Source organism: Staurois parvus, unplaced genomic scaffold (genome assembly GCF_062004578.1).
Source record: "Staurois parvus isolate SC_StPar_1 unplaced genomic scaffold, SC_StPar_1.0 ptg000544l, whole genome shotgun sequence".
NCBI lineage: Eukaryota > Metazoa > Chordata > Amphibia > Anura > Ranidae > Staurois > Staurois parvus.
Genome location: NW_028318340.1, coordinates 9,086,122 through 10,239,554, shown reverse-complemented (window position 1 = coordinate 10,239,554; position 1,153,433 = coordinate 9,086,122). Strand labels below are relative to the sequence as shown.

General features: G+C 42.1%; 2 protein-coding genes and 2 long non-coding RNA genes across 6 annotated transcripts; 1 reads left to right on the top strand and 3 right to left on the bottom strand.

Annotated features, from left to right (window-relative positions):
* Positions 1–66,594: 66,594 nt before the first annotated feature.
* Positions 66,595–68,461, bottom strand: LOC149451265 (uncharacterized). The gene is made up of 3 exons (XR_016315122.1): positions 68,285–68,461; positions 67,793–67,963; positions 66,595–67,153 (listed from the first exon to the last, which is right to left on the bottom strand). It is a non-coding gene; the product is annotated as an uncharacterized LOC149451265 (long non-coding RNA).
* Positions 68,462–155,217: 86,756 nt separating this feature from the next.
* LOC149451264 (G protein-coupled receptor 20-like) lies at positions 155,218–157,763 on the bottom strand. The gene has a single exon (XM_089690805.1). It carries the CDS (start codon positions 157,330–157,332, stop codon positions 156,313–156,315), a length of 1,020 nt encoding a protein of 339 aa, XP_089546931.1. The 5' UTR covers positions 157,333–157,763; the 3' UTR covers positions 155,218–156,312.
* A 27,016-nt stretch (positions 157,764–184,779) lies between these two features.
* B3GLCT (beta 3-glucosyltransferase) lies at positions 184,780–708,269 on the top strand. Of its 3 annotated transcripts, XM_089690889.1 has the most exons (17): positions 184,826–184,917; positions 218,994–219,046; positions 325,506–325,561; positions 326,336–326,397; positions 385,397–385,436; positions 396,035–396,144; positions 460,344–460,420; positions 477,898–478,009; positions 480,258–480,394; positions 488,329–488,392; positions 540,673–540,804; positions 577,776–577,845; positions 595,730–595,843; positions 605,571–605,670; positions 658,258–658,377; positions 674,331–674,475; positions 700,727–708,269. In XM_089690889.1, exons 4-17 carry the CDS (start codon positions 326,338–326,340, stop codon positions 700,886–700,888), a joined length of 1,443 nt encoding a protein of 480 aa, XP_089547015.1. In that variant the 5' UTR covers positions 184,826–184,917; positions 218,994–219,046; positions 325,506–325,561; positions 326,336–326,337; the 3' UTR covers positions 700,889–708,269. The 3 variants fall into 3 exon arrangements, with proteins under 3 accessions (XP_089547014.1, XP_089547015.1, XP_089547016.1); XM_089690890.1 differs by lacking the exon at positions 218,994–219,046 and having other exon boundaries at positions 184,858–184,917; XM_089690888.1 differs by lacking the exons at positions 218,994–219,046; positions 326,336–326,397 and having other exon boundaries at positions 184,780–184,917.
* On the bottom strand, positions 664,071–664,553 carry LOC149451263 (uncharacterized). The gene is made up of 3 exons (XR_016315121.1): positions 664,493–664,553; positions 664,303–664,398; positions 664,071–664,197 (listed from the first exon to the last, which is right to left on the bottom strand). It is a non-coding gene; the product is annotated as an uncharacterized LOC149451263 (long non-coding RNA).
* Positions 708,270–1,153,433: the final 445,164 nt, after the last annotated feature.

Genomic DNA, 1,153,433 nt, shown 5'->3' with positions numbered 1-1,153,433 from the left:
CATTTTCAGAATTCGTTTCGTATATTTGGATTCATTTTGTATATTCGTCTGAATTGTTTCAGATTTTTGGAAGTTATTTTGGAAGATTCAAATAATTTATGTTATTTCGGTGACTCGGAACTTCGGTGCGACTTGTTTGCAACTTTGGTGTAACTTGCTTACGACTTCAACTTCAATGCAACTTGCTTGTAGCTTCGATGCAACTTACTTGAAAATTTGATGTTATGACGTTGGCTTTGATCAGTCATAACAATGCAGAGTGTGACGCATATTATTGAAATGACAAAACTCTCTGAAGTCACAAAAGAATGAAATTAATAAATACAAATGAAGTTGTTGTTTTCGTTTTACTTTATTTTGGATTCATTGAAATTTTTTGCTATTGTGATTTGGAGACTCGGATATATCCAATTCTACAAATAATGAAAATTGTGTCCGAATTTTGCACAGGTTTATCTATGAAAATTTACAAGTGTGGACAGCTTTAAGACTGATACACACAATGAGAATATCGAACTAATGACCTTCTGGAGTTTTTTTGCATGCTAGTCTCATATCAAAAACGAATAGGCTACTAGAGTTAAGAAAATTCTTGTACGACAGAATACAATTTCCCGCGATGATGTAATCTATTGTATTGTAATCTTTCATTTCTGAGCATGCATGGTCTTAGTCACTAGATTTTTTTTATGGGTGAATACTGTACTTGTTAAACTAAAATAATTTGTTCTGTTATTCTATGAGAAAAATTTTGTTCTTGTCCTTTTGGATAATTTCGCATGAGCTGTCGTGATCGGCTATCGAAAGTTGTGTACTAATGATTAGAATATCGCACAATTGCTCCAAAAGCAGTATTTTTTTGTCTGATTTTCTCATCGTGTGTACTAGTCATTAGCCTTGCAATCAGCAATGATGCATTGTTACACTATTAAACAAGAAGAGAAGGTAGAGGCCAGAGGATGTCATTAACCACATGCCGCCCAGCCACTGTAGAAATACGGTGGCAGGGCGGCACGGCTGGACAAAACCACGTTTTAAAACCTGTGTTTTCAAAACAGGTAGGGGGCGCGCGTGAGGCGCACCGCCGCCCTACCTGTCCCGCCGATCACGGCCACGGATGTCAGTCGCCGGGTCACAGCCGGTCGTTACCGGCTATGTCCCGGCGATTAGCGGCAATCACTGACAGAGAGCACAGCTGCAGTAGCTGTGCTTTCTGTCAGTTCCCTGACAGCTCCTGACATGCTGATCTGGACAGAAGAGTTTATCTGTCCGGATCAGTGTGTCTCCGTGCAGTACACACCCCCGCCCCCTAGTAAAACACTCCCCTCACACAGTTAACCCTTTCAGTGAATAATAAAGTTAACCTCTTCCTCTCCAGTGCCATTAGTACAGTGTCAGTGTTTTTTTTTGCACTGATCACTGTATTGGTGTCTCCGGGGATGTCAGTGACCCCAAGTCAGTTCCCCCCCAGTGTCAGAATGTCTGCCGTAGTCCCGCAGTCCAGCCATAAGTCACTGATCGCTGCCATAAGTCACTGATCGCTGCCAAAAGTTGCTGATCGTGGCCATTATTAGTATAAAAACAAATTTAAAATCCCAGTATCTTTCCCGTCATTTGTAAACGCTAATACTTTCACGTAAACCAATTAATTTACACGTATTGGGTTTTTTTTTAGTAAAGACATGTCGCAGAATGCATTTTGGCAGAAATTTATGACTAAATTTGATTTTTACATTTTTTTTTACTGGACATGTTTTATAGCAAAAAGTCCAAAATATTGTTTTTTTTCTCAAAATTGTCAGCCTTATTTTTTTATAGCGCAAAAAATAAAAAACGCACAGGCGATCAATTGCCACCTAAAGAAAGCTCAATTTGTGGGAAAAAAAGGAGGTAAAATTCATTTATGTACCGTATTGCATGACCGCGCAATTGTCCGTTAAACTAGCGCAGCGCTGTATAGCAAAAAAATGGCGTAAATTGCAGTATCTATACCATAGTTTATAGATGCTATAACTTCCACACAAAGCAATCAATATACACTTATTGGGATTTATTTTACCAAAAACATGTAGCAGAATACATTTTGGCCTAAATTTATAACCAACTTTGAGTTTACTATATATTTTTTATAGCTGAAAGTAAAAAATATAGTTTTTCTTCAAAATTTGTGGTCTTTTTTTGTTTATAACATGAAAAATAAAAAGCACACAGGTGATCAAATACCACCAAAAGAAAGCTCTATTTGTGTGAAAAAAAAGGACGTAAATTTCATTTAAGTGCAGCATTGCATGACCGTGCAATTATATGTTGAATTAGTGCAGCACCGAGTAGCAAAAAGAGGCCTGGTCATTAAGGGAGGTAAATCCTCAGGAGGGCAAGTGGTTAACATCTATGGACAGAAATTTGTCACAAAAATGCAGCAGTGAGCAGCTGTAGGATGAGATTACCTCTACATGTTTTCCCTTCAGGTAAATGCCCTAAAAGATAGGCAGAATAGCCAGTAAAAGAACAATATTCAATTTCTGTCAGGGATACCATATGGTCTCTATTCTCACCAGTCATTATGTTGGATATGTAGTCAAATTTTGCTTTAATTCGAACTATTAGAATACCAGCTAGATGTCATTCAAACAAGAAGAGGACCAGCACTTGATGGCTTGAACAGTGAGTATGTAGGGGATAGATGGAGCAGGGCCAGGGGCGGACTGACAACTCATGGGGCCCCCGGGCAATAGGGGATCATGGGGCCCCTGTGTACTTGCCCAAACTCAAAAAAGACTATGAAAAAGGTACCAGGGGCATCTCATGGGGCCCCTTACTGACCCCGGGCCCTCGGGCAGTGACCGAGTTTCCAAATGGTCAGTCCACCCCTGAGCAGGGCTAATACATTTTACCACAAAATAAAAAGCTGAAATTTTAAAATGAATAATGGTTTATTCTAACATTGAAAAGTGTCATCAGAAGTGCCTGAACAAAACGTAGGTGAACATCTAGGACAAACTCATAGCTATGAAACCTTAGGTACTCAGTTGGTATTTTGGCCCGCAATCCGCCAACACACTTTGCTCTGCTGATCATATTTAGTAATCAGGTATGAATACCACACTGCTGAAACTTCACAGTATTGGATCTTTATATTTGTTACGTCTTATTATATAGCGTAACTAAATAATTTCAGCTTACCTTTTTTAGATAATTAATTCTGGACTTTCCAGCAGGGAAAAATCCAAGGTATTTTTCTTTGTTTGTTAAGGTACTGGGCTGCTGAGTTTGCCATAATTAACTCTGTCTTACTATGCAGGTAGATCTTCATTATCAATTGTAACTAGATTTGAGCACTCTGTCCTAACAAAGGGTTAAAGGTGTAGAGGCTGGGCTTCTTGCATTATATTTTAATGAACACAGACCAGAGACAGGCTTACTCTAACACTGTTCAAAAAACCTTGCAGTCAGCCATGACACCTTCTCCTGCGGAACAGGAGAAGGTGCTCATGTGCACAGGGCTTAACAAAACATCTCTTTTAGTGGTGTTTGATGTTAGCCTATGTGTCCACGCATACATAGGTGCTTACAGGAAGAAAAAAATGCATCACCAGTGTGTTCAGGAGAGGAGATTTTGGACAGAAAAAAAGCTTTACAAGCATATATGCATCTAAATTTGCTTAAACATTAGATGCATTTAGTGCTTGAGCATTTATTCATTCCAGTGGTAAGAATAAATGTATATTCTGGTCAATGGAATTCATAAATGTTCAGATGCTTGATGTGCCTAAACATGTGTGCAATGCATGGCTTTAGGTATATTTAGTACGCTATTTTCTCCTGTCAGGAGTAAATGGCGTTCAGAGGAGAAATTCAAATGTCCACTGTGCATGAGGCCTAAAAGGTAAGAAATATTTTTAAACATTAAGCATGCTGTGTGATTGGGAACTCATTGCAAACATATAGTGTGTTTTCTCAAATGTGACTGCAAAGGTGGATATATTAAAGTTGTTGCCAACCCTTACATATACCTAGTGAAGTGACTGGCCTCAGGTGATGCACAGAGATGAAACAAACCCTCCTACATAAGTTGTACCTGTCTATCAGCAGTCTTCTCTACATCCGTTCAAAGTGATGAATTTATAAAGCTTGTAGAGCTGTCAGAAAAAATGAGGTGGAGAGCTGAAATTACAATCTACAGAGCTCATTTAGGAGAACTATGAGAGCCGATTAGAGGGAAGAGACACACACCCTCCACACAGCACACAGAAACAGAGCTGAGGCTGTCACTGTGCTGGAGGTCGCTCCCCTGTCACCATTTTTCTCTTGGTGTCAGAAAAACTTGTCAGAAGTGACTCATGCTGATAGCAGGGGAACAAAGCAGCAGTGAGAAATGACACTTAGGGGTTTATTTACTAAAGCTGGAGAGTCCAAAATTAGACTCCCTTCTGCATAGAAATCAATCAGCTTCTAACCTCAGCTTGTTCAATGAAGCTTTGGCAATGAAACCTGGAAGCTGATTGGTTTCTTTGCAGAAGGGAGTCTGATTTTGGACTCTCCAGCTTTAGTAAATAAACCCCTTAGTGTACATACTATAGAGGGATATGCTTTGTTCATAATTCATGTCTGAGGTTTATAACCACTTAAACTATAATAGTATTACTATAATGGCTCTACGTTTGAAAAAAGTGAGGCAGTCCTATTTCTGTGATGGGGCAAAGTTTCTATTTTTCTAGCCCTTAGGTATATTGATAAACTACAGACCCTTCACAATAAAAGTCATTGTTACACTTCTTGCACTGTTGAGTGCTAATAACTGCTACGTACAAAAGGATATAAGTGACTCATTATATATAGGTATATATAAATATTATATATACCTATATATACCTCTGATTTCTCTTAGTATATAGCTGGGGTATTGGACATACATTAATGCATTTGTTTCTGATTTATAAGCCAAGGCAGCATTTTCTTTTAGATTTAAAGCATGGCTTCATCCAAAATTCCAAGGCATTTGTGACTAACAGTTTCATTGTTGAAATTCTTTCCTTTTTTCATTGAAACCCAAAATGGGTCACACATGCTGTGAAAATACGGATATCAAGAATCCAAGCAAGAGGTTACCTTAGCAACAAATCCCATGTGACAACATTTGCTTTTCACCTCTGATTCTTTAATTTGTATTGTAATGTGGTTGCTGAAGGAACCAAATTATGAAAAATGAAGGCTAACATCTCAAGTTGAAAATTTTAAACAAACCAGCAACCAAATTTTAACATTATTAGTATGCATTAATTAAATTGTACACATAATGTACAGATCATGTTTAAGTGATTCCACAGGTTGTAATAATAAAAAAAAACAAACATGACATACTTACCTGTTCTTTGCAATGGTTTTGCACAGAGCAGCCTCGATCCTCTGCTTTTTGGGTCCTCCGCCAGTGCTCCTGGCTCCTCCCCCTGCTGAGTGTCCCCAATAGCAAGCCTCTTGCTATGGGGACACTCGAGCAAGCTCACTCCCAAGCTACTCTCCTGTGAATGGACATTGTCCATTCACACACAGAGCGTGGCTCAGCCACACACCCCTGCTCTCTCCTCATTGACTCACTGGCTGTGATTGACAGCAGCAAGAGCCAATGACACTGCTGTGTGAGCCAATGAGAGGAGAGAGACCAGAGAGAATGCACAGATGGGGCTCAAGTAAGTATAAGGGGGGCTGAGGGAGAATTGCACCCAGAAGGTTTTCTTTTTTGTTAAACTTCTGCCTTTAGAACCACTTTATATGTGTATGTGTTAAAAAGAAATGTGTACAATTTATATTTTTGTGTTGTGCATAGTAATGACATAAATTAATGTAAATAATCCCAATATGATACCTTAGAGGACAACTATACCCTCTTTGGGGGCATGGGTAGTATGACGTAGCAGTTATAGTTCTCATTTGTACTTTACTGTTTGATTTGGTATCTTTTATTTTGGGTTTTTAGTACAATTTCCATGAATACAGTACAAACAGGTAAAACTATAGGCAAAACAGGGCAGCCGTACAGTAAAGATTTCTACAGAATCTAGCAGCCTGCACATTCTGGGACATTCTTCATTACAGGCAAGTAATGTAACTAAAGCTCTAGAGATTAGAATGTTTATTATCTATATTTCAGCTTTATGTTTGTATTCTCAGGTTTCTAAGTGTGTTTCTTAACTGTGTCTTAATATACCATTCTGTATAGCAACATCTGGTCATAGGCTTATCAGTCTCTTGCTTGTCAAAAGACTTTTCATTAAAAGATTTGCATCTTCTGAAGGACTGGTTGGTGTATATTTTTGTGCACCTCAGCATCTAATTTTTCACAGAAGAACAACTGTTTAAGGTTTAGAATAGTTGGGGTATGTTTAAAGATCCATTATATCCTTAATGCACCTCCTAACAGTTGAAAGACAAACCTACAGTCATTCTAACCCCTAGCCATTTTGCTTTGAACATACTGTATGTAGTCAGTATGTATTAACAACTGAAGAGTAGGAGCACAGAGTCGTTGGGTAATGTCATCACTATGGTGTCTGTATGATATGGACGAATTAATATAAGTGTAGCGAGGTTCTGGGCTACAGCAATACGGAGCTTTGCCTCATTTCAGAGCTTCACTTTGGATATAAAGCAACTGCACTTGCAGTGCACTTGAAATGTACTTGCTGGTGCACTTGCGGTGCATTTGCTGTGCAAAGTATTTTTACCTTTATTAACCACTTGAGCTCCTGAGGATATACCCCCCTTAATGACCAGGCCTCTTTTTGCTGTTTGGCGCTGCACTAATTCAAATGATAATTGCGCGGTCATGCAATGCTGTACCCAAACGAAATTTACGTCCTTTTTTCACACAAATAGAGCTTTCTTTTGGTGGTATTTTATCACCTGTGCGCTTTTTATTTTTTGCGCTATAAACAAAAAAAACACAAAAATTTTGAAAAAAAAACAATATTTTCTACTTTCAGCTATAAAAAATATATCGTAAACTCAAAGTTAGTCATAAATTTAAGCCAAAATGTATTCTGCTACATGTTTTTGGTAAAAAAAAATCCCAATAAGTGTATATTGATAGCTTTGTGTGAAAGTTATAGCGTCTACAAACTATGGTATAGATACTGTAATTTATGCCTTTTTTTGCTATACAGCACTGCGCTAATTCAAATCTCTTCTTCTACTGAGATACTGATGTTGTGCTGCACCATTCTATGCTGGCCAGCTGGAGGAAAGCTAAAACCAAGCAAGCCTATAGAAGACTATGCAGAGCGCTGGGAGTTGTAGTTTTAGATGGAAGACATATAATGAGATGAATAGACTCGTAACACTACAGATCCTAATACCTGTAGGCTGAGTACAGTAGGAGGAGTGGAGAGATGATTTTTATTAAACTGCCCAGGAAAGTTCTTCCTTTTAACACTGAAGGAGTTAGAGAGAAAGCACCTCTGGATATTTGCCTGACAGCAGAATACTATACCATTGAAGATCGCAAAGCGTCAGATGCAGTGATGTAAATCACGCCGTCACTGGACTCTAGAGCAGTGAAGACGTGTTCTCTGGAATGACAAATCACACTTCTCTGTCTGGCAATCCGATGGATGTGTATGGGTTTGGCGGTTGCCAGTAGAACAGTACTTGCCTGACTGCATTGTGCCAAGTGTAAAGTTTGGTGGAGGGGGGATTATGGTGTGGGGTTGTTTTTCAGGGGTTGGGCTTGGCCCCTTAGTTCCGGTGAAGGGAGCTCTAAAGACGTCAGCATACCAAGACATTTTGGACAATTTCATGCTCCCAACTTTGTGGGAACAGTTTGGGTATGGCCCCTTCCTGTTCCAACATGACTGCGCACCAGTGCGCAAAGCAAGGTCCATAAAGACATGGATGAGCAACTATGGGGTGGAGGAACTTGACTGGCCTGCACAGAGTCCTGATCTGAACCCGATAGAATTAGAGAGGAGACTACGAGCCAAGCCTTGTTGTTCGACATCAGTGCCTGACCTCACAAATGCGCTTCTGGAAGAATGGTCAAACATTCCCATAGACACACTCCTAAATCTTGTGGACAGCCTTCCCAGAAGAGTTGAAGCTGTTATAGCTGCAAAGGGTGGGCCAGCTCAATATTGAAATAAAAACAAAGATGTAACTTGTGAGCCACTTACTGCTATTACAGGATCGCAACCATACAACACATCCTCTTTAAATGTGCAAATAATTCAAAAACATAAAAACAATATGTTTCGCTCCTTCTTTGAATATTAAATCAATACATATTTCCAATAAATATATGAAAAAATCAATATTAATAAACTAGTGAAAAACAGAAAATCATGTGAAATCAAAATGTCATCCCGTGCTCATTATACAAAAAATATATAATATAAAAAATATATAAAAATTATTCAGTCTTCAATGAAAAAAATATATGTGACTTTTCCCAGTGATTCAAATCAAATAAATAATTCCAGGTGACTTCCTTAGTGAGTATAAGATGTGCGCTCACCTCCAGATTAGCCTGTAACAGGCTAATAACGCTTTTTGTCCACTCAATGGGACTGATGTTTGTTGCACCAAATGAAGAGTGGTGGGTCCCTCTCAGGCTGCTTCCCGTCTCCTACTCCTGCTGGGATCTTACTCTTATACTGCTTATCTCCTGCTTTCCTTTCCTTGGCAGGTGCCCTCAGTGGAAAGAAAATTACCAAAAATAGTGCTTTATCTTTTTAAAAAGCAGTGCTTTATTAAGCACTTTAAGGTGCTTTAAGGTGAGTGCAACTGATACTTAAATAAAGCACTGCTTTTTAAAAAGATAAAGCACTATTTTAATGGGGTCTAATGATGGAGCCCAGCTTTTTGTTGCATAATGGGGATGGACACTGAGATTGTTCTCTTAGGTATGAAAAGTTATTGGGTCATATACAGTAATCTGATGTGCATTGGGCATTACAGATTTAAAGCTGATCCACTGCCAGCATGGCTGCTATCCTTCTGGCTGCCAACTGAAAATGTCTTATTAGCACATTAGATGATTAGTTATAATCCTTGTTTATGAGCTGAACATGATCCACTGGGTTTTCATGTCTTCTAGCCTATGCCAGGAGATTTTTTCCTGGGAATTTCTGTCCTTGTAAATGTTCCTAGTAAATGTTCAGCTGGAATGATAACTTTAATTCTCACTCTTATAGGACCTGTCACATCTTAGAAAATAAGGATCCTTATTCTGGTGTGTTAGGTTTGAACATTAAGCCTATTTCTTATTTTAGAACAACATTCTTGTTTACCATAGTTATAAACTTCATAGATGTTAGGACACTAATACTTTTTTAAATACATTTTAAACTTTTAATTTGGTCATTGCTTATTACAATGTTTATTATTGCTCACATGATTTAAAAAGCTCAAGCTGAACAGTAGAAAGATAATTTTTTAAAAATGTTATTCCAATTACATACTGTTTAAATAAATGTTTTCAATTCGGTCCTTCTGCATGAAAAAAAGAAGCAAAACTTAACGATAAAATGGAAAAATTTCTTTCCACTTGGCAACCCAGGACAAATTGCCTCCTCCCTTTAACAAACCACTTTCATAGGGTGGTAAGCGGGTCTGTTAACAAACCTAAACCTACCCCCTCAACCCTACATCTTACCACTCATTCTCGTTTATGACCCCCCCCCCCCTGCCACTGTTCTCCTTAATTGTAATAATGTGTTACTTTCTAAAACTTCCTCTTACAGGAAGAGCAGAGAGCCAACCTAAATACCACAAAATGGATTTAGGTTGGCTCTCTGCTGTTCCTCTGCTCTATCTGGCTACATTGGTGTGGGAACCCTGGAGTATGTTGGCTAGATGTGATCATCAGGATGTCATGGGCTTAATAAATGTGCCTTTTACAAGCTATTGAAATGTGAGTGGCCTGGATTCTGTTCGTTATTGTACAAGATTGATCTGGCAATATTACACTATGTGAGTTTTCTCTTTGATGATACGGTGAAGCAAACTTGGGAGCTACAGTGAGGACCTGTAAGAGGATTTTATCTTGGAGAGGCTATCATTGAGCTGATGGAAAGAGGGTATAGGATTCCCATAAGATCCTAAAGGCTTTTCATTCACCAAAATCTGGTGAGTGCATTTGATTTTGGTGTGCACGGGTGAAAGGTGGAAGGCTAGAAAAATTATTTGGAGTTCGTATTTTTCACCACAAGGGACTTTTTATGGTGTCCTTTTCTTGAAAGAAATTTTCTCTGACACAGATATGCACTTAATGATATGGGACATTTATATTTTGTGATTTATTAATAATTGATTTTAGGTCTATTTTTGCGCTGTTTATTCATATATTTTAAGTGATATTATAGGATGATTTTTTTGTGCTAAAATAAAAAAGATGTACTTGAGAGCAATGAGAGTGCACTGAGCAGTCCCTTACCTCTTCCTTGGCAGTCCCCCACTGGCGCCATACATTCTTCCGTTCTCCAGATGCCTCGCTTGCAAACTGGGTGCTTTGGAGGCACCCATATATGTGCACTCCTGAGCTAAGCTGCGTGTATAGAGACACAAAGTACCAGTAAGTCATGGCCTTACTCCCTTTTCACAGGAGTTTGAAAGTGGCAGGACGCTATGTCTCCCACTGCTTTCAGTGTCACCAGGAAATGAGAGGAGAGGTGCTGCAACTGCGACTGTACTGGAGCGGTAAGCGGAGCCAGATAAGTGTTTAAGGAAGGGGTAGGAGAGGGGAATAGGGGTAGAACAGATATTGGGGCATTTTTTACCTTAATGCAGGGAATGCATTATTAAGGTAAAATATGTTTTGATTTCAGAACTACTTTAAAGTGTCTACCTGTATTTACACTTGAAAAAACAATAAAAAGATAAATAAAACACTTTTCAAACATGCAAGTACCTAACTGTCTTTATAGTCTCCTATATTTCCCTGTATGTCAGCAATCAGATTTGCACATGTGACAATATCCTTCCAGAGCAAATCTTAGTAAAATAGAAAAGCAGCATAAAGCTGCTATGAGCACTGACCAGCTGGTAGGAGATAATTGCCGCCGGACCTCCGTGATCCGGCGGCGTAATGTCAAGGCGTGCAGGCTCCTCCAAGACACGTTTCGTACACATGTACGTCTTCATTAGGGTTATGCCATTGCAGCCTGACGTCCAACTAATGTATTTATAGCCGAAATGGTGGGACATAACGAGCGGGCTGCTCATGTGCGGACTACTCATGTGCGAACTAGCAGACTCCATTTTCCGTTGGTCCGGTTCATAGTGTAGGTCCGAAGCTGGTAAATGTGCATGTGCATGCGCCATTTTACCTTAGCCCGTACTGTACTAGACGAGGCAGGCAGCACATCTCTGTGGGTTGAAATGCCCACAAAACGTCACCACAGATATATATAAGTGAAAATATCCAATATATGATTAGGACATAGGAGAATATTGAAAAAACAAGGATATGGCAAGTAAACAATGAGGAAAAAAATGAGGAAAAAAAAGGAGAAAAAAAAAGGGGGGGGCTGCCTGTCACTGTCAGTATTGCGGGCACAAGGTAAAAACAAATACCAATACAATATGGACACATGCTATATAACCACAAATGAAGGTAAAATGACAATATAATTCGAATTCCATATGGGAAATTAAAAAATTCAAAAATTAATCATCATTATGGAAGCAAATGATGTAGCAAAAATAAAAAACAAATAGAATAGAATGTGATAAAATGAGGGATACACGTAGTATAAATTCACTCTGGAGACATAATAAAATGCATGAGGAATACTAAAAACGTAATAAAACCCACAAAATTGTTGTGATATAAAATAGAATCAGATGACAAAAAACACACCCAAATATTTAAAATGCACAATGTAGATAACTTAAAATAAATGCAATACCTAAAAAATGGGTAAAGGAATCCATAAAATACACCAAAAAACACAAATTGGATAAAAATGCATATAGAATCAAATAGGCAAGAAATCCACGTAGAATCACATAGGCAAAAACGTGTATAAAACCACTGCTAAGGTTAAATGAAAAATAAAAAGATCATATAACTAATTAAGAAGATGGGTTCCCAAGGCTGGTGGACATTTAAATATGTAAAAATGAAAAACAAAATTCAAGTATATAAAAGACCAGTTGTGGATGATTCCTAACTATTGTCAATAAAGCAGTTGGTGTTCACTTCTATATTGTGGCCAGCTGGGGTTAAGGTTTTCATATTATATATCCACTTTGTTTCAGTTTGTGCGACCAGTCTCCTTTTTTTGGATCCTCGCCAGTGATTTTCTACAATCTCTATGCCCATAAATTTCAAAGAGGAAGGATCTCTTCCATGATGATATCTGTAATGTTTGGATAATGAGTGTTCTCTGAATCTTCTCTTGATATTGTATATGTGCTCACAAAATCTGTCTCTTAGTCTTCTTGTGGTGTGGCCTATATGCTGCTTATGGCACGGGCACTCGAGCAAGTATACAGCAAGTATACAGCATAGCGACTATTATATCTCATAGGTTTTCCCTGTAGTAGTGGACTTAAATGACTCAATTTTCTTTAGGGGATTCTTGCTATGTTGGCATATAACACATTTTCTGCATGGATAGAAACCTTTCATGGAGTTGAAAAACACAGGTTTAAGAGGGGGATCTACTATATTAGGTGATATTTTATTTCTCAGGGTAGGTGCTCTCCGGAAGACTATCTCTGGTCTTTCCGGAAGGACAGTAGATAAAACAGGATCACCTTGTAGGATATTCCAATTTTTTAAGATAATTTTACAAATAGATTTATATTGTACTGAAAAGGACGTTATGAATGGGAAATATTTGTTCGTTTTCTGGGTATTCGAGGTGGATAGCATGGAGTCTCTATTGAGGCTGGCTACCCAATTCATCTCTGAGTCCAATTTAGCTTTGTCATAGCCTTTATCCACAAACCTTTATCTTAGTAACATAGCTTTTTTGTGATAAGCCTTTTTATTAGTACAATTCCTACGTACCCTCATAAATTGGCCCTTGGGAATGTTTGCTAGCCAAGAGGGATGGTGGCAGCTATCTGTAGAGATATAACTGTTTTCCTTAAAGAATGCCTCAGAAATAATATGTCCACCATCATTAATAAGTGTGACATCTAAAAAATTAATTTCTAGTACTATAAGTGAAAGAAAGTTTAATATTCAGGTTATTGTTATTGAGAGTCCCAAAAAAGTTAATCAAGGTATCTTCATTACCTTGCCACAAGAGGAGGACATCATCAATAGATCGCCTGGAAAAGATTAATTCTGGCCGCTCATGAGCATAAATCATGTCCTCCTCCCACCTGCCCATAAACAGGTTGGCCAAGCTGGGAGCGAACTTGGCTCCCACAGCAACCCCTTTGATCTGCAAATAATATGCCTTATTGAACCAGAAATAGTTCTTGTGCATAGCAAAATCCAGAAGTTCCAGAATAAAATTCTTCTGTGATTGAGAAATGTGATGTGCCTCATTTAGATAATATTCTACAGCCTGCATCCGGAGAGCACCTACCCTGACAAATAAAATATCACCTAATATAGTAGATCCCTCTCTTAAACCTGTGTTTTTCAACTCCATGAAAGGTTTCTATCCATGCAGAAAATGTGTTATATGCCAACATAGCAAGAATCCCCTAAAGAAAATTGAGTAATTTAAGTCCACTACTACAAGGAAAACCTATGAGATATCTACCTTTATCACATGCAATAGTCGCTATGCTGTATACTTGCTCGAGTGCCCGTGCCATAAGCAGTATATAGGCCACACCACAAGAAGACTAAGGGACAGATTTTGTGAGCACGTATACAATATCAAGAGAGGATTCAGAGAACACTCATTATCCAAACATTACAGATACCATCATGGAAGAGATCCTTTGAAGTTTATGGGCATAAAGTTATAGAAAATCACTGGCAAGGATCCAATAAAAGGAGACTGGTCACACAAACTGAAACAAAGTGGATATATAATATGAAAGCCTTAACCCCAGCTGGCCACAATATAGATGTGAACATCAACTGCTTTATCGACAATAGTTAGGAATCATCCACAACTGGTCTTTTATATACTTGAATTTAATTTTATTTTTACATATTTAAATGTCCACCACCCTCGGGAACCTGTGTTCTTAATTAGTTATATATTTGTTTACTGGCTATGTCCTAATTTTTTCAATATTCCTAATCATATATTGGATATTTTCACTTATATATATCTGTGGTGACGTTTTTTGGGCATTTCAACCCACGGAGATGTGCTGCCTGCCTCATCTGTACTGGGCTAAGGTAAAATGTCGCATGCAAGAGGTCTTGAGAACGCCCGATGGGAGGGGCGAAACGCGTTGCCCCAATTCCGGTCGATTCGCCATACGTCTGACGTCACTTCCGGTGAGTGGAGCGCACGCCGAGCGGTGCGTTCCAGCGGCCATTTTGTGGGATCTAGGCTGGTTCTCCGCTTTTCCTCTGCTCTATCTGGCTGCATTGGTGTGGGAATCTTCGATTATGTGGCTGGTTTTCATCATCAGGCTGTCATGGGCTTAATAAATGTGCCTTTTACAAGCTGTTGAAATGTGAGTGGCCTGGATTTTGTCTTTTGGTATAATACTGATTTGGCAATATTACACTATATAAGTTTTCTCTTTGATGATATGGTGGAGCAAACTAGGAAGCCACGGTGAGGACCTGAAAGAAGATCTAAACTTGGAGGGGCAGGCTATCATTGAGCTGATGAAAAGGGGGTTTAGGATTCCCCAAAAATCCTTAAAGGATTTTCACTCACCAAAATCTGGTGAGTGTATTTGATGTTGGTGTGCACGGGTGAGAGGTGGAAGGTTATAAACATCTTTGGAATCTTCAGTTTTCATCACAAGGGACTTTATGGGTTTTTTCCTGAAGATTTTTTGATATATATATGCACTATTTAATATGGGACATTTATATTGTGTGATTTACTAATATTTGTATTTAGGTCTATTTTGCGCTGTTTATCTATATATTTTACTGTTTGTGTTTTCACACATTTTTTGCACAGCAGCAATTTAGAAGGGTGATTCACTGATTTTGATTGGTGCAGGAATATTTTTCTTTTATAATATTTTTAATGGCTAATCATTTCTGAACTACCCTCTAAGGGGTGATTTCACTTTCTTGGTAAACTCTGCTTGCAAATTTGCTAAATGTAATTGTTAGAAATATATAGCCCTACAAACTTCTAAACACTGCCATCTACTGGTTGAAGAATATATCTCTGCTGAATACTGATGTAGTTGTTGCACAAAATACATGAACACTGTATTCCAACACCCCCACTCAACTACTTATATTAGTCCCATTACGGATCTCAGTTAAAGATATATCTTATTCTTGTAAGCGGTTTTGTCAAAACATCTGCAATCATGCTATTAGTTTCACAATACATAAGCGCAATTACATTTGTTCAACCAGCTAATGAATGTAATGATGTCTGACGTCAGTATGCTTTGTTCTTGCATTGATCTTCTCATTGGTGGCAATTTTGATACATCCTTGATTGTCCTCTGAAAAGATTGTAGGCTGGGACATTCCCTCTTCAAGATCTGCAAGTAATTGATGTAACCACACAGCTTCTTGACTGGCATAGGCAGCAGCAACGTATTCTACCTCTGTAGAAGACAAAGTTACTGAGATCTGCTTCTTGTTAGACCAAGATATAGGATTGATTCCTAATTTGAACAAGTAACTACTTATGGATTTGCGAGTGCTTAGGTCACCTGCCCGATCAGAGTCCACATATCCTGCAAGGTTCAAATCACCCACTGCAGACAGCTTCAGACTCAAGTCTTTCGTTTGTTTGAGATATTTCATGACTCTCTTGATTTGACGTTCAGTCTCCTGTCATGTATCACGTGTCTCAACCCTGATGTGGTTCACTCATGTGTCTACAAATAAGCGATATGGCAGCTGTGATGTCTGGATGTGTAGTTATTGCAAAATATAGCAATGCCTTACTTTTTGTCTGTACTGATTAGTAGGAAGAATATCCTCATCCCCTTCCATTGTTAGATATCCTGTGTCCATGGAAGTACTTGCTTCTTTGGCTTTAGTTATGCCAAACTGCTGAAGCACTGCCTCAATTTTAGATTCTGATTTAACAAGAAGCTGATATCTTCTTTACACTATACTTTAATTCCTAAGTAATATGTCACATCACCAAGATCTTTAGTCTCTAAATGCTGGTTAGGCACTGACATCAACTTTGCAAATGCCTCATTCTTTTTGTGATCAACAATCAAGTCATCCACATAGAGTAAAATATACATATATTCAAAATCGACACATTTTAATTATAGGCATGGGTCAGCTCTGCTTCGTATTAATCCTTCGTCTAGCAAGACTTTGTTTATTTTTAAATTCCATGCTCGAGCTGATTGCTTGAGTTTGTAAAGAGATTTCTGCACCTTGCATACAAGATGTTCTTCTCCATTTTTCACATATCCTTCTGGCTGTGTCATATATATTTCTTCTTCTATTTCACCATTAAGAAAGAAATGTTACTGGTTTTATTTTTATTTTCTGTCTTTAAAGCAGACTCTGCTATATAAGCACTGTCACTATTAATACTTTATGTTTCACGCTTATATTCACCCATAAGCTTGCATTTACCATATTCCAATGTCAGTTCATCATCTGGATGTCCATCAAGCGTTGTGACAATTGTTTCATAACTTTCTGGTAAACCACTGAGTAATAGTGCTGCGACATGAAAATCTTTTATTTCTTCTCATATACCTCTCAGGCGTTCAACCATTTCCAAGGTGTGTCTTACATAATCCTGAATATCCTGGCCTTTCATCAGCTTGGTTTGGTATAGCTTTCTAATCAAATATAGTTTATTGCTGAGGTTAGTTGTTTCATGCATCTTTTCTAATCCTTCCCACATTTCCTTAGCAGTTTTATACTTACATATATGTATGATTTGATCATCTTCTATGCTAAGAGAGATTGTGCTCTGAGCTTTCTGATCTTTCTCTATCCACTCATCCATCACGTTTATCACTTGACCTGTAAAAAAACCACCAGAGTCAAAACAGAGTAGCTGAAAGAATGTAAAAGACTTCAGGGAGCTAAGCTGCCTCAGTGACTCAGGGATTGCCCTGCCAAATCCAAGTTACCTGCAGAGAGTAGGGTGGATTATATTTCTAATAGATGTCCTAAAACATGTGATACATCAGTATCTGTTTGTTTCTGTTTTTGTGTAAAAAGGGTTTGACAACCCTCTCTCACCAACCCTTGTTCGCTGGTCTTAATGATGCAGTGACTCCTTTCAGCTTTATAACTCAAACTCCAGATAGACTGACCTGATGCACGAAGTATGATGAGGGACCAACAGGTCTGTACTGAGAGGTATAGACCATAAGTGATTTTTTGCAAGATCTGCCTTGACTCACTAAGAAGTCACTATAATAGGCTGGGGTCCTCACCTTAAATCACTGAGAAGCGTATACAGAAATATACTATGTAACTTCCTTCAAGAAAAGACCACTGGCCACACCTCATTGCAACGGTGCGTGAAGCTGGCAGCTTACCCTGGTATTTTTGCTGACTATTTAAGATCACTGCCATTCCTTTCTTCTGAGGTAGTGGTGGCCGAAAGTCTGACCACTAAGATGTAGAACTTTCTCAAAGCATTTCTTCTCATTGCTTTGCCCCTGCCCCCCCAGCCAACAAGCTTTGTGACAGTTGAAGTTTTCTTTCCACAGCAGTGTCATGTGATTATACAAAAAAGAAAAAGTGCCAAAAGACCAGGTGTATCCACCCACTGAAATTCATTTCCCCGACTCACCACTAATAGGGTGTGGATTCTTAAACCAAACGACATATTATTAAAGTATTTATATAGCGCTAAAAGGTTTGCTCAGCGCTATACATTATAGTGGGGGACAGTACATGAGACAATACAGTAACAAAACAAAACACGAGGGGGTCAAGGGCCCTGCTCTTTCAAGCTTACAATCTAGGATAAATAGATATTAGCAGCTGACAAAGGCAGACCTGCCACAAAAGCGGTATATAACGAATCCCATGCGGAGTAATAATTCACTATTGTAGTGGATGCAATTATTTTTATTAAGATCACATGGATCATGAAAAGGTTGACATTTATATCATGGTGAACACATTGTCAGTCATGAAAGTAAAATCAGAAAAAATAAAAACAAAAAACGTTCTGCATTTTCACTTACTGTAGCTGCATATATTGCAAAAAGAGCCAGATTAAAATTGGCAAAGACGGCTTCTGTATTCATTATGGAATGTCCATATATGAAATCGAGATATGTATATATCTTCAGTATTCTTAATCTGTATCTTCTATCTTTAGAGGTATCAAAGTAATTCCTCCCAATTCATCAAAGTGTGGTGATGGAAGCATGAATAGCAGAAATCCTGAAGAATAAATGTTCAATGAATACAAAGATCCTTGAATAATTGCTAAATGCCTGTCATGAACTTTCAGTTTCAAGATATATCCTATTAGTAAATCATATGGCCACTGATGGAGGAATGTAACATGATAAAATTATTTATTATCTTCTTAGCAGATCATCATCATCACTTGGATTGATAAAGTAGATTCACAGTGTATGGCCGATTTCAATCGGCCGATATTTCTTATATAAGGTATTTTCAGTGGATAGCAGTAGTTATGATTCTAAAATAAATAAACAAATGTTATAGCAACAAGTTCACATGAAAATCATGGGCACTTCCAAATGAAGGAAATAATTACCCTAGTAGAGACCATAATGTTTCCATTGATGAGATATATACAGTTGCAAGAAAAAGTATGTGAACCCCTTGGGATTACGTGGAGTTTTGCATGAATTGGGCATAAAATGTGCTCTGAACATCATCTAAGTCACAACAATAGAAGAACACAGTCTGCTGAACATAATACTACACAAACATTAGATGTTGCCATGGTTTAATTGCACATAACATGTAAACATTCACAGTGCAGGGAGGAAAAAGTATGTGAACCTTTGGACTTAATAACTGGTTGACCCTCCTTTGGCAGCAATAACCTCAACCAAACGTTTCCTGTAGTTGCAGATCAGACCTGCACAATGATCTGGAGTCATTTTGGACCACTCCTCTTCACAAAACTGTTTCAGTTTAGCAATATTCTTGGGATGTCTGGTGTGAATCGCTCTCTTAAGGTCATGCCACAGCATTTCAATCGGGTTGAGGTCAGGACTCTGACTGGGCCACTCCAGAAGGCGTATTCTGTGCTGTTGCAGCCATTGTTTTGTTGAATGACTTGTATGCTTTGGGTCATTGTCCTGTTGCATCACCCATCCTCTGCGGAGCTTCAGTTGGCGGACAGATGGTCGTACAATTTCCTGCAAAATGTCTTGATAAACTCTGGAATTCATTTTCCCATCAATGACAACAATCCGTCCAGGCCCTGAGGCAGCAAAGCAGCCCCAAACCATGATGCTCCCTCCGCCATGTTTCACAATGGGGATGAGGTTTTGATGTTGGTGTGCTGGGCCTTTTTTTCTCCACACATAGTGTTGTGTGTTCTTCCCAAACAACTCAATCTTGGCTTCATCTGTCCACAGTATATTTTGCCAGTAGTGCTGTGGAACATCCAGGTGCTCTTTTGCAAACTTCAAACGTGCTGCAATATTCTTTTTGGACAGCAATGGCTTCCTCCGTGGTGTCCTCCCATGTACTCCATTCTTGTTTAATGTTTTCCTTATTGTAGATGTGTCAACAAAAATGTTAGCATGTGCCAGAGATTTCTGTAGGTCTTTAGCTGACACTCTGGGATTCTTCTTTACCTCATGCAACATTCTGCGCTGTGCTCTTGCAGTCATTTTTACAGGACGACCACGCCTAGGGAGAGTAGCAACAGTGCTAAACTTTCTCCATTTGTAGACAGTCTGTCTTACTGTGAACACATGAACATCAAGGCTTTTGGAGATACTTTTGTAACCCTTTCCAGCTTCATGCAAGTCAACAATTCTTGATCGTAGGTCTTCTGAGAGCTCTTTTCTGCAAGGCACGGTTCACATCAGACAGTGCTTCTTGAAACCAGTAAACCCAAAACAGGTGTGTGTTTTTTAAGGGTAGGACAGCTGTCAGCAACACATCCAATATCATCACACTGATTGGAGTCAAGGTTGGCACACTCCTGGCTCCAATTAGCTCTGGGAGAAGTCATTAAGCTAGGGCCTCACATACTTTTTCCTCCCTGCACTGTGAATGTTTACATGTTATGTGCAATTAAACCATGGCAACATCTAATGTTTGTGTAGTATTATGTTCAGCAGACTGTGTTCTTCTATTGTTGTGACTTAGATGACGTTCAGAGCACATTTTATGCCCAATTCATGCAAAACTCCACGTAATCCCAAGGGGTTCACATACTTTTTCTTGCAACTGTATCTGTGTAAATCCTCTGTCGTGATTAGAGATGTGTTCTCCTTTATACCAAAAAATGTAGAACTATTGTAGAGATATCTTGATTGTGCACTAAGGCACTAAACATTCAAGTAACTTGACTAAAAAAGGGCTCCAAACATTTATTTTTTTATGTAAGAGCAAGGCGGTTCCTTTAACCACTTGCCTACCAGGCACTTATACCCCCTTCCTTACCAGGCCAATTTTCAGCTTTCAGCGCTGCCGCACTTTGATTGAGAATTGCGCGGTCATGCAACATTGTACCCATATGAAATTTTGATCATTTTTTTCTCACAAATAGAGCTTTCTTTTGGTGGTATTTAATCGCCACTGGGCGCTTTACTTTTTGCGCTATAAATTAAAAATGTGCAAAAAATTTGAAAAAAAAAAAGTTTATTTGTTTCTTTTATAAAATTTTTCAAACAGGTATTTTTTCTCCTTCACTGATTTGCGTTGATGAGGCGGCACTGATGGGCACTGATAGGCGGCACTGATGGGCACTGATAGGCAGCACTAAAGGGCACTGATAGGCAGTACTAATGAGGTGGCACGGATAGGCGGCACTGATAGACAGCACTAATTAGGGGTCACGGATAGGCGGCACTGATATGCAGCACTGATAGGCGGCACTGATAGGTGACACTGATGATGGGTACTGATAGACGGCACTGACTGGCATCACTTCTGGGCACTGACTGGCGGCACTGGCTGGCACAACCCCTGGGCACTGACTGGTGGCACTGACTGGCAGCACTGCTGGGCTGCACTGGTGGGTGGCACTGGTGGGCAGCACTGGTGGGTGGGCACAGGTGGGTGGCACTGGTGGGCACAGGTGGGTGGCACTGGTGGGCACAGGTGGGTGGGCACAGGTGGGTGGCACTGCTGGGCACATGTAGGTGGCACTTCTGGGCACAGGTAGGTGGCACTGCAGAGTGGCACAGGTGGGTGCACTGCTGGGCACAGGTGGGGGCACTGCTGGGCACAGGTGGGGGCACTGCTGGGAACGGGTCGGCGGAGCTAGTGGGCGCACTGCTGGGCGGAACTTGCGGGTGTCACTGCTGGGCACCGATCATCAGGGCACTGATCATCAGTGCCCTGATGATCGGTGCCGATCCCCGCTCTGACAACTGCCGGTTCTCGGCAGTACTTTCCTCACGATCTGACAGTGTGAGGAAAGTGCAGCCGAGAACCGGCACTTGCATTTCCCTGTGATCAGCGTGTCATTGGACACCGCTGATCACGTGGTAAAAGGCCGGTGGGATCGGCCTTTCACCACATCACGTGATCAGCTGTGTCCGTAGGACACAGCGATCACAGAGATCGCCGGGTGCGCGCCCCCTGGGGAGCGCAGGAGAGCGCGTTCTGGGAGGACGTCATATGACGTCCACTCAGAACTGGCCGGCCGCGGTGAAGCCGTCATTCGGCTATGCGCGGTCGGCAAGAGGTTAAGGGATTCTTAGCACTAGTCGTCCCGTTTTGCATATATTAATGCTTATGAGATAAAAAATCAGTATCCACCTGTAAAAGACCCAAAAATTTCTCTATATATAAGAGTGCTGGAATAACCAATTGAGGCTCAGAACATATAGATCCCATGTCACTTAAATACCAAGGTATAACTTAGCTGTATTCAAGGGTTACTTGCCATCGGTGGAAGTGAACTAATGCCACTTGAATTTGCAATGAACTCCCGGGAGTCATAAATACTTGTGGTTTTCCGTCTTGCCTCGTGTTTGTCCAAAATGGAGGCATATGGCTTGCCTCTTTCCCCTCATGGACATCGCAGCATGGAAGGACGCAGAGAGTGATGATGTCACTACATTGACGCGTTTCGTCCGCCAATCATCGCAGACTTCGTCAGAACTGGGAGGGGATAACTCTTCTCATTCCTTTTATATTGCAAAATTTGCATATTTCCATCATGTTGTCGCCCTCTTGTGTTGAAATGTCATGACTACATTGTTAGTCCAAATTTAATTATACAATAAATATGATTGCATTGAGCATTAAAGAATGGCCCATACATTAGATTGAGATTCAGATAGTATTATTAATTATTGAATTACATCAGATGGCAGTAATAAAATAACAAAATATTCACTTTTTAGCATTTTCAGAACGATTAATATTATTTATATGAAATACTATAGTTCATTTCATAATGAAATGATCATATAGGGATTTATTTCAGGAATATTTTAAAATTTAATTCAGTGTTTAAACCATGTGGTATTAAGGTTCCCAGTGTATAAATCCAAAATTTCTCCTTTTGTAGAAGGATTTTATCAAAATCTCCTCTTCTAGAAGGAATATTTAAAAGGAAAATATCTTTTACTTTTAAACCATCAGTTTTACCTTAGTGTACTTCCTTAAAATGTTGGGCTAAGGGATTTTCCCTTTCTTTATCATTTTGGTTTTTATATTCATTTTTAATATCCCTTATATATTCACTAATACGTATTTTTAATGGTCTTTAAAAATTCTAATATATAGATTACTCTACTGCTAGAGCAATTTATAAAATTCTTAAATTTCATAGGGTTTGGAATCATCTACATTGTGGAATTTGTTAGTTTTGTGTACATAGGGACAGATCTGGGAATGAACACAAGGATACATACCTGTGGTCTTACCCATTTTTGTTAACCAGTTTTCTTTTTGAATCTTTTTAAATTCTGATTGTACTAATATATTGTTCAGATTAGAAGTTCTTTTAACAACCATCTGTGGTTTATTACCCACAATTTATGCTATTCCTGGATTCATGGTTAGTAAGTGCCTGTCAGGAATGGAGATATTTTATTTATGTATTAATGTCATACATACCAGCCATCACATTTTTTTCTAACAAGACAAAAGAATAAATAAGTATAAACATAACCCATAAACGTAACCAAAAGTCCAAAGTGCCTGAGGAAAAAAACATATCATAAAGGAAAACGAGGTATGCCGTCTATGCGGCTCAAACCATAAAGTCCCATTCCTGGAACGAAAGGCACAGAGGAAAGAACAATAATAACTCATAGGCCTTTATGGCCAAGAACAAGGAGCAACAAACCCGCTGTCCCCATCATGCACATAATAGAACATTGCCTGATAGGACCCTAAACTTATAAAGGGGTCTATATGACCCAAAGGGCAATAGTAAATACATACAATTTCCATTTTCCTGCTGCAAATGGCCTCACGGCCCATACCTAACATAAATTGTGTATCAAATTATCAAACAATACAATACATACCCACTGAAAAAGACTAAGAAACATAGACTGGAGCGTCTGCAGCCTTCCTTTAAAATGGGATTTTCATCTCACAAAATCTAGGGGGGTGAATAAAGGAAGGAAATAGGGATAGACCCCACCACCCGAGATCAACAGGCAGCAGCCACAGGCTCGATGTTCCTCCACGCCTCCATCCAAGCCCTCTGCCGCCACCTGCCTTTCTCAAGGCCCCAAATCTTCCCAACCTCACCAAGGATGCCACGCACCACCTCCCAGACAGGGAGGACTTTCTGCCGAATAGAGACCTGACACCGTGCATTCCACGTGTAATAACGGATCACTACACTAACTAAGAATAAGGTGTCCAAATCAAAACCCCAGCAGCTGTCGAATGCCCCATACACCCACTCTGCACCCACCCACCTCTTTATATACTGCTACGTTGAAGGGGCACTGAAGCAAGAAGTGGTCCATACTTTCCACTTCACCCTGACATTCCGACCTCGGACAACCACGGTCATCCAGAGGACGGTACTTCAAGTTACCCCTTATGTAAAGCTTGCCATGGAAGACGAGCCAGGCCAGGTCCCTAAACTTCAAGGGAATCCGTTTTGAATTTAACAAATGTAAACCCTCCCTCATAGTATGGCCCGGGCAATCCTTCAAGGCCAACGGTGCATGGAAAACAGTCGCCACAATCCTCTCATCCAGGAGCCTCATGGGAGGGATCTGACCTCCTCCACCATCACATGCCACCGCCGGAGTAACTTTAGGCACGGGGCTACATAAACCGGGAGCTTACCGTGCTTGACCCGCAGGCTTCTCACTGGCCCGACACTCTCCCAACTGTTCGGAAAGGGTCTAAACCAGACCTGGAAAAGTCTTACCCATGCAGGTGGTCTCTCTGCCAGCATATTACCAAAGTTATGTTTTAAAAACATCAGAGAGAAAAAGACTACTGGGTTGACCATACCTAGGCCACCCTCCCACCTGCATGAGTAAGTCACATCCCGCCTGACAAGGTTCAGCCTGTTCCCCATATCATCTGGAAGAAACAGCTGTAAATCCTCATATATAGCGATTCTGGCAAGAGGCAGACAAAGCTGACATATAAAAATACTGGGATCAGAAAGGTCTAAATCAGGTCAATCCTTTCCCTCAAGGAGAGCCGCCACCCCTTCCAGCATCTCACTTTGACCTCGGCAACAGAGAGTTTGGTCTCCCAATTTGACTTGCTGTAATCAGCAGGGCCAAAATTGATACCTAAAATTTTCACATTCTGCTGAGGCACTGGGAAGGTGTCCGGAAGTGAGAAGCTCTCACCCTCCCTACCCATCCAGAGAACTTCACATTCGTCCTGGTTGACCTTGGAACCTGACGCCTTGGCATACTGATCCATCACTGAGACCATCTCCTGCGCCTCCTCCGGTCCAGAGATGAAAACAGAAACGTCATCAGCATAAGCCACGACCCTCAAAGGCGGATCCCCAGTAGCACCCACTGGCACGCCGGTCACCGCCCCCACCATCTGACCTCCTAACAAAAGGGTCGATGGCAAAGGGCTCAGCGGGCACCCCTGGCGCACCCCAGATCCAACTCCAAAGGACCACCCAACCCAGCCATTCACCAACACGAAGCTCCCAGCCTCTCTGTATAACGTCTTCAGCCAGCCAATGAACCCCCCCTCCAAACCGTACTGGTCCAGGAGATGCCAGAGGTACTTATGGTCAACCCGGTCAAAAGCCTTCGCCTGGTCCACAGCCAGCAAGAACTTTCCCCATCCTTCAGCTTTACACCGTTCCAGAGCCTCCCAGACAGCTAAAACCGCTGTGAAGGTACTCCTGCCCTGGACCAAGCAATGCTGCTGATGAGAAAGCAAACCGCCTGCCACTGACGACAAGCGCCAGAACAAGATCTTAGCCAGAACCTTTCTATCGACATTGAGAAGGCTAATGGGGCGCCAGTTCTCAATAGCCGAGGGATCCTTACCCTTTGACAGAAGAATCACAGCAGATTGTCTCATGGAAGAAGGGAGAGATCCCTCACTCAGACAGCAGTTGTAAACCTCCGCAAGACGAGGTGCCAAGCTGGACTTAAAGGTCTTAAAGAACTCTGCTGTCAAACCATCTGGCCCAGGAGTCTTTTTAATGGCCAGACTGTCAATGGCTTTGGCCACCTCTTCCGCAGTAATATCTTCCGTCAAACTTGTAGGTGTGGCATTACCTTCCAGACCTTGTGTAGATTCCAAAAAACTCTACATCCTTTTCCGGTCGAGGTGCTTCTCGCTTAGTAAGTCTGCATAAAAGGACCTAGAGACTTCTAGAATCCCTGACCTGGATTTAACCAAGCACCCTTTACCATCTCTCAAGGCAGAGACCGTCTTAATCGCAGCACCTTGTTTGCAGTTCTGAAAAGGGTCGGGCGAGTGGTACTTCCCGTAGTCCCTTTCTGTAACCAAAGAGGCACGCCGGTCAAACTGGTACTCCCTAAGGAGAAGCTTGACCTCCGAGATTGCCCCAGAATCCCCACCGCTAGAAACAAGGCGGTCGAGCTTCCTCCGTATCCGTTGGTAGGCAGTATACCTATTAAATAGCTTTTTGTTACCTATGGCCTTGAAAAACCTGAAGATCAGCACCTTAGTAAGCTCCCACCACTCCGACTTACTGTTGCAGAAATCCAACACGGTCTCCTGGGCCTGAAAGAACTCCTCGAAGGATTGTCTCACCTCCTCATCTTCCAGCAGAGCCGAATTCAATCTCCAGATGCCCTTCCCTCTCAGCGGCGTGTCTAAAGGATTCAAAGCCACAGTAAGCATAAAGTAGTCGGAGAACTCCACCACCCGACACTCAGGTGCCGAGAAGGCAGAGTCCTCCTTCAAAAAAAACCTGTCTATCCTACTCTGACTATTACCTCTCCTAAACGTGAAACCCGTGCTGTCTGGGCTGCGCTTAACCAAGGCATCCATCAGACCTGCTTCCCTGACAATAGCATTAAGAAAAACACTGTCATATCCCAGCCTGTCTTTGGAGCCCCTCCTATCCTTGGGCCTAGTTACAGTGTTAAAATCACCTCCAAAGACAACCAGCCGGGACGTAAAAAGGAAAGGCTTGATCCTTGTGAAGAGGCATTTCCTGTCCCACTTGGACTGCGGTCCTTAGATGTTGATTAGGCGCAGTTCCTGCTACCCCACAAGGACACCCAAGATCAAACATCGTCCAATCTCCACCTCAATGATCCACCGGCACGTTACCATACCAGTAAAAAGCACCGGAACTCCGCTGTTAGGCTCAGCTGCAAGAGACCAGTAGGAAGGCCCGCGCCTCCACTCCCGCTTGGCCAGATGGACATCAGCCAAGCTGGCCAACCTGGTCTCCTGCAAAAAGAAAACATCAGCATCAATATCACTGAGCAAAAATATGGCTGACTCTCTAGCACTTACAGATTTTAGGCTGGCAACATTAATGGTTGCCACCTTTATCGAAGCAGGAACTGCCATTAAGACAATTGAGAGTGGCGTTTCTTAACCATTTTCTTGACCTTTTTAGAAGGGTCTCCAGACCTCTTAAGAGACCCCCCTGCCTCCTCATCCTCCATGGGGGAGATAGGGTCCTCAGACTCCTCCTCCTCCCCAGACAGAGCCCCAAACATATTGCCAAGGGTCACATCCCCCACCTCCAAAGAGGAGACAGACCCTGCAGATGATAGGACCGGCTTACTATGCCCACCCACCACCGACCACCCCTCCTCTACCTGGGCACCACCCTGCACACCCTGAACAGGGACTTGGGACCCCTGAGGCCCCTTACTGACCTTTTCCTTCCTCCTTAAAGGGAGGAGGACCGGGGGAGCAGGCACCACCGACCCAGGTGTTGCACTCACCACCCCAGCCCCTCTAGCAGCCTCCACTAACTTCTTCCCCTTACCAGGAGGGGGACAGACCTAGCAGGCAAAACTACCGGGGTACTATCAGAAATGGACTCAGCAGGAGGGACTACCACAGCAGGATCCAAAGAAGCCACCCCCTCCCCCACCGGGGTCCCCACGGAAGCAGACTTGGCCCTCTCTGCTGCTACCTCTGCCTCCTCAGCATCTAACCGATCCAGCTCGGCTGCAATTTCTGCCACAGGGAGGTTTCGGAGTGCCTCCGGACACTGGATATAAGTGTGGCCTAGGACCCCACAGAGGTTGCACCTTACAACATTACGATCCTTCGCCAGGTGCCCAATCTCTTGGCAGAGGGAACACCTTGTTACGGGGCATGTGGCCGCAAAGTGCCCCTTTGCGTCACACCTGTGACAGACCCGAGGCTGGCCAGCATAAAAAACCACGATCCTGTCTCTACCCAAGAAAGCTGAAGAAGGAATGTGCTGCAGCACATTTCCCTCAACTCTTAGGCGGACTGTGGTTGTCCATCCTCTTGTTCAAATTCCCCTCTCGTCAACCACCTTACTGAGGGCCCCCATGACGTCCCCAAACCTCCCCAACCACACTACGATGTCAGATGGTGGGATGGACTCATTTCTCACGAGGATCGTGACTTTTTTGATTATATTTTGGCGGGAAATTAGTTTGGGGGACAATCCCACCCACCTGGGACTCCGGACATATATAGACTCGTATCTTTGCCAGAACAAGTCCAATTGTTCCGGCCTTATGAAGGAGACATCAAATTCCCCAGTCTTTACTGGGGCAATAAAGGCAAAAATGTCAGTGGGTTTAAAACCCATTTCTAGCACACGGTCAATCACCTCTCTCCTGCTCAAAGGAGGCCCCTCCCCTGACCACTCCAATTGGACCACATTACGCCTCACAGAAGAGGTCGGCAAGTTGCCAGCCCGAGCCGCTGCTGGCTGAAAGGATCCCTGCCCACCTCTTACTGCTGCTGAATAACTGATGGGTAAATTGGCCACAGGGGCGCCCGCCTCCCGGGGAACTGGGCCAGGAAGGACCAGACCTGGGGCGCTAGGACCCGGGGGAACAGGTCCAGATGAGACAGAGCCACCAGTAGGGGACCCCGAGGGTGCAGGACCCACAGAAACCTGAACCTGGGCAACCCGCCCATCCCCACCAGAACCAGACTGCGTAAAGACCTGAGCATGAGGACCGGGAAACACTGACCGCCCCTTCAGACTTGCAGACACCTGCACTGAAGCAGCCAAAGCCTCAGCAGGAGAGCCAGACACCACAGCATCTCCCTCCACAGTAACCCCCACCGCCTAGCAGGGCCGAAGGAACCAAAGCTCCTGCCCCCTGCTCTGCCGGGGGAGCTGTTACCACATGATCAACTACAGACTCCTTACCACTGACAGTGTCCTTAACCCCCGTACCGTGCACACTTCCGGGGTCTTGCACCACGTTCCCAACTAATGGTACTCCATCCCGCACTAAGACAGAGCTCCCCAGGGAGCTTGGGATCCGCTGCAGCTGGACAAAAATGGCTCGCTCCTTCAAGACCGGCTTAGCCGCCTTCCGCACAGTATCCACCTCCTCCTCACTTCCGGATTCTTCCGACGTAAACCGGAAGCTCCCGATCCTCACGTTCAGCTCCACTTCCGGAATGAAGTGCAGTTCTCCCGCCGCCTCCGCCTCCTCCACTCTCGATCCCCAATCCGCACAACGCTGCCCCGGGGGGAGGGAGCCTGAACCGCCCACCTCCTCGGCGTCCTCCATATCTGCCGGCGCCATTTTTTAACTCATTGCAGCGGGCTCAGCCAGTCCCTGCACCCGCTCTCCTTCCTTCACCGGCTCCTCCGACAACTCCTCCATGGATGAGGTATCCCCTACGGGACCTCTGGCCGCCGCCACGCACCTGCTCCTTGCTGCTCTGAAGTGGGTATCATTTACAAATTTTTCTTTCAGAATTCTGCCTTTCTTCTTCGAAGCAGCCACATATTTAGCTTGCTGAGAGACTTTCACCTCCAGAGCTTCCAAGCCCGGTTTCATGGATTGCCTTTTAGTGCTCCATACCCGGTCATAACTGGATCTCAACTTTTTTAGCTCCAGGGTTAGCTTGGCCAATTTGGCTTCCTCCTTCTCCACCTCCTTCACTCTGGCCACCACACGCCCCCGAAATTCTCCATAACCTTCCCCCGTCCTTGGGGCTGTTCCGAGGTCCTCTACAGTTGATGGATCAGGACCGGTACTAAGTCCCTCAGGGGGTCCTCCACCGGCAGGGCCAGGCCCAGGAACAGACAGCCTTCCTGGGCTGGCTGGGACACTCAAGCCCCCAGCTTTTCAGTCCTTCCTGGAGCTCAGCAGAGCACAGATCAGCACAACCTCTCCACACGCTGTCAGGAATGGACTCACCACAGGTGGTGCTGGGGCTCACCTGCCTTGTGGGCTGCAGTACCAGTGCTTGCCAGCGGGTGCTTTCAGCAGCCAGGATCTTACTCCTGCAATCAAGCCATCACCTGAGGCTGATTGCAGGAGGTGTATTTAATAAGGACCAGGCCTGCAATCAGCGCCTTGGTGTTTTCCCATGAGCCCCTGTATCTTGTTCCCTGTGCATCTGTTCCTGAGAGAAGTTACCTTGTTGCCGACCCTGCCAGATCCTGATTCCTGTTGACCGTCTCCTGCTCTGACTTCTGGCTTGCCCTGACTATTCTTCTGCCTACTCCTATGCTGTTTGACCTCCTGTTGCTGTACCTTGGCTCGTGACCCGTTTACTCTTTGCCTGCTGCTCTGTACTGATCTGCCTCCACCGTTACCGACCCAGCTTGTCTGACTACGCTACACTCCATACTGTCATCCATCCATCCCGCACGGATCCAGTCACTACTGTCCGAACCTGCCAGCCCCGTCACATCAGGCTATCCCCCGGTACATACCCTTGGCGGACCCCTCTACCACAGTTGGGCGCACTCAGGGGCCGCGACCTGGTCTCAGTCGTGCACCAAGTCCATCCCCACCATCAGGGGCTCTGATGAAAAGGCAGACTGGGGCTTAGACTCCGCGCCCTGGGGAATCCCATTCTGTGGGTCACTAGAGATCCTGCCGGGCGGTGCCTGACAGTACCTTACTGCCCGCCTGACCATTCCACCTTTCCAGCCCTGACTACACCTGTGTTCCTGCACATATTGATATTAGTGGAAGGTTGGTTTTGTTTACTGTGGGTTTTGTATATTTGGGTGGCTAATAATAAACTATATTATTATTACATCATTCCTGAAGCCTGCTACTTCCCTGTGTCAGTCCACACATTTCTGGTCATACCCGGATCCCTGACAGTGCCAATGTGAATCTAATACTTTTTTAACTTCTTTCCATTGTTGTCCATATTTTGTTATGAACCTTACAGGTTCATTTTGTTGTTTTTTATTATTCGATTTAGTATTAGTGTTGGTAATCAATTCCTTTCTAGCTTTACGTGGAGCCTTGTATTTTGCTTTTCTCAGGGTTCTATGTGAATAGCCCCTTTCTCTAAATCTCTGATAGAGTTGTGCCGCTTCTATTTGAAATTGGATTTCATCTGTACAGTTCCTTCTAATCCTAAGGAATTGACAAACTGTTTCAATGTTTCAGGGTGATGACTAGTTGCATGTAAGAGGGTATTAGCTGCTGTTTCTTTTCTAAATGTTTTTGTTATCACTGTATTCTCATGGATTTAGATAGATCAATTCAGAAAGGAGATTTCCTTATAATCAAAAGTATATGTTAGTTTAATATTTCTGTCATTTAGATTTAAACTAATAAGAAATTCTTGTAATTGTTCAACCTCTCCTCCCCAAACCATGAGTATATCAATGTATCTGAGCCATTGGGTGACGTGGGTCTTAAACATTGGTGATGTGTATACTAAATCCTCCTCCCATAGTCCCAGATGAAGACAGGCGTAAGCTGGGACCCAAGGGGCTCCCATAGATGTCCCACAAAGTTGTTGATAGAATGTACCCAAAAATTGGAAACAACTGTGTGTTAACAAAAATTCTAAAAAATCAAGAATCAGTTCACTCTGAGCCCCCATTTCTGGATATTGTACCTCCAAAAAATAAGCTACTGCTCTAAGTCCCCATTTATGGGGAATTGAGGTATATAAGGATTCCACATCTATACCAACCAATAAGCCCCCCTCTGGAATCTCAATATCTTCTATTCTAAATAGAACATCTCTTGTATCTTTAACATAAGCTTGCAGGCCGGTTACTAGACCCTTAATAAGATCGTCTATGAATTTACCAACTGTTTCTAAAGGGCCATTTACTGCTGATACTATAGGGCGACCCGGCGGTTGCAGTGGATTTTTATGTATTTTCAGAATTATATAGAAAGTGGGAATATTATATATATCAATATTAAGCATATCATATTCTTGTTGGGTCAACAGATTAGCTTCATAGGCCCAAATAATTTTTCTATTTAAGATATTTACAATTTTGGGGAAGGGATTTTCACACAATCGATGGTATGTATTTAGATCATTTAATTTCCTCTTAATTTCTTTTTCATAGTCTTCACTTTCCATAAGCACCACATTTCCTTCTTTGTCGCTTCTTTTAATCACTATCTCTTTGGCATTACGTAATTCATCAAGGGCTATTCTTTCCTCCTTAGTTAAATTGTCTGAGTTTTTTTTAAACCAGTCAATTTTCCGTAAGTCATTATGGACTAAATCCAAAAAGAGGCTAAGCCATTTGTTCTCATTAATATTAGGCATTCTTTTTGAGGATACTTTTAATCTAGTATATCTTTTCCATTTAGTAGAAACTATCCCTTCTTTTATTTCCTCCTCTGTCATCCCTTCTTCTAGGAGGCTTAATAAATCGTTAATTGCTTGTTTTACAGCCTCAGAATTTAGTCCAAATTGATTAGATCTATTTTCAGTAATATATGGGATCCTCAATAATATTTTCCTCAAAAATAAATTTAGGTCTTTATATACTTCAAAGAGTTCCATTCTATTAGCGGGGGAACAGGATAGACCCTTACGTAGTAGGCCATAATGTCTTTCCTCAAGATTGAATTTAGACAGATTTATTACCTTTAGATCTTCAGTATTTTCATGAATTGTAGGTTTTATATACAGATCTATTTCTTGTGGCTTCTTGTTCGATTTAAATTGGTAGCTTTGGGGGCATTTTGAATAGTTCTTTTGTCTTTTTGCGATTTCATATGTTTGTTCCCTAATTTTGGGGTCTCTATATTTTCCAGATTGTTTTTTTCTTTTTCTAAAAAACTTACTGCTTTCTTTGTATTATTTTCATCATCATCCTCACTAACCGAGGATCCTGGCCTAAGTTTACGTTATGGATATCATTTCTGTTTAGATCTACTTCTTCCACGTGAATTGGATAAATCAAAGATTTCATCCTTACCCTAATCTTTTTTATCTTCTTCATCCTTACCCTAATAACTCTTTTACATTTTTGTTGTTTAGTAAATTTCAGATCTTTTAAAATCTTTTCTATCTCCTTTTTAAAAATTCATTATGTTTATCAAATTCTGGATTATCCTTAAGAGGATCAAGGGATTCAGTACTAATTTCAATTTGTTTTGAGTGTTCATTTAGTTGAATTTTTTCTTCTTCAACTATTAAATGCATAACCTCAATACCCTGTTTAACACATTTATCTTTCCATTTTTCAAAAAATCTGGATGTATGGAGATGTTCAGCTGGAAATACTCTTTACCTTAATCCTCTAGGGATAATACCATTTTCAATGTAGGATTCTAATGATGTTATATCCCATTTTCTATTTAGATATTTAATTGTTCATTTCTTATGATTTTTACATTTATTTTTAATATAAATTAAATTGTCATCTGATGTCTGATTCATATCTTTTGAGAATGCCGATTTCATTTCTGCATCCATCTCATCACCTATCTGATAAGCCATCCCTAATGACTGTTATGTGTTCACCATGTAAATGCCTAAATATTTACACAAAATTATTGTGAGTAGTACCTTTGAAAAAAATGGCTGGACAAGTATTAATAACCTTTAAGATAGAGTTTATACAAAAAAGAAAAAGTGCCAAAAGAGCAGGTATATTCACCCATTGAAATTCATTTCAACGGCTCACCACTAATAGGTGTGGATTCTTAAACCAAATGACTTGTAAATATATATTAGCAGCTGACAAGGGCAGACCTGCCACAAAACGGTATATAACGAATCCCATGCGGAGTAATAATTCACTATTATAGTGGATGGAATTATTTTTATTAAGATCACATGGATCATGAAAAAGTAGACATTTATATCACGGTGAACACATTGTCAATCATGAAAGTAAAATTAAAAGTAAAAAATTATTTGGGCCTATGAAGCTAATCTGTTGACCAAACAAGAATATGATATGCTTAATATTGATATATATAATATTTTCACTTTCTATGTAATTCCGAAAATCCATAAAAATCCACTTCAACCCTATAGTATCAGCAGTAAATGGCCCTTTAGAAACAGTTGGTAAATTCATAGACGATCTTATTAAGGACCTAGTAATCAGCCTGCAATCTTTTGTTAAAGATACAAGAGATGTTCATTTAGGATAGAAGATATTGAGGTTCCATGTGGAATCCTTATATACCACTTTTGTGGCATGGGATTCGTTATATACCGCTTTTGTGGCAGGTCTGCCCTTGTCAGCTGCTAATATCTATTTAGGTGTCATGTGATTACATGTACCAAAACCGTATTTCCCATTCTCCTTTGTTTAGCAGCATCTCTTTCTTGCTAATCAATGATAACCAATGGGCAGGGTTATGAAGCCTCTATAGAGGCTGTGTTAATATTCACACTGGAACTTGTCCCACTGACCACCTTATAAACACATTTAAAAGCCTGTTTTGGCCTTGTTTCTTTAAAGAGGGTGCTTTACAGACCTAGAACTGTATACCTTATCATATCTAACTAGATACATAAGGGTTAAGATTCATGGCACCTCAATGTACAAGGACATTAAAGGATACTGAACTTGACCAAAACATGATCCTAAGAAACAACCTATTATATGTTCTTCATATACATAAAGAGCTCCTTCCTGCCGAGGTGTCAGTGAATCCCCTTCTATTCTTTACGTGGTTGGCATGGCACAAAATATGCACAAGCTGCATGCTTAATAGTCATGCATCTCTTTTCCTCCCCTTATGGAACAATTCTGGACTTCCCACCCTAAAACAGTGGCACCATGCAGATCTTTGTTTTATAAAATCCTTGGTGGATGTTAACAATAAGCAACCTCTCCCCTCCAATACAGCCCTAGAGAAATCTCCATAATTGTGTACCAACCCATTCCTTTTCCTAAAAGTTAAATCCTATGTTGTCTCTACTGTTAAGAAATTTTCTCATAAGGACTGGACAAATTAATGGGATACACTTTTAGGCTATCCAAACCCTAGTAAAAAAGCTATCTCCAGCTTATACAATTTTCTCCGGCAACCGCTGGACTATACCTCCACTACAGCTGGTCTTACCAAATGGACCAAGACTTCAGGTTGACACACTTTTAAAATCATTATGTTTTTCTTGGGGAATAATTAAAGCTACAATGTACCGTGAGATGATGCTTCGGTTTTTCCATCATTCTTATTTATCTCCACATCGCTCATATCTTATGGGCCTAAACTCCTCTTCCTGCTGCCTGAAATGTGGACAGTTAGATGCAGACTTATTCCATGCCTTCTGGGCGTGTCCCAAGATTAAACAATTCTGGAACACAGTTGTGCATTATGCTACCACACACTTAGTAAACTACTTACCTGTAACCCCTGAATGGGCACTCTTTGGCCTAATCAACATACAAGGTTTTAAAATCTCAAGAGGAAGTAAACAACTCTGAATTATCATATCCCTTGAAGCACGAAAAACAATTTTACATATGTGGATCTACCCAGACCCCCCCCACCGTTTCTTTGTTTATAGACAAACTCTCTTATGTTTTTCCCATGGAATGGGTGGAGGCCTTCTTGCATAAGGAGTCACGGGTCCAAAAATTCTTTGATATCTGGGAATCTTTCATTCAAACTGCCTAAATATACTCGAAAATCAGTAGTACAATGTTTTCAATATACACAATGGTTTCAAACCAGACTGTTAACCAATGACCCTCCAATTGATATCCTACCTTCCAATTAAAATTAAAATATATTTTATGCTTTAGCAGCTAAAGCCTCTCCTCGTTCCATCATCTGCTAGTTGTTAGACCAACCACCATTCATCTTTTTTTTGTTTCTTAATGTCCATCCTTTGACCCAGTACTGATACCTGGTTCTCATTCTATAATAACAAACTGTAAGTTTTCAATTTTGTATTGTCCTAGGCCAAATGTTGTGGCTCTTTGTTAACTGCATTGTTGCATCAAAAAAAAAAAAAGAGGGTACTTTATGCTAGCACTTGGCTATATGTAAACTCTGCAGATGCATAGGTCCTGGATGCAGCTGTGCCCTATTTTTTGTGCTGCTAAATGAATGCACATTTTCGTTGGTAGATGCAGCTGTGTGTATGGCTCCATATGTACAAAACTATATGATGTATACATCTAAATGCAGCGTTTATATGCCCACGTGAATGAGCCTAAAAATCACCTGTGTATCCATAGCCTAATGCATTTTTTTTAAAGCAAAGAGGAAGACTGTGCAAATGCTGGTTCTGAATGCAGCTTGTAACCAATCCCTTGGAAAGCATTACAAATCAATTGCAAATATAAACAAGAGGTAATTTTATTAGGGAGCTAATTAAGATCAATGTTTCAGAAAAACAGATCATGTATTATTATTATTACAGGAATTAAACCTCCAGTGTGAAGGAACGGAATGCTTAAATAGTAACTTTAATTGTGAATAAATGATCCCCTCTGGGTGATTAATGTAAAAGGATTGTAACAAACTTTGTAGCGGATTCCTACCTTTTTGTTGCTCTTCAAATATAGCTGTTTGTTTCAACATGTCCTTTGCAGAATCTGAATGGGAGGATCTGATTCATTATCATCACATGGTGCACTCTCAGTGTTCTAATGAGAAAAACTGCAGGGTCTGCATCTCTTTTGAAGTATTTAACATTGGGGGGTGCAGATGTCTCACCAAAACTGAAATTTCTTTTGCAGGGGCTGTATCTTGTCCAGAAAAGTTGGGTCTGGTAAAATCAGTTTGCCAATCACACAGGCAGAAAATGATATTTGTGGGGGCATTCTGTATATTTTACTGAAGCCGCAGTAGAAATGAGTTACCCTTTAAATACTGCTGAAATTGTGTATTGCCCATGTAGGAGAAAACAACAAGTTTACTTTATTACATCTGCCCCCCCCAACCCCCTTCCAAGCATCATGTGTTCACCCTTCCTCAGCTTCCCATACTGCTCTATCTGGGCTACTGGAGTGAGAAAAAGAATCCTCATGTTAGTTTCAAGTCACCCTAGTTGGACATTACAGAGGACTGGGGACCTCTCCTTACCCCCATGTGCGGCTCCAATCACCAACAACCAGCATTGTCACAAAAGAGAAATAGAAGCTAGTCACGTGTTCCTTATACCCAGAAGTATATCTTACCCTGAGTGTTAAATCAATGCATCTTCCCTTACCACATTTTTCAAATACCGTTGTCTAATTTGGAGATCCCTTTCAAGTGGATTTCTGGAATGGGAGCAAGGCAAATCGGAAGTGGACTGAAGGGACCAACCTAGCATGGAGAAGGACTGTCATTATGACTCAGCAGTGGAAATGTCATATTGGTGAGGTGTCATCATCATCTATGCTACTGCACACTTCTGCCAGTGACACTGTGAGAGTCAATTTATTTTGTGTGTGCCTGCCCATTCTAATTTCTTGTCCTCCCAACTCCTGTCCTTAAGCTACTTACTTACTATATCAAAAATAGTATTTCTACCTTAAATCACATTGCTAGTTGCATATTGTACTTGTTTGTAGTCTAAATACTGAAATTTACACTTAAAACTGTATTTTTTTAACTTTTGGAAATGCCAGGAAAAACTGTCTGTGCCAGTAAAATGCAGATGTCGAGTCAGTGAATTTCATACTGGTAGGTTGGCAACACTGCTACACAGTCAAAGGAATCAATATATATGGTCTTTAAAAATTACACAAAGGGTCCCCAAATGTGCATGTGCTATAATGCCCCATGGGCTGGCAATTATATCCCTCCTCCCCAGTGACTAAATCCCAAATAAACCAATAAGTAAATACAAGTTGCTCAAATGACTATAGTGCTAAAAATAGCACATACAGTATACAATGCCATGAAACTGTGTGAAACAATATATATATATATATATATATATATATATATATGTATATAAAAATGTAATGTTCCAAAAAAAGCACCTTGTATTTACTTATTGGTTTATTTGTGGGGACCCTTTGTGTAGTAGGGAGTTCATTCATTTATTTAATTAATTATTTAAAGTAGTTTTTGGGAGAGGCAGCGCAGCAATTTTTATGTTTGCACTCACACATTTTTTCACCAGTACACATTTGTGCTTTTGCAAGCAGTAGCCAGTCTAATTAATTAGTCCTCTGCACAGGTTATACTAACACAATATATGGAGTTTATTTACTAAGTCCCCAGGACAGCTGCCACCTTCCAGCATTCTCTGGACATAGTCCAGTGAGTGAGACAGTCCTTCTCTAGACCAGATCACTTGTGGTGAGGTCCTGCCATCAGCTTCTAACAAGGTCCATCCAGGCCCTCAGCCCTGACACTGCTGAAGCCTCTAAACAGCTGCATAGTCTAGTGGCTCTATGAAGGAAGCAGCAGCTTAGGCTCTGGAACCCTTCTGTAGAGTGAGAACCCAGCTCTCCAGTGCTTTAGACTATTTATCACCTTTCCAGCCTCCTTTTGGACACTCCTCTCCAGGGACTGGCTAGGGCATGATAAATATTCAGGTTGGTTATCTGCAACTCCCTCCCTAAGCTCTGGAAGCTTCTTCAACAGGCAGGGGGAAGCAATCAAACTGCCAGCCTACAAAACCCTGAACAGACCTGGTCAAACAATCTTTGCTCCCTTGATTACAGAAGGAGCCAAAAAGAAATGTACCCAGTATCATATGCTAAGAGGGTGCTACATCAACGAATGAGTGTTTTACCTTAATGCATTCCTTGCATTAAGATAAAAATCCTTTCATGATCAGCTCCCCCCAGCCCCTGACCCCACCAAGTATTTACCTGGCTCCACTTTCGATCCAGAACTGTGCCAGAGAGCGGCATCACTGCTCCCTCTCTCTCTCTTCTCACAGGACACAGAGGCAGCTCTCAATTAAAAGTGTGCTTAAAGGATAAGTTTACCTTTTTAGGGTGGAACATGTAACATGTTCCAGCATCTGCAGCCTCTCCCCCCTCTCCTCCGGCGCCAGCTGGAGGGTGATCTTTTCGCCACACGCGCTGTCACAATTTGAAAACATTGCTGTGTTGCTTCTGAGTTGGGAAGAAAACTAGTAGCAGGGACTGTCACCATTCTTAGTAAGAGATTGGCCTGTCTAGGGGTAGCCTAATTAATTCACCAGGACCATAATTCATTATGTTGTCTCTTGTTTCATTGGACTGTCCTTTGCAAAGTCATCTTTGGCAAGTAAAGCCCAGGGAAGATTTTTCGTGCTGTGATTATTTTCTCCCAGTGATCCAACCAAGTGTGACAGCAAATTAATATGAAACCCCTGCTTATAATACACTACGTGCCCAGTGAAAGCTAGACAAGATTATCCTATGTAACTTAAAGCATAAATGCCATCTCCAAAATATATATTCTGTTTTATTCCATTGAAACATGCTTAAAATTCAATTTTAAATAGAGCTGACCTTTCTGAATTATATTTAATTTATTGGAACACTGTCATCTCATAACAAAGCTGTCCTTTTGCGATGCTGCCATATAGTATCTCTCTGTGTTCTGTCTCAGCCTGAAATGGTCTATTACTTTAATTGCTGCTGTAAAATGCAATGTTCCTTTAGCATTTTACGCAAATAAGTTTATTTACATTCAACTGATTTTTTTAACCTTCTGTTTTACAAAATACACTGCACACAGTCCCACGCATTGGCAATTTTCTGTAAAACAACCTAATTGCAAAATTTAATAACTGGATCACGTTGGATAACTGGGGACATATGCATTTCTCATATCTGCATGACACCATTTTGTTATGTAGTGATTTACAGAACTCAAAGAACCACTCACTTCAATCTCTTCCACTGAGAATCTGAATAATTCAGTGTACCTCCCACACTCTTACTTACAGAAGCCAATTAAAAAAATTTAACAAAGTTGACCGTTTGAAAGGTTCTCTCACAAGTCCAAAATATTAGAAGATCCAGAAGCAGTGGTGTACCAAGGGTGAGGATACTTGCAAATGGTATGGAACGTGTACGCATACATGCACGTAAAAATTCTCCTAGCTTTTCTTCAGTTGTGGCGTACGTGCATATATGTGCATATGCGCATAAAATACTGTCCAGCAATGCAGATTTTTGCATTTTTCCAACTGATCTATAAGCAGCGCAAATTTGCATGCCTATGTGTACAGACCTATTAAAAACAATGGTCTGCATCAGGTGCCTGAACGCCTAAAAATGTGTTTTTTTTAGGCGTTTGCATGCAAGAGTCCTTAAGCAGGAGGTGTGCTTTAACCATGGTGCCAAAAAAAAAAGAGGTACATTGCAGGCACTGTCGAGAGGAGAGTAGAGCCAGCAAAGCCAGTGGCACAGCACATGGAGTCTCAATTCTTTCATATAAGAAGCTAATAACTCTAATTATCTATTTATTTTCACTGATCACCAATGTAATAGGGTCACCTGTGACATTGTAGGGCACGCTACGCTGACCACCACTGTTACAAGGGCACTATACTGACTATTGACATAAGGGGCGCTGCACTGATCATCAATTTAAAAAGACACTCCACTGGTCAACAAAATTACAGTGGCATTATGCCTACTGATAGTGTAGGAGGACATTACACTGATATCTATTGTAGCAGAGATACAGTTGTGTCCAAAATTATTCAACCCCCACTGAAATTGAGTGTTTTGGCCAGTTTGACATTGCTTTTGATCATTCAGTCATCTTGCTTACATTTACATTAAAGAGGCACTTGTAGGTCAGACAAATATAACATAACAGTTATAATGAAATAACCACAAATGTCTTTTCTGTGCTCACAGCATTATCAGTTTTATTCAACCCCCAAGTGACATTCAATCTTAGTACTTAGTACAGCATCCTTTTACAGTTATAACAGCTTTTAAACGTGAAGCATAGCTTGACACAAGTGTCTTGCAGCGATCTACGGGTATCTTCGCCCATTCTTCATGGGCAAAGGCCTCCAGTTCAGTCACATTCTTAGGCTTGCGCACTGCAACTGCTTTCTTTAAGTCCCACCAGAGGTTCTCAATCGGATTTAAGTCTGGTGACTGCGATGGCCACTCCAAAATGTTCCAGCCTTTCCTCTGCAACCATGCTCTAGTGGACTTGGAGGTATGCTTGGGATCATTGTCCTGTTGAAAGGTCCAACGTCTCCCAAGCCTCAGGTGTGTGACGGACTGCATCACGTTTCCATCCAATATCTCCTGGTACTGAAGAGAATTCATGGTACCTTGCACACGCTGAAGCTTCCCTGTACCTGCAGAAGCAAAACAGCCCCAAAGCATGATTGACCCTCCACCATGCTTCACAGTAGGCAAGGTGTTCTTTTCATCATAGGCCTTGTTCTTCCTCCTCCAAACATAGCGTTGATCCATGGGCCCAAACAGTTCTAATTTTGTTTCATCAGTCCACAGAACACTATCCCACAACTTTTGTGGTTTGTCCACATGGCTTTTGGCATACTGCAGTCGACTCTTCTTATTCTTTGGAGACAGCAAGGGGGTACGCCTGGGAGTTCTGGCACGGAGGCCTTCATTACGCAGTGTGCGTCTTATTGTCTGGGCTGAAACTTCTGTACCCACATCTGACAAATCTTTTCTCAGTTCCTCAGCAGTCACACGGGGACTTCTCTCCACTCTACGCTTCAGGTAGCGCACAGCAGTCGAAGTCAGCATCTTCTTTCTGCCACGACCAGGTAGCGTTTCAACAGTGCCCTTTGCCTTGAATTTGCGAATGATGCTTCCTAAGGTGTCTCTTGGTATGTTTAACATCTTTGCAATCTTCTTATAGCCATTGCCCTTCCTGTGAAGAGAAATCACCTCTTCTCTTGTCTTCCTGGACCATTCTCTTGCCTTCACCATGTTTGTAACCACACCAGTAAATGTCTAGAAGGAGCTGAGTATCACAGTCATTTTAAAGCTGCCTAATTGGTGCTTATTATGCTTGATTGCTGCTCGGTGACATCCACAGGTGTTTTCAATACCTGATGGAAAGCACCTGTATGAACCTCTGTTCTTCAGAGTGGTAGTCTTTAAGGGGTTGAATAATTGTGGCAATGAAGAAACCACATAAGAACCATTTACTACTGTATTACATAAACAATTGATGTCATTTTAGTTGCATTTGGGTAGTTACAACGTCCTTGTAGGATTTGATTCTGAATACAATTCCAAATGTACACTATAGTCCCTAAACCCCTTTACAGCATTGGGGGTTGAATAATTTTGGACACAACTGTACTACACTTACCTCCAATATAAGGGCATTGCACTGACTGCCAGTGTAGGATAGCACATCACTGAACTCCGATGTAATACTGTGTGTCATTACACTGACTGTAAGGTGGCACTCCACTGTCCATCAATATAATGGAGGGCACTACACTGACCAGCAATGTCACTGGAGCACTTCAATGACCAGTTGCATAAAGTGGCACTATAATGACCACTAATGAACAGGGGCACTTCACGACCACTAGTCTGACTTTCAGCATAAGGGCAAACTACAGTGACACTTTCGTAATGGGGCATGTCACTGACCACTAATATGAGAATACATTAAAATTTTCATGGGGTTTTTCAGGCCACCATTTGTTTAATTTCATGATTATCACTGCGGTTATAGAGGAGTAGAGGTATCAAAAGTATAGATGTTGGAAGTTATTTGCAAATACAAAGGCTGAGCTTAAAGTGGTTGTAAACCCTTAGGTATACCCAATTAAAGGACTAGCCTCCGTTGATACAGAGATGAAACAAATCCTACATAGGTTGTACCTGTTTATGTACAGCTGTCTGTCCCCTAAATCCATTCAAAGTGCACAATTTACACAGGATCTCTCAGCTCTGAAAACTAGGGGGCGAAGTTACAACAGTGAAGAGAATTCTGAGAGCTGGTTGGATGGAAGGGGCAGACCCCCATCACACAAAAACAGAGCTGAGGCTGTCACTCTGCTGAAGGTCCCTCCCCTGTCACCCTTTTTCTCTTGATGTCAGGAAAACTTGTCAGAAGTGACATAACAGAGGAACAAGGCGGCAGACAGAAATGACACTAAGTGCTCCGGATTGAGACAAACACACATTATAGAGGTATATGCTTGTTTCTATGTGCATTTTTCATGCCTGAGGTTTACAACCCCTTTAAAGTAGTTGAAAATCTTCATCCAGCGCTGTGCCCAAGAGCAGTGGTTCTCGCTACTCTTTCTCTCCTCACTTGGCATGGAGGTAGCAGCGGGAGCCATTGGTTCCTGCTGCTGTCAATCACAGCCAGTGAGCAGAGAGATTGGGGTGGGGCAGAGCCGTGCTGTGTGTGTCAATGGAGCCCGATATCTATGGGGGCACTCAGCAGGGAGGAGGAGCCAGGAGCACTGGAGGATCGAGGCTGCTCTGTGCAAAACCATTACACAGAGCATGTAAGTATGACAAGCGTTTACAATCACTTTAAAGTTGAATTTGAACTAAAGCCTAACTAGTCTTAAAATGCTCCCTCCCCCTCCTAACACCTATGTAGCATCCTCTAGTGTGCTACTAGAATAGTGTAGTGAATTGTAGGTAAAATCATTGTGTATAACTCATGGTAATTGTGTGAGTCTGTGTTACTAAACCCACAACAGTAAAATCAGTCTGTATATGCAGTAAAACATGCTTGTTATACTCCCTGTGGTACCTGAGGGGTTAATCCTCTGCATTGTTTAAAAATTCTATTTGATCCTGACTTCTCTGATCCTCCCCTTCTTTTAGTGTCTCCTTCTTATCTCCTGATAAGACATCATGTAGAGACAATCTGCACATGCTCGGTTTAGTGTGTATTGCTAGAGACATGTTTGTTTGTTTTTTTCTTGGGAGTGTGCATGTGATCACTGTCCAGACAAAGGTCAGGGGTTTTGCATCCTCCTAGAGCAGAAAGAAAACTCCTTCTACAAGCTTTAACCAGTGCTTTGCTGGACACTGATAGAAGTCACAAGACTGCTCTAACTGCTGATGAGAAAGGTATTTAGCACTTTATATTTGCTAAAATATTTGCATTTCCACGTAGTGTGTACTGTGGTAGACCAGATAGAGTGAATGTAGGGTCCTGGGTTTAGTAACACTTTAAGGTTGGATTTTTGCAGGTCAGCTGGATGATGGAATAGGTTGTGGCTCTGTCGCCTCCTCCTGCTTCTGAAGGATCATAGAACCTTCCAGAAGTTGGTGCACAGGGGTGGAGACCTAATCTGCATGTCCTTGGGAGTCCGACCAATCCCAGGTTAGGACGCCCTGATAGAGTGGTGGACTGGCCCATAAATATCGGAGAGTCAGGCTGACAAAGGAGTCGGGTGGAAGATGGAGTGCTGAGGAGACTGTCAGTGCCTGGGATGGGTTCCCTAGGTCTGGGGGGGGGGGGGGGGCAACCTCCAGGCTGGGTTTGCACTGCCTCATGAGGATACATTCAGCAGTAAGGCATTAATTGGATTGAGACGTAGAGCAGCAGGGAGCAAAGAGGACAAAGTGAGTACAGCAGCACTCGCTGGAATCTACAAAGGGAAAGACTGCCACATGTAGCAAGCTTTCTAAGGACAGTGCTGGGCTCAATCCTTTATCCCAGGAGATCTGAGAAGCCAGGAGGACTGGTAGTGTTTGCAGGCTGTGGAGCTGGCACCAGCTCTACAGGGGGAGAGAAGAAATCCTTGCATGTAGTTACAAGAAGTAAAGCTGATTTTTGAGGGGCTGCTAGTTCCTCACCCATAATGAGCTGTTGCTACTGATCCGCAATGACTGGCGGCTTTCAAGAAAAAAAACAGTCCAGGATCTGCCTTTGTACATAGGAAGAATGTTGTCCCCCTTCATTGATTCAAGCCAACTGGGCATCCCATAATCCATATTTCCTTATCCAAGTTGATTTCCCCTAATAAAACAACAAAACCAGGACCTCGGACTGGTTAATGTCTCTTGGATACAAGTCTGTGTGGTAAACACCTGTTGCTTGGCTGTGCAGAGAGAAGCTTAGGGGTTCCCACAACACAGTGGTCCTCGAGAGGGTAGAGCTACACCTACACTAACTAAACTGTGTATAAGGAATGTCTATGTTTACCTATTTTCAGCCCGTTTCAGTCAGGTCATGTGATCCTGTGTCAGCCATTGCTGATTTCAAGGGGATGGAGGGAGCAGCCAACAACAGCTGTGGAGACCGAGAGCAATGACGTCATCCATTGGTTCCTATAGTGCAGCCGATTGCAGTCACTCTCCTCCAGGGGAGCTGCATCATGTGACCGGACTGAAGTGGGCTTAAAACAGGAAAGTATATATATATATATATATATATATATATATATACAGTTGTGTTCAAAATAATAGCAGTGTGTTGAAAAAAGTGAATAAAGCTCAAAATCCTTCTAATAGCTTTTATTTCCATATACACAAATGCATTGGGAACACTACACATTCTATTCCAAATCAATACATGATATCAAATTTGTGTTGTTCCTCTAAAGAAATTGAAGAAAAGTGAATATTAGACTGTTCAGAAAATAGCAGTGTTTGTATTCTTCTTTACAAACTCAAACATTCACTATATAAACTGAAAAATGTTTGAAGATTTTGTTTTCCTTTGAATCACTTAATTAATATTTAGGTGTATAAGCACTGTTTCTGAGAACTGCTGTACATCTGTGTTGCATGGAGTCAACCAAGTTCTGGCACCTGTGAACAGGTATTCCAGCCCAGGATGATTGGACTACATTCCACAGTTCTTCTCTATTTTTGGTTTTGCCTCAGAAACTGCATTTTTGATGTCACCCCACAAGTTTTCTATTGGATTAAGATCCGGGGATTGGGCTGGCCACTCCATAACGTCAATCTTGTTGGTCTGGAACCAAGATGTTGCACGTTTACTGGTGTGTTTGGGGTCGTTGTCTTGTTGGAACACCCATTTCAAGGGCATTTCCTCTTCAGCATAAGGCAGCATGACCTCTTCAAGTATTCTGATGTATTCAAACTGATCCATGATCCCTGGTATGCGATAAATAGGCCCAACACCGTAGTATGAGAAACATCCCCATATCATGATGCTTGCGCAACCATGCTTCACTGTCTTCACAGTGTACTGTGGCTTGAATTCAGTGTTTGGGGGTCGTCTGACAAACTGTCTCCGGCCACTAGACCCAAAAAGAACAATCTTACTTTCATCAGTCCACAAAATGTTGCGCCATTTCTCTTTAGGCCAGTCAATGTGCTCTTTGGCAAATTGTAACCTCTTCAGCACATGTCTTTTTTTCAACAGTGGGACTTTGCGGGGGCTTCTTGCAGATAGCTTGGCCTCACATAGGCGTCTTCTAATTGTAACAGTACTCACGGGGAACTTTAGACCTTCTTTGATCTTCCTGGAGCTGATTGTTGGCTGAGTCCTTGCCATTTTGGCTATTTTTCTATCCATTCGAATGGTAGTTTTTTGCATTCTTCCACATCTTTCAGGTTTTGGTTGCCATTTTAAAGCATTTACGATCATTTTAGCTGAGCAGCCTAACATTTTCTGCACTTCTTTATATGTTTTCCCCTCTCCAATCAACTTTTTAATCAAGATACGCTCTTCTTCTGAACAATGTCTGGAACGACCCATTTTCCTCAGAATTTCAGAGAGAAATGCACTGTAACCAGCATATACAACGTTTGCTGCCTTCCTTCCTTAAATAAGGGCAATAATTGTCACCTGTTTTTCAAAGAATGATGACCTCACTAATAGAACTCCACACTGCTATTATTTTGAACATGCCCCTTTCAATTAGTGATTCAATTACACAGAATCAGCAGCATGCATGTCATGACTGTTGGGTCTGTTGGATTTCTATTACTCTACTACACCTGCTGGTAAATTATTTGCCATGTAGAAATATCATTTCTACCAAAAACAGTGATTGATCAGGTTAGTGATGTCTGACTGCTATTATTTTGAACACAACTGTATATCTGTTTTACACAGGTTAGACAGTATAGGTGTATGGAGGGGGGGCATTTTTAGAGCTAGTTAGGCTTTAGCTGCAATTCCACTTTAAAGTGTATCTACCCCAAACATTGAAAACAAAAAGGTAGTTGAATACATTACAATAATGTAATTTATATTTTTGTATTCTTTGCTTTCAAATAAATACTTGGTGATCAAACCAGTAAGTAGTAATCAAACACATTATTTTCAAGAATGACACCTGTTACACAATTCAACTACAAATACACATATTTTGAAGTTATACTACAAACATCTCTGGATGTAATAATCATTTTGATGTACCAAAGTATAAATCTATTTTTATGCATTTTTCACTTTATGTTTCGAACTAGGCTTGTGTTGATCCAATAGGAAGATACAGTGGAATTAAGTGGTCCAGTTTTTGAGACTTGTAGCACTACCCCCTTAAGGGTTGCTTAGTAATTTATGGGTTCCCTGTCGATCTGGACCTCTTGCTGAAAGCCCAACCTCTGCTGACACCACTGTGCTCTTGTAACCAAAATAAATCACAACTGCAAAATGAACTCACACACAAATTAGTATAAACCAGGGGCGAACTGACTATTTGGAAACTCGGGCACTGCCCGAGGGCCCGGGGTCAGTAGGGGGCCCCATGAGATGCCCCTGATACCTTTTTAATAGGCTTTTTTGAGTTTGGGCAAGGACACAGGGGCCCCATGATCCCCTATTGCCCGGGGGCCCCATGAGTTGTCAGTCCTCCCCTGGTATAAACCAATATGAAGTTTATATTGGAATTAAAGGTAACTTGGTTGAAACAAAAGAGAACAAAATTACACTGATATATGCAGCAAATATGATTAATCTTGGGGCAGGCTTGAACTAGTGAATAGCAACAATTGGCATAAGTGTCTATGGACAAGGATAATTCCTCTGCATATCATAGGCAAAATGAACAGTAGTAGGAATCCTGCTTTGTTGAAGAAGGGAAACTTATTGTTTCAGTTGGCACTGCTGGCCTGCAACTATATGTCCTGCGCAGGGGCGGACTGACCATTTGGAAACTCAGGCACTGTCCGAGGGCCCGGGGTCAGTAGGGGGCCCCATGAGATACCACTGGTACCTTTTTCATAGGCTTTTTTGAGTTTGGGCAAGGACATAGGGGCCCCATGATCCCCTATTGCCCGGGGGCCCCATGAGTTGTCAGTCCGCCCCTGGTCCTGCGGTTAGCTTGTTCGATAAACTGTAATGCAGATGTATCCCAACGATGGTGGCTAGGAGAACTAGGCCACAAAGTGGAGCAACAATATATAATGTTCACAACTATGTGTAGGTAGATAGCTGAGATGGCAAACTGTCAGTAGTCACTTGATTAGTGGATGCATGGGTCTCTCTCCACCGATCAAAGTAGTCCAGAAGATCGTAGTGGTCCATCTTTCTCTGCAGATGGGTCAGTCCACGGACTGTCTGGTTCAGACTCGGTGTCCTGTCTTGTCCCCTGCTGTCATATTGGTCTGCTGGGCAGTGTGGCAGACTGCGTGATCAGTAGGTTCTTTCCACTCTTCTTCTCTCTCCAACCCTGGCTCTGTGGCCTAGTTCAGCACTGCAGTCGTTAGCAAACCTTCAGTCTCTCCCTGCACTCTTGGCCAATCTCCCAGGCTTGGATATTTATATGCCTCCCGTTACCTTTCTTGGGAACTGTAGTCCCTGACTGCCCTGCTCACCAGTTGAGTCCTGCTGTTCAGCATACAAGTTCCAGAGAGCTGTTCTGTTCATGTGAGTGACCCTGAATGGCAGGCCACTGCCATCTAATGTCCATCTTAATGTATTGCAGGTAATAACATTACAGACTGATAGAAATTGTCTGCATTTTCAAACTAGCCCCACCTCCCCCCAGGGTTTAAGACTCATGGTTTGTTCAGCTAGATATCCAAGCTGGAATTTTTCATTTAACCCTGACCTATTTAAAAAAATAAAATTAGCACTTAAAGTAAATCTTTGGTCACATCATACACTTTACTTTCATTACATCAGCATTGTAACAGCAATACAAACAATTGTTATTATTGATAGAGATGAGCGAATCGAACTTGGCGAAGTGGAATTCGCTTCGAATATTAGGAAAAATTCGAATCGAAATTTTTCCAAAAATGGCGGCGACATGTGTGGCGACGGAGCGGGGATCTCTGGGAAGGCGCGCAGACAAGGCGCGCTGACCCATAATGCATTCATTCATGACATGTGATCGCATTAGCCAATCAGCAGCCAGCCAGCCAGCACTGTGTAATGGTGGAGCTATAAATTGCGGCCATCTTACAATTCTCCATTTGCCTCCGGTCATTCAAGAGAGACAGACCTCTCTGTATTAGGGACAGAGTTAGGGCCACAGATACTTTAGGGACACAGAATCGTTACTTAGGGACACAGAATCGTTACTCAGGGACACAGAATTGTTACTCAGGGACACAGAACTGTTACTCAGGGACACAGAATTGTTACTCAGGGACAGACACAGAATTGTTACTGAGGGACACAGAATTGTTACTTAGGGACACAGAATCGTTACTCAGGGACACAGAATTGTTACTCAGGGACACAGAACTGTTACTCAGGGACACAGAATTGTTACTCAGGGACAGACACAGAATTGTTACTGAGGGACACAGAATTGTTACTGAGGGACACAGAACTGTTACTCAGGGACACAGAACTGTTACTCAGGGACACAGAACTGTTACTCAGGGACAGACACAGAATTGTTACTGAGGGACACAGAATTGTTACTGAGGGACACAGAATTGTTACTGAGGGACACAGAATTGTTACTCAGGGACAGACACAGAATTGTTACTCAGGGACACAGAACTGTTACTCAGGGACACAGAACTGTTACTCAGGGACACAGAATTGTTACTCAGGGACAGACACAGAATTGTTACTGAGGGACACAGAATTGTTACTGAGGGACACAGAATTGTTACTCAGGGATGGACACAGAATTGTTACTGAGGGACACAGAATTGTTACTGAGGGACACAGAATTGTTACTCAGGGACACAGAATTGTTACTCAGGGACACAGAATTGTTACTCAGGGACACAGAACTGTTACTCAGGGACACAGAATTGTTACTCAGGGACACAGAACTGTTACTCAGGGACACAGAATTCTTACTGAGGGACACAGAATTGTTACTCAGGGACACAGAATTGTTACTCAGGGACACAGAATTGTTACTCAGGGACACAGAACTGTTACTCAGGGACACAGAATTGTTACTCAAAGACAGACACAGAATTGTTACTGAGGGACAAAGAATTGTTACTGAGGGACACAGAATTGTTACTGAGGGACACAGAATCGTTACTCAGGGACACAGAATTGTTACTCAGGGACACAGAACTGTTACTCAGGGACACAGAATTGTTACTCAGGGACAGACACAGAATTGTTACTGAGGGACACAGAATTGTTACTGAGGGACACAGAATTGTTACTGAGGGACACAGAATTGTTACTCAGGGACAAACACAGAATTTTTACTGAGGGAGACAGAATTGTTACTGAGGGACACAGAATTGTTACTCAGGGACACAGAATTGTTACTCAGGGACACAGAATTGTTACTCAGGGCCACAGAATTGTTACTCAGGGACAGACACAGAATTGTTACTGAGGGACACAGAATTGTTACTGAGGGACCTCAGGGACAGACCCAGAATTGTTACTGAGGGACACAGAATTGTTACTGAGGGACACAGAATTGTTACTGAGGGACACAGAATTGTTACTCAGGGACACAGAACTGTTACTCAGGGACACAGAATTGTTACTCAGGGACACAGAACTGTTACTCAGGGACACAGAATTGTTACTGAGAGACAGACACAGAATTGTTACTGAGGGACACAGAATTGTTACTGAGGGACACAGAATTGTTACTCAGGGACACAGAATTGTTACTCAGGGACACAGAATTGTTACTCAGGGACACAGAACTGTTACTCAGGGACACAGAATTGTTACTCAGGGACAGACACAGAATTGTTACTGAGGGACACAGAATTGTTACTCAGGGACAGACACAGAATTGTTACTGAGGGACACAGAATTGTTACTGAGGGACACAGAATTGTTACTCAGGGACACAGCATTGTTACTCAGGGACACAGAACTGTTACTCAGGGACACAGAACTGTTACTCAGGGACACAGAACTGTTACTCAGGGACACAGAATTGTTACTCAGGGACAGACACAGAATTGTTACTGAGGGACACAGAATTGTTACTGAGGGACACAGAATTGTTACTCAGGGACAGACACAGAATTGTTACTGAGGGACACAGAATTGTTACTGAGGGACACAGAATTGTTACTCAGGGACACAGAATTGTTACTCAGGGACACAGAATTGTTACTCAGGGACACAGAACTGTTACTCAGGGACACAGAATTGTTACTCAGGGACACAGAACTGTTACTCAGGGACACAGAATTGTTACTCAGGGACAGACACAGAATTGTTACTGAGGGACACAGAATTGTTACTGAGGGACACAGAATTGTTACTGAGGGACAGACCCAGAATTGTTACTGAGGGACACAGAATTGTTACTGAGGGACACAGAATTGTTACTCAGGGACACAGAATTGTTACTCAGGGACACAGAATTGTTACTCAGGGACACAAAATTGTTACTCAGGGACACAGAACTGTTACTCAGGGACACAGAATTGTTACTCAGGGACACAGAATCGTTACTCAGGGATACAGAATCGTTGAATTAAAGAGTATGTCAGACAACACGCAGAGGAGTGGCAGAGGAGGCAATGTTTCAGGAGCGAGCAGACGTGGCAGCAGAGGAAGGGGTCGAGGCAGCACTAGTCGCAGCCAGAGGCCAGTGCTCCCGGTGTCATCCAGCGGTCGTGTCTCCACCGACAACCCTGCCGTCATCGATTGGTTGGCTCGGTCGTCTTCCTCTTCCCAGGTCACCTCTGACACCTACAGCCAACGGTCGGTGGGTACGTCAGACACAACCGTTAGTTGGCATGGCCCGGGAGCAAGCCCACTGAAATCACGTGTCCTCTACCTGCCCCTGTCCTTTGGTGTTCCCTCACCAAGCGAAGTATCGCATGCTGTGTGCTCAGCCCCACTGTACAGTGAGGAAGAGTTAACAGAGGGCGGTCAGGAACGGGGGGAGACATCCGCCTCTTCAGCAGCCAGGCGAAGAAGTACTGGCGAGGAGAGTGGCTCGGTAGCCGGTCTAGAGACAGGTCTGTCTCTTGACCCACACGCAGCCGAGGGGGCTAGTAGTGAGGCGGAGACCCTAATTGATGATGATGAGGCTGATCGCACTTGGCAGCCTCGTCGTCATCAGGCTATTGCTTCCGCATCATCAGGAGAAGAGGGTGGCAGCTTGGCAGCGAGCAAAACAGTCGGTGGGTTGCCCAGGAGGCAGCAGGGTCGCAGCAGTGTCAGTGGAGGCAAACGGCCACGGAGTAGAGCACCAGCTCCACTGCAGCCTAACACCACGGCCAGTAGTGGTGCCGGTGTGCACGGAGGAAGTAGCAGTCAGCCAGTGAGGAGTAGCGGGGGCAAAGTTTCCTACTCGGCGGTGTGGCAATTTTTCGTCAAGCCGCCCGAGGAAGTAAACGTAGCCGTATGTCGACTATGTGGCCAGAAAGTCAAGCGTGGCCAGGGGGCCCATGTTGGGCCAGGTCCAGAGTGTGTCATGGGTCCCTGTACGGCCTCCCATTGCTGCTGTCTCCATCGCCACACTCTGCCATGTGCCACTTTCAGGTCTCCTCACACTGCTGGTGGGTTCCATTTTGTCATAGGGTGCTGGCAGATTACGGGCCTCCCATTGCTGCTGCCAGGTCCGTAATCTGCCATGGGCCCATGTACCGCCTTCTCATGCTGCTGCCAGGCTCGTAATCTGTCATGGGTCCCTGTACGGCCTCCCATTGCTGCTGTCTCCATCGCCACACTCTGCCATGTGCCACTTTCAGGTCTCCTCACACTGCTGGTGGGTTCCATTTTGTCATAGGGTGTTGGCAGATTACGGGCCTCCCATTGCTGCTGCCAGGCCCGTAATCTGCCATGGGCCCCTGTACCGCCTCCTCATGCTGCTGTCAGGCCCGTAATCTGTCATGGGTCCCTGTACGGCCTCCCATTGCTGCTGTCTCCATCGCCACACTCTGCCATGTGCCACTTTCAGGTCTCCTCACACTGCTGGTGGGTTCCATTTTGTCATAGGGTGCTGGCAGATTACGGGCCTCCCATTGCTGCTGCCAGGCCCGTAATCTGCCATGGGCCCCTGTACCGCCTCCTCATGCTGCTGCCAGGCCCATAATCTGTCATGGGTCCCTGTACGGCCACCCATTGCTGCTGTCTCCATCGCCACACTCTGCCATGTGCCACTTTCAGGTCTCCTCACACTGCTGGTGTGTTCCATTTTGTCATAGGGTGCTGGCAGATTACGGGCCTCCCATTGCTGCTGCCAGGCCCGTAATCTGCCATGGGCCCCCGTACCGCCTCCTCATGCTGCTGCCAGGTCCAGAGTCTCTCATGGGTCCCTGTACGGCCTCCCATTGCTGCTGTCTCCATCGCCACATTCTGCCATGTGCCACTTTCAGGTCTCCTCACACTGCTGGTGGGTTCCATTTTGTCATAGGGTGCTGGCAGATTACGGGCCTCCCATTGCTGCTGCCAGGCCCGTAATCTGCCATGGGCCCCCGTACCGCCTCCTCATGCTGCTGCCAGGTCCAGAGTGTCTCATGGGTCCCTGTACGGCCTCCCATTGCTGCTGTCTCCATCGCCACACTCTGCCATGTGCCACTTTCAGGTCTCCTCACACTGCTGGTGGGTTCCATTTTGTCATAGGGTGCTGGCAGATTACGGGCCTCCCATTGCTGCTGCCAGGCCCGTAATCTGCCATGGGCCCCCGTACCGCCTCCTCATGCTGCTGCCAGGTCCAGAGTGTCTCATGGGTCCCTGTACGGCCTCCCATTGCTGCTGTCTCCATCGCCACACTCTGCCATGTGCCACTTTCAGGTCTCCTCACACTGCTGGTGGGTTCCATTTTGTCATAGGGTGCTGGCAGATTACGGGCCTCCCATTGCTGCTGCCAGGCCCGTAATCTGCCATGGGCCCCCGTACCGCCTCCTCATGCTGCTGCCAGGTCCAGAGTGTCTCATGTTTCCCTGTACGGCCTCCCAGTGCTGCTGTCTCCATCGCCACACTCTGCCATGTGCCACTTTCAGGTCTCCTCACACTGCTGGTGGGTTCCATTTTGTCATAGGGTGCTGGCAGATTACGGGCCTCCCATTGCTGCTGCCAGGCCCGTAATCTGCCATGGGCCCCCGTACCGCCTCCTCATGCTGCTGCCAGGTCCAGAGTGTCTCATGGGTCCCTGTACGGCCTCCCATTGCTGCTGTCTCCATCGCCACACTCTGCCATGTGCCACTTTCAGGTCTCCTCACACTGCTGGTGGGTTCCATTTTGCCATAGGGTGCTGGCAGATTACGGGCCTCCCATTGCTGCTGCCAGGCCCGTAATCTGCCATGGGCCCCCGTACCGCCTCCTCATGCTGCTGCCAGGTCCAGAGTGTCTCATGGGTCCCTGTACGGCCTCCCATTGCTGCTGTCTCCATCGCCACGCTCTGCCATGTGCCACTTTCAGGTCTCCTCACACTGCTGGTGGGTTCCATTTTGTCATAGGGTGCTGGCAGATTACGGGCCTCCCATTGCTGCTGCCAGGCCCGTAATCTGCCATGGGCCCCCGTACCGCCTCCTCATGCTGCTGCCAGGTCCAGAGTGTCTCATGGGTCCCTGTACGGCCTCCCATTGCTGCTGTCTCCATCGCCACACTCTGCCATGTGCCACTTTCAGGTCTCCTCACACTGCTGTTGGGTTCCATTTTGTCATAGGGTGCTGGCAGATTACGGGCCTCCCATTGCTGCTGCCAGGCCCGTAATCTGCCATGGGCCCCCGTACCGCCTCTTCATGCTGCTGCCAGGTCCAGAGTCTCTCATGGGTCCCTGTACGGCCTCCCATTGCTGCTGTCTCCATCGCCACACTCTGCCACGTGCCACTTTCAGGTCTCCTCACACTGCTGGTGGGTTCCATTTTGTCATAGGGTGCTGGCAGATTACGGGCCTCCCATTGCTGCTGCCAGGCCCGTAATCTGCCATGGGCCCCCGTACCGCCTCCTCATGCTGCTGCCAGGTCCAGAGTGTCTCATGGGACCCTGTACGGCCTCCCATTGCGGCTGTCTCCATCGCCACACTCTGCCATGTGCCACTTTCAGGTCTCCTCACACTGCTGGTGGGTTCCATTTTGTCATAGGGTGCTGGCAGATTACGGGCCTCCCATTGCTGCTGCCAGGCCCGTAATCTGCCATGGGCCCCCGTACCGCCTCCTCATGCTGCTGCCAGGTCCAGAGTGTCTCATGGGTCCCTGTACGGCCTCCCATTGCTGCTGTCTCCATCGCCACACTCTGCCATGTGCCACTTTCAGGTCTCCTCACACTGCTGGTGGGTTCCATTTTGTCATAGGGTGCTGGCAGATTACGGGCCTCCCATTGCTGCTGCCAGGCCCGTAATCTGCCATGGGCCCCCGTACCGCCTCCTCATGCTGCTGCCAGGTCCAGAGTGTCTCATGTTTCCCTGTACGGCCTCCCAGTGCTGCTGTCTCCATCGCCACACTCTGCCATGTGCCACTTTCAGGTCTCCTCACACTGCTGGTGGGTTCCATTTTGTCATAGGGTGCTGGCAGATTACGGGCCTCCCATTGCTGCTGCCAGGCCCGTAATCTGCCATGGGCCCCCGTACCGCCTCCTCATGCTGCTGCCAGGTCCAGAGTGTCTCATGGGTCCCTGTACGGCCTCCCATTGCTGCTGTCTCCATCGCCACACTCTGCCATGTGCCACTTTCAGGTCTCCTCACACTGCTGGTGGGTTCCATTTTGCCATAGGGTGCTGGCAGATTACGGGCCTCCCATTGCTGCTGCCAGGCCCGTAATCTGCCATGGGCCCCCGTACCGCCTCTTCATGCTGCTGCCAGGTCCAGAGTCTCTCATGGGTCCCTGTACGGCCTCCCATTGCTGCTGTCTCCATCGCCACACTCTGCCACGTGCCACTTTCAGGTCTCCTCACACTGCTGGTGGGTTCCATTTTGTCATAGGGTGCTGGCAGATTACGGGCCTCCCATTGCTGCTGCCAGGCCCGTAATCTGCCATGGGCCCCCGTACCGACTCCTCATGCTGCTGCCAGGCCCGTAATCTGTCATGGGCCCCTGTATCGCCTCCTCATGCTGCTGCCAGGTCCAGAGTGTCTCATGGGTCCCTGTACGGCCTCCCATTGCTGCTGTCTCCATCGCCACACTCTGCCATGTGCCACTTTCAGGTCTCCTCACACTGCTGGTGGGTTCCATTTTGTCATAGGGTGCTGTATGGCCTCCCATTGCTGCTGCCTCCACCGCCACACTGTGGCTCCACACTCTGGTTTTGGCCCCGTGACTGCCCAAATGAGTGAAGTGTGCGGTGATTCTAAGATCGACGGCACTCATCTGCATGTCATACTGACTGACAGTATTATTTCTCTTCCCCAGCAGACTCCAAGGGCATTTAAATTAAAGGTACAGTGTTCTGCACTAATATAAAGGCTCTCTGAAGCCTAGAAACACCCTTTTTATAAGTTAAATTCGCAGCGAATATATTCGCATCGAATCGAATTTATTCCTCGAATTCGCCGAATCAGCCGAATCGAATTTTTGAATACTTCGCTCATCTCTAATTATTGACAATCCCGTATACACTTACTTGAAAAATCTTCTTTCATGTTGTGAGTGCTGCCTGTCTGCTGGTCTGATCATCTCTTTCCACAAGCTCCTGGATTCCCTGCATGCTATTCAGCTTCTCCTGCTGTCTATTTTCAATTTCTAAGGACCACATGTGGATTGGGCCTACTCGCTCTGACGGTGGAGACCATGAGCACACTTGCTAATGCCCAGGAGCAAGGGGGGGGGGCATGGTCATGTGAAAACCAGAATTAATGCGGCACCCCATACTTAAAAGCGAGCTGTCTAACATGCACGGATATAAATTAGACTTGAGACTTAACAGCTTAGCTTTAATTGCCACCTCACTCCTACTGACAACATGGAGGTCCCACTATGCACTGAGCATGGGCCTCTGCTTGTAGAACATGTTAACCCTTGACTCTCCCCAGTACCTCCAGCTAGGAACATAGGCTCTCTGTGCTGTGGGTTCAGTCCTGGGTCCTCTAGGGTCATTTACTGCTAGGGTTGGAGCCAGAACACCAACCTCCTTGCTAACCAGAGGACACCATCACCCATGCTTGGTACCACTCTCCCGCTGGCTGCTATAACATCACCAGTTCTGGCAATGGCTGGGTGGCCTTTTCTCCTTCCACTTCTCAGCATGGTTAGCCCCTCCATCTCCTCCTCTTCATCTCATAATGTGTTACAGGTAGGGTTGCCACATCATCCCTTTAAAACCAAACACATATCAATTACATAGGTTCTGGGGCTAATTTAATGCAGCTAAGGCACTAAGTGAGTTTAATTACCACCTTAATCAGCCACAGAACCTATGTAACCAATATGTGTTTGGTTTTAAAGGGATGAGGTGGCAACCCTAGTTACAGGCCCAGTTCTTTAGATATGTCATATACCTTAATGCACGCTTTTAATGAATTTCAGACCAGGCATTTAACAGGTAACAGAACTTTACTAAAGTTTATTTGCAAGTACAAGTTAATGCAATACAGTCTCTCCAGTTCTTCATAAACAGTCCTCGTACAACCTCACCCAGAATGCCCATTGCATACCTATCAGAAAATCAGTCCATTCAGCTCAGTCCGTTAGTGGTAGCCCTGGTTCACGCTGATGTTGACAGTTTCAAATCGCATTACAAGTTGCACCCTATTGTTGGCAATATAACCGTTCAAATAGGTGCAACTCTGATTGTTCAGTGCTGCACCGATTTGAGGAAAAGGTATCTGTACTATTTTTGCGATTTTGGGTGCTACTTGCATAGGCATCTATGCATGAAGTCGCACCTGAAATCGCACTGACATACAACTTTGAAATAGTACAACTTTAAGTGCAGTCGTACTATTTCAAAGTCGAATCCAGTGTGAACGAGGGTGTAGAGTCCTTTTTCCAGGGAGAATATTACAGGGTGACCCAATAGGGGGCCACATGTTCTGGAGGGACTACATAGTGCAGCAGACCTTTTTCCTCCATTCCCATGTAAGTGCTCCAGAACCGAAGCCAGACAACCAGGGCTAGTTCCCTCCCCTTATATTCATGGGCCCACAGCAATGGGCAGGTTCATGAACATCAGGGAAAGGTAAGAATTAACTTAACCCTTTCCTAGCTCTCTGGGCAGCCTGTACATTCACTACATACATTTAACATGGGAACCCAAAACAAGCAGACAGGGCTAAAAGCATTCACCTCCGCAACATCTCCAAAATAAATCCCTTCTTAACCAACGACACCACAAAGCTACTTACTTACTCCTAGTTATCTCTTGCCTTGACTATTGCAACTCCCTCCTCATTGGCTTACCTTTACATAGGCTATCCCCCCTTCATTCCATCATGAGTGCTGCTAACAGACTCATCCACCTTACCAACCGCTCAGTGTCTAGTACCCTTCTCTGCCAATCCCTCCATTGGCTACCACTCACTCAACAAATGAAATTCAAAATACTAACAATAACTTACATAGCTATCCGCAACTCAGCCCCCAGCTACATCACCAACCTGGTCTCAAAATATCAACCAAATACTACACTACTCCCAAAACCTCCTGCTCTCTAGCAACCTTGTCACCACCTCCCATGCTTGCCTCCAGGACTTCTCCAACTGTCTTCCATTTTGTCCTATTTTAGACAATCCCTGAAAACCCATCTCTTCAGAGAAGCCTATCCCGCCTCCACCTAACAACTGTATTTTCACTTTCTCCATTAGCTCATCCCCCACAGTTATCACCTTTTGTATCACTTGACCCTCCCTTTTAGACTGTAGGCTCTAACTACCAGGGCCCTCTGATTCCTCCTGTATTGAATTGTGTTGTAATTGTACTGTCTGCCCTCATGTTGTAAAGAGTTGCACAAACTGTTGGTGCTATGTAAATCCTGTATAATAATAATAATAATATTAATTCACATGTACCTTATAAGCACCTGCTTACATAAAAAATCCCATGGTACCTTGTCATCTGTCACAGAATTCAAGGAAGTAGATGTGTGGGGATCTTCACAAAGTAAAGTTCAAGACTGTTCAGATTAATAGAAGTAGGCTAAAAATAATTGAGATACAATGTGGAAATGAATATATGATTTTATATTTTGACCACAGATACAGTATGCTTTCGGAATAAGAACTCTTTATTGGAATAAGGATGGTGATGGTGGGCGTAGTAGCTGTTAGACTCAAATATACAGTACATTCATGATCTAAAGGCAATGCTGCCACAAAGGAGAAAATGGAGGGTATATGTCTTCCCTGCTGGCACACGCTACAAAATGGATTGCTCTTTCCAATCATGCTCTTTTGTTTTCTCTCCTCACTAAATGATATGGAATTGATGGAAGCGGCAGACAAATTACTGCTCATATAGTCACATAGACTAACATAATATAAAGTAATGCTGATTGCCCACTAGATGGTGCTTACACAGTGATCAATGCATAGAAATCCTGTAAGTAATATGGTGCAAAGGGCAGAGCACTGACCCCAGGGAATTCCACCCAGTGCCCTAGCAATGGAAGACAACAGAGTTACCCACTACCTACCATGCTGCTTACCTTTAGGATGGACAAGGAAACAGCATATTTGCAAACAATGAAGGAGATTTATTAAGCAGCAGAATTTGGTGCATTTCTAATGCAAATCTGGATTCATCTCATTTAGGAACTGAGCTAGGTTTGTGTCATAGGTTTTTCTGGGATTGTAAAAGACCCGGGGCACCTTTGGACACCCTAGGCAGGGTAATAAAACAGCTTAGTGAGCCATTCTGAACAGTGGGTGTCACCAAATTGCAATAGCAGTGGGAAGAGCTTAAAGCGGAGTTCCAGCTGAATTGAAAATAATAAAAGTCAGCAGCTACAAAAACTGTAGCTGCTGACTTTTAAAATAAAGACACTTACTTGTCCCTCGGTCCAGTGGTGTCCTCATCATGACTGGTGTCAGGAATGTATAACACGCAGAGTACAGGTGTCAGGAATGTGTAACAGAGTGTGGGGGTCAGGGGTGTGTCATACACAAAGTGGATAAGTCAGGAGTGTATAATAAACAGAGTTCAGGGGTCAGTAGTGTATACCACAGGAGTGCGAGGTTCAAGGATGTGTAAGGCACAGTGTGTATGGGTCAGTGGTACATAATGCAAAAGGTGCAGGGATTGGTGGTGCGTAATGAGTGCAGTGCTCAGGAGTCTGCAGTAGTCAAGGAATGCATAACACACAGAGCACAGGGGGTGTGTAATGTGCACAGTGCAGGGGTCATGAGTATGTAATGCATAGAGTGCATGGGTCAACTGTGCATCAAGCACAGAATTCAAGGGTCAGAAGTAACAAGAAGTAAGAAGTATTCTTCCCACAAGCAATGCTATCCCACACTTTCCTCCAAACCTTTCACACTTTCCTCCATCCTCCCACATTTTCACGTTTCCTCCATCCCCTAAAAAAATCCTGAGCTAAACTGCACGCTTACCACTCTCCCTCAAGCAAAAATCCCCCAAAGTAAAAATTCCATCTGGAAGCCAAAATTTTCCCCAAGCAAAAATGCAAAAATTCCCCCCATCAACCATAACAAATCAAATCTTCCCTCCCTAAATCCCCCCTCCCAACACAAATCTTCCTCCCCTCCAAATGTCTTTAGCAAAAATCTTCCCTCCTCCCACCCAAATTTCTTCTCCCAGAACAAGTCTGTATACCCCCAAAATCTTTCCTCCCACTATAAATTTTACCCTAAGCAATATGTCCCCCAATCCAATTCCCTCCATCCCTCCCTGAACTTACCAGACCTTAGATTCAATGTGAATAGCAAGGGGATTCCTCCCAGGCTCCCCTTGACTCTTGTCATGTGACACATGAGACCTGTGGACAAGCCTATGGCAGATTTGCTCAGTACTGAATTCTATTCCTAGAAGTAGGACTGGTAAGGAGAGCTCATCATGCTGACCGCTGCAGTGGTGGCATTCGTGGTGTTGATCGGGCACCCAGCAGGAGATGTTAGACATGTGCTCCAGGTACCCAGTCCATGGTTTGTGCATATTTGTGAACCCTGCACCTGAATGCTATATCTGAGACTGATTTTCAATATATATACACATGATTAGCAAAACAATAGATTCCAGCAATGGGATCCCAAAAATGGTATCTGGCAGCAAGGGAAGTCTTTTGCAGATGCACAATGGTGGCTTTAATTCCTAATGGCACCCACATGCATCTTGCTGATAAGGTAACAAGATACCATGTGTTTTGATGCAGCACAAATTTTAAAAGGGATCAGGCACATTATTTGCTTGTTTGTTGTGCTCAGGGTAGCCCATTGAAATAAATGGGTTGCCCTAAATACAGTGCGTGGGAACAAGCAATTGTGCGCACGCTACGTAGTACCTGCATAAGTGTGAATGGAGCCTTATGGCACGGCATAGCTCTCAGTGCAGGAAACTCTGTGTCATAAACTATCAACATTGAAAGTGAATATGGCATACATAATTAACAACTAGTCACAGGTGTGTTTTATATGGACACAATGCTACTTTCAAGCAGCAGTGGAGAAATTTATGAACCAAGCTGCATTCTCATATAAATCTGTCTCATTGCACCTGTTTCTCACTACCTGCTGTGTGTCAAGATTGATAAATCTGCCATTACAGGGGCTAATAAGCTAGCAACAACCAGGCTGTAATTATTAGGATTTTGTCCTGGTTTATGTCATGCTGAGGCACAGCTGCTAAATAAGAAGAATTGAAGGAATTACTGCAAACATGGCAGCATTTGGAATAAAAAAGGAGGTAAAACCTGAAAACGGTGCCTACAACAAGCGCAGAAAAGTGGATAAGGTTTATTTTTGAAGAGCTATAACTTTAAAAAGGAAGTGTGGCTTGTCACACTACTGTATGAATTATTCACAGCTTATGCCAGCTTCACACTGTTGCAACCTGCCATCTGCATGTAGGCAGCCCAGAAACACAGGGAAAGAAGTCTTTGACCCTTTCTTTTTCAAATTGCATCACACTGAGCCACAGCGCTGCGGTATCATGCAGTATGGCGTGTATGAAAACGCAGCACGGGTGCCGTTGTGTGAGAGTGCCATTAAATTGATGGCACTCCAGTGAGTCTTCTGAAGTGCACATCATTTCTCTGTAGGGTGGGAACATGCATGTTCCCCACTCAAACAGATGTGAACCTAGCCATAGAGAAAAACAACTGGAAAATCTAATTTTTAACTATTCAACTTACATTTGCTCCTGAGCAGCTTCTCATATTTGTTACCACAAAGTATTGTATGTTACAGAGCGCTAAGCCGGACCTTTTGCAACCTGTTGTCTTGTCTGCAGTTCCTTCAGTATCAGATTCTGGATGGTGAAGAGTAGGGACGAGCTTCACTCCTGTCGAAAAAAAGGCTCCAGCAGATGATGGTTGAGAGGTGGGGTCTTGTTCATACATGGTCAATGATGCCACCCGTCCTTTGTTTATATCAGCTGTCATCAGCCCGAGCTGTTATTCTGTCAGAGTGAAAGGTCAGAACAAGCTATGTGTCTGCGTTTTTTTTTATTCAGCAGGGAATGTAATTCATGTGGGTCTGCATCACTGGACAACGTGATAAATGATTGATGTGTACTGTGGGACGTTTTTTTTCATTAAATGACATGTCAAAAAATAAACACTATTTACACTTTACATTGTTTTCTTTCTGCAGGTGTACTACTCATTCACATGGGGGACAGTATCTGGGTACCCCTTTATTCCTAAAGGGGGCTTCCATATTCAGATAAGCCTTGTTGATCAACGCAGACCCACACAACCACCAGGCCAAGGTTGTGAGGAAGAGACATTTGTCATCAGCAACATAGGGCTATGGCGCTTTGCCAGGGGGACCCCCCCATGTTGATGGTATGTGGCCTGCTATGGCTCTGGAGAGGGGGTCACAATCTCATCTTGCTCCCTTTCCTGGCCAGGTAGGCTGTGTGATTGAATAAGGATCTGATGCAGAAGTTCCATCTTAGAATCCATACCAGACCCCTCACTTTGATAAGTGTCTGAAATAGACAAATATAATCCTGGCCACTCACAGAATTTCACGTTTGCTCTTTGTTCTAACTTGCTGTCCATGATGAAATAGCAGACATGGTAATGCACGTGGTCAGAGTAGCACCAGTTGCACAGCTCCCGATGTACACAGGATGCTGTCTTTTGGCACACTGACTGACTGAAGGTTGGTGCTCCCTGTGACTGGGCATGCAGTCTTGTGCTGCCATCTGTTGGCATGTTACAAAACTAGTTTCCAAACTTTTTGATACCACCTCGTACTGTTCCAATTTTGGAAATAAGACAATAAGCCACAGCTATGGGGCCAAAGTTTTAGCAAACCAGTAATGGGTCTTGATTTAGGTGCATCAGAAAGTCTGCGATTAGTCCCCTAACTTGAACACTTTTACACTATATGGCCAAAAACTACTAAGTTCAAGAATTTGCAGTGAATGATACTATTAATGCCCCAGCAAACAATATGAAGACAATTGTGCACTTCCTACCTCGTGGAAATAGTTTGGGGAAGACCCTTTTCTGTTTTAGCATGATTGTGGCCCTGTGCACAAAGGCAGCTTCATAAAGACATGGTTTGATGATTTTGGTGTGCAGAATCTTGAAGGGGCTGCACAGATCCCTGACCTCAGCCCTATTAGGCATCTTTGGGATAACATAGAATGTTAAACTCTTTACGGAAGTGTGGGGACTGTTATAGCCAAAGCATCAAAGCCATGCAGCCACTTGGGAGGACAATGGGTGGATGATACAAGGTGGGCTCAGAAGACTATCATAGGGCCATTAGGGCCATAGTAGTGCCCCCTTTGACTGCATTTGCAACTTGTTAAGAGCAGCGAAAATTGGCCTGCCCTTTTTTTATAGTCTCTGTGGATTGTCCCCCCCTTCCTCGTTTCCGGGGCCTCCATGGACTGGCTTGGCACTGAGGCTTAGTATGACCCTTGATTTTATTATGGCTGAAAACTATTCCAGACCTACACCCTTTGATAATCTTCTCACTGAGAGAAAACACTTTGGAACTTGGAAACATTTTTGAAGTATCAGTATGTACACCTATGGCGTTGCTTAACAGAAATAACACCTGAAATGAATCAAATGTATGTACAGTTGTGTTCAAAATAATAGCAGTCAGACATCACTAACCTGATCAATCACTGTTTTTGGTAGAATTGATATTTCTACATGGCAAATAATTTACTAGCAGGTGTAGTAGAGTAATAGAAATCCAACAGACCCAACAGTCATGACATGCATGCTGCTGATTCTGTGTAATTGAATCACTAATTGAAAGGGGCAGGTTCAAAATAATAGCAGTGTGGAGTTCAATTAGTGAGGTCATCATTCTTTGAAAAACAGGTGACAATTATTGCCCTTATTTAAGGAAGGAAGGCAGCAAACGTTGTATATGCTGGTTACAGTGCATTTCTCTCTGAAATTCTGAGGAAAATGGGTCGTTCCAGATATTGTTCAGAAGAACAGCGTACCTTGATTAAAAAGTTGATTGGAGAGGGGAAAACATATAAAGAAGTGCAGAAAATGATAGGCTGCTCAGCTAAAATGATCACAAATGCTTTAAAATGGCAACCAAAACCTGAAAGACGTGGAAGAAAGCGAAAAACGACCATTGGAATGGATAGAAGAATAGCCAAAATGGCAAGGACTCAGCCAACAATCAGCTCCAGGAAGATCAAAGAAGGTCTAAAGTTACCTGTGAGTACTGTTACAATTAGAAGACGCCTATGTGAAGCCAAGTTATCTGCAAGAAGCCCCCGCAAAGTCCCACTGGTGAAAAAAAGACGTGCTGAAGAGGTTACAATTTGCCAAAGAGCATATTGACTGGCCTAAAGAGAAATGGCGCAACATTTTTGTGGACTGATGAAAGTAAGATTGTTCTTTTTGGGTCTAGTGGCCGGAGACAGTTTGTCAGACGACCCCCAAACACTGAATTCAAGCCACAGTACACTGTGAAGACAGTGAAGCATAGTTGCGCAAGCATCATGATATGGGGATGTTTCTCATACTACGGTGTTGGGCCTATTTATCACATACCAGGGATCATGGATCCGTCTGAATACATCAGAATACTTGAAGATGTCATGCTGCCTTATGCTGAAGAGGAAATGCCCTTGAAATGGGTGTTCCAACAAGATAACGACCCCAAACACACCAGTGTAGTCCAATCATCCTTGGCTTAAATACCTGTTCACAGGTGCCAGAAGTTGGTTGACTCCATGCAACACAGATGTACAGCAGTTCTCAGAAACAGTGCTTAAACAAATAAATATTAATTAAGTGATTCAAAGGAAAGCAAAATCTTCAAACATTTTTCAGTTTATATAGTGAATGTTTGAGTTTGTAAAGAAGAATACAAACATTTTTTTGAACAGTCTAATATTCACTTTTCTTCAGTTTTTTTAGAGGAACAACACAAATTTGATCTATTTTTCTTCATGTTTTGATTTGGAATAGAATGTGTAGTGTTCCCAATGCATTTGTGTGTATGGAAATAAAAGCTATTAGAAAGATTTTGAGCTTTATTCACTTTTTTCAACACACTGCTATTATTTTGAACACAACTGTATATGGTTAACTGTCTTCAACCATCTGTGAAGAAGCTACAAGTTGCAATATGTGATTTTATCCTGCTATGTAATTAAAAGTTACATATTTTAGATTTGGCTTTAATTTGGTATACTTACATGGTGCCTATAAAGTCCTATTTTATACATGTTTTCTTGAAGCAAAAAATTTGTATTGGGGATGTGTCAGGTGATAAGCCAGAGAAGGTTGGCTCAAAGCCTTGGCTCAAGACCAATTATGTGACAGATTGTTGGTATCTATATAGCTGCTAAATTAAGGGGTCTAAAGCTTTTCTGTAAGCAGAAACATAAGGGGTTGTCAGAGAGCCCTGACCTCAGCCCTACCTTTGAGATGGCCTAGAATTCTGATTTTGAGGAAGGTCTTCTTGTCTAACATCAGTACCTGTCCTCGTTAAACTCTTTTGGCTGTACAGGCACTAATTTATAGCCAGGAAGGGGGGAGCTCCATATTAATGCCCACTGTTTTTGAATATGATGTCCAACATATGGGTGTAATAGGTGTCTGCAAACATTTGGTCATATAGTGTATTTCATAAACAGAAGGGGAAGAAATGTATAACTGGTAGAAGTTCTGCACACAGTGTGCTTTGTATTCCAGGACTGCTTCCTATATCCAGACTGACACTGCTGTCTCGAATTGTATGTGACAGTAACTGTACAATTACAGCTGAGCTATTACTCAAGCAGCTGTATTGATGGCAGATTCTGCAAGATAAAAACTCATTAACTATTTGATGGTGAAAATAAGACAGATCTTTAGTACAATTTTACTTTATTGCACCTTAAATAATATGAGTTATAATGTTCAATTAAGCATTTTAGCCCTGCATGGTGCCTAATGTGGCTTAGCACATGAGGCCCTGGAGCTGAAAACTGTTTTTCATTGTCAGTAATACATCCCTGGATGCTCTATACACATTCCACACAGACATTCCTGAGAAGATCCTGTGTATGGTAACACAATGTACCATATGTGGAAATTAGACTGCATACTTTAATCATTTCATTCATATTTCTGGTGATTAATCTCAGTAATTGTCAATTTGTTCTTCAGGATTAGACATTTATAGAGAATTATTGTTTTCAAGACAGGTGATAATGTTACATACAGAGTGAGATCCATCAACAAAACAGATAAACTGTAAGCAAAGGACAGATGAATGTTACACAGCAATAGTTTTTAATCCAGAGGGTTGCTGCAAGCAATGCACCTCATGTTGCCCCGCTGATTACCGAAACAGCCTATTCAGCAGTACTCAGATGCTATGTCAGAGAAGTTCAGGTCTCTCAATCTTGGTTAACTTCTGTATTGTGCTGTAAATGTGACATAAAAGATTGCCAATAAAGGACAGCATATTGTGCTCCATAATGTACACAATTTGTTTCTGCAAGGAGATTTATTACTTATCAATGTTTTGATACACAAGCTAGAGGCACAACTACAGGGGAGAAGAATGGTCATTTGTAGTACGGTCATAGACAGACCTAAACAGTGTACTGGGGAGCAACAGCTAGCAATTGTTACTGTCTGCTGCATACATAAACAGAAGACGTCAGCAATCTCTTCAGACTTCTTCCCTCCAGCTACTTGAGCATATTCCTTTTTAATGAACAAGTGAAATTTCTTGGTAGAAATCTTCACTATGCACTATTCTTAGCTGAGGAACCAACAGACTTGTCTGACTATTGCAACTGACTGTTCCAGCAATCGTGCTCTGATCAGGTTTTCACTTTTACATGCACAATCAGATGGCTATTGAGCTATTCCTCATGCAGAGCTTTAAGCTGGTAGCTGGCTATCTGTTGTGTTGGGTATGGTGGCTTAATTTGGGACGGTGGACTAGTGTCTGGAGGAAAACAGGGTATGGAACAATAAACAAAAGAAAATGGGTCTTGTTGTGAATTTAAAGCATGTTAAAGCCAAGAGTAAAATTGTGATATACTGCAGCTTACCAGTCCACAGATATGTTGGCTGCATTCCGTAGAAGCCACAGTAATACTGTCCAGGTCTTCCCCAAATACTTTGCCCCACAGCCAGGCATATAAGCTCATTCACATGTTTCTCCAATAACCAGTCTAGGGTGTTGTTTTTGTTGTTGTTTTTTTCTTGTTGTTTTGGAGGACCTGGATAGGGATGGGGAATTAAATGGGAAACTCCAGAAATAAGAACTATATACAGTTGAACACTATAAGTAATCTCTTGGATACGCTATGATGAAGTCCATGCTTGAAGCAAACAGTAGACTTCAGCTTTAAGGCAACAGTGGTAAAAAGTAGTAGTGAGCTTGAGTAAAGTCATTTGTAACACAAGGTTAAATGGACAATGATCTTCGGAACACCTGCCAGTGTCCCCTTTAGCCCAGACCTACATCTGACTTAATGTAGCACCAGAGAGGGGTTAAACAGCACAAACTCTCTAAGATCTCTAGGGATGTCTGTACTCACAAGGCTTAGGTGCAGCTGGTTGCCTTCCTCCGTGATAGTAGACCAGATCTTCAGTAGACAGCCCTTCAGTCAGCTTTAGTGGAACCCAGGTGTCAGCATTCATGCTCTCAGGTCGCCCATCTGAGGCCGCATGGCATTAATTGCCTGAGAAGGCAATGTGCCCTCTCCCAGGGTGGAACAATCACATACAGGAGAGACCCAGAGCTCAGTGTGCTCACTAAATATATAGTTACCCAGCATGCCTTCAGAGCCAGTCTCTCTGGAATAGGCTGGGGCTGCATCAATCATAACTGTTGTCTGCATAACTCCTCGCCTATCATCTAGAAATTTCTCAAGCTTTCTGGATGCAGAGGGAGCTATGAGGCTGGCATCAGCTGAGCAAACTGGGAAGACCTAACTAGCAGAAAATAGCATCACCGATTACAATGTGCAAGTTATACTTTTACCTAGCAAAGATTACATCCACACTGTCTACAGTGGGACAACTAAATTTACCTATCAAAATACAAACTAAATCTAACTCTCTACACCTAGCACCTATCTAGGAGGGTGCTACAACAGGATTACAGAACACCTTCCCCTCATGTCATCTTCATAACATGGGTGTTTTGTAGTCCACATAAAGAGCTGGGAACAATACTAATTATTATTATTATACAGGATTTATATAGTGCCAACAGTTTGCTCAGTGCTTTACAATATAACAGGCGACAATACAGTTCAATACAAGAGGGATTTGAGGGCCCTGCTCCTTGGAGCTTACAATCTAGGAGGGAGGGGCTAGTGGTACAAAAGGTAGTAACTGTGGGGATGGACTGGTTGGAAGAGTAGAAGATTCCAGTATTAGCTGAGGGCAGGATAGGCTTCCCTGAAGAGATAAGTTTTCATAGATCGCCTAAAAGTGAGCAGAGTAGGCGATAGTCTGATAAATTTGGGTAGAGAGTTCCAGAGGATGGGGGAAGCTCTGAAGAAGTCCTGGGGATGAGCATGGGAGGAGGAGACAAGGGAGCTAGAGAGTAGGAGGTCTTGCGAGGAGCGGAGAATGTGGTTTGGGTGATATTTAGAGACAAGATCGGTGATGAAATTTGGGGCAGAGTTATAAATTACTTTATACGTTATTGTGAGTGTTTTGAATTTTATCCGATGGGCAACGGGAAGCCAGTGGAGGGATTGGCAGAGAGAGGTGGCAGATACAGAACGGTTAGTAAGGTGGATGAGTCTGACAGCAGCATTCATGATAGACTGAAGAGGGGATAGCCTGTGATGAGGTAGGCCACTAAGGAGGGAGTTACAATAGTCAAGGCGAGATATAACAAGGCAGTGAATAAGTTGCTTAATGGTTTCCGAGGTTAGGAACGGTTGTATCTTGGAGATGTTGCGGAGGTGAAGTCTACACGATTTGGACAGTGATTGGATTTGGGGCTGAAACGACAGATGGGAGTCTAGGATTACACCTAGTACCTGGCATGAGGGGAGGGACTGATAATTGTGTTATTGATCTTGATGGAGAAGTCAGGGGAGGGGGCACGGGCTGGAGGGAATACTAAGATCTCAGTTTTGGAAAGATTGAGTTTGAGGACGTGGCGTGACATCCATGCCGATATGTCACTTAGTAGGTTAGTAATGCGAGTGGAGACTGAAGGGGTGAGGGGAGGGGTAGACAGATAGATTTGTGTGTCTTCAGCATAGAGATGGTACTTAAAGCCGTGGGAGTTTATCAAGTGACCAAGGGAGGAGGTGTAGATGGAGAAGAGAAGGGGTCCAAGGACAGAACCTTGAGGGACCCCTACAGAAAGAGGGAGTGAAGAGGAGGAGGCAGCGTAATAGGTAATACTGAAGGAGCGTTGCGTTAGGTAGGAGGAGAGCCAGGAAAGAGCAGAGACTCTGAGGCCAAGAGAGTGGAGTTTGAGGAGGAGGGGATGGTCAACGTATCAAAAGCCGCGGAGAGGTGAAGTAGTAAGAGTATGGAATAGTGGCCATTGGTTTTAGCTGTTAGTAGATCATTAGTGAGTTTTAGTAGGGCAGTTTCAGTGGAGTGTACAGAGCGAAAGCCAGACTATAAAGGGTCAAGAAGGTTGTTGTCAGTGAGGTGGGAGCTCAGGCGATTGTAGACTAAGTGTTCTAGGAGTTTAGAGGTAAATGGCAGCAGGGAGATGGGTCTTAAGTTGTTTATGTTGGTGGGGTCCAGGGAGTGCTTTATGGGAGTGATGTGCACATGCTTTAGAGGTTAGGGGAAGGCACCAGTGGAGAGGAAAAGATTGAAGATGTGAGTGAGGGAGCATAGGATGGAAGAAGAGGGTGACCGTAGTAGTTGTGAGGGGACAGGGTCCAGGGGGCAGGTAGTGAGACGGGCTTCTGAGAAAACCTTAGTGACCTCTTCGGTAGTAGCGATGTCAAAAGAGGAAAGTGTTGAGGGAGGTTTAGAATAAGGTATGCTAAGTGGCATGAATGTCTGTGCAGTGGCGATGCCCCTACCAATTGCATCAATCTTGTTTTTGAAATGATTTGCAATCTCGTGAGCAGTGAGTGAGGTACTGGGTGGAGGTGGAGAAAGTAGAGAGTTAAAAGTAGAGAAGATACGACGAGGACTGGATGAGAAGGTATTAATAAGAGTGACAAAGTAGGCTTGTTTGTCAGCATGAAGGGAGGAATTGTATGTTAAGAAAGCAGATTTATATTGGGTGAATGCTTGGTGGTATTTGGTTTTACGCCACAATCGCTCCAGCGTACGACTATGTAGTTTAAGATTTCTGGTGTGGTCAGTCTGCCAAGGTTGTAACGGTCGTGGCCTGATGCTTTGTGTTGTTAGAGCAAGCGAGTCTAATGTGGATGAAAGCGAACTGTTGTAGAAAGCAGTGGCCAGATCAGGGCAGGACAGGGGAGAGATTCTGTCATAGAGTTGGTCAGCTGCAGAGTGGAAAGGAGCAGGGTTCAAGTTGTGAAGGTTTCTGTGGGTAATTGTTTGCCGCTTGGAGGGATAGGTGTTTGAAGACCAGGAGACTGTGAAGGTGATGAGATTGAGATATGAGAGAGGAAAGGGGGTGTTTGTGAGGTTGTAGGGAGTGCAAAGATGGGAGAAAACAAGGTCTAATGTATTCCCATCAGAGTGAGTGGAGGACTGTATTAATTAATAACAGTCAGCAGAAGCAAAGAGCACAGGATGTAATGAACTTACATGATACCTGGCAGACGCAATAGGTATTTTTTGCACGTTATAGCTGTGAAGGTTGAGCATTGGCACATAATACTTTTAGTATGAAGGAGTAGAGATAATGTGCAAAACAAATTGTCAGAATCTGTTTAGTAGAGATTAAGAGAGAAATTTGGTGAGTGTCCTGATGTCATGTTACTTTCACAATGTGCCAAGCCTTGTAGATACGACCTGCTGCTACATTCAATGAATGGGGAAGTACCCTCCAAAGGACTGTATTCCTCTGATGTAGGAATTTTTATAAACTGAAGTTTTCCATCTTGCCCATTGCAGATCCTTTAAAATGATATTGCTATCACTTGAAGGGGGGGAAGTATTTGGTAGGCTCTCATGGAAATACTTAGTTTATGTTCTACAGAAATGGGGACTCCAGCAGGACTTCATTAACTGGTTCCCGTCCACTGATTGCCTGTAGACGGCGGACAGGAAGCAGTTCCGATGCAGGCTAACGTACCTGTACATCAGCCCACATCGGAGGCTCCTGCAGGGCTCACAGAGCGCACACCCAAGATCCCGGTGATTTGTGTGTCACCCAGACACAGCAGATCACATTACCCCTGTGTCCAGGTGATCACATGGTATTTTACCATGTGATTTCTGTCTCCAGACACAGCAATCACATAGCAAACAATACCAAGTGAAAATAAAAGATCGGTTCTCCCTGCACTCACTCTGAGAGCAGAGAAAAGTGATGCTGCAGCCTGCGAGTGTACTGCAGCTTGTCAGGCTGCATGTACACTCACAGACTGCAGTGCCAGCTACCCTAGTGTCCCTGATCACTGCCCTGTGTAATTATAATAAATAATACAGCCAGCATCTGTCACATGTCCTAGTACTCACAAAAACACTGCCATACACCATACCAATGTCCTCATCACTGCCATACCTAATACCAGTGCCACGATCACCACCATATGCCATACCAGTACCCTGGTCACCACTATATGCTATACCAGTGCCATGATCACTGCCATACACCATACTAGCACCCATATCATGGCCCGGATCACTGCTATACACCATAACAGTGTCCTGATTACAACCACACATCATACCAGCGCCCTGATATCCGCCATACACCATACTAGTGCCCTGGTCACCCCATATCTCATACAAGCATCCTGATCACTGCCATAGCCTATACTAGCATTCTGAGCACCCCATATGTCCTACCAGTGTCTGGATTACTGCCATACACTGTACCAATGTCCTGATCACTGCCATACCCCATGCCAGTGTCCTGATCAATGCTACAGTGAGGAACAAAAGTATTTGAACACCCTGCGATTTTGCAAGTTCTCCCACTTCATGAAATCATGAAGGGGTCTGAAATTCACATTGTAGGTGCATTCCCACTCTGAGAGACAGTATTTTAAAAAAAAATTCGGGAAATCACATTGTATGATTTTTAAAGAATTTATTTGTCTTGCACTGCTGAACATAAGTATTTGAACACCTAAGAAACAGCAAGAATTGTGGCTCTCAAAGACCTGTTACTGTGCCTTTAAAAAGTCCACCTCTACTCCACTCATTAATCTAACTTAGTAGCACCTGTCTGAGCTCTTAAAAGACACCTATCCACCCCACACTCAGTCAGACGCCAACTACTACCATGGGCAAGACCAAAGAGCTGTCAAAAGACACCAGAGACAAAATTGTGGACCTCCACAAGGCTGGAAAGGGCTATGGGGCAATTGCCAAGCAGCTTGGTGAAAAAAGATCAACTGTTGGAGCAATTGTTAGAAAATGGAAGAGGCTAAAGACGACTGTCAGTCTCCCTCGGACTGGGGCTCCATGCAAGATCTCACCTTGTGGGGTATCACTGATGATAAGAAAGGTGAGGAATCAGCCCAGAACTACAAGGGAGGAGCTGGTCAATGACATGAAGAGAGCTGGGACCACAGTTTCACAGGTCACTGTCGGCAGAACACTACGCCGTCATGGTTTCAAATCATGCATTGCACGGAAGGTTCCCCTGCTCAAGTCATCACATGTCCAGGCCCATCTGAAGTTTGCCAATGACCATCTGGATGATCCAGGGGAGGCATAGGAGAAAGTCATGTGGTCAGATGAGACCAAAGTAGAACTTTTTGGTCTAAACTTCACTGGTCGTGTTTGGAGGAAAAAGAAGGATGAGTTGCATCCCAAGAACAATATCCGTACTGGGAAGCATGGGGGTGGTAACATCATGCTTTGGGGGTGCTTTTCTGTGAAGGGGACAGGACGACTGCACTGTATTAAGGAGAGGATGAATGGGGCCATTTATTGTGAGATTTTGAGCAACAAACTCCTTCCCTTAGTCAGAGCATTGAAGATGGGTCGTGGCTGGGTCTTCCAACATGACAACGACCCAAAGCACACAGCCAGGATAACCAAGGAGTGGCTCTGTAAGAAGCATATCAAGGTTCTGGAGTGGCCTAGCCAGTCTCCAGACCTAAATCCAATAGAACATCTTTGTAGGGAGCTGAAACTCCGTGTTGCTCAGTGACAGCCCCGAAACCTGACAGATCTAGAGGAGATCTGTGTGGAGGAGTGGGCCAAAATCCCTGTTGCAGCGTGTGCAAACCTGGTCGAGAACTACAGGAAACGTTTGACCTCTGTAATTGCAAACAAAGGCTTCAGTACCAAATATTAACACTGATTTCCTCAGGTGTTCAAATACTTATGTTCAGGAGTGCAAGACAAATAAATTCTTTAAAAATCATACAATGTGATTTCCTGAATTTTTTTTTCATTCTGTCTCTCAGAGTGGGAATGTACCTACAATGTGAATTTCAGACCCCTCCATGATTTCAAAGTGGGAGAACTTGCAGGGTGTTCAAATACTTCTGTTCCTCACTGTATACCCTATACCAGCGTCCTGATCACCGCAATAACAGTGTCCTAATCACCAGCATACTTGATGCCAACGTCCTGACCATTGCCATACCTCATACCAACGTCCTGATCATTGCCATACATCATACCAGCGTCTGGCATTTTAGGGTCTCAACTGATAAATTTTCAGATATATATGCCATAATTTGTATACTCTAAAACAGGGGTCCTCAAACTTTTTAAACGGGGCCAGTTCACTGTCCCTCAGACCGTTGGAGGGCCGGACTATAGTTTAAAAAAAAAACTATGAATAAATGTGGACACAGTACAGGAGATGACCAGAGATTGCAGACATAGTACATGAGATGACCAGAGACTGCGGACATACAACGGCGGCAGGAATACTAGGCCAGCCGCTCCATAAGACTCACAGACATTTCCCCCCCAAGTGTGTCTTATGGAGCGAAATATACGGTAAATGCAGGACACCTTGTTGGGTCAGATCTGTGTACAATGTAAAGAGAGGGGGGGGGGGAGGGGAGAGAAAGAGGAGGGGGGATAGAGAGAGGGGGGAGGGGGAGAGAGAAAGAGGAGGGGGGGAGAGAGAGAGGAGGGGGGAGAGAGGAGGGGGAGGGGAGAGAGAGAGAGAGGAGGGGGAGAGAAAGAGAGAGGATAGGGGAGAGAGAGAGGAGGAGGGGAGAGAGAGGAGGGGGGAGAGAGAGAGGAGGGGGAGAGAAAGGAGGGGGGAGGGAGGGGGGGAAGAGAGAGAGAGAGGAGGGGGGGAGAGGGGGGAGTGAGAGAGGAGAGAGGGGGGAAAGAGAGAGGGAGATCGAAGGGAGGGGGGAAAGAGAGAGGGAGATCGATCATCTATTGCACTTATCTAGGGTCCGTGGCCGTGATACCCGACATGCAGCGATGGAGTCTCCTCTCTTGCTCCCCCTCTTCATGGTCAGCTCTAGGCTCTGTCCTCTGGCCGTGACAGTTGCATGCACTGATCAGAATAGATGGCCGGCTAGCTGCAGAGAGGTCAGGTGAGTGGTGCGGGTTCATAAGCCGAGCCCACCTTCCCCTGTTCTAGAATTGCTGATCGCGCCCTCCTGCCTCCCGTCCGAGCCTGCCCGGTGGGCCGGATAAATGTCCTTGGCAGGCCGCATGTGGCCCGCGGGCCGTAGTTTGGGGACCCCTGCTCTAAAATTTTCACACAGACTAAATAATATACACTGTTTTGGGCTATTTTTACCCAAAAATGTAGAAGAATACATTTTGGCCTACATTTATGAAGAAAGATTATTTATTTGCAAAATTCTATAACACAAAATAAGAGGAAAAAAGTATTTTTTTTTCAGAATTTTCGGTATTTTTTCATTTACATAGCAATAAATAAAATACCCAGTGGTGATCAAATACCACCAAAAAAGGCTCTATTTGTGTGAAAAAAAACTGATAAAAATGGAATTTGGGTACAGTGTCGCAATGCGCAGTACGCAATTGCCATTCTAAGTGCGACAGTGCTGAAAGCTGAAAATTGGCGTGGACAGAACAGAACTGCCCATCTCCCCAGTTCTCTTTATTTCGCAACTTGGACTTTGGCAATAGCAATCCAAATCAATCTTAAAGTATAAATAAAGGCAATATCTTTTTTTTTTGTTTTGGACAGAGTGGAGAAGGATTAGAACCCCTATCAGGTTTTTATTGCTGTCTGTGACCCCGTTAGGGAGATTCACCTCCTCTATTTGTCATGTTTACCGTTATCATTGAAAGTGAAAGTAAAACCCAAATTTGTTTCTAGAACAGGAGTATTGGGACACTAGTTCTAGTGACCCTGGTGACAAACAGGGATTCCCTCACTTTCTGTTTTGGCTATGAGAGAGGAAGTGAAGGGAAATCTCCTCAATGGGACACAGATGGCAAAAAAAAAAACCTGACAGAGGTTATAACCCTTCCTTGCTCTATCCAAAAAGGAGAAAAAAAAGTTTTCTTAGTTCTACTTTAATGTACTTTACCTTGAAAAAGCAGGTATGCACCACAAAGCATTATATTTTGCTTACAGCACCCTTATAAACTGATTTAATACCCTTTTGTCATTTGGTGATCTCTTGGGACTTTGGGTAAATTTAAGCAAATCAAAGGCCTTGACTGTTTCTTTTGCTCTCTGTACACTTTTTAGAGTTCAATCCAATGTCCAGTACACGTGGAAATCCAGACTCCCTCTTTTTAAGAATTAATAGTACCCCTTCCTATTGCTTACAATATGAAGTGAATTACCCAAGCCTTTTCATCGAACTCTTACGTCCCCTGGGCACCTAGCAATTTCTTCCGAATTCTTGAATAAGCACATTACATGCAGCAAAATTACTTATCTTCCAAAACTGCTGTATTACTCAAGGCTTCTACAAATATCTATTGTTCTGTCCTCACTTCAAGTTTCCCTGTGTGTAAAGTGACATGCAGCTAATCCCTCCTATTCTGCAATAAACCAGACTGAATGTAATCTTGTAGCTTTATTAACAAAACAGGGCTGAGTGAAAACGTTAAGAATAACAGATGAGAATTACATACAACCAATGTAAGTACATACAGAAAAAACAGTGAATAGTTAGGCCATAGATGGAGATAAGTGATTCTCACCGGCAATGCTGCCCTAGGGAATGCATAGAGATACAAGTCTCAGTCCAACATATGCTCTGATAGCTGGCTCCTTCTCTCCCAGTTTCTAATATGGAATCCGAGCTCCCAAGATGCATCTATCTTTTTTCTCTCAGAATTATGGGAATTTTTATTAACTCTTAACTCTTATCTAAACAGTCTTAGGGCTCATGTACAATGCAGCTGATAAACTCACATTTAGGGGCTGTTCAGCGTTTTTTTCAGCAGCCCCTGAACTCACCCTAATGTTTTCCTGTGTCCATGTACACATCTTCGTTTACAGTCGTTTACAGGCATTTGAGTTTACAGCCATTTTTTTTGAACGCAGAAAACTTGCGTACAGCAGTGGATTTTAACACCGTTTCAAACGCAAAATGCTTGTGAATGCGGCTAAATGCACCAAATCGCGCTTATAAGCGCTTGACATTTTTTTTTAACTCTTCCAATTCCTGATGCTGTCCAGAGCCTTTTTCATCATGAAAAATGCATGCAAAGCATTTTCAAGGTACTCAAATGGACAAAACACTGAACACTGAATGTTTTTACCAAGCTTGTCACACATTGTAATGACCAATTCACACCTCAGACCTCTCCCACCCTTAGAAACAAAAGATAGGTTAATGACCATTCACACTTCAAATTCCTTATGAAGACCCCCGCCAGGTGGCCTTAATGACTCACTCCACCAGATACCTTTCCCACCCTTCGAAACAAAATAAATATTAATGAGCAACTCACACCTAAGCTTATCTCAACACATACTGCTGTCTCTGCTTCTACACTCTGTATTTCACTGAAACAGTCTGAAATAGTTAATAATTTACCACTTTTCAGTGCATTCTGGGCATTTGGGAAGTTCTCCTATGCTTATCTTTAAAAAATGCTTCTAAACGCAAATCCGCAAAAATGCGCATAAACGAGTTATGCAAACTCGGCTAAACAGATGTTTTTTAACCTTCGTTTTCCAGCAGTCAGTTTTCATCATTCAGAAGTGTCTCATGTACATGGGGCCTTAAGTTTCTGTAAAACAGTAACTGTATTATCAGCTCCATCCAGTGGTCACTTTGATATCGCAGGCAGGGCAGGCATAATAAATTCTCCTGCTGGAGCTAGAACACCTATTCACAGCCACATCTGATATATCGAACAGTGCAAACTCTATGTGGGGGACACACAAGACTCAGAGTAGCTTCCCAAGCTTTTATAGACATGAACTTTCCGCTGGTTTGGGAGTACTAAAGTTATATAAATATTACATAGTTGCCCCAGATCTACTCCCAACAACCCTCCATGCTATTTCCTCTTATTTGAAACTCATGAACTCTTCACCAATGTCATCCTGCAATCAAACCCACCCACCACAACATTGCTCCTCCGTTTTTGACCCGATGCTATGCCAATCCCTAAAACAATGAACAAAAAGTACTATAACAGTTCTTAGTAAATTAAATGACTTGACAGGTATAATTTGAAAGTGCTTTAAATTGTATTTTGCTTGTAACATTCAATTTTGTAATGAAAACCACATACACTGTTAGAAATGTGTTTATTGGCGAACCCCATCTAACCCGCTCTTTCGGATTTTCTTGTCACAGCAATCAAAAGCAAATGTCAATTTGATCCCATGCATGACTGATTAGAAAACTGAACAAAGTTCTTAAGATGAAAAATTTTGAATAAAAATTCTACTGATGCATGGCAAATTTTAAGTGCGTCTCAATACATCATAGGTTCAAAAAGATAGTAAAACCTTGTGTGCTTCCTGATACACAGTGATTAATGGGGTAGTGTGGATGCTTTTGCTTGTCATAAATAGTTCATTACTAGCAGAAAAATCCACCATCCATTTTCCATCTTTCTGTAACTGCCTGACAATGAAATGTAGGAGAAAATGTAACTTACTGTGAACAGAGTGCTGAATAAATTAGGCACAGTGGGGCTGTGCTTAAGGGCAACAGAAGCTGGCAGCTCTCTCTCAGCACAACAGACATACAAATATATGTGTCATTTGTCATTGGCATAGTAAAAAAATAAAACTAAACATTTTAATTTATTTTAATGGAAGCAAGTTACTTTTCTGTGTTAAACATTGACCACAAACATGAAATGGCAGCTGGACTGTATGTTCACTTTGACACAATCCATGTTTGGGCAACAATAGCAAACAGAAAAAAAGCAAAGATGGCCAATCAATTTATTTCCCAAGAACAATTTGTCTGAAATCTCTGATCTCATGTAAAATGCTTATGAATGTAAAAATGTAAAATAGGCCTGACCAGTCCAAACTGAGCATATGATGTAATAAAATTATATGGGGAGGTTACCTTTAAGTGAAACTCACACTTCTATATGATCCTTTGATCCAGAATTATAGTTGCCTAATATATACAGTATGCAAGTGTCAGCTCCTAATCAAGCTCTTTCTTGCTCCTTCCCATTGGTACTTTAATGCAATGATTAGCATAACTGACTAATAATATTAATAAATAAATATATGAAAATTTCTTTCAGTGAAAGCAATACATTTCTTTAACTTTGTATTTAATTCTCTTCCTTTTAATTCTTTTCTTTTCAAAAAGGAATGCGTGAAATTGGAAATTTTTACCATAATTTCATTTGGTGAAAATTAAGAGATTTTGATGAAATTTCACCAATTTGGGGAAATGCATTTGAGTCAAAGCAGAAGCAAAATCAAAGAAATTTTTGGTGGCTTTTAAGTGTTCATTGAGCATTAACTGGCTCATTACAGCTACCAAACATTCCATCTTTCAAAAAACAATCACTGAAAAAACTTGACTCGAAATCTAAAATGCCAGTACACAAATATTCAAACACACAAAATAAAAACACAAATACAAAAATCACTTAATAATTTAAACAAAACTACCCTACAAACCCCCCTTTCAAAATATGGCAAACTAAATAGATAAAATTGTTTTTTAAAAGCAAATTTTACCTAAGTAGCATAAAACAGAAAGTTTGTGCTTTGCCCATATTTAGCTGAGAAACTGGTAATTTTGTGGCAAAATCAATTTCGCTGAAATTATTTCCCTTATCCCTAATGAGGATCTTTCTTTTTTACTTCATGGAACACGAGCAGAGCCCTCTGAATCCTCCTGTATTAATTTGTATTGTAATTGTTTTGTCTGCCCTTATGTTGTACAGTGCTGCGTAAACTGCTGGTGCTATATAAATCCTGTATAAAAATAATAACACCAGCCCAGTGTCCAAAGGAATGCAGGTTAGAATCAGTGTAGTGGGAACCTGTGCAGTCATGGCCTTCAAGCTACTGAGATTTATAGTGTGCCATAGTGTGAGTCATTAAATAGTCCTTGAAGGGCAGGTAGATTAACCACTTGAGTACCAGCTTGTAATAATCTTTCATTATCAGGCCATTTTTCAGTTTTCATTGTTGTGACAATTTGACTGAAAATTACACAGGAATGAAACACTGCACCCAAAATAATTATATATATATCTTTTTAGAAAGATAGAGCTTTCTTTTCATGATATTTAATAACCACTGGATTTTTATTTCTTACCAAATAATGGAAAAAAGGCCAAATGAAAAACCTATGTCCCTTACTTTCTGTTATAAAACATATGAAATGAAAATTGCAGGATAGTACAGCCCCCCCCTTCCCAAATGACCCCTTTTTGGAAAATAGACACCCCAAGGTGATTTAATTTGGTCACAATTTTTTCAAAATAAAGAAACGTGCTGGTATTGAGGTGGTTAAAACATAAAAGATTGGGAATGGTGCTTTATGTTTTAACCACCTCAAGACAAGGTCACAGAGGGAGGAGGAGGTATGTACGCATACAATGGATGGATGAAGATGAGTAGGTTAGTTTGAAGATGTGTAACACCCTGCTATAACTCAGATTGCAGCATGTTAAAAGAGACACAAAGTGGTAGTGTCCTACAACTCAGTGACACATACTCCTTGTGGAGTTTGTAGGCTGAACCGGAGGACCTTGCTGGGACACAGCAAATTATTTCCCAGAGGAGCTGGCAGGTGGGTGGAGGCAGACATATACAGAAGCCCAGGAACCCAGGGACAGGAAGTGAGTTAGAGGAGTTGGAAGGCTGATGTGAGGAGAGCACTGTGTGGAATGCCAGAGGACCGGACCAGGCCTCAGAGTGTGAGAGTGGGGAAAAAGGGAGGAATAACTGACCGCTGCCATCGCCAACGAGCCTAGTGAACTACCTTGTCGGACGGTGATCTGGAGGGCTGCTGTCAGGAAAAGACTCTGCAGGAGGGATCTAAGGATTACTGGGGACCCCCATCTACAGAGAGACCATTCAGGACCTGAATGATGCCTTAGATCGGGTAAGAGAGTTCCTTTCTCCAGCCAATTAAGTTGACACTGATGTTTTCTCAAATCAGCCATTCTCTATCTAGTTACTATCATTGTTCACAAGTTACACCTGTTGAGGCCCAGTTCACCTGGCCTATTATCAAACATCTTCAGCATAATCCAGTTATCAGAGCCTACTGCAGTGTCCTCCTTCTGCAGGCCAAGCCACACCACTGCTTCTCTTGCAATTGGCCCACATTTATCAGGGGGCACTTTTCATTATTGCCATTTGCTACTGTGGCCTAGAGAGGAATTAACCCTTACCAACATACAACCAGAGCTACAATGGAATGGTTTAGATCAAAGCATATTCATGTGTTAGAATGGCCCAGTCAAAGTCCAGACCTAAATTTATTTGAGAATCTGTGGCAAGACCTGAAAATTGCTATTTACAGACGCTTTTCATCCAATGTGACAGCTTGAGCTATTTTGCAAAGAAAAATGGACAAAAATGTCACTTTCTAGATGTGCAAAGCTGGTAGAGACATACCCAAAAAGACTTGCAGCTGTAATTGCAGCGAAAGGTGGTTCTACAAAGTATTAACTCAGGGGGGCTGAATACAAATGCTTAGTTAGATAGTTATTTGTAAAACATTTTGAAAGCCATTTATCATTTTCCTTCCACCTCACAATTATGTCCCACTTTATGGTGGTCTATCACATAAAATCCCAATAAAATACATTCACATTTTTGGTTATGTGAGATGGGGAAACAGCTCTCATTGTTTGAATACTGCTTGTGTGGAGTAAATTAAATGTTTTGACTGACATTCTGCAGTTTAGCCACAAGATGTCACTGTTTTTCTAACACAACCTCAGACTGCATAGAGATTTCTATATTCATGAAGAGGTGGAGTTTTCACACAGAGGAGAGAGAGCAACCATGTTCTGAAGAATGGTGAATGAGTGGGGCCAAGTGAGCTTAGAATCTGATGACATCCAGGTGTGAGAGCACCCCTCCGTAACCAGAGCTGCAGCTAAGTAAAGCTGATGAGATTGCTGCCAGGAAGCTGATGAGATTGCTGCCTGGAATGCTGATGAGAGCAGAGGAACTAAGCAACATATACGGCGAGACCGCATGTTTGTTGGAGAAACATTTGTTCTGGTCAGAGTCACCAACGGATGCAAAGCAGACCCGGGTCGGTAAGATCGTTCACGCACCTCATTTCAGTTTTGGCGCCTTGAGACTGAGTCCAAGCATATAGTTAGTTAGTTAGGATCTCTGTTTGTGTCAGGCCACAAGTGTTACTGATCATTAGAAGGATTCCACAACTTAAAGTGACATTTCACATTGGAGAGCTGATAAAATCCTACAAACTCAAGCCAGACTGGCATTTTGCTCAGAAGGAATACTCAGACACATGCTACAGGACCAGTTATGGGAGAGGGAATACTGTAGATTTGTGTAAGATTGTAAGCTGTTGTGCTGCACCGCAGGCTAGCCCATACCATATACCCATACACTGATTCCTGCTCTTTTATGGTAATAACGGGTAAGGTGTGGCAGCTTAGTTGTGCCCGCCAGTAGGTAAATTACTACTCTTTCTAACTTCATCATCAGAAGGCGCCGTGCTGTGCAGCACAAGGGTCTCAGCCTTTGGGCTGGGTGTATGTAAATTTATTGTATGTTCCCAGCATTTGTGGTTGTGTTTATTTGCCACATCTAAGTAAAATTCTGTTATGGCAAAAGCTGGTGTTGGGGTTGCTTTCCTCGTTCGTGACTTCACTGTATCCTGGGGAGCCCACCCCGATACATGGCCTACAGTTGTAACATGAGAAAATGTGAAAATTTCAAGGGGTATGAGTACTTTTTCAAGGCACTGTATGTGTACTAATAATGACTTTGTGTATTTTGTAGTGAAAACAGACCGAAAAATATCAACTATTGTGGGAATTGTAATAGGAGTCAGTCTGTCCTCCAGTATTGTATTGGGGGTCAGACTGACCTGGGGGGATTATACTGGAGGACAAATTGACCTGGGGAGATGATAATACTGTGGGACAGATTTACTTGGGATGAAGGATTATACTGGTGGACAGGCTGACCTGGAGGGGATTATAGGGGAAACAGATTGACCTAAGGGTAGGTAGAAGGTTTATACTGGGGCACAGATTGGCCTGGGGGAATTTTAGTGGGGGACAGTTTGAACTGGGGGAAAGATTATACTGTGGGACAGAATGACCTGTAGGGGATTATACTGGGGGACAGATTGTCTTGGGTGGAGGGGGAAGGATTATACTGGGAGACAGACTGACTGTAAGGGAATTACTGTGAGACGGTTGGCTAATAGAAATGCGCACAGAAATATCCACAGAATAGTGACCAGATGTGCGCATGCACACAGAAATGCGCAATCGTGCACAAGCACGTGCGCACGCGCACAGCGAATCTTGGCGCCAGACGGACTATTTAAAGGATGCCTCTGCCTGTGCTTAGTGCTGACTGGTCTTCAGCTGTTTCCCTGTGTCCTGCTGTGTTCCTGTATGATCCCCTTGTTGCTGACCCGGCTTGTTCCTGACCTGACTTCTGATGCATCTCCTGCCTTGATGCTCGTTCCTGACCCCGGCTCTGTTCCTGACTTCGGCTTGCTTATGATTCGATACCTCGTTGTCTGCCCGTTGATCACCCTGGCTATTCCTGTGATGTTGCTCTTGTCTCCGATCCCAGCTTCCTGCCCTGCTCAGGTGCACGCCTGGCTGTCTACTATACCAGTTCTGCACATCGCTACTGTTCCTGCACCGGTGGTTCGCCAGTCTCTTAAGGACTCCAGCTGCAAGTTCTTCAGGCAACACCTGCTGGCACTTTTGTTCCCCTGGTCCCTAGGCACCCTCTGTTCCACTTCCAGCGTGGTCAGAGCTAGTGACACAAGTGAGGCCGACCTCTTCATTTCATTCTCCTATCAGGTACGTGACACTGACATTGGGGGATTGGTTTGGGTGACAGGCTGACCTAAAGGGATTTTCCTGGGGGACAGATTGACCTTGAGGGAAGAATTGTACTTGGAGACAGACTGACCTGGGGGGATTATACTGGAAAACATATTGACATGGGGGGAGGATTATACTGGGGGCACATTGACCTGGGGAGGTGGACTATACTGGAGGACAGATTGTCCTTGTTTTATTTAATCATGTCCTTTAAGCCTCTCCCACCATTTATGCAATTTGGCCACACCCACAGTTCGTTGTTGACTGTGATGCACTAAGCACACTCATTTTTTTATCAAGCAATAGAGTCAATTTATGATCTTGCTCATGAGCCTACTAATTTCATAAAGCACCCTTGGGGGAACACTAGCCTGTTTACATTTCTGATTGCTGTGATTGGTTATGAAAGGGATCGCAAGATACAAACCTGCTTGGATTTGCTATATATACTGTGCCTGAGAACCAAGCCATTCATTGTTGACTCGGTTCACAGACATTAATGGGCGGAGTCCCAACCAAAGATAAAATAAGCGTCCACCACTTTGCCATTTTTAGACATACAGCAGTAGGTAAGTGGTTAAATATATAATTTTTTTACATTGAAAAAATTAAAATGATGTCTCCAGTGTTGGTACAAAGGATCAGTGGCTTGTCATGCAAGTTAAGCCCAGCTTTCCTCTAAGATTAATATTAATTTAAAATGCTGCACAGGTACTTACTGCTGAACTTCATGCTCCATATTTCCTTCACTGATTGTTAAAAAGTCAAACTTTAATTAGCATGTGATGATAAAGGGTAACTGAGCTTTTACTATAAAATCCTCTATACATCCCCCCTCCCTTCTCATCAAATAAGTGATTGTGTGATTGACCTCATAAGCAGAATTGACTCTGCCCAGGATAAGCAGTGTTTGCAGGCTGCTCAAAACTGTGGTCTGTGCAGTAGTGTACAAGCCCTGGGCATAAACATTTATAAGACCTCTTGCACACTGCAGCTTGAAAAAGCTCAATACAGCATTATTTACTGATCTAAAATGCATCCCATTGTTTACAATGTGTCTGCACACACAGGCGAGTACACAAGTGCTGTGTATTCTTGAGCTAAAAAAATTGAAAAATCTGTGTTCCTGGTCAGTATTTTGCGCCACTACTTACATACTGTATGAGCATAAATATTAATGGATTTTACATAGGAATGTATTGTACGTGTGAATGCACATACATGCAAATACACACATAAATACACAAGAATATGCGTGTAATGCCCTCCAGTGTTGATAGTTTTTTTGTGCATAGTTAGAGGCTTGCTAGAAGCCTGGGTGTGAGTTAGCAAGTTTACTTTAGGTTAGAGCTGGGGGCTCTAAATGTCAGTCCTCTAGCACCTACCCCCTGCTCTAGAGACTTTGATACATTTTCATAAGCCAGTGGGTGAGGGTGAGGATAAGCTAATCTGCATATTTATGGAAATCTGACCAATCCCAGGCAGGAGATTAGGCAGTGTGGTAGATGAACCCATAAATATGAGAGAGAGCCTGGCCAGCAAAGGGAGTTGGTGGAAGATGGAGTGAGGAAATGCTGCTGGTGTGGAGCCTGGGTAAGGACCCCAGAGGAGGGGGGGTCTACCTACAGGCAGGGAGCTGGAAAGAGTGACCTCCATTGTTCTACAGTTTGTTGGGGAAGAACAGCCTGTCAGCAAGGGAAGAAGCCAGCCCAGCATAAGGCCTGAAAGCAGCTTTGCCTTTTAAAGCTACAGGAACAGGACAGTGTGAGTACATCTACACAGCCTAGGCCTACAAGGGAGAGGGCAGTCAGGTGCCATACCCAACTAGTTCTTCCTGGGACATTATACTCATGTGTCTCAGAATCCCTTGCCCTGGAGTATTCTTCAAGTGCTTCTGAAAAGACTGTGTGCTGATCAAATTTTACTGCTTTTTGTTCAAAAGAAGTTTGTTCTCCAAGTTGTTTCAGTTACATTGGGCATCCTATATACCTCTAGACCCCATCTAAGTTGCTAACCCCTAATAAAACAAAAAACAGTCTGAAGGACTGTTTACTGACTTTGGACGCAAGATTGAAAATGCGTGTTGCCTGCCTGTGCAGAGTTCAGGGGGATCCAAAACTTAGTGGCTCCTACGGGGTATTGCTACACGAGCAAAACAAACGTCTGAAATTATGTCCACAAGTGCTGATGCTCTAACATCAGTACCATGTGCAAGAGGCTAACTGTGCGTTTCTCCAGCTTGATGCATGGCTGTGACAATATATTATTATACAGGATTTATATAGCGCCAACAGTTCGCGCAGTGCTTTACAAAAGGAAGGTAGACATTACAGTTACAATACAATTTGGTACAAGAGGAAACAGAGGGCCCTGCTAGATAGAGCTTACAATCTAGGAGGAAGTGTTGAGTGATACAAAAGGTAATAGATGTGGGGGATGTAACATGTTCCCAAAGGGGTGACGTACTTCCGGTTCCGGGTTCGGACGCCATCTTTGTACACCCATAGCACATGGGAAACTGCTTTTCTCTGTTGGAGGATATGTGAGTGCTATTTAACATTTAAAAATACATATATATATATATATATATATATATATATATAACTTTTAATAGTGTTTGGATGCGTTTTGGTCATTGCAATTTTTATGAATATATAATTTTTAGACAAACAATAATTTGTGAATAAGGGTTTAAAAATATGTTTTATGGCATTTAGTATATTTTATATTAAAGATTTGTGTATTTTATTGTGTATAACATGACATGTTTTATGATTGGATACTTATTCTGACATGCGTTTTTTGGATAGTATTTTATTCATTTATTTATTAATTCACATCAATTTTATCTTGTAACAATGTGGGTGCCACTATTATCATCAAGTTCACTATCAATGAGGTTTGTATGTGTTTATGTGGAGCTATTATCTATATAAATCTTCATATTTTCATTATGGGATCCCGCACATGCGCAGTGGTTGGTCTGCGGCGGTATTTGTAAAACCCAATTTAAACCAGTGGGTTTATTGCTTATTCGGTCCTGGGTGCTCCTCATGAAATAATTTTTTATTTGTGGATGCCTCTTCTGTACATTTAGGTTCCCTGGTGATTTAGTGACACTCACTTGTAACTCAAATATGGCGCCCGCGCATGTGAGATGCGATTGGTCTTTGACAAAATGGCGCTTGACACAGGGACATATCTCTAATGAAAAATGGCGCATCCGTACTGCGCATGCGCCATTTACGATATTTAATGGACGCTGTCAGAAACAGACGCTGAAGCTTTCCCCTTTGATGATGTGCGACTAGCACGAAACGCGTCAGGGAAGGAGCTACAGTGTCACTATCTCTCTGCCGTCGGCACAATGGAGGTCCCGGCGGCCATCTTTTAAATTCACCTCATGGTCAGTGTGTTTTTTTCCCTTTACCTGTATACTGTATGGAAATAAAATCCAAACCTTTTTGAAACGGTATCACGCTATTGGTCTCCTTTGTTTGTGGCCCTTGGTGAGTCACTCATCACCTATAGAGCCACCTAAAGGAGAGACCGTGGATTGTCAGCAATACAACAGGGGAAGGAATATCTGGCCTGACCTGACCTTTAAGAAATAATCGGTGGATTTGGAAAAGAGTTCATCTTTAAATGCGCAGTTAAACTGTGCATCTGGTGAGTGCACAGCTTTACCTTTTCACTATCACCGCGTGGAAGAAGCACCTTTTGAAGGAGAGGGATTGTCACTAAGACTGTTTTGCACTGCATGTCACTCTGTTTGTGACAGAATATTTGTGGTTTTTTATTAGTCACCTAATCATCACATATACCTTGGATGTTTTAGCATAATTACAGTTGTGATATAGCGCCGCATCTTTTATATTCATATATTTGCGAGGTTTCTGGTATACTTTTTTGATGCTTGGCTGCTTCATTTCATTCAGAGCGCTCACAACTTTCTCTTAAGCATGTGAGTGCTATTCGTTTTCTATTTTTAAGTGCATTAAAACAGTGTTGCACCATGGAGGTCTGTCTTTGTCTTGCATATACGCCCTGTGTTTGAGTCCATATTGTGAGGGAAGTGATCTGAGAGAGGATTCATTGCTTGGAGGAGGATCTTAATTGAGTCGGTGGTGGAGTATGAAAAACCTGGCAGAGATACTATATATTTAAAGCTTTGTGACCCGCAAGGGTCGAATGTGGAAGGTTAGGGGGCATTTTGGCTAAACCTAGGGGAGTCACATCAGAGTATCACGAAGAGCACAATTGCAGCATGGAGTGAAGTTATAACCACTGTGTATTGGACACTTTTATTATTTTGCACAGTGTGGCATCACAAGTTTTTTTGAATTGATTTTGAATTGTTTCCTTATATAATTGGATATATTTATCACTTTGCACAGTTAAAGTGTTATTAGTTGATTATCACAATTTACCACTAAGGGGCCTATAATTTGTGTGTGGGGATTTTTGCACTAGTTATCTTGTATAGATTGAGGAAAATTAAGTATTTGTGTATTTTGATTATTTTATAATAATTTTGGAAGGTGGTATTTCACACTTTATATAAGTTGAGCGCTTCATCACAATATATATAAGATGTGGGAGATGAGCTGATAGAGGAAATAAAAGCATATTTACTAGTTAGAAGCAGGATAGGCTTCTTTAAAGAGAAAGGCTTTCAGGGATCATCTAAAGGTGGATAGATTAGGAGATAGCCGGACAGATTGGGGTAGGCAGTTCCATAGGCTGGGAGAAGCTCGGGAGAACTCCTGAAGGCAATCATGGGAAGAGGTGACACGTGAACTAGAGAGCAGAAGGTCTTGGGAGGATCAATGAGAGTGGTTTGGTTGATATTTTGAGACCAGGTTGGTGATGTAGCTGGGGGCAGAGTTGTGGATAGCTTTGTAAGTTGTTGTTAGTATTTAGAATTTTATTCATTGGGCTTGTGGAAGCCACTGGAGGGATTGGCGGAGAGAGGTAGCAGACACTGAATGGTTGGTAAGGTGGATGAGCCTGGCAGCAGTATTCATGATGGACTAAAGGGGGGAAAGGCTATATAAAGGTAAGCCAATGAGGATGGAGTTGCAGTAGTCGAGGCGAAAGATAACCAGGGAGTGAATAAGGAGCTTTGTGGTATCATTGGTTAAAAAGGGGCGAATTCTGGAGATGTTGTGGAGAATGAGGCAGCCTGATTTGGACAGGGATTGGATGTAGGTCTGAAAGGATAGTTCAGAATCCAGGGTTACCCCTAGCACCCTGGCATGCAGGGATGGCTTGATAGTGGTTCTATTGATCCTGACCGAGAAATCAGGGGAAGAGGCACGTGGGGGAGGAAATATTATGAGCTCAGTTTTGGATAGATTGAGTTTTAGGAAGTGGTGTGACATCCAGACTGATATGTCTGTTAGTAAATCGGTGATACCTGAGGAAACTGGATGGGGTCAACTGAGGAATAGAGAGATAGATTTGTGTGTCGTCAGCATAGAAATGGTATTGGAAACCATGGGAAGCTATCAGCTGACCCAAGGAAGAAGTGTAGATAGAGAATAGGAGAGGTCCAAGGACAGAACCTTGGATGACCCCGAAAGTAAGAGGATTAGGAGAGGAGGAAGTAGAGTTTTAAGTGACACTGAAGGTGCGATGAGATAGGTAAGATTCGAACCAATGGAGAGTAGACACGAAGACCAAGTAAATAGAGTTTTTTTAAGAGCAGGGGGTGGTCAACTGTGTCAAAGGCAGCAGAGAGGTCCTAGAGTAAGAGTACGGAATAGTGACCATTAGTTTTAGTGGTTAGTAAGTCGTTTATGAGTTTTAGGAGTGCAGATTCTGTGGAGTGTTGTGGGTGAAATCTAGACTGAAGGGGATCGAGAACGTTATTCTCAATAAGGTGGCAGCTCAGCCGGTTGTAGACTAGACGTTCAAGGAGTTTGGAGGCAAAAGGGAGTAAGGAGATGTGTCTTAGGTCGCTGCTAAGATTGGTGGGGTCCAGTGAGGCCTTTTTAAGTATGGGGGTGACTAGAGTATGTTTTAGAGAGTTGGGGAAGATGCCAGTAGAAAGGGAGAGATTGAAGATATGGTTTAAAGAATGAAGGATAGAGCCAGAGTATAACCATAGTATTTGCGAGGGAACAGGGTCCAGGGAACAGGTGGTTAGGTGGGCTTTAGAAAAAAGTTGACCAACCTCCTCTATAGTAGTTGGGTTAAACAAGGGAAGTATAAATTGTGCAGGAGGACAAGGAGTGTAAGGTGAGGGCGATATCCGTACAGTTGAGATCTCGTCACGACTTGTAAATTGAATTTGAAGTAATTAGCAATCTCCTGGGGAGTGAGTGAATTAGTGGGTGGAGGTAAAGAAGGACGAAGTAGAGAGTTAAAGGTAGAAAAGAGTTGATGGGGATTGTGTGAGAGGGTGTTAATGAGAGTGGTAAAATAGGTCTGTTTGGCAGTGTGGAGACAAGAATTGTATTTTTGAAGGGCAGATTTATATTGGTCGAAGTCTTGCTGTGTCTTAGTATTACTCCATAAACACTCAAGAGCATGGCTACGTTTTTTGAGGCATCTGGTATTCTCTGTTTGCCAGAGCTGTAGCAGTCGGGGCCTAATTCTGTGTGTAGTGAGGGGGGCCAATGTGTCCAAGGTGGATGACAGTGAACTGTTGTAGACAGAAGAGGCCAGGTTGGGGCAGAACAGGGCTGAGATTTTGTCATAGAGACAATCTGTTACCGAAAAAAGAAGAGAAAGGTTAAGATAGTGAAGGTTTCTATGGGTAACTGGTAGTTGGAAGACAAGGAGGAGGAAGCCAAGGAGAGAGTGAAGCTAATAATGTAGTGATCAGAGAGAGGAAAAGGAAAGTTGGTGAGGTTCCAAAGAGTGCATAGGTAGGAAAATACAAGGTTGAGTAAGTTACCATTAGAGTGAGTAGAAGCATGTGTCTATTGTTTTGAGTCAAAAGCAGTGGTTAGGCTCAGAAGTTTAGAGGTAGCAGGAGTGTTAAGATTAACAGGGATGTTGAAATCACCAAGAATGATTGTGAGAATTTCAGAAGAGAGAAAGTAAGGCAGCCAGGTGGAAAAGTCATCAAGGAAGCTTGATATTGGTCCAGGAGTCCGATAGATCACACCAATTCTTAAAGAACCTGGAGAGAATAGATGAAAAGATTGAACTTCAAATGAGGAGAGGGACAGAGAGAGAGATGAATGAAGGACCTGAAAAGTGCTTTGAGGGGGATAGGAGGATTCCAACTCCACCTCCTTTCCATCCACTAGGCCTGGGAGAGTGAGTCCAGAGGAGACCACCATGGGAGAGGGAAGCAGGCGAAGGAAAGTCAGATTCATAAAGCAAGGTTTTCTTACTTGCAAGCATGTTAAAGGAGTTTGTGATAAAAAGGTCATGGGCAAAGGTGAGTTTGTTACAGAAAGAGCAGGCATTCCAGAGGGCACAGGAAAAGGGAAGGTTGGTTCTAGGAAGAAGAGGAATAGTAACTAGACTGTGTGGATTGCAGCTGCTGTTAGGGGGTATCGGGTGTGTTGATCAAAGGAAAAAAGATTGCGGCCCAGGATTTGGGGAAATGTCTCCAGATGTTAGGAGAAGCAGAAGGGTGAGAGAGGTAATATGGGAGTATGACTTATAAGGAGGGACAGGTTCCAGTGTCCTGGAGGTTTATTAGTATGTTGGTTCAAAATTAGTAGGAGTTGATAAGTACAGTAATAAGGTGAAGACAGGAGTGAGGGTGATATATATAAGCTGTGGGGTGGAGAAGAGGGGTGAAGTAGAGAGAGTTTGAAGAGAGAGGATACAACAGTGAGAAGGAGTAGGGAATGCATGTTAGAGTGGTGAGATGAAGAAGCAGACTAGATAAGAGCTGAAAGAGCTGGATGGGGAAACAGGTCACCTGTAGCCTGTTTAGTATTTGAAAGCTTCTCGCTTTGTGCATTCGCCAAAGTGCAATGCTCAATCCAAGATCAATACTTTAGCCAAGATGATAGTTGCCAATGCTGCCCCTGGCTGTGCCTCCCCTAAGGAAGGCCTAAATGTATACTGAGTTGGGTTGGGTGGGGGTATAGCCAATTAATCAATTAGGAATGCATAGCAGAGACACATGGCTAGCAGGGCAAACTTCTCACACCAAAGGAGGGCTACAAGAGACAACAAGAGAGCAGGAGGACAGAGTTGTAAAGATTAAGATCAGCTCATAAACTTGGGTTAGATAATAAGAGCAAAATAAACACCACAGTAATATGGACAGAGTTAAAGAATTTTGGAGCAGTAAGAAATACCAATAAGAACATTGATAGTTATTAATCATCTTCAGTTAGATGTGTATTTTAAAAGCAGTATAGATTACCACATATAAAATAAAAATAGGACTATCCTGTTCAACTTGCCAGCCTACCCCAGTCTAATAATGGCTATTGTCGGCAAGGAACAAGGATAAGTGAACTGGCTTTCTTTTCCCCCTCTTTGATAAGTTATAAACTATCAAAAACCATGTTCACTGTTTAAAAAGCCAGTTATAGACCTGGTGTCACGAACACTGATGGCGACCTCTAGTGGCCCACTGGCTGGAGTCCCCCAGGGCGCGGAGTCTAAGCCCAGGTCTGCTGGTTCACCAGAGCCCCTGATGGTGGGGATGGACTTGAAGCAGACCAGGACCAGGTCGCGACCCCTGAGTGACACCAACCGTGGTAAAGGCAAACGCCAATGGCGTGTAGCGAGTAGGAGCCAGATGTGAAGAGGTGTGGCGTGGTCAGGCAAGCCGGGTAGGTAACAGCGAGGCAGACGGTACAGATCGGTAGACAAAGAGTAATCGGGTCACAAGCTGGGTTCGGTAACAGGAGGTCAGACAAAGGGAGCAGGCAGAGGATGGTCAGGGCGAGCCAAAGGGCAGGGCAGGAGAAGACAGCGGTATCAGGTCCAGGCAGGGTCAGCAACAAGGCAATCAGCATACAGGAAGAGCAGGAACATAGGAACAGGGAGAAGACCATCAGGCAACTTGAGTCTGTGCAGGGCTGGTTTAAGTAGCCCGCCCGTCGCTGACAGGCGCGCCTGGGTCCTAGTGCCTGCTCCGCACCGTCATAGGTGACAGGCGTGCCTGGGTCCTAGTGCCTGCCTGCCTGCATGTCTTGTCGGACACCTACGCATGTGCAGACTCATGCGTCGTGGTGGTCCCTGACACCTGGGTAGGTGACCAGTTTTTTCTTTGTAGATTACCACATAGCATTGAAGGGTGAATTAGCATTCATACATGGCATGGGTGATAGTGCAGATGGATATTGCTCGCAGACATTTACATTGCATGGGCGATAGTGCAGATGGATATTGCTCGCAGGCATTTACCACATAGCAGTGCAGGGTGAATTAGCATTCATACATGGCATGGGCGATAGTACAGATGGATATTGCTTGCAAACATTTACCTGTGATGCGATAGAGAACAGTTATTTAGATGATGCAGAGCCGAAGTGCAATGTTCAATACTTAATTCAAGGTCAATACTTTAGCCAAGATGATAGTTGCCAATGCTAACCCTGGCTGTTCTGCCACTGGCTGATATATATTTGTTTAATCCGGCAGGGAACAATGGCATATAGTTGATGTTACTGTGCAAGTGTACAATGTTATTACGCAATCAGGTTTTGCATCCTGCTTTGCAGTGCTACATGGTGTAGTGCTTAACAACTCAGCAGTACTGACATCATTGTGCCAGGGAAACTGCAACGAAATGGCATCATTTATAACAGCCTAATGACACAAAACGATGAAGAGGTAGAGGCCCCTGCATTTCAGAATAAATGTAGCACTCCTCCTTGTGGGTGGATGACCCACTGAGTAGGGTGGAAGGCAAACATTTCCATTTCAGGGTCTAGTACTTGGTGTACAGTGGGATGAAAAATAATTTGGGTGCCGATTACTTTAGTCTTTTACCTTGACAATGGGTAGAAAACCCTTGTCTCCATCAACATGGAGCACACCTGCCCCAAAGCACCCCCCTCCCCCCACGTTGAGGAGATTTGGCATGGTATGTTTCAGGAGAGGGTGGTGCTCGCTTGTCCCCCCCTCTTTTATGACTTGCCAAGCTGTATACTTGGATAAGGGTCTAGTATGGATTTTTGGGGGGACCCCACACCATTTTATAGAAAAAAATTGGCCTGGGGTTCCCCGTAAAATCCATACCAGTCCCAAATGTTGAATGACCCTGGTATGGATGGGGGGAGAACCCCTATGCTGCGTTTTTCTGAAATTTTGTTTTGTTTACATTCAGCTTTCAGGGGGGAAACCCGCTGGCAGCTGATGAGTCATCAGTCATTAAGGACTCGATGGCCAGCTTGTCAGTCCGCTCCTTAGCAACCAGCTATCCTTCACACAGAATTTGGATCGGTGTGTCCAATTTGCGACCGCTAAAAATTTAAATCATTCTGAAAATCTGGAATTTCTTAAAAAATTACTAAACAAAATGAAACTAAATGAATCCCGAAACGAATCAACGAAACAAAATTATTAACAAATTATCTGAAACAAAACTAAACAGATTTTTCCATTATGCACATGTCTACTAGTGAGGATGCTAATTAACTTTTTATATTGTTTATTGAACCATGATTATTTCCCACTGTGAGGGAAAATTTGTTTGGTTGCATTTGTTGCATTTGTTGCAACACTGATGAATAAACATAGGCAGGAAACCTTTAATCACTTGCCCTCCAGAGGATTCCCCCTCCTTCCTGACCGGGCCATTTTTTTTGATACGGCGCTGCGTTACTTTAACTGACAATTGTGCTGTCATGCAACGCTGCACCCAAATGAAATTTACATATTTTTTTTCTGACAAATAGAGCTTTCTTTCGTGAGTTGATACCTGTGCGTTTTTTATTTTCTGCGCTATAAACAAAAAAAGACCTACAATTCTGAAAAAAACCCCAATATTTTTGACTTTTTGCTATAAAACATAATCCGTAAAAAAAAATGTAAAATATCAAATGTATTCATAAATTTAGGTAAAAATGTATTCTGCTACATGTCTTTGCTAACAAAAATTCCAATACATGTAAATTAGGCAGAGCAATACAAAGCAGCATGTAAGTGCTGACAGGGGAGAGATCTGTGTTGTTTACACACAGACTTCTCCCCTTTCACTGTTCCTCGGCGATCGCTGGGTGGTGGTGGGGAATCTCTATCTGGGACCCAGTGATCAACAGCTGTAGCCGCCAAAGGCACACCCGCGCCCCCTATCTGGAAATGCAAGATCACGTGTATATATACATGATTTTGCACAGCCTTGCCACCCTGTAGCAGTAGTTCTGCTATAGGGTGGTGGGGAACTGGTTAAACACATTTTGGCATCTGGATTACCTTTCTGCGCTCTCAGCTTGAAGCTGATATCATATATATATATATATATATATATATATATATATATATATACTTTTTTTTTTTTTGTCAGGACCTGGATCACTTGTATTTTTATGTTTTCTGTGTGCTGGAGTGTGGGTGGATTCTGTCTCACTGTAAACAATTCTCACTTAAAGCATACACAGTTTAGACCCAGTTTCCTGAGTGTAGTCATCCAGATCTGGCTTTTCCTGCTGCTGATTCCTTACATAACACTAGAGCCCACTAACAACCAGATCAGCTGCACTTAGGAACTGGGAGGTTATATGCTATGTAGAGCTAGCATTGAAGGATAAAGATCTTTGTTGCTGGATTTGGCAGGATTTCACTAGTGAAAGAAAACTGCTGCAGTATAATAAGGTAGCGCATACCTTGGTATAGTTGCTAGAAGATCACACAGATTTGGACACCTCTGCTGGTGATTCCTGACCAGGGGCGGACTGACCATTTGGAAACTTGGGTACTGCCCGAGGGCCCGGGGTCAGTAGGGGGCCCCATGAGATGCCCCTGGTACCTTTTTCATAGGCTTTTTTGAGTTTGGGCAAGGACACAGGGGCCCCATGATCCCCTATTGCCCGGGGGCCCCATGAGTTGTCAGTCCGCCCCTGTTCCTGACATAACAATGGAGCCCACTAACGACCATATGAGATGCATTTAGGAACTAGGATCTATTTGTTCTGTGTATTTGCCTTCTTTTAATGTTGGGATCATCTAGGGGAGGTCATTAGTCATGTGAAATTGTCATTATGGGATAAAGATTTTTGCCACCAGATTTTGTAGGATTACACTAGTGAAAAACTGTTGAAATGCATTCAGGTAGCGCATACCTTAGTCAATCAGGGCAGATTCTCATTTGCAGAAATACAACTTCTGGTCCAGGTTTGTTCTGAATGACCTTTGCCTGTTATATCTCATGGCCATGATAGTTTTACCCCTCCCTTTAACCACTTCTATGTACATAGGCCGGATGGGAGCAGTGCAGGAGCGGGTTGCTCATAAACGGCGCCCGCATTTACAGGCTGTGCACACTCCCTGGAACCACGATCTGGTGCCCGCTTTGTCCAGAGGACACAGCAGAACACCGATCGCTGTACGGGACCTCTGTGTGAGGTCCCGATCATGTGATCACTGATTGGCAAATCAGTGATCACATGAATAGTAGTAAGCAAGATGTCACTTCCTGACATCATCGCTTACTACTTGTGAAATCTGTGAATGATCACAGAGATCACATGGTACAGCCTTGTACCATGTGACAAGCTGTGACCAATCAGGTGGCAAGCCTACTTTGAGCACTACTCAGCTTGTTCTTGCTGTTAGATTGTATTACTGCTGTGCACATTTTAGTCAAGCAAGGGAAATGCAAACTGAACTTTGTTCAGCCCCTACTCAGCAGCTAGAGGCACCTGTTTCTGGGTGTTTGTAAGCACCCCCTGCTGACCTATGTTGTGATTGGACATAGCACAAGTTTGTCAGCAGGTTTCCACCCAAGATTTTGGCTCTATACCTGCTGATCAGCTGTTTCCAATCACAGCACAGAGTTCTGTGTTTACCAACACTCAGAACTCTGTAAATAGAACAGCTATATGGCTGTTTCTTCTCCCTGAACTCCACTCTACGTTCAGGGAGAAAAAAAACAGCACTCATTACACAGGCACACAGTTAACCCCTTGATGCTAACCCCTTCTCAGCCCTCCCCAGCCAGTGTCATTAGTACAGTGTACAGTATTATCATTGATAACTGCATTATTGCCACTAGCTACATCAGTGTCAGTTAGTGTTCCTCTCAGCAAGTGTCTGTTAGTGCCAGACTGCCCGCCACACTTTTACAGTCACACTTTAATTCACTGATCTCCTCCATTACCAATATAGCATCTATAGCTGCGTAAATTTCAGTATATGTACCATAGTTTGTAGACACTATAACTTTCACGCAAACCAATTAATACACACTTATTGGGATTTTGCTTTTAAACACAGATGCAGCAGAATACATTTTGGCCTAAATTTATGAAGACATTTGATTGTATTGGATATATTTTATACCATAAAGTAGAAAATATCTCTTTTTTTAATTTCTGTCTTTTTTTGTTTATATAATAAAAATTCAAAAAAACTGGTGGTGATCAAATACCACCAAAAGAAAGCTCTATTTGTGTTAAAATAAATTTCATTTGGGTACAGTGTTGTGTGTCCGAACAATTGCCAGTTAAAGTAGCACAGTGCTTAAAAGAAAAAAAATGCCCTTGTCATGAAGGGGGTAAAACCTTCTGGAGCTCAAGTGGTTAAGTGGAAGTGGAAATGTAAATATAATCACTGACTCAGTTGCCAGCATGCTATAATTTACTACAAAAGCATAGCTTCTTCAGTCAGCAGTTTTCAATCAGTACTGTCTGTCTTTCACAGCTGTCATCTGCAAGCATCAAGATCAAAACATATTGTCACAGCTGGTGAATGAAATGTGATTTGTACCACTTTCAATTATGCTTGACACATTCTCCATATTTCCTCCACTGTTACTGAACAATTTATATATTTATTTCTCTGTGACCTTTGTCTATTTTTTAAAAGCCTTATGTTTAGCCTATCAATTCGCTAGCAGCTAGTGACATGAAGGAAGGAATGAGATTTAAGTTGCAGAACTACTGCAATATCAGCCCACCTAGAGGAAAGTGGGTTTATCCGTGTCCAGCGCGGCTGTCCTATTGGCAAAAGGTGGCTCTGTGGTTTCGGACATTTTGGCAAGACGCCTTGGTAGTACTGAGTGAATAAGGGATGCTGTTTGTCTATGATCGCTTCCTAATTGAACAATCTTACATATGGCTTCACTTGGAAAGAGATAAGGTGACAGGAACAGAGGCAGTATCACACTCAGAGCTGCAGATGCTAACCGTTCAGGTTATATGGAAATAATGAGGTTTACTCTATCTTACCTTACCACTTTCCCAGCTATTATGGCATGCTGGGAAGGGCAGAGGGCAAGTGTTATGATGATCAAATCGGTCTATGATTTTAAGAAATATTACCTCCGACTCATGATTATGGAATCAGATGGGAAAATGGCTGAGAGTCTTTATGTAGGCCATTATGCCACGTAGAGATTTTCTGTTCTTTTTTTTTTTGTTTAAGAGACCCTATACTGGAGTAACTGTTGCACAGGTTTCAACTTGAATGGTAGGACAATCAGTCTTCGGCTCCTTCAAAGGACTTTTGACCCAGTTTGGGTTGTACAGCATGTTGCTAAGGAAACAGACAGTGGCAGGAGGCCAATCATGGTTGAAAGAGCTGGCGGTCCTATTTCCAGAATCCTACCCATCTTATCCTTGTCCAGGCTATCCCTTGTTCCTAAATAATTGGAGCATGCATATGCATATTTTGTTTATGTATTTTTAATTTTTTCCGATAAGACCCAAATTTATGCAAACACTTTGAAGGCAATTATTTCTGGATCAAATCTGGTCATACATGGTTAGATTTTCCTTTGAATGTGCATATGGAAATTCAGAAAAAATAATTTGTTTCAAATTCCATCTTGCCATCATTGAGCTGACTAAGCTGACTGTTAAAAATCCCTTAAAAATTAATCTAGAACTACATCTTGAATGGAATCCCAGACAAATTAAACAGGTTTCATTAAATTAAGTAAGATTTTTCCTAAGCAAAAGCCACATTCACAGTTAGATCCTCCTCTTCTCATGTCCCCTGCTGGTTCTGGTGGCTCCTCCCTCCTCACTGGCTGTGATTGACAACAAAGGAAGCCAATGCCTTGCTGCTGTGTCTCAACCAATGAGGAGAGAGAGAGACCCGGGAGAGCCAAGGTTCCCATGCACATCACTGGATGAAGAATCAGGCTCAGGTAAATATAAGTGGGGCTGCTGCACACTGAAGGTTTTTTACCTTCATAAATAGCATGCATAAAGGTAAAAAACCTTTGCCTTTTACAAGCACTTTAAGAATGTATTTCTAATTGATTGCTATAGGTTTTTAAACTGCTCTCTAGCTCCCTTGTCTCCTGCTCCCATGCTCGTCTCCAGGACTTCTCCAGAGACTCTCCCATCCTCTGGAACTCTTTTCCCCAATTTATCAGACTATCAACTACTCTGCTCACTTTTAGGCGATCTCTGAAAACCTATCTCTCTATCCACTGCATCCGGCTATTCTCTCCAATCTCTCTGATGATTGCAGTAATCTATCGGCCTCCTGGACCCGTGTCCCGCTTTCTCGACGACTTCTCCACCTGGCTACCCTTCTTTCTCTCCACTGAGCTACCCACCATCATCCTTGGAGACTTCAACATCCCTATCAACATCGATAACCCGGCTACATCTCAACTCCTCCACTTATCCTCTTCTTTTGCACTTGCACTTGTATACACCAGTCCACCACTCACTCCGACGGGAACACCCTAGACCGGGTGTCGGCAACCCGCGGCTCCAGAGCCGCATGCGGCTCTTTTTCACCTTGGCTGCGGCTCCGGAGCACACTGCCCACCAGGTGACAGGCAATAGGGCAGCAATGGGCAAACTACGGCCCGGCGGACCTTTTAATCCGGCCCGCGGAGCTAGGCTCCCGCTAGGCTCCTCTCACAGTCTGCCCTGAAGACCGGTGTAGCATGAAAATCTGTCTCCTATGAGGATCTGTCCCCCTCGACGTATCTGCGCATGTGCCGGAGATCGCCGATCGGCTGCTAATGCCTGAAACTGGCACATGCGCAGATACGTCCAGGGGGACAGATCCTCATAGGAGACAGATTTTCTTGCTACACCGGAACGGCGCGGGAACACGGCGAGAGGAACGCGCGGAGTAAAGGTAAGTGAATTGACACAGGGGGGACTTGGGGACTTAATATGGGGGATGAATTAATATGGGGGATGAATTACTATAGGGGGGATGAATTACTATATGGGGGATGAATTACTATGGGGGATGAATTACTATGGGGGATTAATTACTATATGGGGGATGAATTACTATATGGGGGATGAATTACTATATGGGGGATGAATTACTATATGGGGGATTAATTACTATGGGGGATGAATTACTATGGGGGATGAATTACTATATGGGGGATGAATTACTATATGGGGGATGAATTACTATGGGGGATGAATTACTATATGGGGGAGGAATTACTATGGGGGATGAATTACTATATGGGGGATTAATTACTATGGGGGATGAATTACTATATGGGGGATGAATTACTATGGGGGATGAATTACTATGGGGGATGAATTACTATATGGGGGATGAATTACTATGGGGGATGAATTACTATATGGGGGATTAATTACTATGGGGGATGAATTACTATGGGGGATGAATTACTATATGGGGGATGTATTTTCAGTTTTAAAAATGTGGCTCTCAAAATAAATTTCAATCGTGGTTTTGGCGAGATTTGGCTCAGTTGAAAAAAAAGGTTGCCCACCACTGACCTAAGGCTATGATTGTGATTATGACGATACACTGTGGCCCTGATTAACCCTTTGCTTACTGGGCCCTTAAACCCCCTTCATGACCAGAGTGCTTTTTGCAATATATGCAGTGTCGGATTTGTTTTAAATGTTGCAATGGTTTTGCGGCTCCCAGTCTTTTTTTCCCTCTCGGAAACGGGTCCAAGTGGCTCTTTATGTCTTAAAGGTTGCAGACCCCTGCCCTAGACCTTGTCTTCTCTAATCTCTGCACTCCCTACAACCTCACAAACACCCCCTTTCCTCTTTCACTGTCACTCCACTTCCTCAAACTAAATCTTTCCAAAACTGAGCTCCCAGTCTTCCCCCCAGCCCGCGCCCCCCCCCCACTTCTCCATGAAGACCAACAACACTACCATCAGTCCCACCCTGCAAGCCAGAGTACTAGGTGTTATCCTAGACTCCAATCTGTCCTTCCAGCCCCAGGTCCAATCGCTGACAAACTCATGTAGACTTCACCTCCGCAACATCTCCAAGATACGACCGTTCGTAACCTCCGAAACCACTGAGCAACTCATTCACTCCCTTATTATATCACACCTCGACTACTGTAACTCCCTCCTCATCGGCCTACCTCACCTCAGGCTATCCCCACTTCAGTCTATCTTGAATGCTGCGGCCAAACTCATCCACCTTACTAGCCATTCCGTATCTGCCACCCCCCTCTGCCAATCCCTCCACTGGCTTCCGATTGCCCAACGGATAAAATTCAAAACACTAACACTGACATATAAAGCCGTTCATAATACTGCCCCAAATTACATCACCGATCTTGTCTCCAAATATCACCCAAACTGTACTCTCCACTCCTCGCGAGACCTCCTACTCTCTAGCTCCCTTGTCTCCTCCTCCAATGCTCGTCTCCAGGACTTCTCCAGGGCTTCCCCCATCCATCCCTACCCCAATCCATCAGTCTATCACCTACTCTGCTCACCTTTAGGCGCACTCTGAAAACCTATCTCTTCAGGGACGCCTACCCCGCCTTCAGCTAATACTGAACTCCTCTACTCCTCCTACCACTCCATCCCCCACAGCTATTTCCTCCTGTACCACTATCCCCTCCCTCCTAGATTGTAAGCTCCAAGGAGCAGGGTCCTCGAACCCCTCTTGTATTGAATCGTATTGTTACTGTACTGTCTCCCACTATAATGTAAAGCGCTGAGCAAACTGTTGGCGCTATATAAATCCTGTTTATTAATAATAATAATAATAATTAATTAAAAAAACAAATTAAATACTCAAAACCCTCTGGGTCTGCTTTCCAATCAGAGAGGGATCTTCCCTTAGAATTGGTATAATTTACATACCCCCAGGACAGACAGAAGATTATGCTAACTTCTTGATTGACAAGTTAAATCAAATGGTAATGAAGGGGGAGGTTTTCATTATGGGGAGGTTTCAACATACCTGACATTAACTGGAATTCTCAAACTGCTATTACAAGCAGGAGCAGGGACATAATGGAAGCACTGAATGGGCTTTCTCTAAAATAGTAAAAAGTCCAACCCGAGGGTAACATATTCTTGACCTAGTACTGACAAATGGGATCGACTATCTAATGTTGAGGTGGGAGAAAATTTGAGTTCTAATGATCACCAATGTCTTTGGTTTGATATTAAAATAGGATCTGAATGGGCGTATATGGTGGAACTGCTTTGGGGACTTGGACTCAGAGAAAGGATGCAGGGGTGGATCTTGGCCCATTATCGGGATCCTCAAGCCTGTGTAAAGGTGAATGGCATTCTCTCTGACCGACTCTTTATTAACAATGGAACTAGACCAGGGTGTCTATTATCCCAATTGTTGTTCGCCCTAGTACTAGAACCTCTCCTCAGGCGTGTCTGAAGCCATGCAGACATTTTGGGGATTAGTATTGGCTCCACAGAGCATAAAGTCTCAGTTTATGCTGATGACCTTCTTTTTTACCTCTCAAACCCTAATATTTCTCTCCCGGTCCTTATTACGGAATTGCACCGATTCGGTCTACTGCTGAATTTTAAAATAAATTATAGTAAGCCTGAACTTCTTCCAGTTCACGTTCCCCCTCCACTAGCCGAATCCCTACAACAGTCCTTTCTTTTTGTGTGGCGGAAAGATTCCTTGCCATACCTTGGAACCCACATTTCTTAAATACATCTTATAATTAAGACCCACAGATCTTAATTATGGCTCCTTATTGACAGGTGTTTTGAAGGAGCTGGAGCAATGGAGCATTCATCCCATGACTTGGTGTGGGAGGGTGAATGCTCTCAAAATGACGATTCTTCCAAGGATTAAATATACTCTATATGCAGTGCCCATTATCCTTCCCCAGACCTTCTATAAACGCCTATGTAGAGCCTTCTTGACTTTTATTTGGCATGATAAATAACCCAGACTGGCTTATAATATTATATGCCGACATAAATTGGAAGGTGGAGTTGTCCTTCCAGATGTTTCCCTGTATTACAAGGCAATGGCTCTTGTACGTACCGTATATTAAATTGGGTTCATGATACCTATACCAAACTGTGGGAATCCTTAGAGAAGTTGATGGCGGGTAGGAACCTGGTGGGTGCCCCTTTTATTCCATCCACATTTAGGGGACTTTCTGACTGGACTTCCCCACTGACTCGGACCACCCTGATGGTTTGGGATATACTCAATAAGACTGGACAATATGCCCCTCTGACTTCTCCCTTAGCACCTTTGGGGGGATATCCCTGGTTTTAACCGGGGGAGGCCCGTAGGTTCTTTTGCTCCTGGGGAATGGATGGTAAAATGGCCCCATTTAGGAAGCTTTTACCCCTTTCAGTTTCAGAATTCACATAATGGAACCTTCCCTCTTGCAAATTGGAGGTGTCGCCAAATAACCGACTTTCAATCGAAACTGGAGCCTAACCTGCGTCCTAGTGGTACCCTTACACCGTTTGAATCCCTGTACAAATGACTCCCTGACTCCAGACATTTGCTCTCTCGCATGTATAAAATTGTACTGAGCACCCAATCAGGATCTGTTCCCTATTATATTAGGGAATCGGAGAGGGAACTTGGACTGGACTTTACTCCTCCCCAGCTTTAATGGCTTTTCAAACTGACGCACTGCTCTTCCATTACCTCCCATATCCAAGAGTCCTCCTACAAATTCCTAACCAGATAGTACAAAACACCTTCCCGCCTAGCACAGATGTTTCCTCATACTCATACTGATGACCGCTGTTGGAGGGGATGTGCCCAATGTGGCACATACCTTCACATCTGGTGGTTCTGTCCTAAGATTAAAGTTTTCTGGGATGCCATCACACCCTGGATAAAGAAAACATCCCTTAGGCCAATTGATGGCTCCCCTTTCAAATTTCATGGGATCCCATCCTCTATGAAGACTTATAATCGAAGTGTAACTCCACACTTGCTGAATGTGGTGAAATCCCTAATCCCTAAATTCTGGAAACAAACCACATATCCTACTCTCTCTGATTGGAAATGGAAGGTGGATGCCATTATGGAAGTGGAACTTTGAGTGCATATGGTTAGGAATCAACAGGAAAAATGTAGAGATATATGGATGGGTTGGCAATACAATTCTACAGACATCCCAGATGCTTAAATACATTCCTTCATATCCCATGATACTCTATTAGCCCGTTGTGACACAGATAGGCATTCTGTTTAGCCCCTACATTTTTGAGGTTTTGTTGCCCAGGTGTTTGCCAGTATGGACTCCCCCCCCCCATTTGTTCCCTTGGTATTTCCTTTTCTCTCCTTTTATGCCGTTTTTAATGTGTAACTCAGGCTGCGGGATTACCCTGACAATGTGTGGAATCTTCCATGCCCGACTAATGGTTGCCTTGATACATGTTGTTGCATTTGAGACAATTTGTCCCTTTGTGTGACGTATTTGATACGTATGTCTCATGCTGTGCATGGTACACTTGCTGATTGTACCTGATACTGTATTGCAAAACCTTTACTTTTTATTTTTTATTTTTTTCCTCCTATTGTTTAAAAACCTTAATAAAGTTTGATTATACAAAAAGAAGAACTGAAAAATCATATACATAAACCACAGGTTTAGATTTCAAAAAGACACATTTCGCTGAAATGGATGAATTTCTAAAAAATGTATTGAAAGGTTGCAGTAAAACGATGAGTGGGCACTGTTAAAGTCTACCGTCCTGGAGGCAACTAGATTATATGTCAGGCAAGTTAATAAGAATAAACGTAAGAAAAAAACAAACTAAAACTCACTAAAGAGATAAGTAGAATAGTAAAGGAAAAAAAATCTGCATATAGGAGATGCAAAGTGTAGCTGACAGAGAAGAGTATAAGATTAGACAAAAGGAGGCCAAACACATTATCAGTGCTGCCAAAGCACAGAAAAAAGAGGAAATTGATAAATCTATTAAAGGAGATAAAACCTTTTCTAGGTACATTAATGATAGAAGGAAAAAATACGATGGGATCACCAAAATGAAAATTGGGCACAACACTTATGTTGAGGGAGATCTGGATGTAGCAAACCACTTAAACAATTACTTTTATTTAGTTTTCTCAGAAATAAATAATTCTAACAATAATAAGTTGGGTGTCAGGAAAATAGTGCAGCTAATGCTTATTCCTGTGCAGCTAATGCTAATTCCCGTGCAGCTAATGCTCATTCACATGTACCAGCACATGCTAATATCCAGTGTGCACTGACACATAGGCGATCCCGCATTGGCGCCAAGCTGCCTATTTAAAGGAGACTCTGCTGTGTACTAATCGCTGGATGTTCTTCAGCTTCCTGTGATCCGTGTTCATGCTTGTACTGACTGATCTTCCATTGCTGACCCGGCTTGCTGCTGACCTTGTTCTGTGGATTCCAGATTCTGACTTCGGCTTGCTTTAGACTACTCTCTGCCTGATCTCCGTGCTGACCTTTGCTTACCTCTGACAATTCCCTGCCTGATCTCTTGGTGCTGACCTTGGCTTGCTACAGGACCACACTCTGCTTGCTAACCTAGTACTGACCCCGGCCTGCCTCCTGCCCACGCTGCTGTCTCACGGTGTATGACCCAGGCTCACCTTGACTACATCCCTGACTGTGTCAATCACCTGCTATCAGGCTATCGGTGCCTGTGCTTTTTTGAGCCTTCTACCTCTGTCACCACTTCAGGGGTGTTTGGACCAGAGCCAGAAGGTAAGCCCTCTTGTCAACTCAGCCTTCAACCAAGGGATGTGACATTGGGAAATCATATTGGTCCTAGTAATGATGGTTCGTTTTTAGGAATTCTGGAGACAGAGGCAGCAGAGGAACTGGCTTGGTTAAAGATTAATATAGCAATGGGCCCTGATGGTATTCATCCCAGAGTTCTAAGAGAACTTTGAGGTATAGTTGCTGGACTATTACCTGATCTTTTTATTCAATCTCTTCTAACAGGAGAAGTTCCCCATGACTGTTGGACAGCTAATATTATACCTATCCACAAGAAGGGCAGCAAGGTAGAAGCTGGAAATTACAGACCAGTGAGTTTAACATCAGTTGTAGTCAAGTTAATGGAATCACTCCTGAAAAGAAGGATCATTGATCACTCAAAAACACACAACTTGCTGGATCCAAAGTGGCATGGTTTTACTGAGGGCAGATCATGTCAGACTAATCTGATTGGATCTGCCCCACTTTAACCCTACACCCCCTTCCTGCACATACTGCCCCTCTTTAATGCTACATCCCTTTTCCTGCACACATTCCCCCCTGTAACGCTACACCCCACTTCCTGCACACACTGCCCCCCTTCCTGCCCACACTGAGCCTTTTAAACCCTACACTCCCCTTCCTGTACACATTGCCCCCCTTCCTGCACATACTGCCCCCCTTCCTGCACACACTGTGCCCTTTACCCTACACCTCCCTTCCTGTACACACTGCCCCCCTTCCTGCACACGCTGCCCCCTTTAATGCTACATCCTCTTTCTTGCACACACTGCCCCCTTTTAATGCTATAACCCCCTTCCTGCACACATTGCCCCCCTACCTGTACACACTGCACCCCTTTAACCCTACACCCCCCTTCCTGCACACACTGCCCCCCTTCCTGCACACACTCCCCCCCTTTAAACCTACACCCCCTACTTGCACACTTAGCCCTCCTTTAACCTTTCACCCCCCCTTCCTGTACACACTGCCCCCTGGTAACCACATGTACTCCTTAATCCATTCATGCCTGGACATGGAAGTGGTTCTTCTAAGCACCTTGAGATACTTTGTGCTTGGGGAGCTTCGGGGTACCTGGGGATTCTGGAAGCTTCCATTTGTTGCCTCTTCATGTAAGCTCACCCTTTCAGAGACACCCAGTAGTGTTCTACAGGTGCGCTTCTGCATACCTACTGCAGGCCTTACAGCAATTAATCACCACATCAGCCAATGCCAACACAAGCTGGTTACAAGGAGATGTTTCCAACAGAAGTTAGAAAGAAGTAAGGTCCAGAAGCAGAAGACCTTTTTCAAAGCCTTACTGAACAAATGTTCAACTTCATATTTACTTACAATATTTTTATTGAGCTTTCAACAAGTATGAAAAATTACAAACAGATCTATATCAGATCAGATCTTAGGTCACAAATGACAAAGATAAAAAATACATAGAAATGACAACAGCAAATACAATTTCAGTGTACATTAGGGACCCCAGAGGTCTCTTTCCACAAACAAGAAAAGAGTCTACCATATATTGTGCAGGACCTCCTCAAATATATGTCTTATCATAAATGTATCACTCTCTTTGTTAGCTAGGGGGAGCTCTAGTTCAATTGTCAGCTAGGAGGGCTGGTTAGCAGCCTGGGTGTGATGGCTAACAGAGTCAAACTTGGGTCAGAGCTGAGAGGCTCTGCAGAACAGCCTTCTGGAATTTCCCCCTGTTCTAGAACTTTGGAGAAAGGTCTAGAAACAGTGCGCAGATTTGAGGAGTGGCTGGTCTGCACTCTTAAAGGTCCCTGGTCAATCCCCAACAGGGAGCTTGGCAATGGGCCAGAACAGCCTTTAAGAGTAACTGTGCCTGCTCATCTACAGGAGAGTGGTTGGAGGAGAGTGAGAAGAGAGGATGTGAGACTAGAGGCAGGAGCCTGTGAGAGGGCCAGGTGGAGAGGGACTCACTTACAGGCAGAGGACCACGGATTTGGACACATTAACCTGGAGACAGGAAACTGTACCAAAATTCTGCAACAATTTGAGAATGTTAGGCGGGTGGAAGGGCGAGGTCACAAAAAGAAGATCATCTGGGCCACAATGGAATCCATGAATATCTGGATGATTTCTAATAGCTATTGGCAAAGTTTCTATTACGACAGTATAGATTAATGGAGAGAGGGGACGACCTTGTTTGGTCGCTTTGTGTATTTAATTGGGTTCAGAGTAGTGGCCCTGTAATTGCACTTGGGCTGATGCATAAAGGGCATGTAGAATCCCCTAGAAGCAGGGGCCAAAGCCCCATCAAAAGATTTCTGGAGGTCAATTGACAACAAAAAGCCCTCCTGAGGGGCCCCACCATCCAATCGCAACCGCAAAAGAGATATATCAATTGCTCTCCGTATTGATCTGGCCCGTCTGACCGGAATAAACCCACATGATCTCTATGCACATAGAATCCTAGGGACAACAGGCTATTTGCGAGAATTTTGGTCAAAATTTTGAAATCATTATTGATGAGGGAAATTGGCCTATGATTGCTGATCTCACTGGGGGCATTACCCTGTTTAGGAATAACCAAAATTTATGCTAGATTAGAAGCTGTGTCCAGGCGATCACCATTCCAGAGAGAGTTAAAGAAGCATGTCAGATAGGGACAAAGTATTGTTGCAAAAGACTTGTAATAACAATGCAAAAATCTATCCGGCCCTGGGGTGGAGCCCTTCTTCATTTGTTTAATGATATCTAAAACTCACAATTCAGAAATAGTGTTTTCAAGCCTGGAGCAATGCAGCCCTGCCAGTTTGAGAAAGGGGATCCATCGCAAAAATTCAGCTAAATAAGATTGAGAAGTTGGGTTCTCGAATTTTAGGAAAGGAGAAGGAATGATAGTTCGAAGACAACCTGGCCGCTAACCAATCCTATCCTTTTGGGAGTAGACATGCACCCCAGTCTACTGTAGTTTTTTTCCAGTTCCATGGTCAGAGCCAAATTTTGTGCCAATTGTGCAGAATCTAGCGTAGCCTTGGACTCAATTGTGGGATTCTTTTTGTGACACTTACTCAGGAGCAGAAAACCTTTTTCCAGTTTATTGAAATCAACTCAACACTCTCATTAACGCAGGGAGGCTAGCTTGAGGAGTTTCCCCATCATGACCACTTTATGTGCAAACCACAATGTCACAAGGGAGATCTCACCAATGTCATTTGTAAAGAAGAATTTTTTAATCTCTTTCTCTAGAAGGGCACATTGGACAGAGTCGTTAAGTAGGGATTAACAAAAAGGTCCCGTAGGGCCAATGGGGTGCTTCATGACCAAAAGGACCATGGAGTGGTCAGGTAACACTGTGTCCCTAATAAGGGATTTGGACACAGCCGGAATGTCCAAGGTTGGGATGAAAATGTTATCTAGCTTGGCAATGGTCTGATGAGGGGAGAGATGTGTGTAGTCTCTCGCCGTTGGGTTAAGCTCCCTCCAAATGTCTACCAGCCCTTGGTTATGCAAAAGCTTTGCAAAACTCAGGCTTTGTGTAGGGGGGGTGGGCAATTGAGTCAGGATTTTCCACTCCCAGATTTGTTGAGGGACTTATCCAAAGTTAAATTGAAGTCTCCCCCCAACACAAGTATACCCTCTACCTGGGGGAGTAGTGTTTGTAACATGGAGGTAAGAAATTTTGGTTGCCCCAATTTGGAGCACAGTAAGAAATAAATGTATACATGTCCAGAGACCCCATCAACATGGGGACAATGTGCTTTGGGGGGGGGAGACCCTCCTGCCCCAAAGCACCCCACCCATGTTGAGGTGAGGGCATATGGCCTGGTATGGTTCAGGAGGGGGGAGGGCACTTGCTTGTCCCCACCCCTTTTCTTCTGAAATGCTGGGCTACATGTTCGGATAAGGGTCTGGTATCGAATTTGGGGGGTTTCCCACGCCATTTTGTTTTTAAAAAAGTTTTGGCGCCTTTTTTGCTAAATTTTTAATTGCTGCAATTCTTTTTTACATTGTCAGTGGGGAACCCCGGTGAGAGCCGAAACATTAACGCATGTTTTCACTACTAAAATACTGCATTACTTAATAAAATAATTAATGCAATATTTTAGTAGCGTTCTTTTAGTGAATGCCAATGTTTTTTTTTTAAATGTTGTGCGATATCTTACCTCATACTTGATGCGGTAAGATATCGCTTAGTGAATTGTACTTGGGGTTCGAAGTTTTGCACTTGAACTTTCATTAGGTTTGAATGTTCGACCACAAACCGAACAGGGTTTTTTTTTGGCCCATCACTATTTTAGATAAAGCAGCGTCAAGCTGCTCCTGAATATCTTGTATACGGGCCATATTCTGATTGGCTCTGAATGCTGTGAGATCCACTTTCTGCTCTGTGGCTTCCATTTGGCTTCCATTTGGTTGCCGTTGTGCTGTAAGTCTGCCTGTATTGCAGAAGTGAACTGAGAGGCAGTTTGGGCCAGGCTGCGTGACAGCATTTCAGAAAAGGCAGCCATGAGGGAATTTAAATCAGTATTGTTAGCAGAAAGCTGTGTAGGGCCTGGATCAAGCTGTACAGGGGAACCGGCAACATCTCCCATAGGCGACATCAGCACTGTGCCAAATATTTTCTCCAACAGGGATTCAGTGGAGGTTTGGGAAGGGTACTGGGGGTGGAGTTTGTACTCACAACCAGGTTTGGTGGTAAGCAAGCTGACTGAGTGGCCAAATACATGTCGGCAATAGACTCCTCTCCCACCATGCTTCTCCTTGCTGTGTTGCAGGCGCCATCTTGGGAAGCATGGGAAGCTCAGGTTCCAGGTCAAGCTGGCGAGATAAGTGTGCAGAACCTCAGGGAATATGGGTAATCCCCACCGACTACTCAATCCCAGAATGGAAATGGTGAACAGGGCGGTGAAAGCTAGCAGCTTTGGTAAAGCGAAATCAGCTGGAGCGGGACAGAGCTCCCGGACTAAGCCGCCATCTTAGGAGCCACCGCGCATGCACCCCCCTCAACTTCATATTTATATGATAGATTGAAAAAATGGTGAGTGATTGACCATCAGCATATTGCACCACATCCCCAATAAATTATACAAAAGAAAGTGGTTATAGGATTGTGGAGGTGCAAAACAATGGACCAACTGATTTTTAAATTTTTTTTTTACCAATTTATTGTATAAAATAATACATTGGTAAAAAATAAATTGGTAAAAAAACCTTTAAAAATCAGATGGTCCATTGTTACGCACATCCAAAATTTCATAACCACTTTCTTTTGTATAATTCATATTTATATGTTTACATATACTATATTGTCAAAAGTATTGGGACGCCCGCCTTTACACACACATGAACTTTAATAGCATCCCAGTCTTAGTCCGTAAGGTTCAATACTGAGTTGGCCCAGCCTTTGCAGCTATAACAGCTTTAACTTTTCTTGAACGGTCATCCACAAGTGTGTCTATGGGGGTGTTGAACATTCTTCCAGAAGCGCATTTGTGAGGTCAGGCACTGATGTTGGACGAGAAGGTCTTACTCGCAGTCTCCGCTCTAATTCATCCCAAAGGTGTTCTATTGGGTTGAAGTCAGGACTCTGTGTAGGCCAATCAAGTTCCTCCACCTCAAACTCGCTCATCCATGTTTTTACGGACCTTGCTTTGTGCACTGGTGTGCAGTCATGTTGGAACAGGAAGGGGCCATCCCCAAACTCTTCCCACAAAGTTGGGAGCTTGAAATCGGCCAAAATGTCGTGGTATGCTTACACCTTAAGCGTTCCCTTCACTGGAACTAAGGGGACAACCCCTGAAAAACAACCCCACACCATAATCCTCCCTCCACCAAACTTTACACTTGGCACAATACAGTTAGGCAAGTACTGTTCTCCTGGCAACCGCTAAACCCAGACATGTCCATCAGATTACCAGACAGAGAAGCCTGATTCGTCACTCCAGAGAATACGTCTCCACTGCGGCGGCGTGCTTTACAACACTGCATCTGATGCTTTGCATTGCTGATGGTGATGTAAGGCTTGGAACTACACCAGGCAAATCTGTGCCTTAACCTACATTTCTAAACAACTGGTGCAAAATAAGAGAAGAAAATAGAGTCAGATAAATGGTTAAATAGATAAAAAGACTGTAGTACTGCACATATATGCAAAACCACAAAGTGGAGACCACATGGGAGTAGAAGGGGTCAGGGGAGCCACATATGGCTCAAGTGAGGATGGAAGAACACCTTACCCTCCTTGATGATCATCTAGGTTGAGTGTGGAATGAACAAAGTCCAGTAAGGAAAGGGCATCTCTTACAAAAAAATCATGCCTTACCATTCCTGCCCCCCCCCCTTCTTAAATCTCTAACTGCCTAGCTGATTTTCTAGTTATGATCCTGGTCACTCTTTACAGCCCACCCGGATCTTTGACTGTATTTTCATTCTGTCTGAGCACCACTTGTCCTGACAGTTTGCAGTTTACATTTCGGTGTGCCTGTCAGTTTGCTATTTCACTTTGGTTATCTGCTTGCACAATAGCAGTCACAAGTATGGCAAACCTGAGAGCTGCCACTTGGGAGCATAATGCAACTATAACCCTTCTGGCTGGGTTCCCTGGTGAGAATCAGGCATTCCATAGGTTCTTTGTCATAAGGTCAGGGCTTTTTTTCATTGGGAACTTGGGGGAACACCATCCTGGCACCTACAGCACGGAATGTATTTAATAGCCAGGGGTGCTGGAGTGTGTTGCACTATTGTTGCTGGGGAAGTCTGTTTTTGCTGACTGTTGCTGTATGGGATCTAACGGAGAGAGGGTCTATTGTTGCTGGATGTTGGAGAGTCTATTGATGTTGACTGAAGAGAGATCTGTTGTTGCTGCTGGGGATCTAATGTTGCTAGGAAGGTATTTTGTTGTGGAAGTACATTGTTGCTTGGGGAGTCTATTGTTGTTGGCTGTGGGGGATCTATTTTACTGCTTTCCTGTTATCATTAACAAATTACTTAGCAACACAATAATACTCTGCTCTGTCTATTCTAAAATGAGCAGTACTGGGAAGATAGGGGTTGGAACCAAGGGACAGTGTTCAAAGGTTGGTAGGGGGGCAAAACAAGAAGTGTCTCTCAGAAGGGGGAGTTCCTCCACCTATTCTCTGAGAAAAAAAAGCTCTGCATAGGGGAGACAACATTATCCACTGGTAATAAAAAGGGTTTTCACAACTTGAAACATTGTTAGCGGTGGACATAGACAGCAAGGAGTTACGGTATATTGGAAAACATATGCAGAGTTCTTGATTTCATAGATCTGCCTTACTGTATCACATTTAGGGCAGAGATACAATGCTTTTATGCCAATCTTTCACAGCGTTATTTTTCAACACAGAGAACTGAAAAGAGCCGAACACATCATTTTGATAGTAATTAAACTGCTCAAAGATAATGGTGCCCCTGTAAAATCAATATAAACAAGCAGGCATGTGTCACACACCAATTATGTCTCTCGCAAGCAGCCTTTTCCACTGAATACTGAATAAGCATTGCCATGACATAAATATCAAGTATCATTGCTCTTGAAGGCGCTGTAAAAAAAACTTCTGTATGAACCACAGTGGACTGGATGAATAACTAGGCATTACTACATCGTCAATAGCAATGACAGTTTATTCACTTAGCTCCATATGTACCATATATTATGGTGGTAGAAATTTCTACTCCTGCTGGAACACAGGTAGATAAATAGGGTGAACTTTTCATGGAATATTTTTTTGTCTTTATTTATCTATTTTTTTACATCATTTGCCTAATGGTACAATGTTAAAACAAACAAAACAAATATATACCTTAAATATTGATTGCATTATAACACTTAACCACTCCTTTTAAAAATAAATAGAATAGAAAATATATTGGTTAAAGTGTATGTTACCCCAACATTTCATATTCCTGACGTGTATGTTGTACCATGTACTTGTGTTTAAATGTATCTAGTTCTCTTTGCATAGCGTCCTTTGGGTGAAAAACCTGGTAATCCTGTCAGTCCCTTTGCTTTCCCTTTTCAAAGTGACCCTGCTAGACATACAGTTGCAAGAAAAAGTATGTGAACCCCTTGGGATTACATGGAGTTTTGCATGAATTGGGCATAAAATGTGCTCTGAACGTCATCTAAGTCACAACAATAGAAGAACACAGTCTGCTGAACATAATACTACACAAACATTAGATGTTGCCATGGTTAATGTCGTTTTTGTGATAAACATAGTGCATGCTTAGTGCATGTGCAAGTATATTTTACTCCTCACCTTGTAAAACAGCCCATTCAGTTTTAAATAGAAGTGCATGGAAAAAAATTGTATATATTTGTAATGCCCTCTAGTGTAAGATATTTTTTGTGTGTGCATAGTTAGAGGCTTGCTAGAAGCCTGGGCATGAGTCAGCCTGGAAATGAGTCAGCTAGGTTACTTGAGGATAAGGCTCAAGGGCTCTACAGGTCAGTTCTCCCCCTGTTCTAGAAACTTGGAGAGGTTTCTAGAAGCCAGTGGACGGGGGTGAGGAGGGGCTGATCTATATACTTATGGGAATCTGGCCAATCTCCAGGTAGGAGGCCTGGTATGGTGACTAGATCAGCCCTTAAATATGAGAGCAGCTGCTCAGCAGGGGAGTGGGGTGAAAGATGGAGTGAGGAAGTGCTGCTAGTGTGGAACCTGGGAGGGGGGCCCCAGAGGAGGGAGGTCTGCCTACAGGCTGGAAGTTGGAAAGAAGGACCTCCAATGTCCCTCAGTCTACTGGAGAAAGACATCCTGTCAGCAGGGAAGGAGCCAGCCCAGAGTAAGTCCCGAAAGCAGCTTCAACCTTTCAAAGCTACAGGAACAGGAGCCAAAGTAGAGAGCGGATGGTCATGTGCAATACCCAACTAGTTCTCCCTGAGACTGCATTACTTGTGTGTCTCAGAATTATCATTCCAACAAAACCTACAATAGATAGTCATTATCCACATCAGACAGCAATCCTTTATAATCCTAACAGCTGTTCTCAGTAAAAAAAAATATTAAGTATATAAAAAAAATCCTCAATATACTTTCTCCAATATTTATTCCAATGGCTTTAGAATACCATTCCATATACTGTATTTAAAAGTAAACATAAACTGTTGTATTTCCCCCAGATCTAATGTGTGGTCTATAAATGGTTTCAATCTTTTAAAGGATAAGTTCCCCTTAAAAAAATAATAAATGCACATTTTTTGCAGGTAAAAAAAGTGCATTTTTTTACAATGCTCAAAAAAGTTAAAAGAACACTTTGAAAACACATCAGATCTCAATGGGGAAAAATCTCATGCTGGATATCTATACTGATACAGACTGGGTAATGTGTTAGGAATGTAAGAATGCTCCATCGTTTGATGGAAATGAAAATTATCAACCTACAGAGGACTGAATTCAAAGACACCATGAAAATCATCGTGAAAAAATGATGTAGCAGCCTAGTCCATTTTACTCAAAATGGTATTCAGTAGTTTGTGTGGCCCCCACATGCTTGTATGCATGCCTGACAACATCAGGGCATGCTCCTAACGACACAATGGATGGTGTACTGGGGTATTTCCTCCAAGATTTGGACCAGGGCATCACTGAGCTCCTGGACAGTCTGAGGTGCAACCTAGCAGCGTCGGATGGACCGAAACTTGATATCCCAGAGGTGTTCTATTGGATTTAGGTCAGGCAAGCATAGGGGCCATTCAATGGTATCAATTCCTTCATCCTCCAGGAACTGCCTGCATACTCTTGCCATATGAGGCCGGGCATTGTCGTGCACTAGGAGGAACCCAGGACTCACTGCACCAGTGTAGGGTCTGACAATGGGTCCAAGGATTTCATCCTGATAGCTAATGGCAGGCAGTGTGCCATTGTCTAGCCTATAGAGGTGTGTGCGTCCCTCCATGAATATGCCTCTCCAGACCATCACTGACCCACCACCAAAACGTTCATGCTGAATGATGTTACAGGCAGCATAACATTCTTCATGGCTTCTCCAGACCCTTTCACAATTGTCACATGTGCTCAGGGCGAACCTGCTCTCATCTGTGAAAAGCACAGGGCGCCAGTGGCGGACTTACCAATTCTGGTATTCAATGGCAAATGTCAATTGAGCCAGGTAGTGAGCACAGGGCCCACTAGAGGACGTCGGGCCCTCAGGCCACCCTCATAAAGTCTGTTTCTGATTGTTTGTTCAGAGACATTCACACCAGTGACCTGCTGGAGGTCATTTTGTAGGGCTCTGGCTGTGCTCATCCTGTTCCTCCTTGCACAAAGGAGTAGATACCGGTCCTGCTGATGGGTAAAGGACCTTCTACGGCCCTGTCCAGTCCCTGACCTAGAGTAATTGCCTGTTCCCTTGGAATCTCCTCTATGCTCTTAAGACTGTGCTGGAAGACACAGCAATCCTTCTGGCAATGGCACATATTGATGTGCCATCCTGGAGGAGTTGGACTGCCTGTGCAACCTCTGTAGGGTCCAGGAATCACCTCATGCTACCAGTAGTGACACTGACCCCACCCAAATGCAAAACTAGTGAAAAACAGTCAGAAAAGATGAGTAGGGAAAAAAATGTCAGTGGCCTCCACCTGTAAAACCATTCCTGTTTTGGAGGTCATCTCATTGTTGCCCATCTAGTAATTGTTGCCCATCTAGTGCACCTGTTGTTAATTTCATTAACACCAAAGCAGCTGAAACTGAGTAACAACCCCCTCTGCTACTTAACTGACCAGATCAATATCCCAGGAGTTTAATTGATTTGATGCTATACTCTGATTAATAAGTGTTCCTTTAATTTTTTTTGAGCAGTGTATTTATTTTTAGAAGCCTGTAAAGCATTGCACCCGTGATCAGCAGATTGAAGGTGCGGTGTTAGGCTCCTGCAGACTGTCAGTGTAGCTGTCTGCCTGTACCTCCGATACTGAATGGTAGGAAGATAAATGAACTACCTAGATTGCTCATCAGCACCTTGGTAGTTCATTGAGAACTACAAGCCATCAACCTTTATAGTTCATTAATTCACAGAATTCTGTGAATGAATGACGCAGCCATCAGTGGTGTATTTAGGTTTTGTGCTGCCCTAGGCAACACAAAAATTGTGCACCCCCCCCAATGAGAGAGCGAGAGAGTTCAATGAGTGTGTGTTTGTATATATGATTCTCTCTCTCTTCCCTCTCTCTTTCTCTCTTCCCTCTCTCCCCCCTCTCTCCCTCTCTTTCTCTATACTCTCTCTTCCCTCTCTCCCCTCTCTTTCTCTTCTCTCGCTCTCTTTCTCTCTCTTCCCTTATTCTCTCTCTCTTCCCTTTCTCTTCTCTCTCCCCTCTCTCTTCTCTCTCTTCCCTCTCTCTCTTCCCTCTCTCCCTCTTTCCCTCTATCTTCTCTCTCCTCTCTCTGTCTCTTTCCTCTCTCTTCTCTCTCTCTCTCTTCTCCCTCCCTCTCTCTCTTCTCTCTCTCTTTCCCCCCCTCTCTCTTCCCTCTCTCTTCTCTCTCTTCCCTCTCTCTTTCTCTCTGTCTCTTTTTCTCTCGCTCTCTTCCCTCTCTCTTCTCTCTCTTCCCTACTAGCACATATTTCCCCCATTTCTCCTAGCAAATACCACCACCCTTCCCAAAATCCACATTACACTTTCTAGAAAAAGTGGAGGGGAAAGAGCCAGAAGGAGGTGAGCTGCGTTGTGTTCTCTGGGCTCTCCCTCCTGTTGTCCATCCAGCACATGATACATGATCACTGAAAGATCGTATGGGACTGTATATACACACACAGTACGATAACCCCCCGCCCCCCCCCCCCCCACACACACACACCTCCTCCAAGGGCTGCTGATCTCTGGGCAGCAGGAAATGTGGGCAGGGGGTGGTAATCATACTGTGTGTGTGCAGTCACATATGATCTATCAGTGAAAGTATATCATGTGCTGGATGGATGACAGGGGGGAGAGCCCAGAGAACACAACACAGCTCACCTCCTCCTGGCTCTTTCCTCTTTACCACTTCTCCTCTCCCTGCTCCAGGCTTTCCATCGGTCCCAACTCTGAGTGCAGACGGGGAAGGAGCTCAGCGGAGAGCGGCAACTCAGGAACACCAGGGCACCCCCTCGATCTGGCCAGGTCTGTCTCTCCCTCCAGCATCAGAAAGTTGATGGGAGGGAGAGGGGGAGAAACCAGATTTCAGCTGCTGGAGGAAGAGATACACAGTGCATCCTTCTGCAACTGCTCTCCCCCACCTGCTCTCCGGGCCACCTAGAGGAGTACTGGTGGTACCCCTTTAAATGGTGCCCTTGCATGGCTCTGTCTGCCACTGCTCGCCAGGTCCTTTCTTTTGGGGGGGGGGCAGTGCAGCCTCCCTATAAATTGCCACCCTAGGCAAATGCCTTGTTTGAACTTATCCTTTAAAAATCTGTGAATAATGCAAAAGTTCCACACTTTCTCAATATACAGCAGTTGTTTATATGTTATTAATTCTGCCAATGTATGAGAGGCACCAGTAATACGGTGCCTCTTAAAATATCTTCAAGCTGTTAATAAGCATAAATGAATCCACTGCAAGGTATTGTGTACAGTTGACATGCTGTGCTCAGTCCATTCTGCTTCCAAATTTGAAAAGCTATATAATCTCTACTTTGTGGGAATGATGGATCCTTGATTGGCATATACCTTGATACATAGGTATTCCTTGGTTTTCTACAACTCTCTCCACACTACTATTGTATCCTTTTTCAAACTTAGAGGCAGATTACGTATTTTAGTATTTATTAAAGCCTAGAGATTCCATGGAGAGGCTTGCTCTATTTTTATATCTTGGTTAGAATACCTCGGCAACATTGTCAACCAATCCAAAGCATCTCTTATTTTATATTTAATTATAAAGTCTAATATTCAGAATACCAAGGCCACCTTTATTCTTCTGCAAATAAAGAGTAGATATTGAGTGGTCTCTTCCCACGCCATAAAAACCTAGTCATATTCTTCTCTAATAGACTCACATCTTTATGTTTAGGAAAAATCAGTAGTGTTTGCCTTAATAAGATGGCCTCTCTCAAAAAAAGAAAGCGGAAGGTCAGCCCGCGTCTCCAATTATTTTACTATCTTATTTAATAATGGTGGATAATTCAAAACATACAATGAAGATTGCAACTTGCCAATTGTTATCCCTAGATAAGTAATATATTACCTCACAACAACAAACAGAGTATATTGTGCCCGTTTTCGATGGCACATAGATGTAATTGGCACTATTTTGCTTTTATTAACCACTTACCGCCCGCTCGCATTGTATTGCGTATGGGCAGCAGCTACAGGCAGAGTGAAGTAGATTCACCCCACCTGCATTGTACTGTCGGAGCATGAGCGCAGCCCCCCGTTGACCCCCCCCCCCCCATTCACTGCAGAAGACGTTTGTCAGCAGGTCCCGGCCAATGATTTTTGGCCGGGACTCTGCTGATCTCTTGAAACAAATGAAGATGCAAAGCTGTGCCTGTATTTCCAAATACAGGCACAGGATCTAGCTTGATCTTCACTCCCTGAAAGCTTTCCATTCCAGGGAGAGAAGAAAGAGACATCCAATAATAGTTTAGCCTGAAGCTGGCCATCTCTGAAAGTGATTGATAAAAGATGAGACTTGACCATAATTGTAACAAATGATCACAAACCACCATCTGCAGTGCTTTTTCTTCCAATTTGTACATTGTTATTTTCCAATGTGTTTGTTGTGAAAGGACTGTTCCTTTTATTCTGGGGAAAAAAGCAGCAAGCGGAGCCATAGAGTATTTTCAATATAATTTTCGGTTATTACTGAAAATTTCACCTGAAAGTAACTTTCAGGTTACTGCATGATTGCTGTTCTGTGTTGCACTCTTGCTTATTTTTTTTTAGAAGATTTGAGTGACTTGGTGTCTAATGAGGGAAGTACACAGCACCTTGTGTAGAGGAGAGCTCAAAAAACCCCAGTGAAGATTATGCTATACTATAAGTATCCAGCACCAAATTTCATAGTACTCAACTGGGGCTGTAGTTACCATGGGCAGCATTGTGTCTGATAAATTGTAGCTAAATTTAGCAACAGTATTTAGAGTGTAATTCCAGACAACAATGTATTTTTTTTTTATAGAGCCCTCCCAGTTAGCTAAGGGGAGTTAGAGTCCTGATTGATAGAGAGGAGGGCTGAGTAGCAGCCTGTGTGTAATAGCCAGAAGGTCAAATTGTGGTCAGGAGCTGAGAAGCTCTGCAGGCCAGCCCCTCTGGAATTTCCCTCTGCTCTAAGGCTTTGGAGGAAGGCCTAGAGACAGTGGGTGGATCTGAGGAGTGGCTGGCTTGCACTCTTGAGGGATCCTAGCCAATCAGTTGGGGGAGATTTCAAGAGGAAGATAGTGAGGAAGATATGAGGATAAAGGCAGGAGGCTGCGAGGAGTTTCACTGACCCCCAGAGCAAGGACCACCTGTATGGCAGGGAAGGAACGACCCAGCTGATAGGACTGGTAGCAGCCACCAACCCACAAGCGGTACAGGAGAAAATCTGAGTGAGTACTCCTGCCCCCCCCGGGCAGATAGGGGAAGGAACACTCTGGTGGGAAAGCTGATTTGCTGTCTATTTGGGACTGTCCACTTTTAAAGTAACAGACACCAGATCCTCTGACCACCAGATTGTTGGGTAAAGAAGACAAGTTTATCTAGGGTCTGGGGTGGTACAATAACCTCCCTAGTGGTCTGATTATGTCAGTACTGTATTTCTCTGCTCAAAGTGGTACATTTTTTTGCATGGAAATTGTTTTTTTATGGTAGGCCTGTAATTCTTAGGAATAACTTACTGAAATCTATCTGAACAAGAGTCTAGTAAACATCCCGGGTATGATAAAATTTGAAACACAAAATCATAAATTGTAATATAATAAATAATCATAAAAAATGATATAATAATAATAAATTTAATTCAATAATATAATCAAACCAAAAACACTGAATTTTAAAATAGAGTGCCAAGTTCGCACATTGCTGAGCTCAGTCGCAGAATCTTTTTCAGTGTCTGATGATGAATTTCCCCACGAATCATTATCACTCTGTAAGATGGGGAAACAGCTCTCATTGTTTAACCACTGTTTGGATTATATCAAATGTTTTGACTGACATTCTGTGGTTTAGCCACAAGATGTCACTGTTTTTCTAACACAGCCTCAGACTGCATAGATACTTCTATATTCATGAAGGGGTGGGGTTTTCACACAGGAGTGGAGTGAACAGGAAGAGGAGACAGCAGCCATGCTTTGGAGAATGGGGCTGTGTGTGAGCTGAGAATTCGATGCCATCCAGGTGTGAGAACATCCCTCCGTAATCAGAAATGCAGCTAAGTGAAGCTGATGGTGTTCAAGACGCTGATCCTGTTCAGAGAAAGGAAGATTTCTGCCAGGAATGCCTATGAGATTGCTGCTTGTTGGAGAGACATTTGTTCTGTTCAGAGTCACCAGCGGATGCAAAGCAGACCCGGGTCGGTAAGATCGTGCACGCACCTCATTTCAGTGTTGGCGCCTTGAGACTGAGACAGGCCTATAGTTAGTTAGTTAGGGTCTCTGTTTGTGTCAGGCCACAAGTGTTGTTACTGATCATTGGAAGGACTCCACAACTTAAAGTGACATTTCACATTGGAGAGCTGATAAAATCCCACAAACTCAAGCCAGACTGGTGTTTTGCTCAGAAGGAATACTCAAGCACATGCTACAGGACCAGTTATGGGAAGGGGAATACTGTAGATTTGTGTAAGATTGTAAGCTATTGTGCTGCACCGCAGGCTAGCCCATACCATACACCCATACACTGATCCCTGCTCTTTTAGGGTAATAACAGGTAAGGTGTGGCAGCTTAGTTGTGCCCGCCAGTAGGTAAATTACTACACTTTCTACCTTCATCCATCAGAAGGCGCTGTGCTGTGCAGCACAAGGGTCTCAGCCTTTGGGCTGGGTGTATGTAAATTTATTGTATGTTTCCAGCATTTGTGGTTGTGTTTATTTGCCACATCTAAGTAAAATTCTGTTGTTGCAAAAGCTGGTGTCAGGGTTGCTTTCCTCGTTCGTGACTTCACTGTATCCTGGGGAGCCCACCCCAGTGCACGGCTTACAACTCAATTCTCCAAGTGGTTCTAATTTACTATTGCTGCTCTCTAGCTGGTCTAAAACCACTTTTGACCTAAAGTGATGCTTTTTGGACTTTTCACAGTTTCCAGGCAGAAAGAACAGTAGAAATGCAGGCAGGACACAGGAAAAAGCAGTAGGGACAAAATGTATGTGAAATGGTTTGATACAGTAATGTTATACTATGAGATTTTAGTGTATTGAGTGAATGTCACTTTTAACATTTTTGAATTTCCCGACGGTTCCGTCTCCTGTACGTCCCGGGAACGGATGCCGGCATCGGCCGGGGGACATTGCAGGAGCGAAGGCCAAGGTAAGTGCTGGAGGGATCCCAGAGGAACGCTGCAGGGTAATCCCGAGTGCAGCTCAGGGTTACCGCTTTTGGTACTAAAAGTTAACCCCGAGCTGCACTCGGGAATACCTCCAGGGGGGTTAAGGAGATGCTGGCTAGCCCTCCAGTAGAGACTATGCTGCAGAGAAGGCTTGTAAATAGTTCTAGGAAGTTGTCCTCAGTTCATCAGTTTTCTTGGGCATTCTGTACACCCTATCCCGGTTCAAATCCCCTAAATAAAACAACAAAACCAAAGCTCAAGGATTGATCTCTGACTCTGGATGCAAGCCTGTGTGAGGATGTGTGTTGCCAGTGCAGGACTATAGGGGACCCAGATCTTCTAAGATTCCCTAAGAGGGGTGGACTTGTACTTTTTATTTAAAAAGCACTTATACTTTGAAGCCTAAGTGCAGCCAAAATAAAAAACAGAAAAATCAGCACAAAGGACATAACTTAGCGTCAGTAGAATGTGTCCCCTGCGCTGATTCTCCTTTTATTAGGTGAATTTTTTGCAGTCCACGTCCCTACCCACATCCCTGCTGCCAAAATCCAAGGGGCTGTCACAGACTATCATCAAGGGGGCCTGACTATGCCCACTCCTTCTGCCCAGCTCCATCATTCATAGAAGCTGTAATACAAAACAATTTATTAACAGAGGATGGGTAGATGATTGATAGGTCTCCCCCTAATTCATAGAACCTGTTTCATTAATGCAGAGGCATCAGCACAGAGGGTCAAATCCTAATGACTATAAATCATGTCCCTTGTGCTGATTTTTCAGTATTTTATTTTGGCTGCACTTAGGCTTTAAGCCATTACAGTCAGTTTTCATCAAAGTTGAACAGCGAAGTGAAGGGAAAAAAATACTACTGATGTGCCGATGGGTATAAAAAAACTACTTTAAAATTTATATTGTTTTTAACAATTTTTTTGTGATTAGTCATGTAATTAATGGCAGGTGGATATGGTTTCTGTACTGGCTTCACTCATAATAAACAAAGCAGCGTTGTTTCTATTACTTCACAGTCTCTGATCTGAGATCTGCCCTATTAAAAAATTTATGCTATTTTGCTAAAAAGAAACTAGCAGGAATCCAAAGGAGCCGTCTTTTGTTTCACTTATTGAATGAAAGATCATTAATATTTATAACAACACTACAGCATATTTCCACTTTTGCAGTTAAAGTTGAGAAAACTGTACCATATGTTTGTTATGTGTTCCCTTTCACAGTAAATTTCTATAATATGTTTTTCTATAACATTTCTTACCTTTTAGATGTTTCATAGGACAAGGTGTTATGGCTAACTACAAGCATTTATGTATGAATTCAGTGTAGCTGCTGCAGTAGGAGACTTGTTCATCTGTGCTATTAGCATGGATGAAGGAATCTTTTAGATTTTTTTGTTCAGACCACAGGCTTAAAGCGGAGTTCCACCCAAATGGGGAAGTTCCGCTTTAAGCCTTTGTCCCCCGCTCCCCATTTAGGATTGGCACCTTTGGGGAGTGGGGGGGAGCGGGTACCCGAATTTGACAGGCCGAATTTGACAGCTCCCACTTCCACTGCGATTGCCTAGGCAATTGGAAGCTGAAGTTTTCCTCTCCCCCTCCCACCCCATAGTCTTCTGGGACACGTGACAGGTCCCAGAAGACTATGAGGCCATTCAGAAAGCGCAGCGCTTCTCACACATGTGCAGTGGGCACCCGGCTGTGAAGCCACAAGCTGTTACAGCCGGGTGCTCACACAGAAGATTCCGGCGCCAGGGAGAGAAGATGGCTGGTGAAACCAGTGGTGGTGAGGACACCGCTGGACTGAGGGACAGGTAAGTGACTGTATTTTAAAAGTCAGCAGCTACAGTTATTGTAGCTGCTGACTTTTTATTTTTCAGGTGGAACTCCGATTTATATCTGTTCAAATAGAAAGACTTAAGACAGGTTGAATCAAGTTTTCATTAACATACAATGCAGGAGCCTAGATCCTAAATCTTTAACCCAATGTTAGGAACCAAATCTAGCTTATGGCTGATAATGAGATCTGCTAGCACAATATACACATTGTTAATTATGACAAACACTGTTCTTCAGCCTCATCATCACTAAAGAGAAGGAGGATTTTTCAGTGCTGGAGTTTGCACAAAAATGCATATAAAAAGGTAAGCACCAATTTTGAAATATGTTTTTTTAAGTTATGCTATGTGTATGGGAACATGTAAGCAGCATAAAGTAGGTGTTATCCCAATTTGGCTGCAAATGTAAATATTCACTTTGGACTTTAAAATTTTATGGTGACCAGTGAAATTCTGGCCACCGATGTCCCCTGACAGCGTATATCCAAGGAGAGGAATTACATAAAATGACCTTTTTTTACCAGTTCAGTTTAACCAGAAAAAAAAGATTATATATCATTTTTAACCACTTGACCTCTGAAAGGTTTTATCCCCTTTATGACAAGGGCATTTGTAGCACTGTGCTACTTTAACTGGCAATTGCACGGTCATGCAACACCATACCCAAATGAAATGTATAGTTTTTTTCACACAAACAGAGCTTCATTTTGCTGGTATTTGATCACCACCGGGTGTTTAATTTTTTTGATTATATAAAAGAAAGAAAACTTTAAATTTTGAAAAAAAAAAATGTTCTACTTTTTTTATAAAACATATCCAATAAAAAAATGTAAAAAATCAAATCTCTTCATAAATTTAGGCCAAAATGTATTATGCTACATTTCTTTGGTAAAAAAAAAAATGAATTGCGTATATAAATTGGTTTGTGTGAAATTTATAGCGTCTACAAAATGACGGTATATATACTGGAGTTTACGCAGCTATGACAATATCCTGTAAAGGCGGTGATCAGTGACTTACAGTGGGACTGTGATAGTGGGGCAGGCAATCTGGTGCTAACAGACCTTGGCTGGGAGGTACACCAATTGACTGACTGACACTTATTTTTAAAAAAAAAACTGACACTGACATCAATAGTGACACTAATACAGTGATCAGATATAATACTGTACACTGTCATTGACACTGGCTAAGAAGGGGTTAACATCAACGGGAAATCAAGGGGTTAACTGTGTACATAACAAGTGTAATGTGTGTAATATGTGCTTGTTTTACTAAAAGATCTGGCTATTTTTTCTCCTTGCTCTATAGGGAAATTGCGCTGTTGCCAGTGATAAAACTGTATGTAATTAAGACCCACTCAGAGTTGACATGACAGGCCAGAGTTATCGGGGGGGGGGGGGGGCAAGGCATTGTGTGTTTAACTTTATTAGGCTACTTGCACATTAGTCATTTAGCTTGTGTGCATCCAATGGCAGTGTTTTGGGCCACCCTAGAGGCACGGGTACAGCACCCAGCCCTGTTGCCTGCATCCTGTTAAAGTCTATGACAGGGTGAAATAAGCTGCAATTGGATGGGACTGAACGCTGTACCAAGTGGTACTTACAGTTGGGGCCTTATTAATTCAGGTATGTTCTCCCAGAAAGTAGAATACCTGCATTTGGGCATATGTCCCTGAATGCATACAGTGTCACTGTCTCTGTTTTTTACCTTGACAAAGAGAGCCCCCATGCATAGTATAACCTTTTTGCTGATATGGGACTTTAGTAAATCCTGCTTCCATAACCACTTCTTAGTGTGCTGGTTTTCTCTTCATTGCTGCACTTCAAACATGTCTGCCTTTGTTCATCTCCATTACATGGGGGATTGATGAGACTAGTCGATTACATAATAAAGAAAAGATTGTGCTTTCTTTTACGCTCACAGTAAAAGTGGCCATAGATGATGCGATTGTCTTTGCTGCAACTATGGGTTGCAGCAAAGAAAATTGCTCGATTCCCCCATCAACATAGTCAGTGTTGATGGGGGAATCTCTCCCGCTGAGCTATTGTATTCTCCCCACAGGGGGGCAGGGCCATCCCCTCCAGGAGAAAGCAGTAATTATTGATAGTGGCTATGGCTATGACAATAATCACATGAAAAATAGGACAGGCTGGTTGTACCCAAGTTGTAAAACAATCGATTTGGGTACAATCAATCTGCCCATAGATGGTTCGAATCTTGGCTGGTCCCTACTGAACTGGCTGAGATTCGATCCATGTATGACCAGGTTAAGTGACAAGGACACTGCAAATCTGGCATGATTAACTGGTATATTCAGTACTTGCTGAAAATGTGTTAGCCTGGAAAATGAAAACTAATATAGCAGTTGCTTCTAAGGACAGGTAGACTGCAATATGTAAAATTTTTGTTTTGGGGTTTGGATACATTTTATTTAGCAGTTTTTTCAGTTTTCGGTATCTGTTGGCCATTACTGAGGTGTCTGCAGTGCACACCTGTCTCATTAGAAGTACCTAAATAGACTGTTCGATGTTCAGCCCATGCATGATCAACAGTAGGAATGATCTTGGACATGTTTGGATCCTAGTCTGAACCAAAGTGTGTAAGCCCACCAGGAGGTTGTCACCTTCATAGGGCCGATCATCTGCAGCCAGGGCGTTCCTTGTCCCGCAGCCTCACATACACAGAGGGTGTATATACTTGCAGCTGCAGAGCATGCCTCAGTCGCAGATGATTGGACCAGCACAGTGCCAGCTTTCTGGTAGACTTGCTCACCTGAATTCAGACTAGGATCTGAACATAGCCAAGTTCATCCATAAGCAACAGGTAGTCTGTCTGCCCATACGTGATTTCCAGTCTGTCTAACTTCTGTCTGACGGTTCATGCAATAGATTACTCCTGTGATCGCATATGTTACCCCCAACATTTCATATTCCTGATATGTGCCTGCTGTACCATGTACTTGTATGAAAAAGTATCCTGTTCTCTTTGTATTGCTTCCTTTGTGTGAAATCCCTGGTGTTCCTGCCAGCCCCACTGCTTTCCTATAAAAAAATGACCACACTAGGCAGTGGAGCACAGCGTGGTCAGTTTTCTCTCTGTGCTGAGAATTAATCCAATGATCAGACTCCTCCTGACATGCCTTTTTCCCTGCACAGCCATTCACTGGGAAGATTGGTAGGCTGTTGTTTCTCCTACGTGAGCTCTTATGCAGCTGAAAACAGAGCATTTTTGATCACTTATAAAAAGGCGAAATAAAGGTATTTATATATGTTTTTATGTATATACAAAATGTTTTGCCTTTCATTTCTATTTGAAACTGAATGGATTGTTTTACAAGGTGAGGTCTCACATACTGTACTCTATCTACCAGTCTGGGACCTGGACTTTGTTTGGGATTGGCTTGTCTGCATTAGATTTGATCATCAGCCTGGAGACTATGCTGCTGACTCCAGTTCTTTGACTGTCTATATGAGAACTTGAGCTGGCCATACACTAATTGAATTTTGAATGAACATTTGTACAATTCTATATACATTAGATGACTGAATAAATGTTGTTCAAAAGTACTTCAACATTTTGTTTGTTTTTAACATTCATATTTGGAACAAATTAACTTTTGTGAGTGAAAACAAACACGGTTAGTAATGCGTTCATTCGAGAAATTTTCCATCCGGCTTCTTCAAATTTTCTTGTCACTGTGGTAGAAAACAACAATTTGACCCAGAAATGACTGGAAAACCTGAATGAATTTTCTTAAAATTAAGAATTTTAAATGATATTCATTTAGTTTATGGGAAGCTTTACGCTGCTGTAGAATCTGTTCTATCTATAGGTGGGTTGTCACCACTGGTAACACTGTGGGTGCACCCAATTCCAATATGAATTTCATAGACGGTAACCCCTGTTTATGCATTTTTTCGGCACATAGTCATTCTGAATTGCTCAGGTTCGTGATAGGTTTTCTTTTTCTTCCACAAAAATAACCAGATAAAATTAAAAGGGATATCAGGCAGTGCCAGATCAGGATCTAACACAGCCCTGGCAAATATGTTATCCCACCTACAATTTGTGAGCATGGGCAACCTTTGCTATGGTTCAGTTTGATTTATATACTGGCCCCATAACCATAATCTTCAGTGCCAAGTGCAGAAATTGTAAGTTTTACTGTTTACACATTTACTGAAATGTGTCATTAACAAAAACTCACATCAACCAGTCAACTAATGCTTTTAGACAAACGCCACAATTTCCAGTCTGCTGGTCTTGGCCTGAAAAAAGTAAAGCCTTGTAACAGGACATCATGATTAACACATTCCTTGGACAGCTTAACCAACTGTCTCATTGGTAACAATTGGTTACACCAGCAGAAAATGGTTTGTACATGGCCATTTTCAACGGAACATTCTTAGATATCAAATTCCTTCAATAGGGTTAGAAGTAGAAGCTGAATGTAATCTACACAGGCTTAAATAATCAGTATGAATAATGTGAATACAAATCAATTTGCTCTGAAAGCAGTCAATGTGTAGAATATACAAGACCATGGCTGCACTGCCCATATGCTAGATGTCTAACAGAGCTTCAAATGGCTTTGATAACTGGCACCTGGTCCCATTCCATCTTCACAGAATTTCACTGTGACTAGTTATTTTATTCTGATTCATCAACCTAAACCACATCATGTGCATCACTGAAAATGTTGCTAAATGTCATCGATGTCTAAGTAGCTAAACTGTACACATAACATACACCCACAGGGTACTGATGTACCTCTCTACTTATGCTTGGCTAAGCAAGCGGGAAGGCAGCAGAAGGAGAGTTGGCAGAGGTCATTTGCATCACTAAATAAACATATGCTGAGAAAGAATCTCTATTATTATTGTCTAATGATATACATATGTTGTAGTTTTTTTCTACAATATGCTGTTTTCTAATCTTCAGTCTTCATGAAACATTACTCTGGAGATTTAGCAATAAAAATGGAGATATGTCTGTGCTCAAATCCAAATAGCTTACATACTGTATATATAACCATACCATTAGAAATCATGGGGCCCCAAATAGCCTACTTGACAGGGGCCCCAGGCTTTAATTTTTTAGCTCTATATGTTGGTTCTAGTGAGTGCTGCCTACCTCTACCCCACTATCAGAGACCCTGCATGTAAAATGTGATACAGTGCAAAGACCTGTACATAGTGATAGTACTGGTCACATGCGGGTAGGAGTAACATTGAGTGGTACACAGTATAAGAAAGTGCAGTGGCAGTGAGGGACAGTGAACGGTGTGCAGTGACAGTAGAGGGTATATAGTATGGCAGTTCTGGGCAGTAAGTAATGTGTAGTGTGAGTGCAGAGTACTACATAGAGAGTGTAATGCGCAGTATGCAGGCAAGGCAGTGAGACGTATTTTTCCTTCTGTTCTCACCTGGTGATCTGGCCAGTAATGCATCTCCTGTATTAGAGTGTCTCCACTCTGGATAAAGGAGCATGGGGCACCTATGGATAGCAGCACTGTCTTTGTGGGGAGGGGGGAGTGTTAGGCCCCATTCACAATTTGTTTATTGGGGCGTTCCCGCTCGCTTTCTTTTGGTGCTTTATTCATGCGTTTCCTTTCATCACACATATGGCGTCCCATTCAGGTTGAATGACCTGCCCTGCGTGCAACAAATGAAGCTCTGGCACCTTTCCGGGCGTGGAGTGTTGCATGTGTTTTCATTCCTATGACAAAACACGCATCTGCTGTGTTTGGATTATTAAAGTGGTTGTAAAGGCTCAAGGTTTTTTACCTTCATGTATTCTATACATGAAGGTAAAAAAACTTCTCTGTACAGCATCCCCCCCAGTCCCCCTAATACTCACTTAAGCCCCCTCTTGATCCAATGATGTGCACTGGAGTCTCGGCTGCCCTAGGACTCCCTCTGCTCATTGGCCGATGAGAAAAGGGGGCAGGGCCAAGCTGCAGTTCCGTGTGTGAATGGACACACGTAGCAATAACTGGGGAATGCACATGCTTGGGACCCCCATAGCAAGTTGCTTGCTGTGAGGGCACCTGACAGGAGGGAGGGGCCAGGAGCAGCAGCCGGGGACCCAAGAACAGGAGGATCTGAGCTGCTCTGTGCAAAACCACTGCACACAGCAGGTAAGCACACGCTTGTTTGTTATTAAGCAAACAAAAAAAAGCCTTTAGAATCACTTTAATGGCACCACAATTGCGATGCACTTTTGCAGAGTGTCTTTTTTGCATATTTCTGGAAAACGTGCAGCAAAAATGCATTTCCTGCACATTTTGTCTCACGTTCAGGCACCCAAAGTGTGAATGCAGGCCTCGAATGCAGGTGAATGCAGGTACTAGCAGATTTACATAAACTAACAAACTGAAGCCAAACTCCAGCTTACACTGCAGTTACACAAGCAGTAGTAAGCAACAGTCTCTTTTTCCTTTGGGATAAAGGTTTTACATAACTAAATAAAAGCTGATCATTGTAAGCACCCCTATCAGTGGTAAATGGTTTGGCACTATATGTCCATTAAAGAATGCCATAAGAAATTCATTATTTGGCATTTTGTACTGCAAAGTAGAGATTGGCCAGAGAGGGATCGCTTTTAGCCAATTTGAATATGTATTGCAATATATGTGAACCAAGAATTGTTTTAATGCAGAGATATGTTTGCTAGAGATATGTAAGAGTGTTTACCTGTGTGCAGAGGGTTAACTTTCACTTTGGAGATGAAGGCATAGCATGATGCATCTTTGGTACTCTGATGACCTGGAAGATTCTCAGAATAACCATTAGCAGCACATTATGCTTCTATTCCTCTATCACTTCCCACTTATTTTTTATCCGTGGACAGCTTCAGCAACAACAGATAATAACATTTAGCTAGCTGGCGCTTGAAAATAGTGTTTCTGTCTGTTTTGGCAGAGTGTTACAACAGAGATGAATATTGTTAAAACAGTTATTGTTGATACCCTTTGGAAATGGCAGGAAGCTTTCTCCATAACGTCTACAAGCACCTCTTATACAACTAACAAACTAACAAATTTGCAAGAGCTGGTAACAAGCTGTCATTGATACCTATCCAAGTTCACCTCTAAAGGATATGAATTGTATACAAAACACAAAGGAATTCAGCATAACATATTAAATCAATAACATAATGCAATGATTTGGCTAAAAACCTTACACAGGCTATGAAGAAATTACTGCAGGCCATGGCACTTGACAATCGCTCAACTCAGCACAGTGGCAAGAGCTTTTCATTTTCATCAGAAATCAGTTTATGCCACCGCTAGGTCCACATTTTCAGTTTTATTTGTGAGGTCTTACCATTGCTCATTTCAAATTGCTTAAGCCAGACTGGCTGTGTGCAGAAAACCTTATGTAATGAAGCAGTTTCACCTTTACAAAGGATTGAAGTCTGTAATACTCTCAATTGTGGCACAGTTGTAGGCAGGTATCTAAAATGTTATGAGATACCTGTATTACCTTGGTGGGGAAGCAACTAATCTGCTGATAAGTATGGACACCATAGCACAACCAAAGCCCTGTACAGTGTTTATAGAAGTTTAGAATGGAAATTTATACTGATTCCAAGTGTTGAACAGTATTTATTTCTATGGAAACTGCTGCAGAACTGTAAATATAATTGTTTATCTTCAGAAAAGAAATGTAATGGTGAACTGAGGAATGAAGCGTACAACTTCAGGTTAACCCTTTGGGTTATGAAGTGAGGAGCAGCCAGCTTGGGAGTAAGAACAGTGATGGAGGTTCCGTGAGTGGGGTGGCCTGACACATGGCATATCCTACCAACTGGGTCCTTTTATTAGGGCTCACTGTGGAACAGAACTCTCCCAGGGAATGGGCCTGGAACCACTGTGTGAAGCCTCGTAAAGTGAGAGCAGTGGTTCCAATTTTTGCCTTTGGGTTGAACATGGTCAAGGGAACAGTGTGAGAAAAGCTGGTGGAGAGACTTAGGGGTTTATTTGCTAAAGCTGGAGAGTACAAAATCAGACTCACTTTTGCATAGAAACCAATCAGCTTCCAGGTTTTATTGCCAAAGCTTAATTTAAGTTAGAAACATGGTCCTGTTCTGATTTGTGGCCCAGTTACAGTTTAAAAGTACCTCTTAATATTTGTTAGCACTCGCTGTATCTCCACCCCAGTGGGAAGCCCAGATTATGTGGTGGGGAGGTATAGTGAGCACTGAACCCTCGCACACTTTCTAGGATGGCTATTCTTTTACTATTACGAATGAAAAAACAGCACTGCAGGGCTGCATGATAGAGCTAACGGCTGCTACTAAACATACAGGGCTCCAGCAGCTTCATCACCCAGCCCAGTAGAATTGCTTTCTTCATTCATATTTGTGCTGTGGAATTATTTAATCTATTTGGTAAGCCTGTGTATGTTTACAAGCAGACACAGATAGACACACAGCCCTCAGCTTTAAATGTTATAATAAATGGTATGAATGGCAGCACTGGTCTCCAGAGTGGCCCCTTTTACCAGATACCATCATTGTCAATTTCATCTCCTTGCTTGTAGCCTTATTGGAAGGCGATGGGTAAACTGTCTGATCCTGCAGCTTAGCAATGGTAGGATGGATCTGATCATGGTCAAGTGCTATATGTACTTAGTCTCTTGGAGGGTTAAATAAAAGTTTTAAAAAAAATTTGATTGGACTTCTTTTTAAGCTGGCCATACATGTATCAGATTTCTCCTGAGGTGGGAGAAGTTTGTTCCATGATTGACCCTGTTGGCACCACCCAACTTGACAATTCAATGTTTGAATTGACTTTTGAGGATGCAGCTGGGTGGAAAATTTTCAGCCGAACAGCGACTGCATCCAATCAGATACAGACATTGTTCAGGCATTCAGACAGCCATGTGTGCTGTTTAGTGTGGATAGGGAAATCAAATCCTAATGTATATGGCCAGCATTACTGAAAAAGCCAGTGGTGTGACACTGGAACTCAGTGACAGCCTATGTACTCAGCTTTTCAGTCCCTAACAGTTTTCTATTCTGCCATGCACCTAGACCTCTTGGCCCCCAGTGGGCCTTCAAAAGACTAAGTTGGCCTTACCCTATGCTTTTTACTGAGCCCTAAGCTGCAAGCTTTAAGTTACTTAAAGCCATTATAAAGCCTACATATACCCAATGAAGCATCAGATGATACATGGATATGAAACAATTCCTCCTACATAGGTTGTACCTGTTTATCTGCTACTCTCTCTTCTCTATAACCATCCAAAACACATCTCTTACACAGGTTCTCTCAGCTACAGTATGAAAAGCAGGGGGCAGGAAACAAATCTCACACTTCACACTCAGTGAGGAGACGTCTGAGCCCTGATTATAAGGAGGGGACACACAGTACATGGGCACATGCACAACTGGGGCTGTCAATCACGGTCTGGGTTCTGGAGCTCTCCTCCCTTGTCACCAGTTATCTCTTGGAGTCAGGAAAAACTGTCAGAAGTGACTTGTATAGATAACAAGTTACAAAGATTAACTTAATATTATACTGCAATATAACCACTACTCGCATACAGTAGCACAAACACACTGTGCATGTGAGATAATAATAATTGGAAAGAGACACTTCTGCCATTACAGTTTTTATACACACAGAAGGACACTTGACTAATAGTCTTTGGTCATGGTTGGAATAAAATACAATAAGAGAATAAGAGCAGCACCACTTGCATAGGAAAATCATTCTGTCCAATTTCTCTCTGAGCTTTCAGGACACCTTCCTATATATCACAGTCCTCCTGTCCTCTGATTTTTTATTTATTGGTAGGAAGTGCCTGCCTGTAACCAACTAACACTGTGATAATTACCAACAGCTATTTACATATACATATACCAAAATAAAAGGGCAGCATCCTATATGGCAGGGGTCCCCAAACTGTGGCCCAAGGGCTGGTTGTAGCCATTTGCTAGCCTTTATCTGGCCCTTTGGGCACTATTCCTTCCAATAATATGAAGCAGTATTCTTCTCAACGATACCAACCACGGGGCACTATTTCTTCCACTGATAACTCTTATGTGGTACTATTCTTCCCATTAATATCAATGATGGGGCACTACTCTTCCTCCTCCTGACTACCATCCCTGAGGCCATGTTTATTCTCACTGATGCTGGGCCCGAAACATTTTATACCCCACTGGGCACACTCTGGCCCTCTGAAAGTCTGAAGGACCAGAAACCGGCCTTTTGTTTGGAAAGTTTGGAGACTCCTTCTATATGGTATTTAAAAAAGGCAATTGTTTACAATACATAGTGCTGTATTAAAATAAAGTCATCCGTTTAGGATTTAGATCTATGTTTTCTTTCCTAGAGCTTCAAATACAGAAGGCTCAGGACAAAAAGCATTAATGCTAGGATGAAAATATTTATTTCAGCCATGTGGCTGTATTTTTCAAATCTCATTGGAGCTGCAAATGAATATCTGTTTTAAAATAGCTATCTTTATCCTGGTGTGTTATCTTTCAGAATTGGGACCTTCAGGCAGAGGGTACAACTTTGTCAGCTCACACTATACATCGCCATCTGAATGAAAAGGGACGCTATGTAGGAGACACAGGAGGACCCCACTGCTGATACAGAAATATAAAAAAGCCAGATTGGAGTTTACCAAAACTCACCTGAGGAAGTCAAAATCCTTTTGGGGGAATGTTCTTTGGACAGACGAAACAAAATTACTGGCCAGCAATGAATCCAGATCTCATTCCCATAGAGCACCTGTAAAGAGATCTCAAAACAGCCATTGGGAAAAGGAACCCTTCCAATCTGAGAGACCTGATGCAGTTGTCGAAAGTAGAGTGGTCTAAAATTCCAGTAGAGAGGTGTAAGAAACAGTTACAGGTTACAGAAAGCGATTGATTTCAGTTATTTTTTCCAAGGGGTGTGCTACAAAATATCAAATTGAGGGTGCCAATAATTTTGTCTAGTCCATTTTTGGAGTTTTGCGTGTGTGTGTCAGATTTGGCTTTTTGTTTCTCCACTTTTTTGTGTCATACCACTACAAACAAAATAAATAAACATGAGAATACCTAAACATTTGTAATTGCTACAATTTTATGGCTGAAGTGATGCATTATCTGACAGTAATGCAGGGGTACCAGTATTTTTTGGCCATGACTGTAGGTATGAGAGATGTATTTTGCCTGCACAGGATGCATTATGTTACGTTTATGTAAATTAGGAAACAGAGAATGCAGGGAATGCTGCTCCCAATTAGATATTTGTGGGGGTGCATGTCCCTGAATGCACACGGTGTGCATTTGGGGACCTGCACCCACATGGATGTTGAATTGGGTGCAGCAGCTGTGTTTGTGTCCGTGTAGCCAATTTATCTCCATTTATATGAAGAGGACTGTCTGCACATGGATGCACAGAATACTTGTGCACCCTGTGAAGACAAAACACAGCCCTCACATTAATCAGTGTATCAAACCCCACACGTCTGTTTCTGTCAGTGATAACTCTTCTGTATAAAAAGGGGTAGGGGATGAAACATTTCCCGTAAAATACAAAATTACCTATGAAAGCAAGAAGAGCTTTTTAAAATGTTCTGCCTGGACAATAGGGAATTGGACAATGGGAATATATAAGGAGAGCAATTGTGTTAGGTGATTTATCCATATTCCAATTCTCGTTCTAATTTATTTTGGCCTATAAAAAAAAAAAAGTAGGCTGCCATTGATAATCTGTCTATGTCTACCTGTCTACACTTAGCTGTTCTGCTCAAGCTCAAACTTAGTGAAAATTTTAGTTTGAAATTTTGAAGGCACCAATACAGTGTGGGGTTTATTTGTTAAAGCTGTTCACTCAGAATCTCGTGCGCCTCTGGATGGTAGCCAATCAGCTTCTAACCTCAGCTTGTTCAGTTCAGCTTTAGCAATAAAACCTTTAAACTGATTGGTTTCTGTGCAGCAGTGCGCGAGATTCTGAGTGAACTAGCTTTAGTAAATAAACCCCTGACTGTATTGCTGCCTTAAAAATCCCAACCTAGACTTTTCACTTTGTATTAGTATTTCGGGATGTGGCACCTCTGAGTGGTCAGTCTAAATTCTTTACGAGCTCAAACTTAAGCTGACCATACACTGTTAGTTTTTATTTATTTATTTTTTTAACAGCTCGCAGGCTAAACAAAAAACCTACCAGATTCCTTAATCCGCACTAGAGAGTGGATTGACGAAGCTGCAGCTATTCTGACATCCCCAGCCGCTGTCAGAACAACATCTGCATCTGATTCAGACAATGCTTTATGTTATGACAATTAGAGACAGAATCTAAAGCCAGTTTATGCTGTGTTCTCTCAGAACATCCTCCATAATTTGTGACACCAGTGTAAAACCTAAAAAACTAATTTAAAATAAAACTGACCCAGAATCATTTTCCCTTTAAACAATACTTCCAGTTCAACCATATTTTCACATTTCTTGAAAACGTTACATTGTGGTGATTATATTGTTAAGAAGAGAAGAATTTCTATATGTGTAAAATTCATTTCACTAATTCAAATGTGCCTGCCTGTGGATAATGCATAGTTCATAGTCTGATTCCCTTTTGAACTCTAACCATTAAAATGCACAGACATCATCTGTCAGGAACAACGTTAGGTATATAGGTCACTTTAAATGATTACTACCATACTTTTATCATAATATTCCACTGTCCTGGATTTCACTACTTGTACATTTACCATTCACTGACGATTCTTTTTTTTTTTTCCTTTTTCAGTTCTCAGTTAGGTCGTCATGCTACCTCTAAGCTACAGAGTTCTTATGAATCTTTCAAAATCCTATTGAATCGTGTATTCCCAAAGCAGCCTTCCAGTGTTGAATTTCAAGAGATTTCTCGAAATGCCATTTTCTTGAGTGACATGTGCTGCTGAGAATCTGTAACAAAGTGACAAATGCACAGCAGTGTTCATAACTGTGCATTTATGATACATGCGGTTCAAAAGGAGCCACTGTTAAAGAATGCAGGATTCCATTATTGAGAAATCACTGATATATCTAGTTGTCCTTAACCACTTCACTGCTCATACCTGTTCACTCCCTGTTGACCAGAGCAATTTTTACAATTCTGCTATGGACCAGTTTATTTCACAATAACTTTGTCATTACTTAAAGTGGTAGTAAACCCATTTTGTATATTTTTACCTACAGGTAAGCTTATAATAAAGTTTACCTGTAGGTAAAATATCTTTTAAACGTGCACCATATAGGAGATATTCAAGTTTTTCTGCAGCCGGCGCATGCGCTCTGAAGGAACAGCATACCTGTGCCATTCCTTCAGAGCACTGTGCCGTTTCCCAAGACTCCTGTGCGCATGCACGGGAGTGACGTCATCGTGGCCCAGCCAGTCAGATGGCTGGAGCTCATGAACCCAGAAGGAAGACCAGGTAAAGCTGAAAGCCTCTACAGCAGTGACAGCAAGCCACTGGAGGGCTTCGTTTTAAGGTAAGTTTTAAATAATGTGTTAGTATGTGTCAAGGATCTGGGTATGACCAGAGATGTGTGGACTGACAGGGAACAGCAGGCTTCAGGAATGATGTAATAATAATATAATTTATTAAGAGCTGCACAAATATACAAAAACGCACAGTAAACAAAAACCAAACCTTCAACTAATATCAATATGTTCAGGAACACAGGCGTAGTCAGGACTGGAGAGGTGGAGTGCTCAGGCAGGCCAGGTCAGGAACAATCGGGCAGATATGGGACAGAGGGGCAGGCAAACGGACAGTCAAAAAGGAGAGCCGGGTCGGTGCAGGCAGTTCAGTCGTGGTCAGAATCAAGCAGGAGCGTCAAGCAGGTAGAAGCCAGGATACAGGTTCAGGACAACAAGGGCTCATGGGAAAACACCAAGGCACTGATTGCAGGCCTGGTACTGCTTAAATACACCTGCAATCAGCCTCAGGTGATGGCTTGACTGCAGGAGTGAGATTCTGGCTGCTGAAAAGCACTGGCTGGTGAGAACTGATACTGCAGCCCACACAGCAGGTGAGCCCAAGCTCCACCAGTGGTGAGTCCTTTCCTGACAGTATGTGGTGCATACTAGCACATTATGTATTTACCTTGCAGGGGATTTTTTTTTTTTAATGGACGCAGTTTCCTACCACTTTAAGATAACAACTTAATAAATATATTGTAAGGACAAACAAGGCTTTTTTTTCGTAATAACTGTCTTTCAACAACAATTTTTTTTTTGCAAGCCTTAGACAATGAAATGTAACATAACTAAACAAAACAGACTTTCTTTTTTTGACTAGTGTTAGTTTAAAAAGAAATAGTCCAGCCTATTTCCAGAAGACGTTTCTGATAAAACATGTAGGGCGCAGCTTGTACATATCGCTATTACGCACCAGTGCTAGTCAGAGTTGAGTTTTTTAATATACTTTCACTATGGGAGTATATTTTTTCCTTTGGCATCTATCTTCATAACCAGAGGTATGTTGCTTGTTCATGCACTGGGAGCTATTGAAGGAATATACAAGCAAAGCCTGTTTGACCATTTATAGTCTTATGGTCCCTTGCATCTGGTAAGAGGCCTCTGTTAAAGGTGTTACACTGTGGTGGAACTTTTTTCATGTTAGGGTGTATGCACCATTCACCTACGGATAGATGTGGTTCTTTATGGGTTATCATACTAAAGAGATGATTGCATCTGCAGATACAATTACCTCTTTAGTTATGATAACACATAGTTTTAATATTAATTGGAGAATGCAAAATCTGGTGCTGCTATCCATATTATCCATACCCATATTACCATGTCCTTAAACCACAAGCAAAGTAGTCAATAAATCAATTGTTTGTTATAAATACATAAAAAAGTAAAAATTAATAAACTATGCTCAGAAATGTCCCAAATTAATAGATAATTTCTGCTGTGCAAAAAATCTTCATAAAAGAGACTTGTGCAATTCCTTAGATCTACGAATGTGATCAACAGTAGAGGTATACATATCGGGCAATCAGGTGTATATACAACAAATCTGTGTTCTTGCTTCTGTGATTCCATACACTCTCAAATTCCCCCTGTGCAGTATGAGCTCATCAGATCTCAAGATGCTTTAAGTTAATAAATAGCCCAATTGCACTGGTTTATCAGATATCAGAAAATATTGCTCCCTTCCATCACATTCATCCAGAAGCAGGGGCAGACTGACAACTCATGGGGCCCCCGGGCAATAGGGTATCATGGGGGCCCCTGTGTCCTCGCTCACACTCAAACCACACCCAAAAAAGCCTATGAAAGGTACCAGGGGCATCTCATGGGGCCCCCTACTGACCCTGGGCCCTCAGGCAGTGCCCAAATTGTCAGTCCGCCCCTGTCCAGAAGCCTCCATACTATTATACTAAAAGCAGATAGCAGACAAATGCTTATTGCATAAATCTGTTTTATAAAATACACACAATTGCACTTAAAAAGAAATGTGATCAGCCCAATACTCAGGATCAATTGCATAGTCATATACAGGAGCATGAAATGATACCAGAGGGACTTCTTGCTCCATTGTGTAATACTTTAATAAATTTGGTGCACCCAATCCAGCAGAAAGTCTGTCGATATAATGAGACAGTTGCTATTCTCGGCCTTACAGCTATCCAGATGAATTTCGAAAGCTTGTGCTGTTCTATGCATAAAATGCGTCTTGGAACTGCAATAGGAAAGGTTTGCAAGTGGAACAATAATTTCAGTGATTAGGACATTTATTTTGCATGCATTCTGCTGAACTAGGGACTTTCTTCACAATTCAGACATAATTCAGAATTCCTTACCATCATTTAAGTGATATTAAAGGTTAATTTTTCTTCTAATAAACTAAAAATGATTATCTGACTACCAGCTCTGTGCAATGATATTGCACAGAGTAGTCCCTTACCTTCTTTTTAGCAGTCCCCAGCCAGTACTCTCCGTTCTTCCATCATCTGTGTTCCTCCTTATCAATGCATGGAGGCACCCCGCGTGCGTGCTCCTGAGCCAGGCTGTGTGCGTCCATAGACACACAGCACCAGTAAGCCACGCCCCCACTCCCAAAACAGGAGTTTGATTGACAGCAGCAGGAGCTTGTGAGATCAGGAAGAGAGAGGAGTGGTGCTGGAGCCGGGACAGCACTGGTGTGGTGAGTTTTTTTTACCTTATAATTTTGAATTTAGAACCACTTTAAGTTGTATTTGCCTGATATCTTTTTGGAAATCCTTTATGTTATAAGTGATCTTTGTATATATGTTTGCCCCCCACTGTCTCCAGTATGAATTCCCTCTCCCTGTTTTGGGTTATTCTTTTTGCGATAACAGTAGATGTACTGATGACAATTTTATTGGACCTCTAAACTCTCGAACAAGTAGGTTTAATTCTTGCAAAACACACAGAGTAAATTATGAACGTGCTATACAGACTCAAACAATTACTAATGCAAAGCATAAATTGAGCCATAGTAAAATTTTTAGGCATTTTTGCGGCTAGTTTAAGATATTATGTTATTTGTATACGCAATTTTAACGTGTGAGTTTTCTCACATTTAATTTTTTAAGGCTTAATAAAAATGTATATGTGGTTTTATGTGGTTGTTCAAATATAATTTTTTTAAGTTCAGGACCACTAAAGTCCCAGTTGAGGTTTCTGGTGTACAGCTAATGGGATACATATATTTCAACAGTCATATCTAAAGTGGAAATAAACTCCCAAAAGGAGTTAGTGGGTGTGGTCCCATTTCAGCAACAATGAAGGGGTCTAAAAGAGTATGGTCAAATAAAACCTTAGCCTTCTCTGCTATGAGTCAAGAGTAGGTAACATAATGAGGTTGATTTACTAAAACTGGAGAGTGCGCAATCTGGTGCAGTTGTGCATGGTAGCCATTCAGCTTCTAAAATCAGCTCATTCAATTAAGCTTTGACAAAAAAACCTGGAAGCTGTTTGGTTTCTAGATCTGCACCAGATTTTTAACTCTCAAGATTTAGTAAATCAACCCCAATGAGTGCAGGTAGGCAGTATGTAATGTACAGAGTGTAGGGGTCAGAAACAAGTAAATTTGCAGATTGCAGGGGTCAAGAGTGGATGACAGAGGTCATAACAGCCTCACCTCATTCACTAAGCTCTGGGGCAAATTTTCTTGCAAAGTGCAACTTCCATTGCAAAGTAAACCGCTTAGTTGCCTTTTGTAAATATACCCCACTGTATTCCTTGTTACAAATATGTACATATTTCCAAAGCTTCCCAGCTCTATTTAGTGGCCATAATACAGTACAAGTATTTTACTACTGCACATAATAAAACAACATTCATTTAGAAGAGAAAATAGCCTAAATAACATTTTTCCCCAATTCACGCAGATTGAATGTACAGGCAGATTTGCAGGATAAATTCCAAATTAGACCCTTGGTAATTTTTTGCTTACCTTGCAGCTCTGGGTTTCAATCCCACTTGAGGCATTACCTGTACAGAGTTAGCATGTTCTTTTTCCTTGGGTTTCCTTTCATTATACATAGACACTTACTAAAACTGGAGAGTGAAAAATCTGGTGCAGCTCTGCATAGAAACCAATCAGCTTTCAGGTTTTATTGCCAAAGCTTAATTGAGCAAGCTGAAGATAGAAGCTGATTGGCTATCATGCACAGCTACACCAGATTCTGAGGGCACCAGTTTAGTAAATCTCCCCCATTGTTTCCTCTCAAATTATGTAATAAGGACCAGTGCTGAAACACGGTTCTCTAGCACCCAAGGTGAAAATGCAAAAATAAGCCCCCTCCACCATCTGATGTTGATCAGATTGGTGTTTGAATATGAAAAGCTGCTAGAAGTACCATTTGTATTTAGAAAAGTGTTGCAGCAATGATACCTAAGGGTGGTTGATTGGTATCTGCACATATTTTAGGTCCAGCACCTCCTACGCATGCATGCTGTGATCAATATTCATTTCAAGTTTACATTTTCAGTTAGATGATTGTAGGCTCAAGAAAGCTTTCTCCTTAGGTAAACCTCCCACTGTGGGCTGTAGTGTCTGGGAGGGAGAGTGTGAGAGACACAGGAGGATTTCATTCAGTCAGGGAAAGCAAAGGACGTTTTTTGCCTACTTTATTAGATGTGTGCTTCTGATAATAACTGGGTTGATACTTCTTTAGACTGTAATACAACAGCCTTTAGTTGCCTTATAGCCTGGGTTCACATATGTGCAGGGCCAGTTTGCAACAGGATTTCAAGCCCCTTCCGGTGTGACTTCTTCCAGCAGTTCAGGTGCGAATTGTTAAAGTGCAAGACACTGGAGATCACACCTGAACTGGACTGAAAATCATACCTGACTCTTTTTGAAGTCGCAGTGCAGCCGGCCTGCATATTTGTGAACCAGCTCCATAAAAAAGCCTTTTGGTTCACATACACAAATGAATCGGATGCAGTTCAAAATGCATCCAATTCGCATATATGTGAACCGGGACTTAAGTGCAGATTAAAGGGCAAATCTGAATTGCATTTAAGCATTGAACAAAGTACATTATAACATAAAAATCATTAATACTATGAATTTGTGACTAAAGCCCAAAATAACTGTTTGGAGGATTAATTCATACTGGAGGTAGACCGAGCAGCCAGACCTTGCAGATTAAAACATGGGGGAGCAGGTTTGGCCCCAGCTTTGTCTCCCTGGAACAGGTACATCTTTTGCCAATGCATCTGCCTGGATTTGCTTGAAAAAAAATTAGGATATAAGCAATATATAATACTGGAAATAAACATTTTAGGGTGCCTGCTGCCGGACAGCAGTCTTAAGTAAGATTTTTGTACAGCATGAGTTCACTTTTAACTCGGTTAAGCAGAGGTTCACTTCAGTCCACTGCATGTTTACAGTAAAAAGGAAACAATATTGATTTAATGCAGTTATTCTCTGCTACTTCCCATGTCCAGGGTGTCGCTGCAGAATAATTTTTCATTTTTAATGTCCCGTGTTTCTGTGCTCCAGAATCTAAACTCTGGAGTTTGGATTTATATTAGATCTTTAATTAAATTTAAATTGCTTTGTGTGCAGTACTACTACAATATTGGATACTAAATTAGTGGCTCTACTCACTGCGAATATTAACAGCAGTCATTCAATATTCAAGAACTTACAGAACGTCATATATGTTTTATTAACTAATATATTATTAACGATACGCACGTAATGAAGAGTTTTATAGTTCCATTCTTTTGGTCTTTGAGGTGTTGTCAACTGTTCTTTTCAAAGTGATACATTAAATCATGCACTATGACAGCTATGTAAGAAAGGAAGAACAGAGGCTATTTCCATATTCTTTTTATAGAGCTTTGTTAAATCTTACCTTGAGATGCTGGCAACAACACCTACTGATAAAGATAAAACATAAAAATAAATTGCATTTCATTTTGTAAGTTTGCAGTCACTGACATATCAGTGAGCCTTCCAGCTAAACTGTGATGCATTCAGTTACACTTCAATAACATCTACAGAAACTTACAACACAAGCCAAGGTTTTTAACCACTTCCCGCCGGCTAAACGCATATATGCGGCTTCTTGGTGGGTGGGCTTTAAAGTCAAGCGGCCGCATTTATATGTCCCTGTGTAAACACTGCACTGTGCTGAGCTCTCTCTCCCAGCACAGTAACCGGGGGGGGGGGGGGACCAAAAAGCTCCCAATGCTTGCTTGCGATCGAGAGCTTTCCAATCATGTGACCACTGTGACTACCAATCACAGTGGTCACATGATCTGAATGCCCGCCTCTGCCACGTAGCACTTAGAACTTGCTAAAGGGCCGGAAGACAGCAGCAGAACTAAACCTCCAGAAATAATCACCTCCATTTTCCAGCGATGTGATGGTTACATCTCTCACCAAAAAAGAAAAAATAGTGAAGCGCTCAAAATAACAACTACCTATAGGACATGCATACTATGGTATAATGCAGTGGGTAACAAATAAAAGATCAATATAACAAATGTATAACCACTCAAGTGAAATGAATATATAATGCAATATTACCGTGCACGTGCTCCTAAAACATTGCAAATACAGTACATGCTATGTAACAGTCCGTAGTAGATATTTCGAACTTAGTGGCCAGTACACACGACACAGCAAACAACGTGAGGTGATCACAGTACCACACAATGTGCAATAATCCGTAAACGGCCAAAGTGGCTCTTCACCTCCTTAATATGACCCACAGGGCCAGCACACTGTGTGGGTAACCACAAATATTCAAAATGGATATCGTCAGGGCTGAACCACTTGAAAGAACGACCTCAGTACTTCTGGATCTTCTCCTATTTCAGGGACAGGGGCGGACTGACCATTGGGGAACTCGGGCACTGCCCGAGGGCCTGGGGTCAGTAGGGGGCCCAATGAGATGTTCCTGGTACCTTTCATAGGCTTTTTTGGGTGTGATTTGAGTGTGGGTGAGGACACAGGGGCCCCATGATCCCCCATTGCCCGGGGGCCCCAGGAGTTGTCAGTCCACCCCTGTTCAGGGATGCTCAAAAACACGTGCCCATTGCAGGATAATAATAAAAACAGAAAAAATCCTCCATAGTGTAATCCTGCTTTTATTATATATAAAAAACAAAGCCAAATGCCCACTCACAATAAGGAGTTATTGTGGAGCGAGTGGAGCCGCATGTTTACACTCAGCATCAGAACCATGAGTATACACCCATGATATGGGAATAAGGCTTTTGTGTTTTATTAAGAATGTGAGTGGGCATTTGGCTTTGTTTTTTATATATAATAAAAGCAGGATTACACTATGGAGGATTTTTTCTGTTTTTATTATTATCCTGCAATGGGCACCTGTTTTTGAGCATCCCTGAAATAGGAGAAGATCCAGAAGTACTGAGGTCGTTCTTTCAAGTGGTTCAGCCCTGACGATATCCATTTTGAATATTTGTGGTTACCCACACAGTGTGCTGGCCCTGTGGGTCATATTAAGGAGGTGAGGAGCCACTTTGGCCGTTTATGGATTTTTGCACATTGTGTGGTACTGTGATCACCTCACGTTGTTTGCTGTGTCGTGTGTACTGGCCACCAAGTTCGGAATATCTACTACGGACTGCTACATAGCATGTACTGTATTTGCAATGTTTAAGGAGCACGTGCACTGTAATATTGCATTATATATTCATTTCACTTGAGTGGTTATACATTTGTTATATTGATCTTTTATTTGTTACCCACTGCATTATACCATAGTATGCATGTCCTATAGGTAGTTGTTATTTTGAGCGCTTCACTATTTTTTCTTTTATGTACATACACCTTGTGTTAAGGCCAGTGTGAGCTGCTTAGGAATAGGACATCCATTTCAGCACAGGAGGTCTCATCTACAATACATCCCTCACCATCCGCTGTCATCTTCTCCTGGCTACTGCCGGGTGCTAAGCTTTTTGCCTCTTGATTGGCCTGTGGTGGCTTACCATCATCCCATGCATGCATATGGGAGTCAGTCATGATGTATAAAGAGCAGTTTTTGAATACTTAAGTTTAATTCCACTTTCAATAAAAAAACTTCAAGGACCAATTCATATTTTTCTGGGCCATTGTGGTATGTTGACATGAAGTTGTGTATTAGGGCAGCACAGTGGCTAAATGGTTAGCACATCTACCTGACAACACTATGGTCTTTAGTTCAAGTTCTAACCATAGGACCACCTGCATGGAGTTTGTATGTTCTCCCAGTGCCTGTATGGGTTTTCTCCAGGTATTCCAGTGTCCTCCAACACTCCAAAGACATGCTGGTATATTAATTGGATCCTGTCTAAATTGGCCCTAGTATGTGTATGTATAAATGTGAGTAAGGGACCTTAGATTGTAAGCTCCTTGAGGGTTAGGAACTGATGTGCATGTACAATATATATGTAAAGCACTGTGTAAATTGCTGCTGCTAAATAAGTACCTGTAATAAAAAAAATTGTATTAATGTGCGTTTCATTAAAGTGATTGTAAACCTTTTTTTTTAATAATAAACATGGTATACTTACATGCTCCGTGCAATGTTTTTGCATAGAGCAGCCCCAATTCTCCTCTTCTGGGGTCCACCGCTGGCACTCTTGGCTCCTCCTCTTTAGCGAGTGCCCTCATAGGATGCCAATACCAGAAATGTTACATGCAATAGGCAACTGTTTTATATAATTGGGCTGCATTACAGATATTTCACCATTTTACAATATTCAAGCCCTTATGGGACAAAGCACATGTAGAACTTTATCCCATCTTGCCAGGTGCCTAGTAATGCTAGATGTGTTGTCAAACAGGGTGCCCCCCTCTCCATGCACAACTGCTCTACACTGGAGCTAGCACTTACCTGAGGCGAATACTGGCATAAGAAATGCAGATGGGAGTTGAAGCTTAATTGCCTCAACTCTCTCTGTGCTTCTTTTGCTTATTTCTGACAAGTATTGGAAGCCGAAAAAGGTGCTCCCTGTCTGACATTGCCCCCACAGTACAGAGCTCCCCACAATACAGTGTCTTCCTCCACAGTACAGGGCCTCCCCAAAACAAGATACAGACCCTCTTCTTCCATAGTACAGACCTTTCCCCCCACAGTACAGAGAGCTCCCCAACATATTACAGAGCCCCCTATACACAGTACAGAGCCCCCTCCTACACAGTTCAAAGACCCCCACAGTATAGAGCCCCCAATACCAAATCCCTCCACACAGTACAGAGCTCCCCCTCATAGTAAAGAGTGATCCCACACAATACATAACCCCCCACACAGTACAGAGCTCTTCCCACAGTATAGAGCTCCCCCACAGTATAGAGATCCCCCACCTTACAGGGCTCCCCTAAACAGTACAGAGCCCCCACACAATACAGAGCCCCCCAGACACAGTACAGAGCCCCGTACACACAGTACAGAGCCACCTCCCACACAGTTCAGAGAACCCCACAGTACAGAACCCCCCAATACCGAATTCCTCCACACAGTATAAAGCTGCCCCTCATAGTGCAGACCACTCCCACATAATACAGAACCCCCCAAACAGTACAGAGCTCTCCCACCTTACAGAGCCTTCAAAATAGTACAGCGCCCCCACACAATACAGAGCCTCTCAGGCACAGCACAGAGCCCCTCTCTCCACAGTACAGAGCTTTCCTCCCACAGTACAGAGCGCTCCCATCACTTACCTGCCATGGAGAGAACCTCAAGAGGAGAAGCAAAGTTGCTCAAAGAGGGGCGCTGTCACTGTAAACACAGAAGCCGGTACAGGAAGTGAGTAGTGCAGAAAAATTCCTCTACCAGCTTCTATGTTTAAAGTTATCGGTTGGAGAGGAAAGGGCAGGCGAAGGTGGCAGAACAGAGTTTAGCCCTGGTTACAGGGCACCTAAGAAGGACTAAATGTACCATTCAGATATGAGTAAAAAAAAGTGATATTTCATCTTTAATTTAACATTTGTTAAAACGTGAACGCACAGCAGTACTGTGAATTGGTATTTAATAGAGATCCTGTTTATAATGCTGCAGGAGTTTATGGAACACATATTTCTGGTCCCCATTACATCATTTGTCTAATAAGATAGCAATGAACATTCACCCACTTGACTAGATTTGCTGTCCATAAGCATTTTACTTCATTTCTTTTCCTGTCATATGTGATATCATAGATAATGACTATAGATTTTCCCATATTGTGGTATTTACTACCTCTCTAGTTACTTTTTTGTTTTAGTAGTTCACTATTTATGCCAGACAAAACCAATATTCACCTGGCAAAGCAATCGATAGGGTCCAGTCCATGGAATCCCTAGCAGAGCAGATTTTCCATTATTCTGTCATCTCTGCAATCCATCTCTCTCTTGTCCTCTCTTTTTCTCTCTCCGCTCTGCTGTAAGCCTGCTGGTAGACACAGATGGGACTACTGCTACCCTATTTTGCCACACCACCAGGGAAGTATATCTGATGTATTCCAGCCAGAATACCACAGAGCCAGTATCAGTTATTCAAATCCTGGCTGTCCCAGCTGTTGCACAGTATGACTGCATTACAGAAAGGGCAAAAATCAACACTGAAAATAGCTGAATGGTATTAGGCATTAGTTTATTTTTATTTACAGATACTGAATATACAGTATATATAATGAATTTTATATCTCAAGTACATTGCTATACAATATTTGTTATGTGCTTTATTTTCATATATATATGGCATTTATATTCTCTGCTTAAAGCCACCTGCGAGATAATGATAAATCCCATTATAGTTTTCTGTTCATTTCAAGGAAGCATTAATTCACATTTCTAATTACTCGCTACATGAAGAGGTAAGCAGGTTATTAGACTTTGACTCATTTATGCTTTTCTTGCCACATTTCAAATATCACTATAGATTTTCCCATATTCCAGTATTTACCGCCTTTGCAATCACTGCTAGTTAATCGTTTTTTACTTGTCCTTGGCTGCTCAATTTATGTGCCATGTTGGTGTTTATAGATTATGCCTTTGACCTCAGTAAAGCAGTGTACAACTTACACGGATTCATCTAACCTGATCCCAGACCTCTCAAAAGAAAATAATGATGTTTGTTCCCCCAAAACATAGTTATGACCTCTCACTAGGGAAGAGTGTGTAGCTCTACCCCCAGAGGAGGTGCTGAATTGTTTTGTGATTTCTCTGCACACATGAAGATGGCACACCTTGCTTACCCAGCACTTACCAACACTCCTTGAGGTATTTCAAAAAATGTATAAGGCCAAGTGTAGCCTAAGAGGAGAGAGGATCAGCAAGTGTAGTTATACAAATAATCAATAAGAAAATAACATTACTCTGAGACATATAGTTATACACCTGCATTATTCTGAATAACAGTACTTAACAGAACTGAACTGTATTTACCTAGCAACAGTATCCAAAAACAGTCCTAGCTTACTATAGCAGTCCCAGTTATATCAATCCCAGTGATTGATGAAAAAAAAAAAAAGCAAACCATTGGCTGGCAAAGTTGGGGCCCTTCAAGAAAGCACATCCATTCTCAGCAGACAACAGATTAACTTTGCAACGTACAATGTTACTCTCTTGTCAAACCCAGGGCACCCTTAACTTGGGTGTCTGGATATGTGCTCTGATTCAGTTCAGGCCCGCTGGAATATTAGGAATCACTGTGATGTTTCTTTTTCAGTCGTGCTGAGACAGTCCCTCCACCCCTTCCTCATAAGCGGTAAGAACACTCTCCAGCACAGTCTGATGCCATCAGGTGTCTAAATCACACCCTATACCCTCCCAGGGAGAAGTTATTTTTTCTCTGTGATTCTCACCCAATTGTGATCAGCTATGGCAGGGTTCTGTTCATCCAGAAGCAGCTCAGTGTTTTCCCTACACATCTGCTTGGTTCAAGACCATCCTCTATCTTTCCTCACCAATCTCCTGCAGACACCTCTCCTTGCTCTGTGGAGAGGTGTCTGCAGGAGACAGTAACCTCTGTCTCTAGGATGATCCAGGCTCAGCCATGATGGCTGCTCCCTGCACTGGAGACACTCCACAAATGAGTGTTGCAAAGTGGTCTCCTGCTGCACTTCTGCATTCTTGAATATTCAGGAAAAGCAAATAAAAGAAAGTTTTAAATGCGAAATTGCTTTGCATTCAATGGAGGTGTGAATTTGCATGGTTACTTTAGAGCAGCGGTCTCCAAACTGCAGCCCGGGGGCCGGATGTGGCCCTTTGCTTGCTTTTTTTCCAGCCCATGAGCCAGTTTTCACCCCCCTGTCAGCAACAATGGAGCATAGTTCCTGCCCTTGACACCTACAATGGGGCATTATTTCTCTCACTTACACTAAGGATGGGGAATTATTCCTCTCACTGACACCAACAATGGGACACTATTCCTCCCCCTAATATCGAAAAGAGGACAATGTTTACTCCCACTGACACCAAGACATTTTCTACTCCCGCTGGCCACAGTTCGGCCTTCCTAAAGTTTGAAGAACAGTAAACTGACCCTTTGTTTAGAAAGTTTGAAGACCCCTGCTTTAGAGGGCTGCTAAGGAAGATATGTTCAGCTAAATGACCTACCTGTGAAGGCAGATACAGCTGTGGGGCACCTTTAGTGATGCATAACAATGGTAAAAAAAGGTACAGCTTGGGGAGGAGCCTTTTTAAACAGCTTTATGGGTGTCATGGAAAATACACAAATCCTTTTAATAAAAGTTTTGGGGATGCCTTAATGCTGTACATGGAGTTACAGAGCCACCAAGGTTTTAAGGTACAGTAACAATGTACTTTAACAGCATATACTAAATAACCTACCTGTGAAGCCAGATACAGCTGTGGGGCACCTTTAGTGATGCATGACAAGGTACAGTAACAGTGTACTTTGACAGAATATACTGCACGTGGCTTTGGTGAATTTTTTGCTTTGCAATTAGCTTTGCTAATTGTAGCAGCAAAACCAAATCTTTTTTTTTTAGTCATGTCAGTCAAAATATCAGTCTTTTTTATTGTGGTATTTTTAGCAGCAGAATCTGTGCTTTTATCAAGCAACACAAGGCAAGATTTTATTTATTTTCTGTGAGATAAAGGCTTTTTTTTTGTTGTTTCATGAAAGACAGACATGTTTGCAAGAAAGGGCCAGCAGGACTACACACAGAGTAGAAAACCAAAGGAAGGTGTCTCTCTAAAAATAAATTAGAGCTCAAGTAGGCCCAAATTCAGAGACACAAGCTGCAGGGGGGCCTGAAACCTGATTTGCCTTTTGGCAGTGCTGTCAAAATGTGGTGCCTCTGGCCACATTTTACCCACCCAAACCAAAGTGCTGCAGCCACTGGCCAGTTTCTTGTTTGGAGCATGGCTCCCTGTGCTTTGGGTCTTCTTGAATTAGGCCTGTTGCTGCCAAACTGGGTTGTTACTGTCTGATTTTTATTTACCTGTAGAGCTGTATTTTTTTTTGTTAGAAATCTCAGAATTGTGGGTTGTGTCTCCACATATAGGCCTATTTGTGCTGCCATCAAAATGCAGCTCCACTGGCCAATTTTTACCTACCCATTCCTGAGCACTGTGGCCCTAATTGATTTACATGCTGCATGTGCTTTTTGTCTCTGCATTAGGCCTGTTGTCACTGATGGTGCCAATTACCAATTTTTACCCACCCAAACCTAAGGGCTATAGCTCTATTTTTCTCTGAATAATTGAAGATATGAAGTTGGTGGAGTGGGGAGAATGTTGGGTGATGGTTTGAAGTGTTTTGGACGCACACTTTTCTTACTATTCTTTGTTTTGTTTTTTTTAATTCTCTAGCTTTTCAAATGATGCAGTGGGTTTGTATGGCTATGTCCATATTTATCATATTTAACTGATTTTTTAAGATAAAATGGGAAAACATCAGTAACTTTCATCTAATAAGTACAGGGTTATCTATTTCAATTACATTTTTCTCAAGCTGGTCATAGACTAGTAGAATCTCGTTTAAATTATTTTATTTTCATTTTTAGAACATTTATTCGATTTTCTAATCATTAGTGGGGTCAAATCAACCGTAGTGTCCAAAAAATGTACTCCAAAATCAAATGTTAAAATCCAACTTGAAGAACTTCCGAATGACATTTGTTGAGTCATCAAATGTACTAATGTGAATTTTCATATGAATGTTTGTTTGAAAATCTCCTAGTATATGGTCAGTTCAGGCTTCCTTCATTTAAATGCTAATAGAGTGTCCATGCCCATGGGATTTTTAGCAGACAGTCTAGGAAATGCATACTGGGAATATGGGTAGGAATGTAGGTAGGAAAGACATCGCATGAGCATCGTGTGCTTAGCAGAGCAGCGCTCGACTAAAAAGAGGAACTTTGGCTATGCTTGTAGTCTTTCGAGAGGGAGACTTATTATTACTGTTGTTAAATACTTTAAGCAGGGTGTAGGTATGTGTATGTGTGTTAGATTGCTACTTTTCCGGTACATATTACCCAATTTATACTCTGGACAACCTGGGAAGGAGAAAATGTGGTGTGTGCAGTACTAGGGTGAAAGTTGTTTTTGGATCAATTGCATTGAATATTGGACTTGGCATAAATATAGTCTAAGGCTACTTTCACACTGACACGAGGCAAAAACGCATATGCTTTTGCCATGCTTGCGGTGCATATTTTAAAGGACATGTGACCGACACTACAAATGCATCTTGGGTGCATTTTTGAGTCATTTTTGCCACATTTTCCATTGATTTCAATAGGGAAGGTGTGTTTTTGGTGTAGATTTTTAACTGAACAAACATGGTGCAAGCAAAAATTTTTTACTCCGCAATGAAAGCACAACACCCCATTGTGAAAACATACATACACATACATAGGGAAGCATTTTTCATTAGCTTTTCTTGTGCTTTTTTTTATACAAAAGTGCTTCAAAAACTCCTCAGTGAAAGGGCCCTAAGTCTACTCACAGTACATACTGCACACTGCTGCAGTCCTTGTAACAACAAAATACTCCACAACTACTGTGCCACAAGTGAGAGTTGCATAGACACAAATAAGCTTGAAGAATAAAACAGATAATGAGCAAAGAGCTAATACTTTCTCTGAGCCTCCATTAGAGAAGAACTTCGTTAAAATACTTGGAAATTAGTTGTAAAGAAAAACTTAGCAAACAGCAAGTATTGAGACTATAAACACTTTGGTCAGGAGTATGTAATATAAAATGGTATGCATTTTGTTATAAAGAACAAAATAATTAACGTGCAGTAGTCATTGGTACTGTATGTGTTGTAGAACCCCTTATACTGCTGGTCAGTGTGTAGGCAGGTGCAATCTGGCCTCCATCCAGTAGGTGACGCTGTGTCACTGTAGAGAGTGGAGTCTTAATTAGAAAATTGTTCTTTTTCAGACTTCATAGGTGTCATAGAGGTTGCAGTTGTTTGATTGGATGCTGCAGCCTTTGCTGACCTCTGGCAGACATCCTGGTGTGGGACACTATAAATTAGAGTGTCGGTGCCATTTAGACACATCTGGAGTGTGAGGTTAGGTTAGGAACCCCATTTGTCAGGGAGAGTTTTCAGTACAGGTAGAGGTTCCTGAATGAGTAGGTACACTTGTTCTCTACAGTCAATCTGATATCTGGATCTGAAATTGGGAAATCTCTTAATCTACATAGAGGGTTGCTACTTTATGGTGAAGGACAGTTCACCACCCCTCCAGAAGAAGCCCTCCTCTGGTAAAACAGGCTAAGCCTGGAACAATACTGCGCCATTACTGAATAAATTATAGCTGCAAATGAACCTGGAGACTTGAAAACTGTGAGGGCTTCTCTTTCACCTCCTGCCCAACACCAGTCTTAAAGGTGGAGAAAGCACGGAGTGGCATGAGTGGCATGGTAGCTGGATGACAGTATCTGCTCTGCATGGGGTTGGAACTAGGAACTGGAGAGCAGACCAAAGTCAGTAACAGCCAGGCAGCATGGAACTGAATTATCAGACAGGGCAAGTCCAGTAAGCAGGCCAAGGTCAGTAACATCTGGGCAGAAGCAGCACAGAATCAGGAAACAGGACAAGGTCAAAATAACCAGATGAGCAGAATTGAGGCAGGAAGCAGAGGTGAAGTCCAGGGAGAAGCCAGGTCATACATGGGTAGGCAAATGCAACTGAGCAGGTCTCAGGAATACACCAGAAGAAGTTGAAGATCTTTCAGCAGTTTCTGTCAATGACATATCAGTTTAAATAGGCCGCTGGGCGCCAAGTGTGTACACCACTTGCTACATGCATGTGTGCACATGGCAGGCCGTCACAGTACATCTTGTCCTTTTGCCTAGAAGTATGAGCAAAGCAATGCACACACTCATGAACATAGGTCAGTACTGGTTTCCTGATCCCTACAAAATCTTTGCCCTTGCTGAGTAATATAATGCTGCAGTACCGTGCCGTTGCCCAGTAATATACTGCTGTAACACTGTGTCATTGTTGAGTAGTATGATGCTGCACCACTGTGCCTTTGCTGAGTGCTACATTACAACTGTTTAAACATCCAACAGCTTGTTACTTGAATGACATTGCCTAGAACTACCGTAACTAGACATGTGCCAAAAGTTTTGTTTTGTTTCATTCGTTAATTGAACAATTTCATTTCATCATGATCGTTATGATGAATAGATACATTTTCTGGATGCATTTTGTATTTTTGGCATTCATTTCATATATTTGTTTGTAATTATTCAATATTTTCAAATCCGATTTGAATTTATTGTGAAGAATAGCTGGTTGTTAAGGAATGGGCGGCCACCACATCCTTAACTATCATGATTCATCTGCTGTCAGTGGGATTCCTGCTGACAGCAGAATGTAAACAAACAAGTGCCAGAATTAAAAAAAAGTAAAACAGTGTGGGCCCCCCCCAATCTATACAGGCCCTTTAGGCATACATTTTTGGGGGAAATCCTCGCCATAAACTGTGTTTGTGTTTTTATTTACTTTTGACACTTTATTTGGGGTGGGATCTGGGGGCTCCCTTGTTAAGGGGGTTTTCATATTCCGATACGCCCCCAGACCTCAAACTCCCCACAATAATCGCACAAGGTTGTGGGGAAGAGGCACTTGTTCCCTGAAAGGAATTGAATCTCGTTCCCTTCTGCACTGACTTCCGTCAGCCCCTGGCATTGACCAACAATTACCCACGGATCCGGAGTTCACCTGAGACACAAAGGAATGGCAGACAGACACAAAGTAGTATCTCAGAATGAACTGAATTTATTCTTCCGTGTTTAAACTTATATATGAAACTTAAAACAAAGCATAGAAATATAAGAACCAATCAATTGACAGGTATGCATTTAACCAATTAGAATATTACATACGTCACTCATGCCCAATCAGTTGGCATATATGTTAATTATTAGTATATACGTCAATGCTTGAACTTTCGGACACCTTCAGAAAGCAGACAGTTCCTTTTTTACCGTTGGCTTAAAATTATTAATACTCTTTCAACAGGATGTAGCTCACCGCAGACTTTCAGTCTTAGGCTAGTTAAGGGAAAAAGGGGAAGTTGCACCTGGACAAGAAAAAGAGGAACTTCTTAACTCCTGACAAAATACTGTTTAAAACAAGAAAGTCAATTCTTTTAAAATGGATGCTGATTCCTAAGATGGAAGGACTTTGGCTAAGAGAAACAAGATGGTGGAACATCAAACTTAGGGGCTAATCCCTTCAAACCCCCTCTTAGGTCACACACGTGACCTTACACCTTAGTCACAGGTTGGTACCTGGGGCCCTTAGTAGGTAATCAGGGTTCCCCATATACCAAACCAGGTTTCAAATAAACTGACCAGTGGATTTTCTACTCCTGAGCTTTCAGCTAATTCTTCAAACAACATTTGGAGGTTGTGAAGGGCTCTAATAATACTTCCATCAGAAACAGTGTTATGGGGAATAAAAGTACAACCGCAGGAGTTAAACATTTTACATACTTTCCCTTTATCAGCTAATAACATATCAAAACAGTATGGTTCTACCAAACTTTTGTTAACCATAGCCAATGTAGTTAACCCAATTTACATTCCCGCTAAACTGTACCCATATAATACAAATTCTGTAACAACATTACTATGTTCAAATCAGGCAAAATTTCCTGATACTGGTTTAGAGACTTAAAAGTAAATTATATAATCTGGTAACAGGGAATTTTCTTAACCAAATCAGTACATTCCTTCTCAGTGATATTATCTTTGTACACTCTAATTAGACAGAACATATTAGTTTCTTTTTCCTGAAAAAAGAAGGGAACCAGTCTCAATGCTTAATCTATCCTTTGATTGCATCATTACTCCTGTATTCTCCTAGCCCCCAGGGCGAGCTGCCTACGGCAGGGGCAGGGACTGTTAAAAGGAACTGGTGGCGGTTGTTCTCTGAAAATACTATTCCTAGCGGATTGGAAATGGCTAGTAACAAAACAATAAACAATGGGATCCATACAACTATTAAAACTACTCAAAGTTACTGTGACATGGTACACAATGAGGATGACATCCCGAGACACCTCACTGCGGACACAGAAAACCACTTGACTAACATGAATGGGAGTGAAACAGACTGTGAAGATGACCAGCACCATTATGAGGAGCTGTACCGCCTTCACCCGTCTCTCTCGGCTTTGGTTCATTTGTATTGACTTGGACAAAGTCCACATGATCCGCAGGGTGTAGAAAACAACAATCACCAAGGGAACAAAATACTCAAAACCTGTCAGCATAAGTAGCTGGAAAAAACAACAATGTTTGTGGTTAATCGTTGTGGTCAGTATGATGAAAGTTACAATTACAGCAAATATCCAAATCAAAACACAGATGCATTTGGCATAACTGGGATTTCTCCATCTGCATGAGGCTCTGGCTTGCACAATGGCCAGGTAGCGATCAACACAGATGCAGGTCAGGAAAAGAATACTACAGTACATATTCACAGAATACGTAAAACTGTGAACATAATAGCAGATATAACAGGTCTCTACATTACGGTAATACATAACAATTCGTGCTGGTAGAGAGAGACCCACTAAGAGGTCTGTCACTACCAAGTTAATGGTGTAAATAACAGAGGGTGTCCTTACTTTGGTCTGAAAACAGAACACATAAAGGGCCAAACTGTTCAGTATTATGCCCATCAAAAAAATAAAAGAGTTAATAATTAGCAACGCCACCCAAAGGCCATAGAACCTTTGATGCAAGGTTTCACCTGGGTTGGCTTGTTGAGGGATTTGGAATTGTTTGTCATTTGCTATAGATTCATTCATTTCAAGTTCTTTGGATGGGTTGAAGTTTCCAGGGCTGACGAAGCACTCCATGTAGTTCAGATCAATCTCTCAGGACTTCTCTGGCTGCTTCTTCTGTATCTGTGTCTTTGCCTTTGTCTTGCTTCTTAGGGGCTTGGTTCACCCTTTTTACACGGCTGGCATGGATCCAGGCCTTGGAATCCTCAGTCAGAACAGCGGTCCTAGTGACAGCGATCACGGAAACAAGTTGGTTCCTGTGAAAAAAAAGAAAAAAGTGCCAGCAACATTTCCTTCAACTTTGTCCAAAGTTTCAATAAACTTTCTCACATATTCTTCCTGAATCAATCCCAAATCCCCTCTTTCTACCATGAGTGGCTGTCTGGCCCAGGGAGTGGGAAAAAACCTATCCATTAAAACCTAAAAAGGGGGTAACCTGTCTTCTTAGAAGGAATCATCCTTATCTTTATACCTGAACTCTGAGGGACATTTCCACCTAGCGGCTAAACATATCCACAATTACCCAAAAAATATTCCTGTCCTTTTCCTACTTCTGGCATGTGTGTAAAATCTACCTGTGAGCGGATAAAAAATGTTAATGTCTTGTCTTGTGAGGATTGTTCCTAATGTATGTAATGCATCTAGACACATATGATTTTACCATAAAGGGGGGGGGCCAGGGATGAAAAAAAAATCCAGCAGTTCACATGTAACCTGCCATCCCCTGTGACCTATCCCATAATACTGTGAGCTGTGACCTACCCCATGATACTGTAAGATGAACAGAGGTGCACTAGCTTCTAGAATACATGGTCTCCCCTCTTGTAACACAAAGTCCAGTTAGTGGAACTTTGGTCACACTAACTACATTCCACTTAATATCTTTTAGAAGTAGCAGATGTACTGCAATATTTGATCTAACAGTGACATTTAAAATTGGAGCAGGATCTAAAGTGGGAGGAATATATTTTATTCTCAACTTGGGGTTTAACAACAGTATAACCTCATATTCACTAAATGGTGGTGTGTAAGGTGGTCTCATGTCCAAGAGTAAATGACATAGCCATTTGAATCACCATCACAAATAATAGCAAACTTCTGAGACACACAGGCATGCCTTGAACCTGTACCAGAACCATCTTTGAGAAAAAACAAAACAAAAGGGCGGAGTATACCTCCATGCTCCCCAAGCCAGGATTCCCGACATAGTTTTACAATTTTCCCTAGCATACAGATAAAACATTTGATCATATGCGGGCAGACCAAGACCAGGGGTTATTACCATAGCATGTTTCAAATACACAAAAACATTACACATTTCAATTAACCATTTCACAAGATCTGACATTTCTAAACCTGTGGTTTGTCTCAAAATACTGTCAAAGTAGGAACAGTCAGGTATCCATTGGCGGCAGCAACCAATCATATCAAGAAAGGTAAGCATGTCTTTCTTGGTCAATGGGCGGGGCAGACCCATAAGAGCCGCAGCTCTCTTTGTGACTGAATTTCCTATCACCTTTTGTGAGGACAAAACCAAGGTATTCAACAGTTTCTTAACACCATTATAACTTTGCTTAGACACTTTATGATCACATATAAGATACACACTCCACCTGGCTGGCTGTCCGCACTGAAACCAACTAAACCATGGCTAGGAGTTCATGGCTTGGGACCTGGAGGACTACAGTATAATCCTGGAGAAATTCATTCCAGATAAAACTTTTACTTCTAAAGTTAAAGGCAAAATTAGCCATGTCTCCTTAACAACAGGAATTTGCTAAAAAAAACAATTTGTCAAATCAATCACCGTAAAAAAAAACAACTCGGCATCAGGTGGGATGGAGGAAATGAGTATTGGTATGTCAGGTACTATTGGGACAATGAGAATTACAAGAACATTTATAGCACTCAGGTCCTGCACAAATCTGTAAGAACCGTCTGGCTTCTCAACTAGATTTATTGGGCTGTTGTATGGTGAAATCATCTTTCCAAGGATTCTTGCCTTGAAACAAATTCTCCACCACGGACACTATTCTTACCTCCTGTATTTTAAACAAAAGGGCCTTATCTATGAAACACAGTGTGGCCTTGTATTGGAATGCAGGAAATGAATCCCACATCCAAGGAACTGTCCGCTCAAACTTTATATTGTTTCAGCAGAGAGTGAGGGGTCATATTTCAATAAACACTGTCATAACAGGGACAGTTGGTATCCTGGCAGATTAAGCTACAATACCTCCTTTCCCAGAGTTTTAGATTAACACTAAGCTTTCCCAAGAGAACAAATCAACTGGACAATTGGGTATGATTTTGAATAAATGCTCTAGCAGCAAAACAAAAAAACTGAAAAAGGTGGTGCTTTAAAAATGTCGGTGGGTTTCCCACCTGTTCTTATAGAGAGTTTTCCACTTTTTCAGCGAATCCTCTCCACATACTGTTTCAAATGGTGAACTCGGGATGTCTGTTACATCCAGACTATCACTCTCCCTTAATACCAGGGAACCTGAACCAGAGGATTCTTCAAAAAATAAATCCTCCTCAGTAATTGGAGTGAGAACAATTCTCCCTGCGGCTTCATGTGTGGCAGAAGTCTGAACTACACTCTGAGAATCCTCGGGAGCTTGAACTGTAGAAGGCTGTGTGGCAGAAATCTGAACTGCACTAGGTATTTGGTGTGTCTGTGCAGATATTAATACTGGTGATGTAGGGGGTGCAGTTGTCTCCACTATAGGGAAATGGATCCACACTGCCCATTAATTCACTCCATTCTGCTAATCTATCTACCCAGGGATGAATTAAAGAATAACTTGTCCCACAGATACGGGCTACATAATCTATACACGATTCACCAACTTTTGGGAGAGGGGGCTTATTCCTACTTTGACTTCTCCCCATATCTTACACTTGAATATATCTGTATCACAAATCTGTCCTATAGGCTGTAATGACAATTTATCCTATAAAAATGCCTGGACCTAAGATACTTTCTCTAGTCTTTCTCTAGTGACTGATAAAAGTGAAGATTATAACCTGGGTGTACAATACTTTCTAATAATATTCTGCCAATCTTTTCTAGCTTACAACACAATTTAAACAAAACATTTACATAGGCACCCAACTCGGCGTTACCACGCAATCACCTCACCCAGATCATCAGCCAATAAGGATTATCTGTGTGGGGTGGGGCATGTCACACGGAAATTGACAATACCTTCAGTGACCACTGGCCCATACACTTACCAACTGGGCACTTGTGTCACACAAACAAATTATCTTATACTTCTATGCGATAGGAAGAAAAGCAAAGGTTTGCAGGTGAATTATTGGTCAACCCCGGGCTTTTCCTGGTTTCTTCTCAGAGAAACTCTTTTCCAATCTCTTCTTATAAGAAATTGTGCAGTTCCCAAAACTGCCTCTAGTCTTTTCCAAAAGACCTTTGTGCTCCCCACAGCACTTTTTTTGCGCCTGGCCACTGACGTCTTAAGACGCGAAGCCCAGTGCTTACCTTAGGGCATGAGATTTCAATCAGAGCTTTTCCGGCAAGAGACCACTTGGCAGAATGACAAAAAATCTTACTTACCCAAAAAGATGATTATCTCATCCCGGACACGAGCCCCCAATTGAAAGGAATTGAATCTCGTTCCCTTCTGCACTGACTTCCGTCAGCCCCTGGCATTGACCAACAATTACCCACGGATCCGGAGTTCACCTGAGACACAAAGGAATGGCAGACAGACACAAAGTAGTATCTCAGAATGAACTGAATTTATTCTTCCGTGTTTAAACTTATATATGAAACTTAAAACAAAGCATAGAAATATAAGAACCAATCAATTGACAGGTATGCATTTAACCAATTAGAATATTACATACGTCACTCATGCCCAATCAGTTGGCATATATGTTAATTATTAGTATATACGTCAATGCTTGAACTTTCGGACACCTTCAGAAAGCAGACAGTTCCTTTTTTACCGTTGGCTTAAAATTATTAATACTCTTTCAACAGGATGTAGCTCACCGCAGACTTTCAGTCTTAGGCTAGTTAAGGGAAAAAGGGGAAGTTGCACCTGGACAAGAAAAAGAGGAACTTCTTAACTCCTGACAAAATACCGTTTAAAACAAGAAAGTCAATTCTTTTAAAATGGATGCTGATTCCTAAGATGGAAGGACTTTGGCTAAGAGAAACAAGATGGTGGAACATCAAACTTAGGGGCTAATCCCTTCATTCCCCTCTCCCAAAGCACCTCCCCATGTTGAGGGCACATGACCTGGTATGGTTCAGGAAGGGGGGAGACGCTCACTCGTTCCCCCCCCCCCCCCTTTACTGGCCTGCATGCTCAGATGTGTTAGTATGGATTTTGGTGGTACGCCACAACATTTTTTTTTTTATATTGTCATGGGATTCCCTTTAAAAACTATACCAGACCCAAAGGGCAGTGAACGGTGTAAGTAGAGCAGTGTACATTGTCAGAAGGGCAGTGGACAATGTCAGTAGAACAGTGGATAGTGTTAGTAGAGCAGTGGACAGTAGGGCAAAGGTTGGTGTCAATAGGGCAAAGGTTGGTGTCAGTAGGGCAGTGGTTGGTGTCAGTAGGGCTGTGGCTGGTGTCAGTAGGGCAGTGGACTGTGTCAGTAGAGCAGTGGACCTTGTCAGTAGGGCAGTGGACAGTGTCAGTAGAGCAGTGCACAGTGTCAGTATAGCAGTGCACGGTGTCAGTAGAGCAGTGCACGGTGTAAGTAGGACAGTGGAAAGTGTCAGTAGGACAGAGGATGATGTCAGTAGAGCAGTGCACGGTGTCAGTAGGGCAGTGGATAGTGGCAGTACTTTTTTATTTTATTATTATTTATAATTGTATTATTTTTTTACAAAAGTATTTTTTATTTTTTAAAATTTTCTAGGAGCCCTGTTGAGGGACATTGGTGAAAAATCAGGGGTCTAAACAGACCTGCATCTGCAGCCTCAGGGGCATCCCCATGTCTTGGATTCCGTCACATAGATCAAGACAAAGCCACTGTGGGACAGCTGTCTAAAAAATTTAACTGTCCTTGCAAATCTAGGACACTTGGCAACTATGGGCACAGCTTTCCTCAGCTCTGAAATTTACTAACTGTTGAGAGAGGTGGAAAGCAGCAGGCAGAGATGCTGCTACGGTGTCGGTGAATGCAGCACTGGGGACTTGAGGCAACAGCCATTGACTCAGGGCATGCTACTGCATGTATCTGTTATTATTATCATTAGGACATTAGGTTGCTATTGGAGATATCATCATAATGTATATGAAAATGTTGAAAGTTGCTAAAGTGATCATATTTGCTGTGAATGTACTTTTATATTTATTTGTTGGAATATGAATATGTGGATATTTATTTGGACTTATTTTATATTATAAACTATATTAACAAACCCAAATAAATATGCTCTCATTACCAACAAATAAATATAAAAGTACATTCACAACAAATATGATCACTTTAGCAACTTTTAACATCTTCATACATACATCTCTAATAGCAACCAAACGTCCCAGTGACAATGATAATCATGGATATCTGCAACCTTCATTACTGCACTATCATTTACAAATGCTTAAATGCTGACAAGCAACCAAACTGAAGTTTTTCAATTCCATTTTAAAGTCAGACCTTTAGAGATGTCTGTGACCACACTGGAATCTTCTGCACTGTGTGCTTCAGACAGCAGCCATCCACTCAGCTTTTCCTTCCACAGCTGTTACCTCTTTCTGGCAGGGAAAGATACCCTGTCCCTCTCCCCAGCAGCTGTGTCTTCCGCGCAAAGCTCTTCTGAGGTAGGAAGAAGAGGAAAGGATTTGGCAGATGTTACAGCCTGTGCATCGAAGAGACAATCACTCTCAGGATGGAGCCTGAGTTGAAAACATCCAAGAACAAACAGCTAAAACAAAAATCGCCAACTATACACAGCAACCCCCTCCCAGCTCTCCCCTCCTCGCTCTCAGTGCTGCTCTGACAGGGATGTCACTGCTCCTGTCAGCAGCAGCACCCATCCCAACAACGTGGCGCCTGGGGCATATGGCCTCCCTGCCCCCCCCCCCCCCAGTTTTGATCCTGGAGGCACTGCATGTAGTTGATTTGTGGAATGAATAGCATGCAAAGGAAAGGCCTGAAGCACTGCATATAAAAGAGAGGCTTGAGGCACAGCATGCAATAGAGCAGGTAAAACAATAAAACAGCGCAAAACATGAAATGAATCAAAAATAATTATACACAAATCATAATAAATTCGGTGGTTATAAATAAATGTTCAAAACCACCAAATGAAATTTTTTTTTATAAAATTAGAGTCCAAATACAAAAAGTGATTAAACCAAAAACAAAGAATGTCCCCTTTAAACATGCAAATAGTGCTCCAAAAATGTTTTGGATAAGTGTAATGCAGAGAAAAGACTCCACTGATCCACATCTTCCTGTGAATACTGATGTATTCCACACTCACCAAAGATAAGAATAAATTGCACTTTATGGATACAATATTAGTATCCTCCAATTCTCATGGAAAATTTCCTCTCCATAGCCTCCTCCAGAGCCTCCTTACATCCAACTTCAAACAGGATTTCCCCTCATAACGATGTGTTATATAGGAAGATAAAGGAGAACCAAGACTTTTAATTGAATAAAATAGTGCTCAATCTACTCACATTATAACTTAAAATAAGTCGCCAATTGACAAAATCCTCCAAAACAGACTTCCCGGATATGACATCACACGCTCAACATAGGAACTGGAAGTACGTCTGACTGACGCGTTTCACCACTCCTCCAGGGCTTTACCAAAGACCTAGACCTCCGGTTCCTCATCACTTGTGGGAAGGTTGGATATTTCCCTATTTATCCCCGATTTAACATAAATAATCCTGATTGGTTAATTCTTAGGTGGGAGGCATGCCAGTGTAGTGGAACCGGAGGTCTAGGTCTTTGATATTTGTATTTGGACACTAATTTTATAAAACATTTTTTTCATTTTGGGGGTTTTGGACATTTATTTTATAACCACAGAATTTATTATGATTTGTGTATAATTATTTTTGATTCATTTCATGTTTTGCGCTGTTTTATTGTTTCACTGATTTCTTGATTTTTATCAATCTTTTTGATTCTTATCAAGGCACAGCAGCAATCACTTTCAAATTTTTCACATAGTTCTTGTGGCGCAGGTTGTTTTTGTTTTAGTTTAATAGAGCAGGTAGGTGGATTTTTTTGTGCATGGGCTTTAGGAGAGGCTTCTTTTGTGGACGACACCCATGCAAGCCATTCCTTTGCAGTGTACGATGTATTGTGTCATGGAAAACAATCAGCCCAGTTTGGCTTTCTAATTCTTTAGCTAACTGCAGTGAACACGCATGGCGATTTTCTTCAAACCTTTTCATCAGAAGACGCTCCTGTCGAGGTGTTAACTTCCATGGATGGCCTGGACGTCTCTGTGAGATGGTTTCAGCTCCATCTCTGTTAAATTTTTGTATCACTTTTGCTACAACCAACCTGTGAGAAAATTTCTAATCAGCATGATGAGTGTAATCTGACAATGGGAAATGTTCCCACTGTCAGGAATACAATAGCAAGGAAATCAAGTCATTTTCTTTCGTTCAACCCATAGGTTGAATTAAAGTAAATTATTTGTGGTTGATTTCCTTTATATTCATAGCAGCACAAATTATCATCGCACAATCCTGGAGGTTGGCTATTATCACACTCAATATGGTCAATGCTAAACTATCTTGGATCATGATAACAAAAAGACTTTCTGCACTTCTTAATGATAAAGGAAAGTTGTTCAAAAAGGTTTTGGGTCCATGAATCTCCTATCTCTTGGGAAATGTCTAGTGATATTGTTACCTTTATTAGAGAACAGATGATTTCTTGGTTTACTCCTTTTCTCATCTTTCCTTTTCTTCCTCTTCTGGAGGGGTTGCCTTCCACTCCATTGCGGCGTCCCATGTAGCACAGCGATAGTGATTTGAAATGGGGTGAGGTGATGGAGGGAATCCCCCTCCACATATATTCTTCTCATTTTTCCAACTTGGGCATGTATGTTCTGTTTCTGATTGACAACAGCACTCCATACATATTGACAGGGATCAATAAGGTCCCATTCACTTGTTATCACCTTGTTTGCCTGATGATTTATTACTCATTGGCACCAACATCTGAAGCCACATAGGCTCATTTCTATGTTATTGTCTGAAACCTAAGCTGGAAAATTTGATTGGCATTTGCCTTTCTTCCCTTTTCATATAGCCTATTCCCTTGTTCTTTTTTTTCCTATGTAAGGGAAACAATTATATTAATGTGTCAACCTCCCTATGTTTTGTATACCACCCTTTTATTGGAACAGAATAAAAACTATTGGAAAAGAAAATGATTTGTGTATGGCCAGCCTAAGGTTGGTAAGCAAGTCTCAAAGGGAGTAGTGATATTTCTTTCTCCTTCATAAAGAAAGATAGTATTGATTTATGTATGGTAAGAAGGATAAGACTAGCCTTTGTGTGCTGGAGTGTGTATCTCACCAGTGACATGGATTATAAGAGATAAGCAGTGTGCCCTGCAGGGTAGACCTAATTGGTCTCTCCTACTGCAAGTTAAAAAACAATTAAAGACTTTTGAAAATGTAAGAACTAATGCTAGCCATATACAGCTCATTGTTTTCTAGTTCACTAAAAAATTTTAATGGGAGATTTTTCCATATTTACATAAGACCTATCCTGTTTTACAAGCATTCTAAAGTATCACTAGAATTTACAGTCAAGCAATAGTGGTGCCTATAACAGTCAGCTTTTATTCATATGGTGTAAACCTTTATTCCAAGAAGAAAGAGAATGGCTGTTGAAAATGCTTGAATGCTCAGGCACACCGCTAATTAGGGCCTGCGCCGCCTGGATCAATGTATTTCTGCAGTGGGTACAGACATGCATTTCTGATAAGTAGTAAACAGGAAACATGTACAAATCAATGACTTGCTGACACTGTGCAAGTAATCACATAGGGAATGATTACCTATGGTCAGGGATGGATGTGTGCCCCTGGATGCAGGCAGTTCACATCCATGGGTGTACATTCATTCCTAATCACAGGTAATCATTGACATTGATTTGTACAGGTATTGGAAGGCGCAGTAAGACCTCCCTGCATAGCTGGCACTATGGCAGCAAGGCAGTAGAGGAAGGAGGAATGCACATTTTTCCTGGACCTCCACACATGCCATCAGGTGGGCTACTGTCCAATTGGACACTGCCACCAAGCTGACCCCTGCGGCCATCTTTAGTATGGGCAGTGCTTTTAAAAAGCACTGTCTCACTGCGTTGGCACTCATTCTGCGTGTGTCTAGTTTAGGGTCAGGAACCCACTTGATAGAGAGAGTGTGTCATCAGAGCTTCTACAAGGGAACCTTTCCACTTCCAGTTTCTACTGCCTCTGCCTTCCAGTCATCCCCCCGCAGCAGGTGTTGCCGGTCTCTGTGCATCGCTCTCTGCAAGTACTGTGAAACCTTCTGTGAGCATTGCTGCCAGTTCTAAGCCACTGCATAGACCATTGGTCTCCAAATTGCAGCACAGGGGGGCAGATGCAGCCTTTTGCTTGCCTTTATCTGGCCCTTGGGGCACTATTTCATCCACTGAATACCAACAATCAGGCATAATTCCCCCCATTTACACCAATGAAGGGAGCACAACGCTTTCCAATTACACCAGCGATGGGGCACAATTCCTCCCAATGACACCAATGATGGGGTCCAAAGGCATCAATGATGGGGCACAATTCCTCTGACTGACACCAAACAATAGGGCATAATTTTTTTCCCACTGACATTGGATTTTCTTTAGATTTACCTTCAATCAGGCATAATTCCCCCCATTTACACCAATAAAGGGAGCACAACGCTTTCCAATTACACCAGCGATGGGGCACAATTCCTCCCAATGACACCAATGATGGGGTCCAATGGCATCAATGATGGGGCACAATTCCTCTGACTGACACCAAACAATAGGGCATTATTTTTTTCCCACTGACATTGGGACCTTTTCTACTCCAACTGGCCTCAGTCCGGCCCTCCTAAAGTCTAAAGGACAGTTAACTTGCCCTTTGTTTGGAGACTCCTGGCATAGACTCTGTTACTGTGTGTTGGAACGTTTTTGGCAATACAATCATGGCAATTTCAACTGATGTATGTGCTGTGTCTTCCACCTGGGGTGCCTACCACCTGGGCCCCTACAGACTACGCAGGTTTCCTGTTTGCAGCTGAAGAAAAACACCTGACCGTACCTGCCACATAAATACGCTGATCTGTCAGGTACATGGATTTTAGCTAGAGGTGAACTTTAATTGTTTTTTCTCTAAGGCTGGCTATACATTATACAATTTTCTGTACAATTTCTTTACAATTTTCTTTAGATTTACCTCCAACTATATAATGCAAGGGCCTGCCTAATTGGATACAATCAACAGTGTTGTTTAGGTTTGACCTCATATTATATGCTGCTTGGTAAATTTAAAGGAAAACTGTGCAAGAAAATTGGCTGGAAGGGTGGAAATTGGACAGAAATTGGACAGAAAATTGTATAGTGTACATTATACAATTTTCTTGAGAATTTTACTTTAGATTTATCAAAAACCATATAATATGAGGTCAAACCTACTTTCAATTGTATCCAATTAGGCAGGCCCTTGCATTGCATAGTTGAAGGTAAATCTAAAGGAAATTGGGCAGAAATTAGACAGAAAATTGTATAGTATATGGCCAGGCTAATGCAGGCCATACATGGGTCGAATTGTGAAGAAATTTTCTTTAGAAAATCAAAAATTTTGTACGTTTTGTAAAATAATGGTGCCACCATTAATTTGAAATTTGACCAACCAAGTCTTCAATTTCACCTCATGCTGCTACAGAAAAGAATTTTCGTGGCCAAGAATTTTCTTTTCTTTCTAGGTCACAACTCATGTTTGTTTCTTTTTCGATTATATTTCTCGCACGATTCTCCCATCATTGATTTGAAGTTTGTTTTTCAAAAAATTTCCAACATGGCCGATCACTCAAATTCGATGGTCGCACGAAAGCCGGCCATTTTAAGACCCACTAATGATGCAAAATTCAAATGAAAATTCCTAGAAAAATTTTTCAAAAGAAAATTCTTTCAGAATCTGACCCATGTATGGCCGACTTAAGAGCCGGTTCACACCAAATGCAGTCCAGTGCATTTTTTTTCTGTATCAAAAATGCATGGAGAGTAGGTTATATGGGTTTCAATGGCAAAGTTCACACTAGTGCAGTCAGTTCTAGTGCATTCCTGTGCAAAAAAAAGGTAGAACATGGATAATTTTTCTGCACAGAACTACACTGGAATACAGCAAAGTGCATCAAAAATGCACCAGAATGCACATGAGCAGCTGAAAAAAATAAAAACACATAAAAAACACGCATGCAGAAATGCATCCGGACTGTGTTTCTGTGGTGTGAAGCAGTCCTTAAAGTCCACTTAAACAAATATGTCCATTTAAAGATACCCATACACATTAAAGTGGAGTTCCAATGAAAATGTAAAAAAATAAAAGTCAGCAGCTACAAAAACTGTAGTTGCTGACTTTTAAAAAACAACCACTCACCTGTCCCTCCATCCCGTAGTGTCCTCCCCGCAGCCCGTTTTACTGGCCGTCCTGTGTTCCCGATGCCAGCATCATCAGTGTGGGCACATGGCTGTGACAGTTTGCCCATTGCACATGCACGAGTAGCGCTGCGCTTTCTGAATGGTCCTGTAGTCTTTTGGGACCTATCGCGTGTCCCAGAAGACTATGGGGAAGGAGGGGGGAGAGGACAACTTCTGTATCCAATCGCTTAGGCGATTGCAGTGGAAGTGGGAGCAGGTACCTGTCAATTTCAGTACCCGCCCCCAAAAGGTGCCAATCCTTAATGGGGAGCGGCCCTTAAAGTGGAACTTCCCCTTTTGGGTGGAGCTTCGCTTTAAGGTTTCTTCCACTCAATTCTCTTAACTACACTAAACAATGTGGAATGAGAAATCTACTCTACCCCTTGTTGTATTCACACAGCTGCAGCACCTGCGGCTGTCAGAATACCTGAACTGCATTTGATTGGATGAAGTCACTGCTCAGCTAACAGTTTGGCTCCTTTGATTGCCAAACATTCGAGAATACACAATATATGGCTAGCTTAAGACAACCCTGCCTAAAGGGTGACAAAGCAGTTGTGCCATTTTACTGGTGGATGAATAGTGTTGTCACCCTATTATATCAAGTAGAAAAATTAGAGATCTGTGCACATGTTGTGACGATCGCGGCGTCAGACCCCTGACCTTCTCACCAAACTCGTGACCAAAGGACTAGCCGATCTAAAACCGCGATGTCACGTGCGTAACAATGCCACACCCAGCTGCACCCCGCATAACGATTTTCCAGCTAAGGGATCATCAATCGATGTACCGGCAGCCTGAATGCGCTTGTTACTGGGTCAGGTTAATTACACAATTAACCCTTCACACTGCCACCACCTCCTTTTTGTACAGAGAAAGAGGAAACTCGGCAATACCAGCAATAACACTATGATGATTGAGATAATTGTCTGCATAGCACTGTCACCACTGACAGGTTATACAGAGGGTTAAACAAACACAGTAGCGCTCTTTTAGAGGCAGGAATTTGTAAGTTGCAATAAAGAGCTATAGAAACAGTTCAACACTTTCAGAAGGAAAGATTTATTACTAAAAGGTCAAAAGGGTGCACTAAAAATATTTACAGAAAAAAGATGTAACCAATATATATATAAATACACAGAGAACAATAGCACAGCAAAGAGATAACAGAGAGAAGTTAGAGGGTTAAAGTACTTGCTAAAGTCCTGGGTTAGCAGATCAAGTTTCAGAGCAAAAGGGCACGGTCTCCCAAGGTGGTTCTGATGTTAAAAGGGAGAATTCTTCAACCTCCACTCTTAGGCCTGACAGCCTATTTTGTAGTTCCCAGCAGGGGGTGTCTCTGAAGCCAAGGACCAATGCCTCATTTTAGGGCGGGACTGTCTGGGCGGAGACCCAAACTAGAACCGAAATCTCTTGTAACTCATATTTTGGCTCATAACTTTTCCTATGCACAAGTGACATTCCACCCGCGGGTAGATTACTATGCAGACACATCTGAGGAACGGTTAGATATGAAACATGAAATACATACTCGAAGGGTTCCAGAGATGTAATTTTCTGCTTTCCTTGGTATTCCAGTCAGGGAGTCTTCTCGTGGCCAATCTGACGATATACCTAGTTTTTATGTAAGTCTCTCATATTCCAAGATATGAGACATAGGGGAAAATGTATTTTAAACATGTTATCTAGTCTCTACTCCTCTGGAATGTGTTTGAACTCAGGGCAAGATTTGGGTTATCTTTTTACGAGGTGCCAGTTTACTCAGCTTCCCAGCCCGCCCGACACCCAGCTCAAAACTATTTTATAGCTCCCTGCTCCCTGCTGTGCCCTGGCCAGCCTGTGACACTTCCAACACACACACACAACCAGATGTCACTGTGAGTCTCAGAGAAGAAGAGGGAGAATGAGGGGGAATATGTTTGTACAAGATGGTTGACCCTTTGCCAAGACAGAGGTTGGAGCCAAAATGGTTGAACCGCATTCCATCTCTGGGTGTATGCTTGCTACAAATGTTACTTACAGACTGTGATATATACTATACATATATATATTTTTTGGGCACCCCTAAGCTCTGCACAGCCAGGTAACAGGTATTTTTCACACAAACTTGAATCCAGGAGACAGTAACCAGCCTGCGAGCTTGGTTTTGTTATTTTATTAGGGGAAATAACTTGGATAGGGAAATAGGGATTTTGGGATTCCCAGTTTGACTTGAATCAATAAAAGGGGGGGTGGGGCAACTTCCTTGCTATGTACAAAGACAGTTCCTGGACTGTTATTTACCTTGAAAGCCGTCAGTCTTTGTGGAACAGTAGCAACAGCCCTTTATGGGTGAGGAACTAGCAGACCCTCAAAAATCAGTTTAGCTTCTTGTATCTACATGCAGAGATATCGCCTCGCCCCTGGAGAACTGCTCCCAGCACCGCTGCCTGCAGACACTACCAGCCCTCCTGGTTTCTCGGAAGACCTCCCAGGACAAAGGATTGAGACCAGCACTGTCCTTTGAAAGCTTGCTACATGTGGCAGTCTTTCCCCTTGTGGATCTCAGGACGTGCTGATATACTCACTGTCATTTGCTCCCACTGCTCCAGTTCTCGATCCCATTCATACTGCACTGCTGAATGTATCCTCCTGAGCCAGCCTGAGCCCAGCCTGGAGGCCGGCCGCCACAGACCTAGGGGACCCCTCCCAGGCACTGACAGTCTCTTCAGCACTCCATATTCCACCCGACTCCCCTTTCAACCTGACTCTGTCATATTTATGGACCAGTCCACCACTCTACCAGGGTCTCCAAACCTGGAATTGGCCAGACTCCCATAAACATGCAGATTAGGTCTCCACCCCTTCCTGCTTATCAACTTCTGGAAGGTTCTACGGTCCTCCAGAGTCAGGCAGGAAGCAATAGAGCCACATCCTGTTAAATCGTCCAGCTGACCTGCAATAACCCAACCTCAATCACAGACTCAAACAGTTACCATGTGTCATACACAATTTTACCTGCAATACACTACACTATTCTAGTAGCACACTAGAAGGTGCTACATACAGTGTATATATATATATATATATATATATATATATATATATATATATATATAAATTTCCTCATAGCTACAAGTATTTCACCAAAAAAATTTTTTTAAAGAAGTTTTGTCAGTTCTAGGATAGTGTGAATAGATAACTGTGGGGCAAGTTTCTGTTCTTTGATTGTAGTTTTTTTGAAGTTTTTTTTTTTTTTTTTTTTTTAGAAAAAAGGCTTCCCCTTTCAATTGTATATTCTGCCTTTGCTATAATCATGTCACGAACCTCAGGAAATGTAATATGGAGCCAAGTCTCAGTGCAATATACTTTTCCTTGGAGGGTAAAATACTGACTTCAAACTGTGCAGATTTCTATTGTGAGCCAAAAGCTATGAGCTGATTGATATGGATTCTGGAAAATCTAGAAATAAGCAGTTTAAGGGCCTGTGTTGGTGGACTTTTGTTTGCTTCAAACTGTTTTTGCATTCGCATACAAATCTATGAGAATATAAAATCCACTTGAAGAAGGTCAAATGCAAGTCAGAGAGTTTTCAGCTGCAGGTCAAAATTCACTTATTAGTGAATTCTGGATGATCTTAGAAGTGTCTCAAACTTAAACTGCTGCCACTGACACACGCCTATAGACCAGTACCGCGGGCCCTTACAACCCAAATCCAGGAAAATTAAAAAATGAAATGAATCCTTGCAGTGGGGTCCACCTTAGTCTAGGGGTGGAGGATTATAAAATACTAGGAAATACTTACCTTACTTCTCCATCCAGCAGGTTACTTCCATAAGGTTTCACGCACACTAGCGCTTTTTTAAGCTCAAACAACGCTGGATAAAAAGCACTGGTAATAGCGTTTGTTTGGTAGCGTTTAGAAATGTTTTATTAGCATTTTACTGTACATGTAGAAAAAACTGTTTTAGTACGTTAGACAAGGGGGCACTCTTTACGTCTAGAGGAAAAGAAATGTAATCTCCAAACATGGAAAGGTTTCTTCACAGTGAGAGCTGTGAAAATGTGGAATAGACTCCTTCAAGAGTTGGTTCTGGTCAGCTCAGTGGATTGCTTCAAAAAAGGCCTGGATTGTTTCTTAGATACACAGAATATAACTGGATACTAACATTTATAAGTAAAGTTGATCCAGGGAATATCCGATTGCCTCTCGGGGGATCAGGAAGAAATTTTTTTCCCCAGCAGGAGCAAATTGGATCATGCTTTGCTGGGTTTTTTTTTCCTTCCTCTGGATCAACTGTGGGTATAGGATCATAACTTTTTTTTTTTTCTATGGTTGAACTGGATGGACTTTTGTCTTTTATCAGCCAGACTAACTATGAAACTATGTATTGATGATCATTGCATGTACCAAAATGAAGTTAGAAGCTGATTGGCTGCTATGCATAGCTGCACTAGATTTTGCACTCTCCAGTTTTAGTAAATCAACCCCAAAGGCTTTGGTAGCAATTATGCATATTATATAGTGTTTTTTATTTAATGTGTTTTACCTAAAATGAGATTCACAGCATTCACTACTGCAATGCTGGCATCTGAAAAGTGTCCTTATTACTCACTGCGATGCCCAGGCAGGAACATAACACTATGGTAGCTTCTTCAAAGAGATCATTCTTAATTTCAAGTTAGAGCATTCAAATGTTTACCTTAATGATTTGAAATATGATTTACCTGAATCTATACATATATCAGCCTTCTGTTATTCCCTGGACAACAGCATTGACACTGGGAGAGGCAGCATTCAACCAATTGGAGCTCTATGTATGGATTTTCATACTACTATTGGTCAACAAATAATTTTATCGTCCAATCGCCTGCTGAGGACAGGGGGGTGACCAAACTATATTAATTGCAGGAGAGAAAAGTGCAGTTACTGTCCTGGCTATGCTGCTTGGAAGAAATGACTGGATTACAAGACTGGCTGAACACAACTGAACATCTTTTAGCAGATGAAACAGTTCATGTGTATGTGTTTCATTTGTGTTTAGCTGTTTGTCTGGAGTTTAGCTTTGACGCTGTTGACAATTTTGGCTTCAGTGAATAAAAACTGAAAGAAATTAAGTGCAATATCCACAGTTTATCAGAACCCTTTTTGTAGTAGTCTGAGTTCAGGGACGTGAATTTGTGATACAGAACTTTTTAATTTAGTGCTTCACACCTTGTACTGATTATCAAATAAGCCTGTTGACGGAATAAAAAGAAGTCATGAATTTCAATGTGCAACATAGGCATGAAATGATGGGAATAAACTTCTCTATTAGGTGAAGAGTAAATCAGAATTTTCTTTCATATTTATATAAAAGACATACAGTAGGTGCGCAGATCTGACAGGCAGAGGTGTGAAGGTCTTCTGCTTGAAAAGCAAGCACAGGGAAAACTGAACAACGCATCAACTTTTCTCTGAGTTCTGTCGGAAACAATGTACTTTCTGCTCTACTTGGCAATGTTCTAACTACAAGTCTTGGGCAGAGTTCAGTAAAACATGCATCTACTGGCTGTTCAAAGCCAAAAATGTACTTTTATAAATCTGTACACCCTCACAATATTTCCAGCTTTAAAACTGAATTACATATAAGGGCTACCTGCTTCTATTCTGGTTTAAATATTTGATTTTTTTGGAGACATACTAATAATTACCATAATTGGAGTCTACTTGAATTATCTGCAGAGTATAGCTGTATGGCCAGTTGGGAACGTTTGCAGATAAGTGCACTGAAGCTGCCCTCATCCACCACCATCTTGATAAGCATAGAGCTTGAATTTCTGCAGTCTATCCTTTTAGTCCTGGTTTGACTCATTCATCCTGGTACTGGCTGCCAGTTCTCTGGCCATATGCAAAATCTAACAGGTGTCAATGCAGGTGTTAGCCTCAGTTGTGTATTGGCTTAAAAAGCTCAGAAATCTTTCAGATGTTCAGGCTACCATCCAAGTTGTTCCGTGCCCTCCTCTCTATTGCATGCTCCTGATTTGCCAATTATATTGAATGTCAGGTGTACCATTTTCAAGTATAGCCGAATACAGGACTAATGGACTTCCAACATCAAAGTCACGGCAAATAAAATTCTATATTCATGGAACCTGTTCACTTTCATCTCGCTTTGGCTGTGCTACATGTTATGGAAATTTCAGAGACATGGCTCATAAAATTGACAGGCTGTTGGGACCTGACAATACACATACAAATTTGATCAGTGGCACAATGGCATGGGAATGGTATAATTGGCATAGACTCAGGTTGGTTCTATAGTTATGTACCATCTATAATACAGCAGGTGCAGCCAGATTCTTCAAAGTATAGCACCTGCTGAGAGTCTGCTTCTAGCAACATCAAAAGCAGATGAAACCTATGGAGCGCTTCCCACATGACCCCCTCCACCATGTAAAAGAGCATTATGAGACTATGAAAACTAGCTTAAAGCAAGTTGGAGCAGCTGCTCAACACGTTCATATTAGGATGAAAAAAAAGGAAGCATCTGACTGGTGACTAATCTCTTGCAACCTGTTGAAAACCTTCTAGTAGTTTAGGGTTGACATAATGCATATTAGGAATTACATATTCTTGAGCAAGTTAATTAGGAAGAAATGTTTTTTGGCATCCGAGTAATTCATAGAGAGCTCATCAGCTTTTTGCATTACCTTAAAAACTCAGAGCCTTTAGCGCTGAAGAAAAGGTACCTATATTCAAAATATGTCAGCCATTGGAAGTGTCCGCCTACTCTAGGATTGGCACAGTGGACCAGAGTGTGCAGGTCACTGTGGATATTGATGAGCTTGATATCTTGTGCTGTTTGTGAGGATTTCTTCAATAAAAATAGTTTTTAAGGTAATGTGCAAGACTGGTGTGTAGCAATCGTACGTACAGATATGGACGTGGACATCCAGTTTGCTTAAGATCCACCATCTTGTGTCATTCTCACTCCAAATCAGCCCCCCTCCCTTTTTGTTGAATGTCATGTGGTCTGTGTGTGAGCTGAGTTCAGGAGTGCACAGGGCACAGCTGGATACACTTCATGGTTGTAAACCCAATTAGCCTGTTCCAGGGTGTCTGACAGATTCTTGCTCTGGCCGGATCGTAAAGCTATAAACCCGTCAGTCACTGGACTTGAAAAACATTCCAAAATAGCAGTAAAACATACATCCCACTTGAAAACCACTTTGTCATACAATTTCATAACTCCTGACAGGAAACAGGTCCAATAAAACAAAGCATATATTCAGGTAGGACATTTTAATACAAGTCACCTGATACCTTACATCCCTAGATTACGTCTACCCGAGAGCAGAAAGCGATATCTCTTTAACCGTCGCAGGCAGATATGTCATATCTGGTGTCGTTCAGCAGATGATTCTGCATATTATTCTACCAGTGGATAGGATGTTATGTGTACCTATGGAAAGTTATTGACCATGATATAAACTGAGAGGGATTTGGGTCACAGCCGGGGTCTCCGCCTAAACCCCCTCTTCAAATGAGGCAATTGGCCCTTGGCTTCAGTAGACACCCCCTGCTGGGGGACTAGAAAACACACTGTCAGGCATGAGAGAGGTAAGATGAAGAGATTCTCCCTTTTAACATCAGGAACCAACGTTGGGAGAAACGGTACCCTTTTGTTTAGGACCCTTGAATCTGTATAAACCAAGAACTCTGGCAAGTATTCTACCTCTCTAAACTTCTTTCTGTTATCTCTCTGTTGTGTTATTGCTCTCTGTATTTATATAAATACAGGTGAAACTCAAAAAATTAGAATATTGTGCAAAAGTTCATTTATTTCAGTAATGCAACTTAAAAGGTGAAACTAATATATGAGATAGACTCATTACATGCAAAGCAAGATAGTTCAAGCCGTGATTTGTCATAATTGTGATGATTATGGCTTACAGCTCATGAAAACCCCAAATCCACAAACTCAGAAAATTAGAATATTGTGAAAAGGTGCAATATTCTAGGCTCAAAGTGTCCCACTCTAATCAGCTAATTAAGCCATAACACCTGCAAAGGGTTCCTTAGCCTTTAAATGGTCTCTCAGTCTGGTTTAGTAGGAATCACAATCATGGGAAAGACTGCTCACCTGACAGTTGTGCAGAAAACCATCATTGACACCCTCCATAAGGAGGGAAAGCCTCAAAAGGTAATTGCAAAAGAAGTTGGATGTTCCCAAAGTGCTGTATGAAAGCAATAGAAAGTTATGTGGAAGGGAAAAGTGTGGAAGAAAAAGGTGCACAAGCAGCAGGGATGACCGCAGCCTGGAGAGGATTGTCAGGAAAAGGCCATTCAAAAGTGTTGGGGACTTTCACAAGGAGTGGACTGAGGCTGGAGTCAGTGCATCAAGAGCATCCACACACAGACGGATCTTGTCAAGCCGCTCCTGAACAACAAACAACTTCAGAAGCGTCTTACCTGGGCTAAAGAAAAACAGACCTGGTCTGTTGCTCAGTGGTCCAAAGTCCTCTTTTCTGATGACAGCAACTTTTGCATCTCATTTGGAAACCGAGGACTCAGAGTATGGAGGAAGAATGGAGAGGCACACACTGCAAGATGCTTGAAGTCCAGTGTGACGTTTCCACAGTCTGTGTTGATTTGGGGAGCCATGTCATCTGCTGGTGTTGGTCCACTGTGCTTCATTAAGTCCAGGGTCAACGCAGCCGTCTACCAGGAGATTTTGGAGCACTTCATGCTCCCTTCTGCAGACAAGCTTTATACTGATGCTGACTTCATTTTCCAGCAGGACTTGGCACCTGCCCACACTGTCAAAAGCACCAAAACCTGGTTCAGTGACTGTGGGATTACTGTGCTTGATTGGCCAGCAAACTCGCCGGACCTGAACCCCATAGAGAATCTATGGGGCATTGCCTAGAGAAAGATGAGCTGAAGGCCGCTATTGAAGCATCCTGGTCTTCCATAACACCTCAGCAGTGCCACAGGCTGATAGCTTCCATGCCACGCCACATTGAGGCAGTAATTGCTGCAAAAGAGGCCCAAACCAAGTACTGAGTACATATGCATGCTTATACTTTTCAGAGGTCCGATATTGTTCTATGTACAATCCTTGTTTTATTGATTGCATGTAATTTTCTAATTTTCTGAGATTGTGGATTTGGGGTTTTCATGAGCTGTAAGCCATATTCATCACAATTATGACAAATCACAGCTTGAACTATCTTGCTTTGCATGTAATGAGTCTATGTCATATATTAGTTTCACCTTTTAAGTTGCATTACTGAAATAAATGAACTTTTGCACAATATTCTAATTTTTTGAGTTTCACCTGTATATTGGCTACATCCTTTTCTGTAAATATTTTTATTGCACCATTTTGACCTTTTTAGTAATAAATCCTATTTTCTGAAAAGTGTTGAACTGTTTATAAAGCTCTTTAATCCAAACTAAGAATCCCTGTCTCTGAAGAGCACTACTGTGTGTTTTAAACTTCTGCATACATCTGCCTGCGGTGACAGTGTGTATACAGACGCTTATTCAAACATCATAGTGTTACTGCTAAGATTTGTGAGTTTCCTCCTTCTCTGTACAAAAAGGTGGTGGTGGCAGTGTAAAGGGTTAATTGTGTAATTAACCTGACCCAGTAACAATCACTCTCAGGCTGCGGGCACATAGATTGTGGTCCAGTGAGCTGGAAAATCTTTGTGCAGGGTGCAGTTGAGCGTGGCACTGCTGCATTATGTAGTCCCACAAGATGTGGGAGTTTTGGAGAAATCTGCCAGATTTGGAGGACACCAGATATGGACTTGCACTTTTTTCAGGTATACCTGGGCAGTCACAACCATTTAACCAGTTCAGGCTGGAACTGCATTGCACGTGTATTTATATTGTCATGAATGTTTCAGTAAAGTTCCTTATCTGTAATAAGCCTGGTCTGAAGTTATTCTAAAGGTGTGCATGGTGGTTTCTGGCGTATGAAAGAACGGGGCCTGTAGAACACACATGGGGTACAGAAGAAAGGTTATTACAGAGAGTAACTCAACAGAAGGTGTGGAGGAAGTGAACAATTGCCACAGGTAACCAAGATCTGGTGGAAAGCAAATAGCAGCCTGGTACCTGGCATGGCAATGGGTCCTCCGGTAATGAGGGGGTTGGTGCTCTGGCTCCCTCCCTAGTGGTCTGTTCCACAGAAGTAACTGGAACCGAACCTGTGTAACTGAGACCTCATGTGCTTAGCTGTGTGGTGCGGGGGAGTAGAAGGAGTTAACTAAGTGCACGCAATGTGCACGGTGGGACCCTGTCCTGGGATTGAGGCGACTAAGGTACGCTGGACAGGTGGAGAGGGCACAGGTTCTGCAGCGTCCCTCCTAAAAGGCAAGGTATGTAGTAATATGGGACAGCAGGTTTCACTGGAGGACTCTGTAATGTTAAAGTTTTACTAACCCAGGACCCTGCATTCACTACATCTGGTCTCCCACAGTACACATAATATGGAAATAGAATTATTTTAGTAAATATAAACTGCTAAATATAAACCTGGCTCCAGGATTCTGACTCTGTCTCCTCAACTGCACTCTCCCATGGAGGCCTCCTCTGGACTCACTCGCCAAGACCCAGCGGACGAAAAAGGGGCAGAGTCGGACTTCTTCTTACCCCACAAAGCACATTCCAATTTCTTCCTGCCCCTCCATCTCTGTCCCTCTGTTCTTTTGTAGTGCACTTTTTTCTCCTGTTTGTCTGAGGATCGCTGTCATCTACCGGCCCCCTGGCCCAGTTCCACGCTTTCTCGATGACTTTTCAGCATGGCTACCATACTTTCTCTCCTCTGAGGTGCCTGCCATCATCCTCGGTGACTTTAACATCCCAGTCAATGTTCACACCCCTGCCACCTCTCAACTACTCAACCTAACTTCCTCTTTTAACCTAACCCAATGGTCACAATCCACCACCCACTCCAATGGCAACACCCTTGACCTTGTATTCACCCACCTATGCACTCCCTGTATCCTCTCTAACACCCCTTTTCCTCTCTCTGATCACAACTTTATCAGCTTCACACTCTCCCTGCCTCCTACCTCCCATGCCTCCAACCAGCAAACCGTTACCTGTAGAAACCTCCATCACCTCAGCCCTGACCTTCTCCACTCCGCTACTGAGTGCCTTTATGATGAAATTGCACCCCTGTCCTGCCCAGAGCTGGCCACATCTGCCTACAACAACTATCTATCACCCTCCCTGGGTGCTCTTGCTCCTCTTTCTACACGCAGAACTAGGCCTCGCCTGTCACAACCCTGGCAAACAGATGACACCAGAAGTCTCAAGAGATGCAGCCGCACTCTTGAGCGAGCATGGCGTAAAAATAAATCCCTGAAAAACTTTACCCTCTACAAATCAGCTCTTCTCAAATACAACTCCAGCCTCCAAGCTGCTAAGCAAACTTACTATAACACTCTCATCAAGACCCTCTCATCCAATCCTTGTCAACTCTTCTCTACCCTTAATTCCTTACTCCACCCCCCACTGCCTCCACCCACCAACTTACTTACTGCACAGGAGATTGCCAGTCACTTCAAGAAGAAGATCGACACAATTCGTGTTGAGATCTCCAGTGTCAAGCTTCCTCCTCTAACCAACATACCAGGCCCAACACCAAACTCTGCACTCTGCTCCTCCGACCCTGTTACCACCAAGGAAGTTACCGAACTCCTTTCCAAGGCCCACTTCACCACCTGCTCCCTGGATCCTGTCCTGGATCCTGTCCCCTCACGACTGTTGCAGCCTCCTTCCTGCTCTATCCTAAACTCTCTAACCCACATCTTCAACCTCTCACTCTCCATGGGCACCTTTCCCTCCCCACTCAAACATGCACTGGTTACCCCCATCCTCAAAAAACCCTCGCTGGACCCCACCTGTTTGAATAACTTAAGACCCATCTCCCTGCTCTGGTTTGCCTCCAAGCTTCTCAAGCGCCTTGTTCACAAGCATATGAGCTGCTACCTCACCGACAACAACCTTCTTGATCCCCGACAGTCTGGCTTCTGCCCACAACATTCCACAGAAACTGCCCTACTAAAACTCACTAATGACCTACTAATTGCTAAAACCAACGGCCATTACTCCATACTTATACTCCTTGACCTTTCCGTTGCCTTTGACACAGTCGACCACCCGCTCCTCCTCAGTAAACTCCACTCCATCAGCCTCCGTGACTCTGCTCTCTCCTGGTTCTCCACTTACCTTTCTCAGCGCACTTTCAGTGCCACATACAACTCCTCCTCCTCTGCTCTGCTTCCTCTTTCAGTTGGGGTACCTAAAGGTTCTGTTCTTGGGCCCCTCCTTTTCTCTCTCTACATCTCCTCCCTGGGCCAACTGATAACCTCCCATGGCTTCCAATACCACCTCTATGCTGATGACACCCAGACCTTGGTTATATCCCTCCTCGATTACTGCAACTCCCTCCTCACTGGTCTACCATTACACAGGCTATCCCCCCTTCAGTCTATTATGAATGCTGCTGCTAGACTCAAACACCTTACCAACCGATCAGCGACTGCTGCCCCTCTCTGCCAATCCCTCCACTGGCTTCCACTAAACCAACGTATAAAATTCAAAATACTAACCACAGCTTACAAAGCCATCCACAACACTGCCCCTAGCTACATCATCAACCTCATCCACAGATACCGCCCAAATTGCCCACTCCGCTCCTCCCATGATATCCTCCTCTGTAGCTCCCTCATCACCTCCTCACACGCTCGCCTCCAGGACTTCTTCAGAGCCTCTCCCATCCTCTGGAACTCCCTACCACAGCATGTCCGGTCAGCTCCCACCCTTTCTGCCTTTAGGCGATCTTTGAAAACTCACTTCTTCAGGGAAGCCTACCCCACCTCCACCTAAGAACTGTACTTGAATCACCTCTGCCAGATCATCCCCCGCAGCTATCACCTTTTGTATCACCTGCCCCTTCCTTTAGATTGTAAGCTCCATGAGCAGGGCCCTCCTATTCCTTCTGTACTGAAATGTATTGTAATTGTATTGTTTCCCTTATATTGTAAAGCGCTGTGCAAACTGTTGGTGCTATATAAATCCTGTATAATATTAATACAGTTTGTAAACAAATGTTCTGAGATCGAACACCCTGCGCCCCAGGATGCAAGGCAACTTAATGTGATTATTTTAAAGAGGTGAATCTTTTCTATACCCACTGTACATATATATATATATATATATATATAGTTACAGTAGACCAAGCTAGACTACTGTAACTATGTAATAATTGCCATACTTAAATTTAAAGGCATCATTCACCTATACCAAAAAACTACTATGTTGGCATAAGGCTTGGACGTCAGTGGTCAAATGCTCCTTCAATACAGACAACCTTGAGGCTGCCTATAAGGTTCTCCTGCAGTGGTACTGGGTACCTGCCAGGATTGCACATACTAACCCTGAATGTAGTGAGAGATGTTTCATGAATTGTGGCCAGCGAGGAGTTGTTTTGCACATTTGGCGGTCCTGTCCGCAACTGGTGGGGTTTTGGTCTAGGGTTTTTGGCCTGCTACAGACCCTTTTCCACCTGATGGTCCACGCCAAGTTGGCCTTACTGATTGTCTTATACCTGGTCTTTTTGCTTACCAACAGAAACTGACTTCCTATCTTTTTATTTCAGCCAAGTGGACCATTGCTCAGGCCTAGGGGACCCCATCTGTTGCTTTTCAAGGTGTGAAAGCCTGTATGACCTCTATGATGCTTAACAAGCAAATGTCCAGCATTCTAAAGAATTCACATCACAAATTTCCTAAAGTTTAGGAACCATGGACTTCTTATTCCTTCCTCTCACTTCACTTGGTCTATTCTGGCGGGTTGTGACTGCAGTCTGTAGCATTTACAGGTCTGTGGAGTTCTCCTACCTTACTCCCCATCCTTTCTTTTCTCCCTTTCCACTTTCCCTCATTTTCTTTTTTCTTTCTACATCTTCTTTTTGAGAGCCCGCTCACTCGAGGACAGCCTACACCCCTTGGGGGTCCTGTCCCAGGAGTGCGACATCCTTGCCATGGAAGTTTACTACACTTCACTCATTATTTGGGCCTTCCTATGGCTGTTATTATTTTGAAATGATTTTGAACGATGTTGTTCACCATGTTTCAGCTAGTTGTTTTGCATGTGTATGAACATCTGAGCCCCTATGTGGGCATGCTGTGTACCTGCTTGTTCTTTTATCTGAAAACAATAAATATTATTGAAACAGAAAAAAAACTACCTATGAAGGTAAGGGACATCTGTAGATAAAAACAACTGCTTTGACTGAAATTGAATACAGCCCTTGTTATAGGTATAGGCTATTTACATGCCTCATAAAGCTTGACTGGAAAACTCTCAAAACGTTGGTAAGGGAGATGAAGCTGATGTTCACCTGCACCATCACAGAAGTGATCTGTTTCTCTGATTCAAACCCCCTCACATGCACTTTCTGTCCCCTGATACAGACAAGTTCTGAGCTCAGCATTTGAGAGCTTGCTCCAGTGCTGGTGGACGGGTACAGTAAGGCCTCATGAACACTGGATGTTTTTGACACTGCTTTTAGAGGCGTCTGGTGTTTTTTTTCTGCCTCTAAATGCCCCTTCTTGTATGGCCATGTGTCCATGCACACATAGGTGTTCAGAGGAGTTTAGAGACAGGGGTGTTTAGAGGCAGAAAAAAACCTCCACTGCCCATGTGTCAAGTTGCAGTAGCGTTTTGGCAGAAAAAACGCTTGACTTTTGTAAATGTGCCTAAAACCATGTTAACGCTGCGTGCATTTAGTGCTTGAGTGTTAATTCATTTCAATAGCCAGAACAAATATTATTCAAGCTAATAAAATGAATCAATACCCACACACTTGATGTGCCTAAATGTGTTACATGTGTTTACAAGCATTTTTTGTGTCAAAACGCTACTGCCAGAAGGAGAAACTTCTAGGAGAGCTGGCCAAACATCTAGTGTGCGTAAGTCCTAACAGCTGGGCCTCTCTTAGCAACATTCTATGAGCAGTTTTTCAGTCAGGCTTCGTGAATGGCCTACACCTATAACAAGGGCATTATTTAACTTTAGCCAGAGCTGCACGACCTGTTTTTATCTACATATGTCCCTTATCCGCATAGGTAGTTGTGTGGTAAAGGTGAACTAAGGATGGCGATACATGGGTCGAAATTCGACCGTTTTTTCGTCCGAAAATCGGACGTAAGAATAATCGGCCGATTTTCGCTCTGTTGGTGGGTCAATGGCACCGGCCAATTCTTGTGGTTCCTCCCCTTTTCGGTGATTGGGCATGTTGGAAAATTCATGAAAAACGACCGATTTTTGACTCAATGATGGTCAAATCGTTTGATCGTTTTTCCGAAAAAGCATATGCGCATGAGCCATGACCTGGAAGGAACAGAAGTTTTGCGTGTTATATGGGGTGATCTTTATGACTTGGTTAGCCGATTTTCGAAATCATTGATAGCACCAAGCGAACGACTTTTTCATTTTTTTGGACGAAAAATCATTCGGAATTCAAGCCATGTATATGGCCTGCATAACCCTTTCAGCTTTCAAAACATTTTAGCTGTGCCTCTTTTTACGTTCTCTGTTCATATTTCAAGTTCAGTTCAATAAGATAAAAAAGTGAAACAAATCGGAAAAGGAGACATAGTAGCAACACACTCCATGCAGAAGTGCCTTCTCCCTCACTACACTTCCACACCACAAACTTTCCTCCCTTTTCCTCTATTCACTAGTACAGGTCTGGGCTGAGCCAATCAGAGAACCTCGCTCAGGGGCCAATTAGAATGGGCCAGGAAGTAGCCAATCGGCGGGCGTCTGTGATGAGGCCCGTCAGAGGTTGGCTGAGCCTGTCAGTGTAGTGGCAGATCGGTGTGCGAAGTGTGTAGTGAGGTGTCGGGATGCTGAATGTGGCTGAGCGCTCTCCTCCTGTGCAGTCCGGGCTGTGCTCCATAAACATGCCGGGCGGCATCCGCCTCCTCCTCCTCTGTGAGTACCACATGCCCCGTGTGTGTGTGAGAGAGAGAGCGAAAGTGAGCCACCACTTCTACCCGGGAACTTTCTGTGTCCTCCCGCCCAGGAAACTTTCCCCGATCACAGCCCGAGAGACCCCGGACTATACCGATCCGGGCTGTGCGAGGAGACCCGGGACTATACCCAGCCGGGCTGTGCGAGGAGACCCGGGACTATGCCGGGCTGTGCGAGGGGACCCCGGACTATACCGAGCCGGGCTGTGCGAGGGGACCCCGGACTATACCGTGCCGGGCTGTGCGAGGGGACCCCGGACTATACCGTGCCGGGCTGTGCGAGGGGACCCCGGACTATACCGTGCCGGGCTGTGCGAGGGGACCCCGGACTATACCGTGCCGGGCTGTGCGAGGGGACCCCGGACTATACCGTGCCGGGCTGTGCGAGGGGAGCCCGGAATGGGAGCTCACCTATGATCTGTGAGTGCCCGGGAGTGTCATCCCTTCATACACCGGACATCCTTCACCATCCTTTCCATGTCCCGGGCTATGTCCTCCCCGGGCTCCATCTTCTCCGGTCCACCCGGCTACCGGACTGTGTGTATGTAGAGCGCTGCTGGGCGACCTTCCTGTCCCCCCTCTGGATCTTCTCTCTCACTTTTTCTTCTCTCACGCTTTCATTCCTCTTCTCTCTGTTCTGTTTCTTCTCTCTCATATTTCTTTTTCTTCTCTCTTTTTTTCTTTTCTTCTCTCTCCTTTTTTCTTTTCCTTCTCTCTCCTTTTTTTTCTTTTCCTTCTCTCTCCTTTTTTCTTTTCCTTCTCTCTCCTTTTTTCTTTTCCTTCTCTCTCCTTTTCTTTTCCTTCTCTCTCCTTTTTTCTTTTCCTTCTCTCTCCTTTTTTCTTTTCCTTCTCTCTCCTTTTTTCTTTTTCTTCTCTCTCCTTTTTCCTTTTCTTCTCTCTCCTTTTTCTTTTTCTTCTCTCTCCTTTTTTCTTTTTCTTCTCTCTCCTTTTTTCTTTTTCTTCTCTCTCCTTTTTTCTTTTTCTTCTCTCTCCTTTTTTCTTTTTCTTCTCTCTCCTTTTTTCTTTTCCTTCTCTCTCCTTTTTTCTTTTTCTTCTCTCTCCTTTTTTCTTTTTCTTCTCTCTCCTTTTTTCTTTTTCTTCTCTCTCCTTTTTTCTTTTCCTTCTCTCTCCTTTTTTCTTTTTCTTCTCTCTCCTTTTTTCTTTTTCTTCTCTCTCCTTTTTTCTTTTTCTTCTCTCTCCTTTTTTCTTTTTCTTCTCTCTCCTTTTTTCTTTTTCTTCTCTCTCCTTTTTTCTTTTTCTTCTCTCTCCTTTTTTCTTTTTCTTCTCTCTCCTTTTTTCTTTTTTTTCCCTCTCCTCTTTTCTTTTTTTTCCCTCTCCTCTTTTCTTTTTTTTCCCTCTCCTCTTTTCTTTTTTTTCCCTCTCCTCTTTTCTTTTTTTTCCCTCTCCTCTTTTCTTTTTCTTCTCTCTCCTTTTTTCTTTTTCTTCTCTCTCCTTTTTTCTTTTCTTCTCCTTTTTTCTTTTTTTTCCCTCTCCTTTTTTCTTTTTCTTCTCTCTCCTTTTTTCTTTTTCTTCTCTCTCCTTTTTTCTTTTTCTTCTCTCTCCTTTTTTCTTTTTCTTCTCTCTCCTTTTTTCTTTTTCTTCTCTCTCCTTTTTTCTTTTTCTTCTCTCTCCTTTTTTCTTTTTCTTCTCTCCTTCCTTTTTTCTTTTTCTTCTCTCCTTCCTTTTTTCCTCTTCTTCTCTCCTCCCCTCCCTTTTTTATATGCTATTTTTCACCCTTTTTTTTCACGTTTGCGCCTCCCCTTCTTTTTCGCTCACACACTTGTTATTTGCTCGTGCCGTTTTTTGCTCATGCTTTTCTTTGGGTTTACTCCTCTTTTTCACTCTCTCCTAACTTCTGTTTTTTGCTCACTTGTCGCGCTTCTTCTTTTTTGCTTGTGCTTCTCTTCTTTCCTTCTCATTTGCTCATGCTGTTTCTCCTTCTTTGCTCGCGCTTCTCTCCTCTTCTTTGCTCGCGCTTCTCCTCTTTTTCTATTCTTTTTTCTTGAAAATCTTTTTTTATTTTAAACATTTAAATAGATACAGACGCCCTCGCAGGGTCAAAGCCCAACTATGTGTACATATAATAACAATGATTCAAAACAACCAATGGGGGAGAAACAAAAATAAGGGAAGAGGAGGGAGAGAGTGGGCACACATAATATTCAAGGCCTGATCATTTATAGACAATATAACAGGGCCATAACTTATAGAAGGGAACCCAGCTCATGACAGAAAAGACAAAGCACCTGGGTTACTATCCATCAATCAATTCCCCATATCCGCTACTGCAGTGGCGGTAGATACATCATCAAGCCAGAATGACCAAATTTTATAAAATTTGTGAGGGCATCCTCTGTTAGAATAGGTATTCTGATAAAGGGGTAAATTAGAATTCACCAGACTTTTCCAGTAGGTCATAGCAGGGGGAGACTGTTTCTTTCCAGTGTAGAGTGATCGTTTTGTGAGCATAAAACAGGACTATTAATAAAAGGTGCTCTGGGCTACAGCAGGAGACAGCGATTCTATCACCCCCAGTAAACAGAATTTCAGGTCAAGAAGAACTCTAATATGTTCTATTCTCTTTCGCGCTTCTTCTCTTCTCTGCTCGCGCTTCTTCTCTTCTCTGCTCGCGCTTCTTCTCTTCTCTGCTCGCGCTTCTTCTCTTCTCTGCTCGCGCTTCTTCTCTTGTTTACTCCTTCTCTTGTTTGCTCACGCTTCTTGTTCTCTTCTCTTGTTTGCTCATGCTTCTTCTCTTTGCTCATGCTATTTCTCCTCCTCTTTGCTCGCGCTGCTTCTTCTTCTCCTCCTTCTCCTTCTTTCTCTGTTTTTTGCTTGCTCTTCGCTCATGCTCCTGCTTGTTTTTCACCTGCGCTCTTCCTCACTCACGGACACACTCTTGCACCCCTCTCTCTCTCTGTCTAATTCTCATTCTCTTGTTTTCTTTGGAAGTTTTTTAATTTTGAGATTCTGTCAGGTCACATTGTTAGTTCTGGATGGAAAACGTTTGTGCTGCAGGGTGCACAGTTGTCACTGATTCTTGTTGGTCAGTATACATTATGGTGGTATGAATTGGGGCTTTTGTATGTGGTCCCAATATTATGGTGCTCTCCTCTGTACTGTGACCAGTAAGGCCTCATTCACACCATGTGCAGAGATGTGAGTTTTTCTGCACACGTTTTGCAAGGGCATAAAGAAAACAATTGTTTTCTATGTGCCCTGTTCACACTACAACACTGGTGTCATGCAGGTTTTTTTCTGCGCAGGAATCTGCGGTGTGTATAAAACTCTTTGAAAACTGATGTAAACTTTTGTCTCTGCAAGTGAAACCTGTTAGTTGTTTCCATCAGTTTTTCTACACATATGGTGTGAACAAGGGCTAAAGAATCTTATTTGCAGAATTCCAGATGGATTATTTTTGTTGGAGTCATATTCAGATTGTTTGGGGTGGGTGACAAGGCCCCCATATTTAAAGCGGTACTAAACCCATCGATTTAATGGTTTTGAAAAACAGATACATTCCTGCCTAACCGTTACATTTGCCTGTGCTCTCAACCAAACTGTCAAACCATCAAATTGCTGCTGTCCTAAATTGTGGCTGACGTGCCGCCACGTGGCAGTTGCAGATCCGAAGCCAAGATGGCAGCTTCATCAGCTGAAAAGAATTGGAGGGTTTAGTTTCAGTTTAACTGCCATAAAGTAGGATTGGTCTGATGTCAAAAGTGTTATACTAGACTCTTGCCAATGGTTCTAGTTGGTACCATTTTCTCCTGATGTCGTTGAAGGTTCTACATACTTGGTCTTTCAGTGCCTCTGTCGATGGCTTGAAATTTCCCAATTGGTTAATTTTGTGGCTCAAGGTATGTGTACCTGTTGGATTCATTAAGAGTGCAGTTTAATGTAAAGGAAGAGCTCTTGATTTGCATTGTGTATTTTCTTTGGAACATTGTGACTTTTTTGTTTTTCTTTTGGTTTATGGGTAGTATCCTTGCTGTTTTCTTCTGCCTATAATTGAAGGGTTGAACTCGGTGGAGGACCACACACAACTTGATTCAAACATTGCTTGTGACAGTACAGCAGGTCAAGGGCTATGTACTGTATGTCTTCCCTAAGGCTGGCCATACACTATACAATTTTCTTGAGAATTTTGCTTTAGAGTTACCAAAAAACATATAATATGAGGTCAAACCTAAACAACACTTTCAGTTGTATCCAATTGGGCAGGCCCTTGCACTACATAGTTGAAGGTAAATCTAAAGGAAATTGGACAGAAAATTGTATAGTGTATGGCCAGCCTAAGGCTAGGTTCACAAATGCATCTGTGCAGTTGAATGGGTTGCCTGAAATGCAGGGAAAAGATCTCTGCAGCATTTTATAAATCACAGCCCACAAGAAAACCACAAGTGCACTGCGTTTCCCAGTGTGGAAGCAATTTCCAGTGCTTGCTGCGTGCCATTAGGATTAAAGCGGTAGTAAACTCTGCATTGGGATATTTGCCTACAGGCAAGCTTATAATAAAGCTTACCTGTAGGTTAAATGAAAATCTCCGAAGCATGCACCGTTTAGGAGATATTCTCTTGCTTGGCAGTTGGTGACATTGGCATTTGGCACTGGCGCATGTGCTCTGAAGGAATGGCAAACCCATGCTGTTCTTTCAGAGCCTTGCCGTGGCTCTTGTGTGCATGTGCAGGAGTGACATCATCGCAGCTTGACCATTCAAGGGGCACCAGCCCGCAGACCCAGAAGGAAGACTGGGTGAAGATGGAAGCCTCTGTAGCGGTGAAGGCATGCCGCTGGTATGCTTTGTTTCAAGGTAAGTCTTTCATACTAACACATTATGCCTTTACAAGGAAAAAGTGTTTTTTTTTTTTCCGTTTCGTTTCAAAGTTTACTACTGCTTTAATGGCACCCGCACAGATCCAGTGTGTTTTCCTGTGCAGGTGGTTGGGGCTGCTGGAACAGGTGCCGACCCACAGCGGGAACCACCTGCACAGATGTGAACCTGACCTAAGGGGCTATAATGAGCAATTTGACCATTGAAAGTACATGGTATTACACACAGATATTTTCCAACTTGCTGGTTGTCCTAATTGTTCCCTTTTATGTGGGGAATGAAAAGCAAACTGATCATGCAATCACCTGCACATTCTGGCCAAGCCAAAAAGAAGAGTGCATTGATGAGTTCAAAAACATACACATTTCTGTTAGCCCTGGTTCACACTAGAGCGACTTTGAAGTCATGCTACTCAGCACGACCTTAAAGCCAACTATTCAGTGCAGTTTCACTGCGTTTTGATGACATTCTGTTCAACTTCATTTAACAGATGTCAATGCAAGTCGCAATGGAATTGCACAGAAATGGTGCAGGAACCTTTTTCAAAGTTGCACCGATTTGAACGGGTTTGTTGCTGTGTGCGACTTTGAACAAGACACGTCACACTGGTCTGAACCATTCTGTTATTCTCTGTGAAACCTGTAGATAGCTTGGTCATCTTGCTAATCCAGTGGCTTCAATTTTTTCCAGAACAAATACAGGGGTAGCTCTGACCTTTTTCTGCTGAATGATTATTTTGGGTCTGTGACTTGGAAAGTATTGAAGCCAGAAACTGCCAATATATTTGCATTTTAGATAAGGGTCAGCAATGACATCCTCCATATTCTCTCAATACAGTTTTTTGAACTACCTACTGACCGCCATAGTGTGCAGTTTAGCCTGTAAGTTGTTTATTCACCCTTTGGTAATGATATTGGCCACAGTGGAGTGTGGTTGAAAATTGCCTGAATAGTTAAGCATTCATAAATGTACGCCTTGGAGTGCTGGTGACAGACAACACACATTTGACCTATAAGATATCAGTAAATTGTTTTATTCTAAAATGCAATTATGCACTGAAAAAATGTGTTTGAAGAGAGCCTACTTCTTGCCTTGGGCTGATGAAAACCCATTTTCTTAGATGTTTCCCCATACTCTCATTGAGGTGAGATTGTCTTATATTATGGTCTGTGCACATGTATCCTCTGTTCTTCAGGCAGGCTTGCTGATTCTAGGAGGTGACATCCTCTAATGCTGACATTCCTACAAGACAATTCATCAGTATTGTTCATTAACATGCTGCATGCCATCGTGATTCTGTTAATGTGCCCTGCTATTTTCATCCATATAAGGATCTAGTCGTTGACTAGATGTATGATTTTACAGGGGCATCTAAATATGCTTGCAGTTATGCAAGTAGGGTTTAAAGCAACCCTGATGCTATGCAAATATTGCTCAGGGACAGGACAGGCCTGTAAAAGTAGACCCTCTCACTGCTTGTGACAATCTGATCCTGAGAGATAGTCCAATAGGAAACCACTTCCAAGTTTGTTGATCTCCTGGGTGCCCAGCAGTTCTCACTGGTTCTTCTGCTGATCTCTATATCATTACAGGACAGAGTAATGACATGGTGGTTAGCAGGAGGAACCAGTGAGAATTGTGGGGAATCCAGGGGAAGTTACATGGTAACGGTATAAGCAGAGTCAAAGGTATAGGTGTTGAATTTAAAGCAACTCTATGCTAAACCCTTTTCATGTGTTGTCTTCCAGGACAGCCCACAAGATGTTGAGCTCCTCCCATCAGGACAGGAAACACGTTAAACCCCCACAACTTAAAAGGTGGTCTTCCAGGCCTTCACTCCAGTTCTTAGTGTTTCCTCCAGATGGGGTGTTAACATGTTTCTTGGAACTCATATGGGAGCTTTGACCCAGAGGCTGTGTGCTCTATGGGCTCAGGGCAGATATACAGTTAGGTCCATATATATTTGGACACAGGCACAATTTTAGTTTCTTTCAGGTATTTACCAAAACTTATTCAAGCTATAGTTATAATGGATATGGGCTGAAAGTGCACACTCTCAGGTTTCATTTTGAGGGTATGTACATCCAAATTGGAGGAAGGGTTTAGGAATTACAGCTCTTAAGAGTAGCCACCCCCCCCCCCCTTTTTTTTTTTTTTTTTTTTTTCCAAGGGACCAAAAGTAATTGGACAATAGAATATAATCATAAATAAAATGTTTATTTTTAATATTTTGTTGAGAATCCTTTACTGGCAATGACTGCCTGAAGTGTAGAGCCCATGGACATTACCAAAGACTGAGTTTCCTCCTTTCTTATGCTTTGCCAGGCTCTAACTGTAGCTGTCTTCAGTTGTTCTTTGTTTGTGGGTTTTTCTGCCTTTAGTTTTGCCTTCAGCAAGTGAAATACATGCTCAATTAGGTTGAGATCAGGTGACTGACTCTGCCATGGAAGAACTTTCCACTTCTTTTCCTTCAAAAGCTTCAGGGTTGCTTTTGCAGTGTGCTTTGGATCATTGTCCATCTGTACTGTGAAGAGCTGTCCAATCAACTTTGCTGCATTTGGCTGAATCTGGGCTGACAGTATATGTCTAAACACTGCAGAATTCATCCGGCTGCTTCTGTCTTCTGTCACATCATCAATGAACACCAATGACCCAGTACCACTGGAAGCTATGCATGTCCATGTCATCACACTGTCTCCACCGTGTTTTACAGATGACGTTGTGTGCTTTGGATCATGAGCTTTTCCAAGCCTTCTCAACAATTTTTTTTTCCCGTCATTCTGGTACAGACTAATCTTAGTTTCATCCATCCATCCAAAGAATGGTTTTCCAGAACTGGTCTGGCTTTTTTAGATGTTTTTTGGCAAAGTCTATTCTGGCTTTTCTATTCTTCAGGCTTATGAATGGTTTACACCTTGTGGTGAACCCTCTGTATTTGCTCTCGTGAAGTCTTCTCTTGATAGACTTTGACAATGCCCACCTCCTGGAGAGTGTCCTTCACTTGTCTGGATGTTTTGAATGGGTTTTCCTTTACCATAGAGAGGATCCTGCGATCATCCACCACTGTTGTCTTCCATGGACATCCATGCCTTTTTATATTGCTGAGCTCACCAGTGTGTTCTTTCCTCAGAATGTACCAAACTGTTGATTTGGCCACTCCTAATGTTGCTGCTATCTCTCTGATGGATATGTTTCATTTTTGAATCCTTACAATTGCCTGTTTCACTTGCATGAACAGCTCCTTTAAACGCATAATGTAGGTTCACAGCAATAGATTCCAAATGCAAATACCACACTTAGAATCAACTCCAGACCTTTTACCTGCTTAATTGATGAAATAATGAAGGGGTAGCCCACACCTGGCCATGAAACAGCTTTTGATTAAATTGTCCAATTATTTTTGGTCCCTTGAAAAAGGGGGGGGTGGCTACTCTTAAGAGCTGTAATTCCTAATCCCTTCCTCCAACTAAACCTGATAGTGTGCTCTTTCAGCCCATATCCATTATATAACTATGGCCTGAATATGTTTTGGTAAATACCTGGAAAAAAAACTAAAATTATGCCTGTGTCCAAATATATATATATATATGGACATAACTGTATGTTGTGGTACCATCATCTTGTTCCCAGCATGATACTTACAGGCAGGGGTTGGCTGTGGGTCCCCTGTTTTAAGTGCCTGGGGAAGGCCAGGACTGCTGGTGCTGCACTCCCATTGCCGGATGTCCAAAAAGAGATGACGGAGGTTTGCCAGGCATCCTGACTTGTATGGGAAATGAAGCTGGCTGCTTCTTGTCTCGGGGTTGGATGGAGTGCTTGCACTTCACACTGATTAAACTCTTGATAAACCCATTTTGAATTAAAGATATTCCTACAAAAACTATAAATACTTGCCACTTCCGCTGCGCACGCAGCCCACTTTGATTTGTTTCACCCAAACTGGCTTAGTTATAAATCTAATCTATGGGTTAAATACTTCATAGTGGGTGATCTACAGGCAGGGACTGTCATCTTCGCTATGTAGAATAAAGTTGGTGATGTCTGGGATGTTGTCAGATTTCTGCTCAAATGTGTTGGTTCCCAGCTTCTTTAATTTAGGCAATCTGAAAAGGTCCTTTCCCCATCACTATGTTTGTATAGGAAGGGGGTAAAGGCATCTGTACAGGGATATATTATTATATTGATAAGGGTTCATGCAGCCAGGTGTTTTCCTCTATGTGAAAGGCACGTCAAACGAAGGTTCCCTTTACTTCAGTAGTGTAATCTAAGTAAATATTCTGCAAGGGTATATTTTTATTAGGCTTTCATATGGAAAAGTATATAATAAAGTGTATAAGTATGGTTATTGACTAATAGGCACATTACATTCAGCATTAAATACAAAATTTAATAAACCTGGGCTTGTTTATTAGGCCCAGTTGTACCCTCGCTGGCCATGAATAAGACCTGGAGGATACAAATGATTGGTTGTTAATGTAGTGCCTCTTGTGAAGTTGTACTATCGTATAGTAAAAAACCCAGAGTAATAAATCAGTACAGTTAGTGTTTCTAAACCCAGGAGCCTGCTTTTACGATATCTGGTCTCCCACAGTACACTATATGGACATGCAGTTATTTTAGTAAATATAAACTGCTAAATCCCCTAAATTCTGATCAGCAGTTAGAGCAGTCTTGCGACTTCTATCAGTGTCTTGCAGAGCACTGGTTACAGCTTGTAGGAGGAGTTTTCATTCTCCTGTAGGAGGATACAGGACCCTGACCTCTGTCTGGACACTGCTGATTGGCCCTGTGCAGATCACTTGCACTCTCCTAAGAAAAACAAAACCATTATTTAGCAATACGCACCAAACTGAGCATGTGCAGCTTGCCCCTCCGAGGCTCTGTTCTATCAGGAGATAAGAGGGAGACACTGTAAGAAGGGGAGGATCAGAGAAGACAGGATCACACATCCTTTTTACACAATGTGGAGGATTAATGCCTTAGATTCCACAGTGAGTATAACAAGCATGCTTTACTGCATATACAGACTGATTTTACTGTTGTGGGTTTAGCAACACTTTAACAAAATAGAGAGGATAAACATAGAAATACAACTTAGACCAGTGTTATTCCCAAGTAGTGGTTGGGACTTGCTTACTTTTTGGAAAAGGAATGAAGTAGCCATGTTGACAAATTGGAAAAGTTTTGTACGCTAACATTTGTTCCATTATCCATTAGTTGTTTAGGTCTTGTATGGTATCCAAGTAGGACGGAGCAATGTTAGTTCTCCATAATCTACCAATGTTTGTTTTGGCTGCAAGCAGTAAGTGTAGTATTCTTGTCCTGAAAGTGCTTGGGAATATATCTATGCCTATATGTAATATATGGCCAATTCCACCGGAATGGTTGTTTTCTGTCCTGCCAGCTTGGATACAAGTGTGGAAATTTTAATCAAGTAAGATTTTAAGGATTTTCAAGAACAAAACATATGGACCAGGGAGCCTATGAGGCTGCATTGGTTCTAACATAATTGGGGACTGGGTGTTGGGCTCATTTAGAAATGTGGTAGGTGTAAGGTACCAACGATTAATAATTCTCTGAAACTGATCTGTATTTGAGGCACAGTGATATGCTTTGAGTGAGGAACATATGGCTGTTAATTGTTAACCATTGGTTATCTGTGAATTTACAGCCCATGTTACATTCCCATTTAAAGAAGAACTCTGGAATAGGCAAAACATCACCCATTCGTACACCCCCTACACAAAACCATAAACAGTCAATATAATGTTGGAAATCCTTACCAATTAGGAGAAAAGTCTAATTGAATTTTTAATGACTTCATCTCATAATTCTAAAGATAACAGCATCTGCTCTGCCAAGGAGGAGGTGTAACAGCAGGGTTTACATCATATCCTCTCCTCTTTCTCTGGTTTACATCATATCCTCTCCTCTTTCTCTGGTTTACATCATATCCTCTCCTCTTTCTCTGGTTTACATCATATCCTCTCCTCTTTCTCTGGTTTACATCATATCCTCTCCTCTTTCTCTGGTTTACATCATATCCTCTCCTCTTTCTCTGCAGTAAAAGGAAACTACAGTTTCTATCAACCACAGGGAATTGTAGTGAATGTGGGTGGGTACACTAGGCCTGTTAAATGTGTCTGAGAGTCTGTCTGCCCACCACTGCAAGTGGGGCTGAATTACATCACTGCTTCCTGGAGAAAACTACAGAAGACGTGCGAAGACCAGTGGCTGGGGAAATAGGAGGCATAGCAGCCACTGGTCTTACAAACAGGTAACCAATTTACGGTTTGATTTGAAAATGAAGAGGCCATTTCAGAACAACTACTGAGTGAATCAGAAGATGTATGACATATTCAGTGAAGAAAGGAAATCAGCTGCAAGGAAATGTAAAGAAGTTTTTGCCCGGAGTTATTCTTTAAGTAGTTTTAGAGAATATTAACTGATTCATCAGAGCTTGGTAGAACATCAAAGTTTAGTTTAGTTTTCGTAATGTCATTTTAGGTTGGAATTATTAGTGCAGGTATGTAGGTTGTACGTCTGTTGTAGTAGGTGTATTACATGTATGTAGGTAAAGTATTCTTTTTGAAGTAGGTGGTACATTTGAGCTACAGATGGTGAAAGGTATGATAGTTTCATTAAAGTATAGTTGGTCTGTATTATAAATTCCTTTCTGAATCCAGTAATGTATATTTAGGTCAGGTATAAAGTGTTTATAGATATTTTTTTTTAATGGGGGTGGAGAATCTAATGGTAGAAGTGTCTCAATACTTTTTTTAAATGGCCTGGACAGGTTTGAAATGATTGGACCATAGTAATCTTTCAAACAAACTGTTTTCTGTAATTACACTTGTTTTCAGTTTTGTAACTAGTCAGCATATTTAAATAGAGAGACAGGGCCCTCGATCTCCTCATGTTTTGCATTGTATTGGTATTGTTCTGTCACATGTTCTGTCCCCCTTTGTAATGTACAGCGCTGAGCGAACCATTGGCGCTTTATAAATACTGTATAATAATATAATAATAGTTGCAGTTTGGTATCATCAGTGTGCTGCACTGAACGTGGACCAGGAAAAGCAAAGGACAGAGTTGCCTGAGGACATTGGAAAAAAAATGCTATAGACCAGCATATGAAAGGTAAAGGGTATAAAACTATACCCATGCAGCTTGGTGTTCTTGTGACTATGGTTGCAAATTCTATTGAGAAGTTCATGATTAATGGAAGTGTTGCCAACCTTCCTGGGTGTGGCTACAAGAGAAAAATCGACCTCAGAATGCAGAGAAGGACATTGCGTATGGTAGACATAGCCAAGGAAAACTTTCGAAGAGATACAAGCTAAACGCCAAGGTCAAGGTACGTCAGTGTCTGATCACATCATCCATCACTTTTTGAGCATCAAAGGAAAAACACCCAGGAGACTTCACCGTTAAGAAAAACATAAAAAGCCAATCTGGATTTTGCTAAATTGCATATTGACAAGCCACAATTCTTCTGGGAGAATGTCCTTTAGACAGATGAGACAAAACTGACGCTTTGTTGGCATTTCAGCTGTAAGTTTACAGACGGAAAATTTAATCTTTCAAAGAAAAGAATGCTGCACCTATTGTGACATATAGAGGAGGCTTGGGTATGTTTTGGGGTTGCTTTGCTGTGTTTGTCATAGGGTGCTTTGAAAAGTACTACCTGATATTAGAAAGCCGTGTCTCTGTCACAGGTCATGGGACCAGCAACAGGATAATACCCTTAAAAAACACAGCTAAAAGCACCCTAGAATGGCAAAGAACAAAACATTGAACTATTTTAAAATTGACTTCTGTGAGCCCTCATCTGAATCCTGTTAAAGATCAATGGAAAGAGCTGAAACAGGCAGTCTGGAGAAGGCATTTTTCAATTCTGGGAAAGCTGGAACAGTTTGCCGAAGAAGAGGGGACCAAACTACCTGTTGCCAGGTACAGAAGACTCATTGAGAGTTACAGAAATCACTTGTTTGCAGAGATTCTCTAAGTCCTCATGCACACTGTACAGTTTTACAGCTTCTGTTTTTGGCTCTGGGCGTTTTTTCTACAGCCAGTAAACTCCCCAGAATGTTATCCTATGTGTTCATGCACACATAGGCTTTAGCCAGTGTTTTTTGGCTGGAAAAACCCCCCAGAACTAGTGGGTTTTTAGAGTAGTTTTTAGCTGTAAAATTGTTCTAATGCTGGTAAACACGGTTAAACGCTGTAAACCGGTGTTTTTGGGGCATTTTTTTTTTTTTAGCAAAAATCGCGGCTAAACGCTAATGCTAAAAAATGCAGAAAAACTCGCCTTTTTAACTTGAGTTTATACCGCTATTCGTGTTTTTAAAACACCTAGTGTGCATGAGGACTAAGGGTTGTGCAACAAAATTTTACATTAACGGTCCTGTCTAGTCTATTCCTACCATTTTCATTTGATTATTTAAAATATTCTGTTGAATCAAAAATCTAAAGCAGTATCTAAATTTTCTTAGTGATTGTAAAAGCTGAAGGTTTTTTTATCTTCACGCATTCTATGTAAAAAAAAACCTTCGGTTTGCAGCTCCCCAGCCCCCCCCCCATACTTATAGTCTTATCTCGATCCAGCACTGTGCATGGGAGCAGTGGCTCTCTGGATCTCTCTCTCCTCATTGGCTGAGAGAAGTGGGAGCCATTGAATCCCACTGCTGTCAATCAGTCAGCGAGGGAGCTGGGGGCAGGGCTGAGTCGTGCTCTCTGTGTCTTATAGACTCACACAGCAGGGATTAGGAGCGAGCACACATTAGTGACCCAGAGCAAGCTGCATTCAGCAGGGGGCCGGAGCGTCGGTGAGGGAATGAGTAGAGGAGGTAAGACCTCTAGAGCCAGGTGAGTATGATATGTTTTGTTATTAAAAATAAACTGTGCCTTTTAGAATTACTTTAACCGCTAGCCTACAGGGCACTTATACCCCCTTCCTGCCCAGGCCAATTTCCAGCTCTCAGCGCTGTCACACTTTGAATGACAATTGCGCGGTCATGCAACACTGTACCCATATGACATTTTTATCATTTTTTTTGTGACAGAGCTTTATTTTGGTGGTATTTAATCACCTCTGGGTTTTTTAATTTTTTTTAAACAAAAAACCACTGAAAATTTTGAAAAAAAAAAGTTTTTTCTTAGTTTTTGTTATAAAATTTTGTAAATAAGTGATTTTTCTCCTTCGCTGATGTGCGCTAATGAGGCTGCACTGATGGGTACCGATAGGCTACACTGATAGATAGCACTGATGAGGAGGCACTGGGAGGCGGCACTGATGGGCAATGACAGGCGTCACTGATGGGCACTGACTGGCGGCACTGATGGGTGACACTGAAAGGAAGCTCAGATGGGCACTGATGTGTGGCATTGATGTGCACTGGTAGGCACTGATATGTAGCATTGATGTGGCACTGATGGGCACTGGCACGTGGCACTGTTCAGCACTGACAGCTGGCACTGATGGACACTGACAGGTGGCACTTCTGGGGCCACACTGATCATCAGGGCACACTGATCATCAGTGTCCTGATGATCAGTGTACATGTCCCCTCCGCGGAATGCTGATTACCGGCTCTCCTCTCGAGCTGTCAGCGTGACAGCTTGTGAGGAGAGAAATGCCGATAACCGGCATTTCCCTGTTAACGTGATCAGCTGTGATTGGACACAGCTGATCACATGACCGAGCTGACATCTTCGGCTCCTTCCGTGGATCGGTGATCTGCTGTGTCCGAGGGACACAGCACACCGCCGATCGCCGTGCTGCGTGCTCCCTGAGCCGCGCATGCACGGTGAGAATGGGAGGACGTCATATGACGTCTTCCCAGAACGAGAGAACCACCTTGCGCCTGTCATTGGACTATATGGCGGGCGGGAGGTGGTTAAATATGGAACATAAAATGATGGATACCAATTAAGTTTGTCACTATCAGTGTTCATTTGATCTTGCCAGAAATATTTTGAGCTGGCATGTTTCCCTCTTATCAGAAACATTGTTTCTTGCTTTTTCTAGTTAATACAGCCCCCTCTGCACCAAATATGATGGAGAAGAGGGGGATGTGTTTTTGGGTGACCACGCTACTCTATAGCTATGTAGGGTGAGGAGTGTTGTCACCTAGGAACAGTTACTGTCAAGATCACCTGTTAAAATAAGGAAATGAAAAAAAGAAAGTGAATGCAGCCACCACATCTAATGATTGGTAAGCTGCAATATGACATTTTTGTTCCTTGGTTTAGATGCACTTTAAAGAGACTGCCGCTAAAATCAAAGCATGAATAAAAGATGTCCCTGTAGGGAAGATAGTTAATACTTCCACTGCCTATGCCACCAAACACTGCTGTGAAAAAAATCATTGCCTTTAGAAACAAATACTTCTGAGTGTTGATCGCCTGTTTTCCCGCTGCTCTTGGTGGTTGTCCCCAGCATTATCTCTCCTGATAACCCCTCCCCCTGATTTTATGGAGATAGAGTGAACATTTCTTTGAGTGGGAGGGCTATTTTCTTTTTTTCTTCTCTGCGACCTTGCTCCCCACAGCTATTCTCACTTAGGCAAGAATGACATGTCTTGCTCCTTCAGCCTCCTGGGATGTCCATATCATAGGAGGTTAAGGGGGTTTGTTTGCTTCATGAGGCAGCTGTCTGAGGAGGACCAATATTATGGCACTGTAGAATGATGATGAATCCACTGTGCAGGTGAGTATGTGTTTTGAAGAAAACATAACAAGTGTGTGTGTGTGGGGTGGGGGGGTATAGGGGCGAAAAGCAGGGGGGATCCAAGTTATTCTTTAAACAACTGTTACCAATTATATGCTACACATAAAGAATAAATTGTTCTGCTCCTGTAAAAGTTTAATTCCCAAGATCAAAATATTGGTCTATTAACCTTAAATATTTTGGATGTTATTATTTTCTTTTAAATTGTTTGTTGTTTTTATCTCATGCGTTGAACCACTCCTCAGCTTAATCAGTTTACCAGCAAAGAACTTCTTAGAAGAACTATTAGTAAAATGTTCTTTCTTCTATATGCAATTGTTTTCCCTTTGTACAGTGTCTAGAATAAAAGGTTAATTTGCCAGCCCTTTATACTGTCTTTGAATCTACAGTACTTGGACTTTAATCCCAACTCTGGATTTAGCTCCTCCCCTTTGCCCCATATTGCCCCACCCTTTTGCAGTACCCCTCGTTTCATTAAAAACCCCAAAACTATTTTTTCAATTTTTTTTTTTTTTTTTTCCCCCAGATGTCTTTACTTAGGTTTGGTGCCACAGGTTTCCTTCACCTTCTTATTCCTCTTGTGGTTTTAGGATATCAAGCTCTGGTATCTTATAGAGCAGATGTGACCAGATATCTGTGTATCAGCATAGAGAACACCAGGCTCAAAACTAAGTGAAAAAACATGATTTATAAGGGAAACTGCCAAAGAAGTGGCAAGCAATCTAAACACAACAATCAATACAAACATTCAAGTACACCAAAAATTACAAAAACCCAGTGAATCTATGCAAAAGAGATCCTAACCAGTAGAAGCGAAACCAACAAAGGCAGACACGAGCACATCTTTGTGAACTAACTAAAGCTATGTTCAAACCGTGGAATAAATGGGACAAAGCAGGTTCAGGCTGAGGAACAAGGAATAGCATGTCAGAGGAAAGCCAGAACGTGGGCAGATGGTACACAGGGTAGGTCTTAGCAAACAGGATCAGGGTTAGGATTGGGGTCAAGGTTGTAGAGCACATGGGCACACAGGCAGTGCACCGAGGCACTGAAGAATGCTAGACTAAATACTCTCCAAACAACCAACATGAGGTGCATACTAATTCCAGGGCCCTGCTGACTGCTGGAAGACACCTGCTGGTGGACAGCAGAACTGTGCCTTTTTAGTCTGAAGACTACAGTGACACCAGTAAGTACTTGGTTCTTGACAGGTGGTGAGTGGATCCTAAATGCTGCAGAGCGTTCCAAAGCTTCTGTAATATGTTGTCATCCTGATGATTTCTAATAATCCTACATCATTTTGTGTTATCAGAAAACGGCAACATTGCTATTTCCCCTCAGATCATTCAAGTGTTACTAAACCCACAACATTAAAATCAGTCTGTATATGCAGTAAAGCATGCCTGTTATACTCACTGTGGAACCTAAAGGGTCAATCCTCTGCATTGTTTAAAAAAGCTGTTTGATCCTGTCTTCTCTGATCCTCCCCTCCTTCCGCAGTCCATGTGCTGATAGTACAGAACCCTAGGAGTCACATGCTCAGTTTGGTGTGTTTTTGCTAGTTTTTTTTTTTTTCCTGGGAGAGGGTGCATGTGATCAGCACAGGGCCTATCAGTACTGTCCAGACAGAGGGTCAGGGGTCATGCAGCCTCATAGGACAGTCAGAGAAGAATGAAAACTACAAGCTTGAACCAATGCTCGGTCAGACACTGATAGAAGTCACAGGACTGCTGTATACTGCTGATGAGAAAAGGTATTTAGCAGTTTATATTTACTAAAATAATTGCATTTTCGTGTTCTGTGTACTGTGGAAGAGTGAATGCAGGTTCCTAGGTTTAGTAACACTTTAAAACGTATCTATGCTCAAAATGTAAAATCATACAGTCATAGTCAAAAATATTGGCAACCCTGCATTTTCAGATAATATTTCACTTTGCCCTAAAAATTGTTGCAATTACAAATGTTTTAGTATTCTCAAGTTTATTTCTTTTGTTTGTATTGGTAAGGCACAAAAAGCCAAATCTGACACATTCCACACAAACCCCCAAAAATGGACTGGACAAAATGATTGGCACCCTCAATTTAATATTTGGTAGCATACCACTTGGAAAAAAATAACTGAAATCAATCGCTTCCTGTAACCATCAGTGAGTTTCTTACACCTCTCTACTGCAATTTTGGACCACTCTTCTTTCACCAACTGCTCCAGGTCTCTCAGATTGGAAGGGTTCAGTTTGCCAACTGCTGTTTTGAGATCTCTCCACAGGTGCTTTATGGGACTAAGATCTGGACTCATTGCTGGCCAGTTTAGTACTCTCCAACGCTTTGTCTGAAACCATTTCTGAGTGCTTTTTGACGTGTGATTTTGGGTTATTGACCTGCTGTAAGACCCATTACCTCTGATGGAGACCAAACTTTTTGACACTAGGCCTTACATTGTACCCCCAAATTTTTTGGTAGATTTCATAATGCCATGCACACTGTCAAGACATCCTGAAGCAGCAAAGCAACCTCAAAACATCAGTGAACCTCCACCAGGTTTGACTGTAGCGGCTGTATACTTTTTCTTTTAAAGGCCTCATTTCTTTTTCTGAAAAGAATAGAAAGTTGGGCTTTACCAAAAAGCTGTAATTTTGTTTCGTCTGTCCACAGCACATTCTTTCAAAAGGATTTTGGCTTCCTCAGGTGGGTTTTGGAAAACTCTTCCAATCTGGCTTCAAGTTTCTGTGTCAGCAGTGGGGTCCTCCTGGCTCTCCTACCATAGCGTCTTTTCATTCAGATGGCAACGTATAGTGCGAGCTGAGACCATTGTACCCTGTTCCTGAAGGTCAGATGGAATATATCTGAAAGTTGATTGAGATTCTTTATCCACCATTCGAACAATCCTACATTGAAATCTTTGACCAATTTTTCTTTCATCCACGTCCTGGGGAGATTAGGTACAGTGCCATGAGCTGTAATCTTCTTGACAATGTTGCACACAGTGGACACAGGAACATTAAGATCTCAGGAGATGGACTTGTAACCTTTTGAGATATTCCATGTTTTTCCACAATTTTTGTTCTCAAATTCTTTACTGCTCTTTCTCTTCTCCATGCGGCACACAGAGAAACACAACAGGTTGAGTAAATTTTTCACCATTTTAACTGGTTGCCGGTGTGATTTCTTTATTGTCCGCACCTGTTAATTGATACAGGTGAGGTAAATTACAAATTACAGGAGCATCACAAACTTGGAATGCAATTATTTCTTACAATTTTGAGAAGGTGCCAATCATTTTGTCCAGTCCATTTTTTGGATTTTTGGGTGGAATGTGTCAGATTTGGGTTTTTGTTTATTCACTTTTTTGTGTCATACCAATACAGACAAAAGAAATAGACATGAGAATGCCTAAACATTTGTAATTGCAACAATTTTCTGGGCGACGTGGTGCATTATCTGACAGAAATGTAGGGGTGCCAATATTTTTAGCTATGACTGTATATTAATTTCCACATTGTATTTCAGTTATTTGTAGCCTATTCCTATTATTAATTTAAATGATCTTGAAGTTTATAAAGTTACTATGTCCTGTGAGTAGGCACTGCTAAGTCACCCATTTCACAGAGCCTTTTTTTCTGAACTACAGAGTCACTGAGAGGAGGAGTTTCAGGAGGCAGTACAGGAATCACTGCTTGTAGGCAGCAAGGTACCATGGGGTATGTAGTCCTTAGAAATTTAAAATCAACCACAAAGGAGAAGCTGCAAGGAATCCAGGAAGTTGTGGAATAGGATAGCCAGCATATAGAACTCACACCATGGAAGGAATTTTTCACGTGAGCTCATATTGGATTGTCAAGAATAACTATTGTTTGTATGGCTATTACACTGCTGGTGGCATAAAATGAAAGTGTATGCAGTGACCACAGAACGCTTTTAACACATTGATTGAAAAGAACTGGGTGAAACACCTCTCCCCGTGGTTCACCACTGCGAATTTCAGTGTATTTTGAGCATATTCTTTTTACATCTTCCTTCTGCTTCTGTATTCTGATCAGTTCTTCATGTGTAATCGTCTATCCCTTATCCTTCCATCCTTGACTTCTCTACCAGGCTTTTATGAGAAACCGTATCAAATGCTTTAGCAAAATCCAAATATATTACATCAATAACATTTCTGAAATACAGATTTATGCTTATCTCCTCATAAAAACTGATGAATCTTAGACGTGACCTACCTTTCATAAACCCATGCTGATTCTTTGCTATTCTTCTCTGCTATATCATTTTGTATGTTCTGCCTCAGAATACTTTTAAATGATTTTCACACATTACAAGCTAGGCTTACTGGTCTACGGTTAGGCAGTTATAGGTTTTCAGCCTTTGTATGTAATAAAGTTAGAAAAAGTTGAGAAGTATGTGTAGGAGTTGCATGTTTTTTTCTTCCCCTTTTCTTCTTTTTTTAAATTTTTAAATTTTTTTACTACTCAGCAGACAGGTGCCCTTCTGCCTGTTATTTCTATGGAAAATGTAACCGGAGGCGCTTGTGTGCATATAGTGAGAAACCGCATAATTCCTGTGAGGCAGTTGCCGTGAGGGGGGATCATCAACAGGGTGCCATTTTGTCATTTGATATTAACTTAGGCATACGCAAGAGAAACACATATTCTATCTAGGAAATAGTGTGTGTGTGTGTGTTATGCAGAAATCTAAAGTGCAGCAGGGGAGAACTTGGGCATGGCTGAAACACTGCTTGGGAATTTAATGCAGAGGAGGCAGCTTTATTCAGCCCTTAACTGGGAGTTAGCAGCTCAAGATCAACAACCTTTTTCTAAGGCTAGGTTACATCTGTGTGGGTGGAGTGATTGCTGCTGTGGGGCTGCACATGTTCCTGCAACTGCCACCACTCGCACAGAAAAACAGATGTGTGTGGGTTTCATTAATTCTAATGGCATGCCGCATGCATTAGAAATCACTCCTCCACTCGGAATCACATTGCACTTGCGGTTCCTGTGTGTGCTGCGTTTTCTAAAATGCGGCAGGGACCTGTTCACTGCAGCCCATTCAAGTGAATAAGCTACCATGCCCATGCAAAATGGGGCTTGCAGAGCCACACAAGTGTGAACCTAGCCTTGGATAAGTAACTAAAAAAAAAAAGTATAGGTTTTTATTTTTTACTAATTGTCTTTAGCTAGTTGGATACAGCATCGATCCCCCGCTGGCTCTGAGGGTGAGAACTGAGCGATCAGACACCGATGTCTGCTCTATTTCCCCTAGCGCTCACTGTAGCATCAGGCTGTGGGGGAGCAGTAGCAGCTGGCTCAGGCTCTCGGTGCCTCACTGAGAGGCTGAGCCAGGTGCCGATCCAGACATCTGGGTGGATCCCAACTTTAAAGCCAGGATCTTTTCCCAGCCTGGACCGGTTGAGTGAAGTGAGTCGACAGTGGACTTTTGGAACTGAAGACGGGTCACAGGAGTACAGAACGAACTGCAATCCTGTGATCCACAGGAGTAGTACAGCCAAATGAGCTTTGGCTATACTTCTCCTTTTAAGTTAACCTAACTTCAGGCAAAAAAATATAAATAGTGCATTATCTGCTGTTAACCTTAACCCTCTGTCTTCCAAAACCTTTTCTTAAAGTATTACTAAACCCACAACAGTAAAATCAGTCTGTATATGCAGTAAAGCATGCTTGATATACTCATTGTGGAACCTAAGGGGTTAATCCTCTGCATTGTGTAAAAACGCTGTTTGATCCTGACTTCTCTGATCCTCCCCTTCTTCCAGTATCTCCCTCTTATCTCTCCGTAAGACATATCGTGTTGAGACACTATGCACATGCTCAGTTTGGTGTATATTGCTAGAAAGGGTTTTTTTTTCCCCTTGGAAGAGTGCATGTGATCAGCACAGGGCCAATCAGCACTGTCTAGACAGAGGTCAGGGGTTCTGCATGCTACAGCCTGAAAGAAAACTCCTCCTACAATCTTTAACCAGTTCTTTGCTGAACACTGATAGAAATCACAAGACTGCTCTAACTGCTGATGAGAAAAGGTATTTAGCAGTTTATATTTACTAAAATAATTGCACTTTCATGTTTTGTGTTCTGTGGGAGACCACATATAGTGAATGCAGGGTCCTGGATTTAGCCATCCCACAGTATACTGGATCAAAATCACGGTTTCCTGTATGAGTCAAGTTAATTTCCTTCCCTGGGGAGCAAGGATTTTCCCTGTTCATTATCTTCTTGGGTACTGGATCCCTTGGCACTCTAGAGAGTTTTCCTGCCTCTGGAGCCTAAGAGAGAGGACCAGGCTGCTGAAAATGTTGCCTTCTCCACTAGGAGGTGTCCACATGATGCAGGCAGTAATGTGGACACCTAAAGAATTACTCCCAGAAGTGAACTTAAGAAGAGAGGAGAGTCGTGCCAGAGGCGTCATGTGACTAGCAGTTAGTTGGAGGGGGATGTTCTTGGAATTGAATTGTAACAGCATTCTAAACTCTCCCTGTGAGGTATGACGTAGGACAGGTAGCATACACTTTAGCACAGTTGTTAGTTTCCATTTGGAACAGTGGAACATGACCCTGCTGGTAATTAATTAGCAGGGATCTGGTCCTGAATGCTAGAATCTACCATTTTACCCACCCATACTGATGATGATGATGATGTTGGTGGTGATTTTGAAGAAAACCCCTAAAGTCTGCCTATTTTTAGTAGACATACGTAGCCATTCTCTATCACAGTGGTTTCCAAACTGTGGCCCAAGAGCCAGTTGTGGCCTTTTTGCCTTTATCTGGTCCTTGGGGCACTATTCCACCAACTATCACCAGTGATGGAGCACCATTCCCTCTACTGACATCACCAATGGGCCATTATACTTCTCATTGATGTCAACAATGGATCACTATTCTTCTCACTGATATCAACAATGGGGCACTATTCATCCTATTAAAACTGATGATGGGGCACTGATGCCAGGGCTTTTCTATTCCCACCAGTTACAGTCTGGCTCCCCTAAAGTCTGAAGGACAGTAAATTGGCCCTTTGCTTACAAAGTTTGGAGACCCCTGCTCTATCATATCATCTACATTTTATACATGTTGTAAATTGTTTTACAGTATTGCATAAACAGATTATTGTACATTTTTGATTGAAATGGAAATGTACTGAAGAACTGGTTAAACTGGAAATTACTGCATATTTATGTATCTCCCTGACAAGTCTGTTTTAGCATTTGCACATGTGCTGTTTTCCTCTTATAAATAGGAGAAGAACAATGAAATGGAAGGTGCTGTTTGTAGGTCTTAATTTTATCTTAAAGGACTGTCGGGTACTTTGAGTATTTGGGTGAACATTTAAAACCATTTTCTAAAAGAAGAATGGGTGTCTATGACAAACAGGAGATCCATCTTAGATCTCACTAATTGTCCCTTCATCCCCTGACATAGTATATGATACCAAATATTGTATTTTGTGTTTATGTAGAGTGGGGAAAATAATTATTTGATCCCCTGCAGATTTTGTAAGTTTGCCCACTAACACAGAAATGAAGGGTCTACAATTTTTATCATATCAGGGATGTTGGATTCCTATCGCCCGGCTCCCGGGACATGTAGTTCCGGGCGCTGGGCAGGTAGTTTCTTTACACCTTTAGCCCTGCTGCGGGTCAAGTGAAGCAATCGTCGGCAGCCCCCTGCGGCGTGAGGTCTCCCGGGCTCCGATTGGCCATCTGCGGGCCCAGCTCGCCGTCTGCTCCCCTTCTTGTGCTGACCCGGAAGTGACGTTACAATGTCACTTCTGGGTCCCAGCTGAGAGATTTTAATGCAATCCCCGAGAAAGAATGTAATATGGTGCGATGTGCAGATGTGCACCACATTACATTCAGTGGAGCAAAGGGGAGACATCCAGGGTCTTTTAGACCTTGGATGTCTCAAAGAGCTTGTCACCCAAAATCATCACATAGGGGACTTTGTCCCCTATGTGATGAAAAAAAAGAATTTTTTTATTGTAAAATATTAAAGTTACACCCAAGCACATACCATTCCCCCCCCCCCAAAAAAAAAATAAATATTGAGACCCCCACATACGCATGTACAAACTTAAAAGCACACGCTGGGGCGCCTACGCTTTAAAACGTTGATTGCGATACACATGTTACATATTGCCACGCACACCAGGATGAGAGCAATAATTCTAGCACCAGACTTCCTCCATAACACTAAACTGGTGACCTATAAGGAGCTTTAAAAGTGTCGACCTATAGAAAATATTGGGTACTGTAGTTCGTTGCCATTTCACAATCGCGCACAAATTTAAAATTTGACAAGTTGGATATCTATTTACTCGATGCAACCTCATCTTTTATATTTTACAAAATAAGGCAATTTATTGCTTTTTTTTTTTTGTGCCCTAAAGTTAACTTGAATTTTTTTACTGAAAGTTTGCAGTAATATACAACATAAAAAATGGGAACTACCACTCTTTTATTCTCTTGGGTCTCTGCTTTCAGAAAATATATAATGTTTAGGGGTTTTCTGTAATCGTCAGGCCTAAAATTATTTTTTAAACGTGTGCAGAAAACGCAAAAATGGCTCTGGCAGTGAAAGGGATTAAGCAATAAATAATAGTGCAGCGCTAAATAAATACTAAATCAATATAAATAGGACTAATTCATAATTATAATTACTTTGTGAAACAAGTGTATCAATAATTAGTGCTCACAAATATAAATATTGACCCCAGCACTAGGGTCATATAAAGTGAATAACAAAATTCATGCATGTGTATTAAACACTCAGTGAATATGTGTGTGTGTGTGTGTGTGTGTGTGTGTGTGTGTGTATATGTATGTGTGTGTGTGTGTATATGTATGTGTGTGTGTGTGTATATGTGTGTGTGTGTGTGTATATGTATGTGTGTGTGTGTATATGTATGTATGTGTGTGTGTGTGTGTGTGTGTGTATATGTATGTGTGTGTGTGTGTATATGTATGTGTGTGTGTGTGTGTGTGTGTATGTGTGTGTGTGTGTGAGATAAACAGCGCAATGTTAAAAATATTACAAGTTTAGGTCGCCATAAAGCCTTTTTTTTTTTTTTTTTTTTTTTTTAAAAGCCCCAGACATTCCTAAAATCAGCTCCAATTTAAGTACGGTTTTAGTTACATTTTTTTTTTCTTATCTGGACAAGTAGATTGTCATGAGGGACAAGTAGATTAAGGCCCCAATTTTAGTCCCTGGACAAGTTTTTTTTTTTTTTTTTTTCAAAAATTTCCACACCCCTGCATATGTGTATTTTCAATGATAGAGACAGAATATCAACCAAAAATCCAGAAAAACACACGATTTAAATATTCTAAATTGAGTTGCAGTTCAGTGAGTAAAAGAAGTATTTGATCCACTACCAACCAACAAGATTTCTTGCTCCCACAGACTAGCTATATGCCTATGTGGTACACAGATTAGACCTGTCAATTTAAGAAGGTGCTCCTAATGACAAATCATTGTGTGTAAGACACCTACTTATTTTACTCACTGAACTGCAACACTCAATTTATAACATTTGTATCATGTGGTTTTTTTTTTTTCTGGATTTTTGGTTGATATTCTGTCTATCGTTTAGAATATACCTATCATAAAAATGATAGAATATCATGAACAGAATATTTCTGCCATTCAAACCTCACCACCATGATGGGCAAGACCAAAGAGCTGTCAAAGGACGTCAGGATTGTAGACCTGCGCAAGAAATGGAATGGGCTACAAGACCATCAGCAAGAAGTGAGAAGGACACAATTGCTAGAGCGATTATTCGTAAATGGAAGAAATACAAAATAACCATCAATCATCCCTGGTCTGGAGCTCCATGCAGATTTCGCCTCATGGGGTGAGGATGATCATGAGAAAAGTGAGGGATCAGCCCAGAACAACTACACGGAAGGAGTTTGTGAATGATCTCAAGGCAGTTGGAACCACAGTCCACAAACCATTGGTAACAGATTACGCCGCCATGGATTGAAATCCTGCAGTGCCCGCAAGGTCCCCCTCAGGAAGGCACATGTACAGGCCCATCTAATGTTTGCCAGTGGACATCCAAATGATTCAGAGAAGGATTGTGAGAAAGTGCTGTGGTTAGAAGAGACCAAAATTGAGCTCTTTGGCAATAACTCTACTCGTCGTGTTTGGAGGAAAAAAAAATCTGACTATGAATCTAGGAACACCATCCCTTCAGTCAAGCATGGAGGTGGAAACATTATCTTGAATGAGAATCTTCTTCCCTCAGCAATAACATTGAAAATGGGTCATGGATGAGTCTTCCAGCATGACAGTGACCAAAAACATACTGCCAAGGCAACAAAGGAGTGGCTCGTGAAGAAGCACATTAAAGTCATGGAGTGGCCTAGCCAGTCTTCAGACCTTACTCCTATAGGAAATTTATGGAGGGAGCTGAAACTTCAACTTGCCAGGCGACAGCTGAGAGACCTTAAGGATTTAGAGAAGATCTGTAAAGAATAGTGGACCAAAATCCCTCCTGAGATGTGTGAAACTTGGAAACCACTTACCTCTGAGCTTACCAACAAGGATTTCTCCACCAAGTACTAAGTCATGTTTTGCTTGGGGGATCGATTACTTATTTTACTCACTGAACTGCAACACTCAATTTATAACATTTGTATCATGTGGTTTTCTTTTTTCTGGATTTTTGGTTGATATTCTGTCTATCGTTTAGAATATACCTATGATAAAAATGATAGACCCTTCATTTCTTTGTAAGTGGGCAAACTTACAAAATCTGCAAGGGATCAAATAATTGTATGTGTGTGTGTGTGTGTGTGTGTATATATGTATGTGTGTGTATGTATATGTGTGTGTATATATATATATATATATATATATATATATATATATATATATATATACATACACACACACACTGCACCACCCCCTTATCAACTAATTTTTATATGTTGAGGTAGTTTGCTGTGGTAATTATACACCTTAAATAAATAAAAAATGGCCCCCCCGTGCTAAGATGTACTAGGAAAATCTGATAAATAGGAAATAACATCAGCTAAACACCTAATCCTATACCTGTAGGTCAATAATAAATAAATGAAAAAGTGGTGTAGCGCTCAATATCCTAAAACTATAATGCAAATACCATAAATACAAATAAGTAACACTGGGTGCTCAAAAAACCAAACTAGGTCAAAAGGACCTGATAAGTGACTTGCATAAAGTGAAACCAATCCCAATGACGGATCAATGAACAAGTGACCCTTAGTCCCCACAACTGGGACTCAAACCTAAGAACACGTGAATCCCTGTAGAGGGATAAAAACAAATAAAGTGCTCATAAAACACATATAAACTAAATAACTGAAATGTAACAAAATCCAATAAATGTGAACACAACTGAAGTGCTTCAGTCTTCTTAATCATGCAAAAATGTGACACACCGGTTGGGGCTCCTAAGAATGGCTGCAATGGCCACTAACCTCCACTCAGCGACCCCTAGGGGCCACAAAGCCTTGCGGATCCCTCCTGGATCCTTCTTGTATGGGTACTCCTGATGGTCTGATACCTGGACTGAAAAGGACCCTTAGATGTACCTTATCTTCACTAGAAACCCCTCTGGGTCAATGGATAGGCAGGTGGATACTTGCAAACAGCTCAATTCAAATGGCCCATACAACAGAAGAACAAATCCTCCATAGTGTAAAACCGCTTTATTGAATACAAAAATGGCTTGAAAACAAATGCACTCACATTTCAGCAGATGTAGATAGGCATTACCCATGTAATTCACGTCATGCAGAGGAAGGAAAGAGAGCGGCTGTAGGTGTGAAGTTCTGGTGCCTAGAGATTTAGAGCGAATTCTAGTAGCCTCCCAAACCCTCCTGTTATGGTGAAATGGCAGGTCGTTAAGATAGGCAAAGCTCCAACACTTCAGTTAGGTAGTTTTGAAGTCCCCAGCCCACATAGAACATTACTATAATGGGAAGCCTCGCTGGCCAACAGAAAAGTGCAGGAAGTAATAAGGGACAAAATTGTTCATAAAGCTTCATTCTGGGCAAAAACTAGCTTTCTAATACCCCTCCCTCACTGTGTCTCGTGCATCCAGAGTACTTCCTGCAAGAATGTACTTGAGCACTGTGCAGGGGAATTTGAAATGATCTGCTTTCTCAAATAGCAACACTTAAGTTGGCCATACATGAAATGAAATTCAGCCGGTTTGGCAGAAAAAAGCCAAATTTTTATAAATGTATGGGCAGGGAGGTTGTACACTGGTAAATCTACTGATCAGCTTGTGTATGCCTGCCCTGTTGGATTTTCCTCGCTCGATTAGCACCGCCAGGTGTACCGCGCAGCGCTGATCAGTGTATTTGATGTATTCTGATGGCAAAGAAGTCTATCTGCTGTCGGAATACAGTATCTCAGTGGGGAGTGTTCTCCCATCCACATAAAGTGTGTGGGAGAACACTCAGTTTTTTTTTTTATTAGTTTTTTTTTGTTTGTTTTTTTTCCATTCAACCCGCTGGCTGAATGGGGGAAAAAAAATGGAATCGTGTATGCCTTTGGTACAGTGACACCACCGGTGCCTACAGAAAAAGTCCAGAAGTGACTGCTTATGATTACAGACAGATTACTTTTTGACTTGTTTCCTTTATTATGTTTGGGTGTTTTTAGCTTTTAATTAGTAGTATTTTTTTTTTTTTTATATGGTGCCAGGCCTTCTTTAAAAGAGAAGTATGGTTTTCTGTAAAAAAAACAAAAACACTCTCCTAGGTGGATGCAGCCTTAACCTGATGTTGCATATCTCCCTTTCCGGCTCTGCAGTGAGAGCTGAGAGATCAAACACCGCTGATCACTCAGTTCTCCCCTCCACTCTGAGTAGAGAGCCGTGATTGTCAGTCACCACTCTCTGCTCTACCCCTCCAGTGCCCAATGAAGCACCCGGCTGTGGATGGGGTAAGAGAGGCTGTCTCAGGCGGATGGCTGAGAGGCTGAGCCGGGTGCCAGTCCAGGCTTCTAGGTGGATCCCAACCATATGGTTAGGATCTTTTCAGAGCCCGGACTGGCTTTGTGACATCAGCCGACAGTGGGCTGAAAACAGATCACAGGAGTACAGAACGAACTGCTCTTCTGTGATCCATAGGAGAATTATAGCCAAAAAAGCTTTGGCTATACTTCTCCTTTAATAGGGCAGCCATTTTTTCCTGTCTGGCTGTGAAAAAAATGACAGCTGAAAGCAACTTCAGTTTTCCATTCTGGATTTTTTTATTTCAAATTTTACCAATATTACTCTTGCTTAATCAGGTAATGTTTTCTGCCCTGCGTTGTTAAATATCTAAAAATGCTAACACGTTTCTGCTTTTGATACCACTAATTACTTTTGTCACCAATGGTTAGATTACATTATCCTCATTATATGAGCCCCAAATTGAAAATTTGGACAATTTTCTCTAGCTCACTTTTCAATAAAACCATTCTGTAATCTTCTCACCTTTTTATGTTATAAAGTGACTTCCATTTTCCTAAGGTCCTTGTGTGGCTACTATATTTTATTCTTCATAGGTATCCAGACAGCTTATCTGTGTGTAGTGGAAGATTTATGGGGTTCAGCAGTACTGTTGTATTTGCCAGATCAATAGTATTCTAATTGAATTTACTGTTCCTAGTGTGACGGTACACAGTGATGATGAAAAGGAATGTCAAGGCAAAATAAAAAAAAACACATGCAGTAGTACTTATTCACAATAGATTCACATTTCCCTGTGTTTTATCCCTTTAAAGACCCTGCAAGTACAGAAAAATACCCTATTCATCTGCCAGAAATACACTTGGCGGCATATGTTAATGCTTTGTAAACATGAAGACATGCCTTTTTATCTGTAACGCTAATTAATGAGACCCATATCGCTTTCAGTCAAATTCGCAGTGTTGTTTCAGATGTTTCTTTTTCTACTGAAACACTGATATTAGGCATCTATATTTTTAGACAGCTATAAATACTGAATTCCAATTTGAAATGGTGCAAGTTGTCAATCCTTCCATACTGACAGCTTGAGATTTTATTTTTTATTTTTTAACTGAGCATTCTACTTTTTCATGCATGTAAACATAAATTCTGAAGAAAAAGATCCTTGATCCAAAGCCTTGTTCTGCTACTTACATATTATGACTGGATTCAAATCTTGGAAGTTTTACATTCTGCCACCTATAACAGCCTCCACCCTGCGTATTCTGAAAGAGCTGCATCACAGCAAAGCCAAATATATTAAATGTATATTGAAAGCCTTTTAGCCAAAATTTGCAAAGTTAACTAATGTCACTAAGTCCTAAGCGTGAGAAAAATCAGTATTTTGACTTCTCTCTAGAACAAGAATAGATGGGAAGTGTTCAAATGGGGGCACATGTTGCAGTGACAACTGAGAGAAGAGTTTTCTCATTTATCATTTTGTCTACTAGACAATGTCTTTCCTACCTCCACTTCCGCCTTAATCGCGTGGTGCTGTTTGGGTTGATACAACTAAGGGCTGTCAGGAGCTGTCATTAAGAAAGCTCAAATATGCTCACCCTTCCCACCCTGCTGTGGCATTCATAGATGTTATTCTACAGCTTCTATGAATCACACAGGATCTCTGAATAGGTGATGGGGGGGGGGGGTAGCTTTAAACTAAGTGGAATTAGCACAAGGGATACATCATACTAAATGTAAGCTTTGTCCCTTGTGCTGATTTTTAGGTTTTGTTATTTAGACTAAACCAGGAATAGAAACAACTGTAAAACTTGGGATTTACTTTCACCTTCTCTTCTCTATGTTCCTTTTTGGGGTCTTTGTAACTAGAACAATAAAACATGGAAGAGGGTCTAACCCCTTCATGCTTTCCAAACTGGCAAGTTTTTTTTTTTTTTCTAGACTTCTACTTTAAAGTGTTCAAGAAGCAGAAATATTTTGGATAGAGTGGGAAAGGATTAGAACGTCTGTTTGTAAGCACATTATTTACTTGGGCATAGGTCATAACACCGCGTTGTTACATGTCAACCTACTCTGTTTGAGCAACTTGTATGACACTGTCAGCTCTCATACTCGGACTACATTTACTCATTGCACGGAATTTCTGCAACCTTAAGTTCCACATCTTATGGGTTGCCTCACTCTGTGGTGCCTATGAGACTGCTTCTGACCTATTCCACACTTTGCTTTTTTTTATCTAAACTCTCCTTTAAGGAGCATCAGCTATCTCACTTTTGAGTCTTTTTCTTCTGTAGAAGGTTTTATGACGCAGATGGTTCTGCCTTTTTTTTTTTTTTTTTTTTTTTTTGTTTCTTTTCGAATTTAGATGGTCCTGGTCTCCTGATCAGATGATGCATTTATTTGCAGTGCACATCTTTCACTCACAGAATCCTCCACTCAGTAAAGAGGAACAGTCAGTGGCATCGCTGCCCTGATGGAAGGGGGAATTTTTTGTCTCATATAGGCAGTCCTGGAGGCTCTGAAGTTATAGGACCCATCTGTCAGTTCATCTAGTAAAGCGACAGCCTTGGATTCCTACAAGCATAAGCATTCCACAAACCTTATTTTTTTAACGCCTCATTCTTTTATGATGTATACTAAGAAACTATCAGATAAGTTTTTGTTTTTTGTTCCCCCCCCCCCCCCCCTCTGTAAACAAGAGCACTTTTATCCCTGTTGAGATTGCCTTTCCTTTAAGGACCCATTGGACAGGAAGAAAGAACCACATATATAGATCTGTGTACTCCAATTATTGCATCGAACTAAGGGACCAGTAGGTACAGACCCTAAAGTACCTGTGTGATGTGTCTTTTGATTTTAGTCATCTGGTGTGATGCACTAGTGTGACAGCAGAAATACAAAGGGAGCTTTGGTTTAGGTGTTGGTTGGCTGGCTGAACAAGCCCATAGATAGGCCCTTCTTGCAGGACAGGCAGTTTAGTCCTATTTTTAGATGAGATCATCGAAAATGCCAAATATATGCCTTTCTAACCTTGCATGTCAGTAACCTGCAGCCATACAACAGGTCTTCTTTTTTAGCACACAAACATTGCTTTTGTGCCCAAAGAAGTTCCCATAAGTGATTTTCCAAAGCAAATGTCTTCAGTTCTAAATGGCAATCTGAGAATTCCTGGCCTGCAGATAAATCCACTTTCATATGAAGGTTTGTCTCCACATGCAGATGTCAAGATGGGTGGATGTCTTCTGGCCTTGGCAAACTTCTTGGCCTGGATGAATGGTGTTGTTTCAACAGCATTTCTATTCTGCTTCCTCAGAAAGGTCTAAAGGTTGAAAAACCTTTTTCTCCTCACTTTTTGCAGCCTGCCAATAGGTTGTTGTTTCCAGAGAGCCATTATTCTGCTTTCCACTTTGGATTCAAGGGGTTTTATTCCAATCTGTTCAGCTACCAAGAAGGGTTGAGTTTACCAAAGTCTGGACCTTAAGATCCTGAATGCATTTGCAAAACTCTACATGTTTTGCTTGAAATGGATCTATTTGGTGGTTACCTTTCTTCTTCAGCAGAAAGATGTTTAAACCTCTGCTGATATCGTATACACATCCCCACACATCAATAACTAGTTTTGGCTTTTGTTTTTATTTGGTCAGACTTCTGCTCCACTGTGTTTATTAAGGTGATTGCTCCTGTTTTGGCCCTTCTCTGTCTATGGGACATCTCTGTGGTCAAATATCTTAATTTTCTTTAAAAAAAAAAAACTTTTCAAGTCTCCGATGCTAACCTCAGGATTATCCTGCAGACTCTGGAGATATTTGTCTGGCTGCTGAATGTCAAATAAATCTAGAAACCCTATTCCATCCCTTTTACTGGAATATTTGGGCTTCTTTGTAGATGCCAATATAACCACTGGTCATCTGAAGTGTTGCGTCCCAAAATTGACATTAGAAAAAAAAGGATTTTACAGTAGGTAGCATGGATGTCCTCTGACGGGGAAGAAATTGTGAGCTTTTGGAACAGATCCCATACGCATTTAACTTTTGGTGAACCTTTCCTTTAATGCTTCACCCCTTGGAGTGCAGAGTGCCGTGTTAGACTGCTTTCACACTGGTTTGCCTCAAAAACACTTAAATAATGACTAGCATTTTTGGAACGTTTTTGATCATCCTGGACATTTGACTTACTTTTGCAGCTCAAATTGAGAAGATTTGCACGTATGAATTAACTAAAAAGTCTTAGGGCACAGGGTGACTAATGGACCCTGAGAATGCGGTTGGAATTACTAAAGATGGGACAGTAATATTTATCAGCCATATGAAGACTATTCCTGGTTGTTGATTCTGAACTAGACATGTGAATTGAAAGAGCTGATCACTCTGGCCTCACCTCTACTCCAGTGTAGGAGCTGGACCATCTGCTCTGTAGTGCCTTTATGTTTCGGTCACCCCCCTTTCCTGACCTGCCAGGCTGCATGCTTGAATAAGGGTCTGGTATGGGTTTTTTTTTTTTTTTGCATGGGGGTTCCCCTCAAAATCCATACCAGACACAAAGGGCTTGGTAAGGATGGAGAGGGGGAGCTCACGCCATTTTTTTTTAGTTCTTTAATTGCCGCCAATTCTTTCTTTGTTTGTTTATTTCTTTTGTATTGAATGTACTATAATACATATTCTTCTATTGTTATGTAAACCAAATACAAATGATTTGAAAAGAAAGGACAAGCTCACTAAAAGTGAATCTGTCCTTTTAATAGAATGTATATAGATCTTTTTGTAATCGTTGTAGATTTACCTAATTTATTTTTAGATTTGTGTTTTGATATTTGGAATAGGTGCATAATAAATAAAAAAAAAAAATAAATATATATATATATATATTTTAAGTCTGCCGCCATGCAAACATGTTCTCCTAAATAAATGAAACAATAGTGATTCATAGCTTATGTGCTTTTGTTATTGATCATATATTTGGCCACTTATATTTAAAAGAAATATAAGAACCAAATGTATGCTACCTTTTCAAAAGAGCGTAAGGTAAAGAAGCTTTTATGTGTCAGTTTTATTTAATGAAAGTGGTTCTTCATGTAAAAGTTTTTTTTTTTTTTTTTTTTTTAACCCTAAATATCCTCTTCATTAAAGTAAAAAAAAAAAACCCTTTCAATCGCCCCCCCCCTTAAACAAATACCAGAGTACTATGCAGTGCCAAATCTTCCTAGTGACTCACTCAGTCAACAATGGATCACTATAGCAGTGATCGTCTGCTTCTGGCTTCTCTAGATGCTGTTTTGTATACCTCATTTTGTTTGTGATGAGGTTGCAGGTAAGGCTTCCTTCTGTTCACTCTTCCATGTAGAACAAGCGTACAGGTGTGTGCAAGCAGTGCTGCACTGTGGACGGTGCAACACCACTCTCATGTCTACCAAACTTTATAGCAAGTCATTTAAACTTATATGACAGTTTGGCTTTGCCATTTTGACTGGTATATAGTAGTCTTCTCTTGGAAAGTTTTTTTTTTTTTTTTTTATCTTCCAGAACTTGCCATGACTGCCATAGTTTCCTTTAAAATGAGCCTGTGCCCAGACAAGGTAAGTAATTGAGCCCCACTGCAAGGGTAACTTTGACTTTTACCAGGATTTGAGTTCGGCTTTAAAAGCAGCTAGAGTGTTTAAGAATGACTTGTTTTAAAGCTCATTTACTTCTTGATATGTAAATAGTTTAATCTCCATGACCTGATATATATAAAAAGTGCACTTTAAAGTGACAATGCCACCTTCATTTTCACTTCCCCACTTGGTTGTGTAAAGGAACACATTGTTAAAGTGGACCTATCCCCTCTTTCACTAAATATCACTGCAGCATACAGCCTTGCTTTTACTTTTACAGTTTACCATTTTTCCACTTCTGGTTTCTTGAGGCACTGGTAATGAAACCAGAACCTCACAAATTCTTCCTGTGAAGTGCCTGTCTGATTCATTGGGCAATCCTTCCTTGTTTCTAGTGGACCTTGAACTCTTTGCTCCTCCCACAAACTTCCTATCTATACCATGCCTTTTGCACTTCCTGTTTGCCAGATTATTCTACTCTTGTCTCTCCTGCTACTGTCTTTATCTCCACTATCACTCATTACCAACCTTTCGCTTGTTCCTTGACTGCTTCTGCTTGATGCCAACCATCACTGGCATCAAGCTTCTGCTTGATGCCATCCATATGTTACCAACCTTTGACTTGTGTACGGAGAATCCTGAGCACCACGACCTGGTACTAAAATGGCAAAACCCATCTCCACCATTAGGAGCTCTGGTGAACCACACTTAGTGCTTACTCACCTCAGGTTAGATTATGTCATCCGCCAGGCTGACCTGCTTTTATACGTATCCTGCTGGTTGGTGGGAGTCTCTCTACTACAATAGCTACTGGCCTCTGAGCCTTTGAGCCAGGACCATTGCCTAAAGCAGAACTCCGGGCAGAGCATTTATTAGCTGGCAGTATTTGTGCTGTCTTACCTTAGTGCAATGTGCTACTTGTCTGCTAATCCAGGGTACATTATTAGAATCCTAGCTTGAATCCTTCTGACATCCATTTTGTAAGACCGGTGGCAACTGTGCTCTGTATTTCACTGGTCTTGTCTCTGCCCCGCTGTAGTTCTTTGCAGTGAGCAGAGATGTAATTACGTCCTTGCTCACTGTAGTGGGTGGACTCGGTAGTCTGAGACTCTTGGTCTGAGCCTCCCACTGTGCATAGCAAATACAGCCCTCAGCTTCAACACCACCCACCACCTCCACTCCAGTTTTCTGTACACTCTGCTTCTCAGTATAGCAGATACAGCTATCAGTGCCAACTCCGCCCCCCAGTTCACTGCACATGCTGACTCATTTCCTGCATTCCGCTTTGCATCATGGGGAATGTAGTCCACATTTCCTGCTCCAATGTGATGTAGAGCGAGAGAAAAAGTCCTCCCGGTACCAGGAGCAAGCACTTTTTTCCTAAGGAAATATGACATTACTAGGGCTAAAACTCATGGATTACAAGAAGAGTAAGGCACAATCATTTAAGCTATGTTAGCATTTCAAGAGAACTTAGGGAGGGGATCAGTAATCACAGCAATAGTTAGATCCTGGAGTTGTGCTTTAAGATAAATAACCCTCTGTATTAGGGCTCATGTACACTGCAGCTCCTAAACTGACGTTCAGGAGCTGTTTAGCTTTTTTTTCAGCAGCCCCTGAACTCTCAATGTTTTCCTATGTGTCCATGTACATATAGTCATTTTCAGGCAGTTGCCTTTAGTGATTTTTTTTTTTTTTTGAACGCACCAAACTTGCGTTCTGGAGTAGAATTTACCAGTGTTTCAAATGCTTGTAAACACGGTTAACCGCATTTATAAGTGTTTGCGTTTAGAAGTGTTTTTTAACTGTTCCATGTCCAGATGCTGTCCAGAGCCTTTTTTCATCATCATAAATGCATGCAAAGCATTTTCCATGTTTTCAAATGGACCTAGTACACCAGCGCAGTTAGTTCCAGGTTTCATGTGAAGGAAAAAATGGTAGAACGTGCTGCATTATGTTCATGATGGGATCCATAGTGAATACAACCAGAAAAGACAGGTCATCTCAACACATACTGCTCTCTCTGCTTCTGCTCTGTTCCTCTCAAAATGTCTGAAATAGTAAATTTTTACTATTTTGCAGTGCATTCTGGTCATTTGGGAACGTCTCCTGAGGTTATCTTTTAAAAACGCGCATAAAGGCGGTATGGAAATGTGGCTAAACTGATGTTTTTAACCTACATTTTCTAGCAGTCAGTTTCTATCGTTCAGAAGAGTTTTCCAAACGCCACGTGTACATGAGCCCTTAGACTTCCACCCCCCCTTGGACAAAATGATTGTTATAGGTGCCATAATGGTCCAATTGGCAATTTGGACTGCATGGATGCAAATACATTATCTTGATTGCCTGTACAAAAAACAACAGAACAGGCATTGAGGAACCAGCCTAAGGAAAGTTTGTTTTGTCTGTAACATACTTTGCAACATTTTAAAGTAATTGCTAGGAAACTGCTTTGGTTAATAAGTGCTGTTTGTGAATAGTTCGCTCTCTGCAAACAGAACACTATGTACTTAATATTGATTTATTAAGCTGTTTAAAGGAGGTTTTGCATTTGAAATGCTTTCTATTCATAAATAATGAACAAAGAAAACCTCAGAAAATATTAACATATGCAAACTAAATCTTAAAATGCAAAAATTCCTTTTTTTGTTCGATTTTAGTTACAGGGCTGTTTTTCAGTCAGTGGATCCTATGCACATACAGCCTTTGTCACCCAAAGCAGCTATCCCCTGGGCTAGGATCACCTTTCTTCACAGAACATTTTCTTGTTTTACTGGTCCTAATTTAGTATATTGTGACAAGGTGTAACTAGGCTTATGAAATGAGTGTAGTTGTGCTGATATAACAAAAAAAAAATCCGTAAGGCCTCATGCACACTGGATAATTTTACTGCCGCTTTTAGGGGCATCAGTTGTCTTTTTTTTTTTTTTTTCTTGCTTTCAAACGCCCCTCTGTTATCTTCTGTATCCATGCACACCTAGACTTTTAGCAACCTTTAGAGGTAGAGAAAAAATAAATACTGCCAGTGTGTCCAGGAGCAGCAGCATTTTGGTAGAAAAAAAAAACCACTTGATGCTTGTAAATGTGCCTAAATGTGTGTTTAACGCTAGGCACGTTTAGCTCTTGAGTTTTGATTATTTTCAATTGCCAGAGTAAATGTATTATTCTGGTCAATAAAATTAATTTATGACCAAGAGCTTGATGCCTGTAAATGCACCTAAACACTTGTAAAGGGAGCGTGGCCTGCATCGCATGCAGTAGGACGTGTGCTTGATTTTTCCATTGAAGTTCAAAAGCAACACACAAAATTCCTGGATGTCAAGAAATGTCTTCGGGCATTGGGCCTTCAATATACCATGCTATATCTGGCTAAACTTTGCGTGCTTGCGGGTGACACTTCTCACTTCTTTGATGGTCTTAATGCAGTTTTGCAGGGGTTGGATGGAGCGGAAGATCGCCTGGCAAATTCCACTGGAACTTGACCTTGGGGACCTGGTTGATCCTTAGTGCCTTAAACTCAGGTTAGCAGAACAGCGGGGTATTGCTCTCACATTTCCTCCCTTTTTGTATCTGTTTTTTTTTTTTTTTTCCCCGCTTAAGTTGGGGCTCCTCCTCTCTTATTCTTTCCTTACCTTTACCTTTCCTTTATCTGCTGTGTGCTTGTCCACAAGACATTATGTAAACCCCAACTTGTTTTTGGTCCGGATGGGACCTTTTGTCCTGCCAGTGTCTTCAGTTAATCTTATTATGGCTCTGTTGGCCTACATGCTGGTAATAATTTCAGTATTCTCCCTTGTTTTTTGTTTATGGTTCACCTTGGATGTCTGTGTTTAGTGGAATGCATATTGCTGGAGTGTCTGTTGGGGACACTGGACCAAGAACTGTTCCAACCAGGAGTGTATATTATGATATCTAGACTTTTTTACCTGGCTAGGAAGTTGATAGCAAGGTACTGGTTATCGTCGGCTCCTCCGACTAGTAAGCAATGGATAGATTATGTTAATTACTCCTGCGGGAAAAACCCACGTACCAACATTGCAATGCTTATCATAAGTTCCAGCAAGTATGGTGGGGTTGGCTGGATACACCTGGGCTTGCCCATCCTCAATTGATAGCGTACAAACTTTTGCAGGCGTGACATTTTTATATCAGGTCTACCTTGTCTGGCCAGGGGTCGGGAAGGCAGAAAGTCCGCAAACCAGTGCCCCTGAGTAGTCGCCTCAGGGGTGCCACTAGTAGCACCTGGGTGTGGGACCCCACTGTGTGAAAATGGCACATGGTCACTGTGTTTCCACTTTTGCACAGCGCCCTTAGGACCAGGCCTTTTGGCTAGGACCAGGGCAATTTTTGCTACAGGCCTCAGGGCCTGGTCTGTGCACAATTTGGCACGACCACTTTTTTATTTTTTTATTTAATTTATTGCACCTCCCACGTTTTGTCACTTTTTCTTTACTTATGTGTGTGTTTTTCTCACAGGATGGAGGGTGTGGGTCCTTGGGCCTGCCCTGAAGTCTAGGGGGAGGATGTGTGGCCTTTTGGTTCCTTCCTCCCCTGTCTCTAGGGGGTTTTCTCTTCGGGAGAGCCCCCTGACCAAGTACTGGGTGTCTGGCTTCGGCTGGACACAAGGAACAGTGGTCCACCAGGCCTTTTGGCCAGGAGGACCAAATGGGAACCTTGTCCCTGTCAGGAGCTTCGTGCCCTGGGGGATCAGGGTAGTGGTCCATCCCCTTCGGGGGGGAAGGACAAAGCACACCCCTAAGTGCACTTTTTCGTGTGGTGTTTTGCACTTGCACATTTTTTGTGAACACTTACGGGTTTTTCGTTATCTGCACGTTTGCGGACTTAAAAAAAAAAAAAAAAAAAAATTTTATATCAGGTGTGTGGCTCCACTCCTCCCCATAGGGGAGATCCTGTGCATCCCCCATTTTTTCTGATGAGATGTCTCAAGTGAATCACATGTTATTGATGTGGTTTTTTGTTTTTCCTATTGTTTGAAGGCATGTATTGGGCTTTGTTTCTTTCCCCCATTTATGTTTACATCTGAATGGGAAGGAATAAAAGGTAGAAAGGAAAAAGCAAGGTATTGTCAAGAAGGCTTTAGATCCTTGTGGTCTATGTTTTGTTTGATTTCTATTTCTGTTATTCTGTCCATTATGGGATCAGCATATCCACATTGTTCTATTTATGTGTAATACTGTTGATGCTGTAATGTCATTGTGGATTCTGTAAGTACTGTTCCATTTTCTTATGTTGACAATAAAAGTTGTTTGGCTTAAAAAAAAAAAAAAAAAAAACACTTGTAAAAGCGGTACACTTTTACAAGTGTCAGGCAGTTTTTCTGCAAAAATGCTGTTGCCAGGAGGAGAAGCTTGGAGAGTTTGCAAAACGACCTGTGTGCATGAGTCCTAATACAGATAAAAGCTGCCTCTCAGTCTCTGCAGCCTATGGGTACAGACCTACTGTCACTAATGGTAAATCTGTCCCTGGAAGGTTAATACTGAAAACTAGGGACATTTCAGGCACACATGTTGAAAGCTGAACTCTGGGCCAATTGCTAAGAAGTTGCTATGCATACAGTCTGTCTGCCTGTAAAAAGATTTGCAGTTCTGTGTTGTAATTAGGGATGCACATTGGTGTGGTCTGAACTTGGATATGAATCGAACCTGGAAGCAAGCTGTCAAATCGGCGTCCGATCAGCCATGGCAAAGGCATTCGCCATCCTGCAGCCATATGTAACAAAGGGGTGGGGATGCTGCTGACTTATTGCCTCTTATATGGTCACGTGGCCATATTTGGACAATGCTGTTCACAAGATATGGACATGTGGCCATATTAAGTAATTGAGGTTATGAGCAGCCCTGCCCCTTTGTTACTGGGCGAGGACAGTCCTGGTCATGGCCAGTTGGGTTCTGATTTGGCAGGAGTCTCAGTACTTCAGGGTTCAATCTGAACTTAAGATTTGACCAAACCCATGCTCATTTCTAAGGTTAGAGAACAAACCTTCAGCCTGCTAATCAAACAGTAAAGGAGCAGCTGTCACCCGTGCATGCACAGTTTAGGCAGAGTGCTGGGGCCCCCCTTCCTCCTATTCTCAGCAAGGCAGGGGCCTTGTGGGGTGGCCTCAGCCAAGTTTTCCCTAAATAATGGTTCCCCTTTTTCCTGGGGATGGGGGAGACAGACCCCTCTGATGGTCCTACGGGGCTCTCCAGGGGGTAGAGCCCGCTCCGCCGATCTGTTCAGAAGGGCCGCTACCCTGTGGGACAAAACCTACCTTCCTTCCGGCATATCGTCCTCTCCATAGAGGAACGAGGAGGCACGGGCCGGTGACGTCACATCCGCGTCATTTCCGGGTGGCGGGACCCACAATGTCACTTCCGGTGTTCGAACAGGAAGTGGACCGCCGCCATCTTGGATATGGGCGGCGGACCGCAAATTTGCCCCGTGCCACGGCCGCTCCGTCCACTAGCGGCCGTGAGGGGAGGTCGGTGTATCCGGACCAAAGGGAGGGGGCGGAGCCCCAGCACCCTTCAAAGACAGCCGCACCGAGGACGGGATGCGGCCAGAATGGAGGCAGATCTGTCCAAACTGGGGCAGGACAGCAGCAAAGTAGGAGCCTTTTGGCTGCCACTCGGCCCCCCCCTGCCCCTCATTTTCTTCCTGGTCTGGGGTCTCGGGGCTCAGGGTGGGCCCGAGGGGGTATGGGGTCCCTCTTCTCTCTCCAGCACCTCAGGGCTTTCGGGTGCCAGTGAGTGCAAGTTAAGGAAGTCCCCCAGGGCCCTCAGCTTACAGGAGGCCTACAATTTGTGTCTCCTTGTCCTTAGATGGGCCCACAGGAGGAGGATAGAGGGGGAAGAGAAACTCTCTGTGAGACAAAGAAAAAATGTGCTACGTGCAAGAAGAAACTCACTAGCGCTTGGAGAAAGCAGCTGTGCCAAGAGTGCATTGATAAGCTGATGAAGAGAGTCGTAATCCCTCTTCAAAGATTTTCTACAAAATATGACACAGGAGATGTCAAAAACCTTTCAAAACGTTAGGGAGCAGAGGCAGGAACCAGTCCTGGACAAGCCTCAACCCAGCACTTCAGGCATTTTCCCGCCGGAAAAGAAAAGGAAGGTCTCTTGAAGGTAATCTATGATACTCTGGATTTAGAAGAGGAGCAAGTGGATCTCTCTCTGCATGACCAGCTATATGCGGGGCTACAAAAGAGAAGCGGTCGCACGTTCCTGGTACATTCCACCCTATGGTCTACCATAAAAAGGGAATGGAAAGAGCTGGAAAGGAAAGCTTTCTTTCCTAAGAACCTTAAAAGGCGTTTTCCGTTTAAAGAGAAATATGGGTCCATGTGGGAATCCTGCCCAAAACCTGATGCCCCCCTTTCGAAGATCCCGAAATCCACGGATCTATCCTTCGAAGGCGGAGGTTCCCTAAAGGACCCAATGGGCCACAAGGCAGACACATTTCTCAAAAGAGCGTGGGAAGCATCTGCAGTAAACTTTAAACCAGCAATAGCAACAACCTGCGTTTCCAGAACCCTAGATGTATGGCTAGGGCAGCTCCGCTCTCACCTTGAACAAGGTACACCGGCAGAGGAAATCCTTAAATCCCCACTGGTCTTTGAAAAAGCAGTGGCCTTCATCACAGACGCATCGGCTGAGATTATCAAATATACAGCAAGAGCGACTGCGCTCATAAACTCAACCCAAAGAGCCATCTGGTTAAAATCCTGGCAGGGGGACGTCGCCTCCAAATCCAGGCTCTGTGGCCTGCCCTTCAATGGAAAACTCCTCTTTGGGCCAGAGCTAACTTCGGTCCTAGAGAGGTCGGCCGACAAAAAGAAAGGATTTCCAGTCCCCAGCAGGCAAACGGGATGGAAATTTGTTTTCCCCAACAGGAAGCATGCAACGAGAGGCCAGGTTTCATGGACAGAGGAAGGGCTGGGGCTCAAATAGAGGAAGGGAGAAGGGTGGCTTTCTCTAACCCCAATCAGGACAAGGCAAAAACTCAGTTCAAGTGACTGCCGGAGCCAGGTGGGAGGAAGACTGGGACACTTCAACACGCAATGGCTGCAGACTACCCAGAATGCATTCATCTTAGACACAATTCAAAACGGCTACAGGATAGAATTTTCACAACTCCCCCCTCAGAGGTTCTTTGTGACTCTGCTGCCAAGGGACGAGGGAAAGGCGGACGCAATAGTAAACCTTCTGGAAGAGATGCTCCAACAGAAAGTGGTCTGTCAGCTGGAGGAGGAAGAGATGGGAAGAGGGTTCTGCTCTCGTTTTTTTCTAAGAAGGAAGACCTCTGGATAATACAGAATGATACTCAACCTAAAGGTGAACAAATTCATAAAACGCAAAAAATTCCGCATGGAGATGATCTACACGACGAAAACTCCTTCCACCCGGGGCATTCATGGCATCAATAGACCTAAAGGATGCATACCTTCACATCCTGATAAGGGAAGAATCAAGGAAGTTCCTAAGGTTCGCGCTAAAGGGCAAGAACAGAATGATCTTGTTCCAATTCAATGCACCCCCTTTCGGTCTTCAGCACCAAGGATATTCACAAAGATCCTAGCGGAACCTCTGCAAGCCTTGAGGCTAGAAGGGATGAACATCATCCCCTACTTGGACGATTTACTCTTGTTCGCGGACATGGAAAGAGCTCTGAAATGCCAGATGGAGAATACAATTTCCTTCCTGGAAAACCTAGGGTGGCTAATAAATACGGAGAAATCGCAGTTGGTCCCTTTCAACAGAATCACATATTTGGGATACATTCTGGATTCCACAAATACCTGCTTATACCTGACTCCAGAAAAAGCACTCAAACTACAACAAGACATGAGGACCCTCCGGGGGCTGGCAACTTGCACAATCAGAAACGCCGTGAAGCTCATCGGCCACGTGACAGCCATACCGGGGGAACAATGGGCACAACTACACTGCAGAACGATACAGAACCATTTCCTTTCTCACTGGGATGGCAGCCAAGCATCCCTGGATTCCAGCATCCGCCTCACACACAAAGTGAGAGAGTCACTGGAGTGGTGGGTAACATCCACACGCTGAAAGAAGATGGAAACCATCCAATCCAACAAAAATCACCACAGACACAAGTATGTGGGGGTGGGAAGCACACATGGAGGGTTGCCTTACGCAGGGCAAGTGGGACCCGGAAACTGCAAAAAAGGCGTCAAACTTCAGGGAACTAATGGCAATTTTCAGAGCGCTTACGGCTTTTCAGGAGAAGATAGAAGGGAAAGAGATTCAGATCCTGTCCGACAACATGACGGCCGTCGCATACTTGCACAGGCAAGGAGGCACGAGGTCCCCGAAACTAATGGAACTGGCAGAAACCCTCCTGAGCTTGGCAGAAAGGAACCTAAAATCTATCACAGTGGTCCACCTGAAGGGAGACCTAAATCTTCTAGCGGACCAGTTGAGCCGAGAGGAAGTCAACCAGTCAGAATGGTGCCTCAGCCGCACAGCGTTCGCCCAAATATGCAGCAGATGGGGCACTCCCTCCATAGATCTCTTTGGCAGCAGAAGGAATGCAAAACTAGAAAAATACTTCTGCCTTCAAAAGGACCCTCAGAGCGTGGGGACAGATGCACTGGCCCAACAATGGGAGGGGGACCTCCTTTACACTTTCCCACCATTCAGACTACTACCAAGAGTGGTACAGACGATAGTCATCCCAGGCCAAAGTCATCATGATCACTCCGTTCTGGCCCAAAAGATCATGGTTCTCCTTCCTGAAGAAACTGAGCCTAACGGACCCGTGGATGATACCACCCATGCACGACCTACTTGTGCAAGGGGCAGTGGTACACCCACACCTGGAAAAGCTATCCCTGGCTTCTGAGCGGAGCAGGCTAGCTAAAAAGAGGTTTATCAGAAAGAGTAGTTGCCACCATCTTGGACAGGCGGAAAAAGTCTACAAATGCCATGTATGACAAAATCTGGAGGAAGTTTTCCTTCTGGAGAAGCAGGAACAGGTTGTCAGGAGGCCCTATCCTAAATACAATACTCAAATTCCTTCAAGCCGGAGCAGACAAGAACTTGGCTGCCAATACACTCAAAGTGCAAGTAGTTGCTCTGTCTAATTTTATGGAGCTGAAACTAGCAGAGGATCCCCTGGTGATCTCCAGACGCAGAGTCCCGCGCACGCAAAAATACCCTCTCTGGGACCTGGGCACAGTTCTAAAAAGTTTCCAACAGGAGCCCTTCGAACCCTTGGGGAAATGTTCTCTCAAGCACTTGACCCTCAAAACCACCCTCCTGATAGCCCTGGTCTCCACTCGAACTGCAAGCTCTTGTCAGTAATAGTCTTACTGCACAATCCTGTTGGACAGAATTATTCTCCATATGGACCCAGGATTCCTACCAAAGGTCGCGTCGCGTTTCCATAGATCACAAGAAATAGCAATACCATCCTTTTGCAGGAGCCTGATCAACACCAAAGAAGGAGACTACAACAAAATTGATGCCCAAGGAAGGGATACAATGCCTCAAAGGGCACCATCACAAAATGGATAAGTGAAACCATCTCAGAGGGATACAAAACTGCGTCACTGGCGCCTCCACCTGGCTTGAAAGTGCACTTGACCAGGGCCACCGCAGCTACGTGGGCAGAGAGCTGGCGCCTCCCCCGGACAGATCTGCAAGGCCACAACATGGTCCAGTTTCAGCACCTTCGCCAGGCACTACCGCTTGGACCCGATCAGCAACAAAGACCAGGCGTTTGGCAGGTAGGTTCTGCAAGCAACAGCCTCGCCCTAATGTACGTATTCCTATTCAATCCTCTCATGTGAAGCTGTCCTGGAAGATGACTAGGGAAAACGCAGTTATTTACCTGTTAACTGTATTTCCAGGAATCTTCCAGGACAGTGTAGTTCCCTCCCAATTACTGTATAGTAATATGCAGGCGTTCCGTCATTCACTGGACTGGGCATTTATTGTTCCTACTGTTATCTTTGTTTTATCCTAGGCCTTCACATCGGTTGATGTGGATGAAGAAATCTCTGGCAAAATTTATTTTTGTTTAATGTATACCGAAGCATATGCTCTTTTTTTTAACTGGATGAAAATTCTCATCCAACAGCACGGCACACACCTACTTATGTATATTCTGAGAGCAAGACCCTGTTGCTGTCAGAATAAACAAGTTGGTGCTGCAGCTGAATGGCATTCCTGCAAAGAAAACCACTATGGTGAACAATAAAACCATAAAATTGTAACAGTAGAACAATAACGTCAACGACAACAACAAAAAAAAAAAAATATTTTTTTTGGTATTTTTTAATTTTTTTTTTTTTTTTTGGACTTGTACTTTTTTGTTTATTTATTTTAAACTTGAGCTTAAACTAGATTGCCGGGTCTCTCAAAATGCGATAGCCAGTTTCCTGTCTACCTGACATCTTTTGAGACCCTGTTCTGTGCCGTGCTGTACCCTATACTAATACTCCATTCGCGTGTGGTAGCGACGGAAGCAGTCCTTGAGGCAGAGACCAGGTTGGCCAGGACAGGAGGGATACAAAAAGCTGGTGTCATGCCTAATTTCACGTCTGCTACAGACACATCTTTTTTTGGGTGTCCTTTGGGTTGGGGTACCAGGAATGGCATGGGAAAATGTGTCTCATGCAGCCGGCTAACTGCGTCTGGGTTTGGGCTACAGCACCTTCTGGATACAAAAGGGCCGTGATGATCTCTTCCTGGAAATTTAGGAGTGACCCACTTTGTCCTGTTGCTTTGTAAAGCACAAAAGCATTATTTAGAGCCAATTGAAATAAACTGACACTTTTTTTTTTTGTGCCAGCGTCTGGCTTTTCGGGAAACTAAGTACAGCTTAATCATCTGGTCATTAAAGTCCACTCCTCTTATGTTAAAGTTATAGTCATGGACACAGAGGGGCTTCTCAACAACACCAGTTGTCGTGGCACTTTGGATGGTCATGTGTGCGTGACTGGAAGACAGGACGAAAACATTATGGTTGCCCTTCCACTTCACTTTGAGCAATTCCTCATTTCTCAAGTAGGCTTTTTCCTCCTTTCTAAGGTGGGTATTTACAGGCTGTTTGGGGAAGCCCCGGCGATTGTCACATGGTGCCACATGTGCCAATTCCAAGATTGTACAAATGTCTAAATAGTGGCACGCTTGAATAAAAATTGTGTAAGTGTAAACTCAGGTACAGGAAGATCCCTGATAGGACAACCATCACTGGCCTAAATCAGATGATTGAGATCCCTTGGGGATCAAATCACTGCACCCCTGGGTCGGCAGGGGCGCATGTGCACCCCCTGGCTCGCGAAAACCACCGGAGCATGAATCGTGTGTGTATATATACGTGATTTTGTGCACCCGTGCTGCCCTGTAGCAGTATTTCTGCTATAGGGTGGTTGGGAAGCAGTTAAACTTACTTTAAGCATGTTTAAAGTGATCCAGTTACTGGGATTAATAATGTAAAATAAGTGTCTCTTGCAAAGAGGGGCCATATTTAAGGTGTATGTGTGTGTCTTTCATATGATGTTTGAGTCGTCTGTGTTCATATGGCGAGTCCCAGCACAACATAGATACTGCACTTCTCAAGGAGAGTTCATGGCTGCCTCTGTCTCCTGCTTCTTCTGTCGGTTTTCTTCCTCTTGACATTCTGTGTAAGACGCTGCAGAATTTAAATGTACCCGATTATTATGTTGTTTCATGAACTCTTATGCTTTCTGAGCAAAGACTGATTATACAATGAAAATGATTTCATGCTTAATTTGGTAAAGTATAGGGTATTCCAATAAAAGAAGTGTTTACTTACCAGAAAAAATCCTAAGCAGCTTCTTGCTACATGCAATTCCCCCCCCCCCCATATAAATTATATGGAAAACCCTGAGAAACAATTTTGTTTTTCTTTTTCTTTCCTGTAACTATACGCAAGAAGATTCAATTTTCTTCCAATCTCATAGAGTTCCTTAGCATGCATAACTTGATCTTGATTAATAGGCACTTTCCATTTCTGCAAGGCGCACATCAGGCTTATGAGGTATGAAAGAAAATGCATGACTGGGGTGATGAAAACAGCATAATCTTGTGTTTTTTTTTTTTTCTTTAATAGAAGTGGGAACCTTTTAGCCCAGCAGAAAATATGCTAGATGGGCTATTTGTGAAATTACATTAAAAAAAAAAGAGAAAAATTAAATTTCCTACTTTTAGTCTGGAAATAGCTTCAGGTGTAGGTTAGGGCTAATGTTTTTAGCTACAGTCAAAAGGACAAATGAGCAGGTTTTATATGAAGAGTTTGGACATGAGGCTTTTTGGAAACATTGGAAGGGATTGTTCTGTTATGTACTGAACCCACGTAAATTAATTTAAGAACTATAATGTTTTTCTACTGGCATAATTATGGCACATATAAAAAGCATGTTTAGCAGAAATTTACCTTTATACAATAATTAGGTCAGGCTGTGTTAACACCATGGTTTTTCAGTTGTGTAGAAAAGCTAATGATAGAACTTAGAGCAGTGGTTCTCAACCTTTCTAATGCTGCGACCCCTTAATACAGTTCCTCATGTTGTGGTGACCCCCAACCATAAAATTATTTTTGTTGCTACTTCATAACTGTAATTTTGCAGTGGAAGGAGTAGTGCCCCATCACTGATGTCAGTGGGATGAATAGTGCCCCATCGTTGGTATCAGTGGGAGGAATAGTGCCACATCACTGGTGTCAGTGGGAGGAATAGTGCCCCATCACTGGTGTCAGTGGGAGGAATAGTGCCCCATCACTGGTGTCAGTGGGAGGAATAGTGCCCCATCGCTGGTATCAGTGGGAGGAATAGTGCCCCATCGTTGGTGTCAGTGGGAGGAATAGTGCCCCATCGTTGGTGTCAGTGGGAGGAATAGTGCCCCATCGTTGGTATCAGTGGGAGGAATAGTGCCCCATCGTTGGTATCAGTGGGAGGAATAGTGCCCCATCATTGGTGTCAGTGGGAGGAATAGTGCCCCATCATTGGTGTCAGTGGGAGGAATAGTGCCCCATCATTGGTGTCAGTGGGAGGAATAGTGCCCCATCATTGGTGTCAGTGGGGGGAGGAATAGTGCCCCATCACTGGTGTCAGTGGGGGGAGGAATAGTGCCCCATCATTGGTGTCAGTGGGGGGAGGAATAGTGCCCCATCATTGGTGTCAGTGGGGGGAGGAATAGTGCCCCATCATTGATGTCAGTGTGGTGGAAGGGAGAATAGTGCCCCATCATTGGGGTCAGGGGGGGGGGGAAATAGTGTCCCATCGTTGGTGTCAGTGGGGGGGGAAATAGTGTCCCATCGTTGGTGTCAGTGGGGGGAGGAATAGTGCCCCATCGTTGGTGTCAGTGGGGGGAGGAATAGTGCCCCATCGTTGGTGTCAGTGGGGGGAGGAATAGTGCCCCATCGTTGGTGTCAGTGGGGGGAGGAATAGTGCCCCATCGTTGGTGTCAGTGGGGGGAGGAATAGTGCCCCATCGTTGGTATTAGTGACAGCCTGGGCTCGCTCTCACACTTACCTGTCAGCTGTCTTCCTTCTCTGGCCGCTCTCCTCTTCACTCGCTCCGGCAGCTCCCTCGATCTTCTTTGATGTACGCGTGCTGCCGCTCGGCTCCTCCTCTCCAAGCTCCACCTCCTCGCCGGTGATTGGCCGCCTCTGTGCCTCTCCTGAGCTACAGTTCCGGTGGCCAATCAGCGGCGAGGAGGCGGAGCTGCTGAGCGATCCCGGAGGTGTGGCCAGGTGACAGGAGCAGCGTATCATCCCGCCCACACATCGCCGGAGAGAGGAGCGGTGTCTCGGTTCCTAAGACCATCGGAAATATGTGTTTTCCGATGGTCTTAGGCGACCCCTGGGAAATGGTCGTTCGACCCCCAAAGGGGTCGCGACCCCCAGGTTGAGAACCGCTGACTTAGAGGGTTAATAGAATTCATTTTCTGTTTTAATTTGTTGTACAAAAAGACAAGAAATTTAAATAGTGAATAGGTAAAGAACAGTACACATTCACACTTCGCAGGACGTAAGTATTTTCATGTTTGCAAGCATCTGGCTACAGAGAGTATTTGCATGGCCTATTTATTTTGATGCCTACCCAAGAAGGGAATTATTTTGCTGAAAAGCACCAGTTTGTAGAATGTAAAGGTGGTCATACGTGTTTGAGGCTCTATCTGGTTGGGCTTCAACCAAATAGGCAGTTGCACTACATACTGTGTCTATTTGGCTATTCAAATTGAAATTTACTGTATGTATGATTAGTATATGGTTTATCGAGTAAGCCTAAAGTATACACTCACCAGCCTGTTCAATTGCTTGGTAATGCAAATTGCTAATCGGCCAATCACATGGCTGAAGCTCAGTACATTTAGGCATATAGACGTGGTGAAAACGACTTGCTGAAGTTCAATCTGAGCATCATAATGGGAATGAAAGGGGATTTAAGTGACTTTGAACATGGCATGGTTGTCGGTGCCAGATGGGCTGGTCTGAGCATTTCAAAAACTACTGATCTACTGGGATTTTCACTCTCAACCATCTCTAGGGATTACGGAGAATGGTCAGCAAAAGAGAAAATATCCAGTGAGCGCCAGTTGTGTGGACGAAAATGCTTTGTTGAGGTCAGAGGAGAATGAGCAGACTTGTTGCTGCAACATTCAGATGGTAGGGTCAGAATTTGTTGTAAACATGAAAGCATGGATCCATCCTGCCTTGTATCAACGTTTCAGGCCAGTGGTGGTGTAATGATGTAGCAATATTTTCTTGGCACTAGCAAGGTGCACCTAATAAAGTGGCTGGTGAGTGTATATTCTTTAACCTTGAAAATATACTTTTTCTGGAATTTTTATGTCCTTTGTGAATGAGAAGGAGACAGGAACCATTTCTAGAATCCTATTTGACTTTTCTCTCATGACATTTGGCTGACCCTTTTCCATATATTTAGATACTATATCTCATTCCTTTTGCTCTAAATAAGTGTTTAACTTTGTTTTTCAGTCATTGCAAGACTAAGTACACTGGGGGCGTGTCCAAGATGGCGACCTGAGCGGCCGCATAATTTAAAGCTCCGGCACCTCGATAATCTGTTGCCATCCGGGCAGCGGCGCGATTTTAGCAGGCATCGGAGTTCTCCCCGACCCTGCCCGTACCTCTAGGAGGGGAGCAGAGTAAATTTGGCCTCTCTCCGAGGCGGCTGCTGTACCCAGCCTGACGAGGCCATCCGCGGCCTACAACAATATCATCCGAAGCCATCTGTGCGACGGTGAGCCCTGGGTGGGCATCGGAGGCCCTTACAGTCCTGCCCACACCTGGCGGAGTGGATCGGAGTGGGTCTGTCCCCCTGTCAGCCGCGGCGGACGAGCTCAGCCTAGTGAGGCCTACCGCGGCCTACCGCGACACAGCCTGGCCCGGATCTGCAGTTCATCTATCTCCCCCGTGAGTACGGTTGGCGTGGGAAAGGGTGGCCAACACCCATCTGGCCACCTGTGGGTGCTCCGGTGGCGGTAGCTGGTGCCTGCGGCCCCGGAGGCCTGTGAGATTGTCACTGTGGCCTATATTGGGCCTGGGGGCCTGCAGTTACCTGGGAGTCAGGCATCTGGACCCCCTACACAATTGCATGCCGGGTCCTGGAACCCGGAAGATTCTGTGCCTCGTAGCCCCCTGTGCCTTATTTTACCCCATCACAGCTCTTGGGCCAGCGTTTGGTTCCTTAGTTCCTATTACATTTAAATACCACAGCTGATATCCATTCCTCACAGCCTCATGCTGAATTTCATTTTTACAATATGGAAACTATACTATATGGAAATTGATGCCTGATGGCATCTATGTAATTGCTTCTTTGCACTGGTACAGGGCGTCATAAGTCCCCTGGGGTCAGTACTATCCTTCATTATACAAAATTCAATTGATCACCCCCAGGAGTCTTCCTGCATGCTGTCTACCAAAAAGAAAAGTAGGGGTAAGGGCTCGTTCACACTTGACTGTTTTTCCAACTCTTGTCAAATGACCCTATAGCGTTTGACAAGCGTTGGTCCGGCGTTTGCGGAGCGTTAACGCCCCACAAACGCCTATAATGAAGTTTGAATGGTGTTAAAGCTTCGCAAACGCACCGCAACCGCACCACAAACGCCGGCCGGGCATTTGCGGAACAGCACCATAGACTTGAATAGGAGGCTTCAACTCCTGACTCGACCAGAGGCGTCCATTTTGCCACGACGCAGCGCGATGCTAACGCTACTATGTGAACAGCACCATGTGCTGCAATGTGCAGAATTTTCACAGGCGTTTGGGAAGCGGTAAAAATGCTTCCCAAACGCCGGTCTTCCGGTTGCAAACAAGGCTAGTGCGAACGTAGCCTAATGCTCAAAAATCCCTTACGACATATTTAATGAAAACGCAGGAGATTTGCAGCATGTCTCAAGATATCACAGAACGAGCATCTCCATCCGGTTCCACACAGGATACTGCAACCCATCCTTCAGCCCAGGACAGTGAGTACGCTCAGTAACTTACAAAGGGGGATTTGGAATCTTGCTTGGAAACTATGTACACCAAGTTGGCCGCTAAATTCCAATCAGTACTCCACAAGAGCACAAATGTCCCCTCTCAGGAAATAGCTGCGCTCCAGAACTGACCGTTTTAGAAACAAAACATGACGAGCTCAGCTTAGCTTATGGCGAGCTGTCTAGAGATCACGATCATATACAGACGGCCTTTGCGCAGCTACAGGCACAGGTTGAGGATCTCGACAATCGTAACTGCAGGAATAATCTACAAATTCGGGGAGTTCCAGAGACTGTGACTGACCTCGCTCAGGCCACAACCAAGCTTTTCAGATCCCTCCTCCCAGACCACGAAAACTGGGTCCTTTTGCTTGTAACCGCATCCATAGAGCTCTGCGTCCAAAACCTCCTAATGATAAACCACCTCGCGACATTGTCCTCTGTCCTCTGTATGAAAGATTTCCTGATTAAAGAAGATATACTCAGGGCTGCTCGTAATACTTCAACGATCACTTTGGAAGGTTCAGCTCTGCAAATATATCCAGATGTCTCCAGCTACGTTGGAGAAACTCAGAAAAATGAAAGATCACATCCATCCTTTTTTCAGCTCGTATCCGCTACAAGTGGGGATTTCCTTTTAAGCTGATAGTCCTACATAATGGGAGCACATACATAGCTACATCTCTCCCTAAAGGCTGATAAATTCTGGCTGTTAGGTCTGGCGGATGCTCCTTCACCTCGCCGCCCTCCTTCCACCCCTCGGGTATCTCCAATTTGGCATACTCCATCTCCACGAAGAGAAAGGCGGAGAGTCAGGCAAGAACCAGGATGAAGGGATTTTATTCATTTGTATGTTTCTCACTCTTTTTGGATGGGTTTTTGGACAGGGCTGTGATCTCCTTATATTTATATATGTCTATAAGATTTGATGTCCTTTTTATCTACAGTATATGGACGAGCAAAAGTTCAACAAGGGTCATTAGGACTTTACTTCAGGTCCGTAGGCTGGTGCTGTAGTGTTCTTGGACACTTGACCCCACCCTGCTGCCTGGCATGGCCGGACAAGTCACCACCCTGTTGCGTGGTGGCCGACCCGCCTCCCATGTTCTACGGTGGCAGAGTTTGGGCCCGATTGGCCTTTTGTCTTTCAGGAAGGGCAGATAGCCTACCTGATCCATGGTTGATTGCAATTTCTTTAATCATAGGGGCTCTTAAAGCTCCAACTCTATTGCTTTATGTTTCTCTGAAAATTTTGGTACATGATGTTGTTTATACACCAATTTGTGGACGTCTCGGCCCCCATATTGTGACTTGGATGCTCCATAAATTGATACTGGCGGATTTTATCTTATCTGATGTGGATCCGGATGTTCCACTGATTAGACAAACTTTATTTGAATCTTTTCAGATGAATACCTTAATGCTGATTGATATGGCATTTGTTTACCATGGTAATCCAGTGTATTTTACATAATGTCCAGGGTTTCAACTCACCACACAAGCGTAAAACTGCCTTCCTTCAGTATCAACGCCTAGGGGCAAAAATTATTTTACTACAAGAAACTCATTTTGCAGCCGCTAAACATCCAACATACTTTATTAGATCCTACAAACGGGTTCTACACTTTACATTCCACTAAAAGTAGAGGCGTGGCTATTTTTTTACACTCATTTCCCCTCGATATTCAACACATTTATCACGATCCTGAGAGCAGATTCATCATTATTAAAGGCACCCTATCAGGTCGTGAACTCATGATCGCTAATGTCTACATACCAAATTCGGCACAAGCATTCTTCTCCCACTTTTTCAAAATTCTTGATGGGTTTTTATCTCCTCATTCATTGGTGGGAGGGGACTTTAATTTGGTAGCTAATCCCCTTTTAGACCGAAGTTCATCCTCACCATCCTCCCAAGCCTTCCCAAAATCCCTTACCAAAAGGTTAGATACACTTCAGCCTCTTGGAGGGCACATAATGTAGGAGCCAGAGATTATTCATTTTACTCCCATCCGCATGACACTTATGCTAGATTAGATTATATCTATTGCTCCCCTATTTTACTAGCTAACTCGAGGAAAGCGTGCAATCACTTATGCCCCTGGTCGGATCATAATATTATTGCACTATCTATCACTTTCATAGGTTTAGCACCCACTCCTTACTCCTGGCGACTTAACGACTCTATGCTTACGGATACTAATTCTCGCCAAGAAATAGTCACCTCCATTCAAGAATACTTTCAGTCACACAACTCCCGATATCTCTCCAGCTATACTGTGGGTAGCTCATAAGGCAGTCCTGCGAGGCCGTCTCATCTCCATGGCTTCTTCTAGAAATAGAGAGCGGTGGAAACAAATTCAAAAACTTACCCAAGAATTGGAAGTACATTATAGAGCCCATATTGGCAATCCATCTCTCCTTAACAAAACTATGTTATCGCAAAAGCGCTTAGAATTGAATACTTTACTCTCTCAGAAAACTGAAAAAGCTCTGTGCTGGTCAAAGGCTTAATTTTTATTAAATAGTAACTCAGCCTCTACCATGTTCGCACATAAATTAAACCATTCTATACGCCAGTATCCGGCAGTATCTCCTCTCTTCCCCATGAAGTTCTGGGAATTTTTGAAAATTTTTATTCCACACTACTAGCTCTACCACAACCAACTTCCGCTTCTCCAAACGACTCTTGGCTTGATTTTATACCTCTCCCTGTTCTTACACCCTCTCAGATATCCTCTCTTAATGCCCCGTGCACTTTGGAGGAAATTGTGCGATTAGCGCACTTAAGACCTCCACAGCACCGGGCCCTGATGGGTTTACATCCAGTTACTATAAACATTTTGCCCCTACATTGGCTCCCTTTTTGTTGTACTTATTCAATGATGTTTTACAGGGAGGCAAGTTTCCTGAAGAGATGTTGGCTAACATGTCTCTATTACCTAAACCACTTAAAGACCATCATTTACCCCAAAACTATAGACCAATCTCGTAATGAACAATGACTTAAAAATATTCAGCCGAATTCTAGCAGATAGGTTAGCCCCTATTATCTCCTCTCTGGTCTCTCCGGACCAGTGGGGATTTATCCCAGATAGACTTATTACGGATAACATTCGTTTCACATTGAATGTTATTCAGGATGCCAATTTACATTCTATAGAGGTTTTGCTGCTAAGCCTGGATATTAACAAGGCCTTTTGATAGTGTCCTCTGGCCCTATTTGTTTTCCTTACTGCAGAAGATGGGCTTTAGTGCAGGTTTTCTGTCAGGGGTACAGGCTCTATACGACTCCCCCAAAACAAGGATTAGACTTCCAGGCTGCAACTCAGATTTTTTTACACTTGGCAGGGGCACCCGTCAGGGTTGTCCTCTTTCGCCCTTATTATTTGCGCTAGTGTTTGGAACCCTTGGCAATTGCAATAAGATCTCATTTGGACATTTCTGGTTACCCATTATTGGTTTCATATTTCAAAATATGTATGTATGCTGATGATGTTATGCTTTTCCTTAGTAAACTGTTAGTATCATTGCCTGACTTATGTACAGTGTTGAATGACTTTGCATCAGTATCAGGTCTTACGGTCAATTACACTAAATCAGTAGTTATGAATATCAATGTTCCTGATTCCCTGAATACATCTCTCCGCAATTCTTTTCCATTTTGTTGGGCCACAGATCGGATTCCATACCTCGGCATTAGCCTCACTCCCAGATACTCAAAATTATTTGACACTAATTATCCACCATGTGTGTCACGCCTCTCTACTCTGTTGAAGATCTGGCATGCATACCCTATCTCACTCTTGGGTAGAGTCATGGCGGTTAAAATGAATATCTTGCCTAAATTGCTTTACCTGTTTAGGGCACTCCCAATCCCTGTCTCGAAAACGTTTCTAGATCGCTTTCAGCGGATGATTTGGTGTAACAAACGTCTCGGTCTCCCTAATTTCTGGCTTTACTACCTGTCGGCCCGGTCTGCACAATTATCACAATGGGCAACTATTAACCACTTGCCCTCCTGAGGATTTACCCCCCTTAATGACCAGGCCTTTTTTTGCTACTCGGCGCTGCACTAATTCAGCTGATAATTGCACGGTCATGCAACGCTGCACCCAAACAAAATTTACGTCCTTTTTTTCACACAAATAGAGCTTTCTTTCGGTGGTATTTGATCACCTGTGTGCTTTTTATTTTTCACGCAATAAACAAAAAAAGACCAAAAATTTTGAAGAAAAACAATATTTTTTACTTTCAGCTATAAAAAATATATAGTAAACTCAAAATTAGTTATAAATGTAGGCCAAAATGTATTCTGCTACATGTTTTTGGTAAAATAAATCCCAATAAGTGTATATTGATTGCTTTTTGTGAATGTTATAGCGTCTACAAACTATGGTATAGATACTGCAATTTACGCAATTTTTTTTGCTATACGCGCTGCGCTAGTTTAATGGACAATTGTGCGGTCATGCAATAAGGTACATAAATGAAATTTATGTCCTTTTTTTCAGACAAATAGAGCTTTCTTTCCGTGGTATTTGATCGCCTGTGCGTTTTTTATTTTTTGCGTATAAAAAAAAAAGGCTGACAATTTTGAGAAAAAACACAATATTTTGTACTTTTTGCTATAAAACATGTCCAGTAAAAAAAATTTAAAAATCAAATTTCATCATAAATTTCGGCCAAAATGCATTCTGCGACATGTCTTTGCAAAAAAAAAAACCCCAATACGTGTAATTTAATTGATTTACGTGAAAGTTATAGCAATTACAAATGGCGGGAAAGATACTCGGATTTTTTTATACTAATAATGGCGATCAGTGACTTATGGTGGCGATCAGCGACTTATGGCAGGACTGTGGGACTGCGGCGGACATTCTGACACTGGGGGGGAACTGACCTGGGGTCACTGACATCCCCAGTGACACCAATACAGTGATCAGTGCAAAAAAAAAACACTGACACTGTACTAATGGCACTGGGGAGGAGGGGGTTAACTTTTTTTTGCACTGAAAGGGTTAACTGTGTGAGGGGAGTGTTTTACTAGGGGGCGGGGGTGTGTACTGATCGGGACAGAGAAACTCTTTTTCTCCTGGTCTGCTTGTCAGGAACTGTCAGGGAACTGACAGAGCAGAGCTACTGCAGCCCTGCTCTGTCACTGATTGCCGCAAATCGCCGGGACACAGCTGATAACAACCGGCTGTGACCCGGCGACTGACACCCGCAGCTGAGATCGGCGGTTAAGGTAGGGCAGGACAGTGGCGTGCCTTGCGCGTGCCCCCTACCTGTTTTGCAACAGCACATTTTAAAACGTGCTTTTGTCCAGCCGTGGCGCCCTGCCACCGTTTTTATACAGTGGCTGGGCGGCAAGTGGTTAATTCTCAGATCCCGTGGATCAGATTTGAATCTCAGTCTATACGTCCGTTCTATTTGCCAGGCATAGTGTGGTGTAAAATCCCCCCCGCTCGTTGTTGATCCATAATTCTCTATCGTTGCCCAATCATTGCTGTTCTGGTCTCGATATAGACTTAGATTAAACCTGGTCTCCTCAGTCTCTCCAGGTTCATTCTTTTTCATCTCCACAGGCGTTCCGTTGGTGGTACGATAGAGCCTTTATTAGGTTGTCGGACTTTCAACAAGGAAGCTCTTATATCACTTTTGAGATGCTACGTATACTTTTTGATATCCCACTTCGTGAATATCATCATCGACAAATCAGACATTTTTTTAGTTCACATTTTGGTCTTGTACCTTCATCCCCGATTTAATTTTTCAAACGTATCAGCCGTGACTCTCCTAGAGGTAGGGGTTTTATTTCAGATTTGTATCGTCAATTTTTGGTTCTTTTCCCACACCCCCTCCTTATAGACAAAAATGGGAAAGTGAAAGTGGTATCACCTTTTCAGATGAGGATTGGGACTCCATTGTGGATAATATCCATAAGAGCTCCAGATCTTTCTGTTCGTGAGATGGCCCTTAAGGTATTGACCAGATGGTATTATACCCATCCAGACTGCATGTTCTGTATCCAGATACTACTCACCTATGTTTTCGTGGCTGCAGCCTTGCCAGCACTCTGGTGCACACATTTTGGGACTGTCCGGGCCTCTCCTTGGTGTAGCGTAGGGTCTCGGAGGTAGCTTCTGTGTTGGCGGGTGTTCCGGTGCATCTGACAATGCAGTCCTGCCTACTGGGACCCCATATCCCGGGAGTTCAAACTGAGGTTATGAGACTAACCCACAGTATTTGTATATCCACCCTATGGGCTATTGCCCTCCACTGGAAATTTCCCACAGTACCATTGGCCTCTGTTCTGCATAGGGTTGATGCTGGCATGCTAATGGAAAGAATTCATTATACTTTACTGGACAGGATGCATCTATTCGATAGAAAATGGGAATTTTGGAGAACTCCTAGACCTCTACTACATGATTAAGTAATACCACTTTTTGGATTGATTTAGTTACTCTGCCGGTAATTGTATAATTCTACCTACCTTCCTACTTATCCTACTCATGTACTTAAACTCTTTTTTATTTCCTCTCTTTTCATTTATTCTATATAGTGTACTTTGTGAAATGTACATTTCACATGTGCCTTGTTTCTGTTTTATATGTTTGAAGCTGTAATGTTAATTTACAGTCTATTTCTTGAAAAATAAAATAGTTTGTAAACAAAAAAAGACTAAGTGCTCTTTCACACCAGGTGTGCTGAAACTTCACTGGGCACCCTTGTTGAGTACAAGACAAGGGCAAAACACTTTGTTTCCTATGGTGTTATCTTTCAGTGTTGTGTACTGAATAAAAAGCACTGTAGTATTGCTGTGTGAATAAAAGTTTCTGAAATAAAGTTTGCAAAAAAAATGTAAACAGTGCGGTGCACCAGAATCGGTGCATTTGTACTGTTCATGCCAGCATAAACCAGCACAGAAAGTTATTAGATTAGGTCTGGAAGGACCTCTAAAATCTTCAGAGTGAGAATTGAGCATAAATTGTTATAGAGATGCTAAAATATATCTGATTTAGGATATCTAAATTGTTCCACTTGAGGAAGGCAGTACTGGCCTCCTTAAATGTCCATGCTACTGTATAAGTGTATTGGAATGCTGTACTGCACTGTGGTATGTACGTTTCCAAATCAAGAATTGTGAATGGGCCCTAAAAAGGTTTTCCTTTTTAAATTTTTAAAAATCCAAACAGCCTATTCTTTAGACAACTGACAAATGGAATGTATACGTTCTTCAATATGTATATTCTGGGGTTGTTGTCGTTTTTTTTTTTTTTTTTTGTATTTTTACAAGTGTGTACATACTGAAATCCTTACACCTGATATTGTAATGATGCACATGCTTTTTTCTGACTTTTTTTTTTTTGGTGGTATTTTATCAGCACTGGGTTTTAATTTTTTATTCTATGAATGGAAAAAATCCAAACATTTTGAAAATAAAACCACAATATTTTCTACTTTGTTATAAAACAAATCCATTAAAAAAATTAAATTCATACAATTAGGCCAAAGTGGATTCTGCTGCATGTCTTTGTTAAACAAAAAATCCCAATAAGTGTAGATGTTATAACTTTTGTACAAACCAATTAGTATACAAACTATGGTGTATATATTGGAAATTATGCAGCTACAATGCTATATTTGGTTATGGCAGTGATCAGCGACTTTTAGTGGGACTGTGATAGTGTGATAGGCAATCTGGTGCTAGCTGACACTGGCTGGAGGTAAACTGACTGAGACTGACATCAATAGTGACACTAATACAGTGATCAGATGTATAACTGCACACTGTCACTGTACTAATGGCAATGGCTGCGAAGGGGTAAACATCTAAGGACAATCAAATGGGTTAACTGTGTGCCCAACAAGTATAATGTGTGTAATATCTGCTGTTTTTACTAACAGATCTGGCAGTTTTTTTTTTCTCCCTGCTTTGCAGGGAGGATAAACATCACTGCTCTGTGTACAGGACCCTGTGTTGTTTGTAAACACAGGACTCTGTGCTGTGATTGTACACAGCTGATCAGCAGGTCTAAGCCATAAATCATTGGCTGGGACCTGCTAACAAAATTACGTTGTGTCCAGCCAGTGTGGGTCAGGAGGGGGCGCCTGCAGGCTCGCTCCAGATCCGGAAGGAAGGTTGCAACGTTTATTTACATTGCTTAGCCCGTAGCTGCCACTCGGTCACGGTAATGCCGGCCATAGATGGTTTGAAAATCGGCCGAAAAAAAATCGGCTGATTTTCACACTGTTAGAGGGTTAATTGGTCGGCCAGTTTTTGGGTTTTTTGCAGTTTTTTTTTTTATCGGTCATGTTGGAAAATTCACGGCCGATTTTGACGATCGGCAGATTTTCCCAGCAATGATGGGCAAATCGGCTGATCGCTTTACCAATCAAAAATCCGCGCATGAGCCATGACCTGCAAGGGATAAAAGTTATGGGGTGAACTTTGATTTAGTCGGCCGATTTTTTTTTTTTTTTTTTTTTTTTTTTTTTTTGAAAAATCGGCCGATGTTCAACCCGTCTATGGCCTGCATAAGTCTACTATGACCAAGTGGAAAGTAGTTACATTTACTAGTTCACCCAACACTACCCTCTCCAGACTATGCTGCTGTCTTAGGGTGTCTCCCCTGTTCCTCCATGAATAAAGGAGCCACCCTAAAGATGGCTATACATTACACATTTTTTTTTAAAATTCAACTACCTTTAGATTTACCTTCAACTTTGTAGTGCAAGGGCCTTTTTGATTGCATATTATTGTATATGGTTTTGGTAGATCTGGGAAAGTTGTGCAAGAAAATTGTATAATGTATTGCCAGTCTAAGACCGGATATGTTTTACTGTCTGGATGTGAAACTAAAGCAAAAAAAAATAAAAAATAAAAATCTAAAGCAGCCATGCCATCTAAGGATTTGTAAGCTGCAATGTGTTCCTTTTTTTTAAATTTATTTTTTGTATTAACTTGGATATTCTTTAAGGTTAAAGGGGAAAGTAAGGGCAAATTCACACTAGAACGAACAGCTGCTGGTGTACTTTTAATTTTCTCTCAGCTGTCTGTTCCTGACTGCGGTAGGGGGCAGTGTGGTGTAGCATGATGTATTTTACCACAGCACACTGCAGCACAGCTTTGTCCTGTATTGCAGTGTGAATGGGACACAGAAAGCAATGCAGTACAACGCCTATCACCGTACTATATGTGTTTTCGCCCTAATGGCCAAAATAAGGCTAGGTTCACACCTATGCAGTTTGCGTTTCATCCGTTTCTGCATTGCATTTTGCGCTGCATTTTTTGCACCAAAGTTTTTGCAGCGTTTTTGATGTGTTTTTTTTTTTTTTTTTTTTTTCCTTTTTTGCTAGGCAGATTCAAAACACGGCAAAAATGCAGTACATGCTTTTCTGCAGCGTTTCCATTGAAGTCTATAGAACCAAAAATGCAACTTGAGATGTGAACATGTCACATAGGAAATCATGTTAAATGGACTGTAGTGCGTTCTCTGCAAAATGCTGCGGAAAATGCTTAGGTGTGAACGTAGGGTAAGGTCTCTTTCAGACAGGTGGCCGGGGTGGGGCATTATAAAAAGACAGTTGAGCTGTGGTTTTACTGCACCCAATGCCTCACATACAGTTATGATGTTGTGGCCGCAATCCATTGTGTTGAATGCTTGGTTCACAGTAGTATCAGTTCCATTAAAAGCTGCTGCTTGGCAACCCCCCCCCCCAAAATAACCCAAAAGCAGTATTCCACCCTGGATCGCTTTTCAGGTAATCAACAAGTGTGAACCAGACTTAAAAATCCTGCGTTTGTAATGATTCAGTGAGTAAAGTCGAGACTTGAATATTCTTAAAACTGCCTTCCCTATTTGATCCCATCCTGTTCTATCTTTGTAGGGAAATAAGGGGTAGAATTGTGGTTGCAACTGTTAAAGCAGAGGTGGGAGAGCTCTGACAAGTGGCAGTCAGAGTTTCAAGAGTGGCTGAAACATGTTAATAAGGGAATAGTAGATTGGCACAAATTGTTCAGTACAAATGGTAATATTCACATGTATTCATTAGAATCCACTTTCATTCTGTAAAAGGAGTTTGCAGTACTAAGGCATATATGGGCATTATAACTGTAATAAGCCTTTAAGAAGCTCTCCCCTTGTTAAGTGGTTTTGAGAATAATATGCCAAGGTGATTGGCAAGATTTCTAATTTGTGTATGTAAACAGATTTTTTTTATTTTTTATTTTTTTCTGCTGCTGCTTCTACAAGGTGAAAATTATCCATTTTCATACAGCCAGAGATGAAAATGTTTTCTCCATAATCATGAAAGCTTCTTTGGAAAATATCCTAGGAAAATGGGATAAATAACCGGCTGCACGTATGACATTAAAATCCAATTTACACAAAATCATTTTGAAAAGAACAAACATGGACAATGGTTCTGCTTCCATTTACTGTAATAATGAGATGAGCTTTCTGCATTAGCAAGTCTCGGAGGGAAAGTCGACACTCTAAACCCTAGAATGGCTGCTCTATCAATACATTTTTAGGTGGAGTTAGGAAGCACAGTAGCTTATGGCTAGAGTTGTTTGATCTATCATGATGTGTGAATGCACCTGAATTCTGCATGTTCTATCTCAACTGGCACATAGAAAAACATTCTCAAGCTCTAGGCACAGTTTAATCTTTTGGCACTGACTACCTCCTGGCCCTTTAAGGATTCTAAAAACTGGGAGTTGGAGGCTGGCCTTTGAGTCATGTAACCGCTGTGATTGACTGTTACAGCGGTCATATGATCAGAAAGCTCCCAATCACTGCTGGCTACTGTGCCGGGAGCAGGCAGGGAGCACACTCTTGGCATGGTAAGTTTTTTTTTTTTTTTTAAAAAGGCTGCTTATATGCGTGCATTCATGATTTCATTTTTAACTTCTTATGACATATATTATACTGTAGTTCTGTCTAGAGATATGACATCTATTCTGTTCGACGAACTCCTACTCTTCTTTTAGACGATCCCTGAAAACCCACCCCTTCAGAGAAGCCTATTCTGCCCCCACCTAACTGCAGTTTTATTTTCTCCTTCAGCTCACACCCCCCCCCCCCACAGCTATTTTCTTTTGTATTACTTGACCCTTTCTCCTAGATTGTAGGCTCTAACAAACAGGGCCCTCTGATTCCTTCTGTATTGAATTGTATTGTAACTATAATGTCTGCCCTATGTTGTAAAGCGCTGCACATACTGTTGGTGCTATATAAATCCTGAATAATAATAATCTGTTAGCGTTTTCCAAAACTAGTCTCAAAATGTGAAACCACCGCGTTATGCACGTCTCATTCCAGTACATCGAGTAGAATACTCCATTCACACATCTAAGGGGGTGTTGTAGGAACTGCCAGCTGGGAACTGGTGTCCACACAAGTCAAAGTATATATCACCAACGCACCATGGATTTCTAGAATAATGTCCAAAATGTAATAAAATGATCACATCACAGCAGTAAATTGCAACTTGCCTCCTGCTGTCATACCCTCAGCACTTCTCTCCCACATATGTCAACCTCAAAGATGCTTCTTTAGAATGGCTTGCTGTTTAAATATTAAGTCTGGCTGTATGTACAAAAGGTAAGTATGATGAGGGATGGGGAAGTAGAGGAAGGCAAGACATATTTAACTGTGTTACAACGAAGCTAGCATCCTTTTAGATGTCCATGCTGCGTGCTCATCCTTGCAGGGAAGTAGTGAACTAGGGGCCAGTGCCCAGTATTGTGCAGAGACTGCAAGGGGCCGATGCCCAGTATAGTGCATTGTCTGTTCGGGGCTGATGCCCAATACACTGTGTGCACAATTATTAGGCAAGTTGTATTTTTGACGAATAATTTCACTATTGAACAATTAGTGTTCTCTGTCAGTCCAAAATGTTAATAAACCTCAATATTTAAGAAAGTAAAAGTTAGGTTTTGACTTTCTTTGGAGAATATCTATTGTGTGCACAATTATTGGGCAATTATTAGTGTGCATAATTATTATGCAATTAAATGAAAAGCGAAAAATTTTCCCATGTCACTTGTTTATTTTCATCTGTTAAAGTGAAAATAATAAACAACTCATTTACAAATATACATTTCTGACATTAAAAAAAAATCAGTGACTAATATAGCCACCCTTCTTTTTAATAACTATCATAAACCTTCCATTCATGGAGTCTGTCAGTTTCTTGATCTGTTGACTCACCTTTTTGTGCAGCAGCAACCACAGCCTCTCAGACACTGTTCAGAGAGGCATACTGTTTTCCTTCACTGTAAATCTTCCATTTAATAAGGGCCCACAAGTTCTCAACAGGGTTTAGATCGTGTGAGGAAGGATACCATGTCATTATTTTTTCATCTTTAAGGCCTTTACTGGCTAGCTACGCAGTCGAGTACTTCAATGCATGCAATGGAGCATTGTCCTGCATAAATATCATGGTCTTCTTGAAAGATGCAAACTTTTTCTTGTACCACTGCTTGAAGAAAGTGTCTCTTAAAAACTTCTAGTAGGTATGGGGATTGATTTTGAGTCCATCTTCAACCCAGAAAGGTCCAGCTAGCTCAATAATACTAGCCCATACCAGTACCCTACCTCCACCTTGCTGGTCGAAAGTGGAGCTCTCTGCCTGTTACTGATCCAGCCATTGGTCCATCCATTGGGTCCGTCAAAAGTGCTCTCCTCTCATCAGTCCATAAAACGGTTTAAACATCTGTCTTTAGATATTTGTTGGTTCAGTCTTGACGTTTCAACGTATGTGTTTTGTTAAGTGGTGGTCAGGTTTCAGTCTAGCTTACCTTGGCCATGTCTCTGAGCACTGAATACTTTGTACTTCTGGGCACTCCAGGTAGGTTACAGTTCTGGAATATGACCGCACTGGAGGATAATGGGTTCCTGGTAGCTTCACGTTTGATCTTCTCAAATCTTTGGAATGTAATTTGCATCTTTTTCTCAACACGTTTCTTGCAATCCTGTTGACTATTTGCAATAAAGTGTTTGATGGTTCTGTGATCACGCCCCAATATCTTAATTTCAAGAGTGCTGCATCCCTCTGATGCCAAGTGAAATACTTACACCGCTTGCATTAAAAATATATATTTAATGATGTATTATTGATTACAGGGCTGCATCCATTTGTCTGTTTTATATCTCCCGGGAGTTTAACTTTGAATGCTTTCTTTGATATTATTTAATGGTTAGAGAGAACAATGTATGCCGATGACTTTGCTTGGCAGTAAAATAACTTTTAGCCTGGCAGGACCCTGGAGGATCCATGTACAGTTCTGAAAGTTCACTAAGGAAGGAAATAAAAGGTTGTACTTGCAATTTTACTAGATTAGACTGAAAATACTAAAGATGCTAGAATATGCACCTATTCTTTAGATATTACAATTTCAGCATATAAAGTATGATCAGATCCTATAAGCTTATAAAAGGTTTCAATAACGTGTTATTTATTTTTGTTATATATCCTGGCTTGCTTTTTTTCTTGTTGGACGTGTACATATTCAATAATGATGGAAAGCAGCTCGCAGATAGCAGTCTGGTATTCTACCACCTTGGTTATAAAAAAAAAAGTGCCAATTTAATTCCCCCTTTGCCTGAGGAAGGTGTTGGAAACAGAAATTGAGTTCTGACGGTTTTATGTTCCATGGTTGCTGATGAGATATTTACGATGTGCCTTTCTTGTAATGTGCTTGTGATTTGTTGCTATATAAATTATACATATTGTGAACATATTTGGTGTGACCTGATATATTCTGAACATTATCCATCAATAATTTTGGTGCTTTATTAAATTGTTTATGCTTAGAATATTTAATAACCAAAAAAAATAATTTTTCTTAGCGCAATTGGGAACCTTTTATTAAAATTCCTACAACACATGAATCAATACGGCACACGTCAGCTTTAGCAAATCAACCTATTTATTTTTTAATTCATTTTCTTGAACACAAAACCAAAACAGCAAAAAGCTCTCTCCCATACCATGAATCACGGGGTAGCCATGGAAGCTACAGTGTATAGATACAGTTGATATAGAAGAAACAAAACTGCAGAGTGTCCGCATGCAAGAAGGTTATGCAATAGATATTTATGTGGAAAATGTGTTTAACCACTAGCGTACAGGGCACTTATACCCCCTTCCTGCCCAGGCCAATTTCCAGCTTTCAGCGCTGTCGCACTTTGGATGACAATTGTGCGGTGATGCAACACTGTACCCATATGAAATTTTTATCATTTTTTTGTGACAGCTTTATTTTGTATAATACATACAAAGAATGTATAGACAGTGTGCATACCATTCTAGTTATATAGGAGCGTAACAGATGTAGCCATAGTACAAATTAAAAACAGCCTGTCATGATCACACCAACACCCCAAAGTGCAATGCCAAGCCTGCCAAGAAGGCGCCACACTGAGGTCGCCAATGTACAACGTCCTCGACCAAACTAAAAAATAAAAATGACAGAACCATTAATAACATGGAACTTCAAAATACTATGACGGCAATAACAAATCCACTCTGGGGTGCAAAATGATGCAGTGCACAAAAAGAAGATTCACAGGTTAAAATTACCCAATCCCAAATCTGTATAATCCCAGAGTTGATGAAGTCCGATCAAAATCCTCTAAAGATGTTGCGTGGCAAGGAGACATGACAGAGCAAGCAGTGTTTAAATAGTATGGTGCAGGCCGCATACGCAGGGGAAAGGGACCATTGCGATGGTCATCATGTTGAGTCGAGGTCGCGCGGCACCACCGCATGGGAGCTGAATGACTTCACACGTCGTCAATGGGGGACATGGAGCCTACAAAAACAGGCTCTCCACACACCGCCGCTGGAATTTTGGACCACTCTTCTTTCGCCAACTGCTCCGGGTCTCTCAGATTGGAAGGGTTCATTATCCCAACTGCTGTTTAGAGATTTCTCCACATGTGCTTAATGAGATTGAGATCTGGACTCATTGATGGCCAGTTCAGTACTCTGCAGTGCTTTGTCTGAAACCATTTCTGAGTGCTCTTTGATGTGTGCTTTGGGTCATTGTCCTGCAGTAAGACCCATGACCTCTAATGGAGACCCAACTTTCTGACACTGAGCCCTACATTGTACTCAATAATTTTTTGGTAGTCTTCAGATTTCATAATGCCATGCACACAGTCAAGACATCCAGTGCCTGAAGCAGCAAAGTAACCCCAAAACATTATCGAACCTCCACAGTAGGGACTGTATGCTTTTACTTAAAGGCCTCATTTCTTTTTCTGAAAACAGAATGATGGGCTTTACTGAAAAGCTTTCATTTTGTTTCTTATGTCCATAGCACATTCTCCCAAACGGATTTTGGCAAGCTCCAATCTTGCTTTTTTGTTTGTCAGCAGTGGGGTCTTCCTGGGTCTCTTACCATAGCATCCCTTTTCATTCAGATGGTAACGTGGAAGTTGATTGAGGTTCTTTATCCATAATTTGAGCAATTCAAGTTTTTCTCTTTCATCCACATAAAGGGAGATTAGCTACAGTGCCATGAGCTGTAAACATCTTGACAATGTTGCTCACAGTGGACAGAGGAACATTAAGATCTCTGGAGATGGACCTTGAGATTGCTCATGCTTTTCCACAATTTTTGTTCTCAAACCCTCAGACAATTCTTTGCTGCTCTTTCTCTTCTCCATGCGGCACACGGAGAAACACAACAGGTTGAGTAAATTTTTCACCATTTTTTAACTGGTTGCCGGCCTGATTTCTATACTGTCAGCATCTGTTAATTGATACAGGTGAGTTTAATTACAAACAGGAGCATCACAAACATGGAATGCAATTATTTCTTACAATTTTAAGAAGCTGCCAATAATTGGTCCGTTTTTGGGGTTTTGCGTGGAATGTCCTTTCCTCCTTTCTTCCACCCCTCCTCTCAGCTGAAGGATCATTCATGACATAGCGGCGTCCCACACAGAGAGAGTGCCAGCCTGTGCTGTGCACCTAGGTGGCCACCTAGTTTGCCTAGTGAAAGCACCGGCCTTGGGTGCAGTCTTTTTAGGGTGCAAGCAGGCCCTGAAGAGGCAACAAAATCACCTTTCAACCATCGGCTGAAAAGCAATACACTGCAGAGTACAGATAAGGGTTTCCATAAGTGTAAATGATCCCCTCCTGTGAACCCATGGTGTCAGTGTTCAAATTCCACCACCATGAACTCACAGAAGAATGGTGCAGAGAATAGGTGTTCTCTGCACCATTCAGAAAAATGCGCTGGATGCTCGCAAGTGCCAGTAATCCTAATAGCACTCCACACACACTGGAAATCGCTTGCACACTGTGAGCCACACTGCACTTGCAGGTCCTGTGCCTGCTGCAATTTCTAAAATGCTGTAGGGGCCCTTTCCCTGTGTTTCTGGAGGCATGACAGCCCATTCAGAGCTGATTATGTGTGAACCTAGCCTTAGATCTTCCCTCCCTTGCAAAAAGAAGAGGGCCAGGAGGACCTATGGCATCAAGGAGCCAGACCTAATAATGCTGGATTATTTTTTTTTTTTCTTTAAAGGCTGCAGGTGTGGATAGTGTGTGAGAATTCCATGCTTGTACTGTAGGTGGGCTTTTACACTGGGTTCATCTCTGGTCTGCCTTTAACGGGGCTAGACTAACACCTGATTGCGTATATGTCTACATCCCCTTGTTCGGGTATACTCTGTGTATTTCCATGTTCACAAGCAACTTTGCACACCGGCACATTGATTGCTGACTTGTACCATGAGTGCCTGTAACCACGGGGGGACTTGAGCTTTTAGTACAAATGTGTTCTTTACTTGCAACGGTGACACAGTAATTCATAATGGATACATCTGTAGCATATATTGTATTATATAGATAATATGTATTATACCTTGTAGATGTATTATACTGTTCAAGCTTCCAGGCAATTTTCTCCTGTCTGGCGTCCTTCATTAATAGGTGGCATGTAATTTGGTTTCCTGCAGAGTTTGCACCTGAGGGTCATTCACATTCTGAATATAGTGTCCCTATTCTTTTTCCATTCTCTGTGTCTATTCTCTCACTGAATAGCTTTAAAGATTGCTGCATTTTGATGTATAGCTTGACAATAAATTTCACCTGTTGAATGTATTTGAATAGCTTTTTCTGTTCTTACTTTATTGTGCACTCATCCAAGGGAATGCCATTAAATCTATCATAACAGAAAAAAAAGTGGGCTTCTTATGTAGACAGGGCAGTACAAGACTTTAAACAAAAATGTTTGTATGTGCTAAAGATATGTCGACTGGCCTGGTCTTGTTAAAGTAAATATATAAATATATATATATGAGGTTTTTGGCAAGCTGAACACCGCAGAAAAGCTACAGCACACATATTGCAAGTTTATGTTTAGGCATTGTTGCTTTACTTGAGTGTTATCCGTTCTGCAGCATTAACTGCTTTCAGGGTTTTGTGTAGATTACCAATAGCCCTGGCCAAAAATTTTGAGAATGACACAAGTATTAATTTTCACAAAGTCTGCTGCTTCAGTGTTTTTTTTTTAGATCTTTTTTTTGTCAGATGTTCCTAAGTGTCAAAGGCTTTTATTGACAATTACATTAGGTTTATGCAATATTTGCAGTTTTGACTCTTCTTTTGATGCTGTCAATCAACCTCAGGGCCACATCCAAACTGATGGCAGCCCATTCTCACATAATCAATGCTTGTAATTTAGCAGAATTTGTGGGTTTTTTTTTTTTGTTCTTGAGGATTGACCACAAGTTCTCAGTGGGGTTTGTGATGATTGCGGCGTCAGACCCCAGCCCTTCTCACCAAACTCGTGACCAAAGGACTAGCCAATCTAAAACTGCGCTGTCACATGTGTAACAATGCCACGCCCAGCTGCTCCCTGCACAAAGATTTTCCAGCTAATGGACCACAATCTGTGTACCTGCAGCCTGGGAGCGATTGATACTGGGTCAGGTTAATCACGCAATTAATCCTTCACACTGCCACCACCTCCTTTTTGTACAGCAAAAGAGGAAACTCGGCAATATCAGCAATAACACTATGATGTTTGAATAATCATTTGTATACACAATGTCACCGCAGACAGATGTATGCAGACGTTTTAAAACACACAGTAGCGCTCTTCAGAGGCAGGGATTCTTAGTTTGCATTAAAGAGCTTTAGAAACCGTTCAACACTTTCAGAAAGTAAGATTTATTACTAAAAGGGTGCAATAAAAATATTTACAGAAAAGATGTAGCCTATATATCACAAGTTGATATCAGGGCAATAACTTTCTCTAGATACATATAACATTCTATCCACAAGTAGATTAATATGCAGAATCATCTGCTGAACGTCTAGATATGAAATATGACATACCTGCTGGGATGGTTGAGGAGATATCATTTTCTGCTCTCCTGCAGCTGTCAGCTAGGGGGTGTATCAGGCGACTTGTATTAAAGTGAGCGGTCTGAATATATGCCTGGTTTTTATGCAAGTCTCTCATATTCCAAGATATGTAATCATAGGGGAAGGTGGGACTTGAATGTGTTTGTCTGCTTTATGGCTTATCTGGAATGTCTTTGAACTCAGTGAAGGACTTGGTTTATGGCTTTACGATCCTTCTCCATCAAGAGTCTCGCAGACATAGGGGTGCCAGGCTAATTGGGGTTTATAGCCATGAGCTCCCCTGCTGGGCCTTGATGCCTTTTTGAACTCAGCAACCAGGGACCACGTGTCACTCAACTGAGAGGGAGGGAAGATGAGGGAAGCTGATTTGGGAGTAGAAAATGATAGAAGATGGAGGCCTTTGCCAAAATGGAGGTTTGCATCCACCTCTGTGTGCATGATTGCTACAGGGTTAAGATCTGTGGAGTTTCCTAGCCATGGACCCAAAATTTCTAATATTTTGTTCCCCAATCCACGTAGTTATCACGTATGGCAGGGTGCCCCATCATGCTGGAAAAGGCATTGTTCATCACCAAACTGTTCTTAGATGGCTGGCAGAAGTTGATCGCGGAGGATGTTTTTGTATAATCATTCTTTATTGATGACTGTGTTCTTAGGCACAATTGTGAGTCCCTTGGATGAGAAGCAACCGCACAAATGAATGGTCTCAAAATGCATTACTGTTGGCATAACACAGGACTGATGGTAGTGCTCACCTTTTTGTCTCCAGACCGGTCCTCAGCAGTCCAATCCCTGCACCTTTTGCAGAATGTCTGTCCTTGATAAGTTTTCTGGAGAGAAGTGTCTTCTTTGCTGCCCTTCCATGGTTTAACAGAGGAAGAACAATCGTTTCAAGTGCCACCCTCCTTTTAAAGTATAAGTATCCAGTTTGTTATTCTAACTCAGTCAGCATGGCAGAGTGATCTCCAGCCTTGTCCTTGTCAACACTGACACCTGTGTTGAGGAGAAAATCACTGACATGTCAGCTGGTCCTTTTGTGGCAGGGCTGAAATGCAGTGGAAATGTTTTTTTTTTTTTTGGGATAAAGTTCAGGGCAAAGAGGGACTTTGCAATTAATTGCAATTCATCTGATCACTTCATAACATTCTGGAACATATGAAAATTAACATCATAAAAACTGAGGCAGCAGACTTTGTGAAAATTTGTGTCATTCTCAAAACATTTGGACGCGGCTGTATACGTTTTTCTTAAGCTACTTAAAGTGCATGTACAGGCAAATACAAAAAAGGAATAAGTGGAGTATAAAGTACTGCAAAGACGAATTCCAGGCTAAACCTAACTAGTCCTAAAAATGCTCCTTCCTCCCTTGTAACACCTATGCTGACTATCTTGTGTAAGAAAAATGTATAGACTTGTCTATGTTCAGCCTGCTCTAGTCTGGTCACAGTCTGCAATGAACTCTATATCTTCTTTTTTTTTTTTTTTTTTTTTTTCTTCTTCTATAAAAACGGAGTTTCATTGTAAAAGGAAGTATAAAACATTATAACAGGCACATAATACAAACATTTGACATGAACGTTATGGTACAGAACAAATGAATAGAAACAATATATTGCACAACATCCAATGTAGGAAGGGAGGAGAAAAACTATCTACACACAATAATCATGATAATCAGTCCAATATTGCCGCAATAGAAGCAGTGTGAGGAGAGAACCCGGGGTGAAATGAGCAGAAACCAGATATCCAGGGAAATAGAAAAAGGGAAAAGGGTGGGGGGAGGGGGGCAGGAGGGGAAATTATACTAAACCCAGGACCCTGCATTGACTATATCTGGTCTCCCACAGTACGTAGAACATGGAAATGCAATTATTGTAGCAAATATAGACTGCTAAGTACATTTTCTCATCAGCAGTGTTAAGCAGTCTTGTGACTATCAGTGTCAAGCTGAGCACTGGTTAAAGCTTGGAGGCATTATTCTGCTCTTACTGTTGTATGAGGCTGCATAACCCCTGACCTTCTCTCTGGACAGTGCTCATTGGCTCTGTATTGATCACATGTACCGTGCCAAAGAAAATAAACCGGCGATACACACTAAAGTGAGCATGTGCAGAGTGACTCCTAGAGCTCTGTACTATCATCAGATGAATTGAGGAAAGTAGAAGGGGAGAATCAGAGAAGACAGAATCAAACAGCCTTTTTACACAATGTGGAGGGATTAACCCCTTAGATTCCACAGTGAGTATAACAAGCATGCTTTACTGCATATACAGACTGATTTTACTGATGTGGGTTTAGTAACACTTTAACTCCACATGATTATGTCTTGTGGTGTGAGTGTAACACACAAGTAGAAAACTCCACATGATTCCACCTTGTGGTGTGAGTGTAACACAAAGTATGCAGTAAAATCCCCTGGACTCCACGTTGTAGTGTGTGTATGTGTGTGCATGTGTGTGTGTGTGTGTATGTGCTGTGTGTGTGTATGTGCTGTGTGTATGTGCTGTGTGTGTGTGTGTGTGTGTATGTGCTGTGTGTGTGGTGCTGTATACTGGGGCCATGTGCTTTACAGCCTCTGTCAATAGGCCAAGCCAAAATGAGGCTTGGGAGAAAGCAGGAGCTGCTGCACGTTCTGCAGATGGCTGGGGGGGGGGATGGGAGCGGTGCTAGGGGGGTTGTGTCGGGAAGGGGGACTGGAAAAGACCGGAGTGGTTTTACTTAAACCTCTGCTGGATATCTGTAACAGAGACTGACAACAGTTTCAGGTAGTGCCTGAGAGCTGCTGAATTCAGCTTAACAGGGAAACCGTTGTCGGTAAAGAACAAAATACAGCTGATTGCTGATTGTGTAGTTCTGATTAGTCTTTCTAAGCTAGACAATCTGCAAGTCTGAAACTGAATAATGTCAAAATTAAAGATATTTAACATAGTTATGAAGGGAAAATTTTCAATTTTGACTGGAATTCCACTTTTAAGGTCTCTCTAGATTAAAATTTTCATAGTGTGGATGAATTGGAACACCTGTTAGATTTTTACTGTTCTCCTCACTTTGTTTTGCTGACGGCATTTTACAAGAGAAGAAATGAAGGGAACTTTTCAGCAGTAGCACAGACAGAAATACAAATATTTTTCTTTACTAGATTAGGGGAAAGCTAGTTCCTGCTGCCTAGCATCCTCGGTTGTAAGATGCAGGTGGCTTTGTAGTATTCAGGGCCACTTGTAATAGCATACATGTCTGCTAAATTATGTATGCATGTAAATGTTACCACAAACTTTTTGTTGTGTACAGCATTACCACCAGTACGTTGCGGTGCTCATAGCGATCCCATGATAATATGTAAGAAAAGCTGTTTTGAATGGCTTCCATTCATCCATGACAGCTTGCTTGCTATTGTCATTCTATCTCATGGTTCCTGGGCCAATCACAGAACCCTAATCCATGTGATAGCTGTAGGCCAATCACAATAGTAAACAATGAGTCATGAATGAAAGCCATTCAGGCCCGTTGTGACAGTATGTAAAAAAAAAAAAAAAAAAAATGGCATAAAATGTATGTATTTATTTTTACTTATCTTATTTGTATACTAATAAAAAAAACAGTGGTGATCACATATCGCCAAATGAAATCTTTTTGTGTGAAAAAAATTTCATTTGGGTACAGTGTTTCATGACCGAGCAATCGCCAGTTAAAGTAGCACAGTGCTGAATAGCAAAAAAAGAAATGCCCTGGCCATTAAGGAGGGTAAAACCTTGTGGAGGTCAAGTGGTTACATTTTGTCCATAATCCAGACTATGGAGCTATACACAGTGCATTGGCCCATAGCATAATGTACAGCTGAATTCAAATCTGTGAAACAACGTACACATTATGGATCTGAACACAGTGTATTTTGCTCCCGTGTGTATGCGCTGTAAACCTCATCTTTTGTTTTGGTAAAATTTTGGATTTCCCATCACTTTCTCTATTGATGACAGCAGTCACCAAGACAAATAGAGTGGTGAATCTCCCCATCGAGGACCTTCTTAGGACTGTACATACGCTTAATACCCCTTTTAATAACTTGCATAACTCAGGTTGTCCAAGTTAATTTTGGGTATATCTTTAACAAAGCTGAGGTTTTCGTTTCAGGAATATGGTTTAATGGACTTCCTTAGCACTTTCTTCATTAACCAGTTCCGCGCTGCCCTATAGCAGAAATACTGCTACAGGGCAGCACGGGAGTGCAAATCACCAGCCATTTGCGGCCTCGGCTGTCAATCAGTGGATCCCGGCCAGAGATCACCGAGTATCTCCGACGGGGGAGAGACCTGTATAAACAATACAAATCTCTCCCATCAGCTCCTGCACGCTGCTTTTGTATGGCTCTACATAGCAGAGCCATACAAAGCAGTGTGCTTACAGTGAAGCACACCCACAGCCCCCATAGTGAAACAGCACACAGTTAACCCTTTGATCGCCCCAGATGTTAACCCCTTTGCTTTTTTACTGTTTTGTCTGCGTGTGCTTTACTGTGTAAGCATGCTGCTTTGTACTGCTCTGCTATGCAGAACAGTACAGAGCAGCATGCTGGTGCTGACGGGAGAGATTTGTATTTTTTTTACATACAGACCTCCTCTGTCAGTGTTCCTCGGCGATCACCGGGTGACTGTGGGGAATCTCTGTCCGCGACACGGTGATCGACTGCTGTAGCCACCTACCTGGAAATACAAAATCGTGTGCTTTTGTGCAGCCCTGCTGCCCTGTAGCAGTAGTTCTGCTATAGGGCCGTCAGGAAGCGGTTAAAGTATATCCTAAAGGAATTATTTTTTAGATTTGGATGGGTGAGGTATTTGTTTTTCAGTTTTGAGTAGTGAGGAGAACCATTATCATGCTTTTACTGCTGTCTGTGCTTCTGTTAGGGAGATTCGCTTTCTAATATTGTTTTTATGACTAATATCCCTGGTAATGAAAGTGAGGATAAATCCAAAATTTACCACCAGAACAGGAATAGAGGGGAAGATTCCAATGGGGTTCCTTGTTCCCATGATAACTTTCCAAAAGGGGATATTTCTTGAATTGAAAAGCTATCCTACTTCCTGTTATGTCTGAAGGACAGGAAGCAAAGGGAAATCTCTTTCCTAATCAGATGCAAATAGCAAAGAAAATCTGATAGTGGTTTTAAAAACAGTCTATTCAATCCAATATGGAAAAAACTTTTGTCTTTTAGATGCTTTAGGTGAGTCATGAAGCCCAATACATGTGCACTGCATCCACAAATAAAATGCTCTAATTAAATGCTGGGGAGGTTGGTTTTACCACCCTTTGGTAGCCCACCTTGCAATAACATGGGGGCCAGATGAAGTTGTACACATTCTGTGGCTATAATGCTTAAAAAAAATATACCCCTGTTGCATTAAATGCGGGCTACTGAGGCAAAATGCAACCCATTCAAGTGAATGGGGCCTCAACATAACCTTGAGTTAAACACTCATGTTTGCTGCACCGTATTCTCATTCAAGAACCCTGTTTGAATGTAAAAAACGAAAAAAAAAAACGTATTCAGGTAACTGCAGTATCTATCCACCCACTGTGGATCAATTTTCAGAGACCAATGCAAGTGTAACCAGCCCCAAATTATTAATTTAAAGTAAAACCTGAATATGCAATAAAAATGACAGATTTTCTGTAACAAATGATTTTTCAAACGCAATGTTTCAATGCTTCATTACCATAAAATACAATGTCTGGGAAAAAATGCTTTTTATTTTGAATATTTGGTAGAAGAAAAGATGGCAGTGATTATAGGATGGAGGTCTAGATGAAACATTTTTTGTGTTTCTTTTGGAACAGTGAATTACTAACAGAAATCAGACTGAACAAAATATACAGAATTAAAATGTGAAAGTCAATCTACTGTGCTGTCGTTGAATTGCCTTCTTCTTTATGTTAATATTTGGAGTTTATGGTTACGGGATGAGAGATGGCGCGCCGAAGGAATCTGCAAGGTTATTGCATTCAGGCAAATAATCCTAAGTGATATGCCATTCATTTTATTTGAACACTAAAAAGCTGCGCTATTGATAAAACTGAACTCCTAATAGACTGCTAGTCATAAAAACTCTGAGGATTAGTGAAGTGATATCAAACAGTGGAATGACTACATAAAATAGCATTTTATAAGGTTACTTTGGCTGAAATGCTGTGATTTTTTTTCTTTTTTTTGTAAAGGAGCTTTCATTAAGTACTGATGTTTGAGCCATTATTCTAAAGTTTACAAATACGCAGGGTCAGAATAAAGTCCAGTGAATTTAGGGATAAGGATAGTTAAGGATAACTTCACTAATTAACTTTTAGTACAGCTATCCTTTACCAGCCTGCCATCCTCCTAACCAACACCCCCACAAATGTTATGCTAGCCTGTTCCTGCTTTTGCATCTTTAATCTTGGCACATTAAAAACAGTATGGCTGCCATGGCAAAATGTCCCAGCTAGGCAGCCTCATCTCCTGCACACGCACAGGGAAAACATGTTATGCACACACATGCACTCAGTATATATTAGACTGGCACTTTCCAGGATAAGTGCCTGAGTGCTCCACACAAAACAATTAACGGAGAAGTGTAGCCAAAGCTCTTTTGACTATACTTCTATGGATCACAAGAGTGCAGATTGTTCTGCACTCCTGTGACCTGTTTTCAGCTGACAATGGGCTAAAGTCTGCTGTCGACTGACATTACAGAGCTGGTCTGATCCCTGAAAAGATCCTGACTATATGGTCAGGATCTTCCCAGATGCCTGGACTTGCACCTGGCTCAGCCTCTCGGCGATTTGCTGAGAGCTTGGACCAGCTGCTCTCGCCTTCTCCACAGCCCAGAGCTCCAGTGAGCGCTGGAGGGGTAGAGGAGAGAGTTGGAGACTGACAGTCATGCCTCTCTGCTCAGAGTGGAGGGGAGAACTGAGCAATAAATGGTGTTTGCTCGGTGCAGAGCTGGAGGTAGACAGATGCAGCGGATCGATGCTGTAACCACCTAGGTGGGTATAATTTGGTCAGTGCTGCTCATTGTGTGACATCATTTCACAGCCCTATGTGTGCTGAAGTTGAACTGGTACAACCTTATGCAGGAGGATTTGTGTGTCTGTGTATCATCTGAGGCTGGTCACCGCAGTGGGTATATGTATGGGGTTTACAATCACTTTAGCGCCCCTCCACCCCCACTGCAGTATCCTTTTATAAATCCCCTCATTTTATACAGCCCACACAGGGCTCTGAATTGCCATGACCTGCGCTTTACTCTTGGCTGTCGTGTTCACGTCTCTTCTACGCTCTACCTGTATACATCTGTTACTTTCTGATTATGCATCATTAGGAGAAGCGGAGAAAAGTAATGCAATAACATTAAAATTAATTATCCAGATCAGCAGCAGTGTCCTGGCAGCGTTCCTAATAACTTCATCAAGTGCTGCCTGTGACAGGGTGGTGGAGAAGTGTCAGTTACCACAACTGATTGATAATCTGGAGTTTTATATGATAAATGGGGACCCTTATTACAAAACTACTTCTGAAAATTTTAATTACAAAGAAGCTGATCCTTAAAGAATATGTAAACCCAACATTTTATATTCCTGATATGTGCCTGGTGTACCATGTACTTGTAGAAAAAAAGTATCCTATTCTCTTTGTATTGCTTCCTTTGCCTGAAATCCCTGGTGTTCCTGCTTTCCTATGAAAACCTAACCACACTAGGCATGAGAGCACAGCGTGGTCAGTTCTCTAGCTGTGCTGGGAACTCAGCCTGTTCTCCACTGATCTGACTCGCGCTGACCCCCCCTCCCCCTGCACAGCCATTCACTGGGAAGTTCAGTGTCCTGCTGTTTCTCCTCCCCAGCTCTTATACAGCCGAGAACAGAGGGTGTGTGAACACTTATTAAAAGAAAAAAAAGGGGGGGTTGGAATGTTTTTTTTATATCCATACACAAATATTTTGCCTTTCATTTCTATTTTAACCACTTAATCTCCGGAAAGTTTTACCCCCTTCATGACAGGCCATTTTTGCTATTCTGCACTGCTTTTCTTTAACTGGCAATTGTGCAGTCATGCAAAACTGTACGCAAATTAAATTTATATCATTTTTTATATAATTTTTTCACACAAATAGAGCTTTCTTTTGGTGGTATTTGATCACCACTGAGTTTTTTTTCATTTATTATATAAACTAGAAAAGACTGAAAATTTGAAAAAACATATTTTCTACTTTCTATTGTAGAACATATCCAATAGAAAAAAGAAGCACAAGCTCAAATGTGTTCTGCTACGTATCTTTGGTTAAAAAAAAAAAAAAAAAAAAAAGGTAAACTCCCATAAGTGTATATTAATAGGTTTGGGAAAGTTATAGCATCTACAAACTATGGGGATGTAGATTTGAAAATTGATCGATCCTGATGTACTGATTTTTGAAGTTGTAATTTTTTTTGCCACAATTTTTTGTAAAATGAAATTAAAATGTGGGTTTTTCACATTTTAATTTTTTTTTTTTTAACATTAGTTTTATTTGAGCTCTGCAGTCACTTTTGCAGCAGTTGTTTTCTTATTCCGGGTTATAATCCTGTGCAATGTCCTTTTTTTGTCTTTCGGTCAGTTGACCATGTCGACCTCGCTTATGGTTATCAGACGTCATTTTTCCGAAAACTGTATATGCCATCGTAACCTTTGATACTGTACCTCGCGACTCTGCATATAAATTGGCAACTTCAGTCACAGAGGCACCAGCTAAGCAGGCTCAAAAATTTTCCCTTTTTGAAGCTCAGTAAGCTCTTACACAACTCTTTATTACTAGCAGCGCATGCAGTGAATGACTAAAGTGAGGCTTCCCACCTGTTTGCTAGGTATCTCATCACACAACGGAAGCAAAAGAATGTTACATCACTATCACTATCAATGCGAAACGTCATCACTTTCACACCTGCAAATCATGTAGTGTTTCCATTTTTTTGCCTAACCCCTGTAAGTATGACATGTTTGTTATTTATTTTTTTAAATTACAACCTATAGAATCACTTTAATGTACATGTCGCATAAAGTGGGAGAATGGAGGTGAGACATTAATTTGCAGGATAATGAGTTGAAAGATTAATATAGAGGTCACAGAGCGAGACACTTCTTTACTTGCAGGTGCTGCTGCTGTGATTGTACGGTGTTCAGGACTTATACATTTATTAGTTCCTATTTCCCTTTGCAACAGGAAGGGGAGAGCTCAGAGATGTACACATACTGTTTACATCATGTGATCCCTGTAATTTCTATGATCAATCACTGTGATCAGGACACAGTGACACTCGGTTTTGTATGCAATGTCTGTGAATGGAGCTGTCCAAGAATGGCTCTGTTCACAGACGATAAGTATAGTGGCTACCAAATGGTGCTTTATTGCCCTTTATAAATGGTACTGGGTAAATAACTGTTCATCAGTACCTGTCATGGTAGTAAAATGGTTTCAAACAAAGCTGTAAAGTCATCATAGTGACCTTTGCTAAAAGTAAAAAAAAGACAGCCATGTGATAAAGGGTACTTGAGCAACCAATTGCCAAGCACTATCTCTACGTAGGAGGAGGGGGAGTAGGTCACATGATGATCTATACTTAAAAGTACCTGTTTTTGTTTTTTATTATAAGGCCTCGTGCATTTTCTCAGCTCCTCTGAATGCCTTTTCTTGTGGCAGGAGAAAAGCTGATTAAAATCCTGGTAAAGGCCACGTATTACACACACATTTATGCGCATGAACATTGTGCGCATGAACACTAATGCATTCTACTGGCCAGAATATTAATCTACACAGACCATTCGAGTGCTTCAATGTGCATTTGCCTAAACATGCATACACACTCTGCATTTCTATGCACGGTCTGTTTTCCTGCTCAAATGCTCCTCTCCTGAGCGTGATGGTTTTATTTTTTTCTGTCTGTAAATGCGCCTCTTCAAATACGTGTGTAAAGGCCTATGTGTGCATGGACACACAGGCTAACATAGAGGAGCAAGCACAGGTTCACACTCATCTAAAATTAAAATAATGTATTTTACTAGTAGTAGCCCACTGTACCTTAACCGTAATGGTTTTCCTGCAAATGACCAAGAAATAGTTTGCTTTGTAGTCACTCATTTATTGGATTTTTTCTGTACAGGAAGAGATAAAAGGAAAGAAGTTTCACAATCCGATTACTGGTGAATCATCACCAGACAGACTATAGCCTGAGCAGTGTGCTAACCATTCAAAAGCAGCCTTTCCATGTAGTACTGTCAGTGTCAGCAGGAAAAACACTTAAATGGAATTTTATAGTATCAACAGCTAAACTGAAACAGAGGAAGCGGTTATATTAACTCCTTGGCGCCGGTGGTATGCAAATATGCCTCCTCTCGGCGGCACATAAATATGGGGCCTCTCAGCTGATGGGCCTTGACGCTGGGAGCCCACATATTTGCATACCCTTTGTAACCAAACATGTGCCGAGCACGCGCCGTGTGCTTCCAGCACAGTTCCGAGCTCCTCATGGAAAGTACCCAATCGCTACTTGCAACCCAGAATATTGCACCTTGTTCCTTACTAAAGGCAAAATGCTTCTTTTTAGAACTATTGCCGCAATGTATCCTGTACTGTTGCCTGTCAGGGTGGTTATGCGGTAAAAACAATTAACAGTTATACTAGCAAAAGTCAGTCCACTTGCGATAGGCACATCATCCACTCCCTGTGTATGTCACTGTTGCTGAGCTCCTCGGTATGCTGCTGTCTAGATGACACTTCAGGCTCCCATTGCAGCTGCTCTAGCTGAGCGCACACACTCCCTTCTACCGCTGCCTTCTCCCCCCAAGTTATGCTGTGCACGGGGCCGACTCTGCTGACATCTGAGAGCCCCCCTCCGCCCATTCTGCAGGATTGGATACTTGTTAGCCTGGGATAAGTGTGATAGAAGATTGTTCTTGGTTAGAGGAGCTGCCATGGGAGTCTGAAGTGTCATCTCGACGGCGATATGCACAGGGAGTGGATGATGCGCCTATCACAAGTGGACTTCTGTGAGTGTAACTTTTAATTGTTTTTACCACATAACAAATGGTTGCTTCACTAGGAGCCTATGCACTCCCACTTTCCTTTTGTCTATGCTGGTTGTCATCCTTAACCAAATAGGGTGGCATGCCCAGGTACTTTTTTTCCTATTCGGTTGCAGCCAGGGATAAGTCATTAATTGCCTGTGAGTAAACCGGCAGCTGCCGTTGGTCTGAAGCCTGCATATACAGCTGAACCAGACCATACTGTTACTTTTGGGGGGAAGAGGGACAGAGACTCTCAGCCTTTTAAGGACATAGGAGGCAGGACAGACCAGGAGGTGGAATACAAGGAATAGCGGCCACCGGTCTTACAAAATGGAAGATGGGGAAATAACCCTGTACTTCAAAAAATGTACCTGTTATAGCTCAAACTACAGAGCCAACCTAAAAATGGACTTCATGTTTTAGGAAGGTAGGAAAGCCGCATTAAAGGTAAGTAAAAGAAGTTTAAGTCGTGAGTTCTGCTTTAAAATGGAATTTCGGGCTATATTTAACTAATCTTCAAGTATAACTAAAGGCAAAACTTTGAAAACAATAGAAGTATGAGCGCTGGGTAACAGTAGACCAGTTAGGTGCAGAAAAAGTAGGAGCATCCAGCATAGAAGTGAAACAACCTCAGATCCTCCAAGAAATGCCAGAAATAAAGGTACAAATGCGGCGCTCAATCATAGTTGCAACATATTGAAGATATCTCACAGTGTTAAAACTTCATTGATATAATATATACAGATTAATGTGACTGTTGTGACACAACAAGCAGTAATAAACCTTCCATGACTGCCGTAACCGTGGTGTTAAATGATATTAGCAGCAACACCGCTTATTAGGTATAGATAATGCGGAGTGAAGTGACTGTGGATATACAGTAAACAGAAAAGTAAAATACGTGACTATTAAAACTGGAAGCAATGAGCATCTTTGTGACTGTGGTGACACAAAGAATAGCAGATAACTTTTGTGACTGCTGTGGCTGGAAGCAATGAGCGTACTATGCACTAACCAGATGGCACAGATAAATGTGCGTTGGATGAACGGATGTGCGTTGGTGCCACAGTCGTCACGAAAGTTATCGGCTATTCTTTGTGTCACCACAGTCACATCATCTCATATGAACTATATCCTATAAGTTAATTGGTGCATAGTATGCTCATTGCTTCCAGTTTTAATAGTCACGTATTTTACTTTTCTGTTTACTGTATATCCAGTCACTTCACTCCGCATTATCTATACCTAATAAGCGGTGTTGCTGCTAATATCATTTAACACCACGGTTACGGCAGTCATGGAAGGTTTATTACTGCTTGTTGTGTCACAACAGTCACATTAATCTGTATATATTATATCAATGAAGTTTTAACACTGTGAGATATCTTCAATATGTTGCAACTATGATTGAGCGCCGCATTTGTACCTTTTTATTAAAGGCAAAACTTGTTTTAATCCTGGACAGAGTGAAAATGGATTAAAACCCTGTCAGCTTGTATTGCTGTCTTTGGCCCGTTTAACGAGATTCACCCTCTCTATTTGTCCTATTTACCATTATCATTGAAAGTTAAAGTAAAAGAAAATCCAAAATTGTGGGTTGTCCCCAGAAAAGTAATACGGGGAAATCTTCAAATAGGAATACTAGTTCTGGTGACTTGGGGGTCCCCAAAGAAATCCCTTTCCTCTCACTTCCTGTTTGACTATTGGACAGGAAGCGTAGACAAATCTCTGCAATGCGACACAGATTGCGAAGAAAAATCTGACGGGTTATAGCTTTCTCTTACTCTATCCAAATGGAAAAAAAATTGCCTATAGTTCTACGTTAAGAAATGCTCCCCATACTAGCACCTATTTTGACTAACCTGTGTAGGAAAGATGTGCATATTTATGTATTTTTAGGTTGCTCCAGCCCAGTCACATGATCTCCCTTGTGTCAGCCAGCGGCTGCTGCAGGGGAAAGGAGGAGCGTGCTAGACCGCGGATGGAGTGTCTGGGAGCAAAGATGTCACCCATAGGCTTCAAAGATATATCTGTTGTCAGCCTCACTCTCCCTTGCAGCCACCTCTGGCTGACACAATGCAGCCAGAACATGTGACCGGAGCACAGCAGCCTGAAAATAGGTAAGTATATGCAATTTTTTGCAACAGGTTAATCAACATGGGTGTTGGGAGGGGGAGGGAGCATTTTTAAATGCTAAGTTTACCTTTTACTAAAAAAAATTATAAATGCACATTTTTTTTTTTTTTGCAGCTTTTTTTTTTTTACGTTTTTACAGCTGCTGTTTTTGGTGTTTGATTTTTTTTTTCTACAGTCCATAATCTCTTTATTATGTTATCCTATGTGTCCATGCACACACAGGCTGTATTCAACATTTTTTTGACAGGAAAAGCCCCCCAAACTAGTGGGTTTCTAGAGGAGTTTTTTTAGCTGTAAAAACACTCTAATGCTGGAAAAACGTTGCAAACCTGCGTTTTTGGATGTTTTTTTGACCAAAAAAAAAAACATTTTTTGGTAAAAAATGCTGCTAATTTGCGGCTTAACGCTAATGCTAAAATGCTAAAAAAAAAGGTGACAAAATCACGTTTTTAATGTGACGTTACACAGCTAACCTTACCAGTGTCATCAAAATGTCAAGTGTGCATGAGGGCTAAAAGTGTTGCTCCTGTGTTCAGTAGATCGCAGGTGCAATTTCAGACTCCTGCACAGTGTCCCTATTAATCCCCGCCTGATGCTGGCTACTGGGAGGGTGTTAAATTCTATCATTCCGGTGCCTCAGTGTTGTGCCATGGGTTCTGTCCCTGTAACACGTCAGCTTGATCCTCATTGTACCTGCTCCTGTGTACCGTCTACCCATTCTGGCCTATTCCTGATCTGCTACTCTTTTGCTACTCAGACTGACCCTGCTCTGCATTCATTATTTACCCTGATGTTTGTACATAGCTTAGTTAGCTTAGGTAGTTGGCTTATGTTTACTTTAGTCGTTTTCAATTCCACTGGTTAGGTTTACTTTAGGTTAATTGGGATTTTGTATATTGGTGTATTTGGATGTTTGTATTGATTGTTGTGTTTATATTACTTGTCACTTGTGCTGTTTCCATAATAAATCACATTTATTTTCACTTAGTTTTGAGTCTGATATCTCTGTGCAGATCCATACATATGTTCACATCCACTGTACAGAATACCAGCGCTTGGTATCCTAACTGCTTAACTCCAAAACACATGTGCGTTGCAACACACAGCGTTCTATCTGTTGAAGCATTGAGCTGCAAAAAAATGCCTGCCCTATTTTCGCTTCTATTTCCATGCAGTTAAACCAATCAATTTTGAATGGCCTGTTTAGCACACTGCAAAGCGTGTCAATGCATTGCAGCACACAGTGTTCTGATGTGAATGGGCCCTAACTCACATAGCTATGGGGCATAACAAAGAGTGTTTGAAAACTTACCTTCTAGTGAGTAGAGACTGATGCAGCATTTCATTCCTTAATTCTTGGGAGAGTCCGTGGGGAGGGGCAAACCCAAACAACCACATTTGAATGGATGAAAGAAGAAGCACTGGTGTACAGCACAGAGCCAGTACATCAAAAAGAGTGTGGAGCATGGCAGCCAAAGCATCTGCTAATCACTCTGCCAGAGACCTAGCCATCAATATACTATACAGTGCCTTGAAAAAGTATTCATACCCCATAAAAATTTTCAACATTTTGTCATGTCACAACCAAAAATGTAAATGTATTTTATTGTGATTTTATGTGATAGACCAACACAAAGTGGCAGATAATTGTGAAGTGGAAGGAAAACGATAAATGCTTTTCAAACGTTTTTACAAGTAAATATCTTTAATTTGTGGCGTGCATTTGTATTCAGCCCCCTGAGTCAATACTTTGTAGGACCCCCTTTCGCTGCAATTACTGCTGCAAGTCTTTTTGGGTATGTCTCTACCAGCTTTGCACATCTAGAGAGTGACAATTTTACCCATTATTCTTTGCAAAATAGATCCAAACTCTGTCAGATTGGATGGAGAGTGTCTGTGAAAAGTTTCAAGTCTTGCCACAGATTCTCAATTGGATTTAGGTCTGGACTTTGACCGGACCATTCTAACACATGAATATGCTTTGATCTAAACCATTCCATTGTAGCTCTGGCTGTATGTTTAGGGTCATTGTCCTGCTGGAAGGTGAACCTCCTCCCCAGTTTGAAGTCTTTTGCAGACTCTAACAGGTTTTTTTCTAAGATTGCCCTGTATTTGGCTCCATTCATCTTCCCATCAACTCTGACAGACTTCCCTGTCCCTGCTGAAGAAAAGCATCCCCACAACATGATGCTGCCACCACGGTGAGGATGGTGTGATCAGGGTGAGGTGCAGCGTTCATTTTCTGCCACACATAGCGTTTTGCTTTTAGGCCAGAAAGTTAAATTTTGGTCTCAGCTGACCAGATCACCGTCTTCCACATGTTTGTTGTGTCCCCCGAATGGCTTCTCGCAAACTGCAAACGAGACTTCTTATGGCTTTCTTTCAACGATTACTTTCCTCTTGCCACTCTTCCATAACGGCCCGAGTGCAGGACTAATAGTTGTCCTGTGGACAGATCCTTCCACCTGAGCTGTGGATCTCTGCAGCTCCTCCAGAGTTACCATGGGCCTCTTGGCTACTTCTCTGATTAATGCCGGTCTTTCAGTTTAGGTGGACGGCCAGGCCTTGGTAGGTTTGCAGTTGTGCCATTCTCTTTCCATTTTTGGATGATGGCTTGAACAGTGCTCTGTGAGATGTTCACAGCTTGGGAAATTTTTTATATCCTAACCCTGCTTCAAACATTAATACAACTTTACCCCTGACCTGTCTGGTGTGTTACTTGGCTTTTATGATGCTGTTTGTTCACTAATGTTCTCTTACAAACCTCTGAGGGCTTCACAGAACAGCTGTATTTATACTGAGATTAAATTACACACAGGTGGACTCATTTACTATTTACTAATTAGATGACTTCTGAAGACGTCAAGTGACAAGTGACTTCTGAAGTGTGGCGTGCAATATAAATGCACGCCACACTTTTTTTAGATATTTATTTGTAAAAAAATTTGAAACCCATTTATCATTTTCCTTCCACTTCACAATTATGTGCCACTTTGTGTTGGTCTATCACATAAAATCCCAATAATATACATTTACGTTTTTGGTTGTGACATGACAAAATGTGGAAAATTTTAAGGGTTATGAATACTTTTCCAAGGCACTGTATAATCGCAAGTAAATCACTAAGAGTAAAGCATAGCAAGCAAAGTGCATACACAAGCCCATACAACACACTGCACCATGAATATTGCAAAGAGAGAGGGCTAGGATTTTGTTTTGCTGGCATGGACACTTTGGTGGAGATTGAAATATGTTACTACTATTGCAGTTTTCTTTGATACAATCTGTGAACCCATTTTTTGGAGAGAGGTGTCATGTGTGACCTGTCACAGGACGACGTAAGGAGGTATAAAATGGATTAAACTGTATGTCTGTGCAAAGTAAAGGAAAAAACTCATTCAATACATCTCTGCAATGCTCACTCATTTCCCCATGCTTTATTCTCTGTTGCTTCATGCATAGAAAAATACCTTTTGATCCTGCTGGAGATCCATTACATTGCTAACTTCTTGTTTTGAACTGACATCTCTAAAGAACTAAATTCCTAGCATCATCATTAGCTCTGCCTGAGGTCTCCTCTACTGGACTACAGTCTTTCTCCCCTTGGGTTATGGAGATAAGTAAAGGGGGAGATCTGTGGTCAGAAGTGAGGCATGGACAGGTGTTTTAATACTGTTGAGATTTGAGTGCAGCAGGAGTACTTGGTGTCGTCAGCTCAAACAGGAAGTTAGGAACTTGCTGGAATTCCAGCAGTATCAGTGAGAATTGTTTTTGTGCTAGCAGCATGTTTAAAAGGATAAAGCATCGGGAAATGGGCATGTATTGGTGAGATGTAATGATGTGGGTTTTTTTTTTGCATTTTTAATATAGAACAAAAGTTTGCTTTGTTTTAATTTAGTCAGAGACAGCAGATCAACAGCAGCAATTACAAGGTGAAAACAGCAGCCTATCTGATCTGTACAGGAGCTTCACAGATTAATTTGAACTAGGCAAAAAAAAAAATCCTCTCTCCACAGACACTCACTAATCCTAATTACACTCTGTAATTGCATAATTTTCTTGAAAGCAAATACAGGGTGCAGTTTTGTGAAGAAGAGAATATAAAAACCTTTCAGACTCAGATTCTCTTAGACTTCAGTCTATGATTTTCCTGTGAACACGAGTCTACAGTAATCATGGATGTATGGTTCTCCAGGAAAGGAAGTGGGGACATCCTTTTTATTTTTTTTTTTTATTTATTTATTTTTTTTAGACTAGGGAAGACTATTGACATTAGCAAGGGGGCGTTAGGTGGAGTGGACTCTGTCACAGTTATGGCAGTAGTACTGACTGCTGGGCTAGAAAAGAGCATTTAGGGCCCATTCACACTATACACCTTGGGTACAGTTCACACAATGCACACCAATGGGAGTGCGTTATATAGAGCATAATGTGCAGCCTCTGCTGAGCGAGTCCATAATGTTCTGGCTGTCTGGCTATGAACTGCATCAAAGAGAGAGATCTACATTATGCTATGGACAGCTGCTACACACCCAGGAAAGAACTTCAGAACCAAGAAAAAAATGTATCATTCTGACTTTCATGACTGGTATAGCATAGACCCAGAAAAACAGAATATCCCAAAATAGGTCCTGATGGATTTTGCCTGTGTTTTGTGTTTCTCATGTCATTCAAGGATAAGTATACCTTCAACTAAATTATACTGGATGTCAGTGTTTTTTTGACCTTTTCTTTCATTGGAAGGACTGGTTTCTAGATTAGATGGAATTCTTCAGTTAATTGAAATAACCAAATCATGTTTATTCTTGTCGGTGTTTGTGAGTCCAGGCTGGCATACAGCTAGATTGAGTTCAGTTTTGAGGAGCAGTAGTCTGGTAGGAAAGGAATTGTCGCTGGTGGCCTGTTTTCATTTTTGTTAGGCTAAATTTAGATTTGCGGCTAAATTGCCATTTGAAACACTTTTCTGAGACATTTGACAGGTGGTGAGGAGGCAATATGATGCCCCCTCGCTGTCTGTTTTAACCCCATAAATGCCACAACGTGGTGTTGAACGCACTATACAGCTTTTAAACGAAGGAATCCGCTCACTCCTGTGTTGCTGAGGGAAGCGCTCAACATCTGTTGCATCCTAGCAACTAGCCAGAATGAGAAATGCAGCCAAAATGTAAGTTTTTCTGCCAGGCTCTGGGGGTGCCACAAATGGCCTACAGGTATAGAAATTATATTATGCAATATTTTTCAAATTGCACAGTGTATTTTTTAACCTGCTGAGTCCCCTTGACCACATAGTCAAATTTATTCAAATGATGAGCTTAGCTTTAAAATAGTTTTTAACCATCCCAAACCCCCAAACTCATACCATGCACTGGCAGTGTTGACCGAAGATCCGCAACCGGTTAAAGTGAAACATACTTTTCACATTTTTACTTTAGATAACACCTCAGACATAAACTAACTTTAACAAAATAAAAGGTTAATTTTTAAGTGTTCTTAAAACAGGGTATATCTGTGCCTAAGACCCATGTTCCTGCAGCTGACACAAAGCATAGTTTAGAAATGTGTTGGTATGCATACTAAATAGGAAGATGGAGGGACTTCAGAGCTTTTGTTTTATGAATAAAAATAATATATTAAATCCTATTTAATTCGCCTGAAGCTGCGGTAAGTCTCATTCATACTCTTAACAATCTTTCTGCTGTTTTTCTAGGAATTCACAAGTTTAAAAATACAGAGGAGTGATGACAGTGAGGCCAATAAAAAAAAAAAAAAAAAAAAAAGGGGTGAAAGACGGATTTGTGAATGCATTCTCTGCGCTTGGATGGAGTTTATTGCAGATGAAGTAATATAGTACAGACGATGTAGAAAATGCATGCCTTATTGTGCATTGATTTGGCTTATTTAAAGCTTAAAGTCACACATAAATAGACAGTTGAAATACATATGGGAGCTATTTTAAATGCCAAAGTCCATCCAGAAAAAAAAAAAGTCCTTGCACAGCCCAGACAGACAACATAGCTGGATTGATGACCTGAAAATGCTGTAGCCCGTAAGAGAGATCTATTTGGTTTAAAGCAGAATTAACTAAAATACATTACCTGTGGGTACATTTCTAGTGCAAGTAACCTAGATTAATGTAAGAAGGTAAAATCTCCAGCTCTTGCTGAATCCAGTTTTTATTTTGCCAAAAAAACTGCTAAATCCAGTGGTGCCTATATAAGGGTGATGTGTGAATTTTGCATGTGTAAAAGGATACAATGGGTTACTCCCAAGCCCCTGTACATGTCACCCTCTGTAGATAATGAATGCTAAAGGCCTGACCGGCAATCATCCTATGCCCCAAATGCCAAAGGCATCCAAGAACAGAAAAAAAGCTGGCAGCACTCTATGGGGTTTATTAACTAAAACTGGAGAGTGCAAAAACTGGTGTAGCTGTGCATGGTAGCCAGTCAGCTTCTAACTTCAGATTGTTCAATTAAGCTTTGACAAAAAAGCTGGAAGCTTGTTGGTTTCTATGCAGAGCTACACCAGATGTTGCCCCCTCCAGTTTTTTGTAAATCAACCCCGCTGTGTTTTAAATGCTTTGAATTCTTCAGTTAATTAAAATACCCAAGTTCTGTGTAAAAATTATGATTTTTAACACTGGGAAATAGACTTTTTCAAAGTGAAAACAAATCTCAGGAAAGAGTTTTAAATTTATTACAATGAAAAAACAAATATCTAATTTCATAAGAATATACTACCCTTCATTATTGCACACCTAGGTCATCATTGGTGAAGCCAATTTTTTTTTTCTCCCCAAACTGTGGTTAGTAAAATGGAAATCACCTGTGTCTAAAGGGTTTCAAATAAGAGTAGTATAAATACACATTTATCTGAAGGCCCAACTTCTGGTTGGAGGGTATTATGGCATAAACTACACTATAAAGACAAAAGAACATTTTAAAATAGAAAAGGTAGAGTGGATACAAGAACATTTCCAAATCACTGAATATGCTTTGGAGCACAATCAAATCATTTCATAAATTGAATGAATATGGTATAGCTGTAATTCTTACAGGCTATTCACCAAAAACAAGTGACTGCCAAAAAATAAACTAGTGAGGAAGGCAACCGAGAAACCACTCTAAAGTTGTTACAAGCCTCAGTAATTCAGATTGAAGTGACTATGAATACAGCAGCTGCTGCCTGGGTGTTTTTCCAGTAACTGTTTTATAGGAGAGGGTCAAAAAGAAACTCCATAGAAAATGTTTTATGGGTATTAGCCTAATCGCCATCTTTGGCATAAGCCATATTCTGATGGCAAAAATCATCATAAGCACACCATACCCACCATAAAGCATGGGATTGGTTAGCATCATACTGTTTGTATGGTTCTCTAAAGCAGGCCCTGGAAGAAGTGTGATGGTAAAGTAAACACTGTAAAATACAGAAATATTCTTGATTAAAACCTGATGGAGTCTACATAATACCTGGGCTTTGAGAGTTGTCCAGCAAGACAAGGGGTCGAATGATGAATCCAAAACTACAAGAATGCCTTGATGTTAATCCTGGGAATTGTCTTTATCAGAGTCAAGATCTCAATCAAACAAAAAATGTCAGGCAAGATTTATTCAATGAAATACAAAAACAGCGAACAGTGTAACACCCATTATGTTTGCACCTTATGGTCAATTGCACATGGGCTTTCCAATCCGGTCCATTTGTCAGTTTTTTAGGGTGACCTGATCGGAAACTCTATGTGAGATTATGGTCAGGCAGATGTAAACGGACTCATGTCTGTGTACATCTTGCTACCTCCCAGTCTCTTCTGAAACTAAATGTGATGGATGAGAAGGTAGCCTTTTGTAAACGAAAACTTGTCTGTTTACATCCAGCAGCCCAAGAGTCACCACATTCTTTTAAAATTTGAGTCAAAATTCTGAAAATGTTTTAAAGGAAAGTGTTGACTGTGTTCAGTCTCCAGCCAGTTTGTTAGCTGGTAGGAGGAGGGTAGTGCCTTGCCATCCATCTTTGGCTATGAGGATGTGTTTTTCTTTTGATGCACACAGTGTAGGAGACCAAACTCTAGTCTCCGCATGCCAGGATGGCTACATAGGATCCTGCAAGAGAAAGGGGCCACCCTGAAATAGGAAACCTGGGTCAGTGGTCATGGCACCAGATTAAACTGGAACATAGGCAAGGCTTAAAAAATAAATACATTTAATCAGCGATTTTTTTATTTTTATTTTAACCTGTGGTTTACTACGGTTTTAAAAAAGGGTTTAATATCACTTTAATTAAAATCATTAAAATAAAGAGTAAATTTCTCCTAATCATTGTAAAAAAATCTGCTGCTTTTTAGGCTAGGTTCACACTGATGCGCTGCAAATCTGCTGCAATTTCACAGTGCGATTTGTGTTGACAGATTAATGTTATTTCTGAGGGGCTTTGGCATAGTTGAAAATCAAAAATCTGCACTAAACTTGCACAGGACCCTTCTTTTAACCAGATCAGAAACACACCGCATAGATGTGAATGGCTATCATAGCAAGCAATGTTTTTTTCAGATGACCTGTAAATCTATGCCTTGTGGATCGAATCTAATCCACATAGAACCGGAAGTGGAACTCCGTGTTTGAACTGGAACTCCGTGTTTGAAGCAATAAAACTTGAAAACTTTGTAGGGAGTGAATACTTTTTTGTAGACACTCAATCACCCCCATGTCCATGGGTTCCAGACTTCAGGCAGTCATTGCCAGGAAAGGATTCTCAACAAAATCTTAAAAATGAACATTTTATTTAGGATTATATTCCACTGTCTAATTTTGGTCCCTTGAAAAAGGGGGGGTGGCTACGCTTAAGAGCTGTCATTCCTAAACTCTTCCTCCAATTTAGATGTGTATATACCCTCAAATTAAACCTGAGAGTGTGCACTTTCAGCCCATATCCATTATATAACTATAGCTTGAATAAGTTTTGGTAAATACATGAAAAAAAACTAAAATTGTGCCTGTGTCCAAATATATATGGACCTAACTGTATGTAAACATTACTAAGGCTCAGTCAGCTTCTGTCTAGTACAGATTTCATCACAGCCCAAGCTGTGCAATTGCTGTGGCAGACTTTTTGAACGAAAAATGATTTCCTTCTTTAGGGACATTTTATATATTTAATATTAAGGGAGATACTAATATTTTTCTCCACAGGTTGCATTTACTTACAGCAGTTGTTTGTCAGCTGAAGCCATTCCTATTGCCCCTGGCAAGCGCTGAATGTCCTGGCTGTTGCTTAGGGGATTCCTCGAAGAGGGTTTACTGTCAGATCTCTTGCTTGTGGCACTGTCATCCCTGTGGATGCATTTATGGTCTCTAGCAGGAGAATCTGATGCATGTCTGACAGGATACTATAGTGTGTGAAATATTAAGATGTCCTTTTTTATTTTTTTTATGTTCTACAGATAAACATATTAATCTTCAAATCACTGGAAACTGAGTGAATGTGTGAATAAAAATTGTTTTGGCTATTGATTTGTCTAATTTATGCAGAATTGCAGCATTTACTAGCTGGATCAATACATTTGGGAATCGGTATGCCAGGCATTTTAAAAAGTATGAGAACTGCTATTTAGTCAAAAGTATTAGAAATGACAGTGGTTCACAAGAGGCATCTCTGATCTCTAATGCATGAAAATGGCTAAATACCTCCCTGACATCAGTAATAGTATTTTTTTTTTTTTTAAAGTATGCCAAATGCATCGTTTGTTGGGGTGGCCTGACCTTTGGTCAAAATGCACCACACCCGCCAGGGAAACTGCATGTGATTTGTACAGGAATCTCGCTGCTACTTCAGCTGAAATCACATGTGATTCCTTTGCGGTGCAGTTGGAGCTCATTCACTTTGTAGGGGCTCGAATTGTACCGCAGAGGTATGAGTTTCAGATATTGGAGCATTTCCATGAGTACTTGAGCACTGGAAAGGTATCCGTTTTAGGTATCAGAGCATTTGCATGAGTACTTGTGCAAATGCTTAGTAACAGCACCGATATTGGTAATGGTGCAACCCTATTTTTAATCCTTATACTATTTGCATTAGTTCCTGGATAGGAAGAGATATTAATTTTTAAAAGTTTTTTTTTTTTTTCCCCCATTTCACTTGCTTCCTGGTTTCTGGCCTAGACCAAAATTGTGTCATACCTCGCTGGAGTCATATATTTTTTTTTCTTTCATCTGTCAAAGGTTTGGTGATGAGTTTTTCCTGTTTCTTGGGGGCCCCCTCCAGTACCACCTGATCACACCTGATGATAGCTATGAGCTCGGGAAATGAGTGCAATAACCCAAAGTTCGTTGCAATCACTTCAACTTTATTGTGGAAACATCAGCGTATATATAAATCTGTAATCTCTGGGCAGATTTTTAATGACCAACTTTAATATCAACCAATCAAATACATGCATTTTATCTTTAGCCTTGCACCTTAGTTGTCACCAAACTTTGCGGAACTATCGTCTAGCCATATGGTTGTACTCAGACTTACTCAATGTTTTGGCCCAATGTCCGGACTATGGTTACTGTCTTACCGAAAGCTACTTCCTCAAAAAACTTGCAAACACAGTTATTTTCCTGTAAAGCATACATACACACTTTTCTCTTAGTGTGTACAAAAGTCATATTTTTTAAGCAAACATCTTGTATCAGAAAATGGAGTTGATTATGTTATATTATCCTTTCAGTCCCCTCTTTTATCACAAAGTGATAACACTCCTTGCTGACTTTCCTCTCCAGTTACCTCAACATCACGCATTTCTTCATAGTGTTGAAACAACATCTCTTCATTCTCCCTTTCTTTAGCTCTTGTTCTCATACACCTAATCGGTACAATAGATACCCCAGAAAAATTAATAAGAAAAATCATATCCCTTCACTACAATATGTGAGATTATATCTGGTACTATTGTCTATCTGGCATTGACCGTGAGAGGGTATGAGTTGTGTTTGGGTTTGCAGTTTCCCTTGTACCAAATATGACTCTGATAAACTGCTCCATGTTAATATAGTGCATATTCTATTTTTATATGGTTGTGATGAGGTACAACCCCCCACCCATCCTGAACTCCCAGGAGGGTTTTGAGCAACTGGTCCCTTTCTTTTATATAAACTCTCCATCACAAACCAAATTGGGACAATGATTATAATCACTAATGATAGGATAATAATCATATGTTTCCAGTCCTCATAGGGATCCAGTAGGATAGACATCAGATTCTTGGGTCTTGACTCCTTTAGTTGTCGGATCATCCTGATCGTATCCTTCATTTTGGGAAATCCTTTTGACTCTTGATGCATGGATCCAGGTACCTGATCCCTCAGTTAGAGATAGCTGTTTGGGTAATGGTCACAATCACCGTAGGTCCTCCAAACAGGGGCCTTGCCCTTGGATCCAATTTCGGGATCACCACCTGATCTCCCACCTCGAAGGGGTGCATCCTTTGGCCTGAAGGCAATGGGAAAAAATACAGAGACATCATCGCAATCACTATTCAATTTCTCACATAATGCCCTCACATACTCTGCCTGTATCACCTCTATATCACCCTTTTGCCATAAGGGGGGGCTGTTGCCTCGTCCATAGGGTGGGAAATGGTCTTCTTATCTCAAAGGGAGACAACCTGCTCGGTTTATGAGGAGTCATCCTTATTTCAGCTAATATAGCAGGTAATACAGCTAACCAGTTCTTCAAAATTCCCCCTATAGCCTTAGCTAACTTATCCGTAATGGTCCTGTTCATTCTTTCCACTACTCCTGAACTTTGAGGGTGATATGGAATGAGGAGCTTCCATTGGATACTCAATGGATCTGAAATACCTTGGATCACTGCTGCAGTGAAGGCTTGGCCTTGATCGCTCGCTATCACTAGGGGACAACTCCATCTGGGAATGATTTCCTTGCATAAAACCTTGATCACTGTATCAGCAGTTTCCTTCCTACATGAGAAAGCTTCTGGCTACCCTGAAAATATGTCCACCACCACCACCAACAACTTAGCGCCTTTTGATTTGGGAAGATGTGTAAAATCTATTTGTAAATGTGTGAATGGTGCTTCAGGGGGTGTCAAATGTTCATGTATCCTGTGTAGCCCATTCCCAGGATTATTCTGTAAACAAATGAGACATCTGCCCAAAATCTGTTGGACCAAATCATGTAGAAACCATACACAAAAATATTTGCACATTTCCTGCTCCACCAAATGTCTTCCTTTGTGACCTACTCCATGAACATTTTGAATGAACAATACAGCGACAGCTTGTGGTAGACCTACAATCCCCTCTTTTGACATAAGACCATTTTTGTCTTGTGTCAACCCTCTGCTGGCCCAAAATTCAGTTTCACTTTTAGAAGCCTGGTCCTGTAATGTGCTTAAAAGTTCATTTAACAGTAGGGACGGGGTAGACCACATTACCATAATTAAATCTGCCCGACTATGCAGTTGCCCTGCAGTTTTTGCAGCTGCATCTGCCATAGCATTTCCTTCTGTGACTGGGTCTTTGGCATTAGTATGGGCTCGTACCTTAATGACTGCTATCCTTCTCGGAAGTTGGAGTGCAGCCAACAAATCCTGAATCAGAAAATGATGGGATATTGACTTGCCATCCGTGGTAGTAAAACCGCGGCGTTGCCAGATTCGGCCAAAATCATGTACAACCCCAAAGGCATATTTGGAGTCAGTATAGATGTTGACATCTTGTCCATGATATAAAGTACATGCTCTTGTGAGAGCCACAACTTCAGCGGCTTGTGCACTGGGGTATGGGATGGATCCTGTCTCAATGATATTTGGTGGTTCCACAACAGCATATCCCGTGAGATACGTGTTGTCACTAGGGCATGTGCATGATCCATCCACAAAAACATTAGGAGCCCCTGGAATCGGGGTTTTCCTGCATGTCTGGCCTTGGAGAAGTGTCTGCCTGAATAACATCTATACAATTGTGTTTCTCACAGTAAGGTGGGATTTTGGATTTGTGGAGATTAAGACGAGAAGACAATAACAATGATGGTCCTGATGTGAAAGGGCTGTATTTTACTGAGAGGTTAGTTGTGGATGTTAACATTACCTCACACCCTGCCAAACGTTGTGCTGAGTGTTAATATTTTTTAGTAAATGTAGGACATGATGGGATGTGTGTAGAATCAAAGAGTGCCCCAAAACTATGGTAGATGCCATTTCCACAGCTAAGGCACATACAAAGCTTGGAGACACCCCGGCATGCCCTGGAACGGGATGGGCATTGTTTTGATGAATATTCTACCGGCCTCATGGCACCTCTGTGCTCTTGAGCTAGTACTGCCGCCATAGTTTTACATGCAGATTGACAATACAAATGAAAACATTTAGTATAATCAGGTAACCCTAATGCAGGAGATGAGATCAGTGCTGATTTAAAGTACTCAAATGCCTACACCATTGGTGGTGTCCAATTGACACAGTCTGGCTGATCTTTCAGTGTCACTTGACGTAGTACATTGTTATAAGAACAATCAGGAATCCACTGTCTGCAATAGTTTACCATACCAGGAAGGATTGCATTTGAACCTTAGTTTCTGGTTTTGGTTGTTGACATATTGCTGCCACTCTCCTTGGGCTCAGCCCCCTCTGATGATATAAATCCTAAGTATTCTACCTGAGGAACTACAAACTGTACCTTTTTCCTGGAAACCTTTTGTCCTTGATCAGCCAGAAACTGTGACAATGAATCAGCCCTACCCGCCTCTGCATTTACAGAACTAAGGCGTTAGTCATCCATATACAGGATGAGTACTGAACCATGGGGGGGTTCCCAGTCATTAAGCATAGATCTACTGGCCATGGTATATGCTGCTGGGGAGTCTACATAGCCTTGCAGAAGACGGGTCCAGGTTAGCCTCTCCTATAGAAAAAAAAAAGCAAACAATGCCTGTGTCTCCTGGTCAACTGGGACACTAAAAATACATTTGATAGATCAATTGCTGTAAAACATGTAGCGTTGGCTGGTATGGCATTCACCAGGATTGTTATGTCTGGGACTGCAGGTGCAATTGGAATAACCAAATCATTAATTCCCCTGAGATCTTGTACTAATCTCCACTCACCATTGGCTTTTTTTACCGGATTAATGGGAGAATTGTAGGGAGATACTACCGGTTTCAGTATTCCCCGCTGAATCAAACAATAGGTTTGATTCCGTCTATTTTGTCTTTGGACAGTGGGTATTGTTTATAATAAACATAATTTTTTTGTTTTAAGTGTGGCTCTATATGGTGTGCAATCAATGAGCCCTGCATCTGTTGCATTTTTAGCCCATAAATTTTCAGGAAGTGTACTTAAATCATGTTCTATAGCTGGGCAAAGTAAGAAAGGTGTGTCCAGTTGCATACCTTCCTCTGTGATAGACATTACAGCTTTAAGATCAGCTAACAAATCTCAGCCGAATAGGGACACTGGGCAATGCGGGAGTACATAAAATTTATGGTATCAGACCTGTCCATCCTTTGCCTGCACTGGGAGGGGAGGTGTAATGCAAGTGGGTGTCTCTTTTCCCTCTATTCCTATTGACTTTGTGTTACTCGAGAAAATATCCAGGGGGGTCCCATACTTCTTATGCCAACCATCATACAGCTGTCTAATTGCTAAACTAACATGGGGTAAGGCTCCATTCATCCATGATTGGATAAAAATAGATCCACTTTCTCCAGTGTTTAAATTCATTCCTCCATCTTCTAGCCATACCTTTTTTTAAACCTTTTTATAAACTCTGTGGCAGTTTCAGTAATATTTTGTCTACATGCTACAATTTGAGCAAATTATTTCCTCTGCTTGTAAAGCCTCATCAATTCACATTTACCTGCCTCCCACACTGCGTCCCACTGCTCCCTAGATCGCAGGGGATATCTATCCATACCCTGCTTTGAGGACCATGCCTTATGTCCCAACTCAATATTATCGTCATTGTTAAATATTGGACAATTATCCCATTCAAATTCATCTGTAATATCTCCCAATATATTTTCTACAATCTTGCAATCCTGCATCGTATAATTACTTCTTACACACGTCCTTTTTAACCAGGATACTGCTCTCCCCGGAGACTTCCTATGGCTGGCGCATCCTTGTACTATAGCATTCAATTCCTTTGCGTCTATTCTTCATCATTCTCTGTTTTTTCAATGTTGCGAAGTGCTGGATATAACGGGGCTATCTGTGGGGCAGTTGGTGTGACTGAGGTGACTTCACTATGTTTGTAGGGTGGTGGTGGCACAGGAATATTTGCTGCAGTTAAGGTTCTATACCTTGGTGCGTATGTCATCCAATTCTTACCTCCCCCAAACATATAATCCTTGTCCCACTCTGGGTCTCCCTTCCCCCAGATATCTACCTGTGGCTGTTTATGCAGACACATACCCTTTATCACATCCATACACATTGTATCATTCCCTCCTTCCTGGGGAAAACTCGCTCCTCCCAATCCTTCTGACCAGCCTGCTAAATTATCCACCCGTGGATTAACATAATAGTAGTCAAAAGGAGAGACTACCTACAAATTCTTTACAAGTCTCATTTGTAGGAACATTTAAATTTTTTAATTTCTGCTTCCTATTTTTTTCTTAACAATTTAATCAACTTCTGTGCTTTTTAGCGGCGGCACATGGCAGGGTTTTTCCTCCTTACCTAAGGAATTCCCCATAACAATAGCAGCAAATTAGTAAGACAATACAACTACAAATACTAGATAACAAAAACAAACACACAAAAAACAATAAGTGCTATGTCAGGTGTATCCGGTACTCTGTCCCGAGCCGAGAGTTCCTTTCTCTCGCTTCTAAACTCCACCCACCAATTTCCCTCTTAAGTTCAGAAATAATGACCTCGGTAAGAAAAGTATCCCCTTTTCTAAAAAAGAAAAAAAAAAAACTCACTTACCTTGGTGATTATCCCACTTCTGACACCAGTTCAAAGGTTTGGTGATGAGTTTTCCTGTTTCTCGGGGGGGCCCCTCCAGTACCACCTGATCACACCTGACGATGGCTGCGAGCTCGGGAAATTAGTGCAATCACACCGACGTTCGTTGCAAACAGTTAAACTTTATTGCAGAAACATCAGCGTATATATAAATCTGTAATCTCTGGGCAGATTTTTAATGACCAACTTTAATATCAACCAATCAAATACATGCATTTTATCTTTAGCCTTGCACCTTAGTTGTCACCAAACTTTCCGGAACTATCGTCTAACCATATGGTTGTACTCAGACTTACTCAATCTTTTGGCCCAATGCCTGGACTACTGTTACTGTCTTACTGAAAGTCACTTCCTCAAAAAACTTGCAAACACAGTTATTTTCTTGTAAAGCATACATACACACTTTTCTCTTAGTGTGTACAAAAGTCATATATTTTTTAAGCAAACATCTTGTATAACAAAATAGAGTTGATTATGTTATCATATTATCCTTTCAATCTGGAAGAGGGGAGGAGGGGTTTTCTCAACTAAGCACACCCTCTTGTCTGCATGCCTGAGATAAGGGCTGATGGATTCCTGGAAGTAAATGTTACCTGCATCATCTGCCCTTACTCAAGATTGCTGCAGCTGTAAATACTAGGGGGTGTTTTTCAAAGTGATTTCTCAGCAAAATAAAGCATGGAGACATGGATGGATGGGTGAGTTTGCTTTGAATATTAAAAATGAATTCAATAGTATTCATTTGTGGTGCCCAGATACAGTTAAGTGCCGCTTGATGTTTACTTTAGGAGTGGGTTGCATAGATGTTTGAACTGCGTTAAAAGGTCAGGAGTTGAAATATGTGTGAGGAAGTAGAACTGAGCCTCGGTGAGAAATAATTATAGCCTTGGAGAATGGGAGACTTTAGGATAAAACTCCACTTAGGGGAGAGTAGAGGCCAGGGCTGGCTGCTGAAAAATAATTTACAGCTTAGCCATGGACATTTTTTCTCCTTGAAAACCATTTTTTTTTTCTGAATTGTCTTTAACCACTTACCCACCGCCGTATAACAGATATACTGCTACACGATGGCACGGGTGTGCAAAGTCACGTATATATATACGTGATTTTGCATCTCCGGGTAGGGGGCACGCACGTGCCCTACCTGCGCCGCCATTCGCTACTGCGGGTGTAAATCACTGGGTCCCTGCTGGTAATTACCCGCCGGCGCCCCGTGATTACGTGCGATCAACGACGGAGGAGGGCTGCTTTGTTTACCAACAGTCCTCCTCCATGTCAGTTTGAGCACACTGCTCTGGATAGCTGAACAGAGCCATAGTTTGCTCCCAAGCAAGACACACAATAGAACAATAGGGTGCAATCACATGATCATATGCAAACGCAGCTATATACAGAAATAGACTTAACACTCTAAACAGTCCATTAGGTTAGCTAGCTGGGTGATCAAAACAAAACGTGACCTAGACAATGGTTGGATGAATTAGGATCTCACTAAAGAGCAGACGGTCCTGCTCCTTCAATTCCCATGTCTAGTTCAGAATCAACAACCAGGAATAATCTTCATATAGCTGATAAATATAACTGTCACATCGGAAGTAATTCCAACTGCATTCTCAGCGTCCATTAGTCACTCTGTGCCTCTAAGAGACACATGGTGACTTACACATAAGAGGGATATGGGGAGCTGAGACAGGGGTCTCCCCACCCCTCCAAAAGGGGGCTGTGTTCCATGGGCCCCCCACCCAAAGTGACTCCCGTCACAACCGCCATTTGTAAATGCTATAACTTTCACGTAAACCAATTAATTTTGTTTAATAGCAAATAGCATGTTTAATAGCAAAAAGTCCAAAATTTTTTTTTCTCAATATTTTCGGTCTCTTTTTGTTTGTAGCGCAAAAAATAAAAAATGCACAGGTGATCAAATACCACCGAAAGAAAGTTCAATTCGTGGGGAAAAAAAGGATGAAAATTTCATTTGGGTGCAGCGTTGCATGACAACGCAATTGTCAGTTAAAGTAACGCAGTGCCGTAATGCAAACTGCTTCTTTAACTGCTTCCTGACCGCCCTATAGCAGAAATACTGCTACAAGGCGGCATGGGTGCGCAAAATCACGTGTATATATACGTGATTCGCGCTCCCCGTGGTTTTCACGGCCCTCCCAGATAGCATCAGATTTGCCCATCAGTACACCAGTAATCACATTTAACCCCTTGATTGCCAGGAACACGCGCATACACAATAAACCTCCATTGCTAGTATAGTGTCTGAATGAATCAATATCTTTGATCAGATCAGCACTATACCAGCGTTCACATTAGTATAGCGTCCACAAAAACAGCGTTAGCAGCATCAGCCCCGGCACCTGCCAGTACCTGCGTTTAGCCCGTACGTTTAAACCCCCCCCCCCCCTTCTCCTCCAGCAAGTGCAGTGTCAGTAGGTCACTGACACTTGGTACATTGCACACAAAACCACAGCGTTCGCAGAATCAGGCCTGATCTCTGCTAGCACTTGCCGGTATATTTTGATGGCTCTCATATGCAGCAGAGTGCCAGTACTAGTGCCGCTCTACCTTTTGGTAAACTGGCGAGCACCAGTGGCCTAGTACATCCTGGTCTTTCACATACCAGCACTGCAGTATCACTTGGTGACGTGGTGAGTCCCATAAGTGTAGAACAAGCTGGTGCGGTGACGAGCACAAGTATTGTCCCACAACCACCAAGAATTTGTACACAGGCCCGTAGAGCCCCAAGTATCCTTCCGGATGTGTTTGCAAATTCTGATTGGCAGCCCACAAATTCTGCAGCACCCGTACCCCCCCCCCCCCATTCACTGCCCGACCCGGAATTCAGGTAGAAACAGTAAATTTAACTACCCCCCTTGATTTTTTTGGAGTGATTTTTCACGGAATATCTGTATACATTTATTGTGGATCAAAGCAATTTATATGCACAACAATTTATTGCCGCCAGCCCAGATTCAAACCTTGACAGGTTATTCGCATGGAAACCCATTACGATTTCCGAATTTACATTTTTTTGGGTTTAACCCTCACCATGGGCATTACTAAAAAAAAAAAAAAAAAAAAATGAATTCAGTCCCACATAAATCACCTTAATCAAAAATTTGCAGATGTCTATAGTCCCCTGCAAAAAATCTGTTTTGATGAGTCCCTCATTTAATTTTTCTGGCCGCCTTGCATTCAAACAATTTCTCCCCAGCAAGCGTGCCAGATATGGGGTCAAGATGTATAAGACCTGTTAGAGGACAACAGGCTATACATATAAGTTTCGGATTTATGAGGGAAAAGATAGTCATGTGGAGCCCCCCGGATGCCCAGACTACATGGGGAGCAGTGGCAAGATAGTTTGGGACTTGGTGTCATCCTTTTTCCATATGCGGTACCACTTATATGTGGACAATTTTTATTCAAGCGTGCCACTATTTAGACATTTGTTCAATCTTGGCATTGGGGCATGTGGCACCGTGTGACCTGTGTGCCCAACATTAGAAGTAGGTGGATGCAGGGTGGTATATTCGAATGGTGGGCATACCACACACTTTTTCTGGCAGAGATTTCTTCTCTTTCATCAAAATTTACCGGCAAGTTCTAGCAGAGATCAGGCCTGATTCTGAGAACACTGCGGTTTTGTGTGCAATGTGTCACCTACTGACACTGCACTTGCTGGGGGAGAAGGGGGGGTAAGCGTAGGTGCTAAACGCGGGTGCTGGCAGGTGCCGGGGCTGATCCCGCTAACGCTGTGTTTTTGGCGACACTATACTAATGTGAACGCTGGTATAATGCTGATCTGACCAAAGATATTGATCCTTCAGACACTATACTAGCAATGGAGATTTATTGTGTATGAGCGTGTTCCTGGCAATCAAGGTGTTAAATTTGATTACTGGTGTACTGATGGGCAAATCTGATGCTATCCGGAAGGTGCGTGAAAACCACGGGAGCGTGCATCACGTATATATACGTGATTTTGCGCACCCGTGCCGTCTTGTAGCAGATTTTCTGCTATAGGGCGGTCAGGAAGCAGTTACAGAAGCGGTTTGCATTTCGGCTGTGCATTACTTTAACAATTGTGCAGTCATGCAATGCTGTACTCAATGAAATTTACGTCCTTTTTTTTCCCTCACAAATTGAGCTGTCTTTCAGTGGTATTTGATTGTCTGTGCGGCTTTTATTTTTTGCGCTATAAAAAAAAATGGCCAACAATTTTGAGAAAAAAAACTATATTTTTGACTTTTTGCTATAAAACGTGTCCAGTAAAAAAAATTTAAATCAAATTTCATCATAAATTTAGACCAAAATGTATTCTGCTATGTCTTTGCTAAAAAAAAAAAAAAAAAAAATTCCAATATGTGTAAATGAACTGGTTTACATGAAAGTTAAAGCATTTACAAATGGTGGTATAGATACTGGAATTTATTTTTCTTTAATACTAATAATGGCGGCAATCAGCGACTTATGGCAGCAATCAGCGACTTATAGCGGGACTGCGGCGGACATTCTGACACTGTGGGAACTGATTTGGTGCCACTGATATCTCCAGTGCCACCAATACTGTGGCACTGAGGAGGAAGGGGTTAACATTTGGGGGCAATTAAAGGGTTAACTGTGATGGGAGTGTCTTACTAGGGGACGGGGGGGTGTGCTTCACTGTAAACACACTGATCAGGATAGCTGTGCTCAGCCATCTTGAGCAGTGTGCCCAAACTTGACAGGGAGGAGGGTTGCATTGTAAACAATGCAACCCTCCTCCCTGTTGGTTATAGATGGTAATCACTGGCCAAACCTGGTGACTCACAGCCGCGGCCGTGATCGGCGGTGCGGATAGGGCGGTTGCGTGCGCCCCCTACCTGGAAATGCAGGGTCAGTATATATACTGTACGTGATCCTGCGCACAGGGGCCGCCCTGCAGTAGTAAAAGTACTGTGGGTGGTCCCCAAGCAGTTAACCAAAAACATGTAGCAGAATGCATTTTGGCCTAAATTGATGATGAAATTTTAGTTTTTTTGGATATTTTTTATGACGGAAATGAGAAAATATTGTTTTTTTTTTTTGTTCCCCCCCCCCCCCCCAAATTTTCTGTTTATAATGCCAAAAATAAAAAGCGCACAGGTGATAAAATATCACCGAAAGAAAGCTCTATTTGTATGAAAAAAAGGACCTAAATTTCATTTATGTACTATATTGCATGACCGTGCAATTGTCAGTTAAACTAGCGCAGCGCTGTATAGCAAACAAAGGCGTAAGTTACAGTATCTATACCATAGTTTTTAGACGCTATAATTTTCACAAAAAGCAATCCATAACTTATTGGGATTTTTTTTTACCAAAGAAATGTAGCAGAATACATTTTGGCCTAAATTTATAACTAACGTTGAGTTTACTATATATTTTTTATAGCCGAAAGTAAAAAATATATTTTTTTCAAACTTTTCCATCTTTTTTTTGTTTATAGAGCAAAAAATAAAAGAGCACAGGTGATCAAACACCACCGAAAGAAAGCTCTATTTGTGTGAAAAAAGGACCTAATTTTCATTTGGGTACAGCATTGCATGTTCGCGCAATTATCAGTTGAAATAGTTCAGCGCCGAATAGCAAAAAGAGGCCTGGTCATTAAAGGGGGTAAATCCTCAGGACCGCAAGTGGTTAATTTTCTTTGTTTTGTTTGTAAAGCATAACATTCGCTTCTGTGTGTATTTTTTTTTTTCTTTTATTGATGCAGATCACCTTGTACAGTATTTAATCGGCTGTTACTTTAAAAAAAAAAGCAGGGTTAACTTGGTTGCTGTCACTCAGTAAATACTTAAAATAAATCATACTGTGTTTTTTTATATTGCTACCCAGAAAAGTGGGAATGTACAGAGAAATCATCTGCTGACATGTTAATTACGGTGCGGATGTGGAAATGCGCCTAGTACAAAATAAGGCATCCAAGTGATTGCATTTGCCATCAGGTGTGACAGGCAGCCGTGTTTATTAACCTTTTTGGTGACAGGGGTCATTACAGATTCCTCGCTGTTCCATGGTAGGCGTTCTCCATGGAGAAAATAATCATGTTTACATGTTTGCTGAAAACCCTTTAATAGAAAGCTGAGCTAAACAGCTAAACTCAGAGCTGTAATACATACATATATGGGTACTGCTTTGTCCTTCAAAAGGTTTTTAATTCTGTGCAACAAGTTCAGCCAGGCGTGAGACCCCCCCCACTGCAGCAGTACCTGGGCACACCCCCAGCATGTTGCTCTCTACTTGACATCTGCTGCTGCAGAGCCTGATTCTATCTAACCCTAGGTTCACATACTGTATGTGCAGGCTGGAAATACATGCATAAACATGCACGCGGGTGGGGGGTTGTGGCGAGGGAAAATACATCGGGTATTGTGTGCTACAGCACTATGCAGTTCCATATGACCACATTTTAAAAAAAGGGTTGAAGACTTCTTTCCTGTGTTTCTTGCAGGTACAACTTCCCAATCAAATGAATGGGGTGCTGTGCCTGCGCAAAAGCAAACATACAATCCGCAAAAGCGTGAACCTATTCTTAGGCTGGCCATACATTACATATTTTAATTAATTTAACCAGCAGGTTGAATGGGAAAAAAATTGCCAGTTCCCCCATCCACACACTCATTGCTGATGGGGGAATCCTTCCTGCAGCTCTATTGTGTTCTGCCAGTGGGGAACCTTCTCCACCAGCAGAATGCAATGAACAGTTTTGCTGGCTATAGCCAGCAAAAGTGATCGTTTTGGAAAAACCCCGACAGGCTGGATGTACGATCGATAGATTGACTTGTGTACAACCAGCTAGCATGTATGTATGGCCTGCTTTAGTGTTGTTCTTCTCTCCTAGTCTAAATTCTGCTGTGCAAGGTAACAGGAGAGAGTGATGACAAGAATTCAGATCTGGGGTTCAACTTTGAGGACTGTGGAAGCTGAGCTCAAAAAAGGTAAACAGAGGGCAAATGACTACTCATCAGAGCTATTCATAGCCCCGAAGAAGTCACTTGTTAGCGTGACGTAACTAGTAGGAATAGAGCGTGGTGATGTCATTACGTTTGGAAGGTAATCACCATCTTGGGACTCCTTGTATGTACACCTGATTGTGGGTTACACAGTACATGCCTGCTGGGTCTGTGACCCTTGTTTTTATGTGAGTAGCCATTTGGCTGTTTTTGAATTTTTTAAATAAATATCTAATTACTACACTATGGAAGTTCTATCTTTGACTCCTTTTTGAGTCATTTGAAGACTCCTTAAAGATGTGTTTGATCGTTTATATGATTTCGATGGGAGCTGTTCCTGTGTCCACTTAAAGGGAGAGATCCATCCAACCAGGGATCATCCGGGGATATTGATTGCTCTTTGACTACTTGAGGATTGAATTTTTGAGGTGAGTGCACACACTAGAAGGTGATGGATATAATTGGCACCATAAATATGAGCACACAACAACAAGTGGGAATATAAAAGTTGAAGAATTGAAAAATCTGGATTTTTATATTATATATTTTTGTGCTATAATAATTTTTTTTCACTTCTTGGGACTTTTTTTATTTATATCAATTGATACATGTCACGGTTTTATAATTGGTCACTTTGATTTTATATATTTGCTTTGGAATGTATTTCACCTTTAATTAAGGTATTAAGGATACACTAGGTTTATTAATATTCTTTCCCTTTAATATTATTTATATTATGATTTGATAATATGGTATTTTGGTATTTATAGCGCTACATCATTTGTTCAAAATCATTTTTTCAGCTCTTGCTTCGGGTGTTAGCAGCTACTTCATCCCTGGATATTTGGCAGCACAGGAGTCCACCCCCATTTAATTTATTCATCAGTATTGTATTTTGTCTCCCTGCAGCTGATCTTTTTCCCATTTCTGACTTGCCATGCCTTGTTCTTAGCTGGGTCTTTGTGTAGGGGCAGGGCTTTGCTACCTCACGCCTGAGCTGCCCTCTGATGACTGATAAATAATCATGCAGCAGAGAGGTGCAGACAGCACATATAAACAGAATGAAGTACATGCAGGTAGATCCTTGCACTGCAGGTCCTCAGGTATAATTTTCTCTTCTGCAAAGGTAACAGTGAGCAGCATAGGAGTGAGATCCCCAATTCTCCCTTCAAGTCATATGCTTGCAAATTAAAAGCACAGTGCCTCAGACGATCTGACATTGCAGATATACAGCCTTGAGGTTGATGGAACAGGAAGTGCTCTGCTGTTCTTCAGGGATAATCTAAGATAGGATGATAGAAAAGAATAATACTAGATGTTCCAAATTAAATAGCAAATCTTTACACTTTGTATTAGGCTGCATGTACACAAGCCTACCCTGACCGCCGGCTACCGGAACCGCGAAACCGTGGCAACCGCGGTACTGCCTTTTTGCGTTTAACCGCGGTCGGCTGTCTAAACGTTCTTATCCTGAACGCCATTCTTCTGCGTTCAGGAGAAGGGAGGTTTAACCTCACCAAATTTCGGCAGCTCCTAAACGCCTATGTGTACAAGGACACATAGGCTTTTAAGGAGTTGAGCTTAGGAGCTTTGGCAAAAAAATTCCAAAATCTCCTAAATTCGAGTTTAGGAGCTGCTCGTGTACATGAAGCCTAAGGGCTCATGTACACAGGGCATTAGAAAAACGTTTCTGAACGCTGGAAACGGACTGCTAGAAAATGTAGGTTAAAAAAATCAGTTTAGCCGTGTTTATGCACGTTTGCATTTAGAAGCGTTTTTAAAAGATAACCTCAGGAGACCCTCCCAGATACCCAGAATGCACTGAGAAATAGTAAATAAACTATTTCAGACATTTTGTGAGAAATAGAACAGAAGCAAAGAGAGCACTACTTACCTATGGGTGTTGCAACTGTAGCAAAAGTGGCTTGTGAAACATGCTTGGCACTGTGGGAGGAGCTACATAGTGCCGTAATGCCTCCGGATGCATTCTGGAGTGCACACTACGCTTCTTGTGCTTTTTTTTTTTGCTGTGTTCCAGTACTATTCTGTGCAGAAACAATGCAGCACGTTCTACCATTTTTTTTTCCTGCACGTGAAACCTGGAACTGACTGCACTGGTGTACTAGGTCAATTTGAATACACAGAAATGCTGTGCATGCATTTTTGATGAAGAAGAAAGGCACTGGACAGCATCTGGATATGGGCCAGCCCAAAAAGCATCTAAACGCAAACGCTCATAAACGCTGTTACAAGCGTTTGGCGTTTCAAACGCTGGTAAACTCCTGAACACAATTTTGTGCTTTCAAAAAATGCCTGTATCCTCAACTGCTTGTAAACTACTGTAAACAACTATGTGTACATGGACACATAGGAAAACATAAAGAGGAGTTCAGGGGCTGCTGAAAAAAAATGCAGAACTGCTCCTAAACTTCAGTTTTGCAGCTGCAGTGTACATGAGCCCTAAATGTATTAATCAGCTTTAAGCCCGAACTCTACCTTTCCCTTCAATTTAAATAGTTTGGACCAAGCTGGCCCAAACAAACTATTTCCTTTGCTAGGTGCTGTGGCTGTATAGTATTGTATAAAATGTGTGTAGCTTCAGCTACAATTTGGGCTCTACCATTCACAGGAAGTCTTGTATTTTTAACAAGGAATTCAAGGTGGTTGTCACTTCATCTGCCCCCCCTCTCCACCACAGCTTTCTAGAGGAATCTTTGTTTTCCTTGTCCCCCACACGACACTTTTTAATTCTTTGATTCTTTTTCTTTCAAAGGGTCTATTGGCTAGTCCCGTGACCTCACAGGTCCAACCTTTAATCTCTTGGCGATGTGCAGTCCTTACTGCTCAGTGCTCACTGAACTGTGGAGTAAGCTGACAATCTATTCGAAAAGGGCATCACAAACCCTTATATACTCCCCTTACCTGCACTTCCGTTCAGCTCCTTGCTCCTCTGTTGGGATCGGCTGTATCGATGTGGGGAGTGGTGACATCATTCCTGTGGTAATGTTAGGACACTGTTTGGGTCTAACAATTGGGTGCTAAGCCAGGGCACCATCACAGGGCAGCAGATCGCATGTTCCTCCATAGCTGAAAGATTTGGGGATTCTTGGCGACTGTGGGGAAGCAAGAAGCTGTAAGAGAGCATTAGTAGGAACAGAGACCAAAGACCTTGGTTTGCATGGGCAAGGTGACATTTTCTCTTCAGAAGAAAAATGCACAATAATATGAAGTACATTGTGTGCCTCCTTTCCCTGTCTTATCCTAACCCACAGATGCATGCTTAGGATATGGCTGTCCGCAGTGTAATTGCAGGTTGTGCTATGCCAATAGTAAAGCACAGAGAGGGGAAGCAGACACAACACTACCATTGGTCTATTATGACAGCCTTTCTGGTGTCGGTGACTGGCCAGACGTACAGTACAAGCTATGTTGTCCACAGGCAAGAAAGGGAAGTCTGCAAAAGAGACTTTACTTAAAGCAGTAGTAAGGTTAAAGGAGAAAAATAAACTTTCACCCTGCAAGGTAATGGCATATCAAAGACTTACTTTAAAATGAAGCCCTTCAGTGGCGTGCTGTCACTATTGACAGGGCTTCCATTCTCACGTGGTCTCTGGCCATTTGGCTGAGCCCACAATGGTGTCACTCCCCTGAATGTGCACAGGTGTCACGGGTGCAGCATAGAGCTTTGAAGGGACGGCATAACTATGCAGTCCATTCAGTGCGAATGCGCTGGTGATGTCACCGGCTGCAGAAACAGTAAATATCTCCTAAATGGTGCAGTTTAGGAGATATTCCTTGTTCCTACAGGTAAGCTTTATTATAGGCTTACCTGTGGGTACAACTGAGCAAGTAGTGTTTGCCATCGCTTTAAAGTGGACCCTCACCTTAAATTTTGTGTCATATTGCTCTGTCTCCTCCCTCTTCTCTACCTCTCATAATTGGATTTTGTTTTTGTTTTTTTTTAATGTAGACTCTTTTTGTGCTTCAAAGCAGCAATTCCGCATTTCTCGCCTAGGTAAGATATTTGTCACTTACCCCTTCCCGGATTCTGTGGATGTGCTGCGGGGCTTTGGGCCCTTCGTAACTGAAAGGTTGTCACTAGCCCCTGGCTATCTGTCTTGATCAGTCTGTTTGAAGGTATGGACGTCCAGAAGACTAACTTCACCTAAGTAATAGACAAGTGCACACAGTGATAGGTGAAATTAATCTACATTTTTTATTAGCGGGAAGAGGATTAATATAACAAAAAAGAAAGGTGGGGGGCACAAAGTATCTGGGGAAAAACTTAATTCTCAGTAATTGATTGGCTGAATACAAATACAAGCATTTACGTCAATCCTGAATAATGATGAGAAGCAAAATTTAACTTTCCCAGGAATAAGGAATGTGTCTATAATATTACAAAAAACTTTATCTGCTACATACGATAGAATCTGGCTATATACTTGTCAAGGCTGTGAACATGATCTTTCTCAGGCATTGTAATTAGTTATAAGTAACAAACAATTATTTTCTCATGGGACAGAAATATTTGACATTTAATTGTATCATAACAGAAACAGGTGCTTGTTAATAGAAAGAAATAGTTGGATACTTTCACCGTCTCTACCAAGGCTAAGCTAAGATAAGAGATAGAAGAATATTGTGAGTACATTTCTGTAACACATAACTGACATAGCATATTTTCATTAACTCATTCTGGTTATAATACAAAACAATTAATCAACATGGAATATAAAATGGAGTGGGAAAAAACAAAATGACAGACCTAAAAGACATACATTTCCCTTCAGTAACCAATACTAATATCTGTGTACATGTGCAAAGATGATGGTTATTGGGGTCTGAAATCTTTGCCACTTTTGCACATGTGCAGATGTACCCTAAGGGCTCTGCCAGGACCGGAAGGCTGAGCAGAGCCCTTCGACACCTCTGCCCAGCAGCGCTGGAGAGGAAGCAGAACCAATAAAGATGGGCTCCACTACAGAGATGCTCCTTTTTAACTGTACTGAAGATATAAATCACCGGAAAGGTGAAAGGATTGCCCTGGAATAAAGCCCTTCTCTAAGAACAGTTACCAAGCACAGTTATAATGGGCCTTTAAAATATTGCTGGAAATACTTTGGAAAGTTTGCAGGTCATGTTTATTGCTTGCTTAGTATGTTCTCTTTTGCTAAACACAGGCAGTTTTGCAGATGACTAAAGATTCTCCGTGGAACATTTTTTATGGTGCATTTCTTGGTGCATATAATCTCTGTGCTTGTGTGCAGTTTAATGTGCCGAATTCATAAAAATGATCATAAACAGTTGAACCCTTGTCCCAATGGTGACAGGGAAAAGCAGATTGTTTATTTCATTTGGGCACAGGGCCCAGCTCCATAACAGCTGGAGTTTCCAGGCCTCTTAAATAAAGCTGATCCAAGGATCGTTATACAGCAATTATAACTTATGTTGCTGAAAATGTTGCTTGGTCACACTTCTGATGGTTATGAAACATATTTATACACATCTAATGTATGCATCAGACCTAAGAGAAACCGCTGTTTAGGAAACTGACTCAGGAACAAGAAATTGTGATATACTGTATGTGAGAGACTTTTTAAATGATTACAAAATACAGGATTTTTATTATAATGTATTTTGCAAATCTGTAACTAGTGAAAAGTTAAACATGCAAAACCAATCACTAAATTTCATTTACGCTTTACCAAGTTAAAGTAATTTTACTATTCATTTTAATTTTCAATAGAGTTTTATTTAATTGTTGGAAATAATAAACTGCAATGTGATAGAGTTTCACATAGTGATGAAAATTACTTTTAAAAGCCAGTATACAATAAAGACTGTACATACAAGTGTGAATCTCCATTGTTATTGGATATAAAATGGTCCTGAACCTCCTGTGGGAAGTTATGCAGAAAGCTGAAGCTTACAGGAAAGTGCACAAGGCATTAAGAAATAAAGAGAAAGGGGGGGGCAACCCTGATCTAACCTATTAGGGCTGCTCCTTTCAAGTTTAAGAGATTTGCCACTGGTGGTGATATGTGGGTGGAGATGCTGACATACAAAAAGTTAGAGCTGAACCCAAGGGTTTGTGTTATTTTAAATTTGCAATTTTGGCCCAGCTGGCCCAAACTGTTTCCTTCATTTACCAGTTCCTCTCGAAGGCATTTTGTTCCATTTTTCTCGCACATATTAAAATCAGGATTGTTGGCTATAAAATTATTTTAAAAACCAAACATATATTTTCTGAAAGCAGAGACCCTGTAGATTAAAAATATGGTAATTGCAATTTTTATGTTGCACAATATTTGTGCAACTGTTCAAATCTGTATGTTTATCTAATCTATAAAAATGCACGAAAATGAATTTTAGTGCACACAAACACAATTTAATCAAAAATTTCACAAAATAAAAGATCAAGTAGTGTAAAATAAATACCAAATGTGTCAGACAAAACTGTGTGGACATCAAAGGGTGAAAAATTACAATATCTATAAAATGATCAGTAGGCAGTATTTTGAATGTCTTAACAGCTCATCAGTTTAAAGTAAACCATAAATAGACCTAAAATTATTCCTTTAAAGCCATTTGCTACAATATATGTGTGTGGCTCAATCACTGTTAACATACATGTATGCACCCTGTGCATGCTTTTGCAGGTGTTCGCAAGGCGACAGGGTTGCTTTTATTTTTATTTATTTTTTACTTTATCTTTTTTTAATCTTTATTTCTATCACAAGGAGGCTACAAAAGCCCTTGTGTGTGAGCATTGGGCAGGCGACAGGTCTTCTTTATGGAGACAACAAGGGTTTACTAGACCCCTAATGTCTTCCCAGCGTTCTGCTCCAGCTAACACAAGAGTGTGCTTGATCAGCTGTATACCTGGCTTCCTCTTATTAGCTGAGATGGAGATTGTCCCATCACTTGCCCTGCTCTCCACTTCAGCTAATCAGTTGAAGCTATCAATTTAATCTTAAAAATACAAGGCTCTGAATGGACAAGAAGCAATCGGCCCAACTCAATTTTTTTCCAGAAATGAAACAGGAGATCCCCATACAGCTGCTGGAGCAAACGCTGTATACTGTATGTTGCTGATGCTACATACAACTTCTACAGCGCTGACTGCCGAATGAAAGAAATGGTTTGTTTGGGCCAGCGGGACCAAAACTAACTATTTACCCCTTGATCTCCAGGAAGTTTTACCCCTTCATGACCAGGGCATTTTTTTCTATTCAGCACTGTGCTATTTTATCAGGCAAATGCTCGGTCATGCACACTGTACTCCAATTAAATGTATATCACTTTTTTCACACAAATGGAGCTATCTCTTGGTGATAGTAAATCATCACTTTTTTATTTTTTGCTATATAATTTAGAAAATACAGAAAATTTGGAAAAAAGCATTTTCCTTTGTTTCTGTTATAACATTTTGCAAACAAATATTTTTTCTACATAAATTTAGATCAAAATGTAGTTTGCTATATGTCTTTGGTAAACATAACTCAAATTAGTGTATACTTTTTATTCTGTGTGAAATTTATGGAATCTACAAACTATGGTATATATGTTAGGGATGTTCCAACACTGATACAGGTATCGGTGCTGATACCAAGTATTTTCATGAATACTCATACTCCCAATACTGAAACCGATACTTTTCGGTGCGATTTGCGTCAATACAAAATGTATGGACACAAATTGCACTGCAATTTGCATGCTATTTGAACAGGAATGCGGTGCAATTCCTGTCCAAATCGCATTCGGTTTCCCCACTGCTTCTGTGTGAACCCAAGCTTATCAATTGGGAAATCTCCTTGCACTGATCCCATGCTGTCATAGAAGGAAAAGCTGGGAATTTGAAATCCTCGCAGCCTTTTCTCCTCTCAGTATGGGCAAGAGGGCTTTTGATTGGTCAGCACTGTCACCATGCTGACCAGTCAGAAGCTGTCTAATCCGTACTGTCATTCCTGCAAGAAGAGGAGAGAGAGCCACTGGGATTTCTAATACCCAGACCTGTGAACCGGCTTTCTCTCCTTTACTTGCAGGGATGAGAGTACAGGCTAGACGGCTTCTTATTCGTTTCTGTAGCAGTACTGACCAATCAAAAGTATTGTAATCCTTGCGCTGAGAGGAGAGAAAGCTGCAGCAATTTCAAATCCCCAGCTTTTCCTTCTGTTACAGCCTTTGATCGGTACAGGGAGGGTTCCCACACTGCTCCTGGGTGAAATCAAGCTATGACAATCCTGGATTCACACAGCAGCGCTGGAGAAATGGCATGTGATTAGGACCGTGATGGCACTGCATTCCTGTTTAAATTGCATTCTATCCTTTGTGGTACAATTTGCATCCTTACATTTTGTATTAATGCAGATCGCACTACAAAGTATCAGTAATCGGTATCGGCAAGTACTTGACTGAACGTATTGGTACTCATACTCACCGATCTAAAAAGGTTATCCAAGTATCCCTAATATATATTGAAAATTTATTAATCCAAACTAATTTGTCTCATTACTTGAGGCACTAAAATGCCAGGACAGCACAAATACCCCCCAAATGACAGCTCTGTGGAAAGTAGACCGTTCAATTGGAAAATGAAGAAATTTATGAATTTTGTCTTTTTTTTTTTTTTTTATTTAAATGTTTTGTATGCTGGGGAGGCGGTGATCGGGGATACTGACAGTATGTAAAAAAAATTGTATTCAATTTTTTAAACTATTTTTTTTATTTTACTTTTTCTTTACATACTGTCATCAGAGTAGGTAAGTGTCACCCAAGGGAGGTGAGCAATGCACATGAGCATAGCAACCTACGGGTATGTTGTCATGCTTGGGGAACCTGCCCGCCAGCAGTAAATGTACTGTTGGAGGTTGGCAAGTGTTTAAAGTAACACAAAACCTGGAATTAGGCTTTATAAGATAAACAGAGAGGGAAACCTGGATTGATGTAGTAACTCTATAAAATTAAAAGCAAGTAATAAAGCATTTAAAAATAGAGAAGTCCAGAACAGAGAGAAAGGTGTGGGGGAGAGGATAGAAATGGGATGAGAGACACTGGAGCTCTCCATAGGGTCCCTTCAATAGTAAAAGCTGTTATAAGACAAAAAGGTGAGGCTGTCCATACAGCAGAAAGCTGTAGCATATATAGTTACATCAGGGGGTCACCACCCCCAAAAAAACAAAAATAGAAAAGACAAGAAAACACAATTTATCCAATAAAAGGAATAAACCAATCACAGTATGGAGTTACAACTTGTAACTTCATTGACACGTTTTGTGGTAGCAACTGCTTCTTCAGACTATTAAACTCAAGTGTGACAGATATTCATAACCTCTAAAACCAAAATAAGATATACCAAGATGTAATCACTTCCATCTAGGCTGTGGGGAGACGTTTGATGGGCAAAGATGGGAACGAAAGCACCAATCCTTCGAACTTTAAATGTGGCTCAAATCAATAGTCCAAAGGTGGGCGCCACCTGAACCAGACATATTGTAGTGCACCCCATCATAGGAGTGGAAAGGATACATCCAGTGAAATACAGCTGGAACAGTAATATGGGGAGGCAAAACCCAACATCCAAAAAAGACGAGTATTCTCAAAAAAAAAAAAAAACATAATATATATATACATATATATTTATTTTGAAATGGCCTCTCAGTTATAATATGGTACATATTATACTGATGCCTTACTGCGTATACTACCGCTCTGTTATTTTACGTGGCCTACCACTGTGTGGTTGAGTTGCTGTTTCCAGTTGCTTCCACTTTGTTATAATACCACTGACAGTTGACTGTAGAATATTTAGTAGCAAGGAATTTTCATGGATGGATTTATGGCACAGGTGGGAACCTATCACGGTACCATGCTTGAATTCACTGAGCTCCTGATAGATAGACATAGATATACATATATCTATCTGTCGGTCACCCTTGAAACCCCCCTTTTTTCTTGTGGCTTTTCTATTTTCAAAAGTAAAAGCCCTACAAGGATGGAAGGTTTTTTTTTAATTTTTAGCTTTCAATAAAATAACACCTGCTGAGTCTGTCATGGGGCTCCCTGTTCAGACATTTACTTTTATAGGGTGACAACACTCCCAATTGTGCACCTGTGTTATCACTCTCAAACTAGCTTCCAGTGGAGACTATGAGTCCAATGTCCCTGGTTGCCAGCAGATGATGGGTTTAGCTACAGTTACATTTCAAATGGACCTGTCCACATTTATTCAAAGTATGATCACTGTTTCTGGTAGCAGCTAATCACTTTGCACCTTTTATTTTTCTAACCCCAATGACAAAAGGAGAACTGGCTGTCACTGGCAAAACAAGCTTTGTCCTTTCAAGAACTATTGACTCCTGTGGACACAGTTTGAATTAGCTGCAAGCATGTTTATGTGTATATTGTTCAAGGAAATGTGTCACAAGCCAGAGGAATTCAAACTGAGCCCATGATGAGAAAACAAAAGTACATTTTAAACTGAATTTATAAGAACATCTGAATTTTCCTATAAATGTATTTTGGCTACCTCCTCCTCCTGAAGGCTAAACATCACATTCAGGCCAGGATCACACTCATGCATGCATGTTGTAGCAGTGCAATGACATTAATTTTAGGTTACACCCCCAACGCACAGACAAAATATATTTACGTGACACTTAGTTTACCATTTCACTTTGTGAATGTGTGTGTTGTGTGATTGCTAAAAATCCATTAAAGTGCCTTAAAAAAGTGTATGCGTTGCCCTTAAATGTGCGTCTGTTTTATGGATGTGCCTTTGAGGAATGAATTGTTTATATGTGTCAATGGGTATATACCTTCAGCTAGATACATTTTTGGAGCTTACCTTTCCTTGTGCATATTTGCAGCACATCAGAACAGATTGTGTATGTGACAAATTAGCTTTAAATAAGTATGGTATTCGTGTAAAAAAAAAAAAAAAAAAAAAAAAAAAGTTAGTTTATACTGCATCTGTTCCCTGCCGGCTCTGCTCTGAGAACTGAGCGATGAAACAATGCTTATCCCTCGTTTCTCCCCTCTGCTCTGGGACTGTCAGTCACCAGCTCTTTGCTCTGCTACTCCAGCACTCACTGAAGCACAAGGCTGGGGAGGGAGTTGCTGGCTCCATTTCCCAGTAGCTCATTGAGAGGCTGAGCCAACCACCTGTGGAGGCTTTTGGGTGGATCCCAATCATATGGTTAGAATCTTTTCAGAGCGTGGACCATCTCTGTGACATCAGCCGACCGTGAGCTAAAGCCCGCTGTCGGCTTAAAACAGGTCACAGGAGTGCAGAGCGAACTGGTAGTTCAGTGGTAGTTATGAGAAAATAAGGAACAAGATTGAAAATTTTTCTTGAGGGTACAAGCTTCTAACGGGATCAGGAAATTACATTCATACCAAAATCGAATGTTAAAAGCAAACAATATTTTGAAGTAATTTGGAATGATATTTGGTGTGTTTCTCTATTATCGAATGTACCAATTTAATTTTATTTTGTACGATTATTTGTACTAAAATCTACCAGTGTATGGCCAACTTTAGGTCTTTTAGCTTTGAATAACATGCATAGATTCTTGGCTACAGGAAAAATAATCACGCTTGTTTATTTCAGTGGGTTTGACGCCAACAGTTGTTTTTATAATCATTATGTTTAGTTTCATAAAAAAGAATAACGCAAAGTATTCCTGCATTTATCTCTGTCCTTATCTGCAACTGTCACACTTGAAAGTAACTATTCATAGAAAGACGTCAGCATTGTATAATCTGCAGAAGGTGGTTTATTTGAAATCTTAAAAGTAAAAATGTATAGAGCTGGAGAGTATGATAAAAGTAAAGAGAGTGGTAGCTACTGGAAGAATAAATAGAATAAAAAGAAATGGGTGGGGTTGCAAACAAATACAATGGCTGGTGAGTAGCTGCCTGCAACTCTGCCATTTTATTTACCTTCCATTTTTTATATGCTGTGCCTGTAATTACAGCTAAATTTTATGCAAACAGCTAAATAATTCGATTATAGAGGAAGCTAAATACAGCCGCCATTTGTGTTGGCGTCTTTTGTGTACTTTTACCAGATCTGTGCAGTTATCAGCATGAAACAACTCCACGCTATGGCTGTGTGCCCTTTGTAATATGGGGAGCTTGGGATCACCAACCAGCCAAAAGTAACAGTCTTTATTATTTGTTATGAAATCCGGAAAATAAGCAGCAATGCAGAATATAAAGAGTCCACAGTTCTCGCATTGTGGATGTTGTGCCAGTCCCACACCTGGGTAATGTTCCTGTCTGCTTTAGGGTACAAAACAAGCCACAGGAGCTCAGCAAACAGAATGTCAGTTGCCAGATAGTCCACGCTATCTCACAGCTGTGAACCTCACAAATAGGTGCTAATTCTTTCCTGCGACTTTTTAAATCTCCCTTGCAGGTGGGTCAAACCTGTAATCAGGGTTTGGAGGCTCTTTCCCAGCCTTATGCAGGCCATAGAGTGGTCGTTTATCGGCTGAATTTTCATCCGCACGAAAAACTGGCCGATATTCAATGCCGTCGGCCGTTTTTCGTGGATATTCTCGTTTCTTTTTATCGGTCAAGCTGGAAAATCCATGAAAAATGGTCGTTTTTCGTAGACATTGGTGGCAGCATTGGCAACGGCAACAACTGATTTTTTTGTTTATCGGCCGACAATTCAGACGATAAACGGCCCATCTATGGCCAGCCAAAGTCTCCAGATTCCAAATGAAGACTACCAATCCTGAGACAACTGCTACTCAGTCCCCTCCAAATGGCCTACCCTGGAGCCCCACATCCTACTCTTGCAAGCTAATACCTGAGTTTGTCTCACACAAAGTGGATTTATATAATTTATGATTATTAGAAAAGTTGTGCTTGGAATTGAGTTTTAAATGCATATAGTGTATGTGAACTGTGTTAGTTGTCAAATGATTTGTGATTCTCCTCAGCCAGTATTGTGGTCCATGGTCTGGATTGTTTGCTGCCAAAAAGCATAGCCACCTCCAAGACCTCCCTGCATACTGTACTGAATAATACAGCCTGTTCTAGCTAGGACCCTCTAATGCCAGTGATTGGACAGTAATGGTGAAGCAGCTTTACTGGTGTGAAAGAAATTTTAGGGCTTGTTCACACTATAGAAACAAAGTCCAGATGTGTTCAGATGCGTTTCTGCATGCACGGTTTTGGTGCATTCCGGTGTGTTTTTGATGCCTTCCGGTTCATTTTTCCCCCTCTTTTTCTTCACTTTTGAATAGGACATGTGTGTTCCAGTGCATTTTTGATGCAGTTTACCACGTTCCAGTACAGTTATGTGAAGGAAAAATGCAACCCGTTCTACTTTTTTTTTTCTGCATCTGGAACGCACTGGAGCTGCAAGCAGTGATGTGAACAATATGACATTGATGACCATAAAACCTACTTTCTGTGCATTTTGGATGCAGAAAAAAAGCAACTGAAACGCATGTAGTGTGAACTGTATCCCTAGGACACAGTGGATTACCGATCAACGGAAAGAGCCGAAGATGTCGGCTCGGTCATGTGATCAGCTGTGTCCAATCACAGCTGATCACATGTAAACAGGGAAATGCCGGTTATCAGCATTTCTCTCCTCACGAGCTGTCACTCTGACAAATCGTGAGGAGAAGAGAGCCAGTAATTGGCATTCCTCGGAGGGGACATGTACACTGATCATCAGGGCACTAATGATCTGTGTAGCCCCAGCAGTGCCAGCTGGCAGTGCTCATCCATGCCACCTGCCAGTGCCCATCAGTGCCACATTTTAGTGCACATCAATGCCACATATCAGTGCCCATCTGAGCTGCCTTTCAGTGTCACCCATCAGTGCCAGTCAGTACCATCTATCAATGCCAGTCAGTGCCACCTATCAGTGCTGCCAATCATTGCCGCCTATCAGTGTCCATCAGTGCCGCCTATCAGTGCCATATATGAGTGCTGCCTTTCAGTGCCCATCAGTGCAACCTATCAGTGCCCATCACTACAGCCTCATTAGCGCACATCAGTGAAGGAGAAAAATCACTTATTTACAAAATTTTATAACAAAAACTAAAATGGTTTTTTTGGTTTGTTTAAGAAAAAAAAAACCCAGAGGTGAATTCCACCAATATAAAGCTCTATCTGTCACAAAAAGGATAAAAAATTCATATGGGTACAGTGTTGCATGACCGTGCAATTGTCATTCAAAGTGTGATAGCGCTGAAAGCTGGAAATTGGCCTGGGCAGGAAGGGGGTATAAGTGCCCTGTAGGCTAGTGGTTAAAGTCCGTATATAGTAAGTGAACTTCTTTGATAAATAGATAGTAAGGTATATTATGTTTACTTTCTTGAAGTTTTTTTTTCTTCAGTTATTTCCTTTTTTCCATGCCTAGGCAAATTATGTCCTACATACAAGGAGTCTTCAAGAAGAGAGGAGGGGTTTTCTCAGCTAAGCACACCCTCCTGCTTGCATGCCTGAAGTAAGGACAGATGGATTCTAGGAAGTAAATGCTACAGGAGTCATCTGCCCTTACTGAAGATGGCCATAAATGCTAGGGGCTATTTTCAAAGTGATTTCGCAGAAAAATAAAGCATGAAGACATGGATAGGTGGGGGAGTTTGGTTTGAAATGGCAATTTTGGTTTGTGGTGCTCAGATGCAGTGCAGTTTTGGTTTTTAAAGATGAATTCCCAGCACCCTCCCCACTTTTCTGGTTTCTACTGCACCAAGAATCATCTACCTCCCACTTTTGCTGATGTACCTATGTGTACAACTCCTAATGCCTGGTAAACACTATCAGTTTTTTTTTTTCCTTCACCCTAGCAGGCTTAACGAAAACAAAAAAACCTGTGTGGGAGGAGCTTGCTGTACTAACTATGCAATGTTATAAAACCGATCTCCCCAGCTGAACTACTGTGTTCTGACAGGGGACACCCCCCTCGCCGGAACGCATCGGTCAGCGCTGGCCACTGATCGGATGGCGACCTAGTTTTCCAGCATGCCCATTTGACTGGCTATCCCTGGACTCCCTCTCCTCATTGGCTGAGACAGAAGCGGGAGCAATTGACTCCCACTACTGACAATCACAACAAGTGAGAAGAGAAAGGGGGCAGGGTCGAGCCATGGCTCTCTCTGTGAATGGACATACGGAGCAGCAGTTGAGAAGTGCGCATGCTCGGGTGCCCCCATAGCAAGCTGCTTTCTGTGTGGGCACCCGACAGGAGAGTGGGGCCAGGAGCGCCAGTACAGAACCCGAGGAAAGGAGCTGCTCTGTGCAAAATCACTGCACACAGCAGGTAAGTATACTATGTTTATGTAAAAAAAAAAAAGAAAAAAAAAACTTTTAGAATCACTTTCAGTTGTGGAGAAGCATCAACTGGGGTTCAAAAACATTCTGTAACTTTGGACATTCCCTGGAGTATTGTTAAATCCATTATTAAGAAATGGCTGCTAATGAAGCTGAAGGTGAACCGCGCAAATGGGCAAAACTGTTAATGGCACAAATATACAGTGCCTTGAAAAAATATTCATACCCCTTGAAATTTCCAACATTTTGTCATGTTACAACCAAAAACATAAATGTATTTTATTGGGATTTTATGTGATAGACTAACACAAAGTGGCACATAATTGTGAAGTGGAAGGGAAGTGATAAATGGTTTTCAATATTTTCTACAAATATCTGAAAAGTGTGGTGCATTTGTGTTCAGCCCCCCTGAGTCAATACTTTGTAGGACCACCTTTTGCTGCAATTACAGTTGCAAGTCTTTTTGGGTATGTCTCTACCAGCTTTGCACATCTAGAGAGTGAAATGTTTGCCCATTCTTTGCAAAATAGCTCAAGCTCTGTCAGATTGGATGGAGAGAGTCTGTAAACAGCAATTTTCAAGTCTTACTACAGATTCTCAATTGGATTTAGGTCTGGACTTTGACTGGGCCATTCTAACACATGAATATGCTTTGATCTAAACCATTCCATTGTAGCTCTGGCTGTGTGTTCAGGGTTGTTGTCCTGCTGGAAGCTGAACCTCCTCCCCAGTCTCAAGTCTTTGCAGACTCTAACAGGTTTTCTTCTGAGATTGCCCTGTATTTGGCTCTATCCATCTTCCCATCAACTCTGACCAGCTTCCCTGTCCCTGCTGAAGAAAAACATCTCCACAACATGATGCTGCCACCACCATGTTTTACAGTGGAGATGGTGTGTCCAGGATGATGTGCAGTGTTCATTTTCTGTCACACACAGCGTTCTGCTTTTAGGCCAAAAAAGTTCAATTTTGGTCTCATCTGACCAGATCACCTTCTTCCACGTTTGCTGTGTGCCCCACATGGCTTCTCACAAACTGTAAACAGGACTTCTTATGGCTTTCTTTCAACAATGGCTTTCTTCTTGCCGCTCTTCCATAAAGGCCAGATTTGTGGAGTGAACGACTAATAGTTGTCCTGTGGACAGATTCTCCCACCTGAGCTGTGGATCTCTGCAGCTCCTCCAGAGTTACCATGGGCCTCTTGGCTGCTTCTCTGATTAATGCTGTCCTTGCCCGGCCTATCAGTTTAGGTGGACGGCCATGTCTTGGTAGGTTTGTAGTTCTGCCATACTCTTTCCATTTTCGGATGATGGCTTCACAGAACAGCTGTATTTATACTGAGATTAAATTACACACAGGTAAACTCTATTTACTAATTAGGTGACTTCTGAAGGCAATAGATTCCACTATATTTTAGTTAGGGGTGTCAGAGTAAAGGTGGCTGAATACAAATGCATGCCACACTTTTCAGATATTTATTTGTAAAACATTTTGAAAACCATTTTATCATTTTCCTTCTACTTCCCAATTATGTGTTGGTCTATCACATAAAATCCCAATAAAATGCATTTGTTTTTGGTTGTAACATGACAAAATGTGGAAAATTTCAAGGAGTATGAATACGTTTTCAAGGCACTAACCCAGACACTGTCTTAAAGCTGAACTTGAAATGACTTTGCCACAAAACTGTGTGTGATTGGAAGCCCTTCTCACCATTGTAAAATCTGCCCATATCGCTTTTACTAAACAACTGATTGCTGGCTAAAAAAAGACACCAAGCTTATGGCTGCAGCTATGAGCTTGTTTTAACGATTTCAAGTCCAGGACATTGTAAAAATATCCCAAGAACATGATGTCCTTAAGTAACCCAATCCCCCAGGCACTTCCTATTATAAGGTGACAACGTTCTGTCTCTGTCTACCAGTTGTGCTCTTGTGTTGTCACCTTAACACACAGGCTTCTGATAGAGACTAAAAGTGTATGTTTCAGAACACACTACGAAGGCAAAATCAACTGTTGTTACCACCAGGAAACTCACTGTAAAGTGATTGTAAAGGCTGAAGGATTTTTACTATTTTCTATGCATTAAGGTAATAAACCTGTTTACAGCTTCCCCCAGAGCCACCCTAAACACACGCCTGAGTCTCCTCTAGATCCAGCGATGTGCATGGGAGCCACAGCTGTCCTGGGTCTCTTTCCTCATTGGCTGAGATACAGCAGCGGCTCCCGCTATTTTCATTGACAGCCAGTGAGTCATTGGAGGAGGGGGGGCAGGCTCGAGCCGTAGCTCTGTGTCTTATGGATGCATAAAGTAGGGCTTGGGAGCGAGCACACACCAATGCCTCCATAGCAAGCAGTGTGGTATTGGGGGCACTGGCCTAGAAGGAGGAGCCAAGAGAGCTGGTAGGGGACCCGAGAAGAAGAGGATTGGGGCAGCTCTGTGCAATGGTTTGAGGAAACGCGATAAGAAACCGCTCTGCCTTCCTCTCATAAACCCAAACGCTGCGCCGGTTCAGTTCATACACCTGTGCTAATGATCAAAGGAAAGTCTGGAAAGCTGCACTGAAACAAACATCTGCTTTATTATTCTTGAAACAGCATAAAAACGGCAAGTAACTAGCAGAAATTGGCTTCTCACAGATCTGACTCAAGCAAACCGGTATTGGTCTCTTTCCCCTGTCTTTTGAATACACCTTTATGAAGGTTTCTTAGTCTTCAAATAGTAAAATGAATGGCATGTAATAAAACGGGTTCTCACAGCGAACACAGTATTTGGCTTCCAGTCATTTTGATACAAGGATTTCTAGCTATTGACCTTTTGTGAATCTTCCCATTTTCATTGCATAATATTAAAGCTGAAGTCTTGTCTTCTTATATGGTAAAGTCTATCTACTTTTTTCCTATTACTGCCTGCTATTCCATTTAAGCTTTATAATCTGACAGCTGCAGCCATATATGTCCAGCCAGTAAACAAACCGAATATCTCTATACTTCCTAGATGTGAGTCCAGTATATCTCCTCTGTGCTGTTCTTGTTATTCCACCCAACTCTGTGCACCTTGTACCCCTCATTGCACAGAGCTTGTTTCCCTAAGCTTGTTTGACAGTCTTAAGGGTCATGCAAAAGTAAAGAAAATTTGTATTCAGTGGAATCTTGCTATGGTGCTGCAAGGTATGACATTGTATTAAACTGTTTTTCTTTGTCCTTTTTTTCTTTAGTTTCTTATAATAGATCAATACATTTTTAGTATCTTAATCTTGAAAGACTGATGTTATGCAATATTTTAATAAAGGCAATGCATGCTAATTATTTGGTGTTAGTTTACACCCTTCTGTAAGATGATGATTTTACACTTTTGGTGGACATGGGTAATGTGATCTGTTGTCATCTGCCCCTTACTTGGGCATTCTCAGTTCTGGAGGTCGGTCACCCCTGGTGAAATTACAACAGGACCCCAGATTAAACTAGCCAAAACAGATTTTGTCCTTAAAAGAGAAGTATGGGCTCCCCCCCCCCCCCATTATACTTACCTAGGTGGACGCAGCATCAGTCTCGGCCTGGTGTAAGTGTGAGAACTCGGCTCATCACATGATCGCTATGTTCTCACAGCCACTCTGAGAAGAGAGCGGTGACTGTCAGTCAGAGCTGCTTCTGACCTTTTTCTTGACCGTCACTTCAGAAAGTATTTTAGTGGAAAGCTTGGAGATCAGCATGGATGAAAGTATTATGTATATGGCTGCAGAGAAAACCTGAAGGTGGGAAGTAGAGTGTATGCGATCATTGGAGAGACATTTGTATATGTGGCTGCTGGAGGAGATGGGGCAATGAGAAGTGGTGTGTGTGTATATAGTCTCTAGGGAGCTGAATATGGAATAATGAGGAGTAGTGTATATAAACCCTCTGGGGGGGCTGAGTATAGAATTATATTAAGTAATCTTTATATGGCGTCCGGGAGGCTTGAGTATATAACAATAAGTGGTGTGTATATGGCCTGTTGGGTTTGAGTATATAACAATAAGTGGTGTGTATATGGCCTGTTGGGTTTGAGTATATAACAATAAGTGGTGTGTATATGGCCTGTTGGGTTTGAGTATATAATAATAAGTGATGTGTATATGGCCTGTTGGGTTTGAGTATGAAATAATGAGAAGTAGTGTGTGTATATAGCTTCTGGAGGGCTAAGTATTGGATAATATGAAGTAGTGTGTACATAGTCTGTGGAGTGTTGAGTATAGAATAAATAGTAGTAATGCAAATTAGGCCTTAGACTTGCTGGGAAAAAGTGGGGGTTGGCAGTAGAGTGTATGCCATCATTGGAGAGACTATTGTATTTGTGGCTGCTGGAGGGGATGGGGCAATGAGAAGTAGTGTGTGTGTATATGGCTTCTTGAGGTTGAGTATTGAATGATAAGAAGTAATGTGTGTATGGCCTCTGGATGGTTGAGTCTACAGAGTCTACAATAATCCCTCTGGGGGTTAAGTATACAGTAGTGGGAAGTAATGTGCATATGGCCTCTGGGAGGAAGATAATGGAGCAGTGTGTAGTGTTTTTTATATATAGGGCTCCTGGAGGTATGAGGATGGAATAATGAGATTTGGTCTCTGGAATAGAGAAGATGAAGTGTTTTACAACTTTTTGGAGTTGGTTCCTGGACTGTGGGAAGTTTCTTTTCAGCTAAGTGCTAAACAATGTTTTATTTTTAAAGCAGTGGATTCATAGAATTGTGGTATTCTTGATTATGTACATTCCACACACAATTTTCTAGTGCACAATTTAATTTTAAATGTAGACTAAATTGTTTCAGGTCAGTAAAAAAAGAAAAATCCATTTGGCGTTGGAAATGAGTGCACAGATTTTGTGTTTTTCTTTTCTAAATAATTTGGCCTCATTGGTGTGAAATGCTAATATTGTTTCTGGACAGTGTTTAGGTTTAAGTTAATGTGCTTTGTTTCTCTGACCATTCCACACAAAACATATGTAGGGAAGCTTAATATGACTTGATTTGTATTCTGTCTGCACTGCCTATACACATCCTGAACAATTTCTGAACGTGTGTATTTGTAAATAACTGACTACTGCCCCTCCAACTTCCTAGTTAATTATCGTTTCTGCGGAACAAAATGCAGATTTCGGTTTATGCAGCTGATAAAACATCTGTGTAGAAATTAAATTATTACTCAAAAGACTCATCAGCGAATCTGTGAGAGTAAATGGAAGCCTAGGGAAGTGGATGGAACAGGGAAATTTCTCCAGAGTTGTTTGTCCCCGTTCAGGGGAAATGTGAGAGCAATTCTTTATATATTTTTAGTTTTATATTAGTGAGGAGGCTGAGGGGTGAGGGGCTGTTCTTCTCTTAATATTATTACGGGGAAGGTGTTAACATTTTATTTATTTTTTTCAGTTCAACATTGCATTGCACATGTTTAAGTAAAAACTATATTTTTAGGAAGCCAACATTCACGGTCACTGTTGGCAACAATTTCCTGAAAGTTATCTTTAAAGCTGAAATCCATGAATTCAGCTCTTTTGTTAAAAAAAAAAAATGAAGGCACACTATGCGTTAAGTCTAGGGAGGTGCATGACACTTCCCGGGCTTATCTGCATTATTTATATCTGACAACTTTATAGTACTCCTGAAGACAGCTATCACTATAGTTCTGGGAGAGCAACACTGATTCCTTTGAGCTATGCATCTTGAATAGGAGAGTCTGTGCAGCTGCTATTCCCTACCCTCCCTTCCTCCACCCAATTATAGAAGCCATGGCATGTTCACAAAATACAAAGGCTTCTCTGAATTGGCAGCGGAGGGGAGGCTCTGTGTGCCTTTCTCCTCTCTCACATCCCCCACTGTATGGAGTGTAATTTCCAGCAGAGCAATAAACCTGTCAGATGTACAGTAAATATTAGAGATATGTCCAGGAGATGTCATGCAGCTCCTTAGACTTAACTATTTGAGTGCCCTCACTTTTTACAAAGTGGCTGAATTCCTGGAACTTTAAAATGACATTTACATTTACTTTTATTTCTATTTCATATTGTGGTTTTGTGTTTTATAGAATCTCCCCTTACTCCAGCTAGGCTACTTGCTTACTGGGTTCACCTTTCCATAAAAATAAAGGCACATTTGTTTTGTAGGTAAAGAAATTAGCGTTATTATTTATGTATATATATATATTTTAGAAGCCTGCAAAGCATTGCATCCACGATCTGAATTTCTGGTTAGTGGGCTCCACTGTCAATCACCGGGTCCCAGACTGTGATTACTTGCCGACACACGGGGTTTGCCAAGCATCTCCGACGGGGGGGGGGGGGGGGGGGACTGTTTGTTGTAAACAAAACAGTTCTCTCCCCTGTCAGCACCTGCAAACTGCTTTGCATGGTTGTGCATACAGTGAACCACAAACACAGCCCAGTATGTAAAACAGCACACAGTTAACCATTAGTACAGTGTCAGTGCTTCCCAGTGTGAGAATGCCAGCCAGTCCCGCTATAAGTAAAAAAAAAAAAAAAAAAATCCCAGTATATATACCGCCATTTGAAAACGCTATAACTTTCATGCAAACCAATTAATTTACACATATTGGGACTTTTTTTTTTTTTTTTTAGCAAAGACGTATAGCAGAATAAATTTTGGCCTAAATTTATGATGAAATTTGATTTTATAAATTTTTTTTTTACTGGACATGTTTAACCACTTCAAGTCCGGACACTTTTACCCACTTACTGTCCAGGCCAATTTTCAGTTTTCAGTGCTGTCACACTTTGACAATTGCACGGTCATGCAACACTGTACCCATATGAATTTTTTAGCATTTTTTTTTAGAGAGATAAAACTTTATTTTGGTGGTATTTATTCACCACTGGGATTTTTATTTTTTTTTGCTATATAAATGAAAAAGTCCAAACATTTAGAAAAAAAGTGTTTTTCTTATACAATTTAGAAAATAAATAATCTTTCTTCATAAATCTTGGCCAAAATGTATTCAGCTTTTTTTTAGTAAAAAAAAAAAAACCCAAATTAGTTTCTAACCAAAAAGTATATATTTTTTTACATTTTTTTAATATTTAATAATAATTATTATTTTTAACATCTTGGCACCCTAGGACAGGTATGTCCAAAGTCCGGCCCGCGGGCCATTTACGGCCCGGGGGTCGGTTTAATACGGCCCTCCAACAGCCCTCCCTGCTCTGTGTAATGTGGCCCTCCCTTCTATAGCAGACAGTCTTCTGCTTGAGAGCAGAGGGCAGTGCGCATGCCTGACTGCGGCGCGTTCTCCCTGGTCTGTGTAAATGCGGCTGTCGCACGGCCCTCCCTTCTGTGGCAGACAGTCTTCTGCTTGAGAGCAGTGCGCATGCGTGACTGCGCCGCGCTGGGAGCGACAGAGGGCGGTCAGGGCCGGGCTTCCAGCGCAAAGTGTGTTTCTCTTCCCCTCCTGGCTGCCGAGCAGAGATTTCAGCTCCAGCTACCTTTTTCACCCTTCACATTAGTGCAGGTAAGTTTTTTTTAAATTTATTTTCAATACATTGTGAAAACTCAGCTGTCAGTTGATCTTAATGTTATGAAATGAAAAGTATGTCGTTTGCAATTAACTTGGCATAAAATAATTTATTTGCATTTAATTGTAATGGTTCAAAGAATGTTCGGAAAAATGTTCGGCCCTCCACCATGTTCACTTCATCCAATCTGGCCCTCTTTGAAAAAAGTTTGGACACCCCTGCCCTAGGAGTACAGTGTCATCATAGTGACACTGCACTACTTGTGGGGGGTGATGATTTTTTTTTTTTATTATAACCCTCATAAAGGCTGTAAAAGCAATCATTTCTTCTTCTTTCTTCCATTCTTGCAGCCATTGAGAAATACTGTGAGAGCTGCTGTGAATAATAATAATAATAATGATGACGTTACTAACCTATAGTCGGTCAGGGAAGGGTGGGGCCTACGGATATCCTTCCATTGTCTCTCAGAAAAGGAAAGCTATAATAACCTACATTTTAATATTTTATTTTTATAAAGTTTAAAAAAAAACTGAAAAGGCCTTTTAAGAACTATATCCAATCCACCCACAGCATGATGACATTTTTACATATAGTAAACATGTCTGTTAATGATTCCAGTATCAAACATCATGACAGTACTCAGACAGTCTGAGAACTGATTCACACACATGCGGTGTGGATCCAAGCTCAGGTGTCACAGCTAATTGATACAGTAGTTCACAGGTTCACTTCAGGTTTACCTCAGGTTCAAGACCTGATTAGCTCAGGATCATATCTTGCTTATTTATTACAGGTACTTGTATAGCGCTGTCAATTTACGCAGCGCTTTTACATATATATTGTACATTCACGTTAGTTCCTTACCCTCAAGGGGCGTACAATCTAAGGTTCCCAACTCACATTCATACATACAGTGAAGGAAATAAGTATTTTATTCCCTGCTGATTTTGAACCTTAATGACTTGGAGAGGATCTGCCAAGAGGAGTGGGCCAAAATCCCTCCTGAAATGTGTGCAAACCTGGTGGCCAACTACAGGAAACATCTGACCTCTGTGATTGCCAACAAGGGATTTGCCACCAAGTACTAAGTCATGTTTTGTGAAGGGGATCAAATACTTATTTCCCTCATGAACATGCATATCAGTGCATCATTTGTTAGACATGCATTTCTTTTGAATTTTTTGTTGCTATTCTGTCTCTGTGTTACAATACACCTACCATTCGATTTTTAGACTGATTACTGTGAGTGGGCAAACATTCAAAATCAGCAGGGGATCAAATACTTATTTCCTTCACTGTACACATACTAGGGTCAATTTAGATAGGAGCCAATTCACCTACCAGCATGTCTTTGCAGTGTAGGAGTAAACCGGAGTAACCGGAGGAAACCCACGAAGGCACAGGGAGAACATGCAAACTCCAGGCAGGTGGTGCCGTGGCTGGGATTTGAACCAACGACCCTAGTACTGCCAGGCAGAAGTGCTAACCATTTAGCCACTGTGCTGCCTATATGTTCACATATGCACGGTTTAGAATTGGTTACTGTAGAAGTCAATAGCCTGTAATCCGCACCCGAACCAACCTGACCGCACTGCTCAGAAATCGGACATGACTCTCTTTAAAACTGCACTGAACCCGCACTGCCAGTGCACCAGACATATGTGAACAGGCACCATAGGAAGCAATGTTTTTTCTACATGTCATGCGGATTGGTTCAAACCACATCCAGTCCGCATATACAGTATCTCCCAGAAGTGAATACACCCCTCACATTTTTGTAAATATTTTATTCTATCTTTTCCTGTAACAACACTGAAGAAATGACACTTTGCTACAATGTGACGTAGTGAGTGTACAGCTTGTATAACAGTGTAAATTTGCTGCCCCTCAAAATAACTCAACACAGCCATTAATGTCTAAATGGCTGGCAACAAAAGTGAGTACACCCCTAAGTGAAAATGTCCAAATTGGGCCCAATTAGCCATTTTCCCTCCCTGGTGTCATGTGGCTCGTTAGTGTTACAAGGCCCCAGGTGTGAATGGGGAGCAGGTGTGTTAAATTTGGTGTTATCGCTCTCACTCTCTCATATTGGACACTGGAAGTTCAACATGGCACCTCAAGGCAAAGAACTCTCTGAGGATCTGAAAAAAAGAATTGTTGCTCTACATAAAGATGGCCTAGGCTATAAAAAGATTGCCAAGACCCTGAAACTGAGCTGCAGCACGGTGGCCAAGACCATACAGTGGTTTAGCAGGACAGGTTCCACTCAGAACAGGCCTTGCCATGGTCGACCAAAGAAGTTGAGTGCACATGCTTAGTGTCATATCCAGAGGTTGTTTTTGGGAAATAGACGTATGAGTGCTGCCAGCATTGCTGCAGAGGTTGAAGGGGTGGGGGGGTCAGCCTGTCCTGCCGCATACTGTATTAAATTGGTCTGCAGGCTGTCATCCCAGAAGGAAGCCTCTTCTAAAGATGATGCACAAGAAAGCCTATTGAAAAATGGTGCAGTGCTAAAACAATCGTAAGAATAAAAACAAATGCACAAAATTATAGGTAAATAAAATACACAAATGAAATAAACGCACATTAGATAATAGGTGCGTTTTGCGCATATAAACTATAAAATATATATATAAGCGCGTTATAGTCTGACACATGTATGAAGAAATAAAAGTGCAAATGTCTATAATAAACTCATAACTATAAAATGTGTTAGGATCATAAGTCATTAAAATCTTAGAAACAGATTTCCAGGTGATTCAGTAAAATCCCAGTGTGCATATACTCCTTAGGTGGGTGTGCCAATAAATAAAATGCGCACTCACCAGATGCGCTAATAAAAAGCGCATTGTATCATATGATGTCGATCAGTCACAATTTCTAACTTATCGATAAAGCAGTTTAAATCAATATCTACATTGTGTCCAACCGGGGTTAAAGTCCTTATATTAATGATCCATTTGGTCTCAGCTTGTGAGACCAATCTAGTCTTATTTGACCCTCTCCTGTGGTTTTCAATGATTTCTATACCCATGATCTTGAGTGTTGAGGGATCACGGTTATGGTGGTATTGATAATGTTTGGACAAAGAGTGCTCTTTGAAACCTTTTTTGATGTTATAAATGTGTTCCCTAGGGGCATTTTTAATAATAAAAAATCAGATATTTACTAGTTTTGTGGACATAAGGCAATTCTGCCATTTTAATGCCTGAATTGCCATATGAGTATAATTACTAGTCCTTTGCGCAGTACAATGCCGATATTCAGCTGTACATTCCTATCGCTTTAGACCAACACAAAATGGTGTCTGCGGTTTTGCGCATGCGCACTTGTTCCGGTCTTTGGCAAGATGGCGCCCAACGATTTCCGGCGCCTTTTTTCAAATTTTTTTGAGGATATAAATCGCACAGTTTAGACATTAGGCTGCACATAGGCATACCCCTTTTGACAATGTACGTTTAATACGAAACTTGTCGAGGAGCCCCTGCAAGCCGTTGACGTCAAGCCGTCAGATTACGGAGGTCCGGCGGCCACCCAATGATACCAGCTGGTCAGTTTGCTTTGTATGCAATTGTCATTTTATTGCTCCTGCTATATACTGCAGTTTTTTGTACCTTTTTTTTGGATTCATTCCTTATTTATTATTACTAATAAAGTACCATTGAAATACTATACTATGGGATTATCCCTAATTCTTGCTCTGCACTGAGCACCTTAATCCCCTAGTGATCCCCAGTGAACATCCCAGTGCCTGGAAGAGGCTGAACTATCTATATTGGCTATTATATCCTGTTACCTAAAGAAGGCCATCAACCCCCAGGCTATATCCCGGACTACCCCTAAGGGACCCATGACTGATCGACATTATATGATACAACGCGCTTTTTATTAGCGCATTTGGTGAGTGCGCATTTTATGTATTTATTGGCACACCCACCTAAGGAGTATATGCACACTGGGATTTTACTGAATCACCTGGAGATCTGTTTCTAAGATTTTAATGACTTTTATGATCCTATTGCATTTTATGATTATGGATTTATTATAGACATTTGTACTTTTATTTATTCATACATTTGTCAGACCATTACGCACTTATAACCACTATGCGAGTATTTTATATGAGAGAAATGCAGCTATTGTGCGTTTATTTCATTCATGTATTTTATGTACCTATAATTTTGTGCATTTGTTTTTATTCTTACTATTGTTTTAGCGCTGCACCATCATTTTTCAATAGATTGCATTGAAGGCATATGGTTTACCTTTTTAGTGTGTTTAGCCGCATCATGTTTTAGCGCTCGCTTTTTACGCTCTACTTTTTTAGCACAAGAAAGCCTGCAAACATTTTGAAGACAAGCAGACTAAGGACATGGATTACTGAAACCATTTCCTGTGTTCTGATGACACCAAGATAAACTGATTTGGTTCAGATGGTGTCAAGCGTGTGTGGCGACAACCAGGTGAGGAGTACAAAGACAAGTGTGTCTTACCTACAGTCAAGCATGGTGGTGGGAGTGTCATGGTCTGGGGCTGCATGAGTGCTGCCGGCACTGGAGAGCTACAGTTCATTGAGGGAACCATGAATACCAACATGTACTGTGACATACTGAAGCAAAGCATGATCCCCTTCCTTCGGAGACTGGGTGCAGGGCAGTATTCCAAAATGATAATGTCTCCAAACACACCTCCATATCCATTCTTACAGAAATCATTTTTTTTTTTTTTTTTTTTTTTAGTAAAGTCTTTATATTTAAGTACAGAAAGGAGAGCACAAAACTGTTGAATCATGCAAAATCAGAAAAGATGAGCTTTAACCAAATATGTAATATATTGCAGCTTACCAGTCGTTCGTTATGGTGGCTGCATCACTTCTCTTTTCTTTGGTTTCTTTTCCCCCTCTGTTTTCACTTGGTGATCTGCTCTCATTCATATGATACATTCTGCTGGAGAGCTTGTGCTTCTGAAAAACAGCAGAGTTGCTGGTTGTATCACCAGATGAAAATAGAAGCAACAACGCCTTAACAAGGAAACTAATACAGCCATCACATCTAAGAATTGGTGAGCTGTGATAAAAGAAATGTTTTCTTTTGGGATTAATACTGCTTTAGGATCTGAGTAAAGATTCAAATCAGTAATACATTACAGGTATATAACATATAATGCAATGCATTTTTATGAGAAGGCTATAAGGATATCCTGCCATAAGCCTGCCTAAGGACATAAAATGACAAGCTGTCCTAAGAGTACTGTATTATAAGAGGACAGCAAATCCCAAACTGTCTAAGAAGGTGTTAACAAACGTGCTATCACCCAAGTAGAGGTAAATCTTAGTAGAGCAAGTTCTCTTGTCCATGTATACCATGTGTTTTTAACAGACTCCATCCTAAGGAAAGGGGGCGTACTTGCAGTATGGAACTGTGTATATAGAAGAGAATGGAGCCTATAGAAATGTTTGTGTTTAACTCCTATAAGGCATCACACTGTCACACAAAGCGCCTAGTGTGCTAATTAGCTTTGTTTCTATCAGAAGATTGGTTTGTTTACCTTGAGAAGACAGCAATTATTTGTTGCAAATGGTTCTCATTCTAAGACTTGATATTACTATTCCTCTTGGGAATTCTAAAGAAACAGCAGAGTTTTGTGGATTCACGAGAATGCTATTAGATTGGAGATTGATATGCATATTGGCAGTTTTCTGTATTACATCTGTAGCAACCCATTGACTTCGGTTCTGCACAATATAAACATTAAGGGTATTGTATTTTAAAAAATGCTTTAAAACAATTGACTACTGGCTCTGTGATTCATGGACATTCTAAAGCAGGAGCTTTATAAATACCTCCATAGAAATTGGTGTTTAACTTTGAACAGATACAGTATGTTTTCTATATGTAATGATGCCTTTGGTGCTGTGTGTGGATTGGATATTGCTAATGCTTTTTAAGTGTTTTTATACTTTATCAACTAAGTATTATATTGCATATTACTGCAGCTGTCTGTTATGGCAGATTTGTTATTCTAAGTATAAAGCTATATCTTTATTTACATTATAATCTGTAGTAGTCACCAAAGGAGGATTTGGTTCATGTTTCTGTATATTATATAGTTGCAAAATATACACAGATTTTAAATTAACATGTGGTAATACTTGCTGTAAGCATATGTATGTGTGTATGTGTGTGTATATATGTATATGTATATGTATGTATATTTGTATGTGTGTGTGTATGTGTGTGTGTGTATATATATATATATATATATATATATATATATATGTATGTGTATGTATATGTGTATATATATGTGTATATGTGTATATATATGTATATATATATATGTACATATACATACACACAGTACTGTGCAGAAGTCTTAGGCAGGTGTGAAAACAATGTTGTAAATGAAGAATGCTTTCAGAAAAAGTATTAAAGTGTTACTAAACCAACAACAGTAAAATCAGTCTGTATATGCGGTAAAGCATGCTTGTTATACTCACTGTGAAATGTAAGGGGTTAATCCGTTGTGTAAAAAGGATGTTTAATCCTGTCTATTCTGATCCTCTCCTTCTTCCACATTCCCCATTTAATCTGATAGAACACAGCCTCGGGGACACTCTGCACATGCTCAGTTTGGTATGTACTGCTAGAATTTTTTTTTTTCTTGGGAGGGTGCATGTGAACAGCACAGGGTCAATCAGCACTGTCGGGGTTATACAATCTCATCGGTTAGTGAGAGGAGAATGTAAACTCCTCCTACAAGCTTTAACCAGTGCTCAGCTGGACACTGATAGAAGTCACAAGACTGCTCTAACTGCTGATGAGAAAAGGTATTTTGCAGTTTATATTTACTAAAATAATTGTATTTCAATGTTCTGTGTACTGTGGGAGACCAGATATAGTGAATGCAGGGTCCTGGGTTTAGTAGCACTTTAATAGATCTTTTTATCAATTATCAAAATGGAAAGTAAATGAATGAACAGAAGAACAGAATCAAATCAATATTTGCTGTGATCACCCTTTGCCTTAAAAACTGCATCAGTTCTTCAATTGTTCTAGGTATACTTCCACATGGTTTTTGAAGGAATTCAGCAGGTATGTTGTTCCAAACATCTTGGAGAACTAACCACAGATCTTCTGTGGATATAGGCTGCATCAGATCCTTCTGTCTCCTGATGTAAGTCCAGATATATTTAATGATGTTGAGATTAGGGCTCTGTGGAGGCCAAACCATCTGTTCCAGGACTCCTTGTTCTTATTTATGCTGAAGATAATTCTTGATAATATTGGCTGTATATTTGGGGTTGTTGCCCGGCTGCAGAATACATTTGGGGCCAGTCGCACTCCTCTCTGATGGTATGGCATGATGGATAAGTACCTGCCTGTATTTCTCAGCATTGAAGACATCATTGATCCTGACCAAATGTCCAACTCCATTTGCAGAAATGAAGCCCCAGACTTGCAAGGGACCTCCACCATGCTTCACTGTTGCCTGCAGACACTCATTATTGTACCTCTCTTCGTCCCTTCAGTGAACAAATTTGCCTCCTGCTACAGACAAATATTTAAAATTTTGACTCCTCAGTCCAGAGCACCTGCTTCCATTTTTCTGTACCCCAATTTCTTTTTTTTTTTCATGCACAGTTGAGTCGCTTAGCCTTGTTTCCATGTCCTATGCATGAAAACAGGAACTTGGATGCAGAAAACAGTCTGGTGTGAAGGAGCCCTAAATTATGTTCCAAGAGCAATTTTTCTCTATTGTGGGCTGTGTTTGTTATTGTGTTTTTTTTTTTTTGGTTTTTTTTGTTTTTTTTTATTATTTGGTTTTTTATCACTTCAACTGTTAGAGCACCAAACTCACAGGTAACAACCATCTCAAAGCTGCTGTAAACTGTGCTATGTAAGCATCCATTATGCTGTCCACGTTGCCTGAATTTGTCATTGTGGAACCACATATACTTTAGGCACAAAGATGTACTTTAATGCAGTGAGATCTGTATCATAAGTGTCATCTGCTACTGGCAGAGTATAGAAAATATCACACCTTCTGCTCCCAGGCAGTGAATAAGTACACTTTATTGCAGTAGAAAGTCTTCCTGATTAGCAGGAAGTATGTAATTCTCCAATTTACAAATCCATACAATCAGTAAAAGGCATTGTAGGCTCCCCTGGGTATGGAGGAAGGGCTTGCTTGTTCACACCAGCTGCTGCATTATACCTTGGTTGCGGGTAAGCTCTGTGAAGGGAGCAGTGCTGATGCGTCATAAATGACGTACTAATGATGCATCACTCTATTTTTTTCCCCCCCAGTTTATTATTTTAATACAGGATTTACATAGTGTCAACAGCTTGTACTGCACTTTATTGAAATGTCACAAAGTGACATTTCATTTATCTTTATTTATCGGGTTGCGATGCAGTGTACTGTGTTACAGCATGCTATGCTGGAAAAAAAAGTATAGCATATCCTGCCTGCTTCCTTTTTTTTTTTTCTTTTGACACATACCACTGCAGCACTTTGCATATGCATTATGCTCAGTGCATTGCCACAGTGGAAGTTCACTTCAAGCTGCTGGCAGTTGGCAAATATGTCTCCCACATAAGTAACAAATCTTTAGATTTTAGTTTACATTTTTTTTTTTTTTTGACTGTGGGAGTATGTAATGGGTGTATGTGGATAGAATTGGATTTATACCTCATTCATCTACTTGGCATTTGCATAAAGGCCATAAAGCTGTATTAAACATTTGCCCTGAAGGAAGGTGAATTGATGAACTTGAATTTTTTTTTTTTAAGCATAATTGCACAATGCAGCAAACTTACTAGTCCGGTCTAATTGCAGGCACTAATTATTGTGGGCTTATTGATCAGCAGGCTGGTACTATATAGTCTTTGATTTCAAGAAAATCTCAAGACTAATTAAAATGCAGGAGTTGTTTGAAAATGAGGAGTTGTTGATGTCACTAAATTTAATTGACAAGCATTAGTTTACCAATTTTTCTTGAACCAAAGAGATGCTAATATGCTAGTTTTCCGCTCTATGGTGCTCGGTATCTTCGCAAACATTAAGTTCAATCACTATTTACCATAAAACCATGATATATAGCAAGAAGAGTCAATGAACAGTCATATGGCTAAAAAAAAACAATCATTATGGTAAATGACACATGGCTTATAGCTTAGTTAACCAAGCCTTTTGTCTTGATGCCAGTCACTTTACTGCTTATGTTTACCAGTTGACAGGTTAAAAGGATCTGAGGTTGGAAAGCACCATTACTTGATGGGTTTTAAATCCAGCATTGTATAGTAGAAAAAAACTCCCAATTCAAGTTGTAGAAATAAATGTTTAGTCCGATTAGATGTTGTAATAACAACCTAAACAGGGTCCTCAAACCCCTCGTGTATCACATTGTATTGTTATCGTACTGTCGCATGTTCTGTCCCCCATTGTAATGTACAGCGCTGAGCGAACTGTTGGCGCTTTATAAATACTGTATAATAATAAAAATAATAGACATGGTCAAGGATGATTTTGTGATGAGGGATGTGTCAACATAGTTTTGAATCTAGGGCAGAAATTTAATATACATTATGACAAAAAGTTATTTTAAAGCAGAATTCCAGTCATATATTTTATTTTCCCATACAGTGGGGCTGTGCCAGCACTGTATGGTTTAATTGCTCGTTTTGTCCAGGAGCTCAGGGAAAAGAGCAGCGGGGACCGGTCTTGCGCTCAGAGGATCAGCCCATTAGGTAAGTATATCCCAGCTTTACGAACCCCTAGACATAAACGAGCATTTAACCCATGCAGTCCAGGCACAGACCCACTGCATGGGAAAATAATTTTTTTGCCCGGAATTTTTCTTGAGGTGTCACTTTAAAGTGGTTCTAAAAGCAGAAGGTTTTTTTTTATCTCAATGCATTTTATTCTGCATGCAACTCCCCCCTCCCAGTCCCCCTTTATACTTACATGAGCCTGATCTAAATCCTGCCATGTTCATGAGAACAGTTGCTCTTGTGGCACTCTCTATCCTCATTGGCTCAGAGACAGCAGTGGGAGCAATTGGATTCTGCTGCTGTCAGTCACAGTCAGTGATGTGTGTGAGGCTGAGCTGCTCTCCGTGTGCCTCTGAACATTCAGATTAGGCTCAGAAACGAGCACACACGAGTGCCTCCATAGCACGTGGCTTGCTATGGGGGCACTCAGCAGGGAGGAGGAGCCAGGGCCGCTGTGATGGTGGGGTCCTAGAAGAGGAGAATTGGGTCTGCTCTGTAAAACATTGCACAGAGCAGGTAAGAACTATAACATGTTTGTTTGTTGTTTTTAAAATTATAAATAATTATCCTTTACAATCACTTTAAGTATCATTACCTCTTGTTTAGATTTACTGATTGTGTCTCAGAATCAGACTCAACTCATTGTGCTGAGGGCTCGCTGTACCCCTTTGAAGTTATTCTGAATGAGAAAAGACAGTGGTCCACACCCTTAATAATATTTCAGATAACAAGATCTGTAGACTACATTTTGGGCATACTAGAATCGGAGGAGGTAGCGTAGGTCACTGGGGCAGCTATCCCAAGATCCCCATTTCTCTAGGGTTAGGAAGTTAATATTTCAATATTGGAAGTCAGCTGAACACTCCTCGGTGCAGGAATAGGTGCAGCATATAAATAATACATTAAGGAATGAACGCTTTATTTTTCAGCATAGAGGCTGCGGAAATAAAGTTAAAAACATTTGGTGTATGTGGCTTGATACTCATTTATCTGCTCCCTGAAAATTGGTCATTAACAGGCTTCTATCATTCAGATCACTGGCTTTCTATTTTGGCTTCCTGTGAAGATGTATACTTTGTCTTGTGACTATACTAAGGTGGGTCATCATTTATGCAATTTTCTTTCCTTCAGCTACTGGTTGAAGGAAAGAACATGACTCAATTTCACATCGACACAATCTGTGTTTCCCCCTACACTGTTGTATTCTGATAGTGGGAAGCTTCCCTACTGCCAGAATACAATGATCCCTGCTGGTGGCTATAGCTGATGGCAGTGATTGAATGAAAAAACCCAACAGGCCAAGTTTACTTTTGTTGATTGATCGACTTCAGTACAACCAGACTGCCCATACATGGTTTGAAATTTGTCCTGGTCTTGCTGAACCAGCTGAATTTTGATCCGTCTATGACTGGGTTACCACCATGCAATGTTGCCTTGAACTCTATGTTCGAATTGTGATAGACATACGCTTTATATTCTATTTACATGTTGCGTGGACGTTTTGTAATCAATATAGAAAGTTACAATGCACGATTAAAAAAAAGAACTGTAAAAAAAAATGGACATTTAAAGTTCACATTCCTGCAATTGTACCTGGCAGGTGAATGCAGCAGCACCACCAGAAAAGGCTATGATATTCTTTTTTACCTTGGGGGTCACTCTTTGGTTATTTCTGGATGCAGTTTATGTATTGTGATGTTTTTACATTTTATGTGAAATAGTACAGTCGTTTTTTGCAATAAAAAAAAAACAATTTCTTGTAGAGCTGCTGTTTGTTTGCCTCATTTTACATCAGAGTCTTTTCTGTTTAATAGGGCTTCTCGGGAACACTACCGCACTCAGCCCTAAAGAGAACACCCCACTGACTTTGGTAAGTAACTCTGCAAATATTTCACATTAGCTAAATCTACATGTAAAAACTCTCACATCACCTCCTTTGCACTCTACACAAAAAAAATAAAAAAAAAATAAAATATAAACATGGGTGCAGACTTTCATGGCTTTTCACTGCCTGAAGGGTTTTTCACATTATCTTGGGAACTGACAGCCTCTGCAACAGTGCTTATGTGCTGGAGTTTGCTATAGTTTGCACGCATCATAGAAAAACTATTATCCTCTATATCTGAAGCCAGTTCTTGCATGTTGCTGCAGAGCTGGCTCTCTCTCAGGAAGACCGCATTTTGCAGCCTTGGGTGGCTGTGGATGACTGTCTAAGCTATCAGCTGCAGGGAGATCACAGGAAATGCTGGCAACTTGTCCTTTGCCCTCTTCTTTCCCTTGTTTGGGGACAGCTTTCAAAATTTAGGTCCTCTTTAAACTATCTGTAGACATTAAATGCTTATCTAGTGTTACTGGTTTTAGTGTGGGACAGTGATTTGACACTTTGAGTACTGACACATTATGATTTACCATATTATGAGTAATTGCAACAGATAATCTTTGTACAATAGAATTGAAAAATAGTTAGCTATGTTATAGAATTCTGATCTCATTGCCTAAAATGGTGGTATTGATCCTTCTATACTTATACCCTTTTTATATGACAGAACATAAGCACCTTTATTGAACGCTGTATATGCTATAAAAGACTAGAAATTTAACCTGAAGACAAACTGTATTAAAAATTCTGCTGGGTGGGTCACAGGTATGACAGCTGCCAGACAACCTGATGCATCTGCTGAACATTCCTACAGAAACATCAACCAGGTACAGTGGGGAAAATGCAGTAAAGCTAATTTCTGGCTTTGTGGCCTGCGCCACATTCAAAATTCCTGCTGCATGTTTCAGTAGCTTTTAGTAGACGTGCGGCAAATGCGAGTAGTTCTTAAAGTGGAGCTCCACCCAAAAGGGAAGTTCCGCTTTAAAGATTGGACCCGCGCTCCCCATTAAGGATTGGCACCTTTGGGGAGGGGGGGGAGGCACGGGCACCCGAATTTGGCAGGTACCCGCTCCCACTTCTGCTGCGATCGCCTAGACCAGGGGTAGGCAACCTGAGAGCTGTAGGACTACAAGTTCCATCATGCCTCTGCAAGTCATAGCTGTAACTGTCAGTTTTGTAATCTTTGCAATGCCTCATGGGAAATGTAATTCCACAACAGCTAGAGAGCCACAGGTTGCCTACCCCTGGCCTAGGCGATTGGAAACAAAAGTTGTCCTTCTACCCTCCCTCCTGGAAGTCTTGTGGGACACGTGACAGGTCCCAGTAGACGACAGGGCCATTCAGGAAGTGCAGCGTAACTCGCGCATGCGCAGTGGGCACCCGGCTGTGAAGCTGAAACGGGCTGCGGCAGGGGCAACGCAGGATCGTTGGACAGGTGAGTGGCTGTTTTTTAAAAGTCAGCAACTACAGAGTGAGTGGAACTCCACTTTAATAGCGCTACTTTTACAAAGTGGTGATATAAATGCATCAAACTAACAAAAATAATAAACTTTACTTTGTAGATAACCAAACTGGAGGCAATTAAGACCACCTGGGAGGTGTACAGAGACTAGCAAAAGTGACCTTCTCTGTATGCTGTGCAGCAGGCAGCATGTTTGCCACCATTCTTTCCTGTAACCTGTGCATCTGTGGCTTGCTTAAGTCGTTTGTAGGACTGGCATGCCACAGTGCTGAAATTAGGGGGCTGATCTTTGCTCTCAGAAGTTTTTGCAGATGCTGGGCACCATTTGAGTAATGTCATCCACTCAAATTAGGGAAATCTGTTTTTGCTTGGCTTTTCTTTTTATATGCAGAGGACAAGATCTGTCTTTTATCACATTGCCTCTCCTTATGTTCTATAAAATCATTTTTTTTTTCATTTTCTCTGTATCGTTGGTATGATAAAGGGTGTACAAGCTTTGGGCATGCTAAGAAAAATCAACTTGCCTTGCTATAGAGAATTCACTGTTTATATTAGTATTATGTTAGCAATGATGTACTCCCTGTGGTCAAATAGCTGCAGAAATCAGATTGAAATTTCATCTACCAAACAAATAACTAGGGAGGAACAATGCAATGCTGTTCAGGCAGCATCCAGTTGTACTATTAAGGGATACCCTGCAGCAGTTCTTTGCTTGCTGAACATATACAGTAGGGTAAAATAGTCTCTGACTCAGGCAGATGCTTTAAAGGAGCTTTCTGGAGTAAACTACAATTTCTTCCTTGCTCCAGACCAGCGGGATTCAATGCATCTCCTCATGTTCCACCAGTGTAATTAGTGTTTCTGTTAGCGTGCTCGCTCTTTACTGTTTTATGATCTGGTTATAAGTACCAAGCTTACAGGTCAGATTAGTACCACATCAGGTGAGAATAGAAGTAGATAAAGCTTTTTACCAGCACATTGTCATTCTTTGGAGAAAATTATTTTTTGAAGATAGTCATCACACTGTATGCCAAGCCAAGATAAAATGAAAACAATTTTTAGCACATCCCTGGATTACATTGACTATGCCCTTAGTTTTATCCCTTTTAAAGGAGAAGTTTGGGGGTAGTTTAAAACATCTACAGCGCCTTGAAAAAGTATTCATGCCCCTTTTAAAATTTTCCACATTTTGTCATGTTACAATCAAAATGTAGATCTTTTTATGTGATCGACCAACACAGAGTGGCACATAATTGTGAAGTGGAATGAAAATGAGAAATGGTTTTCAAAATTTTTTACAAATATCTGAAAAGTGTGGCATGCATTTGTATTCAGCCCCCTTTACTGGGATACCTCTAACTAAAATCTAGTGGAACCAATTGCCTTCAGAAGTCACCTGATTAGTAAACTGAGTCCTTTAAAGTACAAACCAACTTTGACCACACAATACAATATATATCACCCAACCCTGGGTCTCCAAGACCCCTTCCTATCCAGGAAGTCCAAAATTAAGAATATTTCTCAGCGTCCAATCAGATCAACGTTCTCAATGTGTATCCTTAAGTGTCTTCACAATTCTTCAAGATTCTTTAAATTCTTAAGTGACATCCTCCTCTTTATTCCTCCAAAAAATATCACAGAGAGCTCACATAGTGCATAACCTAAGCCATACCATATAAATCCAACTAAAATACACTCACAAAAAGGTGCTCAGAGCATGCAAAAAATCCACCACGTGTCATTCCACATGTGATATCCGTAATTCCTACTCTACCCTCTGGGTATGAATAACTTGCTCAAATGTATTTCAAACTCCTGCGTTCTTGCTTCCAAATCCCTCCTTCTGAATAGTCGTTCCTTCCAAAATTCAAATTGTATATAGTGTAGTATTATTATTATACAGGATTTATACAGCGCCAACAGTTTGCTCAGCGCTTTCCAATATAAGGGGAGACAATACAGCAACAATACAAGAGGGTTAGGAGGGCCCTTCTCCTTGGATCTTATAATCTAAAATTATATCGTTCTTCTTGTTCCGTCACAATGCCAATGCATGGATGAAAAACATAAGAAGACACCATTGTGTAATATATAAAAAACCTAATTTATTAGATGAAAAAAGCGCTTGCATAGTTATGATGTACATAAGCATTGTTTCAAAAATTGTAGACCAGACCTCATCCAAAATGGCCACTGCGCAACTTCTGGTTGGCACCTGACGTCACTGACGCGTTTCATCATTACGACTTTGTCAAAGGATGCGTCTGTCAGACATGCGGCCAGCTTTATACTGTCATCCCACCCTCTCATAAGCCCAAATCGCCATCTTGGAATTGGGCTACAGCGCTGAATAGCCTAAGCCTCCTACATACCTCACTATACTTCTAAAATTAAATTAAATAAACTAAAATGAAAAAAGTCTGAAGGGTGAGCTTACAAAATAAAAATGATAAAATATTAAATATAAAATGAATAAATTAACATGCCTACTAACATCTAATGGTGAAATATATATATATTTCACCTGTGCTAAATATATCAAATCATCCTATACAATAGAATGGATTCCTAAATCCTCCTCCTCATCTATCTTAATACATGAATCCTCTGTTTCAATATAGAGTGAATATGGTAATATATCATCACTGCTCCCAGTAAATAACACCTAACATATGAACTAAATGATGGATGTTCCATTACACAATGAATTGGTCTTAATACCTATAATCCCAATATACTATAAGCCCTACTGGATGTATGGTACTAACCAGAAGGGGGAAATAACCTTGTATCTCAATAGGAGTATTAGTCATAAGCCTCCAAAATAATTATGTTATTGATGGAAGTGTCCCCCAATGGGTAATAAATGCTCTTACAACCTGCCATAGGGCCAACTCAAGTTTGTATAACTACAAGTTGGAAATTAAACAATTCAAGTCCAACTCCATATTTAGCCCTCTAGATTTCATAGTATCGATCTCGGTCCAAAAGGTTTAATTCTTGGAAATTTTGCTCGTTTTATTTAACCCCCTCCAATGATCCTCAATTTTACAACATTTTAACAGAGATGGGTCACAGTTATGAACATCCCTGAAATGCTTAGATAAACTGTGATCTTTCTTACCCTTCTTTATATTAGTCACGTTCCCTTAATCTAATGTATAGCTGTTGTGTAGTACGACCCACATACTGAAATTTGCATGGACATTCAAGCAAATATGTAACACAAGGGTTGGTGCATGTAATGAATTTTTTTATATTCTATTCTTTGCTTGTCATCTGAGATGTAAAATGATCTATACTCCTTGTTTTAATTCTTGTTGTCCTACAATTATTACATTTTCTGCAAGGGAAAAAAACCTTTTATGCAAACATTTTATGATTACTCATTCTAGGTACACACAATGCTCTTTACTAATTTGTTCAACAAGTTGGTTGCTTTCCTATAAATAAATGATGGTTTATTAGGGAGTAAGGGATCCAAACTGTTATCCCTTTTTATAATAGGCTAAAACTTCACCTCCATGTCTCTGAACTGACAACTGTAATTGGAAATAATTGCATATTCCAGTTTTTTATTCCCATTCCCTTATTGAATATATATTCCCATATTCACTGTATATTAAAACAAAGGATTCATATATTAAGATGGATAAGGAGGATGATTTAGGAATTCATTTTATTGTATAGGATGATTTGATATATTTAGCACAGATGAAATGTATATATTTCACCATTAGATGTCAGTAGGCATATTAATTTATTCATTTTATATTCAATATTTTATCATTTTTATTTTGTAAGCTCACCCTTCGGACTTTTTAAATTTTAGTAAATTTTAGAAGTATTTAATTGTTCTGAGGTGTGTAGGAATCTTAGGCTATTCAGCACTGTAGCCCAATTCCAAGATGGCGATTTGGGCTTATGAGAGGGCGAGATGGCAGTATAAAGCTGGCCGCATGTCTGACGGACGCAAAGTCGTAATGACGAAACACGCCAGGAAGTGATGTCAGACGCCAACCAGACGTTGCGTGGTGGCCATTTTGGATGAGGTCCGGTCTACACTTTTTGAAACAATGCTGATGTACATCATAACTATGTAAGTGCTTTTTTCATCTAATTATAAGGTTTTGATATATTACATGATGGTGTCTATTATGTTTTTGATCCATGCATTGGCATTGTGATGGAACAACAAGAACGATATCGATTGGGGAGCAGTTTATCTGTGGAATGCTATGTTTTCTTTACTATTTGGTAAGGTGCATGGTTTGAAAGGTGGTGGATTTCCCTATTGTCTCATGTATTGGTGGTTTCTGGTTTGATACCACAGGAGCACAGAGTGGCATAATATAATCTTATATTATAAGCTCCAAGAAGCAGGGCCCTCCTAATCCTTTTGTATTGAACTATATTGTTGCTGTACTGTCTCCCCTTATATTGGAAAGCGTTGAGCAAACCGTTGGCGCTATATAAATCCTGTATAATAATACTACGCTATATACAATTTGATTTTTGGAAGGAACGACTATTCAGAAGGAGGGATTTGGAAGCAAGAACGCAGGAGTTTGAAATACATTTGAGCAAGTTATTCATACCCAGAGGGTAAGAGTAGGAATTACGGTTATCACATGTGGAATGACACGTGGTGGATTTTTTTTGTGAGTGTATTTTAGTTGGATTTATATGGTATGGCATAGGTAATGCACTATGTGAGCTCTCTGATATTTTTTGGAGGATTAAAGAAGAGGAGGATGTCACTTTCTTAAGAATTCAAAGAATCTTGAAGAATTGTAAAGACACTTAAGGATACACATTGAGAACGTTGATTTGATTGGACGCTGAGACATATTCTTAGTAAACAGAGTCCACCTGTGTGTAATTTGTATATCAGTATAAATACAGCTGTTCTATAAAGCCCTCAGAGGTTTGTTAGAAAACATTAGTGAACAAACAGCATCGTGAAGGCCGAGGAACACACCAGACAGGTCAAGGATAATGTTGTGGAGAAGTTTAAAGCCGGGTTAGGTTATAAAAAACTATCCCAACATCTCATGGAGCACTGTTCAATCAATCATCTGAAATTGGAAAGAGTATGGCACAACTGCAAACCTACCAAAACATGGCCATCCACCTAAACTGACAAGCCGGGCAAGGAGAGTATTAATCAGATGCGGCCAAGAGGCCCATGGTAACTCTGGAGGAGCTGCAAAGATCCACAGCTCAGGTGGGAGAATCTGTCTACAGGACAACTATTAGTCGTGCACTCCACAAATCTGACCTTTTTGGAAGAGTGACAAGAAGAAAAAACATTGTTGAAAGAAAGTTTTAAGAAGTCTTCTTTGCAGTTTGCAAGAAGCCATGTGGGGGACACAGCAAACATGTGGAGTAAGGTACTCTGGTCAGATGAGACCAAAATTTCACTTTTTGGTCTAAATGCAAAATGCTATGTGTGGTGGAAAACTAACACTGCACATCATCCTGAACACACCATCCCCCCCATGAAACATGGTGGTGGCACCATCATGTTGTGGGGATGCTTTTCTTCAGCAGAGTCAGGAAAGCTGGTCAGAGTTGATGGGAAGATGGATGGAGCCAAATACAGGGCAATCTTAGAAGAAAACCTGTTAGAGTCTGCAAAAGACTTGAGACTGGGCTGGAGGTTCACCTTCTAGCAGGACAACGACCCGAAACATACAGCCAGAGCTACAATGGAATGGTTTAGATCAAAGCATATTCATGTGTGTTAGAATGGCTCGGCCTAAGTCTAGACCTAAATCCAATTGCGAATCTGTGGCAAGACTTGAAAATTTCTGTTCACAGATGCTCTCCATCCAATCTGAGTTTGAGCTATTTTGCAAAGAAGAATGGGCAAACATTTCACTCTCTCGATGTGCAAAGCTGATTGAGACACACCCAAAAAGACTTGCAGCTGTAATTGCTGTGAGAGGTGGTTCTACAAAGTATTGACTCGGGGGCTGAATACAAATGCACGCCACACTTTTCAAGATATTTATTTGTAAAACATTTTGAAAACCATTTATCATTTTCCTTCCACTTCACAATTATGTGCCACTTTGTGTTGGTCCATTACATAAAATCCCAATAAATTTAAATTTTTGGTTGTCACATGACAAAATGGGGAAAATTTAAGGGGTATGAATAATTTTTCAAGGCACTGTATAATCACTTTTACTGTATGCTGCAGCTGAGCCCGAGAACTGAGCAATAACATGATCGCTCAGTTCTCAGTCTGCTCAGCTCTCTGCTGTACTCCTCCAGCAGTCACTGATGGGGCAGGCACAGCTGGCTTAGAGTCTCAGCCACATGCTAGCTGTCAATCAGGAAGCTAAGTGGATCCCCACAATATGGTCAGAGTCCTTCCAGAGCCTGGAGCAGCTCTGTGACGTTAGCTCACAGTGGGATTTAGCCCAGCTGTCTGCTGATTCTGGGTCACAGGAGAGCAAAAGTAAGTGCACTCCTATGATCCAGAGAAGGATGACCTAAAAAGCTTTGGCCATACTTTTATTTTAAATGCACTGCAAGTACAGAAAATGATCTGTTGATGAGAAATATAATAAGCTCCTATCTTCTTTGTGACTAGACCGGAACCACATTGCCTCCCCATCAACAGATGACAGAGGCAGTCACAATCTTCACTGTTGCTTGATTTGTTGCCCCTTCAACAGGAGTAACAATCAGGCATTGTCAGTGTTGCCTGTTGAAGGGTACCCATGTTGTCGTACTTTTGTGTAGTGCATCTGTTGAATAATTTTTCAGAAGAAAGATGGTATGCCGAATTAAAGCGACAAATGTACCATCTAGAACAACGTAATGGAAACTTGCCTAGGAGGCAATCTGCACATGCTCTGTTTGCTGTGTATTGCTAGAGCATTTTTTTTGTGTTTGTTTTTTTGGAGGGGGGAGGTATTTAGCAGTACATATATATGCAGGGTCCTGGGTTTGGTAACAATTTTTTTTTTTTTGTAATTTTTATTGACTGCTGACATTTTTGTTTTTTAATTGTATATTATTTTTGAATCAATAGGGTTTTTTGCGATATGTTCTTTATTTAAAACCAATTTAATTCACTTTATAATAATTTAGAATTTTGTTTTTGTGAGTTGCATTGTTAACGGAACTAAAGGTTTACTTAGCCCCCTAATTAGAGCTTATTGATTTATTAATAGGGAGGAAGTTCATTGTTTAGTGTGATACCTACTAATGACTAACCTAAAGTATCCCCATGACTTCATTTCATAGTATAAGTCCTTGTAGTTTTTTCAAAATTTTGTTTTTTGTTCAGATAATGCCGGGACAACAAAACTCAGACACAAGTGAAGCTGTTATCCTTAATGCATTATGAAGTGCTCTTTAAAAAAAAAATCTATTGTAAGCTTTTCTCTAGCTGGCATCTTTTATACTTTTTCAATACCTCCTTATATTGGACAGATTTCCTTTAGCCCTGACGTAAAATTTGAAGGTTTCATCTACGTGATAAAGACAGCGAATCCTTTATATTCTTGGCCTTGACTAGCTTAAGGTACAGGCTTATTAATAATGGCCATCGAAGTGTCAGAGATTGTGACGCTGCTGTGAAAAGGCAGACATGGGAATTCTTCTGTGATGAAAGAGTATAAGGAAATTGATATGTAAGATCTGGATGGAGAGTGTACTGGCTGCACAGAGCATACTCCCTTCAAATATAAATCATTTCTTATTCATTGAAAGTTGTAATTTCTGTACGCCACGCATACTGTAATGATCACATTAAATGAAATCGTGAAAAGCTACTCATGACATTTAGTCTGTATTTATAAGAGGATAATAAAATGTGATCTATAAGCCTTGAAATGCTCAAAGGAAAAAAATTACCATTTTTTTTAAATCCAGTTATATTTGTAGTGCACCAGTCTGACCCACTCCCTTTTGTCTATAATCTGGTAACTACTTTTGCTAACCCGTTTGTAATGCAAGGAAGAAATTAGCATATGTTTGCTTAGTTACGGTGCATTTTTATTTTTCCTGCAGTAGCCTGGAAAGCATTGCACCCAAGATCAATGGATCAGGGGTGCAATGGTCAGGCTTCTGCAGCCAAGCCCTGCTGCTTTCAGCCCTTAGCTGCATACAGGCTGTTAGTTAGAAAGCTACAGGGCTTATGAATGAACTGCAAGGTCATTCATCAGTGCCTTCACAGTTCCTTCAGAACTACAACCGCTGTCAAAAAATATGGATATGATTTGTCCAGATTTTAGACACTGTTGATTGGGAACAGCCAACATCTTTTTGAAACATTTTGTGATGATTTACCTTCTTGAAGTTTTATAATCCTCTCCTTTGTTTCAACTGACATCTCTTGTGTTGGAGCCATGATTCATGTCAATCAGCTTGGTGCAACAGCTCACCAAGGTGTGCAAGCTCTCTTTTTTTTTTTTTTTTTTTTTTTTTAGCGCAGACTAATTAGCAGTTGCAATCTGATGCAGATGTTTATTTTAGAACTGTAAAGTACATGGTGATTCCATAATATTTTCCTTAGAAGACACCTTAGTGGATAAAATGGTGGGTGCTGCAATTTTTTATTTCACATAGTACTCGCGCAGCAATTTTTCAAACGCAAAGTTTTTTTTTTTTTTTTTAATTTAATTTTTTTTGCTTTTAATACACAAAAACACAATATATTTTTAAAAAATGGTAAAATATAAAATATGATGGTGTGCCGAGTAAACAGATGCCAAACATGACATACTTTAAAACTGCGCATGCCCCGTGCAAAGGCGACAAACTGCAAACATTCTTAATATCCATAGGCAACACTTTAAAAGCCTTTACAAGCTACCATTTTAGTTTTACAGAGGAGGTCTAGTGCAAGAACTACTGCCCTTGATCTGATGTTCGCGGCAATACCTTACATGTATGGTGCAACTGCTGTTTACATACTGGCATGGGGTCAATGCTCGCTCACGCAAATGTGCGTGCGGGGAGAGGCGAGAGTGCATTTTTTTTAAATTACTTTTAATACTATCACGGGTAATGCAAATATCCCCTATAACTTCAATGGGCATTGTCATTATATATATATATATATATATATATATATATATATATATATATATATATATATATATTTTTTTTTTTTTTTTGCAATCTGGCGTCTATCAGACTCTAGATATCTCCTCTGCCCTTACATTATCTAATCTCACCAAGATCGATGTGATCAGATGCTTTCCCAATTTACAAATGGCTCTGTTTATATCCTGCGAAACTGGTGAAGATATGCTCGTAGCTTCCGATTTCTTAGACTATAGAGATGATTAGCAGCATTCCGGTCTCCAATCAGCTCTATGTTCAGCTGGCAGAAACACCGACTGCATTCTCAGGTTCCCCCGATGGCAAGAGACTGAGAAGGCCATGGAAGGCAGTGGGGGAGGGGGGGGCATCTTCTCCCGCTGCTTGTAAAAGCAATCCTGCAGCTAATTAGCCACTAGGATTGAAAAAACGATACCAGGATGATGCTTGCAGCTTCAGGTATCATCCTGTTATAACCACTCAAAGTCCAGTATGTCGCTGGTCCTTGTTGGGTGTATATGCTATGGGTTTTTTTGTTTTTTTTTATGCAGCCTGTGGGCTGAATGGGAAAAAAAGAGAAGAAATCTTTGCCAGAAAAATTGTGTGGTATGCCCACCATTAGATTATACTGCCCTGCACCCTGCATCCACCCACTTCCAATGGTGGGCAATCATGAAAGATGCAAAAAAAAAAAAATTCTAAAATATATATGCCGAAGCATAGGGGCCATCCACCCACTGGCCATCCCAGGCCCCCATGCTTCGGCATATATCCTGTTTCTAACTGTGGATGAAAAATTTCATCCAACAGCGCTGCTCACACTGACTCATGCATATTCTGAGAGCAAGTTCCTGTTGCTGTCAGAATAAACAGATCAGTGCTGCAGCTGAATGGCATTCCTGCAGAGAAAAAACACAATGGTTAACAATAAAACAGTAACAGTAGAACAGTAACAACGACAACAACAAAAAAAACCTAAATATTTTTGGTTTTTAAATTTGTTTTATTTTTTTTTTGGATTTGTACTTTTCCTTTTTTTTTTTAAACTTTAAACTTTTTAAAATAGATTGTAGGGTCTCTCTAAATGCATAAGCCAGTTTCCTGACTACCTAACATATTACGAAACCCTGTGTAAATATGTGCCCTGAACTGTGCCATGCTGTACCCTATACTAATACTCCACTAGTGTGTGGTAGCGACGGAAGCAGTCCTTGAGACAGAGACCAGGCTGGACAGGAGGGACAAAAAAAGGTGGGTCTCACGCCTAATTCCATGTCTGCTACAGACACATCTTTTTTGGGGTGTCCTTTGGGTTGGGGTACCAGGAATGGCATCGGGAAAATGCAGCTGGCTAACTGCATCTGGGTTGATGGCTTGGGCCACAGCACTTTCAGAATACAAAAGAACCGTGATGATATCTTCTTGGAATTTTATCAAGGATCCACTTCGTCCAGTTGCTTTGTAAACCACAAAAGCATTGTATAGAGTCAATTGAAATAAACAGACACTGTTTTTGTATCAGCTCCTGACTTTTCGGGAAACTAAGTACGGCTTCATCATCTGGTCGTTGAAGTCCACCCCTCCCAACTTAAGGTTATAGTCGTGGAGAGGGGCTTCTCAATAACACCAGCTGCCGTGGCAATTTGGATGGTCATGTCTGCATGAATGGAAGACATGTCCTTCCACTTCACTGCGAGCAATTCCTCATTTCTCAAGCAGGCTTTTTCCCCCGTTCTAAGATGGGTATTTAAAAGCTGTTGGGGAAAACCCTGGCGATTAGGTCGCACGGAGCCACATGCGCCAAATCCAAGATTTTACAACTGTCTAAATAGTGAGCACACTTGAATAAACTATCCCAAACTATCTTGCCGCTGCTCCCCATGTAGTCTGGGCATCTGGGGGGCTCCACGTGACTATCTTTTCCTCCTAAATTTGAAATTTATGTGTATAGCATGTTGCCCTCTCACAGGTCTTTTATACATCTTGACCCCATATCTGGCACGCTTGCTGGGGAGAAATTGTTTGATTCCAAGGCGGTCAGAAAAATTAATGAGGGACTCATCAACACAGATGTTTTACTGGGGAGTATAGACATCTGCAAATTTTTGGCTAAGGTGATTTACGAGGGGCCGGTCAAATTCAGGGTCACCCCAAGGATGACAGAGTGTATTGTCATTGAAATGCATAAACCTCATTATACTCTCATATCTATGACTAGCCCTGGCAGCAGAGAGCACGAGCATATGGTGAATCAGGTCTGTGGACCAATACAACCGCAATTAATTTTTTTTTCTAGTAATGCCCATGTTGAGGGTTAGGCCACAAAAAACTTTAAATTTGCAAACGGTAATGGGTTTCCATGCAAATAGCCTGGAAAAGTTTTAATTTGGTTTGGCGGCGATAAACTGTGCATATAAATTTCTTTGATCCACAATCAATGCATACAGATCTTCTGTGAAAAAACAGCTCCAAAATATCAAGGGGAGTATTTAAATTTGCTGTTTCCACCTGAATTCCGGGTTGGGCAGTGACTGGGGGAAGTACGGGTGCTGCAGAATCTGTGGGCTGCCAATCGGGATTTTCAAGCACATCCGGAAGGATAATAGTGTGTGCGAATTCTTGGTGGTTACGGGACACTACTTTTGTTCGCCACCGCACCAACTTGTACTGCACTTATGGGACTCGCCATGTCACCAGGTGATACTGCAGTGCTGGTATGTGAAAGATCAAGATGTACTAGGCCGCTAGTGCTCGCCAGTTCACCAAAAGGTAGAGCAGCACTAGTACTGGCACTCTGCTGCATGACGGTCATCATGCGTTTGGAACATCTTAGCAACCTGGGAATGGGGTTGGGTACGCCTGATCTTAGCAGGGACCTCTTCTCCATCGTCTGAGCTATCTTTCAGGGTGCTGCTGCTGTCTACAGGTTCTCATTCTGAGGCTGATTGTGTTAGGGAGTCTTCCCCCTGGCTCTCACCTGACATGCTCAGAATCCTGTAGACCTCTTCACTAGAGTACCTTTCCTTGGACATTTTGGCCAGTAAATGTATAGGTACCTAGTGCAACTTACAGGAAATATAGCACTTGGCTGTTAGGGACTGCTTAAACCGCTACAAAAAAATTTATCTCAAGTGCTAACAGAGATCAGGCCTGATTCTGTGAACACTGAGGTTTTGTGTTCAATGTATCAAGTGACAGTGACCTTCTGACACTGCACTTGTGGGGGAGAAAGGGAGGGAGGGGGGGTACGCGTAGGGGCTAAACGCAGATGCTGGCAGGTGTCGAGGCTGATCCCACTAACGCTTTTTTGGGGATACTATGCTAATGTGAACACTGTTATAGTGCTGATCTGATCAAATATATTGATTTGTTTAGATCCTGTACTAGCAATGGAGGTTTGTTGTGTACGTGAGCATGTTCCTGACAATCAGGGGATTACTGGTGTACTGATGGGCAATCTGGCACTATCCGGGAGGGGCGCTAACTTATGATAACGCTATCTGAAGTTGCTGGCGACACTAATACAATGATCAGCAAGCAATCTCTACACTAATGACACTGGTGACAGGGCAGTGAAGGGGTTAACTGGGGGGGGCGATCAAGGGGTTAAATGTGTCCTAAAGTTTTCTAAACTGTAAAAGTGTTCTGCTTTTACCCACTGTGTGTTGATTCTTCTCTCTCTGGGACGGAAAGTACCCAGAGAGAAAAGACGTAGTAATTTCCTGTACCTGTGTAAGTTTAACACAGGTACAGGAAGATCCCTGATAAAACACGGATCGATCATCCGAAAACCGCGGGAGCGCAAATCACGTATATATGTGATTTTGCGCACCCGTGACGCGCTAAAGCAGTATTTCTACTATAGGGCGGCGTGGAAGCAGTTAAAGAGGAATTACACTGCACTTGAGCACAACACAGCAAAAGCACTTTTTAGGTGCTTCCCAACCACCCTATAGTAGATATACTGCTAAAGGGCAGCACGGGTGTGCAAAATCACATGGATACATACGCCATTCGCAGCCGTGGCTGTCAATCACTGGGTCCCGGCCGGTGATTGCCGAGCATCTTCAACAAGGAGCAGAACTCTAAACAATACAGTTTTCCACCCTGCACAGCCATCCAAAGCAGTGTGATTATAGTAGAACACACACAGAGCTTACAGTGAAACGGCACACAGCACGCAGTTAACCCTTTGATCGCCCAGATGTTAATCCCTTCCTGCCCAGTGCCTTTAGTACAGCGTCAGTTGTTTTTTTTTTTTTTTTTTTTTTTTCCTTTATCAAGCACTGATCACTGTATTGGTGTCACTGGGGATGTCAGTTCCCCCCAGTGTCAGAATGCCCGCCGCATTCCCGCTATAATTTGCTGATCGCCGACATTACTAGTAAAAAAAAAAAAAAAATTCCAGTATCTATACCGCTCTTTGTCAACACTATAATTTTCACGTAAACCTATTATTTTACACGGATTGGGATTTTGTTTAGCAAAGACATATAGCAGAATAAATTTTGTCCTAAATTTGACAATTTTATTTTTTATTTTTATTTTTTACTGGACTTGTTTTATAGCAAAAAGTCAAAAATATTATTTTCTCAAAATTGTCCTTTTTTTTTTTTTTTTTATACCACAAAAAATAAAAACCGCACAGGCGATCAAATATCACCAAAAGAAAGCTCAATCAAACTAAAAATGGAATACTCACACACATGTCAAATTCCTAGATACCACAGTATACATCAGGGATGATACGCTTCACACCTCAATATACAGGAAACCCACTGACACATGCAACTACCGCCACAGTTCTAGCTTCCACCCCCAACACACGAAATGTGCCATCATACACAGTCAGGCCATTAGATACCACTGAATATGTTCTGACCCAAGAGACAGAGATAAACATCTCGGGACACTAGCAGACGCCTTCCATAAGAAAGGTTACAAGGACAAAACTATCAACACCAGCATAAACACAGCCTTGAGAACCCGAAGAGAAAATCTACTTCAGTACAAAGAGAAAAAAACAAACTGTGTACCTCTAGTAACCACATACAACCCAGCACTAGAAGGAATAAGGAAAATAATCAGATTTACAACCCATCATAACAGAGAATGGAACTCTGAAAGAAATATTCCAGCAACCCCCAATACTGGCCTTGAGACAACTTCCCAACCTCAGAAATAAACTAATCAGTAGGAAACTTCCTTCTGATTATGAGGTCACAAATAATGGAAGCAAACCCTGCAATAAAAAAAGCTGCAAACTGTGCAACCAAATCAATGCATCAAAAAGTGTCACACTCAAAAGGGATCTTCAATATCTCCGGATCATACAGCTGCACCTCTAGTAATGTTGTGTACCTTATCCAGTGCAGAAAGTGTAGCAAAGGATCTTATGTTGGCAAAACAGGACAGAAGTTGCAAACAAGGATGAATTTGCATAGACATACCATCAAGGAACATAAAGAAGATGACTTTTGCACACCTGTGGGATACCATTTCGCACAACCAGACCACGTTATGGAAGACCTCAATGTTTTAGTTCTCAAAGGAAATTTCAAATCCATTCAGGAAAGAAAAACTTTTGAACTAAGAATGATAATTCTATTTGACACGAGATAAGGGCCTTAATATGGACATGGGATTCCTCAATCATTATCCAACATTTTTATGAATCTCTCTGTGAGTGTTGTCCCCCCGTCCCCCCCCGTCTTTGCTTTTGCTTTGCTGTGTCTTATCTCTAGGCTAACCCTAGGCTTGTGTTTCTTTCTGCGTTTTTTCTTTTTTTGTTTCTCATCCCCCACATCTCTAACATTCTGCCAAAACTTTGTAATAATAGTACTGCTTGGACCTTGAAGAAGGGGACATACCCCGAAAGCTTGTCCTCAAATTTTATGTTACTGCAAATAAAAAAAGTATCACGTCAGTACTGAATTGTTTCTGTCGCAAGTGCACTAATACAGCTACAATCACCTCAAGTAATATTCAAAGCAAACTCCCCCATTCATCCATGTCCCCATGCTTTTATTCTGCTGAGAAATCACTTAGAAAAACACGTACCAAGCATTTCTGGTCACAGTTATCTTGAGTAAGGGCAGATAATTCATGTAGCATTAACTTCCTGAAATCCAACTACCCATGGCTCAGGCATGAAGGCAGGTGGATGAGCTTAACTGAGAAAACCCCTCCTCCGCAGAAGACTCCTGTGATGTATGACATTTGCCTAGGCAAGAAACCAGGAAGTAGCTGAAGTAATGTAAAAAAAGGCCAAAACAAGTAAATATAATAGACCTTCCTATCTATTTACATTTGCTAGCAGTATAAGGATGAAAAATAGTCAATGTTGATTGAGAGAGTGAAGTTCCACTTTAAGCTTTTTGGGCATGTCTCATATAAACAGCTATTGAAAGGGCCACCCAATAACTTTTATGGGACTGAGACTGTGTTGGCCTCCCCTTACCCTCTGCCCTTTCCCTTACTTTCCTGGTCTTCTTGGAAGTCTAGGGTTATAGCAGTAAGCATCAGGATGGCGAGCAAGTAGACCTGAAGATGCATCTATTCTCAGATGTCCTCTGCAGAATGTGAACATGTAAGTTCGCAGCTCTGAGCACTAACGAGCTGTCGAAAGCAGACGAACAGCTAGATAAAGTGGTTCAAGCACAGTCTGCTCGACTGGCTGGAGCAGAGGGCAGGGGAGACATTATGGGTCTAATAGAGTACCTGTCAACATCAATGTGATATAATTTTGCAGTCCTGTTATCTTTATAGCCCCCTCTGATCGCAATAAAGTTAAGTGAAAAAATTTTTTTAATAAATTGAAACTAGTAACATGAAAATAAGATAGTGAAAGCACCCCTGTTGTCACACACACACACGCAGATAGAGTGTGTAGATATAGTAAATAAACAAGAATTCAGCAGCACATATGGAGTGCTTCCACGTACACCAGAATGAGACAAATAATTTTAGGTCCCTTGTTTATGGTTAACTCTAAACTAATGAGCTGTATTTTGTGGGTGCACCAAGTTATGAGGCTTAACATACAGTATTTTGGTATCTTTTTACATTACACAACTTTGTCTTTTTTTTGCCTCAAAAATGGGGGGTTATATTGTGTCATTATGTTTGTGTGCACTAAAAACTGTTTGTGTATTTTGCACTATAAATATAGGTTTCCTAATCAGTTGCCTGCTCCTTCTTGCCTTACTCACATTTACAGTATATTGGCTAGGGAAGCAGCCCAAGTTAGTACAAACAGGCTTCTCATACCTTTCCTGCCACCAATCAGATTTAAACCTGCTTTGTAAGTTTGAATGTACTGTTAAAGTGTTACTAAACCCACAAGAGTAAAATTAGTCTGTATGTGCAGTAAAGCATGCTTGGTATACTCACTGTGGAACCTAAGGGATTGATCCTCTGCATTGTGTAAAAAGGCAGTTTGATCCTGTCTTCTCTGCTCTCTCTTGTTCAAATGTCCACGGCTTATCTACTGATAAGACAGACTGATTCTGTAGCCATGCTGCACATGCTCAGTTTAGTGTGTGTATTGCTAGAGAGGTTTATTTTACCCTGTGAGAGGGTCTGTGTGTGCTGTAGATGCAGTGGATTATAGGGAACTCGGAGAAAGATAAATTGAGAGAACTAATTTCACCACATTTGAAGTATAGTGGGTAGCATTAATGTCTTGACAATTTTGGTTCTATTCTTTAAAATCGGAAAACTATACAAAAAAGTCATACAACCACAGTGGCTCTATCAGGGTACATGAGCTATAATAACCAGCAGTGCTGCAGGGAGGATGAGATGGATAAGTTGTCTCTCTTCAACACATCGAGCTTGACAAAGGCCAGCAGATTCATGAGCGGGGAAATACATATCTGATGTCCTGTAATTGTGGATAAGACGTGCCCTGTAGGGTTATAAAGATTAGCAAAGCCAGAGGAAATCAGTCACTGCTGAAGACTGACCTTTTCATGAGAACAGAAATATAAGGAACATAGATTATAAAGTAGTTTATAAGTATTTTTATACAGTAAGATTGGTAAATTCATAGTGTTGATTTCAGTTTTGCACCAGGAATGAGGTGACGTCTCCAGACTCGACAGTACTTCCACATAGCACATGTTTTTTTTGTAATAATATTGCTAAACCTTCCATTATATTAAGACTAGCTGCTGCATAGAAAGTAGAAGAGGTTATTGTATAAAATCAACTGTGGCTTAAGTCCACATGGCTTAAAGACATAGTATATGTTTCTGGACTCCAAGGGACAGAGGCTACAGGCTGCTTCTCTGTTTATGCTATGAAAAGAGTGTAGAGCGGTGTACCATGTTAGCCTTAAAAAAACAAAACGATGGAGCTAATGTACTGCCTTGTATAGCCTGGATCTAATGGATGCTTTGCTATGTAGTTTTCACTGTGTATGCTAATTCTTATGCATTTTTCAGTTAAAGAACATCTGACTACATTTTCTTAACAAGTAGTAAAAATATCAAGTCTGAAATTTGTAGATGAATGCACTATGGGGCTGTTTATTCTCAATGCTCACAGCAGAAGCACTGAAATCATTCAAGATGGTTCTCTCTGCAGCTCAGCTGCTCCTGATCACTTCCCTGAGCTCCCTCTCTGTCTGCATTAGAGATTGGAAGGCTGGATGGATGTCACATCACTGCTGCAACTGGTAAGCTAAGATGCCTAAGATGACAGTAGTGCTTCTGCAGTGAACTTTGAAAATTAATTACACCAAGCATGATTTTCATTTCTTGTAGAATGACTGCAATTGCAGCAAAAACTTTCAGGCCCCATTCACATCTAGCGATTTGGGATCTTGAACGGAATCGTCTTGATTCTGCCTGCGATTCCAAATCACACTGCAATGCTGGCAAAATGGAACTCTTGTGTTTGTGTGCTTGTCATCCAAAAAGGAGTAGGAGCTCTTTTGAGTGACAAGCTTTGTGCAAATTCGGTTTTCTGCGCAACAATCGTTGCAGCACAGCACCATGTTTTAGTTGCCATTAAAAATGAATGGCACACAAGCACACATGCTGCGATTTTGCCAGCAATGCAATGTGATTTGGAACTGCAGAGGTGTTGAGAGGAGAAGTTTCTGCAGGTGGAGTCAGTAAAGGAATCACACCTTGGCAGGCAACAAGGTACCATGGGATATGTAGTCTCTACAAATTGAAAGTAAACATCAAAGGAGAAGCTGCAAAAGCACGCAGGGAATCAAGGAAGTTGTGTAAAGAGATGGCCAGCAGACAGACGGCAATCATGACATGAAAATAGATTTTTCATGTAAGCCTATACTGGATTGTGAAATATAGCTATCATTTATATTACATTATTGGTCCATAACCTTCAATAAGTACAGGTAGCATCCTAGCAACTGGCAGATTAATATGTAGAATCATATTCCAAACGCACAGATACCAAACTAGCATATCCTGCCACTCCGGATAAAAAATATTGCTTTCTACCCTCTTGTAGGCGCTACATAGGGATGTAAGGTGTCATGTGACTCATTAAAATGACCTATCCGAATATATACTTCATATCAATGTGGCCAGTTCCTGCTGAAGTTTATGAATTTGTATGAAAAAGAACTCGTGGGATGTACATTTTATGGCACCCTCTGCTGTAATGCTTACAGGTCATGACCGACTGAGTTATGGTTTTACGACCAGAGGAAAGTGGTTGTCAAGCAGACAATCTGGAACCAGGCTAATTAGGAATTTCCAACCATGGAGCTTATTCAGCTGTGCCTATTCACTTTTGACCCCCCTTCACTACAGACTCACGTTCCATTCAGAAGGGACGGGGGGGGGATTATGAGAGTCATGAGATAAAATGGTAGACCTAACAAAATGGTTGCCAGTGTCCCTGTCCCTATGCGCACAATTGCCACAGGGCGTACGCCTGGTGATAGACAATTATAAAGCTTACGATGAAAGTCTCCAAACACTTGGGCTATCTGTTGAGGACAAAACGTGGGGTGCCATCCGTTTGAAACAAAAATTCAGGAGCGGGATTAGCCAACTGTGTTTTCAGTTTATTAACCAACATCCTGTGAGGTTTATTAGCGTGTTGATAAAACTTTTGTCTCATCCATAACATTTTCTTCGCTATAGAACTGGCCTCAAGTGTCTTAAGTTGATCTTTTAAGTTGTATCACTAAACGAAGTTTAGGTAGGGAGGGTGAATCGATAATTTTTTTTTTTTTTTCTGCTTCTGATAATCTATTCATAAGGTCAGTATTCTGATGGAGCAGGGATTTCTTAAAGCGTTTATTAGGGGTCATTTTATAATGGAAAGCTCACGTTTTATGAGCTTCCCACAAAGTTGAAGATGCTGACACAGATCCATTATTGAGTTAAAAAATTCACGCAATTCACGCTTTCGAAATAGAAGTGTTGACATTGCTTGACGTAAGAGTATGTCATTCAGGCGCCAATGGCGTGCATGAATTTGATCGATCTACAAATAGATCTAAAGCCAAATTAAGAATGATCTGACCAGGAGCTGGGGACAATATCGGAGCCTACTGACTAAGGGGGGCTGACAGCAAAAAATAATCTAATCTGGTGTAAATGTGATGCAGCGGGGAAAAGAACGAAACTGTTTAGCATTCGGGTGTTGTACTCTTCAAATATCAAACAGCTTATGTCCCCTGATCCACTGATGGAAAGATGTGGATTGTTTCACAACAAGTTTTGAGGGCAATTGGCCCCGAAGGGATCTCCTATCTTGTGTAGGTGATACAGCTAAATTAAAGTCTCCACCAATAATTGTGAAGGGGTGTGAAGAAGCTAAGAGTGGGGATATAGAATTGCTAAAGAACACTAATTGATTAGTATTAGGAGCGTATACATTAATAATTATAATGTAGACATCACCATATTGACATTGCAGTAGTATAAATCTCCCCTGTGTGTCTAGTACAGAGGACAATACCTGGATAGGGCAACCTTTCTTGATAAGAATAGCAACACCTGCTTTACCAGTGCCATCCATAACGGAGTATGTTATAGGAAAATACTTAAGAGCAAAGTTAAATGAGCTTCCCTTTTTGAAATGTGTTTCCTGGATAAGAATAATATCAGCTTTAGACTGACCGCATTCCCTAAGAGCTATCAACCTCTTCCTCATTGAATTTAAACCTTTAACATTACAGGAGTATAGTCATAAAGACATGTTGGTGTGTTTTGAACATGAAGCAATTGTATGCAGGGTGATATGACAAATAAACAATGCTGTTCTAACAAAGAATAACACAAAAAACAAGAACTAAGGAAGACACATCCAGTGCGTTCCAGAAAAACTAGCATACACAGAATAAACAAATCCAAAAAAGATTTGCAAACATAGTAAGATACCAAAGTATGGAGGAGGCCAGAGCAACCGATGCCACCCAGGCATCCACAGCAATAGCTGTAGATGTTTGGGGACGACATAGGGAGGGTGAAAACCGGGCTGTAGCTTCACTCCTCTCTTCCAAATTAAACCGCAAGTAACAGGGTAGCATCGGAGAAGATCTTGATAGGGTATCTGATTTATCCCAAAAAGAATATCAAAATTGATGGGCAAAACATGTCTACAGACATTTAGTCTTAGGTTGCAGCTGTGGTTTGCATGACATCATCAGGTATTAAAAGACAACCAGGAGGCCGTTGAGGAATCAGAAGGTGTGTCTTGTTCCTGGATCTTTCCGGGTTCCACATCTTGTTAGGAGTGTTGACCGCTCTTGGCTTAGGTAAGGGTAGTGCTAAAGCTTCATCCAGGAGTGGGGGCAGGCCCAAATTACGCAGAAACACCTCTCCTTGAAGATCTTTGATCATGTGTTGAGTGCCATCTTAGGTTCCGGTTAACCTGAACGGAAAGCCCCATCTGTATACAATACAATGTTTCTGAAGGTGGAGAGTAAGCGGACGAAGTATGTTAGACAGTGTGATAGGGGACAAATCACTATAAATTTGAAGTTTTTTCCCCTCTAAAGTCAACTGAGGCCATGTTATGCGTAGAATTCAGCAGAGATTCCTTATAGTAATGAAACCGGACAATGATGTCTCTTGGTCTCGCGGCCAGTGGAGATTTCGGGGCAAGAGAGCGGTAGGCCCTATCCATTCGCCAATCTATGTCCAGTTCTGCCGGTGCCATTGCAGTGAACAGACCCCGTAAATAATCTTGCAGATCAGCGTCACCCATTGATTCAGGAACGCCGCGTATACTGAGATTCTGTCTCCGCTGCCTATTCTCCAAATCTTCTTGTAGAGATTGCAACTGGGACATCTGTTGTTTCAAAATAGGATTATCTTCCTCCAGTACATGCACATACTGCACCAGATCATAAAATTTGGTTTCTAGGTGATCTGCACGTTCTTCTACCAATGCTATCTCCCCTCTGAGCTCCTGAGCTATTTTGAGCGGGACTTACTGCAAGAGCACAGCGCAGAATGCTGCATGAGGTAAAGAAGAATCCCAGAGTGTCAGCTAAAGACCTACAGAAATCTCTGGCACATGCTAACATTTTTTGTTGACACATCTACAATAAGGAAAACATTAAACAAGAATGGAGTACATGGGAGGACACCATGGAGGAAGCCATTGCTGTCCAAAAAGAATATTGCAGCACGTTTGAAGTTTGCAAAAGAGCACCAGGATGTTCCACAGCACTACTGGCAAAATATACTGTGGACATATGAAACCAAGATTGAGTTGTTTGGGAAGAACACACAACACTGTGTGTGGAGAAAAAAAGGCACAGCACACCAACATCAAAACCTCAACCCCACTGTAAAACATGGCGGAGGGAGCATCATAGTTTGGGGCTGCTTTGCTGACTCAGGGCCTGGACGGATTGTTGTCATTGATGGGAAAATGAATTCCAGAGTTTATCAAGACATTTTGCAGGAAAACTTACGACCATCAGTCTGCCAACTGAAGCTCCACAGAGGATGGGTGATGCAACAGGACAATGACCCAAAGCATACAAGTAATTCAACAAAACAATGGCTGCAACAGCACAGACTACGCCTTCTGGGGTGGCTCAGTCAGTCCTGACCTCAACTTAATTGAGATGCTGTGGCATGACCTTAAGAGAGCCATTCACACCAGACATCCCAAGAATATTGCTACACTGAAACAGTTTTGTGAAGAGGAGTGGTCCAAAATTACTCCAGATCGTTGTGCAGGTCTGATCTGCAACTACAGGAAACGTTTGGTTGAGGTTATTGCTGCCAAAGGAGGGTCAACCAGTTATTAAGTCCAAAGGTTCACATACTTTTTCCTCCCTGCACTGTGAATGTTTACATGTTATGTGCAATTAAACCATGGCAACATCTAATGTTTGTGTAGTATTATGTTCAGCAGACTGTGTTCTTCTATTGTTGTGACTTAGATGACGTTCAGAGCACATTTTATGCCCAATTCATGCTAAACTCCACGTAATCCCAAGGGGTTCACATACTTTTTCTTGCAACTGTATGTGGCATGTGGGGATCTGGCAATATGGGCAGATATTCATCTGGGACCTTTTTAACCGCTAAATGGATGCTGTTGGCCTTTATTACCACTCATGTTGACATGTGAGTTTGTGGAGAAAGTTTTCTTTTGGTTGTGTTACGTAATGATCATAATTACTTAACTAATGTGTATGCACATATGTATCTTCCAGCTAGGATACTGAACTTTTTTGTCTTCAACTCCTTTGGGGTCCTGAGGAAGTGAACAAGCGAAATGCGTCGACCTCTGGAGTATTTTGATGTCATGATATAGAATGCTGTGATATATTGGGCTGATTAGCCAAAATACTGTTTTTATGGTACATTTTTGGAAGATAGGTTTCAATAAACATGTTTTATATAACAATATGTTGTTGTCCACTTTCTGTACCAGTGTGAGGGACCGCCGAGCGGCACCACTAGCACTCCACCGGTCAGGCGTGCCCAGAGCGCGGAGTCTAAGCCCCAGGGTACTTGTTCACCAGGGCCCCTGATGGTGGGGATGGACTTGTAGTACCCCGGGACCAGGTCGCCACTACTGAGCACACCTGTCAGTGGTAGGGGTGTTCGCCAGGGGCTCCAACCAGGGAGAGCCAGATGTGAGGAGGTCGGGTGACCCCGATGGGATGGATGGATGGATGGATGGCTGAGCAAGTGCGAAGTCAGACAGGCCGAGTTGGTAACGTAGAGGACGGTAAGTTACAAGGGAGCAGGCAGAGAATCGTCGGGTCACACGCCAGGTCAGCAACAGTAGGTCAGATCTAATGAGGGGCATCCAGGGAGAGAGGTCAGGCAAAGCAAGGGTCTGGGCAGGAGAAATCAGCAGGTCAAGAACAATCCGGGTCAAATAACTTACAAGGCACAGGTTCAGAATCACAGGAAGCAGGTAAGATCAGAAGGCAACGAAATGACAGCTCAGGGACATTTAAATATCCCGCCCTGCGCTGCCATTGGTGCCCAGCGGGCGGCCGCGGCTTCTACTGCGCATGCGCGAACTCGAACGCCGCGGCTGGCCTGGACCTAGTGCCCGTGTCCCTGCACAGGGCGGAGCAGTGCGCCTGCGCCGGGACCATCGCGGCAGGGATCGAGGGGATCCCTGACAACCAGTAAAGTCCCATTTGGTTTTTATGGTTCTTTATATCACACCAGATGCAGTCCAGTGCATCAAAACTGCCCCAGAACATGGAGTGTGGTGTGAACTGTAAGCAAAAAAATATCCGGAATGCATCTGGAGTGCATTTTTGTGGTGTGAACTGGCCCTTAAAGCATCACCTCTGAATAATTTAGTGTACTGTTGTACTGTGATTTGACATCATTAGACAGTTGTACACAATTTTAAAGTGTGACATATTAGATATCTATCTACTTGGCAGGACATAATTTTTTATATTTTACAAACAATGGACATTAAATTGCGATTGTGTGCACTAAAATTAAACTAAATGTATTTTTCCGGAAAATTTGCATTTGACAAATGACCCCGCAAATGTGTGACCTAAAAAAGTACCGGTTTTAACTCTTTCACTGCCAGTCAATTTTTCCATTGTTTTTTTATTTTTACCTTACAGCTTTCAGAGTTTGTTTATGATGGCTACAGTGCGCTAAAAAAAACCCCTCTAAAAACCGCAAGCATGAAAAAAAAAGGCTAAATGCGATTACAAAACCTCTGAAAAACTCACGTTTTTAACGTGACTCTACACAGCTAACGTTACCAGCGTTATTAAAACGCCCAGTGTGTATAAAACTTAATATAGAAAAAAACCTGCTTGCCTGGCTCCCAGGCATGTGTATGTCCCAGGCATTCTGCGATAGGAATTGAACATCCCTGCCCTCTCATCCCACTGTCTGACTTATAGTAACACAGCCATGGCTTGCTCATATGTTTTCTGACTAAAATCCTTTTAGACCTAACCATTTAGGTGTTAATATTTTATGTGGTTGTCACCAGGACACAAGATACTGGAGACATATTTTGTGCAGCCAATTTACATTCAGGTCCATAAATATTGGGACATTGACACAATTCTAACATTTTTGACTGTATACACCACCACAATGGATTTGAAATGAAACAAGATGTGCTTTAACTGAAGACTGTCAGCTTTAATTTGAGGGTATTTACATCCAAATCAGGTGAACGGTGTAGGAATTACAACAGTTTGCATATGTGCCTCCCACTTGTTAAGGGACCAAAAGTAATAGGACAATTGGCTTCTCAGCTGTTCCATGGCCAGGTGTGTGTTATTTCCTCATTATCCCAATTACAATGAGCAGATAAAAGGTCCAGAGTTCATTTCAAGTGTGCTATTTGCATTTGGAATCTGTTGCTGTCAACTCTCAAGATGAGATCGAAAGAGCTGTCACTATCAGTGAAGCAAGCCATCATTGGGCTGAAAAAACAAAACAAACCCATCAGAGAGATAGCAAAAACATTTGGCGTGGCCAAAACAACTGGAACATCCTTAAAAAGAAGGAACGCACCGGTGAGCTCAGCAACACTAAAAGACCCGGAAGACCACAGAAAACAACTGTGGTGGATGACCGAAGAATTCTTTCCCTGGTGAAGAAAACACCCTTCACAACAGTTGGCCAGATCAAGAACACTCTCCAGGAGGTAGGTGTATGTGTGTCAAAGTCAACAATCAAGAGAAGACTTCACCAGAGTGAATAGAGGGTTCACCACAGGATGTAAACCATTGGTGAGCCTCAAAAACAGGAAGGCCAGATTAGAGTTTGCCAAACGACATCTAAAAAAGCCTTCACAGTTCTGGAACAACATCCTATGGACAGATGAGACCAAGATCAACTTGTAACAGAGTGATGGGAAGAGAAGCGTATGGAGAAGGAAAGGAACTGCTCATGATCCTAAGCATACCACCTCATCCGTGAAGCATGGTGGTGGTAGTGTCATGGCGTGGGCATGTATGGCTGCCAATGGAACTGGTTCTCTTGTATTTATTGATGATGTGACTGCTGACAAAAGCAGCAGGATGAATTCTGAAGTGTTTCGGGCAATATTATGTGCTCATATTCAGCCAAATGCTTCAGAACTCATTGGACGCCACTTCACAGTGCAGATGGACAATGACCCAAAGCATACTGCAAAAGCAACCAAAGAGTTTAAGGGAAAGAAGTGGAATGTTATGCAATGGCCAAGTCCATCACCTGACCTGAATCCGATTGAGCATGCATTTCACTTGCTGAAGACAAAACTGAAGGGAAAATGCCCCAAGAACAAGCAGGAACTGAAGACCATTGCAGTAGAGGCCTGGCAGAGCATCACCAGGGATGGAACCCAGCGTCTGGTGATGTCTGAGTTCCAGACTTCAGGCTGTAATTGACTGCAAAGGATTTGCAACCAAGTATTAAAAAGTGAGTTTGATTTATGATTATTATTCTGTCCCCTTACTTTTGGTCCCTTAACAAGTGGGAGGCACATATGCAAACTGTTGTAATTCCTACACCATTCACCTGATTTGGATGTAAATACCCTCAAATTAAAGCTGGCAGTCTGTAGTTAAAGCACATCTTGTTCGTTTCATTTCAAATCCTTTGTGGTGGTGTATAGAGCTAAAAATGTTAGAATTGTGTCGATGTCCCAATATTTATGGACCTGACCGTATATATTTAGCACTATTCACTTTACAGAAAATGAATTTTAAAGGATAAGTTCATCTTTCTACAAAAAATAATAAATGCACAAAATGTGCATTTATTATTTTTTTGTAGTGGTCAGCAGATCGCTGATGCCATGCTGGTCTCCCGCACACTATCAGTTTATCTGCTTGCTCGTACATCACTGTGTGGTAGTTCATTGAGAACTACAAGCTGACAGCCGCTAAGGCTGTCAGGTCTTGTCCATTCATTCACAGAACACTGTGAATGAATGACGTGGCCGTGTGGGTGGAGCCCTGCACAGCTGCACTGTTTTTAAAAAGTGACCGCTAGTACTGAAAACTTCTTCCTGTACTGTTGTCACAGGGAGGGGGAGGTTCAGGTGTCGGCTGCAGGATCGGGAATATGTTACATGTTCCACCCTAAAAATGGGTGGAACATGTAACATGTTCTTAACCACCTCCCGCCCGCCATATAGTAATATGACGGATGCAAGGTGGTCCTCTTGTTCTGGGAGGACCTCATATGACGTCCTCCCATTCTCACCGCGCATGCGCAGCTCCAGGAGCGCGCAGCACGGTGATCATCCCTCGGACACAGCGGATCACCGATCCACGGAAAGAGACGAAGATGTCGGCTCGGTCATGTGATCAGCTGTGTCCAATCACAGCTAATCACATGTAAACAGGTAAATGCCGGTTATCGGCATTTCTCTCCCCACGAGCTGTCACGCTGACAGCTCGTGAGGAGTGGAGAGCCGGTAATCGGTATTCCTCGGAGGGGACATATACACAGATCATCAGAGCACTGATGATCAGTGTGCCCTGATGATCTGTGTAGCCCCAGCAGCGCCACCTGTCAGTGTCAATTAGTGCCAGCTCTGTGCTCATCCATGCCACCTGCCAGTGCCCATCAGTGCCACATTTCAGTGCCCATCAATGCCACATCAGTGCCCATCTGAGCTGCCTTTCAGTGTCACCCATCAGTGCCAGTCAGTGCCACCTATACGTGTGCATCAGTGCCCATCAGTGCTGCCTATTAGTGCCGCCTAACAGTGTTGGTCAGTGCCATATATGAGTGCTGACTTTCAGTGCCCATCAGTGATGCCTTTTAATACCCATCAGTGCCACCTATCGGTGTCCATCAGTGCAGCCTATCAGTGCCCATCACTACAGCCTCATTAGTGCACATCAGTGAAGGAGAAAAATCACTTATTTACAAAATTTTATAACAAAAACTAAGAAAACATGTTTTTTTTCAAAATTTTCAGTGTTTTTTGATTTAAGAAAAAATAAAAAAACCCAGAGGCGATTAAGTACCACCAAAATAAAGCTTTATCTGTCACAAAAAAATGATAAAAATTTCATGAGTACAGTGTTGCATGACCGTGCAATTGTCATTCAAAGTGCATAGCGCTGGAAATTGGCCTTGGCAGGAAGGGGGTATAAGTGCCCTGTAGGCTAGTGGTTAAAGGTGAACTTATCCAGTTAGGTGTTTTTTTTTTTTGCAAACACATTTAGAAATACATTTTGTAAACCAACATATGGTTCTTCAGCAGTTGTAGAATTAAATGACCCAGCCAGAGTCTGTGCGTATGTTTGTGCGTATAGTAGGACCTGTAGTTTTATGAAAGCATAAGCACCAAATTGAAGGGATGGCTACTCTGTGACTATTACCAAATGTGCACAAACATAAGCCACTCACACGTAGAAGCTGCATGAAGCATCTTGATGATCGGGAATATTTCCCCAACATCTGAACAGTCTTACTGTATCTCAGCGCTCTGAAACATTGTGATTCTTTTTTCTGTTTAATTGGCTGCAAGGGTTTTCATAGAAGATGGACTTACAGTTCCATAACAACTAGATAACCCCATTTCACCTGTCTCCTTTTTTATTCAGCGTGTACAGTATGTGGTGATTTTATTTTTCTTTTGACAATAGTTGACTTTTTGTGCTTGAATTGTATTCTGTCCTTATAGTCAGTGGATAGCTCTCCTTCTCTTGGCTGTGACTAATGCAGCCCCGGCTGTTCTGTAGTTGATAAGTTACACTTTCATACATAATTTTGCAGCTAAATACTTAAGGGAATGTTTTGTGGTTTCATTTTCTGGGATTACATTTTGTAAATTACAATTTTAACTATAATGCTACACACCAAAGTGCTTTCCCTGGAATTAAGTAGGTGTGACCCCAAGTAAATACAATGTGGCCCCTTGAAGTTTAGTAACAATCTGTATATCGCAAGTGATGCTAGAATATGAAGTATCACTTGTTAACTGTCAGTTCATGGATGGTCCAAGTAATGTCTCTGGACTTGTGGTCAGCAATCTCTCCATAATGAAGTAATGGGTCAATCCTAGAGAGGACAATAGTTTATATTGTTTCGATGCCAGGTCTGTGCGGACCTACTGTTTGCTGTGCAGACCTGCGTTCCTGCTTCTGCTACAATCTCATTGTCACTTCAGTGACCATGAGCTTATAGCAAAACTATTCAGCAGTGTCTGCTGAACAAACAAGATAGCGCTGATCAGTGCCTACCAAGCCTGATCAGAGCTGTTCACCTCAAATGTAATCTCTCTCTAGTGTGTACATATTTCTCTGCTGCCTTGTTCCTCTGAAATCAGCAAGAGTTGCTTTTGACATGTTTTCATGACACCAAAAGAAAAATGGCGACAGGGGAGGGACCTCCTGCAGATTTGACAGCCTCAACTCTGTTCCTTTGAACTGTGTGGCTCCTCCCTCCATCAACTCTAAGTTCCCCTCACTGAGCTCTGCAGAGTGTAACTTTAGTTTTCCACACCCTTTTTTCTGAACTCTAACAAGCTGTATGCATTCAGCACTTTGAACTGATGTAGCGAAGAGAAGACTGCAGATAGATAGGTACAACTTACAGTGCCTTGAAAAAGTATTCATACCCCTTGATATTTTCTACATTTTGTCATGTTACAACCAAAAATGTATTTAATTGGGATTTTATGTGATAGACTAACACAAAGTGGCACATAATTATCTGAAAAGTGTGGCATGCATTTGTATTCTGCCCCCTTTACTCTGATACTCATAACTACAATCTAGGGGAACCAATTGCCTTCAGAAGTCACCTAATTAGTAAATAGTAAACTCTACCTGTGTGTAATTTAATCTCAGTATAAATACAGCTGCTCTGTGAATCCCTCAGGTTTGTTTGAGAACATTAGTGAACAAACAGCATCATGAAGGCTAAGGAACACACCAAACAGGTCGGGGATAAAGTTGTGGGTACGTTTAAAGCAGGGTTAGATTCTAAAAAAATATCCAAGCTTTGAACATCTCACAGAGCACTGTTAATCCATCATTTGAAAATGGAAAGAGAATGGCACAACTGCAAACCGATCAAGACATGACCGTCCACCTAAAATGACAAGCCGTGCAAGGAGAGCATTAATCAGAGAAGCAGCCAAGAGGCCCATGGTAATTCTAGCAGAGTTTGACAGCTCAGGATGGAGAATCTGTCCATAAGACAACTATTATTCGTTCACTCCATAAATCTGGCCTTTTTGGAAGAACGGCAAGAAGAAAGAAACGGCAAGATTGCTGAAAGAAAGCCATAAGAAGTCCTGTTTACAGTTTGTGAGAAACCATGCAGGGGACACCGCAAACATGTGGAAGAAGGTGATCTGGTCAAATTAGACCAAAATTTACCTTTATGGCCTAAAAGCAAAATGCTGTCTGTGGCAGAAAACTAACACTGCACATCATCCTGAACACACCATCCCCACCGTGAAACGTGATGGCAGCATCATGTTGTAGGGATGCTTTTCTTCAGCAGGGACAGGGAAGCTGGTCAGCGTTGATGGGAAGATGGATGGATCCAAATACAGGGCAATCTTAAAAGAAAACCTTTTAGAGTCTCCAAAATACATGAGACTGGGGAAGAGTTTCACCTTCTAGCAGGAGAACGACCCTAAATATACAGCCAGAGCTACAATGGTTTAGATCAAAGCATATTCATGTGTTAGAATGGCCCAGTCAAAGTCAAGACCTAAATCCAACTGAGAATTTGTGGCAAGACTTGAAAATTGCTGTTCACAGATGCTCTCCATCCAAGCTGACGGAGCTTGAGCTATTTTGCAAAAAAGAATGAGCTAAAAATTTCACTCCCTAGATGTGTAGAGCTGGTAGAGACATCCCCGAAAAGACTTGCAGCTGGAATTGCAGCGAAAGGTGGTCCTACAAAGTATTGACTCAGGAGGGCTGAATACAAATGTGCCACACTTTTCAGATATTTATTTAAGAAATTTTGAAAACCATTGATCATTTTCCTTTCACTTCACAATTTGTTGCCACTTTGTGTTGCTCTATCACATAAAATCCTAATAAAATACGTTTGTTTTTGGTTGTAACATGACAAAATGTGGAAAATTTCAAGGGGTATGAATGCTTTTTCAAGGCACTGTATGTGGGAGGATTTGTTTCATCTGTGTGTATCACCTGAGACCAGTCACTTCACTGGGTATATGTAGGCGTTTACAAGCCCTTTGTTTGCTTCTGGTGGCCGTTGACTTAACCCTTATGCCTACCCACTACCTAATATATGCAGCCTGGCTTCTTATAATGTATATCGAGATTAGGAAAAAATGATGGCATGCTAAGTGGAGACAGCTTTTCCAGGACAGAAAAGACAAACATTTTTCAAGATAACTACTTCAACGGTAAATATCTTAGGCCTGTTTCACATGGGCTTCAGCTTGTATAAGAGCAGTGTGACTACCAAGCTTTGACAGAGCATTTGTAGAGTTTTCAGCAAAAAAAAAAATAAAAAAGGCATCCAGGAGGCACTGTGACTTTGATATGAGTTTATACAAAGTGGTGAGATGCCCACTTTCTCAGTTTTGACTGCTCATGACAAACAAGGTTACATTCAAATTGTATTTCCCAGCAGGTTATCAGAAAAAAGCACACATACATGGAAGGAGCGCCAGACCTAGTCCAAATTCACATATTTCTATTGTGCTCAAAGACAGCCAACGCGTTTTGGGGGATCAAAGGAACTCCCCTTTCATCAGGGCTTCAGTTAAAAATGAGAACTTTGAATGGACTCAAAGTAAGGCTTTCCTGTGTGAATCTGTGCAGGGAAGCTGATTGCTGGATTAAAAGAATTACTGGCCAGTAGTATCTGCAAGAGCAATCAAGATAAATAAGCTTCAATCAATCAAATAAATAGGCTTATTTATCTTGATTGCTCTTGCAGATACTACTGGCCAGTAATTCTAATCCAGCAATTGGCTTCCCTGCACAGCTTCACAAAGGACAGCCTTACTTTGAGTTCATTCAAAGTTTTTATAACTGAAGTCCAGATGAAGGAGTTCCATTGAGCTCCAGAATGCTTTGGATGTCTTTTAGCGCAATAGCTATAAATGAATTTGGACTCTTCTCTTTTGGTCTGGTGCTCCTTCCATATATGCACATTTTTCTGCTAACCTCTGGTTTAGGCCTCTGTCAGTTCCATCACATACAGACCTGGACAGGCACTCTCAGGATGTCTCCTCTATCCGTTGCCTTAACAGCAATGATTTACCAGTCTCTCTCCTTTGTGAACACAACCCACCTGTTCCTAATCACACTCATATTTTATTCTACCTGTTCTGATCTCTCAAGCACCTTTTCCTTGGTAATAATGACAAATGCACAATATGGAAAACTATGCAAACATACACCACAGACCAATCAAATAACTCAGCATTACAATTTACGCAGTGTATAAAAACCTGAACCATAAAATATTGCACCAGATATGTCATTCCAAAATCTCAAGCGGATGCTGCAATGTATATATAGATACATATTCCGAATGCAGGGATAGTGGGTCTCTGGAGAACAGAATGAAGGATAACCTTTCAGCACACTGTAATCATTGCAAAGAAGAGCAGATCAATTTACAGTACCAAGCAATACCAATCATATGCCTAATTGGTAAATATAGATGGTTGTTTGTCAGGTGATTCTAACAAATTGGTGATGTATTTAAAGTACAGTTGTGTTCAAAATAATAGCAGTCAGACATCACTAACCTGATCAATCACTGTTTTTGGTAGAATCAAATTAATCAATTAATTGAATCACTAATTGAAAGGGGCATGTTCAAAATAATAGCAGTGTGGGGTTCTATTAGTGAGATCACTCTTTCTTTGAAAAACAGGTGGCAATTATTGCCCTTATTTAAAGAAGGAAGGCAGCAAATGTTGTACATGCTGGTTACAGTGCATTTCTCTCTGAAATTCTGAGGAAAATGGGTCGTTCCAGACATTGTTCAGAAGAAAAGCGTACCTTGATTAAAAAGTTGATTGATTTGATCCTGACTAGTCTCCCAGTTCCTGCTGCTGAAAACCATCCCCTCAGCATGATGCCACCACCAGACCAGAGAGTCTTGTTTCTCATGGTCTTAGTCCCTCAGGCAAACTCAAGGTGGGCTGCCTTTTACTGAGGAGTGGCTTCCATCTGGCCACTCTACCATACAGGCCTGATTAGTGGAGTGCTGCAGAGATGGTTGTTCTTCTGGAAGGTTCTCCTCTCTCCACAGAGAAATGCTGGAGTTCTTTTAGAGTGACCATCGGGTGCTTGGTTTCCTCCCTGGCTAAGGCCCTTCTCCCTCGATCACTCATTTTGGCCGGGCGGCCCGTTGTAGGATGTTTCCTGGTAGTTCTATATTACTTCCATTTACGGATGATGGAGGCCACTGTGCTCATTGGGACCTTCAATGCTGCAGAAATGTTTCTGTACCCTTCCCCAGATCTGTGCCTTCATACAATCCTGTCTTGGAGGTCTACGAACAATTCCTTGGACTTCATGGCTTGAATTGTGCTCTGATATGCACTGTTAACTGTGGGACCTTCTATAGACAGGTTTATGCCTTTCCTAATCAAGTCCAATCAACTGAACTTCCCACAGGTGGACTCCAATCAAGTTGTGGAAACATCTCAAGGATGATCAGTGGGAACAGGATGCACCAGAGCTCAATTTTGAGTGTCATGGCAAAGGATGTGAATACTTTTTTTTTTAGTTTTTCATTCTTAATAAATTGCAAAGAATTCAAAATCAACTTCTTTCACGTTGTCATTATGGGGAATTGCTTGTAGAATGTTGCTGAAACAATTAATTTAATCCATGTTGGAATAAGGCTGTAACATAACAAAATGTGGCAAAAGTTAAGCGCTGTGAATACTTTCTGGATGCACTGTAAACCTCTGCTTTACATTGTGTGCAGGGTACTATAAACTTTAAATATTGCTGCTCTTTAAAATGAATGTTGTCAGCTTATAACTATTCACTGAACTCCGTTAATGCCTACCTGAGGCAGTAACCTGTACTGTGTCACTTTCTTTCCATTTTATCACTCAGTATTGAAGCATTTGAAGTCAATAAAAATTTTATTATGCTTGATTGGAATGTTGCATGTGGCGGCTTGATAAAATGTTATCTGTAGGATCAATATAAAGAAATAATTCACATGTGAGATGTATGCTGTTAGAAAGTGTCCAAAAAGTTGCAAAAGTTTTATTTGTAAACCAAACCTTGCTTTTATTAAAATTATTACTAAAATAATGAAAAGAACAATGTTCAATGTGCAGGAACTATAGCAGCCAATTAGAATCCATCTTGTGCCAATTTGACTTGTTAAAGTTAGTTTGTGTAGTCTTCCCTCTGTGGGTTTCGTTGTTGTGCCCCTCTTGCATGTATTTTGTATATTCTTTTTATTAGAATTAGAGGGGCCATTTGTGGAGGATTTTGCAGCTTCCCTCCTCCCATGTTAGGCCCATTATGGCCCTTGGACTGGACCATTGGGTATCAAAATCACCCCTTGTATTCCATCTGTATACCTCTGACCTCTTTACTCGTACACTGAGTGGCACTTAACAGCCCAAGCTAAGCACCCCATGAAGGGTATTTTTGGAATGTCTCTGTTTCTTATGTTTGGATATTACGATGTGAAGTTGTATATACTACTGGCTTGTTTTGAGATATATATATATATATATATATATATATATATTTTTTTTTTTTTTGTATTGTTTTTTTCTGCTGCTACAGCTGTTTGCATCCCCTAAACAAGTCTTTTTCAACCAGGGTTCCCAGGTTGAAAACCCTGTGGCGTCTTCAGGTATCTTCAGGAGTGCCTTGGCAAAATGCCTAAAAATTGCCACAGGTTTTCATTGTGCACCATTACAATTTTCTAGTTGCTGACAACATAAAAAATCAATTATGTCATCCGTTATTAAGAAGGACATCAGGCCCCTGCACAGAATCATTGTTTGCCCCTCTCTGTCAGCACTGGGGTCACATTAGCTCAGTGAGATAGAGAAATTCAGGGAGAAGAGAAACCATGGAATACTAGCCAGTATCAGTGTGCATAGGTATATTTGCTTTGGAAGAATAAATCACCTGAGGCGTTAGGTGTTCCACATGTGCAGACGTTGCTGTATTTTGTAAAATGATTAGTTTAGTTTTTGCACCATATTTTGTAATGGGTGCCTCAAGATTGTGCAGAATTTTAAAGGGTGTCTTGACTGAAAAACACTGCTCTAAACCCCTAAAGAAGCTTTATGTGATATCTTTCACCTTACCTTTGGGTTCTTCGCTGGACTATTCATATGTATTGCTTTTGTCATTTATCACGATTTATAAAATGAGGGTGGAAGTGATGTTGGCAGGGGTAGCTGAGCTGTTTTACTCAATGCATGTTTGTAGGGGTAAAAACTTCAAGGGATTTTAGAATATTGTAATAAATGTTTTTTTTCTTTTATACAGAGTTTGTTTTGAGTTTTGCTTCTAAAGGGAGGTTTTCAGCATCGTTCAAATCCTCCTATTTTTCTCTTGGTTCTTGTTACACTTGCTTTTTGGGATGAGGAGATGAGTTAATCAACTGAACCCATTATTATTTATTTTTTCTTCATAAATTTTAATCAAAATTTATGCTGCTACATTTCTTTGGTAAAAATAACAAATCCGTGTATATTATTTGATCTGTGTAAACGTTAGTCTACAAGCTGTGGTACCAATCACAGAAAATTGATCACACCTGATGTCTTAGATTGTAAGCTCCAAGGAGCAGGGCCCCCCTAACCCTCTTGTATTGAACTGTATTGTTGCTGTATTGTCTCCCGTTATATTGTAAAGCGCTGAGCAAAGCGTTGGCACAATTCTTTGGAAAATGAAGAAATTAAATAAAAAAACATGTTTTTTCCCACAAAAATGTCATATATCAGCAAGTGTGCTATCGGGGAATCTTAGCTCAACGGTAGATGCGTTTTTAGTGAGTTCACGCCAGACAGGAACTAAACCTAAGGCCTGTTAGCCCACTTTTATTAAATAGTAACTGAAAAGTCCTTTCAACATAAGGTTTCCCATGCAGAGGGTTTCAACTTAACTCAAAACAATACACAATGAAAATGCCAAGCCACCTGGCTCTCTGGTTAGCAGTACCTCTGCTTGGTTTGATCTCCCAGACCACTGACTATTCAGGCTCACTCAGCCTAGGTGACAGCTCCTTGCTGTTCAGGCCCCACATGGCCTCTTGAGTTTTCCCTGTACCTCAGCTAGCTTTCTCTAGAGACCCATGGATTCCCTCCAGCCCCTTGGACTCACTGACCTCTGCAGCTTTCTCAGCCTCCCAGACCCTCTCTTGGTCTCTCAGACTCTCATAGCTAGCCAGACTTTCACAGTCCTTGGGCCCAGAATCCCCCTCACAAGGGTTGTAGTCTCCACCAGGGGCTTCCTGCTCTCCTGACAGGGCTCTGTCTTCAGGCTTGTAGCAATAGCAACTGCTATTCCACCTCCACCACTTTTGAGCTATGCTCCAATCTGCCTTATAATGTGTGTGCACCTGGACACACACACACACAAACTGCAGAACGTCTGGAAACCCTGGACACAAGACTGAAGCCTCCGTCCCACCCAATACCCTTTGGAGCTTTCAAGCTTACAGCCCCAAACCAGACTTACCAAATCCAGGGAAAGCTTAAAACACAGCTTTCTCTGCCCGCAAAACATCTGCTGGAGCCTCTCAAACTGACTGGGAGTCCTATGTCCTTCTCAAACCCATTTCCACAGTGACAGAGCCCCGCACTGTCACACAAGTTATTTTTCAAACATGGCATATTTGCAACTACATCCCAAAACACGTTCTGCTACTCCTCCCTGAGTATGGCGATACCACATGTATGAGACTTTGTCACAGCTTAACCACTAAGATGCCCAACAAAGAGAACTATAGGTGTTATCCACTTTAAGACCAGGCCACCTTCTGACACTTTTTTTGTTTATAGGTAAAAATCAGTATTTTGCTTGAACTTCGAACCCCCAATCATCTATTTTTTAGCAGAGGCCCTAGAGAATAAAATTGTAGATTTTGCAAATTTGTATGCCCCACTGTATTTGTGCAGTGGTTTTTCTAATGCAATTTTATACACGAACACAAAAATACATTTTAATATATTTTAATGCACACAAACCATATAATACCCAATTTTTTGGTAATATATAAAATATGGTGTTGTGTTGAGTAAATGGATACCAAACATGTCACGATTGCGCATGCTTGTGAAATGGTGCCAAATTTCGGTATTTAAAAATCTCCATAGGTGACGCTTTATAAGCCTTTACAGATTACCAGTTTAGAGTTAGGCTGGCCATACATTATACAATTATCTGCAGATTTTTGGTTTAGATTTACCAAAAACCATATAATAGGAGGACAAACCTAAACAACACTTTCAGTTGTATCCAATTAGGCAGGCCCTTGCACTACATAGTTGAAGGTAAATCTAAAGGAAATTGGGCAGAAAATCTGCAGATAATTGTATAATGTATGGCCAGCCTTAGAGTAGGTCTGGCGCTAGAATTATTGCTTTCACTCTGACGTTTGTGGCAATAACTCATATGTGTGGTGCTATCATCTTTTATGTATGCATACTGGACCAACTCATGCTTTTGCCTTTGCATGGGGGGGGGATGGGGGGCGCTTTAAACACTTAACCACTTGTCCTCCAGAGGATTTACCCCCTTTCCTGACCAGGCCATTTTTTGCTGTTCAGCACTGCGTTATTTCAACTGGTAATTGTGCGGTTGTGCAATGCTGTACCCAAACGAAATGTATATCCTTTTTTTCACACAAATGGATCTTTCTTTTGGTGGTATTTGTTCACCTCTGCAGTTTTTATTTTTTGCTCTATAAAAAAAAAAAGACTGCAAATTTTGAAAACCCAATATTTTTCACTTCATTTAGTCTAAAATGTATCCTGTTACATCTTTGTTAAAAAAAAAAAAAAAAATCTCAATACATGTATATTAATTGGTTTGTGTGAAAGTTCTAGCATCTACAAACCATGGCATATATATTGGAATAAAGTAGCCTTTACTTTCTGACTGCCTATCACATTTCTTGAGGTGCTAAAATGCCAGGGCAGTACAACCCCCCCCCCCCCCCCATGACCCCTTTTTGGAAAGTAGACACCCCAAGGATTTTGCAGAGAGGCAAAAACACAATATTTTGCCCAATTGTTTGAAAAAATCTAAAACTAAATAGATACCAAACATGACATGATTTAAAATTGGGCATGCCCGTGCAATGGCAACAAAGTACATATATTTTTATTATTGATAGGTGATGCTTTAAAAGCCTTTACAGGTCATCAATTTATATTTACTCAGGAGGTCTAGTGCTAGAATTATTGCCCTCCATCTGTCGTTCACGGCAATACCTCACATGCATGGTGCAACCGCTGTTTACATACTGGCACGGGGTCAACGCTTGCACACGCATTTTTTTTTGTTTTAGTTTATTTTGATTTTTTTAAATTATTTTTACACTGCCCCTTTCATTTTTTTTTTAAATTACTTTTAATGCTCTTACAGGGAATGCAAATATCCCCTATAACTTCAATGGGCATTGTCATATATTCTTTTTTGAGAAATCTGGGGTCTATCAGACTCTAGATATCTCCTCTGCCCTTACATTATCTTATCAAACAAAGTGTGATCAGATGCTTTCCCAATTTACAAATGGCGCTGTTTGTATCCTGCGAAACTGAAGTGATGAAATGTTCGTAGCTTCCGATTTCTTAGACTATAGAGATGATTGGCACCATTCTGATCTCTGATCAGCTCTATGGTCAGCCAACGGAACTGCCGGCTGCATTCTCAGGTTCCCCTATGGGACAGGAGAGCTCAAGAAAACTGTAGAAGGCAGCAGGAGGGAGGGATGTCCCTTCCCGCTGCTCGTAAAAACAATTCAGCAGCTAATTGGCCACTAGGATTGTTTTTTACATGAAAGCCGACCATCAGCTGAATAAAACGATACCAGGATGATGCCTGTAGCTGCAGGCATCATCCCGGTATAACCACTTAAAGTCCAGCGACGTACCAGTACATTTATCTGTATAAATGTACTGGTACGCATATCTGTAACAACAGAGAACACAGGCATACGATGAATTGGCTCTGTGGATCAACATGACCGCAATTCATTCTTTTCTGTAATGCCCATGTTGAGGGTTAGGCCCAGAAGAATTTTAAATTCAGAACCCATGATAGGTTTCCATGCGAATTGTCTGGCAAGAGCTGAATTTGGGTGGGCAGCCATGTATTGTTGTGCGTATAAATTGCCTTGGCCCACAATCGATACAAATCTTTCGTGAAAAACAGCTGAGGGGCTAAACACGAGTGCTGGCAGCGAATAGGGCTGATCTTGCTAACTCTGCGTTTTTGTGGACACTATACAAAGGAGGCACTAGTATAGTTCTGTTCGTGATCAATATATTGATCCGTACAAACACTAAACTAGTAATGGCGGTGATCAGCAACCTATAGCGTGAGTGCGATAGTGTGCGGGCAATCTAACGCTAACTGACCCTGGATGGAAGGGACGCTTAATGACCCCGACGGTATCTGATGTCGCTAGTGGTAGGGATACAGTGATCAGTGAAACATTTTATATACTGACACTGTACTAATGGCGCTGGCTTGATGACGGGGTGATCAAAGGGTTAATAGGGGCAATCAAAGGGTTAAATGTGCTAATCTAATGCATGCGTGTAAAATGTAGTGGTGCTCTTACTCGGTGCTGTGTTCTCTCTGCTCTCTCTGGACCGACGGGTGGGGGCAGTGGGGGGCGCAGATGCATGCACACCCCAAACTTGGGAGCGACTCATGATTACGTCACTTTGCCAAGAGCTGCTGCTCGCCCACAAAATGTGGGTAAGTGGTTGGCAAGTAGTACTCAATATGGTATTTTTTATTCATTTTTATTACTATTATTTTTTAATACTTTTTATCAGAATAGTACAAGTTACCATAGTAACGTTGTACTACTGTGTGTGTGTGTGTGTGTGTGTATGTATGTATGTATGTGGGGGGGGGGGGGGGGGGTGATCAGGGATTTTTTTTTTCAAATGTTGCTTTGCAGGAGAAATAAAGATCATTTCTCCTGCAATGCAAAGCTTGCTGTCAGAACCAAACTCATTCATGAACTGAGTTAAGTTTTGACAGCTCAGGATAGTGATCTGTGATTGGCTGGAGCTGGTCACATGGTACAGGGTGCTGTGATTGGCCCCATGTATCATGTGACAGCTGTGAACCAATCACAGCTCACTAGGAAGAGAAGCAGAGCTGTTATGAATGACATTGATTCATAACAGCTTTGCTTACATAGTGATCATGTGATTGCATAGCGATCACATGATCACCAGGCCCCGTTCGCCGGAATCGTCATTCCACTGTGTCCTCTGGACACAGCAGTCGCGGGAGACGCATGGCGCCCCCTTGTGTTAGTACAGCCAGTGCATTGCAGGCGGGAAGTGGTTAAATGTTATTTATTTGTGGGACACTGGTACACTGGCAGATGGATTTGTGCACTGGTATACTGTGTCAGATTAGACAGTAGTACACTGTGTCAGATGTTCCATGCACTGGTTCACTGGCACAAATGTTGATGTGACACTTGGACATGGACAGATGATGCTTGGTGTACTGTGTGGGGTAGACTGCCATCTGTGTGTTCTCTGTATAGTTGAACACTAAAATCATGAGCTGTCACAGGCTGCAGCATCCCCCCCCCCACTTTCCTCCCCACCACACTGAGCTCTCGCTGAGCTCAGAGACACGTGTCTCTGTTTAAACTGATTGGACACAGTCATCACATGATCGGGAAGGCCAGTCACAATGCCCATGTCCCGATCTATGATGTTCTGTGTCCGAGGGACACAGTCATCACAGGATCGCGCCTCTGCGCGGCCCACATTCTGAAGGATGTTCAGGAACATTCACTCAGAACAGGAAAGCTCCCACCCAGCCACTTATGTGCAGTGGCCGGGTGGGAAGTGGTTAATGTGATTCTAAAGTCTAGATTATTTTTTTTTAAATTAAAATAACAAATATGTCATACTTACCTGCTCTGTGTAATGGTTTTGCACAGAGTAACCCCAAACCTTCTCCTCTTGGGTTTCCCTCCAGCGCTTCTGACCCCTCCTCTTATCTGTGTGGCCCATAGCAAAGCGTTTGCTTTGGGGGTACACAATGCATTCCTGCTCCTGAGCTGTGAGTGTCTATGGAGCCACGCTCCATAGACAGTGTGGCTTGACCCAGCTCCCTGCTTCCTCCTCACAGCTTTTGATTGATAGTAGCCAATGGCAGTTCCTGCTGTTGGCCATGTTACTGTGAGAAGAGGAAGAAAGGGGAGAGAAGACTGCAGTCGGGAACAGCACTCATGTAATGCAGGCCATAGACGGGCCGTTTATCATCCGAATTTTCAGCCGATAAACGAAAACTCGGTCGGTGCTGTTGCTGATGCTGCCACCAATGCTCACGAAAGAATGGAACAAGAAACCAGTTTGACAGAGACAGGGCAGCACACCAAAAAAAGTGACAGCAATACAAATACATTGTTTTTATTTGGATACAAATAGATACATTTGTTGCAACCGCAAGACTTCTACTTTCTTCTTTCTTTCTTTCTTCTTTTTCCTCTTCTTTCTTTTTCTTAAACTTCCCCCCCAGGTCACGGCTCATGCGCAGATTTTTTTTTGTATCGGTAAAATGGTCGGCCGCTTTGCCCATCAATGCCGGGAAATTTGGCCACAAATTTTCCAACATGACCGATAAAAAAAACCTGTGTGAAAATTGGCCAATTTTTTTTTCGCCTGAAAAATCGGCCGATTTGCGACCCGTCTATGGCTGGCATTAGTGTTTAGAGAGGCTGGGGAGGGAAATAGTGGGGCGTTTTTACCTTAATGCAGGGAGTGTATTAAAATGGTTGTAAACCTCAGACATGAAATATGAACAAATCATACCCTCTATAGTGTGTACTTGTTTCAGTTAAGAGCATTACACCCTATTCCAAATTATTATGCAACTTCTGTTTGTGTCACAAAAATTAAATATTTTGTTTTTCAGTTTAACTCATGGATGGCATTGTGTGTCAGGGCTCCTTTGATCACTGAAAACAATCTCGGACACCTGTGATAATTAGATTGGCCGGTGAGCCCAATTTAAGAAAAAACTACTAAAGGAGGGTGTTCCACATTATTAAGCAGAGCACCATTTTCAAGCAATATGGGGAAGAAAAAGGATCTCTCTGCTGCCGAAAAGAGTGAAATAGTTCAATGCCTTGGACGAGGTATGAAATCATTAGATATTTCATGAAAACTTAAGCGTGATCATCCCACTATTAAGAGATTTGTGGCTGATTCAGAGTACAGACGGGTTCGTGCAGATAAAGGCACATTGGGGAAGATTTCTGCCAGATACATGCATCGGATCAAGAGAGCAGCTGCTAAAATACCATTACATAGCAGCAAACAGATATTTGAAGCTGCTGGTGCCTCTGGAGTCCCACAGACATCAAGGTGTAGAGTCCTCCAGAGTCTTGCAACTGTGCATAAACCTTCTATTCGGCCACCACTAACCAATGCTCACAAGCAGAAACGGCTGCATTGGGCAGAAAAAATACATGAAGACTAATTTTCAAACAGTCCTGTTCACTGATGAGTGCTGTGCAACCCTGGATGGTCCAGATGGATGGAGTAGTGGATGGTTGGTGGACGGCCACCCTGTTCCAACAAGGCTGTGATGTCAGCAAGGCGGTGGTGGAGTCATGTTTTGGGCCGGAATCATGGGAACGGAGCTGGTCAACCCCTTTTGGGTCCCCGAAGGTGTAAAGATGACCTCTGCAAAGTATGTGGAGTTTATGACTGACCACTTTCTTCCCTGGTACAGAAGGAAGAACTATGCTTTCCGTAATAAAATCATCCTCATGCATGACAATGCACCATCTCATGCTGCAAAGAATACCTCTGCATCAATGGCTGTTATGGGGATAAAAAGGAGAGAAAATCATGGTGTGGCCTCCATCCTCCCTGATCTCAATCCTATTGAGAACCTTTGGAGAATCATCAAGCAAAAGATCTATGAGGGTGGGAGGCAGTTTACATCCAAACAGCAGCTCTGAGAGGCTATTCTGACATCTTGCAAACAAATTCAAGCTGAAACTGTCCAAAAACTCACAAGTTCAATGGATGCAAGACTTGTGAAGCTGCTATGAAATAAGGGGTCCTATGTTACAATGTAACGTGACCTGTTAAAATGTTTAAAAAGTTAAAATGTTGTTAAAAGTTTGATTGAAATAGCTTTTGATTTCAGTAAATATGCTGCAAACACAACAAGTGACAATTTTCAGTTCTTTACAACCTATAAAGTGTTTTGAAACTTACTGTGCATAATAATTTGGAACAGTGCATTGTAAGTTTTTTATGTTTAAAAACAATACTGTTCTCATTAGGAGGTTTGTTCAATAAAATTTGAATTCTACTCTTAATAGTTGATAACATGAGAATTATGCTGATTGTTATTTTCATCAATTTCTATCATAATAATTAGAAAAATATAATTTGCATAATAATTTGGAACAGGGTGTAAGTGTCATTTCTGTCTGCTGCTTCATGCCTCTATCAGCATGAATCACTGAAAGTGGAATGTGTTGTCAAATCCCTGTATGCAATCTCTGGATTAGCCCTTAGGCCTGTTTTAGCCCCAGTTCACACTGAAGCTGAGTGGGATTCACAGCGATTCCTGTGTATTTCTCGCACTGCATCACAGTCGCACTGTTCATGCGAATGTCAGTGTTGTTAATGACACAACAAAAACAGTTTGCAAAATGCAGTGCAATCAGCTGAATCGGATCACACGGCTGGTGAACACCCATGCGATGCAATTCTCGTACACGCACCTTTTTCGTGTGGGTGCGGTGCTATTTGAGCCATACAAAATGAACAAGGTCGAATCACACTCCAAAGAATGGCATGTGATTTTCACAGGAATGCGGTGTGATTCCAGATCGAATCACATACGATTCCCCACACCACATCAGAGTGAACCTAGGCACAACCTTAGTGTTCCAAACACTGAAAGAATGGGCAAAAACATTGTGCTAAGGGGTTAGAGAATGAACAGGTGTCTACTCTAGGCTGAATTTGACTTGATGCTGATTAGTGCACTGGGATATTCCAGGCCTCTCAGGAAGGATATGTCTGTCAAACACGTCTCTCACCATATATGGTGAGAGAAAAAAGATCCTCCATAGTGTAGTATTGTAAGTATTCTCCTTTATTCAAAGTAATATAAAATGGCCACTCACTTTTTGGCCAGAGAAAACAGCCAGATTCTCATGCTTCGGTGTACTGCATGGGTAGGAGATTATCCGAGTGTACAAATGGTGTCCGACACAGGAAGTGCGTCACCGCGCACCGGAAGCTGCGTCACGGCGTACCTACACGTTATGTCACCGAACCTCGTGACTTCCTCGGGGTATCCTCGTAGGTACGCCGTGACGCAGCTTCCGTTGCGCGGCCAAAAAGTGAGTGGGAATTTTATATTGCTTTGAATAAAGGAGAATACGTATAATACTACACTATGGAGGATCTTTTTTTCTCACACCATATATGGTGAGAGACGTGTTTGACAGACATATCCTTCCTGAGAGGCCTGGAATATCCTATGGAATAGTTGGGAGAGGAACTACAGGTCAAACAATCACCTGCCAGGATTGGAGTAGGATCCAGTGGTAATCCTGAAAGTGAAGTGGCCCGTTGGGTCGCTTAAGGGAGGTGAGGAGGCAATTTAGCCATTGAGGATTAAAGTGTGCTGACACTTTCACCGATACCATCACTGCTGTCACGTTGCATGTATTTTGTGTTGTTTGAAGCACTTGTTGATGGACAATTATATTTGTTTGGAGTTTTAAGTGTGATCACATTTTGCCACTTGTCACATTCAGCATATCCCCTGATATAGGGGTCTTTTTGGTTTATGTTTAAAGTATATATATGAGTTATTGTCACCTATTATGTGTTTTATGTGTATATATGGCATCAAGTTAATACACTGGTTTTAGGGCACGAGGGTGACTATAGGTCACTTGTTTGTTTTGAGCACTTGATGCACGTTTTGTCTATTTAGGTTGGTCTATATATATTTATTATAATAAATATATATATATATATATATATATATATATATATATATATATATATATATATAATTTTTTTTTTTTTTGGAGGATTATTTTAGGTTGAGTGCTGCACTAGTTTTTGGAAATATTGTTTTTTTTCTACTTAATTGTCAATTTTGACCTTTTAGCCTCTTCCTGACCACCCTATAGTAGAAATACTGCTACAGGGCAGCAAGGGTGCGCAAAATCACACATATAGACGTGATTTTGCATTTCGGGGTAGGGGGCGCGTGTGCCCTACCCACACCACCATTTGCAGACGTGTCTGTCAAACACCGGGTCCCGGACGGTGATTGCCAAGCATCTCCGGCAGGGAGGAGAACTGTTTGCAAAGCAGTGTGCTTACAGTGAAGCACACGGACACAGTACATAGTAAAACAGCACACAGTTAACCCTTTAATCGCCCCTCATATTAACCCCTGCCATTAGTACAGTGTCAGTGCTTTTTTTAGCACTGATCACTGTATTGGTGTCACTGGGGATGTTAGTAACATCAAGTCAGTTCCCCCCAGTGTCAGAATGCCTTTGGACACAGCTGATCACATGGCTACGGAACGGGCCAATCATAGCTGCTTTTGCCATGTGACCAGCTGTGTCCAATCACAGCTGATCACCGGGTAAATAGGAAGTGCCGATTATCGACAGTCCCCACCTCACACTGACAGCGTGTGAGGAGAGCCGGTAAGCTGCATTTCACAGGGAGCCATCTACACTGATAATCTGTGCCCTGGTAATCAGTGTAGCCCCATCAGTGCGGCCAATAGTGCCCATCAGGTAATCAGTGCTGCCTATCAGTGCCACCTAACAATGCCCCTCAGTGACTCCTCATCAATGCCCATCAGTGCAGCCTGTCAGTGCCCATCAGTGAAGGAGAAAAATTACTTATTTACAAAACTTTATAACAGAAATGAAGAAACTTTTTTTTTTTTTCCCCAAAACATTTAGTCTTTTTTAATTTGTTTAGCAAAAAATAAAACCCCCAATGGTGATCATATACCACCAAAAGAAAGCTCTATTTGTCTAAAAAAATTAAAATTTAGTTTGTGTACAGTGTGTGCATGACCGCGTAATTGTTATTCAAAGTATGACAGCGCTTAATGCTGAAAATTGGTCTGGGCAGTAAGGGGGTTAAAGTGTCCGATAGGTAAGTGGTTAAGTATATATTGGAAACCCCCATAGCCCTTGCAGAGAATACAGTGAAGAAAAAAAACTGCAAGACCTATGCTGCATGAAATATATAGAAAACATAATTTGATACAACCTTTCTGCTGAGCTCTGCAACACCTGTTGAGCCTATTCACTGTGCACACAGCACACATATAGCACACTCCTTTTACCAACAAAATACGCTTTAAAGTGGAACTTTAGTGTCTACAGTGAAAATGGGCAAACAGGCAGGATATTTAATGCAGAAAAGACATGCTTTGTCTCTTCTGCTTTAAAGCTACTCACCTGCCTGTCCACACCTGTACAGTAAGCTGTGCAAGCATAGGTTACTGCACAAATTTGGCAATGTTGAATCCGAGGGAACTCCCATGCATGCGTGGGAGAGACATCATCTCCACCCAGCCAATGACAGTGGCTGGTGATTGAGACCTGGCAGCTGACCAACCAAAGATGTCAGTGGCTGACAGTGAGTTCCGTGTACAGTGCATCACTGGATTCTCAGTGAGTATAGTTCCGCTTTGATGATTGTGCCACAAGCAAGAGTACGTACAAGCCTCAGCATGCTCGTTTTTAAAATATGAAGTTTTTCCATTACATACGTCTTTTCTGCACACTACCTGCCTTAAAGAAGGGAAGCATATATAAGGTAATGTGAGTGCAGTGGTTAGGAGTATGTCCTATAAAGCCCATCATACAGCGTGCAATGGTCAGGAGTGTGAAATGTACAAATGCAGCTAGGTCCACATACTAGTAATTCTGTTGCTGGTAGTGGCTTACCAGTGTCAGAATCTCTAAGAAACTATTAAACTTACTCCCATAGCTTATTCCATTGCTGGCTGTATCAGTAAAAGGTGTGTGTTGCTGATCTTTCATTAGCTGTCAATATCTGTAGTATATTGCTGACGAGTGACCAATGTGCAGTAGCTGGAAAATCCCACCAGAAGCAGAATTTGCCCATTTCCCTTTATTGTGTGCAATTTTCTTAGTGAACCTGCTGAAAGCTTTGATGGCATTATACGAATATAAACTATTTGAACAGTTTAGAAACTTATTATCATTCAAGTGTGATTCCAGGCTGCCTCTTCAACCAATGCTCAGAGAATACCGTCACCTTCTAGAGATGACACTGACAGATGTCTGTCTGCTTCTCTGCACACACCGATCAATTTTGAAATGAAGCAAGTAATTTGCTCTAATGCATTCAATTTAAAGCCATGCATGGAATAGTAAATTGAACTTTGCTCTGCCATTTTTTTCTAGTGATACAGTCTAGCAGCTCAGGCAGGAATTTTGTATGTTTGTGTATTATTTAGGGGAATTGATTTACTGTGTTCATACCTATGTTTTTAAAATGCTTAAAGAACTACTCTTGCTCCATAATAAGAGCCAGTATGTATGTGTTATTTTTCTAGATGTCAACTGCTTTAGTGACTGCAATGCATATTTCAGATTTCTTCTTAGCAGCTGCGAGCAACTTCTAATAAGAGTTGGAAAGACCCTCAAACTATTATTATTATACATGATTTATGTAACGCCAACAGTTTGCTCCGCGCTTTACAATATAAACTAGACCAAGTATATTCCCTGTTGGACCTCTTTCTCAACATCTGCTATTTAAAGTACAAGGATAACTTTCCCAGATAAAAACATGGCTGACTCGTGTCAGTGCTTTTTTTTTTTATTTTTTTATAAAGCACTGATCACTGTACTGGTGTCACTGGGGATGCGAGTGACACCAAGTCAGTTCCCCCCAGTGTCAGAATTCCCGCCGCAGTCCTTCCATAAGTTGCTGATCGCCACCATAAGTCGTTCGTCATTCGGCGCCATTGTTCATAAAAAATTACCAAAGACATGTCACAGAATGCAGAATAATTTTTTTTACTGGACATGTTTAATAGCAAAAAGTCCAAAATATTGGTTTTTTTCCTCAATTGTCAATTTTTTTTTTTTTTTTTTACTACCTGGGGAGCAGTGGCAAGATAGTTTGGGACTTGGTGCCATCCTTTTTCTATATGGGGTACCACTTATACGTGGACAATTTTTATTCAAGCGTGCCACTATTTAGACATTTGTACAATCTTGGAATTGGTGCATGTGGCACCGTGTGACCTAATATGTGCCCACCATTAGAAGTAGGTGAATGCAGGGCGGTATGTTCTAATGGTGGGCATACTACACTTTTTTTTTTTTTCTGGCAGAGATTTCTTCTCTTTTTTTTCATTCAGCCCACAGGCTGTATAAAAAAACCCCAAAAAAACATAGCATATATACCCAACAAGGACTAGCGACATACTGGTACATCACTGGAATTTGAATGGTTATACCAGGTTGATGCCTACAGCTGCAGGCATCATCCTGGTATTGTTTTTTTAAGCTGGCAATCAGCTTCCATGTAAAAGCAATCCTAGTGGCTAATTAGCTGCAGGATTGCTTTTACAAGCAGCGGGAGACAATGCCCCCCCCTCCCCTACTGCCTTCCATGGCCTTCTCGGGCAGTCCCGTGTCATCAGGGGAACCTGAGAATGCAGCTGGTGTTTCTGCCAGCTGACCATAGAGCTGATTGAAGACCGGAATGGTGCCAATCATCTTTATAGTCTAAGAAATCGGAAGCTACGATCATTTTGTCATTTCAGTTTTGCTAGCTATAAACAGCGCCATTTGTAAATTGGGAAAGCATCTGATCACACTGATCTTGGTGAGATTAGATAATGTAGGGCAGAAGAGATATCTAGAGCCTGATAGACCCCATATTTCTCAAAAAAGAATATATGACAATGCCCATTTATAGGGGATATTTGAATTCCCTTTTATAGCATTAAAAGTGATTAAAAAATAAATAAAAATGAAAGGGACAGTGTAAAAATAATTAAAGAAATCGAAATAACTTAAATTTAAAAAAAAAGCTCCCTAGCCCCCCGTTGACCCTGTGGTGGTATGTAAACAGCGGTTGCACCTTGCATGTGAGATATTGCCATGAACGTCAGATCAAGGGTGGTAATTCTAGCACTAGACCTCCTCTGTAAATCTAAAATGGTAGCTTGTAAAGGTTTTTAAAGCGTTGCCTATGGATTTTAAAAATGTATGTAGTTTGTCGCCATTGCACAGGGCATGCACAGTTTTAAACCTTGTCATGTTTGGTATTTATTTACTTGGCATACCATCTTTTCTATTTTACCAAATGATTGGCCAGTATATTGTGTTTTTATGCATTAAAAGTAAAAAAAGTGTTTTTAAAAAAAAAAAAAAAAAAGCGTTTGAAAAATCACTGCGCTAGTACTATGTGACATAAAACATTGCAGCACCCACCATTTTATTCACTAGGGTGTCTGTATTAAAAAAATATATAATGTTTGGGAGTTCAAAGTGATTTCCTAGCAAAAAATACTGATTTTTTTTTTTTTTTTTCTTTCAAGTGAATGATGTGTGGCATAAACTTCTAATGCTGGGCATTAAATGCCCCCACCTCCGAAAACTATCCCTTTTTGGAAAGTAGACACCCCAAACTATTTGCAGAGAGGCATGTTGAGTCAACAATTTGAGTCAAGTATTCATTTTTTTTACTATATTTTTGGAAAATGACAAAACATTTTTTTTTCTTACACAAAATTGTAGCTTAAATGAAGATGTTCTCACATGCCATGGGTATATGTGGAATTACTCCCCAAAATACATTCTGCTGCTTCTCCCAAGTATGGGGGTACCACATGTGAGAGACTTTTTGGCAGTCTAGCCAAGTACAGGACCCCAAAATCCAATAAGCACCTTCAGGCTTTTAAAGGGTTTTATTTCCTCATGACACTTCCTGACTACCTATCACAGTTCTGGAAGCCCTGAAATGCCAGGATAGCACAACCCCCCCCCCCCCCCCCTCAAATGGCCCCTTTTTGGAGTATTTTGCAGATTTTGTTTGTTGCCAGACGTTTTTGGAAAATGAGGAAAGAAAACAAGAACATGTTTTTTCTTTTCTTTTTTATATTTCAAAACCTTGTGAGAAAAAATTAGAACTGCAAAATACTCACAATGCCTCTTTTTAAATTCCTTGGGGTGTCTACTTTCCAAAAAAGGGTCATTTAGGGGGATTTGGTGCTATCCTGGCATTTCAGAGCCTCCAAAACTGTGATGGGTAATGAGGATGTTACCTTCAGGCTTTCAAAGTGGTCATTGGATTTCAGGCTCCTGTATGTGGCTAGGCTCCCAAAAAGTCTCACACATGTGGTATCCCCATACTAGGTACGTAGCAGAATGTATTTTGGGGTGTAATTCCACATATACCTATGGCTTGTGTGAGAAATATTCAATTTACATGACAACTTTGTGGGTAAAAAAAAAAAAAAAAAGTTTTAGTCATTTTCTAAAATATGGAAAAAAATTAAAATTCCATGGACTCAATATGCCTCTCAGCAGATATCTTAGGGTGTCTACTTTCCAAAAAGGGGTCATTTGGGGGTGTTTGTACTATCCTGGTATTTTAGCACCTCAAGAAATGTGATGGGCAGTTACAAAGTAAAAGTAAATACCATTATCTATACCATAGTTTGTAGACGCTATAACTTTCACACAAAGCAATCAATATATACTTATTGGGATTTTGTTTACCAAAAACATGTAGCAGAATACATTTTGGCCTAAATTTATGACTAACTTTGTGTTTACTATATATTTTTTATAGTTGAAAATAAAAAATATTGTTTTTCTTCAAAGTTTTCGGTCTTTTTTTTGTGTTTATCGCGAAAAATAAAAAGTGCACAGGTGATCAAATACCACTGAAAGAAAAGAAAGCTCTATTTGTGTGGGAAAAAAAAGACATAAATTTTGTTTGTGTACAGCATTGCGTGACCGCACAATTATCAGTTGAAATAGTGCAGCGCTCTGTAGCAAAAAGAGGCCTGGTCATTCAGGGGGGTAAATCCTCAGGATGGCAAGTGGTTATGGTAAAAATCCTGTTTGAGATCCACACCAAGCCCCCCTCCCTCCATACTTACCTAAGTCCCATCGTGATCCAGCGATTGTGGAGGAGAGCAGCTGCTCTGCCCCTCCTCACATGGCAGATTGTTAGCAACGGGATCCACTGGCTCTTGCTGCTGTCAATCAAACTCTGTAATGAGGGAATGCAGACTGGATGCCCTCTGTCAATGGATGCAGGCAGCTAGGCTCAGGAGTGAGCCTGCATGAGTGCCCCCATAGTTATCAGCTACCTGTGGCGGCACTGGATAAAAAGGAGCCAGCAGCTCTGGAGTGTGACCCGAGAAAAGGATGATTAGAGCTGCTCTGTGCAAAACCATTGCACAGAGCGGATAAGTATACAATGTTTTTTTTAATAAAAAAATGAAGCTTTAGTATCACATTAAATACAAGCTTTAAGTAAGAAAATGAATTAAGTGGATCAACGTATTTGACTCTCAACACCAACTGGAACACAAACTGAGGTTTTTTAGAACTCTTCAAAATGTGGCCAAAATGGAAACGACAAATACAGAGTCTAAAGACAAAGATCACAGACCTGCCAAAAGGCTTTGGAATTTTATGGCTACTCAGACTGTTCTTTCTTTAAAACATCCACCAAAGTCAAGCAAAAACCTGGAACCATCATCCAGAGGGGAGAGTTAGGACACACAGAGTAATAAAATCATCCTGTATGTGGCTATAATGTCCAGAAAGCTCAGATGGATTTTTACTATCCATCATATATGAGACAGTGTATGTAGGGAGGTTAGGGGAGGGGCAGATGAACTGGGCCAGCACAGAGAGTAATTATATTCTCCCAGAAGAGGACAGGGCTGTGATGAGGGAAGGGAATTCTACTTTTCTAAAAAGAGTTAATTCCCTAGTATAATAGTAAAATTTATAGCAAATTCAGTGGCACATAGCAAGTAAAAAAAAAAAAACACATATGGAAATGAAATCACTTTGAGTACGGATTTAAAATACTTAATTTTTCTGTGCTTTTTTTTTTTAGCATTTTTTGTTGGTGACGGGAGTTAATTTACTAAAACTGGAGAGTGCAAAATCTGGTGCAGCTGTGCATGGTAGCCAATCAACTTCTAACTTCAGCTTTTTTAAATAAGCTTTGACAAAAAAACCTGGAAGCTGATTTGTTTCTATGTTCAAAATGCAGCAAGGCAGACGCTTGGCATTAAATCTGAAGATTAATGGAGATGCTGGAGTAGCGGTGTCTACTACAGTGACTTCCAGATTCTAGAGGCATCCCACAGGTATGGCATATGCATAGTTACATTGGTCCAAGCTGGGTCAGTGTAACTATGTAAAAATAGTCATACCTTAAATTCTTCTTTAAGGTTTGTTGTACTTATTATTTTTTTTTTTTCAGCGTCTTTTCATTACATCCTTGGAGTGTTCGTATTATCTATTTCTTGACGCCCTTGGCATTGGGGGGAAAGGAGCATGCATAATTCCCTATACCAGTTTGTGGGGGTAGTGGTGGAGGGGATCAGTGAAAAAGTGTGGAAGCTTCCGATGCCACCTGATAATAGCAAGTCTTTGTTGAAATGACTCAAGTTAAATAGGCTTACTGTACAACCTTACAAAGGTGGTTTGCTTTAAAACACAAATTGGCTTTTTTGTGCTGGAACAATCCAGGAATCTGGTCGCTGTGAAGAAGTTACTTTCTTCAAGGCCATAATAAATAATCCTTAATACGTTGCAGAAAGAAGAGAGGCTCCAGTGATAAGCACAGAGTTGAATTTAAATCAGAGATGTTTTTCACTTTGTAAAAGGAGGCTTATTTTACACCAAACAGCTTTATTCTTCCAGTGATGTGAGACGTGTTGGTTGTGATGGAAATGTGTGTAAAAAATAAAAAGAAAGCAACCAAAAGTTTACAATAATCTCTGATTAAAACAATATGCTTGGTCTGCTGTCCTGCGTTGTGCTATCCAGAATCTCAACACTTGTCCAGCTTCCGTTTTTCTTCGGGGGATAATGAAAGACCCATGAAGAGGTGTGAATGCAGAAGGCCTGAGTAGCCAATGAGATTTTTTTTTCATCATTTTAAGATCAGTGGATGACTGATTAGGCTTGTATGCTGTAGCTTATTGCACTTTCTGTAATACTCTTTGCTTCACTGAAGAACAAATCTAGGCAACAAGAAATGTCTGTCAGTGAAATGCTAATTTTATGCAAAAAACATTTTAATACTGCCAAAGTTAAATATTCTACCCTGTCTAATTTAAATTGGAATTCCAGTCAAAAAATGACTATATAAAAAAGAATTAAGAAAATTTAACCATGTCTGCTTATGCAACACTGTTCATCTTCAGCCCAGAGATTTCCACTGTAGTGCCACTGCATGTCCTCAGTCTAGCAGCCAGCATCATTCACCTCACTTCTCCTGAGCCCACGTTGGCCTAAACCCACTCCAACCTGTGACTGGACAGTGAAAGAAGAAGCAGCTCAGTGATGAGCTCATCTCTCTGTCATCCTGCTCTCTTTTCCTATCAGCATGCTTCTTGTCAGCGCATGAACTGATTAGCTCCGTGTGCTGCTTTTTTCTTTTACACTCCAGCTCTGTTGTACAGGGATTTCAAGAGTCTGATGCCAGGTTGAACTTCACCCATTTGTTCACTTGTTCAGTTCTTGGTCTTAGAAGTGGCGGAGAATAGATGCAGTAGAAGACCGATGCTACATCCACCCAGGTGAGTATGACTGTCCCCCCCTCCAAACATCTCTTTAAAAAAAATAAATTCAATGATTTATATTAACAGATCTATTTTTATTTCTTTTTTTGTATCTGCTTACAGTTCAACTTTAATCTTTTCCAGTATTATATGTTAAGTTAAATCTTTTGGCAGTGTATGAGAAGAATGGATTCAGACATAATAAAGTCATAGGATTTACATTTCATATGAAAAGAAAAGCCTTAAAGTGGAACTGCACTGCATCTGAGCACCACAAACCAAAAGTGCTATTTAAATCATTGTTAATATTTGAAGCAAACACGCCCATCCATCCATGTCTCCAAGCTTTATTTTGCTGAGAATTAACTTTGAAAAACATCCCCTGGATGGCAGTGGCCATCTTGAGTAAGGCCAGATGATTCATGTAGCATTTACTTCCTGGAACGTATCTGCCCTTAGCTCAGGCATTGGCTGAGCTGAGAACCCTCCCTTCCCTCCTGATGGCTCCTGGGATGTATGATTGAAGACTAATTGGTGCTGCGCTATCTCTAGGTGATAAATAAACTTCTTTGATGTAAATACCCCAGACAGTGTACAAACTTGTAAATAAATATATATAAACCAAAAATTGTTGAATAGAATGCACATGAAAACCTCTAAATTGTGGATAGTAGTGAATACCACCCAAACGTAAAAAGGTATAACCTAGGTACCCCACTAGAAATAAAATAGGTGACTATGGGTGAACAAAACACATAATTACAAAGTATATATATATATATATATATATATATATATATATATATAAAATCTTTTTGAATTGTGCCCCAAAAAATGTGGTAGGATCTTATTGAGGATCCTATAACTCAGTGATACAAATACAACACAAATAATATCCTGCAACTGATTAGTTGCTATAGGAAATGCTTCCAAAATGTAAGTGTTCACAGTGAACATAATAAAGGATAGGTGGAAGTGAAAAAATGAAATCTAAATAAATGAATAAACAGTAGAAACTGGTGTGGAAAAATAAAATAAACTGCAAAGTAATTTCTACAACACACATCTATTACTGAAATCCGCTGAAACTTACGGATTCAAGTGAGAATTGTGAAAAAAATGAATGTGAAATCCCAAAACAGTGACCCCTAAATCAGGGGTATGTGAAATAGGTGGTGTATAAATGACATAATAATATGAACACAATGGGTCATGAATATCATACAAAAGACCTGATGGCGACAAGTCCCATGAACTACATATACTCCAGCCAAAAACGTGAAGTCTAATACACCTAAAGACGGTGAAGGTGTCTGGTACTTCTTAAATAGTGGTGGTATTGTGAAGGTGAATACCCAATGTAATAAGATCCAACACTAGGCAAATTGCCCCCTCACCTCCATGAAGTGACCCTGCAGGACCAAAAAGCCTTTCTCATATATTATCGCATCAACCAGGAACCAGGATCCACTTCCACAGATATCAGGTCAGCAGATGGGTCAATCCCCCTCACTGGTGGATATCAGCACAGTAGGAACCCTCTCCAGAGTAGTAAGTATAGGAACAGCCAAAACTCATACAGTCGGAAGGAATGCAAAAGAAAATGCTCCCATAGTGTAATAATGTTATGAATTTAATAAAAGAAACAATCAAATGCCCACTCACATGTAATGAACATCATATAAGCTTAAACCACATGCTGTGGGTGTACTTGCATGGGTTTGTATTGGAGTCCCAAGATGGCGTCCACACAGGAAATTACGTCACCACGTCCTACGTGTTACATCACGCTAACACGTGACTTCCTCAGGGTCCTGAAGGCTCCTGGGATATGACATCATTTGCCTAGGCAAAGTAAATATGATGTACTTTTCTATTTACTAATGCTAGCAGCATAAGGAATACAAATTGTCAATGTTGATTGAGAGAGTGAAGTTCCACTTTAACTGCAGGTGAGTCTAATAGCTGAAAAGCCCCATCGCCTATTTCTGCACTCGGCATTGTACATTCTACATTTCGGCATTGTTGACCTCAAGCACCCCTGCATGATTGGGCTGCCATTCCTATCATGCAGAAATCAAGTACTATCTTTTTTGTAACCAAACACAATTAATAATGAGATTCTAAGCCAATCATAACTGATAATGAAGCATGGCTTTATGACATATACTGCATGATAAGATAATTACTACAAGTGTGTTCTTAACTTAAAGTGGTTGTAAAGCTCATACATGCAATATGAACAAAGCATATCCCTCCATAGCAGGGGTAGGCAACCTTTTAGAGATTGAGATCTACCTGGACAACACAGAGGAAATCAAAGGTCCCTGGCAAAGCGGGAAGGCGGGAAGCCCTTTTTAAAAAAAAAACAAAAAACTGTCAAGCCCCAATAAAAACACAGCATAGTATCCTGTTCTGACCCCCCCCCCCCCCCCAAAGTAGTGTCCTCCGCTTACCTGCTCACATTCACATCACCCCCCCCTATACAGTAGTGACTTCTTCCTCTGCATACCAGTGAACTGCCCCTTCATATAATAACCCCCCCCCCACTGTAGTGTCCTCTACCCCCCTCAATAGCATTGTCTTCTGCCCCCTTCACATCACTCCCCCACTTTAGTGTCCTGTGGCCCCCATAGCACTGTCCTCTACCACCTCTCCCCCCCCGTAGTGTCCTCTTTTGCCCTTTACAACCCCCCATGTAGTGCCCCCCCGTAGCAGTGTCCTGTGCACCCCTTCACATTACCCCATCACCCCCCCCCCCCAATTGCATTGTCTTCTTCCTTCTGTCCCCTTCACATCACATTCACCCCCACTGTAGTGTCCTGTGCCCCCCAAGCAGTGTCCTGTGCCCTCTGCCCCCCTTCACATCACCCCTTTCTGTAGTGGACCACCGCAGCGTGAGGAGGGCAGCAAGGCGTAGTGAACACTGAAGAGTGGAAGTGGATCTGGAAAAGTGAAAATGCATCCTAAAATTGCACCAGACCTGAGCGCAGAAGGTTGATTTCTGCTGTATGTCTTTGTATTCTGCGTGTTCAAGTAAGGCTCCAGTTCAGTCATGGTGCTGGAATCAAGGAACACACAGACCCATATGTTCTTGTCTCAAATTTAGGATAATTTTGAACACTGACATCTACAGGGATTTAGCTTTTAGGGTGAATAGCTACTCAGAATGAACCTAACACTGATGTTGTTTCATTCTAAGCCTTAATTAAAATGAACTAAAATAAATCTTAAATAACAATGCCCAAAAATAATTTTTTGCTAGTGAAATCCATGTCATACATGGGCAGAACACATTAGTTGAACAAGTAAGTGGTGAAATGTTTTCAAAAATTGGCCAATTGTGTTTAAATTACTGATTTTAGATATTTTTATTTTAGACACACTCAAGAGTGGTGTTAAATTGCAGTAATTTTGAATCTATGTGGCCAGCTACGCAAAATATGCTTTTAGAAGTCCACACAGTGACAAGGAACCAGTGTGGTCACATTTTTATATTTTCTTTTTTCATCAAAAGATAATTTTTTTGTTCTTTCAGCAGATTAGTTTCTTTGCTGCCCTCCACTGGAAAGCCTCAAGACTGCAGCTGTTGTACAGTATTTACTACTGTTATAAGCATTGTAATATTTTATTATGAGTTTTATCATTGCAGTATATTATTGCAGTTTTATTACTATAATCTATTGTGTTTTTATTTTCCTTTTTACGCTGTAGTAGTACATCTATAATCTCAATGTTCCCTTATTTAAAGACTGATGGATCAATCAAATCCTGTGTGTCATCTCAAATATATAAAAGAATATTAGACAACCATCTTTATTAAGTGATTCCCATACACCTTTTGTAACCAATTAAAGCTTCACATGTATTTTTTATTACTAACGCTGCTAATCGGCATAAGTATGAAAGCTATTGATGACTTGTAGTTGGTTCACATCAGATGCTTCCCAGTGAGTTAATTGCATCCAGAACACATGCAAAGTAAATTTAAATGTTTTGACTAACCCTAGTTTACACCAGTGCGTTCAGTCTAAGTGTTTAAAAACAAAATACAGCAGCATGTGTTTTTTTTCCCCACAGAACGTATCTAAATGCATGGAAACACATTAGAATGCACAAACACGCAAGTGTGTGGGAGATGATCTTTTAGATGTAGGAAAAAGAGAGAATTAACACACTGGAATGTATTGCAACTGCATTGTAAACATGTTAAAATGTGGGAAATGCACCTAGACTGCTGCAATTGTGGTGTCAACAAGCCTTTAAAGAGAGTGAACTCTGGATGCTGTGCCCAGATAATGCAGGAAGAGGACAAATAATTAGTCCCCAATATTGCCTGTGTTCTCCCTGCAGCTGATTCTTCCTAATTACTGGTCTAGCAGTCTTGTTCCTCGCATGGCATTGCTTCTTCATGTTAGAGGATCCAGTAACCGTAAGCATATCTGGTCTGACATTACCAAACTTTTTTGATGACATCTCAAAATTTGTTTTTCTTCACGTTTAAACCCAGTGACAATGATCACAATGACAAATATAGTAAAATTTCCCAGTGGGGACACAGACAACAGTAAAACCCGGACAGAGGTTCTAACCCTGCCACATTTTATTCATAAAGAAAATAATGGCTTTGGATGCACTTTAAATCTCATTTCCATGAATCAGCTTCTGAACATTGTGTACTTTACAGCTCTTTGTCACGCCATGATATTTTATGATGCTATAGAATTAAATAAGCATTAGTGTGAACATACCTTTTTTTTGCTTCTGAATCAATCTAATCTTCATGCACATTGTTCATTATTGCTATATATTGATTTACATAATGTGTTTTCTTTGTATTTTCTTACAGAAAAATGAAAAAGGTGGGCTGCATACTCAAACTCCATTAGGTAAGATATTCAGCATCTTAATCATTATTTTTGACACATGATGGGAAATGTAGAAATATTGCTTGTCTTCTGGTAATCATCTTCTGATTGGAGTGATATATGAAAAGTATACTGTAGGAATAATCTATCGGCTATACTGTGATAAAGATCTAAAATGTAAAACTTGTCTGATTTTTGTTATCTGTATAAACTGCTGCCAGTCGATGGGCATCAGTTCCCAAAACATTGAGTTTGTGTCACTTACCTGCCCTCTATTTGGAACAAATAGATGATTGCCTCATCTATGGTGGACTAGTTTAAAATACCACAGGCAATCTAAGACTGGCTGACTGTTGGTATTCCCCTCACCATGCGAGTGGTTGAGTAATGGGGTTCAGTAGAACCCCCCTTCTCTCAGTTCTAATCTCAGTGCTGGAGTAATGTTAGCAACATTAAAAATACTATGAAACAGTATAGGTTGGAAACACATTAGTTCTCCCTCGTGCTGGGTACCATCAGCATCAGGCACTGGTACTTTGGGAAGGGTTTCAAAATGGCAGGGGGCAAACACGCTCACAGTCTTCTTGACATGGTGACTCTAGTATGACTGGTTGCTGGGCTGGTTATATCCAGAGGGGGATGGGATATACTGTGTTTTTTTTATATAAATAACTTAAAATAAATCACACTCAAGCACTGAAATTTTGTAAAACAGTTTCAGCACCGGGGAGAGCTCCAGCTATTAAATGGGTTAAAAACTGTAGTGACCGCTTACCTTAAAAAGAGACATTAACCCTATTATGATACGAATGCGGGAATGATATAGTAGAAAAATGTCTTTGAATGTCATAACAGTGCTGCTTATTACATAGTTTAACATATTATGGCTGATGCCTTCTTGACAACATGGTCAGTTGGCACCAAAACAATGCCTAAGGCTACTTTCACACTGATCTGCCTCAAAAACACATGAGCGTTTTTACTGCGTTTATTTTTAAGGACACGTAACTTAAAACTGCACCAAAAACGCTTCTCAGAGGCGTTTTTCAGGTGTTTTCCATTGATTTCTTTTTTAATTTAGTTATTTTTATTCAGATTTTCATTTTTTTCTTTTCACAAGATAACAAAAGGAACACAGTATACAGGGTCCAGATACATAGGAACCAGGCAGACAAAAACAACAAATGAATGGCAGATCAACCGAATATCTAAATGGCATATTCTCTGCAAGACAAATATGCAGAGAAGAGCTTGTCATTCACAAGTGAGACTATAATATATATATATAATATATATATATATATATATATATATATGAGAGAGAGTTGTCAAGCCCAAAATTGGAGAGCTTGACTCCGTCCTGAAGTGACACATTTCGGTTCATATTCGCAGAAAGGAGACTACACATGGGTAGGGGTACATTTACAGAGAACAGATTCCCAAGGGTGAGAACAAAAATTCTGGATAATATTCCCTGAGGGATAGGGTCATGGGCCAACAACTCCTACTTCATTTGCCCTATAGGTGTAAGAGAAAGTCCCCCAGGGTGAGGGGGGTAATTTCCCACAGTGTTAGATGTAGGGTCTGAGACCTTCAAGCGGCCTAAGGTATTGGCCAGGTTGGATTTAGCATATCAGGTGGTGTAGCCATAAGTTGATTTATTTCCCCGTTGAGAGAACGTATGTTTGATAAAGGCCCTCCAACGTGTGAAAAACCGCTTGGTGGGCCCAAAATTTTGGACCAGGGTATCCAATTTTTCCAGGTATAAAAGTGATTTCAGATCTTTCTTGACAGAGGACAGGGTGGGGGTGTGAGGAGATATCCAGGCCCTTAGTAACACTGTTCGAGCAGATAGAAGACATAGATGGACCTAGGGGGGTAAGGTTTTGGGCTGATCTGTGCTATGTGGGGAGGTAGGCATGAGTGTCGGGGAACTAAAGAGACATAGCGGGTCATGCGGGATATGTATGCAAAATGGCCATATCTTTATCGGAATGAAGTTTGGCTTGTTCCAGTGCCATAATGACTTTGCTGATATGTAGAACCGCTGATCTACCTTTTCACAAACCCTGCCTAAGCTGGGTGCAAGAGGCCAGGGAGTATATTTGCCAGACTGGATGTGACTATTTTGGACAAGATCTTAGCATCCACATTAATGAGCGAGATAGGGCGGTACAAGCCAGGGAGAGTGGGGTCTTTGCCCTTTTTGGCCAGTAACTTTATAAATGCTGTGGAGCCCATAGGAAGGTAAGGACCACCCTGCCATATATTTTGTATACTTGCAAGAGGGTATAGTAAATATATTCATGGGATAGTTTATAGAATTCGGATGAGTAACCATCTGGGCCAGGGGCTTTACCGTTAGACAGATTAGTAATGATCGCCACGAGCTCTTCTGAAGAGATGGGTGCGTTCAGCGCATCGAGTTACGATTGGGAAAGACATGGTAAATGAATAGATCGCAGAAGCGATTCCACTTTATCCATATCAACCTGTCCCTCAGAGTACAGTTGTTGGTAGAAATTTGTTAATAAAGAGGATATTCTGTGTGGTGAGGTTGTCAGATTTCCTTAAGGGTCCTTAGGGGCCATAATATCGGTAGGAGCATAGGGGCCTCGACAAATGTTGGCCAGAAGTTTTCTGGCCTTGTTGTCATATTTATGAAAGTGTAAGGAGTGACAGGATGTTTTGATGCGTTCCCTTTATTCGACCCATAACTCAAAATATTTCTTAGCTTCCTGCCATTTCTTTTTAGTCACCGGGGATCTATTTAGGCCAAGGTCTAATTGGGCGTTACGAAGGAATGAGCTAGCCGAGCAAAACTGTTCCAAGGAGTGCCGTTAGTATTGGGAAACATATGATTTTACCCCGCAGGACCGCCTTAGCCGTTTCCCAAAATAAAATGGGATCAGTAGCATGTGATGCATTGGTGAGAGCATAGTCATTCCAAGCATTGAGTAACATATGACGAAAGTCTTCGTTGTCCGCGAGGTAGGAGGGGAATCTCGAGGGGGGTGGATTACCACTAGGTTGGAGATTGTCAAGCGTAACCACAACAGGGTTGTGGTCCAAAATGGCTATTTCCAAGATATCTGAGTTTCTCACCGTAGGTAAAAGGGATGAGGAGCAGAATACATATACAATACGGGACGTGGTGTCGTGTGGGGGTGAATAGTAGATGAATTCCCTATCTGATGGGTGAGAAAGACGCCATACGTCCGCCATGTGCAGATGGGAGATAGTGTACGCGAAGTGCGAGGAGGTGTGGATGCAACTGGAAATTATTTTGGGTCCTGAGGATCGTGAATTTCTGTCCTCAATGGGATGTATTAGACTGTTAAAGTCTCCTCCCATGAAATGGAGGCGTTCAAGAGTGCGTAGGGCCCATAGAGTAAGATCCTGGAAAAATGGAATACCTGGGGAGTTTACAGCATAGATATTAGTAATTGCTATGTCTTTAGATGCTATAGAGAGATGCGCAGTAAGTTTACATCCGTCTTAGTTTCAATCTATCGAGCACACTGTGTAGGATAGATGTTTATGAAAGAGAGGATGGCCACTCCCGCCCTGCAACTCGTGGCTGTAGAGCCAATAATCTCCCTTACCCAGAGTTTCTTGAGACGATGAAGATCAGCTTCTAAAAGGTGGGTATCTTGTAGAAGGGCAATGTCTGCTTTCAAGCGTTTTAAGTGACGTAGGATTTTCATTTGTTTACCTGGAGAGCGTAGGCCCTTGATGTTACAGGAGATGACATGCATGACTCCGTAGGGATCATGTGCGTGATATATCAAAGCAGAACTCTCCGGTAAAAGGACAAAAGGCAAAAAGGGAATGTGCTCACCAGAGATGAGAGAAAAAAAAAAAAATGGGGGAAACCCTCCTGAAAGTTACAGGCCTGGTCCCTTCCTCTATGCAGATAACAGATATAGTATACTAACCGGCTGTTAATTAGAGGCAGTATCACAATAGGCGAATGTATATATGAGCAGAGGCAAAACAAATTGAAATGAAAAACAATAACCTAGGAAACCCAAAAGTGTCTAAGGACTTCACTTTTTTTTCTGTGTGAGGTACACTCCACAAACAAAATGTCCAGCTTCCAGACCCCTGCGTGATAAAGGACTCACATTAGTGAGCCATATAGAGCGCCAAAGGGGATGTCAAATGGGATGTGGAAGGAGCACTCCGCCTTAGGATAAAGAAGCTGGGAGTGTGGGCTCGGGGAGGACAGCAACTTAATTTAAAACCAATGCAACAGGATATGAGAACAGACCGAGCCGCATTGGGAACTGAATAGAGTGCTCAGGCCCAGAACATACCTGAAAACCACAGGGATATACCGTCCCTGAGAAATGCATACAACATGACATGTACAGTGGGGCAAAACAAGTATTTAGTCAGCCACCAATTGTGCAAGTTCTCCCATTTAAAAAGATGAGAGAGGCCTGTAATTGGCCTCATAGGTAGACCTCAACTATGAGAGACAAAATGAGAAAACAAATCCAGACAATCACATTGGCTGATTTGGAAAGAATTTATTTGCAGATTATGGTGGAAAATAATTATTTGGTCACCTACAAACAAGCAAGATTTCTGGCTCTCACAGACCTGTACCTTCTTCTTTAAGAGGCTCCTCTGTCCTGCACTCATTACCTGTATCAATGGCACCTGTTTGAACTTGTTATCAGTATAAAAGACACCTGTCCACAACCTCAAACAGTCACATTCCAAACTCCACTATGGTGAAGACGAAAGAGCTGTCAAAGGACACCAGAAACAAAATTGTAGACCTGCACCAGGCTGGGAAGACTGAATCTGCAATAGGCAAGTAGCTTGGTGTGAACAAATCAACTGTGGGTGCAATAATTAGAAAATGGAAGACATACAAGACCACTGATAATCTCCCTCGATCTGGGGCTCCGTGCAAGATCTCACCCCGTGGGGTCAAAATGATCACAAGAACGGTGAGCAAAAATCCCAGGACCAGACGGGGGGACCTAGGGAATGACCTGCAGAGAGCTGGGACCAACGTAACAAAGGCTACCATCAGTAACACACTACGCTGCCAGGGACTCAGATCCTGCAGTGCCAGACGTGTCCCCCTGCTTAAGCCAGTACATGTCCGGGCCCGTCCGAAGTTTGCTAGAGAGCATTTGGATGATCCAGAAGAGGATTGGGAGAATGTCATATGGTCAGATGAAACCAAAATAGAACTGTTTGGTAGAAACACAACTCGTCGTGTTTGGAGGAGAGAATGCTGAGTTGCATCCAAAGAACACCATACCTACTGTGAAGCATGGGGGTGGTGTGAAGAATGGGGGTGGCAACATCATGCTTTGGGGCTGTTTCTCCGCAAAGGGACCAGGGCGACTGATCCATGTACAGGACAGAATGAATGGGGCCATGTATCGTGAGATTTTGAGTGCAAACCTCCTTCCATCAGCAAGGGCATTGAAGATGAAACGTGGCTGGGTCTTCCAACATGACAATGATTCCAAACATACCGCCCGGGCAACGAAGGAGTGGCTTCGTAAGAAGCATATCAAGGTCCTGGAGTGGCCTAGCCAGTCTCCAGATCTCAACCCCATAGAAAACCTTTGGAGGGAGTTGAAAGTCTGTGTTGCCCAGCGACAGCCCCAAAACATCACTGCTCTAGAGGAGATCTGCATGGAGGCATGGGCCAACATACCAGCAACAGTGTGTGCCAACCTTGTGAAGACTTACAGGAAACGTTTGACCTCTGTCATTGCCAACAAAGGATATATAACAAAGTATTGAGCTGAACTTTTGATATTGACCAAATACTTATTTTCCACCATAATTTGCAAATTCTTTCCAAATCAGCCAATGTGATTGTCTGGATTTTTTTTCTCATTTTGTCTCTCATAGTTGAGGTCTACCTATGATGCCAATTACAGGCCTCTCTCATCTTTTTAAGTGGGAGAACTTGCACAATTGGTGGCTGACTAAATACTTTTTTGCCCCACTGTATATTAACAAAAAGGAAAGAGAACATCAACAGAATGCACTTTAGCCACAGTAGTAGCCGGAGGATAACAAACCCTCCAAAGGATAAGCCAAACCCGTCTTGGGCTCGTCGGGTAGTAACTCTGTGTTTGGAGCTGACAGCATAGCGTACTCGTTTAGATGGGTGCTTCGCTGGGCTGCATAGATGTTTGGCCGAGATGCTACCCACAGGTGGGACGTCAATGGGAGGCTCGTCCATTGCATGATTAGAAGACAGGTCACTGGCTAGTATAGATTCCACGTATTGTTTAGCCGTCTCAGGAGAAGTAAACGATAGCTGGTCACTGTCAGGGGAGTGTAGACGTAGCACCGCTGGGTAGGCCAATGAAAATCGTAGATCATGCTGGTAAAGTAGGGAGCAGATTGAGGCAAAAGATTTGCTCAATTTCGACACTTTCACAGAATAGTCATCAAAAAGCAGTAATTTGTGGTTGTCCATGGTAAATGTCCCACCTTTACAGTAGTATTGCAAGATAAGGTGTTTATCGGCATAAATGAGGTACTTGGCAATTATCTATCTGGGCTTCAGCTGGTGGTCTGGGTCAGGGTTTTGTGGTGGTCCCACCTGATGAACCCTTTCCACAACACAGGGATAGTGTAGGCCTAAGGCCTCAGGAATGCGATGGCTGCAGAGCTCCTTCAGGGAGGATGGTTTATAGTTTTCTGGTAGACCAATGATACGCAGGTTGTTCCTGTGGGATCTGTTCTCCAAATCCTCTAATTTGTCAAGGATGGGTTGTGGTGCAGTATGGCACCCGGTGTAGTAAGGGTACTATTTACCTGATGTAGTTGCTTTTCTACGGATAAAATGCACCGTTCTGCTTCCTCCAGCCAATGAAACTGTTTATGAAATTCCTGTCACAGCGGTTCCATACCTTGTTGCGCTGCCTTGACAACTGCTTCAGTGATCAAACGGGTGAGTATGCTGGCTACAGCCTGAGCAATCTTTGTGTGTGAGAAAGCGCGGTCTTCCGCGTGCTGCAGAGATGGTGGAATAGGGATGTCCACATGATGGGTTTGTTGTATGGCGGCGGCCATCTTGCGAGTTGCCTCCAGCTCAGAGTCAGGATTCCGCCGGGGTCCCTGGGACAGAAGCGGTGCGCTACAAAAAGTGGTCCAGCCGGTCCCCTAGGGTGGGGGGTATGAGAACTGCCCAGGTGACCGGTGATCTGGCGTGGTATCAAAGTGCAAAGGGCGGCGGGGCTGGGAGCAGCGACAGGTCACTCCATTCTCACACGGTGCCAGAACTGGAAGTTTGTACCTTTACATTGATTTCAATGGGAAGACTCGTTTTTGAGGTGTTTTTTTTTAACTTCCCAAAATGCCCCAAAGATGTTGCAAGCAGGAATTTTTACACCGCAGTGCAGCGCCTCAGTGTGAAAACATACATAGATATACATACAGTGAAGGAAATAAGTATTTGATCCCCTACTGATTTTGAATGTTTGCCTTCTTACAAAGAAATGATCAGTCTAAAAATCGAATGGTAGGTGTATTGTAACTCTGAGACAGAATAGCACCAAAAAATTCAAAAGAAATGAATGTCTAACAAAATTATGCACGGATTTGCATGTACACGAGGAAAATAAGTATTTGATCCCCTTCACAAAACATGACTTAGTACTTGGAGGCAAATCCCTTGCTGGCAATCAGAGGTCAGACGTTTCCTGTAGTTGGCCACCAGGTTTGCACACATCTCAGGAGGGATTTTGGCCCACTCCTCTTGGCAGATCCTCTCCAAGTCATTGTTTGGTGGCTGACGTTTGGCAACTGGAACTTTCAGCTCCCTCCACAGATTTTCAATCGGATTAAGGTCTGGAGACTGGCTAGGCCACTCCAGGACCTTAATGTGCTTCTTCTTGAGCCACTCCTTTGTTGCCTTGGCCGTGTGTTTTGGGTCATTGTCATGCTGGAACACCCATCCATGACCCATTTTCAATGCCCTGGCTGAGGGAAGAAGGTTCTCACCCAAGATTTGACGGTAGATTGCCCCATCCATCATCCCTTTGATGCGGTGCAGTTGTCCTGTCCCCTTAGCAGAAAAACATCCCCAAAGCTGTTTCCACCACCATGTTTGACTGTTGGGATGGTGGTCTTGTGGTCATAGGCAGCATTCCTCCTCCTCCTCCAAACATGGCGAGTTGAGTTGATGCCAAAGAGCTCGATTTTGGTCTCATCTGACCTAAACATTTTTAGCCAGTCGTCCTCTGCATCATTCAGATGTTCAGTGGAAAACTTCAGATGGGCCTGGACATGTGTTTTCTTGAGCAGAGGGACTTTGCGGGCACTGCAGGATTTCAATCCTTGTCTGCGTAGTGTGTTACCAATTGTTTTCTTGGTGACTGTGGTCCCAGCTGCCTGGAGGTCATTGACAAGATACTCATGTGTAGTTCTGGGATGATTCCTCACTGTTCTCATGATCATTGACACTCCACGAGGTGAGATCTTACATGGTGCACCAGACCTAGGGAGACTGACAGTTGTTTTGTGTTTCTTCCATTTGCGAATGATTGCACCAACTGTTGTCACCTTCTCACCAAGCTGCTTGGCGATGGTTTGGTAGTTTGGTACAATCTTGTCCCTGACATCCTTGTACAGCTCTTTGGTCTTTGCCATGGTGGAGAGTTTGGAATCTGATTGTTTGATTGCTCCTGTGGACAGGTCTCTTTTATACAGGTAACAAAATGAGATTAGCAGCACTCCCTTTAAGAGACTGCTTCTAATCTCAGCTTGTTACCTGTGTGAAAGACACCTGGTAGCCAGAAATCCTGCTAAATGATAGGGAACCAAATATTTATTTCCCTAATGAACATGCAAATCAGTGCATCATTTGTTAGACATGCACTTCTTTTGAATTTTTTGTTGCTATTCTGTCTCTCAGTGTTACAATACACCTACCATTTGATTTTTAGACTGATCATTTTTTTGTGAGTGGGCAAACATTCAAAATCACCAGGGGATCAAATACTTTTTTCCTTCACTGTAGGGAAGCAGTTTTCTTGAGCTTTTCAGGTGCTTTTTTTAATGCAAAAAATAGCCTAACTCTCTCTGGGTTTAGCTAAAATTCCTAAATTACTGATCTCGTCGTGTCAAACAGTTTTTTGCCTTGCTATCAAATAAAGCTTTTATTGTGCGAAAAGTAAAAAAAAAAATAAGATTTAAATATTTAAGAAGGAACTCCTTCACAGTTAACTTTTAACTTTCTATTGAGGAACTCGCCACCTACAACGTCTTGCGATTTTAGGATAGAAAAGTAGAACTGGGTGTATGGGCTGTAACAGCAGATTCCACTAGGACTCATCCCCATTGAGGCCTGGTTCACACCAATGCTTTTTCTATGGCTTTTTGTGGAAAAGCACTAAAGTCCATTTAACATGGTTTCCTATGGGACACGTTCACATCTATGCTTTTTGAGCTGCTGCGTTTTTGGAAAGGGTCACAGACTTTTTTAAATGCAAAAATTGCGTTTTAGGTTCAACAGACAGATGGAGACGCTGCAGAAAACGCATTTAGTGCATGTAGTTTTTCACGTATTTTTGATTTTTAATCTGCCCAGCAACAAAAAAACATTCAAACGACGCTTGTGCAAAAATGCAAAACACACTGCAAAATCGACAAACACAAATGCCCAGTAACAAGTCGTCAAAAAAAACCCCGCAATACGCATCAAAAAACTTGTCAGAACGCACTGCAAAACAACTGCATTGGTGTATAAAAGGTCTGAAATGCATTGAAAACACATCGAAACCGCACACTTGTTGCGTTTTTTATGTGTTTTGCATTTTTAAAACTGCCACAAGTTGGCCCCAGAAAAATACAAAGCAAAATGCATCAAAATGTCAAAAACGTGTGTGCAAAAATGCAAAAAAAGACAAAACACATACTGCATTGGTGTAAAACAGGCCTGAAATGCATTGAAAATGCAGAAAAAACACATTAAATACGTGTTGTGTTTTTGATGCGTTTTGCATTTTTAACCTGTCCAGCAACAAGTTGGCCAGAAATTTTTTTTTAAAAAAACGCATCAAAAATGTGCCAAAAACATGTATGCAAAAAGCACTGCATAACAGACAAACCGCAAATTGCATTTGTGTAAACCAGGCCTGAAATGCACTGCAAACCCATCAAAAACCCACACGTCTTGCGTTTTGATGTGTTTTTTTTGTCACATGACCTATGAAAAACGCACCCTGAACGTGATAGAATTGTGGTGAAAGCACAGGCAAAACCACTCCTTTTCGGTGGCCATTATCGGCACTTTTTTTCCTATCTGCAAAACGACAAGAACAATACTGTTGAGATTTTAATTAGATAATGAATTGCTTATTTGCAATCATTTGTACCTAAATCAATCACAAATTTCTATGTGTGTACGGCCATCTTTAGCCATTACCTTGTTTTGCGTCTCTTTGGCTGGGAACTCTGTTATCCCTCTCTGAACAGTGAGGGCGATTTTTGGTGACTACTTTTTCACTTCAGATCACTAAATACATTTCATTAAGAAAACTAACGAAGCCTATTAAGTTTTTCTACTGGTAAGCAGTAGTAATTTCCCTGTTATTCCTAAATGATCTGACCTTTTTTTATTACAGAAATAGGAGAAATTGTCATTGTGATACAGAGTCAGAGTAATTCTTTCCACAAGAAGAAAGCCCTGAACCTACGAGAAAACATTCTAAAACAGGCAGCTGCACTCAGCAAGGTAGGTCATATTTAAATCCAGCTTCTATGAACTATCATTCTTGCAGGTATTCAACACTTTGGGTGGGTTGATTACCTGCCCCCCTCTCAACACACGGTGTAGTTTCTTCTCGTGACTTCCTGTAGTTGCATACAAGCCCATGAGAGAAACCACAGTGGGTGGTGAGGGAACCGGTATTATTATTATACAGGATTTATTATTATAGCAAGTATTGTACACATGTGGAAGTGTGGAGTAGCAGTAGTGGCCGGGGAGAGGCAACACAGAAGCATTTCAGTACACATGCTGCTGGAAAGCTAAGCATACTGCTTCTTTTACAGGGTGGGCATTTTGTTGACAGGGTCACAGGGTCACTTTAAGAATGGTTTGAAGGATATGATGATCACCTATACAAATGTATATACTGTAATTGATTTCATAAACCCCTGCACTTAGGCTGGCCTTACATTATACAATTTTCTTGTATACTTTTCCTTTAGATTTACCAAAAACATAACCTAAACACTTTAGATTTGTATGCAATCAGGCAGGTCCTTGCACTACATAGTTGAATTTAAATCTAAAGGAAATTGAATAAGAAAATTGTATAATGTATGGCCAGCCTTAATGTTGATTTCCCCCTACCTAGGCTTGCCAGCAATTCAGTGTGTTGTACAAACTAAGTAAATTGTATAATGTAATTACAGTAAGTGCAGTGCTACCCATCTATAATTATATAAAATCACTGTGTGTTAAATTTAAGTACCCAAAATACCAAATGCATATAGTCTATATGTCAAAAGTATTGGGACACCCCTCCAAATGAATGGATTCAGGTATACCAATCACCTCTATGGCCAGTTGTATAAAATCAAACATCTAGGCATGCAGTCTGCTTCTACAAACATTTGTGAAAGAATGGGTCGCTCTCAGGAGCTCAGTGAATTCAAGCGTGGTTCAATGACAGGCTGCCACCTGTGCAATAAGTCCATCCGTGAAATTTCCTTGCTACTAAATATTCCACGGTTAACTGTTAGCGGTATTATAACAAAGTGGAAGCAACTAGGAACAACAGCAACATAGCCACGAAGTGGTAGGCCACGTAAAATGACAGAGTGGGGTCAGAACATGCTGAAGAGCACAGTGCGCAGAAGTCGATAACTGTCTGCAGAATCAATAGCTAAAGAACTCCAAACTTTGTGTGGCCTTCAGATCAGCACAACAGTTTGTAGAGAGCTTTATGGAATGGGTTTTCATGGCCGAGCAGCTGAATCCAAGCCTTACGTCACCAAGTGCAATGCAAAGCGTGGGATGCAGTGGTGTAAAGCACGCTGTCACTGGACTCTAGAACAGTGTAGACAAGTTCTCTGGAGTGATGAATCATGCCTCTCTGGCAGTCCAATGGACATGTGTGGGTTTGGCAGTTGCCAGGAGAACGATACTTGCCTGACTGCATTGTGCCCAGTGTAAAGTTTGGTGGAGGGGGGGATTATGGTGTGGGGTTGTCTTTCAGGGGTTGGGCTTGGCCCCTTCGTTCCAGGGAAGGAAACTCCTTAAGGCGTCAGCATACCAAGACATTTTGGCCAATTTCATGCTTCCAACATTGTGGGAACAGTTTGGGGAGGGCCAATACCTGTTCCAACATGACTTTGCACCAGTGCACAAAGCAAGGTCCATGAAGACATGGATGAGCGAGTTTGAGTTGGAGGAATTTGACTGGCCTGCACCTCAACCCGATTAGAACACCTTTGGGATGAAATAAAGCGCAGACTGTGAGCCAGGCCTTCTCGTCCGACATCAGTGCCTGACCTCACAAATGCGCTTCTGGAAGAATGGTCATACATTCCCATAGACACATACCTAGGGATGCACCAAAATTTTGGCGGCCGAAAATACCCCTCTTGGCCTTATGCCGATATGAAAATAGGCTCCGAAAATAGCCCTGCCACCACCCGGTGGTTCTCTGGTTTACTTGAGAACCCATTCCAGCGATCCTAGCAGCTGGACATAGAGATCAGTGAAGGAAAGAAGGCCTCCACTCTCTATGCCCTTGAAGGACCGAAGTGACGTCATTACATCACTTCTGGTTTAGGCGCCATGTAAACAAGGCCTTTTTCTTTTTTTTTCTTTTTTTTTCATCTAATGCATTACATTGTAGAGGAGGGATGTGGGGTCTTGTTGACCCTAGATCTTTCCGTAAAGAAGACCTGTCACTGCTTTTTTCTATCACAAGGGATGTTTGTATTCCTTGTTATAGGAATAAAAGTAATATTTTTTTTTTTTAAAGGGAAAGTGTGTAAAAAAAAAAAAAAAAAAAAAAAAAAAAGGTAATCTAAAAAGAAAAAAACCTACCCTCGGTCTCGCACACAGTTTTGAACGCCCACATGTAAACGGTGTTCAGACCACACGTTGGGTATCACTGCAAACATCAGAGCACGAGCAATAATGCTAGCACTTGACCCTCCTAGTGCTATTCCATGAGCGTACTTTAATTTTAAAGCATGACATGTTGGGTATCTACTTGGCGTAGCATCATCTTTCATATTTTACAGAAAAGTTGGGGTATATAATAAAATTGATTTTGAAAAATGTTTACATTTTTAAAAACTGTTCATTTTGGTTCGGGTTTCGGTTTTTGGCCAAGTGCATCCCCTTGGTTTCGGCACCAGAATTTTCATTTCGGTGCACCTTGTGGACAGCCTTCCCAGAGGAGTTGAAGCTGTTATAACTTCAAAGGGTGGGCCAACTGAATACTGAACCTTGTGGACTAAGACTGGGATGCCATTAAAGTTCATGTGCATGTAAAGGCAGGTGTCCCAATACTTTTGGCATTATAGTTTGTATACATTCATATAAATTCATATACAAAAAAAAAAGTGCCAATGCTCTATTTTAATGTGCTGAATACATTACTACTGCAATGAGGATATAAAGTGCTGTTCGTGTCTCCTTATTCTAACATGGCATTCCAGAGATCAACCTTCCATAATATCCATTCACAACAGCCTGTAACATTGTCCCCAACACGTTGGGCAAAACACGTAGCCAGGGGCAGACTGACAACTCATGGGGGCCCCCAGGCAATAGGGGATCATAGGGCCTCCTGTGTCCTTGCCCAAACTCAAAAAAGCCTATGAAAAAGGTACCAGGGGCATCTCATGGGGCCCCCTACTGACCCCGGGCCCTCGGGCAGTGCCCGAGTTTCCAAATGGTCAGTCCGCCATTGGTTCTAGCTGTGCAATCTCCTTCACAATGTGTGTATGTTTCTGCTTATATAAAAAAAAAAAGCCTTTTTTTTTTGTAAGTCAAAACTTACCACTCAGGAGGACAGATAACTCGCAATGCAATTGCATGCAAAGTGATGTGAACCTATCCTTTGTGCAAAAAAAAAAAAAAAAATTGCTGTGTATCTTGCCAGCTTATAACTTCCTGAGTCCTCTGCCTGGGCTGCATTCTTAGTTAAATGTATTCCTAGTTATCTCTGAAGTCTACAGAACTCTGTTCAGTTATGTTATGGAGAAAGGGAAAGGGAATCTGTATCTCTGTCCTGTTTCTGTTGTCCTGATACAGTAGGATGAGTGAACTTTATCATTCTAGGTCCAAAACTGTCTTATTGGCTTAATCAAAAGGTAGAAATAAAGGGAAAGAAGTCTGGGTAAAGAGAGCAAATGGAGCCACCACATTTAAAGTGGTAGTAAACTCTCCCCCTAACTTTAGCTCATATGAATCCTCATTAAATACACTAATGATTGCTGCATTCAGATGGCTCCTTACTTGGTCTGTTTGCTTGCAATCCATCCCGTACTGTTTAACCACTTCCATACAGGGCACTTTTACCCCCTTCCTGCCCAGGCCATTTTTCAGGTTTCAGTGCTCACACTTTGAATGACAATTACGCGGTCATACAACACTGTACCCAAACGAAAATTTTATCACTTTCTTCACACAACTAGAGCTTTCTTTTGGTGGTATTTAATCACCACTGGGATTTTTATTTTTTGCTAAATTAACAAAAAAAGACCGAAACGTTTGAAAAAAACCCCACGTTTTTCTTTGTTTCTGTTTATAAAAGTTTGCAAATAAATAATTGTTCTTCATAAATTTAGGCCAAGATGTATTCTGCTGCATGTCTTTGGTGAAAATAACCCAAATTAGGATGTATTATTTAGTTTGTAGGAAAGTTTTATAGAGTTCACAAACTATGGTATAGATCTGAATATTGATCAATCCTGAAGTACTGACGGCCAATCTAATTTCTTGAGGTCCAAGAATGTCAGAACAGTACAGATATCCCCCAAATGACCCCTTTTTGCAAAGTAGACAGTCCAATGTACTTCATAAGAGGCATGGCGAGTTTTTTGAAGTTGTATTTTTTGTCATAATTTTTTGGAAAATTAAAAAAATTATTTTCACTATTTTTTTTTTTTACATACTGTCACCAGTGCAGTACAGCGTCATCATATAACTGGCATGGCGGTGATCAGGGACACTGACTGTTGTCAGTATGAAAAAAAAAATATATAATTTTTTTTATTTTTAATTTTTTATTACATTTTTTTTCTTTTTTTTAAGATTTTTTTTCATATTTCGCTATGACCAAAGTAGTACAATGTTACCATAGTAACATTGTACTACTTTGGGGAAGTGATCAGTATTTTTTTTTTTTACACAATTTGCTTATAGCAAAGAATTACTTTGCTATAAGCAAGCATTTACCTGAATGACATCGATTCATTCAGGGTTTTTTTTTTTTTTTTTTGGTGCTTAGCTGTGATTTGGCCACGGCTAATCACATGACACAGCTGGGCTGTGATTGGCCCAGCTTGTGCATGTGATCGCTGTGACCAATCACAGCTAGACACACTAGTATACAATGGATGGCATGAATGAAGCCATCCATTGTATACAACTGTCATGTGACCTGCTGTGATTGGTCACAGCAAGTCACATGGTACCGGCAACGGGGCTGGTACTCAGATCTGTCATTGGCCGTGTCCGAGGTACACGGCCAGTGACAGATCGCGCCGCTACGTGGCTCTGCAGGTGCGCAAACTGCGCATGCCCGGGAGGACGCCATATGGCGTCCACCCGGAACGCTGAGGGATTTTGCCGGCCGCCAAATGGCCATTGGCCGAGCGGCAAAAGGTTAATGCCGTCACTGGCGCATTCGTTTCTCTCTCCCCGATTCATGACACACTCTGTGCTGTCAGTCCATTGACGAGTATGCCATGACTGTCATATCTGCTCCCTGCGGCACTGTGCTAAAAAACCAACGTCATTGAGAACTTCCTGCTACACACCATGTGACCATGTCTTGTGAAGTCAAACAGTTCAGCTATGTTGGGAGAACTCGGTTGTTATAGTAACCACGGAACTAGATTGTGGCTTGGCTAACAAACCATTGTGCATGTGCAAGATTATAGCAAGGTTCTGCATGAAATGGCGTATTTTGAAAACAATACGTTAAGATGGCGCAGACTTATTGCGGGAGGCACAAATTGTAGAAAACCTAAAAAAAAAAAAAAGTAAACAGTGATTTGGGCTGAATTCTAATGCATAATGCTTTATCACTTAATATAATGACCTAGTTAAAGCGAAGCTCCACCCAAAAGGGGAAGTTCCGCTTTAAGAACTTCCCCCCATTAAGGATTGGCACCTTTGGGGGGCGTGGAGCGGGTATTCTAATTTGACAGGTACCCGCTCCCACTTCCGGTCCGATCGCCTAGGCGACCGGAAGCAGAAGGTGTCCTCCCTCCCTCTCTTCCTGTAGTCTTTTGGGGCACGTGACAGGTCCCAGAAGACTACAGGACCATTCATGAAGTGCAGCACTACTCGGGCATGCTCAATGGGTACCCGGCTGTGAAGCCGCAAGCTGTCACAGCTGGGTGCCCACACTGAAGATGGCGGCCAGTGAAATGGGCTGCGGGGGACAGGTAAGTGGATGTTTTTTAAAAGTTAGCAGCTATAGTTTTTGTAGCTGCTGACTTTTATTTTTTGACAGGGTGAGTGGAACTCCACTTTAAAAAGCGGTTTTGGAGAGGGAGAGTTTACTACCACTTTAGAGCGATACTAAAGGTAAATTTTTTTAACTTTTTTTGTTTAAGTAACATGTCTATCCTTACCTACTGTGTGCAGTTGTTTTGCACAGAGCAGCCTGGATCCTCCTTTCCTCAGATCCCCACCGCAGGCTCTCCTGGCTCCTCCTCTCTGGCAGGTGCTTGCTATGGGGGCTCCAGCTGCTCCATGTGTCCATTCACACATGGAGCCATGGCTTGACCCCACCTCCTCTCTCCTCATTGGCTGACTGCCTGTGATTGACTTGCTGTCTCAGGCAGTGAGCAGGCAGAGACTTGGGACAGCCGAGGCTGTCATTCACATCGCTGAATCTCGATGGGGCTCAGGTAAGTATTGAGGGGACTGGGGGCACTGCTGTACACAGAAGGTTTTTTTACCTTCATGCATAGAATGCATGAAGGCAAAAAACTGTGAGCCTTTACAACCACTTTAAGGACTGGTAAGCTGCAACATATTTTTTGGTGTGTTATAAGGTGCCCTTATAAACCATAAAAGTCTCAATGCAAAATAAGACTAATGCATGCAATATTTTAATTTAATAATTACTAATTTATCAATTATTTTAATTTAGTTCATATAGGCTTCATTTACACTTGTGATTGAGGACTGATAAAATCCCGTGGTTGAACTGTGTTTTTGCATGTTCTCAATCTTGAATAGTGTGCTCTGGCAAGTAGCTATTACCATCCTAGTCTTGACTATTAGGATTGGGCTGGACAGAGGGAGCAGGTTTTGTTGCCGGATGGCCTTGCCGCTCTGGGTTGTTGTTTTGCTGCAGGCTTGCCTTTTCCCCTAGGCATACCCGGGTGTCGGGAGGAGAAGTGATGCTGAGGAATATTATTCCGAGCATGAAAAGTGCTTGCAGCAGGCGTATAAACCAGGGAAGCAGCAGAGCACATGTAAAAGGTGTCCTACACTGTTGCTATCTTGACACACACCCTGAGCTGTGCTTTTACTGCCCCATAACTCCTGAGGCAGCAGCTTGGGGGTGTTTACATGCTGTTGCATCGATTACACCCCCTGTTGCACTTGGCTAGCAGTACCGCCTACCGTGTGTGACCCACTCAAGTGAAAGGGGCTGCACTGCAACCACTCACAACGTGCAGTTGCAACACGGTTGTCTGTTGTAATGAGGTTAAAACAGGCAGTGAGGAAGTGTTACAATGTCTCCTCACTACCTGTCCATTGTTGTCTGAAGAGCGATTCAAACCTGTTCTCACCACTATTGCTAAACTCAAACCTTGAAAATCTAAACTGATTGTAATTCCTATGCGCTCTCTCCTATGCTTTGACTTGCTGAACTGTTTTAGGTAGCAGGTGCTGTATACAACACCTACGCCTCTTTCCTGAATGTTTCCCGCACATTACCCTTTTAAACAAAGACATCATACCTACTTTACTCTAAAAAAAAAAAAAAATCACAATATTGATATACAAATATGTAAGCTGCCCACACACTATTGTCATTGCATCTTCTAGTAAGGTTAGGCTGAATTCCACTTGAATATATGAATTGAAAATATCTTGAAATAAAAAAGTAAAAAAAAACTGGTTTTGAGATGTTTTCATAATAAAACTGGTCACATATGTCACACATTCTCTTTTAGATTTACCAACATTCTGTTATAAGGGCCTTTTTTTTTAACAATACATCCTGTCACTCAGCTGGATAGATCCTGGCACAGCATTGTTGTCAGTAAATCTTTTAAGACCTTGTACAATTAGATTGTAAACTGTGACTAGCTTAACCATCTACGTATGAGTCAGTTTTTCTTAGAACAGTACTGAATGTTAGGAGTACTTTGAATATTATGCAAGCCCACACTGACTGTGTTGATGGGAGAATCCAGCTATTTTCTTTCCAGAAACCGTGGTTGCAGGAAAGAAAATCGCTCCATCTATGGCCGTCTTAAAATAGTTGATAGCATAATAAGATTGTATTGTGTCAAAATCACAAGATGTCTGGCTTCTATACATCTGAATATTAGACCCAGTACAAGGATTTAGCAAATAAAAGTTAAGAGTCAGAATGTTTTTTTTATCTGATCAGTGACTCTGAAAATATTCAATCCATTGTTCATAAATACTGGGCAGCTAAGTTTTTCCTGAGGTGAAGTCAGCAATGGAAGTCCCCAATCCATTGAAACAGTCATAAAACCAACCTTAAAGTGGTTCAAAGTTTAGAAGTAATTTTATGGTAATATATTCTCTGCATTATGGTAAAAATAAAAAGCTCACGATCCTTCCTGGCCCCCCTGCTTCTTAAACACTTACCTGTCTCGGCTGCAGCACCAATCCCATCACTTCCTGCTTGTACTGGAGACAATGAAGGTAGCAGGAGCCATAGGCTCTCGCTGCTGTCAGTCAAACTCCAGTGAGGAGGGAGCAGGGCCGTGGCTTACTGGAGCTGTCTTCAGACGTACATTGCCTGGCTCGTTAGTGCACATGCAGAGGTGCCTAACCTCAGTTCGCACCTGGCTTGCTAAGGAGGCACCCAGAGCAGGAAGAAGGTGACCGTGTTGGCGGGCTACTGCCAGAAGAGCAGGAGATGGTGCTTTCTGTACAATATGAAAAAAATAAAAGCTTGAGGCCCTGTTCACCCTGTGCGTTAAAAAAAAAAAAAAAAAAAAAAAAAAGCCATGAATGCTGCATATCTGATTAAAAAGCATATTATTTAGAGTTCAGTGGTAATGCACCTAAAATACATGAAAAACGCACCTAAAATGCAACACGCTTAAAATGTAATGCACAGATGTGAACAGGCCGTAAAGCCCAATTGAATTTTCAGGAATAAATATGCATTTAGATAGATGTACTAACATATGCCGGGTGTCCAACTATTCCTGTACAGTTCAGTACACCAGAGCTAAACCCAATGCTTTTAGTTACAGAAACGGTGTGACACATTCCCCCTATTATTTGCACTTTAAGTTTGTCTGAAGACGCTTGCATTCAGGAGTAGGGCTGTGCTCTTAGGTATCGGCACTAAGCAACATTTCTCTTTACTGAGAGAAAAATAAATTTCAACCCATACCAGACCTTTTGCATAAGAGGTACACCTTAAAAACTTCAACATACTTCCTAGGACATATCTTCTACAGCTTGCTTACCTTGACTGGCATGTTCAATATAGACATGTCCCCAGTCTGAAGAGGGCTGCATCCTTGAGGTGAACCTATGACCAAAGCGGATCATTAACCACTTGCCCTCCAGAGGATTTACCCCCCCTTAATGACCAGGCCTTTTTTTGCTATTTGACCCTGCACTATTTCAACTGATAGTTGCCCTACCCAAACAAAATTTATGTCCTATATTTCACAAAAATAGAGCTTTCTTTCAGTGTATTTGATCGCCTGTGTGCTTTTTATTTTTTGCGCTATAAACAAAAGAAGACAGAAAAATAAAAAAAAAACAATGTTTTTTTTACTTTTGGCTATAAAAAATATACAGTAAGCTCAAAGTTAGTAATAAATTTAGACCAAAATGTATTTTGCTACATATCTTTGGTAAAAAAAAAAATTCCAATACGTGTATATTGATTGGCTTGTGCGAAAGTTATAGCATCTACAAACTATGGTATAGATACTGCCATTTCCGCCATTTTGTGCTATACAGAGCTGCACTAATTTAACTGATAATTGCGCGGGAATGCAATGCTGTATATAAATGAAATGTATGTCCTTTTTTTTACACAATTAGAGCTTTCTTTTGGTGGTATTTTGACACCTGTGTACTTTTTTTTAATTTTTTGTGCTATAAACAAAAAAACCTGAAAATTTTGATAAAGAAAAAAACAATATTTTCTCATTTCTGTCATAAACAAAATATCCACAAAAACTCAAATTCCGTCATAAATTTAGGCCAAAATGTATTCTGCTACATGTTTTTGGTGAAAAAAATCCCAATAAGTGTATATTGATTGGTTTGTGTGAAATATATGGCGTCTACAAACTATGGTATGGATAATGGAATTTACACAGCTTTTACTTTCTGTCTACCTATCATATTTCTTGAGGTACTAAAATACCAGGACAGTACAAACACCCCCAAATTACTCCTTTTCGGAAAGTAGACACCCTAAGCTATCTGCTGAGAGGCATATTGAGTCCATGGAAGATATATTTTTTTACACAAGTTTTTGGAAGATGACAAAAACATTTTTTTTTTTTACACAAAGTTGTCACTTAAATTATATATTGCTCACACAAACCATGCGTATATGTGGAAATACACCCCAAATTACATTTTGCTACTTCTAACGAGTATGGGCATACCACATGTGTGAGACTGTTTGGGAGCCTAGCCACATACAGGAGCCTGAAATCCAATGACTACTTTAAAAGCCTGAAGGTGCATAACTTCCTCATTTCACTTCCTCACTACCTATCACAGTTTTGGATGCCCTGAAATGCCAGGATAGCACCAAACCCCCCAAAATGGCCCCTTTTTGGAAAGTAGACACACCAAGGAATTTAAAAAGAGGCATGGTGAGTATTTTGCAGCTTATTTTTTCTCACATGGTTTTCCAAAACTTTTGGCAACAAACGAGATCTGCAAAGTACTCACAATGCTTCTTATCAAATTCCTTGGGGTGTCTACTTTCCAAAAAAGGGTCATTTGGGGGGTTTGGTGCTATCTTGGCATTTCAGGGCCTTCGAAAATGTGATATGTAGCCAGGAAGTGTTATGAGGAAATAAAGCCCTTTAAAAGCCTGGAGGCGCTTATTAGATTTTGGGGTCCTGTACTTGGATATACTGTCAAAGTCTCTCACACGTAGAATCCCCATACTCAGGAGAAGTAGCAGAGTGTATGTTGGGGAGTAATATATATATATTAGTAAATGGGTCATGGGTTAGATTCCCGACCATGGCGCCTCCTGCATGGAGTTTGCATGTTCTCCCTGTGCTTGCGTGGGTTTCCTACGGGTGCTCCGGTTTCCTCCCACACTCCAAAGACATGCTGGTAGGTTAATTGGATTCTGTCTAAATTGGCCCTAATATGTGTATGTATGAACGTAAGTTAGGGACCTTAGATTGTACACCCCTTGAGGGTTAGGGACTGATGTGAATGGTCAATATATATGTGTAAAGCACTGTGTAAATTGACAGCGCTATATAAGTACCTGAAATAAACACACACTCACACTCTCTCTTTACAAGCTACCATTTTAGATTTACAGAGGAGTTCTAGTGCTAGAATTACTACCCTTGATCTGACGTTTGTGGCGATACCTCACATGCATGGTGCAACCACTGTTTACATAATGGCACGGGGTCAACTCTTGTGTGCATGGGGGGCGAGGGTACTTTTTATTTATTTTTAATTATTTGTACACTGTCTGTTTATTTATTTTTTTTTAATCACTTTTAATGCTATCACAGGGAATTCAAATATCCCCTATAACTTCAGTGGGCATTGTCGTCATATATTCTTTTTTGAGAAATCTGGGGTCTATCAGACTCTAGATATCTCCTCTGCCCTTACATTATCTAATCAAACCAAGATTGGTGTGATCAGATGCTTTTCCAATTTACAAATGTCGCTGTTCATATCCTGTGAAACTGAAGTGATGAAATGCTTGTAGCTTCTTATTTCTTAGACTGTAGAGATGATTGGCACCATTTTGGTCTCTAATCAGCTCTATGGTCAGCTGGCAGAAACACCGGCTGCATTCTCAGGTTCCCCCGATGGCACGGGACTGCCCGAGAAGGCCGTGGGGGAGGGGGGCATCATCTCCCGCTGCTTATAAAAGCAATCCTGATGCTAATTAGCCACTAGGATTGCTTTTACAAAAAAGCCGGCTTAAAAAAACAATACCAGGATGATGCCTGCAGCTGCAGGCATCATCCTGGTATAACCACTCAAAGTCCAGTGATGTACCAGTACGTCGTTGGTCTTTGGATGTATATGCTATGTTTTTTTTTTTTTTTTATGCTCACCATTAGAATACCTCCCTGCATCCACCCACTTCTAATGGTGGGCACACATGAAATGTGCCCAAAAATATTATAAAATATATATGTTGAAGCATATGGACCATCCACGCACTGGCTACCCCAGACCCCCATGCTTTGGCATATATGCTCTTTTTTAACTGCGGATGAAACATCTCATCCAACAGCGCTGCCCACACCTACTTATGTATATTCTGAGAGCAAGTTCCTGTTGCTGTCACAATAAACAGCTCGGTACTGCAGCTGAAAGCATTCCTGCAAAGAAAACCGCAAGCTTAACAATAAAACAGTAAAAGTGTAACAGCAGAACAGTAACGGCAACAACAAAAAAACTATAACTATTTTTGGTTTTTAAAAATTTTAATTTGTTTTGGAATTTTTACTTTTTTATTTATTTATTTTTTTAAACTTTAACTTTTTAAAACAGATTGTAGGGTCTCTCCAAATGCAATAGCCAGTTTCCTGACTACCTAACATCTTTCGAGACCCTGTGCAAATATGTGCCATGCTGTACCCTATACTAATACTCCACTAGTGTGTGGTAGCGACGGAAGCAGTCCTTGAGGCAGAGACCAGGTTGGCAGGACAGGAGGGACAAAAAAAGCAACTGCCACACTGAATTCCATGTCTGCTACAGAGACAACATCTTTTTTTGGGGTGTCCTTTGAGTTGGGGTACCAGGAATGGCATCGGGAAAATGCCTCTCATGCAGCCGGCTAACTGCATCTGTGTTGGGGGTTTGGGTCACAGAAACTTCTGGATACAAAAGTCTGTGATCTCTTCCTGGAATTTTAGGAAGGATCCACTTCGTCCAGTTGCTTCGTAAAGCACAAAAGCATTATATAGAGCCAATTGAAATAAACAGACACTTTTTTGTACCAACGTCTGGAATTGGCAGCTTGTGCATCTCGAATTGGCAGCTTGCGCATCTCTACCATCAGTGCTTAAAGATATATCTGGGTTTTACAGCAGTATATGCTCAAGCAAGAATGGGACAACATTTCTCTCCCAAAATTCCAGCAACTGGTCTCCTCCGTTTCCGGAGTGTTGTTAAAAAAAAAAAAAAAAAGTAAACATGGCCCTGTTCCAACTTCTTAGGAATTAGCGTTGTACCAGCTTTTTGTTGCCCTGCCCTAAGTTTTTTGAGATGTGTTGCTGCCATTAATATCAAAATTACCCTATTTCTTTTTCTTAACATGCTACATTTTCTCAGTTTAACCTCCCTAGCGGTCTGATTATGTCAGTATTCCTGTGCTCAAAGCGGTACATTTTTTTTGCATGGAAATATGTTCTTGTTTTATTGTAGGCCTGTAATTCTTAGGAATAATTCACTGAAATCCGTCCGAACAAGAGTCCAGTAAACATCCTGGGTATGATAAAATTTGAAACACAAAATCATAAATTATAATATAATAATCATAAAAAATAATACATTTATTTCAGTAATGTAATCAAACCAAAAACACAAATTTGAAATAGAGCACCAATTTCGTACATCACTGAGCAAAGTCACAAAATCGTTTTCAGTGTCTGACGAATTTCCCCACGAACCATTATCACTCAATTCTGCAAGTGATTCTGATTTTCTGTCGCTGTTTTCTAGCTGGTCTAAAATCGCTTTTGACCTAAAGGGATGCTTTTTGGATGCCATGGACGTTTCTCAGTTTCCAGGCAGAAAGAACAGAACAAATGCAGGCAGGGCACAGGACAAAGCAGTAGGGACAAAATGTATGTGAAATGGTTTGATACAGTAATGTTGTACTATTAGATTTTAGTGTATTGAGTGAATGTCACTTTTAAACGTTTTGAATTTCCCACCGGTTCCATCCCCCGTATGTCCCGACGCTTGCAGGGAACGGAACCCGGCCGGAGGAGATGGCCGGGGACACTGCAGGGGGGACATCGTGGGAGCGAAGGACAAGGTAAGTGCTAGAGGGAATCCCTGAACAATGCTGCAGGGTAATCCTGAGTGTAGCTCAGGGTTACCACTTTTGATACTTAAAGTTTACCCCGAGCTACACTTGGGAATACCGCTAGGGAGGTTAAACATTTGATATGTTTTGTATTGTGAATAAAATATGGGTTTATAATATTTGCAAATCATTGCATTTTTTTTTATGTAGATTTTGACACAGCATCCCAACTTTTATGCAATTGGAGTTGTAATTTCTAGTGGTGCATCGAAATGACAATTCTGCTGCTGAAACGGAAAACGAAAATTCAAAATGCACTTGGCCAAAAACCGAAACTGAAATGCACAGTTTTTAAAAATCAATATATATTTTTTGGAAAAAATACACTGATTAAAAAAAACAAAATATACCCCAATTTTTTTGTAAAATATGAAAGAGGATGTTATGTCGAGTAAATAGATACCCGACATGTCACGCTTTAAAATTGCGCACGCTCGTGGAATGGCATGAAACTGTGGTACTTAAAAAAAAAAAAATCTCCATGGGTGATGCTTTAAAAAATTCTACAGGTTAGCAGTGTAACGTTACAGAGGAGGTCTAGTGCTAGATTTAATGCTCTTGCTCTGATGTTCGTGGCAATACCTCACATGTGTGGTTTGAACACCGTTTACATATGTGGGCATGGCCCATATATGCGTTCACCACTACGTGCAAGCACGGGGGGGACAGGGGCACTTTAAACTTTTTTTTTTTTTAAATAATTTTTTTTTTTTGCACTGTCCCTTTTAAAAAAATTTTAATCACTTTTATTCTTATCACAAGGAATGTATGCTTCCCATGTGATCTAAATAATTAGTGACAGCTCCTCTTTATGGAGAGATATGTGGTCAATAAGACCCCACATCTTTCCTCTGCTATGTGAAAACATTGGACCAAAAAAAAGCATTGATTTAGTGCTTTAAAAAAAAAAAAATGTCCGGAACGGGAAGTGAACGGGAATTCTTTTTGGATACTAGGGATTGTTAGTACTATTACATTTTCCTGGGATGGCTTTGTATATCTGGACTTCTATATCACTGCTGTAACAATAATTTTAGTGCTGCCTATTTTGTATTTCATGTATGTATACATTTTATATTAGATACTTAATAAAAGTTTAGTTTTGAGCTAATATATATTTGGAATTTGTATAAAAATGAAGACCATAAATGCATTGTACAGTGGTTCCCTGTTGTTACTTTTCCTGTTTTGTCACTAGATGTCAGTGCTGAATTCCTGATGAGCTTTTTTCCTCTAAATAACAATTGTTAGTCCAGGATTGACAGCTTTTTGAGTTGCATTTGCCTTCTGACTCCTTCCTTTGAAGTCCTCAGCTGGTTTAGAGCCCATTTATACCAGATGCAGTGAGATGTTTAATGTATTCCCATTGCATAGACTATCCAAAATCCATGTTAGAGAAAAATTCAGTTGTCTGTCCTTTTCCATGCCAAAATGCATAACAGACCTAAGTTAAACGCATGTGAATGCACTTGCAGAAACAAATGAAAAACATACTTTCTTCTTTTTTTGGTGAATGGGCCACCTTCAAGATGTCCATTAAATGAGGCCCCAAATGTTCTGCTTTTAATAAAGGCTTTACTTATGCTTATGCCTTAAGAGTTCCCTTCCCTGGAACTAAGGGGCCAAGCTCAACCCCTGAAAAACAGTCCCACACCATAATCCCTCTCCACCAAACTTTACACTTGGCACAATGCAGTCACGCAAGTACCGTTCTCCTGGCAACCTCCAAACCCAGATACATCCATCAGATTTCCAGAGAGAAGAGCGATTCGTAACTCCAGAGAACATTTCTCCACTGCTCTAGAGTTCAGTGGCGGCGTGCTTTACACCACTGCATCTGACGCTTTGTATTTCATGTGGTGATATAAGGCTTGGATACAGTTGCTCGGCCAAGGAAACCCATTCCATGAAGCTCTCTATGCACTGTTGTGCTAATCTGAAGACCACACGAAGTTTGGAGGTCTTTAGCTATTGACTCTGCATGCGCTGATCCTGCTCTGTCAATTAACGTGGCCTACTACTTCGTAGCTGAGTTGCTGCTGTTCCCAGTTGCTTCCACTTTGTTATAATACCACTAACAGTTGACCGTAGAATATTTAAAAGCAAGGACATGTCACGGATGGGCTTATTGCACAGGTGGCAACCTATCACGGTGTCATGCTTGAATTCACGGAGTTCCTTAGAGCGACCCATTCTTTCACAAATGTTTGTAGAAGCAGTCTGCATGCCTAGGTGCTTGATTTTATACACCTGTGGCCATGGAGGAGATTGGAACACCTGAATCCAATGATTTGTCGGTGTCTCTCAATACTTTTGGCAATATAGTGTATGTAAATTGGCATTTGTGCTGGAAGGATGCATCATAGCGCTCTCCCAACATGGAGCCTGAGTTGTCACTGATAGCTTCTCATCTTGTATGAACGATAGGAAACTGGAAGGATTGGCTTCTGATCACATGATTGTAGTTATAACCTGTGATTGGCTATCACAGTGATTACTCTGTAATCCAAGTATTTTGGTTCTCCTTTTGAATGGAGAAAAATATACATTGTACACTTTGCTCTTAGCCAGCGAAGAAGAATGTAAACACAAAAAAAAGGCTGTAGAAAAGAAATGTATATAAACAAAAAATTAAAGTCAAAATAGCTAGATCAGGGCTTGATCTAGGAATGTGTCAGGGTCAAAGGTCAGGTCAGTGTGTTTAGATAGGAAAAAATAATGTATATACATGTGGCATCGCCACAAAATTCAATTTGTGTAGGAGTACGAGACATTATTATAAGGGATTTTTGGTGGGGATTATGGCAATGGCAAGATACTGTGTATATACAGCTGATAAAGAAAGTCAAGAAATAACCATTAGCATTTACAACCAAATTAAGGGCAATTTTTCTCTGAAAAAAAAGTATTTTTTTCCTGAATTAATATTTACAATATGTGCAGGTTTATGAGCAGAATTGCAAAACTGTGTCCATGGATTAGAACTTTGTATCTTTAGGTATTAAGGGGTTGAGTGTGGCCCTCAGTGCACATACAGTAATGTGATTTATTCCATTCAGTTTGATCCAGTGTTTTACCTTGTTGGAAATATCTGTGTTGGTCTAAATCTACTAGGTGTCACCTGCATTAACAGACCACACAAACACATTAAAATAGCCTTTCCTGTGAGACAAAAAAACCTAGGCGTAAAATGAAGTACCCTATAGCAGTCTAAATCTGCTTTACAGAAGTCCGATATGTACATGATAAAAATTTGATTAGCTAGTACAGTAGTGCACTTTTTGTGTTTTGTATGCTTTTACTGAATTATAAAGGATCTACATGAAAACCAATCCTTCTCCACATGATATGTCTGTGCCGTTCTGAATCAGGAACAAAAACATTTGTAAGGCCTTGTTCACAGCATGTGCAGTGACCTGCGATAAAGCAGATCTCCATCTCTAGTGAAGTTTAAATAGTTTGGCTGGTCTGGTTCAAATGACCTATTACTTTCATTAACCTCTTGCCGACCGTGCATAGCCGAATGACGGCTTCACCGCAGCCGGCCAGTTCTGGGTGGACGTCATATGACGTCCTCCCAGAACGCACTCTCCTGCGCGCCCCAGGGGGCGCGCACCCGTTGATCTCCGTGATCGCTGTGTCCTACGGACACAGCTGATCACGTGATGTGGTAAAAGGCCAATCACAGCTGCCTTTTACCACGTGATCAGTGGTGTCCAATGACACGCTGATCACAGGGAAATGCAAGTGCCGGTTGATCAGTGCCCTGATGATCGGTGCCCAGCAGTGACACCCGCAAGTTCCGCCCAGCAGTGCGCCCACTAGCTCCGCCCACCCGTGCCCAGCAGTGCCCCCACCTGTGCCCAGCAGGGCACCCACCTGTGCCACTCTGCAGTGCCACCTACCTATGCCCATAAGTGCCACCTACATGTGCCCAGCAGTGCCACCCACCTGTGCCCACCAGTGCCACCTACATGTGCCCAGCAGTGCCACCCACCTGTGCCCACCAGTGCCACCCACCTGTGCCCACCCACCAGTGCTGCCCACCAGTGCCACCCACCAGTGCAGCCCAGCAGTGCTGCCAGTCAGTGCCACCAGTCAGTGCCCAGCAGTGATGCCAGTCAGTGCCGTCTATCAGTACCCATAATCAGTGTCACCTATCAGTGCCGCCTATCAGTGCCGCCTATCCGTGACCCCTAATTAGTGCTGTCTATCAGTGCCGCCTATCCGTGCCACCTCATTAGTACTGCCTATCAGTGCCCTTTAGTGCTGCCTATCAGTGCCCATCAGTGCCGCCTATCAGTGCCCATCAGTGCTGCCTCATCAACGCACATCAGTGATGGAGAAAAAAATACCTGTTTGAAAAATTTTATAAAAGAAACAAATAAACTTTTTTTTTTTCAAATTTTTTGCACGTTTTTTATTTATAGCGCAAAAAGTAAAGTGCCCAGTGGTGATTAAATACCACCAAAAGAAAGCTCTATTTGTGAGAAAAAAATGATCAAAATTTCATATGGGTACAATGTTGCATGACCGCGCAATTGTCAATCAAAGTGCGGCAGCGCTGAAAGCTGAAAATTGGCCTGGTAAGGAAGGGGGTATAAGTGCCCGGTAGGCAAGTGGTTAAGACATGCAGCAGCTGGGAGTACTGTATAAACGTATGTAGCCTCAACTACCTACAGTATACAGTGCTGTGTTCCAGCAGTGGAATAGGAACTTCCCGTCCAACTCTCGGAACAAAATCAGGTCAGGCTACGCTGCTATCAGGACGTCATCCATCCACCGCTCTGCCTCAGCCAATCAGAGGAAGCTTCCAATTCATTCATACAAAGCTTCCCATGACTGGCTGAGCAGTGTCTGAACACAGCGCTGTATACTGTACGTCGCTGATACTACACAGAGGAGTATACTGTATACAACAGTTCCAGTTGCTGCATCTCTCAGTGAACGTAATAGTTTGTTTCCACCAGCTTGGTCCAAGAAACTATTAAAAGTCACTAAATGCTGAAGATCAGCTTTGATATGCACTGATCAACACAGGCTCAATGTCAGGGTATGCAGAAACTTTTATGTGTCTTGTTTACACTACAATGCTGTAGCTCGTGAAGGTTTGCTTAAAGATACAGACATGCTGCACCTCAACTCATGCCACCACATCTCACTGCACTACATCTCCTCTGCAGTGCATAGAGATGATTTAAAGTGGTTGTAAATGCTCAAGGTTTTTTACCTTTATGCATTCTATGCGTGAATTCAAAAAAAGACCTGTGCATAGCAGCCCCTCCAAAACCTACATGAGCCCCATCGTGATTAGTGACAGATTACGGTAGTGAGTTCCATAGCATGGGAGGAGGTGACAAGGGAGCTAGAGAGCAGGAGATCTTGGGAGGAACATAGAGAATGATTTGGTTGATATTTTGAGACCAGGTTAGTGATGTAGCTGGGGGCCAAGTTGTGGATGACTTTGTAAGTTATTGTTAATATTTCGAATTTAATTTGGTGAGTGGCAGCCAATGGAGGAATTGGCAGAGAGGGGTAGCAGACACTGAGCGGTTGGTAAGGTGGATGACTCTGGTGGCAGCATTCATGATGGACTGAAGGGGAAATGGCCTATGTAAAGGTAAGCCAGCGAGGAGGGAGTTGCAGTAGTCTAGGTGGGAGATGACAAGGGAGTGAGTTAGGAGCTCTGTGGTGTCATTAGTTAAGAAGGGAATTGTTTTTTTTAATTTTAACTACTTGCTGCCCATCTGCCAACAATGTGAGCTGCGGCTCTGGGCAAAGTGACATTATATTACATTGCTTTTTATTCAGAGATGTGCGTGAGCTATTTGGGGGCCTGTATGTAGCTAGGCTGATAAAATGTCTCTCACACGTGGTATCCCCGTAGTTGGGAGAGCACAATGTGTTTTGGGGTGTTATTCCACATATACCCATGGCATGTGAGAGCAATATATCATTTAACTGACAACTTTGTGTGTAAAAAAGAAAAAAAACCTGTCATTTTCCACAAATTTGTGACAAAAAAATGTTCCATGGACTCAACATGCCTCTTTGTACTGTCCTTGCATTTTAGCACTTCAAGAAATGTGACAAAGTAAAAGCTACATAAACGCTATAGCTTTCACACAAACCAATTATATTATGTATTGGATTTTTTTTTTTTACTAAAGACATGTAGCAGAAATAATTTTGGTCTAAATTTGGACATTTTGGACTAACTTTGAGTTTTCTATATTTTTTTTATAACTAAATGTAAAAAAATATTTTTTTAAAAAAGTTTTTGGTCTTTTTTCCTTTATATCACAAAAAATAAAAAACCCATTGGTGATCAAATACCACCAAAAGAAAGCTTTATCTGTGTGGGGGAAAAAAAGGACTTAAATGTCATTTGGGTACAGCATTGCATGACCACGCAATTACCAGTTGAAATATCGCAGTGCTGAATAGCAAAAAAAGGGCTTGGTCATTAAGGGGGGTAAATCTTCCAGAGGGCAGTGGTTATTTAAATTTTTTTGTTAACTGTCTGTTTCAGTTTTTGGCCAAGTGCATCCTGAATACACACACACACACGCAAACATACACACACACGAACACACACACACGAACACACACACGAACACACACACGAACACACGAACACACACACACGCACACACACACACACACACGAACACACACACACACACACACACACATGAACACACACACACACACACGAACACACACACACACGAACACACACACACGAACACACACACACGAACACACACACACACGAACACACACACGAACACACACACGAACACACACACACGAACACACACACGAACACACACACACACACACGAACACACACACACACACGAACACACACACACACACGAACACACACACACACACGAACACACACACACACACGAACACACACACACGAACACACACACACGAACACACACACACACGAACACACACACACACACGAACACACACACACACACGAACACACACACACACACGAACACACACACACACACGAACACACACACACACACGAACACACACACACACACGAACACACACACACACACGAACACACACACACACACGAACACACACACACGAACACACACACACACACGAACACACACACACACACGAACACACACACACACACGAACACACACACACACACGAACACACACACACACACGAACACACACACACACGAACACACACACACGAACACACACACACGAACACACACACACGAACACACACACGAACACACACACGAACACACACACGAACACACACACGAACACACACACGAACACACACACGAACACACACACGAACACACACACGAACACACACACGAACACACACACGAACACACACACACGAACACACACGAACACACACACACACGAACACACACACACACGAACGAAAACTAACATTTGCCTAGGAAATGTTTTATGACACATGGTTGTATTCCAAAAGAAACAGCCCTGCTTGCAATGCATCTTCACATTTGATGTTGCATTGCTGGAATCAGGCACTAAGAATGCAATTTAGCTGTCTGTAAAATATTGTGAAAAGAATCTTATTTGTAGAGAGTGAACAATTCATTTTTCTTTTTCAAGTGTTTATGAGGTACAGTGATGTGCAGCATTTGTGAGTCATACTCAAAATAACCAGCTGGTGGCAGCAGTGCACCAAACTCAGGAAAACTGGCCACTGACTTGGTAGAAGGAAGCAGAGAGAAGAACAAGTTACACTGCTAAGTGCATGGTCTTTTGATCTTTACATTTTGTGATGCTTTCTCCATGGCTATGGAAAAATTTGTAAGAGCAACCCATTAATGTGATGTCTTGCGTCAATCCTTTTAAAGTGTATATAAACTCTTACAATAAATGTCTCTTATTTACTTTCTTTTTGTTGGTTAAAGATACCATTTAAAATGTTTTAATTATATATGTTTGGCAAATGCAGGAAAAATAAAAGTTGTTCACCCAGGCAGAAATCTTGTGCACTGATAGCTACCTATACTCTCTGCCTCTGGACTGATATTATTTAGTACTGCTGCCTACTATCTCCATGGACTACAAAACACCTCCCCTCATTATGGAGAAGAGCAGGAGGTGTCAGACTGACCATAGATAATTTCTTTTTTTTCTGTTCGGCCAGCAGACAGAAAAAAAAAGAGCAGATCCATCCATTCATTTATACAGGTAGATGGAGGAATCCCTCCTGCTGGGACATTGTATTTTGGCAGCGGGACTGGCAGCTGCAGCCAGCCAGCCAGCTGCTCGAGAACATTTTCCAACAAGTCTGTTTGGCCGAATTTATTCTAACATTTGACTTCTGTTAAATAGGAACGGCTGCACTTAGATAAAAAATTCAGCCTGTGGCCAGCTTTAGTATGGTTGTCACCCTAGGACAGGAAGTGAATTAATGGCAGGATTACCAGATTGAAATAAAGGGAAAAATGTGTTAAATAGAAAACTAGTGCAACCACCACATCTAAGAACCGGTAAGCTGCAATACAATCAATGTTTGTTCTTGGGTTTATATACACTTAAAGTAAATAGTGGAGAAATAATATTTGCAAAATTATGTTAACAGTTATTTAAATAATTTATGTTACTAGCAGAGGCAGCTATGGTATCAGAGGTATGTAATCATTTAGATATAATGGAGTCTACTATTTCCTTACACTGCAGGACAATCCATTAAGAGAATAATTCACCTCTCCCATAGATATATTGAAAGTCTTGTATTTAGTGTAGATGGAATATGTTGCTTTGGATGTAACATGTGAGAACACTCAATACAATGACACCAGTGCAGTGATCAAAGAAAAAAAAAAGTGCCAGTTTACATATATGCGGTTTGAACCACATCTAATCCGCGTGACGTGATAAAACATTGCTTCCAATGTTGCTTTTTCACATATGTCTGATGCACTGGCGGTGCGGATTCAGTGTGGTTTGAAAGAGAGTCCAGCCTGTACGATTTCTGAGCAGTGCCTTCAGGTTCAGCTGCGTATTACAGGCTATTGACTTCTATGGGAGCCATTTCTAAACCACATATGTGTGAACAGGATAAACTCCTGAGCTAATCATATCTTGAGCCTGATGTAAACCTGAAATGAACTGCTGAACAACTACTGTGTCAGTTAGCTGTGAAACCTGAGCTTCAATCTGCACCACACATGTGTGAATCATCTCTGAAGGTATTTCAACTGATCTGAAGCCTTTTTTTTAACAGGCTGTGGGAAATATAGTGACTGCTATGTTGCTTTGATCTGCAGTCACTTGGGTTTGGTGCCAATACCTGTAAAATGGTGATATGTTATTCCCTCTTCCTCGCCCCCACACTTCTCAAGCAAAGGCTGAATTGAGTCTTGATTCCCAGACTTCTTACATCTGGTGGTGCGAAGCTGTGCCCCTTATTCAATCAGAGCAACTTTAGTGAAGCAGGGCCCTGCACATGAGGTGTGTTGAGAAAATTGACGACACAACTACACCCACTGCATATACACTGTACTACCACACTAGTGACACTAATCAAAAACACACTAGTTAGATATAATGCACTGTTTAGGGCCCATTCACCTTGCCTACAGTTCTATTTTTGTCTGTAGTGAGCTGTTTTGAGGGTGCAGTGTGATGCACATTTCAGAGCATCACATTATTTAATTTTTCGTTTTTTTTATTTTAACTTTTTTCAAAGTGCATAAAGTGAATCTTCACGCAAAGAAATGTTTGGGCTTAAAAACAAACAAACGTATACCCATTTAGGCGGATACGGCATGATATGAAGGCACAGCTGTCCCCTGGCACCTCTAAAACCAAGAACTGAGCAATCAAAGACTGCTGATCGCTCAGTTCTCAGTGAGCAGAGAGCCGGTGATTGTCAGTCACCAGCTCTTTGCTGTGTCCCTCCAGTGCTCAATGGAACACTGGGCTGTGGAGGGGGAGGAGCAGTTGGCTGAGACTCTCAGCAACGTGCTGAGAGGCTGAGCCAGCTGCCAATCCAGACTAATGGGTGGGACCTGAATACTTATTAAATTCATTGTAAAGCATGAAGGTTTTTCTATGCATAAAGTTAGAAAACCTTTAGTATACTCTTCCCCCCGCGCCCCCCCAATACTTTCCTGAGCCCAATGCCAATTCAGCGTTGTGCACTAGAGCGGCTGCTGTCCTGGCTCTCTGCTTCCTCATTGGCCCAGAGACAGCAGTGAAACTCTGTCCCACTCTGTGTCTTTTATGCAAGCAAGCACGAATGCCTCCACAGCAAGGGGCTATGCTGAAATGCAGTACCTACCTGTGAGCTGCAGTAAAATGCTATATGTTTGCATTTTACCACAGCTCACTGTACTGCATCTACGGGCTGTGTTGCAGCGTGAACAGGGCACATAGAAAATAATTGTGTTCTGTGTGCCGTAGCGATGACCTACATTTATGCAGTGCAGAAAAATGCCAGTCGCCACACTGTGTGAGAACGAGCTCTTACATTGTCTATATGTTTAGCTGCCATGCTAAATATGTGCCCGAATTAAAATAGTGCAAAGATACATAAAATTAATAAACCTCTCCACCACCTTGTTTAAACAATATACATAAAGTGCTAAACCGTGCTGCAGCTCAGTTTCAGGGTCTTGGCAATCTTCTTATAGCCTAGGCCATCTTTTTGTAGAGCAACAATTTCTTTTCAGATCCTCAGAGAGTTCTTTGCCATGAGGTGCTGTGTTGAACATCCAGTGACCAGTATGAGAGAGTGAGAGCGATAACAACAAATTTAACACACCTGCTCCCCATTCACACATGAGGCACCTAGGCCCAATTTGGACATTTTCACTTAGAGGTGTACTCACTTTTGTTGCCAGCGGTTTAGACATTAATGACTGTGTGTTGAGTTATTTTGAGGGGACAGCAAATTTACACTGTTATACAAGCTGTACACTCACTACTTTACATTGTAGCAAAGTGTCATTTCTTCAGTGTTGTCACATGAAAAGATAGATAATAAAACATTTACAAAAATGTAAGGGCTGTACTCACTTTTGTGAGATACTGTATATTGGTTATTGTGCAATTGGAAATTTTCATTTTTCCATGGCGGTGATACCTGGTGGAGAAGAGAAAGGAGTTCTATGATGGTTTTACACTTCAGAGATCTTAAGTGGAATTTCAAAAGCGAATCAAGCCAACCATGCGGGTGGGAGGCATATATTTCTGGTGAGTGAATACCCAGAAGGGAGTGTTTTCTCACAAGGAAACATGTTGGTGTTTTTTGGGATGTAAAGCAACAAGTTTATGGAGACAGTTGGAGCACTTAATTCTGCACTCAGTTGATATTATGGTGCCCTTACATTGCACAGCTTACAAATATTTACAGCATTCCCAAATGATACCTGTCTTGTCTTTAGAACTTCTGCTCTCCATATAATCTACTGAAATTTTTCCTGCTGTTTTAAATTGGGCTTAATGCTTAATAAAAGGATATATTATACTAATATACCTGTTCTGTGTTATTTTCTATGCAAATGAAAAAATGTTTCTAAATTGTGTCTAACACTTAAAGAACATATTATGCTAATAAGCTCATGCTGTTGAGTTTGTGTCTATTATGGTCTTGTGCCTCATCACATAATAAAACCATTTGTGCACATTTCAGCAATAAACTCTATGAAAGCATGCATAATATTGAAACATATAAACATCCAAATACTAAAAGTCCAATAAAAGACCGCTCCCAACTAGTACTCCGAGTACACTTGTGAAATAAAATTGCTGCCTTTGTGATAAACAGCAATCTGTCTTTATTTCACCTCTTATGAAACGGCCTGCTCATCAGAGTTTGTTTGACCCTTTATTAAATATGAGTGGTCAAAATGCGCTCTGCAGAATTTTAGATAATCCAATTCCACCTCAATTTACCTCAAGTAAATTTTATGCTTCTCTTTAGGTGGAAGACCATTTCCCAGTTCAGTCTGCTCAGGGCACCTCATATAAGTGTTTCACACAATTTAGAAAATAACTTTCTTATTTGCATAGAAAATAATAAACCCAAACACAGCACAGATCTATTAGTATAATGCATCTTTTTATTAATTGCTGAGACAGCATCAAGTCTGTGTCTTATGGACGCAAATAGCAGCGGCTCAGGAGCGAGCATGCAGCGGTGGCCTCAGGGCAAACAGCTTTTGCTGGGGGCACTGCTCGAGCTGGAGGATCCAGGAGCGCCGGCGGGGGACCTGAAAAGAGGAGGATCGAGGCAGCTGTGTGCAAAACTACTGCACAGAGTAGGTAAGCATGAAATATTTGTTATTTTATTTAAAGTCCTAAGTTATGAGCATTTCTGCAGTTCCTATAGAACTACAGGTGTTGGCACACTGTACGTACATTTTTCTCCAACTCTGTAGTACTGTAGAAGGCAGCTTTTCCAATACTTGCAGCAAAACACAGTTCTAAAAAGCCATACACTGTTAGTGCATTTGATTTCCTTTATTCCAGACCCTCCTGTTTTTCCTCAAATTAAAATTTCATAGTGCAGTACGATGTTGTAAGAAGCTTTATAAAAAAAAAAAAGGGGAGGAAGGTCAATAATGATGCTTCATAAGAATGCTTTCAAGCATAAGTTCACCTTTGGGAACATGTTACATGCTCCACCTAGTTACATGTTCCCACACAGTTTTTTTTAAAAAAAAAAAATTTCCAAAATTTTTTTGTCTGAAATGAAAAAATGCAAAACACACTGCAAACACTGCAAAAAATGGATCAAACACACACTGCATTGGTGTGAACCGAGCTTTAGGTCAACTACAAACTGTTCCTTTGCAGTAACACAATTTAAATACAGTTCGGTTCTACTTATTAAAGCTTAAGCTCACAGCCTTTTTTGCAACGTTAGCTATTAAATTTAAAATTATATATTTTTTTCTTAATTCATTGAGTAAGGAAACCCATATGACCCACCAGTTATTGTAGAAACCTAGAAAATGTATATGGTCTCACAAGCTCCTGGCCTTTTATTTTGTAGGTTTTTGGAAAGTTTTTTTTTTTGGGGGGGGGGGGGATGGAATTGCATTTCCCGGTGATCAGCGTGTCATTAGACACAGCTGATCACGTGATGTGGTAAAAGGCCAGTCACAGCGGCCTTTTACCACGTGATCAGCTGTGTCTAATGACACGCTGATCACCGGGAAATGCAATTGCCGGTTCTCGGCTGCACTTTCCTCACGCTGTCAGATTGTGAGGAAAGTACTGCCGAGAACCGGCAGTTGTCAGAGCAGGGATCGGCACCGATCATCAGGGCACTGATCAGTGCCCTGATGATCGGTGCCCAGCAGTGCCACCCACAAGTTTTGCCCACCTGTGCCCAGCAGTGCGCCCACTAGTTCCACCCACCTGTGCCCAGCAGTACACCCACCTGTGCCACCCAGCTGTGCCCACCAGTGCAGCCCAGCGGTTGTGCCAGCCAGTGCCCAGCAGTGCCGCCAGTCAGTGCCCAGCAGTGATGCCAGTCAGTGCCACCTATCAGTGCTATCAGTACCCATCATCAGTGCCGCCTACCCGTGACACCTCATTAGTGCTGCCTATCAGTGCCCATCAGTGCCGCCTATCAGTGCTGCCTCATCAACACACATCAGTGAAGGAGAAAAATTACTTGTTTGAAAAATTTTATAATAGAAACAAAGAAACGTTTTTTTTTTCAAATTTTGTGCACTTTTTTTGTTTATAGCGCAAAAAGTAAAGCGCCCAGCAGCGATTAAATACCACCAAAAGAAAGCTCTATTTGTGAGAAAAACATTATAAAAATGTCATATGGGTACAATCTTGCATGACCGCGCAATTGTCAATCAAAGTGCAACAGCGCTGAAAGCTGAAAATTGGCCTGGTAAAGAAGGGGGTATAAGTGCCCAGTAGGCAAGTGGTTAAATTATTCAATTAGTTCCAAGACCATTGTGACCTTGGTCCCCAGATAAGAAAGACAGTTTGCAGATTCAGCTGATGGTCTTTTTCCTGATATACACAGAAGGCTGTACTAAACTTGGCTTACTTTTGCAGTTAGTGTACACTGGGGTCAGCAGCCCATTGGTCGCGTTGCCGACCCGGTCTAAACTGCTCCTCCTCAGTGGTGTACTAATGGGGTGCGGTCAGAGTAAGAACTGAGCAGAGTGAGAAGTCTGGAGTAAGGAAGGTGAGAGCTGGGTGGACGGAGCAGGGGGGGGAGAGGACTGGGCTAGTGGAGCAAGCAAGGAGAGAGTTGGACGGAGATGGGAGGATACTCACTCTTGCATGGAGCTACCTCTCACTGAAGCAGCAAGTGTGGGCTCAGTGGGGTTGCTGCAGTTGCCAAAGGCTTTTTAGCACTGTGTAACACAAAAAAAATAACTGAGGCGGCTGCAGCAGCGTCAGAAAGAGAGGTAGCTCAGTGTGATAGGTGAGAATCCTTCCCTGCTCCACCTAGCTCTCTCCTCTGCTTTGGACGTCTCACTCTTAGCTGCTCCAACTGTGTACACTATGTATACAACAAATGTTATCTGGTGAGTGTAGGGAGGGGGTGGGTGTCTTCTGTTCTTGCAGTTTTGTGCCTTGGGAAATGAAGGGTGATGAGGGTGTATTATGTACTGAAGCATTTGAATTGGGGGGGGGGGGGGGTCTGTAGTGAGATGTCTGTACTGGGTGAGGGGCTCTGTGTTGGAAGTCTGGTTGGATTGTCCTGGGCAAGGGAGTCTGTACTGAGGCAATAGACTGGGAGGGTAGGATAAGGGATGTTAAGTGAGATCTCTTTTTTGAGGAATTTAAAAGGGTGAATCCATGGGTGTCATTCTGGTGGTACTTTGTAAAGTGGTATGTGCATTAGAACTTTTTCACACTAGTAGTAAAGGGACAGTAAAACCCCTTGGCTGAGCCGTAGTTTTACCACCTATCCGCTCCCCCATATTAGCTGCAGAGGCAGCGGCCAGGGGTGTACACCTGCTGTCACCACAGTGCTTTGGTTCAGGGCTGCAACAGGAAATATAGGTCCTTACTTTTTATTGTGGGCTTTCTAGTACATTTATTTGTCTATAAATAAATAAAAACGTGATCTTTGATTTCCTCCATGTTGTTCAGGTAGTTCTCCTCCTCCTAAAGGTTGCCTACCCCTGATGTACAAGGTATTCCATATATTGCCCATTCAGAGTGCAGTCTTTCCTTCTCAAAAGATTTGTCCACAGAAATGTATTGTTGAGCGGTATATAACTGTAGAACTATTTCGGACACGGGGGGGGGGGGGGGACTGGACAGATTTTATATAAACAGTCATAGATTGGGGAATTATATGGGAGGCTCTGACTATTGTCAGTGAATGCCAGGAATCTAAGGAATGCTTTTTAACCTCCTTGGAGGTATTCTCGAGTGTAGCTCGGTGTAAAGTTTCAGCACCACAAGCGGTAACCCCGAGCAACACTTGGGAATACCCTGCAGCTTTGCTCCGGGATCTCTTCTTCACTTACCTTGTCCTTCGCTCCCACGATGTCCCTCCTGCAGCCTCCCCGACAATGTCCTCCGGCCGATGCCAGCATCCGTCTTCTGGGTTCTGTTCCCTGTGACGTCAGGACGTACGAGGACGGAACAACGGGAAATTTAAAAATGTGAAAAAGTGACATTCACTAAATACACTAAAATCACATAGTAAAACATTACTGTATCAAAGCATTTCACATACATTTTGTCCTGTGCCTTGTCTGCATTTTTACTGTTCTTTCTGCCTGGAAACTGAGAAACGTCCTTGGCGTCCAAAAAGTGTCCCTTTAGGTCAAAAGCGGTTTTAGACCAGCTAGAGAACAGCGATAGTAAATTAGAACCACTTACAGAATTGAGTGATAATGATTCGTGGGGAAATTAGTCATCAGACACTGAAAACGATTTTGCGGCTTTGCTCAGTAATGTGCGAACTTGGCGCTATATTTCAAATTTCAGTGTTTTTGGTTTGATTATATTATTGAATTAAAATAATTATTTTTTATGATTATCTATTAAATTATAATTTATGATTTCGTGTTTAAAATGTTAACATACCCGGGATGTTTACTAGACTCTTGTTCAGAGAGATTTCAGTGAATTATTCCTAAAACTACAATAAAAAAAATACATATTTCCATGCAAAAAAATGTACCGTTTTGAGCACAGAAATATTGACATAATCAGACCGCTAGGGAGGCTACTATATTCTAGGCATCACAGTAGGGAAGGCAGAGATACCGTGAACAAAGACTATGAACCAGTATGAGAACATACTAGATTCTTGAACAAAATGCACAATTGACATTTATTTCTAAAGACATTTCTTTGTTGTTCAAGCATTCTACAATGTGTAGTGGGGTCGTTTGTTTTTTAATAAAAGTGTACACATTTTGATCAGAAGATCCAAAAGTATAATACAGCTGAAAGAAAATTGTAATTCTTAACTCCAGGCAAGCAGCTAAATACACAGGTACACAGAAGAAAATTGTTCTACCAGCCCAAGAATGTGTTTCTTCATCCAGATATGAGACTTCTCTGATAGAGGTAGGGGACCTAATTTATTTTTCTGATGCATATAAAGTGGAACTATACTTGCCTCCATTTCAGAGAAGCCATATCCAGGAGCTTCCTTGTTGGCCCCCTGACATCTGATGCTCTTCTGATGAGTTTGTCTTCAGCCATTTTCATTGCCTGGGCTGGAGATGACGTCATCCCCGCACATGTGTTCATTTCGGCAGATACCAAATTTGTACACTGAGCTGCGCATGCGCAGGTCAATGTACATTACAAACATGCAGGTATGAATTCTTTAATGCAGAAGAGACATAGTTGGGTTTATTTACTAAAACTGGAGAGTGCAAAATCAGGATCACTTCTGCATAGAAACAGCTTCCAGGTTTTATTGCCGAAGCTTAATTAACCAAGCTGAGGTTAGAAGCTGATTGGTTTCTGTGCAGAAGTGAGCCTGAGTCTGTACTAGCTTTAGTAAATAAACCCCCTGTATGTCTCTCCTGTATTAACCACTTCCTGTCCAGGGCAATTTTCAGCTTTCAGCGCTATCACACTTTGAATGACAATTGCGGGGTCATGTAACACTGTACCCATATTAATTTTTTACCATTTGTTTTGAGACAGATAAAGCTTTATTTTGGTGGTATTTATTCACTGCTGGGATTTTTATTTTTTTTTGCTATGTAAAAAAGTGTTTTTCTTATAAAATTTTGCAAATAAATAATATTTCATCATAAATCTTGGCCAAAATTTATTCCGTTATCTGTTTAGTAAAAATAAAAAATACGCCAAATTAGTTATAACCAAAATTTATAATTTTTAAACTTTTTTACACTTTTATTTTTTTATATTGGTGTTTTTTTTTTTTTTTTTTTACACATACCGTCACCCTAGCAGTACAGTGTCACCATGATGACACTGTACTACTTGTTGGGGGTGATGATTTTTTTTTTTACAGTGATTGCTTTTACACCCATTTAGGATGTAAAAGAGCAATCATTTCTCTATGTCTGCATTCTTGCAGCCATTGAGAAATACTGTGTGAGCTGTGATTGGTCAGAGCTTGTCACATGGTACAAGGCTGTTGTGAATAGCCTTGTACCATGTGACCTCTGTGATCATTCACAGATTTCACACGTAGTAAGCAATGAAGTCACAAATGACATCTTGCTTACTACTTTGCATGTGATCACTGATTGGTCAATCAGTGATCACATGATCAGGACCTCATACAGAGGTCCCGTCCGATGATCGGTGTTTCACTGTGTCCGGAGGACACAGCGGGCACCGGATCGCGGTGCTGTGCTCCCAGGGAGCGCGCACAACTAGAAATAGCGGGTGCAGTTTATGAACGGCAACCCGCCCCTGGAGTGGCACTGTCCTGCCGTTTAAAAGCAGCAGGCGGACGGCAAGGGGTTAAAAACCCTGTCTCTTTGCAAATTTTTATTTGTTGAGTAAAGTTCAACTTTAAGCACTTCAACCCCAGAAAGTTTATCTAACTTTCTGACCAGGCCATTTTTTGTTATTCGGCACTGCTTTATTTCAACTGGTAATTGTGCGGTCATAAAATGCTGTAACCAAACAAAATGTATGTGTTTTTTTTCCCCCACAAATAGAGCTTTCTTTTGGTGGTATTTGATCACCACTGGGGTTTTGTATTATTTGCGATATAAACTAAAGACTGAAGATTTAAAAAAAAACAAAAAAAAACGATGTTTTCTGATATCCAATCAACTCAAATTTAGTAAATTTAGGCCAAAATGTATTCTGCTACATGTCTTTGGTAAAAAATCCCAATAAGTGTATATCAATTGGTGAAAGTTATAGTGTCTACAAACTATGGTATATACACTGTTCAAAAACATTAAAGGAACACTTTGAAAACCCATCAGATCTCAATGAGGAAAAATATGCTGGATATCCACACTGATATGGGCTGAGTCATGGAATGTAAGAATACCCCATCATTTGATGGAAATGAAAATTATCAACCTACAGAGGAGTGACTTCAAAGACACCCTGAAAATCAAAGTGACAAAATTATGCAGTAGGCTAGTTTTGCTGAAATTTGTTTTTAAAACAATGTCGCTATATGGACATCCGTAACATGTATATACACTTCCTGTAGAATGAAGGAACTCGTATAAGATTACCGCATATCTACTATAGTGCCTGATATCACAAGAAGTGTATATATCTCATAGCCTGAGAAACAACTCCTCTCTTCCACCGAAGTAGAGGTGGCAGTGAGCAATGGAGATCTCCCCGTTGGGGCTATCACAATATTATGGGCCAAGATATATTGTCCTGATGTATATCACTAATGGCCATAAAGTTAAGGACAGTGGCAATAGGACTGACTATCTGTGCGGTTAAGAATTACCACTTCACAGTAAACCATAAATATCCACAGTTGAATTGCATTGTTCTGAAATAAGCCAGATATTGTAAGGTTCCCAGTCATGGGGTTGTCTGCAGGAATAGAATTACATGAAGTAACCCACTTATGGGAAATAAAACCAGTGAAAGTAAGGCCAGTTTAAATTCAGGGCTGAGAGGCTATATTGCTCGACCCCTATAGCAGTCCAATAGGGGGAACATCCGAGTGTGGTGTTGGAGACTTGTTTAGCTCAACCCATAAAGGCAGTTCATGAGGGGAGCCAAACCCAATATGTCAACATTGCATTATAAGCATGGCCACTCGGTATTGCTGTATGAAAATAATGGCACCTCATGCAATGGACATCCACATTGTGTGGGGATATGGTCTTACCACCCTGCAGACCTTTCCCTCCTCATATCCCTGGGAGATATCCGCAACTTGTGATTATTTTGTCTATTGCTGTCCAGCCTTTGTTACTCCACATGTTCCATCGCCATGATGTTTGTACTATCCTGGCATTTCAGGGCCTCAGATACTGTGATAGGTAGTCAGGTAGGGTACTGAGGAATTAATGCCCTTTAAAACCCTGCAGGTGCTTATTGAATATTAGGGTCCTGTATGTTACTAGGCAAAAAGTCTCTCACATGTGGTATTCCCATACTCGGGAGAAGTAGCAGAATGTGTTTTGGTGTATAATTCACACACATTTACCCATGGTATGTGTGATCAATATATCATTAAAGTGACAACTTTGTGTAAAAAAAAAAAAAAGTAATTTTCCAGAAATCTTCCAAACATTCAACATGCCTCTTAGCAAATATCTTGGGTGTCTACTTTCCAAAAAAGGGTCATTTGGGGGGTGGAGGGGGGGGTTTGTTAGAAATGTCCTGAGGTGAAAGAAGCATACCTATACCGGGAGGTCACCACCCTGAGTGAGAATATGCCAAGAAAGAGGGCGAAAAACAGAGAAATCTAGGGTGACCTATCGGTAAATGTATAGATAGTAAAAGACAATAATACAGTTTTAAATGTATAAAATTGCATCACAATTTGTATTCAAACAGAAAATAAATACAAATTATAGTAAAAAGATCATATTGTACAAATTACACTTGTTGACGAAAATTATGCATTTTGCGGTAGAAACCGTTTCTTCAGATTTTTACGCTCAAGTGTGACAAATATTCATAACATCTCTATAAACAGAAAATAAATATATGAGATCCACTTACATGCGTAGGTACATAACATGAATAATCAAATTCTCAACTGGCCCATAGGATGAGCAAAATGAACACACATCACTAAGAGAAAAGGGGAGGGAGAAAATAAACAAAACACAAAACTTACAAATTCGGTGTCAAGTCTCTCAGGATAATCTTAGTGTAATCAGATGCTTTAGCGGTAGAGGAGAGATCTAGAATCTAATAGACCCCAGATTTCTCAGAAAAGAGTATCTGTCACTGCCTATTGCTATCATAGGGGATATTTACATTCCCTGTGATAACAAAAAAGTGATAATTATTAAAAAAAAAAAAAAGTGTAAAAATAAAAGAAATAAAATAAATAACCCCCGTGCTATTGGTCCTGTGGTGGTATGTAAGCAGCTATTGCACCATGCATGTGAGGTATCACCGCGGACATCAAATCGAGGGCAGTAATTCTAGCACTAGGCCAACAGAGAGGGAGAAAAACGGGAATCTAGGGTGACCAGTGGTATATGTATAGATAGAAAAAGACAATAATACAGATTTAAATGTATAAAATTGCATCACAATTTTTATTCAAACAGAAAATAAAAACAAATTATAGCAAAAAAGATCATATTGTACAAATTACACTTGTTGGCGAAAATTCCGCGTTTCGCGGTAGCAGCTACTTTTTCAGACTTTTACTCTCAAGTGTGACAAATATTCATAACATCTCTATAAATAGAAATTGTATATATGAGATCCACTTACATGTATAGGTACATAACATGAATAATTAAATTCTCAATTGGGCCATAGGAGGAACAAAATGAACCCACAGCACTAAGCGAAAAGGGGAGGGAGAAAAACAAAAAGACAAAACCGTACCAAAACACTTAAAAAAATCATTGTCTAGACTTTTAGGATATAGTTACCTCCATCCAGACCAAGGGCAGGCATACAATAGAGACCGCAGATGGACAACCACAGGTACGGTATCATCAATTCTAAAACGCCAATATATGAATAATCTAAGAGCATGTAGACAAATAAAATCATTCAATAGATGCTAGGTATAGGTCAATTATACTTCCCAATCTGCATCATACTTACGCAAACCTAATAATGTCACTTAGACACTGTCAGGAAAGGCCTGCCCATAGTGCAGGCGAAGATCTTCTGCGCACAAATATGCGTATGCGCGAAGTTATTATGAACCAGGCAGATATGCGGGTGCTTGGGCATAGGTATGCACGCTCGCGCATCCAGGCGCACGCCTGTCACTAATGCTGGCACCAAAGGGACTATTTTAGCTGGCTGCAGTAAATGTCTCATTGCCGTTTGGCCTTATCCCTGCTTGAGTTCCCGGATTCCTGTGATTGACTCCTGATACCGAACCACCTTGTTCCTGACCTCCGTTTGACCGCTACCTGCCCTGACCTCGGGCTTGCCTTGGATTACCCTTCTGTCTCCGCTCCTGTCTGATTGATCTTCCGCTGCTGACCTGGTCTGTGACCCGACTACTCTTCCTCCTGCCGTTTATGCCTGATCTGCCTGACCGCTTCCGAACCCGGCTCATCTGACCCCGCATCCTCAAAACGCACCCCTCAGTGATCCACCCATCAATCCAGCACGGCTGCATTGTGTTCCTGCTCCCTGCCTTCAGCCTGCCCTGCAGCTCACCTACCTACCAGTTACTAATGGACTGATCACAGGCAGTCATACCCCTGCATCCGCTGTCCCACTATCAGCGGTCCTTGAGCCGGAGTTGTATGGGAGGCCTGCCTCTTCACGTCAGGCTCACTATTCAGGTACGTGACAGACACATAGAAAGTAGGAAGCATCCAAACAAGTTGTATTAAACAACCACATCTCCTCTCAAGGTGAAAATGAGGTGTATATCTCTGGCAGAATAGCAAAATAGGGAGGCAGGCTTCGATCGCAATAAGAGACAAGTATGTCTCATGCATAGCCTCTCTAATGGATATGAAATAAAACACATACATAGAACAATCAGTGCCATACTCCATAGTATTGACCTAGAGATCCAAAACATTATATCAAATATTATGCACATACCACCACAAATGTATAGTATCAAATGAAAAACCGAAGATGGAAGGAAAAGTATTCCAATTGGAATCCAATCTTTGTAGTCCCTGCGCCTCCTGAAGAACCGCCCCAAATTATTCAGCCCCACATTGCCCGCCACTACAATGTTTGGTGGCCATAACAGGGGGTGGGAAAAAGGGCAGTCCTTTCCTCCATGGAGAGCGTATCAACAGGTGGTGCCAATACCAATAGTTAAAACAATACATTTTGTCCAATAATTACCATATACCACACCATTATCAGCCAGCCATGTGGACCAAACAATACAATCAGGTATGGCCGCCAGACCAAAAATGACGTCATGATGTATGCACGCTATGGCACGCACACTCAAAAGCAGATATAACTGGGAGAAGCCTACACTAGGCAGAACTCCACCTAGGGGACAAACATAGGAAGGCAGTACATCTATATATTAGATAAAATACAATCCAGCCACCAAAGGCTCATGAGTCCAAGGGGGACATGGTTTAGATACAGGCAAGCAATCCTAAAAGGGACCCGACACAGAACAAAAGACAAACACCCATGTCTAGACAACGACAATAAAAAATGAAATATAAAGTACATATGTTAAATGTAAATAACATAAAATCGAAACAAGGCAAAAATAAATAAAACAAAACAAATACATCCAAAACAAAATAAACTAATTTTCTTGGAGTTGGTGTACATCATCTCGAATCCATAGAGCTCACAATCTTGACCGATATAACAACAGAAAACCTTTATCATACAATACACAATAGGTTAATTATGGGAGATACAGAAGTATTTAAAAAAAAAAACTGAAAAAAGTCAAGTACGGAAAAAGACATTAAGTCTGTCAAAAATAGAGCAGAGCTTATGGAATCATTTAATTCACGAAGGGCAGTGACATTTAATCACCTTGCCTCAATTTTCAGTATGCACTGGTCAAAATCCCCCCCCCCCTTATGTGGGGGTGCACTCAGGCCAAAGCAAAGAATTGTATTGATTCAATTTGGTAAGCGTGTCGTTCAGCACAATGTCACCCAATGGGACTTTCCAGGTTTCCTCCCTTGATAATTGCTATGTGATCTTTAATATGTTGCCAAATTTTTCTGCGTGTTTTGCCTGCGTAAAAGGCATTGCAGGCACATGTCAAGGGGTATGCTACTCCTATTGTATCACAATTTATAAAATGTTGCGATCAAAATTTAATACCTCTTGGTAATGTTTTATCCTGGCTTACCTGTATGTGCCTACAAAAGGCGCAGTTGCCGCACTTAAATGTTCCCCTGGGTCTTGTACCACATGAGTCTTAAGCCTTCATTCTGTCAAAATGACTTTGTACCAATGTATCTATCAGAGAGTCTGTTTTAAAGTCAAATGTGGTTGGTCATCTACAAATTGTTTAATAATTTGGTCATCTATCTACAGATGCCAGTGCTTCTGTAAGATGTCTCTAACTGCTTCACTCTGATTTGTTAAACTGTAAGGTCTAATTTTGACTTTTTCCTGTGAATGATCACCTTGGAAAAAAAAAGAAGTTCCCAAGGGCTTGCTTTGGCTCTATGGTATGCTCGTTTAAGGGATCTTTTGCTATATTCACATAAAAGAAACCTGTCTCGCATTAATTTTAGCTTGTACCTCAAAATCTGATTCGCTAGAACAATTTCTACACACACGTAAATATTGACCCACTGGAATTCCCCTGATTTACATGTCTTGGGTCAGCACGTAGCAGTGAGTTGCCCGCAGTATCTTTCCTCAAAAGATCAGTGGAGACCTTACCATCTGAATCTTTATAGATGGTTAGGTCTGAAAAGGGTAAAGATAAATTATGGAAATTCAAAGTAAATTGAAGATTCCAGTCATTGCTATCTAAACAGTTGACAAATTTAATAAATCTTGAGATCCTGTCCATAGTATCAACATGTCATAAATGTATCTTTTCCATAATGACACATATTTAAGATATTGTGACATCGCATCTGAACTATAGATCAGCTGTTCCCACACCCCCAGGTACAGGTTGGCATAAGAAGGGGCACATGTGGTCCCCATCGCCACTCCCTGCACCTGGAGGTAGTGGAAGTGATCAAAAATATAAGTATTGTGTGTCAAGATGGATTCCTAACAATTCCAAAATAAAGGTGTTGTATGGATAGTATTCCCTACTTGTTTCTCTTAGGTTCCTGTCATATGTATGCCCTTTTCATGTGGAATGCATGAATAGAGGCATTTGACTCTAGTAGATGCCAGTATGGTATGTTGGTCCACAACCAACTCATCTAGGATAGAAACAAATGTATTGTGTCCTTTAAATAGGATGGCAGACTTCGACCAGGGAAGCGGAGATGGTCATCCACAATTTGGCTTACCCTCGATGTCAAATTATTTACCCTGGATACAGTTGGGCGACCTGGGGGATCAATTAGTCTTTTATGTGTTTTCGGTAGCACATGTGATTTTCAAAAAGTCCTGGGTATCTTTAGTAATAATTGATTATGCATATGCCCTATCAATAATTTAAAAAAAAAAGAGCTTTGAAATTATGCACTAGAAATGGGTGAAATAGATCTATACAAAGACTTATTTTTTTAAAAATATGCACTAACTCATAAATACAATAAAATATGAAAATGATAACCAAAAGTCACTATTAATGTTACAATTGTATCAAACAGTGGTGCTTGAAAAGGTGCTTATTTATGCAATGTGCTCCTTTTCTCTCTCACTTTGATTTGTAATGAGCAGTGCACACTACAAATCCCAAAGTGCATAGCTCCTAGTCCACCTTGGGAATGAGCAAAATCTGGTGTTACATTTATACATATAGTCGATCATGGAGAAGGAACATAGCCATCCCCTAACAGGAAGTCAGATAACAGCAGCAAAAAAAGTAATACAGAGAGCTAGAGGAGTCTGAGAGCAACGGAAGGTGCTTTTTTGAATACATGCTTGAATAGGATTCTTTTAGTTGCACTTTACGTGCACACTATGGAATCTGCTATCCACAGCAAATATTTAGATAAAAGTACATGGTGAAGATGGTTACAAACATTCAATTTAGTTGGGAGACACTATGGAGCATAATGGTAGCAATGCAACTTGCTTTTAGTTGCATTACTTCTGCATTTCAGATCCATTTGAAATGTTTAAGAATCTGCAGTTATCCTTTATCTGTTCATATTTAGCCTTGAGCTACTTGGGTAATGGAATCTCTTCCTTTTTGGTAGTTTTTTTTTTTTGTTTGTTTTATAAACATTTTATTGAGGAAGAGTATTATAAATTTTCGTGATTGATCATTTGACAATCAAAGTACAGAAAGAGTCAAAAAGAAAGCACACTTGAGAGAAGCAAACAAACCCATTGATAAACATAAAGTAAGCCTGGGTCCAATGCGGACTTGATACAGTGCTCAATACAACCAGTGAAACTCAGCATATTGACCTCAGACACAGGAGGGTCCCCTTTATGTGTATCACTGTGTCAAGTAAAGGAGCCTGTTAGGACCCGCTCCAACTCCGTAAAGTGACACCAGGACACATGCAGACCAAGAAAAAAAGAGATAGAGAATGGGGAGAAAAAAAAAGGGGGGGGGGGGGAGATGAGTGGGGAGAGAGATATGAAGGGTGAGGAAGAAATCACAGGAACCTTCTCTTGGCCTCCACCCGCACCACGTATACCACTTAATTCCAGCCATCCCCATGTTCTTAAATCCGATTGAATCGAAAACAGAAGTTGCACCAAGATACCCAGACAACAGGCGCTACAACCCAGTTTATAGATGAGATCTGTATTCTGCTTTTTGAGAGGTTTTACTACAGGTTGCCTGTCATCACATTAGCAGAACATTGATGTAAAGAATAAATTCATCTAAACAAAATGTTAAAATGTGCATTCATTATTTTTTCTCTGAAGCCTGCAGATCTGAGTGATTGTGGGTGCAATGGCAGGCTCCTAAAGACACTTCTTGCAGATTTCCAGCTGAACCTCTGTGCAAGCCTTCTGCTTGAAACCTGTAGGAAGAGTCAGTGAACTATAAGAACACTCACTAGTGCCCTTGCAGTTTATTTAGAACCAAAAACTGTCTGCCATGGTGGTAGATGGGACTTGCAGTTCATTCATTCACCGGATGCGGTGACAGGTGCTGAGAATGTTATACATTACAATCTAAATATGGATATAATGTGTAATATGCTCCAAATGGTGAACTTGGCCTTTAAGTGCTGCAAGTAAAGTTTCTGCCAACAAGCAGTTAAATCTCTTGTTAGGAAAGATACATGGTCACCAATGTAGCCTTAGACTTTGCCATTTCTACTCCTCACTTCTACACCTTTAATTAGCCTTGAGTTCTGATTTTTTGGCATTACTGATATGCACATCCTTTTTTTTTCTTATTCTAGTATGTTTTTTGTTTGGCATATTTGAAAATAATTATAATGCATACAAAAGCTTTTTTTATGCTGCTTAAAATGATTGCTGTCATTCGCAAATCTTTGTAGCCAACTTTACAAAATTGCTTTCTCATCGACTGCTCATTTCTCTTTCTGTTGTTTCTGAAATGTTCTGTACTTTCATTTCTGATTAATTCCTAACACTTTTGTTTCACATTGACTCAAACACTTCATGCTTACAATTCGAATGCATTTTCTTCCGAGCTGTGTAGGTACATGCTGCCCCTTAAGAAGATAGGTAATATTGTTTGGAAGTTTTATGTAGTTTTCATAGAGCAGAGACTTGATGGTGATAACAGGTTGCTGGCACCAGGTTTTCCTGTTGACTTCATTCTTGCATGTGCTGAAATGATCTTACATGTTTCTGTAACTTTGGCAATGTTATCATCCATTTATAAATGTAACTATACAGTTTTAAATTAAATTTTAGTGTAAAACATAATCCTCAAAACTCCAAAATGTGAATATGAATAGCAAACTGATCGGCCTGGAGGACTACAAATAAGTGTCTTTGTAGCAAGCTTACTTTTATTTTCTGTTATCAGTTACATTTTCTGAGTTCCAGCTTAATCCTAAATTCCCTTAAAACTGTCCCTTCCCCCCTCCTAACGACTATGCTTACTAACCAGTATAAGATGTATATTCTTCTTTTCAGCCCGCATTGGTGCAATCATGTGATCTCCCCTGTGTTAGCCAATAGCCCTCCAAGGGAGAGGAGAGAGTGTTCTGACAACAGCTCGTAAAGTCTGAAGTGGTGAAGTCACCTATAGGCTTCAGTGGCCATTCTGTTGTCTGCACTCCCTCCTCTCCCCTGCAGCCACGTTGGCTTACACAAGTGAGCGGGATCACGTGAACAGCAGAATGAAAATAGATACCTTAGATTGTACACTCCTTGAGGGTTAGGGACTGATGTGAATGTACAAATATATATGTAAAGCGCTACGTATATTGGCAGCGCTATATAAGTATCTGTAATAAATAGTAAATAAATAAGATAGGTATATACATCATTCTTACACAGGTTAGTCAGCATAGGTTTTAGGAGTGCTGTGGGGAACAGTTTTAAGTGTAGTGATGGTTGAGCTGGAAGTGTGGCCGTGGCAGTACATTTAAGCTTAGTTAGTACTTGATGGGAATTCCACTTTAAGTTACTAGTGTGCTCTGAATTGTATCACAAAGATCCCAAAAAACTGAAGCTGTAGTTATAAATAAATGCACATTTTCTTATAGAATGTTAGAGTGGTTACTATAGGGAAGATACAAATTTAAAAAATCCTCTTGCGCTGCCAATAACCACCTTCTGTGTATGAGTTGCAGCAAGCACCTAGTGGTGTTCCCACCAATAAAAATATGATGCTGCATTAGCATCATATTTTTATTAAATATAAGGAAGATAAAATACTAATTATTTAAAAAGCTTTGACCTTTGTTTTTGTGCTTTATCCCCCTCTGAATATGTCACACTATAACAATGAGTAGACATTTTACTGATACTTAATGTATCCTGTACCCTGTTACAAGGATTTCTGGACATGCAAGGTGGTGAGTCATTGGGAGACTTCTTAATTCAAGTGTCATTATTAGAAGGTGAACTTGAAGGAAAACAGAGAGAGAGCTTTTTCCTTTTGCATCATAAAACTAAAATAATAGTCTACAAACTATTTATGTGAGGTTATAAACCCTCATCCATATCCTATAAACAGTTAATTTGTGTATGCTTTAATGAGCTCAAGCTAGTTGAAAGTGTTGGGAATCTTATAAAATGTTCTGTCCTTATAAAAGCAGCTTCTGTCCTATACAAGACATTAAGAGACAGGCTTCACAATTATTTTAATTGCTCTATTTAACTTAGTATCTTGTAAAAAGGATATTGAATTGCAGAAATTAATTTAGCTTCATTGAAACAACGTGGCCATGCTTTTTGGTGGTGTATATTCTGTGCATCTTTTCTTGTTCATAACTGAAAGAAGGCTCACCTACACACTTAAAGCAGAACTAAACTCTGTCAGTCAACACAAAACTATTTGTATTCCTTATGCTAGCATTAGTAAATTGGAATGTATATTATATTTACTTGTTTTAGCTTTCTTTTACATTCCTTCAGTTGCTTCCTGGTTTCTAGCCTATGAAATTGCATATTAAACAGGAAAGCAGACATCCTAACTTTCAAACATATAATATTAAATGGCCATACATGGGAAAAAAAATCAGGTGGAAATGTGCATATACCACTGCTGATCAGATCCAAAGTGCCCACATATTTAGGCCTTATGCACCTAGGAACATGAGTTTGTACAAGGTGAAATGCGGATGCATTTTCTCACTCTGGAGCCACAGGTGCTGCACACAGCTACCCATAGAAATCATTGTTTGTACATGGGTATACTTGGGTACTTGTGTAAACATGCACATGTATGCCCCAGCACACAGACAGCCAATGTCCAGAGTCGTAAGTCACACTCATATACTGTATGCATTTACTGGCATATACTGTACATGTGTGCAACCGCATACAGCCATTGATTTTTGTGGCTCTCTGTACTTACCATCTGTGGCTCCCTGGCAGGCGCCCAAATTTTACATTGTATGGTATCCATGGCTCCAGGCACTCCTGTGCATTACTCTTCTTTTTCTTTTTTTCTTTTTTTTTTTTGTTGGTGGGTGTACATGTAGCTACATAAGGAATGCTGGTTGCTTCGTAAGCCACCTACTTTAGAAACTCTTAATCATAGCTAGACATACTGTTTGACTAAGGTAAAGACAAAAAGTTGTTAGGGCTTGTATTTTTTAAAGTCAATGGGAATGCAAAAGCAGCATGAAGTAGGTTGATTTCAGGATGTCGAATGCACCTGCCAATGAACTGATTTCAGAAGGGTCTCAATTGCAAGAGAAATGCACTTGAAAGGAAGCCGCATTTGCTCATTGACACACGCCCAATGACAGAGACCCTTACTTAATTCAATATTTTCTAATACGAAAAGTCTTCTATTCCTCACCCAATCCACCCTGTACACTTTCATTAAGAGATCTGTTCTATGATTTATGTTACCAACACAATTGTTACAATGCTGCATTACAACATTCTCACAACATACAAAATATATGGTATGTAAATATAGGCTCATTAATTGAGACATTGTACTAAAAATGATATTATTAATATTTATGCAATTGTTCTTATTTTTATTCTTTTTTCTATAGCTAAATTCTTATATTTCTGTATTGATTTTTATTACCAATCCATTTTTTTTATTTCATTTTATGGTGGTTATACTCTTTAGAGTTTCTCAACCTTTTTTTTATACCTGTACCATTTGTTTTTGTTGTAGAACTTGCACATACCATAAGTATGAAGAACAGCTAGCCACAAAATGTGGTATTTAATGTCTAATTCTTAAGTCATCTAAAACCATTTTTGAGCCTTCTCTGCGAAATGGCGAACGTTCATATGACTTGAAGAATTTGTTTCCAAGATAATAATAATAAAAAAAAAAACCTCTTACTAAAATTGCCTATTAATTTTTAGCTGGAGTCAGTCTTCGTCTCTTGCTTACAGTGCATTTAAAGCTGTATGCCTGACTACCCTGTGTGCATGGGGACAATGCAGCTCTGCAATTTCACTGCACACTAAAAACAGTGTTGTCATTCTTTTGCAAGAAAATATAATGGATGTAGAACCAGCAGGTAAAAAAAAACAAAATACTGATCTGTTAATACTAGTGACAGACTGCATCATATACAGTATATTTTTTAAAACATTTCTCCCCATACTTGCACTTTAACCACTTGCCCTCCAGAGGATTTACCCCCCTTAATGACAAGGCCTCTTTTTGCTACTCCGCGCTGCACTAATTCAACTGATAATTGCGCGATCATGCAATGCTGTACCCAAACAAAATTTACATCCTTTTTTTTCACACATATAGAGCTTTTTTTGGTGGTATTTGATCACCTGTGTGCTTTTTATTTTTCGCGCTATAAACAAAAAAAGAAAAAATTTTGAACTTACTTTCGGCTATAAAAAATATATACAGTAGTAAACTCAAAGTTAGTTATAAATTTAGGCCAAAATATATTCTGCTACATGTTTTTGGTAAATAAATCAAAATAAGTGTATATTGATTGCTTTGTGTGAAAGTTATAGCATCTACAAACTGTAGTATAGATACTGCAATTTACGCCATTTTTTTGTTATACAGCGCTGCACTAGTTTGACAATTGCGCAGTCATACGATATGGTACATAAATGAAATTTGTCCTTTTTTTCACACAAATATAGCTTTCTTTTGGTGATATTTGATCACCTGTGCGCTTTTTATTTTTGCCGCTATAAACAAAGTTTTGAAAAAAATATTTTTTTTTTAAAAAAACTATATTTTCTTTTCTGTCATAAAAAAAATCCAAAAAACCCTAAAATTTTGTCATAAATTTATACCAAAATGTATTCTGATAAATGTTTTTGGTTAAAAAAATCCCAATAAGTGTATATTGATTGCTTTTGTGAAAGCTATAGCATCTACAAACTATGGTATAGATCAGGGTTGGGAAACTGTGGCCTTCCAGCTGTTGAACTACATGCAACTATCATGCCTCTGCCTTTGGGAGTCATGCATGTAACTGTCAGTTTTGCAATGCCTCATGGAACTTGTAGTTCTACAGCTGGAGGGCCACAGTTGCCCACCCCTGCTATAGATAATGGAATTTACACAGCTTTTACTTTCTGACTACCCATCACATCTCTTGAGGTGCTAAAATACCAGGATAGTACAAACACCCCCAAATGACCCCTTTTCGGAAAGTAGACACCCTAATCTATCTGCAGAGAGGCATATTGAGTCCATGGAAGATTTTTTTTTTTCACAAGTTTCTGGAAAATGACAAAAACATTTTTTTTTAAATGATATATTTCTCACGCATCCCATGGGTACATCCCAAAATACATTCTGCTACTTCTACTGAGTATGGGGATACCACATGTGTTAGACTTTTTGGGAGCCTAGCCTCATACAGAAGCCTGAAATCCAATGACCACTTTGAAAGCCTGAAGGTGCGTAACGTCCTCATTTCGCTTCCTCACTACCTATCACAGTTTCAGAGGCCCTGAAGTGCCAGGATAACACCAACCCCCCCCCCCCCCCCCAAATGGTGAGTATTTTGCAGATCTCATTTTTTCTCACAAGGTTTTGAAATATAACAAAAGAAAAGAAAAAATGTTTGTTTTTTTTCTTCACTTTCCAAAAACTTGTGGCAACAAAGGAGATCTGCAAAATACTCACCATGCTTCTTATCAAATTCCTTGGGGTGTCTACTTTCCAAAAAGGGGTCATTTGGGGGGGTTTGGTGCTATCCTGGCATTTCAGGGCCTCAGAAACTGGGATAGGTACTCATGAAGTGTACTGAGGAAATAAAGACCTTTAAAAGCCTGGAGGTGCTTATTGGATTTTGGGGTCCTATACTTGGCTAGACTGCCAAAATGTCTCTCTCATGTGGTACCCCCATTCTTGGGAGAAGTAGCAGAATATAGTTTGGGGAGTAATTCCACATATACCCATGGCATGTGTGAGCAATAAATCATTTAAATGACAATTCTGTGTTAAATTCCAAAAACCTGTGGTAAAAAAATAAATTCTTCTACTGATTCTACATGCCTCTCAGCAAATAGTGTGGGTGTCTACTTTCCAAAAAGGGGTTGTTTTGGGGGGTGGGCGCATTTTATGCTCCGCATTAGAAGTTTATGTCACACATTGCTCACTCTTCTAACCACCTGAAGACCAAGCCTTTTCTGACACTTTTTGTTCACATGGAAAAAAAATTTTTTTTTTGATAGGAAACTACTTTAAACCCCCAAACATTATATATAATTTAAAGTAAACTCCCTAGTGAATATAATGGTGGGTACTGCAATTTTATGTTACATAGTACTCGCGCAGCGATTTTTCAAACGCAATTTTAAAAAAAATACACTTTTTTTACTTTTAATGCACAAAAACACAATATATTTGGTAAAATATAAAAGATGATTATGCCGAGTAAATAGGTACCAAACATGACATGCTTTAAAACTGCGCATACCCCGTGCAATGGTGACAAACTGCATACGTTTTAATATCCATAGGCAACGTTTAAAAGCTGTTACAAGCTACCATTTTAGATTTGCAGAGGAGTTCTAGTGTTAGAATTACTGCCCTTGATCTGACATTAACGGCAATACCTCACATGCATGGTGCAACCACTGTTTACATACCGGCACAGGGTCAACACTCACTCACACAGGTATGCGGGGAGGGGGGGGGGGTGAGGGTGCTTTTTTTTAATTTTTAAAATTATTTTTACACTGTCCCTTTCATTTTTTTTTAATCACTTTTAATGCTATCACAGGGATGCAAATATCCCCTATAACTTCAATTGGCATTGTCATATATTCTTTTTTAAGAAATCTGGGGTCTATCAGACTTTAGATATCTCCTCTGCCCTTACATTATCTAGTCAAACCAAGATCAGTGTGATCAGATGCTTTCCCAATTTACAAATGGCACTGTTTATATCCTGCGAAACTGAAGTGACGAAAAGCTCGTAGCTTCCGATTTCTTAGTCTATATAGATGATTGGCACCATTCTGGTCTCCAATCAGCTCTATGGTCAGCTGGCAGAAACACCGGTTGCATTCTCAGGTTCCCCTGAGGGGGAGGGGGGTATCATCTCACGCTGCTCGTAAAAGCAATCCAGCAGCTAATTGGCCACTAGGATTGCTTTTATATGAAAGTCGATCGCTGGCTGAAAAAAATGATACCAGGCATAACCATTCAAAATCCAGTGATGTACCTGTACGTCGCTGGTCCTTGTTGGGTATATATGCTATGTTCTTTTTTTTTTTTTTTGTATACAGCCTGTAGGCTTAATGAAAAAAAGAGAAGAAATCTCTGCCAGAAAAAGTGTGTGGTATGCCCACCATTAGCATATATCGCCCTCCATCCACCCACTTCTAATGGTGGGCACACATTAGGTCGCACGGTGCCACATGCGCCAGTTCCAAGATTGTACAAATGTCTAAATAGTGTCAGGCTTGAATAAAAATTGTCCATGTATAAGTGGTACCCCATATGGAAAAGGGATGAAACCAAGTCCCAAACTATCTTTCCACTACTCCCCATGTAGTCTGGGCATCCGGGGGGCTCCATTGTAAATCTGAAACTTATACGTATAGCCTGTTGCCATCTTACAGGTCCTTTACATCTTGACCCCATGGGTTAGGCCCAAAAAAAATGTAAATTCAGAAATCGCAATGTGAATGGTCTGGCAAGGTTTGAATTTGGTTTGAATCCACAATCAATGCATATAGATCTTCCGTGAAAAACAGCTCCAAAAAATCAAGGGGAGTAGTTAAATTTGTAGTTTCTGCCTAAATTCTGGGTTGGGCAGTGAATGGGGGAAGTACAGGTGCTGCAGAATTTGTGGGCTACCAATCGAGATTTGCAAGCACATCCGGAAGGATACTAGGGGCTCTATGGGCCTGTGTGCAAATTCTTGGTAGTTGCTGGACACTACTTTTGCTCGCCACTGCACCAGCTTGTACTGCACTTATGGGACTTGCCAAATCACCAAGTGATACTGCAGTGTTGGTATGTGAAAGACCAGGATGAACTAGACCACTGGTGCACGTCAGTTCACCAAAAGGTAGCGTGGCAGTAGTACTGGCACTCTGCTGCACATGAGAGTCATCAAAATTTACCGGCAAGTGCTAACAGAGATCAGGCCTGATTCTGCGAACACTGCAGTTTTGTGTGCAATGTATCAAGTGACAGTGACCCACTAACACTGCGCTTGCTGGGGGAGAAGGGGGGGGGGGTAAGTATAGGGGCTAAACGCAGGTGTTGGCAGGTGCCGGGGCTGATCATGCTAACACTGTGTTTTTGGGGACGCTATACTAATGTGAACGCTGGTATAGTGCTGGTCTGATCAAAGATATTGATCCATTCAGTCACTATACTAGCAATGGAGGTTTATTGTGTATGAGCGTGTTCCTGGCAATCAAGGGGTTAAATGTGATGACTGGTGTACTGACGAGCAATCTGACGCTATCTGGGCGGGGTGTGAAAACCATGGGAGCGAATCACATATATATATGTGATTTTGCGCACCCATGCCGCCCTGTAGCAGTATTTCTGCTATAGGGCGATCAGGAAGTGGTTACAGAAGCGGTTTGTGTTACGGCGCTGCGTTACTTTAACTGACAATTGCGCGGTCATGCAACACTGCACCCCAATGAAATATATTTCTTTTTTTTCCCCACGAATTGAGCTTTATTTCGGCGGTTTTTGATCGCCTGTGCGGTTTAATTTTTTGCACTATAAAAAAGGAGGAACGACAATTTTGATAAAAAAAAACTATATTTTGGACTTTTTACTATAAAATGTCAAGTAAAAAAAATGTAAAAATCAAATTTAGTCATAAATTTAGGCCAATATGTATTCTGTGACATGTTTTTGCTAAAAAAATCCCAATACATGTAAATTAATTGGTTTACGTGAAAGTTATAGCGTCTACAAATTGCGGTATATATACTGGAATACATTTTTTCTTTATACTAATAATGGATGCGATCAGCGACTTATGGTGGCAATGAGTGACATATAGCAGCGATCAGCGACTTATGGCGGGACTGCTGCGGACATTCTGACACTGGGGGGGGGGGGGGGGGGGACTTCCCCAGTGACACCAATACAGTGATCGGTGCAAGAATAAACACTTGACTACAATAACACAGTGGAAATTGGGCAATTTTCTTTCCTTCAGCTTGTGGGCAAAGGAAGAAAATTGGTTAAAGGATCAGTTCACCTTTGGGAACATGTTACATGTTCCACCCGTTTTTTCCCACCGTGGCAGCCTCTACCCGATCCCTCCCTGTTTTAGCAGTGTGGGGAGAAATTCCCTGTGCAGGCTGTCACTTTTTAAAGACAACGCAGCCATGCGGGCCTCACCATTTATTCAGTGATTAGTGAATGAACTACAAATCCAGACATCCTTAGTGGTTGGCTTGTAGTTCTCAATTAACTACCACAGCTTCGTGGTAATTCATTGATTCTTCCTGTCAGTATATCTGGTTGCCTGTACATCTCATACAGGCAAGCAGATATACTGACAGATCTGTTGGAGACCTGCATGGCACCAGTGATCTGCTTTTCACTGGTGAAATGCTTTCCAGGCTCCTGCAACCAAAAATAGTAAATGCTCACTTTTTTTATTTTTTTTTACCTGCAGTAAATTGTGCATTTATTATTTTTGGTCAAAAGGTGAACTTATCTTTTAATCTATGGCCAGCCTTACTGATGAGCTCACCCAAGAGTTTATACTTTATTGTACCTATTTGACGCCAGTTTCGTTAGCAAGATATATTCCGTCTTATAACCCATTATGCTCTTAGTGTCAAGGTGCCTCTTTTTCCATTTGATGTGGTTCTGTGCATAGATATGGGCACACAGCATGCAAATATTAAACTTTTTGCATGATGTCATGGGTAACTCAGTAACTAGATCTTGGTCTATGGCTACATGTATCTGCTCCCATGAAGTATTGTTTACTGCCAAGAAGCTGAAGAATATGGTGTGGATCCAAGCTGGGGTTCCTATTTTACATTGACTGAAAGCAGAGATAATAAAACACCCCTTTTATAAGAAGCCTATATATGACCCCAGAGGTTGTCCCCTAAAATTGAGAAAATATTAGATATGTGGCAGGGAAAATCTTCTATTTGTTCATTAGATGCAGCATCTACTTGATCTTGATTAGTGTCAGGTATGTTTTTAATGCTGATGTACTCTGGCTGCAGTATCATATAGCCCTTCATGATCTGTTCTAAGGGTACTGCTATGTTCCAAATATCCCTTTATTTGAGTTGGCACACACTTTTGATGTAGGTTTTATAGTTTCTCAACCAATTGTACCTTGATTTAATAGGCTTTGTTATATTATTTAGCACTTATAAAAAAAGAAGCCAAAGTAAAAGTCCATGATCACAACTGAGTGGAGTGTAGCTATACATCTTATGCCATTAAGGAAATTATCCATACATATCTTCTGTCTTAGGGTGTCTCCATTCTGGATGGAGAAGCAATGGAGACACCCTTGGACAAGCAGCATTGTCATTTGGGGAAAGGGTAGGGTTAGATGGACTAGCAGATAGAGGTGGACTAATGAGTTAAAGCCGAACTCTAGCTAACACTTTTTGAGCAGTTACAGTAACAGTTTTTTCCTTTTGGGATAAAGGTTTTATAAAAATGGCCGTTGTAAAACCCCTGTCAGATAAGTGCAGAACCTCCATGTTTTTTTCTGCAGCAAGTTACAGACTTTCAATAAAGCTGCTCAGCAACTTTTAATTTTAACTGATACAGTGGATATAAAAAGTCTACACACCCCTGTTAAAATGTCAGTTTTCTGTGATGTAAAAAAAAGGAGACAAAGATAAATAATTTCAGAACTTTTTCCACCTTTAATGTGACTTATAAACTGTGCAACTCATTTGAAAAACAAACTGAAATCTTGTGGGGGGGGGGGTGTAAACATAAACAACTAAAATAATGCGGTGTGCACACCCTCCTTTAACTGGGGATGTATCTGTGTTCAGAATTAAGCAGTCACATTCAAAATCATGTTAAATAGAAGTCAGTACACACCTGCCATCATTTAAAGTGCCTCTGATTAACCCCAAATAAAGTTCAGCTGGTCTTTCCTGACATCTTCTTAGTCGCATCCTACAGCAAAAGCCATGGTCCGCAGAGAGCTTTCAGAGCATCAGAGGGTTCTCATTGTTAAAAGGTATCAGTCAGGAGAAGGATGCAAAAGAATTTCGAAGGCATTAGATATACCATGGAACACAGTGAAGACAGTCATCAAGTGGAGCAAATATGGCGCAACAGTGACATTACCAAGAACTGGGCGTCCCTTCAAAATTGATGAAAAGACAAGAAGAAAACTGGTCTGGGAGGCTGCCAAGAGGTGGTACATGTGACAACAATCTCCCGTATTCTTCATATGTCTGGGCTATGGGGTAGAGTGGCAAGATGGAAGCCATTTCTTAAGAAAAACATGCAATCCCGGATAAATTTAGCAAAAATACATCTGAAGTCTCCCAAAAGTATGTGGGAAAATGTGTTATGGTCTGATGAAATCAAGGTTGAACTTTTTGGCCATAATTCCAAAAGATATGTATCGCAAGAACAACACTTCACATCACCAAAAGAACACCATACCCACAGTGAAGCATGGTGGTGGCAGGATCATGCTTTGGGGCTGCTTTTCTTCAGCTGGAACTGGGGCCTTAGTCAAGGTAGAGGCAATGATGAATAGTTCTAAATACCAGTCAATATTGGCACAAAACCTTCAGGCTTCTGCTAGAAAGCTGAACATGAAGAGGAACTTCATCTTTCAGCATGACAACAACCTAAAGCATGCATCCAAATAAACAAAGTTATGGCTTCACCAGAAGATTAAAGTTTTGGAAGAGCCAGAGCCCAGACCTGAATCTTGAATTCCAAAACCTGAATTTTGGAAGAGTCCAGACTGAAAATCTTTGCGGTGATCTGAACAGGGCTGTGCACAGGAGATGCGCTCCCAATCTTGCCAATCTTGCCAAGTCAACATCTGCTGTGCTAATAGACTCATACCCAAAAATACTGAGCGCTGTAATAAAATCAAAAGGTGCTTCAACAAAGTATTAGTTTAAGGGTGTGCACACTTATGCAACCATATTATTTTAGTTTTTTATTTTTACTTCCCTCCACCTAAAAGATTTCAGTTTGTTGTTCAACTGAGTTGTGCAATTTATAGGTTACATTAAAGGTGGAAAAAGTTCTGAAATTATTTATTTTTGTCTCATTTTTTTACAGTAATAAAAGGAGGGGAGAAAAGGGGGGCCAATAAGGACAAACTGCAGCTTTAGAAAAATTGTCAAAAAGTTTATTACAATACAAAACTTGGCATAAAAGACCTTGGATGATGACACCAAGGTAAATGTAAAGTGAAAAACAAGCATACCACACCATCACCTAAAAGGAAAAAAAGTGAAGAAGCCCATGTGATAGAGTGGGCGAAACACATCACGTCACTTCCGGGGTGACGTCATGGCACGCCCCGCCTGATGGATCTAGCTTACGACACGAGTCAACCTGCATCCGCTCTCCACATCAAGGTGGATCAGCAGAGCATGGGCTCTGCTAACTGCAGCTGCACCCAGCTATTCAGCCGCCGACTGCTCACTACATGCCGATCTAGGCTAACAATGGCTGTCTTTGTTTGGGGCAGAGCATGATCACTTCGCCTGTCTGGCTGCTCAGCTACATGGATGCACGCTGCAGGTCTTATATCATCACCACCTTGTCAGTAAGCTATGTATATTGAACTGCTTTGAATTAGGTTTTCACATATATTGACCCTCTGGTGAATATGTCCTATATTGAGGAGATTCTAACCGTGTTATATTGTTGAGTTACAAATGCATGCTCAGGTTGATCAATCAATTATGTGATATCCTTTTCTTCAGAAAATCTGAGTGGCATGTTTGCCAACATTTTCCCAGTGATACTCTGTTTGTGATGAATCCACACTGTATCTACACTGGGTTTTCTACCATCAGAGCGATTTAGGGGCTATTTCACTACCATATATCAACAAGGTTTTGACTGGACCTCATTGAAAGTCATCATTCCTGTTTGTCTGTGTATATCTCAGCCTGTCAAATAGTGGGGGTGCGCCATTCATCACAATCTCACTGTGGACTGTATGTGCACCAACCCCTATGGCTATTGGACTTGGATATGTAGGAAGGATTTGTCTTAATATAGCTATACATCGATTTCCCTGTCATTGCCCATTGATTGCCTTTAATATTGCCTCATGTATTACCTGTATTGCTAATTTAGGATTACACCTGGCCAATTGAGGAACCATTTTTCTTTTTGGCACTGTTTTTTTTTATCTCTCTTTTTCCATGGGTCTGTCATGGTTATGTCAGGTCATAAGGATCCTAACTGTAATTGGGCCTTTTATTTTCATCTATTTTGGTTTAGACCTTTTTTGACATACCATGACTTCCTATTGCCTATAGTTCCTCCATTGACCTATATCTACATGTGTGCTATAATATCCTAGCTACAGGTTAATTTTCCATCTTTCACAGGGCTTTTCACTTGCATGACGTCACCCCTCATGACCATGCCATTCTCCACTTTTTTTTCCTTTTAGGTGATGGTGTGGTATGCTTGTTTTTCACTTTACATTTACCTTGGTGTCATCATCCAAGGTCTTTTATGCCAAGTTTTGTATTGTAATAAACTTTTTGACAATTTTTCTAAAGCCGCAGTTTGTCCTTATTGGCCCCCCCTTTTCTCCCCTCCTTTTATTCCTGAGTCCGTTTTAGGGGCCCCTAGGACACCACATATATATATACATATATATATATTCCTTTTGTGAGTCGGCTACCTCCAAAGGGAACTCTAAGTTATTATATGGTTATATTTATGCCCTTACCCTTATACTATATATTTTTTTTCTCCTTTTTTCAATTGACCTATTAATTTTGTGTCGTTTTTTATTGTGTCATGAGATTCCCAGTTATTTGTGTTTCTATTCATTTTTTTACAGCACAGAAATATGACATTTTAACAAGGGTGTGTAGACTTTTCCTATTCACTGTACACATAAAAAAGAGTAAATGTATCCAACTAAAGGAAAAGACCATGTTCAATATACTTTATTTTTTTGCATTGCCATATGTTACATTGCTGCACTAAACCCTCCTACAGTTTCAAGCAAGGAAGCTGCCATCTAGGTGTGTTTATCTGTTGCTGCCTTGGTGCTGCACATGTGACATTTGATGGCCTGACTGGGCAGTTAAGAGCCAACATGAGCACACTTGTATTTGTAGGCCCCTTTCACGCGGTGCAGACATCGTTTAGATTAGCAGATGATCTTTCCAGTTATCCCCTGCTTATCAGAGCAGAGAGGGCAATTGACAGGTCTGTGCCTGGTCAGTTTATGCAGAGCAGACATGGACCAAGTCCACTCTGCTCTGTAGGCAGCCACTGTCTACTGTCTGTTTACACCCAATTGCCCTCTAAGGCGATCCACTTAGATGGAGGGGGACAGATACCCTTCTGGTTTTTTTTGGTTTTTTTTTTACCAGACCAGAATGTAGGGTCTAAATAGTTCCGCCTGAAAAACTGACAGGTGGACCTATCATTCAAAGCATGCTTGAAATTCTTTTCTTTCTTACATTGCCCAGACAACACATTTCTTATTATGCTCCATTCCTCTTTGGCTAGGGCTGGGAACCTGTGATGTCTGATGTATATATTGTAGGCAGCTGACTCCTAACTGGTTGAGCTACCTTGCTCCACCTAACAATCTTAAAGTAGAACTATAGGCAAAACTTTTTTTAATGTTGTATACAATAAGGGAGGGCTATAACCTTTTTTTCCCATCTGGGTGATTTATCTTCACTTCCTGTCCCATAGCCAAACAGGTAGTGAGAGTAAATCCCTGTAAATTAAGGGAATCTATTGTGGTCACCAGAAATAGTGTCTGCATTGGAAGATTTGACCTCTTTTACTGTTCTGGGGGCATCCAAAAATGTGGTATTTTCATTTACTTTTGATAACTGTAAACCAGGGCTTGACAAATTTGTTTTGAATCTAGGAGCCAGCTAAAAAAGTTAGGAGCCAGGTAGGGGGGCAGCGAGACAAAAAGGGGAAGTGTCACAGGAGGGGGACAGCGGGACAAGAGGGGGCAGCGGGAAAAGAGGGAGGCAGGAGGGGGCAGCCGGAAAAGATGGAGGCAGAAGGGGGGCAGCGGGATAAGAGGGGAAGTGTCAGAGGGGGGCAGCAGGACAAGAGGGAACAGCAGGACAGAAAGGGAAAGTGTCATGGGAGGGGGGCAGCAGGACATGTGAGGGGCAGCGTCTCACACACCTTGGGAAGAACCAGTCCTTCCAGCTCTCATCTGTCCAGCAGCGGCTCCTCCAGATGGTGTCAGTGGAGAAGATCTGATGCCAGGAGAGTTAACTGACCTTGTATCCGACTAGTTGTTTTGGTCAGGGGATCGGCATCATACTGGCGGTGAGGCTGTCCTCTGTTGCGCAGGTGGCGGAACTTGGTAGCCCCCATTACTCCAGTCTGCATGCAGTGTTCCTATGGGGGCAGCCTAATGTTAGTGGCCACCGCCGTCGCATTGAAGGTGGCCTTAACGGATTTTGGCATGCGCGCTTTGGCCGGCCGCCTTCTGAGCACTCATCTATTGCCACATCAGTGGTGTGGATGGGGCAGTTGGTTCAAGGAGCCGCATCCTCTGTTCCATAAGCTCTCCAGAGAGGGTGGCTGTGGGGTGGGGGGCAGGCCTGCGGTGTCCTTCAGGGTGCCAGCTTTTGTGGGTCTGTGCGGAGAGTTCTTTGCCCGGGAAGCATGTGCTCTGTGGTCTGAGCGGGGTAGAGGAGCCTACTGGGCAGTGTGGGCTGGTGGGGGCCCAGGCGCCAGGATGCTGTTTCTGGTCACCATGGCAACCTGGTGCCTGGGATTTGCCAAGCGCTGCTGTAAACAGAACAATTGAGTGTGAATCTCCCTAATGGGGGCAGAGGTAGCAATAAAAAACGATCCAACCTGAATTGGGAGTTGCTCCCTGTCAAAACCAGGGGAGGAGGGGATAAAGTGGAACTTCCCCTTTAGGGTTTAGTTCGGCTTTAATTTTCTTCCTTCATTTTTCGAAAAGCATGTGTCAAGAAATGTGATCTTCAGAAGACTCACCTTGTCTTTAATTAAAAGAGAAGTATGAGGTTAGCAAAAAAATATATATATACTCACCTAGGTGGATGCAGCATCGGCTCAATGCTGCAACTGTCCCCTGTCACTGCTAAGACTGAGAACTGAGCGATCTAAGAGAACTGATCGCTCAGTTCTCCGTTTTCAGTGAGCAGAAAGCAGTGACTGTCAGTCACCAGCTCTCTGCATTGCCTACTCCATGGAGAACCGGGCTGTGGGGGTGGTGGGTGCGGTTGGCTCAGGCTCACAGTGACATGTTGAAGGTTTGAGCTAGCTGCTGGTCAGGCTTAGGGGGCCAATTCCAACAAAATGGTTGAGAATTTTCCAGAGCCTGGATGTGTTGTCAGCTGACTTTAAACTGCTGTTAGCTGAAAATGGGTCACATGAGTGCAGAACAAATTGTATTCCTGTGATCCATAGGAGAATTAGGGTGAAAAAAGCTTTGGCATACATCACTGTTAAATACATTGGAGGGTCTGCTTTGCAAAATTATGATCATTTTTTGGATGTTCTTTCCTTGCTTTACAGGGCGTCTTTAGAAGGTGCGTCTTGGATTTTGGGCAGCTCTATATGTCTAGATAGCAAAAAAAAAGTCCCACACGTGGGGTATCTGCATACTTGGGAGGAGTAGAAAAATGTGTTTTGCTCTGTATTCCATTATATAGTAAGAATAAAAATCCTGGTAGTGATTAAATACCACCTAATTAAAGTAGTGGTGCACCAAAATTAAAATTCTGGACCGAAACTGAAAATTTGGGATGCACTTGACTGAAAACTGAAATGAACAGTTTTTATTTTTTTATATATATATAATTGTATGAAATTCAACTTTTAAATTAATATCATGAATTTTAATGAACATGAATCTATAAAATACAATCCAGTTACTTAAAATAACTTTTATTGAAAGTAACACACAAAAACTGGACAGAAAATAAAATGAAATATATTAAAAAACTTAAATATGCTGTATAATATAAAAAAAATGGCCATTATCGGCACCTTTTTTTTCTATTGGTAAAACGTTGATAACTCAATTTTCAATGGACAATATATCGGTGCATCACTAAATGAAAGCTGTATCTGTCTCAATACAATTATGCAACCTTCATTTGGGTAAGGTGTTGCATAACCGAGTAATTGTCAGGCAAACTATCACAGTGCTGAAAATCACAAAATGGTCTGGACAGGAAAGGGGTTTAACATGTTGGTCATCAAGGTGCATGTGTTTTAAATGACAGTGATGTATTCACCACCAGAGAATGTTTAGTTAGCGTCCCGTTCACTGCTTGATAAATCTGCCCCTTGTAGGTGATGTCTTTCTTCTAATAGTACAGAAAAAAGTGTTTTTTACTTCATGTCATAGTGCTTTCTGCTCAAAATTCATGTAATGCTAATAGCCCATGTTATCTTTATTATTGAAAAAGTACAGGACATAAAATTATTAATTTTGGGTAAAAAATATGTATTTAAATTCAGAGTACATCTTGGTAAAGGAAACAAATAGGTTTATTTTTTCCATTTGCACCTTCTGTGCCTTTGCAGGCAGAATCTTGAAATGGGTATTTTTTTCTGCTGAAAGAAATGGCAAGTAGGAATTAAATAGCCATGAGCAGCATGATAGGTCAGTGTGACCTTACATAAACACCTCCAAATGAGATGTGTTATCAGTAAGTTAATGTTCCTTTTACTGATTTATGGTGCATGGACTTGTATTTTAAGCCTCTCTTAGTCCTCATATCTGCCCTAACAAGCATTACGTCTTACCATTTGCAATGCAACTTTCAGTTTTTATTTAATTAAAAAAAGTTTTCATGCAGTGTGCTTGGCTTACTATTAAACTTTTCTATAAACATAAGGTAAAAAGGTAAAATATGCACAGTGGTGTTTCGTCTGTTTTTACCAGCTAGCATAATGTTTCATGCAGCAGCATTGGGAAAGAGCATTGCACTACCACATTAAATTATTTTCATGTGTGGTTGTGTGTTTCTGACATCTTCCGAGGGTTACCAGACCACTATGGCTGAAATATTGTGTTTTTAGGGTAAACTCAAACTCCTTTTTTAGGTGTGGAAATTACAAATTTGTGTAATTTGAATAGTTCCAAATCCAACTCCCAGGGTCCATTTATGGTGCAGGTTAGCAGCCACTTTTAGGTGTGGGATCCACACATCCCAAGCATCCTTGGAGCAGCTTACCTCCTCCCCCTGGCCATGTATGGACAACTTTGCCAGGAGAAAGGAGAGGAGGAACATAATTTGCTGCATGGCCAGCCAAAATTTTCGCCCCACCCCTTGGATATGCAGCACAATATCAACTAAGGGATCATGTGAATCTGCTAAAATGAAAGGCATCCTGAAAGACCTGAAACAGCTGAAGTTTGTGAAACTTTTGCATTTCCTATTCAATTTTTATAGCAAGCTGAAACCTTTGTCAGAGGGTCTTCAGAACAAGGAACTTATGATTTGTCAGGTAAAAAACAAACTAGAACATGCAGTTAAAACTCTTCAGGATCTTTCTGATGGGAAAGGAAAAAAAGAACTTGAATTTCTTAGTAAGTTTACAGAAGATGGTTGTTCAGCTGCAGCTGACCAACCTTCAAGCTGGTGACAGAGAATTTCAGTCTTTACGCCAATCTGTATTGGCCAAAGCAGATATTTTATTTTGAGGCTTTCCTCATTCTCCTCAGATATTGTACAATATATTTAACAGCGTGTCTTGGCCAGAGCACACATACTCAACTTTGGATTGACTGAGTTGCACAGAATTGCAAAACATGTTTTTGATAATCAGTTTGAAGACAAAATTGACCTGTTAGAAGCAGAGTAGGCTGACCTAAAACTCTCCATTCAAAATGGACTCTTTTAATGAGACTGTGAAAAGATTGAATCAGCAGAAAGATTCAGCAACATACTCCCTCTGTTCAATTTCTGTGCTGTACTTCCACTAACAACCGCCTCATGTGAACGTGGCTTTAGCTACGAAAACAGAATAAAGACAGTCTTATCGTTCATTACTGACACTGGAGACTTTGGATGATCTTTTGATGATTGCCTTTAATGGACCACCACTAAAAGATCACAATCCAAACACTGCCATTGATAAGTGGTACTTTTCTTCAGAAAGGGAACATTACACAAGTCTTGGCCCTGCTGTAAAAACCATAGCAAATATTGATATGAAACTGGCTTACTACTGCCTTTTTGGCATCCAAAAAAAATCATTTTTGATGTTTTTTTTCTTAATCGAATAGAATGCAATCCACACACTGCCACTGAAGTGGTATTTTGCATCAGAAAAAGGGTATTGCACAAGTCTTGGTCCTGCTGTACAACGAAAACCATAGCAAATCTTGATGTGAAACTGGCTTCCTACTGCTTTTTGTCATCCAAAAAATGATTTTGTGGTGTGTTTTTTCTTCATGGAATAGATTGCAATGCACTCACAGCCATTGAAGTGGTATTTTTCATCAGAAAAAAGGGTATTACACAAGTCTTGGTCCTGCTGTACAATGAAAACCATTGCAAATCTTGATGTGAAACTGGCTTCCTACTGCTTTTTGGCATCCAAATAATCATTTTTTGGTGTGTTATTTCTTCATGGAATAGATTGCAATCCACACACAGCCATTGAAGTGGTATTACACAAAAAAAGGGTATTACACAAGTCTTGGTCCTGCTGTACAACACAAACCATGGCTGCTCTATGTTGAAATGTTTAACAATGTTATGCCATGTTTTTTGGCATCTAAATAAGCACTTTTTTGTTTTTTCTTAATGCACTACTTCTCTAAGCTATCTTTTAATGTGATGCTGGAGATAAAAAATGCAAAATGTTTACTATTATTTATTTTATGCAATGTTTTTTGGCCATCAAAGAGGCACTTTTTTCTTTTTTTTCTTAATGCCACACTTCTCTAAAGTCTCTGCTGGAGATAAAAAATGCAACATGTTTACAGTAACTATTCTATGTTTTTTGGCATCAAAATAAGCACTTTTTCTTATGCTATACTTCTGTAAGCTAAACTTCTTTTAAAAGAGACTTTAGTTACTAAAATCTCTTTTTAAAGATTCAGGAGATAAACCCAAACAATGCAAAATTTTCACTACAGGTTTAAAGCTGTAAAACTTGATATTTTGATTGCACCCTATTGCTATTAAACTATTGCTGTTATGTTTAAATTGACATAATAAAGATATGTTATAATTGCAGTTTTTTATATTGTGGACTCTTTATTCTAAAGAAAAATGTAATTTCATAAGCTTTAAGGGGGCGTGGTTGGGGGCGGGCTGGGATTGGGGGGCAGACCTAAGGCAAGGTTGGGTGGGGCAACTGGTGGAGAGTAAGGTTTGTGCCTGGCTAGTAGGTCTGGCTTTGAAATTTTAACCCCTGCTCACCTGAAGGCTGCATTCAAATGTGAACAGGGCCCTTGCGGGTCCCATTTCAGGTCCGCTCAAGTGTGAACAAGCCATTACTGGATTTTTTTCAGCTTCAGCCCAGGAAACTAGAATTTTCAGGAGATGTCTGCAATGGAATACTCAATGAAGATTTATTTGAAACTAAATATAATTACTTGTTCAAGATGAAATTTATTTGAAATATCAAAGAATAATTATGACAAATGTTAAAATTCATAAAGAACAACTGTAGCCTAAATTCTGTTGTTTTTGCTGAAATATAAATGGGATACAATTAGAGCTTAAATTTGTGATAATTACAGTTCGGCTGGGATAAAATTGAACTCTGAGAGTATTTAGTAGCAGAAGAGGATGGGTGTCGGGTATGTGGAGAGCCCACAAATATTTAATATAGATAAAATATTTGCTGGCTCATGGATTTGGCAGACTCCTTCAGGAATTAGAAGATTATTCTGGAACTTATTTGAATGGGAGGTGTTTTTTTTTTTTTCTTTCATTAAACACATTTTTATGTATTGTGATAAGTGCCATATATTGAGAAGCATTAAAGCTGAGCTTCAGGAAACTACTTAATACACACACATGAAATTGTGACAGACATTGGTATCAGACCATGGCATCTTCACTAACTGGTCAAGCTCACACCATGCTGTCACTAAGACGTGACCATGACATACTCAGCCTCACGGTGCACAAAGATTTTCCAGCTCACAGAACCACAATGTAAGTGCCAGCAGACTGAGAGATCTTCACTGGGTTTGGTTAACTATGCAATTAACCCATTAAGCCCTAAATCATCTGCCACCAGACATTTATTGTAAATCTCAAATGTTCACAATAACAATATGGCTTTTAATAAATGTCTGTAATACATTCCATCGCCACAGACAGGAATATTCCAGAGATTTTCAGTACAGTAGCAATATTCAAAGAAACAGGGCTTCTTTAAAGTGATTGTAAACCTATATATATATATATTTTTTTTAAATAAACGTGTTATACCTCCTATTCTTGGGTTCCCCGCCAGCACTCCTGTTTTTTTCCTCACGAGTGCCCACCATAACAATCCGCTTGCTATGGGGGCACTCGTGGAGGCTGCAAGAGGCTTATACCAAGTCAAATGAAGATACTTTTACTATTTTCAGTTTTGAAAATACTTTTAAGGATATGTTGGTGATTAAGCTCTTGTCTACCAAGGTAAACCCTCACCCCCCCCCCCCCCCCCCACTGCCGCCGCCGTTGCCTGCGGTGGTACCTGCACTCTCCCATTCCTCTGGGAAGCCCGGGACAATGGTAAAATTTCTTGGCATGGAGATTGGAAGGAGTTTGGGGAACATTTCCTGATACACTTTTGGACTAATGAACTCAGAAGTGATGGAGATTGCGTCACTTCTGGGTTCAGAGCTGTTACTCCCAGGGGAAGCTGCTAGTCGTGCACAATCTTTGCTTGATTGGCTGCAGTGGAAGCCAGGGATAACGTAGGGGTTCTAATAGACCCCTGATGTCTCTTCATAGAGGACCTATCACTTTCCCTTGTTATCACATATGAGTCGGTTTGCTTCCCCTTCCTTATGATATTAGTAAAATTAAATAAAAAAAAAAAGTAAAAAAAATATTATAAATAATAATAAAAAAGTAAAAGAAACCCCTTAAACACCCGATTGCAAGCACATGCATAGGGGGTGCACGTATATGTAAACATAAATTGTGCCACACAAGTGAAGTATCACTGCGAACATTGGAATGATAGCATTAATCTCAAGGTTTTAGGAAGAGCTTTCACAGCATCTCCTATGGACAAATTTTAGCACCCTAGGTGGTACCAAGCATAATGTAAGTAGGTTTGGGCATTCTCTACTTTGCTGCCAAATTCATACACATGAGTATTGTGTGATTAGCTTTCAAAATGTGACTGCTTGATTATTTCTATAACAAATCAGAAGTCATTGTAGTCTTCTTCATTGTCAGTTTTTAGAATGTGATTCTTTGTGCAAAGGATGATGGGAATTGTGAATGTAAACAGGGATCACATGTGTTATTATAATACCACTTCCAAAATTACAATTGAATTAATATCAAATCCCCTTATAGCATAATCTCCATCTTCACCCCTGAAGATGCAAATATAATAATGAATATGCCAAAAATAACCAATAAATAAATTCCACCTAGCCAAAAATATAAAAGTGAAAAATAAAGTCCAAAAGAAAGTCCAAAATTTTAATTCAAATTAGAGAAAAAAACACACAAATGTCCCTCCTGTGTGATACAGGTGATACAAAAAAAGTCCAAATTAATTGAGCTTCCCAACGGCTTCCACGACAAGTGTTACCTCAAAAGAAAAAGCAATAATACATAGTGCATTATCCTTTATATAATAATCTTATCAACAATATGTGAAATCACTCTTTTGTATATCACACAAGTGATCCTTTCAGTGAAAAATAAGTGAAAAACGTAAGTGAAACAAAACGTGTATGTGAATCATTCTTCAGTGCCCAAAATCAAGCAAAACCGTGTGCACTTCTAATTCAAGTAAGGAGTGAATACCCTTACTAATAATCAAAAACTATCGCGCCTTATTGCCATCCTGATAACAGCGATGAAAATATAGCCCTCCTGGAGAAATCCACAAGGATTACCACACTCCCACGATAACACCTGGGTCCATCAGCAATAGTATTCCATGTGCCTCCTCACACCGTACTCCATCAAGATGCCCATATATGAGGAATAAAATAGTGTAATACTGCCAAAACACCATAAAATTAGCTTTAATTGAAATGCTCACATTAACATAGCCTTTAAAACCGCCTTATATAAGTATTATTCACCTTTCTGCCATCCAGGAAACGTCCAGGATCTTTGCAGATGCTCTTTTCCACTTTACAAAATGGCCACTGCTTCACTTCCGGTTCCCGTGTGCGTCTGATGTCACTTCCCTTGACGCGTTTCGTCATCGGACTTAGTCATAAGGGACATATTTTTGGCTAGGTGGAATTTATTTATTGGTTATTTTTGGCATATTCATTATTATTATAGGGATCACATGTGGTTACATATAGCACACCTACATTTAGAATTTATTTCTATACTTATTGCAGGATGTTTATTCATGTCTGTTTGCTTGGAATATACCTGGTAGAGTTTGGATTACCATATGGAGCACTCGGGCTTCTAGGTTTCACAGTCCAGATCATGTGATAAACTTTCCTCATTCATGGCAGTAAAATGATCCTGAAAAAGAAGTGCTTAGAGTGGAATTTTCATGGCAGTGGATCAGTGCTGATTTTGAGTACATTATTTATAGACCTCTTTCATACAAAACTTTAATTTACATTTTTTTTCTCTTTAAGAAAGTTCCCCCTGTGATACTGCTGCATGAGACAGTAGAAAATGAAGGAGCATGGACTGTTCTTCCTGTCATTCCACAGTAAGTATCCAATTTAACTGCTGGTAACCATAAAATGAGTGTAATACTTTGTACTGTAAACATTGATGTACAATTATCTGTTGATTTATCAAATCAAAATTGAAACTTTCTCCATGTGGTGCAAAATAAAGCTTAGCATGCAGTCACTGTAGAAGTGAACCATTTCCAGTATTTACATCTTTTGATGAGCTGGCAGCTCCATTTTGCCTTAAAGTAGAACTACATCTAGACATAACAATAAGAAAATTAATAGCCCATTAAAAGATTAAAAACAAAAGACAGTTACTGCTATCAACCAATGAAGGACATAAGAATAAAGTAAATCATAGATGTGTGGTTTATATGCAGCTGCCTGTACACTGGCAAGCAGAGAAAGCATTGAATTCCAGCCCACTATAATCCTGCCCCTATCCATCCATTTTTTTTTTTTACTGGTGTCCTATGAAGGCGGGTACTTTCTCCTCAGCTGAGGAAAGCTTGTTTTATATTGTGTATTTTCTATTATTTTCTCTTCTTGATATTCTCAGTACATTTGTGAATGTATTCTCTTTACTTAATGACTTTAATTAAGCTACTTGAGCTGGTCTCTAGACAGCAACTCTCCAGATTAGCTAATCCTTGGTGCTGCCTTGTAGTTCCTACCCAGACTCTGCTGGGATGAAGATTGCAGGGCCTGTCTGTATTGTGATGTTCTGCACTGGGCTCTGCTTGTGGGATTTCTGTAGCTGGTTTGTTAGCCAAAGGTATTTCACAGCCTCTGGTCTGAACTAGTCTCTAAAGACGACTCTTTGAGTAAGCCCATAAACTGTGGCTATATCGGAACGTGAGCTTCAGACACTAAGCTCTATCTTTTGGTGCTTTCCAAACCTGTGGGTACTGTGTTTATTAATAACTGAGCAATCAAGTTTTTGAGCAGTACAAACTTTGGTGTACCCAGTATCTAATGTCTCTCTCTGATGCTGATTTTTTGATAAGTGGTATTTGCACTAAAACCTTTGCATGATGCACTTTCCAGACCTGTGGGTACTGTGTCAGCAGCAAAGTGGATTTTTTACAGCAGTGGTTGCAAACTTTACTGTCCCCTATGATGCAGATATTCTGGTAAGTGGGATCTCCACTATCAGCTCTGAATTGGGCCCTTTTCAGACCTTTGTCTTCTGGTCAGATCCTCACAGAGCACTACCTAAAATTTAGAAGAGTGGTACACTCTCCAGTGTAACCGAGCCTCTGATAATTGTTTTCTTGTGAAAATGTACCTAAGAAGATAATTAAGGCATTCTAGTATGACGCTGCTGCAGGACTGTGGACATTTTTGAAAAAAGAACTTGTCCAGGGACTAAATCGATGTCCCAATCTACTTGTCCATCTCGACAATCTACATGTCCTCATAAAAAAAACATACATTTTAACCAAAACTGTATTTAAATCTGCTTTAAGTAATGTCTGGGGTTTTTAAAAACAAAAGGGGTTTTATGGCAACTTAAACGTTTAATATTTTTAACATTTCGCTGTAAATCTCCTCCTCCCCTCCCTGCTTGTCTCCAGCACCGCTAGCAGGTAGGAGTAAGTCCTTGCAGTGTAATAAGCACCGATTGGGTCCTCGCTGGCTTCTAAACAAGTTTTGGGTAATTTTTAGAAATTTTGCCAAGGCACCTCTGAAGAAACCTCAAGTCACCCCAGCGTGCCAGGGCACCTTGGTTGAGAAAGGCTGGTCTAGGAAACTAACATTTCAGTAAAAAATACACTTAAGTTAATTCTAGGACACAAAAAGCAATAAATTATCCAATTTGTTTGTAAAATATAAAAGACGAGGTTGCAGCGAGTAAATAGATATCCAGCATGTCAAACCTTAAATTTGCGTGTGCTCCTGAAATGGCAACAAACTTTAGTACCCTACATTTTCTATAGGCGACACTTTTAAAGCCCCTTATAGGTCATCAGTATAGTGTGCGGAGGAGGTCTGGTGCTAGAATTATTGCACTCACTCTGGCATGTAACATGTGTATCGCAATCCACGTTCTCCTGTGTAGATGCCTGAGTATGTGCTTTTATGCTTGTGCATGCGAACATATGTGGGGGTGGGGGGCCTTGAAAAATGTGGGGGTGTTTTTTTTTTTTTTTTTTTTTAATCACATACGGGACAAAAAGTCCCCTATGTGATGAGTTTTGGAGACAGGCTCTCTTTTTTGAGAGATACAGGGTCTAAAAGACTCTGCATATCTCCCCAGTACTACACTGAATGTAATGCAGTGCACATTGCACCACATTACATTCTTTCCCGGCCTCAATGATCGGGAATCTGTCAAACAGGGAACCCGGAAGTGATGTCACATCACTTCTGGGTCAGGAGAAGGATGTGTCCGCTCTCCTTCCTCCCCTATACCACATCCCGCGGCACCCGCCGAACCAGTCTCAGGCCCGCAGATGGGCAAGCGGAGCCCTCGTCATATAGTGGGGGACAGGCTGACACTATGGGCTGTGTGGAAGCAATCCGGCAGCAATGCTGCTGCCCGATTGCTTCCACCTGACAGGTGAGCTTTGCTGCTTTCCCGCAGCAGGGCTAAGGGCAAAAAAAAAACCTACCTGCCCAGCTCCCGGAACTACATGTCGCGGGCATCGGGCAATAGGAATTGGACATCCCTGTGCTGGTACAGAATGCGAAGTGCTTCTGTTTGTCTCATCAATTTAGCACCATACATCTATGAACTATAGCCCATGCTGACCTCTATAGCTGCAGGTACTGTGGGGAAATTCATCCTCAATGATCAAACCATTCTTAAACGTCCATAGCCTGGCCACAGTTGCATTTTTCAGACCATATAATGTGCAACTAGCACATTGCCTCCCATTTGGGGCAGATTTTCCCCCTTACTTCCTGTGGGCAGAATTGAGTAGCTGTCACTACATTTAATGTTCAAAAATGAATTCATAAATGGAATAAATTGGGTTAATTTATCTCTGCCTACATGTTCGCTTTATAACATTGTGGAAATATACTACTTTGTGAAATGAATGAAAATTATTAACTTTTTTTAGATTTAGAATTTTGACCTTACTGACCTTCATCTTTGTTTAGACCTTTTGCAAGAATATTTTCAGAACAATCATTATAGTGATATATTTTTAGTTTATCCTGTTTTGTCATGGTCGAGAACAGTAACTGAGACGCAATCCATGACTTGTTCATTATATTCTTAAAGTTGGACTTTATGCACAGATTACATTAAATGGATCTGGCACAGAATCCAAAATCAGGGCCTACTAATTGGCTGTCACTAGATGTCTTCCCGGCTCCATGCTCCCATCAATTACTGTCAGAGCATTTTATGTCAATGACACTCTATTTTATAACCTGTATTTTTTTTTTTAACTTTTTAAAAGCAGCTATCAGGATCCAATCCTAATGCAGTAGAGAGAGATGTTCTATGAAGCATTTAATTTGTCGGGCAAGAATAAAGAAAAGAAATAGTTTGAAAAGTTTAAAAAGTGAGCTTAATGTAGTCAAGAAAAATAGGTCTAGACAGTGGGAGAGTATCAACTTGACAGCCATGGCTGCTGATGCTTTTGCTTCTGGCTTATTTGAAGGCGATGCTGAATGCAGTAACCAATATCACCCAGTTAACATATACATTCACTCATGGCATAACCATATAAATAACACTTTAATTTTCTGGTTCAACTGTGCAGCTTTCTTTGGCACTATCTTGCCTCAAAGTGGTGTTAAACCCAAAACCAAAAAAATTTTATACACTGCAGCTTACGAATCATTAGTTGTGAGGGTTGCATTAGTTTGATTTTTTTTTTTTTAGGCTTTTTTCCTTCTGTTTTTGCTTGGTGATCTGGCCAATAAAACACCTTAGATGTACTAGCAGATTTAAATACAGTAACAAATTGAAGATGAAATCCAGCTAAATCTTTATAATCCGTTACATAAAGAACAGCGGATCCTTTTAGGCACCCCTGCCAGTATTAAATGGTTTGTTTCATACCTTTACAAGAGAGCTTTATCTATTGAAAGTGCTTTTGTGGGCTGTTGTGGAAGGGAGTTTGTCTCTGTCTCCTAAGCGGCTTCGTAAGTGGCACTGTACATGTTTGGGATCGGGTCTGGTGATGACATCACCCATTGATTGTGGCAGCGGGGCACGCCAGGCAGGAGCAGGTATATACTGTAAGGGGGATGATTATTCCCTAGGCTTTGTAGATGCTTCATGGTGGTGGGCAGGTTCAGTACAAGTGGACATTTATGGGTAAGCTGCAACCATACTTTGCTGGATTTTTGACCAGGGATGTATGTCAATTACAAGATTTATAGCCTCTAACGTTTGACTTTTGCTCTAGGCCAGGGGTAGGCAACCTGCGGCTCTCCAGCTGTTGCAGGACTACAAGTTCCATCATGCCTCTTCAAGTCATAGCTGTAACTTTCAATTTTGCGATGTCTCATGGGAAATGTAGTTCCACAACAGCTAGAGAGCCGCAGGTTGCCTACCCCTGTTCTAGACAGTTTACCATTGTTTTTAGCACTTTTGCTGCAAGGTAATAGATGTGACTGACTTACTGTGAATGTATGGAGGGAATAGATGCTTTCTACTCTAAAGGTGAGATCTATGTAGCTGCTGTTGGAGTATCCCCTTGGCATTGGATGCTTATATCTATTGGTTGAATATTTATGGCCCTTTATATATCTTTATTTTCACCTCTGCAGAAATATATTAAGAGGTACCATTTACATCTGCCGCTGCCATGCGGCCCATATAAACACTGAGCACACTGGCTATATACAGTTGCAAGAAAAAGTATGTGAACCCCTTGGGATTACGTGGAGTTTTGCATGAATTGGGCATAAAATGTGCTCTGAACGTCATCTAAGCCACAACAATAGAAGAACACAGTCTGCTGAACATAATACTACACAAACATTAGATGTTGCCATGGTTTAATTGCACATAACATGTAAACATTCACAGTGCAGGGAGGAAAAAGTATGTGAGGCCCTAGCTTAAAGACTTCTCCCAGAGCTAATTGGAGCCAGGAGTGAGCCAACCTTGACTCTAATCAGTGTGATGATATTGGATGTGTTGCTGACAGCTGTCCTGCCCTTAAAAAACACACACCTGTTTTGGGTTTACTGGTTTCAAGAAGCACTGTCTGATGTGAACCAGGCCTCGCAGAAAAGAGCTCTCAGAAGACGTACGATCAAGAATTGTTGACTTGCATGAAGCTGGAAAGGGTTACAAAAGTATCTCCAAAAGCCTTGATGTTCATGTGTCCACGGTAAGACAGACTGTCTACAAATGGAGAAAGTTTAGCACTGTTGCTACTCTCCCTAGATGTGGTCGTCCTGTAAAAATGACTGCAGAATGCTGCATGAGGTAAAGAAGAATCCCAGAGTGTCAGCTAAAGACCTACAGAAATCTCTGGCACATGCTAACATTTTTGTTGACACATCTACAATAAGGAAAACATTAAACAAGAATGGAGTACATGGGAGGACACCACGGAGGAAGCCACTGCTGTCCAAAAAGAATATTGCAGCACGTTTGAAGTTTGCAAAAGAGCACCTGGATGTTCCACAGCACTACTGGCAAAATATACTGTGGACAGATGAAACCAAGATTGAGTTGTTTGGGAAGAACACACAACACTATGTGTGGAGAAAAAAAGGCACAGCACACCAACATCAAAACCTCATCCCCACTGTAAAACATGGCGGAGGGAGCATCATGGTTTGGGGCTGCTTTGCTGCCTCAGGGCCTGGACGGATTGTTGTCATTGATGGGAAAATGAATTCCAGAGTTTATCAAGACATTTTGCAGGAAAATGTACAACCATCTGTCCGCCAACTGAAGCTCCGCAGAGGATGGGTGATGCAACAGGACAATGACCCAAAGCATACAAGTAATTCAACAAAACAATGGCTGCAACAGCACAGAATACGCTTTCTGGAGTGGCCCAGTCAGAGTCCTGACCTCAACCCGATTGAAATGCTGTGGCATGACCTTAAGAGAGCGATTCACACTAGACATCCCAAGAATATTGCTACACTGAAACAGTTTTGTGAAGAGGAGTGGTCCAAAATTACTCCAGATCGTTGTGCAGGTCTGATCTGCAACTACAGGAAATGTTTGGTTGAGGTTATTGCTGCCAAAGGAGGGTCAACCAGTTATTAAGTCCAAAGGTTCACATACTTTTTCCTCCCTGCACTGTGAATATTTACATGTTATGTGCAATTAAACCATGGCAACATCTAATGTTTGTGTAGTATTATGTTCAGCAGACTGTGTTCTTCTATTGTTGTGACTTAGATGAAGTTCAGAGCACATTTTATGCCCAATTTATGCAAAACTCCACGTAATCCCAAGGGGTTCACATACTTTTTCTTGCAACTGTATTTGAGGTGAGATCTATAGGGCCTGTGCAAGCTTCTGATGATGATTTTATTTCATTAGATAAATTGATTTATCCATATATGTTTGCTTTGTAGACTTGCACATTGAATTATCTATTCTGGGAGAACAAACTAAGTTCCTTTATATTCTTGGCCAAACTACTCTGCCCACCGCCTGCTTGGGTACCCGGAGGAACCCAGTTGTTATGTGTATACATGTTGAATTGAGTTTGACAGGAGGATTGCCATTTTTTTTTTTTGAAATTGTGAATTTTTATTAAGGGCCAATGCCCCAATTTTTATTTTTTAAACAGAACACAGTTACAACAATAACACTTTATGTGTAAATGTTGCAAAGGCAGGAGTCTATCACTGACATAGGAAAAAAAAATCAGAAAAGATATGAACATGAGTGAACAGCATGTTAATCTGCACAATTCAAGAATATGAATCAACATAAACCTGCACATCATTAGACTACATTATTTGTCAAAGGCATTTTTCATTAAAAAGTGTCTGGACTATATAAGAGGGGGGGGGGGGGAGGAAGGAAGGAGGCTTACCAAAGGGAGAGTGGGCCTCAAATATAATGAAAATGACCTGAATTTTCAGCCACTAGAGCTATAAGATATTCAATTGCCCTAATTTCAGAGATCGCTCTTAAAAGGTGACATCTGTCAGAATATGTACTCCCAACCTTTTAGATTGTTTGGGGATACCTCTAAAGTGTAAGCCCAAAAGATAATGTAACTGGTCTAGGGGCAGGACAACATTAAGTACTTGTTCCAATACCGTTTGAACCATGACCAAATAACCCACACTCTGTGGACAAAAACAAAAAATGTTTGCCAGTGTACCTACTCCTCCCAAACATCTCCAGCGCTTATCAGACAGATTTGGGTTAATTGCATTGAGCACTACGGGTGTCTTATACCAGTGCATCAACACTTTATATAAGTTTTCTTTGTATACAACACAGCAAGAGGTCTTGGCAGCAGAATCCCATATCACCTGCCAACACTTCAAAGAAATTGAACATTGGAGTTCATCCTCCCATCTCCTCATATAACGGTGTGGCCTCTCAATCATAGATTCCTTATTGAGAAGCTGTTTATATAGAGAAGTGATAAGATGCTGCTGGGAGGGACCCTTAATAGCTATATCTCAAAGTCTGTAGAACGATCTAACGGTAAGGAGGAATTCAGGGAGCGGAAGAATTGCCGAAACTCCCGAAACTGCATGTAAGTGAACCTGGTCGATACAGGTATTTTGGATTTCCACGCCCTAATCTTCTCGAATGATTGAATTCTGCACGAAACAGGATTGACCAGATGGTGGAGTTGGAATATTCCATTAAATGCCCAAGGGTTTATTTGTGAGTAGGACAAACTATCTGGGAGCTCTGGATTATACAAAATGTTCAACATTGGAGAACACATGGACAGCAATTGCTGTGATTTCACAAAAGTTGACCAAATCTTGAGGGTAAATTTCATAGGCTCTAGCAGTGGAGGAATGGGAGAGAGAGGCAGTGTGTAATGAAGGGGGGCGTAGTAATGAACACGTGTGGATTGGGTTAGTATAACATAATTTAATCTCCGGCCATCTATTTTGAGGTTTCTAGGTGAACCATGATAGTGTTTGTTTTAAGATGAGTAGCTAAGTAATATTTAATAATATCTGGTACCCCCAGGCCGCCATTCGTTTTAGATGACAAAATAACTGCCCATGCTGTCCTGGGCTTTCTGGCATGCCAAATAAATCTAAGAAATGCTAGCTGTAAAGTTTGCATTTGGGCAAGGGGGATTGCGATTGGTAAAGTCTCAAAAAGGTAAAGTAGCTTTGGCAAAATTGACATCTTTAAGACATTTACTCTACCTAAGAAAGACATCTTATGAGAGTCCCATTGATTAGGAAGGGTATAGATTTCCCGAAATAACGGGGGGTAGATAGCGTCAAATAACTGGGCATTCGTTGGGGTAATATGGATACCAAGATATTTAATAGCCGACATGCACCAGCGAAATGGGTAATTTTGTTGGAGAAGCGAGAGGTCTTGGGATGGGATATTTAGGGGCATAACTTCTGTCTTTGAAGTGTTTATTTTATAACCAGAAAGATCACTGAAGGTTTATAAGAGTTTATACAAAGCAGGCAATGATAAGTGAGGTTTAGTTATAGTTAGGAGAATGTCATCTGCAAAAAGTGCGAGTTTGTATTCCTTCCCCGTCACAGTCACTCCTGCTATATCAGGGTGTGCCCTGATCGCCACAGCTAGTGGTTCAACACATAACACAAATAGGAGTGGGGACAGAGGGCAACCTTGTCTCGTTCCGTTTAGCATGGGAAAAGTATCAGATGTGTTGCGTAAGGGCGTTTGACCGGAGCAGTGGGCCACGAATACAGCGCTGTAATAGCACTGAAAAAAGGCCCTTGTATTCCCACATATCGTAGTAATTCAAACCTGTAAGGCCATCCCAACCAATCAAGCGCCTTCTGGGCATCTAAGCTTAACAATAGTGCCTGCGTTTGTGAGCCATGAAGCACAGCCACTAAATTGATTGTATGCCTTGTATTAACCCCTGCCTGTCTCACCAAGACAAATCGCACTTGATCGTTATGAGTAATTCTAGGAAGCAGAGGAGCCAAACGATTCGCTAAGATTTTTGTAAAAATGTTATAATCCGTGTTTAATAATGCTATGGGTCTGCAATTAGCTGGGGTTGTTAAATGTTTGCCTGATTTGGGAATAAGTGTGATATGTGAGCGTTGATATTGTGAATGGGGAATTTCACTGTTCAACAAAGAGGAATAAAATTCCAGTAAGGCAGGACTGACAGCTGCAATAAATTGTGTATAATATGTGTAAGAGAATCTGTCTGGTCCTGGTGCTTTGTGTGTCGGTAGCTCCTTAACAGCTGCACATAATTCCTCCATAGTGATGGGGGCATTTAAGACTAGTCTATCTTCCCTTTTCAATTTGGGGAGCTGGAGAGTTGAATAGAAAGCGTCAAAGGAATTCTTATGAAAAGGGGGATATGCGTCCGTTTGTAAGCAGTTATCATGGTTTCAATAAAAATCTCCAAACACTTGAGCTATTTATTGTGGGCAGAAAGTAGGGGTACCATCTGTCTTAAATAGAAATTCAGGAGCGGAAGGTGTCGAGTGAGCTTTCAGTTTATTAACTAACATCCTATAAGGTTTATTGCCATATTGATAAAACTTCTGTTTCATCCAGAGCAGTTGCTGTGTGACAGAGCTAGCCTCAAGTGTCTTTAAGTTGTATCACTAATCGACGCTTAGATACAGAGGGCACGTCTATAAGCTTTTTTTCCGTATGGGCTAAGTGGTTCATGAGATCTGCTTTCTGGTGGAGCCTAGATTTCTTAAGACGCAAGCTTTCCATTATAAAGCGACCTCTAATAAATGCTTTGTGGGCTTCCCACAATGTTGAGGAGGCTGACACAGAACCTGTATTAAGTTAAAAAAATTCACACAGTGCTTTCGAAATGGAAGCGTTGACTTCTGCATTTTGTAAGAGTGTATCATTTTAACGCCATTGGCAAGTGTGAGAGTATGGTCGATCTAAAAACAGATCTAAAGCCAAAAAAGAGTGGTCTGACCAAGAGCTGGGAAAAATATCAGAACTGACCGTCTGTTTAAGTAGAGGAGATGAGAGTAAGAAATAATCTAATCTGGTGTAAATATGATGTACCGGAGAAAAGAACGAAAACTGTCTGGCACTCAGATGTTGTATTCTCCAAATGTTAAACAGCCTATGTCCCTTAATCCATTGGCGGAAGCACGCAGATTGTTTCAAAACATGTTTTGAAGGCAATTGGCCCCGGAGGGATCTCTTATCACGCGTAGCTGACATAGATGAATTGAAGTCCCCGCCAATGATTGTGAAAAGATGTGATGAAACTAAAAGTGGAGAAATGGTTTCCATAAAGAATACCAATTAATTAGCGTTTGGAGCATACACATTAAGGATAGTAAGTTAGGTATCACCATATTGTCATTGGAGCAATATATATCTACCTTGGGAGTCTAATATCAAAGAAACCTCCTGAACAGCCTTTTTTAATGAGAATAGCAACACCTGCTCTACCTGTGCTGTCTAGAGCGGAGTATGCTATAGGAAAATATCTAAGGGCAAAGTTAAATGAGCTTCTCTTTTTGAAATGTGTTTCCTGGATAAAGATAACATCTACCTTGGACTGGCGGAATTCCCTAAGAGCTATTGACCTCTTCCTCACTGAATTTAAACCTTTAACATTGCAAGAGTATAATCGTAAAGACATGTTGGTGTGGTCTGAGTATTAAGCAAATTTATGCAGGGTTTTATGACAAAAACCATGCTGTTCCAACAGAAAATAACACAATAAACATTGGCTAAGGAAGACACATCCAGTGCGTCACAGCATATCTAACAAGCATAGAACAAACAAATCGAAAAAAGACTTGTAAGTATAGTACAAGGCCAAAACATGGAGAAGGCTTAAGCAGCCTAGGCCACCTAGGCATCCACAGCCGTAGCTGTAGATGGATGGGGACGACATTGGGAGGGTGAAGGTCAGGCGGTGACTTCACTTCTCTCCTCTATAATAATCAGCAATTGACAGGATATTATCTGAAAGAGACCTTGATGGGTTATCAGATTTATCCATGAGGGAATATCCAAATTGTTGGGCAGGACATGTCAATATGCATTAAGTCTTAGGTGGTTTCAGGTGTGTTGCATAATGTCATCAGGTGACAGAAGACAACCGAGGTGCAGGAGACCTTTGGGGGATCGGCAGGCATGTCTTGTTTTTGGATCTTGCTGGTGTCCACATCTTGTTAGGGGTAGTGGCTGATCTTGGCTTATGCAAAGGTAATTCTAGGCCTTCATCCGGGAGAGGAGGTAGGCCTAAATTACGTTAAAATGCCTCTCCTTCTTGAAGGTCTCTAATTGTGTGTTGAGTACCATCTTTGGCTACCGTCAATCTGAACGGAAAGCCCCATCTGTATAATATTACGGTGCTTCTTAAGGTGGAGAGTGAGTGAACGAAGTGTACGCCTCTTGGACAATGTGATAGGGTACAGATTTGAATTTTTTTTCCCTCTGAAATTAATGAAAGCGGCGTTACATAGTGGAACCAGACGATAATGTCTCTAGGTCTCGCGCCCAGTGGTGGCTTTGGAGTGAGAGAGTGATGGGCCCTGTCTCCGCTCCCTATTCTCCAAGTCTTCCTGTAACTGGGACATCTGTTGTTTTAAAACATGTTACCTTCTTCTAGCGCATGTACATATTGTACCAGATCATCAAATTTGGTTTCTAAATAATCAGTGCGTTCTTCCACCAGTGCTATCTCCCCTCTAAGTTCCTGCGCTATTTTCTCTACTTCTAACGATATAGTATGTGTCAGATTCTGCAAAAGATCGTGTAGCTTATCGTCCAGAATGTCTGCTGTAAGATATAGAACAGGGGAATGAGGAGAGGGAGCAGATTGATGCATTACCTCCGCTGTACAATCCGACCGATCATCCGGTTCCACCATCAGGGCTGCAGGATCACTCGAGGCTGGGGATGCAGCTCGCGACACATACCTATCCATATGGGTAGGCCGCAGCTGGTTAGCGAGTGATGGACGGAACTTCTGCCTCCCAATTTTGCCCATCGGGATCTACAGGTAGCACTGAATCGAAGGCTGAGGCTCCTCTGCTGGAAAAGCTGCTGATGGCTGCAGAGGAGCTAGAGGAGAGAGTGGTGAAACGGAGCTGGCCTAAAGCGTGTCCGCCATCTTCTGCCTCCGCACATGCACCCCTGGATTGCCATTGTTTAATGTTGATATAATATTGTTATAATATGATCCTCATTATAGCTATTGGCCTTTTTTGTACACTGCTCAAAAAAATTAAAGTAACACTTTTTAATCAGAGTATAGCATCAGGTCAATTAAACTCCTGGGATATTGATCTGCTCGGTTAAGTAGCAGAGGGGGTTGTTCATCAGTTTCAACTGCTTTGGTGTTAATGAAATTACCAACAGGTGCATTAGATGGGCAACAATGAGATGACACCCAAAACAGGAATGGTTTTACAGGTGAAGGCCACTGACATTTTTTCCCCTACTCATATTTTCTGACTGATTTTCACTAGTTTTGCATTTGCCCAAGTTCAGTGTCACTACTGGTAGTATGAGGCGATACCTGGACTCTACAGAGGTTGCACAGGCAGTCCAATTCCTCCAGGATGGCACATCAATACGTGCCACTACCAGAAGGTTTGCTGTGTCTCCCAGCACAGTCTCAAGAGCATGAAGGAGATTCCAGGAGACAGGCATAGTTACTCTAGGAGAGCTGGACAGGGCCGTAGAAGGTCCTTAACCCATCAGCAGGACCGGTATCTGCTCCTTTGTGCAAGGAGAAGCAGGATGAGCACTGCCCTACAAAATGACCTTCAGCAGGCCTCTGGTGTGAATGTCTCTGACCAAACAATCAGAAACATACTGCATGAGGGAGGCCTGATGTCCGCTAGTGGTCCCTTTGCTCACTGCCTGGCACCATAGTGCTCGATTGGCATTTGACATTGAACACTGGAATCGGCAGGTCCGCCACTGGCGCCCTGTGCTTTTCACAGATGAGAGCAGGTTCACCCTGAGCACATGTGACAGACGTGGAAGGGTCTGGAGAAGCAGTGGAGAACGTTATGCTGCCTGTAACATTGTTCAGCATGACCGTTTTAGCGGTGGGTCAGTGATGGTCTGGGGAGGCATATCCATGGAGGGACTTGCAGAACTCTATAGGCTAGGCAATGGCACCCTGACTGCCATTAGGTATCGGGATGAAATCCTTGGACCCATTTTCAGACCCTACTCTGCTGCAGTGGGTCCTGGGTTCCTCCTGGTTCACGACAATGCCTGGACTCATGTGGGGAGAGTATGCAGGCAGTTCCTAGAGGATGAAGGGAATGATACCATCGAATGGCCCCCATGCTCGCAAAACATGTTGAGAAGAACTGGCAAAATATATTTTTGTGTTCATACTACCTGTTGGGATAACCTATGAGCACCCTGATTATGACAATAGTAGTCCAGTCTTGAGAGAGTAATATACATGATATTTTGTGTATGAGAATTGTATGTTTTTATATCATTTTTGTAATTAAATGTATTGCTTCTAAATTTTATTGGTTGTAATTTTGTGGTGGTACCACATGAAAGTCCGTTCTGCCACACATTTATTTTTTCATCCACATAGTAATTGGGTCGTGGGTACCTATTATAATTAAATACCATCTTTAGCACTCTTTTGCATTATGGAGGCATTGAAGAAGGTGTAGTCTCTGGATCACCCCATACACCTAACTAGCAGAACTAGGCTTGCCCTGGCATGGTGGATCACAAGTTTAGCATTAGAAATGGTAAAAGCGTTCCTTTCCTTTCAGTCTGGGAAGGAATCCTCACCCCAGTACAGAGGATTTTGTTGTAGGAGGCACTCGGTCAATATTCTGGAATTTGGAGCACCTTGCTTCAATGCTGGACCTTCATCTAAAAGGTCACCTGACTAGTATTCAGTAAGACAATGCCACCTCAGTGGCTTATGTCAATCATCAGGGAGGCACCAGCAGTTTCCCAGTTTAAAGCAGGTCTGATTTTGGCTTGGCTGAACTTTACATTCCAGACCGTAGTGAACATCCCAGGCTTCGAAAACTGGCAGGCAGACTTCCTCGTTCATTAATGCCTGGACACAAGAGAATGTGTTTCAAGACTTCCTTTGTGAGTGGGGGATGCCAAATGTAGACCTGCTGGGTTCCAGGTTCAACAATAACTTTACAAAATTGTCTTCACATCCAGGGATTCTCTTCACAGTGCATACTTTGGTGGGATCAGTTCATCCTGATATGCTTTTCTGCTATTCTAAAGCTCCTTGCTTGCCTATTGTTCAGGACTGAGATAGAGGGCATGCTGGTGATTCACACAGAACTGGCTGAAGAGGACATGGTACCTGGACCTCATCAGATGCCTGGTAGACTTTCCATTGGTCCTCCCAGCTCATCTGGATATTCTAGCCCAAGGGTCAGTATGTCACCTTGTTTCTTGGTCATTAGATTTAATGGCTTGGCTGTTAAAGCCCTGGTCCTAAAGCACAGGGGTCTCTCTGATTTGGTCATCCATACACTTTTAAAAATTTGAAAATAAACTACTATTTCTACAAAGTCTAACATTGCAGTTGGAAAGTGTATTTCTCCCAGCTCAATACAAGAAAATTCAGTAACTTTTCAATTGGACAAATCCTGCCCTTTTTTTTTTACAGTCAAGGCTCAGATCTCAGCATTAATGGCAAGTGAGACCACTTGCCTCCCATTCCTTAGTGAAGGCCCTTATACAGGATGTCATTCACATTGTTCAACCTGTATGTTCCCAAAGATTATGTCCGCTGGGAGGAAGGTAAGTTTTTTTACTACATAGGCTGAACTGGAGGCGGGGGTGGGGGGTTACTAAATGTAAATCCAACAACAAAAATCTAATATATTGCAGCTCACCAGTTTGCATGTTGTAGCTGCATTGGTCCTCCAAGGAATGTAGCGTTCTTGTCACTGTCTGTGAGATGAACTGAAAGCAAAACCAGTTTAATTTATGGTTCCCATACCCTGCAGCATAGCAAGTGATGCCTGGACCTTAATAGGCCCAGCGTTGTGGGTAAGGTAAGATCAGATTTCCATGTTTATGGACTGTGGGTAGTGGCTGTAAACTACACTAGCTGCAGGGCATTGCACAGTTTATGGTTTAGTGTTCAGACATTTTTTGGTGTTGTTTTCTTTATTGTTTACTTTATTGTGGTAACCCCTGCCATTTTGTCTCTAATGGTTTTAAAATTTGGCAGTTTTTTCCTCCTATCTGGACCTAATCTTAGATTATGTATTTCTTCTTGCCTGTTCTGCCATGAACGCACATAGTACATTGCTGTATTCCCGTGGTCATCATTTACAGAGACCTCGATCAACACCTGGGGTATATCAGCTCCTTCTTTGGATACACAAAACCCCATCCATACCTCACTCATTAACTGTGAGTACCCCCACTGGGGATTGCCACACTAGCAATGGCAGATCACAGGTACAAGAGAGTTGGGACAAATAGTCTGAATAGCATGCGTTACACAGGCAGCCTACAGAAAACACAGAACACTCTTCAGAGTAATAGGTATTCCCTTGTCCCTGAGCAAAGTTCTATTATGACTCTGATTTCCTTTTCTAACTCTGTCTCTTAAAGGATAAGTTCACTTTTTGCAAAAAAATAATTAATGCACATTTTTATGCAGTTAAAAAAATGTGTGTATTATTTTTGTCTGCAGGAGCCTGTAAAGCATTGCACCAGCCAGCAGTAGTCTGCTGGTACCATGCAGGTCTCCTGTACATCTGTCTGTCTATATCTTCTTGCCCGTACGGGATGTACGAGCAAGCAGATATACTGACAGGAAGATTCAATTAAATTCCACAGCACTTCATGGTGCTGTGATAGTTCATGGAAAACTACAAGCTGACAGCCGCTAAGGCTGTCGAAACTTGTATTGCATTCACAGAACTCTGTGAATGAATGACGCGGCCGTGCTGTTTTCAAATCTCACAGATAGTACTGGGGAACTTCTCCCCGTACTTCGGTCAGAGGGACGGGGGAGCAGCAGGTGGCAGCTGCAGCATTGGGAACATGTTAAACCTTTCTCCCTAGCATGCTCCCAAAAGTGAAGTTATCTTTTAAGCATGTACCATGCAGCCTATCTGACAAAAGCAGATTTCTCTCCCACTAGATCTAAATTCTTTGGAAAACTTTCAGCACTTCACTTGAACCTTCAGTTTTCAGAGGCCAAATTTGCTACACGTCCTTTTTTTATTCTCTGACCCTATTCAGAAATCCGTAGCAGAATCTCTTTTACTTGAAGATATGTAGCAAAGTATTGAGGACATTGATTTTGTAGCAGAAGCAGTGGAGAATTTTCCTTTCCCTGAAGCTCATGAGGTACAAGCTATGGCTGTGCGCAAAATGCTTTCCTCTGTGGATGTGCTAATTGATGCGGCCCACACTGGTCTTTGCCTAATAGCACCTAACTCTTTACAGTCACAAACTAAGAGGCTGGTTAAGTGTAAAAGGACTATATTGTGTTGATGCTCCTGAGAATGCCATTCAACAAGTCTCAAGAATCTTATAATCCTATCTCTGGGCACATGCACAGGATTTAGTGGATAAAATCTTGGTCTGCTGAACCTGCTTGTAAGAGGTGCCTTTTACGCATGCCCTTTGGCGATGAACACCTATTTGAGGAATCCTCTGAATTCCTATAACCCATTGTCTGTGGATACCGGTCCTATAGTGTATTCCAAGGTAAAATACAGGTAAGTCAAAAGTCCTGTTAGGTTCTGTAAACTACTGATCCATTCACCCCCCCCCCCCCCCCCCGATGTAGAGGAGATGAGCAAAAGCACCCAATGGAAGTCTGCCTGTGTGGAAACTGTGCCTTCTTCCATTGATACAGTAAAGGAGTAAGTATACCTGCCAAGGGAAAGGAACTATGTTATTGTAGAATTACCAGGTAAGTAAAAGGATTAACCCTGAAAAAAAGAACTAATTCAGCCACCACATCTAAGGTCTGCTAAGCTGCAATATTGCTTTAAAAAAGTTGTAATTCCTCCTTCCAACCATAGTAAAAATAAAAAATGATTACAGTATAATCCAAAGTCAAGCAAGAACTTCTGCTTCAGACCTTAATATTCTTTTTATATGTTCAAATTAATATAGTCTGGTTTAATTCAATCACACGCAAAAGCTTCTCCTGTTCAGTCTTGCTCAGCTTTGTTTGTTTGGGCATTCTGGTATAAAGAGGAATTGTTATCATAGACTTACACGCCTGAGTTCTAATGGCAGATACAAACTAATAATCATTACTTGCTTTGAGCTGGTGTGTCATTAAAATGAGAGGCTTATAAATGTTCATCTGCTGTAGGTACTTACAAAACTTCATCAGCAATACTAGCATTTGTCTAAATGGTTTTCATTTAGTCTGCATTAGCAGTATTAGTACACAGTAACAATCAGTTCTTTATTTTAAAGTTTTGCAGATACCTATGGCAGGAATTCATCGTGGATATTCTTCTGTGAAGAGGACACCTCTGTGAAAGTTCAGAAGCTATTGGAAACACTGCAGAAATATGACAGGTCTAAGGTAGGACTTATACACACAGTTGGCAAGCCTCCTGACCCTAGTTTATATGGTGACCTGGGCCACATTTTAGTAGAGTACCCCCACCCAAGTGGAAAATATTCACTCTACTCATAAACCATTTTCTACAAAACTAATATCAAGGTACTGTAGATGTCTCTGTGAAAGGATTTAGCTATTGGGCTTCTTTAGTTTTATGTTCTTCACATTGTACCCAGTGTAAAAGAAGTCAGTGTTCAAAACACACCAGTAAAAAAGTAATGGTGTTGGATGGAAACAATTTACATCTGTGAAGAGCTGGGGGTATGCTTCACTTCTACAAATTAGAGCATGTACCAACACTCAATTAGAGTACAAATATAACAAGCCAAGAATAGTGCAAATAGCACCCCACAGATGTTATCCCCCCATAATGTGATGTAGTTTGCTGCTTTTGAAAAAAAATATGTAGACAAATTTACTACCTCTTCCTACATTCAATAAAATTAGAAATAGTTTTATCACACTACTATACTATCCCGCCTATTGACATCATGCGGTATTCTAGTCATATTTGGCAACATATATAATGTACAAGGTACAGCAATAAGACCACTAATGGTTTAAAAAAATAAACCACTTTTACCATACTTCATGTCTTATACACTAATTTCATAGAATAATGCATGATGTTAGTAGGTAGAATAATGTAGTAGTGTTACAAAGCAACATTGTCTAATTTTATGAATGTGGGAAAAGGTGATGGATTTGTCTAAGTAATTAATTTTTTAAAACAATATTAAACAGCGTCATTTAAACTATTTTCTGAGGGACCTGATCCATGGTACCTTTTACACTATTCTTGGCTTATTCTCTGTCAAAATTTTCTCTGGGGTTGCATAATAGATGATATATATGATGATTCTATAGCTTATGATATTTTCATACTTCTTTTGTTCAATATCTTTACTGTTGTCTTTCATTGAGGCTGTTACTACAGTCCAAAATGTGCACCTTTTGGTCTACGCTTTTTTAAAGTCATTCTGAAGGTTGTAATTTCAAAAAAAGCAACTTTTTATACTTACCTGTTATGAGCAATGGTTTTGCACAGAGCAGCCCTGATCCTCTTCTTTTTGGGTCCCCCGCTGGTGCTCCTGGCTCCTCCCCCTAGCCAAGTTCTTCCAATAGCAAGCCTCTTGCTCACTCCTAAGCCGCGCTCTTGTTAATGGACATTGTCCATTCATACACAAAGCATGGCTCAACCCTGGTCCCCACTCTCTCACTGGCTGTGATTGACAACAGCAGTAGCCAATGGCTTCAACTGCTGTGTGATCCAAGGAGGAGGCAGAGACACGGGAGAACCTAGGCTCTCTTGACCATCGCTGGTTCGAGACTGGGCTCAGGTAAGTATAAAAGTATAATGGAGGGAGGGGGGGGGGGTTGGCTGAGAGGGGAACTACACCTAGAAGGATTTTTACCTTAAAGGAGAAGGTCATCTTTTTTTCCCAGCTCCCCTACACACACCTTGCACATCTCCTTTAGATTTTCCAGAACTATGGAATAGGAGGACCCACCTATCCACCCATTCACTCTGTATCCAATCAGGCAGGCCCTTGCACTACATAGTTGATAGTAGATCTAAAGGAGATTGTACAATCAGATTGTATAGTGTATGGTGAGCTTTACGGAACCTAGAACACTATTTTCCTGTTTCAATACTACAGCTCTACCCACATAGGCTGTTATCTGATCACTCAACAAACTCAGCTAAATGAACAACCTGTGCAAGATAAAAGTTAAGGTAGAAAAATAAAAATTGATGCCTGTGTATTTAGTGAGGACAGTGATCAGTGATTAATTGCATTTCATTTAATAAACGTACACCTGGAAGTGGGTGGTAGGTAGGAGGGTAGATGATGCAGGGTGTGTGCTAATGAGGTCAGCTGGTCAATTCCTTCCTGCGTCATGACGTAAAGTCTTTGCAGGAAATAAGGAAGAAGTAATGGAGAAGCTTTTTTATACAGCCATCTGGACACTAAGGTAAGGGTGTGTTAGAATAAATGGAAAGATTTTGAATTTCTTCAAAAGAAGTACATTAGTGCTATATTGGTATAAAGGGGAGCTGGAATTTACGAATAAAAAAGGCAAACTTAGCTATTTATGCATAGAATTCATTAGGGTAAAACCTCTTCTGCCTTTAGAATCACTTTAACTTAGATTTTTGTTTGTTAAAATGTTAACCTTGCTCACGTTTTCCTATTTTTTCTTTTAGAACTACTTCTTGGGAAAAGCATTGTATGATGAGGAATCTACTATAATTCACCATTACGCATTTGCTGAAAACCCATCTGTCTTTAAATATCCAGATTTTGCTGCAGGCTGGGCTCTTAGTATGCCACTTGTTAAAAGGTAATAGGTGCTCTATGGTAGTGTAAACGTATCTGCCCCCCTTTCTTGTTGTGTTTCTTTTTTTTTTTTATATATATATGCTGTTATTACAATTTACAAAGGCAACTTTGAACGGTTTTAGTCCTAGCACATTAAACCAGAGTGATATGACCCCATTCACAAATTCAGCGTTTGTAGGGGTGTGAGTGTCCCCATTTTGAATTTGTTAAATATGACTAAACTTTGATTTAAAGCCTGTCATCTGGTATTGAAAGAGAAAAATTATGTAACCAACATTTCAAATATTGATATGAAGGTTTTCATGCATTGTGATGTATTTTTGAGGTGTGTTTATATTTGCAAATATTTTTAACGTGTTTATTGTATGCATTTTAAAGCACAGAGGGAACTTCCTGCGTTTTGAGTGATGTTGCTTGCATATAAAATGTAAAGTTCATACATATTGCGCCTTAGATGTGTACCAGTAATTCTTGTAGGAGATGCACTTGCATGAAACCACGGGTAAACTATAGCAAACAGATTTTTTTTTTTTTTCGTTTTGGACAGAAACCTTTATTTGTAACATTGTAGTTAAGGTGCAATTTTAGATGCTTAAAAGTATGCCTAAATTGCAAATGTGTCTACAGGTCATAGGGGATTTTGTCAATTGCTCTCAGCCCGTTTTATTAGCAGATACTATTCCCAAATTCTTGATTCCCCAATTATTGGCAATTTACAGCTTGGACAAGGTTCTTGGCAATGGGAATGTCTACAAAGTGGTTACAAAAAGGTATACTTAGTTCCAGATATAAAGCCTGCACTTTTTTTTATAGAGGTAAAAAGTCCAGCCTACACTTTAATTCTTGCCCTCCCTAACTCCTGAATAGACTTGAGCAGAGTTTTAGGCCAGATTACCTTGATTTTTTTTTATTAAACTGTACTAATGATAGCACAAAGGGGAGTTAGATATTCACAGTCACAATGGTAGATTTCTTTTCTTAAAGGGAATGTACTCTTTAGACATTAGGGCCCCAGCGTAGTGATGTTTTCATGCTACCTTTCAAGGGGTCCTCAGAAGCTGAAAACAGTTGGGAATCAGAAGACATGATAACATCTCACTTCAAGTTGCCAAATTATAGTAATATACCATGATCCCTGTTTCTTTGCTGCTAATCTCCTGCTCACTTCTTGATAGCTATACTTTTGGGCAACAGCTTCCCTGATACTGTAAAATGTTGGTATTGTAACTCTGGTTGCCATCTTGATGAAGCTGGTCAAGCTTTCCCTGCTTTCTCCTGCAAAAGTCAATCGCTACATTAGTGATTTATTGCTTGCCGATAACATCAAGTATTACCGTATTTTTCGCTCCATAAGACGCACTTTTTTCCCCCCAAAAAGGGGGGGGAAATGTCAGTGCGTCTTATGGAGCGAATATGGAGCGGCCGGTCCGGTATTTCCACTGCCACCGTGTCAGAATACCGGGCCGGCCGCTCAGCTCTACAGCAGGACCTTATAGAGATGACTGCTGACCTTTGGGGAGGGAGGGGGAGCGGGTACCTGAATTTGACAGGTACCCGCTCCCACTTCCGTGGAGTTGTTCTTTCATCTTACCCGTTCCTCTATCCAGTGGCGCGGTCTTCCCGGCTTCTGTAGTGTGGGCATGACAGCCGGGTGCCAAGTGCGCATGCGCAAGAAGCGGTGCTTTTTGTGAATGGTAAGGCGGCACCTGGGACACATGACAGATCCCAGAAGCCGCCGGACCAATCACAAAGCGCAAGTGCTTCTCGCTCATGCGCACTGGGCACCTGGCTGTCATGCCGAGCGCCATTACAGAAGCCGGGAAGACAGCGCGCGGCTGGATAGAGGAACAGGTAAGATGAAAGAACAACTACGCGGAAGTGGGAGCGGGTATCTGTCAAATTCAGGTACCCGCTCCCCCCCCCCCTCCCCAAAGGTCAGCAGTCATCCCCTGTACTGTCTGCAGTCTCTGGTCATCCCTGTGCTGTCCTCAGTCTCTGGTCATCCCTGTGCTGTCCGCAGTCTCTGGTCATCCCTGTGCTGTCCGCAGTCTCTGGTCATCCCTGTACTGTGTCCGCAGTCTCTGGTCATCCCCTGTACTATGTCCGCAGTCTCTGGTCATCTCCTGTACTATGTCCGCAGTCTCTGGTCATCTCCTGTACTATGTCCGCAGTCTCTGGTCATCTCCTGTACTGTGTCCGCAGTCTCTGGTCATCTCCTGTACTGTGTCCGCAGTCTCTGGTCATCTCCTGTACTGTGTCCGCAGTCTCTGGTCATCTCCTGTACTATGTCCGCAGTCTCTGGTCATCTCCTGTACTATGTCCGCAGTCTCTGGTCATCTCCTGTACTATGTCTGCAGTCCATTAGTTCAGAATTTTTTTTTCCTGTTTTCTGCCTCTAAAACCTAGGTGCGTCTTATGGTCAGGTGCGTCTTATGGAGCGAAAAATACGGTATATTGCTACTAAAAGTGATATGTTGCTCTGTGAGGGGGGAATGAGTTCAGTTCAGCCACTTGAATACACAGCTACTGTTAACCTAAATTGCGTTATTAGAGAAAACATTTAAAAGATTAGAAATTAAACACATTTGATAAAAACATGTATGAATTGTAGAATACATAGGCAACAAACGAACAACTAGAATCTTGAGGGGAGGGATCGGAAAAAATGCATATGGAGGACAAGAGTCTATGGGAGAATGGGATATAGAGGGGGGTGGGATAGTGGGAGTAATGGGGTCTAAACTAGACAGTAGAGAAATTGTATCACCAGTCCAAAGAAAAAAGTGGCATCAAATTATAAAGTTAAAAATATTATTAATAGAATATTAAATTATAATACAAATTTAAAAGATACATTCATAATTGTAAGATGTCTGACAAACATAATGGATAAACTATAACTTCTGTTGTTTGAGGAGCACTTTGACCTTGTGAGAATAAGAGAATCCTCTTTGGGCAGCTCATACCTGGGCTGCAAATATCGAGGGTACTTTCTACTTTTGGGGGGACAGAATTGGTAGACTAGATGGAGGGGTATGTATGTATGAGAGGTGTGATCCAAAAGTGAGTATGAGAGACAAAATCACAAACAAAAACTATGATAGAGCAGAGCAATGACTGGAGCTCCATAAGCGTGCAGAAATTAATCAAGTTACTTATGGGGGTATGTTATAGGCCCCCTAACGTAAAGAATGAGGACACATCTCTGCTACTTTCTCAGATTGAAATGGCTGGGAAGCAGGACAATTTTATTATTATAGGCGATTTAACGATTCTGATATGGATTGACCAAATGGACCTGCACAATCAACAAAGGCTTGCAGTTTCTTAAAGGGATTACAGAACAAAACAAATTCCCCCTTTTTGTGTTTCAAATATATCAGTAGTAAAAACCACTTGCCGACGGCCTGCCCACACTGTACTGTGGACGAGCAGCGGCTGTAGGCAAAGCGATGTCCTGGTACGTTGCCGTCTACTTCCTGGTTTAGGGCCCCCTGCCCAGCACCTGCTGTGACTGCATACCTGTCAGCAAGCCCTGGGCAATGATTCACAGCCAGGACCTGCTGATCGGCTATGTGCAATCACAGCCCAGAGCTGTTGTGTTGGTAAACAACACAGGGCTCTGAACCAAGAAAGCGATCTGTCAGTTTACACACACTGTACACACATTACACATAGTTACGCATATATTTAACCCATTGATTGCCCTAGAGCTTACGCCCTTGTTGTGCTTTTGATACCGGTAGTGGTAGTGATGAATGAACTATGAATTATGAATAAAATGGGCGGTGCCTAACTTCCGTATATGATTGTGACACAGTGCCTCCAATCGTTATGGCAAATTAATAATCATTTATTCAGACACCTTAATAAAATATACCACTACAATATAACTCTCCTGAGTCCTTTTAGCAATGTGATTTCTTACCAAATATACAAATTTCTCCAATTTGATTATTAAATAAAGATAATTTATATACAAGAAAATGTATATATATTTTTATACAAAACTAATTTACTAGCGATTTGTATTTCACACACACTATCAAAGGAATTAACCACAAAAAACTGCAATTCAGATCAAGCTTCAAATGTATACACTAACAAAGCGAAATAACAAATTTAGAAAAATATGCTATTTCAATATTCAGTGCAGTCTTCCTAACTTCTAATATAATAAATTTAAACACACTTCAAATGCATCCTTAAAGCAATATGTTTGTAACATTAATATAGAGAGAAAACATGGAAACACTATTTCCTGCAGACAGTCACAAACCGAAACAGAAGATTAGTATCCAGTCTCCCTATACACTATCGAATTTTGGTAAATCAGCAAGATCTATAGAAATATAGGAAAAGTTAGCAGTTTAAACCACCACGCACAGTACCAGAAATATACTTCAATGAAATCAGTTAGAAAGTAACAAGGATTTTGGTACCAATAAAAGTTTGTTATAATACTTTTGGTACAATCTCACCAACTCCCATGGATAGCATTCTGGAGGATTAGCAAGGAACATGTCTCTCTGGTGTGATAAGGTTTTCTTCAGTGTAAAAGCCAGCAGGTCTTGTTCTGTAGCAAGAAGGTCCTTTTTCAGCAGGCAAGTTTTTATTAAGGGAAGGTTTTTTTTAAAGCAAGCAAAAACTTTTCTGTTCTATTTTTCTCTGTTTAATACTGGTTGGGCCATTGTCTGTTAAGCCCACCCACAGTAAATTTTGACAGTCTTTCAGATTGGCCAAAAATATTTTATTTGTTTTAGCTGTTCTTTTACCTGGCCACTAGAGGTCAGTCGCATTTCATGAATGGTGAACTCACTTCCCCACAAGAGTCAACATATGTGACATACGTTTCATTAAATATATGTCATGATGAAGGAATAAATGAAATATCAAAGTGGTTTTCACAGATATCCTTCAATAAAGTGCTTGGTGCATTGGTTTAAAAGTTGTGAACCATCCTTATTAGATGAGAATTAAATCTCTGTGGTTATCGCTCATTATGAAGATTGCTGCTAGTAAGAAGCAAATTCCTGTAATTCATCATGGCACTTTATTAGATGATGCAAATGCGATACTTCAGTCCATCATGCAACATACCTCATGTCCTTTTGCAACCTGCTATGTGGAAATGTATTTTAGCAAACCTTTTCATTTTAATATGCTTCAAATTGTCCACCTCAGAATCCCCATCCATAGTGTACGTTATTAGAAACTGATGACTAATACTTGGTGTACTTGTGCAATTGATAACCCAATGTGATTATGTCCTTTGAGTGTCCTTTCCAACATTGTACTTAATAATATTTTCCAAGATGGCGACCGGAGCAGTCGCATGGACAAGAGCTCCGGTTGCCTACACTGGGCACTCACCCCTCCGTGCTCCCGCTCCTGCTCCCCTCCGTGCGCCGCACAGCCGTCCTCTGTGCTCCTGGAAGGGGGAGCGGCGCTGCCCTCACCGCGCAGCCTGGAGCTCCGTCCGATCCGGCGGGGCCTGCCGCGCGGCCTACAGCACCTGCAGCCACTGGGCCCTAATCGTCGATCTGAACAGCAGCAGGGGGCAGATACTGATAACCCCCTCCCCCCGACCCTCCAGCAGTCCACTTCAGTGCCTGTCCCAGCAGGGCCAGCCGCCGCCCACTCCTATCAACCCGCGGCCTACTCCTATCAAGCCGCGGCCTACTCCATCCAAGACCGCGGCCTGCAGCAGAAGATCCGGCCGTCCACCACTCTCCCACCGCCCCAACATTGACTGATGCAAGCAGTGAAGACCCTCCCAACTTCACCCGCACCTGGAGGGTGGAGTGGTGTCACCCAGACCCCCTCCGAGGCAATTACCGCACCCGGCCTGGCGAGGCCTACCGCGGCCTATCCCAGCACGCTCCTCCGGTAATCCACCGAGCAGTGAGCCTGCAAGCTAAAGGATCATCAAGACCCACCACGGCACGCTCCCCGCAACTGTGAGCCTGCAGTCCCCATCTCCTTCTCCTCCTGAACCCACAGACGAACCCGGCCTGCGAGACCCAACTCAGCCTTCCACGACGTGGCCTGACCCAGACCTGAGGCCCTTCTGTCCACCCCCAAAGCAGTTTTGGCGAACGACCCTGCCCCCGGTGAATGGCCCTGCCTCGGTGAGGCCTACCATCCCGGACCTCCTGAGCCCATCGGATGATCAACCCGCCCCTGACCTGAAGCCCATCTGACGACCCCCTCTCATAACCTTCCAATCTGGGACTTACACAAACTGGAATTTGCAACTTGACTACCCTCCGCCATAACTTACCGAACTGACCTCTACCCATCCTGATCCTAAGCACGAGAACTCCTGCTACAAGAAGCTACGTCAACGAGATACGCCACTGCACGCTAGACTATCTACAACCATGCTCCCCGAGAAACCTTTCACCTCCCTCATTTGTCCACCACTCCGTTTACCCTCCTAAAATGCCACCTGTACTCCTCCTCATACTCCTCTCCTCCGTTTCCAAAATCTCTTCCCTCTATCCCTCTACTCCTCCCAGACAACTATACATCGAACCCTCACTGCTTCCATCTCCCCACTATGGCTCTCACCACCACCTCCTGATACGCCACTCTCCCATTGACCCAAACGCCACCACCGGCAGACTCACACGCTCTTGTACATCCCGTTCCCATGCCATCTTTCTCACCCTTCTTCTCCTAACCGCGGGGGACATCTCCCCAAATCCTGGTCCCCCACCACCTCACTCACCCACTAGGTGCCCGCCTACTTCCACAAACTGGCACCCTTCTGTCACGGACGCATGATCGCCGCCACCAACATGCGACAATCTCACAACCTCGACCATCAATACGCCACGATCGGGGCGTCAGACCCCAGACCTTCTCACCAAACTCGTGACTGAAGGACTGGCCAATCCAGACCATGATGTGACATGCGTAACAATGCCACACTCAGCTGCGCCCTGCACAACGATTGTCCAGCTAATGGAACGCAATGGACGCACTGGCAGCCTGAATGCGCTTGTTACTGGGTTGGGTTAATTACGCAACTAACCCTTCACACTGCCACCACCCCTTTTTGTACAGAGAAAGGGGAAACCTCTTTATTGAATATACACTGTAATGGTTGAAAAGTCGCCTGTCCAATACGGTCACCGCAGGCCGATTGGGCAGAGGATTAAACAAGCACAGTAGCGTCTCTTCAAAAGGCAGGAATTCGTAAATTGCAATTAAGCGCTTTAGAAACAGTTTAACACTTTCAGAAAGAAAGATTTATTACTAAAAGAGTCAAACAGGTGCAATAAAATATTTACAGAAAAAAGATGTAACTAAGATATATATATATATATATATATATATATATATATATATATATATATATATACATACATATACACAAAGAATCATAGCACAGCAAGGAGATAACAGGGAGAAGTTAAAGGGCTAAGTTACTTGCCATTTAAGCCTTTGAGGTAAGTATCATATTATTGCTGCAATTACCCATCTAAATGTCCCTTTAGTCTCCATGATCCACTCAGATCTGTAAAATTAAAATTGCTAAATGGGTTAATATGTGAGCACCCATTCCTCCCACATTTATATTTAAAAATGGAAAATCAAATGGATTTCACCAAAACATAATTTATACTTGTTTCCTTTTATTATTAGAAATGAAATAACTCAATGTTTTGATGATCTTTTCTATATTTGATGTCATTATTTTAATTCAATATATTTAAAAGAAAGAATTTGCAATTAAACTTTACATTATTTAGTTTAAATGCCTTTTGGATTTGTTTCTGGCATGACTAGAATTAAAAATAAATGGGCCCCAACTCATAAAGTCACTTTAGATTAGTTTGCTTCATGCAGTCCATATTCCACAAATGTTATTGATGTGCTTTTTTTTAACATGTCACAATAAATCTTTTTTCATTTTGCATTTTCTAGGCTTGCTAAAATTCTTATTAAGGATCCACCAACGTCAGATTTCACAATAGACTTGAAGCACGAGGTGAGCTATTTTTCTTTACTAATAATAAGAAAGTTGTCCAAGGCTTTTTTCAGCCAGATTATGTCAGAACTGTGCCACCTACAGTGCTGGTCTTGTGTTTGACGCTCCCTACTGTCACTTAAAATGCAGAAGCTTGACTTCTGTGTTTATAAGTAACAACATACCACTCCTGGCAGCAGGCACAGAACCTGCTGTGTCCTGCACAGCAGATGCAGGGGTGGGAATGTACACAGCTGCACTATCCTGGCAGCAGCTCCTTCTGAAGTCCGCTCCCCCAGACTGCACTCTCCTGAAGTTCTAGCTGCTCCTCTGCAGCCCCTCTCTGGTACTGGAAGGTGGGATAGAGAGGGATTTAGGGGTGGGAGGAGCGTGCTCTATACTGGGGAAAGGGGGAGCTCTGTACTGGGAAAGTGTTTGTATGTGGGAGGGGTCATTTTTTATTTGTAAACTAGTCTGTATGACATGCCCTCCTGAACCCTGCACTCTGTATGTAGCATGTTCCTCAACTCTGCACTTAGCGTAGTCTTGGACTCTACATGCAGCACACCCCTGAACCCTACACTCTGTACATAGCTCACTCCTAAACCCTGCACTGTGTGTGTAACACACACCTGTTTTTATTTATAAGTGCACCTTTACGACCCTCCCACTATGCAATTTGGCCACACCCACTATTTGATACAGCACACAACGCGCCACATTGCCGTTTCCTGGGGTGGTGAGGGTGAATTTCTGCGCCTATTCTCTGAAGTTGTGTATACAGTATGTGGACACACTTAATATTCATTTGGTCTGGTGGGGTTTTTTTTCTGTTTATGCACTTTGTATGCTCTTAACTGATTGATAAACTGTATTAATATCATTATTTTTTAACGTATACTCCTCTTACAGCATTTTCCAGACATACTCATAATTTTAAAGGAGTACTGTACAAGCCCCCTAACCATACCACTAGGTGCAGGTCCAGTTTGAATACTTGAATACATAAAAGGAGGTTGACTGCACTCCAATAAATGGAAAATCCAGTGAAATTTAATTAAGAAAATCCATAGTACAAAACATCACGGCTCAAAGCAGCCAGGGAACACAGATGTTAATGCATGTTGTGTGAAACACATTAACATCTGTATTCCCTGCCTGCTTTGAGCTGTTATGTTTTGGATTTTTTGCATTAAATTTCACTGGGTTTTCCATCTGAGTGTGGTCAACCATCTTTTATGTATTTAAGCACTCACCTTGGCATTGTAATTAATCACAAGGTGCTTCACTAGTCCAGGGCCTTGGTCCATTTTTTGTTGTTCCAAGACCTTAAAGACCCCTTTTGCGTTCTGTATAAGGTAAGACAGTGTTTCCCTGTGTATTTACACTGGTTTCTTCTCTTTTACTAACACAAACTGCAATGCGTAGCGCATTGTGGTGTTCTACAGGCAGAATGTGGGTGTTATTCACTTTATTGTAGTAACCCCTGCCATTTTGTCTTTAACATTTCTCAACATCACGTCTCCTGGATGATGCTTTCCTTCTTATCTTAGAATGTTACTTCACTCTTGCCATGTACAAAGACACAGTCAAAGGAACATGGTCAATGCTTGGGTTATAGTGGCTCCTATATTCAGATATGCACAACCTCACCCATTCTGCACTCCATAGCCATGAGTATCCCACTGGGGACCCTTTCACTTCTCAGTGGCCTGCAGAAAACTTTAATCATCATTTAGAGTGATGGCTGTTGCCTTGTCACTGAACAATGTCCTGTTATGTCATTGCTCCCATTATCTAACTCTGGCTTCCTCTCAGTCATGCAACATGTGGCCTGGCAATGTGTCCTGACAAAAGCAGATTGCTACCATGTTTGATGCCTTTCCAAAGCTCTTGGCTCGTTTAGAAACTTTTGTTTCTAGATATTAAAACTTCATCTATCCCCCATTACTGGTCAGGATTCAGAAGCTGAACTTCCTTACCTTGAGGATTCTATAGAGGAAAGCATTGAAGCCCTGGTTTTGTGGCAGAAGCTGCAAAGGGTTTTCCCTCCCTTGCATTTCATGAGGTATAAGCTGCAACTTCACAATTGCTAACACATTTCACACTAAATTTGGACAACACTAATTGAGGCGGTGTGCACTAATCTTTGCCTAACAGTACCCGACTGCAAAAAAGACTTTCTCCAGAAACGCTCAGCTGATTGTGCACTTTGAGGTCTAGCTCACCCCTGAGAGGGCATACACTTAGCTTTTTGTCGAGTTTTCTTATGGAAATGAATTTCACAGCTAGTTGACACAGTAGTTCAGTGGTTCAGTAGTTCCAGTGGTTCAGGTCAGGGTTTTATCCTGTTCACATATGTGCAGTTTAGAAATGGTTCCCATACAAGTCAATAACCTGCAATCCACATCTGAACTGGACCGCACTGCTCAGAATCGGACAGCACTCTTTTTCAATCTGCACTGAATCCGAAACTGCCAGTGCACTGGAAGTATGTGAACAGGCACTATAGGAAGCAATGTTATTTCACATGTCATTAAGTTTGGATTCAAACCGCATCCAATCCGCATATATGTAAACTGTCACTTAAGAAGAAATTGGCTATTCCAGTAGTGGATTCTGCCTTCTCAGTTTTCCATAAACACCTTACTGAACCTATTGAGGATGTTACCTCTTTTAGGATTTTGAATTCTTGGGATTCTTAAAGGCGTTATTAACTCTTGCAGGCCCAGCCCTGTAGCCAGCTATTGTTGATATGTGCATTTGCCAGACTAATGCTTACTGTACATGACATATGAATACAAAACATGACCGTACCTTTTGAGGACCCAGATTTCTTGGAACAATTTCAGCTGATGCCATTGGCAGTGCTGTACTGTATTGAGGCTCTAAAACAGGGACGTCTCCAAACTTTACACTTTGAGGGCCACACTGTATTTTAAGCATTTGCGGGCCCAAAAAATTGATTTGTTTTATAAACTACTCCACAACAGCGGAATAGAATTTGACAGGCTGCTGGCAGCAGGACTAGATGGCACACCTAAAATCCAGAGCCTCATGCATGGAACCTTTACATTTGGTTGCCATCAGAGTCTCCCCATACATCTGTGTCCCCATAAGAGTCTCCTTGCAAACTGGTGTCCCATCATTGGTGCCCCCTCTTCATATTTGTGTCCCCATCCCATCAGAGCCTCCTGCTCATTTGTGTCCCTCTCAGAACTATGGAACAACCCTGGCCATCTTTCTCCCCTTCAGAGCTTAAAGCCCCCCCCCTCCTCCCGCTCATTTGTATCACCAGCAGTCCCCCCCACATTTGTGTCCAGCTTACATCAGTATCCACAACAGATATGCTGCACCTTCCGGATCCAACCCAGCTGTTACACAGGCACACTGTATACAAAAGTACATTGCTAAAGGACATCCATGCTAACAGTGGAGCTGGAGCCAAGAGGTGCAGCAGTTCTGCACCAAAGTACCTAATTGGTTGCCACTACACCAGTAGTCCTAGCAACCACTGAGGTGGTGGGTTGGACTGGTTTTGTTGGGTTGCAAGACTTGTGGTACATACTGCCAAGAGGGTGAGTATGCAGCTCAGGTCCTGCAACCCGACAAAGTTTGAGCAGAGACAAACCCTGCAGTGAGTCTGAGGACGCCAGCTGTGGACCTAAAAAAAGCTTCCTAGCAGGCAGAATGAAGGAGACCCCTGCTTTAGAACAGCCTTTCTCAACCAGGATGCCTTGAGGTTTCTTCAAGGGCGCCTTGGCAAAATGTCTAAAAAACTGCCCAAAGTTTGTATACAAGCCAGTGGGTGGAACAAACCTGCCTTTTAGTTACACAAAGTCACAGGTATTCATTGTGCACCACTACAACCTTCTAGCCGACAGCGTCCTGACAACCAATGACAACATCAGTTGATAAGGAGGATGTCAGCTGCTTGCACAGCATCCTAGTTTCACCCTCCCCTGCCCCCTCCATCAGTGCTGGGGTCACGTTAGCTCAGTGATGGAGAAAAACTGAGGGAGAAGAGAAACACTGGAATACTAGTCAGTACCAGTGTACAAAAGTGTATTTACTTTGGAAGAAATAGTCATTTCTAATGTTGGGTGTCCTACATGTGTGGATGTTGCTTCATTATATAAAACTATTAGAATAGTTTTTTTTACATTTTAGAATAGGGTGCCTCAAAACTGTCCATAATTTTAAAGGGTGCTTTTACCACAAAAAGATTGAGAAACACTGCTCTAGAAAATGTGATTCACCTAGTTTCTATATTGTCCTTTATGTCTGTGCATATGCACAGGGTTTTGTGGCTAAAAGCTTGATCTTTAAAAGAAAGCAAGCCACACACCACTGACCATGGCTTCATAATAGGTTATTGTACCACAAACCGTATAAGGCATGTTCGTGCTATAAGAACTGCCTGTGACGATCGCGGCGTCAGACCCCTGACCTTCTCACCAAACTCGTGACCAAAGGACTAGCCAATCTAAAACCGCGATGTCACGTGCGTAACAATGCCACACCCAGCTGCACCCTGCACAATGATTTTCCAGCTAATGGATCACCAATCAATGTACCGGTAGCCTGAATGCACTTGTTACTGGGTCAGGTTAATTACACAATTAACCCTTCACACTGCCACCACCTCCTTTTATACAGAGAAGGAGGAAACTCGCAATACCAGCAATAACACTATGATGGTTGAGATAACTGTCTGTATAGCACGGTCACCACAGACGGGTTATACAGAGGGTTAAACAAACACAGTAGCGCTCTTTTAGAGGCAGGAATTCGTAAATTGCATTAACGAGCTATAGAAACAGTTCAACACTTTCAGAAAGAAAGATGTATTACTAAAAGATCAAAAAGGTGCAATAAAAAAATATTTACAGAAATTTTTTATATATATATATATATATATATATATATATATATATATATATATATATATATATATATATACACAGAAAACAATAGCACAGCAAAAAGGTAACAGAAAGGAGGTTAAAGTACTTGCCAATCAGCCTTGGGTTTGCAGATCAAGTTTCAGAGCGAAAGGGCACGTCTCCCAATTTGGTTCTGATGTTAAACGGGAGAATTCTTCAACTTCTCTTAGGCCTGACAGCCCATTTTGTAGTCCCCCAGCAGGGGGTGTCTCTAAAGCCAAGGACCAATGCTTCATTTAGGGAGGAAAGGTCTGGGTGGAGCCTTAAACTAGAGCCAAAATCTCTCATAACTCATATTTTGCTCATAACTTTCCCTATACACAAGTGACATTCCACCCGCGGGTAGATTAGTATGCAGAACAGTTACATATGAAATACATATTTGAAGGGTTCAAGAGATATAATTATCTGCTGTCCTAGGTATTCCAGTCAGGGAGTGTGACCTATCAAACTGTTTGTCTTCTCGTGGCCAATCTGCAGATATACCTGGTTTTTATGTAAGTCTCATATTCCAAGGTATGACACATAGGGGAAAAATGGCTTTTAAAAACGTTATCTAGTCTCTACTCCTTCTGGAATGTGTTTGAACTGTGGGGGAAGGCTTGGGTTATCTTTTACAATATGCTAGATTACTCAGCTTCTTAGACAGCCAGGCACTTCAGCTTGGGAGGTTTTATAGCTCAGGGCTCCCTGCTGGGCCCTGGCCTGCCTGTGACACTTCCAACACACACACCGGCCAAATGTCACTGTGACTCTCAGAGAGGGAGGAGGAGAACATGGAGAATTCTTAACAAAATGGAGTATGCATCCTTCTCTGTGGGCACGATTGCTACACTGCCCCTCTCTGACATGTTTTTACCATAGTTGGTTTAGTTATCAATTCAAAGAGTAAGCCTACTGTGGTGAAATGCATCAGCAGGGGGAGGGGTTAGAATTTGAGTTTCAGATGTTTGGTTCTAATTGTTTATTTCAAAGGGGGAAAAATAAAGTTTACATATCTTCACCCTCCTCACTTGTCTTCCAGTCTTCTCGATACAGACCAAAAGAATAGAGATTTAATGACCACCTTGCACCAACTTATACCAGTTCCTTTAAAAGAACGGTTTTAAGGTTTCCGCAACCGTGTGATTGATTGTTTTGATTGTTTTTGTTGATTTATAGCAGTGTTATTTTACTCATTATGTAATTTTCTTTGAGACACAGAGGTGTTGCACAGCACTTTTTATTTTCTGTTTTAGCTCTTATACATATGAGGAGATTGAAATCAATACCTTTATTTAATATGGTCCACCTCTGGATCATAGATACATATTTTTTAATACAAACGCAAGTTATGCTATTTATTTTTCATCCATTTTAGTAATTTATAGTATTGGTCGAATCTGTGATGTATTTATATAGTGATGATATTTTGTATATAATGGTTTTTTGTTCTATTTTATTGTCACTGCAGTGCTGTGCTTGAGTAGTCCGCTTGAATATGGTGCTTATATATAGAGCTCCAAAAATACGGCACCTTTGGCTTTACATCTTCCCCTGCTGCTATCCCCACTGTGTTAATTATGGCACCAGAAGCATGGCACTGAGTCTGATGAGTCCATCAGTATATGGTGCCCATGCACAGGGCTCCAGAAATATGGCACCCATGATTTGCATATATTACTTCACTGTTCTGGGAGTGCTGTGACTAATTACGCCTTCACAAATATGGCGCCTGCTTACAGGGCTTCAGAAATAGGGCACCCTTCCTTTCTAGCTTATTTAACCAAGCAGACCTTCTAAGATGTCAACCCCTAAAACCAAGGGAGGATTCTCTGCAGCAAGAGATCTTTCAAAATCTGTAACCTTTCAAGCCTGGGGAAATCCCAAATGTGTAGCCAAGATCAGGGATCCTCTGACCTTCACAGTGGATGCTCTGGTAAATCTTTGGGCTCAATTCAAGCTTGTTTATGCCTCTCCTCTGATGAAGATCCTCTCTTGACTGCTGCACAAGATAGAGGAAGAAAAGGTTTTGGTGATTCTCATTGCACCAATTTGGCCCACAAGAACATGGCACACAAACATACTCAGACTTTTGGCAGGAGCGAGCCCTGATCCCTTCCAAACACACCAAGCCTATTGGTCCAAGTCCTCTTATTCCATTCCACTTCTCAGTCATTGGCGTTAATAAAAACCCAGGTCTTAAAGGATTTGGTATTTCTGACTCTTTTCTTTCCACCTTACAAATAACAAGAAATTCCAACTTCCGTAAGATGTACCATTGCACATGGAAGGCTTATTTTGGTTGGTGCCAGGACAGAAAGCAGAGTCCCAGAAAATATTCTATTCGTTGTATTTTGGACTTTCTTTAGTCTGGTTTTAACTGGCATCTGGACCGAACTACCCTCAAGGGACAGGTTTCTGCTTTATCCATTTTATTAAAACAATTTCTTCAGGAAGTTGATTATTAATCTTTTTCAATTCAACCTCCAGTGCCAGCTTGGAATCTCCGCTTGGTGCTTTTTTATACTTCAGAGATTTCCTTTTAAACCAATTAGAGATTTTCTACTGGAAAGCCTAATTTATTATTATGCTTTTCCTGATTGTCATTACACCTGCTAGGTGTGTTTCTGAATTGGCAGCTCTGCCCTGTAAAAAAAACGTTTTTTTTGTTTGTTTTTTGTTGCACAAGAACAAGGTGGTTTTTGAAGCCAAAACCTTCCTACCTATCTAAGATGGTCTCTTCTTTTCACCTCAGTGAGGACATTGTTCCCTTTGGCCTACCCCAAAACATGACAAGGAAATTGCCCTGCATTGCCTGGATGTGCTCAGGGCTGCCACAGCCTACCTGAGAGCCATGTCCTCTGATCACAAGACAGAATACCTACTTGTCCAGCCCGTGGACCATCATAGGGGCATTCTGCTTCCTGTTCCACCATTGCTAGGTAGTCCAGGCAACTCCTTTCTAGGGCATACACCCATTCCCCTAGTGCTGTCTAGGGCTTTTCAGCATTAAGCATCTGCTTCCCAAATTTGCAAGGCTGCCACCTTGTCCTTTGGTCACATATTTACAAAGTTCTACAGGGTGGATGTGCAGGCCTCACTTGATGCAGGGTTCTGCCGCATGTTGCTTCAAGCTGTCATCTGAGTGTTTTTTGTTTGGGTCATTAACCCTTGTCTCCTTTCAGACCTATAGGCAATTCTGTTTTGCTATGTTGTTTCTTAACTGCTTGCCGTCCAGCCACTGTAGAAAAACGGCCACAAGGTGGCACCGCTGGGCAAAATCACGTTTTAAAACGTCATTTTGCAAAACAGGTAGGGGGCGCGCATGAGCCCGCCCTACCCGTCCCGCCAATCGCGGCAGCAGGTGTCAATCACCGGGTCCTAGCCGGTCATTACCCGCCAGATTCCAGCGATTGCCGGCAAACAGTGACACAGAGCACAGCTGCAGTGTTTACACTGCAGCTCTGCTCCCTGTCAGCTCCTAACACACTGATCCTGAGAGGGGAGTTTCTCTCGGGATCAGCGTGCTCCTGTGAAGCACACACCCTTGCCCCCTAGAAAAACACTCCCCTCACACAGTTAAACCTTTCATTGCCTAAAAAAAGTTAACACATACCTAGCCAGTGCCATTAGTACAGTGTCAGTGTTTTTTTTTTTTTTGCACTGATCACTGTATTGGTGTCACTGGGGATGTCAGTGACCCCAAGTCAGTTCCCCCCCAGTGTCAAAATGTCTGCCGCAGTCCCGCCATAAGTTGCTGATCACCGCCATCATTAGTATAAAAAAAAAAATCCCAATATCTTTCCCGCCAATTGTAGATGCTATAACTTTCACGTAAACCAATTAATTTACACAGATTGGGATTTGTTTTAGCAAAGACATGTCGCGGAATACATTTTGGATGAAATTTTTTACTGGACATGTTTTATAGCAAAAAGTTCAAAATATTGTTTTTCTCAAAATTGTCAGCCTTTTTTTTATAGCGCAAAAAATTTTAAACGCACAGGCGATCAAATACTACCGAAAGAAAGCTCAATTGGTGGGAAAAAAAAGGATGTAAATTTAATTTGGGTGCAGTGTTGCATGACCGCGCATTTGTCAGTTAAAGTAACGCATCGACGTAGCACAAACCGTGTCTGTAACCGCTTCCTGGCCGCCCTATAGCAGAAATACTGCTACAGAGCGGCATGGGTGCGCAAAATCACACGTATATATGATTTGCGCTCCCGTGGTTTCCACGCCACTGCCAGAAAGTGTCAGATTGCCTGTCAGTACACCAGTCATCACATTTAACCTATTGATTGCCAGGAGCACGCTCATGCTCAATAAACCTCCATTGCTAGTATAGTGTCTGAACGGATCAATATCTTTGATCAGATCAGCACTATACAAGTGTTAACATTAGTATAGCGTCCCCAAAAACGCAGCATTAGTGGGATCAGCCCCGGCTTCTGCGTTTAGCCCCTACGCTTACCCCGCCATTCTCCCCCAGCAAGTGCAGTGTCAGTAGGTCACTGTCACTTGATACATTGCACACAAAACCGCAGTGTTCGCAGAATCAGGCCTGATCTCTGTTAGCACTTGCCGGTAAATTTTGATGACTCTCATATGCAGCAGAGTGCCAGTACTAGTGCCACACTACCTTTTGGTGAACTGGCGAGTACCAGCGGTCTAGTACATCTTGGTCTTTCACATACCTCCTTGATTTTTGTGGCTGTTTTTCCCGGAATATCTGTATGTGTTGAATGTGGATCAAAGCAATTTATAGCACAACAATTTATTGTTGCCAACCCAAATTGAAACCTTGCCAGATCAGTCGCATGGAAACTCATTACGGTTTCTGAATTAAAATTTTTTTGGGGCCTAACCCTCAACATGGGCATTACTAAAAGAAATGAATTGCGGTTGTATTGGTCCGCAGACCCGATTTATCATATGCCGTGTTCTCTGCTGCCATGGCCAGGCATAGATATGAGCGTATAATGTGTTTTATGCATTTCAACGACAATACATCTGTCATCCTTGGGGGGGTGACTGTGAATTTGACCGGCTCCACAAAATTCAGCCCCCCGCAAATCACCTTAACCAAAAATTTGCAGATGTCTATACTCCCCAGCAAAAAATCTGTGTTGATGAGTCCCTGATGAGTCTGCCTTGCATTCAAGCAATTTCTCCCCAGCAAGCGTGCCAACAGCGGACAACAGGCTATACGTATAAGTTTTGGATTTACGAGGGAAAAGATAGTCACGTGGAGCCACCCGGAATGCCCAGACTACATGGGGAGCAGTGGCAAAATAGTTTGGGACTTGGTGTCATCCTTTTTCCATATGGGGTACCACTTATACGTGGACAATTTTTATTCAAGCGTGCCACTATTTAGACATTTGTACAATCTTGGAACTGGCGCATGTGGAAACGTGTGACCTAATGTGTGCCCACCATTAAAAGTGGGTGGATGCAGGGCGGTGTATTCTAATGGTGGGCATACCACACACTTTTTCTGGCAGAGATTTCTTCTCTTTTTTTCATTCAGTCCACAGGCCGCATACAAAAAAAATAGAACATGGCATACACACCCAACAAGGACCAGCGATGTACTGGTACATCACTGGACTTTGGTTATACCAGGATGATGCCTACAGCTGCAGGCATCATCCTGGTATCGTTTTTTTCAGCCGTCGATCGGCTTTCATGTAAAAGCAATCCTAGTGGCTAATTAGCTGCAGGATTGCTTTTACAAGCAGCGGGATATGATGCCCCCCTCCCCCACTGCCTTCCATGGCCTTCTCGGGCAGTCCTGTGCCATCGTGGGAACCTGAGAATGCAGCCGGTGTTTCTGTCAGCTGACCACAGAGCTGATTGGAGACCAGAGTGGTGCCAATCATCTCTATAGTCTAAGAATTTGGAAGCTACGAGCATTTCATCACTTCAGTTTTGCAGGATATAAACAGCGCCATTTGTAAATTGGGAAAGCATCTGATCACACCGATTTTGGTTTGATTAGATAATGTAAGGGCAGAGGAGATATCTAGAGCATGACAGACCCCAGATTTTTCAAAAAGAATATATGACAATGCCCATTGAAGTTATAGGGGATATTTGCATTCCCTGTGATAGCATTAGAAGTGATAAAAAAAAGAAAAGAAAATTACAGTGTAAAAATAATAAAAAAAAATCAAAATAACTTAAAAAAAAAAAAAAATCGCCCCTCCCATGCACGCACACCTGTGTGCTCAAGCATTGACCCTGTGCCGGTATGTAAACAGCGGTTGCACCATACATGTGAGGTATTGCCGTGAACGTCAGATTAAAGGCAGTAATTCTAACACTAGACCTCCTCTGTAAATCTAAAATGCTAGCTTTTAAAGTGTTGCCTATGGATATTAAAAATGTATGCAGTTTGTCGCCATTGCATGGGGCATGTGCAGTTTTAAAGCATGTCATGTTTGGTATCTATTTACTTGGCATACCATTATCTTTTATATTATACCAAATAATTGGCCAATATATTGTGTTTCTCTGCATTAAAAGTAAATTGTTTTTTTTTTAAATCGCTTTTGAAAAATCGCTGCACGAGTACGATGTGCCATACAAAAATTGTAGTACCCACCATTTTATTCACTATGGTGTCTGCTTTAAAAAAAAATATAATGTTTGGGGGTTTAAATTAATTTCCTATCTAAAAATACAGATTTTTTTCATGTGAACAAAGTGTCAGAAAAGGCTTGATCTTCAGGTGGTTAGAAGAGTGAGCGATATGTGGCATAAACTTCTAATGCTGGGCATAAAATGTCCCCACCCCCCAAAACAACCCCTTTTTTGGAAAGTAGACACCCCAAACTATTGGCTGAGAGGCATGTTGAATCAATAGAATAATTCATTTTTTTACCACAAGTTTTTGGAAAATGACAAAAAAAAATTATTTTTTTTTTACACAAAATTGTCACTTAAATGATTTAGTGCTCACACATGCCATGGGTATATGTGGAATTACTCCCCAAAATACATTCTGCTACTTCTCCCAAGTATGGGGGTACCACATGTGAGAGATGTTTTAGCAGCCTAGCCAAGCACAGGACCCCAAAATCCATTAAGCACCTTCAGGCTTTTAAAGGACTTTATTTCGTCATTACACTTCCAGACTATCACAGTTTCAGAGGCCCTGAAATGCCAGGATAGATCCTAACCCCCCCAAATGACCCCTTTTTGGAAAGTAGACACCCAAAGGAATTTGATAAGAAGCATGGTAAGTATTTTGCAGATCTCATTTGTTGCCACAAGTTTTTGGAAAATGAAGCAAAAGAACAAAAACATATTTTTTCTAATAGTAAAAATATATAAAGTGCAGCGCTATAAATTATATAATCAAATGTCCCGTTTAGATAAGCAGCATGTAGTAATATATAACCAATAATATTTAACAGTCAGTATAGTGATAGGTGTTTCTCTTTAAATCCGTGGTGGTGTTCCAAGTGTTATGGAGAGATTATGCACTCACCAGATGCACAATGTAAATGTGCATTAAGAAAAATCAGCAGAAGCCTCCTTTAAGGGTCTGGTCTAGGATGGGGGAAATATCCTCCCTCAGGGTGGTTAATCTGGTCAGGAGCACACAGAGATAATCCATCCTCTAGGTGGATGGTAGTATCAGGAACACACAGGGTAGTATGGAGATCCAGCTGGCCAGAGGTCCCTTTAAGGGATGGATGGGTGCAGGTGCCTGGATACAGGATCTCCCTTCTATGGAATCTTTGGGATGGCTGGATCAAGCAGGCTCTATGAATGAATAACTCCTCAAGGGGGAGTGTAGAGAACACTCATAGTGTAGTCATTGAATACAATTTATTGTAGTATAACATGAATTTGCAAATTCCAAGAGTTAAAATAAGGATGTGTAGAGTTAAATATGCAGCAAAAGGTATTGCAGAGTATAGTAGCGTTGTGCATTGGACTGACCATCCAGAATGAAAGATGGCTGCCAGGCCTCCACGTGGCTCCTGTGGCGTGTCATCATGGCGTCTTCACCCCTGCTGACGCTTTTCTATTCTTTTTTAATATTTCAAAACCTTGTGAGAAAAAATGAGATCTGCAAAATACTCACCATGACTATTTTTAAATTCCTTGGGGTGTGTACTTTCCAGAAAGGGGTAATTCTGGGAGTTTGGTGCTATCCTGGCATGTCAGGGCCTTCGAAACTGTGATAGGTATTGAAGAAGTGAAATGAGGAAGTTACGCACTTTCAGGCTTTCAAAGTGGTCATTGGATTTCAGGCTCCTGTATGTGGCTAGGCTCCCAAAAAGTCTCACACATGGGGTATCCCCATACTCGGGAGAAGTAACAGAATGTATTTTACGGTGTAATTCCACATATACCCATGGCTTGTGCAAGAAATAAATCATTTAAATGACAACTTTGTGTAAAAAAAAAAAAAAAATGTTTTTGTCATTTTCCAGAAACCTGAGGAAAAAAAATAAATCTTCCATGGACTCAATATGCCTCTCAGCTTAGGGTGTCTACTTTCCAAAAAGGGGTCATTTGAGGGTGTTTGTACTATCCTGGTATTTTAGCACCTCAAGAAATGTGATGGGCAGTCAGAAAGTAAAAGCTGTGTAAATTCCATTATCTATACCATAGTTTGTAGATGCCATAACTTTCACACAAAGCAATAAAATTGGGATTTTTTTTAACCAAAAACATGTAGCAGAATACATTTTAGCCTACATTTATGACAACATTTTAGTTTTTTTGGATAATTTTTATGTCCGAAATGAGAAAATATTGTTTTAAAAAAAAAAAAAAAAAAGTTTTCTTCAACAAATGTTTTTGTTTATAGCGCCAAAATAAAAAGTGCACAGGTGATAAAATACCACCAAAAGAAAGCTCTATTTGTGTGAATAAAAGGACATACATTTCATTTATGTAACATATTGCATGACCGCGCAATTGTCCATTAAACTAGCACAGCACTGTATAGCAAAAAAAGGCGTAAATTGCAGTATCTATACCAGCAATGGGCAAACTACGGCCCGGCGGACCTTTTAATCCAGCCCGCGGAGCTAGGCTCCTCTCACAGTCCGCCCTGAAGACCGGTGTAGCATGAAAATCTGTCTCCTATGAGGATCTGTCCCCCTCGACGTATCTGCGCATGTGCCGGAGATCGCCGATCGGCTGCTAATGCCTGAAACTGGCACATGCGCAGATACGTCAAGGGGGACAGATCCTCATAGGAGACAGATTTTCATGCTACACCGGAACGGCGCGGGAACACGGCGAGAGGAACGTGCGGAGCAAAGGTAAGTGAATTGACACAGGGGGGACTTGGGGACTTAATATGGGGAATGAATTACTATGGGGAATGAATTACTATGGGGAATGAATTACTATGGGGGATGAATTACTATAGGGGGGATGAATTACTATAGGGGGGATGAATTACTATGGAGGATGAATTACTACAGTTGCAAGAAAAAGTATGTGAACCCCTTGGGATTACGTGGAGTTTTGCATGAATTGGGCATAAAATGTGCTCTGAACATCATCGAAGTCACAACAATAGAAGAACACAGTCTGCTGAACATAATACTACACAAACATTAGATGTTGCCATGGTTTAATTGCACATAACATGTAAACATTCACAGTGCAGGGAGGAAAAAGTATGTGAACCTTTGGACTTAATAACTGGTTGACCCTCCTTTGGCAGCAATAACCTCAACCAAACGTTTCCTGTAGTTGCAGATCAGACCTGCACAACAATCTGGAGTAATTTTGGACCACTCCTCTTCACAAAACTGTTTCAGTGTAGAAATATTCTTGGGATGTCTGGTGTGAATCGCTCTCTTAAGGTCATGCCACAGCATTTCAATCGGGTTGAGGTCAGGACTCTGACTGGGCCACTCCAGAAGGCGTATTCTGTGCTGTTGCAGCCATTGTTTTGTTGAATTACTTGTATGCTTTGGGTCATTGTCCTGTTGCATCACCCATCCTCTGCGGAGCTTCAGTTGGCGGACAGATGGTCGTACGTTTTCCTGCAAAATGTCTTGATAAACTCTGGAATTCATTTTCCCATCAATGACAACAATCCGTCCAGGCCCTGAGGCAGCAAAGCAGCCCCAAACCATGATGCTCCCTCCGCCATGTTTTACAGTGGGGATGAGGTTTTGATGTTGGTGTGCTGTGCCTTTTTTTCTCCACACATAGTGTTGTGTGTTCTTCCCAAACAACTCAATCTTGGTTTCATCTGTCCACAGTATATTTTTCCAGTAGTGCTGTGGAACATCCAGGTGCTCTTTTGCAAACTTCAAACGTGCTGCAATATTCTTTTTGGACAGCAATGGCTTCCTCCGTGGTGTCCTCCCATGTACTCCATTCTTGTTTAATGTTTTCCTTATTGTAGATGTGTCAACAAAAATGTTAGCATGTGCCAGAGATTTCTGTAGGTCTTTAGCTGACACTCTGGGATTCTTCTTTACCTCATGCAGCATTCTGCGCTGTGCTCTTGCAGTCATTTTTACAGGACGACCACGCCTAGGGAGAGTAGCAACAGTGCTAAACTTTCTCCATTTGTAGACAGTCTGTCTTATCGTGGACACATGAACATCAAGGCTTTTGGAGATACTTTTGTAACCCTTTCCAGCTTCATGCAAGTCAACAATTCTTGATCGTAGGTCTTCTGAGAGCTCTTTTCTGCGAGGCATGGTTCACATCAGACAGTGCTTCTTGAAACCAGTAAACCCAAAACAGGTGTGTGTTTTTTAAGGGCAGGACAGCTGTCAGCAACACATCCAATATCATCACACTGATTGGAGTCAAGGTTGTCTCACTCCTGGCTCCAATTAGCTCTGGGAGAAGTCATTAAGCTAGGGCCTCACATACTTTTTCCTCCCTGCACTGTGAATGTTTACATGTTATGTGCAATTAAACCATGGCAACATCTAATGTTTGTGTAGTATTATGTTCAGCAGACTGTGTTCTTCTATTGTTGTGACTTAGGTGATGTTCAGAGCACATTTTATGCCCAATTCATGCAAAACTCCACGTAATCCCAAGGGGTTCACATACTTTTTCTTGCAACTGTATATGGGGGATGAATTACTATGTGGGGGATGAATTACTATATGGGGGATGAATTACTATGGGGGATGAATTACTATATGGGGGATTAATTACTATGCTTACTATGGGGGAATATTACTATACTTACTATGGATAACACATACACATCATTCATCTACTCTTGGTCCGGCCCCGGGTCCAATATATGAACCCATTGCGGCCCTCAAGTCAAAAAGTTTGCCCACCCCTGATCTATACCATAGTTTGTAGACGCTATAACTTTCACACAAAGCAATCAATATACACTTATTCGAATTTTTTTTACCAAAAACATGTAGCAGAATACATTTTGGCCTAAATTTATAACTAACTTTGAGTTTACTATATATTTTTATAGCTGAAAGTAAAAAATATAGTTTTTCTTCAAAATTTGCGGTCTTTTTTTGTTTATAGCGTGAAAAATAAAAAGCGCACAGGTGATCAAATACCACCGAAAGAAAGCTCTATTTGTGTGAAAAAAAGGACGTAAATGTCCTTTGGGTGCAGCATTGCATGACCGCGCAATTATCAGTTGAATTAGTGAGGCGCTGAGTAGCAAAAAGAGGCCTGGTCATTAAGGGGGGTAAATCCTCAGGAGTGCAAGTAGATAATCCTCAGTTTATTACTTGGGTACATCTCATGGTTTAAGAATGCACATCTTGTACTACACAATTAAGATAATATAAATTTTGTCATGCCTGTAAATTCCTTATCTTGGAGTACAGTACAGGACACAGGCCCTCCTCTCTGTGTCTTTATCACTTCCTATTGCTTGCTAAAATCTGGAGTCTTCCTGCTTTTTTATGTATACAGTATAAATTGGTGTGTCATCATTTTTGTTACTAGATGAAGAAGCAAATGTATTCTTGCATTATCTTGTTTTTTAAGTATGTTACAGGTTTTGTGTTTATGCATGTTAGTAGTGATTTTAGTGTATTTTTTTTTCATTACAATTCAATTTTCGTTTATCTATCTGTGACCCTGTTAGGGAGATGAATATTCAGCTTCACCCTGCACACATAGCTCTACAGTTTGTAGAACGGTTGAAAGCAGCAGCCATTGATGTATTGGTGATATCCATGGAAACAAACAACAAAATGTTTAGGAAATTTAAAAGCCCCCATTATTAGGTAGCATATCATCTTACTAAAAAAAATTCTTTAAAAAAAAAAAAAGAAAAGCTGCCCACAATAGTGATAGGCCACTATGAATGTTTCGATGCTAGGAGATGCAGCAAGTTCTGACACTGCCTGATGCCTGTAAGAATGGCCCAGGAATCATAACAGGGTTTTAGAGTCTGCTGATTTTTTTTTTCTTTACAAAGTCATTGTAGAGTCTCTATAATGTCTCTGAAAGGATAGGTTTTTGACAGTAATTATACTGTATACTGTATAAATGAAATATGTTGGATTGTTTTTTAGAGCACTGGTTTCGTCATCATTGCCTGTTAGGAAGCTTTTCCCTTACTTCCTGCTACTACCCTTTTCCAAACTGTGAATATCAGGAATAAAGTTGACAATAACTAATTTATATTGATGTGTAAAGTGTTTAGGAATCCTTGCCCTAAACCCTCTGGTTATGCAGAGTGATACAACAGTAATCATCCATATTGGGTTAGTTGAGCAAAGGTCTAAAAAAACATACATATTCAACATGGATGTCTCTTATTGAACATCCTCTTAAGTTCAAATATTTGCCAATTAATTTTTTTGATTTTTTTTTTTTTTCTGTTGCTAAGTTTTGAAGAAATGGCAACTTACATGAGAACATCACAGGGATCTGATGCTGAGTTTTTCTAAAGCATACTCGACCTGCAGTTGTTATTGACTTAGACAATGTCAGACATTACCAGAAGGTATATTCTGCAATCTGGTTTTAAGCAAGCCCTTTTTGGAAAGTAGACACCCCAAACTATTTGCTGAGAGGCATGTTGAATCAATAGAAAAATTAATTTTTTACCACAAGTTTTTGGACAAAAAATTGTCACTTAAATAAATTATTGCTAACACATGCCATGGGTATATGTGGAATTACTCCCCAAAATACATTCTGCTACTTCTCCCAAGTATGGGGGTACCACATGTGAGAGACATTTTGGCACTCTAGCCAAATACAGGACCCCAAAATCCAATAAGCACCTTCAGGCTTTTAAAGGGCTTTATTTCCTCATTACACTTCCAGACTACCTATCACAGTTTCGGTGATCAAATACCACCAAAAGAAAGCTCTATTTGTGTGGAAAAAAGAGGAAATAAATTGAATTTATGTACCGTATTTTATGACCGCACAATTGTCAGTTAAACTAGTGCAGAGATGTATAGCAAAAAAAGGGCGTAAATTGCAGTATCTATACCGTATTTTCTATATCTTTTACACAAAGCAATCAATATAAATTTATTGGGATTTTTTTACCAAAAACATGTAGCAGAATACATTTTGGCCTAAATATTGTGACTAACTTTGAGTTTATTATTTATATTTTATTACCGAAAGTAAAAAATATTGTTTTTCTTAAAAATTTTCAGTCTTTTTTTGTTTATAGTGTAAAAAATAAAAAGCGCACAGGTGATTAAATACCACTGAAAGAATGAAAGAACGCACATTTCATTTGGGTACAGCATTGCATGACCGCACAATTATCAGTCGATTATCTGGTCATTAAGGGGGGTAAATCCTCTAACTGGCAAGTGGTTAAGATAGGAAGAATTTCGACTTGCCTGTAAATTCCATATTTTGGAGTACTGTACAGGACACAGGAAATCCCCCAAACTCTCTCACTCTGCGTTGCTTAGTACAACACTGAAGACTCATGGGACAGGGTTAAAGGGGAGGGGGTGCCCCAAGTGGGTGTTTACTCAAACATTTGCTAGTTTTGCCCAGTTACCTGAAGATACAAGCCTATAACCTATGATGTATGAATAAGTTATCTGTGTCCTGTTCTGTACTCCAAGATATTGAGTTAACAGCCAAGTCAAAATTCATCTTATCTTTATTGCTGTTATGTTCTTGGAAAAAAGTTGGTTAATAGTATTTACTGATGCAATAGGTCTTGGCTGGACTCCTTGTTAATTGAATTGTTTTGGCCTCACATTGATTTTCCTTGAGTTGTATTGAAGCATGAATGGTAGAAGAATATGGAGTCTTGCATGGAAAGTGACAGTTATTGCAACAGTAAAGAGCTATTTTAAAAAGAAAAGTATCCCAACAAATAGCTTTTATAAAAAGCTTGCTTGATTCACCTTTGAAAAACCAAAGGTCCTACTGAAATCTTTTCAGCAAAAGAGGAGAATTATGGTTAATAGCATCTGAATAGTGATCGTCTTCCCAGTCACCATCTCTACCCCTCCCGTTCTGCTGTTTAGGTCAGCCTTCACAGAGCTAGGCCATTGGTGAAGTGGGGAAGTTGAGAAGGGGAGAAAAAAGATGGATCCTAAATTTTGGGAAGTCACTATTTGCATACTAGATTGTACAATGTACAACACATTTTTTGTACATACATTTTTTTTTTTTTTTTGTTTCTTGTTTTTTTCTTTAGTTTGGATAGGATAAGGATGGGCTTAGATCCTTTTCAGTGTTTTTTTTTTTTTTTGCTGTCTATTTCTCTGCTGAAGATATTCCTCTGTAGGTTTTTCTTGGTGCCCAGTTTACCAGATACAGAAGGTAAATCTAAATTTTTACAGAATTAGATGTGGGGGTTAATCTTCCAGTGGAAACACCTGTTCCTGAAACAACTGTCTAGGAAGGAAATTTCCCTTACTTTGGGTATTTTCCTCTAACTTTCTGTTCTTGGATGTGCATACACTTTGAAGCTCTGGCATATATTTTATTCACATACAATGTAAATTAACCAACTAGTCCCCTTATACATCACTCATCTATGCATAATCATTGAATGAAAAAACTTTGCTTAACCACTTACCTTCCTGATGATTTACCCCCCTTCATGACCAGGCCATTTTTTGCGTTGCTGCCCTGCGTTACTTTAACTGACAATTGCGCGGTCATGCAACGCTGCACCCAATTGAAATTCATGTCCTTTTTTCCCATGAATTGAGTTTTCTTTCAGTGGTATGTGATCTCCTGTACGTTTTTAGTTTTTGCGCTATAAAAAAAAAGACCGACATTTTGAGAACAAAACAATATTTTGGACTTTTTGCTATTAACCTCCCTGGCGGTATGATTATTTCAGATTTTTGGTGCTGAAAGCGGTACCATTTTTTTGCATGGAAATATGTATTTTTTTAATTGTAGGCCTGTAATTTTTAGGAAAAACTCACTGAAATCTGTCCGAACAAGAGTCTAGTAAACATCCCGGGTATGATAAAGTTTGAAACACAAAATCATAAATTATAATTTAATAAATAATCATAAAAATAATATAAAAATAATAAAAAATTTAATTCAATAATATAATCAAACCAAAAACACTGAAATTTTAAATATAGCGCCAAGTTCGCACATCACTGAGCAAAGTCGCAGAATCGTTTTCAGTGTCTGATGACGAATTTCCCCACGAATCACTATCACTCAATTCTGCAAGTGGTTCTGATTTACTATCGCTGTTCTCTAGCCGGTCTAAAACCGCTTTTGACCTAAAGGGACACTTTTTGGATGCCATGGACATTTCTCAGTTTCCAGGCAGAAAGAACAGACAAAATGCAGGCAGGGCGCCGGACAAAGCACTCAGGACAAAATGTATGTGAAATTGGTTGAGACAGCAATGTTTTACTATGTAAAATGTAAAAAAAAAAATGACATTTTTTAAAATTTTTAAATTTCCCGCCGCCGCCGCCCGTACGTCCCGACGTCACAGGGACAGGACACAGAAGCCGGATGCCGGCATCGGCTGGAGGAGATGGCTGGGGATGCTGCAGGGGACACATCGCGGGAGCGCAGGGTAAGGTAAGTGAAGCACAAATGCCGGAGCAGTGCAGCAGGGTATTCCCGAGTGTAGCTCGGGGTTACCGCTCTTGGTACTGAAATGTTACCCCGAGCTACACTCGGGAATACCGCTAAGGAGGTTAAACAAGTCCAGTAAAAAAAAAAATCAAATGTCGTCATAAATTTAGGCTAAAATGTATTCTGTGACATGTATTTGCTAAAAAAAAATCCCAATACGTGTAAATTAATTGGTTTATGTGAAAGTTATTGTGTTTACAAATAGCGGTATAGATACTGGGATTTTTAATTTTTTTTTTATGCTAGTAATGGCAGCAATCAGCGACTTTTAGCGGGACTGCGGCAGACATTCTGACACTGGGGGGGAACAAACTTGGTGTCACTGACATCCCCAGTGACACCAATACAGTGATAAGTGCTAAAAAAAAAAGCACTGACACTGTGCTAATGACACTGGGCAGGTAGGGGTTAACATGCGAGGTGATCAAAGGGTTAACTATATGTAGGGAGTGTTTTACTAGGGGGCGTTTGCTTCACTGTAAGCAAACTGATTGTGCTTACACACCGAGCAGTGTGCCCGAGCTGACAGCGGCGGCCGCTAATGGAGGCGCGGGTAGGGCGCTCGCGTGCCCTCTACCCGGTAAAGCAACATCAAGTGTATATATATATGAGATTTTGCGCACCCGTGCCACCCTGTAGCAGTATTTCTGATATAGGGTGGTCGGGAAGCAGTTAAAGTGGAATTACACTTAAGTAGTAAAAACAGCAAGCAGGCAGCTCTTTATTGCGAAAGAGATATGCTATGTCTCTCCAGCAATAGCAAACATCTACCTGCTAGCAATCTGCTATTGAAAGTACAATGAGCTGTGCTTATGGGGGTCAATGTGCATTCTCGGCACCCCAGCTGTGTACCATTGTGGGGTTACCTCATTCACCCACCAGCCAATCAAGAGACTTAAAGCCTGGCACTTGGAATTAGCTGGGTAGAACATAACCGCAGCCAGCGAGGGATGTATCTGTGACATTGCTGGTAGGTGAAGGTGAGTATTTTTGTGTTTTAGCTCTGTGGTCTTGCAGCTCTGACTCCAACAATGGCTGGGAATTCCAGGAGCTGTGAGCTCATGCACTCCTTAATCTCCCCCGCAGTTGTTGCTCACTGACACATTTTACAGTATGTGCCTCCGTATTGCACTTAACGCCTTTCCTTGCAATGGGAATCCTGTTAAAGTAGAAGTAAACCACCACAAGGAAAATTCTCCTCCAGGAGCTTGTGTACATGCGCATATATATATATATATATATATATATATATATATATATAGTAAAAATGCTGACAGGCAGGAAGAATAATCTATGGCAGGCATTCAGAGTCTTTTGTCATAAAAAGCCAACCAATCGGCATTTTTTATGAGTTTACTTCTGCTTTAAAGTATACTTAAACTCTAACTGAAATACATTTTGGGGTCCATTTACAAAGCAGTGACAGCAGCTGCTTAAAGAAAAAAAAAATTATTTGCATTTACTGCACATAATTTATTGCACATTTCCTTTACAAATGTAATATGCGCTCCTCTGGCTTTAGCACTGTTAAAATAAATGAGAAAGCAAAAGAAAAATTGTGTAAAAGTTGTGTAACTCTTCTCCAAAAAGCAGAAAAGACAGTTTAATGTACCACAGGCTGTGGAGAACATTTTATTAATGGGCTGTAAAATGCAATCCACGTTGTGAAGCAATATACAGTGGCATGCAGATTAGGATTTCTGTTGTCTGTTATAAATGAGCTTCTTAGTTTGCTAAAGTAATGTGTTTCATAAACAACTGTTTTTTTTTATATAAACTAGTGTCTTTAGCATTTTTCCTCCTTTGTTGTGCTTAGTGTTACTGTTCTCCTGCAGCCTACAACAACCCCTTCCTGTCTACAGGATGGGGTTGACGCTCAACAGAACCGCACAAGAGCCTTCGGTATAATCTGCCAGGATTGGGTCCACCACCCCAGCAATTGGATTAAAGGCAGGTTCAGTAAACTTTCTGCATGAAATGCGTTTTTAAGCCAGCTATCAAATACAAGCAAGGGCAGAAGAAATATATATTAAATTTTTAGCTAGAAACGGCAAATTGAAGCTGCAGAAAGTAGTCATACTGTAACTCATGCAGACCCACTGTGCTATCTATTTCATCTGAATTTGAGAAAAATCCAATGCTTAAGCCTTTAGCTCTGCTTCCTATTAGTCATTTTACTGAATGAAATATCAAGACTACAAAACTGCAGTAAATAAATCATAATTTGCTGTATACCACTGACGTATTCTATTTACAGTCTCGGTCTGTACCTGTTGACATTGTTGTAATACTTGCTTAAAGTGTATCTAAAAGCATGAAGGTTTTTTTTTTTTTTTTACCTTAATGCAATCGCTACACTAAGGTAAAATACCTTCCATGATCAACTCCCCCCTAGCCCCACAAATACTTACCTGTTTCCGACTTTGATCCAGTGCTGCTTTCTCATCCATACTCAGAGACAACCGTGTGAGCCAGTGGCTCCTCCTGCTGTCAATCAGATCCTGTGAGCAGAAAGCAGGTAATGGGGCCGAGCCACAAGCCTAGCTTGGGAGCGTGCCTGCTCATCTGTCCCCTTAGCAAGCGGCTTGCTATGGGGAGATACAAAAGAGGCAGGGCAGACAGCTCCAGCAGACCTCAGAAGAGGAGGTCCAGGGCTGCTTCCACCTTAACCCACAAAACCAAAGGCTAATGCATGTTTTTAGGGAGAGCACAGTGGTTATCAAAGTGATTTGAGTTTTGCAAAATAAGTTGCATATAAAGTGGTTCTAAAGTCTAATTTGTTTTACCTTATAGCATTCCCCGCATTAAGGTAAACAATTCCCTGCTATCTTTTCTCCACCCCCCACCTCTCCATCCCTAAACACTTACTTGATTCTTCTCATAAGAGCATAGGCTGCTGCTACTGTCAGTCAAACTCCTATGAGAAGGCAGCGGAAGTGTGGCTTACCAGCACTGTGTGTGTCTATGAACATACACACCCCAGCTAGAAAGTGTGAACGCACAGGCACCCCCATAGCACTTCTCTTGATAAGGAAGCACTCAGAGGAAGGAGGAGCAGACAGCACCAGTATTAAACTTCCAAAGAGGAGGTAAGGGACCGTTCTGTGCAATATCATTGCGCATGACAGGTAAGTATAACCTTTTTTTAATTTTAAGAAATAAAAACATAACCTTTAATCAGCATAAGACTATATTACCTTAGATTGAGGTATGCACACCAGCCTATGCATGTTCAGACATTTTACATTTAATATGAATGACTCCATGCAGAAGAATGAAATAAAATGCAGTGTAGGTTAACACCCTATAAATACAGTGTGTGTATATATATATATATATATATATATATATATATATATATATATTACAGGCATGCTTTGACTGGATGGGATGGTGATATCACGATTTCTACCTCATCCAATCAGAGAACACCTTCATTGAAAAAATACAAGGCATTCTGTGAATGGCACAGGACCTGGAAGATTTTGGAAATCACCTCGGTGATTGTCACCTTTCACAACAATCTCTCAGGTCTGAGATATGCAAACTTATGGACCAATGCTATAAATATAGACTAGACTTTAGCTTTAACCACTTGCCCTCTAGAAGATTTACCCCCCTTCATGACCAGGCCATTTTTCATCTGGTAATTACGCGGTCGTTCCATGCTGCACCCAAACAAAATTTATGTCCTTTTTTCGCACAAACAGAGCTTTCTTTTGGTGGCATTTGATCACCTCTGCGGTTTTTGCTTTTTGCTCTATAAACAAAAAAAGACCGAAAATGTTTGAAAAAAAACAATATTTTTCACTTTTGGTTATAAAAAAATATCCAATAAACAAAGTTAGTCATAAATTTAGGACAAAATGCTACAAATAAAAATACCAATACATGTATATTACGGTAATTGGTTTGTGTGAAAGTTATAGCGTTTACAAACTATGATATATATATATTGGAATTTACACAGCTTTTACTTTCTGACTGCCTATCACATTTCTTGAGGTGCTAAAATAGCAGGGCAGTACAACCCCCCGCCCAAATGACTCCTTTTTGGAAAGTAGACACAACAAGGATTTTGCAGAGAGGCAAGTTAAGTCCCTGGAACAATTTTTTTCCACAAATTTTTTGAAAATGGCAATTTTTTTTTCTGTTACACAAAGTTATCACCTAAATTGACATATACAGTGGGGCAAAAAAGTATTTAGTCAGCCACCAATTGTGCAAGTTCTCCCACTTAAAAAGATGAGAGAGGCCTGTAATTGGCATCATAGGTAGACCTCAACTATGAGAGACAAAATGAGAAAAAAAATCCAGACAATCCCATTGGCTGATTTGGGAAGAATTTATTTGCAAATTATGGTGGAAAATAAGTATTTGGTCAATATCAAAAGTTCATCTCAATACTTTGTTATATATCCTTTGTTGGCAATGACAGAGGTCAAACATTTCCTGTAAGTCTTCACAAGGTTGGCACACACTGTTGCTGGTATGTTGGCCCATTCCTCCATGCAGATCTCCTCTAGAGCAGTGATGTTTTGGGGCTGTCGCTGGGCAACACGGACTTTCAACTCCCTCCAAAGGTTGTCTATGGGGTTTAGATCTGGAGACTGGCTAGGCCACTCCAGGACCTTGAAATGCTTCTTACGAAGCCATTCCTTCATTGCCTGGGTGATATGTTTGGGATCATTGTCATGTTGGAAGACCCAGCCACGTTTCATCTTCAATGCCCTTGCTGATGGAAGGAGGTTTGCACTCAAAATCTCACGATACATGGCCCCATTCATTCTGTCCTGTACATGGATCATTCGTCCTGGTCCCTTTGCGGAGAAACAGCCGCAAAGCATGATGTTGCCACCCCCATGCTTCAAAGTAGGTATGGTGTTCTTTGGATGCAACTCAGCATTCTCTCTCCTCCAAACACAACGAGTTGTGTTTCTACCAAACAGTTCTATTTTGGTTTCATCTGACCATATGACATTCTCCCAATCCTCTTCTGGATCATCCAAATACTCTCTAGCAAACTTCATATGGGCCCGGACATGTACTGGCTTAAGCAGGGGGACACGTCTGGCACTGCAGGATCTGAGTCCCTGGCGGCGTAGTGTGTTACTGATGATAGCCTTTGTTATGTTGGTCCCAGCTCTCTGCAGGTCATTCACTAGGTCCCCCCGTGTGGTCCTGGGATTTTTGCTCACCGTTCTTGTGATGATTTTGACCCCACGGGGTGAGATCTTGCGTGGAGCCCCAGATTGAGGGAGATTATCAGTGGTCTTATATGTCTTCCATTTTCTAATTATTTTTCCCACAGTTGATTTGTTCACACCAAGCTGCTTGCCTATCGCAGATTCAGTCTTCCCAGCCTGGTGCAGGTCTACAATTTTGTTTCTGGTGTCCTTCGACAGCTCTTTGGTCTTCATCATAGTGGAGTTTGGAGTGTGACTGTTTGAGGTTGTGGACAGGTGTCTTTTATACTGATAACAAGTTCAAACAGGTGCCATTGATACAGGTAATGAGTGCTGGACAGAGGAGCCTCTTAAAGAAGAAGGTACAGGTCTTTGAGAGCCAGAAATCTTGCTTGTTTGTAGGTGACCAAATACTTATTTTCCACCATAATTTGCAAATAAATTCTTTCCAAATCAGCCAATGTGATTGTCTGGATTTTTTTCCTCATTTTGTCTCTCATAGTTGAGGTCTACCTATGATGCCAATTACAGGCCTCTCTCATCTTTTTAAGTAGGAAAACTTGCACAATTGGTGACTGACTAAATACTTTTTTGCCCCACTGTAGCTAACGCATGCCATGGGTATATGTGGAATATCAACCCAAAACACATTATCCTACTTCTCCCGAGTATGGGGATACCACATGTGAGAGACTTTTTGGCAGCCTAGCTACATACAGGCCCCCAAAATCCAATGACCATTTCCAGGCTTTCAAAGGGCATATTTCCTCATATCAGTTCTCCACTAACTATCACAGTTTTGGAGGCTAGGATAGTACAAACTCCCCCCCCCCTCCCATCCCAAATTACCACTTTTTGGAAAGTAGACACCCCAAGAAATTTGATAAGAGGCATGGTGAGTATTTTACAGATATATTTGTCACAGGGTTTTGAAAAAGTAAAAAAAAATAAAATTTTGTTTTCTTTCTTCACTTTCCAAAAACGTGGCAGCATATGTGCAAAATACTCACCATGCCTCTTAGCAAATACCTTGGAGTGTCTATTTTCCAAAAAGGGGTCATTTGGAGGGGTTGCTTCTACTATCCTGGCATTTCTGGGCCATCATTAGAAGCTTATGCCACACATCACCCACTCCTGAAGACCAAGACTTTTCTGACACTTTTTGTTTACAGGAAAAAACAGTTTTGTCTTGTTTTTTATTGCTAGAAAATTACTTTGAACCCCCCAAACATTATATATATTTTTTTAAAGCAGAGACTCTAGAGAATAAAACAATGGGTGTTGAAATTTTGTACGTCTCACAGTATTTGCGCAGCGATTTTTCAAACGCAAATCTTTTGGGAAAAATATACTTTTTAGAATTTTAATGCACAAAAACACAATATACTGCCAAATTGTTTGATAGAGTATAAAAGATGTTACACCGAGTAAATAGATACCAAACATGACATGCTTTAAAACTGCACATGCCTGTTCAATGGCGACAAAGTACATACGTTTTTAATATCAATAGGCGATGCTTTAAAAGTCTTTACAGCGATACCTCACATGCATGGTGCAACTGCTGTTTACTGGCATGAAGTTAACACTTGCGCACACAGGTGCATGCGGGTACAGGGGGGGGGATAGCTAGGGTGTTTTTAGTTTTCTTTTTTTTTTTAAGTTGTATTGACTTTTAATCTTTTTACACTGTCCCTTTCATTTTTTTAATCACTTTTATTGCTATCACAGGGAATGTAAATATCCCCTGTGACTGCAATAGGCAGTGATAGGTATTCTTTGTTGAGAAATCTGGGGTCTATTAGACTCTAGATATCTCCTCTGCCCTTACATCATCTGATCTCACCAAGATTTGTGTGATCAGATACTTTTCCAATTTACATATGGCTCTGTTAAAGTCCATCGAAACGGAAATTATGAAATGCGCGTAGCTTCCAGTCTCTTATGATTGGCACCATTCTGGTCTCTGATCAGCTCTATAGTCAGCCAGCGGAACTGCCGGCTGCATTCTCGGATTTCCCTGTGGGACAGGAGAGCCCAAGAAAACTGAAAGGTGGATGTAGAAAACTGTGGAAGATGCCTTTAGCTGCAGGCATCATCCTGGTATAACCACTCAAAGTCCAGCGACGTACCAGTACATTGCTGGTCCATATTGGACATATATGTAACAGCAGAGAACACAGGCATATGATGAATCGGGTCTGTGGACCAATGTGACTGCAATTGATTATTTTTTGCAATGCCCATGTTGAGGGTTAGACCCAAAAATGTTTTAAATTCAAAAACCGTGATAGGTTTTAATGCGAATTGTCTGGCAAGAGCTGAATTTGGGTAGGCGGCAATGTGTTCTTGTGCGTATAAATTGCCTTGGCCCACAATCAATTGGTGCAGATCTTCTGTGAAAAACAGCGGAGGGGCTAAACGCTAGTGCTGACAGCGAACGGGGCTGATCCTGCTAACACTGCATTTTTGGGGACACAATACAAAGCAGGCACTAGAATAGTTCTGTTCATGATCATATTGATCTGTACAAACGCTATACTAGTAATGATGATCAGAGACCTATAGTGTGAATGCGATAGTGTGCGGGGAATCTAACGCTAGCTGACCCTGGCTGTGAGGGGCGCTAACTGACCCTGATGCTATCTGATGTCACTAGTGGCTGTAATACAGTGATCAGTGAAAAATTCTATATACTGACACTGTACTAATGGCACTGGTTGGGTGGCGGGGCGATCAGAGGGTTAATAGGGGCGATCAAAGGATTAAATGTGCTAACGTGTGCGTGTAAAATGTAGTGCTTTTACTCGGTGTGGTGTTCTCTCCCTGGACTGACTGGGGGGGGGGGGCACAGGCGCATTCACACCCCAAAATAGGACGCGACCTAAGATTATGTTGCATTGCCAAGAACTGCTTCTCACCTGCAAAATATGGGTAAGCAGTCCGCAAGTAGGTAAAAAAAAAAAACCCTTAAAAAAATTTTAAATAAAATTCTCAATATAGTGTTTATTTATTTTTTTTTATACTTTTATCAGAATAGTATAATTTTACCATAGTAACATTGTTTTTTTGTTTTTTTTACAATTTGCTTTGCAGGAGAAATAAAGATCATTTCTCCTGAAATGCTAAGCTTGCTGTCCTGAACCTAACTCATTCATGAACTGTCATGAATGAGTTAGGTTTTTGACAGCTCAAGATAGTGATCTGTGATTGGCTGGAGTTGGTCGCATGGTACAGGGTGCTGTGATTGGCCCCATGTATCATGTGACAGCTGTGGGCCAATCAGAGCTCGCTAGGAAGAGAAGCAGAGCTGTTATGAATGAGATTGATTCATAACAGCTTTGTTTACATTGTGACCATAACAATCATATGATCACCGGGGGCCCGTTCACCAGGATCTTCATTCCGCTGTGTCCACCGGACACAGCAGTCGTGGGGGGGGGGGACCAGAGCCAGTACAGCCAGAACTACATACGGGTATGCCGCTATGCCTGTAGCTACCGCCCAGCCACAGTACATTGCGGCAGGGTGGTCGGGAAGCGGTTAACCACTTGCCATTCTGAGGATTTACCCTCCTTTCTGACCAGGCCTCTTTTTGCTATTCAGTGCTGCACTATTTCAACTGATAATTGCGCATGTAATACTGTACCCAAAGGAAATCTACGTCCTTTTTTCACACAAATAGAGCTTTCTTTCGGTGGTATTTGATCACCTGTGCGCTTTTTTTTTTTGGCTCTATAAACAAAAAAATTAAAAAAACAAAATGTTTTTAAAAAAATTATATTTTCTCATTTCTTTCATAAAAAATATCCAAAAAACTAAAATTGAATCATAAATTTAGGACAAAATGTATTCTGCTACATGTTTTTGGTTAAAAAATCCCAGTAAGTGATAGATCATGAATTTACACAGCTTTTACTTTCTGACTGCCCATCACATTTCTTGAGGTGCTAAAATACCAGGATAGTACAAACATCCCCAAATGACCCCTTTTCAGAAAGTAGACACCCTAAACTATCTGCTGAGTGGCATATTAAGTGCATGGAAGATTTATTTTTTTCCACAAATTTTTGGAAAATGACAAAAACATTTTTTTTTTTTTTTTTTTTTACACAAAGTTGTCATTTTAAATTATATATTTCTCACACAAACCATGGGTATAAGTAGAATTACACCCCAAAATATATTCTGCTGCTTCTACCGAGTATGGGGATACCACATGTGTGAGACTTTTTGGGAGCCTAGCCACATACTGGAGCCTGAAATCCATTGACCCCTTTGAAAGCCTGAAGGTGCATAACTTCCTCATTTCACTTACTCACTACCTATCACAGTTTCAGAGGCCCTGAAAATGGCAGGATAGCACCAAACCCCCCAAATGACCCCTTTCTGGAAAGTACCCCCCAAGGAATTTAAAAAGAGGCATGGTGAGTATTTTGCAGATCTCATTTTTTCTCGCAAGGTTTTGAAATATAAAAAAAGAAAAGAAAAATGTTTTTGTTTTCTTTGTTTTCCAAAAACTTGTGGTAACAAACGAGATCTGCAGACCATGCTTCCTATCAAATTCCTTGGGGTGTCTACTTTCCAAAAAAGGGTCATTTGGGAGGTGGGGCGGTTGGTGCTATCCTGGCTTTTCAGGGCCTCCGAAACTGTGATAGGTAGTGAGGAAGTGTAATGAGGAAATAAAGCCCTTAAAAACATGAAGGTGCTTATTGGATTTTGGGATCCTGTACTTGGCTAGGCTGCCAAAAGGTCTCTCACATGTGGTACCCCCATACTCGGGGAGTAATTCCACATATACCCATGGCATGTGTGAACAATAAATCATTTACGTGACAATTTTGTGTAAAAAAACAAAAAACAAAACTTAAAAAAATAAATTCTTCTATTGACTCAACATGTCTCTCAGCAAATACAGTAGATTAGGGTGTCTGCTTTCCAAAAAGGTGTCGTTTTGGGGGTTGGGGCATTTTATGGCCAGCATTAGAAGTTTATGCCACACATCATTCACTCTTCTAACCACCTGAAGACCAAGCCTTTTCTGAAACTTTGTTCACATGAAAAAAAAATCAGTATTTTTTGTTAGGAAATTACTTTGAACTGCCAAACATTATATATTTTTTTAAAGCAGACACCCTAGTGAATAAAATGGTGGGTGCTGCAATGTTTTATGTCACATAGTACTAGCGCAGTGATTTTTCAAACGCACATTTTTTTTTTTAAAAACACTTTTTTTTACTTTTAATGCACAAAAACACAATATATTGGCCAATCATTTGGTAAAATATAAAAGATGATGGTATGCCAAGTAAATAAATACCAAACATGACATGCTTTAAAACTGCGCATGCCCCGTGCAATGGCGAGAAACTACATAAATGTTTAATATCCATAGGCAACGCTTTAAAAAACTTTACAAGCTACCATTTTAGATTTCCAGAGGAGGTCTAGTGCTAGAATTATCGCCCTTGATCTGACGCTCGCAGCAATATCTCACATGCATGGTGCAACCACTGTTTACATACCACCACAGGGTCAACGGGGGGCGAGGGTGCTAATTTTTTATTTAAGTTATTTTTATTTTTTTAATTATTTTTACACTGTCCCTTTCATTTTTATTTATTTTTTTTAATCACTTTTAATGCTATAACAGGGAATGGAAATATTCCCTATAACTTCAATGAGCATTGTCATATATTCTTTTTTGAGAAATCTGGGGTCTATCAGACTCTACATATCTCCTCTGCTTTACATTATCTGATCTCACCAAGATCAGTGTGATCAGATGCTTTCCCAATTTACAAATGGGCTGTTTATATCCTACGAAACTGAAGCGATGAAATGATCGTAGCTTCCAATTTCTTAGACTATAGAAATGATTGGCGCCATTCCAGTCTCCAATCAGCTCTATGGGCAGCTGGCAGAAACACCGGCTGCATTCTCAGGTTCCCCCAATGGCACAGGACTGCCCGAGAAGGCCGTGGAAGGCAGCGGGGGAGGGGGACATCTTCTCCCACTGCTTGCAAAAGCAATCTTGCAGCTAATTAGCCACTAGGATTGCTTTTACACGAAAGCCAATCGCTGGCTGAAAAAAACTATACCAGGATGGTGCCTGCAGCTTTTGCTATACACATTAATTTGTGTTCTATTGCTAGTCAAGTCCTACAAAGTTCCCTTGTGTGGTCGAAAAGAAACCGGGTGGGTCACGCAGTCTATAAGCCATTCAGGAAGCACCGTGTATTTATATCAATGAATTCAAGGTATTCTTGGATTGGCTGAGGTGGAGCTTGTGACATCATCTGCCTGATTCTTCACTTTAGCTGGGGACAGATCATGGCTTAGGCCCTGTTCGCACTGGTGTGCTTTTGTTGTGCCGAAAATCGCTAATCCTGACAATCCTTTTCTTTTACCATCCAGACCACATTAAAAATACAGAAACAAGTACTGTATGGGTTGTTTTGTTTTTTTTACAAGGTGAGGATTCACATATACAGGTGAAACTCGAAAAATTAGAATATCGTGCAAAAGTTAATTTATTTCAGTAATGCAACTTAAAAGGTGAAACTAATATATGAGATAGACTCATTACATGCAAAGCAAGATAGTTCAAGCCATGATTTGTCATAATTGTGATAATTATGGCTTACAGCTCATGAAAACCCCAAATCCACAATCTCAGAAAATTAGAATATTACATGCAATCAATAAAACAAGGATTGTACATAGAACAATATCGGACCTCTGAAAAGTATAAGCATGCATATGTACTCAGTACTTGGTTTGGGCCCCTTTTGCAGCAATTACTGCCTCAATGCAGCGTGGCATGGAAGCTATCAGCCTGTGGCACTGCTGAGGTGTTATGGAAGACCAGGATGCTTCAATAGCGGCCTTCAGCTCTTCTGCATTGTTCAGTCTCATGTCTTTCATCTTTCTCTTGGCAATGCCCCATAAATTCCCCATGGCTCCCCAAATCAGCACAGACTGTGGAAACTTCACACTGGACTTCAAGCATCTTGCAGTGTGTGCCTCTCCATTCTTTCTCCATACTCTGGGTCCTTGGTTTCCAAATGAGATGAAAAAGTTGCTCTCATCAGAAAAGAGGACTTTGGACCACTGAGCAACAGACCAGGTCTGTTTTTCTTTAGCACAGGCAAGACGCTTCTAAAGTTGTTTGTTGTTCAGGAGCGGCTTGACAAGAGGAATACGACATTTGAAGCCCATGTCCAGGATCCGTCTGTGTGTGGTGGCTCTTGATGCACTGACTCCAGCCTCAGTCCACTCCTTGTGAAAGTCCCCAACTCTTTTGAATGGCCTTTTCCTGACAATCCTCTCCAGGCTGCAGTCATCCCTGCTGCTTGTGCACCTTTGTCTTCCACACTTTTCCCTTCCACATAACTTTCTATTAATGTGCTTTGATACAGCACTTTGGGAACATCCAACTTCTTTTGCAATTTCCTTTTGAGGCTTTCTCACATTATGGAGGGTGTCAATGATGGTTTTCTGCACAACTGTCAGGCCAGCAGTCTTTCCCATGATTGTGATTCCTACTGAACCAGACTGAGAGACCATTTAAAGGCTCAGGAACTCTTTGCAGGTGTTATGGCTTAATTAGCTGATTAGAGTGGGACACTTTGAGCCGAGAATATTGCACCTTTTCACAATATTCTAATTTTCTGAGATTGTGGATTTGGGGTTTTCATGAGCTGTAAGCCATAATCATCACCATTATGACAAATCACGGCTTGAACTATCTTGCTTTGTATGTAATGAGTCTATCTCATATATTCGTTTCACCTTTTAAGTTGCATTACTGAAATAAATTAACTTTGCACGATATTCTAATTTTTTGAGTTTCACCTGTACTTTAAGCCAGGGCATAAAATTTCAAGTCCTGAGCTACTAGCCAGGCCTTAAGAGTTACTCGACATCAGTTGCCCCACCCAACCCCTACCCTGCTACACCCCTAATCCTGCCCCTAAACACGCCCCTGTAAATTATTTCATGAAATGACACTGTTAAATGTTACCCAGATTACATCAGGGTCCCCAGAGTCCCCCCACATTACATCAGGGCCTCCAATGTCCCCCTAACACTCCATCATACTTAGACCATGCACCGCGCATACGACCATAACCTCCCATAATCTTTCACTCGCAAAACCATAACTCTACAAAGCATATCCTACCTACTATCCAATCCAGCAATACCTCAAATGCCCCATACTCTACCACCCATAATAACCACATAATCCTGAACCTGACCAAACCACCCATAAATGTAGGTTTACATACAGACACATGTACATACACACATACACAAACAGACACCTTTATACACACACACACACCACACACAGACACGTGTACGGAAACATGTTCACACACGCACAGAGACACATATACAGACACACATACATGTACATACACACAGACACATGTACATATACAGAAATACACACACACAGACATGTACATACACACGTACATACACACCTGTACACGCACACAGACATGTACACACACACGCACACAGACATGTACACACACACACATGTACATACACGCAGACACATGTACATACACACAGTGACATGTACATACATACAAACACACACACACATACTGTCACGCGTTCACCCACACGCCACGCCCACAGTGACTAGCTAACTGAGGCGCGCACGTGCGGCCGTAACTTTGGGTAAGAGGGAATAAGGCGGACTTAACTGTGAATATATAAAACCGTATACAAGACCAGCCGTGATATACTTTCACAGCCCGCACTACCTCTTGGCCACTACCGAAGGGAGTCTCCACTCCAATCCAGATGGCTCACCACACACTGGCAGATACAAATCTTACATACAATCTGATGCACTAACTAGGGTTGAGGAGCAGCAATCACACACCCTTCTAGGATCCCTTCAGCTATCCTTCAAGCCAGAAGCCCTATGTTAATCACTCTTCCACTGTCCACACACCCCCACACCAGACACACCACAAACGGTAGCTTGCCACCACCCAACAGCTCTACTGGCCTGCTGGGACACCACACACACACAGATCTCTGTCTAGCAGACCTGTTATCTTTACAATCTGCATCCAATCTGCCAACACACAGTGCAATTGCATACAGACTGGCAATGAGCTTGACCGAGCATTTAAAGGCGCTAAAATACAATACAATCTAATCTCTCCGAAGATATGAGCCTGTGCTTAAATACCCAGAGTCACTTATTAATTTTAAGATTTAATATCCCGAAAGTGGACAGTGCATAAAATATATACAAAGTATAAAAAGTTACAAAATATACAAGAAGACACACATTGACTATTCCCTATAAAATAAAAGGGAATAAAGAACAGAAATAAAACTTTTACCAAGATTTATCCTGCGACTGGAGCAAGTCAGAGAGTCCATAATCCGTTAGTCGATTGAACCAGCTCCATACGAATTACAACGTCCAAATGTCAGGGTCCTCAATTTATGGGGATATGGACGTAGGCGGGACATTAGTCCTTGGCCAATCGACTCTGCGGGGTGTTACTGTACCTGCCCACAGGCTCTTCTGGGTGCTGAAATGCCCAAAGTCAATTGGACCAAGACTGGTTTGAATCACCAACTCGGGAATTGAATTTGCGACACTAGCGCATCAGTCCGATCGCGACAGTACCAATCACTGTTCCGCTATCGCACTCCAGCGCCACATAACCATTTCCTGCATTTTTCTGGCATTACACATAGGTCACAAATATAGTTTTTATATGCCGCTGTAGCCTACAGAGTGCCCCATCAGAAGGAAGTTTTTTCATCTCTCTGCAACTAATATTTTAGCTTTTATGAGGGATGAAACATACTCCTTGGATGTATGTATATACTTTTGGAGTTCTCTAGACAGATTGGATCCCCCCTGGTGTCATGAAGCCGAAATGTCTGCGTTTCTATTTTAAACTTCAGGAAGATGGCAAAGTCTGATTACATATAGGTGACAAAATCTTATTAGCACCCAGCTGCCACTTCCAGCCTGAGGAAGCTAGGTCCCTTCAGATGCTAATTGGTGACCATCTGTCTCTGAATCCCTTATTTCTTTAATGACAAGGAATTAACTAAATTTACGATTACATATTGCTACAGGTCACATTTCAGCTACTCAAATCTGTACATTTATGTCACACATACAAATACACACACATACACTCACACAGCCCTATAAAAATTTGCAGTATATCGTTACCTTCACTCATAGAGCCGGGTACTGCACTGTAGGGGGAGGCAGAGAGCACAGCACACACTCCTTCCTTTGCTTTCATTTTGCTCAACTATTGAGCAGTCTGATGTCTCCCAGTGAGAGTGAAAGATCCGGCCCTGAGTTCCGAGCCTGCTCAGCAAGACAGCCCTGGGGACACACTCGCCCCCACCATAATTTCCACTTGCTAATGCGAGCAGGCGTGTGGAAATTTCAAGCCCTGCTTTAAGCTGATGTTGGGCTCTTTACTGACACCTCGGGTAGTTTTCAAAAGCTTTTTTGCAATCTCTAAGGCTTCATGCATACTGGCAGCACCTAACCTTGTTTTTAGGGGCTTTTGGCATTTTTTTGCCAAAGCTCCTAAACTCAACTCCATTAAACCCTCCTAGATTGTAAGCTCCAAGGAGCAGGGCCCTCGAACTGCTCGTGTATCACGCTGTATTGTCATTCTACTGTCTCATGTATTGTCTCCCATTGCAATGTACAGCGCTGAGCGAACTATTGGCGCTATATAAATACTGTATAATAATAATAATAATGTTCATGCACACAAAGGCTTTTAGTTTAGACGCTGCTGCTTTTAGGTGAGGTTAAACCTCCCTCTCATGAAAGCTAAAGAATCTCGTTAAGGATAAGAATGTTTTGACCCCTGACTGCAGGAAGATGCAAAACGCGGCTAAAAGTGTGTATACGTGCTACCACACTTTTGCCGCGTGCTGCATTTTCCAGTTGTCAGGGTAGGCGCGGCTAGTGTACATGTAGCCTAAGTTAGTTTTCATGAGTTTTGCCCTAAGGAGAGCCTTCCATCTAGCTACTCTGCCATAAATACCAGCTCAGTGGAGGGCTTCAGTGATTGTTGTCGTGGAACTTTGTCCCATCTCCACACAGAGTCTCTGGAGGTCAGTCAGAATGACCATCAGGTTCTTGGTCAACTCTCTTACTAAGGCCCCTCTCCCCCAATTGCTCAGTTTTGCCAGGTGATCTTCTCTTGGAAGAGTCCTGGTTATACCAAACTTCTTCCATTTGAGAATGATGGAGGCTACTGTGCTCTTGGGAAAATTCAGTGCAGTAGAAGTAGCCTTTCCCAGATCTGTGCCTTGCAGTATTTGTGTCTCTGAGCGCTGCAAACCGTTCCTTTGACCTCATGGCCTTTGCTCAGATACAGTATACATTGTCAGCTGTGAGGCCTTTTAAAGAGAGGTGTGTGCCTTTTCAGATCATGTCCAATCAGTTTAATTTCACAGGTTGACAATCAAGGTGTAGAAACATGTCAGCAATGATGAAAAAAAATGGGAGGCACCTGAGCTAAATCTCAAGTGGTGTTGCAAAGGGCCTCAATACTTATGCCAATGTGATATTCAGACCCCCGATGTCTCTTATTTGAGATATAGAAAGGGACTGACACAATGGATCAGGGTTGGGGGGGGGGGGGGGGGGATTGGTGCTGCGGCAGAGTGTCACATTTGTGGTGAATAGCTCTGATCAGCTGCTTTTTAACCGCTAATCAGAGCTATCTGTTTCTAGCCAGCTGGCAGCAGTGCAATATGTTTGTATGCCATACGGACCTGTCAATAAGAGGGTTAAACTCTTAAAACCAGCTACATTATTGAGGGGACCAGCTTTATGACTCAGGCTGTGGCTAATTTCTAAAGAAAACAACTATAAGACATTGCATAGATTTTGTTCTGATGGACCTGGAATGTATTTATCTGATTTACTGATTACAAATGATTACTGAAAAAATACAGCAACCAAAAAGATTGCTTCCCCTATATATTCATTCATCTATCTACTGTATCTATCTGACTTTGCTCAGAGTTGTGCTTTAAAGACTTTGTATTTTAATCCTGTTATACACGTGGGGTTCTCCCTTAAAGTTTCCTTTCTTCAATTGTGTTCTCATGAAAAAATAGACAACATTCTCTATTTCTAGGCAAATCTATCTATCAGTAGACCTTTAGGAGAATATTATAATTATCAGAGCTGTGCGTCTGTATTCCTGAGCAGCCAAGTGTGACAGTTTGTCACACTTGCTAGGGGGAGGGGGCAGCTGATGCCTGGGCTGCCCCCTCCCCCTAGCTTACGGACGAGGTTGAGGGAGCCCTGGTCACATTATGGGTGGATGACGTGCCCCGCGCGTGCGCAGTGAGCGCCACGAGTATCGGCGGGTGACGTCATTGGCGCATGCGCACTGGCCCGTGGTGACGCGCGGTGGCTACTGCGCATGCGCGAGCGCTCTATTTAAAGCTGGCGTCCTGGGGCAGGATTTACCCCTTTGATAATGAGCTTGGAGCTCGAAACATGTTAGGGGATCCACCCAGCTGACGCCATTAACCACCAGGGATCCACTGACCACCAGGGATCCTTGAATAAGCTTGGAAAACACTTGAATATGTTTGGGAAATACTTGAAACTCTAAGTGTGAGTTTTATACTGATTTTAGTTGTTTTATCTAAATAAAGACGTGCTTCGCCATTAGTACCTTTTGCCTTTTGGCTCGTTATTTGCGAGCTGTGCAAGGTGGACCATCCCAGCAGAAGTACCACCAGGAGGCTGGACATCGTTGGACCCACCGGTGAACCAAATGTGACCCCCGAGTGTTTGCAGAGGCCCCCGAGTGTCTATCGTGGATGACCGGTTGCTGTCCTTATTGCTGTCCAGGCCTTTTCCAGTTGCTGATGGTATACCTGATGACATGCATACAACGCTCAGATTGTATGTTCCTGTGGTAAGCACATTATTGTACTAGATTCTTCGAACTTCTGAAGCTCCTGCTATTGGGGTACATCTCACATGTGTTCAATCTACAGGAATGTTTTCGCTGCGTTTATTTATCATACACCAGACTTTTATATTCAAGGGTTTGATATTATGTTCCAGCGACTATGCTGAGATTTTGTGTTTAACATTGCATTATTTATCTATGGCGCTGCATATTCCAACTATTTATATTACTTACTAGCTGTCTGACAGTACACCTGATCTCCATGATCTATGCTCAGTACATAGTCACTGTGCCCGGTAATTACCTGGGTTTAGGTCAAGGAAGGTGGTGACAATAGGTGAGATGTAGGCCACAGAGTGGGAAGTTGAGGGTCTCTTCATCATAAAATATCTCAAACTCAAAATAACAAAGAGACAATGCAGAGGATTCTGGGAAGACAGGACCATGACCCTGGTCAGTTATGCTGCTTTGTTTTCAGGGTGACAAAGATTAAGGTAGGATGATTATTACTGGGGGTGCAGAGATCAAGGGGGATGGTCATGGCTGGGTGTACAGAGAATACAAAATGGGGATGGTACCAGTAACAAGGGACACATTACCCCTTAACATGCCGTGAAGCGGGGGGATGGGAATCATCTGTCACGACTCTGGCAGTAGCTCTATAGATCCACAGCTTGGGGTTCCCCAGGGCGTGGGGCCTAAGCCCCAGTCTGCTTATTCACCAGGGCCCCTGATGGTGGGGATGGACTTGGAGCAGGCTGGAACCAGGTCGTGGCCCCCAGGTACACCCAGCTGAGGTAGAGGAGACCGCTAGCGGAAGCAGGGCACAATGTGACTATCACATACTGGATTTGTGAGCCTGAAGTGGAGAGAGAGCGTCCTCTTACAACTCCTGCTCGGAGCCCCTGAAAGTGGGAACGAGCGCAGAGCCAGGAGGGGCAGGAGTGCCATGTAGATCTTGCAATTGTCAGTATGTAGCTGGGAACCCAGGAGATTCGGACACAAGCTAGGTGTGGTTGCAGGAACGTAGGTGCAGCAGCAGACATGTGTGGCGGCGGTCAGGTTGTGGGTCTTGGGACCGAGCACCAGTGTGTGAATGCGGTGGTAGTCCGGATGTAGGTCAGATGCAGAGCCGTGGGTGCAGCGGTAGGTACGTATGGTTGCTGACGGGATGCAGGTCAGGTGCAGGCAGAATCATACAGCTGAGTCAGGCAGGCTGGGTCGGTAACAAGCGGGCAGATAAGTACAAAAGGAGCTGGCAGGAGAATAGTCAGGGATAGCCGGGGTCGGTGCAGGCAGAGTTCTTTCTTAAGCGGGTATACAGAATGCAGGTATCAGGATCAGAATCCAGAAATGTTTGCAGGAACGTATTTAGACCAGAAGGCAATGATTTGCATATGAAGCAGGTTTAATTAGCCCGCCAGACGTGATGTGTGCGCTACTGCGCATGCGCAAGCCTTCCGCACTACCGCGCATGCACGGCCGCACGGTTCCGCGCCTGCGCACTCGCACCGCTGCGACTCGAGGGGATCTGTCACCGTCACGCCGCTGCACGGCGACGGGATCCCTGACATCAGAGTGTTCTGGGAAATAACCGTTGCTCACCTGTTGAAAATTCTGTAATAGTTCCAGCACTTAAGGCACAGGCCTGGCAGGATGTGTCCAATAATATGGGCCTGTTACCAGAGAAAAGATAATTCACTCACACCATTGGGGTCATATTTCACCCATATGTTTCAGGGTAGTCAATGCTCTCACAGTCCCAACCTCCTCCTAGAACGCATCAAAACCCTATAACCACATTCCACCATATCTTTACACCAAATCTACAACTCTTTATTTTATTTATATATATATATATATATATATATATATATATATATATATACATATATACAGTCAGGTCCATAAATATTGGAACATCGACACAATTCTAACATTTTTGGCTCTATACACCACTACAATGGATTTGAAATGAAACGAACAAGATATGCTTTAACTGCAGACTGTCAGCTTTAATTTGAGGGTATTTACATCCAAATCAGGTGAACGGTGTAGGAATTACAACAGTTTGCATATGTGCCTCCCACTTGTTAAGGGACCAAAAGTAATGGGACAATTGGCTTCTCAGCTGTTCCATGGCCAGGTGTGTGTTATTCCCTCATTATCCCAATTACAACGAGCAGATAAAAGGTCCAGAGTTAATTTCAAATGTGCTATTTGCATTTGGAATCTGTTGCTGTCAACTCTCAAGATGAGATCCAAAGAGCTGTCACTATCAGTGAAGCAAGCCATCATTAGGCTGAAAAAACAAAACAAACCCATCAGAGAGATAGCAAAAACATTAGGCGTGGCCAAAACAACTGTTTGGAACTTTCTTAAAAAGAAGGAACGCACCGGTGAGCTCAGCAGCACCAAAAGACCCGGAAGACCATGGAAAACAACTGTGGTGGATGACCGAAGAATTCTTTCCCTGGTGAAGAAAACACCCTTCACAACAGTTGGCCAGATCAAGAACACTCTCCAGGAGGTAGGTGTATGTGTGTCAAAGTAAACAATCAAGAGAAGACTTCACCAGAGTGAATACAGAGGGTTCACCACATGATGTAAACCATTGGTGAGCCTCAAAAACAGGAAGGCCAGATTAGAGTTTGCCAAACGACATCTAAAAAAGCCTTCACAGTTCTGGAACAGCATCCTATGGACAGATGAGATCAAGATCAACTTGTACCAGAGTGATGGGAAGAGAAGAGTATGGAGAAGGAAAGGAACTGCTCATGATCCTAAGCATACCACCTCATCAGTGAAGCGTGGTGGTAGTGTCATGGCGTGGGCATGTATGGCTGCCAATGGAACTGGATCTCTTGTATTTATTGATGATGTGACTGCTGACAAAAGCAGCAGTATGAATTCTGAAGTGTTTCGGGCAATATTATCTGCTCATATTCAGCCAAATGCTTCAGAACTCATTGGATGGCGCTTCACAGTGCAGATGAACAATGACCCAAAGCATACTGCAAAAGCAACCAAAGAGTTTTTTAAGGGAAAGAAGTGGAATGTTATGCAATGGCCAAGTCAATCACCTGACCTGAATCCGATTGAGCATGCATTTCACTTGCTGAAGACAAAACTGAAGGGAAAATGCCCCAAGAACAAGCAGGAACTGAAGACAGTTGCAGTAGAGGCCTGGCAGAGCATCACCAGGGATGAAACCCAGCGTCTGGTGATGTCTATGCGTTCCAGACTTCAGGCTGTAATTGACTGCAAAGGATTTGCAACCAAGTATTAAAAAGTGAAAGTTTGATTTATGATTATTATTCTGTCCCATTACTTTTGGTCCCTAAACAAGTGGGAGGCACATATGCAAACTGTTGTAATTCCTACACCGTTCACCTGATTTGAATGTAAATACCCTTAAATTAAAGCTGACAGTCTGCAGTTAAAGCACATCTTGTTAATTTCATTACAAATCCATTGTGGTGGTGTATAGAGCCAAAAATGTTAGAATTGTGTCGATGTCCCAATATTTATGGACCTGACTGTATATAATCTTTGTCATGGCTTTTTTTCCTGTGCTGTGTATGATATGGGCAGAAGTAGATCCCGTGGTCTGTAACTCCTCAACCACTCTGGGCAGCTGGAGTCTTCTGAAAGTCTTTTCCATTTCTGGTCTGTTATAAATTGATTATTTTTGCCCAGGCTGGCTACAATACAGGATTCTGAAGATCCCTTAGAGGTACTATAAACAGTCCTCAATATAGTGACAAAGGTTGTGAAAATGTGAGGAAAGCTCCTATGCTGAAGGTTTTAGTCCTCACTAAACACATCCAGGACCTGAGGTATCTTCTGTCCCATGAGACTATATTATGGTCTACTCTACTGGGTTAGTAATTAAAGTAGATAGACCTGCAGCAATTAAGGTATGAACATGTTGCAAGCCTCATAGTACCATCCCAGTACTGATGTATAACAAGGCTTTTGGCACAAACCACTGTGGCATCTGAAGTTAAGAGAATGTGGGGGGTAGTAAACAAGGTCTCAGTACCTCCCTCCCTGGAAGCATACTATAATGTAGAAACCATGTAGTCATTTTGTTTGACAGGCTGGTCACCCCTTTGGCCAGAATAATATGATCAAATGCCTTTGGATCATGTTGAGAGCACTGGAGGGTGCTTGTGGAATTATTTTTTCATTCTATTACTCTTAATCCCAGATGATAATATAATACCTCCATTTCCCTATTAGTCTAGAGTATATGATGTACTCAGCAGGACCCTCATACCTCCTGTTCAATATTTGGTCAAAATGCAAGGTACAGCTTTGTGCCTGCAACAATGTGTATAGGAATGTTTTCTTTGCTTCAAAACAGGAGCAGCTCTTATCTAATGTTCTGTGAAGCACACAACACCTCCCAAACTTCGTGCCTGGTCTCACTTTAATCACTACACATTGACCATTGGAGTCTTAAGCAGGGTTTAAAACAGTGTCCAGACTCAGAGGATCCTGTGCCCCCAAATTCAACACCCTGTGCTAGCGCTAGAACCGCCAGCTGTCACTGACAGCCAGGGTCTATCATTAAGCCCAGGAGCTTAAGAGTTCAGTTCCTGGGATTCTGGTGCTTCTCCACATCACCCCATAGGAGGGTGCTGTAGAGGAAAATGTATTCACAATGCTTCTATGTTCACTTTGGAGGGGTGTACATATCTTTCTAAACCTAGGACTGGCATGGTGGTTGCAAGTGAATTGATTTAATCTCATTAACAGCTCTAAGTTTACTGTTTGTAAAGATCTTTAATATTAATCTCATGATCCCTTTGATGTGAGACTTTTCTACAGTTGCCAATAGCCGACACTACTACAGCAAAACACCAAGCGCTCTTTAATTTTGAAAAATGCATGCATTTTTCTTGTGTGTAAATATGACGTATTCTGAGCCCTCATTAACCCAGTCATGGCATATTGCCCAGCTATGATTATCCAGTCTAAATATGTTTTGGAATAAAAGAACGCAGATTATCTCATTAAGAAGTCTCCGGTTTAAAATAATGGCTGAGCTCTTGAGGTTTTTAAATATAGCAATTTCTTTATTATTAACAATTGTATCACAGATTCTGGGATGGATGTCATTGTGCAAATTAGCTGAACCTCCAAAGCAAATGCATATAATTATTTGGTGTCTACGCTTGTCCTTATTTAAGCTCATGGGAAGCAAATGCATGCCTCACCGTGTCCATTTCTATTGACATGGATGATGGGATGAGTAGGAGGAGTGGCCACGCACAGATCATTTTGCTTTATTTATTTTCCACCTGTGTTTTCCACGGTGGCGTGATGTGGGTGGAGGGTGGAGCCTACGTGCTGACGTTACACCACCGTGTCCGTGACTAGGAGCGGCGGCCATCTTGGTATGTGAATTCACCCATGTCTGTTTACCTTTCCACGTGGAATGTTTTACATCCATTTTAATAAAAGCACTACACTACATATTGCTTTCTGGGCTCCGTGTGGTGAGCTTTCTTCCTAGGATAAGTCATGTTGGCTAAAGATTCTAAGCATTTTATCTGAGTGATCAGCGATTACTGCTACCAGTAGCTTTCTGGATAAGTTCGTTTGGCTAAAGGTTCTAAGCATTTCATCTGAGTGATCAGCGATTACTGTTACTACACCAGTAGCTTTCTGGTGAGTGCATAGCAGTGGTGGAATGTTTCACTGGATCCTATTGCACCTGTTTGGAATTGAACACGTTGCTACTGTGTCTCGTAGTGCCACTTACACATTATTTGTTCACCTAATGGACTCTTCGTTTGTCACATTAACGTATACTTGATGGATTTTATTTGTTCATTGCTTCACTGAGTTATACGTTATTAATTGTGCATCTATGTCTCACTGAGAGATATTTTATTTAACTTGCACTGGTGTTTTATTTGATGTTGGTGATCTAATATTTATATCATATAAAAAAATGTTAGCGCTGCACTGTATACATATATACTATTGTGAGATTTGCTGTCACTATCTCTTGTGCCAGCTGCTTTGAAGTTTCCTCATAAGCGCTCGACATATACTTGTAGATATTGTTATCTGCATACCTGTTTAGGTCAATGACTTAGTATTGAGGCAGGGGGCTGATAGAAGGAAATATAAGACATGACAACCTGTTCTTTGTTTTGATTACAGTAGGTCCTGAGTGTCATCTTGTGGCCAAAAGTGCTTTTATGCCACAGTTGTACCCAGATAATGTGCCTTTTTTAGATGACAGTCTGAAATACCACATGTACATTTATGTGCACACAAAATTTGAACTATATGAAAACAAAATATCATGTTCATCAATATATCATTAGGTGTAATTTTTAAATGTAGCAAGTGTAAGTACCTGAATTTGACTTGGTATCTGACTCTGCAATCCCCTGTACAGCTGCTCTCAGCCTGCGTAAGCGAAGGCCAGTATTGAGAGCCAATTAGTTGTGATCACAATATTGTTTCTGATGTGATCACAATATTTTCCAGTCATGGCGATCACAGTTTGTTACTGTAACACGTGTTACAGTAACACACTTTCCTTTTGCTTGCAGTGCTCAACCTCACAAATCAAATCAGTCAACTAAAATGCCTTAATTTGAAAATATTTGGGACCCGTGGATTACATTTCAGAGCAATGAGGACTAGCTCTATATGCGGATCTGCAGGAGAGGTGGGGCGTACCTCTTCTCCCTTTTACTTCCCTTCCTTTCTTTCCTGCTTTCTCTTCTTTTTGTTTGGGGGGGGGGGTTGTTCCAAGTCTATTCTATACAAGAGTTTTGTAAAATGTTGTCGAAATTAGACACAGGTTTCCCTGTTACAAAGATTAAATTTTTTTCATGGAATAAATGGTCCACAATATTGAAACAAAGCCAAGAATGGGTATGTGCTCCTGTTTAGGAAACCTTTGTGTAACAATATGTAAAATGCAAGAGTATGTACAGTATGTCATATTTTGTATGTGAACCTTTGTTTTCAACAAACAATAAAAATTATTGGAAAAGAAAATCAGCCTAATTAAAATGAATGCAATAAGATTATGTTCTCAGGCCAGCCACCCAATCTAGTGGTCAGGGATGGGCAGGGAAGCCTAACTGCAGCAAGACAATAATTCACTGACAACTGTCAGTGCTAGGAATTACCTCTTCCAAAGTTAGCTGATATATAAATGCAGCATATAGACAACCTCACAGCAGAGGTTTTCTTTTCTTTTTTTTTCTCTTTTTTTTTTTTTTTCCTCCAGCAAAATGGAAACAATTGACTGTGTTCCTGGAAAAATTAATGATTTGTGAAAAGTGAAGGGGAACAATACCAGTAATTTTCAAAAACACCTATAAAGGTTCTGTTCAGAACACTTGTCATTTCTGTTCAGATTATGAATATTTTAGAATATTTTGAAAATGTTATGTTAAATTGAAACTCTTAGAGAACCAATAAAATATATATACGGTAATTGTTACCAACCTTCTTGTAATTCCCACATGTCTGCTAGTCAGTCAGATCACATTGCTGCTTCTTGGTTCAGCTTTGTGGGTCAGTTTTACTCCTCCTTAAAGCAGCTCACTGGCCAGGTGAGGTACTGGAGACAGAGAGGAAGGGAGTTACATTGAACCATAAATTGCAAGTGAAGAAAAATAATGTATGGAAAAGAAAAACACTGCAAGTAATTATTTAAAATACACGATTTCCCTGTGCTTTTGCCAGCTATTTTTAAGACATTGTCTCTTTGAGTGCTGCCATCACTATTGAGTAAGACCTATCTAACTGTATAAAATCCAAGCATTTTGTGTCACGATGATGTTGTGAAGTAGTGATTGACAGCTCAGCCTGTCACATCTAACTCTCTTTGGGCTTCTCTGCTAGCTCTGCCATGTTAACTACAAAATTAGTGGTGCATTTTCATTTTCTAATTTGTTCTGAACGGATGACATCCATAGCCTGTTTTTAATTCATGAGGCCCATAAGCTTGAAATTAAAATATTCAGAATGCCTTTCTCTAGTATTGTGGTTTCTAATAAATTATCTTTTCCATTTCTGTCATTTTTATTTTAAGCTAATACGGTTATGTAAACCGAAAAATCAACACAATGGCATCAGATAGATGCATGTAGTTTATCTTTATTTCTGGATTTAGGAGTCTTTAGTTTATATTCTAAATGTACCATCTTCAGTGGCTGCAATATTTTTCTCTGTAATTATCTTGGTTCTTGTTGACATTGTGACCTGTACTTATTTTCTCTCTCATTATCTCTTGATTAATGAGCTACTTTAGCAAGAACTTATGACATGGAGAATGAGTATAATTATGGTGTTTTATCCTGGTCATCATAACAAGAAATGGCTGCTGTCAGCTTACCATCCTACATTTTAGTCTAAAAAAAAGCTAGTATTTATATAGATTAATACTGTTTGAGTACATATCCATTCTATATTCCAAAATAGCCCTCATAATTTGCTTTCTTCGTCTTAAAGTGGGCATATACTTAAAATCAAAGGTTGACCGTATTTCTAAGCACAGTTTAATGTGACTAAGCAAATCCATAAAACAATATGTACTTTTAGCCTATTCTTGATTTTGACAGTGCCTAGTCAAACTACATTCCTCAGCTCTGGGGTCTCCAAACTTTGTAAACAAAGGGTTTATCAGACTATAGGAGGGCCATACTGTGGGCAGTGGGAGTAGAAAAGGTCCCAACGTCACTGGGAAAAATAATGCCCCATTGTTTGTTTCAGTTGGAGTAATTGTGCCCTATTATTGCTGCCATTGGAAGGAATTGTGCCCCATCATTGGTGTCATTTGGAGGAATTGTGCCCCCTTCATTGTGGAGGGAATTATGCCCCATTGTTGGTATCCGTGTATGAAATAGTGCCTTTGGGCCCTATTGTTGATGTCATTGGGAAGAAAGGTATCCCAATGTTGGTATCATTGGGAGGAATTGTGCCCCCTTCATTGGTGTCCGTGGGAGGATCTATGCCCCATTGTTGGCATCAGTGGATGAAATAGCGCCCAAAGGGCCCCATGTGCCCCCCGGGCTGCAGTTTGGAGACATCTGTTATATAGGGATGCACCAAAATTGGGCGAAATGTTTCAGGCAAAAACATCCCTGTTGGCTGATATGAAAAACAGCACTGATACAGGCGCCGAAAAAACCCCGCCCCTCGCCGCCAGCAGCTGCAGCTCTGAAGTTCTCAGCCTTACCTGAAAATAATCCAAGTGCTGGGCATAGAGATTAGTGAAGGAAGATGGCTTCCACTAATCTTTATGCCCTTGGAGGACTAGAGTGATGTCACTTCCAGTTCCGACCTTTTTTTTTTTTTTTTTTTAAAGCACTCAGTTATCAAAGATCAATGCTTTTTTTTTTTTTTTTTTTTGATCCAATGCTTTACATTGCAGAGGAGATATGTGGGGTCCTATTGACCCCATATCTCTCCATAAAGAGGACCTGTAACTAATTATTTCTATCACAAGGGATGCATGCATTCCTTGTGATAGGAATGAAAGGGATTACATTTTCTTTTAAAGGGACAGTGCAAAAAAACCCAAAAACCATTAAATAAATAATAAAAAAAAAATTAAAGTGCCCCTGTCCCCCCAGTGCTCGCACATGGTGAACGTATACGTAGGCCATGCCCACATATGTAAATGGTGTTCAGACCACACACGTGAAGTATCTCCACGAACATCAGAGCAAGAGCAGTAATTTTTACACTAGACCTCCTCTGTAATTTACACTGCTAACCTGTGAAAGTTTTTAAAGCATCACCCATGGAGATTTTTAAGTACCACAGTTTCACGCCATTCCACGAGTGGGCCCAATTTTAAAGCATGACATGTTGGGTATCTATTTGCTTGCCGTAACATTCTCTTTCATATTTTACAAAAAAATTAGGGTATATATGTTTTTTTTTTTTTTTTTAATCAGTGTATTTTTTTTTTTTTCAAAAACTATATATTAATTTTTAAAAACTGCTCATTTCGGTTTCAGTTTTTGGCCAAGTGCATTTTGAATTTTCGGTTTCGGCACCAGAATTTTAATTTCGGTGCACCACTATAGCTTCGTAGGAGTCCGTTAGGAGTTACCCCACCCATTCCTGCATTTTATTACTGGATTTTATTGATTGTGTCATCAAGGAGTGGCTACAGAATGCCTACTGTAAACACTATGTCACTCATAACGGACTTATCTCACACTGAAGGATAAGGTTGTATGAGTCTAGGTCTGCTTTAAAGTTCGGTTTCAGGAAAAGTAAAGTAAACCAAATAACTAAGCAAAAGTCTCTCTCAGCGTCTGTACAGTGAAATGTCCCTACTATCATGTGAAAATTTCTCCTTCTTATTCAGTGTTCAACCACACGTGATTCTTATTCCATCTTCTACTCGGTATCCTCAAAAGAAATGATATAAACACACATAGTTCATTATCCTCAGTATAAACACAACTATATTGAAAGCATTGCACTGACAAAATGTGTAGCAAATCCGTGCTTAGTCACTCTACCATGTGATCACTTCTGTATGCCTGTAATTCCTACCCTTACCCTCTGTATATATGTGTGTGTGTGTATATATATATATATATATATGCCTTATAGCAGTGGCCGCTACACAACTTCCGGTGTACGTGACGCGTTTGTCATTTCCGACTTTGTCAAAGGAAAAGTAGTACACTACATTATTGGAAGACTGGGAATAATGTGGATCGGGGAGGGGGGCTTTCCGCTCTATGGCTTTTGGCTGACGTAGTGCATGGTCTGTGAGGTGTGGAGTGATTTATCAAATGTCACTGGTGGTCACCATTGATTTAAGAGTGGAGCACGAGAGGACACATTTGAGTTATTGATGGTGTTACACTATATATAATTTTTTCCGGAGGGTATACCTCTTATGGAAGGGAGCACAGAAAAGAAGACGACGTGATTGGAAGAGCTCTATTGGTGGTACCTGCTATAAGGCATATATATTATATTATAATATATATATTACACATATACAGAGGGTAAGGGTAGGAATTGCAGGCGTATAGAAGTGACCACTTGGTGGAGTCACTAAGCACGGATTTGCTACACAATTTGTGAGTGCGATTCTTTCAATATAATTGTTTTTATACTGAGGATAATGCACTGTGTGTTTTATATAATTTCTTTTGAGGATACCAAGTAGAAGATGATATAAGAATCATGTGTGGTTGAACACTGAATAAGAAGGAGACATTTTTCACATGATAGTTGGGACATTTCACTGTACGGACGCTGAGAGAGACTTTTGCTTTGTTTTTGGACTCTCTGGGGGCAAAGTGATATCTTTTGTCCAGGGATATACACATATTGTGTTAGCTATAAGGTTACCGTTTGTTAAGATATTTTAAACCAGATAACTGCTAACATCAGCTGCAAAATACTACATGATTGCTGAAGTAAAATTTTCTAATCCAGTGCATGCTGTTTTGGGATGTAATCGTTGTGTCATGAAATTCTGTACACTTTTATTCTCACATTTCCAATGCATAGACAAGGTAATTTGCCTTTGCTTTGGTGCACACCAACATGCTGAATTGCTGTGCGATGGAAAAAAAAAATACTTTTTGTGAAGCTCAAGAGTGTTACAACACTGTAATACATTACAACTATCTGCCACACATAGAATCAAATAGTAGTTAAAAAAGGGAAAAAAGCAAGCACTGTAATGCATTTTAACAACACATTTCAGCTCACAGCATGAAGCACACCAGCATGGATGCATTATGCACACCTTAACGTGCACCTGCTGGTGTGAATGAGAACATATTGTTGTGAAAGGCCACAGTAGGTGCAGAGAGGGCAGTACCATTTTTGTTCACAATCGCAGTTTCAGCATCATTCAGAAGATAGAGGAACTGAACTATGGAAGCCATCTTCGTAGTAATACGTGGCTTAGCTTACTCCTCTCATAAGAAAGTGTTATGTGTGTTCATTCTGTATATGCAGCTATGTGCAAACCTTTAAAGTGGTTGTAAAGGCACAAGGTTTTTTCCCTTCATACATTCTATGCATGAAGGTAAAAACCTTCTGTGTGCTGCTCCCCCCACAGCCTCCCCTAATACTCACCTGAGCCCCCTCTCAATCCAGTGATGTGCATGAGAGCCAGTGAGCAAATAAAGAAAGTGGGGGGGGGGTGGGGCTGAGCCATGGCTATACGTGTCTTATGGGCACATAGAGCCGGGCTTGAGAGCAAGTACACACCACTACCCCCATAGCAAGCTGTTGCTAGTTACATTGCACGGAGACGATAAGAATAACATGTTTGTTATTTTTCTAAAAAAAAAAAACAAAAAAAAAACTGCCTAACCTTTAATACCACTTTGATTATACAAATACTCTGTAGAGATATACTGGTATGAGGCTACAGAAGAGAAGTACCTATTCACTGTCAAACACTATGAAGTCTTAAGGCAAAAGTTATATTTTCAGGGTATTTTTAGGCACAATTAACATTTCAAGTTGTCCCCTGTAACATAGCAATTACTGCATGCCCAAGCACAGGAAATTTGAAAATGATCACTTGTAGTGGGGATGCGCCTGCGCTGCTTAGCTGCTTGTTTAGTCTAGGGGAGAGGAACAGCAATTTGATGTTCCTGATCCTTTGTTCCCCTAGCAGATTGCTCTTTCCCATGTTCCAGCCGTAAACTGTCCCTTAGTGTCATCACATCCAATGCAGGGCTATGGACACTGCATTGATCTTGATGAGATCAGTACCTTGGACTGTTTGAGCATAGGGGAAAATACACTGCAAGGAAAGTTCTAACAGTACAGAGGATCAAGTAAGGTCTACTTTAACAAGTCCCCTGTACCTAAATGAACAATCAACTGCCTACACTGCAAGGGATGATTTTTACATTTCCCTGAGTTGGACTTTAAGTATATCTCCAACTACAGTCATATAAATAGTGAGGCATCAAGATGTAGAAAAGAAATGCTAGAATAAAGACATTTTATTTTTTTTAGCAATTAAGTTGTGTTCTTTGGGTTGAAATCCTTTTTTGACTGGCATTTACCTTTTACATCAATTTATACTTTTCACATGGAAAATGTAATTAACTGTCTCACAAACTAGCATTTTACGATGGAGATGTTTCAGTTCAAATATTGTGTCACATCTTTCATAGATTGCCTTGTACATATGGCAGAAACTTGATGGCCAGGAACTTACGACTGTTCCAGAGTTTTGCACAAAAAATCCTACTTCACCCAAAGCAACGGGATGTGCCACTTCATTTATCAATACTCTGCCTCTCTGTGTAAGTACAACTTTGTTTTTATTGATCTTATTTTATAAAGCTACTGGAAAATGAAACCATCTGTGTTACCCTTGACGACAGATCCATTTTTTTTGTAACCTACACTTGTAAAATGGCAGTTCATATTGCACTCACAATTTAAAGACTTCCATTTTTCTCAGTTTTCTAGCATGTTTTCATAATTTTTTCCATGTATTTTTTTTTTATTTAAAAATTTCATTATTAATTTTCAGATTAACAAGTTATACAAACAAACTCTTTAAAATAGATGAACACAGTATCAAAACATTAACATTAATCATTATATCTTTTCCCCCCTCCCAACCCCCCCCCCCCCCCCTATACTGATATACCACCCACCTCCCCCCATCCGTCCCTTCACAGCCTCTACTCTGCATTTTTCTATTCTTTCTAGAGATCCTAATCCAAAGAATAGAGCCATATTAATTCTATGTTAATCACCCATAAACTCTAGGATTAAATTTGACTTTTTAAATTCCTCCCATTTGTTCCATTTTGTATGAAAACTCTCCATCTTATCTTCATTCATATGGTAAAGTTCCTCCAATCTATATATTTGATCCACCCTGTCTACCCAATCCTTTATTTTTGGTGCCTCTTGTTCCTTCCAAAATTTGGGTATCAATCCCTTCACTGCATTCAGATATTACAATAAACCATATTTTTTATATTTTTTTAACTGAAAGCTTAGTACCATGAAAAAGGCAAATCTCTGGATCTTTTGTGATATTAAGCTCAGTAATTTTCTGAATCGGGCATACTATTTTCCCCCAATACTCTTGAATTTTAGGACACTCCCACCATATATGATACATTGTGCCTCTACCTCCACATCTACGCCAACATAAATGTGAATTGTCTCCATGTAATCTGTGTGCAACACTCGGTGTGATATACCATCTTGCCAAACATTTATAAATAATTTCTACCTCTTGCATATTTACATTTTCATGAATTAGACTACATATTCCTCTGCTTTTCCTCATCAATTATTACTCCTAAATCCCTTTCCCATTGCTCTATAAATTATGGTCTTATATCTGTGTTTATTTCAGTTAGAATCTTCTATATTTTAGAAATCCCATGTTTCCCATCTCCCCATGTATCTAATAAGTACTCAGAAGGGTTCAAATCCTCTCTTGTTCTCAATGGCTTCCCAATAAAAAGTTTCAATTGAAAATAACACCACTCATCCATTCTCATAAAAACCTCACACTTTTTTTTCAATTGCTTAAGTGAACCCATTTCCTCACCCACCATTATATCCCTTAATTGTACATCTTCCTTCTTTATCCACTTCCTCGTGATACCTTCTTTACCCGGAGGAAAAAAACTCTGTGGGCCCTAAAGGCATTAACAATGAATTAAATTCCCACTCCATTTGTTTGTGTAAAACATCCCAAACTCTTAAAACATTCAGTGTGAACAAACTTGTGCTATCTGCTAATCCTCGGTATTGTGGAGGTAACCATACAATTCTACTTAAATTAGTATAACTTAGTGTATTTTCTATTTTAACTCAGCTTTTCCCTTGTGTGTTATTCTCGCCAATATTACCGAATTATAATATCTTTTCAAGTCTGGTACTCCTAGTCTGCTTTTCTCTTTATTTCTACTTGAGTTTCATGTCTTATTCTAGGTTTTTTATTCCTCCAGGCAAATCTTGTTAACATTTTTTTAATTATTCTAAAGTATATGTCCGGTAGTTTGATTGGTATCATTTGAAATTTATATAGAATTTTTGGAACAATTACCATTTTTATCAAATTTATACGACCTGTCCATGACAGAGTTACCCTACCTAATTCCTTAATTCATCCTTAATCTCATTTAACAATGGGATATAATTTAATTTATATAAGTTCTTGGAGGATATAGTTAATTTTATACCTAGATATTTTCATTCTTTTTCTCTCCAAACAAAGGGAAATTCCTCCTGTAACATATTTTTCTCTCTATTTGGTAGATTTATATTTAAAATCTCTGTTTTAGTTGGATTAAGTTTTAAATTTGACATCTCCCCATATTCTTTCAATGATTTCATTAAATTTGGCAATGTTATCCTTGGGTTTCCTACATAGAACAGCATATCATCTGCATAAGCTGACACCTTATGCTCTGTATCTCCTATCCAAATTCCTTATATATCTATATTATTTCTTATTGTAGCCAAAAGAGATTCCAGTGATAAACATAACAGTGGAGACGGAGGGCATCCCTGTCTTTTTCCATTTTGCATCCCGAAATACTCTGATAATTCCCCATTAACCATGATTGTTGTGGAGGGTTGACTATATAATTTCCTTATTCATTCTCTCATTCTGGGTCCCATCCCCAATACTTCAAATGTATCCAACATATATCCCCAGTCTACTCTATCAAATGCCTTTTCAGCATCAATCAAGAGTACCACCTCAGAGGTTTTCTCTTTCCTACGGTTTGTATGAGGAAAAAAAGATCTAAATCCGTTATCTCTACCCTCTCTCCCTGGGACAAAGCCGACTTGGTCTGTGTCTCCATTCCGGCATTAGATATTTCAACCTATTTGCCAGAACTTTTGCATATAGTTTTTTTTCCCATGTATTGTAGGAATGTGTCCATGTTTTTTTGAACATGGCCAGATCTCATCTGTGATTGAAGAACAGCAACCCAAGAAGACAAATTAGTTGATGTTTCAAAGTGTCTTTATTTATCCTTGAGATGATATTAAAGCGGTAGTAAACTGGCAAAAAAAAAAATTGGGTCTTCTGCAGGTCTAAGCCATAATGTGCTAGTATGCACTGCATATTAGCACATTATGACTCACCTGCATACGGAGCCCTCCAGCGCAGTGTTCCCCTGGCGCCTTCATCTTCACGAAGTGTTCCCTTTTGGTTCGTGGTCTGAATGGCCATCACTTCCACACATGCATGTGGGAGCCCTGGCTGCGACACGACGCTTTGCATTCAACAACTGTGTGCTCTGAATACAGAGCGTCACTGCCCATGCACGGCTGATGTCATTGGCTATTGCTGATGTGAATATCTCCTAAACGGTGCATGTTTCAAAGGTATTCATTGTACCTACAGGTAAGCCTGACTATACGATTATCTGTAGATACAAGTTAATATAGGGTCTTTTACCATTATTTAATGGATTAACGTTTTGCCGCCCAGCCAATGGCCGTTTGGCAGCCGGCAAAATCCCTTGGCGTTCCGGGTGGACGCCATACGGCATCCTCCCGGGCATGCACAGTTTGCGCACCTGCAGAGCCACGCAGCTGCGCAATCTGTCACCGGCCGTGTGCCTCGGACACGGCCAATGACAGATCTGAGTACCGGACCCGTTGCCAATACCATGTGACCTGCTGTGACCAATCACAGCAGGTCACATGACAGTTGTATACAATGGATGGCTTCATTCATGCCATCTATTGTATACTAGTGAGCCTAGCTGTGAATGGTCACAGTGATCACATGCACAAGCTGGGCCAATCACAGCCCAGCTGTGTCATGTGATTAGCCATGGCCAAATCACAGCTAAGCACAAAAAAAAAAACCCTGAATGAATCGATGTCATTCAGGTAAATGCTTGCAAAGTAATTCTTTGCTATAAGCAAATTGTGTAAAAAAAAAAATACTGATCACTTCCCCAAAGTAGTACAATGTTACTATGGTAACATTGTACTACTTTGGTCATAGTGAAATATGAAAACAAAATCTTTAAAAAAAGGAAAAAAAATGTAATAAGTTAAAAATATAAAAAAAAATTTAAAAATATGATTTTTTTTTTCCTACTGTCACCAGTCAGTGTCCCTGATCACCACCATGCCAGTTATATGATGACGCTGTACTGCACTGATGACCGTATGTAAAAAAAAAATAGTGAAAATAATTTTTTTTAATTTCTCATTTTCCGAAAAATTATGACAAAAAAATTACAACTTCAAAAAACCCGCCATGCCTCTTATGAAGTACGTCGGACTGTCTACTTTGCAAAAAGGGGTCATTTGGAGGATATCTGTACTGTTATGACATTCTTGGACCTCAAGAAAGATTGGCTGTCAGTACTTCAGGATTGATCAATATTCAGATGTATACCATAGTTTGTGAACTCTCTAACTTTCCTACAAACTAAAAAATACATCATAATTTGGGTTATTTTCACCAAAGACATGTAGCAGAATACATCTTGGCCTAAATTTATGAAGAACAATTATTTATTTGCAAACTTTTACAACAGAAACAAAGAAAAACATGTTTTTTTTTTTTCAAAATTTTCGATCTTTTTTTGTTAATTTAGCAAAAAATAAAAACCCCAGTGTTGATTAAATACCACCAAAAGAAAGCTCTAGTTGTGTGAAGAAAATTATAAAATTTTAGTTTGGGTACAGTGTTGTATGATCCACGCAATTGTCATTCAAAGTGTGAGAGCACTGAAACCTGAAAAATGGTTTCGGCAGGAAGGGGGTAAAAGTGCCCTGTATGGAAGAGGTTAAGTTTCATTTATCAGCATGTAATGTGTTTCCTAAAATATGTTTGATTAAGACTTGTAGTGACCTGGTTTGAATGTCTTGTATGAACTCACTATGTTTGCGTGAGTTTACTTCAGGAGCTTTGTTTTCTATGCAAATCCTAAAAACATAGAAAACCAAATATAAGTTGTCGTTAGTCTATATAAGTTGTTATAAATGGGGAAATAAATCAGACGGTTTATTAGCTTGTACATTTAAACGAAAGCAATCCACTTCTTTTACATCAACATTAAAATTCAGAGGGGCACACTGGTGTACACTTCTAAAGGGATTCTAAAGGTTAATTTTTTTTTTTTTTGTAAAATAACAAACATGACCATACTCACCTACTGTGTGCAGTGGTTTTGCACAGAGCAACATGGGTCCTCCCCTTCTAGGGTCCCTCTCAGGCTCTCCTGGCTTCTCCTGTCTGTTGGGTGCCCCAATAGCAAGCTGCTCCATGTCCATTTATACACAGAGCCACAGCTTGGCCCCACCCCCTCTCTCTCCTCATTGGCTGACTGGCTGTGATTTACAGGAGCAGGAACCAGTGGCTCCCGCTTGCTGTCTCAGCCAATGAGAAGGCAGAGACATGGAACAGCCTAAGCTGTTATTCACATCTCTGGATCGCGTTGAAGCTCCAGTAAGTATTGAGGGGGCTGATGGAGCGTAGAAAGCATGAAGGTAAAAAAACCTTCAGCCTTTATAACCACTTTAAGGATGTAGCAGAAGTTTATAGGGACTTTTCAAAAATTATTCAATGTCACGAAAAATTCTAATAAAAATATAATAAATAACTTGCTTAATTGTGGATTAATATAGTCTTATTTATTGAAACAAAGAATCCATTAGCCATTTATTTGAACAAGATATCACTGAGGTGGGACTCTCCTGTGCCTTCTCTGTGATTGCAAAACGCAAGTGTCCAGGACCAGATTTGGTTGTCAATTCTTTTTATAAGGAATTTTAAGATGCTCTTTTTCCTTACTTATTTATGAATGTGAATTGTTTCTATGATTGGAATACTCCTTGACTTTGAAGTACTTGGCACATATATCTTTCTTATTCACAAACAAGGCTTGTGCCTTTACCGTCAAGATTTCACTTTTAAATGTAGATATAAAATTACCAAGGCTTTATGATTATACAGATATATATTTTTTTCCCAGTTAATAAACACAGGCCAGACTTGTTTTATCCTGGGAAGGAAGGCCAGAGTTAATGCAAGGAGGGTTCTTTTGATTATACAGTATGTGGATAAGGCCCCTGAGCCCAGTTTGGTTTTGGCTATATACAAAGAGAAAGGATTTTATTGGGTGGACTGGGGATTCCTTATGACAGCTTTGTCCTGTTATGATCTTGTACCAAGAATGCTCAGTATGATTAGTGAACTTTATTGTCAGTCATCAACAGAAGTTAGGATTAATAGCATACCTTTTGTCTCCTTTTACTTTGTAAAAAGGCACAAGACAGAGATGCCCCATTTCTCTGGTATTATTTATTTCATTGGAACCATTCCTGAACATGGTTACACTCAATTCTGATATACATGGCACATTTAACAACCTTCAGGAGTATAAGCTGGCAGCTTTTGCTGATGAAATTTTTTTTTTTTAATCGAACAGGCAACTATATCTATTGTCAAAAGAGCTGGATTCCTGTAGTGAACTTTTAGATTTCCGAATGAACATGGCTAAATCTGAAATATTGAGCTTCAACCTCTCCACCTATACCATATTTACCCTTTCAGTGGCAGCAAGATACATTTAGTATCTGTGTATATATTCAAAATGAATTATAGTCCATTTCTGAATGAGGTAGGCTGGAATGTACTATCCTGGAGGGCAGTTTCTGCTCCTGGGTGGGAAGAATAAACAATTTAAAAATGAATGTGCTTCCTAGAGTCCTTTTTCTTAATTAGATGTTACCCATAAAAATCCCCTTTCTTTCTTTTTAAAAAAATTAAAAAATTTCTAGAAATGTATCTGGAACTTTTAATTCCTAGAATTTCTCATTCAATTTCAATTAATCGATGCCTGACTTTAGACTATATTATATTGCTATACTATTGATGAGACTTAAAGACTGGACATTTGCAGATAAAATAAAAAAAAATAGGTTGCTCTGAAAATGCCTTAAGTGGAGTACAGCTTTCAAAACAATTTTGGACAGCTCCTTTCAGAGAGTTGTCACCTACTGCTTTGCACCTATTTTTTTGCTGTTGTGTAAATAGGACCTTCTCCATAAGTATTTTAAATAGACATATAATTCTCTGTTAATGCCCATTACTAGGCACAGAATGTTCTTTCCAGATTTCAATGATAGCCGCACTGTGGCTACATCATTTCTTTAATGGCCCCTTTTTAATATCTTTGGCAGACCTAAAGAAAAAAATCAGGTTTCTCTCCTGGTTGCTCATGGAGGTATCGTCAGGTAATATCATTTTTACACTCTCTTCTGCAGCCTGTCAGGGACATTGCTGACTCAAACCCAACAGAGGTGTTTTCCTTAGAATTTGATTATACTTTCTTTCAGATACATGGAGCTACCTTGAACTTAGAAACCCCTGCTTACTCAGCTTTTTTGGGTAGATGTAAAAATAAATTTGGCACTATGCTATATGAAGCACATAAATGTAAGATTTTAAAGTTATGCCCTGCCTTTTTCTATTAGTGCGAAATTTGAGGACTTGAACTGTAAACTGACTGCACAATGATATTTATCTTTGTGTCTGACTTCCATACCTCCAGCTTATTGATCAAAGTGCTGGAAAGGTTGATGCAGAAGTGACCGTCGCACATACTGTACATGGTGGCCATGTCCCATTACTTAAAGGATAAGTTCACCTTTTGGACAGAAATAATAAATGCACATTTTTTTGCATATAAAAAAAATGTGCATTTATTATTTGTGTCCAGAGCAGCCTGTAAAGCATTGCACTAGCGATCAGTAGATTGCTGATGCCATGCAGGTCTCCTGCAGACCTGTCAGAATATCTCAAAAGCAAACGGCGAGCGCTATAGAGACGGGAGCAGCTAGCACAAGAGATGGTGACAAAAATCTCAATAAACAAAATATATAAAATGTGCAGCGCATGAAAACATATAAAGTGCATAATGAAACAATCCAGTGACAAAAAATATATAAATTAACCACTTGCTCTCCTGAGGATTTACACACACCCCCAGGCCATTTTTTGCATTACGGCACTACGATACTTTAACTGACAATTGCGTGGTCATGCAACGCAGTACCGAAATGAAATGTACATCCTTTTTCCCACAAATTGAGCTTTCTTTTGGTGGTATTTGATCACCTGTACGGTGTTTATTTTTTGCGCTATCAAAAAAAAAAAACGAACATTTTGAGAAAAAAAACTATGTTTTTGACTTTTTCTATTAAACATGTCCAGTAAAAAAATTTAAAATTCAAATTTCATCATAAATTTAGGCCAAAATGTATTCTGCTACATGTCTTTACTTAAAAAAATTCCAATACATGTAAATTAATTGGTTTATGTGAAAGTTATAGTGTTTACAAATGGCGGTATAGATACTGGAGTGGTTTTTTTTTTTTGTTTTTTTTTTACTGCTAATGGTGGCGATCAGAGACTTATAGCAGGACTGCAGCGGACATTCTGATATTTGGGGAAACTGACTTAGTGTCACTGACATACCCAGTGCCACCAATACAGTGATCAGTGCTAAAAAAAAAAAAGCATTGACACTGTACTAATGGCACTGGGCAGGAAGGGGCGATCAAAGGGTTAACTGTATGCAGGGAGTGTTTTACTAGGGGCCGTGTCAGTGTGCTTTACACTAAGCATACTGCTTTGGATAGCTGTTCTGTGCACAGCCATCCAAAGCAGTGTGGCCGAGCTGACAGGAAGGAGAACTGTTAGTACACAAAACAGTCCTCCTCCCTGTCGGAGATGCTCGGTAATCACAGGGTGCCGGCGGGTAATCACCGTCTGGGACACGGTGATTGACAGCCATGGCTCACGTGCGCCCCCTACCCAGAAGTGCAAAATCACGTGTGTGTGTTTATATACGTGATTTTGTGCACCCGTGTCGGCCAGATTTCTACTATAGGGCGGTCAGGAAGTGGTTAAATATGAATGAATCTCAGTGTAACCAACAAAATGGTTAACAGTAGTCCTTCCAATGTAATTCTATGTTGGTGGTGTGATATAATTATCACGGCAAATAGTGTTCAGTCCCACACAGTGCTCTGAAATCCAATGTGCGATCAACCACCACTGTGCACTCACCAGAGAGCTACTTGTTTAGTAGCATGTCTGTCATGGGGTCTATACCATCCACTCTCCAGCGGCTCTACTAGTACAGTTCAGTCCTAAAGAAAGATATTGATCCAGCTGCACTGGATAAGATATATATAGAATATTTATTTAAGTAATGTTTTGTGTTGTTGCCAATTGAGGAAATGTCAGTAACTCCCATGTAGCAGGTAAGAGGTTAATTGTATTAACACTGGCATCTTTTGAGTATATTTAACTGAGCTGGTTATTCTGTAACTAGCTCCAAATGCTTCAAAAAATAAATAGCTCAGCAACTGAGCTAAAAATCATTGGAACCTGGTTAACAGACCTTTAACTGTCTGCGGGTCACCATTTTCCAGCAGCACAAATGTTAGTGGAGCGGTTTTGTAACTGCTACACAATCATATCAATAACATGACCCAAATCTTGTAAAGTATTTTTTCCAGTGTGGTGGCTTCTGTCACCCTGTCTTCTCTGTGCACCCCCCAGACACAGCATAGGTAATGTGAGTCCTGCATAAATGTATTAGTGTTTTGGTGCTATAAACAAAAATTGCTGAGCAAGTGCACAAAAAAAAGTTTTCTGTTAAAGTCTGCTTTGTTTCTGGCTTCTGTTCTTCAGTTCCAGCCATCCTGATCAGTAAATCTAAGCTCAATCCCTAAAATGTAATACAAACGTTTACACAATGGCATTTCAGATGTTTTCAATATTTTTAAAATCTGCAACGCTTATATTTCTCCTTAGTAATGAAGGTCAAAACATTGGCATGTATTAGTATCACTGTGCAAATCTTTGCAACTACTTAAAAGAGAAGTATGGACTTTAAAAAAAAAACAAAAGATTTCTACTAACCTAGGTGGATGAAGCACTGATTCGATGCTTTATCTGTTCCTCATTGGCTCTACAGTGAGAACTAAGCCATCTACGACCACTGATCGCTCAGTTCTCCTTGCTGCTCTTAGCAGTGCCTTGACTGTCAGTCTCTGACTTTCTGCTCCTCCAGTACTCACTGCATCATTGAGAGGCTGAGCCAGGGGCCAATCCAGGCAATCTGGATGGATCCTGACCATATGGTCGGGATCTGTCCTGAGCCTGGACTTACTGAGTGTTGTCAACCGACAGAGGGTTTTAGCCCACTGTCTGGTTAAAACCGGTCACAGAAGAGCAGAACGAACTGCACTCCTGTGATCTACTGGAGAAGTATAGCCAAAATAGCTTTGGCTATACTTCTCCTTTAATGTATCCAGGTGATTTACAGTATACCTTGTTTTTTTCTTTTCAGGATAAATCAGACATTTACTTGGTGGTAAATCTTAATGGGATATTTCCTGATTCTGTTTTATTATAATAAAACTGTAAATATAGTAAAAAAAAAAATGTAGCTGTATATATCTTAACTTTGCTAGGACCCACCACCAAAGAACAACCCTAAATAAATGTTTCCACTCAAGATGTTAACAGAGATACTGCATATCTGTGCAATATTATTTGTATGTACTGTACCTGTAGTAGGGTCCAGAAACAATAATGCATTTTGTTTTTCATGGATCACATAAACACAATTACTGTGATCATGTGATCTTAAGCTGGTCATCCTGGCTCCCAATATTGCTGAAGGCACATGATTGAGTGTGCTTCCAGCTCAAATACAGGTACAGGTCCTTGTTTATAAATTAGGGAACAGTGGTATTCCATTGGTGCTCCATGCTGTCACTCTGTCACATGAGTCCCTGGCTGTGACTGCAAGTGTCTGTGTTATCGCACATTGCACAGTCATTGTCTACCATTGTCTTCATCAGTAAACAAGTCCATGTCAATGATATGCAGCCAACACAGCAGTAGCTGAATATAGACAGGAAGTAGCAGAAAAGACCCCACATAAGATCAGCAGCACTAAGATGCAAAAAAGAAAAAAAATACCTCCACCATTCCCCTTCTCCACCAACTTTCCATTCAGTATAGCTTGACCCAGTGGCTCGTCCTCATAGCCAACACATGAAAATAATATATTGTTAAGCATAAAAACTTCTAATTTCAGAGTTTTAACTCACAATGTACAGGGCTTTATTAACTTATCAAAAGAGCCAAAGACTGTCAACAACACTCTGGGCATTAACATCCAATAGTTGTAGGAAACTTTTTTCTCTCTTTCCTTGGCTCTTACATAGTTTAATACTAAATATCCTACCTATTTTCTTATTTAAAAGAATGTCCTTCACAACCCAATGTGTCATTAAGAATAAAGAAGCGTCATATATTTTAATAGTAAAACTAATGAGCATGCAATCACATTAATATATTTTTGTGCTCCTAATACAGGACATATATTTAGATGCAATTTCCTAAGTTGGACGAATTTCAGAAATCTAGTTGAAGATTTCAAAAAGGTTGAAATTAAAGCTGCTAAAATAAATAAAACCATCTAAAGTATCTTTTCAGGACACTACTATAAAAAAAAATTATGTGGAAGTGTCAACTCCTCTCATCTGTAGTTTTTCTAATATTAGAAATGGCTAAACTCTACCTTTCCAGGAAACCATGGCCTTCATTTATGTTGTTATAAAGACAGAAAAGGACTTGGGTGATTGTGCAAATGATTTCCCTATTTCTCTAATAAATGCAGATCCAACAATTTGTTAGACATTCATTTCTTTTGAATTTTGTTGTTGCTATTCTGTCTCTGTGTTACACTACGCTTATCATTTGATTTTTAGACTGATCATTTCTTTGTGAGTGGGAAAACATTCAAATTCAGCAGGGGATCAAATACTTATTTCCTTCACTCTATATATATATATTTCAGGTATTTCTATAGCGCCGTCCATTTACGCAGCACTTTACATATATATTGTACATTCACATCAGTCCCTAACTCTCAAGGGACATACAATCTAAGGTCCCTAACTCACATTCATACATACACATACTAGGGCCAATTTAGACAGGAGCCAATTAACCTACCAGCATGTCTTTGGAGTGTGGGAGGAAACCGGAGTACCCAGAGGAAACCCACGCAGGCACAGGGAGAACATGCAAACTCCAGGCAGGAGGTGCCGTGGCTGAGATTCGAACCATTACATACAAAGCAAGATAGTTCAAGCTGTGATTTGTCATAACTGTGATAATTATGGCTTACAGCTCATGAAAACCCCAAATCCACAATATCAGAAAATTAGAATATTGTGAAAAGGTGCAATATTCTAGGCTCAAAGTGTCCCACTCTAATCAGCTAATTAAGCCATAACACCTGCAAAAAGGGTTCCTGAGCCTTTAAATGGTCTCTCAGACTGGTTGAGTAGGAATCACAATCATGGGAAAGACTGCTGACCTGACAGTTGTGCAGAAAACCATCACTGACACCCTCCATAAGGAGGGAAAGCCTCAAAAGGTAATTTCAAAAGAAGTTGGATGTTCCCAAAGTGCTGTATCAAAGCACATTAACAGAAAGTTGTGTGGAAGAAAAAGGTGCACAAGCAGCAGGGATGACCGCAGCCTGGAGAGGATTGTCAGGAAAAGGCCATTCAAAAGTGTTGGGGACTTTCACAAGGAGTGGACTGAGGCTGGAGTCAGTGCATCAAGAGCCACCACACACAGACGGATCCTGGACATGGGCTTCAAATGTCGTATTCCTCTTGTCTATCCGCTCCTGTACAACATACGTCAGAAGCGTCTTACCTGGGCTAAAGAAAAACAAACCTGGTCTGTTGCTCAGTGGTCCAAAGTCCTCTTTTCTGATGAGAGCAACCTTTGCATCTCATTTGGAAACCAAGGACCCAGAGTATGGAGGAAGAATGGAGAGGCACACACTGCAAGATGCTTGAAGTCCAGTGTGAAGTTTCCACAGTCTGTGTTGATTTGGGGAGCCATGTCATCTGCTGGTGTTGGTCCACTGTGCTTCATTAAGTCAAGGGTCAACGCAGCCGTCTACCAGGAGATTTTGGAGGACTTCATGCTTCCTTCTGCAGACGAGCTTTATGGGGATGCTGACTTCATTTTCCAGCAGGACTTGGCACCTGCCCACACTGCCAAACGCACCAAAACCTGGTTCAATGACTGTGGGATTACTGTGCTTGATTGGCCAGCAAACTCGCCTGACCTGAACCCAATAGAGAATCTATGGGGCATTGCCAAGAGAAAGATGAGAGACATGAGACCGAACAATGCAAAAGAGTTGAAGGCCGCTATTGAAGCATCCTGGTCTTCCATAACACCTCAGCAGCAGTGCCACAGGCACTTCTATGCCTCGCCGCATTGAGGCAGTAATTGCTGCAAAAGGAGACCAAACCTAGTACTGAGTACATATGCATGCTTATACTTTTCAGAGGTCCGAAAAGTATAAGCATGCATATGTTTTATTGATTGCATGTAATATTCTAATTTTCTGAGATTGTGGATTTGGGATTTTCATGAGCTGTAAGCCATAATCATCACAATTATGACAAATCATGGCTTGAACTATCATGCTTTGCATTTAATGAGTCTATCTCATATATTAGTTTCACCTTTTAAGTTGCATTACTGAATTAAATGAACTTTTGCACAATATTCTAATTTTTCGAGTTTCACCTGTGTGTGTATATATATGTATGTGTGTGTATATATATATATATATATATATATTATATATTACAGGTACTGCTTTTATGCATTTGCATTTGTTTTACACAGCTGGTGGAAATTTTTACAGTTTTACTGTTAGAATGTCTTCTTTAGATATTTGAGTTTGATTCGGAATAAAAACGATGTACCATTCTGTTGCAGTGCTGTGAGGTAACAGGTTTTATTCCATCTAATCAATAGACTATAGTCATGGGCCATGTGTTGCTGGGCCATGCAGTCTCAAGGCGTACTCACCAATGAATTTAAAGTCAGGAACAAAATAGTTTTATCGATCATTATGTTTAACTACCTGCCGACCGCAGATAGCCGAATGACGGCTGCACTGCGGCCGGCCAGTTCTGGGTGGACGTCATATGACGTCCTCCCAGAACGCGCTCTCGGCGCGCACCCGGCGATCTCCGTGATCGCTGTGTCCTACGGACACAGCTGATCACGTGATGTGGTAAAAGGCCAATCACGGCGGCCTTTTATCACGTGATCAGCGGTGTCCAATGACACGCTGATCAGAGGAAAATGCAAGTGCCGGTTCTCGGCTGCACTTTCCTCACGCTGTCAGATCGTGTGGAAAGTACTGCCGAGAATCGGCAGTTGTCAGAGTGGGGATCGGCACCGATCATCAGGGCACTGATGATCAGTGCCCTGATGATCGGTGCCCAGCAGTGCCACCCGCAAGCTCCGCCCACCTGTGCCCAGCAGTGCGCCCACTAGCTCCGCCCACCTGTGCCCAGCAGATCACCCACCTGTGCCCAGCAGTGCACCCACCTGTGCCACTCTGCAGTGTCACACACCTGTGCCCAGAAGTGCCACCCACCTGTGCCCACCCACCTGTGCCCACCCACCAGTGCTGCCAGTCAGTGCCACCAGTCAGTGCCCAGGGGTTGTGCCAGTCAGTGCCGCCAGTCAGTGCCCAGCAGTGATGCCAGTCAGTGCCGTCTATCAGTACCCATCATCAGTGTCACCTATCAGTGCCGCCTATCAGTGCTGCATATTAGTGCCGCCTATCCATGACACCTCATTAGTGCTGTCTATCAGAGCCGCCTATCCGTGCCACCTCATTAGTACTGCCTATCAGTGCCCTTTAGTGCTGCCTATCAGTGCCCATCAGTGCCGCCTATCAGTGCCCATCAGTGCTGCCTCATCAACGCACATCAGTCAAGGAGAAAAATTACCCGTTTGAAAATTTTTATAATAGAAACAAAGAAACTTTTTTTTTTTCAAATTTTTTGCACTTTTTGTATTTATAGCGCAAAAAGTAAAGCGCCCAGTGGCGATTAAATACCACCAAAAGAAAGCTCTATTTGTGAGAAAAAAATTATCAAAATTTCATATGGGTACAATGTTGCATGACCGCGCAATTGTCAATCAAAGTGCGGCAGTGCTGAAAGCTGAAAATTGGCCTGGTAAGGAAGGGGGTATAAGTGCCTGGTAGGCAAGTGGTTAAATGATGTGTGTGTTTTCATTCTGTCTTGTCTAAACTGCCATCTGTGTTTACCAATAAATAAACGTAACCTGCAAATTTAATTCATGGCAGCCAAAGTGGTAATTATCTGCTCACTGTACTGCCACTGATTTGCAAGTATTACACAAGGCTGTTTATGTATTTGTGTGTGCTATTCTGTCTTTGCCCCATTTTCTTTTAAAGTGACACTAAAGCTTTTTTTTTTTTGTCTTTACTTACCTGCTCTGTACAGTGATTTTGCACAGAGCAGCCCAAATCCTCTTCCTATTGGGCCCCCTCTGGTACTCCTGACTCCTCCTTCTCCAGCAGTGCCCCCAGGGAAAGCTGCTCGCCCTGGGGGCACCTCTGCATGCTCATCCCCAAACTGCTGCTCTATGCATCCATAAGACACATAGAGTCGCGCCCCCCCCCTCTTCATTGGCTCACTGGCTGTGATTGACAGCAGCTGTAGCCAGCGAGCTACCGTTGCTGTCTTGGCCAATGAGGAGGAGGAGTCCCCAGACAGCAGAGGCTGTTGAGAACACCCCTGGATCGGAGGCGGCTCCGATTAAGGTTTGGTGGGGGTTGGGGTGCCGCTGCACATAGGTTATTACCTTCATGAATACAATGCATGAAGGTAAAAAACCTTGATCCTTTACAACCACTTTGTTTATTATAACCACTACCATTAACCACTATAAAAAAACTATAAAGGCTTACATTTTTTTCTAAAAATAACAAACATGGTATACTTACATGCTGTGTGCAGTGGTTTTGAAAAGAGCATCCTGGATCCTCCTCTTCTTGGGTCCCCCGCAGGCTGTCCTAGTCCCTCCCTCCTGTCAGGTGCTCTCACAGCAAGCAGCTTGCTATGGGGGCTCCTGCTGCTCCTTGTGTCCATTTACACATGGAGCCACACCTTGGCCACACACCCCTCTCATTGGCTCGCTTGCTGCGATTGCCAGCAGCAGGAGCCAATGGCTCATGCTGCTGTTTCAGCCAATGAGGAGAACGAGTCCTGGGATTGCCGAGACTCCAGTGCACATCGCTGGATCGAGAAGGGGCTTAAGTGAGTATTAGAGCGGACTGGGGGGCTTCTGCACAGAGACTGTTTTCTACCTTCATGCATAGAATGCATAAAGGTAAAGAATATTGAGCCTTTACAACCACTTTAAATGTGTTTGTGTAAGTGTAGTAACAAGTGCATCTGCAACTTTTAAAATGTACCTTTTATACCTTTTAAGTTTTGGATGGAGTAGAGAGGGATTATAACACGTCAGGTTTTTAGTGCTGTCTATGTCCCTGTTAGGGAGATTCACCCTCTCTATTTGTTCCGGTGACTGTTCCCACCAAAAGTTAATGTAAAAAAAATTCCCAAATTTTGAGTGGACACCAGAACAGAAATAGAGGGGACACTAGTTCTAGTGACCCTACTGACAACCATGTGTTTCACTTTCTTTTGGAGCGATTTTCTTTTTACTTATTTTTTATTGAAAAAAGCAAAACAAACATACAACCAGTATACATAGAATTTATGTACAAAATGCAGATGACCATTGTACAAAGTAAAATAAGTGCAAAAGCATAAAATGCTCTATTTGCTGGTAGAGCTACCACATTTGAATCAGGTAGTGAAATTCAACAAAATCACATTAGTCCTAAGACATTATAACCAATGGGGACAGTTAGGAAAGGCCATGGACATATTAGCAAGTAAAGCTACAGTAAGTCACAAATCTGATTGGTAATGTACTGTGGGTTGAGAGATATAATCGCTTGCTTGTGGTCATCTGTAGATAAGTGAAAATAAGGAGAAATATGGAAAAAAAGGGCCCCCTAGTCTGACAGAGGGAGCTTACAATAAGCAATCAAGAAAGAAAAAAAGAGACAAAAGAGGAGGGGGTACATGGAAGGAAAGGGATGACGACAGAGGTAGGCTTGAAGTATCCGTGGGGCATGGACATTGGTGGACGGTTCCCAGGAGTTATCCTCAGGTCCATAACCCTTCCATTTGATGAGGAACTGGGTCTGTCCGCCCCTCTTCCTACAGTTCAAGATAGCCTCCACTTCCTATTCTTCATTTCCATCCACCAACAGTGGAGCAGGTGCCTCAGAATTCCGTTTGGGGAACCCACTTGGGAAGTTTGGTTTCAGTAAAGAACAATGAAATACTGGGTGGATCTTTAGGTTAGCTGGTAGTTCCAATTCAAATGCTACAGGGTTAACCCTTCTCTAGACAGAAAATGGTCCCAGGTATCTCGGACCCAGCTTTTTTGATGGACAATTTAATTTCAGATTAGCCATGGACAGCCAGACTTTATCCCCTTGTTTTAGTTTCAAGTTGCCCCTTCTTTTTCTATCAAAAAATTTTTTGTTACTCTCTTGGGCCTCAGAAATCATTTTTTGTAATATTTTGCCATTCCTCCTGAGGAACTCCATCCTTTCTTCTACTGCCGGGATAGCGGCCTCCACTGGTATTTCTGGAAGAAAGGAGGGGTGGTATCCATAATTAGAGTAAAAGGGGGATTGTTTGGTGGTGGAATGTATGGAGTTATTATATGCAAACTCCGCTAAAGGAAGGAGTGATGCCCAGTCATCCTGTGAGTACGAGGAGAAGCATCGGAGGTATTGCTCCAGCGTTTGATTTGTCCTCTCCGTTTGTCCATTTGTTTGAGGATGATAAGCAGAGGAGAAGCGAAACTCGATCTCTAATACCTCACACAGAGCCTTCCAAAATTTAGACGTAAATTGTACCCCTCGATCAGACACAATATTTAAGGGAACACCATGTAGCCTTACAATTTCCTTGATGAAAGCGGAAGCCGTTTCTGTAGCGGAAGGAGTCCCTTTCAAGGGAATGAAGTGGGCCATCTTGGACAAGCGGTCAACTACTACTAAAATAGTGGTGAATTCCTCAGATGGCGGGAGTTCCACAATAAAATCCATGGACATCATGCTCCAAAATTTTTCTGGTACAGGCAGGGATTCCAGCAGGCCCCAAGTCTTGGCTCTATCCAACTTATTCCTCAGACAGACTGTGCACGATTTTACATAGTCTTGGCAATCCTTTGCTGCGTTAGGCCACCAAAAAGAGCGAGAGACTAAATCAGATGTTTTGCGAATCCCAAAGTGACCTGCTAAGGGATGGTTGTGACATCTCTGGAGAATATGTGCTCGAAGTCCTTTGGGCACAAAGATCTGTCCCTTGTGGAAGTACAGGCCATCCTTAAATTGTAGATGCATATTTACAGGAGGTGGGATATTGTCCATGGCTTCTTTTATCTGAGTTACAAGATCCGTTTGCAGAAGTAGAAAGTTCTTGGCTGGCAAGATCGTATCGGGTTCTGACTGAACAACTGGGTCAGGAAACATGCGGAAGAGTGCATCAGGTTTACCATTCTTTGATCCTGGACGGTAGGTCAGATGGAAGATGAAGCGAGAAAATTAGTGCCCACCTAGCTTGTCATGGCCTGAGTCGTTTTGCAGTTCTCAGGTACTCTAGATTCTTGTGGTCAGTAAAGATGAGAATAGGATGGGCTGCTCCCTCTAGTAAATAGCGCCATTCTTCTAATGCTGCTTTGATGGCTAGTAATTCCCTGTCTCCCACATCATAATTTCTCCCAGAGATGTTAAATTTCCGGGAGAAGAAAGCGACAGGATGCAGAAAGGGATTTGGGCCCCTGCCTTTGTGACAAGATGGCTCCTACCGCGTTTTCTGAAGCATCAACTTCAAGGATGAAGGCTAGGGCAGGGTCAGGGTGTTTCAGGATGGGTGCAGTTGTGAACATGATCTTTAGCTGCTCATAGGCTGTTTGGGCCTCAGGAGTCCATTTGAAGGGCACATGTTGCCTGGTGAGCTGTGTCACTGGCGCTAGGATTCCAGAAAAGTCCTTGATAAACTTCCTATAAAAGTTTGCAAAGCCTATAAAGCACTGCACAGCTTTCCTATCTTCAGGGATGGGTCATTCCAAGACGGCGGACACCTTCTGAGGGTCCATGGAGATGCCTTCCGGAGTGATCACCAGCCCGAGGAATTTGATAGATTGTTTCTCGAACTCGCATTTTTCAGCTTTTGCATAGAGGTGGTGTTGGCGTAGTCTCTCCAGTGTCTTTTTTACATGGTCATGGAACAAGAAAAAAACAAGATATCATCCAGATACACGATTAGAAATATATCCAGGTAGTCCTGAAAAACATCATTTACCAGGTGTTGGAAGGTTGCTGGGGCGTTGCAGAAAACCAAAGGGCATTACCAGATACTCAAAGTGCCCGAATCTGGTTCGGAAGGCTGTCTTCCATTCATCTCCCTCCCAAATTATTACTAGATTATAAGCACCCCTCAGATCCAACTTTGAGAAAAAGCATGCTCCTCGCAATCTTTGGAACAACTCAGGGATCAGAGGAAGAGGATAACGGCTTTTGACCGTGATCTTGTTCAAGTCCCGATAATCCTATACAAGGTCTCAAAGTGCCATCCTTCTTCTCCATGAAGAATATGCCGGCTCCTGCTGGTGAAGTACATGGCCGAATAAACCCTTTTTCCAGGCTTTTATCTATATATCCCCGGAGGACCTTTAGTTCGAGTTCGGACAGAGGGTAAATCCTACCAAAAGGAATTTTGGCGCCAGGCAGGAGCTCAATTGGACAATCATAAGGATGATGTGGAGGAAGGGTGTTGGCACTCTTCTTATTGAACACATCCAGGTATTCGTGGTAAACCGTAGGGACAAGCTTCAGGGTTTCAGGGTCAGAATGAATACTGAGCAAAGGGGTTGTCCCACCTGTCTCTTTGAGGGTGCAGTGACTCTGACAATATTCAGAAGGGAAAGAGATCTCTCCGGTCAACCAATTGATGGTTGGATTATGTGCTTTTAACCAAGGCATACCGAGGATAATTGGAAAAATCGGGGAAAGTGATAATGTCCAGACATAGGAATTCTTGGTGTCCCGACCAAGAATAGCAAAATATTGGCAAGGTTTCTTGTGTTACCGGACCGGAAATAATACCAGACCTCTCCACCAGATGAACTGCAAGTCTCTGTGTTTTCATGCAGAGGGGAATCTGATTCTGAGTAGCAAAATGGGAATCCATGAAGCAGCTACAGGCACCTGAGTCAATGATGGCCGGGACCGTGATAGTCCTTTTGGCCAGTTGTAATTGCAGCTGGAAAGAGAGGTGCGTTCGGTCAGTTCCCTGAGCATGCATCATGTAGAAGCAGTTGGGCGAAGATTTGTGAGGTTTGATCGGGCAGGTAGCCACAAAATGTCCCACTTCACCACAGTAGAGGCAGAGATTGGACTTTTGCCGATGGAGACGTTCTGCTGCGGATAACTGTGGTCTCCAAAAGCTCTGTCTAGCTGGATTGGTAGGCGACTCAGACGGGACAACATTCCTAGCTGGCCCAACTTCAGGGCATAACAGAAGTTTCCCACTGGTCCTTTCATTTAACCTTTCCCGAATCCAACGATCGATATGGATCTTTAGGTCTATCAGAGTCTCCAGTCTTGTTGGTACCCCCATTCGGGCCAGCTCATCCTTGAGGGTGTCAGAAATACCAAGGTGGAACTGATTACAGAGAGCAGGCTCGTTCCACTGAGTATCAGAACTCCAGATACGGAAGTCAGTGACATAATCCTCCACAGGCCTTTGGCCTTGTTGTAGTTTACTGATCATAGCCTCCGCAGTTTGGCGCTGGAAGGGATCTGTGTAAACTTGCGCCATTGCTGAAAAGAATGAATCCACAGAGGTTAGGGCCGGTTCATGTTGTTCACGAAGATGGTATGCCCAGGACTGGGGTTCATTTCTAAGAAGGGTGATGACAAACCCTACTTTAGTACTTGGTGAGGAGAAGGTCCTGGGGAGCAGAGAGAAATATAACTCACAGGAGTTACGAAAAGTCCTGAACTTCCGGCGGTCTCCTGTAAAGAACTCAGGCATAGGTACCCGGGGTTCCGGTAGAACCAAGGTTTCAAGGAACATACTGATCTCGGTTTGAGTGGCTGTACCACAGGTTACTGTGTCAGAGAGGACATTAGAGTTGGTTCGCAGTTTGCTCTCCAGGTATTCGAAGTTTCTCTGCAGGTCATGTATTACGTTGGACAAGGAAGTCACAGTTTGGCGAATGTCCCCCAGTTGTGAGGCCTCCCTTTCAGACTCCATCATTGGCTGACTGGTACTGTCATGTACCTGATGGGAGACTGAATTGACGAGGTCGGCCTCACTTGTGTCACTAATCCTGAGCCTGCTGAGGTTGGAACAGAGGGTGTCTAAGGACCCGGGGGACAAGAGCGCCAGGGTTTTGCTTGTGGCTCTTGCAGATGATGACCTTGGTAAGCAGGATATCCACTGATTTGGATACTGTAGAAATAGACCAGGCAGGTACAGTGGATTGTCAGATGCACAGCAGAGCCAGGTTTGCAGCCAGGACACAGGACTGGAGCGGAGTCGTAGGATAGCCAGGGTCATAACAGTCGGGCAGCGCTGTACAGGATCAGGAGGAAAATGCCGAAGTCAGGAACCAGAGGGCAGAAGAGAACTCAGAGTCGGGTCAGGAACAAGCCGGGTCAGCACCAAAGGAATCGCACAGGAAACAAGCAGGACACTGGGGGAGCTGAAGATCAGTCAGCACTGAATCAGTACAGAGGTGCTCTTTAAATAGCCCGCCTAGCGCCGACAGGCATGCTTGGGTCCTAGTGCCTGCCCAGTGCAGTCATTGGTGACAGGCACGCCTGGGTTCTAGTGCCCACCTGCCTGTATGCCTTGTCAGGATCCTGCGCCTGTGCAGATTCATGCACTGCGGCGATCTTCTTGTTCCCTGATAGAGACATTGCAACCTCCATCCAGTCTATTAACTTTGAGGAGCAGAGGAGGAAGAAGAAACGGGAGTGTGCTTCTTTTCGAGTTTATTGGGCTGTATGTTTCTGTTGCTGCACACAGTGTAGGGAATCAGCACTCTAGTTCCTGAATGCAAAGGGTGGCTCCACAAGATACTGCAAGAGAAATGAGCTACTCTGCAACCAGAAAACTGGAACATCAGACATGGCACCAGCTTAAACAGGAATAGTAAGCAAGGATTAATAAATAGGAATGTTGCATAGGAATTGATTTAATAAGCTGTTGAATGTGCTTAAGAAAACTTAGAGTTTAATATCACTTTAAAGGGGTTCTAAAGACTGAAGGTTTTTTTTATCTAATGCATTCCCTGTATTAAGGTAAAAAAATCCTTTAAAGTGCAGTTTTCCCCCCAGCCCCCTCATACGTATCTGAGTTTGTTCTCTATTCAGTATGTGCACATAAGCAGAGGCTCTCCTGGCTCTCTCCCTCATTGGCTCAGAGACAGCAGCAGGAGACAGTGGTAATAGCAGGAAGTGAGGAGGGTGTGCAGGGCGGGGCCGAACCACACTCTGTGTATCATATGGAGCCGCTCAAGCTCCATGCTATGAGGGCACTCAGCAAGGGGGGAAGAACTCAAGCACACCAAGAAAAAGAGGATCAGGGCTGCTCTGTGGAAAAGCAATGCACAGAGTAGGTAAGTATGACATGTTTGTTATTTTAAAAAAATAAACTTTGAGCGTTCACAATCACTTTAAGTATCAAACAGCTGTCATTGTAGTTTTGCATATTTACATATTTATTTTAAAAACTTCCATTTATTAAAACCGAATCCAAACGTTTTTACATTGGTATTATTTTGCTACATTCACCCTAGCAGGAAACATCTTTGCTAAGAGCAGCCTTTCTCAACCATTTTACAACAGAAGAGCCCATGAAATAATTCTCAAGTTTCAGGAAACCCCTGCAAAAGATTATTGCATATATTACATTAAGATGATCAGTAAGTTCTAGATTTAACATTATATAACGAATTGAATAATGTGGTGTATTTTGCATTCATTAAACAATCTGTAGTGTCCCTTTACATTGGTGATCAATTAAAATGTGCTCCCTTAAATTGGTGGCCAGTGGAGACAAGTCTCCTATATTTGTGGTCCCTGGAGAAGTGCCCTTGCTACATTTATGGTAAGTGGAATATTGATCCTGGTGGGGATTGGCCGACAAAGCAATGAAACAGCACTATAGAGGTCAAATCTCCTTTTAACTTTAAACCATTGAAGTATCCTTTTTGGGTGGACAAGATGCACCTACATATTAGGCTTTACTTTCACATTATCCCACTTGTGAGTTCCACACTGGTTTAATGCACTGTGCTACCTAATCTATGCTCAGAATAGAGCAGTAAAGAAATGTCAATTTTCACAACTACCAAGCCTTTGGTAACCTCTTTAGGTCTGATGTACCTTATATATACATACTGGGGTAAATTTATTAAAACTGGTTCACTCAGAATCTGGTGCAGCCATGCATGGTAACCAATCAGCTTCTAAAGTCAGCTTGTTCAATTAAGCTTTAAAATAAAACCTGGAAGCTGACTGGCTACCATGCACGACTGCACCACATTTTGCATTCTCCAGTTTTAGTAAATAAACCCCACTGTGTGTTCATATGATCACTCTTTTGCACCAGAATCATTTCCTTCTTTTAACAGTTTGCGTTTGAGTAGGCAATATGGTTGTATTTTCTCTGAAAATGACATTCTTATTTCAACCTGTAGTTAAAAAAAAATCCCAGTGCAAGGAAAGAACCCCTAGTGACCAGTCAATTTTACAGGAAGCTCCTGCACAGAGGCAAAATGCAGGAATTATCTTATGCTGAATTACAGTGCAGGTCTGGAAGAAATAAATAAAGGACACCAAGACACATAATACATGTCTATTGTACTTAGACAATATTGGTTTAGCCAGAAGTTCAGGTATGGGTGAATCTATAAATAAGGGAGCTGCTGCTGGGGCATTCTTCAGGAATTGCTAGGTCGCTGGTTCCTTTAGCCAAATCTCTGACTCCTTAGAATTGTGCAGCCAGTGAACTCAGCACTGCTTATCACATAATTGTTCCAAGTCAGTTACTTGAAAAGCAGTGAAACTATAGGAGGAGGAGATTTCTGAAAAAAAATGTTTTAAACAGATTGACAAAGAGAGCCCACACATATGATATAACAGGTTCCCTCAAAAGGACTGAATTCCCTAAAATGGTTTAAATAAAAATGACATTGCATTTACGTAGTCATCGGGAACACGGAGAAGTTTGCATGTTGCTTAGGCAATAACCTGAAGGGTCTTCTGCGTTCATGCACAGAAGACATTAATTAGCTACTATTTTTGTAAATATGAAATTTTTTTTTTCATTGTCATTCAAGATTAAATAACATCTATGGTATATGAAAGCAGCTTTTTTTTGCTATTTTGTAATTAGAATTTTGATTTCTTTATTATGTTTCGCTACAGTGGATCCATAAAGCCCCAATTCTGCAACAATCACATTTGCTTATTACTAATTATTATTATTATTATTATTTAAAGAGTCAAATTAAACATTTCAGTAGCTTTTTCTCCACAAAAAAAGGCTGCATAATTTTTAAGGCTTGGTTAGGAAAGTTAATTTAGGTCTCTTTACTTGTTTATCTGTAGCTAAAAATATTGTAGCTATTGGAGGCAAGTTGCAGCATTTTAATAATTTTTTGAGAATACTAAATGCTTAAAAAACTTATTGGAATTATTAGACAACTCACAGATGCTTTTATTAGATTCAGATGTTCAAAATGTAAAGTACATTTCAGAAAACAAAAAAAAAGTCTTCCAGTGATTTTTTTTTTTTTTTTATGGTAAATTATATTCCAGATGTGTGCTAATTGTGAACTGACAAAATGTTCTGACCAGCCAATTAATTTTACTGATTTATTTAGGATTTTCTTAGGAAAATCTAGGTTAAAAGCTCTAGCCTAAACTTTTCTTTTTGTTTTCCATAGTGTAAGAAAATTGCTTTCCCAGTCTTGTGTCCATGGTCATATGTTAGTTATGTCCAGAAGTGTGAGAATGTACACACTGATGTCATTCAGCATGTGGGAACAGTTCTGTGCAAAAATGGGGCATGACAATTTAATAGTCTTAAACTGGCTTGGCACAAGAAGCACATTTCTGATTTTTGTGTGCACTTCATTATGTTTATTTAACCCCCTGTTACTTATCACCTATCCTGTACACTGATACATATCTGACCTTCTGCCTCAGTGCTCGCTGCAACAGTTACAGTCACCCTATCAATGAATTTAGTGGTATATCCTCTGTGTGAGGCTTTTAGCATCCAGAAGGTCATCCATTGCATCATCCCCCCCATCTGTTTTGATCCCATGCGCAGGTGTGGGATCCTTACAATACCTTGAGTAAAGGTTTAAATCAATGTTGGTATTTTGTTTACCATGTCCCCATTGAGGGATATTGCTTTTACTTCCTGGATGCTCCCAAGGACAGAAATGTAGAAAAACTAAACTTTCAAGCAAATACCTTAAAATTCCTAAATTTCATATGGAATCTACAAGGTTGGTTGTTGCTTCTCTGAGGCAAGGGGGAAAACATCCAAGATGCCTACCTCAACATCCCCATTTATCTGTCTCATCAGTGCTTTCTGCACTTTGCCATGGCAGATGGTCATTTCCAGTTTGCCACGCTGCTCTTTGTCCCATTCTTCTCCAAAAGTATTCACAAAGGTCCTAGCATCTCTTGTGGCCCTTCTCAGAACTCAGGGTCTCCAGGTCATAGTTTATCTAGCTGACCTTCTCCTGAAGTACTCATCTCCTTTCTAGGTTTCCTCATAAAATTTGATGTCCTCCAGGCTTTTGGCTGGATGATCAATATTCAGAATCTGCTGTCCAACCTTCCTGTTTCCTGGAATATTTGAGTTTTGTCTTGGACACATCCCAAGCAAAGGTTTTTCTTCTAGAGAATGAAATTCTCTCTCAGAACTCACGCTTGAGAAATTAGGTCAAAGCAACGTCCCACAATCTTCTGTGAGGGTCCTAGGCCTCATGGTAGCCTCCTTCAAGGCTTTACCATTTGCCTAATTTCATTCTAGACCTCTCCAGCACACATCTTGTCAACATGGAACATGCATGCTCCTTCTTTTAACCTACCCATGCTCCTATCCAGACAAGTAAGGAATTTTCTAACTTAGGGGGTCTTTTCTTCCTTATCACTGGAAAATGATAGCAGATGCCAGTCTTCAGCTTTCAGCATCCTGGAGCTCAGAGCAATAAAAAGGTCTCCGCAACACTGGAGCCCCTTTCTGCAAGAACACCCAATCAGGGTACAGTTAGGCAATGCCATGGCCGTAGTCTACATTAACTATCAAAGTGACACTCGGGTGTCATGCAGACATTAAGGAAGAAAGCTAGATGATATGCGGAGACTCACTCTCTGCTGATTTCTGCAGTCCATATATCCCAGGAGTGGAAAACTGGAAAGTGGCTTACCTCAGTTATATCGCCTTACATAATCACTTTTGCAAAGCGGCATTTGTGGTCACTACTATGTCTGTATGATGTGTCTCTGAGTTGACAGCTCTTTGTCAGGAGCTGTTCTTAATTCTTCACAATAATAAGGTAGTCTTACACCCATGACCATCCTTTCTTCTTAAGGTGGTATTTGTCTTCCACCTTAATGAAAACATTATCCTTAATGTAAACATTATGCCCTGCTCTCAAGCACCCAAAGGCAGTTTCAGTACACTGTATGAACATAGTCAGAGCCATAAGAGTCTGCCTCAAAGCAACAGCTGCAATTAGGAAGACACATTGCCTATTTGTCCTGTCCTTAGAACCTTGCAAGGAGTACCATGCTTCCAAATCCATGATCGATTGATAGATAAAAAAAATCTGATCACTAGAGCTTACACTCTGTAGGACAGATCTCCTCCTGCTCTTCCATGTGCCCATTCTACCAAATCAGTGGAAGTTTTCTGGGCATTCCAGCTTTGTAAGGCCGTCACCTGGTCCTTGGTTCATGCCTTTTCAAAGTCCTAACAGGTTAAATCATTCAATCTTCTGCACATGCAGCTTTTGGCCACACAGTTTTTGCAGCGGCACAATGAGGTTGGGTCTGTTAACCATTGTTATTGGGCCTGTTGGTACAGTTCTGTTTGCCTAGTTTTTGCCCACCCTTCTCACTCATTGCTTTGGGACATGCCAGGGTATATGAATAGGTATATGAATACTTTTCCTGTGTCCTGTACTGTATTAAGACTAAGATGAGAGGAATTTTTTTTTTTTTTATCCAAAAAAAGTTTTTATTTTATTTTGAAATAAGAAAGGCATAACAAGTCATATACGGATACGGAACACAGTCCGCGCATAAACATCTGTCATAATCTCCCGTAGCGCAGACGGGTCATAAGTTGTTTATTTGAAGTATAAATTACCCTTATACAAAAGATCACATTATAGTAAATGAGTGAACTAGACCAATTAAAGCACTGAGTATGATAGGTAGTCTGGAGAATTATAGTGGATGCTGTTCTAATGAGTAGGGATTACTCAAATAATGGGACTATGAAGCGTGGTACAATATATCATTTGAAGTCGTGCAGTTCTTCTGTATCCGTAACCGGGGAATGTATGGTTCTTATTGTGGAAGACAATCATACCTATATGTGAGAGGACACTCTGTCCCTCATAAAAGATGTAGTTACTTGTAGAAGAGAAAGGTGTGAAGAAAAGTAGGAAGGGAAAAGAAGGGGAGAGAGGGAGAAAAAAAAAAAAAAAAAAAAAAAAAAAAAAGGGGGGGGGGTGGATCAAATAATAAATATTGGTTGTCAATCCATCGTATCATGGAGCATTATTTAAGGTAACTTAGCGTATACCTTTATGTAAGATATAGTCCGGGTAGATTCAGTCTATGGAGCAATTCTAGAGGTGAGAGCTCAAAAGGTTTTTGTGTTCTTGGATCCTGTCTTATTCATTCATAGAAAGACGATAAGTACTGGTGGTTTGAAAATGTTTCCAACACGCCCAAGTCTTCCTGAATCTCTCGGGGTGTTCTTTTGCCACTGAAATCAGCTCCTCCATCTCCGCAATCCTGATGACCCTAATAAACCACTCCCGCACAGTGGGAACTTGTTTTGATCGCCAGTGAACAGGGACACATTGTTTTGCCGCGTTTATCATGTGTAAGGCAAGAGACTTATGATAAGTTCGAAAAGGAAGTGAGGAATGATGGAGTAAAAATTGTGCAGGGGTGAAGTCTAGATTGTACGTGGTTATTTGTGAGATTAAGTCTCGCACTTTTCTCCAAAAGGGCAGTAGTAGCGGACAGTCCCACCATATATGTAGGAGTGTACCCTTTGTCTGTTGACACCTCCAGCACAAATCCGGGACATCAGGATCAAATCTATGAAGCAAGGACGGCACTCTGTACCATCTAGAATATAATTTATAATTGTTTTCTTGTGTGGAGACACATATGGAACCTTTATGCATATGGTCATAGATGTGATCCCAATCTTCCGGTGACAATGGCATTTGTAAGTCGAGCGACCAAGCCTCACATGCCTTTCGAGGTTGAGACATATTGGCGGTGTCCAGATATGAATAGAGCTTGGATATAACCTGTCTCTGGGGGACGTCCGTAAAACAAAGTTTCTCATACGGAGTAAGTGGCCTTGAATAATCTTGTACATGTGGGGAACTTCGTATAAAGTGATGGAGTTGTCTAAACATCCATGGCGTAAATATCCGGGATGGCCATGTCTTCATAATATCTACTCTAGATAAGAACTTCTTATCTTTGAAAAGTTGATGTACCGTCAGGTTATCTGGACAATTATCACCGGCTAGGAAGGCCCGGGACATACCCGGTAGAAAGTCTGGATTCCTTTTGACTGGAGTTAACGGACCCGGAGAGGAAGAGAGTTCTTTTTTCCGGAACAACTGATGGCAACAGCTTAAGGTAGGACCTATAAGAGGGTGTTCCCGAAACTCCGAAGGAATATGAACGTTTTCCAGCCAAGGGGAAGAGGCAAGTGGTATCGTCGAGAAATCTGTCTCCAAACCAACCCAAACCTTACTATTGTGGATCGTGGTCCAATCTACTACCCTTGCTAGGTGACAAGCCCTGTAGTATCGGGCAATGTCAGGCAATCCAATACCTCCACCCTTCTTTGGCATGGTGAGTTAGGCAAAGCTAATTCTTGGGCGTTTATTATGCCAAAGAAAGGAGGTGCAAAGTGTTTTATAAGATGCGAAGAAAGAAGTTGGTAGTTTAATTGGTATTGTTTGCAGTAGATACAATATTCTAGGAAGCACGTTCATCTTGAGAATGGCAGCTCTACCAAAGCAAGAGAACCAAGGTTTGTTCCAAGTTTGAAGGTCTGTGGAGATATTACGCAAGAGGGGTAAGAAGTTTTTATCGTAAAGTTCCGTTAGATGAGTTGGTAATTGGATACCCAAATACGTGATCGCCTTCGACTGCCAGGTAAAAGGAAAATTCAATTTCGCTTGTCTAAACACATCTTGGGTCAAGGAGACATTAAGGGCTTGAGATTTAGAGAAGTTAGTTTTTAGGTTCGCCAGATACTGGAACAATTTGAATTCTTGTAGCAGATTAGGTAAAGTGATATGTGGGTCTGTTAGGAAAAGTAATATGTCATCAGCAAAGGCTGCTATTTTATGAATTTTGTCATTTATCAGAATTCCCTTGATGTTATCATTCTGTTTGATGCAATTCAACAAAGGTTCCAGTGTCAGAATAAATAAGAGGGGGGATAAAGGACATCCCTGTCTAGTCCCATTGCCTATCGAAAAGGAATTTGAAAGGAGACCATTAACTCTCACTTTAGCTGTGGGAGTGGTATATAGAGACATGATAAACGTCAGGAAACGCGGAGGCAATCCAAGTCCAATCAGAACTGCCTCCATGTAGTCCCACGCCAGTCTATCAAATGCCTTCTCTGCATCTAACGATAGAAAGAAGCCAGATTGTCGTTTTTGAGTTAACCAATGCTGAATATTTATAGCCCGTATTGTGTTGTCTCTAGCCTCTCTCCCTGGTACAAAGCCCACCTGGTCTGTAGATATGATGGAATCTATGATGCGTAATAGACGATTGGCCAGAATTTTGGCAAAGATCTTTAGATCAACGTTTAAGAGAGAGATCGGACGGTAGTTCGCTGGAGAGGTTTGATCTTTATTCTCTTTTGGTATGACGGTAATATGGGCCTCAGAAATATGGCGCAAGGACTGCCCTGGTGTATCTAAAGTATTGAAGGCCCGTAGAAATGGTTGTGCTAAGATGTCACTAAAAGTCTTATAGTACGAAGTGATAAACCCGTCAGGACCTGGACTTTTACCAGGTTTCAGTTGTGTAATGGCTTGTTGTAACTCCGTCAGGGTCAAGGCGCCATCCAAGTCTTGCGCTTGTGTTCTAGAAATAGAGTTTGGCAGGTATCGGGTCAGGAAGGTCTGAATAATAGCCTCACGAGGCCTAGTGTCTCCTGTCGGTTTAGGTGATACAGGTAAATTGTAGAGAGAGGAATAGTATTGCTCAAATTCAGCTGCAATACTTGCTGATGTTTTCAGTAAGCTACCCTGCTTGGAAGTGAGCTGATAGATTTGCTGAGCTGCCTTTCTAGATTGCAAGGCCCTGGCTAGAAATTTGCCACTCTTATTGCCATGTTCATAGAAAAGCTTCTGTTGTAGAGTAAAATTACGTTTGTTTTTTTTTTCAACGACATCTTGGAGTTGTTTTCGCGCCTGAACTAGTTCTGTTGCAGATTCCAATGCTCTAGAACGTTTATGTGTGCGTTCAAGTACACGTACTTTTTGTAGTAAGGCGGTAAAAGATGCCTGAGCTAGGCGTTTTCGTGAAGCGGATATGGACATGAGAAGGCCCCGCATTACACATTTATGCGCCTCCCACTGTACGAGGGGGGTCGTATCTGGAGATGCGTTTTCTTTAAAGTAGTTGGTCAAAGAATCACGGATCTGGAGGGTGACGGATGAGTCTGTAAGAAGAAAGGGATCCAATCTCCATGTTTTGGGTGCGGCTGGTATGTGCGGGAATTGTAAAGTCATCATAATTGGATGATGGTCAGATAGAATCATTGGCTCGATCGAGGCCGATTTCAGTATATGTAAGTCCTTTTGTGAGAGAAAAAAATAGTCTATTCTGGAATGGCGTTTGTGTGGTGCGGAATAAAAGGTGTAGTCTTTGTCCGTAGGGTGAAGGGTACGCCAGGTATCATGAAGGAGAAGGTCATGAAGTTCCAATTTAATCTGTTTAAGTGCTTTAAAGGGTTTAGAGGAAAACCCAGTTGAAGTGTCTTCCAGCGGGTTCAAAGCTACATTAAAATCACCTCCCAGAATCAAAATACCTGATTGAAAAGTAGCAAGTAATTTGGAGATTTTACGAAAAAAGCATACTTGTGCGGTATTGGGGCTGTAAATGTTGGCAAAAGTAAGTGGCTTATTAAAAAGGGTACCTTTGAGAAAGAGGAACCTCCCCTCAGGGTCCTCGAGAGACTCAGTAACTTTAAATGGGAGCTGTTTGGAAAGTAAGATGGATACACCTTTTGCTTTCACCTCCGCATTGACTGCATGATAAGCCGTTGGGTAATTAGCATTTGAAAATCTAGGTATGTGATCTGTTCGAAAGTGTGTTTCTTGGATAAATAACACATCTGCTCGAAGGTTTTTCATGTACGTTAGAAGTTGTGAGCGTTTCTCAGGTATATTTAAGCCCTTGGCGTTAAGAGAGGCCACTGAGAACGAGCGGGTTGAACATGTAGATGTATGGTTGATAGCCATGATGTTGTATACCAGAAACACCTGTGCAAAGTCTATAAGTACGTCAAATAAGTGGCAGGAAAAAAAAAAAAAAGGGGGGGGGGGGGAGGAAAACAGGGTCGTGTAGAGGTAGAAATAGAGATAGCAATTATATGGAAGAAGAATTAAAGAGTGTGATAGAGAAGAAAAGAAGTGTCAGGCGTGTTCCATAGAAACCCATATATATGTACTAATGTGTATTCCTTCAACTTCCTGAACAAACTGAACTCCAGAGAAGAGATAGACCAGCTACTCTATCTCCTATTAAAGCTCTTATGAAATGGTTGTATGTAAAACCGTATATAGAGGTACGAAATTACCTGTGGAGATGTGTCGAACCCAGAGATAGCCGTATTTGTGACTGTATAGTAAAATCGTAAAGAAGTCTTATTCTCTCAGACGAGAGGTATACAAGGGAATTAGTTCCAACATAAGGTGTCCCTGACACACAGAGATATGTGGGAGGTAGCTAATTTATACCGAGAAGTAATCTATTCTTATTGGGAACGGGAGGTAGGTGTAAAATAGTATGTATAAAGCTGTAGTAGTACAAATATTGTGGACGAGCAAGAGGGTCGATAGTAAGGCTCACAGGAGTAAATGCACGAGAATCGGTATGAAGGAGGTATGTGCTAAAGGAAAGGTCCTTTTAGATTGAAAGTATAAAATGTTGATGTGAATGGACACTAAGACTGTGTTATTCCATGGAATGTAGCATACTCATACCTCAACGATATTATATGATCACAAGTTAAACAGAATGTAGGAAATAGTGAGACAATTCCTATAAACGACTTCGATCATGCATATCAAACAATCGTGCCATTGTAGGATGGTCTTCATAAACTGTATCCGTTCCTAGTAAGAATACCATCTTTATGCGAAACAATGCAGGGCAACATCAATAACATATGAATATTCCGGGATGTAGGCCTTAGGCCATTCATTCCGTTGAACCGTTTTCCAAAAACAAGGTAAATATTGGTCCCAACCGAGGGATCTTATGCTGTATAATAGGTCACTATTAAGGAATGCTGGACTCCCCAATGCCTACCAAACCGTGGCAAGCCATCAAAGAGAGGGCATTCATAATCCGTGGCCGCACGTGAGCATGGATCAAATCAAATAACTGTATAGGTTAAAACTTAACACCACAGCGAGATGAACCATAAATGTAAACATCAAATATAGAGGTCCCATATCTCATAGCTGAAACACTACCTAATCCATGAGTGAGTAGAAGGTATGTAATATACCAGATACTACGATGTATGTGAAGGATTTCGGGATACTATGTGGAAGAATAATATTGTAGGGGGAATGAGGAGGTTGCAGGCTTGGGACATCAATATAGTGTCTGCTTAACACAGATAGTCATACACATATATCCAGGCTGAATGATGGCTATGGAGGAAAGCATGCTAATCTGAGAATGAATCCTATGATACCATATAGCTGTAGCATACTCTGGGAGTCAGTATAGGCAAGTTGTACAGCCAAGTATACTACGATCATGTGCGAGCATTACCATATGATCACTGTAAAGATAGTAGGAAAGAGTGTAACAACCATCCCCAGTGTGTCTCAAAGAATATAAAATACATGTCCTCCAAATAGGCTCAGTTAGTTTTACACACCTTTTGGTGTTATGACATAAAAAGCAGGAATATATGGATGTCCTATCTAAGTGCATCTAACGCATAAGATGTTGAGATTCAGAGAGTCAGGCGTCGAACCAGAAAAGTGGATTGGCCAGCATCTCTAGATCCCAAACAGGTCTACATTTCTGTTTCCGCTATAGCTAATAAATTAATACATTAGGTCTTTCCTGACCAGGTGAGCAAGTTCCCAATTCAACAGTGGTACCACCCGCATCTCCATTAGCAGAGTCACATATAGTCCCCTGGGGCCAAGAGCGAGAGTACCTTCAGCAGGTATATTTAAGATGTACAAATGTTTATAACTGGTAAATAGTTTTCAGAAGCAATATATTGATTTAAGACGATAAACATACCCTAGTGTCCACTCCCCGGGATCATAGATGGCTTTTGGTAGACTGTAGAATGGAACCTTGGACTGTAAGAAAAATATGAAACTTATTTTTGGGTCTTGTGTAAAGAGACCTCCGATTGGGAGAATGATGCTACTCAGATGGATAGAGAAGGGAAAACTGAGGAGAGTCATTCATGACGTGCCTTGCGATGTGCAGGTGATGTTGGTAAACTATCTCCAGTGATGAGCCGCCGTCATAGAGGGGAGTTTGAGGCGTGAGGGGATCTGCTTCTTCTTTCTCTTCCAGGGTGTCTAGAGAGTTGCGTCTCCATGGGGTCTTCAATTGACTGTGAAGGGGGAAGAGTTGCACTTGACCAATTGGGAATGTCCAGTAAAGGGATATTCAGAGTTTCACAGAATAATGTAAGGTCTTCCGGGAATCTCATGAGAGCTGATCTCCCCAGGTGTGTTGCTGATAGGCCAAACGGGAACTTCCAGCGATATGCTATTCCCCTGGAACGAAGTAGATCTAATAATGGGCGTAAGTCTTTCCTACGTTGCAAGGTGAGGTAGGATAGATCCTGGAATAATTTAATTTCTGCTTCATGATATCGCAAGTGGTGTTTATCCCGAGCTCTACGTAGTATTTCTTCTTTAAGTCTGAAGTCAACCATACAGCAAATTATATCTCTCGGTGGATCAGCGTCTCTGCCTCTAGGACGCAAAGCTCTATGTAGACGTTCGATTTCAATTGGGGATTCAGGCGGTCTTTCCAAAATATCATTAAAGATGGTTAAAAGCGCCTGGGAAAGTTGGGCAGATTCGATTGTCTCAGGGACACCCCGCACCCTTAAGTTATGTCGTCTTCCCCTGTTATCCAGGTCTTCGATGTGACGATCAAGTTCCCTCAAATGCATAGTGTGCGTGTCAACCTGTTTGCACATATCATGAATGGCTAGGTCTTGTGCGATTACTTTATCCTCCACTGCGTCAAGCCTGTTAGCCACTGCCTGCAAATCAATATGTAACTCATCGATTGCCGCAGAGAGAGTCCCTTTAATATCTGATGCGACTGCTTTCAAGTCCCCTATGGTGAGAGGTGAGGTTTCAGAATGTCTAATAGAGGTAGCTGCGACTGGAGCCGTGTACTGTAAAGGAGTCTTTGTGTGAGGTGAATGTGGGGGAGATATATGGGAAGAAACTTCCGCGTGCTCTGGAGTCTGAGATCGGAATAATTCCGGGATGCTACGATTGGCAGGGCCAGTCAGACGGCAAGGGGATCTGGAACGAGGGGTAGTAGATTTCTTGTCAGATTTCCCCATGTTGGCGATTACTCTCTATGTTATGATTGCGTAATCCCACCTCAGTGTGTCAAGGATCAAGGTATTATGCAGCCATTTTCAATGGGACCGGGCTGGGACCCCCAGAATTTGCGAAAGAGGGGGGGATAAGTATTCCTTAATAGACTGTGTATACCTCAGCGATGAGTAGAAAGGCAGAGATTGATAATGCTGAGTCTGTGGATTCCTCAGAATTTTGTGTTCCTGAAGGGCTGTAGAATTGCTTTTGTGTTCCCCTAATATGGCTTTGTAGAGGAGTCAGCTTCGTCTGGCCTAACTGCCACACAGCTCACTGCAACAGGGGATTATATGGGCCCCATTGTAGGCCGCTACTCTCTGGGTTCGTGTGAGGGGGTGCCCTGATGGGTCAGGGGACAGCGTTTACTTTAATTGGTACACAGGTGCTTGGAGCCTGCAATCCTCCTTATCTCCCACCCGGCGTTCTAATGGGTGTGGTCGCGGTCTTGTCGGGCCGTGACAGCCCTCACCGCTTCACTGTGGAGACTGCTCAGCGGGAACGGAGGAATCCGCTGTCTGCCACTACTGATCCGGGCGAGGAGGGGGAGATGACCAATGGTCCCCTCCTCACACTGAAACTGTGCGCCGCGCGCACCCGACACCCAGCCGAGCGCGAGTATCGCGGCTTCGCTCAGCCGCAGTAGGCCTCACCGGATCACCGCAGCGGATCAGGGCCAAAAACGTCTTGGGCCGCTCTGTGTTGTCCCCAATCAAGACTCCAGGGTCCCCCGATTACTCCTGCCGAAGGAGAGCACCTGGATGGCGGTGGATTAGGATCGGGGTCTCGAGAGCTCCGGCTTAGGCAGCTTGTCCGGTCGCCATCTTGGACACGCCGAGGAATTTTGACTTACCAGTATATTTCATATCTTGGAGTACAGTACAGGACACAGGTCACCTTCCCTTCCATTTCTTGGCTACTCTGCTTGGCTTGCTACAAAACTAAGGACAGTTGGAGTAGGGTAGGATTATAGAGAAGATGCCCAGGGGTGTATCTTTGAAGCTTTGCTGGTGTTAGATCGCCCGAAGGTACAGGCCTATAAGCCAGGGTCTGTGAATATTTTTCCTGTATTCTGTACTGTACTCCAAGATATAAAATTTACAGGTAAGCCAATATTCCTCTTTTTGACTGTAATTCCACTTTAACTTAAACACTTACAAAGGTAAATTCCATATATGCTTTTTAACTTAGCTGTTCTTTGATTTTTTTTTTTCTAGTGATTCATCCTTTGTTGGAGGGTGAAAAGTAGAAATTCCTCTCCTTGCTTGTAGTCTTAACTAAACTGTGCTTTTAGTTCACATTAGAAACAACTGTTACAGGAATGCCGAAAGCATAGGTGGCAGAGTAGCATTGCACTGTGCTTACCTGCAGAGTACTGCATCCCTCACGTAGCCTATTAAAATATAGATATTCTGAAAGCTAAAGCTTATGCAACTTGCATACCCCTCTCATGCAAAAGATATGGCATGCTTTTAATTTTTTTCACTTTAAACTCATTGCAGAGTAAGTCAGCACAGGCGTATTGCTGATATTTTGGAGGCTTTATAAGACCTTTTTAGTTTGATAGAAAAAGCTGAACTCCAGGTTTACTATGATTTGAAATAATTTGTTTGGACCTGTCTGGAGAGCAGGACACAATTTCCGACACAGCAAATTAGAGGAAACCCCTTGGGCCAGCTTGGCCCAAACAAACTATTTAAAGTGATCGTGGTGTGGCTTCAATGTGATTTAATGGGGAAAGTCACATTTAATGTAGGTGTAGACCCCAGAGAAAACTAGCAGATTTCTTTGGCAGATGTGACTAGGAAGAAATGTGTTTCTAAAATGGTATCACCTGACATTTTTTTTTTTTTTTTGGTCAGGATGGTTTCTTTTACAAATAAGGCTAGTTCTCCTAAAGCTGTTTTTCCCACTATTATCTCTGACTTGCAGAGCTAAACATGCTTCCACCTCTCCTTGCTGGAGCTCATCAAAAGTTCACATTGACAGCTGCCTGCACTGTAAAACACTGCTTTTTACTGTGGACAGTGTGAACCTAGCCTTACTTCTCCTTTTGCTTTGTTTTAGGGCAACCCTGTGAAGAAGGAGGACCTATTTGTGGCTGTAAAAACATGCAAAAAATTTCACAAAGACAGAAGTATGTCTTCTTCTGTGGTATCGTATATTGTCTGCTCTTGAATTGTTTCAAATTTTTTTTAATAGACCCCTTAAAATATGCAAGATTAAAGTACAAGTCTATTCAAACTTTTTAAAGTTTTTAACAGAATGGGAAGGGTTTGAACCTGTTTCTTCAACATTGTCTGGCTTACCAATTAAGGAAATTTTAACTTTGTCTCATATTGCCACAGTAATTGGGGAAGGAAGTAAAAAACCCACCAAAGGACCTAATCCTTCCCCAATTATACATTCTTTCTTCATTTACCCTCTCTCCTATCCCAGGTGGCTTAGTCACCATAAGAGGAAGCAAGGGGAAATCCAAAGGTGATGTGGATGACTAAAAACTCAGCTGTGGTTCCAACCATTCCCTAATGTATTGAAATATAAAAAAATATTTTCCTAAATTTTTACTTTTATCAAGCTTAAGTCCCACCCACACCACCTAATAGTATTATTTGTTTCTGGTTTGCTTAGTTTTGCAATTGGTTTTGTATAGTGCTGTCTACATTTGATTATAGAATGTTCTTATACACAAAATGTTCAAGTGGGCTTGTTCAGTAAGGTAGGTGAAGTGCAACAAACCAGTGATCATCCATTAGCTGATTTGGGCATCAGTAAGCTGAATTCGATTGATTTTCATAATTACTGCATATTATTCAGATTCTTATTACTGTCTAACTAAATTAGTCAACATATTCCGCATCTTTTACTTAGCAGGAAACCTTTCATAATTTTTCTACTGTATACAGTGGAAATTTCAAGCACAAACAATGCAGTTGTAAAGTCCCAAAGGTTAATCCTGAGGATTTTTAAATATATTACTGTGTATTCAAATAGTTCAAATCGTCAATAAAATAAAATGTCTGTATAATGTGATACAACCAACGTGAATAAAAAAAAAAAAAGTGCTCAGTCATGTGACTAGTCCAACAAAATTTAGTGCAACAGATTTCTGTGACACCAATACTGTGCTCTTCCTCCTCACCAAAGGGTTAGCACACCAAACTGCTGACCACTTTAATTAAAAAGGAAGTCAAATGCACTTAATTTCATCAACCGGTAAATTCCCATAAATGGTTCATACATTCCAATCAGTCTCTAATCCGTCTCTTCATAAATTGTGTACACATGGATAAGTGTATACCACTGCACCTTTAAATGTTCCTGTGCCTCGAGGGGTTTGATGGTAAACCAAGTATTTTGTATAGAAAGAGATGGGGAAGCCTCTCATAGTGTAGTAACTTATTGTGATGGAAAAGACACTTGAAATTTCACTTACGTTCAAAAGTAGCATACATGCAAAGATTACAGGATGGAAATGTCAATTTGTGCTTTACCTGTGTTCCAACAAGTGATTTGTCCCGGAAACCCCACCCCACACATTTCATCAGCAATTCTGATGTCAAAAGAAGCAGCAGGACCTTCCCCTCACCTCCTCTTATGCATATTCTAAAATCCCGCCATATTATATCAATACAGCCCGATCATATTCTTAAGCATCCAGCGCTCTACATTCAAGAAAACTATAGAAAATGATGCTATAATAAATATATAGAGTGGGCCAAACTGTATTTTGTGTGTCCAATAAATTAAACCATTGAAATTACACTTATAATCTAATTTCCCTATAGAAACGTAATTAAGGGGACATCTTTTGGCCAAAAAGGAGAATGCAGGTGAAAAATATATATTATTATATAGATATAGTATAACATGGTGGCTCTAATAAAATAAATACAAACCATTCATAAAAATCTAACAATACAAAATACTGAGTAAAAAAAAATGTATGTATATATATATATATATGCATGATGGAAACAAAGGAATAATTGGATATAAAACAATTTAAATCTATGTCTATATTAAGACCGGGGCATACCATATTTAATTATTATTATTATTATTATTACTACGAGTTTATATAGCGCCAAAGGGTTTGCTCAGCGCTGTACAATAGGGGGGACAATACATGGCACAGTACAACAACAACAAACAACGTACGAGGGGTAAGAGGGCCCTACTCTTACGAGCTTACAATCTAGGAGGGAGAGGGTAAAGGTACAGTAGGAAGTGGCTGAGGGGGATGAAGTGGTGGGAGGAATGAGGGAGGATGGCCGTTAGGTGAGGGTGGGGTAGGCTTCCCTGAAGAGATGGCTTTTGAGGGAGCGCCTGAATGTGAATAGGGAAGGCGACAGTCTGATGGATTGGGGCAGTGAGTTCCAGAGGATGGGGGAGGACCTGGAGAAGTCCTGCAGTCGTGCATGGGAGGAGGAGACCAGGGAGCAGGATAGAAGGAGGTCCTGTGAGGAGCGAAGGGTACGGGTAGGGTGGTACTTGGTGATCAGGTTGGTGAGGTAGTCAGGGGCAGTGTTGTGAACTGCTTTGTAGGTCAGGGTTAGGAGTTTAAATTTGATGCGTTGGGCAATCGGGAGCCAGTGGAGGGAGAGGCAGAGGGGGGTGGCAGAGGTGGAGCGGGTGGTGAGGTGGATGAGTCTGGCAGCTGAGTTCAGGATGGTCTGGAGCGGGGAGAGCCTGCACTTGGGTAGGCCAGTGAGGAGGGAGTTGCAGTAGTCAAGGCGTGAGATGATGAGGGAGTGTACTAGAAGTTTGGTGGTGTCTGGGGTGAGGAAGGAGCGTATCTTGGCAATGTTGCGAAGATGGAGCCTGCATGTGTTTGTGAGTGATTTGACATGCGGTTGGAGGGAGAGGTTCGCGTCAAGAATGACGCCAAGGACTTTGGCTTGCGGGGCGGGAGTGATAGTGGAGTTGTTGGCGATGATGGATAGGATGGGGGGGGGGTGTTGGCAGGGGGAAAGATGAGGAGCTCGGTTTTGGAGAGGTTGAGCTTGAGGAAATGTAGCGACATCCAGTCTGAGATGTCATTTAGGAGGTGAGTGATGCGGGCGGAGATAGTGGGGGTGAGGTGAGGGGTGGAGAGGTAGATTTGGGTGTCGTCAGCATAGAGGTGATAGTTGAAGCCGTGAGATTGTATGAGTTTGCCCAGGGAGGAGGTGTAGATGGAGAAGAGAAGGGGTCCAAGGACAGAGCCTTGGGGGACCCCAACAGAGAGGGGGAGGGAGGGGGAGGTGGCACCATTGTAGGTGACACTGAAGGAGCGTCGGGATAGGTAGGATGAGAACCAAGAGAGAGCAGTATCTCCGATGCCAAGGGAGAGTAGTTTATTAAGGAGCTACTTAGTTTTATAGATACTGCTTGTTTCATGTTGGTCCCCCTCCAGTGTCAGTCAGTTCTTTCAATACCACAAAAAATAATAAACTTTTATGACAAAAATCTTGAAATGGTTAGACATACTATCTTTAGGAAAACCTTTTTTGATTTTATTTATATGTTCACTAATTCTGGTACTCTATTTCCTTGTGGTAAGACCCACATATTGTAATCCACACAGACAACTCATAAGGTAGGTTATGAGTACTGTGACAAGTAATGAACATGTCAATTTTGTAGTCCCTATTTGTGTCATTTTTTAATTAAATACCCTAAGCCCCATTGGTCTTATTCTGGACATTTATTTAAATTTGTTTTATATCTAATTATTAATTTCCAAAATTATTATATATGTATTTTACTCAGTATTATGTATTTCTATAATTTTTGGCTTTTTATGTATGGTTTATATTTATTTTATTAGAGCCACCATGTTATACTGTATCCATCTAATCAGTTATAATGTATACAGTATATTTTTCACTTGCATTCTCCTTTTTGGCCACAAGATGTCCACCTAATCAGGTTTCCATGAGGAAATTAGATACTAAATTTATAAGTGTAATTCCAATTGTTTAGTATATAGGAAACCCAAAAAATGTTTGGCCCAATTTATATTTTTTAAAATAGAGTGTGTGTGTGTATATATATATATATATATTATATATATATATACACAGTTGCAAGAAAAAGTATGTGAACCTTTGGACTTAATAACTGGTTGATCGTCCTTTGGCAGCAATAACCTCAACCAAACGTTTCCTGTAGTTGCAGATCAGACCTATTCAACGATCTGGAGTAATTTTGGACTACTCCTCTTCACAAAACTGTTTCAGTGTAGCAATATTCTTGGGATGTCTGGTGTGAATCGCTCTCTTAAGGTCATGCCACAGCATTTCAATCGGGTTGAGGTCAGGACTCTGACTGGGCCACTCCAGAAAGCATATTCTGTGCTGTTGCAGCCATTGTTTTGTTGAATTACTTGTATGCTTTGGGTCATTGTCCTGTTGCATCATGCATCCTCTGCGGAGCTTCAGTTGGCGGACAGATGGTCGTACGTTTTCCAGCAAAATGTCTTGAGAAACTCTGGAATTCATTTTCCCATCAATGACAACGATCCGTCCAGGCCCTGAGGCAGCAAAGCAGCCCCAAACCATGATGCTCCCTCCGCCATGTTTTACAGTGGGGTTGAGGTTTTGATGTTGGTGTGCTGTGCCTTTTTTTCTTCACACATAGTGTTGTGTGTTCTTCCCAAACAACTCAATCTTGGTTTCATCTGTCCACAGTATATTTTGCCAGTAGTGCTGTGGAACATCCAGGTGCTCTTTTGCAAACTTCAAACGTGCTGCAATATTCTTTTTGGACAGCAATGGCTTCCTCCGTGGTGTCCTCCCATGTATTCCATTCTTGTTTAATGTTTTCCTTATTGTAGATGTGTCAACAAAAATGTTAGCATGTGCCAGAGATTTCTGTAGGTCTTTAGCTGACACTCTGGGATTCTTCTTTACCTCATGCAGCATTCTGCGCTGTGCTCTTGCAGTCATTTTTACAGTACGACAATGCCTAGGGAGAGTAGCAACAGTGCTAAACTTTCTCCATTTGTAGACAGTCTGTCTTACCGTGGACACATGAACATCAAGGCTTTTGGAGATACTTTTGTAACCCTATCCAGCTTCACGCAAGTCAACAATTCTTAGGTCTTCTGAGAGCTCTTTTCTGCAAGGCATGGTTCACATCAGACAGTGCTTCTTGAAACCAGTAAACCCAAAACAGGTGTGTGTTTTTTAAGGGCAGGACAGCTGTCAGCAACACATCCAATATCATCACACTGATTGGAGTCAAGGTTGGCTCACTCCTGGCTCCAATTAGCTCTGGGAGAAGTCATTAAGCTAGGGCCTCACATACTTTTTCCTCCCTGCACTGTGAATGTTTACATGTTATGTGCAATTAAACCATGGCAACATCTAATGTTTGTGTAGTATTATGTTCAGCAGACTGTGTTCTTCTATTGTTGTGACTTAGATGACGTTCAGAGCACATTTTTGCCCAATTCATGCAAAACTCCATGTAATCCCAAAGGGGTTCACAAACTTTTTCTTGCAACTGTACACACACGCATAGAGGAGAGACCAGTCAAGCTGCTCCTGATGATGTCAGACGTTGCTGGCAAAATGCCTAAGATGGGGCTGCTGGGGCACATCACGTTTGCTTGCTGGAATGCAGGTAGAGCGCAAATCTGTGTTTCCATCCTGTAATAAATGCCTGTGTGCTACCTTTTAATGTAAATGCAATTTTATGTCTTTTCCATTAAAAATAGGTTACTACATTATTGGAGTATTCCCCATATCTTTCTGTACATAATACCTGGCTTATCATCAAGCTCCTTAGAGGCACATAAACACTTAAAGGTGCAGTGGTATACACTTATCCATGTGTACACAATGTATGAAGAGACAGATCGGAGATTGATTGGAATGTATTAACCGTTTATAGGAATTTACCAGTTGATGAAATCAAGCGCATTTGACTTCCTTTTTAATTAAAGGTGTCAGCAGTTTCTGACCAGTGGTGTGCTAACACTTTGGTGAAGAGAAAGGGCACAGTATTGGTGTCACAGAAATCTGTTAAGCTAAATTCTGTTGGACTAGTCACATCACTGATCACTCTTATTTTTATTCACATTAGTTGTATCATATCACATTACGTGAACATTTTGTTTTATTGATGATTTGAAGTATTTGAATACACAGTAATATGGTTGGGTTGAAACGAGCGTAGTCAGGATTCTTAAGGCTATTAACCTTTGGAACTCTGCGATTACATACGTTTGAACTTAGTTGAAGCACTGGTTCACACTGAATGCAACTTTGAAATTGCACTACTTCAATGAAACCGCAGATTTCACAGCGGCTTGAAACTTCATGTAACAGAATTCAATGCAAATCACAATGAAATCAGAAAAGAGTAGTGCAGGAGCTATTTTTGAAACTGCGCTACTTCAGATCGCACTGATTAGGACAGTGCTAAAGAAATACATTCGATGCGACTTGAAGTGAATTTGTAAATAGCGTGTTGCACCTCGGTGTGAATCAGAGCTAAGTGTGATGACAAGCAGCTCTTTTATTTATTTTTTTTCAAATGTTTAGTTTGTTTACACATTAGTTTGTTGGGTGGGTGTAGGTAGACTGTATTATTTACAAATAATGCAGTATTTTATACTTTTTGTAAAGAAAGAAAAATAGGATTTTCAGTGCTGTTATGTTATAACATCCCAAAACAGACAAGAGATTTAAAAATTAAATTGTATTAGGGACTTTTTAGGTACACAAGAGTGAATAACTTTCATGAAAAGTACAAAAGATTTTTTACAACGTTATGAAAATTAACTAAATGTATAACACAATTATTAAAAATTTCACCTAAAAAACATTGTGGCTGACATGAAATGTTGCATCCCTTATCCTGCAACACTAAACCACTCATTTATCTACATGGAGCAGACGTGGTAACAGATCTACCCATGTAGATAGATGCAACTTGTTTCGATGCAGAATCTTCCTATGGGGATAGAGTGATGGACTATCTGTAATACACTCAGTGCTCACTTTATTAGGTACACCTTGCTAGTACCGGTTTGGACCCTTTTTTGCCTTCAGAACTGCCTTAGTTCTTCATGGCATAGATTCAACAAGGTGTTGGAAACATTCCTCAGAGATTTTGGTCTATATTGACATGAGTTACTGGTGCCTTTCTATCATCTCGAACCTGTCTGTCCGTTCTCCTCTGACATCAACAAGACATTTTTGTTCTTACAACTGCTGCTCACTGGATATTTTCTCTTTTTCAGACCATTCTCTCTAAACCCTAGAGATGGTTGTGTGTGAAAATCTCAGATCAGCAGTTTTTGAAAAACAGACCAGCCCATCTGGCACCAACAACCATGCCACGTTCAAGGTCACTTAAATTCCTTTTCTTCCCCATTCTAAAGTTCGGTTTGAACTTCAGCAAGTTTAATGGCATGCAATGCCAAACTGCGGTTTCGAAAGCGAGCAAAATCCTCTCTTGTATTAAAATAGGTATAGACTCCAGAGAGAGAGATATCATATTACCCCGGTATAAATCATTAGTAATACCTCATCTGGAATATGCCGTTCAGTTTTGGGCACCAATTCACAAAAAGAACATTGGGGAACTGGAGAAAGTACAGAGAAGGGCAACCAAACTGATAAGAGGCATGGAGGGGCTCAGCTATGAGGAAAGATTAGAGGAACTGAATTTATTCTCTCTTGAGAAGAGGAGATTAAGGGGGGATATGATCAACATGTATAAATACATCAGTGGTTCATATAGTTATCTCGGTTTAGAGCTATTCACCCTGAGGTCATCACAGAGGACAAGGGGGCACTCTTTACGTCTGGAGGAAAGAAATTTAATCTCCAAACATGGAAAGGTTTCTTCACAGTGAGAGCTGTGAAAATGTGAAATAGACTCCCTCGAGAGTTGGTTCTGGACAGCTCAGTGGATTGCTTTAAAAAAAGGCCTGGATTCTTTCTTAGATACAAGGAATATAACTGGGTGCTAATATTTATAGGTAAAGTTGATTCAGGGAATATACGATTGCCTCTTGGGGGATCAGGAAGGAATTGTTTTCCCTGCAGAAGCAAATTGGATCATGCTTTGCTGGGTTTTTTTTTGCCTTCCTCTGGATCAACTGTGGGTATAGGATTATAACTTTTTTTTATTTAATGGTTGAACTGGATGGACTTTTTCAGCCAGACTAACTATGTAACTAAGCCGTCTTCACCATGTTAGATACCTAAATGCATTGAGTTGCCGCCATGTACTTGCCTGATTAGCAATTTGCATTACCAAGCAATTGAACAAGTGTACCTAATAAAGTGGCCATTGAGTGTATATAGAGCTTTAGTATTGCATCACAAATATAGAACAAAGACCATATAACCTTTAAATGATCTCTAAACATTATCAGCATTTCTACTTACATAGCAGATAACAACAATAATGCAAAGTCAGCCAGACAAATTATAAACAAGGGTCCATGCCTCGTGAGTGTTCCACCAAGTCTTGCCAGGCCCACACGAAATGGGAGTGACACAAGGACTGCTGGAGATGCTCCCAAATAGAGAACTAAAGTTAAAATAAAACAAATGGGAACAATGTGAAATGACTACTACAGGCTAGTAAAACCTCACCTGGATTTATTGTATGATAATCTATCTTGCTATAAATCAGTATATAACAAACCTACACATAGACTAAAGAAAAAAATTGTAAAGAAAATTTGGACTTTACTGCCCACATGGGGTGGGGATACAGTTAGAGGCTCCTAAAGATGTCTGGAAGCGCAACACCTTACACATTAATTGGACATTATATAATAAAGCTTTTCATCTGATGGTGCTAGTTATCCATATAAAGTGTGGTATTCGATACTCTTTTAGATGTGGATTTAGCATTTTTAGCCATCCACAAGTCATTTGTACCTCTATACTTTATTCATCAATCATCAGAGGAGCTCCTTTGACATGGAAAGGCTAAGCCTTTGTCCTCTGCCAAGATTTGTAACCTCCACACTAAGCCACAGTGCACAACAAATAAGCCAGCAAAGGAAAAAAGATAAACAGAAGGGAGCCCACAGTCAAAACTAATGACTAGGCATATGTCCGCTGCTTGCATTTTTTAGCAACATTTCCACAGTATATAAGTCATCTTTACATTTGTTATTTTTGTAGCCATGCAAACATGAGATCTTGCTTATGAATGTGGCTTACATTTACAGTGATCCAAACTCATTTTCACATGTTTTTCAGGCTATCCCGGTCCTTTGCTGAAACAGCACATTGTCTATAAAGCTCATTAGCTGAAGGTTATCATGTTTACACACACAAAAAAAGGGGGAAGAGTGATACACCTCTGCTTTCTTCCTCCGCTTTACAGAAGAGTCTGTACTCTACCTCATAAAAGACCCATTCATACTCGTATCCATTGCAGTGTTTGAAACATGCGTTACTTTTGCACAGCATGTTACTTTTGCACATTAATATGTGTTACACTAGAGCTGCCCGTTCAGTTACACTATTTTCTCCGCATCACAACATTGCACATGACCTGCATTGCAGTGCACTGCACGCATGTTGCTGCAGAGCACAGATGTAAATGGGACCTTAATGAGAGCTACTGTCTGAAAACATGATGCTGTCTCCCATTAGAAAACAAATAATGCTCTTTGAATCATGGGTTCAACTGGCATTACATAGTCATTCGTAAAATAAAGATTTTAGAGTTATAAAAGAAATAAATATCAGATTCAAAGTAATAGATACTTACACAAGTTTAAAATTAAAGTGATTCTAAAGGCTTGATTTGTTTTTTCTTCAAACTAATAAACACATCATACTTACCTGCTCTGGGCAATTGTGACAGTGGAAATAAAGTGACCAAATCATCTTTAAAAATCAGCAGTGCTCCACCAACATGTTCAGATAGAGTCACCAAATTGCATCTGCAAACAAAGCAGCTAGAAAGCATTAGAGATTAGGTCTTGTATATGATCAGCTATGATAACCACTAATACACCGCCTTCATTGCAAAACAAATCTATAAAAAACAAACAAAAGAGATACTCATAGTGCAGTAAGCTTTATTAAGAGGAGTGAAAATAAAAGGAACAAACTATATGCACTCACATATTATAGGTGCCAAACAAGGCACCAACACAAACCGCTCACTAGGGTGATCTCTTCCCTCACACCACTGCTAGATGGCCAGCGTACATTCAAGCAGACCAGATGTGACATCGGAGAAGTACTAGAAGTGTCATCTGCGGCTCAAGCCTTAATGCATTTTGCGTGATTCGTACCTCCTCCCTCCACGCAGCCAAACAAGCCTACTTCCTGACCCTCATCAAGGCCCTCTCCTCCAATCCTCGCCGACTCTTCTCCACCTTCAACTCTCTACTCTCGCCACCCCTACCTTCACCCAGCACCTCACTCACTGCTCTTGAGAGTGCCAATCACTTCAAAAACAAGATTGACACAATTCGCAAGGACATCACCGCAACTCACACGCCCTCTCAACCTGTCCCTTCTCACACAGCTACCCCCTCATCCCCCCTCTCCCTCGGCATAACCCGCAGGGACTTCGTCGCTGTTCAAACTCCCTCCAACCCCATTCCCCCTCACTCAGCTACCCCCTCATCACCCCTCTCCCACGTCTTCACCACTGCTCTGACCTCAACTTCCACCCCACCCTACATTCCTCATACTGAAGCCCCCCAACACTTCGCACCTTTGACCTTACTACCATCGAGGAAGTCTCCAAGATCCTCTCTGATGCCCGCCTCACCACCTGCCCCCTCGACCCTATCCCCTCACAACTCCTACGACCTCCCTCCCCCTCCATCCTACGCTCCCTCACCCACATCTTCAATCTCTCCCTCTCCTCCGGCACTTTCCCCTCCCCTCTGAAACATGCACACATCACCCCCATACTTAAAAAGCCCTCCCTGGACCCCAATGACCCGAACAACCTCAGACCCATCTCCCTGCTCCCATTTACATCTAAACTCCTCGAGCGCCTAGTCTGCACCAGCCTATGCTCTCACCTCAACGACAACAACCTCCTCGATCCCCTACAGTCTGGCTTCCGTCCCCTACACTCCTCCGAAACTGCCTTACTCCTACTCTCCAACGACCTGCTAACCGCCAAAGCTAATGGCCACTATTCAGTGCTCCTACTCCTTGACCTCTCCGCAGCCTTCAACACAGTCAACCACCCCCTCCTCCTCAAAAAACTACACTCCCTCGGCCTCAGAGATTCTGCTCTCTCCTGGCTCTCATCCTACCTGTCACAATGCTCCTTCAGCGTTACCTATAATGCTACCACATCCCCCTCACTCCCCCTCTCTGTTGGGGTCCCTCAAGGCTCCGTCCTCGGGCCCCTTCTCTTCTCCATCTACATCTCCTCCCTTGGCCAACTCATACATTCTCACAGCTTCAACTACCACCTATATGCCGACGACACACAAATCTATCTCTCAACCCCCCACCTCACCACCTCAGTCTCCGCCCGAATCACACACCTACTGAGCGACATATCAGACTGGATGTCGCTCCACTTCCTTAAACTGAACCTCTTCAAAACCGAGTTTCTTGTCTTCCCCCCAGCCCTGACCCCACCCCCCATTGACTTCTCCATCATGTCCAACAACGCCACCATCAAACCCGCCCCGCAGGCCAGAGTACTTGGTGTCATTCTGGACTCCAACCTATCCTTCCAGCCCAAAGTCCAATCTTTTAACAAACTCGTGCAGACTTCCCCTTCACAACATCGCCAAAATACGCATGTTCCTAACCCCAGAAACCACTAAACAGCTTATCCACTCCCTCATCATATCACGACTCGACTACTGCAACTTCCTCCTCACTGGCCTGCCTCGCCACTGGCTATCCCCGTCGATCCTGAATACGGCCGCCAGACTCATTCACCTTTCCAACCGCTCCATCTCCGCCACCCCCCTCTGCCAATCCCTCCACTGGCTTCCGATTGCGCAACGGATCAAATTCAAAATCCTAACACTGACGTACAAAGCTGTCCACCATACTGCCCCCAACTACATCACAGACCTAATATCCAAGTACCACCCAGCACGCACACTCCGCTCCTCACAAGACCTCCTTCTCTCTAGTTCCCTGGTCTCCTCCTCCCATGCCCGCCTCCAGGACTTCTCCAGGGTGTCACCCATCCTCTGGAACTCCCTGCCCCAACCCATCAGATTATCACCTACTCTCCTCTCCTTTAGGCGCACCCTGAAAACCCATCTCTTCAGGGAAGCTTACCCCACCCCCTGCTAACTTGCCGACCTCCTCCACTCTTCCTACCACTCCATCCCCCACAGCTATCTCCTCCTGTGCCACCATCCCCTCCCTCCTAGATTGTAAGCTCGAAAGAGCAGGGCCCTCAATCCCCTCATGTTTTGCATTGTATTGTTATTGTTCTGTCACATGTTCTGTCCCCCTTTGTAATGTACAGCGCTGAGCGAACCATTGGTGCTTTATAAATACTGTATAATAATAATAACCGCTTCAACTATACTTGGAAGGCTGTCCACGAGGTTTAGGAGTGTATCTATGGGAATGTGTAACTGTTTGTCGATGGTTAAATCCAAGCCTCAGAGAATTGAAGCTGTTATAAAAGCGAGAGGTGGTGCAACAAAGTACTAGTGGTGTACTGTAGTGTTTTTCTTTTTTCATGATTCCATAATATTTTCCTCAGAATTGAGTGAGTCCATATTTTTTTCATCTGCTTGATCTGCAAAAACAGTTCTAACTGACTACAGTTTTGTTTCTAATTTATTTATATTCTTTTTTTTTTTAGCCAGAATGTTGAATGAAAATAGTTTTGAGGCATGCCTGTGATTGTTTTTTTTCTACACAATAAAAACAATTGAATGAACATTTTCAAAGAGTGGCGATTACATACTTTTTGCCAGGGGTTGTATATACAGTGGATATAAAAATTTTACTTGCCCCTGTTAAAATGCCAGGTTTCTGTGATGTAAAAAATGAGACAAAGATAAATAATTTCCGAACTTTTTCCACCTTTAATGTGACCTATAAACTGTGCAACTTAGTTGAACAACAAACTGAAATCCTTTAGGTGGTGCGAAGTAAAAATAAAAAAACTAAAATAATATGGTTGCATAAGTGTGCACACCCTTAAACTAATATTTTTTTTGAAGCATCTTTTGATTTTATTGCAGCACTCAGTCTTTTTGGGTATGAGTCTTATCAGCATGGCACATCTTGACTTGGCAATATTTGCCCACTCTTCCTTGCAAAAACACTCCAAATCTTTCAGATTGCAAGGGCATCTCCTGTGCACAGCCCTCTTCAGATCATCCCACAGATTTTCGATCAGATTCAGGTCTGGGCTCTGGCTGGGCCATTCCAAAACTTTAATCTTCTTCTGGTGAAGCCATTCATTTGTTGATTTGGATGTATGCTTTGGGTCGTTGTCATACTGAAAGATGAAGTTCCTCTTCATGTTCAGCTTTCTAACAGAAGCTTGAAGGTTTTGTGCCAATTTTGACTGGTATTTGAAACTGTTCATAATTTCCTCTACCTTGACTAAGGCCCCAGTTCTAGCAGAAGAAAAACAGCCCCAAAGCATGATGCTGACACCACCATGCTTCACTGTGGGTATGGTGTTCTTTTGGTGACATGCAGTGTTGTTTTTGCGCCAAACATATCTTTTGGAATTATGGCCAAAAAGTTCACCCTTGGTTTCATCCAGGGTGGATTTGATTTAAATCAAGTCACGATTTAAATCACTAGTGAAAAGGCTCAATTTAAATCATAATTTTTAAAGAGCAACTGTCATCTCTGTCTCGCAGCAGCTCCTCTCACCCGCTGTTGACTCACCAACAGCCCCATTCACTTTAATGGGACGACTGGTGATGCTGCAGTGACACAACAAGGTGAGGGCGTGGCAGCAGCAGGTGAATGGATACTCGCTAACAGGCGCTGTCATGATGGATCTAAAATGACAGGTGCTCTTTAAATGTAAGCAATCCGACTCATTCTTGCTGGTAGTTATAATCTTTAACATTTGCAAACCAAATGAAGGTTTTCTTTTTAGAATAATAAGCTGTCAGGTTAGTAAAACAGCGATATCAGACCCGATATTAGGTTAATAGGTTAATCACACATAGTTGGAGAACTGCTCAAATTGTTTTATTACATGTTTTTTCTCATGGTTACTGTGAAATTGTGTGAATGTATCAATGCAGTGCATGTTATCTCAGCTTACAGAGCTTGGATTCATTGAATGAGTTTACTAAAAATGTAAATAATGCAGAATATAGAGCCTCATGCTTCATAACTAAGCTCCATTTCATGCTGAATAAACAAAATTACTAATGTATCTTAAATAGAAAACTATATTTTGATAGATTTTTACTCCAAAAGCATATTATTAAAATAAATTTGATACAAATAAAAAAAAAAAAATCCAATTTAAATAAAAAACAAATCCGATCTTTTTTTATTTTTTTTTAAATTGATTTTTATCCACCCTGGTTTCATCAGACCATTTAGCCAGGCGTGGATGTTTTTCTTCATGAGAAAAGGCTTCTGTCTTGCCACTCTACCCCATATCCCAGAAATATGAAGAATATGGGAGATTTTTGTCACTTGTACCACCAGTAGTGTGTTTAGGTTTTGTGCTGCCCTAGGCAACACAAAAATCGTCTGCCCCCACGGACATGACCAAAACCCCCCCTTCCCCCTCCTGCGGAGAGAGCCTGACATTGAGCAACAATACCCATTCCCCCCACCTCGGAGAACCTTCCACTACCCCTCCCCCCCCCCAGCGATAGAGAGACACCCATCTCTTCACAGCTCCAGACATCCCCAGGAATGAGTGTCAGGCTCTACATACACCATCAAGCAGCCCGCAGCCTCTCTCGGATCCCACCTGGTTCCCATAGTGCGCGTGTCCCTTCTTCCATCCCTTCTTCTGGTGGGAGGTGCTGCCCCCCTGAAAAATGCCACCCTAGGCAAGTGCCTTTTTACCTTGTGGTAAATATGCCCCTGTGTACCACACAGCCAGTACTTGCCAGATATTTCTGCAGCTCCTTTAATGTTGCTGTAGGCCTCATGGCAGCCTCCCAGACCAGTTCTCTTCTCATCTTTTCATCAATTTTGAAGGGACATCCAGTTTTTGGTAATGTCACTGTTGCGCCATATTTTCTGCACTTGATGATGATGGTCTTCACTGTGTTCCATGATATATCTAATGCCTTAGAAATTCTTTTGTACCTTTCTCCTGACTGATACATTTTAACAATGAGATCTCTCCGATGCTTTGGAAGCTCTCTGCGGACCATGGCTTTTACTGTAGGATGTGACTAAGGAAATGTCAGGAAAGACCTACTAGAACAGTTGAACTTTATTTGGGGTTTATCAGAGGTACTTTAAATGATGGCAGGTGTGTACTGACTCCTATTTAACATGATTTTGAATGTGATTGCTTTTATTCTGAATATAGCTACATCCCCAGTTATAAAAGGCACACTTATGCAACCACATTATTTTAGTTTTTTATGTTTACTTCCCCCTCTAAAAGATTTCAGTTTGTTTTTCCATTGAGTTGTACAGTTTATCGGTCACATTAAAGGTGGAAAAAGTTCTGAAATTATTTATCTTTGTCTCATTTTTTTCCATCAAAGAAACCTGACATTTCAACAGGGGTGTTTAGACTTTTTATATCCACTGTATACATATACATACATAAACATACACAACTCGCTCTCCTGCGTGCCCCCAGCGATCTCCATGATCGCTGTGTCCTAGGGACACAGCTGATCACGTGATGTAGTAAAAGGCCAATCACAGTGGCCTTTTACCACGTGATCAGCCGTGTCGAATGACACGCTGATCACTGGGAAATGCAATTGCCGGTTCTCGGCTGCACTTTTCTCACGCTGTAAGAGCGCGAGGAAAGTACTGCCAAGAACCGGCAGTTATTGGAGCAGGGATCGGCACCGATCATCAGCAGTTCTGCCCACCTGTGCCCATCAGTGCACCCACCTGTGCCCAGCAGTACCACCCAGCAGTGCCACCTACTTGTGCCCAGCAGTGTCACCCAGCAGTGCCACCTACCTGTGCCCAGAAGTATCACCTACCTGTGCCCAGAAGTGTCACCTACCTGTGCCCATCAGTGCAGTGCTGCTAGTCAGTGTCCAGCGATTGTACCAGTCAGTGCCCAGCAGTTGCGCCAGTCAATGACTAGCAGTGCCGCCAGTCAGTGTCCAGCAGTGATGCCAGTCAGTGCTACCTATCAGTGCTGTCTATCAGTACCCATCATCAGTGCCGCCTATCCGTGACACCTCATTAGTGCTGCCTATCAGTGCCGCCTATCCGTACCATCTCATTAGTGCTGCCTATCAGTGCCCATCAGTGCCGCCTATCAGTGCCCATCAGTGCTGCCTCATCAACGCACATCAGTGAAGGAGAAAAATTACCTGTTTGAAAAATGTTATAATAGAAACCAAGAAAAAAACTTTTCTTCAAATTTTTTTGTTTACAGCGCAAAAAGTAAAGCGCCCAGCGGCGATTAAATACCAACAAAAGAAAGCTCTATTTGTGAGAAAAAAAGATAAAAATTTCATATGGGTACAGTGTTGCATGACCACGCAATTGTCAATCAAAGTGCGACAGCGCTGAAAGCTGAAAATTGGCCTGGTAAAGAAGGGGGTATAAGTGCCCGGTAGGCAAGTGGTTAAAAGAAATGTACTTGTCTCGTTTAGTCAAAGGTTACTGACATCCAGCTTAACCAGTCATGGAGTACTTGTTGCTATTTAAATTTTCATAAAAATGGCAGGGGCCGAAGCTTCCTGAGGACATGCATCGTGTATTGCGGCATGAGCCGCACACGGCAATTCCCGTCCTTCTCCGATTTCACATCTGGTCTGCTGGAACGCACTCCTGCCATGCTAACTAGTGGCAGTGTGAAGGAAATGATCCCCCTAGGAGCTGTTTGTGTTGGTGCTCCCTTTGGCATGTATTTATTTTCACCCCTTTTAATAAAGCTTACTGCAGTATGAGTATCTCTCTTGCTTTTTTTCTCTGAGATTTGTTTGGCAATGGAGGAGGTGTATTAGTGGTTTCATGAGTGGATGGGCTTCAGAGATTCTGCATAAAGAAGTGGATATCCTACCTGATCATATACAAGACCTAATCTCTAATGCTTGCTTGCTGCTTTGTTGGGTGATTCAATTTGGTGAGTGCACAGTCTATGTGAACACGTTGGTGAAGCACTGCTGATTTCTAAAGAAGATTTGGTCACTTTTTTCCATTGTCACCACAATATAGTGTTGGGGTACTTTTTATTATTCACTTTTGGACTTTTTAATATAGTATCACAATATAGTATATGCATATGTGTTGTATTTTTCACTATATACATTAGGTGGAGTTTGTATCTGTTCTTTTAGTGCTAATGGTTAGCACCTACTTTCACTGATTTTTTCACTAGAATATGTGTGCCCATTGGAAGATTTATCATCCATTCTTGTTCTGCTGTCAAATGTAAAATTTTGGAACTATAATCTTTCTGTCACTGTGACAAATAGGGTGGATTATTCTCCCTGGAGGAGACATAGACACCAATAAAAAAAAAAACCTGAGAGGAGTTCTAATCCTTCCCTACTTAGTACAAAATTATATGGTTATAAATAAACTTTAAAATATAAAAGAAAATTTTTAAGCCAAGCAATAACAAGTTGCACATAAATTTTAAAGCACACTTTTGGTAGTCTACGTGAGCACCTGATTGTAATATTTGTGCAGACCCTTTCTTGTCCTCTTACTGAAATTACTATTCAGATATGAGCCTGCTGTTGCAATAAGTTGGTGTATACCAACCAGTACAATTCTGTAATGTGAGAAGTAAATGGGTGGGGGGGTCTCTGTCTATGCATTACTCCACTGTATTACGTCACATTGTAGAAGGACTTCAGTGAAGGCAATAAACTAATAAACTATTATTGTTGTATCTTGTCTCTTTTTTTTGGAAGATTAATCCTATGATATATCTGTGTTTATTTGCAGTACCTGTTGTAAAGCAGACATGGGAGAAGGAAGCTGCACACCTCGAGTATTACAGTGATCATACAGACCCCACAATCCCAACAGTAGATTTAGGGATACCAAATGTTGAAAGAGGTAAATTAATTTGGTTACTTCTAGTATTTTTATTTTTCACACAGTAGCTCTCAATACAACAACAAATGATTGCCTTAATTTTCTAGATATATTGCAAATCTCTCCGCTTTAGTAACGCACAGTAATATATTTACTTGTCTTTAAAATTTATTAAATGCTTTTTAATGTTTAGTAACAACATATTTAGTTCCTCTAGTGAATCTGTAATGTCAAGCATTAGGTATGTTTTGGTAGTGGTGTGAATCTCCTGCGCTCCCAAGTGTTTCAACTGTACAAAACACACCAGGAGAAGCTGCTAACATTAAATCATATACCAGTGATTGTGCTAAATAAATACAATAAAGAATGTAGCGCTACTCCTTAAGGTACATACACACATAAATAAATAATAAATTAATAGTTGATGTGTGATCTCAAAATTACATCAAATTAAATCAAAATAAATGTGATAGTGATATCAATTATTATTAATTTGTGCCCATGATTCATTAAATCTACAAAATAAAATCAGATAACTCAGAGCATGTGAAAAAAACATTTACATATATACATATATATATATATAATACTGTGAATATAAAATCACACGTGCCTCTCGTGTAGTGAAAAAAACCCACAATATAGCAATATATAAAACAGAGCTCTCAAAGTCCATTAAATGCTGATAGTGACCAAAGAAAACATGTGCTTCCAATGACTACTGTTGGTGACCATAAATTAACAAGAACTCGTGTGGATCTTTGGGTGCATGTGAATCTGACAATCCGACCACCATCTGGATAAGCCTCTCACCTCATCACTTCGACCCTTGCGGATCAAAGCGCTTTTGTGGATCCCCCTCACGGATCCTCCAAGATAGCTATCACTCCAAATGTTGCTCCTTTTCGCGCCCAAATCTCTCAGAAATTAATATTCCATCAATGGCTCCTCTCCAGGTAAGTTGCAGCATCAATCTCTCAAATAAGACATAAAATAGATTCTCCCATAGTGCAGTATATTTTATTTATGAAGTAGGGACAGATAACATAAAACTTTCTCACTCACTTGGCAGCCAATTCAAGACCTCATGCTTTCGGATGAGGGCATGTATGTATGGGTGTACAGCTCAGTATACAGGTGTACCAAGATGGCCGCCACGCCGGAAATACGTCACCACGTCCAGCCGACGCGTTGCGTCACAATGTCATGTGACTTCCTCAGGAGGGTAGGTGATAGTCTGATGGATTGGGGTAGTGAGTTCCAGAGGATGGGGGAAGACCTGGAGAAGTCTTGGAGTCGGGCATGGGAGGAGGAGACTGGGGAACTGGAGAGTATGAGGTCTTGTGAGGAGTGAAAAGTATGTGTTGGGTGGTATTTGGATATCAGGTCGGTGAGGTAGTTTGGGGCAGTATTATGAATAGCTTTGTACATCAGTGTTAGTAGTTTGAATTTTATATGTTGGGCAATCTGAAGCCAGTGGAGGGAATGACAGAGGGGGGTAGCGGATACAGAGCGGCTGGTAAGGTGGATGAGTCTGGCCGCTGAGTTCAGGGTAGACTGAAGCGGGGTCTGTGTTGAGGTAGGCCGGTGAGGAGGGAGTTGCAGTAGTCGAGTCGTGAGATAATAAGGGAGTGAACGAGTTGTTTAGTGGTGTCTGGGGTTAGGAACGTGCGTATTTTGGAGATGTTGCGGAGGTGGAGCCTGCATGAATTTGCCAGCGATTGGACATGGGGCTGGAAGGATAGATAGGAGTCTAGAGTGACACCTAGAACTTTGGCTTGCGTGGTGGGACTGATGGTGGCATTATTGGTCATGATGGAAAGGTTAGGGTGGACCCAGGGTGACAATTCTTGCTTGTCTTATTTGTTCCTGTAAATAGCAACTCCACCTGTATAAGCTACAGCGCAGGGCCTAGTCCTGGTCTCTTTCCCATGCTCATGGAGCACAGGCAATATATGGCTCATGTGTCTACAGAGCTTAAATATAGTTCTTCAGGTTGTTAAGTGTGACAACCTTCTGGTGTATAAAAGTGGTGCTAAACAATATCCTTATATTTTTAAATGATTATTACACATCCACTACTTAAAGGCCTATTCATGAAATTGTTTCTTACTGTGTTTTTATACCTTCATGCGACAATTTCTGTGAGCTCCCAAACCTCTCCTTTTCCCCATCAATCCTGTTTGTTTGAAACAAGCAGTGCACATTAGTTGCGTTCATGTGTACTGCTCTTTGCACAGTACAAATCCCATAGTTCATAGTCCCTAGTCTATCTCGAGAGCTAGAAAGGATGAGTGTCTATGCTCTTGCTAGCAAGGACCATTGAACAACCTGTTTTATTGAATACTAAAGTCGGGAGTCTGGTTCTTAAGTACAACATCTTGTTCTGATTACCTTCCTCTTTGTATATCTTGACATTTACCAAGTGTCATTGTATTTGCCGTATAGATTCCTTTTTGTATGGCTGCTTAATTAGACACCTGAGTTGCACATTCTAATTTTGTGGAATTATCTGTAATTACCCCAACTTTGTGTATTTTGATACGAGTGCCTTTTGAATGGCTTCAGCCTCCATAGGTTGTTTTGTTCTTTCTATTCAAACCTTAAAAACATCCTTGTGAAAAAACAAGGATAATGGAGAATGAACGTAGCCTCCCTCTAACAGGAAGTTGGATCACTGCAGCAAAAAAATGGAATTTAGCGTTTGAGAATGACAAGAGCAGTAGAAGATATTTAAATAGAATAGAATATTTTTTAAACCACAGTTAAGTGTCACTTTAATTTGAAGCGTAAAGCACTTTTCTTTTCCTGCAAGGGGCAGTATTTCTGCTTAGTTAATGTCATTGGCTTGATTGATCTATACCAGCAATTTGCTGACATAATTGCTTGCTAAAGCTTATGGTTCTCCCTTTTGTCTCTTCTATTGTGTAGTTGATAAAGGTCAGCATGGAATGTGTTATTAAAGGTAGTTACCAAACTTGCAATACTGTAGGTCCTAGCTCAAAATTTCAAGTCCTGAGCTACAAGCCAGACCTTAAGAGCCGCTTGCCACCGGTTGCCCCACCCTGCCTCAGCCCTAATGCCACCCCGCCCCAGCCCTAATGCCACCCCTAAACACACCCTCTTAAATTATCTAATGAAATTACACTGTTACATGTTCCCCACATTATATCAGGGCCTCCAACGTCCCCCTAAACACTCCTTCATACTTAGACCATGCACCACATACGACCATAACTCCCCATAATCTCTCACTGACCAAAGCATAACTCTACCAAGCATATCCTACCTTCTATCTAACCCAGCAGTACCTCTAATGCCCCATACTCTACCACCCATAATAACCACATAATCCTGAACCTGTCTAAACCACCCAAGCATGTATGCTTGCACACACACATACAGCCACATGTACACACAGACACATGTACAGACACACACATACAGAGACACATGTACACACACACATACATACATACATATGTACAGACCCACACATACAAAGACACATGTACATATACGGACACATGTACATACACACACATACAGACATATGTATAGACACATGTACATATACGGACACGTACATATACACACACAGACACATGTACATACAAACACATACAAAGACACATGTACAGACACATGTACACACATGTACACACATACAGACACATGTACACACAGACAAATGTACATATACACACACACAGACTCATGTACACAGACACATGTACATAGTTTCAGTACATTACCTTACCTCACAGAACTGGGTACTGTACTCTAGGGGGAGGTAGAAAGCAGAGCGCACACTTCCCCTTCCTTTTCTTTCACTTTGCTCAGCGTATTGAGCAGTCTGACAGCTCCCAGTGCGAGTGACGGTCGGCCCCGAGTCCTGAGCCCACTCACCAAGATGGCCTTGGGGGACACACTCGCCCCCATCTTAATTCCGCTCACCGAATGCGAGCAGGCGTGTGGAAATATTTAGGCCTGTATTAGTAAAATTAACTAAAGTAAACCTGCCAAAAAACCTGAAAGTATATCTAGAACCAAACTTTTTTTTTTTTTTCAATACACTTGCAGTATATTTCCACAGTACATTTCTGCAATACATACACATTTATCCATGTTTTAGCTCTTTAAACATGCTGCGAATACATAAACATAGCTGTTGATCTGTCAGAAATGCAATCGACTCCTAATTTGCTGTTGTGGGCTGCACACAGCATTTATGTGTCAACCACGTGGATTACTTAAAGCTTTCTACAGGTTGTCTTCATCTTAATGAATAGAATTCAGATTGATTAATAATAGTAGGGCAAAATACGTTTGTTGACCTCGTCAACAGATGGCATGATTTAATAGCAAATGGAGTTTTCCAGTGACCTCACCACTAAAAATCAATAAATTCATCCCCACTTGTCTAGTAATATGCTTGACTTTGTAGCATAAGGAACATTTGAACAGACCGCAAACTTTCATTTGAATTGCAGACAAATCTTGAATCTCAATATCATAGAACCAATATGGTCAATTTTGGAGAACAAGGTTCGGGCTCATTTTGTCTCTGGCATCTCTGGAATTGCATGAAGAGTGGTACCAGATTCCATTATCCACCATCCAAGACTTATATTAGTCAACTCCCAGGAGAATTCAGGCCAACTTGGCCAAAGACTGCCAAACACCATATTAGGTAATGGTTTTTTTTTTATACCCTAGGTTCACATCCTATGTGGATTTCAGTGCGTTTTCCAGTTTTCAGAAACGCACTATAGTTAATTTAACATGATTCCCTTTGAATCTACTTCACAACTGTGCATTTTGAGCCACTGCAGATTTTTAAAAGGGTCATGGACTTTTTTTCCTACAGCAGATTGCATTTTGCATGTGATAGGCTTCAATGGAACCACACCAAAAAAGTATAGGGGATTCCCCCCCAAATCCATACCAAGCCATTAAGGTCTAGTAGGGATTTTTTGGAGAACCCCATGCCAAAATAAAAAAAAAAGTGTGGTGTCCCTTCCCATAATCCTTATCAGACTCTTATCCGAGCATGCAGTCCAGCAGGTCAGGACAGGATGGGGACAAGTGAGCACCCCTTCCTGAACCATACCAGGCCACATGCCCTCAACACGAGGGGGCTGCATTGGGGCAGGGGGAGCTCCCCTCTCCAAAGCACCTTGTTCCCATGTTGATGAAGACAAAAAAAAGTAAGGAAAGAGGAAAAAAAATGTCCACCCCGAAGTAGATTCAACGGCAATCACAATGAACACCGCCCCCCCCAAAAAAAGCTTTGCTTCCAACAAAGACTCCCGCCGTCTAACAGCTTCACCGGTTCACAGCTCTTAAATTAGCCAAGGGGACCCAGCCCCCTTGTGATATCATCGACTGGGTAATGCTGGGCCAATGACATCAGGAGGGAGCGGGGCTTTCAGATTCCGATAAGTCAACCCCCCGGAAGACCCTCACAACCACAGCCCAGATTTGGCTGAAAGAGGCCCTTGTCCTCATCAACATGGGAACAAGGTGCTTTGGGGGCGGGAGCCCCAAAACATCCCATATGTTGAAGGCATGTGGCCTTTTATGGTTCGGAGGGGGGGGGGCTTGCTTGTCCCCCTCCCTTTCCTGCCCTGCCAGGTTGCAAGCTCTAATAAGGGTCTGGTATAGATTTTGGGGGGGACCCCATGCTGTGTTTTCCCCCATTTTTTTTTTTTTTTTTAAAGGATAAGTTCACCTTTGGAAACATGTTACATGTTCCACCCGATTTTAGGGCAGAACATGTAACATATTCCCGATGATGCAGCCTCTGTGGAGCACTGTGGTAGTTAATTGAATCTTTCTGTCAGTATATGTGCTTGCCCATACAATCCCGTACAGGCAAGTGGATATACAGACAGGTCTGCAGGAGATCTGCAAGGCGCCACTGATCTGCAGATCATTGGTGCAATGTTTTACAGGCTCCTGCAACCAAAAATAATAAATGCACAATTTTTTTTTCCTGCAAAAAAATGTGCATTTATATTTCTGGTCAAAAGGTGAACTTATCCTTTTAATTGTTAGCAATAGATTTCTTTATATTCAGCTGTCAGCAGGGAATCCCGCTGACAGCTGGTGATTGATCGGTTGTTAAAGTGGTTTCAAAGGCTCAAGGTTTTTTACCTTCATGTATTCTATGCATGAAGGTACAACAAAAAGATTTCTGTGCGCAGCGCCCCCTCCCCCCCAAATCCTTACCTGAGCCCCCTCAGATCCAGCAACGTTCTCAACAGCCTTTGCTGTCTGGGGACTCTTTCTCATTGGCTAAGCCAGTGAGCCAATGAGGAGAGAGCATGGGGGTGGGGCCGAGACCCTATGTCTTGAACTCGCTCCCCATACTCCCGGAGTCTATGGAAAGCTATTCAAGCAGATAACCTTCTCTACGCACACAAAAATAGAAGGTTTTAACTTGTCTGTACTTTATTGGCACGTTGCAGATAAATGGTAAAACTATAACAAGAAGATAACATACAATCACTATACGATAAACATCACAGATAAAATGACACTCAATATAGCCAAGATCCTCTTCTATACAATCTTAGCTGCCTATAACAGAGAAAAAGGGACATTAATTACCTTCGTCAGATGGAAAGAGATAGAATCTGGTTGCTTCTCTCATGTAGAGAATCATGGATTCCTATGAGGTGTTTTACTTCCTGTATTGTGGGAGAAGCGTTGACCTTTTACATCACATCCTGGCTAGCTAAATAACACAGCTCTGAAGTTTGGCCAGTAGGTGGCATAAGGGAACAGATAACTAATCTGTAAATAAACATGACTACAATCAAATGCAAAACAACATAATAATTATACAGGTCAATCTTGATCTAGAAGTCCTCAGAAGAGAATGTATTCTGGGGACAGGACACCCTATGTGTCTTATGGGTGCATAGAGCAGAGGCTTGGGGACGTGCATGCAGCGGTGTCCTCAGGGCAAGCGGCTTTCCCTGTGGACACTGCATGAGGGGCAGGAGAAGGGAGCGCTGTCGGGGGCCAGAAAAGAAGAGCATCGGGACTGCTGTGTGCAAAATCACTGCACAGAGCAGGTACGTATAGACATGTTTCTTATTTTAAAAAATTAAAAGCAAGCGTTAGTGTCACTTTAAAGACACGGTGTCTGCTGGCTCCTTGACAACCATGTTGTTTACTGGTTGTTAAGGATGCCGGTGGCTGCCCGCTCCTTAACAACCAGCTGAAGTCACACAAAATTCATAAAAAATGCAAACACATCAATAACGTGTGTGAAAAACACAAGATGCACCTGGAAAATGCATCAAACGCAATCTGCATAGATGTGAACCTAGCCTTACCTGGTGTTTCCATAATTTTGTACTTTTTGAACCCCTGTACAACCCCTGTACTTTTGAAGTTTCAGTCAGGCATTTTTGATGACAGTTATATCTACTTAAAACAGCAAAGACTATTCACTTAGCATAGTGCAAGTTCACTGACCTTAGTAAATAAGGTGAAACTGTGTTCACTTTTAAAATCTAGTCATGTCTAAGATTTAAAAAGCAGGATTGATTTCTTATCACCTCCCTCCAATGTTCTGTGCTGGGTTTTCATAGATCGTTTAAGCAAACGGCATTCCACAGTTTAAGAACTGTATTTTACCACATAGATTTAGAATTCTTTAAAAAAATAGTTTTTTCCTGTGCCTTGTGCTTTCTAATGGGTCATTCCAACATCTCCACCTGCGTTAAAACTGTATTTAGCTTGCCCCAGGCCCTTTATACAAGGAATGTCAGGAAACTAGCTTCCTGGGCCTATTTTATCTAAGAAATTACTAGTGCTTGTTGGCCAATTTGCTTGACCTAGGAATCCTAGCAAGTCATAAGTTGTCACACCTGCCAGCTCGTTCAGTATTTCTCAAATTTAGGACATGTGGACACCTATGATTGCTTTTCACTTTTTTATTGCTCTAAAATACGACCAGAGGAGTCTATACTAAAGGGATTAATTTACATATATGATGAGCACATTATGAATGACTAATTTCTCCTCCGGGTCCTCAGGACAGAGTGGTGTTATGGTTTTGAAGCCAATAATACTGTAACTGCACTTGACAGTAAGATATAAACATAGAAGAGTGATGGCAGAAAGACAATGTGGTCCAAGTCTGCACCTTTTTTTTTTGTTTTACTTTTTTCTCTCAATATATATGTCTGTTTGTTCAAAGCATGTTTAAATTTCACTTATGGTTTACTGACTCACTACCTCTTTTGGAAGTGTATTCTAAGCATCAACTACTCTTAAGGTAAGGTCTCATTCACACAGGGCGCCAATGCAAAGCCATGTTAACTCACGCAGGGATACACTGGTGTTCTGTGCATCCCCATGCAGGCAGTCTCATTGATCTCTGTTGTCAATGTGACATTCGGGTCCCCAAACACAGGCAGTGTGAGTTCAGAGTTCCGCATGCACCCAAGCTAAAGACACTTAGTAAATAAGGCTTGTTTATGAAAGATTTTTAGGCTTGTAGCTTTTGGGTTGAATACTATATATTTTGTGTGTCTATCTAGATGTATTGGGTGTCTTTACCTTCCTAAAATAATTTAATACGTTTTAATGTTTTCTACTGTGTTTTCAGTTGAAATATGTGTGTTTAAAGTATACCTATACCTCAATGCTAAGTGGTTGTAAACCCTCACATATACCCAGTGAAGTGACTGGCTGCAGATGATACACAGTGATGAAACAAATCCTCCTATATAAGTTGTACCCATTTATCTGCACTCTTCTCTACATCTGTTCAAAGTGCAGAATTTATACAGCTTGCCTGAGCTTTCAGAACACAGGGGATGTGGAGCTGAAGTTACATCCAGCAGAGCTCAGTGAGGAGAACTGTCTGGAGGGAGCAGACACACCCCCTGAGGCTTTAAATTACAGGCTGTATGCTGGTGATCCCTCCCTTGTCACCTTTTTATCTCTTGGTGTCAGGAAAACTTGTCAAACGTGACTCCTGCAGATAGCAGAGGAATGAGGCAGTGGACAGAAATTACACTAAGTGCTCTGGACAGAAACAAATATACACTATAGAAGGATATGCTTTGTTCATACTTCAAGTCTAAGGTTTACAACCACTTTAAAGCTTTGTAAACAGTCTTGCGTGGATTGTTGAATAAAGAATAGCAGAGAGGATGAAGTACTTCAGAGTGAAAGTATTTGACGTTGTAATCTCTGTTGAAAGGTAGGCTTAGCAAAATACAAGCCCTAATTCTCCCATTCAGTAGAGAACATGACCAAGTTCCTAGGTTTTTGGGTTTGTGACCAGCACTATTGCGGGTATATAGCAGCACTTTCAAGCACAATATTTGATATTTAATATATCTGTTGATCAAGACTTTTGGCATGGGTTAGGGTTGTGAGTTACAGTTATGAAGGGAATATCTGTGTGAAATACCATATTTTCTTATTTATGGGCATGGTCCACAATACCTTTTGCATTTTGCGATTCCTATTGTAAATTATATGAATATAAGCGAAAAATGCTTGTGTGACTGTAAATATCCCAAAATTGCTTAATAAACAAGAAGTAAGCAAAGGAATACAAATTCATGTGACCCTGTTTTTATCTTCATCACTTTATCTCTCCATTTTGTGTGCTTGGTAGGGCATCACGTTATGAATATTAGTCATTTTAGGGCAGTATTTTTTGACAAAGTATTTGTTGCATTTGTATTGATAACATTGTGATCTGTTACTTTAGGACACTGTGGAAAAACTTTTGCTATTTTGGAAAGGTTTTTAAAGTCTAATATATCACATACATGCTGGCTGGTCATTGTGGATGATGATACGCTAATCAGGTATGTGGCAAAGTTTCTTTCATTTTTTTTTTTAATCTTGTTGAGTGCTTCCTCCATATTTCACTTCGCAATCTGTTGATAAGATTTAGACCGTATCCCTTGTTCTTTTTGTTCTCTGATCAGCTACTAATAGACTGAAAACATCAGCAATGTCTCTGTTGTGCCAAATATTTCATCTAGGTGTAAAATATGTTCACTTAAAATAGTTTAGCAGCCACTAGACTTTTTTTCTTTATTGTTTGTTTAAGAGTTTAGATACACAGTAATTTTAAAATTAAATATTGATTTTATATTTATATATAGGGACCCAGTGTCCAAGTCCACCATAAGATAATTAGTCCCCTTTCCCAACTAATCCACCCGTGGCAACATTCCAATATCTGTCGATCTCGTGGTGGATAAGTTCACACATCAATTGCACTTTTGATGTGAGAGTAATACTTTTAATTTTATTATAATTTAAGGAGATAATGCACTAAATGCAGTTTTTGTATATTTTTGCATCAGGAGAGGATACTATCCCAAGGGAAGAGGAGTTTACACTTTTATTGTTACACGTATGAACTTTTGATTGGCTTTGTCATGCGGTGAGAGTCTATGGAGAATTAAAGAGAATCTGACCGCACAAACAATCCTATATGACTATGAAAGGGGACTAATTATCTTATGGTGGACTTGGACACTGGGTCCATATATATATATATATATATATATATATAAAATTTATATTTTCCATCCTTTGCTGGGCTGCATGCTTGGACAAGGGTCTGGTATGGATTTTGGGGGGGACCCTCAAAATCCATACCAGACCCGAAGGGCTTGGTATGGATGGGATGGGGGACCCCACACCGTTTTTTTATTTATTATGATGCCGGTTTTTAAATGTAATTACCACTTTTATTTTTTCTTCACTATAGATTTTTTCCTTTCCCACAAGTTTTTGGAAAATGACAAAAACCTTTTTTTTTACACCAAGTTGTCATTTAAATGATATATTTCTCACACAAGCCATGGGTACATGTGGAATTTTCCCCAAAATACATTCTGCTACTTCTACCAAGTATGGGGATACCACGTGTGAGACTTTTTGGGAGCCTAGCTACATACAGGAGCCTGAAATCCAATGACCACTTTGAAAGCCTGAAGGTGCGTAACTTCCTCATTTTACTTCCTCACTACTTATCACAGTTTCGGAGGCCCTGAGGTGCCAGGATAGCACCAACCCCCCTCCCCCCAAATGACCCCTTTTTGGAAAGTAGACACCCCAAGGAATTTAAAAAGCGACATGGTGAGTATTTTGCATTTTTTCTCACAAGGTTTTGAAAGAAAAATATGTTTTTGTTTTCTTCATTTTCCAAACACCTGTGGCAACAAACGAGATCTGCAAAATACTCACCATGCTTCTTATAGAATTCCTTGGGGTGTCTACTTTCCAAAAAGGGGTCATTTGGGATGGGGGGGGGGGGGGTGTTGGTGCTATCCTGGCATTTCAGGGCCTCCGAAACTGTGATAGGTAGTCTGGAAGTGTAATGAGGAAATAAAGCCCTTTAAATGCCTGAGGGTTCTTATTGGATATTGGGGTCCTGTACTTGGCTAGACTGCCAAAAAGTCTCTCACATGTGGTACCGCCATACTCGGGGGAAGTAGCAGAATGTATTTTGGGGAGTAATTCCACATATACCCATGGCATGTGTGAGCAATAAATCATTAAAATGACAATTTTGTTTAAAAAAAAAAAATAGTTTGGGGTGACTACTTTCCAAAAAGGGTTCACAGGGAATGCAAATATCCCCTATAACCTAAATGGGCATTGTCATATTCTTTTTTGAGAATTCTGGGGTCTATCAGACTAGATATCTCCTCTGCCCTTACATTATCTAATCTCACCAAGATCGGTGTGATCAGATGCTTTCCCAATTTACAAATGGCGCTGTTTATATCCTGTGAAACTGAAGTGATGAAATGCTCGTAGCTTCCGATTTCTTAGGCTATAGAGATGATTGGCACCAATCTGGTCTCCATTCAGCTCTATGGTCAGCTGGCAGAAACACCGACTGCATTCTCAGGGATTGCCCGAGAAGGCTGTGGAAGGCAGCCGGGGAGGGGGGGCATCAACTCGCGCTGTTTGTAAAAGCAATTCTGCAGGTAATTAGCCACTAGGATTGCTTTTACATGAAAGCCGATCACTGACTGAAAAAGCGATACCAGGATGATGCCTGCAGCTGTAGGCATCATCCTGGTATAACCATTCGAATTCCAGTGATGTGTCAGTGTGTCGCTGGTCCTTGAGTCTATATGTTATGTTCTTCTTCTTTTTTTTTTTGTATGCAGCCTGTGGGCTGAAGGAAAAAAATAGAAGAAATCTCTGCCAGAAAAAGTGTGTGGTATGCCCACCATTAGAATATACCGCCCTGCATCCACCCACTTCTAATGGTGGGCACACATTAGGTCACATGGTGCCACATGCGCCAATTCCAAGATTGTACAAATGTCTAGTGCCACGCTTGAATAAAAATTGTCCATGTATAAGTGGTTTCCCATATGGAAAAAGGATGCCATCAAGTCCCAAACTATCTTGCCACTGCTTCCCATGTAATCTGGGCATCCAGGGGGCTTCTCCATCGTAAATCCGAAACTTAATGTGTAGCCTGTTTCCCTCTCGCAGGTCTTCTATAACTTGACCCCATATCTGGCACGCTTGCTGGGGAGAAATTGTTTGAATGCAAGGTGACCAGAAAAATTAATGAGGGACTCATCAACGCAGATTTTTTTTTTGCTGGGGAGTATAAACATTGCAAATTTTTGGTTAAGGTTACTTACGAGGGGCCAAATTTTGTGGATCCGGTCAAATTCAGAGTCACCCTGAGGACTACAGAGTGTATTGTCATTGAGATGCATAAAACACATTATACTCTCATATCTATGCCAGGCCATGGCAGCTGAGAACATGGGCATATGATGAATCAGGTCTGTGGACCAATACAAGCGCAATTAATTTTTTTTAGTAATGCCCATGTTGAGGATTAGGCCAAAAAAAATTAAATTCAGAAACTGTAATGAGTTTGCATGCGAATGGTCTGGCAAGGTTTGAATTTGGGTTGGCGGCGATAAATTGTTGTGCATATAAATTGCTTTGATCCACAATCAATACATACAGGTCTTCCGTGAAAAACAGCTTAAAAAAAATCAAGGGGAGTAGTTAAATTTGCTGTTTCCACCTGAATTCTGGGTTGGGCAGTGAATGGGGGATGTACGTGTGCTGCAGAATTTGTGGGCTACCAATCGGGATTTGCAAACACATCCGGAAGGATACTATGGGCTCTATGGGCCTGTGTGTGAATTCTTAGTGGTTGAGGGACAATACTTCTGCTCGCCACTGCACCAGCTTGTACTGCACTTATTGGACTCGCCACGTAACCAAGTGATACTGGAGTGCTGGTATATGAAAGACCAGGATGTACTAGGCTGCTGGTGCTCACCAGTTCACCAAAAGGTAGAGCGGCACTAGTACTGGCATTCTGCTGCATATGAGAGTCATCAAAATTTACCATCAAGTGCTAGCAGAGATTAGGCCTGAGTCTGCGAACAATGTGGTTTTGTGTGCAATGTATCAAGTGACAGTGGCCTACTGACACTGCACTTGCTGGGGGGAGAAGGGGGGGGGTAAGCATAGGGGCTAAACAAAGGTGCTGGCAGGTGTCGGGGCTTATCCCGCTAACGCTGCATTTTTGGGGACACTATACTAATGTGAACGCTAGTATAGTGCTGATCTGGTCAAAGATATTGATCTGTTCAGACACTATACTAGCAATGGAGGTTCATTGTGTATGAGCGTGTTCCTGGCAATCAAAGGGTTAAATGTGATTACTGGTGTACTGATGGGCAATCTGACACTATCTGGGAGGGGCGTGGAAACCACGGGAGCATGAATCACGTATATAAACAGTTGTGTTCAAAATAATAGCAGTGTGTTGAAAAGAGTGAATAAAGCTCAAAATCCACACACAAATGAATTGGGAGCACTACACATTCTATTCCAAATCAAAACATGAAGAAAAATATATCAAATTTGTGTTGTTCCTCTAAACAAATTGAAGAAAAGTGAATATTAGACTGTTCAAAAAAATAACAGTGTTTGTATTCTTCTTTACAAACTCAAACATTCACTATATAAAAAACTGAAACAGGGTGAGTGAGCGCAAATCACAAAACAGCAGCTAGCACACAAGGCAATCCTCAACACCAAAAAAACAAAATATACAAATGGTATGCAGCGCTAAATAGTATACCAACCATCAATGTAAAGATGGATGAGACAGTAAATTAACAGTCAAAATATGAATAGTTCCATGTAGATGAAGATATAAATATATAAATGTTAAAATCCAATCCGGCTTGTGGACAAATCCAGTAAATGATTGCGCTTACCACAAAAACAAACAAACAGGGCGTTGTATGTATAAGATGGACATCAGGGCCTGGTCAGCAACTAGGACAGCATCCGGTCACCATATGAGACTTCCAGGAATGGTGGAAACCCCCCACGGTCATCTCCGGTTTTACCAGCAGGTCCAACGAAGTCCTCTCCACGCACTGCTCATCTGGATCGCTCCACCTTGATAGCGCTCATGAATAATGAGCCAGAGCAAAATGGGCAATGATAGTGAAGTTTGTTTTAATGGGTGAACAGTAGAATATAAAGTAAAGAACTCACAAAATCGGAAAAACACAGCCCAGGTCAAACGAAGAGGTTCCCTGGTGATCTGTGGTTCCCTGGTAATCTAATGGCGTCTGTTGGGTGGATCCCCTAACATGTTTCGAGCCACGCTCGTTGTCAAAGGGGTAAATCCTATCCCAAGGACGCCAGCATTTAAAAACACCGCGGTCGCGCCTGCGCAGTGAGCACCTCGCGCCGCTCAAATGAATAGCGCATGCGCGGGTGACGTCACTCATCAGCCACCACCGGACCCCACAAGTTTTCTATTGGATTAAGATCGGGGATTGGGCTGGCCACTCCATAACGTCAATCTTGTTGGTCTGGAACCAAGATGTTGCACGTTTACTGGTGTGTTTGGGGTCGTTGTCTTGTTGGAACACCCATTTCAAGGGCATTTCCTCTTCAGCATAAGGCAGCATGACCTCTTCAAGTATTATGATGTATTCAAACTGATCCATGATCCCTGGTCTGCGATAAATACGCCCAACACCGTAGTATGAGAAGCATCCCCATATCATGATGCTTGCGCAACCATGCTTCACTGTCTTCACAGTGTATTGTGGCTTGAATTCAGTGTTTGGGGGTCGTCTGACAAACTGTCTCCGACCACTAGACCCAAAAAGAACAATCTTACTTTCATCAGTCCACAAAATGTTGCGCCATTTTTCTTTAGGCCAGTCAATGTGCTCTTTGGCAAATTGTAACCTCTTCAGCACGTCTTTTTTTCAACAGTGGGACTTTGCGGGGGCTTCTTGAAGATAACTTGGCTTCATATAGGCGTCTTCTAATTGTAACAGTACTCACAGGTAACTTTAGACCTTCTTTGATCTTCCTGGAGCTGATTGTTGGCTGAGTCCTTACCATTTTGGCTATTCTTCTATCCATTCGAATGGTAGTTTTTCGCTTTCTTCCATGTCTTTCAGGTTTTGGTTGCCATTTTAAAGCATTTGCAATCATTTTAGCTGAGCAGCCTATCATTTTCTGCACTTCTTTATATGTTTTCCCCTCTCCAATCAACTTTTTAATCAAGGTACACTGTTCTTCTGAACAATGTCTGTAACGACCCATTTTCCTCAGAATTTCAGAGAGAAATGCACTGTAACCAGCATGTACAACATTTGCTGCCTTCCTTCCTTAAATAAGGGCAATAATTGCCACCTTTTTTTCAAAGAATGAATGACCTCTAATAGAACTCCACACTGCTATTATTTTGAACATGCCCCTTTCAATTAGTGATTCAATTACACAGAATCAGCAGCATGCATGTCATGACTGTTGGGTCTGTTGGATTTCTATTACTCTACTACACCTGCTAGTACATTATTTGCCATGTAGAAATATCATTTCTACCAAAAACAGTGATTGATCAGGTTAGTGATGTCTGACTATTATTTTGAACCCAACTGTATGTGATCTTGCTCACCCGTGCCTCCCTGTAGCAGTATTTCTGCTATACGGCGTTCAGGAAGCAGTTAAAGAAGTAATTTGCGTTACTGCGCTGCGTTACTTTAACTGACAATTGCGCAGTCATGCAGCACTGCACCTAAATTAAATTTACGGCCTTTTTTTTCCCATGAATTGAGCTTATTTTTAGTGGTATTTGATCGCCTGTGCGTTTTTTATTTATTACGTTATAAAAAAAACTCAAAATATTGGGGGTTTTTTTCAAAATTGTCACTTTTTCCTATTAAACTTGTCCAGTAAAAAAATGTATAAATCAAATTTCGTCATAAATTTAAGCCAAAATGTATTCTGCGACATGTCTTTGCTAAAAACAAATCCCAATACATGTAAATTAATTGGTTTACGTGAACGTTATATCATTTACAAATGGCGATATAGATAATATAGATAATGGAATTATGTTTTTGTTAATGGCGGCGATTGGCGACTTATAGCGGGACTGCGGTGGGCATTCTGACACTGGGAGGAACTGACCTGGTGTCACTGATATCCCCAGTGACACCATTACAGTGATCAGTGCTAAAAAAACAAAAAGCACTGATACTGTACTAATGGCACTGGGCAGGAAGGCGTTAACATTTGGGGGCAATCAATGGGTTCACTGTGTGATGGGAGTGTTTTACCAACCCGATCAGTGTGCTTTACAGTGAAGCACACCCCACCCCCCCCCCGTGTGTGCTTCACTGTAAAGCACACTGATCGGGATGGCTGTGCTCAGCCATCCCAAGCAGTGTGTTCAAACTGACAGGGAGAAGGGCTGTTGGTAAACAATGCAGCCCTCCTCCCTGTCGTTGATCGCCAGTAATCACCGGGCGCCGGCAGGTAATCACCAGCCGGGACCCAGTAATTGACACCTGGGGCCACGATTGGCGGCATGGGTAGGGTGGTCACGTGCCTCCCCTACCCGGAAATGCAGAATCACGTATATATATATATATATATATATATATATATATATATATATATATATATACACGCAATTTTGCGCAGAGGGCCCGCCCTGCAGCAGTAAATGTACTGTGGACAGGCTTTAAGCGGTTACGCACCAATAAATGAATTTGAAACTTTTTATCGTTTGGTCTGGCGCTCCTTTCATGTATGCACAATCATGTAAAGGTGAAACCCATGATCTGTGAATACAAGTCCTGTGTCCTGTACTATACGATTAAGGTAAAGTATTTTATAGCTTGAGCCATGTTAATAGAGTTTATTTCAGTTTCAGTAGATTCTGTTCTGTTCTATTCTCTCTTGTTTTTTTTTACCACTAGCTGCACATTTATTAGTCGCAAAGTACTCTCCAGGTACAAAACAATAGCCCAGTGTCCCAGTCTATGAAAACTCTTTAATGAGCATGCCGTGTCAGCTTAACATCGGGAACTACTACATTTATTGGTACAGTTGAATGCCAACAATATCTTCCTTGTCTGTTAGTTCCAATGAGTTAACATGCGAAATGAAGTGCTGGAGTGTCACTTGTGTGCATTCCGTCCACTGTTTCTGCCTTTTCAGTGTGTGGTAGCTGCTTTTGTGAGTACCCAAGGATTTTCACCTGGTGTTCTTAATAAGTTACCTCTGTTAAGCACTGCAACATGTCAGATCCCAAGTTCAAGAGGAGCAGTTCTACTGAATTGGTCCAGTCTACTAACAGTTCCAGGGTGGCCTGCAGTGTCCCTCCTCATGGAACTTACACAGACAGCTTGGATATGTTCCCCTTGTTTATGTCAATACATGCTTCTGGGTTTTCTTTAGCTCCTTTGGGTATGGCCCCTTCTGCCTTATCCAGGGTGGAGCTTTCTGCATTTATGCTTGATTTTATGGGCCCAATTGCAATTATGCTTCCAAACTCAGAAAGCAAAGATAGTAAACATACTCCCACATCTTTTCCTTCAGAGTCTGCATAAGGTTTGTCCGTAGCTGTGGCAACTTCTGAGTCTTCTGTTGCTGAGGCTATGTCTGATGAAGAGTGTCACAAATCGCTGATGGATGAATCTGTTCCTGAGGAACCACAGCCAGCTTCTCTAGCTTCTAGGCCAAAATATACTGTTTTTGTTCTTATAGATGCTGTGCCCTACCTTAAAATTAGAACAAGAGCCTTTAGGTAATACTAGTGCTGTTACTAGTCTGAGATCCCTGAAATGCTTCTAGATTATCAAAACTTTTCTAATGCACACCTTCCTCGAACCTGTTCTGTACAGTGACTGGAAAACTTCCGATAAACTATTCTCCTTAGCAGATGCTTTATGCTTTGCAGGCCAATACATTTTTGAGAAAACGTTTATGAAGAAGTGGGTTTTCCACATTGTAGCTCTGATAAAATACTAACCTTACCAGTAGAGGATACACCAGTGTTTATGGTTTCCATCAACAAAAATTTAGAAACCCTTTCTTAAACATTGTTTTTGCTAGCAGGTCCTGCTATAACTGTAATATCAATATGCCAAACCTTAGGGGAATGGACTAAAATTAAATAAAAAATTCTAGCTGCTATCCTAACGGAGTCTGTATTTGTAAAGACCTTAGACCATATGCTCTCAGCCTTACACTGTTGCAAAGATGGATTAGTTGACATTGTCCATCTTATTTCCTAAGTCCTCCTTAGTGAGTATGCAGAGAGCACAATGTACAAAATCACTGGTTATGCATGCCTTTTGATGATGATTGTCTTTTTGGTAAGCCTTTAGGCTCCCTTATAAAGTATGTCACCAGGGTTCCAACTGTCACCTGGTGTAAAAGTACTTATTTTCTCCAGAAAAATAAGCCTAAGTCACATATTAAAAACACTCCTTCCCCCACTGAGGCTAAGAAGGGTTTTGTTTAATTATTCCCAGGCTTCTAGCTCAATCCAGGGGGCCCAGTTCAGTTGCAAGTCATGGGCCTCTAAATCTTTCAAATCTTCAAACAAGTCTTGAGCATGAAGGGATGTACCCAAATTCCAAAGTTAGGCACATGTCTATTGACCTTTGTAAACACTTGGTCAAGAAGCATATCAGATGCCCGGGCAATGCCATAGTCTTCAGTGGCTACAAGCTAGAGATCCGCTCTCTGCTGCCTCCTAGGGTCATTCTATCCAATCTGCCAAACTATCAGACCTCCATGTGGCTATTTCAGATCTCTCGAGTCAGAGAGTTATTGCCATTGTTTCAATGGCAGAAAGGTTTTACTCCAACCTTTTCACTACTCCAAAAAGGGGCACCCCCACTATCCATATTGGATATGAAGGCTTTTAATGTGTTTGTTCGAGCTTAGACATTTTGCATGGAATTCACCAGGTGTGTCTTAGTCTCCGTTCATAAGGGATACTTTATAGTCCTTGTGAACATCAATACCAGTTTGCAGTCCTATCATTTGGTCTGTCTTCTACACCCCATGTGTTCACCAGAAGTATTGGTACCTGTATTAGCCTTAATACGCTCCCAGGGTGTTCCCATTGTTGGATACCTGGATTACCTTCTACTGAGGGAACAGTTGGCACAGATACTGACCAACAATGTGATGGGGACATTCCAGACCTTAAAAAGGTTTGTTGGGTGCTGAACCTTCAGAAGTCAGCGCTGGAATGGACACATCACTAGAACTATCTGGGTCTCCACTTACATAAAGCTCAAGCCAGAGATTTTATTTCCCTCTGTGCTCCCTTCCAGTGGTGCATGTCAACCACCAGGAAGGAACTGCAAGTTCTGCAATTGAGAGAAATGTAGAAAGTATTCTAGTCTGGGAAGTCCTGGGCTGTTCACATTTCAGGCTTCAACAGTTGGATGGAAGACTACTTCATCTGACAATGACTGGATCAGGAGGGCCTATGTAACAGGTGGGGGATACCAGAAGTGGCCCCCAGGCTCAGCAACAAACTGGACAGCTTTTCTCCAGCTACAGAGATCCTCTGACAAAAGCATCAGACTCTATTGGCTCCATGGGATAAGTATAGCCTGATCTATGCCTTCCCTCCTCTGAAACTCCTTCCTTGCCTAGAGCCAAGATAGAGGCTATTCCACTGATCCTCAGGATGGCTATTAAAGGATCTTAAGAAACCAGGATCACTCTGATTCAGTGATTTCCATACTGTTAAAAAGCTAGGAAGTCTACCTACTGAAAAGTCTTCTATCGCACATGGAAAGCTTATTTCACCTGATGCACGGAAAGGCATCATCTGATGAGGTACTTCAGGCAGCTCTTTGAGCTGCAGGCAGCTTTTATTTTTTTTCTGTGTTGTCATTCAGACCTGTTAGTATTTCATTAAACAAATATTTAAATCCCTCACTAATCTTTATGCACAGAAAATCCTCAGTTGATGGTGGATAACACCCCTTAGCATTTAAACTTGCAATTAACAGATAAACCAGTGCAAACCAGCGCTCAATAGGTGAAAACATGAAACTATAATGCCATGTCTAAAGTAACCGTGTTCTAACAAAAGAATCTAATCCAAGCAAGTCCAGTGATGTGCCAATATATAAATCCAAGTGTTGGTGTAATAAAAAGTCCTATATTTATATGCATTCTTGAAATCTTTAAACTCAATAAAACCCTTCACCACCCTTACCCCAGAAGTGGAAAAGGAGATTTTCATTAACCCCTCATAAAGTGAGTCATACAGCCTATTTCATATAATCCTGGACTGAGGTAAACTCTGTGAGGATTCATCTCCTCAGATGTGGCTCACCTTCTCCAGTTCCACTCAGTAACAATGTGATGTTTTCTAAAGGAAAATTCTACTCACAAACATTAATCATTCATTAGCTCTCAGCTCATTTAATCAGACAGGTAGAAAGCTCATCAAAAGACATTGATCCACTAGCCATGCATAGGTCAATAATGCATTACATATACAGTAAGTCTCACAAGCTGCCTTCAAACTTTCAAAGATATGCAGATGGGATTCTCACTAGATGTTTTGACCTGTCAAAAGCAGGTCAGAAAATCATTTCTACACAAACTTTATTAGATGGAATGTTATACTTCAATTCTTCCAGGTGCAATAGTATCCATAGTATATCCTGCTCCTTTTCCTACAGCAGCTTTAATCTGGGGTCATCCTGTCCCAAATGTAGTCCCAGTTGTTAGGCTGCTAAATGCGCTAAACAGACTCAGATTCTCTTCTGATTGTCTTTTGGAGCACTACAGTGTTTCTTCACCTGCTTACGTGAGAAGTGTCTGCAAAGTGTTGGGAAATTGGGGCAGTGTTTTATTACTGTTGCTCACCCCTCAGATTGCTTTTGAATGTCCCAAATGTATCTGAATAAATTAATTATGTGCCCCTAATGAAGGGACAAGGTTTTTGTACTTAATGTAAAATTTGTTTCTTGAAGTTCATTGAGGAACACACATCTCACTCGTCTGTTTTGTGATCTATTCTTAACATTATTTTCTTACAAAACAAGCATGATGGGAGTAGGAAAGGTTTTACCTGGCTCGCCAATGGCTGTTTTTGTTTGCCAGTGTTCAAATCATACTGAAGGCTGCAATATATCTCAATTCTCCCTGAATAACTGAATACTGTGTCCCTTAATGAACTCCAGGAATCTGATTTTACAGTAAGCACAAAATTCCTGTTTTTTTACATGCTGAAATGTCTGATTTTCAGATATTGATATTTTTATAAATGCCCTCTATTATAATTAGGAACAGAACAGAGCATTTAACTTTTTTAAATTTGTTGTTTTTTTCATGCACAGAATTGCTGCTTGAGTGGTGACGTAGTTGCACTATGCCTTCTGGCTGACGCATTTCTGCCTGCCATTTCTGCCGAGGACAGAATAAGCACATCTGCTTGTCTCCGGGCTGTCTGTTTTCCACACACACAGGACATCAGTCAGCACTTATGTTTTTGTGGCTCCTTTCTCAAAAATGTTAATACCCTCTCATTCCACATCCATTTCATGAGCACCCCACAGGGAATTCCCTCAGTTAGCAATGGCAGAGGCAAGGTGCAGAGGAACTGAGAAAAAAAGTGCACTAATAGCAATTGTACTGCAGACAATCATAAAGAAGATCAGCAAAATGCTCAGGGTGATAGCTGTTCCATTGCATAAGAGCAAGGTCCTATTTTGACACATCTCCTTTCCTCTAATATTAGCTCCCTCTCAGACACACAACAGATGGCCTATCTGACTACAGCAGATTTACCTTCAGCTTCATCTGATTTCTTGGAAATCTTTCTGCCCTTCTAGAACCTTTGGTCTCCAGGGCCCAAGAGTGCTTTTCTGCCTCTTCATCACCTGAATCTATTTGGGAGTATGACCCTGTACCTGCTTTTCAAGGAAGATATTGAGGAAGGTGTGGTGGATGCAGAAGAGGATCCTGCAGAGGAATGTTCACCTCCTGCATTTTATGAAGAACAAGCAAAGGTTTCACTCAATGTGCTTTCTTCTGTGAGATCACATATTGATGTAGTGCATACTAGCCTTTGACTAGAAGCCCTAGAATCTTCTCAGCGTAAACAAGCTCCTCTGGGCACTAAACAGCTGGCTAAGACTAAAAAATACCTTTCCTTTGCATATGCAGATTAATTCTGCATGAGGATTGGCCAAATCCTGAATAGGTATTCATTCTTCCAAAACTCTTTCCAGGCAAAACCAATGCAGTTCTCACAATGTGGTTCAAGCAGGTCCTTATGCTGTTCAAGAAGTCTGGGAAGTCATTCTTTCCCTCTCTGTGGAATATTGTAACGATAGACAGAAGCCTGACAGGCTGGAAGGGGGTATACAATTCTTTAAGTGCCCAGAAAACCTGTTCCCCACAGACGTTTGTGCTCCCCATCAACATTCTGGAACTGAGAGCCATGAGACTGACTCTCCACTGGACCCTTCTCCTCCCCTCCTCCTCCCCCAAGTACACAGGGTCATCCAGCCAAGGTGCAGTGAAGCAGCACCACAGCTTTGATCTACATAAGCCACCAAGAGGGTATCAAAAGTCAGGCAACCCTGAAAGAATCCTCTCCACTCCAGATTGGCCCAGGAGAGCCTGGTACACAGATATACACAGGGTCCTCTGTTTCAGTCTGCGTCTCAGTCACTGGCTTTAACTGCATAGCTGTTAAGACCTAGGTTCTAAAGGATAGGGCATTGCTGATTCATTGCTGCCATTTCCACCTTTCTCAGGGTGAAAAAAAAATCTACCTCACTTGGGAAGACCTACTTTGTTTAGTGCGAGAGAGGACACCTAAACCCTTGGTAATTTTTTTTTTGTAGTCTGGTCTGGACCAGCATTTGGCACTTAGAACTCTGGAGTCAAGTTTCTGCCTTATCCATTTTATTCCAGAAACTTTTGAATTCACACTTTCATGTCAAGACTTTTATACAGGGAGTTGCTCATGTTAATCCCCCACTCTGACTGCCTGTGTTTCCCTGGGATGTGAATCTAGCTAGTTTAGTTCTTTAAAAAAAAACTAAATTAATAGCATCTTGGGATATCCCATTGAAAAATTTTTCAAGTAGCGTGGCCTTTTTGGTGGCCATTACTTCCATCAGTTGTGTCTCCTAGTCTGGGGCCTTCTCTTGTCCTACATAGGGGACCAGGTGGATCTGAGACTCAAACCCTCTTTCCCTCTCCATGAGTACATTATCCTCACTTCCCTATGCCCTGCCCCAAACCACACCAAATAATATTCACTCCACTGTGTGGATATTGTCAAAGCAGTTAGGGATTACCTTGCTGCAACATCTTTCTTCAGAATCCTCACTGAAGGTCACAAGAATGGACATCTTGCTTCCTTTTTTCACCATTGCTAGGTGGGTTAAACAACTCATTTAAAAGGCTCAATACCCTCAAGGATCCGGTGTCTTCCTTCCTTATCAGGACCCATTCCACCAGATCTGTTGGGGGTTTTTTTTGGACTTTTGAGCAAGAAGCATGCGTAAGCTTGCAAGGTCGCCACCAGGTCTTCGTTCTTTCTCAAAGTTTTACTGGTGGATATTCAGGTCTCTGCTGATGTGAGCTTTGTTCACAAGGTGCTTCAAGCTCGGGTGCATTCCTAGCAAAGCTTTTGCCAATGTCCAATCACATGATTGTAGTGCCATATGACCCGTGGTCTATGACTTCCTGTCCCATACTCTATGCCAAGATATAGACTTTATATTTTTTTTTTCTGCGACTAAGTATGGGTGGGGGCAAATAGGCAGTTACCAGAAAGCCAGATCAGTTCTTTATCTCAGTTTGTTTTTACCACTGAACTGAGGTAATTATACAAAAGGCACAGATGAGTGCAGAATAATTTAATGTATTTATAATTACAATTATGTAAATATATGAATTTGACTTGATGTCACGATTTTGTAATCCTCTGTAAATGAGTTCTTAGTGTGGGAGAGGGGAGCACTAGGAGCCAGTCAGATGTCCTACATACACATGTGCTGACAGGTGGCGTGAGCAATGAGATGATTCATCCATCTTTTGCTGCTCCTTCACCATTCAATCCAGAGGCAGGGTGGTGTGACCTATCTGCAGCAGTAATGAAAAATAAGGTCCTAACTAAGCCTGATTATGCTGCCTGGAAAAGCTGTGTAAATCTCAGCACTGAATGGACAGGAATATACAGTGCCTTGAAAAAGTATTCATACCCCTTGAAATTTTCCACATTTTGTCATGTTACAACTAAAAATGTAAATGTATTTATTGGGATTTATTATGATAGATCAACATAAATTGGCAGATAATTGTGAAGTGGAAGGAAAATGATAAATGGTTTTCAAAATTTTTTACAAATAATTATCTGATAAGTGTGGCGTGTATTTGTATTCAGCCCCCGAGTCAATATTTTGTAGAACCACCTTTTGCTGCAATTACAGCTGCAAGTATTTTTGGGTATGTCTCTACCAGCAATTTTCCAGTCTTGCCACAGATTCTCAATAGGATTTAGGTCTGGACTTTGATTAGGCCATTTTAGAACATGAATATGTTTTCATCTAAACCATTCTATTGTAGCTCTGGCTGTATGTTTAGGGTCGTTGACCTGCTGAAACATTAACCTCCACCCTCAGTGTCAAGTCTTTTGCAGACTCTAACAGCTTATCTTCAAAGATTGCCCTGTATTTGACTCCATCCATCTTCCCATCAACTCTGACCAGCTTCCCTGTCCCTGCTGAAGAAAAGCATCCCCGCAACACCATGAGGCAACCTCCATGTTTCACGGTGGGGATGGTATGTTCAGGGTGATGTACAGTATTAGTTTTTCGCCACACACAGCATTTTGCTTTTAGGCCAAAAGGATCAATTTTGGTCTCATCTGACCAGAATACCTTCTTCCACATGTTTGCTGTGTCCCCCACATGACTTCTCACAAACTGCAAACGGGACTTTTTATGGCTTTCTTTCAACAATGCCTTTCTTCTTGCCACTCTTCCATAAATGCCAGATTTGTGGAGTGCATGACTAATAGTTGTCCTATGAACAGCTTCTCTCACCTGAGCTGTAGATCTCTGCAGCTCCTCCAGAGTTACCATGGGCCTCTTTGCTGCATCTCTAATTAATGCTCTCCTTGCCCGGCCTGTTAGTTTAGGTGGATGGCCATGTCTTGGTAGGTTTTCAGTTGTGCCATACTCTTTCCATTTTCAGATGATGGATTGAAAAGTGCTCAGTGAGATGTTCAAAGCTTGGGATATTTTTTTATAACCTAACTCTGCTTTAAAAATCTCCACAATTTTATCATTTTATTTTGTTCACTAATGTTTTCTAACAAACCTTTGAGGGCTTCACAGAACATCTGTATGTATACTGAGATTAAAGTACACACAGGTGGGCTCTGTTAACTAATTAGGTGGCTTCTGAACGCAATTAAAAAGTGTAAGAGAGCACTGCCCCTTTATAATGACATACAAACATAAACAGTCCCTTGTGACTTGTTGGTGAATTTTATAGCTTCCAGATATTAAAGTGCTTTTCATATATCCATGCTCTGTGCTCCCCACCAGTGATCCCACTCACTCACCAATTCCTGTGGACTCTTATGAACAAATAAGAGTCAGACCCGCTGTGGAGGTCAGTACCCCTAATAGGAGCTGCAGCCTCTTTTAATTAATTTTATATTGGCAATTTATATATTTTGTGTATGTATATTGTCACTATATTATGGTGGTTTATGATAAGAGTATGTTCACTTATTTTGAGATATAGGCACTACGGGGAGTTACAGTCACATTAATAGGTACAGTCCTAAGTACAGGATAATAATATTAATAGTTCTGAAGGCAATTGGTTCCACTAGATTTTAATTAGGGGTATCAGAGTAAAGGGGGCTCAATACAAATGCACTCCACACTTTTCAGATATCTATTTGTAAAAAAATTAAAAAAAAATTTGTCATTTTCCTTCCACTTCCCAATTATGTGCCACTTTGTATTGGTCTATCACATAAAATCCCAATAAAATACATTTACGTTTTTGGTTGTAACATAACAATGTGGAACATTTCAAGGGGTATGAATACTTTTCCAAGGCACTGTATTTCCTTTAATGCATAAGATAAAAGTGAGCGCTAGATTAAAGCTGCTGTACACCAGAAGGTACCAATAAACCTCCAACGAATAATAGATTAAAAAGGCGCAGCTCTAAAAGCAAATAGTACCAAACTAATATATTCAAAAAGGTAAATATGAGCATAAACCTATTGAATAAATGATAACAGATAAACAAGACAACAGTAATAAAAGTGTATATATAGGTGACTGGTTAGTGTCAGAAAAAAGTGCCAAAGTCTGTATATTAAATATATCATATAGTGATCCTTCGTGTGTCTTCCGGTGATCAAATATTCGAATTATACACTCACCAGATGCATAATTCCAATATGCATATAGAAGACTATTCACATCTCAAGGTCTCAAATGGAATCCTCTTATGGACTTGTCTAACATCTCTGGGCTTCCCTCTGGGCACCTCTGTCCATCTGGGGTTCCCTTTGGATCATCCGATAAGATAAAGCACCTCTCAACTACCTTCCCTGGTGGCTCTGTGGGTGGTGGGCTCAGCACGAGTCCAAAGAAAGGATGCCAGAATGGTGTAATACCGTTTAAAGGATAATTTATTGATCTAAAAAAGTAGACATAGTAAAACAAAACAACTGACCATGAGAAGTATTAAAGATGGCCGCCGGCCCACATGGGACTCGGCGGCGTGACGTCTGGACTTCGCAGCTCTTACCTTGATGCGTTTCGTGCTAAATGCACGTAATCATAGGGAGTGCGCGTCCCATGTGGGCTGGCGGCCATCTTTAACACTTCTCATGGTCAGTTTTGTTTTACTATGTCTACTTTTTTGGATAAATGATTTTTACAATAACATAAAGAAGCAAATGATAAAAATCCATAACAATGATTAAAGAATATATATGAAGCACATATAGCTACTCCATGAATCACAAAGTATAGGTACTAGCTTTTAAGGGTGTGTCAAAAACATTTATACTAGAGGTACAATATATAATGAAACAAAGCATAATATCAAACAGACCATAATCATTAACCAGTATTCATATTGGTTGACGATAGTCAAAGCTCTGTTACAGGCAAGATTTTTTGAGGTAGTGACGGCCATATTGAAGCTCAAGTATCTACCAGAAACTGAAATGTTAGTTTTGGGAGTGTGGCACCTTAAAGAGCAGTACCTTTAGTTTTGTTTTGCTTATGAAAAGAAGATGGTGTTGGTGGATTTCCTGTTTCTAGTGTCTATATATACACACATAAATGACAGTCATATTTATTCCCAAACATACAGCTTAGTAAAAGTGATATTTGCATGAATGAATTGAGCAAGCACCCATGACATTAGATGCTAAAAAAAGAAAAGCAAGTCGTCTTAGCTGTCCATGGGGCTGAATTCATTTTTTGACTAAATTTCATATTCTGTGGATACTTCAACTGACCTAGTGTAACAATGTCAGAAAAGGAAAACACATTTATAAAAGTAATCAATGTACTAGAGGCCTTTTTGTTGTTTTTTTTTATTCCTGTATTTTTTTTATTAAAAAATTTAGTTTTATGTGATACATGAAAAAGAGGTCCTGTCATTTCAGTGTGAAAGTGTGGGATCAGCATCAGGATTGTTTGAAGTAGAACTAGTCAGAAAAAAGTCCTGCTATATCACTTCATGCTGGCCCCCTTTGCAGGTATAGCTATGTAAAAAAAATAAGTGCATATACTGCATATTTTGTGTCTTTTATGTGTGACTAGAGTTCACCTTTAAGCATTTTCTAGTACTGCAATGAGTTCAATTGCTGTACTGCACATATCAATCAAAGTAAATCATTTAAGCTAAAAGAAAATTGATTACTTAAGACTAGTCAGCTAATCTGTCTTAATATAAACATTAACCTACTGAGCAGCCCATTATAGTTTTTTTTCACACTGTACCCATCTTGTCACAGAGTTCTCCTTCTCTCCTCATAGCTGAAATTGCTACAGTATAACAGTCAAAGGCAACATTTTTGCTGGTCACAAACTTTCCTTAAATCACCATGATTCAGTAATGATTGTGGTCACATGATCTGTCACAACTCCATGTTTGTTGACAGTACATTAATTTACAGTTGAGGGTCAGAAAGGAGTTAAAGAATGCGTTCCCCATTAATAAAAACAATAATAAATACATATATTTTTGCAAGTACTAAAATGTGCATTTACTATTTTTTTCTTAGGAACTTGTAAATGATTGCATCCGCGATCAGCAGATCGTGGGTTCAATGTCAGGCCTGTGCAGAATGTCAGGGTACCTCTGATATGGGCAGACAGTTACTTCAGTCCAGAAAGCTCAATGGACTACGAGAGTGCTCATCAGCGCTTTTGCAGTACATTGAAAATACAAGCCGTCAGCCGCGAAGGTTGACCATGTTTGTGAGCATTAATTCACAGATATCTGTGTATTAATGATGCAGCTGTGTGGGCGAAGTGCAGAACAGCCGGCTCTTTTCACATTTTGAAAGCAGGTGCGGGGAGAAGATCCATGGCACGCTTTCACGGGGGGGTCGGAGGGAAGCTGCAGGAGCAGGAATGTGCTAAAAATGGGTGAAACATCTAACATATTCCCAAAGGTCAACTTATACTTTAGGCCTAGATATTTACAGTTGTGTTCAAAATAATAGCAGTGTGTTGAAAAAAGTGAATAACGCTCAAAATCCTTCTAATAGCTTTTATTTCCATACACACAAATGCATTGGGAACACTACACATTCTATTCCAAATCAAAACATGAAGAAAAATATATCAAATTTGTGTTGTTCCTCTAAACAAAATTGAAGAAAAGTGAATATTAGACTGTTCAAAAAAATAGCAGTGTTTGTATTCTTTACAAACTCAAACATTCACTATATAAATTGAAAAATGTTTGAAGATTTTGTTTTCCTTTGAATCACTTAATCTATGTTTTGTTGTATAAGCACTGTTTCTGAGAACTGCTGTACATCTGTGTTGCATGGAGTCAACCAACTTCTGGCACCTGTGAACAGGTATTCCAGCCCAGGATGATTGGCCTACATTCCACAGTTCTTCTCTATTTCTTGGTTTTGCCTCAGAAACTGCATTTTTGATGTCACCCCACAAGTTTTCTATTAGATTAAGATCCGGGGATTGGGCTAGCCACTCCATAAGATCAATCTTGTTGGTCTGGAACCAAGATGTTGCACGTTTACTGGTGTGTTTTGGATCGTTGTCTTGTTGGAACACCCATTATAAGGGCATTTCCTCTTCAGCATAAGGCAGCATGACCTCTTCAATTATTCTGATGTATTCAAACTGATCCATGATCCCTGGTATGCGATAAATAGGCCCAACACTGTAGTATGAGAAACATCCCCATATCATGATGCTTGCGCAACCATGCTTCACTGTCTTCACAGTGTACTGTGGCTTGAATTCAGTGTTTGGGGGTCGTCTGACAAACTGTCTCCGGCCACTAGACCCAATAAGAAAAATCTTACTTTCATCAGTCCACAAAATGTTGCGCCATTTCTCTTTAGGCCAGTCAATGTGCTCTTTGGCAAATTGTAACCTTTTCAGCACGTCTTTTTTTCAACAGTGGGACTTTGCGGGGGCTTCTTGCAGATAGCTTGGCTTCACATAGGCGTCTTCTAATTGTAACAGTACTCACAGGTAACTTTAGACCTTCTTTGATCTTCCTGGAGCTGATTGTTGGCTGAGTCCTTGCCATTTTGGCTATTCTTCTATCCATTCGAATGGTAGTTTTTCGCTTTCTTCCACGTCTTTCAGGTTTTGGTTGCCATTATAAAGCATTTGCGATCATTTTAGCTGAGCAGCCTATCATTTTCTGCACTTCTTTATATGTTTCCCCTCTCCAATCAACTTTTTAATCAAGGTACGCTGTTCTTCTGAACAATGTCTGTAACAACCCATTTTCCTCAGAATTTCAGAGAGATATGCACTGTAGCCAGCATGTACAACATTTGCTGCCTTCCTTCCTTAAATAAGGGCAATAATTGCCACCTGTTTTTCAAAGAATGAATGACCTCACTAATATAACTCCACAGTGCTATTATTTTCAACATGCCCCTTTCAATTAGTGATTCAATTACACAGAATCAGCAGCATGCATGTCATGACTGTTGGGTCTGTTGGATTTCTATTACTCTACTACACCTGCTAGTAAATTATTTGCCATGTAGAAATATCATTTCTACCAAAAACAGTGATTGATCAGGTTAGTGATGTCTGACTGCTATTATTTTGAACACAACTATATGTGGGAGAATGATCATACCTACCCAGGGCTACAATCTTAATTAATATCTGCATTTGGAAGTATGGATAGCATGGGAAAGAGAGACAAAACAATTAGCAAACCTTTCAATCAGATAAATAGTCTACAAATGCAAGAGGAATAAAAATCAGAGGGCTGCACATGCTTGCAATTTCTTTTCAAACACAATGAAACTCCACAAACCTGAAACACTGTGATATGCAAATAATAGGTGGGAGAAGGTAAGTCTATGAATGGCCCAAACGCTCCTACTTTTGTATTGATCCTTAAAGACCAAATAACAATGTTTTTGCTGAATTAATTGTGCCATTTACTTTTGTGTTAATGCAGTGCCCCAGAATGGGCCTAAAATGTAATGACCTTAGTAATCAGGCAAAAGAAGCAGGAAAAATTGGACACCCAATGGCCTTTATTCTCTAATCTGTATATATAGTTGTGCTCAAACGTTTGCATACCCTGGCAGAAATTGTGAAATGTTGGCATTGATATTGAAAATATGACTGGTCATGCCAAAAAACTGTCTTTTATTTAAGGATAGTGATCATATGAAGCCATGTATTATCACACAGTTGTTTGTCTCCTTTTTAAATCATAATAACAGAAATCACCCAAAGAGCCCTGATCAAAAGCTTGCATACAATTAAATGTTTGACCTTGGTACAGACACAAAAGTTAACACACAGATTAAAATGGCAATAAAGGTTAATTTACCACATCTGCAGCTTTTTAAATTGTAATTAGTGTCTGTGTATAGTCAATTAATTTTTAGCTCTCATGTGGATGCACTGAGCAGGCTAGATACTGAGCCATGGGGATCAGAAAATAACTGTCGAAAGACCTGCATAACAAGGTAATGGAACTTTATAAAGATGAAAAAGAATATAAAAAGATGTCCAATGCCTTGAATATGCTAGTCAGTACTGGTAAATCACTTATTAAGAAGTGGAAAAACCAGGGATCTCTTCATACCAAGCCAAGTACAGGAATACTGCACAGATCTGAAAGAAATACACAAAGCACACTAAGATTTAAGTAAGATTAAACATGTCTCTTATATTTAGACATTTGCATATCCTGACATTCAGCTTTAAACAATCATCATTCATGTAACAATATTCTACAAAAAGGCATGGTCCAAGGGGCTCTTCCAAAAGCTGGATTGATGTAGCCATGACCTTATGGGTTGCCCCTAGTGTCATACTATCCTAGAGCAGGAATGTGGGCATCTAGCAGCTCCCCTGTGGAACAGGGCCTGAGTAGCATTTGGTCTTTACCAATGCCCACAAGGGAAATGAAGAAACTTGGATGTAAGATAGTTCCTGGGTATGGCATGGTCCCTTTGAAAACGTGCAAGTGCACGAAATGCATTAGGGAGGAGCCAAGCCAGACACTACATGAGCCATGAGGATGACTAGCGGCCACCTTTAAAGCTGGTTTTGATGTATACTATCACAGCATTCCTGTTATTCCAGATGTGAGTGCTCTCGGTTTTATTACTTAATTATTAATAAACTTACTGCACTATATTAGTACTTTTTCTTCCTGGCTCATTTATGCATTTATGTGGTAGCTGCCATATTTATTCACACGTTCTGCCCTGAGAACAGTATATCTGCTGGAGGCTGCTGAGGAAGGGACGGTCCCTGGAGTGTGTGCGCCCAACTGATTTTAAGACTCCATTTGTGTGCTTGCACATTGTCTCTTCTGGTGATAGCTAGCTTCTGTGACCAGGACTGAGGTTCCTCTCAGAGCTGCAAGGTGTCTTAACCCCTGCATTGTCACAGCTTAGTGGGCTTTATTGGGAGCAGCAGGTCAGAGAGGGGGAGCCTGCAGGATAGGCATTCTTTCCCTACCCCCTTGCAGTGTGGGAATGCAGTGGGCTAAGGAGGTATTCAGTTTGTTCTGTCTGTTTAGGCATGGTCAGGGATATGCTTAAGATTGAGGATCCCTGTCAAATGTCATATTTTTGCCTTATATACTTGGATACTTTTTCTTTCGTAAAAGTTGCACTACCCTTTTTTCTTTACATCTTTCTTACTGAAAAATTCTAAATAAAGAATTTTTAAAAATTACAGCATCCGGCATAGCAGTACCCTGGGATACATATGCATTCTGGCAAGATTTTTACTAAAACTTATGTTTTCATGATTTTATAAATCAATAATGGAAGCTACGTTTGCTGCAGTGCATTTCATTGCATTACCCCTTTGAAGGAGTTTATTAAAAATAAAGTGGGCATGTCCATCTGTGGTGTATCCTCCATTTTCTTGATTAAAGAAAGCCACAGTCCTTCTGGTGGAGGGTACCCCTTCATGAAATGATTGCACAGACAAGAAGGTGGAAACTTTGGCTAAAATAATTGATGATGGATCCTTCATCTGTTTTTAGCATCGTTGCACACACCTTAGCAAGTGGGGAAAAATCTTACAGAAGGATCTAGCAGACTATCAAGGTTCACATGTTCATGTGAATTTGACAGAGCAGATGGTACAGAGCTCAAAGTATGTTGCAATGCGGATTCAGAATCATTGGTCTTTAGGCAGTCTATAAGATCTCTACTGCCTCGGGGTTAGCATCCCTTGCAGTCTAAGCCTACCATACCTGTGGATAAACCCTCCTCCATTTGAAATTTCACTACCATCTGTTCAGCTCAGGATTGGGGGATGATTTTTAGCGTTTATGAACGATTGGTTGACCCATGTGTCAAAGGTGTTCTTGAATTGGTAGCATAGCCACACACCCCTCTACAGAGGTTTTTTATCTTCAACCTGCACCACCCTCCCCATCAGTTATTGGATATACTTTTAAACCTCTTCATGATGCCCAAGAAGGGTGAAGTATGACCTGCCTTGGATCTCAAAATGTTAAATGTTTTTCATCAAAATCCACAAGTTCAAGATGGAGTCAGTCTGTTTGACAGTGTTGTCCCTATATCAGGGACTTTCTGGCATCCATAGGTATCAAGGATGCATACCTCTATGTACCCATTTGTCAGCAACACTAGCAGTTCTTGCTCTTTGCAGTAAGGGAGACACTTTATCATTTTGTGGCCTTGCCCTTAAGCCTAGCCACGGCTCCTTGGGAGTTCACTAAGATAATGGCACCAGTTTTAGCCACTTCGAAATCAAGAGGGATAACCGTTATGGTACTTCTATGGCAAGCATATTATTACCCCAAGCTGGAGCCCATTCTATCCATTACCATTTGGAATATGGAGAAGTTTGAATGGATTTTAAATCTCAAGAAGTCCTAACAGGTTCTGTCTTTTCACTTTGAATACCTTGTCACTATGCACGTTTTTGAGTCTCATAGTGGACTTTGAAGTGATTCCTTATGCACAAGGGCCTGTTTACCATTTTCCTTTACAGCTGTTCACTTTATTGACCTGGCTGTAGAAAGCCAAGTGCTAGGGGAGATAGAACTATTAGAAGTGGCCATCCACATCATTCTTAAACAGTAACTTCACTTTTGTTGAAAAGAATAATACCGTCTGGGTTAAATATGTACATTACACGGATTTTAACAAACTTTGTTGAAGATACTACATGTTTCTGCCCTGAAGAAATGGTTGTTTGTTTGCAGAGTGAATCTGAGTGGGAGTGACTTTTTTAATAATAATCAGCTGGTGCACTTGCAGTATTGTAATGAGGAAAATGCAGGATCTGAATGCCTTTAGAAAAGATTAACCCTTTGGGATGATGTCTAAAATCTGACATGTATCGGACTTGGAAAATCGGTGAGCCAAATACACAAGCAGGAATTGACATTTCTGGGGGTGTTGTACACCAGTGATGTATGGAATGCCTCCAGGTTGCCATACTGATTTGAATTTTACAAAAAATTACAATGCTGCAGATTGAAAAGGAACGGTGCCTATTGGTATGTCTTTGTTGTCTTTCGGCTTTTTCCTGTATTAGGGTGGGGTAGCAGAGTTTTATTTCTTTTGTATTAATTATTGTATTATTATTATTTATTACAATTTGTATTATTATTTATTTAATTGTAATTATTTTCACACATTTTTTCAACAAGCACCAATATGGGTAATGCAACAGCATTAACTCTTATTTCAGCATTCTCTGGCTTCACTGCTGCTTTTCTGCACCTTTCACAGAATGTTACGTGTGTCCCCCTCTTGTTAGGCCACCATTGTTATCTAGGGGATAAAGTGGTTGTAAAGACTAAATGTTTCTTTTTACCTTAATGCATTCTCTACATTAAAGTGAAAAAACTTTTTAGGTGAACTTAGCTAAGCCCCATCTCGATGCAACACTCTGCCCGAGAGCAGTAGCGCTGCCATCTCTCTCTCTCCCTCCCTCCTCACTGGTTTTGGTGAGAGCAACCCAAGCCATTGGCTCTTTCTGCTGTCAATCAAATCCTGTGATGAGGGGTGGAGCTGAGCCACACTGTGTGTGTAAATAGGCGCACACAGTGCAGCTCAGAATCGAGCCTGCATAAATGCTCCCTAGCAAGCTGCTTTTAGGGGAGTACTTGGAAGGGAGGAGGCCCCAACAGTGCTGGCAGGGCACCCCAGAGCATTGCACATAGCAGGTAAGCATAAAATGTTTATTTAAAAAAAATACTTTACATTTACTTTAACCTGTTAATGTCAGTGTTACAAAAAAAAAAGCAAGGACATAAGGAAGAGTCTGCTGCTAGCACTCTGTGAGAAAGCTGGGTTCCTAGTAGCCTATAGTTTGGCTCATAGGGGTTGATTTACTAAAGCAGGAAAGTGAAAAATCTGGTGCAGCTGTGCATGGTAGCCAATCAGCTTCTAGCTTCAGCTTGTTCAATAAAAAAAAAACTGGAAGCTGACTGGATTCTATGCAGAGCTGCAGCATATTTTTAGTAAATCAACGCCATAGAGTCTTGGAGCTGTTATAGCTCTGTAGATAATCATCTACAGCAGAGTCGTGTCTTCAAATGGACTAAAGAGAAAACATGATTTTTGTGCACTTTACATAAAATAATTGTTTCTGAGTTAATTGGTGGACACAGCACCCGCTCCTCTGGCTGTGCTGCTTCCCAAGTTTATAAATATTTAATTTTTTTACAGTGCTTTGTTATTCAGCTGATCTTGTTCCACAGTCTGAGAGGTTTTGACTACCAGCAGGGCCACCCCTGTGCTGTCTCTAACATCGTCAGTGCAATAAGTAATATATACTTGTTTTGAGTTTGATGCATCCCACCCACACCAACACACACACCCACCCACCCATCCAGTCTCAGGATAACCTAGTCGCAACACTCTCCTAGCTGACACTCTTCTGCCTGCCATATCAGCCAAAATTGCACACAGCAACAGCCCATTTGCTGTACCTCCTGCTACCTTCTGCTATGATCTCATTTTGATATGATGCTTTTGGGGGCAGAGGAGACAGAGCTGGGGTTTAATAGACCCCCAATCTCTCAGTAAAGAGTACCTGTCCCTGCCCATGCTATCATAAGGGATGTTGTTCATCCCTTGTGATAGCAATAAAGTTGATCCTAAGAAAAAATTAAAGAGTATAAGAAAAAATAAATAAATAATAAAGTGCCCACATCTCTCATGCTCACACACAAATGCGAATGCATACATAGGTCCTGCAAGCATATATAAACAATGATTCCACCACACATACAGTATGAGTATTATTGCAGAAGTCAGAATGAGAGCAATGATTCTAGCACCAGACCTCCTGTTTAACTCTAAACCATGTTGGAAGCTACATATTTATAGTATAAATGGATTATGTATTATTATTGAAGAGGAGCCATTAACTACTTGCCATCCTGAGGATTTACCCCCCTTAATGACCAGGCCTCTTTTTGCTATTCGGCTCTGCACTATTTCAACTGATAATTGCGCGGTCATGCAATGCTGTACCCAAACAAAATTTACGTCCTTTTTCTCACACAAATAGAGCTTTCTTTTGGTGGTATTTGATCACCTGTGCGCTTTATATTTTTCGTGTTAAAGAAAGACTGAAAATTTTTAAGAAAACCAATATTTTTTTATTTTCGGCTATAAAAAATATATAGTAAACTCAAAGTTAGTTATAAATTTAGGCCAAAATGTATTCTGCTACATGTTTCTGGTTTACAAAATCCCAATAAGTGTATATTGATTGGTTTGTGTGAAAGTTATAGCGTCTACAAACTATGGTATGGATACTGAAATTTGCGTCATTTTTATGCTATACAGCGCTATACTAGTTTAACTGACAATTGGGCGGTCATGCAATACGGTACATAAATTAAATTTATGTCCTTTTTTTCACACAAATAGAGCTTTCTTTCGGTGGTATTTTATCACCTGTGTGCTTTTTATTTTTGGTGGTATAAACAAAAAAAAGTTTTGAAAAAAAAAAATTTTTGAAAAAAAAAAAAATTAAAACAAAACTATATTTTCTACTTTTTGTCATAAAAATATCCCAAAAACTCAAATTTCATCATAAATGTAGGCCAAAATGTATTCTGATACATGTTTTTGGCTAAAAAAAATCCCAATAGTGTATATTGATTGGTGAAAGGTATAGCATCTACAAACTATGGTATAGGTCAGGGGTGGGCAGCTGTGGCCCTCCAGCTGTTGGTGAACTACAAGTTCCTTCATGCCTCTGCCTTTGTAGTTCTACAACAGCTGGAGGGCCACAGTTGCCCACCCCTGGTATAGATAATGGAATTTACATAGCTTTTACTTTCTGATTGTCCATTTCTTGAGGTGCTAAAATACCAGGATAGTACAAACACCACCAAATGACACCTTTTCAGAAAGTAGACACCCTAAGCTGTCGGCTGAGAGGCATATTGAGTCCATGGAAGATTTATTTTTTCACAAGTTTTTTGAAAATGCCAAAAACTTTTTTTTTTTACACAAAGTTGTCATTTAAATTATATATTGCTCACACAAGCCATGGGTATATGTGGAATTATACCCCAAAATACATTCTGCTACCTACCCAGTATGGGGATACCACTTTTTGGGAGCCTTGCTACATACAGGAGCCTGAAATCCAATGACCACTTTGAAAGCCTGACGGTGCGTAACTTCCTCATTTCACTTCCTCACTACCTATCACAGTTTTGGAGGCCCTGAAATGCAAGGATAGCACCAACCCCCCCCCCCCCCCCAATAGATACCACAAGGAATTTAAAAAGAGGCACGGTGAATATTCTGCAGCTCTCATTTTTCTCACAAGCTTTTGAAATATAAAAAAAGAAAAGCAAAAATATGTTGTTGCTTTCTTTCTTCATTTTCCAAAAACTTGTGGCAACAAACGAGACCTACAAAGTACTCATCATGCTTCTTATATTCCTTGGGATATCTACTTTCCAAAAAGGGGTCATTTGGGGGGGGGGGGGGTTGGTGCTGTCCTGGCATTTCAGGGCCTCCGAAACTGTGATAGGTAGTCAGGAAGTGTAATGAGGAAATAAAGCCCTTTAAAAGCCTGGAGGTACTTATTGGATTTCGGGGTCCTGTACTTGACTGCCAAAACGTCTCTCACATGTGGTACCCCCATACTCGGGAGAAGTAGCAGAATGTATTTTGGGGAGTAATTCCACATTTACCCATGGCATGTTAGAGCAATAAATCATTTAATTGACAATTTTGTGTAAAAAAAGAATTTTTTTTTTTTGTCATTTTCCAAAAACTTCTGGTAAAAAAATTAATTCTTCTATTGACTCAACATGCCTCTCAGCAAATAGTTTGGGGTGTCTACTTTCCAAAAATGGGTCGTTTTGGGGGGTGGGGGCATTTTATGCCCAGCTTTAGAAGTTTCTGCCACACATCATTCACTCTTCTAACCACCTGAAGACCAAGCCTTTTCTGACACTTTTTGTTCACATGAAAAACATCTGTATTGTTTGCTAGGAAATTAATTTGAACCCCGAAACATTGATATATATTTTTTAAACCAGACATCCTAGTGAATAAAATGGTGGGTGCTGCAATTTTCTATGTCACATAGTACTCGCGCAGCAAATTTGTTGAAAAAAAATTTTTTTTTTTTTTTTACTTTTAATGCACAAAAGCACAATACATTGGCCAATTAGTTCATAAACTATAATAGATGATGGTATGCCGAGTAAATAGATACCAGACATGACATGCTTTAAAACTGCGCATGTACCGTGCAATGGCAACAAACTGCATACATTTTTAATATCCATAGGCAACGCTTTAAAAGCCTTTACAAGCTACCATTTTAGATTTACAGATGAGATCTAGAGCTAGAATTATTGCCCTCGATATGATGTTCGCGTTACCTTACATGCATGGTGCAACCGATGTTTACATACCAGCACAGGGTCAATGCTCGTGCACGGTTGGGGCAAGGGTGCTTTTTTTTTTTAGTTTTTTCAAGTTTTTTAATTATGTTTACACGGTGGCGTGGCCAGGCGCATGGAGCGATAGCAGCACCTCTGCATAGCTCCCAGCCCGGATCTCCTTTCCGGGCTCTTCTCCCTCCTACAGGCTCTCTTCCGCCCTCCACATGGGCAAAAATCGGCACCGGAGACCTGCGGGGGGGCGGTCCGACGGGGACTTAAGCAGGTACATGTCTTGATCCTCTTCCGAGGCCTCGGGCGCCCCCGGCCTGCAAGATGGCGCCGGCACCTCTCTCTCCCTCATCCACCCATGACACGGAGCTCCAGGAAGAAGGGCAGGTAAGCCCCCGGGCCCCCCCCCCTGCACAAAGGGATTCCATCAGCCTCCCACAGGGCACACATGGTCCACAGGCTATACTGATACCTCTCAGCCCTTCCCCAGCATCTCTCTGCTCTGAGGATGGCTGGGATCTGCAGTCCCACATGCGGTCCCTGCACACCTGCATGAAATCCCTTCCTACAAAGGCAGATTTTGAGCTTTATGTGAAACGTATACAAGCAGGAAATTTCTGATCCTAAACTAGACATTTGCGTGCGTATGGAAGAGATTGAAAATACAGCTGATGGCCTATGTAATGCCTTACAATCCCATGAAGAGACCCTTAACTCCCACAGAGTCTTAATACAACAGCTTATGTACCATCAGGATGACATTGAAAACAGGAACCGCCGTAATAACATACGGATTCGGGGCATACCAGAAACTATTGAATCTAAAGATTTGGCTGCAGCAGTTACCGCCATCTTTAATCAATTACTAAAACAAGCTAAAGCCACCCCTATTGAGCTGGATCGTGTACATCGCACTATGGACCCTAGAAACCCTGATCCATCTTTCGCCCGTGATACCCTTTGCAGGGTCCACTACTTCAAGGTCAAGGACGCCATTATGCATGCAGCTTGCTCGCAGGATACCATCCTGTTCAATGAGGCGGTTTCTCCCCTCCTTTTTCTTCCAGATTGTGATGTAACCTATTGGTTACAACCTGTTTGTTGCTCTTTTTGGACCTGTGCCTTCTACTTAAGCCAGTTGTTTGTTAGGCTCTGGGGCTGTGGCTTGGGGCTGGTCCTTTGGTTCCGCCGCCAACGTTTGCTGCGGCAGACAGGGACACCTTCAGCCATAGTCTCAGAGGTCCTAAGCCCTCTCATTATCATTATTTTTTTGGTTTATTCATACCCTGTTGCTAGGTTATGTTTATGTTTATTGTCGGGGGGGGGCTAGGGGTTCTCCCCTTTTTCTTGTGTTTTCATGCCTGTTCGAGGGTTTACTCAACATGTTTCATAGGAGGAGGTCATCCTCACTGAGGGTGGCCTTTCTCTAAGTTATTTGCCTGCGGGAGACCTGGGTCGGGATCGGATACATGTGCCTCTGACGTTCCCCACCTAGGCCTTCAGTGTATTACATAGTACCACACTGTATGTTATCTAGACAGTTCATCTGTCTCTTAGTTTTCTCCGCTCATTCTCCTTTTTCTGCTCTTTCCTTCTCAGCTTTTTCTCCTTTTTCCCCTACTTCTCTCTTTCACCCTTTCCTCCCCCACCCCCCCCCCTTTTTTTTTTCTTTCTTGGAAGTTGGGGACGGTTTGGTGGAGCGCCATTGGTGATCTACTCTCCTCCTATTTCCTCTATCTCAGATAATTATGACCCCGGTCAAATTTTCCTCTATTAATTTCAGGGGCTTTAACACCCCAGAGAGGAGGAGCAAGATGTTATACCATTTCCAGAAACATAATGCGCAGATCTTGCTACTCCAGGAGACTCATTTTCGCTCCGATGGTATCCCGGCCTTCCGCAATCGCTGTTATACGCAATGGTATCATAGTACTAATCTGCAGGAACGATTCAAAGGTGTATTGGTGGCTTTCCATCATACGTTTGGCCCGGAGGTCTTGGACTCACTAGTTGATCCAGCTGGTCGCTATCGTTTCCTTAAATTGAAATATCGTAATTTCGTCTTTACAGTGGCGACCGTTTATGCTCCCAATCAAGATCAGGCTACATTTCTCACAGCGGTCCTCTCCAAGTTGTCCGCTTTTGGGGGTCCCTGTTTCATTGTCGGAGGAGACTTCAACATAGCTCTCTCTCCGGATATAGACACCTCTGCGGGTAAATCTTCTTCCTCCTCGTCGGTCTTATCTCAAGTCAAGTCACGTTTGCACGACTTACACTTAGTGGACGTCTGGCGTATCCAACACCCTTCGGAACGAGACTATAGTTTTTACTCCGCAGCTCATTCGTCCTATAGTCGTATAGACTATTTCTTTATTTCACACTCTTTTCTAGATTATCCTACTTCATCCTCTCTCTCGGTCATTTCTTATGGTCTGACCATGCCCCAATTTATCTTACACTACAAGACAGACCTTCGCCTTTACGTCACTTCTCGTGGTGCTTGAATGATACTCTGCTTAAATATTCTCTATGTGTCACGGTGGTTACGAAAAACATCCAAGACTTTGTTTTTGATCACACATTGGACACTACTGGCCCCTTAACTCAATGGGAGACCCTTAAATGTGTCCTTCGAGGTGTTCTTATCAAACGTGGCTCTCGCTTGGAAAAAGGCTTAAATGACAGAGATGCATCAACTATTTTCACTCATTGCCCACTTAGAATCCTCCCACAAACGCACGTTAGATCCGGTTCTCGCGGTGGCCTTATCCTGAATGTACCATCTGGCTCGTAGAGACTTGCTTCAACTTTTAGATTCCTGCTCCCTTGTTGCCTGAGACAAAGCGCGCACAACTCATTACACCTTAGCTAATAAATGCGGCCAACATCTGGCGTGTGTACTCCACCCTCAACCGTCCCAAGATATCAAGGTGCCTGACAACACTAAACTCCATCACAACAAAGGAATCACTTCTGCGTTTGAGGGTTATTATTCTTAACTTTATAATTTATCTGCGACTAACCCCGCTCCCCCTCTCGTTCCCTCTTTTCCGACTATATCCCACTATATATAACAGCGTTGCCTGTTCTGGAGGTCCAGGACGCTCTAGATTTAGAGGAGGCCTTCTCGATCACCGACGTTCTTGGAGCAGTTAAGGCCCTGAAATCTGGTAAATGCCTGGGCACGGACGGGTTTACCCCGTGATTTTATAAAACATTTGCCGCCCAACTGGCCCCACTTTTAGCCCTGGCTTTTAATCTTATTGACGACCTGAATGTACCTTCTTCAGCTTTTTTTATCAGCCAATATTTCAGTTATCCCTAAGCCGGGTAAAGACCCTTCTCTCTGCGGTAGCTACCGTACAATTTCTCTTCTTCATCTGGACGTTAAGCTTTTTTCTAAACTTCTAGGGAACCGCCTTGCTCCTTTTTTTACCAACCTTGATCCACCATGATCAGGTTGGTTTTGTTCCCGGTCGTGATGCAAGGAATAACACTTCTAAAACAATTCACCTTATTTCTTATATTAAGCAGCACGGATTAAAGGCTTGCCTCCTTTCATTTGACGCTGAGAAGGCATTCGGTCGCGTAGATTGGCGGTTTCTTTGTCTTACCCTAGAACAGATAGGTTTGGGTCAGCGGTTCTTGGCTCGGATTAAGTCCCTCTATTCTCGTCTTTCGGCGTCTGTCCAGGTGAATGGTACGGTTTCTTCACCCTTTCTCATATCGAATGGAACTAGACAGGGTTGTCCCCTCTCGCCCCTTCTTTTTGTTTTAGTAATGGAACATCTTGCTAGAGCTATTCGAGCTAACGACTCAATATTGGGCATCCGCATTCCCTCCGCTCACCATAAACTATCTTTATATGCAGATGACCTTTTGGTTTACGTCCAACAGCCTCTTATCTCACTCCCCAGTCTTTTCCACGAATTCCACAGATTTGGTCTCTACAGCAACTTCAATCTTAATATCTCTAAAACAGAGGCCCTGAATATTTCCTTACCTCACCACATATTGGCGAATCTCCGTTCTAACTTCTCTTTTCAATGGCAACCAAAGGCTATTACGTATTTAGGGGTCATGATTTCTGCTGACCTTAATGCTCTATACTCCCTTAATTATTTACTCCTGCTTTCACGTATCCGCACAGACCTGGCTTCATGGGGCGCTTTGGCCCTGCCCTGGTTCGGCCACATCAACACCCTTAAGATGGACAGCTTACCAAAGTTGCTATACGTTTTTCAAACTATACCGATTACCATGCCTAAGAGCTTCTTTCTATCTCTACACTCCCTTTCGATTCGATTTATTTGGCATAGAGGATTTTCCAGATTAAAATATAGGTTACTCACTTACCCGAAGCTCGGAGCCAGAGTGGGTTTGCCAGACTTTGAGTTATATTATAGAGCCACACTACTAGCCCGGATGCTCGATTGGTTTCCCAGACCCTTCCGTAAAGCCTCTTGTATGATAGAACAGGATCTATCCCAGATCGACCTTCGGGCTTTACCATGGAGTTACAGCCAAGACTATCAACGTTATTCTGGTCTGTTCCCATTGACTGTGGCTGTACTGCGGCTGTGGTATAAACGGGGCGTCATTACTCTCTTATCCTATAACCCCTCTCCTTTATCACCCCTATTTGACAACCCTGCTCTCTCTCCAGGGTTTGGCTCTTCTGCTGTCGGTCCCTTTACACGTGCCTCCTGACCCGTAGCTCGAGAATTTATTTGCCCCAGTCGGGTCTCTCTCTTTTTCAGGGTGGATCTAAGGATTGGTTGACCACTTTACATCATTCTTCATTTTGCAAACACATATATTCTTCCTCCCTCACCCATCACCCACTTACTGAGTTTGAGCGATTGTCCTCCCTCCCTGACCCGCCGAGACATGTCCTAGCTTCCCTCTATAAAGTGTTACACAATGCTCTTCATTCCGAGCTCACTCCTTATACCTAGACATGGGGTAAAGACCTAGGTAAAGACATTTTGGCGGCGGACTGGTCCACGTTGTTCCACTTCACTCACAAATCATGCATTTCTTGCTATTCCCAAGAAAAAAACTTTAAGCTTCTTTCTCGCTGGTATAGGGACCCCCTTTCCCTGCACACAATTTTTCCCTCTACATCCAATCTCTACTGGCATTGTACTAAAGCTGTTTGTACACAGCTCCATATTTGGTGGGATTGTGACCAAATACAACCATTCTGGCGACAGGTTTCTGCGGTGTATAACAGGGTCTATGGTGAGTCCTTGGCCCCTGTGCCTGAGATTGCTCTACTCTCTATATTGCTGGGCTCATTAGCAAAGCAAAAGAAAAGTCTATTGCGCTTTTTTCTTTCTGCGGCCCGTCAACTGATACCCCTTTTTTAGAAAATGACCACCCTCCCCCACCTCTCCTGCTGTGGGTTTCTGTGCTGAAAGATATTATGCGTATGGAGGAAATGCTGGCATTTGCCAATGATACCTACGATAAACATAAGTTACTGTGGTTGATCTGGCTCCATTTCTCCTCCTCTTCAACTCTTCGTGAGATGTGTTCCCCTGTTGGCCCTGACCGATTTGTGCTTGCACCCGATTCAGTTTTTCCGGGGGGGCTCTGGAGTGGCCCCGCGGCTCACATTGGGTGCAGCTGGCGGGGTCGCCCCAATGGGATCCTGGAAGAGGACAGCCTCGGTCCTTCTTTTTGCCATCCCCGTCTCCCGATCCCCCTCTCCTCTTATCTTTCTATATCCCTCCAATTGACTTCTCCTGTCTTCTCTTCTCCTTCTATTGCCCCCCCCTCTTTTTTTTGTTTTTTGTTTTTTGGGGTTGTTTTTGTTTTTTTTTCTCGTTAGGATTCATATTCTTGTTTATACGGAACTAGCTCATTTTGTCCCCTACATTTCGTCGAGGATGCCCTCCTCGACACTATATTTATTCATATCTCCGTAATACATACTTTTATGTTATTGATCCTTACATTTTTTTTTTGTATGAAACTATTTTCACCTATTCACATGGATCATTGTCACATTTGTGCGATGGCTTCTCTTATGTATGTCTACTTGTACTTAACTTAATTTTTTTCTCCATGCCTTGTATTGTTAAACTGTTGAAAATGTAATAAAGACAAATTTGCCTTTAATTATGTTTACACTGTCCCTTTAATTTACAAATGGCACTGTTTATATCCTGCGAAACTGAAGTGATGAAATGCTCGCAGCTTCCGATTTCTTAGACTATAGAGATGATTGGCACCATAACGGTCTCATTCTCAGGTTCCCCGATGGCACGGGACTGTCCGAGAAGGCCGTGGAAGGCAGCAGGGGAGGGGGAGCATCGTCTCCCGCTGCTTATAAAAGCAGGCCTGCTTTTGAAAGCCCATCGCTGGCTGAAAAAAAAAGATACCAGGATAATGCTTGCAGATGTAGGCATCCAAGTCCAATGATGTATCAGTATGTCACTGGTCCTTGTTGGGTATATATGCTATGTTCTTCTTTGTTTTTTTTTTTTGTTTTTTTGTATGCAGCCAGTGGGCTGAATGGGAAAAAAGGAGAAGAAATCTCTGCCAAAAAAAAGTATTCCCACCATTAGAAAATACCGCCCTGCATCCACCCACTTCTAATGGTGGGCACACATTAGGTTGTGTGGTGCCACATGCGCCAATTCCAAGATTGTACAAATGTCTAAATAGTGGCATGTTTGAATACAAATTGTCCACGTATAAGTGGTACCCCATATGGAAAAAGGATGACACTAGGTCCCAAACTATTTTGCCACTACTCCGCATGTAGTCTGGGCATCCAGGGGGCTCCACATGATCTTTTCTCTCGTAAATCCGAAACTTATATGTATAGCCTGTTGCCCTCTCACAGACCTTATACATCTTGACCCCATATCTGGCACGCTAGCTGCGGAAAAATTGTTTGAATGCAAGGCGGCCAGAAAAATGAATGAGGGACTCATCAACGTAGATTTTTTTGCTGCGGAGCCTAGACATCTGCAAATGTTTGGTTAAGGTGACTTACGAGGGGCCGAATTTTGTGGAGCCCGTCAAATTCAGGGTCACCCCGAGGACAACAGAGTGTGTTGTTGTTGAAATGCATAAAACACATTATACTTTCATAGCTATGCCTGGCCATGGCAACAGAGAACACGTCATATAATGAATCGGGTCTGTTGACCAATACAACTGCAATTCACTCTTTCTAGTAATGCCCATGTTGAGGGTTAGTCCCAAAAAAATAAAAATTTGGAAACCGTAATGGGTTTCCATGCGAATGGTCTGACCAGGTTTGAATTTGGGTTGGCAAAGATGAATTGTGCATATAAATTGCTTTGATCCACAATCAATGCATACAGATCTTCCACAAAGGGGAGTAGTTAAATTTTCTGTGGCCACCTGAATTCCAGGTTGGGCAGTGAATGGGGGCAGTACGGGTGCTGATTCTGCAAACACTGCGGTTTTGTGTGCAATGTATCAAGTGACAGTGACCTACTGGCACTGCACTTACTGTAATTTTGGGGACACCTATACTAATGTGAACACTGGTATAGTGCTGATCTGATCAAAGATATTGATCCATTCAGACACTATACTAGCAATGAAGGTTTATTGTGTATGAGCATGTTCCTGCCAATCAAGGGGTTACATTTGATTACTGGTGCACTGACGGGCAATCTGATGCTATCTGGGAGGGGTGTGAAAACCACGGGAGCATGAGATATATATATATAATATATGTGATTTTGCGCACCCGTGCCGCCCTGTAGTATTTCTGCTATAGGGCGTCAGGAAGCAGTTACAGAAGCTGTTTGTGCTACGGTGTTGTGTTACTTTAACTGACAATTGCGCAGTCATGCAATGCTGCACCCAAATGAAACTTACGTCCTTTTTTTCCCACAAATTGAGCTTTCTTAAAAGCTGATATTTGATCACCTGTGCGGTTTTTTATTTTTTGCGCTATAAAAAAAAAAGACTGACAATTTTGATAAAAAAACAATATTTTGGACTTTTTGCTATAAAACATGTTCAGTAAAAAAATGTAAAAATCAAATTTCGTCATAAATTTAGGCCAAAACGTATTCTGCGACATGTCTTTGCTACAAAAAAATCCCAATACATGTAAATTAAATTAATTAAGTTATACAGTTTACAAATGGCAGTACAGATACTGAAATTTATGTGTATATATATATATATATATATATATATACACTAATAATGGCGGCGATCAGTGGCTTATAGCGGGACTGCGGCGAGCATTCTGACACTGGGGGGACATTCCCAGTGACACCAATAGAGTGATCAGTGCAAAAACAAAAAACAAAAAACACACTGTATTAATGGCACTGGGGAGGAAGGGGTTAACATTTGGGGATAATGAAAGGGTTAACTGGGGGGGGCGTGTCCAAGATGGCGCCGGGAGCAGACGCTCCTTTCTGAAGCTCCGGCACCCTGATCCTCCATCCGCTCCCATCCGGGATACGGAGGCTGCCCGCAGCAGATCCCCGGCTGCCCGGACTCCATCTGGTACCTGAGAAGGGGTGTCGAGCCGTTCTGCCCCTTCCCTGAGCATCTGGGGCGCGGGGCGGATTGAGGCCTACCGCGGCGTGTGAAGCAGCGGTGTTTCCTAGGTCCGTGGCTGGAGCGAATCGCCGTCGCAGCCGGACCGCCGCCCTATCGCCCTGCCCGCCAACCCCTGAAGTCAGGTCAGCTGTTGGGGCAGGTTGGGTGGGCTCCTGGTGGCCTGGTGGACTGTGCAGCGTCCCTGCAGGATCCCAGCCGAATGCTGGAGGTCTGGCCTGCTACAGGAACAGTGCTGGCTGGGAGAAGGCATCCTCCTGCATAGTCCCCTTCCCCAGTGGATATCTCGGGGGTGTCTGGGATATCTTCTAGCAATCTACACAGTCTGCATACCTGGCCTATATAGCATAATCATCTATATTTCACTGACTGTGACATTATGTTGGATCTTCTGTGAATACCTCCCCGGTGGGGGACACGTACACGAACCAAGGGGGAAAATGTCAGAGTGACCTCCTTGGGCCGTGCCACCGTGACGTTCTTCTCGGCCATTGGGCTTCTACACCCTAACATTTCACTTCAATAGTTTGGGGGCGACTAGGAAATCTGTGGACCGCTTTCGAAAATGCACCGCACTCCCCGCACTAAACTTGAACACCGGGCCAAACAGCAATCCCCTTTACAGGGCCACATTGCCAAGTTGATACCTAGCCCGCCTGAGCCTGATGATAACACTCAACTTCCAGGGGACCCTGAGTCTGATGGCGATAGTCAGCGGCAATTTCCGTCGGGAATGGTTGATCCTCTTGAACATCATCCCGAAGCCTTACTACACAAATTTCGTGTTATAGTGCGAGAGCAGATTACTGCTGCCTCACGTAAATTATCTTCTGACCTGGCGAGAGGCCTAAAAGAGCTGGGTCTCCGCGCCCACCAATTGGAACAATGTATGGATCTGGCAACTACAGTCCTGGAGGGTCACGAACAAGAAGTGGAGGATCTACATGCTGAGCTGAATACTTTGAAAGATAAGTTAGAGGATGCTGAGAATAGAGCTCGCAGGGATAATCTCCGCATCCGTGGAATCCCGGAGACAATCGCTGATTTGCAGGGCACTGCAACTGCCCTTTTCCAGGAGCTGGCCCCTGAGATTCCTCTGGAACGTCTGGAATTTGATCGTATCCATAGAGCTCTATCACCCAAGCCCACCGAGGGCCCTCCCAGAGACATTATTATTAAATTTCACTTCTATCGCACTAAGGAACGTCTACTGCAGGCAGCTCGGAATCGTTCGGCTTTGGAGTTTCAAGGTCATTCTGTCTCTCTGTTCGCGGATCTGTCCCCAGTCACGATTGCCAAACGTCGCACCCCGAGACCTTATCTTCGGATTCTTCAGTCAGCTGATATCAAGTACAGATGGGGCTTCCCTTTCAAGCTTTCATTTTCCTTTCAAAGTCGTCAATTTCAAGCCTCTACGCCAGCGGATCTCCGGCGTCACTTTCGGGAGCTCAACTTGGAGTTGCCACAATCCCAGAGTGAGGAGACTTTAATACCTACGCGTCATCAAAATTCCCAGTCCTTGCATAAATCTCCTCCTAGTCAGAGCGGTTCACAGGCTCTTCGATCCCTACAGGCCCAGCGCTTTCAGGAAATCTCAGCGACCTGATGTTTAGAAGCTGACCGCCTGTATGTAGCTTAGTCCCATGTGGTCATTTTTTCTTCGCTGCCACTTTCTGGACTTGAATTCAGATTTGTTCAGGGATTTCTTATTTCCGTGTGTCATATCTCTTCCAATCAAGAGCGGATGTTACATTTCTCTGTATTGATTGGTTGAGATCTTTATTGTCCTGCGAGTTTTGGATTGCCTATTTACAGGTGTATTAGCCTTAGTTGTAATGTTTATATATTTTATATCAATGCCGAGTTGTTCCGGTGGATGGTCGTGTCCCCCTCCGAGCTGGCTAGCGGTCTGGTCTTCTGTCCCGCCCGCTACCTAGCCTTTACGTGGGTGTTTTACCCACAGGTGATTACTATAATGTTTGAATCAATCTCTATGATTTACAGATATCTTGCTTGTATATTAGAGGTCTTCTTGTCCTCTCCTTTCTTCTTAGTTTCTTTCTCTTTGTCCATTGTCATGTATGTCTTGTGTTTTTGCAAATTTTTGTTTCCAGGGCTCCCGGGGATCGTGGTGGATTTTATCTTCCTTCCTTTTAGATATCCATGTCGTTAAACTGGTTATCACTGAACGTCCAGGGGATGAACTTCTCCACTACTTCTGCCCCAAAATATTTTGATGCACGTTACCCTCAGATCTTTCAAGCTACTGGTCCCACTAAACAGAGAGGTGTCTTGGTTGCCTTCCATAGTAAAACTCCATTTGTCTGTGTGAAGCGTATTGCTGATCCCAATGGCAGATACCTTCTGCTCCAGGGCACGATTCATGGAATAGAGGTTACCATAATGTCTTATTACGCTCCTAACGTCAACCCTGGACCTTTACTGTCACATCTATGCTCTCTCCTGGCCACACATCAAAGGGGTACGCTTCTGATAGCGGGGGATTCAAATTTAGTGTTAAACCCTGCACTAGATAAATATCCGACAGAACGCTCTGACCCTTCCACTTCAGCGAAGTCCTTTATACGGACGTTAACTACCCATGATGTGGTAGATTTATGGCGAGAATTTCATCCTCAGTGGAAAGACTACACTTATTATTCACACCCTCACCATTCTCATTCTAGAATTGATCATGCCTTCGTTTCACGTAAACATCTCCCTCTGGTTCGCTCTATCTCTATCCTAACGGTCCCATGGTCAGACCATGAGCCTATTTTGGTAGTCTGTCAATCTCTTCTATGCAGGCCGACCTTCTCTTCATGGATAATGAATGATTCCTTGCTTTCGCTGAAGGAGATCCAGACGGAGCTGCATCGTAAGTCTCAGGAATATTTTCGATTAAACTCCGGTTCTGTCTCTTCTTCGGTAACATTGTGGGAAGCATACAAGGCAGTTCTTAGGGGACATATTATTCATATAGCTTCCAGACGAAAGAAGGAGAGACGGCTTAAGCAATCTCAGTTAGAATTGAAGTTAACTTCCGCGTCAGCCCAGTTTAAACAGTCACCTTCACCGTCAAATCGTAGACTGTTGGATCAGGCTCGCTTAGAATTGGATCTGTGTTTAACAGATGAGGCTAAGCGCTCCTTACGTTGGACTCGCCAGAAGTGGTATAGCAAAGCTAACAAACCAGACTCTATGTTGGCCCGTAGACTGCGTTCTTTTGCGCAACACCCCAAACCGATATCTTTACGTACTCGTCACAATACCCTTATGAGCAACCCAGTAACGGTTTTAGAGGAGTTCCGGCACAGACTAGCTAAACTTTACTCTGATCCCACCCGGGCTGACCCTCAGTCTATTTCTGACTTCTTATCTAGTTTGTCATTACCTACTTTAACGCCGGCCCATAAGGATCTGATGGATCGCAATATCCAAGTATCTGAAGTTTTGCAATGTATAGCGGAACTGAAAACAGGCAAACGCCCAGGTCCTGATGGATACACGGCACTATATTATAAGAAATTGGCTGATGTGCTCACTCCCCACCAGGGAGGTTCAAATTTTTCCCCGAACTCTTTAACTGCTAATGTGGTTATGATTCCTAAACCGGACCGAGATCATTCTTCCTGGGCTAATTATAGGCCTATCTCTCTTATCAATATCGATATGAAGATTCTTACTAAGATTTTGGCTACTCAATTGAATTCCTTCCTTTCTCGTCTGATTAAAAAGGATCAGGTGGGATTTGTTCCCCATAGCAGGCCGGAGATGCTATTAGACGTATTTTACAATTGCAACATTTGGCCCATACTCGTAAAATCGATATGATGCTCTTATCCTTAGACATCAACAAGGCTTTTGACACTTTATCCTGGCCGTATCTCCTGTCGGTCCTCCATCGTTTTGGCTTCGGTCCTTCCTTCTTGCGATGGATCTCTTCACTATATACATCCCCTCAAGCGAAGCTTAGATACTACGGATTTGAGTCTTCTACGTTCTCGGTTGCTAGAGGTACTAGGCAGGGCTGCGCGCTTTCCCCTTTACTTTTTATCTTAGCCCTGGAACCGTTGGCAGAAGCAATCCGTGTACATCCTGATATTAAGGGAATCGATGTGGCGGGCTCCCAACATAAATTATCGTTGTTTGCGGATGACATATTATTGTCAATCTCGAATCCGGGGATTACTTTGCCTAATTTACTAGCAGTTCTTGATTCTTTTGCCACCCTCTCAGGTTTACACGTCAATCCAGCTAAATCAAGAGCTATGTCAGTTACCCTCCCACCATCACTTCTGACTACTTTGAAGCAAACGTTCCCCTTCCAATGGCTTTCGGCCTTACCATATCTAGGAATTAAGCTTACCCCGACATATGATGGACTGTATCAGGCTAACTTTCCCGCTGTTTTTCATGAGTTGACTGAGCTCTTGTCCTCTTGGTCCCATTTCCCGTTATCATGGTTTGGCAGAATTAATGCAATCCGTATGACCTATCTTCCTAAACTATTATACCTATTTCGTGTTCTGCCAGTTTCAGTACCTTCGCATATATTGCGTATACATCAGCGAAAACTTTTGTCCTTTATTTGGGGCTCCTCTCGACCTAGAATTAGCAAGCACATTTTATTTGCGCGGCGGAATGCGGGCGGGTTAACTGTTCCAAATCTCCAGTCCTATTATTTGGCGGCTAACATTGCCCCTTTAGCTCATATTCATGCTTCTCACCATTTCCCCCTGTGGGCTGTAGTAGATATGATGTACTCTCACCCGATACCGCTCCCCTCCTTGCCCTGGCTCCCTAATTCTCAGCGTCCATCTAATCTTAGCCCAACGCTGACACTTTCGCTTCATCTTTGGGATTCTATAAAATACTCCGCTGGCCTTATCTCTCCTCATCTGCCTCTGCTACGTCTATTGCATAACCCATTATTCCCTCCGGGTAAGGATAACCCTAGACAGTTTGTCTGGTGGCAGACACATGGTTTTTATGATATTCATTCATTCCTATCCCCCACCAGAATAATTACCTTTGACACTTTGCGTTCTTCTTATAACATTCCCCTCCGAGAACATTTTGGTTATCTTCAACTTTGTCACTTTATTCATACTCTAATACGTACGCATCCAGGACCTTACCGTTTATCCTCTTTTGAAAGCCAGTGTAGACATAGACCTCATGCTCCAGGTCTGATCTCCCTGATTTATTCTTCCATTATGTCATATAGAACCCCCCCGGTTCGTTCCTACCATCAGCGTTGGCAGTCGGAATTAGGGGGAACCCTGGATCAACAAGACTGGCAGCTCATGACCCAAACATTATCTAAGTGTTCCAGGAATGTTATTATTCTTGAGAATGCCTACAAAATTCTATACCGATGGTATTATACGCCTGCCCGTCTAGCTAGTTTTATTCCTACCTATTCTCCGGTTTGTTTTCGGGGATGTCAACAATTAGGTACCATGGCACATATCTGGTGGACTTGTCCTAAGGTAAGCAGGTTGTGGATTAGGGTGTATGCCCTCCTCCGCACTATTCTTCATACAGACATTAAGCGTAATCCATATGAAGCGCTTCTATTTAAACCACTAGAGGGCCTTCTCCGCTCTGAACGGCAACTGGCATCACATTTATTTATGGCAACTAAGTTAAGTTGACGATTGCGAGGGCTTGGAAGACTCCTGTTCTTAGCTTTGAGGCTGTCAAAAATCAGATGAACTTCATAATGGTCAATGAAAAACTGACGACCATATTATTGGATACCCATACAAAATTTCTGCAGATATGGCGTCCCTGGTTGGACGTAGCCCAGCCCTCGAGATTCGACCAGTCCCTTCTATCAATATGAGGATGGATTCTGCTGTGATCCCCCCGGGGCCCCTCCCTCTCCCCCTTTTTTTTTTTTTGTTGTGTGTCTGTGTGTGTTGTCCATGTCTCTCTACTATTTGTCTTTTTCTACTCTTCTGTTTACTCTGTTCTTAAACATAATTTACGGATTGTACCTGCTGTTCTCTGCGCTGCATCCATAAGGCTATTTATGCAATCTAGATTTCTTTTTAAATTCTAGGTCATGAATATGTACTGTTTTTTGATGCGGCCTTTTCTCGGGCTTTTCCTGTTTATTATAATGTTGATATAGCAATACTTCCCTTTGGAGTTTACATTATCATTGCCCACAAAGGTCTGTTGCCCGTTCTCTCCCAACCTCCCTCTCCATCCCTTCCCTCAGGGCACCTATGTAAACTTTTCAGATTTTGCCTTTATCGATGCATGCCTTGCACCAGCTTCCCTTCATTTATTGTACTATGTAAATGTTGGTCATTGAATTTTTGTTACGATTGTCTGTTCATCTTTGCTTATTATTCAATAAAGCTTTTTGTAAAAGAAAGGGTTAACTGTGTGATGGGAGAGTTTTACTAGGGGGCTGGGGGGGGGGTGTGCTTCAGTGTGCCCTCCTCCCTGTCGGTGTTTGCCGTTAATCACCAGACACCCGGGGCCACAATAGGTGGCGCAGGTAGGGCGGTCGCACGCTTCGCGCACCCCCCTACCCAGAAATGCAAAATCACGTATATATACGTGATTTTGCGCAGAGGGACCACCCTGCAGCAGTAAATGTACTGTCGGCGGGCCTTAAGTGGTTAAAGCAGTTTTTTATGCTAGAAATCTTCGATCCTGTAGATGTTGAGTTTTAATTATGTGTTTGAATAGACCCTAACTTTAAAATTTGTATTGTTGTGGCTTTTTCTGGGGCACCTCAAAGTCCATTTTTTATGGTACTTGGGTTTATAATGTAAATAGGATGTGGTGCCACCACACAAAACTCCCAAGGCATCCCAAAACTACTTGATTTAACTCTAAACTGGTAACCTGTAAAGGCTTTTAAAGTGTCGCCTCTGGATATTTTAATGTACTGTAGTTTGTCACTATTCCACAAGCATGCATAATTTTAAAGCTTGACATGTTCAGTATTTCCTGCGCATAACATCATCTTTTATTCCATAAAAGTTTATTTAGAAGTGACAACATGTTACAGGAAAATATAAAGAAATGCACATACAGCATCAATCAGGTCATAGTTACAGCTTAAACCAAAATACAGGAAGAAATAACATGGCAGAGTGCGACACTGTGGATAACATAAGCATGGCAAATTACGGCAGAGATAGGCCTGTAGTACTCAAGGTTCAAAAATGTACAATAGAGAAGGTAATAACAGCTTACTTCCACCAAGTGAATATTGGCGTACTAGCCTATGCATGGAGAACATGAACCTTCAGAGCCTAAACCAAAAGCAGTACGCTATCATGAGGCCAAATGAGCATCGCAGTATAAGAGAAGATGTCATGAGTACCATTGACTATCCTAGAAGAGATAAGCTAACCATATACCAAGTAATCCTGGATAAAATGAAGACTAAGCCTGATCGAAGACTAAGAGGTTGTCGAGAAAGAAAAGAAAAAAGGGGAATAGAAAGAAAGAAAAGGAAAAGAATGGGAGTCATAGTAGATAGAGAGAAGAGAAAGAGGGGCAAAAAAAAAAAAAAGGGGGGAAAGCAAGGGAAGCGAAAGGTCCAGGCTGCGAAGTTTGTGTCAACAGTGTTAATGGAGATCAGAAATTAGAGTGTCAAGAATTTAAACACTCACCAAAGCTAAGCAGGCAAATATAAATTACCGGAAAGGAGGTCATAACCACGCAGATTATGAAAGAACCAAGGGCATAAACATCATCTTTTATATTCCCCCAAATTTTGGTATTATATTGTTTTGTGCGCAATATACTTAATTAAATTGTATTTTTTCCTGAAAATTTGCATTTTAAAAATGGTTGTGCAAATATCTTGCAACATAAAAAGTTGCAACAACCGCCATTGTTGGAGAGTTCTAGGTAATTTTGTGGAGCCCAACCTCTAAAATACAACTTCACACCATAATCCCCCCTCCACCAAACTTTACACTTGGCACAATGCAGTCAGGCAAGTACCATTCAGCTGGCAACCACCAAACCCAGACACATCCATCGGATTGCCAGACAGAGAAGCGTAATTCTTAACTCCAGAGAACACGTCTCCTCTGCTCTAGAGTCCAGTAGCTGCAGGCTTTATACCACTGCATCTGATGCTTTACATTGCACTTGGTGATGTAGGGCTTGGATGCAGCTGCTTGGCCATGGAAACCCATTTCATGAAGCTCTCTATGTACCCTTGTGCTAATCTGAAGGCCACATGAAATTTTGAGGTCTTTAGCTATTGATTCTGCAGACAGTTGGAGACTTCTGCGCACTGTGCGCTTCAGCTTGTGCCGGGCCCGTTCTATCATTTTGCATGGCCGAGTTGCTGATGTTCCCAGTTGCTTACCTCTTATTCATACCACTAACAGTTGACCGTGGAATATTTAGTAGCAAGGAGATTTCACGGATGGACTTATTGCACAGGTGGCAACCTATCACGGTACCACGCTTGAATTCACTGAGCTCCTGAGAACGACCCATTCTTTCACGATTGTTTGTAGAAGCAGTCTGCATGCCTAGGTGCTTGACTTTATACACCTGTGGCCATGGAGGTGATTGGAACACCCGAATTCAATTATTTTTAGGGGTGTCCCAATACTTTTGGCTATATAGTGCATTTATTGATGATACCTGACTCATTTACTATTTAGGACTGGTTCACACCAGATGCTTTTCAGTACATTTTTTCATGTTCAATTATCTTTATTAATATTATTTCAATGAAGTACAAAAGCCATCAAGCAAACATGTGGCATGATACATTCAGGCACATATTGGTATATAGAAAAAATAATATTAAGGTATTTAACCACTTGCCTACAGGTCATTTTTACCCCCTTCCTGCCCAGGCCAATTTTCAGCTTTCAGCGCTGTCGCACTTTGAATGACAATGGCGTGGTCATGCAACACTGCACCCAAACAAACTTTTTATAATTTTTTTTTTTAGACAGAGCTTTCTTTTGGTGGTATTTAATCACCACTGGGGATTTTATTTTTTGCTAAACAAACTATAAAAGACTGAAATTTAAAAAAAAAAAAGTTTTTTCTTAGTTTCTATTATAAAATTTAGTAAATAAGTAATTTTTCTCCTTCGCTGATGTGCACTAATGAGGCTGCAGTGATGGGCACTGATAGGTGGCACTGATGGGCTTGGACAGGCATCACTTGTGGGCATTGACAGGCAGTACTCATATATGGCACTAATAGGTGGCACTGATGGGCACTGACTGATAAGTGGCACTGACAGGCACTGATAGTCGACACTAATTGGAACTGTTAGGCTGCACTGATAGACAGCATTGATAGGCAGCACTGACGGACACTGATAGGCGGCACTGACTGGCACTGATAGGCGGCACTAAAAGGCCACTCTGATGGGCACTGATATGTAGCATTGATGTGCACTGGTAGGCACTGATATGTGGCATTGATGTGCACTGATAGCCACTGGTATGTGGCATTTATGGGTACTTACAGGTGGAATTGATGGGCACTGACAGGTGACTGCAGGGCACGGATGATCAGTGTAGATGTCCGCTCTGAGTAATGCCGATTACTGGCGCTCCTCTACTCATGAGCTGTCAGTGGGAGGAGAGGACTGTCGATAACCGGCATTTCCTATTTACATGTGATCAGCTGTAATTGGACACAGCTGATCACATGACAGAGCCGACTTCATTGGCTCTTTACAGTGATTGGTAATCCACTGTGTCCCAGGGACACAGCGCACTGCCGATTGCTGCACGCCCCGAGGGCTCGCACGCGCAATTAGAGTGGGAGGACGTCATATGATGTACTCCGAGAACGAAAGAACCACCGCCCTCCCGTAATTTCCTTATATGGTGGGCAGGAGATGGTTAAGGTTACTTAATTGTCTGTAATCTAATGCAGCCTTTCTCAACCAGGGTGCCTTGGCAAAATGCCTAAAAATTGTATACAAGCCTGCAGGTGGACCAATACTGCCTTTTACCACACAAAGCCACCGGTTTTCATTGTGCACTTTTATGACCTTCTAGCTGCCTGCATCCTAACAACCAATGACATCAGTTGATAACGGGGACGTGCGGTGATGTACATCTGGAATTTTGATATGAACAAACCCCTCGTGCAGAGGCTGTAGTAACCAGACACAGGAAGCAGGAAGAAAGGGCCAGCCAATTACTTTTCTCCACCAATATGTGTATATCAAACGAAGAGGTGTATACAGACACAATGGGGGCTATTTTACTAAACCTGGAGAGTGCAGAATCTGGTGCATCTGTGCATAGAAACCAATCAGCTTCCAGGTTTTGTTGTCAAAGCTTAAATGAAGTTAGAAGCTGATTGGCTACCATCACAACTGCAACAGATTCTGATTGCTCTAGTTTTAGTAAATCGTTTCCAAAGTTATTGCTTTTTATTTGTGCCCAAAATATTTGTCCCTTTTTTCAGGGACATTAAGCATCCAGTTCAGAAAAATTCGTTGATTGTTTGGCATGCACTACAGATTTCCAAATTGAATAAATATAACAGTAATTGTAGAAATCTGTCATTATGAATCATTATTTCCGCTGTAACTGTGCTCCAAGTTATATGGAATTATCTGTGGCTGGTCCTTCCTCTGCATTTTGCATCATTTCTTGTTCCAAGTAGATTATAACTTGTGATAGCCAGGGTCTTCATATCTTGTGTTTCTTGTTATATTCAACATTCTTATTGTACTGTATATCCAGGTGTATTGTGCTATAGAATCTGATGGGCATAGGTTACAAAATATGTATGCAAAAATGTTTTAAGTGGCTGCAGCAATACATTTTATTACTCTACCATGTTATTACACTAGAATGGCATTCTTTACTTAACCTGAAAGAGGAAGAACAGGAAAATAGCTATACATCAATATAGAATATACACTATTTCTAAAAGTACTGGGACACCCCTCCAAATCATTGGATTCAGGTGTTCCAATCATCTCCATGGCCACAAGTGTATAAAATTAAGCACCTAGGCATGCAGACTGCTTATACAGACATTTGTGAAAGAATGGGTCGTTTTCAGGAGCTCAGTGAATTCAAACGTGGTACTTTGATAGTTTACCACCTGTGCAATAAGTCCATCCATGAAATTTCTTAAATATTCCATGGTCAACTGTTAATGTTACTAACAAAGTGGGAACAACAGCAACTCAGCCACAAAGTGGTAGGCCACGTAAAATGACAGAGCAGGGTCAGCTCATGCTAAAGCGCACAGTGCACAGAAGTCGCAAACTGTCTGCAGAGTCAGTAGTTAAAGTCCTCCAAACTTTGTATGGACTTCAGATTAGCACAACAACAGTGTGTAGAGAGCTTCATGGAATGGGTTTCCATGGCCGAGCAGCTGCATCCAAGCCTTACATCACCAAGTGCAATGCAAAGTGTTGGATGCAGTGGTGTAAAGCATGCCACCACTGGACTCTAGAGCAGTGGAGATGTTTTCTCTGGAACGGTAAATGCATGACTGCATTGTGCCAAGTGTAGTGTTTGGTGGTGCGGGGATTACGGTGTGGGGTTGTTTTTTGGAGGATGGGCTTGGCCCCTTAGTTCTAGTGAAAGAAACTTTTAAGGCATCAGCATACCATGACATTTTCGACAATTTCATGCTCCCAGCTTTGTGGGAACAGTTTGGGGATGGCCCCTTCCTGTTCCAATGTGAATGTGTAACAGTGCACAAAGCAAGGTCCATAAAGACATGGATGAGCGAGTTTTGGGTGGAGGAACTTGACTGGCCTGCACAGAGTCCTTACCTCAACCCGATAGGGTTGAATTAGAGCTGAGACTGCAAGACAGGCCTTCTCGTCTGACATCAGTGCCTGACCTCACAAATGCGCATCTGGAAGAATGGTCAAACATTCCCATAGACACACTCCTAAACCTTGTGGACAACCTTCCCAGAAGAGTTGAAGCTGTTATAGCTGCAAAGGGTGCGCCAACTCAATATTGAACCCTATGGACTAAGACTGGAATGTCATTAAAGTTCATGTGCGTGTAAAGGCAGGCGTCCCAGTGTTTTTGGCAATATAGTGTATGATGTGCTCGTAATGAATGATGCACTTTACAATATAAATAAAGCAAATTGGCATTGTGCACATTTTTGGATAATTCGCTTTGGTGGCCCTCACACACTTCGAATTACAAGTATGTTACAAATTAGAAATCATACCTTCCCTTTGTATACAGCTATTATGATAATAAAGAAACTGTAAATAATTATGTACAGTATGCATGGCTTAGCTAAAAGCTGAATTAAATGTTATCTTCATTATATTCTGTGGAAAGATGATGCTGGAAAGCTCTTTCTTGGACTTCTCCAAAGATGCTATTTTTTCCCGATTCAGATAGCATTCTATTTGTAAATACCACATTCACAATTTACTACTCTTGCATTATATATATTCAAATCTGAAGTTTTTAGGAGACTAATGAAAATTTAAGAACATCGTTACAAGCTCCCTGATGTGCCAAAATACAATAAGACCAGAGAATATATTGCAGATTGTTCTTCCTCCTGCATCATCATTGGATGCAATGAAAGACATTCCAGCAGAAAAATCATTTTTTCTATGATATGAACTCTATAAATTGTGTCATGAAACCGATAAGTTATCATTCTCAGAAGTGTACATTGTTCTTTAAGCTGTAACTTTCTGAAAGACTTTGTTAATCTAGCATCTGCCTATGTTTTAAGAAATTCACTCTCTTGATGTAACTATTCAGCATTGTGTTGGGAATAAATCTACTGCATATCTAAGTCTGTGTTATTACAATAAATAATATACTATAGATAAGTGAAGTGTTTATCATTTGTTATATCTGTCTGAACTGATGTTCTACAGCTGTACACACAGAAGGCATACTAATAAGCTGGTTTACGTCCAGCTAATATAACAGAGGCACTGCTTGTTACAGCTTGTGAACCCTATTAAAATATAACAAGTGCCAATAACCCACAGACTGGCTTATTTAGGTGTTATGGTGTAAAGTGCAGTAACCCAGATGAGAAAGGAAAATGTGTGAAAAAGAAAAGTCTTATAGTTTATTCTCTTTAGAAAGTAGCCACAGCCTGGGTAGAAAGGTCTGTCCTCTGTCAGAATGCTGTAAAGAAGGACCCTTGCTTTCTTTTTGTGTGAAATTAGTTATCTCTCTGCAGAGGTTCAACATTCCCTCTTCTAAGTTAGACTTATAACTCTGCCGTCAGCTAAGCTTATGCTCCCTGCTAATTGGAAAGGTCTAGCAGTAAATTAGCAGGGGCAAGTGTCAGACTTCTGCTGAGAGATCATTGCTTCACCACAGAGAACAAGGGTCCATCTGTAAATCATGCTGGCAGGAAAATGGCTTTTCTATGCAGGGTGTGCCTGCTTTCTAAAGAAATGTTAAAGTTGTGCATCAGGGCCCCAGAAATGTATTTAGCTGATTTAAAATAAGAGGTTAACAGGAAATTTTACTAATTTAAGTCTAATTCAACTAGTCTAGGACACTGGGCGTGCTCCACACACCAAAGGGCATATGTAGTACATCCAGTCCTTGCACCCCCCCCCCCTCCACACACACACTCACACACACACACACACACACACACACACACTCTCACTTGCTGGCATTTCTCCACTCTTAAAAAGCACTTGGGAGTTGCTGTGTACTTAGAAATAAGTTTTGGTGTTTTTTTGGTTTGTTTTTGATTTGTTTCAATTTAACTCTGTTGACACCTTCTTCCCTTTCTCCCTTCAGCTATTACTTTATTGCTTATTTTCTTTATTTTATTAACCATTAATAGTTACATTTTTGTTTTTATTTGTTTTGTTGATCATATTAAAAAATGCAAATGACATAAAGGGGGAAAAGAACTTATTTCCCCTGTAAATATATTTGCTGTTTTAAAAAGTTTAAATTATAGAATAAAATTGTACTTTTATTCTCCCATAGCACTATTTTTTTTTTAATAACACTGGTCCACAATGAAAAAAGTTATTTCCTTTTTTAGTTTTGATACTTTTTTTAAACAGGTCTATAGCTGAAATGTAAAATTTGCTCTGTTCCATAGGGGTGTACAGGTTTGAGATGTGAAGTGGTTAAAAAATAGAATTCAAACAAATGGCCATAAAGGATACAGTTAATACAGTAATCCTTTAACTGACCCTCATCTTCCTTAGCACAACCCCACTTCCTCAGTCTTATACTTACATTTAGCATCCTAAGTACACATTACCTGTGCTCAGCTATGATATGTCTTTTAATGTTGTGCATTAAAAACCTGATTATTGTATCTTTGGAGTTAACAGTAAAATGCACTTTCCATAATGGTAATAAAATGTAAAGTCTATCTAAGCCTAAGTTCAAACCATTGCGGGCCATGCAGACCGTGTTTGCCTGGACACAGCAGCTCATTCATTTGAATGGATTGCCGTGCCTGTATTTCCTGCAGGAAAAAGGTGCATGTACTTTTTTAAAAACGCGGCCGCAAGGAAACCGTATGGTCTTCTTGACAATGCGATTTCCCTGCGGTTCTCGCACCTGCAAATGCGCTGCGGGCTGAGATGTGTGGGGGTGCCATTCAGAATGACTGGCAGCCCTGCACGTCTTGTAAGAGCAGCGCAATTTGGCTGCGGGTGCCTGAACAAGTGTAATTCCTGCACCCGCAACAATCGCTCCTAGCCTAAAACCGCAGTTCACTGCATGAAAAAGATAAAGGCAGCCTCACAGTTTGATGACTGAAAGTCTGTGGGGCTAATATCTTTTTCACAGAAAACTTTATTTCCTGAAGTCATTTTTGATTAAGTTTAAATGGAAGTAAATAATAATATTTAATTGTTGTAATAGTTTATTTTTCTAAAATTATTTTTTTTTTCTGTTTAGTCTCCCAAGATTACAAAAACTGCTCAGCTGCTATGATTTTAATGATGCCGTCTTTTTGGGAGAGCGTTATGGTTATGGATTAAGCGCAAGAGGTTACAATTACATTACTGGTGGAGGCGGGTAAGAGATTAATTTAATTTTCTTGATGCCTTTCCAGTCTAAATCAACAAAACTGTTTCCACTTAATATTCTACACTTTTATTTACTGTACAGTTTCTAGGCTATTGGGCATGAGGAAATCAGACAGCTGTATTTTAATTAATTTTACTTTTCGGTAATTGCAAATAATTCTGGAGCCTCTGGGATGCATACAGCATTGCAGTTAGGTTAAATTGCTTTTACATCTATCGTAAACAATTTGTTACCCATATTTCTGTTTTAATAAATTAACTATAGATGTTGAATTGGAGCACCAACGAAAGAAGTGTAACAAGAAAACTGTTGTGTAAACCCTACCAATGATTTTCATATTTGCTCCCCTTCGGTCTGTTAAAATACCATTAAAGTGTTTGCTTATATCTGTTTGGTAAGTGCCAAAAAATACCTCTTGATCATGCTAGAAACACAGTGACCCCTGTCTTTGCTGCACTTATCTCATGCAGTGTTTAAAAGCCATTTCCAGTTCACCTATGTGGACTACAAAATATTTTCCTCTTATGTTACGGAGATGAGAACTACAGTAAGGTAGCATTGACACACTAGGACAGGAATTTTGTTTCTGGCAGGATCCCCAGGCAAAAAAAATGGAAAAAAAACTGAAAATACAGCCCCCTGGTAAGAGACAATATTAACTTTAGATATACTTTTACCTGTCATAGATGTGGCAATATAACAAAGGGATTAAAATTTTGATTCCATTTTTGTGGAAATCACAAAGCAGTTGCAAAAGTTAAATGGTGTTTTCAGTTGTATGTAGAAAGGTGGGATTGAAATTGACCCAACGAAATGCAGATGATAGATGCATGTGCATTTGACAAAATTGCTATACTTTTTTCCCTTTTATAATTCGATTTCAATTAGATCTTTAAACTGTATTTAGGATGTCAATGTATTTCCCAGTTTCAACTTCATAATTGACCAAATTCTGGTGGTCAGTCTAACTAGAGATGAGCAAATCGAACTTGGCGAAGTGCAATTCGTTTTGAATATTAGGAAAATTTCGATTCGCGACGAATCCGAAAATTAGCAGACTTCGGATGCGCGAATCGAAATTTTTCCTAAAATGGCGGCGACATGTGCGGCGACGGAGCGGGGATCTCTGGGAAGGCGTGCAGACAAGGCGCGCTGACCCATAATGCATTCATTCATGACATGTGATCGCATTAGCTAATCAGCAGCCAGCCAGCCAGCACTGTGTAATGGTGGAGCTATAAATTGCGGCCATCTTACAATTCTCCATTTGCCTCCGGTCATTCAACAGAGACAGACCTATCTGTATTAAGGACAGAGTTAGGGCCACAGATACTTTAGGGACACAGAATCGTTACTTAGGGACACAGAATTGTTACTCAGGGACAGACACAGAATTGTTACTCAGGGACAGACACAGAATTTTTACTGAGGGACACAGAATTGTTACTGAGGGACAGACACAGAATTTTTACTGAGGGACACAGAATTGTTACTGAGGTACATAGAATTGTTACTGAGGGACACAGAATTCTTACTGAGGAACACAGAATTGTTACTGAGGGACACAGAATTGTTACTGAGGGACACAGAATTGTTACTCAGGGACAGACACAGAATTGTTACTCAGTGTCAGACACAGAATTGTTACTCAGTGTCAGACACAGAATTGTTACTCAGGGACAGACACAGAATTGTTACTCAGGGACAGACACAGAATTGTTACTGAGGGACACAGAATTGTTACTGAGGGACACATAATTGTTGCTGAGGGACACAGAATTGTTACTGAGGGACAGACACAGAATTGTTACTTAGGGACAGACACAGAATTGTTACTCAGGGACACAGAATTGTTACTCAGGGACACAGAATTGTTACTCAGGGACACAGAATTGTTACTGAGGGACACAGAATTGTTACTGAGTGACACAGAATTGTTACTCGGGGACAGACACAGAATTGTTACTCGGGGACAGACACAGAATTGTTACTCAGGGACAGACACAGAATTGTTACTCAGGGACAGACACAGAATTGTTACTCAGGGACAGACACAGAATTGTTACTCAGGGACAGACACAGAATTGTTACTGAGGGACACAGAATTGTTACTGAGGGACACAGAATTGTTACTCAGGGACACAGAATTGTTACTCAGGGACACAGAATTGTTACTGAGGGACACAGAATTGTTACTGAGGGACACAGAATTGTTACTCAGGGACAGACACAGAATTGTTACTCAGGGACAGACACAGAATTGTTACTGAGGGACACAGAATTGTTACTCAGGGACAGACACAGAATTGTTACTGAGGGACGCAGAATTGTTACTGAGGGACACAGAATTGTTACTGAGGGACACAGAATTGTTACTCAGGGACACAGAATTGTTACTCAGGGACAGACACAGAATTGTTACTGAGGGACAGAGAATTGTTACTGAGGGACACAGAATTGTTACTCAGGGACACAGAATTGTTACTCAGGGACACAGAATCTTTGAATTAAAGAGTATGTCAGACAACATGCAGAGGAGTGTCAGAGGAGGCAATGTTTTAGGAGCGAGCAGACGTGGCAGCAGAGGAAGGGGTCGAGGCAGCACTAGTCGCAGCCAGAGGCCAGTGCTCCCGGTGTCATCCAGCGGTCATGTCTCCACCGACAACCCTGCCATCATCGATTGGTTGGCTCGGTCGTCTTCCTCTTCCCAGGTCACCTCTGACACCTACAGCCAACGGTCGGTGGGTACATCAGACACAACCGTTAGTTGGCATGGCCCGGGAGCAAGCCCACTGAAATCACGTATCCTCTACTTGCCCCTGTCCTTTGGTGTTCCCTCACCAAGCGAAGTATCGCATGCTGTGGGCTCAGCCCCACTGTACAGTGAGGAAGAGCTAACAGAGGGCGGTCAGGAACGGGGGGAGACATCCGCCTCTTCAGCAGCCAGGCGAAGAAGTACTGGCGAGGAGAGTGGCTCGGTAGCCGGTCTAGAGACAGGTCTGTCTCCTGACCCACACGCAGCCGAGGGGGCTAGTAGTGAGGCGGAGACCCTAATTGATGATGATGAGGCTGATCGCACTTGGCAGCCTCGTCGTCATCAGGCTATTGCTTCCGCATCATCAGGAGAAGAGGGTGGCAGCTTGGCAGCGAACAAAACAGTCGGTGGGTTGCCCAGGAGGCAGCAGGGTCGCAGCAGTGTCAGTGGAGGCAAACGGCCACGGAGTAGAGCACCAGCTCCACTGCAGCCTACCACCACGGCCAGTAGTGGTGCCGGTGTGCACGGAGGAAGTAGCAGTCAGCCAGTGAGGAGTAGCGGGGGCAAAGTTTCCTACTCGGCGGTGTGGCAATTTTTCGTCAAGCCGCCCGAGGAAGTAAACGTAGCCGTATGTCGACTATGTGGCCAGAAAGTCAAGCGTGGCCAGGGGGCCCATGTTGGGACTACAGCGTTGCGGCAGCATATGCAGCGTCGCCATTTGGTGGCCTGGGAAAACCGTGATAAAGATACGGTGGTTCTGCCTGCCCCAGCCCCCGCTCCATCACCCGCTCCGTTACTTGCTCCGTCACCCGACGTCAATCGCCCTCTATCAGCCAGTCAAGGCTCCAACACCTCTGCTGAGGGGAGTTGTCGCTCGTTGGCATCTTCCGCTCGTTCAGATGCTCCTTCTCCTGCTACTCCTCTTCACGGATTCCGTCAGCAGTCTTTCTTGGAATCCGTTTCCAAGAGACAACAGTTTGCGAGCACGCACCCGACGGTGCAGAAGCTGAACGTCCTCCTGTCCAAGTTGCTGGTGCTGCAGTCCCTCCCTTTCCAAGTGGTGGACTCAGCACCTTTCTGAGAAATGATGGCTTGTGCCGCGCCGCGGTGGAGAGTGCCAAGCTGTCATTTCTTCGCCAAAAAGGCAGTGCCAGCCCTGCATTCACATGTAGAAGAGATGGTGGGCCAGTCTTTGAGCATGTCGGTCTCTGCCAAAGTGCACGGCAGCGCCGACGTGTGGAGCTGTAACTACGGTCAGGGACAGTACATGTCATTTACGGACCACTGGGTGAACGTGGTGCCGTCACAGCCGCACCAGCAACTTGGACAGGTCACGCCGCTTTTGCCTCCACGCTTGCACGTCCTTGGTCCGGCAAAGATGTCCGCCTCTACCACCTCTTCTTCCGCCGTGTCCTCAGCCGCCACCCCAGTGCCAAGTCCCATTACCCGACCGGCATATCACATGTGCAGGGCGCAACGGTGTCACGCTGTGCTGCACCTGGTATGCCTTGGCGAACGTAGTCACACAGGGGAGGAACTTCTGAGTGTAATGAACAGAGAAATCGACAGATGGCTATCTCCGCGCAAACTGAAAATCGGAACCATGTTGACCGACAACGGAAAGAACATGGTGTCTGCTCTGCGTCAAGGAAGGTTGTGCCATGCGCCATGCATGGCTCACGTGTTCAATCTGGTTGTCAAGCGGTTCCTAAAATCCACCATCCCACTGCAAGACATCCTTAAAATGTCACGTAAACTTTGCATGCATTTCAGCCATTCCTACACCGCAAAGCACACCCTCCTTGAGCTGCAGCGGCAGAACGGAATTCCACAGCATCGCCTGATCTGCGACGTTGCAACAAGGTGGAATTCAACCCTACACATGTTAGACCGCCTTTACGAACAACGAAAGGCCATCACCGATTTCCTGATGTTACAAGCGGATAAAGGTACTCCCCTGTGTAACTTCGATGTCAGCCATTGGCAGCTCATGCGTGACACCTGCCGCTTGCTCAGGCCCTTTGAGGAGGCCACGCTATTCGTGAGTCGGCAGGACTATGGGATGAACGATGTCATTCCTCTGTTGCACGTCCTGGAACAAATGCTGTTAACAATGGCTGGTCAGGGTGCGGTAGACGTGGCGCACAGATCTCAACGCCACATGACCCCTGTGGGGGCAGGACAGGAAGAAGAGGAGGAGGTAGAGGAGGACATTGGTGCTCAGGAATTATTGAGTGAAATGGGTGGTTTTTCCACTCAGCGGACAGGAGTGGAGGAGCAGGAGCATCTGGTAGAGGAGGAGGAGGAGACAGAGGACCCAGACGCACCGTGGCAGTATGCTGTGGAGATGGAGGCAGGGAGTCCCTCGCATTCCTTGGCACAAATGGCCCATAGCATGCTCGGTTGCTTGCGTAGCGACAGCCGAATAATAACCATCAGACAGAGGGATGACTTTTGGCTGTCCACCTTGTTGGACCCTCGCTACCGTTCAAAAATGGTGGCCTTTTTCACACCTGCTGAGAGGGAGGCCAAAATAACGTACTATAAAAACCACCTATGTAGTCAGTTGGTCTCTGCCTTTCTGCACCAACGTCCATCCTCAGACACTGTGGGCCCTGTGCGCTCGCGTTCCACTGCCATGGCAGCAGGGGAGGGGTGGGGTGGTAGGAGCAGTGGCAGCTCTACTAAACAATATGGTAGTGTGACAAGAACACCCCTACCTAAAAAAGCAGGTTACTAGATGATCCACGCGGAGTAATATGAATTCAAAAGAATTTTTAACAATACTTTATTTGATCACATAGATCATAGGGAGGTTAAACATAAGCACGGTGTACATATGAAAAGAATAATAAAAAAAAATCATGTTAAAAAACACTTAGCGTCTTCAATTTAGGGTCATCTTAGCAAATAGAGCACCATAGAAGGCAGAGTTGTGTAATGATGCGATAGTTATCCTGGATTTCCGTGGGTTTCCCACTTAAATTCGAGTAAACCATGTGTTCAACAGATGTGTTCCCCATATATGTCAGGGACCTCCTGGAATGTAAGAGCTGGAACACAAAAATACATAATGTATGTATAGGAATATGAAAACCAATTCACATCCAAAAATCACCAGGCCTCCCTCCACATTAGTCAATGGATACTACTATTACCTTCTCAATAATGAGACTATCATGCCCGCTTCTCAAATGTAGGGACTTCCTGGATAGCCACCCCAAGTAAAACAAGGTCCACAGTACCAAATGATTCTGAGGATATATATAGAAAAAAATGATGAATATATAGATCATAGGCATCAAGTGACCCCGAAAACAGAACACACACAAAATGTGGATATATTACCATCAATAAAGATCAAGAAGACTCCTGTCAACTTGAAATAGGATCAGGTCCTTGATGCTTTTTCAAAAATGCTTATGGGGGTGAGGAGCCAGGTAGTCACAGTGCGTGGATTCCAAACACATATATAATGTGTATGTAGCATATAGCAGGCCGTGGATACCTGAGTTTAATATACCCAATACAGGGTTTCCAAAAATTGCTCAATTAGAGAAGGTTATTGCGGTTTTATAAGGATGTGGCTATGTCACAGCAAAAAATGCCTGAATAGGATAGCGTATATATATATATATACATGTAGATTATCCTCCAAAGAGGGTTTCCAAAAAATTCCCCTAGTATACAGGGTAAATTAGGCCCACAGACACTGTGGGCCCTGTGCGCTCGCGTTCCGCTGCCATGGCAGCAGGGGAGGGGTGGGGTGGTAGGAGCAGTGGCAGCTCCACCAGCAGCGGCTGCCTCAGTCTGCAGTCGATGATGAGTAGCTTTCTTCACCAGCGCAGTGAGGAAACTACTAACCAGCCGCAGCAGCAGCAGCATCAGGTGGACCTGGAGCAGGACCTCAAACAACAGGCTTGGGCCTACTTGGACAGCACCCTGCCAACCGAGGTAGACAATCCCCTTGACTACTGGGCAACGAAACTTGACCTTTGGCCCCAACTAGCTGAATTTGCCCTTGAAAGGCTGTCATGCCCGGCCAGTAGCGTGGCATCGGAGCGCGTGTTTAGTGCGGCAGGAGGTATTGTAACTCCGCGGAGGACACGACTGTCCACCCAAAGTGTGGAGAGACTCACGTTTGTGAAAATGAATCAGGCGTGGATTAGTCTGGATTTCAAACCACCAGTTCCTGACACAACTGACTAAATCCGCCATGAATCATGCCCCAAACATGTGCCACTTTCAGGTCTCCTCACACTGCTGGTGTGTTCCATTTTGTCATAGGGTGCTGGCAGATTTCGGGCCTCCCATTGCTGCTGCCAGGCCCGTAATCTGCCATGGGCCCCTGTACCGCCTCCTCATGCTGCTGCCAGGTCCACATTCTCTCATGGGTCCCTGTACGGCCTCCCATTGCTGCTGTCTCCATCGCCACACTCTGCCATGTGCCACTTTCAGGTCTCCTCACACTGCTGGTGTGTTCCATTTTGTCATAGGGTGCTGGCAGATTACGGGCCTCCCATTGCTGCTGCCAGGCCTGTAATCTGCCATGGGCCCCTGTACCACCTCCTCATGCTGCTGCCAGGTCCACAGTGTCTCATGGGTCCCTGTACGGCCTCCCATTGCTGCTGTCTCCATCGCCACACTCTGCCATGTGCCACTTTCAGGTCTCCTCACACTGCTGGTGTGTTCCATTTTGTCATAGGGTGCTGGCAGATTACGGGCCTCCCATTGCTGCTGCCAGGCCCGTAATCTGCCATGGGCCCCCGTACCGCCTCCTCATGCTGCTGCCAGGTCCAGAGTCTCTCATGGGTCCCTGTACGGCCTCCCATTGCTGCTGTCTCCATCGCCACACTCTGCCATGTGCCACTTTCAGGTCTCCTCACACTGCTGGTGTGTTCCATTTTGTCATAGGGTGCTGGCAGATTACGGGCCTCCCATTGCTGCTGCCAGGCCCGTAATCTGCCATGGGCCCCCGTACCGCCTCCTCATGCTGCTGCCAGGTCCAGAGTCTCTCATGGGTCCCTGTACGGCCTCCCATTGCTGCTGTCTCCATCGCCACACTCTGCCATGTGCCACTTTCAGGTCTCCTCACACTGCTGGTGTGTTCCATTTTGTCATAGGGTGCTGGCAGATTACGGGCCTCCCACTGCTGCTGCCAGGCCCGTAATCTGCCATGGGCCCCCGTACCGCCTCCTCATGCTGCTGCCAGATCCACAGTGTCTCATGGGTCCCTGTACGGCCTCCCATTGCTGCTGTCTCCATCGCCACACTCTGCCATGTGCCACTTTCAGGTCTCCTCACGCTGCTGGTGTGTTCCATTTTGTCATAGGGTGCTGGCAGATTACGGGCCTCCCATTGCTGCTGCCAGGCCTGTAATCTGCCATGGGCCCCTGTACCGCCTCCTCATGCTGCTGCCAGGTCCACATTGTCTCATGGGTCCCTGTACGGCCTCCCATTGCTGCTGTCTCTATCGCCACACTCTGCCATGTGCCACTTTCAGGTCTCCTCACACTGCTGGTGTGTTCCATTTTGTCATAGGGTGCTGGCAGATTACGGGCCTCCCATTGCTGCTGCCAGGCCCGTAATCTGCCATGGGCCCCCGTACCGCCTCCTCATGCTGCTGCCAGGTCCACAGTGTCTCATGGGTCCCTGTACGGCCTCCCATTGCTGCTGTCTCCATCGCCACACTCTGCCATGTGCCACTTTCAGGTCTCCTCACACTGCTGGTGTGTTCCATTTTGTCATAGGGTGCTGGCAGATTACGGGCCTCCCATTGCTGCTGCCAGGCCCGTAATCTGCCATGGGCCCCCGTACCGCCTCCTCATGCTGCTGCCAGGTCCACAGTGTCTCATGGGTCCCTGTACGGCCTCCCTTTGCTGCTGTCTCCATCGCCACACTCTGCCATGTGCCACTTTCAGGTCTCCTCACACTGCTGGTGTGTTCCATTTTGTCATAGGGTGCTGGCAGATTTCGGGCCTCCCATTGCTGCTGCCAGGCCCGTAATCTGCCATGGGCCCCCGTACCGCCTCCTCATGCTGCTGCCGGGTCCAGAGTCTCTCATGGGTCCCTGTACGGCCTCCCATTGCTGCTGTCTCCATCGCCACACTCTGCCATGTGCCACTTTCAGGTCTCCTCACACTGCTGGTGTGTTCCATTTTGTCATAGGGTGCTGGCAGATTACGGGCCTCCCATTGCTGCTGCCAGGCCTGTAATCTGCCATGGGCCCCTGTACCGCCTCCTCATGCTGCTGCCAGGTCCACAGTGTCTCATGGGTCCCTGTACGGCCTCCCATTGCTGCTGTCTCCATCGCCACACTCTGCCATGTGCCACTTTCAGGTCTCCTCACACTGCTGGTGTGTTCCATTTTGTCATAGGGTGCTGGCAGATTACCGGCCTCCCATTGCTGCTGCCAGGCCCGTAATCTGCCATTGGCCCCCATACCGCCTCCTCATGCTGCTGCCAGGTCCAGAGTCTCTCATGGGTCCCTGTACGGCCTCCCATTGCTGCTGTCTCTATCGCCACACTCTGCCATGTGCCACCCGTACCGACTCCTCATTCTGTGACGTTGCAACAAGGTGGAATTCAACCCTACATATGTTAGACCACCTTTACGAACAGCGAAAGGCCATCACCGATTTCTTGATGTTACAAGCGGATAAAGGTACTCCCCTGTGTAACTTAGATGTCAGCCATTGGCAGCTCATGCGTGACACCTGCCGCTTGCTCAGGCCCTTTGAGGAGGCCACGCTATTCGTGAGTCGGCAGGACTATGGGATGAACGACGTCATTCCTCTGTTGCACGTCCTGGAACAAATGCTGTTAACAATGGCTGGTCAGGGTGCGGTAGACGTGGCGCACAGATCTCAACGCACACATGACCCCTGTGGAGGCAGGACAGGTAGAAGAGGAGGAGGACATTGGTGCTCAGGAATTATTGAGTGAAATGGGTGGTTTTTCCACTCAGCGGACAGGAGTGGAGGAGCAGGAGCATCTGGTAGAGGAGGAGGAGGAGGAGACAGAGGACCCAGACGCACCGTGGCAGTATGCTGTGGAGATGGAGGCAGGGAGTCCCTCGCATTCCTTGGCACAAATGGCCCATAGCATGCTTGGTTGCTTGCGTAGCGACAGCCGAATAATAACCATCAGACAGAGGGATGACTTTTGGCTGTCCACCTTGTTGGACCCTCACTACCGTTCAAAAATGGTGGCCTTTTTCACACCTGCTGAGAGGGAGGCCAAAATAAAGTACTATAAAAACCACCTATGTAGTCAGTTGGTCTCTGCCTTTCTGCGCCAACGTCCATCCTCAGACACTGTGGGCCCTGTGCGCTCGCGTTCCACTGCCATGGCAGCAGGGGAGGGGTGGGGTGGTAGGAGCAGTGGCAGCTCCACCAGCAGCGGCTGCCTCAGTCTGCAGTCGATGATGAGTAGCTTTCTTCACCAGCGCAGTGAGGAAACTACTAACCAGCTGCAGCAGCAGCAGCATCAGGTGGACCTGGAGCAGGACCTCAAACAACAGGCTTGGGCCTACTTGGACAGCACCCTGCCAACCGAGGTAGACAATCCCCTTGACTACTGGGCAACAAAACTTGACCTTTGGCCCCAACTAGCTGAATTTGCCCTTGAAAGGCTGTCATGCCTGGCCAGTAGCGTGGCATCGGAGCGCGTGTTTAGTGCGGCAGGAGGTACTGTAACTCCGCGGAGGACACGACTGTCCACCCAAAGTGTGGAGAGACTCACGTTTGTGAAAATGAATCAGGCGTGGATTAGTCTGGATTTCAAACCACAAGTTCCTGACACAACTGACTAAATCCGCCATGAATCATGCCCCAAACATGTGCCACTTTCAGGTCTCCTCACACTGCTGGTGGGTTCCATTTTGTCATAGGGTGCTGGCAGATTACGGGCCTCCCATTGCTGCTGCCAGGCCCGTAATCTGCCATGGGCCCCTGTACCGCCTCCTCATGCTGCTGCCAGGCCCGTAATCTGTCATGGGTCCCTGTACGGCCTCCCATTGCTGCTGTCTCCATCGCCACACTCTGCCATGTGCCACTTTCAGGTCTCCTCACACTGCTGGTGTGTTCCATTTTGTCATAGGGTGCTGGCAGATTACGGGCCTCCCATTGCTGCCAGGCCTGTAATCTGCCATGGGCCCCTGTACCGCCTCCTCATGCTGCTGCCAGGTACAGAGTGTGTCATGGGTCCCTGTACGGCCTCCCATTGCTGCTGTCTCCATCGCCACACTCTGCCATGTGCCACTTTCAGGTCTCCTCACACTGCTGGTGGGTTCCATTTTTGTCATAGGGTGCTGTATTGCCTCCCATTGCTGCTGCCTCCACCGCCACACTGTGGCTCCACACTCTGGTTTTGGCCCCGTGACTGCCCAAATGAGTGAAGTGTGCGGTGATTCTAAGATCGACGGCACTCATCTGCATGTCATACTGACTGACAGTATTATTTCTCTTCCCCAGCAGACTCCAAGGGCATTTAAATTAAAGGTACAGTGTTCTGCACTAATATAAAGGCTCTCTGAAGCCTAGAAACACCCTTTTATAAGTTAAATTCGCAGCGAATATATTCGCCTCGAATCAAATTTATTCCTCGAATTCGCCGAATCAGCTGAATCGAATTTTTGAATACTTCGCTCATCTCTAAGTCTAACTAACGGGTGGAAGATTCAGGGGAAGAGCATACAACTTTTATCACATTGTGTATGTCTTTAAAGTGTTGTTAACCACTAGCCTATAGGGCACTTATACCCCCTTCCTGCCCAGGCCAATTTCCAGCTCTCAGCGCTGTCACACTTTGAATGACAATTGCGCGGTCATGCAACACTGTACCCATATGCAATTTTTATCATTTTTTTTGACAGATAGAGCTTTATTTTGGTGGTACAGTTGCAAGAAAAAGTATGTGAACCCTTGGGATTACGTGGAGTTTTGCATGAATTGGGCATAAAATGTGCTCTGAACATCATCTAAGTCACAACAATAGAAGAACACAGTCTGCTGAACATAATACTACACAAACATTAGATGTTGCCATGGTTTAATTGCACATAACATGTAAACATTCACAGTGCAGGGAGGAAAAAGTATGTGAGGCCCTAACTTAATGACTTCTCCCAGAGCTAATTGGAGCCAGGAGTGAGCCAACCTTGACTCCAATCAGTGTGATGATACTGGATATGTTGCTGACAGCTGTCCTTCCCTTAAAAAACACACACCTGTTTTGGGTTTACTGGTTTCAAGAAGCACTGTCTAATGTGAACCATGCCTCGCAGAAAAGAGCTCTCAGAAGACCTACGATCAAGAATTGTTGACTTGCATGAAGCTGGAAAGGGTTACAAAAGCATCTCCAAAAGCCTTGATGTTCATGTTTCCACGGTAAGACAGACTGTCTACAAATGGAGAAAGTTTAGCACTGTTGCTACTCTCCCTAGGCTTGGTCGTCCTGTAAAAATGACTGCAAGAGCACAGCGCAGAATGCTGCATGAGGTAAAGAAGAATCCCAGAGTGTCAGCTAAAGACCTACAGAAATCTCTGGCACATGCTAACATTTTTGTTGACACAGCTACAATAAGGAAAACATTAAACAAGAATGGAGTACATGGGAGGACACCACGGAGGAAGCCATTGCTGTCCAAAAAGAATATTGCAGCACATTTGAAGTTTGCAAAAGAGCACCTGGATGTTCCACAGCACTGCTGGCAAAATATACTGTGGACAGATGAAACCAAGATTGAGTTGTTTGGGAAGAACACACAACACTATGTGTGGAGAAAAAAAGGCACAGCACACCAACATCAAAATCTCACCCCCACTGTAAAACATGGCGGAGGGAGCATCATGGTTTGGGGCTGCTTTGCTGCCTCAGGGCCTGGACGGATTGTTGTCATTGATGAGAAAATGAGTTCCAGAGTTTATCAAGGCATTTTGCAGGAAAACGTACGACCATCTGTCCGCCAACTGAAGCTCCGCAGAGGATGAGTGATGCAACAGGACAATGACCCAAAGCATACAAGTAATTCAACAAAACAATGGCTGCAACAGCACAGAATACGCCATCTGGAGTGGCCCAATTAGAGTCCTGACCTAAACCAGATTGAAATGCTGTGGCATGACCTTAAGAGAGCGATTCACACCAGACATCCCAAGAATATTGCTACACTGAAACAGTTTTGTGAAGAGGAGTGATCCAAAATTACTCCAGATCGTTGTGCAGGTCTGATCTGCAACTACAGGAAACGTTTGGTTGAGGTTATTGCTGCCAAAGGAGGGTCAACCACTTATTAAGTCCAAAGGTCCACATACTTTTTCCTCCCTGCACTGTGAATGTTTACGTGTTATATGCAATTAAACCATGGCAACATCTAATAGTTGTGTAGTATTTTGTTCAGCAGACTGTGTTCTTCTATTGTTGTGACTTAGATGACGTTCAGAGCACATTTTATGCTCAATTCATGCAAAACTCCACGTAATCCCAAGGGATTCACATACTTTTTCTTGCAACTGTATTTAATCACCTCTGGGTTTTTTATTTTTTCTTAAACCAAAAAACACTGAAAATATTGAAAAAAAATGTTTTTTCTTAGTTTTTGTTATAAAATTTTGTAAGTGATTTTTCTCCTTCACTGATATACGCTAATGAGGCTGCAGTGGTGAGCACTGATAAGATGCACTGATGGACACTGATAGGTGGCACTGGGCACTGACTAGCACTGATAGGCGGCACTGACTGGCACTGATAGGCGGCACTGATGCGCGCTAATAGGCGGCACTGATTGGCAGCACGGATTGGCATTGATGGGTGGCACTGAAGGGCAGCTCAGATGGGCACTGATATGTGGCATTGATGTGGCACTGATGGGCACTGGCACGTGGCACTGTTCAGCACTGACAGCTGGCACTGATGGACACAGACAGGTGGCACTTCTGGGGCCACACTGATCATCAGGGCACACTGATCATCAGTGCCCTGATGATCAGTGTACATGTCCCCTCCGCGGAATGCCGATTACCGGCTCTCCTCTCCTCTCGAGCTGTCAGCGTGACAGCTTGAGATGAGAGAAATGCCGATAACCGGCATTTCCGTGTTTACATGTGATCAGCTGTGATTGGACACAGCTGATCACATGACCGAGCCGACATCTTCGGCTCTTTCCATGGATAGGTGATCCGCTGTGTCCGAGGGACACAGTGCACCGGCGATCACTGCGCTGCGCGGTGAGAATGGAAGGACGTCAAAAGACGGCCTATCAGAACGAGAGAACCACCTTGCGCCCGTCATTGGACTATATGGCGGACGGGAGGTGGTTAAACCCACACATGAAAAAACCTTATTGTTCTCCAGACCTCAACGCTTAATAGTTTTGTTGTGTGGTTTTGGTTTTAAGCCTCCCCAGACCATCACTGACCCACCACCAAAACGGTCATGCTAAACAATGTTACAGGCAGCATAATGTTCTCCACGGCTTCTCCAGACCTTTTCATGTCTGTCACATGCTCAGGGTGAACCTGCTCTCATCTGTGAAAAGCACAGGGCGCCAGATGCAGTCCTGCCAATTCTGATGTTCAATGGCAAATGCCAATTGAGCTCTATGGGTCCATGCAGTGAGCACAGGGCCCACTAGAGGATGTTGGGCCCTCAGGCCAGCCTCATGAAGTTTGTTTCTGATTATTTGGTCAGAAACATTCACACCAGTGGCCTGCTGGAGGTGATTTTGTAGGGGTCTGGCAGTGCTCATCCTGTTTCTCCTTGCACAAAGGAGCAGATACCGGTCCTGCTGATGGGTTAGGGATCTTCTACAGCCCTGTCCAGCACTCCTAGAGTAACTGCCTGTCTCCTGGAATCTCCTCCATTCTCTTGATCCTGTGCTGGAAGACAAAGCAAACATTCTGGCAATGGCATGTATTGGTGTGCCATCCTGGAAGAGTTAGACTGCCTGTGCAACCTCTGCAGGGTCCAGGTATTGCCTAAAGCTACCAGTAGTGACACTGAACCGAGCCAAATGCAAAACTAGTGAAAAACAATCAGAAAAGATGAGTAAGGAAAAAAATGTCAGTGGCCTCCACCATTCCTGTTTTGGAGGTCATCTCTCACAGAGCACACATCTGGGAGGCCGACAATAGGTATATCACTTGGACACAGTGGATCACATTACCACTGTGTCTAGGATATTGCATGGTGTTTTACCATATGATTTCTGTGTCCCATAACAATAATCACATAGTAAACACTATAAAGGGAAATTAAAGATTGCTTCTCTCTGCTCTCAGTGTGAGAGCAGAGAGAAGCGATCGTGCAGCCTGTGAGTGTACAGCAACTGGTCAGGATGCTTGTATGTGCACAAACTGCAGTGTCAGCCAGCCACAGTATACTCGATCACTTCCCCATTGTCCCTGATCACTTCCCCATTGTCCCTGATCACTTCCCCAATGTAGGGACAATAAACAATGCAGCCAGTCCCTGTCACCTGTTCCAGTGTGCACAAAAACACCAGCATACACCATACCAGTGTCCTGATCACCGCTATACCACAAACTAACACCCTGATCACCGCCATACCTCATATCAAACACCCTGATCACCGCCATATGCCATACCAGTACCCTGATCACCGCCACACCCCATACCTGCATCCTGATCACAGCCATATCAGCATCCTGATCACCACCGTACAAGCATCCTGATCACTGCCATACACGATGCCAACATTCTGATCACCTCCATACCAGCATCCTGATCACCTCCATACCAGCATCCTGATCACTGCCATACCCCATACAAGCATCCTGATCACTGCCATACACCATAGCAGCATTCTGCTCACCGTCATGCCCCATACCAGCATCCTGATCCCCCCCCCCATATGCCATACCAGTGTCCAGATCACCGCCACACACCATACCAGCATCCTCATCGCCACCATACCCCCTACCAGCGTTCTGATCACCACCATACTCCATTCCAGCATTCTGATCACCACTAGATAATTTTATGTGGGTACAGTTTTGCATGACTGAGTAATTGCCACTCAAAGTGTGATAGTGCTGAAAGCAGAAAATTGGCCTGGACTGGAAGGGGATGAAAGTGTCCGGACTTGATGTGGTTAAAATGTCATTGTATACATTCTCTTTTAGAAACACAAAAAATATGACAGTATTTTTTGGTCTCTTTGTAGAATGGTGTTCAGCAGGAAAGCAGTAAAGGAGTTTATAGGAAGTAAATGTCGGTGTTACAGCAATGATGCTCCAGATGATATGGTGCTGGGGATGTGTGCCAGTGGCCTAGGAATTCCTGTCACTCACAGTCCGCTCTTTCATCAGGTAAGATGACACATGACGACACTTATTACTGTTAAATCCCCTGTATGTTTCCATGCTCCATTCTTAGCAAACTTGTTCTGTTAAGGAACAAGCAGCCCTTGATTTAGTTTCCAATGGTTTTTATTAAATAGTTTTTACAACAATAATGGGTAGTACCAGTAAATAGTGTACCATCAGACATATGAACATAAGACACTAGAAACAACAAATTGTACCATGAACAACTTTAGGTTTAAGAAAAAACGCTTAGTACCACTAAGACGAGAGCAGATGATTTTCGCCTTGTCAATATATAAAACAAAACAATACAAAATAGAGGAAAAGAAAAGAGAAAGCAAAGAAAAAAATAGAAGAGAGGGTCAGCATAGAAGTCATTAAGGAACAGATATATATTGAATCCACAGGTTCCATACACTATCAAATTTCTTCGAAGTATTTTGCAGGATACATTTGAGCTTGTCATTGGCCATAATCAAGTTTAGTTTCTTTTTAACATAATTAGGTAAATAGCAGATTGCTTCCAATGTCTATCTATGGTGATTCTCGCTTCCAGAAACATGTAAGAGATCAGCTTACGGGATTTCTTGGGAACATTATCAGGGAATTTATGAAAGAGCGCTATCTCCGGGGATCTGCAAATATTTACTCCGGTCACCGAGTTTACCAAGTTAAACATGCGAATCTAAAATCTAATTGCAAGTGAACACTGCCACCAGACGTGATACATAGATCCCACCCTGCCATAGCGCCAAAAACACATCGCAGAAGCAGATGGATGCATCCTCGCAATCCGAGTGAGAAACAAGTACCAGCGCAACAAAGTTTTATAATTTGCTTCAGTTAGGTAGTATTGATAGAAATTTTCGAAAGTGCAAAAGCAATACCTTGCCAATCTGATAAATCATAATTGACAGCTAGATCACTTTCCTAGTGCTCCATATAAGGAAGTTTACAAAGTGGATCAGTGAGGAGAGCATATACTATGGAGATACGGCCCTTTGGAGAAGCCCTATTCCGGCAAGAACGTTTAAAGGCGGTAAGCAAAGGCAATGCATCCAATAAAGCAGTCATCGAGCGGAGAAATGAGACAATCTGCTTATATCTGAAAATTTCAGAGGCAGGCATATGCAATTTTTCTTTAAATATTATATAGAATATATGCAAGAACCGTTAAGATAGTCTCCTATCTGCAACAAGCCTTTATTTTATATATATATATATATACTTTTATTCACCATTTAAAAGGGGCCGGCTTCAAGCCAGGCATAAATTTAGGATTACAAAAAACCGGAGCTACAGGTGTATGTGGAGATACCAATGATTTACGATGGCGAACCCTATTCCAAACTGTCAAAGAAAACGACAGAGTAGGGCAGAGTATAGGAGGGCATAAGCGATTAGGAAGCCAAAGCAACGCCCCAACAGCAAGAGGGTGACAGGAGAGAGCTTCAATAGAGACCCAAAGGGAATATTTCCCCAGTTGTGGTGTAAGCCAATTGGGCAATTTGTGCAGCCTGGAAATACGCGTGGAGATTAAGGAGGCCAATATCCCCCCCCCCCCCCGAAGGTCTGGGAGCATACAGCGCCTTCTGATTCATCTGAGGCTGTTTGTTATTCCAAATAAAACAAAGGACTGCAGCTTGTAAATGCCGTAATTCACGTCTCAATCTGGGTAAAAACATCATTTTTATAGAATTGACTCTGCCAAACCATGATAAAGAATAGTCCTCCCAACGGCTAAGATCATCTTTGAGTATTTTAAAGAAGAGAGGGTAGTTTACCTGATATTTATTTAATTCAGGTACTTATATAGCCGCATCCATTTACGCAGCGCTTTACATATATATTGTACATTCACATCAGTCCCTAACCCTCAAGGAGCTTACAATCTAAGGTCCCTAACGCACATTCATACACATACTAGGGACAATTTAGACAGGATCCAATGAACCTACCAGCATGTCTTTGGAGTGTGGGAGAAAACCGGAGTACCCGGAGGAGACCCACACAGGCACAGGGAAAACATGCAAACTCCAGGCAGGACGTGCCGTGGCTGGGATTTGAACCACCAACCCTAGAACTGCCAGGCGGTAGTGCTAACCATTTAGCCACTGTGCTGCCCAGAAATGGCATCTCGATTGAAGCGGTAAGATGTATCCCTAAATAGTGTAATGACTTATTTGCCCATTAAATCATATGAAGCACGAAGTTGTTGTTCCTGAAGCATGGATGAGGAAACATTAAGGGCTGTTGTTTCCTGGGAGTTAAGAGCCCAGAAAGAGCGGAAAATTGACTTAATAGTGACAATAAATTAGGGATAGTTATCATAGGGGAAGTAATATACATAAGAACATCAATGGTGAATAGGGCACATTTATGTTTTGTTGTCCGCAATGAACGCCATGAATTTGGGGATGAGAGCGAATGGCCATAGCCAGAGGCTCAATTGCCAGCGCAAATAGGAGTGGGGACAACAGACAGCCCTGTCTAGTACCTCTTTGGATCGGAAACACAGATTTGTAGCCTTTAATGGAGACCTGAGCTGAGGGATTATCATATAAGGAGCACAGCCAAACCAAAAACGACGGGCCAAATCCAAAGGCCTTCAAGGTAGTAAACACATATTCCCACCTCAGATTATCAAAAGCCTTCTGGAGGTCCAGAGAAAGAAGCAAGAGTGCCCAAGAAAGGGGAGCATCCCAATTAGAGCGGCAGCCCTTGATTTAAATCAGACTTTGAGAACAGGTCAAATGTGTTTTGCTAAAAATGATCCCCAACCATGTCCATATTATGGTAATAAAGATCCCTGGTTATGTCTGCCATTGTGTACTTCTGCATAAAAAAAGAAAATCCTACTTTTATTCTCTATAATAGTTCAGTGCTGGGCTTCTTCCTTTCTGGTGCCAGGTCTATTCAGCAGGTTTCAATAGCTCTATAAACTGATTAGCTCTACCCCTCCCAGTGGCCCTGATTGCTATGGTTTAGTTTCATCACACAGATACTGCCAAGAATAGGTTTCACCTATAAGCAGCACCTATGATAGGCAGAAATACCAACCATCTCTTCCACAGAGTAACCCAGATGACAGAAGTATATCCTGCTGTGCTTGTGCCATCCAGAATATTGCCAGGGCCTATATGCATCAAAGCAGTGCCCTGTCTCTGCTGCCCTGGTTTCTGGCTGCATCACTAGACACTGCATGTTCAACACTAACCTCTCCTGGTCTGTTATTATCAAGGCAGGTTTAACCTCTACAGAAGGTTTTGTTGTATGCAAGTTGCCTTTTTTAGGCTGAAGGAGACAACATTATAACAGTGATTTTCCTATGTGGGATTATTAGGAAAAAGTCAGCCTTGTATTGAAAAATATACTATTTCCCCTAGTATAGCACTTTTTAAACATCTTCCCTTTTTTGAGTTTCCAAAATCTTTGCATATTTTTTCTAGAACAGCTATTAAAAGATCTTTTATGTGGTTTCTTAAGGGAATGTATTAACCATGGCCAAATACTTGGTTTTTAATATTTTTTCTAAGTCCTGCTAATAATTGTAATTACTATATGTTTTTTTAATTACCCAGATTTGGTTTATGCGTGCATTTAATTACAGAAAGGATTTTATAATTTGTTGTTAACGTAATGCCTATAAATGCTTTCTAGTGCACATTTAGATTACGAGCACATTCTGTACTGAAGCTAAATCTACTTTTTCTTCAAATTCTCCTAACCTTGTAAGGATGGGTGTATGTCTTTTAACCATTTGCCCTCCAGAGGATTTATCCCCCCTAATGACCAGGCCTCTTTTTGCTACTCAACACTGCACTCATTCAACTGGTAATTGCGTGGTCATGCAGTGCTGTACCCAAACAAAATTTTTGTTATTTTTTTTACACAAATGTAGCTTTCTTTCAGTGGTATTTGATCACCTGTGCGCTTTTTATTTTTCGTGCTAGAAACAAAAAAAGACCAAAAATTTTGAAGAAAAACAATATTTTTTTACTTTCGGCTATACAAAATATATAGTAAACTCAAAGTTAGTTATACATTTAGACCAAAATGTATTCTGCTACATGTTTTTGGTAAAAAAAATCCAAATAAGTGTATATTGATTGCTTTGTGTGAAAGTTATCTCATCTACATACTATGCTATAGATACTGCAATTTGCGCCATTTTTTTGCTATACAGCACTGCACTAGTTTAACTGACAATTGCATGGTCATACAATATGGTACATAAATGAAATTTATGTTCTTTTTTTCCACACAAATAGAGTTTTCTTTTGGTGGTATTTGATCACCTGTGCGCTTTTTATTTTTGGCGCTATAAACAAAAAAGTTTTGAGAAAAAAAAATATATATTCTCATTTGTCATAAAAAATATCCCAAAAAAATTTTATTTTGTCATAAATTTAGGTCAAAATGTATTCTGCTACATGTTTTTGGTTAAAAAAAATCCCAATAAGTGTATATTGATTGCTTTGGGTGAAAGTTACAGCATCTACAAACTATTGTATAGATAATGGAATTTATATCACTTTTACTTTCTGACTGCCTATCACATTTCTTGAGGTACTAAAATACCAGGATAGTACAAACACCCCCAAATGACCCCTTTTCATAAAGTAGACACCCTAAGCTATCTGCTGAGGCATATTGAGTCCATGGAAGATTTTTTTTTTCCACAAGTTTCTGGAAAATGACAAAAACATTTTTTTTTTTACACAAAGTTGTCATTTAAATGATATATTTCTCGAACAAGCCATGGGTATATGTGGAATTACACCTCAATACATTCTGCTACTTCTACCGAGTATGGGGATACCACATATGTGAGACTTTTTAAGAGCCTAGTCACATACAGGAGCCTGAAATCTAATGACCACTTTGAGAGCCTGAAGGTGCATAACTTCCTCATTTCTCTTTCTCACTACTTATCACAGTTTCAAAGGCCCTGAAATGCCAGATAGCACCAAACCCCTCCAAATGACCCCTTTTTGGAAAGTAGACACCCCAAGAAATTTAAAAATAGGCATGGTGAGTATTTTGTAGATCTCATTTTTTTCTCACAAGGTTTTGAGGAAAGAAAAAATGTTTTTGTTTTTTTTCTTCATTTTCCAAAAACTTGTGGCAACAAACGAGATCTGCAAAATACTCACCATGCTATCAAATTCCTTGGGGTATCTACTTTCCAAAAATGGGTCATTTGATGGGGGGTTTGGTGCTATCCTGACATTTCAGGGCCTCTGAAACTGTGATAGGTAGTCAGGAAGAGTAATGAGGAAATAAAGCCCTTTAAAAACCTGAAGGTGCTTATTGGATTTTGGGGTCCTGTACATGGCTAGACTGCCAAAAAGTCTCTCACGTGTGGTACCTCCATACTCAGGAGAAGTAGCAGAATGTATTTTGGATAGTAATTGGGAATTGTCATATATTATTTTTTGAGAAATCTGGGGTCTATCAGACTCTAGATATCTCCTCTGCCCTTACATTATCTAATCAAACCAAGATCGGTGTGATCAGATGCTTTCCCAATTTACAAATGGCGCTGTTTATACCCTGCAAAACTGAAGTGATGAAATGCTTGTAGCTTCCGATTTCTTAGGCTATAGAGATGATTGGCACCATTCTGGTCTCCAATCAGCTCAATGGTCAGCTGGCAGAAACACCGGCTGCATTCTCAGGTTCCCCCGATGGCACAGGACTGCCTGAGAAGGCCGTGGAAGGCAGCTGGGGAGGGCATCATCTCCCACTGCTTGTAAAAGCAATCCTGCAGCTAATTGGCCACTAGGATTGCTTTTACATGCAAACCGATCGCTGGCTGAAACAAATGATACCAGGATGATTCTTACAGCTGTAGGCATTATCCTGGTATAAACATTCAAAGTCCAGTGATGTACCAGTACATCGCTGGTCCTTGTTGGGTATATCTCTGCTATGTTTTTTTTTTCTTGTATGCAGTCTGTGGACTGAATGAAAAAAAAAGAGACGAAAATCTCTGCCAGAAAAAGTGTGTGGTATGCCCACCATTAGAATATACCGCCCTGCATCCACCCACTTCTAATGATGGGCACACATTAGGTCGCACAGTGCCATATGCGCTAATTCCAAGATTATACAAGTGTCTAAATATTGACACGCTTGAATAAAAATTGTCCACATCTAAGTGGTACCCCGTATGGAAAAAGGATGACACCAAGTCCTAAACTATCTTGCCACTGCTCCCCATGTAGTCTGGGCATCCAGGGGGCTCCACGTGACTATCTTTTCCCTCGTAAATCTGAAACTTATATGTATAGCCTGTTGCCCTCTCACAGGTCTTTTTCATCTTGACCCTATATCTGGCATGCTTGCTGGGGAGAAATTTGTTTGAATGCAAGGCGGCCAAAAAAATTTATGAGGGACTCATCAACACAGATTTTTTGCTGGGGAGTATAGACCTCTGAAAATTTTTGGTTACGATGATTTACGAGGGGCTGAATTTTGTGGAGCCGGTCAAATTCAGGGTCACCTCAAGGACGACAGAGTGTATTGTCGTTGAAATGCATAAAACACTTTATACTCTCATATCTATGCCTGGCCATGGCAGCAGAGAACACGGGCATGTGATGAATCAGGTCTGTGGACCAATACAACCGCAATTCATTTTTTTAGCAATGCCCATGTTGAGGGTAAGGTCCAAAAAAATTTTTAATTCGGAAACCGTAACGGGTTTCCATGCGAATGGTCGGGCAAGGTTTGAATTTGGGTTGGCGGTGATAAATTGTTGTGCATATAAATTGCTTTGATCTACAATCAATGCATACAGATATTCTGTGAAAATCAGATCCAAAAAATCAAGGGGAGTAGTTAAATTTGCTGTTTCCACCTGAATTCCGGATTGAGCAGTGAATGGGGGAAATACGGGTGCTGCAGAATTTGCAGGCTGCCTATCGGAAGGATACTATGGGCTCTACGGTCCTGTGTGCGAATTCTTGGTGGTTGCGGGACAATACATGTGCTCGCCAACGCACCAGCTTGTACTGCACTTATGGGACTCGCCATGTCACCAAGTGATACTGCAGTTTCTGGTATGTGAAAGACTAGGATGTACTAGGCCACTGGTGCTTGCCAGTTCACCAAAAGGTGGCACTAGTACTGGCACTCTGCTGCATATTAGAGCCATCAAAATTTACCAGCAAGTGCTAACAGAGATCAGGCCTTATTCTGCAAACAATGTAGTTTTGTATGCAGTGCAGTGACCTACTGACACTGCATTTGCTGGGGAAGAAGTGGGGGGGGGGGGGGTAAGCGTAGGGGCAGGTGTCGGGGCTGATCCCGCTAACTCTGCATTTTTGGAGACGCTATACTAATGTGAATGCTGGTATAGTGCTGATCTGATCAAAGATATTGATCCGTTCAGACACTATACTAGCAATGGAGGTTTTATGTGTATGAGCGTGTTCCTTGCAATCAAGGTGTTAAATGTGATTACTGGTGTTGGGAGGGGCAATCTGACACTATCTGGGAGGGGCGTGAAAACCACAGGAGTGCAAATCACGTGTATATATACAGGTGAAACTCGCAAAATTAGAATATCGTGCAAAAGTTAATTTATTTCAGTAATGCAACTTAAAAGGTGAAACTAATATATGAGATAGACTCATTACATGCAAAGCAAGATAGTTCAAAATGTGATTTGTCATAATTGTGATGATTATGGCTTACAGCTCATGAAAACCCCAAATCCACAATCTTAGAAAATTAGAATATTGTGAAAAGGTGCAATGTTCTAGGCTCAAAGTGTCCCACTCTAATCAGCTAATTAAGCCATAACACCTACAAAAGGTTCCTGAGCCTTTAAATGGTCTCTGTCTGGTTCAGTAGGAATCACAATCATGGGAAAGACTGCTGACCTGACAGTTGTGCAGAAAACCATCATTGACACCCTCCATAAGGAGGGAAAGCCTCAAAAGGTAATTACAAAAGAAGTTGGATGTTCCCAAAGTGCTGTATCAAAGCACATTAATAGAAAGTTATGTGGAAGGGAAAAGTGTTGAAGAAAAAGGTGCACAAGCAGCAGGGATGACCGCAGCCTGGAGAGGATTGTCAGGAAAAGGCCATTCAAAAGTGTTGGGGACTTTCACAAGGAGTGGACTGAGGCTGGAGTCAGTGCATTAAGAGCCACCACACACAGACGGATCCTGGACTTGGGCTTCAAATGTCGTATTCCTCTTGTCAAGCCGCTCCTAAACAACAAACGACGTCAGGAGCGTCTTACCTGGGCTAAAGAAAAACAGACCTGGTTGTAGCAAAAGCACGCATCAGAGATGGACGCGGTTCAACCATTTTGGTTTCAACCTCCATCTTAACGAAGGGACTAACCATCCTGAAATATATTTTCCTGCATCCTCCCCCCTTTCCTCTCTGTTCAGCCACAGTGACATTTGGTTGTGGGTCACTGGCAGGCTAGAGCAGCAGGGGGCCCAGAGCTACAAAGCCCCCTGAGAGAGAGAGCCTCTCTGCCCAAGAACCTGTGTAATTTCTCACCTCGTAACAGATAAGGCAGCTTTCCCAGGAATTGAAAGAGATTGTAACCTCATAAAACCTAGCAGCGTAGGTGACAGAATTAAATGAACATTCCTCAAATCAATTTTTATCTTATGTCCCATATCTTGGAATATGAGAGACATACATAAAAGCCAGACATATCATCGGATGGACGATGAGTAGGCAAATCGTTTAATAGGTAACTCAATTTGTCCCGCACGCTCAGGGAAGCAGAAACATAGATCTCGTGAACCGTGCAGCATATAATTTCATAATTCATATCTAAATAATCCTCAAACTTGGGGTAATAATATACCCGCGAGGGGACTATCGCTCGTGCAGCTGAGAAGCTATAGACCTGAATATGAATTATGAAAGATGCTGGTTCTAATTTTGGGTTCCGCCTGCCAATCCCTCCCTAAACAGAATATTGGTCAGTTACTCAGAGCCACCTGCTGGGGGGACTTTAAAAAACAGTTTTGCAGGCCTAAAGAGGAAGTTAAAGACATCTCTCATTTTAACATCAATACCATCGGGGGAGACCCTTTCGCTCTGCAACTTGGATCTGCTTACAAACCAAGGCGTACTGGCAAGTAACTTAACCCTTTAACTTCCTTCCTATTATCTCTTTGCTGTGCTATGGTTCTCTATATATGTGTATGTATGTGTGTATATATATATATATATATATATATATATATATATATATCTTAGTTACATATTCATTGTAAATATTTTTATTGCACCTGTTTGACCCTTTTAGTATCAAATCTTTCTTCTGAAGAAGAGACGCCTTTGAAGAGACGCTACTGTTTGTTTTAATCTCTGTATAACCGGCCTGTGGACCATTTTATACAGACAATTATTTCAATCATTATAGTGTATTAACTGATAACGCGAGTTTCCTCTTTCTCTGTACAAAAAGGAGGTGGTGGCAGTGTGAAAGGGTTAGTTGCGTAATTAACCCGACCCAGTAACAAGCGCATTCAGGCTGCAGGCACAGATTGTAGTCCAGTAGCTGGAAAATCGCTGTGCAGTGTGCAGCTGGGTGTGACATTGTTATGCAAGTCACATCGCGGTTTTAGATCGGCCAGCCCTTCGGTCACGAGTTTGGTGAGAAGGTCTGGGATCTGATGCAGCGATCGTGACATATTGAACATCGCGGTCATGCGAGCATCGCATATTGAGGGTGGCGATCGTGCTATCCGTGACACTGGTCTGTTGCTCAGTGGTCCAAAGTCCTCTTTTCTGATTAGAGCAATTTTTGCATCTCATCTGGAAACCAAGGACCCAGAGTATGGAGGAAGAATGGAGAGGCACACACTGCGAGATGCTTGAAGTCCAGTGTGAAGTTTCCACAGTCTGTGTTGATTTGGGAGCCATGTCATCTGCTGGTGTTGGTCCACTGTGCTTCATTAAGCATTTAGGAAGATTTTGGAGCACTTCATGCTTCCTTCCGCAGACAAGCTTTATGGGGATGCTGACTTCATTTTCCAGCAGGACTTGGCACCTGCCCACACTGCCAAAAGCACCAAAACCTGGTTCAATGACTGTGGGATTACTGTGCTTGATTGGCCAGCAAACTCGCCTGACCTGAATCCCATAGAGAATCTATGGCACATTGCCTAGAGAAAGATGAGAGACATGAGACCGAACAATGCAGAAGAGCTGAAGGCCACTATTGAAGCATCCTGGTCTTCCATAACACCTCAGCAGTGCCGCAGGCTGATAGCTTCCATGACACGCCGAATTGAGGCAGTAGATGCTGCAAAAGGGGCCCAAACCAAGTACTGAGTACATATGCATGCTTATACTTTTCAGAGGTCCGATACTGTTCTATGTACAATCCTTGTTTTATTGATTGCATGTAATATTCTAATTTTCTGAGATTGTGGATTTGGGGTCTTCATGAGCTGTAAGCCATAATCACCACAATTATGACAAATCACGTCTTGAACTATCTTGCTTTGCATGTAATGAGTCCATCTCATATATTAGTTTCACTTTTTAAGTTGCATTACTGAAATAAATGAACTTTTGCACGATATTCTAATTTTTCGAGTTTCACGTGTGTGTGTGTGTGTGTGTGATTTTCCGCACCCATGCCGCCCTGTAGTAGTATTTATGCTATAGGGCAGTCAGGAAGCGGTTTATGTTACGGTGCTGCATTACTTTAACTTACAATTGCTCGGTCATGCAACGCTGTACCAAAATGAAATTTACATCCTTTGTTCCCCACAAATTGAGCTTTCTTTCTGTGATATTTGATTGCATGTGTTTTTTTATTTTTTGTGCTATAAAAAAAAGGACCGACAATTTTGAGGAAAAAAAAACAATATTTTAGACCTTTTGCTATAAAACATGTCCAGTTAAAAAGTTTAAAAATCAAATTTCGTCATAAATTTAGGCCAAAATGTATTCTGCGACATGTTTTTGCTAAAAAAAAAATCCTTATACATGTAAATTAATTGGTTTACGTGAAAGTTATAGCGTCTACAAATGGCTGTATATATACTAGATTTTTTGTTTATATATACTATTGATAACACCAATCAGCGACTTATAGCGGGACTGTTGCAGACATTCTGACACTGGGCGGAACTGACTTGGGATCACTGACATCCCCAGTGACACCAATACAGTGATCAGTGCAAAAAAAAAAGCACTGACACTGTACTAATGGCACTGGGGAGGAAGGGGTTAACATTAGAAGGCAATCAAAGGGTTAGCTGTGTGAGGGGAGTGTTTACTAGGGAGCTGGTGGATGCTTCACTGTAAGCGCACTGATCCAGAAGGCTGAGCTCATCTATCCGGATCAGTGTGCTCAAACTGACAGGGAGGAGAGCTGCATTGTAAACAACGCAGCCATACTCCCTGTCAGCGTTTGCCGGAAATCACTGGGCTCCGGCGGGTAATCACTGGCTGGGACCCGGTAATTGACTTCCGGGGCCGCGATCGGTGGCGCAAGTAGGGCGGACGCTTGCCCCCTACCCTGAAATGCAGGTCACGTTTATATATGATATCCTGCCCACAGGGTCCACCTTGCCTCAGTATATGTAATGTGGGCAGTCCCCTAGTGGTTAAAGTGTATGTGAAGGCAAATTATTTTTTCCCTTTGAATAGAGTAGGAAATGTATAAAAAGACAGGCATTTTTTTCCCAACTGTTTCTCATTGGGGAGACTTCCATTCATTTCTTGTCCTGAGCAGAAAGTGAGAAAAAAGCTCCCCCTTCAACAGCTTCCACCAGAACAAGTGTCTGTATTGAAAAATGTCTTCTCTATTCCTGTTCTGGTGACAGCTCAAAATTATGGATTTTTCAGAATGCTCTGTTTTATCTCTTCTACCTTTTGTGGTTCAATTTGTTAATTTAATTCATGTCTAGGATACCAATGAATTTGACAGTACTTTCCCAAGTAAATAGACTATGCACATGTTTGAAACTTAGAACATGTTTCTCAGTGATAGAGATGGTATTGTTACACAGAATTGTGGTTCATCTACAGTAACGTTCAGTCCTAGGAACTTCTACAAGGCACTATACATTTAGTCATGCATTTTTCTTATAATATGGCAAGTAAGCAGTCCAATCAAGTTATAGCCTGAGGAAGCATTCTATTAAATTACTATAAGGGAAGATGGCTATGGATGGTGTGTCTCCTCAAGTCACAGTGACCCAAGGATACACATTCTTTGTGAAAGTCAATGAATGGCATTGGTTGCCATGACTCCTAGGTTGCAGTCCCAAACTTATCCCTGGAACCTCACAAAGAGCAGATGGTATGTGGAGGACAAAAAGTTCCTGAGCAGTAGCAATGGAGAGCTGAAAGGTCAGATGGGCTAGGGTCAACAGATCTGCACCCCTCTCCGTCCACACACACACACACACACACACACACACTCCTATACTGCTCACTTCTACACTCTCCCTGCTCCCCCTCTTGCATTATCAATTGCTGCACTACTTTACTTCTGCACCCCCCCCCCCCCAGCCCACTATTACACTGCATACCTTTTTAGCCTCCCTCCCTGACCCATTTTTTTCAATGCTCTGTACATGTGAGAGAAGTAAGGCAGCCAGAAACTGAAAGTTAAGCCATCTGTGGCCACTGACTTAAGTATCAAAAGCAGAAATAGGTGGGCCATCGAAAGGGACCATCATGGTTAGAAATCTCTGTGGTCAACAGCAAAGAACAGTGGGATGTGGTTAAAAAAAAATCTAAGTACCAATGCTATTAATGGGTTGCTAACTGGGGAATCCAGGTTGTCTAAATGTTGACAAGGAGGGTGGGAAACAGGAAAGAAAAAAGGGAAGAGAGAAGGGGCACACTTCATCTTAAACTACTTTCTTCTGCACCCCCTCTTTGTACCCCCTTGCACTAATCACTTCTTCAACTCCCCCGAGCCCTCTCTTGCACTGCGTAACTCTGCATCCACCTGCACTACTCTTATACTGCACCCTCCCTGCCTCCCTCTTACACTGCTCACTTCTGCACCTTTCCCCCTTGCTGCACCCTCTTACGCTGCTCATTTCCGAGTCTCCCTCCTTCCCCCCTGTCTTCCTTTTACATTGCTCACTTATGAACCTCTCCAACTCCCCTTTTACACTGCTTACCTGTTCAGCCCCCCAGCCGTCTTCTTACACTGCTCACCTCTGCACCCCCTGTCCACCTCTTTGCTTACATCTGCACCCCCTGCCTCCCCTTACACTGCTTACTTCTGCTCCCCCCTTACACTGCTTACTTCTGCACTCCTCTAACACAGCTCACCTCTGCCCCCTTCCTGCTTCCCTCTTACACTGCTCACCTCTGCAACTTCCCTACCCCCCTTTCAACTGTTTATCTCTGCAGCCCTCCATACTGCTCATTTCTCCACACCACTTTTTATTTCTGCAACTCCCTCCCTGCCCAACTGTTATACTTCTTACTTCTGCACCTCTCCTGTTACACTGTTTAATTCTGCAGCTCTCCTTTTACGCTGCTTACTTCTGAACCCCCTTCCTTCACCTCTCTTACACTTCTCCCTTCTGCACCTTTCCCTCACAGTGCTCACTTCTACACCCTCTGGCCCTTTTAAACTGCTTATCTCTGCAGCCCCCTTGTACTCCTAATCTCTGCATCCTCCCTCCTACACTTCCTCCCTTCCCCTCTGCCCCCTTTTACACTGCTCACTACTGCACCTTCCCAGCTCCTCTTTTATACTGCTCACCTCTGCAGCCCCCCTGCACTCTTCTTATACTGCTCACATCTACACCCTCTTTTCCCCACCCCGCTCCCCTTCCCAGCTGCTGAGACAGCAGACTTGGGAAGGACCCAAAACAAATGTGTCTGCAGCCTAGAGTTTAAGGAACAGCACTTTAAAGGGTACATTTATATGGTTAAGTTGGTGAAGGTTGACTTTAAAGGACATTATATATAAATATGTGACCACTCTACACATTTTTCATTATATAGAAATGTGTGACCACTCTTCTTCCCTTTCATCCTTATACTTTACCTGCAAAGAAAACACACAAACAATACTAGACTCCTGGCACTGAAGATCAGTGCATCTCAGGAACAGCGAAGCAAGGGAATAGTTACAAACATAAATGTTTACCCAACATTCTTGGTTGGTTTATAAACACAAGGGCCAACTAATACAGAACAGATGCCAGAGACCATACAGATACTAATTTGTGAACAGATGCAAGTTTGATTACAATTATTGACTCAAGCCATAAGTCCAATGCAAGCACGAACACAGAGTCCTGAGACTGAATACAAGTAGTACTGTGACACCTGTTTTCAAATGTCTTGTTCTGGCTTTCTGCATTGCTGGCATATGTAGAGAACTTGTCACTGGGTAATGTGATTTGGTTTGAAATATCACATGACCTAATTCAAAGGCATTAAAACAGGTGGCAAGCACTGAATTTTTCCTTAAAAGAAATATTTTTATTACTCTTTATCTATTTTACATTTATTTTTATCCCTCCCTACACATCTGTTACCATAGCTTAATTTTAAAATGGACACCACATTTCACAGTTTATATAAATCAATAGGACAACTTTGAACTTTACCAAATTCATTATTTTAGGCAAAAATTATTCCTGGCTTCCCATAACAGCTATTCCCCACCCAGCCTAGGCAGCCTCTAGCTACCTATTATAAACTGCAGACAAGTCAAACAGTCAGTCTTGCAGATTTACATTGCGATAAGAGAATTCGTAGGCCACAAACCTATGTATTGATCAAGTATAGCTCTGCCCCATATAGATTATGAAAAACTGAACAAAGAGACAGCGTTTTTATTTTAAGACTTTGCATCTAGCTGACCGTGTTCACAAGAATTAATAAAAAAAAAAAAAAAGCAAGCTTGTTTTGGCAAGAATCATCCACATAACCGATGCTATAGGGAAGAACATCACGTACATTGCCAACCAACACCACAAGCAACTTTAATTCAATTTAGTATCTGCTAACCCAGAGTAAAATAAGGTTACGTGTTAATACTATAATCACATATATTTAGACTTATTATTCAATGCAGTGTGTATGTGTATGAGTCTGGAACACCATGTCCTGGCCTTAATACAAATAATAAATTATTTATTTGATACAATTTCTTCCATCATCTATGATCACTCTACTGGTGATCTTAGGGATCAAAGCAATTGTGTAGTGGTCAAGTTCTGTTTTTTATCTTATGGTGGTTATGACTACAAAATAAAAACAGATTACATAATTTTCTTTCTCATTCACTAGGGGACACAGGATTCAGTTCTTTTGAGACAGTTACCAGTTAAAGAAGAAATTTGCACTGGCAAACAAAAAGCAGGTGGCCAACCAAATGTAACCCCTCCCTCATCCAGCATGCTTCAGTTTTTTTGCTGCTGTCCTCAGAGGATGAATGTTTTTTCTCTGCTGAGAAAAGGTTTTTTATTGTAGCAGTGTTCTCCTTTTTGAAATTGTGTTCCTTTAGTCAAGACTTCATCTATGTGCTGCTGAACTGGGCTCTTTGTAGAGATATCCAGATTGGTGTATCCTCAGCAATAGGTTTGAAGGCCATAACTGAATGCTGCATCTTCGGGTACTGGTCTCTGCTTGTGGTGTTTCTCAGATCTCTCTGTGTTCATTGGCTGCATTGCGCTTTTGAGATTCAGAGCAATGGCACAGCGTCTTTAATAAGTACACTGTGTGTCCTGAGCATCGGGAGCTACTACCTTTATTGGTACCATTGGGTGTCATCAGTATCTCCATTTACTGTTAGCTTCTACGGAAAGGGTTAACACACTGGAGAATTAAGTGCTTTTTTTCATGGGATAGTGTCTTCTTGCAATTAATCCTATTTTCAAAAGACACGTGGTTTTACCTTGACCTCTGGCCATTTGAACTTCTCTCCTGGTGTCCTCAATTACAAGAAGAGCAATCTCAAAGCATCAGTCCTCTAGCTCATGATCCATTAGCAGTTCTTGGTCACTCTGCAGGATTCCTCTGTAAGAACCTGAAATCGAATGCCTGAATCATTGTCACCTGATTAAGTTCATACTCTCTTTTGAGTCTTCCTTAGCTCTGTCAGGTAGGCCCCACTTCTGCCTTATCCAGAGAAGAGTTCCTTGCAGCTATGTTAACTGCCATAGCTGCCAAATTACAGCTATGCTTGCTATCTCAGTATGCAAAGACTGTAAACATACTTCTCTCCTTTCCCTCCAGGATCTGTTTTTGACATGTCTGCATAAGTAGAGGCCTCTGAGCCTTCTCTTGGAGAGAGATTGGCTGCCAGACAGAGCCTCACAAATACTTGCTGGAAAGATTTTGTTCCTGAAACAGCTCCCAAGCTAAAAAATATAATTTTCGTTCTTACTGATGTGCATGCCATCTTAAAGTAGTTTTAAAGATGGAAGGTTTTTTACCTTAATGAATTCTATGGGGGAGAAACCAGGACTGCTGGCGTGGGACCGAAAAAGAAGAGGATCATGACTGCTCTCTGTAAAACGATTACACAGAGCAGGTGAGTATAACTTGTTTGTTGTTAAGTTCTTTTTTGTTGTTTTTTTTTTTCATTACAACCTTTAGAATCACTTTAACAATGGAACAATCCCTTAGTGGCCCTAAGACTATCAAAACTTTTATGGTACACTCCTTACTTGAAGGTGTTTTGTACAAAGATTAAAAAACTCCAGATAAACTGTTCATGCCTTCCAAGTGGTTTACTCCCCAGGACTCATTTGAGGAGTCCTTTATCAAGAAGTAGGCCATTCCCACTGTGGTTCCAGCAATTTTCTGCCTTACTAGATCACTGGCCATACTTCTTGAGAATGCACCAGTGGTTTATACTCTTATTGATGTTTGAAAAACATTTTTCAAGTCATTGCTTTCACTATGAGGCCCTGCTTTCTAGCTTTCCAAAACTGTAATGTCTACAGTATATGTAAAACCATATGGGGGTGGACTAAACTTATGTCACAAGACCCAGCATCCTTAATGACTGCGCATTTGTATGAAAAAAAAAATAACCCTCCTAAAGTAACCTACTGTGTAAACCACTACAAAGATGTTGTTTTCTTGCTGTGGGGATTGTGTGGAGGATAGAGGAGGAGAAAGCACATCCCTAGGAGAAGAAAGCCTGCTGGGGAAAATCACTGTTACAGGCATGGCCCTTTGGTGAGTGTCTGTCTGATGAGAGGTGGAGGCACACAACACTGACTGAGAACATTTTATATTGGAAACGGATTGGGGGTGCTTTTTGTTAACTGATGCATCATAAAGGACTATGAAATAATCATGTCACTATGGTGGAGTGGAATTTTTACTTGTAAATAATAGTGTTGCAGGGTGCAAGGCTTGCATATTATTCAGACACTTAGAGGAAATGCCTAGAGCCCCACACTGCTGCCTAGTAAGTTTAGTTAAACAAACTGACTCTCCTTACAATAAACACTGGCTTATCTTTGACCTGGTGGCTTGGGAGTCCAGCTCTGGAGTTGGGGAAATCCTTCCTCTTACTGTCTTGGAATATCCTAGCAAAGGATGCCAGCCTGAATGGCTGAGGAGGAGTCCTGGACACCTTGTCGGCGCAGGGCACTTGGTCGCCACAGGAATCTCATCTTCTAAAAAGCACTGAACTTTGAGCAATTTGCTTATACTGGAGGGTCATCTGATCAGGAGCCAATCAGACAATGTCACAGCAGTGGGGTACATCAATCATTGGGTAGGAACCAGAAGTCCCACTGGCAAGAGAGGTAGAAAGGATTTTGGCTGGGGCAGAAATCCATGTTCCAGTCTTATCTGCTGTTGATATCCTTGGTAGGGCTGCAACTAACGATTATTTTCGTAATTGATTAATTGGCCAATTGTGTCATTTAACCGCTTTCCTGCCGTCCTATAGTAGCACTGCTACTTCAGGGCAGCAGGGCTCCGCAAATCACGTGTATATATATATATATATATGTGATTTGCATTTCCGGGTAGGGGGCGCACCGCCATTGGCGTCTATGGATGTCAATCACCAGGTCCCGGCTGGAGATTCCCAACCGGCACCCGGCGATGGGCATGTACAACTGACAGGGGAGAGACTTGTGTTAAAACAACACAGGTCTCTCTCCTGCCAGCAAGGACATGCTGAGCACAGCAGAGAAATGCACAGCATGTCTCCCTAGTAAAACACATACAGCACATCAAGTAAAACAGCACACTGTTAACCCTTTGATCACCCCAGATGTTAACCCGTTCCTGCCCTGTGTCATTAGTACACTGTCAGTGCTTTTTATTATTATCAACGTATTAGTGTCATTGGAACATCAGTGGTAGTAAGTCAGTTCCCACACAGTTTCAGAATTCCCACCGCAGTCCCGCTATAAGTCGCTGATCACCACCTTTACTAGTATGAAAAAAAAAAATTCCAGTATATATACCGCCATTTGCAGATGCTATAACTTTCACGTAAACCAATTAATGTACACGTATTGGGATTTTTTTTAGCAAAGACGTGTAGCAGAATACATTTTGGCCTAAATTTATGAGGAAATTTGATTTTTAAAATGTGTTTGCTGGATATGTTTTATAGCAAAAATTCCCAACTATTTTTATTCAAAATTGTTGGTTTCTTTTTTTGTTTATAGCGCAAAAAATAAAAACCGCATAGGTGATCAAATACCACCAAAAGAACATACATTTCATTTATGTACAGCGTTGCAAGATTGCGCAATTGTCAGTTAAAGTAAAGCAGCAGAGAGGTGTGCATGCACAGGCGGCCGGTCTATACGTTCCAGCACTAGCTCCGCACACCTCCGGTGCAAACAGCGGCCCATACACGGGCACTGGGCCCCCACTGCTCCTGGGACTCTCTCCGGACCTAAATCGGACCCTGGGGCCCCGGAATAATGCCAGGGCGGACAGCAGGGAGGAGCTGTGGCGGCTCCCAGCTCTCGATCCCTGCGGGGAGCAAGGGATCCAAGATGGTGCCTGGCTCGGCGTCCACGGCCCCTGCCACCTCCTCTGCTTTTAATAAAAGAGCACCTCTCCCTCAGAGGGCGAAATCGGGCCCTACCCCCGTTACTGGCCAGGACCAGACAGCAGTAGCTCCACCATCTGGGCTGAGTGATTCTCCACATCCCCCCAGTCACCTTCCAGTCCTGCACTACCTGAGTCCCAGGCTTTGGCCTGTTCACTAGGCCGCGATTCTCTTGCCTCTTCCCCATTGGATAGTGAGATGACGGCCGTCTTTTTTAGCCAGAATAGCGGCCTGGAACCTGAAACTGACAGCCCTGCTTATTCACCAGCAATCCTTCCGGATCAACCACAATACTCAGGTGATGCAACCCTAATAGCTCGGTTCGCAGATTTACTGCAACGCGAACTGGATAGAGCTACAACAAAATTGGCGGCTGACCTTAAACAGTATTTTCAGGAATTGGGCCAACGCCTGGACAGTATCGAGTCTAAAGTTGATGCGACAGTCCATAGTGTATCACAAAATTCTAATGTGATTACCAACTTACAAGATCGCTTGGAGGAAGCTTATTCTAAAATTGATGATTTGAAAATCGGGCTAGGCGCTACAATTTCCACATTCGAGGGCTCCCTGAATCAGTTAAAGAGCTCACTAGCTGTGCACAAACCCTCATGTGGTCTGCATTACCCGATATCGATTATCTTCATACAGAAATTGATCGTATCCATAGAACATTGATCCCCCTTAGACAAGGTGGGCCTCCTAGGGATATCATCGTAAAGCCACACTTTTTTCAGGTCAAGGAAGCAGTTATGAAGTATAGTAGGGAGACTCCGTATCTGGAGTTTGCGGGACATAAGATACAAATTTTTGCTAATGTCTCTCCGACCACTATCCAGAAACGGCGATCTCTTAAGCCACTACCTTCCCACTTACTGCAGAAGGATATCCGGTATCGGTGGGCCTACACTTTTCGCCTACAACTCAGTTTCAATGGAAAATATTATGGGTTCTCTACATTCCAGGACGACGAAAAACTGTTACTACAACTGGGCATTATCTCCCATAGTCCTACATCCCATTCCCCAGCAAGATCGGCTTCTCGACCTCCACCGCTTTCACCATTGTGGACTGCTCCGAATTCTAGGAAGACTAAGTCACCGAAATCACCCGGAAAGACTTCTTGAGGTTAACATGTCATTCTGTGGGTTTTCTTATGTGATTTCTTGATGTGGTGGCTTCTCAGTGGTTCCTCGGCAACATTGGCCACCACTTGTTTGGGTGCTGTGAGAGGATTGGGGGGGGGGAGGGTGAGGGGGGGTCCATAAGGTTACATCAGATCCATCAGCTGATTACAATATCAGAGGGCTCGGTTATTTTTTCTTTATTGCTATTTGAAATGTTATTAATGGGTTATTGTTCTTGTTGGTTATTGTTCTCTCTGGGTAGATCCATTCCTTTGCAGGGCTATAGCCCTGATACTACCTGTATATTGTTTGAATTGCTTATATTATGTTATTATGTATATTACCATTGGTTACTCGACATGAGGATTTTTATATTCCGAATGTCTCTTTTTACGCCTCTCTTTTTTTTTTGTTTGTTTGGATTCTTTTGCTTTTTCTTTTTTCTTCCTTTTCCAGGGTCAGCCGTCCGTATATTTGGATTCTTTGGACCATTCTTATGCTAGCGAGAGCAGATGGTTCCCATCTTACATAGTTCCTTAATTGTCAATTATGTCTTCTCCGCGGTCTAATAGCGGAGCTATCCGTTTACTTTCTCACAACGTTCAGGGGCTCAATTCCCCCTCCAAACGTATAAAGGCCTTTAATTCATACCACTCTTTTGGGGCGGACATTGTTGCCCTGCAGGAGACACATTTTTCCCCTTCATTCACCCCACGATTTGTTCATAAAGATTATCCTGTCTGTTATTTTGCTAATGTTACAGAGAAAAAATGGGGGGTTGCTCTATGCTTGTCTCGCCGTCTGTCATTTGCGGAATCTAAAATTATCCAGGATAGGGAGGGGCGATATCTTCTGGTGAAAGGTCATTTAGGAGGACACCTACTCACTTTTTTAATCTACTACACTCCAAATACCAATGAGATGGAATTTTTTCAATCTTTATTGAGCTCCATGGCCTCGGAATTCGATGTTATTTTGGCTGGTGACTCTAATTTAGCATTGGATCAGATTTTGTATCGTTCCCAAACCGCCATGCTTCAGCCCCCTTCCAGACAGAGCCGTACGTTTCCCAGCTACTGTATCGTTATGACTTAGTTGATGCTTGGAGAGAAGCTAACCCAACTTCTGATTATTCTAGGGCTCATAATTGTTATTCTCTCATCGACCATATATTCCTTCATACACACTCCGCAGACTGCTCACTGCTAAAATCCTCTCCACGCCTTGGTGTGACCACGACCCGATTTCTATAACATCGTCATCCTGGACTCTTGGTAAGACTGCTTATTACTGGTGCCTTAACGAATCTATTTTGGGTAACGTCTCATATTGTCAGGACATCTCACATCTACAAACGTACTTTGAACTCAATAAAGCAGAGGATACGAACCCGGCTATTAATTGGGCAGCCCATAAGGCCTCGGTTAGGGGGTTTATTATTCAACTCTCCTCATGACTTAAAAAAGCCTGAAATTACCTACTCTCCACTAAAACTCAAATATATACTGACCTGGTTGCCCAGCATAAGCGAAATCCCAGTCCAGATCTGCTGATTAAACTCAATCAAGCCCGATTGAAACTTAATCTATGTCTTACTACCACTGCTGAGAAACAGCTACGATGGTCTAACCATAAATTCTTCACTTGGAGGGATAGACCAGGCAAGTTGACCCCTAGACACTCCCAAATGGCTCTCCCTAAACTCAGACTGAATAACGGCGCTTTAGCTCAAGATCCCAGTAAGATTCTCCAAAAGTTAACTCCTTTTTACACTGACCTATATCGCTTAACTCAGGGGGATGTTTCTTCATCTCCTGACACCTTTTTGAGCTCTGTTCTTCCCTCTCTTCAGGAGGCCCATAGGGAGTCAATGGGAGGGCCTATTTCATGCAAGGAGATTCGGAGTGGCTTGAAAACTCTTGCCCCTCATAAATCCCCAGGACCAGATGGTCTTTCTCTTAACTATTATAAAGTTTTTCCCGATATCCTGATTCCACATATGGCCCATTATTTTAATTATCTACGGGATGGGGGACTTGTGCCTCCTGATGAAAACAAGGCATTCATCAGTGTTATTCCCAAACCCCACAAGGATGCTACTATAGTCTCTAATTATCGACCTATCTCATTAATTAATTGTGATCTAAAGATTCTTACTAAAATCCTGGCTTTATGCCTCAACAAATTTTTGGCCCTTTAAATTCATGATGATCAGTCAGGATTCATCAGCGGTCACCAAATATTGGACCAAATTCGTCGGACTTTGGCCCTGCTGTCAGCTGTACAATCCTATTAGGACAAATCCTCATGGAGGGAAGTCTTATTGTCATCACTAGATATTCATAAAGCATTTGACAGTTTATCTTGGGAATACTTATTTCAGATGTTGGGTAGGTTAAGGTTTGGCCCTTGTTTCACGACATTACTATGGGCCCTTTATTCTAACCCTTCAGCTCAAGTCTCCATTCGTGGATACAAATCATTCTCCCTTTCGATAGAGGGAGGTACTAGACAGGGATGCCCTCTTTCTCCACTACTATTTGCTTTGGCAATGGAACCACTTGCGATTGCCATCCACTCTAATCCCACTATCTCGGGCATCCACTGCTGTCAATGAGACCATAAAAGTGCCTTATTTGCTGATGATGTCCTTATGTATATATGTAATCCTGGAACGTCTTTACCTGGTCTCCTCCACCTGTTTCATCGTTTCTCTGAGGCCTCTGGTCTTACGCTTAATTCCTCTAAAACAATTGCTTTAAATATCTCTTTACCTGACTCGGAGGTTCATTACCTCCAGGACAATTTTGATTTCCAGTGGGCCTCTCATTCTCTCCTGTATTTGGGGATTCACCTCATGAACTCTGACTTACGAGACTGGGAGAATCTTCCACTATCCTGGATTGGTAGAATTAGATCTATTAAGATGACCTTTTTGCCAAGACTATTGTACTACTTTAGGACATTACCGATCATGGTTCCCAAACGGGAACTGTTACTATTACAAGCAGCAGTCTCTAGATTCATCTGGAAAGGAAAACATCCTAGGGTTGACAAGTCAACTCTATTTTCCCTAAAAAAAAAAAAAAAAAAAAAAAAAAAAGCATGGTGGTTTGGGACTTCCTAATCTCTCTATCTATTTTCAGGCGGCTCAAATAGCACAGTTATCTTGCACTACCGCCAGGGGTTACGCCCCCCAATGGGTTGACATCGAGGCCTTATCTCGCTATGCTTACGCTATTGGTGCTCTCATGTGGCTCCCCAGTCGATTTGCGCCCTCCTATCCTATGTCCTACGTTGTCTTATTCGTTAACGGTGTGGGATGGATGGTGGGCTTGCAAACCTTTCTGCTCCCCACATACCCCATTAGCTCCAGTTTTTTGTAATCCCGAGTTTATTCCTGGCTTATCACCATCTGTATTCCAATGGTGGATGAATAAGGGTTTACTGCATATTGGAGATTTCCTGGATGGACTTCGTCCTCGTTCTCTCCAGTGCTTTCTGACAAAGTATCAGATGCCTTCCAGTGAATTGTTTCGTTACCATCAGCTTTTATCTTTTATCACTAATAAACTCAAATTACTCGTAGAACCTTGCACACTCACTCCTTTAGAGGTCTCCTGTGGGACAACTGGGATGATGAAGGGTTGTTTGTCCATTATCTATGCTTCCCTTGTTGATCCACTACCTAAATTATCTTATATGACTCAATGGGAAAGGGATTTGAATAGCTCACTGGACTTGGACACTTGGCGGAATGCGGTCCATACTCTATCAAAAATTTTGATTAATACTGCTCTTATCGAATGCAATTACAAAACACTACTTCGCTGGTATCTAGTTCCTACACGCCTTGCTAAAATGTATCCATCAGTATCACCTAATTGCTTCCGACACTGCAGACAAGAGGGCACTATGCTCCATATCTGGTGGAAATGTCCGGTAGTGAATAGATTTTGGATCCGAATGTTTAACTTTATTTATTCGGTAACAGGAATTAATATTCGTAGATCACCGGAAGTGGCTTTATTTCATTTGCTACCCGCTGACATTCCCAAAAAATCAACTAAATTAATTCTTTACCTCTTACTGGCGGCACGTATTACCATAGCTAGATGTTGGAGACAATCATTAATTCTGCTAGACTGGGTTAAACAAAAACTTAATTGGGTAATGATAAACGATAAACTTACGAGCATTGTCAATAATGATACTTCTAAATTTGAGGTGACATGGGAACCATGGATCAGATATATCTCTATTACTTAATAGTACTACGCTGACCCTCTCTCTCTCCCTTTTTCCCTTTTTTTTTCTTCTCTCCCCTTCTCCCCCCTTCTTTTCTGACTTATCCTGGATCTTTTCTTTAAATTTTTCTATTTTTAATCCTTTTTCTTCTTTTTTGGTTTTCTTCTTGTTGGTAAATATCTACTGTAAATGGAACTGCCTATGTTTACTGAATGATGGAACATTTGCTACCTTTTGGGGATGGTGTTTCCTGTTTACAATATCATCGACTAATGTTTTTTTTACGTGCCTATATATTTTATGAATATGTTTATTCACCCCACTCCACCAGGTAGATGGGCAATGTTTCTATTTCTGTGTATACCGATTTTTCAATAAAAATATTGAAAGATAAAGTAACGCAGCAAAAAATGGCCTGGTCAGGCAGAGGGGTAAATCATCTGCAGGGCAAGTGGTTAATTGGGTAAAAACTTAAAACAAAACTTTGTATAATCTAGTTAATATGTAATGTTTTAAAAAAGACAATTTATTTTTGAATATCTATATGCAATGGTGAATATGAAAAAACAGCTATATGGTTAGGGAACAAAATATCTAATCCACTCTGAGAATAACTGACAGAAGAGATGTATATACTATTAGAGGTTAAAATAACAAAAAAAGACCTAAAACACTGTTCTGCAGATTTTCAGACATGGCTGTAATAAAATATTTTGCATGACAGGCTCCCTTGCCATAGGTAGGTAGCTTGATACAAGCTACCTGTGCCTGCTGTCACTTAAAGCCTGGTACACACTAAGTTTTTTTGTTTTTTTTTCGTTCAACCCAGCAAGCTGTAGGAAAAAAAAAATGACAGATTGCTGTACTAAAGCTGGGTACAGATTATAAGATAATCAGACAAATGATTGTCCGATTTTCCTCAATGTTTCACAGCAAGTCAATCCCGAAGATGGTACTAATTGTATGAAAATTCTTGAATGGCAAAAGGCTTTTTTTGGGGGGTGATGTAGGAAAGTTGTAGCATAGATTATTATTGTTTGTTTCTGATCACATGCAATCTTTTATATATGATTTTTCTTGTACAAAAACAGTACAGATTAAAAAAAATTGTTCTGTTTACATGCAAGAAAAATTTTGGCGTTTGTCCCTTTGCAAATATTTGAAAGTTTGAATCAGATGTTGAAAGTTGTGTACACACTATATGAAAATCTACGATCGTTCTTCGCATATAATTTTTCATCCAATTTTCTTAGTGTGTGCCCAGCTTAACACAAGCTATGTTAGTACAGCAATTTCCTCGCTGTTCTATTGTGTTGCTGTGCAGTGGTTGCAGTGTTGTACTGGCGCAGCCCCATAGAACTGCATAAATTGGATTCAGAGGTGGCACCGCCAGTAGAAAGCAACGTGCTGCCTAAGTTTTGCCATGGCTGTGAAGCACGTCTTGTGCATAGCTGTGAGCAGCTGTACCTTTAGTGTTCATGCGGGCGGTCAGGGTAATAAAACCGCAGCTCAACCTCCTGGTTTTACTCCCCCCGACTTCATGTGTGAATAAGCCCTAAGTAAATCCTGTGTCTATTCGTGAACGAGAAGGAAAACGGGCTTATTGTACTTGCTGTAAAAATCCATTTCTTGAAGTTCATAAAGAGACACATGTTGGGGGTGGGAGAGGTTATATCCAGCTGGCGAATGGCTTTTTTGTTTGCTGGTGTACAATTCCACTGTAGAGGAGTGTGTGCCCTGGTGTGAAGTTTTTAGATTTTATATTAATAAAGCCGCATATACCTCTGTGCTACTTAGAAATCATACTGCAAGCACATAGACATGACCCTGCCTAATTATTTTTCTGATTCCCTTTCAGGCAAGACCGGCTGATTACTCAAAGGATTTCCTTTCACACCAAGTTCCGATATCTTTTCACAAGCACTGGAACATTGACCCAGTGAAAGTATATAATACCTGGCTGGCACCCGACAGGAGGCAAGACTTGAAAGAAAAAAAATATTTGAGAGAAGATCTTTGATTTCCTTTGTTCACTTCCTATGGACTTCTGAAGAGATGCTGCACAAATTCTTATTAGATATAGCTGTGGTTGAAATTGTGAAAGGTATAGGTTTCCTATGGCCTCCTCATGTGGTAAGCAGCCATTTTGTGCGATCGATCAGTGTTCAACACTTTTCTTTTAGACAGAGAAAGACAGGATGCTGAGTGCAGTTTGTGGAAGCCCACACAAAATGACTGCTTCCATGCTTGGTGAGATGGTTATTGCTGATTTCTCCTATGTAGCAAAGTGTCTACCATAAAAGGTGCCTGTAGTTCCCTGCAAGAACCAATTGGAAACAAGCTATTTTTAACCAAAGCAGCCTTGCTTCTGATTTGTTTTTGTGGGATGATACATGCAGTCTTGTTGTGGTTGTGATACTCAAGAAAATGTCTTACTTCAAAAAATGTTTTTTTATAAGCCTGAATAGGGTTAATTTGAAGGATAACAAGGAAAGGCAAAAGTGGTAGTATTACCTATAAGCAGTAATTGTTAGATTTTCTAAGCTACACTAGTAAAAACAAAGCTGAAAGCTGATTGAATGCTTTAGATAAGAACTCCACATTTCCTTTCCTCCTCTTTCATATAGAGTAATTGTAAATAAAAAAGCCACATGTCTCAAATTATGTACATGTGTAGAAATGTTTGCACAAAAATGTTATTACATATTCTGTAAGATGTTTATAGGTTTAACGACTTCTTACTGTTATACCAGTAAATACAGATGTATGACAAGCCTTCCCAAATCCCTGCTTTACACCTGCTGAGCTGAGGTCTTCTTACAGTGAGATAATAGTCAGCTTCTGCAGGTGACTGTCCGTTCCAGTTACAACTGCTGTATAATGTAACTGGAATCACAGCCACATATGTCCCTTGCTAGTTCTTGATTAGCTGACTGCAAAAATGGATGTGGAAACCAATATCTCACTATGGAAAAGAAAATGGTTAGCATGTATAGTATTTTCAAGGGACATTTGAGGGGTTTCTTTGAAAAAAAGATATCTCAGTAACCACTAAAGGAGGACTGCGCACAAGCTAGATTTTAATTCCAGATTGTAAAGTTGAAACTGTTCCATGTCAGAGAACTGGCTGTAGAAAAAGACCTAGTGGCCCATCAAGTCTACTGTTACATAAACCATGATCCAAAAAATATTTTCCAAGCTCGGGAACACAGAACCACTACCGCTGCTGGAAGTCTGTTCCAAACATCCACTACACTTAATAACATTCCTAAAATTTTCTCTAGCTAGTTTTAGGTCAAGCCCCCAGGTTCTTAATCTCAGTTTTATTTTGACAAAACTGCCATCTTAAAGGATAAGTTCATGTTGGAACATGTTAGGTTCCACCCATTTTCCCCAAACTATCTGTCAAATGTGAAAACAGCGTGGCCGTGCTCCACCCATATGGCCTCGTCATTCATTCACGGACTTCCGTGAATGAATGAACTGCAAGTCCCGACAGCTTTAGGGACCATGGGCTTGTAGTTTTCAATTAACTACTACGGTGCTGTGGAGCTCCATGGTAGTTCATTGAACATTCCTGTCAGAATATCTGCTTGACCGTACATCCCGTACAGCAAGCAGATATTCTGACAGGTCTGCAGGAGACCTGCATGGCATCAGCGATCTACGGATCGCTGGTGCAATGCTTTCCAGGCTCCTTTGGACAAAAATAGTACTTGCAAAAAAATGTGCATTTATTATTTTTGTCAAAAAGGTGAACTTATCCTTTATACCTTTTTCACACCTGTAATGCATCTAAGGGCTTTTATCATATCCCCCTTTTTCTTCTTTCCTCAAAGTTGTACATATGATGTTCCTGCAATTTCTCCTGATATGTTCCCCCCCTTAACACCTTTGTTGTTGTCCTTCTCTGGATTCTTTCTTTCATAGTTTATTTTTTTTTTTTTGAGGTCTTCAGAATTGGGAACAGTATTCTAAATGAGGTTCACGTAAAGCTTTATATGCTGGAACTCCAGGACCTTCTTCTTCCTGTTGGTGTGATCCCTTTAGTGATACAAACCAGAACTTGTTTTCCCTGCTGGCTGGCCAACTTTTACTCATTTTGTCATCATCTGAAAGGACCTCTTTCTTTTGTAATTATAGCTTGCACTATACCCCAAACTGCAGGTTATAGCACTGCCCTGCGTCTAGAAGGCAGTCCACAAGTCAGAGCAGTAGTCTCTGCTAGGTTTCTCTACCACAACAAATTCCCTAAAATGATACTTACATTTTATTAAACATTACAGTGTTGTAAGTACTAAAACAGATCATAACTGGCTGCAGTAACAACTAAGTTACTCTTTTTGCACATGGAAAAAAAACATGAAATAGCAAGGAACTGTGTGTCCTCATGATCTGTGCAACAAGTTGTAGGGAACTGTTAGGGTTTTTTTTTTTTTTTTTATTAAATTTTTATTTTATTCAATGTCAGTAGCAGACTATCATGATTGCACTGATGAAAACACATCCATTTAGAGTGTTCAAGTGCTGGTTTTCTGTGAGTGCATTTTCACTGATAAATGTATATTTCACCTTTTGACTCATGCCATTATATGATTTTTAAACAGAAAGCTTAAAAGCTTATTCGTGTTGGTGAAAACAGTTACCCCATTAACACAATATTTTGGAAATTGATAAGCATTCATAAACACCTATATGTTAAAATTGGCCTAAGGCTGTTATCGTGCTTTACCAAGCTTGTCATGTAATGTTATATCTGTATAATAATGAAACCAAAGATCACTTTGCTTAGATACATGACTTTTAATGAAGCAAGTATGTTGAGTTTCTACTTCTTTTACTGCTAAAAGTATGTATTATTTTCTTACCTGTAGTATTTTATGAGTATCTTTAGCAGTAAAACTATATTTTCTAATTTTTTTAGTTTGTCATTTCTATTATTAAACTTTTTTTTTTCAATGTACCATATTTACAGGTAAAGCCATGTCAAATTTGATTGAAGAGGCATATTTATAAAAAGGAAGTTAAACAAGGAACATACTTGTACCTGGATTGCACCTAATTAGCCTTCATTTTGTGGTACAATTGTAGAGTTTCCTTCACCCTCTATATTTGTATACAGGGTATGAAGGGACATTTTCAATGTATAGACTGCATAGTGAATCTGTGTAAAGACTGGAACTGAAATGAATGGAATTCAGCTTTCCTTTTATAAGAATCAATTGTATATCACTGACAAAATAGTTTATCATTCAAAAGTGTCAGATGTTTAAAACAATCAGGGCCAGTAACCTGTGAATATTATAAATATGACAAATATAATTTGTTTTTCCTATTGAAGAATGTGAAATCCAGATGCACAGCAAAAAGGATAATCAATCTGGTCAGAAAATCCAGCCTTAAGATAAACTTTTTAAATATAGTGAATCCTCTGGCAGGTGTCTGGCAATAAAAAAAAAAAAAAGAATCAATTGTTGGCTACTTTATAAATATATCCCTATCTTTTTCTTCATTTTTTTTCGTTCTTAAACATTAACAGTTTGTTCATTTGAAAATGTAAATATGTTTAAATGTAATGTTTATTTTTTTGTTTATGGTGGAGTGTGATGAAGACTATATGTGTGTACCTTTCTATATATACTTGCAGACCAGGTTTGAAGAACTAGAACAGTGAAGATCTGCTGGTAATTTTGTCACATTGCTGCTTCCACTATTGTCTTTTTGTCTTGGTATAACTAGATTCCCCATCTGTCAGCAGAGCAAGGGCTAATTCATACGAACCATAATATGTTTTCATAAAGGAGCATTTTCTTGTGCCACCAGGAAAAAGTGCCCACCTAAAGACTTTTTACTAGTGAAGGTACCAGGATAGCTGATGTTGAGGTCTAGAGACCTATGGAGACTAATCACCCTTTATTTTGAAGAAGATTGGTTAAAGCCCAACTCAAACCACAAACTGGTTGAAAGTCAGTGGCACCCTTTAGGACTTGTTCTCATTTGACCTCTTTCCAAACACCCCTATAGCGTTAGACAGGCATTTTACAAGTGTTAAAAACGCTTCCCGAACGTTCCCCAAACGCCCTATGTCTGGTTTTGAGGCATTTTACAAACGCTAAAACCACACCACAAATGCCTATAATGGACTTAATGGTATTAACGCCCCGCAAACACCTCATAAACGCCTGCCAGGTGTTTGGGGAGCGTCACCATAGACTTGAATATGAGGCCTTGAAAGGCTTTAACTCCTCCTTACTCCATTTTGACATAACACAATGCTAACGCTTCAGTGTGAACAACACTGTGTGCTGCCATGTGTATCATTTTCATAGGCATTTGAGGAGCATTAAAAACACCCCTCAAACGCCTGCTTTCAACGCTAGTGTGAACAGAGCCTTAGGTATCTGTCAGGGAGCAGTACCGAAAGTGTTGGTGCTTGCACCCGATTTATGTACCTGTCAGAGAATCTGTCAATGCCTGTATTGAGTGTCCACACAGGACACATACATGAAAACGTCCCAGGATAAGGCACTACCTGCTCTGGGTACTTCTGGTATAGCTCTGTACTCCAACTCAGAGTTGATATTCATTACCACCAGTTTCCTAATCTGAGAACTGACAGTAAATCTTTAACAAATTGTTGCTGCCATAGCAATACATTCTTAAAGTAGTAGTAAGGTAGACAGTTTGACTTGTGTATATCCAGCTAGCCCACACATAGATCGAGATTTGGTTGTGCCTGCTGAACTGGCCAAATTTTGATCCATGTATTGCCAGCCTAAGTAGCAGCTGGTCTTCACCAGAGCTTCAAACAGTGTAGATGGGAAACACCAGTGGTCCTGGTTTTATTTACTGCAAACTGTCACCAGGTCATGGCCCTCACAATTGCCAGACCAAAGGAATAGCTGGATCAGAACAGCTACAGTGTGGTCCAAGTAGAGATTGCGGGCAAGAAAAATAGTAGGCAGGTCAGGCCAGAGGTTTTGGAAAGGCAAGGAAGTCCAGCCAGGTGTCATTGGCAGACAGTAGGCAAGACACTGCAAAAATCATTTCAAAGGCTGGAGCTTAAACACCCTTTTGGTCAGAGGACACACCCAGCATCATTTATGGGAACTCTGGAAGTCCTGGCAAGGATTCTGCGAACACCATTGAAAGTCCCACCGGGGATTCTGGAAGTCTTTTGCACGGCTTCCAAGGATAGGAATTCTGGAAGTTCGGACATTGATTTTGCAGGTACCATTGGAAGTCCAGGTAGGGTTTCTGAGAGTAGGAGTTCTGGAACTTTCTGGAAGGATTCTGCCAGTGCCATAACAAGATTGTGTTGATAAATAAAACCCTTTAATTTATTACTGAACTGACTATAAGAGAGACATATCAGAAGCGGGAAAAGGCATTGTAAACAATATTGGTGCACTTCTAACTTACTGTTCACAGCAGCTAATTCTGCCCAAGGTTCTCAGAGATATCAAATCCGTAATTCTGGAAGCTAATAAAAAAAAAAAATGCCAGTGTGACTTCTGTTTCACTGTTTTATGGGATGCCTGAGGAATATTAGAAAGAAGATGGATGTAGAAAGAACATATCTGAAAATAAATGTAAAATCAGCATCATACTCTAGGCTCAGCTCACAGTTATGCCAACAATTTTTATAGAAATGCAAATAAAATATATTAGAACATTTTGCAACTAAATGATTGAATAAGATATATTAATGTTATTATACAGTATTTATATAGCACCAACAGTTTGCGCAGCTTTTTGCAATATAAAGGGAGACTATACATTAACAATACCATTCAATACAAGGGCCCTGCTCCAGGGAACTTACATTCTAATAGGGAGGGGCAAGTGGAACAAAAGGTAATAACTGTGGGGGATGAGCTGATGGGAGAAAGGTTCTTCCGCTTGCATGCTAATTATTGCTTATATAAAACCCCTTTAATTCACAATATTTAGGCCAGAACTAATCCTTAAACATTGTGAGCCCTAACGGTCTCACAAATTCTGAAACATATTTTTGCTGCATTTAAATAATTTTTTGCTACACTTTTTTTTATGCATGCTTTTTCTGTAATACAAATGTCACTTCATTTTTTTTAAAACACGCACTCTATATTTATTCCTTTGTTTTTTATTCTATGTAAATAAATGTCCCACAGCAGAGAAGTACAAAAGTTCCACCTTTGAGGACCACGGCTCTGTGGCTTCAGGTCTCCACTGATGATTGGTAACCATTCAGAATGGTTCTTGTTCATGTGATCAGTGTTAGATATGACATAGTGATCACATGCAGGCTAGAGATTTCATTGAGAAAATAACAACTTTCAACATGCAGATGAACACTTCCACCTTCAGGCTACAGTCCCATTTGAAGTGTCATATGATTAATACTTCTGAGATACAATTACTGTATTGAAAGAAAAAAAAAAGGAACTGATAAAAAAAACAGAGTAGAGGTTTTGTTAAAACAATGCATCAAATAATAGCATTATGTCCTCAAAAATGTTTAAAAAATTAAAGCAGAACTTCACTACCATATTCATCCCCTCCTGGTGTTTGAGACCTGACAGAGACCAGCGGAGCATTTACATTAAGGTTTTTTGCTCATGGGCACAAACATTGCCATGGGTACTTTATTTGTCCAGTGTTTGTACACATGCACTGTACACTGCCTCCTGGGTTATCTGTGACATGGCAATCCCAGGAGACAGCGAGGATAAAAAACACTCAAAAGTACAAATTATAATTAAAAAAAAAAAGGGGTGGGGGGACCAAAAGGGAAAATGTTGGTGTAAGAAGTTAAATTCTGGTTTAAGAATGCACACTGGTCATAACAGTATTGTCAGGTTAATTGACACATGCTGATGCTGCTAAGTTTGGCCTGGAAATCTACGCAACATTGGTTTATGGACATGAAAGAGCAGAAATGAGAAGATATCATAAAATAGTTGGTGATCCATAAATTAGGCAGAAAAAAAAATTCATATATTAATCCATAAAATCATAATTTTGCACATACTTGCTCTAGTAATGCTCCTCTAAAAATTATATTGCTATTGGATTAATATCTTTTAACAGAGGCACAATCTTAATGTACCATAGAAAAGCAATATTTGTTTTACACAATCCATGCTAATAATACAGACTTTCTAAAGAACACACTCAGGGACCACAGTGTAAGAACATATTTATTCTAATCTATTTTATGATTGTTTTTCCAGAAGCAATCTATCTACTAGACGTGTCTATTAGACAGAGTGCCTTAAATTACATACATGTTATAATTATACCATACTCACCGATTTCCGTATTATATTGTTTCTTGTTGTTATTGTTTGTTCTAAGCTGCTGTATTTGTAATTACACTAAAAATAAAAACTTCCAAAAATCTATTTCATAAACAATCTGTATTAGTGTGGGACTTAATAGCATTTTTAATTAGAATTTGCAAGTATGCATGTAAGACCATTGGAATAATGAAAGGAGAGGTGCAGCGGGAGACGGCCATGAGGAAGATTTGGGAGTTAGCGCAATGTGTTATGCAGCAGCGCAGTCAAGGTTATATGCATATATGAAAGAAAAAAACAAATATAAATATATATATTATATTGCCAAAGTATTGGGACGCCTGCCCCACACCATAACCCCCCTCCACCAACCTTTACACTTGGCACAATGCAGTCAGGCAAGTACCATTCTCCTGGCAACCGCCAAACCCAGACACGTCCATCAGATTGCCAGACCGAGAAGCGTGATTAGTCACTCCAGAGAACACATCTCCACTGCTCTGAAGTCCATTGGTGGTGTGCTTTACACCACTGCATCCTATGCTGTGCATTGCACTTGGTGATGTAAGGCTTGGATGCAGCTGCTCGGCCATGGAAACCCATTCCATGAAGTTCTCTATGCACTATTGTTAAGCTAATCTGAAGGCCACATTAAGTTTGGAAGTCTTTAGCTATTGACTCTGCAGACATTTGGCGGCTTCTGTGTGCTTCAGCTTGAGCCGACTCCATGCTGTCATTTTACGTGGCTGAGTTGCTGTTCCCAGTTGCTTCCACTTTATCATACCACTAACAGTTAACCGTGGAATACTTAGTAGCAAAGAAATTTCACAGATGGACTTATTGCACAGGTGGCAACCTATCACGGTACCACACTTGAATTCACTGAGCTGAGAGCGACCCATTCTTTCACAAATGTTTGTAGGAGCAGTCTGCATGCATATGTGCTTGATTTTATACACCTGTGGCCATGGAGGTGTTTGGAACACCTGAATCCAATGATTTGGAGGGGTGTCCCAATACTTCTGGCAATATAGTGTGTATATATCCTTTTTTTTTTTATAGAGCAGTTTTACAAAACAACCTTCTTTCACAATGACAGAGTTTCACTCCTTTGTGATATATTTGTACATTACAGAGGATTTGTGCATATTCTTCTATTGTGTAATCCATTAACAACATGGCCAAAAAATGGTTTGTGTGCTAATAAATGGAACTCAAGATGTTTACCTGCAGATTCCTGATACTGAAAAAAAAATTCCATACATTTCAGGCTGATGAGATCAGTGTCCTGAGCCCTGAGAACAGCCTGCTTACTTCCGAGCTATACTGGCAACACATATATTAATTGTTAACAGAAGAAATGAGTTAGTAGCTGACAAAATGTCTGCCATAAAGCATAATTTACAAATATAAATAAAAAGAGGGCAACACTAGCAAGTGGTGTTTTTAGAAACCAATGAGATACTACGGTGAATGACAAAAGCAATCTGATCCAATGAAGCAATCATAAAACAGAAATTATTTTGCACAGTCTAGTGCTGTCATGCAGTACCCTCCTGACCATTTGATCAGGAGGGTACTATATGACCGCAATAGGCTGTACAAAATAATTTCTGTGTTACATGTGTAAAACCAGTTGCAAGGAGAAGTATAGGTGTTGCCCATGGCAGATTTGAAGTACAGTGCTGCGCAAAAGTTTTAGCCATGTATGAAAAAAAAAAAAATAAATGTAAATGCAGAAAGCTTTAAAAAAATCTAAGTGTTAGTTTATTTTGTTCAATGAAAAAAAATGTGTAAAAAAGCAAACGAGAAATACAAATAAAATAAATATTTTGTGTGGACACCCTTGGCCTTTAAAATGGCATCAATTCTTCAGTTATTCTAGGTACACTTGCATACAGTTTTTGAAGGAATTGGGCAGGTAGGTTGTTCCAAACATCTTGGAGAACTAACTACATATCTTCTGTGGATCATAAAAGGTGAATGTAGGCCACCTCAAATCCTTCTGTCTTTTCATGTAATTCCAGACAGACAATCACACACCTCCCTGACAGTATGGCATGATGATTAAGTATCTACCTGTACTTCTCAGCATTGAAGACATCATTGATCCTGACCAAATTTAAATAGTCCACCAGCGCACATGTGCCTCCCATAGTCTCCCAAGCAGCTGAACAGACCACCAACTCCCCCTGGCATTCTGAATTTCTAGAGAATGTCCAGTGTTTCAGGAACAATCATAAAAGGTGAGTGTTATCCTGCAGATGACTTTCCAAGCCTCTTACCAGATATACTATGCCAAATGGGTCCAATAAACTGTCAAAAATCATCAACTGTGTGTCTTTTCTTCTGTTCTCCTTTGCTTCACAAATGTCTTTAACTCATTACATGGGAAACCCAAAAGAAATTCATATAGTGTAGTATTTTATAAATAAATGGAAACAAACATATCTATATTAAAAATAAGGATACTCATGCGCTGCAGTAAATGATAACCTGCTGCAAGCACCTAAATGTGTTCCCACATCAATAAAACTCCCCAAGAATAGTACTGTGCTGCCCTCCCCCATTGACCCAAAAAATACTATAAATCTGTGAAACAAAGTATATAGAAAATTAAAAAAAAAACCTGACTCAGCCACTAAATCCAAATAATATGTAAAACATATATCAAAAATAAACCAAAATCAAGTAGCAATAAATAGCTGGCCAACCTATAATAAACACACAGCTGAGCTGAAGAATAAAGTGTAAAAAAACAACAAAAACCGTAAAATATGTGAAAAGTATATCAGAAAAACACGATCACAATAGCAGTAAGTACCGGGCTGAGCTGTAATAAACACCTGGCTGACCTGAAACAAAGTGTACAAATCAACAACAGTATTAAATGATTGTAAAACAAATGCCCGGCTGAGCAATCAGTCCCACAGTGGAATAAATATGTGATGAATCAAGTAAATGCTCAACTGGACTAGATATTCACAAAAAGTTTGTATAAAAAAAAAAAAAAAAAAAAGCAGCTTTACTGAATATATACCAAAAACAGGTAAATTGTGAATGATAGATAACACTTATTAAAGTGCAGAATGCAGTCCAAAACAGTCTTTTTCTTCCAACATTTAAAGTAATTCACCAGTGACTTCAACAGGTGTGCAAATCTATCGTGTTCCTCCACCGACAGGCATGCATGCTCACCTTAACAGCTGACCCATAGAAAGTATAGGTCAACATGCGCTCAATATGAATCCCACTGGATCCTCTGCTTCCACAGGTCTCTCAAGGCACTCTCAGGAATAATTCTTTATGTCCCCACTCTGATGGATAGGTGCTCAAAAGATAAAGAACAAGGAACTCCTCGTAGTGTAGTAAGGCTTTATTACCATAAAAATTTATTAAAAATGCCACTCACATAGAGTACAAGGTTCACAGAACATATTACAAGCATTTTACGGGAAAAATGGTGAACACAGAGGGCGGCTCCTGCATGCACCAGAAAAGACATCAAAAGCTTCCATCCTATGCGTTATGCCATGAGTCATGTGGCTTCTTCAGGGATAGGAAACGAGTGACAAACGTTGACTTATATAAGCAATGATAATTGATATGCAAATGAAATAGCAGAGGCCATTTTGATGTGGTCCAACCAATGCACTTAGTAGGGAAAAGGTATATCCACATTAAGAGGCAAAATGATATGAAAAACTATTAAAAATAACAGTGGACATTTTTGTTTACTTCATAGAAGGATATATACACATTACGTGTCACAAATTCTAGACCAAAAAAATTGCAAGCTAATACACAATAGCAGCGGTCATTTTAGTATGGACCAACCACGCTAATGTAAAAAAAATGCAAACATGGAAGAACGATAGGCTATGATTGTAAAAATTCATCCTGAATCAATAAAGATTATTCAGATGGTCCTTATTAAGAAGGTAAAATATGTGATATAAGTTCAAAAACCAGCAATCCTAAATAAACCACATAAATAACAGAATATATAAATATATATGCTAAAAATTAATATAAATACCACATGAAATGGATAAATAAAACTGACACATAAAAGGAAATCGATATTGAGAAAAAATAAAAAGATACTAATAAAAAATAACAGTAAAGCCAGAGATAACAGATCCCTATAGTGGCCAGTGAATGGTACTAATCCTAAAACAATGCTCCTATATGAAGTGCAACCTAAAGTGTATCTGAAATGAACTAGAACCAGAGATAACAAGTCAATAATAAATTATTGGATAATTATTATTGTTATACAGTATTTGTATAGCGCCAGAAAGATTTGCTCAGCGCTGTACATTATAGTGGGGGACAGAACATGAGAGAATACAGTAACAAAACAATACACGAGGGGTTTGAGGGCCCTGCTCATTTGAGCTTACAATCTAGGGGGGAGGAGAAAGTGGTACAGGAGGAAGTGGCTGTGGGGGATGGAGTGGTAGGAAGAGTGGAGGAGATCGGCTGTTAGGTGAGGGTGGGGTAGGCTTTCCTGAAGAGATTGGTTTTCAGGGTGCACCTAAAGGTGAGGAGGGTAGGTGACAGTCTGATGAATTGGGGTAGTGAGTTCCAGAGGATGGGGGAAGTCCTGCAGTCGGGCGTGGGAGGTGAAGATCAGGGAGCTAGAAAGTCGGAGGTCTTGTGAGGAGCGAAGATTACGGGTTGGGTGGTATTTGGGTATCAGGTCGGTGAGGTAGTTTGGGGCAGCGTTGTGAATGGCTTTGTATGTCAGTGTTAGTAGTTTGAATTTGATGCTTTGGGCAATCAGGAGCCAGTGGAGGGATTGGCAGAGGGGGGTGGCAGAAGAGGAGCGGTTGGTAAGGTGAATGAGTCTGGCCTCTGAGTTCAGGATAGACTGAAGCGGGGATAGTGTGATGAGGTAGGCCGGTGAGAAGGGAGTTTCAGTAGTCCAGACATGAAATAATGATGGAGTGAATGAGTTGTTTAGTAGTGTCTGGCGTTAGTAACGTACGTATTTTGGAGATGTTGCGGAGGTGGAGCCTGCATGAGTTTGCCAACGATTGGACATGGTGTTGGAAGGACAGGTTTGAGTGTAGAGTGACACCTAGGACTTTGGCTTGCGGGGTGGGACTGATGGTGGCATTGTTGGTCGTGATGGAGAGGGTGGGGGGGGCGTGGGCTGGGGGCGAAGATTAGGAGCTCGGTTTTGGAAAGGTTGAGTTTGAGGAAATGGAGCGATATCCAGTCTGATATGTCATTCAGTAGGTGGGTGATACGGGCAGAGACTGAAGGGGTGAGGCGAGGGGTGGAGAGGTAAATTTGCGTGTCATCGGCGTAGAGGTGATAGTTGAAGCTGAGGGAGTGTATCAGTTTGCCGAGGGAGGAGGTGTAGATGGAGAAGAGAAGGGGCCCAAGGACAGAGCCTTGGGGGACCCCAACAGAGAGGGGGAGGTGGTAGCATTATAGGTAACGCTGAAAGAGCATTGGGATAGGTAGGAGGAAAGCCAGGAGAGAGAGGAGTCTCTGATGCCAAGGGAGTGTAGTTTATTAAGGAGGAGGGGGTGGTCAACTGGGTTGAAGGCCGCGGAGAGGTCAAGGAGTAAAAGGACTGAGTAGTGACCTTTAGCTTTGGCGGTTAGCAGGTCATTAGTGATTTTGAGTAGGGCGGTTTTGGTGGAGTGTAGGGGACGGAAGCCAGACTCTAGTGGATCGAGGAGGTTGTTGTCAGTGAGGTGGGAGCTTAGGCGATTGTAGACTAAGCGCTCAAGGAGCTTGGAAGTAAATGGCAGCAGGGAGATGGGTCTAAGGTTGTTCAGGTCGGTGGGGTCCCGAGAGGGTTTTTTGAGTATGGGGGTGATGTGCACGTGCTTTAGGGGGGAGGGGAATGCGCCAGTAGAGAGGGAAAGATTGAAGATGTGGGTGAGGGAGTGTAGGATGGAGGAGGAGGGTGCCCGGAGGAGTTGTGTGGGGACAGGGTCAAGGGGGCAAGTGGTGAGGTGGGCTTCTGAGAAGACCTTGGTGACCTCCTCAGTGGTGACAAGGCTGAAGGAGCGGAGTGTTGGGGAGGTTATGGTGTGCAGGATGTTAGATATGGTGGGGGGCAGGGCGGTAGTGAGGTCAGAGGAGGGGAGAGTTGGTGGGGTTATGGTGGGAGGGAGGCTAGGTGGGGAGGTAGGTTGAGCATTGGCGATGTCCTTACGGATTGCGTCGATCTTATTTTGGAAGTGATTGGCAGTCTCGTGGGAGGTGAGTGAGGTACTGGTGGAGGGGGAGAGAGTAGGTAGTTGAAAGTGGAGAAGAGCTGGCGAGGACTTGAGGAGAGGGTGTTGATGAGGGTTACAAAGTAGGCTTGTTTGGCAGCGTGGAGGGAGGAGGTGTAGGTGAGGAAGGCGGATTTGTAGAGGGAGAACGCTCGAGGGGATCTGGTTTTGCGCCATAGTCGCTCCAGCGTGCGACTGCGTCGTTTAAGGTTTTTAGTGTGGTCGTTCTGCCAGGATTGAAGCGGTCGGGGTCTAATGCTACATGTGGTTAGGGGTGCTAAGGAGTCTAAGGCAGCTGATAGTGAGTTGTTATATGCAGCAGTGGCCAGGTCAGGGCATGACAGTGGAACGATACTGTGCCACAAGGGAGGTGGAGTCAGTGGCTTGGATCCAGGTTTCGGTGACCGCTAGGAGGTTGTCAGGAATGGACTTGCCAATAATGGTGGGACTCACCTGCCTTGTGGGCTGCAGTACCAGGGCTGGCCAGCGGGTGCTCTCAGCAATCAGAGACTCAACCCTGCAGTCAGCCAAACACCTGAAGCTGATTACGGAGGTGTATTTAAGGGATGGCCAGACCTGCAGTCTGTGCCTTGGTGTGTGTTTTTCTATGGGCCCCTGTATCTTGTTACCTGCATTCCTGTTCCTGCCTGACTGACTCGTTGCCGACCCTGCTTGCTCCTGACCTCTGCTGACTTCTCCTGTTTGATCCCTGGCTTGTGACCCTGACCATTCTCTGCCTGACCCACTGTATCTACCTGCCCGTTAGTTGCTGTACCTGGCTCGTGACCTGACTACTCTCTGCCTGCTCCTCCTGTTCCTACCTGCCCGATTGTTATTGACCCGGCCTGCCTGACTACACTTGCATTGTATGTATTGTTATCTGTGGGTGGTTTGGTTAGTTTGCACTGTGTTTATGTTTTAGTATTGCACTGCGTTTTGTATTGTTAGTATTAATAAATTATATTGTTTATAACATATCTGAAGCCTGCGTTTCCCTGCGTCAGTTCACATACCTCTGGTCATACCCGGAGCCCTGACAGAGGTTGAGGGAGTGGGAGATAAAGAGGTCATGGATGCCGGTGAGCTTGTTGCAAACCGATCGGGCGTTCAGGAGTGCAACCGAGAGTGATGGGGTGGATGCGGGGAGGAGGGGGACAGGTATAAGGTTGAGGGGGTTGCGGCGGTTTGTGGGAGTAGGAGGGTGCCTAGTGGGTGAGTGAGGTGGTGAGGGGCCAGGGTTTGGGGAGATATCCCCGGCAGTAAGGAGGAGAAGGAGGTTGAGAAAGGTGGCATGGGAGCGGGATTTGCAAGAGCGTGAGGGTCTGTTAGTGGTGGCGTGTGGGTCGGTGGGAGAGTGGAGTATCAGGAGGAGGTGGTGAGAGCCGTAGTGGGGAGAGGGAAGTAGAGAGGGTCCGATGTATAGTTGTTTTGGGGGAGTAAGAGGGTAGAGGGAGGAGATTTTGTGAATGGAGGAGAGGAGTACGAGGAGGAGGAGTACAGGTGCCATATTAAGAGGATAAAAATAATACTATATCTCCCTAATAGTCGCTGATGAAACAATTGAGATCAAATTCGATGTTATGTCCCAGGGGAGCTAACGTTCGCGTATCGAATATCCATTTTAACTCGACTCAAAGCAGGGATTTTGTTACTCCCCCTCCAGTGGGGATTATATTTTTCTATACCCAAAACAATCAAGGAGGATGGATCTTTATTGTGATGTGAGGCGAAGTGGTTAGAAATACTGTTTCGTAAAACCTTTCTTGATGTTTTGTATGTGTTCTCTTAACCTCTTCCAAAGGGGTCTCTTGGTTCTTCCAATATACTGTAAGCTGCATGAATACTGGAGGGTATAGATAACCTCTTCAGTCTTACAAGTGATAAAATCATTGATTTTATATTGAATGCCTGTGGTATGAGGGAAAAGTGTACCTTCTCATATTCTTTCTCTTCATCTCAACACAAGCATAACACCTTTTGCAAGGAAAGAACCCATTTTCATGGGAGTTATGTTTTTTCAGGGGAGGATCAACCACGTTCTTCGTTATCCAATTTCTCAGGGTTGAGGCTCTCCCATAAGTAAATATAGGACGTTCGGGTAAAATTCCTTAAGAAAAACACAAGGGGGCGCCAACCTAAGTGCAGTATATGTGAAATGGTTTATTGATAAAATTAGCCAAATAGCTACTCACAAAGAGGAAATGTAATAAGGCATTGATAATATGTCCTGAGGGGGGCCAGTATAGGGGCTGATGTTGTCCAGTGATGCCTGGGTCCCAGGAGAAAGATATGTGTGGTGGACTGTCGGAGGTGTCAGTGGTGGACGCCGTGACAGGCGCCGTAACCAGCGTGGAACGCACGTTAGTCCGGAACCAGAGGGCAACCAATAGGGATGTGAGGACGGGTCAGGTGACACATTTGAAAGCTTCCGCTTTTTCTTCAGACCTAATTGGACGATGGGGCAGTCAATCTTTTATGGGAAATGATGTGGGCAGGGCAGATGTGACTCCACCGATTCAGGCAATTTACACAGAAACGATTCATAGATTATGACAGAAAACATATGGACATAGACTGTACAAGAGGATAGCAGCATACAGAAAAAGATATATTGATTATGATAAAAAAGGCATATTAACATATGGATCTTATGAGGAGAAAATCATAATGAAAATTGATCTGAGAGAACCGATTAGCAATATGCATAATAGCAACCAATGATTGATAGCACAGAACATAGCAGCTCATGATACTTAGGATAAATTATAATAGAATAATAACTGATGGCAATATGAAAAAACCATAAAGAAATCATAAAAAAAATTGACATATGGGATCAGCACCCAAATCATTGGGTAAATGATGCAAGTATGTGTGTGTGTGTGTATATATATATATATATATATATATATATATAAAGTTTTAAAAGCTAAGCAATTATAAATTATTATTATTGTGTGTAAGAATGGGACTTAGTTTATATAATACAGTCAGATATAGATTGATCGTGTGAACAACAGAGATAATAATAAGTAACTGAAATTATTGAATGGTATGAACCTCAATCTCACTCAGTAGTTCTCAATGGCTGCAAGAATGTAGACAGAGAGAAAGAGAAATTATTGCTTTTACATTCTATATGGGTGTAAAAGCAATCAGTGTAAAGAAAACAATTTTCATCACCCCTCACAAGTAGTACAGTGTCACCATGGTGACACTGTACTGCTAGGGTGACAGTATGTGTAAAAAAAAAAAAACATAAATGTTTAAAAATTATAATTTTTGGTTATAAACTAATTTGGCTTTTTTTTTTTTTTTTTTACTAAAAAGATAACGGATAAAAAGATAACGGATACATTTTGGCCAAGATTTATGAGGAAATATTATTTATTTGCAAAATGTTATAAGAAAAACACTTTTTTCAAAATTTTTGGACTTTTTCATTTACATAGCAAAAAAAAATAAAAATCCCAGCGGTGAATAAATATCACCAAATGAAAGCTTTATCTGTCTCAAAAAATGGTAAAGAATTCATATGGGTACAGTGTTGCATGACCGCGCAATTGTCATTCAAAGTGTGATAGCGCTGAAAGCTGAAAATTGCCCTGGACAGGAAGGGGGTAAAACTGTCCGGACAGGAAGTGGTTAACCGCATCCACAAAGGCCTTTTGGTCCTACCAACATATTGCAACCTGTAACTACATTCTAGTGCATATACCACTCTCTCCATTCTACAAGAGATAAAGTCCTCTACATCATATTCTCTGTGTGTACTACTTGCAACAAATTGTTTTCGGTTCTTATTACTTCCTTTCGTGGCTGTGCAACTATAACACATTTTACACGGATGAAAACCTTTCTGAAAAAGGCTTTCCGAAGCATAGTGTGTCAAGACATTTTATGACACATCATAATAGAGACCCATCGCACCTTTCATTTTGGGGTATAGAAAAATTCAATAAACATTGGAGGGGAAGTAAAAAAATCAGTATGTTAAGCCAAGCAGAATCAAAATGGATTTTTCAAACGCAAACTTTGACCCCGAAAGGCTTAAATATAGACTTTGACCTCAACTGCTTTATTTCAGATTTTTGAATGTATTATCTTGTATATATGCTCCTGTACCATTTTATCTAAATAGTGTCGTTTTATAATAAGGTTTATTTATTATACATCCCATGTGAGGATGTAGATGCATGAGTACCTGTTCTAGGATTAGGGTAGATTATGTTCATCCTCCTTTTTATGTATATTAATTGTATTTTATGTCTTTATTTTACATATATATATATATATATATATATATGTATGTATATATATATATATATATATATATATATATATATATATTTTAGTATATTTTTCTTAAGTTATTTTATATATAGGTATCCCTCCATTTAACTATTTTTTATTCTTAGGTGGTCTAAATAAAGTTATTGTTTTTAGGGTATATGCAATATTTTATTCATTTAATAAATTCAGAGATTTGTTATACATTTATTTTTTATCTTATATATTTTTAATGTCATTCTCTCAGTATTTACTCACATCATATGCCTGTTTTCCATCCATATGGTGTTTTTTTAGTAATTTTATTGAATTACTGTGACCATGTAACATCTATGTTTTGATTGCTGGATTTATTAGGTGATCGCGCTTCTAGTGATATATATTACATCTCCCGAACCATGGAAACATGGTCACCAGAGATGTGTATCTCCCGAACCACGGAAACATGGCCACCGGATACATTATGTTATTGAGCATCGAGTAACCTATAATACATCTACTGGACCATGGCAACATGGCCACCGGAGATGTGTATTCCCGGATCACGGTAATATGGCTGCCGTAGATGTGCATTATTCATTCAATCAGGTTGAGTGACAGCAGGCCCCATAGATAAGGAAGGTTCGTCACCCTTTCAGGTTAGCCCTGATGAAGTCACGTGACGCACTTCCGGTTTGGCACTAGAAATTCTGAAGGACCCTCTGCACACTGGTATATACCCTTTCAAGCAGACTATCTGAGCGGGCATTGCAGCCATTTTTGGATATCTTCCTGGCACCTGATATTACTTATTATTCACCGTCACAAGGGTTTTTTTATCTTACGGAATTATGGTGTTATTCACCACACTGGAATTTTCATTTGTTTTTTGTGTTTAGTATATGCATTTTTAGTGGTATGCGTTTTTTCTGTGTTTTGATGCATGTTATGTTTATTTGTATGTGATCATTTGTCATTTATTATCACGCATGCACCGGTTAGGTGCGTTTTGTTAGTTTTGTGTGTCACTTTGTTTTTTATGTGAATTTGGAATTGATGCCACCAGTGCATTTTCTTGGGGTTTTCTTTAGCACTTTTTATGTGCAGTCCTATTTTGGATTCCTTGTCATACAGTTTACTTTTTACATCACCTTTAGATCCAATTAGGATCTTTTTGGACACTATTGATTCATTGGTCCCATTTAAACTTTTTTCTTGGCACTTTTATTATTTATTGAATATATACACATGGTTGTGTGAGTGTTGTTGGCACTTGTCATCATTATCACTTTGCATGATTTGTTTATTTTTTATTATTTTCATATATTGTTGTATCTTTGTATTCATGTTTGTGGGTTTCACATTGTATTACATAATTGTGTCACATAATTGTTTATATTATTCACATATAGACCATTAGGTATATGATTGGATACTGGCAGCTGTACCTTATATATTAATATTATAGGGACTTAGTTAGGAGCGCTGGAGGTTCTTCACTCTTTTTAGTATCTATAATTTTTTCACTACTCTAGAAAAATGACAGATGTAACCTGGCTGGTTGTTGTGGGCAATGCAGAAAAATACCTTTGCACTAGCATCCTATAGCAGGCCCTACTTGACAGATCACCTTGTAACAGAAAATATTATCACCACCAACCCATGTATTTCTAACTCTATGGCTTGCGGAAACATTAATAGGTATATAGGGAGTTAAATGATTTTCATTTCTACTGATGTCATTTTTAAAAGCCATTTACAAAATAATAGAATGAAATTTACTTACTATGATTGATTTACAATTTCTTTGTACTATGCCTGAAAAGCAGTTGTAACAACTGTGTATTTTATATCTTTCCAATTTATGTCTTTCTTTTACAGCCTGTAAAATTAGACTTTGAATTTGAAGGCCATTTATACAGTATGTCTTGTGCACAGCTGTTTGATTTAACAAGTTAAAAATACAAAATACATGACTTTCATTTGTTAACACAAAACTGCATATTATCCCATCAGCCAAGAATGTAAGTAAAAATTCCTTATAAGTCTTACAAATGAAAAAAAAAATACCCCCAAAGAGAGGCTGTCTACATATGAGTTGAAAATTAAGTCTGTTGCCGTCTATTCCAGAGCTGTGTGGCTTGCAAGTGGACACTCCTCCCCTATTGTCTACAAGTAACTGTTGTAAATGGGAATAAACAATCAGATATAAGGAACTTCCAGAGGAGAACCTTTATAGCTTACATTTCTGACAGTTCTCTGACAGAAGGAACACATGTTTAGCGGTTGAAACATTGTATCTATTAGTTTCCATTTAGGATACAGATGTTTCAACCGCTGTACATGTGAAGAAGCTGTCAGAGAACTGTCAGAAATAGAGGAACTCTGCACATACACTTTTTGCCGGCTTGGAATTCCTCCTCCTCCTCCTCCTCCTTCCTCCTTCCTCCTTCCTCCTTCCTCCTTGCTCCTTGCTCCTTCCTCCTTCCTCATCCTCCATCCTCCATCCTCATCCTCATCCTCCTCCTCCCATACACTTTTTGCCGGCTTGGAATTATTCTTATTTTCATCCTACTTCTTCTTCATCCTCATCCTCTTCTTCTTCTGAGGATGAGGATTCCATTTATGGAAACAAATAGATACAATGTTTCAACCGCTGTATGGAAGGAATGTCCCAGAACTGTTAGAAATAGACAGAAACTGTCACAGAACTGTCCTTCTCATCCTTCTCCTTCTTCTCATCCTTCTCCTTCTCCTCATCCTTCTCCTTCTCCTTCTTCTCATCCTTCTCCTTCTTCTCATCCTTCTCCTTCTCCTCATCCTTCTCCTTCTCCTCATCCTTCTCCTTCTCCTTCTTCTCATCCTTCTCCTTCTCCTCATCCTTCTCCTTCTCCTTCTTCTCATCCTTCTCCTTCTCCTCATCCTTCTCCTTCTCCTTCTTCTCATCCTTCTCCTTCTTCTCATCCTTCTCCTTCTCCTCATCCTTCTCCTTCTCCTTCTTCTCATCCTTCTCCTTCTCCTCATCCTTCTCCTTCTCCTTCTCATCCTTCTCCTTCTTCTCATCCTTCTCCTTCTCCTCATCCTTCTCCTTCTTCTCATCCTTCTCCTTCTCCTCATCCTTCTCCTTCTCCTTCTTCTCATCCTTCTCCTTCTTCTCATCCTTCTCCTTCTCCTCATCCTTCTCCTTCTCCTCATCCTTCTCCTTCTCATCCTTCTCCTTCTCCTCATCCTTCTCCTTCTCCATCTTCTCATCCTTCTCCTTCTTCTCATCCTTCTCCTTCTGCTTCTCCTTCTCCTTCTTCTCATCCTTCTCCTTCTTCTCATCCTTCTCCTTCTTCTCATCCTTCTCCTTCTTCTCATCCTTCTCCTTCTCCTCATCCTTCTCCTTCTCATCCTTCTCCTTCTCCTTCTTCTCATCCTTCTCCTTCTCCTTCTTCTCATCCTTCTCCTTCTTCTCATCCTTCTCCTTCTCCTCATCCTTCTCCTTCTCCTCATCCTTCTCCTTCTCATCCTTCTCCTTCTCCTTCTCATCCTTCTCCTTCTCCTTCTTCTCATCCTTCTCCTTCTCCATCTTCTCATCCTTCTCCTTCTTCTCATCCTTCTCCTTCTGCTTCTCCTTCTCCTTCTTCTCATCCTTCTCCTTCTCCTTCTTCTCATCCTTCTCCTTCTCCATCTTCTCATCCTTTTCCTTCTGCTTCTCCTTCTCCTTCTTCTCATCCTTCTCCTTCTCATCCTTCTCCTTCTCCTCATCCTTCTCTTTCTCCTTCTTCTCATCCTTCTCCATCTTCTCATCCTTCTCCATCTTCTCATCCTTCTCCTTCTTCTCATCCTTCTCCTTCTGCTTCTCCTTCTCCTTCTCCTTCTTCTCATCCTTCTCCTTCTCATCCTTCTCCTCATCCTTCTCCTTCTCCATCTTCTCATCCTTCTCCATCTTCTCATCCTTCTCCTTCTGCTTCTCCTTCTCCTTCTTCTCATCCTTCTCCTTCTCATCCTTCTCCTTCTCCTCATCCTTCTCCTTCTCCTTCTTCTCATCCTTCTCCATCTTCTCATCCTTCTCCTTCTTCTCATCCTTCTTCTTCTTCTTCTCATCCTTCTCCTTCTCCTTCTTCTCATCCTTCTCCTTCTCCATCTTCTCATCCTTCTCCTTCTCCATCTTCTCATCCTTCTCCTTCTCCATCTTCTCATCCTTCTCCTTCTTCTCATCCTTCTCCTTCTCCTCATCCTTCTCCTTCTCCTCCTTCTTCTCATCCTTCTCCTTCTCCATCTGCTCATCCTTCTCCTTCTCCTTCTTCTCATCCTTCTCCTTCTCCTTCTTCTTCTCATCCTTCTCCTTCTCCTTCTTCTTCTCATCCTTCTCCTTCTCCTTCTTCTCATCCTTCTCCTTCTTCTCATCCTTCTCCTTCTTCTCATCCTTCTCCTTCTCCTTCCTGATCTCCAAGGGCATTTAAATTAAAGGTACAGTGTTCTGCACTAATTTAAAGGCTCTCTGAAGCCTAGAAACCCTTTTTATAAGCCATCTTCGTAGCGAAGAAATTCGCATCGAATCGAATTTCATACTGGAATTCGCCGAATCAGCCGAATCGAATTTTTCAATACTTCGCTCATCTCTACTTACAAGTTAAGAAGAAAACCCAAGAGAACATAACCAGTGACCATGCGATCCGATACTTTTGACCTGACTGTAATTCTTATTCAATGCAAGAATCTTGTAAAAGAACCAGCTGTATGCCCCCCTCTATGGCTGGCATCTAATGGAATCTTTGCTCTCTTTCAGAGCTAGGAACACCATTGCTATTTGACACTTCCTGGTGTGTCTGATACACTATATTGCCAAAAGTATTGGGACACCTGCCTTACACACACATGAACTTTAATGGCATCCCAGTCTTAGTAGGTTTCAATATTGAGTTGGCCCCCCCTTTGCAGCTATAACAGCTTTAGCTCTCCTGGGATGGCTGTCCACAAGGTTTTATAGTGTGTCTATGGGAAGGTTTGACCATTTTTCCAGAAGAGCATTTGTGAGGTCAGGCACTGATGTTAGACGAGAAGGCTTGGCTCACAGTCTCTGATTCATCCCAAAGGTGTTCTATCAGGCTGAGGTCAGGACTCTAGCAGGCCAGTCAAGTTCCTTCACCCCAAACTCACTCTTCCATGTCTTTATGGACTTTTCTTTGTGCACTGCTGCGTAGTCATGTTGGAACAGAAAGGGGGCATAGCCAAACTGTTTCCACAAGGTTCGGAGCATGAAATTGTCCAAAATGTCTGCCAACACCTTATGAGTTCCCTTCACTGGAACTAAAGAACCAAACGAAACCCCTGAAAAACAACCCCACACCATAATCTCCCCTTTACCAAACTTTACACTTGGCACAATGCAGTCAGGCAAGTACTGTCCTCCTTGCATCTGCCAAACCCAGACACGTTTATCAGATTGCCAGACAGAGAAGTGTGATTTGTCACTCCAGTGAACACATCTCCACTGCTCTAGAGTCCAGTGGTGGCAAGCTTTACACCACTGCATCCAATGCTTTGCATTGCACTTGGTGATGTAAGGCTTGGATGCAGCTCCTCGGCCATGGAAACCCATTCCATGAAGCTCTCTATGCACCTATCATGGTACCACGCTTGAATTCATTGAGCTCCTGCAGTCTGCATGCCTAGGTGCTTGATTTTATAGACCTGTGGCCATGGAGGTGATTGGAACACCTGAATCCAATGATTTGGAGGGGTGTTCCAATACTTTTCACAATATAGTGTATCTTGTTCCTAGCTGGGTGCTGGGGATCAATATGGTGTCCTTTAGTGATGTAACAGTAAGCAACTTTTCAAACACATCCAGAAGTGTCTAATAGCAGCAGAGCATTTGGTTTAGAATCAATGCAAGATTTTCACTCACCAGAGAGGTACTTTATTTCTTTTGCCTGGTGGTTCTGGTGGGATTTTTTTGAGAAGTAAGATAGTTGGAGGAATGACAGAAGTCACTTTAGTTTACATTACACTAATTTGGGATATATATTTACACAAGAAAATGACAATGATATGTAATACATTGTACATAAACAGGTACACCTACATATGCCTATGCTTCCTTTTTTAATTGCTGGTTTTGATCTATGGGAACACAAAAAGATGTACCCAATCTTCTGCTCCTTTCCGCAGCTAGAGCAAGTGCTGCAGCTTCTTCTACCCCAAGCTCCCGTGGCCTAAGGTTCTGACATTATCAGGACCAAAGTAGGGTCCTTAGCCCTACATTAGAGGTAATGACACCAGGCGATAGTCCACCAATGGAGGATGGGGGAGCTCTATTTGCCAGGAGAGTGGAGGATCAGGTAAGTAAATATGTTTCTCTTTTTTTCACAAAATGATCTAATAACCCATGTAGTACAGGGGATAATTTTATAGATTCCCAGAAGTAGGCTTAAAAAATAACCTTCCTCATAAGATCTTGGGGAAAGTGTTTTTATTCTTAACAGCAAATGTGTTTAATGCTGTACTGTGAGATCTCAGCTTAGGTAAGAGATCTCCCTGAAGGCACTAGTGGCTTTGCTTTCCCAGCGGACATCTGTGTGGTTGGAGCTCTCACTAATGCCTTCAGAAGAACCAGGAAGTGGATGCAAAAAGGTAAGTAAAATCAACATTTTTTTTTAATTGGTGTTAGATGATTTCACATCAGCATTCAGTGATGCATGCTGATCGGACTTTTAGTAAAACAAGAAAAGCTCTGCTTTAAGTTATATAAAAGGTGTACCCATGACACTACTGTCAAATAATTAAAACTTTAAAGTGCAGTTTTCAACAAATGTAACCTTTTAAACAATGATGAGCAATTTCAACCAGTTTATCCAGTTTGCATGAAGTGCAGAGTGCAATCAGTACAATTCAGGCCAAAGTAAGATTTTAGTTTGTGATATTGCTAATAGCTATTTCTCATTCACTGCATTCGTTTTTTTTTTTGTTCTTTCACGTGCCTGAAACTTAAAACAAATGAATCTAAGAGTAGAGGAGTGCACATAAGGATTGATTTACTAAAACTGGAGAGTGCAAAATTTGGTGCAGTTGTGCATGGTAGCCGATCAGCTTCTTAACCTCAGCTTGTTCAATTACATTTTAATGAAAAAAAATTGAAGCTGATTGGTTTCTATGCAGAGCTGCACCAGATTTTACACTCTCCAGTTTTATTAAATCAACCCAATAAAATATGTAGATGGTTTGAATAGTGTTCTCAAACAATACTGCTCTACTTGTTTTAGAAGTAAATTGTTTTATCTCCCAGAATTTAAAGTTTCCTCCTTATGTCTGTGTGTGCACTAATCAGTATGGTATCTGTTTAAGAGGAAACATGTCCCCTGCCAAACTGTTTTGCAAGAATAGAGAGAAAAAGATAATTATAAATGTGTATTTGGTTTTACTAAAAAGTCAAGCAATACGAACTCCTGATTCATGTTTCAGAGATACTGGTGTAATTTTATGGGGCAAATGATTCACCCTTATAGTATTAGAATGAATATGGGGACAGATTGTATTTAATAGGATTCAAAGAGGTCCTGTAATATGCTTCACTATACCATTACCGTTTTCATCTCTGGAGGTACCTGATAAAATTCTGCTAACAAAGGTTTTTGGTGGTGTTCCAAAAGATCATAGCAGCCTCTGCCTTCATAATTAGTGGTGCTTCAAATGTATTGTCTGTCTGTGTGTGCGATTTGTTTTTTTGCAATTTTTCTAGACATTTAAGCATTCCTGTTTAAAAGAAAATACAATATAAATGCACTTGACGAAAGGTAATTAACAGTTATAGGATCTCAACAGATGTTTGTAGGCATTTATCTCCAGTCTACAGCAGACACTGATAATCATACAAAAAGGGACATGTTACATACAGATGATTTGTGGCATGTCTTGAAGGGGCATAGTAAATCGAGTCTGAGCCTGCTTGCAGTATACAGTTGAGCTCAAAAGTTTGCAGACCCTGGCAGAAAGTGTGAAATTTTGGCATTGATATTGAAAATATGACTGATCATGCCAAAAAATGCTCTTTTATTGAAGGATGATGATCATATGAAGCCATTTATTATCAGATAGTTGTTTGGCACCTTTTTAAATCATAATAACAGAAATCACCCAAATGGCCCGGATCAAAAGTTTACATACCCTGGAATGTTTGGCCTTGGTACAGACACACAAGGTGACACACACGGGTTAAAATGCCAATTAGAGGTTAATATCCCACATCTGTGGCTTTTTAAATTGCAATTAGTGTCAGTGTATAAATAGTCAATGAGTTTGTTAGCTCTTACATGGAAGTACTGACTAGGCTAGATACTGAGCCATGGGGATCAGAAAAGAACTGTCAAAAGTGCTGCGTAACAAGGTAATGGAACTTTATAAAGATGGAAAAGGACAAAAGAAAGATGTCCAAAGCCTTCTATATGCCAATCAGTACTGTTAAATCACCTATTAAGAAGTGGAAAGTTCGGGGATCTCTTGATACCAAGCCAAGGTCAGGTAGACCAAGAAAGATTGCAGCCACAACTGCCAGAAGAATTGTTTGGGATACAAAGGAAAACCCATAGGTAACCACAAGAAAAATACAGGCTGCTCTGGAAAAAGACAGTGTGGTTGTTTTGAAGGAGCACAATATGATGACACTTAACAAAAATGAGCCGCACGATCAAGGTGCCAGAAAGAAGCCTTTACTGCATCAATGACACAAAAAGGCCTGGTTAGGCATGTCAAGGTGTTTTGTTAGGCATATTGTAACTGGGCTTTTTTGTGGCATTGGTGCAGTAAAAGCTTCTTTCTGGCACCTCAACCAAACCGCTCATTTTTTTCAAGTATCACCATATTGTACTCCTTAAAAACAACCACACCATCTTTTTTTCAGAACAGCCTGTATTTATTCTGAGGTTGCCTGTGGGTATTTTTTTGAATCCTGGACAATTCTTCTGTCAGTCATGGTTGCATTCTTTCTTAGTCTACCTGACCTTGGCTTAGTATTAAGAGATCCCCAAACTTTCCCACTTCTTAATAGGTGATTTAACAGTACTGATTGGCATATTCAAGGCTTTGGGCATCTTTTTATGTCCTTTTCCATCTTTATAAAGTTCCATTACCTTGTTATGTAGGACTTTTGACAGTTCTGTTCTGATCCCCATGGCTCTGTATCTAGCCTAGTCAGTGCTTCCTCATAAGAGCTAACACTGACTATTTATACACTGAAACTAATTGCAATTTAAAAAGCCACTGATGTGGGACGTTAACCTGTAATTGGCATTTTAACCCGTGTGTGTCACCTTATGTGTCTGTACCAAGGCCAAACATTCCAGGGTATGTAAACTTTTGATCAGGGCCATTTGGGTGATTTCTGTTATCATTATGATTTAAAAAGGAGCCAAACAACTATTTGATAATAAATGGCTTCGTATGATTATCATCCTTCAATAAAAGAGCATTTGTGGCATGATTAGTCATATTTTCAATATCAATGCCACAATTTTACAATTTCTGCCAGGATATGCAAACTTTTGAGCACAACTTTACATGGCACTCATATGCCACAGTCATTGTACCTACAAGATACACCCTAATTACGTGCCATATGCAACAGTCTTACAGACACGCATAAACCTCAGGACAAAGAAACATTATAAAAACCAAAATTCATACGTAATATATACCTTTCTCCAAACAGAATGCAGGTAGAGGTCTAACACTGTCTGAGCCCACCTTGAGAACGATCTTCATTAAAATAAGTGAAAACTGCTTACCAGATAGCAACTGTTGGGAAAATAAAAACTTGGTCGATTATAGATCAAAAGTATGTAATGTATAGCATAGAATATGTAGCTCAGGGGTATGGCATACATTATGTAACATACAGCATATTGTATGGTGTGCAGTGGTCAGGAGATTGTCTTGCCTCTTAAATTGCTGATTAGTGGGAGAAAAATTGCTGTAGTGTCAGTGGGAAGAAACAATTTCTTGGTATTCATGTAGGCTAAAAATCTTCTGGTACTGGTGATCAGTGGGAGGAAGAAATGACCCAGTGGTTGGTGGGCGACAGTGCAAGTACAAGGACATATCCATCCATAAAAGTGAATGTGTGGCTAATGTGCGTTGATAGGCAGGCTTTATTCCCTCCCCCAGGAAATGATACAAGGTGAGAGTGTGGGACAACTTCAAAAAACGTTTAGATGTCTTTTTTCAGGGATCATAATATACAGGCTTATGGGAACCGAGAATAAAACCCACAGACACATAAAATATAGGTTGAACTGGAAGGATTTGTGCCTTTTTTCAGCCATATAAACTATGTGTGTAACTACTATTTTGAAGTGGTTGTAAACCCTTGCATATATCCAGTAAAGTGACTAGCCTCAGGTGATACACAGGCACACATCCTCCTACACAAGTTGTACCTGTTTATCTGCAGTTATCTCTTCTCTACCTTGGTTCAAAGTGCAGAATTTCTACAGCTTGTCTGAGCTTTCAGAACACGGGGGCAGGAAGCTGACATCACACACTGCACAACTCAGAGAGGAGAGCTCAGTGTAATCTGAGAGCTGATTGGAGGGAAGAGGCACAGTTCACACAGCAAACAGGAAACATGCACAGCTGAGGATATCAATCTCAGGCTGTCTTTTGGAACCCCCCTCCACCAGCCCTCTCTATTTCTTAGAATCAGGAAAACCTTTCAGCAGTGAGACATGCAGATAGCAGAGGAACTAGATGGCAGAGAGAAAAGACACTCAGTGCTTTGCATTGAGGCAAATATACATTATAGTAGGATATGATTTGTTTGTTTTTTTCATGTCAGAAGTTTACAACCACTTTAAAATGCTACTGAAAAAACAAAGGTCTTTTTAATGTTTTCTTATAGGTATACATTGAAAACAACATTGGATTTAATTTTGCTTTACAGCCTCCACTGGATATGCTGACAATGCAGTTGTTAATACTTAATACAAGTCAAGGCTCATCTGGGAAAAAAATTACCAGCAAGGTTATAAATTACTGCCTGATCTTTACTAAAAGGTGTTGGAAGGTGCTCAGATGATGCTTGTGGATGTGACTGCCCTCTGGGATATATGATCAGCTTTAGACAACAGGTCCTATCAACCATGGCAGGATTAAACATTAAGAAAAATTGGCACGTGTATAGGACACCAAGGGAAGGAGCACCGCCGCTTTTGCCTTAGTTTTTATTCCCTAATAGATAAGTACACTTAAAAAAAAAAATACACTTATCCCTCTTGATCCTTTGCTCTGAGCTGGCTGGGAGATGAAGGTAGTGAACGCCATAGACTTCTAAAATGAATGGTTACAAATTATGCAGCTAAGCATTAATTTCCTTAACTCAAGAATATTAAACGTCCCAACAGAACAACTATACAACAACACAGGCTAGATGACTTGTCTTTTCTAAGTATAGAAGCAGGTTTGTTATGCCAAATTATTTTTGAGGGCTAGATCAAAAACTTTGCAATTCTTGAAGCAAAACGTTTTGATATTTGATTAAATATTAAGGGGTAAGCAAATGATTTGCTTAAAGAGTTTTAAGTTCAATGTGAAAAATTATTAACATGAAAGTGGGATTTTTTTTAACAAAAGGATTTTGAAAATGTTTTGTCAACATTAAAGTGTTAATTTGTGCTCATCAGCATGAAAAACATACTGTAAAAATAATATAGGTATATTTCAAAAAAGTGATCTCATTCATACTTTCTAAATAAAAGGCCTCAGTTTGGTTTTTAGCCATGGCCAATCTGTTATTGAGTCTTAATGACAGGTCAGTTAAACAATGGAAGGGCCAGGTGGGGGGAAACATTGTTAGGCTGTGCTTAGGGCATCAGTTGACCTTTATGCGGCCCTGCCACCAATAGTTTCTGCCAACCAAGAACATGTTCATCATTTAATAAGGAATACAGTAACTAGCAGATTTTCTGTAGCTTGTCTGATTTATTTCCTTTTTTGTCTAATAAAGGCAGCCCATCTTGTAAATGTAATAGGGAACTGTCTGTATAGCCAATTTTTTTCTCAGTTTTGAATAGTCATAAAGGTTTTAAAGCCCTGTCATGTGTTTGCTGTATGTATCCCCAGTGGTGTATATAGGTTTTGTGCTGCCCTAGGCAAGACAAAAATCATCTGCCCCAACGGACACCGACCAACACCACCCCCCTTCCCCCTCCTGTGAAGAGAGACTGACACTGACCAACAACACCACTGCCCCCCACTCAGGAGAGCCTTGCACTACCCCCGCCCCCCGTGATAGAGAGAAAGACACTCATCTTCAAAGCTCCAGGCATCCCTGGGAATGGGAGTCAGGCTCTACATATACCATCAAGTAGCCCGCAGCCTCTCTTGGATCCCACCTGGTTCCCATGGCACGCGTGTTCCTTCTTTCATTCCTTCTTCTGAGGGGAGGGGAGGTGCTGCCCCCCCCCCCCGAAAAATGCTGCCCTAGGCAAGTGCCTTGTTTGCCTTGTGCTAAATACGCCCCTGTGTATCCCTGCTGGGGGACATTCCCCCCTTCTCTTTGTACTGATGTCCAATGTCAGGGGGACAGAAAGTGGTAGAGAATTCAAAATCTTACAGTTGTCATTAGAACAGAAAGTGTGGGGAAATCTTACAATGGGCATGACTCGGTCAGTAACTGCTGTCCAATGGGGGATTCTACATGTCTTTGGAGAGATTGCCTTTAAACAAAATTCTGGAAAACAGCTCTAGGATCTGAAGTTATGCATTGCTCAAATAACCCCCTTCCCACACTTTGACAAATCTTATAAAAGTTACAGTAAATATGTTTTCGTATGTTAAAAGTTTTGATTAAAGGTCACATGACCTTTTTTGTCCATTCCTTCTTCCAGTAAGCTGCAGCTGGTGGGAGCAGATGAATGGTGCTCACTACATCACCTGGGGATGGGCATTGTTTATTGGCATTGCCAGATCTAAGATTGATGGCCCTAATATCACTCACAAACAAGCAGCAGTGATCTAATGACATCTCTTGAAGAGCTGAGTTGGTGCGTCTATGTCTGTCAATGCATTGTTGAGCAGCTTGGACAGTGCAGAGCAACATGCGGCCCAGAAAAAGAACAGCTGCCATGGAGATAGGCATCATTATTGACTTCTAAAGCTGCAAGGGAAAGAGGAAGATTAAAGGAACAATTATTCCAGGATGACTAAAGCACAAGTGATTTTACCTAAAACAACAAAACTGCAGTTGAGCCTTAAGAAAAGCATTGCAATGAAAATCCTGCAGCCCACTTATGTGCTTTGTTACCCTTCTCTGGACTCTCTCCAGTTCAAGGACATCACTCCTGAGGACTGGTGACCAAAACTGGATGGCATACTCAAGATGTGGCCAAACCAGAGAGTTTTGTAAAGTGGTAGAATTATAGATTTATCTCTTGAGTGAATACCCTTTTTCAATGCATGCTAATAGTCTGCTGGCATTGCTTACTGCATCTTGGTATTGCCAAGTCTCATCTTTTTAGGACCCCCAGAAGTTCTTCCCCTAGAGTGTAGCTTGCATGCATAATTTTAACTCTCAAGTGCATTACTTTACATTTTCATTATTAAACCTCATTTGCCATGTACTGTTACTGGCTACCCCTGTATTTTATCTAGGTTCTCCTGTAAAGTTGCTTTATAAATCTGTAAATCTTTAAATTTGTATAATTACTTTTCCACATCTTCGGACCAATTACATGACCTCACAGATCCTCTTCAGCCTATTTTTTTTTCCTGGGGGGTGGATCCTGAATTCTCCACAAAATTACCACTGCCACTCTCTGCAGCATTATATTCAACTTTGTGGAGGTCCCTTGACTGCCTGGGATCCAAGGAAGAGGAGCTTTGCTGCAGGGGTGTAAGTGCAGGGGCAGTGTAAGAGACGGGGTGAAAGTGAATCTAGAACTGTTTTTTTTTTTATTTCTAACCAATGCTAAGGACTGCATTTTTCTCTATCTTTTGCCCAAGCTGGAATTAAAATTTAACCTCACTGTACCCAATGACAAAATGGATGATCTATGTTCTTTCCTCCCCATCTTTCTTGTTGTAATAAAATAATGCCAATCCATCTAGTAACACCACTTCAAAATTCCTCTTCAATATTCATTTTTTTATTTCAGAGCGATAAAATTTCTTTGAAAAATACTTATTGTCCATGTTTGAACAAATCTACCTGTTATAGTCAGTAGGTTTTTGTTGTTTTTCAATTACAGCTTTTTCTACTTTAATCCTCAAAAGGTCAACTTTTCTTTAATTTCTAAATTCCTTTAGATTGTAAGGGACTGATGTAAATGTACAATATATGTAAAGCACTGCGTAAATTGATGGCGCTATATAAGTACCTGTAATAAATAAAACAAATAATAAAATACATTTCAATGTTAAGGCCTCATGTACACAGGACGTTTTAAAAATGCTGCTCTTCTTGGCAGCAGCATTTTGGCAGAAAAAATGCCTGACGCTTGTCAAAGTGTCTAACACTTTACAAGCGCCTAGGCACATTTATGAGCATCAAGCACTTGGGCGTTAATTCATTTCACTGGCCATAGTAATTTATTCTGCCCATTGAAATGAATTAACGCTCAAGTGCTAAACGCGCCTAGTGTCAACACGCGTTTCTGTCGAGACACTACTGTTCATGAATGCACTGGCCTTGGGTTTTTTCCCTTCTGATTAATGCTACTGCTACTATAACCTTCTAAAAGTCTGTGTGCATGGACACATAGGATAACATCAAGGGCCATTTGGAAGCAGCAAAAAAACACTCCTAAAAGTGGCTGCAAAAATGCTGTGTGCATGAGGCCTTAAGGATAAGTTCACTTAAAAAAAAAATAAAATAAATGCCCTTTTTGCAGGTAAAAAATGTGCATTTACTTTTTATTTTTTTTTTGAGCCTGTAAAGCATTGTCATGCAGTTCTCCTGCAGGCAGACAAGTTTAACAGTGACGGGAATCACCATGCTCAAGAATGCCATGGTAGTTCATTGAGAACTACAAGCGGACATCTGCAAAAGATGTCAGTACAAAACCTTCAAAAAGCCTCAAGGTCAATACTAATAAGTAATCCGGGAGTCCCTAATCAAGAATCCAATAATAAACCAAGCTAAAAATGACTAGTTGCAGACTCAACCAGGATTAGTGGGTTTTTGTGTTATAAGTGGATATATTAAATCATAAGGCTGGTGGTTAAAAGCACATGAATGACTCCTTTATTCAGACAAAAACATGTTTAAAAACAACAATACACCACACTCCACAGGTCTCATATTGTGCCTCCTCCAAGGGGTGCCAATAATTGCCAGCTGTATAAACATATATAGAGGCATCCAATGTTTTCCCATGAGGACCATAAATGCTCAGTATATAAAATTCCAGTATTGATAGTTTTGAGTCCTCCTCTTCATTCACTGCAACAACATCTGCAGACTGAAGCAATTGGGATGCATATCTGAGGGGTGTTGGAGGACTACCTTACAGCACATCAAGTGGGAAAGAGGGTCTGCATAGGTTTGAACTTCACTGTCAAGCTCCTAACCCCGCCCAGCGTTCTCCAGCGGCATCCGGACAAGGCAGGTGTCTTCTTCCCAGCTGCTGAAGTAGAAAAAAAATGTACACAAATGCCCCATGCTCAGCATCTCAAGCCAGCTTGGCAAAATTGCTGACTTTACATTCCAGCTTGTAGAGTCTACCCCCATCCATTACTTTATGGCACTGCTTTGGCCATACAAGTCCACTTGATTTTTTCAGAGTTTGGTCTTCACCACAAGTTGTCGATGGAGCATTAGTGCCAAATAAGTTAAAAGAGATGATTTCCCACCATCAGAGTCTGGAACTATGCTAGATTCCCTACTACCGGCAAAGTGCTCGGCAGCCATGGTCTAACAACAAGACAATTGCCTCACTGCCAAGTTATGTTGGGATACCGGGTGCTGATATTCAGAAAAAAAGCCATCTTGAAAAGATACATAGCTGCACAAAGGCGACTGGACCCAAACTAAGTGTAATAATGAGATTTATTAATCAAACAGTATACCTGCAATAGTGAGACACACATGCCAAGTGAAAGCTAGTGGAAAAGCAACCTAACTATAGTATATTATACTGTACATAAAACAAGAAGGAGAGAGAGGTAAGGCTGCATTAGACAGGAGGTGCAAGGAACAGTGAGTAAGATGGATCAGGAAGGAAGGGGGGGGGGGGTAGGCAGAGCAGGCATCAGGTATGGGGGGGGGGCAGGTAGAGGCAGTGGGATCAGGGTAACAGGTTCAAGGTAGAAAGCATCTGGGTAGCACATACAGAAGCAGGAAAACTGACTCAAGAATAGCAAGAACAGGATGTTTTGCACACTATGTTTATGCTAAGGCAATGTGGAAACCTAGAGGAGGGGCTATATACCCTCCCAACAGCATAAGGTTGGGACTAAGTGTTGGGTCTGCTGGCCACTGGGAGACATCCACTGGTGGACAACATGAGTACACTCTTCATGTCTGGGAACCACAGTGCCACCAGCAGATGAACTGGTTCTTGACGATGGAGCAGGCACTTGAGGCACAGTGGCAGGAGAAACCCGGAACTTTCTGCTGTTTCAGGGCCAGCAAGACCCTTTCACAACCAACTCCATCCCTGTGAGGCAGCAGCAGGAGTACAAGAAGGTATAAGGTTTGTCTGCTAGCAGGGAGAAGGACATGGGGCAAGCTCCAGGGGTACATTTTACCCCTCTCACACCCTCAGAGTTGTACATGGGTAAGGTGGGATTGGGACACTGTTGTCCTCAGTGACACTAAGAACACCAGGTCCTATGCCACAAGCAGTTTGTGGTGAATTGGCTCATTTATACTGAAGTGCCTGTGCATGGACTCCATGATTTGGGCCATGAAGAAGAAGGATCCTTACTGGTTAGCCACTCTTTCATTCCAGAAGAAGAAAAAATGTGCCACTTCCAAGAGGTGCTGCAGAAAAACCTCTTGGATGCCTTTTCAGAGAGTGGCCCTTTCAGGGCCAACATGATTCTGATCCTCAGGTCACTGAAAAGAGCAGTGGCAGTGACTGCCTCAGGTATGCTTTAAAGTCATTTTTCAGAACTCATCGCCCAGGGCTGGCTGCAGACAGCAGTCACAGGCAGCATCTAAACCACATTTTTTTTTGTGAGGGAGGGATCTTGCACTGTTGCAGATGACCTTCAAAACTCAAGACTCTGTGGGCTGTTGGGTTTCCAGAGTGGACTACTGGCCAGAGCTTGCCCAGTACATGATTGAGCTGTTGGCTCGAGGGCATTCAGTGCAACAGGCAGCTTTAGAGACAAATTTACCTGACCCCTGACAATAGTTGACTAATTCACATTTAAAATAAACTAATGAATCCTACAGGTATCAGAAATGAATAAAAAGCCCTTGCAGCTGATGCTAACACATTTTTGCTTCATATTTGGCCCCCAAAGTTTTATCTTACACCATTATCATCCCCTACCACCTCTGCTGGCCTGCCACCACTACCAGCTTGTTCTACAGCTGCTGTCCTGCCACCATAACCATTTCCTGCCACCACTGCTGACCTGCCACCATGACCAGTTCTTTCCACTGCTGCTGGCGTACCACCAGCACCATGTCCTGGCATCTAAATCTGCCTGTGTTACCCTATTCTGTTGCTGCAGCACTGCAAACAGCACTGTTCTGTTGATGATTAGACAGTGTAATGCTGCCAATAAAAGGTTTCTGCAGCTGGCCCCCAGCTGCAAATTTATAATGTTTCATTCGGGGTAAATCATGTTCTGCGTCTTCTAGATTGAGGAAAAAAAAAGACACTGACACCCACCTCTCCATAGAGAGTTATAGAAGGTCTGATCAGGTCTGCCTGAAAAACTGACAGACGGACCCGAATGGACCGTCAATGTGAAAAGGGCCTATAGGGCATATAGAGTATGTAGAAGGTGGCACCATCAACCCAACAAGTTCATATAAGATATGAAAAATTAATTATACAAAAATTAAAAACACATATAGATACCATGTCATATGACAAATGGGTTCACAGAATAGTTTACATTGATACATAGTATGAACGTTCGTGCCACAATACAGCTTGACGTATTTCGCTTGATAATGTATCTTCATCAGCAGCATTTGTCGATAAATTTTAAAAGAGATTATAATGTTTAATTTTTACCAAAATATAATATGCAAATACAGTTTCATCACAAAACTTACTTACAATAGCTATATATGGAGATATGTGTGCAAAAGCAAATGTGTCCGGTATAAAATACACAAAAAAGCTGAACATCCCACCATCTTAGCCTATAGGTTGTGTCTGAGGTTGCTAGAGAAGAGTGACATATTCAGAAGAAAAACCCCATTTCTAAATCCATTTATCCTAGGATTGGAATCTAGATACCAGTATGCGGAAGGAAGAAAAATAAAATATATATCTATGGGGAGCCCCTCAACTGTAGTGACTCATAAATACCAAAATTATTATTTTTTTAAATCTATGAAGTTGATATACTAAAAGCAAATAGACTGTGCACTTTGCACGAGCAGTTGCTTCAGAGCTTAGTAAATACTGAATTCCATCATCCAATCATGTGCAAGCAAAAATGCTGTCATTTTTATTCCCTTGCATGTGATTGGGTATTCTTTACAAAGTATTAAAAAAACAATTAGGCCAAGCATAGCCTAAAAGAAAAAAAGGATTAGCAAATGCACTTATACAATCAATGAGACGATGACATTAATCTGAGAGATATGGCTAAACACCTGCCGTATTCTGAATAACAGTAGTTAACAGAACTGAACTGCATTTACCTAGCAACAGTATATAGGCAGTATAAGGCAGTCCTAACTTACTATAACAGTCCCAGTTTTATCCCACTGGCCATTGAGTTGTGGAGAAAAAAAAAGAAAGTTGGATAGCAAAGTTGGGACACTTAAAGAAAGCACAACAGTTCCCAGCAGACAATAGATTCATGTATATGATGTTTGCCTCTTACCAGTCCCAGGGCACTATCTTCTGGGTCTCCAGCCACATGCACTGATTCAGTAAAAGTCCAGTTTAAGTCAGACAGGGATAGAAATTGCTGATGATCTCCGTCCGGCTGAGACAGTATCTCTTTTCCTTCCATACAGTAGTGGGAGTGCTGTTTATTACAGTCTGATCCCACCAAGCACCCAAATTACAAACCACACCCTCCTAGGGAGAATGTTCTCAGTCTCTTTGCTTTTCTCACTGGATTGTGGTCAGCTATGGCAGAAATCCACTCATCCAGCAGCAGCAGCAGCAGCAGCAGCAGCAAAGACTCTTATTCACACATCTGTTTGCTTCCAGGACTGTCCCCTCTTATGTAGTGTTGCACAAAGTGTGATGACAGCAGCAGGCTCTGATCAGCCCTCTTTTCCTGGGCCGCTCCAGCAAACTCCTGGCCACACACACCACTGTTACCCTTTTACTGCAACCTTGTGATGCTCTCTCAGCTGCTCAGCACAGGAAAATGGTTGCAGCAGCACATGGTGCCACATTCTGCATGCTGGTGGCACAACAGAGCTCACTTTCTCCCATAGCTCAGTTCACTGTGGCTTTGCTCTGTTGCATCAGCTTGTGGCCATTCTCTGGACCCAGCCAAGATGGCTGCTCCCTGCAGTGGAGACACTCCATAGATGCAATGGTTTCCTTGAAGATGACTGCTGCACTTCTGCATTTATGAACATTAAGTTTACACTGTCCAAATTGCAGAAGAATATCACAGCAGCAACAAAGTTTCACAGCTATTAACAGCTACAGTCCAGGTTACATACGGTTTATGTAGTCTGCACAATATTTCTTCCATTTTATGTGAAAAATATACATTTTATTGTGAATTTAAGAGCTAAAGAGCTGCATGTGGTGTATCATTTATAAAAGGCAGCCTGCACTAAATAATTCAGTTTTGTCTATAGAGTCTGTACAATATAATTTCCAGGCACCAGACACTGCTGCTTAACTTGTCATCTTAGGAAATTTAGTGTGAGATTTGGTAATAATAATAATACCATGCAGCTCAGACAGGAGGAAACAAACATCCTGCCACTACCAAGATGGCTGTCTCCATGTGGACATACAGCACAAAACTAGGCATTGTAAGTCAGTAATAGGGCAATAATGGTGGCTGGTCCTTTGTTCTCTGCCTGCCTTTTTTAAGGTGGGAGGGGCACAGCTTCTGGGATTCTTCCATTTTGCGGTTTATGTACACTTTAACTTAAATGTATTCAACCTTTAGAAGAGTCAAATAGAATATGAACTGATGACCTTGTTTAACTACATAAAAGACTCCTGTAGAAAAGTTAGTGGAAAGTTGCTCACTTTGAGGTCTTTAAAAAGACACAATGGCACTCTTTGTTTCAGGAAGAAAGATTGAACTTTTCTTTTAAAGTTTCTTTATGATAAAAGCTGTAAAAATATGAAATGGTCTTTCATGGGAACTGATTGTAGCTGACTCTGTGGATTGTATGAAAGTGGGCTGGATGCACAAAATATGAATGACTCCTAATAGTTGTATCACATAACACTATAGAATGTTGAGCCGGGAGTTACCAGATTGGGGATCAGGAAAGAATTTGTTTTCCTCTTGCAGCTAGAAGGTCTGTACTTTATATACTGTACTTTGTGTTTTGTGTCTTCTTCTGAATCAGTTGAAGACTTATCATTCTGGGAGTGCAAGTATTTTTTTCAATATATATCTATTTTATTTATTTTTTTGCAATAAATTATAACGTATGAAGTTTTTCCATCAAAAGCACTAACACGTACCCTCTCTGCTCAATGGTTTTTCAAATCTAGAATATACGAAAGTAATAATTTTATTAGTGGTTGCAAGTGCATGTTCTGATAAACACTGGTTTCTAAATCTATTCCAGATAAAATGGGCCTCCCAACTTTTTACATAGCTGCCTGCATGTAATGTGACATCATATTTCTGGATTGACTGGCTTTAAGGTAGAAGTCCAGCCAAATATATTTTTCATAGTTTATGATGATGGGGGAGGTTAAGAACCTTTGTCAAGTATTATTTCCATCTGTATCAATTTTCAAAAAGCAAGAGAGTGGAATAATTAAAAACTCTTTATACTGTTCAAAGTGTATGTAAACCCTTAACAATGAACTTCTTTTATCTGGTTGCTTTTGGTCTGCTAAATATGCCATGTGTTTTGTTATACAGTATCCTATAAGTGCAGTCAACAGCTGCTGATTTTGCCAGAAATTGTGTAAGTTGTCCTGTGCTCTTTGCCTGTGCAAAGAGCATATTATTACAGTTATAATACCAGCCCATACAAGAACTCCACCTCCACCTTGCTGGCATCTGAGTCGATGTGGAGCTCTGTGCCCCTTACTAATCAAGCCACGGGCCCATCCATCTAATCCATCAAGAGTCACTCTCATCTCACCAGTCCATAAAACCTTTGAAAAATCTTTCTTCAGATATTTCTTGGCCCACTCTTAACATTTCAACATATGTGTCTTGTTCAGTAGTGGTCGGGTTTCAGCCTTTCTTACCTTGGCCATGTCTCTGAGCACTGAACACCTTGTACTTCTGGGCACTCCAGGTAGGTTGCAGTTCTGGAATATGACAGTGCTGGATAATAATGGGTTCCTGGTAGCTTCAGGTTTGATTCTTCTCAAATCTTTGGCTGTTAATTTGCAGTTTTTTTCTCAACATGTTTCTTGCGACCCTGTTGACCTTTGCAACAAAGCGATTTATGGTTCTGTGGTCATGCCCCAATATCGTAGCAATTTCAAGAGTGCTGCATCCCTCTGAAAGATTTCTTACAATTTTTGACTTCTCAGAGTTAGTTAAAGTCCTTTTTTGGCCCATTTTTCCTGGGGAAAAGAAGCAGCCTGATAATTATGCACACCTCGATATAGGGTGTTGATCTCCTTATTCCACACCCTCCCTCAATACACAAAAACACATCACCTGATAAAGAAGGTGACTACATAAACAAGAAACACCATTATTGAAAATATTGAGGTTAACATGGAACTCCAGCAAAAATAAAAGTGTGAACAAGTTATAATCTTAAATGCTCTCTGTCTATCCTGGGGAGATATTCACTCACTTTAATTGTGGTCACCACAACAGAATGTGATGGTGGTTCTTTTCAAGAGGAACAAAAACAGCAATAAAAACTGTTTGCTTAGCAGCATGGGGAACCGTTAGAATCTCTTTTTATTTGGGGAAGTGTCAGTTAAGGTTTCTGTGTGGTAGTTCTCAATATATCTGTCATCTCTGAGCTCCAAAGACTGTTCCAAGTGCAATAGAGAACATGTAAGGCTAGATAGCTACACCTGATTGCTGAGAAGGGCTAGATAGCTACATTGGACTGTATGATTCATTGAACCTTTTATTGTACACTGCCAACATGTTTCTGGGGAAGAGAACTTCCTTTCCTCAGGGCTGTTTCAAATGTAGATTCTGGTTATAGCATGTGGTCATTTTAATCAAAGAAGTCAATAGTCTTTTGCACATTTAAGAAGCTGTATTTTGTTCCGAAGGATACAGTGTTTTTCTTACATCTGCCTGGAGTTCATGTTTAACTGATGTGCTAACTCTGCTTCATAACACTGGCATACTGCAGAGCTGCTGTTTGAATATATTTAACCCTCTCACAGTCTAACCATTCTCCAAGAAATACAGCCCTGAAGAAGGGGGAGGCAATTCCCCTGAAATGTGCTGGCTCTACTTGTTTACTTTAATCTTTAATAAACTATAAAATTCATCAAGTGAGACTTTTTTGGGATATCAGGCTCTCCTCCCCAATCACCCAAGTGTTCCCTGCAGTAAAGCCTCCATTGTCATTATCAGAAAGGTAGCAGCCCTAGACCCCAAAAGAGTCTATTGCCCACCACCTACAATTGGGATATAACCGACTGGAAGCAATTCCCTCTATACCCTCCACACAGTTACTTGCTACTAGACAACCTCCAGTTGCAACAGTCCAGCACTGTCTTCCACTCAAACTGGAAAAAGTAATATGTCAGTTCTGATTTCACTCTGACTTTCCAATCTTCTTGCTTGAAAGTGATATAGAAAGTATTGAAGCCAGAGAAAACTGTGGAACTAGCATTCTTAAGAACAAGCCAGCAACTGAAGCCCTCATAGTTTTTTTTAGGTTTCCTCCAAACACTGAATCGTAACTTTCTTTCATATTCTGAGTATATGCAAGATTTTCTTTATTTACCTTTAAGTACATTTCTATTATAAATGAATATAGTACCATTAGTTTCAGTTTTGGAAGATTGCTCAAAATTTGCTTTTGATTTTATGGTAAACAGTAGTCATAGAACTAGCAAGATTAAAATTCAGCATGCTAATGGAAAAACATAGGAGAATGGTTTTATTTACTCCTTCACGAATAGCAAATCAACCGCTTGATTAAAGAAAATAATCAAATAAAGTTCATATTTCTGAGGAATATAGTAGTTTAACAAAAAATGTCATGACTCACTAATTAAAATGTCCAAATGTTTAAATTATCCATCTTTCCATTAAGTAAATATAAATTACACAAAGTAATTTAAAGTTTAAATTATCCGTCTTTCCATTTATTCTTGAAAATGACCTTGTAAAAGAAACAAAAAAGCAAGAGGAGAACCTGAATGGTCTACAGGCCTACTGGGATAGTACTTAATTTTATCTTGATTATGAATAAAGCATATTGTTTAACCTCCCTGGCGGTCTGATTATGTCAGTATTTTTTAATTTAAAAGTGGTACATTGTTTTGCATGGAAATTTGTTGTTTTATATTGTAGGCCTGTAATTCTTACTCACTTAAATCTGTCCATACAAGAGTCTAGTAAACATCCCGGGTATGATAAAGTTTGCAACACGAAATCATAAATTATAATAAATAATTATAAAACATAATAATATAATTAGAGATGAGCGAATCGAACCAGGCGAACCGGAATTCGAGTCGAATTTCAGGAAATATTCGATTCGCGTCGAATCCGAAATTTTGCCTACTTCGGGTGCGCGAATCGAACATTTCCCGATCAGCCGGCAAAAGTGTCCCTGCAGTGAGCTCCGCTATTTCTGACAGTTCTCTGACAGAAGGAACACATGTTTAGCGGTTGAAACATTGTATCTATTAGTTTCCATTTAGGATACAGATGTTTCAACCGCTGTACATGTGAAGAAGCTGTCAGAGAACTGTCAGAAATAGAGGAACTCTGCACATACACTTTTTGCCGGCTTGGAATTATTCTTCTTTTCATCCTACTTCTTCTTCTTCTTCATCCTCATCCTCTTCTTCTGAGGATGAGGATGAGGATGAAGAAGAAGAAGAAGAAGAAGAAGAGGAAGTAGGATGAAAAGAATAATAATTCCAAGCCGGCAAAAAGTGTATGTGCAGAGTTCCTCTATTCTGCAGATACACTTAGAGGAGCTCTGCAGATACACTTAGAGGAGCTCTGCACATACACTTTTTGCCGGCTTGGAATTAATCTTATTTTCATCCTACTTCTTCTTCATCCTCATCCTCATCCTCAGAAGAAGAAGAAGAGGATGAGGATGAAGAAGAAGAAGAAGAAGTAGGATGAAAATAAGAATAATTCCAAGCCGGCAAAAAGTGTATGTGCAGAGTTCCTCTATTCTGCAGATACACTTAGAGGAGCTCTGCACATACACTTAGAGGAGCTCTGCACATACACTTTTTTCCGGCTTGGAATTAATCTTATTTTCATCCTACTTCTTCTTCTTCATCCTCATCCTCAAGAAGATGAAGAAGAAGAAGAAGAAGAAGAAGAAGTAGGATGAAAATAAGAATAATTCCAAGCCGGCAAAAAGTGTATGTGCAGAGCTCCTCTAAGTGTATCTGCAGAGCTCCTCTAAGTGTATCTGCAGAATAGAGGAACTCTGCACATACACTTTTTGCCGGAAACCGCTGTATGGAGGGAATGTCCCATAACTGTCAGAAATAGACTATTTCTGACAGTTCTGGGACATTCACTCCATACAGCGGTTTCAACCGCTGTATGGAGGGAATGTCATAGAACTGTCAGAAATAGACTATTTATGACAGTTCTGGGACATTCACTCCATACAGCGGTTGAAACATTGTATCTATTTTTTTCCATAAATGACATTCTGCAAATACACTTAGAGGAGCGCTGCAGATACACTTTTTGCCGGCTTGGAATTAATCTTATTTTCATCCTACTTCTTCTTCTTCATCCTCATCCTCATAAGAAGAAGAAGTAGGATGAAAATAAGAATAATTCCAAGCCGGCAAAAAGTGTATCTGCAGCGCTCCTCTAAGTGTATATGCAGAATGTCATTTATGGAAAAAAATAGATACAATGTTTCAACCGCTGTATGGAGTGAATGTCCCAGAACTGTCATAAATAGTCTATTTCTGACAGTTCTATGACATTCCCTCCATACAGCGGTTGAAACCGCTGTATGGAGTGAATGTCCCAGAACTGTCAGAAATAGTCTATTAATGACAGTTCTGGGACATTCCTTTCATACAGCGGTTGAAACATTGTATCTATTTGTTTCCATAAATGGATCCATTTATGGAAACAAATAGATACAATGTTTCAACCGCTGTATGGAGTGAATGTCCCAGAACTGTCAGAAATAGTCTATTTCTAAATGGATCCATTTATGGAAACAAATAGAACTGTCAGAAATAGTCTATTTCTAAATGGATCCATTTATGGAAACAAATAGATACAATGTTTCAACCGCTGTATGGAAGGAATGTCCCAGAACTGTTAGAAATAGTCTATTTCTGACAGTTCTATGACATTCCCTCCATACAGCGGTTGAAACCGCTGTATGGAGTGAATGTCCCAGAACTGTCAGAAATAGTCTATTTCTGACAGTTCTGGGACATTCCCTCCATACAGCGGTTGAAACCGCTGTATGGAGTGAATGTCCCAGAACTGTCAGAAATAGGCAGAAACTGTCACAGAACTGTCCTTCTTCTCATCCTTCTCCTTCTCATCCTTCTCCTTCTTCTCATCCTTCTCCTTCTCATCCCTCTTCTCATCCTTCTCCTTCTCATCCCTCTTCTCATCCTTCTCCTTCTTCTCATCCTTCTCCTTCTCCTTCTTCTCATCCTTCTCCTTCTCCTTCTCATCCTTCTCCTTCTCCTTCTTCTCATCCTTCTCCTTCTCCTTCTTCTCATCCTTCTCCTTCTTCTCATCCTTCTCCTTCTTCTCATCCTTCTCCTTCTCCTTCTCCTCATCCTTCTCCTTCTCATCCTTCTCCTCATCCTTCTCCTTCTCATCCTTCTCCTCATCCTTCTTCTTCTCATCCTTCTCCTTCTCCTTCTTCTCATCCTTCTCCTTCTTCTCATCCTTCTCCTTCTCCATCTTCTCATCCTTCTCCTTCTCCTTCTTCTCATCCTTCTCCTTCTCCATCTTCTCATCCTTCTCCATCTTCTTATCCTTCTCCTTCTCCTTCTTCTCATCCTTCTTCTCATCCTTCTCCTTCTTCTCATCCTTCTCCTTCTTCTCATCCTTCTCCTTCTCCTCATCCTTCTCCTTCTCCTCATCCTTCTCCTTCTCCTCATCCTTCTCCTTCTCCTCATCCTTCTCCTTCTCCTCATCCTTCTCCTTCTTCTCATCCTTCTCCTTCTTCTCATCCTTCTCCTTCTTCTCATCCTTCTCCTTCTCCTTCTCCTCATCCTTCTCCTTCTCATCCTTCTCCTCATCCTTCTCCTTCTCATCCTTCTCCTCATCCTTCTTCTTCTCATCCTTCTCCTTCTCCTTCTTCTCATCCTTCTCCTTCTTCTCATCCTTCTCCTTCTCCATCTTCTCATCCTTCTCCTTCTCCATCTTCTCATCCTTCTCCATCTTCTTATCCTTCTCCTTCTCATCCTTCTCCTTCTTCTCATCCTTCTCCTTCTTCTCATCCTTCTCCTTCTTCTCATCCTTCTCCTTCTCCTCATCCTTCTCCTTCTCCTCATCCTTCTCCTTCTCCTCATCCTTCTCCTTCTCCTCATCCTTCTCCTTCTTCTCATCCTTCTCCTTCTTCTCATCCTTCTCCTTCTTCTCATCCTTCTCCTTCTTCTCATCCTTCTCCTTCTTCTCATCCTTCTCCTTCTCCTCATCCTTCTCCTTCTCCTCATCCTTCTCCTTCTCCTCATCCTTCTCCTTCTCCTTCTCCTCATCCTTCTCCTTCTCCTCATCCTTCTCCTTCTCCTCATCCTTCTCCTTCTCCTTCTTCTCATCCTTCTCCTTCTTCTCATCCTTCTCCTTCTCCATCTTCTCATCCTTCTTCTTCTCATCCTTCTTCTCATCCTTCTACTTCTTCTCATCCTTCTACTTCTTCTCATCCTTCTACTTCTTCTCATCCTTCTCCTTCTCCTTCTCCTCATCCTTCTCCTTCTCCTTCTTCTCATCCTTCTCCTTCTTCTCATCCTTCTCCTTCTCCTTCTTCTCATCCTTCTCCTTCTCCTTCTTCTCATCCTTCTCCTTCTCCTTCTTCTCATCCTTCTCCTTCTCCTTCTTCTCATCCTTCTCCTTCTCCTTCTTCTCATCCTTCTCCTTCTCCTTCTTCTCATCCTTCTCCTTCTCCTTCTTCTCATCCTTCTCCTTCTCCTTCTTCTCATCCTTCTCCTTCTTCTCATCCTTCTTCTTCTTCTCATCCTTCTCCTTCTTCTCATCCTTCTCCATCTTCTCATCCTTCTCCTTCTTCTTCTCATCCTTCTCCTTCTTCTTCTCATCCTTCTCCTTCTCCATCTTCTCATCTTTCTCCTTCTCCATCTTCTCATCCTTCTCCTTCTCCATCTTCTCATCCTTCTCCTTCTCCATCTTCTCATCCTTCTCCTTCTCCATCTTCTCAGCCTTCTCCTTCTCCTTCTCCTTCTCCTTCTCCTTCCTGATCTCCAAGGGCATTTAAATTAAAGGTACAGTGTTCTGCACTAATTTAAAGGCTCTCTGAAGCCTAGAAACCCTTTTTATAAGCCATCTTCGTAGCGAAGAAATTCGCATCGAATCGAATTTCATACTGGAATTCGCCGAATCAGCTGAATCGAATTTTTCAATACTTCGCTCATCTCTAAATATAATAATACATTTAATTCAATAATGTAATCAAACCAAAAACACTGAAATTTGAAATAGAGCACCAAGTTCGCACATCACTGAGCTCAGTCGCAGAATCGTCGCTGTCGTCACTTTCAGTGTCTGATGACTAATTTCCCCATGAATCACTATCACTCAATTCTGCAAGTGATTCTAATTCACTATCGCTGTTTTCTAGTTGGTCTAAAACCACCTAAAGGGACACTTTTTGGATGCCATGGACGTTCTCAAGTTTCCATGCAGAAAGAACGGTAAAAGTGCAGGCAGGGCCCTGTACAAAGCACTAGGGACAAAACTGAGGTGAAATGGTTTGATACATTAATGTAATCCTAACAGATTACAATGTATTGTGTATATGTCATGTTTTTACTTTTTTGAATCTCCCGCCGGTTCCGCCTCTCAGCGTCTCAACGCTCGCAGGGAAGGGAACCCAGAAGAAGGATGCCTGCATTGGCCATAGGACACGGCCAGAGGACGTCGGGGGAGCACAGGACAATGTATGTTACACTACAGTGTAATCCCGAGTGTGGCAGACAAGGAGGATAGTGGGGCCCTGTTTGTGAGAGCTTACCATCTAACAGGGTGGGTCAAGTGATATAAGAAGTAATAACTATGTGGGAATGAGTTGATGGAGAATTAAAGCTCAGCTGTTAGGTATAGGCAGGGTGGGTTTTTAAGGATGGTTTAAAGGAGAACAGAGTAGGACAGGGGTGGCAACTCCAGCTGTTGTAGAACTACAAGTCCCATGAGGCATTGCAAAACTGGCAGTTACAAGCATGACTCCCAAAGGCAGAGGCATGATGGGACTTGTAGTTCACCAACAGCTGGAGGGCCACAGTTACCCACTCCTGGAGTAGGAGATAGCTGAACAGACTGAAATCGAGAACTCCAAGGGATGGGAGAGGCTCTGGCTAGAGAACAGAAGGTGCTGGGTAGACTTGAGAGGACAGTTTGGGTGATATTTTCAAACAAGGTTGGTTATTAGAGATGAGCGAATTATTCAAAAATTCGGTTCGGCTGATTCGCCGAATTCGCGTAATAAATTTGCTTCGAGCCGAATATATTCGCTGCGAATTTAACTTATAAAAAGGGTGTTTCTAGGCTTCAGAGAGCCTTTATATTAGTGCAGAACACTGTACCTTTAATTTAAATGCCCTTGGAGTCTGCTGGGGAAGAGAAATAATACTGTCAGTCAGTATGACATGCAGATGAGTGCCGTCGATCTTAGAATCACCGCACACTTCACTCATTTGGGCAGTCACGGGGCCAAAACCAGAGTGTGGAGCCACAGTGTGGAGGTGGAGGCAGCAGCAATGGGAGGCCATACAGCACCCTATGACAAAATGGAACCCACCAGCAGTGTGAGGAGACCTGAAAGTGGCACATGGCAGAGTGTGGCGATGGAGACAGCAGCAATGGGAGGCCGTACAGGGACCCATGACACACTCTGGACCTGGCAGCAGCATGAGGAGGCGGTACAGGGGCCCATGACAGATTACGGGCCTGGCAGCAGCATGAGGAGTCGGTACGGGGGCCCATGGCAGATTACGGGCCTGGCAGCAGCATGAGGAGGCGGTACAGGGGCCCATGGCAGAGTGGCGGAGCGTAAGCAGCTAAAATTGAAGGCCATACAGAGGCCTATGTTAAAAAGTCCCCCCAGCAGCAGCGTGGGGAGACGACTATCAAGAGTCCAATGGCAGATTGGCGGAGCAGAAGCAGCTTCAATTGAAGGCCATACACAGGCCTAGGTTTAAAAGTCCCTCACAGTTAATTCCAATAACGAACTCTACTCCTCCGTGCAATCTACTTACGAGACCCTGGGCAGGTCTGGGTCCAATTTGTGGTAGAGACTGGTTTTGTTCAGCCATGCTTGAGCGAGTAATAACAGGTCTGTGCTGCCCTTTGGTGTCTGGCTTAATGCGCACAACACTGAACGTCCCAGCGTTTGTCAACGATTTGCCGTTAAGTGATGCAAACCCGCTGAACCACGTTCATGAGGAGCCGGTACAGGGGGCCATTAATCAGTATGGACCTGGCAGCAGCGTGAGCAGACGACAGAGACACATGGCGCAGGGTGGCGGTGGATGCAGCAGTATTCGGAAGCCAAACACAGGCCTCAGTTAAAAAGCGGAAGCCGTCAGCAGCGTGAGCAGACGACAGAGGCACATGGCGCAGGGTGGCGGTGGAGGCAGCAGCAATGGAAGGCCATACAGCACCCTATCACAAAATGGAACCCACCAACAGTGTAAGGAGACCTGAAAGTGGCACATGGCAGAGTCTGGCGATGAAGTCAGCAGCAATGGGAGGCCGTACAGGGACCCATGACACACTCTGGACCTGGCAGCAGCAAGAGGAGGCGGTACAGGGGCCCATGGCAGAGTGGCGAAGCGTAAGCAGCTTAAATTGAAGGCCATACAGAGGCCTATGTTAAAAAGTCCCCCCAGCAGCAGTGTGGGGAGACGACTATCAAGAGTCCAATGGCAGAGTGGCGGAGCGGAAGCAGCTTCAATTGAAGGCCATACACAGGACTAGGTTAAAAAGTCCCCCCAGCAGCAGTGTGGGGAGACGACTATCAAGAGTCCAATGGCTGAGTGGCGATCGGGGAAGTCAGCGTTGTGATTGCAGATGCAATGCAGAGATTCTATGAGGTGATGCCGTGGGTGCGAAGAAGATCATATACCGTCGTACTTCCATCCATAAGACGGAACAACCTGCGAACCGGGAGCTTTATTGCCCTGACCCGCTGAGCAGCTTCTGGGATACCCAAGAGGCCCATGGCAGAGTGGCGGAGCGTAAGCAGCTTCAATTAAAGGCCATACAGAGGCCTATGTTAAAAAGTCCCCCCAGCAGCAGCGTGGGGAGACGACTATCAAGAGTCCAATGGCAGAGTGGCGGAGCAGAAGCAGCTTCAATTGAAGGCCATACACAGGCCTAGGTTAAAAAGTCCCCCCAGCAGCAGTGTGGGGAGACGACTATCAAGAGTCCAATGGCTGAGTGGCGATCCGGGAAGTCAGCGTTGTGATTGCAGATGCAATGCAGAAATTTTATGAGGTAATGCCGTGGGTGCGAAGAAGATCATATACCGTCGTACTTCCATCCATAAGATGGAACAACCTGCGAACCGGGAGCTTTATTGCCCTGACCCACTGAGCAGCTTCTGGGATACCCAAGAGTTTGGCTTCTGTGGGGAATATGGTTGAAAACTGAAACTTAAAGGCATGTTGACGGAAGGGCACCAGTGTCAGTGCTCCGGAGGGAATATAGCTTCAAAGCTGACACTTAAAGGTATATCGACGGTCAGAGACCACAGGAAGTGGAGCTTGCGTCTTAAATCAACTGAATGTGGCAGACGTGAAACGTCTACGGGCCGTATATGAAACGGGTTGTTCCTCTTTCTGGAATAAGTGTTGGAAATGGCCACTCTTTTTGGTGTGGCATTTTGTCTATTTAATTCCGATAACAGACTCTACTCCTCCGTGCAATCTAGTTACGAGACCCTGGGCAGGTCTGGGTCCAATTTGTGGTAGAGACTGGTTTTGTTCAGCCATGCTTGAGCGAGTAATAACAGGTCTGTGCTGCCCTTTGGTGTCTGGCTTAATGCGCACAACACTGAACGTCCCAGCATTTGTCAACGATTTGCCGTTAAGTGATGCAAACCCGCTGAACCACGTTCATGAGGAGCCTGTACAGGGGGCCATGAATCAGTATGGACCTGGCAGCAGTGTGAGGAGACCCGAAAGTGGCACATGGCGCAGGGTGGCGGTGGAGGCAGCAGTATTCGGAAGACATACACAGGACTAGTTTAAAAAGCGGAAGCCGTCAGCAGCGTGAGCAGACGACAGAGGCACATGGCGCAGGGTGGCGGTGGAGGCAGCAGTATTCGGAAGCCATACACAGGCCTAGGTTAAAAAGCGGAAGCCGTCAGCAGCGTGAGCAGACGACAGAGGCACATGGCGCAGGGTGGCGGTGGAGGCAGCAGTATTCGGAAGCCATACACAGGCCTAGGTTTAAAACTGGAACCCAGCAGCGTGAGCAGACGACAAAGACGCACATGGCAGAGGATGGATCTGGCAGCAGTATGAGAAGGCGGTACAGGGGCCCGTGGCACAGTGTGGTGATGGGGGCTACAGCAACTGGATGCCAGAAAGTGGCCGATAGGGCTATATACTGCATGGAATTATAAAGTTGTAAAGACAGCGGCCTATAAGGCTATACACACTATAACAATCATGACTTGATTGACCATTGGCCTATAGGGCTATACACAGCATGAATATCATGACTTATTCTGAGAGTGGTTTGGAAGGCTATATACAAAAAGTAATTCATGAGCTGTCCGGACAGCGGACAATAAGTACATATATACAAATCAATTCATCAGCTGTCCAGCCAGCGGCCTCAAAGGCGACACATATAGAAAGCAATTCATGAGCCGTTCAGACAGCGGCCTCTAAGGCGACAGATATACAAAGCAATTCCCGAGGTGTTCAGGGAGCAGCCTGAACGGCTAGGTTATTACTAAATATATTTTTGTGGCCAAACATCGGCCTATAAATAGATGTCTACACAGTGACAAAAAATTATGTCGCCAGACAGCGGCCCCTAAGGCGACAGATATACAAAGCAATTCCCGCGAGCGCACAGGGCCCACAGTGTCTGAGGATGGACGTTGGCGCAGAAAGGCAGAGACCAACTGACTACATAGGTGGTTTTTATAGTACTTTATTTTGGCCTCCCTCTCAGCAGGTGTGAAAAAGGCCACCATTTTTGAACGGTAGTGAGGGTCCAACAAGGTGGACAGCCAAAAGTCATCCCTCTGTCTGATGGTTATTATTCGGCTGTCGCTACGCAAGCAACCGAGCATGTTATGGGCCATTTGTGCCAAGGAATGCGAGGGACTCCCTGCCTCCATCTCCACAGCATACTGCCACGGTGCGTCTGGGTCCTCTCCTCCTCCTCCTCTACCAGATGCTCCTGCTCCTCCACTCCTGTCCGCTGAGTGGAAAAACCACCCATTTCACTCAATAATTCCTGAGCACCAATGTCCTCCTCTACCTCCTCCTCTTCTTCCTGTCCTGCCCCCACAGGGGTCATGTGGCGTTGAGATCTGTGCGCCACGTCTACCGCACCCTGACCAGCCATTGTTAACAGCATTTGTTCCAGGACGTGCAACAGAGGAATGACGTCGTTCATCCCATAGTCCTGCCGACTCACGAATAGCGTGGCCTCCTCAAAGGGCCTGAGCAAGCGGCAGGTGTCACGCATGAGCTGCCAATGGCTGACATCTAAGTTACACAGGGGAGTACCTTTATCCGCTTGTAACATCAGGAAATCGGTGATGGCCTTTCGCTGTTCATAAAGGCGGTCTAACATATGTAGGGTTGAATTCCACCTTGTTGCAACGTCGCAGATCAGGCGATGCTGTGGAATTCCGTTCTGCCCCTGCAGCTCAAGGAGGGTGTGCTTTGCGGTGTAGGAATGGCTGAAATGCATGCAAAGTTTACGTGACATTTTAAGGATGTCTTGCAGTGGGATGGTGGATTTTAGGAACCGCTTGACAACCAGATTGAACACGTGAGCCATGCATGGCGCATGGCACAACCTTCCTTGACGCAGAGCAGACACCATGTTCTTTCCGTTGTCGGTCAACATGGTTCCGATTTTCAGTTTGCGCGGAGACAGCCATCTGTCGATTTCTCTGTTCATTACACTCAGAAGTTCCTCCCCTGTGTGACTACGTTCGCCAAGGCATACCAGGTGCAGCACAGCGTGACACCGTTGCGCCCTGCACATGTGATATGCCGGTCGGGTAATGGGACTTGGCACGGGGGTGGCGGCTGAGGACACGGAGGTGGTAGAGGCGGACATCTTTGCGGGACCAAGGACGTGCAAACGTGGAGGCAAAAGCGGCGTGACCTGTCCAAGTTGCTGGTGCGGGTGTGCCGGCACCACGTTCACCCAGTGGGCCGTAAATGACATGTACTGTCCCTGACCGTAGTTACAGCTCCACACGTCGGCGCTACCGTGCACTTTGGCAGAGACCGACATGCTCAAAGACTGGCCCACCATCTCTTCTACATGTGAATGCAGGGCTGGCACTGCCTTTTTGGCGAAGAAATGCCGGCTTGGCACTCTCCACCGCGGCTCGGCACAAGCCATCATTTCTCGGAAAGGTGCTGAGTCCACCACTTGGAAAGGGAGGGACTGCAGCACCAGCAACTTGGACAGGAGGACGTTCAGCTTCTGCACCGTCGGGTGCGTGCTCGCAAACTGTTGTCTCTTGGAAACGGATTCCAAGAAAGACTGCTGACGGAATCCGTGAAGAGGAGTAGCAGGAGAAGGAGCATCTGAACGAGCGGAAGATGCCAACGAGCGACAACTCCCCTCAGCAGAGGTGTTGGAGCCTTGACTGGCTGATAGAGGGCAATTGACGTCGGGTGACGGAGCAAGTAACGGAGCGGGTGATGGAGCGGGGGCTGGGGCAGGCAGAACCGCCGTATCTTTATCACGGTTTTCCCAGGCCACCGAATGGCGACGCTGCATATGCTGACGCAACGCTGTAGTCCCAACATTCGCCCCCTGGCCACGCTTGACTTTCTGGCCACATAGTCGACATACGGCTACGTTTACTTCCTCGGGCGGCTTGACGAAAAATTGCCACACCGCCGAGTAGGAAACTTTGCACCCGCTACTCCTCACTGGCTGACTGCTACTTCCTCCGTGCACACCGGCACCACTACTGGCCGTGGTGGTAGGCTGCAGTGGAGCTGGTGCTCTGCTCCGTGGCCGTTTGCCTCCACTGACACTGCTGAGACCCTGCTGCCTCCTGGGCAACCCACCGACTGTTTTGCTCGCTGGCAAGCTGGCACCCTCTTCTCCTGATGATGCGGAAGCAATAGCCTGATGACGACGAGGCTTCCAAGTGCGATCAGCCTCATCATCATCAATTAGGGTCTCCGCCTCACTACTAGCCCCCTCGGCTGCGTGTGGGTCAGGAGACAGACCTGTCTCTAGACCGGCTACCGAGCCACTCTCCTCTCCAGTACTTCTTCGCCTGGCTGCTGAAGAGGCGGATGTCTCCCCCCGTTCCTGACCGCCCTCTGTTAGCTCTTCCTCACTGTACAGTGGGGCTGAGCCCACAGCATGCGATACTTCGCTTGGTGAGGAAACACCAAAGGACAGGGGCAGGTCGAGGACACGTGATTTCAGTGGGCTTGCTCCCGGGCCATGCCAACTAACGGTTGTGTCTGACGTACCCACCGACCGTTGGCTGTAGGTGTCAGAGGTGACCTGGGAAGAGGAAGACGACCGAGTCAACCAACCAATTACGGCAGGGTTGTCGGTGGAGACACGACCGCTGGATGACACCGGGAGCACTGGCCTCTGGCTGCGACTAGTGCTGCCTCGACCCCTTCCTCTGCTGCCACGTCTGCTCGCTCCTAAAACATTGCCTCCTCTGCCACTCCTCTGCGTGTTGTCTGACATACTCTAATTCAATAAGCACCCCAAAAATAAAACCGGATTTAACTCTTTGAACGTACAATAGTGGTTGTGAAGCAGAAAGTCAGTTTATTGTACACAATCGGTCAATTGCAGCTTGCCGTTGGCTGGAAACTGTACGTTTATGTCACTGGAATGCACTAATCACCCAAAAAATATTACCGCCACCCGGCGTGTAAATGGATCTAACTCTTTGAACGTACAATAGTGGTTGTGAAGCAGAAATTCAGTTTATTTAGCACAATCGGTCAATTGCAGCTTGCCGTTGGCTGGAAACTGTACGTTTATGTCACTGGAATGCACTAATCACCAAAAAAATATTACCGCCACCCGGCGTGTATATGGATTTAACTCTTTGAACGTACAATAGTGGTTGTGAAGCAGAAAGTCAGTTTATTTAGCACAATCGGTCAATTGCAGCTTGCCGTTGGCTGGAAACTGTACGTTTATGTCACTGGAATGCACTAATCACCCAAAAAATATTACCGCCACCCGGCGTGTATATGGATTTAACTCTTTGAACGTACAATAGTGGTTGTGAAGCAGAAAGTCAGTTTATTTAGCACAATCGGTCAATTGCAGCTTGCCGTTGGCTGGAAACGGTACGTTTATGTCACTGGAATGCACTAATCACCCAAAAAATATTACTGCCACCCGGCGTGTAAATGGATCTAACTCTTTGAACGTACAATAGTGGTTGTGAAGCAGAAAGTCAGTTTATTTAGCACAATCGGTCAATTGCAGCTTGCCGTTGGCTGGAAACTGTACGTTTATGTCACTGGAATGCACTAATCACCCAAAAAATATTACCGCCACCCGGCGTGTATATGGATTTAACTCTTTGAACGTACAATAGTGGTTGTGAAGCAGAAAGTCAGTTTATTGTACACAATCGGTCAATTGCAGCTTGCCGTTGGCTGGAAACTGTACGTTTATGTCACTGGAATGCACTAATCACCCAAAAAATATTACCGCCACCCGGCGTGTATATGGATTTAACTCTTTGAACGTACAATAGTGGTTGTGAAGCAGAAAGTCAGTTTATTTAGCACAATCGGTCAATTGCAGCTTGCCGTTGGCTGGAAACTGTACGTTTATGTCACTGGAATGCACTAATCACCCAAAAAATATTACCGCCACCCGGCGTGTAAATGGATCTAACTCTTTGAACGTACAATAGTGGTTGTGAAGCAGAAAGTCAGTTTATTTAGCACAATCGGTCAATTGCAGCTTGCCGTTGGCTGGAAACTGTACGTTTCTGTCACTGGAATGCACTAATCACCCAAAAAATATTACCGCCACCCGGCGTGTAAATGGATCTAACTCTTTGAACGTACAATAGTGGTTGTGAAGCAGAAAGTCAGTTTATTTAGCACAATCGGTCAATTGCAGCTTGCCGTTGGCTGGAAACTGTACGTTTGTGTCACTGGAATGCACTAATCACCCAAAAAATATTACCGCCAGCCGGCGTGTAAATGGATTTAACTCTTTGAACGTACAATAGTGGTTGTGAAGCAGAAAGTCAGTTTATTTTGCACAATCGGCAAACTGCAGCACCAACTGTGCACGACAGCCACCAAAAAAAAAAAGGGTGTATGTCACTTTAAATTTTCGATTCTTTGATAGCTGTGGCCCTAAGTAACGATTCTGTGTCCCTGAGTAACGATTCTGTGTCCCTGAGTAACGATTCTGTGTCCCTGCGTAACGATTCTGTGGCCCTAAAGTCTCTGTGGCCCTAACTCTGTCCCTTAATACAGACAGGTCTGTCTCTCTTGAATGACCGGAGGCTAATGGAGAATTCTAAGATGGCCGCGATTTATAGTGCTGGCTGGCTGCTGATTGGCTAATGCGATCACATGTCATGAATGCATTATGGGTCAGCGCGCCTTGTCTGCGCGCCTTCCCAGAGATCCCCGCCCCATCTTCTCTGTCCATTTTCTCCGTCGCCACACATGTCGCCGCCATTTTTGGGAAAATTCGATTCGTGCATCCGAAGTTTGCTAATCTTCGGATTCGTCGCGAATAGAATTTTTCCAAATCTTCGGAACGAATTCCACTTCGTCATGTTCGATTCGCTCATCTCTATTGGTTATATAGCTGAGGACCAACATTTTTTTTGTTGGATGAGTGTAAGTCAGTGGATGGATTCACAGAGAGAGAGGCAATGGAGAGGTTGATGAGGTGGATGGCAGAAGCATTTATAATATAAAAAGTAATGCTACAGAGGTGAAGGCTGCAGGATTTAGACAGTGATGGGATGTGGGTCTGGCAGGACAGATCAAATATTATGATTACACCTAGCATGTTGTTATGAAGGGAGGGAATGTGTCATGGTCCGGGATTAGGCTCAGAGCACAGTAGCTATACCATTTGAATGATTCCCACCAACCAGCAGGATAAATACACGAGCAGATCACCCTGGTAGATGACACAGGCTAACCTGAGGTGTGGGGTCTCAGCACTAGCAGTATTCACCAGAACTCCTGATGGTGGAGATGGGTTTGACTGTGTGCTAGTGCCAGGTCATGGTCCTCAGGATTGCCCCTTGAGGAGGTGAACAAGCTGAGGTCCGGTTGCAATTGTAGCAGGTAGGGATCATGCAGAAGTGTAGTCAGTAATAAGCCAAAGGTTGGTAATAAGTGGTTGCAGGTTGGGATCAGGTGGAGGCATAGTTGAGGAACAAGCCAAGGGTTGATAATGAATGGTTGCAGGTTGAGCTCAAGTGGAAATGTAGTCAAGGAATAGACCAAAGGTCCTCACATATAGTAGTAAAGCTAAGGACAGCTGCAGGTACGCAAATGAGATAAATATATCAGCTGGAGAGGGCACAATAATCTGGGAAACAGGAAATGCAAAGGCATGGCTTAAATAGGAAGTTCATGGCAGGCGCAAAGATCAAGGTTCTCAAAAAACACAAGACATGGCAAGATTGTCCTAAGAGACCTGACAGGGAGCTGTCCAGCACTTCAGGTGGCTCAGCAAGATTATCTACTGCTAAAAGCAACAGAGGTTGTGTTAAATTGTATCTCTCTATTTTGCTTTGGAACAGTGTTGGTGGGCTGGTGTCTTTATTCACTCCTATCAACTATGGAACACTGTCAGACTGTCCTTTTTGGACAACAGCAGCAGCTCCCAGCTTTCATTTAAGAACCTGGAATTACCAGCAATTGAGGGAAGGAGGGTGCAGCATCTGGGCAGAAGGACTGGTCATGCTACATGTGCCCTTTGTACTTTGGTTAAAAGCTTCATCTTTTGCACCATGTTACATATTACACATGTGTTTAGGGTGTAACATGAAAAATTATGCAATTGTCCCCCCCCCCCTTCAAATCGCACCCCTTGTGACAGCATGCAGGGGTTCCTCTACAGTACAACACAGACACTGTCACTTTTGAAATCGCCCCTACACCCTCACAGCTACGTCATTTATTTACAAATATATATATTGAATGAATTACAAGTCCCATCTTCCACAGTGGCATACACTTGTAGTTCTCAATGAAACACAAGTGTGGTAATCTCTCCACTAGTCCATCAACACTTTCCAGTTCTGCAACTGGGAGCCTTTACCGAACTTCTGTCTGGGCAGAGAGCTGAATGAGCCAAGCATTGCACCTGTGATCCACAAAGGATGTCATCCTTTGCAATGTCCTGTTAAACAAAAATGATAAATGTGTATTTTTCCCTGCAAAAATATGTGCATGTATTTTGTTTTAAATGTGAACTTAGCCTATAAGTTTGTCTGGTCATGTGTAAGCACATTTAGTGTGGTAAACTGGTTAATGAAACCTGCAAATTTAAAAGGACTGAACACAACTTTTTCTGTTTCAATATTTTTATTAAGAAAGTTTTGTTTTAAGAATACAGGTGAAACTCGAAAAATTAGAATATCGTGCAAAAGTTCATTTATTTCAGTAATGCAACTTAAAAGGTGAAACTAATATATGAGATAGACTCATTACATGCAAAGCAAGATAGTTCAAGCCGTGATTTGTCATAATTGTGATGATTATGGCTTACAGCTCATGAAAACCCCAAATCCACAATCTCAGAAAATTAGAATATTACATGCAATCAATAAAACAAGGATTGTACATAGAGCAATATCGGACCTCTGAAAAGTATAAGCATGCATATGTACTCAGTACTTGATTTGGCCCCCTTTTGCAGCAATTACTGCCTCAATGCGGCGTGGCATGGAAGCTGTCAGCCTTTGGCACTGCTGAGGTGTTATGGAAGACCAGGATGCTTCATTAGCGGCCTTCAGCTCTTCTGCATTGTTCAGTCTCATGTCTCTCATCTTTCTCTTGGCAATGCCCCATAGATTCTCTATGGGGTTCAGGTCAGGCGAGTTTGCTGGCCAATCAAGCACAGTAATCCCACGGTCATTGAACCAGGTTTTGGTGCTTTTGACAGTGTGGGCAGGTGCCAAGTCCTGCTGGAAAATGAAGTCAGCATCCCTATAAAGCTCGTCTGCGGAAGGAAGCATGAAGTGCTCCAAAATCTCCTGGTAGACGGCTGCGTTGACCCTGGACTTAATGAAGCACAGTGGACCAACACCAGCAGATGACATGGCTCCCCAAATCAACACAGACTGTGGAAACTTCACACTGGACTTCAAGCATCTTGCAGTGTGTGCCTCTCCATTCTTCCTCCATACTCTGGGTCCTTGGTTTCCAAATGAGATGCAAACATTGCTCTCATCAGAAAAGAGGACTTTGGACCACTGAGCAACAGACCAGGTCTGTTTTTCTTTAGCCCAGGTAAGATGCTTCTGAGGTTGTTTGTTGTTCAGGAGCAGCTTGACAAGAGGAATAAGACATTTGAAGCCCATGTCCAGAATCCGTCTGTGTGTGGTGGCCCTTGATGCACTGACTCCAGCCTCAGTCAACTCCTTGTGAAAGTCCCCAACACTTTTGAATGGCCTTTTCCTGACAATCCTCTCCAGTCTGTGGTCATCCCGTCTGCTTGTGCACCTTTTTCTTCCACACTTTTCCCTTCCACATAACTTTCTATTAATGTGCTTTGATACATCCAACTTCCAACTTCTTTTGCAATTACCTTTTGAGGCTTTCCCTCCTTATGGAGGGTGTCAATGATGGTTTTCTGCACAACTGTCAGGTCAGCAGAATTTCCCATGATTGTGATTCCTACTGAACCAGACTGATAGACCATTTAAAGGCTCAGGAACCCTTTGCAGGTGTTATGGCTTAATTAGCTGATTAGAGTGGGACACATTGAGCCTAGAATATTGCACCTTTTCACAATATTCTAATTTTCTGAGATTGTGGATTTGGGGTTCATGAGCTGTTAGCCATAATCATCACAATTATGACAAATCACGGCTTGCACTATCTTGCTTTGCATGTAATGAGTCTATCTCATATATTAGTTTCACCTTTTAAGTTGCATGACTGAAATAAATGAACTTTTGCGCGATATTCTAATTTTTCGAGTTTCACCTGTACAACAAGCTCAAGATACACCCACGCAGGGGCAGAGCAGAACAATAACACATAAACAGATACATCCTGCTGACTTGTATTAGCCAAATAACGAAATGTCCAATGACATCAAGGAAGGACGGCAAAAAGCCGAACCAAATAGCAGCAGTAATCCAACATATTAAAAAAAAAAAAAAAAAAAAAAAAAGGAATCAGAAATAAAACAGGGAGGAAAGGGAAACTAGAAGAATCACGGATCCAGGGCTAGCACAGGCAGTGACTATAAGAGGCCATAACTAGTAGGAGGCAGGGATGGCAAGGAATAACGTATCCAAGGTGCCCAAACCTTAAGGAATCTCGGATATGAATCATGAAGAATGCTAGACATCTGTTCATTGATCAACATAGCATTAATCTGGGTCTTCACCCCCTGGAAGAAAACTGAAAGGGTTCTCCAAGCTTGAGCTATAGCAAGTTTGGCCAAAATAAATAGGAAGGAAGCCAATTTCTGCGGAGACCTAGACAGACCCAAAATCGGGCAATGCAGGAGGGTCACCCTTGCATCCCTACGGACCATAATATGAAAAAGCGTTTGTAGCAAACCAAAATCCCTAGACCAGAAGCCTTTCAATTGCGGGCACGACCACCAAATGTGCAAGATGTGCCTGCATACACCACAGTTCCGGAAACACCTATCTCTGCCAGTCAGATTATAGTGAGCAGTCCGAGCTGGGACTCCGTACCACTGCAGGAGAACTTTGTAGGCTGCATCAAGAGTGACTGTATTGAATGAACATTTCGCCACTGTCCCCCAGGCCCTACGCCAATCTTCCACCGCAATCGAGACACCCAGATCTCGCTCCTATTGAGAGACATAAGACAGGGGTGGTGAGGAGGAGGAGAACCTACTGTTAAGGGAGGCATAAATTACAGAAATGAGAGCAGGGGACGCTGGGGAATGCTGACAGATGTGTTCAAGGAGTTTTGCGGTAAGGGTATGTACGTGAACACAACTTTTTAAACACATTACTTTTGTCTTATTTGAGATTTTAGTGATTGGGGTAATATTTTTATGAAGATTTGATGTGAGCGGGACCTTTGTATTAGGCTTGGGACATTAGCTAACGATACATATCTAAGCTAGCCAAACCCTAGTGTGGATTGATTGCAGGTTACCAAAGAACTAAAAGACACGTTTTTGTGAAGCAGTAAATTTTACTTATTCATTACATGGAGAATGGATGCAATCTATAAAGGAGCAAGCAATATATCCATTCATCAATCTATATACTGTATAAGTCATAAATCTCGTCTCTTTGGAAGCTAAGTGGAAACTTTGGCAATGCAAATGGATGAAATTGCTGACTCTTGACTTCAGGCCACTATGCATGTCAAGCACGATAGCTAAAGGTGAAGTTAAGAAACTTAAAAAATTTTCAAAGCAGAAATCTTCCACATGTGTGCCATAGTTCAGATCATTGCAGTGAAATGAAAGGCTTAGAAAAGTTCATTACATTAATTGCTCCCTTAGTCCGTATTACATTAGCCTTTGCACTGGTTTGTGTTCTACAGAAAAAAGAACTGGACAAGTTTCACCGATGATATATCAAACTTGTGAACTTAATAAACCATTAACGCAATCAAAGAGATTGTTTTACTTACAGAAGCATTTGGGAAATGTAGATGCCTGCTATTGGCAAAACCGGAGGCAAAGAATATGTAAACCCAACATTTTCCTGATATGTGCCTGCTGTACCATGTACTTGTATGAAAAAGTCTCCTGTTCTCTTTGTATTACTTCTTTTGTGTGAAATCCCTGGTGTTCCTGCTAGTCCATCTGCTTTCCTATTAAAAACTGACCACACTAGGCAGCAGAACACAACATGGTCCGTTTACGTAAACTTCTAGATCCACTTAAGTAAAAGAATAAAGATGTTCATGATACTCTGAATTTAAAAATGATGTTACAAATACATTTTAGTCTTTTATAGTTGTTTTCTGTTCTATTATGCAGATTGAGGAGTATTTACTTTCGTTTGTTCAGGGCTGCCTATAGTGATAATATAAACATTTCTACCCTTCTACACCTTCCACTATTCCTTCCACCAGTGTCCCTGTAAAGTTTCCTCTGTGCCTTCTGTAACAATAGGAAGTTTATTTTCATTGGTTTTAAGGGAGGATTGTTCCTCCTCCACCCAGCAATTAATAGAAACAATGCATATTCTCTGAATCTCTTACTACCAACAGTACTTGAAATTTACCTATTATATGTTTTTTTATCCATAAAATGATGACAGCTTAAAGCAAAGCTACACTCTGAGCACCACAAACCAAAAATTATATTTAATTTATATTTATTACTCAGAGCAAATTCATCCATCCATGTCTCCATGCTTTACTTTGAAAAACACCCCCTAGCAATTCTGGCTGTGGCCATCTTGCTAAGGGCAGATGATTCATGTAGCATTTACTTTCTGGAATTCATCTGCCCTTAACAGGCATGCAGGCAGGAGGGTGTGTTTAGTTGAGAAAACCCCTCCTCCCCTGCTGAAGACTCCTTGAATATATGACATAATTTGCCTAGTCATGGAAATAAGGAAGTAACTAAAGATATGTTGTAATGCCTATGAAATGTGTTGGTCTTGGACCCTTTGTTTTTTGGGTAATTTTTACAATAAAGCATTCAACCTTCCTTCAACCACAAAGTGAAAATAATACTACAAAAAATGGTGTAGCGCTAAATAAATACTACCATGTGCATCAAAAATTAAATATGTATATATAAATACTTATGTCAACATATATATGTAATTAAATAATACAGTGCAACCACAGCAATGGATAATATATAATTCCCCAATCTGGGGGATCAAATAAATGTGAACAATGTGATCCCTAATCGGGAATAAAAGTGCAAGTGTACAAACATCAAAACCACACTCAGTGATAAATCATAAATGTCCACTTTGAATGAAAGTCCACACACTGCACAAATTATACTGAATAGTGCTCCACACAAATAACTTGTGTGTAAATAAATTCAGCACAACGTGAGGTGAATCCAGTGCCAAAGAACTCGTGAATCCAAAAATGGCCAGAGTGCCCCCTCACCTCCTTAACGTGACCACAAGGGCCAGCTCGCTTTATGGATAAGCCACACTTTCTCAGGAATAACCACGTCACCACAAAAGGACCCTCCTGGATACTCCCGTAGACTTATAATCCTCCTCAGTTCTCCAATCCCCTGGTACTCTTATACAATCATTCACCCATAAGGATCATAGCAAAAACAAACAAAGATCCTCCATAGTGTGAATCAGTATTTATTCACTTCAAATAAACCCAAAAAATGCCCACTCACATGATATACAGCAATTTCCAGCCTTTACCCATACTATGGGTGTATTTGCATGGTTCCGGGTGATCCAATATGGCGCCCACGCGGGAACTGACGTCACCGCGCACCGGAAGTCCTGTCACTGCGTACCGATCATAACTTGACTTCCTGACGGTACAATAAAGCATTATTGTCCAGATGCCAGAAGCATGAGTTGATGTCATTCCTCTAGGCCCAAGGAACAGAGTCACAAGATATTAGACTGCTTAAAGCAGATAAGAACTTGTTTGTGGGATTAAACGTGTTTATAACATCTAGAAATGTTACATTAGACTACTTAAATTAGATAAGAACTTGTTTGTGCAATTAAAGATGTCTACTTGCTTGAGAAGTTAGAAATCTAAGTTTAGGGTAGCTAAAAATAAATCTTTGTTTAGGGTAGATAAGAAGCTGATCTGAAGGAAAAATGTGATATTCTTAGATAAACGTTGTTTGTTAGGTGTAGTGGCTGGGCGTGACTCTGTTATCCTCAAGAAACATTTCTGCTAGCTCTCCCTAGAGTGGGTGTGGCGCTTGCTCACTTCAGAAAAGTTGCCAGAAAAAGGGTATAAAAACAAGGAGCTTAAGTGGGATCAATTGGGAGCAGCCTTCCTATGCAGACGAGGATGCTTTGACACTGGGACTCTTGCCAAGGCAATATGGGCACATCGATTGATCGCGTTTATGGCTTCCCCGTGACCCCCTGTGCATTATGGTTCCAATGGGGTCTGTTCCTTCCTGTCTTCCCATAGCTTTGGTAATGTATTAATTCTATGCTGTGACAGTGTCAAAAGATGTGTCTATTTCATGCTGTAATGTTCACATTATTATTGGTGTGTGTTATTATGTAGATTGTGTGACTATAGGATATATCCTCCTGTGTGTCATGTGATAATAAAAGTGGAGGTTTTGACAGTGCAAGAATATTGCAGTTGGATTCTGTTATTTCTTGGAGTGCCGAGTGAAAGCTATGATGTGCCAGGGCAGGTGTTCATCCTTTAGTGGGTCTTTCACATGCTTAGAGCAATTAATGGTGTAAATGCTGGTTCAATGGACCTGTGTGTGTGACTATTGTGTGTATATGACTTGCTTTTAGTTATTGCATCCAGCATTGCATTACATATGTAAAAAAAAAGCTTAAAACAAGTAAATATAATATACATTCCTATCTATATTTTTGTTTATAAAGTCAAGACAGATTTATACTCAAGAAAACATTGTTTTTGAATCAGCAAATCTTATCCAGAAAATATAGGTTCTAGATATAGCCACCACCTATAGGACTGGAGATTATAAGATGGTAGATGATTAATAAATGTACAACATATGCAAATATGTGATATCATAAAAGCCCCACTTCATTCAGAACCTTTTTCTTTCTATAAACATAGAAAAAGTAAATACTTCAGACTGTTTCACATGGAGCAGTGTCTGTTCCAATTGGGAGGGGATCCTCTACTGAATTGGAGCCGAACAGAATGCTTTTTGACATCCTTGCCTATTCAGTTTATGTCCAGCAAACATGGACAGACCCATGATAGCTCTATGGTAGACCGAATGCAAATGGACTCCGTTGTGGCATTGTTTTACATTAGGATATCTTCAACCCGTCTGTTTAGATCTGGAAAAACAAAAAGGATGCACAAATCTGAAATAGAGCTGCATGGAGCTTCCAATGTGGACCTTATCGGAAAGCTTTTATGAAAGGGATCCTTCTGTGTAATGGTTTTTTTTTGGTCTGTAACACTGCTGGGAGATTTACTCTCACTTCTTGCACTGATAACAACCTAAAGAGTTTCTGAAAAACAAATGCTTTGTTGCTGTGTCTTGTAATCCTAAAAATGTGGACATACTGTATTTTTATGCAATGCACTGTTTTCTCAATCTCCTTGTGCTGAGCCTCCATTGATTTAGCTGCTCAGACAGCTCACTGTTCCTGGTGTGAACAAGCCTTTATGCTGCACTTGTATTTTACACAAAAAGGGATGATTGATAGGCACCTGAATATTGGTGTGTTCTATTGCTAGCCTTATTATCACTCCAGTACCTGGAAATTCCTAAAAGTTCACATAATGCAGTCTTTTAGACCAAATGTTTGACTGTTTGATCAACTATCTCTACTGGGGAAATAATTCTAGTTCACTCTGGCATACCTTCAAGCGATGGTTAGAGGCCAAGTAATTTCTTATATAGTATCTTGGCTGGGAAATGAAAGATTATCTAGAATGTTGCCGTCAGCCAAAGATTGCCTTTTCAAACAGTAATAGAAATTCTGCTCCAGCAAAAAGAATTAAACATAATATAAAAGAAACGAAAGCATCATATATAAACATAAACCCGTATCTGCAAAATACATTTTTATCAGGCTAAATACATTATTTAATGACAAATAAAGTGGGCTGATGGTCTTGTGGAGTCTTCCTACAAAAAAGTAATTATTATACAGGATTTATATAGCGCCAACAGTTTGCGCAGCGCTTTACAAAATGAAGGTAGGCATTACAGTTACAAAACAATTTGGTACGAGAGGAAACAGAGGGCCCTGCTCATTAGAGCTTACAATCTAGGAGGAAGGGTTGAGTGATACAAAAGGTAATAGCTGTGAGGAATGAGCTGTGAGGAATGAGCTGATGGAATGAGCTGATGGAGGAAATAAATGGCAGTTTACTAGGTAGAAGCAGGATAGGCTTCTTTAACCACTTGCCCTCCAGAGGAATCGTGCAATGCTATACCCAAACAAAATGTATGTCCTTTTTTTCACACAAATAGATCTTTCTTTTGGTGGTATTTGATCACTTCTGCAGTTTAGAATTTTTGCGCTATAGACCGGAAATTTCGAAAAATGATATTTTTCACTTTTGGTTATATAAAATATCCAATAAACTCAACATTAGTCATAAATTTAGGCTAAAATGTATTCTGCTACATGTCTTTGGCAAAAAGAACTCTCAATACATGTATATTAATTGGTGTGTGTGAAAGTTATAGCGTCTACAAACTATGGTATATATATTTGAATTTACGTAGCTTTTACTGACTGCCAATCACATTTCTTGAGGTGCTAAAATGCCAGGACAGTACAACCCCCCCCCCCCCCAAATGACCCCTTTTTGGAAAGCAGATACCCCTAAGATTTTGCAGAGAGGCATGTTGAGTCCATGGAACATTTAATTTTTTGCCACCAAGTTTTTCAATATGACAATGTTTTTTTTTTACACATAGTTGTCACTTTAATGATAAATTGCTCATGCATGCCATGGGTATATGTGGAATAACACCCCAAAACACATTATCCTACTTCTTCTGAGTATGGGGATACCACATGTGAGAGAATTTTTGGCAGCCTAGCAAGCCTATACAAGCCCCCAAAATCCAATGACCACCTCCAGGCTTTCAAAGGGCATATTTCCTCATATCACTTCCCCACTACCTATCACAGTTTGGGAGGCTCTAAAATGACAGGATAGTACAAACACCCCCCCATTCGGGAAAAATACACTTTTTAGAATCTTAATGCACAAAAAGATGATGTTACATCGAGTAAATCGATACATGACATGCTTTAAAATTGCGCATGGCCCTTGCAATGGCAACAAAGTACATACATTTTTATGTCGATAGGCGATGCTTTAAAAGCCTTTACAGGTTACCAATGTATATTTACAAATGAGCTCTAGTGCTAGAATTATTGCCCTTGATCTGATGTTCACAGCAACACTTCATATGCATGGTGCAACCGCTGTGTACATGCTGGCACGGGGTCAACGCTTGTGTACACAGGTGAGCGCGCAGGGAGGTAAGGGGGCCTTTTTTTTTAGTTATTTTGATTTTTTAAATTATTTTTACACTGTCCCTCTCTGTTTTTAATCACTTTTAATGCTATCACAGGGAATGCAAATATCTGTTATAACTTCGTTGGGCATTGTCATATATTCTTTTTGAGAAATCTGGGGTCTATCAGACTCTAGATATCTCCTCTGCCCTTACATTATCTAAACTCACCAAGATCGGTGTGATCAGATGCTTTCCCAATTTACAAATGGCGCTGGTTATATCCTGCAAAACTGAAGTGATGAAATGCTCATAGCTTCCGGTCTCTTAGACTATAGAAATGATTGAAACCATTCTGGTCTCTGATCAGCTCTATGGTCAGCCAGCGGAAATGCCAGCTGCATTCTTGGATTCCCTGTGGGACAGGAGAACCCAAGAAAACTGTGAAAGGCAGCAGGAGGGTGGGGATGTCCATTTCTGCTTCTCATAAAAACAGTTCAGCAGCTACTTGGCCACTAGGATTGCTTTCACATGAAAGCTGACCACCAGCTGAAAAAAACAATTCCAGGATGATGCCTGTAGCTGCAGGCATCATCCCGGTATACCCACTCAAAGTCCAGCGACGTACCAGAACATTGCTGGTCCATGTTGGGCATATATGTAACAGCAGAGAACATAAGCATACAATGCATTGGCTCTGTGGATCAATATGACCGCAATTCATTCTTTTTTGTAATGCCCATGTTGAGGGTTAGGCCCAAAAGAGTTTTAAATTCAGAAACCATGATAGATTTCCAGGCGAATTGTCTGGAAAGAGCTGAATTTGGGTGGGCGGCCATGTATTGTTGTGCGTATAAATTGTCCTGGCCCACAATCAATTGGTACAAATCTTCCATGAAAAACAACTGAGGGGCTAAACGCTAGTGCTAGCAGTGAATGGGGCTGATCCTGCTACCATTGCGTTTTTCAGGACACTATACAAAGGAGGCACTAGTATAGTTCTGTTTGTGATCAATATCTTGATCCGTACAAACACTATACTAGTAATGGTGTTCAGAGACCTATAGCGTGAGTGCGATAGTGTGCGGGCAATCTAACGCTAGCTGATCCTGGCTGGGTTGGGCGCTATCTAACCCTGACATGTGATGTCACTAGTGGCAGGAATGCAGCGATTAGTGAAAAATTCTATATACTGACACTGTACTAATGGCACTGGTTAGGTAACAGGGTCGTCAAAGGGTTAATAGGGGCGATAAAAGGGTTAAATGTGCTAATCTAATGTGTGTGTAAAATGTAGTGGTGCTTTTACTCGGTGCTGTGTTCTCTCTCCTCTCCCTGGACCAACAGTGGGGGGGCAGTGGGGGGTGCAGGTGCGTTCAGACCCCAAAAATGGAAGCAATGCAAGATTACGTCGCTTTGCCAAAAGCTGCTGCTCGCCTGCAAAATGCGAGTAAACGGTTGGCAAATAGTTAAAAACATTTTTTTTTAACATTTTTAAATTATTTTTTGTTAATACTTTTATCAGAATAGTACACTGTTATCATAGTAACATTGTACTACTGTGTGTGTGTGTGTGTGTGTGTGTGTGGGGGGGGGGGTGATCAGGGATTTTTTTTTTACGCTTTGCTTTGCAGGAGAAATAAAGATAATTTCTCCTGCAAGGCAAAGTTTGCTATCAGAACTGAACTCATTCATGAACTGTCATGAATGAGTTAAGTTTAGACAGCTCAGGATAGTGATCATGGTATAGGGTGCTGTGATTGGTCCCATGTATCATGTGACAGCTGTGGGCCAATCACTTCTCACTAGGAAGAGAAGCAGAGCTGTTATGAATGAGATTGATTCATAACAGCTTCTCTTACAAAGTGATCATGTGATTGCATAGCGATCACATGATCTCTGGGTCCCGTTTACCCGGGATCTTCATTCCACTGTGTCCGCTGGACACAGCAGTCGTGAGGGGGGAGCGCTGTGTGCCCACTGGGGCGCGCAATGCCCCCCTGTGTTAGTACAACCAGAGCGACGCACAGGTATGTCGCTTTGCCTGTAGCTGCCGCTCTGCCGCAGTACATTGCGGTGGGCGGTCAGAAAGGGTTTAAAGAGAAAGGTTTTCAGGGATCATCTAAAGGTAGATAGATTAGGAGATAGCTGGACAGATCATTTTATTGCCCCTTTTCGAAATAGTTTTTGATTAATATAAAGTACTTTATTTAAGCCCTGTACACATGATGAGCATATTGGATGAATGATCGTCCATTTTTTCTTTTGTATGCTAGTCTCATATCGATAATGAAAAGCTTACTAAAGTTACAAAAATTCTCCTAGGACACAATAAAAATTTGGAAGTGTCATGTATTGTAATGTATGTGTATTGTATTTTCAGATGAAAACTGTACTGATTAAATGAACATTGTACGATCTAGTATCATACGAAAACATTTTCATGCTTGTCCCTTTGAATAATTTTGGGCGATAGCTGTCTACTAAAGATCAGATCATTGTGTAATCACTTCGAAAGTGCTATTTTTTTTGTATGGTTTTCTGATCGTGTGTACTAGGCTTTAGAGTAAGCCAATGTTTACTTTTGATTCGACCAGTGGATGGCCATTTATCATTCAAAGCCTAATTAATTAAATAAACAGTAGATTAATCATACTCAGCACTGAAAGTCTATTGGATTTTGACCTATTTAAATTGTGCAGTTGATGAGTGCGTGTGCCTGCATCTCTAACTTGGTGCCCTGGGTCCCAGCAGCATGACTATCTGCCATTTATTTATCCGCCTACCAGTTGCCTGTGAGACAGTTAAAAATAATCAAACAGAAAGTCAAAAACCAGAATTACAGCTATAGTGCTTCTATCTATCTTACTCCACTATTATCATGATGATGTCAAAAATATAATTCATATGGTTTGAATACTCTTCAGTTGACAAAAAACTTCCCCTTTTATCTTTTTTCCCTTTTTGCTTGATAATCATCAATCTAATTTAAATCAGATCAGTGTAATGTATGTATATGGCGTTGATTGCAAAGAATTATATAAACTTCAAATAAACTATATATTGTAGAATCATAATTTGTCAATGGATGGAAGGCAGTTTACTTTCTTTTGCAAAGACCTGAACTAATTTGATTCAGCTTTCCGTTTAAAGCAGCATTAATCCCAAAAGCAAACATTTATTATATTGCAGCTTACCAACTATTAGATGTGATGGCTGGATTAGTTTATCTCTTTTCTGCTTTCTTCTATTTTCATCTGGTGAACCAGCCAGCAATTCTGTTGTTTTTCAAAAGCACAAACTCTCCACCACAATGTATCAGTTTACATGGATGAAACAAACCATTTAACACTGGAAGGTTTGATCAAAATGATCAGCTTTGATTTATTCATGCAAAACCTTTATCCCAAAATGAAAAAACTGTTTGTTGTAAGAGATTATAAAGTATGAGTTTGACTTCCATTTGTTAGTGTATCTAAATTTTCTAATGTATTTAACACCCCCCTCCCAAAGACTGACAATGGTGCTATATGCTGTGCCTCCTTTTTTATTCTTCCAGTGTCTCACTAATACATGAAGTGTTATTGTCCAGATCACCAGGTGAAATCAGAGGGAAAAAAGCCAAAGAAAAGGAAACTGATGCATCCACCACATCTAATGACTGGTAATGTAAGAGAAGCTCAGTATATGTTGGAACCAGAAGGCTGACACATACTCATACTTATGTGCATGCTCATAATTCTGAGAAAAGGCTCTATGCAAAACAGACATTGGCATACATGCGCTAATGTATTAGCATGTGCAGAAACCATATGCGCACGCACACACGTATGGGCACTGGTGCCAAATGGCCTATTTAAGCTGGACTCTGACATGGATGTATTGCTGAGTGGTCTTCAGCTAGCTCCTGCTTTACCCGAGACTTGACCTGTGATAGCTGCTTACCCTAGAATGACTTAGCTTTCCCCTGATCTGTCCTTGGGTTTCTGCCTGCCTGCTGTGACCTCGGCTTGTATTCTGACTTTGCTTCTGTCTTCTGCTCCTGTGCCCTGCTGTGTACCGATCCCAGTTTGTGTCTTGACTCTCTGCCTGATGCTCCTATACCTCACTGCCCACCTGTTGATGATCTCTTAGCTTGTGCCCTGGCTATACTCCTGTCTGCCAATCAAGTGTCACCCGTGTTCCAGTTCCTGGTTCCTGCCTGGTGATTTATGATCATCTGCTTCATGCAAACACCCGCTGGAGCTGTCTGCTATGCTGGCCACTCTGTGTCCCCACACCCCCTTTCATCACTACCCAGGGTGTTCGACAAGAGGTGCAAGAGAAGCCCCCTCTCCAGCTTGATCTCTCCCAGATGCGTGATAGGTAAGCTGCAATATATTACATTTTGGTTTTGAGGTTAATACAAATTGAAATTAGACCTAATTAAAATAGGTAAAAGTATAAAAAAGGGGGTTATTACCACTTTAATGGGTGCAAACAATTTTGATAATGCCACTATTTTTTTCAGATGATAACTTGCTGTGCTTGCTGCCTGTTCTTCATTGTTCCTAGTTATCTCTAAGGGCTCTGGAGGGTTTTAGTAGTCCTGTCCTGTTTCTGTTGTCCTGATACAGTATTGTGAGAGGTGGTTGTCACTATGGAACAGGAGGTACAGTATGTTACTGGTAGAACTACAGGGTAAAAATGAATAAAAACAAAACAAAAATCGATATAACAAGGGTTGGCAAGCTGAAATATATAAATTGGGTTTCAGTACACTTTAAAGTGTACATATGTTCCAAGGCTGACTGCCCTTATGGCTCTCATGCAAACAAAAATAGAACCCTAAAATATTACCCCTTCTTTGGATTAGGCTCTTCCCAGTCCAACCAACCACTAATGCTCCAATACTTTTGCTTCTACCCAAGGCGGGTCCTATTTGAGGCAGAAGCAATTGCTAGCTGCTTAGGAAAGGCAGTCAATTAGTGCCTCTACTGCATGTAGGATCCACCCTTTAACCATGGCAAAAAATACAAAAGTGTTAGAGAAATAATGCACAGACAGATGAGAATGTAGTCTGTGCCAGAGACTGGATAAGTATTTCATAGTTGTACGTGTTGGAAGTGGAATAGCAGACCTAAGTCAAATATTTACTTTAGATCCACTTTCAAATTACTACATGAAGCAAACTTCAATATCACCGAAGGTCATTTGTTGTATTTATTTATTGACATTTTCTACAATGCAGGAATGATGATGGGTTTTGGATGATGGCTTGATCAGTGCTATAGTTCAGGGTCCTTAGAAATAATTCAGTTCATTCTATTGTTTTTTGTTTGTGCTAGAAACCCCAAAACATTGTTTCCAATGCAAGGGAAGCAATCAATTGCTCATTATTATAATTCAATAATTTTTTTGTATGTTTATTAACACTGGTATTAAATGAAAAGCATACTTTAGAAGCTAGAACTAAACAAAATGTCTGTGCTGTCAGAGGTAGCTCTGATTTCTGGGATAAAAAAGAGAAAATTATACTAAAACGAGTACCAAAGAACTCATATGCAATTTTTGCAATTGCATCTTGCAGTAGATGAAACATCATTTTTCCATAGACTCAGAGTAGATCTATTGAGCTATATACCAATATGGACTTTGTTACAGAGCCTATTGTAAGTTTTCAAGCTTATAGAAACAGAAGTAGTATAGAACTCCTTGAAGATAATAACCCATTCTGGTTATTCATAAATGTACATTGTACCAAATAGCAGTCTCACTACGACTGTATTAAATTGGAAATTTCGTTGGTCACTGACTGTATTCTGTTTCAATATGCACTCATGCCTTTAACCAATTTCTTACAGTTCTTTCGAATTATTAAAAACTATACACACCATTGGCAATCATGTGGATAGCACTGGGGAGGGAGAATTACTGATTACTGTAATTCAGGGTAAGCAATACCTTTCCCAATGAGCACTAAATATGGAGGGAGGAAGACAGGGCAGTAAATCACACAAAATAAGCTAAAGGTCATTATGTCACTTATATAATGCAAATTGCCAAGCTCAGATTAAATTGGTGTTTGGAAGAAGACCTTGGGGAAGCTTTACTGGCTAATTGAAATGTTAAAGAATGTTTAATAAATCAGACCATGTTAGTGTGAGACAGGAAAGTATAAACCTTTACTGGGCTTTATTAAAACAACAGAAATGATATATTGTAATGTCTTTATGTTTAATGTATGTAAAGCTGAACTCCAAGCAAAGAAACACCGCTGACAGAAGTCATACCTCCCACCTTTTCTTGAGATAGGAATGAGGGACACCTATTAGCAAAAGTATGTAGGCATAGGACACACCCTCTGTCACGCCCCCTTCAAAGGGGAATTATACAAAAAAAATTATTAGTTAAACCCACAGGTGCTTTTTTTTTACCACTACTATTCCTTTATATTGGCTTTTGACACATTTTCAGGTGCAGAAATTTAGAAATTGGATGAAAGATTTAGCACTGGGAAACACTTTTGAACAATAAATAGTGCCATTTATATACAACTATATAGATCAGACCAAAATGAGGAACAAATGAGGAGGAAAGAGGGACAGTGGGACTTTGTTCCAAATCAGAGACAATCCCTCGAAATCAGGGACAATTGGGAGCTATGAGTAGTGTCAATACCTAAATTTGGTTTGGTGCCATCCTTTCGTAGCCCCCTGTGAAGCAGAACTCAGACTGGGAAAGGAAAAAAAACAAGGAGCCAGTCAAGCGTACTTTAGTGGTCATATGTCAAGTAAGATGCTAATAGGAAGAGAGAGCTGAGCTGCAGAGACGTAAACTCATCTTCTGTGTACTGTTTTTCCTTTACTGTTTGATCAAATGTGGGGAGGGACAAGACCTGTGGGTGTTACTACAGTTGTTAAAAAATCAGGTTTTCTGCCTTTTTAGGCAAGACTATAAATCTCAAGCATAAATGTGTAAGGACACTGCTCTAAGCAGTAGTGTCCCTTGGCTCAATTTAGTTCTGCCGGGCTGTAGTCAGCAGGAGCTCTAATTGATATTTCTGCTTTCCTAATCTCCCTAAGCTCAGGGTTATTATTTTCATCTGCCTGCTGTTCCCTGACAATAGTGTGGGAAGGTTCAATCATTCTGAGTTATGAAAATGTATGTCTCTGTAGCCGAACACTTGAAGGTTTATTAGCAGTGATGCTTGCTGGGGAAGGATATAAATATTTGGAGTGACAATCAGGAAGTTCTATTGCCTCCTGGCCATCTGTCAGGAGATGAGACTGCTTGTTGGAGGCCAGGCCTTTTTGCCAGATAAGAGGCCTGAGTTTGGGGTCTGGAAGGTTGTCCTGCTGGAGCGTACATTCAGGGGAAGTGAAGCAGGAAGGTGGTTGTTTGGATTGGGGTACCAGGCTTTACTGTTGAATATCCTGGGGAGCTGGGTAGAAGCTACTATCAGTGGACACTGCAGGAAGTTCTGATGGCTCATTCAAGAAGTACATGTGCTGCTGTGAAGCTGCTATACAGTCTGAAGAGTAGACTGTGCTGGTGCTGTTTTAAGGACCCTTTTTCTTTATTGCTTATAAGAAGAGTCTGGTGTCTGCATTTTTGGTTGTTTTCCGGTATCCTATATCCTAATCCCTCTCTTCTGGAGTTTATGGTTTATGTTTAAACTTATTAAGATGACTGACACCCAATTTCTTCCACCCCTTAAAGCCATAAATTAAGCGTTGAGGTGAAATAGATACAATATTAACACAATTAAACATCTTCCATATATGTATTATGTATTTTATATATATATATATATATATATATATATATATATATATATTTTTTTTTTTTTTTTTTATTTAGTCCAGGCAAGCATTTTTTTTATATTTCAGTAGAGTGGGTAAGAGTCAGAACGTCTGTAAAAAAAAACTTGATTGAGTTTTAACCCAGGCATGCCAAACTCAAGATGCAATTTAACTGTTTTAAATGGTAACTGAACATGCAAATTTTTCCTTATAAAAACCTGTTGACCAATTGCACCTTCTTTAGCTCAAACTCACTGTGCAGCACTCGCTTTAGCTCAAAATCACTACATTGTGCTTTTTAAAGTCATAATTAATGGCACCATCTTTATCTTAAATTCACTGCCCAGTAGCCCACCACCTTTACAATGTTACCTGCAAACCCAATCATATTTACAGTTCATAGAGTTCAGATTCAAAGCATAAACCAAGAAAAAAAACCAATATGAAATGTGAGACTTTTAAGATGCTTGGGAAACCACCCTCAGGAAATACATCATATCACAACATGATGAAAGTTTAAGTTTTTATTTTTCAACATTGCTAGTAATAGAGGATACAAATCTCTTGGTACTAAAAACCAATAACCATAAGTACACTATAATAGAGCAGCATGCCAAACATCCAACTCATAGCAGATCCAAAACAATTGAACTGATTATGACAGATTACATAAAAATAGATTGTGTTGCCAAAATGAGGTACAGGTGTGTTTTATCCAATTTAGGCTTTATGGGCGGACCTGTTATATTAGGGCACAACTGGTTACATTTGAATATTGTGGGAATTTTCATCTTACTCCGTTGTGAACTTGTTTACATACAGTGGGGCAAAAAAGTATTTAGTCAGCCACCAATTGTGCAAGTTCTCCCACTTAAAAAGATGAGAGAGGCCTGTAATTGGCATCATAGGTAGACCTCAACTATGAGAGACAAAATGAGAAAAAAAATCCAGACAATCACATTGGCTGATTTGGAAAGAATTTATTTGCAAATTATGGTGGAAAATAAGTATTTGGTCACCTACAAACAAGCAAGATTTCTGGCTCTCACAGACCTGTACCTTCTTCTTTAAGAGGCTCTTCTGTTCTGCACTCATTACCTGTATCAATGGCACCTGTTTGAACTTGTTATCAGTATAAAAGACACCTGTCCACAACCTCAAACAGTCACACTCCAAACTCCACTATGGTGAAGACCAAAGAGCTGTTGAAAGACACCAGAAACAAAATTGTAGACCTGCACCTGGCTGGGAAGACTGAATCTGCAATAGGCAAGCAGCTTGGTGTGAACAAATCAACTGTGATAGCAATAATTAGACAATGGAAGACCTCTGATAATCTCCCTCGATCTGGGGCTCCATGCAAGATCTCACCCCGTGGGGTCAAAATGATCACAAGAACGGTGAGCAAAAATCCCAGGACCACACGGGGGGACCTAGTGAATGACCTGCAGAGAGCTGGGACCAACGTAACAAAGGCTACCATCAGTAACACACTACGCCGCCAGGGACTCAGATCCTGCAGTGCCAGACGTGTCCCCCTGCTTAAGCCAGTACATGTCCAGGCCTGTCTGAAGTTTGCTAGACAGCATTTGGATGATCCAGAAGAGGATTGGGAGAATGTCATATGGTCAGATGAAACCAAAATAGAACTGTTTGGTAGAAACACAACTCGTTGTGTTTGGAGGAGAGAGAATGCTGAGTTGCATCCAAAGAACACCATACCTACTGTGAAGCATTGGGGTGGCAACATCATGCTTTGGGGCTGTTTCTCCGCAAAGGGACCAGGACAACTGATCCATGTACAGGACAGAATGAATGGGGCCATGTATCGTGAGATTTTGAGTGCAAACCTCCTTCCATCAGCAAGGGCATTGAAGATGAAACATGGCTGGGTCTTCCAACATGACAATGATCCCAAACATACCGCCCGGGCAACGAAGGAGTGGCTTCGTAAGAAGCATTTCAAGGTCCTGGAGTGGCCTAGCCAGTCACCAGATCTCAATGCCATTGAAAAACTTTGGAGGGAGACAGCGACAGCCCCAAAACATCACTGCTCTAGAGGAGATCTGCATGGAGGAATGGGCCAACATACCAGCAACAGTATGTGCCAACCTTGTGAAGACTTACAGGAAACGTTTGACCTCTGTCATTGCCAACAAAGGATATATAACAAAGTATTGAGATGAACTTTTGATATTGACCAAATACTTATTTTCCACCATAATTTGCAAATAAATTCTTTCCAAATCAGCCAATGTGATTGTCTGGATTTTTTTTCTCATTTTGTCTCTCATAGTTGAGGTGTACCTATGATGCCAATTACAGGCCTCTCTCATCTTTTTAAGTGGGAGAAATTGCACAATTGGTGGCTGACTAAATACTTTTTTGCCCCACTGTATATACAGTACATCATATGTTGGTATCATGTTAATATGCCCTGACAGTGTCCCTTGCTTTGCCTTTGCTTGTCCTTGGTATTCGGTGGCTGTGGTCTCCTGTTTAGGGATATCTGTGAACACTACAATGTTGTTTGTTTTATTTCTAGGGGCGATTCTTGGTGGGGCAGCACAGGGGTGTCCCACCCTCTCCTCTGGTGTGCATGCATAGCTTAGTGGTGTAGGCAGTCTGGGCCTCTGTTCCTGGGTGGCCGAAGTGAGTGGGTGGGTCTTTCTCCCATTTTATCTCCGCCACCAGTGCACATGGGCGCCGACCAGGCATGGCTGCGCAGTGACACTCCATCTATGCCATCAGTTACTGGCAGATGGACACCCGGGGGAGGGGGGGTGTCCATCAACTAACTTTGGTTTGTATCTGCATGAACATCTTCTTTGGAACTACCCCTTCTGTTGAGCCGCTCCTATTCTGTAATTTATGTTCTTACATATTTTACATCTTTGTAGGCTATTCTTGTATGGGGCATAAGGCATTGGTAGATGCTTCCATTTCTTGCATCCTGGTGAGGTGCTGGGTCCATCTTGGCTGTTCTACATCTGATCCTGCCCCGTACCCCTTGGATTGATCCTCCTGAACCTCTGCCAATCTTGTTGTCTCATTTTCCCTCCCCATGCTACTTACTCTTTTTGGAGAATGGCTATGTGATATTTTTGGATCAGCCTTTGTATGTATAATTGTTTAATTATTTATCATTGTATGTGATGTTTGTGTGTGTATGCACTGCAGGGGATCAAATAATTAATTTCCCCACTGTATATGCATTTAGTGTATTTACATTATTCTTTCTTATCAGCAATACCCTTTTGAGTCCCTGAGGAAGTCTAGACTGTGAAACGCATCTGGACCAATGACACCTGTACCTAATTTCACCAACACACTTTTGATGGTTATATTTATCGTATGTAATCTGTCATTAGTTCAGTTGTTCTGGATCTGCTATGAGCAGGGATTTTGGGGTGCTTATCTATTATTGTGTACTTACAATATGTTTAATGTTTTTATTACCAAGGGGTTTTTTATCCTCAATTTTTAACAATGTTGCACAATAAAATCTTGAACTTTCATCATGTAGTGATATGATGCCTTTCCTGAGGGTGGTTTTTCAAGCACCTTAATCATCTCACACTTACTGTTTTTTTTTCTTGATTTATACTTATTAGGATGTGGTGCTGAGGTTTTCAGCTACACCCAATTCCTAGTTATCAGTTTAAATTCTATGTCTCCCTGGTTTTAATGTGGGTCTGGCAGTTTTTTATTTTGCCAAAACTCTGAATTTATGGCTGAAAGTTCAAGCCTAAACCTAAATTGCACTACATAACTTTTGTCTCTGGTCAGGTGAGTCCTCAGGAGCCAATAATCTGAATGAATGGGCAAGCCACCCCCTCACTATAAATGGGTGGGCTCTCAGCAGCCATATTGGCAGTGTGTTTATGTGTTTGGTTAGGGAAAGCTGACAGATCTAGGGATAGATACTTTGCTATATAGTGCTGTACTGTAGATTGCAATGTGTAGAGCTACCCTAGCCATTGCCATATTTGTCACTGATGTTAGCACCATCCCCACCCCTTCCTTTATATTAGCTTATTAACAGTTCAGGGAGCTATCATTTGACTATGAGTACCTTCAGGATTGGTTGCGTAAACTGAGTCATTGTTTTTTTTTCCAATGAGTTGATGAGCAGTGGGCTTCGTGTTTTGACAGTGGATTTCCGAGGGCCTTTTTTCTTTTAAATTTTATTTAATAAATGACTTGTCTAACGTGGGTGTTTTTGTTTCTAGGTTTGCAAACATTTTTCATTTGAGACTGAGTAGGGGTACATTTACATGGGCGCGGGATTTGGGGACATCTTTTTAGATAAAGAAGGCTTTTTCAATAAGCACCTTACCCGCAGACCCCCACCAGCCAGGGATGTGGGGAAGAGGCCCTTGTACTCATCAACATGGTACCCAGGGCAGGCAGCCACCTTAGGGCACCAGGATGGGTGAGGTAAAATCTGAATCTTTAGACATTTGCTGAGGATTCTGATTTTTAACAGTGCTGCAGATGTGTTTTTTTTTTTACACACCCTCCGCCACTATGCCAGCTGGGAGTGTATGTACTTTAGTAAAGTTGACTGTCAGTTTTCATGTGAAAGTAATACAAGCGGCTGTGAAGCCAACTATCACTTTCACAACCAGTGCTGCTAGGGTGTTTGCTTTCAAAAAATATATAATATTTTGGGGGGTTTTAAATAATATCAGGCCTTAAATAATTTTTAAAACATGCATACTAAAAATGTAAAAACTTGCTCCAGGACTAAAGTGGACCCTTTCATTTCACACTGCCATTGTGGAGGGGAGGGGGAGGGGGAAGGAGGGTGGGGGTGTGGGAAAATGCACCTTCAGCTGTGTAGAAAAAAATTCTTGTACTGCCCTGATGGTACCCTCCCAATGTTGAAGGTATGTGACCTGGTATGGATCATAAGGGGCGCATGCCCACCTTCTTCATTTTTCACCAGCCAGACTGCTTGCTCAAGTTAAGGGTCTGGTATTCTTTTTTAGAAAGGCCGAATGCATTTTTTTTTGTTCATTTTTTTGAGGTACTACTTAAAATCAATACCAGATTCAAAGGGTTTTAAGGGTCTCTCTACAATATTATTTAATTCTTGCTGTAGGACGTGCTACAGCAATGAGAGGCATTTACAAAAAATTTACTTTTTTTTTTTTTACTTTCTTTAAATTTAAATTGCCAGCAAATAACATAAAAACAACACACAAAGGACCCCCAAATCTCCCCCACTCTTGGAGAGAACTGCGTGCTGCTTTAAAAAAACAAAAAAGAAGCTGTCAATGACATGTCATTTGCTGGCAATTTTAAACACCCTTTTCCTATGTAAATGTCAGTGCTGTACAGTACTTTCTGTAAGTTGCAGAGATGCACACCTTTATAGGCAAGCTTGGGGTACCCCAGGCACATTTTTGTTAACATTTAAGCTTTTAAGAGATCCCTGCTTTTGGCCAAATGGAATTTTTAAAAAACATCTTTCACATTGGTACATGTCCCCCCCCCATATGTTATATTTTTGATACCACTTGCCTATTAGACAAGAAAATTTACATGTTTTTAAAATTTGACAGATTCAGCTCCAATTGATTTCAATAAGGTTCAGGTTGGGCAACAGAACCCAGGGCAGTTCAACTCATCCCTAGTGATGATCACTGTAGTTATGCCAACTACTACAGTAATTCTTCATTTCCAAGGTGGTCCCACAAGTATGGAATATCTATATGTATATATTGGTCCAAACAGGACAGATGTAACTATACAATAAAAAACCTAACTGGAGTTTACCTTCAAAATGGTTCTAAAGGCTAAACATGTTTATGCTTTAATGCATTCCCTGATTAAGGTAAAAAATGTTTAGGTGGTAATTTTGCTCGCTCACTTTATTCCTTATACTTACCTGAGCCCTCACTTGATCAAGAGCTGTGCCTGTCTGTAGTGGCTCTCCCTACTCGGACAGACTTTGCTGAAGCAATGCTGGCCCATTGGCCTTTTCTGTTCAAGCATGACTGTGCACTAAATCAGGTTCATAAAGACATGAATTGATTAGTTTGGTGTGGAGGACTGCACAAGGCCTTGACCTCAAACCTTCTGAACCCCTTTGGGCTGAATTGTAACAAATTAGGTCTTCATGTCCAATATCAGTACCCAATCTCAAAAACGCTCTTTTAGCTGAATAGGAAGAAGACAGAGGTCAGAACATCCCAATAATCTTCTATGGGTATTCTCCATACTAGCAAGAAGAATATGCTTCATTACCAGTGCTGGAGTCTTTCTTTCCCTATTCAACTTTCACTAAAGTTGAACCATATTTTACTTTTGATTACCACCTGAATTTCAGAGTAATTTGCTACAATTTTATAGCTGATGAATCTGATAAACCAGCCATGAACTACATAGTTTTTCAGCAGCTTTTGAAGTCATAGAATTTTTTTCAAATTGAATGTTCACAGAATGATTACAATGAGAAGTTAAGGCAAAGATGATGAGCTTCTGATGACCATCATTGCTCTTTTCCTTTTTAAAATTTGCTGGCCATGGTGACAATCACATTTCCTGCAGTTATGTAGTGTGATCCACAATGTACATTATTCACCCTTAGACTTCTACTATGTAACATTTGAACCATTTTTTTTTCAACCTCAAAAAATATGAGCTATAATGAAACCTCACTGACAGAAATTGCAGTCCTTAGCCAGTAATTTATATCATTTGGAAACCTCTGTGTGAAAGATCTTAATAAGCAAACGTGAAAGTCACAATAATTTTTAAATGATGTATTTTTCCTACTGTTCAGTAGAATATACAGTATATTGATCGTATGGTCTAGAGATAATTAGACAGGCAGTCTTTGCTAAAGTGTTACACAACACATTCTTGATTAATATATTTTTTCTGATCTTAAAGTGGTATTAAACCCAAAACCAAAAATTTAAAAATAATACAGCTTACCAATCATTCGATGTAGTGGAAGCATTAATTTTCTTTTTTAAGGATTTTCCCTCTGTTTTCCCCTGGTGATCTGGCCATTAACACATCTCCTGTATTATACAGATACCACTCTGGATAAATGAGCACAGGGGTAAGATTTGGACAGCAGCAGTGTCAGTCTGGGGGGAGAGGAGTGTTAGGGGTACTAGAAGCTTTACCCACATACCGCCCACCTACAGTACATTTACTGTGGGCAGGCGGCACAGCCAGGCTTAGCACCGAACTGGCACTTCGCCTGGCACATCAGCGTTAGCTTGCCCCCTAGGGCACACATTGGTGCAATCTGGTGTACAGCGGATCACGATGCTCAGTACCTGACCACTGTGAGTAGCCGGGGTATCCTGTGCCCAGTCATAGTGATTACATGCTATTATGTAAACAAACTGTCATGAATGGCTTTCTTACTGTTTGTGATGCTGTGATTGGCGCACAGCTATCACATGGAACCCTGTACAGCTTGATTAGCAATGTTTAAAAAAAAAATCCCTGATCAAACCCCCCCCAAGAGCAGTACATTGTCACTACTGTGACACTGAGCTTCTCTGATGGAAGTATGTAAAAATTAAATTAATAATATATTTTCTTTTCTTCTTTTTTTAACATACTGTGACCAGTCTGTATCCCTGATCACAGCAACACCAGTCATGCGATGAGGCTATACTGCACTGGTGACAGTATGTGGAAAAAAAATTTAATTTCTTAATTTTCCAAAAAATTGTGACAAATAATTACAACTTCCAAAAACTTTCCATGCCTCTAAATACCTTGGACTGTGGGACTGTCTACTTTCCAAAAAGGGGTCATTTGGAGGGTATTTGTACTATCCTTGCATTTTAGGGTCTCAAGAAATGAGCTGTCAGTACATCAGGACTGGTCCATTTTCAGATATGTACCATAGTTTGTAGACTCTTTAACTTTCACACAGACTAAATAATATACACCGATTTGGGTTATTTTTTACCAAAGAAATGTAGTAGAGTAGCAGACTACATTTTGTTCTACATTTATGAAGAAAGATTATTTGTTTGAAAAATTTTATAAAAGAAACTAAGAAAAACAAGTTTTTTTTTAAATTTCTGGTATGTTTTCATTTATAATACAAAAAATAAAAAATCCAGTGGTGATTAAATACTACCAAAAGAAAGCTTTATTTGTATTGAAAAACAGGGATAAAAATGTCATTTGTGTACAATTTTGCATGGCTGAGCAATTGCCAGTTAAAGTAGCACAATGCTGAATAACAAAAAATGCCCGGGTCATGAAGGGGGTAAAACCTTCCGGAGGTCAACTGGTTAAGTAAAGTAACAAATTGAAACTGAACTCCAGCGAACACTTTAGAATCAGTTACAGCAGTTTTTCCCTTTTGGGATGAAAGTTTTTATGAATAAATAAAAGCTGATCATTTTAAGCACACCTGCCAGTGTTAAACGGTCAAACAGCAGACTTATTGGCTGAATCACCAGATGAAAATAGAGGAAAGAAAGCCTAAAATAGGAATATAATAAAGCCATCACATCTAATGAATGTTAAGTCGTAATTTTATAAATATTTGCTTTTGGGTTTAATACTGCTTTAATCATTTTAGAATTCTTTCTTTCTTTCTACCAAATGATAAACTTATTTAATTCAGGGACAGGTGTGCCTTAACAAGTATGGTTTGCATTTCTTGGTTAATGTGCAAAGCGAGTCCAATTACTATCTTTGTTTAACATAAATACAATACAATATCAGCCCTAATTTGTTTTTTTTTGCTCTGATAGTTATAAACAATTGCAAACTGAATAGAGAATGGGGAGTGTATGCACACAACCTGGCAGAGAATATTTTTCAGAGACCTATTATTACTTTGCAAGCCACACATCCAAGATCTTGCCGGTGTGAGGGAAGGTATCATGTCACCATTCAGAACAAAGATGCGTATGTGCTGAAAAGAAGACCTGGTACGGTTACCAGTACTTTGCGTGGCCATGTTTGTTTGGACAAGAATTCTCACAGGTACAATGGGGTTGAGCCAACATGTACACACACTTTTGCATGCCCACACATGCCCTCTGTCAGAACTGGCTCCAAATGGCCTATATAAGGATGGTAGCAGTGACTAGAGATTTCTGGATGTTCTTCAGCTCAACCATGCTCCTGTGTATCCTGTATTCCTTGGACAAACCTGCTACCTGATTTTTGGTTTTGACCCCAGCTTGCTTAAAATAATTTTTCTCTTCTGACCAACCATGTATGACTACCTTGAGTGCCATCTCACTTCGCCCAAGTACACCTCTAGAGGTTCTTGTGCTCCAGCCATCAGCCTTAATGGATGACCTGACGACCACTCAGCTTACACCTCTCCAAACAATCCTCTGCAGATCAACCTAAATGGCACACGTGCTTCTTTGAGCCCTGCACTCCCTGTTCCCATCTCCAAGGGTGCCGCAAAGGAAGCCCTCCCATCACTTTGGTTCCAACCACTTAATATGGTAAAATTAAACTACTCTGATGAACGTATTTTAAAAAATAGTAAAACAAAGTTAAAAAGTATTGAATAAAAAATTCTTAAACTTTTTTTTGTTTAACATGCTTTCACCAGTCAGTGTCACTGATCACTGCCACATCAATCATATCATGATGCTGTACTGTACTGATGACAGTATGTAAAAAAATGTAAAAGAAAAACAAGTTTTATTTAATTTCTTTATTTTCAAAAAAAATTGTGACAAAAAATAATAACTTTCAAAACCTTGCTATGCCTCTTGAATACCTCAAGAAATTATATCAGCCGTCAATATATCAGGATTGATTATTTTCAAATCTATTCCATAGTTTCTGGACTCTAACTTTCCTGCAGACTAAATAATATGAGCTTCTTGGGATTTTATTTTACAATAGAAAATATTGGGGTTTTTTTTCTCATAATGTTCAGTTTTTTTAATTTATATAATAAAAAATAATGAGCCCATTGATGATTAAATACCACCAAAAGAAAGCTATATCTATGTGAAATAATATACATTTCATTTGTATACAGTGTTCCATGACTGCACAATTGCCAGTTAAAGTAGCACAGTTCCAAATAGCAAAAAATGGCCCAGTCATGAAGGGGGAAAAAATCTTCTCGAGCTGACGTGGTTTTTTACAAATATTTACTTGGCAAAAACAGATGCAAACTTCATACAGATTTCAGAATTTTGCTAATTAGTTAATTATTGATAATATGATACTAATGGATGAATATTTATGATATGGTACTCAAGTCAGCTCCTGTTTTTTTTTATAACTATGACAAACTTTTTATTAACTATGAAAACGTACATTTTTCTCATTAAAAAGTTGCAAAACTTGAAACTGCATGCAGATGTATAAACAGGATGTATACAAAGCTCTTGTTCATAATCGGCATGGTATTGACACAGCTCCAGATGATCCACATTGGCTCACAATTGATAAGATCCAAAAATATTTAGACAGAATAAAGGTGAATAAAGCACCTGGACCGGATGGCATACACCCACAGGTCCTTAAAGAATTGACCTCTGTCATTTCAAAGCCATTGTTTGTAATTTTTACGGATTTTTTAATGACTGGAATAGTACCACTGGATTGGCGTAAGGCTAATGTGGTGCCAATATTTAAAAAGGGGTCAAAATCTTTACCAAGTAATTATAGACCTGTTAGTTTAACTTCTATAGTTGGGAAGATACTGGAGAGTTTAATAAAAGACCACATAGATGAGTTCTTGTTGGAAAAAAATATTTTAAGCAACAGACAGCATGGATTCATGAAAGACAGAAGTTGCCAAACAAATCTGATTCCTTTTTATGAGGGGGTGAGCAAAACCTTGGACAGAGGGGTGGCGGTGGACGTGGTATACTTGGATTTTGCAAAAACGTTTGACACAGTTCCCCACACACGGCTAATGTGTAAGGTAAAGTCTACAGGCTTGGAAAAATCTGTATGTAAATGGATAGAAAACTGGCTAAAAGATTGTATTCAGAGAGTAGTGGTTAATGATTCATTCTCTGAATGGTCTAGGGTCGTCAGTGGTGTACCCCAAGGATCAGTGTTGGGACCCTTACTTTTTAATATATTTATAAACAATATAGGGTCTGGGATTAATAATCCAATTTCAGTCTTTGCAGATGACACCAAGCTGTGCAGTGGAATAACGTCCTTACAGGATGTCTTCAATTTACAAGCCGACCTCAATGCACTGTTTAATTTTGCAACTATGTGGCAAATGAGGTTTAATGTTGATAAATGTAAGGTTATGCACTTGGGGGCTAAGAATATGCATGCATCATACATACTAGGGGGGGTACAACTGGGGGAATCAATGGTGGAGAAGGATCTGGGAGTTCTGGTAGATCACAAGCTTATAATGGCATGCAATGCCAAGCTGCAGTTTTTAAAGTGAGCAAAATCCTCTCTTGTATTAAGAGGTATAGACTCCAGAGAGAGAGATATCATATTACCCCGGTACAAATCATTAGTAAGACCTCATCTGGAATATGCAGTTCAGTTTGGGCACCAATTCACAAAAAGAACATTTGGGAACTGGAGAAAGTACAGAGAAGGAAAACCAAACAGATAAGAGGTATGGAGGAGATCAGCTATGAGGAAAGATTAGAGGAACTGAATTTATTCTCTCTTGAGAAGAGGAGATTAAGGGGGATATGATCAACATGTATAAATACATCAGTGGTTCATATAGGGAACTCGATGTAGAGCTATTCACCCTGAGGTCATCACAGAGGACAAGGGGGCACTATTAACGTCTGGAGGAAAAGAAATTTAATCTCCAAACACGGAAAGGTTTCTTCACAGTGAGAGCTGTGAAAATGTGGAATAGACTCCCTCAAGAGTTGGTTCTGGTCAGCTCAGTGGATTGCTTAAAAAAGGCCTGGATTGTTTCTTAGATACACAGAATATAACTGGATACTAACATTTATAGGTAAAGTATATCCAGGGAATATCCGATTGCCTCTCGGGGGATCAGGAAGGAATTGTTTCCCTGCAGGAGCAAATTGGATCATGCTTTGCTGTTTTTTTGCCTTCCTCTGGATCAACTGTGGGTATAAGATTAAAACTTTTTTTTTTAATATGATTAAAGTGCATGGACTTTTGTCTTTTTCAGCCAGAATAACTATGTAACTATGTAAACATATAACACCAATCCTTCATTGCGGGTAACTGAAAAGTCTTCATGGTTTTATATTACCATGCACCATAAAGAAGAATCACAGAACTCAGCAGTGATCCTCGTCAAGCCAATTGTTTTCTCTGCCAGTGTTTATTAATCACCTTTTAATCACTGGGCAGCTTTTTACCTTAATTTATAAAGGTTGAATAGTGCAGACGACACAACTTTCACACTTTTGTATGAATCCAACATCTACAGACCTATGCCATACAGAGCAGCAACATTGGGTCTAGAAGACAGGCAAATATTTAATACATCAAAATTTTTTTGGCTAAAATTCAACCAGTCAAACTTCAGATTCAAGTGCTGCTTTCCTAAATTGATCCTAAAAGGGAAATTAGCAACTGCAAATGACACAGGAGAAGCTAACAGGTATTTTAAGAACAGTTAGAACAAGATGCCAAGCTGGAGTGTGTGTGGTTTTGATGGAAACCACATCCCCTTCATTGACCCCCTTCTGTTGTGTATGTAACTGTGGATTTCCTATTGTTTTATGTAATCGGGGATTCATTCAGTGTCTATAAAAACTCTTAGTCATACTCCATAAATAGTGGTGTGTGTCTATTCATTTGTGATTGTAATGCTGATATCATAATTTAAGTTCACCAATTAATCTTATCATGAAAATAATTTGTACACCCCTATTAAGGGATTTTTTTCTCAGAAAATAGATGCAGGAACTCCCCCCTTCTGATTCACTTCTTGTTTTTGCCCCCTATCCACTTTCAAGCACAGTTCCTTGGTTCTACCCTTTACCCACCTCCCAGTACTGCTCCTTATAGAGAATACAGAGTCAAGGATCATTTTGTGGTGCTAAGTAACTTGTATGTAATTTGTTAATGATAACAATAAAAGCAGCGCCTCCCCCTTCCCCAACAACAATGGACCCCCACAACAAAATACCATTCCAGCACCAACAGACCCACAGCAGCAACAACAGATCTCCCAGCAGCCAGCATCAATAGATTCTCTAGTAGCCAGCAACAATAGACCCGTCCCTCAACAGTAGATCCCTTCCAGCAACAATAGACCCCCAGCAACAATAGATTGCCACACAAAAATAGATCCCCTCCAATAACAATAGATCCCCCAGCATCCAGCAGAACAGACCTTCCAGCACACCCCAGCCTGCATTGCCATTACATATATTCAGTGCTGGAGGTGCCTGAACTGCGGTCCCCCACGTTCCCACTGAAAAAAATGCCCTGCTCCTATTTGGGCATTAACCAAAATTATTGAAGGCAGTGCAGTAAACCCTTAAGACTGCTATTACATTAAAGTGGAACTTAACCCCCCCCCCCCCCATGAATTTTTTCTCTCTCTTACCTGCATTTCTGGGTTATCTTCAAAACACATACTCACCAACACATCAAATCCAGCGTTGTCCTGCTGTAATCCACAGTTCAGATGACATAGCTCAAGTTTCCAGACTTTGTCTTTGTCCTGTTCAGCTGGCTACCATGATTGGGTTCAGACAGCTGCTTTTTGGTGACATGCAGGGTCTGCCCACTGCTGCTCTGTGTGTCTGGTTCTGCATTCTCCTGGAAAATGTGATATGAGTATCTCAGGTGGCTGCAGAGCCAGGGACACATAATTCTGGCCTAACTTTACCCTAGCTTAACTTTTATATTCATTAAACATTTTATTTCTGTTGATTTTTCTGTCTTTATCTCATATATTAATCCTGGTCTCATGACATTTTTCAAAATGATCTTGTTATGCTTGTTACATGTTGCTCTATGAATTGGAAATTGATTTGGTTTGTCATTTTTGCACAATTTTGCCACATTGCTTATTACTAATGTGAATTTATAAGTGAATTTCTGGCCAGTTCTATTCAAATATTTACATATTTTTAACAAGTTGAAAACAAACTGACCTCTGTAGCTGCAAGTATTGTGGAACAGTTTATTCCTGAGATTTACAGCCAAAACAATCAAGTTGTTCTCTCAGAGTCTCAACTCCCATTGAATTCCCCCCTTCAAGCAGTGGCTCGGCAGTCTTCTAGTCTTCTAATTTCCAATGCATAACACAGTGCAGTTTGAGAATAGTGGAGCAGGGTGAGCTGAGCTGCTGAGAGAATGTGAATGTCTTCAACTCTTCTGTTGATTTCTCCACAGTCCCTACAGCTACAAGGGCCAGTAAGGGCACTGAAGCTTGTTTACTGCTTGTTAAGAATATGTAGATACTGCAAGTCCAAAGCCTGGTGATGGTACTTTAAGACTCTAGGTATAGGGATTCTGCACCATCAGGAGACACAGGAACAGTGGTTTGAAGGCACCTCCCTTTCCTTTTTTGAACAGATTTAAAACAGCACATGAAATGAAGAATGCTCTAATGGTGGCTATACATGGTCAACTTTTGAAATGTTAGTGGACTCATTTTGATTCTCCAAATTCAAAGTTTTATGGCAAAAAAAACAAATCCTCATGTTGGATTTTGTATACATCAGTAGTGGATTCAATCGGAAACAGTCTGCAAAAACCTACAGCTCATGTGCGTGTTACAAAGTAACCCTGGAAGTACAAGCAAAGGAAAGAAAGATCTTTCTTTTAAATACAGTTGGAGAGGGGGAGGGTTCACAAAGGTCAAAAAATCTTCACATCATTTCCACCAATCGACAAAAAATGTACCATTTATGTTGGCAACGATCGATAATATGTCGACAATTGGGGGAAATATTTTGTTACAATAATGGCGTTGTCGCAAGCACTTTTGACAGATCTTTATCAAATACAACTTTTTTTCGAACAGTTTTCTAACCACGACTAGTAGACTCCTATAGCAAATTACAATATTACGTTTAACTACAAACCATACAGCTCAGTGCTGCCTAAGTCCTCATGCACACTGGACGTTTTTACAGCGGCTGGTTTTGGCTTTTGGCATTTTTTTCTACAGCCACTAACCCCCCAGGATGCTATCCTATGTGTCCATGCACACGTAGACTGTAATCAACAGTTTTTGGCTGGACTTTTTTTGGCTGGAAAAAAAACCCAGGACTAGTGGGTTTCTAGAGGAGTTTTTTAGCTGTAAAAACTCTGTAATGCTGAAAAATGCGGTACAACCTGGCAAACTGGTGTTTTTGGACTTTCTTTCGAGCAAAAATTTTTTTTTGGTAAAAAAAAAACTACTAAAAAACGCTGCAAGACGCTGCTAAATGCAAATGCAAAAAGCTAAAAACAACTGAAAAGCTCACGCCCAGTGTATATGGAGTCTAAAATGTACAATTATTGTAGTACTTGCGTTTCATGCATCACTTTAGCCTACTGTTACTTGCGGGAGGAAAAGAGTGTTATACGCACAATATTGTACAGACTGGCTTTTTAGGGAAGCCTTTAATATTGTAATATTAGGAACAAAATTATAGATGGTGAGCCCTAAATATTGTCAGGGCTTGTTCACACTTGACTAAATTTCGAACTCTTCTAAAATGCTCCTATAACTTTAGCATGGGCGTTGGACAGGCGTTAATGAGCTTTAGTCTGGGCGTTGGACAGGCGTTAATGAGCTTTAGTCTGGGCGTTGGACAGGCGTTAATGAGCTTGGGTCTGGGCGTTAGACAGGCGTTAATGAGCTTTAGGGCTCGTTCACACTAGGCTGTTTTGCCAACGCTTGCCAAACGCCCCTATAGCGTTTGGCAAGCGTTGGTCCGGCGTTTGCGGAGCGTTTTTTAACGCTCTGCAAACGCCGCATGCGCGGTTTAGCGGCGGTTGCTAGGCGTTTGCCGAGCGTTAATAACGCCCCACAAATGCCTATAATGCAGTTTGAGTGGTGTTACCGCTCCGCAAACGCCCCGCAACCGCACCGCAAACGCCGGCCGGGCGTTTGCGGAGCGGCACCATAGACGAGAATAGGAGGCTTCAAAGCCTCCTGACTCGTCCAGAGGCGTCCGTTTTGCCGCGACGCGACGCAAACGCTCCCGTTAGAACAGCACCATGTGCTGTAATGTGCAGAATTGGCAGAGGCGTTTGGGAAGCGGTAAAAACGCTTCCCAAACGCCTCTCTGCCGCCTGCACACAAGGCTAGTGTGAACGTAGCCTTAGTCTGGGCATTAGACAGGCGTTAATGAGCTTGGGTCTGGGCATTTTACAAGCGTTAAAAAACGCTCCCAAAAACATCCTATGTGCAGTTTTGAGGCGTTTTGTAAGGGTTTTACAAGCGTTAAAACTGCACCACAAACAACTATAATAACTGTAAGGGCTCGTTCACACTTGGCTGTTTTACCAACGCTTGCCAAACGCCCCTATAGCGTTTGGCAAGCGTTGGTCCGGCATTTGTGGAGCGTTTTTTAACGCTCGGCAAACGCTCCGCAAACGCCACATGCGCGGTTTAGTGGCGGTTGCTAGGCGTTTGCCGAGCGTTAATAACACCCCACAAACGCCTATAATACAGTTTGAGTGGTGTTACCGCTCCGCAAACGCTCCGCAACCGCGTCGCAACCGCACCGCAAACGCCGGCCGGGTGTTTGCGGAGCGGCACCATAGACGAGAATAGGAGGCTTCAAAGCCTCCTGGCTCGACCAGAGGCGTCTGTTTTGCCGCGACGCAACGCAAACGCTCCCGTTAGAACAGCACCATGTGCTGTAATGTGCAGAATTGGCAGAGGCGTTTGGGAAGCAGTAAAAACGCTTCCCAAACGCCTCTCTGCCGCCCGCACACAACGCTAGTGTGAACGTAGCCTAATGGTATTAACGTGCTGCAACTGCACTGCAAACGCCCCACAAAAGCCTGCCAGCACATTTATGGAGCGTCACCATAGATTTGAATGGGAGGCGTTGAAAGGCGTCAAACTACTCCAGACTTGACAGGAGGCTTAAAACAGGTCAAACAAAATGTGCAGCAATTTTTTTTTTTTAACATAATGTATGTGAAATGGTTTGATACAGTATTGAAGCGACATGATGCTAACGCTTCATGTTTTGATAATGTGAACAGCACTGTGTGCACATCGTATCATTTGCATAGGCATTTGAGGAGCGTTAAAAATGCCCCTTAAACGCCTGCTTTCAATACCAGTGTGAACTAGGCCTTAGACAGAACAACAATTATAAAAGTACTCTTTAAAAGCTGTGAGATGTTTGCTGTTGGAAAGTGCAGCAGTGCATGACAAGCGACAAGAACATCTAAACAAGGCAGAAGATAAATACAAAAACAATTACATTTTGATCATTCTCTCCTTTTTTATCAGCTGTCCTTATAAACCCCATAGAGATTAACACAGTTGTCTGCCGGGTCACAGACTGTTGCTCCTTTCCATTTCACAAATTACATCCATATTAAGGTTCTGTCCTTTGATTGATCGTCACTCTCATTTCTTACCAGGATTTGTTTTCATTAAGTGCAATAATGGTGAGATATTTGCAGACAGAATGCTAACCATGGCCAGGCTATAATTAATCTTGTCATGTGCCCCCAAGAAAAACCAACTGGCTATGTTTAAGATCATAAAGCATGATTGATTTAGAGGGCGACATAATGCAGGGGATAGTTATTTATCAGAAAAGTGCCATCAGCCCAGGGATTACCGTGCTGGCACAGGCGTGTACGCTTCACCTGGGGTTTGCCATATACTTTGGTGTGCAGTTGTTGGACTGCAAATGCTAGGAAACACATGCATCAGTAAAACAAAAAAAAAAACAAAAAGAACCCCAGTTTTTTTTCCACTGCAGAACTTGGAAGCAAAGACTAATGTTCCATAAGGATAGGTTCGGTTCACACCTATGCAGTTTGCGTTTGATCTGTTTATGCTTTGCTTTTTATGGTGCTTTTTGTGTGTTTTGCACATGCGTTTTTTCCCGTGCTTTGCCAAGTTGTTGATGCGTTTTGCTTTTTTCTTGTTGCTAGGCTAATTTAAAATGCAAAATGCATAAAAAAATGCATCAAAAATGCACTACATGCTTTTCTGTAGCATTTCCATTGTCTATAGAACCAAAACCGCAACGTTTTACATTCAAAAAAGTCCCTGACCCTTTCCAAAAAATACAGCGGGTGAAAACGCAGAGATGTGAACATTTCCCATAGGCAATCATGTTAAATGGACTGTAGTGCGTTTCTGCAAAACGCTGCAGAAATTGCTTAGGTGTGAAGTTAGGATAAGGCTAGGTTCACACCTATGCAGTATGATCCATTTCTGCAGTGCTTTTTGCAATGTGTTTTGCATTTTTACACATGCCTTTTTGATGCATTTTTGCTACGTTTTTGCTGTTTTGTGGGTTTTTCTTGTTGTTATGCAGATTAAAATGCAAAACGCATCAAAACTGCAGCAAAAACACACTACATGCATTTCTGCAGCGTTTCTGACCCTTTCCAAAAAACACACCAGGTGAAAACGCAGAGAATGTGAATGTGTCCCATAGGAAATCATATTAAATGGACAGTAGTGTTTTTCTGCAAAACGCAAAATGCTGCGGAAAATTATTAGTATCATTATACAGGATTTATATAGCGCCAACAGTTTGCTCAGCGCTTTACAATATAACGGGAGACAATACAGCAACAATACAGTTCAATACAAGAGGGAAAGGAGGGCCCTGCTCCTTGGAGCTTACAATCTAGGAGGGAGGGGCTAGTGGTACAAAAGGTAGTAACTGTGGGGGATGGACTGGTTGGAAAAGTAGAAGATTTCAGTATTATCTGAGGGCAGGATAGGCTTCTCTGAAGAGAGAGGTTTTCAGAGATTGCCTAAAAGTGAGCAGAGTAGGCAATAGTCTGATAAATTGGAGTAGAGAGTTCCAGAGGATGGGGGAAGCTCTGGTGAAGTACTGGAGATGAGCATGGGAGGAGGAGACAAGGGAGCTAGAGAGTAGGAGATCTGCGAGGAGCGGAGAGTACGGTTTGGGTGATATTTATGTCAAGGTCCTACCTTTTCCCTGAGGTTATGTTACTCCATGTGCTGGCGACCATCTTGGATTCTGCTGTGCATTATGGGAATCCTTTTATGCCTTCAGGTTTCTGTGGTCCATCCCCCAGAGGGGTGTGGCTGATGACATATAAGCCTGTGGCCCGCACATGCTCTTTGCACTTGTGTCTTGTGTCGCTATTACTCTGTTCTGACTCTCGTGACTCTCCTGGTATCTGATTCGGCTTGTGACTTGACTATTCTTTGTATTCTCCTTTGATCTGACCCTCTGTTGCTGAACCCGGCTCATGACCTGTGATTCTCGTCTGCTGTACTGTACTGTTTGTCCTGTTGTTGTTGACCCCGGCTTGTCTGACTACTCTTTTGTCTCTTCCACCAGCTACACGCCATTGGCGGCGGCCATTACCGCAGCTGAGGTGTCTCGGGGGCCGCGACCTGGTTCCTGGCTGCGTCAAGTCCATCCCCACCATCAGGGGCCCTGGTGAAGGGCAGCCTGGGACTTAGACTCCGCGCCCTGAGGGACTTCGGTCTGTGGGTGGTGGTTGTCGTCAGCCAGTGCGTTACATTGTTAGGCCTGCCTGTCCGTTCCTCAGCTCCTGCCCTGACATTACACAAGTGCCATGAACCCTGACGGTGCAGGCACGCCTTCGCTCCCAATGCTAGTCGCCAGACTCGATCAACAGGATCACCTGTTGGATCGGTTCGCTCAGGCGTTGCAAACTCTGCTTGCACGCACTGCACACCTTGCTCCTGGTGCTATTAGGCCGGTAGTCGCTCCGGTGGTCTCTCCCGCTGCTTCTCCACCTATTGCGTCCACCACCTCGACGGCTGCATCAGCGGCGCCCAGAGGTATGACTGGTTCTGCCCCTCTTCCACAGCGCTTTGGGGGTGAGCCGAGTCAGTGTCGTGGGTTCCTCAACCAGGTGGGTATTTATTTTGAATTAATACCCCACGCCTTTCCGTCTGAGAGGTCAAAGGTGGGGTTCCTAATTTCACTACTCTCAGACAAGGCCTTGGCCTGGGCAAATCCCTTATGGGAGAGGAACGACCCGGTGATTCAAGATTTTTCCGGTTTTGTCGATGCCTTCCGTAAGGTATTCGACGTACCGGCTCATTCCGCCTCGGCGGCCAAGCTGCTCATGACCATGCATCAGGGTTCACGGACCATGGCCGAGTACGCTATAGAGTTTCGTACCCTGGCGGCAGAGGTCGGTTGGAACAATGAGGCTCTGGTGGCTGCGTTTTCCCATGGTCTTTCTGACACATTGAAGGACGAGATTGCAGCTAAGGAACTGCCTGTGGTGTTGGAGGAGCTCATCTCTTTCCTGATCCTGATTGACACCAGGCTCAGGGAGAGGCCTTCACTCAGGGAACGCCTGCGGAGGCCTTCCAATCGACTGGCACCTGCGTTTTCTGTCCCACCCGTTCCTCCCTCTCCTCCCACGCCTCCTGGGGATAGCTTGTCTGGTGGGGAACCCATGCAGCTGGGGTTTGCTCGCCTTTCCGAGGGGGAGCGGGCCGCTCGATGTCGGGAGGGTCGCTGCCTGTACTGTGGCCTCGGTGGGCACTTTCGGCAGTCTTGTCCGGTCCGTCCGGGAAACGCTCGCACCTGAGATCATGTCGGGGACAGATCTTGGGTGGAGTTTCCTCGTCCCCGGCGTTCCGCAAGGATAAGCCACTGATCACCGTGGTCCTTTCTTGGACGGGGGGCTCGGTGACGGCCCAGGCGTTGGTAGACTCTGGGGCCGGTGGGTTGTTCTTGGACAGCTCGTTTGCTGCGCAGCACTCCATTCCCCTGCAGGCTCGTGCTGCCCCATTGGTTCTCGAAGCAATAGATGGCAGGCCCCTGCAACCGCCGCAGGTTACCCACGAGACTCTGCCAATAGAGGTAGCCATTGGGGCTGTTCACAGGGAGTTGGCCTGTTTTCAGGTGATTTCTTCCCCACACTATTCGGTGGTTTTGGGGTATCCCTGGCTCCAGAGGCACAATCCAACCTTTAATTGGCAAACAGCCGAGATTCTCTCATGGTCTCCACAGTGTGGGGCCGGGTGCATCCGGGGGCCGGTTAAGGTATTGTGTGCCTCCTCGGACTCTGCGTTGCCCACCGACTATGGGGAGTACCGGGACGTGTTCGATAAGGTACGCGCTGGTACCTTACCACCGCATCGTCCTTACGACTGCGCCATATCCTTGCAACCCGGGGCCACTCCTCCACGTGGCAGGGTGTACCCTCTCTCGGTTGCGGAGAATAAGGCCATGGAGGAGTACGTTGTGGATGCGCTTTCCCGGGGGCACATTCGTAAGTCTACTTCCCCAGCAGGAGCGTTTTTTTTTTCGTAAAGAAGAAAGGTGGGGAATTGAGGCCCTGCATCGATTATAGGGGTCTCAATTGGATTACCATTAAAAATGCATATCCAATTCCTTTGATTTCTGAGTTGTTCGACCGCCTTAAGGGAGCAACAGTCTTTACCAAACTCGACCTTAGGGCGGCGTACAACCTCATACGGATCAGACAGGGGGATGAGTGGAAGACCGCGTTTAACACCAGAACTGGGCAGTACGAATACCTGGTGATGCCCTTCGGATTGTGTAACGAGCCCGCGGTTTTTCAGGAATTCATAAACGATGTCCTTCGTGATTTGTTGCAGCAGTGCGTAGTGGTTTACCTGAATGACGTCTTGGTTTACTCTACCTCCATGGAGTCCCATGTCCAGGATGTCAAGCAGGTGCTGCAACGATTGCGTGAGAACGGACTCTTTTGTAAACTCGAGAAGTGCGAGTTCCATCGATCCCAGGTTGCCTTTTTGGGCTACATAATTTCCATGGAGGGATTTTCCATGGACCCTCAGAAGGTTGCGGCGGTTCTGCAGTGGCCTCGTCCCAATGGTCTTCGGCCCATTCAGCGCTTTCTGGGTTTTGCCAACTACTATTGGAAGTTCATCAGGAACTTCTCCACATTGGCAAAGCCTCTCTCTGACCTAACCAAGATGGGGAGTAACCCTCACGAATGGCCATCCGAGGCCATCATAGCTTTCGAGGCTCTGAAAGCTGCCTTTGCTTCGGCTCCGATTCTTTCGCATCCCAATCCTGGGTTGCCCTTTGTCCTCGAAGTTGATGCTTCCGAGACGGGAGTAGGGGCTCTCCTGTCTCAGCGTCAGTCGCCCGATGGACCCCTACTTCCCTGCGGGTTCTACTCTAGGAAGCTTTCCTCGGCTGAGTGCAACTACCAGATTGGAGATCGGGAGTTGTTGGTCATCATTCTGGCTCTCAAGGAATGGAGGCACCTGCTCGAGGGTTCCGCGGTTCCGGTCCTCATTCTTACCGATCACAAGAACCTGACTTATCTTTCGGAGGCCAAGAGATTGACACCCCGCCAGGCCAGATGGGCTCTGTTCTTGTCACGCTTCAACTATGTGGTTTCATATTTGCCTGGTTCCAAGAATGTCAGGGCTGATGCGTTATCACGGCAATACTCTGAGTTGTCCAGGGAGGACTCTGAGCCAATCTCACTTATACCTCCAGATCAGATCCTGGCTGCCATTCGCACCAGTCTGACCTCTCCCCTTGGGGAGCAGATTTTGGCGGGTCAAACTGATGCTCCTCCCGGGAAGCCGGAGGGTAGATGTTTCATACCCGCTTTCCTCAGAAACCTTTTGTTGAGCCGCGGAGGGGGAGGGGCCCTTGAGGAGGAGGTACTGTCAAGGTCCTACCTTTTCCCTGAGGTTATGTTACTCCATGTGCTGGCGTCCATCTTGGATTCTGCTGTGCATTATGGGAATCCTTTTATGCCTTCAGGTTTCTGTGGTCCATCCCCCAGAGGGGTGTGGCTGATGACATATAAGCCTGTGGCCCGCACATGCTCTTTGCACTTGTGTCTTGTGTCTTTGTGTTGCTATTACTCTGTTCTGACTCTCGTGACTCTCCTGGTATCTGATTCGGCTTGTGACTTGACTATTCTTTGTATTCTCCTTTGATCTGACCCTCTGTTGCTGAACCCGGCTCATGACCTGTGATTCTCGTCTGCTGTACTGTACTGTTTGTCCTGTTGTTGTTGACTCCGGCTTGTCTGACTACTCTTTTGTCTCTTCCACCAGCTACACGCCATTGGCGGCGGCCATTACCGCAGCTGAGGTGTCTCGGGGGGCCGCGACCTGGTTCCTGGCTGCGTCAAGTCCATCCCCACCATCAGGGGCCCTGGTGAAGGGCAGCCTGGGACTTAGACTCCGCGCCCTGAGGGACTTCGGTCTGTGGGTGGTGGTTGTCGTCAGCCAGTGCGTTACATTGTTAGGCCTGCCTGTCCGTTCCTCAGCTCCTGCCCTGACAATTTAGAGACAAGATCGGTGATGTAATTTGGGGCAGTGTTATGAACGGCTTTATATGTTATTGTTAATGTTTTGAATTTTATCCGTTGGGCAATGGGAAGCCAGTGGAGGGATTGGCAGAGAGGGGTGGCAGATACAGAACGGTTAGTAAGGTCGAGGAGTCTGGCAGCAGCATTCATGATAGACTGGAGGGTGGATAGCCTGCAATGAGGTAGGCCAATGAGGAGGGAGTTACAATAGTCAAGGCGTGATATAACAAGGGAGTGAATAAGTAGCTTAGTGGTTTCAGAGGTCAAGAACGGGTGTATCTTGGAGATGTTGCGGAGGTGAAGTCTACAAGATTTGGACAGTGATTGGATTTGGGGCTGAAAGGACAGATGGAAGTCTAGGATTACACCTAGTACCTGGCATGAGAGGAGGGACTGATGATTATGTTATTGATCTTGATGGTGAAGTCAGGGGAGGGGGCACGGCCTGGAGGGAATACTAAGAGCTCAGTATTGGAAAGATTGAGTTTGAGGAAGTGGAGTGATATCCATGCCGATATGTCACTTAGTAGGTTAGTAATGCGAGAGGAGACTGAAGGGGTGAGGCGAGGGGTAGAAAGATAGATTTGTGTGTCATCAGCATAGAGATGGTACTTAAAACCGTGGGAGTTTATCAAGTGACCAAGGGAGGAGGTGTAGATGGAGAAGAGAAGGGGTCCAAGGACAGAACCTTGGGGGACCCCTACAGAGAGAGGGAGTGAAGAGGAGGAGGCAGTGTTATAGGTAACACTGAAGGAGCGCTGCGATAGATAGGAGGAGAACCAGGAGAGAGCAGAGTCTCTGAGGCCAAAAGAGTGGAAAATGCTTAGGTGTGAACCTAAGGTAAGGGCTCTTGCATATACGTTGGCTGAGCTGACATAATTTTTTGTATTTGTTCCACCTGGGTAGCCCAGTTGCAATATACAGCCTGTCAATGACATGAATGGTTGTGCACCACTGTACTCATGCATATGGTGGTGCTATCATTAACACGATTACAACGTATGAGTATATGCAAACAATGCACAGCCATATACACTCACCAGACACTTTATTAGGTACAACTTGCTAGTACTGGGTTGGTCCCCTTTTGCCTACAGAACTGCCTTAATTCTTCAACAAAGTGCTGGAAACATTCCTCAGAGATGTTGGTCCATATAGACATGATAGCATCACGCAGTTGCTGCAGACTTGTCAGCTGCATTTCCATGATGCAAATCTCTCATTCCACCACATCCCAAAAGTGGTCTATTGGATTGAGATCTGTTGACTATGGAGGCCATTGGTGTAGAGTGAACTCATTGTCATGATGATGTGAGCTTTGTGATATGGTACATTATCCTACTGGAAGTAGCCATCAGAAGATTAGTACACTGGCATCCAGTGTGGTCTTCTGCTGCTGTAGCCCATCTGCTTCAAAGTTCGACATGTGTATTCAGAGATGGTATTCTGCATACTTTAGTTGGTTAAGTGATTATTTGAGTTCCTGTTGCCTTTCTATCATCTCAAACCAGTCTGCCCATTCTTCTCTGACCTCTGACATCAACAAAGTATTTTCTTCCCCACAACTGTCACTCACTGGATACTTTCCCTTTTTCTGACCATTCTCTGTAAACCCTGGAGATGGTTGTGAGTGAAAATCCCAGTAGATCAGCAGTTTTTTTAAATACTCAGACCAGCCTGTCTAGCACCATTAACCATGCTACAGTCAAAGTCACTTAAATCCCCTTTCTTCCCCATTCTGATGCTCGGTTTGATCTTCAGCAAGTTGTCTTCACCACGTCTAGATGCCTAAATGCATTGAGTTGCTGTCATGTGATTGGCTGATCAGCGATTTGTTTTACCAAGCAATTGAACAGGTGTACCTAATAAAGTGGGCGGTGAGTGTATTTGAATATAGCAGTGCACAGCCATTCATGTCAATGACAGGATGTGCACGGCAAGAGCCCTGAAAAATTGGACCTTTATCAATAAATGGACCCTGTCACAGAGCAAGGGGATTCTGCACACCAGATAGTCATTGCATACAACAATATTCCATCCTCGGTGAGGGCAAGATATTCATCAGGTACAGTGTAGCTGAAAGCCTTGCTCATATTTATTGTGAGAACTTTTTGTATTTGTGTACATGACGTTTTGTACAGCAGTGATCTAGGCCACTCTGTGAACAGCTGATGTCCTTCTGGATATGCCAGGACTATTTGGATATACCAGACCTCCTCCCCCACACAACAGCTGTGTACTTGTCAATATTATAGCAAAGTTTGGGGTGTATTTATGAAATATTTACTGCCCTAATTATATTCTGAAGCTACGTGTACATTTGTTCTGTGGGGGTTCAAATGGGGGCAAAAACAAATGTTATTAGGCTTTTCTTATCCCTAGATTGAATGTTTTTTATCCATACAGAAGAGTAAAACACGAAAATACCACATTATGGCCAATAGATGGAGCTGATAATCATAGTAATTAAGCCAGCTCCATCTAGTGGTCATAATGGGATATTTTCCAGATTCACCCTAGTTTGTATGAATAAAAAGGATTCGAGCTGGAGAGAAAATAACCTAACAACATTTGTTTTTGCCCCCCCCCCCTCACACAAAAGAAATGTAGATGCAGGTTCACGGAATAAATAACTCTCTGAATATTTAATAAATGTGGAACATGCACACCTGTCAGTTCTGTGGAGATTTCTTCACAGTTAAATTATGTGCACACTGATCAGTGAGGACTTCATTGTGAATTTTATTTCACTAGGTTTATGTAAACCTTGTCTATAAGTTTCTTTAAGCCGTGTGCCTAGTTGGAAAAAATTTAGTAACATTTATTAGCATTCGTTAAGCGTCATGTACACTGCTGCTCCTAAATGTGAGTTTAGGAGCTTTTGATGTTTTTTTCTGCCAAAGTCCCTGAACTCAACTCAATAAAAGCCTATGTGTCCATGGAAACATAGGCTTTTATCGGAGTTTAGCAACAGTAGAGTTTAGAGGCAGTTAAACGTTCCTTTCCTGAATGCAGAAGAATCACGTTCAGGAGAAGTACGTTTTGGCCAAAAAAAAGTCAAACATGGAAAAAAAACACGCTTGGGCTTTTTTTCATTTCAAGGGCAATTAAATGAATAAATGTCAAACTGCTCAACAAGGCACCGCATTTACATGCATTTTGCCGCTTTTTTCTGCTGCCAGTACAATTAACATCTACGACAGTTCCAGTGTACATGTAGCGTACTGTGGTTGTTCACTGGTTCCATGACAAAGAACAGGAGCTGTACCTGTCTTGTTCACCCAGCCTGAATTTAAAATACTCTCCTTCTACAAACGTATATTTCTTATTTTGCTTGCTATGACCTTGGACTGGTTTTGATTCTGCTCATTCTGCAATGTACAGACCTGGATCTTGCCATGAAATTCACCTTCCTTGCCTCATTCTCCCTGCAGACATGTCTCATACCTCTAGATCCTTGTAAGCCTAGGGGCCAGTGGTGTATTTAAATTTCGTGCTGCCCTAGGCAACACAACCCCCATGGAGAGACCCTGACACCAGCCAACACCCCCCTTCCCCACGAAGAGAGCCTGACACTGACCAACAACACCCCAGTCCCTCGCCCACCCCCACCTGAGAGAGCCTTCCACTACCACTGCCCCCCCATACACTGGCAAACCCCCCCCCCGGCAAGAGATAAGACGACCACCTTCACAGCTCCCTGGAAACAAGAGTCATGCTCTGCATACACCATCAAACAGCCCGGCAGCCTTAGAACTGAACTACCAGCATCATTAAATTTATTTTTTTTAACATTGAAAGCACTGTTAGTATCTGAATTTAAAGTGGTTGTAAACTCAACATGATAAATGAACAAAGCATGTCCTTCTAAAGTGCATGTATACTTGCCTCAGTCTAAAGAATGTGATTCTTGTCTTAAGCCTGGCTCATCTGCTACCTGCATAAATCATTTCTGACAGGCTTTGCCAACTCCAAGGTGAGGAGGGGAGCTCCAGCACACAGCCTGTGATTTACAGCCTCAGCTGTGCATGTTTCCCTATGAAATTGTGGAGAGGGGGTGTTTCCCTTCCCTCCACTTAAGTCTCAGATTACACTCAGCTCTACAAATAGAGTCTTGAAAAAATATTCATACCCCTTGACATTTTTCACTTTTTTTCATGTTACAACCAAAAACATAAATGTATTTTATTTGGATTTTATGTGACAGACAAACACAAAATGGCACATAATTGTGAAGTGGAGTATCAGAGTAAAGGGGGCTGAATACAAATGCATGCTACTTTTCAGATATTTACAGTTGCAAGAAAAAGTATGTGAACCCCTTGGGATTACGTGGAGTTTTGCATGAATTGGGCATAAAATGTGCTCTGAACGTAATCTAAGTCACAACAATAGAAGAACACAGTCTGCTGAACATAATACTATACAAACATTAGATGTTGCCATGGTTTAATTGCACATAACATGTAAACATTCACAGTGCAGGGAGGAAAAAGTATGTGAGGCCCTAGCTTAATGACTTCTTCCAGAGCTAATTGGAGCCAGGAGTGAGCCAACCTTGACTCCAATCAGTGTGATGATATTGGATGTGTTGCTGACAGCTGTCCTGTCCCTTAAAAACACACACCTGTTTTGGGTTTACTGGTTTCAAGAAGCACTGTCTGATGTGAACCATGCCTCACGAAAAAGAGCTCTCAGAAGACCTACAATCAAGAATTGTTGACTTGCATGAAGCTGGAAAGGGTTACAAAAGTATCTCCAAAAGCCTTGATGTTCATGTGTCCACGGTAAGACAGACTGTCTACAAATGGAGAAAGTTTAGCACTGTTGCTACTCTCCCTAGGCATGGTCGTCCTGTAAAAATGACTGCAAGAGCACAGCGCAGAATGCTGCATGAGGTAAAGAAGAATCCCAGAGTGTCAGCTAAAGACCTACAGAAATCTCTGGCACATGCTAACATTTTTGTTGACACATCTACAATAAGGAAAACATTAAACAAGAATGGAGTACATGGAAGGACACCACGGAGGAAGCCATTGCTGTCCAAAAAGAATATTGCAGCACGTTTGATGTTTGCAAAAGAGCACCTGGATGTTCCACAGCACTACTGGCAAAATATATTGTGGACAGATGAAACCAAGATTGAGTTGTTTGGGAAGAACACACAACACTATGTGTGGAGAAAAAAAGGCACAGCACACCAACATCAAAACCTCATCCCCACTGTAAAACATGGCGGGGGGAGCATCATGGTTTGGGGCTGCTTTGCTGCCTCAGGGCCTGGACGGATTGTTGTCATTGATGGGAAAATGAATTCCAGAGTTTATCAAGACATTTTGCATGAAAACGTACGACCATCTGTCCGCCAACTGAAGCTCAGCAGAGGATGGGTGATGCAACAGGACAATGACCCAAAGCATACAAGTAATTCAACAAAACAATGGCTGCAACAGCACAGAATACGCCTTCTGGAGTGGCCCAGTCAGAGACCTGACCTCAACCCGATTGAAATGCTGTGGCATGACCTTAAGAGAGCCATTCACACCAGACATCCCAAGAATATTGCTACACTGAAACAGTTTTGTGAAGAGGAGTGGTCCAAAATGACTCCAGATCGTTGTGCAGGTCTGATCTGCAACTACAGGAAACGTTTGGTTGAGGTTATTGCTGCCAAAGGAGGTTCAACCAGTTATTAAGTCCAAAGGTTCACATACTTTCTCCTCCCTGCACTGTGAATGTTTACATGTTATGTGCAATTAAACCATGGCAACATCTAATGTTTGTACTATTATGTTCAGCAGACTGTGTTCTTCTATTGTTGTGATTTAGATGACGTTCAGAGCACATTTTATGCCCAATTCATGCAAAACATCACCTAATCCCAAGGGGTTCACATACTTTTTCTTGCAACTGTATTTGTAAAAAATTTTGAAAACTATTTATCATTTTTTTTCCACTTCACAATTATGTGCCACTTTGTGTTGGTCTAGAAATTCTGAGGACCCTCTGCACACTGGTATATACCCTTTCAAGCAGACTATGCAATAAATAGGGATATTTAGTTCACACATATTGCAATACATGCTTAAGCTGGCCAACTACGTCAACTTTGTGTTGGTCTATCACAGTGGTGGGCAACCTTTTTTTTCAACTGAGCCAAATCTCGCCAAAACCACGATTGAAATTTATTTTGAGAGCCAAATTTTTAAAACTGAAAATACATAGGATGGTACACTGTTTTTTTACTTTCAATAAGCTTTTATAGTAATTCATCTTCCATAGTAATTCATCCCCCATAGTAATTAATCCCCCATATAGTAATTCATCCCCCATATAGTAATTCATCCCCCATAGTAATTCATCCCCCATATAGTAATTCATCCCCCATAGTAATTCATCCCCCATATAGTAATTCATCCCCCATAGTAATTCATCCCCCATATAGTAATTCATCCCCCATAGTAATTCATCCCCCATATAGTAATTCATCCCCCATAGTAATTCATCCTCCATAGTAATTCATCCCCCATATAGTAATTCATCCCCCATAGTAATCCATCCCCCATATAGTAATTCATCCCCCATATAGTAATTCATCCCCCATAGTAATTCATCCCCCATATAGTAATTCATCCCCCATAGTAATTCATCCCCCCTATAGTAATTCATCCCCCCTATAGTAATTCATCCCCCCTATAGTAATTCATCCCCCATATAGTAATTCATCCCCCCTATAGTAATTCATCCCCCCTATAGTAATTCATCCCCCATATAGTAATTCATCCCCCATAGTAATTCATCCCCCCTATAGTAATTCATCCCCCATATTAATTCATCCATCATATAGTAGTAGTAAGTAAGTAGCAAGTAGTAAGCCAAGTCCCCCCTGTGTCAATTCACTTACCTTTGCTCCGCGCGTTCCTCTCGCCGTGTTCCCGCGCCGTTCCGGTCTTCAGGGCGGACTGTGAGAGGAGCCTAGCTCCTCTCACGTTCGTCACGCTGCCCCGCCTACACACATCCTGACAGCCAATCACTGGCTATCAGGATGTGAGTGGCAGCGAGACTGGCCAATCATTGCATTTGAGCGCGCTGCCATGGCTGTTTCTTTTTTTGGATCACGCTGCAGAGTCCCTGCCGCCCGAGAGGAGGGAGGGGAGCGGGCGCCCGGCACACAAGAGCCGCATTAAAGCGTGTAAAGAGCCGCATGTGGCTCGCGAGCCGCGGCTTGCCGACCACTGGTCTATCACATAAAATCCCAATAAAATACATTTACGTTTTTTTGGTTGTAACATATTTTTTCAAGGCACTGTACTTTATGAGACTGTAAATTCTGTACTTTAAAAGGAAGTATAGAAGATATTGCTGCAGATGAACAGGTGCAACTTATGTAGGAGGATTTGTTTCATCTCTGTTTATCACCTGAGGCCAGTCACTTCACTGGGTATATGTAAGGGATTACAACCACTTTAAGCTGTTATTAGCTCCTTGCAATCCCTGTACAGCTGAACTCACAGGTTGGAAGGGAGAAGCAACAAGACGAGCCAACAAGCTGTGCTGCAGCACAAAGAGCATGCTGATAGGAGGTGGGAGCATTGTGACAAAGATGATCAACACTCCTTTGCTTCATCTTTCACTGTCCAGGGACATGCTGGGGAGGGGAGAATACCACCTAAATGTTACTGAACTGCAGAAGGAAAATTTTCACAAGAGTTTCCAAAATGATTAAACCTGTGCCTGGACTATGGAATTTAACCCATTAATGTCAACAAGTGAAACAAATCTTAATGTTTGAATGCAGTTTTGCAACTTTGGCATGTGTTAGCAAAACTGGGCATATACTACAAAGTGTAAATATTTCTTGCCATTACTATGATCCCCCATGAAAGAAACCCTAAATAAATTCTTCTAATCCTGACGTTTACGTCAAGATCATATATGTGCATGTTATTTGGCCCTCATAGTAGGACCAAGAAACATGCGTTTTTTTTTAACACTTATCGGAATTCATAAAGAGTGTCTAAGATTCTCTGCAGGGTAGTTTTGAAGCTAGGTGGGCAGAAGCTAATGGGATTTAACAGACACTAGTTACTCATCAGGCCTGCTCACCTTGTGATTGACAGCAGGCAGTGGGAAGAATTTTACCCAAAAGACAGCCTAGTATTGGCTGTAGAATCCACCCATTGCCTGCTGTCAGTCAAAAGGAGAGAGTGGATCGGATGGAAACTGCTGTCACAGCTTCCCATCAAGCTCCCCCATTGCAGTGTCACTGGTTTTAAAGAGGCTGTCCTTAAAGCGGAGTTCCACTCACTCGGTAAAAAAATAAAAGTCAGCAGCTACAAAAACTGTATCTGCTGACTTTTAAAAAGCAGCCACTCACCTGTCCCACGATCCCGCGTTGCCCCCGATGCAGCCCGTTTCACCGGCTGTCCTGTATTCCAGGAGGCCGGCATCTTCAGTGTGGGCACCTGGCTGTGACAGCTTGCGGCTTCACAGCCAGGTACCCACTGCGCATGCACGAGTAGCGCTGCACTTCCTGAATGGCTCTGTCACCTTCTGGGACCTGTCATGTGTCCCACAAGACTTTGGGGAGGGAGGGTAGGAGGACAACTTGTGTTTTCGATCGCCTAGGCGATCGCAGCGGAAGTGGGAGCGGGTACCTGTCAATTTCGGGTACCCGCTCCCCAAATCCCCAAATTTAAAGTGGAACTTCCCCTTTTGGGTGGAACTCCGCTTTAACCACCAGTGACAGGGGAGGAGGAGTAGAGGCAACAAACATGCCACTCTGCTACACAGTGCAAAGAGATCAGATGCTCTGCCTGTCTTTGTACGCCAACTTTAATTTGGTCTTAATTACCTCCAGTTACTTTATCTAGAGCAACTTGGTGCTATTGAGAACAACCTACATTTACCACATGCTATTGAAATGGGCGGCAGGGATTTTTGAGTCTGGTGCAGACCATTTTAAAGGGCCAAAAATGTTTTGTTAAGGATTTACTGAATTTCCCTAACTGACACTAAATCATTTATTTTCCTACCTAAAACATACTGACCCTGACCTACAGTAGCTATTTAATCTTTTTTGTTAGCCTATATTTTTCATTCTTTTCTGACTAGGAAATCTAGATACTATGGAGTAGATTTAATAAACTGGAGCACTCAAAATCTGGTGCAATTGTGCATGGTAGCCAATCAGCTTCTAACTTCAGCTTGTTCAATTAAGCTTTTACAATAAAACCTGGAAGCTGATTGGTTTATATGCACAGCTGCACCAGATTTTGCACTCTCCAGTTTTAGTAAATAACACCGAAAACATGTTTTTTTTTCCATTCCGAGAAGAGAGATGGCTAACCTGATAAGGGTTAATTTTCTGCTGATGAGTAATTAATCTGTATGAACAACAGACGTCTTTGATTTAAAAAGCGATACTAACCACCTGACCTCCTGAGGATTTCCCTCCCTTCCTGACCAGGCCATTTTTTGCATTATGGCTCTGAGTTATAGTAACTGACAATTGCGCAGTCATGCAACGCTGCAACCAAATTAAATGTATGTTCTTTTTTTCCCAGGAATTGAGCTTTTTTTGGTGGTGTTTGATCACCTCTGCTTTTTTTATTTTTTGCGCTATGAAAAAAAAATCCAGACAATTTTGAGAAAAAAAAATATTTTTTATTTTTTGCTATTAAACATGTCCTGTGAAGAAAATGTAAAAAATCAAATTTCATCATAAATTTACACCAAAATGAATTCTGCAACATATCTTTGCTAAGGAAAATCCCAATACATGCAAATAATTTGTTTATGTGAAAATTATAGCATTTACAAATGGCGGTATATATACTGGGATTTTTTTTTTCATTTTTACTAGTAATGGTGGCGATCAGCAACTTATAGCGGAATTGTAGCAGACATTCTGACAATGGGGGGAACTGGCTTTCCCAGTGACACCAATACAGTGATCAGTTTAAAAAAAAAGCACTGACACTGTACTAATGGCACTGGGCAGGAAGGGGTTAACATGAGGGGTTATGAAAGGGTTAACTGTGTGCAGGGAGTGTTTTACTAGGGGGCAGTGTCTGTGTGTTTAACTGTAATCACACTGTTCTGAATGGCTGTGCTGTACACAGCCATCCAGAGCAGTGTGCCCGAGCTGATAGGGAGGAGGACTGTTGGTAAACAAAACATTCCTCCTCCCCATCGGTGATTGTCAGAAATCACTGGGCACCGGTGAGTAATTACCGGCTGGCGCCCGATGATTGACAGCATGGGTGGGGCACACGCACGGCTCACGCGTGCCCCCTACCCGGAGATGCTAAATCTCATATATATACGTGATTTTATGCACCCGTGTCACCCTGTAGAAGTATTTATGCTATAGGGTGGACAGGAAGCGGTTAAAACATGTGTAAAGGAACCTAAGACCCCACCTTCTGGCTCAAAATCAGAAAGCAGAACATTAATACACGCATTCCTTATTTAACTAGCTAATAAAAAAATACAAGTTTTTTTAGACCTTACCTTAATAAACTTGCATACAATTTTATGCTAAAACCACCTTACATTCCATTATATGGCCACTACTAGAAGTTGTATTATATGGTCTATTTTAAGCTGTACTGCTAACAGGCCTGTACCTATCTGAGATGAGACTCCATAGCAAAAGCATTAAGGGGCCCTTGTCTCCCTAATCACCTTCTAAAAGGCAATTATTCTAGTTCTACAGAGTACTAACTGCTTTCATAGAAATAATACAGACGTTCCCAAACTATATACTATATTAATGTGTAGCCAGGTGATTCCACAAGAGCTCCTCTAATGATACTAAGGCAAGGATAAGCTGTACATAAATATCATTGTGGGACAGCAAGTCCCTGCATGCCTGTTAGCTATGCTTGTGTTGACTCTTTATGTTCCTTCCTTATTGGTTGACATTGAACTAGGGAACAAGGGGTTGCTAACAAAAGGACTGTGGGAGATGTAGTTCTACCCAGTACAAGTGGCACTGTATCACAGTGAAACTACAGTCCCCAGGCAGCTATGTGGTCTGGGAGAAGGAGTAGAGGAGAATTCCATGAGCTGCCTGGGGAGCTTTTTGTGGCACTTGGTGCCAAACTTGGAAAGGAGGCAGATGTCCATGCTAGAGTGCTGAGCCCACAGGCACTCATCTTCTACTATGACCTAAAAAGAGGCATCTCCAGCCATATAGAGTGGGTTTTCCGGTTCTCTGCAGTATCACCAACCATACAGAGCAAGTTTGCCAGTCTTCTCTATCATCTACAGGTATACAGAGCTACAGGTTCGCTGAAGCTCAAGCCATTGATCCTTGAGGGGCCCCTCCACCATTGGTATCCACATCTGAAATACAAGATTGGTGAGAGAGGGTTACAAAACCATTAAACACTTTGCACTAAAGGAAGTTAGACTCTAGTTAACACAGCCTGCCCTCCCTCAGTTCATTAGACATTGCCATACTTATTCAGTATACCATCAAGCAGTGCCATATCATCCAGCACTGTCCCACTAACTCAGTTCTTAACTTCTGCCCGAACTTGTTGCATGTCCTTTTATTACCACTAAATCTAAGTTATTCCCACCAGAATTTTCCCTCGATCTCCAACTCCAGGAACTGGGAGTACCTGGAAGCTACTAAACATCACAGAGCTCTGAGGAAGGGGGTTCAGCTCCCGAAACGCGTTAGCTTATCCGCAATAAAGACACAGCTCTTTTGCGACTGTTTTTGTAGACCATACACTTCTTCTATTATCGTTGGTTTGTGAGTATACATCCTTTTGTCTATTTAATAAATACGTGGAATACCACGGTAATGCACGATGAGAGTGCGCCCTTGTCTGTTCTTTTTTATAAATTATATAAGTTAAGGTAATTGATATTAAAATCTTTGTTTAAGTGCCACATCCCTAATATTGTAGATATATATATAAAAAAAACATTTGGGGACATTTGAGGCACAACATGATCATAAAAACATGATTTATTTTGTATCAAAAATGTTGTAAAACACATTCTATTTCACAGCAACAGTACTAAAGCATATAGAAAATGGAAAGTTTACAATATCAAGCAGCAGAAAATCTCTTTCCATGTGATCCAAATTCTTTGTAAACTTTACGTTCATTCTTATCAGCTTGGGCTCAACGGGTTTCATTGACTTAATCGACTTCTTCAGCAGCCATCACCATATAGACATTTGACTACTGATATGGGAACAAATGCAAACAATCAAAAAATAAAAAAAAATATTTTTCCATTCTGGCATTATAGAGTATCATATTTTAAGTGCACCAGGGAGGCGAAGAGAGAACAAAAAAGGAGGAGAGGAGCAGTGTCCCCTGGAAACCCAAAGGGGGGAAGGAGAGGATACAAGCCACATAATGTACCCATAAATATATACATAAATCAAGATGAAAAAGTACCTCAAAAAATAGGTGGCTTCAAATATGCTAAGTAAATGGTATAGAGACCCTCTACTCATGGACTTATTCCAGCCTCTTTTTGTATACTCCTCATATCGCAAAAACAATTTCCTCCTAAATGGTAAATATATCATATATCATGTAAACCAAACATACAGAGCAAGTTCACCAGTCTTCTCCAGCATCTACAGGTATACAGAGCTACAGGTTCGCTGAAGCTCAAGCCATTGATCCTTGAGGGGCCCCTCCACTGTTGGTATCCAATATGGTCTTCTAAACAACTGCACTCATTTGCAAATATAGTGGAAAAAAATTAGCAATCATGACAATACATGGGCAACAAATAGGAAATCATGGCAGTGTGCAGGCAACAAATACCAATTGTGACAATATGTGGGCAGTAGAAATGAGGGGGGGTGCTAGTGAGTGAGAGGGAAGAGAGGTAGAAAGTGATTGGGAATAAGGGTGAATAATGGGAGGTGAATGTGAGAGAGAATCCACAAGAGGGTTGTGAGAGGGAGGGTTGGATCAAAAGAAAAGTAAAAGGGAACAATTATGTCTTTTTAAGCACTCTAGACCTTGCACAGTGAAAAACAATTTATAATCTTGTATTCCTGTGCCACTAGATATGAACCAGTACCTGCTGCAAACATGAAAACATATATTCAAGCAGAAACAACATGGTTAGAAAATGGCATGAACTTTTAAGATGTGAGACACAGTACAAATACCTTGCCAAGTTCCACAATAACACCAAGTTGGTGTTCTCAGTGGCAGCAGTCTTCTAAACCTTCACTCAAGTCCTGCACCAGTCTGACTTGGAGAAATTGCTCTATTGTGGCAAATGTTGCTTTCCTTGCTTTGCTGAGGTCAAATATGGCAATAGGAAATGCGGGATACAGTATGGCATGGCTGAGGCCATAAGCAGAACTTTGGATGCAGAGCAGCTGCAGCACTGCTCCCTCTTTCCTCTTAACTTGTGAATTTCATCTATGTGCTACTAGCTACCAAAGCCAGATTTCTACTTTTTTCTTTCTAGGCCAGCCACCTTGTGCCCCTTCCACCATCAACACACAGCATACAGAATCAAAACCTATTCACCAGCACTTGCAACATTATAACCAAATAGACACAATCACAAGCAACATGTTCACAAGACACAAGCAATAGTGTAGTGGCAAAGCCAGAAACATCCACAGAAACCTAATCAGTACTGTACTGACACTATCAGAAATATGTCCACAGAAAGATCAGTACTGTACTGATACAACTAGAGATGAGCGAATTATTCAAAAATTCGGTTCGACTGATTCGCCGAATTCGCCGAATAAATTCGCTTCGAGCCGAATATATTTGCTGCGAATTTAACTTATAAAAAGGGTGTTTCTAGGCTTCAGAGAGCCTTTATATTAGTGCAGAACACTGTACCTTTAATTTAAATGCCCTTGGAGTCTGCTGGGGAAGAGAAATAATACTGTCAGTCAGTATGACATGCAGATGAGTGCCGTCGATCTTAGAATCACCGCACACTTCACTCATTTGGGCAGTCACGGGGCCAAAACCAGAGTGTGGAGCCACAGTGTGGCGGTGGAGGCAGCAGCAATGGGAGGCCATACAGCACCCTATGACAAAATGGAACCCACCAGCAGTGTGAGGAGACCTGAAAGTGGCACATGGCAGAGTGTGGCGATGGAGACAGCAGCAATGGGAGGCCGTACAGGGACCCATGACACACTCTGGACCTGGCAGCAGCATGAGGAGGCGGTACAGGGGCCCATGACAGATTACGGGCCTGGCAGCAGCATGAGGAGTCGGTACGGGGGCCCATGGCAGATTAGGGGCCTGGCAGCAGCATGAGGAGGCGGTACAGGGGCCCATGGCAGAGTGGCGGAGCGTAAGCAGCTAAAATTGAAGGCCATACAGAGGCCTATGTTAAAAAGTCCCCCCAGCAGCAGCGTGGGGAGACGACTATCAAGAGTCCAATGGCAGAGTGGCGGAGCAGAAGCAGCTTCAATTGAAGGCCATACACAGGCCTAGGTTTAAAAGTCCCTCACAGTTAATTCCAATAACGAACTCTACTCCTCCGTGCAATCTACTTACGAGACCCTGGGCAGGTCTGGGTCCAATTTGTGGTAGAGACTGGTTTTGTTCAGCCATGCTTGAGCGAGTAATAACAGGTCTGTGCTGCCCTTTGGTGTCTGGCTTAATGCGCACAACACTGAACGTCCCAGCGTTTGTCAGCGATTTGCCGTTAAGTGATGCAAACCCGCTGAACCACGTTCATGAGGAGCCGGTACAGGGGGCCAAAAAATATTACCGCCAGCCGGCATGTAAATGGATTTAACTCTTTGAACGTACAATAGTGGTTGTGAAGCAGAAAGTCAGTTTATTTAGCACAATCGGTCAATTGCAGCTTGCCGTTGGGTGGAAACTGTACGTTTATGTCACTGGAATGCACTAATCACCCAAAAAATATTACCGCCACCCGGCGTGTAAATGGATCTAACTCTTTGAATGTACAATAGTGGTTGTGAAGCAGAAAGTCAGTTTATTGTACACAATCGGTCAATTGCAGCTTGCCGTTGGCTGGAAACTGTACGTTTCTGTCACTGGAATGCACTAATCACCCAAAAAATATTACCGCCAGCCGGCGTGTAAATGGATTTAACTCTTTGAACGTACAATAGTGGTTGTGAAGCAGAAAGTCAGTTTATTTTGCACAATCGGCAAACTGCAGCACCAACTGTGCACGACAGCCACCAAAAAAAAAAAGGGTGTATGTCACTTTAAATTTTCGATTCTTTGATAGCTGTGGCCCTAAGTAACGATTCTGTGTCCCTGAGTAACGATTCTGTGTCCCTGAGTAACGATTCTGTGTCCCTGAGTAACGATTCTGTGGCCCTAAAGTCTCTGTGGCCCTAACTCTGTCCCTTAATACACACAGGTCTGTCTCTCTTGAATGACCGGAGGCTAATGGAGAATTCTAAGATGGCCACGATTTATAGCTCCACCATTACACAGTGCTGGCTGGCTGCTGATTGGCTAATGCGATCACATGTCATGAATGCATTATGGGTCAGCGCGCCTTGTCTGCGCGCCTTCCCAGAGATCCCCGCCCCATCTTCTCTGTCCATTTTCTCCGTCGCCACACATGTCGCCGCCATTTTTGGGAAAATTCGATTCGTGCATCCGAAGTTTGCTAATCTTCGGATTCGTCGCGAATCGAATTTTTCCAAATCTTCGGAACGAATTCCACTTCGTCATGTTCGATTCGCTCATCTCTAGATACAACCATAAAAATGTCCACCAATATAATAGGTACGATACAGATATAACCAGAAGAATATTTGCAGAAACACTTTTAGCACTGACATAAGCAGAAATATGTTCAATGACACAACACTACCCTTAGCTACATTACCAACCTCATCTGCAGATATCATCCAAATTGTCCTCTCTGCTCCTCCCAAGACATCTTTCTCTATAGCTCCCTTGTCATCTCCTCCCATGCTCGCCTCCAGGACTTCTCCAGAACCTCTCCAATCCTCTGGAACTCCCTATCCCAGTATGTCTGGTCAGCGCCTACCCTGTCCGCCTTTAGACAATCTTTGAAAACTTGAGTCACCTCCATCAGATCATCCCCTGCAGCTATCACCTTTTGTACCACCCCCCTTCATTTAGATTGTAAGCTCCATGAGCAGGGCCCTACTATTCCTTCTGTATTGAACTGTATTGTAATTGTACTGCCCCCCCCCCCCTTATATTGTAAAGCGTTGTGCAAACTGTTGGCGCTATATAAATCCTATTTATTATTAATAATAATAATAATAATAATAATAATATTAATAATAATACTGCAGCTAATTTCCTTGGCAAATGTACTAGATCTTCTGCCATGTCCTTACATTCCTGATGAGAAACTAGCCCTGCTATGCACTGCTTCAGATACTCCGCTTGTTCACTTAAAAGTACAAATGTAATATTAATGTGATACATATGTAAGCATGTTTAAAAAAAACCCTCAAATGTGCTGGACCAACAGAACAGTAATTTGGAAAGATGCTGGGTGTATCTTTTGGTGCCTGTTCCCTACTGCAGTAGTTATTAATTTGGAGCCACCAATCAATGTTAGGATAGGAGTTGCCTATCTGTAAAACACAAGAAACCAATGAGGTCTAAAATCAATTCTGGAAATATTACATATACTGTGTGTAGCATTTTACTTTTATCGTAACCGTAACAAAGAATAACATTTCAATTGCTCAAATGCTAAAGTACGATGTAATTTGACAATAAGGTCCACTAGAAATAGTAGAAATATTGCCAATGCAGTGTTTCTTATATTCCATCCTTTATGCTGGTTGGACATTATCTCTTTTTTCTGCCTCCTATATGCACTATAGTATGTTTTTTCTCACACCACCATACATATGTGGTGTAAACAGGGCACATAGAAAACTCACATTATACATGTTCAATGGTAAGCAAAAAAAAGCTGCTCAAAGGACATAAGATGAACAAATCCTTAGGAATTTGTAGGAAAAAAATCTGCATGCTGTGTGACTTTTAAAGGGCATCAAACGCTAACCAATTCAGTGGTTACTGTACAATATTTCTGGCTCTTCTCTCTGACATAGCCCACTGCAGCATATCTGTGCAATATTTTACTTCTTGTCTCTGACATACAGACCCTGATTTACTATTGTGCCTAGGTGCATTTCTGTGGGTGAACGTCTACTTTTTTCATAGCGACTGTCTACATTTAAAATGCAAAGGCATTTACAAAAGAAAGCATCAACAAGTAGACGCCAAATCAAATTTACTAACCAGACACAGTCCAGGAATCAGACTCAAAAAGCAGACTTGCTAAGAAGCATGTCTAACACCATGAAAAATCACTGCAGAGACATGTTCACATTGAAATTTGCTTTGCCCTCAACATAGGGGGGGATCTTTGGGGCAGGGGGGCTCCCCCCCAAAGCACCTTGTCCCCATGTTGATGGGGACAAGAGCCTCTTCCCCAAAACCCTGGCCGGTGGTTGTGGGGGTCTGCGGGCGGGGGGCTTATCAGAATCTGGAAGCCCCCCTTTCCTGACCTGCTGGGCTCCATGCTCGGATAAGGGTCTGGTATGGATTTTGGGGGGAACCCCACGCTGTTTTTTTTAAATTTTGGCATGGAGTTACCCCTTAATATCCATACCAGACCTGAAGGGCTTGGTATGTATGGGAGGGAGGACCCCACGCCGTTTTTTTTTTATTATTATGGTGCTGGTTTTAAAATGTAATTCTGGCTTTTTTGGTCTTCACTATAGCTCAGAAATTCAGCTGTCACTTCCCCCGGCTCAAAGAGAAAGTTTTGTTTGAGTTTATTTCCTTAAAGGTAACAAGGTTGACTTTTAGTTAAAATGAAGAAATTGTTCTGTAACTTCGGGGAAAGTGACATCTAAGCTTGTGAACTATAGTGAAGGACAAAAAAAGGCACGCCATTATCATTGAAAAATCAGCACCGACATACACTTCGTTATGTGAACCAAATTATTCGAACATTTGTAAACCGACCAATTAATTTTAATGGTTTGGCACTTGTACACCAAATATGATGTTCCCCGAGGTGTTGGTAAACCAAGATACACATGTATTAGTATTGCAATCCTTTGTATTGGGATACATAGAACCAACATACATCTGAACTGGCAACATAGCACAACATTTGTGTCACATTGGAGATATCTGGCTAGTTACACTGACCTTGCCCAGGGACTTAGGGTTGATTCACACCACAGAAATACAGGCAGATTAGCATTGCAGCTCTGTGGATTAGTGGTTAGCACTGCTGCCTCACAGCTCTAGGGTTGTCGGTTTGAATCCCAACCACGACAAGAATGTAGCATGATTTCCCTGTGTGGCTGTCTTCAAATAGATGTTCTGGCAAAAAATCCCTAGAATGTGAATTAGAATGAGGCCTTGTCTGTTGAAACACCTTCAAAGCTGCACCTAATGTGAATGTCAAACAATGGGGTGAGATAAGGGCCTGGACTACTAATAGATTTGATAATGCTGGTTTACACTCCGCCCCCTTTTGTGAAGAATTTGTCAAGCAAAGAGCTGAGAGAGAGAAGAGTGAGCGAGATACATACTGAAGAGTGATAAAGAGAGACATACAGAAGAGTGAGAGATACAAACTGCAGAGTGATAAAGAGAGATATACAGAAGAGTGAGAGAGAGAGAGAGAAAAGGCTTGGGTGGGGAATCCACACATCAAAATTGTTACAAATACTGGCATGGAATTTCCCCCAAATGCATAGGGGAGGTACTACATGCCTTCAAAGATTTATTTCCTTTGTTGATTTACCCGCTTCGTTCACACTATATGCAATTGAAAATTGCGCTTTAAGTTGCCAATTTAAATGCGTTTAGCATTGCGATTTATATTGAAGTCTAGATGTGAAATTGCTACTAAATGGCCCAAAAGTTTGACAAGAACTACCTTTTTATTCGTGCTACAACAAATGGCGTATGTTAATACACTCACATTCACATTCATTATATCCGATATCATGTACGATGTCAATTCACAAATCGCACCTGAAATTGCACACCCTGGATGCGACTTGTCATGTGATTGGCATGGCCAGCAACTTGCCATTTGCATGGCAAATTGCACACAATGTTACTGGGGGCTAACACCTCTGTCACATCTAATCCGATGTGGCAATTGCCCAACTTACAGTGAAGTTGCACGAGTTCACAATCCAATTGGATGTGAACAGAGCCTACAGTGGACAATAGGGTGTGACTTGGTCTACGATGTCATGCCAATTGCATGCCAAATCGCAAACAATGTTACTGGGGGCTACCCCGGTCACATTAAAGCAGATTTCTAAGTGGTGTTATTTACACTTACAGTGAAGTCACATGATTTCAAAGTAGGGGGACATGCTGATTTAAAGTGCGATTTGCAAGACATCTGACACAGATCTCTCTGCAAAATGCATGAAAAGTAGTGTATTCATTACTTTAGAAATTGTTGCGGCTCCAACCAAGTTTGAACCACACCAATATGAACGCTCTAATAGTGGTCACATTGAGTGCGACTTGCCATGGGATTTGCATGACATGCGACTTGCAAATCGTATGCCAAGTCGCACCCTATTGTCTGCTATTAGAGCAGTCACATCGGTGCGTTTCCGACACTGATTTCTAAAGTAGTACATGTACTACTTTTGTGGCGATTTGCATAGATATCTGTGTCAGATGTCTTGCAAATCGCAAGGAAATCAACATCTTCACTGTACGTCGCACAATTTCTAAATCGGCTTTGATGCGACTGGGGTGTAAAGTCTTTTTATATTTGATTTCCTGAGTGTTTTTCCGATTTATGGGAAATGCTGCATACTAGCAAAAGTGAATTGACATTTTCAGTATTGCATGCGAGATGTGGTCATGTGACTGCCTTAACTCATGCAATAATTTGGAGTGAATTGTGCCCATAGGGCCAAGAAATATTGCCAATAGGGTTCCCTTTCCAATCCCTGTTCAATATTCTGTTGTATGTTGCACAAGTACACTTCACTGTGGCTTTCTTTCTGACTCTGATTTGTGGGGCCTGTATACCAAGGGTTAACGCAGGTGGGAAGAGAATTATTCAGGTGCAAACACTTTCTCTAACCAAATGAATGACATTGGTGGGTGTGGCCTACCTTATATAAGGAGATGCAGTAGTGGCTGATTTTTGCCTTGTACAGGCCATGTTATTTTCTGCATGTCCTTGTCTGTGGTGGTTTGGAGAGGAACAGATATTGTGGTGAATTGCCCCAGGCCACACTCACACTGTGTTTTGATGTGGGATGTAAATGTTTTGCATTTTTTTCCTTCTAAGGTGTGTTTGTGTGTTATTGTACAATGATTGTGTGTTTATTATCTTTGCATTGTAATCCTAACATGTCAATTGCTCTGCTCTTCCAAGTTTGCTTTATTTAGACTGAAATGCAGTTTTCAGACAAACCTGATGAGAAATGTATGTGTGGGGGATTTGCAGAGGTGGGAGGTGTTTTATTTTGACACGTATGTATTTTTATATTGATATTTTGATCTGCAGCCTGTTTTGTGGATAAGCCTACTATGTGATTTATATTAACTGTTTGTTTCCTGCTGTAACCTGTGAAAGCACAGTTCATTAGAAGTATAGTCTTTTAGATTGTAAGTAGAGATGAGCGAATCGAAGTATCCGAAGTGGAATTCGAGTCGAATATCGGAAAAATTTCGATTCATGCCGAATCCGAAAAACAGCCTAATTCGGACGCGCGAATCGAAATTTTTCCGAAAATGGCGGCTGACATGTGCGGCGACGGAGCGGGGATGTCGGGGAAGGCGCGCAGACAAGGCGCGCTGCCCCATAATGCATTCCTCAACGACATGTGATCGCATCAGCCAATCAGCAGCCAGCCAGCCAGCACTGTGTAATGGTCGAGGTATATATAGCGGCCATTTTGGAAATCTTCATTTGCCTGCAGTCATTGAACAGAGGCAGACCGCTCTGTACTAGGGACAGGGACAGAGTTAGGGCCACAGAAACGAGAATTGGGGACAGAGAGAAGTTACTTAGGGACAGAGAACCATTACTCAGGGACACAGACTTGTTAATGAGGGCCACAGAATCGTTATTTAGGGACAAAGAAACGCTAGTTAGGGCCACAGAATTCATACTCAGGGACAGACAGAATTTTCACTCAGTGCCAGAGAATTGTTACTTAGGGCCACAGAAACGTTATTAGGGCCACAGAATTTTTACTCAGGGACAGACAGAATTGTTACTGAGTGCCAGAGAATTGTTACTCAGGGACAGACAGAATTGTTACTGAGTGCCAGAGAATTCTTACTCAGGGCCACAGAATTCATACTCAGGGACAGACAGAATTGTTACTCAGGGACAGACAGAATTGTTACTGAGTGCCAGAGAATTGTTACTCAGGGACAGACAGAATTGTTACTGAGTGCCAGAGAATTGTTACTCAGGGACAGACAGAATTGTTACTGAGTGCCAGAGAATTGTTACTCAGGGACAGACAGAATTGTTACTGAGTGCCAGAGAATTGTTACTCGCACAGACACAAAATTGTTACTTGCACAGACACAGAATTGTTACTCGCACAGACAGAATTGTTACTCAGGGCCACAGAATTCATACTCAGGGACAGACAGAATTGTTACTGAGTGCCAGAGAATTGTTACTCAGGGACAGACAGAATTGTTACTGAGTGCCAGAGAATTGTTACTCAGGGACAGACAGAATTGTTACTGAGTGCCAGAGAATTGTTACTCAGGGACAGACAGAATTGTTACTGAGTGCCAGAGAATTGTTACTCGCACAGACACAAAATTGTTACTTGCACAGACACAGAATTGTTACTCGCACAGACACAGAATTGTTACTCAGGGCCACAGAATTCATACTCAGGGACAGACAGAATTGTTACTGAGTGCCAGAGAATTGTTACTCAGGGACAGACAGAATTGTTACTGAGTGCCAGAGAATTGTTACTCAGGGACAGACAGAATTGTTACTGAGTGCCAGAGAATTGTTACTCAGGGACAGACAGAATTGTTACTGAGTGCCAGAGAATTGTTACTCGCACAGACACAAAATTGTTACTTGCACAGACACAGAATTGTTACTCGCACAGACACAGAATTGTTACTCAGGGCCACAGAATTCATACTCAGGGACAGACAGAATTGTTACTGAGTGCCAGAGAATTGTTACTCAGGGACAGACAGAATTGTTACTGAGTGCCAGAGAATTGTTACTCAGGGACAGACAGAATTGTTACTGAGTGCCAGAGAATTGTTACTCAGGGACAGACAGAATTGTTACTGAGTGCCAGAGAATTGTTACTCGCACAGACACAAAATTGTTACTTGCACAGACACAGAATTGTTACTCGCACAGACACAGAATTGTTACTCAGGGCCACAGAATTCATACTCAGGGACAGACAGAATTGTTACTGAGTGCCAGAGAATTGTTACTCAGGGACAGACAGAATTGTTACTGAGTGCCAGAGAATTGTTACTCGCACAGACACAAAATTGTTACTTGCACAGACACAGAATTGTTACTCGCACAGACACAGAATTGTTACTCAGGGCCACAGAATTCATACTCAGGGACAGACAGAATTGTTACTGAGTGCCAGAGAATTGTTACTCAGGGACAGACAGAATTGTTACTGAGTGCCAGAGAATTGTTACTCAGGGACAGACAGAATTGTTACTGAGTGCCAGAGAATTGTTACTCGCACAGACACAAAATTGTTACTTGCACAGACACAGAATTGTTACTCGCACAGACACAGAATTGTTACTCAGGGCCACAGAATTCATACTCAGGGACAGACAGAATTGTTACTGAGTGCCAGAGAATTGTTACTCAGGGACAGACAGAATTGTTACTGAGTGCCAGAGAATTGTTACTCAGGGACAGACAGAATTGTTACTGAGTGCCAGAGAATTGTTACTCGCACAGACACAAAATTGTTACTTGCACAGACACAGAATTGTTACTCGCACAGACACAGAATTGTTACTCAGGGCCACAGAATTCATACTCAGGGACAGACAGAATTGTTACTGAGTGCCAGAGAATTGTTACTCAGGGACAGACAGAATTGTTACTGAGTGCCAGAGAATTGTTACTCAGGGACAGACAGAATTGTTACTGAGTGCCAGAGAATTGTTACTCGCACAGACACAAAATTGTTACTTGCACAGACACAGAATTGTTACTCGCACAGACACAGAATTGTTACTCAGGGCCACAGAATTCATACTCAGGGACAGACAGAATTGTTACTGAGTGCCAGAGAATTGTTACTCAGGGACAGACAGAATTGTTACTGAGTGCCAGAGAATTGTTACTCAGGGACAGACAGAATTGTTACTGAGTGCCAGAGAATTGTTACTCGCACAGACACAAAATTGTTACTTGCACAGACACAGAATTGTTACTCGCACAGACACAGAATTGTTACTCAGGGCCACAGAATTCATACTCAGGGACAGACAGAATTGTTACTGAGTGCCAGAGAATTGTTACTCAGGGACAGACAGAATTGTTACTGAGTGCCAGAGAATTGTTACTCAGGGACAGACAGAATTGTTACTGAGTGCCAGAGAATTGTTACTCGCACAGACACAAAATTGTTACTTGCACAGACACAGAATTGTTACTCGCACAGACACAGAATTGTTACTCAGGGCCACAGAATTCATACTCAGGGACAGACAGAATTGTTACTGAGTGCCAGAGAATTGTTACTCAGGGACAGACAGAATTGTTACTGAGTGCCAGAGAATTGTTACTCAGGGACAGACAGAATTGTTACTGAGTGCCAGAGAATTGTTACTCGCACAGACACAAAATTGTTACTTGCACAGACACAGAATTGTTACTCGCACAGACACAGAATTGTTACTCAGGGCCACAGAATTCATACTCAGGGACAGACAGAATTGTTACTGAGTGCCAGAGAATTGTTACTCAGGGACAGACAGAATTGTTACTGAGTGCCAGAGAATTGTTACTCAGGGACAGACAGAATTGTTACTGAGTGCCAGAGAATTGTTACTCGCACAGACACAAAATTGTTACTTGCACAGACACAGAATTGTTACTCGCACAGACACAGAATTGTTACTCAGGGCCACAGAATTCATACTCAGGGACAGACAGAATTGTTACTGAGTGCCAGAGAATTGTTACTCAGGGACAGACAGAATTGTTACTGAGTGCCAGAGAATTGTTACTCAGGGACAGACAGAATTGTTACTGAGTGCCAGAGAATTGTTACTCAGGGACAGACAGAATTGTTACTGAGTGCCAGAGAATTGTTACTCGCACAGACACAAAATTGTTACTTGCACAGACACAGAATTGTTACTCGCACAGACACAGAATTGTTACTCAGGGCCACAGAATTCATACTCAGGGACAGACAGAATTGTTACTGAGTGCCAGAGAATTGTTACTCAGGGACAGACAGAATTGTTACTGAGTGCCAGAGAATTGTTACTCGCACAGACACAAAATTGTTACTTGCACAGACACAGAATTGTTACTCGCACAGACACAGAATTGTTACTCAGGGCCACAGAATTCATACTCAGGGACAGACAGAATTGTTACTGAGTGCCAGAGAATTGTTACTCAGGGACAGACAGAATTGTTACTGAGTGCCAGAGAATTGTTACTCAGGGACAGACAGAATTGTTACTGAGTGCCAGAGAATTGTTACTCGCACAGACACAAAATTGTTACTTGCACAGACACAGAATTGTTACTCGCACAGACACAGAATTGTTACTCGCACAGACACAGAATTGTTACTCAGGGCCACAGAATTCATACTCAGGGACAGACAGAATTGTTACTGAGTGCCAGAGAATTGTTACTCAGGGACACCTAATCGTTGAATTAAATAGTATGTCAGACAACATGCAGAGGAGTGGCAGAGGAGGCAATGTTTTAGGAGCGAGCAGACGTGGCAGCAGAGGAAGGGGTCGAGGCAGCAGTATTCGCAGCCAGAGGCCAGTGCTCCCGGTGTCATCCAGCGGTCGTGTCTCCACCGACAACCCTGCCGTCATTGATTGGTTGGCTCGGTCGTCTTCCTCTTCCCAGGTCACCTCTGACACCTACAGCCAACGGTCGGTGGGTACGTCAGACACAACCGTTAGTTGGCATGGCCCGGGAGCAAGCCCACTGAAATCACGTGTCCTCTACCTGCCCCTGTCCTTTGCTGTTCCCTCACCAAGCGAAGTATCGCATGCTGTGGGCTCAGCCCCACTGTACAGTGAGGAAGAGCTAACAGAGGGCGGTCAGGAACGGGGGGAGACATCGGCCTTTTCAGCAGCCAAGCGAACAAGTACTGGCGAGGAGAGTGGCTCGGTAGCCGGTCTAGAGACAGGTCTGTCTCCTGACCCAGACGCAGCCGAGGGGGCTAGTAGTGAGGCGGAGACCGTACTTGATGATGAGGAGGTTGATCGCACTTGGCTGCCTCGTCGTCATCAGGCAATTTCTTCCGCATCATCAGGAGAAGAGGGTGCCAGCTTGGCAGCGAGCGAAACAGTCGGTGGGTTGCCCAGGAGGCAGCAGGGTCGCATCAGTGTCAGTGGAGCCAAACGTCCACGGAGTAGAGCACCAGCTCCACTGCAGCCTACCACCACGGCCAGTAGTGGTGCCGGTGCGCACGGAGGAAGTAGCAGTCAGCCAGTGAAGAGTAGCGGGGGCAAAGTTTCCTACTCGGTGGTGTGGCAATTTTTCCTCAAGCCGCCCGAGGAAGTAAACGTAGCCGTATGTCGACTATGTGGCCAGAAATGCAAGCGTGGCCAGGGGGCCCATGTTGGGACTACAGCGTTGCGTCAGCATATGCAGCGTCACCATTCGGTGGCCTGGGAAAACCGTGATAAACATACGGCGGTTCTGCCTGCCCCAGCCCCCGCTCCATCACCCGCTCCGTTACTTGCTCCGTCACCCGACGTCGTCAATCGCCCTCTATCAGCCAGTCAAGGCTCCAACACCTCTGCTGAGGGGAGTTGTCGCTCGTTGGCATCTTCCGCTCGTTCAGATGCTCCTTCTCCTGCTACTCCTCTTCTCGGATTCCGTCAACAGTCTTTCTTGGAATCCGTATCCAAGAGACAACAGTTTGCGAGCACGCACCCGACGGTGCAAAAGCTGAACGTCCTCCTGTCCAAGTTGCTGGTGCTGCAGTCCCTCCCTTTCCAACTGGTGGACTCAGCACCTTTCCGAGAAATGATGGCTTGTGCCGCGCCGCGGTGGAGAGTGCCAAGCCGTCATTTCTTTGCCCAAAAGGCAGTGCCAGCCCTGCATTCACATGTAGAAGAGATGGTGGGCCAGTCTTTGAGCATGTCGGTCTCTGCCAAAGTGCACGGCAGCGCCGACGTGTGGAGCTGTAACTACGGTCAGGGACAGTACATGTCATTTACGGCCCACTGGGTGAACGTGGTGCCGGCACAGCCGCACCAGCAACTTGGACAGGTCACGACGCTTTTGCCTCCACGTTTGCACGTCCTTGGTCCAGCAAGCATGTCCGCCTCTACCACCTCTTTTTCCGCCGTGTCCTCAGCCGCCACCCCCGTGCCAAGTCCCATTACCCGACCGGCATATCACATGTGCAGGGCGCAACGGTGTCACGCTGTGCTGCACCTGGTATGCCTTGGCGAACGTAGTCACACAGGGGAGGAACTGCTGAGTGTAATGAACAGAGAAATCGACAGATGGCTGTCTCCGCGCAAACTAAAAATCGGAACCATGTTGACTGACAACGGAAAGAACATGGTGTCTGCTCTGCGTCAAGGAAGGTTGTGCCATGCGCCATGCATGGCTCACGTGTTCAATCTGGTTGTCAAGCGGTTCCTAAAATCCACCATCCCACTGCAAGACATCCTTAAAATGTCACGTAAACTGTGCATGCATTTCAGCCATTCCTACACCGCAAAGAACACCCTCATTGAGCTGCAGCGGCAGAACGGAATTCCACAGCATCGCCTGATCTGCGACGTTGCAACAAGGTGGAATTCAACCCTACACATGTTAGACCGCCTTTACGAGCAGCGAAAGGCCATCACCGATTTCCTGATGTTACAAGCGGATAAAGGTACTCCCCTGTGTAACTTAGATGTCAGCCATTGGCAGCTCATGCGTGACACCTGCCGCTTGCTCAGGCCCTTTGAGGAGGCCACGCTATTCGTGAGTCGGCAGGACTATGGGATGAACGACGTCATTCCTCTGTTGCACGTCCTGGAACAAATGCTGTTAACAATGGCTGGTCAGGGTGCGGTAGACGTGGCGCACAGATGTCAACGCCACATGACCCCTGTGGGGGCAGGACAGGAAGAAGAGGAGGAGGTAGAGGAGGACATTTGTGCTCAGGAATTATTGAGTGAAATGGGTGGTTTTTCCACTCAGCGGACAGGAGTGGAGGAGCAGGAGCATCTGGTAGAGGAGGAGGAGGAGGAGACAGAGGACCCAGACGCACCGTGGCAGTATGCTGTGGAGATGGAGGCAGGGAGTCCCTCGCATTCCTTGGCACAAATGGCCCATAGCATGCTCGGTTGCTTGCGTAGCGACAGCCGAATAATAACCATCAGACAGAGGGATGACTTTTGGCTGTCCACCTTGTTGGACCCTCGCTACCGGTCCAAAATGGTGGCCTTTTTCACACCTGCTGAGAGGGAGGCCAAAATTACGTACTATAAAAACCACCTATGTAGTCAGTTGGTCTCTGCCTTTGTGCGCCAACGTCCATCCTCAGACACTGTGGGCCCTGTGCGCTCGCGTTCCGCTGGCATGGCAGCAGGGGAGGGGTGGGGTGGTAGGAGCAGTGGCAGCTCCACCAGCAGCGGCTGCCTCAGTCTGCAGTCGATGATGAGTAGCTTTCTTCACCAGCGCAGTGAGGAAACTACTAACCAGCCGCAGCAGCAGCAGCAGCATCAGGTGGACCTGGAGCAGGAGCTCAAACAACAGGCTTGGGCCTACTTGGACAGCACCCTGCCAACCGAGGTAGACAATCCCCTTGACTACTGGGCAACGAAACTTGACCTTTGGCCCCAACTAGCTGAATTTGCCCTTGAAAGGCTGTCATGCCCGGCCAGTAGCGTGGCATCGGAGCGCGTGTTTAGTGCGGCAGGAGGTATTGTAACTCCGCGGAGGACACGACTGTCCACCCAAAGTGTGGAGAGACTCACGTTTGTGAAAATGAATCAGGCGTGGATTAGTCTGGATTTCAAACCACCAGTTCCTGACACAACTGACTAAATCCGCCATGAATCATGCCTCAAACATGTGCCACTTTCAGGTCTCCTCACACTGCTGGTGTGTTTAATTTTTTGACATAGGGTGCTGGCAGATTACGGGCCTCCTATAGCTGCTGCCAGGCCCCTAATCTGCCATAGGCCCCTATATACCGCCTCCTCATGCTGCTGCTAGGTCCAGAGTCTCTCATGGGTCCCTGTACGGCCTCCCATTGCTGCTGTCTCCATCGCCACACTCTGCTGCCATGTGCCACTTTCAGGTCTCTTCACACTGCTGGTGTGTTTAATTTTTTGACATAGGGTGCAGGCAGATTACGGGCCTCACATAGCTGCTGCCAGGCCCCTAATCTGCCATGGGCCCCTATATACCGCCTCCTCATGCTGCTGCCAAGTCCAGAGTCTCTCATGGGTCCCTGTACGGCCTCCCATTGCTGCTGTCTCCATCGCCACACTCTGCTGCCATGTGCCACTTTCAGGTCTCTTCACACTGCTGGTGTGTTTAATTTTTTGACATAGGGTGCAGGCAGATTACGGGCCTCACATAGCTGCTGCCAGGCCCCTAATCTGCCATGGGCCCCTATATACCGCCTCCTCATGCTGCTGCCAAGTCCAGAGTCTCTCATGGGTCCCTGTACGGCCTCCCATTGCTGCTGTCTCCATCGCCACACTCTGCTGCCATGTGCCACTTTAAGGTCTCTTCACACTGCTGGTGTGTTAAATTTTTTGACATAGGGTGCAGGCAGATTACGGGCCTCACATAGCTGCTGCCAGGCCCCTAATCTGCCATGGGCCCCTATATACCGCCTCCTCATGCTGCTGCCAAGTCTAGAGTCTCTCATGGGTCCCTGTACGGCCTCCCATTGCTGCTGTCTCCATCGCCACACTCTGCTGCCATGTGCCACTTTCAGGTCTCTTCACACTGCTGGTGTGTTTAATTTTTTGACATAGGGTGCAGGCAGATTACGGGCCTCACATAGCTGCTGCCAGGCCCCTAATCTGCCATGGGCCCCTATATACCGCCTCCTCATGCTGCTGCCAAGTCCAGAGTCTCTCATGGGTCCCTGTACGGCCTCCCATTGCTGCTGTCTCCATCGCCACACTCTGCTGCCATGTGCCACTTTCAGGTCTCTTCACACTGCTGGTGTGTTTAATTTTTTGACATAGGGTGCAGGCAGATTACGGGCCTCACATAGCTGCTGCCAGGCCCCTAATCTGCCATGGGCCCCTATATACCGCCTCCTCATGCTGCTGCCAAGTCCAGAGTCTCTCATGGGTCCCTGTACGGCCTCCCATTGCTGCTGTCTCCATCGCCACACTCTGCTGCCATGTGCCACTTTCAGGTCTCTTCACACTGCTGGTGTGTTTAATTTTTTGACATAGGGTGCAGGCAGATTACGGGCCTCACATAGCTGCTGCCAGGCCCCTAATCTGCCATGGGCCCCTATATACCGCCTCCTCATGCTGCTGCCAAGTCCAGAGTCTCTCATGGGTCCCTGTACGGCCTCCCATTGCTGCTGTCTCCATCGCCACACTCTGCTGCCATGTGCCACTTTCAGGTCTCTTCACACTGCTGGTGTGTTAAATTTTTTGACATAGGGTGCAGGCAGATTACGGGCCTCACATAGCTGCTGCCAGGCCCCTAATCCGCCATGGGCCCCTATATACCGCCTCCTCATGCTGCTGCCAAGTCTAGAGTCTCTCATGGGTCCCTGTACGGCCTCCCATTGCTGCTGTCTCCATCGCCACACTCTGCTGCCATGTGCCACTTTCAGGTCTCTTCACACTGCTGGTGTGTTTAATTTTTTGACATAGGGTGCTGCAAGATAACGGGCCTCACATAGCTGCTGCCAGGCCCCTAATCTGCCATGGGCCCCTATATACCGCCTCCTCATGCTGCTGCCAAGTCCAGAGTCTCTCATGGGTCCCTGTACGGCCTCCCATTGCTGCTGTCTCCATCGCCACACTCTGCTGCCATGTGCCACTTTCAGGTCTCTTCACACTGCTGGTGTGTTTAATTTTTTGACATAGGGTGCAGGCAGATTACGGGCCTCACATAGCTGCTGCCAGGCCCCTAATCTGCCATGGGCCCCTATATACCGCCTCCTCATGCTGCTGCCAAGTCCAGAGTCTCTCATGGGTCCCTGTACGGCCTCCCATTGCTGCTGTCTCCATCGCCACACTCTGCTGCCATGTGCCACTTTCAGGTCTCTTCACACTGCTGGTGTGTTAAATTTTTTGACATAGGGTGCAGGCAGATTACGGGCCTCACATAGCTGCTGCCAGGCCCCTAATCTGCCATGGGCCCCTATATACCGCCTCCTCATGCTGCTGCCAAGTCTAGAGTCTCTCATGGGTCCCTGTACGGCCTCCCATTGCTGCTGTCTCCATCGCCACACTCTGCTGCCATGTGCCACTTTCAGGTCTCTTCACACTGCTGGTGTGTTAAATTTTTTGACATAGGGTGCAGGCAGATTACGGGCCTCACATAGCTGCTGCCAGGCCCCTAATCTGCCATGGGCCCCTATATACCGCCTCCTCATGCTGCTGCCAAGTCCAGAGTCTCTCATGGGTCCCTGTACGGCCTCCCATTGCTGCTGTCTCCATCGCCACACTCTGCTGCCATGTGCCACTTTCAGGTCTCTTCACACTGCTGGTGTGTTAAATTTTTTGACATAGGGTGCAGGCAGATTACGGGCCTCACATAGCTGCTGCCAGGCCCCTAATCTGCCATGGGCCCCTATATACCGCCTCCTCATGCTGCTGCCAAGTCTAGAGTCTCTCATGGGTCCCTGTACGGCCTCCCATTGCTGCTGTCTCCATCGCCACACTCTGCTGCCATGTGCCACTTTCAGGTCTCTTCACACTGCTGGTGTGTTTAATTTTTTGACATAGGGTGCTGCAAGATAACGGGCCTCACATAGCTGCTGCCAGGCCCCTAATCTGCCATGGGCCCCTATATACCGCCTCCTCATGCTGCTGCCAAGTCCAGAGTCTCTCATGGGTCCCTGTACGGCCTCCCATTGCTGCTGTCTCCATCGCCACACTCTGCTGCCATGTGCCACTTTCAGGTCTCTTCACACTGCTGGTGTGTTAAATTTTTTGACATAGGGTGCAGGCAGATTACGGGCCTCACATAGCTGCTGCCAGGCCCCTAATCTGCCATGGGCCCCTATATACCGCCTCCTCATGCTGCTGCCAAGTCTAGAGTCTCTCATGGGTCCCTGTACGGCCTCCCATTGCTGCTGTCTCCATCGCCACACTCTGCTGCCATGTGCCACTTTCAGGTCTCTTCACACTGCTGGTGTGTTTAATTTTTTGACATAGGGTGCTGCAAGATAACGGGCCTCACATAGCTGCTGCCAGGCCCCTAATCTGCCATGGGCCCCTATATACCGCCTCCTCATGCTGCTGCCAAGTCCAGAGTCTCTCATGGGTCCCTGTACGGCCTCCCATTGCTGCTGTCTCCATCGCCACACTCTGCTGCCATGTGCCACTTTCAGGTCTCTTCACACTGCTGGTGTGTTTAATTTTTTGACATAGGGTGCAGGCAGATTACGGGCCTCACATAGCTGCTGCCAGGCCCCTAATCTGCCATGGGCCCCTATATACCGCCTCCTCATGCTGCTGCCAAGTCCAGAGTCTCTCATGGGTCCCTGTACGGCCTCCCATTGCTGCTGTCTCCATCGCCACACTCTGCTGCCATGTGCCACTTTCAGGTCTCTTCACACTGCTGGTGTGTTAAATTTTTTGACATAGGGTGCAGGCAGATTACGGGCCTCACATAGCTGCTGCCAGGCCCCTAATCTGCCATGGGCCCCTATATACCGCCTCCTCATGCTGCTGCCAAGTCTAGAGTCTCTCATGGGTCCCTGTACGGCCTCCCATTGCTGCTGTCTCCATCGCCACACTCTGCTGCCATGTGCCACTTTCAGGTCTCTTCACACTGCTGGTGTGTTAAATTTTTTGACATAGGGTGCAGGCAGATTACGGGCCTCACATAGCTGCTGCCAGGCCCCTAATCTGCCATGGGCCCCTATATACCGCCTCCTCATGCTGCTGCCAAGTCCAGAGTCTCTCATGGGTCCCTGTACGGCCTCCCATTGCTGCTGTCTCCATCGCCACACTCTGCTGCCATGTGCCACTTTCAGGTCTCTTCACACTGCTGGTGTGTTAAATTTTTTGACATAGGGTGCAGGCAGATTACGGGCCTCACATAGCTGCTGCCAGGCCCCTAATCTGCCATGGGCCCCTATATACCGCCTCCTCATGCTGCTGCCAAGTCTAGAGTCTCTCATGGGTCCCTGTACGGCCTCCCATTGCTGCTGTCTCCATCGCCACACTCTGCTGCCATGTGCCACTTTCAGGTCTCTTCACACTGCTGGTGTGTTTAATTTTTTGACATAGGGTGCTGCAAGATAACGGGCCTCACATAGCTGCTGCCAGGCCCCTAATCTGCCATGGGCCCCTATATACCGCCTCCTCATGCTGCTGCCAAGTCCAGAGTCTCTCATGGGTCCCTGTACGGCCTCCCATTGCTGCTGTCTCCATCGCCACACTCTGCTGCTATGTGCCACTTTCAGGTCTCTTCACACTGCTGGTGTGTTTAATTTTTTGACATAGGGTGCAGGCAGATTACGGGCCTCACATAGCTGCTGCCAGGCCCCTAATCTGCCATGGGCCCCTATATACCGCCTCCTCATGCTGCTGCCAAGTCCAGAGTCTCTCATGGGTCCCTGTACGGCCTCCCATTGCTGCTGTCTCCATCGCCACACTCTGCTGCCATACTCTGCTGCCATGTGCCACTTTCAGGTCTCTTCACACTGCTGGTGTGTTTAATTTTTTGACATAGGGTGCAGGCAGATTACGGGCCTCACATAGCTGCTGCCAGGCCCCTAATCTGCCATGGGCCCCTATATACCGCCTCCTCATGCTGCTGCCAAGTCCAGAGTCTCTCATGGGTCCCTGTACGGCCTCCCATTGCTGCTGTCTCCATCGCCACACTCTGCTGCCATGTGCCACTTTCAGGTCTCTTCACACTGCTGGTGTGTTAAATTTTTTGACATAGGGTGCAGGCAGATTACGGGCCTCACATAGCTGCTGCCAGGCCCCTAATCTGCCATGGGCCCCTATATACCGCCTCCTCATGCTGCTGCCAAGTCTAGAGTCTCTCATGGGTCCCTGTACGGCCTCCCATTGCTGCTGTCTCCATCGCCACACTCTGCTGCCATGTGCCACTTTCAGGTCTCTTCACACTGCTGGTGTGTTTAATTTTTTGACATAGGGTGCAGGCAGATTACGGGCCTCCCATAGCTGCTGCCAGGCCCCTAATCTGCCATAGGCCCCTATATACCGCCTCCTCATGCTGCTGCTAGGTCCAGAGTCTCTCATGGGTCCCTGTACGGCCTCCCATTGCTGCTGTCTCCATCGCCACACTCTGCTGCCATGTGCCACTTTCAGGTCTCCTCACACTGCTGGTGTGTTTAATTTTTTGACATAGGGTGCTGGCAGATTACGGGCCTCCCATAGCTGCTGCCAGGCCCCTAATCTGCCATAGGCCCCTATATACCGCCTCCTCATGCTGCTGCTAGGTCCAGAGTCTCTCATGGGTCCCTGTACGGCCTCCCATTGCTGCTGTCTCCATCGCCACACTCTGCCATGTGCCACTTTCAGGTCTCCTCACACTGCTGGTGTGTTGAATTTTTTGACATAGGGTGCTGGCAGATTACGGGCCTCCCATTGCTGCTGCCAGACATGTAATCTGCTATGGGCCCCCGTACCGACTCCTCATGCTGTGACGTTGCAACAAGGTGTAATTCAACCCTACATATGTTAGACCGCCTTTACGAACAGCTAAAGGCCATCACAGATTTCCTGATGTTTAAAGCGGATAAAGGTACTCCCTGTGTAACTTAGATGTCAGCCATTGTCAGCTCATGTGTGACACCTGCGCTTGCTCAGGCCCTTTGAGGAGGCCACGCTATTCGTGAGTCGGCAGGACTATGGGATGAATGAGGTCAAATCGGCCATGGGCCCCCGTACCGCCTGTTCACGCTGATGCTGGTCCCACAGTGTGACCTGGGTCCCTGTACGGCCTCCCATTGCTTCCACTCTGCCATGTACCTCTTTGAAATCTCCTCACACTCCTGCGGTTGTCCATTTTGTCATAGGTTGCTGGCAGATTAGCGGCCTCCCATAGGTGCCGCCAGGCCCCATATCAGCCATGGGCCCCCGTACCGCCTGGTCACGCTGCTGCTGGGCCCACAGTGTGACCTGGGTCCCTGTACGGCCTCCCATTGCTGCTGCCAGGAGGCAGCAGGGTCGCAGCTGTGTCAGTGGAGGCAAACGGCCATGGAGTAGAGCAGCAGCTCCACTGCAGCCTACCACCACAGCCAGTAGTGGTGCCGGTGTGCACGGAGGAAGTAGCAGTCAGCCAGTGAGGAGTAGCGGGTGCAAAGTTTCCTACTCGGCGGTGTGGCAAGTTTTCGTCAATCCGCCCGAGGAAGTAAACGTAGCCGTATGTCGACTATGTGGCCAGAAAGTCAAGCGTGGCCAGGGGGCCCATGTTGGGACTACAGCGTTGCGTCAGCATATGCAGCGTCGCCATTCGGTGGCCTGTGAAAAACGTGATAAAGATACGGCGGTTCTGCCTGCCCCAGCCCAGGGTTCCATTTTGTCATAGGGTGCTGGCAGATTAGCGGCCTTCCATAGGTTACGCCAGGCCCCATATCGGCCATGGGCCCCCGTACCTCCTGGTCACGCTGCTGCTGGTCCCACAGTGTGACCTGGGTCCCTGTACGGCCTCCCATTGCTTCCACTCTGCCATGTGCCACTTTGAGGTCTCCTTACACTCCTGCGGTTTTCCATTTTGTCATAGGTTGCTGGCAGATTAGCGGCCTTCCATAGGTGCCGCCAGGCCCCATATCGGCCATGGGCCCCCGTACCTCCTGGTCACGCTGCTGCTGGTCCCACAGTGTGACCTGGGTCCCTGTACGGCCTCCCATTGCTTCCACTCTGCCATGTGCCACTTTGAGGTCTCCTTACACTCCTGCGGTTTTCCATTTTGTCATAGGTTGCTGGCAGATTAGCGGCCTTCCATAGGTGCCGCCAGGCCCCATATCGACCATGGGCCCCCGTACCTCCTGGTCACGCTGCTGCTGAGCCCACAGTGTGACCTGGGTCCCTGTACGGCCTCCCATTGCTTCCACTCTGCCATGTGCCACTTTGAAATCTCCTCACACTCCTGCGGTTGTCCATTTTGTCATAGGTTGCTGGCAGATTACAGGCCTTCCATAGGTGCCACCAAGCCCCATATCGGCCATGGGCCCCCGTACCGCCTGGTCACGCTGCTGCTGGGCCCACAGTGTGACCTGGGTCCCTGTACCGCCTCCCATTGCTCCCACTCTGCCATGTGCCACTTTCAGGTCTCCTCACGCTCCTGCTGGTTTCCATTTTGTCATAGGTTGCTGTATGGCCTCCCATTGCTGCTGCCTCCACCGCCACACTGTGGCTCCAAACACTGGTTTTGGCCCCGTGACTGGCCAAAGGAGTGAAGTGTGCAGTGATTCTAAGATCGACGGCACTCATCTGCATGTCATACTGACAGACAGTATTATTTCTCTTCCCCAGCAGACTCCAAGGGCATTTAAATTAAAGGTACAGTGTTCTGCACTAATATTAAGTCTCTCTGAAGCCTAGAAACACCCTTTTTTAAGTTAAATTCACAGCGAATTTATTCGACTCGAATCGAATATTGTCCACGAATTCGCCGAATCAGTCGAATCGAATTTTTCATTTCTTCGCTCATCTCTAATTGTAAGCTCTTATGAGCAGGACTGTTCTATTTTAGCAACATCAATCCTGCTTTTTTTTTTTTACCAAGAAATTGAATGTACCTGCTTGTTGTTTCTGTCCAAATAAATGTGAAATGTGTATTTGATCAATAAACATTTGGACTATTTATTTTTTTGGGGGGATTATTTCACAGTCTAGTTGAATGTAGCACAGTGGCTAAATGGTTAGCACTTCTGCCTGGCAGTACTAGGGTTGTTGGTTCGAATCCCAGCCACGGCGCCTCCTGCCTGGAGTTTGCATGTTCTCCTTGTGCCTGTGTGCTTTTTCTCTGGGTACTCCAGTTTCCTCCCACACTCTAAAGACATGCTGGTAGCTAGCTATTCTTTTTCTACAATTCTCTTAACAGTAATAAATTGGGCCCCCCAATTTATGTTGACTTTGGGCCTTTACCGGCAAATATTTATTCGCCAATGTCATATACACAGTAGAGCTGCAAGCATAAATTCACCAATGCCAAATCCACAATAGAACTGCAAACATATATTTGCGAATGTCATATACACAATGGAGCTGCATGTAAAACTGCTATGGTGCACAAATAAACGCCAAGACGGCTGTTGGAGGAGGCGCTAGAGCAGCTGTCATACCGGAAATACATCATGGCGTTGGCGGAAGGACGTTTGCACACACCCGGAAGTGGAAGTGGGGAGTGTGAGTGGATGGGAGTGTAGTTAGGAGAGTTTAGTGGTAATTTGCAAGTCTATTTTTTAGTTTTGTGATTTGTTCTTTTGTTGAATTCCAGACCACATCTGGACATGGCGAGATCGCTGTTCTCCCCCAAGGAGCTGATCCTCAGTTGCAGGGGAAACATTACTAATAATTGTTGTATTTTCAGTTGAAAACATGTCCAATTCCTAGATACATTGAGGTACATAGCAGAGGTTCAAGGTTCTTCCTAACTATACAGGTGGCACAGACACAAGCATACACCCAGGGCCACTGTTAGATATCACGGGGCCCCGTACAGCATTCCTGACAGCCCCCCATCGCCAGAGAAAATATCCAAATTATATTTATGGTAAAAATACACTAAAAACATTATTAATGGACACAATCCCAACCAAATTCCTGTGAAATCTAAATGATAAAACTGTACTGAGTTCATAAATAAAGCTGTGTGTGTAATTGAGGTCTTAGGGCTCATTCACATGGGTGCTGTGGCCTATAGAGTGGGAATCAGTGGTTTGTTTTTGTGGCTGTCGCCGTTTGCAGGCAACCTAAGTTACACTATGGAAATGCTGCAGGTCATAATTTGACAAGCATATGGGTGCAGCTGTACAGCCCTGAACACAGACAGTGAGCATTCAGGGCCACTTCCCCACGCCTTTACACCTGTCAGATGACAACCTGTGTTCATACAGCTGCTGTGTCCCCATAGTGTAACAGGTGTCTCCAGCCACATGAACAACCCCCTCATTAATGCTGTACAGGACAGAGGACTTGTGTGAATGGGGCATTTTTTACTTTTTTTTCCTCAGCTCATTAATTTCAATGGGCTGCCTAATGTGTGGGAACGTGCAAAAATACTGCAGGCATATTATTTTAAAAGTGTGTTACACCTAACTGCACAGTAGTGTGGTGCCATGCGTTTTGGTGGCTGTGAATGCCTCTGTGTTTACTAGACATGTGGAGGTGCAATTAAGTTTTCATCATGGTACCTGCGCACATCTGCAAAGGGCATTGCATTTCTTTGCTGTGCTGGAAAAAACATGCTCTTGCATGTGTTTGCAAGGCATTTGAGGAATGGCACCATAGACTTGAATGGGAGGCTTCAACTCCTGACTCGACATGAGGTGCCAGTTTTGCCATGAAGCAATGCTAATGCTTCAGTGTGAACAGCACTGTGTGCTGCCATGTGCAGAATTTTCAAAGGTGTTTGAGAAGCATAAAAAACACTTCCCAAACGCCTGTCTGAAGCCTGCTGACAAAGATTTTGACAATTGGACGATTTTACTGGCAATGATGGGCAAATCGGCTGATCGTTTTGCCGATAAAAAAATATGTGCTTTTAAATTTGATTTTTAAAAATTCACCTCCCTTTTAATTCTATGACTTTCACATTTACATTTGAAATTTGCGAATTTTTTGATGAATTTGCCAAACTTCATGCAAATTGAGCCGAAGCACATTCACTTATCAATCCTGCTGAGTTAGTAGATTCAGAACTTGACACTGCTAATATATTCCTATACAAACTAACTTATGTTTTACCATAGGATACACTAATGCAAGTTTATTGTTTGTTAAATAAAAGCGTAATAAGTCAGCCATCAGCTTTTATTTAATGCACATAAGTTGTAAAATATGCAGAACTGAACAAGATCATACATTTCATTATACCAAATAAAACGCTGTTACATTGTGTTTGAACAGAATTTGGTTTTGCTTCATTTAACTGCACTTTGGCTAAATCAATACAACATGAGCAGATTTACCACAGGATGTCCATATGTTCTAACTGATATCAGTGTGAAAAATTGCTGAGGCACTGTATTTATCTGTGCATGAAAATATTAATGATACATTATCTGGTGCTGAAGTGAAACGTAAGATGCTGCTTCAATAAATCAACGTACAACAGTCAATTTTCATATTTTATTTCTTATAAATTATGCAGAAATGATATCCGGGATATTTCCTAGAAGTAAAGCTTTCAATGACATTAATTGTTTAATTTCCTCTGTAAAGCGCTAAAGAATGCTGGTGTTGTTTAAATATTATATTATATAAATTCTTTATGAGTAAAGGCAGAAGAAAACTATGATGTTTTTTGTCAATTTTATGTTGTAAAGCTGCACTCCAGACACATGCAAAATACACAAATGCAGATCTGTATTAATTATTTTTTTAAATGCAAGTAGTGTACTTTTCTGAAATATGACTTGGTATCAGCTTCTTGCAATCTGCTATACAATTGAGCTCAGAGCGAGATTCCACACAAAAAGCCAGTCAGTAGGGCTGAATAGCAAGGAGCATGCTGATAGTATGAGAGTGGTGTAACAGAGAGATACACTCAGCAGTGTGCTGCATCTTTTTTTTATTGTCCAGTCACTGGCTAAGGATGGGGAGGAGACCTTTAATGGCATCCCAGTCTTAGTCCATAGGGTTCAATATTGAGTTGACCCACCCTTTGCAGCTATAACAGCTTCAACTATTCTGGGAAGGCTGTCCACAAGGTTTAGGAGTGTGTCTATGGGAATGTTTGACCATTCTTCCAGAAGCTCATTTGTGAGGTCAGGCACTGATGTCAGACGAGAAGGCCTGGCTCACAGTCTCCACTCTATTTTATCCCAAAGATGTTCTATCAGGTTGAGGTCAGGACTCTGTGCAGGCCAGTGGAGTTCTTCCACTCCAGACTCGCTCATCCATGTCCTTATGGACCTTGCTTTGTGAAATGGTGCGCAGTCGTGTTGGAACAGGCAGGTGCCAACCCCAAACTGTTCCCATAAAGTTGGGAGCATGAAATTGACCAAAATGACGCGTGATTCCTCACTTCAGAGAACACGTCTCCATTGCTCTAGAGTCCAGTGGTGGCCCGCTTTACACCACTGCATCTAACGCTTTGCATTGCACTTGGTGATGTAAGGCTTGGATGTAGCTGCTCGGCCATGGAAACCTATTCCATGAAGCTTTCTACGCACTGTTGTGCTAATCTGAAGGCCACACAAAGTTTGCAGGTCTTTAGCTATTGACTCTGCAGACAGCTGGCGACTTCTGCGCACTGTGCGCTTCAGCATGCGCTGACCTCGCTGTCATTTTACGTGGCCTACCACTTTGTGGCTGAGTTGCTGTTGTTCCCAGTTGCTTCCACTTTGTATAATATCACTAGCAGTTGACTGTGGAATATTTAGTAGCAAGGAAATGTCATGGATGGACTTATTGCACAGGTGGCAACCTATCACGGTAGCACGCTTGAATTCAATGAGCTTCTGAGAGTGACCCATTCTTTCACAAATGTTTGTAGACGAAATCTGCATGCCTAGGTGGTTGAATTTAGACACCTGTGGCCATGAGATGATTAGAACACCTGAATCCAACGCTTTGGAGGGGTGTCCCAATACTTTTGGCAATATAGTGTGTGTATATATATATATATATATATATATATATTGTGACAGTGTGGCGATCTGCCACCCTGGATTCTCAACAAGGCAGGTTGAGGGGCTCCAGGGTAAAGGTTTGATATGGAGGAAAGTGGCTTTTCACTTTCTCCTTTGTTTGTAAGGTCTGTTTTGGGATCTGGAGCCTGGAGATTTCAGAGAGATCTGGGAGGGATGAAATCTCCAATCCTGGGACCAGGTTTTAAGAATGGCCAGGAGACTGATTGCACAGGTGTGTGCAGGCCTTTAGAGAGAGTCAGGACCAGGGTTCTGGGCTCCACCCCGGCAGCTAGGAGTCAGCAGGGCTCCACCCCGGCAGACAGGAGTCAGGAGGGCTCCACCCCGGCAGACGGGAGGTCTCTGCCTTGGAGTCAGGTGGAAGCCAGACTAGCTGTGTGCTAGTGCCAAATTTTGGGAAGAGTCTGCAGGAGGCAGACTTAAAACTGCGTACAAGCCAGGAGGCTGAGTATTGTTTGCATTTGTGTGATGGTGGAAACCCCTGCGGGGGAAACCTTTATGTAGCAGGACTTTCATTTAAATAAAAGTGGGCAAAAAGGCCCTTAAAAATAAGCGAGTTGCCGTGTGCTTTGAAGAAGCTCTACCACTTGAAGCGAGTTTCCCACATATGGTGGAGGATGCAGGCAGAATTGGAGATCCCGGCGATTGAAGTAAGTCCATCAGTTATATGAACTGTTTGGTGCATAAGTCTGCACTATCTGTGTGTGCAGGTGAGGAGAACCTGCTAGAGGAAAGGACTTTTGCCTTAAAGAGACAGTGTTCAATGGTGCTGCTGAACTGTGTAACACACTGCTGTGTGCATGACTGCAAAGATGGGGTGGTCAAAACAGAAAAAGGAGGCAATGTTTGCTGAAATGAGAGAGAGAGCCCTGTGGCTAGGGGGTTATATACCGCATGCCCCAGCCAAGCTGGGAAATTTAGATGTGGGTGAGTCTGCTGTGGACTGGTGCAAGCGGCACCTGGCAGCATTGAACCAACCTCCAGAGGAAAGCAAGCCAACCTTCAGTACAAGGAGAGAGCTGCAGGATGTCCGTACCTGGGAGAGGGGTGTTGTTGCCCCTGGCAACGCTGCTGCAGTTAAACCAGTAGCTGTTGTGAAAAATGTGAATGTGTCATGGCTTCAGAGTTGGTCTAGCAGAGAGAAGCCTATGCTATGTGCAAGGAGAGGGGCTGACCAGAGGCCAGGACCAAGAGTGAAGGCCCATAGCAACACAGAGGAGGCCAGTCGGGCTGTCTGTGTACAGGGGTCTATGTCATACAATGATCATGGCAAGTGGCATCAAGAGGAGCGAATACAGCGTGTTGGAAAGAGCCAGCAAAGTTCTGCTTGGAGAGTGCAATCTCCCATGGCGACCGGAGAAAAAGTAGTGCCTGGAAGGAGAAGCTGCATTGAAGATGTGGCTCAGTGTCCCAACAAAGATACTAGTGGAAATGTACCATGCCTGGAATGTGGTCAGTGGGGGCATGGGATCTTTTCCTGTCCCACACTCTGGAATACCGCTCATATTGGGCAAATGTCGACAACTGCAAGCCCAGATTCTGGTTTTAAAATGTCAACAACCACCTCTGGCAACAGGGAGGAAGTTTCTGTTGGGCCTGCAGGGGGTGCCAGAGAGTCCATGGAGCCTATGATGGCGTCTGTTACTTCACCTTGGGGCAAAGGAAAAGTTGCCAATGAAAATACAGTTGAGGATGTGTTTATGAGACGACGCACTCAAATGAAGATGGTGACACCTACTACTGTGGTGGGTAAGACTGTGTGTGATAAAACCATGGCTGGGACTGTCATGTTGAGAAGGACTGGTTATGAGACTGTCCATTCTGATGTAGGAGTGACCCCAGTTAGTTGGGCCACTGGATGTGCTTTTAAGAGTGACTTTTCCCTGTGCAGTGCCTTGTACAGTGGGGAGTTAGGGGTTAAAGGAAAACCTGTGCCTGGTTCTCAAAAAGAAAGTGATGTCACTAATATGTGCCTGTCACAGGTTGGTAGTGGGATAGTACAGCCCACAAGAGCTACAAATGCTGATGATGATGATGTTGATGTGAAATGTTCTGCTGTTGGGAAAACCCTGAGCTCTTGCAGTGCAAAAGCTGTAATTAAAGATGGGTCATTTCCCATAGCAACTGGTGGTAAGACAGCACAGGTGTCCTTAGACATCTCTAGGGGTCTCTGTGTATTGGAGCCGGAGGTTGCCCGGGACAACTGCAATGTCATGCAGGTGGAGCAGAGTGGAACTGCACCTTGTCATAGGAGTGTGTTGGTGCAGTCTAACAATACTGAAAGTGTTCAAGTAAACAGCGGGTTAATGCAGCCTGGCAAAAATGCAAGTGTGTGTGTAATTCAGGAAGCACCCCCAGAGCAAAGTGGTGGATGGGAGGTATTGCAACCTGCAGTGGGAAAACAGGTGTTACCCAAGTCTGATGTGATCCAGAGTGATTTGTGCAATGGATCTGCAACTAAGCCCGTCTATTCTTATGTGTCTCCTTGGGCGGATGGATCGGTGCTGAGGAGCACTGGCGAATGGAGCACATATACAATGGATTGGGATAGTTGGGGTAAAAGGCTAATCTCGTTGATCGATGAGGTTTTTATGCAAAAAAATAAGGTGGACACTGTTTCTGCTGTGCCAGCAGGAGGGTCTATAGAACGGCCTATAGATAAGGGCGTGCATACAGCAGAGACTTTGTCTGTGACCCACAAAAGTGATGTTGGCATGGAGTGTCAAAATTATGTTGTCACTGGGAATGATCAGGGGCAGCTTGTGGATGCTGAGTCTGAGACTTTGAGAGTGAGCCCAGCACATGGCAGCGCTCTGGTGGAGCACCAGGCTGTGGTTATCTCCAGCTTGGAGGAGGTCCCTTTAAAAATTTCAATTTCTCAAGTCTCAGCAGGTGAGTCTCTCAGCGTTCCCAGTGCCCTAAATATGGTCCGGAAGGTCTTAGGTTTAGAGTCAAGTGGTTGGGTTGTAACCAAAGTATTAAATGAGATGCTTGAACTTTGGAATGTACAACCAATGTATATTGAGGTGTCTCCTCCACAGTCGGATGGTCTGGTACTGTGGAGTACCACTAGGTGGAGCACCAAATGGCTGGCTGTACATATCAAATGGGAACAAGAATGTGGTTTATTTCTGAATTTGTTGATGGTGTTAAAAGTTGTATCAGGGTATGCCGCTAGATTACCTGTAAATGTGATAGATGAGAAATGTTTTGGAGAAATGAAAAATGAGTCAAAACTTTCACCTCCTAACAGCCAGGTGGGAAGCATTTCTGCTGCTATGGTCCAGGATGGTGCTGGTCAGTTGTCAGTGAAGGGCGTGTTGACTGCACCAGTGGACAAAACGCATGAGATGGAAGGGCTGAGCATGGACCAGAGAACAGTAGAGATCCTGACCAGGGCTCAAATGGATGTGCACCAAGAAATCAGGGTCATTGGGCCAAAAAGAGATTTATGTAGCAGGTCTGATAAGACACCTGAAATACAGGGACAAATGGTTTGTGAAAACTGGCAAAGTAGATCAAATGAGAGCTCATCTGTACCGGGTTTGGATACAGATTCAATTGGTGTAGGAAAAGTTAAAATAGTTGGACAGCTGCTTGCAGAGTGCATGACACCAGGTGAAGTGGCATTTTGTGAGGTTCATGTGGGTGATGGCTGCCCTATGGTGTGTGTGCCCTCTGCAGACACTGTCCTAACAAATGCTGGAAAAGATATAGAAAGGTGTAATATTGACTGGAATATAACCGTTCATGGTAAACTGAATGCTGGTAATGAGTCATGCAGGTTTGATGGCTAGAGGTACAAGAAATCAGGGGGATGGTCCTGGTACAAATACAGTAGAAATAGTCCCCCTACAGCCTTGGGACAGTAATACTGAGAGAGGTATTAGGAAACCTTGGAACCTGAAGCAAAGGGGCAGAAAGGTCAATAGAAAGGCCAGGGGGACCCCGTTAGGATTTCAAAAGAGAAAGTGTTTATGGAAGTGCACCCGGAAAAAGAGTAGGCAAGGTCTGAGTAGAGCCCATAGCAGAGTGACAATGAGGCTTGGGGAGAGACACCAAAAGAGTCATTGGGTAGAGTTCCCCTTTAGGAAAGGTATGGTCAGACCAGATTGGACACTTGTAAGTGAGAGCTGGCACAGAGGTGCCAGAAGGTATAAGTTGTGTGTTCTGCCCCCTACGGGATCAAAACAAAGGGGGGGGGGATATGTGACAGTGTGGCGATCTGCCACCCTGGATTCTCATCAAGGCAGGTTGAGGGGCTCCAGGGTAAAGGTTTGATATGGAGGAAAGTGGCTTTTCACTTTCTCCTTTGTTTGTAAGGTCTGTTTTGGGATCTGAAGCCTGGAGATTTCAAAGAGATCTGGGAGGGATGAAATCTCCAATCCTGGGACCAGGTTTTGGGAATGGCCAGGAGACTGATTGCACAGGTGTGTGCAGGCCTTTATAGAGAGTCAGGACCAGGGTTCTGGGCTCCACCCCGGCAGCTAGGAGTCAGCAGGGCTCCACCCCGGCAGACCGGAGTCAGGAGGGCTCCACCCCAGCAGACGGGAGGTCTCTGCCTTGGAGTCAGGTGGAAGCCAGACTAGCTGTGTGCTAGTGCCAAATTTTGGGAAGAGTCTGCAGGAGGCAGACTTAAAACTGCGTACAAGCCAGGAGGCTGAGTATTGTTTGCATTTGTGTGATGGTGGAAACCCCTGCGCGGGAAACCTTTATGTAACAGGACTTTCATTTAAATAAAAGTGGGCAAAAAGGCCTTTAAAAATAAGCGAGTTGCCATGTGCTTTGAAGAAGCTCTACCACTTGAAGCGAGTTTCCCACAATATATATATACACACCCCTTTCAGAAAAATAAGATTTTAATCAATATCTCAATGAATACAAGAACAATTTCCAAAATTTTGACAAAACTGAGTTTTATAGAACATTTTTTAGCTCATTACTGGAAAGTAATGTTAATAATATAATTTAGTTTACAAAATCTTCAGTTTTACTCAAATTAGTTGATGCAAAAATGAATACGCCCCACAACAAAAACTACTACATCTAGTATTTTGTATGGCCCCCATGATTTGTAAGGACAGAACCAAATCTTCTAGGCATGGAATGAACAAGTTGGCAACATATTGCAACATTTATCATTTTCCATTCTTCAAGACGACCTCATTTAGAGCCTGGGTCCTGGATGGAGAGTGATGCTCAACTTGTGTCTTTAGAATTTCCCAAAGATGTTCGATTGGGTTCAGATCAGGAGACATACTGAATCACTTTCACTCTGTTCTTCTTCAGAAATGTAACAGTGGCATTAGATGTGTGTTTGGCTCATTGTCATGCTGGAAAAATGCACAACGACCAAGGGCACGTAGTGATGGTAGCATCTTCTCTTTCAATATAGAGCAGTACATCTGTGAATTCATGATACCATCAGTGAAATGCAGTTCCCCGACACTAGCAGCACTTATGCAGCCACACAGAACGACACCACCATGTTTCACTATAGCCATCATGTATTTTTCTTTGTACTCCTCACCTTTGCAACGCCGTTCAGTTTTGAAGCCATCACTTCCAAAAACATTTATCTTGGTCTCATCACTCCAGAGTACAGAGTCCCAGTGGTCTTCTTCTTTTTCAGCATGGGCTGTGGAAAATTCTAGGCGGGCTTCTTTGTGCAAGGGCTTTAGGAGAGGTGTCCTTCGTGGATGACACCCATGCATGCCATTCCTCTGCAGTGAATGCCGTATTGTGTCACGGGAAATAATCACCCCAGTTTGAGGAAAACTGAAGAGTTTATAATCTGTTATATTATTAACCTTACTTTCATGTAATGAGCTAAACAAATGTTCTATAAAACTCAGTTTTGTCAAAAGTGTGGAAATTGTTCTTGTGTTCATTGAGATATTGATTCAATTCTTACTTTTCAAAAGGGGTGTACTCTTTTATGCTGAGCAATGTTTAATATATATATTGTGGGGGATCTCCTTCCCTGGGACAAAGGTAGACCGCACAGCAGGCTTTCATGAAAATCTGACTGGTTGTCAGCTTTATTTAAAAGGTTTGCAGAAAATAAACAAAACATGAAAATAAACCCTTGCCATCCAGGCACTAACTAAACAAAAGGCGTTTCCTCTCTCAGAGGTGAAGGGCTTCTCCCTGTCACTGAAATAAAACAAACCTTTTCTTGTAGGTAACTAACACACACACACACCCCACTCCTTGCTCCAGCCCTGCCTTATTTACAGTTGCAAGAAAAAGTATGTGAACCCCTTGGGATTACGTGGAGTTTTGCATGAATTGGGCATAAAATGTGCTCTGAACGTCATCTAAGTCACAACAATAGAAGAACACAGTCTTCTGAACATAATACTACACAAACATTAGATGTTGCCATGGTTTAATTGCACATAACATGTAAACATTCACAGTGCAGGGAGGAAAAAGTATGTGAGACCCTAGCTTAATGACTTCTTCCAGAGCTAATTGGAGCCAGGAGTGAGCCAACCTTGACTCCAATCAGTGTGATGATATTGGATGTGTTGCTGACAGCTGTCCTGCCCTTAAAAAACACACATCTGTTTTGGGTTTACTGGTTTCAAGAAGCACTGTCTGATGTGAACCATGCCTCGCAGAAAAGAGCTCTTAGAAGACCTACGATCAAGAATTGTTAACTTGCATGAAGCTGGAAAGGGTTACATAAGTATCTCCAAAAGCCCTGATGTTCATGTGTCCATGGTAAGACAGACTATCTACAAATGGAGAAAGTTTAGCACTGTTACTACTCTCCCTAGGCGTGGTCGTCCTGTAAAAATGACTGCAAGAGCACAGCGCAGAATGCTGCATGAGGTAAAGAAGAATCCCAGAGTGTCAGCTAAAGACCTACAGAAATCTCTGGCACATGCTAACATTTTTGTTGACACCTCTACAATAAGGAAAACATGAAACAAGAATGGAGTACATGGGAGGACACCACGGAGGAAGTCATTGCTGTCCAAAAAGAATATTGCAGCACGTTTGAAGTTTGCAAAAGAGCACCTGGATGTTCCACAGCACTACTGGCAAAATATACTGTGGACAGATGAAACCAAGATTGAGTTGTTTGGGAAGAACACACAACACTGTGTGTGGAGAAAAAAAGGCACAGCACACCAACATCAAAACCTCATCCCCACTGTGAAACATGGCGGAGGGAGCATCATCGTTTGGGGCTGCTTTGCTGCCTCAGGGCCTGGACGGATTGTTGTCATCGATGGGAAAATGAATTCCAGAGTTTATCAAGACATTTTGCAGGAAAACGTACGACCATCTGTCCACCAACTGAAGCTCCACAGAGGATGGGGGATGCAACAGGACAATGACCCAAAGCATACAAGTAATTCAACAAAACAATGGCTGCAACAGCACAGAATACGCCTTCTGGAGTGGCCCAGTCAGAGTCCTGACCTCAACCCCATTGAAATGCTGTGGCATGACCTTGAGAGAGCGATTCACACCAGACATCCAGAGAATATTGCTACACTGAAACAGTTTTGTGAAGAGGAGTGGTCCAAAATTACTCCAGATCGTTGTGCAGGTCTGATCTGCAACTACAGGAAACATTTGGTTGAGGTTATTGCTGCCAAAGAAGGGTCAACCAGTTATTAAGTCCAAAGGTTCACATACTTTTTCCTCCCTGCACTGTGAATGTTTACATGTTATGTGCAATTAAACCATGGCAACTTGTAATGTTTGTGTAGTATTATGTTCAGCAGACTGTGTTCTTCTATTGTTGTGACTTAGATGTGGTTCAGAGCACATTTTATGCCCAATTCATGCAAAACTCCACGTAATCCCAAGGGGTTCACATACTTTTTCTTGCAACTGTATACCACCTGTTGGTGGTCATCAGTGGAACCCAAACTCTGGTTCGGACCCACCTGCTTAACTGTGGCCCCAAAAACCCAGAGTGGACTCCACCTAAACGGTCAGGTATGAGCATATGCGAGGTGACACATAGCGTCGCTCTATCACCTCGCCGTTCATCCTGTCACATAATATATATATACTTTTTTTTTTTGCTACTGTCTATAAAATCTTAATTTAATAGATGACACGCCAATAACACTTGTGTCACAAAGTTAGTGAGTGCCTGATGCTGTGGAATTAAATCCCAAAGGTTATAAAGATAGAGTTACAATAGAACACAATATTCAGGTAAGTGTAATGGAGCAGTTACAGTCAACACCCATCAAAAAAGCAGTGTATCTCAAAGCATGCATGTAAAGTATCTGAAAACTGTGTGTATGACCCTGGCAAGTCTTGAATAAGTCATTGATCTATAGCTTATTAGTCAGCAAACAAATGCTGGCTCCTCTGGCTAAATACATTTATGCAATTAGTATGTGACACTCTCAAATAAGTCATCCAGCTTATGCAAAGTATGAAGTATAAGTATACGAAGGTAAAAAGCCTTGATCCTTTACAACTACTTTAAGTTAATGACATCATTTAAAATTCGTTTTGGTCGAAACCAGTATGAACACATACTGTATATAACAAAACCCCATGGTGCTAAAACTCATAAAAGATGTATCATTGATAAAAAAAAAAATGCCCAAGATCAAAAACAGTGTGCTGGAATTATTGTACCTTAATTTACCTTAAGCCCCAGGGCTATATTCAGTTCATGGGCCTCCCAGCAGGGTAACGAGATCATGCAAAAGGACCGCTGCATAGGGCCCTGTGTTTTGCATCTGAGATTTATCTCTAAAACATTTCTGAAGATCTGTAAAGTCAATGCTTGAATTTTGAACAGGATATTATGCAGAGCCATACTCTTGGCAAATTACACATGCAATTTTGAAAGATAATATTGAAATGTTTCTTCCAAGTCAGGGAAACATGAATATGTATTCTGTATGATTGATTGATTATCTTCAAGTGTAAGTCCAGCCAAACTTTTTTTTTTCTTAGTTTTAGATTAAAACTCCAGACAGGATTTTGCTATACAGGTCTCCTTTAGAGAGCCTTCCTCTCATTTCCTCTGTAGAGGAAGGATAGAAGCTCTGTCAGAGCCCCGGATAGCAGTACAAACCTGATCTCTAATCCTTTTCTACTTAACCGCTTCACATCTGACCACTCTATTAAAATGGCCAGATGGGACAAGTGTGGAGGCGGGAGGGTGTATACATATGATCTTCCGCATTGGCCACTTGTGCGTGACTCCTAGAGACACATTTGCTCACATATTGGGGTACAGGGCCAATAAATTTGGCCCTGTACTAGGTAATCACTGTGACCAATCAACAAGACTGCATTTCTGCAACCTTTCAATGGTTTCCCCACAATAGCCATCAGCTCTGAAAGTAAACTGACTGCTTACTACAGTCATCAGGACTGTAGTAAGCAGAGTGTAAAAAAACCCAAGAAATACACACAAAAAAATGGTCACCCCTACCTGAGCATTATAGTAAAATTGTACTGCTCTGCTCTATAGTGATCAAGAAACTGATTACTGCACTGATGACACTGTGGGGTTTATTTACTAAAGCTGGAGAGTCCAAAATCAGACTCCCTTCTGCATAGAAACCAATCAGCTTCCAGGTTTCATTGCCAAAGCTTCACTGAACAAGCTGAGGTTAGAAGCTGATTGGTTTCTATGCAGAAGGGAGTCTGATTTTGGACTCTCCAGCTTTAGTAAATAAACCCCTGTATGTCTGTGCAGCAGTCAGTGTCTCTTAACAATAGCCACAGCAATACAATGTTACCATAGTGACACTGCACCAATTTTTTTGGTGACAGTATGTAAAAAAAAATACTGTCATTAGAGCAAGTGCAGGGTCACTGCAAGGCTGCTCTGGTATCACTGTTTGTCAGTGACACCAGCCATGCTCTCTCATTACTGCCACAGCAGTACAATCTCATCAAACCAATGTACCCAGTCACAATGTCCATAATCACCCCCAGTCCCAGTGTTACCATAAGGCCTCATTCACATATGCGGTGCTCTCTGAAGAGCAATCCATGTTTAGAAACGCTCTTCAGACAGCATTTGACAGGTAATAAGGAGGCTTGTTGTATTGCTTCCTTACCACCTGCTTTAACCTCTTGGACCTCATAAAAACACCCCCATTCACTTGAATGGGTTGCAATCAGTGGGTGCATCACAGCTGCAGCTAAAAGGGTAGTGGTTGGCGCACTGTAGAAGCACGGTTCAATCCCAAGGTTTTATCACCCTGCCTACCTCTTGTCTGAATGAGCCCTAATAGTGTAGCCAGTCGCAGTGTCTTCAATCACCATAACACCAGTCACAATGTCGCTAGACCAGTGTATACCAGCAACAGTGTTCCTGATTGCCATCACAAAAGTCACAGTGTCACCACAGCAGTGTAAGTCAGCAACAGTGTTTCTGATCATTGCCACACCAGTGTCAGTGTCATCAAACTAATGTAGGCCAGCAACAGCATCCCTGATCACCACCACACTAATCCCAGTTTCACCAGTTCAGTGTGAGCTAGAAACAGTGTTCCTGATTGCTGCCACACTAGCCCCTAGTGTGGCCAAATAAGTCAAGTCAGCAACAGTGTTCCTGAACACCACCACACCATATCCAGTGGCACCAGACCAATGTAAGTCAAAAACAGTGTTCCTGATCACCACTACACAAGTCCCAGTGTCACCAGACCAGTTTAAGCCAGTAACACTGTTCCTGATTGCTGCAACACCAGTCCTGGGGTTTCCAGATCAATTTAAGTCAGCAACAGTGTTCCTGATTGCTGCCACACAAGTCCCAGTGTCACCAGACCAGTGCAGCCAGCAAGAGCGTTCCTGATCGTCATCACACCAGTCCCATTGTCACCAGACTAGTACAGACAAAAACAGTGTTTCTGATTACCATCATACCTGTGTAATGTTGCCTCTGCCTGCCACCTTTACTGACCCTGGCCTGTTTATTGTTTACATTTTTCCTGCTGCCTGGACCAATCATTTGCCTATTTGCTGTCCTTGTCTCTACCTGCTGCCTGAACTGACCCATCTATTCAATGCACTGATAACACTTCTGTGAGACACCAGTCCCAGCCATCCTCTGTGGACAACTGTACTCCTTGAACCAAAGGAACTCTTTTGTTCTTCTTTTTCTCAGCCTTCTGTCTTTTATGGCCTGTAAACATGCAATTCCTGGGGACAGCCACGTACCAGCAGGCTAGGTTTGCAGAAAAGGGGACAGCTATAGGTAATACTACACTAAGCTATATCCCCTGACCACTCATACAGAGGTCACCATTACAGTACACTGTTTTGAATATTTGTTTTTTGTGATAGACAAGATACAATGTTCGATATATAATCTGTCCAAACAGTGAAAAAGTCTCACACGTAGTATTGTCATACTCTTGAGGAATAGTAGCAGAATGTGTTTAGGTGTGAAATTATATGTATGATCATGCTGTGTATGAAAAATATCTTCTTAAATTCACAACCTTATGTAAAGCAAATAATAATTTTCTTTCCACATTTTCCAAAAGTTTGTGGCAAACTTCAAAAGACTCACCATGCCTGTTAAAGTACCTTGGGGTGTTTATTGGTCATTTTGTGACTGTTTCTACGGTCCTGCTGCTCCAGGACCTCCAAAAATGTGACAGGTAGTCAGGAAATTAGATATGTAATTTTTGCCCTTAGAAAGCCTAAAGGCACTCCTTACATTTTTGCATACAATGTGGTATTATTATACACGGGAGAGTAGCAGAATGTGTTTTGGGATATAATTTTAGGTATGCACATGCTGTGTGTTAGAAATATCTTATCATGAGACAACATTGTGTAAAAAAAATACATTTTAATTTTCTTTCCTGCATTTTCCAAAAACGTGTGGCAAAAATGATATTTTCGAAAGACTTACTATGCCTTTTAGAAAATACCTTGGGGTGTTTGCTTTTCAAAATGTGGTAATTTTGTCTGTGTCTCTCTTCTCCTGAAATTTATGCTCCTTGAAAGCCAAAAGGTGCTCTTTAGATTTTGGGCCTCTCTATGCATCTGGGCTATGAAAAAGTCTCACATGTGGTGTCCCCATACTCATGGGGCAGGGCTTTTTTTCAGCGGGAACACAGGGAAACGCAGTTCGAGCATCTCCAGTACTGAGTGTATGTAATGGAAAAGGGTGCTGGAAGGTCTATTGATGCTGGCTGCCGGGGGATCTATTGTCACTAGAGGAGATCTGTGTTTGCATGGTGGTCTATTGTCACTGGTGGGGGCTCTATTGTTGCTGGAAGGGTCTATTGTTGCTAGCTGCTACTGTGAGATCTGTTGTTGCTGCTGGTTGTCTATTTTGGCTTTTCTCAACCAGGGTGCCCAAGCACCCTGGGGTGCTTTGAGGTTTCTTCAAGGATGCCTTGGCAAAATGTCTACAAATTGCCCAAAACATGTATACAAGCCAGCGGGTGGAACAAGCCTGCTTTTTAGTTACACAAAGTTGCAAGATTTCATTGTGCACCATTAACAACCTTCTAGCTGTCGGTGTCCTGACAACCAATGACATCATCAGTTGATAAGGAGGATGTCAGCTGCCTGCACAACATCCTAGTTTGACTCTCCCCTGCTCCTCTCCATCAGTGCCGGTGTCACATTAGCTCAGTGATGGAAAAAAACTGAGGGAGAAGAGAAACATTGAAATACTAGTCAGTATCAGTGTGCAAAAGTGTGTTTGCTCTGGAAGAATAAATCGCCTAACGTTGGGTGATCTACATGTGTGGATGTTGCTGCGTTATATTAAACTATTAGAATAGTTTTTCACATTTTAGAATAGGGTGCGCTTTTAAAATTATGGATAGCCACGAGGCACCCTTAAAAATTATGGAAAGTCTTGAGGCACTCCATTCTAAAATGGGGTGCCTCAAGACTGTCCATAATTTTAAAGGGTGCCTCGGAATTGTTCATAATTTTAAAGGGTACCTTGATTGAAAAAAGGTTGAGAAACACTGGTCTATTGTTTCTGGGGTGGTATTTTGTTGATTGGGGGGGGGGGTGTATTGCTGCTGGCTGCAGGGGGATCTATTTTACTGCTTTTCTTGTTATCATGAATACATTTCATGCATTACAAAGCCCCACAAAATGATACTTGGCTGTGTATTCTCTATAAGGAGCAGAACTGGAAGGTGGGTAGGGGTGGAACCAAGGAACAGTGCTCAGAAGTGGGTAGGGGATGGAACCAAGGGACTGTGCTTGGAGGTGGGTAGGAGGTGGAAGCAAGGGACTGTGCTCCGAGGTGGGTAAGAGGTGGAAGCAAGGGACTGTGCTCAGAGGTGGGTAGGGGTGGATGCAAGGATCTGTGCTCGGAGGTGGGTAGGTGTGGAACCAAGGGACTGTGCTCAGAGGTGGGTAGGGGTAGAACCAAGAGACTGTGCTCGGAGGTGGGTAAGGGTGGAACCAAGAGATGGGTAGGGGGGGCAAGTAATTCAGAAGGGGGAGTTCCTAAACCCATTCTCTGAGAAATAAAAGCCCTGTTCATGGAGGAGTAACAGAATGTGTTTTGGGGTGTAATTGTATGTATGCCTATGCTGTGTGTGTGACAAATTACAGCATTGTGAAAAAAACACATTTGAATTAATTTCCTTGTTTTACAAAAAATTGTGACAAAAAAAAAATACAACTTCAGAAAAATTAATAATGCCTCTTACGAAATACCTTGGACTATTTACTCTCTAAAAGTGAGTCATTTGGGTGGTATTTTCACTGTCCTGGCATTTTAGGGCCTCAAGAAATTAGATAGGCAGTCAGTACTTCTACATACTGTGTGTATATGTATGTATATATATATATATATATATATATATATATATACATATACAGTATATACTCTATACCTTTCACACAGACTAACTACAATACACTGATTTTGTTTCACCAAAAAATTTAGCAGAATACATTTTGGCCCAAATTTATGAAAAAAGACTATTTATTTTCAAAGTAACAGAAGTTTTTTTTTTCAAAAAGTTTGGTCTTTATTCCTTTATATAATAAAAAAAGAAAAAAACCCAGAGATGATTAAATTTTACCAAAGTGAATCTCTATCTGTCTCAAAAAATTATATAAAGTTCATTTGGGTACAGTGTATACGACTGAGTAATTGTCATTCAAAGTGTGACAGCACAGAAACCTAAAAAATGGCCTGAACTGGAAGGGGATGAAACAGTCCTTTAAAAATGTTCTTGGCTTGACATACACTACACTTTAATGGAAACCTTTACTTAGAAGAATAGAAGACTGCATTGCTGGTCTCCTTCAAGTCTAAATATGTCCAAAGCTGAAACGAACTATAAACACCAGTGAAGTGAAGTGCATACCTTATTTTTAACATGCATACAGACCCTCCTGGAGTTTGGCATCATGAGCAACTATTCACTTTGCCTTTATTATAATCTGGCACTGCACACCTAACAAAAAATGGAGTTAAAATCCTGCATACTATACATAAAAATATATTTGTACTGTAAAAAACACTGTACCCCATAAGATCATATACAGTGAAGGAAATAAGTATTTGATCCCCTGCTGATTTTGAATGTTTGCCCACTTACAAAGAAATGATCAGTTTAAAAATTGAATGATAGGAGTATTGTAACACTGAGACAGAATAGCAACAAACAATTCTAAAGAAATGCATGTCTAACAAAATATGCACTGATTTGCATGTTCATGAGGGAGATAAGTATTTGATTCCCTAGCATTTAGCAGGATTTATGGCTACCAGGTGTCTTTCATACAGGTAACAAGCTGAGATTAGAAGCAGTCTCTTAAAGGGAGTGCTGCTAATCTCATTTTGTTACCTGTGAAAAAGACACCTGTCCACAGGAGCAATCAAACAATCAGATTCCAAACTCTCCACCATGGCAAAGACCAAAGAGCTGGTGACAACAGTTGGTGCAATCATTCGCAAATGGAAGAAACACAAAACAGCTGTCAGTCTCCCTAGGTCTGGTGCACCATGCAAGATTTCACCTCATGGAGTGTCAATAATCATGAGAACAGTGAGGAATCATCCCAGAACTACACGTGAGGATCTTGTCAATGATCTCCAGGCAGCTGGGACCACAGTCACCAAGAGAACAATTAGTAATACACTACGCCGACAAGGATTGAAATCCTGCAGTGCCCGTAAGGTCCCTCTGCTCAAGAAAGCACATGTCCAGGCCCATCTGAAGTTTGCCAATGAACATCTGAATGATGCAGAGGAGGGCTGGTTGAAAGTGTTGTGGTCAGATGAGACCAAAATCAAGCTCTTTGGCATCAACTCAACTCTCTGTGTTTGGAGGAGGAGGAATGCTGCCTATGACCCCAAGAACACCATCCCAACTGTCAAACATGGTGGTGGAAACATTCTGCTTTGGGGGTGTTTTTCTGCTGAAGGACAGGACAACTGCAACGCATCAAAGGGACGATGGACGGGGCAATGTAGTGTACCTCCTTCCCTTAGCCAGCATTGAAAATGGTTCGTGGATGGGTGTTCCAGCATGACAATGATCCAAAACACATGACCAAGGCAACAAAGGAGAGGCTCAAGAAGAAGCACATTAAGGTCCTGGAGTGGCCTAGCCAGTCTCCAGACCTTCATCCGATTGAAAATCTGTAGAGGGAGCTGAAAGTTCAAGTTGCCATATGTCAGCTACCAAACCTGGAGAGGATCTGCCAAGAGGAGTGGACCAAAATCCTTCCTGAGATGTGTGCAAACCTGGTGGCCAGCTACAGGAAATGTCTGACCTCTGTGATTGCCAACAAGGGATTTGCCACCAAGTCATGTTTTGTGAAGGGGATCAAATACTTATTTCCTTCATGAACATGCAAATCAGTGCATCATTTGTTAGACATGCATTTCTTTTGAATTTATTGTTGCTCTTCTGTCTCTGTGTTACAATACACCTACCATTCAATTTTTAGGCTGATCGTTTCTTTGTGAGTGGGCAAACATTCAAAATCAGCAGGGGATCAAATACTTATTTCCCTCACTATATTTCTAATATAATGAAAATTATATTTCATTTATATGAAAATATAATGACAATTTTAAATAATTTAAATCCAAAGCAACCTGTATTGTTGCCCTCTTGATTGACAAGCTCTTAATGAAAGCAAAATCTGCTTTTAGGAGGTTTTGAAAATGTTTTGGATAGATGTGTAAATAAAGGATGGAACCAGGAGTGAATTTTTTTGGGGGGGAGGGGAATGTAAAAGCTGTCATATACATTTTAATACTTAACCACTTCCCCCCAGAGGTAATCATATGTGAGTCCACTCGGTGGGTGGGCTTTAACTCTTAGCATGGGGAACTTTTCAATCATGCGACCCCTGTGAATGCCAATCGTAATGCCCGCCTCCACCTCCCTGCATTTAGAATCTCTTAAAGAGCCTGAAGGCAATGGTGGAAATGGGGTAATATAAACCCTAGTGCCCAAAGCAAAACTAATGGGCAAGATCATTACTGGAATCACAAACCATATACACTATATTGCCAAAAATATTGGGACGCCTCCCTTTACAAGCACATGAACTTTAATGGCATCCCAGTCTTAGTCCGTAGGCTTCAATATTGAGTTGGCTCACCCTTTGAGGCTATAACAGCTTCAACTCTTTTGGGAAGGCTGACCACAAGGTTTGGGAGTGTGTCTATGGGTATGTTTGACCATTCTTCCAGAAGTACATTTGTGAGGTCAGGCACTGACGTCAGACAAGAAGGCCTGGCTTACAGTCTCCGCTCTAATTCATCCCAAAGGTGTTCTATCGGGTTGAGGTCAGGACTCTGTGCAGGCCAGTTAAGTTCCCCTACCCCAAACTCAGTCATTCATGTCTTTATGGGCCTTGCTTTATGCACTGGTGCACAGTCATGTTGGAACAGGAACTTGGGAGCATAAAATTGTCCAAAATGTATTTGGTTTGCTGATGCCTTAAGAGTTCCCTTCACTGGAACTAAGGGGCCAAGCCCAACCCCTGAAAGACAACCCCACACTATAATCCCCTCTCCATCAAACTTTACACTTGGCACAATGCAGTCAGGATGTACCACTCTCCTGGCAACCTCCAAACTCAGACACGTCCTTCAGATTGCCAGACAGAGGAGCGTGATTCATCACTCCAGAGAACATTTCTCCACTGCTCTAGGGTCCAGTGGAGGTGTGCTTTACACCACTGCATCTAACGCTTTGCATTGCACTTGGTGACCTAAGGCTTGGATGCAGCTGCTCGGCCATGGAAATTCATTCCATGAAGCTCTCTATGCACTGTTGTGCTAATATGAAGGCCACACAAAGTTTGGAGGTCTTTAGCTATTGACTCTGAAGACAGTTGGCAACTTCTGCACACTGTGTACTTCAGCATGCGCTGACCCCGCTCTGTCACTTTTCGTGGCCTACCACTTTGTGGCTGAGTTGCTGTTGTTCCCAGTTGCTTCCATTATAATTCCACTAACAGTTGACTGTGGAATATTTAGTAGCAAGGAAATTTAATGGATGGATTTACTGCACAGTTGGCAACTTATCATGGTACCATGCTTGAATTCATTGAGCTCCTGAGAGTAACCCATTTCTTCACAAATGTTTGTAGAAGCAGTTTGCATGCCTAGGTGTTTGATTTTATACACCTGTGGCTATGGAGGTGATTGGAACAGCTGAATCCAATGATTTGGAGGGGTGTCCCAATACGTTTGGCAATATAGTGTATATGAACGGTTTTTGCTACCACACAAGTAATGTTGTTCAGCCACTTGTGAGAGTCTCATATCTCTGCCGTACAGCAAAGCCAGGTCTTCCCTTCTGCGACTTGAAAGAGAAAAGACAGCATCACACGATGCTTTCTCCTCCTCCTGTTGGATTGTTGGTAGTATGACGGAACGAGGTGCCCGACCCCTGCCCTTCTCAGCAACTCATGACCAAAGGACCAGCCAATCGCACACCGCACTGTCACTTGCGTAACAATGCCACTCTCAGCTGCACCCTGCACAAAGATTTTCCAGCTCGTGGGACCACAACCTATATGCCAGTAGCCTGAGAGCGATTTTTACTGGGTTAGGTTAATTATGCAATTAACCCTTCACACCGCCACCATCGCCTTTTTACAGAGGAGGAAACTTACCAATCCTAGCAATAACACTATGATATTAGCATAAGCGTCTGCAACACACACTGTCACCACAGACAGGGATATTCAGAGGATTATTATATACAGTATGTGGGAACTTGGCATCAAGCAGGGGCAGACTGACAACTCATGGGGCCCCTGTGACCTTGCCCACACTCAAAGCACAACCGAAAAAGCCTATAAAAAGGTACCAGGGGCATTTCATTGGGCCCCCTACTGACCCTGGGCCCTCGGGCAGTGCCCGAGTGCTTGAATGGTCAGTCCACCCTTGGCATCAAGGGTAGAGCTTTAACAACACACAGCCATTTGCTTTCTTCTTTTTAAGGGCTGTTTTTGCCAAATTTTATTTATTTTTTTTTTTATTTAAATTTTATTTTATTATTATACAAAAAAATAGAAAATATCCATTGTAAAAATATTTCATATACTGTAAATAATTCATTTTCCCCAAACATTTTTCCGGTCCCTCCCCCCCTCCACACCCAATCTAGTTCTTCTCTCATACCTATCTGTCTGTATCAATTTCATCTCTTTCTCGTATTTGCCACAATAACTCTCTTTCAATTTCTAGACTTCCCCCTTTACTCTAATCAATTCTGTATATATTTCTGAGGTTTTAAATTTCATCCATCTATACCATGTTTTCCTAAATTTTTCCATTTTGTCCTCTTCCATATGATACAATTCCTCCATTCTAAAGATACCCTCCACTCTATCTATCCAGTCTCTGATTTTTGGTGCATCAGTCTCTTGCCAATACTTTGGTATCAAACCCTTTGTCGCACTAATTAAATGATACAATACTCTGGTTTTTGTATAATTCCGATGGGGGCTTGAAATAATAGAATAAACACTTCCACGGATCTCTCTGAAAAGTTACCTCACATATTTCCTGAATAAGTTGGGTTATTTCCCTCCAATAATTCTGTATTTTTGGATAACTCCACCATATGTGTGCCATTGTACCCCCTTCACCACATCCTCTCCAACACAAAGGGGAGATTTCTACTTGCTGCTTATGGGCTACACTTGGTGTTATGTGCCATCTAGCTGTACATTTATAGTTCATTTCCACTGTACGTATATTTATTATTATTATTATTATACAAGATTTATATAGCGCCAACAGTTTGCTCAGAGCTTTACAATATAATTTATCACATTATGTGTTCATTTGAAAACAATATTCCTTTGTGTGGTTTCATTTCTACTCCCAGTTCCTTCTCCCATTTTCCTAGGAACCCTGGGGGGTCTACTCCTCCTGTGTCCACAAGGATCTTCTATATCCTTGAGGTAACATCTTTTGAAGATAAAACTTCCACTTAATAATTTTTCAAATGGATACATATCCTCCAATGTCCTCAGTGGTTGTGCAATTGCCCAATTTTATTTAAAAGAAAGTTCCATATAACATGTTTCCCATCCAGGGGTTTCCACCATCAATACAAATGAAAATATTCAGCCTCCTGGCTCTCTTTAGCAGCACCGCTGCTCAGGCTTCATGCCTCAGTCCTCTTGACCCTTCACATACTACCCACTGCACCTGGGTTAGCGCCTTTCTCAGCACTTCTGCCCACAGGCTTGGGCCCTGTCTGCTCTCAGACTTCTCTGTGCCACCATGCACATTTGTGGATGCTCCCTTGCACCCACATGGACTCCTTGGGAGAGTGGAGCCCAGAACCCTGGTCCTGACTCTAGAAGAGAGCCACACACACCTGACCAATCAGTCTCCTGGACATTCCCAAAACCTGGTCCCAGGATTGGAGATTTCATCCCTCCCAAATCACTTTGAAATCTCCAGGCTCCAAGTCCAAAAATGGACTTTACAAACAAATGAGGAAAGTGGAAAACCACTTTCCTCTGCATCAAACATGTACCCTGGAGCCCCTCAACCTTGTCGAGAATCCCAGGTGAAATATTTTTATATCGTGACAGATCGCCACCCTATCACAAGTAGCACTCTCCAAGAGACGGGGATTCTTTAATTTGCATTAAAGGCTTTAGAGACAGTTTCAACACTTTTCAAAATAGGGTTTATTACTAAAAAGGTCAAAACAGTGCAATTAAAATATTTACAGAAAAATATGTTACAAAAACATAAAGAGAACAATAACAACAGAGAAATAAAAGAAAGGAGTTAAGAAGGCAGAATACTTGCAAAGTCCTGGTTTAGCAGAGTCCAATTGTACGAGCAAAATTGTTTCCTTGGCTGTCATGTCCATTAGATGTTTCTTGATTGATGTTAAATGAGAGCTCCCCCTTACCAGGCCTGTCAGTCCTTTTCTATAATATTAAAGGGGTGTCACCTGAGAACAATTGACCAATCACCCGGTTTAGGGGATGGGTTCTAGGAGGTCACCAAGTTTATGACCAAGTCCCAACTACAATTTCATAGTAATATTAACAACTTCCAGTATGTGCAGATGGTATTCTAGCAACTGGCAGATTAATATTCAGAATTATATTTCAAACCCAGGGATACCAAACACAGCGTACCGTTGTCACCCAGGAGGGAAGAGACTGCTTTTCTTCCCTTTCCTATGTGCTAACATAGTCATATAGGACCTTGTTTAGCTCAGCATGAAATGATCTATCCAAATATATACCTAATATTAATGTGCCCAGTTCCTGTTGGATGCTATGAACTGTATGTGAAATGGTTACATATGGAATAGACATTTTATGTCACGCTCTGCATTCCTAAGCTCTAATGGCCTAACAGGTCATGTGTGATGGCTGACTGAGTTATTGTTTTACGATAGGGCAAAGGAAAGTGTCTTTGCAAAATAGACATCCTGCCAAGACTAATTAGCGGTTTACATCTCTGGAGCTGGCCTCTATTTGTGTTTAATTTAAGATAAGAGGCTCTTTTGAAGTCTGTTACAACTTAAAGCTACAAATTCCATTTCAAGCGGAGGGAGAAAGATGGTTGTTCATGAAAACAAAATGGCTGAGACCTTAACAAGATGGCTGTCGTGTACAGCTTCCATGTCTCTATTGCGCATAATCGTTACAGGTAGCACTGTTCTTTTTTGTAGAACCTTATTTGTTTACAGTGCTGTCCTTCCTTGCCCACTCACAGGAGATTACAGGTGGATAAATTAATGACTTGAAGCAGAAGTTTTTAAAAAATAATTAAAGTTTTCTTTTGTAGAATGTGCTCTGTTTGGGGTGCCTTGCTTCTAATAAAGGACTACTAGATCTTAAAATAAGGGTTTGTTTATTAACAAATGGATATACATAAATTATAATTACAAATGGGGATATACAGTACATACAATATAGTTACAAATAGGAAAAAAGGGATAAAGTGACAGGGAGATAGAAAGGGAAGAAGGGGGTCCTCTCTAGGCTAACACACAATCATTCTATTGAATCTTTCATAAAAGGGCTTCTTGCCCAATCTTGGGGCACACCCTCACTTGGGTCCCAGCCAATTTCATCCTTGATTCACTCTTAAAGAAGTCTTGCACCAGAGGTCATAAAAGTGAATTCCTGTTCCATGCTCACCATTTTTGAGCAGAAGATAACATGGGATAATCATACCAACCTTCCCCCAGTGAGCATGCTGCAATACTGAGCAGGTATGGACAGTAAATACCCCCGTGGCCAAAGTGGTCAATGTGCTGACAATCTCAAGCATTTCTCTACTTCATTATTTAATGGTGGGCTTTACAATCTTCTTCTGCCTTAATACAAATCATTTTGCAATTTCCTCTTTCAGAAGGTAAGATTTAGTTCATACCAAAGCTGCATGGATATCACTTTTAACAATTATAATTGTATTTTATGGATTAATAACTGATACTAAAGTGCTGAGCAAACTGTTGGCACTATGTAAATCCTGTATAATAATAATACTAGAGGCTCCAGTATTTTTTTTTTTAATAAAACAAAACAGGTTAATACTTATTTGTTCTGTGCAATGATTTTGTACAGAGCGGCCTCTTTCCTCCTCTTCTGGAGACCTCCACCGGAGCTCCCTGTTTCTTCTTTTCTTCATGCGCCTCCATAGCAAACTGCTTGCTATGGGGACACACATGTAGGCATGCTCCTGTGTTGGGCTGTGTGCATTCATAGGCACACACAGTTTGACTAGGCACTGCCTCCGCTTCACAGGATTTGATTGACAGCAGCAGGAGCCAATGGCTTGTGAGCGCTGGGAGAAAGACCAGCTCTTCTGCAGATGGGCATAGCGCTGGATCATAACAGGACTCAGGTGCATGTTTAAGAAGGGGGGTGAAGAGAACAGCTGTGGAAAGTTTTTTTTGTTTTGTTTTTTTTTTACCTCAATGCAGGTAGTGCATTAGCGTTAAAAAAAAAAAAAACCTTTTGGATTTAGAACCCCTTTAAACTAATCAATAAAACCCCTCTCTCCAAACTTTTACAGACCATTCTGGGATTTGCATATAACTTCCTGTATTCCTTTATTTTTTGATGATTTTGGCATGCAGTTTTCACTAAAGGTGACCTCTTCTCCAGAATACTGTATTATATGCTCACTTGACCTGCCTAGGTTTGTGATGGCTTTTAGCAATGCACTGCAGGACTTCTTGTTAGAGTCAAATGATTTTATTAAGACAGGTGCAGAAAGACCTTTGACATGTCATGTCAGAAAACATACAAGGGTCTTTGCAAAAGAGCAGAATCTTCTAAGAAAGTGAATATGGAAGGTGTTGGAGAATATTTATAGAGAATAAGGTGAAAACGTTTCTATTGCAATAGAGAGAGTAACTGAATTTAACTGAGCGATAGATTTCATGCTTTTAAGTAGTATGCTGATAAAAGGTTGCATAACTGATGATAACTAAAGGATTACATAACCAAGTGCTAACTTTTGAAAGATGGCCCAGTCCTCTCTCTTCTTCCCTACACACTCCAGGTGCTGCATATCAGCAGTTGATCTAGTCTACTGCAGTTATATTTTCACATACCTTTTAACAGGACCAGCAGGAGATCTGTAGGAGTATTCTTCCCACAAAAACCTCTTCTGTGCAAGTTCTCAGTCTGTTTCCTGTGTCACCAGTCCCATTCACTTTCAAGGCAGGTATGAATCTGATGGCTGGTAAAAACATCTTCTTACTTAAATTTTGTACACTCGCTTTTCTGTATGTGGGATGCAGCAAGGAGTGTGTTTCAGAATCCATATAGAATTTAAAGTGTTTGTAAGGGTTCATTTGTAATTTGATTGAATTATTAAACATGTCAGAATTACCTGCTCTGTGTAATGATTTACACACAGCTCCGATCCTCCTCTTCTGGCGTTCCTGGCTCCACCATCAAGTCAAGTGCCCCCACAGCAAGCTGCTTGATTTGGGGGCACTCGCTCCGAAGCCCTTCTCTGTGAGTCCATAAGACAGTTCCACTCCCTGCCACCTGCTCCCTTTTCACTGGCTCTGATTGACAGCAGCGGTAGCCAATGACTCCCACTGCTGTATCTGAGCCAATGAGGTGCAAGAGAGAGCTTGTGCATATCGCTGGATTGAGTTTGGGCTCAGGTATGTATTCAGAGGGGCAAGGAAAGCTGCACGCTGAAGATTTACCTTCCTGCATAGAGAAACCTTCTGCCTTTACAACCTCTTTAAGTGGGATGGATGGGTTCAGTTTCGCCATTTTAAAACTAATCGGCAGGTAAGTTATGCTCCCCATATGCATCCCAAGGTTTTATTTTCCATTTTAGGTAGTGTTACATGAATTTTTTTTCTATTTACATTTTCAAATAAACTTTTTCAAAAACTAGATGGATTTCAGTTACAGATTGAGTCAAAATAGAGGCGCTGTTAGAAGAATGAGACTAATCATGTCATAGCCTAAAGTATTTTGGTGAATTATTAATTATAATTTCACTACCATATGAGTACACAGAGTAATTATGTACATACATTATATAATTAGTTGGCTGACATTCTTAATGTTTGAAGAGTTTAATGTTGTGGAGAGTTTCATTATATAGCTAGTATTTATTATTTATGACAAGGACATTTCAGTCTTTAAAATATGTTTGGCTATAACCGAAGCACAATTTACTCTTCACACTACCTCCCTAACCAATTGGGAAAAAATGCTTCTTCAACCAATACGCCCACATACTTGGGAAAGAACGTTCACTATCACCCACAAAGCCTCTAAATGTAGTTCCCACTGGGAAACATACATGAAAAGTTTACACCAGTGGTATCTAACACCTGTTAAACTAGCCTTATATTACTCCCAGCATTCACCTACTTGCCGGAGACAATGCGGAGAAACAGGATCACTTATTCACATACTTTGGTCGTGTAAATCCGTCAAATCCTAATGGAACAGAGTCTTCCAACTGATCTCCTCAATCACTGAAACACCAGTGACTCCAAACCTCGCTCTTGCTCTCCTACACATAGGAATAGATAAATTTCCTACAGACTCGCGCACCATCATTATTCACACATTAGCAGCCACAAAAATTAACATTACTAAACTATGGAGATCCACCAAAACTCCCTTTCTTTCAGTTCTCATATCTGACCTTAACATCCAATGTGAGATGGAGAGAAGAACAGCCTTCCACAATTCCTCCTACCACAAATTCAAATTTCAATGGTCTTGATGGTTACAAAACCCTAATTGTTCAATAAAATGATAACTACAGAATAACACCGCACTATGATCTATACACCTGACTGGTGCCCTCCCCCTCTTTCCCTCCCCCACCCTCACCCCCTGTCCCTTCTTCAATTTGTACCTAACTACTACCTAAGCATGGTTCACACCAAACCAAGCATACCTCTCATGTAAACGTGACATAAGTCTACAGTTTCCCCAGCCAAATGGTGGGGATCTCTTTCATATCTATCGACTGTATTAACTGATTATGAACCTCCTCCATGTTAATGTTACTATACATCTATCTGTATGTTAAAATCCTTCAATAAAAAATATTCAATTATAAAATATGTTTGGCACTAACCATGACTGTCAGTATAGAAAATAATCCAATGAAACAAAGTAATTCAAAATATGGCATTTTTGGCACCCACCTATAAAATGCGCTTTGCTCCAAATGTACTTTAACCACTTTGGCTCTGGAGCAATTTTTTCATTTTTTTGCAAACATTGCAAATCTGCATTTTTGAACATACAATTAATTCAAACTCTTAGAACATTAGGATCTGTAGAATAAAAAGATAGCAGTTGCATTTTTTAAGATTTAAGATATTTGCACAACTGTTTATAAAATGCATATTTTCATGGAATTTAATAGAATGAATTTAGTGCACAGAACACAATATAATGCACAATTTTGTTTAAATATTAAAGGATAATTCTACTTTCATGGAGAAGAAAAGTAGAAAATAGCAAATCAAAAAAGTAATATAGCATATACAATTGCTTTGCATGTCATATTGTCACTGAATGTTATTTCAATCTGCATTGCTGTAATTTTCTGTAAAATTCAATGCAAAATGTTCCACTAGATATGTTCTATCCTGCTTGTGTGATTGGCTTATTGATTTTCCCAGACGTTGGCACTAAGATACAAGTCAGATTTTGGGCATCCCCTGCAACAAAAATATAATTTTCGGTAAAATACTCCCAAAGGAATATCACATCTAAAGGGATGCAGATCCTGCAGGTTTCTTCATTAGACCTCTGCAAGTGCAGCAGATGATTGAGAATTATGAAACCAACCACATACAGATTCACTCTGCACATGGACACAGACAAATGGCTATTTCTTCAGAACAACAAAAGGTAGGAATCTGCAAGAACATTTGGTAAACTCCCTGCAATGTACATTGATCACCCTGACGGGAATGTTTCTTAACAAAAGTGGAGTTACACTTTGAAGATGGGGTTACAATGAGTAAAGTGGCACCAAATGCCGAGTCTTAAATTATGTGCCTTTAGTACACATCAGTTTAGAGTTAACCACAATTTACATTGTTAGAATAATTGCTTTCACTCTGACCTTCACTGGGGGTACCTCAAGTGTGTGGTGCAATTGGGGCAGAACAGAGGTTAAATGGTTAGCACTTTCACCTGGCAGTACTAGGGTCATTGGTAGAATCCCAACCACTGCACCACCTGCCTGGAGTTGGCATGTTCTCCATGTGCCTGTGTGGGTTTCCTCCGGGTACACCGGTTTCCTCCCACACTCCAAATACATGCTGTTAGGTTAATTGGCTCCTGTCTAAATTGGCCCTAGTATGTGTATGTATGAATGCGAGTTAGGGACCTTAGATTGTACACCCCTTGAGGGTTAGGACCTGGTGCAAATGTACAATATATGTGTAAAGCGTTGCATAAATTGACAACACTATATAAGCACCAGTAATAAATAATAATAAATCATTTAGAACACATTAGCACCCTGTGGTGCATTTGTGGGTGTGTGCAGGACAATGGAGGTTATGGTTAATTTTTTAAATACATTTTCTTTTAATTTAACTTTATTGCAATCACAAGAGGTTAAAACCCCCTCATGCAATATCATTGGGCAGGTGACAGGTACCCTTTATACAGACATTGGAGCAGCCAGGATCATTTTTCCTTTACATCCAGGACTCAGCTGAAGAAAACAAGCACAATTTCATAGCTTCTTCTGCAGTCATGAGCTTGTGGTTAATGCTTTACTCTCTGGACATACTGTACTACATACAAGCAAAGAGCTGAAAATGGTATTAACCGCTTCCATACTGGGCACTTTTACCCCCTTCCTGCCCAGGCCATTTTTCAGGTTTTAGCGCTCTCACACTTTGAATGACAATTGCGCGGTCATACAACATTGTACCCAAACTAAAATTTTATAATTTTCTTCACACAACTAGAGCTTTCTTTTGATGGTATTTAATCACCGCTGGGGTTTTTATTTTTTGCTAAATTAACAAAAAAAGACCGAAAATTTTGAAAAAAAAACACGTTTTTCTTAATTTCTGTTATAAAAGTTTGCAAATAAATAATTGTTCTTCATAAATTTAGGCCAAGATGTATTCTGCTACATGTCTTTGGTGAAAATAACCCAAATTAGGATGTATTTTTTAGTTTGTAGGAAAGTTATAGAGTTCACAAACTATGGGATAGATCTGAATATTGATCAATCCTGAAGTACTGACAGCCAGTCTAATTTCTTGAGGTCCAAGAATGTCAGAACAGTACAGATATCCCTCAAATGACCCCTTTTTGCAGAGTAGACAGTCCGACGTATTTCATAACAGGCATGGCGAGTTTTTGAAGTTGTATTTTTTTGTCATAATTTTTTGGAAAGTGAAAAAATAAAAAAAAAATATTTTCACTATTTTTTTTACATACTGTCACCAGTGCAGTACACTGTCATCATATAACTGGCATGGCGGTAATCAGGGGCACTGACTGGTGACAGTATGAAAAAAAATATATAATTTTTTAACATTTTTTTTTTAAATTTTTTATTATTTTTAATTTTTTATTACCTTTTTTTTCTTCTTTTTTTTAAGATTTCTTTTTCATATTTCACTATGACCAAAGTAGTACAATGTTACCATAGTAACATTGTACTGCTTTGAGGAAGTGATCAGTATTTTTTTGTTTTTTTTACACAATTTGCTTATATCAAAGAATTAATTAGCTATAAGCAGGCATTTACATGAATGACATCGATTCATTCAGGTTTTTGTTTTTTTTTTGAGCTGTGATTTGGCCACGGCTAATCACATGACATAGCTGGGATGTGCTTGGCCCAGCTTGTGTATGTGATCGCTGTGACCATTCACAGCTAGACACACTAGTATACAATGGTTGAAACCATCCATTGTATACAACTGTCTTGTGACCTGCTCTGATTGGTAACAGCAGGTCACATGGTACCGGCAACGGGGTCGGTACTCAGATCTGTCATCGGCCGTGTCTGAGGTACACGGCCGGTGAGAGATCACACCGCTGTGCAGCTCTGCAAGCGCGCAAACTGCGCATGCCCGAAAGGATGCCATATGGCGTCCACCTCGAAAGGTGAGGGTTTTTGCCGGCTGCTGTTCGGCCATAGGCCGGGAGGGAAATGGTTAAACTCAACACCAAAAATTTTATATATTGCAGCTTGCCAATCATTAGATATGGTGGCTGCATTAATGTTCCTTTTCAGGTTTTTCCCTCTGTTTTCACCTGGTGATCTGGCCAGTAACACACCTCCTGTATCATAATGCCTCCACTCTGGATGAAGGAGCACAGGGGACACCTTTGGAGAGGAGCATTATTGGTCTGGGGGGGATGGGAATGTTAGATTACTAACAGATACACTAACAAATTAAAGCCAAACTCCAGCTAATATTTTATCAGCAGTTACAGCTAACTGTTTTTTTTTACCTTCTGGGATAAAGGTTTTACTTAAAAGCTTATCATTGTAAGAAACCCTGTCTATGGTATGGTTTGTTTCAATCCTCTAACTGCTACATCTGTAAGAGACCTTGTTCGCTCTACACCGCCTTGGGGGACACGAGGCCTGCTCTACACCGCCTTGGGGGACACGAGGCCCGCTCTACACCTCCTTGGGGGACACGAAGGCCGCTCTCCACCGCCTTGGGGGACACGAGGCCCACTCCCCACCGCCTTGGGGGACACGAGGCCCGCTCTAAACCTCCTTGGGGGACACGAGGCCCACTCCCCACCGCCTTGGGGGACACCAGGCCCGCTCTACACTGCCTTGGGGGACACCAGGACCGCTCTCTACCATTGTAAGAACCCCTGTCTATGGTATGGTTTGTTTCAATCCTCTAACTGCTACATCTGTAAGAGACCTTGTTCGCTCTACTCCGCCTTGGGGGACACGAGGCCCGCTCTACACCGCCTTGGGGACACGAAGCCCGCTCTACACCTCCTTGGGGGACACGAAGGCCGCTCTCCACCGCCTTGCGGGACACGAGGCCCACTCCCCACCACCTTGGGGGACACCAGGCCCGCTCTACACCGCTCTACACTGCCTTGGGGGACACCAGGACCGCTCTCTACCACCTTGGGGGACACGAGGCCCGCTCTACACCGCCTTGGGGGACACCAGGCCCGCTCTCCACCGCCTTGGGGGACACCAGGCCTACTCTCCACCACCTTGGGGGACACCAGGCCCACTCTCCACCGCCTTAGGGGGCACCAGGCCTGCTCTACACCGCCTTGGGGGGCACCAGGCCTGCTCTACACCGCCTTGGGGGACACCAGGCTCACTCTACACCGCCTTGGGGGACACCAGGCCCACTCTCCACTGCCTTAGGGGGCACCAGGCCTGCTCTACACCGCCTTGGGGGGCACCAGGCCTGCTCTACACCGCCTTGGGGGACACCAAGCTCGCTCTACACCGCCTTGGGGGACACGAGGCCCGCTCTACAGCGCCTTGGGGGACACCAGGCCCGCTCTCCACCGCCTTGGGGGACACCAGGCCCGCTCTCCACCGCCTTGGGTGACATGAGGCCCGCTCTCCATCGCCTTGGGGGACACCAGGCCCGCTCTCCACCGTCTGGGGAACATGAGGCCAGCTCCACACTGCCTTGGAGGACACGAGGCCCGCTCCACACTGCCTTGGAGGACACGAGACCCGCTTTACACTGCCTTGGGGAAAACGTGGCCCGATCTACACCGCCTTGGGGAACACGAGGAGAGGCCCACTCTACAGCGCCTTGTGGGACACGAGGAGAGGCACGCTCTACACTGGCATGGGGGACACATGAAGGAGAGATCCACCAACGGTGCACATCACTACAACCACTAGCTTAAGGTAAATGAAATTTTTTTGTGCTGCGCTCTGGGGGCAAAATGATTTTGAAAAGAGTTAAAGATTAAAAAAAAAAAAAAAACAGCCACCTATGCACAATCAGCTACCAATTTAATTTAAAATAAAAATAAAATTGGTAGCTGACTATGCATAGGAACACATCCTCATATGGTAGTGGTGCAAATTACCAGTGCCCTCAAAGTTTTGACTGTCTCACTGTGGTATTTTATGTGCAAGCTGTTTATTTTCCTAGGATCACCATTGGTCCTTCACAATTGTAATGTGTGGACAGACCCACCAAGCAAGCAGCTGTGCTCCGCCCTGCTCCTGAAAGGCAGCCCAGCCAGCAGACACACCGATCCACCAGAGGAGCCTTTAATCAGGCCAGCCTTTAATCTGAACTGCCTTTAAGCTAAACTGCCTTTAAGCTAAACTGCCGTTGAGCTGAATTGCCGTTGAGCTGAGCTGCCTTGTTTAATCTGAACTGCCGCTAAGCTAAACTGCCTTGTTTAATCTGAACTGCCTTGTTTAATCTGAACTGCCTTGTTTAATCTGAACTGCCGTTGAGCTGAACTGCCGTTGAGCTGAACTGCCTTGTTTGAGCTGAACTGCCGTTGATCTGAACTTCCTTTGATCTGAACTGCCTTGTATAAGCTGAACTGCCTTGTTTAAGCTGAACTGCCTTGTTTAAGCTGAACTGCCATTGAACTGAACTGTCATTGTGCTGAACTGCCTTTGATCTGAACTGCCTTTGATCTGAACTGCCGTTGATCTGAACTGCCGTTGATCTGAACTGCCTTTGATCTGAACTGCCACTGAGTTGAACTGCCTTGTTTAATCTGAACTGCCATTGAGCTGAACTGCCTTGTTTAAGCTGAACTGTCGTTGAGCTGTACTGCCTTATTTAAGCTGAACTGCCGTTGAGCTGAACTGCCTTGTTTATTCTGAACTGTCTTGTTTAAGCTGAACTGCTGTTAAGCTGAACTTCCTTGTTTAATCTGAACTGCCGTTGAGCTGAACAGCCTTGTTTAAGCTGAACTGCCTTGTTTAAGCTGAACTGCCTTGTTTAAGCTGAACTGCCTTGTTTAAGCTGAACTGCCTTTGATCTGAACTGCCTTTGAGCTGAACTGCCTTTGAGCTGAACTGCCTTTGATCTGAACTGCCGTTGAGCTGAACTGCCTTGTTTAATCTGAACTGCCTTGTTTAATCTGAACTGCCTTGTTTAATCTGAACTGCCGTTGAGCTGAACTGCCTTGGATCTGAACTGCCGTTGAGCTGAACTGCCTTGTTTAATCTGAACTGCCGTTGAGCTGAACTGCCGCTCAGATGATCTGCCTTCAAGCAAAGCAGCCTTTTATGCAGGCCATCAATCAGAGCAGCCAGCAGACCAGACTTTAATCAGGCCATCAATCAGACCAGCCATCAATCAGACCAGCCATCAATCAAGCCAGACAGCAGACCAGTGGTTAATAAGCTCAGCCAGCAGAAAGGCCTATAGGCAGCCAAGACCGGCTTTGACAGTGCTACTAGCATGATCACATGTCATGGAGGATCTTCATCTGTGGCAGCCCAGCCGTAATACCAAAAAGTGGTTCTAATTTCCAGAATTCAACCCATATCTCATGCCTGTGAGTTTTTCCAAATTTTTTTTTTGTGTCTCCTTGTTAACACTACAACATGAAACAGAGCAAATTATCTTTTTTTTTTTTGCAGTAAAAGATTATCCTACTATTGTGGAGTCCTACTCAAACCCTATCGATATAGAGAATGAATCAATAGCTAATTCAGTTGCTAGTTGTAGTTTGCCACAAACTTCCACTGCCGTAATAACTCAAAAGACAAATGATGATTATGCTGGAACGACCATGAAAAAACGCAGTTTTAGTACACATTGGCTGGATCAGTCTTCATGGCTTGCTTACTCCAAGGAAAATGATACAGTTCCCCTCCCTCCTAGATTGTAAGCTTGAAAGAGCAGGGCCCTCGAACCCCTCGTGTATTATATTGTTTCTGTCTTGTCTCATGTTCTGTCCCCCTTGCTATTGTACAGCGCTGAGCAAACCGTTTGGCGCTATATAAATACTGTATAAAAAATAATAATGTAAAGTTTGCGGTCGGTTCCCCCAAATTTCAGATGAAGAATGGGCAAATGGCATAAAAGCTCCATTTAAAAGGGAAACTTTTGTATGGCATGACAAATGTAATAAACACAAAGAGAATATTGATAAGGCAAAGGCTAGAGACAACCCTGAAGAAAGACCTTTAGCTATATGTATCAGAAAAATGGACGCAGCAATGTTTCAGCACATGACACACACGTTTAATATTGCTTATTACGCAGCTAAATGTGAAAAGCCATTTCTAGATTTCCCTGATTTATTAACATTGAGTGCCAAACTAGATGTGCCAGTTCTGCAGAAATATGGAAGCAATCTTCAATGGAAACAATTCATTTCATTGCAAGAATAATCAGAGAAAGTCTTGTGACAAAAACATTAAAAAGTCACCTTTTGTTGGCATCATGATTGACGGATTTACAGATCGAACCTACAAACATTTATGTCCGTTATGTTTTAGAAGGAGACGTCAAAGAATATTTTTTGGGTACATTTGTACTAGAAAATGCTACTGCCGAAGGTTATTTCAAAGGATTGACTGCCCTTATGGATAATTTGCATCTTAATTACAGAGGCTGTTCATGGGTTGCAGGCTTGGGAACGGATGGAGCTGCAGGCTTGGGAACGGATGGAGCTGCAAGCATGCTTGGCCACAAGTCAGGTTTAGAAGTCCAGATGAAAGAAGTCTGTCCACAGATGATGAGCATACATTATGTGGCTCATTGCTTGCAGCTTGTGATCTTGGATGTTTGCAAGGAAATGCCAAACCTACAAACATGCGATGAGGTGGTGGGGCGTGTTTTCAAATATTATTATTGCTCAGCAAAACACCTTATGCAACCTAAATATCTCGCAAACACTTTAAGTGAGGAAATCTTGAAAATTAAAGATGTACACACAGTGCGCTGGTTATGCAACAAAGTTGAGGCCGTTTCTGCAAAACTGGAAGACAGTAGTGAGCCATTTTGAGCAGATATCAACTGAGGGATCATATGAATCTGCTAAAATTAAAGGCATCCTGAAAGACCTGAAACAGCTGAAGTTTGTGAAACTTTTGCATTTCCTATTCGATTTTTATAGCAAGCTGAGGGTCTTCAGAACAAGGAACTTATGATCTGTCAGGTAAAAAACAAACAAGAACATGCAGTTAAAACTCTTCAGGATCTTTCTGATGGGAAAGGAAAAAAAAACTTGAATTTCTTCGTAAGTTTACAGAAGATGGAAAACTACATGGGCTGTAGCTGACCAACCTTCAAGCTGGTGACAGAGAATTTCAGTCTATACGACAATCTGTATTGGCCAAAGCAGAAAGATATTTAATTTTGAGGCTTTCCTCATTCTCCTCAGATATTGTACAATCTTTCAATATATTTAACAGCGTGTCTTGGCCAGACAAAGCACACATCCTCAACTTTGTATTGATTGAGTTGCACAGAACTGCAAATATGTTTATGATAATCAGTAGAGATGAGCAAATTATTCAAAAATTCGGTTCGGCTGATTCACCGAATTCGCCGAATAAATTCGCTTCGAGCCGAATATATTCGCTGCGAATTTAACTTATAAAAAGGGTGTTTCTAGGCTTCAGAGAGCCTTTATATTAGTGCAGAACACTGTACCTTTAATTTAAATGCCCTTGGAGTCTGCTGGGGAAGAGAAATAATACTGTCAGTCAGTATGACATGCAGATGAGTGCCGTCGATCTTAGAATCACCGCACACTTCACTCATTTGGGCAGTCACGGGGCCAAAACCAGAGTGTGGAGCCACAGTGTGGTGGTGGAGGCAGCAGCAATGGGAGGCCATACAGCACCCTATGACAAAATGGAACCCACCAGCAGTGTGAGGAGACCTGAAAGTGGCACATGGCAGAGTGTGGCAATGGAGACAGCAGCAATGGGAGGCCGTACAGGGACCCATGACACACTCTGGACCTGGCAGCAGCATGAGGAGGCGGTACAGGGGCCCATGACAGATTACGGGCCTGGCAGCAGCATGAGGAGTCGGTACGGGGGCCCATGGCAGATTACGGGCCTGGCAGCAGCATGAGGAGGCGGTACAGGGGCCCATGGCAGAGTGGCGGAGCGTAAGCAGCTAAAATTGAAGGCCATACAGAGGCCTATGTTAAAAAGTCCCCCCAGCAGCAGCGTGGGGAGACGACTATCAAGAGTCCAATGGCAGAGTGGCGGAGCAGAAGCAGCTTCAATTGAAGGCCATACACAGGCCTAGGTTTAAAAGTCCCTCACAGTTAATTCCAATAACGAACTCTACTCCTCCGTGCAATCTACTTACGAGACCCTGGGCAGGTCTGCGTCCAATTTGTGGTAGAGACTGGTTTTGTTCAGCCATGCTTGAGCGAGTAATAACAGGTCTGTGCTGCCCTTTGGTGTCTGGCTTAATGCGCACAACACTGAACGTCCCAGCGTTTGTCAACGATTTGCCGTTAAGTGATGCAAACCCGCTGAACCACGTTCATGAGGAGCCGGTACAGGGGGCCATGAATCAGTATGGACCTGGCAGCAGCGTGAGCAGACGAAAGAGGCACATGGCGCAGGGTGGCGGTGTAGGCAGCATTATTCTGAAGCCATACACAGGCCTAGGTTAAAAAGCGGAAGCCGTCAGCAGCGTGAGCAGACGACAGAGACACATGGCGCAGGGTGGCGGTGGATGCAGCAGTATTCGGAAGCCAAACACAGGCCTCGGTTAAAAAGCGGAAGCCGTCAGCAGCGTGAGCAGACGACAGAGGCACATGGCGCAGGGTGGCGGTGGAGGCAGCAGCAATGGAAGGCCATACAGCACCCTATCACAAAATGGAACCCACCAACAGTGTAAGGAGACCTGAAAGTGGCACATGGCAGAGTCTGGCGATGAAGTCAGCAGCAATGGGAGGCCGTACAGGGACCCATGACACACTCTGGACCTGGCAGCAGCAAGAGGAGGCGGTACAGGGGCCCATGGCAGAGTGGCGAAGCGGAAGCAGCTTCAATTGAAGGCCATACACAGGCCTAGGTTAAAAAGTCCCCCCAGCAGCAGTGTGGGGAGACGACTATCAAGAGTCCAATGGCTGAGTGGCGATCCGGGAAGTCAGCGTTGTGATTGCAGATGCAATGCAGAGATTCTATGAGGTGATGCCGTGGGTGCGAAGAAGATCATATACAGTCGTACTTCCATCCATAAGACGGAACAACCTGCGAACCGGGAGCTTTATTGCCCTGACCCGCTGAGCAGCTTCTGGGATACCCAAGAGGCCCATGGCAGAGTGGCAGAGCGTAAGCAGCTTCAATTAAAGGCCATACAGAGGCCTATGTTAAAAAGTCCCCCCAGCAGCAGCGTGGGGAGACGACTATCAAGAGTCCAATGGCAGAGTGGCGGAGCGGAAGCAGCTTCAATTGAAGGCCATACACAGGCCTAGGTTAAAAAATCCCCCCAGCAGCAGTGTGGGGAGACGACTATCAAGAGTCCAATGGCTGAGTGGCGATCCGGGAAGTCAGCGTTGTGATTGCAGATGCAATGCAGAGATTCTATGAGGTGATGCCGTGGGTGCGAAGAAGATCATATACCGTCGTACTTCCATCCATAAGACGGAACAACCTGCGAACCGGGAGCTTTATTGCCCTGACCCGCTGAGCAGCTTCTGGGATACCCAAGAGGCCCATGGCAGAGTGGCGGAGTGTAAGCAGCTTCAATTAAAGGCCATACAGAGGCCTATGTTAAAAAGTCCCCCCAGCAGCAGCGTGGGGAGACGACTATCAAGAGTCCAATGGCAGAGTGGCGGAGCGGAAGCAGCTTCAATTGAAGGCCATACACAGGCCTAGGTTAAAAAGTCCCCCCAGCAGCAGTGTGGGGAGACGACTATCAAGAGTCCAATGGCTGAGTGGCGATCCGGGAAGTCAGCGTTGTGATTGCAGATGCAATGCAGAAATTTTATGAGGTAATGCCGTGGGTGCGAAGAAGATCATATACCGTCGTACTTCCATCCATAAGACGGAACAACCTGCGAACCGGGAGCTTTATTGCCCTGACCCGCTGAGCAGCTTCTGGGATACCCAAGAGTTTGGCTTCTGTGGGGAATATGGTTGAAAACTGAAACTTAAAGGCATGTTGACGGAAGGGCACCAGTGTCAGTGCTAAGGAGGGAATATAGCTTCAAAGCTGACACTTAAAGGTATATCGACGGTCAGAGACCACAGGAAGTGGAGCTTGCGTCTTAAATCAACTGAATGTGGCAGACGTGAAACGTCTACGGGCCGTATATGAAACGGGTTGTTCCTCTTTCTGGAATAAGTGTTGGAAATGGCCACTCTTTTTGGTGTGGCGTTTTGTCTATTTAATTCCGATAACGGACTCTACTCCTCCGTGCAATCTAGTTACGAGACCCTGGGCAGGTCTGGGTCCAATTTGTGGTACAGACTGGTTTTGTTCAGCCATGCTTGAGCGAGTAATAACAGGTCTGTGCTGCCCTTTGGTGTCTGGCTTAATGCGCACAACACTGAACGTCCCAGCATTTGTCAACGATTTGCCGTTAAGTGATGCAAACCCGCTGAACCACGTTCATGAGGAGCCGGTACAGGGGGCCATGAATCAGTATGGACCTGGCAGCAGTGTGAGGAGACCCGAAAGTGGCACATGGCGCAGGGTGGCGGTGGAGGCAGCAGTATTCGGAAGACATACACAGGACTAGTTTAAAAAGCGGAAGCCATCAGCAGCGTGAGCAGACGACAGAGGCACATGGCGCAGGGTGGCGGTGGAGGCAGCAGTATTCGGAAGCCATACACAGGCCTAGGTTAAAAAGCGGAAGCCGTCAGCAGCGTGAGCAGACGACAGAGGCACATGGCGCAGGGTGGCAGTGGAGGCAGCAGTATTCGGAAGCCATACACAGGCCTAGGTTTAAAACTGGAACCCAGCAGCGTGAGCAGACGACAAAGACGCACATGGCAGAGGATGGATCTGGCAGCAGTATGAGAAGGCGGTACAGGGGCCCGTGGCACAGTGTGGTGATGGGGGCTACAGCAACTGGATGCCAGAAAGTGGCCGATAGGGCTATATACTGCATGGAATTATAAAGTTGTAAAGACAGCGGCCTATAAGGCTATACACACTATAACAATCATGACTTGATTGACCATTGGCCTATAAGGCTATACACAGCATGAATATCATGACTTATTCTGAGAGTGGTTTGGAAGGCTATATACAAAAAGTAATTCATGAGCTGTCCGGACAGCGGACAATAAGTACATATATACAAATCAATTCATCAGCTGTCCAGCCAGCGGCCTCAAAGGCGACAGATATACAAAGCAATTCCCGAGGTGTTCAGGGAGCGGCCTGAACGGCTAGGTTATTACTAAATATATTTTTGTGGCCAAACATCGGCCTATAAATAGATGTCTACACAGTGACAAAAAATTATGTCGCCAGACAGCGGCCCCTAAGGCGACAGATATACAAAGCAATTCCCGCGAGCGCACAGGGCCCACAGTGTCTGAGGATGGACGTTGGCGCAGAAAGGCAGAGACCAACTGACTACATAGGTGGTTTTTATAGTACTTTATTTTGGCCTCCCTCTCAGCAGGTGTGAAAAAGGCCACCATTTTTGAACGGTAGCGAGGGTCCAACAAGGTGGACAGCCAAAAGTCATCCCTCTGTCTGATGGTTATTATTCGGCTGTCGCTACGCAAGCAACCAAGCATGCTATGGGCCATTTGTGCCAAGGAATGCGAGGGACTCCCTGCCTCCATCTCCACAGCATACTGCCACGGTGCGTCTGGGTCCTCTGTCTCCTCCTCCTCCTCTACCAGATGCTCCTGCTCCTCCACTCCTGTCCGCTGAGTGGAAAAACCACCCATTTCACTCAATAATTCCTGAGCACCAATGTCCTCCTCTACCTCCTCCTCTTCTTCCTGTCCTGCCCCCACAGGGGTCATGTGGCGTTGAGATCTGTGCGCCACGTCTACCGCACCCTGACCAGCCATTGTTAACAGCATTTGTTCCAGGACGTGCAACAGAGGAATGACGTCGTTCATCCCATAGTCCTGCCAACTCACGAATAGCGTGGCCTCTTCAAAGGGCCTGAGCAAGCGGCAGGTGTCACGCATGAGCTGCCAATGGCTGACATCTAAGTTACACAGGGGAGTACCTTTATCCGCTTGTAACATCAGGAAATCGGTGATGGCCTTTCGCTGTTCGTAAAGGCGGTCTAACATATGTAGGGTTGAATTCCACCTTGTTGCAACGTCGCAGATCAGGCGATGCTGTGGAATTCCGTTCTGCCGCTGCAGCTCAAGGAGGGTGTGCTTTGCGGTGTAGGAATGGCTGAAATGCATGCAAAGTTTACGTGACATTTTAAGGATGTCTTGCAGTGGGATGGTGGATTTTAGGAACCGCTTGAGAACCAGATTGAACACGTGAGCCATGCATGGCGCATGGCACAACCTTCCTTGACGCAGAGCAGACACCATGTTCTTTCCGTTGTCGGTCAACATGGTTCCGATTTTCAGTTTGCGCGGAGACAGCCATCTGTCGATTTCTCTGTTCATTACACTCAGAAGTTCCTCCCCTGTGTGACTACGTTCGCCAAGGCATACCAGGTGCAGCACAGCGTGACACCGTTGCGCCCTGCACATGTGATATGCCGGTCGGGTAATGGGACTTGGCACTGGGGTGGCGGCTGAGGACACGGCGGAAGAAGAGGTGGTAGAGGCGGACATCTTTGCTGGACCAAGGACGTGCAAACGTGGAGGCAAAAGCGGCGTGACCTGTCCAAGTTGCTGGTGCGGCTGTGCCGGCACCACGTTCACCCAGTGGGCCGTAAATGACATGTACTGTCCCTGACCGTAGTTACAGCTCCACACGTCGGCGCTGCCGTGCACTTTGGCAGAGACCGACATGCTCAAAGACTGGCCCACCATCTCTTCTACATGTGAATGCAGGGCTGGCACTGCCTTTTTGGCGAAGAAATGCCGGCTTGGCACTCTCCACCGCGGCTCGGCACAAGCCATCATTTCTCGGAAAGGTGCTGAGTCCACCACTTGGAAAGGGAGGGACTGCAGCACCAGCAACTTGGACAGGAGGACGTTCAGCTTCTGCACCGTCGGGTGCGTGCTCGCAAACTGTTGTCTTTTGGAAACGGATTCCAAGAAAGACTGCTGACGGAATCCGTGAAGAGGAGTAGCAGGAGAAGGAGCATCTGAACGAGCAGAAGATGCCAACGAGCGACAACTCCCCTCAGCAGAGGTGTTGGAGCCTTGACTGGCTGATAGAGGGCGATTGACGTCGGGTGACGAAGCAAGTAACGGAGCGGGTGATGGAGCGGGGGCTGGGGCAGGCAGAACCGCCGTATCTTTATCACGGTTTTCCCAGGCCACCGAATGGCGACGCTGCATATGCTGACGCAACGCTGTAGTCCCAACATTGGCCCTCTGGCCACGCTTGACTTTCTGGCCACATAGTCGACATACGGCTACGTTTACTTCCTCAGGCAGCTTGACGAAAAATTGCCACACCGCCGAGTAGGAAACTTTGCCCCCGCTACTGCTCACTGGCTGACTGCTACTTCCTCCGTGCACACCGGCACCACTACTGGCCGTGGTGGTAGGCTGCAGTGGAGCTGGTGCTCTACTCCGTGGCCGTTTGGCTCCACTGACACTGCTGCGACCCTGCTGCCTCCTGGGCAACCCACCGACTGTTTTGCTCGCTGGCAAGCTGGCACCCTCTTCTCCTGATGATGCGGAAGCAATAGCCTGATGACGACGAGGCTGCCAAGTGCGATCAGCCTCATCATCATCAATTAGGGTCTCCGCATCACTACTAGCCCCCTCGGCTGCGTGTGGGTCAGGAGACAGACCTGTCTCTAGACCGGCTACCGAGCCACTCTCCTCGCCAGTACTTCTTCGCCTGGCTGCTGAAGAGGCGGATGTCTCCCCCCATTCCTGACCACCCTCTGTTAGCTCTTCCTCACTGTACAGTGGGGCTGAGCCCACAGCATGCGATACGTCGCTTGGTGAGGGAACACCAAAGGACAGGGGCAGGTCGAGGACACGTGATTTCAGTGGGCTTACTCCCGGGCCATGCCAACTAACGGTTGTGTCTGACGTACCCACCGACCGTTGGCTGTAGGTGTCAGAGGTGACCTGGGAAGAGGAAGACGACCGAGTCAACCAATCGATGACGGCAGGGTTGTCGGTGGAGACACGACCGCTGGATGACACCGGGAGCACTGGCCTCTGGCTGCGACTAGTGCTGCCTCGACCCCTTCCTCTGCTGCCACGTCTGCTCGCTCCGGAAACATTGCCTCCTCTGCCACTCCTCTGCGTGTTGTCTGACATACTCTTTAATTCAATAAGCACCCCAAAAATAAAAACGGATTTAACTCGTTGAACGTACAATAGTGGTTGTGAAGCAGAAAGTCAGTTTATTTAGCACAATCGGTCAATTGCGGCTTGCCGTTGGCTGTAAACTGTACGTTTATGTCACTGGAATGCACTAATCACCCAAAAAATATTACCGCCACCCAGCGTGTATATGGATTTAACTCTTTGAACGTACAATAGTGGTTGTGAAGCAGAAAGTCAGTTTATTTAGCACAATCGGTCAATTGCAGCTTGCCGTTGGCTGGAAACTGTACGTTTATGTCACTGGAATGCACTAATCACCCAAAAAATATTACCGCCACCCGGCGTGTATATGGATTTAACTCTTTGAACGTACAATAGTGGTTGTGAAGCAGAAAGTCAGTTTATTTAGCACAATCGGTCAATTGCAGCTTGCCGTTGGCTGGAAACTGTACGTTTATGTCACTGGAATGCACTAATCACCCAAAAAATATTACCGCCACCCGGCGTGTATATGGATTTAACTCTTTGAACGTACAATAGTGGTTGTGAAGCAGAAAGTCAGTTTATTTAGCACAATCGGTCAATTGCAGCTTGCCGTTGGCTGTAAACTGTACGTTTATGTCACTGGAATGCACTAATCACCCAAAAAATATTACCGCCACCCGGCGTGTAAATGGATCTAACTCTTTGAACGTACAATAGTGGTTGTGAAGCAGAAAGTCAGTTTATTGTACACAATCGGTCAATTGCAGCTTGCCGTTGGCTGGAAACTGTACGTTTATGTCACTGGAATGCACTAATCACCCAAAAAATATTACCGCCACCCGGCGTGTATATGGATTTAACTCTTTGAACGTACAATAGTGGTTGTGAAGCAGAAAGTCAGTTTATTTAGCACAATCGGTCAATTGCAGCTTGCCGTTGGCTGGAAACTGTACGTTTATGTCACTGGAATGCACTAATCACCCAAAAAATATTACCGCCAGCTGGCGTGTAAATGGATTTAACTCTTTGAACGTACAATAGTGGTTGTGAAGCAGAAAGTCAGTTTATTGTACACAATCGGTCAATTGCAGCTTGCCGTTGGCTGTAAACTGTACGTTTATGTCACTGGAATGCACTAATCACCCAAAAAATATTACCGCCACCCGGCGTGTATATGGATTTAACTCTTTGAATGTACAATAGTGGTTGTGAAGCAGAAAGTCAGTTTATTTAGCACAATCGGTCAATTGCAGCTTGCCGTTGGCTGGAAACTGTACGTTTATGTCACTGGAATGCACTAATCACCCAAAAAATATTACCGCCACCCGGCGTGTAAATGGATCTAACTCTTTGAACGTACAATAGTGGTTGTGAAGCAGAAAGTCAGTTTATTGTACACAATCGGTCAATTGCAGCTTGCCGTTGGCTGTAAACTGTATGTTTATGTCACTGGAATGCACTAATCACATAAAAAATATTACCGCCACCCGGCGTGTAAATGGATCTAACTCTTTGAACGTACAATAGTGGTTGTGAAGCAGAAAGTCAGTTTATTGTACACAATCGGTCAATTGCAGCTTGCCGTTGGCTGGAAACTGTACGTTTATGTCACTGGAATGCACTAATCACCCAAAAAATATTACCGCCACCCGGCGTGTAAATGGATCTAACTCTTTGAACGTACAATAGTGGTTGTGAAGCAGAAAGTCAGTTTATTTAGCACAATCGGTCAATTGCAGCTTGCCGTTGGCTGGAAACTGAACGTTTATGTCACTGGAATGCACTAATCACCCAAAAAATATTACCGCCACCCGGCGTGTATATGGATTTAACTCTTTGAACGTATAATAGTGGTTGTGAAGCAGAAAGTCAGTTTATTTAGCACAATCGGTCAATTGCAGCTTGCCGTTGGCTGGAAACTGTACGTTTATGTCACTGGAATGCACTAATCACCCCAAAAATATTACCGCCACCCGGCGTGTAAATGGATCTAACTCTTTGAACGTACAATAGTGGTTGTGAAGCAGAAAGTCAGTTTATTTAGCACAATCGGTCAATTGCAGCTTGCCGTTGGCTGTAAACTGTACGTTTATGTCACTGGAATGCACTAATCACCCAAAAAATATTACCGCCACCCAGCGTGTATATGGATTTAACTCTTTGAAAGTACAATAGTGGTTGTGAAGCAGAAAGTCAGTTTATTTAGCACAATCGGTCAATTGCAGCTTGCCGTTGGCTGGAAACTGTACGTTTATGTCACTGGAATGCACTAATCACCCAAAAAATATTACCGCCACCCGGCGTGTATATGGATTTAACTCTTTGAACGTATAATAGTGGTTGTGAAGCAGAAAGTCAGTTTATTTAGCACAATCGGTCAATTGCAGCTTGCCGTTGGCTGGAAACTGTACGTTTATGTCACTGGAATGCACTAATCACCCAAAAAATATTACCGCCAGCCGGCTTGTAAATGGATTTAACTCTTTGAACGTACAATAGTGGTTGTGAAGCAGAAAGTCAGTTTATTTAGCACAATCGGTCAATTGCAGCTTGCCGTTGGCTGGAAACTGTACGTTTATGTCACCGGAATGCACTAATCACCCAAAAAATATTACCGCCACCCGGCGTGTAAATGGATCTAACTCTTTGAACGTACAATAGTGGTTGTGAAGCAGAAAGTCAGTTTATTTAGCACAATCGGTCAATTGCAGCTTGCCGTTGGCTGGAAACTGTACGTTTATGTCACTGGAATGCACTAATCACCCAAAAAATATTACCGCCACCCGGCGTGTAAATGGATCTAACTCTTTGAGCGTACAATAGTGGTTGTGAAGCAGAAAGTCAGTTTATTGTACACAATCGGTCAATTGCAGCTTGCCGTTGGCTGGAAACTGTACGTTTATGTCACTGGAATGCACTAATCACCCAAAAAATATTACCGCCACCCGGCGTGTATATGGATTTAACTCTTTGAACGTATAATAGTGGTTGTGAAGCAGAAAGTCAGTTTATTTAGCACAATCGGTCAATTGCAGCTTGCCGTTGGCTGGAAACTGTACGTTTATGTCACTGGAATGCACTAATCACCCAAAAAATATTACCGCCACCCGGCGTGTAAATGGATCTAACTCTTTGAACGTACAATAGTGGTTGTGAAGCAGAAAGTCAGTTTATTTAGCACAATCGGTCAATTGCAGCTTGCCGTTGGCTGGAAACTGTACGTTTATGTCACTGGAATGCACTATTCACCCAAAAAATATTACCGCCACCCGGCGTGTATATGGATTTAACTCTTTGAACGTACAATAGTGGTTGTGAAGCATAAAGTCAGTTTATTTAGCACAATCGGTCAATTGCAGCTTGCCGTTGGCTGGAAACTGTACGTTTATGTCACTGGAATGCACTAATCACCCAAAAAATATTACCGCCACCCGGCGTGTAAATGGATCTAACTCTTTGAACGTACAATAGTGGTTGTGAAGCAGAAAGTCAGTTTATTGTACACAATCGGTCAATTGCAGCTTGCCGTTGGCTGGAAACTGTACGTTTAGGTCACTGGAATGCACTAATCACCCAAAAAATATTACCGCCAGCCGGCGTGTAAATGGATTTAACTCTTTGAACGTACAATAGTGGTTGTGAAGCAGAAAGTCAGTTTATTTAGCACAATCGGTCAATTGCAGCTTGCCGTTGGCTGGAAACTGTACGTTTATGTCACTGGAATGATCTAATCACCCAAAAAATATTACCGCCACCCGGCGTGTAAATGGATCTAACTCTTTGAACGTACAATAGTGGTTGTGAAGCAGAAAGTCAGTTTATTTAGCACAATCGGTCAATTGCAGCTTGCCGTTGGCTGGAAAATGTACGTTTATGTCACTGGAATGCACTAATCACCCAAAAAATATTACCGCCACCCGGCGTGTAAATGGATCTAACTCTTTGAGCGTACAATAGTGGTTGTGAAGCAGAAAGTCAGTTTATTGTACACAATCGGTCAATTGCAGCTTGCCGTTGGCTGGAAACTGTACGTTTATGTCACTGGAAGGCACTAATCACCCAAAAAATATTACCGCCACCCGGCGTGTATATGGATTTAACTCTTTGAACATATAATAGTGGTTGTGAAGCAGAAAGTCAGTTTATTTAGCACAATCGGTCAATTGCAGCTTGCCGTTGGCTGGAAACTGTACGTTTATGTCACTGGAATGCACTAATCACCCAAAAAATATTACCGCCACCCAGCGTGTATATGGATTTAACTCTTTGAACGTACAATAGTGGTTGTGAAGCAGAAAGTCAGTTTATTTAGCACAATCGGTCAATTGCAGCTTGCCGTTGGCTGGAAACTGTACGTTTATGTCACTGGAATGCACTAATCACCCAAAAAATATTACCGCCACCCAGCGTGTATATGGATTTAACTCTTTGAACGTACAATAGTGGTTGTGAAGCAGAAAGTCAGTTTATTTAGCACAATCGGTCAATTGCAGCTTGCCGTTGGCTGGAAACTGTACGTTTATGTCACTGGTATGCACTAATCACCCAAAAAATATTACCGCCACCCGGCGTGTAAATGGATTTAACTCTTTGAACGTACAATAGTGGTTGTGAAGCAGAAAGTCAGTTTATTTAGCACAATCGGTCAATTGCAGCTTGCCGTTGGCTGCAAACTGTACGTTTATGTCACTGGAATGCACTAATCACCCAAAAAATATTACCGCCACCCGGCGTGTAAATGGATCTAACTCTTTGAACGTACAATAGTGGTTGTGAAGCAGAAAGTCAGTTTATTTAGCACAATCGGTCAATTGCAGCTTGCCGTTGGCTGGAAACTGTACGTTTAGGTCACTGGAATGCACTAATCACCCAAAAAATATTACCTCCAGCCGGCTTGTAAATTGATTTAACTCTTTGAACGTACAATAGTGGTTGTGAAGCAGAAAGTCAGTTTATTTAGCACAATCGGTCAATTGCAGCTTGCCGTTGGCTGGAAACTGTACGTTTATGTCACCGGAATGCACTAATCACCCAAAAAATATTACCGCCACCCGGCGTGTAAATGGATCTAACTCTTTGAACGTACAATAGTGGTTGTGAAGCAGAAAGTCAGTTTATTTAGCACAATCGGTCAATTGCAGCTTGCCGTTGGCTGGAAACTGTACGTTTATGTCACTGGAATGCACTAATCACCCAAAAAATATTACCGCCACCCGGCGTGTAAATGGATCTAACTCTTTGAGCGTACAATAGTGGTTGTGAAGCATAAAGTCAGTTTATTGTACACAATCGGTCAATTGCAGCTTGCCGTTGGCTGGAAACTGTACGTTTATGTCACTGGAATGCACTAATCACCCAAAAAATATTACCGCCACCCGGCGTGTAAATGGATCTAACTCTTTGAACGTACAATAGTGGTTGTGAAGCAGAAAGTCAGTTTATTTAGCACAATCGGTCAATTGCAGCTTGCCGTTGGCTGGAAACTGTACGTTTATGTCACTGGAATGCACTAATCACCCAAAAAATATTACCGCCACCCGGCGTGTAAATGGATCTAACTCTTTGAGCGTACAATAGTGGTTGTGAAGCAGAAAGTCAGTTTATTGTACACAATCGGTCAATTGCAGCTTGCCGTTGGCTGGAAACTGTACGTTTAGGTCACTGGAATGCACTAATCACCCAAAAAATATTACCGCCACCCGGCGTGTAAATGGATTTAACTCTTTGAACGTACAATAGTGGTTGTGAAGCAGAAAGTCAGTTTATTTAGCACAATCGGTCAATTGCAGCTTGCCGTTGGCTGGAAACTGTACGTTTATGTCACTGGAATGCACTAATCACCCAAAAAATATTACCGCCACCCGGCGTGTAAATGGATCTAACTCTTTGAACGTACAATAGTGGTTGTGAAGCAGAAAGTCAGTTTATTTAGCACAATCCGTCAATTGCAGCTTGCCGTTGGCTGGAAAATGTACGTTTATGTCACTGGAATGCACTAATCACCCAAAAAATATTACCGCCACCCGGCGTGTAAATGGATCTAACTCTTTGAGCGTACAATAGTGGTTGTGAAGCAGAAAGTCAGTTTATTGTACACAATCGGTCAATTGCAGCTTGCCGTTGGCTGGAAACTGTACGTTTATGTCACTGGAATGCACTAATCACCCAAAAAATATTACCGCCACCCGGCGTGTATATGGATTTAACTCTTTGAACATATAATAGTGGTTGTGAAGCAGAAAGTCAGTTTATTTAGCACAATCGGTCAATTGCAGCTTGCCGTTGGCTGGAAACTGTACGTTTATGTCACTGGAATGCACTAATCACCCAAAAAATATTATCGCCACCCGGCGTGTAAATGGATCTAACTCTTTGAACGTACAATAGTGGTTGTGAAGCAGAAAGTCAGTTTATTTAGCACAATCGGTCAATTGCAGCTTGCCGTTGGCTGGAAACTGTACGTTTATGTCACTGGAATGCACTAATCACCCAAAAAATATTACCGCCACCCAGCGTGTATATGGATTTAACTCTTTGAACGTACAATAGTGGTTGTGAAGCAGAAAGTCAGTTTATTTAGCACAATCGGTCAATTGCAGCTTGCCGTTGGCTGGAAACTGTACGTTTATGTCACTGGAATGCACTAATCACCCAAAAAATATTACCGCCACCCAGCGTGTATATGGATTTAACTCTTTGAACGTACAATAGTGGTTGTGAAGCAGAAAGTCAGTTTATTTAGCACAATCGGTCAATTGCAGCTTGCCGTTGGCTGGAAACTGTACGTTTATGTCACTGGTATGCACTAATCACCCAAAAAATATTACCGCCACCCGGCGTGTAAATGGATTTAACTCTTTGAACGTACAATAGTGGTTGTGAAGCAGAAAGTCCGTTTATTTAGCACAATCGGTCAATTGCAGCTTGCCGTTGGCTGCAAACTGTACGTTTATGTCACTGGAATGCACTAATCACCCAAAAAATATTACCGCCACCCGGCGTGTAAATGGATCTAACTCTTTGAACGTACAATAGTGGTTGTGAAGCAGAAAGTCAGTTTATTTAGCACAATCGGTCAATTGCAGCTTGCCGTTGGCTGTAAACTGTACGTTTATGTCACTGGAATGCACTAATCACCCAAAAAATATTACCGCCACCCAGCGTGTATATGGATTTAACTCTTTGAACGTACAATAGTGGTTGTGAAGCAGAAAGTCAGTTTATTTAGCACAATCGGTCAATTGCAGCTTGCCGTTGGCTGGAAACTGTACGTTTATGTCACTGGAATGCACTAATCACCCAAAAAATATTACCGCCACCCAGCGTGTATATGGATTTAACTCTTTGAACGTATAATAGTGGTTGTGAAGCAGAAAGTCAGTTTATTTAGCACAATCGGTCAATTGCAGCTTGCTGTTGGCTGGAAACTGTACGTTTATGTCACTGGAATGCACTAATCACCCAAAAAATATTACCTCCAGCCGGCTTGTAAATTGATTTAACTCTTTGAACGTACAATAGTGGTTGTGAAGCAGAAAGTCAGTTTATTTAGCACAATCGGTCAATTGCAGCTTGCCATTGGCTGGAAACTGTACGTTTATGTCACCGGAATGCACTAATCACCCAAAAAATATTACCTCCACCCGGCGTGTAAATGGATCTAACTCTTTGAACGTACAATAGTCGTTGTGAAGCAGAAAGTCAGTTTATTTAGCACAATCGGTCAATTGCAGCTTGCCGTTGGCTGGAAACTGTACGTTTATGTCACTGGAATGCACTAATCACCCAAAAAATATTACCGCCACCCGGCGTGTAAATGGATCTAACTCTTTGAGCGTACAATAGTGGTTGTGAAGCATAAAGTCAGTTTATTGTACACAATCGGTCAATTGCAGCTTGCCGTTGGCTGGAAACTGTACGTTTATGTCACCGGAATGCACTAATCACCCAAAAAATATTACCGCCACCCGGCGTGTAAATGGATCTAACTCTTTGAACGTACAATAGTGGTTGTGAAGCAGAAAGTCAGTTTATTTAGCACAATCGGTCAATTGCAGCTTGCCGTTGGCTGGAAACTGTACGTTTATGTCACTGGAATGCACTAATCACCCAAAAAATATTACCGCCACCCGGCGTGTAAATGGATCTAACTCTTTGAGCGTACAATAGTGGTTGTGAAGCAGAAAGTCAGTTTATTGTACACAATCGGTCAATTGCAGCTTGCCGTTGGCTGGAAACTGTACGTTTATGTCACTGGAATGCACTAATCACCCAAAAAATATTACCGCCACCCGGCGTGTATATGGATTTAACTCTTTGAACGTATAATAGTGGTTGTGAAGCAGAAAGTCAGTTTATTTAGCACAATCGGTCAATTGCAGCTTGCCGTTGGCTGGAAACTGTACGTTTATGTCACTGGAATGCACTAATCACCCAAAAAATATTACCGCCACCCGGCGTGTAAATGGATCTAACTCTTTGAACGTACAATAGTGGTTGTGAAGCAGAAAGTCAGTTTATTTAGCACAATCGGTCAATTGCAGCTTGCCGTTGGCTGTAAACTGTACGTTTATGTCACTGGAATGCACTAATCACCCAAAAAATATTACCGCCACCCAGCGTGTATATGGATTTCACTCTTTGAACGTACAATAGTGGTTGTGAAGCAGAAAGTCAGTTTATTTAGCACAATCGGTTAATTGCAGCTTGCCGTTGGCTGGAAACTGTACGTTTATGTCAGTGGAATGCACTAATCACCCAAAAAATATTACCGCCACCCGGCGTGTAAATGGATCTAACTCTTTGAACGTACAATAGTGGTTGTGAAGCAGAGTCAGTTTATTTAGCACAATCGGTCAATTGCAGCTTGCCGTTGGCTGGAAACTGTACGTTTATGTCACTGGAATGCACTAATCACCCAAAAAATATTATCGCCACCCGGCGTGTAAATGGATCTAACTCTTTGAACGTACAATAGTGGTTGTGAAGCAGAAAGTCAGTTTATTTAGCACAATCGGTCAATTGCAGCTTGCCGTTGGCTGGAAACTGTACGTTTATGTCACTGGAATGCACTAATCACCCAAAAAATATTACCGCCACCCAGCGTGTATATGGATTTAACTCTTTGAACGTACAATAGTGGTTGTGAAGCAGAAAGTCAGTTTATTTAGCACAATCGGTCAATTGCAGCTTGCCGTTGGCTGGAAACTGTACGTTTATGTCACTGGAATGCACTAATCACCCAAAAAATATTACCGCCACCCAGCGTGTATGTGGATTTAACTCTTTGAACGTACAATAGTGGTTGTGAAGCAGAAAGTCAGTTTATTTAGCACAATCGGTCAATTGCAGCTTGCCGTTGGCTGGAAACTGTACGTTTATGTCACTGGTATGCACTAATCACCCAAAAAATATTACCGCCACCCGGCGTGTAAATGGATTTAACTCTTTGAACGTACAATAGTGGTTGTGAAGCAGAAAGTCCGTTTATTTAGCACAATCGGTCAATTGCAGCTTGCCGTTGGCTGCAAACTGTACGTTTATGTCACTGGAATGCACTAATCACCCAAAAAATATTACCGCCACCCGGCGTGTAAATGGATCTAACTCTTTGAACGTACAATAGTGGTTGTGAAGCAGAAAGTCAGTTTATTTAGCACAATCGGTCAATTGCAGCTTGCCGTTGGCTGGAAACTGTACGTTTATGTCACTGGAATGCACTAATCACCCAAAAAATATTACCGCCACCCAGCGTGTATATGGATTTAACTCTTTGAATGTACAATAGTGGTTGTGAAGCAGAAAGTCAGTTTATTTAGCACAATCGGTCAATTGCAGCTTGCCGTTGGCTGGAAACTGTACGTTTATGTCACTGGAATGCACTAATCACCCAAAAAATATTACCGCCACCCAGCGTGTATATGGATTTAACTCTTTGAACGTATAATAGTGGTTGTGAAGCAGAAAGTCAGTTTATTTAGCACAATCGGTCAATTGCAGCTTGCTGTTGGCTGGAAACTGTACGTTTATGTCACTGGAATGCACTAATCACCCAAAAAATATTACCTCCAGCCGGCTTGTAAATTGATTTAACTCTTTGAACGTACAATAGTGGTTGTGAAGCAGAAAGTCAGTTTATTTAGCACAATCGGTCAATTGCAGCTTGCCATTGGCTGGAAACTGTACGTTTATGTCACCGGAATGCACTAATCACCCAAAAAATATTACCGCCACCCGGCGTGTAAATGGATCTAACTCTTTGAACGTACAATAGTCGTTGTGAAGCAGAAAGTCAGTTTATTTAGCACAATCGGTCAATTGCAGCTTGCCGTTGGCTGTAAACTGTACGTTTATGTCACTGGAATGCACTAATCACCCAAAAAATATTACCGCCACCCGGCGTGTAAATGGATCTAACTCTTTGAGCGTACAATAGTGGTTGTGAAGCAGAAAGTCAGTTTATTGTACACAATCGGTCAATTGCAGCTTGCCGTTGGCTGGAAACTGTACGTTTATGTCACCGGAATGCACTAATCACCCAAAAAATATTACCGCCACCCGGCGTGTAAATGGATCTAACTCTTTGAACGTACAATAGTGGTTGTGAAGCAGAAAGTCAGTTTATTTAGCACAATCGGTCAATTGCAGCTTGCCGTTGGCTGGAAACTGTACGTTTATGTCACTGGAATGCACTAATCACCCAAAAAATATTACCGCCACCCGGCGTGTAAATGGATCTAACTCTTTGAGCGTACAATAGTGGTTGTGAAGCAGAAAGTCAGTTTATTGTACACAATCGGTCAATTGCAGCTTGCCGTTGGCTGGAAACTGTACGTTTATGTCACTGGAATGCACTAATCACCCAAAAAATATTACCGCCACCCGGCGTGTATATGGATTTAACTCTTTGAACGTATAATAGTGGTTGTGAAGCAGAAAGTCAGTTTATTTAGCACAATCGGTCAATTGCAGCTTGCCGTTGGCTGGAAACTGTACGTTTATGTCACTGGAATGCACTAATCACCCAAAAAATATTACCGCCACCCGGCGTGTAAATGGATCTAACTCTTTGAACGTACAATAGTGGTTGTGAAGCAGAAAGTCAGTTTATTTAGCACAATCGGTCAATTGCAGCTTGCCGTTGGCTGGAAACTGTACGTTTATGTCACTGGAATGCACTAATCACCCAAAAAATATTACCGCCACCCAGCGTGTATATGGATTTCACTCTTTGAACGTACAATAGTGGTTGTGAAGCAGAAAGTCAGTTTATTTAGCACAATCGGTTAATTGCAGCTTGCCGTTGGCTGGAAACTGTACGTTTATGTCAGTGGAATGCACTAATCACCCAAAAAATATTACCGCCACCCGGCTGTAAATGGATCTAACTCTTTGAACGTACAATAGTGGTTGTGAAGCAGAGTCAGTTTATTTAGCACAATCGGTCAATTGCAGCTTGCCGTTGGCTGGAAACTGTACGTTTATGTCACTGGAATGCACTATTCACCCAAAAAATATTACCGCCACCCGGCGTGTATATGGATTTAACTCTTTGAACGTACAATAGTGGTTGTGAAGCATAAAGTCAGTTTATTTAGCACAATCGGTCAATTGCAGCTTGCCGTTGGCTGGAAACTGTACGTTTATGTCACTGGAATGCACTAATCACCCAAAAAATATTACCGCCACCCGGCGTGTAAATGGATCTAACTCTTTGAACGTACAATAGTGGTTGTGAAGCAGAAAGTCAGTTTATTTAGCACAATCGGTCAATTGCAGCTTGCCGTTGGCTGGAAACTGTACGTTTATGTCACTGGAATGCACTAATCACCCAAAAAATATTACCGCCACCCGGCGTGTAAATGGATCTAACTCTTTGAACGTACAATAGTGGTTGTGAAGCAGAAAGTCAGTTTATTGTACACAATCGGTCAATTGCAGCTTGCCGTTGGCTGGAAACTGTACGTTTAGGTCACTGGAATGCACTAATCACCCAAAAAATATTACCGCCAGCCGGCGTGTAAATGGATTTAACTCTTTGAACGTACAATAGTGGTTGTGAAGCAGAAAGTCAGTTTATTTAGCACAATCGGTCAATTGCAGCTTGCCGTTGGCTGGAAACTGTACGTTTATGTCACTGGAATGCACTAATCACCCAAAAAATATTACCGCCACCCGGCGTGTAAATGGATCTAACTCTTTGAACGTACAATAGTGGTTGTGAAGCAGAAAGTCAGTTTATTTAGCACAATCGGTCAATTGCAGCTTGCCGTTGGCTGGAAACTGTACGTTTATGTCACTGGTATGCACTAATCACCCAAAAAATATTACCGCCACCCGGCGTGTAAATGGATTTAACTCTTTGAACGTACAATAGTGGTTGTGAAGCAGAAAGTCAGTTTATTTAGCACAATCGGTCAATTGCAGCTTGCCGTTGGCTGCAAACTGTACGTTTATGTCACTGGAATGCACTAATCACCCAAAAAATATTACCGCCACCCGGCGTGTAAATGGATCTAACTCTTTGAACGTACAATAGTGGTTGTGAAGCAGAAAGTCAGTTTATTTAGCACAATCGGTCAATTGCAGCTTGCCGTTGGCTGGAAAATGTACGTTTATGTCACTGGAATGCACTAATCACCCAAAAAATATTACCGCCACCCGGCGTGTAAATGGATCTAACTCTTTGAGCGTACAATAGTGGTTGTGAAGCAGAAAGTCAGTTTATTGTACACAATCGGTCAATTGCAGCTTGCCGTTGGCTGGAAACTGTACGTTTATGTCACTGGAAGGCACTAATCACCCAAAAAATATTACCGCCACCCGGCGTGTATATGGATTTAACTCTTTGAACATATAATAGTGGTTGTGAAGCAGAAAGTCAGTTTATTTAGCACAATCGGTCAATTGCAGCTTGCCGTTGGCTGGAAACTGTACGTTTATGTCACTGGAATGCACTAATCACCCAAAAAATATTACCGCCACCCGGCGTGTAAATGGATCTAACTCTTTGAACGTACAATAGTGGTTGTGAAGCAGAAAGTCAGTTTATTTAGCACAATCGGTCAATTGCAGCTTGCCGTTGGCTGTAAACTGTACGTTTATGTCACTGGAATGCACTAATCACCCAAAAAATATTACCGCCACCCAGCGTGTATATGGATTTAACTCTTTGAACGTACAATAGTGGTTGTGAAGCAGAAAGTCAGTTTATTTAGCACAATCGGTCAATTGCAGCTTGCCGTTGGCTGGAAACTGTACGTTTATGTCACTGGAATGCACTAATCACCCAAAAAATATTACCGCCACCCAGCGTGTATATGGATTTAACTCTTTGAACGTACAATAGTGGTTGTGAAGCAGAAAGTCAGTTTATTTAGCACAATCGGTCAATTGCAGCTTGCCGTTGGCTGGAAACTGTACGTTTATGTCACTGGTATGCACTAATCACCCAAAAAATATTACCGCCACCCGGCGTTTAAATGGATCTAACTCTTTGAACGTACAATAGTGGTTGTGAAGCAGAAAGTCAGTTTATTTAGCACAATCGGTCAATTGCAGCTTGCCGTTGGCTGCAAACTGTACGTTTATGTCACTGGAATGCACTAATCACCCAAAAAATATTACCGCCACCCAGCGTGTATATGGATTTAACTCTTTGAACGTACAATAGTGGTTGTGAAGCAGAAAGTCAGTTTATTTAGCACAATCGGTCAATTGCAGCTTGCCGTTGGCTGGAAACTGTACGTTTATGTCACTGGAATGCACTAATCACCCAAAAAATATTACCGCCACCCAGCGTGTATATGGATTTAACTCTTTGAACGTATAATAGTGGTTGTGAAGCAGAAAGTCAGTTTATTTAGCACAATCGGTCAATTGCAGCTTGCCGTTGGCTGGAAACTGTACGTTTAGGTCACTGGAATGCACTAATCACCCAAAAAATATTACCGCCAGCCGGCTTGTAAATTGATTTAACTCTTTGAACGTACAATAGTGGTTGTGAAGCAGAAAGTCAGTTTATTTAGCACAATCGGTCAATTGCAGCTTGCCGTTGGCTGGAAACTGTACGTTTATGTCACCGGAATGCACTAATCACCCAAAAAATATTACCGCCACCCGGCGTGTAAATGGATCTAACTCTTTGAACGTACAATAGTGGTTGTGAAGCAGAAAGTCAGTTTATTTAGCACAATCGGTCAATTGCAGCTTGCCGTTGGCTGGAAACTGTACGTTTATGTCACTGGAATGCACTAATCACCCAAAAAATATTACTGCCACCCGGCGTGTAAATGGATCTAACTCTTTGAGCGTACAATAGTGGTTGTGAAGCAGAAAGTCAGTTTATTGTACACAATCGGTCAATTGCAGCTTGCCGTTGGCTGGAAACTGTACGTTTATGTCACCGGAATGCACTAATCACCCAAAAAATATTACCGCCACCCGGCGTGTATATGGATTTAACTCTTTGAACGTATAATAGTGGTTGTGAAGCAGAAAGTCAGTTTATTTAGCACAATCGGTCAATTGCAGCTTGCCGTTGGCTGGAAACTGTACGTTTATGTCACTGGAATGCACTAATCACCCAAAAAATATTACCGCCACCCGGCGTGTAAATGGATCTAACTCTTTGAACGTACAATAGTGGTTGTGAAGCAGAGTCAGTTTATTTAGCACAATCGGTCAATTGCAGCTTGCCGTTGGCTGGAAACTGTACGTTTCTGTCACTGGAATGCACTAATCACCCAAAAAATATTACCGCCAGCCGGCTTGTAAATGGATTTAACTCTTTGAACGTACAATAGTGGTTGTGAAGCAGAAAGTCAGTTTATTTAGCACAATCGGTCAATTGCAGCTTGCCGTTGGCTGGAAACTGTACGTTTATGTCACTGGAATGCACTAATCACCCAAAAAATATTACCGCCACCCGGCGTGTAAATGGATCTAACTCTTTGAACGTACAATAGTGGTTGTGAAGCATAAAGTCAGTTTATTTAGCACAATCGGTCAATTGCAGCTTGCCGTTGGCTGGAAACTGTACGTTTATGTCACTGGAATGCACTAATCACCCAAAAAATATTACCGCCACCCGGCGTGTATATGGATTTAACTCTTTGAACGTACAATAGTGGTTGTGAAGCAGAAAGTCAGTTTATTGTACACAATCGGTCAATTGCAGCTTGCCGTTGGCTGGAAACTGTACGTTTATGTCACTGGAATGCACTAATCACCCAAAAAATATTACCGCCACCCGGCGTGTATATGGATTTAACTCTTTGAACGTACAATAGTGGTTGTGAAGCAGAAAGTCAGTTTATTTAGCACAATCGGTCAATTGCAGCTTGCCGTTGGCTGGAAACCGTACGTTTATGTCACTGGAATGCACTAATCACCCAAAAAATATTACCACCACCCGGCGTGTATATGGATTTAACTCTTTGAACGTACAATAGTGGTTGTGAAGCATAAAGTCAGTTTATTTAGCACAATCGGTCAATTGCAGCTTGCCGTTGGCTGGAAACTGTACGTTTATGTCACTGGAATGCACTAATCACCCAAAAAATATTACCGCCAGCCGGCGTGTATATGGATTTAACTCTTTGAACGTACAATAGTGGTTGTGAAGCAGAAAGTCAGTTTATTTAGCACAATCGGTCAATTGCAGCTTGCCGTTGGCTGGAAACTGTACGTTTCTGTCACTGGAATGCACTAATCACCCAAAAAATATTACCGCCAGCCGGCGTGTAAATGGATTTAACTCTTTGAACGTACAATAGTGGTTGTGAAGCAGAAAGTCAGTTTATTTAGCACAATCGGTCAATTGCAGCTTGCCGTTGGCTGGAAACTGTACGTTTATGTCACTGGAATGCACTAATCACCCAAAAAATATTACCGCCACCCGGCGTGTAAATGGATCTAACTCTTTGAACGTACAATAGTGGTTGTGAAGCATAAAGTCAGTTTATTTAGCACAATCGGTCAATTGCAGCTTGCCGTTGGCTGGAAACTGTACGTTTATGTCACTGGAATGCACTAATCACCCAAAAAATATTACCGCCACCCGGCGTGTATATGGGTTTAACTCTTTGAACGTACAATAGTGGTTGTGAAGCAGAAAGTCAGTTTATTTAGCACAATCGGTCAATTGCAGCTTGCCGTTGGCTGGAAACTGTTCGTTTCTGTCACTGGAATGCACTAATCACCCAAAAAATATTACCGCCAGCCGGCGTGTAAATGGATTTAACTCTTTGAACGTACAATAGTGGTTGTGAAGCAGAAAGTCAGTTTATTTAGCACAATTGGTCAATTGCAGCTTGCCGTTGGCTGGAAACTGTACGTTTATGTCACTGGAATGCACTAATCACCCAAAAAATATTACCGCCACCCGGCGTGTAAATGGATCTAACTCTTTGAACGTACAATAGTGGTTGTGAAGCAGAAAGTCAGTTTATTTAGCACAATCGGTCAATTGCAGCTTGCCGTTGGCTGGAAACTGTACGTTTATGTCACTGGAATGCACTAATCACCCAAAAAATATTACCGCCAGCCGGCGTGTAAATGGATTTAACTCTTTGAACGTACAATAGTGGTTGTGAAGCAGAAAGTCAGTTTATTTAGCACAATCGGTCAATTGCAGCTTGCCGTTGGCTGGAAACTGTACGTTTATGTCACTGGAATGCACTAATCACCCAAAAAATATTACCGCCACCCGGCGTGTAAATGGATCTAACTCTTTGAACGTACAATAGTGGTTGTGAAGCAGAAAGTCAGTTTATTTAGCACAATCGGTCAATTGCAGCTTGCCGTTGGCTGGAAACTGTACGTTTGTGTCACTGGAATGCACTAATCACCCAAAAAATATTACCTCCAGCCGGCGTGTAAATGGATTTAACTCTTTGAACGTACAATAGTGGTTGTGAAGCAGAAAGTCAGTTTATTTTGCACAATCGGCAAACTGCAGCACCAACTGTGCACGACAGCCACCAAAAAAAAAAAGGGTGTATGTCACTTTAAATTTTCGATTCTTTGATAGCTGTGGCCCTAAGTAACGATTCTGTGTCCCTGAGTAACGATTCTGTGTCCCTGAGTAACGATTCTGTGTCCCTGAGTAACGATTCTGTGGCCCTAAAATCTCTGTGGCCCTAACTCTGTCCCTTAATACAGACAGGTCTGTCTCTCTTGAATGACCGGAGGCTAATGGAGAATTCTAAGATGGCCGCGATTTATAGTGCTGGCTGGCTGCTGATTGGCTAATGCGATCACATGTCATGAATGCATTATGGGTCAGTGCGCCTTGTCTGCGCGCCTTCCCAGAGATCCCCGCCCCATCTTCTCTGTCCATTTTCTCCGTGGCCACAGATGTCGCCGCCATTTTTGGGAAAGTTCGATTCGTGCATCCGAAGTTTGCTAATCTTCGGAACGAATTCCACTTCGTCATGTTCGATTCGCTCATCTCTAATAATCAGTTTGAAGACAAAATTGACCTGTTAGAAGCAGAGTGGTCTGACCTAAAACTCTCCATTCAAAATCGACTCTCTTTTAATGAGACTGTGAAAAGATTGAATCAGCAGAAAGAAAGATTCAGCAACATACTCCCTCTGTTCAATTTCTGTGCTGTACTTCCACTAACAACCGCCTCATGTGAACGTGGCTTTAGCTACCAAAACAGAATAAAGACAGTCTTATGGTTCATTACTGACACTGTAGACTTTGGATGATCGTTTGATGATTGTCTTTAATGGACCACCACTAAAAGATTACAATCCAAACACTGCCATTGATAAGTGGTACTTTTCTTCAGAAAGGGGACGTTACACAAGTCTTGGTCCGGCTGTGAAACAAAAACCATAGGAAATCTTGATGTGTAACAGGCTTTTGTCATCCAAAAAATGATTTTTTGCTGTGTTTTTTCTTCATGGAATAGATTGCAATCCACACACAGCCATTGAAGTGGTATTTGGCATCAGAAAAAGGTATTACAAAAGTCGTGGTCCTGCTGTACAATGAAAACCATTGCAAATCTTGAGGTGAAACTGGCTTCCTAATGATTTTTGGCATCCAAATAATCATTTTTTTGGTGTTTTTTTCTTCATGGAATAGAATGCAATCTACACACAGCCACTGAAGTGGTATTTTGCATCAGAAAAAGGGTATTACAAAAGTCTTGGTCCTGCTGTACAACACAAACCATGGCTGCTCTATGTTGAAATGTTTACTAATGTTATGCCATGTTTTTTGGCATCTAAATAAGCACTTTTTTGTTTTTTCTTAATTCACTACTTCTTTTAGCTCTCTTTTAATAAGATGCTGGAGATAAAAAATGCAAAATGTTTACTAATGTTATCTATTTTATGCAATGTTTTTTGGCCATCAGAGGCACTTTTTTATTTTTTTAATGCCACACTTCTCTAAGGTCTCTGCTGGAGATAAAAAATACAACATGTTTACAGTAACTATTATTCCATGTTTTTTGCCATCAAAATAAGCACTTTTTCTTATGCTATACTTCTGTAAACTAAACTTACATCTTTTAAAAGAGACTTTAGTTACTAAAATCTCTTTTTAAAGATTCAGGAGATAAACCCAAAAAATGCAAAATATTCACTACAGGTTTAGAGCTGTAAAACTCGATATTTTGATTGCACCCTATTGCTATTAAGCTATTGCTGTTATGTTTAAATTGACATAATAAAGATATGTTATAATTGCAGTTTTTTATATTGTGGACTCTTTATTCCAAAGAAAAATGTAGTTTCATAAGATTTAAGGGGCGGTTTTGGGGGTGGGGTTGGGGGAGGGGTTGGGGCAGGCCAGAGGTGGGGTTGGGGGCGGACCTGGGCAAGGTTGGGTGGGGCAACTGGTGGAGAGTAAGTTATGTGACCTGCTAATAGGTCTGGACTCGAAATTTTAACCTATATATATATATATATATATATATATATATATCAACTCAGCTTAGAAAGAGCCCCAGTCCATCCTAAAGTCATCTTTCAGTTGTAGGAATGAAGAGTTTATTAAGCCATTTATGTGTAATTTTATAGTGAGGGCCTCTTGGACTGGAAGGGATGTAACCAAGGCCACAGATGGGGTCTATAGGGAACCAGACTGAGGAGAGAGGCCCCAGGACATCTAATGCCAAGGGCCACAGCAAGGAAAGGATTAATGAGGTACCTGACCAACAATCTTCAATGAAGGGTCCCAATCAGACTTTGCTCAGGTTCCACAGTGTAAAACGTGGAAGCTATGAGGTGGGTGTGCAAAATAATCTCAAATGAGGGGCCCCAAGGTGACTCTACTCAGGGGCCACACTGTAGTCCTTGGAAGGCATAAGGTTGGTGTAAGATCATCAGGGAGAAAAAAAAGGGAAAGGAGAGAAGAGGCTATGAAAGCATCAGACAGAGAGGGCTCCTCAGAGTTCTGCTCAGTGCTCTAGGATATTTAAAGCCTGGAAGGAATTAATGATATGCCAGGTTGAGGATCTCCAGTGAGGGGCCCCTGGGTGGCAAAACTCAGGGGCCACAGATGGAGCAGAAGAAGGAAAGGGTGCACTGGACAGGTAAGGCAGGCTCAGGGGCCACAAGGTAAGCTATGCTGGGCAGATGGTTACTGGGTTCCAGTGAAGGGCCTCAAGTGGCTGTGCTCAGAAGCCATAAGGCACACAAAAAGAAGAATAGGGCTCTCACCTTTGAGCCACATCCTGGGAAATCCATCTTTCTCCCTCTGCTCTCCTCTCTGCCACATCACCTGTCCTGTGGCTGCTGCTAGATTGCAGACACAGACTGTCAGCTACACTGTTCTCCTATAACTGAATGAATGAAATCACACTAGTGGACAAAGTTTGAGTACCACCCGTGGTTGCTATAATTAGGCAGTGGGATTCTTCTATTCAAACTCCCCCCCATAAACATAATTTATTCATTACCAGATATAGCTATTGCAGAACAACATATTATCCTGGAAAATTCTGGTCAGTTGGTAAGTATCAATATGTAGTCAGCCAACAAACTTTGGACTTTAATTGGTCTGTGTATGGGTAGCTAAAATAAAACTTCAGACAAAGAATTGACAAAAAGTATTTGTAATTCTGTTCATCTGTTCTTAGGATTGATATGCCTCATTATATAAAGCCAATGAATCACATTATTCTGCAGAAACTGTAGATTTGCAACGTCATGTGTCATTATCCAGCCATCAGCCTTTTCTGCTGTCTATAGATGAGCCCTTGTGCCGTATTCCTCTTGTAAGATGCCCACCTGTAAGAAAAGTTCTTTGCTTACCCAAGTGGGGTTATTTTTTTGACTTATACTGCTCAGACCTGGGTCCAACTCCATTTAGCAAATTCATAAATATAGAGGTTGGAAAAAATAGCTCAGACTCAGTGTATGCTGATGATACAAAGCTAAGCAGGGCAATAGCTTAATAACACAATAGCATATGGCAACTTTACAAGAAGACCTAGATAAAATAGAGGGGTGGGCAGCTATATGGCAAATGAGGTTTTATATTGCAAAATGTAATGTAATGCTCAAAATATGCATGGAGGTTACTCTCTATGCACTTTCTGACAGGTTCACTTTAACCACTAGCCTACAGGGCACTTATACCCCCTTCCTGCCCAGGCCAATTTCCAGCTTTCAGCGCTGTCGCACTTTGAATGACAATTGTGCAGTCATGTAACACTGTACCCATATTAAATTTTTCTTGCATTTTTTTTAAACAGATAGAGCTTTCTTTTGGTGGTATTTAATCACCACTGGGATTTTTATTTTTTCCTAAACAAACCAAAAACCACTGAAAATTTTGAAAAAAAAAAGTTTTTTCTTAGTTTTTGTTATACAATTTTGTAAATAAGTGATTTTTCTCCTTCACTGATGTGCGCTAATGAGGCTGCAGTGATGGGCACTGATAGGCTGCACTGATGGACACTGATAGGTGGCACTGATGGGCACTGATGAGGAGGCACTGGTAGGTTGCACTGATGGGCATTGACAGGCATCACTGATGGCCACTGAAAGGCAGCACTGATATATGGCACTGATATATGGCACTGATATATGGCACTGATATATGACACTGATATATGGCACTGATAGGCAGCACTGATAGGCAGCACTGACTGGCACTGATAGGCGGCACTGACTGGCACTGTTATGCGGCACTGACTGGCACTGATAGGCAGCACTGACTGGCACTGATAGGCGGAACTGACTGGCACTGATAGGTGGCACTGATTGGCAGCACTGATGGGTGGCACTGATTGGCATTGATAGGTGGCACTGACTGGCACTGATGGGTGACATTGAAAGGCAGCTCATATGGGCACTGATATGTGGCATTGATGTGCACTGGTATGCACTGATATGTGGCATTGATGTGGCACTGATGGGCACGTGGCACTGATGGACACTGACAGGTGGCACTTCTGGGGCCACACTGATCATCAGGGCACACTGATCATCAGTGCCCTGATGATCAGTGTACATGTTCGCTCCGCAGAAAGCCAATTACCGGCTCCCCTCTCCTCTCGAGCTGTCAGCATGACAGCTCGAGAGGAGAGAAATGCCGATAACCGGCATTTCCGTGTTTACATGTGATCAGCTGTGATTGGACACAGCTGATCACATGACCGAGCCGACATCTTCGGCTCCTTCCGTGATCTGCTGTGTCCGAAGCGCTCCCTGAGCTGCGCATGCGCGGTGAGAATGGAAGGACGCCATATGACGTCCTCCCAGAACGAGAGAACCACCTTGCGCCCGTCATTGTACTATATGGCGGGCAGAAGGTGGTTAAAGTAGCCACTGCAATTATAGCTCAAAGTATGTGCTCAGTAGAGATCCGTTATACTGGGTAGAACAGCAGAGGTAATTGCCATACCACCCCTTTGCTTATTACTCAGGCGCCCTCCTGAAAGAGGGAGGGGGCCTATTTAAGGTAACGAATTACCTGAAAAATAAGCAGGCATTGGCACTTTTTTCTTTTAACTAACAAGAGACTCTCAGGGTACAGGATTTAACTCAAAGAAAGTAAAAATCTCTTCATGAAACAGTATTATTATGAGCAATTTTCATCCTGGATTTTAATATGCAGCAATAATGAAAAGAAGTACTCATTATCCTTTTGCATATATGTTTCTAATAGTGTACGAAGAAAAAGACTGTTAGAAGCTTTCTATAACCGAATATCTGCTTATTAACATTACTAACACACAGTATGTATGAATGAGTTGGATCTTAATAGAATAGTTGAGTTGTTATAATTCTATTCAAGATTGGGAAAAGTAAGATAAACAGACTTTTATAGTCTATGTGAATATGTGAATACATAGTATGTATATGGATATATATCTTGGCTTTTTCTCTATATTCTAGCAACATCTGGTAGTAATTGGCTAGCTAGCTTTCCTCCCCCCATCTCTCTGGGTAGGAGCTAAAGTTCCACTAATAAGAGGATTGTAAGAATCTATTTCATACATGTTAAGCATACAAGATTTATACTGTAATATTTCTTGATTAGGATATCTATATACAATATAACTTTATATTAAGAATACTTTTGGGAGAAATATATATATAATATATATTTGTAACACATCCCACCCCCCCTAACTGATGGAGTGTCAGTGAAGTTCTGATTAGAGGTCCCAAGGAGTAAATTTCAGACTCTGGCCTAGGGGAGGGGGAGCAAGACTGAAGGTTTGTTCAATACATCTGTCACCATATATCATTGTGGGACTATAAGAAACAGGAAAACCAGTCCACTTTTAGGAGAAGGTGGGGGCTGAATTGCTCCTTATAGAGCAGAACAAATACTTTTTTTCATGAACCTTGGAGATTACCAGCTGGGCTAAGGAGCCCACAGTCTCACACTACACACAGACAATTATACACACAAATTTTATCTCAAGAACATAACTATACTTTTTTGGACATTGTCTAACATTCTGTATTCCAATATTTTATTTCTAATTTTATGCAATATTATTATTACATCCATTTTTGCGTTTATGCAAGAGCTGGGAGGACTTTCTAGTAAGGACATTTCTCATCAATATAAGTTAACAAACTATAGAGACAATTCGGGATTTTACACAGACCATCTAGCAGGGTCAGTAGAAGGGCTGTAATGTACCTCCTTTCTTTGCTGTGTAACTTTCTCTCTCTCTGCACCACCAATCACTTTCAACTTTCCAAGGCAGGTTTGATTCTAATTAGTGGCTTTTGGAAACATCAAGGTAATGGATTTATATCCATTAGGTGTTCTATATGTGAACAGTGACAAGGAGAGTGTTCCATCATCACAAACAGGTGTGTTTCAGGATCATCAAAATATTGACAACGGGGGGTGGGTTGAACTGATGCAGTACATCAATGTCTTGCTGAATAACTATAGCCTTAAAGTAGAACTTCACTCTCTCAATCAATATTGACTATTTTTAATCCTTATGCTGCTACTGCTAGCATTAGTAAATGGATAGGAAAGTATATCAGATTTACTTGATACAAATCTTGTGAAAGTGTATACTTGTGAGCTACTATGGTGGCACTGAAATACTTGTAAAAAATTTATTAACTCCTTCAAATATAATGGTGCATCAACACATAAAACACATACTCAAAATACTGTGTGACAATGAACAAATAAAATATTGGATGTGTCGCGCTCCTCAAAAAGAAATTTTTTCTAGTGATGTGTGATACATATAAAGTAAATAAACCTAAATAAATACAGTCATGGCCGAAATTGTTGGCACCCTTGATATTTCTCCAGGAAATCATGTATTTCTCACGAAACGTATTGCATTAACACATGTTTTGCTATACACATGTTTATTCCCTTTGTGTGTATTGGGACAAAACAAAAAAAGGGAGGAAAGAAAGCAAATTCGACATAATGTCACACAAACCTCCAAAAATGGGCTGGACAAAAGTATTGGCACCCTTTCACAACTGCGGATAAATAAGAATGTTACAAGCATGTGATGCTCCTGTAAACTCACCTGGGGCAAGTAACAGGTGTGGGCAATATAGAAATCACACCTGAAAGCAGATAAAAAGGAGAGACGTTCACTTAACCTTTGCATTGTGTGTCTGTCTGTGCCACACTAAGCATGGACAACAGAAAGAAGAGACGAGAACTGTCTGAGGACCTGAGAACCAAAATTGTGGCAAAATATCAACAATCTCAAGGTTACAAGTCCATCTCCAGAGAACTAGATTTGCCTTTGTCCACAGTGCGCAACATTATCAAGAAGTTTGCAACCCATGGCACTGTAGCTAATCTCCCTGGTCGTGGACGGATGAGGAAAATTGATGAAAGATTGCAACGCAGAATAGTCCGGATGGTGGATAAGCAGCCCCAAACATGTTCCAAAGACATTCAAGCTGTCCTGCAGGCTCAGGGAGCATCAGTGTCAGCGCGAACTATCCGTCGACATTTAAATGAAATGAAACGCTATGGCAGGAGACCCAGGAGGACCCCACTGCTGACACAGAGACATAAAAAAGCAAGACTACAGTTTGCCAAAATGTACTTGAGTAAGCCAAAAGCCTTCTGGGAAAACGTCTTGTGGACAGATGAGACCAAGATAGAGCTTTTCGGTAAAGCACATCATTCTACTGTTTACCGAAAACGGAATGAGGCCTACAAAGAACAAAACACAGTACCTACGGTAAAATATGGTGGAGGTTCAATGATGTTTTGGGGTTGTTTTGCTGCCTCTGGCACTGGGTGCCTTGACTGTGTGCAAGGCATCATGAAATCTGAGGATTACCAAAGGATTTTGGGTCGCACTGTAGGGCCCAGTGTCAGAAAGCTGGGTTTGCGTCCAAGATCCTGGGTCTTCCAGCAGGACAATGACCCCAAACATACGTCAAAAAGCACTCAGAAATGGATGGCAAAGAAGCGCTGGAGAGTTCTGAAGTGGCCAGCAATGAGCCCAGATCTAAATCCCATTGAACACCTGTGGAGAGATCTTAAAATTGCTGTTGGGAAAAGGTGTCCTTCCAATAAGAGAGACCTGGAGCTGTTTGCAAAGGAAGAGTGGTCCAAAATTCCGGGTGAGAGGTGTCAGAAGCTTATTGATGGTTATAGGAAGCGACTGATTTCAGTTATGTTTTCCAAAGGGTGTGCAACCAAATATTAAGTTAAGGGTGCCAATACTTTTGTCCAGCCCATTTTTGGGGTTTTGTGTGACATTATGTCATATTTGCTTTTCTGCCTCTGTTTTATATTTGTTCCAATACATACAAAGGGAATAAACATGTGTATAGCAAAACATGTGTTAATGCAATACCTTTTTTGTGTGAAATACTTGATTTTCAGGAAAAATATCAAGGGTGCCAACAATTTCGGCCATGACTGTATTACATAAATATTAATACATTGTGATGTAACATATATTTGAAAACTCCCAGTGCTATAATTAATTGAATGGTGATTAAAAAAAATTTTTTACTGTGCAAAAAAATAATTTGTATGACATAAAAAATGTGCAAAGAAACCCTCCTTGCACCGTGATATGTATGTGCAAAAATAAATATGTGCAATTTGCAAATATTGCCCCAAAACAATAATGTATGATAAATATATATATAATGGAATGTAATAATCAAATTAATATATAAAAAATAAATAACAATAAAAATAAAAAATAAATGATGATGGAAAACTGTGCAAACAATACTTCACTTATTGCAACAAAGGATGGTGATGTAAGCTGTATATTTCTTATTCTTTAGCTTTGAATGACATATGATAGTCCCAATTTGTTTGTGCAAATATATGGAAATTATATTGTTATTGAGGTAGTCTGTGGTTCTACTTTCCTTCCACTAGATGGCCTCCCAATTCCTTCTGGGTTGTAAGGGCTGGATGGATGGATATAGATATCTCCCCTCGTGTTGTCCGGGGTCTATTTCCTATCACCTCTTCCTCCCCTGTATTCCTCCGGTTTAGGCCATAAAAGAAAAAGATACCCACAGAGCCCCTCCCCATGGCGTCCCCATGACGTCACGACGCCAATAGCAGCGGAACGGCGAGTACTGTCTTTGTGTGAGGGCACACATCTATATAAAAACGCTCTGTATTATCTTGTGGAATGTGAGTTCGCATTTGTCTGGAAACGCATTAAACCCCTTTATAAAGGATAAAACACCATGTGGGTATCTTTTTCTTTTATGGCCTAAACCGGAGGAATACAGGGGAGGAAGAGGTGATAGGAAATAGACCCCGGACAACACGAGGGGAGATATCTATATCCATCCATCCTTCCCTTACAACCCAGAAGGAATTGGGAGGCCATCTAGTGGAAGGAAAGTAGAACCACAGACTACCTCAATAACAATATACTTTCCATATATTTGCACAAACAAATTGGGACTATCATATGTCATTCAAAGCTAAAGAATAAGAAATATACAGCTTACATCACCATCCTTTGTTGCAATAAGTGAAGTATTGTTTGCACAGTTTTCCATCATCATTTATTTTTTATTTTTATTGTTATTTATTTTTTATATATAATTTGATTATTACACTCCATTATATATATATTTATCATACATTATTGTTTTGGGGCAATATTTGCAAATTGCACATATTTATTTTTGCACATACATATCACGGTGCAAGGAGGGTTTCTTTGCACATTTTTTATGTCATACAAATTATTTTTTTGCACAGTAAAAAAAATTTTTTAATCACCATTCAATTAATTATAGCACTGGGAGTTTTCAAATATATGTTACATCACAATGTATTAATATTTATGTAATATTTATTTAGGTTTATTTACTTTATATGTATCACACATCACTAGAAAAAATTTATTTTTGAGGAGCGCGACATATCCAATATTTTATTTATATCAGATTTACTTGTTTGAAATGTTTTTATACATTTCTTCAGTTACTTCCTGGTTTCCCTGCCTAGGAAATTATGTCATACATCCCAGGAGTCTTCAGGAGGGGAAGGATGGTTCTCAGCTCAGCCAATGCCTGAGCTAAGGGCAGATGAATTCCAGAAAGTAAATGCTATATGAATCATCTGATTTTACTCAAAATGACCACTAAAAGAAATGCTAGGGGGTGTTTTTCAAAATGATTTCCCAGCAAAATAACGCATGGAGACATGGATGGGTGTGGAAGTTTGCTTTGAATATTAACAATTAATTAAATAGCTTCTGCTCTCCAGTAAAGGTATTAGCCCTGATTTTCCAATTTGTGTGATTAAACGCAGATTTGATCAGACATTTTATTATTTGCATTTTAGAAATGACAAGATAGTGGAGATCAGTTTAGTAGCTGTGTCTACTACAGTTATTTCCATCTTACATGCCTATTTAGTACAAACATATGGCCTCTCAATGGTTTTGGAATGCTTTGTAACCCCTCCAATCACGGGCAGCCAGTTCTGTAGACATCTGCAAGAGATCCAGCATTGTACTTGAGACAGATTATTCTTTTTAGAAAAAAAATGCACATACCTATGCAGTGGTCAGCAGAAAATTATATACTGAAACAGTTTCACATCTGAACAACAGAGATGGAAAAATGAACAAAACTGTAATCTTATAGTAAAGCTGTCTCAATGCTCTTCTTTTGCTTTGTGCAAAGAAGATAACTCTCCCCCGTGGGTGTAACATAATCAAAAGTGTTCCAGCAGTTTTTTTCTATTAATGCACTTGCTACTATATTTTTTCACAGTTGCTAAACTTCTCTTGTTTTTATCTGCTTCAATGTCTATTACAAAATGGTTTTATAGCTGTGAGCATAACAATGGAATGAGGTATGTGACAATAGCCACTTGAAAGGTGGCTGAGCCCCAGGCATGCCATGCAAAATCATTGTTAGATAAACAAAAACATTATAATAAGTTTCATCATTTTCCTGTATATCTTCACAAAGGGAACAAAAAGTAATTAGTGACAGAATTACAGCGTTTTTGTTTACTTCGAGAACACCAGTTATTGTATTGCTGAAGAAAGGGGATCACTCAATCAATACTGCCTTGGGAATTCATCAAGTGTAGTTTACTTCCAAAACTGCAATGAGCTCGATCTCTCAAGCAAAACGTACTTTAAGCCACGAGTGTATTGGCGGCTGCGAGAAAACGTCTAATTTAGTAGTGGTAATCATCTGCAAAACACAAACTAATTATATATTATATTTATATATAGATTTTATACAGTATACAGCGAGGAACAGAAGTATTTGAACACACTGCGATTTTGAAAGTTCTCCCACTTAGAAATCAGGGAGGGGTCTGAAATTCACATTGTAGGTGCATTCCCACTCTAAGAGACAGAATTTAAAAAAAAATTCAGCAAATCACATTGTATGATTTTTAAATAATTTATTTGTCTTGCACTGCTGAACATAAGTATTTGAACACCTAAGAAACAGCAAAAATTCTGTCTCTCAAAGACCTGTTACTGTGCCTTTAAAAAGTCCACCTCTACTCCACTCATTAATCTAACTTAGTAGCATCTGTCTGAGCTCTTTAAAGACACCTGTCCACCCCACAGTCAGTCAGATGCCAACTACTACCATGGGCAAGACCAAAGAGCTGTCAAAAGACACTAGAGACAAAATTGTGGACCTCCACAAGGCTGAAAAGGGCTACGGGGCAATTGCCAAGCAGCTTGGTGAAAATAGATCAACTGTTGGAGCAATTTTTAGAAAATGGAAGAGGCTAAAAACGACTGTGAGTCTCCCTCAGACTGGGGCTCCATGCAAGATCTCACCTCGTGGGGTATCACTGATGATAAGAAAGGTGAGGAATCAGCCCAGAACTACAAGGGATGAGCTGGTCAATGACATGAAGAGAGCTGGGACCACAGTTTCAAAGGTCACTGTCGGTAGAACACTGCGCCGTCATGGTTTCAAATCATGCATTGCACGGAAGGTTCCCCTGCTCAAGTCATCACATGTCCAGGCCCGTCTGAAGTTTGCCAATGACCATCTGGATGATCCAGAGGAGGCATGGGAGAAAGTCATGTGGTTAGATGAGACCAAAGTAGAACTTTTTGGTCTAAACTTCACTCATTGTGTTTGGAGGAAAAAGAAGGATGAGTTGCATCCCAAGAACACCATCCCTACTGTGAAGCATGGGGGTGGTAACATCATGCTTTGGGGGTGCTTTTCTGCGAAGGGGACAGGACGACTGCACTGTATTAAGGAGAGTATGAATTTCTAAGTGGGAGAACTTGCAAAATCGCAGAGTGTTCAAATACTTCTGTTCCTCACTGTATATATAAAATTACAAAGAAACATAGCAGCACATTTTCCAAATGGCTGGAACACACCAGAATGCAGTGCTGGAAAGTCACGTTTTGCGCTCAAAACACACTGCCTTTGCAATCTGCTCAGAGTGCCAATACATTGTTAATGGCACCCCAAATGCAGATCGTAAACGATCTGGTGTCTTTACAGGCACCAGATCACATGGTACCGCAGTACAGTGACGCACCATGCAATTTGGTGCGGCTTGTTTTTCAAAGGTTGTGCATTCACTACATTTTGTTTAGTCTGGTGAAATTTACAGCCCATTCAAATTAATAGGCTGCCAAATCACACTGTAGGGGCACATGTTCCTGTGAAATTCTGGTGTGAACCAGCCCTCAGTGTTATGTAAAGTATCAGAAAAGTAAGATAAAAAAATTACAGCTCCAGACATATGTATAAAACTACTCTTTCATTCACTTATATGACACTTGTAGGCTAAGTTCACACAAGCCTTGAATTTAAGGCTTAGTTAAGGCTTAGTTTACACTTGCAAAGCAAAGAACCACCTGCCTAACATGACTTATTCAACAGAATGGGGGTGCCCCACAATTGCCCTGCAACTGTGCGCAAAGCATGTGGTTGTGGTGTGCTGGTATTGGGTTTTAGGGGTAAAACAGGCAGTGAGGAGGGAATACAAAGCCTCCTCAACTACTGTCAAATGCTCTCTGAAGAGCAATCCATGAGGCTTGCTCTTCAGAGGGCAACACAAGTGTATAGGAGGCCTAGAAGCAGCCTTCAATGTGCATTAACACCTCTAAAGTGTTGCACAGGTGTTGAAGTTGTGTTAAACAGCACTTCTCAAACACCTTTTTATATGCTAAAATAGGAAATAATCACATTTGATGCTTTGCAAGAGCTCCTTAAACAATCTGTAAACAATATAGTTACACTTGCTATACGTTTTAGTAAAAAGCAAAGTAAATGGAGATGCCAAAACCCTGCAAGCAATGCTATTGCTGCCATGTGTACACCACCTGAAGACTCTGGTATGGATTTCCTGGGCAACTTTGAGCATTTTTTAAGGTACACCCTTCAAATCCATGCCTGGCTCAAAGGGTCTGTTTTTTTTTTTTTTTTTGTTTTTTTTGAAAGGGAGGGGGAACGCTACACATTTTTAAAAATTCTTGCTCTAGCAAAAGTGACATAGAAAGAAGAAAGAAAGAAACAGCACTCCGCTCCAAAGGCCTCAAGATACATAGCAGACTCTTGGAGGGGTCTGTGTGCTGTTTTGTTTGCCAGCAATTTTAATGCCTTTTTACATTTGTAAATATCAGTGCTGATGAAGCACTTTCTGTACATCACAGAGATGTGCACTTTCACAGACATAATTAACGCACCCCCCAAGCATGTTATTTAAAAGAATTGGGCATTTTTAATGTTTCACTTTAACCGTTTAAAAAAAATCACTGCTGCTGGCTGAAAGGAATAAAAAAAAATAATTGCATTGGTACATTGTTACATGCTCTCCAGGGCAGTGCCCACCCCTTGCTATTTTTGGCACATCCTTGCCTATTATCCTGAAATGGCATTTTTCCAAACTTCTTTGAAATTTGCGGAATCCATCTTGAACTGAAAACAGGGCAGTTCAGCTTATCCCCAACCACCAGGTCACTCAAAGACATCAATCCATCCTTTTAAAAACACAGCGTACTAATCCCAAAAACCACAAACAATTATGAGTGTGCTGAATAATTAATCACAATGTAAAAGGAACAAAAAAAACAATAATACAAGTGGTGATCATAAATTGGTAACAACTTTACAACTAATAAATTGTAGCTAAAGGGCAGCATAAAAGTACTGTTCAAAATTAAAAGTCTGTATAACCAGCATATATAATCCTTAATCTTTAAATAGTGACCAGCTGTGCTTTTAAAACCAATCTTCCTGTGTAACTCCACCCTCTGTCCACTCCATCATGCAACACATAAACACTTAACAATGTGTGACCCACAAAAAAGTAAAAAAACTGTGACCCACAAAAAAGTCACACTGCACCTTGTTTAAATAGAGTTGTGGTCATTGAGGGTCAGAACTCAACCACTGTTCTATCCAACTCCCTTTCAAGGACCACATACACATAGGAGAAAAAAGAAAGAGCCCCCATGTTCCAAATTGTGTGACATCCAAAATGTATTATATCAGTTAAAAACACTCACATATACCACTGATAGAAGACTACATATCCCAGAATTCCGAGTATTGGTTGTGAGCATGCACAATGATGTCACGACCTCCGGCTCCACCCTACTCATTTCATCAGATATGACATCATCAGGGGCATGGAAGTCACGCAAGCCAGTGAGTCATATATGATTTCCACAATGAGAGCAAGGAGGAACCCCAGAACCCAAAAATAAAAGTATAGGTTATTAAAAACACTGACTATAGAAATTAATGCCATTTTGTTGACAAATAGTAAATGCACATGCTAAAACTAGAAATACAAAACTCCCCCCACCATAATTTAAATTAGGCATCCCCTGGTGGTAATATTTAGGTATGATCCACAAACCCCCAAAAAGCTCTGGCATTTCTCCTTTACAAAGGCTGCAACTTTATACCATAAAAAATAAAAAATGCCCCAGTACATATTTTTATAAACATCCATATAAAATCATAAAAACATTTAAAACTTATTACAATAACCCAGATAAAAGAATGGAGGATAGACAAGGGGGTAATATCTGCAAAAAAAGGACATAAACTATATATAGAAAAAGTTGGATTAACTGTTATTATTAAATGCATTAATGTTTAATCCATAAGGTGAAAAGACATGTTGATCATAGATCCACCTGGTTTCCATTTTAGATATTTCTCTATTGATAGACTCTCTATTGATTCCACTGTGAGATGAATTTGTCAATCCATAGGATTAGAGTTCCAATCAGGGCCTTTATTGTGGACCAATGAATAATGCTTTGACACACTGGGGAAAACCTACTAAAACTGGTGCACACAAAAGCTGGTGCAACTGTGCATAGTAACCGACTAGCTTCCAGGATATTGTCAAAACTTAGCTGAACAAGCTAAAGTTATAAGCTGTTTGGTTACTATGCACAGCTGCACCAGATGCTGTGTACATCAGTTTTAGTAAATCTCCCCCACTGTGTCCTCGGAAGAGTCATCTAATATTCCTCACGTGTTTGTTCAAACAATCAGAGCTTAAGTGATCCTACTTACATAAGATATCCAAGTAAATCTATAAAATCAATAACTTACTAAGATCAATAAATATCCCATCTAAAATCCGATGATAAAAAAGTTGATAAATATAATTAAATGTTCCGATGTATAAACAATCAATAAGATAAGGTGACTCTTGTGCTCTGGTGACTCTGGACCCGGTATCAGTGCAATAGTGGTAAAGGTAATGCGCACTCACCGGACACGCATATTAATTGCTCCTTATGTTATTAATCCAGATGTCATCAGATAAGAGAGGGTCAGGAGCTGGATGGTCTTCCCTCTAAGGGATGGTGGGTCATCAGACAGGATACTATGGGGTTGGTACAGTTGGTCCTCGTCCTCTAGGGTTCCCTCTTTCCAAAACCTGATGTTACTTTCTGGGAATGCAGATATTCATTCAAGGTGTAATGATCCATCCTGGAGTAGTGCGTCTGTAGGTTTAAAGAGCTCCCCCAGGGGGTAGGAACAAGGATACTCCCATAGTGTAGTAGGTAATTAAAACAACTTTATTGTGATACATCAAAGAGTAAAAACAACAGACAGTGATCGATCAGGACTAACCATCTGATTTTAAAGATGGCTGCCTGAGCTCCACGTTGCTCCGGCGGGGTGACATCATGGCGTGATGTGACTCCTCCTGACACATATCGTGCTCAAAGAGGGGGGTCGATTGGCGAGGGTCTGGTAAGAGGGTCTCGCGTATGTTGTCATATTTAAGGACAGACTAATGTCTTCTATAAATATTTCTAATATTATAATGCTGAAATGCAAAAAGTGGTGATAAAGGACAAAGATAAATTCTGAGTACTAGTAGACTTATTCTTCCCTTTGTCCCTCAGCAAAATATTCTTCTCTATTTGTTGGACTTGGGAGATTTGCTTGGGTAGCATTTAACATACCCCTTGTGCAGAAATCTGCCCTTAAGAACATCTGCTTACCCCAAATGATGACGTACTCCTTGTACGAAACGCGTCTTGGAGGAAGCCTGCACGCCCTGACGTTATGCCGCTGGACCTCCCTGACCTCCCACCACACCTACACTAGCTGGTCAGTGCTCATAGCACTTCTTTTAGCTGATTGCTGTATCCACATTAGGAATTTGCCACATGTATGTTAGCATTTTATCCTCATTTCATACATTTAAGAAATATATTGGATTTTTAACATACTACACTATGGGCATCTCCTTTTGTTGCTCTTTGGCGAGCTTTTAACTACCCAGAGCCCCCCTCCCCCAGTGGTGACAATTCCATTACCCAGAAGAGGCTGCGTCTGTATCCTTAAAGGGATCCTCCAGACACAGCACCTACCTTGACGTGTAACCATTCACCCCGGGCTGTCATCTCCAATACCATTCTTAAGAGGGACTCCGGGCAGATCGTCATTGATTCATATACTGCGCATATTCTATGCGTATCTGGTGAGTGCGCACTTTAACTATATGCTTGCAGCTCACATGGATTGTGGGATTACACCATATCTGGATTAGCACAAGTCACCATGGTCACACCTTCATACTCTGTCTTCATCATTTTTCTTGGGACTATACGTGTTTTATATATATATGTTTATATTTTTTTGTCTATTTATTTGATACATTGGGTTTACGTGTATTTATTCTAGTACCTCAGTGCTGCACAATTTTTATATAAGTTCTAGACAGAGACTTACATGGCTCTGGATTTGTAGCCCTATGCTGGTAGCAAGCGTCTCTCTCTAACATGACAAGCACACATGGGACAAATCATTCCCTGAGATAATCTTTTATGAACCAGGATTGCTGTGTGATGTGCCACTATATTAGTAGCTGAAGAGATGCGAAGAGATAATCGTATTATGTGTGATGGACTTATTATGGTAGATCTGTGCTCCTCTAACCTTTTTTTGCTTGATATATCTCATACCTTACCTATTATACATTTTTAACAAATTTAATTTGAGAGCTGACTTTAATATATGTGTTAAATGATTTTGTTTCATTGCATTGTAATTATCTCATTTGTCCAGTTCTTTCGCTACAGCAAATTCATTGTGGCTGTCTAGCCCTGAGTAAATGAATAAAAAAATGAACTTTGACAGCATGTGGATTACTTATGATTTCATGCTCAGGTAGAATCATTCAGAGCGGTGTTAGCGGCGCTGTAGGTTGTTTGCCTGAATATATTAATACCCCCTCACACATGCATGATGTGTGTTGTGTTAAGGCAGCCTATTGATTTTTGACTGGGCTGCCAATGCACCACAAAACTCATACTTAAGATAAGCGTCCTGTTCTTTTTCCTGTTCTTTTTTTGTGTTTCTACAGCCATTTTTGCTCACGTTTCAGGCACTAGTTTTCTTTTTTTTTCACCAGTGGAAAGCTAGTTACTAGACAAGAAAATGTGCAAAAAATGCGTAATGTATGGATATTGCTGCTGTTCCCATGGAAGTCTGTTGGGCCAAACTGGGATCCAAAAGAAGGTCATGTACTTCTTCAATCGACAAGATTCAAGTAACACAATACTCAGGTCTGAACAGGTATCATTGAATATAATGTAAACTCTAGTGTTGAGCATAAAAGTGCTTCTGGTGATGCTTCAAATTGCATTTCAATTTGCTCAGGTGTGAACAGGGCCTGAATGGGACCTGAGGGAGCTGTCATTTGGCAAGAAATACCATCAGGAGTGGTTATGTGCGCCGGGTCTGATGGGGTTTTTAATTTTGACAAGTTGACAAGCATTGTGATTAATGATGGATTTACAATAAGGTGCACCACTTTTTAATGGATTTTAATTTTTTTTATTAACTTATGAAACATTTGGGTGTCTATTTTTGGGTTACATTTTTTTGTGTACTATGTATTCCTTATTCATTCATGTGGGAGGTGGGAAGTGTCTAGGGCCCCCTTATTTTTAAAGATTCCAGATTGTACCCTCTGTCTACAGAAGAGACCCTTATTCACTTGCTCTCCTGAGGATTTACCCCCCTTCCTGAACAGGCCATTTTTGTGTGACGGCGCTGCTTTACTTTAACTGATAATTGCGCAGTCATGCAACGCTGTACCCAAATGAAATTTACGTCCTTTTTTTCCCACAAATTGAGCTTTCTTTCAGTGGTATTTGATCACTTGTGCACTTTTTATTTTTTGTACTATAAAAAAAAGCCGAAAATTTTGAGAAAAAAAACTATATTTTTTTACTTTTTGCTATTAAACATGTCCAGTAAAAAATCTAATTTCGTCATAAATTTAGGCCAAAATGTATTCTGATACATGTCTTTGCTAAAACAAATACCCATTATGTGTATATTAATTGGTTTACGTGAAAGTTATATAGTTACAAATGACAGTATGTATACACTGGGATTTTTTTAAAACAAAATATATTATTACTAGTAATGGCAGCAATCAGTGACTTTTAGTGAGACTGCAGCGGGCATTCTGATACTGGGGGGAACTGACTTGGTGTCACTGACATCCCCAACACAGTAATCAGTGCAAAAAAAAAAAGCACTGACACTGTACTAATGGCACTGGGCAGGAAGGGGTTAACATGAGGGATGATCAAAGGGTTAACTGTGTGCTGTTTTACTTGTTCCAAAAAATGCCACTCCTAATATTGGTGATAATTAGCTGCGCATGATATATACAGTATGTGTCACATTAATTCCTTTTGATGGTCTCTATGTGCAAACTCATTTACACAAATATTAAGTGCCATAAATTATATGTGACAAAAATAAACAAACAAATTATATATGATATAATAGTGCCCACAAAACACAGCAAAATATAAGTCCAATGTAATTAATAGTAAATTCCAAAAAAAGTCCAAAAAAATCTTCCAAAATGTGAATCCTCTGTGACTCCCAGTGGAGAAATAAATAAACCACGTGCTGTGCCTTTCATACACCCCCTCTTAGGTGTGCACTCACCAGAACATAGCCTTTAATGAGCCTTATTGCATAAATTCCAGTAATCTGGATCATCAGAACACAGCCTTTTTTCCACTTTATATAAACTCCAAATTGTTATGACCAGGAGGTTCCTCCAATAATCACCCATGATAAGAATGGTAGCCAGGATCATAATATATATTCCTCTCTATAGTTACACAGAAAGAGAAAGAAATTGGCTCCAATCGTGTATTACCCGAGGTAAACAACATTAATAAGCCAAATATTACACTTACAACATTCCAAAAATAGTTAAGCCTTATTTAAAATAGCCTTTCAGTGAGACAGGTATCGCAGGTGCTCTAACCACCTCCGGATCTGCCAGACAGAGCGCCATCTCGGCACTTCCGGTTGCGTATCTGCGTCACTACCGTTCCACCGCACCGTCACACCCTGACATGTTTCGTCTAACCTGACTTAATCATAGGGATGACGGTATGGTGCAGCACATCACTTATATAGACAGACTTTAATTAACCGACCAGATGCTTAATTAGGTTTAATTGGTGCACCGTCCCACAGGAAACAAGTCATATTGTCTCACAGGAAATGATGCATCAAACTGGCATCATAGAGTGCCATATACTGAATAGTATGGGCAAATACCCTAAAAACAATGGACAAATATTACCTTACCTCCAATGCCTGCATATTGATCGCATTGACATACTCAGATGGTTATTGCAAACCATCTCGATGACCATACAATCCAATCAGGACATCACAACAAACCAATAAACCAATATTAACATAATAATGATAACACAATAAAAATAAAAATAAACAAAAAATAAAATATAAAATAAAAATAAAATTAAAAATAAAAAATAAATAAAAATGAAAATAAATATAAAAAAATAAAAATAATTAAAAACAAATTAACATAAAAATAAAAATGAAAATACAAATATTAATAATAAAAAATTAAAAAAAATTAAAACAATTATAATATAAAAACAAAATAAGAAATAATAAAATTTAAATAAAATTCAAATAAAAATAAAAGTCAAAACATAAAATTGTACAATTTCATAAATCACTAATAAAACAGTTGAAATCCACCTCAACATTCAATCCCCCTGGAACTAAAGACTGAAGAGTATACACCCACTTGGTCTCCCTCTTAAAAAGATCTCTTATTCTATTTGCGCCTCTCCAATATTTGGGAATTCAATCAACACCCCAAAATTCTGTTAATTTGGGATTTTTATTTTGAAATCTGGCAAAATGGTCTGATACATTATGGTCTTTAAACCCTTTTTTATGTTTCTAATATTCTCTGCAATCCTCACCTTAAGAACCCTTTTAGTTTGTCCTATGTAAATCAAATGACATGGGCATTTAATGGCATATACCACATACGTGGTGTCACATGTTATAAATTCTGAGATTTTATACTCTTGATCATGTACTTTAAAGTTAACCCGTTTCACCTTATTACCTATAGCTACTTTACATGCTTTACAAGCTTTAAACCCTTTCTCATTAGGGAACATAGACATAATTTTTGGAGCATCCAAGACTTTTTTAACTATCCCTTCACATTTGGGGCCCTTCTATAGATGAATCTTGGCCTGTTGTGTAATACTGGTCCAAGTACCTTATCCATCTGGGGTATATGCCAATGTTTTTGAAAGACATTTTCCACTTCCTTATATTGTGAATGGTAAGTGGACAAAAAATTCCACTGATGTTCTTTATTAACCTCTTTATTTTTGGTATTAAAGCAATTTTCTCTTGGGAAACCAAGGATTTCTTGTATATTCTGATTCAAAAATTTATTTAAATATCCTTTTTGTAAAAATCTATTTTTAATAATATCCATCTTTAATAAGTAGTCATCATCCAATGTGCAGTTCCTTCTTACCCTCATGAACTGGCCTCTAGGTATGTTCTTGAGCCAGATCGGATGATGTCCACTATTAACAGATAAGTAACAATTTCTGTTTGTTGGTTTAAAATAAACCTTAGTGACAATCTCATTGCTACTTCTTTGTATAATAACATCCAAAAAAGTAATGGAATTCATGCTCATCTGGTAATCTAATTTAATAGTTTTTTGATTATTGTTTAATTTCTCCATAAACTTCTCCAATGAAGCTTTTGATCCCTCCCAAATTAGGATGAGATCATCTATATATCTTTTATAATTTATCAATTGTTGTGGTTGATGTAAAAAAACTGTATTATTCTCCCACTCGGCCATAAAAATATTCGCGAGTGTGGGAGCATATTTAGCTCCCATAGCTACTCCACTGCATTGTTGAAAAAATGTATCATTGTACCAAAAGTAACTATGGGACAAACAAAAATCCAAAGATTTGCCTAAAAAGATTTTACTGTTATAAGGCAAATCATCCCTTTGACTTAAGGCCCAATTTAGAGCTAACATTGTATCATCATGACTAATGATGGTATACAGAGAATTAACATCCACTGTTACCAGACAAGTTTCCTTCCCTTCTACAAACGTAATCAGTTCTAGTTGTTGTAATAAATCCTTAGTGTCCCTCAAGTAAGCCTTAGTTGTCAGAGCACTCTTTTGCAAAAATGTGTCCAAATATTCACCCAATCGGGCTGTAACTGAACCTATCCCATTTACTATGGGATGCCCAGGAGGCTTAGTAGAATTGTTATGCACTTTTGGTAATGTATAAATAACTGGTATCCTTAAACTGCTTAGAACCAGATATTTCTTCTCTTTATTAGAAATAACTCTCTTTTTATATCCCTCTTCTATGAGTAATTTTAGTTGTTCTCTATATATATTTGTTGGGTCTTTTTCAAGTACTCTATATGTGTTCACATCTGATAACATATGCTGTAATTGGGATGTATAATACATTTTGTCCATAATAACCATTCCCCCACCCTTATCTGCTGGTCTGATAATAATATAATTCCTTTTTTCCAAGTTTTTTATTCCTTCTGATATATACCTGGGGTTGGCCTGTTTCCATGGACAAATGGTTTCCGAATTTTTTAGTAATAAATTCTTAAATACTTCTAAACATTGATTGCCATTGTTTTGTGGGTTGAATGTGGATCTAATCCTTAATCCACTATCAACTGGTAATAATTTCATATTTTGAGTATTAGAGATTAGATTGCTGAGAAAATATTTCTTTAAATTTAATTGCCTTACATATTTAGGTATATCCACATATACACTAAATTTATCTATGGGTTTCTTAGGGGCACATTTCAGACCTAAATTCAGTATGTTTAGTTCATTAGGGGATAAAATTGTTTGACTGATGTCATAGATACCTGCAGTGTCTAGTCTCTCCTTCTTTTTTGTTCTTGAACCCTTCTACATGCTCTACATCCTCGATGGGATGTTCTGTTCTTATAGGACCTTCTGTTCTTATAGGACCTCCTATTCCTCTGTTTATTGGACGGAAGGGACGACCTCTTTGGCCTCCCCTCCCCCGACCCTTTCCAAAAAAAGAGTTATGGCCTTGTTGTTGATAGGTATTTTGAGAATTAATCTTAATCTTTCTTTTTTTCTGGAGTTGAAGTGGTACTGTTAATAGTAGATTTAGAACCGTTCACCTTTCCCTCTGTATTATCATTTTGCCATTTGTAAATATTATTATTTTTAAAATCCATTAAATCTCTATTATATTTCTTAACCTTCTTTTTTGTGCGCCCTTATCTACTTTTTCTTTTGTGTGCCCTTATTTACTTTTTCTTTTGTGTGCCCTTATCTACTTTTTCTTTTGTGTGTCCTTATCTACTTTTTCTAACTTCTTTTTAATGTTAGTATTAAACTCTATATATTCACTAGTTTCTTTACTAGAACTCAAAGAATTTTGCAGGTCTTTCATTTTATCCTCTAATTTGTCCATTTTCCTTTTCTTCCTCTTTAAAATGAGTAATTGCAATTCACAACCCACTTGATTAAAAAATTCTAATCATTCATTATTGGAATCCTGGTCATTAAGACCATCCTGTGGAGCTACCTCCCATCTCAATTTCCTACTAATAATACCTTCTTTTAAGTATTTCTCTATGGTACAGATATCCCACCGTGCTTTTAATTGTTTCTCCAATGCAAAAGACAGTGTTTTGAAGGTGTGTGAAAAATCCTTCTTAAGTGGTGCAGGAAAACCACCTTGGAAGATGCTTTCCAAATCAATCCTTCTAGGAACTCAAATGGTTAATTGAATCCATGGCTGCGATTATATTATTCACATGTCAATTATTTATAAAAAGGCTTAACTATTTTTGGAATGTTGTAAGTGTAATATTTTGGCTTATTAAAGTTGTTTACCTTTGGTAATACACGATTGGAGCCAATTTCTTTCTCTTTCTATGTAACTATGGAGAGGAATATATATTATGATCTTGGCTACCATTCTTATCATGGGTGATTATTGGAGGAACCTCCCGGTCATAACAATTTGGAGTCTATATAAAGTGGAAAAAAGGCTGCGTTCTGATGATCCTGATTTCTGGAATTTATGCAAAGGCTATGTTCTGGTGAGTGCACACCTAAGAGGGGGTGTATGAAAGGCACAGCACGTGGTTTATTTATTTCTGCACTGGGAGTCACAGAGGATTCACATTGTGGAAGATTTTTTTGGACTTTTTTTGGAATTTATTATTAATTACACTGGACTTATATTTTGCTGTGTTTTGTGGGCACTATTATATCATATATAATTTGTTTGTTTATTTTTGTCACATATATTTTTATGTCACATATAATTTATGTCACTTAATATTTGTGTAAATGAGTTTGCACATAGAGACCATCAAAAGAAATTAATGTGACACATATATATAAGGCACCGCTAATTATCACCAATATTAGGAGTGGTATTTTTTGGAATAATATTTACATAGTATTTAAAGTGGCAGCTGATTGGATATAATATTGAATATTTAAAAGCATCAATTGGCGTGGTTTAGTGATTAACACACTTTTAAGAATCACTCTATAAAATAGCTGTTTTACTTGTGTCTATGTCCGTGTACTTCACTGTAAGCACACTGCTTTGCATGGCTGTGCTCTGCACAGTTATCCAAAGCAGTGTACACAAGCTGACAAAGAGAAGAACTGTTTTGTTTACAAACAGTTCTCTTCCCAGTTGGAGATGCCCGGCAATCACTGGGCGATGATGAGTAATCACCGGATTGATTGACAGCCGCTTCTGCGAATGGCGGCATGGGTAGGACGTGTGTGCCCCCTACCCAGAAATGTGAAATCACGTATATATACACGAGTTTGTGCACTCGTGCCACACTGTAGCAGTATGTCTGCTATAGTGTGGTCGGGAAGCGGTTAACTTAATCAAGCACACCCTCATGTTGAAGGCATGTGGCTTGGTACAGTTCAAGGGTGGGTGGCGCATGCTAATCTGCCTCTTTCCTGGTCGGCCAGGCTTCATGCTCAGATTAAGGGTCTGGTATTGACTTAAATTCATCTCCAGGGGTTCCTCACACATTTTTCTTTTTGCTTTTCTGTGGGGTACTCCCCTAAAATCTATACCAGACTCAAGGGTTCTGGTATTCATTTTGGGTGGAAGAGTCTATGCATTGTCATTCTTTCTGTATGATGTGCTATGGCAAAACTGACATTTACAAAAAAAATGGTTCTAAATGACCAGCAAATTACATTTCTTTCTCGGCTTCTTCTTAGTTTAAACTTAAAATGTTACTAAACCCAGGGCCTTGCATTCACTTTATCAGGTCTCCCACAGTATACAGAACATGGAAATGCAATTATTTTAATAAATACAGTCATGGCCGAAATTGTTGGCACCCTTGATATTTCTCCAGGAAATCATGTATTTCTCACGAAACGTATTGCATTAACACATGTTTTGCTATACACATGTTTATTCCCTTTGTGTGTATTGGGACAAAACAAAAAAAGGGAGGAAAGAAAGCAAATTCGACATAATGTCACACAAACCTCCAAAAATGGGCTGGACAAAAGTATTGGCACCCTTTCACAACTGCGGATAAATAAGAATGTTACAAGCATGTGATGCTCCTGTAAACTCACCTGGGGCAAGTAACAGGTGTGGGCAATATAGAAATCACACCTGAAAGCAGATAAAAAGGAGAGACGTTCACTTAACCTTTGCATTGTGTGTCTGTCTGTGCCACACTAAGCATGGACAACAGAAAGAGGAGACGAGAACTGTCTGAGGACCTGAGAACCAAAATTGTGGCAAAATATCAACAATCTCAAGGTTACAAGTCCATCTCCAGAGAACTAGATTTGCCTTTGTCCACAGTGCGCAACATTATCAAGAAGTTTGCAACCCATGGCACTGTAGCTAATCTCCCTGGTCGTGGACGGATGAGGAAAATTGATGAAAGATTGCAACGCAGAATAGTCCGGATGGTGGATAAGCAGCCCCAAACATGTTCCAAAGACATTCAAGCTGTCCTGCAGGCTCAGGGAGCATCAGTGTCAGCGCGAACTATCCGTCGACATTTAAATGAAATGAAACGCTATGGCAGGAGACCCAGGAGGACCCCACTGCTGACACAGAGACATAAAAAAGCAAGACTACAGTTTGCCAAAATGTACTTGAGTAAGCCAAAAGCCTTCTGGGAAAACGTCTTGTGGACAGATGAGACCAAGATAGAGCTTTTCGGTAAAGCACATCATTCTACTGTTTACCGAAAACGGAATGAGGCCTACAAAGAACAAAACACAGTACCTACGGTAAAATATGGTGGAGGTTCAATGATGTTTTGGGGTTGTTTTGCTGCCTCTGGCACTGGGTGCCTTGACTGTGTGCAAGGCATCATGAAATCTGAGGATTACCAAAGGATTTTGGGTCGCACTGTAGGGCCCAGTGTCAGAAAGCTGGGTTTGCGTCCAAGATCCTGGGTCTTCCAGCAGGACAATGACCCCAAACATACGTCAAAAAGCACTCAGAAATGGATGGCAAAGAAGCGCTGGAGAGTTCTGAAGTGGCCAGCAATGAGCCCAGATCTAAATCCCATTGAACACCTGTGGAGAGATCTTAAAATTGCTGTTGGGAAAAGGTGTCCTTCCAATAAGAGAGACCTGGAGCTGTTTGCAAAGGAAGAGTGGTCCAAAATTCCGGGTGAGAGGTGTCAGAAGCTTATTGATGGTTATAGGAAGCGACTGATTTCAGTTATGTTTTCCAAAGGGTGTGCAACCAAATATTAAGTTAAGGGTGCCAATACTTTTGTCCAGCCCATTTTTGGGGTTTTGTGTGACATTATGTCATATTTGCTTTTCTGCCTCTGTTTTATATTTGTTCCAATACATACAAAGGGAATAAACATGTGTATAGCAAAACATGTGTTAATGCAATACCTTTTTTGTGTGAAATACTTGATTTTCAGGAAAAATATCAAGGGTGCCAACAATTTCGGCCATGACTGTATAAACTGCTAAATACCTGTTCTCATAGCTGTATGTAGCAGTTTTGTGACTTCTATCAGTGTCCAGCTGAGCACATGTTAAAGCTTGTAGGAGGATTTTTCATTTTGCTCTAGGAAGATGCAGAACCCCTGACCTCTGTCTGGACAGTGCTGATTGACCCTGTGCTGATCACATGCACTCTCCCAAGATAAAAAAAAGTCTCTAGCAATACACACCAAACTGAGCATGTGCAGAGTGACTCCACAGATATGTCTTATCAGGAGATAAGAGGGGGACACTGGAAGAAGGAGAGGTAAAGAGAAGTCAGGATCAAATAGCATTTTTATACATCGCAGAGGATTAACCCCTTAGGTTCCACAGTGAGTATAACAAGCATGCTTTGCTGCATATACAGATTGATTTTACTGTTTTGGGTTAAGTAACACTTTAAGCCAGATGGGAAACATAATTTTACGGCAATTTAAAACAATTTTTCCATTGTAATTGGCAGTGCTCCTGGCCAAATGGGATTTAAATTTTTTTTTTTAATTTAACCATGTTTCATAGGACAGTTTTTTGGAGTATTGATTGGGAATTCTTTGTAAAGTGAAACATCATCACCTTGACTAAGCTCTGGGACTAAATTCGCTTGCATAGTGCAACTTCCTTTGCAAAGTGAACGTCTATTTTCCTTTAGTAAATCAACCCCTATGTTTTTATTAGATAAAGGCAAATCGTTCAGGTTACTGCTTAGTCATTCCTAGATGTTATGTTCTCTATAACCAAATCTTCACTTTTTTTTAATTAAGGTCTACATTGAAGTATAACTTTGCTTAACTTTACATATTGAAGAATAAACTTAGTTAAAAAAGATCTTTTTAATTTATATATATTTAAAAAAAAACTTTAAAGGAACACTTTGAAAACACATCAGATCTCAATGGGGAAAAATCTCATGCTGGATATCTATACTGTTATGGACTGGACAATGTGTTAGGAATGTAAGGATGCCCCGTTGTTTGATGGAAATGAAAATTATCAACCTACAGAGGACTGAATTCAAAGACACCCCGAAAATCAAAGTGAAAAAATTATGCAGCAGGCTAGTCCATTTTGCTGAAATTTCATTGCAGCAACTCAAAATGGTACTCAGTAGTTTGTATGGCTCCCACATGCTTGTATGCATGCCTGACAATGTCGGGGCATACTCCTAATGAGACAATGGATGGTGTCCTGGGGTATTTCCTCCCAGATCTGGACCAGGGCATCACTGAGCTCTTGGACAGTCTGAGGTGCAACCTGGCATTTTTGGATGGACCAAAACATGATATCCCAGAGGTGTTCTATTGGATTTAGGTCAGGTGAGCGTGGGGGACATTCAATTGTATCAATTCCTTCATCCTTCAGGAACCTCCTGCATCAGGGGCGGACTGACAACTCATGGGTCCTCCGAGCAATAGGGGATCATGGGGCCCCTGTGTCCTTGCCCAAACTCAAAAAAGTCTATGAAAAAGGTACCAGGGGAATCTCATGGGGCCCCCTACTGACCCCAGGCCCTTGGGCAGTGCCGAGTTTCCAAATGGTCAGTCCGCCCCTGGCCTGCATACACTTGCCACATGAGGCCTGGCATTGTCGTGCACCAGGAGGAACCCAGGACCCACTGCACCAGAGTAGGGTCTGACAATGGGTCCAAGGATTTCATCCAGCTAATGGCAGTCAGGGTGCCATTGTCTAGCCTGCAGAGATCTGTGCATCCCTCCATGGATATGCTTCCCTAGACCATCACTGACTCACTACCAAACGGTCATGCTGAACAATGTTACAGGAAGCATAATGTTCTCCACCTCTTCTCTAGACCCTTTCATGTCTGTCACTCAGGGTGAACCTGCTGTCATCTGTGAAAAGCACAGGGTGCCAGTGGCTGACCTGCCAATTCTGGTGTTCAATGGCAAATGCCAATCGAGCTCTATGGTGCCAGGCAGTGAGCACAGGGCCCACTAGAGGATGTCAGGCCCTCAGGCTACCGTCATGAATTCTGTGTCTGATTGTTTGGTCAGACATTCACACCATTAGCCTGCTGGAAGTAATTTTGAAGGGCTCTGGCAGTGCTCATCCTGTTCCACCTTGCACAAAGGAGCAGATACAGGTCCTGCTGATGGGTTGAGGATCTTCTACAGCCCTGTCCAGCTCTCCTACAGTAACTGCCTGTCTCCTGGAATCTCCTCCATGCTCTAGAGACTGTACTTGGAGGCACAGCAAACCTTCTGGCAATGGCACGTATTGATGTGCCATCCTCGAGGAGTTGGACTGCCTGTGCAACCTTTGTAGGGTCCAGGTGTCGCCTCATGCTACCAGTGGTAACACTGACCCAAGCCAAATGCAAAACTAGTGAAAAACAGTCAGAAAAGATGATTAGGGAGAAAAATGTCAGTGGCCTTCACCTGTAAAACAATTCCTGTTCTGGGGGTTGTCTCTTTGTTGCCCATCTAGTGCACCTGTTGTTAATTTCATTAATATCAAAGCTGCTGAAGCTGATTACCAACCACCTCTGCTAATTAACTGACCACATCAATATCCCAGGAGATTAACTGACTTGATGCTATACTCTGATTAAAAAGTGTTCCTTTAATTTTTTTGAGCAGTGTATGTATATATATATATATATATATATATATATATATATATAAATGATATTGCCAAAAGTATTGGAATGCCTGCCTTTACACACACTTGAACTCTAATGGCATCCCAGTCTTAGTCCGTTGGCTTCAATATTGAGTTGGGCCACACTTTGCAGCTATAACAGCTCCAACTCCTCTGGGAAGGCTGTCCACAAGGTTTAGGAGTGTGTCTATGGGAATGTTTGACCATTCTTCCAGAAGCGCATTTGTGAGGTCAAGTACTGATGTCAAATGAGAAGGCCTGGCTCGCAGTCTCCACTCTAATTCATCCTAAAGATGTTCTATTGGGTTGAGGTCAGGCATGAAATTGTCCAAAATGTCTTGGAATGCTGATGCCTTACGAGTTCCCTTCACTGGAACTAAGGGGCCAAGCCCAACCCCTGAAAAACAACCCCGCACCACATTCCCTTCTCCACCAAACTTTAAACTTGGCAGAATGCAGTCAGGCATACTAAGGTCCTTCACCAAGCTGGTATGTTACATGTTTAATGCACGTGTGACAAAGCATGCGTTAATGTATGCTGCAGTAAGGCAGCTCATTCATTTGACTAACAATGCGTTAATATGTTACCTTGAAGTGCAATACAATGCAGCTGCATTACAGTACCATTGAAAATTAATGGAACCACAATGCATATGGTGCTTCACTGTGTGTTCTGAAAACTATTTTTGGGACAGTACCAATGGCTCAGATCAAGAGAGTGCAAAGTAAGCAATATATACGTTGCTGTCTCTTTACCTAACCCAAGGTACTGAAGTCCTGAGTGTCTACTTTCAGAAAATATATAATGTTTGGAGGTTTTGTGTAATCTTCAGGCTTAAAATGATTTTTTGAACATGTGTGCAAAAAAAAAAAAAAAATGGAAAAATGACTCTGGCAGTGAAAGGGTTAATGAATAACTGTGAATTTTTGTGTGGGTTTATCTATGTGTTCCTGTACTCAAGGTTTGTTCCTGGATTTTTATGGCGAGTTCCCATCCAGTTTCCTTTACAATTTGATGCCAATCCCTTACAGTTGCCAGCAGTGAAAGACACCTGAAGGGCCCTGCATGCCTCTGATGTTCTGTATGTTATCAGTTCTTGTGGGTTAGCCCTAGTGTAATATAGCAGAAAAATAACTGTAGCCACAGGTGTAACTGGAGACCATATTGGCTGGACATGTGCATACATGTGCAACTGGTGCTGAGCTCTTCATGTGATGAGGCTCAACCATGATAGCTAACCCCCCCTCCAAAAAAAAAAACATTTTTGCTTTAGATATACACTACTTTAACCATGAGCTAAAGCTTAAGGTTACAGTAAATATACCGAAAGAGCAGTGTTCTAATTGGACACTGAATCCTTCTAAGGGTGGGTGTGCATGGCATGAGGTTCTGCACTACCACAAGAGCCCATGAGGTTCAGGAAGCATGACATATCCAAGAAACAGAATTACTTCTTAAACCTAATATAAATCTAAGTCACATCTGCAATATTGTAGGCAGGCTGACATAATCAGCAAAGACTCCAGAACAGAATATGACATGGTCACAGGTGACATTTATTATTATTATACAGGATTTATATAGCGCCAACAGTTTGCTCAGCGCTTTACGATATAACACTTTACAATATATAGGCTCTGTTATATTTTATTTTTTCTTAGGAAGAATATTTTTACTTGAACAAACAGTCTCAAGTACATTAAGGAGCTAAATCTTTTGAAGACTCACTTGGCCTCTCGTGCACATTTCATAGTAAGGCTAACAGCTTTCTGATTGCAGTATATTACAGACCATAAATAACAATTTGTAGAATGTGCTGAAGGAAACAGATTTTGTGCAAAGTTTATCATTGTGTTACATAAAAAATCAAGTAGATTTGTAAAAGCCGACTAGAACAAATACATAAACTTATCATATTAACAAACATTGCTCATGCAATAAGCATGCAGATTACAAAAACCATCTGTTCAAATACTAATGGTAAGTAATGACAAATTGCTCAGTTTGTGGGCTATCCTACTGAGAACTCCATAATTTCTAGTAAACTGTTGAACTGAGCCAAAGAAAATACTGTAAAACTGAAATATAGAATGATAAGGTTCACTTTGTAATAAATATTTCTGTTAAATCATACTTGGATGTACTTTTATGTTTTTACAGTTTGGGAAATATACACTGTGGACATCAGAAATTTTCTGATTAAAAAGAGTCCGGTATAACTCACTTCTTCCCATTGTCCTAAATCTCTCTACAACATCTTATGTCTTTAAAACTTGTTCTTCCAGAAGCGTTTGCTAATGTCGTAAGGGATAAAATAACTATGAATTATCATGGAGACAAACACAGTCATAACATAGAAACGTTCTCTGGCAAGAGATAACCGTTTTCTATTTAAACATAGACAAAGCTGTTTAACCATTTGAGCCCTCCACTCATTAACTTCTATATGAGATGTGATGACAGTGTGAGACTGAAAATCATGTATTATATCAGCTGTACTGATTGTATAGGGAGGTGCAGCCACAGATACCTACACAGTAAAGAACATTGCCTAATTTCAGATTAGGGTGCAGATTTTACACAACCCTCAGATCTCCTGTTGAAGTTAATTAACTAAAGCCTACAAATTTACACACAGACCCCTTTTTTGGCTTCTAACATTGATTGTGGCTTGTCAAAGGTCTCTGAAATTAGGCAACAATGATCAGCTACCAGCTACTTTTGACAGTTTGACTGTTCTTAATTGGGTATGTATGGTATATTGTATGTGTAGTTTATGTATACATGTACAGTATATACTGTATATATACAGTGCCTTGAACAAGTATTCATACTTCTTGAAATTTTCCACATTTTTTCATGTTACAACCAAAAACGTAAATGTATTTTATTGGGATTTTATGTGATAGACTAACACAAAGTGGCACATAATTGTGAAGTGGAAGGAAAATGATAAATGGTTGTCAAAATGTTTTACAAATTAATATCTGAAAAGTGTGGTGTGCATTTATATTCAGCCCTCCTGAGTCATTACTTTGTAGAACCACCTTTCACTGCAATTACAGCTACAAGTCTTTTTGGGGATGTCTCTACCAGCTTTGCACATCTAGAGAATAACATTTTTGCCCATTCTTCTTTGTAAAATAGCTCAAGCTCTGTCTGATTGGATGGAGAGCATCTGTATACAGCAATTTTCAAGTCTTGCCACAGATACTCAATTGGATTTAGGCCTGGACTTTGACTGGGCCATTCTGAATAATGAATATGCTTTGATCTAAACCATTCTATTGTAGCTCTGGCTGTATGTTTAGGGTTGTTGTCCTGCTGGACGTTGCTCCAGTCTCAAGTCTTTTGCAGACTCTAACAGGTTTTCTTCTAAGATTGCCCTGTATTTTGCTCCATCCATCTTCCCATCAACTCTGACCAGCTTCCCTGTCTCTGCTGAAGAAAAGCATCCCTATAACATGATGCTGCCACCACCATGTTTCACGGTGGGGATACTGTGTTTAGGTGATGTGCAGTGTTAGTTTTCTGTCATGCATAGCGTTTTGCTTTTAGGTTAAAAAGTTAAATTTTGGTCTCATCTGACCAGAGCACCTTCTTCCACATATTTTCTGTGTCCTCCACATGGCTTCCCACGACCTGCAAACGGAACTTTCTTTCAACAATGGCTTTCTTCTTGCCACTCTTCCATAAAGGCCAGATTTGTGGAGTGCACAACTCAAAGTTGTCCAGTGGATAGATTCTCCCACCTGAGCTGTGGATCTCTGCAGCTCCTTCAGAGTTACCACAGGCCTCTTAGCTGAATCTGATTAATACTCTCCTTGCCTGGCCTGTCAGTTTAGGTGGAATGCCATGTCTTGGTAGGTTTGTAGTTGTGCCATACTCTTTCCATTTTCAGATGATGGCTTGAACAGTGCTCCATGTGATGCTCAAACCTTGGGTTTTTTTTTATAATCTAACCCTGCTTTAAACTTCACACCTTTATCCTTGACCTGTCTGGTGTGTTCCTTATCCTTCATGATGCTGTTTGTTCACTAATGTTCTCTAACAAACCTCTGAGGGTTTCACGGAACAACTGTATTTATACTGAGATTAATGATACACAGGTGGACTCTATTTACTAATTAGGTGACTTCTGAAGGCAATTGGTTCCACTAGATTTTAGTTAGGGGTATCAGAGTAAAGGGGGCTGAATACAAATGCACACCACACTTATCAGATATGTATTTGTAAAAAAATTTTAAAACCATTTATCATGTTCCTTCCAGTTCACAATTATATACCACTTTGTGTTGGTCTATCACATAAAATCCCAATAAAATACATTTACAATTTTGGTTGTAACATGACAAAATGTGGAAAATTTCAAGGGGTACTTTTTCAAACCACTGTATATAAATATATATATTACATTTGTCCATTTACACATAAACTGAAGTCATCAAGTTGCCAAGATTGATAGAACTGGCATATTCTTCACATGGCAATTCTATTGAAAAGGTCAGTGAAGAAAACTGTAAGGAGAAAAATATTAATTGGTCAAATGGGTAATTGTTTACTGTCGTACACAAGAAGGGTTTTAAACACTATAGTGAATCTAATCATTGTTTTCAGTAAACTGCAAGTAGAGCCTTTTCATGTTAAGATCAAATGTGTTTGGTTAGACCCATTCAGATTTACTTACTGGTAGCATTCAATATATGAAAGGCAGTTTTATTTGTTAAGTATCATGATCTGGGAGTCATTATGGAAGGGTCTACAAGATAGTCTACAGTACTGCATGCATGGAAGCTACCTAGATTGGATATATACAGTATATATGCTGGAAGAGTGGAGTGCCTCCATGCTTGCTATGACAGAAAAGGACTCTGTATGCTTCTGATCACTGTATTAATTTTACAAGTACTCTGTTGGATTTTGCCATTTGTTCTGGGATCTGATAAATGCTTATCTCTGGATGAGCCAAGTTGCTGTGGGAGAATTCAGTTGGATTGAAGTTTTGTGTAGTGTTACCTGTTTCCATTATTATTATATAGGATTCATATAGCGCCAACAGTTTGCGCAATAGCACTAATATTTATATCAATTATTAGTCATCATCCATTTATTTACAACAGTATGAACAACATTTAGCCACAAGTGGAGTGCACACAGAAGTTGGTGATCCAGAAATGATCATCAGGATGCCCCTTATCAAAATCTGAAGTAATATAATTGGAAATATCTTTCCAGTTACAGACTGAAATTACTTTTTCAGGGTACATTGCATGACCAAGGGCTTGTGAACACCTGCCCCACTATATAGGTTTTCTGGAGATTCCCTCCAAATACATGGTGATTATTATGGAATTGACACCCCCCCCCACTCTTCCTTCTCCAGCCTCTACTGTTCTGGGAATGCTTTTATGCTTTTAACAAGATTATGGTATGCGTTCCTCAGCCTGTTCAGCAGGGACTGGCCAGGATTTGATCCATCTATCAATCGGCATAAGTACAATCAGCTTGTCCGATTTTTTGCATACTATTACTGCCGGTGGCTATAACCACCAGCAGGAGTAATTGTGTTCTGCTGGCAGGGAAGGCTCCCCACTGGCAGAACACAATAGCGCTGTGGAAGGGATTCCCTCATCAATGCTGATGGAGGAATTGAGCAATTTTCTTTCCTCCCATGGTTGCAAGAAAGAAAATTGCATAATATATGGGCTACTTTAGCCATAAGAACATTTTTTAGTCAGGTGCTAATGTTGGACAAGAAGATCTGGCTCACAATTAGCATTCCAGTTCATCTGAAAGGTTTTCAGTAGTTTTGAGGTCAGACCATTAAGGAACTCCTCCACACCAATATCATCACTCATTATTCCTTTTCTTTATGAACCCATCTTTGTGCACAGGGCACTTTGCTTGGAGCAATGCTTCAGTTGGAAACACCTCAACTCCATAATCTGGAGGGATGCCCATGTAATTTATATATAATGTACTGTATGGGTGATGGTGAGTTTTGCATAAACATTTGGCCAAACAGTATGTCTAGGGATGCATTTTTGCTGACTTTCTAGTACATGTAACAGTGTATAGGTTTTCAAAAAATGACTGAGGAAACAAAAACAGTTTAGGAAAAACATTGAGTTACAAAAATAATGAAAAGAAACTCTATGGAAGTTCCTTTATTCCCCACAGTACAAAAGTAAGGGAGAAGATAATATCTGATTTATATTATTCAGTAAAGCACATACAAAATGTAATCAAGTCAAAAGTATTGTAATGTTAAGTTTAAATGACACTTTTTGTAAATAGGCATTAAACAAGAGGCTATACCAGAAAATATTAAGAAATGTAATCATAAAGTTATTTAAAAATAAAATAGATTTTAATCTGCTGTTGTTCCTGGAATGACCTGAGGTTGATTGCAGTTTGTAAAAAGAATAAATCCAATAAAGTAAAATAAATGAAAGTAAACTGATAACCTTTATTAAATGTTTACAATTTGTGATGTATTTGATTTTCTATGATTAGTCATGCCTCAACTTTCCAAAGTGCAGAATATAACAATCACTCATAAGAGATTTTACATAAGTAGAATGTCCCATATCGTTTGGAGTTTTAGAAAAGACTGAAGAAATATGAGTAGGGTAACGAATCTACAGTGCATCCAGAAAGTATTCACAGCGCGTAACTTTTGCCATATTTTGTTATGTTACAGCCTTATTCCAAAATGGATTAAATTAATTTTTTTCCTCAACATACTACAAACAATACCCCATAATGACAACATGAAAGAAGTTCGTTTTGAAATCTTTGCAATTTTTTAAAAATAAAAACAAATAAAAACCCAGATGTACATAAGTATTCACAGCCTTTGCTCAATACTTTGTTTAAGCACCTTTAGCACCAATTATAGCCTCAAGTCATTTTGAGTATGATGCTACAAGCTTGGCACACTTATTTTTGGGCAACTTCTCCCATTCTTCTTTGCAGTACCTCTCAAGCTCCATCAGGTTGGATGAGGAGCGTTGGTTCACAGCCATTTTCAGATCTCTCCAGAGATGTTCAATCGGGTTCAATTCTGGGCTCTGGCTGGGCTACTCCACGACATTCACAGAGTTGGCCCATAGCTACTCCTTTACTATGTGGGCTGTGTGCTTAGGGTTGTTGTCCTGTTGAGAGATGAACCATTGCCCCAGTCTAAGGTCCAGAGCACTCTGGAACAGGTTTTCATCAAGGATGTCTCTGTACATTGCTGCATTCATCTTTCCTTCAATCCTGACTAGTCTCCCAGTTCCTGCCACTGAAAAACATCCCCACAGCATGATGCTGCCACCACCATGCTTCACTGTAGGGATGGTATTGGCCAGGTGGTGAGCGGTGCCTGGTTTCCTCCAGACATGATGCTTGGCATTCAGGCCAAAAAATTCAATCTTTGTTTCATCAGACCAGAGAGTATATTTCTCATGGTCTGAGAGTCCCTCGGGTGCTTTTTGACAAACTCCAGGTGGGCTGACATTTGCCTTTTACTGAGGAGTGGCTTTCATCTGGCCACTCCACCATACAGGCCTGATTGGTGGAATGCTGCAGAGATGGTTGTTCTTCTGGAAGGTTCTCCTCTCTCGACAGAGAAGCGCTGGAACTCTTTCAGAGGAGCTCTTTCAGAGTGATCATAGGGGTGCTTGGTTACCTCCCTGGCTAAGGCCCTTTTCCCTCGATTGTTCATTTTGCCCGTGAGGCCCGCTCTATGAAGACTCCTGGTGGTTCCAAACTTCTTCCATTTACGGATGATGGAGGCCACTGTGCTCATTGGGACCTTCAATGCTGCAGAAATTGTTCTGTACCCTTTCCCAGATCTGTGCCTTGATACAATCCTGTGTCGGAGGACTACGGACAATTCCTTGTACTTCATGGCTTGGTTTGTGCTCTAACATGCACTGTTAACTGTGGGACCTTATATAGACAGGTTTATGCCTTTCCTAATCATGTCCAATCAACTGAATTTCCCACAGGTGGACTCCAATCAAGTTGTGGAAACACTTCAAGGATGATCAGTGGCAACAGGATGCACCAGAGCTCAATTTTGAGTGTCATGGCAAAGGCTGTGAATGCTTATGTACATGTGGTTATTTTTGTTTTTTATTTTTAATAAATTGCAAAGATTTCAAAACGAACTTCTTTCACATTGTCATTATGGGGTATTGTTTGTATAACGTTAAGGAAAACAATAAATGTAATCCATTTTGGAATAAGGCTGTGACATAACAAAATGTGGCAAAAGTTAAGCGCTGTGAATACTTTTTGGATACACTCTAAATTACATTCAGTGAACATAAATTTTTTACAAACTGGAAAACCAGACCTAAACCAAAAGACACACAATTACATAGTTAAAACAAACTTTTTTGAATATTAAAATAACTTAACCACTTCGCCTCTCACACCTGTTCACCCCTACGAACCAGAGAAATATTTACATATCTGCTATGTACCTGTTTTTTTTCTGGCTGCTTAGAAAATCCCTGAGCAGGGGATCCAGTGCCTGTCACTTTATAAAAAAGACAGTCCTGGGTGGTGGCTAATCTGGTACCCAACCTGAGTGATCCTTCCCTTATCTGGCCCAGAGGGTGCAGGTCTATTCCCTCAGTCCTTCCCGTGTTGCTGGTGGGTCGGTGGCTGCTACCAGGCCTTTAATTGGACTGCTCCTCCCCTGCCTCACAGGTGGTCCTCTCTCAGGGGTCGGTGAAGTCCCAAAACTTTCCTCTTTCCAAGGTCCTCAGTCTGTAGGTGAGAACCTCTCATTCTGGGCCCCCTCACAGGCTCTTTCCTGCAGCCTCACATCCTCTCTATCTTTCACCCAAACACTCCTCCAACTCTACTGCAACTGAGCAGGCTCTGCTACTCTGAAAGATTGTCCTGGTCATTTGCCAAGCCTCCTGTTGGGGATTGGCCAGGGACTTCTAAGAGTACAGACCAGCCACTCCTCAAAACCAAGTACTGCTTCTAGACCTTTCTCCAAAGTTATAGAACAGGGGGAGATTCCAGAGGGCTGATCTGCAGAGCCTCACAGCTCTGACCCGAATTTCACCCCGCTAGCTATCACAGCCAGGCGGCTACTCAGCCCTCCTAGCTGACAATTGAACTAGAGCTCCCCTTATCTGCAAGAAACTCTCTGTGGTGAATGCTGGTGCAAAACATGAGAAAATGAATCCCCAGAATCACTAGTCACTTGCAGATAAAAACACATGTAATTAAACAGAACATTGCTATGAGTTAGTATAGGGAATTGCATCAGCATGTAAGTAGGCAGGTGCTGTGTTGCTTTGCCACTGCACAAATGAAGTGGAGGATGGGAGGAACACTGTTCTTCTGCAGACTCCGTAGGTGTAATCAGGGGAGCAGTGGTCTGCTTGTTAGGGGCTAGTGACTCTGAGGTCATCACAGAGGACATGGGGCACTCTTTACGTCTGGAGGAAAAGAGACAATCTCCAAATATGGAAAGTTTTCTTCACAGTGAGAGCTGTGAAAATGTGGAATAGACTCCACAAGAGTTGGTTCTGGCCAGCTCTGTGGATTGCTTTAAAAAAGGCCTGGATTCTTTCCTAGATACACACAATATAACTGGATACTAACATTTATAGGTAAAGTTCATCTAGGGAATATCTGATTGCCTCTCGGGGAGTCAAGAAGGAATTTTTTCCCCTGCAGGAGCAAATTGCATCATGCTTTGCTGTTTTTTTTTGCCTTCCTCTGGATCAATGATGGGTATAGAATTATAATTTTTTGGTTGAACTGGATGGACTTTTATCTTTTTTCAGCCAGACTAGCTATGTTACTATGTAAGTGATGGGCTGAACACTCCCCTGTTTGGTTCACGGTCGAACATTCGAACATAACGAAAGTTCAACTGTGAACTTTGAACCGAGGGAACAATTCACTAGGTGGTATCTTACTGCATTGGGATTCCCTGTTGACAGCTGAATGTAAAATAAAAATGCCTGGCAATTACATTTTTTTTTTTTAAAACGTGTGGGGATCCCCCGAAAATCCTTACCACACCCTTATCCGAGCATGCAGCCTGGCAGGTCAGGAAAGGGGGGAGGGTTAGCGCGTGCCTCCCTCCTGAATCATACCAGGTCACATGCTCTCAACATGGGGGGTGCTTTGGGGCATGGGGGTTCCTTCCCAAAGCACCTTGTCCCAATATTGATGGGGTAAAAGGCCTCTTCTTCAATCTTCCCCTTGGCTAGTGGTTGTAGGGGTCTTCGAACAAGGGGGCCCCCAGATCCTGCCCCCCCATGTGAATAAGTATGGGGTACATGGTACCGCTACTCATTTACTAAAAAAGTATAGTGTAAAAATGGCAGTAGACAGTCCTTTATTAAAAGCAAAAATTAAAAAAATGTCCCCCGAAGTAGATCCAATGTCAATCATGATGCCCCCAGATCCTGGCCACCCCATGTGAATGAGTATGGGGTACATGGTACTGCCACACATTCCCCCCCAAAAAAGTGTAGTGTACAAATGACAGTAGACATTCTTTGACAAGTCCTTTATTAAAAACAAAAATGAAAAAAATGTCCCCCAAAGTAGATCCAATATCAATCACGATGTCCGCCGCCACCCTGGACTTGAAAAAAGGAAACAAAAATGTTTAGCTCTCAACGCTTGCTCCTGCCATATGAAACTGCACCAGGATGACAGTTCTTAAATACTGTGATGATGTCACAAGGGGGTGGGGTCACCGCCATCCCCTTGTGATGTTATCATGCGCTGTGATTGGAAAAAACATTGCACCTGACCTGGGGTCAGGTGCATTGCATTGACTAATCACAATGTATTGTCAGGGTGCAGTGCATTTGGGGGTGCAGCAGGTGAATAGCCCACTGAATGCCCTTACTGTTCATGTGTTCACAGAACACACGAATGGCCGATGTTCGAACTAACGTTTGAATCAAACATATAGCCCATCACTATTAGGGACAGTAAAATAGCCCTAGGATCATTTTCCTGTTTAAGAAGGGAGAGATGAGGGACACCTCTGACTGCACTGCCATCCTTCAGTCTCTGTTACTACCCTATAGGACCTGCTCAATCCTTCTAGGTGCCACTTATGCCACCACTATGCCTATCAGCCACCCCTCCTACAGATTCTGCTCCAATATTGTAGGTGATGCCAGTGTGGTATCTTTTTAATGCTGAGGATCTCCAGATGTACTGCTAGCATTACTGAGACCTCCACTGTCAGCATTGCTACCCCTGTACTGTGAGTGTTACTGTTTCTTACTACAACAGTATCTGGAACTGGTACTTCAAGTGTTCTGCTGTTGCTATAGCCACATTGCCAGTTCTAGTGATTGCCAATTGTTGCTCAAATTGTTATCTGTTTTACCTACAACTCAAACAAAATAACTGTTTCACCTTTCTCTGGACTTTGTGTGCCATTCTTCCAATTTGGCTACCAACCTATTGGCCCCACCTTAAAGTGTATTTAAAACCTAAAGCAAAAATTTTCAATATTGCAGCTTACTAATCCTTAATGTGTCAGCTGCATTAGTAGTAGAATTAGCTTGTTTTCAATTATTATTTTTTCCTGGTGATCTGGCCAGTAACACAATTCCTGGCTTAGGTGTCTCCACTCTGGATGGAGGCGCAACCTTTGGACAGCAGTATTGTCAATCTGAGGAGAGGGTAGTGATAGATCCACTAGATCAAAAAATTAAAGCTGGACTCCAGCTAACACTTTTAAAGCTTTTAGAGCAATAGTTTTTTGTTTTTTTGGGGGATAAAGGCTTTAAATAAATGATTAAAAGCTGATCATTGTAAGCACCCCTTCAATGTTAAATGGCTTGTCTTAAGCTGGCCATATAACCTCCCTATTGTGTCATTGTATTCTGGCAGCAGGGCGACCCCACTGTCAGAATACACTGATCAGCGCTGCAGCACATTGGCTGCATGCGCTGATCAAGTGAAAAATTTCCAACAGTTTGATTCATGAGAGGTCAATCAATAGATCAACTTTTCATGACTAGGAATTGACATACATGAATCCAAATTTGGCCAGTTCAGCAGGAGCCGATCCATGTACAGTATGTCCAGCTTTAGTCTTTTAACTCTACTGAACAGCTTAGTCTGTTAAAGAAAGTTGTAAAATAACAAACAAACTTACTGGCCAGGTCACCAGGTGAAAGTAAAGGAAAAAAACGAAAATGAATGCAGGCACTGCATTTAAGAATTGGTAAGCCACAATACACTGATTTTTGCTTTTGGGTTTAGATGCGCTATCCACAGGTTACTTATCCCTAAATAAAAGCGTTACTAAAGGTTCAGCTTTTTTTTTAAATTAACAAACATGTAATGCTTGCCTGCTCTGTGCAGTGCTTTTGCACAGAGCAACCTGGATCCTCCTCTTCTTGGGTCCCCCACTGCCACTCCTGGCTCCTCCTTCCTGTCATGTGTCCCCATAGCAAGCAGCTTGCTATGAGGCACCTGATCAGATGTGCTCTCAAGCTGCTGTTTCATGCGTTCATTCATACACGGAGCTGCAGCTCAGCCCTGCCCCCTCTGTCTCCTCACTGCCTCACTTGCTGTGATTGACAACATTTGGAACCAATGCCTCTCGCTGTTGTCTCAGCCAGTGTAAAGGCAGAGACCCGGGACAGCCGAGGTTCTCATGTGCATCACTGGATTGGGATGGGGCTCAGGTAAGTATTAAGGGGGCTGGGAGGACTGCTGCACACATAAGTTTTTTTACCTTCATGCATAGAATGCGTGAAGATAAAAAACAGTAAGCCTTTACAAACACTTTAAAGTATAACTAAAGGCAAAAATTTTTTTTTAATTTTGGATATAGTGGAAATAGATTAGAACACCTATTATGTTTTTATTGCTGTCTTTGCCCCCATTAGGGAGATTTACCCTCTCTATTTGTCCTGTTTACCATTATCATTGAAAGTCAAAGTATAAGAAACCCCACATTTTGTGTTGTCCCTGGAAAAGTTACAGAGGGGATATTTTCCAATGGGAACATTAGTTCTGGGGGTCCCCAAGGATTTCCCTACTTTGCAGAGAATTTCTTACTTCCTGTTTCGGCTATGGGACAGGAAGTGAAGGTAAATCTACCCAATGCAACATCGATGACAAAAAAATAAACAGACAGGGGTTTTAACCCTCCCTTACTCTATCCAAAATTCTAAAAATGTTTTGCCTATAGTTCTACTTTAAGAAGTTGTACAATTCTTAATCAATGTTGATAGACAAACTAACAATGAAAAGTGTGGATTAAAGATTCCCCATATGTTGAGGGGACACCCAAACAGGTACCTGGAGACCACTGCTATCCCCAGTCTTTGCATACCCCATCGTATGTCAATGACTGTATAAAAAGTGGCATGAAACATTAGATGTGAAGTAGATGTTGCAGGCTGGGAGGAGGTATGCAGATGAGAAATCTTCACCACAGAGGCAATGTCAGCCATAAAGGAAAGTGGTCTAAGATCCCATCCACATCCAACCACTTAAAGGGCACAATAAACCTGAACTAAGTCTCGGCATCCACACGTTAGCCGAATAAGGAGAAGGAAGCAATGATATCTAGTTGCACAGTTGGTGCAAAACAGCTAAGACCAAAGAACATTTAATATGTTCAGCTAATACATATTTGTGGAATACAAAATAGCACTGTAACTAATTAAAAACATTGAAATGTAAGTTCACTTAACGAAAAAGGTGAACTAACTCCAAATATCCGCGCCACCCCTCTGAACTCCGCTGTACATGGGCACCACAATACACGGCATCTATCATAATCCTTGCAATGGCAAGTACTCAGTGATTAGCATGAGCATGTGACTGCACTAACCAATGATAAATGCTTTTTTCTATTGAGACATCCTACAGGAAAAAGATGCCTTAGATGCACCTCTCATTGGTCAGCACGATTCCGTGATTGTGCTGTCTAATTAGCATTTGCCATTTGGAGTATTATCAAGGATATTCAATCAGGGGCTGTTTATTTTGGTGTATAGACCATTATACCGGCAGCATGGGGCATGGCTGCTATGTACAGCAGGGTCCACAGGAGTGGTAAGGATATTTGCAGTTAAATCACTTTTTCATTTTTCATGAAAAAAAGACCTTACCCTTTAAAGAGTATCATACAGAAGCAAATGGTATGCAACTAATTATCTTTCTTGTCAGCTGCAAGGTAAGGAGTCTGACCACATGCCCCCAAGCTCTGGGATTGTAATGCAGTCTGTATTTGTACTTTCCACATCTTCCTTGTCAGCGGCAGGGTAAATACTCTGGGCACTTGCCCCCCAGCTCCTGGATTCTTCTATGATGCCTTATTTAAACATCATCAACCTTCTCTATGCCTCAGAGCTTGTGATAGCTTTTTCCTGTTGATCAAGTATGTGTGCATCTTTGCCAGTTTATTCCTGCTGTTGACTTTTGCTGCATTTAACAAATACTTCTACTGTCTGCTGCCTTCACTGACCTTTTCTGTACTTAACTGTGAGCTCTGCCATCTGCCACCTGCCCTGACCTTTGTTACATCCACAGTTTACGCCTACTGCCAGCTTCTGACCTTTCTTGTTTCTCCAATCACTGTTTGGTACATATAATTTCCTTGGGTCTGCTAGTGACATTCTACAGTCAGAGTATGTAGTTTCATGTATTAAGTTCTGGTGGCAATCTAGTACTGTTGGAACTGCTTGCCTTAAGGGATTAAGGGGCTGCTAAATGTGAAGTTACTCTCGCACACTATTTACTCTGACTGGAGTGTTGTCATCCAGACTTTACATGAAGAAAGCATAACCTATAGGAAGGGTCTGTCACTAAGGGTATCGTTAAGACAAGAGAGGAGTTCTGGGACTCTTAGGGAATACATTTGCCCAGCCCCGCATGGCAAAACCACTTTCTCAAAATCACCCTTTTTTTTTGGGGGGGGGGGATCTAATGTCACAAAGGCAATGCAAAACACATCATAATTATATCTAAGACTAACTTGCTTATAGGTGTGGATACTTTTCTGCACTCTACAAGATACACAGTTTAAAAAAATTGCCTTTTGCTTTTCCCTACATAGAATGGTCCACATTTACAGTTCATAAGGTATAAAAAACCAGTAGTCAAAGAATCCCTAAAATGCCTAAAGATATAGTGCCTACCACTTGGAAAAAGAATAATTTACACTTCCATCACCCAGGGACATTGACTATTTGCTTCTTTTTCATAATCATAATCATTAGAACAGTTCCTTCGCAGTCTCAAAACTATATGATCTATAAATAAGAGGGGCTGGGTGGGCACCTTGAGTGTGGAGAAATGTATTTTCTGTGATGCGTTTCCTAATAGGTGAACTATCAATTTGTACCATAACTTCAAAGTCCAGAGACAACATTTCAACAAAACTTGAACATATGATGAATTTCAGGTTGAAGGTGTTTTACTTAGGCACACATGGTTGCAGATAATTCCTGAGATGTCATAATTATGAGGACATCATCTATGTACCTGTGCAATGCTAAAATGTGACACAGGTACATAGACATAGAATCATCTGCAGACAAGGAACTTTACCACTCTTACAGGTTGTCCCCATCACAACCCTATGTCTGGAGATAATGAGAACTCTGAAAGACAAAAACATATTAGGTTAAATCTATTTTAGGGCCCAGCAGATTTGTAATTTTCTTTTAGGAAGGTCTCAACTGTAGCAATCTCCAGTTTATTAGGCATGCTAAAGTACAAGACCTCTATGTCAGTACTAATTGGGCTCCCCTTCTAATGTTTTTATTAGCACAATCATATCTTCAGTATCTTCAGTATAAGCTAGTAAGCTCACAACATAAGGTCTCAATGACGCATCATTGAGCTGATTGGCTAGTTTAGTGTGGCATTGTGGGCTTCAGTTCCTGATATAATGGGACTTTTAAGGGTCTTTATGTATATTAGTGGATAGAACTGGGGATACGTTGAAATATTAAATTGAGATATTCAAAGGTGTCTTTATTGATAATGGCATTTAAATATGCCTTTGGTTTGCTTTGGTCTAAGGTTGATATTGCGTATGCTTACTATTTCTGTCCTCTTAGAAAAGCTCCTTAGATTGTGTATTGTGGGTGGTTTCTCTTTCAAAAGGACCTTAGGTCTATATACATATCTCTGCTGCACTGAGGTAATTATCCTTCAATTCTTTTTATATATGCTGATCAAATTCCCTATACTAAATCATTTGTTCTCCCATATATTGCCCCTGTATTCATCTTTTTGAGATCCGTGAAGTTCCTGTTTTTTGCAGTTAGACGACAAATTACTATTGTGTGTATAATTTGTAATTTATGTAAAAAACATACTATTTGGGTAGGGTGTGGTGCTGGTAAAGTGAGAATTCCAGCAAATGCACCTCTGTTTCCCTAGTATATCTCAGCAAGCTTTCAGCCTTCCTGCACCTCCAAGACTGTCTGTGTGTTCCAGCCTGCCATTCATTTCCAGCACCTGTACTCTTAGTCTTCAGCTTGCTTCAGTGTCTCCTTGAGCACTTCTGATCTGCTTCCTCGTGCACTCCAGGCATCCTCTAGTGATCCCTGTGGCTCTGTGTACTATCTACTCCCAAATGTCTCTGTATGTTTCCTTGGCTCACACCAGCTTGAGCTGTACTGATCAGTAATCCCAGCATATTGGCACTGCAACGGACTCTTACCTGCATATCAGCACTCGGTTTCCAGTAGCTACCTGCTCAGGTGTGCTAGAGGGCTACAACGTGGAAATTTTCACCCCATCCAAACCATTAGGAGCTCAGTGAAAACAAGGTAGCTCCTTAGATCCTGTGCCTTGGTTCTTCTCAGGGCTCTCAGCTTCACTGTATAGGCAGGTGTGCTGGGTCCCCCTACTGGTGTCAATGGGTATCTTGCCTATTGCCTGTCCAAGACTCCTTGTGTACTCCAACCACATCTGCATACCTACATTCCCTTGAACATCCCCTAGAACCCAGTGTACCTGCATGCACCTGTACATCCCATAACCCCTTTAATAGGTGGGCCCAACACAAAGTTCATCACCTGGTTGCTAACATCCCAAAAGTTAGAGCACCAAAACTATGTTCCCCTTTAGAATGTACTGGGACTTTTAAGACAACATCGACGAATGTATGTAAACACATGAATAATTTTATTACAAAAGCTTAAAAAAATCATTGGATTAACACATTGTGCAAACAATAAAATCACGCATAAAGATAGTTACAAGATGCATGCTGACTTGCTGTAAAATATAGTGTAGTGTTCTCCCTCTTCTGTAAACCAAGGGAGGAGAAAAAGGTTAGTAGACTTCAGCTAGAGATTCAATGCGTTTCAGAACTCAGTCTCTCCTCAGGGGTGAACAGAAGAGGGGGGGATGGCCAAAAAACATTCTATAGAGTACAGTACAATGGACAACAATAAGAGTCTACAATTATATCATTAGAAATGACAGAATCAAAGACATATATCTTACATACCATTCAACTTCCTTGAAAGGATTTGCTTGCCACAATTGCAAAAAGCAGAGAGATCTCCTGTTAGTGTGTTCACCATCAACAGCTCGATGCATCCAAGGATAGATGGAAAAATAGCTTAGGGGGAGAAAGTGGGATCCCCCAGATATTTCTCACACTGGGGTCATCCAGAGAGACAGCGGAACCAGGTATAAGGTTTAAGACTTTATAGAATCTATGAAAAGAAAAAATACATTCATTAAACCATATGCTTTACTAATTAAAGGTAAATGTGAATAGAAAAATTGTATGAATGGATATCAATGGATAGAAGTTCATATCCAGACAAGAGGGCATAGGCTTCTTAAATTAAAGTAATAAGCCACTGATCAAAATTGCATTAAAGTATATACCAGAACTACTGCCATATATCTACGCAATGCTCCAACCAGGCAGCACAGATCTCACAATGAGGAAAACGTGCCAAATGGCCTGGATAAGAGTATATACAGGAACTCCCATCAATAACTATATTATTCTAAGGGCTAAGATACGGTAGTATCTAAATGTACAATGCGCATGCGCAGTTCCAATTGTCATGGCAACCCCCCGAGGCATCCACGCACGGTGCTGCCCACCGGGGCAGGATGACGTCACGCATAAGGTCCCCCCGGCACATATTCCAGCAGACTGGAAATGCCAGTACAGTGGGACCAGATAGAGCTGTCCCAAAGAGTGGGGAGGGTGGCTTGAAGCCCTACGAAGCCCTCTCAAAAACTGTCAGGGCCAACCATCAAAATCGCAGTCAGCCCTGGTGCATTGGGTAGAGAAACATTCGGGGAGAACACTCCCCTTCCCCCAGGCAAAAAAACCCACATGTGGGCACCACGATGACATCTACTGGTGAAAATGGAGAACACACACAGAAGACAATCATAGTAGTTAGCAATACAGCTTAATACATACATATTAATTCAGTACAAAATATATAATATGATAAGGAAAGAGGCAAACATGAAAAGATATCTCAGTCTAGATGATAAATAGTGGATGAGCCTTAGCATATAAATAAAGGAACTCCAGAGATAATAAAGCAGATATGAAAAATGGACATGCATGATTTCATCTTTCAACCACCTGACACAAATGCATCCAGGAAGGGTTTGAAACTCAGTGTATCATTGAGTCCCGGGGGGGGGGATTGGGGGGGTTGTATGCCGTTCAAAGATACAATCCACCTAGTTTCATTTTTAAGTAATAATTAATTCCAATCTACCCCTTTCCCACTGGAATGGACTCGGTCAAGGATGGTAAAGTTAATTTTAGGAAATCTGCCACCTTGCATGTCTCTAATGTGGCATCCCAATGGTAGGTTAGGATTTGCAGATTTCATGCTGGAGATAAGGCGATACGCTCGTCTCCAAAATTCAAGTTTTATTTTTCTGACATAGAGATCCCAGCAGTCACACCTCAGTAGGTAGACTACTCCTGCAGTCTTGCAATTGGCAAAGTGTCAAGGTCTGTAGCTGTGTTCATCTGGTAAAATTACGTCACTATCGGTATTGATATATTGGCAATAGGGGCATCCCCCACATCTAAATGTACCCAGGTTTTTACAAGGATCTTTTTTCGAACAACCTACAAAATTGCTATGCACTAAATAATCTTTCAATGCTTTTGCTTTGCAATAAGTTATCATAGGATTTTCTGAAATATGAGGACTAAGTGTGGGGTCTAGTTGCAGGAGATGCTGATATCTCTGAAAGATTTTCCTCATCTGTTGATGCTGTTTCGTGTACCTGGTGATAATACTTACACCTCTTGTTTTTTGGGAGAAGGTTTCTTTAAGAATAAAAGTTCCTGCCTAGGTTTGGCTCTGGCTCTTTTAAATGCATTTTTAAAGGCATGTGGGGGTGTATCCCCTTTGAAATAGTTTTTCTTTTAATTTAGCCAATTGTGTTAGAAAATCACTTTCATTTGAACAGCGTCTAATGCTTGAGTATTGACTATATGGGATGGATGAGATTAAGGACAGAGGATGTGAGCTCTGAGCATGCAGGATCGTATTGCCTGCCGAGGTTTTACGATAGAGGTTGCTAGAAAGATTTACATTAAGATCCCTATTAATTGTAATGTCTAGAAAAGTGAATGTAGTAGGGTTAGAGGTCATTGTAAGTCTAAGATTAAAGGTGTTATCATTCATTACCTGAATACATTGTAGAAGTGGTTCTAGGGGTCCCTCCCAAATAAGGAAGATGTCATAGGGCAGTGGGAAAGCGGTTAAGGAGTAAATTCATCATAGTTTGGCCCTGTGTTTCAGTGAGTTCCAGCATCCCAGTCTTATCAGGGACTCCTACACTCCTTCCTCCACCCCTGTGCTGCAGTTTATTTCTGCTAGTACTCTTGCCCTCCTATAAGTCCCGTGCCACAGTGCTGCAAGATAACCATGTACGTCTCCATTCCTGTGAGTCTAGTATTATGTGCTTTCCCAGATCCTTGTCTCTAGTGTTTCTCTGTACCTGGTCAGCTATAGACTGCATAGGTGTGCTTTTAGAGCACACCGAACTCAAGCTTATTGTTTTACCTGGAATTGTAATCTTTGTATTCATCTTGTGCTGATAGCTAAATCTTTATAGCTTCTTAAAAGAAAATTCTACATAGAAAATTAGTAGCTGTCAGTGCTTATTTGTTTTTGAAGATGCAGATTTGAAGACCTGCATCCTTTTTTTTCTTCTTTACTTTGTGAATCAATGACCTGGAACAAGCATGCAGGTGAGGTGAACTGATACTTTTTTGGGCTGTGCAAAAAGGTAATGATGACAACCCTGGAGGTTGTGCAACACAACAATTGTGATGATTTCTGGATTGGCATATTTATTGCACGATCTTCAAAGTCCAGCAGTATTTATGTACTAATATATTTCTAAACACCAAACTTGGTCTATGGACAGCTGGAGGTTGCACTTTCACAAACAAGCCATCAATGGCACCTCCCTTAGTTCTATCTTGATGGGTAGACTGACCCTGATGCTAAGAATAGGAGGCCGTTTAGATTAGTGGATCTGAATAATGCTCTCTCAGAGATAACATAATTAGAGATGAGCGAATCGAAGTATCCGAAGTGGAATTCGAGTCGAATATCGGAAAAATTTCGATTCGTGCCGAATCCGAAAAACAGCCTAATTCGGACGCGCGAATCGAAATTTTTCCGAAAATGGCGGCTGACATGTGCGGCGACGGAGCGGGGATGTCGGGGAAGGCGCGCAGACAAGGCGCGCTGCCCCATAATGCATTCCTCAACGACATGTGATCGCATCAGCCAATCAGCAGCCAGCCAGCCAGCACTGTGTAATGGTCGAGGTATATATAGCGGCCATTTTGGAAATCTTCATTTGCCTGCAGTCATTGAACAGAGGCAGACCGCTCTGTACTAGGGACAGGGACAGAGTTAGGGCCACAGAAACGAGAATTGGGGACAGAGAGAAGTTACTTAGGGACAGAGAACCATTACTCAGGGACACAGACTTGTTAATGAGGGCCACAGAATCGTTATTTAGGGACAAAGAAACGCTAGTTAGGGCCACAGAATTCATACTCAGGGACAGACAGAATTGTTACTCAGTGCCAGAGAATTGTTACTTAGGGCCACAGAAACGTTATTAGGGCCACAGAATTTTTACTCAGGGACAGACAGAATTGTTACTGAGTGCCAGAGAATTGTTACTCAGGGACAGACAGAATTGTTACTGAGTGCCAGAGAATTCTTACTCAGGGCCACAGAATTCATTCTCAGGGACAGACAGAATTGTTACTCAGGGACAGACAGAATTGTTACTGAGTGCCAGAGAATTGTTACTCAGGGACAGACAGAATTGTTACTGAGTGCCAGAGAATTGTTACTCAGGGACAGACAGAATTGTTACTGAGTGCCAGAGAATTGTTACTCAGGGACAGACAGAATTGTTACTGAGTGCCAGAGAATTGTTACTCTCACAGACACAAAATTGTTACTTGCACAGACACAGAATTGTTACTTGCACAGACACACAATTGTTACTCAGGGCCACAGAATTCATACTCAGGGACAGACAGAATTGTTACTGAGTGCCAGAGAATTCTTACTCAGGGCCACAGAATTCATACTCAGGGACAGACAGAATTGTTACTCAGGGACAGACAGAATTGTTACTGAGTGCCAGAGAATTGTTACTCAGGGACAGACAGAATTGTTACTGAGTGCCAGAGAATTCTTACTCAGGGACAGACAGAATTGTTACTGAGTGCCAGAGAATTGTTACTCTCACAGACACAAAATTGTTACTTGCACAGACACAGAATTGTTACTCGCACAGAGACAGAATTGTTACTCAGGGCCACAGAATTCATACTCAGGGACAGACAGAATTGTTACTGAGTGCCAGAGAATTGTTACTCAGGGACAGACAGAATTGTTACTGAGTGCCAGAGAATTGTTACTCTCACAGACACAAAATTGTTACTTGCACAGACACAGAATTGTTACTTGCACAGACACACAATTGTTACTCAGGGCCACAGAATTCATACTCAGGGACAGACAGAATTGTTACTGAGTGCCAGAGAATTCTTACTCAGGGCCACAGAATTCATACTCAGGGACAGACAGAATTGTTACTCAGGGACAGACAGAATTGTTACTGAGTGCCAGAGAATTGTTACTCAGGGACAGACAGAATTGTTACTGAGTGCCAGAGAATTGTTACTCTCACAGACACAAAATTGTTACTTGCACAGACACAGAATTGTTACTTGCACAGACACACAATTGTTACTCAGGGCCACAGAATTCATACTCAGGGACAGACAGAATTGTTACTGAGTGCCAGAGAATTGTTACTCAGGGACAGACAGAATTGTTACTGAGTGCCAGAGAATTCTTACTCAGGGCCACAGAATTCATTCTCAGGGACAGACAGAATTGTTACTCAGGGACAGACAGAATTGTTACTGAGTGCCAGAGAATTGTTACTCAGGGACAGACAGAATTGTTACTGAGTGCCAGAGAATTGTTACTCAGGGACAGACAGAATTGTTACTGAGTGCCAGAGAATTGTTACTCAGGGACAGACAGAATTGTTACTGAGTGCCAGAGAATTGTTACTCTCACAGACACAAAATTGTTACTTGCACAGACACAGAATTGTTACTTGCACAGACACACAATTGTTACTCAGGGCCACAGAATTCATACTCAGGGACAGACAGAATTGTTACTGAGTGCCAGAGAATTCTTACTCAGGGCCACAGAATTCATACTCAGGGACAGACAGAATTGTTACTCAGGGACAGACAGAATTGTTACTGAGTGCCAGAGAATTGTTACTCAGGGACAGACAGAATTGTTACTGAGTGCCAGAGAATTCTTACTCAGGGACAGACAGAATTGTTACTGAGTGCCAGAGAATTGTTACTCTCACAGACACAAAATTGTTACTTGCACAGACACAGAATTGTTACTCGCACAGAGACAGAATTGTTACTCGCACAGAGACAGAATTGTTACTCAGGGCCACAGAATTCATACTCAGGGACAGACAGAATTGTTACTGAGTGCCAGAGAATTGTTACTCAGGGACAGACAGAATTGTTACTGAGTGCCAGAGAATTGTTACTCTCACAGACACAAAATTGTTACTTGCACAGACACAGAATTGTTACTTGCACAGACACACAATTGTTACTCAGGGCCACAGAATTCATACTCAGGGACAGACAGAATTGTTACTGAGTGCCAGAGAATTCTTACTCAGGGCCACAGAATTCATACTCAGGGACAGACAGAATTGTTACTCAGGGACAGACAGAATTGTTACTGAGTGCCAGAGAATTGTTACTCAGGGACAGACAGAATTGTTACTGAGTGCCAGAGAATTGTTACTCTCACAGACACAAAATTGTTACTTGCACAGACACAGAATTGTTACTTGCACAGACACACAATTGTTACTCAGGGCCACAGAATTCATACTCAGGGACAGACAGAATTGTTACTGAGTGCCAGAGAATTGTTACTCAGGGACAGACAGAATTGTTACTGAGTGCCAGAGAATTGTTACTCTCACAGACACAAAATTGTTACTTGCACAGACACAGAATTGTTACTCGCACAGAGACAGAATTGTTACTCAGGGCCACAGAATTCATACTCAGGGACAGACAGAATTGTTACTGAGTGCCAGAGAATTGTTACTCAGGGAAGACAGAATTGTTACTGAGTGCCAGAGAATTGTTACTCAGGGACAGACAGAATTGTTACTGAGTGCCAGGGAATTGTTACTCTCACAGACACAAAATTGTTACTTGCACAGACACAGAATTGTTACTCGCACAGAGACAGAATTGTTACTCAGGGCCACAGAATTCATACTCAGGGACAGACAGAATTGTTACTGAGTGCCAGAGAATTGTTACTCAGGGACAGACAGAATTGTTACTGAGTGCCAGAGAATTGTTACTCTCACAGACACAAAATTGTTACTTGCACAGACACAGAATTGTTACTTGCACAGACACACAATTGTTACTGAGTGCCAGAGAATTGTTACTCAGGGACAGACAGAATTGTTACTGAGTGCCAGAGAATTGTTACTCAGGGACAGTCAGAATTGTTACTGAGTGCCAGAGAATTGTTACTCAGGGACAGACAGAATTGTTACTGAGTGCCAGAGAATTGTTACTCGCACAGACACAAAATTGTTACTTGCACAGACACAAAATTGTTACTTGCACAGACACAGAATTGTTACTCGCGCAGACACAGAATTGTTACTCAGGGCCACAGAATTCATACTCAGGGACAGACAGAATTGTTACTGAGTGCCAGAGAATTGTTACTCAGGGACAGACAGAATTGTTACTGAGTGCCAGAGAATTGTTACTCAGGGACAGACAGAATTGTTACTGAGTGCCAGAGAATTGTTACTCAGGGACAGACAGAATTGTTACTGAGTGCCAGAGAATTGTTACTCGCACAGACACAAAATTGTTACTTGCACAGACACAGAATTGTTACTCGCACAGACACAGAATTGTTACTCGCACAGACACAGAATTGTTACTCAGGGCCACAGAATTCATACTCAGGGACAGACAGAATTGTTACTGAGTGCCAGAGAATTGTTACTCAGGGACACCTAATCGTTGAATTAAATAGTATGTCAGACAACATGCAGAGGAGTGGCAGAGGAGGCAATGTTTTAGGAGCGAGCAGACGTGGCAGCAGAGGAAGGGGTCGAGGCAGCAGTATTCGCAGCCAGAGGCCAGTGCTCCCGGTGTCATCCAGCGGTCGTGTCTCCACCGACAACCCTGCCGTCATTGATTGGTTGGCTCGGTCGTCTTCCTCTTCCCAGGTCACCTCTGACACCTACAGCCAACGGTCGGTGGGTACGTCAGACACAACCGTTAGTTGGCATGGCCCGGGACCAAGCCCACTGAAATCACGTGTCCTCTACCTGCCCCTGTCCTTTGCTGTTCCCTCACCAAGCGAAGTATCGCATGCTGTGGGCTCAGCCCCACTGTACAGTGAGGAAGAGCTAACAGAGGGCGGTCAGGAACGGGGGGAGACATCGGCCTTTTCAGCAGCCAAGCGAACAAGTACTGGCGAGGAGAGTGGCTCGGTAGCCGGTCTAGAGACAGGTCTGTCTCCTGACCCAGACGCAGCCGAGGGGGCTAGTAGTGAGGCGGAGACCCTACTTGATGATGAGGAGGTTGATCGCACTTGGCAGCCTCGTCGTCATCAGGCAATTTCTTCCGCATCATCAGGAGAAGAGGGTGGCAGCTTGGCAGCGAGCAAAACAGTCGGTGGGTTGCCCAGGAGACAGCAGCAGGGTCGCATCAGTGTCAGTGGAGCCAAACGTCCACGGAGTAGAGCACCAGCTCCACTGCAGCCTACCACCACGGCCAGTAGTGGTGCCGGTGCGCACGGAGGAAGTAGCAGTCAGCCAGTGAAGAGTAGCGGGGGCAAAGTTTCCTACTCGGTGGTGTGGCAATTTTTCCTCAAGCCGCCCGAGGAAGTAAACGTAGCCGTATGTCGACTATGTGGCCAGAAATGCAAGCGTGGCCAGGGGGCCCATGTTGGGACTACAGCGTTGCGTCAGCATATGCAGCGTCACCATTCGGTGGCCTGGGAAAACCGTGATAAACATACGGCGGTTCTGCCTGCCCCAGCCCCCGCTCCATCACCCGCTCCGTTACTTGCTCCGTCACCCGACGTCGTCAATCGCCCTCTATCAGCCAGTCAAGGCTCCAACACCTCTGCTGAGGGGAGTTGTCGCTCGTTGGCATCTTCCGCTCGTTCAGATGCTCCTTCTCCTGCTACTCCTCTTCTCGGATTCCGTCAACAGTCTTTCTTGGAATCCGTATCCAAGAGACAACAGTTTGCGAGCACGCACCCGACGGTGCAAAAGCTGAACGTCCTCCTGTCCAAGTTGCTGGTGCTGCAGTCCCTCCCTTTCCAACTGGTGGACTCAGCACCTTTCCGAGAAATGATGGCTTGTGCCGCGCCGCGGTGGAGAGTGCCAAGCCGTCATTTCTTTGCCCAAAAGGCAGTGCCAGCCCTGCATTCACATGTAGAAGAGATGGTGGGCCAGTCTTTGAGCATGTCGGTCTCTGCCAAAGTGCACGGCAGCGCCGACGTGTGGAGCTGTAACTACGGTCAGGGACAGTACATGTCATTTACGGCCCACTGGGTGAACGTGGTGCCGGCACAGCCGCACCAGCAACTTGGACAGGTCACGACGCTTTTGCCTCCACGTTTGCACGTCCTTGGTCCAGCAAGCATGTCCGCCTCTACCACCTCTTTTTCCGCCGTGTCCTCAGCCGCCACCCCCGTGCCAAGTCCCATTACCCGACCGGCATATCACATGTGCAGGGCGCAACGGTGTCACGCTGTGCTGCACCTGGTATGCCTTGGCGAACGTAGTCACACAGGGGAGGAACTGCTGAGTGTAATGAACAGAGAAATCGACAGATGGCTGTCTCCGCGCAAACTAAAAATCGGAACCATGTTGACTGACAACGGAAAGAACATGGTGTCTGCTCTGCGTCAAGGAAGGTTGTGCCATGCGCCATGCATGGCTCACGTGTTCAATCTGGTTGTCAAGCGGTTCCTAAAATCCACCATCCCACTGCAAGACATCCTTAAAATGTCACGTAAACTGTGCATGCATTTCAGCCATTCCTACACCGCAAAGAACACCCTCATTGAGCTGCAGCGGCAGAACGGAATTCCACAGCATCGCCTGATCTGCGACGTTGCAACAAGGTGGAATTCAACCCTACACATGTTAGACCGCCTTTACGAGCAGCGAAAGGCCATCACCGATTTCCTGATGTTACAAGCGGATAAAGGTACTCCCCTGTGTAACTTAGATGTCAGCCATTGGCAGCTCATGCGTGACACCTGCCGCTTGCTCAGGCCCTTTGAGGAGGCCACGCTATTCGTGAGTCGGCAGGACTATGGGATGAACGACGTCATTCCTCTGTTGCACGTCCTGGAACAAATGCTGTTAACAATGGCTGGTCAGGGTGCGGTAGACGTGGCGCACAGATCTCAACGCCACATGACCCCTGTGGGGGCAGGACAGGAAGAAGAGGAGGAGGTAGAGGAGGACATTTGTGCTCAGGAATTATTGAGTGAAATGGGTGGTTTTTCCACTCAGCGGACAGGAGTGGAGGAGCAGGAGCATCTGGTAGAGGAGGAGGAGGAGGAGACAGAGGACCCAGACGCACCGTGGCAGTATGCTGTGGAGATGGAGGCAGGGAGTCCCTCGCATTCCTTGGCACAAATGGCCCATAGCATGCTCGGTTGCTTGCGTAGCGACAGCCGAATAATAACCATCAGACAGAGGGATGACTTTTGGCTGTCCACCTTGTTGGACCCTCGCTACCGGTCCAAAATGGTGGCCTTTTTCACACCTGCTGAGAGGGAGGCCAAAATTACGTACTATAAAAACCACCTATGTAGTCAGTTGGTCTCTGCCTTTGTGCGCCAACGTCCATCCTCAGACACTGTGGGCCCTGTGCGCTCGCGTTCCGCTGGCATGGCAGCAGGGGAGGGGTGGGGTGGTAGGAGCAGTGGCAGCTCCACCAGCAGTGGCTGCCTCAGTCTGCAGTCGATGATGAGTAGCTTTCTTCACCAGCGCAGTGAGGAAACTACTAACCAGCCGCAGCAGCAGCAGCAGCATCAGGTGGACCTGGAGCAGGAGCTCAAACAACAGGCTTGGGCCTACTTGGACAGCACCCTGCCAACCGAGGTAGACAATCCCCTTGACTACTGGGCAACGAAACTTGACCTTTGGCCCCAACTAGCTGAATTTGCCCTTGAAAGGCTGTCATGCCCGGCCAGTAGCGTGGCATCGGAGCGCGTGTTTAGTGCGGCAGGAGGTATTGTAACTCCGCGGAGGACACGACTGTCCACCCAAAGTGTGGAGAGACTCACGTTTGTGAAAATGAATCAGGCGTGGATTAGTCTGGATTTCAAACCACCAGTTCCTGACACAACTGACTAAATCCGCCATGAATCATGCCTCAAACATGTGCCACTTTCAGGTCTCCTCACACTGCTGGTGTGTTTAATTTTTTGACATAGGGTGCTGGCAGATTACGGGCCTCCTATAGCTGCTGCCAGGCCCCTAATCTGCCATAGGCCCCTATATACCGCCTCCTCATGCTGCTGCCAAGTCCAGAGTCTCTCATGGGTCCCTGTACGGCCTCCCATTGCTGCTGTCTCCATCGCCACACTCTGCTGCCATGTGCCACTTTCAGGTCTCTTCACACTGCTGGTGTGTTAAATTTTTTGACATAGGGTGCAGGCAGATTACGGGCCTCACATAGCTGCTGCCAGGCCCCTAATCTGCCATGGGCCCCTATATACCGCCTCCTCATGCTGCTGCCAAGTCTAGAGTCTCTCATGGGTCCCTGTACGGCCTCCCATTGCTGCTGTCTCCATCGCCACACTCTGCTGCCATGTGCCACTTTCAGGTCTCTTCACACTGCTGGTGTGTTAAATTTTTTGACATAGGGTGCAGGCAGATTACGGGCCTCACATAGCTGCTGCCAGGCCCCTAATCTGCCATGGGCCCCTATAAACCGCCTCCTCATGCTGCTGCCAAGTCTAGAGTCTCTCATGGGTCCCTGTACGGCCTCCCATTGCTGCTGTCTCCATCGCCACACTCTGCTGCCATGTGCCACTTTCAGGTCTCTTCACACTGCTGGTGTGTTTAATTTTTTGACATAGGGTGCTGCAAGATAACGGGCCTCACATAGCTGCTGCCAGGCCCCTAATCTGCCATGGGCCCCTATATACCGCCTCCTCATGCTGCTGCCAAGTCCAGAGTCTCTCATGGGTCCCTGTACGGCCTCCCATTGCTGCTGTCTCCATCGCCACACTCTGCTGCCATGTGCCACTTTCAGGTCTCTTCACACTGCTGGTGTGTTAAATTTTTTGACATAGGGTGCAGGCAGATTACGGGCCTCACATAGCTGCTGCCAGGCCCCTAATCTGCCATGGGCCCCTATATACCGCCTCCTCATGCTGCTGCCAAGTCTAGAGTCTCTCATGGGTCCCTGTACGGCCTCCCATTGCTGCTGTCTCCATCGCCACACTCTGCTGCCATGTGCCACTTTCAGGTCTCTTCACACTGCTGGTGTGTTAAATTTTTTGACATAGGGTGCAGGCAGATTACGGGCCTCACATAGCTGCTGCCAGGCCCCTAATCTGCCATGGGCCCCTATATACCGCCTCCTCATGCTGCTGCCAAGTCCAGAGTCTGTCATGGTCCCTGTACGGCCTCCCATTGCTGCTGTCTCCATCGCCACACTCTGCTGCCATGTGCCACTTTCAGGTCTCTTCACACTGCTGGTGTGTTAAATTTTTTGACATAGGGTGCAGGCAGATTACGGGCCTCACATAGCTGCTGCCAGGCCCCTAATCTGCCATGGGCCCCTATATACCACCTCCTCCTGCTGCTGCCAGGTCCAGAGTCTCTCATGGGTCCCTGTACGGCCTCCCATTGCTGCTGTCTCCATCGCCACACTCTGCTGCCATGTGCCACTTTCAGGTATCTTCACACTGCTGGTGTGTTAAATTTTTTGACATAGGGTGCTGCAAGATAACGGGCCTCACATAGCTGCTGCCAGGCCCCTAATCAGCCATGGGCCCCTATACCGCCTCCTCCTGCTGCTGCCAGGTCCAGAGTCTCTCATGCCATGTGCCACTTTCAGGTCTCTTCACACTGCTGGTGTGTTTAATTTTTTGACATAGGGTGCAGGCAGATTACGGGCCTCACATAGCTGCTGCCAGGCCCCTAATCTGCCATGGGCCCCTATATACCGCCTCCTCATGCTGCTGCCAGGTCCAGAGTCTCTCATGGGTCCCTGTACGGCCTCCCATTGCTGCTTTCTCCATCGCCACACTCTGCCATGTGCCACTTTCAGGTCTCCTCACACACTGCTGGTGTGTTGAATTTTTTGACATAGGGTGCTGGCAGATTACGGGCCTCCCATAGCTGCTGCCAGGCCCCTAATCTGCCATGGGCCCCTATATACCGCCTCCTCATGCTGCTGCCAAGTCCAGAGTCTGTCATGGGTCCCTGTACGGCCTCCCATTGCTGCTGTCTCCATCGCCACACTCTGCCATGTGCCACTTTCAGGTCTCCTCACACACTGCTGGTGTGTAGAATTTTTTGACATAGGGTGCTGGCAGATTACGGGCCTCCCATAGCTGCTGCCAGGCCCCTAATCTGCCATGGGCCCCTATATACCGCCTCCTCATGCTGCTGCCAAGTCCAGAGTCTGTCATGGGTCCCTGTACGGCCTCCCATTGCTGCTGTCTCCATCGCCACACTCTGCCATGTGCCACTTTCAGGTCTCCTCACACTGCTGGTGTGTTGAATTTTTTGACATAGGGTGCTGGCAGATTACGGGCCTCCTATAGCTGCTGCCAGGCCCCTAATCTGCCATGGGCCCCTATATACCGCCTCCTCATGCTGCTGCCAAGTTCAGAGTCTGTCATGGGTCCCTGTACGGCCTCCCATTGCTGCTGTCTCCATCGCCACACTCTGCCATGTGCCACTTTCAGGTCTCCTCACACTGCTGGTGTGTTGAATTTTTTGACATAGGGTGCTGGCAGATTACGGGCCTCCTATAGCTGCTGCCAGGCCCCTAATCTGCCATAAGCCCCTATATACCGCCTCCTCATGCTGCTGCCAAGTCCAGAGTCTGTCATGGGTCCCTGTACGGCCTCCCATTGCTGCTGTCTCCATCGCCACACTCTGCCATGTGCCACTTTCAGGTCTCCTCACACACTGCTGGTGTGTTGAATTTTTTGACATAGGGTGCTGGCAGATTACGGGCCTCCTATAGCTGCTGCCAGGCCCCTAATCTGCCGTAGGCCCCTATATACCGCCTCCTCATGCTGCTGCCAGGTCCAGAGTCTCTCATGGGTCCCTGTACGGCCTCCCATTGCTGCTGTCTCCATCGCCACACTCTGCCATGTGCCACTTTCAGGTCTCCTCACACTGCTGGTGTGTTCCATTTTTTGTCATAGGGTGCTGGCAGATTATGGGCCTCCCATAACTGCTGCCAGGCCCCTAATCTGCCATGGGCCCCTATACCGACTCCTCATGCTGTGACGTTGCAACAAGGTGGAATTCAACCCTACATATGTTAGACCGCCTTTACGAACAGCAAAAGGCCATCACAGATTTCCTGATGTTAAAAGCAGATAAAGGTACTCCCTGTGTAACTTAGATGTCAGCCATTGGCAGCTCATGCGTGACACCTGCGCTTGCTCAGGCCCTTTGAGGAGGCCACGCTATTCGTGAGTCGGCAGGACTATGGGATGAACGACGTCATTCCTCTGTTGCACGTCCTGGAACAAATGCTGTTAACAATGGCTGGTCAGGGTGCGGTAGACGTGGCGCACAGATCTCAACGCCACATGGCCCCTGTGGGGGCAGGACTGGAAGAAGAGGAGGAGGTAGAGGAGGACATTGGTGCTCAGGAATTATTGAGTGAAATGGGTGGTTTTTCCACTCAGCGGACAGGAGTGGAGGAGCAGGAGCATCTGGTAGAGGAGGAGGAAGAGGAGACAGAGGACCTAGACGCACCGTGGCAGTATGCTGTGGAGATGGAGGCAGGGAGTCCCTCGCATTCCTTGGCACAAATGGCCCATAGCATGCTCGGTTGCTTGCGTAGCGACAGCCGAATAATAACCATCAGACAGAGGGATGACTTTTGGCTGTCCACCTTGTTGGACCCTCGCTACCGTTCAAAAATGGTGGCCTTTTTCACACCTGCTGAGAGGGAGGCCAAAATAACGTACTATAAAAAACACCTATGTAGTCAGCTGGTCTCTGCCTGTCTGCGCCAACGTCCATCCTCAGACACTGTGGGCCCTGTGCGCTCGTGTTCCGCTGCCATGGCAGCAGGGGAGGGGTGGGGTGGTAGGAGCAGTGGCAGCTCCACCAGCAGCGGCTGCCTCAGTCTGCAGTCGATGATGAGTAGCTTTCTTCACCAGCGCAGTGAGGAAACTACTAACCAGCCGCAGCAGCAGCAGCAGCATCAGGTGGACCTGGAGCAGGACCTCAAACAACAGGCTTAGGCCTACTTGGACAGCACCCTGCCAACCGAGGTAGACAATCCCCTTGACTACTGGGCAACGAAACTTGACCTTTGGCCCCAACTAGCTGAATTTGCCCTTGAAAGGCTGTCATGCCCGGCCAGTAGCGTGGCATCGGAGCGCGTGTTTAGTGCGGCAGGAGGTATTGCAACTCCGCGGAGGACACGACTGTCCACCCAAAGTGTGGAGAGACTCACGTTTGTGAAAATGAATCAGGCGTGGATTAGTCTGGATTTCAAACCACCAGTTCCTGACACAACTGACTAAATCCGCCATGAATCATGCCCCAAACATGTGCCACTTTCAGGTCTCCTCACACTGCTGGTGTGTTCCATTTTTTGTCATAGGGTGCTGGCAGATTACGGGCCTCCCATAGCTGCTGCCAGGCCCCTAATCTGCCATGGGCCCCTATACCGCCTCCTCATGCTGCTGCCAAGTCCAGAGTCTCTCATGGGTCCCTGTACGGCCTCCCATTGCTGCTGCCTCCATCGCCACACTCTGCCATGTGCCACTTTCAGGTCTCCTCACACTGCTGGTGTGTTCCATTTTTTGTCATAGGGTGCTGGCAGATTACGGGCCTCCCATAGCTGCTGCCAGGCCCCTAATCTGCCATGGGCCCCTATACCGCCTCCTCATGCTGCTGCCAGGTCCAGAGTCTCTCATGGGTCCCTGTACGGCCTCCCATTGCTGCTGTCTCCATCGCCACACTCTGCCATGTGCCACTTTCAGGTCTCCTCACACTGCTGGTGGGTTCCATTTTTTGTCATAGGGTGCTGGCAGATTACGGGCCTCCCATAGCTGCTGCCAGGCCCGTAATCTGCCATGGGCCCCCGTACCGACTCCTCATGCTGCTGCCAGGCCCGTAATCTGTCATGGGCCACTGTTGTCGCTTGTTGGCATATTCCGCTCGTTCAGATGCTCCTTCTCCTGCTACTCCTCTTCACGGATTCCGTCAGCAGTCTTTCTTGGAATCCGTTTCCAAGAGACAACAGTTTGCGAGCACGCACCCGACGGTGCAGAAGCTGAACGTCCTCCTGTCCAAGTTGCTGCTGCCAGGCTCGTAATCTGTCATGCGCCCCTGTACCGCCTCCTCATGCTGCTGCCAGGTCCAGAGTGTGTCATGGGCCCCCGTACCGACTCCTCATGCTGCTGCCAGGCCCGTAATCTGTCATGGGCCCCTGTACCGCCTCCCCATGCTGCTGCCAGGTCCAGAGTGTGTCATGGGTCCCTGTACGGCCTCCCATTGCTGCTGCCAGGCCCGTAATCTGCCATGGGCCCCTGTACCGACTCCTCATGCTGCTGCCAGGCCCGTAATCTGTCATGGGCCCCTGTACCGCCTCCTCATGCTGCTGCCAGGTCCAGAGTGTGTCATGGGTCCCTGTACGGCCTCCCATTGCTGCTGTCTCTATCGCCACACTCTGCCATGTGCCACTTTCAGGTCTCCTCACACTGCTGGTGGTTTCCATTTTTGTCATAGGGTGCTGTATGGCCTCCCATTGCTGCTGCCTCCACCGCCACACTGTGGCTCCACACTCTGGTTTTGGCCCCGTGACTGCCCAAATGAGTGAAGTGTGCGGTGATTCTAAGATCGACGGCACTCATCTGCATGTCATACTGACTGACAGTATTATTTCTCTTCCCCAGCAGACTCCAAGGGCATTTAAATTAAAGGTACAGTGTTCTGCACTAATATTAAGTCTCTCTGAAGCCTAGAAACACCCTTTTTTAAGTTAAATTCACAGCGAATTTATTCGACTCGAATCGAATATTGTCCACGAATTCGCCGAATCAGTCGAATCGAATTTTTCATTTCTTCGCTCATCTCTAAACATAATCATATGAAAATAGGTTGGTGTTTCAGCCATTGTCACTGTGAAAATGTTACTGTCTCTCATTGTGCTGCATGAATGCACCCCAAGACTGTTCCGTCCAAATCTGTGGTCAGGCCATTTAGGAGCCGCTTCTTTCCATCAGCCTCTGCTGCTGTTATTATAACAGAACATTTCTTGACCAAGTGAAGGAGTCACAGCATAGCATTGAACGGAGTGTGGAAGCTAACCGGAAGTTAACTAGTAGGTGATTGGATGCAGGGTGGTCCTAGCAGCCACTCACCTGCTGGGCAGGGGCAGTGCTGTGGGGTGGGGGTTTGATGTTAAGAGGGCAGAGCACACTGCTGTTGGGGGGAATTCATGATGTGAGAGGAGGGCAATGCTGTGGGGGAATGTAAATGGGGGCAGTGCTGTGGGGGAAGATGTAAAGGGGGGTAGTGTTGTGGGGGGATATGGAGGGGGCACAGTTCTGCTGGGGGGGTGATGTGAAGGGGCAGAGGACAGTACTGTGGGGAGTGTTTGATGATTAGAAGAGGGGTTGAGGACTTCTGTGAATAAAGGGGGTTGTGATGTGAAGGGGGTTCAGTACACTGTACTGGGTTTGATTTGCAAGGGGCCTGAGACCACTGCTGTGAAGTGGAAACTGATGTGTGTGTGTGTGTGTGTGGGGGGTGACACTGATGTAAGGGATTGTGATATAGGAGGAGAGGGCTGAAAAATGTGGTTCAGACCTCGGCTGGAACAGAATTTTACTAATCGGACCTCTGTGAATTTGAATTCAATACCCCTGGTTTACAGTGTCTTACTTCAGATTTGTCTTTGGTTATACTGGATCATATACTGTACACCTCAAACCTAAGTAGAGTTTTTTACTTCAGTGTGGCTGATATTGAATTACATCAGCAGTTCCCTGATTAATTTTTGAGCTGCCTGAAGATATTGGTTTTATTAGAGAATATATCAGTTAAGACGTACATTAATGGGGAAAGATGTAGAATTGTTTTTTCACAGAGAGCATCTAAAATCAATTTAAATACCATATTTAAAACCGAGTCTTGTAATAGTATTTCTTTATAATTTCATTTTCAATATTTGTTATACAATAACCTCTAAGACAAATTCTCGAAGTGAATTTCATGCCAAATCTACTTATAAAACATTAGTTATTTCAAAGGAAACAATCATCACAATTCTTGCAATGTACCTAGCTTTTAGAACAGTTTAGGACTATGTTGCAGGAAGCCAGGGGTTTTGGAGATGAAACAGAGTTTTAGGGTATCAGCCCTGATACAGATAGGAAAGGTGTCTACTGCTGGTACTGAAACTGCTAGTCATGATGATACTCTGATTTGACTTTGAGTTGCTAAACCAGAAGTATTCATATAAGATTTTCTGATTTTGTTGATCTGCTTATTTGTTCTAGATTAGTAATTAGTAAAACAATATTGAAGCTAGAGGATTACTATAGTAGTCTAACCACTCCCTTATTTAGAATGTTTTTTTTTAGAAATCATATGTCCTAAAAAATAATAATAATGCTCCATTATTTGTATGCATTCTCAGTCATGTCATCGATGACCTCAGCTTTTCTGGACATAGAGCAAGTTTGTTCTTGGTGCTACAAAATGCTGTCAGTTAAAATCTTTTATTAATCACATTAAAGCTCAGCTGCAGCCAAAACATTTTTTTTTTACATTTTGATAGAATGCGGAAAGGGTAGGACCTATGTGAACAGCAAAGGCACAGCCTGGTGATGTTTGAATGAGTGTCAAGCCAAGACTACAGTGGTGCATTACCATTTGTATGGTAAACCAGATTCCCAGCACCAGGAAACCATTGCTCTTGCTCATGTGCATTTCACGCACACTTGGATTTCTTAGTAAAGGGCCAATGTTAGATGTACCATTCCAGTTCTCCGCACTTGCGCACACATTCACATAGCAATAATCTTGTGCACCTGGTACCTAGTGGCCTTTTTAAACTGATCTGTGACTATGAGAAGTTACTGAATGGACTTCAGCTTGTTCTTGTGTTCCTGAGACCTGATCCGCTGCACTTGCTTAACCGTGTATGACTGGACCTTGCCTCTGCTCCTGCCTCTACTCTGCTAATTGGATTGCTCTGACCTTGGCCTGTTTGCTGGACTTGTCTTTGCCCACTGATTCTGTGCTACTTTACCAGGCTGTTACTGACTCTGGCCCATCTGCTGGCTCTATATGTTGATTCGGTCCCTTGCTGCTTTGTTGTCACTACTGCTACCTGCCTCCTGGGTTTGATTCTGCCTTCTGCTTTGGTGCCCAGCTGCTTCAGCATCTTGTCCTGATGACTGCAACTTCCAACACTACCCACCTAAGAAGCGGACATCTCCAGTCAGCTAATCCGGCACTCATGCCACTCTGATTCTTCACATTTTCTGTCTCCACCTTCAGGAGTGTTGGGCAGGAATTTCAAAAGAGGCCTTCACAACCTTTCAGTCTGCATCAGGTACATGATAGAATTCTTCATTCCTGAGGATTCAGGTGACTAAAAAAGGCTTGGGAGGGTTTTTATTTTTTTGGGGAGTGGGAAAGCCAGGAGAAATGGAAGATTTCTAAAGATAGGCTTTAACTTGAAACAGTGGTGCATGTCAATTTGCTCTCCATGCTTAATAATTACCTTCTGGTAAGTGCTAGTCTTAAGCTGGCTATAGATGGATTGAAATTCTGCTGGTTCAGCAGGGACCATGTGTGCCCGTACCTGTTTGATAACTTTTGTCAAATGGGCTTCTTGGAACATTTTTCATGATCAGCCAGCTGCAGCCTATTGGCTGATCAGAGAATTCTGACAGCAGAGAGTCCCACTGTGAGTATACAATTCCCAGTGGGAAGGATTCCTCTATCCACCTTGATTGTGTGGATGGAGGAATTCATTAGTTTTATTTTCATTCAGCCTTCTGGCCGAACAAAAAAAAGGTATTTATCTATGGCCAGCTTATCAATATACTTTTATAAAATAGGTAATCAGCCAAATGATCAGACAGGGATTAATGGCAAATGGCAGGGAACTAAACAGATGCAAAATTAGAAGCAATAATGCAAAACAGGTTCAGAATGGCAAATAGCATGCATACACTTAGAATAATACAGATCAGATTATGAAAGTGACACAAATATGGATTCAAACAGGATAACATGTGGCTGCATAGCATAACCTCTATAGGACTCTGTAATGCCTGCATCTGAGCATGTCAAGTAAATGGACACTCTGCTACATTACATTTTCTTTATACTGTAGGTTTGGCTGTTTTCTACCTTTACTGCTGTATTGTTTATGTAGTTATTAGAGATGAGCTAATTATTCAAAAATTCGGTTCGGCTGATTCGCCGAATTCGCCGAATAAATTCGCTTCGAGCCGAATATATTCGCTGCGAATTTAACTTATAAAAAGGGTGTTTCTAGGCTTTAGAGAGCCTTTATATTAGTGCAGAACACTGTACCTTTAATTTAAATGCCCTTGGAGTCTGCTGGGGAAGAGAAATAATACTGTCAGTCAGTATGACATGTAGATGAGTGCCGTCGATCTTAGAATCACCGCACACTTCACTCATTTGGGCAGTCACGGGGCCAAAACCAGAGTGTGGAGCCACAGTGTGGCGGTGGAGGCAGCAGCAATGGAAGGCCATACAGCACCCTATGACAAAATGGAACCCACCAGCAGTGTGAGGAGACCTGAAAGTGGCACATGGCAGAGTGTGGCGATGGAGACAGCAGCAATGGGAGGCCGTACAGGGGCCCATGACACACTCTGCACCTGGCAGCAGCATGAGGAGGCGGTACAGGGGCCCATGACAGATTACGGGCCTGGCAGCAGCATGAGGAGTCGGTACGGGGGCCCATGGCAGATTACGGGCCTGGCAGCAGCATGAGGAGGCGGTACAGGGGCCCATGGCAGAGTGGCGGAGCGTAAGCAGCTAAAATTGAAGGCCATACAGAGGCCTATGTTAAAAAGTCCCCCCAGCAGCAGCGTGGGGAGACGACTATCAAGAGTCCAATGGCAGAGTGGCGGAGCAGAAGCAGCTTCAACTGAAGGCCATACACAGGCCTAGGTTTAAAAGTCCCTCACAGTTAATTCCAATAACGAACTCTACTCCTCCGTGCAATCTACTTACGAGACCCTGGGCAGGTCTGGGTCCAATTTGTGGTAGAGACTGGTTTTGTTCAGCCATGCTTGAGCGAGTAATAACAGGTCTGTGCTGCCCTTTGGTGTCTGGCTTAATGCGCACAACACTGAACGTCCCAGTGTTTGTCAACGATTTGCCGTTAAGTGATGCAAACCCGCTGAACCACGTTCATGAGGAGCTGGTACAGGGGGCCATGAATCAGTATGGACCTGGCAGCAGCGTGAGCAGACGACAGAGGCACATGGCGCAGGGTGGCGGTGTAGGCAGCATTATTCTGAAGCCATACACAGGCCTAGGTTAAAAAGCGGAAGCCGTCAGCAGCGTGAGCAGACGACAGAGACACATGGCGCAGGGTGGCGGTGGATGCAGCAGTATTCGGAAGCCAAACACAGGCCTCGGTTAAAAAGCGGAAGCCGTCAGCAGCGTGAGCAGACGACAGAGGCACATGGCGCAGGGTGGCGGTGGAGGCAGCAGCAATGGAAGGCCATACAGCACCCTATCACAAAATGGAACCCACCAACAGTGTAAGGAGACCTGAAAGTGGCACATGGCAGAGTCTGGCGATGAAGTCAGCAGCAATGAGAGACCGTACAGGGACCCATGACACACTCTGGACCTGGCAGCAGCAAGAGGAGGCGGTACAGGGGCCCATGGCAGAGTGGCGAAGCGTAAGCAGCTTAAATTGAAGGCCATACAGAGGCCTATGTTAAAAAGTCCCCCCAGCAGCAGTGTGGGGAGACGACTATCAAGAGTCCAATGGCAGAGTGGCGGAGCAGAAGCAGCTTCAATTGAAGGCCATACACAGGCCTAGGTTAAAAAGTCCACCCAGCAGCAGCGTGGGGAGATGACTATCAAGAGTCCAATGGCAGAGTGGCGGAGCGGAAGCAGCTTCAATTGAAGGCCATACACAGGCCTAGGTTAAAAAGTCCCCCCAGCAGCAGTGTGGGGAGACGACTATCAAGAGTCCAATGGCTGAGTGGCGATCCGGGAAGTCAGCGTTGTGATTGCAGATGCAATGCAGAGATTCTATGAGGTGATGCCGTGTGGTGCGAAGAAGATCATATACCGTCGTACTTCCATCCATAAGACGGAACAACCTGCGAACCGGGAGCTTTATTGCCCTGACCCGCTGAGCAGCTTCTGGGATACCCAAGAGGCCCATGGCAGAGTGGCGGAGCGTAAGCAGCTTCAATTAAAGGCCATACAGAGGCCTATGTTAAAAAGTCCCCCCAGCAGCAGCGTGGGGAGACGACTATCAAGAGTCCAATGGCAGAGTGGCGGAGCGGAAGCAGCTTCAATTGAAGGCCATACACAGGCCTAGGTTAAAAAGTCCCCCCAGCAGCAGTGTGGGGAGAGGACTATCAAGAGTCCAATGGCTGAGTGGCGATCTGGGAAGTCAGCGTTGTGATTGCAGATGCAATGCAGAGATTCTATGAGATGATGCCGTGGGTGCGAAGAAGATCATATACCGTCGTACTTCCATCCATAAGACGGAACAACCTGCGAACCGGGAGCTTTATTGCCCTGACCCGCTGAGCAGCTTCTGGGATACCCAAGAGGCCCATGGCAGAGTGGCGGAGCGTAAGCAGCTTCAATTAAAGGCCATACAGAGGCCTATGTTAAAAAGTCCCCCCAGCAGCAGCGTGGGGAGACGACTATCAAGAGTCCAATGGCAGAGTGGCGGAGCGGAAGCAGCTTCAATTGAAGGCCATACACAGGCCTAGGTTAAAAAGTCCCCCCAGCAGCAGTGTGGGGAGACGACTATCAAGAGTCCAATGGCTGAGTGGCGATCCGGGAAGTCAGCGTTGTGATTGCAGATGCAATGCAGAAATTTTATGAGGTAATGCCGTGGGTGCGAAGAAGATCATATACCGTCGTACTTCCATCCATAAGACGGAACAACCTGCGAACCGGGAGCTTTATTGCCCTGACCCGCTGAGCAGCTTCTGGGATACCCAAGAGTTTGGCTTCTGTGGGGAATATGGTTGAAAACTGAAACTTAAAGGCATGTTGACGGAAGGGCACCAGTGTCAGTGCTCCGGAGGGAATATAGCTTCAAAGCTGACACTTAAAGGTATATCGACGGTCAGAGACCACAGGAAGTGGAGCTTGCGTCTTAAATCGACTGAATGTGGCAGACGTGAAACGTCTACGGGCCGTATATGAAACGGGTTGTTCCTCTTTCTGGAATAAGTATTGGAAATGGCCACTCTTTTTGGTGTGGCGTTTTGTCTATTTAATTCCGATAACGGACTCTACTCCTCCGTGCAATCTAGTTACGAGACCCTGGGCAGGTCTGGGTCCAATTTGTGGTAGAGACTGGTTTTGTTCAGCCATGCTTGAGCGAGTAATAACAGGTCTGTGCTGCCCTTTGGTGTCTGGCTTAATGCGCACAACACTGAACACTGTGTCCCTGAGTAACGATTCTGTGTCCCTGAGTAACGATTCTGTGGCCCTGAGTAACGATTCTGTGGCCCTAAAGTCTCTGTGGCCCTAACTCTGTCCCTTAATACACACAGGTCTGTCTCTCTTGAATGACCGGAGGCTAATGGAGAATTCTAAGATGGCCGCGATTTATAGCTCCACCATTACACAGTGCTGGCTGGCTGCTGATTGGCTAATGCGATCACATATCATGAATGCATTATGGGTCAGCGCGCCTTGTCTGCGCGCCTTCCCAGAGATCCCCGCCCCATCTTCTCTGTCCATTTTCTCTGTCGCCACACATGTCGCCGCCATTTTTGGGAAAATTCGATTCGTGCATCCGAAGTTTGCTAATCTTCGGATTCGTCGCGAATAGAATTTTTCCAAATCTTCGGAACGAATTCCAGTTCGTCATGTTCAATTCGCTCATCTCTAGTAGTTATGTTGAGTATGTAGTGCTAGTTTTAGAGATACAGCAAAAAACTGGTTTCATAAGCGATCTCTATTACTACTGCTAACAAACCATGAACTTAAAATTTTAGTAAAGAAGGCACAAGGGTTTAATTAATCTAGCAGAGATGTAAAAACAAACCGTAAACCTCTTTTTTTTAACAGACTCACACTGATTTCCTCAAAGGTTATAAATAGCTGCCATTCATGCCAAAAAATTGTCCAGAGAGTACATTTATTCCAAAACGAATGAGTCAAGGAGGAGTGCCTGGCATGATATTTACATCTATTAATTTACTAAATTAACATTTTGGTGACTTCAAAGTTATTCACTAAAGTACATTATTTCAAAAATTTGAAGTCAAAAATTTGAAGTTGAGTTAACCTCAGATTGCTTCTCCTTCTGGCAGGCTATAGATTACAAATAAATGCACAAAACTGTTGAAAGGATATTGACAGTCACCATGTGGATTGTAGTGGGAAACGATAAAGGATAAGTTCACCTTTTAAAAAAAATAAATAAATAAATTCACATCTGTTAGCAGGTAAAAAAATGTATTTATTTATTTTAATTGGAACCTGTAAAGCACTGCACCCATGATCAGCAGACCATGCAGGACTCCTGCAGACTTGTTAGAGTATCTGTCTGATCAGTACCGATCACTCCTGTGTCCATAGATAACTGAAGTATAGTAAACTGTGTTTACTATGCTTCCATTTATGAATGGACTGGAGCCTCTGCCTCCTTTTCATTCATCTTCAATGCTGAGGTTACAGAGAAAGGGATTGGAGAATCTGTGTCCTCAATTCCCCTCTCTGTTTAGACCCCTGATATCTCACCAAAGCTCCCCTCCCCACCACCCCAACAGTAAAAAAAAGGAAAACAATCATGTAAAAAAATAATTTTAAAAATGTTTTAAAAATAATTTTAAACATTTAAAAAAATAATTTAAAAAAATTAAGGGCTCATTCATGTGCTTTCTGGCCCATGCAGTGTGAATGAGCTGTTTGTTTGTGCAGCGGGAGCCACCCTATTAGAATGCAGTGGCTGCATTAACACAGCCGCAGGTCCTAATTTAATTTGCACATGTGTGGGTTAGTGGCCCCAAATGCAAACTGACAATGTTCAATGTCCATACACCTGTACCCACATGCCTGTCAAAGAAATGAGGATTAGAGGCTGTGTTAATACAGCTGTTCTATCCACATAATATAACATAGGTTGCCTGCGCACAGCACTGGCCACATTTAAAAAACACACTGAGTCACAGACCAGAGCACCTATGTAAATGAACCACAGGACCTAATTTATACACAGAACTTTATTACCTCAATACAGTTTTATCTTTTACATTTAGGAGGAATTGTGCAAGTTATGTTTGCATCCTCTTAGAATAATTTTAGTGTATTTTAAGTGAAAATATCATTTTGATATGTTGGGGGGGACCCTGTCAAGCAGGCTGCATGGGGTCCCATGATTTCTAACAGCAGCCCTGCTCATATGGGCAGGCAGATACACAGTGACAGGAAGACACAATGAATTACAAGCTGATATCTACTGTATTAGTTCATTGAAAACTACAAGCCGACAGCTGCAAAGACCCCCCCGCTAGATGTCTAGATGCAGTGAAGTGGGCATCAGCCACAGGAGTGGGAATATGTTACATGTGCAACCGTAAAAATGGGTGGAATATGTAACATGCGCCCAAGGTTGAACTTCTCTTTTAGGGGCAATTCACACCAGTGTGTTGACCTGCATTTTAGCTCAGCTGTAAAATACAGATCAACGGAAGGACATCTGAAAAACAGTCATTTCAAATGTGTCCTATTCACACCATAATGCTGTGTTGACCTGAGTTGCAATAACATATGCATTTTAATGTAACACAACTGATGTAAGCGGATATCGATGCAATGCACAGGATATCCTGTGAAAATGCAGTACGCTTTAGGCTCCATTCACACTTAGGCATTTCAAACTGAGGACTGAATCACCGTGATTCTGCCCATGTTCAGGTGCCATTCATTTCAATGGCACATGAAAACACAGGATGTTTTTGCTGCAATTTTGTTTGCACAATTGCAGAGCGTTTGTCATTTGTAAATATATGAAAAAGGAAAAACTGAAATATCACATTAGCATAAGTATTCATACCCTTTGCAACAACACTCAAAATTTAACTCAGGTGCCTCCCATTTCTCTTGATCGTTGCTGACATATTTCTACACTCTTATTGGAGTCCACCCATGGTAAATTAAATTCATTCAACATGATTTGGAAAGGTATGCACCTCTCTATAAGAGACCTCACAGATGGCAATGTATACTGTATCAGAGCAAAAGTCATGAGGTCAAAGGCACTGCCTGCAGAGCTCAGAGACAGGAATACTGCAAAGCATAGATCTGGTGAAGGCTACATACAGTTCCGCTGCACTGAAGGTTCCCAAGAGCACAGTGGCCACCATAGTTCTCAACTGGAAGAAGTTTGGCATTACCAGGACTCTACCAAGAGCTGGTCGGCCAGCCAAACTGAGCAATCGGGCAAGAAGGGTGTTAGTAAGAGAGGTGACAAGGAACCCAAAGGCCACACTGACTGAGCTCCAGAAATCCTGTGTGGAGATGCGACAAAGTTCCAGAAGGATAACCATCACTGCAGCCCTCTACTGATCTCGGCTTTATGGCAGAGTGGATGGAAGCATCTCCAAACATAAAAGACGAAGTTTGTAAAAAAGCTTTGAGTTGAGTAATGTTGCATTAAACAATGTAAAACAATACAAAACACTATTTGATGTAATATTATAACTGATATTTATCAGATCTGTGAGCTAGCTATTCACATGAATTTCAAGTGTGCGCAGTTAATTTATTTAAAGAATATGTAAACCCAACATTTTATGGTCCTGATATGTACCTGCTGTACCATGTACTTGTATGAAAATGTATTCTGTTCTCTCTCTTTGTATTGCTTCTTTTGTGTGAAATCCCTGGTGTTCCTGCCAGTCCCTCTGCTTTCCTATTAAAAACTAACCACACTGAGCATGAGAACGCATCTCATTGTGGTCAGTTTTCTGTGCTGGGAACCCAGCTTGCTCTCCTGCAATGATCAGACTAGTGCTGACACCCCCCCCCTTCACAGCCATTCACTACGAAGACCAGTGTCACGCAGTTTCTCCTCCCCCAGGTCTCTGAGCATCTTATGCAGCTGACAACAGAGGGTATGTGATTACTTATAAAAAAGGAAAGAAATGATTTACTGTATAATGTATTTTATATGTATACACAAACGTTTTGCCTTTCATTTCTTTTTTAAACTGAAAGGGAACTGTTTGCTTTTACTTACATAAGTCGGTCATACATTAAACAGTTTTCTTATTCATGTTCCCTTATATTTACCGTCAACTATGCTCATTCTGTGTTGGTGATGTCTATTGTCTTCAGTACCTAGGAATAGCACGCTTTGCAGCATTAAAACAGAATGGGGTAAGGGACTGCTTATAACAACAATTGAAATCTTATTGCAATAGAATAGAATGGTACAAGGTCTAAAGGTAAAGAGGATCCTGTGATGCAATTAATACTACTGATGTGGCTGTAATTTGGCTCTAAGAACTTGTTTGTTCATGTCAAAAGTTTACTTTTTTAATGGAAAAATCTTGAAGCACTGTGTCACATGATCTTTTTCTATTCATAATGTCTTCAGGCACTATGAGGAAATACAATATTTTATGTATACATTATATTCTATATTAAAGAACGTAATAACTTAATTTCATTCTCCAGTGATTCCATTTTACCTAAAAAGCTTACTTTCTTGTAATCAGACTTTAATATTTCAAAACGTATATGTAGAAAGTACATGAAATATGTATTTACCAAAATAAATATTTTATTAGGTGAAAATAATATTGGTATTGTGGACGGTATTTATTAAAGGGAACCTCTCAGTGCCTTTATAGGCATGAATTAATTTCTGAAATGACACAGTATAGAGCAAGAGTATAACTTTTCATACAAGCTGTGCATTTTGTCATTTAAACACCATTGAACTTGATTGCATTGGTTTGTCCTTATATTACATAGTTTTGGTAAATCTAAGGGAAATTGTGAAGATTGTATAATCTGGATATATGGTGTATGAAAACCTTTCACTAGCTAGATATTCTAAGCTTGTGAATGTGGAAGCTTGGGATCTAATTTAATCAAAAGCAAAGGAGATTGAAGAATGGAAGCTTTTCAGACTTTTTCTGCTTTCCATTCTGATTAACCCTGAAATCATCTCAAGCTCACAGAATAGCCAGGTAAGTGCCAGGGAACATCTATATAGAAGTGATCATGTGGCTTTATAGAAAATCTAACTGCCTAAAGGGGACTTAGCTTCACTGGGGAACAGGGGACCCAAAAATACTTGATGATACCATTTCAGCCTTAGAATAATCACATGATAGGAGCTCAAGAACTACTTTTAAATGACAAAAGGTGGAGCATTTTGTCACAGACAGGGGTACCTCCTTGGAACCCAAGGTTTCCCAGTCCATAGGTAACAACTGTAAACTAACCTACACTATTATCCCATTGATGGCATTGGAATATCAAGGAAAATACGCCCGCAGAAAATTGCTAATCTAGGCCATAACCCTAATTGTTGGAGGAGGAATGAAGAAAGATCATCCTTTGGTAAGGTAAAATAAAGCTGTGAAACAATTTCACAGCCTACAATATTACCAGGCACCACAAGAGGGAGATTTGCCTCAAAAACTACACATGCAGGCAGATGCAAATCTTGCACACAGTCTGGGGCATTTTAAAGGTGAGTAGCAGCTAGATCATTTCCACAGGCTTCTGAGATTCCCCAATCTATCCTATGAGCTGGAATCCTGTGCACTTTAATCCACTTCCCACGCAGACACACACACCCGACACCAATTATTGTAGCTGTCAGCTGACTCTTCTGCTAGACAACCACACACAAACACATTCCTGACAACCAAGCATACAGAAATAGAAATATGTACATAATATTACAATTAAAACAAGAAAGAAAATGTCATGAAAAAATTTGACTATTTGCTTTGAAAAGGGAGAAACAATAGAAATGTACCATTTGGGCAATGTGATTTATCCTGATGGTGGGAGCACACCAAGGAAACTCCATAAACTTTATGATTTAGGACACCTTCCAGAAGAATCACATGGTTCACTTTAATGCTACCTAATTTATATTGGTATGAATGTGGGATGGACTCTAACCCTTGGTCAGTCACCTATGGAGGTGTCAGCTCACCTAATGGGAGGAGAGTTCTTGCGTCTGAAGAGCCTAGAGGTTGTATGGATCAGCCAGTCCTGATCAGAGTTAGGATTTATGACACTGGAACATGATCCTGATTGTAGCGAGTCCAAATATCACATGGATGCCATGAGCAGATTCCATAAAACCATTTAGTCATTCAGTAGGGTGTTCTATAAGGCTTGGGCATTTGCAGATCACATGATACAGACAGAGCCAATCACTGTACACCTGAACCATGTGATAGCTGTGACCGATCACAGCTATCACATTACTACACCCTGTCAATGAATGGATGTGATTCATAAAAATGATAGCTTAAAACAGTGATCATCACTGGCTCTCCTCTCTCCTCCTCAGGAAAGTGCAACTTTTACCCAAAAACTGTATTTACATTGTGATCAGCTGTGTCATTGGACACAGCTGATGATGTGGTAAAAGGGTGCTGTGATTGGCCCTTTACCATGTCATGTGATTAACTGTGTCCAAAGGACACAGCGATCACAGAGTTCTCTGGATGCATGATTTTGGAGGATATCATATGACACCCTCGCAGGACTAGACGACCACTCTCTAGCCATCATTCGGCTATAGTCCAGTCATCAAGTGGCTAAATACCACCAAAAGAAAGTTCTGCCTGTCTGGGTACAGTGTTGTAAGACTGAGTAACTGTCATTCTAAGTGTGACACCACTGAAATCTGAGCAGGAAGGGGGTAAAAATACAAAGTGTAAATTTATTTACACTTGTAAAGTTACTAACAGTTGTCTTTGTGTTGAAGGTTGTCATTCATGCACATCATGGTATAGCTAGTAGTTAGTCATATTCAACTGTACTAATGTTGAAGGTGGTTCGTAGCTTATCCAAGCTATTTCTTCAGTGTCAGGAATATACGCAACATTTTTATCCAGGAGGTAGCATAGACACCTTAATCCAATCACCATGGAAGGCAGATGTCAATTCTCCAAGAACAGGATGGAATGGTTGAAATCTTTGGGACCACCCTGTTTGACTAACATGATCCTATCTCTATAGTGAGAAATGCTTCTTGTGTGTTAAAAACCGAGGTTCTGTCCTCAAATTAATGTCCCTTTTCTCTCAGGTGTAAGAAGAATGCTGAGTCCTGACCTGTAGAATTTGCTCCCCTATGTTGAGCTAATGAATGGCCTACTTTGTGTCAAGGAAACATCCCGGAATAAAAGTTAGTTTGTAAAAAAGGATTCATTACAGGTAATGTGAAAAAAAGCATATCAAACTAATAAATATTTCACAGATGATTTAAAAAAAATAGAATTGGGTGAATAATACTATATTTTCCATTCAAATGAATAATGCATTGTTCACAGCTTTAGGTTTTTTGTTTTATGAAGGTCAAAAAAGCTACACTCTTCACAGACATTGATCTGTGTACTCAAAAATATGATTCTTGATGATCATCTGTGGCTTTGATTCTGCAATGTGAATGATGAGAGATACAGTATCCAGCATATTTTGACTTCTACAGATCATGAAAGTTGCCATTTTTAACGTCAGTGAAAGTGATAAAAGCATACAAAGTCTCTTACATACGATTTTGTTGGCTAGTAAAAGAGAAATAAAACCACAATAGAAGCAGAGCTCACGTGATTCCATTTGCAAGCATAACAAATATTTTATGATCCCACTGTGCCTCAATGACGATCAAATGGATTTACAGTATATCTCTACTACAGTTATACTCTCTTCCACAGTCAATACTCTTCTGTTTCCAAATGGCACCTTAGCCAGCAGCTCTTATACAGATAGGGTAATCTGACAAAACAGAAAAAACAATATGCACTAGCTTTGTGAAGCAATCTTTACCATTTATTAAATTTATACCATAAATATATACTCACAAACAAAGACGTCACCCAGTTTATAGAAATGTAACACTACTAACCAACAACCAACCAACAAATTAAACACTAAAAAGGAATCAACAACCATGAACCATGAAACAACCATGAGCAGCAATAGGCAGAAAATGGCTGACATTTATCTGGGGTCCTATCCCATCAGGCTCTGATGAAATTCAGCAATACTCCATTCCCAGCGGGGACACAGACAGCAAAAAAGAACATTTTATCCAAACGTCCAAAACAATTTTAGCTTTACATATGCTTTAAGTTTTGGAAGGCTTTATTTTTTTTCGTGAAATGTTATTTTATCATCACTTGCGGTACAACCCTGCTCTCCTCAATTAACTCTTCAAACGTTAAAATGTTTTCCCTTTACAAACTAGGGAAAGATTAAAAAACTGTTTTTTTTTTTAAAATTGACAGTTGACTTTAACAATGTATACCATAGCAATCAATGATATAAGAACACTTGTTGATAAAACCCTAAATTGAAAACATGATTTTAAATGTTGAAAATGAGCCAATAACATACAACCATGATGGCATCATGTGTTAGAAAATTGACCCTCGTGAGAAGACCATCGTTGGCAAAGACATACTGTATATGGAACCTTTGCAGGTGGGAGCGCTAAGTAATAGAAAAAGTGAAGATGTAAAAAATCTACTTGTTTATCTCTTTATAGTTAATGGTTCCACCACCTTAGCTAATTGAAAGTTTCCATAAGCAATATTATCTTAGGAAAGTATTATCTTAGGAAAAATTTATAAATGTGATGAAGAAAGGAACAAGTAAGGGATACGGGTTTTGTTTGAAGCTACTCTATTACATACAAAAAAAAGAGAATGAATACTGTCTGGCTGCTGGCACCGCTAATCTTACCACTATTGAAGAACTGAGCTGGCTACAAATCTTTAGCATCCTACACTTCAAAGAGTGTTATATACTTGGTCCCCATTCACTTCCATGACACTAGAGGGCACCTTAAAGCAGTATTAAACACAAAACCAAAAATTTAATACCGGTATATTGTAGCTTACCAATCCTTAGATGTGGTGGCTGCATTAGTTTTCTTTTTTTAGACTTTTCCCCCCTCTGTTTTTTCCTGGTGATCTAGCCAGTATCACACCTACTGTAATAGAGTGCCTACACTCTGGATAAAGGAGAAACAGAGACACCTTTGTCTGTGGGGAGAGGGGAGTGTTAGCAGTATGACCCCTGACAAACAGTATGGAATCACCACTCTTGGCAAATGTTCATTCAAATGTTTGTGTAGAAAAAGAAAATCAAAGACATGCCTCAAAACTATTTTAATTTAACTTTCCAACCTTCTGGCTTTAAGAAACACTTAAAAAAATAAAAAAGAAAGAAAAATGTAGTCAATTGCAACTGTTTATCCAAATGTGGAATCACTCAATTCTGAGGAAAAATATTTTGGAATCACCATGTACTTTGCAGTTCTAAAACAAATATCTGCATCAGATTACATCTGCAAATTATTCTGCAGTTAAAAAAGAGAGCTTGCACACCTTGGTGAGCTGTTGCACCAAGCTGATTGACATGAATCATGGCTCCAACACGAGAGATGTCATTTGAAACAAAGGAGAGGATTATAAAACTTCTTCAAGAAGGTAAATCATCACGGAATGTTGCAAAAGATGTTGGTTGTTCCCAGTCAGCCGTGTCTAAAATCTGGGCCAAGTACAAATCAAATGGAAAGGTTGTAAAAGTGAAGCGTACTGGTAGACCAAGAAGACATCAAAGTGTCAAGATAGAAAACTTAAAGCAATATGCCTTGAAAACAGAAAATGCACAACAAAACAAATGAGGAACAAATGTGCAGAAACTGGAGTCAATGCTGAAAAGCCATATGAAATCCATCATTAACACATTAACACATGAACAGAAAAAAACAGAAAACAAGGTTACAGTGGGCTAAAGAAAAGCAATCATGGACTGTGGAAGACTGGATGAAAGTGATATTCAATGAAGAATCGTGAATCTGCATTGGGCGGGGTGATGATGCTGGAACTTTTGTTTGGTGCCATCTCAATGAAATGTATAAAGTCGACTGCCTGAAGAAAAGATGCAAATTTCTACAATCATTGATGATATGGGGTTGCATGTCAGGTGAAGGTGAGAGATGACAGTCATTAAATCTTTGATAAATGCACACGTTTATATTGAGATTTTGGACACCTTTCTTTTTCCAGCAATTGAAAGGATGTTTGGTGATGATGACATCATTTTTCAGGATGAAAATGCATCTTGTCATCGGGCAAAAGCCGTGAAAACTTTCCTTCAAGAAAGACATACAATGTAAATGGCAGGCCTGCAAATAGTCCGGACCTCAATCCAATTGAAAATCTGTGGTGGAAATAAAAGAAAACAGTCCATGACAAGGCTCCAACCTGCAAAGCTGATCTGGCAACTGCAATAAGAGAAAGTTGGAGCCGGTTTGATGAAGAGTACTGTTTGTCAATAGGTAAATCCATGCCTCAGAGAATTCAAGCTGTTATAAAAGCCAGAGGTGGTGCAACAAAATACAAGTGGTGTACTGTAGTGATTTTTTTTCAGATTCCATAATATTTTCCTCAGAATTCTTGGAATATTAAATGGAAGGTTGAAATATTAAATGAAAATAGTTTTGAGGCATGTCTGTGATTAGTTTTTATTCTACACATTTAAACAATTGAATGAACATTTTCCAAGAGTGGTGATTCCACACTTTTTGCGAAGGGTTGTACTAGCAGATTTAAATACACTATCAAATTGTGTGCTCTGGAAGGTTTTACTCCCTTCATGCCCAGGCCATTTTTTGCTATTTAGCACTATGCTACTTTAACTGGTAATTGTATGGTTATGCAACACTGTACCCAAACAAGATGTACATAATTTGTTTTTGACACGAATAGAGCTTTCTTTTGGTCATAATTGATCACCGCAATTTATTTTTTATTATATTAATGAAAAAATGTTATAAAACATATACAATTGAAAAAAAAAGCAAAATCAAATGTCTTCATAAAATTAGGCCAAAATGTATTCTGCTACATGTCTTTGGTAAAAGAAAATCCCAATAAGTGTACACTAATTGGTTTGTATGACAGTTATAACGTCTACAAACTATAGTATATATACTGGAATGTTTATTTATTTTTTTTATAGTAGTAATAGCAGTGATCAGCGACTTATAGTGGGACTGTGATAATACTAACACAATGATCAATGTTATTACTATACAATATCACTGTATTAATGACACTGGCTGGGAAAGGGTTAACATCTCAGGGTGATTAAGTGTTAATGTGTGTAATGTGTGCTGCGTTTTACTAAAAATCTCTCTGTTTCTTCTCTCTGCTTTGCACAGGGCTCTGGGCTGTGATTGGACGTAGCCGAGCAGCAAGTCCTGGCCATGAATCATTGGCTGGGAACTGCTGACAAAATCCTGCTGTGTCTTATCACAATGGGAGTTGGCGGATATGCGCACCCTGTACCTGGAAGAGGCCAGTGATGTAGAGGTACGTTGCTGTGCCTTTAAGAGCCGCCCATCCATTGTACAATGAAAAAGGGTGGTCCTGAAGAGGTTAATGACATAGGGACTTGTGGATTAAAGCTGAACTCTAATTATGGATCTCTTTTGCTTAGATACATTGGTCCAGGCTCTACCTCTCCACCTTTTTTCAATAAGAGAACACCTTGTAACCACTGAGAAAAATGCATGTTCTGTGAATGGAGTCTGTGCAAAGTGAGCAACCCCATGTGCTTGTTATGCAGCAGGGTAGGGTGACTACTGCAACGATTCTCTGCTTTCACAATAGTTCTACAGATATGGTACCTGAGCTGGACGAATGTAACTCTACAAAAAATATCCATACCTGGAGTTCATCTTTAAAACACAGAACACAGGCTTTTAACTGTATTAAAATTCTGTAAGGATCCATATTTTCTATTAAATCAGTGTTATGATTATGAGGGTATGCCATACATAAAGTAGCAATAACATATATAAAATAATGTAATGATGGAAAAACTGCTTTGAAAATGACTATACTTGATAAATAATAAAGCAAGATAAAAAAGGCATAACTTTGTTAGTGATGCCATCAATGACTATTTGCATGCAAACACATAAAACATATTATATAATTAATCATAAAGTTGTGCCGTGCAAAAAATAGTAATAAAATGGACCTCAATATGTACAATATATCAGCACCCTGAAAAATATGGGAACTATAAGGAAACAAAGACTTTTGTAGTCATCACTCATTGGAATCTGTATTGAAAAGTGGGCACTGATGTTGTTGAATCTCTTATGAAAGAAGTGGGATAAATACATTGGTAAGGGCTAAAAATGACATATTCTGGACAACACAAATGTATCTTGTGAGACAGATCTAGCAGAAGAGTGTCGAACAACTTGAAAATATTATAAAAAGAGCACTGAAAATTCAGTAGATAAGCATCAGAAAGGTTGTAAAATAGTAACAGCTAGGATTAAGGGTTGATACTTTCCATTGTAGCATGCAGGTAGGTGCCAGTTTTGGCTGCACCAGTGAAGGGGAGGTGCAATTCAGCGCATCACACAGTTTACTTTTTTTTTGTCAACTTTATTCATTCAGTTGCTTCATTCATGTCTCTGCACAGCATTGGGGTGCATTTTGCTGCTAACATGCAGAGCCTACAGTACCTGTGAGCTGCGGTAAAATGCAGTATGTCTGCACCACACCTCCGGGCTGCATCGCAGTGTGAATGGGGCACATAGAAAACAATTATTTCAAAAAAATGGGTTGCTATCACCTAGCTTGCGGATTTTCAGAAGCCGCAGGTAAACTCCAAACTGCCGCCATGAATTTGGTGTTTATACACCAAGCTCCTATTTCATATTAGTAACAGCCATACTGTATAGAGCTTTAAAATTGCAATGGTACATCAATTTAGGTGTCTAATTTAGGTGTCCACAGGGTAGTGCAGCCCTGAAGGATTTGCAGCAACAATAGTAAATCAGGACCATTGGATTCTTTACTTTTTACAGACTTATGCAGTTTATCGCAATTATAATGCTGTCGTGTTTATGACATGCCCTCAAATTTATATTATTTTATTGTTGATCCTATAGAATTTTATATACAGTATATTTATAGTTATATTTTTTACTTTGTATATTATATGTAGCACAACCCCGCTTGGAACTGCTTGGTAGATTTGGTTCTCTGTTCTTTTTGCCTTGCCTCAGTGAACAACCTCAGCCTCTCTGACACAACAGGTTAAGGGATAAGTTTATCTTTCAAAATAAATTCATATATTTTTGCAGGTAAAAAAAAATATGCATTTATTATTTTTTACTCTGAGGCCTCTAAAGCATTGCACCCGCAATCATTAGATCGTGGAGACAATGCCAGGATCCTGCAGACTCCGTCACCTGGAGTCTCCCATACAGGCAAAAAGTTACTGAACTGCAAGAAGAATCAATGAACTACAAGAGTGCTCACCAGCATTCTTGCAGTTCATTGAGAATTAGACTTGTAGTAGATTCATTCACAGTCAACTGTTAATGAATGATGCAGTTATTTGGTAGGAGCCCCGCATGGAAAGGATGTTTGAAAACAATGACAGCAGATATGGGGAGAATATCCTCCACCGGCAATTACAGAGATGAGGGAGTGCTGGCATCAGGAGGTGGGTGTATAGGAACACACAGGGTCGGTGCTTGACTATTTTGCGTCCTAGGCAAGACCAGCTATTTGCACCTCCCCCCCAAAAAAAAAAACTTCACCTTTAGTTCTAATTCACTCCTCCTAGCACACATCCACTTTCCCCTCACATTTTCCACCCTATCACATATCCTGTCCCTCAAATCCCCCCTCCCAACACAACCCTGTCCAAATTACCCTTCCCAGCACAAATCCTTCCTTCCCACCCAGATCCCCCCTCCTAGCACAAATTCCACCCTCCTAGCACAATTCCTCCCAATCCACCCTCCTATCACAATCCTCCCCAATCCCATCTCCTAACACAAATCCCCCCCATTCCCTCTCCTAGCACAAATCCCCCCCAAACCCCCTCCCAGCACCAATCCTCTTCCTTCAATCCCCAAACCTAGGACAAATTTCCCCAAATTCCTCCTTTAGCTACAAACCCTCCAAATTTCCCTTCCCAGCATAAAATCCTCCCACCTTAACCAAATCCCCAACCTTTTAGCAAAAAGGGAAAACCCACCCCAGCGCCCCCCTGGCGGAGAGTAGGGAAACCAGTAGACATGGTTGTGCCCTAGGCAGCAGTGCACCCTAGGCGGTTGCATAGTGTGCCTAGTGGTAGCACTGCTCCTAAAGGCGAACTTATCCTTTAAGCAAAGAGGATATTACACCACTATTATTAGCACACATATAGATACCCTGCACACTACAGTTCAGTTTCAAGAAGCAAATATCAGACTGTTTAGTAATAAAGAAATGTGTTATAGTGTAACAAATAAAGTAGATCGAAATATGTACATATAGGAACAAGTAGAGTGTAGGTCTAACACAACTATGTAGATAAAGGAATGACTGTATTGTAGTTTAGAATAGGAATATATATGGTTAGATTAATCTATATATGGAAAACTGCAAATCAGCATTAAGCAATGCCATAAATAACAGTAACAGAAATGATGGTCAGTGCCGTGGTAACTTTCCTGTAACCAACAGGCTATAGTGCTTAAAATACACTCTGTATGAATGGCTATTCTAAGACCTACCCAGACCTTCCTACAGAGATACCTTTTACTATAGACAGCAAGTAAAGTTTTTGTAGAGCAGCTGAGGAGATATTCCTCTTTCTTTACTGTAATTCTTCAGCTGGTTAGCGTTGGGGCCCAGTCTTTACAGTGGTGCACATACGTACAGTCCCAGCAAAGTCTGCATGCAAGGGTAAAGGCTGCTAGTTAGATGTACAGTCCTTTTGTGCTCAGTCTGTGCTAGCAGCAGCAGGTCAATGGCAGCAATGTCCTCTCACCAGTCCCAGCAATGCATCTGCTTTAGTTCCTTTGTCCAGGTATTAGTCTGCTTCTGGATCCAACCAGGGTAAGTGTGGTCTTCAGCACACTGGATATTCCCCCTTTGCTGCCTAGCTTAGGCAGCAAGCCTGTGCAAGGTTGATGCACAGCTAGATGGATAGGTGTGTTTACTCCAGTCTTACCTCGCAGCAAGAGAAAGTTGCCCCTTCAGCAGCCTGGGAAAATAAAGATCTTTTCCCTTCTCCTGTCATCCTTTCCCTGGGAACTGTAGTTCAGTAGCTCACTGAATTCCATGGCATAACTCCTTTCCTGAGCCACATTTTCCAAAGTTCAACATGGCAGCATTCAAATCTCTTGAGCTCCTCCTGCTTGTTAGCTCCCCCTGCTGAGTGACGGTGAAATACTGTTACCCATTCAGGCTGATAATACAAAGGGACAAAGAGCAACTACAGCACAGTGTGCTACCTTGCTCTCTCTCTCTAGCTAACCACCTGGCTACAAATATATACACCCATACGCACACATATATATCTTATAGATTCTTCATTATATATAAATGTCTCCCTATTGTTTCATTATTTATATGTTTTTCCTGCCATGAATGAACTACTGTTGAATTATATTACATTAATTTTTTACGCAGGAGGAAGGGGGCCTCTTGTTACCCTTGAAACATGTTACGTGAGACTATAATAAATATATATATAATGTATATACAGGTGAAACTCCACAAATTAGAATATCGTGCAAAAGTTCATTTATTTCAGTAATGCAACTTAAAAGGTGAAACTAATATATGAGATACACTCATTACATACAAAGCAAGATAGTTCAAGCTGTGATTTGTCATAATTGTGATGATTATGGCTTACAGCTCATGAAAACCCCAAATCCACAATCTGCCTCTCCATTCTTCCTCCATACTCTGTGTCCTTGGTTTCCAAATGAGATGCAAAAGTTGCTCTCATCAGAAAAGAGGACTTTGGACTACTGAGCAACAGACCAAGTCTGTTTTTCATTAGCCCAGGTAAGACGCTTCTGACGCTGTTTGTTGTTCAGGAGCGGCTTGACAAGAGGAATACGACATTTGAAGTCCATGTCCAGGATCTGTCTGTGTATGGTGGCTATTGATGCACTGACTCCAGCCTCAGTCCACTCCTTGTGAAAGTCCCCAACACTTTTGAATGGTCTTTTCCTTACAATCCTCTCCAGGCTGCGGTCATCCCTGCTGCTTGTGCACCTTTTTCTTCCACACTTTTCCCTTCCACATAACTTTCTATTAATGTGCTTTGATACAGCACTTTGGGAACATCCAACTTCTTTTGCAATTACCTTTTGAGGCTTTCCCTTATGGAGGGTGTCAATGATAGTTTTCTGCACAACTGTCAGGGCAGCAGTCTTTCCCATGATTGTGATTCCTACTGAACCAGACTGAGAGACCATTTAAAGGCTCAGGAACCCTTTGCAGGTGTTATGGCTTAATTAGCTGATTAGAGTGGGACACTTTGAGCCGAGAATATTGCACCTTTTCACAATATTCTAATTTTCTGAGATTGTGGATTTGGGGTTTTCATGAGCTGTAAGCCATAATCATCACAATTATGACAAATCACGGCTTGAACTATCTTGCTTTGCATGTAATGAGTCTATCTCATATATTAGTTTCACCTTTTAAGTTGCGTTACTGAAATAAATTAACTTTTGCACGATATTCTAATTTTTCGAGTTTCACCTGTAATATATACAACATGATATAATGTGTTTGGGTGCTTTGACTTAAGAAACAAGAGCCAAACTTTGGTCCCTGCTCTTCGGAAAGTTGCCTAAAAAACTAATCACAGCAAATGAGAATCCTTATCAGGATCTTTAACAGTAACAGAAATGCAGCCCTTCACATGCTTACATTATGTCCTGCATATTTGTTTCCAAAAACGTTGATGAAATAGCTTTGCATTTCAACTTTAAACAGCTTACAAATAGCACAGCAAACTATTAAAAACAATAAAGATATATTACAGCACATTCCTTCCCACAAAATGTGTTTTTCGCACAAGGGAAAATGGATTTTTTACAGCTGAGAATGACTTACGCCTTGTAAAAAATGATGTTATGCCATTCTGCACATTTTGTTTTATGCTGGGATTCACTTCTTACCTTTTTTACCCATTTAAAAATAACGTGAGAAAAAGAACATTTCTTGGCAAAGTCATACACTATTCATGTTGATTTTATGTAAGCATTGTGAGTGCTGTCATCAATAGAAAACACAATTTTTGATGCAAAGGGACCCCTGACGTTTCAAGATTTTTATATATTGGACAAATAAATCATTTATAATTATCTTCTCATGCAAACAAAAGGAGTATAGAAAAATTGACTATGATGTCAGTTTTGTTGCTGTTACACAATCATAGTTTAATACCAGTACTTTATGAGGATTGTGTCATACAACATACACAGTTTGAACTTGGAATTTTATCAGATGGAAATATTAATATAATTCCAGGAGTGAGTAAGAAGCCTTGGCCTTGGCGGAAGAAGAGCATGATGTACAGTATAGTTATGTTACACATACTTATGAAAAATGTCAGCTTTTAACTGAACTATTTCTTTGTCTAAATTTTTTTCTATAAGTAAAGCTCTCAGATGAACATGCGGTCCGCACAAGCAAACCGACTGTTCCTGTTGCTATAATATTCATTGCTGCTTAGATGATGGTAACTTCATGCATACATATAGAACCTTTTGTAGCATAATGAAGTAAAAAATGGAGCTAAACCTCAGTGGGCACATGCAGTTAAGAATAAAGTAAATGGAATGAACTGCTGATCGGATTTACTTTTCAACTGTGCTAAAGCTGAACTAGATCTAGATAGATATAAAAGACACAAATAAATGCAGCTCTGTAATCATTAATACATCAGTAAATGTAGCCTGGAAAGGATAGCAAGGCAAGGACCTTACTAGGCAAGCTGTAGTCAGGGGCAGGGGGATTAATTAAAGGACAACCAGGGGCGGACTGACCATTTGGAAACTCGGGCACTGCCCGAGGGCCCGGGGTCAGTAGGGGGCAAGGACACAGGGGCCCCATGATCCTCTATTGCCCGGGAGCCCCATGAGTTGTCAGTCCGCCCCTGAGGACAACCGTACTAAAGACATAGCTTTGACACACTAATGTAGTGGGTGCTGCAGAGCCTGACAACCCCCATCAGAAGACAGTAGCGCTGTGACGGGGGGAGATGAGTTGCTAGCTTTCAGAATATCCCCTGTGTGCCCCCCTCCCACCTCCTGAGAGCTGCTCTCAGACTCAATGCTCAGCCCGCTGTCCGCTCTGTCCTTCCAATCCCTATTGGCTGTAGTGAGGACAAATGGGCAGCCAGGACAAGTGCACCATTGGACATGTAGTCGCAGAAGATGGACAGCACCATTTTAATTAGTAGAAAGCAAACTACAGCTCCCAGTATTCCCAGCTGAACAAGAGGAGAAAGGGGAGAGAACCACGCTGCTCAGCGCCATCCATCAGGAAGAGGATCCCAAGAGAGAGAGGACTGTGAACCACAGCTGCAGGAGTAAGAGGCTTTCCCCACTTTGCCCGTTTGTGTGGAATCAGATCTACAGCCACAGGCACCTCATCAGAAATGCGGCCACTTGGGGCTACTTCCAGATACGCCCACGCAGACACTGCTAAGTCCTTGGGTCATCAGGTTGCCAATCGGGCATCTTTCATCTAGCTGCAGCCCTTCAAGAGCTTGTTGTCGGACATACTACCTTCGAACCTGTATATATCCAGGATTGGTGAGTGGGCTGAGACCCACCTTACACTCTAATTATCCACTCAGAGACACTGCATGCAGACACTGTTTCTCCTCTTATCCACTTAAAGGCTCTTTGCTGGGAAATACCTTGTCTAGTCTATTCACTTTGCTGGTTGCCATTGCACAGTAATACCTTTGGGCCCCTTCATAGCTAGCTGAAGACCAAGGACACCCTTACCTCAAGGACTCCTCCACTCAAAGGTCTTGGCCTACAGAGTCTGTCACTGGTTAACCCCTTTTTTTACTCCTAATGTAGCAATTGTTTAAGGGGAAGTCTTACCCAGGTTTCATACATTGTGTTTTGTATTTTTTTGCCTGTGGTATCAGCACAGGGAGCTGACTGACAAAAGGTCTTTTTATCAGCATTGCATACTCGTTCATAACCATTAATATATTAATTATATATATACAATTAGTTGTATATAATTATCCCATTTTTTTGGGCTATTCTATTCAATTTTTAGTTATTCTATTCATTTATGAGATATCCTATTCCTTTTATATGGTAGAATATTTTGTTTTAGATATAGTCTTAATTGAATACCTTCTTATAATGACTATTCTTATAATTACTGTTCTTTATGGTTTGAGATTTGAATAATCATATACATCATATATTCATATTTATTGACATTTGATTTTTATACTTTTAAGTTCAATATGTCAATTTTAGACCCATTATAGTTGACTTTTATTGTTTTAAGGATTTACATTAAGTTTTAGATGATTTTGTTATTATGAGTTACAGTTGGATTATATATTTTACAGGGTGACCATTTGAACATATATATATATATATATATATATATATATAAGTTTTTATTACTATTTTTATTAGCACATATAATTTTCTGATCACCATACAATAGCCTTATTGGTTATACCATGCAAAGTACAATATATGGTCCTTAAATGAGGTTTATGCAAACACACTGTCTTTCACCTTTTTCCATCAGAAATTTGTTGTGCACAGGCGCGCATAGTATGCAGACCCGTTTTCAATTTCAATTCTTCCCCAATTGCTAATATGGGTCAACCAGCTTTTCTAACAATGTACGGTGTTGCAGAAACAAATCTGCTAGATTATTTGAAGAATATACACATTTTAGTAGATTACTGATAGCAACATATGCTTTCTTGCCTCGTTCGCATTCAATAGGGCTATTGCTGTGAATATCTATGACAATATGGCGCCTATGCGAACTACAGTAACATGGCGGTCGCGATCTGCGCATGCGTGGCATTCAGTATAAATAGACTTCACTCTGGCATCCTTGCGTACGAGCATACCCCTCATGAATACGTGCCTTAGCACGAAACGCGTTGAGGAGGAGCCGTGCGCAGTGACGTCACGCCGCTGCGACCACGTGGAGGTCTGGTGGCCATCTTAGCATCTCACATGGTCAGTGTTTTATCTTGGTTGTATAGCTTGCATTTAATAAATATTGCTTGATAAAACTGCACTATGGGCTTCCTTCTTTTTGGTTCCTTGTGAGCGGATACCTGTACAGAGCCCATTCCGGAGTGAGGCCTAAGGTGCTGCAAACTGCCCAGGGGAAGGGGATTCTTATCGGTTTGTGACCAGACCAGGATGATTCGGTTCTGCAGAGATCTTCATCAGACATCTTTGAGATATAAATATACACATATGCGCATAAAGGTTGCGCATCTGGTGAGTGCGTATTCCTAACAATTTCACGGCACGTCACCAGGATGTTGACTTACCTGAGATTCCCTCAGATGGATCATCACTTCTAAGCACTTTACATTAATTGTTTTCAGGACTATGTATGGTTATTAACACTCAGCACATGGTCAGTGCTCACCAATATCACCTTTTAGATTTACATTTTGCACTTTTGTCACTTTATATCCACATCTGGGTTTAGTGCAATTTATGTGTGAATATACATTTGTACTTTGTTATTTGATATTCCAGCGCTGCACCCCTTTGTTTTCTTCAAAAGGTCTTTTCTTGCCTCTCTTGCTCCTGGGAACAAAGGTCCACCTAGGGTTTGTTGGCCCTACAGTTATGTTCATTGTTATGTTAATTTAGTGCATACCTTTATTATTCTGTTTAATGCTAAACCCCACATTTTGGGGAATACCAACAGTTTACATTTTTGTCATCTGTTGACCTTATTATCTCTAGTAAACTATTGTCTTGCAAAGCTACCCCTTTTGGTGCCCTAAGCACTTGTGCTCGCAGTGACTTTATTCAACCAGGTGCGTCAGAGGGGCTGAAGTTGTTCTTGAAGTCGGGGGAACAGGGAATCCAAAATGACTGAATGGCTCCTTCGTGGTAGCACTACATTAAAATACAGCCAATTTTTTTTTCTTTGGGGGGGGGGGGGTAGGGTCTAGAAGTTCTTTAAAGTTTTTTACTTAGTGCTGCTCAGGGAGTGAGAACATTAATTTGCTCTTACCTCCTTACTAATTCCGTAGTTATCAATCTTCTGCCTTAAGAGCAACCCGTCTGCACACAAACTCAGTTTCCAAAAGTAGGCTGCTGCTATCTAGCTTGTTGGCAGGTACAGTTAGCTAGTATGCTATTAGTTGGCTCTGTTCCCAAAATAGTGGGGTACAGGGAGTTATGTAACTGGGTGATTAACCCCTTTAAGAGAAAGCCTTCATGTATTTGTTGTAGTGGGGGGAGTTAGTGTTCATATAAATGCCAGAATGGGATGAGCCTTGTGAGACAGAACACGGGACACACCCCAGAGCTAGTGTAATGTAGTCAGCTAATGCCAAGGTCCCTGGATAGTGCTGCAACGCAAGGGGAAGAGCCAGCTGTAGAGTTGCACTGACTCTTTTATTGTCTGCTGCGGTCTGTAAGTGAGATGCAAAAGGTCTTTTAGGCCAGGCAGAGAGTCCTCCGATGTAAGTACCAGTACACCTAGGAATGAATGTGGCAACAAGGTGTGTACCCGTCTTGGCAGTGCTATAGTATAGGGCAGTGGAAGAGACAAATATACTAATGAGGGTACCTTGATTACACTTGGTGATGGAAGCTGAATGCTGTAGACTTAGTATATTCCGGGAAACAGTCCCAACACTGTGGAGAGTGAGAGCAGATGTAATTGGGAAGATGGCTTACAAATTATGTGCTGGAGGTCTACAGAATGTTTGCTCCTGTGTATGCATTCTGAGCCAAAAGTTCTTTCAGTAGGTCAATGTGAAGTTAGAAATCACAGCCATCTTTGAAAGCTTCAGTAAAGTGCAGAAAATGTATTTCTTGTATTGACATTCTTTTATTCTTCATTGGCTTGGTTTATAGCCAAGGACATTGTGAGCGGTAATATTGACAGGAGTTTGACACAATATGGGAAAAGGAAACAACTATCAGCAGGTGGACAAATGTCCCATTCAGTAGGAACCAGGGTGGGGACTTGAGCAGTTTGGCACCAACAACCAGCCAATTCTAAGCCCCCTTTTTGGTGGATTTTCAGAAGCTGCAGGTAGACTCTGAACTGCCGTCATGAATTTGGTGTTCCTAGGCCAAGCTCCTCTTTCATATTAGCAAGAGTCATATAAAGCTTCATAAATGCAACAGCAAGTCTATTTACATGTCCACAAGGTAATATTGCCCTGAAGAATTTGTGACAACAAAGGTAGGAAGGGAGGGAGGAGGGAAGGGAAAAAGGAAAGGGAGGGGAGGAAAGAAGGAAGAAAGAAAGGGGGGAAGAAAGGGAGGAAGGGAGGAGGGGAGGAAAAGAAGGGAAGGAAGGGTGAGAAGGAAATAAAGGAAGGAAAGGAAGGAAGAAAGGAAGGGACAGAGGGAGGGGGAAAGGAAGGAGGGGAGGAAGGAAGGAAGGAAGGAAGGAAGGAAGGAAAGAAAAAAAGAAAGAAAGAAAGAAAGAAAGAAAGAAGGAAGAGAAGGGGAGAGAAGGGGAGAGAAGGGAAGGAAGGTCGGACGCACATGGATGGTTCCCAGCTCACATGCTCAGTCAGAGAATCACAGAGCTGCCGGCTGCTCTGTATACAATTTTCCGCCCACATATCCTCCTCTGCATGGCATGGATTTGAGTGTGGGGGGCATAGGGGGAGGTAGAGCAGATTCAGCCTCTCTCCTCTCCTGTTGGTGTGGAGAATGGGGGGTGGGGCTGGGAACCAAGGAGCACACAGGGGGGATTCTCAAAGAAAATGAAGGATCAGGGATGATCCGTGCAATGGTGGGGCAGTTACAAGGACCGATCTCCCTGTATGACTTTCAATGAAGCAGCTGGAAACCGCATCTCCTCCTCTCCCTCCCGTGGCTTTGGGCTGCTTCATTGAAAGCCATACAGGGAGATCAGTGCTTGTAACTGCCCCCACTGCTGCATCTACCACCCACCCCTAGTTCAGGCACTGCTTATCCCCCACATTAATTCCACTGGCCTAATGCAAGCGGGCGATTAGAAATTTTGAGGGCTGTATACAATATACAGAATATATATATATATATATATATATATATACACACACACACACTGTATATATGCATATATATATATATATATATATATAGTATATTTATTTTTTTCGGTGCTTTTCTGCTCACACCTCTATGACTTAGTGAAACAAGAGCTAAAATTTAGTCCCATCTCTCCAAAAGCTGCCTATAGCCTAGTACACATGATGAGAATATCAGAAGAATGATTGTCCATTTTTTTTTTTTTTTTACATGCTAGTCTCATATTGAAAATGAAGAGGTTACTAGAGTTCCGAAAATTCTCGTAAAACAGATTACAACTTCGGAAGTGATGTAATGTATTCTTTCATTTTCAAGCATGTGTGGTCTTGGTCACTATTTTTTTTTTTCTTGCAAATACTATACTAATTACACAAAAATACTGTAGTTTGTTCTGTATCTTATGAGAAACATTTTTTGTGCTTATCCCTTCAGATTTTTTTTTGCATGAACTGTCGTGATTTACTCTCGAAAGCTGCATACTAAGGATCAGATTATTGCACGATTGCTCCGAAAGCTTTTTTTTCTCTGTGCGATTTTTTCATTCTGTGTACCAGTCTTAACAAAAACTCATCACACCAAGTGAGATACCTTATCACGATCCTTAACAGTAACAGAGATGCAGAATTTCACACACTTACAGTATTACCTGCATATTTAACAAAATATTAGATGATGAAGGGTTTTTTTTAGTGTCACTTTAAAAACTTTGAACAATTTACAGAAGAAGATCTGTGTTCTTGTATAGAAAAAAACCCCCAAAAAACATCTAAGGCAATAAAGATATATTACAGCACATTCAAACCATTGAAATTTGTTTATCGCACTTGTGGAAAATGAATTTCTTTACAACAGAGAATGACTACACCTTGAAAAAATTACGTTATGCATTTTGCATGTTTTGCTGTATGCTGGGATTCATTTATAACCTTTATACCCATTTATAAATAACTAGTGGAAAATAGGAACATTTCTTGGCAAAGTCATACACTATTCATGTTGATTTCATGTAAGCATTGTTAGTGCTTTCATCAGCTATTGAAATTGTAGATGCAAAGTGACACCTGGTCACAGTTGATCATGATGTCAGTTTTTGCTGTTGTTGAGGTATCGTAGATTAAAACCAGTACTTTAGTTTTGTGGGAGACAGGATACACAGTTTGAATTTGGGATTTTATCTGATGGAATATCAAAGAGGTAGTAAACACAAACCACTGTTATTACAAACTGAGATTGGGAACTGACTCCCAAACCAATTGATAAAGCAAAATATTTAAGATGCTTCAAAAATACATTTTATTTTTTCTCTTAGTTCCAGGTTGCATGACCGTATCAATCTATTTGGAGTCCAACGGCTTGGGTGATGGGTGATACCAGTATGCCCTGCTGTCAAAGGCAATGGCAGGAGGGGCTGCTGTCATTCACTCTTACTCACCCCGTCAGGGTAGATGACCCTGCAGATAATTGTCACCGCAAATAGCAACAAGAGGATCACTGTCAGAGTCAAGGGGTATTTTTATCTAAAATCAATAATTAAAACATAAGAAAATGCACCAAATAATATATAAATACTTTTTTTTTGTTTAACCTCCCTGGCGGTATGATTATTTCTGATTTTTGGTGCTGAAAGCGGTACCATTTTTTTGCATAGAAATATGTAGTTTTTTATTGTAGGCTGTAATATTTAGGAATAACTCACTGAAATCTGTCCGAACAAGAGTCTATTAAACATCCCGGGTATGATAAAATTTGAAACACAAAATCATAAATTATAATTTAATAAATAATCATAAAAAATAATAATATATTAATATTACATTTAATTCAATACTATAATCAAACCAAAAACACTGAAATTTGAAATATAGAGCCAAGTTCGCACATTGCTGAGAAAAGTCGCAAAATTGTTTTCAGTGTCTGATGACGAATTTCCCCACGAATCATTATCACTCAATTCTGCAAGTGGTTCTGATTTACTATCGCTGTTCTCTAGCTGGTCTAAAACCGCTTTTGACCTAAAGGGACACTTTTTGGACGCCATGGAGTTTTCTAAGTTTCCAGGCAGAAAGAACATTCAAAATGCAGACAGGGGACAGGACAAAGTACTAGGGACAAAATGTATGTGAAATGGGTTGAAACAGCAATGTTTTACTATGTAAAATCGTTTTGAAAAAAATGACTTTTTTTTAAATTTTCAAATTTCCCGCCGCCGGCGGCGCCCATACGTCCCGACGTCACAGGGACCGGAACACAGGAGCCGGATGCCGGCATCAGCCAGAGGAGATGGCCGGGGACGCTGCAGGGGACACATCGCGGGAGCAAAGGACAAGGTAAGTGCTGCAGGGACTCCCTATGCAGCGCCGCATGGTAAGCCCGAGTGTAGCTCGGGGTTACCGCTTTTGGTACTGACATTTTACCCCAAGCTACACTCGGGAATACCGTTAGGGAGGTTAATAACACTTTAATTGTAGGAGAGAAGCCTTGGTAGATGAAGAGTGTGATGTATAGTTATGTCATACATACCTTTCTTTAAAGAGTAACTCCTCTTTCGTGGAGAAAAAAAATGATGAAATGAAAACAAAATATAGTGTTCACAATTGTGACACAAGTCATATTATAATTGATTATTATTAAAAATTACTTTTACTATTCAAACTGCAGCGCTGTAATTTTCTGTAAAATGCAATGAAATATGGCAAACTGGAGGTGTTATGTACACAGATGGTGTACAGAACACCCCATGAACATGTTATTTCCTACTTGTGTGATTGGCTCACTGATTTTCCCAGAAGTCTGCACTAAGATACAAGTCAGATTTTTGTCATCCCCTGCAACAAAAATGTCATTTATGATGAGATACTCCCAAAGGGTAATAACATCTAAAGGGATGCAGACCCTGCCACTTTCCCCATTAGAGCCCTTCTGGTGCAGCAGCTGATAGAGGATTATAAAACCACTTCCATACAGATTCACTCTGAACATGGACACAGACAAACAAACAGCTATTTCTTCAGAATAACAAAAGGTAGAAATCTGCAACAAAGTTTGTTAAAATCCTTGCAATGTACATAGATCATCTGGAGGGGTGGGGGATGTTTTTTTCACAACAAAATTGGAGTTACTCTATAAAAATGTCAGTTTTTTAATTATCTACTGCTTTGTCTAAAGTCTTTTCATAAGCAAAACTCTCAGATGAATGCAAGGTGAAGAGACTTGTAAACTGGCTGTTCCTGTTAACATAATGTTCATATTGACTAGGTGATGGCAACTCCGTGCAGACATATAGAACCACATGTAGCATTATGAAGACATATACAAAGTACAGCTAAACCTCAGTGAGCACATGCCGTTAAGAATAAAGTAAATGGAATGAACTGCTGATCACATTTTCTTTTCAACTGTGTTAAAGCTGAACTCTAGGCAGATTTAAAAGACACAAATTAATGCAGCTCTGTAATCATTAATACATCAATAAATGTAGCCTGGAACAGAGAAGAAGGGAAGGCTCTTACCAGGCAAGCTGCAGTCAGGGGGTAGGGGATTCATTAAAGGACAACTGTACTAAAGGCACAGATCTTGTTTAAAGTAACACATTCAAATACAGACCATTTTGGGGGGAACTTCTGTAAACTTTTTACTTAGTGCTGCTCAGAGATTGAGAACACTGTTGATCAGAGAAGTCTTCAGGGGGACATGTCAGGCCACTGGAGACCTGGCCCATTATGTTTTGTGTGAGTGCATTGATCCAAATCTCCAACATGCTGCCAATGCAGGGTATTTTAACCCTTTCTGAAGCACATAGCACAAAAAAGAGCATCATATTTATCAATGTTTGTTAAGCATGACAGCATTAAAGTAATAAATACAAAGAGTCCGACTGGGTTTTACAGAAGTACCAGAATGCTGGTACATTTTGAATTTTGCTTTGGGTCTTGTACTCACAACAGACATAAAATTATCAGCAAGCTGTATGTGCTGTTTTGACAAATGACCAGAGTAAGTGTTACCTGTTAAAAGACACGCGCCTATCTAGTTCAGCTTGAGAATGTGTGTGTGTTTGCGTGTATTTATGTCAGTAATATCCCTCTACATTGTGTTCTCTAAGAGACACATCCAAAAAATGTTTTAACTTATCTACACTTCCCACTGACACCACCAACTGTGGAAGGAGTTCCACATCCATATTGCTCTAACAGTAAAGAACTTCTTATGCAATTTAAGATTCATCTGCATCTCGTCCAGCTTCATTGTGTGACCACAAGTCTTTTTTAGAAACCTTAGTGCAGGGGTCTCCAAACTTCATAAACAAGTTTACTGTCCTTCAGACTTTAGGGGGGCCGGACCGAAAAATGTCCCGGCATCAGTGGGAATAAACAATACCCCATATTTGGTGTTAGTGAGAGGAATTGTGTCCCATCAATGGTGTCATTGGGCTTCATCCTTGGTATTATTGATTGGAATTGTGCCCCATTGTTGGTATCACTGGGAGGAATTTGTTAGTGAAAGTGGATTGGAGGTATTGTGTCCCATCGATGGTGTCATTGGGAGAAATTGTGCCCCATAATTGTTGTCATTGGGCTCCATTCTTGGTATCATTGGTTGGAATTGTGCCCTATTGTTGGTATCAAGTTTACTGTCCTTCAGACTTTAGGGGGGTTGGACTGAAAAATGTCCCGGCATCAGTGGGAATAAACAATACCCCATATTTGGTGTTAGTGAGAGGAATTGTGCCCCATCAATGGTGTCATTGGAGAAATTGTGCCCCATCATAGGTGTCATTGGGCTTCATCCTTGGTATTATTGATTGGAATTGTGCCCCATTGTTGGTATCACTGGTAGGAATTTGTTACTGAAAGTGGATTGGAGGTATTGTGCCCCATCGATGGTGTCATTAGGAGAAATTGTGCCCCATCATTGTTGTCATTGGGCTCCATTCTTGGTATCATTGGTTGGAATTGTGTCCTATTGTTGGTATCACTGGAAGGAATTTGTTGGTGTCAGTGGATTAAATAGTGCCCCAAGGGCCAGATAAAAGCAAGCAAAGGGTTGCATCCGGCCCCTGGGCCACAGTTTGGAGACCACTGCCTTAGAGTAAATAGTCACCATTTAAAGATTTATATATTGCAATCATATCCCCTCTTAATTTTAATGTTTTTAGTCATTCTTCTTAAATGAGGTCCTCTAGACCCTTATTAGCTTTGTTACTCTTCTCTAGATTCTCTACAGTTTAAGGGCATTCTTTCCTGAGGATTGGTGACCAAAACTGGACTCAAGATACTCATAGTCTTGATTTACTGAACCAGAGTTTTGTAAAGTGGTAGGATTATAGTTTTATTGCTTGAGTGAATACCCTTTTTAATACATATTAATAGTCTGCTACCCTTGCTACCTGCAGCTTGACATTGCATGCTACTTTTGCTTAGTTTATGATATGCAATGACCTTCAGATCCTTTTAGCTCTCAAGTGCGTAACGTTAGATTTTTCAATATTAAACCTTATTTGCCACATAGCTGCCCACCCTCTTTTGGCTAGGTCTTCTTGTAAAGTTGCTAGAACCTGTTGTGACGCTATTGCCCTGCCTAGCTTTGTATCATCAGTAAATAATAGAATTGAACAATTTATCCCAACGTCTATGATGATTATGAACAAGATAAACAGAACTGGTCCCAGGGCAGAGACCTAGAGCACACCACTCAAAACTCCATACCATTCAGAAAATATGCCATTAATCACCACCCTCTGGACTTGCTCTTGCAACCAGTTTTCTTTCAGAGTATATACAATATCATCAATGTAAAAAATACTTGATTTGTCCCTGCGTGGGCGTGTCTTGTTGCTCACGTTTTCTTGAAATGTTTATAGATTGATAAAAACCATTGAAATACAAAAATACTTGATTTGTAAATTAAGCATTTATTAGGTACTTTATCAAATGCCTTAGCTAAATCTAGCTATACTATTATACATCCACAGGTCCTCCTCTGTCCAAATTACAGCTTACCTTCTCATAGGTTGGACTAACAAGAACGATCTTTCATAAATCCATGTTGGTTACTACTAATGATACTATTTTCATCAGCAAAATTTTAGATATGGTCCCTTATCATTCCTTCCAAAAGTTTAGATACTGCTGATGTTAGGATGAGCAGTAATACGCATTTATAATGCTTACCAGTACTAATTATCACTGTAAGAAGATTTGCAACATGGTCTAAGGCAGGTGCCAGTAACCCACAGACAGCAATTACCTGGCAATTGCAGGCAGGTCATGGGTAGACTGCGTGCTGACCCTCCATTTAGAGTGCTCCCCCCACCATATGCAGAGCATCATAGGGAAGCTACATAGCATCTTGTTGCACTGATCTCTTCCTATCAACCCCTCATATCCATCTCAAGTACTTGTGTGACATCACATACAAGTGCCTGGGATTAATGAGACCAGATGGCTGTCAGGAATCAGTGTGCCAGAACAGGTAACTATGTCTTACCATCACTTTTCTATGCTGTCCTGCATTTGGGGAGGCTGATGCAGAATTGTAAGGAGGAAGAAGAAATATCACCCCTAGCCAGTAGAAGTAAACAAAATGTATATTGTTCTTACAGGTAAACCTAGAGGAGCCAGCCAGGCAAGAGTTCAGCCCAGTCAATGAGCTAACTAGGTCAGAACTCAACCCGGCCAGCCAGCTGGCCACATTTCAGCCAACCAGTCACGTCAGAGCTCAACCCAGTCTGCCAGGCCCAGAATTCAAACCAGTTAGCCAAGCCATAAGTCAAATCAGCCAACCAAGCAAGAACTCAAACCAGTCACCAAGTCAAAACTCAGACCAGGCAGCCAGCAAGGTAGAATTGAGACCAGCCAGACCAGAACTCAAAGCGGTCAGCTAGATAAAAACATATCCCAGTCAACTAGTCCAGAACTCAAACCATCCAGCCAGGAATCCAGCTCAGCCAGGCCAAAACTCAAACCAGCCAAGTAGACCAGAACTCAAACCAGCCAACTGGTCCAGAGCTCAAACCAGCCAGTTGGTCCAGAAGCCAGACCATACATTAAGTAAGGCCAGAACTCAAATCAGCCAGTGGGCCAGACCACAACTCAACCTAGCTAAACAAATCAGAACTCAAATCAGCCAGATGATGAAAAATTCAAACCAGCCAGCCAGTCTACAATTGAGGCCAGACAGGCCTGAAACTAGCCCAACCAGACTTGAATTTAGCCCAGTAAGTCATACTGCAGTAACAGTTGTTCTGCCTTCATGAGAAACTCCTCATAAATGACATTTATATTAAAACTTACTTTAAGGGCCAGTTCATACTACATGCATTTCAGTTGCTTTTTTTTCTGCATCCAAAATGCACAAAAAGTAGGTTATATGGTTGTCAATGTCATAGTTCACATCAGTGCTTGCAGTTCCAATGCATTCCCGATACAGAAAAAAAGTAAACCAGGCTGCATTTTTCCTGCACAGAACTGTACTGGAACGCGGTAAAATGCATCAACGACGCACCGAATGCACTGGAACGCACCAAAATGCCCCCAAAATGCACTGGAATACACATGTCCCTATTTAAATTGAAGAAAAAGATGGAAAAAAATAAACTTGAGTGCATCAAAAACGCACTGGAACGTGTTAAAAAATGCACCGGAACGCACCAAAAACACGTAAAAAAAGTGCATGCAGAAACTCATCTGAATCACATCTAGACTGCGTTTCTATAGTGTGAACTGACCCTAAGGGCTAGTTCACACCAGATGCAGTCCAGTGCGTTTTCTTCTGCATCAAAAACATGTTTTCTATGTATTCCAATTGCCTTAGTTCACACCAGTGTATTCAGTTCCAGTTTCAGGTGAAGAAAAAAAGTAAAACATACTGCATTTTTCCTGCACAGAACTGTACTGGAACACAGCAAACTGCATCAAAACTGCACCGGAACGGAGTGTGGTGGGAACTGTAAGCAAAAACCTATCCGGAATGCATCTGGAGTGCATTTTTATGGTGTGAACTGGCTCTTATTAAGGCCAGTTCACACCACAAAAATGCACTCCGGATACATTCTGGATACGTTTTTGCTTAAAGTTCATACCACAAGCAGTTTTGCTGCAATTTGCCATGTTCGAGTACAGTTCCGTGCAGGAAAAATGCAGCATGTTCTACTTTTTTTTTCTGCACTGGAATCTGACTGGAACTGACTGGTGTGAACTATGGCAATTGGAATACATAGATGTTCGCCAGTGTGCATTTCTGTGGCCATGCAAGGTATGCCAGGTCTCTGCAGACCTCTGCTGTGGACATAGCCTTGACATAAAATGTATCCAGCACTAATTTTTAGCATGTTTATAATTTATATTTTCTACTTGTTATGACTCTCATTTTCACCTCCTCAATAAATATTTTGCACAAGCAGCAAGAATGTTCACTCCCTCACTGCTCATTGGACTAGGTAAAATTTTACAGTACCCTCTCAAATAATTTATTATTGTTATACATTTATTATTTATTAGGCCCTGCCTCTCTATTGCCACTCAGCACAGCCAACCTCCAATAGGTTGGGTGTTGGAATGATAATGTGTTTGAGAACCAAAGGGTACACCTGAATGTACAAAACAGCACCGAATCTAAATAGGATCCAAATGCATGGCCAATTAGGAAAACTCATAAGGCAATAAGGCAAGCCACAAGGGCCCTTATGTGTTGCAAATAAAAGAGAAAATATTTATATAGATGTAATAACATCAAATGTATGTGTTAATTATGGTCAGCAAGAAATTCCTTGGTAGCCATTACTGTATTTTACCAAATTCTGCAAAACTGCAATTAACAAAATAATACCAGAGTATACAATTTATTTCACTCCTGCTAAAAGAGAAACAATTATGGCAGGCAGTCACATTTGCAAAAAAAGAGCGTTGTCGCTGCAACTTTAAAGTAACACTAAACTCGGATTTACTAAAATAAAATCTATTTAAATGTACAGTTGTTCTCAAAAGTTTGCATACTCAGGCAGAAATCGTGATATTTTGGCACTGATATAGAAAATATGACTGATCATGTAAAAAAAACGGCTTTTATTTAAGGATAGTAATCAAATGAAGTCATTTATTATCAGTTGTTTGGCTACTTTTTAAATCATAATGATAACAGAAATTACCCAAATGGCCCTGATCAAAAGTTTCCAAAACCTTGGCATCTGTGGCTTTTTAAATTGCAATTAGGGTCTGTGTATAAATTATTATTAATATTATACAGGATTTATATAGCACCAACAGATTGCGCAGCACTTTACAAAATGAAGGTAGACATTACAGTTACAATACAATTTGGTACAAGAGGAATCAGAAGATCTTGCTCGTTAAATCTTACAATCTAGGAGGAAGGGTTGAGTGTATCAAAAGGTAATAGCTGTGGTGGCATGAGTTGATGGAGGAAATAAAAGGCAGTTTACTAGTTAGACGCAGGATAGGCTTTCTTAAAGAGAAAGGTTTTCAGAGATTGATTAAAGGTGGATAGATTAGGAGATAACCAGACATAGTGGTCTAGGGAGTTCCATAGGATGGGAGAGGCTCAGGAGAAGTCCTGGAGGTGAGCATGGGAGGAGGTGACACAGGAACTAGAGAACAGAAGGTCTTGGGAGGATTGAAGAGAGCGGTTTGGTTGATATTTTGAGACCAGGTTGGTGATGTAGCTGGGGGCAGAGTTGTGCATGGCTTTGTAAGTTGTTAGTATTTTGAATTTCATTAGTTGGGCAAGTGGAAGTCAGTGGAGGGATGGCAGAAAGGGATAGCAGACACTGAACGGTTGGTATGGAAAGAGGAATTGTATTTTTGAAGGGCAGATTTATATTGGTCGAAGTCTTGCTGGGTCTTAGTCTTACGCCATAAACACACAAGAGCATGGCTACGTTTTTTGAAGCATCTGGTATTCTCTGTTTGCCAGGGCTGTAGCGGTCGGGGCCTAATTCTGTGTGTAGTGAGGGGGGTCAATGTGTCCAGGGTGGGTTACAGTGAACTGTTGTATACAGAAGTGGCCAGGTTGGGGCAGGACAGGGCTGATATTTTGTCATAGAGACAATCTGTTGCCGAAAAAAGAAGAAAAGGGTTAAGATAGCGAAGGTTTCTACGGGTAACTGTTTGGTAGTTGGAAGATGAGGAGGAGGAATGCCAAGGAGGGAGATAAGCTAATAAGGGAGTGATCAGAAAGAGGAAAAGGAAAGTTGGTGAGGTTGCAAGGAGTGCATAGGTAGGAGAATACCAGGTCAAGGCAGTTACCATCAGAGTGAGTAGAAGCATGTGTCCATTGTTTTAGGTCAAAAGAAGTGGTTAGGCTCAGAAGTTTAGAGGTAGCAGGAGTGTTAAGATTAACAGGGATGTTGAAGTCATCAAGAATGATTGTGGGAATTTCAGAAGAGAGAAAGTAAGGTAGCCAGGCAGAGAAGTAATCAAGGAAGCTTGATACCGTTCCAGGAGGTCGATAGGTCACAGCATTTCTTAAAGAAACTGGACAGAATAGACAAATAGAGTGAACTTCAAATGAGGAGAGGGACAGAGAGGGAGGTGAATGAAAGACCTGAAAAGTGCTTTGAGGGGACAGGAGGATTCCAACTCCACCTCCTTTCCATCCACTAGGCCTGGAAGGGTGAGTCCAGAGCAGACCACCACGGGAGAGGGCAGCAGGAGAGCAAAAATCAGATTCATGAAGCCAGGTTTCCTTAGTTGCAAGCAAGTTAAAGGAGTTTGTGATAAAAAAGTCATGCACAGAGGTGAGTTTGTCACAGACAGTGCGGATATTTCAGAGGCAAAGGAAAAGGGGAGGCTGGTTCTAGGAAGAAGAGGAAATGTAAGATTTTGTGGATTTCGGCTGCTGTTATAGGATAGGGGGTGCTGGGTGTATTGATCAAAGGAAAAAGATGGCGATGTTAGGAGAAGCAGAAATGTGAGAGGGGTAATATAGGAATATGACTTATATGGAGGGAAAGGTTCCAGTGTCCTGGAGGTTTTAGTAGTATTTTGGTTCAGAATTAGGAGGAGTTGGTGAGTACAGTAGTAAGGTAAGACAGGAGTGAGGGTGATATATATATATATATATATATATATATATATATATATAAGCTGTGGGGTGGAGAAGAGAGACTTTGAATAGAGAGGATACAACCGTGAGAAGGAGTAGAGAGTGCATGTTACAGAGTGTTGAGATTACGAAGCAAACTGGGTAAAAGATGAAAGAGCTGGATGGTGAAACAGGTTTGAGGTTGTCTGCTTCTCACTTTGTGCATTCACTGAAGTGCAGAGCCGAAGTGAAATGCTCAATACTTAATCCAAGATGAATACTTTAGCCAAGATGATAGTTGCCAAAATCATCATCACATCCAGTTTCTTTGTTTACAGGGCAGATTGAGGCATGGATGGGCCTTGGTCTCCCTCCACTCTCCATCCTGAAGAGTAATCCATCCAGTAAGAGCGATAGAGCCTGGGAACCACGGGGGGTGGGGAGAGATGGGGGTGGGGCTTACTGCGCTGCTCGATCTGTGATTAGCAGCTATAGATCTGTCACATCACTTTCCCTTGGAAGCCAGGAGCCCCCTGAACAACCGGATTAATGATTCACTCTTTGGATGAATATAGTATGTCCAAAGAGCTGAACTAGTTAAAAAACAGGGAGATTCTTAGTTTACGTGTATTGCAATACATGTCCAAACAGGCAAACGGCATCAAAGTGATCCCTCCCTGGCCAGTCCCTAATTTTTTTTCTTAAGCAAGAGTTTGCTATGAATATGTAAAAGTTAATATGTTATTTTTATCTCATGTGCTGAATTTATGGAAGACATTTAGCACCTGAATACACATATATCCATTTCTACTGCATATTGCAGGTCAATAATAAGGAGGGTGTCACACTTGTCCTGCTGCAGATGATAACTTGCCAGAATTGCTATGTGGAGCAATGAAAATGCTCCCTTACTTCCAAACATTTCCTCTGTTTTCCAGAATATTGCTCGTCAGTAAAAGAGTGCTGCTTCGCTCATCCAGCCAGTGAGGGAGTGTTCTGTGATTGGTGTGATTATTCCTCTGCCCTACTGTGTGCTGCATAATGACCTGTGGGTCTCACTGGTCTAGATAATCTCTAAAACCAATAGTTGCATTTGATGCAAAAGCCCAGTAGTAGCAATCGTCTGGGGAATGGCAAAGTTCAATTTGAGTTTTTCTATGACCCAAATGTAGTCTCTGCAGCACCATGTGCATTAGGGGATCTGTATTTGGTAACCAGTGCTCTGGAAAGACTGACATGATGTCCTAGCAAGCAGGCAAGCGACCCAGATGTAGAGTGTTCAAATATGTTGGGATACCCTGGCTTCAGGATACTTGTATTGTGTAAAGACCCCCATGCAGAATCTTCTGATGGCCCATGGTATCTCAGAATTTGGATACCTGTTGGGGAATCGAATTCCATGTGGCACAGTGAATCAGCAGGACCCTAATCTTTTACTAAATCTCATGGGTGGGCAACCTAGCCTGTTACCAGACCTTGGTGGAGGGGAGCTTTACTTTGTACCAAACCCCAGTGGGGAGAATTCAGCCTCTACACCCTGACAGTTGAAAGTGATCTTATTTGACATGAATAGGATTAAATTTTTAATTGATTCTCTGAAGCACTTGCAAGACTTGCATGGACAAGTACTAATAATTAGTTTATAACAATAACTTTTTAAGGACTGACTATTTTACAGCTATCACACGATCTTCTTTTTTGACGAAAATGTTTTGGAGTATTCAGAGGTCTCTCTTTAATGAGAAGGAACTGTCAGGAACCAGAGCACCTGTGGTCCTCAGACCTGAAAGGTATAGTTGTGGTGTCCACCAGTAGGTGTCTCACAACAGCCAGCAGGTAGTCTGCACCTGATGCTGGCTGGTAGGAAGATATTTATTTCCTCCTTCAGAATCTCTCAGTACCTCAGCTTTTGCCTGTTTGCCCATACCCTCTTTTCTTTCCTGCTGTTTGTATATAGCTTAATTAGTTGCTTGGGTTTACTTTTATGTAAATTCATTGGGTTTTTGTTTTTATTGCTATAAATACACCCAAAATCACTTTTCAAATGGTGTTAATCACCAATAGGAAACTGGATAAGGGGTAAGAACCCCTGATAATATATAAAGCACCTATGAATGACTGGTTCACACCACAGAAACACAGTCCGGATGCGTTCTAGATGAGTTTTGTTTTGATTGTTGCATTATTTTGCTTGTTATTCATGCTGTTTTCACTTAGTTTTGAGACTTGTCTCCTCTGTGAAGCTTACGTGTTTGGTCATACCTGCTTTTGCAGACTTTCAGTGCTTGGTATTCTAAAATAGAGGCACCTGTGGAGTGGCAATTTTCTATAATATTAGTGTATTATTACAGTAATTGGCCAGAAATTGCATTTCATCTGTCTGAGTCCTTCCTGAGAGAAAGAAATATTGTGCATAGAAAATTTTCAGTTTATTTCCCCCAAGCAAATGGAAAGATTAAAAGATTCAACAGAAGCCTTACAGAAGTTCTTCAGACTACAGATCTTACTGGGAAATCTTTAAAAAGTTTTTTCCAACAGAGTGACTAGACATGCAACTTTATAAGCATCACAAGCTAAATTATAACATGGCAGAGAAATCTGCACTAAACCTTGTGTTGCAGACATACAACTCCCACAAAGTCCAGTGCCTCTGAAATCATCCGTTACTAATACTGTTAAAAATCTATAAGATAGAAGTAAGGCATATACTGATTGGAATTGCAGTGTGGGAGAAGTAGGCCTTCAGCATGAATCTCTAGTTAGACGTAAAGTGGAACTTCACCCTTCTCTGCAGCGATTGGTAAATTTTGGATGGGGGGGGGGGGATATCTGGTTTTGATAGGTACCCACTCTCACTTTCAGTCGGATTGCCTCTGTGATCTAAGCGGAAGTTCTTCCTCTGCAGCCCACTGGGGCACACTACAGGTTCCAGAAGACTGAGGGACCATTCACAAAGCGCAGCTCATGCATGCGCAATGGGAGACTGGGTGTGAAGCCCCAAGGCTTCACTGATAGTTTTCCTGTTGTTAAGATGCTGGTGCCAGGAACCCAAAGTTGATTAAAGAATCGGCTCGGGTGAGGACAACGCTGGATCACTGGACAGGTAAGTGTCCTTATATTAAAAGTCACTTTTAATTTTTTGGGGGAGACTGGAGCTCCTCTTTAAGAGCCCTGACTTTATCAAACAGGAAAAATCTATATTTTCCAGTCTAATTATTAATACAAGTCAATGAGCACTGTACACATATTAATTGCCTGGCAGATGCATAATGATTGCCAGTTGTCTTTTGCCTTTTAGGTATGAATTTTCAAACTCTTCATTTGATGAAGGATAATTTCTACTGGAAACCAGGAACCCCAGCTGAAGGGATTAGCCCTTAAGTTTGATGTCCCGACATCTTGTCTCTCTGAGCCAAAGCTCCTCCATCTTAGAATCAGTATCCATCTTAAGACTTAAGTCAGTATTTTAAAAGGATTGATTTTTTGTCTTAAACTGTATTCTTGTCAGGAGTTAAAGTTCCTCTTTTTCCTTCAGGTGTAACTTCCCCTTTTTCCTTTAGCTAGCACAAGACTGAAAGCCTGCAGTTGGATATATCCTGTCGCAAGATTATTAATAATTATAGCCAATGTTAAATAGGGAAATTGTCTACTTTCTATACTGAACAAAAGTTCATGCTTGACGCACTTAATAAAATTTACATGAATGCCAAATGATTGGGCATGACTGACGTATGTAATATCTTGATTGGTTAATGCATATCTGTCAATTGATTGGTTCTTATATTTCTATGCATTGTTTTAAGTTTCATATATAAGTTTAAACACGGAAGAATAAATTTAGTTCATTCTGAGATACCACCTTGTGTCTGTCTGCAATTCCTGTGTCTCGGGTGAACTCCAGATCTGAGGGGCAAACATTGATCAATGCCAGGGACTGACGGGGGTCAGTGGCTCGAGAGGAACGAGGAGTCAATTCCTTTCACCAGCCACCTAGAAGTATTAAAAGAATGAGAAGGCCTCCTGTGTGGACCAAGGATTATGTGATGTAATTGTACTGCGTAGTTTTGTTTGGTGATAAAACTTTTCACGTTGTTGCTGTCTGTATTTTTAATATTTATATAAAGGCATATTGTACTATAAGGGGAGTATGTAGTGTTCATATGTCTGTCCTGTAGATGTCACTATTTCCAGTTACATATTGTGACAAGTTGGGTTTTTTTTTATTGATTCGTAGTACAAAACAGTTCATTTAACTCCCCACCAGAAGTATGTTTGAGGGCTCTTCCTGCCCACTCTTATTTAAAAGAAGACAAAAGTTCTCATCAAACAGATTTCGACACAGGGGTTTCCACCATCAAACGAACATAAACAGTAATCAGCTTTGTGGCTCTTTTCACAGCTCTACTGCTCAGGTCTCATGCTTTGGTCCTCCAGACCATCTAACACACAGTCCCAGTGCTGGTGCACAAAACGCTGTACCTTTGTCAACTTGACTTTGTCTTTCCTGCAGCTCCCCACTGCTCCTTCCTTCACAGGCTCATGTCTTTACCTGTCCTATCCTGGACAGCATGGTGCAGACCTGCACCTCTCTGCTCCATTACAATCACAGGCCCACTCAGGAAGTTGGGGCCCTGAACTCTAATCCTGTCTCTAATATAAAGCCAGAACACACCTGAACCATTAGTGTACCAGTTTTCCACAAATCCTGACTTAAATTGCCATTTTACACAGTGGCATAGCCTCGCCCTGCCACAATATATAATATTTTTCTATACTCTGGCAACTTAGTTCCAGTTCCTCTTCTGGTTATGAGTTCATCAGAAAGAAGCCTGCATGTGTATTATGGAGGCACTCTATAACTCCGCTGCCTCCCGGACTACAGGACACCACAAGACACAACAGTATTATTAGCTGTTTTTCTAGGTGCTGCATGCATTTAGGACAGACTGATGTGACACAGATGTCATGTAGGTAGCAGACTCTGGGTGGCCAAACACGTAGGAGCTGGTGTTGAGATATTCCCAAACTGTATAGCCAATGCAGAACAGCTAATAGGTAAGATGCTAAAAGGGTTGAAGATGGCCATGGATGGCTGACCATATTTCTCACAACAGTATGTGGAACAGCATACAGGACTGCAACAGAACAGCATATTGTAGATGGGGGTGACATACATGCAGAGGAGGACTGGACCTGGGGTAAAACAGCCAATGCAAACTGAATAAGTGAGAATTGTGGTCCTGAGTGAAGACACTCCATACTTGGGTCCCCATACCTGCAGGCAGTGACAGCTTTTTTGTGATAATGGCATGGTATTTCTTTTTAGGTGAGTCTGTGCTATTTTCACAGTGAATACACCTCTCCCTCCAGCTGACAGACATCTCTGCCCAGCCATTTCTACTGTATATACCTTTCCAAAGGCCCCATTCACACTTTGCATAGTAGGAACATACATTCCTGCTTGTGTTTTTTTTTTTCAATGGGCTGCCCTACATGTGACAAACACATAATAGAGGCTCTAGAACGTTTTTAAGCATGCACCGTTGCAAGTGTGCCACATGACAAAATGTTGGTCTGAAAACTGCATTTGGGGGCACCATTAACAATTAATGGCACTGCAATTGCTCTGTTTGTTTGCAGTGCATTTCTGAAATCCACTGCAAAATGCACATTTCTTGTGCTTTGTCACCTGGCTCTTTCACTCTTTCACATGTGGTCGAGCCATGAATTTACCCCTATGCCTTGCTACACACCCAAACCCTAAGAATATAGTCAGACAGGGCTGTATACATGCCATGGATGCAATGTTTTACTTTACAGCTGTGCAGGCTGCAGAGTTTGACAGGCAGCATCACCTGTCAAACTCCCTACTGAGTTCAATAGGGCTGTGCTGCAAACAACTGGCTCACAGTTTCAGTGTGATCTCGCAATGTAAATTTGCCATTAAGCAATTTAAAAAAAGTTTAAAAAAACAGGTGTCAGTAGTCAGCAGTAGCGGGGGTATAACTTCTGCCATGGTTACAAAGCGTAGCATCTTGATCATGGCATTTTAGTGAAGATATAATTTGATGTTTTGGGGGGTGTGGCCCTGTCAGGTAGACTGTATGGGGCCCTGTGATTTCTAACAGCAGCCCTGCACAACCTTATCTCAAAATATCACCAAAACCATCATATCTGCTTCTCCCAAAACCTTCTACTTTCTATCTCTTGTCAATTCCTTCCCTGTTCCCCTCCAGGACTTTTCCAGAACCTCTCTCTTTCTTCAGAGCTCCCCCCTATGCTAATCTACTTTGTCCGCCTTTAGGCATTCTCTGAAAACGCATCTCTTCAGCCTAGGCTCTCCTGCAAAAACATAAAACTGTGCTTTTATTTTCTCTATAAACTCATCCCTCTGAGTTATCTTTTGTTTCACTTTCCACTCTCACAAGTAGGGTTCTCCCAACCCTCCTGTATTGAGTTGTATTGTAATTGTACTGTCTCCCTTTATTTTGAAAAGTTCTGCACAAATTGTTGGTACTACATAAATCCTGAATATTAATAATAATAATAATAATAATAATAATAAAAAATTGCCTTTGTTTTGGAGCTGGATAGGAAAAGGGGTTATTTTTCTTTCATTTGAAGTGTTACTAAACCCACAACAGTAAAATCAGTCTGTATATGCAGTAGAACATGCTTGTTATACTCACTGTGGAACCTAAGGGGTTAATCCTCTGCATTGTGTAAAAAGGCCATTTGATCCTATTTTCTCTGCCCCTGTTGTTCAAATGTCCACATCTTATCTGCAGATAAGACAGACTGAACCCATAGCCACATGCACATGCTCAGTTTAGTGTTTATTGCTAGATAGGTTTTTCTTTTCTTGGGAGAGTGCATGTGATCAGCACAGGGCCAATCAGTGCCATCTAGACAGAGGGTCAGGGGTTTTGCATCCTCCTAGAGCAGAAAGAAAACTCCTTCTATACGCTTTAACCAGTGCTCTGCTGAAGTCACAAGACTGCTCTAACTGCTGATGATAAAAGGTATTTAGCAGTTTAGATTTACTAAAATAATTGCACTTACATGTTCTATGTACTGTGGGAGATCAGATATAGTAAATGCAGGGTCCTGGGTTTAGTAACACTTTAACATCTTTCTTAATTGGCTTTTGTTTTGGATGGTACCCTTTCATGGCATGTATGTATATTTTGTTTTTATTATTTAGGGGTGGGGGATATTCTATTGGATTTCATCTTTTTTAAGTTTGAGGTGTGCTATATACACTTGTTGCTGCCCTATTATGCATTGAAAGCACCACAAATCCACTCCCCCCTCCAATCACCAAAAATTCAGTAAAAGCTGGGCATTCCATTCACCTTCCAAAGTAAAGTTACAATGAGAAGCAGATCTAAATTGAGTGGCAGAGGTGCTACTCTAGGGGGTGAGCAAACAGGGCTGCAGAAGCTGAAGGTGGAGCCACGTGCCATTTTGTTCCAAAAGTGGTAAACCAGCATAGTCACAGCACACCCAGATAGCTGGCTAGCTGACAAAATCTTCTACACCTACAGTACTTTCTCCGAGGAGCAGAGCAGCCAGTTGTTTGCCTGAGTTAGTAATGCACACTCTTTCCCTTCCTCTCTGAAGTTGTCTAAGAGCATCATTGATGCGTGATATTTAGAGTAGCGCACCATACTTTCAAACTTATCTTACTAATTGTTGTATTCAAACTATTGTGGTTGCTGTGGTTGCTGACTCATCTGTCACATCATTTCACCAAGCGCAAGATATAATACATTTTTAACACATAAAGACTAGTTTGAGTTCAAATCAACTGTGTTTTTCAAGGATGGCAGAAACCTGAACATCTGGAAATAATTGCTGCAATCACAGATACAATGTTACATCTAAATGTAGGACCCTAACACCCCCCCAAGGACCAACTGCCGGGGAATAGCAAAATAATTTTCTCAATTTATTTCATTGTTAAATTTTGCTGAGGCAGACACTCTCACTTTTACTCATTGGGCAACTTAGGCAAAAATTGTTTAAATAAGTAATCTACTCTTTTTTTTTCTTTATTTACAGTTTTGTGTGTGTAGAGTTTTTTTTTCTCTTTTTGTGTTTATTTAATCATTTTCTTGCACTCTGTTTTTTAAAATGTTTTATTTTACTTTTTTCGGTTGTCTTTTTATTTTGCGAAAAAAAATCTATTTATTCAGGCTAATAAAATGTTATTTTTTTGCCCCTGAACACTTCCAGAGTAGTTGAAAATAGGTTTCCTAACTTTTAGGAGCCATTTAAGTTCATAACGCATTTTAAAAAACCTTATTAATTTCGCTTTTCCCATTGACTCCATTGCATTTCACTAAAATGGTAACATTTATATAAACTCATGTTTAGGATGTTCAGGCAATAGAACACTCTCAATTTTGCTCATCCCTACTGACTACTAATAACTGATAGGCTCCAGGGCGCTCCAGTGTTGCTTGTTCTGTTAATAGTTCTTAGTTCTGGCAGTTTTTGAAAACTGTCAGTGCAAAACCTACACAACTGACACCTTCAGTCGTAGAATGCTCAAAGGAATATAATCTTTTTCTGTTTTTCCAGAGTACAAATATAGAGGAAAAATGCCATTAGAGAAATTCATAGTGTGTCATTGCTGAACTCTTTCATAAAAGTGGTAGCAGCTCAGGTATCATGCTGATACTTCAGTTTCAGTTCTTTCTAAGCCATTGACCTAGAACATTTGTCTGGAGTTCTGACTTTCGCAAGACTTTATCTGATGCATATGTAGCACTAGCACTTGCACTTATCCCCAAAGGAGCTACTGGATGTATTTTATAACACTAGATGTATTTGGTCCCACTGGATGTATTTGGTCCCACTGGATGTATTTGGTCACACTAGATGTATTTGGTCCCACTAGATGTATTTGGTCCCACTGGATGTATTTGGTCACACTAGATGTATTTGGTCACACTAGATGTATTTGGTGCCACTGCATGTATTTGGTCCCACTGGATGTATATGGTCACACTAGATGTATTTGGTCCCACTGCATGTATTTGGTCCCACTGGATGTATTTTGTCACACTAGATTTAATTTGGTCCCACTGGATGTATTTTGTCACATTAGATGTATTTGGTCCTACTGGATGTATTTGGTCCCACTGGATGTATTTGGTCACACTAGATGTATTTGGTCACACTAGATGTATTTGGTCCCACTGGATGTATTTTGTCACACTAGATGTATTTGGTCCTACTGGATGTATTTGGTCCCACTGGATGTATTTGGTCCCCCCCTAAATGGCACCACACTCACTAACACACGGCTGGGTGGGGAGTTTTTATTGCAGATGTATATGCTGTATTCTGGCAGCAAAAGAGATATAACACAAGAGCAATAATACAGCAAACAGATAAACTAAAGCAAAGAATATATTGCAAATAGGTGAGTAGTAGAAATAAATATACTGTAAAAACAAGCATTGGTGTACAGAACAACTCCTTTTGAACCTTATACTGGGGTAATGCTAACTAAGGCGGATTGTGCCACTCTAATAGTTCAGCAATCTGTAATATACTTTCTTCTGCTGGCTAGCTTGTTGAGACCTGTCATAGGATAATGTCCTTTTAAGTACTGATGACACTGACTTTGGTTCCTTTAAGCTCTGATAAAATCTCTGGCTCTGTGATACTTGCAGGCGACACTATCCCTCTTTTGTTAGACTGGATTGTGGATTTGGCCACCAGCCTCTCACCAATGTCCTGTGTTAGCAGATGATCTCCCTCTGTATACTGGATGAAGCACAGCCAGTCTGTGTCCAAGGAGTCCTTCCTCTTTGATCAGGCAGCAAGCTCTATCATAATCTAAGGTACTTTTTGATGTCCCAGAATGTTTGTCACTGTGCCTTTCTACTTCTCCGGTGCAGGGATGAGCAGTCTCTTAGCTGCCTGTAGTCCTCTCAGAATAGCCTCCTCACTTCATTCCCTCAGCCCAAGAAAACATCAGGGAACTACCTCTCCTGTTTGCCCCAATGCCTTCAGGGATTTCCAATTTACAACTTCCAGGTTATTAAACCAGCTTAGTCTGGCAGAACTACACCTCCCACAATCCTAGCAGTCCACATCCTGTGCGTCTTCCTATTGGGTAGAGGGTGGGCTCAACACTGGCTGTACACAGGTCTACAGTAAGAATCCACTCTTGTAGCTGTGCGTGTCTCCTCTGTTTGCACACACAGAAGCATTTTCCTGTTAGTGCTGCAGACTGGGCTACACGCTATTTTTGGGTCAGTTTATCAACCACTATCAGCCAAGTTATAGTCATGACATTTTTTAGGGGGTCACCAATGACAAGTTATATATTTCTCCAAATGTAAATGTGTGTTGCACCAATTGAAAGTCTAACAAATGTAATGCAAACGTGATGTATGTATGACCATCCTTACAGTCGATAGGTATGCACTGTAAGACAGTCATGGTCTATTGCATTTTACAATTTTGACATTCAAAAATATTTTCAAATACAAAAAGTTAGAGGTGTTGAGGCAAATTACAAGATTAGCAGAATGAAGGGTGACAAGGAAGCTACAGATATGCAGTAGTAAATTGTGGTTTCAACATTCAGGCTCTGCAATGTAACAGAGGTATGTAAATTAAAGGAGTGGTAAAGAGCAAGTCATAAGGTTACTTTGTGACACATTCCCTTCAAAAGTAAAACACTCACATACATTTTCATTAAATATATTTTTCTTCCATCATGGTGTGCTCAGCATTCAGCATCACCTGTGTAACAACTTAAATATCAGCCCAGCTATGATTTACATTTCTAATAGGAGCTTGATGTTGATAGACTTTGGGCATTGCCCATAAATCAACCAACACTATATGGAAACAAAAAACAAAAATGTACCTATAAAGAAAGAACTAGTTCCCCTTCTGCTGCCAATCTATGCTGTATTCATGAGCTATACTAGCTGAATTATCCTTAGCATCTGGCACACTTCTAGATGTGTCATATGACTGGTCTCCCACTGCGTGGTTTCTTCTGTTGGTTCCTATATACTGTCCTATAGTGACACAAGCATCCAATTCCCCCAAAAGTGCCAGAATCTGAGGGTTTTTCAGCCAGTATAGCTTTTGATACCAGAAATTGGTGGCGCAAAGGATTAATGCATCCAGCCAAAACATTTTTCTTTAGTGTTGGATGGAGTGGGGATTGATTGATTTTCAGCAGCTGACACAACTATCATTTGCAATGGGAGTATTGGCATGAGAGAATCATCATGGCGCAGGTTGTTTTGTTGGCAGGGCAACAGGTAGTCATTAATTGTCAATGAATCTACATTGCTAAAAGATGTGATTGATGTTGGATTTACACTTTAACTCCAATCTATAGCAGTTTTACTGCTACAGGGCTGCTCTCCTGTGCAAAAGCATGTATATATACATGATTTTGCATTTCCGTCTCATGGGTGCGTGCGCCTGTTATCGGCGGATCACTTCTGCTGTGAACTGTCACAGCAGAAGCTCATCTGTGAGTCCTGGCAAATGGATCCTCACCAGCACCCCCAGATTGTTGGGCAGGGAGGAAGAACAGAGCTGTGCCTATGTTTACATAGGCACAGTTCTGTTGTGACAGGGGAAAGTGATGGATAGTTTGTTCGTGCAAAGCTGGGACCACGATCCATCACTTCCCCTTGTGCCAGCACTATCTAGTGTACACCACGACACAAAGAACATAGTTAGGCATGCACTTAACCTTTTGATCACCCTAGATGTTAATCCCTTCCCAGCCAGTGTCATTAATACAGTAATCAGTGAATATTCTTAGCACTGAACACTGTAAAGTGTCAGTTAGTGTAAAAATGTCCACCGCAATATTGCAATCCCGCTATAAGTCGCTGATCGCTGCCATTACTAGTATAGAAAAAGAAAAAGAAAAATAATCCCAGTATATGTCCCATAGTTTGTTGATGCTATTACTTTTGCTCAAACTAAACAATATATGCTTAATGGGATTTCTTTTACAAAAATATGTATTAGAATAAATGTTGGCCTAAATTTATGAAGAAATGTTATTTATCTATTTATTTATTTATTGGATATGTTTTATAGTAGAAAATAAAAAATATAGGTGTTTTTTCAAAATTGTTGGTCTCTTTTTGTTTATAACGCAAAAAGTAAAAGTAAAGTTTTTTGGTACAGTGTTGCATGACCGTGAAGTTGTCAGTTACAGTAAAGCAACACCGTATAGCAAAAAATGGCCTGATCAGGAAAGGGGTAAATCTTCTGGAGCTGAAATGTTTTTTTTGTTTTGTTTTTGTTTTTTAAGTAAAGGACTTTTGCTATGGTGTGTGTTTTATTTACCAATTATGTTTTTGTGAATAAGTAATATAGTATGTAACCCTTACTCATTCACCTAGGTAGGCAGGTGGACATCTGAGGGCCCCCTGTCCCCAGTCTTAAAGTTGTGCCTCTAATTTTTTCTTCTGAGGTTATGCACCCCAAATCTGCTCCAGAGATCCAGCTGTTCAACTCTATTTCAAATTATTATTATTATTATTATTATACAGTATTTATAAAGCGCCAATAGTTCGCTCAGCGCTGTACATTACAAAGGGAGACAGAACATGTGACAGAACAATACCAATACAATGCAAAACATGAGGGGATCAAGGGCCCTGCTCTTTCGAGCTTACAATCTAGGAGGGAGGGGGTGGTGGCACAGGAGGAGATAGCTGTGGGGGATGGAGTGGTAGGAAGAGTGGAGGAGGGAGGCAAGTTAGCAGGGGGTGGGGTAGGCTTCCCTGAAGAGATGGGTTTTCAGGGTGCGCCTAAAGGAGAGGAGAGTAGGTGATAATCTGATGGGTTGGGGCAGGGAGTTCCAGAGGATGGGTGACACCCTGGAGAAGTCCTGGAGGCGGGCATGGGAGGAGGAGACCAGGGAACTAGAGAGAAGGAGGTCTTGTGAGGAGCGGAGTGTGCGTGCTGGGCGGTACTTGGATATTAGGTCAGTGATGTAGTTCGGGGCAGTATGGTGGACAGCATTTCAAATGCCTTTGCACCCTGTCTTTACTTCAGTGGTTTTGCAACCTAACTCTGCTTTAAAGTATTTGAACACTGTCTCTACTCCAGATGTCAATTACCCCATCTGTGCTCCTGAGTTCCTGTATTCTGATTCATCTTCAGAGGTCCTGTTTCCCAGTTCATTTTCTGAGGTTATGTATCCTGATTCATCTTTGGAGGTCCTGTTTTCTGATTCGTCTTCTGATGTCCTGTATCCCAATTTGTATCCTGAGGTCTTGTATCCTGATTCAGCTTTCAAGATCCTGTATGCCAATTCTGCTTCTGGGTCCTGCACCCCAGTTCAACTTCTGAGGTCCTGAAACCCGACTTCACTCTCTTTCTGCCTGCTGTCCAGACTGACTATGCAGATTCTCCATTAATTTTCTGCCTGCTGCCTAGCCTGACTCCACTGAGTCGCTACCTGCTGCCCAGCCTGACTCCTCTGATTGCCCACCTGTTGTCCAGCCTGACATTACTGATTCTGCGCCTGATATTCAGTGTGACTCCACTGTGTCTCTCTCTGCTGCTCACCTGGCTCTGCTGATTCTCCGACTGCTACCCAGCTTGACTCAGCTGACTCCTCATCTAATGCCCTGGTTTATTCTGATGTTAATTTTGACAGCTGACTTGTCTGCTCCTACTAAGACTTCATTCTTATCTCCTGCCTGGCATGGTTTGTTTTTCTGGTCTGAGACTCTTCCAAGTTCTTCTGCAGCCTGTTACTCCCATTACACTAAAGCCCAATAGTCCAGACACTTACTCCTAAACCAGTAGTCATATGTACAGTGACAGCCCTAGTAGTAGTGGACCTTTTATGGGCTTTATTGGGATCCAGATGGAATCATTTTGACTTCAGGTGTGTTAGGGGACCCAGGTTGGTTAACCATTGCCCTGGAAAGTCCTACGTGGCTGTCAATGAGCAGAGCAGGTGCAAGGACATTGGAGTGTCCAGTGTGTTGAAGTAACTTGGTGTCAGGGTTAAGGTGTTGTTGAAAAATCCAGTGCTAGATTTACCAATGACTAATGGTAACCTAGAGATGAGATACCTGTGTCCTTGATGGACTTGGGAAATCGAGTACCATATGCCATGTGTTGGTTGATTTGCTCACCAGGGCACCCAACCTGTCACTAAATCCTGTCAGTGCAGGACGTAGCCTGTCATCACACCCTGTTGCCAGACCCTGGTAGAGGGGCACATAGCTTGTTATAAGAGCCCAATGGTGGGATACCTAGCCTGTTACAGGACCCCAGAGATGTGGCGGCCCCTCAGCAAACATGTTCAGGAAACAATATTTCTCAGCAACTGCAGGTACTATGAAAATATTAGCTCTTCAAGTGCTAAGTAACTTTCCTGAGGACTGTCTACTGTGTCTCCTGCCTGCTTGTTGCTACCCCCGATAAACTTAGCCCAACCTCTGGTTACTGTCTTCATCTGTATGCCACCAAGTTCCACCTTCTGCATTAAATACAATTTTGCATCTACTCCACTACTGCTAACAGAGGAAATACAGAGAGTGCTGGTGTTCAGAACATGTTTCTGCATGATAATTTGCTATTTAACTTCCATTTCCTGTCAGGTTGCTCAGCTGTCACTTGTGTGATAAATCCATATAGTCATCGTCTAGTATCATATCTATTTTTCTATGAGGATCTATAGATGAGCATAAGCAATTCTTAAGACTTTGTCTCTTGGTGGGTGTCCACATCTATATACACCAATTGAGACCATGTAAAGTATATTCTACAGTGGAAGCAATTATTTGACCTCCAATACAACTTAAAGGTATTACAGTATATTTTAAGATAGGGTTCCACCCTCATCCCGACTTTGTGTGATTTGTGTGAAAAGAAGAGGAGACAGATAGATCAACAGGTAAAGATGGAGAAAAGTGGTGGGACTGGTTAAGAGGAGGCAGCCCAGGAGCTTGTAGAGGCAGGGGAAAGACTGAAGCAGAGGAAATTAGTTTGAGCAAAACATTAGAAAACATTTATAATGGAAGCAAGGTAAGATGTGTGAGTGCTAAAAAATAGCTTTACTGTCTGCAAAATAATGAAAACTTTGTAACATGCTGCAGAAAAAGATCTAAACAACTGCTTCTACAGTTTTTCTGTAGCATATGTCTGCTCAGCTAACATGTTGTTTAAATGAGCAGCAGAGATGGAATAAATAGGAATTGAGACTTATAAAAGATAGCAATTTCCCCTATCCCTTGAAATTGAAATGGATTTTAATAGACATAGAGAAGCTGTCCCACTTGCAGTATCTGTACCGGCATTTCACCATTAAACATGGACTGCATACAAGTACATCCTCCCTTGTGAAGTGACAGGCAGGTGCACAACTGTGCTATCACCTGCAGGAGCATGAAGGGTGTAGCTGGCCCCCATGGACATCCACTGGGCCATAGGCTTCTACCTAAATTGCCTTATAGACAGGGGCGGACTGACCATTTGGAAACTCGGGCACTGCCCGAGGGCCTGGGGTCAGTAGGGGGCCCCATGAGATACCCCTGGTACCTTTTTCATAGGATTTTTTGAGTTTGGGCAAGGACACAGGGGCCCCATGATCCCCTATTGCCCGGGGGCCCCATGAGTTGTCAGTCCGCCCCTGCTTATAGATGATATGGCTCTGATAGGAAACATTGCATATCACTGCTTTTGTAAGGTTTTGCAAAGTGATTTTGAACAGGATAGTCACTCATCACACTTTCATAATAATAAATAAAAGTTATTATAATGGTAAGTGAATCCATTTTGTTTAACTGATTCCAGTCCATAAGCAGTAAGTACAACATAGCAGATAGTTTAATGTAACTAAAGATAGAGTAGCAAGGAATGTTGAGTGATTTTCAATAATTAATTACCTAGCTATTTATAAGGTAATCAACACCTACTAAGTGATTTGTAAATAAGAAAACTTTATGTTAATTTATCCTCACTAAGGGCTCGTTCACACTAGGCTGTTTTGCCAACGCTTGCCAAACGCCCCTATAGCGTTTGGCAAGCGTTGGTCCGGTGTTTGCGGAGCGTTTTTAACGCTCGGCAAACGCTCCGCAAACACCGCATGCGCGGTTTAGCGGCAGTTGCTAGGCGTTTGCCGAGCGTTAATAACGCCCCACAAACGCCTATAATGCATTTGAGTGGTGTTACCGCTCCGCAAACGCCCCGCAACCCGCGTCGCAACCGCACCGCAAACGCCGGCCGGGCGTTTGCGGAGTGGCACCATAGACGAGAATAGGAGGCTTCAAAGCCTCCTGACTCGACCAGAGGCGTCCGTTTTGCCGCGACGCAACGCGACGCGACGCAAACGCTCCTGTTAGAACAGCACCATGTGCTGTAATGTGCAGAGTTGGCAGAGGCGTTTGGGAAGCGGTAAAAACGCTTCCCAAACGCCTCTCTGCCGCCTGCACACAAGGCTAGTGTGAACGTAGCCTAATGGGAAATTAATAGAGTATAATGAGCATTTACAAAATAAATGAAACTGTTCTGAAAACTGTGAAGCAATAATAAATAATGCACAAGGAAACCTGCACCACTGAGCGTGCAGAAGAAAAGGGATCAAACACACAACAAAATTAAATAAACATGAGAAATAACTAAATCGCACAAGTTCAAGATGGTCTTGCAATATTTGTTAGATACGTTAAAATGAATAAATGTAGGCTGACATATACTTTTACTTAAAGGCATACTCTAGCTCTAACGAAACAGTTATATACCTAAGGCCCTGCACTAGTTAAGATGAGAAAGCATTTCTTGCTGCAACATTGAGGAGGTCTTGGGCTCACTGGAGTTGTCAGTGCTCAGTATCTGTAAAGAGGCATGGTATGTTAAGAAAAAAAGTCTTTGAGCCACTAAGCTATAACCCCCCTCGCCATACAAAATATGATTATCAGCAGTCACTGCGGTCCCCCAGCTGTCATGCCTGTGGGCTGGAAAAGACACTCACGGAGCTCACGGAGCACACAGAAGTGACGTCACAGTGGTCTACCACATGACCTAATGAATGGGCTTTCCCCGAAACATGTAGTCATAGCAACTGACTTTCCAGTTTTGGTGTGTGCCTTCAGGCAGTTATGGGAGATATTCAGTGGCTCCTCTTCCCTCATTCCGGCATCTCTTCGGTTCTTTCTGCCAACACTGTGATGTCACTTCCTGGTGCTCTGTGAGTGTCATTTCTGGCATGTGGGCACGACGGCTAGGGGACCGCAGTGACTGTCGGATGCTCTGAATCCACTTCTATTTGTGGCGTCACCATTCACATCTCATCTTACCTAGCTGGCCACAGGAGGTTGAGTCATCCATAGATGTTGTTTGGATTCATCGGGTTTGGAGCATTTTGCATGTAAGCTGCCTTAAAACAGAATATTAAATGTTTTCAATAAACTGCACAAGATTTGATTTTATCAACATTGGGTCCGACTGTTTGAACCCTCACCCGGGATTGATAGCGCTTCTCCTGATAACTTTGCATGCATGTATTAGGTGTGTTGAAATGGTGACTTGAAGTCTCCATCAGAAGCCCATGTGACAGGTTGACAAAGCAGGGCAACACCTGGGAGACAGGGACAAAGTGTTGCCACCCTATAATAGGGAGTGCCCTGACAAGGACTTTTAAGGCAGGATCACCAAGTATTATTTTAGTGCAAGCTGCAAATTTTAAATGATTGAAAATTATGTTGAGGCTCAGTTCACACTATTGCATGCTGTGTGGCCCGCGTTTGCTAGGGCATGGCAACCCATTCAATTAGCTGCTGTGCCCATTTTTCAGGAAAAAAAAGGTGCATGCACCTTTTTGAAAGCATAGCCACAGGGAAACAGCATGGTCTTTTTGACCATGCAGTTTCCCTGCGGTTCCCGCACCCACAATCGAGCTGTGGGATGAGATAAGTGTGGGTGTCATTCAGAATGAATGGCAGCCCCGCACTTCTTGCAAGAGAAGCGCAATTTGGTTGTGGGTGGTTTCCCGCACCCACAACCAGCCCACAATTGTGAATCTAGCCTAAAACTGCAATAATATGTTAAAACTGATATAGTGATTGAGTTTACAAATGCTTTAAGTCAAAGCCCTTATAATTAAAAAAAACATGTTCCATGAATCCATAAATCCATGTACAATCCTGAATTCTTTTTTTTTTTTTTTATATGCCTGACGTGTAACTTCAATAAATACTTCTGAGATGTCGAGAACCCAATATTTGAATCACTGCATAGGCCTACTTGTACGTAAGGAATCTTACACAAAGGTACTGGATACAGAAGTACATTGAGCATGCCCTGTGCCAGTCTTATGTTTTAAGTTCTCAGTCTCTTCCTTTCAATTGAGCAAATTGAAATAAATTGTACCATTACATATGGCTGGATATAAGCTTTCTGCAGACACACTCACATTTTGACTTCTGTGTGTATTGGGTCTAGGCTTGTCTTTGTTGTTCTGGTAAAATAAGGGACAGGAGGTGGAGTGTGGAGGGTGGAATAGTGGTGGGGGCAATAGTGGACTATATTTAGGGTTTGTTCACACCAGCTACTTGCTTTAATGAGTCAAAAGGGGTGGCGCCTTACTTTGTTACAACCCAAGGCACTGTTTACCTTTTATTGTAACTTTAGTGATATAGCCAAGTGGTGGACTACACAAACATGGAGAAGAAGGCATTTCCCTCTTTACAACCAGTTTACTTTCAGTTTCTACTGAAATATTGATGTTATGTTGCACCATTTTCCTCTGGCAAGTGGGGGGATAGCTAAGGGTGCTTGGAATCCTGGGAGGTGTAGTCCAATATGGCAACCATGTAATATTGGAACTGAGTTTCTGAACTACAGATTCCAGTGTGCCCTGGATAGCAGGAGGAGTTAGCAATGGTCTTTTTATTAAACTGCCCGGGAGAGTGGGCTGTCTTGGCACCGAGGAAAGCAAGGAGAGCACATCTGCTGAAGGCTGACAGACTGGTGACAGGCCGGATTTGGGGGGGATGAATCTGAGTTGCAGGGAGAGACACCCAGGGTCATGCAGCATAATCACAGCAATCAAAGTTGTACTAATGCAGCAGGGAGAACAGTGTGCACTCTCTCTTTTCTTCCCACCACTGATCACTGGAGTCATCAGAGAGAAAGAGAGAGGCCCCCTTCCAAAGCAAGAGTTAGCAGCTGCACCAAAGGGACTGGTGAGAAGGTTCATCACCCACCATTCACACTGTTAGCAGGAACTGGAGACAGGACATTACGTTTTCATCACAGTTATACTGCACCTGTGCCATACCTAATCAGCATCTATGCCACATCCATACTACATCTATACACCTACAGTTAGGTATATTTGGACACAAACACAATTTGAGTTTTTTTTTTCAGGTATTTACCAAAACAGATTCAAACTATAGTTATATAATGGATATGGTCTGACAGTGCACCCTCTCAGGTTTAATTTGATGGTATGTACATCCAAATTGGAGGAAAGGTTTAGGAATTACAGCTCTTAAGAGTAGCCATCCCCCTTTTTCAAGGGACCAAAAGTAATTGGTCAATTGAATCAAAAGATGTTTCATGGCCAGGTAAAAGGTCTGGAGTTGATTCTAAGTGTGGTATATGCATTTGGAAACTAAACAAATCCATAAGAGAGATAGCAGCAACATTAGGAGTGGCCAAATCAACAGTTTGGTACATTCTGAGGAAAGAAGAACACACTGGTGAGCTCAGCAACATAAAAAGGCATGGATGTCCATGGAAGACAACAGTGGTGGATGATCACAGGATCCTCTCTTTGGTAAAGAAAAACTCAATCACAACATCCAGATAAGTGAAGAACGCTCTCCAGGAGGTGGGCGTATCAATGTCAAAGCCCACAATCAAGAGAAGACTTCACGAGAGCAAATGCAGAGGGTTCACCATAAGGTGCAAACCAAGCCAGCTTAGACTTTACCAAAAACATCTAAAAAATCCAGACCAGTTCTGGAAAAGCATTCTTTTGATGGATGAAACTAAGGTTACCAGAATAACAGGTACCAGAATAACAGGAAGAAAAAAGTGTGGAGAAGGTGTGGAACAGCTCATGATCCAAAGCACTCAAAGTCATCTGTAAAACACGGTGGAGGCAGTGTGATGGCATGGGCATGCATGGCTTCCAGTGGCACTGGGTCATTAGTTTTTATTGATGATGTGACAGAAGACAGAAGCATCCAGATGAATTCTACAGTGTTTAGATATATACTGTCAGCCCAGATTCAGCCAAATGCAGCAAAGTTGATTGGACGGCAATTCACAGTACAGATGGCCAATGATCCAAAACACACTACAAAAGCAACCCAGTAGCTTTTGAAGAAAAGGAAATGGAATATTCTGCAATGGCCGAGTCAATCACCTGATCTCAACCCAATTGAGCATGCATTTCACATGCTGAAGGCAAAACAAAAGGCAGAAAGACCCACAAACAAAGAACTGAAGACAGCTGCAGTTAGAGCCTGGCAAAGCATCAGAAGGGAGGAAACCCAGTCTTTGTTAATGTCCATAGGTTCCAGACTTCAGGCAGTCATTGCCAGTAAAGGATTCTCAACAAAATATTAAAAAGGAACATTTTATTTATGATTATTTTTCCAATTACATTTGAGCCCTTAAAAATGGAGGGACTGTGTATAAAAATGGTTGCAGTTCCTAAAATTTGTACTTGATATTTTATGTTCAACTCCTTGAATTTAAAGCTGAAAGTCTGCACTTCAAATTCATTTGGATTGGTTCGTTTTAATTTATTCTGGTAGTATACAGAGCCAAAAGTATGAAAACTGTGCCTGTGTCCAAATATATATGGACCTACAGTCATGGCCGAAATTGTTGGCACCCTTGATATTTTTCCTGAAAATCAAGTATTTCACACAAAAAAGGTATTGCATTAACACATGTTTTGCTATACACATGTTTATTCCCTTTGTATGTATTGGAACAAATATAAAACAGAGGCAGAAAAGCAAATATGACATAATGTCACACAAAACCCCAAAAATGGGCTGGACAAAAGTATTGGCACCCTTAACTTAATATTTGGTTGCACACCCTTTGGAAAACATAACTGAAATCAGTCGCTTCCTATAACCATCAATAAGCTTCTGACACCTCTCACCCGGAATTTTGGACCACTCTTCCTTTGCAAACAGCTCCAGGTCTCTCTTATTGGAAGGACACCTTTTCCCAACAGCAATTTTAAGATCTCTCCACAGGTGTTCAATGGGATTTAGATCTGGGCTCATTGCTGGCCACTTCAGAACTCTCCAGCGCTTCTTTGCCATCCATTTCTGAGTGCTTTTTGACGTATGTTTGGGGTCATTGTCCTGCTGGAAGACCCAGGATCTTGGACGCAAACCCAGCTTTCTGACACTGGGCCCTACAGTGCGACCCAAAATCCTTTGGTAATCCTCAGATTTCATGATGCCTTGCACACAGTCAAGGCACCCAGTGCCAGAGGCAGCAAAACAACCCCAAAACATCATTGAACCTCCACCATATTTTACCGTAGGTACTGTGTTTTGTTCTTTGTAGGCCTCATTCCGTTTTCGGTAAACAGTAGAATGATGTGCTTTACCGAAAAGCTCTATCTTGGTCTCATCTGTCCACAAGACGTTTTCCCAGAAGGCTTTTGGCTTACTCAAGTACATTTTGGCAAACTGTAGTCTTGCTTTTTTATGTCTCTGTGTCAGCAGTGGGGTCCTCCTGGGTCTCCTGCCATAGCGTTTCATTTCATTTAAATGTCGACGGATAGTTCGCGCTGACACTGATGCTCCCTGAGCCTGCAGGACAGCTTGAATGTCTTTGGAACATGTTTGGGGCTGCTTATCCACCATCCGGACTATTCTGCGTTGCAATCTTTCATCAATTTTCCTCATCCGTCCACGACCAGGGAGATTAGCTACAGTGCCATGGGTTGCAAACTTCTTGATAATGTTGCGCACTGTGGACAAAGGCAAATCTAGTTCTCTGGAGATGGACTTGTAACCTTGAGATTGTTGATATTTTGCCACAATTTTGGTTCTCAGGTCCTCAGACAGTTCTCGTCTCCTCTTTCTGTTGTCCATGCTTAGTGTGGCACAGACAGACACACAATGCAAAGGTTAAGTGAACGTCTCTCCTTTTTATCTGCTTTCAGGTGTGATTTCTATATTGCCCACACCTGTTACTTGCCCCAGGTGAGTTTACAGGAGCATCACATGCTTGTAACATTCTTATTTATCCGCAGTTGTGAAAGGGTGCCAATACTTTTGTCCAGCCCATTTTTGGAGGTTTGTGTGACATTATGTCGAATTTGCTTTCTTTCCTCCCTTTTTTTGTTTTGTCCCAATACACACAAAGGGAATAAACATGTGTATAGCAAAACATGTGTTAATGCAATACGTTTCGTGAGAAATACATGATTTCCTGGAGAAATATCAAGGGTGCCAACAATTTCGGCCATGACTGTAACTGTATACCAACTCTATACGACTATACATATTATACAAAATTTTTACAACATCTGAACCACACCTACCCTTGCACCTTTGTAAAGAATATACTGTACCTACACTATACTTATGCTGCATGCAGGTTAACTGGGAATGTTGTTAAATGCACTGATGCTCTTAAAGGGCCCCAATGATAGCCTGTAGAGAAACCACCTTAACGACTGCCTTGTCATTTTATCTGCTTGCAAAATCCCCTCCCTTTCCTACACCTAACCTTGTGTTTTTTATATACTGACAGAGCTTACCAGACTGGCCAGGTCTAGCATAGCCACCACTAGTGCATTCTGGTAGTATAGTTCCAGTGTTGTTTAGATCATGTCTCACTACTGCTTACTGCCACACTTCAGCTGGATTATCTGGATAGCGAATGTATTCTCTGTCTTGGCTTTATATTTGGTGCCTTTTTCTTTGATACAGTGCTATTGCTGGGTACGTAGTATTACTGTCAGTGATTTCCTTTGATATTTTATGTCTGAGCACTAAACCTGCTGTGTCAAATGGGTTGACGTCTTTGAGAAGGTCGAGGCCAGGAACAGAGGACCAATTTTAACCAACTGCTCTTTTTGAGGGTAATGCTACATTGACATTTCAATGACAAACAATAGGAAGAGAGAGAGGGCTGGGGAGAGGGAGTGAAAGGAGGAAGAGACTGAGCGAGAGAGGGGAGACAAGGAAAGCAAGAGGGATGAGAGAGAGAGATACAGGGCTTTATGTGGGGTTTTGAGGTCATATAATGCCTAGTAGGCACTCATGGTAAGGGTAGGTATTCAGGCTAGTGCTAATGTATTGTTCAGGTGCTCACATCACCTGTGACTTGCACAAGCTCTTTCTAATTGAAATGGTTGACACAGCTGTGGCCTTGCCCTCTTCAAATTTGGAATTTGTTTGCTGTCTTTAATGAGGCAAGGCTACTGTTGTTAACAAGGCCTACTCATCTTAGCAGCCATGTAAATAAACAGTAATACTGTAACCTAAAGTGTTTATGGCATACATCCTTCAAAATGCATATTTATGTGAAAACATATACAGTATGTATTGCAGGTATTGCATTGTTTCTGTTACTAGTAAAGCATATGAAATATTGCATTTGGTTTTTTTTTTAAGTTTATTTTGCCAGATTGTTTTATTTATTTTTCTATCTCCAAATACACCTGCCTTTAACAATTGTAAGCAACTGTGCAAATTAAGATTAAACTCTCACCTATATTCCGATTGAACCACAAGTTCACCCTTAAATATTCGGAATCCTCATTATCTGGCTGAACCTGACCTCAACAAACCCAAACAAAACAACGTGATGTTCTGAAAAGAACAACAGGTAGGAATTAATTGTGCACACTGGAAGAGAAATTATTTACCCAGGAGAAAAAGACATTGTATTAACTTTGGCTGACATGAGGATGGGAAGTGGCCATTATCCAAGCCTTGCTTTCTTAGGAAACCAAAAGTAAACAGTAATGCATTATGGTTTATAAAAACATATTTTAAATAAAAGTAAACTTTAAAAGTAAACAAGCTTTAAAACAACAGAATGTGAACAAGTACTCTACCTGAATTAAAGTGTTCAGGATAAACCAATGGATGGAAACTTTGAAATGTCAATTGAAGAAAGTAGTTTTACTTCCAAGATCTGAAGATTCTTCATGGCTGCCCAGACTACATAAATATCCTTCAGGCGGGTTCAATGCCTGTTTAAAGTGAACACCCAGTTATTGCACACTAAAGTACTTACATATTTCAACACATTAAAACAATGCTTTATTCATTTATGTATCTATGAGCAGTGTGAGGAAATTAATTTTTAAAATTCAACACAGCAGGTGTTTCTAAGCTGTTATAAACCAACTCTATAGTCTTCATTGTGATCTTTAAGGAGCTTTGTAAGGGAATAACTTGCAATGCAGCCAGATTGGGACAGTACTTACTTTATTTATTACATCTTATTCACATCTTATTCACATAGCAGAAGTATATTATTTTGCTGCTTACCATTATAGATGCTCTGTTCCTACTTAGTTCTTACTTAGTTTTCTTTGTTTTGTTTTTTTTTGGGGGGGGGGAGTTTGCGGAGCTGTGTTTGCCATAAAAAAAATAAAGAACACATCTGTACTGTGCTGACAGATCTCATTATCAATTGTAAATTAGATATGAGAGCTGCCTATCTTAACAAAGGGGTAGCTATTTAGAAGCTGGACTTCACCATAGGAGCCTGTCCTAAGCCTTTCTATCAGGGCAGACTTACTCTGACCTTGTTCATAAAAGCTTGCAGTCTACCATAAACCCTTGTCAAAAGTAACATCCGAAAGGTAAAATGTATTCATTGAAATTTTTATTTTAGGCATACTGTGTGAATGGGAATGCATACTGTAACAAACATTTAGTGGTGTTTTCAAATACAGGCAGTCCCCGGGTTACGTACAAGATAGGGACTGTAGGTTTGTTCATAAGTCGAATTTGTTCATAAGTTGAATCAGGCACTTTTATAAGCACTAACTACTAACCAAACGACAGGATATTAGATTACGTTTTTGTAATAAGGTTACAGAAAGCAGTAAAACCTCAAGAGGCTCTAAACTGGTGTTTTGCATAAGAACTGCAGCTTGGACACATGTTTGCCTTAACATATTTAACTTTTATGTGCATGTAAATGTTTAAACATCAAATTCAACATTCAAATATTATACTGTAAACTCTTGTACAGTGTAGAGTACAACTTTAAACTATCTTGGCTAAACTACACTGTACTGTAATGTACTGTATGAGAGAACTCTGCTCTCCTTTACACAGCACACGCTGCCCCCTCCCCCCTGCACAGACGGAGGATCACTTCAGTGAGCAGCCTGACAGCCTCTCCTTTCCTCTCCCCGGAGGTGCAGACAGACAGTCTTAAATCACTTTGGAGATAGTGGGCAGACACTGCTAGCCCCACAAGTAACGAGCAATGGATGTCTCTGTCTCTTATGTCTCTCTGATGTCTCTTATCAGCTAGTCTCTTATCAGCTTGCTGCACAAGAATGCTGACAGCTTGACTTCCGGTCCCGAGGGAAGTGTACGTAAGTATGAGTATTACGTAAGCCGAATGTACTTAACTCGGGGACTGCCTGTATGCATATATTCATGGTCTTGATGAACAAACACTGAAGTTTTGACTAATTTAAATGAATATCCACCTAAATCTGGTGAAGCAGTTGTTGGTCGGTGAAGCACTTTATTATCTGACCCTTGCAGCTGTGCTGATATGAGAACAAAAACACATGTGAACAAAAACTGTTTATGTATTAGTAAAACAGATACACTGGTGAATCCAATAGAGTCCTAACCAGGGGCCGACTGACAACTCATGGGGCCCCCGGGCAATAGGGGATTATGGGGCCCCTGTGTCCTTGCCCAAACACAAAAAAGCCTATGAAAAAGGTACCAGTGGCATCTCATGGGTCCCCCTACTGACCCCAGGCCCTCAGGCAGTGCCCGAGTTTCCAAATGGTCAGTCTTCCCCTGGTCCTAACAACAGTTATATGTTGGTTATTTCCTTTAGAACTACTCGTGCCTAATTCAGGCAAGCATTTGCACCAGTGTCAGTAACATTACTGACATATGTGATAAATTCAGGTAATTCTTACTACTGCCAGTTTAAGAACCTGTAGCTGTGGAAGAACACCAGTACTCAGAGTTGGCCATGTCTGTGCTGTGAAGCTGTCATGTATGTGTAACCCCTTGAAATGTGATTACTTGTAGTACATTAAAATTGACATTAGATGTCAGTGGCCTGCCATTCAGGGTCACTCATATGGACAGAACAGCCTTCTGGAACTTGTATGCTGTATAGCAGGACTGAGCTGGTGAGCAGGGCAGTCAGGGACTACATTTTCCTTTCTAGGTAGCGTGTGGGCGAGGGGCATATACATATTATTATTATTATTATTATTATACAGTATTTATAAAGCACCAATAGTTTGCTCAGCGCTGTACATTACAAAGGGGGACAGAACATGTGACAGAACAACAACAATACAATGCAAAACATGAGGGGATCGAGGGCCCTGCTCTTTCAAGCTTACAATCTAGGAGGGAGGGGATGGTGGCACAGGAGGAGATAGCTGTGGGGGATGGGGTGGTAGGAAGAGTGGAGTAGGTTGGCAAGTTAGCAGGGGGTGGGTTAGGCTTCCCTGAAGAGGTGGGTTTTTAGGGTGTGCCTAAAAGAGAGGAGAGTAGGTGATAATCTGATGGGTTGGGAAGGAGACCAGGGAACTAGAGAGAAGGAGGTCTTGTGAGGAGCGGAGTGTGCGTGCTGGGTGGTACTTGGATATTAGGTCAGTGATGTAGTACGGGGCAGTATTATGGACGGCTTTGTACGTCAGTGTTAGGATTTTGAATTTGATCCGTTGCGCAATCGGAAGCCAGTGGAGGGATTGGCAGAGGGGGGTGGCAGAGATGGAGCGGTTGGAAAGGTGAATGAGTCTGGCAGCCGTATTCAGGATCGACTGAAGAGGGGATAGCCAGCGGCGAGGCAGGCCAGTGGGGAGGGAGTTGCAGTAGTCGAGTCGTGATATGATGAGGGAGTGGATGAGCTGTTTAGTGGTCTCCGGGGTTAGGAACGTGCGTATTTTGTTGCGGATGTGGAGTCTGCACGAGCTTGTTAAAGATTGAACTTGGGGCTGGAAGAATAGGTTGGAGTCCAGAATGACACCAAGTACTCTGCCTGCGGGGCGGGTTTGATGGTGGCGTTGTTGGATGTGATGGAGAAGTCAATGGGGGGTGGTGTCCGGGCTGGGGGGAAGACAAGAAACTCGGTTTTGGAGAGGTTCAGTTTAAGGAAGTGGAACGACATCCAGTCTGATATGTCGCTCAGTAGGTGTGTGATTCGGGCGGAGACTGAGGTGGTGAGGTGGGGGGTTGAGAGATAGATTTGTGTGTTGTCGGCATATAGGTGGTAGTTGAAGCTGTGAGAGTGTATGAGTTGGCCAAGGGAGGAGGTGTAGATGGAGAATAGAAGGGTCCCAAGGATGGAGCCTTGAGGGACCCCAACAGAGAGGGGGAGTGAGGGGGAGGTGGTAGCATTATAGGTAATGCTGAAAGAGCATTGTGACAGGTAGGATGAGAGCCAGGAGAGAGCGGAATCTCTGAGGCCAAGGGAGTGTCGTTTTTTGAGGAGGAGGGGGTGGTCGACTGTGTCGAAGGCCTCAGAGAGGTCAAGCAGTAGGAGCACTGAATAGTGGCCATTAGCTTTGGCGGTTAGCGGGTCATTGGAGAGCTTAAGTAAGGCAGTTTTGGTGGAGTGTAGGGGATGGAAGCCGGACTGTAGGGGATCGAGGAGGTTGTTGTCGTGGAGGTGAGAGCTTAGGCGGGTGTAGACTAGGCGCTCGAGGAGTTTGGATGTAAATGGGAGCAGGCAGATGGGTCTGAGGTTGTTTGGGTCATTGGGGTCCAGGGAGGGCTTTTTAAGTATGGGGGTGATGTGTGCATGTTTTAGAGGGGAGGGGAAACTGCCGGAGGAGAGGGAGAGATTAAAGATGTGGGTGAGGGAGCATAGGATGGAGGGGGAGGGAGGTCGTAGGAGTTGTAAGGGTATAGGGTCGAGGGGGCAGGTGGTGAGGCGGGCATCAGAGAGGATCTTGGAGACTTCCTCGATGGTAGTAAGGTCAAAGGGGCGGAGTGTTGGGGGGGCTTCAGTATGAGGAATGTAGGGTGGGGTGGAAGTGGAGGTCAGAGCAGTGGTGGGGCCGTGGGAGAGGGGTGATGAGGGGGTAGCTGAGTGAGGGGGAACAGGGTTGGAGGGAGTTTGAGCAGCGACGAAGTCCCTGCGGGTTATGTCGAGGAAGAGGGGGGATGAGGGGGTAGCTGTGTGAGAGGGGACGGGTTGAGAGGGCGTGTGAGTTGCAGCGATGTCCTTGCGAATTGTGTCAATCTTGTTTTTAAAGTGATTGGCAATCTCAAGGGCGGTGAGTGAGGTGCTGAGTGCAGGTGGGGGTGGCGAGAGCAGAGAGTTGAAGGTGGAGAAGAGTCGGCGAGGATTGGAGGAGAGGGCCTTGATGAGGGTCAGGAAATAGGCTTGTTTGGCTGCGTGGAGGGAGGAGGTGTAGGTGTGGAAGGCAGATTTGTAGCGGGTGAAGGCTTGTTTGGATTTGGTTTTGCGCCATAGTCGCTCCAGGGCACGACTGCGTCGTTTGAGGGTTTTGGTGTGATCAGTCTGCCAGGGCTGGAGCAGTTGGGGTCTGATGTTGCGTGTGGTTAAAGGCGCTAGTGAGTCAAGGGCTGTTGACAGCGCGTTGTAGGCAGTCATAGCCAAGTCGGGCAGGACAGGCGGAGGATGCTGTCGTGGAGTTGATCAGCTGCAGAGTGGAGGGGGGCAGGGTTAAGGTTGCGGAGGTTACGGCTGGTAGTAGCGTAACCAGTATCAAAGCCTGGGAGATTGCGGGGAGAGACTGAAAGAGAAGGAGGTGTGCTGATGGCTGAAGTGCTGAACTAGGCAACAGAGCCAGGGTTGGAGAGAGAAAAAGCGGAAAGAGCCTATTAACCACCTGGTCTGCCACGCTGCCCAGCAGGCCAATCTGACAGCAGGAGACCAGACGGGATGCCAAGTCTGAGCCATAGAGTTTTTGGACTGTCCTCAATTGCAGAGAAAGACTGATTGCTACGATCTTCCGGACTACTTAATCGGGTGAGAGAGACCCATGCATCCTCTATCCAAGTGACTACAGACAGTTTGCTATCTTAGCTATCTACCTACACATAGTTGTGAACATTACATGTAGTTGCAGCAATTTTCAGCCTAGTTCTCGTAGCCGCCATTGTTGAGATACATCTACATTGCAGTTTATGGTGCAAACTGACCGCAGGCCAGGATACAGCAGTGCCTCTGAAACAACAAGTTACCCTTCTTCAGTAGAGCAGGATTCCCATTACTGTTAACAGGGCTTTTTTTCTCCAAAAATAGGTGCAGGAACTCCTCCCCTTCTGAATCACTTCTTGTCTCCATCCCCTTCCCACCTCCAAGCAACATCACTTGGTTACACCTCCTACCCACCTTCCAGTACCTCTCCTTTTAGAAAATACAGAGCCAAGTAACATTTTATGGTGCTAAATAATTTGTTTGGAATTTGTTAATGATATCAAGAAAAGCAGAAAAATAGATCCCTTGAAACCAGAAGCAATAGATCCCCCTCCCTTCCCCAGCAACAATCGATTCCTCCAGCAATAATGGACCCCCATATCAGAACACCACCCTAGACACAATAAACCCCCAGCAGTTACCATAGATCCCCCAGCAGCCAGCATCAATTGACTCTCCAGCAGCCCGCAACAATAGACAAAATACAGTCCCCACCCTCAACAGTAGATCCCGTCCAGCAACAATTGACCCCCATCAACAATAGATCGTCCACCAACAACAAGAGACTTCCCCAGCAACAATAGACCACCACACAAAAATAGATCCCCTTCAGTGACAATAGATCCCCAAGCAGGCAACAACAATAGATCATCCATCCCACCCCAGCATCTCTTACCATTACATACATTCAGTGCTGGAGGTGCCAGAACTGCGTTGCCATCACAAGAAACTATATTCCACACCTCAATTTAATTCAAATTCATGCCAACTGGGCTCCAATGATCATGCAGAAGACATTCTAGTGTTCTTAAATGGGTAGTGCTCAATTTCAACTGATAATTTTCCTTCACATCTAATCCTTGTCATCTAGCTGAGGACCCACAGTGAGCTTAAATGTTTCTTGTTAGTTGTAAATGCTATAACTTTCATGTAAACCAATTAATTTACATGTATTGGGATTTTTTTTTTAGCAAAGATATGTCACAGAATACATTTTGGCCTAAATTTATGACAAAATTTGATTTTTTAAAATTTTTTACTGGACATGTTTAATAGCAAAAAGTCAAAAATATTGTTTTTTTCTCAAAATTGTCAGTCTTTTTTTTTTTATAGCGCAAAGAATTAAAATCGCATACACAATCAAATACCACTGAAAGAAATCTCTATTCATGGGAAAAAAAGGACGTAAATTGAATTTGGTTGCAGCATTGCACGACCGCGCAATTGTGAGTTAAAATAACGCAGCGCTGTAATGCAAAACAATGGCCTGTTCAGGAAGGAGGGTAAATCCTCAGGAGGGCAAGTTGTTAAGGGGGTAATGTTACATATGTGACCACTTTCTACACAGTACTGTATCCCCGTTCCCATTTAGCTGTCAGCTGTGAGATTCCCCAGCTGAAGGCTAAATGTAAACAAAGGGGCTGGGGATAGTAGACATGTCATCACCCAAATATGCCATTGCCCTTATTTGGGAAATGACTTATCACTGGGTGGTGGACTAAGAGACTAGCTCCCCATCAGTTTCCCATCTGAATGTCCAATGTGGACATTCTGACCTCAGTGCGGGCCCAGACAGATTCATGTACCTGTACATGAATTGGACACACCTGGACAGGTACATGAATCGGGCACTGTGCACAAACGGAAATCTAAAGGGTATCTATGACACCCTTTATGAATTCCCCAAAATATATGACACAATATTGGAATGCACCTGGACAGGTACATGAATCGGGCACTGTGCACGAAAGGAAATCTAAAGGGTGTCAATGAGACCCTTTATGAATTCCCCTGAATATATGACACAATATTGGAAGAGTTTGTGATAAATGAATGGTTTTATGAGGATACTTACTGAACCTTTTTAAGACTGATTCATGAATAAAAGAAAATGTCATTATTTTCAAATGCTTTCATTTGTGTCATATCTCTATCTCTGAATTCAGTTAGTTGAATATGAGATGCTGTTAATGAAACGTGATAAAATGTAAATTATCTCTTCTAAAAATATTGTATTCATAATGTGATCTACCTTTCCATCTCTGAATGTAACTGTTCTTTCTAGCACAGTGATTTCTAAATTGAAAGATTTACTCCCACTGTCGAGGTTCTGTATTACACTGAAACAAGTCACAGAGCATTAAACATGGAAGGTTCAGTGTACAGCTTTAAGGGCTCATTCACACTAATCTGTATTAGTGTTTGGGCTAGTGTTTGCCAGCGGCGGGGAGCGGAGCCTTTTGTTTTTACAACACAAGGTACAGTATACCTTTTTCATTTTTCCAGATGTCAAAAGTGACATTTCAGTCATTCCTATGTATTTTTGCAGAACTGTGGTGTTAAGATGCAGTGATTTCAGGAGATCTTCAGTACTTTTTAAAAATATACCATATCTGCATTTGGTGGGATCTCTAAGAAGTAATTTTAAAAGACTACATTGTACTGTTCAGTAATACTTTAACTATTTAAAGCATTCCCGCAAGATGTTGTTTAAAGGATTTGTGTATTTTTAATGTTGCCCTTTAAGCTGCATGAAAAGACCGTCTCTCCTCTCTCTCTCTCCACTGAAAGGCTATTTGTTTTGCTTTGGTACATGCCCATGGTCCCCCATGGCAGTGCCCAACTCATTGAGCCATTATTTTAACAATAGCTTGCCTACTGACCTTGCAAAAGGGCAGAGAAAATTAGCTAGGTCCACCTCCCATAGACTTCAATGGGGTTCTTGCTATGTTAGGAGCTTGCAGACGTTCCCCTGGGTTCAGAAAACCCAGCTCTAAACAAATCCTGCAAGTTTCCAAGTTTTAAGTCATGATTTAAACATATAGATACAATATCACATTGTTGTCAGCATTTTAACACCAGTTCTTAATTACTCTCCTTAGCAGGAGCACTCTTCATGGAAATCTCCATGTGCTCCTTTACTAGCCATGTGAGTAAATTAAATCTACACATCACACTTGGCTTCATATAGCTTAATGATGCCCTCTTCCCTTAACTCGACTAAAGATGGGTACATTTGCCCAGATTTGATTTTCCAAGGGTTTGGTGAAACTTGTTGGAAATTTGTCAAACCAAAAACTAGAGGTGAATGCTACTGAAGTCTAAAGGGGCCAGATCCTGCCAAATTCTGGCCAATTTTAGGGGCCAATAGGCAAACTACACTAAATAAAAAGATAGGGGAAGCTGGGCATTACCATAGGGGGTATGTACCCATGTAACAAAAAAAAAAACCATTAGCAGGTATACTTATTAGTGACATACTTTTTCTTTGGTAATTGGCCCACTTTGACTGGCAGATAGAAATTGACCACTTAGTTAACTGTGGATGTTTTTTCACTGATGCAAAACTGTCCTGCCACTGGCAACTGGCAGTGACTACAGATGATACAGCTGTATAAAATTGTCTAGCAGCGGAACATTTTTTTATAAGGGGAAATTAACCAAAATGTACAAGAGAATAAAAATTAACACAGGTGTTATATTAAAGGAATTAGGAGACCTCCTCATTCTAGTAGTACATTTTTATAGCAGTGTAAAGGCTAGCAATTTTCTTTTACAAAGAATTTTATTGTAGAATAGAGAACATCAGAGAATCAGTCAAAAACAGATGCACTGACCGACAGAAATAAAACATACAAGTTTTCTGGTAAATAATACAGAGTAAGTACTGATGGAAAGACAAGAAAATAAACTTTGTACACAAGTGCCGTATATAAAAAAGGAAAACAAAACAATAAGTTGCAAAAATGGTAGACATGTTGAGACCAATGACATAATAACTAAAAGAAAAAGTTGTCACTATATCTGCATACAGAAGGCGGGGAAGATGGAAAATGAAGCCTCACTGAATGCATATTGATACTCTATATTCTGGGCACCCGATGGAGTCTGGCAAATGGATATAATATTGCTGGCACGATACTCAAGGCAGAAATCACAATCAGCACAAATATTGTAAAGACAGACTAAACAGAAGGGAAGAGAGGAACGAAGACAAAAAAAACCCCAAAAAAACAAAGAAAAGGGCTCCAGGGGGACCGTGACGGAAAAAAAAGAGAAATAAAATAATATGTATATCTTATAATGGCAAGAGAGACTGGTTGAATCTTGACGGTTGGGCTATATCAAGCCAGGTACACCAGGTCTGCAGGAACTTTGTATGGGTGTCTAATAGTATAGCCGTCAGCTTTTCATTAACCATTATAAAGTTCATCCGATTTTTGACAGCCTCAAAGCTGAGGAGGGGAGTCTTCCAAGCACTTGCGATCCTCAGCTTGGTAGCCATAAATGGATGCGATGCCAGCTTCCGTTCAGGAAGAAGTAGGCCCACTAATGGTTTAAATAAGAGCGCTTTATACGAGTTGCGCTTAATATTGGTGTGAAATAGTGCGGAGAAGGGCATAAACCCTGATCCACAATCTGCAAACCTTAGGGCAAGTCTACCAAATATGGACCATGGTGCCTATTTGTTGACAACCCCAAAAGCAAGTCGGGGAGTATGTGGGGATAAAACGAGCCAGATGAGCAGGCGTGTAATACCATCTAAGTGCTAGCAATTTTAAACAGCAAGGCTAAACCCAAATCTACTAGAGACAAAGAGCACAGGATGAGACTTTACTACAATTATTTAAATATTGCAAAGGATACATCAATGTAAATTGGCCATAAGCATGTACATATACATAGGGGTCTATGTATAAAAGGAATTGCTGTGTATGTCTTTGGCATTTGCTCAGCTGTCACAAATCGTCCTCTAATGTACCTAAAATGTATATTTTGTATGATCTTTACCTTCCTCTGGTGGCCATAGTGTGGTATTTTCCTAAAATACTTCAGTCAGAAACATACTGCATTATGGCCATAGGATGAAGCTGATCATAGGAAATAACCATATTAGACCAAATACAAGATTATTTATGACAGCTGAGAGAAGACGTTTGCATGGTGAAATTTTTACAAACAGACACCAAAGAGTATAGGCAGGTCTTTTACTACAGGGATTAAGACGCCTCTGATGACACAGCAGTGTAAATTTGGCCAGCAGCAGGGCAATTTTAATAAATGTAGAAGCAAATTTACTGGAAACAAGGGGGTTAATTTACTAAGGGTAAATATGCTGTTCACTTTGCAAGGGAATAGTTACTTTGAAAGAGAATTTGCCCCAGAATTTAGTAAACAAAATACAAATTTGCAAAGAATACTCAATCACATGAAAAAAGGAATACAAAATATAGCATTTGTTTTCACATGATTGGATGATGAAAGGTAGAAGAGCTTTACTTCATTCACTAAACTCTAGGGAAAATTCCCTTAAAGGCCAAAGTGCCATTACTTTAGCAAAGTGAACAGCATATTTGCCTTTAGTAAATCAAGCCCATAGAGGATTGTTTAACTACAAGATACTGCAGAAGACACAGCAGTGTACAACTGTCTAGCAGCAGGACACTTAAATCAGGGATAATAGACCCAACTGGTGTATGCCTAAACTTTTATTTTAGCTTTTGGGCTTGGGGAATAGGGGGAAGTTTGAATATGAATGATATAATCTGGGATGTTTCATGCGCTTCTCTTCTTTCACTTTTTTTTTCTCAGGCAACTTACAGAACAGATGATCAGTAACAAGTTTAAGTATCCCAAATTTGACAAAGGCCCTATCAATCAAAAATGAAAATAAATACTCCACAAAAGAAGTGTAAACCCCAAAATATCACCCCTGGAACAAGGACAAACTTATTTAAGGGTAAGAAAAAAATAACAAAACTCAGTTTACCATAAATCAACATGTCAACATGCAATAAAAAATATACAGCACAATACAAAAGGAATTTTGACTTGTAGGTTCCTTATCTTCAAGTACAGTAGAGGACTCAGGACTCGTAATTATAGACCATGGGTTATATGCAGGCTACCTTCAGGTGTTTGGGTCCTGGCAAAAAATGAACTAAATCCAATATTGGACACATGCCTCCATGTAATTTGTGGGCTGTGAGTAGGTTTGCATAAAAACCTCTGAACCTTTCTGCTGAAGGTACTTCTGCAACCACTCTTTGTGCCTAAAGTTGGGGCAAGGTGGCCAGTAAATCTGCTTGTTTTTGAGCTGACACTGGTAGATTGAAGGGAAGGAAGTGAGACAAAAAAGTCTATATTGGTACCTGGATCTCACAAGAGGTAACAGAAGTAAACAAATATACATCGGCAACCCCCAGCACACCTGCCAGACCTGGTGGCATGTAAGTGCAATTCTGGGAGACCCACCTACCACACATGAAAACTGATCTGGCTTATTCACACCCCATCTGAACCCACTTGCCCACGTCTTTTTCCACCGGCATCGGTTGAGGCACAGTGGAGGAGTTGGACGCCCCAGGGCCAGACAGCGCTGCTTATCTTAATGGTAATTATACCATTTTTTTTCTCTTTGACACAGCAGTCTTCTAATCAGCTGGTTCATGGTCATTCTTTGCCTAGTGTGCATACACTGTCTTTTCTCCCTAGGTAACCATACGACTGGCTCAAGCTGGAAGGGAGACCATGTTGACTATGGATGGCGGTATTAAACAGGTTCTGTGAGAATTTTGCAGGCTTTGTAGGTACTACTAAAGTAGTACTCACAAAGAAAGTTATAAAGAAGTAATGCTTTATATCTGGCTTTGTGAGAAATGCTTTATGACTGGCTTTGTGAATGATACTTTATAACTGGCTTTGTAACCACTACTTTAAACATTTTGAAGGGAAATAGAACTTTATAACAGGGTTTGGTAACTACTGCTTTAGAAATTCTATTTGTTCAAAAGTACTAGTTTCCAAACCGTGTTCTAAAGTAGTAGCTCTCAAACCCTGTTCTAAGGCTACCTTCAAACTGGTGTTTATGCACAGTGCGTATAGCAGTGTCAGGAAACTGCTGATTTCCACTGATGTTTTTGACACCTGTGAGTGGCTAGCTGAATTGCCTTTTGTATGTCCTGAAGGTTCAGGAATTGGGACTGATCTGAGATGTGAATGGGCAGGTGTGACATAAATGTACAGATTGGAGTAGATAAGATGTGACCTGTAGAAAATATGACAATGTAATCCTAAATGTAGTTTCAGTCCTTGTCATGAAAGAAATACGGTATTCAGAGACAGATGGTCATCAATTAGCATCTGAAGGGACTATCTTCCTCTGGAAGTGGCACCTGGGTGCTAATAAGATTTTGTCACCTATACTTAATCAGACTCTGCCATCTTCCTGAAGCTGAAAAGAGAAACGCAGACGTTTCGGCTTCATGACACCAGGGGTCTCCGACCTGTCTAGGGAGCTCTAAAAGAATATACATAGATCAAAGGAGTATATTTCATCCCTCATAAAAGCTAAAATATTAGTTGCAGAGCGATGAAAATACTTCCTTCTGATGGGGCACTCTGTGGGCCACATCGGCATATAAAAACTATATTTGTGGCCAATGCAGAATGCCAGGAAAATGTAGGAAATGGTAATGTGGCGCTGGAGTGCAGTAGCGGAACAGTGATTGGTACTGTCGCGATCGGACTGATGCGCTGGTGTCGGAAATTCAATCCCCAACTTGGTAATTCAAGCCTTTCTTGGTCCAATTGACTTTGGGCAGTTCGGCACCCAGAACATCCTGTGGGCGGGTACAGGAACACCCCCCAGAGTCAATTGGCTAAGAACTCATGTCCAGCCTACGTCCACATCCCCATAAATTGAGGACACGGACATTTGGGCAATGTAATTCGTATGGAGCCGGTTCTATTTGACTGACGGATTACTGACTTTCTGACTTGCTGCAGTCGCAGGGTAAATCTTGGTAAAGGTTTTATTCTGTTTTATTCCCTTTTATTTTATAGTGAATAGTCTATGTGTGTCTTCTTGTATTTTTTGTAACTTTTTATACTTTGTACATATTTTATGCACTGCCCACTTTCGGGATATTAAACCTTAAAATTAATAAATGACTTCTGTGTACTTAAACAGGCTCATATCTCCAGAGATATTAGATTGGAGAGATTAGATTGTATTGTATTTTAATGCCTTTATTTGCTCGGTCAAGCTCATTGCCAATCTGTATGCAATTGCACTGCATGTGGGCAGATTGTGTGCATATTGTAAAGGTAGCAGATCTGCCAGACGGAGATCTGTGTGTGTGTGTGGTGTCCCAACAGACCATTCTGCGAATAAACTGTTGGGTGGTGGCCAGCTACCGTTTGTGGTGTGTCTGGTGTGGGGGGGTGTGGACAGTGGAAGAGTGATTAACACCGGGGTTCTAGCTGTAGGATAGATGGAGGGATCCTAGAAGGGTGTGTGATTGCTAAGCTGCTCCTCAACTCTAATCAGTGTACCAGATTGTATATAAGATTTGTATCTGCCAGTGTGTGGTCAGCCATCTGGATTGGAATGGAGTCTTCCTCCAGTGGTGGCCAAGAGGTAGTGCGGGCTGTGAAAGTATGTCACGGCTGGTCTTATATACGGTTTTATATATTCAAAGTTGAGTCCACTTTATTCCCTTTTACCCCAAGTCACGGCCGCACGTGCGCTCCTCGGTTAGATAGTCTCTGTGGGCGTGGCGTGTGGGTGAATGCGTGACAGCAGGAATTAGGGCTGATCTGAGGTCTGATGGTTCAGGAATTGGGGCTGATCTGAGGTGTGAAGGGGCAGGAATTGGGGCTGATCTGAGGTGTAAGGTGCAGGAATTGGGACTGATCTGAGATGTTAAGGGGCAGGAATTGGGAATGATCTGAGATGTGAATGGGCAAGGATTTGGACTGATCTGAGGGGTGAAGGGGCAGGAATTGGGACTGATCTGTGATGTGTGGGCAGCACAGTGGCTAAATGGTTAGCACTTCCACCTGGCAGTACTAGGGTTGTTGGTTCGAATCCCAGCCACGGCACCTCCTGCCTGGAGTTTGTATGTTCTCCCTGTGCCTGCGTGGGTTTCCTCTGGGTACTCCGGTTTCCTCCCACACTCCAAAGACATGCTGGTAGGTTAATTGGATCCTGTCTAAATTGGCCCTACTATGTGTATGTATGAATGTAAGTTAGGGACATTAGATTGTACACCCCTTGAGGGTTAGGGACTGATGTGAATGTACAATATATATGTAAAGTGCTGCGTAAATTGAAGGCGCTATATAAGTATCTGTAATAATAATAATGTGAATGAGCAGGAATTGGGGCTGATCTGAGGGGTGAAGGAGCAGGAATTGGGAATATGTGAAATGAATGAGCAGGAATTGGGGCTAATCTGAGGTCTGATGGTTCAGGAATTGGGACTGATCTGAGGTGTGAAGGGGCAGGAACTTGGGCTGATCTGAGGTGTGAAGGTGAAGGAATTGGGACTGATCTGAGATGTGAAGGGGCAGGAATTGGGACTAATCTGAGGGGTGAAGGGGCAGGAATTGGGACTGATCTGAGGGGTGAAGGTGCCTGCAGGAATTGGGACTGAGCTGAAATAACTTTATTAGGATGACTAATATCACCTCAACTGTAGATTCTGCAGAAATCATCAACTGGCATATTCATTTCAAGTTTACCAGACTTACCTTGCAGCACATGTCTTCTGAAACAAAGGTAAGGTACCATTTACTTTACTACTTAAAGCTTAATGTTTGTTTATTACTAATATTAAAGCTGTTTACAGAAATTGCTTTTTAAATTTTCCTAGTCGTGATTGAGAGTGTGAAGTTGACTTTTTGTTTTATGTAGCTGGCACTCTCAATTTCTTTGAAAAATATGTTTGGCACACTGCTCAAAAAGTTGCCTACCCCTGATCTAGGGAATGTTTTGCTAAGACTTGCTGTTTGTTTAATTCTTGAAGTAAAGCCTAAGAAATGACTCAGTAGTATATTTTTGTGCCTTTACTAATTAGGAATGCTCAACTACAAACTGTTTACAGTTACAGGAATACAATGCAAGACATTCAATGTGCTACAAATATGCATGCACATGCTTCCTTTTCTAGCAAATACACTAGTCTCTATACAGTAGGGAATCACTAATAGGCAGTTATATTCTGTTACGACTGGTCCATGATTTCTGTAGGAAACAGGACGGAAATTTCAAGCAACTGCAAGAAAAAGATTATAGGTCTTAAAGTTCTTTCTCTCTGTTGTAGTATGGCTTTAACTGTTGCATCTTGGCAGAGTTCTATTTTAAGACTATAATGCTGGTCTTTCAATTTAGCCATTGGTAGTCATTCTCACGTTATTATAACACTTTCAAATTGGGTTCTTACATCAGTTTCTAAGAGGACCACTTTTTTGTCTACAAAATCTAGATTGTAGCTTAGTACCATACATGCCATATGTCTAATATGTAAAAAGGTCAGGATATTGTTGATTCATTTTGGGTCCTGTGTTTGACCAAGAGCTCCTCCAAACAATGGGAACAGCTAAAAGTGTGTCATGGATCACTGCTGACAAATTGGCTGTGAACCTGCTGAATTTTGGAGAGAGGAAATAGCATCCACTCTGGCTTCTGGAAACACTTACGGGTTGTAAGGTTTCTGTGGCAATAGGTTTTAGGGAATTCCTCCCCTTTCTCAAACCTCAGCAGTGATCAGGACACAGTTTCTGGCTTACAGTGGCAGCCCCACCTCTGGCCATGGACAGCTGCCTGATGCCATTCCTACACTGTGGACTAGCCAACTTTATTCCAAAGTGTCTGTGAGTAAATGTTTTTTAACCTTCTTTTAATAAATGGATTTTGTTCAATGCACAAGACTGTTGCCCCCTTTATTTCCTCTTTTACCTTTTAAATATTTATTAACCAGTTTAGCTTTGCCATTACTTAAAATGCATCTATGGTATTTGGGGGTACCACAAAAGGATTTCATTTGGTGATATATTCTTGCAAAAAAAAATATTTTCTATGCATTCTATTAAACAAAATAGATACAAAACTAAAACTGTGTTTTTTTCTTAATCTGACCAAGTTAATTAAATTAATTAAAGAAAAAGTTGTGTTACTGTAGATAAAAAGTATAAACTGTATTTTGTAATATCCTCTGCTTGTAATAACATTAAAATTGAAATTCTGGCACAAAGCAAAGCAATTTTCAGTTTAAATTAAATATTTCTTTCTTTCAATTTTTTTGTAATGTGACATGAAAAAATACCAAACAAAATGGATGCAATTGAGAAAAAGCTTAAATATTAATTATTAAAAAAAGAAATACAAAATAAATCAACAGAAAATAGCTAAGAAGAGAAGGGGGAGAAGGAGTAAATTCAGGCTGATTACAGGTAACCAAAGATAAGCTGATTCTCTTGCTGGTGATGTGAGTTCTATGTAACATCAAGCTAAGGTGTCCTTTTATGACACAGAGAATAGCTGCGATTCAACAGATCTCAGCTATTCTCTGGTCATTCACAGTTTATGACACTCAGGAGATCATGTCAGCCCTTCACTGGAGATCTGTGTTCTCCCTCCAGATTCTCCAGCCCAGAGCTGGAGAATCAGAGGGACCGCAAACTAAGCAGAGATAATTTACCTCTGCTTAGTAAACTGATTTTTTACTGTAATCTCTCGAGATTATAGTAAAATGAGCCGTTTTCCAGAGTTTGTAGACCGTTCTCCAGCGTTTGGAGACCGTTCTCCCTTCATTCGGAGAACTGCTTCATAAACTGCATTCACAGGAGAACTGTGTTCTCCGAGAATGCCGGAGAACTGAGCAGCGATCTATTACCGCTGGTCCATAAACGGACACCTTAATGAGAATTTTCACAGACAGCCGTTAAAATGATTGGTTACCTTTAGTCGGCACTGACTGTACAGAGCTGTTTATGTTAATAATGCGCATTATTTTAGTTGCAATATAAAATGTGAGTGGAAAGATAAGTAGCTATACAAGCATGAGTAATATTTATATAAATACAGACTTTAAACAATAAACAAATATGAGAAAACAGAATAATATCTTATTATGAAACATTGAAACATACGTTATTTTGATACCATTATCCCTTTATTCTACTGTTTGTATACAATTGTGTTTGGTTACATTTAGTCTTTTTAAAATCTAGATAAAACTGTCATTGCAAACAGCAGAACCAGTACAATGATGCCTTTTGTTTGGTATATAACTAAATCTGAAAAGGGAGAAATGTCTTCATAGCTATTCACTTGTGTCTTGATTTTCTGTTCTTGTGACCCCAATGATGTGTATATTTGCTAGCTGACAATTATGGTGTCAGTATATCTTACTACAGGCTCTCTGCGACTGCTGATCCAGGAATTGTCATTATTTTCATTTCCCTAGGATGTCCAAACAGATAACATAGAACACAATCTTTTGATCTTTGAAACAAAACATTATATGAATATTCAATGCATAAATCATAGGATGACATGCAGATAATTATTTTGCCTATGTTTACCAGTGTAATGCTGCAATAAAAAAGGAACAAAATACTCTTTCAGAATGGAAATAAGCATTGTTCTTTCGAGCTTCATTGAACTGAAGACAAGGGCTGGCAGATTACATCAGGGCAACTTTCCCGAAAGTATTGCACCATTTACCATTACTGACACTTGTTCTCACTCTGGGTGGTATATATCATAACTGCACTCCTACAAAGAGGACTGGATGAAACCCACAGAACAGTACTCATTTACTCCACAGATTGAATAACTGTGCTCCTCCTGGTGCTAACCAGTTGTCAGTAGATTGATAAAATCAGACAAACACATAGTTGGTTGAAAAAAAAACAAGCTTATACCAAGTTTACAATAAATATTACATGCTATGAAACCTTTGATCTAGAGGAAGGCAAATACCCTTAAAAAGCATTTCCTAATTTACTATGAAAAAATATGCTTCTAAACCCTGAACTGTATTTGGATTAACCACTTCAATACCGAGCACTTTCAACTCTTTCCTGCCCAGGTCAATTTTCAGATATTAGTGCTGTCACACTTTGAATGATAATTAGACGGTCATGCAACACTGTACCCAAATGAAATGCTTATCATTTTTCAGAGACAGTTAGAACTTTCCTTTGGTAGTATTTAATCACCGTTGGGTTTTTTTTTTTTTGCTAAACAAATTAAAAAAGTATCAATTTAAAAAAAAAAACGCTTTTCTTAGTTTCTGTTATAAAACTTCAAATGAGTCATTTTTCTTTTTTGTTGATGTGCGCTGATGAGGCTACACTGATGGGCACTGATGGGCACTGATGAGGCAGCACTGATGGGTACTGATAAGACTGCTCTGATAACTGCACTGATGGCCACTAATTGACACTGATTGGGCTGCACTAAAAATCAGGGCACTGATGATCAGTGCCCTGATTATCAGTGTAAACAATGTACTCACTGTGTCCTATCAGAGTTGATGGTTGTCAGCTCTCCTTTTCTCACACAGAGACAGCGTGTGAAGAAAGGAATACCGATAACCAGAAAGCTGTGATTGGACATAGCTGAACACATTGAAAGGGCCGCTATGGTTGGCCCTTTACCACGATTACTGAGTATCAAAGGACATTACAGTCACAGATTGTGCCCAATGCATGCCCAAGGGGTGTGTGTGAGGCAAGCACGTGGGAGGACATCCACAGAAAGCCACGCTATAGCGATCTTTTTGCTAAAGCATGGTCTGGAAGTGTTAATACCTTTATCATCATTCTACTATGCATTTCAGTATTGTTTATGTATTTCAAGTATACAATATTTTATGAAGGCTTACTACCCCTTTAAGTGTGCTTTCATACTTGCAAATGCACTCGATCAACAATTATCTGCATAAATGGAGTTACCATGATTAGCCGTGAGTAGGCAGCCCCATTGAAAGCAATAGGAGGCTGCTGACTCTTGCAGTGAAATGTGCCTGCTCGCATGTAATCACTCAAGCAGCAACCACACATGAGGCAATCTGTGTCCAGGGCTAATCACTCACATATAATCGCTACATGACTGATTACATGCAAGTGGGTGTGATTAGCAGCAAGAGCCAGAAGGGGAACAGCACCTGGAAACTTTTGGCTTTAGAAACACTTTAAAAACATATAGGTCTTTTTTTGATACACTTAATTCATTATTTTTTTCTATTTTTTTAACTTGTATTACTAAATTATTATTTTTAATAGTGAACTGATCCTGAAAGTTACAATATTAATAGATGGCACTACAAATGAACACTGCAGTCTGAAGTGTACAGTGCTCATCTACAAGCTGAGGGGTTTTATATTTTTTTTAACCTCGAAGCCTTCAGACTACATGTGATCACTATGTGAGAGTTTAAAAATTGGACACATGATTGAGAACCACTCTGATTGGTTCCGCATTGCTAGTAGGGATACCAGCTGTCAGTGAAAGCAAGCAGCCACTCCTCTGTCTACATTACTACCACTATTTACTATCATATATTCTCATATGAATTCTTTTTAAAGTATAAAGTGTGAGTTTGATTTTTTTAAGACATGACTTCATAAAGATATACTATATATATACTTCTTCTATCATCCAATATCTTATTACAGAGAAAACTGTAAGTAGTAATCACTTCCTTACAGTTCTTTTCAATAGACCACTGTCACCCGAAGTGCCCTGTCCTTATAGTGGAACAACAAGAGAAGATTAAGGATATCCCACGGAGCCATTCATTTGCAATAGGCCTGGAATAATAGTATTCTGTATTCTGTTTGATAAACCCAGTGAAAAACTCATTATAACTCATTCTTGATTTGAGCCTGTTTTGTCTCCCTGGAGATTGAAATAATTTTTCCATCACGATGCAGTGATGCAGTACTCATTTTTATCTTGTCCATTCACTAAATTTCTTTCCTAAATCAAAAGTCCCAAAGAGAGGTTTGAATTGTGTGATGATAGTTGTGTTAATAGAGTTGTTAGATAATACATGAAGCCTTTAAATGATACTGCGCTATTTGTATTCATTCTGCCTCTTATGTAATAGTCTGGTACCCTAGAATAAATATGCAGCAACGTATTTGACAAAAAAAAATGCAATTCAACAGCCGTTATATGAACATGAGGTTTTGTCATGCCAAACTATTGAACCTCACAAAGTAAAGTATTAGATTCAAAGGAAATAAAACCTACGTTTCTTAACACACTTTTCTTTTATAGTAGAAAACAAGAGATTTTGTTTGTTTAAATGTCAGATGCTTTGAGGATTACAAAAGGATTTTGTAAGATGATAATATTTTGACAAATCAGTTTTGGTCCCCATAGCTGTAAAACCCTTTGGGCACCACTGTCTTCTCCAACCTTCCCGCAATCAGACTGTAAAGTAGCAGCATAATAAATTCTCAAAAACTATTAGTGCAGCTTTTTTTTAAATAAGATGTTAAAGTAATATTAAGCACACACTGTTTAGTTTACATTGTCCCTTCTATTTCTGTGTGTGGATGATGGCACTATAACTATTTTAATAAAAAAAAGCAACAATGTATAAGTACCTTTTTTCCTAATCAATATACAGCTGTCACATGACCAAGCTCTTTCCCAGCCTGTCTGCAGGGAAACAGTGGCAGGGGAAGCTTCTAGTCCTCTGCTGCTGGTTACATGTTCAAAAGAAAAAAACAGCCTTTGGGATACTGCTTAAAAATAAATAGCTAATATCAATAAACTGTTTCAAATCATCATACAAATATATATTTAAACACAAATCCGTATTATTTTTTGGCAACAAAATGGTGTGGGCAGATTTCTGCCAGTCACAAGCTGTGTCACACCCCTTTAGCCTGTGTCTTAGAATAAGAGGGAAATGAAGCCTCCATCAATCTGCATGTAATATCCCACCCCCATTGTGTTTAACTGGTTAGTGGACATGGAGGAGGAGGGAGGGAGTGGGTTGTCATTTACCACTGTGTATACGCCCACATGTGTGACTCTATAGTCACATGGGCTGCTCAGATATAATAGGTAGGAAATGCTCAGCATAGAAACTCACTGAAAACTGAGCATGTGCAAAGGTGCCAACACTGCTCTGCAAAATTCTCAACTGCATTGGGGACATGGACAGAAGGGGAGATAGAGAACAGCAGGATCAACAAGCTTTTTTGCAGAATACAGAAAAAGAATCACATACAGAGTTAACAAGTATGAACAGCATGTAGTATGGCATTTATTGATAGTTTTCTATGATGTGGGTTTATTGACACTTTAAACAAGGCAGTGGCATATCTGACTCAAGGGATGGATACATTCGTAACTTCACACTGCCCTGTAAAGCAATGAAATTAAACAAATACAAATAAGATATTTCAGAAAAAAAGGAGAAAATAACATAGGCAGAAAAATTGTAAAGTGTCAGCAAGACGTATGCCCCTTACGCTGATGGTCAGAAAGAATTTTTCCTACATTTATTGCCAGTGGAAAGAATGCCCATCAACTGTGATCAGTAGGAAGAATGTCCATTAAATTGCTGATCAGTGGAAAGAATGCCCCTCGCAATGATGATCAGTTTAAGACAGTCTCTTACATTAATGGTCAGTAGGAAGAATGTCCCTTAAATTAGTAAACAGTGGAAAGAAAACAACTTTGCATTGATGGCCAATAGGAAAATTGTCCCATTACATTGGTGGCCAGTAAAGAGATTGCCTTCTTACATTCAGGATGAATGGGATAACATTTCCCTTATATTGGATGGCAATAGGAGAATGCAGACAGTTATAAATATCACTTGTGAGGACAACAGAAGGCACCTCCATCAGACTGGTTTTGTTGAGTGACGCGGGTGCTATAACTATGCAGGCTCCTATTGTGGACCTACTAGCACCCTCACCTCCAGACCAAAGGAATTTTGCACTGGGCTTGCCTTGACAATCATTTTTTTCCCAACAAGGATTGGAACTGAGAAATACTAAAGTAGAAGAATAAAATAATAATCACTACTGCAAAGGTACTTTAGTACTATGTAAATAAAACTCAATTCACTCAATTCCAAGGGAATTTTTCCCAGAGCTTAGCAAATGTGGTGAATCTCTGTTGACTTCCAAAATCCAGCAAAAATGATGTCATTTTTTTATAGTCATTGTACATGATTGGGTATTCTTTGAAAAGTGAAATTTTACCACATTCACTAAGTTCTGGGAAAAAATCCCTTGAATTGTTGTAAAGTCATTGTTAACCTTTTGGTACCCAGTACTTACCTTAGGAACCAAGTTTCTGAGCTAAGTTGTGTGGCAAATAACTTGGACATGTTAAGGAAGAGAGCCCATTCATAGCATAGGTAGTGAAAAAGTTTACATTTCTACCTTTTTCAATCCAAAACATAACAGGTTTGAGTGGAAGTGGGAGAGGCTAGTCTTTTTTGTAATTATGTTTCACTTTAGTTCTTCTGTTTCTCAGAAATTGCATTCTCAATCCCGAATAATTTCTAGATATTGTTCTCTGTCTGAGTGTTAGAGATTACCCATACCCTTCCCTATGTTTGATGCCACAGGTAGAAGAAAATGGAGTGCCATGGGTCATAGATGTTGGTCTTAGATTGGCAGATTGACATGGTAGGAATGGGGTCATATATACCCACCACTCTGATCTTGTTTAACCACTATGCTCCTACCCCACTACAACCTGTCTATTGTTGTTTTCTTTAAAAGAGTATTTCTCCTCTTTCAGGAAAGCTGCTCTTTCTTGGTGATCTCAAATTGAGTAAAACAAGGAAAACCTTAAGACAGCTCTACAACCCTTTACATCAGTGGTTCTCAACCTTTCTAATGCCGCGACCCCTTAATACAGTTCCTCATGTTGTGGTGACCCCCAACCATAAAATTATTTTCGTTGCTACTTCATAACTGTAATTTTGCAGTGGGAGGAATAGTGCCTCATCATTGGTGTCAGTGGGAGGAATAGTGCCCCATCACTGATGTCAATGGGAGGAATAGTGCCCCATCATTGGTATCAGTAGTAGGAATAGTGCCCCATCATTGGTGTCAGTGGTAGGAATAGTGCCCCATCATTGGTGTCAGTGGTAGGAATAGTGCCCCATCATAGGTGTCAGTGGGGGGAATAGTGCCCCATCATTGGTGTCAGTGGGAGGAATAGTGCCACGTCATTGGTGTCAGTGGGAGGAATAGTGTCCCATCACTGATGTCAATGGGAGGAATAGTGCCCCATCATTGGTATCAGTGGTAGGAATAGTGCCCCCATCACTGGTGTCAGTGGTAGGAATAGTGCCCCATCATTGGTGCCAGTGGTAGGAATAGTGCCCCATCACAGGTGTCAGTGGGGGGAATAGTGCCCCATCATTGGTGTCAGTGGGGGGAATAGTGCCCCATCATTGGTGTCAGTGGCAGTAATAGTGCCCCATCATTGGTGTCAGTGGGAGGAATAGTGCCCCATCATTGGTGTCAGTGGGGGGAGGAATAGTGCCCCATCATTGGTGTCAGTGGGGGGAATAGTGCCCCATCATAGGTGTCAGTGGGGGGAATAGTGCCCCATCATTGGTGTCAGTGGGGGGAATAGTGCCCCATCATTGGTGTCAGTGGGGGGAATAGTGCCCCATCATTGGTGTCAGTGGGGGGAATAGTGCCCCATCATTGGTGTCAGTGGGAGGAATAGTGCCCCATCACTGGTGTCAGTGGGAGGAATAGTGTCCCATCACTGGTGTCAGTGGGAGGAAAAGTGCCCCATCATTGGTGTCAGTGGGAGGAATAGTGCCCCATCACTGGTGTCAGTGGGAGGAATAGTGCCCCATCATTGGTGTCAGTGGGGGGAATACGGACCCATTATTGGTGTCAGTGGGAGGAATAGTGCCCCATCATTGGTGTCAGTGGGAGGAATAGTGCCCCATCATTGGTATCAGTGGGAGGAATAGTGCCCCCATCATTGGTGTCAGTGGGAGGAATAGTGCCCCATCGTTGGCATCAGGGGGAGCAATAGTGCCCCAACATTGGTGTCAGTGGGAGGAATAGTGCCCCATCGTTGGTATCAGAGGAAAGTATAGTGCCACATCGTTGGTGTCAGTGGGAGGAATAGTGCCCCATCGTTGGTGTCAGTGGGAGGAATAGTGCCCCATCGTTGGTGTCAGTGGGAGGAATAGTGCCCCATCATTGGTGTCAGTGGGAGGAATAGTGCCCCATCGTTGGTGTCAGTGGGGGGAGGAATAGTGCCCCATCGTTGGTGTCAATGGGAGGAATAGTGCCCCATCATAGGTGTCAGTGGGGGGAATAGTGCCCCATCATTGGTGTCAGTGGGGGGAATAGTGCCCCATCATTGGTGTCAGTGGGGGGAATAGTGCCCCATCATTGGTGTCAGTGGGGGGAATAGTGCCCCATCACTGGTGTCAGTGGGAGGAATAGTGTTCCATCACTGGTGTCAGTGGGAGGAAAAGTGCCCCATCATTGGTGTCAGTGGGAGGAATAGTGCCCCATCACTGGTGTCAGTGGGAGGAATAGTGCCCCATCATTGGTGTCAGTGGGGGGAATACGGCCCCATCATTGGTGTCAGTGGGAGGAATAGTGCCCCATCATTGGTGTCAGTGGGAGGAATAGTGCCCCATCATTGGTGTCAGTGGGAGGAATAGTGCCCCATCGTTGGCATCAGGGGGAGCAATAGTGCCCCAACATTGGTGTCAGTGGGAGGAATAGTGCCCCATCGTTGGTGTCAGTGGGAGGAATAGTGCCCCATCGTTGGTGTCAGTGGGAGGAATAGTGCCCCATCGTTGGTGTCAGTGGGAGGAATAGTGCCCCATCGTTGGTGTCAGTGGGGGGAGGAATAGTGCCCCATCGTTGGTGTCAGTGGGGGGAGGAATAGTGCCCCATCATTGGTAATAGTGACACCAATGATTGGGCACTATTCCTCCCACTGACACCAATGATACTTACCTTGCTGACCCCTGCTCCAGCCTGGGCTCGCTCGCTCCCTCCCTCTCCCATGGTACAAACACTTACCGGTCAGATGGCTTCCTTCTCCGGCCGCTTTCCTCCTCTTCACTCGCTCGTGCTTCGCGGTGCCGCTCGGCTCCTCCTTTCCAAGCTCCACCTCCTCGCCGGTGATTGGCCGCCTGTGTGCCTCTCTTGAGCTACAGTTCCGGCGGCCAATCACCGACGAGGAAGGATTGATCCCGGGGGTGTGTCCAGATGACAGGGACGGCATGTCATCCCGCCCACACCTGCAGACGGATCAAGGAGCGGTGTCTCGGTTCCTAAGGCCATCGGAAATATGTGTTTTCCGATGGTCTTAGGCGACCCCTGGGAAAGTGTCGTTCGACCCCCAAAGGGGTCGCGACCCCCAGGTTGAGAACCGCTGCTTTACATGAATCTTCCTAATGAGTTTTTTTCTTTTGCTGTTGATAGCTATAAGCATTTGATAATAGATAGCATGATCCAGTTGTGAATCTTTTTTTATGACCGTTACCTTAATCTGCACACATATTGCCTAGCATGTATACTAATGTAAAGGAAACAGGGAACATGCACTTCGTAATGCCAGCCTTATTTCATGCGGAACAATAATGCTCAGGAAACTAATACAAACCAGCAAAGTTATTATCACATGAAATCTCAGGATTTTTGCTGATACAATAACAATAGACATAATCTATAGCAGCTGGATTGGGCCACGTTCATCCGGTGTCTATGGATACTGTGTCTATACAGTGTTGATAGCTTTGTTGGCAGTTGCTTTATATATTTCTCACTTCATAAAGACTTCACTGTTTGAGAGGAGTGGGTCAAGACTCCATCGTGATTTTTCTGCAATTATTCTGGTATGTTGGTCAGCTGGGTTTCAGCTTGCAGGAGATATCTTGTGGAGGGTCAAGGCCTGTCTCCTTGTATCAATAACAGAAAAGACTATTTTGCCTGCAATTGCTGATTATTAACACTGTACCACCATATATATTGCAGATTGTCTATAAAATGTAACATACATATATACTTTTTTAAATGTTCACATTACAAAACAGTCAATAAGTAAAAATGTGTTCAACACATTTTTTAGCATTTCTTATTCCAAGTTAACTCTCTGCTTAAAATAACATTATGTAAAGGTTCATAAATTATCTAAGTACAGTCAATGAAGATTTAAAACTAGCAATAAAAGCAAATAAAAAGCAGAGAAGAGATTTAACATAATTGGTAATTGGCAGAATGATGAGGCTTGTAGGTTACTAAACTTACTAAAGTGCAAAGTTAGACTTAACACTGCAAACCAGGGTCAGGAAGGCGAAAACATGAAAGAAAGAATAATAGAAACAGAACACGAAAGTTGCACAAACATGGACTCTTCACAGAAATATCTCTGTGGCTTAGTCAGGGTGAGATGTGACTACAAACCATAGTCTTTATAAGACTTTATAGCAACAGAGAGTCCAACCTAGTATTGCTACTTCAGTAAAACAGTACAGAACACAGCTACTTGCAATTATTCTCCTAGACAGCATCCCTCACAATGAAGTTCAGGGTAGCTCAGGTGAACAGCACACAGGTGAACAATTGGATAGATTCAAGGCCCAAGGACAAAGAGACACCTCACTGGAATTTCAGTATTCTGGCAGTAATTGGGAAGGAATTCCTCATAGTAGCTGGGTATTCTGCAGACGCTCGGCGCCAGGTTGAATATACATAGCCACTCAAAAAGCCACATCGTTTCACCTACATAACCAAAAAAATAAAAAGCCATAAGGCATAAATATAACAGACGTTACTGGCACATAGATGGGATGCTCCTATAATTAAAATTATAACAATGTTTTATTACAATATATTACATTAAAATACAATAAGACCAGCTGTGAGTCAAAAAATCCCAACAGTACATCAAATGTTTCAACTGCAAATATTTCCCAACATGGTAAAAACTTTCCATATAAGTACAATACATACTTTATGTTTTTTAAAACATGGTGATAATTGGGGAATGTTCCTCATGAGGCAACATGTTTCTCATTGCTGTTTCATCGGGACAGAAGAGAGGCTTTTGCAGTCATAGCTGTATGGGTTACAATGATCATTTAACATCAATATATCAAATACCTACTATGTATTTGTATACAATATATCGGAGATGGTCCATTACTTAGGATAAGCTGGTGTAACTCATATGCAGAGAACTCTCTGGGCAGGCATTGAGACAGCAGGGAACATATCTGGATGGAAAGCTAGCCGGGGCAATCTCTATGAGTCAAAATAAATCAAAGCCTATTTTTTAATAACAGCTCACCTGTGCACATCCTTCCGCTGACCACAAACATTAAACCTCTCAAATACTCACTTAGAAAATGGAAAGATGATAACGGTGTTCTTGATACCATAGCCTCACATGCATAATGCATTCAAGAAATAGTAACTCCTTAAGAGGCATCATCAGCTGAGATGTCTATTATCTTGGGTATATCCAATATGCCCTGTAACAGAACAAAATTCACCATTATCACTATGCTAGAGTTCTAACAGTGGTTAGGGAGGAGAAGGGGGTGAGCTCACCTGGCTTCACATTACTTGCCCATGTACCTCTGCCTCATCCATTGTGGCCCCTATGAGCTTTTCTGGAAGCGAATCAGTGAAACTTATCTTCCCTGGGCATTTCCAGGAACCTAGGAAGTTGTGGGAAAATGAGTTAAAGGGGCTTGCGCCCCTTTTACAATGTATCAGCCTGTTAAACCCTGGTGTTATCTTCAAGCATTACAGATTATGCTCACCCTTATGTGGGGGTACCTTTGCTATCCTATGGTGTCATCCGCACTTTAATCACTGCTCATCAGGTGTCTGATGGCTAATACGCATCTGACACTTTTTTTTTAAAGAACACCCCAACCCTTAATCAAAGAGACATAAGCATGCATACTCCTACAATATTTACTATATCCTCTTGGAATCATTGGTGGTATTGAATACAATCTGTTAGCAATCAAGTTTTGTAATCCACAAATACCTTTGCTGTGTAATTGATCTCCAGAATCCAGAGAGGAAAAACATGCCTTGTAGACAAAACGTTATTATAAACTTCCGTAGGAAGACCACCTGCTGCCTTATCTGGAGTTTTTTGTGCATGTACATACGCATATAGTACATAGTTGATGAGGCTGAATAAAGACACTAATCCATTTCAACATGTATATGTATATGCGTCCCCATTTATACAGCGCTGCTAATTAAAATTGATACAAGTGTAAATGATCCAAATATACTCCCAAACAGAAGTGTCCAAATAATACAACAGTCCTCCAAGGTATGAAAAAAAACACAATCAAAAATCCATGTACACACTCCTTAAGAAAGAAATATATGTAGTCTAATGGTGTATCTTCCTAAAATTTCTACCACCATGTGAATCTTCAATATATTCCAAGAGTTGAGGTAGCGTCACAAATGTAGAAGTTAGAGCAATAATTCCAAGGCAATGCTTCATTATTAACTCTAAACTGATAATCTGTAAAGACTTTTAAAGCATCACCTCAAATTTTAAGTAACATAGTTTTTCTTCATTTCACAGGCAATGCACACATTTAATCTTGACATGTTTGGTATCTATTTACTCAATGCAATATCATCTTTCATAATCTACCAAAAATTGGGTCTTATATTGTGTATGTGTGCTCTAAAATTAATTTGTGTATTATTTCTGGAAAATGTGCAGCTGTGCAAAAAGATGACATAAAAGTGTGACAAAATAGATTGCAACAGCCACCATTTTATTTTACAGGGCCTCTTCTTTCAGAAAAATTATGATTGGTGAGTTCTATGTATTTTTATAGCAAAAAAAACAAAATACAGATTTTAATGTGTGCAAAAATTAAAAAATTGCCCCAGTAGCAGTCAGTTAAATTGTATCTGCCATATAGCTGCCAATTCCTCAATTTTACACAGGTCCTCTTGTAAAGTTTCTATATGTTGTTGTGAAGTTATTGCCCTGATTAGCTTTGTATCATGAGCAAATACTGAGATTAAGATATTTATTCCAACCACTATACTGTTTATGAACAAGTTAAATAGAATTGGTCCCAGGACAAAGCCCTGGGCACCCTGCTCTAGACAATTCAGAAAATATGCCATTAATCACCACCCTCTGTGTGCACTCCTGCAATCAGTTTTCTATCCAGGCACATATTATACCATCAGTGCCAAAAGACCTTTATTTGTAAATTATGCATTTGTGGTGTACTGTATTAAATGCCTTAGCCGAAACTAAATACACTACATCCACAAGCCCTTTTCTATCCAAATTGCAGCTTACCTCCTTATAGTATGTCAAAATGTTTGCAAGAACAGTGTTTTATAAATCCATGTTGGTTACCACTAATAATACTATATTTATCAGAAAATTGGATATTGGATTGGATATTGCCCTTTTCATTCCTTCTAATAGTTTACATACTATTGATGTTATGCTGACTGGCCTCTAGTTTCCAGGTAAATATCTTGGTCCTTTTTTGAATATTGGTATCACGTTTGCTTTCGCCAATCTGCTGGTACCATTCTAGTCAGTAGGCTGCCCTTAAACATTAGAAATAATGATCTGCAAATAACATGGCTAAGTTCTAGGAGAACTCTTGGGTGTAAGCTATGTAGTCCTGGTTTTGTGGGCAATGTGTCTTTCATAATCTTCTTTATTTTCCCTGGTTGTGTTATTTTCTTTTTGTATTCTGTAAAGTTTCTTGAATGCTGATGGTGATCCTCCAGCCCTATATGTTTTTAACCACTTGCCTACTGGGCACTTTTATCCCCTTCCTGCCCAGGCCAATATTCAGCTTTCAGTGCTGTCGCACTTTGAATGACTATTGTGTGGTCATGCAACACTGTACCCAAATTAAATTTAACATTTTTAAACACATATAGAGCTTTCTTTTGGTGGTATTTAGTCACCACTGGGTTTTTTTATTTTTAGCTAAACAAATGAAAACACCAAAAATGTATGTTATAAAATTTTGCAGTTAATTTTTCTCTGTGACTAATGTGAGCTGATGAGGCTGCACTGCTGGACACTGAGTGGCTGCACTGATGAGCACTGATGAAGAGGCACTGATGAGGATGCACTAATATGTGGCACTGATGGGCACTGATAGCTGGCACTGAAGGTCATTGATAGACGGCACTGACTGGTGGACTGATGGGCACTGACTGGCGGCACTTATGGGCAATGACTGGCAGCACTGATGGATACTGACAGACACTGACTGGCAGCACTGGTGGACACTGTTGGGACTGCACTGATCGACACGTCTAGGACTGCAGTGATGGAAACTGTTGGGGTTGCACTGATGTCCCCTTGGGACTGCACTGAAGTGTGAATACAGTTGGCAATTACCAGCTCTCCTCTCTCGTCATGCTGTGACAGTGTGAGGAAAGTACACGCGATAACCAGCAACTGTATTTACATTGTGATCAGCTGTGGCATTGGACACAGCTGATCATGTGGAAAAAAGACACTGTGATTGGCCCTTTACCGTGTCATGTGACCAGCTGTGTCCAAATGACACAATGATCACAGAGCACCCGGGGGGGAGGGGGGGTGCAGGAGGCATGGTTCTGGAGGACATCATATGACTGATGCCCTCCTAGAACTTAACCCAGTCGTCAAGTGGTTAAGGACAGTTTTTTTTCATTTTACCATATTATTTAGCTACCTAGGATTAAATGTATTCTTTCATATTTTTTGCCCAGTGGAATGCACCAACGAACCCCATTGTTAAATACGTCCTTAAGACTCTCCCACTTTTATTCTGTGTTCTTTGTTGCAAAAATGTAATTGCATTTAGTATTATGTAGTATGGAGTGTAGCTTAGTAAGGTTGGCTTTTTTAAATTTAGTGTACTTATCCTTAACCTTGTGTCTCCCTTTCCTATAATTTATGGCAAACATACAGTAATTACTCTGTTATTGCTATTTCCTAAATTATCCCTTACTTCCACATCTGCAATCAGCGCTGTGTTGTTTGTTATAAGTAGGTCAAGCAGAGCATTATTCCTACTTGGGCCTTTTAATATTTGACACATCAAATTGTCCTGTATTACGTTAAAAAAAATGACCATCCTTAGTTGACTGTGCAGTTCGGTCTGTTCAATTAATATCAGGATATTTGAAGTCCCCCATGCATATACCATTGCCTTGCCTCCCTGATCTCTCTAACTGTGAAAGGAGATGGGTCTCCTCCTCACCCTTAAAGTTAGGAGGCCTATAGTATATCCCCACAATTCATTTAGTTTGTTTTGTCCCTTTGACGATCCAGCCACAAAAACTTTACCTCCACACTAGCACTGCTAGCAATGTCATCCATCATATTCACAATCAAATCGCTCTTGACCTATAGACACACCCCCTACCCAATCCTACCTACCCTGTCTTTCTGAGACAGGGAGTACCCATGCAAACCAGTCAATCCGGGTTTATGATGTTCTCACAAAGTCAAAGTCCTCCTCAAGTATAAGAAGTTTTAGTTATTTAATTTTATTAACCAGACTTATAGCATTTGTGTACCTACCCTTCAATTGTGTATAAGCACATTATATTTTATCCTTGCTCACATTTAGGTTACACTTAGATTCACAAGCCTACCAGAACTTGCTACCCTACCCCTGTAGGACAAATGTCTTTCTTTTAAAGTTTTTTTGTCCTACTTCTCCTTGAATGGGTTCTTCCAAGTACAAGGGGCATAGAAGATCAGCTCTGTTTGCAAAGCAGGTTATCCATCACCATCCATAATGATACAAGCATCTCTTTAGCAGTATACTTTTACATTCCCATATCCACTAGCTACCTATTTGCCAGGTAGAAAGACCTAATGTTTTACCAGTGAAGCAGGCTGTTCAGAAGGATGGTGTATACCAGCCTTTTTCAACCAGGGTGCCTAGGCACCCTGAAGTGCCTTGAGGTTTCTTCAAGGGTGCCTTGGCAAAATGCCTAAAAATTGCCCAAACATTTCCCAAAAGCCATAAGTGGATCAAACCTACCTTTTAGTTACACAAAGCCACAGGTTTTCATTGTACACCCTTACGACCTTCTAGCTACCGGTATCCCAACAACCAATGACATCATCAATTCATAAGGAGGATGTTGGTTGTTTGCACAGCATCCTTGTTTGACTGTCCCCTTCCCCTCTCCATCAGCACTGAGGTCACATTAGCTGAATGATGGAGAAAAACTTAGGGAAAAGAAAAACACTGGAATAATAGTCACTATCAGTGTGCAAAAGTGTATTTGATTTGGAAGAATAAATCACCTCTGTGGTTGGATGTCCTATGTGTGTGGATATTGAACCATTATGTAAAACTATTGGAATACTTTTTTACATTTTAGAATGGGGAGCCTCAGGAGTATCAATAATTTTAGAGGGTGCCTTGAGATTGTCCATAATTTTAAAGGGTGCCTTGACTGAAAAAAGGTTGAGAAACACTAGAGTATACAATATGAACTCCACTTTTTAAAGTAGCATGCTCAAATCATCAGCATCTATTAATTATTTTACACACCCAAAGCAACTAATCAAAACTAGTGAGAAATATTTACCTATATAGAAAAAGTTTACATTTACATATCTATTATAACTAGGGACTTCTAAGTCATTTGTCAGCAAATACACAGCCCTGTCTACAATGTTGCTATCATTTTCAGGTTACTAAGAGTTGTTCTATTTTATCCTTCCCTGAAAAACGATGGGAAAATTGTAATTAGGATGTCAGAGAAAGGCTCAAATGTTTTGATAATTGATTGATAATTTGATAATTAATGCGTAAAAGAGTATGAGAGATAAAGGGGGTATAAAAGACCAGAGAAATCAATTTTAGAAGATGATAAAATGGAATGTTTTACCATTTTAGATGAGGCTTTTGAAATTGGTGTAATAAGCAAGAAAAATGATTTAGGTAGAATAACCAGAAATTCCTATATTTTATTGTCTGCCAAAATTACAAAATAATTTAAAAATCCTATAATAGCCCTATAATATCGCAATGTGGTAGCCTGATGGAAAGAGCTAGCAGATATTAATAATATTATTATTATACAGGATTTGTGTAGTGCCAACAGTTTACGCAGAGCTTTACAACATAAGGGCAGACAGTACAATTACATTACAATTTAATACAGATTGGATCAGAGGGCCCAGCTTGTTAGAACCTACAATCAAAGAGGGACGGTAAAAAGATACAAAAGGCAATAACTGTGGGGGATGGGCTGAAAGGGATCCTCTAAAAGTGGACAGAGTAGGAGATAGTTAGACACATTGGTATTTTGATACAAGGTTGGTGATGTAGATGGGGGCTGAGTTGAGGATGGCTTCATAAGTTGTAAGTATCTTGAATATAATTTGTTGGGTAAGCAGAAGCCAGTGGAAGGATTGGTGGAGAGGGGTGGCAGACACTGAACGGTTGGTAAGGTTGATGACCCTGGCAGCAGCATTCATGAGGGACTGAAGGGGGTATAGCCTATGTAAAGGTAAGCCAGTGAGGAGGGAGTTGCAGTAGTCAAGGTAGGAGATGACCAAGGAGTGAGTTAGAAGCTTTGTGGTGTCATTGCTTAGGAAGGGGCGTATTTGGAGATGTTGCAGAGGTTGGGGCGGCAAGCTTTGGACAGTGATTGGGGGCAGAAAGGATAGTTCAGAGTCCAGGATTACACCTAGAACCTTGGCATGCGGGGACGGGTTTATAGTTGAGCTGTTGATTTTTACAGAGAAATCAGGAGAAGGGGCACATAGGGGAGGAAATATTCTGAGCTTGGTTTTGAAAAGATTGATTTTCAGAAAATGGTGTGACATCCAGGCTGATATGTCTGTTAGTAGATTAGTAATGCATGAGGACACTAATGGAGAGAGCTGAGGAGTATAAAGATAGATTTGGGTGTCGTCAGCATAGAATGGTATTGAAAGCCATGGGAGGCAATCAAATGACCCAGGGAGATATGTGTATACATTACTGAAACCATTTCTTAAGAGAGCTTCCCAGTTTTATAAGATAATCAAGACCTAAAAAAAATAGGAGGTATTTGCCCATCATTTTCCTTTTATCACTTGAACCCTTCCTTCACATGCTAAAAGTGATTGTAAACTCTAACATATAACCAGTAAAGTGACAAGCTTTAGATTATACAATGATTTGAAACAAAGCCTCCTACATAAGCTTTACCTGTTTATCTGCAGTCATCTGTCCTCTACATCAAAGTGCTCAGTTTACACAGGATCTCTCATGCCATAAGCAGTGAAGGGTAATCTACCAAAATGATAAGACTATCCTGCTAGCATGTACTAAAAGCAGTTATATTAGGCCTAAACCAATTTTATATAAACCAATCAGTTAGTAAGTACCCATTGAGATTTAGAGAACTAGTGGGATATAGTGAATGATAAAATGGGAGGTCTTCAAAATAATTCTTCTGCAGGCTACCATTGGCAGCCTTGAAGAATGATGCTGCACTTGATGAAGATTCCCTTGAGCCTTTGCATGCAGTAAGAAAGCAGTTTCAGTATAGTAACTGGTGGTTGCAGTCAGTAACAGTTGCAACTTAATATCCCTGTGGTTCAGATTCTTTGGGGGAAGATGTAGGGTAGCACATCTGAGCTAACTTTAAGATTCTAATACCTAGTGTCCTGCTCTCAACAGCTCTGTGCCTGATAGCAGAAATGAACATGAGCTCACACCCCTCTCTCCAACTCCTAGGGCTAAGCGGCAGTCTCTTGCAATGGAAGAGACCCCCTCAGCTTCCTTGGAGGTAGAGTCCAGCGGTATATGTCAATGAGCCAGGAAGTGCTTGGACCTCCTGGCAGAGGTTAGAGGAGAGTTTTGATGTAGGCTGTGTGGAGTGGTGTTTCACACTCCTGCTGACAGATGGTCCCAAGCCCCAATGGTGCGTTCTTCCTGAGGACAAGGACCTGTGGATGTGCCTTTCAGAACTTCGTCAGAACTGGGAGGGGACTTCATTCCTTTGCCTTATATGGTGCACTAATTGCATACCAAAAAGTCTCCACGTCGCCCTCTTGTGTTGAAAAAGTATCATTACATTCAAAAAATCCAAAGTGAATTAAAAAACATATATTAAATTTAAATTGACTGCTGGCAATAGAGAGGAGGGACCATACTGCAATAAACCAGATCATCTTTAGAGAGGATAATGGAGAAGGATAATTATTATGATTCAGGAAGGGAGGTATCAAGACCAGGTTCAAACACCTAATTTTAATATTAATCTAGTTGTTATAGAAATTTAATCTACAGTGGGAAAAGAAAGGGCCTAGTGGTTAGGTTCATACTTTGTCCAAATAAGTCCATATTTCCTTCCCATACAGAATACCCCAGTACGAGTTATAGCTCAAGGTATGTTAAAGGTTCCAGAAAATTCAATTTAAGAAAACTTTAAAATTGAGTTCTGTATTTAGTCCGTATGGGACAAGTGCACCCAGGGTATAGATCCAGAATTTTTCTTTTTGTAGGAGGACTTTGTCAAAGTCACCTCGACGAGCTGAAATATTCAGCAAAAAAATCCCTTTCACTTTCAAGCCTTCTGTTTTACCCCCATGTACTTCTCTAAAGTGTTGTGCCAGTGGGTTCTCTTTTTTTCCCTTCCCTACGTTCCTATTTTCATTTCTGATATCTCTCAGGTGTTCACCAATCCTAGTCCTGAGGTTCCTTTTCGTTTTTCCTATGTATATCTTCTTGCATGGACATTCTATCATATATATTATTCTACTACTGGAGCAGTTAATGAAACTTCGTATCTGGAATGCCTTAGATTTATCATTATTAAAGAACTGGTTGGACTTATGTACAAATGGACAAATTTGACAATGGCCGCATGGAAACATACCACATAGGCCTGTCCTCCTAGTTAACCAATTCCTTTGTGGTGCCCTCTGAAACTCTGATTGTACTAGTATGTCATTTAAATTCCGAGCTCTTTTTGCTACCATTTGAGGGCTGCCCCCTACCACTCTTGCTATCTGCGGATTTTGAGTTAGTTAGTAATATTAGGGGGGGAAATGGCCTACCAGATCAATGAGGAGATGGATGCTGAAATTAGATCTGCATTTACAAAGAACTTTGACCCCCAAGTAGAGGGAAACGAAGGGGACATCAAGACTAAGTTTAAATTACATAAGAAGCTAACTACCAAATATTTGAATAGAAAGTGGGATATTACATCCCTTGAATCTTATATAGAGAGAGGGATTGTTCCCAGGGGACTAAGGGAAAGAGTAATTCCAGCTGAACATCTTCACACCCCCATATTTCTGGAAGGGTGGAAAGATGTCTGTATAAAGCATGGCATAGAGATCATGCGATTAATTGTGGAAGAAGAGAAGGTCCAATTGAATGAACTCTCTAACGAAATTGATGAGAGTGCAAAATCACTTGATCCCCTGAAGAATGATCCCGAGTTTGATAAACATAATGACTTTCTTAGAAAAGAGATAGAAAAAATACAAAAAAATCTGAAATTCACGAAACAACAGAAATTCAGAAGAGATTTAGAGGACTGGGAGAAAGGTGAGATATTTGATCTATCAAATAGTAGAGGAAGGAGTCGATCAAAACGTAAAAAACATTTCTCTAGGAATAATAGACAATATTCGTCAATGAGTGAGGATGATGATGAAATTAACAAGAGATCTGTTAGTTTTTTAGAGGAAAAAACGGTTGGCGAAAATCAGGGGATATTAAAACAGACAAACAAACAAATAAATGGGACAAAGGAAGAAAGAAATACCACAGCTGCCCTGAAACCACCCAGTCAAAATCGAACCAGAAGTCACAAGAGGTAAAGGTTAACCTAGAGGAGGGAACCAATGATCTCAAGGTAATTAATCTCTCTAAATTTGTGTTGAAAAAAAGACATTATGATTTATTACGGAAAGGCTTGACCTTTTCCCCTACGGATAAAATGGACCTGTTTGAGGTCTATAAAGATTTAAATCTATTCCTGAGAAAGATCCTTCTAAGAATTCCATATCTATCTAGAGAAGAACTAAATCCCTGTGACCTTAACTCAGAGAGGGAACAACAGGCATTAAGTGACCTCATAAGTCTTCTTGAGGAGACTCCCATGAGTGGCGAGACTGGGGAGGTGGATGTCTCAAATAAGTGGAAAAGACACACTAGGCTTAAAACTCCATCTAGAAGAATGCCCAATATTAGGGGAAAAAAATGGCTAAGTACTTTTTTAGACTTAGTACATGATGATCTTGGTAAAATAAATTGGACAATGAGGAACCCTGATAACTTGACTAAAGGTGAAAGAACAGCTCTTAGGGAACTCAAGAATGCTAAAAATATTGTGATTAAAAAAAGTGACAAGGGGGGAAACGTAGTATTACTAGAGAGTGTGGAATATGAAAAGGAGGTACTTAGACAGCTGAAGGGACTCGATACATATCGTAAACTACATACCAACCCTTTCCCCAAACTCGTTGTTGCCCTAAATAAAAAAGTGGAATTGGCACGTGAAGCAAACTTACTGACTAAACAGGAATGTGACATGCTGACAGTTGATGTCTATAACATCCCCACCTTTTATGTAATCCCAAAAATACATAAAAATCCTACTCAACCACCGGGACGCCCCATAGTATCTGCTATTGGTGGTCCATTGGAACTAATAGGTAGATTTGTGGATGACCTAATTAAGGATCTGGTCTTGGAACTTAGATCCTATGTAAGGGACACGGGAGATGTATTGAAAAATATTTTAAACGTAAAAGTACCTAAGGGTGCACTTCTGGTGGGTATTGATGTGGAATCATTATATACCTCTATTCCACACATCTGGGGACGGAGAGCTGTGGCCTACTTTTTGGAGACATATTTCCCTGAAATGGAGGCTCAGAACGAATTTATATTGGACCTGCTGGAATTTATGTTGACCCATAACTGTTTTCAGTTCCTGGGTTCCTTCTACCAGCAAACATGTGGTACCTCCATGGGAGCACCTTGGGCCCCGGCATTTGCATGTTTACATCTAGGCTTATGGGAGGAGGAGTTGGTATACCCCTCCACTCCTTATAAGCAACATGCAATAAAATGGCTGCGATATATTGATGATGTCCTGATGGTCTGGGATGGAGGTATGGATCAGTTGGAAAAATTTATGGAATTCCTAAATGAGAATGATAGGAATATTAAACTTACTTACACAGCAGATAGAGAGGTAATAACATTTTTGGATCTATCAATCTCAATACAAGGAAATAAATTAGTCACTAAAACGTTTAGAAAGGAAACAGCGGCGAATACACCTTTACATGCTAATAGTTATCATCCAAGGAGTTTAAAACAGGGAATACCTATTGGTCAGTTTCAGAGAATAAGAAGGAACTGTACAGAAGAAGTTCAATATAGAAATGAATCTATTCAGCTCTACAAGAGATTTAGAGAAAGAGGTTACTCACATAGAACCCTAAGAAGAGCAAAAAGAAGAGCTCTGGGTAGAACAAGAGAGGAGCTTATAAATAAACCAAAATCAAAGGTAGAGGCGAATTCGGTAAACCAACCAATAAGATTCATAACTAAATTTGGACAACAATGGGGTGAAGTCAAGAAGGCCCTGGACTCTCATTGGTACTTACTAACTCAAAATCCGCAGATAGCAAGAGTGGTAGGGGGCAGCCCTCAAATGGTAGCAAAAAGAGCTCGGAATTTAAATGACATACTAGTACAATCAGAGTTTCAGAGGGCACCACAAAGGAATTGGTTAACTAGGAGGACAGGCCTATGTGGTATGTTTCCATGCGGCCATTGTCAAATTTGTCCATTTGTACATAAGTCCAACCAGTTCTTTAATAATGATAAATCTAAGGCATTCCAGATACGAAGTTTCATTAACTGCTCCAGTAGTAGAATAATATATATGATAGAATGTCCATGCAAGAAGATATACATAGGAAAAACGAAAAGGAACCTCAGGACTAGGATTGGTGAACACCTGAGAGATATCAGAAATGAAAATAGGAACGTAGGGAAGGGAGAAAAAGAGAACCCACTGGCACAACACTTTAGAGAAGTACATGGGGGTAAAACAGAAGGCTTGAAAGTGAAAGGGATTTTTTTGCTGAATATTTCAGCTCGTCGAGGTGACTTTGACAAAGTCCTCCTACAAAAAGAAAAATTCTGGATCTATACCCTGGGTGCACTTGTCCCATACGGACTAAATACAGAACTCAATTTTAAAGTTTTCTTAAATTGAATTTTCTGGAACCTTTAACATACCTTGAGCTATAACTCGTACTGGGGTATTCTGTATGGGAAGGAAATATGGACTTATTTGGACAAAGTATGAACCTAACCACTAGGCCCTTTCTTTTCCCACTGTAGATTAAATTTCTATAACAACTAGATTAATATTAAAATTAGGTGTTTGAGCCTGGTCTTGATACCTCCCTTCCTGAATCATAATAATTATCCTTCTCCATTATCCTCTCTAAAGATGATCTGGTTTATTGCAGTATGGTCCCTCCTCTCTATTGCCAGCAGTCAATTTAAATTTAATATATGTTTTTTAATTCACTTTGGATTTTTTGAATGTAGTGATACTTTTTCAACACAAGAGGGCGACGTGGAGACTTTTTGGTATGCAATTAGTGCACCATATAAGGCAAAGGAATGAAGTCCCCTCCCAGTTCTGACGAAGTCTGCGGTGATTGGCGGACGAAACGCGTCAACGTAATGACGTCACTACGCTCGGCGTCTTCATAGGGTGCGGCGCCCACGAGGTGGGAAGGAACGGCGGTGTCACAGCTCCTTGCTAGGAAGGCACGAGGCCCTCTGAAAACCACCATAAGGCTACTATTACAGCGGTTCGCAAACGGCAATCCCCTATGGGAATATACCTTCCACCGGTGGCAAGTTATTTTAGCTCACTGCTGTTTAGATTCATAGAGCATATATGGAGTTAAGAGGGTATGTCATATGGGCCTAATTTACCCTGCATTTTTGGGGAATTTTTTGGAAATTCTCTTCAGAGGATAATGTATATACATATATACGCTATCCTACTTAGGCATTGTATGCTGTGACAAAGCCATATCCTATTTAAACCGCTTCATCTTTCTCAGATTGAGTAATTTTTGGAAACCCTTTATTAGGTATATAGACTCAGGTACTCACGGCCTGCTACATACATAATATATGTGTTTGGAATTCACGCATTGTGACTACCTGGCTTCCCACCCCCATATGCACCTTTGAACAAGCATCAAGGACCTGATCCTATTTCAAGTCGACGGGAGCCTTCTTGATCTTTATTGATGGTAATATACCTATATTTTGTCTCTGCTTTCAGGGTTTTACTTGATGCCTGTGATCTATACAATAATCTTTATATATATCCCCAGAATCATTTGGTACTGTGGACTTTGTTTCACTTGGGGTGGTTACCCAGGAAGTCCCCACATTTGAGAAGCGGGTATGACAGCCTTACAACTGAGAAGGTAATGAAAGTGTCCACTGACTACTGTATAGGGAGGTTTGGTGTGGCTTAGGTGCGATTCAGCTCCCATATCTTCATATATATCTATTTTTTATTTTTATGTTCCAGTTTCTACACACCAGGAGGCTACTCTACACATCCTGGCTCATATTGAGAACATATCTGCAGAATATATGGTTCATTCTAATACAACCATTGGCTATTTCTCTATTTATCACTCCCGCTCCGTGAGGACGTCGATGACGAAACGCGTAGGGCGGAGCTTGATTGATGTGATGTCATTACGTTTTTGACTGCCAGCTATTGCACATGTGCTGAGTAGTCAGGCTCGTTTATGTGATTGCTGTTGATGCTGTTGATGCTGGTGTCGGCTGGGACACCTCTTGAGTAAGTGCAATGAGTATCTAATAAAGGAATTGGTTTTTATAATATTGCACCATGAAGTCTTTCTGTTTCTCTCGAGTGCTTGGCATTTCCCCCCATGGATACGTTTGAAGGTGGTCCTTTTTCTATTGGAGAAGTGGATTTTCGATTAACTACAAAGTTTTTCGTCCTGTTATTTCGATCGATGAGGATCGGTGTGTTGGAGAGCTTCCGTTTCTGAAGATATTTTTATGGATGATCTGCCATTATATTATCAAGGTTTTTTTGGTGAAATTTTTTTATATTGAGACACTTTTTTTATATTGAGACACTCCTTTTGCACAAAAGTTTTTTTGCACCTAAAAAGTTTTTTATATTTTTTCTGTGGTATTGGTATATATATATTTTTCTGGACTTATGATTTGATGATTTCTTTACATATATTTATATATATTTACTAGCGCAAATTATTTATTCATTCTAATACAAGTTGGAGATTTATGGAAACCTAGGATCAAACCACACCATTACCCTATATTGCCTTATATGGTACTCTACTTGCCAAAATGACACTGAAATGAAGACGCTAAGTGCTTTTAAAAATGATTTTATCTGTTTGACATGTTCACCGTGCTCATGTTTAACCTCCTTATGATCTATGTGATCAAATAAAATATTGTTTGTAATTTTTGAACCCATATTACTCCTCGTGGATCATTTAGTAACCTCCTTTTTCTAGGTAGGGGTGCTCTGGTCACACTACCATATTGTTTAGAGTTGAAAGTGTCCCAGTGTCAATGGGATTAAACAATGCCTCAGGCTTGGTGGTTTGTGGATTGGTGTCAGTGGGAGGAGTAGTGCCCTATCATTGGTGTCAGTAAAAGGAATAGTGCCCCATTGTTGGTGTCAGTAGGAAGAATAGTACCCCATCATTGGTGTTAGTGGGAGGAATTGTGCCCCATCATTGTTAATATTGGGAGGAATAGTGCCCCATCAATGGTATCAGTGGGATGAATAGTACTCCTTCATTGGCATCAGTGGAAGGAATAGTGCCTCATTATTAGTGTCAGGGGTAAGGAATGGTGCCTCATTATTGGTGTCAGTAGAAAGAATAGTGCCCAGAGGGCTGGATAAAGGCAAACAAAGGGCCACAGTTTGGATACCACTGCTCTGGGGTGAACAACTATGCCATTTCTACATATTATTGCTGCAGAATTGGAAAAAAAGCTTGATAAGACAGCTCATTCCGGAATATCATAAAATGTGTGAGGTCAGCAGTTTTCTTCCTCTCAAGCCTTTAGTAATGATAATTTGGCAGCTACAGAATGCAATTTTCAACAGGCAATTTAAGAATTATATAAACAGACAATGGTACTGCTCAATTAGTTAGAGATGACTTTTTAAAATACAGTCATCAAGCAAGTGAAAATGAACTCACCTGTTATTGCAGTGATGACAGATCAAAGATCTCCACCACTCCTCCGGGCCACACTTTGCTTATTTCAACAAGCTGAACAGCTTATGTTACTTTTTCACTGAAACCCAGTTGCATCCCTGGCTTCTTACAGTTACTGGGGATAACCAGGGGTGTACACTGCACTTCATACCCTGATCAGCCATAACATTATGCTCACCCTCCATAACATTAGGACCATCCACCTAGTATTGAGTAGGTTGGCACCAAAACAATGCTTACCCATCAAGGCATGGACTCCACTATGCTAAGCATCACACTGCCTCTGCTGGCTTGTCTTTTTCCCATAGTGCATTTTATTGCCATCTCTTCCCCAGTTAAGCGATATACCCAGCCATCCACATGATGTAAAAGAAAATGTGATATATCAGACCAAGCCACCTTCTTCCATTGCTTCGTGGTCCAGTTCTGATGTTCACATGCCCATTGCAGATGCTTCTTGCTGTGGACATGGGTCAACATGAGCAGCCTGACCCATCTGTGGCTATGCAGCCCCATGCACAGAACACACAGAACAGAGTATATCTTAGTTTGTTGACACCTTTCTTTTGGAACAGCATTAACTTTTTCACCATGTTGAGCTACAGTAGTTCTTCTATTTGATCGAACTACACAGGCCAGCCTTAGGTTCCGACATCAACGAGTCTTGGCTGCCCAGGACCCTGTTGCTGGTTCAAAGTTTTCCTTTCTTGGACCATTTTTGGTAGGTTCTGGCCAGTGCAGTCCAGGAACACCCTATAAGAGCTGCAGTTTTGTAGTTGCTCCATCATAGTTGTCCAGCCATTACAATTTGGCCCTAGTCAAAGTCACTCAAGTCCTTTTGCTTGCCCATTTCTTCTGCTCCCAACACTCAACATCAGTGACAACATGTTCACTTGCAACCTACTATATCCCACCCATTTTTAGATGTTATTGTCATGAGATATTCAATGTTATTCACGTTACCTGTCAGTGGTGAGAATGATATGACTGATAGGTGAATGTACTGTGACGGTCGTGGCGTCAGACACCCAGCCCTTCTCACCAACTTGTGACCGAAGGACTAGCCAATCTAAAACCGCACTGTCACGTGCGTAACAATGCCACGCTCAGCTGCACCCTGCACAGAGATTTTCCAGCTAATGGACCACAACCTATGTACCGCAGCCTGAGAGCGATTGTTACTGGGTCAGGTTAATTACGCAATTAACCCTTCACACTGCCACCAATACCTTTTTGTACAGAGTAGGAGGAAACTCGCCAATATTATCAATAACACTATGATGTTTGAATAATCGTCTGTGTACCACTGTGACCGCAGGCAGAGATATATAGAGGTTTAAAAACACCCAGTAGCGCTATCCAGAGACAGGGATTCTTAGTTTGCATTAAAGAGCTTCTGAAACAGTTCAACACTTTTCAGATAATAGGATTTATTACTAAAAAGGTCAAAAGGGTGCAATAAAAATATTTACAGAAAAAGATGTAGCCAATATATATATATATATATATATATATATATATATACATATATATATATATATAAATACAGAGAGCAATAACACAGCAAAGAGATAACAAAGAAGTTTAGAGAGGTAGATACTTGCCGTCAGGCTTGGTTTAAGCAGATCAAGTGTCAGAGCAAAGGGTACCGTCTCCCGAGTTGGTTCCGATGTTAAAAGTGAGATTTCTTCAACTCAACTTAACTCTAACTCCAAGGATAACAGCCTTTTTCTAGGAACTCAGCAGGGTGTCTCCTTGAAGCAGAGAACCAATCGCCTTATTTGGAGAGGGTGTTGTAGGTGGGGGACTCAGGCTAGAACCAAAATCCCTCCAAAGTTATACCAGGGCAATAACCTTCCCTAGGTACATGTAACATTCTATCCACAGGTAGATTAATATGCAGAATCATCTGCTGAATGTCTAGATATCAAACATGGCATAGTTCACTATTTCAGCTAGATCTATATGCTTTCTGCTCTCCTGTAGGCTTCAAGTAGGGGGTGTAAGATATCAGGCGACTTGTATTAAACTGAGCTATCCGAACATATGTTTTATATTTATGTAATTATTTCCTACCTTACGATATAAAATTATATGGAAAAGTGGGTTTTTAAATGTGAGTCTGTTTTACGGCTAGCTGGAATGTCTTTGAAGCCCAGTGAAGGACTGGTTTATGGCTTTACGATCCTTTCAGATTGAGAAGCTAACAGACACCCGGGCACCAGCTAATTTGGGATTTATAACCATGAAGCTCTCCAGCTGGGGCCTGATGCCTTTTGATCTCAGCATACACACACAGAGATCATGTGTCACTCAACAGAGAGGGAGGGGGTATTGGAGGGAGAGAGATACAAAATGGAGGATCCTTAGCAAGATGGATGACCGCATCCATCTCTGTGTGCACGATTGCTACATGTACACTCTTTTAATAACTCTAGGAGATAAGAGAAAGTTTTTTTAGCACAATAGATGTGCAAAGTCGCTTCTGCTTTAAAAAAAACTACTATCTTTCAGCAATTTAAAAAACAAATTACCCAAGTTCAATTTTAAATCAGACAATTGCAATTAACAGCAGAGTCACAGCCTGGTGATTATGCAGAATAATATTAACTAGGTTGTCCATATTAGGATGTCCCACTGGTGAAATAACACATTGTATTACAGAGAGGCACTGCATGTTTTATCATTGCCAAGCTGCAAATGTTCAGTATAGAAATACACTGGAATAGTGCAAACATTGTCACAGAAGGTTAGTGGAATTCAGCCAGCTTCCAGAAACACTGCACATGAGTATTGCAAACAAACTTAAGATTCCTGGTGGTTATCTTTTTTAACATGCTTGTTTATTATTGGCAAGACCTCCAGTTTCCTCTACTTTCGTATAAAATTTAATTAGGCCCCTTAGTCTTAAATCACAAATAAAAAGACCATTCATACTAATCTTTTTATTTTAACCTCACACGTGGTGATTAAGCACCATTGTCTTACTGTAAGATAAAGTTGACCATGAAGGTGTTTATTTTTCTTTCAAAGATAACAAAACAGTACTTTCAGCAGTAACAAAGAGTTGACTTAATTCCAGAAAACATAACACTAAAGTTTGCTTATCTGCAGTGCAAATACAATAAAAGAAACATAAAGTTCATACACTGCAAACATCACTAAATGGCGGACCGTGGTCCACAAATGGACCGAATGACAGTCCTATATGGACCGCGGCTCTCCCACCCAGCAGCCTGGATGTCCTCTGCCAGCTGATATCCTCCTTACCCCCCACCGTGGTCACCACCACAGCTTTCATCCCTACAGCAAGTAGAAGGCAGAAGGCACGGTCTGCCCAGCCAGAGGGCGGGAGCTACCCAGCCCCCCAAGTCAATAGGCCAATGATTGGCCGCTAAGCATTCCTAGCAACCACTACTCACCTGCCTGCCAACATGAAAAGCATGTCCCACATGTCACGCTCTCTGTCCAGACATGCCATGCTCTCTGCCCTCCACCTGTTGTGCAAGGTAGGATCAAAAAGATTAGAGGATGGTTGTGACTGGCAGGGGGTAATTTAAGGAAGGGGGGGAGGGTATTCATTTCTTTTACAAAGGTCTTTATTGTTATTATCAGTCAGCTGCACAAACAAAGACAGAAGTTAGATAATTATAGCACAGATCAAATAGGTGTGCAATACATAACAAAAAAAGGAAAAATCTACAGGTAAACAAAGCTAGTAGCCACATCATATAAAAGTTAGAAGTTTAAAGCAGTGTATAATTGTGTGTAGCATGGAAAAGCCTGTAACTCAACTAGGCAAATGTTCAATTAAACAGGAGAACAGCATACAAAAATTATAATATGTTACCATGTAAACTAAAGTACTGAGTTTGCAAACTTCTGAGCCTGGCGGATGTCAGGCGGCTGTTTACTATGACAGGAATCAAGAAAATGAGAATATATAAATAGCAGAGCAGAAAAAGTTAAAATAGAAAAGGGGAAAGAAGGAAGAGGGGTCCCAGGGGTCCATGGCACAGGGCCTCTAAATCGGCAAAAGGGCATTGTCGAACATAAATGGCTGATCTTGTGCAATCCAAGGCTGCCAAACCCCAAGAAACTTTTCATCTGTATCCAATAGCATGGCTGCCGTTTTTTCACTGACCATAATATAATTCATCCGTTGTTTGAAAGCCTCAAAGCCGACAATTGTACTGTAAGATAAAGTTAAATCAATTAAAGTAAAGATGAACAATTGATTTCAGTGAAAACTCACTTGTTTCCTTCGTATAATGAATCACCTTCCTAGTTTGTTGTTTAGTCCAAATTCCTAAATATATTCAACAATATACATTTTCTTCATTGCCAGGTAAATCATTTGATTAAATTGTATTTAGAGGCATGAGAACTGTGGACTGCACAAGTAAAGTGGCTTATGGATCATGATTAGTTAAAATGCCAAAATCTTTGGAAAGGCCATTTACTGTAGGCATGTGCCTAGGTTGCCAAATGTCTAATGGGATAATACATTTATTATTTTGCATGTCTTTTGTTGGCTTGTAGAGATGAAGCAGTAATGAATTCAAAATGTATTATAAAGATCGCAGTAGTGACAGTTGCCTCTCACATTCTAATGCAAAACTAAGCCAGTATTATAGGCCACATACATCTACTTATTTAGCCAGCCACTATTCTTGTAACAGTTCTTCTTTTTCAGTTTTATTAGGAAAGACTTGGGAAATACTGCTTTTTTTATATTCTTCCATTGAAAAGGGTATCTGTAATCTACATCAAAGCTACACTATATTGCCAAAGGTATTGGGATACCCCTCCAAATCATTGGATTCAGGGGTTCCAATCACCTCCATGGCTACAGGTGTATAAAATCAAGTACCTAGACATGCAGACTGCTTCTACAAACATTTGTGAATGAATGGGTTGCTCTCAGGAGCTCAGTGAATTCCAGCGTGGTACCGTGATAGGTTGCCATCCATGCAATAAGCCCATCCGTGAAATTTCCTTGCTACTAAATATTCCACGGTCAGCTGTTAGTGGTATTATAACATAGTGGAAGCAACTGGGAACAACACCAACTCAGCCACAAAGTGGTAGACCACATAAAAAGGACAGAGCGGGGTCAACGCATGCTGAAGCGCACAATGCGCAGAAGTCGTCAACTGTCTGCAGAGTCAATAGCTAAAGACTTCCAAACTTTGTGTGGCTTTCAGATTAGAACAACAACAGTGCATCAAGAACTTCTTGGAATGAGTTTCCATGGCCGTGGAGCTGCATCCAAGCATGACATCACCAAGTGAAACGCAAAGCTTCGGATGCAGTGGTGTAAAGCACACTGCCACTGGACTCTAGAGCAATGGAAAAGTGTTCTCTGGAGTGACGAATCATGCTTCTCTGTCTGACAATCCAATGGACCTGTCTGAGTTTGGCAGTTGCCAGGAGAACAGTACTTGCTTGACTGCATTGTGCCAAGTGTAAAGTTTGGTGGAGGGGGTATTATAGTGTGGGGTTGTTTTTCAGGGGTCAGGCTTGGCCCCATAGTTCCAGTGAAGGGAACATTTAAGGTGTCAGTATACCAAGACATTTTGGACAATTTCATGCTCCCAACTTTGAGGGAACAGTTTGGGGATGACCCCTTCCTGTTCCAACATAACTGTGCACCAGTGCACAAAGCAAGGTCCATAAAGACATGAATGAGGGAGTTTGGGGTGGAGGAACGTGACTGGCCTGCACAGAGTCCTGACCTCAATCCAATAGAACCACAAATGCGCTTCTGGAAGAATGGTAAAACATTCCCATAGACACATTCCTAAACCTTGTGGACAGCCTTCCCAGAAGAGTTGAAGCTGTTATAACTACAAAAGGTGGGCCAACTCAATATTGAACCCTACGGACTAAGACTGAGATGCCATTAAAGTTTATGTGCATGTAACGGCAGAAGTCCCAATACTTTTACAACATAGTGTATTTCTAAGTCACTAAAGGTGAAATATAAAGGCCAGCCAAATTTTTCTTTTTTCTGTTATTTTCAGATGTTTCTCAGGTCACTGATACAAGATGAATTAACTTCAAATAAGAGACAAACAGTTATCACCAATACAGCAGACAACTGTCTCCCTTTTGATTCCATTTTGGCTTTATTTATGGTTAAAGAAGAATTCCTGTTTAATACATAACTCCTCCGGTCTCCCTCCTCCTCCATCCTACGCTCCCTCAACCACATCTTCAATCTCTCCCTATCTACTGGCGCATTCCCTTCCCCCCTAAAGCACGCGCACATCACTCCCATACTCAAAAAACCCTCCCTGGACTCCACCGACCTGAACAACCTTAGACCCATCTCCCTGCTGCCATTTTCATCCAAACTCCTTGAGCACTTAGTCTACAATCGCCTAAGCTCCCACCTCAATGACAACAACCTCCGCGATCCCCTACAGTCTGGCTTCCATCCCCTACACTCCACTGAAACCGCACTACTCAAAATCACTAATGACCTGCTAACCTCCAAAGCTAATGGCCACTACTCAGTCCTCCTACTCCTCGATCTCTCTGTGGCCTTCGACACAGTTGACCACCCCCTCCTCCTTAATAAACTATACTCCCTTGGCATCAGAGACTCTGCTCTATCCTGGCTCTCCTCCTATCTATCCCAATGCTTCTTCAGCATTACCTATAATGCTACCACCTCCCCCTCTCTCCCCCTCTCTGTTGGGGTTCCCCAAGGCTCTGTCCTCAGGTCCCTCCTCTTCTCCATCTACACCTCCTCCCTTGGCCAACTGATACACTCCCACGGCTTCAACTACCACCTCTTTGCCGATGACATGCAAATCTACCTCTCTACCCCTCGCCTCACCCCTTCAGTCTCCACCCGAATCACCTGCCTACTGAATGACATATTAGACTGGATGTCACTCCACTTCCTCAAATTAAACCTTTCCAAAACCGAGCTCCTAATTTTCCCCCCAGCCCGCACACCCCCCCCCACCCTCTCCATTACGACCAACAACGCCACCATCAGTCCCACCCTGCAAGCGTACGTTCCTAACCCCAGACACTACTAAACAACTCATTCACTCCCTTATTATCTCACAACTCGACTACTGCAACTCCCTCCTCACCGGCCTACCTCATCACAGACTTTCCCTGCTTCAGTCTATCCTGAACTCAGTGGTCAGACTCATCGACCTTGCCAACCGCTCCTCTTCTGCCACCCCCCTCTGTCATTCCCTCCACTGGCTCCCGATTGCCCAACGCATTAAATTCAAACTACTAACAAAGCCATTCATAACACTGCCCCAAACTACCTTACCGACCTTATACCCAAATACCACCAAACCTGTACTCTTCGCTCCTCACAAGACCTCCTAATTTCTAGCTCCCTGGTCTCCTCCTCCCACGCCCGACTGCAGGGCTTCTCCAGGACTTCCCCCATCCTCTGGAACTCATTACCCCAATCCATCAGACTGTCACCTACCCTCCTCACCTTTAGGCGCACCCTGAAAACCCATCTCTTCAGGGAAGCCTACCCCACCCTCACCTAACAGCCGATCTCCTCCACTCCTCCCACCACTCCATCCCCCACAGCCACTTCCTCCTGTACCACTATCCCCTCCCACCTAGATTGTAAGCTCGAAAGAGCAGGGCCCTCGAACCTCTCGTATATTGTTTTGTTACTGTATTGTCTCATGTACTGTCTCCCACAATATTGTACAGCGCTGAGCAAACTTTCTGGCACTATATAAATACTGTATAATAATAATTAAAATAAGATATTGTCCTTTATAGCTACACTTAATTTATTAAAGTGGAGCTAAAACCAAAGCCAAAAAAATGGACACTAAGGTGAGGAGTTAGAACAGGTTTTCATTGCTTTCTGTGTAACCAATAGTCAGACCTATCCTGTTTGTTTGTTTGTTTTTTTGTTCTGTGGACCATTGTTGCTTGGACAGAAAGTGAGGAAAAATCCAAAAGTTTGAGTCATCACCAAAACAAGAATGGAGGGGAAATCTTCCAATGGGGACACTTATTTCAACGACAACTGTCCAAAAGAGAATTTTCCTCACAGGCTTTAGATATACTGTACTTTTCAATTCTTGCCTATTTTCTTTACAATGGGTCTGTTGCTAATAAGTACATTTTATACCTGATACATATACAAAGTCATTATATAGAGTATGTCTACACACTGTACTGCTGATTGACAGCACAAAACAAGTAGGATTAATAAAAAAAATGAATTGTATCATGAGATAGTGTGTCCTAAATCCATTTACTGCTTGTACACAACTCACCATTAGTCTGCTGTGCAGAGCAAAAGAGGAGTCAATGGAATGCTCAGCTGACAGCTCTTGTTTTGTCTAGGGATTGTAAAATAGGATACTATGCTTTTGAACTGTTGTAACTAAACTATTATGCAAAACATTAATTTGCAGAATAATTGAACACTACATAACACAGGCAGTGCTCAGCATAAATGATTACACTCTAACAGATTTGTCAGAAAACCTTTCCTTTCCTTTCAGAATCAACATTTTCTATGGCACACTATACTACAAAATACTCCCACAAATGAGGGACATTCATTGCAAACAAGGTTTGTTAATTTGCACACACAAAAAAAAAGTATTTTTTCTAACAAATCCATTCAAGACCATGTTGCAAAAATGAAAACACCCCACTAAAAGTCTTAAGAGCAAAGCTAGATGTTAGACAACAAAATCCTAATGAACAAGAATTCAACTACAGGTGAGTTTAACTATTCATTAAACAGGTGTCCAATAGACAGTTGTTTATAAAAAGGTGTTACCCCTTCCTATTTCATGCTGTCAGCAATGGAAGAGAATTGTCACAAGGCCTGAGAAAATAATTTCTTTACACAAGAAAGGTGAAGACTACAATAAGATCAACAAAGCTTTACTTTTCAGTCAGAATACTGTAGCAAACGTGATACAAACATTTAACAGAGATGGAACTGCAACCATCCCACAGAGATGTCCAGGCCGTCCATGGAAGTGAACACTTCAACAGGAGCGTCTTCTGATGAGAAGAGTTGAAGACAATTGTCATGCAAGCTCATTGCAGTTAGCTAAAGAAGTAGAAAGCCAAACTTGGGTGACTGTTTACTGTGGTACAATATGGCGTACACTGCAGTGGAATGGTGGTCATGCAATGCTGCACCCAAATGAAATTAACATCCTTTTTTTCCCACAAATTGAGCGTTCTTTCAGTGGTATTTGATCGCCTGTGCATTAAAAATTTAAAAAATCAAATTTGTCATTTTTTTTATTTTTGTTTATATTTACTAGTAATGGTGGCGATCAGCGACTTATAGCTGATGCAGGCATTCTGACACTGGGGGCGAAATGACTTGGTGACACTGACATCCCCAGTGACACCAATACAGTGATCAGTGCTAAAAAAAAAGCACTGACACTGTACTAATGGCACTGGGCAGGAAGGGGTTAACATGAGGGGCTATCAAAGGGTTAACAGTGTGCTGTGTGCTCTGTGTGTGTGCTTCACTTCATGAGCTGACACGGAGGAGAACTCTATTGTTTACATCTATATATATATAAAATGCAGCTCTATATAAAATGACAATAAATGAAATCCACTAAAATGAAAAATAAAGTATAAGTAAAAAACAAACAGCCACGTTCCTGCGTTTATGTAGAAACTGTGACAGAATGGAAGACTACATCTCCCAATCAAACATACTAAAAAATAGATTCTTAGAGAAAGGCTATAGTGCCACCACCTTGGAAAAAGAAATTAAAGAAGTGGGTAGTCTAAATAGAGAAGACCTCCTTACCCCAAAAAATAGGTCTAAGTTGGATAGATTCTGCCCATTCATAACAAAGGTTTCTGTCCTATATAAGGAGGTAGCTAGAATTATAAAGAAAAACTGGACCATCCTTAAGAATGATCCGATTCTGGGTGGTGCCTTACCGGAACTTCCTCAGATCACTTACTGTAAAGCACCCTCACTGAGGCATACTTTAGCCCCTAATGTGGTAAACCTCCCAAAACTACTATCTTTTGGTTTTGGCCATAAAGGTTTCTATCCGTGTAATAGATGCATGTTATGCGTTAATAATGGAGTCTATAAGAAACCTATAAGAACCTTCCACTCTAACACCACAAGAAAATCATATGACATACAGTCAGTCATTACGTGCAATAATACACATGTCGTTTATCTTTTAGAATGCTCTTGTGGTAAGCAATATGTGGGTAGGACCACAAGAAGGCTTAGGGATAGACTTAGAGAGCACTTGTACAATATTAAAAAAGGTTACAAAGAACATTCACTCTCTATGCATTTTCGAGAATCACATAAGAGAAACCCTCATTGCCTCAAATTTACAGGTATAGATATTATTAAAAAACATTGGAGAGGAATTTTTAAACGCAGAGCCGTGTCCATGTTAGAGACATAGTGGATTTTTCAGCTACGAACACTTTTCCCTCATGGATTAAACATTGATCTTGACATCAATTGTTTTATCGACACGAGTTAGCCTATTTGGAGAATAACTGTTCTTCACCACTCTATTCAGTTTTTTTTTCTGCTCTGTTCAGGCATATGACTTTTATCTATACCAGTTGGAGATTTTGTATTTATAGACATTTTATATCCCAGTATGTCCCCTCTTTTTTCTATCTTTCTTGTGGGACATTTTACATATATATTTACTATATTTTTTTTATCTTTATTTATCTAATTTTTATATTTATTAGTGATTGTGGACTTTCCTTGGATTGATCCCATTTTCCACAGTGGAGATCTGGATTTAATTGTAGATCATTAATACATTCATTTAGCTCACGTCCTATCATGTGTATTCATTTGATTTTTAATATTTTTATATTATTATTAAGTTTTTATTCATCATGCTTAATTTTTATTTATATATATTGTTTAAGATTTTACTTATATTTTATATTGTTTCTTATTGTTTTTTATTGTGACTTGTAGCATTCACATCTGACATTTTCTTTTAACACTTATATCTACCCTTTATTTATTTTTGGTAGAAATACATCAATTAGGTTTTATCCCATTTTTAATAAAATAATAGGGTTTTTTCACCTTTGTTTTTATAATAATGTTGCTTTTGTATGTATTTAAATTTTAATTGAATATATATTTTTTCCTGTATTTAAATTCCCAGACAGCATGGATGAGGGTTATGTCTAGAGCTGAGGTTCCGCTGCGACCTGTAGTCCCTTAGTCCGTTTTAGTATTAATGGCTTGATATATGTCTGCTGCTTTGGACTACAGTTCAATGGAGGTATGGCTGGTCCGGGTTAAATACTTTGTCCATACCTCCAAGGGTTATGAGTGTAATCACTCCCCTAACTATAATTGGCTGTTATGGTATTATTTACACAATACATTAATCTAGGTGTGCTCTGTTATTTTGTTTAGCAAATAAATTAGCATCTTGCAAACTTTTAAAGAGGTCACTAAATATAGATACAGTTTTCTACTTAGGGCAACCCTAAATGGGCTTTTGCAGTGGAAAAGTGCAGAGCCTTTATGATGTGCAACGTACAGCAACACACAGCAAGCAGATTTCCAGTAACCAAAGACAATAAAAGATTGCTTTGGATAACAGCATTTTTCCAGTGCTATGTACACCTTCAGGGTGACTTCATTCAAAAGATATAGCAATTTCATTCAATCAAATGGGCAAAGAGCAATCAGAAAGGGCAAAATGCTCTACCGAGAGCAACCAATCAGAATCCATCCTGCACTAATGTAGAATCTGTAAAGTTGATTATGGTTGATTGCATTTGCCACTGCACAGTTTGCCGTAGATTGGATATTGAATACATCCAGTAGTGTTGTAATATATTCCTGCTTTGTCTGTGTCACCGATGCTATTAGTGGCACTGAAAATCTCATACTGGACAAGGCGTGAGTTTTTAGTAATCCGATTTAAAAAAAACACAGCTAAATCCCATGCAGAGCACAACAACTCACATGTGGTTAAAAAAAAAGTCATGTTCATTTTTCACGTGTGTGTGCTGCTTCTGTGCTATGTGCAAGATGTGCAGCAGATCAATGCATATATTCATGTGCTGCAGGTCCTTTCCCTTACTCAAAGTATCTTTACATACCTTCAGCAATCATTAGTTTTTCCTGCTGACCTCCACTTATTGCAGGATACAGAAGAGACTCGGAGGTCATCAGATGTAACCCCTGAGAGCTGGGGGGGGGACCAAGAAGAACAATGCTCCCAGAAGTGTCAGTCTTAGAAGAAATGCCAACTGGGGAATACTTGGTAGAAGTGTTTGGCATCTCATGCAGCAGTAAATGTTTCTTGGTTTAGTTTTTTTTCTTTGCAGGATTGGCATTTTTAAATACTTTTAGCATGCTTTAACCTCTTCCCGTCTAGCCCATGCCAATAAATGGCTGGACGGGAGCGTTTCTGATGCGGGGGGACATTTCTAAACGCCTGGGAGCACACAGCACCACGATCTGCGCCCGCTGCGTCCACCAGACATAGCAGAATACAGAACGATGTACAGGATCACTGTGTGAGGTCTCGATTCATGTGATCAGTGATTGGCCAATCAGTGATCATATGAACAGTAGTAAACAAGTTCATGTAGTAAACACTTCCTGACATCATTGTTTACTACTTGTGAATTCTGTAAATGATCACAGAGGTCACATGGTACAAGGCTATTCACAACAGCCTTGTACCATGTGACAAGCTGTGACCAATCACAGCTGTCACAGTATTTCTCAATGGTTGCAGGAATGCAGCCAGAGAGAAGGAGAAATTATTGCTTTTACAACCTTAAGTCCTCATGCACACTTGGCGTTTTTACAGCAGCTGTTTGTGGGTTTTCACTGGGTTTTTTTCTGCTAGTAAACCCCCCAGCATGTTATCCTATGTGTCCATGCACACATAGACTGTAATCAATGTTTTTGTCTGGAAAAAACCCCCAGAACTAGTGGGTTTCTAGAGGAGATTTTTAGCTGTAAAAACGCTCTAACGCTTAAAACTGCTGCAAAACGCGGTAAACCGCCGCAAACCGGCATTTTTGAACGTGGTAAAACGCTGCTAAATGCTAATGCAAAAACGCTTAAAAGGTGGAAAACTCACTTTTTAATGTGACGTCACACAGCTAACAATACCAGTGTTACCAAAACATACAGTGTGCATGAGGACTTATGGGTATAAAAGCTATCAGTGTGAAAAAGAAAAATATTCATCACCCTCCACAAGTAGTACAGTGTCACTATGGTGACACTGTATTGCTAAGGTGACAGTATGTAAAAAAAATACATAAATAATAATATAAGAAAAATAAAATAAAAATGTAAAAACATTTTTTTAAATTATAATTGTTTTTAGAAACTGATTTGGGTTATTTTTTTTCACCAAAAAGATAGCTGAATACATTTTGGCCAAGATTTATGAAGAAAGACTATTTATTGCAAAATTTTATAAAAACACATTTGTTCAAAATTTTTGGTCTTTTTCATTTATATAGCAAAAAAAGAAAGTTTTGGGTACATTGTTGCATGACTGCACAATTATCATTCAAAGTGTGACAGCACTGAAAGCTGAAAATTGGCCTGGACTGGAAGGGGGTGAAAGTGTCCGGACTTGAAGTGGTTAACGTAGTAAGCCTTATTGCACAATAACTCAGCACATAGTGAGGTTAATTCCTCAAGACATCTGTTACAGTTGTGAAGATCTAAGCTGTCATGCCTAGCTCACTGTTCTGAATGGCAGGCAGCAGGTTTGAATAGAATTACCTACCCATGGGGTCTATATACCAGCTCCATGGACATGCACCATATTGTGGAAATAAATGAATAAAAAAAAACCCTAGGAGCAGAATGACCTAAATGTGACTTGTATTATGGATGTCTCTTTTCATTCATCTGTGCATTCCTTTTAGCCTAATATTCTATTAACTTTCATTACATATTGGTGCAGTACTAATATTCCAAAAGGAAATAGGTCACAAAGTAAAATCTTTCAAGTAACCTTTTTTTCAAGCAAAAATCTTTTGAAGCCGTTTCAGCTGCAATCATGAGATATGTGTGATGTATCTAAAGTAGTTCTTGATATAGTTTCCTTTTAACTAATGTGACATATACAGAGTGCTCAGTTATCTCTATGAGATGGCTGTCCGTTTCTACACTTCACTTCTGCACACTAGATCTCTAATGGATTGTCGGTAAATTTGGGAATATATAAAATGACAGTAAGTGTACTTACTCTGAGCACATGTAATATACTTAAATAGATGATGTGAATTAATATCAATGTCTAGTCAGAATTAAAGTGGTTCTAAACCCAAAGCATTTTTTTCCCATAATGCATTCCCTGTATTAAGGTTAAAAAAAGAAAAACACTGTCTGTTCTCCCCCATCCCTAAACACTTACCTGCCTCCTCTCACCAATCCAACGCTGTCCCAAAAGAAGCCCTGCTCTCCCCTCTTCCTGGTCTCATAGGAGACTCTGAGAGCAGCTAGAACCATAGGCTTCTGCAGCTGTCAGTCAAAACTGTGAGAAAGGATTGGGGGGAGGGGGGGGGCGAGGCTTATTGCTGTTGTGTGTGTCTATGGACGCATACAGCCCAGCTCGGGGGGAACACTTGAACAGGTGCCCCCTTAACACCTGGTTTACTGAGGAGACCATCATAATAAGAAGAAGACAACAGCAGGGGACCACCAAAGAGGAGGTAAGGGACCTTTCTATGCAACATCATTGCACACAGTAGGTATTGTAGGTATAACAGTTTTTTATTTTAATTAAAAAAAACAGCCTTTAATATCACTTTACATTGACCAACAGGCAGAACAGGCCTGAGCCTAGAGGTTGGAAGGGTCAGCTTTTTGCCTACACAGTCTTTGTATTTAACCTTTAACCATATCCTGTAAAACATGTAAAAGGAGCTTAGAATTGCACCTTCTGTCTCAGATAATAATACAATTTTTTTTTAAATTTTTTGCATTTCCTCTTGTTTTTTAGCTCAGCAGTAAGTGTTAACTAAAAATACTGCTACTGGGTCCCTATAGTGCCCACTGTTGCTGGTCTCTTTCCTAACCTGGTCTTGCAGAACTTGCACTTGGACTTGGCAGCAGAGCTAGCCATCTGTATAAATGTAAAGCTGTGCATTAGATATACAGTAGCAGTGCAGATGGAATCTATCCTAATGCTGACTATACACTAGTAGATTTTAGAACGAGAATATTTGTATGAACATTCGTACAAAAATTCTTTGTACATTCGATGACTGGATGAATGTTGTTTGAAAATTTCACTTGCTTTTAACAATCAATTTTAGAATGAATTTAATTCCTGAATGAAAACCACATATACTGTTAGAAAATCATTGGTTTGAGAAAAATTTTCCAAACTGCTCCTTGAAAATGTTTTGTCACTGTGGTTGAAAATCACAGTCCTTCTGACCCCAGTAACAAATGGAAGATCAAAAAATTTTTTAAAACGAAAATTTCTAAGCATATCATTAGCACTACTTTTTTTCTTTCATTTGATCGCTAGTTGAGCTAGGGTGAATGCAGAAGGATGTTCCAGGTGGCAAAAAATTGTAGTATAAGTTCTATTTATGAAGCATTCACTGGGAAAACCTGTGTAGTCAATCTTGTAGCCCTGGTTCACATATACAGTATGCAGCTGTGCGGGCAGAAGAACCCATTCATTTGAATGGACTCCCGTGCCCCAGGGCACACAGAGAAGAAGTCCCTGCACTGCTTTGGAAAATGCAGCCCACACGGGAACCTGGGTTTCCAGTACGGTTGCGTTTTCCAGTGCGGGTGGCGTGCCATTAGAACTCATGGCACCCGCCCGCGGGTACGCATTCCTCTGTGCGGGTGGTCAGCTTCAGAGATTTTCATGCGGATCCGCAGCGGCACCACCCACACAGATGTGAACCTAGCCTTAAGGCTATTTGCCTAGTGACATTCAAGGCATTCACCTGACTTTCCACATTCACATTTTATTCACATAAAAATAATAAATGTGCATCAGGTGAATGTGACATTGTACATATAACATTTGACAGCTGTCAAACAGCTTAACTATACCCTGTCACTAACTTAAAAATCTGCAGGCAAAAGCACAGAAACATAAAGTATTTTAAAGGCGTGTTTGCCTATTTCTTCCATGTCTTAAATTATTTTTCATTCACTTGCAATGTGCCTTTCGAACTTCCTGTAAAATTTGACTCCACTCCAGTAGAGTCAATTCCCTAGCGCATCCCCTCCTTTCTTGCACTTTATGGCCCTAACGTCTTTTGGGAGTACCTAGTTAGGGACCATTCACAACAGGTGTATTGGAACTGCACTGGGAAGCCTTGCCCAGAACAGTCCTAAAGCAAGACAACACAATTTTTAAAAATAGTCTCAGTTCACACCACCGTGATGTGTTGGTGCGTGCTGAAAAAAAATCTAGCGAGAAATATTTCTTCAGCACATTGTGGTGATACACAATCCACAGCACTGAAATGATTGTGAACAAGCCCTAACTGTATGTGCTGGCCCAGCTCCTCCACCCCTCCCTCTACCTCTGTATAAAACCTTTTATGTAGCCAGAAAAAGAAATACTATAGTGTCACTTGAGTGACTGCTCTGAGTCTGTTGGGGCTGCTGTCATCACATCACAATAAGATAGTGGCACCCAGCAGCAGTTTCAGGGCTTTTAGATGTCTCTGCAAGGGAGGCAAGTAAATAGCATGCACTACATTAAATGGGCATATAATCTGTATTAGGTGGCTTATTGATCATCGATGAACCACCTAGCTATCCATCATTGTGTGTATCAGCCATTTTAGAGTCTGATCTCTAGAACGTACCACCTCCCCCTTCCTTTAGATTGTAAGCTCCATGAGCAGGGCCCTCCTATTCCTTCTGTACTGAAATGTATTGTAATTGTACTGCCCCCTATATATTGTACAGCGCTGCGCAAACTGTTGGCTCTATATAAATCCTGTATAATAATAATAGAATGTTTCAAAAACATATCTCCTATATGTATAGAATTCTGCATACAGTAGTCATTATAACTCGACAATTCTTGACAATTATACAATTTTACATCAACAAATCAAACTCCAAGTATCTGGGGGGCCTGTCTAGTGCACCAACAACCCCTGTCATTATCTCAAGAAGAACAGATCTGACTTGTGCAACTTTTAACTAACCGAAAATGTTAGTGTTGATCATGCTGTGTAAAAATTCTAAAAGTGAAGGAGTAAAGGGCATGGTCCAGTCGTCCTCTGACCAGTGTTGCCAAATGTCTGTGTTTTTACAAACAGTCAGTAAAAACAGGCACTTTTTTCCTGGATAATGCCTGTGATGGGAAAAGTGTGGCAGTTAAAAATATGCTGTGACACTCAGCTCAGAACTGTGCATGCGCAGTTCCTGAGCCAGCCTAGACCTTCCAATGCACTTCTACTTTGTGTTCAGGTGGGCATTCATGGCGGTGTGTGAGCAAGCGAACATGATCCGTGGCGACGTTGTGGCACATTTTCCTCAGACCACCGCCATCTGCTATAAAAACCCTGAAGCTGAGCAGTGTGTCATGTGTGGGACGTATGGGGAGGAGAGAGAAACTGTCAGTGGAGGAACCAGAGCCCGAAGGAGATGTGTGTCTGTTGGTGAGATCAGGATGGTTTCTCATTTGTGCTGCTGCAGCTGCACATGTCTGTCGGTGTCAGTGGACATAGGTGACAAAAACTGATGGATTATAATAACCCGCTCTTACTATATCGAAAATAAAATAGGAAATACTGTTTGGGTTTTTTTACCTTAATATCTACCTTAAATGACATTGATGAATGTGTTGTACTTGTCTGTACCTTAAATATTGAACTTTGCACTTAAAACTGTAACTTTGTAACTTTTGGAAATGCCAGTAAAAGTTTGGCTGTGCCAGTAAATTTTTGATGCTGTGTCAGTGAATTTCAATTTGGTAGGTTGGCAACACTGCTCCTGACTTGTAAACAGAACCCTCGCAACTGTGTTATCCACTTGCCCTCCTGAGGATTTACCCCTTTTCCTGACCAGGCCTTTTTTTCAATGCGGCGCTGCACTATTTCAACAGGTAATTGCGCGGTCATGCAATGCTGTAAATAAATAAATACATTCGGTATCCACAAATAAATATAGAAAAAATATATAAATATAATAAACTTAATTATAATAAACTGTACAAGTTCCACAATAGTCCAAAAAAATCACACTTTCACCCCTGAAGCATGCAATGCTGTACCCAAACAAAATTTCGTCCTTTTTTTCACACAAATAGAGCTTTCCGCTATACAAAATATGTAGTAAACTCAAAGTTAGTAATACATTTAGGCCAAAATCTATTCTGCTACATGTCTTTGGTAAAAAAATCCCAACAAGTGTATATTGATTGCTTTGTGTGAAAGTTATAGCGTCTATAAACTATGGTATAGATACTGCAATTTACGCCATTTTTTGCTATACAGCGCTGCGCTAGTTTAACTGACAATTGAGCGATCATGCAATGCTGTACATAAATGAAATTTGTGTCCTTTTTTCACACAAATAGAGCTTTCTTTTGGTGGTATTTGATCACCTGTGCACTTTATATTTTTAGCACTATAAACAAAAAAATAGCGAACATTTTGAAGAAAACAATATTTTTTACTTTTGTCTTTAAAAAATATATAGTAAACTCAATACATTTAGGCCAAAATGTATTCTGCTACATGTCTTTGGTAAAAAAAATCCCAATAAGTATATATTGATTGCTGTGTGTGTCTACAAATTATGGTATAGATACTGCAATTTACGCAATTTTGTGCTATACAGCGCTGTGCTAGTTTAACTGATAATTGCACAATTTGAAAAAAAAACTATATTTTCTCATTTCTGTCATAAAAATACCCCAAAAACTCAAATTTCGTCATAAATTTAAGCCAAAATGTATTCTACTACATGTTCTTGGTTAAAAAAAATCCCAAGAAGTGTATATTGATTGCTTTGTGTGAAAGTTATAGCGTCTACAAACTATGGTATAGATAATGGAATTTACACAGCTTTTACTTTCTGACTGCCCATCACATTTCTTCAGGTGCTAAAATACCAGGACAGTACAAAGACCCCTTTTCGGAAAGTAGACACCCTAAGTTATCTGTTCAGAGGCATATTGAGTCCGTTGGATATTTTTTTCTTTCCACAAGTTTTTGGAAAATGACAAAAACAATTTTTTTCTTTACACAAAGTTGTCACTTAAATGATATATTGCTCACACAAATCATGGGTAGATGTAGAATTACACCCCAAAATACATTTTGCCACTTCTACCGAATATGGGGATACCACAGGTGTGAGACTTTTTGGGAGCCTAGCCACTTACAGGAGCCTGAAATCCAATGACCACTTTGAAAGCCTGAAAGTGCGTAACTTCCTCATTTCACTTCCTCACTATGTATCACAGTTTCGGGGGCCCTGAAATGCCAGGATAGCACCCCCCCCATGACCCCTTTTTAGAATGTGGACACCCTAAGGAATATAAAAAGAGGCATGATGAGTATTTTGCAGATAGTGTAATGAGGAAGTAAATCCCTTTAAAAGCCTGAAGGTGCTTACTGGATTTTGGGGTCCTGTACTTGGCTAGACTGCCAAAATGTCTTTCACATGTGGTATTCCCATACTCGGGAGAAGTAGAAAAAAGTATTTTGGGGAGTAATTCCACAATACCTATTTTCCAAAAACTTGTGGTAAAAAATACATTTTTCTATTGACTCAACATGCCTCTCAGCAAATAGTGTGGGGTGTCTACTTTCAAAAAAGGGGCCATTTTGGAGGGTGGGGGCATTTTATGCCCAGCATTAGAAGTTTATGCCACTCAACACTCACTCTTTTAACCACCTGAAGACCAAGCCTTTTCTGACACTTTTTGTTCTCATTAAAAAAAATCTGTATTTTTTGCTAGGAAATTACTTTGAACCCCCAAGCATTATATATTTATTTAAAGCAGACACCCTAGTGAATAAAATGGTGGGTGCTGCAATTTTTTATGTCACATAGTACTCGCACAGCGATATTTCAAATGCAAATTTTTTTTAAAATACACTTTTTTACTGCACAAAAACACAATATATTAGCCAATTATTTGGTACAATATAAAAGATGATAGTATGGCGAATAAATAGATACTAAACATGACATGCTTTAAAACTGCACATGCCCCGTGCAATGACGACAAACTGCATACATTTTTAATTTCCATAGGCAATGATTTACAAGCCTTTACAAGCTTCCATTTTAGATTTACAGAGGAGGTTCAGTGCTAGACTTACTGCTCTTGATCTGACGTTTGCGGCGATACCTCACATGCATAGTGCTACCTCTGTTTACAAACTGGCACATGGTCAACGCTTGGGTCACACAGTGCATGCGCGCGGGAGGGGGGGGGAGCGAAGGTGCTTTTTTATTTTGATTTTTTAAATTATTTTTACACTATCTTCTTATTTTTTTTCAATCACTTTTAATGCTATCACAGGGAATGCAAATATCCCCTATAACTTGTCAAAATCTTTACCAAGTAATTATACTGTAGACCTATTAGTTTAACTTATATAGTTGGGAAGATACTGGAAAGTTTAATAAAAGACCACATAGATGAGTTCTTGCTGGAAAAAATATTTTAACCACTAGCCTACAGGGCACTTATACCCCCTTCCTGCCCAGGCCAATTTCCAGCTTTCAGCGCTGTCACACTTTAAATGACAATTGTGCGGTCATGCATAACTGTACCCATATGAAATTTTTATCATTTTTTTTATGACAGATAGAGCTTTATTTTGGTGGTATTTAATCACCTCTGGGATTTTTATTTTTTCTTAAACAAACCAAAAACCACTGAAAATTTTGAAAAAATGTTTTTTCTTAGTTTTTCTTATAAAATTTTGTAAATAAGTGATTTTTCTCCTTCACTGATGTGTGCTAATGAGGCTGCACTGATGGGCACTGATAGGCTGCACTGATTGACACTGATAGGTGGCACTGATGGGCACTGATGAGGAGGCACTGGTAGGTGGCACTGATGGGCATTGACAGGCATCACTGATGGGCACTGAAAGGCAGCACTAATATATGGCACTGATAGGCAGCACTGACTGGCACTAATAGGCAGCACTGACTGGCACTGATAGGCGGCACTGACTGGCACTGTTAGGCGGCACTGACTGGCACTGTTAGGCGGCACTGACAGGCACTGATAGGCGGCAATGATGTGCACTGATAGGCAGCACTGACTGGCACTGATAGGTGGCACTGATTGGCAGCACTGATAGGTGGCTCTGATTGGCATTGATAGGTGGCACAGACTGGCACTGATGGGTGACATTGAAAGGCATGGGCACTAATATGTGGCATTGATGTGCACTGGTGTGCACTGATATGTGGCACTGATATGGCACTGATGGGCACTGGCACGAGGCACTGACATAAGGCACTGATGGACACTGACATGTGGCACTGCTGGGGCTACACTGATCATCAGGGCACACTGATCATCAGTGCCCTGATCATCAGTGTACATGTCCCCTCTGCGGAAAGCCGACACTGTTCAACAGGTAAAAAGTTTTGGGCATAAAATTAGCTAATCTTACATAATTTTGGGGTGCTGAAAACGAAAATGACCCTAAAAAATGTTGATTGGCTCTAGTTTCCATGATATATTCACCCATCTAATGACGTAAGCCATTCAAAATTATGATGCAACTTCAGCTGCATATTGCGCAATTGATACTGGTGACCAATAGAAAATTGCATGTATACTGAGATGATGCAATATTAGCCTTTAATTGCATCACATCACTGCATAAAAGCTGCAGTATCTGTAGCTGATTGTAGTTCGACAGCGTCTTTACATTTCGTTTTATGCTTATATAGGCTACTCAGTAATGCCTCGTACTTGTGTGAATAAAGCAGATAATTTCTGTTATATCTGCGATGAAATAACTTTTATCTCACAAAAAAGGAGGATAACAGGAATGATTAAGAAAGCCTACAACTTGTATTTTGGCTGCAAGATAGGAGACCAGGACAAGAGCTGGGCACCACATATATGCTGCAATTCTTGTGGGACGGCACTGGAGCAATGGTTGAATGGAAAAAAAGGCATCTATGCCTTTCGCTGTGCCAATGATTTGGAGAGAGCCAACAGATCATGTTAGTAATTGTTACTTTTGTATGGTGCCTCCAACAAAAGGGCTAAATAAGAAGAAAAAGTTATCTGTGCACTATCCAAATATTCCATCGGCAATACGTCCAGTTCCTCATGGAGAGGGGCTACCAATTCCTAAAGCACCAGAATCCTTCGTGGTTGAGTCAAGTGAGGAAGAACCTGAAGCGTGTAGTCATCAACCGTCAACCTCACATGACCCAGACTTTCTTCCATCCACACCCACTGAACCACACCTCATTACACAAGTGGAATTGAGCGATCTTATCAGAGACCTGGATCTTCCAAAGAACAAGGCAGAGCTTTTGGGGTCAAGACTACAACAGTGGAATCTCCTAGCAAGTGATGTTCATACGTCTTTCTACCGTCATCGTCAGAAAGATCTGATCCCATTCTTCGTCCAGGAAGGTGATATTGCTGTATGTAACAATGTTCATGGTTTAATCTCAGCCATCGGCGTATGCTATGATCCCGATGAGTGGAGGCTGTTCATTGATGCTTCAAAGGCGAGTCTTAAAGCTGTTTTGCTCCATAATGGCAATCAGCTGCCGTCAGTTCCAGTTGCTTACGCAGTTTCAATGAAAGAAACGTATGAAAACTTGAAAGAGCTTTTAAGGTGCATCAACTATGATGAACATCAATGGTCGATTTGTGGTGACCTGAAGGTGATTGCTATCCTACTTGGACTTCAAGGTGGATATACTAAGTACTGCTGCTTCCTCTGTGAGTGGGACAGTCGTGCGAGAGAAATGCACTATGCCAAAAGAGACTGGCCATTACGCCAGTCATTGCAGCCTGGAGAAAAAAATGTTAACTATCCAGCACTTGTAGACAGCAATAAGATCTTATTACCTCCATTACACATCAAGTTGGGATTAATGAAAAACTTTGTTAAGGCAATGGACAAGAATAAAGCAGGTTTCAAGTACCTGATTAGCAAATTTCCAGCACTTAGTGCTGCAAAAATAAATGAAGGAGTCTTTGTTGGGCCACAGATTCGTAAACTTATTCATGATGATGAGTTTCTTTCTCTGTTGCGTGGAAAGGAAAAGGCTGCCTGGACAGCATTTGTATCAGTGACATCAAATTTTCTTGGAAACAATAAAACACCAAACTACAAGAAAGTGGTAGAAAAACTCATCCAGACTTACAGAAATCTGGGTTGCAACATGTCTCTAAAAATTCATTTTCTACATTCGCATCTGGATTTTTTCCCACCAAACTGTGGAGCAGTGAGTGATGAACACGGAGAGCGCTTCCATCAAGACATTGCAGCTATGGAAAGAAGATATCAAGGTAAATGGAGCCCATCAATGCTTGCTGACTATTGCTGGACAGTTGTAAGAGATAGCCCTTTCCTCGAATACAAGAGAAAAGCCAAGAGAAGCAAAACCGACACAAACTGAAGACAAAACTAGTGAGAATCCTAAGTATTAAAATGATTCAACTTAGCTTATGGCTATAATTTTTCTTGGTAATACTATGCAATATATTATGCCATTTAAGCTTTGTTATGTAGTCAATATCACTTGCTTTATATTTGTGGAAAGACATCTATCCATATAATTATTGTGCATTATGTAGTCATTACGCCTATAGTAGAAAACTTTCCGTTTACAGAAAAACTAGAGCCAATTGACAAATTTCATTGTTATATTTGAACTCAGAATGTGAAATTCATTAAGAAATGGATCCTTTTGTTTCCAAAACTGGCAAAAAATAAAAATTTGTTGAACAGTGTTACCAGCTCTCCTCTCGAGCTGTCAGCGTGACAGCTCGAGAGGATTGAAATGCCGATAATTTCCCTGTTTACATGTGATCAGCTGAGATTAGACACAGCTGATCACATGACCACATGACCAAGCCGACATCTTCGGCTCTTTCCGCGATCGGTGATCCGCTGTGTCCGAGGGACACAGCACACCGTCGATCGCCGCGCTGCGCGCTCCCTGGGCCGCGCATGCGCAGTGAGAATGGGAGGACGTCAAGAGAGAACCACCTTGCGCCTGTCATATTACTATATGGCAGGCAGGAGGTGGTTAAGCAACAGACAGCATGGATTCATAAAAGACAGAAGTTGTCAAACAAATCTGATTTCTTTTTATGAGGAGGTGAGCAAAACCTTAGACAGAGGGGTGGCGGTGGACGTGGTATACTTGGATTTTGCAAAAGTGTTTGACACAGTTCCCGAAAAACGGCTACTGTGTAAGGTAATGTCTACAGACTTGGAAATATCCGTATGTAAATGCATAGAAAACTGGCTAAAAGATCGTATGCAGTGAGTATTGGTTAATGATTCATACTATGAATGGTCTGGGGTCAACAGTGGTGTACCCCAAGGTTCAGTGTTGGGACTCTTCCTTTTTAATATATTTATAAGCAATATAGGCTATAGGATTAAAAATACCATTTCAGGCTTTGCAGATGACACCAAGCTGTGCAGTGGAATAATGTCCTTACAGGATGTCTCCAACTTACAAGCCAACCTCAGTACACTGTTTAATTGGGCAACTATGTGGCAAATGAGGTTTAATGTTGATAAATGTAAGGTTATGCACTTTGGGGCTAAGAATATACATCCATCATACATAGTAGGGGGAGTACTGGGGGAATCAATGGTGGAGAAGGATCTGGAAGTTCTGGTAGATCACAAGCTTAATAATGGCATGCAATGCCAAGCTGCGGTTTCTAAAGCAAGCAAAATCCTCTCTTGTATGAAAATAGGTATAGACTCCAGAGAGAGAGATATCATATTACCCCGGTACAAGTCATTAGTAAGACCTCATCTGGAATATGCATTTCAGTTTTGGGCACCAATTCACAAAACGAACATTGGGGAAATGGAGAAAGTACAGAGAAGGGCATCCAAACTGATAAGAGGCATAGAGGAGCTCAGCTATGAGGAAAGATTAGAGGAACTGAATTTATTCTCTCTTGAGAAGACGAGATTAAGGGGGGATATGATCAACATGTATAAATACATCAGTGGTTCATATAGTGAACTTGGTGTAGAGCTATTCACCCTGAGGTCAACACAGAGGACAAGGGGGCACTCTTTACGTCTGGAGGAAAAGAAATTCAATCTTCAAACACAGAAAGGTTTCTTCACAGTGAGAGCTGTGAAAATGTGGAATAGACTCCCTCAAGAGTTGGTTTTGGCCAGCTCAGTGGATTGCTTCAAAAAAGTCCTGGATTCTTTCTTAGATACACAGAATATAACTGGATACTAACATTTATAGGTAAAGTTGATCCAGGGAATATCTGATTGCCTCTCAGGGGATCAGGAAGGATTTTTTTCCCAGCAGGAGCAAATTGGATCATGCTTTGCTGGGTTTTTTTGCCTTCCTCTAGATCAACTGTGGGTATAGGATTATAACTATCTTTGTTATGGTTGAACTGGATGGACTTTTGTCTTTTTTCAGCTAGACTAACTATGTATTATGTAACTTCAATGGCCATTGTCAAATATTCTTTTTTGAGAAATCTGGGGTCTATCAGACTCTAGATATCTAATCTGCCCTTACATTATCTAATCTCACCAAGATCGGTGTGATCAGCTGCTTTCCCAATTTACAAATGGCACTGTTTATATCCTGCAAAACTGAAGTGATGAAATGCTCGTAGTTTCTGATTTTTTAGACTATAGAGATAATTGGCACTATTCCGTCTCCAATCAGCTCTATGGTCGGAGGCAGAAACACTGGCTGCATTCTCAGGTTCCCCCAATGGCACGGGACTGCCTGAGAAAGCCGTGGAAGGCAGCAGGGGAGGGGGGCATCTTCTCCCGATGCTTGTAAAAGCAATCCTGCAGCTAATTAGCCACTAGGATTGATTTGACATTAAAGCCGGCTGAAACAAAAACAGCTGCAGGCATCATCCTGGTATAACCACTCAAAGTCCAGTGATGTACCAGTACATCCCTGGTCCTTGTTGGGTGTATATGCTATGTACTTTTTTTTTCATGCAGCCTGTTGGCTGAATAAAAAAAAATAGAAGAAATCTCTGCCAGAAAATGTGTGTGGTATGCCCACCAATAGAATATACCGCCCTGCTTCCACCCACTTCTAATGGTGGGCACACATGAAATGTGCCAAAAAATATTATAAAATTTAAATGCCGAAGCATAGGGGCCATCCACCCACTGGCCACCCCAGGCCCCCATGCTCTTTTTTTAACTGCGGATGAAAAATCTTATCCACAGCACTGACACACCTACGTATGTATATTCTGAGAGCAAGACACTGTTGCTGTCAGAATAAACAAGTCAGTGCTGCAGCTGAATGACATTCTCATGTCTCAAGCAGGATTTTTCCCCCTTTTTAAGATGGGGATTTACAAGTCGTTGGGGGAAGCCCCAGCGATTAGGTCACATGGTGCCTCATGCGGCAATTCTAAGATTGTACAAATGTCTAAATAGTGGAACGCTTGAATAAAAATTGTCCACATATAAATGGTTCCCCATATGGAAAAAGGATGACACCTTGTCCCAAGCTATCTTGCTACTGCTCCCCATGTATTCTGGGCTTCCGAGGGGCTCCATGTGACTCTTTTCCCTGATAAATATGAAACTTATATGAATAGCCTTTTGCCCTCTCACAGATCTTATACGTCTTGACCCCATATCTGGCACGCTTGCTGGGGAGAAATTGTTTGAATGTAAGGCGGCCAGAAAAATTAATGTGGGACTCATTAACGCATATGTTTTGCTGGGGAGTATAGACAGCTGCAAATTTTTGGTTAAGGTGATTTACGAGGGGCCAAATTTTGTGGAGCTGGTCAAATTCAGGGTAACCCCGAGGGCGACAGAGTGTTTTGTCATTGAAATGCATAAAACACATTATACTCTCATATCTATGCCTGGCCATGGCAGCAGAGAACACGGGCATAGGATGAATCGGGTCTGTGGACCGCAATTAATTTCTTTTAGTAATGCCCATGTTGAGGGTTAGGCCCAAAAAAACTGTAAATTCGGAAACCGTAATGAGTTTCCATGCGAATGATCTGGCAAGGTTTGAATTTTGGTTGGCGGCGATAAATTGTTGTGCATATAAATTGCTTTGATCCACAATACATGCATACAGATCTTCGGAGGAAAACAGCTCCAAAAAATCAAGAGCAGTATGTAAATTTGCTGTTTTCCACCTGTATTTCTACTATAGGGTGGAGTGAAAGCAGTTAAAGCGGAGTTCCAGCTGAAAAAAAAGTCAGTAGCTACAAAAACTGTAGCTGCTGACTTTTAAAATACAGCCACTTATCTGTCCCTCGGTCCAGCGGTGTCCTCACTACTGCTGGTTTCACCGGCTGTCTTCTCTCCCTGGCACCAGCATCTTTAGTGTGGGCACCCAGCTGTTACAGCTTGTGGCTTCACAGCTGGGTGCCCACTGCGCATGCGCGAGAAGCGCTGAGCTTTGTGAATGGCCTCGTAGTCTTCTGGGACCTGTCACGTGTCACGAGGGAGAGGGGAGGGGACAACTTCTGCTTCCGATCGCCTAGGCGATCGCAGCAGAAGTGGGAGCGGGGTACTTGTCAAATTTGGGTACCCGCTCCCCAAAGGTGCCAATCCTTAATGGGGAGCGGGGGACAAAGCATTAAAGTTGAACTTCCCCTATTGGGTGGATCTCCGCTTTAAACTTGTCCAGTAAAAAAAAATAAAGAAATCAAATTTTGTCATCAATTTAGGCCACAATGTATTCTGCGACATGTCTTTGCTAAAAAAAATCCCAATAAATGAATGAATTGGTTTATGTGAAAGTTAAAGCGTTTACAAATGGTGGTATAGATACTGTTTTTATGGGTTTTTTTTACTAATAATGGCGTCAATCAACGACTTATAGCAGGACTGCGGCAGACATTCTGACACTGGGGGGAACTGACTTGGTGTCACTCACATCCCCAGTGACACCAATACAGTGATCAGTGCTAAGAAAAAGCACTGGCACTGTACTAATGGCACTGGGAAGGAAGGGGTTAACATGAGGGGCAATCAAAGGGTTAACTGAGCACTGTGAGTGTTTTACTAGGGGGCGGGGAGTGTGTACTTCACTGTAAGCACATTGCACTGGCTGTGCACAGCCATCCAGAACAGTGTGCCCGAGCTGACAGGGAGGAGGACTGTTAGTAAACAAAGCAGCCCTCCTTCCCGTTGGTGATCGTTGGTAATCACCGGGCACCAGGGGGGGGGGTGGTAATCAATACCCGGTGATTGACAGCTGCGGCCGCGAATGGCGGCGCAGGTAGGGCAAGCGCACGGAGCGCACGTACCCTACCGGGAAATGCAAAATCACGTGTATATATATATATATATATATATATATGTAATTTTGCTCACCCGTGCAGCCCTGTGGCAGTATTTCTGCTATAGGGCGGAAGCTGTTAAAAAAAGCTATCTGATTTGAAGCTTTCCTCGGACATTGCTCTATTTTATACCGATTCCTAAACCAATCTTATGGTAAAATTTTTGTTAAAATGAATTGTATAATGAAAGAATCTCTTTAAACCTGTATGAAAGTGCAGACAGGATCTCTCCATTGTGCTGAAACTGCATTTTTACACAGTTTGGGCATCAGTAGAAATATCGGTCAGTTAAAAATAAATAAATACATTAATTAATTAAAAACTGCCCTCCTTCATGATCTTTAATATTGGAGATGCTTTGAGAGGGGTACTTGGGTCCTTTTCCCAAAACACCAATGCCTGCTGCTAACAGATGCTGGTGCTTAAGGGGGTGCAATTGTGACAAAAATGTTGAATGTCACTTGGGTGAATAGCCCTAAAGTATCCACTGGTCAAATTTCCAAAATCTTTGTAGCACTCTTTAGTGTGCTACAAGTGTTAGTGTAGGTACATTTATTGTGGTATGACTCATGGTAACAGTGTCTGTAAGTAAGTCGGGTTACTGCAGGTCAGGAATTTATTGCCTCCACCTGGTTCTGGAGGCCCATGGAAGCTTCCAGAAGTCAGTGGGCAGAACCTAAATCTGCATATTTATGTTAGTCAGACCAACCCCAGGCTAAGAGGTCCTGGTAGTGTGGTAAGACTAGCCCTTAAATATGAGAGGGCCATGCTAACAGGAGAGTCAGGTGGGAGATGGAGTGCTGAGGGGGCTGTCAGTAGCCTAGGAGGAACCTCCTAGGTCTGGGGGGAGGGGGTCTTTACCTCCAAGCTGGGCTCCGGCAGGCTTGGGGAGCTCTCTCCAACGGCACAGTTTGAGGAGGAATCTCACCAAAGAGTAGCAGGGAGCAAAGAGGATGGAGTAAGTACATCAGCACACCCAGGGATTCACAAGGGGAGAGACTGCCATATGTAGCAAGCTTTCAAAGGATGGCCCTGTACATAACCCTTTATCCTTGGCCTGGGAGATCTTCAGAGCAGTCAGGATGGTTGGTAATTTTTGAGGGGCTGTGGAGCTGGGAGCAGTTCTATAGGAGAAAGGAGATACTTCTGCATTTAGTTTGCAACAATCTGTGCTAACCTTCAAAAGAGGCCTGAGAGTCCCTAGTCCATAAAGGGCTTTTGCTACTGATCGGTAAAGACTGACCATATCCAGAGAAGAGAACAGTCTTTTTCTCTGTACATAGGAAGGAAGTTGTCCCTGTGCATTGTTTCAGTCAAGTTGGGCATCCCATAATCTCTATTACCCCATCCAAACTATTTCCTCCTAATAAAATAACAAAAACCAAGCTCATGGACTGTTTACTGACTTTGGATGCAAGTGTGGAAAATGCATGTTGCCTGGCTGTGCAGAGATTAGGGTAGGTCCCAAAAAAACACTGCGGCTCTCAAGAGAGTAGTGCTACATCTTGATAAATAGGCCCTTTAATGTTCAGTTTTGTCTGTGGTGACTATTTTACTTAAAGCAGAGTTCCACCCAAAAGGGGAAGTTCCGCTTTAATGCTTTGTCCCCCGCTCCCCATTAAGGATTGGCACCTTTGGGGAGTGGGTACCCAAATTTGACAGGTACCTGCTCCCACTTCCGCTGCGATCGCCTAGACCAGGGGTCCTGAAACTACGGCCTGCGGGCCACATGCGGCCCGCCGAGACCATTTATCCGGCCCGCCGGCAGGGGCGTATTTTCCGCGAGGAAGGGACACTAAGTACAGAGGCGGGTAGGGGGCTGCTATATCTTACCTGGCTCCGGTCCCAGTCCCACGACGATCCAGTCCAGGAACGCTGCTCCTTCATTCTCTCTGGCCACTCCCTCACTCCTGCCACTCGGCTCCGCCTCCTCACCGGTGATTGGGCGCCAGAACTGTAGCTCAGGAAAGGCACACAGGCGGTCAATCACCTGCGAGGAGGCGGAGCCAAGCGGCCCCGCAAACATCGAGTGAGGGAGAGGCCGGAGTGAAGAAGGACAGCTGACAGGTACAGTTGCAAGAAAAAGTATGTGAACCCCTTGGGATTACGTGGAGTTTTGCATGAATTGGGCATAAAATGTGCTCTGAACATCATCTAAGTCACAACAATAGAAGAACACAGTCTGCTGAACATAATACTACACAAACATTAGCAGGTTCACATACTTTTTCCTCCCTGCACTGTGAATGTTTACATGTTATGTGCAATTAAACCATGGCAACATCTAATGTTTGTGTAGTATTATGTTCAGCAGACTGTGTTCTTCTATTATTGTGACTTAGATGACGTTCAGAGCACATTTTATGCCAAATTCATGCAAAACTCCACGTAATCCCAAGGGGTTCACATACTTTTTCTTGCAACTGTAAGTGTGCCATGCTGATGGTGCTGCTGCAACCAGGTATGCTGACTGCAGCAGCACCATGCTGGAACAGGGGTCAGCAAGTTAAGTGTCATAGGTGTCTGTGGGAGGAATAGTGCCCCATCATTGGTGTCACTGATACTAATGATGGGGCATTATTCCTCCCACTCTCACCAATGATGGGGCACTATTCCTCCCCCAACTGACACCAACGATGGGGCACTATTCCTCTCCCCCACTGACAACAACGATGGGGCACTATTCCTCCCCCCACTGACAACAACGATGGGGCACTATTCCACCCCCCACTGACACCAACGATGGAACACTATTCCTTCCCCCACTGACACTAATGATGGGGTACTATTCCTCCCACTGACACCAATGTTGGGACACTATCCCCCCCACTGACACCAATGATGGGGCACTATTCCCCCCACTGACACCAATGATGTACTATTCCTCCCACTGACACCAAAGATGGGGCACTATTCTTCCCACTGACACCACTGATGGGACACTATTCCTCCCACTGACACCAATGATGGGACACTATTCTTCCCACTGACACCAATGTTGGGACACTAACACTATCCCCTTCCCCCACTGACACCAATGACGGGGCACTATCCCCCCCCACACTGACACCAACGATGGGGCACTATTCCTCCCCCCCGACACCAACAATGGGGCACTATTCCTCCCCCCACTGACACTAATGATGGTGCACTATTCCTCCCACTGACACCAATGATGGGGCACTATTCCTCCCACTGACACCAATGATGGGGCACGATTCTTCCCACTGACACCTACGATGGGGCACTATTCCTCCAACTGACACTAATGATGGGGCACGATTCTTCCCACTGACACCAATGATGGGGCACTATTCCTCCCACTGACACCAAAGATGGGGCACTATTTCGCTCCATAAGACACACTTGGGGGGAAATGTCTGTGCGTCTTATGGAGCGGCCGGCCCAGTATTCCCGCCGCCGTTGTATGTCCGCAGTCTCTGGTCATCTCCTGTACTGTGTCCGCATTTGTTCATAGTTTTTTTTTTTAAACTATAGTCCAGCCCTCCAACGGTCTGAGGGACAGTGAACTGGCCCCCTGTTTAAAAAGTTTGAGGACCCCTGGCCTAGGCGATCGGAAGCAGAAGTTGTCCTCCCCCCTTCCTTACCGTAGTCTTCTGGGACATGTAACAGGTCCCAGAAGACTACGGGGCCATTCACAAAGCGCAGTGCTTCTCACACATATGCAGTGGGCACCCAGCTGGGAAGCTGCAAGCTGTCACAGCCGGGTGCCCACACTAAACATGCCAGCGCCATGGAGAAAAGACGGCCGGTGAAATCAGCAGCGGTGAGGACAGGTATTTTAACCACTTCCCGTCTGGCCTATGGCCGAATGGCGGCCGGCAAAAACCCTCACCTTTCCGGGTGGACGCCATATGGCATCCTTTTGGGCATGCGCAGTTTGCGCGCCCGCAGAGCCGCGCAACGGCGCGATCTGTCACCGGCTGTGTACTTCGGACACGGCCAATGACAGATCTGTGTACCAGCCCCGTTGCCAGTACCATGTGAACTGCTGTAACCAATTACAGCAGGTCACATGACAGTTGTATACAATGGATGACTTCATTTATGCCATCCATTGTATACTAGTGTGTCTAGCTGTGAATGGTGACAGCGATCACATGCACAAGCTGGGCCAATCACAGCCCAGCTGTGTCATGTGATTAGCCGTGGCCAAATCACAGCTAAGCACAAAAAACAAAACAAAACCCTGAATGAATCGATGTCATTCAGGTAAATGCTTGCTTATAGCAAAGTAATTTGCTATAAGCAAATTGTGTAAAAAAAAAAAAAATACTGATCACTTCCCCAAAGTAGTACAATGTTACTATGGTAACATTGTACTACTTTGGTCATAGTGAAATATGATAAAAAAAATCTTAAAAACAACAAACAAAATGTAATCAAAAATTAAAAATAATAAAAAAAAATGTTTTAAATTATATATTTTTTTCATACTATCACAAGTCAGTGTCCCTGATCACCGCCATGCCAGTTATATGATGACAATGTACTGCACTGTACAGTATGTAAAAAAAAATTGTGAAAATCATTTTTTTAATATTTTCATTTTCCAAAAAATTATGACAAAAAAAATACAACTTCAAAAAACTCGCCATGCCTGTTATAAAATACGTCGGACTGTCTACTTTGCAAAAAGGGGTCATTTGGAGGATATCTGTACTGTTCTGACATTCAGTAGTCAGTACTTCAGGATTGATCAATATTCAGATATATCCCATAGTTTATGAACCCTAAAAACTAAAAAATCCATCCTAATTTTGGTTATTTTCACCAAAGACATGTAGTAAAATACATCTTAGCCTAAATTTATGAAGAACAATTATTTATTTGCAAACTTTTATAACAGGAACAAAGAAAAACGTGTTTTTTTTCTCAAAATGATCAGTCTTTTTTTGTTAATTTAGCAAAAAATAAAAACCCCAGTGGTGATTAAATACCACCAAAAGAAAGCTCTAGTTGTGTGAAGAAAATGATAAAATTTTAGTTTGGATACAATGTTGTATGACCGCGCAATAGTCATTCAAAGTGTGAGAGCGCTGAAACCTGAAATATAGCCTGGGCAGGAAGGGAGTAAAAGTGCCCTGTATTGAAGTGGTTTAAAGTCAGCAGCTACAGCTTTTGTAGCTGCTGACCTTTTTTTTCAGCTGGAACTCCTCTTTAAGAATGCTTTATATTGACTTAGAAGAAGATCAGATTTTAGAAATCATTTGTGTCTAAAATCAAGAAATGCCTAAAAGATTATCATTTGTTGTTTTCTCGTATAATTGTACAACTGCTGAACAGCCTCTGACATCGATCAGTGAAAATGTTGACTGCTTTTCCATGTACTATACACTCTTTCAGTTGCAAGATGTTTGCAACTAGACTTCTCATTTTATTAATTTTGTTTTAATAAAACAAAGTTTCAAGGGGAATCAAAATAGCAATTTTCTAGGAGAGTCTTCTTTTCAAAAAGAATTCTTCTTTTTGAGTCATTTCTTGGTGGATTTGTTAGTGTAATAAATTTCAACAATATGCAACTGCAAGTGCACATAAATGAATGCTAATGCATAATTTCATGACTATATGCTATTTGTACTTCAAGACTTCCATCAAACTGCTATTAAATACATTTCTAAAGTGCATTAGTATTAAAAGTGACAGTGCATTCTTTTTTCAGACAAAGACATAAATTGCAAATGCTAATACAACTGTGTGCTTCTTCCTCCAGTATCTTTCACCTGATTTTCCCTGTGTGTAGCAAACAAATTATCCTTGACCACTTCATTTAATAAGCAGGTCAAATAAGCTTGAATTTTGTATAAGCAAAACCAACACCTTCCTCCAAGATCATCCAGAGAATTCCTTCATTTATATTAGAAGCAGAAAGGCAGGAGGATTTCTTATTGTATAAAACCATTTATTTAAAGTCAAAGTTTAAAAGCTCAAATACACTTCAAGAACTACTTCTTAGTCCAGAACTAAGAATTACAAATTGGATTTTGCAGGAGCTGGACACCACCATCTCTTTCTGCTTCTGGACATGTGTGCGTGTGGGATGATATCACAGTGCCTTGCTCTTCCCTATGCATTTCGTCTCTCAAGATGTCATCAGGGGCAGCCAGGGACAGGATTTGCTAGTGTGCTTGGATCATCATCATCGTCAAAGATTCATTTCCAGTTTAGCTTTCACTTTTAGATAGCTGGCCTCACATTTTCATCAACACACGTTGATATTCTGCAGAAAGTAAAGCTGACCCAGTGACTGTGAGCTGCCCAGGCCCTGAAGCAGCAAAGCAATGACAAACCATAACATTTCCACTTCCATGCTTCACAGTTAATGTGAAGTTCTTCTCCTAAAATACTGTATTTTACTTATGGCAAAATGTCTATTGTTACTACAAACTGTAATCTTATTCTAATGTTCAACAGCAAGAGCTTTCTCCTTAAAAAAAGAACCCTCATGTGCAGGATGAATTGGTACAATCTCTTTTTGGTGGTGGATGCTTTCACTTTGACCCCAACTGTTTGCAAGATTTACCGGAACGCTCCACAATTAAATTTGGGGGCTCTTGGACACTACTTTTAGCATCAAAGGTCAGATCTTGGGTTAAATTTAGAATAAAAAAGTGAAATTCACATTAGGGCTAAAGTGAAAGCATAAAGTATTCTAACAAAGTAGCTAGCACTATGCTCTGATACAAAGTGCAACTCTTATACAAAATATTAAACTGCAGCGCTAAAATAAAATTACAATTAGATATACTATATATATATATATATATATATATATATATAAATATATATACTGTGTATATATATATATATATATTGTGCAGACTGGAATCAATATAACAAATGAACAAATGATAAAATTATGCAAAGAATTTCTGTAAGAAATCAGCAATAGTGTTAAGAGTATCAACGTGTAAACGGTCTGCAAACAAAATCCACTTTACAGAAGAAAATAATAATCATGTGCAAATCATTCATTAAAGTGCTGAATAATAATGTGCAAAAAAGGCAAATACAACATTAGAACATGACAGAATCCATGTTAGGGGTTCAAGCTTTAGTAGTCCTCCCAAAATTAGTCTTAACTTTATATGCAAACACAGTAGTAAGAGAGGATTAAGATAGCCCCCTCTTACAGATGAATTTCTGAAGTAATCCAACCCAAGAATCCAGCGTGAAAACCGACCACTCGTGTGCACAGTCAAGGCTTACCAAAGCTATATGACCCCCAATGTTGAGTTCGCACACATGGCTTTGAGCAACATCAACAAAGAAGGACCTCCTCAACCGCTTCACACAGGGATCTCTTAAACATAAGGTCAGCCACAATGGATCTCCAAAGCCACTTGAACATCTCTGTCTCAAGCTCAAGAAAGCCAGCAGCACATGTCACATTAAAAAGAAAAACACAACTTCCAAAGCGTAAACCCACTTAAAATCCAAGGTTTTATTAAGCCAATGCACTTACAAAGACTTGCAAAGCATACAGCATGTAGCATGTTTTCAAAACTCCTTATTCCAATAACAATGATGGTCATGGCTTGGTACTCATGCATGGTAGCATGTATCCTGGCTCCTCCCTACATGTTTTGTCACATAGAACACGCTGGGACACATTTTCATCACATAGGATGCAACGTGCATTTCTGAAACGCACAGCAAAGAGCGTGCATTCTGTGCATTTTTGAAATGCATGACAGAGCTTGCAGTTTCTGTGCATGTTACTGCACTTTTGGAAATGCCCCACAAACATGTTGCATGTGTTGCTATTTAGGCTGCATTTTAATCTGCGCGTTTCCGAACATGAAGCAAATGTGCTTCATGCTTGCATTGCCAGTTAAGCATGTGTTTATTCCCGAACGTATGGCAACCCGCACAGAAAATGTACACTTTGTCGCACATTTCAGAAACACATGACAAACGCGCATTGCACTTACTTTGTGGCAACCTGCGCAGAAACTAAGTGATTTTGAGGTGCATTTCGAGAATACATGGCAAAGCATGTAGTGCTTACATTGCCATTTAAGTTGTGTTTGTATATGTGTGCTTCCAAATGCACGGCACCCCACAGAAAATGCAGGTTGCCATTCAGGTTGCATTTGCATCTGTGCGTTTCTGAAAGTGTGACCCACGTTTTCTGTGCAGGTTTCCATATTTTGAAAATGCTAATGGTTAAAGACACCCCAATCGCATTTTGCTGTGAAACAAAATGTGCTACAAATTCACCAAAATACATGATGCTCCATGACCAAAAAGAGATTTGAACTACAGTACTTTGGGGTGTTTGTTACATGTAAGGCAGCCTATTTAAATGAATGGGTGGATATATGCGCAATGCGTTGTTATGTGAGCAGGAACATGCTTTTCTGCTATGCTCAGGTATGCTCAGGTATAAATTGGATGTGCTATGGAGGAAGATTTTAATCAGCAAGGTTGACCAGGGAGGAGAGGGTTAAAAAAAACATCCGTCAAAGTGGCATTCTTATCTATACTGATGCACCTTCTGTGAGATGACATAGAAGTGTATGGGGCCAAGCTGCACTGGGAATCGAATAAAGCTAGTGCAGGAACTATTTTTTTTTGTCGCTGTGACTTGAGTCACAGCAGCTAAGCTAGCACTCATTGAAATGAAAGTGTTTCAACTTGTCATGTGACTTTCTGTGTCACAACAGAAGTTGCACCAGCTTGAACCAAGCCTTATTGATCTTGGCATTATGATATTCATACCACACATGTCTGAATGCGTGACATGTGTTCTGAAGAGAATGCCAGAACCCAGATGTCTGAGGTTCAAATAAAACAGGTTTCACCTGTATACTCCCTACAAAGGTTCTAAGAATTGGCACCTAGTTTGGAACGCCTATTTGTAATTTCATGGATTTTGGAGTGGTGTTGAATATAGGAATGTACTTATTTTTTCCATGTGATATATCTGCATTTTTCTTAAAGGCTACGTTCACCTTTTTTTTTCTAAATTCCAGCTCCCTGTGTACCAATATACTATTATTGTACCTCAGCTGCAAAAAAAATACAAGCTCTCTTTGATTTTGAGAACAAGGCCTTACCTCAGCCTTTGCTATTTTTTTATTTAGCAACACGTCCTGACATGTTGATTTATGACAGAGGATCTAGTAAGACATCGGTAGCAGATTACCAGCTGATCTCATTAGCACATGCATTTGCCTGACTATCCCAGCACCCTTTCAGTTGGGCTCAGGCCACATGCTAAACTCCCTGGGGCCACATGCAGCCCACAGGACACCTCTGATATAGTGCAAGGGCCTGCTTGACTGGATACAGAGCTTTGGATAGATTGTGTCTAAAGGAGATCATACAGAGACTGTACAATCAGATTGTATAGTGTATGGCCACATGTATACACCTAAAATTACCTAGTTGTGCTTTCAGTGTCATTATTTTTAACGGCACACCAAACACAGAAAGAAATACACATTTTGCTACATGACAAAACAGGTGATAAATGCAGCAAAATGCACAGTATAAAAATGTGTAACTCGCACCATGCCAAAATGTCCCATGAGTTATTTTGCCACATGTAGAGCAGTCTATTGAAATAAACAGGCTGTCCTATGTGTGTCACAGGAAAATGTACCAAAAAACAAGCACTCCCACTACACTATATGTGAATGGGGCCTGAACGTGAAATTGGTTTGTTTACACAAGAACATTGAGGTTCCTTTCACAAATGTGTGTTTCTGAATGCATGGCAATCTACACAGAAAATGCGTGCTTTGCCATGCGTTTCAGAAACATGCTGCAAATGGGCATTGTGTTTGTGCTGTCATTACATGTTAAAGGCACTGCAAGTGCGACAAACACACCAAAAACTGCGGTAAGGCACCGCGCTCCACGCCAAAAAAAGGTTTTAGAGCTCCTCTGGGGCGATTGTTGCATGTATAGCAGACCGTTCAAATGAATGGGCTGCCCTATGCATGAGGAGTGAAAACTCTCCAAAACACCCAAACCAAATGCATTCAGGAATGTGAGTTTTCACTCTGTGGAGATGTGAACGAGGCCTGACAACTGAGTATCTCCTCTCACTCCCTCCTATGTACTTGTATAAGATGGGCATACACTATGAAATCTGATTGTGTAATCTCTGCACAATTTCCTTTAGATTTACCAAAACTATGGAATAGGCGGACACACCTGAACAATCTATTCAATCTGTATCAGATCAGACAGGCTCTTGTACTACATAGCTGATGGGAGATCTAAAGGAGATTACACAATCAGATTGTATAGGACAGTATTTCTCAACCTTTTTTCAGGCAAGGTACCCTTTAAAAATATAGGCAGTCCTGAGGCACCCTTTAAAATTATGAACAGTGTTGAGGCCCCATTCTAAAATGTAAAGACTATTCTAATAGTTTTATATGACGCAGCAACATCAACACATGTAGGACACCAAACGCTAGAGGTGATTTATTCTTCCAAAGCAAATACACTTTTGCACACTGGTACTGACTAGTATTCCAGTGTTTCTCTTCTCCCTCAGTTTTTCATCCATCACTGAGCTAATGTGATACCAGCACTGATGGAGGGGGCAGGAGAGGGTCAAACAAGGACACTGAGCAGGCAACTGACATCCTCCTTATCAACTGATGATGTCATTGATTGTCAGGACGCCGGTGCCTAGAAGGTCGTAATGGTGAACAATGAAAACCTGTGGCTTTGAGTAACTAAAAGGCAGGCTTGTTCCACCCACTGGCTTGTATACACATTTTGGATACGTTTTAGACATTTTGCTAAGGCACCCCCGAAGAAACCTTAAGGCACCCCAGAGTGCCTGGGCACCCTGGTTGAGAATGGCTGGTATAGGAAGTTGATAGAAGGCAGTATTGTAATGAGGGAGGTTTGGTCTAGAGTGGTGAACACACCCTACCACGCCCTCTTCTGTGATGCAACAGGGAAGTGAAGGCTTCTGGGAGATGGCTTACGGGAAGTGAATGCTGAGAGATAATCTACAGGAAGTGATGGAAACTGAAAATCACTTCAAAAATTCAAATAATCTGACAAAAAATTAAACCTCCTGTGGATAAGGTAAGTGAGAGAGAAGCATATTGGGATGGATGGGCCTGAAATGGCATTGGAAAACATTTCTGTTTATTGTGAAAAGTAAAATTCTGAAAAGGTGAAAAAATTTGAAAAGGTGAACTTATCCTTTAATTTAGATCGTGAAATAAATACACCATTTCATGTGACATTTGTACAAGTGTATCACCTGATCTATAGACACTGTTTAAATCAAGATCTGATGTTTGCCTATTTATATATGTTGAAAAAGTCAACAACTTCCATAGGATGTACTTTCTTTTTTCACATGTCTGTATGTTTGTTGAATCAATAAACCGCACACAGGTACAGTATATAGCATTTACAACATATATACAGGTGCATCTCAATAAATTAAAATATCATCAAAAAGTTAATTTATTTCAGCAATTCAATTCAAAAAGGTAACACTCATATATTATATAGATTTGTTACACACAGAGTGATCTGTTTCAAGCATTTCTTTCATTTAATTTTGATGATTATGGCTTACAGCTAGTGAAAACCCAAAATTCAGTATCTCAGAAAATTAGAATATTACATAAGACCAATAAAAAAAAGGATGTTTAATACAGAAATGTTGGCTAACTGATAAGTATGTCCATGTACAGTATAGTATGCACTCAGTAGTTGGTCGGTGCTGCGTTTGCATGAATTACTGCATCAATGCGGCGTGGCATGGAGGCGATCAGTCTGTGGCACTGCCGAGGTGTTATGGAAGCCCAGGTTGCTTTGATAGCAGCCTTCAGCTGGTCTGCATTGTTGGGTCTGGTGTCTCTCATCTTCCTCTTGACAATACCCTACAGATTCTCTATGGGGTTTAGGTCAGGCGAGTTTGCTGGCCAGTCAAGCACAGTGATACCATGATCATTAAACCGGGTATTGGTATTTCTGGCAGTGTGGGTAGGTGCCAAGTCCTGCTGGAAAATGAAATCAGCATCTCTATAAAGCTGGTCAGCAGAGGGAATCATAAAGTGCTCTAGAATTTCCTGGTAGAGGGCTGCACTGACTTTGGACTAAAAAAAACTTCACACTGAACCTCATGCAGCTTGGATTCTGTGCCGCTCCACTCTTCCTCCAGACTCTGGGACCTTGATTTTACTTTCATCCGAAAAGAGGACTTTGGACTACTGAGAAACAGTCCACTCCTTTTTCTCCTTAGCCCAGGTAAGACGCTTCTGATGTTGTCTCTGGTTCAGGAGTGGCTTGACACAAGGAATGCGACACTTGTAGCCCATGTCCTGGATACATCTGTGTGTGGTGGCTCTTGAAGCACTGACACCAGCCGTAGTCCACTCCTTGTAAATCTACCCCAAATTCTTGAATGGCCTTCACAATCCTCTCAAGGCTGCAGTTATCTCTGTTGCTTGTGCACCTTTTTCTACCACACTATTTCCTTCCACTCAACTTTCCATTAATATGTTTGGATACAGCACTCTGTGAACAGCCAGCTTCTTTAGCAATGACCTTTTGTGACTTAGCCTCCTTGTGGAGGGTGTTAATGACTGTCTTCTGGACAACTGTCAAGTCAACAGTCTTCCCCATGATTGTGTAACCTACTGAACCAGACTGAGAGACCATTTAATGGCTCAGGAAATCTTTACAGGTGTTGTGAGTTAATTAAGAGTGTGACACCATTTATCTACAATATTGAACTTTTTCACAATACTCTAATTTTCTGACATACTGAATTTTTGGTTTACACTAGCTGTAAGCCATAATTATCATAATTAAAAGAAAGAAATTCTTGAAATATATCACCCTGCATGTAATGAATCTATATAATACATGAGTTTCACTTTTTGAATTGAATTACTGAAATAAATTAACTTTTTGATGATATTCTAATTTATTGAGATGCACCTGTATTTGCAACTGTATATGTCAACTATCTGAATAGCCAAACATGCCAGTAATGAAGCAGTATTCCTTGGAGTATAGATTTTCACAAGGTTCACCAAAAATGGAGAATTGTAAGGCGGATTGTTTGGAGTCAACACAATTAATGATGGTAAATAGTGAACTTGTACTTTGTCCCTGCAACTGTGAATACTACAACCCAGAGCCCCAACCTTCTTAGAGATGAACTGTCAGGGTCTATACACACCACTACGCTGCTGTAATATGCATGATACTGTAATGCACAGTAGAATTTGTTATAGGTGTTGGTGCAATGCGGTGTCATTTATTCTCAATGGCATTCCTTTGCACATTTCCAGTGCCTTCAGGGTCAATGATGAAGTCAATTGTGACATACCCCTCATTAAGTCAATTGTTTAATAATGCATATTGCAGGGACCACATAGGTGCAAAGGCTTCCAATGCGGTTTGGGGGATTTGTTTAGTTACGTTTGTGTACTGTGATAGCTTCTACTAACAAGTGAGCAGCTTCCCAGAGACAATTGTAATAGCCTGCTTGATTTTACTTAATTTGAATGAAGCTTTTATGTTTTTAATAAAATGTTTCATTGTAAGGAGATAACTATGGATTATTCTTCTTTCGCTTGAGTTCTTTTAGAAATGAGTTCCTCTAGAATGCTGTTAAACAATTGTGTTTTAATTGAGTTTTCTCTCACAGTACACACAACATGGAAATGCAATTATTTTAGTAAATATAAACTGCTAAATACCTTTTCTCATCCGAAGTTAGAGCAGTATTGTGGCTTCTATCAGTGTTCAGCCAAGCACAAGCTAAAGCTTGTAGGAGAAGTTTTCTGCTCTAGGAGGATGCAGAACCCCTGACCTCTGTCTGGGCAGTGCTGTTTGGCCCTGTGCTGATCACATGCACTCTCCCAAGAAAAAAAAACCTCTCTAGCAATACACACCAAACTGGGCAAAAAGGCCTACGGTTCAGTCTATCTTATCAGGAGGTAAAAGGTGGTCACTTAAAAAAGGGGAGGAACAGAGAAATCAGGATCAAATTGCCTTTTTACACAATGCAGATGATTAATCCTGTAGGTCTCACAGTGAGTACAACAAGCGTGTTTTACTGCATATACAGTACAGACTGATTTTACTGTTGTGGGTTTAGTAACATTTTAAAAGGAATATGCTGTGTGAGACCTTTTATAATACAAAGGTTCAGATTAGAGATGAGCGAATTATTCAAAAATTCGGTTCGGCTGATTCGCCTAATTCGCCGATTAAATTCGCTTCGTGCCGAATATATTCGCTGCGAATTTAACTTATAAAAAGGGTGTTTCTAGGCTTCAGAGAGCCTTTATATTAGTGCAGAACACTGTACCTTTAATTTAAATGCCCTTGGAGTCTGCTGGGGAAGAGAAATAATACTGTCAGTCAGTATGACATGCAGATGAGTGCCGTCGATCTTAGAATCACCGCACACTTCACTCATTTGGGCAGTCACGGGGCCAAAACCAGAGTGTGGAGCCACAGTGTGGCGGTGGAGGCAGCAGCAATGGGAGGCCATACAGCACCCTATGACAAAATGGAACCCACCAGCAGTGTGAGGAGACCTGAAAGTGGCACATGGCAGAGTGTGGCGATGGAGACAGCAGCAATGGGAGGCCGTACAGGGACCCATGACACACTCTGGACCTGGCAGCAGCATGAGGAGGCGGTACAGGGGCCCATGACAGATTACGGGCCTGGCAGCAGCATGAGGAGTCGGTACGGGGGCCCATGGCAGATTACGGGCCTGGCAGCAGCATGAGGAGGCGGTACAGAGGCCCATGGCAGAGTGGCGGAGCGTAAGTAGCTAAAATTGAAAGCCATACAGAGGCCTATGTTAAAAAGTCCCCCCAGCAGCAGCGTGGGGAGACGACTATCAAGAGTCCAATGGCAGAGTGGAGGAGCAGAAGCAGCTTCAATTGAAGGCCATACACAGGCCTAGGTTAAAAAGCGGAAGCCGTAAGCAGCGTGAGCAGACGACAGAGACACATGGCGCAGGGTGGCGGTGGATGCAGCAGTATTCGGAAGCCAAACACAGGCCTCGGTTAAAAAGCGGAAGCCGTCAGCAGCGTGAGCAGACGACAGAGGCACATGGCGCAAGGTGGCGGTGGAGGCAGCAGCAATGGAAGGCCATACAGCACCCTATCACAAAATGGAACCCACCAACAGTGTAAGGAGACCTGAAAGTGGCACATGGCGCAGGGTGGCGGTGGAGGCAGCAGTATTCGGAAGACATACACAGGACTAGTTTAAAAAGTGGAAGCCGTCAGCAGCGTGAGCAGACGACAGAGACACATGGCGCAGGGTGGCGGTGGATGCAGCAGTATTCGGAAGCCAAACACAGGCCTCGGTTAAAAAGCGGAAGCCGTCAGCAGCGTGAGCAGACGACAGAGGCACATGGCGCAGGGTGGCGGTGGAGGCAGCAGCAATGGAAGGCCATACAGCACCCTATCACAAAATGGAACCCACCAACAGTGTAAGGAGACCTGAAAGTGGCACATGGCGCAGGGTGGCGGTGGAGGCAGCAGTATTCGGAAGACATACACAGGACTAGTTTAAAAAGCGGAAGCCGTCAGCAGCGTGAGCAGACGACAGAGGCACATGGCGCAGGGTGGCAGTGGAGGCAGCAGTATTCGGAAGCCATACACAGGCCTAGGTTAAAAAGCGGAATTCGTCACCAGCGTGAGCAGACGACAGAGACACATGGCGCAGGGTGGCGGTGGATGCAGCAGTATTCGGAAGCCAAACACAGGCCTCGGTTAAAAAGCGGAAGCCGTCAGCAGCGTGAGCAGACGACAGAGGCACATGGCGCAGGGTGGCGGTGGAGGCAGCAGCAATGGAAGGCCATACAGCACCCTATCACAAAATGGAACCCACCAACAGTGTAAGGAGACCTGAAAGTGGCACATGGCGCAGGGTGGCGGTGGAGGCAGCAGTATTCGGAAGACATACACAGGACTAGTTTAAAAAGCGGAAGCCGTCAGCAGCGTGAGCAGACGACAGAGGCACATGGCGCAGGATGGCGGTGGATGCAGCAGTATTTGGAAGCCATACACAGGCCTAGGTTAAAAAGCGGAAGCCGTCAGCAGCGTGAGCAGACGACAGAGACACATGGCGCAGGGTGGCGGTGGATGCAGCAGTATTCGGAAGCCAAACACAGGCCACGGTTAAAAAGCGGAAGCCGTCAGCAGCGTGAGCAGACGACAGAGGCACATGGCGCAGGGTGGCGGTGGAGGCAGCAGCAATGGAAGGCCATACAGCACCCTATCACAAAATGGAACCCACCAACAGTGTAAGGAGACCTGAAAGTGGCACATGGCGCAGGGTGGCGGTGGAGGCAGCAGTATTCGGAAGACATACACAGGACTAGTTTAAAAAGCGGAAGCCGTCAGCAGCGTGAGCAGACGACAGAGGCACATGGCGCAGGATGGCGGTGGAGGCAGCAGTATTCGGAAGCCATACACAGGCCTAGGTTAAAAAGCGGAAGCCGTCAGCAGCGTGAGCAGACGACAGAGACACATGGCGCAGGGTGGCGGTGGATGCAGCAGTATTCGGAAGCCAAACACAGGCCTCGGTTAAAAAGCGGAAGCCGTCAGCAGCGTGAGCAGACGACAGAGGCACATGGCGCAGGGTGGCGGTGGAGGCAGCAGCAATCGAAGGCCATACAGCACCCTATCACAAAATGGAACCCACCAACAGTGTAAGGAGACCTGAAAGTGGCACATGGCGCAGGGTGGCGGTGGAGGCAGCAGTATTCGGAAGACATACACAGGACTAGTTTAAAAAGCGGAAGCCGTCAGCAGCGTGAGCAGGCGACAGAGGCACATGGCGCAGGGTGGCGGTGGAGGCAGCAGTATTCGGAAGCCATACACAGGCCTCGGTTAAAAAGCGGAAGCCGTCAGCAGCGTGAGCAGATGACAGAGACACATGGCGCAGGGTGGCGGTGGAGGCAGCAGTATTCGGAAGCCATACACAGGCCTAGGTTTAAAACTGGAACCCAGCAGCGTGAGCAAACGACAAAGACGCACATGGCAGAGGATGGATCTGGCAGCAGTATGAGAAGGCGGTACAGGGGCCCGTGGCACAGTGTGGTGATGGGGGCTACAGCAACTGGATGAAAGAAAGTGGCCGATAGGGCTATATACTGCATGACTACATAGGTGGTTTTTATAGTAATTTATTTTGGCCTCCCTCTCAGCAGGTGTGAAAAAGGCCACCATTTTTGAACGGTAGCGAGGGTGCAACAAGGTGGACAGCCAAAAGTCATCCCTCTGTCTGATGGTTATTATTCGGCTGTCGCTACGCAAGCAACCGAGCATGCTATGGGCCATTTGTGCCAAGGAATGCGAGGGACTCCCTGCCTCCATCTCCACAGCATACTGCCACGGTGCGTCTGGGTCCTCTGTCTCCTCCTCCTCCTCTACCAGATGCTCCTGCTCCTCCACTCCTGTCCGCTGAGTGGAAAAAACACCCATTTCACTCAATAATTCCTGAGCACCAATGTCCTCCTCTACCTCCTCCTCTTCTTCCTGTCCTGCCCCCACAGGGGTCATGTGGCGTTGAGATCTGTGCGCCACGTCTACCGCACCCTGACCAGCCATTGTTAACAGCATTTGTTCCAGGACGTGCAACAGAGGAATGACGTCGTTCATCCCATAGTCCTGCCGACTCACGAATAGTGTGGCCTCCTCAAAGGGCCTGAGCAAGCGGCAGGTGTCACGCATGAGCTGCCAATGGCTGACATCTAAGTTACACAGGGGAGTACCTTTATCCGCTTGTAACATCAGGAAATCGGTGATGGCCTTTCGCTGTTCGTAAAGGCGGTCTAACATATGTAGGGTTGAATTCCACCTTGTTGCAATGTCGCAGATCAGGCGATGCTGTGGAATTCCGTTCTGCCGCTGCAGCTCAAGGAGGGTGTGCTTTGCGGTGTAGGAATGACTGAAATGCATGCAAAGTTTACGTGACATTTTAAGGATGTCTTGCAGTGGGATGGTGGATTTTAGGAACCGCTTGACAACCAGATTGAACACGTGAGCCATGCATGGCGCATGGCACAACCTTCCTTGACGCAGAGCAGACACCATGTTCTTTCCGTTGTCGGTCAACATGGTTCTGATTTTCAGTTTGCGCGGAGACAGCCATCTGTCGATTTCTCTGTTCATTACACTCAGAAGTTCCTCCCCTGTGTGACTACGTTCGCCAAGGCATACCAGGTGCAGCACAGCGTGACACCGTTGCTCCCTGCACATGTGATATGCCGGTCGGGTAATGGGACTTGGCACGGGGGTGGCGGCTGAGGACACGGCGGAAGAAGAGGTGGTAGAGGCGGACATCTTTGCTGGACCAAGGACGTGCAAACGTGGAGGCAAAAGCGGCGTGACCTGTCCAAGTTGCTGGTGCGTTTGTGACGGCACCACGTTCACCCAGTGGGCCGTAAATGACATGTACTGTCCCTGACCGTAGTTACAGCTCCACACGTCGGCGCTGCCGTGCACTTTGGCAGAGACCGACATGCTCAAAGACTGGCCCACCATCTCTTCTACATGTGAATGCAGGGCTGGCACTGCCTTTTTGGTGAAGAAATGCCGGCTTGGCACTCTCCACCGCGGCTCGGAACAAGCCATCATTTCTCGGAAAGGTGCTGAGTCCACCACTTGGAAAGGGAGGGACTGCAGCACCAGCAACTTAGACAGGAGGACGTTCAGCTTCTGCACCGTCGGGTGCGTGCTCGCAAACTGTTGTCTCTTGGAAACGGATTCCAAGAAAGACTGCTGACGGAATCCGTGAAGAGGAGTAGCAGGAGAAGGAGCATCTGAACGAGCGGAAGATGCCAACGAGTGACAACTCCCCTCAGCAGAGGTGTTGGAGCCTTGACTGGCTGATAGAGGGCGATTGACGTCGGGTGACGGAGCAAGTAACGGAGCGGGTGATGGAGCGGGGGCTGGGGCAGGCAGAACCGCCGTATCTTTATCACGGTTTTCCCAGGCCACCGAATGGCGACGCTGCATATGCTGACGCAACGCTGTAGTCCCAACATTGGCCCCCTGGCCACGCTTGACTTTCTGGCCACATAGTCGACATATGGCTACGTTTACTTCCTCGGGCGGCGTGATGAAAAATTGCCACACCGCCGAGGAGGAAACTTTGCTCCCGCTACTCCTCACTGGCTGACTGCTACTTCCTCCGTGCACACCGGCACCACTACTGGCCGTGGTGATAGGCTGCAGTGGAGCTGGTGCTCTACTCCGTGGCTGTTTGGCTCCACTGACACTGCTGCGACCCTGCTGCCTCCTGGGCAACCCACCGACTGTTTTGCTCGCTGGCAAGCTGGCACCCTCTTCTCCTGATGATGCGGAAGCAATAGCCTGATGACGACGAGGCTGCCAAGTGCGATCAGCCTCATCATCATCAATTAGGGTCTCCGCGTCACTACTAGCCCCCTCGGCTGCGTGTAGGTCAGGAGACAGACCTGTCTCTAGACCGGCTACCGAGCCACTCTCCTCGCCAGTACTTCTTTGCCTGGCTGCTGAAGAGGCGGATGTCTCCCCCCGTTCCTGACCGCCCTCTGTTAGCTCTTCCTCACTGTACAGTGGGGCTGAGCCCACAGCATGCGATACTTCGCTTGGTGAGGGAACACCAAAGGACAGGGGCAGGTCGAGGACACGTGATTTCAGTGGGCTTGCTCCCGGGCCATGCCAACTAACGGTTGTGTCTGACGTACCCACCGACCGTTGGCTGTAGGTGTCAGAGGTGACCTGGGAAGAGGAAGACGACCGAGTCAACCAATCAATGACGGCAGGGTTGTCGGTGGAGACACGACCGCTGGATGACACCGGGAGCACTGGCCTCTGGCTGCGACTAGTGCTGCCTCGACCCCTTTTTCTGCTGCCACGTCTGCTCGCTCCTGAAACATTGCCTCCTCTGCCACTCCTCTGCGTGTTGTCTGACATATTCTTTAATTCAATAAGCACCCCAAAAATAAAACCGGATTTAACTCTTTGAACGTACAATAGTGGTTGTGAAGCAGAAAGTCAGTTTATTTAGCACAATCGGTCAATTGCAGCTTGCCGTTGGCTGGAAACTGTACGTTTATGTCACTGGAATGCACTAATCACCCAAAAAATATTACCGCCACCCGGCGTGTAAATGGATCTAACTCTTTGAACGTACAATAGTGGTTGTGAAGCAGAAAGTCAGTTTATTTAGCACAATCGGTCAATTGCAGCTTGCCGTTGCCTGGAAACTGTACCTTTATGTCACTGGAATGCACTAATCACCCAAAAAATATTACCGCCACCCGGCGTGTAAATGGATCTAACTCTTTGAACGTACAATGGTGGTTGTGAAGCAGAAAGTCAGTTTATTGTACACAATCGGTCAATTGCAGCTTGCCGTTGGCTGGAAACTGTACGTTTATGTCACTGGAATGCACTAATCACCCAAAAAATATTACCGCCAGCCGGCATGTAAATGGATTTAACTCTTTGAACGTACAATAGTGGTTGTGAAGCAGAAAGTCAGTTTATTGTACACAATCGGTCAATTGCAGCTTGCCATTGGCTGGAAACTGGACGTTTCTGTCACTGGAATGCACTAATCACCCAAAAAATATTACCGCCAGCCGGCGTGTAAATGGATTTAACTCTTTGAACGTACAATAGTGGCTGTGAAGCAGAAAGTCAGTTTATTTAGCACAATCGGTCAATTGCAGCTTGCCGTTGGCTGGAAACTGTACGTTTATGTCACTGGAATGCACTAATCACCCAAAAAATATTACCGCCACCCGGCGTGTAAATGGATCTAACTCTTTGAACGTACAATGGTGGTTGTGAAGCAGAAAGTCAGTTTATTGTACACAATCGGTCAATTGCAGCTTGCCGTTGGCTGGAAACTGTACGTTTCTGTCACTGGAATGCACTAATCACCCAAAAAATATTACCGCCAGCCGGCGTGTAAATGGATTTAACTCTTTGAACGTACAATAGTGGTTGTGAAGCAGAAAGTCAGTTTATTTAGCACAATCGGTCAATTGCAGCTTGCCGTTGGCTGGAAACTGTACGTTTGTGTCACTGGAATGCACTAATCACCCAAAAAATATTACCGCCAGCCGGCGTGTAAATGGATTTAACTCTTTGAACGTACAATAGTGGTTGTGAAGCAGAAAGTCAGTTTATTTTGCACAATCGGCAAACTGCAGCACCAACTGTGCACGACAGCCACCAAAAAAAAAAAGGGTGTATGTCACTTTAAATTTTCGATTCTTTGATAGCTGTGGCCCTGAGTAACGATTCTGTGTCCCTGAGTAACGATTCTGTGTCCCTGAGTAACGATTCTGTGTCCCTGAGTAACAATTCTTTGTCCCTGAGTAACAATTCTGTGTCCCTGAGTAACAATTCTGTGTCCCTGAGTAACGATTCTGTGGCCCTAAAGTCTCTGTGGCCCTAACTCTGTCCCTTAATACAGACAGGTCTGTCTCTCTTGAATGACCGGAGGCTAATGGAGAATTCTAAGATGGCCGCGATTTATAGCTCCACCATTACACAGTGCTGGCTGGCTGCTGATTGGCTAATGCGATCACATGTCATGATTCATGACTCATGAATGCATTATGGGTCAGCGCGCCTTGTCTGCGCGCCTTCCCAGAGATCCCCGCCCCATCTTCTCTGTCCATTTTCTCCTGTCGCCACACATGTTGCCGCCATTTTTGGGAAAATTCGATTCGTGCATCCGAAGTTTGCTAATCTTCGGATTCGTCGCGAATCGAATTTTTCCAAATCTTCGGAACGAATTCCACTTCGTCATGTTCGATTCGCTCATCTCTAGTTCAGATATCAAAGTGAGAGTGTGCCCACTGGAGATTGTGGAGGTTACACTGGACACTACAACAAATATATATATATATATATATATATATATATATATATTCAAGAGTTGAATTGGATTTAATTCACAGACTTTGTTTCATATTCAATGTTTTTCATTGTCACTTTATAAATATAGGTTTATAACTTTAAGTGGGAGCACATTATTTATTTTTATTAACATTAGGAGGTGATTTGTATCATCTTCAGTGCTAGCAGCTGAATTTTGGATTTTTTTTTCTGAAAACAACATAGGCCAAATATTGTTACTGACTTGATGAGCTGGAATCAAACAAGCTTGATCATTATGTACCAAGGCACCTATCACGGGGTTAAGCAGTGTGGCAAATATTTTAGCTTGAATTATGATATCTAGGTTTTACAGTGAGAATGGCCAGTAATTGGTCCAGGAAGTAGAGTTAGTGTGGGGTTTTGGCATCACAGAAACTATTGCGGAAAGAGTTTCTGTTTGAAACTTATGGTCCTCTAGAATGCTGTTAAACAATAGTGTTAACAGCAGGGTGAGCTGGTTGGCAAATATCTTGTAGTAATTGGCAGTAAAACAGTAGAGGCCTGGATATTTATGGGATTTCAATTGTTTATGGTTTGGACGATCTAATCAGTGGAGATGGGTTGTTGAAGTATAGCACTAGATGCCATTGTTAGAGAAGGCAGAGAAATATCTTCTGCATAAGCTATTGAGATAGAGTCAGAACCAAAAATTTAGGTATTTGAGAGCACAATTAACAGCATTTTTATTGGATAGCTGGTGAGGCCCAAAAGATCTTTTCCTGTGTTTGTTTTCTGAGTTAGGAAGTGTACGTTTATGGGTTAGTTGAACATCTTGTTTGTTGCCCTTTGTGAAAAAAATGTGTCTAACCCTTCTAAGTTGTTGCTTCTGTCCGTATATAGTGAGTGAGTTGAGTTACAGGGTGCAATGAGTTCAGGTGGAGAGTGCAAGGAGATAGGATCTCAACATTGTAGTTGACTACCATGGGACTTAGTGGGGCCCTTCTGGCAGAGATGTGAATTTTCCACTATCTGGTATTTCCCAGATAGGAGGAATACCTGGATAAGTCCTGACATCCTGAGTTGCGCTGAAATTGGGAACAAGACTAGCAGTTTGCTCAATGAGGAAAAGTGTCGACCATAGCCAATCAACAGGGTGAGAGGCCAAATATGGAACATCCTGTGTTCTGAAGTGATATTTGATATGACTGTTTATTCTGAAGCTGTGTGTCCTGAAATTGTATGTGCTATAATTGCATACCGAAAGTGGTCCATCTTCAAGTTGAAAGTTAAAGTTTGAAAAGTATATTGGACTTGCCTCTTATTACTGCCCAATGCCTATCCTTAGCGCTTATACTTGGTTCTGCTGGGAGGAATGTAGGGTGAAGTGTTGGGCATGAAAATGAACAGGTGTTGGTGCTATTTGGTTCCCTCTGGGAGTAACACTAACATGAAATTAGGGCAAGCTGGATGTTGGTGGTATCTGGGAATGAAAAATTATGCACATGTTTTAATGGCAGGGCCTACAAGAACAATGGAGGGAATCTCCAGGACATACATTTCTCATGAAGAAAATGGTATTTTGAGAATTTTCCAGGTGAAAACTAGTTAAAAATCATATCATACAGCAGTACAGGACTGTAAAGAAAAAAATGTGGAGGATTTAATTGAGCTTTACATCAAACCTGTCAGTTGTTTTAAACTTATAACATAAAAGTGCTGTCTGAGCAGGCACCATGCGGTTTTGAATCCATAAAACCTCCTCTGTGCTTCACTTGTATCTAGACTTAACTTTGTTACTTATTCTCACTGGACATGGAGACAGTGGGTGAGCAGGCTTCTGACCTAGCCCAGAATTAAGGAAAGTTGATCTATGTGTAACAGTGTGAAATAAGGGTCAGAGGAGGCTTTTCTGGCTAATAAAAGTAATATCAGGTATTCAATGGTATTAGGTCAAAACTAAAACTTTGCAACAATTTAAAAGTTTAAAAGGTTCATTTTGAAAATGTTTAATGAGGCCTTGACAGCATGAGCCAAAACAACCGGAGGAAATGTCTGGAAACTTGCAACTGAGCTTTGTTTCAGTAGTGATTTTGGAAATCGTAAGGAAGATCATGAAATAGAAGTTAAAATTTAGCTTTCCATTAACAGTTGTGGCAATACTTAGATATGAATAGATAAGAAGCAGGCCATGCCTTTTGTGATTATAGCTAATCACAGACATAACAGACCACTCAGCTATTATGGTTGATTATAGTCAGGACAATTATCTTTTAGCTGTAGGCCCTCCTCTGTCTTTCTTTGCATCTACAGACCAAACACTTTTGGAGCAGAAAACAATTGGGGTGCATCTTCCAACCTAACCGATATTATTTTTCATGGAGATAAGCCAAGGCTTCTCCTCCATTCCTAAAAAAGCTTTTAGTGGCAGAATCAAACGTTTATGGCCGGACACCATTGGAAGTCTACAGGCACCCTTAGAATATTCATGAGTGTGAATCTTCGGATTTGGAGCAGGGACTTATTTTACTTAAATAAGTCCCTGTTACACAATAGTTTCAATGTTGGGGAATTATCCTGTGAGCAAATTCAGAAGGGCACATGGGGTGTTTTATAATTAGTTTATTGTGAAGCTCCTTTTTGGCTTTTTATCCTACTGATGAATTATCTCCTTGTTTTGCAGTTAATATTTTTCAAAGTTGCATAGAAGAGAAATGACAGTATTTGTTTTGTACTCCGATTATGATTTACAGGGTAAAGCACTTGTGACATGAAAAAATTATTTTTTCTCAGGTGAAATTTGGGGGGATTTATTAAAGCTACAGTAGAGCAATCAGAATCTGGTGCAGTTGTGCATGGTGGTCAATCAGCTTCAACTTCAGCTTGTTCAATTAAGCTTTAACAATAACATTTGGAAGCTGATTGGTTTCTATTCCGAGCTGCACCAGATTTTGCATGCTCCAGTTTTAGTAAAGCTCCCCCATTGCAGCATAATCCTTTAAGTATCAGGAGAGTACAGAAAATGTGTTGCGGAAAGATCCACTAACTGCCAGTTTATCCAACAATTTTATCATCTGGTTGAGTGTCATATTGTCATTAGGGTAAGGGGTAGACATGTACAATTTGTTTCAGTCAAAATATAAATTTGGACAAATTTTTTGTTATTGTGAGACTCGGATGTATTCAAATCACTGAATGAAATATTAATAAATTTAATTGAAATTCATTTAGTTTTGTTTCGTATACTCGTTTTATAACTAATTCTAAATTTTCAGAACAATTTGAATCAGTCGAGAGTTGATTGACAATTCAAATTCTATTTAAAGAATAGTTGGTTGCTAAGGAGCAGGCCAGCAAGCCAGCCACCATGTCCTTAACAATCAATGACTTATTAGCTGTCAGCGGGGTTCCCTGCTGACAGCTGAATGTAAACATTGGCAGCAATTTAAAAAATGATAAAAAAAACTGCATGGGGGTTCCCCAATACATACCAGGCCCTTCGGATCTGGTATGGATTTTAAGGGAAACCCCATGCCAAAATGTGGGGTCCCCCCAAAATCTATACCAGAACCTTACCCAAGCATTCAGCCTGGCAGGTCAGGAAAGGGGGGGGAGTGAATGAGCACCCCCTCTCCTGAACCATACCAGGCCACATGCCCTCAACATGGGGGGTTGCTTTGGGGTAGGGGGGATCCCCCCCAAGGCACCTTGGCCCCATGTTGATGAGGACATGAGCCTCTTCCTCACAACCCTGGCCCAGTGGTTGTGGGGGTGTGGGGGGTCACTTATTGGAATCTAGAAGCCCCCTTTAACAAGAGGACCCCCAGATCCTGCCCCCCCCCCATGTGAATGAATATGGTTCACCAAAAAAGTGTAAAAAGTAAGGAAAACCACAACAACAGTTTCTGACAATGTCCCTAAAGTAGATCCAATGTCAATCACGATGAACGTCAGCTGCCAATCTGAAAAAAAAAAAAGAAAATAGAGCTCGGTACTCGATGAAGGCTCACACTGTTTGACAGCTCAGCCATCTGACAGTTGTTAAATAGCGAAGGGCGGGGTCACCCAGTGACTTCATATACCCAGCAAGCCCCTGGACCGATTCAAATTCTAATCATTCCAAAAAATTTTAAATTTGTTTGAAAATGAATAAGCTAAACTAAATGAATTCAAATAATGAATAACAAAACAAAATTAGTATCATAACGAATATACTTGAAACAAAACTATTTTTTTTTTTGGCACAGTAAGGGGAAAGTTTGCTGTCCCTAGTATTTTTAATTGGATTACTTAAAAAAAATGAAACAACCTTAAAGTCCCTTGAAAACTGGGCCATTTAAGAGTAATGCATCCCTCCCAGTGTTCTAGTCTGCCTAGGAATGACAGGTGCAGTGTTCAGCCCCACTGCAAGCAGCCAGGCAAAGTCTCTGTGGCAAGATAGGGCTGAATGCTATAACAAGTGATATCGGCATTGAGTGCCCTGTGCATTCAAGGATAAAGGTCCCAAATGCAGGTCTTCTGCACTTGTCCTGCCAAGGCAGACTAAAATGTCAGAAGGGATGCATTGCTCCATGTGCAAAGGGCTTAAATTCTGAAATTCAGCACAGGAGTAAGGGTAATATTATTATTATTATAGAGTATTTATAAAGCGCCAATAGTTCGCACAGCGCTGTACATTACAGAGGGGGACAGAACATGTGACAGAACAATACCAATACAATACAAAACATGAGGGGATCGAGGGCCCTGCTCTTTCGAGCTTACAATCTAGAAGGGATGGGATAGTGGTACAGGAGGAGATAGCTGTGGGGGATGGGGTGGTAGGAAGAGTGGAGGAGGTCAGCAAGTTAGCAGGGGGTGAGGTAGGCTTCCCTGAAGAGATGGGTTTTCAGGGTGCGCCTAAAGGAGAGGAGAGTAGGTGATAATCTGATGGGTTGGGGCAGGGAGTTCCAGAGGATGGGTGACACCCTGGAGAAGTCCTGGAGGCGGGCATGGGAGGAGGAGACCAGGGAACTAGAGAGAAGGAGGTCTTGTGAGGAGCGGAGTGTGCGTGCTGGGCGGTACTTGGATATTAGGTCAGTGATGTAGTTCGGGGCAGTGTGGTGGACGGCTTTGTACGTCAGTGTTAGGATTTTGAATTTGATCCGTTGCGCAATCGGAAGCCAGTGGAGGGATTGGCAGAGGGGGGTGGCGGAAACGGAGAAGTTGGAAAGGTGAATGAGTCTGGCAGCCGTATTCAGGATGGACTGAAGCGGGGATAGCCAGCGGCGAGGCAGGCCAGTGAGGAGGGAGTTGCAGTAGTCAAGTCGTGATATGATGAGGGAGTGGATGAGCTGTTTAGTAGTTTCTGGAGTTAGGAACGTGCGGATTTTGGCGATGTTGCGGAGGTGGAGTCTGCACGAGTTTGTTAAAGAGTGGACTTGGGGCTGGAAGGATAGGTTGGAGTCCAAAATGACACCAAGTACTCTGGCCTGCGGGGCGGGTTTGATGGTAGCATTAATATATTAATAATATATTACCTATACCTTCTGCTATGCTTTTCAGAGAAAATTATGTAGGCCTCTTGCCTTATCCCCCAGCCAGGTAAGATTAACGGAACCAAACTTTATACGGCCTGGGATGATTCATTCAAATGTAATGTAACAGTGTGCTTCTTATAGTTTAACACTTTGCTAATCACCTAATGTTGCACACTGATAAGTTTGAGTTTTGCCTAGAAAATAGCTCCAAACTAGGTAAAAAATGATCTGCTCCTATTTTGCAATAGGATCTTCCCCTGTTCTGTAGTGTGCGAGTGGTGATATTTGGCATAATTGAGTAGACAGGATGGGTCTTGTGTCCTGAATTGCTATTTAATTGCTCAATCATTGCAATTAAAGCAATTAAAAAGGCAGATGGTTGCCTTTTGTTTTCGGCAGTTTCTCATTTTTAAAAACCTGTCCTGAAGAAATATGTAGGCTGCCATTATCATAGTAGGCATTCTAGATTTATGAATGGATCCAAATTAGAAATGAAAAAGTTATCATGCTCAGTGTTCAGTAGACATTTCACATGCTAAAAAAGAAAACAAAAATTCCTTTCCATTGACTGTTGATCCTGCACAGTGCAGTCTACACTCTTTTTCTGTTAGATATTGAACAGTGGTACAACTTTTTCACACATGCACGGGGGCGACATTATCACTGGCTGCCCAATGGGAGAAGGAGGAAGATGTCATCAAAGAAAATACTAATGATTCTGGATGGGTGAGGGAGTGTTGGCAAGGCAGAGCATGGAGCTGTCATCTTGGAAACAGAGCATATTTCCACATCATGGCACGTGCTGCTGCTGCTACACTTCCCCTTTAATATCACTTTATCAGGTACATCTATCCTAAGGGAAATATGGGGCAGCCATTGCTGATCTTCTTTAGAATAGAAAATTATAGCTGCCTCTCTGTGTTTGGCTGCACTTTTGATCCATGCTCCCAGAACAAGGCTGCAGTAAATCCATGCCAGAAACCCTTATTTCTATACATGTTCCAGATCAGTCACTTGAAGCATCAAATCCAAAATATCAGCAGAAAACTCAGACATCAAGATTAGAAGTTGAATTCAGCGTGACTAGTTTACATGCAGTAACTTTGTAATGACAGTTTTCTTTTACAAAAGAAACAAGGGCGGTGCCTATCTGTCCTAGCAAGATAAAATTACAGGTTTCCTTTTTCAAAGTATTTTAAAAAGTGTGGCATTTTAATATGGTACCATCCAGAGTTTTTTCTCAGAGAATAGGGGCAGGTACTTTTCCCCTCCCCCAAGTCACCAATTGTCCATGACCCTAATTCACTTTGAAGCACTGCCCTTTTCCCTTCCCTGTACTCTCCTCCCAATAGACCTGCAGCAACAAAATCTCCCCCCAGCAAAAAATAATCCCCCCAACAACAATAGAGCCTTTTCATCAGCAAAATATCTCATCCACCACAAGCAACAATAGATGCCCCACCAGCAACAATGTGTCTACCCAGCAATAATAGATCACACAGGCAACAGTATATCTCCCAGCAGCCAGCATCAATAGACCATCCAGGAGCCAGCAACAGTAGTACACCCCAAAACAGTAGATCCCCAAAGGAACAATAGACTCCCCCATCAACAATAGATCCCCCAGCAGGAACAACAACAGACCCTCCAGCAACAATTCATCCCCCAGCAGATAGCAACAATTGACTCTCCCCAGCAACAATAACCCCCCCACCAGCAACAGCAGACTCCCCTAGCAACAATACATCCTCCCGTGAAAATAGATCTCCAAACAGCCAACATTAGAACTGCCTGTACATGTGATCTTTCTTCAACCGTGGAAGAATAAAAAAAAACAAGATCCTCCAGCATGCTGGGACAGCCCTTGCCAGTGCATACAGTATATTCAGTGATGAAGGTGCTGGAACTGCACACACCCCACATTCCTGCTGAAAAAAAGACTTGGTTCTATCTATGACCTTCATTCTCAATGTAAAACCAAAAAGATTGTAAAAATAATGACTGAAAATCTAGCAGAATTTTGAAAGCCTCCTGCTATATAAATAATGTGAACCAACGCTATGGATGTGATCCCTTAATTCACCACAGCTCCTGTACCAAGTGCTATACTAATCCTATCAGCCCTTATATATATACCCTATCTTTTATACAGCGCTAGTGGTTTTTGTTTAAAAATGTGCAATAAACAAGCATATTCTCTACAATGCTTATATCCTCAAATAACAGTTAAACATGGTTCAATAAAGTGTCCTTTGTGGTTCAATAAAGTCTCTCTGTGCATATAAAGTGTCCAAATGCTTTCAGATATTCACAGTATAATGCACAATGCACTCAAACTTATTAAAGTGTCCATTCTCATAAAAGTGATCTATTTTCAACAATCAGTACTGTTGTGTTCCTGAAATCCTCCACTATAAACACAGAACGCTCCCCAGATTTATATGACTACCTATCACAGGTGACTCATACAGCGCTTAGTATCATGGATAACCTCCATCAGCCTTCTTCTTGGGCCAGGTTCACTCTCTCCATTTAAATGTCTCACACAACATGTAGGGAGAGATGGAGGGAGACTACCATAATGTGAAATCTTTAAAATCTTTTATTTATTAAAAACCATTTCCACAATGTCCACTCACATTGTTAGGTGCATACCCTTGCACCAGGATAAAAATGCATGTTACATCATAAGCATAGGGATAACACGGATCTGGCTTTAGGCTCTCTCACCGCCACCTTCTACTGTATTAACCAGTTCCAGTGTTGCTGCGTGGGATGACATCCCTTCCTGCTATGCTCCCGACGTGGCATTTCGAAGCACCACATCTTGTAGTTGTCTACAAGAAATCATGATACTTAAGTCAGAAAAGCATCCCTGTCTTATCTGTATTTATTACAGCATATTATAAAGTTGGGACAGAGCCAGCCATTCTCTTATACCGCCATTCTCTACAAAATGGGAAAATGGGACATTGGCTTAGCATATCCAGGCCATACAACAGGGAGGTTCAGTAACATTGCATGTATTAACATACTTTGTACATGTATTAAAGCATACATTCCCATGTGTTCAAGTGTGTCTTTTTAGAGCAGTCCACTTATTTTGAATGCGCTCACAAGGCACCTCAATGCACAAGAAAAAACATACCCGCACAATGAAATGCACCGACACACAAAGCATCTACATCTGTGTTATGGTTTGCTATAGCACAAGTGCATTTAGGTGTATTTTTTTATGCGTTTTGTTGTTCACTGCAAAGCATGTACTGTATACCATGCAATATGGTAATGTGTGCTAAAATACAGGCTTAAGTGCAAATTACTGCAATGGTGTAAATCCAGCCTTAACCACTTGAGCTCCTGAGGATTTACCCCCCTTAATGACCAGGCCTCTTTTTGCTAGTCGGCGCTGCACTAATTCTACTGATAATTGCGCGGTCATGCAATGCTGCACCCAAACGAAATTTACGTCCTTTTTTTCACACAAATAGAGCTTTCTTTCGGTGTAATTTGATCACCTGTGCGCTTTTTATTTTTTACGCTATAAACAAAAAAAGGCCAAAAATTTTGAAGAAAAACAATATTTTTTACTTTCTGCTATAAAAAATATATAGTAAACTCAAAGTTGGTTATAAATTTTGGCCAAAATGTATTCTGCTACATGTTTTTGGTAAAAAAAATCCCAATAAGTGTATATTGATTGCTTTGTGTGGAAGTTATAGCGTCTACAAACTATGGTATAAATACTGCAATTTACGCCATTTTTTTGCTATACAGCGCTGCGCTAGTTTAACGGACAATTGCGCGGTCATGCAATACGGTACGTAAATGAAATTTACATCTTTTTTTTCCCCACAAATTGAGCTTTCTTTTGGTGGTATTTGATCGCCTGTGCGGTTTTTATTTTTTGCGCTATAAAAAAAAGGCTAACAATTTTGAGGAAAAATAAACAATATTTTGGACTTTTGCTATAAAACATGTCCAGTAAAAAAAAATGCAAAAATCAAATTTAGTCATAAATTTCTGCCAAAATGCATTCTGCGACATGTCTTTGCTAAAAAAAAACCCAATACGTGTAAATTAATTGGTTTACGTGAAAGTTATAGCGATTACAAATGGCGGGAAAGATACTGGGATTTTTAATTTTTATTTATAATAATAATGGCGCCGATCAGCGACTTATGGCAGCGACCAGCAACTTATGGCGGGACTGCGGCGGACATTTTGACACTGGGGGGGGGGAACTGACTTGGGGTCACTGACATCCCCAGTGACACCAATACAGTGATCAGTGAAAAAAAAACACTGAAACTGTACTAATGTCACTGGGGAGGAAGGGGTTAACATTTTTAGAATTTGCTGTGTAAGGGGAGTGTTTTATTAGGGGGCGGGGGTGTGTACTGGACGGGGGGAGGGAAGGGGGAGCTGATCGAGGGAGAGAAACTCTTCTCTCCCTCTGCAGCTTGTCGGCGAACTGTCACAGAGCAGGCTGTGTGTAAACAATGCAGCCCTGCTCTGTGTCAGTGATTACCGCTCATCGCGGGAAAACGGCCGGTAAAAACCGGCCGTGACCCGGCGGCGGAGACCTGCTGCTGACACCCGCGGGACAGGCAGGGCGGGCGTGCGCCTCGCGCATGCCCCTACCTGTTTTGAAGGCAGACGTTTTAAAAGGCGCTTTTGCCTACGAGCGCCGCCCTGCCACCGTTTATATGCGGTGGCTGGGCGGCATGTGGTTAAAGTGATTTTTTTGTAAGCAGTAAAGATATCAAAGCCTAAATACACCCAAAACTTTTTGTTTGTTTTGGATGAAGTGGGGAAGAGTTAGAACCTCTGTCATTATTTATTTCTGACTGTATTTCTGCTGGGTAAATTTCTCCTCAATTTCTGTCCTGACACTGAGGGGGAAATCTCCTTAAAAGGGCCACAGAAAACAATGAAAACCAAATGGTAATTCTATGTTCTAAATATTTATTTCTGCTATATGTTTTTAATTGGAGAATTCCGCTCACTTTGTTTTGTCTGACATCCATCAAATAGAGATAAGTGAGAAAATTGCCAGTAGAAACCCAGTCAACAGTAAAACTCCAGTGGTTCTAATCCATCCTCACTCTACTCAAAATATAAAAAAAGGCTTGGGCTGCAGTTTTATGTTGTACGAAAAAAAAAACCCAACATCTATCCAAGGAAATATTGAAGTATAACTGTACCTTATCTTTTTTAGTGAGTACACAGTCTATCCATTCGTTCTTATGGATAAAGGTACATATGCACTACAACATAGGTGCCTAGCTCCATTTTGAATCAAAACACTCCCCGCACTGCACATACCAGGAAGTAAAATTGGGGTAACCTAAGCATCTGAGTTCTTTATATTTTTTTTATTTGTCAGTGCGATGGAGTTGGATGCCTTTAGAATTTACACCAAAGGTACAGCTACATTTTATAGTTAACCTGTGGCCAGGCTATGGGCATTTAAATAATTATATATTCTCATCAAACATTAAGGAGTGTAAAAACAATCTTCTGGTAACCTCTTTAGCTGTAGGCAGTGTGTAGCAATTCATACTCAGATTTAAAGAATATGTCAATCCTAAACTTTGCAAAACAACCCATTTAATTAAATAGAAGTGAAAGGCAAACTATATAAAACATTATAAATACCTTTTTTCCCCTTTTTATAATTGATCTCATACAGTAACTTCTGTTCTCAGCCGCATAAGGAGCTCAGGGAGGAGAAACAGCGGTACATTGTATTTCACATAAAGGAAGCAATACAAAGAGAACAGGATACTGTTTCATGCAAGTACACGGTGCAGCAGGCACATATCAGGAATATAAAATGTTAGGTTTACACATTCTTTAACAGCTGGAGCACGGAAGTTATTCATATCTATTTTCTCAGCAACTTAGTTACCCCTGCCAGTGTGGATTAAGGCATCAGTGGAAGGAAAAAATGCCCCTGCCTCAGTGGTGTCACTGGAAGGATAAAATGCCCCTGTGTTGGTGTCATTGTTTGGAAAAAATGCCCCTGCATCAGTGGTGTCACTGGAAGGATAAAATGCCCCTGTGTTGGTGTCATTGTTTGGAAAAAATGCCCCTGCATCAGTGGTGTCACTGGAAGGACAAAATGCCTGTGTTGGTGTCATTGAAAGGAAAACATGGCACTGACCAGTAGAATCACTAGAAGAAAAAAAGTGCTGCTCCATCAGTGTCAGTGGGGAAAAAAATTGCTGCTGTGTTCATGTCAGTAGGAAAAAAGGTTCCTGTTTTATTGAGTCACTGCAAGGAAATAATGCTGCCGTGTCAGTGTCAATAGAATAAAATGCAGCTACATCATTGGTATCACTCTGAGGCGGACTGCTTTGGCATTTGTGTCACTGGGATGATGGAAGGGAACTGGAAGGCTGGGGAAAAGCTCTGTGGGGTGCACTGGACTTAACTGCCCTATCATATGTTGCTTTAGAGAAGGAAGGGAACTGAAGGGGCTTATGTGGGGCTTTCAGAAACAGAGGGGAGCTCGGGGGCTGAGTACTCACATTTATCACATTTCTTAAAGATCTCCTTCTTCCCATCTCTGATCATGTGATATGTCACATGAGAAGGGTAAATGGTCAGTCTCTCCCCAGCGGGCATCTCTACTGAGTAGGAGATCTGTTTTCAGTTCCTCTCCCTGTTAAATTCTGCTAATATAAAGCTGTTATAGGGGGAAAAGAAAGCAGAATCCTCCCTCCAGCATCTGTCATGGCCCTTGTTCTGCCTGGCAGGAGTGAAGTTCCCAGTATACCACCTGCTTGCCCCACATAAAACTACCAACAGTGACTCAGTAGTCTTCCAGATTGCAAAAATCGAATGTAAACAAATAGTAAGAAAGCTGGGAAAAGACAGAATCTTGAGCTGAGCTGCTGAAAGAACAATGAGAGTGCCTTCAATGCTTCTACAAGGATGCAAGGAGTAAAGGTAAATTAATCCACAGTACACATATGCACATAGGTCAGTGAGGGCTTGTTCTAAAGTTACCATACAACTCCGTAAGAATATATCAATACTTTAATATCATAGCTTTTACGCAAGTTCATTTTAGGCAGCTCTGTATATTGCCTGTGTCCATGAAACCTTAAGTAAACGTCTCTTAATATATAATAGTTTTTAAATAGTAGTTGCACTTGCAGTATTTACATATTTGAATTATATTTAAAAGCATTTGCTGGTTCAATTTCATATGCAACACACCTATTGTATTTGAAATGGAAATGTGTTTTAATTAGGCAATCAACTTGACATTTTTATGCTACTCTAGTTACTTCAAAAAGTTGTAACATGGCCTTAATGGAGACAGATGTGGATAATTAGGTTACATTTTCATGCTCAATCTTTTGTAAAGACCAAAACATTAACACTTGCAATATTTAAATTTTTATACATTTAACACTCAAACATAAAAATTAGATACTATTCTTAAGAGGGCATTTTTTGTTGTAATTCTAATCAAAACCTGTAAGGGCTCCCTGCTGATATTGCTAGACAAAACATTACATATTTAAATTGTAAAGTTAAAATTATTTGTGGCACATCTGCATGACTTTATTTCTGCTGCAGTAGAACATAAAATTATATTTCAGTCTTCAGTGGATTCTGGGGAGTTGAATTGGCTTTTTATGGCTTCTTGGCCTCTGATGGCACGATCTGTGTGTCTCAATTCCCAGCTCTTCCCACCTGCCACAGTGATTAAAAAGCAGCCTCTCTTTTAGTTTAGAATATAGAGAATACAATAGAATGAATGAAACCTTTTTGCTTGCTTTTTTTTTAGCCATTCAGTGTTTTGCCTTATGGGTGCTGGTGGTGGTGCAGTAAACTGAAACAGGACAGCACAACCTAACTAGAAAAGCTACAATTTCTGGGGAAATCACGTGAAGTGTTTTTGCCTCCACCAGTAGTCTACAACTGGAGTGGGCAGCTCTCACTCCAGTTTTGAACATTCTGCCATTCATTCCTATGGGACCAATTTCACCACAAAAACGGCAATATTTCTTGAACCATTCTGCGAAACGTTGCACAAAGTAATAGCACACCAATCGGGAACAATCCCCACGTTTTGGTATATTACTGTCTATGTAGTGTAAAAACTGTGGGAGGAGTTAGGGTGGTAAATTTGGCTATAATAATAAGAATATATATGTGAGATAACAGTAAGTGGTCTTGGCATGCAAGAACACTTAATTAGTTTTGAACTAAATGTTGGTAAGAAGGAACTGCTTGTCATAAGCTGCAGTTGACAGTTTTGAAATTTAAAAGAAGGAAGAGCAAAGTGTTTGTTTCTATGTTATGACTGCAAATTAGGCTTCTAGAGGTTCATGCATACAAATATTTGCTGTAGCGCCCAAGGAATCCAGAAACCTGAAAATCTAATAGTAATCTCAGCTTTAGCTCAGAAACAATTAAATACTGTCCGTGATACTTTTTTTATTTGCACTAACATACAATTTTGAAGACAAGCTTTCGGGGAGTGTCCCCTTCTTCAAGGTCCAAGCAGTACTTTGAAGAAGGGGAGATACCCCGAAAGCTTGTCCTCAAAATTGTATGTTAGTGCAAATAAAAAAAGTATCACTGACAGTACTCAATTGTTTCTGTCGCAAGTGTACTAATACGGCTACAATCACCTCAGCTTTAGCTCAGAAATTAGAGCCCTCATATGCCTCTTCTTACCTTGTGCATCTCTCTATTGCCGTGTATATAGGTTGTGATAAGTAGCCCCTCTCACCATAGGGCACAGAAGACAGGAGAGTGTGTGGAAGATGAAGTTGACATTTGAATTAAAAACAACTTTTTAATTGACATGAGATGTTAAATCTTAAATGAGATATTAGTCATAAGGTTTAGATCTGTTTTAGGATCTATTCACATTCTTGATGTAGGTGTTATGATCCGCCAGGTGGTGCCTCAGGCTGCCAACTGACAGACCTACTCAGAGCGTGGGGTCTAAGCCCGGGCTGTGCTTTCACCAGGGCCCCTGATGGTGGGGATGGACTTGAAACAGTCCCGGGCCAGGTCACGACCTCCGAGCAGGCCCACCAGTGGCTGAGGAGACCTTTGGGGACAGGTACCGGGAGAGCCAGATATGAAGAGGATGGCGGCCCCAGCAGGGTAGTAACGGATCGTGGGCCCGTGAGGGTAAGCGGGGTACAGAATCGGTAGGCGAAGAGTAGTCGGGTCACACGCAGGGTCAGCAGGGAAGTCAGTCCGTAGAATGGTCAGGGCAATCCGGGTCAAACGCAGGAGCAGGCAGAGTAGTCAGGACAATCCGGGTCAATCACAGGAGCAGGCAGAATAGTCAGGGCAATCCGGGTCAATCACAGGGGCAGGCAGCGTAGTCAGGGTCAATCAGGGTCACTAGACGGGTGCAGGAACTCAGGATCACAGGAAGACCTTGCGGCAATCTGTGACAGGGCAGGGCATCTTTAAATAGTGCGCCCTGCACTGTCATTGGCTGGCTAGGACGCGCCCCCGGCTGTCATTGGACGCCTGAGGCGCGCCCGCGGCTCCTACTGCGCATGCGCGGCGTCCTGTCAGCCGCGGCTCGCCGGGACCTAGTGCCTTTGTCCCGGCGCGATCTGCCGCCAATGCGCATGCGCGGGGGACAGAGCCGCGATCGTGGACCACGGAGCCGCGATCCCTGACAGTAGGTAAATTGAACATGGGCCAAGGTTGACATTCATCCCTGTTTCTCAGGGACAGTCCTTGTTCTGTCTCCAGGAAACAAACTACTACTGTATTTCCCAGGGCAGTGATAATCCCTTACCTATGTAGCACCCTTCTTGTTAGGCTGCTAGATATATTTAGTTTTTGGCTCTTTCTGTAATCAGGGGAACAGTTTTGTTTGGTCTGGTCTGCCTCTAGAAGAGGTTTCTGAAGCTTAGGGAGGCTGAATTTAAATGGTAAGCCTAAATATTGAGCAGGGCCTAGCCAATCCCTGGTGACATGTGCCCAGATTGTGACTGTGAGTCTGGAGCCCTGAGAAGATGGTATTTTTCCCTGCTGAAGGAAAGAATCTGTGAGCTGAAAGGAGGGGGTTGTTTGCCCCTGGAGCCCTTTGCACTAGATGCTGGACTACTTTACATATTAGACCATATTATTTAAAGGAATTTTGCATTTTTATACTGGCCTTTAAGCGCCCCACCAAATGGAACTTAAAGAAAAAGTATGTACCAAAGCATCTTATAGTTCCATTTGGTGGGGAGCCTAAAGGCCAGTATAAAAATGCAAAATTCCTTTAAATAATATGGTATAATATAAAAAAATTCTATTTAGATTTCTGGCAAATAACAGCTTTGTTTGCTTTGTTTCTGCTTGTAACCAAATAAATGGGGGATTCCCTACATCCATACCAGGATGGATGTCAAGGGGGACCCTCCAAAAAATGACAAGTAGGATCCATCTCCCCCCCATCTCCCACTCCCACTCCCACTGAAGGTTGTGTGGTGAGGGTCCTGTGCTGGGATGAAGGGTGAAGTAATGCTAATGTGGAGAAATACTTCTGAGGTGTACAATGTTGTATAGAAGTATTGTAACAGAGCAGTGAGTTTGCAAGAATTTTAAGGTGTATGTACAGATATACAGCCAACTGGAGCACAGCTCAGCTCAATAGAAATAAAGTTATTTGGAGCTGAAGTGAAAAAAATGTGACAGCTGAGTGGATTTATTTAATTGCTTCTGACCTCTGAACTCTACATTACCTACTACTGACTTCTATGTTACTAATGACCTCTGAACCTGAGTTACTACTGATGTTTGAACTCTGTGTTACTTGCTATTGACTGCTAAACTCTGACTTGCATACTTCTGACCTCTGCATTCTTTGTTATATACACATGACCCATGCACTCTGTGTAACATGCTACTGAACTCTGCATTCCTGACCCTTATACCTACTACTGACCTTTGAACTCTGTGTTACTTACTCCTGAACCCTGCACTGGGAATGAAAGTGAATGCCAAGTTTCCCACTGAAGCTAAAAAGATAAAATAAGTTTATATTTTTGCAGTGAAAATTACACCAATGGACCATTTGTTTAAGGGGGTGTGTGGTTTTGTGGATGTGGCTAAAAGTTGGCAAGGTTAGTAGAGTGTTCCTGCAATTCATTTTAAAAATCTGGTAACCCTACTTTAGACTTCTTCCCAGCCAATGCCTGAGAAGTTATTTGTAAATGGTACTGTGCTTATTCTGCAACTGTGCTATTCCGTAGGCCTATTTTTCAATTTATTCCACAGAGTTGTGAGGCCATGAGACAGCTGCCATATTAGTGGATGTGAAGACTTACATCGGCTCTCTCTGTTCATGGACCCCCTCTCCCCTGATGACACAACACCATCATTGTAGTCTAATAGTCAGATATAGGAGTGGGTCATATATACCTCTAATAATGCCAAACTCCAGATACACTCATGTGAGGATGTGTTTGTGATGTAACCGCTTGGTCCCATACTGGACTTTTGAACAGTGGTAGGGGCTGGCGGAGAGCACAGACTACAGCAATGCTGTGAGTCAGAATGGCAGCCTGTACTCTCACAGTGGGCATGCACAGGGAAGTGGAATACTGCAGTGGGTGAGCATTCTTTCATAAAAAGATAGATAGAATCCAAAGTTGATGGAATCCTAAGGACTGAAACAATGAAATTCTTGATACTGAAATATAAACATGCTTTGTAAAGCACTGGCTAGCAGGATTGTGGGCAGTGTGTATGTGGTGACCGGTGGTCACCTAGGTTTCTCCAGCACATGAAGAGGGGCTCCAGAGATTGTGCCTGGTGTTGAGAAAGTAGACTGTGTTTTCTTTGAGGTTTAATAAGCCCTATTCTTGTCCTGAAGCTCTGAGGTTTTGTAGGGGCTTTGGGTGGGAACATTTTTCATTCCTAGGTCTACATCTTACCTAATAGAGAAGAGAGAGAAGTGCGCTAGACTAAGTGCAGTAGGAATATAACAGTTTATTGCACACAAGATTATGAAAACTCACAAGAAGTGGGTAGATATCAGGCATCAATATATAAGGAGGAGGATGTCATCTGTGGCACTTCTGCCCTGGATCCTGGTTCTTATCTGCACCGCGACTCCCGGTTACTGCGCCTGCCATCCTCGCTTCCTCCTGTGGGACCCGCCTAGAGCGCCAGCCGCACAACACCTTGGCATTGCAGCCATCCATTTGTGAGGTGCAGCACAGATGACATCCTCCTCCTTATATATTGATGCCTGATATCTACCCACTTCTTGTGAGTTTTTATAATCTTGTGTGCAATAAACTGTTATATTCCTACTGCACTTAGTCTGGCGCACGTCTCTCTCTTCTCTATTTATTTACCACAGAGTCCGGTTTACTCTAGAAAGTGCAAGCCTCACGACGGTGTTTACATTGCAGCTTTGTATATATATGTATACATATATATATATATATACCATCTATCTCAATCCAGTACTGTTTGCATTACTAGTCTTTTTCCCCTCCTTTCCCTCCCCCCCCCCCTTCCCTTTCCTCACCACTAAAGCTGCATCATTTACTTGTTGTACTTTTATTACTAGCATATATAATTATATACCTCAATTTCTGTTTACTGGATTATTGTGTTTAAGATTATTTTGCTTAAGATTTACTGAGTGAACGTTATATCCACTACAAATTCTCTTGCTCCAATTACATTTTTATCTTACCTAATAGCCAGAACTCTTTCAGTCTCAGCTGTCCACAGGCCTTTAAATATGTGACCTGACTGATGCTCAGTGCTCTCTGCTCCTCTGTTGTGGGAGCCTTCTGTTGGGTGAAAAGTCTGGCTGCTGATAGAGCACAAAAAAGTTTCAAAAAGGTACAAGAGCTGACTGTTTTTTTGGGGGGAACCCATTAGGAGAGATCCTTTTAGTCAAGAATTTACCTGACTTTAGTTAATGGTTCATTAGCAGATGTTTTGTTTATTTTAAGCTGGCCATACTCTACTGAATTTAATTTCATTTTTTTTTTGTTTGTTTAATTTTCTAATCATTAAAGGGGTCAAATCAGTGTTTGTTTTCAAATGCAGTGATGAAGCAATTTGAACGAACAGAATGGACAATTTTTCTTAAACAGATTTCTAACAGAGTATGTGGTTTTCGTTCATGAAATTATTTTTGTTACAAAAGCAAATGCTAAAAGTAAACAACATTTTGACGTGCTTTCAAATGACATTTGTCAACATTAAATGCTCTGACAATTATCATATGAATGTTGGTTAGTTGGTTAGTTCGAAAATCTACTAGTGTACAGTATGACCAGCTTCAGGCTATGGACTTGCTGTACAAAGCCCTCTTGCATTCAAACTGTGTTTGTTTAATGGTTTGCTAAATAAAAGTGTATGACAAACCTGCTTGGACTGTTCCAGGGTGTCCCTGTCTCATGCAGGGTTTACTGATACCAATACCATTTGAGCCTGTCCTCCTTACTGCTTTTTAATAACAGAGGCATGGACGTTAATGATTTGGGTTTATATACTGTAAAGTTCTGGGTTATCTAGCTCAAGTGTAGCACTCACTAGCGTGTACAGTAAATGCAAGAAAATGGAATTTAAGGGCTCGTTGGCCCACTTTTATTTAAAAGAGAGTTCAGACAATGTTTCAGAAAACATAATCTGTGGGTTACCCTCGTAGGTGGCTTCACCTTTAGCACAAAATTAAATATCCAGGGCGCTCGTGAGCAGCAGCCAGGATGGCTGCCTTCTAAATCTGTGCTTTGGCCGCCGGACACATCGGCCAATTTTCGCCCTCCAGGGGGGGTCCCCCTGTTTCCTCACCGGCCCCCTGTCTCCCTGGTGCCCTGATGGGCAAAAAAACGCCGGCCGCCCGTGCCTCCAGCTCCCGGGGGGCCGTTCAGAAGTTTGCGGCCTACCCGCCGGAGATCGCGGCTGAAGCCGGGGCCTCGATTTTGGGCCGGCCGCCGAACACTTCCAGGACCCCGGCCGCGGATTCGCGGCTCCCGCCGGAGACCTTAAATGGAGCCCCAGCCGCAATTTTGGGTCCCATGCCATCACCATCTGCAGGTGGGTCGGATCATGGCAGTGTGGAGGACCCGTCCCAGCAGTCTCCCATGCCATTGGAGCCATCCCAGCAGTCTCCCATGCCATCTCTGCGGGATGCTGAGCTCCTGCGCCGCTTCCAATTTATGTTACAATCAGAATTGTCCTCCGCTACCTCCAAGCTGGCCGACCGTCTCTCACGGGAAATTCGGGAGTTGGGCAGTCGGACGAACGACCTTGAAGATAAAATGGATGCTGCGGCTACGGTCCTTGAAAATCACGAGCAGGATTTATGCGACCTCAAGAAAGAATTGGCGGACGCGCTGCTACGACTTGAGGATTTTGAAAATCGTTCCCGCCGTGGCAATTTGCGGTTAAGGGGTATCCCGGAAACGGTTACGGATCTTACCTCCACTGCTACTGCTCTGTTCCAGGAGCTGATGTCCGCCATTCCCATTGACCGTCTTGAATTTGATCGTATACATCGTGCATTGGGCCCCAGAAGACCGGATGGGCCCCCGAGAGACATTATCATCAAGTTCACTTATTACCGCACTAAGGAAACCATCCTCTTGGCGGCCAGAAATAAACCTGATCTCAGCTTCCAGGGGCATCGCTATCAGCTCTTCGCGGACCTCTCCCAGACCACTCTTCAAAAGCGCCGCCAGTTGAAGCCCTTCACTTCGGTCCTGGTGAAACATAATATTAAATACGCCTGGGGCTTTCCGTTCCGCCTCACCTTCACCTACCAGGGCCGTAGTCACTCTGTGGCTACACCAGAGGAGGCTCACTCTCTCCTGGAATCCTTACACCTTCTTTCGCCGGAGGCTGCGGATCGGAGCCCAGTTCATTCATCTGGATCCGATTGCCATTGGGAGCGGAGATTGCTGGCTGCTTTGGGCTTTTTTCTGCTGAGCGTGTTGCGTTGATACCGCCATGGCCTCGCCCCTTTTGAAAATACATTCACAAAATGTTCAAGGCTTCAATTCGCCTCAGAAACGGGCTAAAGTTTTTCATCACCTCAAATCGCAACAAATTGATGTGGTATGTCTACAGGAGACCAGGTTTTCTCAGTCCTCCGCTCCACGTTATCTTTCACATCACTATCCCATCTTTTACACGGCCTCGGCTCCTGAGAAGCGTCGGGGTGTTCTGATAGCTTTTAAACGCAATCTCCCCTTTGTCTGTTCTAGGCATATAGCGGACCCCACGGGCAGGTATTTGCTTCTGCAAGGCACCCTCTGGGACCAGGAGGTTACCTTTGTCTCTTACTACGCGCCTAACCGTTTCCAGCATAAATTCTTTTCGCATCTTTGCACCATTGTTTCTCGACACTCTAAGGGTCTTCTTCTTATTATGGGGGATTCGAATGTTACCTTGGATTCCACATTGGATAGGCGCTACGCACGGGGAGCGACCCCCTCTCATGACTTGGTGCTAGAGGAACGTATGCGCTCTCTTTTACGGACGGCGGGGCTAGCGGACGTCTGGAGGGAACTTCATCCAACTGAACGCTACTTTACGTTCTATTCCAATCCTCATGACAGTTTTTGTAGAATTGATCATATATTCATGCAGGTCCAGCAGCTCCCCTCAGTCCGGCGGATAACTATTCCCTCCTCACCCTGGTCAGATCATGATCCCTTGGTACTCCTCCTTGCCCTTTCTGGGTCAGAACGGCGCCCTTTTCATTGGCGCATCAATGACTCTTTGCTGACCACTCAGGCTACCTGCCAACAAACAGAATTCTTTTTACGAACATACTTTGCGGAAAATTCGGGATCGGTCTCTTCAGCAGTGCCCCTTTGGGAAGCTCATAAGGCCACGATGCGGGGTCATGTTATACAGCTGGCTGCGGTCCGGAAGCGGGAGCGGGAACGCCGACTCTTGGAGCTTCATTCTCTCCTGGCCTCTGCGGATGCGCGTTGGAAGTCATCTCCATCCGTGGCCCATAAACGCTCTCGGGACGCTCTGGCGACAGAATTGGACCTCCTCGCCTCTTCGGAGGCGGAACGGGCCCTGCGTTGGACCAGACATAAATTTTACTCCTGCGCTAATAAGCCCGGTCCCATGCTAGCCAGGAAACTCAATTCTGTGGGGAAACCCCATAAACCGATTCGACTTCGACTTTCCACAGGTGGCTGTACTTCTAATCCCCAGCAGATTGTTTCCCGATTTTCGGACTTCCTTTCGCGCCTCTATGCTGCCCCAGATCCTTTCCCTGTGGCCCAGGCAGAGGCATTCTTTCAAGACCTCCATCTTCCTGGATTAACCGAGGCAGCACAGGCGGCCCTCAACGCTGGTGTCACCGTACCGGAAGTGCTCCAAGCGATCAAATCTTTACGGTCCACCGCGGCCCCAGGTCCCGACGGCTTCTCCGGTCTCTATTATAAAAAATTCTCAGCCCTATTGGCACCCTTTTTAGCCGCCTATTTCAATGAGTTACGACAGGGCTCTTTGCCCTCTCCGGACGCACTTAGGGCACATATCTCTATGATTCCTAAGACGACCGACGATGTCCAGGAACCGCAAGCCTTCCGGCCCATTTCTCTTCTTAATGAAGACCTGAAGATATTGGGCAAGATCCTTAGTTTTCGCATCAATAAATATTTGTGTAGCCTGGTCCACGGGGACCAAGTAGGGTTCGTCCCTGGGAGGCAGGCGGGTGATAATGTCCGTAAGGTGGTCCATCTTATACATTTTCTGCAACAACGGAAAATCCCAGGATTCCTACTGTCCTTGGACATATATAAAGCTTTTGATTCTCTATCTTGGGAATATCTGCGGTTTGTGCTGTCTCGTTGGGGTTTCGGGGATTCTATTCTCTCTTGGATTCAGGCCTTGTATTCCTTTCCTTCGGCCTCCGTTAAATACGCTGGGTATTTCTCGGATCCCTTTCCTGTTGGGCGAGGGACGAGGCAGGGTTGCCCGCTGTCCCCAGCGCTCTTTGTCCTGGCGCTCGAGCCACTGGCTTTAGCGCTCCGGACCGATTGCAATATATCGGGGGTTCCATACGCGGGACAGGAGTTTAAGCTGAGCCTCTTTGCGGACGATGCCCTCTTGACCCTTACTAATCCTCTGACGACGCTTCCTAACTTGCAACGAGTTCTTGAGCGCTTCTCCTTGATTTCGGGTCTATGTATCAACTTGGATAAAACCGTCGCTCTCAATATTACTTTGGCTTCAGATTTGGTTTCGCGCCTACAATCCCACTTCCCTTACCGGTGGGCTTCCTCTTTTCTGGAATACTTGGGCATTCGCTTGACCCCCACCTATGACTCCCTTTTTGCTGCAAATTATTATCCTTTGCTTAGCTCTTTATCTTCTCTTATGCATTCCTGGCAATTTCCGCACCTGTCTTGGATAGGACGGGTTCATTCAGTGAAAATGACCATCTTGCCGAAATTGTTATATTATTTTCGCACCCTCCCGGTGCGGGTTCCCCCTCACTTTCTTCGGTTGCTTCAGGCGAAGTTTATACGTTTTATCTGGGCCGATAAACACCCCAGAGTCTCTAGAAATACGCTCTTTGCTCATAGACTCCAGGGTGGTCTTGGGGTACCCGATGTAGCTAAGTATTATCAGGCGAGCCAGATTGCCCCGCTGTCTATGTTGCACGCTTCCTCCGATGTTCCTCTCTGGGTCCTACTGGAACTACCTAATTGTGCCCCTATTGCACTGTCGACACTCCTATGGCTTCCCCCTGCCCTGCGCCCTATGGCGCTGAGTCCGATGTTGCTCCATGGCCTACAAGTCTGGGACTCGGTACGTTACTCCAGTGGCCTGATGTCACCCTTTTTGCCCTTGCTTCCAATCGTTAACAACCCTCTTTTCCCACCGGGTCTAGATTGCCCGAGGGCATTTTCTTGGTGGGTGGCTCATTGTTTCTCGCAGGTGCAACACTTTTTGATTTTTCGGTCCTTTCCCGCCTGGAATGTCCTTCGGGAGTCTCGGGATGTTCCCCCAGCGGAATTTTTTCGGTACCTTCAATTGCGGCACTGGCTACTTTCGCTGAGAGCCACTTCTGCTTTCCCATATCAGAAATCTGCCTTTGAACGGCTTTGCCAGCAGCACCCAGGCGCCCCGGGCCTTATCTCCCTTCTTTACGCAGCTTTGAACAGACGCTCGTCTCACACTTCTCTTTCATATGTTGTTCAGTGGGAACGCGACCTGGGAGTGGCTGTGGATCCGGAGGACTGGAGTAGGGCCTGGTCACTCATAGCTAAATGTTCATTTAATACGACCACGCTGGAAGCAGCCTACAAGGTATTGTTCCGTTGGTACTGGGTTCCGGCTCGTCTGGCCCAGGCTAACCCTGCCTGTAGTGATCGATGTTTTCGGGGTTGTGGCCATCGTGGCGATGTACTGCATATCTGGTGGTCATGCCCGAGGTTGGTTCGTTTTTGGTCTCGTGTGTTTGGCCTCCTTTTCACTTTGTTCCATCTCCCCATACGCCGGGATGCTCGGTATGCTTTGCTTCATTGCCCCATACCGGGCCTCTTGGCTCGTCAGCAGCGGTTGGCTTCCTATTTGTTTTTATCGGCTACTAGGACAATTGCTCAGGCCTGGAAGAGTCCGTTTGTACATTTCCAGGGGGTGCGGGATCGTATGACTACTATGATGCTCAACGAACAGATGTCGAGTATATGCAACGACTCTCAACATAAATTTTTGAAAGTATGGGAGCCGTGGTTGCAATACGCCTTTCCCACGCTCCCCCCGGCCAGTGTGGGGAGGTAATGGAGTTTGGTATTGGCGCTCGTGGACCCCTGCTCTTTGGGTTTTTTTGTTTTTTGTTTTTTTTCCCTTTCTTCTCTGCTCTTCTTCTCTCCTTTTCTGTTTGTTTTGATGTGACAGTGGACAACTGTCTTTAGTTGCGATAGTCAGAGTCTTACTGATGTTATTGTAACCTATGTGCCATTGATAGCCCCTGCGTGGGCATACGTTTTGCCTTATTGGAATTAGAGCGTTGTCTGCTCTATTATGCCTTTTTTATTGGTGCAATTGATAGCCCCTGCGTGGGTGTGTTTTGTTGCCTCTGTTTTATACTGTTTAAAATTAATAAAAACCATTGAAATACAAAATTAAATATCCAGCCCCATAGTTCACTTTAGCAAAGAAATAGATAATCAGTCTCTTGGCTTACACATACAGCATTGCCATTCAGGCCTTCCACTTCAGGCCCTTGTCTGTCTCTTACAGACCATTTTCTCACCAACACTATCCTCATATATAGCCCCTTGCTGTTTTGGCCCACAGGCTTGGCATGAACCCCTCTGGCTGCTCCCTTGCACACACCTGGACTCCTGGGGGGGGGGGAGGGCCCTTCCCAGAACCATGGTCAGGTCACTACTAAAAGTGCAGCATACACCAGACCAATCAGTCTTCTGGTGGATCCAAAAACCTAGACCCAGGATTGAAGATTTCATCCCTCTCAAATTACTCAAATTTCTGGGCTCCAGGTCCCAAAATGAACTTTACTAAACAAAAGAGGAAACTGAAAAGCTAGTTTCCTCTGCATAACACAAGCTCCCTGGAGTTCTTCAACCTTCCTGGTTGAGAATCCTGGGTTATACCCTCTTTCTAGACCCTGGCAGGTCAACGCAATACACGTAAGGATATGTTTGTGGTTTTTTTTTTTAAAGAACAACATGGATTTTTAAAAATTTGTTATAAGTAAATACATGGCATTTATTAAAAACTCCATGAAATACTAACTGGGGTTAAGAAATAGGCTACTGCAAAAACACAAGTTAGGGAATTTATCAAAAGTGGAGCAGCTAGAATCTGAAACAACTGTGCATGGCAACCTGTTTTTGTCTTTAATTTTGAAAGCTTTACTGAACAAGATAGAAGCTCCAGGGTCTAGCTGCTCCTGATATGATACATTTCCCCAAGGGAGTTGAATGTTTGGGTAATGGAAATGCACCGCTGACTGAAAGCTCTCTGCCTTTACACACCGCAAAGGTAACTGTAATTAAAACATTAACAGCTTCCCTAGGGGGTGCCAATAATTGAGTTTTATTTTTTTATTATATTTATATGTGTCTAATTAATGATCTTACAACTGAATAATTTAAAAAAGGCTGTTTTCCTTTGACTTTTTGTTTCTGTATTCTTTCTTTGTCAAAAGTGTCTATCGTTTCCACTGGCATGTGCCATGTCAATGTGTCTTTGCAAATATTTAAAACATTTTCTTTGTCAGATAACTTTTTTATGTTTTTTTTACAGAAATAGAGAAAAGCACAGTGTACAAAAAATGTGATGGTAAGATTACATCATGAAATGATACATAGATCAGCAAATACTCTTTCGGGTAGATCATTTCCAGTATGGCCAATATAGGGGAAAGAGAGGAAAAAGGAGTGAGGGTCAGTAAAGAGGGCAGAAAAGAGCTAAACTATCATTAACAATATTAACACCACTATGCAGATCGTAATCCACTTAGGTTAGAGCCTTAAAGAATAATGTCACGTGCCTTGGTTGAAGGCCGAGTTTAAAAAAGGCTTCCCTTTGTGCTCCAGTCAGAGCACTCCTGAATGTGGTGACAGAGGTACAAGGCTCAAAGAAGCACAGGTGCCGACAGTTTGATAGCAGGTGATGCCATGGTCAGGGATGTAGTCAAGGTGAGCCAGGGTCATATACAATGAGACCGCAGCATGGTCAGGAGGCAGGCTGGGGTCAGTACCAGGTTAGCAAGCAGAACGAGGTCCAGTAGCAAGCCGAGGTCAGCACCAGGAGATCAGGCAGGGAATAGTCAGAGGTAAGCCGAGGTCAGCACCAGGAGACCAGGCAGAGAGTAGTCTAAGGCAAGCCGAGGTCAGCACCAGGAGACCAGACAGGGAATAGTCAGAGGTAAGCCGAGGTCAGCACCAGGAGACCAGGCAGAGAGTAGTCTAAGGCAAGCCAAACTCAGAATCCAGAATCCACAGAGCAAGTTCAGGAGCAAGCCGGGTCAGCAATGGAAGATCAGTCAGTAGAGCAGGTCACAGGAAGCTGAAGAACATCTAGTACACAGCCGCGTCCTCGCTCCCTGTGAAAGCGGTACAGGGAGAAGTTCTGCATACTTCTTGTCACAGTGTATCTGCTTTCCCATACGAGGTACGATCACAATGACAGATTTGCGGGAGTCCTGCATGGCAATAGCGTTCTGCTAATTGCTGATGCAATGCTTTCAAGGCTTAAAAAACAAAAGTAAAAGCACATTTTTTTCTACCTACAAAAAAATTTACATTTTTTTTAAAGTGAATTTATCCTTTAATCCACATAGGTTATTGATAGAATACAGTCATAAGGGGACTGGAAAGGCCCAATTTTGTCATCAATTGGTAAACAAGCAAAAATAAAGAACCATACACTGAGGACATGTCTAAATTATTTGTACTCCAAGACAGTAATCTGTCCCTTATCAACTCCACAGGTGCCACACTTGGAGTATTCAGCCATGCTCCCACATATTTCACATTTGTGTGGACAACCCCTATATTGGTAGGTCAGTTTTTCCGATCCAAGATTGGAGTTAACCTCCTTAATCCACTGTCCCACTGTTGGTAGTGTTGGGTATAACCACTCCATAGCTATCAACTTCCAAGGTATAAAGAGCAGATGGCCTTTAGCTATGGGAAGAAGAAAGTCCTCCTCTGGAATCTCCACTCAGCCCAAAACACACATATTTTAAACATTTTCAAATCATATTCCATCTTACCTGGTAAGGCATTGCTAGGTCTAGGTTCACATACAGGATTTAGACAAAAAAATGGAAACACTACATGATTTGCAGGGATGAAAGTGACTACATGTTTTGCATTGAAAGTGGAAGTGATGTAACATTCTTTTGCTTCTGCTGTGTGATGAGACACCTAGCTGTCATGTGGGAAGCCTCACTTTCGTTGTTCGCTGTGTGCGCTGCTAGTAATACGGAGTCATGTCAGAGGTTACTGAGCTTCCAAGAGAACAAATTGTTGGTGTCCGCTTAGCTGGTGCCTCTATGACTGAAGTTGCCAATGTATTTGCTGTGTCACAAGGTACAGTATTAAAGGTTATGATGGCATATACAGTTTACGGGAAAACATCTTCTGATAAGCATAGGCATGGCTGAGATTGTCAAATGACCAAAAGAGACAAAAGGACACTGCACAGAATTGTGACCCGGAATAAGAAAACAACTGCTGCAAAAGTGACTGCAGAGCTCAATCTCAGTTTTCACAGGACTTTGGGGGTGCTATGCTGGTGCTGAACGTTCGAGTGGGGGTGCTGATGCTACGCACTTTATGTATAACTGGGGTTTATCCCATATATCTTTGATAATCCTCTCTTTTATGGGCCAGTACAGATGGTTCTGGATTATCGCAGGGTGGCTTTATGTGTGTTGAGCAGCATTAGATCTATTAGAGGGCAGAAGCAGTGGTGTATTTTGGTTTTGTGCTGCCCTATGCAAGACTAAAATCGGGCACCCCCCCTATCTCCATTAGCCCCTCCCCTTCCTGATTAAGATCTACCCCTTCATCTGTAAACTCCTCCATTCCTCTTTAGGCGTCACCTCTTCCTATTAGAGTTCCACCTCTTATTTTCTTCCATTATTGGTGTCATTTGGAGGAATAGTGCCCCATCATTGGTATCAGTGGGAGGAATAGTGCCCCATCATTGGTGTCAGTGGGAGGAATAGTGCCCCATCATTGGTGTCAGTGGGAAGAATAGTGTCCCATCATTGGTGTCAGTGGGAGGAATAGTGTCCCATCATTGGTGTCAGTGGGAGGAATAGTGCCCCATCATTGGTGTCAGTGGAAAGAGGAATAGTGCCCCATCATTGGTGTCAGTGGAGGAATAGTGCCCCATCATTGGTGTCAGTGGGAGGAATTGTGCCCATTATTGGTGTCAGTGACACCAATGATGGGGCACTACTCCTCCCACACTGACACTAATGATGGGCCACTATTACTCCCAGTGACACCAATGATGCTTACATTGCTGACCCCTGCTCCAGCCCGGGCTCCCTCCCTCTTCCATCCACAGCCAGCATACCTGGCTGAAGCAGCACCATCTGCTCTGCCCAGATCCCAGCCGTACAGACATTTACCTTACCGATCAGCTATCTTCATTCTCCAGCTGCTCTCCTTCTCTTCACTGGCTCCGGCTGGTCCCTCATTCCGATCAGCTTCTTCGATCTCCACGCTGCTGCTCGGCTCTTCCTCTCCAAGCTCCGCCTCATCTCCAGTGATTGGGAGCCTGTGTGTTTTACCTGAGCTACAGATCCTCAGAGGAAGCTGTGCTTGGAGAGGGAGGGACAGGCTGCCATAGACTGCCCAGTGATCCTGGGGGTGTGGCCAGATGAGAGGGGCGGCATGTCATCCCACCCACATCGTGATCCAAGATCCAGGGGGATGAAGACACCAGACCAGACAACCTCTCTACCTCTCTTCCAGCAGCGCCTCGTTGACCGGATTGAAGTGTCGTGGAGACAGGTAAGACACAGCAGCCCCTGCCCCTTTCCCACAGATGTGTCCCTTCTGTGGGAAAGGGGGGGCAGAGACACCTCCATGACGCCCCCTTGAAAAGTGCTGCCCTAGGCAAATGCCCTGTTTGCCTTGTGGCAAATACACCCCTGGGCAGAAGGCCAATATTCTTTTTGTCAGTCTATTCTTCTTGTATTATGACACCATGTTAAAGATAAAGCAAGCAGAGGGATGGATGGACAGAACACACAGACATCTTGCATTCTATTCTCCATATCAGAATCTTTGTAAAAACCATGATTTGTACTGGCAGAAAGGAGTACATGTCACGTGTTCTGTCTGTCCTATGGAGAATAGTTACCACAAGTCTTGCTAGTGTCAGAATACAGCATGGATGGATTGGATAAATGATCTTGTTCTCTGGAGCTGCTCTGCTAACCTTTCCATACTGTAGAAACCAGCTTGTTCTCTCCATACTAGCAAAAGTTGTTTCTTTCAGACATAAGGTAGGCAAACACAACTCACTGTGTATCACTACAGGGCAGGGGCGGACTGACCATTTGGAAACTCGGGCACTGCCCGAAGGCCCGGGGTCAGTAGGGGGCCCCATGAGATGCCCCTGGTACCTTTTTCATAGGCTTTTTTGAGTTTGGGCAAGGACACAGGGGCCCCATGATCCCCTAGAGGATATGCAGGAAATTACATTAATAAAACACTTGTGACATATGCAAATATTGGCTTGTGAATTTTGGGAGTGCTTAAAGACTTTTTGGGGGACCTTCGGCACCCCAAGCACCCACCTAGCACCACCCCCAACAATATCCAGTGGAGCTGGAATTTGTCTGGGTTATAGTATAAGTGTTAGGTGAGGTAAATCTAGCTCTGGCTTACTGAATTTAGTAGAGCTGCACTTAATTGTTTTGGTCAGAAGAAGTTGTTCTAGAAGTTGCATCATGGTTTGCATCCCCTTGTTCACCTGGAGGAGTTCTGGGTAATAGAAGCAGGAAGATTCTAATCAGCAGCTTAATATTTATGTAACCCTAGCCAATCCCTGGGAGTCCTTGCCCAGAGGTTTCTGTGAGGATGCATAAATACTCTGGAACCTAGAGTGGGGTCTTTTTCCAGAGTGGAAGATCACAGCCTGGGGGAAGGAAGGGCCCTGCAGGATACTAGTAGGAGGCAGCCATCTTATCCAGAGGCACCAGTGAGTACAAACAAGGGTGAGAAATCCGAGAGACTGAGTTCCGCTGCCACCCCTCTTGTGTGTTAGAAAGTTAGCTGAGTGTTTTCAAAAAGGACATTGCAACTGGTGTTCTGAAGAGCATTGTCTTAGATTCCTTGTGAAGGATCTTTGCTTGCATTGTCTACAGAGGAAGATTTCATATCCTCAATATTGTCACTGCAGAGCCTGTCCACTATCTGCTTGCACAGGGACTATGTTCAGTGTTGTAAGAAACAAGTTTAGTATCCTCAAGTTTGCTACTAGGAGTCATTGGAGTATCCCACTACTTCCCACTCCTATCCAAATTCAAGTCTTCATTAAAGCATCAGAAAATCATCCCCTATATTGTTTCTTGAGCCAACAGAACGATTGCGCCTGGCTGCGTGGCAACTACGGGAAGAGACTTTCAGAAACTGCTGGCTCCTACGAGGTACCACTACAAGTATACATCATTGGGCTTAACCATAGTCAATATACTTCTCTATTATTAAGCCTGTCAGATGAAACATGTCAGAGAGGTGGTCCTGGGGAAAGGACCATGTGACAAACCTTGTTGGCTGATTCAAGTTTTGACTGTGAAGACATCATCACTGTGTGACTTGTGACTTTTCTTTCAGATTATACTGAGCCATGTCTGGAGGAATAATGAACTCCAAGGCAGCACCCGATTCCAAAATATGAGGTGCTTGGAAGATTGGAGCTTTGCACTTTTCTTTAATGCTACAAGGTATAATAAAACACGTTAACTTACATATTGAAAGAGAAACTTCAGTCTCTTTAGCTTTGGCTCCGGCCCCCTTCAGGTCCTGGCCAAGCCCTACGGCACATCTTTGCACGTGTGTGTGTGTGTGTGTGTGGGGTATTTAAGCATGCGTAGACATGCCAAATGTTAGGATTTTCATATTGGTGCCAATTTTGCACATGGGCACCCAAAGACCTGCACATGCATAGAATTGGAGGGAGGGGGCAAGTAAAGGTAATTCTTACCTTGACAAGAAAGACAGAAGTGCTGCACTTTAGCACAAAAACACAATAAATTATCCAAATGTGAGAGAGGGAGGGGGGAGAAGGCAGGGGTAAATAGGTTTTCATTTGAAACTTTACTTTCACTAATATTATGTTTAAGTTCACTAATAGTATTTATACCTTATGATGTCATTGTGTAATTTGTGATAATGTGATTGTACTGCATATCATCATATTGCATCTGTTAGAAGCTGCCCAAACCGTAGTTGCACTCACAGTAGACTGAACAAAAGCCCGAGCCATACTGATGTATGGCTCTGATGCTAATGTTACAGTGTACTGATGCTAATGTTACAGGTCACTGCAGACTATGAGCAATGTTGTTAAGGGGTACATCTGTGCTTGACAGGTTTTGCTGAGAACAGTGAAAATCATCACATTAATTTGATTAATTGTTCTATAAATCACCTCTACACTCCCTTTAACGAACATGATTGAATTTATAAAAATGTAAGGGATATGACCAAACAGGAGTTTAAGGTAATATGTTTAGGTTTGAGTTTTAATTTGGGTGATTGAAATATCCATTGATGTCATTTGGATTTTGCATAACTTGCTATGCATAGGTACTGGAGGGTCTTTGAAGAGAACCTGTACCTTTGTTTATTCAGGGTTTACTGGTAAAAAAAACACTCACCTGCAGATATTTACATTTGGCATGCTCCCCTGCCTCTAAGTTGCTCCATTTATTCAGTAAATACTCAGTCTCTCCTCCAAGAATGCAGTGCTTGGGCTTAAACGTCCAATACTCAGGCTAGAACTCTGTCATCTGACATTGAGGAGGACGACGTTAGCCCTGTGTAAGTTCCTATACTTTCTGACATGATGCTTACCAGGGGCGGACTGACAACTCATGGGGCCCCCGGGCAATCGAGGATCATGGGGCCCCTATGTCCTTGCCCAAACTCAAAAAACCTATGAAAAAGTTACCAGGGGCATCTCATGGGGACCCCTACTGACCCCAGGCCCTCGGGCAGTGCCCGAGTTTCCAAATGGTCAGTCCGCCCCTGATGCTTACATAGAGTCAAGACCCAGCATTCCAAGGAGCAGCAAGACAGTGCAGGGAATATGAGAATCAGATGCTGGGGAGTAATATTACAAATAAACCAAAAACAATGTAGCACAACCAAATCAGGAATCAAATCATATATAAATCAATATAACAAAAAATACAGTGTCCATAAATCCAATCAAAGATTTCATAAATGTCCCAGAATCAAGTCACCAAAAAGTGCTTGTTATAAATTTTCTTAACATAACTCCCGTGTATCAAACACCTCCACAAAAAAGATTGGGCGCTCACCTCCAGAATTTGACCTTTGTAGGTCAAAAAGCACTTTCCCTTTAAGGGCATGAGTTCTCATTCAAATGCTGCCCTTCTCCTTTCTCTTAAAGCTTAGCAATGTGGAAACATTCATGTAAAATGGGAGACAGCCAAATATTACTCTATATTTGATAAATTTAATACTGCTAATGGTAGGATAACACTTACAGAATTCAGCACTCGACCGTGCAGGGATAAAAAGAATACATTGACCTCACCACTCGGTAAAATGGCTGCAAAATGACGTCATATGCGTGGCTTCACCTCCCTATACACGTTATATCCTGGGCGGGACTTCCTAAGTAGGCAGTGTTTGATCTTTCAGTTCTCACTGCAGAGCTGGTAGGGAACAAGTGTGGCATTGGATGCTGCATCCACCTAGGTGAGTATTAATGTTTGTTTTATTTCACTTCTCTTTTAAAAACTTTTTATTATTTCAACTTGCATTGAAAATGTCTGTTAAAGCTAGAGTCTGTAGATAGTCTTTAGATAATTTTAGTAGTTTATTGTTTGAAAACCCACGTTTCTGTGAATAGTTTTTTAGGTATAAAGGTATGTGGGGTGCGAACATAGTATTACATAAGTGTAGCACCCTCCTAGTTAGCTAGGGGGAACTAGTGTTTGATTGATAGAGAGGAGGGCTGAGTAGTAGCCTAGTAGCCTGGATGTGATAGTCAGAAGGTCAAATTGTGGTCAGGAGCTGAGAGGCTCTGCAGGCCAGTCCCTTTGGAATTCCCCCCTGCTCTAAAGCTTTGGAGGAAGGCCTACAGGCAGTGGGTGGATGTGAGGAGTGGCTGGATTGCACTCTTGGGGGATCCTAGCCAATCCCCAACAGAAGGCTTGGCAAGGGGCTGAAACACCCTTAAAAGTGTTGGATCCTGTTCAGTGGCAGGAGAGTTTCAGTGGAAGACAGTGAGGAAGATGTGAGGCTGAAGGCAGGAGGCTGTGAGGAGGCCCAGTGGGATGGGGTCTACCTGCAGGCCTGGAGCTGGAAAGGAAGAAAGCTCAAAGAGAGGTTCATTGGCCCCCAGAGCGAGGGCCACCTGTATGGCAGGGAAGGAGCAGCCCAGCTGATAGGCCTGGTAGCAGCCAACCCACCAGTGGTACAGGAAAGGATCTGGGTGAGTACCCCTGCACCCCCTAGGTGGATAGGGGAAGGAGCACTCTGGTGGGAAACCAGATTCACCACCTGCCAGTGACTGTCCAGCACTTGAAGTGACAGGAATCAGATCCCCTGTTCAGGGAATCCTCCAGATTACTGCGTGAAGAAAAGCAGTTTATCTAGGGTCTGGGGTGGTACATTAAGTAGAGGCTGGCTAGCTCTCTAACAGAGACTGTGTTGCAGCAGAGGTTGTAAATAGTTCCAGGAAATTGTCCTCAGTTCATCAGTTCCCTTGGGCATCCTGTACACCCCTAACCCTACCCCAGTTCAAATCCCCTATATAAAACCAAAGCTCAAGGATTGATTTCTGACTGTGGATGCAATTCTTGATGAAGATGTGTGATGCCTGGCTGTGCAGGAATATAGGGAGACCCAAATTCTCTAGCGACTCCTAAGGGGGTAGTGTTAGATAAGCATACTTTGCCTCCTACTGGTCTTGTTTTCTCACTAATGGGTTGTGGCTGACTGAACATAATAGTATCTCTACAGTCTTTAACCACTTTAAGACCAGCCACTGCATTAAAACGTTTGCGGGGTGGCACGGCTGCGCAAAAGCACGTTTTAAAACTTGCTATTGCAAAACAGGTAGGGGGCGCGCGAGGTGCACCACCGCCCTACCTCTGGCACCAATCGCGGCCGCGGATGTCAGTCGCCGGGTCACAGTCAGTCATTACCGGCCGTTTCCCAGCGATTATTGGCAAACACTGACAGAGAGCAGGGCTGCATTGTTTACACACAGCTCTGCTCTTTGTCAGTTCCCTGTCTGCTCCTGACAAGCTGATCGGGACAGAAGAGTTTATCTGTCTGGATCAGCGTGTCTCCCTGCAGTACACACACCCGCCCCCTAGTAAAACACTCCCCTCACACAGTTAACCCTGTCATTGAATAAAAATGTTAACCCCTTCCTCCCCAGTGCCATTAGTACAGTGTCAGTATTTTTTTTTTGCACTGATCACTGTATTGGTGTCACTGGGGATGTCAATTCCCCCCCAGTGTCAGAATGTCTGCCGCAGTCCCGCAGTCCTGCCATAAGTCACTGATCGCCGCCATAAGTCGCTGATCGCCGCCATTATTAGTATAAATAAAAATTAAAATTCCCAGTTTCTTTCCCGCCATTTGTAAATGCTATAACTTTCATGTAAACCAATTAATTTACACGTATTGTTTTTTTTTTAGCAAAGACATGTCGCAGAATGCATTTTGGCCAAAATTTATGACGAAATGTTATTTTTAAATTTTTTTGCTGGACATGTTTTATAGCAAAAAGTCCAAAATATTGTTTTTTTTCTCAAAATTGTCAGCCTTTTTTTTATAGCGCAAAAAATAAAAAACGCACAGGCGATCAAATACCACCAAAAGAAAGCTCAATTTGTGGGAAAAAAAGGACGTAAATTTAATTTGGGTGCAGCGTTGCATGACCGCGCAATTGTCAGTTAAAGTAACGCAGCGCTGTAACACAAACCTCTTCTGTAACCGCTTCCTGACCACCCTACAGCAGAAATACTGCTACAAGGCGGCATGGGTGCGCAAAATCACATATATATACATGATTTGTGCTCCCATGGTTTCCACGCCCCTCCCAGATAGCGTCAGATTGCCCGTCAGTACAGCAGTCATCACATTTAACCCCTTGATTGCCAGGAGCACGCTCATGTACAATAAACCTCCATTGCTAGTATAGTGTCTGAACGGGTCAATATCTTTGATCAGATCAGCACTATACCAGCGTTCACATTAGTATAGCGTCCCCAAAAACGCAGCGTTAGCGGGATCAGCCCCGGCACCTGCCAGCACATGTGTTTAGCCCCTATGCTTACCCCCAGCAAGTGCAGTGTCAGTAGGTTACTGTCACTTGATACATTGCACACAAAACCGCAGTGTTCGCAGAATCAGGCCTGATCTCTGTTAGCACTTGCCGGTAAATTTTGATGACTCTCATATGCAGCAGAGTGCCAGTACTAGTGCCGCTCTACCGTTTGGTGAACTGGCGAGTACCAGCGGTCTAGTACATCTTGGTCTTTCACAAACCTCCTTGATTTTTGGAGCTGTCTTTCATGGAACATCTGTATGAGTTGATTGTGGATCAAAGCAATTTATATGCACAACAATTTATCGCCGCCAACCCAAATTCAAACCTTGCCAGACCAGTCGCATGGAAACTCATTACGGTTTTCGAATTTACATTTTTTTTGGGCCTAACCCTCAACATGGGCATTGCTAAAAGAAATGAATTGCGGTTGTGTTGGTCCGCAGACCCGATTCATCATATGCCTGTGTTCTCTGCTGCAATGGCCAGGCATAGATATGAGAGTATAATGTGTTTTATGCATTTCAACGACAATACATCTGTCATCCTTGGGGTAACCCTGAATTTGACCGGCTCCACAAAATTCAGCCCCTCTCAAATCACCTTAACCTAAAATTTGTAGATGTCTATACTCCCCAGCAAAACATCTGCATTGATGAGTCCCTGATTAATTTTTCTGGCCGCCTTGCATTCAAACAATTTCTCCCCTGCAAGCGTGCCAGATATGGGGTCAAGATGTAGAAGATCTGTTAGAGGACAACAGGCTATACTTATAAGTTTTGGATTTACGAAGGAAAAGATAGTCACGTGGAGCCCCCTGGATGCCCAGACTACATGGGGAGCAGTGACAAGATAGTTTGGGACTTGGTGTCATCCTTTTTCCATATGGGGTACCACTTATACGTGGACAATTTTTATTCAAGCGTGCCACTATTTAGACATTTGTACAATCTTGGAACTGGCGCTTGTGGCAAATTGTGACCTAATGTATGCCCACCATTAGAAGTGGGTGGACACAGGGCGGTCTATTCTAATGGTGGGCATACCACACACTTTTTCTGGCAGAGATTTCTTCTCATTTTTGTCATTCAGTCCACAGGCTGCATACAAAAAAAAAAGAACATAGTATATATACCCAACAAGGACCAGCGACGTACTGGTACATCACTGGACTTTGAATGGTTATACCAGGATGATGCCTACAACTGCAGGCATCATCCTGGTATCATTTTTTTCAGCCGGCGATCAGCTTTCATGTAAGTGCAATCCTAGTGGCTAATTAGCTTTAGGATTGCTTTTACAAGCAGTGGGAGGTGATGCCCCCTCCCCCACTGCCTTCCACAGCCTTCTCGGGCAGTCTTGTGCCATTGGGGGAACCTGAGAATGCAGCTGTTCTTCCAGCTGACCATAGAGCTGATTGGAGACCAAAATGGTGCCAATCATCTCTATAGCCTAAGAATTCGGAAGCTACAAACATTTCATCACTTCAGTTTCGCAGGATATAAACAGCGCCATTTGTAAATTGGGAAAGCATCTGATCACACCAATTTTGGTTTGATTAGATAATGTAAGGGCAGAGAAGATATGTAGAGTCTGATAGACCCCAGATTTCTCAAAAAAGAATATATGACAATACCAATTGAAGTTATAGGGGATATTTGCATT

Excerpts from the sequence above, each read along its gene's own strand:
- LOC149451264 (XM_089690805.1), bottom strand. The coding sequence starts at position 157,332 with ATGGAGTGCTTCGTCAGCCCTGGAAACTTCAACCCATCCAAAGAACTT.
- B3GLCT (XM_089690888.1), top strand. The coding sequence starts at position 184,830 with ATGCTGAATGTGGCTGAGCGCTCTCCTCCTGTGCAGTCCGGGCTGTGC. Across the intron at positions 540,805-577,775 it reads TCAATACTCTGCCTCTCTGT|GGCAACCCTGTGAAGAAGGA; the intron begins GTAAGTACAACT and ends GCTTTGTTTTAG. Across the intron at positions 658,378-674,330 it reads TACATTACTGGTGGAGGCGG|AATGGTGTTCAGCAGGAAAG; the intron begins GTAAGAGATTAA and ends GTCTCTTTGTAG.